The sequence below is a fragment of the Pleurodeles waltl genome, chromosome 2_2, assembly GCF_031143425.1.
Source record: "Pleurodeles waltl isolate 20211129_DDA chromosome 2_2, aPleWal1.hap1.20221129, whole genome shotgun sequence".
Lineage (NCBI taxonomy): Eukaryota > Metazoa > Chordata > Amphibia > Caudata > Salamandridae > Pleurodeles > Pleurodeles waltl.
The window spans coordinates 1,071,078,870-1,072,232,302 of record NC_090439.1 but is presented as its reverse complement, the minus strand read 5'-3'; the positions used below and the strand labels follow the sequence as shown (position 1 = coordinate 1,072,232,302).

The 1,153,433-nt window shown below is 44.8% G+C and overlaps 2 protein-coding genes across 21 annotated transcripts; one reads left to right on the top strand and one right to left on the bottom strand.

Moving 5' to 3' along the window:
- Nucleotides 1-293,190: 293,190 nt before the first annotated feature.
- On the top strand, nt 293,191-1,051,773 carry PTK2 (protein tyrosine kinase 2). 20 transcript variants are annotated; one of them, XM_069220825.1, is made up of 36 exons: nt 293,191-293,451; nt 303,189-303,344; nt 416,563-416,589; nt 542,689-542,915; nt 575,606-575,772; nt 613,705-613,792; nt 650,282-650,361; nt 664,819-664,881; nt 680,784-680,838; nt 698,747-698,887; nt 699,289-699,366; nt 716,426-716,533; nt 718,092-718,209; nt 720,070-720,135; nt 723,324-723,354; nt 735,639-735,691; nt 782,473-782,490; nt 790,763-790,819; nt 792,958-792,978; nt 794,975-795,072; nt 825,739-825,823; nt 828,719-828,819; nt 851,667-851,782; nt 853,677-853,777; nt 854,132-854,221; nt 860,290-860,494; nt 922,923-923,034; nt 929,008-929,094; nt 929,798-929,935; nt 935,455-935,586; nt 948,127-948,189; nt 958,251-958,290; nt 974,887-974,993; nt 1,013,485-1,013,640; nt 1,033,725-1,033,805; nt 1,050,521-1,051,773. In XM_069220825.1, exons 2-36 carry the CDS (start codon nt 303,215-303,217, stop codon nt 1,050,731-1,050,733), a joined length of 3,453 nt encoding a protein of 1,150 aa, XP_069076926.1. In that variant the 5' UTR covers nt 293,191-293,451; nt 303,189-303,214; the 3' UTR covers nt 1,050,734-1,051,773. The 20 variants fall into 20 exon arrangements, with proteins under 20 accessions (XP_069076926.1, XP_069076927.1, XP_069076925.1 ...); XM_069220826.1 differs by lacking the exon at nt 303,189-303,344; XM_069220813.1 differs by lacking the exon at nt 720,070-720,135 and having other exon boundaries at nt 293,340-293,451.
- Nucleotides 497,085-498,056, bottom strand: LOC138282858 (RNA transcription, translation and transport factor protein-like). The gene has a single exon (XM_069220829.1). It carries the CDS (start codon nt 498,002-498,004, stop codon nt 497,279-497,281), a length of 726 nt encoding a protein of 241 aa, XP_069076930.1. The 5' UTR covers nt 498,005-498,056; the 3' UTR covers nt 497,085-497,278.
- Nucleotides 1,051,774-1,153,433: the final 101,660 nt, after the last annotated feature.

Below are 1,153,433 nucleotides of genomic sequence, written 5' to 3'. Positions count from 1 at the left end.
TGGAGACAGCATCCCTGTCTAGCATTTCCTGCATTGGACATAGGCCCAGTGGACCAATCTCACTGCCCAACTTCAAAACATACTGTAGGAAGTTGGCTTTGTATATACTATCTCAAAGTGAGAGATAGTGTGCACAGAGTCCTAGGGTTCCCCTTAGAGGTAAGATAGTGGCAAAATTAGATAATTCTAATGCTCTATTTTGTGGAAGTGTGGTCGAGCAGTAGGCTTATCAGAGGGTAGTGTTAATCAATTGTTGTACACACACAGGCATAAATGAGGAACACACACTCAAAGACTTAACTCCAGGCCAATAGTTTTTATATAGAAAAATATATTTTCTTAATTTATTTTTAGAATCACAAGTTCAAGATTTGAAGTAAATACATAAAATGCAATGTACTTCACACAGGTAAGTTAGGAACTTTGAATTAGAGCAATAATATATACAGTTTTTGTTAAAATGGCAATAAGCTATTTTAAAAGTAGACAGTGCAAAAATCAACAGTTCCTGGGGGAGATAAGTTTTGGTTGGATTGTGAGGTAAGTAAGACACTTATAAGTCTCTGTTCCTGGGCATAGGCAGCCCACCGTTGGGGGTTCAGGGCAACCCCAAAGTTACCACACCAGCAGCTCAGGGCCGGTCAGGTGCAGAGGTCAAAGAGGTGCCCAAAACACATAGGCGGCTATAGAGAACAGGGGTGCTCTGGTTCCAGTCTGCCAGCAGGTAAGTACCCGCGTCCTCGGGGGCAGACCAGGGGGGTTTTGTAGAGCACTGGGGGGGACACAAGTAGGCACACAAAACACACCCTCAGCGGCACAGGGGCGGCCGGGTGCAGTGTGCAAAGCAGGTGTCGGGTTTTGTATTGGTCTCAATGGAGGGACCCGGGGGTCACTCTAGCGGTGCAGGCAGGGCACAGGGGGGCTTCTCGGGCCAGCCACCAACTGGGCTAGGCAGAGGGTCACCTGGGGGTCACTCCTGCACTGAAGTACGGTTCCTTCTGGTCCTGGGGGCTGTGGGTGCAGTGTTTGGTCTAGGCATCGGGTCCTTTGTTACAAGCAGTCGCGGTCAGGGGGAGCCTCTGGATTCTCTCTGCCGGTGTCTCTGTGGGAGTCCAGGGGTGGCGTCTCGGGTTACTCACGGGGTCGCAGTCGCCGGGGAGTCCTCACTGTGGTGTTGGTTCTCTGGATCTTGAGCCGGGGGCGTCGGGTGCAGAGTGTGAAGTCTCACGCTTCCGGCGGGAAGAGTGAAGTTCTTTAAAGTTGCAAGAAAGTTGCAAAGTTCCTGTTGAAGTTGAGCAGAGCCGCTCCTCATGGGAGTTTCTTGGTCCTTTGGTTCAGGGCAGTCCTCTGAGGCTTCAGAGGTCGCTGGTCCCTGTCGGATGCATCTCTGGTTGCAGGTTTTTGAGTCAGGAGACAGGCCGGTAGGGCTGGGGCCAAGCAGTTGTTGTCTTCCGTCTTCTCTGCAGGGCTTGTAGGTCAGCAGTCCTTCTTCTTTGTTAAGGTTGCAGGAATCTGATTTCCTGGGTTCAGGGGCGCCCGTAAATACTCAATTTAGGGGTGTGTTTAGGTCTGGGGGGCAGTAGCCAATGGCTACTGTCCTTGAGGGTGGCTACACCCTCCTTGTACCTCCTCCCTGAGGGGAGGTGGGAACATCCCTATTCCTATTGGGGGAATCCTCCAAAATCAAGATGGAGGATTTCTAAAGGCAGGGGTCACCTCAGCTTAGGACACCTTAGGGGTTGTCCTGACTGGTGGGTGACTCCTCCTTGTTTTTCTCATTATCTCCCCTAGACTTGCCGCCAAAAGTGGGGGATGTGTCCAGGGGGCAGACATCTCCACTAGCTTGAGTGCCCTGGGGTATTGTAGCACGAAGCCTGAGCCTTTGAGGCTCACTGCTAGGTGTTACAGTTCCTGCAAGGGGGAGGTGTGAAGCACCTCCACCCAGAGCAGGCTTTGTTTCTGGCCTCAGAGGGCACAAAGGTTCTCACCCCAGCGGTCAGAAACTCGTCTCTCAGCAGCAGGCTGGCACAGACCAGTCAGTCCTGCACTGAAGGATTGAGTAAAATACAGGGGGTATCTCTAAGATACTCGGTGTGCATTTTTTACCAAATCCAACACTGGCATCTGTGTGGGTTTATTATTCTGAGACGTTTGATACCAAACTTCCCAGTATTCAGTGTAGCCATTATGGAGCTGTGATGTTTTTTTTTTTTACAAACTCCCAGACCATATACTTAATATGGCCACACTGTACTTACAATGTCTAAAAATGGACTTAGACACTAGGGGCATATTGCTCATGCAGCTCTGCCCTCACCTGTGGTACAGTGCACCCTGCCTTAGGGCTGTAAGGCCTGCTAGAGGGGTGACTTACCTATGCCACAGGCAGTATTTTGCGTGCATGGCCCCCTAAGGGGAATGCCATGTCGACTTTGCCTTTTTCTCCCGTCCAGCATACACAATCTCAAATGGCAGTGTGCATGTGTTAGGTGAGGGGTCCCTAAGGGTGGCACAACACATGCTGCAGCCCTTAGAGACCTTCCCTGGTCACAGGACCCTTGGTACCACTGGTACCTTTTACACGGGACTTATCTGTGTGCCAGGGGTGTGCCAATTGTGGAAACAATGGTACATTTTTAGTGCAAGAACACTGGTGCTAGGGCCTGGTTGACAGGGTCCCAGCACACTTCTCAGTCAAGTCAGCATCAATATCAGGGAAAAAGTGGAGGGTAACTACAAAAGGGAGCTATTTTCCTACACATACTCATAGGAACTCTGAGAATTTGCACTCACACTGTTGGTTAGGTAAAAATCTCCAAACACAGTGGTTTACATCCCCACAGGGAAGTAACCATATAGTGGATGATAAAGGGAGTAACCACTCTTTTGCAGATCTACTCTCCACTTATCACCACTTAGACAATAATGTCTCAACTGGCCAAGGTTAGCCTTATTGTCCTTCGTTTGGGGGGGGGGGGGGTTGTGTAGGAAAGTAGCCTCTTTCTAGCATGGTTACCCCCACTTTTGGCCTGTTTGTGAGTGTGTGTCAGTGTGTTTTTACTGTGTCACTGGGATCCTGCTAGTCAGGACCCCAGTGCTCATAGATAAAAACCTATATGTCAGTGTGTTTTGCTTGTCTCACTGAGATCCTGCTAGCCAGGACCCCAGTGCTCATAGTTTGTGGCCTAATGTGCCTGTGTAGTGTCTAACTGTGTCACTGAGGCTCTGCTAATCAGAACCTCAGTGCTTATGCTCTCTCTGCTTTTAATTTTGTCACTGTAGGCCAGTGACTACATTTACCAATTTCAATTGGCACACTGGACCCCCCTTATAAGATGGTACCTAGGTACCCAGGGCATTGGTGTTCCAGGAGATCCATATGGGCTGTAGCATTTCTTTTACCACCCATAAGGAGCTCAGATAAACCCTTACACAGGACTGCCATTGCAGCCTATGTGAAATAGTGCACACACTATTTCACAGCCATTTTCACTGCACCTGAGTAACTTATAAGTCACCTGTATGTCTTCACTTGCTGAAGGTTAGGTGCAAAGTTACTAAGTGTGAGGGCACCCTTGCACTAGCAAAGGTGCCCCCACATAGTTCAGGGCCATTTCCCCGGACTTTGTGAGTGCGGGGACGCCATTACACGCGTACCCTAAATAAAGGTCAATACCTATATGTAGCTTCACAATGGTAACTCCGAATATGGCCATGTAACATGTCTAAGATCATGGAATTGTCCCCCATGCCAAATTTGGTATTGGGGAGCCAATTCCATGCATCCTGGGGGCTCTACCATGGACCCCCAGTACTGCCAAACCAGCTCTCTGAGGCTTGCACTGCAGCTACAGCTGCTGCCACCTCAAAGACAGGGCTCTGCCCTCCTGGGGCCTGGGCAGGCCAGTCCCAGGAAGGCAGAACAAAGCATTTCCTCTGAGAGCAGGATGTTACACCCTCTCCCTTTGGAAATAGGTGTTACAGGCTGGGGGGGGGGGGGTAGCCTCCCTCAGCCTCTGGAAATGCTCTGAAGTTCACAGATGGTGCCCTCCTTGCATAAACCAGTCTACACCGGTTCAGGGACCCCTTCTCCCCTGCTCTGGCAGGAAAATGGACAAAGGAAAGGGCAGTGACCACTCCCCTGTCCATCACCACCCCAGGGGTGGTGCCCAGACCTCCTCCAGTGTGTCCCAGACTTCACCCATCTTGCTTTGCAAGGTGTGGGGCACTCTGGAGGGCTCTGAGTGGCCAGTTCCAACAGGTAACGTCAGAGACCCCTCTTGATAGGTCCATACCTGATAAGGTAGCCAACCCCCCTAATCAGGGCTATTTAGGGTCTCTCCTGTGGGTTCTCTTCAGATTCTGCTTGCAAGTTTCATTCAGGAATCCTCTGCAACAACTTCAAACTCTTCTGACCTCGGATCAACCGCAGCCTTCTCCAAGAAATGCTGTAACTGCAACAAAGTATCTACAAGAGACACTTTTCTTCAGCAACCTCAGCTCCAAGTCAGCAACTGCAACAGTTTCCACGGTGTTCATGCTCTGGGGACTCCCTGTCTTCATCCTGCACCAGAGGGATCAAAGAAATCTCCTGTGGAGTGACAGAGTCACTCCCCTGCTCCAACCAGGCACCTTCCAAGGTGACGACCGGTACCCTGGGACTCCTCTCACAGCAACGAGCTTGCTCCTAAGGACACAGACTGTGGACATCATTGACATAGACTATCCTGAGGTCCTGCTGATGCAATTTGGAGGAGGTAAGACCTTGCCTTCCTTGAGAGCGACAGTACTCTTGTGTACTGCATCTTCTTCGCCTCCTGAGGCCTTTGTGCACTCCTTGCAAAATTCCTTCATACACAGCTTGTCCCAAGTCCCCAGCACTCCATCCTGTGACGCTCAACTCGCTGAGTTGTTCTCCAGCAGCATGGGACCTTCTTTTCTTGTGCTGCATCAACCATGTTTTGCACCTCCTTTGAACCTGGATCCTGCGGCTTCTGTCGGTGCTGGCTAGCATCCTGAGGGCTCTCTAAAGTGCTGAGAGCCCCCTCTTCCTCCTCACACAGAGTTTAGCCCCTCAAGTCCCTCCTGGGTCCATCCAGTGCCATTTTGATGCACAGCGCACTTTAGTCGTAGCCAAGGCTTGTTGGTACCTTCCAACACAAAATCTCATCTGCAACAATCCTCACACCATGGGACATCTTTTGCATCATGCAGGAACCCACTCGCATCTTCCTAGGGTGCATTTCTGCAGTCTTCGACTAACCGGGGACTCTTCTTTTGCACCCTCTTCTGGGTTAAAAGGGGCTCCTGTCCTTCCTGGAACTTCTTTTGACTTCTGGACTTGGTCCCCTTCCTTTGCAGGTATTCAGGTCCAATATCCAGCAGTTGTTCTTTGCAGACCTGGTTGGCTGCTGCAAAATCCCCAAAACGACCTCTACACGATCTCGCTACTACTGTAAGCTCACCGCTACTCTTCTTCCTGGTTATGGTTACAGGCTTATCAGGGCCTCCTCTATCTGCATTATCACACAAGCTTTCTACCTACGCACCTACAGCTGCTTGGCGCAGCCGTACTAATTACAGCTTTACAACTATACTAAGCCTTGATGAAGTCACCTGTGTGACGAAACACGTGGTGGCTGTATCTCATGATGACTCAATGATTTCTAACACCTACAAATAAAGACACCATCTGCAAACAGGATTTGAGACTCGTTTCAACTTCATACTTCTCCCAACCTACAGAACGACATCAGGAATATCTATTCTTGCTTTACTGTTGGACATTACTTTCTGTGTGCTGTGGCTGTCTTGTCCCGTTCTTTGCAGACTTGGTCGACTGCTGCAAAATCCCCAAAACGAGGTGTAGTGTGTCCTAAGGAAACTTGCAGTACTTTACTCCTGCTTTTCTGGGCTGTGGGGTGGGGTAATTTACTTACCTTTACTGTATTCTTTCTCTCCCAGTTATTCTGCACACACTACACTTGTCTGGGGGGAATTTGTGATTCTCTATTAATTTTGCTGCTCACTTGGGACTTGGAATAATTTTCGACACTGTACTCCTTTGTAATGCTGTATTTGCTGAGAGCCATCATGGCATTAACTCTGTACCACTTATTTTTAAATTTTTGTAATAAACCTTTTTACCTACTCCACTGATGTAGAACTTGGCTATTGAATGGGCCATTGACTTAACTGACTGTTTTTCTGAAATGTTGATGATTTGTGGCAAGCTGTGCTTCTACCCTATATTTGCCTGTGCAGACGTGGTAAGCGGCCAGTGCGGTAATTCTGGAGGTAGACCAGTTACACGCTGTATCTCCCACTTTTCAACGGGAGACTTTGAATCAGGCACTAAACTTGTTGCAGGAAACACCATTACTGCAGAGTACGTTTTCATCTGCAATGGCGCAGTGGGCTATACTACGTTTGCCACATCCAATCATAATAACAAGAAACCCACAGTGTCAAAAACTAACAGTAACAAAATGAAAACTTCAGAATTTTCTTGATTCTGAAAGCCATGTGCATGATTTATTTCGAAGGACAATAAATGTGACGTGAAAGGGTTAGTAAAACACAATATTTGACAGCAGTAATGCTGTGATTCCCCTATATCCCACTAGGTGGGAGGCAAGCCTCACTATACAAAACACATTTTCGGGCTCAGCAAAATCATCAAAGACCAAGGGAGAGAATTAAGAATTCTTCTACCCATGCAAATACAAATTAAGATTTTCACGTTTTCTTTCGATGTAGGGACGTACTTCTTTTTATTAAAGACACAGAGGCGATTATTATGCATTTCTTCCTTGCTTAAGTTTGAACAATAGCTAAAAATATCAGGAAATCAAATAATGGGCTGTTAAACCAAGACTACAACTCCCAGGATACGACAGGTGTGTAATTAGTGCCCTACAAATATACATGAAAATGCCAGTCCGCACTCTTTCTTGATGCAATGATAGTCATCTAAGCAGGAGTGGAAAAAGAATAATAAATTAAAAACAGCTGCAAACCATTCTTTATCCAAGAGTGTACTCAGGTAGACTGAGGTTAACTAAAAGAAAAAATGTGAATTTGTCACAAATACATTTGGATGGGACAGAATCATATAAGATCCGTACGATAGATACATCCAAGCGGCTGGATAATACTCACATCTGTATCTTCAATAAAAGTCAGGCATTTCCTACATTAAAAACTTGGAAAATCCAGATGTGATATAAGGACCATGGGCTCATATAATTCTATTTTAAAATATGTTTATAGCTGGTAAGGAAGCATGAACGACTGGTTTTCAATAAAATATGGAAGCTGAACACCACTGTTTTCCAAATGGGCCACAGTCCAAAAGGCTTGGGAAGCCATTGGCCCTCTAGATGGAGGGACCCCAAATTATCAACAGGTCAATCCCAGCTTGTTGCATGGCCCAGCTAACCCAACGTGAAACAATGTCCAGGAAAACTGATAAATGTGGTTTTATCCACGAGATAAGGAGTTCTCCATATAGTCAGGGAATCTGAACTTTAGTTTTGAGCGTTTCCAAATCTCATTTCACTTTTCACTTTTCATTCTAGTCAAATATGAGCTGTCAATTAAAAGTCAGGTTTGACTATAATAATGTTTCTCCTTTCTCTGAACCTCACAGCAAAGGGTAGAGAATGGCCGGGGCCAGGGTCGGCGGGAGCACCGCCGACAGGCCGGCGGTGCCCCGCAGGGCATTCTGACCGCGGCGGTTCGGCCGCGGTCAGATGCGGAAAACCGGCGGTCTCCCGCCGGTTTTCCGGTGCCCTTGTGAATCCTCCATGGCGGCGGAGTGCGCTCCGCCGCCTTGGGGATTCTGACACCCCCTACCGCCATAGGTAGGGGGTGGCCCGTAAGAGGGCCCCACTTTGTATTTCAGTGTCTGCTATGCAGACACTGAAATACGCGACGGGTGCCACTGCACCCGTCGCACCTTCCCAGTCCGCCGGCTCAATTCTGAGCTGGCGTCCTCGTGGGAAGGAGGATTTGCCCTGGGCTGGCGGGCGGCCTTTTGGCGGTCGCCCGCCAGCCCAGGGCAAATCCCAAAATACCCTCAGTGGTCTTTCGACCGCGGAGCGGTATTTTGGTGGGGGAAGTCTGGCGGGCGGCCTCCGCCGCCCGCCAGACTCAGAATCACCCCCTAAGTCTGTATTCAAGAGGTTGGTAAGCTCAGGAGAGCCAGGGCTTGTTTCCTCCTGCGTTGGCATGCAGCGTAGAGAGGCTGGCTCCGCCATGGTCCTCCTTGCTCTTCCCTGCTGCTTCATGACCTCTCTCCTAGGATCTCGTATTCTCCACAGATTCTGCAGTCTCAAGTGACCAAGCCAGAGCCTGGCGGTCTCGGTGCCCCTCAAGCTCATCTGTGTAGATCGGTAAGGCGCAGTACTCAAAGGCTGGCAGCATCTGGGCCTGTCGCTGAAGCAGCTGGTGCTGCTTGGTCGCTGACCTTCAGAAAATCTCCCATCAGGTTCACAGCTTCTCGAGGCATCAGTATGCAAACAAGGCACCGCTGAGGATCTTCTCCCCCAGAACTTAGGAAATGCTCCTTGCGCTAGTCCGACTCGGTGTACAGTGCAGGCTGTCCTATTGCCTCTTCCTCTCAAAAACCTGGTGATGACGCTTAGGGCCATATGTACTAAAGCATTTTCCCATAGACACAGAATGGGTAAAATCCTTTGGTACATCTGGCCCTTAGTACCACACTGAAGTGAGATGCTTCGGCTTGCAGGATAACTACAATTACAGTAGGCGCAGCAATCAAAGCTCATAAGCAGGGGACTATCAGGGGTGAAGGGAATCGTGAGAGACCTAAAGCTGTACCTGGTAGGATGTCAGAATTCATCAAAGACGTAGGATGCTCATCTTCTGACATTCCAGCCTAGAGCAACAGAATACAGAGAGTGACTGTAGCTGAAGAAAATGTGATGCGTAAAGAAAAAAAGCAAAGAAAATGGTCAACAAGAGCTTATCACTGAATAGCACTATAATCCACTGCTTAGAACAAATGTATGTCCTACATTGATGTTACAAAGGAGCTTACTTAATGCCCTAAAACCTTCAGGTTTAATGGGAGAGGGTTGTGATGGGGGCAAACCAAGATCTAAGTGTGTTAATCAAACTTGTAAACTCAAAGATGCCAGAGACAGACAAACCGAGTATGCATCACACATCTTACTGGCAAATTCTTTGGAGTCCAAAAGCCTGAAGACACAAAGAAGAGACTTGCAGAAGCAGCAGCACAAACCATAGATCAAAACATTGAGTGCATGTCCACATACGGAACCTCTGTGCAGAAGACTCTGAGGACTACAGCACTCCAGTCCTCAGTCTCCATGTATATGAAATCAATGTTCAAGACCAATCTGAAGAAGATATGATCCACTTAAATCAACTATGTGGAACAATGGGCAAACTTTGAGAGTTTAACACAAACAAATTTACTCCATTGAAGATACATTTTTTTGCAAGACAAGTGAAGCAAGGAAGCTGAAACTCAAATTTTTCAATTGGAGAACACTGTCAAAGAACATCAGGAAACTACAGCTCACTAAATAAACACTCTGCATCAGGAAACTATAGCTCAGCAAATAAAGACTCTAACACAAAGCTATGAAGAAGTAGAGAAGCACTCAAGGCACTCCAACCTCCAAATAGTGGGAACTCCTGGTGGCACTATAGGAAAAAACTTTGATATGATATTTTTGACTATATAGGAATAAAGTGGAAAATGCAGATCAACCTGATTGCAAGAGCACCCAGGGCACTCCTGGTCCCATGAGACCAGGCAGTAAAGCACATACCATTAACATTTTCCTTCACGACTTTACGATAAAAGAGAAAATACTTGCTACTGCCAAAGAACACCAGAGATTTACGTTAAAGGAGGGGTACTCTTTCTTCATTTTTCAAGATCTTGCTTGCGAAACAGCATCAAGACAATGAAAGACAAGGGCACTGGTTCAAGAATTTAAGGCTCTCTCGATCCGAGTATCTTTTGCTACCAGAGTATCTCTGAGAATTAACTTGCAAAGATCCTATATGTTCTCACAGATCCATTACTGGCGAAACAATTATAGTACACAGACGTTAATGAAATGGTGTAAGTATCTACTCTCTAATGTATCTCAAATGTAGTTGTTTTTTGTGGTAAAACAGCCACAATGTGATACGATGTACTAAGTGATCAAAGTGGAAACTCTCTTACATAATGCCTGGGTGTTTCAGTACATCCAGATGGTATATTGCCCTTCAGATCCCTTGTGAGACCAGAATAAGGTACAGCAGGAAATATGAGGGGGTTAGCAGAAGGTATGGATGGGAGCAATGGTGAGGGGAAATCGTCAAGTGATGGGGAGGGAAAAATAGTAATAAATAGACTATGGGCCTGATTTAGGTATTGGCGGAGAGTTTACTCCGTCACAACAGTGACAGACATCCCTTCCACCAAAATCTAAATCCCATATGTCTAATGGGATTTAGATTTCGGTGGACGGGATATCCATCACCGTTGTGAGGGAGTAACCCCTCCGCCAATATCTAATCAGGCCCTCTATATCTAAACAAAACAAAAAATTGTTAACATTTTGACCTGGAATGTGAAACGCTTTAGGAAAGAGGAAAAAAGGCAATAATATATTCAGAAGCTTGGTGTTTAACACCAGACATTTAAAATCTCCAAGAGAGCCATATTACAAATTGGGAAACAGAAATAAAAACCTCATTAATATCAGCAGAGGCTATGCTATTCCAAGAACAATTGATTTTGCCAGATCTCTCTATATTGCTGAACAAAGAGGAGTTATTATTTTTAAGGTATGTAGCATACCTTTGAAGATTGAAACTTTCCAAACTGATAAGGCAAGCAAATGGGTCCTATCAGAAATAGTTTATCAAAAATCCAGCACATAACTTGTCTTAATGTCTGTATTTGCTCCTAACTATGATAGCCAAGAATTTTGTTTCTCCATTACTAATGGTTTCATGTTTTTAGAAACGAGCCTCTGTTCTATTGTAAATAACGTGTCAAGGAAAGTGTCTCTAATGAGCTATCAAACAACTCAATCTACCTAATAGTTGAGGTGTATGGGCTTTACCTGACTACAGGTAAAATTCCTGGGCTAGTATGAGAAACAGTATTAAACTTTTGTACTATATAACCACCTCCTTTGGAAGTTGGAACAGCTACTCAAAGATGGCTACAAGTATTCTAATAGGACATATGTTGACCCGTAGTTCTTTAAGAAAGATCAACAAGACAAAATCTGGTGCGAGATAAGTACATTTTTAAGGATTTTGAATCTTCATGATTACACTTTTCTCCCAGACAACCCTGAATTGCCTATTTTACCGATTATTATGTTTATAACTGGCATAAAGCAGAAAAAACTAAACTTACTGACCTATTTGATGGCTAGTCTTTGATGAATTAACTTACACCACAATTAATTTTTAAATATTTGCAATGTAGTCCTACTTTGTGGAAGAGAAAACCAGGCCAACGTTGCCCTTAGTGCAACATGACATTTTAAAGACATAGGTGCTCATTGGCGGCCCCACCGCCAACAGGTTGGCAGTGGGACCATCACATTATGGCTGTGGCGGTGCTGCCACGGTCAGACCACCAACACCGCCAGGTTTCTCAGCGCTGCCCTGGGGATTAGGAGTCCCCATCCACCAGAATTTCCATGGCTGTTCACACCGCCATGGAATGGCTGGCGTAATGGGGGACTGAGGCACCTGCACTACTCATGCACTTGGAATTACGGGCAGTGGAATGCGCAACGGGTGCTGTTGCACCGCTGCACCGCCACATGTCAATGTTAAGGCCCTGTTCAGGGCAGGGCCGGCGGGCAGAAACACTTTTTCTGTCCGCTGGCCGTGCGGAGAAGTCCTATTAGGGCCAGCGGGGTTCAGGCCGCAAAGGCAGTCTGTGGGCGGGAAGAGTTTGGCGGGCGGCCTCTGCCAAACTCTTAATGACCGCCATAATCTGGTTTAAAACAAATTGCAAAATTATAACATTTTAAACCAAACTAGGCTAAAAAAGTATATCATACTTTATTTGAGTTTTATATCAATCCGTACTCAACCTACTAAGTGGTATAAACAAATTCAGACTTGCAAATGGTGCCCCTGTATAACTGCTGACGTTGTCCCTACATAAGTAGATTGCTTAAATTTGGGGACATTTTGATCTGTCATCTCTTTAAAAATAATTGAGATACAACTACATTTGGATGCACTAACACTGTGCAAACCTTTGCTAGGGATCAATTTAGATGATTGAGTTTTTATGCATCATTAATAGAAATATTGTTTATTGCAAACAAATGGAAGTCTAATGTAGTACAGTCCCATGATGAATGGTGGAGAGAAGTTAACTTTGCATATAAAATGGTATTTCAGATTGAGAATATTGGAGGGTCTCTGGCAAAATTCAAGTAAGAATGCGGAACATTGAGCAGCCACACCATCAGATAATATCATTCTTTCTTTGTGGGTGTCTAATAGAGACTATAACCCAGATTTACAAAAAGTGGCACAGTGTGGTGCTGCACCACAATTTGTAGCGCAGTCCTGCATCACTTTTGAACGCAGGGATACACCATATTTATAAAAATTAAAAATGCCCCCCCGCACCAGCAATAAATTTAGCTGCCAACGCAGGCATCCTTGCACCATAGTGCATGGGTGTCTGCGAGTGTCTGCATTGGGGGATGTGATTGCTTATGTGCAGGAAGGTGTCTCTTCCTGCACATAAGCAATCTACAATGGTGATTTGCCACTTCTACGTGTGCTGCAGGATGCAGCAAACATAGAAAAATCTAATTGTAATTTTTGAATGATTGTTTATGTGCATAAAGGGACACCTTCTTTCACATAAACAATCATTCATGGCCTGTTGCTCTTTCTGTGTGTGCTGCACCATACAGCACACATAGAAAAAGCAAAAACAATAAGGAATAAAGGTATTCCTCCTTGTTGCGCCATGCTAACGCCACCCATGGGATGGCGTTAGTTTTTGGCGCTGCCACAGATTCACAAATTCTTGTTTATCTGGGGTAGCATCAAAAGCAATGAGTGTTATGGGAGAACACCCACCACAACACCCATTGCACTCCTCTCTGCCGTAGAAAAATGCATCAGAGGGGCCCATATTTACAAGGAGGTGTTCAGCACAAAAAGTGGCTTAACCCCTCCTTGTAAATATGGTGCAGTGAAGAGCGCCGCCGGAGTCTCACGGAAAGTGACGTTCCGGTGGCGCTAGGGCCTTGTGCATCTGGCCCTATGACCTGCTAGTAAGGATTTCTGAAATGATTAATTAATAATGGCTGAATTTGTTCTTAAATAGGGAAGGAATTGTGTGATGTGAGGAACGTGTTTCCCCTTTACCCCATGCCCCCTCAAAAAAAAAAATGAGAGATGTATCCTGAAAGATGACATGTGATCTTCATACTCTTTAAGGCAACAAACCACACAGAGCTTTGGATGATCAGGAAAAGAAGGATACTCCGCAAAAGAAGAAAAAGTCTTACTTCTTCCTGAAATAGAAAAGAGAACTCCAAAAGGAGTAAACAGTCTAGGCAACAAACTCAAAGCTCTGACACTAGGTCCCCTTATAAATGGTACCAAGCACAATACTATAGTACATTTTTCAGATAGACATTTCAAATAGAGTGAAGTGTCAGAGAGTATTGAAGAAACTCAGAACCACACTTACATCCCACAGCAAACTATTTTTGGTAAATAAATGAATGATCATTCCAATTCTCGTCTGCACATTAAACAGAGTATGCCAGCAGGTTTACTAACAATTCAATCATGGTTCAAAAATGGCTGACCTGAGAGTGTCAAATCTTCTGTAAGGCTTATATTAAGCAACCAGATGACTTAAGTAATTCGCAACATATAAGACATTTGACACAAATCATCACCTGGTTTCAAACACCAGCTTATCCAAGGTGACCATTTTTTTATAGACTCTATTGATCTTGAGCACCCAGCAATTCTCATTGACTCTAATGTAAGGATGGGACAGACCAGGCTGAAGGATTGATATTTGTGCTGGCAATTCGAATGAGATATGTAAATCATATTTTGAGTTGCCAACATGGAGTGATTATCACCAAGTATACAGTCTCTCTCTTGGTCTTTGATATACTATGTGAACTCATAAAAAATGCAGGACACTCATATGGAAGGTTTTTAGAAATGTATCATTCCCAGTTCTGCTGTATCCCGCCTCCTGTTGTAGAATTGATTTAGCTGAGCATTCATTCTGGAAGTGAACAGAAAAACTTAGAAAGGGAACTTAGAAAGGGACGCTGAAACACTGTAGACTCTGAAATATGGGCACAGTTGATGGAATCTCTTAAATAATAGGAATATTAGTCCACCCCTAAATTGAGACTTCCAGGGATGTACTCTGCCCTGATTGATACAGGATGATAGAAACAGAATTGACAGAACTTCTGATTGATACATGATGATAGAAACGAACTGTCAGAACTTTATGACTGATTTGGCCAGTATTTTGGAATGGGTAATCCCCTAGATGATTGATATACTTCCTTTGCTGTTCCATTTTCCATTTGTGGAAAGACTGAACCAAGCACTTGGTCTATTGTGAAAGTCTGAATTGCAAAAGATCCAGCAAACAGTTTATGTGCATAAATGACTCCATCTGAGACTAGTGTAAAAATTTGGAGCTGCTAGCACGCGTCTTCATTTATTCCCGTATCAAAAGGATTCATGTCTAAGTAACTTAGACCCTTCCCGAGATAACAAATCTTTAACTGTTGCAGAGCTTGATAATGCAGAGGACCAACTGTTGCAGAGCTTGATAATGCAGAGGACCAAAGATGCTTATAAATCCACTTCTCTATTGTCTCAGAGCAATAGGAATAACGGGAAGAAAATGACCACCCAAAATAATTACAGAACAATTATATAGGTTGAACTTCCTGTAAAATATACTTTTCTTAGTTGATAACAAAACCTAAACTCTCCAGAAGAAACATTGAACTTTGAAGATGTTTGAGAAGAAACATTTGAATCTTGATTACATTCTAATCTTGGCACAAGGCAATCAGAAGACGCACACCCAGACATCCGAGATAAGCTAAAACTGGTTTGAGCAACTTGATAAAACACTTGGGTGCCAAGGACAGACCGATGGGAAGGGTATTGGGCCAGATGTACAAAGGTCAGCTTTTGCAACTTGCAAATTGTGCCTTTTACCGACTTGCAATTCGCGAGTCACAAAAGCTGATATACAACAATGTCTCAGGCACTGTTTCCGATTCCTAAATGGGTTGCAAGGGACCTGCCTCATTAACATTCGTGAGGCAGGTCGCAATTTGCGACTCATTAGGAATGGCCAGCACCCACAGAGATGGTGGCCTGCTGGGGTCAGCAGACCACCATGTCTGCGACTGTTTTGTAAATAAAGCATTCTTTTTTTAAATGCATCCTTTTTCATTAAAAGAAAACAAGATGCATTTCAAAAATAAAAATGAAATGTTTTCACTGCCAATCACAAAGGGAAAGGGGTCCCCAGGGGACCCATTCTCATTCTTGGCTCGCTTACCACCTACTTGAAGCAGGCGGTAAACTTCAATTGTTTTGCAACCACATTCTGGTCACAAAACAAGCATACATACCCAGGGAGTTGCTATTTGGAAGGGACGTCCTTGGCACGCACCTTCCTAATAGTGACTCGCAACCTCTATTTTGCGAATCTCAGTTTGCGACCGCACGTGGTCCCTCGTGTCTCAGTAGACTAATGCATCTACTACAGGGATCTGTGTTTGACCTCAAGGTCACAGGTTCAAAAACCAGCAAATCCACTAAGCCTTCCAGCTTTCAGAGGTCCACTGAGTTCTGTACGAATAAGCATCTGTTATTCAATGCCAAGATGTCCCATGGCTGAATGTGCACTTTTCAAATGCCTATTATATTACAATAAACCCTGCCTGTCCAATGCAACCTGTGAAAGACAACAGACGCTCGGGAGAGATCGTGAGGTCTTACACATCTTTAATGCATCCACACAGCTAGCAGCAAAAATATTCCAAGTGTGACTCACGATGTCAGGTGACCAGCAATTTGTTGTCTGGAACGATGGAGCGAATAATACTAAATTATGTGCATTTTCACTCTACTTTATACATTTTCTACAGTGCGGCAAGTGGAAGAAAGAGCATGTGATTAAACAGCAGCTAAAGATAGGCACTAATGAGCAGGTGTGTAGCTCCTCTCGTGGGAAGAAGGCAAGAAGACCTTGAGAAGGAGTTCAGTGGGGTACAGTAGAAAGCTAACTCCACAAAATCTGCAGTTCTTGCTTGTCTATGCAACTTCACTAAGAAGCTAAGCTTCCTTGAACCCTCAGGCTAAATATGCAATCTACTGCGATGCTGAAATCTAAAATGGTTGCACGTTTAAAATATGCGATAATGTGCAATAGTGTAAAAGATTTGGAAGGATTTTAAGCATGAATAAATATGTTTATACAAGCAGATATAAAATACATCCTCAAACCGAAGATATTTTCTGTGTTGAGGAGAATTAGGGACAAACACATATATGTCAATCGGATCTAATTGAGCCATCCAATCTTAAATTTGCTGAAAATCTCTGAGATAGAGAATAATTTCCATCTTGTAATGTAGACGTAATATGACTGTTGAAATGTGGCTTTTTTAACAAGAAAAATATTGCTCACAAATCCAAAGTGACCTAGATGAGCTGGTTTAATGGGAATCTGTAGATCATCAAATTGCAATCTGCCTGAGAAGTGAAATGAATTGGGAAATATAGTTTCAATTGGGATCTGGAAACCTCTTTTTGTCATACAGTTTTACTGACAGCTAGCCCAGGGCTGTTAAAACAGTAAATCAGTTGTTCAGAAAAAGTTATTCATCTCTCATTATAAATTGTATCCAGTAAAACACTCAGGGTTGTTCCAGTTTGCTCTTAAATGACCTCTGTAGAAACTGACAGTATTCTCTCCATTTCCGAGGGAAAGGGGTAGACAGGAAGCGCTGGTAAAACACTGGTCTCTGTTGTTGTTGTTAAAGTGGGCTCTCTTTCTACATGTGAAACATCCTGTAGTGTGGCCCTGTGAGGAAATGCCTCCTTGGCATGGTTGCCCCCTGACTTTTTTGCCTTTGCTGATGCTATGTTTACAATTGAAAGTGTGCTGAGGCCTGCTAACCAGGCCCCAGCACCAGTGTTCTTTCCCTAACCTGTACTTTTGTATCCACAATTGGCAGACCCTGGCATCCAGATAAGTCCCTTGTAACTGGTACTTCTAGTACCAAGGGCCCTGATGCCAAGGAAGGTCTCTAAGGGCTGCAGCATGTCTTATGCCACCCTGGAGACCTCTCACTCAGCACAGACACACTGCTTGCCAGCTTGTGTGTGCTAGTGAGAACAAAACGAGTAAGTCGACATGGCACTCCCCTCAGGGTGCCATGCCAGCCTCTCACTGCCTATGCAAGTATAGGTCAGTCACCCCTCTAGCAGGCCTTACAGCCCTAAGGCAGGGTGCACTATACCATAGGTGAGGGTACCAGTGCATGAGCATGGTACCCCTACAGTGTCTAAACAAAACCTTAGACATTGTAAGTGCAGGGTAGCCATAAGAGTATATGGTCTGGGAGTTTGTCAAACACGAACTCCACAGCACCATAATGGCTACACTGAAAACTGGGAAGTTTGGTATCAAACTTCTCAGCACAATAAATGCACACTGATGCCAGTGTACATTTTATTGCAAAATACACCCCAGAGGGCACCTTAGAGGTGCCCCTGAAACTTAACCGACTGTCTGTGTAGGCTGACTAGTTCCAGCAGCCTGCCACACTAGAGACATGTTGCTGGCCCCATGGGAGAGTGCCTTTGTCACTCTGAGGCCAGTAACAAAGCCTGCACTGGGTGGAGATGCTAACACCTCCCCCAGGCAGGAGCTGTAACACCTGGCGGTGAGCCTCAAAGGCTCACCCCTTTGTCACAGCCCAGCAGGGCACTCCAGCTTAGTGGAGTTGCCCGCCCCCTCCGGCCACGGCCCCCACTTTTGGCGGCAAGGTTGGAGGGAACAAAGAAAGCAACAAGGAGGAGTCACTGGCCAGTCAGGACAGCCCCTAAGGTGTCCTGAGCTGAAGTGACTCTAACTTTTAGAAATCCTCCATCTTGCAGATGGAGGATTCCCCCAATAGGGTTAGGATTGTGACCCCCTCCCCTTGGGAGGAGGCACAAAGAGGGTGTACCCACCCTCAGGGCTAGTAGCCATTGGCTACTAACCCCCCAGACCTAAACACGCCCTTAAATTTAGTATTTAAGGGCTACCCTGAACCCTAGAAAATTAGATTCCTGCAACTACAAGAAGAAGGACTGCCGAGCTGACAAACCCCTGCAGAGGAAGAACAGAAGACACCAACTGCCTTGGCCCCAGACTTACCGGCCTGTCTCCTGCCTTCCAAAGAAACCTGCTCCAGCGACGCTTTCCAAGGGACCAGCGACCTCTGAATCCTCTGAGGACTGCCCTGCTTCGAAAAAGACAAGAAACTCCCGAGGACAGCGGCACTGCTCCAAAAGAACTGCAACTTTGTTACAAGGAGCAGATTTAAAGACCCCTGCAATTCCCTGCAAGAAGCGTGAGACTTGCAACACTGCACCCGGCGACCCCGACTCGACTGGTGGAGAACAACCAACTCAGGGAGGACCCTCCGGCGACTCTACGACTGTGAGTAACCAAAGTTGTCCCCCCTGAGCCCCCACAGCGACGCCTGCAGAGGGAATCCCCAGGCTCCCCCTGACCACGACTGTCTGAACTCCATTTCCCGACGGCTGGAAAAGACCCTGCACCCGCAGCCCCCAGCCCCTAAAGAAACGGAACTTCTGTGCAGGAGTGACCCCCAGGAGGCCCTCTCCCTTGCCCAGGTGGTGGCTACCCCGAGGAGCCCCCCCCTTGCCTGCCTGCATCGCTGAAGAGACCCCTTGGTCTCCCATTGAAACCTGAAGGAAACCCGACGCGTGTTTGCACACTGCACCCGGCCGCCCCCGCGCTGCTGAGGGTGTACTTTCTGTGCTACTTTGTGTCCCCCCCGGTGCCCTACAAAACCCCCCTGGTCTGCCCTCCGAAGACGCGGGTACTTACCTGCTGGCAGACTGGAACCGGGGCACCCCCTTCTCTCCATTATAGCCTATGTGTTTTGGGCACCTCTTTGACCTTTGCACCTGACTGGCCCTGAACTGCTGGTGTGATAACTTTGGGGTTGCTCTGAACCCCCAACGGTGGGCTACCTTGGACCAAAAACTCAAACCTGTAAGTGACTTACTTACCTGTGAAAACTAACAATAACTTACCTCCCCCAGGAACTGTGAAAATTGCACTGTGTCCACTTTTAAAACAGCTTATTGTGTTTTATGTAAAAAGTATACATGCTAAAGTAATGATTCAAAGTTCCTAGAGTACTTACCTGCAATACCTTTCAAAAGAGCTATTACATGTAAAATTTGAACCTGTGGTTCTTAAAATAAACTAAGAAAAGATATTTTTCTATAACAAAACCTATTGGCTGGATTTGTCTCTGAGTGTGTGTACCTCATTTATTGTCTATGTGTATGTACAACAAATGCTTAACACTACTCCTTGGATAAGCCTACTGCTCGACCACACTACCACAAAATAGAGCATTAGTATTATCTCTTTTTACCACTATTTTACCTCTAAGGGGAACCCTTGGACTCTGTGCATGCTATTCCTTACTTTGAAATAGCACATACAGAGCCAACTTCCTACATTGGTGGATCAGCGGTGGGGTACAAGACTTTGCATTTGCTGGACTACTCAGCCAATACCTGATCACACGACAAATTCCAAAATTGTCATTAGAAATTGATTTTTGCAATTTGAAAAGTTTTCTAAATTCTTAAAAGACCTGCTAGGGCCTTGTGTTAGATCCTGTTTAGCATTTCTTTTAGAGTTTAAAAGTTTGTAAAAGTTTGAATTAGATTCTAGAACCAGTTTTAGATTCTTAAAAAGTATTCCAACTTTTAGAAGCAAAATGTCTAGCACAGATGTGAATGTGGTGGAACTCGACACCACACCTTACCTCCATCTACAGATGAGAGAGCTAAGGTCACTCTGTAAACTAAAGAAAATAACAATGGGCTCCAAACCTACCAAAGTACAGCTCCAGGAGCTTTTGGCAGAGTTTGAAAAAGCCAACCCCTCTGAGGATGGCAACACAGAGGATGAAGATAGTGACTTGGAGGGAAATTCCCCCCCTCCAGTCCTACTTAGGGAGAGCAGGGCTTCTCAAGCCCTGACTCCACAAATAATAGTCAGAGATGCTGGTTCCCTCACAGGAGGGACCAACAACTCTGAAATCACTGAGGATAACTCCAGTGAAGAGGACATCCAGTTAGCCAGGATGGCCAAAAGATTGGCTTTGGAAAGACAGATCCTAGCCATAGAGAGGGAAAGACAAGAGATGGGCCTAGGACCCATCAATGGTGGCAGCAACATAAATAGGGTCAGAGATTCTCCTGACATGTTGAAAATCCCTAAAGGGATTGTAACTAAATATGAAGATGGTGATGACATCACCAAATGGTTCACAGCTTTTGAGAGGGCTTGTGTAACCAGAAAAGTGAACAGATCTCACTGGGGTGCTCTCCTTTGGGAAATGTTCACAGGAAAGTGTAGGGATAGACTCCTCACACTCTCTGGAAAAGATGCAGAATCTTATGACCTCATGAAGGGTACCCTGATTGAGGGCTTTGGATTCTCCACTGAGGAGTATAGGATTAGATTCAGGGGGGCTCAAAAATCCTCGAGCCAGACCTGGGTTGACTTTGTAGACTACTCAGTAAAAACACTAGATGGTTGGATTCAAGGCAGTGGTGTAAGTAATTATGATGGGCTGTACAATTTATTTGTGAAAGAACACCTGTTAAGTAATTGTTTCAATGATAAACTGCATCAGCATCTGGTAGACCTAGGACCAATTTCTCCCCAAGAATTGGGAAAGAAGGCGGACCATTGGGTCAAGACAAGGGTGTCCAAAACTTCCACAGGGGGTGACCAAAAGAAAGGGGTCACAAAACCTCCCCAGGGGAAAGGTGGTGAGACAGCCAAAAATAAAAATAGTAAAGAGTCTTCTACAGGCCCCCAAAAACCTGCACAGGAGGGTGGGCCCAGAGCCTCTTCACAAAACAATCCTGGGTACAAGGGTAAAAACTTTGATCCCAAAAAGGCCTGGTGTCGAAACTGTAGTCAGTCTGGACACCAAACTGGAGACAAGGCCTGTCCCAAGAAAGGTTCCACTCCAAACTCCAATCCAGGTAACACTGGAATGGCTAGTCTCCAAGTGGGATCAACAGTGTGCCCAGAGCAAATCAGGGTCCACACTGAAGCTACTCTAGTCTCTGAGGGTGGGGTGGATTTAGCTACACTAGCTGCCTGGCCGCCTAACATGCAAAAATACAGGCAGAAGCTCTTTATTAATGGGACAAGTGTAGAGGGCCTGAGGGATACAGGTGCCAGTGTCACCATGGTGACAGAGAAACTGGTTTCCCCTGGCCAATACCTGACTGGAAAAACTTATACAGTCACCAACGCTGACAATCAGACTAAAGCACATCCCATGGCAATGGTAACTTTAGAATGGGGAGGGGTCAATGGCCTGAAACAGGTGGTGGTCTCCTCAAACATCCCAGTAGACTGTCTGCTTGGAAATGACCTGGAGTCCTCAGCATGGGTTGAGGTAGAACTAAAAACCCATGCAGCCATGCTGGGTATCCCTGAACTGGTGTGTGTAAAAACAAGAGCACAATGCAAGGCACAGGGTGAAAAAGTAGAGCTGGAGTCTGGAAAAATGGCCCAGCCTACCAAGAGAAAAGGAAAGTCCGTTGGGAAACCAACTGCAACACAGTCAGAAAAAGAGAACCTCTCTTCTCAGGAAGAAGTTCTGCCCTCTGAGGGAACTGAGCCTTTGGAACTTGAACCTTATCAGGTTGAGCTCTTAGGCCCAGGGGGACCCTCAAGGGAAGAGCTGTGTAAGGGACAAGAAACCTGTCCCTCTCTTGAAAGCCTTAGGCAGCAAGCTGCTGAAGAGTCCAAGGGCAAGAAAAATGGAACACATAGGGTCTATTGGGAAGATGGACTCCTGTACACTGAGGCCAGAGACCCCAAACCTGGTGCCACTAGGAGAGTGGTAGTGCCTCAGTCGTTCAGAGAGTTTATTCTGACCTTAGCCCATGATATTCCCCTTGCTGGGCATTTGGGACAAACCAAGACGTGGGAGAGGTTAGTCAACCACTTCTACTGGCCCAATATGTCCCAGAAGGTTAAGGAGTTTTGCCTCTCCTGCCCCACCTGTCAATCCAGTGGTAAGACAGGTGGGCACCCAAAGGCCCCCCTCATTCCACTTCCAGTGGTGGGGGTCCCCTTTGAAAGAGTGGGTGTGGACATAGTTGGTCCACTGGAACCTCCCACAGCCTCAGGAAATATGTACATCCTAGTAGTAGTGGATCATGCTACTAGGTATCCTGAAGCTATTCCCCTTAGGTCGACTACTGCCCCTGCAGTAGCCAAGGCCCTCATTGGTATCTTTACCAGAGTGGGTTTCCCTAAGGAGGTGGTGTCTGACAGAGGTACCAACTTCATGTCAGCATACCTAAAACACATGTGGAATGAGTGTGGAGTGACTTACAAATTCACTACACCATACCATCCACAAACTAATGGCTTAGTTGAGAGATTCAACAAGACATTAAAAGGCATGATCATGGGGCTCCCAGAAAAACTCAAAAGGAGATGGGATGTCCTCTTGCCATGTCTGCTTTTTGCTTACAGAGAGGTGCCACAGAAGGGAGTAGGATTCTCACCCTTTGAACTTCTGTTTGGTCACCCTGTAAGGGGACCACTTGCTCTTGTTAAAGAAGGCTGGGAGAGACCTCTTCATGAGCCTAAACAAGACATAGTGGACTATGTACTTGGCCTTCGCTCTAGAATGGCAGAGTACATGGAAAAGGCAACCAAAAACCTTGAGGCCAGCCAACAGCTCCAGAAGTTTTGGTATGACCAAAAGGCTGCAATGGTTGAGTTCCAACCAGGGCAGAAAGTCTGGGTTCTGGAGCCTGTGGCTCCCAGGGCACTCCAGGACAAATGGAGTGGCCCTTACCCAGTGCTAGAAAGGAAGAGTCAGGTCACCTACCTGGTGGACCTGGGCACAAGCAGGAGCCCCAAGAGGGTGATCCATGTGAACCGCCTTAAGCTCTTCCATGACAGGGCTGATGTAAATCTGTTGATGGTAACAGATGAGGATCAGGAGGCAGAGAGTGAACCTCTCCCTGATCTTCTGTCATCAGACCCAAAAGATGGCTCAGTAGATGGGGTGATCTACTCAGACACCCTCTCTGGCCAACAGCAAGCTGATTGTAGGAGAGTCCTACAACAGTTTCCTGAACTCTTCTCCCTAACCCCTGGTCAGACACACCTGTGTACCCATGATGTGGACACAGGAGACAGCATGCCTGTCAAAAACAAAATTTTTAGACAGTCTGACCATGTTAAGGAAAGCATCAAGGTGGAAGTCCACAAGATGCTGGAATTGGGAGTAATTGAGCGCTCTGACAGCCCCTGGGCTAGCCCAGTGGTCTTAGTCCCCAAGCCTCACACCAAAGATGGAAAGAAAGAGATGAGGTTTTGTGTGGACTACAGAGGGCTCAACTCTGTCACCAAGACAGACGCCCATCCAATTCCTAGAGCTGATGAGCTCATAGACAAATTAGGTGCTGCCAAATTCTTAAGTACCTTTGACTTGACAGCAGGGTACTGGCAAATAAAAATGGCACCTGGAGCAAAAGAGAAAACAGCATTCTCCACACCTGATGGGCATTATCAGTTTACTGTTATGCCCTTTGGTTTAAAGAATGCCCCTGCCACCTTCCAAAGGTTGGTGAATCAAGTCCTTGCTGGTTTGGAGTCCTTTAGCACAGCTTATCTTGATGATATTGCTGTCTTTAGCTCCACCTGGCAGGATCACCTGGTCCACCTGAAGAAGGTTTTGAAGGCTCTGCAATCTGCAGGCCTCTCTATCAAGGCATCCAAATGCCAGATAGGGCAGGGAACTGTGGTTTACTTGGGCCACCTTGTAGGTGGAGGCCAAGTTCAGCCACTCCAACCCAAGATCCAGACTATTCTGGACTGGGTAGCTCCAAAAACCCAAACTCAAGTCAGGGCATTCCTTGGCTTGACTGGGTATTACAGGAGGTTTGTGAAGGGATATGGATCCATTGTGACAGCCCTCACTGAACTCACCTCCAAGAAAATGCCCAAGAAAGTGAACTGGACTGTGGAATGCCAACAGGCCTTTGACACCCTGAAACAAGCAATGTGCTCAGCACCAGTTCTAAAAGCTCCAGATTATTCTAAGCAGTTCATTGTGCAGACAGATGCCTCTGAACATGGGATAGGGGCAGTTTTGTCCCAAACAAATGATGATGGCCTTGACCAGCCTGTTGCTTTCATTAGCAGGAGGTTACTCCCCAGGGAGCAGTGTTGGAGTGCCATTGAGAGGGAGGCCTTTGCTGTGGTTTGGTCCCTGAAGAAGCTGAGACCATACCTCTTTGGGACTCACTTCCTAGTTCAAACTGACCACAGACCTCTCAAATGGCTGATGCAAATGAAAGGTGAAAATCCTAAACTGTTGAGGTGGTCCATCTCCCTACAGGGAATGGACTTTATAGTGGAACACAGACCTGGGACTGCCCATGCCAATGCAGATGGCCTTTCCAGGTTCTTCCACTTAGAAAATGAAGACTCTCTTGGGAAAGGTTAGTCTCATCCTCTTTCGTTTGGGGGGGGGTTGTGTAAGGAAATGCCTCCTTGGCATGGTTGCCCCCTGACTTTTTTGCCTTTGCTGATGCTATGTTTACAATTGAAAGTGTGCTGAGGCCTGCTAACCAGGCCCCAGCACCAGTGTTCTTTCCCTAACCTGTACTTTTGTATCCACAATTGGCAGACCCTGGCATCCAGATAAGTCCCTTGTAACTGGTACTTCTAGTACCAAGGGCCCTGATGCCAAGGAAGGTCTCTAAGGGCTGCAGCATGTCTTATGCCACCCTGGAGACCTCTCACTCAGCACAGACACACTGCTTGCCAGCTTGTGTGTGCTAGTGAGAACAAAACGAGTAAGTCGACATGGCACTCCCCTCAGGGTGCCATGCCAGCCTCTCACTGCCTATGCAAGTATAGGTCAGTCACCCCTCTAGCAGGCCTTACAGCCCTAAGGCAGGGTGCACTATACCATAGGTGAGGGTACCAGTGCATGAGCATGGTACCCCTACAGTGTCTAAACAAAACCTTAGACATTGTAAGTGCAGGGTAGCCATAAGAGTATATGGTCTGGGAGTTTGTCAAACACGAACTCCACAGCACCATAATGGCTACACTGAAAACTGGGAAGTTTGGTATCAAACTTCTCAGCACAATAAATGCACACTGATGCCAGTGTACATTTTATTGCAAAATACACCCCAGAGGGCACCTTAGAGGTGCCCCCTGAAACTTAACCGACTGTCTGTGTAGGCTGACTAGTTCCAGCAGCCTGCCACACTAGAGACATGTTGCTGGCCCCATGGGAGAGTGCCTTTGTCACTCTGAGGCCAGTAACAAAGCCTGCACTGGGTGGAGATGCTAACACCTCCCCCAGGCAGGAGCTGTAACACCTGGCGGTGAGCCTCAAAGGCTCACCCCTTTGTCACAGCCCAGCAGGGCACTCCAGCTTAGTGGAGTTGCCCGCCCCCTCCGGCCACGGCCCCCACTTTTGGCGGCAAGGTTGGAGGGAACAAAGAAAGCAACAAGGAGGAGTCACTGGCCAGTCAGGACAGCCCCTAAGGTGTCCTGAGCTGAAGTGACTCTAACTTTTAGAAATCCTCCATCTTGCAGATGGAGGATTCCCCCAATAGGGTTAGGATTGTGACCCCCTCCCCTTGGGAGGAGGCACAAAGAGGGTGTACCCACCCTCAGGGCTAGTAGCCATTGGCTACTAACCCCCCAGACCTAAACACGCCCTTAAATTTAGTATTTAAGGGCTACCCTGAACCCTAGAAAATTAGATTCCTGCAACTACAAGAAGAAGGACTGCCGAGCTGACAAACCCCTGCAGAGGAAGAACAGAAGACACCAACTGCCTTGGCCCCAGACTTACCGGCCTGTCTCCTGCCTTCCAAAGAAACCTGCTCCAGCGACGCTTTCCAAGGGACCAGCGACCTCTGAATCCTCTGAGGACTGCCCTGCTTCGAAAAAGACAAGAAACTCCCGAGGACAGCGGCACTGCTCCAAAAGAACTGCAACTTTGTTACAAGGAGCAGATTTAAAGACCCCTGCAATTCCCCGCAAGAAGCGTGAGACTTGCAACACTGCACCCGGCGACCCCGACTCGACTGGTGGAGAACAACCAACTCAGGGAGGACCCTCCGGCGACTCTACGACTGTGAGTAACCAAAGTTGTCCCCCCTGAGCCCCCACAGCGACGCCTGCAGAGGGAATCCCCAGGCTCCCCCTGACCGCGACTGTCTGAACTCCATTTCCCGACGGCTGGAAAAGACCCTGCACCCGCAGCCCCCCGCCCCTAAAGAAACGGAACTTCTGTGCAGGAGTGACCCCCAGGAGGCCCTCTTCCTTGCCCAGGTGGTGGCTACCCCGAGGAGCCCCCCCCTTGCCTGCCTGCATCGCTGAAGAGACCCCTTGGTCTCCCATTGAAACCTGAAGGAAACCCGACGCGTGTTTGCACACTGCACCCGGCCGCCCCCGCGCTGCTGAGGGTGTACTTTCTGTGCTACTTTGTGTCCCCCCCGGTGCCCTACAAAACCCCCCTGGTCTGCCCTCCGAAGATGCGGGTACTTACCTGCTGGCAGACTGGAACCGGGGCACCCCCTTCTCTCCATTATAGCCTATGTGTTTTGGGCACCTCTTTGACCTTTGCACCTGACTGGCCCTGAACTGCTGGTGTGATAACTTTGGGGTTGCTCTGAACCCCCAACGGTGGGCTACCTTGGACCAAAAACTCAAACCTGTAAGTGACTTACTTACCTGTGAAAACTAACAATAACTTACCTCCCCCAGGAACTGTGAAAATTGCACTGTGTCCACTTTTAAAACAGCTTATTGTGTTTTATGTAAAAAGTATACATGCTAAAGTAATGATTCAAAGTTCCTAGAGTACTTACCTGCAATACCTTTCAAAAGAGCTATTACATGTAAAATTTGAACCTGTGGTTCTTAAAATAAACTAAGAAAAGATATTTTTCTATAACAAAACCAATTGGCTGGATTTGTCTCTGAGTGTGTGTACCTCATTTATTGTCTATGTGTATGTACAACAAATGCTTAACACTACTCCTTGGATAAGCCTACTGCTCGACCACACTACCACAAAATAGAGCATTAGTATTATCTCTTTTTACCACTATTTTACCTCTAAGGGGAACCCTTGGACTCTGTGCATGCTATTCCTTACTTTGAAATAGCACATACAGAGCCAACTTCCTACAGGCCCCTTTCTATTGGTCCAGGAAAAAACACTTTGCCCAAAAACGTTAAGCAAATAAGATTGTTCTTCATCCATTGACGCAAAAGCATTGACATATTTTGAAATCTGGTTCATAAAATTATCTCCAAACAGGAGACCTTGCACAGATGAGACTGCTTTAATAGAAGCTAGTTCAGTGACTTTGGGTCAATCTTTATTAATAAACCTTTACAGCAGTCATGAGACATGGCAGTGTTTCTGTTGCAATCAAACAAATCACATGCAGTATTCAACATGAAAATGTTAAAGGATCAATGGTTTATGTCCCTCTTTTGCCTGACCAGCAGTCAAATGTTTAAGAAATTGTCTCTATAATATCCGATAAATTGTCACTGTAGAATGAGCATGGCTTCTGTATGCCATTTTTGGGGTCTTTCCATATCTGCATAGTAAAGATTTCAGTTGCTTAAACCTGATTAGAAATAGAAGGAGTTAACGCTGATTTTATTAATGAATATGCATGTATTCTGAGTGTTGAATTGGCATAGAAAATGTAATAACATAGAGAAAAATAATGCACACATTTGAAGGTGCGCCCACCAGTGTGGCCACCAATGTTCCCAAAGTGTACTTATTAATAATAAATCATGAACTTTTGTTTGATTAATGTAGTCATAGGTCATATTAAGGGTTATGCATTTGTATTAGCTTTATTAATTGTAGGCCTTAACTTAGCAAACTTTTGGCCTAGTTGCACAGCCTCATGTCAAGCTGAATTTCTTAGGCATTTAATAAAATGTCTGTTTAGAGAATTAAATTGTGATTTTCCACTGCACTGCCCATGTGCTCGTAGCTGAAATCTTTCTCATGAGAACTGTTTGCTAGAAGATGCTGTACTTGCTAATGCAACAATGTTTGATGTAATGTCTGTAAGACTGACTTTCCCAGAAGAAGATCAAAACCATACTGACTGGAGTATAAACTGCAACAATATTGTTACCTGACGAGACATACGACGGGAGCAGGAAAAGAGGAGCCAATCACCGACAGGTGAATCATGTACTAGTAGAAATGTAGATTTGAAGTTTTAGTTTTATTGGACAAAGTGTGAACATGCGATCCCCCGACCAATTAGCATGTGGGAAGTAGTTTTAGGAAATCAAATTTAGCCAGACTGCACAGAGAGGATAGACCGCCATTATTTTCTTGACCGTCTTGAGAAGAGACATGCTTAACTTTACTGCTTAAAACTTTGCCTTTTCTGAACTTTGATGATGAATCCTGATGCCTTTGCCAACCAGACTGATGTCCTGATGACGAAGACTGTCACAGCTTGCTGATCCAAACTGAGGATAGGTATATTGACAATGATACTGTTTGCTATGTCTGTTTGCTTTTCTTTCTAGCTACCAACCGCTATGTTGATAGAGCCTTAGTTAGATGTTTTCCAAATTTGTGTGACCAAATCATTTTGCATGAAGCCCAAACATGCTATTCTAATTTGGTGCTACTTAGGGAGCTCACTGATGAAGTTCGCTATATGAAATAACAACAATTGTAGTTTCTTTGCTGAAACTAAATGTATGTAATATCATTTGCACAGTTATTCCTCTTATTAATTTGTACTGTAACATTAGAATGTGTAGTGGCCCAAGCTTTGATTAGATTACAATTTTTCCGCCGCTTTGGACGGCAGTGTTGTTTCTGTATGTTTATCAATTGATTTTGAGATTGACTTATGTTACATTAGCATTGTTAATATAGGGAAATGAATATTCTAACTTTTACATAAAGGTGTGGTTATTTATGACTGCAAGGTCATGGTGTGTGACAATTTCTGAGTCCTATTGATTACTAATGTCATTGATTGTTATTGATTATTGATCTACATGTACGGGATATATGGTGGGAAAACCTTGAAGCGAGTCAAAAGGTTAATCGACCTATTCACTTCTCCCTTGTAAGTTTACTTATTAAGGTCTAATGTGCTAACAAAGGCATCGGGCATTCAAATTTAGCTTATTTCTGACATCTTTTTTTAAAGGCAACCTTATTCTAGCTCTAATGTATTGGGCAATATGGTCAATGAGAACTAGTTCAAAAAACCAAGGTGAAATAATAAAGTTGTATCAAATAAATGATCTGTAGCCTCATCTAAATTTTATGACCATTAAAAAATTTCTCATTGGCAAATTTTGAGACATAATTAATTTTTATTTGGTCCAAAGCAATTTAAATCTGCACTACCATCCTCCATAGATGCTGTATTGGTGCACACATCAGTTTTTCTAAATCATCATTATCTTGGTTACTCAAATTAGCTATTAGATACACATTTTCAGGAACCACTCTCTTAGAGAATCTACCTCTCTTACAGAGGATCATGTTTTTGACTGCCAGCCATCTATTGGACAGAATGGAGCATCCTCATTCTCCCATCCTACAATGTCGGCCCATGCCAGACTAAGGGCCTGATTTATACTTTTTTAGCGCCGGATTTGTGTCATTTTTTGACGCAAAAGTGGAGCAAACTTACAAAATATAATTGAATTTTTTGCGTTTGTGCCACGTTTGCGTAAAAAAATGTGGCACTCAAAAAAGTTTAAATATGGGCCTAAGAGTGATTGGTTTTGCAAGTATGTTTTATATATGGATCCTTAATAGTTTTAGAAGGGAAAACCACTTCATATCTATAATGGGGATGCTTGTGGCTTTAGATATACTACGATGAAACCTACTACTATGTTTAGATTTGATCTGAGCAATAGGAATTTATTTCACATTTTTGCTAATTTCTTGGAATATTGAAGCTATAGGAGCAGTCACTTTTTTTTACAGGAAAATAACTAATATTCAAGTGATGCAAATTACCCTTAGAAACCTCCTCAATAGCATCCATGTTAATCCAAAAGACCTCATGGACTATGCCCTGCTGAGACATATTTTCAAATCCGATATATATATATTGCAGTATATGGTTTACATGAATTAACTTCACCTTTTAGAATGTCACCAGTGTAATGGTACACACAAACAAAGCTTAAGGTGTATTGGGAGAGCTGATCCTGATGCTAGACCAGCTCAACAGCAGCAGTGACATGCTCCATCGGGAAATGTCCATCAGGTAGAGAGAAAATCTAAAAGCAGCACATGGAGAAGAAAGCAGAAGAACGAGCGCCTACAGCAGTCCCTGCAAGAGTGAACCCATGCCAACTGCAAACTCCCGGCTGAACAGGAACACCTATGCATGGGAAGAAACCATGAATGAAACAAATGCAAGACTATGAACTAGATAATGATAAACAAATTAAGTATGCAATTCTAAATAACAATAATATATGACTTATCTCACTGTATAGCAGCAAAATGAGGTGAAGGACTGTCAATTTCATTACTATTCATAGGACACTAATTATAAACCTGTGTTATGTGCATTGGTAGTATTGTCCTGAAGTTGTAAGAATGGAAGGTCTGTTTTTCAAAGATATGGTTTCATAGATTATTTTTATGTTAATAATATTTTTTAGTGATTTTCCAAATACAGCAAATAAAAAAAAGCAAACTATGAGCTTCCAGTCTTAGCATAAAATTAAGATCTAAAACCTGTGTATATTTTACACTGCTATCTTTAGTCTTCGATTAAACAGAAAGGCAAACACGTTCTCACAGTCCCTCAACATGCAAATCTGTATATATATTGAAAAAGGTTTTACTTTTAAACACTGAACAATCCTCACAGTTTTGTTACAATTGCCATGGCATGTCTTCACTCCAGCAGTAGAAACTGGTGAACTTTGAAAGTAGTGTGGCATGAAATTATGAATCCATACTACAAATTGCAGTGCAAACCCAATCGCCAAATACTCTCTAAAAATGTGTCTCAATTGAAAAATCAAATTCACAATGACCTCATGCCTCTGGTAAACATCACTGCATTTGACCATGTCAATGTTACCTTGAGCATGGCTTTCAACGCGCACTGCCTTCCTAGACCTAATCATCCAGCTGTCTGTTGCATATGACCATGGATCACTCCTACCAGGCACACATTGAAAATTAAAATAAATGCACTCCTTCATAAAAGGGTACACAACTCATATTGCGGAGCAGTTTGAAGCCCACAGACAAGTTGTGAGTGTCTCACATCAGCCCTAGTGACTAGAATTTAAAGTGCACACTACCCACCTATGGTCTCTTGGCATTGATACTTTCGTCTCTTTCATCCTTGCTTCTCATCTAAGATCTCAGGCATTAAAAATAATTTGGACCATCCAAATCTCACATCCGCCCTCTAATGACCATACCCCAAACCACAACACCACTAGCCCTCTCCTCCTGTTTCCTCTCCTGCTTGACTTCACTCTTCAACCCATCTCTCAACACAAGCACCTATTGACGTTTCTGCCGTAGTCTTGGCTTTACTAAAATAACAAGGCTGACTTTCTCTCCAACCAAATTCTGCCTTTGTTTCCCAATTCCTCTTCTTCTCTAAATTCTGGGATACTTGGATTTCAACTACTTCACTCTTCCTTACAGTCCACAATCCATCATCTGGGTTTTACACTCTACGAAACCTGCCATTTTCCTTGTGACTCACTCAGTGATGTCAGCTCACCTCAAGCACCTCCCACCTTCCTTGACACTTATCAATCTTGCTGCACCATTTTATACTGTTGACAATTTCACTCCATTCTTTGTTTCTTTAGTTGGTTACTAACATCCATCCACTAATGGATGACCCTCCAAGCACTTCTGCCGAATTTATCTAAAAAGTAAGGCCCTCATTATGAGTTGCAACTGAATTACGAAGGGGCTGGCAACAGTAGTTATCAGCAACATCATAAAACAAAATAAAATGATGGACGGAGTGTTGAAACTTTTCAAACACTCACCCCCAGTCACAGATCTGGGTTTAATCCATTGTTATTTTGCTCGCCACGTCACCCCAGTTTGGACCCAGCCATATCCAAATCAGACTTGACCCTGTTCCTCATGGGAACAGTCCAGCCCGAACTGCTAGGCCAGGTCCTCCCTGGATAGGAAACAAGCATCTTGGGACTGAATTCAGGGTATCACCCTTCATCAGCCAGGCTAGCTTGAATTCAGTGGTGCAGCGAGCAAGGGACCCACGTCTGGGCATACCCCTGCCACTTAGGGCGCACAAAGCAACATCACAAAACAAAATAAAATGATGGACGGAGTGTTGAAACTTTTCAAACACTCACCTCCAGTCACAGATCTGGGTTTAATCCATCGTTATTTTGCTCACCACATCACCCCAGTTTGGAGTAGTTATAAGCCTCATGGGAATGATAAGATCCATGGTTTCTGCAGATCTATATACCTTCACGTTGGGATTTTCTTTATATAACAATATGGGATATGTAATTACTGATTCCACAGTAGTTGCTCATTTCTAAAGCAATCCTCAGTGTCCAACCTGTAATGGCCTGTATTTTCACTACCCCCAGAGTTACAGATAACTCCGGTATCAGCAGCCACGGCTCGTGAGGATTCCTGGGGGTGGGGTGGCGCATGGGGGGATTAATAACATTTAAAAAAAACGTACCTCCCTTCTCTCCCGCGCCGCTCCTCTGCTGTATGCAGGCACAGGCTCACAGCCTGCCGTGCGGCCTATCCTGACGCTGCTCAAAGCAGCATCAGGATTGTCTGGGAGCGCCAAGCCAGGACGCTCCCAGGCAGACTGGGAGCCTGTGCAGGCTCTCTCCAGCCCAGCAACTCTGTTGCTGGGCTGGAGAGAGCCCTGTGCACATGTGTGTTTGGCAGGCTCGAGCCGGCCGGCCAAACACACATGCGCTCTCCCTCTCTGCTCACCACCCCAATGCCCCACCCCTATGCCCCACCCCTTTCACAAGGAAATTATATTAAACACAGTTTATTACCCTTTCCTTGTGAAAGGATTTGCAGCAGTTGCTGCTGGCAGGAGGCGATGCTCCTCCTCTCTTGTGGGGGAGCCGCCCATGGGTATCAGTAATAAAGAGGATACTAAAAATCTGAGACAATTTCCGCAGTACTGAAAATAAGGGCCTACAATTCTACTTTTATGCCGCTTTGCCACCTGATTCCTTTCCCTGTCCCAGCCATTTCCTCCTAACCAAAACAGTTACACATTGCCAAAATATTGACAACTGCACCAGTCCTCCGCAAACTAGACCATCATCACAGTCGGGTCTGCCTTGTACTCCCTACATTTAATATAGACTAAAAGGTCAGATGAACTAATGACAAATTCATCAATTCGTAATTTATGATTGTTAAGAAATTGCATTTTGTGACTCGCTAAATGAAATGTATTATCAACTACATGATTGTAATAGTTATTTCTTAAGATTTGTTTTCCTAACATACTGAATCACAAAATTAATTTCAGTCATTTTCGTAAACTGTAAATATATCTCATCAGACACCCAGTGATGACATCACAATCAGCAAATACATTGTTACAATCACATTGAAAAACACAGGAGCTCCTAGGAGGGAAATACTGGACATACACTCTACCTCAGTCCATAAGAATGGCAAGTCAGGAGGGTAGGCAAGAGGAAGCAGGGAGGAAAAGAAAGAAGAATTATATCTAATGAAGAATTAGATATACTTTTTGAAGAATGTATGACCAAAAAAATATCAGCATCTAAAAAGAATCTGAAGTCAAATTCAAGAGCTCATGGATACAAATGGGAGTAACTACATTCTGAGTTTCAGAAATGTGCAAACAGTGGTATGATCTTTGCTCCCGAACAAAGGAGGAAAGGTTTATAAGTCAGAGGAAGGAAGCTGCCGGACCCGGAGGTGGTACATCCACATAGTCACCACCCACTCCCTGTTGAAAGTAATTTGTCATCAGATGCGATGTCAAGATTAACATCAATTGACACTTCTAACCCTCTCCAGCTCCCTTCAGGTTAGTTACTAAAAACAGAAAAAAAACACATAAGCCCTCATTACCACCCTGGCGGTTGGTGACAAAGTGGCGGTAATACCACCAACAGGCTGGCAGTGAGTACTGCCAAATTATGACCATGGCGGTGATATCTCTGATAGACATGTACCACACCGACCGCCAGGGCAGAAACAGCAGTCACCACAGCGGTAGCTGCCTACAGCGAGGCGGAAGACAAAGTTCCGCCCACCATATTAAGACCCTGCAAACCGCCAACTTTTCCAAGGCGGTACCAATGCCATCAAAAGCCTGGCAGAAACACATCACAGAAGTGAAAGGACTCACCACTGGAGACACAGGGAAGAACCACGCTGCCATGGAACCCAAACTGCAAGACTTTCCGATGATCTTCTATGTTATGCTCCACCTGGAACACCAACGCTGGCGAAGACGACGACGGTGAGTACAGCCGTCTAGCACACATGGGAGGGTGGGAGGAAAACGAGAGTGACACACACACGCACCACACACACCTGACATACACACACCATACACACAACCATATGCATTACAAAAACAATTTGACCACGAAAATCTGCAGAATAATGCAAAGGCAACATGAATTGATGACAATGATTGTAATCAGTCCAACAATAAAATCAATAATCCGATTTGGCCATGAAGCAGATCTGTACACATGTATAAAAAAGGGACACTGCTCAGTTCATAGTTCAATGGGCCCACATGGCCACAGGGCACAGTCCAAGACCCCACTCGAATCCTACACCAATCTGTATAGAACACTGCAGGGGCATCAGTTGTCAAATAGGGAGGCAGCTCGGGGGGGCACCTCAGCTGGATGCGGGAACAAGCCCACTGGTTCTGGATGGGGCTCCATGCCCATTGCTCTATCCTGGGGAGTGCAAGGCCACAGTCTCTGCAGTGGGTGACTTGCCCACTGGTTCTGGAGGGTCTCCATGACCATTGCTCTGTCCTGGGAAGTGCAAGGCCACAGTCTCTGCAGTGGGTGACTTGCCCACTGGTTCTGGAGGGGCCTCCGTGCCCACTGCTCTGTCCTGGGGAGTGCAAGGCCACAGCCTCTGGAGTGGGTGACTTTCCCACTGGTTTTGGAGGGGGAAACATGCCCATTGCTTCTTGTCCTGGGGAGTGCAAGGCCACAGTCTCTCAAGTGGCTGTCTTGCCCACTAGTTCTGGAGGGGACAACATGCCCATTGCTCTTAGTCCTGGGGAGTGCAAGGCCACACTCTCTCAAGTGGGTGTCTTGCCCACTGGTTCTGGTGGGAGCAGGCCGCACAGCAGCCCTTGGAGGCCAGGCTACATGGCGTCCACCGGTGGTGATGGTTGCACTGTGGTGGAGGTTGTGGGAGGCCCCTGCTCAGCCCCTGCACCCTGTGATGGCTGCACTGTGGTGGTGGTTGGGGGGGCTCCTGATCAGCCCCTGCACTCTCTGATGGCTGCACTGTGGTGGTGGTTGGGGGAGGCTCCTGCTCAGCCCCTGCACTCTCTGATGACTGCACAATCACGACTGGCGATGGGGGCCCTGTGACAGCTGCTGGTAGTGGCGGTGTTTGGCTGGCAGCTTCCGCTGGCGTAGATTGCCTCCTCTCCTCCTGCTCATGGGCTGAGGATCCCTTACCCTTCCTGGCACTGGTGGATGGGCTCTTACCCCCTCTGCCTGCCGATGCAGGCTCCTTCCCCTGTTTTGCAGCTGGTGCAGGCTCCTTCCCCTTTTTTCCAGCTGCTGCAGGCTCCTTCCCATTCTTTTCAGCTGGTGCAGGCTCCTTCCCCTTCGTAGCAGCTGCTGCAGGGTCCTACTCCTCCTTATCAGCTGGTGCAGGCTCCTTCCCCTTCAGTATTGTTGGCCTGGAATCCCTACCACCATGAGTAGGTGGTGCTACCACTGGGCCCGTGGACTGTTTGGCTGAGGTGCTTCGCTGGGTCCTTCTTGCCCTGCCCATACGTGCAGAACGAGGGAGGGGGAGGGAAGAGGTCAATTGTGGAAAGGAAAAGCTTTTTAGGGATGTTGGGGCAGGAGGAGGGAGGAGTAATGGGAGTGGAGGATGAGGGAGTGGTTGTTGGAGGTGTTTGTCTGTTGGATTTGGGTGGAGGTACATGGGCTGGATGCTGTTGTGAGGTGGATGGCTGTTGGGTGCCTGAGTGCTTCTGTTTGTGTACTTTAGGAGGGGGGGCGACAGACACAGTGGGAGAGGACAAAGGGGACGTGTGCATGGATGTTGTGGAGGTGACTGCCAGTGAGGTGTGTGTTCTGCTTGGTGTGGTGATCTTGCTGGTAGTGGATATTGATGTAGGACATGCAGGTGTGAGTGTAGACGCAATTGGGTGGGAGGTGTAGAAGGAAGAGGAAAGGGAGACAGTAGAGATAGTGGATGTTGTTGTGTCTGCAACTGAATGGTGTTTGTGTGAGTGCCTGTGGGATGAAGTGTGAGGTTTGTGTTTCCCTGTGACACTCTTGGGTGTTGTCTTGTATGCATGCTCGTCTGCCTCTGTGCTTGGGATGGGTTGGGGTTGAGGAAAATGAGACTGGGAAGTGGACGTTGGAGGGGGGACGGTTGAAACAGGGACAATGGCTGCCTTCAGAGAGGAGGCCAGAGCCTGAATCGATCTCTGTTGGGCCACCAATCCACTGTGAATGCCCTCCAGGAATGCATTAGATTGCTGCATCTGGGTTGCCGGCCCCTGGATGGCATTCACAGTGGTTAGTTGCCCTACTGGATCTCAGGAGGTCAATGGCCTCCTCACTCAGGGCAGCAGGGGTCACTGGGGCAGGGCCTGGGATGCCTGGGAAAAGGAGATCCCCACCCTCCTGGGTGAGCAGGCACGGGCAACTCGCTGAGGGGCTACTGGGAGGACAGTGCTGGTATGGGGGTGGCGGCTGTACCTGTAGCTGAGGTGGTCACAGAGTTGTCCGCCACCACCAGGGAGCTCCCATCGGAGGAGGTATCAGAGTCTGTATTGTCCCACCCAGTCTGTGCTGTGGTGCTCCCCTCACCCTCCGTCCCACAGGTGCCCTCAGCGTCGGTGGACTCTGTCTCTTGGGTCCTGTGGGATGCAGCTCCCTCTGTCGCCGGTGCCTCTGCTCCTCTGCCAGATTATGCTAATGCACATACGGACAGGATGGCAAAACAAGAAAGGTGGGGAGAGAGACAAAGGATACACAGGGTCAATGACAGCACCAACACCCCCGTTGGCATACACAGCACTCACACACAGAGAACAGGCCTACTCACTATGCATGGCACTACTAGGGAAATGGCTAGTCACCAAGGAATGAGGAGGGGCACACACCACCAACTGCAGCACACCTGGGACCCACGCAGCCCTGCCCAGAAGTGATTTCTAACAAGCTAGGTAAGCAGTATTTCATATTCAAACCCTTAGCCACCAGAGGGCCTACGCTGCTATGTCTGGCCTGGCCTAGGGGCACCCAAGGACACACAACCACCACCCGAATACCACTCAACCAGCCATAAGTTGTAATGATAGTCACTGTACTCACCCCCTTGTGGCTGCTGTGATGCCCTCATGCGCTCATGGAGCTCAGGGTAGGCCACCACCAGTATGCAGGCCATCAGGGGGGTCAGGGTCCGACGCACACCCCTTCCTCGTTGGGAGGCCATCCCCAGCTGGGCCTCAGTGGTCTTTCATGCCCAGTATCTCAGGTCCTCCCACCATTTGCGACAGTGGGTGCTCTGCCTGCCATAGACCCCCCAGGGTCCGCACATCCTTGGCGATGGCACTCCATATTCCCTTTTTTTGATGGGCACTGACCTGCTGAGGCAATACAGATAGGAGAACACCATTAGGCAAACAGTCCAGCCTGTCACACAAATACCCGTTTGCATCACCATTGGCACACACATAGCCCAGCCCACAACATGTACACCGCCAAGAGGACATCCACCCAACCCCCTTACACAAGGCCTTCACACACAACTCCATGCATTCATGCCACATGCATCGTGCCCAAGGTGTACTCACCTGTTGGTCTGGAGGCCCATGCAGCAGTCCGTACTGGGGTACCACCCCATCTACCAGTCACTTCAACTCCTCAGAAGTGAAGGCTGGGGCCCTTTTCCCAGTCACACAGGCCATGGTAGGTTCCAGACACATGTCACAGCAGCACATGCACTGTAGGTTCTCTCCTATGGAAAGTCAGGAAACAAGAGAGGAATCAGATAGAAAATGGCAGTCACGTCAACGGCGGTGCATACCATCACCCCCGGTGTCAATCACCATTGGCCACTATACACTATAGAGCCCAATATTAACCAATGATGAATTGCACGGCGGTTCCCGACCACCTACCTCCATGGCGCACAACGTCAGATGCATTACCTCACTTCCACCTGTCCCTACACGCAGGACAGGTGATCGCCATTTCAGGGGGGGTGAACAGGCCTATTGATTATTGCTGCGTCACTGGATAAATAGGCACATACTTCACTAATTACACTGTTCCCATAACATGTTTGCACATTGCGGACCTCCGTTGTGGCTCCATTGTTCAGTTTGTGACAGCCTACTCACTCTTGTGTCCCTTAGATACCTACTTCTGCGGATGAATAGGAGATGGAGACATACCCTCGTGTACAGACCCCTGGTGGACTTGGCTACACTGGAGGACAGGCGCATATACTCACCTATAGACTGGACAGGGCCACAATCACAGAGCTGTGTGCTCAACTGGAGCCTGACCTGATATCTGCTATCCGTCACCGCACTGGAATCCCCCTCTTGTGCAAGTGCTATCTGTGCTCCATTTCCTGGCAACTGGTCCTTTCCAAGTGACAGTGGGCTGGGCAGCAGGAATGTCACAACCAATGTTCTCAAACGTGCTAACAAGAGTCTTGCCTGCCCTGATGAAACACATGTGCAGCTACATCGCTTTCCCCCAGTTTGAGGATTTGGCCACTGTGAAGGCTGGATTCTATGCAATGGGACATATCCCCAGTATAATAGGTGCTGGATTCAAGCTAGCCTGGCTGATGAGGGGTTTGTTGTGATGCATGTATGCTAAACTCTTTCATCTACAGCTTTCATGAAATCACGAAGTGTGTTGTGTAATTTCTTCTTCCTCATCAGAATTGTCAACTTCAGACAGAATTTGGCACTTTCCGCACAAACTGCTACTATTTTGCATGCCACTTCCAAAGAACAGTGAAGAGAGTTAATACTTTTATGTGCAAATCTATCCTTCAGGAGTCCAAAGGTACAATCTATTACTACTCTTGCTCATCTGTGAGAAACATTATATCTTTTTTGATTAGGTGTAGAAGCAGTTAGGTATGTTGTCATTATCTAAGTACCAATCACAAACAATGTTACAGGTATCCTGTCACCTACCACAAACATATGTTATAGTTAAGATCAGTGCAAGTACAGATTTTCATTAATAAAATCTACATTAAAGTAAACGCCTAAAAGGAAGTAATCTCCATATCTCCTCTGGAAAGGTGTTGTATAGGCAACAGTGCCCAAAATTGTAGGAATTTAGGTACAAGGTCTGTTAGTAAACAGTCTGCTTTGCATACTATTTGTATGTTTAAAGTCTACTGGCTAAATGTTCAGTGGCACTTGATTGACAAATTAAAATGTGCACTATCTACACAGCCTATACCTTGTGGAAAATGTGCAGTTCAAATAAAATATTATTTTCTTTGCTTCAATTCTTGGTAATTGTTTGGAAATTAAATGTGTCTGTTTAGGTGAAGCAGCGTTGCATCAAAGAAATTAGGGGAAAACATTAAAAGTAAGCCCTGGGAAACACCTCCTGTTGTGGCATCTATATCCTGATAGCTGATGATGCTAAAGGTTGAAGGCAGCAAAGAGCTTGGACATGTGTGGAGACTGTTAGAAATAGGGTTTCTGGTTGGCAGAGGTATGCACCCTATCCAAACAGGAACAACAATCCTAGTCAGTTTAAGTCAGATACACACCATAGACCAGGCAAAATCTGAAAGGTCAAGAGATGTACTGGTTTGGTAGGATCAGAAATTCATTTCTTATACCCAGTGGTGCCTTTGAAGTAGGGGTGACTTCAGAGAGAAGCCTTTGAAGTGCACAGAGTCCCTGCCCTTCCTGCCCTACATCCAGACTCACTACAGGGGGTTATGCCGCCCTTTGTGTGGGATCAGGACACAACAAATTCAGGTGCGTCAGCTCCTCCCTCCCATCCTGCCCAGGATGGGCCATCAGGATGTTGATAATCCATCAGTCACACACAGGCTCCCTTTGTATGTGGCTGTCTGGAGAGAATGCAGAAGAGTCCAGCTGTCACCCACCCAGACGTTCATTCAGATATGCAAAAGGCACTTGATGATTTAAGCCAAGAAAATTTCAACTTTCTGAAAGTGTAATTTTCAGAGTTACAATTTAAAATCTGACTTCACCATCAGTTGTGATTTTAAATTGTGATTCCAGAGACATCAAGCTTGGGGGTCCAATATCTTTCCAATTGGAAATTACACTTACAAAATGCAATAAGACAATCAAAATGTTAACCTATGGGAGATAGTTCTTGCAGTAGTGAACAACGAATTTAAGGGATTTTCACTACTTGGACATGTAAAACTAAAAGGTACATGTCCAACTTTTTAAATACACTGCACCCTGCCCTTGGGGCTGTCCAGAGTCTGCCTTAGGGGTGACTTATATGTATTAAAAAGGAAGGTTAGGCCGGGCAAGAGTGTTTGCTAGGTTGACATGGCAGTTCACAACTTCACACAAAGGCTCTGTAGTGGCAGACCTGAGTCATGTTTAAAGGGTTACTGAAGAGGGTGTCACAATCAGTACTGCAGGCAGTAGCATTCAATTTACTGGCCCTGGACACAGCCGTGAGGCTGGCGGCGTATCATTTATCAACCACGTTGTGCATGGTGTTCCCATGCACAGCGGTTTGTGCGTGGATTTCTGTCCTTTTCCACCAGCTTCACCTTTCAAGGACCCAGAGACAAGTTACGCAAGCACTTGGCAGGGCAAGTGTCTCAGCAGAGGGTCCAGGTGCTGGCAGAGAGAAATCTTTGATGTTCCTGAGACTTTAACAACAAGAGGCAAGCTCAGTTCAAGGAGTTGGAAATTCTTCACACGTGGGAAGTCACACAAAAGTCAGTCTTTGTCCTCCGTCAGGCAGAAGCAGCTACTGCAGGCCAAACCAGCAAAGCATAGTCACAGGCAAAGGGGCAGTACTCCTCCAGCTCTCTAGCTCTTCTCCTTAGCAGAGGTTCCTCTTGGTTCCAGAAGTAATCTAATTTTCAGGGGTTTTAAGTACATTACTTATACCCCTTTCTGCCTTTCAAGTAGGCCTACTTCAAAGGAAAGTCTCTGTTGTTCACAAGATCCTTCCTTGCCCAGGTCTGGCCCCAGACACATACCAGGGGGTTGGAGACTGCATTGTGAGAGGGCAGGAGCAGCCCATTCAGGTGTAAGTGACCGCTCCTCCCTCCACTTTAACATAGCTCATCAGGATATGCAGGCTACACCCCAGCTCCCTTTGTGTCACTGTCTAGAGGAGAGGTGCAAACAGCCCAACTGTCAAACACCCAGACAGGGAATCCCCAAACAGGCAGAGTCACAGAATGGTTTAAGCAAGAAAATGCATACTTTCTAAAAGTGCCATTTTCAAACTAACAATCGTTCGTTCGTTAAACTTTATTTCGGCAAGTATTGCCATAAAAGTCAGACAAGAGATAATACAACATACATATATACATTTCACAATTAAATTTAAGATACAATACATACGGTTGGCAAGGAATATCTGGATGTCTCCATGATTAAGCAGTACCGCATATAAAAATATAAATAACAGTTTATAAATTAATTAAAAGCCAGAACTAAAAAAAAAAATAAAAAAAAAAAAAAAATTAACTAATTAACTTGGATAGAAGAAACAGTGCATCATATACCTATACAAGGAAGGGAGAGAGCAGGCCACCTAGCAAAATATTACAGTTTGTGACCAAGTCGTTTTCTAATGAGGTACACATTAAATAAAAATCTACTCGTGCCAAACACCACTAATTGTGAAGTATTAGACTGAAATATGCGCTCTGCTTCTTTGTAGGATCTAACCCCCATGTATTTACAAACGGGTTTGATCCAACAATCCCTTGGTTTCTTGTATACTGGGCAAAAGAAGAGTAGATGAACAACATCTTCTTTAGCCCCTAAAGTACAGAGAGTGCACAATTCACAACCTTTTACCCCTCCCCAATTGCATGTGTATGCATTAGTCTGTAAGACCCCATACCTAAACTGTAAGTATAGTGTTTTTGCCAGTGGAGGACCGATCTCATCCAAAAATTGTTCGAAATTAGGTGTATCTTTTATGTTCAAAAAATTCAAAGTCAAAATACCAATCGATGAGCTATGCAATAGCTCTCCGTTGACATAAGACCAAAAGGTGTCCTTTACATATTTCCTGGTACATGTTGTCATATTCTGAGGAACTTCCCATAGGTGTGATAAACCTAATCTCTCATACCACTTAGATACATATTTTAACCAAGGGGTATTCATATGACCATCTATCTGAGTTAATTCAGTCAATCCACTCTTGTAATCACTCAACTCCGGGGTTACCCATAACCTAACCCAATACAGCAGTGGTCTTAATACAGCTTGATAGTCTGCTCTTTTAAGGTTAATATCAAGGAAAACAGGGACTAGAGGAGTTCTAGTCGGTATTTTAAGTAGCCTTCGTACAAAGTGGTTTTCCGTTTTTCCAAAATTATTGTTACAATAGTAGCCCCAGAGTTCAGCACCATAAAGGGCGGCCGATTGGGCCTTCGCTTTATATACTTCAAGTGCCGGTGAAATTGCTTTAGAATAACTAGCTCCGTGTACTTTTAAAATAGGCATTGAGTTTTGTTTAAGGGATAAGATGCTTTTATCCATCTGTCCTTTCCAGGACAGGTTACTATCCAGCATTAACCCCAAATAATTAAAACTCCCTACCTGTTCCAGTTTTTGGTTCTCCAAGGACAAATTATTCCTGAGGTATTTCTTGGGGTTTATGGACATATACTTAGTTTTGGTAGGATTTATTTCTAGCCCCTTCCCCACACAATACTTCTGGAAAGAATCCACCAAATTTTGCAAACCTCTCGGAGTTTGAGAAATAAGGATGGTATCATCGGCAAATAATAATGCCGTAACCGGCTCACCACCTAGCTTCGGGGAGTCATGTACACAATTCCTTAAATAGCTCGGAATATCATTAACATATAATGAGAAGAGTGTAGGTGCTAACACGCAGCCTTGGCGCACACCACGGTCTACAGGTATGGCCCTTGAGGTTTCACCTTCTTTTCCCCATCTAATTTTTGCATAGTTCCCTGTGTGAAGCTTAATAAGTTCTTTAAGTAGTTCCCCAGGGACCGCCATGTTCCTTAGTGTAATCCACAACAAATTGCGCGGAACAAGATCAAAGGCGGCCCTTAGATCCATAAATGCCACATAGAGACTACCCTTCCTTATGTTTATATACTTCCAACAGATGCACATAAACCTAAACACCTGGTCAACCGTACTGATTTTTGTTCTAAAACCAGCCTGATATTTGGTTAATATTTTAGTCTCTTCAATCCAATCTACAAGCCTATTTAAAATGTGTCTGGCATATATCTTTTGAAAAATGTCTATTAAACTTATTGGGCGGTAATTACTTGGATCATAGCGATCACCTTTTTTAAAAATTGTTATGATTTCTGCCCCTTTCCATGATTCGGGGATTGGTGTTCCTGCCACAATGGAATTACTCAGGTAATTTATGTAAGGCCCCCACACATCCACATCATATTTTAGTAGATCGCCGGGAATTTTATCAGGACCTGGGGCTTTGCCCATTTTCACAGCTAATAAAGCCTTATTAGTTTCTTCTAAACTAAAAGATAATGGGGCAATACTCATTTCTAAGTTAGTCTCATAGTCCCCGAAGGGCAAACTTTCCTTTTTGTTAGCATAGAGCTTAGTGAAGTGATCACACCAAGTATTTTCATCTAGGAAAATATCCTTTGTTGATCTACCCTGCTTATTTCCCTTAGCGATTAAATTCCAGAACATGCTCTGATCCTGTAACTTAGCTGCACTCAAGAGATCCTCCCAACGACTTTCATCCCATACTTTTTTAGCTTGGGCCATAGTGTTTTTGTAGGCTAGTCTACTGCTTTTTATATCCAGGCAGTTCCCGGATTTTACTGCCTGGATCAATCTTGATTTTGCTATTCGACAATCTTTATTATACCATGGGTTCGCTGTCTCAAGGTGGTTCCTTATCCTATTACCATCTTTTTTATACATTTTACTCACTAGTGGAGTTAGTGCATCTACCAGTTTAAGGTGTAAATCAAGAACACCTTGTGTTCCCACTAATGCTGACTGTAGGTCTCCTACCGTTTCAGTAAATACATTGTAAATATTTATCAGCGTCTTTTCTGTTCCCAAGATATATGGCCATCTTAGAGCACGCCTGTTATTGGTTACCTCTAGCTCCGCGACCGTGGTACTTAATAGGGTCTCTTCTTCGGATCTAATAATAAATGATTGCGAGTCTAGCCATAGTTGGAGGGGGAAATGATCACTCTCCGTCCTATGGTCTATCTTGAAATCAGTTATTTGGTCCCATATATTCCAGGTAGCCATTACAAAATCTATATGTGACCTGGAATTTCCCTAAAAATAGGTTGGAGCTGCTGGTCTGTCTGATCGGAATCGACCATTACAAGCCCTTAGATCATGTACCACAGTCAACTGTAAAATCTGTAAGGCGGCTTTTGTGCTTTTAGCTGAACTTGCAGATTCTAAGGGCAAGATATCATTAGCAGCATCTTGTTCATCAAATAATTTTTCCAACCCCAAGACAGGCTCATATTTACAGTTAAAATCCCCACCAACTAACACCTTTACATTATCTCCTAATGAATCTAAAAGGGAATCCAAGAGTTCTACCACCTCTGATTCCTTGTTAGATGGGGACGGTCTATTATATATATTTATTAAATATATAGTTTCTTTCCCTCTTGTATCAATTTTAAGGCCTAGTAGGTCCAGAGAGGGGATGGATAACTGGGTGACAACTATTTCTAGAGTCACTTTAACCCAGATAACCAGCCCCCCTGAGGCTCTACCTCTAGTTGATGGAATAGCATGAGAACAGTATGTTTTATACCCCAACCTATGGGGGGTTTCTACCATCCAAGTTTCCTGTAGGAATATGATATCGTAATTCTCAATATAGGAACACCATACCACATCCTCAAGGTTCCTGGCTAAGCCAGCTATATTCCAAGATATCAGTTTGTTTTCCCTTTTACACAGGATGAATCTAATACTACAGGTAAGTTGTCTTTTTCTGTAACATCTTCTAGTTCGACGAAAGGGTTTAACTCTTTGTCTTGATTATAGTCTTTACTAACATCATTAACCTCCATAGTCACTGTGAGGCACTTATCAGGTACGCCCAAACTGATTACCTCACTCAAAATAGAATAAGGGAATTTAACGCTATTTACCAATTTAGCTGTCCATGAATTTCTGGGGCTCGAAGATACCAAAAGTTTCGGTTCTAAATATTCTATACTCTGTTTTTGTTCCCACGTCTGGGTATATACTAAAATTTCTGTGATAGATTCCCCTGCTCGTGGGAGTCAATCGTTTTCATCCAAAGTACTCAGTACCGAAAATCTATTTTGAATTGGAATATAAGAATTTGTGTTTCTTCTATTAGTCAAGAGTCTATGTTTTTTAGAAAATTCTGCTGTACTGGCTAAATGTCTATAAAAATAACCCAGAGGGTGCACACCCACGTCAGACTCCACTAACTCCAAAGAAGCTGCTCTAAGAAGAACAGTCGCAACATGTTGAGGGTGCCTAAAATTAACAATTACACAATCCCCCTTACATTTTTTCCTCGCGTTTCCGATGCATGGTACCCGTCTAGTAGACAGTATATGATCGGATAGATGTGGGGGGAAACCACAGTTTTTGTTTAACCAAGCAACTGATTTCCGTTTGAGAGAATCATGTGATTCCTCATGGAAATTCATTGCTGTTGGGACTAAGGGAGGAACATTCGAAAGGACTATGACATATGGTTCACAATCAGGTGGGAGATTAATATGATTTGGTCTGTTCACGGGAGTAGTATACCTCACGGTATTGGATGCAGCTGCTTTCATATGAGAGGTACTATCCACCATACATGGTGGCTCCCTAGATTCTGGTAAACATGACCTCTGTGTTACAACCAATTGTGCAGAGTTACCGGATTGAACGGGTAGCTCAGACTGTTTCATAGTCTGTTCCTTACACATCTTATCTAAAAGACCACCCAACCTAGATACCTCCGTAGATAACAATTCAATTTTTTCCATAAGAGGTTTAGTCATATGGTCTAATTTTTCCTCAAATAGCTTAGTGATGTGACCCAAGAGATCACAATTTACATCGTCCTTACTAATTGTAATCTCGTTATTAGCTACATTACTTCTATGACCATATTCTGTCGTTGGTTTAAGATGTGTGTTCCCCCGCTTAATTTGCGTTTTTCAGCATTTTCTAACAGCTCTCTTAGGAGGAGAGTGAGACAATGCAGACTCGCTCGGGGGCTCCAATGGGTCTTGAATTGGTGGTTCTAAAGCTAAGGGTAAAATGGTTGAGTTTTCCAAAGGGAAAGCTTCAATATTAAGGGGATCCACCATAATAGAACCGCTACCATTGTCTACAGAAGAAAACATTTCTGAGGAGGTCTCCTTCCCTAAGGATTTCCTTCTATCAATGTTTATCTTGCTCACCATTTTAACTAAGTAATTATCCAGGGTGGAGATATTTTTAGCCATTCTACACCACCCTCCCGTATATAACAACCACTACTAGTGTTGATGAAATACTCGATGGACTGTCTAGTATTTATAGCCCTGCCCTATACAGAGCTTTTATATCGTAACAAAGTATAGGGCACCTACATATATCAACAATAACACAGAACAACAAGTGTATATGACCCAGAAGACACAGTAACTCAATTAAATGGAGCCCAAGTATACAGCTTACTAAAGCGTTATCAGATTAAATAGAAGCAATTAACAGCTTAGCGAATTGGCCTAACCCGACCCCTTCCGGCCCCCTAACGGCTACACAACGGCCCGTCCTTTGCCCGGGCTTAGCCCAGCGTGGTCCGCGCGCGGTCCCGCTCACCCAGGGGCAGGACCAGTTTAATAGCGCCTTCGGGCGCGCAAAATGCGTTGGTTCCGCTTCCGGGGTGCAAGGGGACCTGGATAATGTAGTCCCGTCCTGTCCCGTCAAACGCTCCCCCCACACAGCAGTCGCGATGTCTGATGACGGCGGAGGGGAGACGTGGAGACCAGCAGAAGGAACAGCAGTCCCGAGGGCCACAGGGGCAAACAGGTATGCAGCACGAAGCGGGCGTAGGTAAATTCACAGTAAACTCTGACTTGGCCTCTTGACGTAAGTGACCAACCAGGACATTTCCAGTTCCGTTGCTTACAGAAAGGAGAGGTATGAAAGGAGACTTAGGATTTTAGATAACCATAAGTGAGGATGGGGGCAGTTCCAAATGAGTAAGAACGACAAGCTGATAGGCTGTAGTTTCAACCAGGCTGTGCCTTTCAAATGGGGTATTTATTAATTGTGTAAGCCAGGTTAACATCAACCCAGCTAAAGTAGTTAAATAATCTAGCAGAAGGTGAAGTGTATAAAGAACACTTTGCCGAGGGGTAACAATCTATTTGAGTATAAGTTAGGATTTAAAAGGAAAGAAAATAAGTAAAAGAATGAATAAAAAAATAGTTTGTCACTTATTTGTCTCGCGTGTGTTAGCTCCTGAGATGTTCCTGCTCTTGATATCCCAACAAAGGCTGAAGGCGAGTCCCAAAGTTCCCAAAAAGACGCTGCTGGCCGGGTCAGGAGGGACGATAGTTCTCAGTTTCAGTTAGTATTTCACTTTCCTTTATGGGCTGGGGCCCTCAGAGGGCAGGTGAAAGGGGGGGGGCCCAGCCCAGCCTCTTCCGGGCAATGACGGGCAAGCACGGGCCTGCCCTTGGCCCGGGCGCCGCCCGCGCGCGTCCCGCGCAGCGGGAGCGCGAGTTGAATTTAAAGGGCTCCTGCCCTTTCACAGGTGGTTTTCCCCGGCCTCCGCCTGCAAAGCGCTTCCCGCGACAGCGGGAGCGCGAGTTGAATTTAAAGGGCTCCTGCCCTTTCACAGGTGGTTTTCCCCGGCCTCCGGCTGCAAAGCGCTTCCCGCGACAGCGGGAGCGCGAGTTGAATTTAAAGGGCTCCTGCCCTTTCACAGGTGGTTTTCCCCGGCCTCCGCCTGCAAAGCGCTAACAATCTAATAACCAACTTCACTAACAGATGTATTTTTAAATTGTGAGTTCAGAGACCCTAAACACCAACTTTCTATCTGCTCCCAAAGGGAATCTGCACTTTAATAATATTTAAAGGCAGTACCCATGTTAACCTATGAGAGAGATAGGCCTTGCAATGGTGAAAACTGAATTTAGCAGTATTTCACTGTTAGGACATGTAACACACATCAGTACATGTCTCACCTTTAGCATACACCGCACCCTGCCCAGGGGGCTACCAAGAGCCTACCTTAGGGGTATCTTACATGTATAAAAATGTAAGGTGTAGGCCTGGCAAGTAGGTACACTTGCCAAGTCGAATTGGCAGTTTAAACTGCACACACAGACACTGCAGTGGCAGGTCTGAGTCATGTTTACAGGACTACTAATGTGGGTGGCACAACCAGTGCAGCAGGCCCACTAGTAGCATTTGATTTACAGTACCTCATTAGCTTTTGTTGTGAAACAAAGATTTGGCCCCGTGGCATATTCCTTATGGCCCCTGGAGTAGTGGAGACAGCCTGTTAGACAGCAGAGCTAAAAAAACATAGAGGTGCCTGTGGCAGTCTGATGGGCTTCATCATTGGGTAAGCTTTGTCAGGCCTCCTAGAGATTCTAGTATCATTGTTTTATGCTCCCCACTTGGGTCAGAGAACAGAACAGTGGTGCACTTAGATATCTTTACTATGTGCTAACCTATTGCTTAATGAATGGCAAGCAATTATTGCAGTGATTATTAGAGCATTTGCAAAAGTAAATAATGAGAAATTAAATGCAAAGAAAAAAAAAGCTAATATTGTGAAAATACCCTAAGACAACCCTGCATTATTGTTTGCTGTACTTACTCCGGCAGACCTCAGATGTCTGAGTTGTGCACACTCCATGCTTCATCAGCAGGCCAATAGCACAATCATCAGATGGAGGGCTCCCTAAACACTCTATTCTCATTTAGCTAGCAGCTAAAATATGGGGTACTTATACTATTTTGAATCTAGGAAAAACATGTGGTCAGTTCTAATTCCTCAGGTTGTTCCGGAGGAGGAATTGAGAGAGATTCTCATGAATGAAGCACAGTGCTAACAATTAGAATGATCTCTCCCAATACAGACTATACACTTTATAACGAATGAAAAGTCCTACTATAAATTATATTACCTAGTGGTGGTTGCCACTAGGTAGTTATAGTTAGGACCTAGTTTCTATATAAAAAGTGTTTTTTTACCTGCCTATATCTTTGCCGCCGCATGACGAATCTTCACGAAACTTTCAGAAAAAAATTGCCAGTCAGGTCAGCTGCTACCTGGAAAGTTTTGGGATGATCCATCCAGAGGGAGGCGAGAAAAAGGGGGGTCCCAAAATAGGTTTTCCACAGTCATTATTCCATAGGGCTTTTGAACAGCAATATCCCTGAAACTACTGGAGATATTACACCAAATTTGGCAGAAAGGTAGGCCCTGGTCCAGAAATCGACCTTTTTTGTTTTGGTGTAAATTTGTTCAGTAGTTTTGGAGACATTAAAAAAAATCCAAATTTGTATATCTAGGGACGCAAAGGATCCACAACCCCTCCCAATGTCATGCTGAGATCCGATTTGCTGCCAACACTTCAACAAGGAAGCCGTTGAAGTGTTGTTAGGCATCTTGAAGCTGAGTCCTTGAGAAAAAGAATAAAAAATACATAAGGGGCCAGGGTACGAACACCCTGTCCCCTTAGCTCTGGCGCTGGGGTCCCAAAGGGGACCCCCCAGGGCTAAAAAGCATGTTTTTAAAAATGTTACAGCAAATTTGTGACAGGGTTGCAAATCCGCTGTAAAACAATTACATTTTTAAAAAAAAACAATTAAAAAAAAACAAGCATGGGCTCCCGAGCTTGTTTTTAAATAAGCCTCTGGTGCGAGTTGTAGTTACCTTAGGGCACGAGTTATAGTTGCTTGAGGTAACTCTAACTATAACTGGTGAACTTCTATGGTTTCGTACGTTTAAAATGTGAGTCTAATTGTAACGTCCCAGTAACCTTTGTTTTCTTAAGTGAATATACACATATATGACAATTCTGCAAACATATAAAAACATAACAAGCATGCTTTCTTTAAATACAACATAAAACAAAGCATAGCAAGTTTTCATAAAATAAATAATACCACAAGAATTATCAGACTGCATTAGAAAGGGGCACAGGGCAAAAGTCATAGGTCATGTAGGTATAAGCCTGCAAAACAGTAAGGGGCCTAGGGCCTGATGGAGGTAGGTCCGATTTTGAGAATCGGAAATTGCGATTCGGTGCGACTCGCAATTTCCGATTCATAAAATCGGATGCAGAACGGTGTCGCAGACACCGTCTGCGAGTCGCTATGGGGTCGCAAAGACCCACCTCATTAATATTAATGAGGTGGGTCGCATTTTGCGACCCCATAGCGAGTCCCTGCACTCACAGGGATGGTGGCTTGCTGAAGACAGCAGACCTCCATGTCTGTGACTGCTTTTTAAATAAAGCAGTTTTTTATTTTTATTTTGCAGCCCGTTTTCCTTAAAGGAAAAGGAGTTCTAAATAAAAAAAATAACGAAGCCATTTGGTCACTGCATGCTCTGAAAAACCCTTTTTGGCAAAATTCACAACGGGTAAGGGGTCCCCTGGGGACCCCTTCCCTTTTGCGAATGGGTTACAACCAGTGTCCATTGGACCACTGCCTGCTCTGAAAACCCCTTTTTGGCAACATTCACAAAGGGGAGGGGGTCCCCTGGGGACCCCTTCCCTTTTGCGAATGGGTTACCACCTGTGTGACACTGGTGGTAACTGCGAATTGCTTTGCGACCGCATTTGCAGTCACAAAGCAATTTAGCATAGCGATGTGAGTCGCAAATAGGAAGGGGACACCCCTTCCTATTTGCGAGTCGCATTCACAATTTGCGAGTCGGTACCGACTCGCAAATTGTGAATGAGCATCGCAATCTGCATTTTGCATGGAGCAAACTGCGATTTTCGCAGTTTGCACCATGCAAAATGCTTGCTACATCTGGCCCCTATTTACAAGCCCCTTGTGCTGCCATAGCATCACTTTTTTTTTTACACTGCAGCAGCGCAAGCAGTCCCATACACTGCGCCATTTTTACAAATAAGCACAATGGGAACATTGCACCAGTTTGTAAAGCCCTCCGCCATATTATACCTGTGCCAGGTATAATGTATGCAAGGTGAGTGTTAAAAGTCACGCAGAAGTGGTGTCGTGAAATTTACTACATTTCACTGTGTCGTTCTGCAACTTCACTGCGTCAAAAATGTAATGCCTGCTCAGAGCAGACATTAAACTGACGCAGGGATTTTTTTTTAAAAGGAGCCTTCCATGCATTCCTGGAGTGGAATAATTTTTTTATGCTAGTCCAGAATTTCTGACGCATCTGTGGAAATGTGCACGATGAAGCGCTGTATCATAAATACAGCGCTACCATGGTGTCTTTAAGGGCTCCAGGGCTGACACATGAAAACTGGCACATCAATTCCGATGCACCAGTTTCTTATAAATGAGGCACTAAGGTGGTAATTTTGACATTGGCGGTAAAAACTGCCTACCGCCGCAGTTACCATCCTTCCGCCATATTATGAGCACTGCTGATCTTCCTCCACAAGAAGGGTGGAAATCCGGGAGTGTTCCTGGTGGCGGACGGTGGTAAGATGGCACTGCTACCAGCAGCAGCACCGCCACGCCAGTAGAGCGTCACCAGTCGTATTATGACAAGTAATACGGCCTGGCGGTGTTCTGCTGGTGGGGCGCTGCTGGTGGGGCCCTGCTGGCGGCAGCAGTGCCTCTTTCTGTTCCCTGCCGGAAGACCTGCTCTCTCAAGGTAAGTCGGGCTTCTGACAGGGGAGGGGGGTGGGAGGGTGGGGGATGTGCGTGTGTGTCTGAGTGTGTGCATGAATGTGTGAGTGAGTGTGTGGATGCATCTGTGTGTGTTGTGTTGTTTGAGTGGTTGTATGCGTGTGAGTGAATGCATGTATGAATGATGAAGTGAGTGTGTGTCTGCATGTCAGTGTGATTTTGTGTAAGAATGTGTGTGGGCATGTCTGGAATTATGCGCGTATGAATGTGTCTATGCCAGTGTGAGTGATTGGGTGTATGCGTGGTGCGTGTCTGTGGGTGTGTGTGTGTATTGGGGGTGTGTGTGATGATCAGTGGGGGTGCGGGGATGTGTGTATTTGGATTGGCGGTGGAGTGGGTGTATTTGAATGTCGGGGGTGGGGGAGTTGGTGTGTGTATGGAGGTGGGAGGGGGCTTTGGATGGACGGGGTGGAGGGGGTGTCAGGTGTGTGTTGGGGGGGTGGGGAAGCCGCCTACCGGTGACAGGGAAGGAATACTCTGTCACCGGTAGGGCCTACTGCCAAGGTTTTTGTGGCGTCGCTAACACCACGAAAACCATGGTGGTAGGCAGGTGCATAATGCAGCCGGCGGTACTGTGCCGGCCGCCGGGCTGGATATTGATATCTCCGGCCCGGCGGCTGATATCGCTATGGCGGTACGAATGGAGAAGTGGTGGATTGGCTGCAGCCAACCTGCCATTCTCATAAGGTGGCAGTATGTACCGCCAGCTTGTTGGCAGTACTACAGCCACATTAACACTCACCGCTGGGATCATATTGACCCCCTAAGTCCCTGTGTGATCCTCGGTCGTGTTACCCTTTTCTTTCTGGCTGCTTTGAAGCCTAGTAGACCCTTGACACAGGGACGTCAGAGAATTAGGAGGCAACATGGTGAATCATGAGGGCATGTACACCTAAGTGTGCCTCATGATAAAAGGTATCATGATTGACATTTAGGAGGTGCCAAAATCAGAGCTTAGTAGTGGCCTCTACCACAAGCATTGGGCATGGTGACCGCAGCGGTGTCCGTTCACCAACTTTATAGGGGTAGGAGAACAGACATCACTCGTCTGACAGTACAGATGATAATACAGGAAGTGACCTCAGACAAACTATACCTAATATCGTGCCTTTACAAGTTATGTTAAAATTGTTTATTGAACTTTGAGTATGTAACATATAAGTAAACAGTAATTCAAACTAGTGGTATAGATACCTTTGAAACAGCAGAAGTTATAAATATTAGGGGTACCAAACCGGTGAACAAGGGCTGCAAATACCACCATAAAAACAGCCATTGCATTATAGAGCCTGACAGCTTGGTAGATTAGAGAGGAGAGAGGTCCTGGTGCATCTGGGACGGAGGTGCAAAAGCAAATAAAATAGAAACTGTAAAGTCCTTCCAGTGATCATTTTGCCTCAAAGGAAAATCAGCTTCACAAGCTGAATTTGGTAGGTCAATGAGATTTAAGAGTTCCGAAGGCCAGTTGGCAGTTCCCTACTGGGAAGCTAAGATAAATATGCTAATACAATCATTGACTGTATTTCTGTGTAAATAACTAATTTCCTCATTCCATATTTATACCTATTAATTCAGCTGTTTACATTTCTCTTTGGACGGCCTCAAAATATCTAGCTTTTTAGCCCTAAACTCACTACAAACATTGAAAATGCAGTAAGACTAAAACACTCAGCGCTGCCCTACTGGCTAAGAGCAAGCAGCAGAAAAATAAAATGAAATGTCACTATTGTTTTATTGTTTTATTTTTCTGCCTGTGCAGGGAGGAGCGGCGCTGGGCCATGGGAGAGGAGGGGACTTAGGGGGAGTGAGTGCACGTTCTAGGCCGGCCAAACAAACCTGCGCAGTTAGGTTTCTCCAACCGGGCTGTATTTGACAGCCGGGTTGGAGAGACAGCACAGACTCCCTGAGCGAGCAGCAAACCTTCCCGCTCAGGCCAATCCCCGCGCTGCTGTCATGCTTGGTCATAGCATGAGAGCAGCACAGGGATTGCCCAGGGAGTCTTTGGGACCAGGATGCAGAGGAGCAGAGGGGCGCAAGGCTGCCGGCAGCACCAGGAAAGTGATTTTTATTTTTTAGTATTATTATAAAAGTGCCCCCATGCGCGCCCCTCCACCCCGCTCCATCAACCTGCGTGGCCCCCGCCACCTGCCCTACCACATTTATTTTGTGTTGGTCACTGACACACTCAACTGTATCTAAGAGAGCATCGAAGGGTGAAACGCTGCAGCAGTGCGATGCACGCACAAATGAAAACATAATAGGCAGTCCTCTGGCTGAAGACTCCCAAGCAGGGGCGTAGCTTAGTCAGTAAGATTTGGGTGGGATGATGAGAGCGTCAGATTTTCCCAACAATCACGCTGGTATATAATGTAAAGTACATTACACAACAAGCAGGGCGCATGAGAGAGGTTTTAGGGGCAGTGGAAAGGGCGAGGAATGCAGATTGGTAGGGGTACTAAGTGAGGGGAAACAGTATTTTGTAAACTTACCAACATTTATGAAGACTTTCAAAAAAGAGATGGAGGCAGTGTACATGCATTTTTGAGTGTGTGTATGTAAAAAATCTTGGCAAAATCCAACAGACACCATACCCGACTGAAAGCACCTGTACCCAACTATTTACCAGAAAATAAATTTATGAGGTGGGTGTAACACCCCAAACAACCCCCTGAAGCTACACCCCCATTCCCTGGCACTGGGAGTGCATACTTGAGTGAGCCTTGCTGCTGGGCTTCTTGGATTGATTTAGTTTTTGATGTCTTTGCCTAATATCTAGGTGAGGTCCTGCATTGTCAAATTTCTGCCGTTTTGTTGGAATAACCACAGTGTATGAAAATAGGTTTAATTTATACTTGTTTAATGTAAACTTATCTCCGGTTGATCTCCTGAAAGTCTGGCACGGATCCAGGATTCTGGGCCTACACCTGAGATCCCTAGTCTACTTGTGTATGTCCATGCTTGATCATCTTTCTGTTCCTTAATGTATCCCCGACTCTGAATTAAAATGTGCCTTGTCCTGCCCCCGACTGTTTACCTCATCCTGTTCCATATATTTTTTTTACTTGTACTGAAATCAACTCCAATCTGCTGTTTGTTTTACTCCTTCATTTTCCCATTTTTGCACCAGGCAGTTTTCTAGCATTCTATATTAGAGCCATAATCACTTATTGTATTTACCTGAATTTACTGCATTCGGCTAAATGGTAATTGACTTTACATTCTTTTCCTTTTGCACCTTTTAGTGTATTATTGTATGACACATAATCATGGACGTCCACAAATGAAATAAAGCAATATACTCTATTGTCTTGACTGAACGCTTGTAATGCATCCATAGAAAAGTTAATTATTGTTTCCATTTAGTATTTGGCGCTTTTATATATATGTAACACATGCTTTGTTGAAGGGTCATAATCAGTTGTTGTGCATTAGGAGGTTTAATATAAAACTAATGTTTGAATATTAGTTGTTTCCATGTAAAAAAAACACTAGCTGTCCCTTTTCATTCAAAATTCAAATAAATTCAAAATTGTGTGGAGAAGTGTGGCACAATGGTTGGAGCGGCAGACCCTGATGCAGAGATCTGGCCCGGGACCAAGGTTCAAATCCCACTTCAGTGGGTCTTGGAATCAATTCCCTTGGACGAGATAATTCTTGCCTCGGTGCCTAATCTAATTAATGGGTCCCACTCTGTAACTCTGGGCAATAGCTTGCTTAATCTCCACAACGGCCCTCACAGCACTTGGATGCTTGGCTTCACCCTGGGGCTGTCCAGGAGTGGGTACCTCACAGGGAAAAGCTAGGAGGGGTTCCAGAGCAGTATGCGTACAGCGCCTTGAGACCCTAACGGGTGAGTAGTGTGCTATACAAGTGCAAAGTTTACAGTTTTACAGTTCAATACAGGTCTCAAGGTAAGGTTAGCTTTCTTAATTGATAATATCTATAGTCAAGTTACCTGTGGCTTAGACTTACCCTTCCATGCTTGGCAGATACGGGAACACTATGCTCCAACCTAGCAGGCTGTGCAGGTGTTCAGAGAAAGGAAAGGCTGGCAGTCTTCACAGAGTTTTAGCACTGCTTGTTGTCAGAACTCAGAGGAACCTTGGAGATAGTTTTTTAACGTTTTGGAAGCAACTTAAGTCTTTAGTGAATGAAGAGAAGTCTGTAGGGATTCAGCTGTTTTGAGGAAACTCGCCCTATTTGTTCAAGAACTGTTTCAGGGATATTATTAAAGTAGAATAAACTCATACTTTCTTGTGCACATCTTTTGCTAATCTGCAGGAGGAATGTGCCAGTTTTCAGGAAATTCAGAGATTCACCAGGAACAGAATCTGAGACACAGATATCCTTAAGGTAGATCTTCTACATTGTAAGTGATAGATGCTTATCAGTGTAGACTCCGTACACTGATACAATAACAAGGATCTTAATCTTGACTTTATATTTCTGTTATTATCCATTAGAAGTAAATGTTCAGCAAAGAGACAAGTCAGAGGATCCGTATCCTATGCTTCTGATTTCCATTTCATCCCATTACCCTTTCCCAGGGGCTACCACTAACCAGCATTTTCCTCTTGTGTATGGTTGGCTGTGGATTTGGAGAGGCTCATAAACATTCACTGCTCCAACTGAATCTGGACTACAAGTTTGGTGCTTACTCAGGTTTACTTATGTGCCGTGGAATGTTACAAGCTTTGGGAACAGTCAAAGATATGAGTTAAAATCCTGAAATCTCTCTGTCTCTTGGGGAGTACTTGAATCTACAAGGATTTATTTTTTTGTAATTTTGCCGAAGGAAATTACATTATTGAGGTACCATCTATAAGATTAGCTTGCGCTATGATTCTATACACATTTCTTACTGTTTCCTGAATGAGAGAACCACTATTGCTTGGATCAGAGCTTCCCAACGTCACCATCGCTTTCTCATTCATCCCTTTAATCCTTGTACTGTGGTCTTTGGATTTAACAACACTAATTTTTGGAAAGAGAATGGACGGTTATCTTTGGTGTCATAGCCTCTTGAAGCATCTGAATTTCAGCAGTTACAATACCATCAATGATATGATGTCCTAGCACAAGTTGTACTATATCCCTCATACACTTCACTCTGTAAGCTTGCCTGATTTGTGCCAATTTACAATTTAAATAATGTTGCCATGCTTGCTTTTCTCTTGCTGTGCATACTACTGACAACTCATGAATGTCTAAAATAATGTCATAGTTATTAAATACCCCTATACCTACAGTGGGCCAGATTGTATTGAAATGTTTAGATTTTTCAGAAAGGAGTTTTATTTTATTCTGAAAAGTAGATCACTTTCCACATGGATAGGTCCTTATCAAAAACCTTGTTACCCTAATAGTTGAGATACCTACATAACCTACTGTTTAAGAACTGAATAAAGAAGGGGTAATCATCTAATTATTTTGTGATAGATGATTTTTTTGTTTATGATATTTAGGTTGCTTTTCCTCCATGAGAACCCATTTATGACTGCCTTCTGTTTTCTGAACGATTACATTGGAACAGGCCCCGTTGTATTCATAAATGTAGATAGCAGTGGTATTAAAACATTACTTTTGATATTTATTTTTTATTTTTTGAGGCTAAAGATAATTTTTATTCCTTCCAGACTTCCACATCCAAGCGTACTTTGACAATTTGATAAAAATACCTTACTTAAATCTACCTTTTACAGTGTAACATTAACACCAAAATAAAGAATTCTGTCAACTGATAATTTATTATTCTCCAAATTAGTTGTTACAAACCTTGTAGAGTAAAGTACAATATGTGTTTTGTCAGTGCTTATTTGTAAACCTGATGCTTTGGGAAGTGTCTTGTCAATGCCATGAACAGTAGAAAGGAATCTCTAACATTGTACACATATAAGAGGTACTGGAATGCAGAAGTGAAGCTCGGAGTTAAGCAGTGTTGGTGCTGTCTGGCACCATGGATGAGTCTGATGGAATATTCATGGGCAGGGAGCCCTTGCTATTTGAGATGTAGTGTTCACTTAAAATGTGAGTTTTGCAGGTCCCTTCTGATTTGCTGGAGAGTTAGGGCACCTCCAGTGTTGATGGGGATGATGTTCCAGGTCCTGGGAGCATACGCAGAGAAGGCCTAGCTCCTGGTTTTCTCTTTTAAATATTTGTGTTTCAGTCTGGCTCCTGATGTGGTGCTGCCAAACTGAGGTGCTTATGTTCTTAACCAGATATACAGGGGTGCCATTCTGGGGGCCTTGAACGTGATGCAGGTGGTCTTGAAGGGGATGCAAGCTTTATGAGAGAACTAATAGAGTAACCTCTGGTTAAGAGTGAACCAGATTTCTTCAGTGCTTTGATGGGATAGGAATCCTCAGGGTCTACAAAAATTTCATATTATCACCACTGTCTTTTGTAGTTGTTTTATTTTAGGGAAATCCCCTGGCATACCTCATTATATTTCTCTCACCAACCCCTTAGTTTTACAGTAGTTTATTCATGGGGGCCAATGCCAAGGACAATTATTTTCCACTGCGATTTCTTTCCAGGGACTTCCTTCCGACCCTTCATGAGCTGGGACTCCTTAGGCTGCAAGGATACACCCTCAAGCAACGCAGTGACCTGGTGTGTGTCTGTGTCAGTGCTTAATTTGTGCTTGTTGTTTCCGGTGCGGAGCACCAGCACTTATTTTTGAGGGCCGGCACTTATTCTTCTGCCCCAAGCATTTGCTGCAAGCAAAAGACACATACGGGAAAGGCGGAGGAGGAGAAAAACGAAAAGTGTCACAATGGAAGAAAGCAGAAAGCTGCAAGAGTGAGCTGAAGGAGCAGGGAATGGCTGTAAATGGATTGAAGAGGCCCGAGGTGGCTTCAGGATTATGCTGCCTCAGTATTCTGTGTTCCCAAATTTAATTGTAGCAGTGGCATGTTTAAGAGGAGGTCTTTGTACACCAGCACCTTTTTATTTACAAATTAAGCACTGGTCTGTGTCTACAGGCCCCTGCATGCTTGAAGAAGCACAGTGGCGGTGCAGCCTGCTGTAGCCCATGTAGTTACACAGCATTGTTGGGAGGGCGCCTCATCATCCTTCAGACATGCAGTTCTGGAATAAATCTTTTTGACAATTGTTAACAGTTTCATTGATATGGAGAAGAGGATTCCTGTTTGCACTATTTATAATGTGAGTAGTGTGAAAAGGTCTTACACTTTCTTTTTTTAAACATTCCACTTCCTGGAAACACATAAAACGAGAACATATTTCGCTTACACACCCTGGAACTGCTATAAAGCTCATTCAGAGTTGGGAGGTTGCTGAAAACCATCTGATTTTGGGCAAAAATGGTAAATCCTCCATTGGATAGATAACTGATGGTGGGCAACTACCCAGCAGTATTACATCCACCACAACGATAATATGACACAGGCATTTCAGCCAGAGATCAGCCAACGTGTTATTCACAGTTTTTTGATTTGCACATATTATGTGAGGGGTCGCCTGAGGCACAACCTTATCTAAACTTCGGATTTTTCTTGGATGTCCATTTATGGAAATATTTTGATAACAGATATGTGTATGTATGATCTTGTTTACAACCTTGAAAAAGTCACGTTTGGTGACAAAACATGTGTTGACTGTCTTGTTCTATTGTCATTCAGCATCTGGAAATACATTAAGGAATGCACTGCCACAGAATAATTTTTTGTTTCTTGGATATACAAATCTATGGGCTCAGATCTATGCATCTACATATGGTCACTAAGGAGTTGAACTTTTGTTATGAGTGCTGCGGTATTTAACGATTTTGCATATTGAGCGGGTTTCTTGGGTAGTAGGGAACTCAATACCACTTTAGCACCTATAATAACTCTTGGAATTTTATACTTTGCCCCATACTGAATTTGACGTGGGAAGTACGTTATGTGTACTACTAATACCCTCTAGTGCTATAAATTGTTGCATACTGATAACATCTTATGAGGACCAATGGAAAATGAATATAAATTGGAATATGCAGGAAATCTGTAGCAAAGAAAGTTTCATTCAAATTACAATAGTAAGGTACTATATAAACGTGAAACCAAAAAAATTGCATTTTTGATATTTTCTGCTTTTTGTGAAGAGAAGTGGGATAGAAAGAGAAAAGAGAGGAAGGGAAGAGAGAGAGAAAAGATAGGAGATAAAGTAAAAAGTAATATGAAAAAGAGAAGTATTAAAATATAACCAATAGAAACAGGCATAAACAGTTCTATCATATTATAAATACTTAAACAGTCTATTGGTTATGGAATGCAATCATGCATGGTCAAAGACGGTCCTAGTGTCCTGAGAATTGACAAGTTGCCTTTGGAGGAAGGATGTAAGCAGCATCCATAACAAGTCCTGTTTAGTCATAAGCTGTGTGGATGTGATATTTACTCTACCTAGGCTGTGATTATTGCATAGCATATTCCAGCATCTAACAAATTCAATATTGTTAGTGTCCTTCCAGCTAGATGTAATAATCTATAAAGCAATAGCAACAAGTACATCAATAGATTTCCCAACAGTGACATCAGTTTGTCAGATGTGAGAAGAACGACCTAAAAAATATGCAGTCGAACAAACTGCATATTTATCAAACAAATATCAGTGATCTTATCCCAAACTTGTAGCCAGAACACATGCACTTTTGGAGAATCAAAATATGCGCAATATATTACTATTTTCTCAATTACACAACCAACATTGAGAATTTAAACCTGTAAAGAGACATAGGAGTGAATAGACGTCTATTGTAAAAAAAAAAATAATAATAATAATGTTTGTATTGTACTAGCTGAGCAGGAGGTAGCATAAGTTTTAGAGATATCTTGTTCCAGATTTGGATAGGGAAAACTTGTTGATGACTGGATTCTAATTGCTCTTCCACAGCAGTCTTTGGTTTAACCTCAGAAACCTTGTCAAGATTCTTACATGTGTAAGAAGCATTCACTTCACTGGAAAAAGTAAAAGCAGAAGGTGATTCTTAAGGGTTGGGATTTGGAAATGAAGGTGGAGAGAAAAGCTGTAAAAATGTGCTTTTGAGTTGCTCATATTTGATAGCATAAGAGGGAGGTATTTTAAAGTTATTTTGTAATTCATGAAATGTAGGGAGACTTCCATCAGATAAAATCTGATCTACTGTTATAGTTATGGGGCGTATCCAATCTTTCCAAAAAAGTCCTTTGTTGTTTAGTTTCATGATTTCAGTGGACCAGATAGGGGAATGCCTAAAACCGTCTAGGGCAGAAAAAGTAGCATGTAAGTATGGCTTTGTTAAGGCTCTAGAATAAGTGATAGTAGGTGAGGCAAAAGACTTAGGAGAATGTGAAATGTAAGACATTTCTCTAACTAAAAGAGCATGAATCGCGAGCATTTATATTTGTACCGTAGAGCGGTAACTGAATTGAAGGAATCTGTTTAGGAGGCCCTTATATGTCTGAGGATAAAACCAGAATGATAATTTGTAAAATTTTGGAAAATTAACCTTTCCATAACATCTAGGTTATTGAAACTTGAATAGTGATATGCATGTTTTTCTCTTGTTCCATAACAACTGTGTCAACACACAGTGCATGGATTTACAAACTTTTGAGGAATGTGTACAGGAATCATCAATAAATAAAAATGAATAATTGATAACAGCATCATTTTGATGGTATTTAGTCTACCCCACCCAGTAGGTGACCATCTTTCAGACAAAGATAATATTTTTTTCTTGACTGCATCTACATTGATAGAGATTGTGTTGGTAATGATATTCTTAGAATTCCATGTAAAGCTGGAATCTTTAATCATCTCTTTAATATATTCTTTGCTAAGAGGTAGAACTTCTGATTTACTGATATTTAATTTAAATTCTGACAATTCAGAATATTTAGTTAAAAGGTGAAAAACATCAGGAATCGTGTTCTGAGGATCAGAGACAAAAGTAAAACATCTTCAGCATAGGCAGTGAATTTTACTTCGATTTCCCTGTGTTTATAAGCCAAGAAGTTATAGGAGCTATGCAGTATTTCCAACAAAAAAATCCAGAGGCAATTTAAAAAGCAAAGGAGATAAAGGGCAGCCCTGGTGAGTGCCTCTGTGTATATCAAAATAGGAGGATTGCAAGCCATTAACAAAAATAGAGGTTGTAGGTGCTCAGTAAAGTAAGCTAATATGTTTGGGAATTTGAGGGTTAAAACCATGTCACCTTGATGCTTTAATCATAAAGTCCCAATTAACCAGAGCAAATGCCTTTTCTGCATCCAGGGTTTTAGCTGCAATTGGAGCAGAGGCCTTTAATGCCAGGTGAATTATATTCAGAAAGATTCTAGAGCTAAAATCATTCTACCTTCCATAAAACCAGACTGCTCCATGACAATTAAATCTGCAATAACGTGATTTATGTGCAGTGTCAATAGTTTCACATATATCTTACAATATGTAATTATGAGGGAAATGGGCCTATAGTTGCCAGAAAAAGACATGTCCTTGGGAATTGAACAAAACATGACTTCAAGAAAAGTGTCACTTGCTTTCTTTATTGACAGAAACTATTGAATCAGCAACAACAACTTTGGAACTAAAATTTGAGAAAACTGGGAGTAAAACTCAACTGAGAAACCGTCTGAGTAGGGAGCTTTGGCTTTAAGTAATTTAGTAATAGCTGCCTTAATCTCAGCAACTGATAAGTATGCATCTAGAGAGGAAAGATCAACTGCACAAGCCTGAGCTTCAGAAATGGAATGAAAGAAAGCATATATTCCCTCTTTTGAGGGTGAGTGTTCTGGGGTATACTACTATTTGGAAATATCTATAAAACATTCCAAAATAATTGAATCAGCACTTTCAACGTATTGCTTATTAAATTGTAGTTTGGCATTAAGCAAGTTAAAATACTCTTCTTATGGGACAAAAACTATTCATTTTCAAGAGTTTACATTTGTTTTAATAGGGAAGAGGAATCCATATGTGCTTACTCTTCTTTGGTAATGACACAGTCAATAATAGAAAGCCGGGCTGTTGCCTTCAATGCATCCCAAAGAAAATGCAACTTGGTACCAGATTTGAGATCAAGATCAAAAAATTCAGTGGAGAATTGCTCAAATTTCCCAATGCAATTCTTATCATATATGGAACATGGAGTTTCTGGCAATAAATCTAAATCAGTGGTGACTGAGGCATAATCCGAAATGAGGATAGAACCAATTTTAGCTTGCATCATAGATTGTAAAACATTCTGGCTTAGAAATATGCAGTTGTCCTGGATTCGGATTGCTGGACAAGGGACTAAGGGCTACATGTACGAAAGTTTGGTTTTGGAACTCGCAACTTGCGAGTCGCAAAACCTTATGTTGCACAGTGTCAATGACACAATTTGCGATTCACAAGGAGGTCACAAATGCCCACCTCATGAATATTCATGAGGTAGGTCACAATTTGCGACCCCCTTGGGAATGGCCGCCCTCACAGGGATGGTGGCCTGCTGGAGACAGCAGACCACCATGTCTGTGACTGCTTTTAAATAAAGCAGATTTTTTTTTTTTTTAAATGCAGCCCGTTTTCCTTAAAGGAAAACTAAATGCATTTCAAGAACAAAAAATGAAACTTTTTTGTTTCATTTTTTCAGAGCAGGCAGTGGTCCGTAGACCACTGCCTGCTCTGAAAAAATGTTTTTACTGCCATCCACAAAGGGGACCCCTTCCCAATTGCGAATGGGTTAGCACTAGTGTGACACTGGCGCTAACTGATTGTTTTGCGACCGCATCCGCGGTCACAAAACAATCATACATTTGACTGCGACTCACAATTAGGAAGGGGACACCCCTTCCTAATTGCGACTCGCAATCCCTTTTTGCGATTCGGTAAATAGTTTACTGAATCGCAAACATGGGTTCCAACATACCGAAGTGCATTTTGCACATCGCAAGCGGCCCAATTTGCTGTTTGCGATGTGCAAAATGCTACGTGCATGTAGCCCTAAATGTAAATTTCATAACATCAGGATGAAAACGTCTCTAAGCAGCTCCCAGCCCTTTTGCATGTTGTTGGGAATATACCTAGCCTTAAATTTCCTGTCTATGAAGGAGCACATAAATTGGTTGCAAACTCCCCCTGAAATTAGATTACCGTGGGTGGAACATGTCTCCTAGAGTTGAACACTTGTTGGACCGCATATTTTACAGAAAGAAACTTGGGTATTATCTATTTATTTTTCAATTTCAGTTTCAACATGGAAATGTAAGGGTTTGTGAAATCAAATAACTATACAATGTTTGTTATTAGTAGCCATGGAGAAAAAATCAGGACCTACTCAGCTCTCCTTTAAAGTGATAATATCTTTATTCTTAAGATGGGTTTCTTACAGCAGAGCAACATTTTAACCTAGATAAATGGGTAAGAACCCTTTGTTTTTAATGGGTTTATGAAGACCTTTAACATTCTATGAAACAATACGCAAATTACTCATAAAAACTGAAAAAACAAGCATGAAAAGAGATGAATATGACCTATTTAGATAAGCATGAATTGTATACACTGGGATTCTCAAAGAATAATGTAATGTAAAAAAAACAAAAGAAGAGCCAGTATAAATAGGTTATAGAGAACGTCACAGAGCGTGTGTGCAAGGATTCTGAGACAATGTGAAATGTTTAAGAGTATAGGAGAAGAGAAAATAAAAAAGGAATATAGGAAAAGGACAAACAGAAGAAAAGAGTGAAGGTATAGAGACTTCCCGGAATGGTGAAAGAAGAGATGACAAAAAGCCACAAGACTTTAGCCATATGTGTCAACAAGAAGTGAAAAGGAAAATATGAGCAGGAGAAGTGCAAAAGCAGAGATCAGCCAAGGCCAACCTCCTGCATATACAGAAGACAAGACAAACACGACAAAGGAATAGAAGAGTATGAAAATAAGGTAGAAGGTGCTGACCATAAACAAGGGACGAGAGATGTATTTCAAAATAAAGAGATAACATAGAGACTTACAAACAATGATTGAGACAAGATACAGTTGGAGGCTGGGGCAAAGAAACACAGAGACACAGGAACAGATAACACAACAATTTTGACTTCATGAACAAATGAATAACTTGATAGGGAAAAAAGAGAGTGAGTTACAATAAATAACAGTATATGTGATCCAACAAAAGAACAAAGCACAGAATAAAAATGATATGTTTGCTAATCTGTGGGAACAGAAATATTCAAATTTTGCCAAGTTCCATAGCTTCTCCTTTGTGAAGATGAATAACAATGTTCAGATACTCTATATTGTCAAATATAGAAATTTCCTCTTTAAATGTGATCTTGAAGAATCACAGATGTGACCCCTGACCTGTTTTAAGGCCAGGTTTCACTCTCTAGACGCTGCGCAGCTCCCCCTGTCTGCCTCCGTGCCCCTGCCCACGCTACTGCCGCGAGTTCGAGGCCCTCCACCACCCGCAGGCACTCGCCTGCGCCTCATCCCTGGTGTCCAGTGGTTGCCGTAAGTAGTGTGTGTGTGTCCTGTTAATTGTCCTTGTGTTATTTGTGCCACTTTTTCACATTCTGTGCCTTTTTGTGTTTCCTGGTTCTGTCTTGTTGCCTTTTCCTGTGTCTCACTCTGCTTATTGACTTTTGTTTTTTCCATCCGTCTTCACTGTTTTTTGCTCTTTCCCGTTCCCGTTGGTGCGTCCCCTGTGGCCCCGCTCCCCTCGCTCCCGATTCATCCACCGCTCTCCGCCTCCCAGCTGCTCCTCCCTCCCACCTCCCCTTCTTAATGGCGGCCGCTGCGTGGTGCACAGAGTGACCCCTGACCTGTTTTAAGGCCAGGTTTCACGCTCCACACGCTGCGCAGCTCTCCCTGTGTGCCTCCGTGCCCCTAACCCCACTCTCGCTACTTCCGTGAGTTTGAGGCCCTCCACCACCCGCAGGCACCCGCCTGCGCCTCATCCCTGGTGTCTGGTGGTTGTCGTAAGTATCGTGTGTGTGTCCTGTTAATTGTCCTTGTGTTATTTGTGCCGCTTTTTCACATTCTGTGCCTTTTTGTGTTTCCTGGTTCTGTCTTGTTGCCTTTTCCTATGTCTCACTCTGCTTATTGACTTTTGTTTTTTCTGTCCGTCTTTGCCATTTTTTGCCTCTTCCCGTTCCCGCCGCTGCATTCCCTGCGGCCCCGCCCATTGCGCCCCATTTGCCCACCGCCTCCCGCCTTCCAGCTGCTCCTCCCTCCCACCTCCCCTTCTTAATGGCGGCCGCTGAGCGGTGCAAAGAGTGACTCCTGACCTGTTTTAAGGCCAGGTTACACTCTCTACACGCTGCTGTCACGACTCACGTGCTGCTTGCGCCTGGAGTTTGCAGATCTTGAGGCGTGGATCTTGAGAGTTCGACTTTGGCCCAAAAAGGGGCGACTCTTTCTGGTAGCCACGGTGCTGTAGGCGAGGAAACGCCAAGGACAGACCGTGACCGTGAGAAAGTAGCGCCAGAGGGAAAAAAAACCTTCAGAAGAAGAGGAAAAACCTCCCAGAAGATTCGCAGGGGATTCCTGGAACAAGAACAGAGGAACAGGAATCAAAGGAACTGACGTAACACAGAAATGGCGAAATCCAGAGCCAAAGGCTAGGAAATCAGGAGCGAGGACACTAACTGAAACAGAGAGTGCTGCAGCGCAAAGAGGAAAAGAAACACCACCCTTAAATACCATAAAACAGGAAGTGACCCACAGGAAGAAAAAGGACACCATCTTGAATAGGGAAAAGTAGATAGGATAGACTGGAGCAGAAACCATAGAGAATAGGGAAGGAGGAATGCTGGGAAGACAGAGGTAACCTGGGAAGGGGAAAAGACATAAAGGACAGAGGAAGAAAACAGACCCAAAAAGGAAGAAAGACAGAAAAAGAAGAAAAAGGAGCCCCAAACAGGTAAGAGGGGTCAGGAGACCCCAACAAGACGGAGGGAGAGAGCAGCGCGAGGCCCCAAGTAAGTCCTGGGGCCTCGCAGAGTGCAAGAAAGGCTCGGGGCGCGCCGCGTCTTAGAGACGCGAAGCGCGGCCCGAGCCGAACGCGCGGCTTGTGCCGAACGCTCGCCTCGCGCCGCGCGGTGCGGCGCGACAGTAGGCCCCCCTCCCGAAGGCCCTGGTTTGAAAGGAAATAAACGGTGAAAGCGCTGAGTCAGAAGAGGAGCATGAACAGAAGATGCATCTTCCCAAGAACACTCACTGAGAGGATAACCCTTCCAATGAATCAGATACTGCAGACGGGTGTGAAAAAGACGAGAGTCACAAATCTCCTGAACCTCATATTCAGGAACATCATCCACTAAGACAGGAGGAGGACAGGAAAACTGACGGGAATACGGATCTGGTACATAAGGTTTGAGTTGGGAGACATGGAAGACTGGATGAATCTTCCATGTGTGATGCAAGTGAAGACGGACAGTGACAGGATTAAGCAACTGGAGAATACGGAAAGGCCCGTAATAGCGAGGTGTGAATTTGTTCTGAGAAAGACGTGAGGGTAAGAATTTAGAAGAAAGCCAAACTTTATCCTGTGGATGGTAGTCCGGAGTGGCCCTACGTTTCTTGTCTGCTACTTTCTTCATATATCTCTTGGTGTGTAAGAGATTAGAACGAATCAGTCTATGGATTTGTAGAAGACGTTTGGAAAAATGAGTAATAGCGGGCAAGGGAGTGGGAGACAGAGAAGAAGTAGGAAAAGAGGTAGGATGAAAACCATAAGAACAGAAAAAAGGAGTGGTCTTGGAGGCACTATGGACTGAGTTATTATAAGAGAATTCAGCGACAGGGAGATACGTGTTCCAGTTGCTTTGAGTTGAGTTGCAAAAACAACGAAGGTATTGTTCTAAGCCTTGGTTCAGACGCTCGGTCTGTCCATTGGTCTGAGGATGGAAGCCCGATGACAGAGCTCTATCGATGTTTAGTGTCTTACAAAATACCTCCAAAACCGGGAAATGTACTGAGGTCCTCTATCAGATATAAGAGTATGAGGAAGTCCATGAAGACGGAAGATATGTTCGATGAATATCTGGCTTAATTCTTGGGATGTAGGTAGCTTTTTCAAGGCAGTGAAGTGAGCCATCTTAGTAAAAGAGTCCACAGTGACCATGATTACCCGGTTTCCTGCTGAGAGTGGTAACGAACACATGAAATCGGTAGAGATGGTGTGCCATGGAGTTGGCGGAACCGGCAAGGGCTGGAGTAATCCCGCAGGTCTGGTTCGGGGAATCTTGACTTGAGCGCATGTGGGACAAGCCTGAACGTATGTTTCAATATCCTGTTTCCAAGTAGGCCACCAGAAAAATCGTGATAACAGTTCTTGTGTGGCCTTGATGCCTCTATGACCAGCAACCGGTGAATCATGACACATTTGTAATGCCTTTTCTCTCACTCTGTTAGTGGGGATGAATAACAGATCGTGATAATAATAGTATCCTTGTCTCTTATGTAAAAGAGGCCTTAAATTCTCTACTTCATCATCAGATAGATTGGGGTACTCCAGTTGTACCTCCTCCAGAAAAGACTGGGCTACCCCAATGATCTTACTAGGTTCCAGTAGGGGTTGAGCTGGGACAGGAGTACAATCTGAATAACGACGCGACAGAGCATCAGCCAGAATGTTTTGGGAGCCAGGAATATATGTAATGTAGAAATCATACTGGCTGAAGAAGAAGGCCCAACGAGCTTGACGACTATTTTGGCATACGAAATTTCGTAAACATTGTAAGTTTCGATGGTCTGTTCTCACTTCAAAAGGTTCCTTGGAACCCATCAGAAACTGCCTCCATTCAATACAAGCTGTTTTCAGAGCCAACAATTCTCTTTCCAATACTGAGTAATGTTGTTCTGCAATAGAGAGTATATGAGACAAATAGAAAACAGGATGTTCAAGACCATCATCCTCTTGTTGTTGGAGTAGGACGGCACCAATGGCTTTTTCAGAAGCATCGGTGACGACAATAAATCGTTTGTTGGTATCTGGATGTCTTAAGATGGGAGCTTGTGTAAATGCCTTCTTTAAATCCTGAAAAGCTGTTTCAGCAGCTTTAGTCCAGACAAACCCTTTAATAAGATTTTCCTTCTTTAAAGTGTGAGTTATATGGCTAGTTTGTTTTGCAAAGTCTACGATGAATTGTCGATAGAAGTTTGCCAATCCTAGAAAGCATTGTGTTTCTTTAATAGAAGATGGAGAAGGCCAATCTAGGATAGCTTGTACCTTTTCTTGATCCATGGCTACTCCGGTGGTACTTAAATGATATCCTAGATATTTGACTTCCGTCTGGTCAAACTCACACTTTTCGGGTTTGCAAAATAGTTGATGTGCCCGGAGTCGTTGAAGGACTTGTTTAACATGGGAAGAATGGAGTTCGGGATTTCTGGAATAAATAAGAATATCATCAAGGTAGATTACAACTGTCTGATTCAGGAGATCCGAGAATACTGAGTCCATAAATCTCTGAAAGATTGCCGGGGCATTAGTAAGACCGAAAGGCATTACCCTGTATTCAAAGTGACCAAATGGAGTCCTAAAGGCCGTTTTCCACTCATCTCCTTCTTTAATGCGTAAGAGGTGATAGGCTCCCCGTAGATCTAGTTTGGTAAACCGTTGGGCCCCTCTGACTGCCTCTAAAATGTCCCTTATGAGAGGCAAAGGATAACGATCTTTAATAGTTATTTTATTCAGGCCTCGAAAATCCAGGCAAGGGCGAAGGTCCTTTGTCTTCTTGGGTACGAAAAAGAGAGGAGCCCCGGCCGGAGAAGACGATGGAACAATAAGACCACTTTGAATATTTTCATCCAAATACTCCTTTAGTACTTCCTTTTCAGTTTCCGTGAGGGAATACATCCTGCCAAAAGGAACGATAGTGCCAGGTTCCAAGGGAATAGCACAATCGTAATCTCGATGTGGAGGTAACACAGGTTTGGAAGGTTTTTGGAAGACATCTTGAAAATCCAAATAGTGTTCAGGAACTCCTTGGACTGTATTTATGGTCGAACCGGTGGTACCCTCCGTGATTATTGACCTCTTAGGCGACCAATACTTGTCTGAAGCAAAACAGTGCTCGTGACAGAACTGTGAAGACAAGGAAACCGTCCGGGTAGCCCAGTTCACATATGGATTATGTCGGATGAACCACGGGATTCCAAGAATGATGGTATGGTTGGGGGAAGTTATAAGATCAAAGGAGATGTGTTCCTGATGGTTACTGATCTGTAGATTCAGCATCAGGGTAGTCGTATCTACTGGACCCGATGATATCAAAGATCCATCCACCGTGTGTACTTGTTCTGGAATCTCCTTAGGTTGTATAGGAACTTGTTGAATGGTGGCCCACTTCTTATCCATATAAATACCACTAGCTCCACAATCTAGTAGTGCCATAGTCTTCTCTTGACGGCCATCAGGAAGTTGTAACATTACTGGTAAAATGAACAAGGATGTGGTATTGTCGTTGAAAGAACTGATGGAAGGTATAGCTGCTAATCCCGTCCCCTCCCTTCTTACAGAGGACGGGAAGCGGCGTTTCCCGATGGCCTTGATGGACGTACTGGACAGGTACGCAGTATGTGGCCGGCAGAACCGCAGTATAAACACAAACCCTTCTTTCGTCTATCTTCTCGTTCGCTAGCGGAGAGAGGGCCTCGAGTTGTATCCACCTGCATGGGTTCTCCTTCGGTGTCTCTGACAGGAGGGCGAGGTTCCTCAGAACGATGCGGAAAAACTCGTGAGGTGCTTGGTTGAAAAGACCCTCTGCTCTTTCTCTTCTCTGCTCTCCGTTTCTGAAGGCGATACTCGATGGAGAGGGCTTGATCCATCAGGCCACGAAGATCTTCCACTCTGGTGGAATGTACTAGTTCGTCTTTGATTTCTTCTTTGAGTCCTCTACGAAACAAAGTCACCAAAGTACGTTCCACCCAGGTGGTCTCTGCCGCTAGTTGACGAAAGCGTGTAATGTATTGAAGGACATCTTGTGAACCTTGATGAATATCGCATAAGGCCTCTTCTGCTGAAGCCTCCAATCCCGGACGACTAAACATCAGCTTGAAGCGGTTCACAAAGGCGGAATAATCCGACAATACCGGATCGTTAGATGATACCATCGGGGTTGCCCAGGCCAAGGCAGGACCAGATAAGGCACTGATGAGATAACCCACCTTTGTTCTGTCATGGGAGAATTGGGTGGGTCGGAAGGCGAAGTACACTGTCAAGGAGTCAAGGAACTCTCGCAGCTTGGTTGGTTCACCCGAAAAACGATGGGTAGAGGCGGAGAGCGTCGGGACATCACCACTGCGGAAAGCCAAAGCCTGTCACAGCGCAGCATTCTCACTGCGTAGTTGCTGTAATTCTTGAGCTTGTTGCTGAATTGTAGTTAGCAGAGCTTGATCCGGATCCGCAGCAGCTACCACAGTGTCTTCCATGGCGTTAGAAGACGTCGGGATGGTTAGGCGCTGCAATCTGTCACGACTCACGTGCTGCTTGCGCCTGGAGTTTGCAGATCTTGAGGCGTGGATCTTGAGAGTTCGACTTTGGCCCAAAAAGGGGCGACTCTTTCTGGTAGCCACGGTGCTGTAGGCGAGGAAACGCCAAGGACAGACCGTGACCGTGAGAAAGTAGCGCCAGAGGGAAAAAACCCCTTCAGAAGAAGAGGAAAAACCTCCCAGAAGATTCGCAGGGGATTCCTGGAACAAGAACAGAGGAACAGGAATCAAAGGAACTGACGTAACACAGAAATGGCGAAATCCAGAGCCAAAGGCTAGGAAATCAGGAGCGAGGACACTAACTGTAACAGAGAGTGCTGCAGCGCAAAGAGGAAAAGAAACACCACCCTTAAATACCATAAAACAGGAAGTGACCCACAGGAAGAAAAAAGGACACCATCTTGAATAGGGAAAAGTAGATAGGATAGACTGGAGCAGAAACCATAGAGAATAGGGAAGGAGGAATGCTGGGAAGACAGAGGTAACCTGGGAAGGGGAAAAGACATAAAGGACAGAGGAAGAAAACAGACCCAAAAAGGAAGAAAGACAGAAAAAGAAGAAAAAGGAGCCCCAAACAGGTAAGAGGGGTCAGGAGACCCCAACAAGACGGAGGGAGAGAGCAGCGCGAGGCCCCAAGTAAGTCCTGGGGCCTCGCAGGGTGCAAGAAAGGCTCGGGGCGCGCCGCGTCTTAGAGACGCGAAGCGCGGCCCGAGCCGAACGCGCGGCTTGTGCCGAACGCTCGGCTCGCGCCGCGCGGTGCGGCGCGACAGCTGCGCAGCTCCCCTTGTCCGCCTCCGTGCCCCCGACCCCACCCTCGCTGCTGCCGCAAGTTCGAGGCCCTCAACCACCCACAGGCATTCGCCTGCGCCTCATCCCTGGTGTCTAGTGGTTGCCGTAAGTATTGTGTGTGTGTCCTTTTAATTGTCCTCGTGTTATTTGTGCCGCTTTTCACATTCTGTGCCTTTTTGTGTTTTCCCAGCTCTGTCTTCTTGCCTTTTCCTGTGTCTCACTCTGCCTATTGACTTTTGGTTTTTCCGTCCGTCTTTGCCGTTTTTTGCCTCTTCCCGTTCCTGCCGCTGCGTTCCTTGCAGCCCCGCCCCCCTCGCGCCCCCTTTGCCCACCACTCACCACCTCACAGCTGCTCCTCCCTCCCACCTCCCCTTTTTAATGGTACCTGTCCGTGCCTGGACCGTGCCTAGCGCCAGTCCCCCAGACGCCCAGACACCGCTACACCGCAGAAGAACTCCTCGCGCTCAACCCTGAACGCCACACCGCCTGCATCCAGACCTCCCCTAGGCACACCCATTGACCCTTCTCATGCCGAACCTGCAAATTCTCCTGCGCTCAACTCACCAAGCACCACAACATCACCACCCAGAACCACCACCTCAGCTGCATCCTCCTCAACACCCGCTCCGTCCACAAGCAGACCGTCGAACTATGGGACCTGCTCACATCTACCTCCCCAGACATCGCCTTCCTCACCGAAACCTGGATGAACCCTCCTCTGAACCCAACATCGCCATTGCCATCCCTGAGGGCTACAAAATCACCCGAGAGACCGCACCAACAAACCAGGAGGAGGATTAGCCATAGTCCACAGGAGCTCCATCAGTATCTCAACGAACACCCATGACGTCCTAGATGCCACTGAGCACCTGCACTTCCAGATCTGCATCAATTCCAACACCACCCTCAGAGGAACCCTCGTCTACAGACCCCCAGGTCCCCGCCCACAATTCTGCGATGCCATCGCCGACACAATCAGCACCCACGCCCTCACCTCCACAGACTACATGCTCCTCTGCAACCTGAATTTCCACCTGGAGAACACCGACGACAGCAACACCTCAGCCCTAATGGCCAACCTCGCCAACCTCGGCCTCAAGCAACTCGTTATTACGCCCACCCACTCAGCCAGCCACACACTCAACGCCATCTTCTCCACTAGCAGCCACATCTCCTTCACTCATACCACCGAACTTCACTGGACCGACGACCACTGTGTCCATTTCTCCTTTCAGAAACCCACCGTCCACCCCCAACAGCATCAGACCCCTCACCGCAAGTGGAACAAGATCTCCAAGGACCAACTGATCTCCACCCTCGCCCACGCCCCCCACCCCACACCAGCGACCCCAACACCGCCGTCCTCAACCTCAAGCAACGGCTCAACGACTGCGCTAACACCCTCACTCCACCCAGAAAAACCACCAACACCCACACCAGCAAAAAAGCTCCCTTCAAGCCTCCAAGAGGGAATGACGGAAAGCCAAGAAGATCTGGCGCCAAGAGCAAACAGAAAGCAACCACTCCGCCCTCAAATCAGCAATACCCAAACACCACCAGCTTATCCGGACCACAAAAAGAGCTTTCTACAAAGAACAAATTGACAGCAATGCACACAACAGCAAGGAGCTCTTCAACATCATCAAGGAACTCACCAACCCCAAATCCTGCTCTGCCGACCACCCTCACTCGCAAGACCTATGCGACTCCCTTGCCACCTTTTTTCACTGCAAGATCACAGACATCCATGAAAGCTTCACAACGCCATCTCCCACCACCACCACTGCCAAAGCCGACCCCAAAGCACCCATCCGCACCAACACCCTAAATGCATGGACCCACAACAACGACGAATAAGCCACCAAGACCATGAGCACCATCCACCCCGAATCACCCGCCGACCCCTGCCCTCACCACGTCTTCAATAAAGCCAGCCAAATCATCACACCCCAGCTCCGGACCATCATGAACAGCTCCTTCGAAACCGCCATTTTCCCGGAGAGCTGGAAACACGCCGAAGTCAACGCCCTTCTGAAAAAGACCAAATCCGACCCCAATGACCTCAAAAACTACCGGCCCATCTCCCTACTCCCCTTCCCTGCGAAGGTCATAGAGAAGATAATCAACAACCAGCTATCTCGCTTCCTGGAGGACAACTACCTACTCGACATCTCCCAGTCCGGCTTCCGCAAGAACCACAGCACTGAGACCACCCTTATCGCTGCCACCGAGGACATCAGGAACAGGCTCGACAAAGGTGAAACTGTTGCCCTCATCCTCCTTGACCTTTCCGCAACCTTCAACACCGTCTGTCACCACACACTTTGCACACGCCTCCACGATGCCGGAATCCACCACAAAGCCCTGAACTGGCTCACATCCTTCCTCTCGGGCAGAACCCAAAGAGTCCGCCTACCACCGTTCCTGTCAAAAGCCACCAAGACCATCTGCGGAGTCCCCCAGGATTCCTCACTCAGCCCACCCTCTTCAATGTCTACATGGCTCCGCTCGCCAACATCGTCCGATCCCACGGCTTCAACATCGTCTCCTACGCGGACGACACTCAGCTGATCCTCTCTCTCACGAAGAACCCCACAACCGCCAAGACCACCCTCCACACCGGACCCCGCGCCATCGCCAACTGGATGGAGGCAAGCCGCCTCAAACTAAACTTGGAGAAGACTGAGATAATCATCTTCGGCTCTAACAAAGCAGCATGGGACGACTCCTGGTGGCCTGCCACGTTGGGAACAGCCCCAACACCCACCACCCACGCACGCAGCCTCAGCTTCATACTGGACTCGTCGTTCACTATGACCCGGCAAGTCAATGCCATCTCATGCTTTAACACCCTTTGCATGCACCGCAAGACCTTCAGATGGATTCCCATCGAAACCAGAAGAACGGTCACCAACGCCCTCGTAAGCAGCAGACTGGACTACGGTAAGGCACTCTACGTGGGAACAACCACCAAGCTCCAGAGAAAACTTCAGCGTATACAGAACACCTCAGCACGACTCATCCTCAACCTCCCTCGCCACAAACACATCTCAGCCCACCTTAGAGACCTCCACTGGCTCCCCGTCAACAAAAGGATCACCTTCAAACTCCTGATCCACGCCCACAAAGCTCTTCACGACGCTGGACCTGCCTACCTCAACGAGTGCCTCAACTTTTACACCCCGACACGCCAGCTCCGCTCCGCCAACCTCGCCCTTGTCACCATTCCCCGCGTCCACCGTACCACAGCCGCCGGCAGATCCTTCTCCCACCTTGCCACCAAGACCTGGAACTCCCTCCCTGTCAATCTACGTCTGACCCAGGACCTCCTGACCTTCAGGAAGCACCTCAAGACCTGCCTCTTCAAGCAGTAGCAGCCCCCCACCCCTGGGCACCTTGAGACCCTACCGGGTGAGTAGCACGCTTAACAAATTACTGATTGATTGATTGATTGTTTGAGACCATGCTGGGCTTTCATAAAACATAGAGCAGGATGTAGATTTAGAAATTATTTCCATCAATTAGCCATAATTCTAGCAACATCTTGAGTGAATTAGAGCTTGTGACCTGACCATAGCAGTTGTTTTCATTGTTTTGCTGCTTAAGGGACTTTCATGAGATCCGAACATTGTAGAAAAATGGCTATGATGCCTTGTTGATGACCATTGGTAAACTTCAGTGTATACAAGGATTCAACACAATGAGCTCTTTGAATACTGACTATAGAACAATCGTTCAAACCAGAAATCTTGGGAATAAAAGTCCTGAAGAGCGTAATTATATCTGACCTTTCCATCCCCTCAGGAATATCCTAAATTTGTAAATATTATGCCTATTTTGATTTCTTAAATCGTTTCCTTTTTTTGAGTGTCTTACTTAGACAAAGAATCTACCTTGGCCATCACATCTTGAACATCATTAATTTGTCGCTCAAATTCTAAAATTCTAGTCTCCAAATTGGAACATTTTTCTACAGTCGTTGTAGAGTGTTGCTATTCCCTAGCACAAATGACTTCAGATTCTTAAGCTCAACCATTATATCCTCCAAATTTAAGTGGAACTGCAATTTTGTTAGAGAAGTTCGATCATTTTCAACAATTTTATTAACATTACCAGTTGATTTCTTACGTTAATTGAGAAATGGGTGGGAGAAGCAAATGATTTTGATGTTGAGAATTGGTTATCCATTGTAGAGGATACCAATACTGCATGCCTGGCTGTTAATGAGAGAACAGCACCTAGCTCCATCTTGCGAAAATGATAAAAGATTGATGCTCCTTCAAAGAGCGACGAACATCAAACATGCACCCATGTCCGTCCTCACAGAAATAATGTGTAAATAATGTGTAAGTCCTTATTTTAAACATGCATTTCAAACATGCATTTCACACTGCTACAAAATGTGTAAATACATTTAGGTTAAATAAAAAAAAAGTCCTTCTAAAATACAGATTTCAATAAAATACAGATTATACCTAATGCAAACATTTTTACAATAGTTCGTTAAACCACACACCCCGCAGCGCACCTTGGAACACCCTTAAAGTACCTCTCCAAAAGAAAGTATCTTTGCCATCAGAAAGCTTCAAGTGACTCCTTTGATTAAAGTCATTACAGGCTTCCAAGCCCCTTCGCATTTGCAGATTTACCAGTTGCACACATTTGCATTTCTTTGGGAAGGAGACACCCTGGCAAGAAGGCATGTTTCTTATCTGTCTGCTCCTCTCTCCCTCAGAGCACACAAGACTCCCTGCCTTTTAATCCAGCTGGAGAAACTGATCTGTCCAAATTACATTTTGTCCTTTAGCTGAAAGGCTAAAATTATGTACAAATGATGTCAGTTAAATCTTTCATCATGGACAACGGATGACAGGGGCAAAATTACTGGCAGTCTGTGACAATTACAGACGTGTGGCCACCATAGGGTCCTCCAACGGGAGGATACAGACAAACAACCATATCAGGTACCAGAGTCTAACATCACTTTATGTAAGAAATCACAAGTGTTAATCACCGATGTGGACTGGAGCCACAGAAGTGTCTGAGAAAGCACAGATCTGGTGCATGTTCTCCCTTTGTCTTCTGGTTCCCCTTCCCACCTTGCTTGTGCTTTTCATCATGTGGACACTTGTGGTGTTGGGTGCCGGTGGGAGTGTGATGAGTCTGCCTCAACCATGAAGGATCATGGCAGCAGAATCTCAGGTCAGTGCCTGCCCTCTTGACAGACACAAACTGAAGGTTTTTACTATTTACTTCTTTCCATTGGGATTCTTGGCTGCCTTTTCTGGCCAAAGGAGGTTGTTTTGGTGACAGATAATTGGTTTTGATGCAATGTTATGCATTTGTATGAGCACCTTTGCTATGATAGCTTGTTTCAAATGGTTTTGCTATGTTTGTTTACGAGAGGATATTTATGTGACGCTGAGGTACTAATGCTTAGCCAACTAAATTACTTTGAAGCTGTGCACGTGGTACATGCCAGAGGGTCTATCTACTGTGTTCTATTGAGTTACGGGGATGTTTAAATATATCTTGATTTGATGTAAATTTGTGAGAAGCTGTGGACTTAGGCCACATGCAGTGGACATTCTTTGCCCACCGCCTCCCGCCTTCCAGCTGCTCCTCCCTCCCACCTCCCCTTCTTAATGGCGGCCGCTGAGCGGTGCAAAGAGTGACTCCTGACCTGTTTTAAGGCCAGGTTTCACTCTCTACACGCTGCGCAGCTCCCCTTGTCTGCCTCCGTGCCCCCGACCCCACGCTCGCTACTGCCGCAAGTTCGAGGCCCTCAACCACCCGCAGGCACTCGCCTGCGCCTCATCCCTGGTGTCTAGTGGTTGCCGTAAGTATTGTGTGTGTGTCCTTTTAATTGTCCTCGTGTTATTTGTGCCGCTTTTCACATTCTGTGCCTTTTTGTGTTTTCCCAGCTCTGTCTTCTTGCCTTTTCCTGTGTCTCACTCTGCCTATTGACTTTTGGTTTTTCCGTCTGTCTTTGCCGTTTTTTGCCTCTTCCCGTTCCTGCCGCTGCGTTCCCTGCAGCCCCGCCCCCCTCGTGCCCCATTTACCCACCACTCACCACCTCACAGCTGCTCCTCCCTCCCACCTCCTCTTTTTAATGGTACCTGTCTGTGCCTGGACCGTGCCTAGCGCCAGTCCCCAAGACGCCCAGACACCGCTACACCGCAGAAGAACTCCTCACGCTCAACCCTGGACGCCGCACCGCCTGCATCCAGACCTCCCCTAGGCACACCCATTGACCCTTCTCATGCCGAACCTGCAAATTCTCCTGCGCTCAACTCACCAAGCACCACAACATCACCACCCAGAACCACCACCTCAGCTGCATCCTCCTCAACACCCGCTCCGTCCACAAGCAGACCGTCGAACTATGGGACCTGCTCACATCTACCTCCCCAGACATCGCCTACCTCCCCGAAACCTGGATGAACCCTCCTCTGAACCCAACATCGCCATTGCCATCCCTGAGGGCTACAAAATCACCCGAGAGACCGCACCAACAAACCAGGAGGAGGATTAGCCATAGTCCACAGGAGCTCCATCAGGATCTCAACGAACACCCATGACATCCTAGATGCCACTGAGCACCTGCACTTCCGGATCTGCGTCAATGCCAACACCACCCTCAGAGGAACCCTCGTCTACAGACCCCCGGGTCCCCGCCCACAATTCTGCGATGCCATCGCCGACACAATCAGCACCCACGCCCTCACCTCCACAGACTACATGCTCCTCGGCGACCTGAATTTCCACCTGGAGAACATCGAAGACAGCAACACCTCAGCCCTACTGGACAACCTCGCCAACCTCGGCCTCAAGCAACTCGTTACTAAGCCCACCCACTCAGCCAGCCACACACTCAACGCCATCTTCTCCACTAGCAGCCACATCTCCTTCACTCATACCACCGAACTTCACTGGACCGACGACCACTATGTCAATTTCTCCTTTCAAAAACCCACCATCCACCCCCAACAGCATCAGACCCCTCACCGCAAGTGGAACAAGATCTCCAAGGACCAACTGATCTCCACCCTCGCCCACGCCCCCCACCCCACACCATCGACCCCAACACCGCCGTCCTCAACCTCAAGCAACGGCTCAACGACTGCGCTAACACCCTCACTCCACCCAGAAAAACCACCAACACCCACATCAGCAAGAAAGCTCCCTTCAAGCCTCCAAGAGGGAATGACGGAAAGCCAAGAAGATCTGGCGCCAAGAGCAAACAGAAAGCAACCACTCCGCCCTCAAATCAGCAATACCCAAACACCACCAGCTGATCCGGACCACAAAAAGAGCTTTCTACAAAGAACAAATTGACAGCAACGCACACAACAGCAAGGAGCTCTTCAACATCATCAAGGAACTCACCAACCCCAAATCCTACTCTGCCGACCCCCCTCACTCGCAAGACCTATGCGACTCCCTTGCCACCTTTTTTCACTGCAAGATCACAGACATCCATGAAAGCTTCACAACGCCGTCTCCCACCACCACCACTGCCAAAGCCAACCCCAAAGCACCCATCCGCACCAACACCCTAAATGCATGGACCCACAACAACAACGAATAAGCCAACAAGACCATGAGCACCATCCACTCCGAATCAGCCGCCAACCCCTGCCCTCACCATGTCTTCAATAAAGCCAGCCAAATCATCACACCCCAGCTCCGGACCATCATCAACAGCTCCTTCGAAACCGCCATTTTCCCAGAGAGCTGGAAATACGCCGAAGTCAACGCCCTTCTGTAAAAGACCAAATCCTACCCCAATGACCTCAAAAACTACCGGCCCATCTCCCTACTCCCCTTCCCTGCGAAGGTCATAGAGAAGATAATCAACAACCAGCTATCTCGCTTCCTGGAGGACAACAACCTACTTGACATCTCCCAGTCCGGCTTCCGCAAGAACCACAGCACCGAGACCGCCCTTATCGCTGCCACCGACGACATCAGGAACAGGCTCAACAAAGGTGAAACTGTTGCCCTCATCCTCCTTGACCTTTCCGCAACCTTCAACACTGTCTGTCACCACACACTTTGCACACGCCTCCACGATGCCGGAATCCACCACAAAGCCCTGAACTGGCTCACATCCTTCCTCTTGGGCAGAACCCAAAGAGTCCGCCTACCACCGTTCCTGTCAAAAGCCACCAAGACCATCTGCGGAGTCCCCCAAGATTCCTCACTCAGCCCACCCTCTTCAATGTCTACATGGCTCCGCTTGCCAACATCGTCCGATCCCACGGCTTCAACATCGTCTCCTACGCGGACGACACTCAGCTGATCCTCTCTCTCACGAAGAACCCCACAACCGCCAAGACCACCCTCCACACCGGACCCCGCGCCATCGCCAACTGGATGGAGGCAAGCCGCCTCAAACTAAACTCGGAGAAGACTGAGATAATCATCTTCAGCTCTAACAAAGCAGCATGGGACGACTCCTGGTGGCCTGCCACGTTGGGAACAGCCCCAACACCCACCACCCACGCACGCAGCCTCAGCTTCATACTGGACTCGTCGTTCACTATGACCCAGCAAGTCAATGCCATCTCATGCTTTAACACCCTTTGCATGCTCCGCAAGACCTTCAGATGGATTCCCATCGAAACCAGAAGAACAGTCACCCACGCCCTTGTAAGCAGCAGACTGGACTACGGTAAGGCACTCTACGCGGGAACAACCACCAAGCTCCAGAGAAAACTTCAGCGTATACAGAACACCTCAGCACGACTCATCCTCAACCTCCCTCGCCACAAACACATCTCAGCCCACCTTAGAGACCTCCACTGGCTCCCCGTCAACAAAAGGATCACCTTCAAACTCCTGATCCACGCCCACAAAGCTCTTCACGACGCCGGACCTGCCTACCTCAACGAGTGCCTCAACTTTTACACCCTGACACGCCAGCTCCGCTCCGCCAAACTCGCCCTTGCCACCATTCCCTGCGTCCACCGTACCACAGCCGCCGGCAGATTCTTCTCCCACCTTGCCACCAAGACCTGGAACTCCCTCCCTGTCAACCTACGTCTGACCCAGGACCTCCTGACCTTCAGGAAGCACCTCAAGACCTGCCTCTTCAAGCAGTAGCACCCCCCCACCCCTGGGCACCTTGAGACCCTACCGGGTGAGTAGCACGCTTAACAAATTACTGATTGATTGATTGATTGATTGTTTGAGACCATGCTGGGCTTTCATGAAACATAGAGCAGGATGTAGATTTAGAAATGATTTCCATCAATTAGCCATAATTCTAGCAACATCTTGAGTGAATAAGAGCTTGTGACCTGACCATAGCAGTTGTTTTCATTGTTTTGCTGCTTAAGGGACTTTCATGAGATCCGAACATTGTAGACAAATGGCTATGATGCCTTGTTGATGACCATTGGTAAACTTCAGTGTATACAAGGATTCAACACAATGAGCTCTTTGAATACTGACTATAGAACAATCGTTCAAACCAGAAATCTTGGGAATAAAAGTCCTGAAGAGCGTAATTATATCTGACCTTTCCATCCCCTCAGGAATATCCTAAATTTGTAAATATTATGCCTATTTTGATTTCTTAAATCGTTTCCTTTTTTTGAGTGTCTTACTTAGACAAAGAATCTACCTTGGCCATCACATCTTGAACATCATTAATTTGTCGCTCAAATTCTAAAATTCTAGTCTCCAAAGTGGAACATTTTTCTACAGTCGTTGTAGAGTGTTGCTATTCCCTAGCACGAATGACTTCAGATTCTTAAGCTCAACCATTATATCCTCCAAATTTAAGTGTAACTGCAATTTTGTTAGAGAAGTTCGATCATTTTCAACAATTTTATTAACATTACCAGTTGATTTCTTACGTTAATTGAGAAATGGGTGGGAGAAGCAAATGATTTTGATGTTGAGAATTGGTTATCCATTGTAGAGGATACCAATACTGCATGCCTGACTGTTAATGAGAGAACAGCACCTAGCTCCATCTTGCGAAAATGATAAAAGATTGATGCTCCTTCAAAGAGCGACGAACATCAAACATGCACCCATGTCCGTCCTCACAGAAATAATGTGTAAATAATGTGTAAGTCCTTATTTTAAACATGCATTTCACACATCATAATATAGGCTGCTACAAAATGTGTAAATACATTTAGGTTAAATAAAAAAAAAGTCCTTCTAAAATACAGATTTCAATAATATACAGATTATACCTAATGCAAACATTTTTACAACAGTTCATTAAAACCACACACCCTGCAGCGCACCTTGGAACACCCTTAAAGTACCTCTCCAAAAGAAAGTATCTTTGCCATCAGAAAGCTTCAAGTGACTCCTTTGATTAAAGTCATTACAGGCTTCCAAGCCCCTTCGCATTTGCAGATTTACCAGTTGCACACATTTGCATTTCTTTGGGAAGGAGACACCCTGGCAAGAAGGCCTGTTTCTTATCTGTCTGCTCCTCCCTCCCTCAGAGCACACAAGACTCCCTGCCTTTTAATCCAGCTGGAGAAACTGATCTGTCCAAATTACATTTTGTACTTTAGCTGAAAGGCTAAAATTATGTACAAATGATGTCAGTTAAATCTTTCATCATGGACAACGGATGACAGGGGCAAAATTACTGGCAGTCTGTGAAAATTACAGACGTGTGGTCACCATAGGGTCCTCCAATGGGAGGATACAGACAAACAACCATATCAGGTACCAGAGTCTAACATCACTTTATGTAAGAAATCACAAGTGTTATTCACCGATGTGGACTGAAGCCACAGAAGTGTCTGAGAAAGCACGGATCTGGTGCATGTTCTCCCTTTGTCTTCTGGTTCCCCTTCCCACCTTGATTGTACTTTTCATCATGTGGACACTTGTGGTGTTGGGTGCCGGTGGGAGTATGATGAGTCTGCCTCAACCATGAAGGACCATGGCAGCAGAATCTCAGGTCAGTGCCTGCCCTCTTGACAGACACAAACTGAAGGTTTTTACTATTTACTTCTTTCCATTGGGATTCTTGGCTGCCTTTTCTGGTCAAAGGAGGTTGTTTTGGTGACAGATAATTGGTTTTGATGCAATGTTATGCATTTGTATGAGCACCTTTGCTATGATAGCTTGTTTCAAATGGTTTTGCTATGTTTGTTTACGAGAGGATATTTATGTGACGCTGAGGTACTAATGCTTAGCCAACTAAATTACTTTGAAGCTGTGCACGTGGTACATGCCAGAGGGTCTATCTACTGTGTTCTATTGAGTTAGGGGGATGTTTAAATATATCTTGATTTGATGTAAATTTGTGAGAAGCTGTGGACTTAGGCCACATGCAGTGGACATTCTCCTGGACTTTTGTCTTGCCTCTCGGGCTAAATTGTTAAAAGCAGGCCACAGATCTCCTCACGGCTTGTCCACCTCCCAGAGAGATTCCATCTATAAACGCTGCCCTATTTGACCAGTTCTCCATGTACCTACGGCACTCAGATGCAACAAGGTCATCTTGTGACGTGTGTAACAGCTGTTCAAGGAACCACAGAAGCCAGACAATACTGCACTAAATTGCCAAGCACCTCTTTTTTGGACTTTCCCTTTCAGGGAATAGCAAGGCTGAATAGTCAAGGTTTACTTTTGAAAATTGTTTCTGAGCTAGAAAGTTAGTTTCAGTTAGAACATGTGCATACCACAATCTATTGAATATTGTGGTAGTTTTATACTTTTGTTGCAAACAAAATACAACTTTAATTCTGTTAGGTGTAAAATGTTAGCAAACAAATATGTAAACACGCGAATCTGCAATGGAGACACTTGGAGGGTCATTCTGACCCTGGCGGCCGGTGGCCGCCAGGGCCACCGACCACGGGAGCACCGCCGACAGGCTGGCGGTGCTCCAATGAGCATTCTGACCGCGGCGGTTCAGCCGCGGTCAGAAGCGGAAAGTCAGCGGTCTCCCGCTGACTTTCCGCTGCTCATTGGAATCCTCCATGGCTGCGGAGCGCGCTCCGCAGCCATGAGGATTCTGACCCCCCCTACCGCCATCCAGTTCATGGCGGGAAAGCCGCCATGAACAGGATGGCGGTAGGGGGGTCGCGGGGCCCCTGGGGGCCCCTGCCGTGCCCATGCCAATGGCATGGGCACGGCAGGGGCCCCGTAAGAGGGCCCCAAAATGTATTTCACTGTCTGCCTTGCAGACAGTGAAATACGCGACGGGTGCAGTAGCACCCGTCGCACCTTCCCACTCCGCCGGCTCGATTACGAGCCGGCATCCTCGTGGGAAGGTCGTTTTCCCCTGGGCTGGCGGGCGGTTTAACTGGAACCGCCCGCCAGCCCAGGGGAAAACTCGTAATACCCGCCGCGGTCTTTTGACCGCGGCGCGGTAATTTGGAGGGCGGGATCCTGGCGGGCGGCCTCCGCCGCCCGCCAGGGTCATAATGAGGCCCTAGGTGGCTTATTTACAAGTCCCTTGCACCACCATTTCATCATTTTTTTAAATAAGCTTTGGCGCAAAGCAGTTCCCTGCAGTGCGCCAAATTTACAAACAGTTACAATGGGACCATTCCGTCAGTTTGTAAAGCTTTGCGCCACATTATATCTGCACCAGTTATAATGTATGCAAGGTAGGCATTCCCGCGTTAAAAGCCACGCAGAACTGGTGCAGTGAAATCTGGAAGATTTCACTGCACCATTTTGCACCTTCACAGCGACAACTTTTTAAAGCCAGCTCAGAGCAGGCATTAAAATGACACTGGGCTTTAAAAATTGGGCCCCTCTCACATTGCTGGAGTAGCGTCATTTTGTTTTTTTTTAAGCTAGTCCAGCTAGTCACTTTAGCACCACAGATACGTCAGAATTTCTGTCTATTTTCTGGAAACATGCACCATGGAGCGCTGTATCATAAATATAGTGTTACCAAGGTGCCGTTAGGGGGTTCAGAGCTGGCACATGAAAATTGGCACATTGATTCCGATGCGCCAGTCTCTTGTAAATGAGGCTCTTAGGGGCTGATTATGAGCTAAGGCATAATTTATTGCCCCAGACAAACAAGAATACCATGGGGCACGTTTTGTTTTTGGGGTGTGATAAATAACACCTATTTCAAGGTCATTGGAAATACATGCATATTTTGGTGTTTAACCCTTTCACTGCTAGGCCTTTTCTCCCCAGTGCTAAATATTTTTCGGCTGCTTGGGGGTAATTCACGCTTAAGCCCTCATAACTTTTATCCACATAAGATATCAACGCCAAATTTGCGCCCTTTTTTTCAACATACTGATGATTCTAAAGGTACCCTGGGTATATGGATTCCTTTGGAGGGGACAAAGAAATGAGCCAAATACAGCTCAATTTTGGGCCATTTGGGAAAAAAGTGCTTCAGACAAAAGTGTCTTTTTCCCTGCAAATGGCATCAAAAAAGGATTTACAATGCTAAAATCTCCATCCACTCAGCTTTGAGGAACAGGCAGACTTGAATCAGAAAACCACATTTTTCAACAGTTTTGGCATTTTACTGGGAGATAGCCCATTTTTCCTATTTTTTGTGCTTTCAACCTCCTTCCAGTTAGTGGTAGAAATGGGTTTGAAACCAATGGTAGATCCCGGAATGCTATACATTTCTGAAAGTAGATACAATTCTGAATTCAGCAAGGGGAAATTTGTGTAGATCCTTTAAGTTTTCTCAAAGAAAGTAACAATTGAAATTTAAAAAATTGAAATTGAGTTGGAAAAAAACAGACATTTGTGTTTACGTTTTCATCTGTGACTTCTTCTAACTATGACAGATTTTTGAAAGCAATATACCTTTATGTCTGCTGGACCCTTCTGGTTGCGGGGATATAGAGGATGTGTAGGTTCACCAAGAACCCGAGGTATCCAGAGCCAATAACTGAGCTGCACCTTGCAATGGTTTTCATTGTGCACCCGGTATATGGGTATACAGTAATTCATTTGGTAAAATATAAATAGTGAAAAATAGGTATCAAGGAAACCCATGTATTTCCAAAATGGGCACAAGATATGGAGTTTAGAAGCAGTGGTTATTTGCACATCTCTGAATTTGGGGGTACCCATACTAGCATGTGAAATAGAGGGCATTTCTCGGGGGTAATAATCCCCATCTGCGCCCCCAGGGGGCAGAAAGACTGTGACTTTTTTTGTGGGGGCAGTTTGGGGGTAATAACCCCCATCTGTCTCCCGGGGGGCAAGAAGACTGCCCTTTTGTGTTTGGGAGAGGTGGGGGCATTGGTATGCCCATTTTGGCAGCCCCTCACCCCTATATATAAAAAAAAAACACAATCCCTGGTGCCTAGTGGGCTTTCTGCCGCTCGGGGGGTTAGATCAGGACTACTGCCCCATATGCCCCCCCCCATATATATGGTGGGGGCATGGTTTTGCCCAGTGTAGGCAGTGTAAAAAAAACACCTTGTCTAGTGGGCTTTCTGTCCCCCCCCGGGGGGGCACATTGAGAGTAATAACCCCCATCTATCCTCAAGGGAGGGGCGAAAGACTATTCCTATTTCTTTTTGGGGTGGGTAGGGGTATTGGCATGCCAATTTTGGGCAGCCTCCACCCCTACATGTTAACCAAAAAGGATCCCTGGTGCCAGGTGGGCTTTCTGCCCCCCCGGGGGAGAAAGATTGAATTGGTCCACAAAAATGGGGGGAGCTAAAGCATATGCCCAAGGGGCCACTGCCCCCTTCCTGGTGCCTAGTGGGTGGATCCCTGCTTGCGGATCACCCTCCTGAGGCTTTCCCCAAGCAGGGATCCCCTAGGGAGGGGATTTTGTCCTTTCCACTGTTACCTCTCCTGTCTGCCTCAGTTTTTGGGAGCTGAAATAGCCCCCTGAGCACAGAGGCAGAGGCAGTGAAATGAAACGAGCCGATTGGCCCAATTCACTTTCATTTTCAGTGAAATTATGTTAGCATGCCATGTGCGCTGATCGGCATTTCCCTGAAAACCCAAAACAGCCTCTGGAGCTGAGGAAGCTATTCCCCAGCTCCCAAGGCTATTTTGGCAGAAAGTAAATCCCTCTGGTGCCCACACCAGAGGGATTTCCTGTGCTGTGTGCGTGGATAGCTTGGAGCTGTCCTAAGCACATGAGCACTGTTGTGTAGGACGACTCCCAGCCATCTGCCACACACAAGGGGCTAACGCATTAAAATCCGCATGTGTACAGTAAATATCGTCTGTTTTTCACCTGTTAAATTTCGGCAGGTTTGTCCTGCCCAGTTTTCAAGGAAAGATGAGTTATTTAACGCAACCAATATTTACCTTCAAAACTGTAATTCTAAACCATGCGTAAACAAGAGTTTACGCATGGGCTGGAATATTCCGAGAAACCAATAATCAGGCCCTTAATGCTATGGTTAACTTGCCTTTACGTGTGTTTTCCGGGGTTTACCTGGACATGTTTTATAAAGAATGAGACGCAAAGTGCAGAATGTGAGTATATTCAAACTTACCTAGTAGGTTGTATGACCATTTAACCTTCAGAGTTGCAGGTGCGGATTTGGTGCACCTCTAGTACATTGGCCCAATTAAGAAGCAAGCGGTCTCTTGCTCTGTGAGGTCACAGCTGCACCGAAAGAAACAGGGAATCTTGTGTCTTTTGGCATAGTGACCAAGAGCAGCTGGGCACAGTCAGTGATGCCAAGAATTTAAGAGGTCCATGGACTTAAGCTCATAGTCAGTGGGATCTGGAGATTATTAAACGGAGCACCAGGGTACAGAAACGGCTTGGAACTTGCGGTTTCAGGGTGATGAGCTTAAGGGATTCTGTGCAGGTGACAGGGGTCAATCCAGGCCACAGACAAGCCACATTCTGGGATTCAGAAAACAGGGCTGGTGAGTGATGCACAAAGACAAAAGAGACCTCAAGCAGTCAATGCCTTGGCACCACAGTAACTCTAGTCAACCCTATACCCTCTGGGCTCACCTACTATCATGAAGTTGTGATCTTTTGAGGATCAGATGAGGAATCCACTCTCTTTTATCAGCTGTTTTGGAACAGGCTGGGCAACAGCAACAGGTCTCCACAGGTTGAGCGTAGGTAATATTCCGCCAAAATGCTAATCCTTAAGAACAGATGATGGACAGAATGTGGAACAAATCAAACATTCACTCCCAGGCACAGATCTGGGTTTAATCCACCATTCCAGTTTCGACCCAGCCTATGCAAATCAGTCTAGAACCCTGCTCCCCGTGGTAACAGTCCAGCCTCAACTGCCAGGCCAGGTCCTCCCTGGACTAGAAACAAATATCATGGAACCGGTTTTGGTGTATCACCCTGTATCAGCCAGGCTAGCTTAAGTCTGGTGGCAAAAAGAGCATAGGACCCATGTCTGGGCATGCCTTTCCCATTTAGGGTGACAAATGCAAAAAGAACAGATGATGGATGGAATGCAGAACAAATCAAACATTCACCCCCAGTCACAGATCTGGGGTTAAATCATCAGTTTTTATACTCACCATGCCATTCAAGTTTGGACCTAGCCATATGCAAATCAGTCTTGACCCTGCTCCCCATGGGAACAATCCTCCCCAGGTGACGTATAACAAGGAGAAACATGTTTATTTGTCATTGGTTTTTTCCTCTTTCTACACGTGTTGTATTGTGCATAAAACAATCCTGGTGGTAACACAGGCAGCCTTGCACCACAGTGCAAAGTACCTGCGTTGGGGCTAGGCTGCATTCAGTGCGCCAGCGCATATCTAATAAGATATGGCACATTCCCGCCCTCTCCCTGTCAGACAACGCAGGGCCATATTTATACTCCGTTTGCGCCGAAATTGCGTCGTTTTTTTTGACGCAATTTCGACGCAAAACTAACGCCAACTAACGCCATATTTATACTATGGCGTTAGAGGCGAATAGCGCCAAAGTTCCCGGAATGTGCGTCATTTTTTAGCGTGAACCCCTTCCTTGCGTTAATGATATGCAAGGGAGGCGTTCCCGTCTAAAAAATGACTCCCAGGACTTTACGTGGTATTTATACTCCCGGGCAAAAGAGACGCCCGGGAGTTGGCGTGGCTAAAAACGGCGCATTTGCGCCACTTTTTAACGCCTGCTCAGGGCAGGCGTTAAGGGGCCTGTGGGCTCAAAATGAGCCCACAGGTGCCCTCCCATGCCCCCAGGGACCCCCCCTGTCACCCTTGCCCACCCCAGGAGGACCCCCAAGGATGGAGGGACCCACCCCAGGGACATTCAGGTAAGTTCAGGTAAGTTTTATTTTTTATTTTTTATATTTTTTTTGGGTGGCATAGGGGGGCCTTATTTGTGCCCCCCTACATGCCACTATGCCCAATGACCATGCCCAGGGGACAGAAGTCCCCTGGGCATGGCCATTGGGCAAGGGGGCATGACTCCTATCTTTCCAATGATAGGAGTCATGTTGATGGGGGATGGGCGTCGTTAAAAAATGGCGCAAGTCGGGTTAAGACGATTTTTTCGACGTAACCTGACTTGCCCCATTTTAAGACGCCCATGCGCCATTTTCCCCCTACGCCGGCGCTGTCTGGTCTACGTGGTTTCTTCCCACGCAAACCAGGCAGCGCCGGTCTGATTGCGCCGTCTAACGCCATTCCATAAATACGGCGCCCGCATGGCGCTTCAGAATGGCGTTAGACGGCGCAAAACTTTTTGACGCTAAACTGCGTTAGCGCAGTTTAGCGTCAAAAAGTATAAATATGGGCCGCAATGCGCAAGTAGTCTTGTTGCGTTGCGCAGCGTTGCGCTGCGTTGCGAATAGTATATGTGCTACTCACTGTATAGAAATCGTTTGCACTCGGCAGTTTCCGGATTTGCTCAGCAAGAAGGCGGCAGAGCTGAAGTGAGAACAGAAAGTGAGGAAACGCGAGGCGCAGGGTGATTTATCGACTGTGTTATGCTTTCAAATGAGAAATCCAGGTGCGTTTGGAAGGCTCGCTATAGCCCTTGGAAAGCGTAAAGTGTTGTAACGACGCATGCGCAGCGAGTAAATCAGATGGACGAATTGGAGGCTTCTGTAGACACGTTAATGTGAGCTATTTTAAGATGAAGAATCGCAAAACACACAGTTAAATTACAGTGCATCGATAGATCACTGTGCGAGGAATGCAATTATGTCACAAAGAGAAAGTGCTGTCAGAGCCCGGAGAGCGCTGGTTTCTTGCTAGTCAGTGTAATTGCAGTGTAAGCTGGTTCTAGCTCCACCTAATAGGCCTCATTAAGAATAATACCAAACTCATGTATCACTGTCTAGCGTCATTAATCAGAGCAAAATCCCACAGTATGAGGCGACGGGGAAACCTTTCTGAGGAGTTAATGACAGAAAGCTGAAGCAGGATTATTGCTGTCTGTCTTTAGTTTGCAGATTTAAGTGCTAAGTGTGAAAAAGAGAGTTTAGCTAAGTGTGGGATACTGGAATACATATATACATTCATATATATATATATATTTATACCCAAAAATGTGTTGGACCCAATTCACAAAGCTCCTAAAATCTGTGCATGTGCCTGGTACTTAAGCATGCGTCCAATTTTCAAATTCACAACTGCAAGTACAGTAAGTACATGTACATACCTACCTAAGTCTTTGTAACGTGAGCGAAAAATCACTACACAGAGTAAATGCTGGAGTTACCAAGATGTGTGACCTAAATGTGGGGCATCACTTGCACTGAATGCACAGCAGCAAAGGTAAATTCAAGAAGAGCCCCAAGGTAGCAACACAAATGCCCAAACACAACCACATGCAGAGAAATGTGTCACGATAGATGCTGCTTCCTAAAGGCATTACACATCTACTCTGCTAGAAAGCTACACATGTCCAGCCTTGGAGTAAATCACAGTCCACACCAACGCCACACAGTGAGGTCGCAACGCATGAGAACAAACACCAACCGTGCCAAGCACCCCGCCCTACAGACTTTAACAAAGTACACGCCTCGCTACTGGAAGAGTGAAAGGAATGGGCTGCCCTTACAACCGGTGGGCAAACATCTGTATTCTTCACAACAATCCATGTGGGATGCAGGACTCCACCACAGCACTGGTAATGCGACACATCCTTTCACATCACTGACACAGTCAAAAATTAACTGCGATTCACAGCAATACACCTGAGTAGGAACAAAAAAAAAGAAAAAGAAACAAAGGGGACTAATTACATCGGAGTCCAGCTTTGATGCTGAATAAAGGACAGTAGAGTGAACTGGCAGGATTGTGTGGTCACTTGGGAGTAAAAGGCACAAGGCTGGCACAAGAAGTAGAAGTCTAGGGTGGAGGGTGGCACAGCTTCTTAAAGACAAGCAGAGGACTTTCGTCTCAACGTCAAGTATATAATGTCCATCTTTTCTACTCTGATCTCACTTGACGTACGCTAAAGTTATTTCATTCTAGTTAATACACATTCAATACACACATGTAATATAGGTTGGTACACAGCATCCTTTCCAACCTACTTTAATGTGTCAATATTTTCATATCCATAAAATGACAGGAGAAACCTACTCTGTTTTGCACTTATAGGCGTGTACATTGCGGTATGTTTTTTATCAGGACGGTCTATTTTAATGAATTGTTGTACATTCTCTTTCTATTAGCAACACGATGCCCTCAGGACTGGAAACTGTGGCACAGACAGAAGAAAGGAACTGCTATTCTCCTCCTTGCGGTGTCAGTTTCAAGTTTATTAAAGACACATTTCAGCCATGGACTTCTAGTGCACCAGAAATTCATTTTTGTGGCCCTGCTGGTGACGTGTGGCTTGGGAAACGGTGGGAAACTGTGGTTCGGGTGAGACTTTCTGAGCATTTGCTGAGGGACAACGATGTTGTATGTCTGTGTAAAAACCAGTTGTGTTGGTTACACAAGGAGACAGCATAGAGGAAGCCTTCCTCTCTAGATTGAGAACCCTACATCTTTCTGGTTGAGCCCTGGTGAACTTATTGTAATGTACTGACCACAATACATTGTCGCATCCCACCCAAAGACCTGGACCTGGCTTCCAACAAGAAGTTGTTTCCATGACAGTACGCCAGAAGGACGAATGTGAAGGTCTACTTCTTATGGAGGTCTTAGCAAGTGCACTGTGATGACTTTATGTGTTTCTACTTAAATGACTATTCTTATGTGTGGCCTGTAAAACCTTAATAAAAAGGTTTTACAAAAACAAAATATGCCCCTGCGCAGGAAGTTGAAAGCACAATGTTACCATGCGGTGAAAGTACAAGTGGTCAAGGGGTTGAGAGGAGGATAGGTGCTGCAGTCAGAGGGTATGGGCTTCATACAATGGCCCAGCGCTCTCTGGTAGGAGGTAAGCTCTTTAGTTCATGTTAGGCCCTTACGTTACAGCAACAGCAGGTAGGTTGCGTCAAGGCGTCATCCTCTCTCCAAACCCTGTCTCCTAGCTTCCACTCCACAGCACACACATGACATTCCAACACATGATACACTCTCAGCATTCAGGACACCCGCTCATGCATACTTGGGAAGAGGACAACCTCAGTACTGCCATGGGAAGTGCAGCTAGTGTGTTGGGATATCACAATATGTTATAGTCGCGTTTTTGAGACAACACAGTTTATTTGTTAACGTGTGGTGTATTCAGTCCACAGAGCCAAAGCTCTTCTTTCCATGTAGCCAGGAGCGTCTAATCATACGAGATACTACACATGAGACATGAAACTGGATGGTGAGGATATGAACTGCATTCTAAGCACAATCCTCAGTGGTCAATATTTCTTTTTTAATTCATCATTCACCTATGGTGGCCTTGGAGGGATTGTGTCTGCAAACCCAATGATGATATAATACTTGATGTGTTTCTGTGTCTCCAATAACTTGAATATCAGTAAATGAGCTCATATCAAGGCAGAGACAATTTCTCCACATAATCATTCCAAGATTTCCCTCACTGATGTCTGTTTTGGTTGCTTCCCCTCCATAATGGCTAACCGTATAATAATCTTTTTTCTTTCATAATTAACAAGTTCATTTTATTTCATTATTAATAATTTATATCATTATGATGGATCCATTGCTTCTCTCTTTTCTTTTTTTCCCTTCATGCATCACCTTATTATTTTTGGTCTTTTATCCCTCTCCAATGTCTTTCACTTCCTTGATTGGCTTGGGTTGTGGGATTGTGGTTGGGTATCTTGGTGAGGGTGACAGCAATGGGAAATGTATCATGGCCATTCTGTAATGTATGCTGGTCTGGCGTTGGCCACTCAAAGTTATTTTCAATTTTCCCTCATTCGGGTCCGGCCTTCCACATAATGTGTTTATGAGCAACTCCCTCTCATCTTAGTTCTTGATCACTTTCTTATCATTCACTGCTTTTCTTTCCCCAGTTTCTCCCTCCTCTGTCCCCTGCAATGGACTACCTACATCACAGTTCTTTAATGTCATTTCTTTTTTAGCCATTTTCTTTTTGAGACAGTCTTTGCTCCTCTTGCTTGTAGTCTTGCAATCTCACAGGTTTCAGCTTCCTCTAGATTTCCCAAGGTTACTGGAGCAAAGAGAAATTAGGGGTTGGAGAAATGTCGATTTTACTGCTAGTAAGGCTGGGGGAAATTGTTTGTCCTTTTGGTTCCATGAAAAGTTTGCTTTGTTCAATCTCTATCCTACTCTCAACCAATATGTCATTACCCACATGAGGTGACTTATTAATATTTAAAAGTGAGGTTTTGACCTGTCAAGAGACTTTATTTTGACAGGTAGAATTGCAATGTATAAACTGCCATGATCAGGCTCTAAAGCTAGACCTGAAGCCATATTTTGCACTGCCACTTAAGCAGGTGGCACAATAGGTGCCGGATTCCACTAGTGGCATTTAATTTCCAGGACCTGGGTACATTTTGTACCATATACGAGGGACTTATAGGCAAGTTTAATTTACCAATTAGGAGTATGTTTAAAGGGGAAGAACAGGTATTTTAATGCTGGGTAGCGGGGTAAGGCGTACAGAGTTCTAAAGCCAGAAAAAATATGAGGTCCAGCAAAAGGTGAAAGATTGGGGGTAATTACGCAGACAAGATGAATTTCTTACAATGATCAATTGTTATTGTACCCAGGCACAGTCCCTCAGCTATGGCAGAGGTGCATCGCTTCCCTGTCATTTTATTTTTCCACTTAGGTAGGGCGGGCCATAATCCTCCACAGTGACACGTAGGGGATGGGGGAGTGCTAGGTGCACTCTAAGTGCGCATGTTGGTTTGGCAGTCGGTCCGAGGCCTCCCAAACTGACATGCGCACTTAGAACTCTTCACCTGGCTGTGTTTCACACCCGGGTGGAGACCAAGCCCAGACTCCCACTCCCTCATTGAGCAGCATTTCAGTCCGCTCAGGCCAATCCTGACGCTTCTTTCATGCTGTCTAACTGCATGAGAGAAGCGTCTATATTGGGTGGGGAGGGAAGCAAGGCAGAAGCATCGAGGCGGCAGGAGTGGCGGAGGCAGCAGGTAAGTGTAATTAATGTATTTTTATTATTCCCCTTGCACTGCGCGCTGTCGCACCAGCCCTTCCTGCCAGTAGCCGCTCCTGCTTGTATCATCCTCCTCCTTCTCTTGAAAGCTGTATCTGTAGGTATGTATGTTTGTACATATTTTTATGTTTGTACTGTAAACCAAGCATGAAACAGCAGAGTGCTGTACATTTTGGAGAATGAATGACTCATGATAATATACAAAATGGTTAATCCAAAGCCCGTTCTTATCTGGCTGATGCTTTCAATGCTGAATTCTGAATTGTGTTTCCTGTGAGAAATTACTACAGCTTAACCTGTATTACCCTAGCCTGATGCCCACCTGGGACCTTTGACTATTCAGGCTGGGAGACTGGAAATCACAATGCCAATTTGGGAAACGTTGTATGGACAATTGCACAGTTGCCCACTGCACGGACAGCCTGCGGGAGCTCAGGAGCCAAGCAATGAAGAGGAAGGCATTTGCTGTGACTGGGTGGGGAATGAGTGCTACAGAGCATTGAGGGAGACCTGAGGATATTTCCTGACCTAAGCACCAGGGTGGGTGTTGGATCAAGTAGAGAAGAAATTAAGATTGTGGGTGAGATGGTGTGTCGAACCGCAGCAACTGGCCGCCAACATTCTGGTGCTTCTTCATTGATCCAAGTAACTCAAGAAAGCAGTTTCATACAATTGGGCATGCTGGCATTACAGCCAATTCTTCGACAAGGACTCTACCTCGGTCATGTAGAGCCAGCAGGGGAGTACACCAAGCATCCAGCAGAGGTTTGTCAGCAGCAAGGGTAACAAAGACCCTTAATGGTTGTAGGAAAATGGCTCTTGTTGCAGTTACCCCCCCCCCAACACACACTTTTTGCCTGATATTGATGCTGACTTGACTGAAAGTGTGCTGGGACCCTGGCACACAGATAAGTCCCCTGTAAAAGGTACCAGTGGTACCAAGGGCCCTGTGACCAGGGAAGGTCCCTAAGGGCTGCAGCATGTGTTGTGCCACCTTGAGGGACCCCTCACCTAACACATGCACACTGCCATTGTAGATTGTGTGAGTTGGTGGGGAGAAAACGGCAAAGTCAACATGGCATCCCCCTCAGGGTGCCATGCACACAAAACACTGCCTGTGGCATACGTAAGTCAACCCTCCAGCAGGCCTTAAAGCACTAAGGCAGGGTGCACTATAACACAAGTGAGGGCATAGCTGCATGAGAAATATGCCCCTACAGTGTCTAAGTCCATTCTTAGACATTGTAAGTACAGTGTGGCCATATTAAGTATATGGTCTGGGAGTTTGCCAAAACGAACTCAACAGTTCAATAATGGCTACACAAAATACTGGTAAGTTTGGTGTCAAACTTCTCAGAGTAATAAACCCACACTGATGCCAGTGTTGGATTTATAAAAAAATGCACACAGAGGGCATCCTAGAGATGCCCCCTGTATTTTACCCAATTCTTCAGTGCAGGACTGACTGGTCTGTGCCAGCCTGCCACTGAGAGACGAGTTTCTAAACCCATGGGGTAAGAGCCTTTGTGCTCACTGGGGCCAGAAACAAAGCCTGCACTGGGGAGGTGCTTCACCCCCTCCAGTAGCTGTGACAGCTAGCGGTGAGCCTCAAAGGCTCAGGCTTCGTGTTACAATGCCCCAGGGCAATCCAGCTAGTGGAGATGCCCAGCCCCCGGACAAAGCCCCCACTTTTGGTGGCAAGTCCAGAGGGATAATTAGGAAAAACAAGGAGGAGTCACCACCTCAGCCATGACCACCCCTAAGGTGTCCAGAGATGAACTGACACCCTCATTGCAGAATCTTCCATCTTGGTTTGGAGGATCAGGGCCAATAGGGATAGGAATGTGCTTCACGCCCCAAAGGGAGTGTGAGAAAGTAGCCTCTTTCTAGCCTTGTTACCCCCACTTTTGGCCTGTTTGTGAGTGTATGTCAGGGTGTTTTCACTGTCTCACTGGGATCCTGCTAGCCAGGGCCCAGTGCTCATAGTGAAAACCCTATGTTTTCAGTATGTTTGTTATGTGTCACTGGGACCCTGCTAGTCAGGACCCCAGTGCTCATAAGTTTGTGACCTATAGGTATGTGTTCCCTGTGTGATGCCTAACTGTCTCACTGAGGCTCTGCTAACCAGAACCTCAGTGGTTATGCTCTCTCTTTACAATTTGTCACTAACAGGCTAGTGACCAATTTCACCAATTTACATTGGCATACTGGAACACCCTTATAATCCCCTAGTATATGGTACTGAGGTACCCAGGGTATTGGGGTTCCAGGAGATCCCTATGGGCTGCAGCATTTCTTTTGCCACCCATAGGGAGCTCTGACAATTCTTACACAGGCCTGCCACTGCAGCCTGAGTGAAATAACATCCACGTTATTTCACAGCCATTTACCACTGCACTTAAGTAACTTATAAGTCACCTATATGTCTAACCTTTACCTGGTAAAGGTTAGGTGCAAAGTTACTTAGTGTGTGGGCACCCTGGCACTAGCCAAGGTGCCCCCACATAGTTCAGGGCAAATTCCCCGGACTTTGTGAGTGCGGGGATACCATTACACGCGTGCACTACACATAGGTCACTACCTATGTGTAGCTTCACAATGGTAACTCCGAATATGGCCATGTAACATGTCTATGATCATGGAATTGCCCCCTCAATGCAATCCTGGCATTGTTGGCGCAATCCCATGATCCCACAAGTCTCTAGCACAGACCCGGGTACTGCCAAACTGCCTTTTCAGGGGTTTCACTGCAGCTGCTGCTGCTGCCAACCCCTCAGACAGGTTTCTGCCCTCCTGGGGTCCAGCCAGGCTTGGCCCAGGAAGGCAGAACAAAGGACTTCCTCAGAGAGAGGGTGTTACACCCTCTCCCTTTGGAAAAAGGTGTCAGGGCTGGGGAAGAGTAGCCTCCCCCAGCCTCTGGAAATGCTTTCATGGGCACAGATGGTGCCCATTTCTGCATAAGCCAGTCTACACCGGTTCAGGGACCCCTCAGCCCTGCTCTGGCACGAAACTGGACAAAGGAAAGGGGAGTGACCACTCCCCTGACCTGCACCTCCCCTGGGAGGTGCCCAGAGCTCCTCCAGTGTGCTCCAGACCTCTGCCATCTTGGAAACAGAGGTGCTGCTGGCACACTGGACTGCTCTGAGTGGCCAGGGCCTGCAGGTGACGTAAGAGACTCCTTCTGATAGGCTCCTTCAGGTGTTGCTAGCCTATCCTCTCTCCTAAGTAGCCAAACCCTCTTTTCTGGCTATTTAGGGTCTCTGCTTTGGGGAATTCCTTAGATAACGAATGCGAGAGCTCATCCGAGTTCCTCTGCATCTCTCTCTTCACCTTCTGCCAAGGAATCGACTGCTGACCGCGCTGGAAGCCTGCAAAACTGCAACAAAGTAGCGAAGACAACTACTGCGACACTGTAACGCTGATCCTGCCGCCTTCTCGACTGTTTTCCTGGTGGTCCATGCTGTGGGGGTAGTCTGCCTCCTCTCTGCACTAGAAGCTCTGAAGAAATCTCCCATGGGTCGACGGAATTGTCCCCCTGCAACCGCAGGCACCAAAGAACTGCATCACTGGTCCTCTGGGTCTCCTCTCAGCACGACGAGCGAGGTCCCTTGAACTCAGCAACTCTGTCCAAGTGACTCCCACAGTCCAGTGACTCTTCAGTCAAAGTCTGGTGGAGGTAAGTCCTTGCCTCCCCACGCCAGACTGCATTGCTGGGAACCGCATGTTTTGCAGCTACTCCGGCTCCTGTGCACTCCACGAAGATTTCCTTTGTGCACAGCCAAGCCTGGGTCCACGGCACTCTAACCTGCATTGCACGACCTCCTGAGTTGTCCTCCGGCGGCGTGGGACTCTCTTGTGCAACTTCAGGTGAGCACCATTTCACTCCACTTCGTAGTGCCTGTTCCGGCACTTCTGCAGGTGCTGCCTGCTTCTGAGAGGGCTCCTTGTCTTGCTGGGTGCCCCCTCTGTCCTTTGACGCAATTGGTGACATACTGGTCCCTCCTGGGCCACAGCAGCATCCAAAAACCCTAACTAAGAGCTTTGCAGATAGCAAGGCTTGTTTACGGTCTTTCCGCAGGAAAATACTTCTGCACGACTCTTCACGACGTGGGACATCCGTCCTTCAAAGGGGAAGTTTCTAGCCCTTGTCGTTCCTGCAGAAACCTCAGCTTCTACTGCCCAGTAGCAGCTTCTTTGCACCCACAGCTGGCATTTCCTGGGCATCTGCCCACTCTCGACTTGATCGTGACTTTTGGACTTGGTCCCCTTGTTCCACAGGTACCCTCGTCTGGAAATCCATCATTGTTGCATTGCTGGTTTTGGTCTTTCCTGCAGAATTCCCCTATCACGACTTCTGTGATCTGTGGGGAACTTTAGTGCACTTTGCACTCACTTTTCAGGGTCTTGGGGTGTGCTATTTTTCTAACCCTCACTGTTTTCTTACAGTCCCAGCGACCCTCTACAAGGTCACATAGGTTTGGGGTCCATTTGTGGTTCGCATTCCACTTTTGGAGTATATGGTTTGTGTTGCCCCTATCCCTATGTGTCCCCATTGCATCCTATTGTAACTATACATTGTTTGCACTGTTTTCTATTGCTATACTGCATATTTTTGGTATTGTGTACATATATCTTGTGTATATTTGCTATCCTCATACTGAGGGTACTCACTGAGATACTTTTGGCATATTGTCATAAAAATAAAGTACCTTTATTTTTAGTATATCTGTGTATTGTGTTTTCTTATGATATTGTGCATATGACACTAGTGGTACTGTAGGAGCTTCACTCGTCTCCTAGTTCAGCCTAAGCTGCTCTGCTAAGCTACCTTTTCTATCAGCCTAAGCTGCTAGACACCACTATACACTAATAAGGGATACCTGGGCCTGGTGCAAGGTGTAAGTACCCCTTGGTACTCACTACAAGCCAGTCCAGCCTCCTACATTGGTTGTGCAGCGGTGGGATAAGTACTTTGCAACAACTTACCACTTTTGTCATTGTACTTTTCATAAGAGAAAAATATACAAAACAAGTTCAGTGTAACCTAACCAAAAAGTTTTGCTTTTCTCCTTTCACTTCTTTTCTAAGTGCTGAAAAGTACCTCTAAACTTTCTAAAAAGTTCTTAAAAAGATTTAAAAGTTTTTTTCTGTCTTTCAAAAAGTTCTGAAAAACTTTTTCTCACTTTTTCTATCCCTTAAACACTTTCTAAAATGTCTGGCACAGGCCAAACTGTTGATCTGTCCAAACTTTCTTATGATCACCTTAGCTGGAAAGGAGCAAGGAGTCTCTGCATTGAAAGAGGTTTAGGGGTAGGGAAGAATCCCTGTAGAGAACTGTTGGTTAATATGCTCATTGAACAAGATAAGACAGGAGTTGGCACTTCTGTTGAGAAATTAGCTGATGGTTCCCAATCTGACCCTGGGGCACCCCTAGCAAAAGATTTAGAAGGGAAACTTCCTAGCCTGCCCATTAGCAGACCACCTAGCATAGCTCGTACTGATGTAGAGTCACATCACAGTAATAGTGTTGCCTCACATCACAGTAAGAGTATTCCTTCTCATCATAGTAGAAGTGCTGTTTCTGTTAGCCAGGCTGTTAGAGTGCCATCTGTTAGGGACAGGTCTCCTTCTGTTCATTCTCACCATACTTCTGTTTCAAGGCATGCCTCACCCACCCACCCTGATGCCAGAGTGTTAGAAAGGGAGCTCAATAGATTGAGAGTGGAACAATCCAGACTGAAGCTCAAGAAGCAACAGCTGGATTTAGATAGGCAGTCCTTAGAAATAGAAAGAGAAAGACAGAAAATTGGGTTAGAAACCCATGGTGGCAGCAGCAGTATTCCCAATAATCATCCTGCAAGAGAGCATGATTCTAGGAATCTGCATAAGATAGTTCCCCCTTATAAGGAGGGGGATGACATTAACAAGTGGTTTGCTGCACTTGAGAGGGCCTGTGTTGTACAGGATGTCCCTCAAAGGCAGTGGGCTGCTATCCTATGGCTATCATTTAGTGGAAAGGGTAGGGATAGGCTCCTTACTGTAAAAGAAAGTGAAGCCAATGATTTCAAAGTTCTTAAGAATACACTCCTAGATGGTTATGGCTTAACCACTGAACAGTACAGGATGAAGTTCAGAGAAACCAAAAAGGAGTCTTCACAAGACTGGGTAGACTTTGTTGACCATTCAGTGAAGGCCTTGGAGGGGTGGTTACATGGCAGTAAAGTTACTGATTATGAAAGCCTGTATAGCTTAATCCTGAGAGAGCATATTCTTAATAATTGTGTGTCTGATTTGTTGCACCAGTATCTAGTGGACTCAGATCTGACCTCTCCCCAAGAATTGGGAAAGAAGGCAGACAAATGGGTCAGAACAAGAGTGAACAGAAAAGTTCATACAGGTGGTGAGAAGGATGGCAAGAAGAAAGATGTTGAGAAATCTCAAGATAAGCATGGGGATAAGGGTAAAACCAAAGATCCCACTTCAAATCTTAAACTCTCTTCAGGGGGTGGGGATAAAACAAATTTTTCCTCTTCTTCTCGACCCACACACATTAAAAAGCCTTGGTGCTTTGTGTGTAAAAACAGAGGCCATAGGCCAGGGGATAAGTCCTGTCCAGGTAAACCCCCTGAGCCTACCACCACTAATACATCAAGCTCTAGTGCCCCTAGCAGTAGTGGTACTAGTGGTGGGACTGCTGGCAACAGTCAAGCAAAGGGTGTAGTTGGGTTCACTTATGGGTCCATCATAGAAACTGGGGTAGTCAGTCCCAAGACAGTTTCTGTCACACCTAGTGGCATTGGCCTTGCCACACTGGCTGCTTGTCCCCTTACAATGGATAAGTACAGGCAAACAGTTTCAATGAATGGTGTTGAGGCCTTGGCCTACAGGGACACAGGTGCCAGTATCACTTTGGTGACTGAAAACCTAGTGCATCCTGAACAACACATCATTGGACAACAGTAAAGGATTATTGATGTCCATAACTCCACTAAGTTTCTTCCCTTAGCTATAATTCAGTTTAGTTGGGGTGGAGTTACTGGCCCTAAGCAGGTGGTGGTGTCACCTAGCTTACCTGTAGACTGCCTCTTAGGTAATGACCTAGAGGCCTCAGGTTGGGCTGATGTAGAGTTTTATGCCCATGCAGCCATGCTGGGCATCCTAGAGGAATTGTTCCCTCACATTTCTACTGAAATGAAAAAGCAAAGGAGAGAAGGCCTGAAAACTCAGGATCCCTCTCCAACAACAGGTAAAAAGGGTATCACAGTATCCCCTAACCACCCTGCCATTCAGGATACCATTCCTGTGGTGGGAGAAACCTCTCCTGGGGTGGCACCTGTCCCAAGGGAATCATCAGCTGGCATAGCTGTACTCCCTGAAGTGGAAGTACCTCTCTGTGGGATAACTCATATTGGTGAGAAAGAGAACACCATTTCTGTTAACATGGAGCATCCCTCCAACCCTCCCAGAGAAACTTTAGTGCAGAAACTCTGCACTGCCTCACAACACTTAGGACAGCATCCCTGCCCTAGTGTGGAGCTCATAGGACAGCATCTCTGCCCTGCTCCAAATCAAGAGAAACAGCATCCCTGTTCTCTCTTCCAGCCATATGGACAAAGTTTTTGCCCAGCTATGGCTTTACTGAGACAGCATCCCTGTCTGGCATTTTCATCACTACAAAGAGGTTCAGTGGACAATTCCCACTGCTCTAAACTAAAACTTACTGATAGAAACTCTGAAAATACATCTTCACATTGTTGCTTAGCTAAAAAAAACTTCAAACAGGGTGGTTTACATCCCCACAGGGAAGTAACCATATAGTGGATAATAAAGGGAGTAACCAGTCTATTGCAGAGCTACTCTCTACTTATCACCACTTAGACAATAAAGTCTCAACTGGCCAAGGTTAGCCTTATTGTCCTTCGTTTGGGGGGGGGGGTTGTGTGAGAAAGTAGCCTCTTTCTAGCCTTGTTACCCCCACTTTTGGCCTGTTTGTGAGTGTATGTCAGGGTGTTTTCACTGTCTCACTGGGATCCTGCTAGCCAGGGCCCAGTGCTCATAGTGAAAACCCTATGTTTTCAGTATGTTTGTTATGTGTCACTGGGACCCTGCTAGTCAGGACCCCAGTGCTCATAAGTTTGTGACCTATAGGTATGTGTTCCCTGTGTGATGCCTAACTGTCTCACTGAGGCTCTGCTAACCAGAACCTCAGTGGTTATGCTCTCTCTTTACAATTTGTCACTAACAGGCTAGTGACCAATCTCACCAATTTACATTGGCATACTGGAACACCCTTATCATCCCCTAGTATATGGTACTGAGGTACCCAGGGTATTGGGGTTCCAGGAGATCCCTATGGGCTGCAGCATTTCTTTTGCCACCCATAGGGAGCTCTGACAATTCTTACACAGGCCTGCCACTGCAGCCTGAGTGAAATAACGTCCACGTTATTTCACAGCCATTTACCACTGCACTTAAGTAACTTATAAGTCACCTATATGTCTAACCTTTACCTGGTAAAGGTTAGGTGCAAAGTTACTTAGTGTGTGGGCACCCTGGACCTAGCCAAGGTGCCTCCACATAGTTCAGGGCAAATTCCCCGGACTTTGTGAGTGAGGGGACACCATTACACGCGTGCACTACACATAGGTCACTACCTATGTGTAGCTTCACAATGGTAACTCCGAATATGGCCATGTAACATGTCTATGATCATGGAATTGCCCCCTCAATGCCATCCTGGCATTGTTGGCACAATCCCATGATCCCACGGGTCTCTAGCACAGACCCGGGTACTGCCAAACTGCCTTTTCAGGGGTTTCACTGCAGCTGCTGCCAACCCCTCAGACAGGTTTCTGCCCTCCTGGGGTCCAGCCAGGCTTGGCCCAGGAAGGCAGAACAAAGGACTTCCTCCGAGAGAGAGTGTTACACCCTCTCCCTTTGGAAAAAGGTGTCAGGGCTGGGGAGGAGTAGCCTCCCCCAGCCTCTGGAAATGCTTTCATGGGCACAGATGGTGCCCATTTCTGCATAAGCCAGTCTACACCGGTTCAGGGACCCCTCAGCCCTGCTCTGGCACGAAACTGGACAAAGGAAAGGGGAGTGACCACTCCCCTGACCTGCACCTCCCCTGGGAGGTGCCCAGAGCTCCTCCAGTGTGCTCCAGACCTCTGCCATCTTGGAAACAGAGGTGCTGCTGGCACACTGGACTGCTCTGAGTGGCCAGGGCCAGCAGGTGACGTCAGAGACTCCTTCTGATAGGCTCCTTCAGGTGTTGCTAGCCTATCCTCTCTCCTAAGTAGCCAAACCCTCTTTTCTGGCTATTTAGGGTCTCTGCTTTGGGGAATTCATTAGATAACGAATGCAAGAGCTCATCCGAGTTCCTCTGCATCTCTCTCTTCACCTTCTGCCAAGGAATCGACTGCTGACCGCGCTGGAAGCCTGCAAAACTGCAACAAAGTAGCGAAGATGACTACTGCGACACTGTAACGCTGATCCTGCCGCCTTCTCGACTGTTTTCCTGGTGGTGCATGCTGTGTGGGTAGTCTGCCTCCTCTCTGCACTAGAAGCTCTGAAGAAATCTCCCGTGGGTCGACGGAATCGTCCCCCTGCAACCGCAGGCACCAAACAACTGCATCACCGGTCCTCTGGGTCTCCTCTCAGCACAACGAGCAAGGTCCCTTGAGCTCAGCAACTCTGTCCAAGTGACTCCCACAGTCCAGTGACTCTTCAGTCCAAGTTTGGTGGAGGTAAGTCCTTGCCTCCCCACGCCAGACTGCATTGCTGGGAACCGCGTGTTTTGCAGCTACTCCGGCTCCTGTGCACTCCACGAAGATTTCCTTTGTGCACAGCCAAGCCTGGGTCCACGGCACTCTAACCTGCATTGCACGACCTCCTGAGTTGTCCTCCGGTGGCGTGGGACTCTCTTGTGCAACTTCGGGTGAGCACTGTTTCACTCCACTTCGTAGTGCCTGTTCCGGCACTTCTGCGGGTGCTGCCTGCTTCTGAGAGGGCTCCTTGTCTTGCTGGGCACCCCTTCTGTCCCCTGACGCAATTGGTGACATCCTGGTCCCTCCTGAGCCACAGCAGCATCCAAAAACCCTAACTGAGAGCTTTGCAGCTAGCAAGGCTTGTTTACTGTCTTTCTTCAGGAAAACACTTCTGTACGACTCTTCACGACATGGGACATCCGTCCTCCAAAGGGGAAGTTTCTAGCCCTTGTCGTTCCTGCAGAAACCTCAGCTTCTACTGCCCAGTAGCAGCTTCTTTGCACCCACAGCTGGCATTTCCTGGGCATCTGCCCACTCTCGACTTGATCGTGACTTTTGGACTTGGTCCCCTTGTTCCACAGGTACCCTCGTCTGGAAATCCATCATTGTTGCATTGCTGGTTTTGGTCTTTCCTGCAGAATTCCCCTATCACGACTTCTGTGATCTGTGGGGAACTTTAGTGCACTTTGCACTCACTTTTCAGGGTCTTGGGGTGGGCTATTTTTCTAACCCTCACTGTTTTCTTACAGTCCCAGCGACCCTCTACAAGGTCACATAGGTTTGGGGTCCATTCGTGGTTCGCATTCCACTTTTGGAGTATATGGTTTGTGTTGCACCTATCCCTATGTGTCCCCATTGCATCCTATTGTAACTATACATTGTTTGCACTGTTTTCTATTGCTATACTGCATATGTTTGGTATTGTGTACATATATCTTGTGTATATTTGCTATCCTCATACTGAGGGTACTCACTGAGATACTTTTGGCATATTGTCATAAAAATAAAGTACCTTTATTTTTAGTATATTTGTGTATTGTGTTTTCTTATGATATTGTGCATATGACACTAGTGGTACTGTAGGAGCTTCACTCGTCTCCTAGTTCAGCCTAAGCTGCTCTGCTAAGCTACCTTTTCTATCAGCCTAAGCTGCTAGACACCACTATACACTAATAAGGGATACCTGGGCCTGGTGCAAGGTGTAAGTACCCCTTGGTACTCACTACAAGCCAGTCCAGCCTCCTACAGGGAGTGAGCACAAGGAGGGTGTACCCACCCTCAGGGACAGTAGCCATTGGCTACTGCCCTCTGACCCCTAAAATGCCCCTAAATCTTGTATTTAAGGGCTCCCTGAACTAAGCTAGTCAGATTCCTGACGACCTCACAATAATAAGATGGGCTGCTTAGTGAAATCCCCAACACAGAAGGAAAGGACACAACTGACTTGGCCCCAGCCCTACCGGCCTGTCTCCTGCTTCAAAGAACCTGCAGAAGAAAAGTGACGCGTTCTGCAGGTCCAGCGGCCTCTGAAAAACCTCCAGAGAACTGCCTGCATCACAGAGGATCAAGAACTCCCATGGACAGCGGCCCTTTCCAAAGAAGAACAGAAGAAGAAACCTCTTCTGAAGGACTCCCACCTCACTCCAGAAGCGTGAGTCCTAACCACTCTGCACCCGATGCCCACAGCCTGAGTTCAGGTGGCCTAACCAAGCAGAGAGGACCCCCAGGCGACAGTGACCAAGTGCCCACCCTGGGTTGATCTCTCCACCACGACACCTGCAGAGGGAATCTCGAGGACCCCCCTGACTGCAACTGCACCCGCAGCCCCCAGGCCTTGGAGAAATCAACATACGGTGCAGCAATAATCAACAGGCAGCCCTCTTCCCTGTCCAACCAGTGGTGTGCCCGAGACACCCCCCTGGACCTTGCCTGCAGCACCTGAGTGACCCCGGGGTCCCCTCATAGAGTTTCATTGTAAACCTGACGCCCTGTTTGCACCCTGCACCCGGCCGTCCCAGTGCCACTGAGGGTGTGGGATTGGTGCCTTCTTGGGGCCCCTCCAGTGCTCCTCTAATCCCCCCTCGTCTGCCCTCCGAGCCGTGGGTACTTACCTGCTGGCAGACCAAATTCCGAGTACCCCCCGTCTCCATAGGAGCCCACGTTAAAATTGCTCAAATTTGACCTCTGCACCTGGCTGGCCCTGTGTTGCTGGTGGTGGGTGTTTGGGGTTAACTTGAACCCCCAACAATGGACTACCTATAACCCAGAGACTGGAACTGTAAGTCATGTACTTACCTCTAAAACTGTACTTTATTTTCTTCCCCAAGGAACTGTTCTGAAAATGCACTGTGTCCACTTTTAAAATAGATATTCTCTGTTTTCTTAAAAACTGTTTACATGACTAAAGTGAAACAAAGTTGCATTGGTGTCTATGCTAAGTACGTACCTGCAACAGTATTTACTTCTGAACTGAATCTTGTGGTTCTAGTAATAAAGTAACAAAAATATATTTTTCTATATAAAAAACTATTGGTCTGGAGTTCAGTCATTGAGTGTGTGTTTTCACTTTTTGCTTGTGTTTGTGTACTACAAATGCTTAACACTACCCTCTGATAAGCCTAACTGCTCGACCACACTACCACAAATAGAGCATTAGTATTATCTATTATTGCCTCTGTCAAGCCCCTTGGGGAACCCATGGACTCTGTGCACACTATGGCCCTCATAATGATCATGGCGGTTCAGACAGCTATGCCGGTGACAGTGGAAAAGACCGCCACCGGCATGGCAGTCTGAACCGTCATATAAACAACACAGGGAGGGCTGCCTGTGGTGGCCCTCCGCCACCGCCAGACTACCGCCGATAGGCAGCCTAACAATGGCAGATAACATTATCCGACAAGGCAGCGCTGCCCTCCGGATAATGTACCCTGATTCCCCCAGCCTTTCCCTGGTGGGTTCCCCCGCCAGGGAAAGGCTGGCGGAAGGGGTTGCTCCGGGGCCCCCCTGGGGAACCCTGCACTGCCCATACACTTGGCACGGGCAGTGCAGGGTTCCCCGTGCAGTGCCCCGTCACGCAGGTCATTGCCTGATTTACGGGCAGTGATCTGCGCGACGAGTGCTGCTATACCCACCGCACAGCGGCATTGACGGCGGCTCCATGTGGAGCCGCCGGCAATGTCCCAGCCCTGTACTCTGCTGGGCCAGCGGGCGGAAACAATGTTTCCGCCTGCCGACCCAGCAGACTATTCTTTATGCGGCCGGCAGGCTCCAAGGGGGGCTGGCGGTCAGTGAAATGATTGCCAGCATGACACGGCTGTAAGCACTGCTGTGTTCATAATGACTCCCTATATCTCATTTTGATATAGTATATACAGAGCCAGCTTCCTACGATGGTGCCACTTGCAACACCTTGAATGCCCTCTCACAGAACTGAAAATCAATCAGTTTTCTTCTTCAAACACCCTAGTATTTTGATCCAGCATTCCCATCATTCTGTGCTGATCCCTTGGCCTTTTCTCCAGTTTCCTTTACCTTTGTTACACTGTTGCAAAGCTGCCTTTTTGAGCTGCAAATTTTGTATGCTATCTTTAATATTTTATATTTTTGGTGGTAAGCTTATTGTGTTCCAGTTACTGTCATTGAAGCAGTGAAAATTAATGGATGCTGTCCATCCAGAAGAGGGCTCGGTACTATTATGTGTCAAATTGTCTTTTCTCCTTAACTTATCCTTTTCCAGAAATGTAATTATTGGTGTGTTTTCCCCTGTCTGTTCTGTGAATATGACGTGACGACTGGAGTTGGAGATGGGTCAGGCCAGACGTGGGCCCTGAGGATTCTACCATTTGATTGAGAGCATTGCGTTTATGTCCAGCTGTCCCATTGGAGGGGTGACAAAGATCAGAGGGATCTGAAGACGGACCCCCAAGCCTGGGATTAGCTCTTTTGAGGTGAATGGGACAGGACTCTTGGAGACCAATCAGCTGGACATGTCAGCACTAGGCTTGTCCTTAGCCCCCAGCGCCAGAGTTCCTTGTGCCACCATGCCTCCATCCTGTTCTTACAGTCATGGCTGGAGGCAGGTGGATGGCAAATGTCATTTGGATCCCCCTGCATCCTTGCAAAGCAGTAGGTGGGCGTAAAGATAAGCATGGGCGAGCAGTAATGGTAATAGCTGTAATGAGCACACAGGAATCCTACATCCAATAAGACAACAGAACAGCAAAAACTCACTAAAGCAAGGTTCAACTCTCCAGCTCCAAAGCATAATATTTTCTACCTGGACAAACAATCTTAAGCCAACACAACGAATTTATATTTTTCCCTCCTGCAGGAAAATAAAGTACTGTAGACACAAAGGGCATGATTACAACTTTGGAGGAAGGTGTTAATCCGTCCCAAAAGTGACGGATATACCACCAGCCGTATTTCGAGTCCATTATATCCTATGGAACTCGTAATACGACTGGTGGTATATCCGTCACATTTGGGACGGATTAACACCTCCTCCAAAGTTGTAATCAGGCCCAAAGTCCCTAAAAACAAAGGAAAACTACACATATCAGTATTGTTGTAATCTAGGTAGTTCTGAGGACTTCTTCTCCTCTGATTTCCAGAAATCAACACTCTTTTAAACATCTTCCTCACACTCAGCATTGTTTCCACACTCCATCCTTTCCTCCTCCAGGCTCCAAACCTCTTGCTTGAGCTTTTAACATCCTCTGATGGCATTGCATCATTCCACCCTTCTCTTCCACCACAAAGTTTGTGAAACATGGATTCCCTTTTTGTTATCAAACCTTTTGTGCCCCATTGAACGTCTGATTCTCTGTCTCTCCTCCCTCTTTACTTTTCTCAGCCTTTTGTTCACCTTCTCCATTCCCTCGACATCCACATTTTCTCTTTTCGCCAAGTTCCAGGACCCAGGAAGCTTATCTCTCAACACCATAGATGCAAAACTCTAGTGAAAATATGAGATGTATACAAACCACAGACAACTCCTTTAGTTTCATTCCAAGTCACCCAGTTCACCAGCAACCTAGACTTTCTCCTCCATTACCCTTTCAGAGTTCTGCTGATCCACTTCTGTAGGAATCCTACAATGATTCACTATTAAACTTTACTCTTATTCTTTCAAAATTCTGCTTAGTGGCCTCCAAAACAAGCTTAGTGCTGTCAACCACAACTCATCAGGAAAGCCTTCCCATCAGAAAAATATTATTTTTGATTTTCAAATTGATCTTGACACTGTTAACAAACCGCGCTTCGGGCCAATTTTCAGTAATAATAATCCATGCGTATAATGGCGTATGTGGAACCCCTCCTAACACAGCATATGGACCAGCAATGACTATATAGGACAATTCGGCACTGAACATGCGTGATATGGTCACTCCTCGTTTATTCCTTGCATTGCTGTCAACTTCCTCCTCTGCATTGACAGAAATTCCATGATTTTTAGGTTCTGCACACTCTACCAGGTGGGTTGGATTTAATATCTAGCTTTTTAGGGCAATTCTAGGGCCATATTCGCCCACATTAACCTTCATCTGGTTTTGATCTTCAGTGATGTCAGTGCATTATGGTTTGGCCTCACTGTAACACTATTTTACATTCCCTCCTAATGTTCTGGAAACGGCATAGATGGAAGTCCTGCTTTTAACCATCACTACCCTGTTTATGAAGAGATTACAAGATGGGCCACCACTCGAGGTCTGAACTGCAGCCTCTGAAGTCGGCCTTTTAACCAATTTCCTGTCCATTTGCACTTTTTATCTCCAACTCCCATCGGATGCACTTAAACTGTATTCTTTCATGTGACACAGTGTGTGTAATATGTGCAGATGAAACGTAAGTGAACTTTATCGGAGCGGAACAGATGTGGCGAAGAGGGGCTGGCTTTAAAGACAACTGGAGATTTCTGTTTTCAGTGAGGAGGGTCTGTTTTACTAAATGCCTTCGACACGTAGACATTTTGTGTACTGGTTTACAAGCTGCAGCTCGTGTGAAAACATTGCATTATTTATTGTTTATACTTAAATGTGGTGACTTCTGTTATTGTAACTGGGGCGTGTGCAGGGCCTTTTCAGGTTCTTAGCCACATACTGAACAATGTTAAAACCCTGGGAGATGAGTGTGCGCGTGGAAGCCTCATGAGTGCAACAGGTGCCTTGTTTGCTCAGCACTTCTCATGTTAGGTGTTTGCTGGCCTGGGAGAAATCAAACAATGTAAGTGCTCCAGGATCAGGCGACGCCCGAACTGATGACGTAACGAGGGAGAATCCTTAGAGAGGAACATTCTAGAAGCTGGTGTGAGCGCGGATTTGAAATAATTATTTTATGTAATCACACTGATGCACTAACATGAGAAATGCTTCCAATGAAAAAATAAATGTAAACATGATGTGTGCCTATTTAGTGGCCACCATAAGAGTGAAAGGCCTGCACATATATTTGTAAATGTGCTAATGGTTTGGTAATTGTTTGTGCAATCGTATGTTTGGTATTGATTGTAGGTGTGATTGTTTTTTATAAGAATGGGACAAACCCTACCATAGCTTTAGAAACTTCTTCAGAATTAGTGGCAACTCTTTCAACAATAGATAGATTTAAAATAGATGAGAAATATTTGCATTCACAGGGAGAAATTTCTTCTAATGTCTTCTATCGCTTATTGCGTGAGTATGTTGATGTAATGGATGCGAGAGATTGTTATGTTTGCACGCAGATTCCAGCCTCTGATGAGGAAGAAATCGCCTATCATAGTTTACCGCTTACTTATGGCATGAGTTGTAGTCTTTTACTAACACGATTCCATAACCAGGAGTTTATTCAGTATTTCTACTCTAAAATCAATGTAGTGCTTTCTTTGGTATCTATCATTAGGGATCTCAATAAGATAGCTAAGGATAATAACATAGAAATTGTGAAGGGTTTCTTTGAACCTACATTAATGTTTGGACCTGCTTTCGTACACAGGAATAACCTTTACTGTTTGCTTTCATCTTTAGAAAATAGTTTTTTAAATTATACAGATGATAGGAGAAAAGCGATCACGGCTAAAATAGATAAGGGATTAGTTTCACATAGTCCTGGGGTTGACTAAGCATACACTGACCTTACTAAACCAGGGAGACTGACTTTAGATTCACAACATGTATAAAGCATTCTATATACTGACCACAATCTTGGGTAGATAAAATATATGTGGGAACGAGTGAATGTAGACATGTGTTTTTGTTTGAGAATAAGTGGACATTTATGTTAAATGGTCAAGACCCACCTGGGCCTGAAGTCTATTACGTGTGTGGAAAAAATGCATATTACAGTCTTCCTAGAGGTTGGTATGGTATATGTTATTTGGAAATAGTCTTCCCAAAAATGTATCAACTGGATGATTTGAATACATTTCCTAAAATGACTGAATTACAACGAAAAAGACAAAGGCGAGAATCAGTTTCTAGCATTGTTGGAGACATATTTGGAGCAATAATTCCTTTAGTGGGAGTTGTTCTGAATTCTATTCAAATTCAACAGTTGTCTGCAGTTGTAGATAACATGCTGACAAGTTATTCGGGAGCTATTATCCTTTTGGATACAGACGTGGCTGCGGTAAGAGCTATGTCTCTTCAGAACTGCCTTACGTTAGATATTCTTTTAGCAAAGGAGAATGGAGTTTGAAAATTGTTAGGTCTCCGTCATTGTTATTCATATATACCGGACAACAATGAAGAGGTTAGAGGTTTGATTATCAATTTAACAAAAGATAAAACTAAATCAAAAGAACTAACAGAGCTCACTATTTGGGAAAAAGCTGGCAAAGGCACAACTGCTGTGGGAAACTGGATTGGCAACCTAGGCTAGGGAAAGGATTTGTAATGAAAATAGCACAAAGAGTTTCTATTATTGTGATTTGTCTAATTGGTATATGGGGAATATGCAAATTGTAGAAAGTGATCAAAACAAGAAGATTTGTAAAGAATCAGAGGAGCGTAGAATTTCAATTGGAAAGGTTATATGGAAAAACTCAAAGAATTTATAAAAATGTGAGAGAAACAACATTTTAGAAAAACAGTACAATGAAATAAATACATTTAAGATGTAGGTGTGATGACATATATAGTCATTAGAGGAGGGCTTGTGAGCGCAGATTTGAAATGAAATAATTATTTTATGTAATCACATTGATGTACTAACATGAGAAATGCTTCAAATGAAAAAATAAATGTAAACATGAAGTGTGCCTATTTAGAGCCCACCATCAGAGTGAAAGGTCTGCACATATATTTTTAAACGTGCTAACTTAGTAAGGAAAGAAAAATATTCTGTCTCTTTAAGAACATGAGCTTTGAAAAAATAATTTTAGAAATAAATGCAAGTTAATTCTTGAGTTTTCTGCAGTGCCTTTCGGCAGAACAAGGCCAGAGCTGATGTTTAATGTCTGCCAATGTTTCACTAATGAAATGTATTCCTTTTAACACTTGTTCTCTGCTCTGGCTCCAGTAAGCAAGGTCATCACGTGTAGTTATCTGTTTTTGCTGAGTTGGAAGTGTCAAGTGCTTTTGTAGAATTACAATGAATTGTGAGTTTAATCTATGTTCTCGTTCTAATGGAATGTATTTCTTCCAAGGGGACGGTGCTGATTTGGAAAAAAGTTGTAATATTTCTTCATGACTATCCAGCAGCGAGGGCGTTCTGGAATGTGTTGAACAGAAGACCTTCACAAATCCAATTGCAGAGAAGACTACAGGAAACAATAATTAATATATTTTTGTGCTTATGCATAAAGGAAGAGGCAAAGGAAAATGAAAAATTTAAGTCATAAGTGGAATATTTTCTGATGTGCTGATGTTTTGTGATTGGATGATTTTTGCTCATATGCAGTTTTCAGCCAATCACAGAAGTTTAGCAAGTTTAATTTAATGTCTGTGAATCAGGCATTGGGATTCATATTGCATTCATTTTTCAGTCATTCATTTTATCCACTTTTGTACATTATTTTCCCTGGTTTCCAGAGGCTTCACTTCTCGTTCTTATGATCTGTCACTATGACATTTTGGCCCATATTTATACTGTTTTAGCGCCGCATTTGCGTCATTTTATGACGCAAAAGCAGCCCAAACTTCCAAAGTACAATTGTATTTTGTACGTTTGCACCAATTTTGCGTAAAAAAACCCGACGCAAATGTGGCGCTAAAAAAGTATAAATATGGGCCTTCATGTTTTGCCAGTCAGTCCACTGACTTCTGGTACTTTATTAATCTGAATTATTTTCTAGGCTGTATGCAAAAAATGCTGGTGCTTATTTTAGCACTTAGTGCTTAGAGCCTATAGTGCTATGCTGCCTGTCTTAAATAATTAATTTGATGGTTCAGAAAACGTAGAGTCCACATTTCAGAATTTTCACCCTTTTCCCAATGCTTCTATTTTTGATGCTGAGATCCCCCTGATGAAGCTGTAACCTGACAGCTGTTTACCTTAAGGAGAGGTAACTATGAAATCTGTGTATTTGTAATTGTCTTTTGTTTTGCATGTACCAAACTGCTACTGCTTAAAATTCTGCTGGTATTTTTTATAGTGCCATAGCTAGAAGTTTTCTTAATTTAACTTTTGGATGATGCCCAACATGCTAATGCTAATTTGAGGTTAGTGAGGTGTTTTCTCTATGCCCATGATTTAAAACAATGTATATCTCTCCTGCACAAATACTCATGTTATTGATTTGTGTTCTAATTATTGAGTGTATTGTTTTATTTTCTCTGTTTAAACTAAGATTTTTCAGAGCAATTCGTCAGCCTGTGATGCTACTTTATTTGTGCCATTTGGTGTTGAGAATAATTTTTGTCATTTTAGCATTGTTAATATAGGGAAATAAATATTTTAATAGAGACTAAAAGGTGTGGTTATTCTTGGCCCAATGGGTCATGGTGTGTTATACACTGATTCGTTGGTGAATATTATTTTTGTTTAATGTTGTTGTTTTATGTGTCAATGATCAATGTAGCAATCAGTACAATCTACACAGGTCAAAAGGTTCATAGACCTTAAGGCAGCGTCTAATCACTCACTATTATAAATAAGATAAGGATCTGCGCTGCAACACTGGTGTCACTTGGAGTCAAGAGTTGGTCCCTAAGAGGAGCAGCGCTGCAGTCATGATATGTCCTGCAAGGCCCTGCTTGGGTGGCAGGGACTTGACTACACTCTAGAAGGGAGGGTCTGGCTTAATCAGGCCCGCATCTTGGCAGGAAGGAAGCACTAGCCTTGGGGCTTTACAATTTCTGAATGGCCAGGCATTAGACCTTTATGAGCCACAAGCGGGCAGGTTCCACAAGTCTTTCCTGTGGCGTAGTCTATCTTCTTGATAGGCAAAGACTAAGGGGTGGAGAAGAAATGCTAGACTCGGACCTGCAGATTTTGCTGAGCAGTTAGTATTTGACGAGTCACCATTAGGTTCTACCAACCACTTTATTGGGCCTTTATTGGGCTCCCAGGGGAGCTTAGATTCCTGAGGGTGAACTTTCCACAGGCACAGTCCCTCAGCCACTGGCTTCTTCCTACCTAGGGAGAATAACTTGATGTCTGTGTGGAAAGGAGAAGCACTTAAAGGGAAGCACATGCCTGCTCTCAGGACTGGCTGTTGCCTCACAGTTTACCTTTGTACTACCCAAACTGTGAGCAGGACAGCTATGCAGAGATACCAGCATTTAGGGAGGGCTGTGGTGCCCCTGCACAGATTAATGAGGGAGGATAGTACGTTTCAGAAACAAGTTTCACACTGTACATATTTTTTATTTTTGCTTGCAATGTACACAATATCAGTTTTTTTGACTTATTGTAAAACGCATGTACATGCACAGTCAAAATAATTCACACGCCCAAGAGAGTTCTACATGCTGGTAGTTGTTACAAAATGCACAGAACAAATGCAATAAACGACAGGATAAAAAGAGGGAGGACGGATGTTTTCTCTGTGATGCTATTAGGCCATGGAATTATTAAACCATCACCTTTGTACCGGACTCAGCAGTGGAACAGCTGGTAGCAGTATTCCTCACCCTACACAAGATGACCATAGCTGAACTAATTTCTACATCCCCCTTGCATGTTCCCTCTGCATCCACCACTGTATTAAATCCACGGTGTCCTGAAAGAGCATCTCCCCTTAACTTTTGTTTCTACCACCATGATTATTCCACATGATGGATAATGATTATGCCACATAATGGATCTCAATGTTACATAGGTTGGGGTTGTTAGTGTAGAACTTTTTTTAATTAATAATTTTGGGTGACAATGTATTGTGAATACTTAAGGTATTTATGATGAATTGAAGACACAATCGATTAATTATTAACATTGTACTTAAACCTATTTTAATATAACATTTAGAAGTGTGTTTATTAATGTGATTTAGTTGTGCCACATTTTTACAGACACTGTAAAGGTGACATCAATCACCAAGGCAGAGGTCAGGTGACGAATAAACATGTATACATTTATTGTAGAAAAAGAGCCCACGGCCTGCAGGTCCTGCTTCCACGAAGCCCAAACCCCAACTGACTTGGTTGGAATTGGAAACCATGGAGAAGAAACACAGAACAACAAGCCCTACATGAAAATAAACAGAGTGCGAGACTGTGCATGAGCCTAAGTAGAATCTAAGGATGAGACAGAAATAGACCGATGCAGGTGACACCACTACACCATCTTCCCCCTTTACAAAAACAAAATTAACTCCTCGTCTGTGAATCGTGGTTGCTTTTGTGGTGACCTGGTGATGGTAAAAGAGGTGGGGTAGTGGGTAAAAATTGATGTAGGTGCTGTGTGATGCATGGGTGACGAGCAGTGTATGTTGTGATGGGTGCAAATATATGTTGAGGGGTGTTATGAGGATGTGAGATGTGTGGCGTCTGAGAGGGTGAGTGGTGCCTATTCTAATCTTTTCACTGCTGTAGCCGTGTGTGGGGTGGGAGTTGCAAAGTATTGTGCTGTGTGAAGGGTTGTGTTTTATAGTGTGATTGGTAGGTGTGTTGGGTCTGTGAATGCGTGTCAGCTGTGTTGTTTTCAAATCTAGTCAATGTGATGTAGTGAATTATTGTGGGGACTGCCGTGGTTCAAACCACAATTGGAAGACCGCCACGGCAATTTTCGATTTGTAATTGGTTCGGTGGTTGGTTGGCGGACCCGTGGGACCGGTGGTCAGACCGCCTCTTTCCTGCCCTCCAGAGTCCTGGCAGAGTCGGGATTTTGGCTGTCTTTTGGCGGGCTTGGCTGAGTAACTCATAATACGGCGGTCTGTGTGACTGCCAATATGGCAGTCTTTTGGCAGCTGTCACTGCGGCGGTCTTGCAGCAGACCGCCAAACTTGTAATCAGCCCGTATATTCTCTTCAGCGATTTTCTTTCAGACAACTTAAATGAAGACTTGGGCTCATATTTATACTTTTTTAGTGGCGCATTTGTGCCACTTTTTGACGCACAAATGGCGCAAACTTACAAAATACAACTGTATTTTGTAACTTTGCTCTGCTTATGCGTCAAAAAATGACGCAAATGCAGCACTAAAAAAGTATAAATATGGGCCTTGGTTTGCATCTTTTGCAAGATGCACTGAACAGGTATTATCATCCAAAATAAGTACATCTATATAGCACACACACAAAAGGTTTGATTACATTGTTGACTAAATAGGTATTAGTTGCCTTTTAGGTACACAGATCCTCATTTCACAAAACATTTTCTGTATGCAAGATAAATTAGTTTGTAATAAATTTTGAATTTTGCCAGGCTAGTGGAAATTCCACCATAATAAGTGGCACCTGTGAGTGATCTAGGAGAGGATCAGAAGAATCATAGTTGCAAATGTGTTGAGTACTCATACAGTCACAATGGCTGGGTTATTGACAAACATTTCCAGTGCCTGTAAAGTAAGGAAGATATGTTTCCTATGTTTCTACAAGTTTTTTATTCTTTGCTTAGGGATAGGAAATTAGAAATTTGGAAAGTAGACTCTTGTTCCTCCTAATGCATTGTTTTTCCAATAAAAGTATTTCCTTCATAAATTCTCCTCTGAAAAAGTGGTGGTTGGGTCTCTTTTCTTCACTCACTACATCTCCTGGGTTATTCAGGTGTAAGGTAAGAAGTGTGAACAACACACCCATGTTTCAGAAAGATGTGGAAGCATGGAAACCTTCACATATACAAATAAATTCCATGTGAAGGGAAGAAATCAAAAAAGATATTTTTGTATTTCACAAACACCCTAATTATTCAATTAAAAAAGTTCATGATGCGAACAAGTTAGGTTTACAAAAGCATACGTGTTCATTGAGGGTGATTGGCCTCAACTAGAATCACGTTTGGGGTTGCAGATCTAGCCTACTCATGTTTATATTTGTGATGATTTGGAAAAAACACACCAAGAGCCTCATTATGAGTGTCCCAGTGATGTTGTTGGGGATGTTGGGAAATTACATGCCCCAAGATGACAAGTTGTGGATATTCTTTAAAGGACCACTGGAAGTAGCTGAAATCTTAGTATGAAACACCACTGGAAAACATACATGAATAGACAATTAAACTATGATTCAGATAGATTACTCCCCAAAAGGTTGACTGTCATTTTTACTGTCCCAATATTACCACAACCCTTACATGGGTAATCATGGGAGGGGGTGGCCATAATTGAGATTATTCTGGGAAACTCTTGTTAACACACTTAGGCCCCTATTAGGAGGTGGTCGGTAAATTCTGACCCATGCGTGAACCCCTGTTTGCACACAGGTCAGAATTACGAGTTGATAGGTACTTAACAAATTCCGTAATTATCTGATGCTTTATATACCTCACTGTAAGGAAATGCCTCCTTGGCATGGTTACCCACTAACTTTTTGCCTTTGCTGATGCTAAGGTATGATTTGAAAGTGTGCTGGGACCCTGCTAACCAGGCCCCAGCACCAGTGTTCTTTCCCTAAACTGTACCTTTGTCTCCACAATTGGCACAATCCTGGCACTCAGGTAAGTCCCTTGTAACTGGTACCCCTGGTACCAAGGGCCCTGATGCCAGGGAAGGTCTCTAAGGGCTGCAGCATGTCTTATGACCCCTCACTCAGCATATGCACACTGCCTCACAGCTTGTGTGTACTTGTGGGGAGAAAATGACTAAGTTGACATGGCACTCCCCTCAGAGTGCCATGCCAACCTCACACTGCCTATGGCATAGGTAAGTCACCCCTCTAGCAGGCCTTACAGCCCTAAGGCAGGGTGCACTACACCGCAGGTGAGGGCATATGTGCATGAGCACTATGCCCCTACAGTGTCTAAGCAAAACCTTAGACATTGTAAGTGCAGGGTAGCCATAAGAGTATATGGTCTGGGAGTTTGTCAAACACAAACTCCACAGTTCCATAATGGCTACACTGAAAACTGGGAAGTTTGGTATCAAACTTCTCAGCACAATAAATGCACACTGACCCCAGTGTGAAATTTATTGTAACAATACACCCAGAGGGCATCTTAGAGATGCCCCCTGAATACCTACCCGACTTCTAGTGTAGGCTGACCAGTTTCTGCCAGCCTGCCACACACCAGACATGTTGCTGGTCACATGGGGAGAGTGCCTTTGTCACTCTGTGGCCAGAAACAAAGCCTGTACTGGGTGGAGGTGCTTCTCACCTCCCCCTGCAGGAACTGTAACACCTGGCGGTGAGCCTCAAATGCTCATCCCTTTTGTTACAGCGCCCCAGGCCATCCCAGCTAGTGGAGATGCCCGCCCCTCCGGCCACTGCCCCCACTTTTGGCGGCAAGGCTGGAGGAGATAATGAGAAAAACAAAGTGGAGTCACCCACCAATCAGGACAGCCCCTAAGGTGTCGTGAGCTGAGGTGACCCCTGCCTTGAGAAATCCTCCATCTTAGGTTTGGAGGATTCCCCCAATAGGATTAGGGATGTGCCCCCTCCCCACAGGGAGGAGGCACAAAGAGGGTGTAGCCACCCTCAAGGACAGTAGCCATTTGCTACTGCCCTCCCAGACCTAAACACACCCCTAAATTCAGTATTCAGGGGCTCCCCAGATCCCAGGAATTCAGATTCCTGCAACCTGAAGAAATAAGAAGGACTGCTGACCTACAAGCCTGCAGAGAAGGAGGAAGACGACAACTGCTTTGGCCCCAGCCCTACTGACCTGTTTCCAACTTCGAAAACCTGCTCCAGTGACGCATCCGACAGGGACCAGCGACCTCTGAAGCCTCAGAGGACTGCCCTGGACTAAAGGACCAAGAAACTCCCATGAACAGTGGCCCTGTTCAAAACCAGATACTTCTTTGCAACAAAGAAGCAACTTTCAAAGACTGCACGTTTCCCGCCGGAAGCGTGAGACTTCACACTCTGCACCCGACACCCCCAGCTCGAGATCCAGAGAACAAACACCACAGGGAGAACTCCCCGGTGACTACGAGCCCGTGAGTAACCAGAGATGACCCCCTGACCCCCACAGTGACGCCTGCAGAGATAATCCAGAGGCTCCCCCTGACCGTGACTGCCTGTAACAAGGGACCCGACGCCTGGAACCAACACTGCACCCGCAGCCCCCAGGACCTGAAGGAACCGAACTTCAACGCAGGAGTGACCCCCAGTCGACCCTCTGCCTAGCCCAGGTAGTGGCTGTCCCGAGAAGCCCCACCGTGCCTGCCTGCACCGCTAGAGTGACCCCCGGGTCCCTCTATTGTTTCCTATCTGAAACCCGACGCCTGCTTTGCACACTGCACCCGGCTGCCCCTGTGCCGCTGAGGGTGTGTTTTGTGTGCCTACTTGTGTCCCCCCCAGTGCTCTACAAAACCCCCCTGGTCTGCCCCCCGAGGACGCATGTACTTATCTGCTGGCAGACTGTAACCGGAGCACCCCTGTTCTCCATAGGCGGATATGTGTTTTGGGCACCTCTTTGACCTCTGCACCTGACCGGCCCTGAGCTGCTGGTGTGGTCACTTTGGGGTTGCCTTGAACCCCCAACGTTGGGCTGCCTAGGCCCCAGAACTGAGACTTGTAAGTGTTTTACTTACCTCCTAATCTAACCTTTACTTACCTCCCCCAGGAACTGTTGATGCTTGCACTGTGTCCACTTTGAAAATAGCTTATTGCCATTTTTACAAAGACTGTATATGATATTGCTTTTATTCAAAGTTCCTAAAGTATCTAAGTGAAGTACCTTGCATTTAAAGTGTTTAATGTAAATCTTGAACCTGTGGTTCTTAAAATAAACTAAGAAAATATATGTTTTCAATATAAAAACCTATTGGCCTGGAGTAAGTCTTTGAGTGTGTGTTCCTCATTTATTGCCTGTGTGTGTACAACAAATGCTTAACACCACCCTCTGATAAGCCTATTGCTCGACCACACTACCACAAAATAGAGCATTAGAACTATCTACTTTTGCCACTATCTTACCTCTAAGGGGAACCCTTGGACTCTGTGCACACTATTTCTTACTTTGAAATAGTATATACAGAGCCAACTTTCTACACTCACGCATGGTTAAACTTCAGCAGCTTGAAACCTGCCAGAACTTAACGGGAAAAATGTGTATGGCATTTACCGTACCATGTGGATTTTAGTTCATTTTTTATATTTCTTTTACTTTTAAGAGTTTTCTATAGTGCTAGCAAGACCGAGAGGGTAACAGAGCGCTTTACAACAGAATAGAAAATAAACATAAGAAACACACATGAGTTAAGAGTCACATTGCAGAATGGAGATACATAGGGGTTCTCATGAACAGAAGGGTGGCGATTCGAGGAAGGAGGGGTGGTGAGTGAGAGACCCTTATTGATGTGAGGGTTGGTTTAGGAGGGATTCTTTCAGTAGCTTCTTGAAGGTCATATGGGAAGGGTTAGATCTGATGTGAATGGGTAAGGAGTTCCATATTCTCAGAGCGTTGTTTGAGAAGGAGCATGACCGAGTTTTTTGCTTGTTAGGTTTCGGTAGGAGGAGGAGGAGTGAGTTTGTGCTTCTCAGAGATCTGGTTTGACCAGCTTTCGCTGGCTTGTTAGCGAGGTATTCAGGTTTCCCAGTGTGAAGGGCTTTGTGTGTTAGGCAGGCAGTGCGGAACAGGCAACGGGCCTCAATCGAGAGCCATTTAAGACTCCTCAAGGCTGGGGAGATGTGGTCAAATTTTTTTATTCCCGTCACTAGTCTAGCAGCTGCATGAAGAGTAGACCTCATAGGGGCGAGTCGGGATTTGGCCGTGCCAGTGAGGATGGAGATCCCATAGTCTAGTCTTGAGAGTGCCAGTGCTTGAGTGGCCTGTTTGAGGTCATCCTGGGGAATGAAGGATTTGATTTTGTGAAGAAGTTTAAGGCTGAGGAAGGCATTATTAGCGTTTGTCTTGATGTGGTCCTGCATGGTCAGGTTGGAGTCCAGAGAAATTCCCAGGGATTTGACCGTGGTAGACGGGGAGAGAGTGCATTTGAGGGCGTCAATAGATTTTAGCCATTCTTGCAGTTGAGGAAGCTGGTTAGATTTCGAGAGGAGGAGTATTTCCATCTTTGTCGTGATTGAGTTCGAGATGGTTATGTGAGAACCAACATAGGGCTTCTTTAAGGGTATTGTTCAGACGGTGGATGTTGTCTAAGGTGGATAGTTCAATATAGAGTTGCGTGTCATCAGCATAGAGGTGGAAGGGGATATTGGCTCGAGTGAGGATAGTGGTAAGAGGGTCCATGTAGATGTTGAAGAGAGTTGGAGAAAGGACAGAACCCTGGGGGACCCCTCTGGTAATTAGGGAGGTGGGTGAGGTTGAGTTGAGAAGTTTTACTTGTTGCGTTCGGTTTTGTAAGAAGGAGGAAAACCAGCGGAGGACAGTACCCTCAATGCCTACTCTCTTTTGGAGAGAGTCGAGAAGGAGTTTGTGGTCGACAGTGTCAAAGGCTGCTGTAAGATCAAGGAGAATGAGTAGGCAGGGTCTGTCAGAGTCAAGAGAGATGTTGAGGTCATCCACAATGTTAAGGATGGCTGACTCAGTGCTGCAGCCTTTCCGGAAGCCAGATTGAAGAGGGTTGAGGAGGTTGTTGGAATCGATATGTTGGGTTAATTGTTGGACAGCACATTTTTCAAGAACCTTGGCCAGGAAGGGAAGGTTGGAGACAGGTCTGTAGTTGTGGAGGTTGTTCGGGTCTGCTCCTGGTTTCTTTAAAATTGGCGTGATTTGGCCTAGTTTTAGGCAGTCTGGGAATACGCCCGTCTGGAGGGAGCTATTGATGATCATTGTCCATGTAGGGGAGAGGGACTGGTGGGGTTTTTTTTGCCAAGGAGGAAGGGAAGGGGTCGGCTAGGTGGGAGGAGGTTTTGGAGGAGGACATGAGTTTGGAGATGTCCGATACCAGGAGGGGTTGGAAAGAACTCCAGCTAGCGGGGGCCGGCAGCTGCGTCTGGATGGGGAGAGTGATTTCAGTTAAGGGGGACGGGTTGTCGGAGAGGTATAGAGCAGGGATAAGATTGATAGTGGATGGGAGGCGGGGCACAATGTTGGGGGGGAGTCCAGTGCTAAGGAAAGTTCAATCTCAGTGATTTTATTGTTGAAGAAATTGGCAAAGTTAATGCAGGTGACCGTGGTAGTGGGTAAGGGGTTGGGAGCAGGTTTGGTAGTTTGTTGTTTAATGATGTTAAAGAGCTCTTTCGGGCGGTTTATGGCTCGTCAAGGGTATTCTGGAAGAAGGATCTTTTTTCATTATATATGTGTTTTTTTGTAACTTCTCCGTGCACTCCTGAGCTGATCCAAGTGGGTAGAGGAGGGGTCGGATCTCCAAAGTCTTTCAGTGGCTCTGAGTTGTCTTCTCTCTGAATTGAGGTCATTGTTGAACCAAGCTCTAGATGGGATGTTTCGCAGTCTTTTCAGTTTTAGAGGGGAAAGCTGATCAAGTATGGTAGTTATAGTCGAGTTGTAGTGGGTGGTTAAATCCGTCGTGGAGAGGATGGTCGAAGGGGGGGGGGAGAAGAGAGGTGATTTTTTCTTCTAGGGTAGATAGGGGGATTTGGCTGACATTTCTTTTCCAACTAAAAGATTTTTGGGGATGAGGAGTGAGTTGGGGGATATAGTTGAGATGGAAAAGGATGATACGATGATCTGACCAGTCGACAGGAAGGATATCGTCGACCTTGCAGTGTTGGGAAAGGTTGTTGCGGTGAAGAAGGTCATTTAGGGTTTGGATGAGTGCATTGTTCTCATCATTCCAACGAAGGTTGAGATCGCCCAAGATGATGAAGTTGGGGTCAGAGAGGGAGCAGTGCGTTATTAGGTCAGCTAGGTGGTCCGCAAAAGGTTGGGTATTACCAGGGGGGTGGTAGAAAAGGTGGAAGGTCACATTAGAGTTGTCGCTGGTCTTAATGGAGGCGTTCAAGTGTTCACAGGAATTGAAAATGAGAGCTTCTTTGAAATCTATTTCTATGGTATTTTTGTGGATGATAGCAATACCTCCCCCCGGTCAGGTCTTTCTCTCTTTGTTGTAGATAGAGTAGCCGGGAGGGACAAGGGTGTCCATGATTGGTTGCGAGAGTTCAGTTAGCCAGGTCTCTGTGATGAAGGCAATGTCAGTGTTATGGTTGAGGATAGCGTCAGCAAGATCCGTGGCATGTTTGACTGCAGTTTATGAGCATGCAGTTGGTGCGAGGATGGATCTTAGGTTCAGGTTTGGAAGGGAATGAGGGGATATTAACGAGGTGGCCAGGGGGTCTGGGAGAGGGAGGCTGTATATGTTGTCTCCTGAGGCCAGTGATGACTTGTATGTTAGAAGGGGGGGTCGGGGTAGGGAGGGACGGGTTATAGGAGAGAGCGAGTTTGGTGGCTTCCTTTTGAGATAAAGGAGGGATTGTTCTTCTTGGTCTCGAGGTGTTACGAAGAAAGGTCTAGAGGGCCAGTGGATACTATGTGAGGAGTTGTTGACCGACGGAAGCGTGAGTGTCTGGGTCGGCACTGGGAGTATCAGTGAGTAGAGGCTTCTCGCTATCTTGTTGATGCCTTGAATGATGAGTTCTAGTTGTGATTCAAGGTTGGAGAGCCGTTCATTGATATTTGTGGAGGGAGAGGATTTAGGGGTGAAGGAGTGGGAGATAAAGTTCCTCTTAGGTAGGGGCTGGGGTGACTGATTCAGATGGGATATAGGATCACTGGGCAGAAGGTTAAAGGAGGCTGTCGTGGGGTGAGAGGGGTTAGAGTCAGAGTAAGGGTTAGAGGTGATGGGGGGGCAGGCTTGATAAGAGTATCTCTACAGTTCAACAAGTTAGGTCTAGAGGAGGGCCGGGGGAGAAGTGGGGTGGGAGGGGTGACGGAGGAAGGGGAGTCGAAGGGGGGTTCGGGGAAAGGAGAGGTGTTATGGGGGAAAATCAAGGAAGTTTGGGATGAAGAGACAGAGCAGGAGTTGTGATAGGGAGTTTTGGGGTTGAGGAAGTAAGGGGCATGGTTAGGGTGAGAGGGGAAAATGGGGATGAGTGGGTCAGACAGGATGGGGTTGTCGACACTGGGAACCGGGGGGGCAGGGGGTGGTGTTGGGGGGGATAATGGGGGTGGGGTGGGGTGTCAATGGGCTGAGGGTGGATGGGGGAGAGGGAGTGCTGACTTAAGGGAGGGGAATAAGGATTCGAAGGCACAGAGGTTGGAGTCATTAGCTTGAATCATGATGGTTCCATTTCTGAAGATGGAGATGATGACATTTCCCTGGAAAGCCGGGGAACTGGAGATAGAGAGTTTGCAACCGTGAGGGATATTAGTAGTATTGGAGGGGTGGAGGTCAGTAGTGAGGAGGGTGTTCCATTTAGCCGGGCGTTTAGTGAAAAAGATAAGATCTGTCTTTTTCGGGCCTTTATGGGCATTGAAGTAAGTGTCCACAAGACGTAGCTCCGGATGTTGTCTGGTAAGTTTGCGTTTAAAGTTTTTCAGCGCAGAGGGGGAGAGGTGGTTAGGGGGAGATATGGAGAAGGAGTTGGGCCCGTGGGGTTTAAGGAAGGGGGAAATGGGTGAGGAGGTGTATCCTGTGGGGAACGACATCATTTGAACGTGATGAGGCTAATGCTCGTAAGGGGGTTAGAAAGGACTCAAGATAGGGTGGAAAAGGGGGAGGGGGATAAGGTGGGAGGGATCAAGGTTGGGGCCAAGGACCGGGGGGGGGGGTCGTCAGGAGGAAATTCAAGGGCGAGAGGCTCGAACAGGGGTTGAGAAGCCCCACAGATTGCGACAGGGAGGGGAAAAGGGGAGATCTAGAAAAGAGTGTTCTTGTTGGGAGATGGGCAGACACAGAGTGTTTAAGTGGGATAGGGTGGGAGGGAGACCACTAGTTAAGGAGGAAAGAAGGGTGGGACAGGCAGGGGGGCAGGAGACCCAACGTCAGTGGACCGCATGGGACCGGCACTCGGGGTCAGAATAGGCAGCCTCGCTGCTTGCTGGAAAGTTGGGTGAGGATCGCGTTTGGATGGTGGTCGAGAAGATTGGTTGAATAGCAGATCACCCGGGTCCAAGGGTCAAAGGGAACATGCAGAACTCAGTGCCCAATCTGAGCCCATTGCTGAGCACCGGTAACCATCTGAAAGGGGCGGGGCCAACTCTCGTGCCTCACGCAAACGCTGCGCGCAAGAGACACACATGTGAAGGACAGAAGAACCCTGAGCTCCGGCCCCTCCGGGGCCTCCCCAAGCGCAATATAAGCAATGGGGGAGTCAGCCCAGCAGCCAGATCAAAGTTCACGGAAACTCCCTACCTCGGACAGGCGGGTCCACATGAAAGATTCCTCCCGGGCTGGAGTCAGGGATAGTGAAGCAGCACCTCCTGGAAGTGTAGCTCCTCCCGTGCTGCAGGTGGCGAAAAACGGCCCCAATAATGAGTCAGGGATGGCGAAGCAGCACCTCCTGGATATGTAGCTCCTCCCGAGCTGCAGGCCGCGCAAAACAGCCTTAACAACGTGGAGACTAGAGCCTGAGTCGGCCCAAGGTCGGCTCCAGCAGACTACCCCAGGTTAGGGGCCTCTAGTATCGGTAAAGATGGCGGACGGGCAGCTCCTCGCAGGGGAGAGATGGGGGCTCCTCCAAGGCTGGGGCCAGAGATGAGGCTCCAGTAGATTACCCCAAAAGCCACATGTTATACTAAGTCGTAATAGAATCTATTTATCCCTCCCGATAAATAATGTACCCTGTGGTATCATTATTTATCGGGTGCACTAAATAGTACCTATACTTGTAATCAGTTTCTTAGTAATCAGGCTACTCTACACACTTTTAGGAGCTAAAATATTATTTTTAGAGAATCAGTGTTATAGATATTTTCCTCAATTTTAATTTTGAGGGATCTATGTATCAACTAAATGAATCCAATACATTTGCCCTACCATTGATTGGCTGGCTCGGAGTTCACTCATGCACCTCTCATCTTGAAGGCTGTTTGGCTGACTGCACTACTCTACATTTATACACAAACTACCAAAAACGTTTCATGTACATTCTTTAGGCTGTATGAGTTTATTTTGGGAGGATATAAGGGAAACAGTGATTCACCACCTGCAACACACTTTTCGAAGCTACAAAAAAGACAAAACACATTAATCCAACTAATATTAAAAAAAAGTGTTTAGGAAAATTTGAAACATCCCTTTTAACATTTACTGCTGAAGAAGATGCTTCTTCAGTCAAGACTTTTTAAGTGGCCACAAATAGGCACTTACAATAAATACTTACATAGTATATAGAATTAACTCAAAGAAATACACCTTACACAAAATTACTTATTACAGCTAGCATACATTTTTTTCAACTCGCTAGAATTTGGAGGCACCCTAAGGTAAGGAACAGGCTGGTTTCTTCCTGGGTAGGTGGCCACAAGTTGTCTACCGATTCACCATTATTACATCTATAAATGAACAAACAGAATTAAAAAACATGTGTTTACCATATTTACACAATACACCAGTCTTTAATAATTATTCAAAATTCTTTAACACAGTAGATATTTATGAGGAAGTAGTTGTACCACACAATTTTATGAAGTTAAGAGCCAGATGTATGAAGCTTTTGCGAGTCGCAAATTAGTCGCAAAACGTTATGAATGCATAAAGGTAATTTGGAAATGTATCAAAGCGTATTTGGGTTACAATCGTGAAAACAACTAGGTGATCCGAATGTCACTGACTCACTACCGACTGTAAATAGCGATTACGTATTACCAGTTTCCAAACTGAATTTCCTAAATGGTATATATAAACCATTCACAAATTCCATATGGTTGATATGGCTGCAAAGTTGGGTTTTTTGCATTCACAAGTTAGCATCAAGTGGGACCAGGTGGTAATCAGGTGCATAGTATATAAGGAGAGGAGAAAACTTTTTTTCAGACTGACTGCTCTGTATCCTCTGGCAAGGAGGGTGATGTTTTTTTCTCCCCAGCAGCAGATGAGAAGACGAGGACAGCAGACCATTATTAGAGTTAAAGTAACTTTATTTCAGCAGACTATGGAGAAGTGTATGATAAGTATAGGCTGAGCATCAGTGTTAATTTAGATCTTGTTGCAGATTTAGACCCAGTGCTGTCTAGGACACACACAGGAGTTAGTGTGTCTGCATCCACAGATGTCCATATTCTTTGCTGCCCACACCTTCTAGAGTCAGGCAGCTATCATGGTGTATTGGCACAGCAGGAGCTGTTTCCAGGACTCAATTTATTGTTTTTTCTGTAATTTCCTTGATGACTTGCTGCTTTACATAGGCACATTGCATTTCAAAATAATCCACAAGAAATGCAGCAAACAAAATACATTTTTTTTGAATTTCTAATTTTCCAAAGGTTGGCTGTGTGGATGGTACATGTTTTCATTTGTCCACCAAGGGCTATTTAATATATTTATTTGTATATGAATCGAATAGTCATCACTCTTTAAACATACAAATAGTATGCAATGTGGGTTGTTTAATAACAGACCATGCATCTAAATTTCCTACACAGTTCCTACAATTTCAGGCACTGTGGCATATACAACTGTCTTTCCAGAGGAGACTTTGGAGTTTACTTACTATTAGGTATTTACTTTAATGTAAAAATGATTAATATTAATCTATACTTGTACTAAATTTAGCTAAAACATAACGGTTGTGTTTGGTGAAAGTGTATATGATTTCCGTAATTGAATAATAACACCACGTAATCATAGAAGATATAGGGCCTGGTTACGACCTTGGAGGAGGGGATTACTTTGTCACAAACGTGGCAGATTTCCCGTCCGCCGTATTACAAGTTCCATTATATCCTATGGAACTTGTGGTATAGCGGACGGGATATCAGTCATGTTTGTGATGGAGTAATCGATTCCGCCGAGAATATAATCAGGCCCATGATGTTGCTCACAGATTAACAAAGGCCGCAACAGATCATTCTTTTCGGCTTCTGCTGGATAGATTTGGCTGCCTACATAGAAGTGATGGTGCTCTTCAGTATTTCCCTGAAGTGGCATGCAAAGCTTTTGCAGCTTGTGCAGTTCTACACAACAATTGAAGAATTTCCACATCACAAAAAAACTTTCTAAGGTAAGTGCTTTCATTATCATCCATATAAATAAAGAGTAATAAAACAAATGTTGAAGAGTAATTATTTTTTCATGTTTATTCATAGGAAAATTGAAAAAACAAAAATCAAAAAAATTGCTGATTCCGAAAATAGATCTGGCTGACTGTAGACCTGTACGTCTGTTTACTCTATTTTCCCTGGTACTTTTTGAAGTTGAGCATAGATTTTGACCTTTGTATGTTGTTCTGCACTAGAAATCATGTTCAATTGTGATTTTTTTTTTAAAGTAGATGATGTTTTTGTTTCTGGTATATGGTTCCTACATTTCCTTGTTTTGCATAATTCTTGCTCAGATTGTGCTTTTTTAAATGTTAATGAAACAATATATTGAGAGATGGTCCAGTTAGTCAAGGAATCATATGATGCTTCAATAGCATCATTTGTTTCGGCCTCTGTGTAGTCTTGCATTAGCAGTTTTGTGTGTAGGATCCAATTATTATTAAGTCCTCTATGAGGAAATCAGTTAACCGTAATGCAATGCCAAGGTATTTAGGGTGTAATTTAAGAGTGCCTTAAGCCTGAAAGGACAGACTCCTTCACAAACCTTTGTCACTAGCTTACAACAGTCTCAATACTGTCCTAATTCAAAATCAAATCTATGTAGAAACGGCCTACTTCTCTTCCTGGCTTTAGACAGGCTTAAATGTACTTTAAAAGTATTATAAACCAGACTAAAACGTTTAAATGTAAGTCCCATATTTCCTGTTCAAGACAGTCAGAAATGGTGGGCCAGACAGAAACAACCCTTCATAAATCAGACCCTTCCATATTTAATCTCAGGTTGAAACTCCTTGTTGATAGAAAATGCACAGAGAAGTTGACTATTGTGCACTTTCCGTGAATTTGGGTTTCTAGTATGTCACATATATCTAGGATGTTATATTTTGCAATTTTTATATTTATTGTACATTCGAATAAAGGGAGGCGACAGGTTGCAAAGACTCTGTACATGGTTTTATAATATATTTACAATGTTGAATGTTAAACATTAAGGCCCTCATTATGACATTGGAGGTAAATCCCACTTACTGCCACACTGACTGCCACCAACTTACCCTGGCCGCAGCGGCCGATATCCACTCACCATATTATGACACACACACCCCAATCCGACAGTATACAGCCACATCCATAAATCCGCCACACCAAAGGTCAGTGATAAAGTAGCTGTCTCAAAACCCACACCATTACACCAACAGAACAACACCTATCACATTATGACCCATGAACCACCACGGCGGACATTCAATAATGGTAAACCATTGGCGGTACAAACCGCCACGCTCACAATGGACACTCACAAACAAAACAACACAACATTGGATAATTCAAACAACACACACCTGACACCCATACACATACCACACCCACACCACTATAAAACACACAGTACCCACAGCTCTTTACCATTCCAAACCATTGTCAGCAGAGAGACATCAAGACCACAGACACAACTAGAGCCACACACTATTCACATCTATACACCACTCACACACCCCACATCACACACCCCAAAACATTACCCAACACACCCTCACCTACACACCTCACACAACACCCATGACACCACAAAGACACCCCCGTTTCACAGAGGAGGAGCTAATGGTCATGGTGGAGGAAATTATCAAGGTAGAGCCACAGTTATTTGGAGCACAGGTGGAGCAGATATCAATAGCTAGGAAGATGGAGCTATGGTGGAGAATCCTGAACAGGGTCAACACCGTGGGACAGCACCCAAGAACTAGGGATGACATCAGTAAGAGGTGGAATGACCTACAGGGGAATGCATGTTCCATTGAAGGAAGACACCAGCTCTCTGTACAGAGGACTGGCGGTGGACCCCCACCTACCCCCCCACAACTAACAGCGTGGGAGGAGCAAGTCTTGGCAATCCTGAGGGCCTGACTGGAGTAGGAGGAAGACTGGACTCTGGTAAGTCAACTCTCTACTAATACTACCCCCCTACCTGCATGCCATCACATACCCCCACCCTCACTCCCATCAATCCACCATTTCATACACACCCCACCATCACATCTCACTCATCCCAATGCCAAGCCCTGCATGCTCTACCAATGCATGGACACCACTCACAGCCCTGCATGGGCACTCATTACTAAAGCATGCACACAATAGAGAACTAATCAACCCACCATACACCAACGTACACAAGTGAAAGCTGCCAGTGCCCATACAACCAAAGAGGGCAAGCCATAGATGCACAATATGTCAGACACAGAAACCATTAGATCCCCACAGGTTCCCCAGCCAATGTCAGCGGAAAGGAGGTGCCAGCACTCTCCAGTCCCCCAACTGAAGAGTCCCACAGTTATGACAGCAACTCTGGTCTTCAGGATCTGGATGACCTACCTGGCCCATCAGGGACCTCTGGACAGCCGGTTACCCAGGCCCAGTCACACACCACCACAGAGCCTCCCCCATCAGGGAACACCACCACAGTACCTACCCAGCATACCCACACCTCTGTCCCCAGGTCACGTCAATTAGCAGTGTGTCCACCTCTACAGGGACCCCAGGCCACATCTCATACCCAAGACAATCAGGGAGCTGGGGTCGGTGGCAGTGGGCACACGGTTCAGGGGACAGAGGCACAGGCCAACAGGTAAACTGGACGGAGTGCTGTGCGCCAGGGGGAGGACAGGCCCAGGGAACCGACTCTCCAGGAGGCACTTGCAGAGATCCTGGGAGCCTATCAACATTCCCAGGACACAATGGGCCAGCTCCTGTACAATGTGCAGGAGAACAGGCAGCTGCAGGATGGACAATACCAGGGGATCAGAGAGGACTTGCAGGCCATCAACAACACCCTGATCTCCAAAGCAGGGGTGCTGGCAGACATGGCCAATATTCTAAGGGAGGCAGACTCACACCAGCGGGCCCCTGCCACTAGCCAGACATCTGAACAGCCTTCCACCTCCTCTGCTGGTAGTGGCCAGGAGGCCCAGCCACAGGACTCACAGGCCACCAGCACCCCTCCCCCTGCAGAAGGAGAACCACCCCACAAACATTCCCTGCAATCCAGACTGAAGCCAGAGACACTTGCCAAGACCCCACCAGGAAATTACACTCTCCTGATTGTCACCCTTGTGTCCCACTCAATCACCCTGTCCACCATGAACTGCCATTGCTTCCTTTCGTATGTCCCCTTGGACAATGCACCTGTGCTACAAACAGACTGGAACAATAATCTGGACTTTCCTCCATCATCACCCAATCCCATTGCACTTTCCCCTCTATATTTTGACACTTCAATAAACACCGTTGGAAAAAAAAGAAGTTTGGAGTATGTCATGTATATCAATTATGCATTAATTGAAACAGGTACAAACATTGCAAATCAACTGTACAGAAAATGAGCATAGATTAATGACCTGTAGCTGGCTACAGTGATCACACCAGGAGTATATGTGAGATCACCAACATCTACAAAATGAATTGCCAGAGGGAACAGTAAGTGGGCATAGAATTGGGAAATATCAGCATGCCAGTGCCACAGAAATTCAAACAAATGTCACTGAAATGTAAAGTAACACTGTCCTACCTGTGTGTCATTGGAAGTATTGTCTGATCACAGATGTTCTGTTGTCCTCATCCTCATCCTCTGCCTCCTCATCCTCCCTGTCCACAGGGTCCACTGCTGGCACACGGGCATCTCCAGCCTCCTCCTCCTGAAGGAATGGGACATGGCGTCTGAGGGCCAGGTTATGCAACATGCAGCATGCCACCACTATCTGGCAGACGTTCTTGGGTGAGTAGCACAGGGATCCACCTGTCAGATTGAGGCACCGGAACCGTGGCCTTCAGGAGGCCAAAAGTCCTTTCAAATATCCTTCTGGTTCACCCATGTACCTCATTATAACATTCTTCTGCTCTTGTCATGGCATTCCTCACAGGGGTCAGCAGCCATGATAGGTTAGGGTAACCAGAGTCACCTGAAACATTGAGGGACAACATTTAGCCACACACTATCCTATATGGCCCACACCATATCCATACACCAACATCTACTGGGTGGGAACCAGGGCTCACCTATTAGCCACACCCTGTGCCTCTGTAGTTGGGCCATCACATTTGGGATACTGCTATTCCTCAGGACAAAGGCATCATGCACCGACCCAGGATACTTAGCTTTGATGTGGGAGATGTACTAGTCCGCAAGGCACACCATCTGTACATTCATAGAGTGAAAACTCTTCCGATTTCTGAACACCTGTTCATTCTGTCGGGGATGGACAAACGCAATATGTGTTCCATCAATTGCCCCAATTATGTTGGGGATATGTCCCATTGCATAGAAGTCGGCCTTCACTGTGGCCATATCTTCAACCTGGGGGAAAACAATGTAGCTACACATGTGTTTAATCAGGGCAGACAACACTCTTGTCAGCACGTTTGAGAACACTGGCTGTGACATTCCTGCTGCCAAGCCCACTGTCATTTGGAAAGAACCAGTTGCCTGGAAATGGAGCACAGATAGCACTGCACAAGAAGGGGGTCTCAGTATATAGCTGAAATCAGGTCAGGCTCCAATTGGGCACACAGCTCTGTGATTGTGGCCCTGTCAAGTCTATAGGTGAGGATAATGCGCCTGTCCTCCAGTGTTGCCAAGTCCACTAGGGGTCTGTACACAGGGGTATGTCTCCATCTCCTATTCATCTGCAGCGGTAGGAATCTAAGGGACAAAAGAGTGAAGAGCTGGTCACAAACTGAACAATGGAGCTACAGCAGAACTTTGCATCCTGGTAACTTGTAATGGGTCAGTGTGATTTGTCCAGTATGTCCTAATATCACCAGTGACACAGCAATTTTCCAGGGCCTGCCTCCCCCCGCTGAAATGGCATCCGTCTGTCCAGTGGAGGGACAGGTGGAAGTGAGGTCATTCCACAGACGTTGTGCGCTGTTGCGGGAGGCAGCCGGGAACCGCCGTGCAACTCCTCAATACTTATCATTGGGCCCTATGGGTTACAGTGGCCAATGGTGATCTACGCTGGTGGTGACAGTATGCAATGTCGAGAGTGGGCAGATGCCCAGGAAATGCCAGCTGAGGATGCAAGGAAGCTGCCACCGGGTGGAAGAAGCTTGGTGTTCTGCAAGAACGAAGAGGACTAGGAACTTCCCCTTTGGAAGATGGATGTCCCACGTCGTGAAGAAGCTTGCAGAGGTGTTCCCACGCAGAAAGACCGCAAACAAGCCTTGCTAGCTGCAAGGGTCGCGGTTAGGGTTTTTGGATGCTGCTGTGGCCCAGGAGGGACCAGGATGTTGCCACTTGGATGAGGAGACAGAGGGGGCGCCCAGCAAGTCAGGGAGCCCTCACAGAAACAGGCAGCACCCGCACAAGTACCAGAACAGGCACTTAGAAGAGGAGCGAACCGGAGTCCACCCGAAGTCAGAAAAGGGAGTCCCACGACGCCGGAGGACAACTCAGAAGGTTGTGCACTGCAGGTTAGAGTGTCGGGGACCCAGGCTTGGCTGTGCATGAAGGAAATCCTGGAAGAGTACACAGGAGCCGGAGCAGCTGCAAATCACGCGGTACCCAGCACTACTTTGTTGGGGTTTTGCAGGCGTCCTAAGCAGTCAGCGTTCGATCCTTTGGCAGAAGGTGAAGAGGGAGATGCAGAGGAACTCTGGTGAGCTCTTGCATTCATTATCTGAAGAATTCCCCAAAGCAGAGACCCTAAATAGCCAGAAAAGGAGGTTTGGCTACCTAGGAAGCAGGATAGGCTAGTAAGAAAGGTAAGAGTCTATCAGAAGGAGTCTCTGACGTCACCTGCTGGCCCTGGCCACTCAGAGCAGTCCAGTGTGCCAGCACACCTTTGAATCCAAGATGGCAGAGGTCTGGGGCACGCTGGAGGAGCTCTGGGCACCTCCCCTGGGAGGTGCAGGTCAGGGGAGTGGTCACTCCCCTTTCCTTTGTCCAGTTTCGTGCCAGAGCAGGGCTGGGGGATCCATCTGTGCCCATCAAATCATTTCCAGAGGCTGGGGGAGGCTACTCCTCCCCAGCCCTGACACCTATTTCCAAAGGGAGAGGGTGTAACACCCTCTCTCTGAGAAAGTCCTTTGTTCTGCCTTCCTGGGCCAGGCCTGGCTGAACCCCAGGAGGGCAGAAACCTGTCTGAGGGGTTGGCAGCAGCAGCAGCGGAAACCCCGGAAAGGCAGTTTGGCAGTACCCGGGTTCTGTGCTAGAGACCCGGGGGATCATGGAATTGTCACCCCAATGCCAGAATGGCATTGGGGTGACAATTCCATGATGCTAGACATATTACATGGCCATGTTCGGAGTTACCATTGTGACGCTATACATAGGTAGTGACCTATGTATTGTGCACACGTGTAATGGTGTCCCCGCATTCACAAAGTCCGGGGAATTTGCCCTGAACAATGTGGGGGCACCTTGGCTAGTGCCAGGGTGCCCACACACTAAGTAACTTTGCACCCAACCTTCACCAGGTGAAGGTTAGACATATAGGTGACTTATAAGTTACTTAAGTGCAGTGGTAAATGGCTGTGAAATAACGTGGACGTTATTTCACTCAGGCTGCACTGGCAGGCCTGTGTAAGGATTGTCAGACCTCCCTATGGGTGGCAAAAGAAATGCTGCAGCCCATAGGGATCTCCTGGAACCCCAATACCCTGGGTACCTCAGTACCATATACTAGGGAATTATAAGGGTGTTCCAGTATGCCAATGTGAATTGGTGAAATTGGTCACTAGCCTGTTAGTGACAAGTTGGAAAGCAGAGAGAGCATACCAACTGAGGTTCTGGTTAGCAGAGCCTCAGTGAGACAGTTAGGCATCACACAGGGAACACATACATATAGGCCACAAACTTATGAGCACTGGGGTCCTGGCTAGCAGGGTCCCAGTGACACATAACAAACATACTGACAACATAGGGTTTTCACTATGAGCACTGGGCCCTGGCTAGCAGGATCCCAGTGAGACAGTGAAAACACCCTGACATATACTCACAAACAGGCCAGAAGTGGGGGGTAACAAGGCTAAAAAGAGGCTACTTTCTCACAGGGATGGCCTCCCAACGAGGAAGGGGTGCCCGTCGAACCCTGACCCCCCTGATGGCCCGCATACTGGCGGTGGCCTATCCAGAGCTGGATGGGCGCTTGAGGGCACCACAGCAGCCACAAGGGGGTGAATACAGTGCCTCTCATTACAACTTACGGCCGGTGGGGTGGTATTCGGGTGGTGGATGTGTATCAGTGGGTGCCCCTAGGCCAGGCCTGACATAGCAGTGTAGGTCCTCTTGTGACTAGGGTTCTGAAGAGATAATACTGCCTACCTAGCATGTAAGCATCCACTACTGGTCAGGGCTGCATGGGTCCCAGGTGTGCTGCATTTGGTGGTGTGTGCCACTCCCCATGCATTGGCCGCTAACTATTTATCTGGTAGTGCGATGGCATATTGCATAGGGCTGTTCTCTATGTGTGTGGATGCTGTGTACACCAATGGTAGTGTTGGTGCAGCCATTGACCAAGTCTATCCTTTGTCTCTTCCCCCCCATTTTTGTTTTGTCATCCTGTCCTTATGTGCATTAGCATCATCTGGCGGAGGAGCAGGGGCACCGGTGACGGAGGGAGCTGCATCCCACAGGACCCAGGAGGCAGAGTCCACCGACGCTGCGGGCACCAGTGGGACAGAGGGCGAGGGTAGCACCACGGCAGAGACTGGAGGGCACAGTTCTGACACAGATACCTCCTCCGATGGAAGCTCCCTGGTGGTGGCAGACACTTCTGAGACCACCCCAGCTACAAGTACAGCCGCCACCCCCTGTACCAGCACCGCTCTCCCAACAGCCCCTCATCGAGTTGCCCGTGTCTGTTCACCCAGGAGGCTGGGCATCTCCTTCGCCCCAGAAACCTCAGGCACTGTCCCAGTGAGCACTGCTGCCCTGAGTGAAGAGGCTATTGACCTCCTGAGATCAATCTCTGTAGGGCAGTCAACCATTGTGAATGCCTTCCAGGCACTGGCAGCCCAGATGCAACAATCTAATGCATTCCTGGAGGGCATTCACACTGGATTGGCAGCCCAACAGAGATTGATTCAGGCTGCGGCCTCCTCTCCAATGGCAGCCATTGTCTTTGTTTCTACCCTCCCCCCTCCAACTTCCTCTGCCTAGTCTCTTTCTCCTCAACCCCAACCGATCCCAAGCACACAGGCAGACGAGCATGCACACAAGACAACACACAAGAGTGTCACAGGCAAACACAAGCACCACACTTCACCCCACAGGCACTCACACAAACACCATCCAGTTACAGACACACCAACAGCCACTATTTCCACTGTCTCTCCCTCCTCCTCCTCCACCACCTCCCGCCCAGTTCCATCCACACTCACACCTGCATGCACTACATCATCATCCACTACCAGCATCACCACACCAAGCAAAACGCACACCTCACTGGCAGACACCTCCACAACAGCACACATCCCCTGTGTCCTCTACCACTGTGTCTGTCCACCCCCTCCTAAAGAAAACAAATGCAAGCACTCAGGCACCCAACAGCCATCCACCTCACAACAGCATACAGGCCATGCACCTGTACCCAAAAGCAGCAGACAGACCACTCCCTCATCCTCCACTCCAATTCCTTCTCCCTCTTCCACTCCCAATGTCCCTAAAAAACTATTCTTATCCACCATTGACCTCTTCCCTACCCCCACCCCCCCATCCTGCATGTATGGGCAGGGTAGGAGGAACCCAGCCAAGCACCTCAGCCTCAGAGTCCACGGGCCCAGTCCTCACCACACCCACTCGTGGTGGAAAGGGATCCAGGCCACATGTCCTGAAGGGGAAGGAGCCTGCACCAGGCAGTCTCAAGGGAAAGGAGCCTGCCCCAGCAGGCAGGAAGACAAAGGAGCCTGCACCAGCAGGGAAGAAGGGAAAGGAGCCTGCCCCATCTGCCAGGAAGACCAGGGAGCCTGCATCAGCAGGCAAGAAGGGAACGGAGCCTGCCACAGCTGCCAGGAAGACCAAGGAGCCTGCACCAGCAGGCAAGAAGGGAAAGGGGCCTGGGGCAGGAACTGTGACAGAGACCCCACCACCAACCATGGTTGTGCAGCCGTCTGAGGTTGCACGGGATGGACAGGAGCCTCCCCCCACCATCAACACCACCACTGCACAGCCATCTGAGGTTGCACGGGATGGGCAGGAGCCTCCACCCACCAGCAGCAGCACCACCATTGTGCAGCCGGCCGAGGTTGCAGGGGATGGGCAGGAGCCTCTCCCCACCAGCAGCACCACCACCACCACTGTGCAGCGGTCACAGCCGGCGGGCGGTATGTAATCCTGCCTCCATGGGCTGCTGTGCGGCCTGCCCCTCCAAAACCAGTGGGCGAGACACCCAGCTGAGAGACTGTGGCCTTGCACTCCCCAGGATCAAACACAGGGCATGTTGCCCCCTCCAGAACCAGTGGTCTTGTAACATCTCCCGACTGAGGTGCCCCCTCAGCCCCCCTGAGGTGCCTGCCTATTTACCAACTGATGCCCCTGCAATGTTCTCTCTGTGTTGAAGCAGGTGACATGCGTTGCCTTGGACTTTGGCCTGTGGCCATGTGGCCTACGAACATTGTAGACTGGGCTGTGTCCCTTTTTGTGTACATATGTATATATCTATTATCTTGCCTAACTTATTTTTCCTACTGTGTTGATCTCATTACATTCACTTTTGCAAAATCATTTTGTCCTTGCATTATTCAGCCGAGTTACGGGGTCAAATAGTTTTTATAATGCATCTAGTTGTGTGTATGGTGTGTGTGTGTGTGTGTGTGTGTGGGGTGTGTGTTGTGCGTGTGTGTGTGTGTGTGTGTGTGTCACTCTCTTTTTCCTCCCCCCCTCCCTTGTGTGCTAGGCAGCTGAACTCACCATTGTCGTCTTCGCTGGCATTGGTGTTCATGAGGGAGCAGAACGTAGAAGATCATCGAGAAGACATGCAATTCAAGTTCTATGGGGGCGTGGTTCTTCCCTGTGTCACCAGTGGTGAGTCCTTTCCCATCTGAGCTCTGTTTCCACCAGGCTTTTGATGTTGTTGGTACCGCCCCGGAAAAGGTGGCGGATTGTGTTCTTGTAATTGTAATATGTGACTTCCGCCTGGCTGTGGGCAGCTCCTGCCGTGGTGGCTGTTGTTTCCGCCCTGGCGGTCGGTGTGGTACATTGGCTGTCTTTCGGAGATCTTTCTGCCATGGTCATAATTTGTCTGTAGTTACCGCCAGCCTGTTGGCTGCATTACCGCCACTTTATCACCGACCGCCAGGGTCGTAATGAGGGCCAAACTTTCTTGATCAGTATTGTTTTTGTCATAATTTTTAGGGATTCTTTTATATGGTTTCTCCATATGCATTTTTCTGTACAACATTCTTTTTTGATTTTCTGTACTTCTACGGTCTAGTTTCTTCTGCGTGTTTTGGAAAGTTTATAGATGGTTCTTTTAAAATATTTCCTGTCCTGGTTGGAGTGCTTCATTTATCCTGTTTCTCTATCCTTAATGAGAATGCTCCATTTCAAGACTGCACTATGCCCACACATAAAAAAAGCTCTGCTCAAGACCCAGAACTGGTTGTCTGAAGAGATATTCTCGTATGGGATACTGCTCTGGACAACAATTGGCCCAGTGTTTCTAGCATCCTGTAATCCCAGGTCTGGAAACAATGGATCTGGTTTTACTGGGTGCAGATCCATAACCAGTAAAACTGCAAATGGCATACCGGAAGGATTGCAGGCAGTGGTGCAACCATGCTCCACCCATTCCCATCTTGCCCCAAGAAAGGTGCAGTTAGTGCTCCCATATCCAGTAAAGCCATGCTGTGTGCTCTCCGAGGCTCCTGAACAGCAGCAGCCAATATTCCCAGGTCTGCATGAGATTTTACCCCCTTGGTTTCTATGTACCAAATAGTGGCCTACCCGTAATAAGGCCCTTCGAGATCTTCAAATATGACTATGTCACTCTCTCTGTATCGACTTTCATCATTATCTACTTTACCAGGAGAACCAAAGAGAAGATCTCTTCAACCCTTAGATACATGACAAGATTGACAAAGGACTGACTATTATTCCAACATATCTCCATCTCAGGGAGCATTACCCGGACCCCAGTTGCCTGGTGATCACAAACAACACCCAATAGAATCTAAATACGCTTGCCCTTCTATGTCTAAGCTCTGATCAGCTCAGAGGGCAGCTCTGTGTATTCTCAAAGATATATATATCAATGGAACAAATTGATGCAGCTAAAAGAGGAAATCCCCATCTAGCACTCTGGGGCCTATTCACAAATTGCATTTTATACTACGTTTACTAGTACCATAATATTACTACTAAACATACTACATAAGGCTATTCACAAATGGAGGTTCTGCTTCGCCTCTCCTGTCTTTTTCTATACCACATACATATGTGTTTTTGTAGTAAATGTGGGAGGATCAGAGAGAAGGGTCTGGAAAAAATAAAGGCCTTAGTTATACTTTTTTGTGCAAAACTGCACTAACGCATATTTATAAGGCCATAGAGTCATTTTTTGCACGGGAACGCCTACCTTGCATCTCATTAAGGCAAGGTAGGTTTCCACTTCCCAAAAATGACTTTAACTCCATAATTTTGGTGCTAGACAGGTCTAGCACCAAAGTATAAATATGGAGTTAGTTTTGCACCGAATTAGAGTAAACAAAATATGACGCTAATTCGGTACAAACAGAGTATAAATATGCCCCTAAGTGCTTACGATTAAAGGGTAACGGTCAAGAAAGGAGAAGAGAGGGGTTTAGGAAGCTTTAGGAAGGAGTTTAGGGAGGGACATCCATCCACAAAATAGTAAGTCCACTCCTATTAGCAAATTGCACTTCTAAAGCTACTTCAGCCAAAAAGGACCCATATCAGTTGTAAATGTACTCAAGTTCAGAAATGGTTAAAGTCCAAACATGGCCAGCCACTGGCACTGCATCTGTCACACACAGAAAATATGAACATACAAGAAAGCTTTCATAGGAAGTATTGTTTAATTAAGTTACATTATTTAAACTAGATAAAAACATATTTACATGTAATTTACAAAAGTACATTTTAATTTAACATATTTTAATAAATTGAAATATAGTTAAATTACTTTAATTAATTCTCTTGATCACTTTTAATAAAAGTACCTGACACTGGTAATGGCCTGTTGTTCAACTGTTCAACCAATCAGGATTGACCAATCCCCTTTAAATTGACCAGCCAGAGCATGTCTAGAGAAAAATTGGTCTTGAAATGTATACCAAATAATTAAAAGCACACTTTCTGAGTAAAGTTTTAACTTTCTCCTAAATTTGGTGTAATTCGGTTTAGCATTTTCTTTGTATCGGAAAGCACGCTTTCCTAAGGGAAACCAATATTTTGAGGCCCCCCACCACTATTTATCTTGGCCCTCACTTGACAGATCAGCACAAAACATTCCATAAAGGTGTCAAAGTGAATGAACGTTTTTGGACATTTTCTGGCTGATCCATCAAACAGCAACTTAGTTAACATCACAACAAAATAACCTAACTATAACTATCACTGCCAGAGAATAAATGTATGCATGTGCATATCTCCCACTGAGACTTACATAGTTAAATGAGAATTGACTTGGTGTAAAAAGGTCTTCGAAGAACAGTAATGTATATAAATAATGGCGTGATGGAGCATATAAGAATTTTTGTATTTAAGTAAGAGCTTTCTTAATTGTTTTCATGGAGATATGTGAATGAACTACGAGATCCAGAATGCTTTGGGGTCTTTGAGAGGTATATATTACAGACATCAAAGTAGGACCAACAGTCGTGAACAAGACCGTTTATGTTTGAAATGCGTTGACTGTTTGCAAGAGAAAAAACAGTTAAGTCTCCTATGGAGTGCTTCCCATTTATTTGTTTAACCATTATCTGGTGTTGGTCTAACCTCCCGGGAGCATTGGCCTTAGCAGCGTGCTAATTCACAGACCGAGATGGACTGTATATATATATATATATATATATATATATATATATATATATCTGTATTTAGGAAGCTGGCCTGGTGCGTGGTGGGTACCCAAGGTACTTACACGCTATACCAGGTCCAGGTATCCCCTCTTAGTGAAGTGTAGGCAGTGTCTAGAAGCCAGGCTCTCTAGGGGTAGCTGTGGATGAGCAGCCAAGGCTTATCTAGGAGACATGCAAAGCTCATGCAATACCACTGTAGTCACACAGTACTTACACACATGAAAGAAAACACTCAGTTGTACAAAAATAAAGGTACTTTATTTTTGGAACAGATCACCACAAAATACTAGACAGGTGACCCGCCGTTAGAAGTTTAGTAATACACTAAATATACACACTAGCAATCAGAAATAGGCCTAGAAAAGGTTAGAAAACAGTGCAAATAGTGATAACCAATAGTGCCTCTAGTGGGAGCACAAACCATATACTAAAAAAAATGAAATGCGAACAAATTACCCCACCTAGGTAAGTAAATGTGTAGAGGGGAGCTGAGGTATTAGAAAGCCACAAAGGTAAGTAACACAGTACCCCCAGCGACCAGGAATGCAGGAGTAAAACACTGGATTTTCCCCAAACCACCCAAAAGGAGGAAAATAACTAAAAGAACACACCCAGAAAAGCCTTCAAGAAAACCAGCGGTGGATTCCTGAAGAAAGAAGACCTGCAGAGAGGGGGGACCATGTCCAAGAGTCACAGTAGAGTCCAGGAGGAGTAGGAGGTACTGCCCACCCAGCTGTGGACGCAGGAGTTGGTTGACAGTTCTGAAGAACAGGTCAGCAGTGCAGCCCAGGAGCCGGAGAAGAGTTCCAGATGGATGCAGAAGGTGTCCCACACCAGAAGGAAGATTGGTGTCGGTGAAGGATTTCCACCAACAAACCTTGGCAAAGACAAACTTGTGGTTAGTGGAAAAGAGGTGCTGCCGGGGACCAGTAAGGCACAGGAGGACTCAACCCAGGAGGGAGAGTCACAGGGAACCTTCAGCATCTCAGAGAGTCCACAGGGGCAGAGGCAACACCCACAGGATCCCACAGGACGGGGACACATAAGTCACAGAAGGAGCCCATGTAGCACTACAAAAGTGGATCCCACGCCGCAGGAGAACCACGCAGGAGGTTGTGCTTTGCAGGATGGAGTGCTGGAGGCTGGAGCTACACGTCGCCTGAAGATCCCTCAGAGGGGATGCAAACAAGCCTTGGCAGCTGCAAGTGACGCAGTGCATGGGGGTGCTGTCCTACCTCCAGCAAAGTTGGACAGCTAGCAGAGAGGACCAAGAGGACTACTCCGGACCACCACCTGTGATGCAGGATCCACACAGCCCAGCAGGAGAGGGGATCCACGCAGCCGGTTGTCGCTTGTTGTCGGTGCCTGAAATTACAGGGGAGTGACTCCTTCACTCCAAGGGAGATTCCTTCTTCTTGTGCAGGCTGAAAACTTGCAGTCTTCTGAGGATGCACAGCGAGGAAACTGTTTGGTTACAATGTTGCAGAAGAGTCTTCCTTGTGGATCTGCAGCTTGTGGGTTCCTGAAGAGTCCAGTCGGGGTTCCGGAGGCCAGAAGTCAAAGTGAAGGTTGCAGAGGAGTCCTGCTGTAATCTTGCAAGCCGAATCTGAGGACCCACCCAAGAGAGAAACCCTAAATATCCCTGAAAGGGGGAATGGTCACCTAAACAGGTAAGCACCTATCAGGAGGTGGCTCTGACGTCACCTGCCTGGCCTGGCCACTCAGGTGCTCCCAGAGTTCCCTGCCAACCTTGGAATCAAGATGGCAGTACCCAGGGACCCTCTGGAGAAGCACGGAGCACCACCACTGAGGTGGTGATGGATGGGGGGTGGTCACTCCTGTTTCCATTGTCCAGTTTTGTGCCATAGCAGGGACTGGGGGTCCCTGAACCAGAGTGACTTGTTTATGCATGGAGGGCACCAAATGTGCCCTTCAAAGCAGACCAGTGGCTTGGGGAGGCTACCTCTCCCCAGCCAGTCACACCTATTTCCAAAGGGAGAGGGTGTTACCTCCCTCTCCCAAAAGAAATCCCTTGTTCTGCCTTCCTGAGCTTGATCACGACGAGCAGCAGGAGGGAAGAAACCTGTCTGAGGGGTGGCAGCAGTTGGGCTGCCCGGAAAACCCTGTAAAACTGGTGGTAGCAATGCCGGGGGTCCTCTAATGAGCCCCCAGAGTGCCTGGAATCATACTTCCTATGCTTGCAACAGTATTGGGGTATGATTCTGACATGTTTGATACCAAACATGCCCAGGTTCAGAGTTACCCTTTTGTAGCTGGACATAGGTGATGGCCTATGTCCAGTACATGCGTAAAATTATGTGCCTGCACTCACAAAGTCCAGTACAATGGATCTGATGTTTGTGGGGGCACCTCTGCGAGGGCATGGGTGCCCTCACACACAGGTACCTTCACCCTGCCCTGTGGGCTGAGAGGGCCTACCATAGCGGTGACTTACAGTGACTTGGTGCAGTGACATGTAGTGAAACCAGGTGCATGCACCCGGTTCACACAGACTGCAATGGCAGGCCTACAGAACCCTTTGCATGGGCTCCCTATGGGTGGCAGAATAACTGCTGAAGCCCATAAGGATCCCATGAAACCTCAATGCCCTGGATACCTAGGTACCATATACTAGGGACTTACGTGGGGGGCCAGTATGCCAATTGTGGGAAGAAAAAGATACAATTTAGAGGAGAGAGCAAAACTAGTGGGGTCCTGGTTAGCAGGAACCCAATAGACACAGTCAAGCACAGTCAAACATACTGACAACAGGCAGAAAATCTGGGTAACCATGCCAAGAAAGAGGGCACTTTCCCACATAACCCCTCCAAATGAAAGACAAGAAGGCTTACCTTGTCCAGATGAGTCTTAATTGTCTGAGTGGAAATATCTGGAGAGTCCATCTGCATTGGAGTGGTTACTCCTAGGTCTATGTTCCACTGTATAGTCCATTCCCTGTAGGGATATGGACCACCTCAATAATTTGGGGTTTTCTCCCTTCATCTGTTTGAGCCATAGAAGGGGCTTGTGGTTTGCTTGAACAATGAAATGAGTGCCAAACAGGTATGGTCTCAGCTTCTTCAATGCCGAGACCATAGCAAAGGCCTCCCTTTCTATGGCTGACCAACGCTTCTCTCTAAGGGTCAACCTTCTGCTTATAAAAGCAACTGGTTGATCCTGGCCCTCAGTGTTGAGCTGAGAAAGGACTGCCTCAACCCCTACCTGTGAAGCATCCATTTGGACAATGAATGTCTTGGAGTAATCAGGGCGTTTTAACACTGGTGCAGAGCACATGGCCTGTTTAAGGTCCTCAAAAGCTTTTTGACAGCTAGCTGTCCGCAAAACTTTCTTGGGCATCTTTTTGGATGTGAGGTCATTAAGAGGAGCTACAATGGAGCCATAATTCTTAATGAACCTCCTGTAGTACCCAGTGAGGCCTAGGAAGGCTTTTACCTGGGTTTGTGTTGTAGGGGGAGCCCAGTCTAAGACAGTCTGAATCTTCCCCTGCAGTGATTGAATCTGGCCTCCACCTACCAGGTGGCCGAGATATACAACTTGTCCCTGCTCTATCTGGCATTTAGATGCCTTGATAGTGAGGCTTGCCTTCTGCAGGGCCTCCAAAACATTCCACAGGATGACCAGGTGGATCTCCCGGGCGGAGCTAAAGACAGCTATGTCATCAAGACAAGCTGCACTATAGGCTTCCAAACCTTGGATGACTGTGTTCACCAGCCTGTGGAAAGTGGCAGGTGTATTCCTCAAACCAGAGGGCAGAACAGTAAATTGCTAATGCCCTCCAATGTTTGAGAATGCAGTTTTTGGTTTTGCATCCTGTGACAATTTGATCTGCCAATCTCCTGCGGTCAAATCAAGGGTGCTTAGTTACTTGGCAGATGCCAGTGTATTTATTAACTCATCTGCCCTAGGGATAGGATAAGTATCAGTCTTTGTGACTGTGTTGAGCCCTCTATACTCTACACAGAACCTCATGTCTTTATCATTCTGTGAGTGAGGTTTTGGTATCAGCACCACTGGGCTAGCCCAGCGGCAGTCAGACTTCTCAATCAATCCTAGGTCAAGCATCTTTTGCACTTCAGCTTTGATGCAATCTCTAACATGATCAGGTTTCCTGTAAAGTGTACTTTTAACAGTCACACTGTCCCCTGTGTCAATGGTGTGTTCACACCACAGGCTCCAGGACCCACACTTTCTGTCCTGGCTGGTACACAGTTAGAACAGACTTCTGATCATGCCACTGCTTCGACAGTTTTTGGCTGGCCTGAAAGTTTTTAGTGGCCTTTTTCATGTACTCAGCCATCCTGGATCTGAGACCAAGTACATAATCCACACTGTCTTGTTTAGGGGGCTTGAGAGGTTGCTCCCATCCTTCCCTTACAAGTGCAAGTGGCCCACTCACAGGGTGTCCAAACAGAAGTTCAAAGGGGCTGTAACCCACTCCCGTCTGAGGAACCTCACGGTAGGCAAACAGGAGGCATTGCATTAGGACATCCCATCTCCTCCTGAGGTTTCCTGAGAGTCCCATGATCATGCCTTTGAGAGTTTTATGAAATCTCTCAACCAAACCATTGGTTTGGGGGTGGTAAAGGGTGGTGAACTTGTAAGTAACACCACATTCCTTCCACATCGCTTTGAGGTATGCAGACATGAAGCTTGTACCTCTGTCTGAAACCACCTCTTTTGGAAAGCCCACCCTGGAGAAGATTCCCAGGAGGGCCTTTGCCACTGCAGGAGCTGAAGTGGTCCTTAGAGGTATAGTTTCTGAACACCTGGTGGCATGGTCCACCACCACCATCATAAATCTGTTTCCAGAGGCAGTGGGTGGGTCTAGGGAGCCAACAATATCCACCCCAACCCTCTCAAAGGAAACGGCAACCACTGGTAGTGGAATTAGGGGGGCCGTTGGGGTTCCACCTGTCTTGCCACTGGCTTGACAGGTAACACAGGAGCAACAAAACTCCTTTGTATCTTCAAACATGTGGGGCCAGTGAAAGTGTGGGACAAGCCTGTCCCAAGTTTTGCTGTGTCCCAAGTTACCTGCCAGCCAGGGGTATGACATGTGCCAGTTTGAACAAACAATCTCTGTACTGCAGAGGCACTACCAACCTCCTGGTGGTGCCAGGCTTGGGTTCCCTTGCTTCTGAGTATAGGAGATTGTCCTCCCAGTACACCTTGTGGGTTCCACTGACATCCCCTGCTTCTTGAAGGACAGCTTGCTGTCCTAACCTTCCAGTGTCAACTCTTCAGGTGTATATTCTGCCAACAGAGTGGATTCCTCCTCCTCAAAGGGGGAATCCTCATTGGAGGGTGGGGCATGGGGCAACTTTTTGCCTTTCCTACCCTTGGCTTTGGGAGCCTCTTAGGCCATTGTTCCAGGCCCCAAGTTTCATGTTCCTTTTGCTTTTTGGCCTGGGCCCTGGTCAAAGCAAAAATATGCCCTGGGATGCTCAGCATTACTGCATGGGCCTCCAACTCCACTTCAGCCCAAGCTGAAGTCTCCAAGTCATTCCCCAAGAGACACTCTAGAAGTAAGTCTGTGGACACTACAACTTTCCTTGGGCCAGTAACCCCCCCCCCCCCAGCTAAAATCAACAACTGCCATGGGGTGGCATACAGTGTTGTTGTGGGTGTCAGTCACTTGGTATTGGTTACCAAGTAGGTGTTGCTCAGGGGACTTCAGGTTTTCAGTCACCATAGTGACACTGGCACCTGTGTCCCTATAGGCCTCTACCTGAACACCATTTATCAAGGTGCAGCTGCCTGCACTTACCCATATTAAGGGGGCAGGCAGCAAGGGTGGCAAAATCACTGCCCCATCTGAAACTAAAACAGCCTCAATTGTTTCCCTAACTAAGCCAGCCCCCACCACACTTCCTAAAGCTACACCCTTGGAATGGCTATTACTGCCTGACCCACCACTACTGTTCCTAGGGGCACTAGTGGTAGAGGTGGGGGGTGTAATGGTGGGTGTTTTGGTGCTTTTATAAGGACGGGAGCTGTCTCCTGGCCTAGGGCCCTTGTTCCTACAGACATAGCACCAACACGTTTTCTGATGGGAAGAGGAAAAGGATTTGGACCCACCCCTAGAGGAATTTTGTGGGCCTGATGAAGACTCTTTAGTTTTAGTTTTGTCCCCACCCTTGTCCTGAGACTTACCTGCTTCCTTGTTCTTGTCCTTGTCACCCCCAGTGTGAGCCTTTCTGCTTACCTTTGTTCTGACCCACTTGTCTGCCTTCTTTTCCAATTCTTGGGGAGAGGTCAGATCTGAGTCTACCAAGTACTGGTGCAACAAATCAGACACACAGTTGTTCAGTATATGCCCTCTCAAAATCAGATTATACAAGCCCTCATAATCACTGACTTTGCTACCATGTAACCAGCCTTCCAAAGCTTTCACAGAGCAGTCCAGAAAATCAACCCAATCCTGGGAGGACTCATTCCTGGTCTCCCTGAACTTAATTCTGCACTGTTCAGTAATAAGACCAAATCCATCTAACAGAGCAGACTTTAAAACTGTTTAATTATCAGCCTCCTCCTCTGTGACAGTAAGAAGCCCATCCCTACCCTTGTCAGAGAAGGAGACCCAAAGGATAGCAACCCACTATCTCTGGGGGACCCTCTCAACTTTATAGGCCCTTTCCAGAGCAGAGAACCACTTATGGATGTCATCCCCCACCTTGTATGGGGGAACAACCTTGCTAAGATTTCTGGAATCAAAAGAGTCCACCCTGACCCTAGGCTCCCTGAAACCAAAGTTGCTGCCACTATGGGGTGCTAACCCCAACCTCTTGCCTCTCTTTTGCCACTGCCTGTCTAGGGGTAGCTGTTGCTGCTGCAGCCTCAGCTTGGCCTCCTCTAGCCTCAGTTTCCTGAGTTCCCAAGCTACGAAGTCATCTTCTGGAGTTGATCAGTTTGTCCCCTCTGATACAGAGGTGACATGAGAGTGTGAGGATGATGATCTGCTCCTAGGTTTGGTAACCCTCTGAAGTAGTCCCCTGAAAACAAAGGGGGCTCCCGACATGGCCACCTTTGGCACTACCTGTAGTGCTCCCAGCTACACTAGGGGCTTTACTAGAGACCCTGTGATCCTCTGAGGGACCATCCTGACCCTCCTCAGTGTCCAGATCCTCTCTTTCTAACACGGGGGAGAGTCTATCTCCTGCTCCCTCTCCTCCTGGCTACCAGCCTGATCCTGGTCATCCTGGAGGAGAAGTTCCAAGAGTATACTCTTACTAGGGCTCCTCCCTGCAGTTTCCTACTCTTACATACTTCCCTCAGTTCCTGGAAGGTAAGGTCCTCACAGTGAGAACCCATGTTCTGAGACATGTTAGAGTGGTGTAGGGTGTGCCTAACTTCCCTAACTTCTAGTCTCTCTTACAAAGGTTTTGAGCAAACTCAATGCCTAGAGCCCTCTCTTACCCAAACCCTAGAGACTATGGCCCTCATTATGACATGTACTGCATGATCATGTGTAAATGTCCAGTAATATGTTGATCCATCCTACAAATGTGGCTCAGCAGTCTGTACACATCACAGCATTACACTGTTGTAACCACAGCAACATCTAAAATAAGTGAAGGCATAGGTGACAGTAAGGTGGGATGCAAAGGTAATGACTGGCATTATGCTACAGCCACACAGCACAACACTGAAATGGAGAAATATTTAGTTCAACAGTCTTACCTGAGTGTCATTGGAAGTACTGCTGGATCATATGTGTCCTGTTGTCTACATCCACCTCCTCTTCCTCCTCCTCACAGTCCTCAGTGTCCACTGCTGCCACAGCAGCATTGTCACCACCCCTCCTCCTGCAGATAGGGCGCATACCGTCTAAGGGCCAAATTGTGCAACGTGCAGCACACAACAACAATCCTGCAGACCTTCTCAGGGGAGTAGCATGGGGATCCACCTGTCAGATGGAGGCACCTGAACCTAGCCTTCAGGAGCCCAAAGGTCCTTTCAACAATCATCCTGGTATGCCCTTGAGCATCATTGTACCTATTCTCAGCCCCTGTTCTCGGATTCCTAACAGGGGTCAGGAACCAGGATAGGTTTGGATAGCCAGAAGCACCTACAAGAAGTGAGGGACACAAATTAGCCCTGCACAATGGCATGGGGTATGACTCCTGAAGGCATACACTGACATACATTGGGTGGGGACTCAGGCTCACCTATAGGCCATACCCTGTGCCTCTGTAGTTGTGCCATCAGCTGTGGGACACTGATATTCCTCAGGACAAAAACATCATGCACCGACCCAGGATACGTGGCAGTGACGTAGGAGATGTACTGGTCAGCAAGGCACACCATCTGGACATTGAGTGAGTGGAAACTCTTCCTATTCCTGTTGTTCATTGGCCGTGGGGGGGGCTAAGGCAATATGGGTCCCGTCAATGGCCTCAATAACATGTGGTATGAGTCCCATTGCATAGAATCCACCCTTCACAGTGAGTAAATCATCTACCTGGGGGAATGTGATGTAGCTGCACATGTGTTTGACCAAACCCCTGCAAACACAATAGAGAATATTGTCTGTGACATTCCTGCAGCCAAGCCCACTGTCACCTGGAAAGAGCCAGTTGCCAGGAAATGGAGTACTGAGAGTGCCTGCACAAGAGGGGGTATTACTGTGGTACAACGGATAGCAGGTAGCAGATCAGGCTCCAAATGTGCACACAGCTCTGTGATAGTGGCCCTGTCCAGATGATAGGTGAGTACGATGTGCCTGTTCTCCAGTGTAGCCAAGTCCACAAGGGGTCTGTACACGGGTGCTTGCCTCCTCCTCCTATTCCTCTGCAGTGGTTGGTACCTAAGGGTCCCAAAAGTAAGAAGGGAGTGACAACAGGAACCATGAACACACAACAGCAATGTACACAGAGCATGCTTGTATGTTGGACACTGGTATTGTCTAAGTGTGTACATTCGACTACAATGGCGCACTTTTTAATCTGTACATGTGTACTAGCATTAGAAAATGGTAACCACCTGTCCTGTATGCAGGGACAGGTGGAAGTGACCTCACTCCACTGGCGTTCGCGTCATGGTGGTAGGCAGTCTGCACTGCTGTGCAATTCCTCAATGGCCCTCTATGGAGTATGGAAACCAATGATGATCAGTGCCGGCGTTGATGGTGTTCACCGCTGTGGACGTGACTGCCATTTTATTTCTACCACTCCACTTGATTCCTGACTTTCCACAGGTTGACATCTCCACTGCGTGTGCTGCTGTGACCTGTGTCTGGAACTTGCCATGGCACGTGCAACAGGGGAAAGGGACCCAGCCTTCATGTCGAGGAGTTGGAGAGGCTCACGGATGGGATCCTACCCCTGTATGGGCAGTTGTATGGGCCTCCAGACCAACAGGTGAGTACACCATGGGTACATTGCATGCAACATGGCTGCAAGGAGATGTGTGTGTGTGTGCTGGCAGTGTGTCATTTGGGGGGCTATGGCTGGTGGCAGTGTTAATGCAGGGGTACGGGTCATGCGTGTGCCTGATGAGGGGCAAATGCAGTTTGTAGGCCATATGTGTGACAGGCTGGATTGTCTGGTTCATGGTGTCCCACTGTTTGTGTTTCCTCTGCAGGTCAGTGCCCATCAGAAGAAGGGGTTGTGGCGTGCCATCGCCAAGGAAGTGCGGACCCTGGGGGTCTATAGAAGGCAGAACACCCACTGCAGGAAATGGTGGGAGGACCTGAGATGCTGGGCCCGGAACACCGCAGAGGCACAGCTGGGGATGTCGGAACCTGACCCCCCTGATGGGCCGCATACTGTCGGTGGCCTACCCAGAGCTAGATGGGCGATTGAGGGCATCACAGCAGCCACAAGAGGGTGAGTACAGTGTGTTTGACAACCATCTCTGTTGCCTGACATGGGATTGGGTGCAGGGTACTAGTCAGTGGATGCCCCATTATGCCAGTCTAGACATTGCTGCGTGGTCCAGCTTAAATTAATTGGGTGAAATGCATATTTTTGATAGCTAGGTAGCTGGCTTTCCATGGCAGACAGGGCTTAGTTGGTCCCAGTTGGTGTGTAGCTGGCAGTGTTTGGCTTCTACCTGCTGTGGTACTTAGCCAATGGTATGCCAGTGTGGTCCATACTGCCCATTCCCAGTCTCAGTGTGTGAATGTGATGTGTATGCCATCTGTGCTGCTGGTGCTGTGATTGACCCTGTGCTCCCTTTCTTTCTCCCCCTTGCTCTCCTTTTGTCCACCTTTCCATGTGTGCATTAGCATCATCTGGAGAAGGAGCAGGGGCACCGGTGAGTGAGGGAGCTGCAATCCACAGGACCCAGGAGGCAGAGTCCACAGACGCAGAGGGGACCAGTGGGACAGAGGGGCGCACCAAGGCGGGGACAGGAGGCGATACCACTGACTCTGATTCCTCCTCCGATGGGAGCTCCCGGGTGGTGGGGACCCCTCTGGGACCATCGCAACTGCAGGTTCTACTGCCACCCCTTGTACTAGCACCACCTTCCCAGTATCCCCCCACCGAGTTGCCCGTACTCGCTCACCCATGAGGGTGGGGATCTTCTTCGCCCCAGGCACCTCAGGCCCTGCCCCAGTCAGCCCTGCTGCCCTCAGTGGGAGATTATTGACCTCCTGCTATCCATCTCTGTAGGGCAGTCAACCATAGTGAATGCCATCCAGGGGCTGGTATCCCAGATGCAGCAATGCAATGCCTTCCTGGAGGGCATTCACTGTGGCTTGGCAGCCCTACAGAGATCGTTTCAGGCTCTGGCCTCTTCACTGACGGCAGCCACTGTCCCTGTTGCTTCCGTCCCACCTCCAACTACCATTTCCCAGTCCCAGTCTCCTCACCCACAACCCATCCCACGCACACATTCAGACAAGCATGCACACAAAACATCACACAAGACTCGCACAGACAAACACAGGCAGCACACTTCAGTCGACAAGCACTCACATAGCCAACACCCAGATGCACACACATCATCCACTGTCTCCCCCTCCTCCTCCCTCACAGTCACATCCACACTCACAACTGCATGCACTGCATCAACAGTCCCTGAACCTGCACAGCCTTGCCCACAGTCACCACAACAGCAGACATGCACCCCACACACCACATGCGCAGTCACCACCACCAATATTACCACATCATGATGCACACCCACCTCACTTGCAGACACCACCACAACATCCATCCACACGTCCTGTTTGACTTCCCCAACCCTGTCTGCCCCCCTCCAAAGACACACAAACGCTCGCACTCAGACCCCCAACAGCCATCCACCTCACACACGCACACTGCCCATGCACCTGCATCCAAGTCCAGCACACCTCCTCTTCCTCCAACCACTCCCTCTACCTCCACTCCCATTTCTCTTCCCATATCCCGCCCTATTGGCCCTAAGAAGCTTTTCTTGCCCGCCTTGACCTCTTCCCTCCCCCTCTGTCCTGCCCGTAAGAGGAAGGTCCCACCCACCAGCCAGTACCTCAAGCACCCAGTCTGACACTGTTCCACCCCCAAAGTCTCCAGCTGCCACTAAGAGGCACATGAATGAGACACCGCCTCCCCACCCTACTTGCCCCAAGGACACTCCTCCATCCCCAAAACAGAGGGCTAAAGTGCCACACCCTCACAAACAGACAACCAAGACCATGGAGCCACCTCCAAAACCTAGGGCCATGGAGACCCTTCCCAAGACAAAGGCCAAGAAGACCCCTCCCAAGACAAAGGTAAGGAGGGCCCTCCCAAAACTAAGGCCAAGGAGGCACCTCACAAAACTGAGGCCAAGGAGCCCCCTCCCGAACCAGTGGCCAAGGAGCACCCTCCCGAACCAGTAGGCAGGGATCCCCCTCCAGAACCAGTGGGCAAGGAGCCCCCTCCAGAAGCAGAGGGCAAGGAGCCCCCCTCCATCACCAGAGAGCAAGGATCCCTCTCAAGAAGCAGGGGGCAAGAAGCCCCCTCCAGAACCCTTGGGCAAGGAGCACCCTCCATCACCAGTGGGCAAGGAGCCCCCTCCAGAACCAATGGGCAAGGAGCCTCCTCCCAATGAGAAATATGCCCCCACCTACCCATCCCCTGAGGTGCCTGCCCATTTCCAACATGATGCCCCTGAACAGTGGAGTCCCGATGTAGTCAGGAGTCAAGTCGGGGCTTGGACTTTGCCCTTTGGGCATTAGAGACTTTGGACTGGCCTCTGGGCCTGCATGTAAATATGCAGTTGTGTATGTCTTTGGATTTAGGATTTTCATCCAACATGATTACAGTGGCTGGAACAGAGGTATGTGTCCTGGCTTTCTATGCTCCTGGGTTACCATCGATTTACTCTGCAGCTGGTTCTGGGTGTGTGGTGTGTGTGTATAGTGTGTGTTGTGCGTGTCACTCTCCCCTCCCTTCCTCCTTTGTGTGCTAGGCGGCTGTACTCACCGTCGTCGTCTTCGTCTGCGTTTGTGCTCCAGGATGGCCATGGCTTGGTACAGCATCGGAAAGACTTGCAGTTCAGGTTCCATGGCGGACGCGGATTCCTCTGTGTCCCTGGAGGTGAGTGTCTCCTTTTATATGATGTGTTTCCGCCAGGCTTTTGGTGTTGTTGCTACCGCCCCGGAAATCCTGGCCATGTGCTATGTCATAATATGGTAGGCGGATCCTTGTCTTCTGCCTGCCTGTAGGTGACTACCGCCGTCTTCAGTGGTCGTACTGCGCTGGCAGCTGGTGTGGTACATTGGCTGTCTATGGGAGGGATCACCGCCCTGGTCATTATTTGGCAGTCATTACCCCCCCGCCTGTCAACGGTATGACCGCCATCGCAGGCGTGGCAGTCACCTGACCGCCAAGGTCATAATGACCACCTATGTCCTGACACTAGGTGTATGTGTATATCCCTAGCTAGTAAGGGATATTTCCTGTGGAAAGTACCAAGTGACAGAGTGGTAAGGCAATCGCAAGTACTTATCCTACCAGTGGTTCACCAATGTAGAAATCTGGCCTGTGTGTGGTGGGCACCCAAGGTACTTACACCCTATACGAGGTCCAGGTAGCCCCTCTTAGTGAAGTGTAGGTAGTGTCTAGAAGCCAGGCTCTCTAGCTGTAGCTGTGGATGAGCAGCCAAGGCTTATCTAGAAGACATGCAAAGCTCATGCAATACCACTGTAGTCACACAACACTTACACACATGAAAGAAAACACTCAGTTGTACAAAAATAAAGGTACTTTATTTTTGGAATGAATCACTACAAAATACTAGACAGGTGACCCACCGTTAGGAGGTAAGTAATACACTAAATATATATACTAGCAATCAGAAATAGGCCTAGAAAAGGTTTGAAAACAGTGCAAACAGTAATAACCAATTGTGCCCCTAGGGGAGCACAAACCATATACTAAAAAAAATGGAATGCGAAAAAGGTACCCCCACCTAGGTAAGTAAAATGTGTATAGGGGAGCTATGAGTATTAGAAAACCACAAAGGTAAGTAACACAGTACCCCCCAGCGACCAGGAATGCAGAAGTAAAACACTGGATTTTCCCCAAACCACCCAAAAGGAGGAAAAGAAGAACAAGAAGACACCCAGAGAAGACTGAAGAAAGAAAACCAGCGGTGGATTCCTGAAGAAAGAAGACCTATGGAGGGGGGGAGTCCAAGAGTCACAGTAGAGTCCAAGAGGAGTAGGAGGTACTAACCTACCCAGCTGTGGATGCAGGAGTTGGTCGACAGTTCTGAAGAACAGGTCAGCACTGCAGCCCAGGAGACCGAGAAGAGTTCCAGATGGATGCAGGTGTCCCACGCTGAAAGGAAGATTGCAGACGGGTGTTGGTGCAGGATTTCCACCAACAAGTCTTGGCAAAGGCAAACTTGCGGTTTGTGGAAAAGAGGTGCTGCCGGGGACCAGCAAGGCCCATGAGGACTCAACCCAGGAGGGAGAGTCACAGGGGACCCTCACAGTCCACAGGAGCAGAGGCAACACCCACAGGAGTCCCACAGGACGAGGACACAGAAGTCACAAAAGGAGCCGACACATCACTAAAAAAGTGGATCCCACACAGAAGGAGGCTGTGCTTTGCAGGATGGAGTGCTGGGGGTTGGAACTACATGTCACCTGAAGATCCCTTGGAGGAGATGCACACAAGCCGTGGCAGCTGCAAGTGATGCAGTGCACAGGGGTGCTGTTCTGCGTGGGAAGGCAAAGGCTTACCTCCACCAAAGTTGGACAGCTGGCAGAGAGCACCAAGAGAACTACTCCAGATTACCACCCTTGATGCAGGATCCACGCAGCTCAGCAGGAGAGGGGATCCACGCAGCCAGTTGTCGCTTGTCGTCAGTGCCTGCGGTTGTAGAGGAGTGACTCCTTCACTCCAGGGAGATTCATTATTCTTCATGTGCAGGCTGAAGAGTTGCAGTCTTCTGAGGATGCACAGTGAGGAAACTGTTGCAAAGCTGGTAGGACCTCTGGTTACAATGTTGCAGAAGAGTCTTCCTCGTGGATCTGTAGCTTGTTGGTTTGTGAAGGGTCCAGTTGCAGTTCCGGAGGTCAGAAGTCGAAGTGAATGTTGCAGAGGAGTCCTGTTGGAATCATGCAAGCCGAATCTGAGGAACCACCCAAGAGAGAGACCCTAAATAGCCCTGAAAGGGGGATTGGTCACCTAACCAGGTAAGCACCTAGCAGGAGGGGGCTCTGACGTCACCTGCCTGGCCTGGCCACTCAGATGCTCCCAGAGTTCCCTGCCAACCTTGGAATCAAGATGGCAGAACCCAGGGATCCTCTGGAGGAGCTCCGAGCACCACTCCTGGGATGGTGATGGACAGGGGGATGGTCACTCCCGTTTCCATTGACCAGTTTTGCACCAGAGCATGGACTGGTGGTCCCTGAAACAGTGTGGACTTGTTTATGCACGGAGTGCACCAAATGGGCCCGTCAAAGCAGACCAGTAGCTTGGGGAGGCTACCCCTCCCCAGCCAGTCACACCTATGTCCAAAGGGAGAGGGTGTTACCTCCCTCTCCCAAAGTAAATCCTTCCTGAGCTTGATCAAATCAAGCAGCAGGAGGGCAGACACCTGTCTGAGGGGTGGCAGCAGCTGGGCTGTCTGGAAAACCATGTAAGACTGGTGGTAGCAATGCTGGGGGTCCTCTAAGGAGCCCCCAGAGTACATGGAATCATACTTCCAATACTTGCAACAGTATTGGGGTATGATTCTGACATGTTTGATACCAAACATGCCCAGGTTTCGGAGTTACCATTATGTAGCTGGACACAGGTAGTGACCTATGTCCAGTACACGCGTAAAATGGCGTCCCCACGCTCACAAAATCTAGTAAAATGGATCTGGAGTTTGTGGGGGCACCTCTGCTACTGCAGGGGTGCCTTCACACACAGGTACCTGCACCCTGTCCTCTGGGCTGAGAGGGCCTTCCACAGGGGTGACTGACAGGGACCTATAGTGAAACCAGGTGCGTGCACCTGGTTCACGCAGACTGCAATGGCAGGCCTGCAGACCCTTTGCATGGGCTCCCAATGGGTAGCGGAATAACTGCTGCAGCCCATAGGGATCCCCCTGGAACCCCAATGCCCTGGGTACCTAGGTACCATATACTAGGGAACTTATGAGGGGGGTCCAGTGTGCCAATTGAAATTGGTAAATGAAGTCATTGGCCTACAGTGACAAATTTAAAAGCAGAGAGAGCATAAGCACTAAGGTTCTGATTAGCAGAGCCTCAGTGACACCGTTAGGCACTACACAGGCATACACATTAGGCCACAAACTATGAGCACTGGGGTCCTGGCTAGCAGGATCCCAGTGACACAGTAAAAACACACTGACATACACTCACAAACAGGCCAAAAGTTGGGGTAACCATGCTAGAAAGAGGCTACTTTCTCACAGCCTGCCTCTCTGGGTGTGAGAATAGGTGTGATAGGGTGTATCTGGGTGTGAGAGTGGCTATGAGAGTGTCTGTCTGGCTATAAAAGTAGGTGTGTCGGTGTCGTGTGGGTCCCTAAGTCTGTGCATGAGGGTTTCAGAGGGTCTGTGAGTGGGTGTGTGAGAGTCTAAGTGGGTCTGTGAGTGGGTAAGTGAGGCTCATAGTGCAGCTGTGAGTGGGTGCACGAGAGTCTAAGTGGGTCAGTGAGTGGGTGCTTCAGTGTCTGAGTGGGTTTGTGAGTGGGTGCGTAATGGTCTGAGTGGGTGTGTGAGTGGGAGAAAGAGATTGAAAGAGAGAGAGAGAAAGAGAGGGAGAAAGATAGAGTTTCTTAGGCTTTGATGGATGATATACTTATAATGAGATATTTCTGGACAAATTGAAAAGAAAAATGTACTTGTCAATTAAAAAGAATGAGGTCACCGGCCGTATGAACCTTAAACTTATGAAGTTTAAAATAAATCACGGGCATACCTGGAGTAGAACATTCAACTTTCAGTGTGATGGTCTGTTATGTAACCTTTAGGCTATAGGTGACTGCTTAGGGTGATGCTCCCAGACATACCTATGACAGTCAAACCCATGCATCTGATTGGAAAGAAATGTGAATGTTCCATTACTAGGAAGGTTTGACAGTGAAAACACCAGTAAGTAAACAAACACACTGACAAACAATACTAGAATTTGAACCTTAAGCCTCCTGAGTGATAGCACAAGACCTTGACCACTCGGCCAGAAATGACTCTGTTCCACTCTGCATCCCAACACAACTATAACATTTGCACCAAACATCTTGCTACACTTACTCTTTGAAGTCATGCATGGAGAGACCATTGCAATGACAATCTCTCTCTCTCTTCCATCCCACTATGGGATGGGAGAGAGAGAGAGAGTGAAAGGACCGGAGGGGGAGCCTCAAGGACCCGCAGTCCTAGCTGGTTTCCCACATCCTGCAGGAGCCGGCATTGCCACTACACTATTTAAAGCAGCTTCCTTCTTGTGAGAGCAATGTTTTCATCTGTTTACATTGACAATAACTACCTACTGGCGACATAAACACACACACAAATATACATATATATTGCTAACTTTATTTCATTTTTAAGATTATAATAGAAATTTACATTAAATGTAAGTAATATTAGGTAAAGTAATTAATATGTAGAATAATTAAAACAGGATTATTAAATTAAAAAACAAAAAATGTAATGTATTTAAATATTTAAAATTTAAATGTGTGGGTATATAGCTTTATGTTGGTTATGTTTACATAGGGGAGGAATAAGAGATGTTTAGTGTTCAGGGATGGGTAGATTAGAGGGCTAGTAAGGGGATTTTAGAGCTAAGGAGTGGCTAAAATATGAGATAAAATGCAAATGAATTAATAGTAATATTATTTTACTATCTTTTTTTATTCTATTTATTATTGATTAATAACTTTAAATTATATTATTATAGTTTTATTGTCATTGAAATTAAAATATATATGTGTGTGTTGTGTATATATACCTATATATTTATATATATATATATTAATAACTTTGGCCCCCGTTAGGCGAATCTTCACAAACCTTTCCAAAAAAAAGTTCATCCACCTCAGCTCCTTCCTGGAAAGTTTTGAGGGGATCTGTCAAGTGGGGACCAAGGAAGAAGGGAAGTCTCAAAATGCAAAATCCCCATGCATTTTGCATAGATTTCTTTAGACAATGCTACACCAAAAACTGCTAAACGGAATTACACCAAATTCGGCAGGAAGCTAGATGTTGTTCCGCAGATTGTGCATTTTCTCATTTGGTGTACATCCCTTCAGTAGTTTTTGAAAAATATGGTTGGAAATTAATTGTATATCTGGACGGTTGAATCCGAGAGAGTCTCGAAAGACTCACACAGGAGCGGCAATTTAAAAATAGAGAGTTCTGATTGGCCCAGGGAGCTTTATTTCCCTTGGGCCATCTTGCTCCCACAGGAGTCAGACTTTTGCGAGAGCAGGAACTTAGATTGGCTGCCAGCAACATGAGAAAAATGTTGCTGGCAACCATTACAGGACTCGGGACTTAGTGCTGTGTTCTAAAGTTAGATAAAGAAAATAATATAAGGAGGCATTGTAAGGATACCCTAGCCCCCGGGGTCCCAGAAAGCCCGCCCTGGGGCAGAAAAAAATAAAGCAGCAAAAATGCTGCAATCCCCCAGGACTCTAGAAGGATAAAAAAAACTGGTGGGGCCAGATTTACTATGGATATGACCCAGGGAGGCCACCCCGGGGCTGTATTCATGGAGGCATTCCTGAGGCCCAGGGGAGCCCACTCCTTGGGCCAAACTTATTTTTATGGGGATGGGGCTTCGTGGTCTCTCTCCCCAACTCTCCAGAGGACCCAGGGAGCCCACCCCCAGGCCAAAATTCCTTTATATGGGGATGGGGCCACTCAGCTCCCTCCACAAGCTTCTAAAGGCCCTGGGATCTCCACCTCAGGACCAAATACTTCCAAAATGGAGAGGGGGGCTTGCGCCCCCCCCCCAAACCTTAAAAAGCCCCAGGGGTCCCATCCCCAGGGCCGATTACTTTAAGAGGGGAGGGGCAAGTGGCCCCCCTCCTCAGCTATTAATGGGCCTGGGAACGCATCCCCCTAGCTGGCTCAGGGGCAATGTCCCAGGAAGCCCACAACTTGAGATATCATCAGTGATGTCATAAATCATGTCATAGAACATGTCATGAGTGATGTAATATGTGATGTAATAAGAAGTACATGGGAGGGGTGCAAGTTATAGTTATCACTGCTGGTGAATTTCTGTGGTTTTTTTTGTTCAAAACATTAATGTTGTCATTGACAAATTCTCCTAACCATAACATTTATTTTTTCCAGTGAATATATACATTTATGTGTGTGTGTATGATACATATATATACATATACGAAATTAATGGTACTCTTAATGTACTTACCCTTATGTAAAAAGTCCTGTGAATTTGTGCAGATATTCCCCTAATACATTCCAGAGATACCCAAATGTCACTGTTTGTTATTTGCTTATAGGTAAGGTATTAGTAATTGTAAATAACTTAGCTGGGATAAACATGAGTTCAACTAGTCACAGAGAATGTCTAAGAATTGGAACTTGCAGTTCACACACTTGGACCCTTCCCTGCTGGACAACAAAACAGCTACAAGAAGGGAGCAAACAAGCCTGCCAAACCCTCTAGACCAGGAGCATCCTTGCATGCTACAGGCAGCCTTTACATCCTTCTTTTTGTTGTCCAGCAAACAGGCTCCATGGTGTTTCATCACATCTAGCAAGTCTTTGCCGCGTTTCCCTAGATTACTTTTCCGTACTGCAGTTGATATCAGTACTTCATGGCCTCCTGTGTCACCCCTACCATTTCCTTATCCCTTGCTGCCATATACTATCACTACCCGCTAATAGTATGGCGACCATCGTTGCATGTGTTTCTGCTCATTTACTGGAATGTTAAAATCTATTGCATTTCTAAAATGTTGTGCTATGTTTTGGTTATATGGTTTTGTTTTACCAGTCGCAGCTCGTGGGGATTCCTGGTGGCAGGGCAGGGTGCGCAGAGGAGGGGGTTTGTTTGGCGGGGGCACAGGAGGAACTCATAATAAAATTTAATGTAATTTAAAAAAATAAAACTTACCGCAGCTCCTGAGCCGCGTGGCGAGCCGCTCCTCTCCTTGCCTTTATGGATGCTGCAGGCACAGGCTCCCAGCCTGCCCTGCGGCCAAACCTGACGCTGCTCAAGATGGCCGAACAAACATACATGCGCAGTGAGGGCCACCCCTGTGGCCCCGCCCCTTTCAATGAAAAGGATAATAAACCTTTTCTTTAAAAGGTTTTTGCAGCTGCTGCTGCTGGCAGGGGGGCGGGGGTCGGGAGAAGACGCTCCTCCGCCCTTATGGAGGAGCCGCCCCTGTGTTTCACACGTGTTTTTCTGACACAACATTACAAGATTTCTCCTTTTTGGTACTACTTTCTTATAACGCCTTATTCTGTAGTTTAGGTTTTGTACTACTAGGACTCTCTCAGGCCCAGGTCAGTAATGCCTGGGGCAGAGCAAAAGCAACCCCAAGGGAGCACAGTCCAGCAGTGAGATCATACAGGCTCGGGATGTTGTGTAGGAAGACAGGCAGGTAAGACCAAGCCCTTATTAGAGACAAAGAAAGAACTAATGAGGACATGACAAAGAATACTTCAGTGACACAGAACCCACCCAGCTGCTTCAGGCCATGTTAGCAAGTGCCCGCAACACAGGAAACAGAAAGACCTGTGATTACAACAATAGCCAACAATACAGTACGTCCTAAGAACCGACATATTCCCAATGTTGCTTTCTGGAGCCTAAGTCACATTCCAGGAAGTCTGCTGTTCAATCTGACTGCTAGACAGCACTAATTCCTGTACTCTAACAAATGGGAGCGCTCTCCTATCTCTCAGTACCTCTAGTAATGACCACATAAAACAAGAAGACGAGGGCCACTAGTAGAAACAGAAAAGGGCAAATGGGATAAGAGTGAAAACAGTCTCACCGGATTCCACAACTCTGACATCACTTTTGCTGGGCAATGACGTCTGCAGGTCGCAGTAGGCGTGGAAAAGGAATAAGTGACAGCTGTGTAACTGCCATGGGAGTTCTGAATCTACCTGTAGATGGAATAGGATATACCTTAGCTGTATAGGCGTGTGATCAACTCCCTGTGTTCTGATATGCAGCTTCCAGTTCATGAATTTGAAACAGAGAAGACATACGTAGCATAGGTATATAGGGCCAGATGTAGAAAGCTGTTTGCATGGTGCAAACTGCGAAAATCGCAGTTTGCGCCATGCAAAAAGCCTTTTGCGATGCACATTCACAATTTGCGAGTCGGTACCAACTCGCAAATTGTGAATGCGACTCGCAAATAGGAACGGGTGTTCCCTTCCTATTTGCGACTCGCATCGCTATGCTAAATTGCTTTGTGACTGCAAATGCGGTCGCAAAGCAATTCGCAGTTACCACCAGTGTCACACAGGTGGTAACCCATTCGCAAAAGGGATGGGGTCCCCACGGGACCCCTTCCCTTTTGTGAATGTTGCCAAAAAGGGTTTTTCAGAGCAGGCAGTGGTCCTATGGATCACTGCCTACTCTGAAAAACCGAAACCAAAAGGTTTCGTTATTTTTTTCATTTTGCAGCTCGTTTTCCTTTAAGGAAAACAGGCTGCAAAGTAAAAAAAAAAAGCTTTATTTAAAAAGCAGTCACAGACATGGAGGTCTGCTGACTTCAGCAGGCCACCATCCCTGTGAGTGCAGGGACTCGCTATGGGGTCGCAAAATGCGACCCACTTCATTAATATTAATGAGGTGGGTCTTTGCGACCCCATAGCGAGTCGCAGACGGTGTCTGAGACACCGTTCTGCATCCGATATTGCGACTCGGAAATTGCGAGTCGCACCGACTCGCAATTTCCAAATCGCTATATCGGAAATTCGGACATCTGGCCCATATTTACTAACACTTCGTAACTAAAGAGTCTGTTGAAGAAAAGCTTAGTTAATATTCGAATCTTTGGGCTTTTAGAAAAGTAATTAGCAGTCAGTAATATTCTGGTACTGTTGAAATAGCAATTCCTATGTGTATCGCGTACTAAGAACACATAACACTTTAAGCAGAATCATATAGGCATTTCATGTGGTACATTGTCTTGTCATAAAAGTTCGTCCTCTTCCATCGCAGAATTACACGCATGTTAAATGCAGAAATCGTTATAGTCTTTTAAAGTTCAGAATTAAATGTACCAAAAATTAGTTAAAAGTTTGTTTTCTCACCACCACTTGATTCTCCAAATGCTTTTCTGTATTCCCAAATCTCCTCCAACAAACTCCAAAAGGGCACTCAATATTTGCAAAGGGAAATCCTGAATTTGTGTAGCCAGGTCATGGATGAAGCAAACGTGTAAAGCTATTGCCTAGCAAAGATGTCATAAAACATGAGGAAAGATATACCTGATAATCCAAGCGGGCCGCCTCCCTGTCTAACAATGTAAGAGTTCAGGGACTGATGGGAAATTTAGTTTGTTATTAGAGTGATGTCTGTAATGCATTCTCCATACCCTCGAAGCCTCACAGCAGCCTGCGCTGACATTGTGAGGACTGTCAGCCTTTCCTTCTCTGAGATGAACTCAGCATGAGTGGAACTGAAGTTTCAGTACCCCAAGCCCGCCAAGCCACAAGCAGTAAGCCATACCTCCAGAAAAGCCTCCTGACAATGAATCTAGTATTGCTCTCTATTTTACTTAGACCTGTGCGCCCACAACATGAATATTTGGCTAGAAAGACTATGGCCCTCATTATTACCCTGGCGGATGGCGGTATTATGGAGAAAAGTACTGCCAACAGGCTGGCGGTACTTCTCCCCATAATATGACATTGGCGGTGTGGCACTTGCCAAACCGCCAATGTACCAATCCGTCTGCCACGGCGGTAACAGCCGCCGAGCTGGAGACTTCAGGATTATGACCCCGCCTACCGCTATGGTTTTCGTGGCCTCCTTACCGCCACAAAAACCATGGCGGTAGGCACTAGCAGTGACAGGGAATTCCTTCCCTGTCACTGATAAGGGTCTTCTCTCCTCCTCTCCCCCTCCCCAGATCCCCCCATCCCTCTCCCTCTCCAGACCCACCCCCCAACATACACACACCTTCACGCACCATCACACACACTCATACACACACTTATACCCACATGCACCCACGCATGCATTCATCCATTCACACACACATCCAAACACACTGACATACATACAAGCACACCCGCATTCACACAACACAACATACAGGCACTTACACAGCCACACATGTACACACATACCACACGCAACGCACAATCGCATTCACTCACACACATACACACACCCCCCACACACACACAACACACAACACCCACCACCCCTGTCGGAGCACCGACTTATCTGTAGTCAGGGGGTCCTCCGGCAGGAGATGGGATGGGGCGCTGCTGCCAGTAGCAGCGTCCAGCGCCCGCTAGCAGAACACCGCCAGGCCGTATCATGGGCCATCATACGGTCTGCAGCAGTCTACTGGCGTGGCAATGCTGGTGGCAGCAGCGCCACCTTAACGCTGTCTGCCGCCATGACCGTAGCCGGAATTCTGCCATCCTTTTGGCAGAATTCCAGCTACGGTCATAATATGGCGGTCGGCTGGTAGCCATGGCGACAGTCTTTTGGCAGCCGTCGCCAGGGCGGTAGGCATTTTTTACCGCCACTGTCATAATGAGGGCCTATGTGGCTTATTAGTGGACCACATTCCTTACCAGGATGTCTCAGAGTAATGGGATTGCTTCTCTACAACTCTTTCTGCAGCTAACATGTAAGGCAAGTGTGGTTACCACTGTCATTCCTGTTTTATGAACCCAGTCTCTATAGTTATTGATACAGCTTCTACTATAAGTGTACCTCTGTCCGCATACCCTCGGGTGATTCCCCTGACTCTTTTGCTGCAGAGAGCTTTGGAGGGAGTTTGGCAGGCAGTCGCCACTCGCTGCGTGCTAAAGGGGTGGGGATTTGTGTAGGGTGGGACAAAAACATTTAATCAAACAAATAAATACATCAATAATAACTTACCTGCTCCGCCACCGTGCCACTCCTCTTTCCTGGTCACTGCAGGCACAGGCTCCCAGCAGTGCAGTGTTAGGATTGGCTGGAGCGCCCAGCCAGGGCGCTCCCAGGCAGACTGGGAGCCTGTGCCTACTCCTAAGCATAGTGCGCATGTGTGTTTGGCCGGCCCGAGGCACACTCCCCTTATCCCCGTCATTGTCCATGGCCCCGCCCCTTTAACAACTAAACGATTATAAACACAGTTTAGTATTGTTTTGTTGTTAAAGACTTGCAGCTGCTGCTGTTCGCGGGGGCGACGCTCCTCCTCCATAGCTGGTGGCAGGACCTCTGCTATTTGGGTTGATGAATTGTCTTTTCACAGGCTAATGATCGACCACTCACACCCACAGTGTGTACATCCATAGATACCCACCACTCTGTCAGGGTATGCTGCTAATTACCTCAAATTTTGAGCTGGGTCTGGAACCTTCAGGCCCCCCAAAGTCTGAGTGTGTTAAGCATACTGAGTCATTAGTTCCGACCATGCTAAGCTGACAGGGTTTGCTCAGATGCCCCTAGGCTGGCTTGGATAGGAACTTGCCTCATTGTCTCCATGGAGTGGTGGAGAAAGCTTTAACTCTCGCTTCCTGTGAAATTATCTTCACCATGAGCAGAAAAACAGTTGACCTGAATTGATGAAAAAGAGCTGGAATAATGGGGATAATGCAATGAGTGTCCATCACTTCCTTTTCTTGTATCTCAGTTGCCTAGTGTGGCCTAATTACAGACACTTTCTGGTATAAAAAGTGCAAGGCAAACCCATTTCCATCAGTTTTCCTGGTTGTGTAACTTGGAATGTAGCAAACCGTACTCACGCCAGGTCAAACGTGACAATAATGGATTTCACTTCAGTTGTGTTTGCTGATTAAGAAGTAAGAAGGCTCTATCTTTGATGAAAAAATAATTTGCACCACCTTTTACTAGATCTCGCCTACCACACAACGCAAGTTGTCTCTTTGCAAAAAGCCTTATTGTCAGCTTACAGTGAACTTAGAGCCTGTCCACTCCCTGCCACTGATTAGTTTTACTGTCACTCTCGTTTGCTTGCTTTTTATTCATTAGCTTGTGTGGGCTTTCCTTTCTCTTCTTGTGTTTTTCCATCCCCTGGAGCTTAGCCTCATTAGTTGTGTCCTTCCACTGATTACTTATTAGGCACTACTTTTGTTCTTTTTGTGTAACCATGTCATGAGTGTGCATGTGTTTTTCAGCTGTCTTCCTCGTTTACTTATATTCCCCCTCCTTTGTGGTCTGTGTTGATCTCTCTCACACACATACTTCTCCCCTGACCCTCGCTGTGTTGTGCTCATGTGGTTCTCCTCCTTGTATCTTTCTTGTCAATGCCCTTCCGCGATCTCCACCCTAGCTTCACGTTGCTCTCTCTGTTCCATGGGCTTCTCTCCCCCAACTCGATCCACATTGCTGTCTCTTGCCTGCGTCATTACTTCGCCTCCCACCTCCTTTACGTTTTTTAGCACCACCCTGTGTTGCTTCTGCTCCCTATCTTCGATGTTCCTTCCACTCACCCAAGCTCTCAGTGTTGTTTCCCTCACCTGCACCCTCTGTATTATTTCCACCCACCCGCAACCTTTGTATTGGTTCCCCATCTGCTGCTAAAAAATGCTTTGAAACTACTTTTTTTAAATTATTTACTGATCCAGGATGGTAAACAGAAGGGCTGTATCATTTGTAGGTTCACCTATTTGTAGTGCACACACCTACAAAATGGCAAGGATGCTGCAGATGCTTCATAGTGCCATTTTTAGGGTCGAGTGTGCAAGTGCTCTGGCCCCTGTTGTAATCTCTCTGTGGGCATTCAACAACACCCATGTCACGCCCATCACTTTTATTGGTTCGCAGGCTTGCCTTTTAAAATTGGCTTGATTTTATTAGTGAACGGCATGCATATGTTATGCCTTTTCTGGTGTTTAACCCTCTTTTAGCGCACCGCCCAACTATTGAAAAGATATGAGGCTCCATGTTTTCTGTATGGTTTCTGGACTACTTTTTATTTTGAGTTCGTACGCAGTGCAATTCACTGGGCAGTAATCGAGTGCTCCGTATGACTACCGGTTTATTATTTATGTGTAATTTCCCACGTCCCCATTCCTATCCCCACCCCGCCCCCTTCTCCTTGTTTAAAGGTACTAAAGTTCTGCAGAGAGAGGGGCCTTAGGAGTTTATAATACTAATAGCTCTAACTCGAGCAAATACGGGACCCATTCGATTACAAATGCTTGTTTCTTTTTGTTTTCCTCTTTTGCCATGCTGTAAGCATCGTGATGCTGTACAGCATTGCTAAAAACTATTGACCTTGCAAGCCAATAGGTCCCACAGACAACACTTTGGCAATGCTTTTTTCAAATATAGCAAAAACAATAAGAATAAGCTTCCACCATAAATAAGGTTTTCAATATTAGGATTTCATTGCTAACAGCTCTATTATAAACGTAAAATGATTTACAAACAAAAACGTTTGTCATATATACGACAATATATATTTTCTCATTTTTATGGGCGAGCACAAAGCGCTCCGTCCCATGCGGTAATCTCTCTTTGGGCTTCTAAGCACCCCCATGTCACGTCAGTCACTTTCATTGGTTCATGGGCTTGCCTTTTAAAATCCACTTGCTTTCATTCATGAAAGGCATGCATACGTCTAGCCTTTTCCGGTGTTTAGCCCACCTACACAGCACCAGTAAACTACTGAAACCATTTGAGGCTCGATGTTTTCAGCATGGTTTTTCGGACTACTTTATCTTTTTATTTTCCACGCAGCGCGCACGTGCTGGGGTTTACATAGCGCAATCGCGCTGTGTTTTTTTTCTTGTAATTTGTGTGGCAAGAAAAGTCCGGTTAGGAGTTTACAACGCTAATAGCTCTAAGTCGAGCAAATGCTGCAGTTCAGTGGCACCAGAATAGTGCTAACTGGGATTTAACTGCTATTTACCCCAGTGCAAAGTTTCTTTCACATGACTCCTGATGTTGACAGTGGTATAAGTTAAAATGTCTTTAGGGCTGGAGACCTGACGCAGCCCAGGCCCAGTCTGGCCTGGTGACAGGGACTCAGTTATCTGTTCCTGCTTCTCTAATTGCACTGGGCCCCAGATGCCACAGACGTGTGGGAGGCGGTGATTCAGTTAGGACATGACTATGCCTCTTACAGGGTGTTAAGGACCAGTGGGGCTTGCTGTCAGATGACTGGGGGGTTTTATGTTTCTTTCTTTTCATCAGTGTAGGCTGCACAATCTGGTATTGTTTTCGCGTGGATTGTATCCATAGACCTAAATAAATGATGTAATTCTCCAAAAACGCTTGTAACAGTGAGTAGAGCACGAGTCAGTGAGGGCTGGGATCCCAGGCGGGCTACGGAGAGGTCAGAGTGGTCACAGAGCACTTTCAGTAGAATGTGTTGAGAAAGGAAATGTGTTCCGTACATGAGTATTACAGCTCGGGGTTTTTTCTTTTTTTTCGTACTTAAAATTGCCGGCTGCTGGAGCTTGCTCACGGGGGTTGTTTTACAATTTCTGAGGAGAAAGGCGGGAAAAGAAAAGAAAAAAAGAGTAACCCATTGTAATGTAGAAAGGAGACGACAAGCCAGGCAGTCGCAAACCTTTCATCAATTTGCAGTTTCTTGGGTGTGGTCAAGCATGCAGCCTGCACCATCCAGGAAGGCATCCAGGACCACCGGGCTTCCCCTGATTGCAACTCCACGCTGACCCTCTGGAACTCCCACGACTCCCTCCCACATCTTTTTTTATTATCATAGTGTTTTTTATGTGAAATCCATAAGCAAACCAGAGAAGTGGCACCACTTAACCACTTGAGATAATGCAAAGCAGGCGACACGTTACATATCAAATAGAAACATCATCTAGGCATCTGCCATGTTGTAACCACTTGCCCCATATTTTCATATGTTTGAAGGGACAACCTCTGGATTTGTAAACATATTCTTCCGCTCTGGCACATCAGTTCATCCCTTGCATCCATTCTCGTAGAGAGGGGTGCTCTAGCGGGGCACCAGTGTCATACTGTGTCTCGCTCCAGCCATGTTTTTTACCACCCCACATACAAGTGGTACATTTCCCCACAGAGCGCTCATATAGACACACAGATGTGCACAGTGACAACACACACAGTAACCCACTCCCACACACTCTCCCTCCAGTGACCGAATATACAGCACACCTGGGTTACAAAAACAACCAGTCAGGCACCTTCCCCACCTCTTCATTCTCATCTAGGGGTGGCAACTCTCTCTGCAAAGAAAAGTCCTTCATCAGTGACCATTTTGACTACCTGCTGTCTAACTTCTCCACTTCATGCCCATCACAGTACCTTGGGTGGATCCCATGAACACTGACAGACTGGCCGATTCCTAGTAGAATAAACACATTCTAGCCACAATAGCACACAATGGTGGTCATTACGAGACTCGCGATGGAGGTCGGACCACTGCACAAGCAGCGGTCCGACCTCCATATAATGACCGTGGCGGCTCCGGCGGTCGCGATGCCCTGGGAATTACAAGCCCCCTTTCTGCCAGCCTTTGCCTGGCGGTCGGACTGCCACGCAAAAGCTGGCAGAAAGTGGGTGCCGGGTGCCCCATGGGGACCCCTGCACTGCCCATGCACTTGGCATGGACAGCCCCGTTGCTCTTTTCACTGTCTGAATTACGGGCAGTGAAAAGCGTGAAGGGTGCTGTCGCACCTGACGCATGCCACATTGCCGCCGGCTCAATCACGAGCCTGCATCAATGTGAAGGCCCTGTTTCCTGCTGGGCCGCGGGGGAACACTTAATAGGGCTGGCGGGCAGCAGACTGGCGTGGCGGTCTTCCACAGGAATGAGTTTAGTGGGCGGCCTCCGCCGCCTACCAAACACATAATGAGGGCCACTGTCTGTAAAGTAAAAGGAGTCTGCCTTATAGTCCATAAATCACTCATGACAATACCAACCCAGGGTTGACTTTACTCTGCTCTCCTTTCATTACATCTCCCTCACGACTCTTGTCACCTATAATACACATTGTAGCAACATACGGTCCTTCTGGAGACGGTGGGCTCAGGAGTGTAAAAAGGCCCCCGCAACAACTACGGTGCAGGGAGCTCTCCACTCTTTAGGAGGCCCCCATTCAGACAAAGCTAGTGAATGTTTGTGACATGCTTCAGTCTCAGGGGTCCCTCATCCAATTCTACATGGGGCTGGGGGAACCATGATGTTATGTTTCGCTGCTTGCTCAGTTTTTCATAGATTACCTTGATGCATTCTGGATTCACCACTGACTTTTACTCTCTCTTCATCCTTCGTTCCCTCAACCTCAGCTTGAGTAAAAAAGAACCACAGACACCTTTTACCCAACTGCTTTTGGACCCCTCTCTCACCAACACCAAATATTTTCCTTCTTACAAGAAGAGAAACTCCATTGATCAATTCCCAATACTTGAAATAGTATCTCAGTGTAGTTCCTCTATTAAGGACTTGTCCTTTCACTCTATGCTGAATACGAAGGCTTGGGCCTTTAACAAGGGAGCGGGACATTAATGCCGGTATAGCCCAGCTATGAAGGGCTATAAGGCTATTAGAACATTCCACCACTAGAGGGCAGAATGTTCTAATAAATAAAACAAAGGCCTCACGGAGCCTGAGGGGATTGAAATTGGAATGTTGGATCTCCAGGCTTCTACTAGCCACTAGAACTCTAATGGCTGGTAGAACTCATTCTACCATTAGAACTCTAGCACTCCATTGTTTTTAGTGGAGCCACCAGCATTCAAATGTTCTAATAAATTTTAAATAAAGGCTTCATGATATCAGATTCTTCAGTTTAAATGTCTTGCTCCAGTTGCTGAAGGTTCACACAGTTAATTCAAATGTTCTAATATAACTTTCAAAAGGAAAACTTTCTTCAACATCCCATGAGTCAAATCTGTCTTCCTGAAAGACTTGTCTGTGTCTTGTCTCACCACTTTGTCGACTTTTGGGCTCCATATAAGAAGTATTCTCCTGCCACATGTTGTTTATGAAATTAACTTTAATTTTGTCAAATGTCACAACACCTCTGTTATAGACAAAGTATTAACAATTTAGGGAGATTATTTCCTACGACAGCCACAATATGCAAATTTGCATCTTCATTCACAATACTGACAAGAAGCTGCAGTCCTTTCTTGCAGACATTGTTCGAACCTTCTCTATGCCACTGTATCATTCAGCTCCAGTCACTCTCAAGTACAGCATGCCCCAGGGCTCAGCGCTGAGAACCACACTTTTTAATATCTACATATATCAGCTAGAAGTGATGGTGAGAGCCTGTGACTTCATTCTAATCTCCTATTCGGACAAAACAAAAATTCTTGTAGCCATCTCCAGACAGGCTTAAGACACAAGAGCTAACTTCAGATGTTGTGTGAAATAGCAGGCTGGAAGAGGCAGAATAGCCTAAAGTTTAAGGGAGAAAATACCAAAATCCTGGGCTTCAGAGTGGTAGACAAGAGAACTGGAAGCACCTCCCCCCCCCACTAAATCAGGAAGGAATTTAGGAGTTACTGTGCCACCTTTTTAATATTTTCCAAACAAATCAATATTGTTGCTGCCTCCTGTTTTTGGATTTTAAAATCCATGCATAAAATCTTTTCACTCTAGCCCACCTCCACTTGCAAAACAGTGGCTCAGTCCCTGATATCATCTAGAATTGATTATGTAAACTCCCTTTATCTAGGGATCCAAAATAGTATTATTATTATTATCATTATTATTATTATCATTATTACTATTATAATAAAGTGCATGGCTACATAAACAAGGTGTCCCAGTGCTTAGCTCCTCACAAAAACAAAGGTCCAATCCAGATATTCCCACATGTCACACCCAGTCAGCAGTAATTAAGGTGACTACAACAGCCAGGTTTTGAGAAGTTTGCGAAAAACAGCAAGTGAGCGACAGGCTCTCAGCTCCTGCGGCATGGTGCTTCAGAGCTTAGGGCTCAAATACGCAAATGCCCAAACTCCTTAACGAGATTTCCTAACTCTAGGAAGCACTGCCAACTCAAGATTACATGAGCAAAGTCAATGATTGAGTACCTACCAAGCCACCAAAGATCTCAGGTGCCGGGGCCCAAAGTTTGGAAGGCATTTACACAAATAGTATAAGGCTTAAAACTGCACATGGTGATCCACTGTCTGGTGGCATTTAAGCAGATCTTTCCAATCACCCTGGTAAAGGACATTGCCATAGTCCAGACTGAAAATTACCAGGGTTTGAACTACAGTCTTCTGAGCTGAGGCTAGAAGACAACTGAGAATTTGTCCGAGTCATTTAAGAATGCCAAAACAAGTGACAGCAACTTTATTAATATGATGACTCATGGACAGCTTCTCATCCAGAAAAACCTCAAGGTTTTTTACATCAGTTATAGGGGAAGGAATGTTTTCCACGCACATAGGCCATAAATAGAGTCCCCATAGATTGGAGAGGTTGCCCACCAACAGGACCTCTGTCTTGTCGCCATTTAATTTTATTGATTTAGAAGTCATCCAAGAAGAAACTTGAACAGGACACATGCACAAAGCTTCTGAAGTGGGTCTATCCTTCGCTGATAGAGATACCACAATTTGGGTGTCATCTGTGAATGAAAAGAGGGTAAGCCCACAGGATTCTACAATCTCAGCTAAAGGTCTAACACGGACATTAAAAAGAAGTGGACTGAGAGTAGAAACCTGAGGCACCTCAGAAGCTGGATGTTGAGGTTTAGACCTATGGTGGTGCGTATGGACATGGAAATGACAGTTGTGCAAAAAGCATTTCAGCCAAGATAAAGGTGAACCCTGCACTACTATTTCTTCTACTCTTAGCAGCAGAATGGGATGATTTACAATATCAAATGCAGCACTTAGATCTAGAAGAATCATTGCTGCCATACCCCATGCCAAGTTGATGTCTCAGGTATTGAGTGACCCCGAGAAGGGCTGTCTCAGTGCTATGGCCAACTTGAAATCACAATTGAGAGGAGCGTAGAAGGCCGTGCTGTTCAGGGTATGATGTGAGCTGCAACTTTACATGTTTTTCTAACGCTTCGGCCAGAGTGAGCAGAACAGATATAGGTCTGTAGTTTTACCAGGTCAGTGGGTCCAGATGTGGCTTTTTTAGCAGAGGTGTGGCCAGGGCAAGCTTCCAAAAATTAGGAACAATGCCCTCTGCCAAGGAAGCATTCAAAAGTTGGATAAATCGCTCTATAACTGGGGGGGAGGGTTAAGCTTGCAGAATACTGCAGGAGGACAGGCGTCAAGAGGACAGTCTGATTTTGTGGCCGCCAGCAGTGAGGTAAATGACAACAAGTTAACTGGGTGAAATTCCTTCAGAACACAGGACATGCTGGGATAAACTGGGTAAGTGCTAGAGGCTGGTGTATCTGAAAAAGCAGTCTGAATATTTGCTACATTTTTTCTACAAAAAAAGTCAGCTAGCTCATTGAGACTGAGAGCAAGATAGCTGGGGCGATATTAGCCTGGTCAGACAGCGTTTTAACTACCTGAAAAAGAGTTTTAGGACAGGTTTGAGCCACAGTTATTTTATCTGAATAAAATTTAGTACTAGCAAAATAACACTTTCTCTGGAAATCCTTAGAGTCAGCTTATATAGTTTGTCCTCATGGATATATATTTACGCCATGGTCTTTTCAATTATTTGCATATTTTTTTATTTTCATTCAGTGTGCTATTATACCATGGATCACGGGGTAAAATTCTGTGATGTTTTCTGCTTGAAAATGTACCAATGGTGTAAGCATCTGACTTAACTGAGTTGCCCTACACAAGGCAGATAGCTTCCAGCCAAGAGTTAAAAGCAGGAACGTTGCATGGTAGAAAATGACTGATTCGTTCAGGCCCCAGCTCCTGATCAAGCTAGCCCGGCTGATGAAGGGTGTTACCCTGAAACCAGCCCCAGGATGCTTGTTTCAGGTCCAGGGAGGACCTGGACTGCCAGTTTGGGCTGGACTGTTCCCATGGGGAACAGGGTCAAGACTGATTTGCATATAGCTGGGTTCAAACTGGGGTGGCATGGTGAGCAAAAGAACAATGGATTAAACCCAGAACTGTGGCTGGGGTGAGTGTGTGAAAAGTTTCAGCACTCCGACCATCATTCTTTTGTGTTGCTAACATTGCCCTAAGTGAGAAGGGTATGCCCAGACGTGGGTCCCGTGCTCACTGTGCCACTGGATTCAAGTTGGCCTGGCTGATGAAGGGTGATACCCTGAAACCGGTCTCAGGATGCTTGGTTTGGGTTCAGGGAGTACCTGGCCTGGCAGTTTGGGCTGGACTGTTCCCATGGGGAACAGGGTCAAGTTTGATTTCCCTATGGCTGGATCCAAACTGGGATGGCATGGTGAGAAAAAGAACAATGGATTAAACCCAGATCTGTGACTGGGGGTGAGTGTTTGAAAAGTTTCAGCACTCCGTCCATCATCCTTTTGTGTTCCATTGTAAGGTGCGGTGCTCATACCACACCTGGGAAACATGACAAGTAGCAATATCAGTGTTCACTATCACCCTATTACCAACTCTGATCATTTCCATAGCGCAACAAAACGTCAAAAGCTGCAGCAGCAAACAAATTGTTGTTATTTTTCAACTCTCTGCCATAGCTCCTGCCACAGTGCACAGTGGGATCCACATGTAACTCTGCTAAGGCCCGCTGCTCTTTCTCTAGTGCTGCCTCACACATAGCTCTGCCAGTGCACCTCAACGTAGGCGTACCAGCCCTCACTTCATCTCTGCCATTGCGCATGTAGACCAAGAGGCTGGTTCCAAAAACAAGTGCAAATTACGATTTGATCTGTCGAACTTAAATCTACTCATAGTTGTACTTTACACCAGTTTACCTAATTTACAGAACCTTCTCACTGACACATGCATGGCTTATGTATGTTGCAAAACAAGCACTGTGGTTAGGTCAATAGTGGGTGCAGTCTTACTGTCTTGTGGTACAATACACTGAATAGAGTGGGCTTATCTCCTGGTATCCCACATACATTTCTTCCGGTCCCACCCAATCTTGATCTGCTGCACAACTTGCTATTCCGTGCACATCTCCAAATTACTAACAAGCATTGACAAAGCCAGTAGGTTGCACCGATGTGAAAGGTATTGGCTTTGGCAATGTTTAATCATGTTGTACAGCAGCGTGGCTGCACAACATGGCTAAAAACAAAGTTACAGAAAAAGCTCTACAGCATGGCCACTGCTGGCTGCATCATAGCACTTTCTTTCCTATGGCAGGTGGGGATGGGAAACACAGAAAAAAAGAGGGAGGTTGGGAATGGAAAACAGGGACAAAAACAGGGGAAAGGATGATAAAAAGGAGTGCTTTGACTCAGCCAACGGGGTGGGAGGGTAGGAAGCAATGGGGTGGGTGGGAGGGGAAGAAGGAACACGGACAACAGGGGTGGGTGGATGGGAACACAGGCCAACTGAATAAAAAGAAAATAGTGCCTGAATCACAGCACAGGTAGTGGAGGGACAGCGGAAGGACACCAATCAATCTCAATCAATCAGCTCTCCCCCCCCCCACACCACAAGAAAGAAGAGAATGTGAAGCTGGCATGTCCTGGCCAATTAAGAGAAAGCAAAGAAGAGGGACAATGAAGCCAACGAATGGTAAGCAATGGGCGGACTCCAAGGCCCTTATACAAAATAATACCCCTTGCAGCAAAACTGCATGCGATGTCAGCAGGGGAGACCTAAAAGCAGTTGAAAAAAAAGGCCAATTCATGTGCTGATCGTGAAAAAGCTATGCTCAGCACTACTATTTAACACTAAAAACAGTTTTCATGTATGGTACCAGCTATAGGCGCAGGGGGTGCTGCTGCACCGCCCAGGAAACCTAAAAGATTTCGGTTGAAAAATGGACTGCAGACAAGCCCATAAAGTGTATTCCTTTGGAAGCATTTGTTGTGATTGTAAAGACAGACTCAAATATCAGGAAAAATTTTTGCTGCTACTTATTTTGGCATGAAGCCTCGTCTTTTGTTTTCACAGGTCACAGGAGAACATTGAGCATGCAGGTTCAAACTAATACAAAACTTATACAATGCTAAAATTGTTCTGATTTATTACTGTCTGTTTTCATTCAAAATTAACTAATTATAATACCAAACTTCACTGTATTATTTTGTTAGAGCAGACAAGTCTCAGGTATTATGGGCATTTGATGCCTTCTTCCTTCCATTATACACAGAAGCACATATTATAAGTGCCGGGCAACTTGTGCAGAGGCCAGTGCTTAATTTGTAAATAAAAACGTGCCGGTGCCCAAATGGAACACTGAGGCAACGTTATCCTGAAGCCATCTCGGGCCTCTTCTAGCCTTGCGCCTTCAGCTCACTCTTGCAGCTTTCTGCTTTCTCCCATTGTGACGCTTTTTCGTTTTTCTTTTACTCCATCTTTCCCATACGTGTCTATTGCTCGCAGTAAATGCTTGAGGTGGAAAAATAAGTGCAGTCCCTCAAAAAAAAGCGCCGGTGCTTCGCACCGGAAACAATAAGCACAAATTAAGCACTGGCAGAGACCCAGCATCAGCATGTGTGACTGTGTTCACACATTATGAGTTTAATGCTGAAACCATATGCATGGCGTGCTTTAGCCCATCAGTTACAAGGCTTGTCTGCTTCTTCCATTATGACCCACAGGACCAGTGATATATTACATAGCTGTGCCACCTTTAGCTGTGTATTTCTGAAAATGTTGTTCGAAATCTACAGATTAATTCTGCAATGCACTTACATTTTAAGTGGCAGTAGGAATGTTCACACCCTCTGGGCCTTTTGTGAGGTGATGCTAATGGCCAGCACCCCAACTCAACTAACAAGCATTGGCTAAGCTAATAGGTCTCGCCTGTGTGAGAGCTAATGGCTTTGGCAATGTGTTTTAACCATGTTGTACACCAGAATGGCTGCTGTTCAGCATTTCTAAAAGTGACATGGAGTGAGGTGGAGTGGGGTAGAATGGAGTTGGTGTGGATTGGGGTAGATTGGGGTAGAATGGAGTGGGGTTGATTGATGGGAGGGAGTTGGGTAGATTAGATGGTAAATTGGAGAGAAGCAGATTAGGGTGGATTGGGATGGACTGGGGTAGCTTGGGGGAATGGGGTAGATTGGGGTGGAGTGGGGTAGACTGGGGTAGATTAAAGTGCCCTAGGTTGCACTGGGGTAGATTGGAGTAGGTTAGGTAGGAGTGGAGTAAATTAGGGTAGGGTGGGTGGGATATATTGAGGTAGATTGAAGTGTATTAGGGTCAATTGGGATAGACTGTTGTGGAGTGGGGTAGATTCAAAGTGGAATGGGGTAGGCTAGAGTGGAGTAAATTGGGCGGATTAAAGTTTGATAGAATGGAAAGGAGTGTGGTAAATTGGGGTATTTTGTAGTGGAGTAGATTGGAGTGGGGTGGGGTACATTGGAGTTGGTTGGGGTGGTATGGGGTAGGTTGGGGTGGGGTGCAGCAAATTGAAGAGGATGGAGTGGGGTAATTTGGGGTAGAGTAGGGTATGTTGGAGTGGAGTGAAGTAGACTGGAATGGAGTAGATTGCAGTAGATTGGAATGGGGGTGTAGGGTAGACTGAATTGGGGTGATTAGGGTGGAATGGGGTAGATTGTAATGGAGTGGGGTAGAATGGCATAGATTGGAGTGAAGTGGTGTAGATTGAAGTGGATTGTGGTAGATTTGGTGGAGTGCATTGGGATATATTGGGGTAGAATGGAGTGCAGTGGGGTAGATTGGAGTGGGGTAGATAGATGTAAGATAGATTAGAGTGGAGTACTTTAGAGTGGGGTAGATAGAAATTGAGTTGCATAGAGTGCTATGGGGTAGATTGGGATGGGGTGGGGTATATTAGAAAAGATTGGAGTGGGGTAGATTGGAATGAGGTAGATTGGGTGAGAGTAGGATAGATTGGAGTGGAGTGGGGTACACTGAAGTAGAGAACAGGATGGTAGATTGGAGTAGGGTCGTTTGGTGTTGAGTGGGGTTATGTAGATTGGAGTGGGTGGATTGGGGTAGATTACAGTGGAGTGGGGTAGACAGGGAGGATTTGAGTAAGGTAGATTGGAATGGAGTGGGCTTGATTGGAGTAGGGTAGATTGGAATGGGGTAGGCTGGAGTGGGATAATTTGGATTTGGATAGACTGGAGTAGAGTGGGGAAGACTGGATTGGAATTGGGTAGATTTGAGTGGGGTGGAGTGGGTTGGGTGGGGTGTAGTGGACTAGATTGGAGTGGAGTCGATATGGGGTAGATAGGAGAGGGGTAGATTGGGGTTGGGTAAATTGGGGAGGGTGGATTAGGTGGAGTGGGGTATATTGGAGTGGGGTGGAGTGTGGTAAATTGGAGTTGAGTGAGGTAGATTTGGGTAGAGTGGAATGGGGTAGATTGAGTGGATTGGAGTGTGGTACATTAGAGTAGATTTGGGTAGACTGTGCTAGATTGTGGTGGAGCTGGATAGATTGGGGTGTAGTAGATTTGAGTGGAGAGGAGTTGGTTAGATTGCAGTAGAGTTTGGAGAGGAGTGCTGTGAATTTGACTGGTGCAGATTGGAGTGGAATGGGATAGATCAGAGTAGAGTCAGGTAGATTGGAGTGGAGTAGATAGGCAAAGGTTGGAGTGGGATGGGGTGTGGCAGATTGCAATGGAGTCTGGTAGATTAAAGTGAAGTAGGGTGGTTTGGATTGGGGTACATTGGAATGTGGTGGACTGGGGTAGACTGGAGTGGACTGGAGTGGGATGGGGTAGACTAGGGCAGACTGGGGTAGATTTGAGTGGAGTGGGTGGGATTGATTGGAGTGGAGTATATTGGAGTGGAGTTGGATAGGTTGGGGTGGAGTGAGGTAGACTGGGGTAGATTGTAGTGGATTCTGGTAGTTTGGAGTGGGGTAGCTTGGATCATAGTGGAGTGGATTGAGAAAGAGTGGAATGAAGTGGGGTACATTGGGGTAGTGTGGGGTAGATTGAAGTGGGGTAGACTGGAGTGGGGTAGATTGTGGAGGATTGGGGTAGATTGAAGTGGGGTAGACTGGAGTGGAATGTTGTAGATTTGGTGGAGTGGGGCATGTGGTGTGGAGGAGAGTAGAGCAGAGTGCGTACAGTGGAGGGGCGTGTTGTGTCATGGAGTGAGTGGCATAGCGTGTAGTGGCGTGGGGTGCCATAGAGTGGAGTAGAGTGGAATACAATGGCATATGCATGGTGTGGTAGCACACTACCATTACAGACAACACATTTTCAATTGAAATAACCATTACATTTGCACCAAAATATGGCTTTGTTTCGCACAAACAATAATGTGTGCAAATATCATCACGTTGTGTATTGATTTGTTTTGATCATATTCAACCTTCTTGTTACCATCACACTTCAGAATTACAACAAAAAAAAACTTAATTTCTACTAATTCTGATGTATTCTGAAACATCAGAACAGTTCATTTTTTGTGTGCTAGAAAAAGATAAAACATTATACACACTCTCCTCTCACATGTGCACTCAACAGGCTTGTCACATAAATGCTCTCACTTTGAAGTCAGAAAGAAAAGTTGATACCAAGCTCCCTCAGAAAGTAGAGCCTTCTGACAGTTCGCCTCTGTCTTTGAATGCACAGCAAATGTGACAAGATAAGAAAAAGAATTAAAGGCCTGTTTACAGAAAGCCAGATCATGGAAGAGTACAGTGAACAAGGTTTCGGCAATGGGAGGGACGAACTGAAGCTGGACAGTCTAGAAGAAATAAAGCCAACAAATATAAAGCCAGAAAATGTGATTTACAGACCACAAAGCCAATAGTCAGCAATGGACGGAAGGCATTTCCAAGGAAGCTTTCAGAACTGTACAAGAACTCGAAAGCAAACCAGACAGCAGCGCTGTGAGGTAGGCTTTGACCTAAAAATTGTCCCAGCACCACTGCTCCCAGCAAACTTCCCATCGGCCCCTGCGCGCCCACTCCCCCGCCGCGCGCAGTTATCAAAATAGTCTGCTGTTCAGCTGCCACACTTCTGTTACTGTTAGGAAGCAAACGTGGTGGGTGGCTTACAATTTACATATTAAGAAGCCTGCCAGCCAGGCCTCGGAACACTCTGCGGTGCTGCCGGGGAAGGAAAGAACCGGGGCCTGTGTTCGAGGGCAGGGACAGCCTTCCCCATATCTGCTTTTGCTGCTCCTAATTAACCCGGGCCCGCGGCGCGCAGACTCAATTTTAACACATTGCCGGGCTGGTTGGCAGGCTGGTTCTTGGCAGATGGCAGATTCGTTTCTGACGGGCAACAGATGGCTTGACAGGCGTTTTCCTGGTCTGGTTAAACAGAACCACCTGCGTTACTGGATTTAATGACGGTTAGGGATTTTTTGTATCCACTAAGTGGACATGTAAGGTTTATTGAAGCCGCATTACACACTAAAGCGAGCACAAGTGTGCTGTACAACATGTATGCTGCTGGCAGTTCACAAAGCCTTTTAATTTCAGAATGAACTCCCTCCTGGCGGCTTCCTCTAATTGGACTGAGTGCATCAGTATTATTTATAAGACCTGAGATATGTACCACGCGCCCTTCTGTTGTTAAAAAGGTAATACACTGAAGATTGTGAGTCAAGTGCAAGGCTGGACTGGCCCTTCCGGGCATCGGGCGTTTCCCCAGGAGGCTGGAAGGGTGGGGGCTGGTTTTGTCACTTGTGTGTGTGGGGGGGGGGGGGGGGGGGGGAGAGGGGCTGGTTTTGTAGCAGTGCAGCAGTTTTAAAAGAACTGCAGTGTTCCTTGTATATCAAACAGTTTTCAGGCAACAACAAAAGTGCCAAGATAACTCTGGTGATTAATGTAACTTCTGGGGAGAGATTGGGGTTTTGTCTAGGGGCAGTTTTGACTCATCTATGGTAGCGCAGAGGGTTAGTATGCCTGCTGCAAAGAATGTGTACTATCAGATCACAAAACAGTATTTAATGTGCACAGCTCAGTGGGGCACTGCTTTTGACTGAGATCCTTTTCTTACTGTACAGTACATACGTTACAGTCATAATCTAGCACACTGAGCTACGAACTGTCATCAAAGAGCTGCTGCCAACTGGATGGTACAGGTTAGAACGTTATGTTTTTTTTTCCAGTCTTTGATTATCCTAACTTTGCGAAAAAGGGTTTGTTTGGGTAGAAACAAATTTGTATTATTAAAGTCAACCCTAACCAGTGTGTTACATTCTGAATCCTGAGTTTATGCTTCTCCAGACCAAGCACTCTTAAAAGAATGCCTATCAGTATGAATGGCATGTAAATCTTCCACCTTGAAGACACCTTTGTCTTATATAACATTTTCTATACACTAATTTACACACTTATTATTCATTGTCTTTGTGTGTGTGATGTAATGTGCTCCAACACCCTACACTGGTAGGAGAGGCACTATAAAACAAATGAAATACATGTGAGAGAGGGGCTATGGACAAAATATTAGAGAATGATCATGAGAGACTCATTGAAGAATCCCAATAAAGACTGACGAACGTGCTGCACTGCAAGGTCATCGTTTACTATGCTTTAAAAACGAATACAGTTGAGTTTATAATTAAAAAAATGCTGTAGAGTGCACCTTTTTGCCATTTCTTTCCCACCTTTCTATTGGGGACCTCCCCCCCATGCCTCATTGTAGTGGTCAGGCTCACTCTATGTACCTTATGGGGGCTGGCCTGACAACATTTGCCAGGACCGCTTTGAGTTCCCAGTCCGGCCCTGGTGAAGTGTAGGAAGTTGTGTGATTGGGGCTTTAGGCATCAACAACAGATCTGTATCTTATGGTCCCATTGAATAGCTTTTGTGCCCTTTAAACAGATTTGTTGGCCTTTCTCTTGTGTTTTACTTTTTTGCAATTTCAGTGACCAGATTTATCAGCATCCACAGTGATGAGGAATACCTGGAATAGCTGCAGGAATACCTTGAAACAGAAGCAGAGGCATCATTTTACAGAAGGGGTGTCCAAATTAGGTCCAAGAGAGTCTGATCCATGGCATATTAATTGGGATGTCCATCTAAACTGTATTTACTTACAGTGAATTTAAATTCAACTCATTTACAGATAGCCTGTTTGAAAGTGATGCAGGAATCCAGCATCTGTACTCTCACACTAGGAAATACAAACCCCACAGGTATTGGCACTTCGCAGCACTGGGAATACCGGGCCATTATGAGTTTTGCACTCATAAATTGTGAGTAACAGTGTAACTCACTAAACCTGAAAATCTAGCATGGAGCTGTGCCCTAGGGCCTACACTGGACATTCCTGCTCCAAGAACTGGGTAGCACCCCCTAGCTGATGAGCCACCAGTTGACTTGAGAGTCCCTGCTCCGTGATGTGGCCCTGCTGCTACTGGGACTTGTTCTGAACAACAATTAAAAGAGTAAGTAAGTACATTTCCTACAATTTGTCAACAACCCCTAACACAAATCATGCATTAAACCGAAAAGGTGAGAACACTTGTGACTGGGTACAATTAATTGGGTAATAGTAACATCTGTTAATTACAGTGCTTAGAAAAAGCAGAAGTGAGATATGAAGCTCTAGATATAAAACAAATTGTTAAAAAACCGACGCCGGCCTATATGCTTTGTGGATGGTGCCAAAAAGACCCGGAAACTGTCAGTCCTCTGAAGTTCCTAAACTCGACAAAAACTGGAAAGGTAATCTAAGGTGTTGGAATAACAGTCAGTTACCTTCCAGACAAGACTCACGTAAGTTCTAACAGAAAAGGGCCCTGTGAGGCACTATAATAGGCCAGAGCTTGCATGAGCATGGTTACATAGAGCACCAAGGCCCATATTTATACTTTTTGACGCACAACTGCGCCAACGCAGTTGTGCGTCAAAAATGTTACCGCCGGCTAACGCCATTCCAAAGCACCATGCGGGCGCCTTATTTATTGAATGACGTTAGCCGGCGCTGAGGACTGGTGTGCGTCAAAAAAAATGACTCACACCAGGCAGCGCCGGCGTAGGGGAAAATGGAGGTTGGGCGTCAAAAAATGGGGCAAGTCAGGTCTGAGGCAAAATTCAGGCCTCAACCCGATTTGCGCCATTTATTTTTACGCCCAACCCCCATTGAAATGACTCCAGTCTTAGCAAAGACAGGAGTCATGCCCCCTTGCCCAATGGCCATGCCCAGGGGACTTATGTCCCCTGGGCATGGTCATTGGGCATAGTGGCATGTAGGGGGGCCCAAATCAGGCCCCCCTATGCCACAAAAAAAATACGAAAAAAAATACTTACCCCAACTTACCTCTACTTCCCTGGGATGGGTCCCTGCATCCTTGGGTGTCCTCCTGGGGTGGGCAAGGGTGGCAGGGGGTGTCCCTGGGGGCATGGGAGGGCACCTCTGGGCTCCTTCCGAGCCCGCAGGTCCCTTAACGCCTGCCCTGACCCAGGCGTTAAAAAACGGCGCCCATCAGGCTGGGCGCCGTTTTTTAAGGCCTGCCCCCTCCTGTGCGTCAAAATGACGTTACAGTATAAATATGGGGCACAGGCCTTAAAGTCATTTTTTGGAAGGGAACGCCTACCTTGCATATAATTAACGCAAGGCTGGTTCCCCCTTCCAAAAAATGACGCACATGGTGGAACTTTGACGCCCGTGGGTCGGACGTCAAAGTATAAATATGGGGCAGGGTTTGCGCCGATTGTGCGTCAAAAATTTTGACGCACATTCGGCGCAAACAGAGTATAAATATGCCCCCAAGTGTCATCCATATTAGAATGCCTGACTATTGGAACAGTCGTTCTAGCGCATACGTACAAACTCAGGGTAGACTTTAACCAGGGTACTGGAATTATGCAGAGGGGAAAGACCAATTTATGCCGCAGAACTGACTAAATTTAGCATCTTTCCTTCCTGCTTGACCTCTACAGTTATTTTCAGTTAAAATCTGCAAATGATACAGTAAATGATGGATTGTGTGGCAGGCTTGACGAATCTATAACTATACGGAAACGCAGCTGCAACAAACTTGTATAATCCCAGTGGCCTTGACTTTAATGACTGATTTGCTCTAACCTGTAGGAACAACCAAGATGGTACTTTCTTGGGGCCAATGTAGGTGCCTTACTCAATGAATCTACCTCACTATAACACAATATCAATTTACTCGGGTAACTTTCCGCAGACAGAGGGCTTTGTAACTCTCCATCTTAGCCTGAAACCAAACCACGTGACTCTCCCCCTCCATTCAAAACTTCAACCACTGTATCACCTCCTGGGTGGACACCGTGGTAGCTCTCCAAACTACAACATCCCAAACCAGACCTCAAGCAAGCTGATACACCAAAGACATGCATCTCAGCAAGTGCCACTGCAGGATACCCTTCCAAATGAGATGCATGCTCTACAAATTTACATAACATAAACAGTGCTTAATTTGTGCTTGTTGTTTCCGGTGCTTAGCACCGGCACTTATTTTTCAGGGCCGGGGCTTATTCTTCTGCCTCAAGCATTTTCTGCGAGCAAAAACACATATGGGAAAGACGGGGGAAGAGAAAAATGAAAAAGCGTCACAAAGGGAGAAAGCAGAAAGCTGCAAGAGTGAGCTGAAGGGGCAGGGAGTGGCTTTAAATGTATTGAAGAGGCCTGAGGTGGCTTCATTATTAGACCGCCTCAGTATTCCATGTTCCCACATTTAATTTCAGCAGCCGCGGGTTTAAGAGGAGGGCTTTGAGCACCGGCATGTTTTTATTTACAAATTAAGCAGTGAACATAACATAAGAGGGACCAACTCTTGATGGCAGTATGGGAGGATACTGGCATTGTCTGTAGTGCCTCGCAGAGGACACAAGCATCAACCGGCCCTCTTTGTGCTACAGGCAACCCTATTCTTCTCAAGCACTATTTATGCCCACTCTCCCTATCCATAGCCCTTTGCCCAGTTGACAATAGACGGAAAGTATCTTTCACCACGGCGCAGTCCCAAAAGGTGCGCTATTGTCAGTGTGCGCTAAGCTTGTGCTCAGGATTCAACGAGAGTGACGTTGTTTTATACCATCTCCACGAGTGACCAGATACACAGGAGTATGATGGCCACTGTCAGAAGCAGGGAAAGGTAAATGGGATAAGAAAGAAACAAGAGACACTGGTCTCCATCACTATGTGTCGTCACTTCTGTTTGTGAAGGCGTCTGTAAGATGTCGTGGTACAAGATAACGGGATATCTTACCAATGTGCCCTCTATGCACTATGATGTGAAACTGTTAACTACTGAAAACTAAACATACAATATATATTTGAGACTCCCTATGTTTTGAATAACTACCTCAAACATCAGCACCATCCATTCTCTTGGGAGCGATGAGTTATTGTTTCTATTTGATGTCTGTAGAGCTGTAAAACAACCAGTATTGCTAACGTGTTGTTCCTTACTCTAAGCATTTGATCATATGATCGTATTAGAACTCTAATACTTTGTGTATCACATTCATATTTACATATGCAATATTGTCCAATTAAAAAGTGTAATCCTTAGTTGAATGTTACAACCCAGACTGAAAAAGTTCAGAGAAATGTTCATTCAAATGTTTCAAAGTAGGTTTTAATCGACAACATCTCTTTCAGAATACTTATTTGTTTTCCCAATCTCAATCAAAACAATCATTTAGGAACCTATAGGTCTTGATCAGGAAACATGGGATCCACATAGCTCGGTCATGGATGCAGCAACGTTGTATCATGACTGCCCAGCAAAGGATGTCATGAACCACAAGGAAAGTTAGACCCGATAATCCAAGGTTGATGCTGTCTCTCCAAATTACATCAGAATTTGCAGCCTGCTAGGCATTGTCATTCTTTTCCAGCAAGCTGCTGCACAATATGATTGCTGCACACATGCAGCCTCAGTCTGAACAGAGTGTCCATGCCATGATAGCAAGGCTCTCCTGAGCTGAAAGGAACGAATGCGAGTGGGTTTAGAGTAACATTCCCTGGGCATCACCCACAAAGAGACGCAAGCAGTGGCTCCTACCCTACTTTAGTTACCCGCTTTCTCTGCTGATTCACAATGTTGGATGCAGATCTTAACAAGAACTGAGAAAGCCAATAGATTAGATGTTTGGATGATGCATGCACATTAGCACACTCAATCCATGCACGCATTGACATAGATCCTACATTCCTGCATGGATATCCATGCACGCATTGACATAGATCCTACATTCCTGCATGGATATCCATGCACACATTGTCAGAGATCATACATTCCTCATGGCTGGAGATACATATCCATGCACACGCAGACAAACACAGATACAGACTCCCACATTCACAAACCAGCAAACAGACACCATGCACACATGCCTACATGCACCCATGCACATTGCAGTGGGCCATCATAAACTACAATAGCCCCAGAACTCAATGAGCCCAGGTAGCAATGAGCCTGAACTGAGGATGAAACTACCTTATAAATGTGCATTTTTACTTCTCTTTTTTTAACATGTCAAGTTTTCCTTAGAACCAAATTAAGAACTAAACAGATTAACAATGTATATTATATTTATATTTATCCCCGTGAGACATGGCTCCTACTGTAAGGCAGCCAGAGGAGTTTATCACTTACTCCAGTGCTTAATTTCAGCCGTGATTGCCGGTGGGGGCCATTGGCACTTATTTTTGAGGACTACCACTTATTCCCCCACATCAGATATGTACTGAGTGCAAGAAAGGGAAAAACACACGGGAAAGATGGAGAAAGAGAAAGACAGCAAAACCATCACAAAGGGAGAAAGCAGGAACTAGAAAGAGTGAGAAAAAGGGGCAGAGAGTGTCTGCCTTATTTATTGCACCGGCTGCAGACTGCTCAGCAGAGTATCGGGCACCGGCACTCTTTCTTTCACAAATTAGGCACTGATTTTTTTAGACGCATAACTATAAATGAGCACAGTTATTATGTTTCCTGGCTCCAAAGGTTGCCCAAATTAACCCACAGGGTGACCTGATCTTCTGCTATTGCCTTACAGATGGCTAGTTATTGATACGTTAGCATGCTCCATGATCGGCCTATTCTGTCGACATGCCGTCAGAGCAATCACACGGCAGAAGAGGCCCCACTGGAAGGACTTGACACATGGTATTTTAACAGTGCACATATGGCCGAAGTCTTTCACGTGAGCGCAGTCCCCAGAAAAATTCTAAAATCCACAATTCAAAACCAAAAAAACACAGGGGAAACTCAATATTGAGGTAAAATCTCTCTCATACTTTAACATCTTGTATGTATGTAACCTTGTTTACCACAGAATTGCTTCCCTTTTAGTAAATTATGATGTCCAAATGAAAATGCCCTGATTTATTTTACCCCTTTGAACTGGAGACAAATTATTTTTCTTTTCTTTGCAGACACAATCAAAGTTAATCAAATGTCCCTAAGGCCACTCCCTAGTGACCAAAGTTAATAGGTTGGGCTTCCCTTTCCTGTCACCGCTGCAGACGCGCATCCCTGCTTCAGGCCCGCAGCACAACTGATAACCTGGAAGTTAGGAGATGGGCCAAGGCAGGAGACGCGGTCTAGTTTTCTGCACTCTCCCGCATCAGTCCACCTCCCGGAAGCTGCACTAGTTGTGGTCAGGTTTTCGAGTGCAGCAGCATAAGAGCTGCACTCTGGAACCTGTTGGGACCTTAACCCTTCTGACTTTCTTCTTATTCTGGTTACGCTGCTGACTATTCCTGTTACTTTTAGAAGGTTTCCCTCATCGGCGAAATGGCATACAAACCACAACTAACAAATTAGGGGTAAAAGGCCACTTTAATAGCACTGGCCTGGTGTATAAAGCAATACCTTTGGCATATAAACCTTATAAAACGAATAACTTCTCACTAATACATATAACTTCCTAAACCCCACCCTCTACAAAACTTACCCCTCATCAATACCCCTTCCCATCCCCGCCTTGACCCGACCAATCCAGTACCCATCTGTCCTGCTGTCCACCTTCTGTAGTTACCTTTGCCTTTTCCTCCCTTTTGTTCCTTCTCAAAACTCCCTGACCTCTCATCTTTGTGCATCCGTACCTTCCCCCCCCCAAAAGCCTGTCTGTGAAAACCCACCTATACCAGACCTGCCTACCAGCAGCAAAAAACAGCAAAACATTACCTAAAAAAACACTAGGACCTGTCCGATTAAAACAATGACTAAAACATTTTAGAAATGCAACCTCACCCTAACATAAACTGGGGACCCATGAACTTAATTAACATACATTAATGAATGAGACTAAATAAATAAATAAAACTTAAATAAATAAATAGCATAAGGTTAAAAAAACAAAACCTTATAAAGAAGGGAGGGTAGGCGGGCACAACTTCAAACGACTATACTGGATGTGAGAAAACGGCCAAAGAGGCCACCTACACCGTGCCCCTTATTTATATAAAAAAAACTTTACTCCCGCCCTTCCGCTCAACCTAACCAATCCCTGCACCTGCGTGGTGGATTCTATCACCAGCACCCGATCAGCCTGGGGGGAGACCGGGCAAGCCCTCGCCCCACCCCCACCCCAAGCCACCATTGCTTTTGCTGCCTACTCCAGTGTAGTTGCCAGGAACTGGTTTCTCAGCTCATTTTGGAAGATTGTTTCATTCTCCATAGTCCTGTGGAGGCAAGCATGCAAAAGCATTTACCAACAGCAATCTGATCCTCTAAGTTGACAAGATGCATCCATAGAAATAATTTTTAATATTATTCACTGTCCTGCATTAGGATTCCACAACTTTTATAGATGTAAACATTTTGGGATTCTGCCAAAAGGAAGAAAAGACTGTTACTAAATATTGAGCTGTGAATTCAGCAAAAGAGGGAAAAGGCTGTTAAGGCATACTTGTTCTATTGGATACTTTTAGAAATGGGGTCTTTGGTTGGCAGTCAGGTTACCCCATGTCCAAGCAAGAACCCTCACTCTAGTCAGGGTAAGTCACATACAATCATAATTATCCTGTGCCCACCCTCTGGTAGCCAGAGGGCAGCAAGGCAGCAGGGCAACATTCCTTTGCAGAAAAGCAGTCAGGTGAGCCCTTTAGGCAGCCAGGCAGTTCCTCTTGGCAGGTTGCAGGGTCTGGTTTAGAGTTTCTTCACCAGTGGTATCTTCTCCAGGAAGTGTCTGAGTTGGTAGGGTCAGTGTGCCTTTGAAGTGGGGGAGACTTCATAGAGTGGTTTAGAAGTGCACAAGGTCCCCTTTCAGTTCCATCCTGTCTACCAGGCTGCCAGTAGGGGGTTTGGCAGTCCATTGTGTGAGGGAAGGCTACTGTCCTTTGACATGTAAGTTTCAGGCCCTCCACCCTCCCAGCCCAGGAAGATCCATTCAGTATGCAGATGTGTGCAGGTATGACTGGGCATCCTGTGTTTGGGGTTGTCTGAGTGAAATGCACAAGGGAACTGTCAAGACGTGGATTGTAAGGCACAGAAGGATTTAAGTGCAGAGAAATGCTCACTTTCTAAAAGTGGCATTTCTAAAATAGTAATATTAAATCCAACTTCACCAGTCAGCAGGATTGTGTATTACCATTCTGGCCATACTAAATATGACCTTGTTACTCCTTTCAGATCAGAATCTACTACTCAAACAGTATGAGGGTAGCCCTAATGTAAGCCTATGAATGGAGCAGGCCTCACAGTAGTGTAAAATGAATTTAGGAGTTCTACACTACCAGGACATGTAAACTACACAGGTATGTCCAGCCATTTACCTACATAGCACCCTGCCCTATGGGTTACCTAGGGCCTACCTTAGCGGTGACTTATATGCAGAAAAAGGGGAGTTTAAGGTTTGGCAAGTATTTTTAAATGCCAAGTCGAAGTGGCAGTGAACCTGCACACACAGACCTTGCAATGGCAGGCCTGAGGCATTATTAAGGGGCTACTTCTGTGGGTGGCACAGTCAGTGCTGCAGGCCCACTAGTAGCATTTAATCTAAAGGCCCTGGGCACATGTAGTGCACTTTACTGGAGATTTACAAGTAGATTAAATAATCCAGTTGGGTATGAACCAATGTCACCATGTTTAAAGGAAGAGCGCATATGCACTTTAGCACTGGTTAGCAGTGGTAACGTGTGCAGAGTCCTAAAACCAGCAAAAACAGTGTCCAAAAACTGGAGGGAGGCAGGCAAAAAAGTTAGGGGTGACCACCCTAAGGCTGTCAGGTCTAACAGGTACCATAAGAAAGAGTGAAACTGAAATAGTCCAAAGACTGTTTTGAGAGACATAGTAGGAGTGAAGTGATTCCAGTTCTATGTTGCTGCCTTAAAGGTCCCTTCATTTACATATGTAGGTATTTCTGGTCTCTGTTGCGGGAATTCGCAGAATTAGAACATTGAGTATTTGTATTCATTTAGTATTGAATATTACTTTCCTTTTATAGGATTACATTGCATTTATTGGGTTCCTGACACTGAGCCAGAAGTGAGAAAGTGAGAGGCTGTAGGTAAGAAACACATTCTATCAGTCATTAACTGTTCTGAGTTATTCATGCATTAGAGGTGAAGGTCCTAAACATTTACTGTACTTTGCTTTTAGGCACTTGACGAATCTAGAACACTGAAGGAACCTCAGTGGTTATGAAGTAAAGAGGTTACATTGGCAGAACCCTGGGAGTCCCTCTGTGTTTTCTCCACTTCCCCTTTCCCTGGGTACTGTTGTTACTTGAAGTTTTTTATTTGTCCAGTGGTTGCAGGCTCTAGGTGGCATAGGTAATAGGTTTCTGGAATTTGTGTCTAGCTCCCAGAAAACATGCGCAAAGTTTCAACCTTGGTTATGCTCAGGCGTTACATTTACGTCCCCAAACCAGCACTGGGTGCATGCTTGTTTCATATAAAAAAATTATATCAGTCCTTGGCATCTCAATGTTACAGTGTTATTTTTCTAGAGCAAACACTGATGCACGTACAATAGCACTGGGAGCTTAGCAAAGCAGAAGGATATTATCATTGGCCCCCTTTATCCCCTTCTGTGCCGTGGACGTAATGGTTATGTCCTGCGGCACAGTGCTGCTGTGCCCAGGACGTAACCAGTACGTCCTGGGCACACAGCCCAGAGGGAGCGCTAGCGCTCCCTCTGTGGGGTTCCCCACCTACCCCCCAAGGCAGGGATGGAAGGGGAAGCCCTTGCCCTTCCACCCCGACCCCCCAACCCCCTGTGACATCAGCGCGCGATCGCGCGCTGTTTGTCACAGGGCCTCCTCCCATCCAGCGCGATCGGAAGAGAAATGCTTTGCATTTCTCTTCCGATCACGTGGGGGAGGCCGAGAGAGGCTTCAAAGGGAAGGAAAGTTATTTCCTTCCCTTCGAAGTCTCTCTCTGCGTTTTGGCAGCCGGATTGAAAGCAATCCGGCTGTCAAAACGCCCACTAGACACCAGGGATTTTTTTTTTTAAAGGAAATTGGCATAAGGGAGCGACCCCTTGGGCAAGGGTCGCTCCCAGGGGGGGCATTTTTTTAAAGACCTTTTCTGCCCCCCCAGGGGCAGATCGGCCTATTGTTATTAGGCCGATCTGCCCCCGGGGGGGCAGAAACCTCTAGGCGCCAGGGCTAAAAAAAAAAATTAGTTTTTTTTTTATTTATTTTTTAGAGATGGGGAGTGACCCCTTAGGCATGGGTCTCTCCCCTGGAGGGGCAAATTGTATTTAGGCCATTTCTGCCCGCTGTGGGGGCAGATCGGCCGATTTTAGGTCAATCTGCCCCCGAAACCACTAGGCACCAGGGATCCTTTTTTTTTCGCCGTCACGCAAGGGGAGCGACCCCGTAGGCAAGGTTCGCTCCCCGGGGGGGTGGTGGGGCAAATTTATTTTAGGCCATTTCTGCCCCCCCTCGGGGCAGATCGGCCTATTGTTATTAGGCCGATCTGCCCTTAGGCGCCAGGGCAATTTTTTTTTTTTAGAGATGGGGAGTTACCCCTTAGGCAAGGGTCGCTCCCCTGGAGGGGCAAATTGTATTTAGACCATTTCTGCCCCCCTTGGGGGCAAATCGGCCGATTTTAGGTGAATCTGCCCCCAAGGGAGGCAGAAACCACTAGGCACCGGGGATTTTTTTTTTGCGCCGTCACGCAAGGGGAGCGACCCCGTAGGCAAGGGTCGCTCCCCAGGGGGGCAGGAGGGGGGCACATTTATTTTAGGCCATTTCTTCCCCCTCTGGGGCCGGCTGAGCTAGAGGCCAAAATCCACAGGTAGGCACTTTGCAAAAAACACCTCTGTTTTCTGTGAAAAAATGTGATGTGTCCACGTTGTGTTTTGGGCCATTTCCTTTCGTGGGCGCGAGGTCCACCCACACAAGTGAGGTACCATTTTTATCGGGAGACTTGGAGGAACGCTGGGTGACATTTGTGGCTCCTCTCAGATTCCAGAACTTTCTGTCACCGAAATAAGAGGATAAAGTGTTTTTTTGGCCAAATTTTGAGGTTTGCAAAGCATTCTGGGTAACAGAACCTGGTCAGAGCCCCACAAGTCACCCCATCTTGGATTCCCCTAGGTGTCTAGTTTTCAGAAATGTGCTGGTTTGCTAGGTTTCCCCAGGTGCCGGCTGAGCTAGAGGCCAAAATCCACAGGTAGGCACTGTTTTCTGTGAAAAAATGTGATGTGTCCATGTTGTGTTTTGGGCCATTTCCTTTCGTGGGCGCTAGGCCTACCCACACAAGTGAGGTACCATTTTTATCGGGAGACTTGGAGGAACACTGGGTGGAAGGAAACTTGTGGCTCCTCTCAGATTCGAGAACTTTCTGTCACCGAAATGTGAGGAAAATGTGTTTTTTTAGCCAAATTTTGAGGTTTGCAAAGGATTCTGGGTAACAGAACCTGGTCAGAGCCCCACAAGTCACCCCATCTTGGATTCCCCTAGGTCTCTAGTTTTCACAAATGCACAGGTGCCGGCTGAGCTAGAGGCCAAAATCTACAGGTAGGCACTTTACAAAAAACATCTCTGTTTTCTGTCAAAAAATGGGATGTGTCCACGTTGTGTTTTGGGGCATTTCCTGTCGCGGGCGCTAGGCCTACCCACACAAGTGAGGTACCATTTTTATCGGGAGACTTGGGGGAACATTGAATAGCAAAACAAATGTTATTTCCCCCTGGTCTTTCTCTACATTTTTTCCTTCCAAATATAAGAGAGTGTGTAAAAAAGACGTCTATTTGAGAAATGCCCTGTAATTCACATGCTAGTATGGGCACCCCGGAATTCAGTGATGTGCAAATAACTACTGCTCCTCAACACCTTATCTTGTGCCCATTTTGGAAATACAAAGGTTTTCTTGATAGCTATTTTTTACTCTTTATATTTCAGCAAATGAATTGCTGTATACCCGGTATAGAATGAAAACCCACTGCAGGGTGCAGGTCATTTATTGGCTCTGGGTACCTAGAGTTCTTGATGAACCTACAAGCCCTATATATCCCCTCAACAAGAAGAGTCCAGCAGAAGTAACGGTATATTGCTTACAAGAATCTGACATTGCAGGAAAAAGTTACAGAGTAAAACGTAGAGAGAAATTGCAGAATTTTTCACCTCAATTTAAATTTGTTTTTTCAGTTGTTATTTTCTGTAGGAAACCCTTGTAGGATCTACACAAATTACCCCTTGCTGAATTCAGCATTTTCTCTACTTTTCAGAAATGTTTCGGTTTCTGGGATCCAGCATTGGTTTCACGCCCATTTCTGTCACTGACTGGAAGGAGGCTGAAAGCACAAAAAATCGTAAAAATTGTGTATGTCCCAGTAAAATGCCAAAATTGTGTTGAAAAATTGGGTTTTCTGATTCAAGTCTGCCTGTTCCTGAAAGCTGGGAAGCTGGCGATTTTAGCACCGCAAACCCTTTGTTGATGCCATTTTCAGGGAAAAAAACACAAGCCTTCTTCTGCAGCCCCTTTTTCCCATTTTTTTAAAAAACTACATTTTCACTGTATTTTGGCTAATTTCTTGGCCTCCTTCTGGGGAACCCACAAAGTCTGGGTACCTCTAGAATCCCTAGGATGTTGGAAAAAAAGGACGCAAATTTGGCATGGGTAGCTTATGTGAACAAAAAGTTATGAGGGCCTAAGCGCGAACTGCCCCAAATAGCCAAAAAAAGGCTCGGCACAGGAGGGGGAAAAGGCCTGGCAGCGAAGGGGTTAATATCATTGGACCCCTTTTACATGCAGACAGTGCTGGAAGGTGAAATATAAGGATGAAAGTACTCCCTTTCCCAGAGTGCCAATGTGCTACTGATCAGGTACAGGCTCATTATGTCATGCAACCCTAGTGAGATGTGCTGGGATTCTCTTTTTCAAAGTACCCAGTACCTGACAACACCTGCCCATTTAAAGCCCTGCACACAAATCCTTTAATGCCACCAGGAGCCTGCTGTAGGCTCTCTTTGTGACTCTAAGAGATGTAGCTGAGCCTTGGGTGTTGCCTTTTGCAGCATTTGCTGTTCACACAAAATTTCTATAAGACACAAGGCCAGCTCCAGTTCGAACAGCGCCTGAACCCTGATGCCCTGCCTGGCAGTGCCCATCAGCTCCTCTACAGCACATACTAACCCCGCAAACAACAGGGAAGCCCGCCTATATATATATATATATATATATATATGCACGTGGACAAGAACGGACACTGATCACAGCCGCCAACAAGCATTGCCGCATGCAGCCCAGCGAGCACATCTCTCATCAGGCAGCCAGCGAGAGGCCTGGCTCTTTCAGTTCAATGAGCGGGCAAAAGCTGTGCCTCAGTGGATAATGAAGATGTGAAAAGGTTTGGAAGAGGCTTCTTTTGCAGTGGCAGCGAAAATGCATCATCACAGATCTCCTTCCAAATCCCCAGCGCTAAATGATTTGAAAATCGAGTAAGAGTGTTCCTCCAGCTGCTGCTGAAACAATACTTGACATTCAGCCGTCCGGAGCCCAGCATGCAACGCTGTAGAAATACCTCTCTTTTAAACAAACATTGGCAATGCCAATCGGTCTGGCTTTTAAGGAATGTAGCATGGTAATGTGAAGCATAACAAGTAAATAGTATGGGAATAGGTATGTATGTGCTTGGAAGCAAAGAGCTGTGGAATAATATTGGTGTAGGTTTAAAGGTCAAGTGGCGCTTGCACTGTCAAGCCAGACCTAAAAATCATGTAAATTAATGACTCCCCCCATCTATGATGCTGATAGAGAAAAACAACGTAGATCATCTAGTAATGGAAGAAATTTTAATAGCATTCTAATGTTATGTGCGTGCCTCTGAAAGTTCAAGCCTAGGCAGCACTTTTTTGTGGAAGTGCACAACTTCTGCCCAACCAAAACATGTACTCCTGGCTTCCAAAACTTGTGTGAAGCTAAAGCCCCTCGCCAGTTATGGTCACATAATTGTCTGGCGACAGCTGCGCTCTCAAGCCAGACCATAAAAAGAGGTGCTGGCATGCCTCATGACAATCTATACTCAGAGGCAAACATAGGAGCGTGGAAGGGATTGTGAAAGAGACATTGACATGAAATAGAAGGCCTGTGCTCAGAGGGAGCATAAAAAGGAAACTTCTATTCTCTCTTGACAGCTGGGATACTCCTCTCAAAAGGTAGAGATACCTTGTCCCCCAGCCCTCGTAGGGCTAAGGCCCAAAATTCTTTTTAAATGTTCTTTTTTTTTTACCAAGATCCTACAGTAAAAAAAAAAAACACAATGGCAGCCGCCAATGATTTTTTTTGGGCCCAGGTGTCAAAATATATTTCATTATTTGGGGAGAAGCATGCGTGGGGCCCCATCTCCCTGAGCCAATTTCGATTTCAGAGACCCCATCCCTTGGAGCCTGTCAAGTTCTGCCACAGGAAGGCGGGCATGCAGCCCCGCCTTCCCGAGCCTCCTAAGGCCCCACAGATCACATCCCCTGATTCTGCAATATTCTTTAAAAAGGGAGAGGGGGCACAGAACCCCCACGCCGAGCCCTGCAAGGAACCAGGAATCACATCACCTGGGGCCTCCTTATGTAAAAAATGGGTACACTGCTCCCCTCCATGAGCCCCATAACACCCTGGGAACCCCATCCCCTGGGCCAGCTCTGATTATGTGTCTCAGGTAGCCTATCTCAAGATGCAGTTTCCATGCTCACAAGAGTGCGGGTAGGGAATAAAATGTGCAATCCCACGCGGCAGAAGCTGGAAAGCTGTTCCTGCCAGGTGGGAGCATAAATTGTTTTTTCTCCCCACAGGTAGGGAAACAGAGATTGCTCCCACCCAGCAGGAGCACAGAAAAATACCTGCTCCTGTTACACCAAGGATGAGTGCCTGTGGGGAGCCGGTGAAACACAGGGTACCTGGGGCTCCACCAACCCCACCCCCCAAGCTTTCTTTTTTGTGGGTACTGCAGGTGGGCACCAGAGCAGCCACATAAATCCCCTGGGATTGAGTCCCCGGGACTAGTATTGCCCGCACCCCGTCTCCTTACAAAAAATGACTATGATTGCAGGGAGTGGGGGGCACATACCCCCCTCCACAGTATTATTCAACATTTTTTGTTTTTACTTCTGGCTTCTGCCAACACCCAGGAGTAGTAATAAAAGGGGAGCTGTTAGAAATTAGGTCTCTAGTTGGCAGTCGGTTTGCACCCTGTCCAAGTAGGGACCCTTACTCTAGTCAGGATAAGGGAGATACCCGCTCAGATAAACCCTGCTCATCCCCTTGGTAGCTTGGCACGAGCAGTCAGGCTTATCTCAGAAGCAATCTGTAAAGCATTTGCACATAACACACAGCAACAAAGTGAAAACACTAAAAAAGTACACCACACAAGTTTTAGAAAAATAGACAATATTTATTTATTTAAAACAAGACCAAATACGATAAAAATCCGACATGCAGTAATAAAAAGGTGAATTCTGCAAGATTTTATAAAAAATACAGTTCTTTGAAGTCAATAGCTCCACCTGGGGCTATCACGGCGTTGTGATCAACAAAACCAACAGTTCAGGCCAGCCCCTGTGTCACGGCCCAGCTACGGTGTCGGGAAGACCCGCAAACAGTACCTTGGATTTGTAGGGCGTTGTGATCCTCGCGGTGAACTCCGGAGAGCGGTGTCGCTGATGTTGCGGTGTCCGTTCCAGAGTCGGTGCAAGAGTCGTCGGGCCCTTGAAGTCACATGCGTTGCAGATTGAACTAGGGGCTGATGAAGTCAGGAGCGCTGGCGTGGATGGCGTCGGGGCTGCTGTGTGAAGCGGGACGATCCGACGTACGGTGCCCATTGGTCACGGTGCAGGCAGCGGCTCGGTGACGGCATCCAGCAATGTCGATTATACTAGGTCTGCGGTGTGAAGCGGGGCGGCGCAACGTGCGGTGTCCACAAGTCACAGTGCAGGCAGCGGTGTCGCCTTTGTGGAAGCGCTGTCATCGGTAGGGCCAAGCCAGCGGTGCAGGATGGGATGGTGCTTCGTGACTCTCATGAGCGGTGTCCACATGCCATGGTGCAGGCAGGGATACATGGTGACAACAGTGGAGTCGAGGGCGTTGACGTCAGTGGACGGGCTGAGGTGCGGGACGGGACGGTGGTTCGTGCTCCTCACGAGCGGTGTCCACAGGCCACAGTGCAGGCAGCTACGCCAGTGTCAGCAGGAGCGGCGGTGGCGGGGAGGCCCAGGCTGCGGTATGAGCAGGCGATGCCGGAGTGTGGGGCCCACAGGGCGCTGTGGGAGCAGCGGCTTCAGTGAAGTTGTCTGATGACGGCGTCAGTGAGACCAGGGTCGCACTGTGAAGCGGGACAATGCAACTCCGTGCAGCATCGGCAGGTCACGGTGCAGGACAGCGGCATCACTGGCGGTGGCGCAGTAGTTTCTCCTCTTGAACAGCACGAAACACACAGTTTCCAGTGCTGCCGGTCGAGGAAACTGAAGTCTTTGGTCTCCCTGAGACTTCCAACAAGAGGCAAGCTCTACTCCAAGTCCTTGGAGAACTTTCTCAAGCAGGACACACAGCAAAGTTCACACTTTGCACTCTTTTCAGGCAGAAGCAGCAACTGCAGTACAGTCCAGCAAAGCAGCACAGCAAAGGGACAATAATCCTCCTCCAGCTCTTCAGCTCTTCTCCTTGGCAGAGGTTCCGTTTGATTCCAGAAAGATTCTAAAAATCTGGGGTGTTGGGTCTTCTTCTTATACCCTGTACTGCCTTTGAAATTCCTTGTCCACGCCAGGCCCTAGACGCACACCAAGGGGTCGGAGACTGCATTGTGTGAGGGCAGGCAAGGTTCTTTCAGGTGTGAACGACCCCTCCTCCCTTCTTTCTAGCTCATATGGTTCATCAGGATATGCAGGCTACACCCCCACCCCCTTTTGTGTCACTATCTAGAGAGATGCAAAACAGCCCAACTGTCAAACTGACCCAGACAGACAATCCACAAACTGGCAGATTCACCAAATGGTTTATGCAAGAAAATGCCTACTTTCTAAAAGTGGCATTTTCCATCAGACAATGTAAAAACCAACTTCACTAAAAGATGTATTTTTAGATTGTGAGTTCAGAGACGCTAAACTCCACATTTTTATCTGCTCTCAAAGGTACTCTGTGCTTCAAGGATATTTAAAGGCAGCCCCCATGTTAACCTATGAGAGAGATAGGCCTTGCACAGTGATAACCAAATTTGGCAGTATTTCACTGTTAGGACATATAAAACACACTAATATATGTCCTACCTTAAACATACATTGCACCCGCCCCTGGGGCTATCTAGGGCCTACCTTAGGGGTGCCTGACATGTAGTAAAAAGGAACACCAGAGAACAAAAAGACAAACAGTATGTGGTACATAGTGGTCTGCGATATGGTAGTAGTGTACACCAATCACTGTGGGTCTGTTCAAATGCAGGTCCTATCCCACCGCTGCCACCAGTGTTAGAAATGGGGTCTCTAGTTGGCAGTCGGTTTGCACCCTGCCAAGTAGGGACCCTCACTCTAGTCAGGATAAGTGTCAGAGTCACCAGATCCTCAGGGTCTGCGCACGTTCCCAACACGTCCACCACTGAACAGCTCCAAGACTCTGATAGATAAATCACAGAGGCTAAGAGAGTTCAAAAGGGGAAAAGGGGATAAGGAAGAGGACAGCTGGGAAGGAGACCTGTGGGAAGCAAAAGATTAAACAACACAACATCAGATTCAAAACCAACATTTAGATTCATAAAGACTCTCTGTTGGATCTATGGTTCGATGATACTTGGAACATGAAATAATACTCCATCGAGTTCCAGAATTCTATGACACTCGGAACATGAAATAACACTCAGTTGAGCCTATAATTCAGTGATACTTGAAACATGAAATATACACACTGTTGAGTCTAGAGTTCAGTGATACTCGGAACGTGAAATAACACTCTGTTTAGTCTAGAGTTCAGTGATACTCGGAACGTGAAATAACACTCTGTTGAGTCTAGAGTTCAGTGATACTCGGAACATGAAATAACACTCTGTTGAGTCTAGAATTCAGTGATACTCGGAACATGAAATAACACCTAAAACTAAGAAAACATGAATGGTCTAGAACTAGACTCTAATTAGACCTTACTAAATCTAGATACCTGGAAAAGAATCAAAAATGGTTAGTACAATGTTTCATATAGAATTCTCATGAACTGAAAACATACTGTTCTAGGGATACTAGAATGTTCCTGAATAATGTCCCAAAACAAACACAGCCTCATTACATGAGGATAAGACTCTCCAAACATTTCTTGGAAAACAATAGGAATTGTACTAGAGACCCTACATGCACATAGAATACAATATCCAGAATTCTAGCACAATAGAACTTTAGAATGTCAGAACATAGATTGCGCACATCGCGGATTTCCACAAGAGTTCTGTAAATGTCATGAAATAGTTGCACACAATGAATAACATGAATTAAGCATAGGAAACAAATTGCGCGTTTTACCGATTTGAAGGCAGCTTTGTAAATGCTAGAAAATGGTTGCACGCAATGAATATCTTGATTTATACACTAGTAAAGAATCGCGCTTCTTGCTGATTCGAATGCCACCTGGAAAATGTCAAAGAATGATTGCGCACAATGAATACCAAGGGTTAAACACAAAAAGAGAATCGCACGTCTTGCCGATTCGAATGCAACCTTGTAAATGTCAGAGAATGGTTGCGTACAATGAATATTGTGAATTGTACATAAGTAAAGAATTGCACGTCTTGCCAATTCGAAAACAACCTTGTGAATAACAGAAAATGGTTGCGCACAATGAATACCAAGGGTTAAACAAGAAAAACGAATCGCACGTCTTGCCGATTCGAATGCCACCATAAAACTGCCAAGGAATGGTAGCGCACATTGAATATCATGAAGTACGCACAAGGAAAGAATCGCGCGTCTTGCCGATTCAAATGCCACCATGAAACTGCCCAGGAAATGGTAGCGCACAAAGAGCATCAAGAGTTAAATCACTAGGAAACGAATCGCGCGTCTTGCCGATTCGAAGGCCACCATGTAAATGTCAAAAATTGGTAGCGCACAATGAATATCAAGGGTTCAAACACGAGGAAGAGAATCTCGGTTCCTGCCGATTCGAATGTCACCATATGAATGCCTGGAAATGGTAACGCACAATGAATAACATGAATTTAACACGAGTAAAGAATTGCGCGATTTAGCCGATTCCAATGTAAGCATGTGAATGCCCAATAAACATCAAGCGCACTTTCACACACACAAGAATCAATAGATTTAACAAGAAGAATTAGGCCCCAAGAATTCGAGCGTCATTGATACGGAGTCAGGGGCCCAGCCCGACCTCTTTCTTACCGCCCTAATCAAGAATCACCCAGCCGAGTGAAAGGGCGAGACCTGGAAAATCAAAGTATGCCACCGGAACAGGAGCTCAGGAAGTTGCTGCTGCTCTGCACTGGGACCTCTGAATAGTGAGCACGTGGAGCTGGGTTGACTCCCTTTTATAGAGTTGTGGCCCAGCCCACAACCACACCCAGGCATGCTGCAGGGAAAGCTTTTAGAAGGCCCTGGAAAGGGACCACACCCTGACTCACTCTGAAAGCCTGCAGCAATACATTGCAAATAAGCACCTTAAAAATTTATCTTTTGGATTGAATTCTGCAATGCAAAAGGTTAAACAATATTATATCATCACAATGCATAAATTACATGATCTTGAGAGTGTTTGGTTTTTGCATTCTAGACGCCCGTAGAGCGCGCACTGCCCAGATGTTGACAATAAGGGAGATGCCCGCTCAGATAACCCGTGTTCACCCCCTTGGTAGCTTGGCACGAGCAGTCAGGCTTATCTCAGAAGCAATGTGTAAAGCATTTGCACATAACAAATAGTAACACAGTGAAAACACTACAAAAGGACACCACACCAGTTTTATAAAAATAGCCAATAATGATCTATTTAAAACAAGACCAAATATGATAAAAATCCAACATACAGTAATAAAAATATGAATTCTGCAAGATTTACTCAAAAATACAATTCCTTGAAATCAGTAGCTCCACTTGGGACTATCACAGTGTCGTGATCAACAAAACCAACAGTTCAGGCTGGCTGCGGCATCACAGGGCAGCTACGGTGTCGGGAAGACCCTCAAACAGTACCTTGGATTTGTAGGGCGTCGTGATCCTCGCGATGAGCTCCAGAGAGCGTGTCGCTGACGTTGCGGTGTCGGTTCCAGAGTCGGTGCAGGAGTCGTCGGGCCCTTGAAGTCACACACATTGCAGATAGAATTCCAGGCTGATGAAGTCAGGAGCACTGGCGTGGATGGCGTCGGGGCTGCAGTGTGACGTGCTGTGCCCACAGGTCACGGTGCAAGCAGCGGCTCGGTGACGGCGTCCAGCGGCATCGGTGAGACCAGTGCTGCGGTGTGAAGCGGGGTGGTGCAACTTGCAGTGTCCACAGGTCACACTGCAGACAGCGCCGTTGTTGTTGCGGAAGTGCTGTCATCGGTAGGCCCAAGCCAGCGGTGCGGGACGGTGCTTCGTGACCCTCACGAGCGGTGTCCACAAGCCACGGTGCAGGCAGAGATGCCTGGTGACGACACCAGAGTCGATGGTGCTGGCGTCGGTGGACCGGGGCTGAGGTGCGGGACGGTGCTTTGTGCTCCTCACGAGTGGTGTCCACAGGCCACGGTGCAGGCAGTGGCATCAGTGTCAGCAGGAGTGGCGTCGTCGGGGAGATCCAGGCTGCGGTGTGAGCAGGCGATGCCGGAGTGCGGAGCCCAGAGGTAGCTGCGCAAGCAGCAGCTTGGTGAAGTCGTCTGATGACGGCGTCGGTGAGACCAGGGTCGCAAAGCGGGGCAATGCGACTCCGTACGGCATCGGCAGGTCACGGTGCAGGCCATCGGCGTCATTGCCGGTTTTGCAGTGGTTTTTCCTCTTGAACAGCACAAAACACAGAGTTCCCATTGCTGCCAATCGAGGAAACTGAATTCTTTGGTGTCCCTGAGGCTTCCAACAGGAGGCAAGCTCTACTCCAAGCCCTTGGAGAACTTTCTCAAGCAGGACACACAGCAAAGTTCACCCTTTGCACTCTTTTTAGGTAGAAGCAGCAACTGCAGGTCAGTCCAGCAAGCAGCACAGCAATGGGGACAGTACTCCTCCTCCAGCTCTTCAGCTCTTCTCCTTGGCAGAGGTTCCTTTTGATTCCAGAAAGATTCGAAAAGTCTGGGGTTTTAGGTCTTCTTCGTATACCTCCTTCTGCCTTTGAATATGTCAAACTTCAAAGCAAAGTCTCAAGTGTTTGCAAGATCCTTCCTGGTCCAGGCCAGGCCTCAGACGCACACCAGGGGGTCGGAGACTGCATTGTGTGAGGGCAGGCACAGTCCTTTCAGGTGTGAACGAACACTCCTCCCTCGCCTCTAGATCAGAGGGCTCATCAGGATATACAGACTACACTCTGCCCCCTTTTGTGTCACTGTCTACATAGGTGCAAAACAGCCCAAAAGTCAAACTGACCCAGACAGACAATCCACAAACTGGCAGATTCACAGAATGGTTTAAGCAAGAAAATGTCTACTTTCTAAAAGTGGCATTTTCAAACAGACAATTTAAAAACCAACTTCACTAAAATATGTATTTTGTAAATTGTGAGTTCAGAGACCCTAAACTCCACATTTTTATCTGCTCTCAAAGGGAATCTACGCTTTAAGGATATTTAACCCATGTTAACCTATGAGAGAGATAGGCCTTGCACAGTGAAAACCGAATTTGGTAGTATTTCACTGTTAGGACATATAAAACACACTAGTATATGTCCTACCTTAAACATACACTGCACCCAGCCCCTGGGGCTACCTAGGGCCTACCTTAGGGATGCCTGACATGTAGTAAAAGGGAAGGTTTAGGCCTGGCAAGTGGGTACACTTGCCAAGTCGAATTGGCAGTTTAAAACTGCACATTCAGACACTGCAGTGGCAGGTCTGAGCCATGTTTACAGGGCTACTAATGTGGGTGGCACAACCAGTGCTGTAGGCCACTAGTAGCATTTGATTTACAGGCCATGGGCACCTCCAGGGCACTTTACTAGGGACTTACCAGTAAATCAAATATGCCAATTATGGATAAACCAATCAACAGTACAATTTACACCGAGAGTATATGTACTTTAGCACTGTTTTGCAGTTGTTAAGTGCCCAGTGTCCTAAAGCCAACAAAAACAGGTCAGAAAAATTAGGAAGAAGGAGACAAAAAGATTGGGGATGACCCTGCAAAAAGGGCAAGGTGCAACAGGAGCCAGTGGGGCTGCTGGGGCCCTGGGGCTCCCCCCAGACCCTTAACAGAAAATAAGCATCTGGGTGTCCCAGGTCAGCACCGGGACACCAAAAATATTTTTTACAACAAAAATGTATAATAAATTAATATCAGAAGCCACTCATTATATTATTCACTGCTCTTAGCAAGTAGCACCCTATAATGCTTTAGGGCATTTTATCATAATGTATTTTAATGCTTTGTGGTGCCCTTAGAAGAGGCAAGGGCATCACCAAATATTTTTTAAATGTTATTAGGGGGGCTGCAGGGAATGCAGCAGCCCCCAAGGAATAACAAAAAGCAGTAAGTTCACTGGATCATTAAATCCATAACCCCTGAAGAGTATATCATATGTTTTTAAGCATTCCAAGCTGGAGCTCTATGCTCTTCAGCTAGGGTCCAAAATACCCTTGTGGTTGGTTTTATAGCTACACATTGTAGCTTGAAAAATGTTTAAAAAGACTCAATGGCATGGTAATGTTTTTATTTAATGAATCTTTGGTACATTATTAATGATTAGCACTTTTAGTAAACTTTGAATTGTGTGAATTAATGTATTATACATTTAATTATTATTGTCATTTTTTTTGCCAAAGACAATACATACGCTTTATATATGTTGCTATTCCAACCCATTCATAATGCCAGTGGGCTGAGTTTTTATATTTTGGTGTTCTATTTGACAAAGTCAGTAGCTCTGCATTACTTAAAATGACACCCCTTATATTCAGCCACGTGAGCCCGTGGTAGTTTGGGCACCAGGCCCTGAGGCCAACCCCCTCACTGCACACAAGCTATGCACAGCTAGGGGGACTATGTGCTGGACCTGAGCCAACCCCAGCAGTGGATGGCGGAAGGCCATGCATGGCGTGGGGTTGGCTACCTGCAGTGCACTGCTTCTACCCTTGCATATTATATCACTCATGATATGTTCAATGACTGCATTGATAACATCCCTTTATAAGTAGATCTTTATTGTATTTTGTAACAAATGATCCGAAAGAAGTGCATACAGGGTATCATCTATTACAAGATCGTCTACAGACCACAGCAGAGGCATCACACAGCTAAGTGTGCAAGTGTTTGTCAGCCTGCATGTTTCATGGGTGTGCTTATGGTGTTGCACAAAAACACACCAGTGGCTCCAGTCCCTCCCAGAGGTGCCTACCATGGCGTGCAGTACCTCCCACCACACAGGGCTCTTAAGTCTTGTTCCCCCTCCTGCACCAGTAATATAACATCCAATCCCATAACGTGGGCCTTTGTCCCAGACAGCCTGCCGACAGAGACGCTACAAAGTATCATCCTCACCCATGTCCATTTTTGGACATCTGTCCTCCACATTGCCACTGGTCGATGGTGGTCACTTGACTTTCAGTGCATTGCTATCTTGCGATACACCAACGCACAAACAAAATCTAAGAGCCTACTCCTGGCCCTGTCAGTTTTTGGGCAAAGCATCAAGCCCAGCAAACATATTTTGGGTGTGTTGATGTGATGTCTGCTGCCCACCACGTGAGGTGTGTACATTCTTATGTTCAGAAGGGGCACAACACTGTGCATTGCCAGATCATGTGGTAGAAGTCAGCCTGCTCAGCCCTCCATTTAGGACAACAATATGATGGTGCCACAAACATCTTGTTTAGGGATGCCTGGGTGAGGTAGGTGCAGTGAATTAAATTGCAGGAGTTTGAGCTGCATGTTCTGCGAGACCTGTGGAATGTGCCCCAGAATCACGTCTCTGTCAGCAGCCGTCAGCTCTATCTGCAGACCTTGGCTCCATTTATCTTTCAGGTCCAGTAATTCTGGACCTATGGCCCTATTTAATACATTGTGTATGTTGGTTATATGGTGGCGTCTTGGGTGCCATGTCAACCAAACCTGCAGCATCAGGTCGGCCTCCAGTTTCTTGTCTGGGTCTCCCCAAGTCTAGCCTATAGCTTGAGTAAGTTGTTGCATCCATCAGGAACAGCCCTGCAGGATGTCATAGTCCACACGAAGCTCCTCAAATGGGTGGGTGGTCCCCGCCATGAACAGCTGCCCCAAGGTGCTTACCGAGACACGCCTCCACTGCGAGCGGTGCTCTGTGCGCCCCACTGCAGCAAAAGCCGGCAGACACCACAGTGGAAGATCTGGTGAGTATGCTGTTCATCCCATCCGTCGGCACTGGTACTGCTGCCAGCAGTAGCGCGCTACTCGAAGCAATAATGTGGCACGTTCAGCCCATGTGGACACCCTGAACATGCCCTTAAGAGCGCCCTCATCTGTTCCCAAACGCAAAAGGTGTCTTGCCTCTGGCGAGGTCTCTCGAGCCATCCATGTCATCAGCCACTGCAGCTGACAGGCCAAATAATACGGCTCACAGTCAGGGGCCTCTAACCCCCAGCTGCCAGGTGAAGGCATTATTTGTTCAAAGCCACACGCCACTGCCCCTTGGCCCATACCAGCTTTGAAAGCCAGCTGTTCAAGTTCAGAAACACTGTTTACGGCAGCAGCAGTGGTACACTGGGGAATATGTACAAGAGTTGAGGCAATGCCACCATCTTAGCTAAGACCACTCTTCCCATCGGTGGTAGTGGTAATGACCGCCAGAATGCCGTGGACACTTGTAGAGCTGCAGCCACCTTACCCAGGCTGCCCTTCTGACATCTGTCGACTCTCTGTACATCTTCACCCCCAAATAACAGAATGTGTGTGTGGCAACGGGCACATTAGTGGGCACCACCAGAGAGTACAGCCTCCGCCTGTTCCGTAAACAGGAAAAAGGCATTACTTTGCCATGTTCATGTGCAGGCCCAACAGCGCCCGAATCGCTTTAGGGTCTGTATAATTGGTGGCAATCCAGTGAGAGATAATGTGGGTATGCCCGATCAGTGTTATGCCCCGCTCCGAGTGCTGTGTGTACAGTCTGCATGCCAGTGGCTCCACAGCGAGCGCAAACAGCAAGGGCAACAGCGGGCAGCCCTGTTGGGTGCCACTGTGTATTTGCCATCGGTCCAAGTACTCATGGCCAATGCGGACCCTCGCCCTGGGATCCGAGTACAAGACTCGTATCCAGGCTATGAGGTCGCGACCAAATCCCATGCACTGAAGGACCGCAAAAAGACAGGTCCACAGTATGCTGTCAAAGACCTTTTCCATGTACACTGACAGTACCGCCACTCAGCACTGTGTCCTTGATGTGGAAAAAACACTGTATATTAATAGAGGTGCCCCTCCCAGTTATAGAGCAGCACTGGTCCGAGTGAACCAGGGTCTGCAGGTATGACATAATTCTGTTCGCTATTATTTTCTCTAGTATTTTACAATCTACGTTCAGGAGAGGCTACGGTCTATATGCCTTTCTGTCTGTCAGGTCCTCTTTGCGTTTCGGGATCATGGCTATGATCGCCTCCTTGGAGGACTCCAAGAGCAATCCAGACTCGCGTGCAACAGCATACATTTTGATAAGGGGCTTAATCAGGTCATTTGTGCGCATATGAAGGAAAGGGAGGGCTCAGAGAGAGTTTCTATAGAAAAAAAAAGGTAGTCAAATCACACGACAATAGAATACATACCTGTACTTTACTTTCTACTCCGAGGAACTCTGGACGGGATACATCTATCTGACAAGGGAAAAGAGGAGAAGAGGGCGTGAAAGAGGAATAACGAAACATCATCTTAAAAACTTGAGACAATCCTGTTAAAAGGAAAAGAGTCATTGTTACTGCAGAAAGAGATTACAGACATAAAATTAGTTTTCTTTAGAATATCACCTGACAGTTTTTTTTCTCCTTCATCTGTTCCACACCTTCCCCAACACCCAGCTACTGTCACTCCCTTGTTTTATTGAAGACAGAGGGGTGTTAGTTGTTGGAACTTTGCTTGTTAGTGGAAGATGGCTGCCCTGGTGTTATGTATGAAAACAATGTAGGTAGTAATTCAGTTTTTTTAATTCAAGGAGCTAGTGCCTATTGTTACTGTATTGGTCCATCTGAAGGAGGGGGGGTCGCTTTTTCCTGGTGACGTACTGCTCGCTTTTGCTCTGGTGTTTGTGTGTTATAAACATTTATGGGGACAGTGCTGCTATGGTACAGGTTTGTTGAAGACACGGAGTGGCTGGCTATTGTTATTGTGTTTGCTTATTGAAAGCAGAAGGGTGTTAGCTGTTGTACGGGTGCTTTTCAGGGGAAGACAGTGAGGTGCTGGTTGTGTCTGCTCTAGTATTCGTGTGTGTAAGACAGTGATGGAGGAATGCTGTTGTGGTACAGAAGCCAGGGAGGTGCTGGCTGTTTTTATGGTATAAGCTTAACAACGCATCTGTTGCCAGACAATTATGTGATCATCACTAGAGAGAGGCTTTGGATTCACACACAGGTTGGGAGCCAGGAGTACATGTCTTGATTGGGCAGAAGTTGTGTGTATTTGCATAAATAGTGCTAACCCTCCAAACAGATGTGATCATTTTGTTACTTATCCATCTGTAAGATTTAACTTTCAGGGGCTCACACAGGGCACCGGAATGCTATTAAAGTGCCCTAGATTACTAGATCATTTATGTGGCTTTTCTCTTGCAGCAGCCAAATGGGAAGAGGGCAGTCGTTAACCTATATGGATTTTCATGTCTAGCTTGACAGCGCACTCTCACTAGACCTTTAACCTACACCCATATTATTTTACAGAGTTTTGCTTCCACACAAACTCATATGTTTTGCGTTACCATACAACATTCCTCAAAAGCCAGACCTATTGGCATTGCCAGTGCTTGCTACTGTGCTAGTTTACTGGAAGCAGTCGATGTTAGCTCAAGCAGTGGTATTTGTTCGTAAAAGACGGTCAGCCACTGGTTACATTTCTAGAGGAGGTGGTATTTAGAGGACAGTGTGTGTGGAGGGGGGGGATCCGCGAAAGCGGGAGGGGGTGGGGGGGAGAATGCTGTGTGACACCGATTTGGCCGATCAATAAATACAGCGAGGTGTTGGCTTTTGCTGTTGCCAACATGGTTATATTGAAATGAAATGTATTTTCGAAGGTTGGAAACACAATAAAAATAGAAATGGAAGGCCTACAATTCACCACTAAAAACTCGCGAGGGCGCGAGGATGGCAAATAAAACACGCAGCTCCGCCTTCCAGAGTTGAGGGTGTTTGACTTTAATGGTGATTACATAGTGTTGGAATCAGACATCAAAGTAAACAAAAGCTGCAATTACACCGCGCGCTTGGTTGATTTGCATGCAATTTCAGTGCTTCTTCTTAAACCCTGTATATCAAGCCAGAAAAGTTGCAGACGAAATAATCTTATTTATTTATATTTTTTCATGTGTTCCGAGAGTGATACAAATCTCCAGCGCTTGGTTATCGACAGCCAGCTTTAGCTGTTTTCAAAAACGTTCACCACAAAATCTAGCGCCTCGTGTTTTGAAGTGATAAGACATTGTTCACTTTTACCAAGTTACACTTCACACGACCTAAGGGGCAGAGATGCGGGTTTCATTTAATAGCAGTTGACGGGGTCGTCGTTTTAGCGCGAATCTCTCGGAAAGATAGCTGACAGCGCACTGCCATAGATTGTTAATTTTAAACTATGCCATACGCAGTGGTCGGTGCTTAGTCTTTGGGATTATGCGATGTTTCAGATGATGCTTTTTTTGCATAATGTTGGATTTATTACACTTAATACATTATCCACCATAATCTGCATAATTGCAGATGTACATATGAACATAGACAAGCACGGCCAATAAATCGCGCCTTTGGGCTCTATTGGCTTTGCCAATGGTTTTTGGTGATGTTGACGAAAAGAAGAAAAAGACACCCCAGCCATACCACTTTCGACGTGAGGGCATCCGCGTGCCCATAAAACCTTTTCCTTAATTTACCGAACCGAGATGGATCAGTAACTAAAAACAACAAGCATTTGCAATGCAACGGGTCTCGCATTTGCTAGAGTTAGAGCTATTAGCCTTGTAAACTCCTACCCGGACTTATCTTGCCGCATAAACTGGAAATGAAAAGTAAAACAGTTTTACATAAGCGAGCCGATTCACAGCACCACGGCCGCCATGAGCATCAGCTTAAAGAGACACACAAAAGGAAAAAGAAGTTCGCTCGCAGTCAAACTTATAACAAAAGTGCAATTAGCCATGTAACAGGGGCGATGGCTAAGGCGGTAACTAAACCTCCCCAAGGAGGGACAAACGTAAACCATTTACCAATGTCATCAAAGGATTTTTGAAGGGCAAGCCTACGAACGAGTGGTAGTGATGGGCGTCAGGTGGGCGTTGTAAAAAGCCCAGATACATACCAACACGTTCGAAAAGCAGTGCTTGTGTGATGCTATGCTCGACCTAAAAAGTAATGCTAAGGCAGTTCTTTAAGTTGGCAGGAGGCCAGGGAAAGCAACCAAGTGGGTGGAGGAAGCTAAACGGTGGAAGGACGAGCAAAGAGACACAGGGGATGGGAGGAGGAGGGAACCTACACACAGTGCCTTAAATGAGCAGGTACTGTCATTTACTGAGTACCTGCACTTCTTCAATTTGAAAGGGAGAGTACCAGTACTTCAGAGCACTCCTGCAATACGTTTAATGGATGAGTACCAGCACCTCTCAGGATCACACATGTACTCTAAATAGTAAGAACATGCACTTCTTCATTTCCATTTAAACCACTGGCTGCATGGCAAGGGAGTGCAAACCAAGGAAAACATCATGTGCGAGAGAGAGCAACTTAGAGTGCGCGTGGGGAGAGAAACGTATGAGTGAGAGAGTTACACAGAGAGTGGGGCAGAAAAGTACATGGGTGAGAGGGGAACATAAGTCCTGGGGGAGAGGAGCACACAAGTGAGACAACAACACGGAGACTGGGAGAGCAGAGAAACACACAGGCAAGAGAGAGCATTACAAAGCACGTGTGGGACAAGTGGATAGAAGCACACAAGGGACACAGCTGGAAAACACATGCACTCAACGTGGAGTGCTTAAGATGAAAGAAAAAAAGTAGTTCTCTAAAAGTCAGCAGTGAGAGGTATAAAAGTCATTCATTCAGATGGTAAGGAGGCCAGGCTCCCGGGGAGGGACAAACACAAGATAGACAAGCTCCAATAAAGATACCTGTTGAATAAGAAGCAAGCAAATGAGTGCGACAATAAAGCCAAACAATGGTAAGAAATGGGCAGGCTTGCAGCCTAGGTAAGCTCTCGGCAAGCCCGCAAGAGGTCTTTTACGACCAGAGAGCTGCGCTGCCCGATAGGCCCGACCTACAAATGTTTTTAGCTCAAAAGTATCAAAAAGTACCAAAAGAAAAGTGCCACTCAATGGCCCTGGGAACATGTTGTGATATATTATTAAATTATGCTCAAGACCACTGGAATTATGCGGCAAGAAGGAAAAGATTATGCACTCATAATTAAGGTAGAACACAATGCATTGTTCTCTCTATTGTTCTGAAATGTGTGCATTTAGTTTATGTGAACACAGCTCAAATGATCCAATTTATAATATAAGCATATACATCAATTATTTAGGTCTTGGGATAGGCATCCTGCAAGTGTATCCATATCTATGAATGGCATGCACATGCATGTATGTGCATTTTCTTTCAAAATATGTACGTAATTTCTAAATTAGTATTTTTTGAATTTAAAAAATCATGCATTGAAATGAGTACTCCAGACGTGCATTCCATAAGCGTGCTTTTGACAACAAATTCAAGTGCCTCTTTTTAGAAATCGACTTAGCTGTCTTGCAATTTTCACGTTTTCCAAATAAAAAATCACAATAGAACTAGCACACACATTCAACCCTTCATCCCCAGATCCCCAGTTTTATTCTGCACTATTCATCCGTTGGTCTGTTCAAGTGTCATTCACAAATTGTATGCAGCATTGTACAGTGGGTCAGTACACTCAAGCATAGGCTCTCTTCACTGTGAGTTGCAGCATTTTGCTTGTATACATGTGCTCATCGCCAAGGCTGGAAGGCCAATCTCTGCTTTACTTTCACTTTCTTTACTTTATTTTTCTAATGGGGCATTTTTACTTATTTATTTACATTCATATGCACGCTGATTTCAGAAGGCACTATTTTTCATGTATATTAGTTTTAATGTCTATTGCATATTTTTGCAAACAAATAAACATTGGGGACTTGTCAAGACCAGATCTATTGGCTTTGTCAAATCCTTGTGTTCACTTTATCGTGCTCACGTCCTGTGATACACGAAGAGATGCTCTTCCCCCCAAAAAAGTGTGTATTTGAGAAATGAAGATAAGTGGTTAAGCTGTTTGCTAAGGAGTATGCAAACTTGACTTTTAGTCCTGACTTACCCAAGTGACCTACTTTGGTGATCCTCGATAAATTGCATTTGTACCTTGAGAATCAATCAGAGCTAAGTAAATTAAGCTTTTGAGAGATGCTCTACTCCAGCGTTAGGAGTTGTTTATACACTAAACATTTACATTCCCATGATGGATTTCTTTGTGACGGTTTTATGGCTGTGGCCAGTCACAATCTAAACCATGGGCACTCTGTTGGAGGGAACATATCTCCCATTAAATCCTTTCTATGAAAGTTACAATGAAAATGCAATATTAGCCTAAGTACCCTTCCTAATGGGCACTGAGATGTAATGACAATCATTACGCTATGATAAGGGACTTTGTCGAGACCTTAATTACTGTGTTATTATAATCTAGGTGCAGTTACGTTCATGCCACCCAATTAATGTTCCCCCTCATTAGCACTGATTCTTACAGCTGAAAACTCTTTTCCCTCCAGAGTCCACTTTCACAAGCTATTTACACAAAGGGCTGGATTATGAAGTAGCTCAACTGCAGTCCTAACCATACCTAAAAGGCAGTGATAATAAAAGTGTGTAATATGGTTTACGGCTCCACTTCAGGTAGAGGCACACTTGTCTGTGCTGTGTCAGACATCAGTAGCTGTTGACCGGCCCCACTTCGTAAGGATGTTTTTAGGTCAAGTGTACAAACACTTTGACCGGTTGTAAGTATTGTGAGTTTTTAACTACGCCCATCGCATGCCCATCACTTTCACTCGTTCAGAGGTTTTCCTTTCAAATATTCTTTGTTATCAATGTTAAAAGTTTTACGTTTGTCCCTCCTTGGGGCGGTTTTGTTACCGCCTTGCAGACTACCGCTGTTACATGGATAATTGCACTTTTGCAGATACGTTTGACTGCGAGCGAACTTCTTTTTCCTTTTGTGTCTCTCCTTCGCACTCATGCTTGTGGCAGCCGTGGTGCTTTGAATCGGCTCGCTTATGTCAACTGTTTTACTTTTCATTTTCAATTTATGTGGCAAGAAAAGTCCAGTTAGGAATTTACAACGCCAATAGCTCTAACTCGAGCAAACGCAAGACCCATGGCATTGCAAATGCTTGTTCATAAACACGGCATGCGCACAGCAGACCCGCCTCCGCAGTGTGCAGGTGGGGGAGGAGCAGGGCTGAGACAAAGGAGACAGTGCTGCTCAAGGAGAGGAAGCTGTCTGCCTTCCTGCTGAGGATTAGAATAAATCACTGTATCGCTTCACATTAATTTTTGTATTGAAGAAAATGTTCTCACGTGCCTGTCGAAGTCTGTGCGACCTAGTTTTCGTTTTCTCGCCTTCGGAGCCAAGAAGTTGGAAGAGCTTAACGTCACAGATGGGCGCTTCCTGTGAGCGATGTTAGCATGACCAAGAAAACATGGCTGACGCAAGTTATAGTTACTGTAATGCAATAATTCAGATTCCACAGTTCACATTATGTCCCTGATGCTGGCCTGCTTGATGACAGAATTCGCAAAGGTAATTAATATACTACCTTCTGTGGAGGTATCGTGGCCCAGTCTGTACGTAAATCACCTGTACAAAACCACTACAGGTGGGATTGTCACTTCTCACAATAACATGAAAGACCTACAACCTCCAGCATGCTAAGTGCTGTCTGCTAAAATACCAGGATTGGCTGAAAGTCCCGCAACATGTTTATCACTGATGGTGCCAGTCAGGCCTAGTTTAGGGAGCTGTACCAGTCAGAATCCTGAGTTACAAGTGGGACAGTGGTCAGGCACTTGTGACATCAACTAAGAGAAGGATGGGTTGCGTAAAGACTGATGAGCACTGACGATGAAATATTCTCTGGCCTGTGCCACCAGTCTTTAAAGCCATAACACAAACCGTAGGCATCTGCATGCATGGAATTACATGCTTTGTTAAACCTCCTTTAAGAAGTATTGGCAAAGCCAGCAGGTCTGGCTACCAAACAGTAATACTCTGCAATTGTGCATCATCGTCAGCTTCATAGAGGCAGGACACAGGAGTGTCCTTTGTCCCCTCTGACATTTACCTCAACAGTCAAGTCCTTAGTGCTTGTGAAAAAATATTTCCTAAAAAGATCTGATCATATATAAGCAGAAACATAAATGGGATTTGCCCATGACCTTACTAGTAATCCGGGTAAAGTAGTGTCCAGAGGTGTACTTTACTCCCCCACCAAATCCCATTATTAATGAAAGATGCCCAGTCGTTTGCGATATTTGTTGTTTCCAGATCTCTAGCAACGCCTATAGTCCTTCCAAAATTACATTACATGACACATGGAAGCAAGATCTGGGAAAGGAAATCTTGAATGAATCCAGTGCCCATATCTGGCTCAGAAGGTCCCTGTCTTCCCATTATGCACGAGTAAAAGAAAACCCGGGCCAAGTTTGCCACACTCTGGATAACCTGGCACATACGACCCCAGGGTACAGCCGAAGAGCTGGAGGAACTGTGGGTGAGTCAGTGAATCACAAGCTGGTCTTACATATTGTTGGACAATCATTTTGGCAAAAGTGTCCTTCCTGGATAAAAGAGACAATTGGTTTCCTTGTCCCATTTATCTCCTGAGACGTGTAGCTGGAGAGAGTGTGTGCTCCATGAGATGTAATAACCAGGTCCTAATCTCCCAATTCCCAATTCCTGCTAAATTGACATTGTGGATTCCAGGAAAATCGCAATCACCCTAAAAACTGGATTACAACGGAGAAGTTAAGCGACCTATGTTTCTCAGAAGTGGACCGCTAGAGGAATACAGTCCAATAGGAAGTGATCATTAATGTGAAGGATACAGGCAATTGTCTTGATTCCCATGAAAGTAACTTTCTTGGCAACTTGTTATGCTTGCCATGAAAGACACACTTGAGTGTGATCTGAACTCTGCCGACTGGATGCTCCTTTAGACAATCTTCCCACCTTGTTAACTGCTTTCAGCTAGTTCGTCTTTTATACTTGCTGTGTAGGTATTCCCAAAAGACCATTCATTGGCAAACAAGACGGTCCCTCAACTACAAAGGGATTGCAGCACCTTCTGATTCTGGTCTCACTTTAACATGATACCCTATACAGAAGGATTCCAGGGGGTCTGAGAGAGTGGCTGTTAATAAGGTCATGATGGCAGCAAGTCCACACAGCACAGCAGACAAGCCCAAGCAGCTCTTTCCACTCATCTGCTATCCTTTGTTTAAACTACGCACTATGAGGTTATCACAAGATGACGACTGACAACATACAAAAAACCTAAAAAGAAACATTCCTATGAAGTATGAACAGTGGCAGATGGCTAGTTTCATAATTTAATTGTTTTTGTTTACAGTCCAGAAGGGACAACTTGTTCATTTATCTTGGCTGAGAAAAGTACAACATATCCCATCAGACATATCTGAAAAACAGCCTAAAAGATCTAATTAAATTCCAATATCGAATTGAGGTCAAATTACTAAATCTGTAATTATAAAATCAATAGCCAATGCCAGACCAAAGGTAAAGTCTGGGGGTCCATCTGTGTGTTTCATTTTAGGAGCTGGGACTGCAGCTAGGAAGCCAACTTTCCAAAGGGCACACTAGGCGCTCTGTATCCCAGACCTTGAATAAAGCCCTTCCATTCAGCCATCCCTGTATTTCACTGGCAAGCTTCCATTTTTTGTATTTTAATGTACTGTTCCAAGATTTGGGTAAATTAAAATTACAAAAAAAGCTAAAAAGCCTGCCAGTGAGATATTATGACTATGCATGCACCGTGATGTCACTATGAATACTGAAGGCCATTTTGGAATTCTCATTCTTTCAGAAAACATCTTTCTAAATAGCAATCCAAGTGTGCGCATCTGTCGTGATGCACTAGAAGCCACCTGGGAACATGTTTTTTGTCGTAAAGCCAAAACGGTCCAAAATGGTTTTACTAATTGTCGGCCACACTGAATTTTTCGGTCAATATTTTTCACTATGCTTTACAAAAAAAAATTGCCAAAGCCAATAGCTTAGTCCTCGCTTTTAACGGTGCGGCTTATTGGCTTTGCCAGTGCTTGTTGTATCACATATAACTAGCAACAGAGCATCAGACCAAAAAGTTGCTGTTTTACCTATTTGCAATTACAATTTCACAGTCCTCACATTATGACACGAAGGAGCACCAGCTTAATGTGATCAGAGGTTGGCATATTTATTGACGATGAAAAGGTTTGATATTAAAGCTGTTAAAATGAGAAAGCAGGAGGTTGTGAGGTAAAGGATAACAGTAACCACCTGATGTCTTACGAAGTCTAACATCAGCACAAATTGAGTTGAACAGCGGCTAGTACACAAATCCATAATATATTTCAGTTTTATCTTAGATTAATGCACTGTAGGGACTATTCAGAGCTTAAAATATTCAAGATTGTTCAGCTATGGTAATTTTCTTTCGTGATTTTTCTATTTCCTTACGTACATTTGAATCAGCTTCTTGGCACCAGTTAGGAAGAAGCTAAGCTGCTATGAAAAAACTGCAACCGAACAGTGCAGTGGAAGGAGGGGCATTGTTATTCAAGCTCTGACTACCAAGGTGAAGCTTGGAGACCGCAAAAATAAATCACTCCTACTTTCTGTGTCCCGTGCAGTTGAATTACTGGGTTAAGTAATGTGGAAAAAACACTCTTCTGCATTGGAAGTCTGCGCCAGTTTGCACCACCAAAAGGTTTGTACTAACTCCACAACTTTAAATGCAGAAAACGTTTCTGCATGTTATTCCTTATTCCTAAATTTGTGATAAAATCACAATTACCAGTTGCATAAAATAACTACCGGAATTGTGCTGCTAGTGCAAATCGTCCGATGGACACTAAATGCAGTGGTGGCTGCCACAAATCCCCGGGGGTGTGGGTGACATGGGCAGGGGATGGGGGAGAAGAATAAAATAAAAAATAAATAAAAATTCTTACCTGGCAGCCACCAGTCGCCTCGCTCCTCTTCCCTCCTGATGGTGTTGGTGTTCCACAAGTCCCTGGGACACCAGCACAGGCTCCCCATGTAATCCTGGCACTGCTTTCATGCTATACCAAGCATCAGGGCAGCGTCAGGATTGGTCTGAGCAGCTTGACCTGCCGCTTGGACAGTGCAATGGATTCTGTGTTGTTTCTCCAACCCAGCTGTGCAGCACAGCAGGGTTGGAGAAAACTAAATGCGCATGTCGGTTTGGCCAGCCAAAGACAGTCAGCCTAACTGACACGCCCACTTAGTGCACTCCACACTTCCTCCCCCCCTCCCATGGCCCAGCCCACCCCTCCCTGCAAATGATGGCTGAGCCAGCAGCTGAAAAATAAAACAATAGTAAAATATTGTTTTATTTTTCAGCTGCTGGCTCTTAGCCAGTGGGGTGACGCTCCTTTGCTATTGCAGAGGAGCTGCCCCTGTCTAAATGGGGGCCTACATGTTAATCTGCATTAACTTAAATTTATGAATTCTGGTAGCTAATCAATAGATGCATTTCAGAACGCTCTGCACATCTAGTTACGGTAGGTAGCTGGGATTCACAGCGAGAAAGTGTACAAGAACCTATTAGGCGATGGTTAGTTGTTCCATATGCAGGGGATTTTGCAAGTCTGTTTCTGATGGGTCATGCCTGAGACTTAATGGGATGTTATTCCAGGTCATCAGTGTTCTTTTGCTGTCCGAAAGAGAAAGAGCTCCCCTAACCAATCCAGAGACTGCCCTCGTGCTGGTAACCAGCATGAGAGCAGCACCTGGTTTGGATGGAGCAGGCTGGCTGGATGCTCCATCAGGCCCTGGAGGCCTGTGTTTGGTCTCCAACCAGCTGTCTTAAGACAGTTTAGTGGAGAGCTTCATAGTATACGTCACTTTGGCATGTGCAAAACAGCTGGCCAAAGTGACATGCGCACTTTGGAGCATCCTGTTGGCCCTGCTTCTGTCCTTTGCTGGCAGCAAAGGACACGCCCAGCATGACTCTGGGCTCGGGGCTGGTGCTGCAGTGCACATTGCGCCAGTAAAAATAAAATAACAATTAAATCTTTTCAATGCCATTTTATGTTTGCCTCCCTGGTTCACACCGGGCAGTGGGGTCATGCACCACCACCCTAAAGAAGAAACGGCCACTGGAAATGTAGCACTTTTTCTGAAATGTTGCTGTAATTTATATGAACTATTTTATTTTAGCCCGAGGTAGAGGGACCAGATCGGGAGGTGGAGGAAGAGGAGGAGAGGAGGTGGTCAGGGACTTTATTAGCTACGGACTTTGGCAGTCAGGTACTGTATGAGCTCTGCAGGTAAAGGCAAGAAGCCATGGCGGATGGCGCAGAGATAGATTGGCACAGGGCCTGGCATAGTACTGGGCTGGCAAATGACTAGAAGACAGGACTTAAAAGCAGTCCGTGTATAAATATTTGTAAAATTATGTAGCTAAACAGTAAAGACTGGATTAGAGTTGTAACCGATTTGATTTTGAATAATTACAATAACATTATGAGTCGTATGTGAAGCTACTTACGTAATTTGTACTCTTTGAATTAAACCTACATTCCCTCAATGAAAGCTCGGGCCTCATTTACAAGAGGCCTGCACCGCAGGAGCATCACTTTTTATGACGCTCCAATTGCGCAGGCCTCACATTCATATCTATGAGGTGATGCATGCGTGGCTTCATAATATGGAATAAGGTAAGCCTTACTCTACGTCAAGGAGGCGTTCCATGAGCGTTGCAGTGGGTTTTCCTATGGGGTTTGACACATTCCCAGATTTACAAGGAGCTGTCAACCTGGGAATGCGTCAAAACTATACGCCTCCCTGTGCGTGCTGCAGAAAGAGGAAACAACTCCATTGATTGGTTTTGTACAGGAAGGTATCTCTTCCTGCACAAAAAGAATTGTGCCGACAATGCAGACACCCGTACACCATGGTGCAAGGGTGCCTGTGTTGGCAGTAGGCACCAATTTGTGTGCCAGCGCAGGGCGAAGGGACAGGAATGCGCCATATTTCATTAATACGGCGCATTCCTGCCCTTTCCTGTTCACACAGGGCAGAGCAGCAAAGTGACTTGCTAAGCTGCGCCAAAAATGTCTAAATGAGGCCCTCGGTGCTTCGCCAGATAACGCACTTTCTTTTCTGCATTCACTCAAATTTAAAGGCCGCATTGAACGGCAGCTCCACCCGCCAGGCGCTCTCATGCCAATGTGTTGTGCTGAGGGGGGTCCCTGGAGCTCAGTGCCCGCTCAGCGCTGCCAGGGCTGCAGGGGCCTTTGTTGCGCCGTTGCTTCAGAAGCGCTATAATGCTGAACAAAGAAAATATAATGAGATATGATATGAATCTTTGTAACAGGGTAAACATCCCCTCTTGTTTGACAGCAGTGAACGTGTTTGCTGCAGATAAAGTAGTATCTCTTTGCATAATAATGGCTATTATTCCTACACGGTGGCTCATGAATTGTAGAGCAGTCGGCCGTCCACGTCCACGCTGCTGAGCAGTGCGGGGGTTATTCCCAGCTGCCTCTCCGAGAACACAGCCGCACTTGTTCATTCTTTGAAACTCGTTCACGTGGACACATTTCCAGTTCTGCCCGGTGCCCCATGCTTGTGGGCACTGTTAGTCCTATCAGTTTAGCCATCCTTTCTTTGCATTCTGGGACTTGTAGTTTAACTATTACCTTCGAAGTAAGGGCGCCAATGTATGGGATGGAAAATCCCATTAGCTAAAAAGCGTAGCTGCTTGACAGCTGACTAGTTTGTTTTCTAAGCATTAACCTTTTCTGTTATTTTCGGTGCTTAATTTGTGAAAATAAATAAATAAGTTCCTGGGCCCTCGTCTGGAGACATTGCAGCTTGCACCACCCACTGCCCCAACCAGCACTAACACAACTACTGACCATCACACGCCTACAAGTGTGGCCATTCAGACTATTCCAGACCCACAAAGCTATTAGAATGACTTGGACGGCATTTATTAGTCATTTTTAATGTATATTGACTTACTAAGCAACTGTTGCTAATCTCTAAATTAAATAAACAGCGCCCCTATGTGGCAGACTGCAAGAAATGCCTGGGTTGACAATTAAGTGCTAATACCGAGGCCCAGAAGCCACCAGCTCAGATTAAGCACTGTTTTTTAAAATCCTTTTATTTGTTAAATTGTATAAAACTGCATGTACAGTTATTATATATATTGTTTATTCATATTTAATAATGTGGTTTTCTGTAGCTCAGACAAGACCCACTTATGTCATGTTATGTTATACCTATTCGTATAGCGCACTAAGGATATTCCTGCGGGAATCCAGGCTCTTCACAGGTAAGTAGGCAGCGGACTCCACAGCCAGTCTTCAGCTTCTTGCAGAAGTAAAGAAGCAATGAAGAGGCTCTGATGTGCTGTGGCAAGTCGTTCCAGGCTTTGGGGGAGATGTGAGACTTGGCGCGGGGTGCATGTGCTAATGAGAGTCCCCCAGATCGGAGGTGCCTAGAGGGGTCGTGGAAGTGTATGAGGCTATTGAAGTAGGCGGGGTCTGTGTTGTGTATTGCTTTGTATGTGTTTGTGAGTAGTTTCAAGTGTGTGTGCTTGTGTATGGGGAGCCGGTGAAGTTCTCTGCGGTGTAGTGTGATGTGGGTGTGGGTGTGGGTGCGGTGGGGCAGGTGGAGGACAAGTGTTGGTGCACCCCCCACTGGTGGGCGGAGAGCTTTACAAAGGTTAGAAGGTAAATCATGCTAATGAAAGAGTTGCATGCAGTGATAGAGGACCCACAGCAGTGCACACACTTAGTACATGTGAGAGATGCATGCATGCTATTCAATACCAATGAGTGTCAAAGACAGCAAAACCACCACAAAAATGATCACAAATAGGATGACATCCTCACTTCAGGGCTCCGGGAACACTGTCTCCAGGCCTGGACTTTCACCCTCAAACCATTGGTGTCAAGTGTCTTAGTCTAATTAAGTAAATGGAAGGAAGACAGGACTACAGCACCCAGACCACCACGAAATAAACAGGCCTGGAACCAGTGTCCGTGATGAACTGGAGGGAGATGCTCGCACTAGTCACGAATGATAGGGAGAGCCCAACCTGAGGCTTTGATAGGAATTGCCAGAATGCACGCAGCCATCAGGATGCTACTCCAGAGCAATGTTAAGTGTGAGTTGATTGAAACGATCTCCTCAGTTTCTGAGTCCTTTCCACGTTTCTAGAGTGTTAGGCCCAGTTACTGTCAAACTTACATGACAGCCCCCTTGGACGATGTATCCTCTTGTTTTTTTTGTTTTTTTTAAATCAACTTTTGAAGACTCCGCTCAAACCTGTTATGGTATAGGGAAATTAAGGATTTATCATTAACTGTATTTGCAATTCCAGAATTTTACAGGGAAAACTTCAGTAGTTGAGTTGCATGGTAAGGATATTCCATTTCTGAAAACTCATGGGCGCCAGCTATCTCTGCTCATGCTCCTTGACTAGTTCAAATACTTCATAGGCGTTTACCTGATGGGTCAGGCCTCAGCGAGGGGACGTGGAGTGTTAAGTTTCAGTACAATTTTTGCTACCTTTTTTCAGGTAGCCTCATGGAAATTCCAGGTCAAGGCTGCCCATATAAGCAGGCTCAAGCAGCTTCGCCACGTGGTAACGGTGCTTCTCTGGTGCTCGCTCAGGATCCGTCAGAGCTGTTATTTTCATCCAGTTATCCTTCCTTTTTTCTCTGCTTATTTATTGCCTGCCTTCAGAAGTGTTTTTTTTATCTGTACTCAGATTTTTTCCTCTGAGAAGCGGATGTTTCCAGTCTGCTCTTCCGGGTCAGCGCCGTGCTTAGTTGTACATCATCCTGGATTCTGAGCAATCTTCTGGGAGCAGCAGGCCCCATCGAGGTGAGAGTTTGCACTTATTTCACGCATTTAATATTTCCACCATACATTTACCATCACCTACAAATTAGCCAACCAGCTTTCGATTAAGGATCTTCTTTCATTGCACACCCAGTGCCAGATCAGCAACGTCCCAAATGTTCGCTAACATTGGAAGCAAAAAGACACAGTAAAACCTCTAACTTTGATTTTTCACACTATGGTGGCAGCTGTAAAGGGAAAGGCTAAATGGAAAACACATGGTAGTAGTGTCAAGAAGCAGCTTGTTAGTCACTGTCCCAGCTAGAAAGGCGGGAAAGGCTTTATGGACAAATAAATGGAATTCCTTGTAGTGGTGCCAAGAAGTAGTCTTTCACTTGCTGTCACTGGTGGAAGAGAGAGAAATGCTACAGGTAAAGTGACATTTTAGTAGTGTCAAGGAGTAGCCTATCGCTCACTGTGCCTGCTGAGAGGGAGGGAAAGGCTACTTGGAAATAGCCAAGCACTGTATGGAGGGAGAGAAATGCTTCATCAATCAATCAATCCATCAGTAATTTGTAAAGTGCACTACTCACCCGTGAGGTTCTCAAGGCGCTGAGGAGGAGGGGGGAGAGGGGGTGCTGCTACTGCTCGAACAGCCAGATCTTGAGAAGTTTCCTGAAGGTAAGGAGGTCTTTGGTCTGGCACAGGTGGGTGGGAAGAGTGTTCCACGTTTTGTCTGTGAGGTGCGAGAATGAGCTACTGCCAGTTGTAGTTCTGTGGACGCGTAGGACAGTTGCGAGGGTGAGGTCGGCGGAGCGGAGATGCCGGGTCGGGGTGTAGAAGGACAGCCATCTGTTGAGGTATTCTGGTCCGGTGTTGTGCAGTCGAAAGAGAAATGGCAGTAGTGTCAAGTAGTAACTCGTCACTTGCTCTCGCTGCTGGAAGTGCTCACATGAAGGGTGACCATAATATTCTGTATTCTGCCACTCTCCGTCATCTACTTCTAGGGGACAGAGCTTGGTGTGACAGATGTCACAGGCCACAGCGTAAGAGAAATAATCGTCTTTGCATAGCGCCTGGTTGGGAGTGACAAACGCTCCTCTACTTGGTTCTCCACCTGTGACGTCACAGCCACAACTGGAATGTCCAGCACCGTTCTCATCCTTTTTAGTGTGGCATGGTAAGGCAGACACAACATAACTATGACCACAAGTATGCATGCTTCTTTGACCATATATATGGAAGTTTAGAGGTATGTAATGTTAGTTCTGTTGCAGCATGTACCTAGCCATGTTTAATGATAATGCTTCGATTTAAGTTTATCATCCCATTTACTGAGGAGCACATGCTCTGATAGTCTGTGCTCATGTTCAGAGGGAACCTGGACTATCAGTTGGGACGGGACTGTTCCCACCGGAGCAGAACCAAGGCTGATTTGCATAAGGCTGGTCTCTGTCTTTAATGGCCAAGTGATAAGCTGGAACGCAACTCCAAGCAATTGTCAGTGGTTGGGAGTTTTAGGAAGAATTTCACATATCAATGTTTTGTTTTCCTAAGTGCAATGATCTCAGTGCTGTGCTTAATTTGAGCCGGTGGTTTCCGGTGGGGGCATCAGCACTTAATTTTGAGGGCCGGCACTTATTTTCTGCCTCAAGCATTTACTGAGAGCAAAGGACACATATGGGAAAGACGGAGCAAAGAAAGACAGCGAAGTGTCACAAAGGGAGAAAGCAGAAAACTGAAAGTGTGACCTGAAGGGGCAGGGAGTGGCTGTAAATGGATTAAAGAGGTCCGAGATGGGTTCAGGATTATGGTGCCTCAATATGCTGAGCTTGCATATTTAATTGCAGCAGCCTTGTGTTTCAGAGGAGAGCTTTGGCCACCGGCACATTTTTATTTACAAATTGAGCACTGCCTCAGTGTGACAGGTTCCCATATTACTTGTGCGAAGGGGCTCAACCTATACCTAACTGATGAGTACTAAGTAGGCTGAAACCGGTCTGGGGTTGCTTGGGGTCCCTTTCAGAGGGACCTAGCCTGGAAGTTTGGATTGGGTTGTTCCAATTGGAGCAGGACAAAGGCTGATTTGCATACAGCTGATCTATGTCCGACGTGTCATACAGGGCGAGAAAATGGTCTACAGTTATGTTCCCTTCAAAGGTGGCCTAATCTGGCAGTTTGATCAGACAGTTCTTATTGGAGCAGGATGTCAGGAACAGATCTCCCATTGGTGCCTCAGAGAATGTGGGCAAGATGTCCATACTACGGTTACTGCTGAAAAGGGAAGGCTGGCAATGTGTGCACAGTGTCAGTTCGGGCTGGACTGTTCCATTTGGGTCAAGAATGATTTGCAAATGGCTGGATCCAAACTGAGGTGGCATAGTGGTCAAAGTAACAATGAGTTGGAATGCTTCCCTGAGCAATTGCCAGTGTTTAGACTTGTTCTAACCATTCATCCCATCACCTCTTATATGTTTGATGTACCACCCTAAGTAGCAAGGGTATGCCCCGACACGGGTTCTGTGCTCACAGTGCCACTGGAACAAAGCTGCACCAAACTCACGAGCCACAATCAGGGCAAAAGTGGTTTTGGGTTGCTTGTGCTTCAGTTTGGGGAGGACCCGGCCTGGCAGTTTGAGCTAGGCTGTTTGTTATGGGACAAGATTAAGAATGATTAATATGGCTGGGTCCAAACGGAGGTGGCATGGTGGGCAAAGGCTTGATGTGTTGGAATGCTACCCGAGCAATTGGCAGTGGTTAAGAGTTTTTGCAAGTTTTCCTCCTTTCACCTTCTGTGTGTTTGATGCAGAAGATTTCATTCTTGTGGCGAGTGTGCTACCATATATATGTATATGAGAGATATGTCTTCTCACAATTTTTTTAAACTTCCTTTTATTTCGTTTTTCAGTTTACAAACCAACGCATTAACACATATTGCCATCATACCTGCAGAGTCTAATTGTGATGCATCATTGTCTACCCCTCAAAGGGCACAGCAGGCTTTCTCGCTTTTCCTCTTCCCCTCCCTACCCACCCTGGATCCAGGCATAATAGAAGCTCTTAGTAGAGATGTACTGTTTACTTTCTTAAATACCCTGGTAAGTCTTCCATGCCCCCATATCTTTTCCCATTTTTGTTAGAGCAACCTATCCCTACTTATACCTTTTTCGGCCATCATACACCACTCCATGTCTTGTGCCCAGTCTATGGCAGATGCTAGAATTGCCAACCCCATGGCCTGGCAATATTTTACTTCGCTACTGTCAGGCCCAGTGACAGCCACACTTTTATATACTTTGTCATGTCCACGGGCATCTTAAGGTTTTTCGGGGCCTGTGGCCCAACATATTTTGAGGGCCTCTGTTTGTAGCAGCTTTGAATTTATGATCCAGTTTCATCTCTTTCATGTCCTCTTTGGGCAGGGCACTGACAATGCCAAGCTCACTTTTCCAAACTCTAAAGTTGTTACATCAAATATACAGGGATAGTGACGTGCGCTTTCAGTATTGTAACAGAGCCGCATCTCACTAATGTTACTGCAGATATTCTTTGCGACACCCTACCAATCTGACACTTTTTAATGGATGTTGCATGAAACAAGCACAACATTTCTCTGCAAAATGTCTGTAATAGACTCACACATCACTCACATTAAAAAAAGGAAAACAATCTGTTTAAGAATTATTCAAGGTCACCAGAGCAAGACTCTGCAGAACAGAGCAGGCTCTATTGATTGGGGCCTGAAAGGCTGGGGCTCTGGGCCACAGACCACTTTTCCCATGTCTTAAAACGTCTCTGGTCGTGTCCTCTCCCCTGATGTTGAGCACAAACCATTCAACAGTTTGTTGTATCTGGAGACCCGCCACCTGTGTCAGCACTCTCTCTATCGCCGCCCTATAGTCCTGGATCTTGGGGAAATACCAAAGGACATGGAAAGAGGAATAATGTTGACCACAGTCTTTTGCACACCCTGTGATGGACCTTGCCCATTTTGTATAGGTGTGATCGTGAGTAGTATAACATGTAAAGGACCGTAACTGCACCATGCGGAAACTCGTCCTGATGGTAACCTCTCACTGTTGACGTTAGATACAGGAGTTATGACAGATTGCTAAACCCTTCTTTATTTGCTGTTAGATATCCATTCTAATCTGCAGCTGTAGGTAACCAGCAAAGTGAAGATACAGAGTTATATCCAGTCTCTCTGTTTTCTCTCTTATCCCTTTCCCCTTTCCCTGCTTCTACTATCCATCTCACATATTGTATTGTGTATGGCCAGTGGTGGTAGTGGTTAGAGGCAGAAGACTGAATTGCTACAACTGGATCCAGAGTACAAGATGAGTGCTTTGTGACAGAGGGCCAAGGCTGATTTTCATATGGCTGATGTCTGTCTCAAGTAGCATAGTGAGTGAAAAACAATGGACTTGAATAAAGCACAGACCAAATGCCTTTGAATAAGACTTTATGTCCTTTTATAACCTTTTTGTTTTCATCAATGGAACGCTTGCGGAACATAAACAGAAGAGACACACATCTAAACGGTTAGCATAACAAAGTTCCACCAACCACAAATGTTTCACCCTTGCTCTGTTATTTTGTTCCAAGATATTTCCCCAGCTCTAGAATGCTCTTTTCTCTATCTGCCAATCAGCCGCTGCGCAGTAGTAAGCTTTAATTATATACTGAAAGCGGCACAGATTGATACCCAGAATATGAAAACAAATTCTGTCCCTCGATCAGAGATGCCACAAGTGGGCAATGTGTGTGGTCACACCACATGCTGAAGGAAGAAGTCACTGATTTATCTTGCAGAGGTTGAAAGGACTCATCTCAGATACAAGGTCCTCTGCCACCAAGTTGGTGTCATGGCCAGGGTCTGCAGGCAACGCTATGATAAATGTCTGTGAAGACGCTATGCCAAGGAAAGGGTGGTGTGGTCTGAGTTGGAGACTCACAAGCCTTGCTTGGTAAATCTTGCATATTTCTTAACATAGTTTGTGACAGCTGTTTTAATGTAAGTCCACTAGAAACAACACTGTAGTAGGACTAGCATTCTGGATACCCTGAATTCCCACTTGGTGAGGTTCACGCATGCACTGAGCCATCAGTTAGTGTAGTCCTGAGATGGATGAATACAATCAGTTGATGTGTTATGCTAGACCTTTTTCTTTCTGTTTGTGGTCTTCTGAGACCCGTTGCTTTGCTTCTGTTGGGTTTATGATTGCTTGTTGAGTTCATGACTGCCCTATCCCACTTTGTCATGTTACCTGGAAACGTTATAGCTATGTTTCTCTTGTCATTTGAAAAGAAGCAATTGTCAGGCTCAGTGGTACCTTCTGATCCATTAACACTTTTCATGACAAACAGGTCTTCGTGAATGATGCAATTGGGGTGCTGGAGAAGTCAGTCAATTTCTTTGACACTTTTCAGGATAAGGCATTGTTCTGATGGTTGGTCCTCTACAATGACAAACTCATAGTCAATCAAGAAGAAGGATGATGTTAGTTGCCAAGCTGTTAAGGCTTGGGTGGAATTGTCAACATGAGATGGCCTGTGTACATATTCACATGATGGTGCGGTGCCAAAAGGTAATGGGACACTCCTTAAATGTCACCTTGATTGCTAGCAATTCCTTGTCCATGATAATGTAGTTATTTTCTGCTGAGAGACATAAATTGTTAGTTCTGCTAACAATGCAATGTAGGCTACTTTTATTGGAACTTAGCTTCTGGTAAAAGTAGCCCACAGAGCATTGTGGATTGCTTAAAACTTGTGGTGCTGTTAACAAAAATTCACTAATTAGATTGCTAATTGCTATAAGATTGTTCACTGTGTTGGATGTGGCTGATTTCACAAAGAAAGATTGTAGTGTGTCACCGAACGGTGGCATAAAATAATGGTGTGATCATTACACAGGAAACAACTTAGCAATTTCCACAAAATTTGGACAGAATTTCACCAAACCGGCAAAAGCCACTAAATAGAGTGAAGTGATATGCGTCTTATTTTTGTTCAGATGTTTTTAATTATTGGCAGAGTACAATGTTCAGTGCAGAGATATGAAAAAACATACTTTTGGGAGCCCTGCACTATCGGCGAATCCTTTCCCTATACTAGGCGGTTTTGCCCAACATGCAGGTCAGTCACTTGACAGATCAGCATTATATGTAGGAGTAATTAGTGAATTTTCGTTAACAGCACCACAAGTTTTAAGCAATCCAAAACCTGTTCTTTGGTGTCAGTCAAAACAGGTTAATTTAGACCTTGGTTTTTAAAACAGAAAACTCTTAAAACACCCTGATAATTAAGATCAAAGGTTAAAACGAACAAAGATCCCAATAAAACACCATTAAAACCACAATTCATTCACTCATGTATAATTCTACTTATCCTGCTCTTTAGTGGAAATTAGAGACATGTGCCCCTCTTCTGTAACATTTAACACTCAAACATTACCACCATGTACTCTGTCATAGTTCTAAACAGATTGAAAGACGTAGGGTGACCACCCGTCCGTAAATTTCACGGACTGCCCATAATTTAGCCCTGCCGTCCGTTTGCCGTGATGAAAGGCTTCACAGACGGCATTTGTCTGTAATTTTAGCCTTTCACCAAAAGGACAACGGATGGCAGGGCGAAATTACGGGCAGATCCCCAGCTGGATTGAAGGACAGGGAGTCTCGTGTACTCTGAGGGAGGGAGGAGCAGACATATAAGAAAAGGCTGCCTTGCCAGGGTGTCTCCTACCCTAAAGAAATGCAAATTTGAGCAACTGGTAAATCTACAAATGCAAAGGGAGCTTGAAAAACCTGCATTAACTTTAATCAAAGAAGTCACTTGAAGCTTTCTGATGGCAAAGATATTTTTTTAGAGAGGTACTGTAATGGTGAGCTGTGGAGTGTGTGGTTTTAATGGAGTGTTATAAAAAATGTTAGTAGTAGGTATAAACTGTATATTATTCAAATCTGTATTTGAGAAGCACTTTTTTTATTTAACCAAAATGTATTTGCGCATTTTGTAGCAGCCTATATTATGATGTAAATGTATTTATGTAGTGCTTACTACCCCTGACGAGGCTCACAAAAAAGGCATAGCAGGAGAGGGACAAATTAAATAATTATTACACAAAACCAATAATAACTCTTGGTTCGGAGGAATACAACTATTTTCCATTATTTATTATATTTGTAAATGTACACACACACACATCTCAGGGTCAGAGGAAGACTTCCTATCTATAAACAAATGACACTACAGTGGAACTATATACACTAATCTATACATATTTACAAAAATAACAGACATGTGAAACACATAATACATATGATATAAAAAATGTTTTATATATATATGTGCCCTACTCCAACGATTTATAGAATAGTCACAAAACAAAATACAGTAAACAAAGTGATCAACAATTATATGGTAGCCAAGGATCTTGCACCCAGCTGTATACTGCCTTAATTTTCTTTATACAAGGTAGCAAGTAGTGCTATATAAGTTATTTAACAATGAATTGATTATTTGCTCAGACTCCTTGGACCCATTGAGGATATGTCGACGCGTTTCGGCCTAACTACTCAAGGCCTCATCAGGACTGTTGGAGAGCACTGGCACCACTATAAAAATTAAAAAAACACACATTATACGCAACCCTTTACATTCATCTATTCCACCACCTAACACCAAATGTGCCAAATATTCGAATCAGAATACCTCTACTAGTCCCTTGTTTACAATTCCATATTGTTTTAGACACCGCCTGTCGTGCCCAAATAGACACTCTAGAATATACTATATATCCATAATGCATGCCACTAAAAAGTATATGCACCCAGGTGGCTGAAATTACCGGATATGCAGACTACGACCACAAGTGCCACTCACAAGTTATAATTCATACCTTCCCTTACAATTATGGGATGTGCACGAGCTAGAATACTCAGTTTTCAGATGCTAAAAAACGGAACACAAGAGCAGGATTAATCTAAATAGGACCAGCTACTGTACCATCGGAAAAAATGCTAAAGAACACCAAATGGTGTCTTACCTATCTACTGGCACCACTCGTATACACACCGGCGACTGTGTAATGACAAACACGGTTAACCAAAAAATCACGAAATTGTCACGAGATATAAAAAAAATTGACATTACGATCGTTTATCCTTACCTAAAAACAGATTTTTACAAGAATAACAACCCTAGTCATTTAAATTTACAGTACCAAACACGATCACGCAAAAGATTTATTACTTTCTCAGACACCTCTTCTGATTCTGAGTTAGAACCACAGGCAATACCCCATCCGACATACCCTTTTTTAGGCAGAGGGAATCGCAGAGGGATAAGAGGAGGAGGTATCCCCAGGGGTCAATTCCAAGAACAGAATTTCTTCAGAACAAGGAGAAGAGCCTACAGGAGGCAATAATGCAATCAGAAGATGCCATCCCTATTTATAACTTGTCATCGTACTCCCTGTCACAGGTAGAGAAACAGGTTTTGAGTAAGGGTCTGTCGTTTGTGCCAATAAAAAATCAAGACCCCATAGACAGCAAAATAGAAGTATTTAATTTTTTGCGTAAAGTGAGATTGAGATCTTTCTTTAGCTCAACTACTCCACTAGAAGCCAGCTCGAATAGTGGCCTTAAACCTAAATCCACTTTTCTGCCTGATAGAAATGAGATGCCCAGAGAAATTAAAGTGTTCGAAGATCTAGTGCTCAAAGAACTAGATCTCCTGAACTCTAAAAAAACATACTTTAAAGACTACTGTTCCAAAATAGAAAAAGTAGCTATTGCCCACATTGCTGAAAATAAGGACATCGTAATTAAGCCGGCGGACAAAGGTGGCGGCATTGTGATCTGGGGAGCAGAACAGTATAATGTAGAAGTGATGAGGCAGTTGAACAATAATACACATTATCGGGTTTTGCCTGCTAATGCACCAAAACAAGTTCAACATTTGGTTACTGAAATGACACAGAGAGCTAGAGATCATGGTTGGATTAACAAAAAGGAATTTGAATTCCTCAATCAAAGTGAGGGTAGGATCCCTTGTTTTTATATCCTTCCAAAGATCCATAAGAATACAAAAGATCCACCAGGTAGACCAATAGTCTCTGCATGCGGCTCCATTCTGGAACCTCTTGCGCAATTTGTGGATGTATTCCTGAAACCGTTTGTAGTGAAAACGCCAGCTTACGTTCGAGATTTCATGGATATTATTAACAAGCTTGAAAATTTAGCATATAGTGAGGACAATCAGATTCTTGTCACGTTTGACATAGAATCCCTGTACACTAATATTCCACAGGACGAAGCATTAGAAATCATCAGGCAGGTACTAAATGCTAATACGGAACCAGTCAATACTCCCACAGATTTTCTTGTGGAGCTGGCTTCATTATGCTTAAAAATATATATTTTTAAGTTTAATGAAAAACTTTATAGACAAGTAAAAGGAGTAGCAATGGGGTGCAGCTTTGCCCCAGAAATTGCCAACTTGGTTATGGATTGTTTTGAGCATAAATGGATCTACGAGCAGTCTAATCCCTTCAAAATTTACATCTCTCAATGGTTCAGGTATATAGACGATATCCTAATGATTTGGCAAGGGACGGAAGCCATGCTAGTAACTTTCTTTGAATGACTCAACCAGCGAGCTGCTGATTTCAGATTTACCATGAGTAAGGATAGATGTAAAATCAATTTCTTGGACTTGGTGATTCTAGCCAGGAATGGTAGATTGGAAGTTAGTTTGTATAAAAAACCCACAGACCGTAACACACTTCTACACTACTCTAGTGGCCATCCGAGAACTCTCAAAGAAAATCTTCCATATGGCCAGTTTCTCAGGATAAGAAGAAATTGTACAGATAGGAACGATTTCTATACTCACGCTGAAGAATTGGTTTCTAAACTAACAGCGAGAGGGTATCCAAAGAAGTTGGTTAAAAATGCAGTTAAAAGAGCCTGGGTGACCCCTAGAGAAACACTCCTGATACCTAAGAAACAAACGACTGAAATCCCACTCACGTGTGTGTTGACCTTTAGCCCAAAGGCTAACAAAGTACGCACAATTATTGAAAGGAATAGGCGGATCATTAAAGATCTTAATATAGAGAAACCACTGTTCTCCTTTAAGAGAGCAAGGAGTTTGATAGACCAGTTGGTACAAGCCGCCCAAAATAAAACAGAGAAAAAAGTTCTAAGGACAATGCTTCAGTTGCCTACCTTGCAAGGACACTTTAAATGTGGCAAGTGTATTGCATGCCAATTCACATTGGACTCAAAAGAAGTAACAATAAATGGGAGAAGGCATGCACAGGTTGATTTTTCAAATTGCAACACTAAAAATGTCATTTATTGTATTTCTTGCCCATGTAATCGAACATATATTGGTCAGACTTCACAAATAGTTAAAAGTCGGATTCTCCAACATCGATCAAGGATTAAATGCACCATAAAAGGTGCACCGCTAGTTGATCATTTTTTGGAACTAAAACATAAAGCAGACGATATTCAATGGACAGTGCTGGCTGTTATTCAACCAAAGATGGATGGTCCTCCAACTCTGACAAGGCTATTGAAGCTGGAAGCAAGAATGATCGAGAAATTTCAAACAGCCAAAACGGGTCTTAACGATTGTGATGAAGCATGGTCGCTAATTAGGTGACGCAACAGATGTTTAGATCAAACTGTGTGAATTTGCCATCGTAGTATAGTTATGTTTGGTTTATAATTAGACTACTATTATTACAGACAAGTTGAAATGAAAGCAAGTTTGATACAAAAAATTGTTTGGATGGTCTTTGAATTATCAGATGTATACATAATCACTGGGAGTGGTTCCAGATGCAAGTTTCAAGAAATGATCCCAGATATACTATGGTAGTTCTACTTCGAGTACATTTTTAGAAATAATGAGTAAAACATAAGAGTAAGGAGGGCCCTTAGTGGGTGCCCAATAATTCCAAGAGGGTTGTTGCAGTAAACTCTCTATGGAATAAGAGCTTGGCACGTCTTTAAGGATTGTGCATTTTTGTGAAGGGATGATGTGAATTACAGTATTGTGTTCCACTAGAGATGAGGTTTCCATGGTAGATCACGAATACACAATCAGACTGGCATAAGAGGCGAGTAATTGGAGAGCACCAATGCGGGCTCCACAATATGGCATCTAGATCAGGCAATTCAAATATATGGACGTGGGCTAGCGGTAGTCCGTCGTTTGTTGTTATAGATTCTTTCGGGTGAGCCATAGGTCCCGACACTCTTGAAAGAGTAGGAGCAGTGCTCTATCTGCGCGTATTGACACGGAGCTTGCGGACTCGTGGCGTGAGTTAGAACTTAAAAGAAGTAAGTGTTTATGACACAGGAGTTGTGTAGGCTTTGGAGCACACGCAGATATTTATTTTTAGACTGCAATAGATTTTCATGCGCTCGGTGTTTTGATGTTTTGTAGAACACGATGAAATCATTACACAGTCGCCGGTGTGTATACGAGTGGTGCCAGTAGATAGGTAAGACACCATTTGGTGTTCTTTAGCATTTTTTCCGATGGTACAGTAGCTGGTCCTATGGAGATTAATCCTGCTCTTGTGTTCCGTTTTTTAGCATCTGAAAACTGAGTATTCTAGCTTGTGTACGTCCCATAATTGTACTGTAAGGGAAGGTATGAATTATAACTTGTGAGTGGCACTTGTGGTCGTAGTCTGCATATCCGGTAATTTCAGCCACCTGGGTGCATATACTTTCTAGTGGCATGCATTATGGATATATAGTATATTCTAGAGTGTCTATTTGGGCACGACAGGCGGTGTCTAAAACAATATGGAATTGTAAACAAGGGACTAGTAGAGGTATTCTGATTTGAATATTTGGCACATTTGGTGTTAGGTGGTGGAATAGATGAATGTAAAGGGTTGCGTATAATGTGTGTTTTTTTAATTTTTATAGTGGTGCCAGTGCTCTCCAACAGTCCTGATGAGGCCTTGAGTAGTTAGGCTGAAACGCGTCGACATATCCTCAATGGGTCCAAGGAGTCTGAGCAAATAATCAATTCATTGTTAAATAACTTATATAGCACTACTTGCTACCTTGTATAAAGAAAATTAAGGCAGTATACAGCTGGCTGCAAGATCCTTGGCTACCATATAATTGTTGATCACTTTGTTTACTGTATTTTGTTTTGTGACTATTCTATAAATCGTTGGAGTAGGGCACATATATATATAAAAACATTTTTTTTATATCATATGTATTATGTGTTTCACATGTCTGTTATTTTTGTAAATATGTATAGATTAGTGTATATAGTTCCACTGTAGTGTCATTTGTTTATAGATAGGAAGTCTTCCTCTGACCCTGAGATGTGTGTGTACATTTACAAATATAATAAATAATGGAAAATAGTTGTATTCCTCCGAACCAAGAGTTATTATTGGTTTTGTGTAATAATTATTTAATTTGTCCCTCTCCTGCTATACCTTTTTTGTGAGCATTGTTTCATTAGTATCCTAAGCAGGTGAGGGTGATAGGATACTCCCCTTGTTTTTCTACTACCCCTGACGAGGCGTCATGTTTAAAATAAGGACTTCATAGTTCTTTCAGGGACCTCTGTACCTCATAGTACTAACAAACATTGTCAAAGCCAATAGGTCTCGTTTACGTAAGAGCTGTTGGCTTTGCCAATGTGTCTTAGCCATATTACACACCAGAGTGGCTGCTGTTCATGGCTAAAAGTTAGTGGCATAGTGGTGTGAAGTAGAGTAGAGTGGCACAGGAGCAGTGGCGTAGTGGTGCAGAGTAAAGTGCAGTGGGGTACAGTGCAGTTGTTTAGAGTGCATTGGTGTAGAATGCAGTGGTTTAGAGTGCAGTGGCATGGAGTAACGTGGGCGAAAAGTAGAGTAGCATAGAGTGGCAGAGAGTGCAGTAGTGTAGAGTGGTGCAGTGGCATAGAGTGCAGAGTAGACTTGCGTGCCAGAGAGTGCAGTGGCATAGAGTAGTCTAGAGTGGTGTAGTGCAGAGTAGAGTATAGTGCTGTAGAGTGCAGCTGCGTAGACTGGAGTGATGCAGAGTAGAGTGGCATAGAGGGCAGTGGCATAGAGTGCAATGGCGTAGAAAGCAGTAGCACAGAGTAGATTGGTGTTCAGTACAGTGGTGGAGAGTGCAATGTTGCAGAGTAGAGTGTCAGTGCAATGATGTAGAGTGTAGTAGAATGGGGCAGAGAGCAGTGGCTTAGAGGACAGTGGTGCAGAGTACAGGGCAGTGGCATACAGTGAAATTGTTTAGAGTGCATTGGTGCAGAGTGCAGTGGCATAGAATGGCATGGGGTAGAGTAGCATAGAGTGCAGTGGAGTAGAGTGGCATACAATAGAATGGCAGAGAGTGCAGCAATGCAGAGTGGTGCAGTGTCATAGAGTGACATAGATTGAAATGACCATTACATTTGCACAGATATACAGTTTTTCAGATCAAACTATACTGTGCACAGACGATGATGTGTGGAAATTGCATCATCTAATGCAATGATTTGTTTTAATCATATAAAGGTATTTGTTTCCAGCACAGTTCATAATTTACAAAAATGTGCTTAATTTGTACTTCTAATTCTGATATATTCTGAAGTTTATTTATATGTTGTCATGTGATAGAAAAAAACTATTTCCTAACCCCAGTATCCAGCAAGATTGTTGCATAAATCCTCTCACTTTGAAGTCAGAGAAAGAAAAGTAAACACTAAGTTCTACAGAAGACAGAGACTGACATTTGACTTTGTTCTTTGAATGCACAGCAAATGTGATGAGATAAGAACAAGATTTACAGGCCTGTTTACAGAAAGGGGGCACTTGGAAGGATACTGTAAATAAGGTTTGGGTAAGGGAAGGGACAAACTCAAGCTGCATAGCCTAAAACAAATAAAGCCAGCAAATTGAAAGCAACAAAATGTGAGTTACAAACCACAAGGCCAATGGCAAGCAACGGGTGGAATGCATTCCTAAGGAAGCTCTATGAATGTACTTAAAGTGACAGCCGTGAGATACTTTGTGGGGAAAGTCCAGTATTTTAGTCCAGTCCTTATCTTGCAGAGGTTTGGCCGCATCAATCACCCAAGTAGTATGATGAGAAGACCTGGAGTGGTTTCTATGTTGCAGGAAAGGTCTGTACACCCATTCTGTCAGTTTACCACCAGTTCCTGTGGTGTAGAGCTTCTGGCACACCTCTTGTAGGGTTAGTGCTAGGTGGCAGACATGAAATAGGGCATTTAATGATTATTTAAGGTGGTTGTAAGTAAGGAGTTGACCGGGGTGAAAATGGTAGTCTGCCACAAGGGTTTGGAAATTTAGTAGCTCACTGTCCAGAAACAAATCCCCCAATTTTAAGATGCCTGCAGCATGCCACTGATGGAGTTGCTCTGAGTACAGCCGTCCTGTTCGAGTGGGAAGGCTTAGCAAAGGTAGTGCAGGAGCACAGGGTTTCAACGTGTCAGTGAGTTTACAGGTTCTAGCAAGGCAAAAGAAAGCTGTGCATGATAGCCCCGGATGGTGATCGGTAGAGTGGTCAGTAGAAAACAATGAGCAGTGCAATAAGCCTTAAGCAGGGAGGTGGGCAGAAAGCCAGCGAGCCACCAATTGGACCTGTGCAGCTGAATAATAGCATTCTAAGTCCAGAAGACTTAATCCACCCGCAGTCACGGGTAGCTTTAGAGTGGAAAGAGCTGCCCGACGGCGCCACAGCGACCAAATCAGATGTGTGGCGTGTCTGGAGAAGGAATGAAGGACGAGCAGAAGGTTTGCAAAATAATACTATCATTGGGGTAGCACACCATCTTCACTAGTGCCACGTGGCCCACTACAGAAATCAGAAGAGAAGACCAAAAAGCAAACTGGGTTTGGAGGACCTGTGATGCTCTGACGAGATTTCCATTCTGCAAATCAGTGGGAGAATGGTAGATATTAATCACTAGGTATCAAAAGGTAACTAGTTTCCAGTTCAATCTGAGATCTAATTGTATATAAAGGGGAAAACAGTGCCATATATTAAAGAAACACTAATTACATTTAAAAAAAATTACTTTTTGTTTGTGCAATTTACTTCCCGAATATTTTGAAGATTCTATATGTACTTGACACTTAGGGATAACCCAGATCACTAGTTTGGCTTTTGCTCAATTTCAAAACCATTTAAAGACATGGACAATGCAGGCAATTGCCTTGCACAACCTTGCAAGTGGTCTGGCCCCTGCCCAACCTTCACAAGCACGAACAGCGGACCATTGCACCAGAAGAGTTTGCCAAGATGGATGGGTGTTGCTTGTTCCACCAGTTGAGAGTACCTCTTCTCTTGATCTCCTGTGTGCAGAGAAAACTCCCCAGGTACCCAATACCTTCCGATAGTCTTGGAGGACCCTTCGTGTCTGATTTTAGGAATTGTCCCACCTTGTTCTTCTCTTCCTTATTTACCCAGTTCTTAGCAACAACGCTTTGAATCAGTTGCCGTGGATCTCCCATTTGATCTCGATTTCATCCTCCTCTTTTATTATCTTTGATTGGTAGTCCTGGCTCCCAGTTCTGTGATAAATGTAGAGTACCTGACGTACTCCTTAGTGCTGTGAGACTACAGGCAAGTTGTGGGTACCTCACATCCTGATATTAGGTTTGAGATTGTCGCCCACATCATCTGCTCTGCCTCATTAAATTTATTTTAGGTTGAAAGTCCCTGGGCGGTTGGGGTGAGCCAGATATTTTTGTTCAATTTGTTTAAACTAGCATAAGGTTAATTACCATAATGTTTCCCAAACTGTTTGCCAGGGGTTTTAAAATGTTCAGAAACATAATCAAAATGTTGCTGTTTCTTTCTCTTCAAGAAAGATTGGGTAGATTTGGGTAGGGGTGATGGGCTTGACACAGTGCTGAAGGGCATTAATTTACTGCTGAACAAGGACCTAATGTGACACCTGAATGTAGCAACCAGGAGGCAATCACGAAAAGACCACAGTGAATAAATAGTGCTATGTTAAAAAAGGGTAAATAAATGCACTGACAATATAGTGAGGCATGGCCAGTCTTGGGTGTGTCTGTAAAACTGACGTTTTTCTTGAATCTTTGCCCTGGATTTTGACCCTTCGTCCTGAATTTTGACCCCTTGACCTGAATTTTTTACAGTCCTGCCCAGAATTTGCCTCAGTGCCAGGTGGTCACCCTAAAGACGAAGGTTTCTAAACCTGTAAATATTAGACAAAAAATTATCATGTACAGAGTGCCCTAACAATTTGGTTTTCTAGCACATGGTCACTCTAGCAACACTCTGCCTTGACATTAATAGTGATAGGTTTAAAAATCCCTACTGTACAAGTGATTACACATAGTTACGGGCGTTGCACAGAGATGCACAGCTCACACTCCACTGCATGCCTGGGGGTGCACATGAAGAAACACAAACATACGAGAGACATGAGCTGACTCAATAGATTGTTACAGATGCGGCCCAGGTCAGACAGCGGTCGTGGGATCTGGTCATGCCGATGCATATTGTCGGAGGTGTCACTGTGGAGTGAGCTTTGATCGACAAGGTCACGTGGGGGTCACAAGAGAGCCCGCCAGCGGTCGCCGCCGCCCACTGCGCCTGCGCAGAGAAACGGGATGCCGAAATAGAACTGTCAACAAAATCACGGTTTCGCCTATGAGCGACCCCTGTGCCTTACAAACATGATTTCAGCAATCAGACTGCTTTCTCCCCGAGTGACAGATATGAAATAGAGGCAGCATTCTTGATGAGATGTATATATCCTGACATTTCAGCTGGGCTGAGAGAAAATATCTTCGAGGCTGTTTTCTCCAGAAGCAGAGTGTGTTTCTGTGCAGCTGAAAGAAAACGGGTGAAACAGCTTGTTCACTTTGGCTTTCCAACTGGGCAAACTGAATCCATTTATTTAGTAGTTTATTCATTTGCAGGTGCGTAGCTTCGGTGGGTGCGAGGGCGTCTGGGTTGCGTCACCCCTCAAACAAATGCATCCTTGGCTTGTTAGTTGGTTCAGGGGCCCTGAGTCGGGTCTGCTCTGTCTGTGTCGGGTTTCGTCTGCGCAGAGAATAAAGGACAAACAGTGACCTTTGAGGTAAAAGGAAAGAGAGCGAGCAGCGATATCCACCTGGTGGCTGAATTTCAAAAGTGAAACCAGATAACTTGGAATTAACACCAGATTCTCTGCTTCTCCAAACTGTTTGATCCTAGGCAAATGTTTTATTTCACAGAGCCTACTTTTTTAAAGAAGAAGTATGAGAGCACTTTTAAATGCCTTAGTTCAGGATGTGAGCTGTACAAGCACTGCTTAATTTGTACTGGTGGTTTCCAATGCTGGGCACCAGCACTTATTTTTGAGGGCAGCACTTATTTTTCTGCCTCAAGCATCTACTGGGAGCAAAAGACTCATATGGGAAATGCATAGGAAGAGAAAAATAAAAAAAACTTCACAAAGGGAGAAAGCAGAAAGCTGCAAGAGTGAGCTAAAGGGGCAGAGAGTGGCGGTAAATAGATTAAAGAGGCCTGAGATGGTTTTATGATTGCGCTGCCTCAGTATTCCATGCTCGCACATTTAATTGCAGCAGCCGCGTGTGTCAGAGGAGAGCTTTAGGCACCAACACATTTTTATTTACAAATTAAGCACTGTGTACAAGCACCATTTAGGTTTGATTTAATAGATTATAATATTGCTCCATCTGTTCTAAGAATCTAGGTCAGGTTTAGGGTTTTCATGACTATTACTTGGCTCTTCGTTCACTAATTGTATTGACGTTGGGGGCAAGCGATGAAGGTTTCTAAATTCATGTTTAAAAACTATCACTTTTAATAAATGTCTGTCTATACAGTAATATAATTTGATATATTAAGGTGAAATACTTCCGCATGTTAAAGAGATTCAGTTGTCTAATTTTGAAGAAACTGTATAAAATTTCACATTATGTTTGATGCACGATATACAGGGCAAACGTTTTCATGGCTCGACTCCTGCATGGACTCTTAGAGCCAAGACAGAACCTTGGCTCAGCCTCAGCGCGCCCTATTAACTTGCTGCTGCATCCACCTCTGTTTGCGACTGAGGCTTAGCGCTTGAGGCCATCAGTCGCTTGATAAAATAATTTGTGAAAGGCGATGTCTGGAAACATGGAGTCCTGCCTACAGTCACCAATTTGACACCTCTACCATCAAGGCTTCTAGTAGCAGAGGCAAAGAAGAGTGTGTGCAGTGCAAATACATTTAAAAGGCCAATATGTTGTAAGTGACCATAGTCATGCGTTCCCAGGGAGAACTATTAGATCCATGTGGGACACGCAGGGGCGTAGATTCAGGGGGGGATGTTTGGGGTGTGACACCGCCCAAATAAATTCTTGGTTTGGTAGCTGAGACTAGGGGCCCGAGTAGCATCAGCTTTGTTTGTGTCAGTTTTTCCACGTTGAACTCATTTCACTAAGAGGTTTTAACTTGTTAATTTTTTGGATTGGAAACGTTAATATATATAGTGAGTGGTTTACTTATAAAGTAGTAAAGCTGCACCCATATAGTGTAAATTTACTACTTTTTGGAATTCACAAACCTGGTAGTAGTAGGCTTGGACAGCCGCACCAGTCTCAGATTTCTGGCATACTACTGGCAATCAAACTCCCAAACGTTAATGGGATAAATGCTTGCAAATCATCTAACCAGTGCCAATGGCTCGTGGTAGTACTCCAACCCACTCCTTTTCACCCAGTGTATCACTGTAGACAAAGCCCCACCTAATGCACAGCAGTACTGACCCTGTTCCTCATGGAAACAGTCAATTTCACCCCTCTACCCTGGAGCCCACTGCTTTTTTAGATGGGACATTCGAGATTCACACCCTCCCTGCCTAAAATTTCACTGACTAAGCTACACCCCTGTTTATGTGGTTTTATCTAGCTGAGATCAGGCCCCTGACAGCATCATAGCACTGTACATGGATGCTCAGAGGCTCAAAAGACACGTGTGAATTGGTTAATATAATACACTGGAGCCCGCAATCCCTACATAAAAGCCCTTATTACAGGCAATGTGTGACAGCTCCAGTCGCCTGTAATAAAGAAATGATGTAGCTACACAACTGTAATAACTTATCACAGTTGAGTTCTGATATTACAACACCTGTTGGCAGAACCAGCAGCCAGGGTGAAAGGCAGGTCATGTAGCATACCTTCAGCTGCAGTTTTAAACAGTGGAAATAAAACCTAACTTTTCCTTATATTGATTAGTTTTCCTAAACAAACAGTGATCAGCAGAAACTATTTTTTTTATGGCAATATGTTTATGTTTTGCACAGTTTAGGTAATTATAGGAAGGAGAGATTCACTATGATGTCCCTATACATTCTGAGCGTATTTCAAATCTGATTTACATAAAACTGATTCTAATATCTTTTTGCAATAAACATCCAACTGCCTTTTGGTGTATTTACTTTTGTACTATAGTTTCTTCATGTCTGAAAACGTCATATCGCTTTCATATGAAAGAAAACACACTAAAGATTTAAGCAGCTTGTGACTGTAATATGACCATTTACTTTAAGGAATACCATAATATAAGGATATTTCAAGTTACCTCAAAGTTCCATCACATTATAAAGAAACCCATGGCCTGTATGGTCATGAAACTGCTCACTGACTTGCAATTTCTTTATAATTTATGGCGGGGCTACATTAACCTATAAATAAAGAAAGCTGAATTGCAAAAAATAGATATGATATAAAATTTATGATTTAATTTATTTGTGAAAAGATTAATTAATTGTTGCCCCTGCACTAAATTTCAGCAGGTTAAATCTGCTGGATTTTAACAGAAGAAAAGAGTACAGTACTAACCATGGTATGTAGATTTTGGTGCAGGCAGCACCAAAATCTACATGTTATTCTCCAAAAATTCTGAATAGGTGCTATTTATCGTGAATGTAAAATTATGAACCCAAGAGAGTTGGATTTTATTGGGTGCAATAAATAACACCTACTCCCTCCAGGGCACTCGTAATGAGGGTTTCATCTTAGTAGCACCGCTCAGTGAATTTTGAATAGCTCTGGGTGGTGGTTCCTTGGTTAGGGAACAACTGGTGGTGGCAGCACTGATTTTTTTAGACGGATGAACTGCCTCTGACACCATCATCATTGATCACCAAAGACTCATCAAAAAGTACTACACTTGTGTGCCATCAAACTTTGGCTAAAATCACAGATTTAACTCATATTTATCTGAGGAAATGTTCAGAAATCTGTGGGTAACCACAAACTTCTTATCACCCAGACTTCCAACACTTCTCCTGATAGAAAAGGTACCCTCACTTATGTGGCTTGGGCTATAGCCTGCATCAGGAAAAGCCCCAAACCGCAACAAGGAAACATCAAGATTTGCTGTCAAAATGACCCATTCTGGTGATGTGGGAAGCTTCACCATTTTGGCCCGGGCTTCTGGGAAATCTACCAAGAGCAGACATTTCTGAAAACTAGCCAGTAAGGAACTGAAGGTTGGTGTGACCAGAAAGGCCAACAGTCCATCAGGGGAAAAAGTGAGAAACAGACTGGGGTGAGGGGCTTGCCCATCCTGGCACTGCGCTGCAGCTCTCACCTCCTGGCACCAGTCTTTCTGCCACAGAAGGGAAGCAGAAAGGGGTAGGAGTTAACCTTCTTTCTGATGCCCCATTTGTTAAAATTATACCCTAAGGAATCCCAGTTTCCTCTTGCTTGCCCGGAGGATGACTGTGTTATTCCAGCTTTAGGTCCCACAGGGCTGAATGATTGTTGGGGCTTTAGGTGTGAGGCTTATGGCCCAATGGCTAGACTAACCACCCCATCCCATTTCTTTTTTTTAAATAATCTATCACTAGCATCAAGTGAGTTTTCTGCCCAACACCCCGGGGGCACATTGAGGGTAAAACCCCCAATCTATAATACCCCCCTGCATCACCCCCCCTGGGGCAGACATACTGTTGGGGCTTCGGAGAGGAGAATATAACCTGATGTCAGGATGGACCGGCCGTATCGCATTTTTTAAACTATAGCTACAAACAGCCTAGATTATCAGGAAGAGGCTACAAAAAACAACTGGTCAATCCCCTCCCCACACCCCCACCCCAGACATATACAATTTATATAGCCCAGGCAGATACAATTTAATAAAAGTGCAGGAGGAGTGACCATCTGCCAAGGAGCCACTTTCACACTGTACTTTATTACCTGGTAAGCTAGTGGTGGTCCATCCTCCTGCCTCCCCACCGACCCCCGGGGGCAGATCAGACTAAAAAACAGCCAATTGGTCCCAGGTTGAGGCAAAACCCATGGCCTAGTATATTTTAATCAGTAATGTTGCAGGAGACCAACCATCTGCAAAGAGGCTGCTCCCTCCCTGCACCAAACCATCCCTGGGGACAGATTGCCCACAGAAAATGGCTGATCTGGCCCCGGTGGTGTACTGGGCCCCGGTGGTGTACTGTGGCCCACACATTTATAAATTTTAAGAATACAGGGTGTGCGTCTGTCTACAAAGAGTGGGTACCTCCGCCGTTCTAAAATGTACCCTAGCGAGGTGCCATAAAAACGGCAGATCTGCCCTGCGGATTACATTATTTTCATGGGGAGCAATCATATGTCAGGAGGTCGCCCCCCTCCTCATAAAACAAATCCTGGTGGCCCAGTGTGGATTCCTGCTGAGGGATCATGGTTCCACCTGAGATCCCCCTCTGCAGGAATTCACATTGGAGGAGCACTGGGGGAAATAAGCAATACTTAACTTTCCCTCTGTTTTCCTTCCCCGCCGCCTGCAGAAGACAGGTGAGCAAATGTCCTTCTTGGGAGATCATGCTCACACATGTGCTGGAAGCAAACAGCAATCATGTTGACCTCATGACCTCAGTGAGCACTAGGTTAGGGCAGCAGGGGGTCATTGAGAGGGTAGCGGCAGCCTTTCCCCATGGGTGGGTATTTGAGTATGACCTTCACGTCCATAGCGCCCAGTGAGCTATGCAGTGGACATGAAGGTCACATCAATATCACCCAAGGGTTTAAATGCAAACATTCACCACTTAGGTAACTTGATGCTAAAAATAACAAATGCTAAATAGTAAGAGGAGGAGACAATAATCTCTATTCCTCTGAAGGATGAGTAAATAACCAAGTCTTCAAAGCTTTCCTGAGTTGCAAAAGAGATTATTAAGATATTAGTGCTAGGGCAAGCATGTTCCATTTACTGTGCATCTTTGGATCTGGAACTGACACTAGATTTATACCAAGTAAATCTGCATGACAAAGAGGTGGTCCAAGTCATAGATAGATTTGTGTGTAATAAACAAGGAGATCTAATGAGAATTCTTTGTTTAGTAGGGAACCAGTGGAAAGAGACCAAAGCTGGGGAAAAATGATCCATTTTCCCTAGGCCTAATCCCAGCTTGGCAGCTGAATGATACACTAAGTGAAACCCATGAAGAGCGTAAGTAGATGGCTCTAGACAGAGTGCATTATGTGAACCACGTAACGCATTTATGATATCAACTTTGTCAGAAAAGGAAAATAAATAGATGACTTTTCAGAATCCGCAGTTGAAAAGTCCAAGAACTGACTACAGAATTTATCTGATCCATTAGATTCAAAGCCCAGCAAATATAACTCCCACAGTTTCAAAATACGCCGCAGGCGTAGGTTTATCTGGGAGGTAGGATGGCGAGAAGAGGAGATTCATAAGAGAACAGAAATAAAGGCAGTGATACGAGTCTAGCTATTTGCATTGAAAAGTCATTTGAATGCGTTGATTAGTAAACACTTAAAAATGTGTAATTCAGAATAACATATTTATAGGGTTATTTAGAGCCATTATATACTAATCGATGCAAAAAACACCCCGGCTCAAGTCATATTTTTTATGGGTATCAGGGTGCAGTAAGTATATACGTCTGTGCAAAAAAAAAAAAGGGGAATTCATTTCTGTACCTATTTTGCAGGAATCTCTTGCATACGATTTTTCAAAGGGGTTACTCTTAGGTAAAATCTGTTGGTATCTGGGCAAAATGGGAGCAAGGCGCTCAGGCTCTAAGGGGAGCAGTGGCAGCCGGCAGTTTTAGGGGGGCGAGGGGTGGGCGGGAAGCACACTCATTCTTTCACTCGCACACACGGACATCCATTAACAACACTCATCAACATTCAAACATACACGCACGCACCAAACATTCAGTTAAAAAGATCTCACACACACATACTTACCTTCATCCTCGGAGGTCCCAGGAGGGTTGGGACTGCTGCCTTCCCTCTCTGGCTAATCTTAGGTCAGCCAACGAGGGAAGGCAGCAGTCCCAATTTCGTCACAGAGTGGGATGGGGTCAGTGAGACTGCTGACCCCACCCCATTCTGTGACGAGATGTCACTGACTGACACTCGCCCTGGGCGCTTCAGGGCTTAAACCTGAAGTGCCTAGGTCGAAGTCAATGGGTGACGCTTCCCCTTGTCACCGAGGGGAAGGGCCTCGAGGCACCCTTGCTGAGCTGAGGAGGTCACGCCCATAGGAACTGTGACCTCTTCAGCCCAGCAAAGTTCAGCTCAGGTAACCAGGAGTCTGTGCAAATCGTGCATGTCTGCTCCTGGCTGCCTGACCTGAACACGAAGAGTTGGAACAGTGTACCTTTTGTTATATAGGTCTATATGTAGGGAGAACGTACACTGGACCATCAATCCTCCCAGTCCCTCTCCGTTTTGCTGAACACGAAGAGTGTCTGCCAGGCTGACCTTTGCTCATCCTGACCGGCACTCTTCATGAGGTGCCAAAGGTGGGGGGGAGTGGCCCCTCTGCTCTAAAGGATGGGCCGCGCTTGAAGGGGAGTACTACAAAAGTTGCAATTGCTATTTGTGCTCAGTATAGCAATTGTTAAGTCTAATTAAGCCTGTGTGCATGTGGCACTTCCACTTAATATTCTTACCTTTCCCAAAACAAGCTAAGAATGAGAAGGAACCAACTGATGGCAGAAATGTAAAGAACATCGATAACAAAAAACATAAACTCCATGATAGGCTTTTTCACACTTCAACCAACCACTTTTACCACTACAGGCCTAATTCATCTTTGCAATCTAGGTTGGGGACGTCAGGCGTAGCCCGAAGGTCTGCCGTCAGTGCTCCACCCCAGCCCCACCCCCCCGAAGCACAAGAAGCAGGGTCATGGACGTGGAGCAACAGCTGGCATTCTGGTATGGGGAGATTTTGATGGCATTTTGGGCCCGGGCGCTGTCTGAGGCCGATTGCAGCTGGTCACTGGGGGAATCCGACGATTCCATGGACTGCTGTGCTGAGAGGACCTGCAGCCACCAGGAGATCATTTTGATACGCCGACATGACGAGGCAAGCATGGGCATGGAGCGGGACGGCTCTATATGCTGTGTTGTGGTGTGGTTTATGTTAGATGAGCCAGGGATTGGAAGATTTTCCTCCATACGACCTGTTTCCTGAACTGCACAGGAGTGCTCGTCAGTGCCCTACCCAGTAGCTGCTTTGTTGATGGTGGAATTAACAGCCTTATGGACAAAGGTGAAGGTAAGTGCGGCTCACCTCGTGGATTGGGGACAGGACACACTGCTGTTGGGCTATGGTAGTGACTAATTGGAGGAGATGTCAGTGGGCTGCAATGGTGAGTGTAAGGTGTCTGGGTTTAAGGCACTGGCAGAGCGGCAAGGAAAACCATGGGAATTGGTATAGCAAACTGATTGAGAGCAGCGTAGGGCCAACTTTTCTTTACAGGATTCATATCAAAGTTGGATGGTGGCCCTAGCATGTTGGAACAGTCTCCTGGAGCTACTTTTTCTGATGAATTTTGCTGCTCCACACCCCTTCAAAACTCTTAACAATGGAAGTAATAGAGCCGCTAACCCCCCCTTGTTTACAACTTCCATATCACACAAAGTATACAAAACCATCTTTTCAAGGCTCAATTATCAAGCTGCAACTAGATGGGCGATTCTCTGTAAGACGTGCGGATTTGTCACTTTTAAGAGCAGGCTGATACCCCACTTTTGAGGTTTGTAGATTGGGGGCAACCAGCATCGGCACCTTGTCTTTTTGCATTGCTTGGAGTTTGTTGGCCATCTGAGGCTAGTTCAGAAATGTACCTGGGCTAATAACTATCATGCAAGGAGGCTTTTTTCTTTGCAAGCAGTATGCAAAAACACCTTAAATCTGTGAATGCATCTGGTAGTGTGTTGTAGGCATGTCACATAAGGAACATTCGTATACAATATGCTTATTTTCTTTGTGAATAGGCGGGAACATTATTACAATAATACATGATATTCTCGTTAAAAGTACAGTAACATAGTATATTCATTATAGCTTTAATTATGCTTCTTATTTATTAGTATATAGTTATTAGTGTGTAAATAGTTGAAATGGTACATTCCTGACTCACCTTAGAATGCGAAGATTAATGGTCTAGCTGGAAGCTCACCTTAGAATGTTGACAGTGAGCAGCTGGATGGCCTGATGAAGAGTTTGATGAAGTAAAGTTCCTGACTCAATATTGTCTCTTGCTCATCTTTATAACATCAAAATTGGCGACGAGGATGGGATACTGCGCGGGGGCAGTTGAACTCTTCACCCCTGATGCTGTATAGAAGAGTAGCTGATTTCGAGCCATCCAGCGAGTAAATTCACCCTGACTGAGGTACGCTAGTACAATTCTAAGACTTTTTGTTCTGGTGGCAGGAACATCTTATCCAGCAAAGGAACGAACCTAGTACACATGGTGGGGTATAGCGGTCGTGTGAAGCTGAAAGGATTTATGCTCGTCAGCTGTGTGGCATTGTGAAGCCGCGAGTGAAGACTGCAGGGAAGAGACGTCTCAGTCAGCGGCATTGCGGAGCTGTGAGTGAAGCCGTTACAGGAGAGAGACGTCCAAATCAGCGATAAACCGGACGTGTGTTCGGTGGGAAGTGCCGTCGTTAAGCAGCGAGTGAAGACCGCAGGGAAGAGACGTCTCAGTCAGCGGCATTGCGGAGTGAAGTCGTTTGCAGGTGAGAGACGTCCGAATCAGCGATAACCGGACGTATGTTGTGACGTGGCAGTTTCTGTGAAGCGTCAGTTGCGGTGTGGAGCGAAGACAGCAATACGATAAACAACAAATTGCCGGAGTACGAGTGAGCCGGCAGCAATCACAGAGATTATGTGCAACTGACAGAGCTGGGCGGAGCCAAGACATCGAAAGTCCTGTATATGCAAACGGAAGCATATTTTACGGCGTTTCTAAGTAGGGAAAGACTACTGACTACCATTCTTTCAGAGTTAAATGAGAGTTACATGTGTATGAGCAAGGGACATCTGGATAAAGTACATTTATTTTTCAAGGACTAGAAAAAAAAAAAAAAAATGTTTATATATATATATATATATATATGTGTTGTAATAGTTAACTTGTAATTAACTAAAGGGTAAATACTTATCAATTTATGTAGTGTGAATTTAACGAGTACAAGGAAATACAACCTAAGTTATGAATTAGAAGGAACCAGTAAAGGTTTTAGTATCTAATTAGACAGACATCAGTAGAATATGGCTGCTGCCAGTATGAATCAACCCCCATCATTCCTAAATGAAGTGGGGGAGCCGAGTGTACTTTGGAAGGATTGGATAAAGTTGCTCGAATCTTATATAATTGCCATAGGGGGTGAGAAATTTTCACCATTACGGAAGCAGCATATTCTATTACATAATCTAGGAATACAAGGTCGGAAGGTTTATGACAATCTACCAGATCCTGACGAAGAAGGAGAAGAGGGCAAAGAATTGGATGAATATGAAAAGACTCTAAAAAAATTAGAGGACCACTTTGGGCTAAGAATCAATGTAGTTTTAGAAAGACATAAGTTTTTTTCTAGAACACAAGGTAAAGATGAAAAAGTGTCAAGCTATATAGCTTGTTTTGAAGGGTTTGGCAACCACCTGCGATTTTGGTAGGCTTGAGGACTCATTAATAAGAGATCAATTAGTTAGATGCACTAATAACAACAAAGTGCAAGAAAAGCTATTAGTATTAAACCCCTCATTAAGGGAAGCAATCGAAATTGCAAAAAGTATCGAACATACGGCAGAGTGTATGAGTCTGATTAAAAATACCACTGTGGATGAAGTAAGAGAAGTTAAAGTGAGTCCCAAACAGGATTATAGAGAAGTGAAACGAAAGGAAGAATGTAAAGTTCAGGAAGTACTACATAGGAGGAACCCTATAGATAACACAAAGACTAAGGGGGTCATTCCAACCCTGGCGGTCAATGACCGCCGGGTTGGAGGACCGCGGGAGCACCGCCGACAGGCCGGCGGTGCTCCCAAGGGCATTCCGACCGCGGCGGTAAAGCCGCAGTCGGACCGGCAACACTGGCGGTCTCCCGCCAGTGTACCGCCGCCCTTTGGAATCCTCCAAGGCGGCGCAGCTAGCTGCGCCGCCGAGGGGATTCCGACCCCCCCTACCGCCATCCAGTTCCCGGCGGTCCGCCCGCCGGGAACCGGATGGCGGTAGGGGGGGTCGCGGGGCCCCTGAGGGCCCCTGCAGTGCCCATGCCACTGGCATGGGCACTGCAGTGGCCCCCGTAAGAGGGCCCCTACAAGTATTTCACTGTCTGCTTGGCAGACAGTGAAATACGCGACGGGTGCAACAGCACCCGTCGCACCTTCCCACTCCGCCGGCTCGATTACGAGCCGGCTTCATGGTGGGAAGGTCGTTTTCCCCTGGGCTGGCGGGCGGCCTTTTGAAGGCCGCCCGCCAGCCCAGGGGAAAACTGAAAATACCCGCCGCGGTCTTCCGACCGCGGTACGGTATTTTGGCGGCTCCCGCCGGGCGCGCGGTGACCGCGCCCGGCGGGAGTCAGAATTACCCCCTCAATGTTATAGGTGTGGGAATAACAAACATTTGGCAAATAAACCAGATTGCCCTGCTAGGAGTTGCACATGCAGGAAATGCGGAGTCAGGGGGCATTATGCAAGAATGTGCAAGGGTGATAAATATGAACCGGGAGGCAAGAGAGTCGTGCACAAAGTAGAAGATGGTCAAGATTACCATAATAAATTTGTGTTACAAATGAAGAATGGTAATGGGACACAAAGTATGAATGAAACATACCCTTCGTGTGATATTACCTTAGAGGGTGAGAGAGTGAGAGTATTCGCAGATTCGTGCTCTCCGTTCACAATTATAAACTATGGTATGTATGAAAATAAATTCAGGACGAAGGGATACATTTTGCAACCGGCGGATATATCTCCAAGTGGGTATAACAATGATCCAATACCTTTGGAAGGAATGCTGGATATGCAAATAACATTCAAAGATAGGCAGATAAGGGGTAAAGTTTATTTTACTACCAAGGGATCCAATCTCCTAGGATGGAAACACCAAAAAGAACTAGGTATACGACTTGACCCTAATTTAGATGAACCTGTATTAATAGTGGAAAATTCCAACAGGGATCATACAATATGTAAGGAATTCCCTAATGTGTTTGATGACAGACTAGGCCGACTAATTAACTACCAGCACAAGATTATTGTGAAAGATGGAGCAATCCCTGTCTCTCATAAAGTGAGATCCATTCCATTCCTCATGCGTGAACCTTTAAAACAGGAGTTGTGTAGATTGGAACAACTAGGTGTGATTGAACCAATTGAAAGCTCATTATGGTTAGCCCCAATTGTTGTGACCCGTAAACCTAATGGTAAAGGTATACGCATATGTGTAGATTTGAGGGACTTAAATACTAACATTTGGGTGGAAAGATTTCCCTTACCCAATATTAATGAAATGCTGAGTACAATGGGCCCGGCAAAAGTTTTTAGTGTCATTGATCTTTCCTCAGCGTATCACCAAGTTGAATTGCATCCCTCTTCACGTCCACTCACCTCCTTTATAACACCGTTTGGTGCCTTCAGGTATTGTAGAATGCCATTTGGACTAGCGTCCGCTGCGGCTGTTTTCCAGCGAATCATGCAAAATATCTTGAAGGGCATCAACAATGTCCTGTGTTTCCAGGATGACATGTTGATCTATGGCAACAGCAAACAAGAACATGATGACACTTTAAGAGAAGTGTTCAAAGTTTTGTGTCAGGCTGGAATGACTATTAAAAAGGAGAAGTGCTGTTTTGGAGTAGAGTCAGTGGAATTTCTAGGTCATAGAATTTCGAAGGATGGGTTTCATCCTAAATGTAACTTAGTGGAAGCAGTAAAGGAAGCTATGGCTCCTACAAACAAACAAGAACTTAGATCCTTCTTAGGTCTCGCTGAATACATGGCCAAATTCGTACAAAACTTCGCCATGGTTACTACACCCATGAGGAAGTTGTTAAAAAAAGATGTGCAATTTGTATGGGATGTAGAGTGTCAACAGGCATTTGACATGATCAAAGAAGCAATAATTAGTTCTCCACATTTGGGAATTTTTAATTCCAATCATAAAACTTGGGTGACCACGGATGCCAGTGGCCAGGGTCTGGGAGCAACCTTATCCCAATATATTAATGGTCAAGAGAGAATTGTTGCTTTTGCCTCTAGAGCATTGTGTGGTGCAGAAGGGAACTACTCGACCATTGAAAGGGAGACGTTAGCCTGCTTTTGGGCTGTGAATCATTTTACATTTTTCCTTTGGGGTTTGCCATTCACAATAAGAACTGACCGCAAACCGTTAGTCAATGTATTTACCACTCAAGGTAGAGAACGTGCCACTCCTCATATTGCGAAGTGGATGTTAGGTCTTGAAGCTATAATTTTGAAGTGGTATATGTTCCTGGTAACAAGAACACAATATCTGATTACCTGTCCAGGTCTATGAAACACAATACAGAAAATTCTGTTGAACAGGAGTATAGGAAGGAAATATTGAATCCTGAACCTATACTATGGGTGGAACTGGCAAGTCTAACTAAGGAGGAATGGGTAAAGGAAACCAGTGAAGATAAAGTACTGAGTCTACTAAGAAGTAAGATTGTCAATGGGTGGCCCAATAAATTAAAAGACGTAGAGGATGACCTTAAAGGATACTGGGATATCAGATCGGAGCTCCATATTCCTGATGATTTAATCATGAGAGGAGAGAGAGTCATGCCTCCGGAGAAATTGTGGAACAAACTAATAGAGTTAGCACATGAAGGTCATTTAGGGAGGAGCATGATGAAAAACAAATTAAGAGCTACATATTGGTTCCCAAAAATGGATGGGTTAGTAGACAACTCTGTGAGGGAGTGCACAGCATGTGCGCTGAGTGACAAAACCAACTTGACACGCAAAGCTCCATTGTCACCAATGTGTGTGCCAATTAAACCATGGGACAAACTAGGTTTGGACATTATAGGACCAATTAATCAACTAGGTTGCAAGGGAAAATATGTATGTGTTTTGATTGATTATCACTCTCATTGGACAATATTCAAAATTGTAAGTCAAATCACGACAATGGATGTTGTCCAGTTCCTAACTGAATCCTTTATGAATGAAGGAGTCCCCAGCACATTGGTGACAGATAATGGTGTGCAATTTACATCTGATGCTATGAAAGTTTTCTTGAGTAACTGGGGTATTTATCATTTTAGGACCGCCTTATATAACCCTAAGGCAAATGGGTTGGTGGAGAGGATGAATAGAATGTTTAAGGAATGCATTCAGAGAGCGAATGTGTCAAGGAAGCCTTGTGAGAATGCACTAAGACAAATGTTATGGGCCTATCACACCACACCTAATGCAGTCACGGGTATATCCCCATTCCAATCCTTGAAAGGTAGACATCCTGGTACTAAACTAAATCCTAATTGGTTGAAGGGTGGTGAGCAGGTACACGAACAGAAGGAAGTGACTGCTGAATATGTTAAGCGTAAGCAGGAAAAATATAGAAACTGGTACAATGCTAAATTTGGCACTAAGGAAAGGTTTTGGCAAGTAGGACAAAAAGTGAAAGTTATACTCCCTGATAGGTTGCGACCTGGAAATAGTAAATTATCAGACCCACTCAAAATCAAGGAAGTCTTAAAAAATGTTGTCAGATTAGAAGATGGTAGATGCTGGAGCATGGATCGTATAGTGAGCCATCAGGAGTTGAAGAACGATGAGAGAGGAAAGTCAACTACAGCAAACGAATCCTCTGATTCAGCGGATAGTAACCAACGATGTAGCACTCGGATCAGAAGAAGCCCTGCATGGTGTAAGGACTTTATCTTTTCTCGCTAAGGAAGGGAGATATGTTGTAGGCATGTCACATAAGGAACATTCGTATACAACATGCTTATTTTCTTTGTAAATAGGCGGGAACATTATTACAATAATACATGATATTCTCGTTAAAAGTATAGTAACATAGTATATTCATTATAGCTTTAATTATGCTTATTATTTATTAGTATATAGTTATTAGTGTGTAAATAGTTGAAATGGTACATTCTTGACTCACCTTAGAATGCGAAGATTAATGGTCTAGCTCGGAGTTCACCTTGGAATGTTGACAGTGAGCAGCTGGATGGCCTGATGAAGAGTTCGATGAAGTAAAGTTCCTGACTCAATATTGTCTCTTGCTCATCTTTATAACATAGTGCAACTATTTAGTCTACGCCAACCCAGAGGTTAAAAAGTCAGGGGATGCAAGTAAAAACTGGTTCAGCCCGGGGGAATCGTGATGCTGAGTTGAAAATGGAATCCAAGGTCAGAGGACTGCTGGACATCAGGAATGTGGAAAGGGCTGGTAGACAAACGAGGGGAGAGAAAGGCCCGGTAATAGAGCACTGGGGAGAGTCTCCAGAGCCCCAGCTGGGTGATTCAGGATCATCTCTGTCCATGCTGGAGCTCACAAATGCCAACAATATGTCCACTATAGATATTAATGGGGAAGTATCTGTAAGCCCTGTAAAATCTAAACAATGCCCCCGTTCTCAAAACTTTTGAAAACTATCAGGGGCACAGTACCAGCTGGCAGTGAACCAAGGGTTAAGGCAGTAAGTTCTACTGAGTTTCCGGAGTCCTTGGATGAGAGGCAAATGCTCAAGATAGCTCCAGACAGGCAGAAGTAGGGGGCACATACTAGTCTGTCCCCCACAGCGGGAGGCCCCTCAAGCAATCCCAGGCCTGCACATGGAGGAATGTACAGCACCTGGACAGGCTCCTCTGGAACACGGAGAAACTTTGAGAGGTCTAAATACGAAAAAGGATCAGGGGGGCTTTCATGCTGGACATGATGGACATGCTGGGCCTGGTCAGTCTATTAAAAGCTTACTGGATAAGATCTTATCAGAAATAAGAGACCTGAGAGCCTCACAGGCAAATTAAATTGCTACTCTTCATGAAAGGTTGAATAAAATCGAAGAGCGCATGACCCAGGTTCCAGGGAGACTTAAAAAGGTCGAAACTAGAATTTCTGACCTAGCGGATAAGGTAACATTGATGCAGAAAGATCTGCTCTAGCTTGAAAAGAATAAAGGCCTTTTGGAAAGTAAGGTTGACGATTTGGAGACTTACAACAGATGGTCCAATCCGTAGGGGTCCTGGAGGGCTGTGAAGGACAGCAGACATTTCAGTGGGTGGGTTCACTGATCAACGAAGTAATGCCTGATTTGGTGAGTGATTTAACTATCACCAGGGCTCATAGGGTTCAATCTCAATGATCCTCCAGCATTAAGCAACCTCATATGATTTTAGTGAACTTTGCTGATTTGTACATTAGGGAGTATCTTGCCTAAGGCCATAGAGAAGCAAAGCTTCTCAACTACGGTCGCGCCCCAGGTCTCTATTTTGTTGGACATGTTCACATCGGTGGCACTGTGATGAAAGGAATTTGTGAAGATGATAGATGTATTTAAATCCCACGGGGCCCAGGCATGCATAGTTCAACAGTCAAAAATTAAAGTTTTGGTGAAATGACAATTGTATCTCTTTTCTGCTATTGGAGAGGCTCACAAGCTTCTCCAGAAACTAGGCCTGGGCCTTATGATGGATTAGACAATGGCTTTGTGATGTCTGTGGGGCATATTGTATTGTATTATGTGTTCTAGTGATTTTTTTATGAGTAGGGTGCTTTCAGGGAGGGGAGGAAGAGGCTTCCCCCTTTTTAGGGTGGGAGTGCAGAGAGGTGCAGTGTCATGGCACTGTGTTTTGTGCAGGATGGGAGTGGGATAGTGCATGCAATTCCCCCTCGGAGTGGGGGGGGCAGAAGGGCACAGCGTGTTGGGTCTGGGTAAGGCTTGAGTGGAAGGGGGCACGGGTAGAGGTAAGGAAAGTAAAAATGGACCTGTATCAAAATAGGTTGTATTGTAAGGAAGCAGAGCAGGGCTGATAACAGCAAATTATTCCAATTTAGTAATGCAAAAGTTAAGGATTGTCTCCTGTAATGCAAACGGTATCCTTAATAAGTGCAAACATGGGGGCCTTAAACAATGGCTAACATTGCTTTCTCCAAAAGTAATTTGTATACAAGAGACTCATGTGAAAAGTATTGTTCCCTAAATTTTTATTCCCAAGAGGTATTCTCAGGCATATTTTGCTTCAGGCTGGGTGGCAGCAAGAGGTGTAGCAATTTATCTAGGGAATGGCATTGACTGGGAGATCAGAGAAGTGATTAGGGATCCTCATGGCAGATGGCTCTTGCTCAGGTTATCAGTCCAGAGCTCCCCTCTCAATCTAGTGAATTATTATGGTCCTATTAACGATGAGGTGGAATCTCTATTAGCCATATATACTATCGCTATGGGAGCAGAAGGCCTGTATGGGAGGGGATTTTAATGTTGTTCAGGATCTCTCCTTAGATATGGCCAGTAGGGCCAAAAAACAGCTGGAACCCAAAAATAAGATTGATCTCTGCCCTAAAACAGGACTTCAGTCTTGTAGACCCTTGGCGGGTTGAGCATCCTGAAGTAGCACAGGTTACGTGCTTTTCACAATACTATCACATCGCTTCTCGGTTAGATTTTTATTTTTTGTCATCCCAATCTCTCAAGAGAGTTGGGTCGGACTCTTGGTCGAATTCTTTATCAGATCATTCAGTGGTCTCAGTTTCAATAGAGTTAGCCGTTCCCACAAGAACAGGGCCCAGGTGGCAGCGTGACAGGTCCTAACTAACCAATAAGGAATGACTTGAAGATATGCAGGTTTTTATATCCGAGTTTTGTTTTTAATTAACAGAAATACAGCTTTGTTGTTTTCTGTGTGGGAAGCCTTCAAGGGCACGGCACGGGGGCACATTATTATTCTGCTATGTGTGCTATTCTTAATTGGCTGGGAAATGGAGGCTTAGTGAAAGGGTTAGAGAAAGCTAACCAAAATTTAAATTATTTTTTTATATTAGAAGAAATCAATAGCTCTAAAGTCTATCAGCAACATTTCTATGAGGAGAGCCAGAAGATCGGGAAATTGTTTGCCTGGTCCACGCGGATTCAGGATAACAAATCTGCTGTTAGGAAAATTGAGGAGCCACTCATTCACAGTATAGTATCACAGAAGGACAAAGTTGCTTCTGTCTTTCTACAGCACTATACACAGCTATATGAAACTTCATAATAGGTTCCTTTCTCAAGTATTGCGCAGTATTTCAGCTTGTTAGCATTGCCACAACTCCCCAACCCTATGTCTATGGCCATGATGGAGGAAATAACAGAGGCTGAGGTTTTTGAAGTTTTAGAGAACATGCCCAACGCAAAAGCTTGTGGCAATGACGGATTCCCCATCCGAATTTGATATTCTGTTTGCGAAGCAACTGGTCCCTTTTTTAACAGAATTATTAAACTTTATTAAGGATGGTTGGGTAGTTCCCCCTTCCTTTAAGAAATCCCTCATAGTTAGTTCTGTGAAAAAAGGTGAATAGCCATTTAATGTTAACTCTTCTACAGCCATTAGCCTGCTTAACACGGACTATATGCTCCTGACTAAAGTATGGACTACATGTATTATTCGAGCAGGCCAAGCACTGATTTATAAAGACCAGAGCAGGTTTATTTCTAATCGCCCTATGGCTTCAAATAGCAACTCTTTGCTTCATGCAATAGATTTTTTTCAACTAACCAAACGGTGGTGGCAGTGATTATGGTTGACGTCGAGAAGGCATTTGACCTCGTCAACTGGGATGCCTTATTGCTTTGTTTAGTGAATTTCGGCTTCCCTTTAAAGTGTCTCACTATGTTGAAGAACACAGACCAAGGTAATAGTGAATTCTAGTGTAGTGGGCAAGGTGGCTATCAACAGGGGTACCCGTCAGGGATCTCCTGTATCCCCAATACTTTTTCTTTCTTTATTGAACCGCTTGCGGTAAAACTTCATTGTACACCAGAGATAGTGGCACCACTGGAGGGGATGCCTAAATTGAAGTTCTTTGCAGAGGATATAATTGTGTACCTCAAGCCTAATCAAACCAATGTACAGAGTGCTTTCGACCTGATAGAGGAGTACATGAGCATTGGGCGGTACATGGTCAATCAAAGCAAAACTGAGATGATCCTTTTCAATACGCCAGCGAAAGAACTTTCTGTTTTTTTACAACTCAGAGTCCAATTAGGTATTAGGTATTGTGGGAGACTGGGTCAGAAATAAAACTTCGGAGGCTTTATGTGTTGAGAAATTGTGCCTATTTTTTATTGTCCTCTATGCTTAAAAAAAAATACGGCCAGGGTTGTACTGATGGACTGTCTCCACAAGAGGGGCACTTTGGATAGGGTCTGCAGTCTGGGAGGTTTTTCGTTGAATGGTGTTGCAATCTTCTCTTCTTTCTTCTGTTTCTCACAGGTGTGGAGTTTTCGGAGCGACAACTGCCTCCAGAGGCTCTCAGGAAAAAGAGAGAGTATCCACGGTAAGTATAATGGACAAAACAGGAGTTTCCCCACTACTAGACACCGACTGTGCAGCACCATGTGGGTGGTATCCCTAGCATACCCCACGCAGGTAAAAATGAAATAACATCCAGAGAGAAAAAACAAACTCAGGGGTCCAAAACAGAAAAAAAATAAGTAAGAGAAAAAACAAATGTATCCATCGTTAGACCTGTCTTGTTTTCCTCCTTTTAGGTGCAGCGTCTCGTGGTTACACTTCAGTCTAGCGTTATTAGCAAAAACTTTGAAGTGCCCCCGGTGATTTAGTGTAGTGGTCCCACACTTATCTAAATCAGTGAAAACCTTCATATAGTGCCCGCACACAGTATTTCTCTCCCCCCCCTTTATTATGTCCTTTTCCACTCAACGCAGATGCCACGACTCTCCGGAGTCATGGCGGGTGTTATGGCATCTCTGGCGTAGTCCCAGGACTCGGCTTCAAACCACTCATCCCACTCCTCGTCTTCTTCCCCTCCTCTCCATCCGTCTGCTTCTCGTCCTTGTTCCTCACCTTCTTCTCCTCCTCTCCATCCATCTGCTTCTCATCCTCGTTCCTCACCTTCTTCCCATCCTCTCCGTCCGTCTGCTTTTCATCTTTGTTCCTCCTCTTCTTCTCCTCCTCCCTGCTTTCTATAGCTAGTCTCTTCCTCCAGGCTGTCGACACCCTCTTCCTGGTTATCGTGTTGCTGTTTTCCTGTCTGAAAAACAACATCGGGTGTTAGGATCAGTCTTTCCCTCATTGTCAATCTTCTCTTTTTATCTTCCAGGCGTTGCGGCAGAGACCCCACTGGAGGATCCCTCGCAGGAGCATCAGGTAAGATCTCGGGGCGGGAGGGGATTACGCCACAGGTATATAAGTGACTGGAAACCTTTCTTAGTTATTCCAGCTGAATTATATCGCTATGCGGCTGAAGGCTCAAGAATTACTGGATAGATCATCTCTTTTTCCTTTGATTATTAGGAGGGTAGCCTCCTAATAAGATGTTGATATTAAGTTTTCTACCCTTCCTAATAAAATTAATATCAGTTATTTTCAGGAATTGTTTCTCTTTTGAGAAGTTTTATCTGGAATAAGAAAGCCCGTAGTGCCAAGTTTGCCATCCTGCAGTTCGAGAGGGTCCAGGGAGGCCTGGCGCTTCCACATATGCGGACATACTATCAAGCGGCGCTTCTTGATTTACTAGGAAGATTATTTGAAGGCAAGGAAGCTTTAGAGGATTACTTTTTAAGGAGAATGGTACAGGAATCTACAATTAGTTTGCCAGCTTTTTTAAAAAATTGCTAAATTGCAAAAGAAAACAAGATACAAGACACTTTAGGAGTTGGGGTGTAGGATATTACAAATATTATATTATTAAATATTATAAATATTACTAGAAGCCATAAGGCTTTAACAATCTGCAGATTCAGGAATGCAACTATTTTGGCCTGTCCTATCAAGGGCTGTGCTGTCTTTTTGGTCATCTAATGGTTTTAAGGAGCTCGGGAACTTTGTGATAAGGGGAAAATTAATAACCTAAGACGAGGCAATCAGACCATGTGGGGACCAAGGTAACCACTTGTGATCGGGCAGCCACGATCACGGCGCACGAAGAAACAACCTACGACGTGTCGGGGAACCCCGACACGTCAGATCCGCGTTTAGCCGTTCCCATAGGAACGGCCGCGGCGTCCTGGGGGCGTTTCCCTGTTGCTGGGGATACGCACAACGCCTTCCGGGCCGTCAAGGGTGAAAAGGAGGACATGACCATTGAGCGAGTCGAGCGGGAAGAGAAAAGGACGGAGACGAGTGGAAGCAGAGAGGAGGAGATCACGACGAGACCAAGGACCGGTTACCCCGACGACGAAGTGGAGAAGGAGAGTATATCTCACGCGGCGCCGGAGACGGGGAGCCCCAGAGCCAGCCACGACCCCGGAGGGTCGTGGCTTACAAAGGTACGGTTCCTATTTGGTAGAACCGACGGGAAAAGGGAAACCTCACAGGGGAAGGGAGCTGGGAGGAGCGAGAGGGAGGAGGAGGGAGGAGGAAAGAAGGGAAGGCTCCCTACCTAATGAAAGAGCCTGACTATCCCCTCAAGCCTGGGAGCACAGTGGTTTAAACCCTAGACACATCGCCACAGTTGTTTTCATAGTGCACGGGTGTCTCTGCACTCCTTCTCCATACCCCACTTGCCCTCCCTTCTTCCTACTTGAAAGATAAACCCCAGAAAATAACCAATTACTTACCGTGGGTTTTTCCATGTGTTTTTCTTGCCGGTCTTCTCCCGGGAGCCGCTCGCCTTTCCGGAGGACAGTAACCTGAAGAAAGAAAGGAAGAAAACGACAAGACTAAGGAAGAGAAGCACTAAATAATAGACTATACCAATACTTACCAAGTGGGACTTTAAATAGAAAGGAAATAAGAGATAAGAAAAGACACTAATACAATAAAATTCTATTTACTCACCTCCTTACGCCGTTTCCAGTCTGGTTTATACCGCATAGCCTGTCACAGTGGTGTCAGAAGTGGGATTTTATTCCCCTAAAAACAGGCTACGAAACAGTATAGACGATGAGTGAAGCTCCTACTTTAGAGGACATGATCAAACAACTGGCCGAAGGCCAACGCCATTTACAGTTGGTGTGGGAAGCGCACCAACGTGAAGCCAAAGAGGATAGGGAAGCCCTGCAGTCTGCCTTGAAAAGTCAAGCCACTATCCTGGCGAACAATCAACTTGTACATGAAACCGTGATGAAAAAGTTAACAGAGACAATAGCCTCTAGTAAAGTACACCCGAATGTCCCCAGTTCGGTCCTACAAAAATATCAGGAGAGGGAAGACCCGGACTCATTCTTCACTAATTTTGAACGGGTAGCATCTTCTGCTCAATGGCCGGAAGAAAGATGGGGACAATATATTGCTCCTCTACTCACGGGATTTATGCAAACGGCTTACCAGGCGGCCAATCCCGGTGGTACCACCTCCTACCAGGACATCAAAAGGAGCATTTTGGAACGGGTGGGCCACGATACAGAGTACTACAGAGTAAAATTCCGGAAAGTAAAATGGGGACACAATGAGGACCCCCGCACCTTCTACTTCAGGGTCCAGGATTTGGCACTGAAGTGGCTGGGGCCGATAGGAACTAATAGAGAAGATATAATAAAAACGATCATCCTCGAACAATACTTGGAGTCCCTCCCTTCCAGTACTAAAAACTGGATAAGGCAGCATCCTAAGGTAGATACAGACCTAGCCATAGACTTGGCGTGTGCCTTTCACAGGTCCACCGATGTGAGAACACTACCATCACGACCCAACGTAAAGACACTCCCTACTCCATCAAAACCCATTCCACGATTTCCTTTAGAGGAGTCCTTACAACGTAGACATGGGGAAGTCCCTCCCATTCAAGGACCTCAATGTTTTAACTGTGGGGAGTGGGGTCATATAGCCCGGGCCTGCCCCAGGAAAACCGAGGGAGTTGAGCCTATGGAGATAGGGGTAACCCGACGCCGAGTTTTGTGTACAGGAGGGGGAGATACCAAATTTAAGCAGATCGTAAAAATCAATGGCCGCCCTCTCTCTGCCCTTATAGATTCAGGCTGTAGTCAATCAGTCATACGACAAGATCTGGTAGAGCCGGTTGACAAGAACGCCAACAGATGGGTAACTATCTGCTGTATACACGGCGACAAGGAACACTACCCTCTTAGCACTGTAGAGATAGAATGGGATAAGCACCGAGACTTGCTTCCCATGGGTATCATGGACCAACTGATCGAAGATTGTATTATAGGTACTGACTACATACATTTTCAACAACTCTTAAATGAGGTCCAGACTCAGAGGGAAAAACATCAGTGGCTGAACGAGGCTCCCTTCTGTGATAGTATCATTGAGTGTCCCCCATACCGCAGGAAACTTTCTCGATGAGAAAAAAGAGACGAGAGATTTAAGTTTAGGTCAGGTAAAGACAATAATCTACCCATAAGAGTTATAGCAGAAACTTGTAGCGCTCCTATCAGTTTCCGTCAACATCAGAGAGAAGACCCTACTCTCACTCATGCCTGGAGAGATGCAAAAACTGAGGAAACCAATGAGGTGGGTCCCTTTTTTTTGGTACAAAGAAACCTTCTTTATAGAATAAGCACTACACAGGCAGGAGAACGCAAGCGCCAACTAGTAGTCCCAGAATCCTACAGAGACCAAGTACTCTTCCTAGCACATAATCAGCCAGGTGGGGGTCATTTCGGCAGAGAGAAAACGGAGGAATATCTCCTCAGGAAATTCTACTGTCCCGGTGTTTTTGCCCACATTAGAAAATATTGCTTGCAATGTCCCCGATGTCAACTCACCGACCCAAATCGACCCCGGAAAGCACCTCTCCTACCCCTGCCCATCATTGATATTCCGTTTAGCAGGGTGGGGATGGATTTGATCGGGCCCCTACTTCCCTCCTCTAAAGGCCATACCTATATCTTGGTTATCGTAGACTATGCTACCCGTTACCCCGAGGCCCTTCCTCTGTCAAGCATAACCACTAAAACAGTAGCACAGGCCATGATAACGGTATTCACTCGGACCGGGTTTCCCCGTGAGATACTTATTGACCAGGGTACGCCATTCATGTCCAACCTCATGAAACAAATATGTAAGGTATTAGGAATTGTACAAATCAAGACTGCAGTTTATCATCCACAGACAGACGGACTAGTAGAGTGCTATAACAGAACAATTAAATCACTGTTAAAAAAAATTGTTGACGAAACAGGGAGGGACTGGGACCTGAAATTGCCCTTAGCCCTTTATGCCATTAGAACCCACGAACAGGCTTCAACGGGCCACAGTCCATTCGAACTGGTGTTTGGCAGGCAACCCCGTTCTCTGTTGGATATGGCCGTTGAGACCTGGGAAGAAGATGAGGAAGAAGAGGGACGACCACTGTTAGAATATGTCCAAAAACTGAAAGCACACTTACAGGATCTCTGGGAAGATGTACGACAACATCTTGAAAAGGCACAAGAGACTCAAAAGCATTATTATGATAAAGGAAGTAAGTTGCGTACATTCCTCCCGAACGATCAAGTTCTGATCATGCGGCCCACGTCTGAACACAAATTATTGGCTAGATGGCAAGGGCCATATAAAGTGATTAGAGCCGTCTCCCCTGTCACTTATCTCATAGAACTCAGTGTCAACCCGAGGAAGGCCCAAATCTATCACGTAAATCTCCTAAAAAAATGGGAACCCGTAGATGAGGGTCCAGACCCCGTTGAGATGGGTCGTTTTGTATCCCCCTACAAAGAATTAGACATCGAATTATTTCCTGTTGAAACACCACAACAAGAGACAAAACCCTGTATCAACGCTTCCCTAACAGCGTCAGAGAAGCAGCAATTGTATGCCCTGTTACGCCAATATCCACAGGTCTTCTCCGACATACCGGGAAGAACATCCTTGATTTATCACCAAATAAGAACGCCTCCAGGACAAACTGTCCGACTACGACCTTATCGTGTCCCTGAGGCACGAAAACACCTCATAGAGGAGGAAATAAGCAAAATGTTAAACTTAGGGGTAATTGAACCCTCCGTTAGTCCCTGGTGTTCTCCCGTGGTCCTGGTTCCAAAACCCGACGGATCAGTACGGTTTTGTATAGACTTCCGAAAACTCAACTCCATATCCTTGTTTGACACTTACCCTATTCCCCGGGTAGATGATGTCCTGGAGAAGATAGGTAAAGCTAACTATGGGGGTCACCGCCGGGGCCAGGGTCGTCGGGAGCACCGCCGACAGACCGGCGGTGCCCCGCAGGGCATTCTGACCGCGGCGGTTCGGCCGCGGTCAGATGCGGGAAACCGGCGGTCTCCCGCCGGTTTCCCGCTGCCCTGCAGAATCCTCCATGGCGGCAGAGCGCGCTCCGCCGCCATGGGGATTCTGACACCCCCTACCCGCCAGGAACAGGATGGCGGTAGGGGGTGCCGCGGGGCCCCTGGGGGCCCCTGCAGTGCCCATGCCAATGGCACTGCACTGCAGGGGCCCCCGTAAGAGGGCCCCACAAAGTATTTCAGTGTCTGCTATGCAGACACTGAAATACGCGACGGGTGCCACTGCACCCGTCGCACCCCTGCAACTCCGCCGGCTCCATTCGGAGCCGGCATCCTCGTTGCAGGGGCATTTCCGCTGGGCCGGCGGGCGCTCTTTTGGAGAGCGCCCGCCGGCCCAGCGGAAATGTATGAATGGCCGCTGCGGTCTTTTGACCGCGGTGCGGTCATTTGTCGGCGGGACCTTGGCGGGCGGCCTCGGCCGCCCGCCAAGGTCTGAATCAGGCCCTATATGTCTACACTGGACCTCACAAAAGGGTATTGGCAGATTCCCCTCCTCCCCGAAGACAAAGAGAAAACAGCTTTTTCTACTCAATCTGGCCTTTATCAATTCACGGTGCTACCCTTTGGGCTCCACGGTGCCCCTGCCACATTTCAGAGATTAATGGATCGACTATTGAAACCCTTCCATACCTTCTCCGCTGCTTATCTAGACGATGTTGTTATTTTTAGCGATACCTGGGTAGAGCATCTAGACCACCTACGTCAAATCTTGGCCACTCTGGCAGAGGCAAGATTGACCGCTAATCCAAAGAAGTGTATATTAGGAAAAACTGACATATCATACTTAGGCTATACAATAGGCAACGGCAGGCTACAACCCCAAATTACAAAGGTCGAAGCCATTAGTAACGCCCCCACCCCAAAAACAAAAAAAGATCTACGTTCCTTCCTGGGTTTATTGGGCTACTACCGTAGATTCATACCTGCCTACTCCACTATCGCAGCCCCTCTTACAGATCTGTTAGCTAAGCATCATCCTAACAAGTTGGCACCTTTAACCGGGGTTCAGAGGGCTAGTTTTGACCATCTGCGATCCATTCTTACAACAGAACCTGTTTTACAATGCCCTGATTTCTCTAAGCCCTTCCATCTGTATACTGATGCTTCCGATGTTGGCCTGGGGGGAGTACTTGCCCAACCTGATTTGGAGGGTAGGGATCACCCGATTGTTTTTATTAGTAGGAAACTTCTTCCCCGGGAGTGTCATTACCCCATCATCGAAAAAGAGTGTTTGGCCATTAAATGGGCGATAGAAAATCTGCAATATTACCTTTTAGGCAGACCTTTCGTTCTATATACAGATCACGCTCCTCTTACTTGGCTAGCCTCTAACAAGGACTCCAATTCTAGGATCTTACGCTGGTTCCTTGAACTACAGCCTTTTTCCTTCCAGGTCCGCCACATTCCAGGGTCTTGCCAAGGCCCTGCGGATTACTTATCGCGCTTTCCCACCTCGTCCTCAATCCTCGAGCAGGATCGCTCTTGGGATGGGGTGTGTGATCGGACGAAGAAACAGGAAGGAAGGAACCCCGACACGTCAGATCCGCGTTTAGCCGTTCCCATAGGAACGGCCGCGGCGTCCTGGGGGCGTTTCCCTGTTGCTGGGGATACACACAACGCCTTCCGGGCCGTCAAGGGTGAAAAGGAGGACATGACCATTGAGCGAGTCGAGCGGGAAGAGAAAAGGACGGAGACGAGTGGAAGCAGAGAGGAGGAGATCACGACGAGACCAAGGACCGGTTACCCCGACGACGAAGTGGAGAAGGAGAGTATATCTCATGCGGCGCCGGAGACGGGGAGCCCCAGAGCCAGCCACGACCCCGGAGGGTCGTGGCTTACAAAGGTACGGTTCCTATTTGGTAGAACCGACGGGAAAAGGGAAACCTCACAGGGGAAGGGAGCTGGGAGGAGCGAGAGGGAGGAGGAGGGAGGAGGAAAGAAGGGAAGGCTCCCTACCTAACGAAAGAGCCTGACTATTCCCTCAAGCATGGGAGCACAGTGGGTTTAAACCCTAGACACATCGCCACAGTTGTTTTCATAGTGCACGGGTGTCTCTGCACTCCTTCTCTATACCCCACTTGCCCTCCCTTCTTCCTACTTGAATGATAAACCCCAGAAAATAACCAATTACTTACCGTGGGTTTTTCCATGTGTTTTTCTTGCCGGTCTTCTCCCGGGAGCCGCTCGCCTTTCCGGAGGACAGTAACCTGAAGAAAGAAAGGAAGAAAACGACAAGACTAAGGAAGAGAAGCACTAAATAATAGACTATACCAATACTTACCAAGTGGGACTTTAAATAGAAAGGAAATAAGAGATAAGAAAAGACACTAATACAATAAAATTCTATTTACTCACCTCCTTACGCCGTTTCCAGTCTGGTTTATACCGCATAGCCTGTCACACCACTTTAGGTGGAGTTTATTTTACAACTAACTCATTTTGTGTCCAATTCATATGCTCTTATTCAGGCACTGCATCAGGTATTGAGCGTATTGTTTAACGGCAAGCGTATCAGGATAAGCAACTGGTATAGGTTGCTGCATAGTTTTTCGAGCCAGGATGTTATGTCTCGGTTCTTTGAAAGAATTTATCAAAAACCTCAATGTAGACTTACAGAGGATGATTGGCAGGGAATCTCTGAGTTGAGGGTTTAGTCACTGAGAGCGGCAAATTTTAAGAGAATGTCCTTTCTCTTTCGATGGTTGGCATACTACACTCCTAATGATCTGCATAGAATACATCCGGATATCCCTGATCAATGTTTTCACTGTCTCCGAGATGAGGCGGAGGATTGGCTCCATATATTCTAAATATTACCCAAATTAACCTATTTTTGGGAGGGGCTATTGTCCACGATAAGTAAAGGAGTAACAATCTTTATAGTCCACGGCACTAGTCTAGTACTTTTTGGGGTGTCGAAGGAGAGCCGAAGAATTAGTAAAGCAGGACAGGTTTTTATTTCAATAGCATTTATCCGTAGCTCGGTCCCTGATCCTTCACAATTGGCGGAATAATCAGGTCCCTACATTGCCGAAACGGTGGGAGAAAACGTCATGGACTAAAAACTTCAGAGGTTACGCAAAACGTGTGGCAGGATAATACATTTGCTGCTGTTTGGTGCCATTTTGAGCACATTCATTGTACTGCAGGACTGGTTGGTCCATTGTGAATTCCTCCTAAGTAAATTCCTTTGTGCCAAAGTTCCCGGCTGTACTTCACATCCTGTATGGTACATTATAATTCTCTCTAGGATTAGTTTGGCGGTGGGTCATCTCCATTAGGAAGTTGGTTAGTATGTTTCCATGCAACAGGGGATCTAGCTGCGCAGTGCACTTTGTTCTATTGCACTTTAAAAGGAGTGAGGATGCCAGCTGCACGTTTCTTTAGCACTTTAGCCAGTATATGCCTGGTGCACTTTAGTTTTAACTTAGTTCAACCTGATGCTATTTGCAGGATATCGAGACATATATTAGGTATTTTATAGCAGGGCTCCCCGATCTGCTTTTTCTGCCTCATATCTCCCCAGTTTTGTTTTGGTCCTCGATTTTATTTATTTTTCACCAAAGCTCAGAAGGTTAATATGCCTGCTGCAAAGAACGTGTACTATGCAGATCATAGAACAGTATTTTATGTGAATAGCTCAGTGGAATACTGCTTTTCCCATAGAGCTTATTTTGCTACAGTGCAGTTCATAAGTTATAATCATAAAATAGCACAGTGAGCTCTATACTGCCATCAAAGAACTGCATGCAAACTGCACGGTACAGGTTTGTTTGGGTAGAAATAAATTGTTATTAGTAAAGTCAGCCCCAACTGCTGTGTTACGTTCTGAATCCTGAGTTTATGCTTCCTCGTGCCAAGTGCTACTAAAAATGCATATCAATATGGATGACATGTGAATCCTACACCTTGTAGTCCCTTTTGTCTATAAGTTTTCTGTACACAGATTGATGCACCTATGATTCATTGTCTCTGCGTGTGTGTGTGTTATGTTAAGTGCTCCAACACCCTACACTGGTAAGAGAGTCGCTATAAAACAAATAAAATACATGTGAGAGAGGGGCTATGGAGAGAGGAGATGTACTGTTAAAAGGTGATGGTGAGAGAATCATTGAAGAGCCCCAATAAAGATTGATGTATCCTGGTGCTCTGTAAGGTTATCATTTATTATGCTTTAAAAACGAATTCAAGTGAATATATTTTGAAATATGTGTTGTAGAATGTATTATATTTGCCATTTGTTTCCAAATGTTCTTTGGGGGAGTCAAGCCCCATTTTAGCGGTAAAGCGTGTTTGCTATGTACCCTGTAGGGGGCTTTTCTGACAAAATTTGCCTGGGCTGCTTTGGGTTCCCAGTCTGGCCCTCTGTCTCAAAGTAGATTAACAAACCTTCAGATCCATCAAAGACTTTTCCATCAACAACTTAAAGTTCAAAATCAGCTTTTGACCTGCTGCCTCTACAACAGGTATCCTCACTCTTCAAAATGACTTAAATGTATATCATCAACACCATGTGAGCAGCCACCACCCAACTAAAACATGCAAGTCTAACCCTTCAGCATCCTGGTACTCTAAAGACTCGCCAATAATAAAGGCTCCATCTCCAGACAGGAACTCAATGTAAATAAAAGAGAACCTTTGATGACCTTACACTAATGAAGTTTCTCCATGAAACAAGCAGACAACTCATCAGATTAGCCAAGTTCTCTAACAACACCATCAATGAAGATGCAAAAATAAACAGAACTTTCTGCAAGACAAACCGGCATTGCATCAACATCCTGCCTGATTCTTCATTGAAACAATACAATTCAGACAGCACACTGACAACATCAAGCCTGCTTATCCTCTGACATACACCCCTTGTCTGACATGCAACCCTTCTTGCTACTTTACACAATAGGGAACCTTCAAACTCCTGTCTCTCACAGACCTCACCAACTCCCTCAAAACCACTTCCTATGTTGTCTTAGCCTCACCCTTCATCAAAGCCCTCTCTCTCTTGAAAAGCTCTCTCAACCCTACTTAACACTGTCAACTTCTCTGAAGGCGTATTCTCAATAGGCTCTTGAGACAGGTCGAAGCCTCCCAATCTAGAGGAAGCAAAATCTCGACCATGATGAATTCACCAACTACTGACTCATCCCCCTCCTGCCGTTTATCGGCAAGATCATTAAAAAAGCAGTCTACACACAATCTCAAGTTCACATCAAAATCAACCATCTCCTTCATGACTACAAATCCCGTTTCAGACCAGACTAAAGCAGTCAAACAGCTACCTTACAAATCATTGCCTAACTTCATCCACACCTGGAAGTCCTAAAATGAGATTCACTAGCAACATTCTTCACTGGCTTTTCTTTTACTTATCCAACCAACATCAGTTCTTTCACATGGGAACCTTTGGCTCAAATAAGAGTCTTATATCTATGGTGCTCCTGGTGGGGGGGGGCGTTATATATTGTCCACTTTATCTTCATCATCTCCATGAAGGCCTTTGGGACTATTCATCAATAACAGCATTCAAAGTCATCAATATGCTGAAGAAAACACAACTCTAAATGAATGTCTCATCTGCTCCAGACAGCCAACACCTCAAACACTACCTACACCACATCCAGACCTGGATGCCTCGCATCCACCTGAAGCGTGACTTCATTGAAACAAAATCCTTGCTATTCACCAACAACAACAAGCAATAGTGAGTCCAAAAAGATCAACAACATGAACCTGTATAGATTTGAACCCCAATCATCACTCAATGCAAAGTCACTTGGATTTTCCCTCCACATTGACCTTAGCATAAAGGAACATATTGCCAAGAAAACTGATACAGCCACAAACGCTCTCTACTAAATAAGTGAAACCTTTCCTTGCAAAAGCAACTTCAAAACTGTTGTTCAATTAATTTCAGACACCACCCCTTTTTTGGGGATCAGACCCAGTTGACTTCTCTAGCCTACAAAGGTGGATTCTGCTTTCGCAGAGAGAAGGGAAATAAACAGATATTTTGCACCCAGTCCTGTCACACTAACAAGGGAGAAAAGAGGTTTTTCAAATGCAACAGACCTCTCAAATAATAATTTGCTCTTAAAAGGACAGCGCCTGCCTGAACTCTCAGAAACAGCATACAAACCTCAGCATTTTTTAATAATTAGTATTTATTATGTGCCATTCGTCTACAAATTCTAGGGGTAATAATTATTGTTGTCAAAACATTAAATACCTCAGTAATTATTATGACTTTTCTTAGGCTGAGAAAAGTATGAGTTCCAAACATTATTCCCCAAACCGCTCCAATAACTTAGGGCCTAATTACGACCTTGGCGGGGGTGATTACTTTGTCACAAAGGTTATATTCTATGGAACTTGCAATACGGTGGGTGGGATATCCATCACATTTATGACGCAGTAATGCCCTCCGCCAAGGTCGTAATCAGGCCTTTAGTCCAATGCTCACTATTTGCTTGTAACATCATATTATTCAGCTTACTGCATATCCATATAAAATCCACACATACCTCATGGTAAGTTTATATACGTTTTCGTACTTAATATTTCTACAGAGCAGGTGGGGGCTTACTTCCTTGGAAACCCTTGTTTTCAACCTTAAGCTAAAATCAATGCTTTCATTTGAAGCATTTCAGAAAAATGTATTTCTGCATATTTGTACTCCTTTAGTATAGAAGCTAGAACTTGTTACAAAGTCGTCCAACAGAGCTACAACTCCACCCCTTCCCCCCCGTCGGTCCACCTGATGCAACAAAGAACACAAAATGTGGCAATTTTATACACAAAAAACATTCCTTCAGCTTGCATGACATAAATCAAAAAGTGGGGGGCGTGGCCAAGATGGCGGTGTGAGCGGACGTGTTTGTCCGTGCTCCGCCGCCTGGGCCCTTAATTTTGATGTTGACGCAGGAGCGGCCGGCCGGCGGTGCCCCGCTGTGAGGCCCAGGATCCGGGGCGGCACTGGCGGCTCCTTGGGAGCCTGACGCCTGCGAGGCGGAGGCGGGCGAGAGAGCGGACCCGAAGGTGCCAGGTCGGTGCCTGAGACGCGGAGGCGCAGAGGGCCGCGGGCTTTCCCGTGCTGGGAGCCCGGGCCCGACAGCCAGCCAGAGGAGCGCTGAGGGTGTGAAGGCGCCCAAGAAGAGCCTTCCCCTGGGGAGGTGAGGTCCGGCCAGGAGGCCGGACAGAGAGCTGGAGTAGGGGCCCTGGTGGACACGGAGGCGCAGAGGGCCGTGGGCTCTTCCGTGTTGGGAGCGGGGCCTGACGGCCAGTCAGAGGAGCGCCGAGGGTGTGACAGCGCCCCAGAAGAGCTTTGCCCTGGGGCGGTGAGGTCCGGCCAGGAGGCCCGATAGAGAGCTGGAGTAGGGGCCCTGGGACTGGGACATTTCTGCTGAGCCCGGCCTGGGGGACCCCAGGGAGGAGAGGGGCTGAACTGTTGGGCCTGGTGTCCGGTGGGAGCTGTGACTGAGGCCCTTGAGCAGCGTGGTGGACCAGGGCTGCAGTTTAGTGGCGAGAGCGGCACGCAAGGGTAATTTCCGGAGCAGAGGCGAGCGGTGTCAGAAGGAGGCCAGGGTCGGTGGCGGAAGGTTGATGTCCCTGGTGAGGCCAGAGGCCTGGAGGACGTGACATTTGGTAAGTTTGCAAGGAACCCAGTTTGAGCTATCTAAGTACCTGCAGGTAGTTGGCAGAGAGGATGGCGACCTCCAAGCCTAAGCGAGATCGGACGGTGCGGGATATGCTGACTGGAACACGCCAGGGGCCAGGAGGGGCGCCGGAGGAGCTGCCGACAGTGAGGGCTCCAGATGCAGTGAAGGAGGCGACGGATGATGAGGCAGCCCCAGTTACCAAGGGCTTTCTTACCTCCTTATGGGAAACACTCAGGAGTGACCTTCAGGCACTCAGTAAAGACATATCTCATGAGGTGAAGGAGCTGAGAGTTGAGCTTTCATCCCTGGGTGAGCGTGTGACGCAGGTTGAGGATGGTGAAATTGCCCGCAGCGAGGAGGTGGCGGACCTGCAGCAGGAGGTTCTACGCCTGCGGGAGCAACAGAACCTCCTACAGATGACAGTGGAGGACCTGGAGAATCGGTCGCGCAGACACAACATCCGCATTAGAGGTGTGCCGTCTGGGGCTGAGAAGGACGACATTGGAGGTTTCGTGATGGCGCTATTTCGCTCGTTCTTAGAACTGGAAGAAGCCAAGGAGATTGCCCTTGATAGAGTCCACCGCGTGGGTCGGCCTGGGGGTCCGGGGACCGCCCGCCAGACATTCTGGCATGTGTCCATAACTTCGGGCTGAAAGAAAGTATATTGCAAAAGACGCGCAACCTTCCACGGGTCCTCTTTAGAGGATACCAGATTCAATTATACCGGGACCTCTCGGTTCGGACCTTGCAAAGGCGGCGTGAGTTTAAGCCCATCACCGAGCATCTACGGGAGCGGGCGGTGTCCTACTCCTGGGGCCACCCGTTCCGCCTGGTTTTTCGTTGGGAGGATCAGCTTCGTCAGGCGAGATCAATATCGGAGGCTAACCGGATCCTGGGCTTGGAAGTGCCTGCCTCGGATTCGGGTTCGATTTTGGGTCCAACCGGCGACAACCGCCCACGCTGACGGAGGAAAGAAAGAAGAAAGAAACAGCAACGCCCAACTGCGGTGGAGCAAATCTCGGAGCGCCAGTAGGCAGTGAGCAATGTGGCAGCTGGGACAAGTGCCTAAATGAAGAATGTGGGGGGCCTGCTGGTTGGCTGGGGGCCGCTGCCGCGGCCTGGTTAAGGTGGAGGGGGTCCGGGCGGCGGAGCAGGCGGACTTGGTCGAGGAGCACGTGTGGTTCTACAGCCCAGTTGAGATTTTTACCTCTTAGGATGTGTGAGAGAGGACTTTTTTGGTATGTGCACCTGTTGTGCAGTTTGGTTATCTGTTCGAATGCTCCCCTGCGCGCCTGGTCACAGATGATTTTGGTGGCTCGTCTATATGAGCCGGAGCGATTGAGCTACTACTATGGATTCTGCCCCCTCCGCGGAGCTCCTCCCTGCCTGAGCAACTGTTTCCCTATACGGTATGACAGTTAGGTGCCTTAGTTTAAATGTCCGTGGGTTGAATAATCCGACTAAGCGATTCTGTCAGGCCTGGAGAAATCTGGGTGTCAAATATGCTTATTACAGGAGACACATCTTTTGCATAGGGACACATATCGCATGCGCACAGGGTGGTTCCCTAGGCAGATTTGGTCCTCAACACCTACAAAGCATGCAGGGGTGGCGATATTGCTTTCCAGGTCCTTTTCCGGGGAGATAATAGGGAAGGTGCATGAAGTACAGGGCAGGTGCCTGGCCATCAGAATAAGACTCGGGGCCTTTTCTTTCACCATCGCTTCTCTTTATGCGCCAAATGTCCAGCAGGAGGCATTTCTGAGGCAGGCGATCTCCCCAATCCTTAGCTCACCACATAGAGCTATTTTGGTAGGAGGTGATTTTAACGTGGTAATGAATAACAAGCTTGACCGCTCGGGCCAACGCTTTGGGCAGGTGGGAGCCCTGTTGGGGGCGGGGTGCCAGTGGTTGGCCGAATGTGGGTTGGAGGATGTCTGGAGAAAGTTGCATCCTACGCTTCGAGATTATTCCTTTTACTCGGCTGCAACCAGGACGTATGCTCGGCTAGATCTTTTCTTGGCCTCGCAGGAATTAGTCTCCCGGGTTAGAGAGGCCACGATTGAGCCTCGAGCTCTGGCTGATCACGCCCCAATTACCGTGGAGATTGCTGTGGGGGTGGGCCGAGTGAGTACCCCGAGCTGGCGTTTTGGGGACTCCCTGCTCCAGGGTGAGACAATGGTAGAATCACTTCGACGCGTAATTATGGATTACCTTAGCTTTAATGATGATGGTGGCTCCTCAACCGAGATAGTATGGGAGGCTATGAAGGCTGTGGTGCGGGGAGAGGTGATGGCACTGTCGGCGAACAATAATAAGACAAGGAGGGAGATAAGGGTGGAGCTGGAACAGAGGGTGGCTGCCCTGGAGCCCTCCCACAAGGCTACTGGCGCGCCGCGAACCTGGTGGGAATTAGAGAAGGAGAGGCAACAGCTGAAGAGGCTGGACTGGGACAGAGCGGAATATGCAATAGCAAGACTTAAACACAAATTCTATGTTGGGAGCAATAGTTGCGGGAAGCTACTGGCACACTGATTGCGAGCACAACGCGCAGCGTCTGCGATAAAATTGATCCATTCCCCTTCTGGAGTGGAGGCGGGTACGAGCGATCAGATTGCAGAGGCTTTTGCGGAGTTCTACCGGGGCTTATATACGGCTGATGAGGGAGATGCCGCGGCTTTGGATTTATTCTTAGAGGGCATAGCAATTACACCACTCAGTGAGAAGGAGGCGTCACTGTTAGACCAGCCGATAAGGCTGGAAGAGGTTATATCGGCAATTTCTCGACTAAAAGCAGGGAAGTCCCCTGGCCCTGATGGGTTCACGGCCTTATTCTATAAGACTTTTTGCGTGGAACTCGCTCCACTTTTGGTGCGCCTCCTCAACTCCTTTCGGACGACAGGAGCTCTGACACGGACTATGCTGGACGCTACTATTGTACTTATCCATAAACCTGGTAAGGACCCAGAGGAGTGCGCCTCATATAGGCCTATTTCGCTCCTAAATATAGATGCTAAGCTATTCACTGGCATTCTTGCTACCCGTCTTAATTTCTACATGCCAGGCCTTATTGACCCGGACCAATCAGGTTTTATACCAAATCGGCAATGCGGGGATAACACGAAGCGGCTCCTGCACCTATTGGATAAAACGGATCACTCCCGCAGAGAGGCGCTTTTTCTCTCTATCGATGCAGAAAAAGCATTTGATAGGGTCCATTGGCCCTATCTCTTTAAGGTGTTAGAGTGATTTGGTCTGGGCCCCGTTTTCAGATCCTGGATTAGTTGCGTATATCGGTCTCCCAGAGCGGCGGTTCGAGTTAACGGGGTGCTCTCCCTGCCCTTCTCGGTGGAACAGGGGACCAGGCATGGTTGCCCGCTTTCTCCCCTTCTATTCGCGTTATATGTGGAGCCTTTCGCGCAAAGCTTGCGAGACAGCCCCTTGGTCTCTGGTGTGAGGTTCGGTGGAGTCCACCATCTTGTCACTCTCTATGCGGATGATGTGATCCTAACTTTGGCGGAGCCCGTGACCTCTCTGCCAGCGGCTATGGAGATAATAGCTGAGTTCGGCCTGGTCTCGGGATTTCGGGTTAGTATGCAGAAGTCGCAGGTCCTCGGTTTGTCGGTCAGACCGGATCATGAGGCAGACCTGAGGGCTAGCTATCCAATTATTTGGTCGTCCGTGAGCCTCCCCTATTAAGGAGTTGAGCTGGCGACCTCGGCCGCTAAGTCAGCGAGCTTAAAATATGCGACACTGACCCGTGAGGTCCAGCGGGACATGGAATCATGGGGGAGGCATAAACTATCTTGGCTGGGTAGAGTGGCGGCGGTGAAAATGACAATTTTGACGTGCATCCTTTACGTGTTTCAAGTGCTTCCGCTGAATCCGCCCCCTAGAACGTTGGCCACCCTTCAGGCGGCGATTCTGAAGTTTATATGGGAGGGGCGACCGGCGCGGCTGTCCCGACGGGCTCTGTACCGATCCAAGAGCGGGGGAGGTTTGGCAATCCCTTGCCTTCAACGATATTTTCAGGTGGCCCAACTGCGCTTTCTACTAGAGTGGAATCGCCTGTTCACTGAGAAACACTGGTGCTTTATGGATCAGGCAGTAGCAGGCTCACATATATGGAAGGAGCCTTGGCTCCGACGCCGGCATAGGGCGGCTGGACTCTATTCCTCCCCTGTCACAGGGGTTACGATGCGGACATGGGATGCAGTGGCTGTTAGGACTGGATTGACATCCTTTCCCTCCCCAATGACCCCCATAGGAGCAAATCCTGACTTTGAGCCTGGATTCCGACTGGAGGGTTTGAGACGTTGGTACGAGGGGGGCTGCAAAAGGGTGGGAGGTCTCTTTGACGAACAGGGGGTCCTGTCCTTTGAACAGATGAGGGAAGCGTACGGCTTGATGGAGGCAGATAGATTGATGTATTATCAGACTCAGCACTGGGCGATGCAGCCGGCGAATAGAGCGTTAATAGATAGGCCTCTCACACCATTCGAGAAATGGCTCCTGTTAAAGAAGGATGATAGAGGAGTCATCTCAGAACTTTATCAACTTTTGCAGGGGGAACAGCGCCCACCGAAGACCAGAGGACAGATGCGTTGGGAGAGGGAGTTGGAGAGAGAGCTTTCGGACGAGGAATGGAACAGTATCTTCTATAGAATACATCACACAGCCTATAACGCAGCGGGGACGGAAACATCATATAAGGTGGCCTCCTATTGGTACTACACTCCGGCGCGTATTCACACATGGGACCCTGGTAAATCTGACTTATGCTGGAGGGGGTGCGGGGGCACGGGTACACTTGTGCACCTGTTGTGGCGCTGTCCCAAACTTCATCGCTACTGGGAGGGTATAATAGATGTGATCGACATGGCATTCCACACAAAGATCCCCAGATTTCCATCATACATCTTGCTGGGGCTACCTAATCCGCTTACTTTCCCCTTGAGGTCGTTGAGGGGGAGACAGATGGCCCTGGCACTTAATGCAGCCTTACAGCTGATTGTGACCATGTGGGGTACGAATAGGGTCCCGACACACAATGCGTGGCTACAGAAGCTTTGGTTTATACTTGCCATGGAGAAACTCACATTGGCTTCGCAGCAGCGGGCGGGTGACCTGAGTGATCTATGGAAGCCATTTCTGCAGATTCTTTCTGCTGAGTTTACGGAGTTGACATGCCCAGCGTACTTGAGAGTCTTGAGGCTGACTTGAACTTTGATTAGCATGTTGACTGAGAGATCCCCATGGGTTGTGATGTGGTGGGAGGAGAGGTGGAGTGGAAGAGAGATGGTGGGTTGACACGGTCGCTGGAGGGGAGCATCGTTAAAGTGTTTATTTATTTGTATGTTTGTTTGATTGTTTTAAACGGGACTCGCAGTTTAAAGGATCTCCTGTTGGGGCTCTGCCTGTTGAGTTATTGTCAACAAGAGACTTGTAGCGAGGCTCTTCGAGCCAGAGCTAGAGTCTAGTCTGGAAGACTTCTGCTGGTGGATATAGAGCGTTTACAACGGAGATGTACACTATGTTTCGAACTGCGATGTACTCTGCTTATATTATATATTTGTATTTACATGTCTCAGTGTTTAAAATAATAATAAACAGATTTGATCCATAAATCAAAAAGTGGGTTTTCTTGCAGGTCCCCAGTGCACTTATCCTAAGTGGACACATAAAATACACTACTCAATGCAAAAACACAGATTTTGTGCACATGCAACAAGACTTGTAATATATACTAACTTTATCATACATGTGCTGCACATGACATAAACCTTCATATTCTTCATCTGGATGATGGTAAGGCCCAGCTTTATGGCCTGCCTCACTCCACACTGCCCCCTCCCCCTCCCATGGTCATCCTACACGCTGCAGCACGTCTTCTAAATGGCTAATGGAAAAGCAGGTGTGCAGTGTGTACAGTATACACAAATAAACACAATATCAATGTTGAGGTAGCAGGAAACCATGAGTACCTCATACAAATTCAAATGCTTTTCTCAGGCAAGCTATGTCTCATAGGTAGTTTCCTCTATTCGTAAGGTGTTGATGTTTTGAGTCTAGATGTCAAATAGGCCAGGGTCATCTTCAGGACAAAAAGTACTTAATGGGCGATCTTTCTGAAAAAAAGTAACACAGGCCAACTGCCAATTAATAAATTAAAGCCTGTACAAAGTCAGACCTAGCTACTAAAAAAGGACAGCAAGTGACCTGGAGCAAATAAATGCTTTAGCTATCATGGGAGGAGGTGACCAAACTAGATCAATGCAGGTATGTGGAAATAAAAAAACAAAAAACAAACTTGAAAGTACCGGAGCGGTAAAGTAAGATCAAAAGTGATGTCCAATAAGTATGTATATACACCATGTAATCATCCAACATGCTGGTGAAGGTGACCCTCAAAACCACACTGTTAGTAAAGAACAAGAAGTGAGGACCTGAAATATAATTTACAAACTGATGCCAAATGAGCCTGTAAAGGCACGAAAACAAGGTGTAGGACACAGGACTACATCAAGTAAACGGGAAAACCGTCAAACATAGAGAAATCTACTCATGAGTTTAAAACACAACCAAGGTGTTATAATAAAGACAATTCACAAGCTTATCAATCCCCTATAAAAGAAAAAACAAAAAATTGAGGTGAGACATGAAGTAGACATTACTGAAGGGAGACGCATCGTGGAGCTTATCTGCGGCAAGCGTCAAGGAACCAAAGCCACTGCGCTGTAGGACGAGCACAGGCTTACAATACGCAAGATAAACAACTAGCCAAAGTAGTGCTGGCTCAGGACTGATGCCCAAAGAAGGTCTGCAGTGCAATCCGGTCCAGTACAGAAAATAATAAAGTTTGGCCATGTTTATGGGAGCAAATATTTGGATGTGTGGTTTAAATAAATATAATGGGGAATCATAAATGTGATAGTTCCCCAAGCCAAACATGGTACAGAAGGAATTTTCTATGAAGCAACATCCCATCACAAAAGAAGGTCTGTAATGGTGCGTAAGAACAGGGTTCATGCAGACCACTTAATGTTTAAACTAATGACAGTGAGTTGGAGAACTTTGCCACAGGAATATACTACAAGTTCTGAGACTGCATGCAGATACAGACAAACAAGGATGAATTCTTAACCGACATAAGAATTGATTATGCTGGTACTACAAAGTCATAAATAGGATTGGAAGAGGATGGCAAAAGTGATGATATCACATAGAAAAACACAAATAAAATAAATTGTGCACTAGTACACTACAAACAAGTGTTTTAGATCGTTGCAGGTGTTACTAAAGCAGCCCAGGATATTATTATTCCTACAAGGTCAACTGAGCTTATTTGCATATACAGAACACCCTAGTATGCAGGGGGTCTTGCCATTCAAAGCTGCGTTCACAACCCTAACCTTAATATACGTGAGTCTTATTTTGCAGGCTATGATGGTCTTAAGTACCTACTATGAATTCACTTGTGGAGTATTCTGTCCTAGATAGCAGAGTTTGTATATCTCTTATACTGTTTGCTTTTTCATTATTCATTCAGAAGTTATATCTAAGCACTGTAACTCACAGATATGATATGCATGTGTCTAGCAGGTCAAATGTTCTGATCGCCTCATGGGCAGTGCCTAATTTGAGCCGGTGGTTTCCAGTGCTCGCACCCACACTTATGACAGCTACCACATGCTAGCACTGTTTGTGTAATTTAAAGATGAGCAAAACAACAGTTGTTTATTAATTCAATATACATTAAAAACAAATTAATACCTGCCGCTCAAGCCATTCTCAGCTTTGGGGGACTTGAACAGTCTGAATTGTCAGTGTAATTGTTAGTAGCTGGGTAGATGCTGTCATTAGCAGTGCTGGTAGTGGCAACGGGTGATGCAAGCTGGGTTGGCTTCCTGAGGATGGCCCTGGTGCTTATTTTTTTTATTTTTTATTACAAATTAAGCACTGCTCATGGGGCGTGGCCAAGCAAGATGGCTGACTAGATGTCTGTCCCTAAGCTCCCATCCCTATCTAACAAATATCCGTATTAAATCCTGTCCCGATGTGGACCTCCAACCACTGTTGTGTCTTCTGAGACACCCCTGCCCCCCCCCCCCCTGCTGTCCGCCTGGGGGCCCGGGGAGCTGGCCGCTGCAATGTGGGCTTCATTGAGGTACCTGGCCGCGCTGCCTGGCTGCGGACCATGAGGGCCGGTGAGCAGGGGCCATCCCAGGGGTCGCACAGAGTGGCAGAAAAGAGGAGTCCCCTGTGCGCTGGGGCCTGGCTATGCGGCGCGGCCCCCCTAATAATAAAACTGCTGTGTGAATTCTCCGAGCCCTGTGAGCGGTGGCCTCCTCCGGGCAGCACAGGTGGAGGTGACCGCAGGCAGCGAGGCTAATTAGTGGCATTGGCCCCAAGTGCGCTGAGGACCTTCGGAGGCCTAGAACCCTTTGTGGGCGAAGGAGAGGATAGAACACAAAGTGACTCCCGCCCCGCTGATACTGTCTCTGCGGGAGCCCCCTGTGGCCATCGGGCCGGAGAGACGAAGACGTGAGTACAGTCTGTCTGGGCCAGAAGGCAGGGACCAGCCATCTTCACGGGTTGGTTTGTGGCGGGCAGGGAGCCCGGCGCGCATTCCCAGGGGCCCCCTTGAGTCTGCCCCAGACTATCAGAGGTGGGAAAAGATGTGGGGGAGTCCTTGACTGCAGTCAGGGCAGTCCGAGGAATGGGAGACCGCCCTGGGAGAGACTAAGCGAGGCACACAGGCCTTGGGGGACGGGCTACTGCTGCAGGATCCAGCGTGACTCCCTCACTCCTGTGAAAGTCCGGTGCTAGAGCACAGGGGCCGCCCTGGCTCCAGCAAAAGTCCAGCGGGATAGGGAAACCATTAAAAAGAAGAAAAAAAAGGTCACTGGTGTCTGTGGTGGATAGGCTACATATGAACAGTTGGCGCACAGTGTGCAGCGACTGTGGCCCCTTAAGGGGGTCAGGTAGTAAGCCTGACACCGGTCAGGCCCTGAAACCATGCCCACGGTGCGTGGGGCCTTTAGTCGTGCACTGCAGGAGGTAGCTGCCCTCAGGGTTTTAGGAACAGGGCCTGGCCCCAGGCCAAGCCATGCGACCAATCCAACAAAGATCACAGCCAAAGGCATGCAGGGCAGGGGGTTAAAATAGTTACCTATGGCAATAAAATATTACTTTACGTTAAAAAAAAAAACTAGACATTTGCAGAAAAAACAACATTTTAAGCTAGCATAGCTAGGTGTGATAATAATATCTTACTTTATATTTTTTTTAAAGACTTAGAAAGGTAAAATTATGTTACATTTAGGTGGAAACATAATTTTAATTGCATAATTTTAAACCCACAAAAACACTGAAATTCATCAGTTATAATTAACTGGAGTAACTATAACTTGCACCCTTGACATGGACTACTTATGACCTCACATATTACATCACTCATGATGTTCTATGACATCATTGAGAGCATCATCTGAAATTAAAGTACAGCTGGTGAATTTCAATGTTTTGTTTACTTTAAAATATTACCTAGTGGCGACTGCCACTAGGTAATCTATCTATCTATCTATCTATCTATCTATCTATCTATCTATCTATCTATCTATCTATCAATCTATATACACACATACATACTACTGGCAGTTGCCAGTAGGTAGTTATAGTTAGGACCATGTTTCCATAGGAAAAGCGTTTTTTGACTTGCCTATATCTTTGGCACCGTTTGAGGAATCTTCACTAAATTTTCCCCCAAAAAGTGTTGCAGTGATTCTTGTTGTAAAATGGAACGTTTCGGGGTGATACGTTAAGAGGGAGCCAAGAAAAAATGGGCTAAAAAAAAGGTTGTGTTTCTGTGGAGATATCTCCTATAAAGATGTGTCTAGTGAAGGGTGGAATGTCATGATGTAAGCAGTGAGGTCAGATGGAACAATGAGGCAGATGGAACAGGGGGACTCTGGAGAAGACTGGGTGGAGAAAAGGCTGAATGGTGGAGCTGTGCTAAAGATGTCATGTTACTACTAACTATCAGTAAAAATGGATGCCAAAAGAAGACGTGTAAGAGTGATCTTTACATTGGTGACAAGGGACTTCCTTGCGGGAGATGGATTTCAAGGAGACACCTTCACTCCTGGAATAAGCCAACAGCTCCTCGTGAACCTTATTAATTAATTTAATCGACTTTTAAAACTGACATTAAGGTAACATTTATACTGAAGAAAAAAAAAGCCATAAGAAAAAGCCATAAGAGAACTATTTGTAAAAAAAAATTTTTTACGTTTTTGTTAAATCGCATGGAAATTATTTATAAACGTTAATAACGATTCCAACCAAGCGCGTGCACTCTAAACGGAATTTTGAAAGAATACACACTCGAACGCCGGTGTTCACGCTCGAGCCTAGCGAGGGTGCTTTGTCGAGTTCTCTGAAGTTTTCTGTACGCGCACCTGTATGAAATACCGAGCGCGTGTAACTGCACAACTTTATAAAACAAACTACGTGTGGTTACCGGTACAACAGTGCACAATTAAGATTAAAGTAAACGTGCAGCAACGCTATCGCGCATGCGGCAGCACAAGCAATTAGTCACCGTGGAGATTAAAGTGTACATGTAGCGACGCTATCGCGCACAACTTTACCGAACTAGATGGGCGGTTACCGGTACTACAGCGCACAGCTTGTTTAAGATTAAAGTAAGAGCAACACTATTGGGCGTGCAACAGCACAAGCAATTAATCATTGATGGTCTACGACACAAGTAATCTAATGAGCGCACTGTACCTGTACTAACAATTGCGCTCTGCAGCTCGACAATCTTCTTAAGGAAAACAAAAATAAAGAATAAACATTGCTAGAAGTACCTCACCTTTTTGGTTCCTGGTATCGAATTTCATTTCCTGCAATGAAAGGGAAGAAGGACTAGAGCAATAGTACAAATAGCTAAAACATAAAAGAAAGACTTTCAGTCTAATACAGATTAACTGATAACTTGTATGTAATGGCAAACAACTGGAAATAAGAACATAATTTTAAACTTTACAAAAATAAAACAGTAACAAATATAGTATAAATAAAGAGAATAGGAAGATATAATTCTGCTCTCGACAAACATAATGGGAGACCAAAGTATGTCTGCACCACCACCTTTTTTGGCAACACCTGGTGAACCACCCATTCCATGGAAACAATGGAAAAAAATATTTAACACTTACATGTTGGCGATTGGGGGTGATCGTTATGGCCCACTTAGGAGGCAAGCAATTCTTCACACCATCTTGGCATTGAAGGAAGAAGAATATATGAGGATCTACCTGAAGTATCTTTGGGAATGGGAGATGGCCAACCTACAAATGTATTTGACATGTCTATGCAAATGCTAGACATACAGTTGACGCCTAGAACTAATCTTGTTCTGGAATGGCACAAGTTTTTTTCAAGAGTGCAAAGAGTAGATGAAGACATTGCATCCTATGTAGCAAGCCTAAGAAGACTTGCGTTGTCTTGCCGTTTTGAACAATTGTCTGATTCTTTGATAAGAGATTAGATTGTAAAATGCACGTATGACAAAAAAATAAGAGAGAAATTATTAATGAAAGATCCCAATTTGGAGGAGGCAATACAGATGGCTAAGATGATGGAACACACAGCTATCTGGTTGCAAGAGATGGATGAACCTAATAAAGAAACAAAACAAGGCATTGTTGGGGAAATTAGGAGTAAAAATGAGTTACAAATTACCACAGAAAGGAACAAAGTTACAAAAAACTGTGAAGGAGTGAAAGGAGGAAATGGAGAAAAGCAGAAGAGATTTGGGTGGAGAGATATAAAATGTTATCGCTGTGATGCTCCAGGACACATCGCGTCCAGCAAAACATGTGCAGCCAGAAATGCGATATGTCGCAACTGTGGCAAAAGAGGACATTTTGCCAAAGTTTGTAAATTCAAGTCTAACGGTGATGGCAGGACAATCCAGGAAATTCAAGATGTGCGCAAAAGTGTTGAAGAAATAATTTTGACTGTGGATGAAGGTCTTAGTGATCGCAACATTAGAGGTGGAAATTCACATTTGGAATTGTCAATTCAACAAGCCAAAATGGAGAGCACTGATGTATTGGAAAAACCGCATGCTCAAGTATTATTGAGCAATGTACCAGTCAAACTGTTAGTGGATTCTGGAAGTTTGTTCACACTCGTTTCAAAGAAAGTGTATGAAGCTGAATGGACAAATTCAAAGAATGAGTACTTGATGGAACCAGATATAAAGGCTTTAGGGTATGCTGTAAAAAGGATCGAGATGATTGGAATGCGATCAATGACAATCTTCTTTAAGGGTAGAGCTGTTCAAGAAAAGGTGTATATCACGGACTATGGGACAAATCTATTGGGTTGGCGCCATTAAAGAGACTTGGGCATAGTTCTAGATCCATAAGCCAAAGAGCCAGTGATGCTTACAGAAGAAAAAAATATGGAAGAAGTGACCGTAAAGCCACAGCATGATTTGATTACAAAACACCCAGTACTCTTTTCATCAAAATTCGGTCTCTTGAAGGGTTTTTCTCACAAAATTGTGCTAAAGAAAAATGCAAAACCTGTGGTTCATAAAGTAAGGAATGTTCCAAATTTGATGAGAGAACCTCTGAAGCAGGAGCTGGATAAATTATTACGATATTACATTATTGAACCTATTGAATCTTCGGAATGGCTTGCTCCAATTGTAGTGGCGCCGAAAGATGGTGGAAAGATTTGTCTGTGTATTGATCTTAGAGATCTAAACAGAAACATATGGGTTGACAGGCAACCATTACCGAACATTTCAGAGCTGTTATCTGTAGAAGGAAAAGGGAGTGTATTTATTGTTCTGGACATGTCATCTGCTTATCACCAAGTAAATTTGCACGAGGATTCTAGACCTCTGACATCCTTTGTGACGCCTTTAGGGGCTTTCTGTTACAAGAAGATGCCTTTTGGTCTGGCCTCTGCTTCAGCTGTGTTCCAGAGGATAATGAGAAATATTTTTGGGGACATGGCTAGGGTATTGTGCTTCCAAGATGATATATTAACTGTGGGGAGCAGTGAATCTGAACATGATCTTTTGTTTGAAGAGGTAATGTGTAGATTAAAAGAAAGAGGTTTTACTATTAAGGAGGAAAAATGTCAGATTCGGAAACCGGACGTAATGTATTTAGGACACACTATAAGTAGTTGTGGTGTTAGACCCAAGAAAAGTATAGTGGTTGCGATTGAGCAGGCACCTGAACCTGGTTGCAAGGATGAGTTAAGGTCATTTTTAGGACTTGTAGAATACTGTGCAAAGTTCATAAAGAACTTTACGGAAATAGTCGAACCTTTGAGGAAACTTATGAAGAAGGGCGTAGTGTATGATTGGAATGAGGAATGTAAGCATTCTTTTGAAGAAATAAAGAGGTGTATTCTGAAAGCTCCTACTTTAGGAGTGTTTGATGTGACTGCAAAAACGTATGTAACCGCTGATGCCAGTAATGTAGGCATTGGAGCAATATTGACGCAAGTTAAAGAAGGAGAAGAATATGTAGTTGGTTTTGCTTCAAGAAGGTTGCAAGGTGTGGAGGTCTCATACTCCGTGATAGAAAGGGAGGCTTTAGCTTGTTGCTGGGGAATCAATCATTTTAGATTTTACTTGTGGGTATTACCCTTCAGATTAAGAACGGACCATAAGCCATTAACGTATGTTTTTAAAGGTAGAACAGGTGGTTGCTGTCTGTGATGGACTACAATTTTGATATAGTTTGTCAGAGGAAACAGAAATTACAATACAATACAATACTAAATGTGGTAGCAGATTACCTTTCATGAATGCCAATAAAAGTGGATGAGAATGTGGAAGAAGGAATTGGAAGTATCATAGGAACAGTTTTGGGAGAGTTGGCTGTAAGTGTACAGGAGTGGGAGAGTGCGAAAGCGAATGATTCAGTTATGAGGAAAGTGGAGGATAAAGTGGTTAACGGCTGGAGGAATGAAGATGAACAAAGTGGTGATGTGGCTGTGTATTTCAAAATGAGGGATCAGTTAAGCATACAGAATGGAAAATTGTTGAAAAGAAATCAAATTGTTCCTCCAGAAGGTGTACGAAAATGCATCATTGATATCACTCACCAAGGACATTTAGGTCGAGGAATGATGAAGAGAAAAGTAAGACAGTCATTTTGGTGGCCAGGGATGGATAAGCAAGTGGAGGAAACAGTTAAGAATTGTGCTGCATGTGCTAATAGTGACAAAACTAAAGTACTAAGGCAAGCCCCATTAGTGCCTATGAAGTTTCCAGACAGACCTTGGGAGAAGCTGGCAGTAGATTTTATAGGTCAGATTGCCAGGTTGGGTGCGAAAAGTAGGTACAAAATGTTGTTGGTGGATTATCACACTAAATGGTTTGTTGTCAAAATGATTGATCAGGTAAATACCTCGAAAGTTATAGAATTCTTTGAAGATACCTTCATGGAGGAAGGGATTCCCAAAACTATTGTATCAGGTAATGGCGCACAATTTGTGTCATTGGAAAGGACTGATTATTAACGGAGAATGGGGATCGTTCATGAGAGAGTTGCTCTGTTCCATCCACAGGCCAATGGTTTGGTAGAAAGGGTAAATCGTATAGTAATGGAGAATATTCAGTTATCGTTGGCCAATCATCTTCCTTGGAGAAGGGAGTTAAACAAAATGATATGGACATACCGTACAACTCCACATTCGGTAACAGGAGTGTCACCATTTGTAACTTTAAAAGGGAGAGAGACAGGTGTGAAAGAGTGTCCTGTGTGGTTAAAAATAAAAGGAACGGTGATAGTATATAGAGAGTTGGTAAAAGGAAATGTAAAAAAAATGCAAAGAAAAAACATTCAACATTGTAACAAAAGAATGGGTGTGAAGCGTTGTAACATACAGAGGGGTGATTGGGTGGTGACAAGGAAAGGTGGAATTGTCTTAGAAGGGGATAGTAAGTATTCTACTCCTCAGTTAGTGAAGGAAGTTAAACGAAATGTAGTAGTCTTGGACAATGGTTCATCAAGGAGTATGGGTAGTGTGTGTAAAATTAATCGTTAAACTGTGAATTATGTTTTTTTTTATTTTATTGTTTTTTTTTTTGTAAAACAATTAGGATCTATTGTTAGTTACTCTCTATGTATATATTTCTTTTAGGATCTAGGGAAAAAAAATTATTATGCTTGTTATGTTATTTATGTATTGTAATGGGGGAGATGTGTGGAGATATCTCCTATAAAGATGTGTCTAGTGAAGGGTGGAATGTCATGATGTAAGCAGTGAGGTCAGATGGAACAGTGAGGCAGATGGAACAGGCGGACTCTGGAGAAGACTGGGAGGAGAGAAGGCTGAATGGTGGAGCCGTGCTGAAGATGTCATGTTACTACTAACTATCAATAAAATTGGATTCCAAAAGAAGACGTGGAAGAGTGATCTTTACAGTTTCCCATGTTAATTTCCATAAGATTCTTTAGACACGACTACAGGCCGAACCACTGAACGGAATTACACCAAATTTAGCAGAAAGCTAGCTGTTGGTACGCAGATTACACTTTTGCTTATTTGGAAAGAATCCGTTCAGTAGTTTTTGAGAAATTTAGGGAAATTCAAATTTGTATATCTCTGGCCGCAAAGTATTCGCGAACAAAGGCGAGCTTGTGCATGGAAATGCACAGCTCTGATTGGCTACCAACACTTTAAACCAGGACGTGTTGGCAGCCACTTGGGACTCAGAAAAAAGTAAAAATAAAAGTGGCCAGGGTAGAGACACCCTGACCCCTTAGCACCTAGTCCAAGAGTGCCTCCTCAGAGCAAAAAAAACATTTTTTTTAATTGATTTTTTCCCCACAAATACAAGACATTCTCAGCAAAAAAATGAAAAACAAAAACAAGCGCAGCCTCCCATGCTTGTGTTTTTTTTATAGGACCCCGGGTGGGCCAGGTCTCAGGGGCATTAAAAATTTAGTGAGGGGGGCATTAAAAATTTAGTGAGGGGGGCCTCCTACCCCCCCATCCACAGCTCCAGGAACCACCACCACCTCCCTGGAGCTTTTATTTTTTTATATGTAGGGGGCTGTGGTCCCCTCGCTGCCCTGGGGACCGCCACCTCCTCAGGATTTTCAATTTAATATATACGAGGGCCCGTGCCCCGCCCACATACCAGGGACCACCACCCCCAGGGCTTTGCTTTAAATATATGTAGGGGGGCCTGTGGCCATCCGGGGACCACCTCCCCCCGGGGCAAAGCTTGAAAAAAGTGAAGGGGTCCCTATGGGACCCCTGCTGCCCTGGGGACCACCACTCCCCCAGGGCTTCTAGTTAAATATATGCGGGGGCCCATGGGCCCCGGTACCCTGGGAACCACCACCCCGGGCATTAATGAAACTATATGCATGGGAGACCCTGTGCCCTGGGACCACCACCCCCCAGGGCTTTTAATTAGATACATGCTACATCCCCTTTACCCCGGGGACCATCACCCCTGTGGTAAAGTGTAAAAAAAAGAAAGTGGGTCAGCCCCAGGGACCACCACCTCCCGGGGCTATTCTCGTTGGAGGGGGGCGCGGCCCCCCTCATGGAGCCTCAAATGGCCCTGGGGACCACTACCCCCCAGGGCCAGCTCCTGCTATGTCCCGGGATGCCCACCCCCAGGACATAGCTGTTTGGTGTGGCTTGGCTGCAGCGCTGCAGCCTAACCACAGCAAACACTCTGCTGTTTGACAGTGGGACCCTTAAAGCAGTTCCTGCTCTTAAACAGCAGAGTTTTCATCCCTATCCCCTGCACGTGTGCAGGGGACAAAGATGAAATGCTTCAGCAAGCAGGGAGCTTATATAGGGTGTTTTTTTATTTTTTTATTATATATTTAATAAAAATAAAAAAAAATAAGGAGGGACAGCGGGTGAGCCCTTAAAAGCTCCCTCACTGCCCCAGATAGCCATGAAGGGCTAAAAAAAAATAAACATAAAAATGAAAAAGCACCGTAGCTCAGTGTGAAAGTCGCAGACCGTCACACTGAGCTTCAGGGTTTGAGACCAGCTGGACTTGTTTCAATTTTTAATTAAAAAAAATTATTATATTTAAAAAGAAAAATTACATTTTTGATTTTAAATTGGAAACAAATAACTCTTTCTAAGTATATCAGACATCTTAGACTTAAAAACTCTATCTCTCTCCCTCTCACTTTCTTTTGCTTTGCGTCTCTCGTTCAGTTATCCCACTCACACACCCACTCAGACACTTACGCACTCACTCACAGTCCCACTCAGACACTCATGCACCCACTCAGACTGTCACACACTCACTCACAGACCCACTGACACCCTGATGCACCCACTCACAGACCCATGCACATACTGACACACCCACTAAAACATTGATGTATGCAGTCTCACACCAAGACACTGACAGCCACTCCTGCCCCCAGATACAGCCTCTCACACCTATTCTCACACCCAGAGGCCACGGACAACTTCCACAGTGCATGCACAAAGGGCCATGCACAGCATCGGGTTGGATGGTTAGGGGGGTTGGCAGCAGGGTCTTGCTGCAGGTCAGCCATTGTGGGCAACCTCTGCTGTGCACGGGAGAAGGCTGTGCACGGTTGGGTGCTTATAGGGGGTTGGTCTGTGGCCAACTGCTGCCACGCACGGCCAAAGGCCGTGCACGGCAGTGGTTGGATTAACGTATAGTAAAGAAAATTACTATACGATAAAAAAACATAGAAATTCACTGAAAAAAACAAAGGTTACAGGGACGTTCTAGTTAGGTTCTGAATTTACTCGTACAAAACCATAGAAATTTAGCAGTTATAGTTACCTTAGGCCTCGAGAAAACTCATACCCTAAGGTGACTATAACTCGTACCTTCGCCATGCACAGCTAATTACTCCACATGTGATAACTGATGACATGTTCTATGCCATCTTTCATATTCTCACTGCAAAATTTGCAAGACAATTATTGATGAGACAACTGTGCATGGAGAGCACAAGAGTTATGGTTACCTTAGGGAGTGAGTTTTAGTTACTTTAAAGAACTTTAACTGCTGAATTTTTATGGTTTTGTTCGAGTAAATTCAGAACCGAACTATAACGTCCCTGTAACCTTTGTTTTTTTCAGTGATATATATACATAAAAAAATGTGTGGTAAAGGCCCATGACGTATTCTCAGGCATTGTAAAGGTCAACAGCTAGTATTACAGGTGTGGTAAAGGCATAGCTGGTAACAGCGTACATTCAACAACATGGCAGCGGCCATGTGAAAGTTGCTTGTCTGTGGGTTCGTCTGTTCAGCCTTGCCAGTTGTTTGTGCATTCAGAATAGTGTAAATGGGCCAACTCTGCAATATCCTGCCGTCTTACACAATCAACTGCTGCAACCGATGAGTGGTCTAGCCAATAGGACTTAGGGCCAGATGTAGTAAACTCAAATTTTGCGAGTTGCAAATTGCGAGTCAGACCGACTCGCTATTTGCAACTCGCAAAACTGTATGCAGAAAGGTGTCTCAAACACCTTCTGCGACTCGCTATGGGGTCGCAAAGGCCCACCTCATGAATATTAATGAGGTGGGTCGCATTTTGCGACCCCATAGCGAGTCCCTGCACTCACAGGGATGGTGGCCTGTTGGAGACAGCAGACCTCCATGTCTGTGACTGCTTTTGTAATAAAGCAGTTTTTTTTTTTTTTTTAATTGCAGCCCGTTTTCCTTAAAGGAAAACGAGTTGCAATACAAAAAAATAATGAAACCATTTGGTTTCATTTTTTCAGAGTAGGCAGTGGTCCATTGGACCACTGCCTGCTCTGAAAAATTATTTTTAGCGACATTCACAAAGGGACCCCTTCCCGTTTGCGAATGAGTTACCACCCACTTCAAGTGGGTGTTAACTGCGAATTGCTTTGCGACCGCTTTTGCGGTCACAAAGCAATTCTGCATTGCGGTGCGAGTCGCAAATAGGAAGGGGACACCCCTTCCTATTTGCGAGTCGGATTCACATTTTGCGAGTCGGTACCGACTCGCAAAATGTGAATCCGATTCGCGATTGCCGTTTTGCATGACGCAAACTGCGTTTTTCGCAGTTTGCGACATGCAAAACGGTTCCTACATCTGGCCCTTGGTGTGTAAAACGTCTCTGAGATAAATCTGCTTCTCTCTGGTCTAACACGTAAGTATTGTTAATGTACGCCAAGGTTATAATTGTATTGAATTTATAAGTTAATCCTGATAGTTTTTGTTTCAAACCTCAAATGCACAGAAAGACTGATCTGGTCGGCCGCAGTGGAAATGCTGACCCTACTTTCCAATGAACTACATTGCTTTTCTTTAGTCTATAACTGTGCAGCTAGTAACGTCTGGCTCCGCGTCTGATTGCTTGTCCTTTGTGTACACATCCCCACTATGGCATAAACATCCACTGCTTCATGGCGCTGGATGCCCCATTCTGTGGAGAAAGTACACAGCTGCTAGTAAAGCAGGGAAGGCTGCAAGGCGGGTCTCCTCTACAGGCGGAGCTGTGAGGGATAGTCGAGAGAATGCAAGGTGGGGCTTCTCTGCACTGCAAGGTAGCGGCTTCTTCCAAAGGATGTACACAGCTCGTGCCAGGCACTCTTGCACGTGCTGCTGCAGCCGTAAAGGTGCTTGAGTCTGAATGAGTGCCTGACTTTTAGAGGCTGTGACGTGTTTGACTGCTCTTTACAGCCCATGAATGAGCATTTGTTTTTTGGAGGCAGCATAGTGATTTTCTGTGCACGTGTTAATCTTTTTTAGAAAAAAAAAAGTCTAGTACTAGTGGAAAGAGAAGGATAAACAAAACACACAGTCTTACCACTTTATTCATCCACGCACTCGACCGTTAAATATTACTTTGCCCTTTATTTTCGCACTGATTATTTCTTGAACTGTTTAATTGCAACAATGGTAGACTTTTTTTCTTTCACCATGTGGATGCATGTTTTGGGCGATTTATTTTAAGTAAATACTAGATTTTGAATATTTTCTGTATTACGTCAGCTCTATGGTACCTACGGAAAACTTGTTTCCCTGCTGTATAACACGTATGTGCTAAATATAATTGCAGTTTACAAATACACATTCACTCATCCACTCATGAAACCACTGGCTCATTCTAACAGCACAGGGCGCTCAAGTTCCTCACGTCGATGTGTGTAGCGCTTGGTGAGGTGTCTTCTTTCTTCTCTGAAGGGATCAAGACCGCTACAAATTACAGAATGCAACGAGACAATATGAAACATGTGAGTCCTGCCTTCACCCACGCTGCTCAATCCTTGATGAAACACTGTTGCTGACAGAGAAGCCAGGCCTCCTGTCTTTGCCACAAACGTGTCTTTATGGCCTGAGTTTATTTTACACATGAAAAGGGCCCTGGGTTTGAGCAGTTCTGTTTCTCTTTTTTGAGGGAACCAGGGTGGCTTCCGAGCTGTGTCCAGGTGCAAGAATCACTGCTAAGCGTCCGCAGCTTTAGGGGCACGGGTGGCCCCTGGCCCCGCAGGGTGGGTGCGGGGCGCCGACCCTCGCCGCTCCCTCCCGGCCCGGAGGGGTTCCCCGCCGCCGCCATGTTGTGCGCTAGGCGGGCCTGGAGAGGGCGGAGCGCTCCCGGGATGACGCTTCCCAGGCTGCAGCGCGGTGCGGGAGCGAGGAGGGCCCGCTGCCGCCGAAGCCAGGAGCGCACCGGATAGGGAGGCGCGGGGGCACCCGGCGGCGGCTGCTTCCAGACACCGAGCGCGGGCCGAGCCCACGGGGCACCCGGGCTGAGCCAGGCGCGCGGGGAGCGCGCACCGGGGAAGGGTCGGAGCCAGGGGACCCCGGAGCCTGCCCAGCACCGTCCGGGATAGGAGGTGAGCAGAGCCCGCCGGGTCTTGGGAGAGCCCCGCCGAGAGGGGGCGGGTGGGCACGTGGCTCTGTGCCACCCCCTGTCGGGGCGCTTGTGTCTGCCCTCCTAGGACCATCCCCATCCCCGATGCTTGCTGCATTCCCCTCAGTGGCGGAGGAGCTCTCCCATTGTGCTTCCATGCTGTACTCTGATTTTATTTATTTTTTAGTCCGAGGAAAATGGTCCAAAACGTGTGTTGGCAGCAGGGCCGGGAGGGGGTGCGCTCTGCAGTGTCCACCCTGACATGTTCCTTCACCGTGCTGTGTCCAGGAAGAGCCTGGGAAATCCAACAGGATGTGTGTGTGTGGGGGGAAGGGGTGGGGTGGCAGGACCGGACCTAGCTGCACATTGGCATTTATCTCGCAGGAGAGGGCTGCACGCGCGGCAGTGGGCAGTGCCAGCCCTTCTGACGGGGACGGCAGCTGCTTTGTGCGGTTCTGGAAGGTGCTCGCCCGGGGATACGCTTGGTGAGCTGCCCAGCGCCGGGAAGTGTAGGAATGTGTTCTTGGTCAGGACCGGGGACCGGTTCTGTCTCTGCCTAGATGGGGGAGAAGGCAGGGGGCTTTGGAAGCGCCCAGCTAATAAACACGAGCTAGGCGGATCCCCGTCTTTACAGGAAAGCTCTCTGTAGCCTTGACGTCTTTTTTTGTGGGTGAGCTAATTTCCTTTACTATACCTCATCCTTGCTGTGTCCCAGCTTTGCGTTTACCCCCCTAAAATGTATTAGTTCCTAAATTCGCTGATCTGTAGTGAACATTGATGAACTCTGTGCACTTTAATGAACTGTGTGCATTGTGCGACGAGCAGTAATATTTCGAGGCTGGTGAGAGAACTTTCACTCACAACATAACTTTCTAAACTCACACGCACTCGGTAAAAAGCGACCAGCAGGGCGCCCGAGGTCAGATTCATGTGGGCGCTATATGAAGGGTTCAAGAATTACACATTGTCTAGGACGCCCTCGCACTTGATGACGATTTCTCACTTTTCTCCTCCCTCCTAGACTTAGTCGCTCCGGTCGGTGATTTTTGAGCCCTGCGTGCATGAAATTAAGGTTTTTTTTTTCTCCATAATTTTACGTCGATGGTCGTAAAAGCCTCACATCTGTGGGAGTCATCAGTGAGCACTCCATAAGTGAGGCGAGTTGGCGCACAAACGTCATGCTCTTTTGTATTTTAGTGAACTCTGAGCTCTCTAACTTCACCGGTTTCAAGTTGCCCGCTCGCATTTCGCTTTTTTTAAATTAAAAAAATCGTATTTTGCCTGTGTTTATACGCACGCCCACTCCTTCACTTTTTGCTGCTCGTCTGTAGATTGACTTCACGAACCCAAGCAAGTTTATGCGTAACCTTGATTGGGGAAAATCACGCCTTTCTGCGATACATAGAGCTGAGGTTGTGGCAACTACCAGAGATCCTGAGGTCATCTAGAGACGCGACATTGGTCGATTCTTGTAGCACCGGCCCGGTCATTGGTCTTTCGTATGTTTCAGTATTTTGATTCTGTGATGGTTTACAGATGTGAACTGCCATGTGCTAGGCTACTACCCACTAATTCAGTAACCCCAAAAAACTGATATGTTGCAACGATCAGCGGGGAGCCAGTATCAACTGTCTACGTATTATTCGACCCATACACCTTCGCCCCTTTTAGCGTTTTCTTTTATTGTAACATCATTTTATTTTAAAATCCTCTTTTTAATAACGTTTTAAAACAAAGTGCAAGTACCATTGAATAATTCTGGGACACAGCTGTGACTCCATCAGAATCTGAAAAACTATTCATGGGACTTGTATTTTGTTTTTAAACGTTATTAAAAAGTTTTTACTGTGAGGAAACTTTGGATGAAATGTACTTGTATTACAAGTAAAACGTTCCCCCTCGGATGTGCACACATGTTTCAGTAAGTCATAATTTGTTATTATCTTAAGGCCTAACCATGTTTGTGGTCATGGTTGGCAAAACATAGGCAATAGCTCCCAGTAGCAACTATAGTCATCATACCTCTGTCATTACCAAGTTTATGGTTATCCAATCACCCTGTTACCACTACAAGAAGACGTTTATTTTTGTTAATCATGACTGAATTACAGCTCAGTGCTGTGATAATGGTCACTATCAAAGCAGCAAAATAGTAATATTGTGTCTTAGCCATGTTATTGCATGTTTTTGCCACCCAGCTGAATTTCTGACAACCATAAAGGAAAGATGCAGTTGGGATGTATTGGATTAGCTAAACTTTTTGTTCAGGATATAAAATTTAAAAAGTGTTACTTTTATTGTGGTAATTATGATTTAGCATCATTGGAGTTGGGGAAACATGCTATATAGGTCTTCTTACATGCTCCATAATGGCTTTAAATCTCCTGGCCAGAGTGTTATCGAACTGTACATCGCTGGACGAGTGCACCACAACATTTGCAACACACCCCTTATAGTTCCACTGTTAAGGTTTTGGCTACATTGAAATGAATGAACGTTGTGGCAGACTATACTGTCAGGCACTCAGCTGTCTACCTTTCAAAAATAATGTGAAAATATTATTTGCCGTATTACAATACGGTTTCTTCTCCAATACTTCACCAAACCTGTCGCCACCAAAGGTGTCGTGTGTGTGCTCTGCACTTTGTATGATACCACTCAGCCGTCCCCTGGCTTTACGAGAACATACGTTCTTGTTTGTTGACTAGCTAGCGTGGTGGCACGGTACTAGGTATGTGTTGGTGTCTTCATGGGAATTGAGATGAATCCCAGCGCAAGATCTTATAACACCTTTATACAGTAGTTCACACTTGAACTGAGGTATGTCTCTAGTAAGGGAGGATGAAATATAGCTTTGTCTTTGCGGATGGTGGCAGGAGTTTGCTGGACACATCTGCCCCTCAGTGGGGCAAACTAAAATCACACACCTGAACTTGGCACAACTTTAGAGTCATCAAAGTCCCCTTGGTCGCACGCATCAGAATGCAAGGCTTTCCTCAAAATTAAGTTGTATCGGTTATATCTTTGGTACAAAGGTGGCATTCTCAAGACTACTCATTTTTATTAAGCTCAAAAGATGAGAAACTCATGTATTCCAACTCGTTATCTGAAGTTTAGACCAAGTCTCTGCAGAAACTGCACCAGCCCATCTCCTCACCCTACTCTTGCAGTCCACAATTACTTTTAATAGGTTATTTTCCCATTCAAATATATGTTGCTCGTGCCATCTCACCTTTTACTGTTGTTTTTATGTTTAAATTGTTATCAGTCTCCTGAGAAGCTATTGAGTGCCCCAATCGAAATGCAGTTATCACTTACATCATTCATTAATTGAAGTGATTAACTTTGTGGGGCCAAATAGACATGGAAAATTGAAAGCCACAAAAGAAATCCCTGCAAGTGGAATCAGAAATAGTTGCAAATTGGTAACTAATAACTAACCTCCTAAATTAAATTACAAATGACCTGTGTTTGACCAGCTGTACTTTAAAAGCTTGCACTCCAAACCTTCTAGTAACTGTCTTGAGTATCTTGTTTTTGTGATTATCGGGTCGTGATGGAGAATATTATCCCCCCCCCTGACGCCAAACAGGGGTGGTTTGTCTTGGCTCTTGCTGGCAAAGGAAACTACAAAATGCTTGAGTGCCCGTTAAAGACTCTCCCGGATGGTGCTTTTGGCAACCTTTAAGATGTACTTCTGGTGGTTCTTGCCCACGCTTTTTGTGGATGGTCACCTTGACATTGAAGATTAAATATCTTAACCGTGGTGCTCCGGATGAGTGCACCTATTCGTGATGCCCGGTGTTGTAGCAGAAAATAAAGCACCCGAGGGAGATGTCAGTAGATCGTCTGCTATGGACAATAGCAGCACCAGCAACCTGCAGAAAGTATTGGCTGCCTTGATTTATATAACAATTTCACTAATTGAGGAAGGCCTGCTGGTTAAATCGCCAGTTAACCAGATTTTGCTGTGCCGGGGACTAGAACTGTACCTACATTATAAGTGTTTGGTTTGTGTTGTATTATCTCTTCAGTTCAGCCACAGGCACACGTTCGAGGTGCAGAATGTGGCTGCCCCTCTGCTCCAGGAATGTTGTGCTGTTCATCTTTCCCCTTTAGAAGGCGCTTTATGTTGACACTTCTCTAAAGGTCGCTCGCTGGCATCTACCGGCTGATATTCTGTCTCCCCTGGCAAGTACTGCAAGGATAAAGCTTTTCCTATGGAACGAGGACGAAATGCTTTAGGATTTCACAATTCTGCCTCCAGCACGGATTTATGACAGATCAACCCCCCGATGGGAACTAGCAACTTCGATCATGTATAGCCTAATCTGTAGGTTGGGCTGTACCTATACACCAGCCTTTAATCCAGTGGCGGCTCTCCGTTATGGCGGAGGCTTTTGCCCCCCTCCAGCAACTGCAAAACCTTTACCAGAAAACCATCATAAACTATGTTTATGATGGTTCTCTGGTAAACTGTGTTTATGATGGTTCTCTGGCAAAGGGGGCGGGGCACGGAGGTGACGTGCACTGGGGGAGTACACACTCCTCCTCACAGCGCATGTGTGTTTGGCCGACCAAACGCACATGGGCACAGGGCTGCTGGACTGGAGAGAACCTACACAGGCTCTCAGTCTGCCTGGGGGCGTCCGCCCTGAGCAGCGTCAGGATTGGCACAGGGCAGGCTCGGAGCCTGTGCCTACAGTACCAGCGAGGAAGCAGCAGAGTGCGGCGTCGGAGAAGGTAAGTGTTTTAAAAAAATAATAATATTTATTTCCTCCCGATTTCCCCTTCACCCCTTCCGAGCCCGCAAGCTGCTACTGCTTTCATCCCACTATTTTAAAGGGCCACATGTTCTCAATGTAAACCAAACATTGTAGGACCTTTTAAGACCCTATGAACGTTTGCAGGGTTCGGAAGGTGCTCTTTTCTAGTACCCTTTGATAAAGGGACACTGTTTCTTTATTAAGATCACATATTCCTCTAAATTTAAAACAAAAATTAGCAATTCTTCGCAGTGATTAGCTGCAGTACCCTGTTACTCCACTGCAGACTCCCGTACAGAAAAAACTTCTTTAGTGACTTTGTTTATGACCTCACATGTTGCAGTTCCACTGGCAGCCAACAGGTGGTCTCATAGAGTTTCCAAAGTTGTGAAAGGCTGCCATTCCAATACAAATGGCTTTACCAAGACCATACGGAAAAAAGGGCTTCAGTTTGATTGCCTATAAAGATCATTTACAATATTACATGCGGACAAAAAGTCTATGATTTCAATAACATACAATGGATGGCCTCACAGACATTATGTGAATACATAAAATCAGTTTATGCCCAAGCAGTGTTTATTTGACACTTTACTTAAGTGCTTTCTTACCCCCCGAAAGTGCCATTGTGTCAGTGCTATTGGTACTTTAGGTACATTTGATCTAAAATTATCTTATGGCCCTTTATGTTATCTTAACAGGGATATGTAAAGGTTTCCCAATACCCTGTACACAGTACTCAGTGAAGTGGGCAGAGAAGAGCGAAAGTTAATTCTTTATGTGTAGGGGTTAATACAAATCTTGCCTATCAGCTTTCGGTCTTGAAGTTGAGTTTCTGGACCTGAGGCCGTGTTTTTATGCTGGGGACAAAAGTAATTTGCACTCTTCCTAGAGTCGCATATGCTTTTTCTGGGGTTGGAATGTCTTCACCCTGCTGTTGCAAGCCAAAGTTTGACCCAGAAGGACACCAAATTATTTTACAGAATGGATTTTGTGGGTCCTTATTTGATCGATGGCCCTAGTAATAGCTGCCGGTGCAAAAATGACAAGCAATCAATTGCAGTCTGAGCCAAAATTCAGCTTTTGTGTCTGCATTTACCTGGGTACCTATATATATTTCTTTCATCTTCACCCCTAAAAAGCCAGTCCAGAAAAATTTGAGGTGTCCATGAGCCAAAGCTCCCTTTGCAAGTGGAGGAAAATGTACGTTTTTGAGGTTATGCTCCCATCCTTTCAGTGTTCATCAATCTTCAGTGAACTTTCCAAGATCCACTGAAGAGTTGTTTAAGGTTTTGTCAATGGGAGGCAAAGTTTCCAGAAGAAGCAGAAACAACATTCATATCCACTAATTGCTGTCTCCTCCTCTGTATATTGTAGACTTTTTTACCTATAAATTGTAATTTTTCATTTTTATTAGATGTGCATTCTGATACCAGAAAACGCTTGCTTGAACAAAATGTTTTGTGCTGGTAATACATTTTTAAAATAAGGTAGTGATATTACCGTTTTAACTAGTCTTTGGTTCCCTCCTCCCTTGCAGACCAATGTCTGCCTACTCGCCTGCATACCCCCCACTGCTTTACACACACCAGAAGAAGCAGACTGGCCAACAAAGCTGCAAGAGCGTGCTTACTCTCACGTGTATTTAGGAAATCTTTGCAAACTCGCATCCCATTCTGAGGCTTGTGGACTTCTTGTAGCCATTGCCTGCTTGACAAAACAATCCAAGGCTGTGATTGAGACGAATAGAATGAAGTAGGGCAAAGAGCACACATTATATTGTTTGTTACATTATCAGTGTTTTTATAGCACACTTATAAACTGTGAGGATATCCAGGCCCTAGAGGCTGGACCAGAAGGCTAGAAGGACTTACTTGAAGAGCGAGGTCTTCAGCTTCTTGTGGAAGTCCAGAAGAGAGGAGGAGGCTCTGATGTGTTGCAGGGGGTTGTTTCAGGTCTTAGGGAGCAATGTATGAAAAGGTGCAAACCCCTGACCTGCCTTTGTGTAGACATGCAGTGTGTGTTAGTGACCATCAGAGTAGAGTTTGTGAGATGCATTTAAGAGCCTCTTTTTGTAGGAGGCTGAATGTCGACAAGATAGTATACAAGGATTCGGAGCAGGCTTCAAGATAACATTTTATTTCGCTGCAGTGGGTCACCCCCAAAGAGTGTCCATGACTCTCTCTGGCCAAGTGCAACTGACCTCTTCCCCCCCCATCCCCTTGCTATGTCTTTATTGCAGTACCCACTTTACCACACTATACATGCGTCATAATTTCCAAACACGTTCAAGCAAACGTTTCCTGTAACACTGTCGAACCACAAGCACAGGATGTTCAAGCACAGAAATAACATTTCTGAGGACAAGGGGTGGTTTGGCCATCTGCAAAGTTTCAAGTGCAATTCTAAGAAACCAGCACATTTAAAAAAAAATGAGCACGGCTACTGAAGGCATACAATTTTGCTTGTAGCATATAAAAGTGGAGCTAAAGGTTAGACACAATGGAGCCCTCACAGCAAGTTAAGAAATCCATTTTCCACAAACTGCCCTTTTTGCAGTGAGGCGAACAATTTGTCTATAACTCAATCACACACGTTTCCCTTAAGCCTACGTCTCATAACATGTTTTGCCTTTCTCTTGAAACAGCAGGAGGTCGACAAGCAGATACGCACATGGAACATATCATAGGCAAGCAATTGATATAAAAACAGAAATCCCAATATTCCACCAGCAGCTATAAGCAATACAATAAATATTTTCCATCCCCGTGTGGAAAGTATGCCCCAGAACCATCCTGAAAGGGACCAGGTACCTGTCTCCTGGTGTATCTCGGCAGCTATTCTGTGCACATTTTATGGCCAGTTGTACTGAGGGAGCGTTATCCGGTATTTAAATGCAGCAAGAAGACCCTATAACCCTACAAACACCACCACGGTCAGCCAGGATGGTGTCTAGAACAATCCTGTTTTGAAGGGTCATTAACCTATTGGCTTGCATTTCAACAGTTATGTTAGCCAGGGCTCCTGCAGTCTCATCTATGACACCCTCAACTATTTGTGTAAGTCTTATTATGTCTCTACTAGTGAGACATGCTCCCACTGGAAAGAAAAGGCCCAAAAATAAATCCTTTGTTACCTCCCCTTCAGTGTCTCTTTGGTTTACCTCTCTTTTCTGCAATCGATGATCGTTATGGTAATTTGGTGGGGCAGGGTGGACGGGAGGTACCAAGAAAGCAATAAAACAAGTGCCCAACCAATTCTTTGGCAACCAAGTATAGGCACTTGTTCCAAATATAAAGTATGTAATTGTGGACGGTACAAGCAAGGGACACCTGGTACAGTTTAACGTTATTACCATGGAGCAATCACTATTACCCATAGGACGAGTGCCATGGGCACGGATACATAGTCTACCCTTTAGAGGGAGTACGGATATAGGTTTCTTTTAATTGGTAATATTGCGTTGTTTATACTCCACCAGTCGGACTATTGTGGAATCACATTCTTCCATTTCTAGGGCGGTGCCATTGTGTGTAATATTATCAGCCCTGCATATTCTGGCTATGTTTTATACCAGGGTAAGTGTCCAATTATTCTTTTTTTGTCCTCTGCTGAACTAACCACTTTGGAAATTTTATAATAAGCTCTACGCGATCCATTTTTGGTAAAAGATAATGGAACAAATTAACTTTTAGTATCAGTAGAATGAGGCAACAGACCACAAATGTAACAGTTGGACTTGTTATAGGCCTGTTGGGCTGCTCCCAATATTTTAATGAAGGTATTATTCATATAATTTATTCTGTGGGCCTCCTTGTGGGTTCTAAAGTTATGAAGTGATGTTCTGGAGGGGTAACAGTGGTGGGAAGAACCTCTTATGTATGCTAACGTACCATTCAAGCAATAGAAACACAACCAATATAAGTAAACAAACAAAAAGCAATGCAGCAAATATTCTGATACCCAGTCTTTTCTTGCTCATTACCCTTCTCTCCTCCGGGATATTGTCATACTTAGCCATTTTCCCTATCTACTCTAACAGACAAACAATATAATAATCCCCAGTGTCCTTTACTTCCAAGCCTCACGGGCAAGCTTATGTACTGGTCCGGACGTTGGTGGTCTTGACCACCGGCATGGGGTGCAATCCCTCCTGGGACTGTTTTTTTCCTTTAAGTCTCTTTATAGTTCAGCTGTGCCCTGTTCCTCAAATCATACCTAGGTCCATATATCTCAGAATTAAAGAGTTCATGGGGAGAAGTGGATTTGTCAGTGTGTTCCTCTGGTGTCCTTATTTCACCATTTAACATCACTTCTCCATTCCCAAAAGAAACTTGGTATGTAATGTGCTCAGTCTCGGTATCCGGGCAATTGTCTAATACCCACTGGTCATAAGGTAAAGGCAAAGGGCACTTTTTTTTTTACATGTGATGCATGAATCCAGTTCTTTTTTTCCGTCCCATTTCACAGCGGTCTGGGTGGCCAGTAGAACTTGCAGGGGCCCCTTCCTTTTAGATTCAATGCTCCTTTTCTTTTGGAGATTCCTTACAAAGATCCAATCTCCTGGCTTGATGGAGTGTCCAGAGTCCTCAAGTCTCCTGGGCAGGGCCTCTTTGACCTGTTTGTGGATACAACGCAATTGTTCAGTTAACTGCACACAATAGTCTAGAACCAGTAGGTAGTCTATATCAAAAATTTATTTGTCCTAGGTACACCCAAAACATAGCAGGTCGCCCCATTATTACTTCACAAGGACAGACTTTGTTTTTAGAATGTGGTGTGTTTCTCATGGACAATAAAGCTATAGGCAGTGCATTTGGCCATTTTAGTTTTGTCCCAGCACATATCTTAGCTAATTTGTTCTTTAAGGTACCATTTTAGCTTTCCACTAAACCTGCTGCTTGCGGATGATAGGCACAATGAAATTTCTGTTTTTATCTGCAACCCTTTACAGACCAGATCCATTATGTGCCCAGTGAAATGACTGCCATTGTCGCTCCAAATTGTTCGAGGCAGGCCGTATCTGGGAAAGTATTCCTTCATCAAGACCTTGGCAGCACTGCCAGCAGAACAGCCCGATGGGGGATAGGCCTCCACCCATCGACTGAAGGTACATATTACCACCAGCATATATCTTTTCTTGTTCACTTGTTCCATTTCTACAAAATCCATTTGCAGGACTTAGAATTGTAAGTCCGGTGGTGCAGCATTTCCTTTAGGGGCAAGTGTGCTGTTTCCTACATTGTATGTCTGGCATAGGATGCACCTTTGTACATGAGAGCGTGCATATTTTGGTATGTTCTTGTTATGCCATACTTGATCCAATGTATCCACTATTCATTGAGCGCTGATGTGTGCAGGTACATGTGCTGAGGAAACTATGGCATTCACATAAGCATTAGGTAACATCCATCTCCTTTTCTTTGTCTTGTCTACCCAACATCCCTCACTATCTAAGGAGGCACAAATGTACCCCTCAGCAAGTTCCTCCGGAGTAGCTGCGTCCTGAATTTCCTTTATGCAGTCTATTGTCAGGTTCCTCGTGCCAACTTCTGGTAAACATGTAGCTGTCCCTGCCACATACATGGTACTGTACTCAGCTTGTTCAGTATTTTTCACTGTCCTGTCTGCAAATGCATTTCCTTTTCCTACATCATTCTCAATTTTCTTGTGAGCTGAACATTTTACCACAGCCAATTTCTTAGGTAACGTTAAAGCATTTAGTAATTTTAAAATAAGTTCACCATGACGTATTTGTGTTCCGTGAGAGTTCATACAGCCCCTTTCTCTCCATAATTTACCAAAGGAGTGTGCTATACCAAACGGATATTGACTGTCATTGTACACATTAACTCTCAAGTCTTTACTCCATTCACATGCCCGAGTCAAGGCTATCAATTCCGCAGCTTGTGCAGAGTTGTAGGGTTTCTTGTTGCTTTCCCCTATAGTCTGTAACATAGTAACAGCATAGGCTGCAACCGTGGTCAAATCAGATAATTTCGATCAGGAACCATCAACATACGATTCGCCATCTCACTCCTCCAGTGGCCTGCCAGTGAGGTCTACTCTACCTTTGGTCTCTTGATCTGTTCTGATAATACAGTCATGTATTTTTTCTGGTAACACTTCTTCATTAGGTAAAGGTAACATAGTTGCTGGGTTCAAAACATTACATCTCCGTATTGTTATACGCAGAGAAAGCACAGTGAGTTTGTAGCCTGTCAACCTTGCAGTTGTCAAGTGTTGTGTCTGTGTTTCGTTCAGTAGGACATTGACAGCACGGGGTACCATCACTGTTAATGGATGTCCAAACACACATCCTTCACTCTGTTGTACTGCTGCTGTTGTTACAGTCCTGAGACAATGTGGCAATGCTTGTGCTACTGGGTCTCCGGTAGATGAAAAATAAGCACATGGTCTGTTTTTGTCTCTGTGTGATTGTGTCAATAATGCAAGACTGCAACCTTTGTTTTTATGTACAAATAGGGTAAATGATTTCTGATAATCTGGGGTGGCTAACACAGGTGCATTACACAAAGCCTTTTTCAGTTCATAGAAGGCTCTTTCACATTAATCATTCCAAGTGGTGGGTACATGAACATCTTTGAGAGTGAGGGCAACCAAAGGTTTTGCTATGAGGGAATCATTTGGTATCCATTGTCTGCAATATGAGGTAATACCTACAACACCTCGAACATCTTTCTGTGTTTGTGGGCTTTGTAAATTGCAAATTATTGATTTTCTTTGTGGGTCTAGTCTTCTACCCCCCTTCGACAGGAGGTGCCCTAAGTAGGATACCTCCTGTTGACAATATTGCAACTTGAGTAAAGAAACCTTATGTCCATGTATAGCTAAATGTGACAACAATTGTTGTGTGGCTTGTTGACATTGTTCACGTGTGTCAGATGCAATGAGGAGATCATCAACGTATTGTAAAAGGACATTGCCATCTGGTAATTTTAAAGTGTCCAACTGGCTTTTCAAAGCCTGCGAAAAAAGTGACGGACTTTCCGTATACCCTTGGGCAGCTCGATAAAACTTGAAACATCTGTTTCTTATGGTGAAGGCGAATAAATATTAAATTTCCACCGAAATTGGTATGCTAAAGAAAGCATTCTTTAAATCTATTACAGAGAAATATTTGGCAGTGGGGGAAATCATGTTGAACAATGTAGTGACATCTGGTACAACTTGGAATTGTGGTATTATTATCTTGTTAATAGCTCGCAGGTCAATAACAAATATATATATTCTGACTGTTGTCCATTAGGACTATTCTTGATGACGGAAAGTATGGGACTATTACAGGGACTACCATAACTCTCCTTCACAATACCCTTATCAAGGAGGTCCTGTACTACTGAAAAAAGTAATTCCTCAGCTTCGGGGGATAACTTGTATTGTGGTATGTGGGGAAAGGATGCTCCTTCTTTAATGCATATCCTTACTGGTTCCATGTTTATGAAACCCACGTTGTTTTTACGTGAAGCCCAAAGAGACAGATCTATATGTGACTACTCCTGGGGTATATTAGATGTGGAAAGAACAAGCTAACTCTTTGAAATGGAAGAATTAGCAATTGTCACATATACTCCATCAGGGGAACAATAAATATGAGCATGTACTTTCTTTAATAAATTCAACCCTAACAAATTTTGGTCAATCTTCAGTGAGGATGAATGAATGAGGAAAACTGTAAGGTCCAATAGTAACATCCAAAGGCTTTGATGTAGAGTTTTGCACTGGCATTCCAGCAAATCCAAGTGACGTGTTAATAGACCCAGAGAGGGGAGCCCCCGGAAGATAGCTGTGGATGGCAGAGGTGTGGGTAGCTCCAGTGTCTAACAAAAAAGGCTGCTCTTCACCACACACCTGCATGTCTACATACTGTCCCCGCTATTGCCAATCTCCCTTCGCCCTCTTGTGGGCATCCGTAGTCCATATTGTCGACTTGGTCACCTACCACATATGATCTGTCTATGTGTGTGGTATCAAAGTAATTGGTGCGCATCTTTTGTTAAGAATGTGCAACAGAATCTTGTCTAGATGGTCCACCTCTTCCTCCCTGCCTTCTCCCATTTTCCATTTCTCTCTGCATTCTTTAGCCAGAATTTTGCAGTTCTGAACAAGTGTCTTTCCAATGCCCTTCTTGTTTACAATATGCACAGGTATTATATCCCATGACTCTCATTCCCTGTTGCACAGGAGTATTTGTTTGTCCTCCGCCAATTCACCGTCCACATCCCCTTGCCCTCTGTATCAGTTCTGTACCCTGGGCCTTAACCTGTTGCATTAACGCTTTTGTTTTCAAATCCTTTATTTTCTTCTCACCGACCTCTTTTGTGTTTTTGAACAAAGTTTCAAAATATGTGGCCGTAACTATGAGTTCTGATGGACTCTTAGTTGGCCATGTACTTTCAGTAGTTTTAATAGTTACAAAGGTCCTTTTGCATGTTATTAATGAATTTATCTGCATACATTCATTGGGCAGTCTGTGTAATAAATAATATCTTGTGTGCTATGATCACAAAACACTTCTTCAAAACTAATAAATAATCCGATATTTCTTCTTCATTTTTCTGTGTACAAGCTGTTATTTTGTCCCAATCTACATTGTGTCTAGATATGAGTGTTTGGAGGTGTTGTATGATGTTGTCAGGCAAGTCATGAAGGCGCTGATAAGGGAGGTTGCCAGCTGCTCGGGTGGAGTCATCCCCTTACAACACATTCCAAGTAGCTGTGTACCTTGCCACATCATCTACGTCCCGTATTTGTCTCCATATCGAGATAGGTAAAAGAGTGCCAAAAAACATTTCAATATCCTTAAGTCATGACAGATAATTTACTAGTGGCTTCAAGTTCCTCATAAAATTTGGATGGATTTATTCTATAGTCTGGAAGACCCTTTTGTATGTTAAGAAGTTCAGATCTTTGCCAGGGAGTTTGTACATATTGTGGAACAAATGCATTGGGGTTGACGAGATCAGGTCTAGGGTGCATCTCCCTCATGGGTCTCTTGACGGTTAAGTCATCTAGATTATCCCCCCCCGGCGCTTTAAGAAGTTCATCTAGTAATTGTGCAGTGTCTAACAACTCCTCAACTGCCTTTATTCTGTCAATAGGGGCCATGTTAAATGTGCTAGCAGGATATTGGGTGAGGCCTATGGTAGTTGGTAAATCTATACCGTTTTCAGAACATTCCCCTTTGATCCATTTAGACATCAAATCCAAAAGACAATGTTGCTGAAAATCATTATAGTTTTTAAATTAATGTAAAGTGATGGCTGAATTTGTATATGGAGCATCCATCATCAACCTGTTTACAGTGACCGGCAAGGCCGTTCCAGTTGTTCGGGATCTACTTATTCTTTCTCCTTTAGAGAGGAGACCACCTTGCAGACTAATGCGAGAAAACGTCACCGTGGGGTCGATCTGAGCACGACATGGAGTAGTGTCTGAAGTGTGTCCTACAGAGGAGGGCCTGTGTCCCTTTTTGTATTTCTTTGATTTAACATTATTACTAATGTATGGTGACTGTTGTGGTGTGTAAGAAATAGTTCCTTGTTGTATGTTAGAATGAATCTGTGGAGCCATCATTATACTTTGAGTACTATTCAATTGAGATACGCCTCCAATTTTAGTGTTTGGTATGGCAGCATTTTGTGTAGTTTGTATGGGGACTGGGTTGGGTGGAATATTTATAGTCTGGGCTGGATTAAATATTTGAGCACCAAGAACCTGATTGCCAACATTGGGGACATTAGGGGCAGAGACGGGGGGGAGGAATAGTAGCGTGAGGAACGGAATTAGGGATATTAATGTTAACATTTTGTACTGGAGCATTGGGTTGGACGGGAACATAAGGCGGCGAATTGTCCAAAAGATTGTCCAACAACTCATCCTATGTAGTCCTTTGTCGTATGTCCTATTCTAACCGAGAGGGATACATTTTAGTTATAGTCATTCTAAATTCCCTGTCTCCCCTTTTTTCAATTTCAAGGCTGGCGGTTTTTGTTTTTCATATTCCCTGGCCTCTTCCATGGCCCTTCTTTTAGCCTCTTTTTCCAGCCTCTTTTTCCCAAGTCTGATAACTGTCCCACGTTGACTCTCTAACATTTTTCTTAAATGTCTGTTGTAAAAAATGTAATTTGTCATTGTCAAAGCATCCATTTAATGGCCACTGTCTGTCTCCCCCTTTCTTCGTATACTTGTGCCAAATTGGGCCCGCACCATATTTTTTTCATTACTATCCAGGCTGGACTACCTTCGGCTGGCCCCGGTATAGACTCGTCCCGACGAGGGGTCCAGAACCACCAACAACAATGTTTAGAAATGCATTTCTTGAGCTTACTAATGGTTGTCCTAAATGCAGAATTTACCTATGAAAAGGTCACAAACAAGTACCAAGATCAAATACCAAGATAAATATGACCTCAATACCAGGATACAAGTTTACAAGTTACAAGTGACCTAGAACAGTCTCACCAAATAGGTTGGGTCTGGATCCTCGTATTCTTGAGGTCAGATGTCTCCTCGGCCTCCTACTGGGTCTCAGCGGGAGAAATTCTTTGCAGGGGATGGAAGTTGGCGACGTTAGATGGCAGCTGCTAGAAACTTGTCTTGTAGCAGGGGCCCCCACGATCAGTGGTCTCCGGTCTCCTTCCTCTGTCACAGGCTTTTACTCTGTTGAATTTCTCTCCATGAGTCCCCGTTACCGGGCACCAAATTTGTGAGATAAATTTACAAGCCTCTTTTTGTAGGAGGCTGAATGTCCACAATATACAATACAAGGATTCAGAGTAGGCTTCAAGATAGCGTTTTATTTTGCTGCAGCGGGTCACCCCAAGGAGTGTCCATGACTCTCTTGCCAAGTGCAACTAACCTATCTCCCCCCAACCCCCTTGCTATGTCTTTATTGCAGTACCCACTTACTTTACAACACTATACATGCATTATAATTTCCAAACTTGTTCAAGCAAACGTTTCCTGTAACACGCTCAACCACAAGCACAGGATGCTCAAGCACAGAAATAACATTTCTGAGAACAAGGTGCGGTTAGGCCATCTGCAAAGTTTCGAAACCAATTCTAAGAAACCAGCAAATTTTTATGAAACGAAAACGAGCACAGAATGAGCATGGCTGCTGAAGGCATAAAATTTTGCTCGAAGCATATAAAAATGGAGCTAAATGTTGGACAAAATGGATGGTGTCCAGTAGCACCTTGAAGATTTTCTTCTGCATCCTCAGGGTGTTGAAGCAGGACAAGGCAACTTCGTTGACGTGGGCGGTCATGTTCAGCTTGTTGTCAATAATGATTGTGAAGTTTCTTGCTTGTGAGGTAGGCATTAGAGTGGGTACGAGGTCTATGGACCACCAGGTGGAATCCCAAGGTCAGGTATGTTTCCCAGAACCAACCAGCAGTTTGAGGCTGTTGAATTTTCATCCATGTGACCACTTCAGTCATGCATGCAGTGAACTTGTGCCTGGTGTTTGGTGTTTTGTCCAAACAGGACAGTATCAGTTGTGTGGTGTCGGCATATGTGAGTGTGTTTATGTTGCAAGTCTAGATGACGTGGGCCAGTGGAGTCATGTAGATGGTGAAGAGCGTCATGCTGAGCGAGGCGCCCTGCAGATTCGGCAGATTAGTTCCTGTGCTTCAGAGGAGTCAGGCATTTGATGGTTTGGATTCTTCCAATAAGAAAGGTGCAGATCCACTGGAGGGCATGTCCTTGGATTCCTGCTTCATGGAATTGTTGGATCAGGATGGGATGCTCGATATTGTTGAAAGCTGCTGATAGGTCTAGGAAGATGAAGGCTGCGGTTCCCCCTTGTTGAAGATCATCTGGATGTTGTCCGTTGCTCCTATGAGGATGGTTTCTATTCGCTGGTTGGATCTAAATCCTGATTGTGTGGTGTCACGAAGCTATGGGTTGGCAATGTAGTCAGAGAGGCCTTTGTTGATGGCTTTTTTCAAGACCTTGTCTGGGTGAGGAAAGAGGGATGTTAGTCAGTAGTTGGCAGGTTTGATTGGGTTGTTGAAGATGGAGGTGAGAGCCTTGCTGATAGGGATCACTCCTTTGTGGAAGGCGTAATAGGGGCAGGGATTGCCTGGGGCATCCGAGTGTATGGTCTTAATGATTGCTGTGGTTCCCTCTGTGCTGATAGTCTCCCACTTTGTGATTCGGTTGCCTGTTTGTCACTGGGAGACTTCTTGTAAGAGTCAGGGAATCCGATTGCAGGGTGAAATTGCTGTATGTGGTTTTGGTCTTGCTGTAAATAAGTTTGAAAGGTTGTTACACAGATCTTGGCTCGGTCTGATGACACCGAAGGCAGCTGTGGGTGTGGTGAAATCCTTGATGATTGAAAAGACTTCTTTGCTGCTCTTGGAGCTAGTATTTGTATGTCCGACTTGGGCCTTCCCCTTAGTTTCTCGGATTAGCAGGCATTACCTTATCTGGGCTGCTATGAAAGTGTATTTTTCCACCTTCCCTTGGTTGGAACACTTTCCATTCCAGTTTGCAGTGTTCCTTGGTCATTCTGAGGTCTTCTGTGTACCAGCTGGATTGAGTTTTAGTTTTGCCGTGTGACTTCCTCTCTTGGGGGCAAGTGTGTCAGCGCCCTGGTGATACATTTGGTAAAGTTTTCGATATTGCATGCTAGGAGGGCTGCAGGTTCCGGTTTGTTCTTGCGGTGGGCAGATGTCCAGTCTGCCTCTGTTAAGTTATTCCAGTGTTGGCGCACTGGTTCTGCTGTGGGGGTTCTTCTGCGTTGATGGATGTTGATTGTGACACTGACTATGGCATAGTCTGTCCAGGTGACTGGTCTTGGTGTGTTGATTGTGATGATGTGAAGGTCAAGGTCAAGGTCTGGGATGTGTCCGACGATGTGGGTGGGCTCTGTTATGCGTTGGGCTAGTCCAAGGTTTCAGAGGCTGTCAAAGAGTACAGCAGAATTGGTAGTTGGTCTGGACATATTGATGGAAATTGAGGTCTCCAATTAGGATGAACCCACTGAGTCAAGGACTAAAGGGGCTATGAAGTCCGTAATGTTGTGGACAAAGTTGGCTCGGTAGTCTGGGGAGTAAATCATGTTTCTACTCAGGGTTTCATTTGTTGTGTTTTGTAGTTTAAAGTTGAGGAGTTTGTTCAGGCTTCTTGGAGGCAGTGCAGTTGAAGGTCTCTTTATAAACTATGGCAATTCCTCCCCTGGGCCCTTTTTTGGGGTCCTGTCTGGAGCTCTTGTATCCGTCAGGGATGGTGGTAGAGATGACCAGCGTGGAAAATGTGGTCAGCCATCTTTCTGTATGGAAGAGGAGGTTCAGGGCGTCATTATCCAGGTCCCAGATCTCAGTGGTGGGTTTGTTGAGCAAGCAGGTGTTAAGAAGCATGCATGATATTGGTGTGTGTTTGTTTGTAGGTGTTTAAATGGGTGTGGGGTTAGGTATGTTATGTGCTTCGGAGAATGGCTTCCGTCAACAAAGTAGGTTTTTAAATAATTTTATTAGAAGTCAAATATAAAGTGTCCCTCAGCGACCAGCATCTGGGAAGCCACAACACCAACTGGCTTTTCCTAGAACACTGTTGCAGACCAAAATAAACATTCTAAACCCTTCTAAGCAGAACCATGGTTACACTGTGCTCGTGCTCACTGCAGAGCCATGGTTATACTGCTCATTCCACAGTACAAGCCGCATAAAGGAAGCTTATAAAACACAACACATCTTCCTTCTTTAATGACAATAAAAAACAGTTAACCCAAAACAAAATCATCCAAATATTTAGGCTTATTAATCACTCTTTTGCAAAGGAACCTGTCAGGAAACTTGTCTTGTACAGCGTGCTGATTCTTAACATTTACAACGTCTTGACTTACGTCCACACTAGGAGTCTCACACAGAGCATGATTGCTCCCTAACATCAGAATCATCATCATCCATCACTCCAGTATCATAAAACATCACCCCACCCTGCAAGTCATTCACCCTTCTTGGACCAATCTCACGACCTACTGAGCCCCTATTCTGCGACTGGAAACTTTGTGCATCCAACCCTTTGTCCACATTGGCACTTTCCTTTTACTCCACCACTCCCCCCCACCCTCCTTATACTTTAACAGAATGCTTAGATACCTGAACTATCTTTGTTTCATGAAAATACTTGGAACCTCTCACTTTGTAAGATCTCTTTATCCTCACATGACCCCCTACTTTAAAATCTATATCCCTCACTTTAAGTTCATCATATCTACTCTTGGCCTTCATCTGCAAACTTTCCACTTGGTGTTTTATTGACTCAAAATTAGTAGGAATACTTTTGTCAGGATCAGATTCCTCAATCACTCACATAGGTGACAACTCGTTAAATGAGTGTCTTCCTCTCCACAATGCAAAAGGAGTTACCCCAGTCGTAGAATGGGGAGTGTTATTGTAACACCAAATTCTGTCTCCAGTCGCTTCTTGAACCGACACACCAGCTCCAACAGCTTTTTGAATCGTTTCCTTCATCATACGATTAATTCTTTCCACCATTCCATTTCTTTGGGGACTAGAAAGTGCAGTTGTTAAATATTTGATCCCTAATTTACTTAGGAACGTTTTCATGTGATAAGAGACGAACTGTACCCCATTATCTGTAACCACAAAAGCTGGAATACCTTCAGATTGAAATAATTTCTTTTAAAACGTGCTACCACACGTAGTGTTAGGTTCCCTTAAAAATTCATACGACACTCATTTCAAATGATAATCCACAACCACCAAGACAAATCTTTTCCCTCTATTCAAACCTCCAATAAGTCCAATAAAATCCATGGCAATTTTTTCCCACGGCCATGTAGGGAACTCCACTGGACACAAAGGAGTGTTCTGAACACTTATAGATTTCTCAGCTTGGGAGCAAACTCCACAACTTCCAACTATAACTTCCACATTTGCATCCATTCCAGGCCACCAATAATACAAACAAAACTTTTTCCTAGTACCTGTAATACCTATGTGCCCTTTCTGAGCTAGTTTGACCAAATCACCCCTCAATTTAGTTGGAGGGATCAACTTAGTGCCTTTCATCACCAAATTCTTCTCCATACTCAATTCTTCCATCACCTTAAAAAGGTTTTAATTCTTCCATCATTTGAGCTTTTCTTGACCACTCACTCCTTATGTAGCCCCTCAAATGTATCAGAATTTGATAATTTTCTACTTTATTCTCCCAACATTCTCTGGAAATAAAACCATCTTATGCAGTATCACCATCAACCATGCCTATCACTATCTTTCTCCTCTTCACCAGTACTAAGAAAGTCCTCATAGTCGCCCATAGGACATGTAGGCAGAAAATCTGCTCTTCAATTTTTCCCTCCTTGAATTTGTTTCATTTTGAAATTAAAAACTTGCATTTTTTAAAACAAATGAATCAACCTTGAGCTAACATTGCTCATTCCCTTATCATTCTATCAATACATTAAGGGCTTATGGTCAGTGACCACCAAAGATTACCTGCCCCAAAGATAAGTGGAAAATGGTAGACACCCCATACACAAGCCAAAGCTTCCTTTTCAATTGTACTGTACTTTTTCCTCAGATGAAGAGAGTCTGCGAGATGCAAATGCCACAGTTCTTGTCCTTCATACAATTGAGTAAGCATAGCACCAACCCCCAAATTACTGGCATTCACGGTCACCACAGACATAGCTTTGTCATTAAAAGGTTGTATGGCAGGAGCTTCGATGATCAGCTTATTCAAAACGTTGAACACCTCCAATTTTTCTGCCTCCCATTCAAACTTTGCATTTTTCCTTAATAGTTTGTGGAGAGGTTCGCTCTGTAATGCAAAATTTTGCACAAACCTAGACTAATATTCACACAATCCTAGAAAAGATCTTAACTGGTCCTTATTTAAGGGTTGTGAACATTTCTCTATAGCAGCTAATAGATCATCTTTTGGTTTAATACCTTCCTCATTTATTTTGTGACCTAAGTATTCCACCTCTTTCATCATAAATTTGCACTTTTGTTTAAAGACTGTCATACCCTGATCCTCCAATATATACAAAACTCTATCAAGCTTGTCTATATGGGAATGTATAGTAACCGAGCATATCAAAATATCATCTTGATACGTCAGAACTCCACTCCTCTCCAATAAGTTGGTACATCAATTTCTGAAAAGCAGAGCCTGCGGTTGCTAAACCAAAAGGCATTCTCAGACACCAAAAGGTGTATTAAATGCAGTTAAATCCTTGGACTCTGGGTGAGTTCAATCTGATGATATGCAGCCCTCAGATCAATTGTGGAAAAGAACTTTGTACCCCCAGGTTGAGCTAGCATGTTGTGAATTCTTGGTAAGGGAAAACAATCTATCTGGATGTTTTTGTTTAACGATCTCAAATCAACACAAAGGGCCTGATTCAGACCTTGGCGGACGGCGGAGGCCGTCCGCCAAGGTTCCGCCGCCGAATGACCGCACCGCGGTCAAAAGACCGCGGCGGCCATTCAGACATTTCCGCTGGGCCGGCGGGCACTCTCCAAAAGAGCGCCCGCCGGCCCAGCAGAAATGGCCCTGCAACGAGGACGCCGGCTCAGAATTGAGCCGGCGTAGTTGCAGGGGTGCGACGGGTGCAGTTGCACCCGTCGCGTATTTCAGTGTCTGCAAAGCAGACACTGAAATACTTTGCGGGGCCCTCTTACGGGGGCCCCGCTGCACCCCCTACCGCCATCCTGTTCATGGCGGGTTTCCCGCCATGAACAGGATGGCAGTAGGGGGTGTCTGAATCCCCATGGCGGCGGAGCGCGCTCCGCCGCCATGGAGGATTCATTGGGGCAGCGGTAAACCGGCGGGAGACCGCCGGTTTACCCTTTCTGACCGCGGCTGAACCGCTGCGGTCAGAATGCCCTCGGGAGCACCGCCAGCCTGTTGGCGGTGCTCCCGTGGTCGGTGACCCTGGCGGTCACCGGCCGCCAGGGTCAGAATGACCCCCAAAGTCTCAAGTCTCCTGACTTTTTGATGGCCACCACAATGGGAAAAATCCATTGTGACAATTCAATTGGTTCACTGACCCCATCTACACACAATTGTTTTAAATGATCATTAAGCCTCTGTCTCATGCACAGTGGAACATTTCTAACTCTGTGTATGACAGGAACAGAATTCAGTTTAAGAATGATTTTATGTTCAAATCCTTTGACAACTCCCAACCTATCCTCAAAAACCTTTTTGTGTCTCAACAAAACATGTTCCAAAAAATCAACGCGTATCTCGTTCTCATTAATCAAAGAAATTGGTTGTGTAGTACCAGGTCTGAGAACCATCCCAAACTTACCCTGATCCTTCTATCCCAAAATGTTGTACCCAAGTTTAGCCGCATAAACCTTGGAGCAGATGGATCTATCCTTATAATGTAGAGATTCTATGAAATAACCACACAAATCCATTTGTTGACCACCAAAGGCAATAGTGCGAATATCAGGGGGACACAACTCCAACCCATTGCAGATCTCCAAAAATAATTTATCAGAAATGAAAGTTATGGGTGAACCTGAATCAACGGTAACTTGAACACAACGTTCACCCATTTTCACCTCACACACTAGATTACCAGACCCTTCATTGTCAGCGTCTGTCAACCATCTTCATCGATAAGACCACTTTTTTTTATTAAACTCTTCCACACTTATACCGAAGAGATTTCATGCATATTTGCACTATCTACCAGCAATATCCTAGAAGAATTCTTGCACACGCTTTACATTTCTTTACATTTTGAGCAAGATTTACCAACCGCAGGACAACTAGAAGCATTCGCCAAACGACTTTTCGACCTACATCTAAAACATACACTGCTTTTATAATTTTGTTTTCCATCTGTCCTGCTCTGCACTGTCAGTTTTGCCTTACACGAAATAGTGTTAACACTCTCACAAGAAGACATACTGTTTTTGCTTAACTCTTTTGAAGCCAATAAAGACCTCTCAATACCTCTAGCTATACCTAAAGTCTCTGCTAAAGAGGGATTCCTACTGCACAGTAACCTCTCTTGTACCTTGTGATCGAAACAATTTACCACCAACTGATCTCTCAAATACTGTTCAATTGGACCTGCAAACCCACAAGACGAGGCCAAAACTCTTAACTCTGCAATAAATTTATCAATTGTTCCATGCTCATGTTGTCTGCGGGTAAAAAATGTATGTCTCTCCACAATAATACTAGGTTCTTTTTCAAAATGTTTCTCTAATCTCTGAATTGCTTCAGTATGCTCATCCATTTCTGTAGTTGACTGTAACCCCACTTCTGGCAAATGATCAAACATTCTTTGCCCCTCAGTACCTAAACAATTGTATAACATTGCTTTCTTCCTTGCTGCTGGAAAACTCATTCCATCTATTGGAATAACTTTAAAATAACTTTTAAATGACCTGTACCATTGACTCCATCGGGCTTTAGGCACTCCTGGTTCACTCAAGAATGCACTTGGCAAATTTAACATCTGCATCGTTGAAATATGCTGTCAAATCCCCAAAAATAAAATCCCAAGTTCAAATCCTTTTTTTTTAATTTACCTATAATATTGTATTTTGTATACAATTACTAGTGTGCTATATCAAAATACCACTACTCCCCAACTTGTAAGTTCTAATAAAATACAACATGGACTACAAATGTACACATACTTTAAATTGTAAAACATCACAGAGAAAATTAGCCAATTGTCTTCAATCCTTTTTTTTGTTTGTTTAAATTGGTGTGCCCATCACTGTAATTGCAAAGGTGTGTGCACAAATCCAGGTGTGCGTATCACTAATGGAAATCCAGGGTGCGCGTATCACCGATGTCACCACACACCCGTTGTGAATATTCATAGAATCCAGAAACTGGAACCAACAAAGTTGTTGAAACAAGTAAGTGCACGCGTGTTGCTCCACAGAAATCTGAAACCTGAACCAAAATACAGTTGAAACAGGTGCGTGCGTGTTTAAAGAAGAGTCATCAATTCTGTGCGCTTGTAACACGCCTGCCCCTGAACGTAGCCAAGTCAGAGTTACATCCATACGCACAGGATAAGTGCACCTGCCCCTTTAAATCTTGTGTGCGCCTGCCCCTTTAGATCTTGTAACTGGCAAAAGCATAACCGTGTCTGCTCCCTTGATATGACAATAAAATCCAACTCCTGTTCCGGATAACACACGAACCCTGAATTAAAGGTGCACTTGTGTCAACCACTTAGGGCAAATCGCCAAAAGAGGGAAATCAGCTGTGCACTCTGCTTTAAATCCAGAACTTCTCAGAAGAGAATACGTCTGGCAACAAACCGTAGGCAGTTAATTCTCAGAAGAGAATACATCAGGCAGCAAACCGTAACTAGCTTTCCTGGAAAGCGCTTTCACCAGTAAACGGAGTATCTGCTGGAAACCGAAGTCACACTCGCTGAGGGACACTTCCCACGCCGGGTTTGGTATCTTCCGCTCGTCGCCACTTTATGTGCATCGAAGAATGGCTTCCGTCAACGAAATAGGTTTCTTAATAATTTTATTAGAGGGTCAAATATAAAGTGTCCCTCAGCGACCAGCATCTGGGAAGCCACAACACCAACTGGCTTTTCCTTGAAACGCTGTCGCGGACCAAAATAAACATTCTAAACCCTTCTAAGCAGAACCATGGTTACACTGCGCTCGTGCTCACTGCAGAGCCATGGTTACACTGCGCACGTGCTCATTCCACAGTACAAGCCATGTAAAGGAAACTTATAAAACACAGCAGAGGTGTGGAATTTATTAAAATATCTACTTGTCCGTGGGACAGGTTACTTCTTAAATCTACTTGTCCTGTAAAAAAACTACTTGTCCCTTTGGTACCATGTAGTGTGGCTACAAATTATAGCAGCAAACTCATTATGTAAGAGCTCTGATAAGTCTCTCTGATTATGCCAGGGCTGCTACTATAGTATGCATGCACACTTGCAATTTCAATCCCTACTATAGCAATTTCCTTATTTTGCCACCATTGCGCAGTCCTACATACTGGGGCTGGAGGAAGCAGTAAGCAGTAGTTCCAGGGCTGGAATGGCTTTGAGTCTGCAAACCTACTAACTAGCATGTTTTAAGGATTTTCACCAGCTCTCCTCTAATCTTTTCCCATAGTGAGAAAGGTTGGAAATTTACTCCTGACAGTGGCAGAAGTGGAAGTTCTTCCAGGGTTGGGGAAAAAAGTGGTTGGAGGGAAAGTGAACTTGTAAACGCTCAATAGATTTTCACATGAGCAAATCTACACATGCATATTTGCTCACGCTAAAATACAGTTCACAAATATTTTCTAGGAGTATGATTTTCTGGTCTACTTCTGTAAGTTCTTATGAATTCATGAAAGCCACTATTTCAAATACATATACCATGGGTGCACTTTTGTGATTTTCTTTAAGAATTGTGTCCCTAATTATGTCTGGCATTAACAAAGACATTTTGTTTTTATTAAACTTCTATTTCTCTCTCTATCGTCTGGCTTTACTGCGAGGGATCTCATTCTGCTCTTCTACAAGGAGCATATTGGCATATAAAGTGGTTTTGTTCAGTGCCAGGAACTATTGTGGCAATCAGTGGCATAATGAAAAAGGAGGGGGCCCCCTGCAAAGAACTTGGAGCCCACCCCCCCCTCCAGACTCACTCAGGGCAGGTGCTGTGCTAAGGGGCACGCGGGGCCTTTGTTATACCCCTGGTGGCAATGTGTACTTTTTGGGGCCAAAAACATTTTTTTCTTTTTGCCGGTGTTTGTTACAGTGGTGAGAGCCTGGCAGCTCCCACAACAATAAAGTGTTACGAAAGTCATGTCAAAACAAGACATGCATTGACGAAATCAAGAGAGACAAAAAAAATTCAGATCAGTTGGCTTTTGGCAGTGCTTGTTTATTTTCATGCTTCCTATAATCGTGTTGAAAATGGTTACATTGATTTTCCATTACTAATATTTTTTTAAATACTAGCATGCATCAACACATTTTACTAAATGACGCTTCACAGAAATAGCACCTAAAATTTCCTGGTAGTGAAAATGTTTCCCTACTTGCATTTTTTTCTGAACATTTTATTTTTAAAGCAAAGAATCATCACTCTTGCTTGCAACCTTCTACAATCATCATACTTAGCCTCATATCATTAAACTTTTCAAACGTGTGTAAACTTTTTTTTCTTTTCTAAACTGGAACCACTATCAGTAGTGTAGTGTGACCTTAAAATGTTTATTTACAGTGCTCACACTAATAATGAAGGCTTCTCATAAATGAACCATAAATACAAGTTCGAACAGCATTAAAATGTGGGCACACACATTACCTAAACTACAGACAGTTCCCTTCTCTGTAAACTAGCAGCCAAAGGGTTTGTGCTGCTGGGTGTTGGGCCTACTTGTCCCAAGGACAAACTAAACATGAAAACTTGTTGCCCTTGACCCCAAACAATATGTCCCGGGCGTTGGGCAATAGGAATTCCACATCCCTGGAGGTGTGAGTGTGTTTGTTGGTAGGTGTTTAAATAGGTGTGGGGTTAGGTGTTGTGGGTATTTTCTAGGTGGATCACCTACACTTTAAGACAAGTCTCAGAATATTAATAAAGCCACCAGATGGGGTAGACTTCTCATGTATGGGACACATTGGAGCACTGAGAGGGTGAAAACCCCCACATATTCTAAGAAATAGAATATCTCCTCCTGTATATGTAATATTATATTGCGAGTCACAATGCAGTCCTGTGACCTCATAGAGCATCACAGCTTCCAGCTTTGTGCATCTCTTTGTGGAGGGGGGTGGCAGCAACCTTGTAATATACATGTCATGGCACATTATCCTTATATAGTGTCAGACCATTCGGTGTTCTCTGACATTCATAGCTTGTAAAGTGATACAAGTACAGTTATGTAGGAGTGAAAGTAATATAATTTCACAATGGCTCTTATGCTGCAGTTCCCTCTAGGGCCCAGTGTCTGCTATATTTATTTAAAAATATAAATGTGAATAGGTCCCACTCTGCTTGTTTTCATAACCACCCGTAATGTGTTCCTGCCAGGTGGGGGTAAGCTGTCTAAACAAAGCACTGGGTTTGCGTCCCCTGTGTTTGCAGCTTGCTTTACCAGGGTCCTGTGATTTCCAGCAAGGGAGTGGGAGTATGTCTCTACAAAGCAGCCACATCAGTTACCAGATGTACTGATGGGTGAAAGATGCATATTTGTGTGTGTGTGTCTGTGTCTGTTTTTCAATAGCACTGGTCTTATTCGTCTGCTTCTAGTGTTGTGTACGCACATGTGTACTATTTCCGGATAGATTGTATACCTTATTCACTCCAGACCTCCTTGGTGACTTGATACAGAGACTTACTCATAGTTTATCCCTTATATAATCCGTAGGATGGATTTGTAAAAGCTCCATGAAGTTTGAAATGATATTTTATTGGAACATCATTTATTACCTGTTTAATTTCTGTGTTGCATATTGTTGATGTTTCGTTTTTTCAAGCTAGTGACAAATGTGTCAAAATTATGATTTTGCAACAAATGTGGAATACTCATTAACTGACCTCAGGTGAACCATTGACAATGATCAGTCTTAAATGGACATTGGCGCCCAATTATTTGGAGAGAGTGCAAAATGATGCTGTGCGCTTGGTACTGTGAAGAATTTGAGACTGCAAAATTTGGGACAGTATGGAACAGTTGTTTACAGTTGTTTACAGGGTAAAGATGAGCACGTGATATTTTATGAAAATAATTATTTTCACATACTTAAAAATCAAGTGGATCCGGATTTCAAGAAGTGGCATTTGCACAACGATTTTCACAAGTTTTTGTTTTTTTTTGTTTTTTTTAGTTTTGAGGTTATTTTACAATTGCTTTTCAGGCAATTTGTGTATTTGAGGGAGTTTTCCTTGTCCGGTGCCATCAAGATCAAAAAGTCAACCGGTTAATGATTGTGTTGTAGGCTCATTGGCAGCTGTCACTACATTGTGACAGGGTTATAGCAATATGAAGGTACTGAGTGCTTTGATTAATCTATCAATTAAAGATATCACCTACTGCATCCATTCCTCGCCTATGGACGATTCCTGGTAGTATCTTCTTAGTCCTCATTGCAAATAGTACCAAATCTATAGCTTCCTGGGGGGGATGTGTGTGTGTGTGTGTGTGTTTTTGCCAGGGCATCTCTGCACACAACCAAAGATAGTTGTACAAGGATTCAAAGTGGCGATCAGGGGTCGATATCTGCACAACATTTCTACGGTTCAGCGGCCTTTCACGCCCCTTTGTCTCCCTGCCCTGGAGAATTGCCCCTAATCCCTGCAAAGAGGTCACCTCATGGAAATTTCCTATGATATATTTTGCACTTTGGACTATTCAGATAATGCAGTTACCCAACCTATCCTTCAGGTCCCAAGAACCTGCCTTCTTCCTCTAGTTAAGGGCTGACAGAACTCAACTGAAATGGCCATCCCAAGCTTTTCTCCAACAAAGAGTTTTTTTCCCTTTCACATCTAGAATTGGACAGTTCCTGCTGTCTGTTTTGTTTATTAAAAAGTCTATTGTGTTGAATTCTCCTTGTCCGAGGAATGTTTTTTTTTTTTTTGTTCTGGGAGTAAGGAGGCAAGATTTAAGTGAAGGGTTTATTTTCTGTTTCGTGGCCCTGCAGGCTGTCCCATGGGCTGATAGTAAGGTTACAACCTTTGATAAGCTGCTCTTGCAATCCGTAGAGTAAGGAATAAGGTATTGCTTTTGTACCTTTTTTCTAGTAGTTGCAACACCTTTTGCCACCTAGAGGTGGTACTGTTTAAGAACAGACCTGAAACACAATCTCTCCAAAGGAGATTTTTTTTTTTTTAGACATAGTCAGATGGTACCACATCGTAGAGCGCTGGTGGGACCCCTGTTCCAATGGATCACACTCAGCCATCACTGGAGGTCAGAGGTGCTGTTAGAGCCGTATAGACGTGCATTAATCTGCAGTTCAAACAGTCGCTTCTGAATCTGAGCCTCTTCATTTAATGGAAGAGGGTACATAGATAATGTAACCCAAGTGAGGTGTGCAGATGAGGAGTGTTGTCATACGCAGGGGACAACACTGAATTTAGCCTGACATTTTGTTTTTTTACTTCTTCCTGTATTGTCCTTGCAAAATTGTGGTACTATCGTTTGGCTTTTAGTGGTTCTGTTGTGTCGTACGCTGGTTGAAGGTGGAGGGTCCTTAGCCAGAGCCTGCGTGATAAGGCGCCACTGATTATCTCTCTGCATGGTAAATGGAGAAAATTGAATCACAACTCTTAATTTGCTGCTCACTTCCCACTGACAGCAGCAGACCAAAACCGGATCGGCCTTTCCACTCTCCTTGATCTGAAATGTGCAGGGAAAAACTTTATAAATAAGGCAGGAGACACCTTGGGACTTGACTGTAGATAGATCTTTAAAATTAAGTCGGAATCAAGTATAAAGGGGAGTTGAAAAGACTCACAAACTCAGAAGTAGTAGTGAGCTATTTGATCATGGGAAGGTCTTATTCAGAGTTTTTTTGGTTGGAGCTCTAGCTTGCCCACTTACACCAATCCAAAACCCAGGTGTCCATCATCCTAACACTGAGGGCTAGGGTGGAGTAAACTGTCCCTATCCTGATATTCGAGTGACTCCGGCGGCTGCACCTGCCTAGCCCAGAAAGATGTCTTGTTGTTGATTTAGGAAATTACTTTGGCCTTAAGATCCCCATGTCCTAGCAATCTGTTGACCAGAATACAAATTGAGGCAACCGACGATAGCCATGAGCAGGTGCCAGTCTGTGGAAGGGGGTTCATCTCGGACTTTGGAACAACAATCGTCTGTTATCCTGCTGCACACCTAACATTTCATTAAATTCCCAGTTTTGATTACTGCTCGCCTAATGACCGTACGAGGGCCTAGATACAGTTTGGTTCCTATAATAACAGCATATGTACAAACTCTAACTTGTTCTTTGTAATTAAGGCAAGATCTAGAGTGGGGAAACTCGCGGTGCAGATACAACTACTAGAATTTGGTCCCAGAGGCCTGGATGGTGAGCGACAGAAGTATGTCAAGGAATAGACCAGAGTTTTAATGGGGGCTCTTCTCTGAAGCCCATTTGTGCTACACCCCAACCCCTCTAAGCCAGTGGTTCCCAACCAGTTGTCCCGGGACCCCTGGGGGTCCGCGACTGCTTAGAAAATTAATATTAACAGATTAATAAGGTGTATACAAATAAATGGCTATATGTGCAATTGAAAATGTCAGTAGGTACTGTAAATGTCAAGGAATTTGAATTTGGGGGCTAAAAATTACATCAATATCCTCAGATTGATTTGTGGGAGCAGGGCAGGTGCTTCGAACAGAATATAGTATGGACGATGTGTGGCTTCATTTCAATCTAGAAAAATCTCCAACCTTCCTATTAAAATTTGTATGTTATTTTAATTTTACTTGTTTGCAAATTAAATAAAATGTGTTATTTGTGTATATTTCTAATAGAATGCTTGTTCCTGTATTTTTTGTGTATTGTTTTGCGGTTCAGATCATCTTCAATCATTAGGCCTGGGTCCTCGGCTTCCAGTAATGACTCAGTGGAGGTCTCCAGATTCCAATAATGATTCAGCGGGGGTCCCCGGGTTCCAGTAATGATAAAGTGGGGGTCCAGAAGTCAAAATGTTGGGAACCACTGCTCTAAGCCAAGAGTCAGCCTTTGAATTTAGTGTTTAACCAGAAAAAATTATATGCTTTTTACTATAATAACTTAAGTTCCATGAATGTAAAAACACTGGGGGAAAAAGAGACCTCTTCAGAACCCGTGACGATCCCGGGCTCTGGAGCTGTTCTTCACTAATTTAAAATAACTCCTCACACTGGGGCAGGTCTGACGTGCACAGCATCGCCTCGGATGTTTTTATTCATTTCCAAGTTATACCACTTTCCTGCCACTAGGGGTCATCAGAGTGCAAGCCTATGTAAAACACATCCACGAGTTGAATGAACTGCAGACACTAAACACAGCAAAGCTAGTGTCACTGCCGAGATCTTTTTTTTCTGAATATCGTATCAAATTAAAGCCTCTCACCTAAACTTCTTCTAAAAAGCCAGACGAAAAATAAAATGCTCAGAAGATAAACTATGCTGATGATGTGTTATTTCTGTGATTCCTGGAGGCGATTCGGTTCGCAGCGTATTTGATTCATGCTCCTAAAATCATGTTAATGTTGACATTTGAATTCAGTCTGCTCTTCAGAGCATACGCGCCTTGCAGAAAGTTGTAACACTTCTAGCTTAACGGATAGCAAGCAATAAATAGGTGAGTTCGCAAAGGGGAAATACTTCTAATCAAAACAACAAAACTTTTTGAAGCGGCGGCCAGTGTAGACAAAAAATAGTTTTCTTTACTCAGTCCCGCACCACTACACCAGCACGTTTTTGGACCTTGCTTTGCTGACCTCAGCTGGGTTTTTGAGATGCGTTCTCACTACAGTCACCCAAAAGCAACATGTGTATAAAAGGATTTATTTAATTTAAAATAAAATCTAATTTAACATCACAATACTACTTTGCTTGAAACTATAAGACGAACTTTTGAACGAGGCTTGTCCAGCGTAGGTCTAAGAGGGGGGCATCCATTCCAGATTTTCAGAGTGGCTACAAAAGACGCATTTACCCACAATGAATATAGCGATTATCCTGACAGTGCGACCCAGGTGGATGCCTGTGCTGTAACCGGGATGGCTGGAATTATGAGATTCTGTTGTCGTTGCGTTTTTCGAATAATTGTGGTTTTGCTGCATTTACCCATAATCTGCTTCATATCTTGCAGATTTTAACACAAACATTTTCTAGCTCAAGCGAATCAAAAGTTCCTAAACATGGGGTATTGCTTTGATCTGCAGCGGAAGACATTTCGCAAAGGTTGACTGATCACCTTTCAGTTGCTTATTGCTGTATTTGGGTGTTAAACTAGTACTAGTAAAGGTTAGACCTTTTGTAAAAACAAAGTTACCGTGATAAAATAATAAACTGCTACTATAACAAAATATGGTGCGTTATGTTGCATAGTTAGTATTTTCTTGCTGCATAATTTGGTCCTCCCGTGCCGCATTATTCCAGTGGCCCTGGGATGTGCACCAGACTTCAGTGTAATATGCTGTCTGTCATTATAAGTTAGGGGACACTGCCCTCTACAAGTCCTCCTCGAGAGCTGCAGTCCTGCAGACACAGACCAACGACAAGTAATGATGCCTTACACAGTTAACTTGCACCGGAGCTCTGAACCTATATACATGATTTGTTGTGAAGTAGAGGCGCTGTAGATAATAAAAATATAGTTGGAAAAGATTTTTATTAAAAATGTTAGTGACCGTCAGGTTTTTGCCTAACTGTACAAAAGCTTCTAAGTATGTTTGTTAAAGAGAAAACGAACGTCACGGTATTCAATATGTTTTAGGGGTTCCAGAGTGTCAGCTGCATATTCTGTAGCATTAGAGGATGTGCACGTGCAGCATTAATGCTCGTTTTTATTTCCTACAAGAAGTTCCTAAGTAGATTGCAGTCACGTATCCTGCCTCCTTCAGCATCATCTTTGCTTGTGCCATCAGTAGATGTGCTCGTTTTACTTGGTACGTAGTTATCAACGGGTATTGAATGTGCACATTGGGTTGTATCAAAAAGCCAAAAAACAAGTTGGGTAGAGAAAAATGTATGAGAATAGAATGCTGTTTCAAAACCATGAATTTCTATTTTTAAGGTATGTTTAAAGACCAAAAACGATTTCAAAATAGCAGTTGCTTTAGAGGGCAGTGGAAGGGTCATTTTACAGAGTTAACTCAGCCTTGCCTACAGGACATAGCAGAAAGGCAAGACAGTAAAATAAGGAGAAGAACAGAGGCACAGGAGTAGGGGGGTGTAAAATGGATGGTGTAAAGGAAGGGGAGTAAGGTACGTGGCTGGTGGGAGGAAACGGGAGTACAGGAAATATCCCCCTGCAAACAAAAAATAATTGAAATAGTAAAAGAGGTGGGAATTGTGGGAAGAGCGGAGAGCATACCCCGTCTGAGAATCTCGGATGCTTGAGTTGACTCCCTATGCTGTTCTTTGGAGAATTCTTACTTAGTGGTCGACGGCTTCTAAACTCCCCCCTTCATAGTCCGCTTTGGTTTCTTTCTTCTGGGTGTGTTGGTGGAAAGACCGTGCCAGAACAGAGCCAAATGTTCCTATGGCAGTGAGCCTATATTGTTGAAGCCTGAGCCTGGAAGTTCTGGACCTACAGAGGTTCTTGTTATAAGGCAATCGATTTGTATGCAGCACTTATTCTTAAGGACTTACCCTAGTACTGACCCAGAGGGCTTGGGGCACTCCTAAAATCTTACACTCCAAAATAAACCTCAGTAGCACACTTACGGGCGGGTGGATCGAGCACAGTGTTAAAACTCTCTTTTCATGAAGCAGCATGTCCCAAGTTAAGGTGCAAAACAACATATCCAAATACATTCAGCTAAGAAAGGGCTAGGCTCGGTAAGTGAGCTGTTGCACACATTCAAAAGTTACAATATAGAAATGATGTGTAGATGCGTAATGCTTGCCGTGAAGGCTCTGAATACAGAATAACAGGCAAAATCGAAAATAGTCTTAGTCCCAGATGAGCATCAGAATCTGAAAGCACTCAGACAGCATCCCTAGTAGAATCAGAGTTGGCTCCTAGGCAGGGTTGGACTGGGGCAGAAAGATAGGATCAAGCATTAAAGTAAAAGTCCACAACTGTTTTTTTTAATTTTTTTAAAAGGCCCACAACTGCTAAAAAAAAATAAAAAAAAGAAGAAAACGTTCACACAGTGATCTGTCAGACCAGCTCATCGGGCACTGTCAGATTACCCTGTAGGCCAGTCTGACCCTTCTCATAGGAGTTCTGGCTTACTGACAAATTTAAGGGTTTATATAGGAAATCATCTCATTGAGCAGAACAGAAAGAGCAGATTCATCACAGTGTGAGCAAAAGAATTACAATTCCAACAACTCAATTGTAAAACGTCGTTCATCCTTACCACCTAAGCACTATCCCACCACTTGAATATTGACTCTGCCTCCTCTATGCTAATGTCACCCAGAGATGTCAGAACAAACTAGTTACAAGACAACAGTGAACTATTGTGAATAAATGCCATTCTACGACCAGTTGGAAGAAACCATTAGAACTTAATTATTATTGAGACCGTGCAAGAGCCTTCTTAAAGAACGTCATTTGAAAATAAACATGATTTGTTTGAATATGTGCAGCAGAAATAATGAACAGTGAACAAGCACAGTCCAAAATCCATTTTGAACAAGATGGCGTTGAGGCCTAACTGAAGCTTAGTTAGCATAAGCCAAGAAAATGCACTTTAACAGATCATATCAAAATTGTTTCAAAGTCAATCGCATTATATAAATGCTCACATGTAAACCCAAGTGTAAACATTACTATTCTGCACATTTATTATGCACCAATAATTTAAAACCCGCAAAAACATCTACACCCCAGTTTTCACCAAGGCAACACTAGCTACTACAATTATTTTGGACATTAAAGCATTTTAGAAGATACGGGGTTCACACTGGTGTACCCCCGACACAGTGGGTACTTGTGGTGGGCATCTCACACAAGTACCATTTTTTTGGGTGTGCTGTTGATCACTTGGTGCCGATCTCTTATTAGGTGCATGCTTTTAGTCGTTCCATGGTTGTGTAAACACAGCTCTTCTAGCATTTGCCTGTTAATTCAGACTTCTGTGTAGTTAAATAACTCGCTTCACGCGTCATCCATCTTTGTGTTTTGGATAGAGGACAGCCCATCCAAAAACGAAGTAGCTTTACCATGGATTGTGGACCAGAAAAGCGAATATATCGGTAGACTGTAATTTTCAGCACTCAGTTACCATGGACTGGTTCGGTAGAAGTACTCCTGTACAGTATGCGTACACACACTCACCCAAGGTTACATAGTTAAGTGTAATTTCCATTGTTTGTGTGCTTTCTTTTCAAACACCTCTCTTTTGCTATCTGTATGTGAAAACCTAATAAGGACATGGTATATTCATTAATAGTATACACAAATTGCCTTATACACCCACTAGAGAGTGAGTGCCTGCTCGGTAAGGTCAGTCCCACAAACATTCTGTTGCTTCATGTTCCCCAAGATTAGAGTAGACAGTTATGTTATGAGGCGGACCTCATCGGACTGTGCATGGAAGTGGAAATCTCCTCTCACATGGTGAATACTCATCTGGGTTTTCATATTAATTTGTCAATGAGCACCCTTTGATGCAAAGTGTAATACCACATTTCCATTAAGGGGTACTGCCTCTCTATGGTATTTGGGCGCGGGTGGGTTTCCATACAAATACATGAAAGATGTGGAGATTAAAGTCCTTCTCTTGTGCTGATAGCTGTGGTCCTCTGAGCATGAGGACTAAACATTGAAACCTGTAGGGAGGGCATCTCTGACAAGTGAGTTGTCCAGCAGCCAAGGGTATCTTGTAGGTCAGCAGGACAGAACTGAGCTAAAAACCACTGAGGTTGTACAGGAGATACTCCAGGACGAGCAGTGTGGTAAGCCTCCATCGCTCTGACCTGTCCCGTATCAGGCCCTTACTTTATAGGCGCGTCTTAATGTTGTGTTCCACAGGCTGATGCTTGTCTCCCTAATTCTAGAACTATGAAACATATTTTAACCCACAAGATCTTGGAGTTACAGTAGTGTAAAAACTTAAGTGGACCCTAACCCCAGATCTCTGCTGCAACTGGGTACTAGTGAATTGTGTGAGTACTTCTGGTTCTGTGCAACCTAGTATACAGTCCCTAATATTTGGTACAGCTCGGGCATTACTATGGGAGATAGCCATTTCGCCACCAAGAGTACCCCTGTTTGTTGTGACTTTGTTTTTTGAGACCAGTTGGAACAGTAAGTGATTTACTTTTGAACTATGTGCAGTGCCCTTTACTCTTGTAAACAACCACTGGGATCAAGTAGCTAAATTACTTAATGTACTGGATTTTTTCTTAAGCCGTTTATGGCACACTAAAACCATCATTTTGTGTGGGTGCAATCTATATTTTATATTCCAACAAAAAATTGACACAAAACAGACACACGTGGGCTGTTTAGTTTGTAGCAAACAGTGTTAAATTCAGGAAGCAATCAACAAACATGTAATCAATAAACATGGTTCTGTAAGTCACTTCATGTATAGGAACAACCATCTTAGTATTCTGGGGTACCCTCCCCAGCTCTGCTTCAAATAGATTGTATAGTTGTATCCATTCTCTCAAGTCAACTACAATTTCGCAGCGGCCTGGACCTGCCTTTCTCGCATTACTCCTGCATGCGTTTGTGCCCGCACATCCTAACACCACATCGTTGATGTGTCCTGGTTTTGCATCAGGCGAGTCTCCACCCGCCTCATTGCCGGCAGAAGAAGGGACTTTGAGACATCAGTGGTAAAAGCAGGACTTTCCTTCGATATTGCCTGATAACCACTGACTGCTCCAGGACCCTGTACCAATGCCTTACATACAGACTCTTCACAGAAATAATGGTCATGCTGGGAGATTCCGCGGATCTCTGGCCAGTTAAGCCTTTGTTTGGAGTTTCTGCTGAACTCTGGCTAATCAAGCCCTTACTGGGAGATTCTGCTGAACTCTGACCAATCAAGCCCTTACTGGGAGATTCTGTTGCACTCTGACCAATCTAGCCTTTTGCTGGGAGATTCTGTTGCACTCTGGCCAGTTATTCCCTTGCTTGGAAATTCTGCTGATCTCTGGTCAGTCAGGCGTTTGCTGGGAGATTTCTACTCATGTCTGGCCAATCAATCCTTTGCTGGGAGTTTATGGTGATGTCTGGCCAATCAAGCCTTTGCTGGGAGTTTATGGTGATGTCTGGCCAATCAAGCCTTTGCTGGGAGTTTATGGTGATGTCTGGCCAATCAATCCTTTGGTAGTAGGCTGCTGACTCGAATACAAAGCAGTTAATTCTCACTCCTTGTTTCCGAGAAGAGACTGAACTGCCCTGGTGAGTGTGATAACTTCTTGGCACTCTTGGGCTCCCATGTTTTAGTTAGGACCGCATATCCCGATACCCTCAGCCGGAGCAAATACACAACATTCACTGCTTGTCAATCCTGCACTCTTTACGTATACAGAACCTGCATCTAGAATTCCAAAAATCGAATTTTGTGTGTTCCCATCACAATGCTATCCCCACGGGAGGACAGCATTACAACATGCATAATTTCTTTAAACACAACTCCATTATGCATTATGACAGGTCTCAGATCTTTATATACTTTATATTATTGTTGTATTATTATTTTACTGTTATATTCCCCTTCTTAACTCAACTACTTTGTGGGGGCAGGGTACCAAAAACCCGAAGTAGGAATCGAACACATCACAAAGAATTGTTCAGACAAAGACAGTAGTTAGGGTTGGGGGCTACTAGTGCATATTACAGAAAGGATGACAAAGGCTGGCTTTTTGTACTTTTATTTTCTCTTCCCAGTTTGAATTGTTTGTTGATATCCTGTGAACTGCGTTATGGTTTGTCTTCTAAGTGCGGAGATATACCTTTTATGTCTTGTGACTCGGCCTGTGGCTTTTTGCATATTGAGTGGCCTGCCGTGTAGGTGTAGTGTTTAGAATGTTAGTATATCATTATAATGTTGGCTATGTAATGGGGTTGGAATGTTAGCACAAGAGATGGCAGGAGGATTGGAGTGGACAAGATGTGCCTGTATTGCTTTTGTGCCAGGATCGCTAATAAATATATATATAAATCTTCTATAAGTCTCTGGTGTATCATTCTAGATTTTGGCAATCGGGCACTTGATCCTGGCACCAGGAACCCATGAGGGTTACAGCTTAGGATCAGATCAGTGCGTTGTCACTTCACCAGGCGTATAGGGGCGAAATCAAGCTATCAGTGCCATATGCCAAAGCGGAAGCATAATTAGGAAGACTTTCAGGTGCTGTTGTACTTATAGAGTGGGGAACAACTTAGTTACGGTGACAGTTAAGACCGTTTCATTGTTGCGGGTGTGTTGTCTCGCGCAAGCGGTGTGAAACTCTCAGCTCGTGATCAGAGTTGCTGTGAAAAAGCGTGATGTGTTACGTTCTCCTCTTTACAAAGAAAGCCCATTTCCTGTAGGAAAGAGCATGACGCATGCACACCGGCCATATTTTGGGCTCAAAGAAGCATCCGGCGATTGGCACGCCTTGGTTCGTGTGCCGGACATTAATATTATCGGATTAATAGTTCTTGTTCCGTGGTTAACAGTATCGCTTTAATTGATTCTGACAAGCACTTGTAGTTACATCACATTTAAAAATTGGATGAATTGCTTGTTTTTTCTGAGTTCAGAGACTGGCACGCTTCATTCCTATGTGCTTGCTTTAAATATTCAACGACAAGCAGACTTTTATAGTGGTAATTGACACATATTGGTTCCATATGAACTAACTGTAAAGAGGACTGTACTGTTGCAATTGTATTGTATTCTGTGGGAGAATTTGTTACAAATAATTTATCGTTTCAGATGGCTACTGCCAATGTTTGGAATTTAGCACCTCCACAACCATTTTTACGAGCAACTGGAGCACCTATCCTTAAGTGGAAGGAATATTTTGAGAATTATATTTCCACTTTTGGGGGTGAAGAGGAACGTACGCCAGATAAGATTAAAAAATGTTACTACATAGTTTAGGACCCGGTGGATTAAAAACGTATAACCATATTAAAAAAAAAAAAAACAAGACGACAAGACCAAACAGATGCATTGAAAAATTTAGATGTGTATTTTAATCCCACAGTTTGTGTATCTGTTGATCTCTACAAGTTTTTTCATAGAAAACAAGGGATGGATGAGTCCATAGAGGACTATGTGGCAGCACTAAAGAATTTGGCTCTCACATGCAGATTTTCAAGTCTACATGATGAATTGTGACCAGATAGTAATTCATAGTGCAAATCCTAATATTCAAGATAAATTATGGACAATGGGAGAAGCAACACTTCAAGAAGTAGTTGAAATTGTAAAAAACAAACCTGAATTAACATGCAGATGTGAAAAGGCAGTTATTCCTGAAAGGAAAGAAATAACTACAGATGAATATGATCTAAGTGTTGTGGCCAAAATACATACTAGAAAAACCAATAGTGCACATAAGGCATCAGAGCCTAAGAAATGTAGTAAAGGGAAAGAAGTTATTGTACAGAAAACAGTTAAAGGGGTATGCTTTAGATGTGGTAATAAGTGGCATCAAGCAAACGCAAAAAAATGTCCAGTGAGGAATCAAAGATGCTCGAATTGCGGATTAAAAGGACATTTTCTAAAAGTGTGTAGAAAGAAAAAGGAGAAAAATTTAAATCTTCTTACACACGAATCTACAGCGCGTTCAGAAGGGTCAGAAGAAGACGATCTTAATGTGTGTGTTATGTGTAGGGGTAATCATACTAAGTGTGCAAGGGAAACAAAACAAAAAACCTAAGTCTGATATTTTAAGAGGTGGGGTGACAATAGCAGTTACAGCCAATTCAGGTTCACTGCATACTATAGTGAAAAAAAGTGTGTGGAGGGAACAATTAGTTCTGAGCCTAGGTGACATGTTGGAACCTACGATCTTATGTCTGAAAACGTTAACTAGAGAAGATATAAAAATAGTTGGTGTGAGAGAATTACTGTTTAAGTTTAAGAACAGGGAAGCTAAATGTAAACTTTGTTGCTGTTGCAGGACTGTCTATTTTTGGTTGGTGGAATCAAGGAAAATTGGAAATCATATTAGATCACAGTAGTTCGGATCCTGTTACAATTGTGCAGTCAAATGAGGTGGTGCTTGAGCAGGAGATTTTGAATGAATACACTTATGTTTTTTCAAGTAATATTGGTGATTTGAAGGGATTTCAACACCGGATCAAAATAAAAGAAGATGTTGTGCCGTGTATGCATAAAGTAAGACATATATACCTTTAGCCTTGAGGGATGTGTTTAAGAGCGAGTGAGAAAAATTATGTTCTGAGTTAAATTATTGAAAGAGTGGAGGTGTCAGAATGGATTTCTCCATTAGTTATTGCCAAAAAGGCTAATGGGAAACGTAGATTGTGTGTAGATTTTGAGAGACCAGAATAAATGTATCGTCATGGATCAGTTTCCTTTGCCCAAAATAAGGGAAATGCTATCGACCACAAAAGGAGTCAAGTGGTCTACCACCATTGACCTTACTGCATCACACCACCAAGTTCCCTTACACAAGAAAAGCAGAAGTCTCACTACATTTGTTAATCTATTTGGATGTTTTAGATTTGCAATAGTTGTATTTGGCCTGGCTTCTGCAGCTGTTATGTATTATGTTTGAGATGTTCAAGGACATCAAAAACGTAAGTTCTATTAAGATGATATTTTAATTATGGGGAAAACAAAAGGAAGAGCACAACAAACCTGTTAAAGAGGGGATGATCTAAGGGTTTAACCGCAGAATTCAGAAAGTGTAGGTTTGCAAAACACATTATGACATACTTAGGTCATGAAGTGTCTGTAAGTGGTATCAGGCCTAAGAAGGAGTTGTTAGATGCTGTTTAGAAATCTCCAGTGGTAGATAACAAGGATGACGTCAGAGCCTTTTTGGGAGTTGTAGAGTTTTATTTGAAATTTGTGGAGAATTTCACAAGTAAAATGTATCATACCAGGCAACTTCTAAAAACAGGAATACATTTGTATGGCCAACCACTTGCCAGAGAGTTTGAAGAGGTGAAACAGGAGATATGCATAGCTATACCTCTATAAGGTTTTGACTCAAAGTTACACTCTATTGTTACCACTGATGCAAGTGGTAGAGGAATTGGGGCGGGTCTTACTCAAATAGACGACCAAGGGAATGAATGTGTGGTAGCTTTTGGTTCACATTCATTAAGACATACCGAAGAAAGGCATTTGGTAATTGAATGTGAAGCATTAGCCTGCATCTGGGGATTACAGCATTACAGACTGCTCATCTCGGGAAGCGAGGTAGTGCTAAGGAGTGAACATAAACCTCTTCCAAAGTACTATCCAGAAAAGGATTATAAAGTGCTTCACCATGTTTAGCTAGATCATGGGTACTCACAAACTTTTTCTCGGGGGCCAAAATTGCAGTATGGTTTGCGGCCGAGGGCCGCACTGAAGTGACAGCGGGGGGCGGGGCTTAGAGGGGGAACAACCACCCCACCCCCTTTTTCAAAACAATGCCCCTACCCCAGTAACACACACAGCGCGCACACATACAGCACCATCTGCTCTCACCCCTACCCCAGTAACACACACAGCGCGCACACATACAGCGCCATCTGCTCTCACCCCTACCCCAGTAACACACACAGCGCGCACACACACAGCGCCATCTGCTCTCACCCCTACCCCAGTAACACACACAGCGCCATCTGCTCTCACGCCTACCCCAGTAACACACACTGCGCCATCTGCACACAGCTCCATCTGCTCCCACCCCTACCCCAGTAACACACACAGCACCATCTGCTCTCACCCCTACCCCAGTAACACACACTGCGCCATCTGCACACAGCGCCATCTGCTCTCACCCCTACCCCAGTAACACACACTGCGCCATCTGCACACAGCGCCATCTGCTCCCACCCCTACCCCAGTAACACACACAGCGCCATCTGCTCTCACCCCTACCCCAGTAACACACACAGCGCCATCTGCTCTCACCCCTACCCCAGTAACACACACAGCGCCATCTGCTCTCACCCCTACCCCAGTAACACACACTGCGCCATCTGCACACAGCGCCATCTGCTCTCACCCCACCCCAGTAACACACACACACAGCGCGCACACACACAGCGCCATCTGCTCTCACCCCTACCCCAGTAACACACACAGCGCGCACACACACAGCGCCATCTGCTCTCACCCCTACCCCAGTAACACACACAGCGCGCACACACACAGCGCCATCTGCTCTCACCCCTACCCCAGTAACACACACAGCGCGCACACATACAGCGCCATCTGCTCTCACCCCTACCCCAGTAACACACACAGCGCGCACACACACAGCGCCATCTGCTCTCACCCCTACCCCAGTAACACACACAGCGCACACACACAGCGCAATCTGCTCTCACGCCTACCCCAGTAACACACACTACATTAAAAACAAATAAATAAATAACCAAAGAGCCTTACCTGACTCAAAGCACTGTAAAGATGCCACAAATGTGGAACAGCAGGCAGGCAGGCGGGCAGCAGACGTGGAGCCGGTGACAGGAAGCAGATGACCAAAGCCCCATAAAAGTTAGCTGCAAGCGCTGACTTTTATGGGGCTTTGGCTTCCAGGATCGTCAGGGCAACGCCATAAACAATGGCCGCCGTATGTAAACATAGAGGAGGGCCGCGGGAGCATGCTCCCGCGGCCCTCTTCTATGTTTACATACTGCTGCCATTATGATGTGGCGTTTGGTGTGCGTCTCGCGGGCCGCCAAGCTAGGTCCGTGGGGCCGCTGGCGGCCCGCGGGCCGTACTTTGAGTACCGTTGAGCTAGATAATCTGTAAAATTACTAGACTATAAATATGAAGTGTAGTACATGCCAGGTGTGAAGAATATGGTGGCAGATTTTTTTAATAGATTGCCACTACCAATTACCGACACTTCTGTAGAAGATATTGAACAATTTAGTGTAGCAAATGTAGAGGAGGGTGAGAAAATAATTCTACCTGAAGAATGGTCAAAAGCATATGATGGGGATTTAATTTTGGCTGAAGTCAAAGTTAAAATTTCAGAAAAGACAAACTACCTAGCACTTTAAAGACTTTTTGGGAATTAAGACAAGAATTGTCCTTGGAAAACAATAAGGTTTTAAGGAATGGCCGGATTATTCCACCTGAAGGACGGAAATCAAGATGGCTTGAGTTATGTCATGAAGGACATATAGGTATTGCTAAAACAAAAAAAGTATGAAAGAATTGTTTTGGTGGCCAGGTATGGGGTTGGCCATAGAGAATAAGATCAGGAATTGTGTGTCCTGTGAAAGTTCAGCCAAATGCAGGTTACCTTCAGACCACCATTATGTCCTGTCAGCATACTGGAGATGCAGTGGGGAAAAATAAGTTTGGACATAGCTGGTCCCATTTTAGACAGAGCAGTACAGAAATATTTGTTAGTAGCTGTTGATCATTTTTCAAAATGGACAGAAGTGGAAGTAGTGTAGACCGTAGATTCCAAAACAGTTGTTAAATTTCTTGACAAGATTTTTTTGAGAGGAGGATTGCCCGGGGTTATTATTTCTGAAAATTTAGTGCAATTCACATCTGAAACATTAAAAAGATGCATTAAAAGGAATGGCACATGCCACAACCTCAATCTAACATCCTGCAGTGGAAAGATTCAATAGAGTAATTAAAGGAGCCATTAAATTAGCTAAGAATAATGAGTGGGAAATTGAACTGTATCACACTATTTGGGCATTTAGGAATGCACCATGTATCGCTACAGGACATTGTCCTCTGCATTGATGAGAGGTAAAACAGCATTTTACAAAGATGATGATAGCTGGATGCCGAAAGCTAGAAGGGTAGAATGGGACCCCAAGATGGTGATGAGTAAGATCAGAAAGGTAAAATCTATGTACAAAAAGTACAATGATACAAAACATGGTTGAAAACCAATAAAACTGCATGTAGGGGACATGGTAAAAGTGAAAAGAACCTGAATCTCCAAACCACAAGGAGTACAAGTAATGCAGCATTATTAAGCAATGGGCAGGTTAGACATTTAAGTTCTTTATCTTTATGTAATTAAAGGTATAGCTCAGAACAATGAAGAAGAAAGAAGACATTTGATTGGTTAACAGAGGAAGAAGTGAGTCCCAAGGCAACATGTTTACAAACAAATTCAGAAATAGTTGCAGAACAAAATTGAGGGGAAACACTGCAGAAATGGCAAGGGATGGAAGTAATGAGGAAGCGACAAAGAACGATAGTAATGAAGGGAGGATTGGAAGATTTGGTCGACTGTTGAAAAAAACCTAATAAATTAGGTGATTATATTTGTGATTAAAAACATATACAAGCACATATGGTAAAGATACACCAACGAAATAGTTGTGTTTATGAATGTATGAAGAAATATATGTAGTAATGCAGCATAGAAATGTATTATTTATTGCTACATGTCCAATGGGAATATTTGGATTGTTTTGTTACAAAGAGGGAAGATGTGTAGTGTTTAGAATGATACTATGTCATTAGAATGTTAGCTATGTAATGGGGTTGGAATGTTAGCACAGGAGATGGCAGGGAGGATTGGAGCGGACAAGACGTGCCTGTATCGCTTCTATGCCAGGGTCGCTAGTATGTATAAATCTTCTATGAGACTCTGGTGCATCATTACATTAGGTCTCCTTGTGATCCTTCTCTGACTTTACGTTTCTCATCCTTGTATTTACTGCTTGTTTCCTGTTTAACTCTTTAACGCCTGTTGTCCTGGCTCACTAAGGGTTTGAGGTGTTCCATTCCTTGATAGATCAGTGATGTCACCAGTGGCACTGGTGCTCACCCTAGAATCAAAGACATGTGGATAGTGATGGATTTCAGGGTTCATTGTGCCCAGCCAGTCTTCTTTCACATAGGAAAAGTACCAAAGGTCCTGCACCAGTTGCTTTACCACTCTTTATTTTTAAAGGACTCGAAAGATGAGACTCCTTTCAGATCTTATGGGTAGAACGTTTTCCATGGGGTTTGACTGTAGAATTAATATAAATGAGTATCTGTACTGCAAACTAACTAATAGCAAACGGAAGGCAAAATCTGTAGTGCACACAGATACTTTATAGTAACAAATACAGAGAAAATACTGTGAATAAAACTGTGTTCAAACCACAATACAAACCTGTAGCCTTGTGAAACCTGGGGTATAAGTACATTAAAAATGTAAACCATTATAACATAAAATTGTTGCTCGCTTTGCCAAAGAAGTGTATGTCCAAAGAACACTACAGCTACATCTGCTAGGATCCCAGTTTTGTGGGTGGGGAACCTTGACCCATTGGTGCTGTCCAACTGGTGATCTCCTTTATGATGGGGTATCAATAAAGGAACCTCCTTTAGGGCGAGACTGCATAGGGGCTGTGTTGAGCCATTTAAAACCAGCCTTGGCAAAGCAAATAGCTCTTGCCTTTGGGACCTACTGGTTTTGCCAATGGTATTTACTATACAGCATGACTTCATTTGTTTAAAGTCTTTGACGAGGCTGGTCAAGTTGGATCAGTAATTAAAAAGTAAAAACATTCACACAAGCTTGTTTTAAATTTTTTTTAGTGGTGGGGAGGAACAGCATAACGGGGAATCTGTACCATGGGTGGGGATAGAAGCAACACAGAGGATGTGGGTGGGGGAAAGACGCATGGGTCACAGGTGGGTGCAAAGCAGATAAGACAGAGCAAAGTGGGGCGCTGAGGTGGAGCAAATTGGGGACAGACGCCATACGTGAGTGGGGGGAGCACATAGACAAGCACAACACTGAAGTGGTGGTAAGAAGCACATAGGCAACAGCAACAGAGAATGCAGGATGTGAGAATTATACGAGGCAGAAGCTGAAAAACACATGCACTCTTGTGGAGTTCCTAACCAAAATCCAAAACGTAGTGCTTAAAAAGCAAACAGTGGAAGCATAGAAGCCAGCTAATGAAGAGATGTTATAGATGCTATTCTCCTTGGGAGAGAGACACACACACAAGTTGACAAGCTGGACATGGACAAGCAAGCCAATGAGTGGCAGGAAAGCCAACCAATGGTAAACGGTGAGCAGGTTACAAGATTCTATATGTTTTAGGTAAATCTTTAATATGTTTTGCAAAGGAAAGTGCATGTGTTGTCTAGTAGGCGGGACCTAACAAGACAGAGCCTTACAAAAATTGATTTGTTTGACTGCAAGAAATTGAGTTGTTGGTTGATTGGGGCATGATCCCAGGTCCAGCAGCAACCACAGTCCTTGTCAGTGTAAGGCACAAGCCAATTCTAAATTAACCTGTGCTCAACACTCTGGTAGCTTGGCACAGGGTAGGTAGGCTTAACTTGGAGGCAATGTGTAAAGTATTTCTACATCACTTCAAACAGCGATAAAGTGAAAAAAACTACACAAAAGCAATCCCACACCAAGATAGAAAAAAATAATTATTTTCAATAAATAAAAAGACAAAAACGACAAAAATCCAATCAGTAGAACTGAAGATATGCAATTTTAAATATTTTTGTGAAAATAGACCCAAAAAGCACAGAGCACCAACTGGTGATATCTGGTCACACCTGAACAAAGTCATAAGTTTAGGCCAAAGCCAAAGGAGCGTGGGCCGAATATAGGGGTCTAGTTAGGCCTGCTGAACAAAGTACCTTACATTCTGGTTTGCAGGTTGCTAGGATCAGGGTGGAAGATGAGTTGCACTGCCAAAGCAACGCATTGGTTCTGTGATGGGATGTTGTGAAGTCCTGCATCATTATTGAGGATCCCATCACTGAGGACTTGCGATGGGTAGTCTGTTGTTGAAGACGGAGCGATGCGTCAGTTCTGAGGAGCTTCGATGTGTAGTCTGGCATCCTCTTCAAGGCTGCTGTCAATAAAGGATGCATGGGCCTGCGCCGAGGATGTGTTGCGGTTCCGATGAGGCAACGGTCTCTGATGTGATGCGGGTCTTTGCGATGGGTCCAGTCCATGCAGCAAGGGCGATGCCTTTGTTCTGCTCGGGGTTGCAACTCGCATGCAGAGGAGCTACGACGGTTCCACTGGGTTCCATCAGGTCCACTTACAAAGGTCCAGGACTGTGGTGGCATCACTTTGCAGGTTAGATTTACAGATTGACAAGTCCAGGTGCTGGGGTCAAGTTTGTTGAAGCCTTCTGTCCCTGAAGCTCAACTCAGGTGGCCAGCCAACCAGCCTTGGAGTCACTTTGGGGTCCTGGTCAACAGTTGTAGGTCCAGTCCTTCTCACCCAGGCAGCAGGGCAGCAGGCAATAGGTCAGCATTGCAGGGCAGCATTTCCTTCAGAGCAGCAGTCCAGTGGAATGGCAGTCCTTTCAGCAGCCCACAGTCCTTCCTGGCAGAGTATCCAAAGGCCCAGAAGTGTACTTAAGAGTTTGTGTCTGGGGTCTAGTATTTATACCTAGTTGTGCCTCTGAAGGGGGGGGGAGAAGCCAAAATGCCTTTGCAGTGCACAGTACCTTGTCTTCCATACTAACTACCAGGGGTATGCAGCCTTTGTGTAGAGGCAAGGCAAAACCTATTCAAGTGTAAGTGAGGCTGTGCCAAGCTCCTCTCTTCCATCCTGCCATTGATGGCCCATCCAGGCACACCTAAGCTCCCTACTGTGTGTCGGTGTCTAGGATGGATACACAAAGAGACGACTGTCAACTACACCCAGACATGTCACCCAAAGACATGCTGCAGGCCCCAAATGGCTAAGGCAGGAAAATGCTAACTTTCTAAAAGTTTTACTTAAGCACAAGTTAGGATTTTTCATTACAATTCCAAAGATACCAAACATGAACTGGTTACCTGCTCCCATTTCGAAATGACAGTTTATTAAATGTAATTAGATAATCCCAGTGTTATCCTATGGGAGAGGTAGGCCTTGTTGTAGTGAAAAATAAATGTAACAGTTTTCCACTCCCAGGACATGTAAAACTTAAATGTACATGTACATGTCCTACTTTTTAAATAGATTGCACCCTACCCTCCCGGCTGTCCAGGGCCCCTCTAGGGGTGACATATGTTTTAAAAAAGGAAGGTTTGGGCCTACTGGAAAAAAATTATTTTGCTAGGTCCCAATGGGAGTTTAAAACTGCAGAGTTGAAGGGAAAAAGTTAGGGGGTAAACCATGCCAAGTCTAACATGGACTTTAATGGTGTTTGCACATAGCTGGGCATGTTAATCCAAATATTTACTGTGTGTAGATAGTATAAGACTAGGGCAGCTCAGTCACACAAGGTTGCACAATCTCTAACCTAGCAGTTAAGGGTTACATTCGTGTCTGCCCTCCATTTGTTGGGGAGATGTGAAGGGTCTTATTCAGGTCTGATCATGGTTTGTTTATTTATTTTTTAAATACTGTTAAATAACAGGTGTATACTAGAAGCTAACAAGGGGGCTTCAGGGGAAAAATGCGAACAACTGTTGAAAGGGAATATGCAATGGACACAGGTTGGAAGGAAGGTAATGCAGCAAAACCCGAGCGAGGATGGACTGATGTTCTAAGGGCAGTCAGTGTGCCTGGAACACCTTGAGTTCTCAGTGCATTAGTGACATACATTTAGATTTGTTGCAGAGCGAAGGTTCGGTATTAGTGTCTCTGACCTCACATGTCCACTGGTCCATTCTTTCCACCAGCCTCCGCCTCTTAAACCATCTTATTACTTTTATTTCCTGGCAGTTCCGTTCCTATTTCACATGTTTGCTTCGTGTGGTTAAAAAAAACTTCAACCAACAGTACTGCAATATTTGCGGAGTAAACACTGTTTTCCTTCCTGAGAATTAAACGTGGCAAGACGCATGGCAGTTTCAGCCAAAAATGTGACAGCGTAGTTTTTAATTGCACAGCTAAGGAGCCTCGGGTGGCTATCCCCAGCCTCCCTGGAGGGGCGGGGGGGGGGGGGGGGGACGGCTATGGGGTGGGGGCGGCTATCCCCAGCCTCCCTGGAGGGGCGGGGGGGGGGGGCAAAGGTAGAGCCACTCTTCCCAACCCCACCTCCGACCCAGACGGGTGGCTTCCTGCGCGTGGCACAGGCCACGGGAGTAAGGGGAAGTGATAGGCTCGGGGACAGCGGGCACGGACACGTGGCAGGGGTATTTAGGGACAGTAAGGTCAGTTCAGCCTCTTGCTGACTTCATCACCGCATAGGTAGAGAGAAATATTAAATCTACCCACCCACCCAGTATACGGGAAGGAAGGTACTTTTAGGCCACAGTGGGACAAGTGCTTTAATATAAAGGCAGTAGTTTGGGGAGATGGAGGGTATCAGACTCGGGGTTGTGGGGGGCAGAGGGGAGGGCAAGGACAGTTGACAGAGCAAGCGACGGACAGTTGACCTGGGGTTGCTTTGTGGGGCGTGAGTGAGATTGGGTAATGTAAGGGAAGGGCTGTGAATGGAGAAAGAAAGATGCTTCAGTGCACGGGGAGTAGTTTGGGGGAACACTCGCACTTTGGGGAGTTTTTTAGGGACCCGATTGTCAAGAATTTAAAATGTATTAGTGAAGCGGATTTTATGATGTATGTGTAGCTTAACGAGTTGGAACTACAAACCTATCTTAATAAAGATGTTAAACATTTTATTTTAACAAAGGTGTGTGGTTATTCTGTTTATTGCACCACATATATACATCTTGAGGTACCTTGGAGGGTGAGAAAGCACATTGTGTACCGAATAGCTCTTTAGTTAGTGATACTCTGTTGAAAATAATTGCTGGCATATTGCGAAGGCTGTCCTTGGCACAGATATATTGTGATGCGTGGGTGTGTATGTCTGTATGTGTACACGGATGCCGCACACGGCCAATGTGCGGTGTGGTGCGAACGTGTTTGTGTGTGCAAGACTCACAAGGTTATTGTGCAATGTGGGTGTGCGTTGCACAATGCATCCGGTTATCTCTTGTGGCATCTGCTTATCTGTTGTGGTGTGTCTTTTCTCAAGAACTCATTTGTGTTTTTTTTTTTGGCACTTGCGTGGGAGTGGGTGCTCGAGAGCGCGCGCCCTGCCCTAATCTAATGCCGTTGGAGATCCTGCCCTCGTGTGCCAAAAAACCCCTCTCCGCCGAGCACATCTTTTGTCCTCTCACACACAATCTAGGCCTCTGTGCGTCTTCGCTCAACCTTATTGGGCGCGAAGCCAAAACACACATCCGAGGCTCCGCTGATTTACCACATGGCCCAGCGGCTTTCCCACAACACACATTTCTGAGAGGAAATGTGGCTGTTATTGGTTATCATGTAACGTAAACATTGAAAACTGAATTTAATTAGTAATTTCGTACACTTAGAATCGAAAACTGGTTTAAGCGCTCGAATTGGGGGCAAAATATCTTATTTTTGTGTAATACCGTTTGAAAATCAGACAGAAGCAAACACTGAAAAAGTTTATGCATTCTTTGTCATTTCATGAAAATGTGGTTTAACGAGCAAAGATTTGTTCGAATTTCCGGAAATTGTGCGGTAAGCCAGCAGACACCCTGAATAAACTCTTTAATTGGTTTAACAGGAAAATCTTCTTTTGTTCTGTGCTCTCGGTTCAGCTAATGGATCCTTTGGGACGACAGCACTTTTATAAAAAACAATTTTTTTTTTTTTTTAAAGCATCCTCAGTCTAAATCATATGGTCTGAAAGACTTCAGTCTCCTGGCAGGATATAGATTTGAATTCGATCTGTGGTTATGCTGAAAATGCATTGCCAGACACACAATGTCAATGTAATCCCGCCAGCCAAGCCCCAACCTCCTTCCCATGCTGCACTGCGGCACACAGAGTGTAGATCCAGGATGTCCTTCTGCATCCCTTAGGATATGGAGGAAATGACCTTTTCTACTTGAGCATACCCTCCACGGCCTTGCATTATTCTTAAAGCTGCTGCACTTTTTTTTCTTCCTTTAAATTTACTTGGTTAGTGACGTGGCTCATTTAGTAATCAATTATGGAGTATATTGTTTTTTTTTATTTCTCCATAACACGTATGTTAAGAGCTGCAGAGTTTTTATTTTGACTATCTGAACCCCTTGCTTGGTGTGCTTTGCAACTTGCTTGTCCAGTTGGCCCTCCCCACAAGAATGTGTCCCAGAGCATGCCACTAGATGGAGGCACATTTGTCCGTGTGCTTTCCCAGGTGTGCTCTGATTAGTGGCTCTGATTTATAAGAGTGTCATTGATTGGACTTAGGAGGAAAGTAGATCCCAGTGAAACAAGGTTTGCGTTTGATTAAGTTACGGGGCATCTTGCTGCCTGTCCCTGATAAATTATTGGTGAGGGATACTGAATGATCTTGCTTATTTAAAAACAAATGCCACTTCATTGCTTTGATTGTACACACGCAGACAATAGCAGGAGATCCGGAGGCAAGTCTGGAAGGGAGCAGTGCATGTACGTGGTGTTCAGGCTGAGTCATTGTGTTTTGGGTACAAATGGATAATTAGACTGATGTGGTAAATACATGTGGAGCAGGGGTACCAGATGGCTTAAGTCACTGGAGACACCCTTTTGTCTCTTCTACTAACCATTGCATCAACAACTTCAACCGAGTTGAGGCACACCAGAGCTGCAACTCTTACAATGCAGTGGGTTGTGTGGTATCCCCGTGTGTGCCTTTTTGATTGAATTTGATGTTGATGCTGTGTGAATATGATTAGAATGTGCGTTTGTCCTTAGCAGTGTGTAAGTAAGAAGTTCAGCATCAAATGAGAGTTGCTCCTGGAACTGGTGCTGGAGAAGGACCAGTCATGTGAGTTGGAAATAAAGCTTATATTTACATGTACCACTTTCTTGATAGGTAGCTGCATGCCCTGGTGTGATGGTCACCTTCACTTCACTCTCCTGGTCTTTGTCTGCACGCAGTTGGAGTTTTGGTCTGGTTTGTGCCCTTGTCTTTCTTGTATTTTTTTTTTTTTTACTGTTTGCAGTTTGTCGTGGCAGATTCAATGTACCAGCCTTGCCTGTGCTCCGGGCAGCCAATAACATTTTGTCTGGTCTGCTTACCCTTTTTACTTCTCTGGCCAAGCTTTTGTTCTCTGCAAGTGCTCTTTTTTTGTGTGGTCGTTTACCCCTTAGTGTACCTCGTTCAATCATTTTACTATTGGTGCTTCTTGGGAGGTACTCTCCCCCTCCCTTCTTTCGGCACCAGGCTGTTGTGGCCTCCCACCTTTCCTTACCGTAGCCGAATGGTCACGGAGTCCTCGCTCATTGCGTTTGCCTGGATTTTGCAAGTACATGGTGCATAAGTGTCCACTGTGCTTTGGTAAGTGAATGTCAGTAGAGACTTGTGCATATCTTGAGGTTGTACCAGACCACTAACTGCTCTGTAATCTTGCACATCCTGGCTGTCTAGTGGTCTTCATGAAGTCCAGCATGTTGTGATGGCCTGCAAGATTGTGAGGTGATGTCACTAATCACTGGGTCTTCGGTAAGCCTAGCAGCATTTCTTGTCCCAGGGGAGAGGCTGTTGAAAGAGTGATTTCGATTGGCCAGCTAGAGGTGAGCTCAAACAAAATCCATATGTTGGATATATTTGGCAACAGTACCAGGGAAGGAAAAGACCAGGACCCTGGCTAGAATTTGCGGGACTCCCACAACAGAAGGATTGCATCTGCTGGGATGTGCTGCTCTCGCTACTTGTATGAAAGACTAGCTATCCATCTTAAGTGGAGACTGTGACCAGTAAAGAGTATATTTGCACCTGCCCTTTGAAAATAAGGTGGCCAACTTTGTCCCTTAAAAACAAGGGGGTGGGAAGGTGTGGGTGTGAGCATAGATGTTTGGAGTTATGCTTCTAGTGGCAGGTGAAAGTGTTTTTCTTAACTGATGGAATGATGGGACTGTGTGATGAATTCTCATTGATGAAGTGTGGTTCAGGAACTCTCTCAGTGAGAGAGGCTCTTTTTTTGTACGATTCCAGATTAAAATCTTATGAGACGTTTATGGAGTTCGTGAAACTTTCAGCATCACAAGGAGTGATGATTGGTACTCATTTCCAGTGTTCCAACATGATTGTTACCTGGTCATCTTGGTAGACTTCCTGTATCAGGCGTTCTTCCTGTTCCTATGTAATTTTATTTATTTTTCATAGGCACATATCTCTGAATAGTTTCTCCTTTTTGGGATGACATTGCTTTTGTGTGTTTGCATTTGTACTGTGCATGCCCCTATCCAGGAATCCTGTTATGATGCATGGTCCCGGGTTCTGGTCTTCATACAAGCTGTGTGGCATTTGCAGGTAAAGCATTGGTGTTGGTAAACTCAGCATATGGTTTTGGGTAATAGATTCCCATTACCCAATATTGGGAAGCAGGTAGCTGTACTGTGGAAACCAGCAGTGTTAACTGGTTTGACTTGGCATCTGCCATCACGACATACTTAAGACTTTGTGTTTTGAGATGATGAAATGGAGAGAAGGGGTTACGTCTGTGTGTGGTTGAGTTGAGTGCGAGGTAAGTGTTTCATGTTCTATGTGAATTCTCACGAGATTGTAATGTTGGGAGGGTGTGACGAATGTTGATGTGCAGCCCTTTATGAACACGGTTGGTGTGTCAGACTGTATTGTATATGTTTTTCTGGATTAAAGTCTGACTCCCTGAAGCTTTATTTCAACCCCCAGACTAGTGCTGCGGAGTCTGTTGCACCGCTCGTTCCAGGCAGTATAAGTGTCATGTTTAAGGTAGACATATAATAATCATGGCTCGCCTGTTTTCGGGAGACGTTCGATTAGTTCATCTGTCGGGTCTTGGAGATGCCCCTCCTTCCAGATAAAGGTATTTGCTATGATAAGATTGCACCTAAAAAAAAAAATCTTGCATGTTGTTATTCTGTTCTTCCCCATGTAGTCAGTGAGCAGGCCTCAAGTCCATGAAGTATATTGTGGGTCTTACATGGACAAATTTCTCCAACCAGACTACATGCACATTAGAGAAATAATGAAGTAGTCATTAAGATATTATGTCCTACTGCTAGTGGAAATTATTTGATTACTACCGGTGAAAATTAGTTTATATTTCAATTTGCTGTACTTTCTTACCTCAAGTTTTGATAGCTAACTAAATTAGAATATATGTGGTACCACTTGTACTACAGATATTTTATTTTTTGTGCTGCACAGGTAACACTTGCAAATTGCTGGCTTCATTATATAATTCAATGTAGATATATTCTGCTTGCTACCGTTGACTGAGATATTCCAGAAGTTGTTTTTTTTAGGTCTTGGTTTTGACAGCATAGTTGTCAAATTGACCTACGGCTAACAATATGCAACAAGCATTTGCAATGCAATAGGTGTCACATTTCCTCAAGTTAGAGCTATTGGCATTGTGAATTCATACCTGGACTTATCTTGCCACATAAATTAGTCGACCCTGCCTCATAATTTCGTTTTTTCCTGACATAATTCCTGCGGCCCTGCATATAACTAAAGCACTTCCATGTCCCTTCTTCTTCTATCTGCAGTAAAAAATGAAAAATATGCCATTTAACAATCCTATTTAAATCTGCCATGCTAATTCTAATAGAATACGACTTTCACCACCCTGTCATCAGAGTTGCTGGCTAGCTAACACAGTTCCCCCAAAAAACACAAGACTGACCATATAGTAGAAATGAACTAGAACGGTCATCCAAACATATCAATAGTATTCAAACTGACATAGTGTAATAAGGATGTTCGGTTGGCCTGAATTATTGTCATAATTGAAATAAGGAGAGATTATTAAAACATAAAGAAATATTATTTAAACCTTTACAGAAATAAACTTTTCACATTTGACTGTGATGCTCAAAACAGCCCTTAGAGGGCACCATAATAAAAAATATAATTTGTAAGAAACATAGTCATGTAACCGTATTGTTAGCCTCTAAAGGGCATAACCCCGTTAAAAAAGAAAAAACAGGAGAAAGTAATGCAGTGTAACCATATACGTAGCCCCTAGAGGGTAGTTTTAGGGCTAGCAGGCCCACTGCAATGAAATTAGAAACAAGGCATTTAAAACAAAACTTCCCCCAGCTATAAAACAAAAGTTCTATCCATGAGAAAGCTTAAAAAACACTGAATGGTGGGAGGGGTCATTTTGGGGTCCCCACTAATCTAGTGTAGGGACCCAGACACGATGTAGACAGAAAGTGTTTTGAAGGTGGTCCCCTTGTCCTAAGACCACCACAGGCTGAGTTATGAGCAAAACATGTTTTGTGAAAATAAGATCCTGCAAAGCATTATGGGGCGAGTTTTTGTGCCTCAAATATTATAGTATGTTGACTGCAATGCTCAGAACAGCCCCTAGAGGATGCCACAATAAATATAGCATTTGGGAGAAACATGGTCATGTATCCATACAGTCAGCCCTTACAGTGCATAACCACATGAAAAAAGACTGGGAGAAAGTAATGTAGTGTAACCATATATTTAGCACCTAGAGGGCATAGTGTGTTACACATTTTCAAGGATAACTGGCCTATTGCAATATTTTTACAAACAAGGCCCCAAAACATAATTTCTCCCAGCTGTAAAACAAAAGTTCCAGCCATGAGAGAGCTTAAAAAATAATGAATGGTGGTAGGGGTTATTATTTTGGAGTCTGAATCAACATAGTGTGGGGACTCAGAGATGATGTAGACAGAACACATTGTGGTCAGTGTTTTGAAGGTGGTCCCATTGTTCCAGGACCACGATAGGCTGAGTTATGAGCAAACATGTTTTGTAAAAGTAATGTTATATGAAGCATCATGGGGCACGTTTCCATGCCTCAAATATTTGAAAATGTTGATATGACTGTAATTCTTAGAACAGCCCCTAGAGGACACCACAATGAAAATAGCATTTGTAAGAAACATGGTCATGTAACTATATAGTTAGCCCCTAGAGGGCATTAGTACACAAACAATTGCCAATAAATAATACAAAAAGAAAACAGCAGTAAGTAATGCAGAGTAACCATATGTTTAACTCCTAGAGGGTATAGAGCATTACATATTTTCAGGAGTAGCAGGCCTATAGCAATGATATTACAAACAAGGCCCTTAAAACACAAGCTATCCCTAGCTGTAAAACAAAAGTTGTAGCCATAGGAATGCTTAAAGGGGCACTGGATGGTGGGAGGGATTACTATTTTGGGGCCCCTACTAACCTAGTGTGGGGACCCAGACATGCCCTAGACAGAGTAATAGAGTAATACCCTGCAAAGCATAGTGGGGTGAATTTCCGGAGTGCAGTGAATATTGTAGTGTTGTCTCTCCCACTGTGCTGAGAAAGCTGCTTCCTCTTTGAGGATTTCTATTTTATGTAAACATTTACCAATTTCTAGTGTTTTAAGGGGAGAGCCACAAGAAATTACTGTGAATAACTAACTGTGAACAATGTGATAAGTGCTCCAATATGCAGATCGAGTTCACGCTGTTGTGCCTTTTTGCACTGTGAGCGCCCTGGCCGCACGAATGGAGAGACAAAAAAAAGTTTGCCCAGGCTGAAATATATCAACAACCGTGCAATAATCCATGTAACAGGGTCAGTCTACAAGGCGTGACAAAAACAGCCTCAAGGCAGGACAATCATAAAGCATTTACCAATGACATCAAGTGATTTTTTTGAAAGGCAAGCCCACAAACGAGTGAAAGTTATGGGTGTGACATGGGCGTGGTTAAAAGCCCACAATACTTGCAACAGGTCAAAGTGCTTTCGTGCTCGACCTAAAAATGGGCTTTGCATCCATTGGCTGTCGGCGTCTGACCTCTTTTAGCCACTGGAGAGACACATCTTGCTCAGGTTCGTTGTGTATTCATCTTTCACCTACTATTAATCTTTCAACTACTACTATTGCAGTTTGGGTGTGTCTTTCTGCCTTCATGCAATTGCTTGCATTAACCTGCAACAGAGTTCACAATTGCATGGGGTGCTACTTAACAACACTGTTCCTCTGTTTCTCTGCTTCTCCCTCCTGTGTGTCCTGCTCTCATCTGTCAGCCATACATGCATTAGCACATTAAACCCAGATGTATTGGGTTTGCCAGTGCTAGTTTCTTAAGTATTATTAATATTCGTCAATCTTAATTATAAGGCTTGATATCATTGCAAGGGTCCAGCAATGGGTTTCTACTTTATCAGGAAAACGAATCGATGCATAGCCTTCTGGTGGCGTTAAACTCCTGTCTACCTAGTTACCTATGTCAGCCGCGTGTCTAAGTGGCATATCCAAATAAACATGAACGTTTATTATTTTTTGGGGGGGATCATCTCTTCTCTGCCATGATTTGAGAAATGTTGGCTTTTATTGATATCTCAAAATGTTTACTTATGCCATTGAGTTATATGACTTTGTATGTTGTTCCTTTGTTTATCAATGAAATTGTTATAGCCCAGTTTATAGCTGTGTGCATGTGTGTTGCACACCCATTTGTCTGTTGCTGCTATAAGATGATGTTATGATGCTGAAGAATATGAAAATGGCCGCGCTCACCGCCAAGATGTAAGCTCTGACTGGTGGCATTGCTGCAATGAGCATAAATTCTCCTAATGCAATTTGTGTTTAGATGATTAGATCTAATTCTATTTAGGGAGTACTTAACCACTACCATCCACAATTCTCTTTACAAACAAGCCCTTTTAGCACCTCATGCTGAGAAGTGTCTATAGACATTTAAAAAGATGTCACCGCTGCCAAGCAACAGCTCAGTTGTGAAGTGCACAAAACAATGAAAGCCATTATTAGGTTTGCAAAATTTGATGTGACACTGGTATTCGCCTATTGATTTAGCTAACAACGTATCCGAAATTGTCTGCATATGCAGATCAGCAGCGAACACGCTGGAAAAAATATAGTGTAAACAAGCAGCACCGGGAAATAAAATTACCTATTTAAAGTAGGTTAGTGATTGGCGGCAAAAGATTCTGCGGAGCACTCTGGTAAGCCTAGAAGAGCAGCCAGAATTCCAGGGGTTATAGGCGGCTAGCAGGTTTGGTAGCACTGGCAGGTTTGGATGCTACAGACTGTCATTCGCAGTGGTGGGCCCATCAGGCAGGTGAGCTTGGTGATATTCATCTGCCAGATGCAGGGTAAGCAGTGGGGACTTGAGCCGCCATCTTTAAACTACCATTGGGCCAGAAGTTGTGCACTGATCTGATTAACTACCTGCCTCTGCTCTTTTAATGCATCAATCCTCAATCTGTTGTATTCTGGACAGCGGGTGAAGAGTAGCGAGTAGGGCGATAAGCTCCTTATTGAGGCTGTTTCAGGTTTGCAGTGTTACTCCTTGCAGCTCTGCAGTTTGTCTCTTCTCCTTTCAACCCTTTGCCCTTGTTCGTGTTGTCTCAGTGACACACGCATCTGGCAATGTTTTCTCGTCTCCAAGGGGCTCTAAATGTCATGTGCAATTTCCCTGACTCAGTCACTGATAGATATTGATTGCTTTCTGCTGACAAATTTTTCCTCATGATTAACATCTGGCAACAACCCACTCCAGAATGACATGTGACTTTATGAAATGTTCAGGCCTAAAACCCAAATCCTAATCTTCGATCCAGACCGTTGCAGTCCATTTTCACCCATCCACTTTTAAAGTTTGGTGAGGTCATCCGAATTGAGATAAAAGTGGAGCCTCGATTTATTGGTCAGTGGTACTCATGACTTAGATATCAGTTACTCTAAAGAACTAACTTCAGACGACCATTAACCAAAACTTGGAAGCGTGAGACTGGAGTACCTCAGGAGGAGCACACATGTTTGTAACCACAAAGGGTAGAGGGTGGATGTTTGTTACTTAAAGTTCTTAATCTTGGTGGCCAAGAGTTAGGGTCACAGTCCTGCTCAAGCGCAACTCCTTCAGAGAGGAGGAATGCATCGTCGTCACAGGTTGCTGATGGAGAAGGGTAATGGGGGGCTTTCACCTCGTGTGAAGCATCAGATGGCTGCCAATCCTGGCGAATGGTATCTGGGCTGGATCTCCAGAGGTTCCTTCTGTCCTGTGATAAGTTTATTGAAGACTTATCAAACTTTCTATTGTTTTACACATACCTTGAAACTCTGCTGCAGGTTTATTTCACTATGCTTTGCATTTTCCATTATACAGTAGCACATTGCCGTCAGTTTACTATATAAAGTTGCTGTTCTCATCATTTAATAGCTATGAATACACACCTTCGAGTTTCTTTGATGTCTAAGAGTAAAAGCCGCTGCCTCCAAATATTATCATTTGTAAATTATAGACGAGCATCTGAAAAGAGGACATGCTAGGCAAAGCAAAATCTACTATACTGTGTATGACTAGATTCTTGGGTCCTAAAACCATTAATATTGTACACTACGAAAGAACCAGATCTTCTTCAAATGTTTGCAGTTTTGTATTATTCTTAATTAGATGTGTTCCACCGTAGCTGATATGTTCAGGTTGTCAAACCAGTATTCAACAAATGGTCTTTGATTTCCGTAGTTTCCTAATGAAATGCTCACATTAGTGGCAATTGCTCAAGACATGTTGTAGGTAGGCGTGAACAAAACGCTGACTAACTACTAAATTTCCTACTATTACGAATAATGACACTAAAGTATCAAGGTTTTTGCTTGGAAATGGCTTTTAGTTTCCTGTTGTTAAAAACCTATTGTGGACAGTACCAATACTTCGAGTGGGCTTTGGGTCAGCCCACTGCGTACCATTGGTTGACTTTCTTGTCAATTTAATTTAAATTCTTCTTCTTCAATGTTTTTTTTTGTAACCTTTTTTGTCTCTGTTTCTTCCCTGAAATTTAGCTTCTTTACCATCCTCTTGATTGGATTATGTGTATCATTCCGTGGCTTACATCCTGGAACTAATTTTTCCTTTTACCTTGGAGCACTACATGGATGTTTCCTTACTCTTGAGCAGTCTGCAACTTTCTTCAACACCTCCCCCTCCCAAAGCTCTCCGTGTTGATCCCCAACCCTGGTAGTTCCTCTGTGAAAGCGCATCAGCAGCTCTGGACACGTGTTGCATCGAAGCCCAGGTCTTGCTTGGCACACAGGCAGTATTTTTGGGTGCTGGGAGATTAGCATGCTGTTGTATTCTCTCAGGCCGTGCTTCAGGCAGGAAGCATGCTTAGTGCGACTGAAAAGGATGTCCCTCCCTCAGACTCCTAAATATGCTTCCTCTGCTGATGTGGAGTGACAAATTACAGGACCATTTGTTTCAGTTTAGGAAAAGTTGTACATAAACTAATCATACTTGTAAAGTTGGTAATGCTGTTAGTTAAAAAGCTAGTCTCCACCTTCTTCCATGTACATGTTTTAAAAGAAAATGTAAAATCCACTGACTGCATTCATTATTTCTTTTAGTGCAGATGCACCTTCCTGAGTGCAAGAGACAGTGAAAAACTAGGAGCTTTTACTTCTTATAAACGATCGCAGTATTGGAAAATAAGTGTGTGGTGTCCCTTTATCACTGTACCCAGCTCATCTCCTGCTGGTGATTCTGTAACCATGCTCAACCTACATTGGTGTGTCGATCCTCGAAAACACATAGGCTTTCAGTTCTTCCCCCAACTTCATTGTGGCTCAGATATGTTGTGCAGCATATGCAACCAACACCAGATACGTTTGTCCAATGATACCCTGTAAGGGGCTGCTGAAAGCAATGTTCCAGGTCCCTGTTGGGAAGATAGTGCCCACTCAAATCGTTTCATCCTATCTGGACCTCTGAGATTTCACTTTGTCCTATGAGGGGGGAAAGCATTGTTTGAGGTTTATGCCATCTACTAACAGCAAGACTTTGCAAAAAGTATATGCCAGTTGGGCATTGTGAGTCCTAAAGTGCTCTGTGACTCAAAATAAAATTGTCCAGTGTGAGCCTAATGTGAAATTGACTGAAAAACAGTGGGAGCGGAGAGGATAATTGTTAAGAAGATTTGATCAGGTAGGGTTAGTGATTCTTTTTTTGGAGTGAGACGGAAGAGGAGATTACAACTGTTGGCAGACAATTATGTGAGCATTACTAGAGATGGGCTTTGGCTCCGCCCACATTTTGGGAGCCAGGAGTGGATGTCTTGATTGGGCAAACAAAAAGTTCTTGCCATCCACACAGCTGCCATCGTTTTGTTTATCTAGCTGCCCGAGGCTGAACTTCTAGGGGCACACACATGACAGTGATGCTATTAAAGTGTCTTAGATAGCTAGTTTACAAATTCTGTTGGACACCTCCTTAAATACTTTTGGTTTGTTTCAGGGGTGCCACTGGCAGGATGCTGGGCTCTGGGTTCATATTGATGCATCTAGTACGCGCTAGTGCTGGCCCTTTATCAACTCCTGCCACATCTCGTTGGAGAAACAAGTATGTTTATTCCTGTCGTGTCTCCTTTCTCGTGCCATGCGGATCTGCACGTTGTCTGGAATACAGCGCTACGAGGGCAGTCTGGGAGATTCCAGTGGCTTTGTTACTCCATCTGGCTTTGGCCCCCGAATGAACTAACAAAAGTGCAGCCGGCCGCTTCTAAGTGCGTCTCCGATGTGGTTTTATAGCTTTCTTTCTAGTGCATTAATTTAAATATATTACGGAAACCACAGCCGAGCGCTCTGGCGTCGTGTCAGAAGAGTCACTTTACTGTTTAGTTTTCCGTGTCAAAATTAGATTTAGTAATCCAGGCTCGAAGTTAACAAACGGGTTCCCTGGGCGAACATGATTCCACGCGGAAACACTGCTCGCACATGGAGCCGGCTAATGGTGAGACTGGGGAAAACGTGGCTGCTCCTTGCCTCTTGGGCATAGTGCCTTTTGGATCCAGTTTATTTAAGGTGGTCCTAATTCCCTCCTTTTAAAAAGTGCAAGAGCCTGGCTCCTGGTGCTCACAGATGTGACATTGGTGGAGTATTCCTTGAGGTTAGTAGGTCAAGAATCTTGCATCTGTTGGTGGTGGTGAGTGGGTTCCAGCTTGTTCTCCAGCATGACCCCTTCCCCCCCCCCCCCCCCCAGCTGCCCAAGGATTTGCACTTGCCCATCTCTGGGGCTTTGCTGCCATTTGTGCAAGATTCGCTCTTTACTCAACATTGGCGCCTTAGAGTGGTACCCCTTGTTTAAAATGGACATAGCTGTCAGGTTTTTCTAGATTATTTAAGTGACATTTCTATGCACATGAGTGGCATTGGATCACAAATGAGTGACGTTTCAAGTCGCACTTTCTCACGAGAAAAGCAAAGTATTTGGTACCGCCCCGTGGGAGGGGTGGATCACTGGAGTAGTCACGCGCGTTCTCTTCGTGCCACTGCCCGCTGTACTGTCTGTTTGCCATTTAACGTCCACTTTCTTCCCCCATCCTCCTCAAACCTCCATGTGCCCATCTCGCACGCCTTCCTCTTTTCACTGTATCCTTCCTCGTGCACCTTGTTGTGTTGCCCACCTCTGTCCTATACCCACTATGTTCTCTCGTCCTTCTTGTAATAGTCACAAAAATATTAATCTCAGCCAGGCCTTGAGCTTGATGGGTTACTCTCGGTAGCTTAGGTTGGCATTGATGCTTTCCTATTGGGCCAAGTTTTTTGTTCTGGTAGTAATAAACTCAAGGGCACTTCCCTTGGAGGGAGGTGTATAGGTCCTGTGAGCTAAACCGTTTGTTTGTTTACACAATAAAGATGCCTGATATCCACACGCTCTATTTATTGTAAGCCCCCATTGAGAAGTTTAGAAAAGTGTTTTTGGTAGGGGCATCTCAGTGGTTAACTAGATGCTCTGAAATAAAGCGCACTTTGGGACCCTGTTAAAGCAGACCTATCAAGTTTAAATTTTCCAATCATTGCTGCTTCCTGTGCACACAGTTCCAGGTATTTTAATAACTATTTTTTGCTTTTCATAGTGTCCAGTTGGTGAATCAGTTCAGATATTTTATTGAAACTAATACATATGGGAATCCAAATATTGTTTGGGATGACAAAAGTGAGCAGCATTGTGTGCTGAGTCCGTTGGTTCTGGGCACCTAGTGCAGAGTGATACCCGCAGCGGAAGCGTTGTGGGCGGCCTCTTAGCTCTGGTTCTCCTGGGAGGTGTGGCTTAGCCCCGCCTTCCGCCCCTGTGTCCAAGTGCGGAAGCACGAGTCCCAATTAAGGTGCCTTTTGGCACGTTGGAGCGTTGTGGGCGGCCTCCTCCCTCTGGTTCTCCTGGGAGGTGTGGCTTATGTGGCTTAGCCCCGCCTTCCGCCCCTGTGTCCAAGTGCGGAAGCACGAGTCCCAATTAAGGTGCCTTTTGGCACGTTGGAGCGTTGTGGGCGGCCTCCTCCCTCTGGTTCTCCTGGGAGGTGTGGTTCAGCCCAGCCTTCCACCCTTGTGTCTAAGTGCGGAGTGATTCACCTGGGCACCTGTGAGAGACCGTTGTGTACTGTAGTTGGCCAAAGGTGATTTGGCTTTGGTGTCACTGCTGCACAGTCGCTTGGAAAGGGTACTAGTGCTAGAAACCGCGTGCGTGATTTGAGGCATATACAGTCATTCATTCTCCATATAAACCTTTTTACTGAAGGAAAATAGTGAGCATTTTTTTTTCCCAGCAGTCTACTTTATAGCAAATAATATACTGTGGCTATAGAAAGTGGATGATGATGCTGCTGGTGGGTGGTGTGAGGTTGTCCTAGCATGGAAGGCCGTAAAATGCATTATCATACTAAGCTGCCACACAAGAATAAAGTAGTCCTCTAATAAATAGTTTAATTGTGCTATGCAAGAACTTTTGCTGATAAAATTAATGCACGCATTAGCAAAACATTCAGTTACATTGTCTGTATGGGTGGTCTATGAAAATCACTGACAGGTAATGTCTGAAAATCTAAAAAAAACATTAGTATTGGATCCCACTAGATTCTGGGGATGCGCAGCAAATATTTCCCCTTGGGATTCCGGCTAAGTTTGCTCTATATACTTACACACTAACAGGAGTTGCCAACTGTTTGTCCAATTTATCTTGAATGAGGCTTGTGGAACAGTGTAAATTTGCTGATCTCTTGCCGGGAATAGACTATGCGTTCCCTGCAAAAGTTTGCTTTTAGAATGTTGAATTTCGGTGCAGTGGCGGAGCTCGTGTGGTTTTGAGTTATAAGTCAAACTGTTCCAGTACAGATTTTAAATATCTTTTATTATTTTTCCAAACATAATGTGCATGCTTGTGGGTTATCAAGGTAATACCCACAAGTATTAGATAAAATAACATTTGGCCCTTTATCTCAATTTCATTGCATACGATTTAGTGACAGACAGTAGCACCGTGTTAGCATACTTCACGTTATATCCTGAGTAGGTTTACTAACACCCCGCCTTGGGAATCTCCTATTCCAGTAAACTACTTTCTCAGATGGCATGCACCTGTAAATATCTCTACACCAATATTGACTGTTCTATTATTATGCTTTAAATGCGAGCAAGAAAGGGCGGGGGAAGGAAGCCTTAGGGAGATGTGGAGGTGAATTCTGCACTCATCTCTGTGAGTGATGCGAACGGTGCGCATGGTCCACTTTGCGCTTGCTGTCTCTGTATGGTGCATCTCTTCTGCGCTGCTGTGTTCTGAGGAGGCTGGTACATGCGCATTAGCTATCATGCGTGTGCCTGGGCAGTGTAGCTAGGGTACAAGAAAGTTGTGAGCCTTGTGGGCACCACCTTATTGAGACAATAATAGGGTTGGACTCTGCACCATAGCAATCTACTCGTATTCACTCCTTGCAGCAGGGTGTTGATCGCTGGGTGTGCTAAGCATTGTGGAGGTTGTAAGACGGGGAGGAGTATCGGACTCTACATTAGAGGTGGCTGGGGTCAGTGGGAAAAAATGAAAAGATTAACTAGTGTCCAGTGGGAATGACAGTGATAAGATGAGACAATACTAGAATTGATGTACTGCATTATATTTATGAAAAGGAAAGTGTACCCTGCTCCATTGCCTGCTGTGAGAGTTGTGGTATCTTCTTGCTTTGTTTGGAACTCTGACTTAGTATGGTTGAGCAAGCATCAGAGTAGCTTCTGTAGTAAGTAAGATGCAGGTGATAATACTGTCTGCACAGTGTACATTGATTGCACTCAGCTACTGTTTGCATGATCTAGGAGCAGAGTTTTTCGGGGTTTGCTCTCTAAGGTTTTACTGGATGGTTGGTGATTCTGCTGTGCATAGGGTTGTTACTTAAGCTGTTGTTTTGATAAATCTGAATTTTTCGTTTGTGTCCTCCATGTGGTTGCTGTGCAATTTTTCTAATGCATTTTGCGGTGACTTTGTGGGTGTTGTGATGACCTGTGGATGTGCTTCTGCCGTCCCATACATTTGTTGGAGATCTCAGAGTTATTATGATGTTGCCCGATTGATTGTGCATGCTGCAGTTGTCAAGTGAACGTGTTGTTGTTGATAAAATATAGTGTAGTCATCTGGGTGATTGTGTCACACTAAGGTTTCTGTGGTTTCCTGTACTTCTCTTCATTCTAGGAGCATCGTTGTTGTGGTTACTGACATGCAGACTGAAGGACACGGTCTCAAAGCATGAATGTTTTCTGGTTAGTTTATCTGATGTGGTTTTGTCAAAGGGGAGTGCTGTATTATTTCTGTTTGTCTGCCTACCGCCAAGCCTGTGTAAGTGTCTTGTGGGTGTTTTAAAGGGATGAAAGTGTGTTGCATCTTGAGTTAGCCTCTCCATGAGTATTTCAACTGGTGCGTGGGTTGTGAGGAATTGTCTGTAAAGTTCCACAACTATTGTATTGTAATAGTATTTATATAGCGCTTACTACCACTGACGAGGCGTCGAAGCACTTTTTGGCAAGTAGCACGCTACTCCGGAACCCAAAAGGAATTAGTGGTGGATTAGCCTAGGGAAATATGAGTACAATTAAACGTTTCTCAAGTGAAACTAAGCAGTCCCGAAGGCTCCTGGTGGGACGAAATATGCATCTTACAACCTACAAGTAAAGAGTGTAAAGTCATGCACTGAACACGTGTCATTTCCTTTGCAGTTTAAGTATGGACATTTGTTTGTGTACCTGAAATTAACTTTGGGCCAAAGTAATATGAGGTGCCACGTAGACATCATCGTTGCTTCTCATGAGTGTGTGGATATTAGTTGTCACCATCCTTCAGCACTTATTCTCCTTATCCTATGTGCGGTTCACGATCCTTCAGCACTTATTCTCCTTATCCTATGTGCGGTCCACGTTGGGCCACCAGTGGCACACCATGAAAAGCACAATGGTGCCTAGTCTTTGAATGAACGTTTGTAAGTTGCATGTTGGTGGCTAATTAGCCATTGATTTATTTACAGTGGGACTCTTTAAGCATAGATGTTGATGTTATGAACTACATTGTGCAGAATGGCTTTGCCCAGTACCCTTCATAATCCTCTAGCCTCTGATGCTCCCATAAAATGAGTTATGAAAGGGTCAACCAAGAGCGACAGGGCTAGGTACATTAAAAATGAATTTCCACAAAGCAGCTATCATTATAACCCCACTATTAAATTGCACTCAGTTATTGAAAGGTTGCCATGTTTTCCATACAGAAATGGGTGGGCACACACTGCCTCACATCCCAGCACTCAGTTTGCCCAAATGCATCATTAGTAAATGCAGTGCATGATTAACACTTACTTCAGTAGTTGTCTTTAATTTTTCACCCTTGTTGGTGCAGCCTGTGCTGTGTAACTCTAACTCTAGACACGTGTTTTTGGGTTAATTTCTTCATCAGTAGAGAGCAACAAATTATTCTTGCATTCCAGCAATCAATTTTTAGCATTTATCAAATGTTTTTCACAAATATGTCAGGCCTACTGCCTTTGTCGTAATGTTTCAAAATAATCAGACTTAGCTCATATGACATACATTTTCCAGTGAACCATTCTGCTCTGTAGCTTCTTTCATTGACTTGTCAGAAAGGAAAATCAGGCTTGAATTGAGTGTAACCTTTTGTACAAGGCAACCCATGAGGCATACAGGCATAAAAAATCACATATATACATATGTATCTTCTCCTGCCGGGCTTGTCCTAGAGAGGGCAACCAAACCCCTTGCCCACTGTGATATTCTCTCACATCCCATGTGACAAAATATCTATCTACGGGCTTTGACAAGGTATAATATCTATACCCCTATAGGTGTCTATTGGGTTTAACATGTGCTCTTCACAGTATGTATGTCAGGCCTGCTGTCTTTGCAACTTTGATATCTGGATCAGACCTGTCATTGGGTGGTCACCGTAACCAACTCAGTTCTCCTACATTGAACATAAGCGTTCCACAAGACAAAAACGATCAGATGCAGTGCTCGAGGCACTCAACATGTGGCTGCAGTTGAAGCCCCTCCCAGGAGCACTGCTTAAAACTCTCTTTTATCACATAAAGTCTGGCGACGGATGCACTGCACATCTAGCCCTAAAGAGGCAGACTTCACAAGAGGAGACTTAAACATCTTCCTCGTGCCTCAGCCTCTACCCCACTGCTTTGGGTTGTTCCATCGTTTAGATTAACCGGATGAGTGAACAGGTCATTCTAGGCGCTGGGCTGCAAAAGTTGAAGTCGTCTCTCCCTTCCACTTATGGAAGATTACAAGGTGGTGTCCGTTTGTCGAAAGGTCAACACGTGGCCTTTTGATTTTACATCCTAAGGTGGTGATTGCTTCCTTCTGATTTGTGTTCTTCAAAGACAAAAGCGCTTTGCCGGGAGAATGCTGTGTTCAATGAATAGTCGTCATAGGCTTCCTGAAGCCGCATTCCAAGGATCAGGTATTTCGCCCAATCCACCACAGCGGGAAGAAGCTCTGAACCTTCTGTTTCAAGGACCAGCCTTTCCAAAAACACAATCCCACTGCTTATTGCAAGGAAAAGGGCTCCCTGGACTGTAAGATTGAGTCACTTGGTCCCTCATCTCTTCTAAGCGTACCTTGCCTGCACTCACTTGCTTTCATCTCTCTTTGTACGGCGCCACCCTGCCTCACAGTTGTGCAAGTGCCTATACATACACACATGCACACACATACATACATGCACACTCATACATACTAGCAAGATATGATAATCATTATGGAGGTGTTCAGATATGCCCAATACACCAGCTGTAGGTCAAGAGAAGGTGAGGTAGAAAAGACAGGAGAGGATAGTGTTTAGCGCCTAGAAGGCTGTATTCTGCACGCAGTATGCCTGGCAGAACTGGTGTACATTGCTCTCCTCAAGGTTTCCCGAGGGAGGCGGCTTTTCAGTTTTCGACGCTGCACTTACTTAGCCGGGCCTTTTTCTGGAAGTTTCAGGTGCGGTGCTGTGCACGGGAGCTGTAGGCATGTAGCTGGTAATGACTGAGTAAGAAACAGCATAAAAAAGAGAATGTTCCCAGATCCGAATAGGCCTGCAGAAAGTAAAACATACGTTTTCTTATGCTTGAGGGGACAACTCGTCGTGACAAAGCAAGACCCCTACGCAGCTCCTAGAAAACTAATCGTTTTTCCACTTTTCTCAGACACTTCAATGGCCAAGGTATTGCCACGCTGGACAGCATCTGCAAAAACACTATAGGCTTTAAAAGTCACTGTAAAGCTTGCAATCAGTCCCTGTTGCTTATTCCTACCAATTTTCTATATGTGAAGATTACATACTTATTACATGTTTGTTTTGAAGCAATGCCAACAAAGTCGAGTTTGAAGGATCACAGGTTGCTTGAACCTTTCCATCTTCAGGTTGTTCTTCAGGTAAACTTCTTGCCTGTCAAAGTAGACCTCTGGCGAGGCCTCTGGGCATGACATTCCTGGATTCCTGTAGCATACTTATTTGACAGTGACAGATTTGTAGGCGTGCCGTCCCTGGCTCTTTTAAGAATTGGGTGCTGATGTTTGGGCAGGGTTTTATGGCGTCAAGGTAGATAGAATAATATTGTCAAAGATTGAAGCTGACAGGTCCAAAGAGATGTGAAAGTGTTTCTTGCTGCTGAATGAAAGACTGCATACTCGCTGCCACAATGGGTTTTTGCCTCTGACCGCACACTGTTTATAAGGAGTTGTAGTTTCTCCCTGCTAAACCTGATGTTTGTGTTGTTGCCATAGAGCTTCCTTCTCAAACCTGCTTCTGCCAGTGGACAGGCACACCTGGGTGACGGGCATCGGGTAGCTGGTATTTAAAAGCAGACATATACTGAGGTTATCTTTAATTCCCTCTTTCCAGAATGCCTTAAACCTTATCAAGGTTCGTCTTTTACGAAATTTTAAGTCCCCCCCCCCCCTTGAACTTCTTGAGTCCAGCAACTATACCCTTGGCCTCTCTAGCGCTTAGAGGCATTGTCTTGAATCCAGTGACATTTTCTTCATTTGGATGGATTTTTATTAAGCGTTTTGCTTTTAGGGTGATATGTAATTTAATTTACTTGCCTTCTAAGTTATCGTGTCCCCACTAATCATTGGTCAATGCTGAGAAAAATAAAATTTACAGTGCATGATGAAAGTAAAGGAAGCATGTGTTACTGTCCTACCAAGAATGTGAATGCCGGATTACCAATTGAAAAGACAGCACCCCCATTTCATCGACTTATACATCCACATGCACCCTAAAGTGATCCATTTCTACTTATTAAACCAATTAGAGCCTAAACTAGCCGCTTCAAATCACTGCCCGTATTACCTGTTATTTACTTTTAAAATGAGCTAAAAACCAGCATATAGAATGGCCAATTGCCATCGCCATCTTGTAAAAAAGTAATATTGATCAATACCCAACATCATTGGAAACTGCATTGATCTGATATCGAATCTTTGTTCCAGATTTAAGCGTACCCCAAAACATTCAAATAATCTAGGAGTGTAATTTACCACAGTGCCTCAAAATTCTGGAATTTCAAGGTAAATTAATGTTAAATATGATAGACGACTTTTGTTTTGCTAGGCAGGATTGCAGTAATGGGTAACCTGCCCTGCAAGGAGGATGAGAAGACTATGCAGGTCTGGAGTGAGAGGAGGAATGGAGGGGCAGGGGGAACGAGGGGATGTAAGGGACGGCGAGGCGGGTGAGATGGGTGAAGAAGATGCAGAGTACATCAGGGAATACAAACAGTATTGCTACAAGATACAAAGTAAAGCAGAGTGAGGGGGGGATAGAAGACACCCTTGAAAGAAAAAATCAACAAGAGGAAGACGGAAAGGGGGTTGGAAAATTGGATGCAGAAGCTAAGAATATTGACTTTGCACACCATCTTATTTCATCATTTACAGCATCACCGGGATGAGGCTGGATCAAACTATTTTCTAACCATAGAAACAATTTTATTGTGATTACCAGAATGGCCCACTGAAAATCCTGTTTATCTTATTACGTTTTGCAGAAGGTAATTTCATAAGGCACGGCAGGGTGCTCTTTCTATCCTACAGGTATGGGGTTATTTGCAAAGCTATCTGTGATGCATCAGCAGACACTTTTGATGAGCTAGTTATGCCTTGTGTGTGAAGTGCATAGAGTGTAGCTGGGCAGGCTTTTGTATATACTACAGGTTTTAGAGTATTTTGTGCTGTATTGTATTTAGCTTTGTTACTGCGGTTTACAACCACTGGTGCGGCCCTGGAAGACCAGGTCTGGCTGTGTGTGATTTCTAGAGTGTATGTTCTTGTGTCTCTAAAGTATCATTCTAGGGGACTCCTGTAGATCACGCAGATGGTTCCTTAAGTCTTGTCCCTGCCTTCCTGTCACGCCACATAAGCTTGACTGTGATGCAGAAAAGTGTAATACTGATAGGGTAACAAGTAGAATAATTACCTGCAAGTAGACCTCTGGATTATAGATTGCGAAGATCACATATTCCTACCATCAGGGAGTGTTTTTGAATCTTTAGGGGTGGCGTTGACATAGGGCCATCTGGTAAATTTGCTTTCAGGTTGGGTGCTCGTTTGTGTACTGTTATATGAATCTGGAACTAAAAAACGTCTTTAAGGCGCTGCAGAATTAGAGGCAGTCTAGAAAGAGGGTGAATTCCAGAACTTCGTGGTTTGTACCGTAAGGGAGGCTCTGCCAAAGCTTCAATTTCTAAAGTTGGCTAAAACCTGTTAGAGGTGTGATTCTGGATCTGTTGTTGCTTCTGGGATGGCATGTACAGAGCCTGGATTGCAGAAAATCTGGCCTTAGTTCATTAAAAAGCATGGTGTGCAATGCAAAGTGCCCTGAAGAGGATACGTGGGAGCAGTGGCAGCCGGTGGAGAGCTCGATCTTTGAAACTTTACCAACCTTTCGGCTTCTTCTTTTGTGGCCTAGTGTGGAAAAATAGCATTTCAAAAACATGGCTTTCTTTTGAGTCAGTGGTTCGGTATTTTAAATCTTCGCAAATGTGCGACATAGACTGCGCCTTCTCGTGCATTAAGAAACTTCAAGGTGTAATGCTGCAGAGTGGTAGGTAATCCGCCTGTTAAGACGCCGAAGAAATGGTCACTGAAAAGGAGTAAAATCTATGTTTATGTTACAAACATTGCATATTTCACATAACCAATACATGGATCAATATTTAGGGTCGCACAAACCTCTGATTTAGGTGGGCAGGTACTTTGGGCATGCACTTTTTAACCTGATAGGGAGTGTACCTGCAGTTCTTAGCAATTACATGTACTAGGAGAGTGCCTGCTCCTCTCTACTCTTGGATAGTAAGTACTGACACTATTACATTTCCGTTTCAAGCACTGACGAGAGCCCATAGCTCAGGTAAAAGGCATTAAACAGTTAAGCAGCAGGCGAGCGGTGTCCGGCCTGCTGCTACTTAAAAACACTCAAACGTGCGCCTTTCGAGTTTAACTCGTGTTTGTTGTTCCTGCGGTTTCGAGGAAACAGGATCTCCCTGGTGCAGCGAGGGGGATTAGAGACCCCGTAATTAATGCCGGGTCCGCTTCCCCCGTCACTCGCGGGCTCTCCGTGCGCACCACGGCGGCCTCCGCATCGCCTCGGTCGCGTTGCATTTCTCCGCGCCCGGGCGTGTTTTGATTTGCCCGGGCAGAGGGAGCTTCGCCCCTGCGCGCGAGAGGAGCCGGAAGTCTCGGCGCGAGGAGCTGGGCCCGGGCTCGCGGGCGCCTCGCGGGACCATGCAGGTGCTGGGGTTTTTAAACTGCGCCAGCAGCGCCGGTGAGTAGCAGCGTGGGGTGCGGGGGTGCGCGGGAGAAGACCCTCACCCACCCCATAAGTTTGCGGGGAAGAGTGGTGGGTTGGGGGCACGTGCGCCTCCACGTTCATGCAAATCTGTACAGGGCGTGAAGACCATTTAAAATAGCTGTCCATTAATAGACACTGGTAACCCGATGCTGCGGCAGACCCCGGGCGAGCCCTGCGTGGTTGGGGTTTGTTTTTGCTGCTTGCACTTGAGACTTCGCCTGAATGTGACGTTAGGTTACAGACGGTCGTAAAGGGCTGTATTGCTGTTGCTGTGGCCCCTCGGCGCTGTCGCATCTCTGCATGGACCCTGCGCACGCCTTGTTCCTTGAACCATCGCGTTGCATGTCTTCATTTCAGTTTGAGCATAAGTTCGACCGTTTTGTAAGCGTGTCACACTTGTCGAGAGAAAATAAATAAATTAAAAAAATGTATATAGATAAGGGATTTATACTCTTCCAACCTACTGTCACCCCGTACCCTCCACTTTGAAACGATGTTCCTGAAGGAAAATTGTCCAAATGATCGCCTGTCTTAAATTTAAAAATCGTGTTTGGTTTTTGCTCTTCAGAATATTTACATTTATATATATTTTAGCTTTGTGTCTGTGGTTTTAATGTCAGTTTTGTAAAATGCTTGATTTGTGCACCAGGAAGGCTGGGCAGGGTGTTTTTGCCACAGTGTGGTCCACGTGCCGGTTTCTGCAAGGGGAAAATTACGTTCCATTTTCAGCCTCGGCTTCTTAGCTACTTGGAAAGCAATTATGAAGAAAATAGACTTATCCTAAGGAGTGCTAATGGCATTACGGCCTGGTGACGTGACTCCGACCACACCTGGCACTAAATCACCTGCACGCGGAATAATTTACACTGAGCACTGCAGCCTGTTGAAGGTCAGGGGTTGCAGGAACTGGAGGGGTCACCCATGCAAAGAACATGGACTCACTCAGGCCAGGTGCAGTACTGAGGGGGCACCGCGGGGCTGCGGGGGCCTTTGCTACACCACTGGTCTGCTGTAGTTTGTTGGGGTGCTTTGAAGACCACATGCAGTACCCATTTAGGAAACCAGCACCTATCATGCAGTCCCCATTTGGGCAAGCAGCATGTCACGCAACCCCTTTCAGGCAACTATCACCTGCCACGCAGTCCCTCCTCAGTCAGCTAGCATCCCTCACAGAATCCTCATTCGGGCAACCAGCATCTGTCCTGATGTCGCCATTTAGGCAGTCGGCGACTGTCACAAAATCACAATTCAAGCAACTATCACCTGTCAGACATTGCCTATCAATATCCATCACACAATCTTCATTCAGGTAATGAGCATGATAGACCTAGCATGGAACCCCAGGCCCGCAAACTTTCATGAGTATGCTTTGGGATCCTTAGATCTCTGAGGAACTTTCTTCAGTGGCTTCCTCTGCCTACTAAGACAGTGGTAGTGCAGAGTCTGAGTTGCGTGAGGCTAGATTATGGGAATTCCATGTACATCGGAATTCCTAAGTATGTTATTAAAAGACTACAGGTAGTCCAGAATGTCACTGCTAGCATTCTACTCAAAATACCCAAACATCAGCCAGCGTGTCCTGCTCTGGCAGCCTTACATTGGCTGCCTGTTCTAAAGAGGATTCAATTTAAAGCCCTATGCATAGACCACAAGATATTCATGGTAAAGGCCCTCTGATTATCACAAAATTGATGTCGTCCTATGCTCCCACACGAAATCTCACAATCTCATGGACTCCTGAAAGTCCCCATGATTAGAAGAGCAAGATATGGGGGCTGTTCATTTTCCTATTGTATACCTAAACTGTGGAATTGCCTCCACACAGCCCTGAAATCTCAACAGTCAGAAGGAAATTTCAGGATGTTGCTGAAAACATATCTATTCTACATAGGTCACTTGTTCTGTCTTTGTCCAATGTGGATGTGTTAGCGCTTGGAAGCCCGATGGGGGAGCCATGCGCTCTACAAAAACCAAGTAGAATAGAATCCTGTTCAAGTAACCAGCATCCATCCGTCTTGCAATTAATAACCAGCATCCCTCACATAATCTGTATTCAAGTAATCAGCACCCGTCGCGCAATCCCTAACCAACACCCCTCACGCAATCCGCAACAAGCCTCTGTCGCACATTTCCCATTCAGTTACCCAGTATCCTTCATGCAAAACAATGACAACTACCTTTTTATACAGTCTGTATTCAGGTATCCAGCATCTTGACTGTCATCTGACCTGAATTACATTGATCACTAAAATGAAGCAAACATTTGTTGTGGGTTAAGGCTGTCCTCTGCTAGAATCTCCAATTTTTATGGTCTGCTGCATGTCTGTGGGTATTGTTTTGAACAGCCCCCATCTCTTTTCAATGCCTACCTTGAAAATGGCACACAATTTTCTGCAGGTGTTGCACTGTATTCTGTGAATAGAATGGAATGATTAATTATATTCCAAGAAAGAGTTGATCGGAGTAAATATATGTGATAATTACCTTTAAAGATAATCTCTTGTGACTTTTTGAAGACTCATCGGGTGGGCCTCAGCTGTGGGGTCTCGGTGCTTAATAAAATCAAAGCCTGCCGACCCACTGCTTTGACCTCACCCGCTCTTCTCCCCTTGAACGAGGTCAGTACTGGAACCTACCATTACAGCCAACAAAGTGTAAGATGGTTTCATAGACTGCCTGCCTGGATTTCAGCTTGTCCCTTGGTGCCTGTCTAGGATGCTTACTCAAAGTTTGCAGCGTGAAACCTTGTCTGTAGTGCATGTTGCTCATGGGTGGTTGCGTAAAAATATATAGATGGTGCCCAATGCATCAGGAGATATTCATCAGGCTTTCTGACAAAGGCCTTCCTGGGGAAATTGTATATATTTTTTTTTTTTAGCCTGCTGTCATTTGAAATCTAGAAAATATAAAAGTGTTACACATAAGCCATAGAGGACCACTGGTGCTTTGTATGAACTTGATGTCGTCAGTAAGCCTTCCTTTGCTGCAGCCCTGGCAGGCCAGGAACTTTTATTGCAGAAAACGCACTGGTGGAAGTCGTGCTTCGAACAGAATCAAGACTAAAACATCGTTCAGCTGTAAATGTAAATTGCTCTGCTTTTACCTAGTGTCACTTGATTCCCTCTGATTTTAAGATAGAATTTGATGTTCTCTTCTTGCTTGCTAATGATATCCGATAAATGTTCTTCCATTTGTTAAGCCTTAACTTTTACAAAATATTTTGATATCTGCAATCACACCACGCTCATGATATCATTGACTTGCTCACTTTTAGTACTCTAGTTACACACTGAATATTTCTCATGTTTGCAATGCCTCCTGAGTTACTCACTAGTAGGTAATAGGCTAGATAGGGCTTTCTCCAGGCCTACATTCTATTGTGTCCATGCTTTATAAAGTGGTTACGAAATTGCTGTATCCTGGCCCGCTTTTTTTCTGCTCTTGGTGGATCGCCAGAACGGAGTAAAAAAATCAGCACGATGTCTTGGTAAAACTTGAAAATCCTCTTCAGGCTACAACTTGCATATAGCTTTATAACGTCGAACCTCCTTGCGCTTGGCTTGTGAATTCCATCGACATAGTATTTGAATCCGTGTTTTGATGGTGGAGCATGGAGCAGGGGCTGAGGGATATTTACTGTGCTGTAATTTCATTGAGAATGGAATCGCGGGAAAGATCCGGTATCTTGTGCAACTTTTTATTATTATATAGTTTTGCATTTGGAGACCCCACGTGTCTGGCAAATCCTACTCCTCAGGCATAAAAAGTGCTAGGCAACTCCTTATGAGTTTGAAGCAACTCTAATATTGGGGGGAAAAATCATAGTTGCTAATGTAAAGTATGTCATTTAAAAATAAGGTGAAGCTGCTTAATTTCATGCAGCACCTCTTGAGTACAAAAATTTGTGTAGCACTGATGGACTATTATAGCAGGTCTTCTCCTCTCATTGCACATCGACAGCCAGGCGTCAGTGCTTTCCAGATAGAGGTAGTAATCACCGTAGACACCAAACCTCCAGTTCACTTTTCCAGAAGAAAATGGAAATCTTCCTTGGCTTCTCAAATGATAACTCAAAAAGTGACGAGAGTAAGGGGAGGCAGCAGTCACAATATTGGAAAATGTTAAGTGGTCTTAATTACCAAATAACTTCGCACAACAGATACAAAAAATGTGCGCATCAACTTAAAGTGAGGCCATTTAAGAAAGGGAAATACAGGCTCCTGCCAGATTGACCACTTTTTATGTCAGTATGTTTTTATGGAATTTAGAGGAATAATAACCATAGCCACAGGAGATGTGTAATCGGGAACAAAATAGATACCGCGGGCATTAAGGTTATAACAAAGCGTGCATCCAGCAAGTTTGAAATCAAAACATGAAAGATGGAAGATGGAGAGTCGGCGAGCCTTGCAGACTATAATGTGGGAAGAGGAAACTGTCAAGGAAAAGGTCAAAACTCATCAACCGAAAAGCGCCAAGCAGTAATACAAACTGGAAATGGAGGAGTTAAGCCGTGTCTGGATAGGATCTGGGGTGGGTGGGGGAAGAGTGTGCATGGAATGGTGACATTCTGAGGGGGCGTTGAGCAAAAATCTCCATAGTGGTGATTCAATTATATGTGATTTAGGTTGCATTGTTCCAAAAAGGCACATCATAAAGTATGTTTGTGCGGCAGGGCATGTTCAACTATGTGACTGGGTTGCAGTGCCTGGTTCTTCCACGTCACTGTTAACCCTCTGAAGCACAATAGATCACAAAGTAGGGAGGTGTGATCTGACCTGAGATAGTCTAGTGTTCAGCTCACGAGAGCTCCAATGTTAATTTTGGAACCAGGTGGGATGATATTGATAATGGAGTTGAACTTTGTGCAGAAACGCAGGTCACCTTGATGTATAAAGAGCCCCATATGTGGGAAAGTCCATTATTTGTTTAGTTTATAACATTATTTGTCTTGGTTCAGACGGAGTTTGTGTCTTTCTAGAGTCCAAGGTGCTGTATGTGCAGTGGAGAACATTGGCTCTAGTGTGCAAGTCTGTTGAAGTGACACATGGGAACCAGATCTCTGGCCTGAAATCAATAGGGAATTGGAGGTCAGGATAGAGATATATTGTAATCTTGGATTGTGGTACTGACATGTTGTGGGAAATATTAGTAGTTTTGTAGAAATGAAATGCTTTGGGGGTGATGAGGATTGGTTTTGAGTTGAAGACTTTTCTGTGTTCTTGCTTGAGCTGTTAATAAGGGTTTGCTTATTAATAAACTAAATTATAGTAGACCTTAGTTTTTGATAATTTTAGCTCAATTCTACAGCCCATGGGCGCAGGTAAAATACCCAACCATTCATATGTTTTGTATAGCCTTACTTTTAGGATTCTTCTCCTTTAGATGTTAGCATTGTTGCGCATTGTATCTAAAATAGCTTGAGGGAGATTAAGAGAAACAGGGTGAGTGGGCTGCCCTGCAGTTTGTGCCTATCAATTTAAAAGTGAGTGATAAAGAACATTGACAAATACTGAGGATTTTCCTATGTGATCTCAACTTTTGACCATGGAAATTAAACAATAAAGCAAACTTTGCTTTTCCGAAACTAAAATTCCATAGGGCCATGCAAGACTCTCCAGGTACTTTTCAGCGTTTAAGTCCTCGGTTGAATTCTCAGGCTAGATATTTGTGACTAACGGCAGAAACTAGCTTGTCCTTACCAAAGCCTACCAATTCAGGTTTGATTGGAAGAGGTAGGCATTTTCAGAGGCAAGGATCTTGGAGTAAGTTTTGGAGTCAGCCGTGACCGGGAGTATGAATGGAAATTATTTGCAAGGGGGAGGCCTCTTATCTACTAGGAGTATTGAAGATTTCAGCAAAACTACCTCCAGGTTGACTGGACAAATGAAAAGATGAGCATAGGGAGGACAGTTTGGTAATGTACTTTGGAATGTTATGTAAAATATAGGCAGAAGACTGCCTGGTCCAGGGTTTTTCCTTTTTTAAAAGCCTTCAGAAGGGAGTCAATCTATTCCTCAGCCATAGGAAATGAAAGGCTGCTGAGTTCAGCACTGTGACCAACGATCATGGCACAGAGCTGGATTTATTCATTGGTAACCTTTAGTTATGTAGTCTTTTTCATCAAATCTTTTGCTCACATGCAGTATATCCATGTCCTTAATCTAAAGGTCATTCCTTTCTAACCACCATGATTTTTATCTTTCCTTTGTAATTTTTAGATACTTTTCTGTTTAGTCTGTCTGATCTCTCACGCTGCTGTGGCATTTTGCCTTTATGTGGAGAATTATGTGTTTTGCCTTGAAGGCAGATTTTGTATTAAATTCAAGTTTTAGTGTCTCCGCAAATTTGGTGATTGAGGTTGTCATGATGGGCTACTTCTCAATGACTACAGTCCCTCCATTCAGAACTTTTGCTGATTTTATTATTTTTTTTCTTCAAAGCTCTGATTAGATTTTACTGCTTAATTATTTTAACTCTTCTGACAGCCTCAAAAGTGCCGTGTTATGTTTCCACTGCACTTTCAGAAAAAATTCTGATTATGAAAGAATTTCATGCTAACGATAAGTTGTGGGCTTGGATTTCTTGGTTGGTCACGGAGGAGAGCAGCATCTTGGGGGTTTGTGGCTGGTTTGATCCACATCCAAGGTAGTTGTGATGGATCAAGGTCAAATTACGTGATGAAGCCCGTTTCAGTCCCAGGATGTTGTGTAACTCTTGAATTTGTGTGTCAAGCAGTATTTGGCTTTTGATCATTCTCCCAAAAAGCTTTTGCACTTCCTAAGGCACATTATTAGCTTCTTGAGAATTCTTTTCGACGACTGAGCCACAATGAATGTTGAAATAGCCATCTTCAATAAAGTTGAGTTTGCTGACTCATCAGTGAGGTCTTCTAGCACTTTTCAGTTGTTGAGGTGTTGTTAAAGGTATATATTTTGTTATGTTTCTTGGGTATTTCGTGGGTGCATCTCCCTGCCTTACCAGCTTTCAGGAGTACACTCCAAAACTCAAAATATAAATTCTGCAGGAGTGTGAACCCTTTTAAAGCCAGATGTCATTGATCTAGCTCTGAGGACTTGTGTGTGCTGGGAAGGAATGAAATCACTCCGTGGTAACAAGAAATACACAGTTTTAAATTGTGTATGACTTTAGTAATCTGTGCCTTTACTTAAGCAACGCTTCTCTGACTTGTGTTGGTAGTGATATAATTTATATTTTATTGCATCTTATTGCTCTCTTTCGCTAGCATGTTCAGAAAGTTCGTAGTTGCAGCCTGTTACAGCTTATTAAGAAACAATACGTCACACACAGAAAGTTAGGAGCGTACACTAATGATGAAAAAATCAAAACTACAAGTCCCAGCAGGCAGAGGGCTGCTTCTTGAAGAGCTGATGTCACATATGACGTGGGGCAGCTCTGGAACACTGCTGTCACCGCTTAGGGCCATCTCTGAAAGGTGGGCAGACTGGGAATCTATCACACATCGCCAGGGGCAGGCTGGCAGGAGCGAGCAGTGGTCAGTCGCGTGCCAGTGTCACCTGTAAAAGGTCAGGTGGGATGGGTAAGGGTCGTCACATGACTTGTCACATGACCGGCTCGCCTCAGAAATGCTGGTTCAGCTGCGGTCACATGTCGGACCAATGACTGAATTAGTAGTAAATTGTATCTCAAGTGCCAGCTGGGTTGGGACTGAATCAATCCTACGCCTGTCTTTCATCTGAAACGGGACAGAGTTCAGGCAGAGTCAGACATGTCCAACAACACTTATACATTTTTTTGACTTTGCGACTGCACTGCTGCATCACACGATGAAACTTAAATAAGAACAAAACAAACCGAACAGAGCTAATCATTTATAGGATGTAAGTTCACCCAGAGGAGCCCCTAGGACCAATACAGTCGAAATAACATGCATATTTGCTTCTTAATTGACTGATATTGACTGATACTCATTTTGTCAACTTGCCGGGACGTCTGGTCACCCTAAGGTGAAGTGAAGAGTTTGTACGTCTAATAGCTTTATAACGTTACTAACACGTACAGGGCTAGTCCATTCGTTAGTGGGTGCAGTTGATCTATTTTTTCTGTCTCAAAAGTTACAGCGTTGGCTTTCAAAGAGGATGGTCCTTCAAACTCCTCACCCACGCTCACAAAGCAATGCACAACACCCGACCAGAAAACCTCAACAGACGACTCTCCTTCTAAACCCCGACCCGGCATCGCCGACCTCGCCCTCGCCGACCTCGCCCTCGCAACCGTCTCACGCGTCTGCAGAACTACACCCGGCGGTAGATCATTCTCGCACCTCACCGCCAAAACAAGGAACACTCTTCCCACCCACCTGTGCCAGACCAAAGACCTCTATACCTGCAGGAAATGTCTCAAGACCTGGCTGTTCGAGCAGCAGCAGCATGTCCCCCCACCCCTTCTGCCCCTTCCCCTCCTCAGCGCCTTGAGACCCTCATAGGTGAGTAATGCGCTTTTTAAACCCCTGATTGATTGATTTGATTGATTGATTTTAGGGAGAATTTGTTGCATGTTTTGAAACATGTTGTCATTCTCGTTTCCTTATGAGCTGCCATACAACACCATGCTACTGCTTCTGTTTTTTTTGTTTGTATGGGTTTGCTCGAGGAGAGAACCATACATATGCATCATTAAGCCAAAGACCTAGCACCACCCTTCATTCAGTGCCCCTCAGATTTCTCTAGCTAAAATTATAGTTTGAGAAACCATAAACAATCCTATATTGTAATTAAACATAAGAAAAGAGCTTTGCTTTTACGTTTTGTTGCCTCTTTTGAGCAGCTCAAGTTTTCCAGGGCAAGCTGAGGTCAGGAGTGCAGAACACATATTGGGTCCTGATGGTCTAGTTGCAAAGCAGCTGTTCTGGTGGACGCAGATGTCCATGTGTACTTGGGTCACCAGAAGCACGAGCACAGATGTAAAAATAAGTTCCACATGGGCTTCGTCCTGTTCATTTGCCATTTGTCTGCAGTGAAGTATGTACTGCATGCCGACCGCCCCTCCGTCAGCCATGTCCATCTGTTGGAGAATACAATTTTTATTAATAGGGTCACAAGAGGCACCCCCCCCTTCTGCTTCTGGTACCAGTTGTCAGATGGTCTGTTCCTGGGCTCCATCGTGTGCTGAGTTGGACTTGCATAGTTCGGTGTCTGTTGGCCCTCCTTGATGTGTAACACCAAAATAGCATCAGGGAGATGTTGTACGGTACCTCTGTCATGTCCCCTTGTCCTTCCGGGGGACCATGCTTGGGGTCATTTTGTAAGATTGTTCATCAGGACAGTATGTGCTATAGAAATTATTTGATTGTCTATACCTAAAAGTAGTTCAAATATCAGTGCAGCCAGAATTCTCTTGACAAACTAGTTTCATCACACCTGAGACTCCGGTTCGCCGGTACATTGACCATGGTTTGATTAACCTATTGGAATGTTGGGAACTCCGTTGAAGACAGTGGAGTGGCACGGGGCCCTTAATAGTGTTTCGTGCTTTCTGCTTCAATGCTTTTCTGAGTTTCTCCATGTTTATTTTTGAACCCTTTGGTCTCAGTGAGTGGAATATTCTAATAGCATTATACACCTTACATCTCTGGCTATTATGGTTAAGTGCTTTCACTACTGTTATAGACCCATGCAGTCGTGGGGGAGAGAACTTTTAACAACTGTTGGAGCCCTCAGCAGCGGTCTATAATGCTATGTTGGATCCTACATTTTTTTTTGCCTCATTGAATTTACTGTTGAACAACAGACCCTTAGATGTTTTGAATGTTTGATTCTCACCCTAATCATGAGTGTGCCATTTAGACAAGATAGTATAAGATTATTGCAGATTCAAAGTCTAGGGCTACAGTAAAATAGCACCTGTATTGTATTTGAAAATGACTGACACATAAATCTCCAAAGATATCTTGCGCAGTTAGAACTCATCATTCCTTTACTTAGTCTCGTCTGAAATCGCTTCGATCTTCTTAGTGTGGAGAAAAAAACCTGGACTGTGATAGCTAACTGTATTAAAAAAATTAATCCTGACCTTGCTAACTACATGCAAGTCACAAATGTAGCCTTACTCAAAAAGATATACAAGCAATATACAACTGAGAAAAATACCATCTGGTTACAGGACTTAGTCGGCTACTACTCCTTTCTTAATAATTGCCATTTAGGTTGCAAACCTTGCTGCAGCACCAAGATAGCCATTGTCTAAGTTGTAGACTGCATCATATTCATGGTAGTCAAAGACCACCACTACTTCTTGTCCTGCTTGATGATTCAGCAACTTCGATCATCGGTCCCTGCTCCACCTTTGCATGGTGTCACCAGTACTTGACCTGCATTGACCTCCCTTTTGCCTCCACACACCCTATTTGCTACCAGCACATCAGCTCTCAATTTCAGGTCTCTAAAACCTGAGGGAGACCAGCGCTCAGTGAGCAAAGGGTTTAGGGAAGAGTGCAGGAACAGTAGTAGACTAAGAGCCAGATGTAGCAAAGGGTTTTTCCCATTCTGTGTCAATGGGAAAAGGTGTTCGTACATATGGCCCTAAGTGTGGTGCTACGCACACTGGTGTCTTCATGGCCTTACATTTGTTCTCACTAGTCTGATGGTGACTGTTCTGGGGCGGAAGGTGCTCTACATGTCAGCTCTCATTAGTCCCTCGTCACATGCACTGACGTGATGCAAGTATAAATATGGTATTCAGTACGGCGGCTGCACTACAAATCAACTGGAGTTGTCTTCCTGAACGCGGCCGAAGCTTTTGACCAAGTATGACACAGAGGTCTAATCTATAAGCTTATGAAGCTGACGTTTCCCAGCTACCTGGTAAATCTGCTGACTAGCTACCTGGAAGGACGCACCTTGCACATGGCGATGCGTGAGGAATGCTCAACTGTACACCCTATTCTTGCTGGAGTGCCTCAGGGATCAATTCTTGTATTGTTTCTCTTCAATATATTTATAAATGATATTCCCAAGGACCTAAAGGAAACAGTCCTTGCTCTCTACACCGATTATATTTTAGTCATCTCCCAATCTTTCAGCTGAAAGGAAGCGTCAAAGAACCTTAACGCTTCGCTCAGCAAAATGTCTGGATTGTACAGCGATTGGCAGATAAACCTCAGCACAAGCAAAACAACAGCAACATTGTTCACCAGAAAGCAGATCAAAAAGCATTCACAGATCTACCTCAATGGAGAGGAGATAAAGTGGGAAAGCAGCAGCTCATACCTAGGGGTGACACTTGACTCCAAACTCAGCTGGAGAAACCACATTGAGAAGACATGCCAGAAAGCAACACCCAAGCTGGCTGCATTGTACCCGCTTCTGAGAACGAAATATATTCCTACGCAGAGCAAAGTGCATGCAATAAACACAATTATTCGACCTACAATGACATACGCTTCACCAGTGTGGAGCGATTGCAAGCCTGAGTATCGGAAGCCTCTGCAGAAACTACAGAACTAGGCCTTACGGATAGCTGCAGGCACTCCTTGCTTTGCAAGAACAGCAAACATCCACAGATATTTGGGCATCTAGATGTTTGGCGACCATCTCCGCAAACTCAATGTGAAATTCTACAAAAGATTCGATCAAAAAGAAAACCCACTGATCAACAAATTTGCTGACATTTCTGCCACCCCTTTTGACCGCTATCCACAGTCCATCCCAGCGCAGACCATGTGAACCAACTTCAGCTGTGACTAAGAGTCACAGATCAATAAGGAAACAAAACAGCAATTTAAGAAGTTCAAAATGTATATGGTGTACTGAGGCTACCGCCTTGGTATCCAAAACACACCGCTGTCAGAAGGAATGTGGTACACGGCTGTGCTACACGGCGTACTTCAGATCGTGAAACACCACACGTCTCTGGCGTACTCTCCTTGGTAAGAATAACTGTTTTGAAACCATGTGGTGTAATTTGATCCCTGTTTGGTATGCTTGGATATTTGCTGGCATCCTAGTGATGATATATACATTTTGTGCCACTGGATAGGATATTTGATTCGCCGTACACAGTGAGGTTGTGATATGGTTCACTTTGTTGATTCTGCCTTGGTCATAATCATGATAATATGTGCTAACATGTGACACCTGGATTAGGTCGGATGGCTTTGGATTGTGTGACTTGGATAAGAATTGATTGGGTTTTGCCTTAAGTCTGACTGTGGGGCTTCAGGCGTTATAATCTTAACTATGATATGGGAGGAGTCTATATTATGACTGTGTGATATCTGTTTACAGATGAATATACTTAAACAATGCATTAGGTTGAATGGAATACTACACCACTTCTCATATAATTTTAGGTGAGCGCATATGTAATTTTAATGTAACTCGTGGCACAGGCCCTATTAGAAAACACCTTATTTCATGCACAGAAGTTTAGACCATCCAGTTAGAGTAGCATGAGATACACAGTCGGTAGATTAATGTAATTTTATAAAACATAATAAAATAGATCTTATATAGTTGGGAGGGGGGCAATGCTTGAACATTATATTAATAGCAAGTTGTGTGTGTGTACAACCTAATAGGCAATAACGTTCAAGGCGCTCATCACTATACTGATGAGAAGTGTGTTACACCTCCAGGGACGACATATGTGTTGTACCAATTTATACATCATCACTGAACGCACAAGTCTACTTATCTGGAAAGCTGATAATGTTGTGGGAGCAAAGACTGTACCCCACTATTGTAGAATACCCCCAAATTTAAAACCTCCAATGTTTTACCTCACACTGTTCTTCCACAGACAATAATTGTGTAAAAAGGCACCCAGCCCAACATCAGTTTACCAGAGTATCAAAAATAAGTAAATTAGGTTGCTTAAAGGGTAAGTTCTAGATCAGGAAAAAAGTTAAAAGGGTTTTATTACAGAAATCTCAAAATTAAGCAATACCGAACAAATGCCATGAAAGCTCAAACACAGAGTAGTCCGAAATCATTTTAAGTCCCAAACCAGCAGCAACTTCAAGCGAAACGGACAACATCTCTATTAGCAGCTAGGGGATCTCAAAATCGTCTGCCTCACTCCAAAATCAAGGGGTGCTTATTCACAATCCTAAGAAAAGCAATTGCTTAGCAAATCGGTATAATTAATGTCAATAACATTATAAATTAGCACCATCCCCTTTCTAAGAAAGCATCCTGCTTTTCTGTGTCACTGTCATCAGGAGGTGTTGTGAACAAAATATACAACATTTAACAAAGGCTGTTCATAAATGAGCAAAAGTGATGTGAGCTACGGAAACACAGCAGAAGGGACCTTGAACATTGCAACTTGTGTAGTACACTAACTGTTCAACATATGTCTTGTATTCATAACATTATGAAAAATAAAACATTACGTCATCTGTCTTCGCTCTTGTAGGGCCTTCCAGGCTAGAAGATGCACAGGGGACCCTGATGGGAGAGAAGAACGCAGGAGTGAAAAAAGACATGAGCAGCGTCCATTTTAGCTAAAATTAAGTTTTCACCAAAATGCACCATAAACATAAACTGTTAGGACTGTTTTTGAAGTTTAATGGAGTAAGAATCTGGCATTTGGTCGCTGAATGAGAATATCTGTGTACTAATGGTCGAAGGCTGAAAACCCTTTTACATCGCCCATAATGGACATGCTTACTGTCAAGTGAAAGACTTGGGACAATTGTTGGTTAGTCCGGAAGAAATGACACCTTGTCGTAGGCAGCAGATACGCAGACGCATTATTATTATTTTATTTTAACTGAAAAAAATATATTTGGCATCTCGCAGGGTAGGGGTTGCACTCATACATTGCCATTGTTAAATGTGCCCCTCCCCCAGCAGATGTATCTTATCCACCACACTTGGCTTATATTCACACTTAAAGCCCGACTGCTAATCTTGCAGGGCCGCTGGAATTATGCACTCTAGCGTCAGTAGCGTTTTCTGCATAATTATGTATTTGCCGTATAACCCATCATCTGATGCATAATCTGCAGATGTCAGCAAAAAAATATTGTTTCTACTCAAGTCAAAAGTTAATTTAAAAAATAAGGCACCAACTCCTGTTGCTGCACAATGGAAGGCCCATCATAATGGTTGACTGGTCGCCTTTCTCTTGTTTATTTCTGGATTTGGGTGTAAAAATGGTACTGCTGATGAGGAACCTTTACCCAGAGAGTGTTATTGTGTAAAACTGCTAAAATAAAGGGTTAGTAACTCAAAATATGTGCACATTATGCTGCATACATTGCCTTTCCTTGTTGCATAATTTAGTCAACCCTGTTGCATAAATTGGTCCTTCTTTCCACATAATTCCAGTGGCCCCCATCTACTAGTCATGTCAGCCAATAGCAAGGGCCTTCCCATAAGGACAGCACTTATATATATCCATACTCTTTCAGCCAAAGTCAGCCAGGATCAGTGTGCCACTCAGCCACTGAAGTACACTTCGGGGCCTCGTTGGGCATGGGACATACTATGCAAATATAGCCGCACTACAGCACAATCTGTACTTAAACCTCTCTTGAAGTGCAGGCGGTGTGTTTATGTAGTGTTTGTTGTTGATTGATGGCAATAAGTGAATTGTTTGTTAGTCATTTTTTGCTATCGTGCTGCGGTTGCTAAGTAGCTGCTCTGCGGTTTTCTGCTGAGTTCAGATTGTATGTTTCGGCAGTGGTGGTTCTAACATATTTTGCATTGCACGTTTGGTTTAATTAACCCGGGCCGCAATGTGCTATGAGTCATCAGACCATTGTGTTTTCAGCAGGCAGGAAGACTTTTCAGGATGACTTGAGGAAATGTTTATTCAGTGTGTCAGAACAAATAGGGCCGCTTTTCTCCGACTAATGACCCTGCAGTTAGTGAATTTCGACCAGCTTGAGTCATGTGAAGCCGTTAAACACTACTTGTAAAATATTATCAGTATTTAATGTTCTGGAATTCCCACTCGAAAACCCTTTCTACCTTTTCATGTTTGCCCTCCTCCATATTGCTGTGATGACCTCCCATTTTGTGCGTTGTTTGAAACCGGAAGCAGGATCAGAGGGGGACAGGAAGTGCAGCTGGTCGGTGGTCCAGCCCTGGCACTGAAGGGCCCTATTCTCAGGCAGCTGCACACACGTGAGAAGGCAAAGCGCCAAGTGTGCAAGGCAGCCAATGGTGGATTGAGTGGGCTGACCCATTGCCCCATGGTTTCTGTTGTGGTGGACGCAAGCAGAATGTGAATAGCGCTTGAACAGGCCAAAAAAATTCTTATTATTATACTTTTTTTTTTTTTGCAACACTGGAGACTGACGAGTCAGCTAAGTAAGTCTGTAGGCCAGATTTAAACTGCATTGGTAAAGGCAATAGGTCTTGCCTTTAGGACCCACTGGCTTTGCCATGTGTTTCTTGGTGATGCTTATTAGCATTGTTAAAGGCACAATCCTTTTAGGTGATGCTGTTTGGCACCAAAGGGGGAAAAAAGCACATTTATGCAGCTGCGTTATACTGTGGGGGGCATGTGTCATCCCTCATGCACATGACTACAGAATGACACAGGCGTTAGTTTGACTTTTTTTATTGACTGATCTAAGCTAGTAGTTCAACAAATGGAAAAACAAAGTGTGCAAAACTGCATTTGTGGAAGACCTGCAGCAATTTACTGCCTGACCCCAAAAAAATACATATATATATATATATATATATATATATATATATGTGGCGAAGGCGCAAGTTATAGGTACCTTAGGGGGTGAGTTACAGTTACTTGAAAGAACTCTAACTGCTGAATTTCTGTACGAGTAAATTCAGAGTCTAACTTTAACCTCCTTGTAACCTATGTTTTTTATTTTCTATGTTTTTTTTTTTTTTCAGCATAGAGTAATTTTAATTACTATACGTTATTCCAACCCCGCCGGTTCGGCTGTGCAGAGGGGGTTTGTCGCAAGGCCTAGGCAGCAGCCAGACCTTGCAGCCAAGCCCTTATATTCACCCAGCCCCGCGCCACGCCAAAGCAGGTTGGCCGCAGGGCCTGTCTCAGTCAGTGGATCTTTGAGTGAGTGGGTCTGAAAGTGGGAGTTTGAGTCTGAGTGGGTGCATGAGTGTCTGAGAGGGTGTGTGAGTGGACTCCTGAGTCTGTGCATGTATGAGTGAATGTTTTATTGCTTGAATGAGTCTTGTTTTTCTTATATTTTTGTTCATATTTGGGTATATATAATGACATAAAAAAAAAAAAAATGTGAATTTTCATGAATATCGCGCATGGCGGTGAAAAATTATTTCAAACCCATAATTTGCCCTTAAAACACACCTATATCACACTCCTGGGGTCAGGGTACCTTCACCCTGACCCCTTATGCCACTTTAAATTTGGAATTTCATCCCCAGGGACTGTGTCCCGTGAAATAAAATGGCAGCCGCAACTTTCTAGTCAGGTTGTGGTCAGCCAATTACAGCACTTCTTCTCACATGCGTATTTGCGAAAGTTCACGAATTATTCACGAAATAATTACGAATTCCCTGCAGCCAGAGAGATACAAATTTGGACTTCCCTAAGCTTATCAAAAACTACTGAACTAATTTACACTAAATAAGCTAAATCGTGATCTGCGCACTGAAAGTTACTTTTCTGCCAAATTTGGTGTAATTCCGTCCAGTGGTTTGGTCTGTTGGTGTGTCTAGAAGTCCTATGGGAATTAACATAGGGGAAGCAACAGGGTTATATAGAAGAGGAGTTTTAATATGAAAATGAAGCCGTGGATGAGGGTACATGCAGTGCATAAGGAAGGTACCAACCTGAGGTAATGGGGGAGAAGCAAACGAGCAACATGTGGGAGCAAGCCCATGCCCAAACCTTTAGGCACCTCAAAATTTCAACATCCCAAAATGTAACCTTATATGGCTCGCCCACGGATCCAATTGTATGTCAAGGCACGTCCCAAAGATGAATTAGCAGAGTAAAACAATTCAATAATTAATGAGGCCCACTTAATAATGTAGTTCTAGATCAATTAGAAGGTAAAGGTTTTTTTTTTTTTTTTTAATTACAAAATTCAAAAATGTGCCGTACATAGTCAATGCCATGAAGGTTCTTAGATGCAAAATTATACAGGGAATGTTAAATCAGAAAAGTATTCTAAGTCCCAGATGACCAGCAAAATCAGAAGCATCTCTAGTAGCATCAAGAAAAGCTCAAAATCTCTCACTTATCCGCAAATTCAAGAGGTCCTTTTGCACAATTTAAGTATAACAAATTAGGAAACCTCCTATATCACTGTGGTGTGAGCAGAAGTATCAATTATTCAGCAGATCTGAACACAAAGAAAATAAACATTACCTTAACTTGTAAGCACCATCCCAGATTTTAGAAAAAAATATTTAACACCTTCTTTCCTAATGTTGTAACTAATATGAAACATTAATAATACGGCCTTCTCCATGAACTGGTCCAATATGAAATCAAACACTTATAAAATGTGTTGCAATCTTACATCCACACCATAACAAGGTCGACCCTAGGAAGACAATTACTGCAGTGTAATAACCCATGTACATCATCAGCTGAACTGTGCTGTGTGAAGCCTGTGCGGAGAGGATGTGTGGAAGGGGCAGGGAAGCATGAGTGAGTGACAGATATCATGCTTCTTGGCTAAAATTGCGTTTTTCATAGGAAATGTGATACAACCAAAACACAGTAATGAATACATTTCTACATAACGTATTAAATACGTTTCAATTGCAATCGTGCTAATGCAGTCTCTATATGTAAACCAAGTGTAAAAATACATTTTAGTCATCATTATTAACACAGAGCAACATGCAGGGCTGAACTTTTGTGGCAGTGGACGAAAAGCACACGAGGAAAACAGCAACGGTAAGGGGTGGGAGGGCTTGATTTAGCGAGGGTGAAAATGCCACGAGAGTGAAAGCTAAGAAACACACTCGCGTTCATGGAAGGGATCTAACAGAAAGGAAACGTGGTTCCCTAAAAACCCATAAGGTTTGTTGGTTAGCTCAGCATAGGTCTTTTCCAGCCAGACAGCTAGTGCTGTTTGGTAGGCAACACCTAAAAAAAAGTTGCTTTCTTTTCTGCAGCTTCCATTGGTCATGTACTTTGGTCAGTGTTCTTTCCCCGGTGCTGCGATGCTGCTCCCCGACTGATTGCAAGCCTTTTTTAATTGTATAAAAATAAGGTATTTAGAGTACCCTTCGAGGACAGATCCAGTGTCCATAATCAGCAGGCGAGCAGTGAGGCAGGACGCTGAAACAAGCACTGGCAAAACCATCCGAAAAATGCAGCAACTTTTCAGATTCTTTTGTGATCGCTGGCTCCCCATTGCTACGTGGCCAGTCGCAGATTGTAAGATGGTCCTTTAGGGATTCCACTGGAGGAGAAAGGAAGCGCCTTAACCACGAGAAAACAGGGACATGCTCCCGTGGACTGACTCAGATGTGATATGTAATGCTGCAAGCTCATGGCTGAAGTTGCCAGTGCAAAATAAGCCATTCCTGAAGGAGGCTGGGCTGACCCAAGGCCACTTCAAGAAGTAAACAATAAAATATCTCCATGAGTGGCACAAGCACTAAAATCCCCCTTTTCAAATAAAGCAAGCCGATATTAAATTTGTCTCCTCAACTTTTCTGGCATTGATGCACATGATGAGCAGAGTTTCATATTGCTTTCCTTCTGCCATAGAACGTGTAAGCTTTTATTCTTCGCATTCCTGAAAGCTGTCATACTTCTAATGGCAAGTTGTTGTTTTTTACCGAGACCAGTATAACCAGAGGCGAACTTCTTTGACTAAGGCGTTGGTAAAAACTATACCTAGACCAGCCTATCAGCAATGCCTGACACTTCAGTACTCGTGCCTAGCACCAAACCTAGGTAAATAGAATGTTTCATTTTTTAGCACAGACACTCATCCTTCTTAAGCCGATAACATGAGTACTGTATGTTTCAGGAAAGAATAATACAGAGACAAGCACTAAAAGATATATGAATCAAAGTATTATTGTGATTAAAGTTATTCAGCGTGTTAGGTGGAACAGAAGAAATGGAAATGTATCAGCCAAAGTCTTATTTTATTGTTTCAGCTTCAACCATACAATAATTGAAACTGAAGTTAAAAAATACTATAACTACAATAGTAATTTCTTCAAAAAATATTAAATGCACTCAGTTGATCAGCACTGCATTCCAACATAGCAGTCATCAAACTCATGAAATATATAAAAGTGCTGAGAATAAAACACTCAGGAAATATACCATCCCACTAAAAAACAGTCAACATTTCTGCTTGGAAACTCACACAATGTATATAATAAACAAGTTTAAACCAAGACTAGCAGCACAGCAGGTGATAGAAAGTGTGCAGAGCCTCTTAGGTTATGAAGCTGAACTAATCCCTGGCACAGTGGATATATTTCTAAGACAAGGCCACCCGACCCACAGAACAAGGCCAACCAACCCATGGGGCCAGGCCACTCATCCCTTAGAGACCCATTATAATTGTCAGAGTTTTGTAGGATTGTGAGCTGATTTGCTCTCAACCCAGTTCTCTTTTGTTGTTGTCTTTGAAGTATTTATCTTATGTTGCTAACTCTCCAGCCCTTCTGATTGGGAGGCCAGTACTTTGAATTGTTGTTCTTTTAGAGGCAAAATTACTAGGAATTATCGCTGGAGAACATAGAGCTCTAGCCTGCAGTGCTTTTAAAAAGAATATGGTAAGTCTCCTGTTGTCATGGATTGAACGATCTAGAAGATTTAATGTTTTTTAAATATTGGCGGGAGGAGGGTTGGGGGGCTGCACTCTGCAGCCCCTTACAACACTAAAAAGTGCTTGGTTGTGCTCCTATCCCTTCTGGGCACATCACCAAGCTAAAAAAAAAAAAAAAGTTGTAATAGCTCTCGCAGGGCATTATGAGGCGGTCCTTGAAGGAGCAGTGAATAAATAAATGTATTCAGTTTTTAACAAAAAAATAATGTTCCGGGTTCAGATGCCCACACGGGACACCCACATTTCTAATATTAGTTGCGGGCTGCGGGTGGAGCCAGAGGTCCCCTGTGACCCCAGCACATTGTGTGTACTGCGGGTGTCGGCATTTTCTTTTTTAAGTGGGTGCCCCTGGTGCCCTCCACACCTCTGCTTTTAGTTAGAGACTGCATTGGGGTGAGCTCTGGGGCCCCCGCAGTCCCAGCTGTCCCCATTTGTGGAAACCAGCCATTTTTAATTTTTTTTGTGGGTGCCCTAGTGCTCACCCAGGGCATCCACAATGTAGGAGTCGTTCTGGGCCACGAGGGGGGCCTCAGTGCCCCCAGCCAGCACCATACTAGGTGCTGACAGGAGCTGCCATTTTCTCTTTGCCCCGGCCCAGGCAGGAGCAGTTTTTTTTTTCTCCCCCTCCGTACTGCTCCGCCTGGCGGGAGAAAAGATGATCCCTGCCTGGGACACTGTGGGCAGGGTATGCCTGCACTCTCCTGGGAGGAAGAGTGTGGAAGGATCCCTCAGTATCCCAGGGTAGGCCCCTGGAGACAGTGTGAAGTATTGCGCCCCGGGGGTTGAGGTCTTCGGCTGATACTAACACTGGGAGAGGGATACTCCTTCCTCCCCTTTAAGAACTTTGGCCCCAGGGGATGGGTCCTTGGTGCCCAGCAGTGCCTCAGGGAGAGGAGACACATGCAACCTCCCCTCCTCCCCCCACCCCACCCTTTTTTAAGATATCCGGTCCAGGAGATGCGGTCCTTGGGGACCAATAGTGGCTCATAGAGTGGGGCCAAATGCCCCCTCACGTTCTTTTTATATTTGGCCCCAGGGATTGGGGTCCCCAGGGCCTCATATAAGCACAGGTAGTGGGCTGCATACCCCAGTTCTGTTTAATTTGCACTGGACCCTAGGGATTGGGGTCCCAGGTACCCAAAAAGGGGCACAGGGATGAGGGCCCCACTCATGTCCCCTCCCCTGATATTTAAAAGTAATGACCGCTTGACCCTGACCCGCCCCAAGGGTCATCATAATAATAAAAAACAAAACATACAGCATGTTTTTTTTTTTTTTTTTTTTACATGTTTGCCCCCGAGTGAGGGTGAGGTGGTCCATCTAAGACTCCCCTCACCCCAAACTCCCCCTTCACAGGGTATATCTGCCCTACCCCCTTATATCTATTTTTTTTAAGATATCTTAAGGACAGGGGACCAAGTTCCCCCCTGTCCTTCAACGGCTTCTGCAGTGTTTTATTCCATGTAGCGGTCAGCCACTCAGATCGCTCGGTCCCACAGGAGCAAGGTGGCCAAAGGAAGCTCTATTTTTTTTAAGTTGAGCTCATGCAGCTCTCGCAAAAGTTCCTTGAGCCCAACCCTCGTGATATACAGATATTTTTGTACTTTTAATTTCTCAAAAAACTACTTAACTGATTTACACCACATCACAAGAAGCATGCATCCTGGACCAAGATCTATCTTCCTGCAAAATGTGGCTTAATTCCGTCCACCTGTTTTATCTGTAGACTTTTTCAAAAAAGTCTATGGAAAATGCTTGGGGATTCGACATTTTGGGGACCCCCACCTTCTTTTTTCTCGGCCTTCACTTGACAGATCATCCAGAGACTAGAGAAGCTAGGCAAAAAAGATAACTTTTTGGGAAAAGTTTTGTGAACATTTGTCAAACGGCGCCAAAGGAATTAGCAAACAAAAAAAGTTATTTCCTTTGGAAACGTAGACCTAACTATAATATACCTACCCAGTGGTGACCACCATAACTACATTTGCGTATATAGACCCGTTTAGGGCCATTTAGTCAGCCCTATTCATCCATTGGTTGGTTGTTGTCATTTACATATTTCCTCTGCTCACTATGGCATAGGGCAGTAGCCAAGCCCACTTCACCTATTGGCTAACTCCACTCCTAGTGATGGCTTCCTGCCCTTTCATAAGGAGCCCATCAGCACAGGAAGTAGTTTCCTTCGGTGCCAACCACTACTATGGCAATGTGTGTTTCTAAGATTAAAAACACATTTCTGCTATTCGCCATTTTTTATAGACTAGGGTCAGAAGCTTCCGTGACCATAAATAACATTTTGTAAAGAATAACCTATGACAAAGCAAGCTGAAATCGAACACCAGACCTTTTGGCTTTACCAGTCCTTGTTAAATGAATTATTTTTAGTCGTTTCTTGCTGGATGGTTTCAAACTAGGTGTGATCTGAACTCTGACGAACAGACATTAAGAGTATTAACTCCCAATTGAGGTAATGTGTTGTAATTGTCTTCGCAGCAGTCCTGAGACGTGTCAGATGTGCTTGTGTGGTGTAACTAATCATTGCTGTACGGTTGCAGGCCTCTCATGTAACTTGCTGGGAGTATCTCTTGTTAGCGTGCATTCACTTGTGTGTACCGTTTTGTAGCCCATCTCCGAACTACTTTAGAAAGGACCCTGACAGTGAAACACGTTATTATTCTAATCATTTTTTAAATGTATCCCGAATAATTCGGAATGGCCTCAGGCGTGAGGTCGGGGAGGGGGGGGGGGGGCGCTCCGTGGTGACATTTGTGAACAGGCGATTTGTGACGCACAGCATCGTCCTCTGAGAGTTCAGACGACTCTTCGATGGACAGCAGGGCTCGGGGTCACTGTATCGCCTGTTGTGTATGTTAGAGGACAAAAATATTACCCCCACTAAAGCAGCCTAATTGCTACATCAATAGATAGACGTGAGGGCAACGATAGTAGTGCTTACCGTAAGAATGTATTTCTAGGCGATATTTTTGTCCTCCATTCAGCTTCCTTCCGCACTATTGCCGTGCAGTATGGAGTAGGTCTTGAAGCTGTTTTGTTTCAGTCATTGTTGGTTTGCTGTGTGTTTTTCCCTGCCTTGTGTCGTTTTAATTGTGTGTTTTTAATGTTGGTTTTCATTGAATACAGAACAGGTTTCATGAAATTAAACAGCATAAATGTCAGGATCGGAGAGCAAATTAAATCAGTAAATGGAACATATATTCTGAAAAAACTGAACCGATTTCAATAAAGGTCCGTTTTTATTATGTGGTCTCCCTTTCCTCCTGGTTGCATTTGCACCTTGTGGCAGGTGAGGGAGCGCGTGGCCTCTTAGCCAGAGGTGCAGCCTCGCGCCCTGCCCCGGAAGGGTAATGAAGGTCACCGCCGGTGCACTGCAGGTGAGACACGTACTGGCCCCATCTAGCTGTCCGGAGGAAAGCATGTCCTTTGCACTCCTGGATGATAAATTACATCTCTGACCAGGTGTCTTGTGCGTATTTCCCCACGAAAGGGAAGGATAAACGGGCTTTAAAACGTGGTGTGGCCAAAAGCTTTCAAAATAATTATGTTCTTTCATTACACGTCGAAAACTTCAATTTTGCGGATTGAGTTTCGTCTGTCTGGCAGCTGTTTGACAATTTGCACGCATTACAGCCCCTGTCAGGCTGAGGGTTACTGTGGGGCTGGGGCAGGGGGCCTCAGCTGGTGCACTCTAGCCCCGGAGGCCCCAGGGACGGCGAGGGCTGTAGGCAGGAAGCGCTTCCCACTTTCAAGAACGCATTTATCACCGACGCTGCTCTAAGTGCTAGTTACAAGGCGTGCATTCATCCACTCATCCTGCCGGTCTGGCCCTTATACGCTCTTCGTGTTGGTGTTTATTTCACCGAGCTGTGAAAAGGCGCCAAAGGGCGTGGGGCAGATTACCGAGCACGATCACGGGCCCTGCGTGTACCGCTGAAGTTAGCGCACCGCTGGACTGGTTCTGTTTAGCACCCCCTTCAGCATTGATGCCTGGCAGAACAGTGCTTTATATATTGCAAATATAAATCTACTAGGTAGCTCAGTGAGCGAAGCATTGGCTGCTGAGATTATGCATAATGCCTATAGACACCACTCAACGTGGTGAAATATTACTGCATGTTATGTAGTGCTTAGCACTACAAATGAGGTATGTGTGCAAATATTCGATGTTGAGTACTGAGGATCACAGCACGATATAAAGATGTGTTGCTATTACTATCGGCATTATATGCCCCACGGGGTTTTAGTGTAACCTTTATTTTTAGGCAGTCTTGTAATATTTCTTTTAGAAACTATCTCGTGTCATACCGCACGTCAGACGCCACTAACCTCTATCAGGAACAGGGTCGTGGTACCTACTTTGTCGACCCCGGAAGGATCAACAGCGCTCGTTGGCCCTGCCCTTATTAACTCCCACAGCCTGCAGATTAGCCATCGGCGTCAAAGCAACTAACTAGACATCTTCCCATACGTGTGGTAAGAAGGAACTTCTCCAAGACACACAGTATCCAGGCTTCCTGGGGATGAAAGCGGAATCCGACAGCTTCCTAAATCAAGATGTTGGTGTTATTTGAATGGATGAGCGTGTGATTTCGTGCATATATTTGTTTCACGATGCTTTCCCTCTGGAGGCTGGTGTATGCAGGGGGCAAAGGGGTAAATTCTGAATGTGTTACGAGCACGTGGCGCACAACGTTGGTGTCCAGTCAGAAAGGGACCTATGGCACAAGGATTCTCCTTTGATGAACTTTACAACCCTCTCTTCGTACCCGTCAGTGAGAGGCGCCAGGAGATGTCTCCATCCTCATCCTCATCTGACTCTTCCGTGTGGTCACTGCCAGGGGATGCGGTTTGGCGTGCTTAGCGGCGGCCCCTCCTGCGCCGGAGTGCGGTAGTGGAGCAGGGTAGCCATGCCTCGTACGCAGAACCAGAGCATGGCGGTGGGCGGTAGGGGGGTAATATTCGTGTTTATAGTGCTGCTTTGGAGGCGCGTGTCCTAGCACTTAGAGTGTGCTGTTGGAACAAGGAGGCGCTAACCGCCTGGTTAGTCAGTGGCATTTAGATCATGCTATTAGAGCTCGGAGGTGTTAACGCTCACATTGGGGTGTGGTGTCGGCTTTTACGCCCCCGCTACAGTGCGATATCGTAGTAAGGTCATGAAAACGGTACTGACAATGGTTTTGGAGCAGGGGGCGCTAACACTCGCCTTAGGACTGCCCTACGGGCGCACTGTTGCGCTATCACCCCCGATTGCGCGCGGTATTGCCACCGGAGCGGTGCGCCAGGGAGACAGATATCGGAACAGGAGGATCACCCCTGGGGCAAGGAGGGGGCGTGCCTCCCCTCTATAGCGCTCCTCCCCCCGGGTGAGTGCGGGGCTGCCTGCAAGGCGCTGCCCATCTGGCGGATCGGCTCGTCATCTGGTGCCGGCTGACTTCTGATGGAGGGAGGCCTTTGTCTGCCGACGCCTGGCTGACTGAGAGGACACAAAAGAGGTCTCTTCACACGGAGGGCGCTCTGCCGGGGGAAGCTGCGCGGTGCCCACTTCAGGTGCCCTTCAGTACCTCCAGGAAATTACTAGATGCCAGCCGGGTACCGGGGCGGCCAGGACCGGCTCCTAAAACCGAACCCCGCGTTACTGGAGAAGCTGTGTGCGTGCGTGGTGGGGTCATTCATGGAGCATACACACTATGGTAAGCAGGGGATGGGTCATATTCACAGTGCAGTCACCCTGAGCTCACCGATGCGATTGTTTGCAGTGGTTGTCTGGTGTGGTTTCTGTCCTGAGAGCCTGCGCGCCAGCCCGCCGGCGTTAAACCCGTCTCATTGCCGTTCATTGACTCCGCAGTATTGATCCATTAACAGAGCTCTTCTTGCTGTTCCTAAGCCTCTTGTCTTGACAAATGCATGACCACTGATCGCAGCGCAGGGGTGGATGGCAGTCGAGGGCTGTCGGGTGATCCTGTGACTGGACTTGTCCATCCCAACAGATACCACCAGTCCGTACGTCTGCATGTCGATGCAGAAAATCGTTTAAAAATACATTAAATCTAGTTCACTCTCGCAAAGCATCGTGCGCGCTGTCCAAACTATCCAAAGCCCACAGTACTAATCCGCAGATGAAAGCCAGGTTTTTAGGTTTGTAGCGGTTTCCAGGTCATATGTTACTTGTTCTTTTGATCATGTAGATTGTACGATTTTTCTTTTTTTTTATAGGGCCAGGATGACTTCGGGTGAACGCAGCGCTATATAAATATATTTAAATACGTGCATTTATCATGCCACATTTCATTACAATAGAGGCATGCATTCAGTGTGTTCAATGTCACTACAATGGGGACTTATTTTAGTGTCTGTCACTGCAATGTGGTCAGTTTAGTGCGCATGCCACGACAAAGGGGATATTTAGTTAGTGTGCTACACTTCTTTGCAATGTTGACGTTTATTTTGCATGCCCCATTTTATTGTAATGGGAACATTTAATGAGTATGCCCTCTCCCTGCATTGGGGATTTTTTTTTTTTTAGCGTGCCCTGTGATGTTGCATCAGGGACACATTCGAAGTCAGCCCAATGGAGCTGTGCACTTAGTGTCCCTGGCATGATTGCACTGGGGAGTTGTTTACAAGGCTCCATTTCATACAGTGTGTGAAGATCCCCCTTAGAGGGCTGCCTGCTCGATCCCTTATTGTTTTGTACTCTTTTGTGCAGCTCATCCACACAACTGGTGTGGCCTAGAAGCCTGACACTTCTAGTAGGCAACTACCCTGTCTTGTAAAAATGGTTTGGCGAGTGTTGTGTGACTGTAGAAAGCATTGCGTGTTGTGCTTTTTGTGTTGTTGAGGACTTGGTGTTGCTTTTTACGCATGCCAGTGATGCACAAGTCTGTGAGGATGGGAAATTGTGCCTGTCTGTGCCCGGGCTGATGGATGTGCTTGGGACGTTGAGTGTTTGTTGTGTAATGTGTACTGTGTGATCAGTGTCTTGCCACTTAGGTATTGTCGAGAGAGAGTTCAGAGGCTCTTCTGTCTCTACTGCACAATCCGCTTTGGAAGGTCCCCCCAGTGTGACGCTTCCAAATGTGGGGAAATTGGACGCAAGGCTGGTCTTGGTCTGAGGGTGCTTCTAGGAGGGAACGGATGCTCTTCGCCTGCCTCATTCTGCCTCCTCCGCAAGCTGGTTTGCGTTTTAATAAACTGCCTGTGAAAGATGGATCAAAATCTGTCCTCCGATTGTACTTGCAGGCCCAAGAATTGTAAGGATTAATGGCCGATTGAGAGGGCATTATCATGAGATAATGGACATCAGAACTGTAGAAAGAAGGCCTCTATTTGTCAATGCATGCCATCTCTATTTGGGCAGCTCTATGGGCGGCATGCTGGAACCCCAGGTGGTGCCCTCGTTCGGCGTATTCCGATGAGCTGGCGACGCTTGAATGTTGTGTAGAAACCCTCATATACTTGTTATCTTTGGTCACTCTAATACCACTCATTTTAACTACCTTAGAAATATCAATATTTATCATTCCTTCTTGGATTCCAGTCAGTGCCCTGTGAGTACCAAATACATTTCTACAACGGGTGCCTAATCCGCCGAGAGCACAGTGATACGTAGGTGCACTTATTATAAAATGTGGTAGCTGAACCTGTCCAATTTGAATACATACAGTGCAGAAGTACAACCTGTCTGCAGCAGGTGGAGCTGAGGGCTCAGATAATCATGAGGTGCTGTCGACAGACCTGTTGTGTACAGCACCAATACTTAAAGTGGACTTGGGTTTCGGGCCTTAAAATTATTACTTTGTTTTCTTGTCGATTTCCTTTGCTTTCTTCTTATCCAGCGGCTGTGCTTCTTGTTCTTGTCCTATAGCTTCTTTACCATTCATTTGATTGGATGCCTTGCATCATTCCACTGCCAATATTCAGGGAATTACTATTTTGTGCCTTTTGCATTCCACAAGAGTGCATGTGTTTTCTTGGCTTGTACCCTTTGTGCTGTTTCCCCCTTCATGTCCTTGTCTTAACATGCTCTGTTTCTCTTTCCTACAGTGTAAACTTAAAAAAAAAAATGTAGTGTTGTTTCATCCACTTCTCCTTAACCCTTTTTAAAACTGAATATTTATATTTTGCAAAAATTTTTAGGAGGGCCGTTGCATGCACTTTGCTACCTGGCCACTACGTTCTGTAAAGGTGCTATTGCACACTTTAAATTTGATTTGCTTTTATTTAATTCTCTGGATGGGCGTCGGCATCATGACCTATGCATGGGCGCACACACATTTATTTTTCTTCCAATCCTGAACAGCATCAGGGTCGCACACTGGCAAAGCAAAGAGGTTTCGCTAATGCCTTTCATAGGTGAAACCTATTGGCTTTGCCAATGCCTGTTTAGTGTTGATGTGAGGTCAGTTCTGGCATCTGGTACCTAATGCTAGCAGGGCGCCTCACTGAATGGAATGATTGTCATTGAATTGTGCTGCAAGCGGCAGGTGATGAGTTTGAACCTCCGGAATAAGAGTTGAGTTTTCCATCCGTCCAAGGCTAGGAAATTGAGTACCATCAGATAGGGTAATAACATTTTGCAGCGCAATAGGGTTAAAGGAACACCTGTATTTTGCAGCGCTATGGGGTAATAGCAACACCTGTATTTTGCAGCGCTTGGAAACCACAGCATCGCAGTATAAAGCACTTTAAAGCAAGTTAATTTAATACAGTTCTTAAGTAAATAAAGGCTTCTTGTCCCAGTGTGTTTATCTTCATATTGGTAAAAGCTTGTTTTACGATAGCGCTTATTGATACTATTTTGCAGCTTTATAAACTGGAACTAGACCGATCCCTAATTTGATGGTACTTAGTTTTATCGACCTAGGACGCGTTAAAGATTGGATTGGCCCTGCAGGGATTCGAACGTATTACATGCCGACCACACACAGATCTATCTATCGCCTTAAAGTCCTAAACTCCCCGAGCAATTACATCACGTTATTGTGTACTGATGCTGGCTGATTAGGACGAATTTTTTAACAGTGATTTTTCTCCAGGATGTCATGGTTGGGTATTTTAATATTTTGGTCTTATATGAAAACTAAACAAAAAGATTTTAAAGAATGTTTTCTGTTACTTTTGCTCTTTTGTTTGAGGAAAGACCTAATCAGTTTTTGGTGTTACTTAGTAATGCACCATGGATGTGTACCTGCTTAAAACTGTGAGCCATTTCCCTTAAACCGTAAAAACCTATTAGTATGGGTGCCCAATACACACTATTAATTTACCTTCAGTTAGGGCAGGTTTAACCTCCTCATCACAGGCTGTCGAACGTATCATGGCAGTCTCTAACCATACTTTTAGGATTTTTACATTATACATAGCAGACAATCCTCTCCCTTCCCATCTTGTGCAGTCTTGAAGAATTGCTCCTCCGTTGACCATGTATAAATGTTCTGGAGCGGAATCTCATCCACGTTTGCCATCAATTCAGGGCCTCTGTAACCTTACAATCCTATCCTGAAAAATAAACATATCCAGTGTTGTCAACGTCACATATTCCTTTAAATCAATATGTTATTTTACAGGCTTGTCGAGTGGACGTGGTATATGATGAGTGAGCTGTCTAGCAGGCACGCAAAAAATGGCCTTATTTTGTTCACGTGCTAGTCATGGCAGGGGAGCGTAGGTGTCAGGAATGGGTGGATTGGGAAAGGAGTATGACACCGTTGTGGTACCCTCATCAAGTATCCGCCCCAGTCATGCAGCTCGTTCTCCATGTGTATGTCAAGCTCTGTGAGAATGTGGGGTTTTATTATCACATGCCGCAAGGTGTGATAACTGGCCCAGAAAAAAGTCTCCTGCCCTACAGAGGGGAGACATTGTGTGTGGATTCCTGTGCTGAGGTATTGGGCGCTCTCCACTTAGGAAGTCCTGGCTCGATGGAGAGTTTCTCTGTACTTCTGATACCAGAGGGGTGGTTGTGTGGGACAGGTGGGGTATCTGTGGGAGCGGTTAGACAAACCCTGAGCCGCCTGTTTACGGAGAACACTTTAGGCAGGAGACTGGCCACTGAACCTGTGATCCTAGCTCGAGAAAACCACCATTTGTAGGTTCACTGCAGGGAAAAAAGTACATCTACCCGTTCTATTTAGTTTGGAGTTTGTGATCATAGTTGTCTGTGGAAATACTTGTGTGTCTGTGCTCATGTTGGTTACCTAGTACCACCTGCTTGTGTAGATTTTGCCACTACCTTTCTGGGCGGAGCTTACACACCAGGTAGGCGGTGCCTTTTTATTTTTTCACCACTAAAAATGAAGGGGTCGTACACCCACTTTTTCAATGATTATTCGATCGGGTGCGACAAATACATATTGTGCAGAGCGCTCACTAGTTCTCTTCGACACACCTAAGAGCCTCGGTACACACCTCTCCAGCCTCAGTGTTGACATGGCAGGACCAGACCAAGCATGAGTGCCTTGACGCCTCACTTGTGACAGCAGTGTGCTACAGAAAATACCAGACATCCTAACTTAATACAGAATATGGCCTGCGAAATAAATATATTTATTTATGTTAGAATACTTCACAGGATTTGTGAAGAATGGGAAGGTGTCTAATATGGAGCATGGTATAAAATGATGGAAATTTTGGTGCTTAGCTCAGAAAGAAGAGTAAAAAGGTTAAGAGAGGACATTAAGTGTCTAGAGAAAGAAATTAGGGAATTAAATCTTCCGGAAGCCACACAGAAGAATTATGAGATTCTAAGAAAAGAACTATCTGGTTATCGTGTGTATTTAAAGGACAAAAAACAGAAGAAAATTAATCAAGATGATAATGATTATGCAAGAGGACGCATTTTTACGTTTGCAAGGAGATATGATGATATTAATGTCAAGATGGGTTCTGTGACGACTGGTCGTTTTAGACAGATTAGTACATCCTCCAGTGGCATTTCTGCTGTTTCTTCCTATGACTGTGATCCAGGAGAAGGAACTAGCAATAATGATATAACTGAAATAAAGTCAAGTTTTTTTTTATGCGAGGTACAAAGGTACGGATTAGGCAATCAAAGGAGAGGGGTCCCGATAAAAGATATAGGACCAGGGGAGGGGGATCGAAAAACAAAAGCAAACGCAGGAGTACAAACAAGACAACAGGCAAAGAGTCTTAAGAGGGGAGAAAAAGTAGGAACTGATGTCAGGTCGCTTGACACGTTTACTGAAAAGAGCAATGAAGAAAATGTTATTAAAGATCTTAAAGTCATCAATTTATCCTCAAGAATTCTTATGGAGGAGGAAAAAAAAGTTTTGAGTAAGGGTTTAGGATTTTGTCAAAGTGAAAAGTGTAATTTTGTAGAATTACACATAGATTTATTTAAGTTTGTGAGAAATCTTAAATTAAAAAAATATTTTGATGAGCATTCAACAAAGAGTAAGTGTTTATCTAGTTCTTCAGAGATCTCCAATTTTACAATTGCTGATTTAAGCGACATATATACTATTGCCACCCTAGATAATTCAGAAGAAGCAGTAGATCTTTTTCAGCTTGCAAGTGATCTTAATATTCAAGAGAATGTTAGCACACAAAGCCGTTTTAGATTACAATCTAAATTCATGCCTCCTGGCACCCATGATGGTATTATTGATGAATTTTATCGCAAATTTACCAATGATCTAAACAAAATTGAGGATACACATCTTAGAAATGGGAAATGTAGGTATGTTTTTATTTAACAATGAGAGAAGGGAGGAATTTTGACTTATCTAAAAAATTATTCAAATTTAGTCATACGCGAGGCTGATAAGAGTGCCAATATTGTACTTATGAATAAGGATGACTATCTGAATAAAATCGCAAGGCAGCTTTCTGATGGTACCTGTTAGGAGAGATTGGCCATTAATCCAACAATGGAGATACAGAGATCAATTAATGCAAAACTTTTGGATTGGCATGAATCTTGTCTTCTTACAAATGATGAGTATACATATCTAAATATATGTCATCCTAGATTTCCCTGTATTTACATTCTCCCCAAAATCCATAAATCTGGCATGTTTCCACCAGGGAGACCCATCATTTCTAGTGATGGGTCCCCTACGGAACACGTCAGAATATGTAGACAGTTTCCTACAACCCCTGGTTAAGAACTTACCCTCATACTTAAGAGATATTAAGGATTTATTGAACAAACAAGAGGATTTTTCTTGGGATGATATGGACTTTTTTTTGTGACTACGGATGTGGAAAGTCTGTACACATGTAGCCAAACCGAATGTGGTCTGGAAGCATTAAGATATTTCCTCTATAAACGGAATGCGAGTCTCCTGTAACATACGCACATGTTGCTGGATATGGCTAGGCTATTTTGACTAATAATGCTTTTTTATTTAACACAACATGGTTTTGACAAAAACAAGGGACAGAGATGGGTTCCAGGTTTGCTCCCTCATATGCTAACCTGTTTATGGGTGTAATAGTGTATTGCATGCCACGAGTGCACATCCTAAAAAGACAATTGAATCTATACCGTATGGCGAAATGGTAAGGGCCAGACGTTAACTGTAGTCAGAATGAACAGTTCGAAAGGAGACTACAGGCCATAGATCTGGAGTTTCGCAATAGAGGGTATGATGAAGGGGTCATGAGAAGGGCCAAAGAAAAAATAAAGGGAATGGATAGAAAGTGCACTTGGAAAGAAGATTATAAAAAGAGTGCGAACAAAAGGAAAAATAAGCACATTGACAAGAAATGAGAGATATGTTTTGTAACAAAATATAATCTATACAGCAATCATGTCTTAGAGACAAATTGGCCAATTCTAAATTCACTCACATTGTCTGAAGGAGTTCTTCCTAAAAAGCCCAAAATAGTCTTATCGTAAGGGCAAAACATTAAAGGATACATTGTGTCCCAGTTATATAAAAGGCAACCAGAGAAAATCAGAAGTAGACATGGTTACCAGGTAAACCATGAGGTTTCTATACTTGTGGAGGATGTTCTATATGGAAAATGGGTGTTAACAAAATACAGAGATTTAGATATAACACTAAAGTAGAATACATGATCAATTCTTTTATGAATTGTAATACCACATAAGTGATATATGTGATAAGTTGCCCATGTGGAAAATTATATATAGGTACAGCATTCGAAGTCTTAAAACAAGGTTGTTAGAACATGTGAGAGCTATAAAAAATGGTGCTATCAGATATCCTGTGGCCATTCACATACAGCAGTGCCATCCTACTAACACTCAGATTTGGTTTCATGGTATTGAACATGTGCCCCAATGTGAAAGAGGAGGAAACCCGGAACTCCTACTCAGGCAAGCTGAGGCAAGATGGATATGCTGTTTGCGAACTGTAAATGAAGGATTGAATGTAAATAATGAATTTAATTATTTCTTAGGAATTTGAATTCTGAATAGACAAGAAAAATCTGATGTTTTATGTTGATTTTATAGTGATGTACATGATGAAGAGCAACCCATATATAGTATTAATTCATTTAACACTTTGTAGATTCCAGTGAAATTGAGTGGTACTAATGGGGAAGCTTTTAATTTATTTTGGTTTATACTTGCGCCTGTGTATAATAACTTACCTGCATTGATTGGTACAGGAAGAACATATATATATATATATATATATATATATATATATATATATATATATATATTCACTGAATGAGAAATTAAGAGAGATCGACTACAACTAAGTATGGATATATAGTTGGAATGGGAACACAATATATTTAACACTGATACAATCATTCCATGAGGAATTAAGAGAGATCGATTACATAATATATTTAACATTGATACAATTAAAACGTCCGTTTGAAATATATGTATTAAAATATCGAAATTGAATTATGGAGACGTGCTACCCATTCCAATATGTCTGCCGGATTCACACACAGTGATGCAAGCCTAAAATAAATTTATATAGGTGATAGAATGAATGAAAATTATAAAACTCTTTGGGCTGCAAATATTGCATTCATTTATTTCAGAGAAGATTTAAGATTTAGATCACTAAAAATTGACATTTGAGTGCGATGTTATACATTCCGAGATTGCTGTTATAATAATATGTATTGATGCGAGTTTCAAAAATCACTATAGGTGTTATCAACGAAGAGAAATCACACAATAATTAAACTTTTAGCAAATTTGCGCATTATTTAACGTAAAAAGATCGAAACCGCTTGAAAAATGTGATTAGAGTGATGTATTGCACACTCCAAGGTGTCTGCCGAAATCGCGCTTATTGATGAGAGTCTCAAAACATCTAGACACTGTGACGAGAATGAAGGGAAATTATAAGTTGGCGGCTATGAGTAGGTACATTTGATTAAATAAATTAATTTTCGGTTTTGTAAATATGGGGAACGGTCGGATACAATAAATTTGAAATTGATTATGTAAATAGGCAGTTAATTAAATTTTGCTGGTGTTTATTTTTGATTTGATTTTATTTAAGAATACTTAGACTATCTGAATTGTGAATCGAATGAATGTGTTGCACATCTCAAGATGTCTGCCAGATTTGCATGCACAAACATTGGTTTTACAAAACCCACACAGGTGACACCAATGAAGGTATAGTATAAAAGTGGCGCGTTAGAACGAGAGAAGTTTTGCTTCTTTGTCGCCGTATCGGATTTATGTGGAAGGAAGAATCCATTTAATTTTCTGAGGTAGGAATTTGGTTATATGTGCTCTTAAGATGTCCCCATCGGTTTTAGCTTTGGGGTACAATCAATATGGGAAATGTATCGTGAGGATGAAATATTCAGTTCTGATGTGAAATAGATGAGATGTATGATTGCTGGACACATCTTATTGTCATGTCTTGGCGATCGTTGATAACATTTTGTCAACAAGCTAGTCTAGTCGAAAATAATTTGAATAACATCGACATTCGATCGGTTCATGCATAATCTAATTTTGAGATTGAATTTAATGAGGTTGTTTATTATTTGTGATGTCTGAAATATGAAAAATAAAAAAATAAAACGTAGATGTTTCACTTGGGACACTTTCACTTTTAAGTAACAGCAATAGATACTTTATAATTTCACGACATAGTATTTAATATTGCATTTTATGTACATTTCATGTATATAGACAAACATATAAAAACGCGTAATGGTACGGATAATGGATGTACAAATGCTTTTTAAGAATATTATTGTTTGGACTATAATTTGATGGAAGATCTATCTATTGTAGGTGGTTGTTTTTTCACTTGGGTTTCAATTTAAACATAGAATGTGAATAATTGTATCTGTAAACCGTAAACCAATATGTAGGCGGCAGAAATTTGTTGAACATCAAAATAATTGTAGGAGTATAGATTTAATAATTCTAATGCTTATTCAGTTTGTTTTTGTTGTGTTGTCTGTTCTCTTTTTATTAATTTATGGTTATTTATATTTGTATGTTTTTAGCCCTGAAGAAGTCCTGAGGGACCAAACGCGCTGGCTATGGCATTGTTTTTATTGCACATGGAGCTTTATATAGACGCTCACAAATGAATTAATAAAAATATTTATGTCCAAAGAAGATTTGATTGATGAAATAATATATACACATAGTATTTTCTAAGGATGTGAAGACACTTAAGGAGGTCTTCCTTCGTCTACACTTTGGATTAAGTTAGTGCGAGTCTTGGTTCATTATCATAGCACCTATGTTTTGGTGATTGAGGATTAGGGGGCTGGTCGTCTAGACTTGTGCACAGCTTATCCATAGAAATGGACTTGAGTTTCTTATATGAGTGAAGGGAAAGGTGTGGCCATATATGCCTCGGCCCCTGAACTGTTCGCATACTTCACAGGAATTGTCGCTTTTGAAAAGCGTTTTGAATGGCATTTAATATGGAGAGGTGGCGTGCTAATCTAGGCGCTGACCTCACCCCCACCTGAAAAAGAACCCCGTTCCAACCCGGATGTGGAAAGCAGCGCGCTCCTGCTCAGCAGACTCCACAATGTCTTTGGGCCTTGTATGTCCACACAGTTCACACCAGGAGGTTGTGTTACCTGTGGATGGTAAATCGGAAGGAGTGCCTTCTTCACGGTGTTTCGGAGGACCTGCACATATGGGAAAGTGGCTCTTTATCTTTCTGACTTCTGTGGACCCCCACTTAATCATTACTGGAACCTCAGGGCTTCCAGTATTTCATTATTGGAATCCAGTCCCCCCACTTCATCATTCCTGAAAGCAGATGACCCCCGGCGTAAGCATCTTTGATGATTTGAAATGCAAAATAGTACACAAAAAATACAGAAGCAAACATTTAAACAACTACACAAATGATTAAATATTTTAACTCAGAAAAAAATATAAAGCATCAGAATGTTAGTTTTAATGATAAGATTGGAGCCTTTCGAAATTCAATTAAGGATCCCTATCGTCCATATTCTGTTTGATGCATGTGTTCTGCTCCCATGAATCAACCTGAGGATGCAAGCTTAATTTTTAGCCTCCAGTTTCAAATTCATTCACATTTACAGAGCGTTTTAAAATATCACATGTCGCTTATTTATTTATATACCGACTAGGCTACGTGGGCCCCAGGTGTCCCCGGACCACGTGTTAAGAACCAGTGTGCTAAATCAAAGTTTTTTCAGTTACTTTGTCCTTTTGCCAGACCCCAAAAATAGAAGCTAGCGGAGGCCACCGCAGGCACCGTGTCCTTTGTAGTATAGTGTAAGGCTGTCGGTGAAGTAGCAATGCGGCCAAGCAGAGAAGTGAAACCCAAGGCTCCTTGGTGTGGTTCATTCTTTCCCAAACGGGGCCAGGCAAACTGAAAATCTGCCTGGCACACCAAGCAGGTCTGCGAGCAAGCATTGTCCCCTTTTCAGTGTCAAACTCTCCTGTTGGTGGGGTGCGGTACCCCTTGAACTCCTGGAAGACATGTCCTTGTGCATGGCTGCTGCAGAGTGCGGACACATGGAGAGCGGTTTGAGGCCTCCAGCTGTTAGTGCCTGGGGCAGCATTCCAGTGCATCGCTTTTATTTTTGTCCACTTGATAGAATGAAAGCATGTGGTAGAAAAAAAGAACTGCTTTGATTAAGAGAAGTCTCCAGCCCCTTCTCTCAAAGTAGGTTTGTTACTACTTTTGTAGTTAGGGCAAAATGGAAATTAGTTTCATGCACACAGCAACTATGGTGTCTCGCTTGTAGAACCCATTGAATGCAGTGATTTTAATGGTGCATGGTCATCATGGGATGCTTGTTTGCATGTACAGAATATTGGTCAGATTGCGTATCTCTTCCATGAAGGTTGCGGATCAGTCAGAGAAATCTTGCAGGCTTTGAGGTACATAAAAAAAGGACGAATGAAAATGACTCACTGCATGTAAACACAATTCTCATAGGGTTACCCAGTGCGCGCTTCACTCTAGGATCCTCACATCCCCTTGTTAGGGTCGCAGTATCATCTCAGTCAACACAGCGAAAACGTTTAGAGCCCTTCTAGCACCCCACATCTTCTTAAAGCCACACATCACAGTCCACCCACATCCCTGCGGGGAACTTTGTGTCCAGATGCCCTTCGGGAAAGGATGGACAGCTGCATTGACCAATAAAGGACATGGTCTCTGCTACCAGGTGGCCCTAGACAGGCTCATCCGCTCCTGTTCCTTCAAGCTGCCCCCGATCCAATGTGCGCACATCTTTGGCCTGCAGACCCACCGACGCCATTCCCAACCATCCTTACCAACACTTTTCTCCCACCTGTCACCATCCCCCGACTCCGTAAACCATCGGTTGTTGGATACCGCACAAGTGGCTACGAGGTGATCTATGGTGCAGCTGCACCTAACAAATTAAATACAAATATTTTCTTTTTTTGTAGACAACACAAAGTATTTTTAATGTAGCCTGACAGCCTCTCATCTTTGTTGCCAGAGTAACCGTTCTGTGGAGCAACACTTGACTCAGCAGAACATGAGTCATCGCTGCTTCCGTGGGAGATGTGTAGGAAATATGTTGCATTCTTTTTAGATGTATCCCTTAAAGTGGTGAAAAGCAGAAGCATGATTTTGAGGATTTTAAAAACGCCAAATTCTCAGTAGTCATAGAACCTTTAAAAAGTCAAGAAGGAAAGGTCAGAGGAAGGCTCGGGAGGTAGTGCCTGCAGTATTCGTTCGTAGGGGATGACTTTTAAAAATAGTTTTAGACTTTACTCGTTTGTCTTTGCAATAGAACAGAGGTTGTGTCAGCCCTGTCCGCGAGGAGCAGTATTTCATTGTGAAAGGTGTGTCCAATACATCGGGAGCAAAACAGCGAAACGTTCCCATCACCTTGGCTCTCATTGGAAGGTCCTAGTAAAAGGACAGGACGAGCAAGAAATTCCCCTGTGAGAAGTATCCAGTAGATATCGGAGGGCAGAAAAATGTAAGCCGCGTCCACCCTCACTTTATATGTTTGCACTTTTGGACCTTACACTCACACAACAAGCATTGGCAAAGCCAACAGCTCTCGCATGTGTGGTTTATCGGCTTTTGTTTTTAGTCACGCTGCTCAGCGTCTGGGATGCTGTGCAGCGTGACTAAAGTTAAGAGGAAAAAAATACTAGTCTTTGACTCTGGCGCCCTGTCATTTTGTAGGCATTCCCATCACATTTGAACGTGCCTACAAAATGATCTGGGCCCTTTTTTTTCTTTTTAATTAACGATCTGAGTTGGAGGGTGGGAGGACACCAAAGCAACAGTGGAGGATGGCTAGAGTGGCAAGGGGTGGGGAGGGTAGGAGGGAAGCAACATATGGGTTGGGAGAAAGTAACACACAGGGCGGAAACACTGGTGAGCTCAAGATGGACGGGGCAGGGAGGAGCATTTGGGCAACATAGAGCAGCACAGACTGCATTGGAGTGTTTCACACAAAAGAAAAAAGTTGTGCTTGCAAACCAACAATGGAAGCAGCAATGCCAGCCAGTCAGAGGTTGTAAAGAGGTAATGCTCCATGGGAGGGGCAAACACAAGATTGACAAGCTGGAACAAGTAAATAAGAAGCAGGCAACTTAGAGTGACAAGGAAAGATAGCCAATGGTAAGCAATGGGTAGGCTTTAAACACCTCAGTATTCTTAGCAGGCCACAGGATGCCTTCCAACAGACAGCATGTACGCTGTCTAGTAGTTGGAACCTAAAAGAGACATAATTTGTTATAGGAGTGGACCCTTTTACCTGATAATTGATTATCTTGTCATCTGATGGTGTTCATAAGATGTTTTCTATTCAGGGCTAATGTAGAGAATTGTTAAGTTGAAGAAATTGAAAAGAATGTCATTTTCGGTCACAAAGAGGGAGTGAAAGCTATGTCCAAATTAAAGTCTGAGTATTATTTGTATTTCGAAGGACCAAGAGGAAAATACATAAATAATGTGTAAGTGTATATGCTTAATTGGGGTTGTCAAAAAGATACAATGTACATAGGTTACAATAAACTAAGAAGCGTGGGCTGCTGGTCATGGGTTGTTACTGCATGTTGTACCTTTGTATCTGTTGGTGGAAACTGTGGTTCATGAGGAGGCTCTGTGATTGTAGCTTTTTGAAGGAGGCCTGTGGTCGTTAAAGTTGTGGCCATGCCTTCCTGTTAACACAAGGATGCATACTCTCTCTCATTACAACGGGACTCTAGTTTGTGGTAGATACATTTAAAAAATAAATCTAATCAACCCTGCCTTTTAAGGTATCCCTAAAGAGAAATATGGTTTTATATATGTATTGTAAACAATCCAGTGAGTGGTAAGGCTTGAGCTGCATTCCCTCATATAAATTGGATGATGGTAACAACTGTTGTTTACAGAGCTTACAAGTGGCAGAGCAGTGATGTGAAATACTTTTAAAAACACGTGCTTTTATTGTAAGGAATGCACTAGTGGCAGGAATAATTTATATTAAAATATTCCCTGGGAGGAAGTACCATGACACGAGCGCCATGACAGGAAGATGGAGTCCTAAGGAGTGCCATGGATGGAATGTGAAGGGAACGGTGTGGACAGTGCCAGCGCAGGCCACTCCTCAGACTCCACGAAAGTCATGCTGATGGGAGATCCATAGCCATTCTCCCTCTTATTCGCTGATCCACAGCCTCGTTCCCAAGACATGTAGATGATGCTGGACAACCGCCCTGGCTCCCAGAGAGGGTGTGATAGGGTTGTGGCAAGCATTGCATTTTTTACCCCTATGTTCAAGTGAGACAAACCACTCCCAGAATTCATCTGGGTACCCAGAGACACTTGCAGGAAAGTGGGCTCGGTGGTCTTCTCCACAGTTAAAGGAACACCTGTATCTCTCAAAACACTGGAAATCACATGTGGTGCTGAGTCAGTCGCCTGCACCCTGCGCTCCCTAGATGTAATGACAAACATTAAAAGAACTTGCAATGTGGAAGAGGGATCTGTCATTTTATCAAATAACTACCTACCCAAGGGACAAGGTGCTTTACACATCTGCTTGTCACACTCAGTGACACTGAGTGAAATAGCCTGTTTGAATATACCAGGACTCCCCTGGGGTCAGGGTTTGTCTTTTAGCAAAGCTCTAATCATACAACTTTCTGATTGTACCAGACTCTGAACATACTATGGCACCATTTGTCTCACATCTTTGAACAGTCACAAGTTCTGCATATACAGGGGCTCCGTTTTTGACTGTATCTGTTGAGGCTAGCTTTTTATTCACAGTCCAGCGCGGAACATAGCAACAGTTGCGTCATGCTGGATGCCTGCGCGTAGTAGGGTTCAGGTTAAATCATTGGTCCCTTTCTTACTTTAGTTTCTGAGGATGAGTCATGTGACTTGCTCTGGCAAAGTTGCTTTTAAGCATTCACTTGATTCCAACAAATGTCACTGTAAATAATCTCCCATTGCACTTCTAGCCTATACTTTCAGCCCAGTGATTAGGTTCATAGCAGAGGATTAACATTCTCTCCTTGAACAACTTGTGTTCTTCTTGGGTCGATCACTTCATCGCACTGTGCACAGGCCCCCTTGTTTTCCATAGGGTGCACATGCTGAGTGATGCACGGATGCTCGTGCATTTACGCGCTACTACCAGATGAGCTTCAGAGTCTGGGCTACTTATGCACCGAAGTTGGTTTACACCCGCAAAAGTAGCTTGTTTTGCTCAAAAATAATTTTATCGCGTGAGGATTTTCATTTGGGCAGATCTACTAAGAGGGCCTGGAAGTCGACAGAGGTGCTCCTTAGAGGGCTCCAGTGCTCTCTAACTTCGTGCATACCCATAAACGTACCAGCCTTTGAGTATTTCTCCTGCCATCTCCAATCAAACTCCACCCCCAGAAAGGTTGTAAATGTACTCCTGACAAGTATAGGAGTAAAACTTTTTTTCAGGGAATGGAGTTTCTCTACAGGGGAATAATTATTCCCACCGGAGGCATAACAAATAAAACTTTTAACAAGTGAATTTGCAAATGCTCTGCAGATTTTCGTGCATGCAAACATATACATGTATATTTGTTCAGGCGAAAACAGAATAATCCATTTTAAAAATCGGCATGTATCAGACATGTTAAATCAAATGATGGTTTAGGGAAATCATCTAAAAGGCGTCCTTATAAGCACTATAGTTTCAGAAGAAAAACGCTGTAACCTTTGTTTATTTTTTTCCGAGTTGCAAATATTTTTGGTGTACATTTTGTAAGCCACAAGTTGCACAGCTGTTTAACAAAAGGGCAACCTTTGTTTACTTTTGTGAGTTTCAAATATTTTTGGGTACATTGTTTTTCAAATGAAACTACCAGCCGTCCATTCTTCTGTACGCATTTTCAAAAAACAATGAGCATTGTGGGTGCATAACATAGAGGTAGAAATTGGTTCATTTTGCAACCGCACACATTTTTATATTTGAACCACTGTTATCAATGCAAGCTGGCCTGATAGCTCACTGTATTTCCTATGAGAACTCGAACAGTGAAGGTTTTACATGAATGAATCATAAATGCCAGTCTGAACATCCTATATGTATGGGAGCATATCTGGCCTTAGCTGCTGGCGGTCCTCTCTCCCACATATTGATGTTCTGTAAGCTGTCGCCCCAATAGTTTGTGGTCTAGAGGGTGGAGCCTACGTGTCCTGTGGAGAAAATAAACATGCAGACGTGTTGCCCTTGAAGACAGCATGTCCTGGCCGCACTCCTGGTTAGGATGCCGAGCAACAGCAGAGCTACAGTTTAAGAAGGCCGCATTGGCAGGTGAGGGGCTGTCATTTCACTGGTATGAGGCTGTGTGATTTCTTTGGATTGACAGGGTTGGGATTGTCAAAACTGCACGGATGAAGCATTGAAGGCTGGAGTAGGGCTGAGCGCGGTTACATTAGATCACTCCTGATTTGTAGGAGGAATGGGATAGGATGAAGTGTGCATCCTACTGGAAGGGCTGGTGATTGGTCCAGTGAGGTCATTGACAGCAGGTCTGTCCATGTCTGTTGAGAGAGATGTTGGGGATTCGGTGACTGGCTAGCAGCCACCTTCTGTTCTCTGTTGGTGCACGGATGAGATCCTTTCAAGCTTTGGCTAATGTGGCGCGGTTTGTTCTGGTTGGTTACAAATCCTAGTGGGTGAATGAGTGGATGGGTGGGATGTACTGAGCTGCTGTTTTCACAGACTGCTCCAGGCATGCTTGCACTGGTTAGGTGGTGGTACTACTGCGGGCAGAAGCAGTAGGAGCCTTAAGGGGATGAAATACTGTAGTATAATTTTTTGGTGCAGGTTTATGTCCGAGGACTGGATCTCGACCTGCCCTTTATCTTATGACTTATGTCAAAACGAGATTCCTGCTTTTGGTAGCCAGCAAGGATTAGTTTGTTCCAGTGCAGAATTGTAATAACTCTTCAGACCGGGCAGAAAGAGCAAAACGGCTTTAAGAGAGAGACGCTATACCCAGGCCAAGAGATGCAGTTAGTTTCTTTGTAAGGGACACAAAAACACATTAAAAAACAGCATTGTGATTTAGTGTGGAAAAAATAGAGAAGATTTGTGTGTTTTGTCAGTCATGTCCAGGCTGAGAAATAATTGTGATACCCTGGCCTGTAAATAACATTTAATGTCTAATTTCTGAGATAGGGTCAGTCTATGGACACTTTTATTACTACAGGTTGTTGGCAATCATGTATCTGAGTTCACTTAAAAAAAAAAAAAAAACTAAATGTAACTGCAACGTTAAAAGGCTTTAACTATGTTCAGAACTGCCCATTGGCCCCCTGTGCTGTGCAGCCAGTCCTATTATTTTAGGCAAACGCGCCTTGCACTTTGAGGCTTTCACTTTCACTTTTAACATTGTTTGTACTATCTCATAAATTCCATCATGCAAAGTGCTTTTGGATAAAACGTTAAGACTGGGTGAAGGTGTGTGACACATGACATGAGGCCAAAATAATATAGGATATGGGAAAAAAAACCGAGAATGAACCTCCGTTTTTGTCAGCGTTTCTGTGACACCTCCTTAAGTCCCTTACACATTTTGGCTCCTTTGATTACAATCTATTTTCAAGCTGCGGGCTTTATCCTAATGAAAAATTAAGAGATTTCATTGTTTTACTTATTTTCTTTCGATGTGCTCCTCAACTCCACGATCACTTGAAATGTTTGGCTTGTTTTCTAGATTGGAGGCTGCACACGTTTATTTCGAAAAACTGAAAAGCACACTACAGACACGTTTTATCAGTATTTGTTAAATTTCCACAAAAGGTATTTACGTCGGTCGCAGCGTTTACCATGTCATAGAATAATTGTGAGAAATCTGTTTACCATTTTGTGAGCCAATGGCATGTTTTTTAGGCGAGGGGCAGAGCCACGTTTGAGGACAATTGTATCAAATCTAGACTGCGCCGCAGGCGTGTCATTGTGAAGTGTGGCCCCTCTGCCTTTTAAACGTACTGGCTCCTCTGGTGATCACTTTCTTATGTGGCCCCTGTGTAACTCGACTTATCAGAGATGCTGACACGAGGTCATTTATTGACTATTCGAACCGGAGCAGTTGTTCTTGTTAATCACTTTCTATGAGGGATACTTGCTCTCCTGCATGCTGTGGTTTGCTGTACCCGTGTGTTTGTGTCTTTGTGTGTGTGTGTATATATATATATATATATATATATATCACCGAGGGAAGCTCCGAGTATTGTTCCTGGTGGATGTTCTCTAGTGAATGAAGCTTGCACCGCGGCTGCTTATATGGTATCTTAAAACTTGAGAAAACCTTTTCACTGCAGAAAAGCGGCACTGATTACCTTTGTCAGCGTTTGTTTACCATGTGGCACCCGGATATTTTTCGGCTCATTTGCTGTTCTAATGATTTTTTGCCAGGCAGTTTGGTATGAAGCCGTATACCCTGGTATTATATTTTTTTTGGGAGGGGCAGCACTTTAGACGTATTTGCTTGCTGGGCCTGTTTTTTGTTCCAGGGTTCTCCGTTTGTTGTGATCATCACATAGGGTCTCCAGGTGAAGTACGGCCTAGTCATCATCACGGATTTTACACCAGAGGTTGAACGAAGACCTGTTGTTAATACTTCACATGAGTCACTTGAAAAACACATCCCCTGGTCGGGAACTCGGCTTTTGACAATCCTTAATTTAAGAGTATTTAATCAACACTGACCCTCTGTCATGTAGACAAAATTTTTCTTTTGCCTTGACTGGGATCAATATGGGCATTTGATTGTGGGTGACAGAGTAAAAGCAGGCTCAGTAATAGAATAAGCACTGTTCACGACAAAGCATAGGTGAGGACACATATGACTTCTACAGTGCTGTCCCTGCCCTAAGTCTGCATTAGCGGCCTGAAAAGTACTCGTAATGCAGAGAGAAGTAGCCTAGAGAATGGTCACCGCCAGTGCTTTAAATGGAGCGGTACTGCGTACCGGCACTTTTTTGTTTTGAGAGGGAGAGTACCTGCACTTCTCAAGAAAAACGCAACACTTAATTGGAGAGTACCAGCACTTCTCAGAAACAAGCAGGTACTCTGGTACAGAGTATCTGCCCTTCTATTTTTCCATTTCAAGCCCTGCACCGCAGTGGGATTGTCACGGTGGCGTAAACAGGATGATGTCCTGACGTAAACCTGCACATATTTTTAAAATAACCAGCGCTGTTTTAGGGCTGTTTTGCGTCCGAGGAAAAAAAAATCCTAGTAAAAATAAGGCCTGAAGCCCACCCTCCTGGAAGCCTGCGCACCACTATTTTTGGGACGTGGTGATGAGAGGAGGCCGCCTCACTTGCTGTGCGATAAGACCAGGCGGCAGCCGAGATTCACTAGGCACCTTTTTACACCCTGTATTTTAGAGACAACTAATATATATATTAACAGATATCTACTTTTGAAACCATAGAGGGGCGTTTGTGAACGTTGCAATGTCCAGGTTTCCTGACCTCTTTCAGTCATCTTCTCAGGCATAACGGAAGCAGTATGGCTGCCAGGGTAGGCCTCGTACAAGGAAGTCCTTGTTCCTCTGCGGATACGCGGGAAATAAATGGCTACCTTGTAGCCACGCCGCCCCACCTGCTCTAAAAAAACAAATAAAAAAAATAAATAAAAAAAAACACGCTGCAACTTTCATACATTAGGCAAACTTGAACACATTCCTCTGCAAAGCCAAACACAGACACCCCCTTCTCTTAGCTCCTCTTCATGAGGTAACTTCTCTGTGGAAGCCCTAATTACGAACTCGCTGCTGCTAATGGGTCATCTGCATGAGTCCACTTGTCATGCTCTAGTGTCCTGTGTCAAGTCCCCGCCTCTTCCTAGCATTTACAGTTAGGTTAGCAAAGATACCACGCGGCATTTGATGAATAGTCCCACATCTGTCTGGTAGAGAGACCTGCAGGTGCCATGTGACCACTGACCCTGCACTGTGATAATTCTGAGCAAGCACACATGCTGATCCTCTTCTCACTGCAGAAACTGGACCAATTCGATAATCACATTTCTGAAATGTAGAACCGCATAAGTACTATTTTGAGGTTGGCAGATGTTTGGATTTGGCCATTAAAATCTGCTCCAGGAGCAGTTGGCAGCTTGGACTGTCCATTTGTAGGAAGAAAGGGACAAATAGCTTGCGTGTGTCACTGTGAGGGACAGCGTAACCTTATTCCTTAATTAATTTTGACTTCTTCTTTTGTTTAATTTATATTTTTTTCAGTTTAATGAAAAAAACAAAAATACACTTCACGTAAGTTCCTAAGAAAATAAATCTAAATCAAGAATATCAGTGTAAATAATAAACAATGATAAAAAACATATCCAACACTCAAAACATTTTCATAGACTTTCTTCCTCTGTTGATGCCCTTTCATTAACAGCCAGTTTACTTCCACAATGTTAACTACTAAAGACAGTTTACCAATTCCCTTCAGCAGATCTGGATCAGTTTCACAAATCTGGACAACTTGCGAGTACTTTGGATGAGGCTCTCAAAGATGTCTTGTTTTTAGGAAAAGTGACGTGATACCTGGAAAACACGTCTTGCCAAGTCACTTCACTACCAGCGAGCGCAGCTTCACAGTACTCAGAACTGACTCATACATATCAACCACTAATTTCCATCTTGGCTCATCGTATCCCTTGCAGATCGCTTGTCTGGTTTCACTCACGTATGGCCCCTTGCATATCTGTTGTTCAGAAAGTCTGATAGTCGAAAGCTCTGCGGGTATGGGGGGGGAAGGCATTGAGTACTTCATCACCAGGTTTCTAGTAATTTAGCAGACTCTCTGTCACCACAATAGGTTGACATGTTCAGCTGGAGCGGCCACTGTAAACATGACAAACAGCGTATGGTGTATCTTGCTAGGTTGTGGGGAAAGACCAGCATTCATTTGCATATATATATATATATATATATATATATATATATATATATATATATATATATATATATGAATATATATATATGAATATATATATATATATGAAAATATAGGGCTTCCAATTCACTTCCATTTTCACTATTGGAGACTTTGATCTCTTTGCTGTCAGTTGCGTAGAACCTTCAAATGGTAGGCGGAAAACCACTCTGTACCCTATGTGTGGCCCCTCCACTCCTATTTTAAGCACACCAAACTTAAGCTTAGTTTCTTTTATATGGCGGAAATTAATAGTCTCTGGCACAGAACGTTTACTGCCAGCCAGTGCAAGACTTGACTTTTCTGGTTCCCGCAGGCTGCCGCTGGTGACGTTTACTATGGTGTCCAAGGAGGGACTTACCGCTATGTCTTAGGCAGAGGAAGTCTTCTCCGCTGTGTGGCGGAATGGAGGCGGAGCACCATCTGCCAAGCGGGCGAGCGCCGAATGACCACCATTTCACCAAGGGGGATTGAAACATTTGCCTTAATGGCAGATACATTTTCTCTCTCCCTGTTATACACCGTCTCTCCCTCTCTCCTTCCGCCCTTCTCCCTCTCCACTTCGCAAATGTGGAGAATTACATTTTCATTACTATCTGGGATAGAAGCAGTACACTTTACTTTATCGCTCCTAATTGAATATCCACGGCCTCTAAGTAGGATCTATTGGATCTGCTCGGGCAGCGCCTGTTTCTGAGTCATGGCTGGAACTGTACTTTGATATAAAAAGGCAGTTTGTGTCTGCTGAGTCAAATCCAGCTCTGCCCCAGGGAATCCCAAGCCAGCAATTTGGAGTTATCGGTGGATAAGGTCATTCTGCCTGGTCTTTCAGTGCGGAGCGCTGATGGACATCAGCTCGGGGGTCTGAGGTGGGTGCCCTCACTCAGTAGTCGATTACATCATTCAGGAGGCGTGGTTATATTGTGGCTCTTGTTCCAGCTATTTTCCTGCATTAGTTGTTGATTGTGGGGAAAGAGCTCTCAAGCACCTTCCTTTAGGGGGCACCAGGACTCCCAGAGGGGCAGACTCTGGCTTACACTGCCCCTGGGGTGCCAGAGATTTAATTCTACAGATCAGTGTTCACTCCCATGTGTGGTAGCTGCTTTTGCGCTGCTCCAGTGTTTGCTAGATGTTCTCTCTTCCTGCCAGTCATGCCTCGGCTGTGGACTCCAGCAGGTGCCTGCTTAGGATGCCGGTGTCCTACAGCTTCCATTACCGCAGAGGGTCACCTCCATGGACCCTCCATCCAAAATGAAACTCCACTAACAGGCCAGTCAGTGAAGATCAGTGGTCTTCATATTGTGTGCTGCTCCCCCCTGTGGGCCTGTGACTCTAAAAGGAAGGGGGCGCCATGCCTAGGGGAGGCACGAGTCCCACAACAAAGCAATACTCATATGCCAGGTGTTTTATTTCTGTGCTAAAGTTGATTGCGAGCACGCACAACTGCCTCTAAACAAAGACCCAAAAGGAAGTCCTCGCACACAATGACAGGAATATCTTTTCCACTGTTATTGTATAGGTTAATCTTGTTTCAAGCCTCTTTTTAAGGGCACTTGTGCTCATTCTCGGGGCTCTCGTTGAACATTGCTGAAGAGCTAAGTCCAAATGCAAGATGGAGGAGAGTCACAGATGTGTTGCAGGAAGACAGCTCATGATGAAGGTCCAGTGAGTTTACTTAGTTTCAAGCAAAGAATCCTAGGGGGACAATCAGTTCTCTCGAATTGTTGAAGTACTGAGGAGGAGGGAATCACTGCCAACACTCAGAGGCTCGAGCTGGTGGTTAGTGATTGGAAGGTGCTGGAACAGGGAAAGGCAGTTTATAGAAGTGCAGGTAACTATAAAAGTGGGAACTTTCAGGTGAGAAGAGCAATGGTAGCTAGGGGGCAATGGCGTGTCAGAAGGGCAGTGTCTGTTAGGAGGCGAGTGACAAGAAACAATCAAGAAGTAGGATTGACGTACAGTGAGTGATAGGCGAGAGAAAGTGTGTTGTGGAGAAAAGACTGAGGATATGGGGGGGTGATGCAAGAGGTGATATTTGGCACTAGACGCTCGGGCAGTTGGAAATTAGCAGAAGAGGTGGACATTGACAAAGGCCAAGGGCAGTGATTGAGGAAGTGTGTCATGGTGGAGGGAATGGCAGTGATAGGAAAGGTGGGCACTGACAGGAGAGGTAGACGCTTGTAGGAAGCTTCTATGCTGTTCAGTAAATGGGGCCGTTAAATGTCAGCTGTTAATGGACAGGAGAATTGGATACTGACTTGATGAAGGGGAAGTGACATGAAGGCAAGTGGACATGTGAGAGGGCCAGTTTTTGGAGAGGTCATTTATTTTACTCACCATCCACCAAAGCTTGAGGGAAGTCTTACACAAAAATATTTTTGGGCGGGCACGGCTCACCTTTACAGAGTTTGAAGACCACTGGTGTAGTCTCTCCCCAGGTCCTGGCTGTTCCATTTTGGATATCCTCCTGCCCTAAGGGGGGGGGAGGACTGTACACAAATTATCAGTGATTAACAAGGTCTTACAAAGCCCTGAAGTCGATCTGGAAATGTCAAGTTATTCTGCTCCAGGAATCTCTCTTTAAAATCCTTGTACTTGTGTCTCACTGGTACTTCCAAAGTAACCCACTCTGAAGCCAAGAAGAAATGTGGCTACTCTTTTGCACAGCTCCCTCCACCTCCTCGGAGTGGAATTAAGAATGCAGAGTAAGGGCTGCTTGATACAGAGTAGTCAGAGTTTTAGGATTCATTTAAAATATCCATTTTCCACCAAGGCTAGAAAGAGCAGTATGCCATCTTAGAAGAAACTGCAGATTGCCAGAGTTCAAAGCTGTGTGCGGGGGTCGGCTCTATGCCTATCCTTAGACCGCAGATGAAGAACCGCTACAACCAAGGTTTGGACTTAGGGACAATGAAAGCTGTATGATTGCTTAAGAATCCTTGGGAGGTTCATTTCCTCTCCCCGAAGCAAGAGTACTAACACAAACTCATCAGTAGGTATAACGCAAATGTGTCAGTAGGTATAACGCAAATGTGTCAGTAGGTATAACGCAAATGTGTCAGTAGGTATAACGCAAACGCGTCAGTAGGTGTAATGCAAACGCAAACTCCTCAGTAGGTGTAACGCAAACTCCTCAGTAGGTATAATATAATTAATATAAATGCCCCAGTGAGTGTAACATAAATGGGTCGGTAGATATAACACAAATGTATCATTAGGTATATTACTATATATATATATATATATATATATATATATATATATATATATAATAATTTCTTCAAATGGCCTCCTCTAGGCGCGCTCCATAAAGTCGGTGCTCGTGTCAGGGAAGGGCCAATCCCTGTATAAAATTCTTCACAAATTGACAAAAGTCAAACACGGCACTCACAGGATTCTTGAGTTTCTAATTTATTCGATCGATTTACCCAACACCAACACGTTTCAACCAACAAGGTCTTAATCAAGACCTTGATTAAGACCTTGTGGGTTGAAATAGGTTGGCGTTGGGTAAATCGATCTAATAAATAATAAACTCAAGAATCCTGTGAGTGCCGTGTTTGACTTTTGTCAATTTGTGGAAAAAAAATATATATATATAAATATATAGCCACATAACATTTTGGGAAAATCTGATGGTTTGGGCTAACTCTAGACACAGAAAAGCATGTGATCAGTCAGAGAGACGTAGGCAGGGTGCAGTGAATGTTTTTTTGGTTCAAATTTGAAGATCAGGACCGAATGTGCTAATACTAAAATCAGATGAATGTCCAATATTCTCGGTGCATTGCCTGAAAGAGAGCACTGATGAGTAGTTTTCTTGAACCAGGTAGCTTGAGAAGTAGTAGGGTCTGGCTTCTCAGAAGTCTGGTTTTCCAGAGTGTTCCACCTTCTGTGAGACGTAGACAGCTGAACGGTGTGCTGTGCCAGACAGACCGTCGTGTGGCTCCAGAGGTGACCACTTGAGGGCGTCAAAGAGCAGGAGAGAATTGTCGGATTTGTGGGCGCTAGCGAGCCGTCTAGCACTGGAGCAGTAGACTGACTTAGGGGGGATAGCCTTGTCTCGGGGTGTCAGGGGAGCAGTTTGATATCACCAGAACCTGTATGGAGGGCTTCCTTGCCTCCCCCCGAATTTTAACCGGAAGTTCCTTTCTGGAGCATTGCAACACCTGAAGAGCCCCTGCCTCAGAGTGGGGAATGCTGTTAACCATATGTGAGTTCTTTGTCGGAAATACATATTGTTTCTGATGATGGTATTTTGATGACAACAGCTGTTATCATCCGGTGATGACTGGTGGAATGATTACGTTCGCATCGCTGCGCTCATTTGTTCCAGGTTCTACAACGCGCACTCTTCATTAGATGCCAGTGGTCGCCAGTGAGTCAGCCCGGAGGTTACAGTCACCAGCATGCTGCATTCTGGGATTTGGAGTTCCAGTATGACATGTATGGGCTTTAGAATCCCAGCATGGAAAGTGCTGTTGGCTTAAAAGCGAGGGCACATGGCATGGATCCTCTTGGCAGCTTTATTGTCTTAGGTCTTTGATTTGAGCTGAGAAGTTTTATTATAACGGATGGGATCGTGTTTGCATGTTACCTGCAAACCTAGAATCGTCCTCCTGGGTAGGAATGAGAGCCAGCCGAGCACACTTTTGAGCAAAAACTTGGAAACACCATGCACACGTTGGCCCCCTCAACAATAACGTTTTCCATGATGCACATGTGAACTACCAAGATGAAAAAATGTCCTTTTTAATCGGGCATGTTTCTTAATTTGTGCAAATTATGGTCTTTGTCATTTCTCAATAAGTCATGTCATTACTCGTCTTTGGTTATGTACTTTCGAAATGAGAAATTGTCCCTTAAAGCAAGAAATCTCTTATGTCTTTCAGATATTTCAAGGGCTTCCTTCGCGACAGGTAAGACATGTCCAGTCATTAAATGCTATTAAGTGTCCTGCCTTGGCTGCTGACGTGCATGCATGTGTGCCTGTCCTTACACACTGAATCATTCTGAATCCTTACCTTTCTGCGGCGTGCACTTTTATCTCGTGTGTCTGTGTGTAAGAAGTGCATAGTTCCCTATCAAATGTTTTCTATTGTACAAAAATTGTTGGTTGATTTTTCATGTTTGCATGCACTTTAATACACACAAGTGCCTTTGCGCGGCTTATTGCCGCACAGTCTTCATATCCTCATCAGAGATTCCGGTAGTTTTTTGTGCGGCGCTCACCTACCCCCTTCTGCAGCAGAGTACTTTACATATACAGAGAATCTACTCCTACCCCTGTGCATTAGACACTTCCCTTTAACACAGGGCTGGGGCATGGTGATGACTTCTTGACAGGTGTGCTTGCTGCACTAGATACCTGGCTTGCTGCAGAGTTTCAGGAATCTCTGGGCAGTATCCTTGGTTGTGACGCCATCACTCCGTGCCAGCCTGTACTAGGATGGTTTTAATGTGTGAATTGTGTCTTCATGCATTAGTTAAATAGTGCAAACAGTCTCGAGGCAGTTTAATGACTTAGCCAGTTCCAAAGTTCTGCATCATTATGCTAACATTTTGTTTGCTTATAATATCTCTATCCAAACCAGTAAAACGCAATTTCCCAGAAAAGTAAGCTCTTGTGAAATTCAACATGAAATGACTCGTGCTCGTCCTGCACTTTGAGGAGGTGCCGTACTTGCATCAAGGTCATTCTGAGTGCGGAGACTCTCAAACGATGTTCGAAGCACCCACTGGTTGAATATGTAACTGTATGTGCGTGCCCCTTGGTGTCTACTGAAAAAGATGCCAAAGTAACAATATGTTCGATGGCATCTGTCGCTGTAGATACACATGGTATGCATAGCTCGCCATCTGGTGTTGGGTCGGAGTGTTACAAGTTGTTTTTCTTCGAAGAAGTGTTTTCGAGTCACTGGACCGAGTGGCTCCTCCTTCTGTGCTCATTGCGCATGGGCGTCGACTCCATCTTCGATTGTTTTCTTTCCGCCATCGGGTTCGGACGTGTTCCTGTCGCTCCGAGTTTCGGAACGGAGAGATAGCTGAAAACGGAAGATTTTCGACGGTATCGTTGCGATCCGGTTCGAGATAAACACAGACGACAACGCATTGAACATCGAAGCGCTTCGGTGCCCTTCGGGGTAGATTTCGGCACACCGTCGGGGCCTAGTCGGCCCGACCGCGTGGAGAACAACGCCGATGGAACGGACCCCGTTTCGATTCTGCCCTGAATGCCACAACAAATATCCCTATACGGACCAACACTCGGTCTGTAACCTGTGCCTGTCACCCGAGCACAGCGAAGAATCCTGTGAGGCCTGTCGGGCGTTCCGGTCCCGAAAAACTCTGCGCGACCGTCGAGCGAGAAGACTGCAGATGGCGTCCACGCCAAAGGAGCATCGACAGTTCGAGACAGAAGAGGAACAGGAAGAATCCTTTTCCATCCAGGATTCAGACTCCGACGAACTCGACAATACAAAAACTGTGAGTAAGACGTCGAGATCAGAAATTAAAAAAGGCAAAAAGGCCCAGGGGACGCCACTGCCAACCGGCCATGGCTCCACCCAACTTCACGGTGACCAACAATCGGCACCGAAAAAGGCCCATTCAGTGTCGAGATCGTCCGACTCCGGTCGAGACACCGGCACGCAGCCTCCTCGGGACCGAGAGAGTGCTAAACAGAAGCATCGACACCGAGAGTTCGGTGTCGACACGGATCGACGCCGAGACAGTGGCGCCGAAGACCATAGAGGCCAAGATTTTTCGGCACAAAAGAAGAGGAAGGTTACCTCGGAGCCGAAAAAACAAACAACAGGGTTTTCGGAGCCAAAAAAAGCACCAACAGACCCAGTTTCAGGCTCCTATACTGAAGAACTTTCTATGTCTTCACAAATGAAAAGACACAGATTCGAACAGGAACTGCAATCCACTGAAGTGGATCACACGCAAAAGCGTATCTTTATTCAGCAGGGGACAGGGAAGATCAGTACCCTTCCACCTGTCAAAAGAAAGAGAACACTTCAGTTTGTAGCACGAGAGGCTCCTCAGCAACAAACAGCAAAGACTGTAACACCTCCTCCCTCGCCTCCACCTGTAACTCCGGCTTCGCCAACTTACACCCCGTCACATTCGCCAGCTCACACCGCCATGAGCCACGACGACCAAGATCATGACGCGTGGGACTTGTACGATGCACCAGTGTCTGATAACAGCCCAGACACATACCCAACTAGGCCATCACCACCTGAGGACAGCACAGCCTATTCACAAGTGGTGGCTAGAGCAGCTCAGTTCCATAATGTGGAACTACACTCTGAACAAGTAGAGGATGACTTTTTATTTAACACCCTCTCCTCCACCCACAGCTCCTACCAAAGCCTGCCTATGCTCCCAGGCATGCTACGCCATGCAAAAGAGATCTTCAAGGAGCCAGTTAAAAGTAGGGCAGTAACGCCTAGAGTGGACAAAAAGTATAAGGCGCCTCCTACGGACCCTGTATTCATCACCTCTCAGCTGCCACCAGATTCTGTGGTGGTAGGGGCTGCCAGAAAACGGGCAAATTCACACACTTCTGGGGATGCACCTCCCCCAGATAAAGAAAGCAGAAAGTTCGATGCAGCCGGGAAGAGGGTCGCTGTCCAGGCAGCAAACCAGTGGCGCATCGCAAACTCACAAGCGCTGCTAGCGCGATACGACAGAGCCCACTGGGATGAGATGCAGCATCTCATTGAACATCTCCCAAAAGATCTACAAAAAAGAGCAAAACAGGTTGTTGAAGAGGGTCAAAACATTTCCAACAATCAAATACGCTACTCTATGGATGCAGCAGACACAGCCGCAAGGACCATTAATACGTCGGTTACCATCCGTAGGCACGCATGGCTCAGAACGTCTGGATTCAAGCCAGAAATTCAGCAGGCAGTACTTAACATGCCAGTAAACGAAAAACTTCTGTTCGGTCCTGAGGTCGACACAGCCATAGAAAAGCTCAAAAAGGACACTGACACTGCCAAGGCCATGGGCGCACTCTACTCCCCGCAGAGCAGAGGATCTTATACCACCTTCCGCAAAACACCTTTTAGAGGAGGGTTTCGGGGTCAGGCCACACAAGCCAGTACCTCACAGTCCGCACCGTCCACCTACCAGGGACAGTACAGGGGAGGTTTTCGGGGCCAGTATAGAGGAGGGCAATTCCCTAGGAATAGAGGAAGATTTCAAAGCCCCAAAACCACTACCAACAAGCAGTGACTCACACGTCACTCACCCCCCCCACACAACACCAGTGGGGGGAAGGATAGGTCAATATTACGAAGCATGGGAGGAAATAACTACAGACACTTGGGTCTTAGCAATTATCCAACATGGTTATTGCATAGAATTCCTGCAATTCCCTCCAGACACACCACCAAAATCACAAAATTTATCAAAACACCATTCACAGCTTCTAGAGATAGAAGTTCAAGCACTACTGCAAAAAAATGCAATAGAATTAGTACCAAGTACACAAATAAACACAGGAGTTTATTCACTGTACTTCTTGATACCAAAAAAGGACAAAACACTGAGACCAATTCTAGACCTCAGAGTAGTAAACACATTCATCAAATCAGACCACTTTCACATGGTCACACTACAAGAAGTGTTACCATTGCTCAAAAAACACAACTACATGACAACACTAGACCTCAAAGACGCATATTTCCATATACCAATACATCAATCACACAGAAAATATCTAAGGTTTGTATTCAAAGGAATACATTACCAATTCAAAGTATTGCCTTTCGGTTTAACAACCGCTCCAAGGGTATTCACAAAATGCCTAGCAGTAGTCGCTGCACACATCAGAAGGCAGCAAATACATGTATTCCCGTATCTAGACGACTGGCTAATCAAAACCAGTTCGCTCACACAATGCTCAAACCACACAAATCAAGTCATACAAACCCTCTACAAACTAGGGTTCACCGTCAACTTTGCAAAATCCAACGTTCAGCCAAGCAAAGTACAGCAATATCTAGGAGCCATAATAGACACAACAAAAGGAGTAGCAACGCCAACTCCACAAAGAATTCACAATTTCAACAGAGTCATTCAACACATGTCTCCAAATCAAACAATACAAGCAAGAACAATACTACAGCTCCTAGGCATGATGTCCTCATGCATAGCCATTGTCCCAAACGCAAGACTGCACATGAGGCCCTTACAACAGTGCCTAGCCTCACAGTGGTCTCAAGCACAGGGTCACCTTCTAGATCTGGTGTTAATAGACCGCCAAACTTACCTCTCGCTTCTATGGTGGAACAGTATAAATTTAAACAAAGGGCGGCCTTTCCAAGACCCAGTGCCACAGTACGTAATAACAACAGATGCTTCCATGACAGGGTGGGGAGCACATCTCAATCAACACAACATAAGAGGACAATGGAACATACATCAAACAAAACTGCATATAAATCATCTAGAATTATTAGCAGTTTTTCAAGCACTAAAAGCTTTCCAACCAATCATAACCCACAAATACATCCTTGTCAAAACAGACAACATGACAACGATGTATTATCTAAACAAACAAGGAGGAACACATTCAACGCAGTTAAGCTTATTAGCTCAAGACATATGGAAGTGGGCAATCCACCATCAAATTCGCCTCATAGCACAATTTATTCCAGGGATCCAGAATCAACTGGCAGACAATCTCTCTCGAGATCACCAGCAAGTCCACGAATGGGAAATCCACCCACAAATTCTGAACACCTACTTCACACTCTGGGGAACACCTCAAATAGACTTGTTTGCAACAAAAGAGAACGCAAAATGCCAAAACTTCGCGTCCAGATACCCACACAAGCAATCCCAAGGCAATGCCCTATGGATGAACTGGTCAGGAATATTTGCTTACGCTTTTCCTCCTCTCCCTCTCCTCCCTTATCTAGTAAACAAATTGAGTCAAAACAAACTCAAACTCATTTTAATAGCACCAACGTGGGCAAGACAACCCTGGTACACAACACTGCTAGATCTTTCTGTAGTACCCCACATCAAACTGCCGAACAAACCAGATCTGTTAACGCAACACAACCAACAGATCAGACACCCAGATCCAGCATCGCTGAATCTAGCAATCTGGCTCCTGAAATCCTAGAATTCGGACACTTACAACTTAGCCAAGAGTGTATGGAGGTCATAAAGCAGGCCAGAAGGCCATCCACTAGACACTGCTACGCAAGTAAGTGGAAAAGATTTGTTTGTTACTGACATCATAATCAGATACAACCACTAGACGCAACTCCAAAACATATAGTAAATTACTTGCTCCATTTACAAAAAGCAAAGCTAGCCTTCTCTTCTATTAAAATACACCTTGCAGCAATATCTGCATACTTGCAGACTACCTATTCAACTTCCTTGTATAGGATACCAGTCATCAAAGCATTCATAGAAGGTCTTAAAAGAATTATACCACCAAGAACACCACCTGTTCCTTCATGGAACCTAAACGTGGTCCTAACAAGACTCATGGGCCCACCTTTCGAACCCATGCACTCTTGCGGAATACAATTCCTAACCTGGAAAGTTGCCTTTCTCATCGCCATTACATCTCTGAGAAGAGTAAGTGAAATTCAAGCGTTCACAACACAGGAACCTTTTATACAAATACATAAAAATAAGGTCGTCCTACGACCTAATCCAAAATTTTTACCAAAAGTTATTTCACCGTTCCATCTAAATCAAACGGTAGAACTACCAGTTTTTTTCCCACAGCCAGATTCTGTGGCTGAAAGAGCACTACATACACTAGATGTCAAAAGAGCATTAATGTACTACATTGACAGAACAAAGAACATCAGAAAGACTAAACAGCTATTTATTAAATTCCAAAAACCTCATGCAGGTAACCCAATATCAAAACAAGGTATAGCCAGATGGATTGTTAAATGCATCCAAATCTGCTACCTTAAAGCAAAAAGACAACTGCCCATTACTCCCAGGGCACATTCAACAAGGAAAAAAGGTGCTTCAATGGCCTTTTTAGGAAACATCCCAATGCATGAAATATGTAAGGCAGCCACATGGTCTACGCCTCACACATTCACCAAACACTACTGTATAGATGTGCTCTCCGCACAACAAGCTGCAGTAGGTCAAGCTGTATTAAGAACTCTATTTCAGACAACTTCTACTCCTACAGGCTAAACCACCGCTTATGGGGAAATAACTGCTTACTAGTCTATGCAGACCATGTGTATCTACAGCGACAGATGCCATCGAACTGAAAATGTCACTTACCCAGTGTACATCTGTTCGTGGCATCAGTCGCTGAGATTCACATGGGCCCACCCACCTCCCCGGAAGCCTGTAGCAGTTCAGAAGTTACCTTCAATTTTGTACATTTGTATATATATTATTTAAACCTTTAATAGGTACATACTTACACATTTCATTGCGCGGGCACTATTACTATAGTACAACTCCTACCTCACCCTCTGCGGGGAAAACAATCGAAGATGGAGTCGACGCCCATGCGCAATGAGCACAGAAGGAGGAGCCACTCGGTCCAGTGACTCGAAAACACTTCTTCGAAGAAAAACAACTTGTAACACTCCGACCCAACACCAGATGGCGAGCTATGCAGACCATGTGAATCTCAGCGACTGATGCCACGAACAGATGTACACTGGGTAAGTGACATTTTCATTCCCTTCCCTGCCCAGAATGAATGAGTGCCCAAGGCAACAGCTATCATAGCAATAATTGGAAAAGGAGAGAAGCTGGAAGAGGGGTACTTTTGTCACATTCCACAGTAGTGAAATTGATATTGTCACCTCCTCAAGATCTGAAGCAGGGTCCGCTAATCACACTACCACAAAGGAGTTACTTTTCCAGCACACATGTGCGTGCGATTTTAAGCATCGGCACATTTTTAGGGTCGAGCCTGCGTTGCATGCGCTTGTGAGACGCTTTAGTAGATAGAAAAGGGCTCGGAGCTCCGTCCATGTCACGTCAGTGTCTTTCATTGGTTCGTGGGCTTGCCTTTCAAAATCTGCTTGCTTTCATTAGTGGAAGGCACGCATATGTCATGCCTTTTCCGGTGGTTACCCCTCCTCGAGCGCAGCAACCAAGTACTGAAAACATGCAAGGCTCACTTTCCCGTCAGGTTTGTGGACTACTTTTTTTTTTTTTTTAGCAGCACAGTTCTGCTTGGCAGAAGTCGAGCGCTTTGCATGACATTGACCCCGTTACATAGTTAATTGCTCTTTTGCCGGTTACGTGCATAATTGCACTTTTGCCGATAGGTTTCACTACGAGTGAACTGTAGCAGCGCGGTCGCGCTCTTTTTTTTCTTTTCTACCTGCATGCTGTCTTCACCTGTCCCTACGAGTGAACTGTAGCAGCGCGATCACGCTGTTTTTTTTCCATTTAATGTGGCAAGAAAAGTCCGGTTGGGAATTTAAAACTGCTAATAGTTGTAACTCTGAGAAATGCGAGACCCTATTGCATTGCAAATGCTTGTTTGATAAAGTCTCAGGGTCTCCGAAAAAAGGATTTTGAAAAGCATTTTACTAACACCAAAAGCAGAGGGCTGAGAATATGGTAGAATGGCCATTATCAAGTCTCTCTCTCCCTCTCTTTCTCTCTCTCTCTCCCCCTCTCCCTCTCTCCCAGTGGCCATTTCCTCACGCTGTGTGCCATGATGAGCAGAAGCACATTGTGGTGAATGATAACTGAACATACCATTAAATAATGAGAGCTGATGCAAAGCCCCTATTGTATGTTTATATGTATGTATTTATGAGATTTTGGGGTAACACGAGTGAGGAGATGGCTAAAGCTGGCTCCAGGCCAGACCTAAAACACTAGACACACCTGCAGTGCTTTATTTTTAGAAGCAATAGTGGAAGATAGATTCATTACACTTGACTTTAATGTAAGCCTGGGTGCAATAGACAAACACAGTCACGTAAAGATGATTTTATTGCTCCCATTTAAAAGCTGAACACCAATTTAACAATTTTCCTAATGTGGTTCAACAACTATTAGCAGAATCATGCTATGCTACTTGATATTGCGTAGCGCATAGTCTGCTATTAGTAAGGCCTCGTGGTGCTTCCACCTGTTTGGGGTGCCTCCGCATGTGCCCCTGGGTTTTCCACCATAGACTGCTTCCTTAGTTGACTTCTTTATGATATGTTCTTGGTGTTGGGAAGTGTCCAGCTGTGCTTTGGTATTATGTTCATAGAGCACTTTGTATTTAGGTTTTTTAAAGTTATGTGCTCGTAGGTGTCCGAGAGGTGTATCAGAGAGCTGTTATTTATTGCTTGTGCCTCACTTAGAATAATAGCCTGCCTTGTGCCTGTCTCGGGGTTTATTGCATCTCTGTGATTGCCTTTGTTTGGCATTTATAAGCTGTGTGTGTATGAGGCATTCTTTCTGATGTGATCTGTTGCATGTTTATCTGTGTTGTATCTTGTGTGCACGTGTTGTTGGGGGGCAGAATTGATAGCTGGCTACATGAACATATCAGTGATGTGTTAGAGGTCGGTGGGGATGTTGAGTATAATTTATAGTGTTGTATTGAGCACGTGTTTTCTTTTTTCTTTCAATGTTGTGGTTTGTGTTTGACCAAAGTTAGCTGACAAAACGTAGCTGAGAGAAGTAGCAGAGCATGACACTTTATAACAAGCATTTGCAATGCAAGGGGTCTCGCGTTTGCTCATGTTAGAGCTGATCGCGTTGTAAACTCCTAACCCGACTTTTCACCTATCGGGCAAAAGTGCATTTATGTACGTAACCCGAAAAAGTTAAATTAATTATGTAAAGCGCTCGACTTCTTCCAAGCGAGATCGCGCTCGTAAATGAGAGAAAAACAAGTCCATGAGCCCGATGGAAAACAGCGAGCCTCGCATGTTTTCTGTTCTTGGTCGCTGCGCTCGAGGAGGGCTAACTACCGGAAAAGGCATGAAGTATGCGTGCCTTCGACTAATGAAAGCAAGCAGATTTTATTAGGCAAGCCCACGAACCAATAAAAAACACTGAGACGTTAACAGGGCTCCGAGCCCTTTTCTAAACACTAAAGCGCTTACTGCGATACGCATGCGCAAGCGCATGCAACGCAGGCTCGACCCTAAAAAGTGAATATCAGCCATATTCTAATCTTTCCATGAAAAAAATTCCCGGTTTAGTTAGCCACTCCAATACAACTAATTTGTTTTCAAACCTTAAAGACAAATCATGTCTGCAAGACGCCCCTCATTTCAGTATCTATTATCCAAAAAGTTGTCTAGATCATTTGGGGTTCCTAACTAGCCCCACGTCCACTGGGTGCCTTGTTTTGTGTTCTGGGCTTTTCTGTTAAAAAATAATTATCCGCAAAGCCTACAAGTTCCAGAAAACATTAGATTGTCATATGTGAGCTCCAGATGGGAAACTTGATGGCGGGCAGTATGAAGCGATGTTGTAGCTCTTAGGATGAGTAGATGTAGTGCTTGTTCTTACGGTGTGGAGAGGTTTGCCCTTTCTCTGTCTACGTGAGATTGATCTACAGCCAAGTGATGGTGCGTTCGTAGTCTCTGGAAAATGAGCCAGTTTGCTAGTCCGTAAGCATGCCTTTCTTGCAATACCATATTCCAATGTGTGCTCGAATGTAGTGCCTTATTTTTGCTTCGAGGCGGCTTCATGCTTCTCCACTGATGGGAATGATGTTCTATGAATACCTGATGGCCGTGCCTCGCTATGAATACCATGCACGCCTACACAGATTGCGGATATTTCGCTGTGATCCTGTTGAGCCGTGTTAGATGAGAACAAGAGACTGCTAGCATATAAATGAACGGGAGGATGCTGTGTGCATACAAAGTCACAAGCTCAGTTCTTATGGGCAGGGGCCTTGAATACTGAATTAGTGGGAATGTTGCGCAGATTAACTATGGCCTCAAGTCATTTATCAGCCTAACATCTACACTACCTTATTGCAGGACCAACACCCAATTTATCACGTTCTCGGGTCAAGGTAAATGTAATCAATCGTAGACGTGTTTCTGCAAATTTGTTTGCGAATTCAGTTCCAGTTGAAGACCTCTTAAGCATTTGCATTCAGGTCTGCAGAAATGGGTCCTGCTCCAGCAAACTTTTATTGTGGTGAATTGACTGCACTGGCTTTTTTTTTCTGGAAAATAGCTCAGATGAAGGGTGATTAGTTGTATTTATTCTCATTAAAATGTTCTTCCCTTGGCCTAACCAAAGTATAGCCATTGACTTCTGGATGTTCAGCACCCTGGGTCGTTTAATATGTTGTATTAGTTCATTTTATTTCTGTTTTATTTCCTCTTGAGAGGTCGTACGGTACTGCTTGTAACCGCAAAGGTCTTGTTAGCTTCTGACAGCTATAACTGTTGGAGCAGAAAGTAAATGCCGACTATTTGATGAAACGTTTTAATACAAGGGTCGGGATAAGCTGAAATGCTTCACCCTCTTCCCGCTGTTTTCATTACACCGCTGTCATTAACAGCGCCGGTGTCAATTAGTTGAACCAGAGTGAATTTTGTGTTTTAATGTAGTGCTTGCCCCTGGAGCTATTAGTCAAGTGTGACAAATGCAGAGAGATGCATTTCTCTTAAATAAAAACTATTGACTTTTGTTGCATGTTGAGTACACTGTTTCCTGACAAACCTTTTTTTTGTCGTAAAACTGCAGTATTTCACAAATTTATCATTCTGGTTAAAAGGATCTTCTGCTGTTCCTTGCTTAACCTCCCCCATTGCCCATTGTTAATTAGGCTGTCCATGTGGGCCGCCCTGCTCCTGACTAATGATCTGGATCTTGGCTCAAGGCTTTCAATGGGAAGGGGTATTGGTTCCTGACCTGTATTGATCTCTTGTCAGCCTGGCCCAAGATGAATCCTTGCAGATCCAGATGGATTGCGCGGCTGCTCAGCGGAGTCTGCTCCTAAAGCTATGAGCTTGCAGGTCTCGCCAAGCCTGGTCTGGCAAAGAGACTCTGGATCCGACCCAGAATCTTTGTGGCAGTGATAAGAGGGACAATATTGGTTGCTAGGGTTAGGATTCTAGGGGAATTGCAGGATTGCTTACATCCTGCTCCTTTGCGGAGTCCTCTCTGAGACTTGAGTTTAAAATAGAACTAATATTATAGTCCACGGACAACTAAAAGAAGGTACATGAGGTAGCTGGATTTTTAACTCGGTATTGGATATGATTTTATGTAAAACAACACATCCATTCTAGCTTCCGCTAAGTACTTATTTCGTCTGGCCTGCTTCCTATTTGTTGTATGTTTGAGCAGACTACGTTTCGGGCCTGGGTTTATCTGCCAAAAAATTTCTTATATTGATCAGTACAAGACGCTCCAGAATTTTTTATTTGAAACACAAATGCTATAGATAACAACACATATGTGCAGGAAAGTTTATGAATGAATGAATAACTTTATTGCATGATTACTTAAAATCGTTTCACAGATAAAACAATAAAAATCAGAAAGGTGTATAAGTAAAATATGCAACCAAAAGTGCATTCCCACGTCAGAAATTGTCATCTACCTATATATGAAGCAATATATTGAACGGATAAAACAAGAATAAAAATCAGGCGGAGTGTATAAATGAAAAATATTACAAGAAATGGATTCTCACATCATAAATCACTATCTACCTATACATAAAGCAACATAGGATGCCCACTCTCGGTACAACTCACCTACTAACAATAGATGGAGAAATATTAAGAAGTGTGCTACTATCAAGAGTTAACATACTACAGTGCTAGCGAGAAATGCTACACTTTGTCATAGTGAAACAGCTACCTACTTTGAAATGCGTACATCTTTACAAATCACCCAGAGCAGTGAGATAATGAAAACATGCACTATATCAGGCACTATCTTACTGCAACATTAACAAGGGAGCCAGAAATAGATGAGAAAGTTAAAGTGCATAAATAGTGCATACCATCATTTAGAATCATCCTCTTGGGGAAAACAAGTAAAGTGCATGCATAGTGCAAACCATCTTTTAAAATCATCCTCCTAGGATAAGGAGATACAAAGGGGTCTTGATGTAGCTTTACAAGCGGTGGTAGGAGAGATAATAACGTTTTAGACACAAAACCCCCTCACAAGGTCACCTACTTAACCAGTGCTCATATATTTTACCTAAATGGCATAAAAATCGCAACAAGAAGGTTAAAGTGTACAGTGCAGTCCCAGGTAAAACAGGCATTGAGCTAGAAAGAACAGGCATTTTAATAATAAGCTTCCTTTTTGGGCAGAACTGCCCCTCCAGATGCTAACTTTTGCTTTTTTGGGCATCCCCCAAGCGGCTAGTTTCTTCCACAGAGTGTGGTGTTCAACATCATCAAAAGCTGCACTATAATCAATGAAGCAAGCAAAGAGCAGATGGGATGGGGACTTCTGTGCCTTGGCACCCAAATATGAAAGAGCAAGTACATTATACTGGAAGAACTGGATGTTATTGTTGTCCGTAATCCAGTTTTCGAGCTCTTTGCAAAGGCCTTAACGTCCACATCCAAAAGTGCTATCAACCTATAATTTTTGGGTCGAGTAATATCCCCTTTTTTATGGAGTGCATGCAGTATTGACCCTTTTCAGGCTTCCGGGATCACAGAAAAATATAGACAGTCATTGAGTAAAGTAGTCATAGTACAAAAGTTTTAGTCGTTCCTGAAGATGCTCCCTGGAAGGGCATTTGGTCCTGGAGCCCCATCATGCCGAATACTGCTAAGGATGGCTTGCACTGACTTGGCAGTAACATTTAGTGACCTGTTGTCAAGGCCATCTAATACATGTTGCAACCCTATGGTGCGTTGAGCGCCTACATAGTCTGGATCCACATATAGTTTTTCCACATGACTTTCCCAGTCGCGAGCAGAAACCACACCATCCTTGCTGGTAGATGTGTAGAACAGGGTGCTGACGTAGCCCCAGAATTCTCTGCTTTTCCTTGGTGTCTTCAATGCATGTATTCGTATCCAGCATTCCTCTGAATCCTTTGACTTTAGTTTTCAAATTATTTTCTTATGTTCTTTCCTTGCCAGCCTTCCGAGGGCTTCCATAGAAGGTGTTTTATTTTTCCTATATCATGATTCTGCCTACCTGCACGCCTTTTTTTGTGTTGATAATCCCTGGATGCTGAGTTTTTCAACTCCTCTTGTAGCTCCTAATTGCCAATGCTGACTGGAGCCATTGAGCATATTAATCATGGATCTCCACTGGTCGACCACCCGGCTTATCATAATTTCAAGCTTTGGGGAACCATTGGCCTGTTTCCATAATACGTACTTGGAGGTACAAGCTGTGCCCCATTTGATCCGTTTTGCCAATGGAAATAAATTAGATGATAGTTGCTTCCCAGTAGCCATGTAGGACAGGTGCCTTGCCACTCCAAGACCGATTTCTATTACCACAGGTTTGTGGTCACTTTCGGTTCTGTTAATGACTTGATGACTTAGGCATTTAGCCCACAGTGTTGTACTTACAAAAATTTAATCTAGCGTAGAAATATTTCTGATTGTTGGTAAAAGTGTACCGACTACAATTTCATTATGGTTAGTCATTCTCAATCCAAAATCTTAAAACAAAAAAAATCGAAGTCCATTCTTACAGAATCCCATTGGAGCCCAGCCTCCTGACCCAGGTAACAAAGATTATAGTCTCTTGCTATCACATATTCATGATTTGGGTGCTCATACAGAAATTTTTTCAACAAAGATAAAATCGATTTAACATTTGCCTGTTTTTTTTTCACCCGGTTGGGATTTATATACAGATTTATAATTGACACTGGTGTTGGTTTGTTGATAAAAGGCCAGGCCATGTATGCTTATCACATGGACATTCCTTGTTGATTAATCCCAGACCTCCACCTTGACAACTAGATCTAATGTTACATATGCTGCTAGACCTCCCATGTGTCTTCCCCAAAAAATATTTTGTGCTGGAGTCTGAGTTGTTAAGAAGCCAGGAATGGGTAAAGGGTCCACGACCAGGTTTCCTGAAAACAATAATAGCGTTCACAAAATCCCTAATGGTGGAACTTGTAATGAGGGAATTCAGGCGAGCCACCTTCCAGCTTACTAGTTTGATTAAACTTTTGTTGTTTTGGGATGTAATTCCTTACGGCTAAAGATGTGTTTTTCCTTTTGTAGTCAGGGCTGCAGGGAGCCAATCCCATTTGGGCCAATCTTGGTCACTGAAGTCACTTCTTGCATCTGCGTGTTGTATGCCTCCTATATCCCTTTTCACCGGCATAGTAATTCCTTTGTCCATCATCAGAGGATTTATCGCAGGAGTTCCTTTTAGGATGCTGGATGGTTTCTTACCTGAGTACGGCGGTGGTTTTTTCATCGAAAAGACGGGCAGTATTTTTCTATTTCTGGTTTGCGAATTATTATGCCCCAGTTTATTAACAAGCCCACGTTTTCAATGCTCTGTTCAGTTCATGCTATCAGTGTAGATTCTCTCTGGCTTATCCAAACATAGGTATTGAAGTTTACTGAAAACAGGCTCCCAGAGGTAAGATTAGAAAGCAGTGGTAGGTTGTGCAACAAATGCAATATGTTTGATCTATTAAGAATGTTCAAAGTCCCCTCATGATGCATATTATGGGGTAAAAACTAAGGCAGACTGTTCAGAATTCCTATGCCACTTTATATTATTCATGCTTAGTTTTCCATGGTGTTCCTGCGCACGAACAGACCCGTATATGCCAGGGGGTTCCAGAATATTTGTGTAGTCTGGTTGCTGGTGGTTTTGACCTGTGCTCAAGGCTTGCAACTGTTCCGCCGACATTGCCTCCTTGGGTAGAGCTACCTCTTGCAATAGTCCCTGTTCCTGATGGTCTCATATTTGTTCAGTCTGTGAGGTTATAGGAGACTTAGCAAAAATTATCTTGTGTGTACCCTGACGCTGAGCTGTCAGTGAAGTGTTGTGAAATACGGCAGGTGTCGCTTCCTGTATGACTCTGACTGGCGAAAGGCCAGCTTCTTGTGCCCCACACCTGGGTAAGTAGTGACAGAATTTGGTATTGCGTCCCCACTACGCCTTGTCTCTACATGTAACTCTTCACTGTTTATGGGGGTGTTTTTTTGGGAGGCACCCCCAGAGCTGCCCACAACGGCTCTTGTCATTCCCACATTCTCCAGCTGCGGTATCGAAGACTTCCGCTTAGGGGAGCAACCCCCAATTTGCCCTTCACCGCCTTCGGCCTTGGGGTATGACACCTGACCAGATGCCATCTCCACGTTTCCAGTCTGCGATGCCATTGACTTCCTCGTTAAAGTTAAGCCCCTAGTTGGCATTTCTCATCCTTTAGCCTTGGGTCGCACCATCAGAGCATACATAATCGCCTGGTCAGTATTTGCTGAAGGTGTTATTGACTGGGCGTTGTGACCACATTCCTCATTGCTATTGATGGGAAATTTATGACCGCCTGAACTGGCCAATTCCTCCACGGTTATAACCACAGCGCATCATTTTGTAAGAGGAATGGGTGCTTAGGGTAGGGAAGGTTTTTCGATAGAAGATTAGATAAGTCTTGAGCTGCCCGGGATTGTCCCTGGGAACATATGTATTTTCCCATTGAGGCTCGGTCTGTTTTTATTATTATTTTTTTAATAGTGTTTTTAAGTGATTTCTTCAGTTTTTTCTTCTTACGTCTCGAGACCTGCCTGCCTGACAGAATGATAGTGGCTTCTGATTCTTGCCCATTTGTGCCATCCTGCGCAGCAGCATCTCCCACAGACGTTGACAACATCAGTTGTACATTAGTTGGGGGCGTGTTACCTAATACGCTACCACTTCCTCCTTCATTGCCATCTATTCGAGTGAATAGTCCCCCCATTTTCAATTCTCTCTATAGGCAATAAATCCCACTGCATTTTTTGGGGTGTCGGGTAATTCGGTTTCCTGCTCACTTCAGGAACAGTAACTAATGAGTGTTGCTAATATCTCAGGCAGGGTTGCTAATTTATCTATTAAGTCATTGAGACTCCACCCCTGCCCCTCCCTCCTCCCCCAGTCATGCTGCCTTTGTTCCATTTGTTCACCTAATTTTACAGCTTTCTATCAAGCATGAATACACTTTGAACCAGCATGTGTGTTAGTTACAGATGGATCTCTATTTAATGCAACTGCCATGTAAGCGCTTTAACTGCAGCTAAGAGGGAGGTTTTTTGGTGTTCATAATACAACCAGTTCTAGCCTCTCTCCCGTCTCCTTGCAAGGCGAGTAGTCTCTTGCAGTTTCAGCAATGGGGGCCTCCCTCATCTCCACATCCCCTCTATGGCCCTCTGTTTTTATCTCTCGTAGTGGCCCGCATCCATGTGCAGTTGCGGAGAGCATGTTTCGGGGGCCCTCCATTGAACCTTGTGAAGGGGTGGAGCAAGACTAGCTGTTGCCGGGGGCCTCTTGTTCTTAAAATGTCTCTAATTGAGAATGCACCGGCTGGTGTATCTCTGCTACTATTAACACATTTTTGCTTGCTTGGAGGAATAGCATGGCTACCAATTAACAGATGGGTCACCGCAGTTGGAGAAGAGATTCCACCTCTGGATCTCTGTCCCTTCCAGTTGGGTTTGTCCCTAGGTAAGGCCTGTTATGGTGACTGCTTCTCCTTTTTTCTAAAGCTGTGTCTGCAAGCTCGAACGGTTCCCCAATAGTTTAACCATCCAGGCTAGAGCCTGCAGTGCAACTAGATGTTCCTGGCCCGAGTCTGGGCACTTGCGAAGTTCGTATTAATAAAGTTAATTGGCCAAGTTCTGGAGCTGAAGGAGTAGTCTGTGTATCCTGGCCACCCAAGAGTTTCATATCCTCTCCTGTCTCACCCCTTGCTCTTGTAAAATAGTTATGAATAAAGGCTTTTCTGGTGTTCAGGCTTGGACCATGTACTTCCTTGCCCTTGGGGCCCATCTTGTGCTCCTTGCGGGGCTTAAGCACTTGTGCCATTGGCTGGTCGGCCTCCAGTTCTGTTACATTTCCATTATCTCTATGGAGTCTTGTGACTTCACAAATGACCTTCCTTCTGTGTAACAAACGCCCATCGTCTTCCTTGGTTTCCTCCCCAGCTCCCATGTTGAACATATTGGACAGCTTTTGGACACAGTCAGCACACTTCGCACGAATATGAGACTGCTTCCCTGCTGTAAGCTTCCACCCCACCTCGCTTTGATGCAATACCTGCATGTGGAAAAAATTCTGTGGGCCAACGTCCAGTTGCCCCCAAATACCTTGAAATTTCTTTGTGCTTTTTGTAACTCAGATACTAGTCTTGAGGATTTCAAAACTCTTGATGATCTTGATACAAATGGGTGAGCTAGCGTCGATCCGAGCGTAGGCCTCTGTTCCTGAAAATACATATGCCTGCCAGCAAACTTGACTACCGGAACCTTATATATGAACCCTAGGCTGGCTGCTCAGTTGTATTAATGCTTGTATTGACGCTGTCAAATATCTTTTTTCCAGGTTCACCAGTTCATCACTTTGAACTTTATACTTGCTGCTTACCACCAATGGAGCGCTGTCTCACCCCTTGCCCTCTCCTTCTCCAGATACCTCAGACAAGGGGTGCTCAAGCACGCTCCAGTTTAGGGCTCCACAGCTGTACTGTCCTGGGGCACATGCAGATCGGCCCCGCTGTAAGGGCAAGCTACACCTACCTAATGCTTGCCTCTTCCGCTCCACCAGCAGGGACCATGGCTCTGAGCCTACTGCTGTCCCGCTCATGCACCTTGCTTGGCAGCCTGGCTGCCCAACTGCTTAGTTGCTTTGCTACTTTCCTTTGTTAATTGGCAGCTTAATTGGGTGAGAAGGGCGAGGAGGTAGAGGGCTCCTCCACATGCGTGCGCTCCTCTCAGCTCTACCTTGTGCCCCAATCAGCCCTCCCCCGCGGCAGCTGCTGGCCTGACCTGCTGACTGCTCTCAGCTACTTGATTCTGGGCCTGATGGACCTGATGGGTCACGGCGTTCACGCGTTGCTCTCCAGTGGCAGTCCAGCAGCCGTAGCAATGTCACGTCCCCTGTGCTGCTGCCGTCGACCCGCGCCTCTAAGAGCCTGGTCGTGGTAACCACAGCCGCCGGCCCTCTCCAAAAGGAACCGTGAGTGCCACAATCTCCCTGCAGAGATATGAACCGATAATCCCAGGGGCACTCGCGGCTCCGGCCTCCTCCGGGCTCCTCTTCCTCCTCTTCCATGCGCTCCACTACGCACGTAACGATGCTGCGGATGCACCAGTCTACCTGGAGCATGAAAACCTATTTGTAGTTCCAGGTAAGATCTCCGATGCTGCTCCTGGCTGTACAATAAAACTAGATTGACACGTTACAGTGTTGTGTTACATTACAGTTTTTTTTATACTACAGTCTAACCATTCATATGACTTGGTAGTGGTTCTGGATCTGTGGTAGCATGTTTTCCCTCAGAAGGTCTTCCATGGGGTTGGGGGTGTTGGAGGGATACATGTCTTTGTAAGTGATCTTGGTGTGGTTTAGAATGTGAGGGTTTTCTCCACATTTGTACTATGAATGGGATGTGTCCTCGTGACTTGGCAGCCAAATCCATATTGGAGTGATGGAGATTATGGGTTTCACTGGGGTTGTACGACCCTCCTCTTAAACCATTTTGAGGTCATAATAGACACCCTATTGAGGTTGACTCCACCTGCTTCACTCTAACTGTTACCTGCCCTCCTATTTGTGGTCCTTATGTGTCCCTGTCCTGGCGTTTCCCTTAGCAGCTTAGGCCGTCTCTAATGCTTGTGGCCCTCAATCTTCTAGTTCCCAGATCCCTGTCACTGGGAACTCCTGTCCCAAGTTTCCTTCTTTCATCCATCCATCTTTGGTGCGTCTCAGGTTTTGTGTCTGGTGGGTCATGTATGTTTATAATAATCTAAGTTGGAAGACCAAATTCATCAACAGTATTTTATGTCCTAGAGCTATGCAACCATCTTGTTCAAAATCAAGGCAGCAGAGGGTTTGCTACTTAAGCTCAAAAGGATACATTTTCTAGTGCCGAGTTCTGCCCATTAGCTCTGCCAGAGGCCCACTTATGATTCTTCAGTTTTAGCCTCTCACATCATGCCAACAGGTCTGTTCGTTCTTCCCTCAAACTTTTGAGGTGACAACTTCCAATGCTTGTTGTTCAGATTACTTTCATCAATGGAAGCCCTCTGTGATGAGATGGAGACTGGTATTGTTGTTACTGTTCTTGCTTTTCTTAACCTGTGGGTAGTGCTGTTACTGAGTGGCAGGACCAGAATCTGTTCCTATAGCACGCAGCATGCTCTAGCATCTGCATGGGCACATCCTTTTTTTTCTTTTTTTGTATGTGGGTCGAGCCCTGATTCTCTAGTACTGAGTAAAATCCTTATGCAGTGCTTACATCTGATTCCTGAGGTCTTACTCATATTGAATAATGTATACCTCAAACCTCGGGCTTCAAGTCATGCGTGCCACTGGTCTGCCTGTTGTTTGCTGCAGTTGTTATACACATAACAGGTGTGCCTCTTGCTTGGGAACAGTTGTTCAGTAATTGTCACTGGTTATGTGTGCTACCATCAATACCAGGTCCCTCAAGAACTGCCTGGCTCTGATGCAGAATAAGGTTGAACTAGTATCAAAGAGAAACTGAATTTCATCACCTGCAAAGAATAAGTTTCAGGGTGTAGGTGTTTTAGTTCTCAGCATCTGGTGCAGCACCGAGCCCCCTTCCTGCTTACGAGGAAGAAGACGTTCCTTTAAGTGACACTGTCCATTCGTAGGAGGTACGAGTAGCCTCAGGGGAGGTGAAAGAACATGGTTGAAAGATAATCTTTCACTGGGTATTTAAAGATGTGTTCCAGCTAGACCCGTTCTCTAGGTCCGGGGGTGGGAAGTGCACAGGAACAGATAATCCTTCAGAGAGCATGGTTGTTGAGTGTGAGCTATCAGTGGAGGATGAGAATTGTGGTGCTAGTCTCTTTGAGATAAATTATGCATGACGTGTGAGTTGAAGTATGAAGAATGCTGGAGGAGTGGTTAACTGTATATCTGTCCGAGATGATGATAATCTCAGGACTACTTCCACTGGTAATATGAAAGTAAATTGCCAAATCAGAAAGTTGTGCTTAAGCACTGAGGTTATTCCGTTTCGATGCACTTGGTGCAAGTGGAGTATGGGAACGTGTGCATATAAGTAGCGTTTTAATTGGTAGTACTCCCTCTTGCAAAGGACTGGTGTTGACTAATGTGGGTATGTCAGATGTTGTTAAGGGTGGATTGTGGGTTATTGTGAGACGATATGAGATTTAATGCGATATTTTGTCAGTTGTGCCAAGCTGGGGACCTTGACATGTGGCAAGATGAATTCTTTGGTTTTTATGGTGTGGAGTTGTTGTGGTGTTGCGGACCTGTTTTCTACCCTACTGTATTACTGTTGCTTGTGGTGGAATGTGTTTTTCCTGCTGATTCATATTTGTGTACTGGGCCTATGATGGTATCTGTAGTATGTTTTTGAGTGGTGTGGTGCTGGGAAGCACTGTGGTTTCCTGAAATGATGTGATCCATTGTGGAGTGGCCTGGGGTGTTGCACCGGTGAGACATCTCCTGCATGACTGGTTAAGGGCATTACAGTTGATTTGAGTTGAGTTTGAATGTTGCTAGTTGAGATGAGTCTTCATTTCCATTTTTAGCGCAGTCATTCTTCAGAAGGTCATTGGTGATCCCAGATTAGTCCTTCAGGTAGAGAAGAGTATTGAGAATGGTCTGTTGCTAAGTGTATTGGAAAGTTTTCAGGTTTGAGAAAATCTTCATGGTACTTGTCTGCTGTCTGAGTGATGGGGTGGGGTATGGACAGATTTGTTAGGTTTGGCAGGAAAGAGGAGAATCAAGTGAATACACACCCTGGATACCAAGATCTTTGTTTAGTCAGGGTGCCTTGGTTTACTGAGTTAAAACTGGAAGTGTAGCTCTGTAGTTGTCAACTTCTGGTGGTTAACCAGATTGTTCAGGATACGTGCTGTCTGTGTTTGATAGACTAGTTCAGAGACTGCTCCCTTAATGGCGATGTTGCATAGGATTAACAAGAGTTTGCGTATGAGAGGTAGGGTCTTACTGACTGTACACATGGCTAGTGGATAAGAGCCTTGGGGGGCATTGGGCTGATTTTCTTGTTTTGACTAAATGGTTTATTTGGAACAATAGGATGGGTTATAAACTGATCAGCATTTGCTTCCTGGGTTGTTCAGAGTCTTAAGCATGGGTCAGGAGAATAATTGGTTGAAGGCACTAAGCTGAAGCTGGGTGACATTTTTGATTAGATGAGCTGGTTGATCCTTCACACTGGTTGTGAAGTGTTTGGGAAGATTGTTGCATAATTTCTGCAAAGATGTTGATCGGAGCTGTTGGGTTGCATATGTGTTTGATAATTTGAAATTTATTTTGTTGAAGAACTGGAGACCTTTGATATAGATGTACTGGGTTTTTCTTGCAGTTTTGAATGGCTTAGCCGGACATAGTCCAGTTTGTTCTGCTAGCTGGAGAACCAAGCGCCATTTCTACTTAAGACATTGATATCTCCTTTTTATTAATTTTGAGAGTAGAGTTGTGTACCATTTCGAGGGCCCGATCTTGTGAGAACAGCTAAGCTTCTAAGTTGGTACAGCTGCCACAAACCATAGACAGCCATTCATAGATGTAGTACAGGCAGTTTATTGGAGAGCCCTGAAATTGCTTTAGTTTATAGCTAAGTATGTTGAGGTTGGAGTGCTTTTTAATCAACTTATTCAGCTTTCTGATCCAAAGGTGCGTTTTGGAATGGTGGTATGTTTGGGTAATGTGATTGTGAAGAGAAATGACGGGTTATTCTGCAGTAGCACTTTGAATTTAATGTTGCTACTGCTGGGAGGGTGCCTGAAATGAACATTGCATCAATTGTGTATCCTGCTGAGTGAGTTTGCCCTTTAATCCCTTTTTTAATTTTTTGGGGTTTCTTTGTTTGTGGTTAGGTATTTTGTAGGACATTTGTTAGGTTAATCAAACCTGATAATGAAATCTTATATAATGGTGAACCATGGGTGATTTAGGATACTAGTTGCTATTGATTAGGTAGCAGCTTCTGTTAATTTGGCTTTTTACAATAGTGGTCTTTATGTAATAGTTAAAGAAAAGTTGGTGTTGTGTGGGATGGGGAATCATAGGAATATTGACTTGTAGTGTGCTGTGAAGGTTTTAAACATTTAATGATCCCATCTGGTTAGGTTGGCTTTGTTGGATTATTTTGCATGGGTTTGAGACTCCTCGTTGATGGTGGAGTTCACTGGATCATGGCAGACATATTCCATATGAAGGGCCCATAGCAGCTCAAACCACCTGAATCTCAGAGATGCACAGGGTGATTTTTTTTTTTTTTTGGCTTTGACTGGTTCTGGCTGGTTTTGCTGGAGTATTGTGTGTAATTATTTGCTAGAGGTAAATGCTTGCAACTCCATGGATAGTTTTACATAGTACAGTGAGCAGTTTGTATTGGGTATTTGGTATTGGTTTGATGTAATCCAGTACTAACTTGGGTTACTCCATGCAGCACATAGCTGTTGAGATAATTGGTGGCTTGGTATGAATGTAGATACTAGAGCAGAGAGATTTGTTACTTTTCAGTATTACCGAATTCTGTAAGAATAACACACAGTATTGACAGTTCTTAAACATGGTAGAGGTAACATCAAACCAAAATGACATCATATCATTAAATAGCAACCACACTACTGGTGAACTGGTTACAAGGGCTTATGCTGTGTCTCATCAATGCAGATAAAATAGACTTCACAAATGAAAGGATTGATTGGGGCAGTGTCAGATGCCTTCTACCTGACCAGGCTACCTTGACGGAAGCAAGGTGCGAAAGAACCATAATGGCACTTGAGGCGAAGGTCTTTGATCGCTTTGTCACAGTCTGTCAGTGATGTGATGTGTAGACTGGACTGTCCGTGTGTAGACTGGGCTATTCATGAAGACATCTGTGGTGGCTGATTGAATTAATGAGCAAATATTAGGCAATATACAAGTCTTGCGTCATGGCAAACATGGTGTGGTTGGACCTGGTGGACCAGGATGGGGGAAAGGTCTGCGCCCCCTTCTAACTCAGTTCGCCTTACTTGTAGAGACCCTGGTGTTGATTATCTGCACCAATAACAACATGAGTGGGAAAAGTGGTCACTAGGTTAACAGGATCTAACTGTTTCAGTGGATTCTCTTCCAAGAGTTATGAAATGCTTAAGACTTTAGAAGAGCTGAACAGAAGTTAAATACCAACAAGACCAAATGGTTTAGGTTAGGGTGTAATGCAGTGGTGCAGGACTCAAGTGGGAAAATTCTTAACCATGACATACCTTATAAAACGTGGATGAAGACTTGGGAATTCACATTACTGAAAAGCATGAATACCTATACAAGGCAAGTACACTCCACACCTGGAGACTCATTGAGATGAGTTGAATAGATGGTTGATATTCCCATTGTCAGTATCATTAAAATGAACCTCCAGCTGAGGATCTTTTTTTTCTTAATTTGGTTTCATAGATTCTTGATTATTTATGCAATCTGTCTTATAGTCAGTGTGAGGACAATATTAATAAATATAGACTGCAAACAATTAAAAATTCAGAAAGATTTTCAAGACGGTGCAAGAAGACCTCCATCCAAACCAACTGTCAAATATTGCACCTCCACCCTATCCGAGCATCTTATATATACAACCCCTAGATTGAATGAATGCGTTTTATTTTTTTTCCAGCATTTCACTACTCTTTCCCGCTCTTCACATGCCCTGTTAAGGAGGAGCAGAAGACGAAAGGCATACACCTGTGGGAGCAAAAGTGTGCCTCAAAATCTGGGCACATTGCAATTTTTTTCTCAACCAAACTTCCTAATTTTACTGAATTGGTGACGGTGTTGAACCTCAATTTCATGAGCCAATGTGTCCCCGCATAAAGGCACCTCCTAAAAAATTACATTCAGAAATACAATTAATTAAATGATTAGGCCCACTCAATTTTAGAGTTCTAGATGAATGAAAAGTTAAAAGGATTTTTTTTTTTACAGTATTCTAAAATAAGTGGTACAGAGCCAATGCCATAAAGCCTCTCAAATGCAAAGTAATACAAGGTATATAAAAATCAGATAATATTCAAAGTCTCAATGGGCAACACAATCAGAAAAGTATCTGACAGCATCCCTAGTAGAACAAGAAAGTCTTCTGGCTCACCTCAAGAATCAAATGTTTTAACACGCAATTCATAGAAAATGGAAACTTTAACAGATTCATCATGGTGTGAGCGAATCTATCATTTCTTCAGCAAATCCGAGCACAAGAAAAATAGATGTCACATTACCTTAACACCGAAGCATTAACCCACTACAGGAATGATTATTCAGCACCTGTATGCTAACATCACCTAGCGATGTTTGAATAAAACAAGATACATTGACAGTGAAAGGCTATGCGAATGAATAGGCCTCAGCGAATAAACGGGAGACATGGCAACATGTTTCAAGTTACTTCTGAACTGAGGAAGGTTCATCCTGAACAGAGTAACAGTGAAATCTGCTAATACATTTTAGCATGACTGTGTGCTGCGAAGCTTGTGGGGACAGGATGTATGCAGGAGGGAGGAAGAAGCACAGATTGAGTGACAGAGGTGACGTCCATCTTCGTTAAGATGGCCTTTTACACAGAAATTTAGCCTAATTAACATACACTACAAAAACACACTTCTACACATCATAGAAAGCGTGTGTTCTATGGCATGTATGGTTGTAAATACACATGCTATGCATACTACTGCCATCTAATGTTGGGTCCAGACGTGGGCAAGTTTTTCCTTTGAAGAAGTCACGAGGTAAAGTGGCTCCAACTCTCGGTGGTAGTGCGCATGGGCATCAACTCCATTGTTGGATTGTTTTCTTTCTGCCATCGGATTCGGACGTTTTCTTCGGTACTCTGGTTCGCAATTGTTTTTTGCGGGCTCCTTTCAGTTCGTTTTGCACCTTGAGTCTGTCGGTATTGTTTTTGTTCCCATTTCCATCTCTGTTGTCGAAAATACAAGAAAACTGTCACTCGTTGAATCGATATCCTTCATTCGCAGCCGTCTGGCCTCGCACATTTGCGTATTCTTTCTCATCTCATTGGATTCAACCTATGATGTGCTGCTAATGGAACACACTCCATTTCGGGTCTGTCCCAGCTGCCATGCAAAATATCCGCACACAGACCTCCATTAGGTTTGTACCCTGTGCCTGTCTCCTAACCACCACAAGAAGAACTGTGAGGACCGTCAACCTTTTCGTTCAAAGAAGACATAGTGGAATCGCAGACTGTGGCAAAAGGAGATGCAGCATGAAGACCTCAAGGAGACCCTCTGACATCTTTGGTCACCATCACGACGAACAGGAAGAGCAACTGCATGAGGCCTCGACAGCAGAAGAAGCCCTTTCTGTCCCGGACTCCTAATCAGTCTCCGAAGTTCAGTTTGCAGATCCACGATCTTCTCTAGGCAAGGTATGATAGAGCTCACTGGGATGAAATGGAACTCCTCCTCTAACATCTCCATGCGGAATATAAGAAAAAAGGCCAGCAAATTGTTCAGGAGGGTAAATTAATCTCAAACTATTCCATTAGATGTACCTTTGATGGAGCAAACACAGTGGCTTGGGGTGTTAACACGAGCATTCTATTACAGAGATATACCTTGTTACTTATATCTGGCTTTAAACCACAAGTACAACAAACACTTCTAAATGCCCGATTTCACCAGAAACATCTATTTGGCCCACAAGTGGACCAAACATTAGAAAAAAATGAAAAAAGATAATGAAGTTGTCAAATCTAAGGGGCAATTCAAACTCCCACTCCTCGTGGCTCCTTTTGGCACCCCGTGTACAAACAGGGCACCGAACTGACATAATCGGATCCCTCTACCTCTTCTTATAGATGGCAGCATCAAACCTCCCCCTCAAGAGGTTTGTACAGAGGCACATAAAGGGAAAACAATTCAAAAGGTTGTGGGTAAGGGGTCTCCACTTGCGCCACTCTCTCCACCTCTAAACAGTGACTGTCTTTTCATTCCCCACGACCATATAACACCTGTCGGGGACGTCTACAACAATTCTTTCCCGCTTGAAAAAACATAACAGATCAGTGGGTATTGGATATTATCCAGCATGGTTATTGCTTGGAGCTCATCAAAGCACCCCCAAACATCCCACCCTGCAAACTCACACTTTCAGTAGAATATTTACATTTTCTAAAACAAGAAGTACAGGCTCTCTTTCAACAAGTAGCTATGGAGCCTGTTCCTCATTAACAGGGCATAGGAGTATACTCTCTATTCTTCCTCATTCCCAAAAAAGGCTGATGACTTTGACCTACCCTAGATCTTAGAAAGCTAAATCATTACATCCTTTCAGAACATGTTCATGTGGTAACTCTCCAAGATGTGATCCCTCTGTTACAACATGGTGATTTTGTCTACACTAGACTTAAGGACACCTACTTTGACATTCCAGTCCATCCAACCCACCACAAATACCTCTGGGTCATGATGCTAGGAAAATATTACCAGTTCCAGGTGCTTCCATTCAGGGTCACTACCACACCTTGGATGTTCACCCAGATATCTGGCAGTAGTCGCAGCACATCTCTGCAGACAGACCATTCTTGTCTTCCGATACCTCGTAGACTGGCTGTTCAAGGCCAGTATGTTTCCATTATGCCAATAGTACACACAGGCCACTGTTCTCATTCTTCATCAGTTGGGGTTCACAATCAGTATACAGAAATCACACCATCAACCTTCACATGTTCAGCAATACCTTGGGGCTAACCTCAACACACATCTAGGATTAGCTTACCTGAATTTGGTCAGAATTCAAAACATGACAACATTAACAAAACAGATTCATTCCAATCAACACAAAGCAGTCAGAACAATTCAGCAACTCCTAGACATGATGGCATCTTGCTTTGCAATAGTACCACATGCCAGGCATATACGTACCCTGCAAGAATATCTGGCCAGTCAGTGGTCTCAGTTGCAGGGTCAGTTACAAGATCTAGTGACGGTAAATAGACGCTCTCATCACTCTCTGCAATGGTGAAACATACAAAACCTATCGAAGGGGGCGGCCGTTTATCGACCCTGCTCCCCAGATCATTCTCACAGAGGATGCCTCCCTCACAGGATGGGGTGCTCACATGCATGACCTCACAATTTAGGGACTAGGGGGTTCCAAACATCAAATTCTACACATCAATTACTTGGAGTTTCAAGCCATTCACCTGACATTGAAAGCCTTCCTAATTCACCTAACAGGCAAAGTTGCATTCACCCGGACTGACAACACTGCAGCCATGTTTTATCTACAAAAATTTGACATTGAGCAATACATCACATTCACATATTAGTGGAAGACCTCCCAAGCATGAACAACAGCTTTGCTGACCTCAGCAGGATGCAGCAACAAGTCCACGAGTGGGAACTTTACCCTTGACTCCTCCTCCCATACTTTCACAAATGGGGGATTCCACACACACATCTGTTCGCAGCCGCAAACAATGCACAATGCGTAAACTTCACCTCCAGGCACCCACACCCTCTATCCAAGGTAGTGCCCTATGGTTGAACTGGTCAGGGATATTTGCCTACACTTTTCCACCTCTCCCTCTTCTTCTGTTTGTGGTTCGGAAGCTCAGGCAAACGTCTCACCCTCATTTTAGTTGTTCCTGCTTGAGCTCGACAACCATGGTTGACCACAGTACTGGAGCTCGCAGTAGTGCCACACAAGATGCTTCCCCTCAACTCGGATCTTCTCACTCAAAACCATGGAGAAGCCAGGCACCCAAATACAAAGGAACTCAACCTTGCGATTTGGCTCCTGAGGTCACAATTTAGTTACCTCAAACTCACACAAGAATGTGTGACCATTCTCAAGGAGGCACGTAAACCTATGACCAGAGTATGTTGTGCAGCTAAGTGGAAAATATTTATTTTCTACTGTTCTGACAAACACATTGACCCTTTCAATGCAACTGTTTAAAATATTGTGTGCTATTTACTTCATTTGCACACCAGTGGTTCAGCATATATTTCAGTACAGCTGCACTTAGCCTCAGTAGCTGCCGATCTGCAAAACCGGCAACCGCTCCAGGCACTAACCTTGAAGGAACCTTTCTTCTAACCACACAAAGACATAATAGTCGTTTGTACTAATCCAAAATTCCTCCCGAAGGTAGTTTCAGCTTTCCACCTAAACCAGTCAATTAAACTACCAGTTTTCTTTCCGAAACCTCATTCAGTTGCAGAAAGGGCCCGGCATACATTAGATGTAAGAAGAGTGTTAATGTATTATATTGACAGAACTAAAGAATTTTGTAAAACCAAACAACTTTGTTGCATTTTTCTGCCCTGCACACGGGGCAGCCTATATCTAAATTAGGCACCTCAAGATGGATAGTCAAATGCATTCAGATTTGTTAGACAAAAACTAAAAGAACTTTACCTGTGCCTCCTAGAGCGCACACTACCCATAAGGTAGGAGCATCTATGGCCTTCCTGGACAATATACCAATAGCTGAAAACCTGGTCCACTCCACACACTTTCACTAAACACTACTGTGTAGATGTCTTAGCGTGCAAGCAAGCACATGTAGGACAAGCAGTGTTACTTACCCACTTTCAGCCAACTGCAACACCCACAGGGTAGCCACTGCTTTTGGAGAACACTGCTGCACAGTCTATGAAGAGCATGTGTATCTACAGCCACACATGCCATTGAATGGATTATGTTACTTACCCTGTAAGCATCTGTGTGTGGCATGTATTGCTGTAGATTCACATGTGCCCACCCTCCTCCCTGGACACCTGTGGCCATTGCCGTGTCTTCATTATACACACAAATCTCGTACTGTCATTTACTTACACTCCATTCTGACTCGATGGTGGGAAAACAATCTAACAATGGAGTTTGATGCCCATGGGCGCTATCACAGAGAGAATGAGTCACTTTGACTCGGGAAACTTCTTTGAAGAAAAACAACTTGCACACATCTGGACCCAACACTAGATGGCAGGAGTATGTAGAGCATGTGAATCTACAGCACTACATGCCACAAACAGATGCTTACATAACATAATCCTTCAAAGGCAATTATATTAAATCATTTGATACAAGCAGAATCAAGTGTAAAATAGTATCTTGCTCATTGTTAATAATGCAATATAAATTCATAAAATTCTTACATTCCGCTGTTGTATTGTGACAGCAGCTACACTCCAGATACTTGCAGCAAACATTTAGTGTTCACAAGCATTTATTACTGATTGGCCTTTACACATACTGAGGTTTTGCTTTTGCTTTTATCTGAAACCCAATAAAATTCAAGTGCGAGTGTCAGAGGTACCACGTGAAGTGATATAAAAACTATTAATATGACGTGTAAGTCTTTATCGTCATAATCTGAACATTAGATGCATATCATCAACTAGGCTGTGGTCTGCAAAGAGTTAATTGCATTTTTGTACGTCTGTCTATAAAGTCATGCCTTTGACAACCTAGGAGTTTGTATTAGGGCACAAATGGCCGATTGCTCGAGCTGATGGACTTTTTCAGGAAGGAGTGGTATTGGGTATATACCAGGTGCGATCTTCAAGAGATCCGTTGATGGAGGTGGTTTTGTCTGCTTGGATCCGATATATGCATGAAGACATTCACTCGAAGGTTGGGTTTGCCACAAGGTTTATTCTCGTTTTTGGGATACTTGCTAGGCTTATTAGAGAGAGAACGCAATAACAAGACATGCCTCACACAGAGGTTGAGAAATTAAATCTTCATGAACCGAAATATGTACGTACCGTCAATTTACTGCAGATTTTTTTTAAATGATGAATTTAAACACTTGAAACATTTTTTTTTGTTTTTTTTTATTGACGCTTTTTTTCTTGTTGAACACGTTATACTGGAGTGTAAAGTGATGAGGTTAAAAGGCCATGGAAATGTACAGGGAGTGCAGAATTATTAGGCAAATGAGTATTTTGACCACATCATCCTCTTTATGCATGTTGTCTTACTCCAAGCTGTATAGGCTCGAAAGCCTACTACCAATTAAGCATATTAGGTGATGTGCATCTCTGTAATGAGAAGGGGTGTGGTCTAATGACATCAACACCCCATATCAGGTGTGCATAATTATTAGGCAACTTCCTTTCCTTTGGCAAAATGGGTCAAAAGAAGGACTTGACAGGCTCAGAAAAGTCAAAAATAGTGAGATATCTTGCAGAGGGATGCAGCACTCTTAAAATTGCAAAGCTTCTGAAGCGTGATCATCGAACAATCAAGCATTTCATTCAAAATAGTCAACAGGGTCGCAAGAAGCGTGTGGAAAAACCAAGGTGCAAAATAACTGCCCATGAACTGAGAAAAGTCAAGCGTGCAGCTGCCACGATGCCACTTGCCACCAGTTTGGCCATATTTCAGAGCTGCAACATCACTGGAGTGCCCAAAAGCACAAGGTGTGCAATACTCAGAGACATGGCCAAGGTAAGAAAGGCTGAAAGACGACCACCACTGAACAAGACACACAAGCTGAAACGTCAAGACTGGGCCAAGAAATATCTCAAGACTGATTTTTCTAAGGTTTTATGGACTGATGAAATGAGAGTGAGTCTTGATGGGCCAGATGGATGGGCCCGTGGCTGGATTGGTAAAGGGCAGAGAGCTCCAGTCCGACTCAGACGCCAGCAAGGTGGAGGTGGAGGTGGAGGTGGAGTACTGGTTTGGGCTGGTATCATCAAAGATGAGCTTGTGGGGCCTTTTCGGGTTGAGGATGGAGTCAAGCTCAACTCCCAGTCCTACTGCCAGTTCCTGGAAGACACCTTCTTCAAGCAGTGGTACAGGAAGAAGTCTACATCCTTCAAGAAAAACATGATTTTCATGCAGGACAATGCTCCATCACATGCGTCCAAGTACTCCACAGCGTGGCTGGCAAGAAAGGGTATAAAAGAAGGAAATCTAATGACATGGCCTCCTTGTTCACCTGATATGAACCCCATTGAGAACCTGCGGTCCATCATCAAATGTGAGATTTACAGGGAGGGAAAACAGTACACCTCTCTGAACAGTGTCTGGGAGGCTGTGGTTGCTGCTGCACGCAATGTTGATGGTGAACAGATCAAAACACTGACAGAATCCATGGATGGCAGGCTTTTGAGTGTCCTTGCACAGAAAGGTGGCTATATTGGTCACTGATTTGTTTTTGTTTTGTTTTTGAATGTCAGAAATGTATATTTGTGAATGTTGAGATGTTATATTGGTTTCACTGGTAATAATAAATAATTGAAATGGGTATATATATTTTTTTGTTAAGTTGCCTAATAATTATGCACAGTAATAGTCACCTGCACACACAGATATCCCCCTAACATAGCTAAAACTAAAAACAAACTGAAAACTACTTCCAAAAATATTCAGCTTTGATATTAATGAGTTTTTTGGGTTCATTGAGAACATGGTTGTTGTTCAATAATAAAATTAATCCTCAAAAATACAACTTGCCTAATAATTCTGCACTCCATGTAGTTGCTTAGCAATAAATAATTTTGGCAGATCTTGGTCCCCACTTAAGGCTGCCTTTCAGATTGCACGTCCCAGATTGGATGATGTGGAAATATCATGTAATATTAGCAAGGGGCGTGGTTGGATGCAAGTGTGTGTTTGTGCCATTCCACTCTGCATTGGAAGCAGTGAACGCTTGAGTTTATTGCGGTACACAATATCTTGGCTATGTTGAAAAAGAGCACATCACCCAAGTGCCATATCGCAGTAGCATCAAGAGTAATCGAATAAACAAATTGTGATTTATTCAACAATAAAGCATTATTTAAAAAACGGCTTTTAATTACCGACGGGCCTGTATTATGGAACTGCTAATTGTCAGCGGGTACAAGTTGACCACGAATAGCCAGCCTCGCTGTTTCCTGGAAGTTTGACTTGGTGCGAGGCAGAGAAGCGCGCTGTCCTGTGCAATGTTCCTTTCCCGCCGTGACCTTTTGAGAGCATCATTTCTGCAGAGTCATCTGTGCAGGTCATGTGTTGTCTGCCCTGTGGGCCGCCATTTTAGCAGAGAGGCCTTGTTACTGCGGGTGAATGGGCAGCCGTGGTAGAGCCGCTTCCGGCATCGTGCCCTTCACGCGCCCAAAACATCAAGGAACTTAGAAAATGCCCTGGCTGCAGCTCGCTTGACCTCTTCCAGGCGGGCCTTTAAAGGGTCCGTGCTGACCTTTCCCCAGCTCTGGTGGAAAAGGTATTCGGTGCTAGTAATGCATCCAGGACAGCTAGATGTGGTACTGACACAGAGCCTGTTTGTTCTGGGGGCTGCAGCGGGATGCTTTGACAAGCTACTCACATGCATCATATGGTAGTATTTTTCACCCGAACTGAGGGTCTGGGGCCTAGTGGGTAGCCGTGCACTGTAGCACCGGGACACTTTACTTATAAATACTGCCCTCAGAGACCAAACTATGTGATCGTTGACACAAAACGGTATTTTTCTGTAGGTGGATGGATTGGTGGTTGGGTGGTGGTAACCATGTTTTTAGTCTTGTATATACATGGGCGAAATCAAAATTATACTGGCATTATTTGGGGAACTTCATGTTATGCTTTTTATGCAAAATTCCCGAAAAGCGCTGTTATGCCATATGAGGTAATTATATGCCTTTCACAGTAAAAATTCACCACGGAAGAGCCATTTTACAGCGGACGTACAAGAACAAGAGAATACAAGCGATGGTGTTCGTGGTTCTTTGGGGATTTTTTTTCATCTTTTTAAGCGCAAAATTCGTCCATGGGTCAGTAATTGGCACCAGGACTCATTTCATGGTAAAATATACCACTAAATAACGGATTTGCATTTTACATAATTTTTCTGAAATTTTGCTTAAAAACGTAAAAGCTAATGACGCAAATTTTGCACAACCCTAGAACTATATTGTCATGGACGAGCTTTGTTGAGGTCATAAACTACACGGCTGAGTGGTTTTTAACTGTCACCAGAACCCAGGGAAGGCATTAGAAGACTGTTTAGTTATATTTTTTTTATATTGTTTATTGTGGGGTAGTTGGCTTGAATTTTTTTTTTCTTTCCGAAAAACGAAACGGTTACTGACGCAGGACTATATTGTTTAGTTCTACGTAGTAAAAAAAAAAAAAAAAAAAACACAAGCAAAATTAGTTAAGAATGTAGGGCTTTTTTTGTTTGTAGAAACCTTTTGTTTTGTTTGGAAAAAAAAGTATCGCCTTCTGTTTGTAATAAACCTTGGTTGGTGAAGCTCTTCTAGGCGAGGTGCAGCAGGCAGTGGGTACTGTTTGGGATTGGAACGTTCGTGATTGGTTTTCCCTTCATAAACACAATGTTGATTAAATAAAGGACACTGATAAAACCTGACAGGATGGTTTGTGAATGTTGTTATGAAGACGAAGCACATATTTAACAGGGACGTGTGAAAGATTTTCCATATTTCAGGAGTCCAAGTGAAATGTGTTTTCATGCTGCTGCATTTTATACTATAAAAACACCCAAATAATATAAATGCGATGTATATAGAATGTTTGTATATCTGAACATGTACATCTATATGCATACGTGTGTGTGTGTATATATATATATATATATATATATATATATATATATATAATAATGAGAAGTTTGTCTTGACTTTATATAAATATAATGAACTGCCTCTAATTTTCCTAGTACTGTCTAGTTGTAAAATTGCTGTTCAGTTAGTGCTGTACTTTAATAAGTTGTTACATTGGAGCTGGGATATTTCAGTGCGGACTGTCGGAGCCAGCAGGCAGTGTGAAATGCAGGGCACTGACCAGAATTACAACTGCTCTTTAAATAAATGAGACGAGCAAGAAGCAATTTTATTTTTCTTCATCAGTTTTCTGTGAAAATCAACTGTCTGCTTATAGGTGCCATTATGGTAGAATCTTAGTTCATTAGAAGGTAACGAAGGCCTAACTTCATATTACCCACACGTTCTGAAGTACTGCTGCTTTGTAAAGTAGCATTAACTGCTTAAAATATATTTAGCAACCAGTTACAAGCTACATCGTTCTTTGTTTTCACAGTACTAATGCCGCATTTATTTGACATATCTGCAACCGTATTATGTTTTAAATAAGAAATTGATAAATATTTTTAAGGTATTTGGATCATTCCCTTGGCATGAAACGAGAGAGGGTGAGAGGAGGGAGAAAGTTTCATTAAAAAGATTTCAGGGGAGGGAAAGTATTTGACTCTCCGCCCCAGATACTCTTCAGTTCCTGAGTGTCACGTTGTAGTTTGCTTAGATACTGGCTCTGCACGCCAGCCCCTGGGATTTAGGAGCTGGTAACTGGAATCTGAAATACTAATAAAGAGATACGGCCCATTCGCAGGGCTGTGTACAGGGTGAGTGTGTGACCCTCTGTTTAAGGAATGAAAACCAGTACTGCAGTACGTATACTGAAGTCACCTCCGAGAACCCGTGAACTCTGCTCGATGGTGACGTCCTTATACCGTAAGATGAGTGCTACATACCTTTAATATCTGTTCACGCTGTCCCACTGAAATTAAATGTGGTGGTATTTGGGGGTAAGAGCACTAATACAAGAATATTCACACGTGTTACTAGCGAATGAAGATGACATGTCATGTTACCACCACAGTATATCCTAACACGTGGAAAAAAAGTGTAATGCCTCACAGGTTCCATATTACTATGGCTTCACAGAGCAAAATAAGTGACCCCCCCAACTTACTTGGCTTATTTAATGACATTTTATCTCATTGGACAAATTAAACCCCTTGTGCTATGGCTCTAGGTAAATCATCGTTTTTAGTTTCACAATAGGAAAGAGCAGCTTAGCATAAACCATACTTGCAGATTGCGGTGTGTTAAATATTGTTTATTACCCTAGAGGGAGGGCAAGGGGTGATATGACCTACATGCTTCACATCTCTTGATTCATCACTGCTTCCTTCACCCCCACAATACCCGTCTGAATGCATTGTGTGTGTGTGTGTGTGTGTGTATATATATATATTTATTCCTGGAAAAAAAAAAGGCCCACATACGTTATAGTTCGGTTCTGAATTTACTCGTACAAAAGCAAAAAAATTCAACAGTTACAGTTCTTTCAAGTAACTATAATTCACACCCCAAGGTAACCATAACTTGCACCCCCGCCATGAACAGATTTTTCTTCAATAATTTGGAGTAATTTGGGGTAATTATCAGTGCATGGCGAGGGTGCGAGTTATAGTTACTTGAAAGAACTCTAACCATAACTGCTGAATTTCTGTGCTTTTATACGTGTAAATTCAGAACCTAACTATAATGTACCTGTAACCTGTTGTTTTTGTAATGAATTTCTATGGGATTTTTTACACACACGTTAATATTTGTCAGGTTGTGGCAAGCCAATCAGGGCCTTGCTTTTCCCAAGGATCCGAGGAGGATCCGCAAATCCAAGGATCAGCCAGAAAAAAGGGCAATATTTTGCCCAGGACCCCCCTCCATGTCTTAAGGTACCTGTATCCTCACCCCTTATATGTTTTTACACTGTGTTTAAAATGGCAGCTGCAACCTTGCTGTTGGGTTGCGGCCAGCCAATCCGGGCCTTGCTTTTCCTCTGTGTCCCTATATGTACAAATTTGTTTTCCTGTTAATTACAAGAAAACCACTAAACTGGTTCACACCAAATGACAAAAAGGTTGCTTTCTGGAGCAGAACCTACTTTTCTGCCAAATTTGGTGTAATTCCGCCCAGTAGTTTTGGCGCTATCGCTCTTCAAAATTCCTTTGGCAAAACGAATGGTGAAAAAAGTGTTTTGGGACCCACCTTTTTCCTCGGCCCAGCTTGACACATCACCCCAAAACTTTCCAGACAGCAGCTGATGTGCCTGGCAAATCTTTTGGGAAAAGTTCATGAAGATTCATCAACCTGCACCAAAGATATAGGCAAATTAAAAAATTAAAAAAATGTTTTTTCCATAAAACTAGGCCCTAACTATACCTAGTGGCGACTGCCACTAGGTTTTATTTATATATACAAATATATATTTTCAAACAAAGATGGTCTAAAGGTTGCTGGGTGGTGCACTCCACTGCCGGTGCTCGTGACGGAGAGAACCAATCTCGAAAAATACAGTTTACCAAAAGTATTCACTGCACTCCATGAAGTTTCAATAGTGCCTATTTATTGATGCCAAACTAACAATCAAGTGATTGTTAGTTTGGCATCAATAAATAGGCACTATTGAAACTTCATGGAGTGCAGTGAATACTTTTGATAAACTATACAAATATATATATATATATATGTGTGTGTGTGTGTGTGAGCGCGCCGTGGCAATGAATGTAAATGTGGCCCAATAACATGATATTTAGGGCAACCCCACTGATAAAAGCACATTCATATGTTTATTACCACAGTGTAAAGGTCAGACTTGAGTTTGCAGCAAAACTAACAGGGTGAAGACACTGTTTACTGCCTTGCCGATTGCATATTGCAACTACTTGAGGTACTGAAACAATTGTAATGGTGTCAAAGCTTCACCTAAATCATTATCATCATGCTGCATACATTTAACCCTTGCACTCTGGTTTTAGTCCAATCTTTAAAAAAAAAAAAACTGAAAGAAGTCATGCCATAAACCATTTATGCAGGTGCACAGAATGTAATTTACTTGTAATCCTGTTGTTTGGGGGGCTTGCAATGTGACCCCTCCACCTCCTGAGTCATGGCCCCATTGCACACCGAAAAATAATAGTAGCTACTTCAGTTAGTGTATAACAATCTACCTGTCTGTCTCCATCTGTGTGTGTAGTTATAGTAAGGTCAGTTTCCATGCCAAAAACATTTTTTTGTAACTTTGGCACCTTTTGATGAAGCTGCACAAAACTTAACTTTCCAAAAAGCTTCCTCTGCCTTGGCTCCTTTATAGAAAGCTTTGTGCTGATCCATCAAGCATGGGACAAGAAAAATTGGGGCTCCAAAAAGTGTTGTTTTCTATGTTAATTCCAACAGGAAACTTTGCTGCCTGATACAGAAAAACTGGTTTATGTAATTACACCAAATTTGTCAAAAAGTAAAAACTTTGTTCAAATGTATGCTTTTTGTGATGTGGTGTAAATACATTCAGACTTTTAGAAAAAAAAAAAAAAAAAAAAAAAGGGCTCCAGTTTTGCATGAAAGGATTAATGCTCAGAAAACATTAGGTATATCTGATTGGCTGGTTGCTCCCGCAGTGGCATTTTTTTTATTTTTAAAAAGGCCATTCTGATTGGCAGAGGGAGCTATGTCTGCTGTTTATCACATTGGTATAGTTGGCTACTCAACGGGCAGTTGAGGTGCAGGTTGCACAAGGGTATTGGGCGTATGCTCAACTTCGAATATTCCATATCCACAATATTGCAACTCCTTAATCCCAACGGTGACTTAAAAAAAAAAATGTTTACAGTCAGACATAACCAAGGGATCTCATGCAGGAATAATTTAATAGGATAGATTCTGTAATTCGAAAGATTGATCACTCAGAATCCAGTCCATATGAAATTAAATTTTATGCAAAGACATATAATGAGTCTTATATGTGAAATATATATATGAAGATGTTTTTGTATATATGTACATAGAGATTACCCTTTATTCTGTTAAATATTAAATTGCAGTCGAAGAATAGTCCTTTAGGTACATGGAGCAACAAAGATAATATCATAAACCAAAGAATGTCCAGTCAACTATCAAAAGTACAAAGAAGTGGCCTTAGATTGTGTATCCACCACTTGGCCCCAGCGAAAAGTGTCTGAATTTTCAAATATGAAGCATCAAAGGCAAATCTCATTGGTTGATGGGAAAGTTGCTGACAGTTTGCTATCAGATGGAGGCCGCCCGTGAGACCATCGCCACAACATTGTGTCTACATACAACACAGGTGGAAATAACCATAAGCATATACATCTGTATGAGTAATATAAAGGTGAGACATAATAAAGCATGCAGAAATACATCCATGGTTTGCGAGAGCACAGCAAAGTGAAAAACACCGAATGCACACACGTGGTTCATTGAAGTGTAAACATCTTTACAGTTTACTTCACCGTGTAAAGTAATGAAATGACGACCTGAAGGTGACTGATCCAGGATCAACAAGTCAGTAACACCTAGTCCACAAAAGGGAAGCACTCAAAGAACGAGGACTCGGTCACCTAAAAATGTAAATGATGGTATTGTGCAGATACCCACAGAGATCAAAAGCCTCACCAAGTTACACCCAAGCCTGATGAAATGTTATCAACACACATGAACTTGGAGAGCACCCACAAATAAAAGTATCCAGGCAGTAGTGAAATCTTGGGGCTCGTGAATATACTAACGAAATACAGAATCGTAGCAAGGATAGATAATGACAGACACTCACCTATCAAGTAAATAGTAATGGGTAACGTGTCTGCAAAAAAAGGATGAATATATCACAGAGTGGAACAGGACGTAGAATAAAAGATGATTTAAATTGATGATACAAATATGAGCAGTCACAAGCGTTTACCGGATAACCCCAACTCAGCGGGGTCGCAAACACTGACAGCAGAACAGCGAAGATGTCTGGATTGACACCCTACACTTGTGCCTTAAGAAGGAGAGCTGAAGGGAATGAATGCGGAAGTTGTCTACAAGGATGCATGAGCTTGGAAATGAGGAAATGAATGGTTTGGCCATCTTGGAATGGTTGTATACAAGTAGAGGAAAGGAATAGCGTAAAGGTTATATATAATAAGAAATAAATCAGTGTGTCTAATTACTTCAAATCCTGTAGACTGTCATTAAACTAATTTAAATGTCCTGAATGAGGTAACGTGTAAGGTCAAATGCAGTGCAAGAAGGGGTCACAAGCTATAGTTGACAGACTAAACTATGACAGAGTTCAGTTTTTTTCGGTTTTAAAGCTAGTTGTTATTTTAATTTCAACATGTAAGTATAACGCCACTTTAACCTTTTTTTTTTTTATGTGACTTCTTTTTTTGTTTTAACATAACCTAATATCGTATTACTGTACCTAACTATAACATACTTTGTTTTTATAGATACACGTGCACACCCACTCTTTCTTTCTCCAGATGTTGCTGGTAAAGTAACTTGAACATAGAAAAATGCGCTGATGTGCCCAGGGTCACACGAGTTTCCTGTTTGGATAATGCTGAAATTAGCAATGTCTCTATAACGAATCACTTAGTTGCAGTTACAGAAACAAAACACGGCATCTTTCGAGCCCTTAAGTAAAGTTAGTGTTGTGAACAGTCCCAATTTGGAAGGGGCATAGGAGGAGATTTCGAAAAAAAAATTGGGGCATTTATTTCTTCCCCATTGCGTTGAAAAAGGGGACGGGCGCAATTTCAGGCTCATAAAGTCGGGAGTCTCCCGCCCGAGTCGGGTGTGCACGTACGTACACCACTCGCAGCCTCGCACTCTAGTTGTGGTGCTATAAAGTATGTGGACGGTTTTACTTAATTGTCCCTGAGGAATGAAGAACGGTGCCATGAGATGGACCCCCGTGGTAGTGGGGGTAATACTGCGTGCGCACCCTAATGAGACAGGTGTGTAAGATAAACCTGTTGGACATAATATTAGTGCTGTTGTGCATTTGATAACAATAAGTGCGTGGGCTCGGCTATTAGTATTTACCCGCAGTGAGACAGGTGTGCAGCCCCCGTGTGACGTGTTATTCCTGCACCGCCCCCGGACGGGGGTGCCTGCAGGTCACTGCCCCCCATGGACGGGCTGCGGGGCCGCGCCTCGGGCCCTGTGAACGGAGGCGGGCGAGATTAGCATATTAATACGGTGCCTGCTAATCTCCCTCTCCTCCTCCCTCCCCGGGCGGCGCTAGGCAGCCAGACTCAGCCCCCCGGTCGCCGCCGTGCGCTCGCCTCGCTCGGTGCCGAGGCCGCCATGTCCCTGCCGCCCTCCCCGGGGGCCCGCTGAGGAGGAAGGGGCGGGCCGCCCTCCGCCCCTCCGAGGGGGCGGAGCTGAAGAGCGACCCCGGGCACCCCCGAGCCGGCCTCGCCCCGTCGGCAGGTGCCGCCTGCATGGAGGGCAGCGGCTGCAGCCCCTTCCCGCTCTGCTGGACCCGAGGTAGCGCCCCCTGCTCGCCGCCGCCGGTGCCCTTGTCCTCGTCTGTGGAGTGAGTGACGGGCTCCTTGGCACCCGGTGCCTGCCTCTGTTGGTCTGCACCTTTGTGGTTGTGTGTGTGTGTGTGTGTGTTACCGGCACCGGCTCCAGAGAGGCATGTTTGAGGAAAGGATTAGACAAAAAGGCCGTTTAATTGTTTAAAAAAAGAAAAATTGTCATTCACTGCCGGTTCCGTGCGTAGTGTTAGAGCTTTTTTTAATAAATAAGAAAAAAGGTTTGCATTTGTATAGATTTCGGCACTGCTAAGAGTCTTTTACGATTAACTTTTGTTATCAGTTTTTACGATATTCAAACACGTCCTCAGCTAGGCTATAGAGTGATGCCAAATGATGTGCTTTAAACTAGTGAGTTTGTGTCCGATTTTAGTTAAACAAAAATGTCATTGAAGGGCGGTGTGGAAGCAATTTGCATTCCACCTCTTGGCTGCTTTCCCATTCTTGCTTTCATTCACCCCCTGTATTTCCTCCTTCACTGCCGCCATCTTTACGCAGCTCTGTCATTCAGTCCCTCAGTTCCATCTTCCATTGTCACCCATCTAAACCGCCGTCTAGTGCTCAGCATCTTTACTTCCGACAACCCCGGTGACCCTGCCCTCATCACAAAGGCTTCCGTGTATTCCTTTTGGGCGCCAGTACTGTCCCCATCTGAACTTCTGCATGTGACCTTACACATGTCTCACCCTCTTTACCTCCATTCACCCACTGTGACTCTACAAGACTCTCACAAGCTTTCCCCTTCTTCCATTCCACCCTCGGGTGTCACAGATCTCTCTTACCACCTTCTTTAGTAAACCGCTCTCCCCGGTGAACCCACACCTGTCACTGCTTTTGCTTCCATTCCACCACTTGTGGCCCTACACATCTCTCCCCATCTTTACCATCATTCCACCACCTGTGACCCTACACATCACTCCCCATCTTTACCTTCATTCCTCCACCTGTGACCTTACACATTACTCCCCATCTTTACCTTCATCCCTCCACCTTTGACCCTACACATCTCTCCCCATCTTTACCTTCATTCCACCACCTGTGACCCTACACATCACTCCCCATCTTTACCTTCATTCCACCACCTGCGGCCTTACACATCTCTCCCTATCTTTACCTTCATTCCTCCACCTGTGACCCTACACATCACTCCCCATCTTTACCTTCATTCCTCCACCTGTGGCCTTACACATCTCTCCCCATCTTTACCTTCATTCCTCCACCTTTGACCCTACACATCTCTCCCCATCTTTACCTTCATTCCACCACCTGTGACCCTACACATCACTCCCCATCTTTACCTTCATTCCTCCACCTGTGACCTTACACATTACTCCCCATCTTTACCTTCATTCCTCCACCTTTGACCCTACACATCACTCCCCATCTTTACCTTCATTCCTCCACCTGTGACCTTACACATTACTCCCCATCTTTACCTTCATTCCTCCACCTTTGACCCTACACATCTCTCCCCATCTTTACCTTCATTCCACCACTTGTGGCCCTACACATCTCTCCCCATCTTTACCATCATTCCACCACCTGTGACCCTACACATCACTCCCCATCTTTACCTTCATTCCTCCACCTGTGGCCTTACACATTACTCCCCATCTTTACCTTCATTCCTCCACCTTTGACCCTACACATCACTCCCCATCTTTACCTTCATTCCTCCATCTGCGACCCTACACATCTCTCCCCATCTTTACCATCATTCCACCACCTGTGACCCTACACATCACTCCCCATCTTTACCTTCATTCCACCACCTGTGAACCTACACATCACTCCCCATCTTTACCTTCATTCCACCACTTGTGGCCCTACACATCACTCCCCATCTTTACCTTCATTCCTCCACCTGTGGCCTTACACATTACTCCCCATCTTTACCTTCATTCCTCCACCTTTGACCCTACACATCACTCCCCATCTTTACCTTCATTCCTCCACCTGCGACCCTACACATCTCTCCCCATCTTTACCATCATTCCACCACCTGTGACCCTACACATCACTCCCCATCTTTACCTTCATTCCTCCACCTGTGACCTTACACATTACTCCCCATCTTTACCTTCATTCCTCCACCTTTGACCCTACACATCTCTCCCCATCTTTACCTTCATTCCACCACCTGTGACCCTACACATCACTCCCCATCTTTACCTTCATTCCTCCACCTGTGACCTTACACATTACTCCCCATCTTTACCTTCATTCCTCCACCTTTGACCCTACTCATCACTCCCCATCTTTACCTTCATTCCTCCACCTGCGACCCTACACATCTCTCCCCATCGTTACCTTCATTCCACCACCTGCGGCCCTACACATCTCTCCCCATCTTTACCTTCATTCCACCACCTGTGAACCTACACATCTCTCCCCATCTTTACCTTCATTCCACCACCTGCGGCCCTACACATCTCTCCCCATCTTTACCTTCATTCCACCACCTGCGGCCCTACACATCTCTCCCCATCTTTACCTTCATTCCACCACCTGTGAACCTACACATCTCTCCCCATCTTTACCTTCATTCCTCCACCTGTGACCCTACACATCTCTCCCCATCGTTACCTTCATTCCTCTTGCTGTGACCCTACACATCACTCCCCATCTTTACCTTCATTCCTCCACCTGCGACCCTACACATCTCTCCCCATCTTTACCATCATTCCACCACCTGTGACCCTACACATCACTCCCCATCTTTACCTTCATTCCACCACCTGTGAACCTACACATCACTCCCCATCTTTACCTTCATTCCACCACTTGTGGCCCTACACATCACTCCCCATCTTTACCTTCATTCCTCCACCTGTGGCCTTACACATTACTCCCCATCTTTACCTTCATTCCTCCACCTTTGACCCTACACATCACTCCCCATCTTTACCTTCATTCCTCCACCTGCGACCCTACACATCTCTCCCCATCTTTACCATCATTCCACCACCTGTGACCCTACACATCACTCCCCATCTTTACCTTCATTCCTCCACCTGTGACCTTACACATTACTCCCCATCTTTACCTTCATTCCTCCACCTTTGACCCTACACATCTCTCCCCATCTTTACCTTCATTCCACCACCTGTGACCCTACACATCACTCCCCATCTTTACCTTCATTCCTCCACCTGTGACCTTACACATTACTCCCCATCTTTACCTTCATTCCTCCACCTTTGACCCTACACATCACTCCCCATCTTTACCTTCATTCCTCCACCTGCGACCCTACACATCTCTCCCCATCGTTACCTTCATTCCACCACCTGCGGCCCTACACATCTCTCCCCATCTTTACCTTCATTCCACCACCTGTGAACCTACACATCTCTCCCCATCTTTACCTTCATTCCACCACCTGCGGCCCTACACATCTCTCCCCATCTTTACCTTCATTCCACCACCTGCGGCCCTACACATCTCTCCCCATCTTTACCTTCATTCCACCACCTGTGAACCTACACATCTCTCCCCATCTTTACCTTCATTCCTCCACCTGTGACCCTACACATCTCTCCCCATCGTTACCTTCATTCCTCTTGCTGTGACCCTACACATCACTCCCCATCTTTACCTTCATTCCTCCACCTGTCACCCTACGCATCTCACTACCTTTACTTCCATTCCAGTGCTTGTGTCTTTGGGCCATTTTACCCATCTTTACTTCCTCTGTACCCTCAGCTCCATTCTTTTCTCTCCTTTTCCTAAATTCTTAACTTTTAAACTATCCTGATCTTGCCTGGAACTATAGTAGCGTGAGTGAAGAGTCATTTTGTCAACCCCCCCCCCCCCCCCCCCCCAGCCCAGCTTGTATGAAGAGCCATCTGTTGAAGCTCATAAGGACTACCTGGCACCTGCCTTGGAAACATTTTAGGTGTTGGTTGTGGTCGTCTACGCAGGCTTTTCCCCAGGGTGAGCCCTGGTCTTGCCTTCTGTACCCCATCTATGTGTGCTTTTACAAGTGTCTCATGGCTGTCAGTGGAAGGCAATGTACATGTTGGAACCATAAAAACACTAGAGATTTGTAAAATGCAATGGTTACTGCTCCGACACGTGAAATCATCTCTTCTCGGAATCTTGTATGTTAAGATGTACTAGGGAAAGACCTTGGCTGCTAAAAAACAGCCTCTCTCTAAAACAAAGACACCTGCCCCACTTGACATTTGTAGGCCAAGGGAAAGAAATATGAGGCTTGTAGCTGAAAGAGGCTTTGTGCCGCAGTTCGGCCTCTTTGTTCAATTTGCAAAACCTCAGGGTTAGACGACAAACCAGAGGTGGCCTCCCCTGGGAATCTGCACCGTCATGATGTGTGTTGAAAAGGCCATCTGCAGCATCAGTTTTTATTGACTAGCAGTGCGGCCAGCTGAAGGCGATAGGCTGGATCCACTTAAAAACGTATGTCTTGTAGCTGGCAGCCAACTCTGAAATATGCTGTACCCTCTGGAGCCAGTAGCGATCCCAGCTCTCCCTTCCTGGTGCGCAGAGAGGTAGTGGAATGTGGCATCTAATTCCATTAATGGACCAGTGGAAATCTATGCTTATGGATTTATTTGTTTTAAATAACTTACAGTGTTGTCGTCTTTCAGTTAATGAAATTAGAGTATTGATGTTGCAGTGCTTTCTTACCTTTAGTGCTGTTTAATCAGATCTCGCTTGGCTTAGGCAAAGGTACTGGGGAAATGGGTGTGTTTCAGATTAGATAAAAATATATACATCCATATAAAAAACGATAGTTAGGAAAGCATCTGAAAGCAGTCTCTACAGATTTGATTGTTTTTCTAACTGATTTTATTGTTTTTCGAACACAACAGCGTCACAGACAGGTTTGTTTGTGCAAACAGTTCTGTATACTTCATGAGGTCTGGAAACCTCTGGTCTACCCTGTCTGCAACCTCTCCACCAACCCTTCCTCTGTCGGCCTCATTCGTTCCCTCCATAGCTTTTAGAAAGTCCCGTGCACCATCTTCCTTCATGTAAAGGCAGACTCTGGGCTTGATAGTCCTCAGCTTATCTTTGAGCAACTATACGGCTTCTCCACGCGTTTGTTGAATTGACTCCACAGTTGGTGCTTTAAGATTGAAGATTTTTGAGGAATTACAGTGTGCATATGTATGGGAGGTTTGGATTTGAAATACCGGTAGTTGGGCTGTGTTGTCAAATTTAGTTGTGTTGTTGAATTATGTAGGGACTTACTGATGGGTGTAAAAATATTACATTATATTCATGCTAGTGGACCAGCTCAGTTTTGTGCAGATATGGGACTCCTGGAGTAAAAAAAAAATGTCTTGCAAAATTGTTTGATGTTTGGTATCAGAAAAGAAGCAATTGCTCACATGGATACAGCCAAATAGAGCAGATAGATTACTTTGATGAAAAGTAAACTGTGAGCCTTAAGCAACATAACCAAAGTTTCCAGCTATGCTTGTGATAAATAGCCGACTGTGTAGAGGACTATTAGCTTAATGGTGGTTGTGTATTCATCTTGGGTGGTCCATTCCATAGTCTCATTCCTTCCTCTGGTGTTTCAGGGTCCTCATGCGAAGTGAGGGTAATACAGTGTTTGGATGAGTGCCTGCGGTGGGAGCTGCCTGGTGCACAGGCTAAGGCAATCACAGGGCCCAGTGGAATGGCCATGCAACGTTTGGTTGGATCTCTCCTCTGCATGTCTCTGTATATGTTGGGAGGGGCGCGGCTTCTTCAGTGAACGCAGGGTCCAGGAGCTGCTTGCTACATTTCCTGTGATCTTCCTGCCTCAGATAATGAGACTATGCAAAGTTTGGCCGTGTTCCAACTCATTGCAGACTGATGTGTGGTGGCTATGCACACGTTGCTCCAGACAGTTTGTGATCTGCAAAGAGTTTGTTAAACATAAAACCACTTTTAAAAAAAAGGTATCTTGTTACAGCGGTAATTATTATTGTTATTATATAGCGCTTACTACTCCTTATGAGGTGGCGAATCGCTTCTCGACGAGTAGCATGCTACTCCAGAACCCAAGAGGAATTAGTGGAGGATTAGTATAGGGAAATATGAGTATAGTATTAATATTGTTATGAGTTATTTTGAGCAGAGGATATGTGAGTTTGTTATTTGGATTGACTAGAGTAATGGAGGGATGAATCCAAAAGTGTTAATTGGGAGTTTATAGTAATAGGATGAAGCTTGGGATGAGTAAAGGTGAGATGAAGGAGGGAAGAGTCTGTGGGAGGGGGCTAGGGAGGGCATAGTAGCAGGAGGGGTTTTAAATTAGTCAAAGGTGAGCTAAATGAGGGAGAATTTAGTAGGGTTGTTTGGGAGCTCGTGATAGTAAACTGAGGTTTGGGGTGAGTTAGATGAGGCAGAGGAGGGAAGAGTTTAGGCAGGGTTATTTTTGGAGATGAAAGAAGTAGAATGGGTTTGGGATCAGTCAGAGTGGGGATGGAGGATAGATTGATAGAGACTAGGGTGATGGGGAGACAGTAAAGCTTACCAGAGTGTACAATTTATATATATATGTTTTGAATTTTATTTATAGATTTATTTGTATTTATTTTTTATTTATTCTCTTGTGCAGTAGGACTAGAGTAATAGATTTGTAAATACATAGTAAGGGAATACATGTGCAAGGAATATAATGGGTATAATATGAGAAGAAAACTAGTATTGTATAAACACAGACTTTCAAGATGTATAATATTTGAAGTTAATTAATAAGTGTACTTTTCTAACATTCATTTATCTTTCCTCAATTTATGAATAGCGAAATGCCTGCTGTTAAATAGTTAAGATAACATTTGATCATTGTGATATTTTTAAAAAAGCAGGGATTCATAAGGATATAATATAACAACTTATCTACCAGCTATGCAATGACCTATGAACATGGTAAGCATAGAATATTATAAACATATGTATGTAAATATACATTGTTAAACAGGCTTAAAGGGTATGTGAATAATTTATTTTCATGAAAAAGTAATGATACATATTTCTTAAAGAATTATACATATCTAGAATATACACCTAATCAGATTATAAATATTTATCAACACAGACATATACAGTCCATTTCTGTTTGAATATGGTGGTTATAAAGGAAAGAGCCAACTTTTGAGTAGCCTTCTGAAGACAAGATAGTTGACTGCTTGAACAGATAAGAATGTACCACCTATTGTCTTTTTCTTGTATGGTGGTGTTTTAAGCGGTGTGCCAGTCTTGAGCAGAGGTTTCTTTGTTGAATGTGCTTGGTTATTTTGTTTCTGATGAAAGGCAGCCCTGTTCCATGTATATCTTTTTGGGTGATACAAAGCAGCTTGAAATTGGATTTCTGGCAGTGGGTAACCAGTGTATTGCTCTTGAGGCAGGGGGAATGTGGGCTTGTGGCTTCACATGTAATAGTAGCCTGGCAGCTGAGTTCTGAATATGTTGTAAGTTTTTCATAATAGATAAAGATGATCCATGGTAGAGGCCATTGGCATAATCCAGTTTGGATAGTACAAGAGAGATAGTAGCCTGCTCCTGGTATGGAAATTCGAGGTGGGGAAGATGTGTTGCAGAGTCTTCAAGGTGATGAAGCTTGATCGTGCTAATTTGTCCACTTGAGCATTCATTGTTAACTTAGTCCATGATAATTCCAAGGTTTTTACCTACCTTGGATACTTGATGAGGTGGTCAGAGATCGTCCGGCCAGGTGCACAGTGGATCATAATTTTTCCAGTTGCCACATGCAAGTATTTCTGTTTCGGAAGCATTCAGTTTGAGATGGCTCCAAGTCATCCAATGATCAACGGCTCTGAGGCAACTGAAGATTTGTGAGTTTTCAGTGCCTTTGTGGCATTCCAATTTAAGTAGTATTTGTGTGTCATCTGCATAGTTGTAGCATGCGAGTTGAAAATCCTTGATCAATTCCGGTAATTACATCATGTAGATGTTGAAAAGCATAGATAAGATGATTGATCCTTGGGGTACCCTTGCTTTTGTGAGATAGGGTTTGGACGAGAAGGGGGAGAATAGATAATAATAGTTCTGGTTTGAAGGAAGGATGTAATCCAGTTGAAAGCAGTCCCTTCTATGCTGGCTTTGTAGAGTCTTTGAATGAGGGTGTCATGGTCAACAGTATCAAAGGCAGCCGAGGGGTCCAAGAGAAGTAGTGCAACAACTCCACTGTGGTCAACTGTGTTATTAAAGATCATCCCAGATTGCTATGAAGGCAGATTCAGTGCCTCTTCCTGGGCGGAATCCGGTTTGGTAGCCTGAAAGTATGGAATTGTCTTCAATGAATTGTGACATCTGGGTGAATGCTGCTCTTTTTATCAGTTTGTCCAGGAAAGGTCCATTTGTAATTGGTCTGTAGTTGTTGGGGTCCTGCGGGTCTAGGTTTGTTTTCTTTAATAATTGAAGTACGTATGCCTTTTTCAGGTCTTCAGGAAAAGTTCCTGTAGTTAAAGAGTTATTGATGATTCTTCTTACAGGTGTGGCAGCAGACGTAGATAAAAAAAAATGTTATTGAAAATGTTTGATGGACACAGGTCAGAAGGGCAACCGGAAGGCCTGCTTGTTTTGACCAAATCCTTAACTCCATAAATTCACCTTGTGATACTTGTTTGAAGTACTGCAGAGGCTGGGTTGGTTTAGTCCTGGAGGGGATTTTAGGAAACTGGTTGGTGCTGATGGTTTTCCTCTGTTTTAAATAGGAGTGCAATGTGTCTGCCTTGGTTGTGTAATGAGTTGCCAGTTTGTTTGTGAAATCTTGAGTAGGATGACTTCTTCTGTGCATTTAGGTTTTCATAATTCATTGAGAATTTTATAAAATGCTTTTTTGATTGATTTAGATATTCTGTTAAGTTTGTGTAGCTGAAGTTTGTCTTCAATGTTGTTTGTTTTGAGCCAGGTCCATTGCAGCCTTCTGATTTTTTTGCTTTATCTTTTTAAGTTCTGTGTTTCTCCAAGGTGTTGTTTTTTGTCCTGTTTAGTTTTTCTGAGCGGTATTAGGATATCAAAAGCTTCCTGTAGCCACTCATAAAGTTTTGGAACATAATTAATTGTGTCTAGATCTGTGTTAATAGTTGTGTTTCTAAGTCTTCAAAATTGAGTTTGCTCCATGGTCGATAGATGAATGTATGTAAGTTGCCATGGGGTGTGCTGTTATGTGGTGTTTTATGTGGGCAAGTTATCAAATGGTGGTCTGACCATGTGATTAGCGTAATGCTTTGAACAGTAAATAGTTAAGGCTTCGCAAAAATGACATCTAGGATGTGTCCAGCGATGTGTGTGGGATTGTGTACTATCTGATGTAGGTTCAATGTGACTAGGCCAATGGTGATAGTTGTTGGGTGGGCATATGTGGTTTGTAAAACCAAATGTTTAGGGCCCAAAGAATGCATACATTTGAGTATAATGTTATAAGGTTTGAGACAGTATTTAGAAAAATGCCTGGGAATGTTGAGTTTGTTAGGTGGAGGTCAGTAAAGGAGGGGAAAGTTGCAGGAGGAAGTTGGTGTAGGGTTGCATCTGATGAGGAGGGCCTCACACCCTTGTGTGGAAATGTCTGTTTTACTGAGATTTATTGCTTGTTTGAATGTAATAGCTAGTCCACCTCCTCTCTTGACTATACAGTTTTGTGTGATGGTTTGATAGCCTGGAGGAACGGCTTCATGCAACACTGGGGCCATGTCATCTCCCAGCCATGATTCCCTTACATATAGTAAGTCAGGTTGTGTGTCCATGAGCAGGTTGTAGATGTGGTGCTTGTTTTTTTAGAGTGATCAAGCAATGATGAGCAGGCAGTTTAGAAAATGTGTGTTTTTGGTGGTGTTTTTGTTTTGGAGAAGGGTGAGCAGTATATTTTGAGCTTGTAGCAGGTGTGTTGTTAGCTGTAATAATTGTGTGAGGGTCACAATAGTCCTGTATTTCAATATAGTGTTCCTCTTTCTGCAGGCTGAGGCATTCTGTTGGGTATGTGCGTATTGGTAGTGGACTTGGTGGCTGACAATGACATGATGAGTTTTTTTTTTTTGTAGAGTAGCCTTATTGTGTAATAGGCAAGGGAATGCGATGTTGTTAAGAGTGGCATGTTTATTTTGTTTGCATTTGTTTAGTGTGGAAGGAGTATGGGTTAGGGGTGGTGGAAGAGCATGTGGATCATAATGTAAGGCTCTAAATTATCCACTGGATGAGAGGCGGGTGAATAAATGTTGCTGTGTTGGAGTGCTTGTGGTAGTTGTTTGTGAAGGGTGAGAATTTAGGAGTGAAGTTTGGGTAGGCTTTGTATTATTTGTGTAGTCATGAGGGTGGGAGTGGGTGTGATGGAAAGTATCATGAACGTCTGTTATTTTGATGTGCTGATGTGTGTGTGTGGTCTGTTTTGTTTTTGTGGACTAGTGAGAGGAGATATTGATTTAGTGGTTTTCTATGAAGGATTTCCATGTGAGTGCTGGTGAGTGGTATTAGACTATTACAGGTTGTGTTAGTGTGTTTTGGAGAGGAGTTTATGTGGTGTGTAAGAGGGGGTGGCTGTGGGTTAGGAGTGCTTGTGTTAGTTTTGATCACTGGAAGAGTTAATATGTGTGGTGGAATTGGAAGGATTGTATATTCTGTGTAATTGGTGAAGAGAGGGGGGAGGTGTTTGTAGATGGTGTGTTGGATGGCTGGGTTTAGGTATTGAACTTCTAATGTTGGAATATGTATATATTCAATTTCAAAGGGTAATTGTACGGGGAGAGAAAACATTTTCATATCTGTGTAACTAAATGATGTATGGTTTGTGAAGAAAACATAGAGGTTTGCCCAATGATTCTAAGTGTTCTATTGTAAATTTTAGTAATTAGAGGTTAAGAACCCAGACACTTACTGTTTCTAAAATGTCTCAGACTATATTGACTTCTCTTTTGGCCCAGCCTAGCTCATTTATTTGTTTATTAGGTGAGTGTGCAACCGTTTGCTTAATTCAGACTGCATTAGGGGAGTAATATAAGGTATATCAATTCTGACGAAAGTACAATGTGGGGGAGATGCTTCCAGTCAGACAGGTAGGTACTCATGGCTGATGATACTGTCTGTAGTCAAGGCAGTGTGCAAGATTGTGGATAGTTCAGTTTTCAAGAAATTCCTGAAGCGCAAGTGGTTTGGTTCTGATATTGTTGGGGGAGAAGGGGTGCAGGGATGAAGGAAATCCACAGTCTCGGGTCTTGTTGCCCCAGCCGATGAATGAAGGTTTCCAGCAGGGTGTAGCGTGGAGCTAATTTCTGTAGCTACTTAAGGGCTAGTTCTTAGAAGTCTTTATGGACCGTGAAGAGAACCTCAAATGTATTTGCAGCGGCAACTGGTAACCAGTGTACAGCTTTTAAAGCAGGTTTGAAGTGTGCTCTTGCGTTTGATCTTGCTCTGTAGTGCTCAGCACTCTAGTTGAGACTGACTGTGTTGGCAGAACTCTGCTTATTTGATCAGAAAAATCCCACGAAAGTGTGATCTGTAGGGAGAAAACAAAATCCTTCTCGCACCATTTCTCTTTGAAGTCATTGGCACTGTGGTGATTGTGGTAAATAAATGGACTCTGCAACGGTAGCATCACATTTCACTTGTTTCGCTTTGTTGTGGGTTAGGGTACAGTTAATTTTTCTAGTGATTGGTGGAATGTTTGAGCCTTCATGTTCATCATCACCTTTGTATAATCAGTTGCCACTTAACAAACTACGTTTTTTTTTTTTTTAGCTTTCTGCCATATTTCAGTTTGAAGGGATATATTTTTTGTCAATTAACCTTTTTTTCATGCTAACTGATAACTAGTGCATGTATGCTTAATGAACACTGGTGATTTGGCAAACTTAGTGTGTTATTCCATCTTAGAAAGGTAGCACAGTACTTCTAAGAACTTTAAGCTTTCCATAATGCTCTGCTGATCAGACAAGAAATCCACTGAGTAGCTAACTTCTGATAGGATATCTTTAGGGTGTAAGAGAAAGTATGACTATTTTCCCCAAGATCAACTACCACACCATATTATGACTCTAGAAAGTCATCCCTCAGAATCCCTCCCCGTAGTTAAGTTTGGGCGCAAGGAGGTGATGTGATCTTAGTGAGTGTATGAATGACTTATGCACATTTTGGAGGCAGAAGTGCTGAATGCTCGGTGAGTTTCCATGTGCACCTTCACAGCATTTACAGAATGTTGGTTTTGATGCTTTAGTGTACAGGCGGATTTTTGTCCTTCTTAGTGGAGTAATTGATATAGACTTTGCCTTGGTGTGTGCATTAGGGTGATAGAAGCGTGACGAGGAAGGCAGACGAGGCTGGTAGAATATGGAAGAGCTGCTACTTCTTATGGTCACCCGATGTCAGTCTTTAGGTTCCTGCCTCAAGATGTTCTCAAGGTTGGCTGCCACTGTACTGGACTCGAGATTGTGTCTGTAGTTCTTAGTCTCACATTTCTGCATCCATGTTCAGCACTGTTGACTAAAATCTAATGATCCTTCTGGCTACTTTTATGCATTGCCTTGCCAGCTTAGCTTGTCTTGCATGTTAGGGACAGCTGTGTTCTGATTCTGTAGAGTAGGAGAGCACCTTGGCTGTTTGACCTTTCTGAAGTGGTCAAAAACTGCTCAAGGTCCCAATATGTGGAGTTTCAGTTTAAGGGTTTCGAATACCACGCTTAATTTGTGTCCTTTTAGGTCTGGTGGAAGACATGTTTAACACAGTGATTCAGAGGACGTTTTGCTATATTGTTTGAAATGAGACTCCGAAGAAGCTGAATTTTTTGTCCACCCTATGTCACAAATTGTTATTTTGTCGACCTACTCCAGGAAAGAATACAATGTATGACACGATTACTTTGAAAGAGAAAGTCGTCCATAAAAGCAGTGCAGAGTGCCTTTGAGAGCATGCTCACCATGATTAATTTATATGTAGATTGTGACCTTTTCCGAGAGTACTCGTTCTGAAAAGTTTGCGAAAAAGAGCGGTGTGTGTTCTGATTAGTAGCTAAATTGCCGCTGACAGTAGAGAGAAACCCAAACTAAAGGCCCAAATAACTGGCCCATTCCCCACCAACACCTGACATTAATTAAACTACAATTTTCTCTTCACTTATTCTCTGCAAACAAACCACGAGGTTCTTAGTTGTGCACGCTCCTTATTTTTAAAATCACTTTTGAAAATGATTACACATTTACAACTTTAACACAAAATGCAACACACAAAAAGCTTATCTCTATGGGCATATTTAGACCTGTTGTCTTCGTCAACATTGTTCTGTTGCTCTCTTTGAATGCTGAAATTATGCAAATCACTCTGCTTACTTGGGGCTGTTTAGTCAGACTAGGCAGTATGTGCTGTCAGACATGTGATCCAGGGAGTTAAACAGATTCTGCTTTTGGAACCCGTAATGCTTCGTATACTTGCGCCACTTTTCAGTTTGTGTTGATTTCCATACCTACTCCTGGAGATTTTTTGGAATATTATGAAAGTCAGAAATCCGTGCAAACGATAGAATGAAACCTCTGATGAGGAGGGTCCGGCCTTTAATTTTCATTGGATATGCATTTGTATGATTTTGCTTCACTAGTCATGTTGTAATTGGGCTCATTAATTATTCAACTACCACACTTGAACAGTGATTCCCAAAATAGTGTATTTTTTGTGCATTATATTGCATTGCAGCATTTCTAGGTAGGCTTTCGAACTCTCCTAGAAGAAGGTTAGAAAGCTTTCTGCAGCATGAACCTTTAAAAGCAGTATTTTGACCATAAAATGAGTTAAATTCTACTTTTTCCCCTCAGTACATTTTGAATGCTTGATGTAATTTGTTATTTTTTTTTTTTAAGAACAACTATAAACCTTGCAAAAATCCACTTTACCCAAGTAGGAATGAAAATTGTATAGAACAATTAGATGGTGGCTGACATTAATGCTTGAAGTAAGTGTGAGGTTGGGTACTGCAAACACACAAAGCAGACGTGACCTACTGAACAGCGTCTTATAAGGAACTGTCCGTTGTCTGGGAGATCTTCATTCACCCCTTTGTGTCCTATATATGTTTAAGGACCAATCAGATTCACAAAAACATGTTAGCCAGGGCCTCACACACTCCACTGGGTGTCATGCTTCATCATTACCTGTGCCACATTCATGAGAGAAATTTCTAGTGGTGAATGGGCTCCCGGTGGTGACAAAGTACTTTTTGTGGGAGGTGGCGGGTGGAGTTTAATGGAACCAGGACCTAGAGAACCTAAAAATCCCTATGCCCTAAATTGATGTAGTAATAATGTTCAGCCCCATGCATCGTTACAGTTAACCATCCATTAGGCTCAACTATATTAAATACAAATTACTGGGTTTAGGGAATTAGGATTTTTAAATTCTCTAGGTGCTGGTTCCGTCACCCCCAACCCCTCATCCCACCACCTCCTCCTTCCCCACAAAAGTGCCATGGGGAACCCATTCACCACTAGAAATTTCTTTGGTGAATGTTGCACAGCCATTGAAGAAACATGATGCCTAGGGCCACGCTTAACAATTTTTTGTGAATTTGGATGGTCCTTTCCACATGACACAGTGAACAAAGAGCTCCCAGACAAAGGTCACTCCCTATAAGAGAGCCCTTCAGTGGGTCATGGTTGCTTTACCTAGGAGTACCTGTGTTTGGAATGTCTAGGAGGTCGAACACAAACGTTGACAGTCCACTTTCCTCTCATTCCCCTGGACCAACTTAAGAATCTGGGAAATCAGGTCCATTCGTGTGTGCAAGTACTGGGTTGAGGTACGCGAAATAGCATCTGTGTCAGATGTGAAGACAAATAGGCATGTTTACTTCAAATACGTCTATTACCATTAGGGGCGTACAGGTGTGTAATATGCATATTTACAGCGCTGTTAAGTGAATAGATCAGCGCTCGCTCTGCTTTTTCAAGGTGCAAGAGATGTTATTTCAGTTTATTCGCAAACTCTTGAGTTTCAGTGCAGAGAGTTAGAAGATGAACTCATCAGAATTTGCAAGCTGCTCAGATGGGTGTTGGGCGCGGCTCAGTGATTTTGGCTGGGTGGTCTGTGGTACCAAGTTGGGGTGCAGCGAGGTAATTGAGAGCACTTCTGGACGCTGCTTTAAAGCAGGTGTTGGTACCAAGCGAATAGCTTTGTGTTTAACTGACAACCTGATAGCTTGGTGTCAATAACGAGATGCAGGAGCGTACCTGGGGTGAATCTACAATCTACATTGTCCTTTTGACAAAGTTTAAAACTTTGTCTAGTGGGGCAAATATAAAATGTTAAAATGTAATGCTCATTGTCTGACAGTCTGACCAAAGAGGACGTTTTGTTGTGATGTTGAGGGGAGGGTGGTAAGTGATGTATCCTGCCTTCTCTGGTGTCTAAACATCAGCTTATCCCACTTGTAGGGAGCTGAAGTAATCCGTAAATGAGGCAGTACAACTCTTAACCTGTGAAAGTAGAATGATCCTTTACGTGTTGATCTGCATCCGCTGCAGGTAGACTGACGACCTTAGGGCGAATCCAAGAACCCACCCATCCCTTATCCGGTTCCACGTAGGATGTATTCATGTCCCATTGCACAAAGGGCATTGTAGAAACATGTGGACATTTTCTCCCTTGAGATTACGCTTATGTTTGGCTCAAGGTTTTAACTTTCTGGAGATTAATAAATAACCTAGCAGTACTGAAGTCTGGCAGTCACACATTTCTTTTAGCCAGTATGTACTTTTAGGCATGCAGAATTCCCACCAGATTGAAGTTCTGCATGTGGGATTGCTTGCACATGTTTGGTTCTCTGTATGACGAAAATATTTTTCACCAGCCAAGAAACGTCTACCCCCATACAATTATTGAATAGTATAGTCCTCCCTTCACATTGTCTGACAGTTACTCCCTCTGTGATAGGAATACATTTGTGTTTCAAGGCTGACAAGGTTTCTGCAGGATGTGTGTGAATATTCACACACAGGTAGACCCACCTGGAATACTCACATGCCCGCCTTAAACCCTGAATTAACATTGTGGAAGTAGCTCTGTGCTGACAGAATTGTCTCATTGACAAATGTAGTTTGTGCTGAAAAACACCTGCTATTCCTGATTGTGTGAATTGGGATTGGACATTTACCGTCTCGAGTGTGCACCTGTATTAAACTTGGGTGAGTAATGTTCTTCGTGTATCTGACAAAGATTCATCAGTTTTGATACTGGATTTGTGCAATAGTTGGCTCAAAAGAGAAATAACGACTTAGTAAGAGTTCCTTACGTCTTGTACGTCCTGCTTTGTTATTGTGATTTTCTGAGTTTTGCCTAAATATGGGTCCTTCTCACAAATCTGTCTGGTGCTGATGTTCATCGAATTCGTCCACACAAACTGTTCAGGTGCAGCCCTCACTCTGTAATGAAAGCCAGGTGGAAACGATGATAATCCTCCAGAAGGGATAACTGGAGTCGAACATCACTGTGTGATAAACAAAGATGACTAGGTGGTTTGGTCTGTTAGTACTCATCTTAAGAAAATACATCAATATGCCAAACATTTCTTGTAGTTTGTAGAGGATGTGATGAGAAACCCGAGAGGTTATATCTGCTATGCATGTCTAATCTCTACATAATATAATGTGAATGGTTATTTACCAGTGGTGTGACTTGTTTGTGATTGTTTGCACAAGAAAAGCTGCAACAGTTTTCACTGTTTCAATATGTCTATAGGTCTGTAATACATTTGTAAGGAAATGGCTCCCTGTTGCAGTTACCCCCCACTTTTTGCCTGATACTGATGCTGACTTGACTGAGAAGTGTGCTGGGACCCTGCTAACCAGGCCCCAGCACCAGTGTTCTTTCACCTAAAATGTACCATTGTTTCCACAATTGGCACAACCCTGGCACCCAGGTAAGTCCCTTGTAACTGGTACCCCTGGTACCAAGGGCCCTGATGCCAGGGAAGGTCTCTAAGGGCTGCAGCATGTCTTATGCCACCCTAGGGACCCCTCACTCAGCACAGACACACTGCTTGCCAGCTTGTGTGTGCTGGTGGGGAGAAAATGAATAAGTCAACATGGCACTCCCCTCAGGGTGCCATGCCAACCTCACACTGCCTGTGGCATAGGTAAGTCACCCCTATAGCAGGCCTTACAGCCCTAAGGCAGGATGCACTATACCACAGGTGAGGGCATAGGTGCATGAGCACTATGCCCCTACAGTGTCTAAGCAAAACCTTAGACATTGTAAGTGCAGGGTAGCCATAAGAGTATATGGTCTGAGAGTTTGTCAAAAACGAACTCCACAGCTCCATAATGGCTACACTGAATACTGGGAAGTTTGGTATCAAACTCCCCAGAATAATAAACCCACACTTATGCCAGTGTTGGATTTATTAAAAAATGCACACAGAGGGCACCTTAGAGATGCCCCCTGTATTTTACCCAGTTGTTCAGTGCAGGACTGACTGGTCTGTGCCAGCCTGCTGCTGAGAGACGAGTTTCTGACCCCATGTGGTGAGGGCCTTTGTGCTCTCGGAGGACAGAAACAAAAGCCTGCTCTGGGTGGAGGTGCTTCACACCTCCCCCCTGCAGGAACTGTAACACCTAGCAGTGAGCCTCAGAGGCTCAGGCTTCGTGTTACAATGCCCCAGGGCACTCCAGCTAGTGGAGATGCCCGCCCCTGGACACAGCCCCCACTTTTGGTGGCAAGTCCAGGAGAGATAATGAGAAAAACAAGGAGGAGTCACCCACCAGTCAAGACAGCCCCTAAGGTGTCCTGAGCTGAGGTGAACCCTGCCTTTAGAAATCCTCCATCTTGATTTTGGAGGATTCCCCCAATAGGATTAGGGATGTGCCCCCCTCTCCTCAGGGAGGAGGCACAAAGAGGGTGTAGCCACCCTCAAGGACAGTAGCCATTGGCTATTGCCCTCCCTGACCTAAACACACCCCTAAATTCAGTATTTAGGGGCTCCCCAGAACCTAGGAAACTAGATTCCTGCAACCTAAGACGAAGAAGGACTGCTGAGCTGAAAAACCCTGCAGAGAAGATGGAGACACCAACTGCTTTGGCCCCAGCTCTACCGGCCTGTCTACCCACTTCTAAAGACACTGCTCCAGCGACGCGTTCCACAGGGACCAGCGACCTCTGAAGCCTCAGAGGACTGCCCTGCATCTAGAAGGACCAAGAACTCCCGAGGACAGGGGCTCTGTTCCACAAAGACTGCAACTTTGCAACAAAGAAGCAACTTTGAAACAACACACGTTTCCCGCCGGAAGCGTGAGACTTTGCACTCTGCACCCGACGCCCCCGGCTCGACTTGTGGAGAACAAACACCACAGGGAGGACTCCCCGGCGACTACGAGACCGTGAGTAGCCAGAGTTGACCCCCCTGATCCCCCACAGCGACGCCTGCAGAGGGAATCCCGAGGCTCCCACTGACCGCGACTGCCTGCTTCAAAGACCCGACACCTGGTAAAGACTCTGCATCCACAGCCCCCAGGACCTGAAGGATCCAACCTCCAGTTCAGGAGCGACCCCCAGGTGGCCCTCTCTCTTGTCCAGGTGGTGGCTACCCCGAGGAGCCCCCCCCCCCCATGCCTTCCTGCATCGCTGAAGAGACCCCTTGGTCTTCCATTGAAACCTATTGCGAACCCGACGCTTGTTTGCACACTGCACCCGGCCGCCCCCGTGCAGCTGAGGGTGTACTTTTTGTGCTGACTTGTGTCCCCCCCGGTGCCCTACAAAACCCCCCTGGTTTGCCCTCCGAAGACGCGGGTACTTACCTGCTGGCAGACTGGAACCGGGGCACCCCCTTCTCCATTGAAGCCTATGCGTTCTGGGCACCACTTTGACCTCTGCACCTGACCGGCCCTGAGCTGCAGGTGTGGTTACTTTGGGGTTGCCCTGAACCCCCAACGGTGGGCTACCTTGGACCCAACTTTGAACCCCGTAGGTGGTTTACTTGCCTGCAAAACTAACAAACACTTACCTCCCCCAGGAACTGTTGAAAATTGCACTGTCTAGTTTTAAAATAGCTATATGCCATTTGTGTGAAAACTGTATATGCTATTTTGCTAATTCAAAGTTCCTAAAGTTCCTAAGTGAAGTACCTTTCATTTAAAGTACTGTTTGTAAATCTTGAACCTGTGGTTCTTAAAATAAACTAAGAAAAGATACTTTTCTATACAAAAACCTATTGGCCTGGAATTGTCTCTGAGTGTGTGTTCCTCATTTATTGCCTGTGTGTGTACAACAAATGCTTAACACTACCCTCTGATAAGCCTACTGCTCGACCACACTACCACAAAATAGATCATTAGAATGATCTCTTTTTGCCACTATCTTACCTCTAAGGGGAACCCTTGGACTCTGTGCATGCTATTTCTTACTTTGAAATAGTACATACAGAGCCAACTTCCTACAACATTGTTATCTAAAAAAAATAACATGAACGCAACTAAAGTCTTATTTCTCTGTAGTGATTTATAAAATGATTTATGTTTTCAAGTCTAGTCTTCTGATTTTACTGACACACTGCCACCCATGAGGGCATCCTGGCACAAAGGGATTGCTAGGATAGTGGCCAGAGGAAGGTGTTAGCAAGCTCTGGAAAAGAGAAACGTTTTCAGCGCTTTACTGAAAGACAAGTCACCATCAATGAAGTGGATTTAAACAGGAAGTGCGTTTCATAACTTTGCAGTCAGGTGACCACATAGTTAAGACTTTTACCCAATTGAGACAATGAAGAAATGTTCTGTTATGAATGTCCAGATCGTCACACAATACGGGTTGTCATGCTAGTTAGTATATTACCCGACCACGCCAATGATATATATGCACACCATCGAACGTAACAGCTGAAGCACGCCCAGTTGGCTCAGAAGTGGCTTGAAAATTCACTCTTTTTAAAGAGGAACTTAGTAGCATCCATAATGTGTTTGATCCCAGACAGGAGAATGTTTTATTTCTAAATACTGGCTCTAACTCATAAATATTTGAATAGCCTCTGGGTGACATGTATCATATGACCCTTCCAATCTATTCCTTGGGTACCTCTTGCACAACAGCCCCTTTGTCAGGTTATCTCAATGGAGGAGAGTGGTCCTTCTAAACTCAAGCTGACATACTCTGGACCAGTGTCTGTATCTGTGAAATGTCCCACCTATCCTCAAATAATTAGAATCATCCCATTTACTCAGCTTTAGCTGTAGTACTGCACGGAAAACTCCAAGCAATTTGGCGAAATCAATACTAACGATGTTTTAAAAATGTAAGTCAACAAAGCAGATCAACCAGTGGCGTGACAAAATGTGAGCCCCCCCCCTCCCAGGATATGCTGAAGGGGCCCCCCACACTCTCATCACTAGGGGCAGACGTGGCCTCTGTGCATCGTGGGGCTGCGGGGGCCTCTGTTACGCCTCAGATCAACTGGTCTAGGATATATCAGGAGGTCAGCTGTAAGTTGAAGCATGGCTTTACAAAGTGGACTTGTGGAGACCTGCCTATAAGGTGTCTCTAGTTGTTCCTAAATGTACCAATGCACGGACAACATGGTTGAAAAATTGTTTTCTGGAGGGATGTTTTGAACTTGCACAACTGCTACTGTTGAAAGCCTGCTCACTTAGACATATTTTTGAATTAAAGTTCAAAGTGTTTGTTACAATCAATCTGGAAACTCAACTATTCTCTTTGAAATCCCAATTCTAGGGCGATACCATTCTTTAGGCATCTTGAGCAGCTCTCTAAAACCAAGACAGTATAATGAGTGATGGTTTACAAGCTACGGATGGCAACACTTAAGTGCCTAGCTGTCCAGTGTCTTCTGATCGTACTTTATTCTTTACCTTTAGAATATTCTCCAGGTGCCAGAAGGGCTCTGGAAACTTCATAGCTGTGCTCACGTGCACCTCTAAGTGACGTAATGGAGTTCTGTATAGGCATTGTTCTGTCCTAGCAATGACAGAGTGGCACCGCATACGAGTGCCGACCCTCCCTGCTGATGTTTTTTTTTTATTTCTACGCCTTCAAATGTGGATTCGGAGCTTCACTCCCACTTCCATTGGTTTATGACAATCCCACAAAATGGCATCCAGTGTGCTAAGGAACAATGCCTCCTACTAAAATGACAGGTTTCAAATCATGCCTTGACTGTCGATCACAGATCCCCTATGATGTGTCTTTTTGGTACTCGAGTTAAGAAGAGCACGACTCCAACGCATGCATTACGTGTGCCCTCATGCACCTGAAGGTGGTCTGGGACCACAAAATCAATAGGGTCCCAAACACATGAAAAAGTCACAGGCATCGTGCAAGTCCCTCTCCAAGTCATTGGCTCAAACCCGCTCCTGAGGCTGTTCCCGCAAGAAGTCATCTTTGCGATTGAAGTTCTCAGGTGAGATAAAGTCTAAGCCAGAGCGCAGGAAGGCGAATTAGGACTCAACCCCATTCTGCCACTCTCGTACAAAAGAGAAGTTGCAAGTTTTTAAAGGTGCCAATCGACCTATCTCCCGTTCTCCAATTGGGGCGTTTTCCTCAGTTGATCCCGATGCACCCTGAGTTCGCCAGGTGATCTGCAACATCGCAGCAGGTTAAGGCCGTTAAAGAGGTTTTGCTGCATAGCTTTAGCACTCTTCTGGCTCTTTCTGGCGCACCTTTGCACTCCAAGGATCCACAGGGCCACACCAGTCTGTTTATCATTAGCTGATCAACCCTCGATGCCCTCTGAACCCCTATATCTGGCCCTAAACCAGCATTGCTCAACCCTCATTGAGGTTGCACTCCAAATCCTCTGTTGAGGACTCTGTCCCCATGCAACTTGACCTGATGCTAAGCTTTAACTATTGCAGACACGCCCTCAGAGGCTCTGTGGCATACTTGGCTCCGACTCTGACCAAAGCTTGTCACAGCCCAGAGATGGCGAGAATGGGAATGGGGATTATTGCCCCCCCCCCCCCCCCCCCAACAATGATGATGACTGTTTTTACATGGACTTACAGGAGGCCAGTGGACTTCGTACATCCCTCAAACAGAGTTAATTTTGCTTGTTGGGCCCCCAGTGGAAGAGAGCGCATCCTTAGCTGTTGTAATGAGACGAGGAGCTGAGGTCCTGGATCTACAACTGTTTTCACTTAAAGTCAACATAATATCCTTAATGTGGTTCTGCAACCTGGGCCAGCCCCCATCTGAGCACTTGCTTTTGTTTACTGACACCTTTACGAATATCTTTATTGGCACCTGGTCGAAACCTTGTTTGTGTCCACCAGTGAAAAGGGAAGATAGCCAGATGCCACAGGCTGGATTCTGGTGGTCTTGATTTACTGACACAGCATCCTACACCAGAGTCTGGTGATCCAGGCTTTCACCATCAAGGAGAACCCCAATTAATTCCCTGCTGAACATCACCCCCTTTCAGAGAGGGAGTTGAAGAGGATTGAGGTGTTGGGGGGCAAATGTTCTCCTATGCCAGGCCAACATTGAGGTCAGCCAATACTGTGGGCTTATTGGGGCACACACACTCTGGGACATGGGCAGAGTGATCTTGCTGGCGGCTTTGAAGAAATTATGGCATCATGGTCTCAAACCATTCCAAACGGTCTAGGTGCAGCCAAATATACGATTCATATTGGCCTTGATATTACTGATTATCCAGGGTGGGTGGTTTGTGGCACCAGTTTGCTGCTACATTGCCATGCATGATTGCGATCCATAGGTTTTACAGACGTTCAGCCCTCCTTTATAGATATGCCTTTTGATTACTTGCATATGTTTGGCGACAAAACTGATTCAGCCCTAGAACGCTATAAGGAGCCTAGGTCCACCAGACTCAATTGTTTTTCTTTTTTACTTCTGCCAGCCAGTTGTCTGCCAGTGCAGGAAATGTTGATGCTTCTCCAGGGGGTTGGTGTACATGCAATGCCAATCACCCCAGCCACCTCTGCACTCAACCCAGACCTTTCGTGGGTGAGGACGTGGATCTGGGATGCAGCACAAATGTAATTCAGGGCATCATTCCTCCCAATTCCCCTCCAATGCAGTCTCAGCCTACAAGCTGCTTTAGTTTGTCTGTAAGGGCACACAACCACCCTGTGAGAGGAAGAATCCAGTACGTTCTCCTAGGGTGGCAATCTATCACATCCGACAGATGGGTCCTTCAGATTGTTCAGCATGAATATGCCCTACCCTTTCTATCTACTCTGCTGCACCTCCCCCCACACCAGACCGGCTCTGAGTAGCACCTGTCCTTACTAATGCAGGAGGTATGAGCTTTACACTCCAAAGGAGCAAATGACAGAGTTCCGAACTTGGAAAAAGGGACAGGTTGTTACTCTTGCTATTTCTTCATACTGAAGAAGGACAAAGAGCTTCAGCCCATCCTGGATCTTTGCCCTCTGAATGTCTTGCTACTGAAAGAAAAATTCAAAGACTCGGGCTGGCCCAAGCTCAGTCTGTTCTGGTTCTGTGCTGCTGGATGGTAGCCTTGGACCTGCAGGACGTCTTAGTCCTGGATCTCAGTGAGAGCAGTTCTGCATTGCCCTTTGAACCTCCTGCACCCTCCTTGTCTGCCACTCCAGACAGTGTAGGTGGACTCTGCAATGGAACCTGAAGTCCCAGTGGAGCGAGCCTCAAGGCAACCCATCAGATACCATCTACGTTTCGGAAATAACTGTACTATCTGCAGTGGTGGGTGCTCTGCTGCAGTTCGTCCAGCAGCAGCCCCGCTCCCTTACCCACCCAGAGTTGACAGTGGTAACTTATGTGTCACTATGGGGTTAGGGGGGTAGCGATCAGAGAACTGTGGTCTTTGACAGAGGCCTGATTATGATAACAATCTGTTGGAGTTGTGGGCTATTCATCTGGTGCTGAAATCCTTCCTGCCGTCTGTCAAGGGGGACAGGAATGGGTTCTCATGGACAACATCACCACCATGCTGGGCTGCAGCAAGCGGTGCGGGGCCCTATGCCAAGAGTCTCAGCTCCTCTACAGTTGGCTGGAATTTCGGGATTGAGCCCTGATCGCAAACCACCTGGGAGGACCAGTTCACAGCAGACAAGCTCAAGTGGCTGAGCCTTGAAGATCACAAATGGTAGCTGTATCTTGAGGTGAGACGAGATGAGGGGGGTTGGGGAGGCTTGCTAAATCGTCTTGCCACCATTGAAAATGTGCATTGTCTAACTTTTTGCACTTCCTGCAAAATCTCTTATTAGGAGAGACATTCCAGCTGAAATTGAACACAGGACGCCTGTACACATTCCTGCCATTGCCTCTCCAAACCTGGGTGTAAGAACGAGGCGTATGAAAACCAGTACACAGCTTCAAAGGTGACTCGTGTTGTTTATTCTAGAAAATGTAATACTCCGTAGAGAAAGCATCCCGACCTCCGCCTCTCTCCGCAACCGTCCTTTCCCCTCTCCACTCACCTCCCATTCCATCGCACGCTCACCATTCTCCATTCGTCTCCTCGCGCACACACAACACACACATTCTCACATTCACCTTCTCGCGCTCCCATCTGGATATAGGATATAACACTGGGTTCTGAAGAAGATCTGTCCAAGTCAACCTTGTGGCTTCAGGTTGTTCCAAGAGAGTGTGGTACCCACAGATTCTGTGTGAGTGTCTGCCCCCAGTCAGATTGCTGCTCCAAGAGGATCTTCTATTGCAACAGCAGAGCAGGGTTCTTCACTCGAAACTACACCTCTATGCGTGGAGGTTGAGCAGTGGCAGTTGACTGCGTTGGATCTACTACCTGAGGTTGTTGATGTCATCCTTGCTGCCAGACGTCCATCTACAAAGTCCATTTACTGCAGGTCCCAGGATAAATCTGTGGCCTGGTGTAGAGTCTGCAAAACAGACCCTTTGCTAGTCAAACTGTTGGATGTTTTATTGTTTGTTTTGCTTTGGCCCAACAAGGCCTGGCAGTAGGCATTATTAAAGGGTATTTGTCAGCCCTTTCAGCATTTTTGCGTTTGCTGGACCAGCCGTCCTTTAAATCACCTGTTGTGATGTGGTTTATTTATGGTTAATGCACATACTCCCTCCAAAACAGTTTGTGATGCATACAGCGGAACTTTAATTTAGTTTTTACTTTTCTCATGTGTAACCTTTTCGAGTCAATGCAAACTGCTCATTACGTCTTCTCTCCCTAAAAACTGTCCTTCCCATTGCGATTAAATCAGCTTGTCTCTTGGACAAACTCCAGATTCTCTCATTGCAGTCACCCTAAATCACCGTTTTGCGGGCAAATTGGTTCTGAGGACTCGAGCGGCCTTCTTGCTGAAAGTCACGACTCTTTGACCATTTGGGCAAGCCATAACTCTTGCAGCATTTTCATCCGTCTCGTTCCTCGAAAGAGGAGAAGAGGCTCCATCGGTTGGACCCCCAAAAGAGCTTGAAGCTTTAACATTGATCTTACCAAGGACATTAGGGTAGACGAAAGACAAGGATGTGCATAAGATCATTATTTTTTTAGGTGCATAGTCCTCTGCATTATGATCTGCTATGCACTGACCAGAAAGCAACTTCTGGCAGGCCTGAATAGCCTATTCCTCTAGGGCTAAGGCTCCTACCACTGTGTTGACATGCGGAGTGCCTGTCCTGAAAATCTGCCAGGTTGCATCATGTACATCGGCAACATCCATGTACACGTTAACTATGCACACTGCCTTGATAGCCATGTCCTGTGGGAAATAAATTTCTCAGTCCTGCAAGATGTTTTGCAATTGTATTTATATACCCCTGACGAGGCGTCAAAGCAAAAGGATTAGTGGTAGATTAGTATAGGGAAATATGAGTAAGGTATTAGTAAAGGGAGGTATGAGTTAATTCGAGCAAAAGAATGTGAGTTGGTTAGTCGATTTGAATAGAATAATGGAGGGATAAAGGAGGGAAGAATCTAAAAGTGTTAATTGGGAGATTATAGAAGTAAGATGAGGTTTGGGATGAGTAAAGGAGAGGGGGAAAATGTAAGTTTGTAGAAATGTATTTTGGGCGATCATAAAGGGTAAATGAGGTTTGGGATGAGTCAAACGAGATAAATGAAGGAGAATTTAGTAGGGTAGTTTAGGAGTTCATAGTTGTAAACTGTGATTTGGGTTGAACCAGGAGGGAAGAGGCTAGAAAGGGTTATTTTGGAGATCATAGTAGTATAACGGGTTTGGAATGAGTCAGAGAGTGCAGCTAGAGGATAGATTGATAGAGGTATAGGGTGAAAGACTGATTAAAGCTTTTAAGAGAGTAAAATGTTTTTTTTTCTCTTGTACAGTGTGATTAGAGTAGCATAGATACATGATTGCATAATCAAGGGATTGACTGTGTAAGGAATATAATATACCGAGATTTAAAGCTGTATCGTACAAACGCAGGCTTTCAAGAGTTACAGTATTTTAAGTTAATTTATTTGTGTACTTATATAACAGTATTTGATCTTTCCTCAATATTTCAATAATAAAATGCTTGTAGATAGTTAAGGTAATATTTATCTATTATGGTAGCTAAAATAAAAACAGACTCCTAAACATCTAATCAAGCAACTTATATAGAAACTAAGCAGTGACCTATGAACTTGTCAAGTGGAGAATAATATACACACACACACACACACACACACACACACATGTATATACACCCCTACAAATACATATATACATTTAATTGAAGTAAAGTATACATTTGTTAAACAGGCCTAAAGAGTATATATTTTAAGCTAAAATAGTTATTATATGTATTTGTACAAAGAAATACACATATCTGGATATATACATGTAATCAAATTAGTCCACTTCAGAGGCCGCCCCTGAGGAGGTACTGCCTCAGTATCTATTCTAAAGATGACCTCAGTCTGACATCTGGGTAAAGAGGACAGGTGTACAGGGGTATAGCTAATACAGGTGCAGGGACATAGACCAGAGAAGCCCATTAAACCCCGAGAATGTAAGCATTTTCCTACCCCAAGAACAGCCAAAGGGGATTTTTTTCTTGTTTGCACCAGGGCCCAAGGCATCCTTTCTACCCTGCTGCAGGTGCAGCACCAACATCTCATGCTTAAAACCTGAAATAGGAGCATAACTGATTCCTAGGAATACCATGCACAGGCTAGGCAGGACAAAGGCCGGGATAACAGAAATAATTTACAGGAAAAGGAAGCGTGTCCTTTTGTTGACAATGACTTCCTTGCACACTCCCCAACACAATTGAGTGTCGCAAGACGTTTTACTGGCAGCAGATGGGCGCAGTTACCTATAATGGTTAAATGTTTTCATAATGGTACACATTGAGTGATTCATAAATCTTTAACTGTGTTTTTGCTAAAACTCCATGGCTTTGTTTAAAGAAACAGTACTCCCCGATGAACCACTCTATTTAATTGGGCTTCCACGGTGTTGTAACATTCATATTGAATGAACTGTGATCCAAAGGCCAAATGTTGGTTGGTTATGCAGTACCTAAGGGCCCAAATATTGTGTGTCTTTAAATGCTCAGCTCTTACGTTCACTGTTATTGAGGTTGGCGCACTTACAGCAAACCCTGAACCATTGTTGGCCAGGTTCACAAGCCTTGCTTCAAAAAGTCGAAATCTGGGTTTCTTTCGTTATTTAAAGTAGGTTTCTATCTTTGTGATCACTCACAAACTTTCCCACAAAGACTGTTTTTTTTTTTTTAAACAGTCGTAAATATCAGTGAGTGCATCTCTCGATCAGTATTTACCTATGCCGCGCATTTGTCCATTTTATGGGGGGGGGCTATATATGGTTGTGTCTTTGGAGATTCCTTCGAAGACAAAACAAAACACTGGAAACGTTTACTATAATCTGTTTTTAAAGCTCCTCCGCTAGTGTTTCTGCAGTGGGCTGGCCTAGCAAACTGCTTGTGAATACACAAACGTACATGTTGTGGCGTTTCCATTCACTTTTCATATGTCACCTCCAGTGTCGTCTGGTGCTGCCCATGACCCAAACCGTAGCAGCGTTCAAAACCAGACATGCTAGAATACCGTGCCCCGCTGTAAGTGCACGTCACCATGATGAAATATTAAGTATCGTGATTCTTGGGTTCAAAATGTGAACTACAGAGTCAAATATGCTTTTTGTGCGTTTAAGTTAGGTTTAGTTGCACGCCCCGTTGTACAAAAAGGTTTAGGCAAGGTGCTTCTAGGTGCTTGGAGGAGTGTGTGCAGATGGAGAGATCTCCTGGCAGTGGGCGCAGATTGTGAGGTACGATAAAATGACTGATACCGGGGGCGCAGGTACAATTACTGGGTACTTGTACAAGTCCTTGAACGGTAAAGGGTAGCCCCGTATAACGAAAATGGCGGCCACCCGGTGGCGCGCAGCCCCACACACTAAACTTGCGAATCCCCCGACCTTCAGCAGATGCTAACATTGTTCATCTCTCTTGGGTCGTGACTACCCCCCTCGCGTTGCTGATGTACGTGTGGCATACTCTCTGCGGCGTCCGAGGCCGCCAAGGGCTGTACGGTACGTATATTAAGGTAATCTGTACATCTCATAACAACAAAACTTAGAAAGTCCGCTGAAAATACAATTAGAACATGCATAAATTAATCATTTTGAGGGGATTTCCCAATGTCTCTTGTGGCGTTTCGTTTGAACTTGTATAAGTTCAGTCTGGTGGTATTTATCTAAGGATGTTATTGGTGTTTCAGTGCCAGCTGCCCTCTGGTAGCCGTGGGCCGCAATGCCCGGTCTGCTCTTTTGTGGTGCTGGTGATGCCCAGTGCGGGTGCCCTGACCGGTGTTGTGTATTCAGAGGCGTCACGGACAGGCTTGCCCGCTTTGTCTTTCCAGAGCAGGATTTTTTTTGTTTACACGTAGGTGCATCTTACGTCACTGCAGGAAATCCTCCTCCGTGCCGTCTTGTGGCCGGGCTGTGAGCCACGGGCAGGTTGCATCCGGTCATGTGGCCGCCACCAGCAGGGATAATGCACTTCACTGCGGCCGCCCGACGACCCTTACCGGGGCCGTGCGTATTTTGTGATTACTACTACATAAACATATGTCTGTAAAGAGCACATTCACTTCTTGTGCAACCGCTTGGCACTGATGAGGTGCCTATTGTAGCCCAGCTCAGTGGTCCGCATTTTATCAACCTCAGAAGGATGAAAGGCGAGTGCACCCCTTTGGATTCGCAAACTGTGACCACGAGGTCTAACATGCGCATTGAACGTAGTCATTAGTCCTCTGACCATGTAAACAGTGTACAGTGTCCCTGAAAATGTGTGTGCCATTAAAAGCTACAAGCCTTAATAATTAGCCACGATCTATTAGCGCGAATAAATAATAAACACAAAGCCAGAGCTCACCCAAGGGGGAAACCAAAGGGAAGAGATCCGATATGACAACACAAAACAACTATTCTAAACAAAAAAAAAACTATTTTAGGACCATAATTCAAGATGGAGACCTGGTCCCTGCACACATTTTAACTCTTTAAGTAGTAGAATCATTACACTCAAAATCGTTCCAGACTTCAAAAGTCTCACAGTGCAGGGCAGATGGATGGATTGTTGCCACCCTAGGCCAGGTACATTTCACCACTCTCGCCCCAAGGAGTGTGTGTGCGGTGGGGGTGCTGGCCATGTGATGCCTCTGGCTGGAGGCACCCACGGTGGCCATCTTGAATTGTCTTTACAATGATGATTTGCGAATGTAATTTAGCACTTCCAGATATTTCCATTAAAACTGCGAGCCTCTCTATCCGAAGCGGATGGGAATACTCCGTTCACAGCTGAAGACGCGCAGCCGGGGGACAGATTTGCTGGCGTCAGTGATGATGCAAACATTTCTTTCACAAATGACAAATCTAATTGAAATCTTCTCAGCAGCCTTATAAGTTAGGACTGTGTAATACACTTCACGCTTTCCCGCATCTCGGCCTAGATGAACGATGATTGTGAACGTGGTTCTCACATTTTACAACCTCTTCTGCGATTATGCAGAATCCAGACTCTAAAAATAGGGATTTGTTATAGCGTTTCTTGGAAAAATATGAATACATTTACGCCTCGTTTCCGTAGGCCAATGGGACGCCGCCTGTGTTTGCAGCTCAGTGCGTGTTTGTTGTGAGAGTTGTCTGGTACTGTTTGTTTTTACTGCACAGCGCTTATACCCTTCTTGCCCTGGGGTAGGTGTGTTAGGCAAGAGGGCATTTTTGTGAAGTGGTAGTTGTGCGCAGTGTAAAGAGTTAACGGAGAGCCACGCGGGCTCTCCCTGTGTGCCTAACGTGCTCTGCGTGTCCGGGAGGGGCACGGAGCATGATGGTATAAATAAAGAAGGGACTGCGGGTGACGCAGTTCCATGCGTGTTTGCAAGTAAGCACAGTCTCCGTGTGATCATTTACTGTGCTGGGTGTGGCAATCTACATTGGCGACGAGCGGGATGCAAATGCTTCACGACAGGAGAATATAAGAGAGAATGTCGATGCCAAGCTGAAAAAAAATAACGTACCGGGAGGAGTGCGGTGCAGTGTCGGCTGCCGCGATCCTGGTGCCGGGCCGGTTGCCGAGGAAAAAAACCACGAAGGAGGCTGGTGGCGCGAGACTGTCTCGCGGCGGGCGAAGAAGAAACTGTAGCCGGTCTCCCGACCGGGAAGCCCGAAGACGGTGAGCCGCGCCCCGCCCCCACTTGAGAAGCACCACGTGGAGCTCCAGCACTCCACCCCTGGGCGTCCCTCGCTGCCCGAGAGCAGCTGAAGCAGACGCGTGCTTCCCTGGCCAGGCGCGCGGCTGCTAAGCGCTGCTGTGCTGCGGCAGAGCAGCCGGGCGCGCCGCGTGTCTCCCGCGAGGCCGGAGGGCCTGGAAAAAAAAAACAAAAGTGAAAGAAGCGACGCGTGCTGCACGCGCGTCTTTCCCCGAGGCTAGGGGATCAAAAAAAAGAAAAGAAGTGACGCGGGTTGCACGTGCGTCTTCCCCGAGGCTAGGGGGTCAAAAAAAAAAAACTCAATAAACTAAATAAAAAAAAAAAAGGGAAAACGAGTACATCCACACAGGCAAAAGTGCAAGAAAAGGGGGTGAAGGGGGAGAAGCTGCACCAAGAGACAGTAAAGAAAAAAAAGACAAAGACGGAAGGACAGCATCACCTCGTGTACATCACAGGAGTGAGAAGGGGCAAAGATGAGTGCCCCACCACAAGATGATGCCAATCCTCCACCGCCACCAGGGAACCCCCAGCTCCCAGCACAGTTGAACAACAGAGTTCACTCCTCGATCATTTCGTTACCACCGTTTAGCCAACTGATTGACCCGGCTACCGCTGCACCCAGGTGGCGCTTGTGGATAAACAGGTTAGAAAACTACTTTTGTGCAACCAGGGAAACGGATGGGGAAGTGCGGAGGTCGGTAATGCTGTTGATGGGTGAGATGAACTACAGGAGCTTTTTGACTCGCTTCCTGACACAGGGGACAAGGCTGATTTTGACGCAGCGGTAACTGCTCTGAACAAGCACTTCGACCCTCAACTTAACTCGGATTACGAACGTTTTAAACTGCGACAGGCCCAGCAGACTGAAATCGAGTCGATGGATATGTTCTATGCTAGGTTGAGAAAGCTAGCGAGCTCGTGCACAGGTCTCAACCAACAAGAGGAGATCCGAGCGCAAATCATTCAAGGGTGCCGGTCTAATGCTTTGAGGAAGCTGATTTTGCGACAGCAGGGCATGTCCCTCGATGACTTTCTGATTCTTGCAAGGTCACATGAACTGTCTGCAGTACGAGCGGATGCGATGGCGGCAGTAAGAGGTCAGTCACTAGCTGCTGCATCATCGTCTCGTGTAGTCCAGGTGAAAGAGGAACAAGTGGATGCGATTCAAACACGTCCGGCAGCGCAGCGTAAGACAAGCACTGCCAGACCCAGTGACAGGGCCTGTGGAAGCTGTGGGTATGAACACCGGCCGAACACAGGATGCCCGGCAAAAGGACAGTCCTGCAACCGTTGTGGCAAGTCAAATCATTTTGCCAAAGTGTGTAGGTCCAGGAGGAATAAGCCAGGAGAGCAGAAGGGACGGGATACAAGTGTTAGAGCTGTATCCAAAAACACGGAGGAGGTGAGAGACTAGGCGACGGCGAGTGGCACCGGTCTTCGAGGAAGATGAAGAAGAGGACATATTTGTAATATCTTTCACGGGGGGTAAGACACGGAAAATGAGACCGCCGCCCATGAGTGACGTTCATGTCAATGGCATGCTTGTCTCCGTACTCATTGACACAGGAGCGTCGATCAATTTCATGGATGAAACACTCTTCCACAAACTAGTACCTGCCCCGCCACTGACCCCGACAGCTACTAAGATATACAATTATGGAGGGCGAGACCCTCTTCCCCTCAAGGGAACAGTGGAGGTGGCTGTAAGCAGTGGGGACAAATCAACAGAAACCAAGTTCTATGTGGTGGCTGGGGATCGTGGCACTCTGCTAGGATGTCACACGGCAGAAGAGTTGGGACTAGTGTTTTTTGCACGACAAGTGTATGATACTCAAGTGGAACGCCTTCTCAACGAGTTTCCGCAGCTATTTGAGGGGTTAGGCCGGTTAAAAGGAAAACGCATCAAGTTGCACATAGATCCCAACGTGGCTCCGGTGGCACTAAGACATCGTCGGGTACCCTTTCATCTGAGACCTGTCGTTGAGAAAGAGCTGCAGCTGTTGGAAGACCAAGGGGTCATAGAGAAGGTGGATGGGCCTACGCCGTGGGTGTCGCCGCTGGTGATTGCGCCAAAACCCAAGCAGCCAGGAGCGATTCGCCTCTGTGTTGATATGCGCCTGCCAAATAAGGCTATTCGAAGGGAGAGACACAACGCCCACCATGGACGACATCATTGCAGATCTGAATGGGGCGCAGTGGTTCTCCAAGCTGGATCTCAATGCGGGGTATCATCAGCTAGAGCTAGACCCGGAAAGCAGGAATATTACCACATTTTCAACACATGTGGGGCTGAGAAGATATAAGAGACTGAGCTTTGGAGTGTCCTCTGCTGCGGAGGTGTTTCAAAATGCGATTAGGGAAACCTTGTCGGGATTACCAGGAGTAATCAACTTGAGTGATGACATTCTAATACACTCCAAGACGAGAGAGGAGCATCATTGTCATCTACGTGCAACGTTGAAACGGCTGTCTGAAGCAGGACTAACGCTTCACAAGAAGAAGTGTGCCTTTTACCAAAATTTGGTAGAGTTCTTCGGATATGTATTTTCGAAAGAGGGCCTGCAAGTGGACCCACGGAAGGCTGAGGCTATCCGTCAGGCTGCGGTTCCGCAAAATTCCACGGAGGTTCGTAGTTTCCTAGGGATGGCCATGTATTGCGGAAGGTTTATACCACATCTAGCCACCATGTCTGAACCTCTCCGGCGGCTAACAAAAGGGCAACACCGTTGGGACTGGACTCCCGAGGCACAACAGGCCTTCATGGATATTAAGGAGGCATTGCTAGACAAGGCAACTATGGCTTATTTCAACCCCAGCAGAAAGACCGAGGTAGTGGTAGATGCGAGCCCCGTCGGGCTTGGAGCCGTCCTCTTGCAAGAACAGAGGTATCAGGAATGGATCCCGGTCGCATATGCCAGCCGGGCGTTGTCGGCCGTTGAAACCAGGTATGCGCAAATTGAGCGTGAGGCTCTAGCCATCCGGTGGGCATGCCGCCATTTTCACTTGTACTTGTATGGGCACGAATTTCAAGTAGTGACTGACCACAAACCTTTAGTTCCGTTGTTCGCTGGTTGCCCGCGTCTTGCACCTCCGAGGATTGAGCGGTGGACCGTTCTCCTTCAGCCTTATAGGTTCACTGTCGTTTACCGGCCAGGGGCGAACAATCCGGCAGACTATCTGTCTCGCCACCCTTGTTCGCAGGTGTCGGATGCGCAACAAGAACAAGATGAGGAGAGTACGGAAGTCTTTGTAAGCATGGTCGTGCAGTCGGCGTGTCCTAACGCCCTTCTCGTACCAGAGATTGTAAGTGCCACGCAGGAAGATATCATATTGGGCCATGTCAAAGACGCGTTGAGCCATAAAAAGTGGAAATATTTTCTAGAAAAAACACATGCGTCTCGCCCTGAACAGAAAGTGGCCATGCAAAGTATATGGAAAGTGCGAGATGAACTATCTACTGATAATGAAGGGTTGGTTCTAAGGGGAAGAAGGATTGTACTTCCACAAAGTCTCTGGTCTAGAGTGATTGAGTTGGCACATCTAGGACATCAAGGGGCTGCTAAAACCAAAGCGAGATTACGTGCCAAGGTATGGTTCCCAGGTATGGACAGCCAGGTTGATGAGATGGTAGGACAGTGTCACTCCTGTATCATCACGTCAGTGGAACCTCCGAATTGTCCAGTGGTAACCGAGCCGGCTACTCTGAAACCATGGGCTAAAGTAAGCATGGACTTCGGAAGTTTTCCAGATGGGAGGTTAACTGCTGTTCTGATTGACTCCTATACTAAATTCCCGGTGGTTGAGGTGGTGTCGTCGACGGCGTTTGAGAATGTGCGGCCAGTTCTACAAAAGACATTTGCTTTGTTTGGTTTGCCTGATGAAATTCGAACGGATAATGGTCCCCCATTCCAAGGCCAAGAGTTTCGGTTATACCTTGAGGGTTTGGCAATTCGTCATCGGAAGATAACGCCTTACTGGCCTCAGGCAAATGGAGACGTGGAAAGGTTCATGCGAACTTTGAACAGGGCTCTTCGGATTGGAGTAGAGAAAAAGGAAGACAGCGAACAGTGTCTATACCAATTCCTGAGTGCTTATCGTCAAACGCCCCATAGTACCACTGGTTGTGCTCCCTCCTCTTTGATGTTCAAAGTATCTCCACGTGACTGTATTCCATCAGGTCCTAAATGGAAACCTCCTGTGTTGGATGTTAAAGCCACTCAAAAACGACGGCGAGCTACTAATCAGAGGGCGAGTGCCCAACGACGAGCAAAGTATCGAGGGTTCCAAGAAGGAGACCAGGTGGTGGTGAAATGTCGGAGAGGAGGAGGAAAGTTTATAACTCCGTTTGAACCTGAGATATGGGAGGTTATTGGTGTGAAGGGATCCATGATCACTGCGGCAAGAGGAAGACAAAGGGTGACACGAAATGTGTCGCATTTTAGGAAAGCTGGACGGAGGGAACTGATGGATGAAGAAGGAGAGTTTGATGATGTTACAGGCGGGTCATCAGTGGTGACTAATGAGATGGAAAGTGTCAGGAGGCCAATGCTGACTGAACAAACCCGACCTGTTTGTACCCCTGGGCAGGAAAGCTTGTGCACAAGAAGCAACAGATATGATTTACGTCCCAATCCTGTACCGAGTAGTCAGTTGAAAGACTGTCTGGAATATAGGGTGCTCATAGTTGGAGTTTCATTGCCATGTGATCATAATAGGATACCGAGGGGAGATCTCCTGCTGTTTCATAAGGACAGTGTTTTCGTTGTGGTGGACTGTTCACGTGTGTTTTCTTAAGAACTATCACTAAGTGACTCTATTCCGTCATGTGTTAATTTTGGGTCAAGTTTTCGTTAATTCCAGTCCCCATGTGGAGTAAAACATGGGGGGGATGTAAAGAGTTAACAGAGAGCCACGCGGGCTCTCCCTGTGTGCCTAACGTGCTCTGCGTGTCCGGGAGGGGCACGGAGCACGAGGGTATAAATAAAGAAGGAACTGCGGGTGACGCAGTTCCATGCGTGTTTGCAAGTAAGCACAGTCTCCGTGTGATCATTTACTGTGCTGGGTGTGGCAATCTACACGCAGGTATGGGGCTGACACACTACTACACTGCGGACAGAAGCAGCGAGCTTAAAGGTGTCTTATTCCTGCTGCTGCAAGTTCCTGCAAGACACAAGTCCCCAAAACATCCCTTTTTATGTGTTGGTGTCGTATATTTAAAGAGTTCCTACATGTTTTCATTGCATTTTGGAATAATACCTTGATTGTTTTGTCTGGTTTACAGTGTTAATTATTTTCAATTGATTTAATTATCTTTGAATGTAGCAGTTAATATGGTGTATATAAACACATTTATATCGACAGTACATAATGTTTTATCATTTATTTGCATTCAGCTCGCAAGAAAAAAATATTTTGAAGCTTGTGCACATTCATGCAACTATTGACGAAGTGGGGAAAAAGACAAAAGAAAAACAAAAATTAAATGAATAAACAAATGTCCTCTGGAGGATCTCTACTGATTAGACCACACATCTGTTAACTTTGATTATGAGATCGGTCTATATATAGCTTCCCCACCTCCTTAAAAAAAATTCTACTCACATCGTCTTGAATGAAAGATTTTCTTAAAAAAAAAAAAAGTCCAATCAAAATGTTGTAATTTTAAAATTGGAGACCATATCAAAGATGGGTAGCTTGAGTAAACAGATGTGGAAAGGGGATGCAGAACTTAAGTAGGGGTCTCGCTCTTTAACTCTGTATATGTCCTTGAACGCAGTCCAGTTTAAGGAGCCTTACCTTACTCAGTTACTAACAACAATCATCGTTTCTTGCTCAGAAGATTCAGGCCAAAACTACTGCATTTGTTGTTAGCGGTCCTGAAAGGGATAGAATGAGGTAAAAAAAAAAAAAGGGCCTTGTGGTTGCAACCATGTTTGTCTTCACAAGATGCCATACATTTTGTTATGTTCTGTGGTTTTTATGTGAAACTTAGGAGAGATTTTAATATTCTGCTTCTGGAGAGTTGTAATTATAATCAAGTTCATCTAACCTTGATGTTTTCACAATTATTGAATGATGATTTTATATGCTACTCGATTGCTTGATTTTTACATGGTACAGTTAAAGTAAGAAGTGTTATGATTGTATGATGTAATACGTTTATTTTATTTTTTATGTGGGTTTGTGTAAATTCCGAAATAGCGATATGATGATGATGCTAAGTACTGATCTCTCTTTTTATCTATTTTGAACCTCATTAAAAATGTATTATGCCTCAAATAACTAAAAACCCATACATCCCCTCGTTTTTCAGACAGCTGATTCCATACGTGCATTAACACCTCTGTGCTTTTTACTTCAGCCTGCTCCACTGGAAAATCTTTAAACTCAACAGAGCCTATTAAAAAAGGCATTCAGGGGTACCTCTCTCTTGTCTTAATTACAGAATATTAGCACTGTAGAGGTTTTTTAGACTCTGGTGAAACTGCAGTAAATCACTCCAGAGTCAACTGACTACGACCTGTGTCTATTTTTCTGACATGCAATAGGAAGATTTCAGAGATTTTGTAGAAAATGTGTCCTCATTTTAGTGTTCTAGAGTAAAAATCATAATTTCTAAAGCCAAAATTAAGTCTATTGTTCTTTCACTCTAGTTTCCTTCGTAGCACATGCTTTCAGTTTCAAAAGCCTGGTTCTATCATCATGGCATTCAGTTTTGCCTTACATTTGTTGTGAATATAGAATGTTAGTAGTCTAGTTGCTCATTGGAATGCTGTGATATGCTGCAGTAGAACACCACCAGGGTGTCAGTCAACCTACGTGCTGCTGTTTGAAGTAGGTGTTTTATTCAGCATGTCAGAGTTTTTTTCTTGCATGTCTGAGAAAGATTTTTGTCAATTTACAGAAAACCTGTTCTCATTTTAGCTTCTGGAGCATATTCCATAATTTCTAAAATAAATTCACAAGAGGAAAAACTACTTCTCTCAAACGTGGTTCATCATATCCCAGAGGAAGAAAAGCATTTTTTGCAGGTTAAAATCACCTCAGAACTCACCTTAATTCCTAAAATCGTTGTACCACTTGATATTGTGACTAAAATCTGTCATCCACACAAGATGACGGACGGTGTGTTGAAACTTTTCAATCACTCACCACCAGTCACAGATCTGGGTTTAATCCATCATTCTTTTGCTCACCATGCCACCACAGTTTGGACCCAGCCATATGCAAATCAATCTTGACCCTGCTCCCCATGGGAACAGTCCAGCCTGAACTGCTCGGCTGTCTGCCATCATCTGCTATCACCATTTCTATTTGATCCTTTTGTGGCCCTCAGAAGCAGGCGTTCACCATAATGTTTTCAGTCGGGCCAAAATGTAAGAGCCCTCTCACAAAAAAAAAAAAAAGAATCCAACAGCTATGCTTGTAATCTTTCCCCTAAGTAGTCATACGAAAAAGACAGCATCTAACAAACAAGTCTGTGAATCTTAATGTCTAATTTACAATAGCAGTAGTAACAAAGTGGGAGAGAACTGCCAGGTTCCTATTGACTGAGATATCGGTTTGTGGCTCTGGCCGTGTGACTCCACCAGGACCATTAACAGCCTGGAGATACTGGGATAATGTTACCTAAATACCTCCCACACCAGTGCCTGAGCTTAGTTTGTTCTCATCTCCCTAAGTTTTCTGTACTGAGGCGGAGCTCTCCAGTGAAGGGGGTGGGTACCAAGGCCCAGGTGACAACGGCCGGAAGTAGCCTGGCTTTTGGGGGCAATGTTGTAGCAAACCCCCAGAGGACTAAAAATTATGCATACATTTAAGAAAAATGTAGTAATAAACTGTAGCACTTTAACTCCGGTCCCTGCCTAACAACATAATTAAAGTCTATTATAGCAGGCTCTTCGCAGACCTGTGCTCTCCATCCTTTTGAGAAAGTGTCTGGAGGTCTCTCTCGATTGGTGTTTCCTCTCCAGGCAAATCCCAGGGTATCCAGCAGGGCACCCAGGGAAAGGGCTGATAGGTTAAGGGGGACTTCCTTGGTTGGCTTCCCTATATAGGTCAGGAAATGGCACAGGGCTGGGGCGCAAAGACCACCCCGATATCTTCTCACATTAAACCTTGTTGCCCTTGTCCTCAGTTCGCCAGACTGCTTGTGCGCCTTTCACTGCATCAGGGGCGTAACGCAGGCCACCGCTACCCCAGTGGCGTACAGGTCCCCCACCTTTCGGGGGACACGGGGCTCCCCACCGTTTAGGGGTCCCATTTTAGCCTAAGTTCTAATAATTCTGTAAGATACCCGATTCTAAGGGGCCCCTCACCACATTCTGTATGGGGGGCATCATTTGTTGGTATGCCACTGCACAGCACGACATCCACCTCACTCATGGAAGCCGTAAACACCTGCCTTAGTGCAGTCGCTGCAGTCACTCCAGGCCCTGTTCAACTCCCTGCTGAACGCACTGGGACACCCGTGTGAGTTTATACTTGGTGGCTGCGGCATCTACAGAGCCTTAATCGCAGCTGCCTGTAGCCAGTGCAGGCCAGTTCCCGCTCTGTGACTACTGGGCGGCTCTACTGAGCCCTTTTCGCTGCTGGCTGAAGCTGTGTAGGTTGGGAGCTGCTCCTCAGTTGCCCCACTTTGGCCTCTGCTGAGCCAGTTTCACAGCTAGCTGCCTCTGGACAGTTCAGTGCTGACTCTTTCCTCTCCGAGTGGCTGCATCTGTTTGTTGTCTCTCTGTCTTGTATTGCCTGCATTATTTGTTGTGGGCTTCCAGGCCTCTGCTCTTTGGCCTTGTCTGCCTGTCACAAGCACAAGCCTGTGCGCATCCTCACATATTTCTTCATGGAAGGTTTTAAAGACCTCCCCTCCCCCCCCCCCAATCTCTCCTGGGTTAATTAGAAAGAGCTGTCGTAGCTGAGTTGCTCATGCATAGAGGCCACCCCTCGTCTCTCGGGAACAGGCACCTTAGGTGAGTTGAGATGGGTTTCTGTTTCGACCTGAAAGGGACCCCTTTGTGTCTCCTGGGTGGGCCCAAAAGAGCATCTCCTCTGGCAGCCTGTAAGCAGTGCACGCACACCCGCTGCACTCCAGCAGGCCAGGGGTGACCCTACAGAGCCTTCTCTCTATGTGCCTTTAAACAAAGCACCCCTGCCGGCGGCCCTCGCTTGCTCCTGGGCAGTTCCTGAAGTGCATTTAGTATGTCTGCATGCACGCGAGTCCCCCCACATCACTCAACATCACTCAGCAATCACTTTCACGGAAAAAGGATACAACAATTACGGAATGCTTGTGCTTTAAGAGAAAACACAAGTAGCTTGTGTTCGAAGTAGTGAGCAGCCAATGAAATGATTGACACATGATGGTGGATAGTGGCCTTATGCTAGCTTTTTACCTGCTAGAATTTCATCATACTCTTAGCGCATAGTATGCATGTGATGCTATCCTCCATGTCATTGCTGTCACCGCCATACAGTCATGGAGGTATAGTGAGTACTTCTTTGTATGTGCCAGCTTTTTTAATTTTACCAACTTTATTAAAGAAATATGTTGATGGTAGACTGCAGATTTAATCCGCAATAGACAAGATGTTGGTATTGAAAACAAATACTGATTCAAATATCGATTCAACAACATGACATAGTTGTACACAGATCCTAAGTTGCAGTGAGTACACACAATGATGATTAAGCTGAAGTAATGAACTTTTCATCTTCCCACTTTTCCTAGTCTGTAATCTGTTTTTGGGTCTGCAATCACTGCCTGAACAGCTACAATAGCTTCATTAATTCTTGTTTGGAGATCTCGGAGCTCCTCAATGTGGAGTAATCGAAGAATTCGAGCAGCTTCATTAAGAACAGCATCTCCTGTATCGAAGCCAAGAACGTGCTTTTCTAGTGCAATAGGCAAGCCCTCTTTGGACTGATTTGCCTTTGTCACAGCTTCCTGACTCAGACGTTCCTGTACAAGGATTCGAATTGCCTTCAACAATATCAAGTAGTCATCATGGCGCTGAATCTGGAGGAGATTAGCCAAGGCCATCACACCTGCCTTGAAGTCAGGATTAGTAACATCTAAATTTATGAGTGGCTCCACACTTTTCGGTGCATTGTCAGCATTAGCAGGTGTGGCGTTTTTATATTTATCAGCATTATCACCATATTCAAGTCGAACTGCCAAGCCAAGAAGCCAGTCAATGGATTCCTGTCGCTCCTGTGCTTTGAAGGGACAGTTGACATCCTTTTGATACTTTTCATAGTGATTGGGCCATTCACTGCTGTTTATGTTTCTTAAATTTCCTCGTTCTTCAATCTTGTAGTGTCTGATTTTCTGATCTTCGAGCCAGACCAAGAAGTTTCTAAATTCCGTTTCATCTTTGCAGTTGAACCCCGATGGGTTGTGGTAATCCAAAGCCTGAAGCTTTCGGCGAAACATGATCGGACGTAAGCGACCTGTTCACTGGGATCACCGGCCACTGACACCGGAGAGCCAATCGCAATATTTGCAGGGACATGGGATTCAAGAACTGCTCTTTGGCTCTACGGGTTCTAAAAAGCCATAATTCAACCGATGTAATTCTCTCAGTAAGCAAGTATCTAGCAACAGCTTGGCGCGTACGATGCCGTCTCCAAAAAGTAATTCAAAGTCCCATCCCTTTATAGATAAGTTTTAGAGCCACATGTGCAATTCAAGTTATTGTCCTAATGTTTTTACACCAAGTTAAAGATGTGTACTTATTTATTCCTTAAGAATTATTTATTATCTTGTTTTATGTGCTTTTATGGCCATGGATCGAACAAAGTTGATGATGATGATGATGATGATGAATTATTGACCATGTGGTTTAGACAGGGCTTTGGAACAGATTTTTCTTAGATAATACGTGGGTAATCATTTTGTGGTTCTGCTACTGTATCACTAGTGTTAGCCGCAAAGAGCTATTTTTATGCACTTGTCTGGCATTAGTGCCATTTTAACATGAATCTGATAACCATTTTAAGTTACTATATAAGCTTTTATTACATTGTGCTTGTGTTTTTAATGACTTGACAGTGCCTAAATTTGCCTATACGATTGTGCCGGTTGCAGGCGCCCTTACTAAAGTATGCCACTTAAACTACCAAGAAACTGTACTATTATGTAACATCAACTCAGCACTCTAAAGCTTAAATCATGGGCCTGATAGCTTGCACTTATCTTGGTGATGGTACCACCTGGGAAACTTGAATCTGAAACCATCTCATATTGTTTTAAGAGCCTTAAATATTTGTATTATTTTTAACACTATGAAGCAGATGTTCAGAAACCTTGGCATCTAAATGTTAAGTTATGTATCGGGAACAATGGTGGACTATAGTAGGCCATGGCCTATAGAAGCTATTTTTATTCTAAACTCTATTTTATGCCAGTGTGAAAGTATAATGGAACAAATGCACCTTCTTTGTATAATTTAATGTGTAACTTTTATGACCCATGGTCGAATAAAGTATATATATATATGTGCCAGCTTGCATCTGTCAACACTTTTACCAGAAAGGATTGACCCCGCAGAACCAGTAGAATGCAAAATAAATTCAAAACGGAGCCAAAAATAATTCACCCAAAGGGCTTTCACTTGATCTTTTTATCATTTGATTTATTCAGTGTATATAATTATGTAAGCCAAGTTAGTCTTGAAGCTGCAAGGGCAGTATAGCTACCAACAAACACTACAGAAAGTCAGTGTTATCCTCTTGGCACATAAATTGTCAAAAGAGGCAGTACACGATCCAGTTTAAAAGGAAATTATCAAATCACCACCTCACTTACAATAAGTAAACCAGTGTTTCCCGTGAGAAACCACATCCTATGCTCAGATAAAAGGCCCATAAATTGTGCACCTGTCAAGAAACTTCAATATTAAGTTAAATAAAAGCAGCAGTGCCTTTTGTGTAAAGTAAGTTATAGCTAGAGAGCTTGTGGTGCCAGTGAATATATCCGAGCAAGCGCAGAATGATGAAATGCTCGGGCAGAAGTACCTTCAAAGAACAAGCATTTACAATGCATTGGGTCTCGCGTTTGCTCATGTTAGAGTTGATCGCGTTGTAAACTCCTAACCCGACTTTTCACCTATCGGGCAAAAGTGCATTTATACACACAACCCGAAAAAGTGAAATCAAGTACATAGCGCTCGACTTCTGCCAAACGAGATCGGGCTCGTAAATTAGAGAAAAAAAAGTCCATGAGCCCGATGGAAAACAGCGAGCCTCGCATGTTTTCAGTACTTGGTCGCTGCGCTCGAGGAGGGCTAACCACCGGAAAAGGCATGAAGTATGCGTGCCTTCCACTAATGAAAGCAAGCAGATTTTATTAGGGAAGCCCACCAACCAATAAAAAACACTGATGTGAAGTTGACAGTGCTCCGAGCCCTTTTATAAATATAAAAGAGTCTCCCTGCGATACGCATGCGCGAGCGCATGCAACGCAGGCTCGACCCTAAAAAACACCGAGCACCGCAGGTCAGCAGAGATCCGAGGAAAAAGAAGCAAGAGCTGTTGACAAAAAACCTCGAGCCTCTTTATGATCTAAACAATGCAGGTTATAGAGGCAAATATTGTGATTTTAAATACATATATATATATTAATCTGTTAGTGATGGTTTTAGGAAACAAGAAGTTTCATCAATTTCAATATATTTCTCCTGCTTTCTGTCCGGAGATATTTATTTAATTATACTGACACAATGAGTGCATTTATTTTTCATGCAATCTTTTCCGGCCCAAAGTAAAATAACGGCTTTAAAATACATAGTGCGAATTATTTCCCCTGCACATCACCATACTTCCTGTACCATTCTTTCTGGTGATAGAAGCTTCAAGGTTGCAGTTTTTGAAATGATTTTAATTAATCGCCCATAAACGTGTATTCATTCATTCATGGTGGAAAAAAACCTTCACAATAGACAATGGAAACATTAACTTTTGCCAACAGATCCCAGCCTTTTCCTTGAAAAGTTACATTTTATTAGAAGGAAAGATAGAGAGTCCAAAAGCAGGACCAGCAAATGAAAATTAATTCATAATAGTTTTCTGTTTGACAGACAGAAACTCACGCGCGTTTTCGTTGTGCATCTTACTTGGAGGCCTACAGCTAGCACTATAAAATCGTCAGTAGGTTTTTTAATTTGTTAAATAGCTTTCTCTCATGCATATTCTGAAAATATAAAAATCAAAAATGCAAGTTCTTCCTGTTGACTACATCACTAGAATGGGTTTAAGTGTGCCACCAGCAGCCATTCCTTGCATTTGAACTCTTTTCCTGCTGGAAGTTTCAAGCCTAATCTTTTAATGAGGAAACGAGACTTCAGGTCCAGAAGGCAAAGCAGTGTAGATTTAAAAAAAAAAAAAAAAACATAGATTGGCTATAGGTGCCTGACAGGACTTCGGGGCTTCTATGATCGAGCAGTATGTCGCATGACATTCAGGAAAATTTGCGCTAGAGCCCACCATATTACACAGTAAATGGGATTATGTCCCATGTCACAGTTCCGGAACAACTCGGTGGATTAATCTCAGGGACTTGAAGTTTCTCATTTAACCTTGTAGTTATCAAGCAGTGTGCTGGGGGCTAAAACCCTTGGACTTGCTAAAGAGTTTCCTATGATGAGGAGACACTTATTTTTAGTTTTGTGGTTTTGTGTGACATGTTGTAGATTCAGATGGGGGGTAAGGTAGCCCTTCATGTACGTGCATGCATGGGTTTCCTTGCTTAAGTATGGCTTGAAAAATAAAGATACATTTGGAAAACGACAGTAGGCAGGTAGAAAACGATGTAATGGAAACATAATGTGCTATAATATTTCAGAAGGGAAGGAATATGTTTACCTCAAGCCCGTGTATAGGACAGGCGGGCCGTTGGATTATTGTTCAGTCATCTAGTAGGGGATAGGGCTTCAGCTGACAGGTAATGCCCTTTCTTTGTGTTTTTGTAAAGCACCCGCCTCCCAGAATATTGAGAAATTCTCCTCCTCTGATATCCTTAGCTTAGCTGTTAAGTGACTCCATGTTCTATGCAGCCCAGGCAGTCTTAGATTTATAAACTATACCCTGTTGTATTCTGGGACTCGTAATTTCACCTTTCAAATTATATACATTTAAGCTTTCAGTGCAATGTTGACAGATATATAGTAATATCATTTTTATCATTGTAGCTCCCTCCCTTTGTATAGTTTATACTTTTAGTTTGTCTTGCATACTGGGCTCACTTCTTTACGATTAGGCTACTTTTCGTGCCGTCCATCAGCTGAATCTACTATGACTTCCCAACATCTTATTAGCTGGGATCACATGTAGAATGCAAAAGAGTGATGGGTGAAATGCTTGTATTAGTCTCAGCCACTGAAAATTACCTTGGGCTGCTTCCCAGTCCACTGTGTTGTTCATCCTACGATGCCAGTTCAGAGTGGACCTTACTTGGAGGTTTGAACTGGACCGTTCCTGTTAGAGCAATGCCAAGGATGATTTGCGTATGACTGGGGCTAATCTGAGGTGGTATTGTAGGCACAAAAACGATGGGTTGGAATGCTGCCCTAGTGATTGGCTGGAGCTAGACTATTTGCAAGGTTTCCTCGCCTCACCTTTTGTGCGTTTGGTGTCATGCCTTAAATAGCCAACCGACGGCCCAGAGATGCGTCCTGTGCTCATTATGTAACTGGAAACAAGCCGCACCTGACTGATGAAGCCCAACTAGGCCAGAACCATCTTTTCAGGAGGGCTTGGCATTTTGAATTGAGCTGTTCCTATTGGAGCCCTACCATGCCTGACATACACATGGGTGGTGCAAATCTGAGGTGGCATAGTGGATAAAAAAACGATGGATTGGATTGTTACCCCAAGTTTTTGCAGGTGGTTACACTATTTGCAAGCATTCCTCCCTTCGCCTTCGGTGTTGATGGGAATATATCAACTCACCAACTTTCTGAAATATCGTTTTAGACAGCTGTCAACTTTGCCCATATCATGGGATTAACTTTCAGCTGTATGTGTTTTTTTTTTTTCTTCAACCTACAGTATACATATACGTACTAGGCAAAATTTAAATTACAAGTCCCTCTTGCGGCGTTGATGACCGGAAAACCAGGACAGGCCGAGTAGTCACCTCCGAGTAGCCGGTGTCTTAAGGTTCTGTCTGTATCAAGCCAATGCACATATTAGTGTTTTTTTTGCCCCCATGGGGAGTAATTCATTCAGGCCAGAAATCTGTTTTTGCCCTTATGTTCACAAGTTCACATCTTGGCGTAACCACTCAGCCTTTAATCCACCCTTGGTCGATAAAATAAGAGGCCATTACGTTGGTAGCAATAAAGATCAGTTATCCAGATCCAGGTGCCGCTCGGGACGAACGTGTGCTTTACAAATACACGTTATGCTTTGTGAAGAGAACGTGGGTTGGTTTATAGCGCCCGGAAGCCTTTTTGGGTAACTAAATATTGAAGCGGGTGGGGGCGATGATTTTCTTTTCGGTTCTTGCGGCAAGAACCGCACAGTTTTTCTGTACAGTTCGGCTGCAGGTGGAGGCCTTTGAAATCGATCTGCAGCAGCTGTTTCTGCAAATAGAAAATAAATTGCACGTTTTGTCATTTTGACAGCAAGAACGTGCGTCTTTGTGACGTGTAAGATTGCATTACAGCGTATACAATTCGGAGGTGTTAAAACTCCTTTTCCTTACGCCCTTGTGTTGTATTTGTAGGTTTCTGTAGTTGTCTCCAAGCCCCGGATGTGAAGGTTGAAAGCATCTTTAGAATCTGGTTGGTCACGGTCAGATTACCCTTTTTTTTTTTTTTTTTTTTTTTTTAAAGGAGAGGGGTGCGGGGGAGATTTGTTTTGTGTTTATCCGTTCAGCTGGGAACCGTATCCCTCGCCATAATCTTTTCTTTCTGATGGTTTCCCGGCCGGTGGGCCCACATTGTTATTGAGGGTGTCGCCTCGCTGGGTATTTAACTGTGTAAAACCGTCTAATTGAAGGAGACATGACATGCTGTGCTTGCTGGTAACAGAAAGAATATGTGTATAAATGTCAAATTTATTCGCGTCGCGATAATTGTGGCTGTTGTGTTTACAGTGAATATGATGGTGAGCGGCAGTTTTGAGCGCACTGAAGCCCATTCCTCAGTGCGCACGCGGCAGACCTCCTCGCGGTTCTTGTTCCGATAGACTGTGTAACGGAGCTCTCGAGTTTCCAGGGTTCACGAGTGGGTACTTGAGGGAGGGGGTGGGGGGGAGAGAATAAAGGGATTTCTATCATTTCACGTCCCAGATTATAAACCACAAACACTGACTTGAGCGAGTTACTCGTGCATGAACCTGGAGGAACTTCAGAGCTCTCTTTGAGTTGTCCAAGTGAAGCTTTCACGAGTGCACGGCACTAGTCGTGGCCCACACCCGACCCAGGTTCGTTAACAGTACCATACTGCTCAATGTACGCAGAGGTGTGCTAGACCTGAATGTCCAGCACCTGAAGTGTTGCCACAGTTAGGCCTGAGTGCACGGCACATGAGCATGGGTGTGCTGTCCTGAGTGCATAGCACCCACGGTGTCCCACACTGGGTCAGAGGAGAGTTAGTTTTGAGTGCATGCCTCATTTGCAGAGATGTGCTATCCCTTATTGCAGAGCATCCTCGGTGTCCCCCACAGATGCGTAGGTGAGTTAGGCCTGAGTGCAAGGCGCATGTGCAAGATGTTGATTGCATAGCACCCTAGTTTTCCCATACAGGTGCAAAGGTGAGTTAGGTCTGCGTGCATGGCACGTGTGCAGACGTGTGCTTGATCTCAGTGCCCAGCACCCAAGGTGTCCCATGTTCCTTCTTGGGTTAGGCCTGAGTGCACAGCACAGTAGCAGAGATGTGCTAGCCATGATTGCACTGCATCTATGGTGAAACACACAGGTGCATAGCTGAGTTAGGCCTGAGTGCATGGCACATGTGCAGAGGTATGCTAGCCATAGCGCCTTTGTTGTCCCACACAGGTGCATAGGTGAGTTAGGCCTGAGTGCATGGCACATGTGCAGAGGTATGCTAGCCATAGCGCCTTTGTAGTCCCACACAGGTGCATAGGTGAGTTAGGCCTGAGTGCATGGCACATGTGCAGAGGTATGCTAGCCATAGCGCCTTTGTAGTCCCACACAGGTGCATAGGTGAGTTAGGCCTGAGTGCATGGCACATGTGCAGAGGTATGCTAGATCTGAGTGCCCAGCACCCAAGGTGTCCCACATGCCTGCGTGAGTTAGGCCTGAGTGCTCAGCACACACACAGAGATGTGCTGGACTGGAGTGCACAGCATCTACCATGTGCCTCACAGGTGCATAGGTGAGTTAGGCCTGAGTGCATGGCACATGTGCAGAGGTATGCTAGATCTGAGTGCCCAGCACCCAAGGTGTCCCACATGCCTGCGTGAGTTAGGCCTGAGTGCTCAGCACACACACAGAGATGTGCTGGACTGGAGTGCACAGCATCTACCATGTGCCTCACAGGTGCATAGGTGAGTTAGGCCTGAGTGCATGGCACATGTGCAGAGGTATGCTAGATCTGAGTGCCCAGCACCCAAGGTGTCCCACATGCCTGCGTGAGTTAGGCCTGAGTGCTCAGCACACACACAGAGATGTGCTGGACTGGAGTGCACAGCATCTACCATGTGCCTCACAGGTGCATAGGTGAGTTAGGCCTGAGTGCATGGCACATGTGCAGAGGTATGCTAGATCTGAGTGTCCAGCACCCAAGGTGTCCCACATGCCTGCGTGAGTTAGGCCTGAGTGCTCAGCACACACACAGAGATGTGCTGGACTGGAGTGCACAGCATCTACCATGTGCCTCACAGGTGCATAGGTGAGTTAGGCCTGAGTGCAAGGCACATCTGCAAAGTCCAAATATAGATATTTTTATGTAAAACCACACATTGCACTTATCCCCTGGCACTAAATGGCATTGTGCAAGCACAGAATGCCATCACTCGGGTAACCCAGTGGCAGAAGTGGGCTGACCCCCTAATCCAGTCTGTATGGTGGAGGAAAGCAAAATGTGACTGACGCTGACTTGAAGAGGGATGAATGGAAACGCCAGTTGAGTGTGTATGACGTATATGTTTATCAAAAACAAAAGGTATTGGCTTAAAACCTTGCAACAGCCACGGGATACAAAAAATGTGACAATTGACAGTCATCAAAAAAAAAAAAAAGTAAATGGAGTTAGTAGATATGTTTTATCGTTTCTGTATTTTAATATAGCTCATCCTGTAATCTTTCTCTGTGTGTGCTCTAAAGCTCTTGAACTAAAATATCACATGACCTCACAATTCTAAAGGGAATATACGAATGAAATCGAATATTAAAATAAGATAATGTGTTTTTTTTCACTCATTGCGCAAGCAGCCAGCAGAAATGCATGACTTGAGTGGTTTGATGTATTGTATGGTGTGTGCAGCACTGCCTTTCTAGTGCCCAAGCCCACTCTGTAGAAAACCATATAAACAAATAATTAGTGCATCCCAACCCCACTATTCGTTCTCTGTAGAGTATTTTGTTTCTGTTTCAGTCGGAAATTTGCTCCTGCAAATAAATGTTCCTGCTTGGTGCTCGTCCCGCTGTTGTCTTGATCGCCATTGCATTTTAGCTGTAGTGGTGCTTTAGTTTGAGTGACTCACATACATTTCTATACTCTGGGAAAGCGCCTAGTGGCAAGAATGAGACATTGCACAAAGCCTTTGTTGGAAGCATTATGTTGACGTGTGAGGGTGACTGGTGTGGTGTCTTGGGTCACTGCACCTGAGCATGTAATGGAGAAAGAGGTGTGAAAGATAAGAGCACATGTATTTAATTTATAGTTTAGTCTGCTTGTGCCTGACTATATACATCTCTCTGGATCCATCTGTGGGCGAGAATGGAGTTGTGCGTGGTATGCACTGGTTACCATCGGTCCCTATCCTCACACCTTTGCCCTGGGGTGGGTATGGGGGATGATGGCATGGACCGGCCTGCAGATGAGGAATACAGCCAGTCGTGGTGGGTGCTTTCAGGTACTCCATGGCTTGCACACAGGCAGCCTTGATGGAGGCTCTAATGGTTGTCACAGAACCAGAGGACAGTGGCCGGCAGACAAGGGCTGTATAAAGCCAGTTGAAGAAGTGAGATGTTGGCCATGCGTTTGAAGCTGGAGGTCAGAATCGAAGACCTATAGACAGCCAAAGGTGAGAGAAGACGAACCCGTGGCCTACACAGACTATAGTTAGCCATTCTGAGGAATTGAGGTAACAGTGGATCGGAGGCACAGCCAGAAGGTATACAGCAGGAGCTGTAGTCAGTTGTTTTTAGGTTCCACCTTGGACTGATAGAAGGTAATCCGCCATCATGTACTAGTTTAAGGCCGCCAGGGACTTAAGGTCACAAACACTCTTGACAAAAAAGCCGAAGAGATGTGGTAGTTTAAAAACATCAGGTTATGGCCACATTACCACTTGAGCAGTACCATCTGTTGCATTGCCATTACGATTTGGCAGTGCCAGGCACATTTTAGCCGTTGTTTGCTAAAGTCCCTCTATGGCGTCAGGAAGAGCAAAGATAGTAGTAATTATATATATATATATATATATATATATATATATATATATTTGCAATTATGTGAAGATGCTCGTTTACCTAAGGGGTGTCATACAGTAGGGCCAACGAATTGGCAGATTTTTAAGGTGACAGTTCATAACATACATAATTTCCATGTTCCCTGGTTGTAAATGTATTTCATGTGGATATCTTTATGATCCGGCAGGGATCCATCTCTCATGGACTAAGATTGGACAGCCTTGGTATAATCTAACCCCACTGCTTATGAGGCCTGATTAAAATGGCATTCACTGTTTATTGTGTACCAAGATGTAACAGAGCCTATGTTAACTTTTCTTTCGGTCCACTCTTGTACGTTTTTTGGAACCATCTTGTTCTCCAACAGAATGTGTTTGCCTCAAAAACAGCATTGAGCACAACTAATCTGCTTGTTGGGTGGGAAACAGACTGATTTGAGCGCTAGTGACTATCTAGCTAGTAACAGTTGCTCTAATGAGGCCTGCCATAGCTGTTAATGAGCACTGTGTTAATCGTTTTGTGAAATTGAGGCAATACTCTACATTGCCTAAAATGTAACAATCTGAGAACTACTATTAAGATATTGTATTCTGTGGCTCCTTGGTGCTCACCCCCTCCACAAGAACATCACTACAGAAGCGCAAACATTTACAGCTCTGCATTAGAATGACTCATCCAAAGAGCATTGCAGAGAAGATTTTAAGCAGTTTTAAAGTGTTCAATGCTAATAACATTACAAGACTTTTTTTTTTTACCCATGACATAGGAAATATGCTAGCCTGTTCCTGAAAGAGGTATCTGATAGAGACTTCTAGTTGCAGATTGCTTACCTTAGAATTTCCCTCAGGCATCAGATTGGATCTGGGGATTTTTCTTCGAGCAGCACCCCTGTGTGCCGGTAGGTGGCGTTGGTCAACTCTGCGGGCTTTGTTGTCGCTGTGATGACACCGCAGTCATATGTAGACACCACACCAGCGCGCTGACGTCTGTTTCTTTTCACGACTTTCCACACCAGTAGCACGATGCCATGAAGAACACTGAGAATGCTGTACCAAAACTAGGGCCCTGTCCTTAGAAATCAGTTCACAGTGCGGGGAGGATGGGCGGGTCGGTAAGGAATCTGCAACTAGAATATGTCTCTACCAGATGTATCGTTACCGAAAGTAAGTAACTTGTACATCTGATAGAGACTTCTAGTTGCAGGTTCCTTACCTTAGAATAGATACCCGACCAATACCATTCCCGGAGTGGGCTGCAAACGAAGACCACCCCAAAAAGTCCTGCATGACCAAAATAGCCAAGTCAGCACTTAGTTATGGTGTAGTTTCCCTCATGAGGCTGGGGAAAGGGGACATTATGAACCAATTAAATTGGGAGTCAAGTTGTCAAAAATTCTCCTAAGGCGTTTTCTATGGACCCAGGGTTTCTGCAGGGGCCAAAATCTTTCAGAAAATGAACATAAGATCATTGTACGAGGTAAGTTTGATTTTATTTTCCTTTGTCCAGAGTCTAAATCTTAAGCCACAAGGGTCTCAGAGCGGACTTTGCCCACAAGATGGTTTGTATAAATGAGAGCTAGAAATCCGAACTTTGTATTTGAAATAATTTAATGAATCTTAAGGTTTTTTTTAACCTTTCTTCTGCAAAAAAGACATTCAACTCTCTTCTACCAAGGTCAGGATTTGTGGCCAGTAGCTTTGCTGTGTCATACTGAGACTAGTCAAATTCTATTTGTTCATGAATTTCTGACTTCTGGATATAGTTCCCTAGATCAGATAGTCACTAGCGCTCAAATCAGTCTGTTTCCCACCCAACAAGCAGATTAGTTGTGCTCAATGCTGTTTTTGAGGCAAACACATTCTGTTGGAGAACAAGATGGGCTGGAGTAAAAAAAATCCTTCGTCAGAACATCGTTTTTTTTTCTTTTGGAAACTGAACTACTAGGAGGGAAGTCTCGTGGACTGGAATCCACTCCCACATTTTAGTTAACAGTCGACACTGAGTGAGTGGGGGGCTTTTATAGTGTAATATGAGATATCCACAGCTATGTAAACCTTTTTCTCGAACTTGCTTTAATGTTTAGGCTCAAGTTCAGAGGTTTTTACTTGAAAAGGTGACTCCTCTCGCTACCCCGTCCTCCCCCACCACCATTCCCAACCCCAGATAATCTGAAAAAACAAGGGTGGCCTTCCTGAATAAACACGTGGAAGTATGAATACTACTGATCCACTGTTGACAGCTAATCCATTTGCATCACTGTTACAACTAGATTTTTTTTAAAGTGCCTAAGCAGAACAACTCGCTTAAATACAGAGCTATTCAATTGATTTCAAATAATATATTCATTTTTATTGGGAGAAGTAATGAAAGTACACCAGGCCCCTTTCTTCTGTTACTTTGTTCCTCTAAAACCAGTTGTATTAAATCTCTCTGGACTGGACCAGGTCTCTGTAATGGCCACTTGAGGGCTACTTTGAAACTCTTGTTTTTAGGTCTAGGTTTGACAGTCTAGTTGCCAAAGTAACTTATTGTTGACAATATTCATCGTGTGGCCTTTGAGTTTACACTTTCCAACCATAGGCTTACTATGACCTGCCTCTTCTAACGATTTGGCTTGAGAATTTGTCAGTGATGTCCTGGCTCAGCCCAGTGGAGTATTCTTTGCTCACCTAATGCTGTTGCCTGGTGAGGTGCATCTTTCCCTTGAGTGTCTCTCGCTCTAGTGTGCTAACTTTACTTGCATTCGCACATTAAAACCACACCTATTGGCTTTGCCAGTGCGTATTTATCATTATTACTATTAATGCTCTTTACCAAAGGACGGGAGCTTTGAAGAAAAATCCATGGGACAGCTCTTAGAGTTCAAACATTTGTTGTGCAGATCTTAAAGGATTTGAGCTAAATCCCGCTTTACTAATGGATCAGTGATTTCTTTGTAGGCCGCAGAACATTTTGCTCTGTTTTTCTGAAGCCGCTCACTTCATCCCATATCCAGAGCGCACTGCGTGCTCGATTGCGCCATTGTTTTCCTAATTGTATGTGACTGGATGATCACCTTTTGCTCATTTTCATTCGCGAGGTGTCAGTTGGTGGAAGCCATCAAAAGATGAGGCATGTTATGAAGAATCTGATTAAAGCATTTTTGGAGTGTGCATTTCAGTTATTAATAACAAGTAACAGTCTGTGATCTGTATTGACTATGCTTGTGGTTGGTATTATTTTGCCTGAATAAATAGGGTCACAATAGAATTCCGAGCATGTGTCCTCGTAATCTGTTTCTGCATGAATTAAGTGCCGTGTACTGGTGGCCCTGACTTGGCTGTGCTTGCTGGCCTCATTATACTTGTCTGCCAGAGAGATTAGTTTGATTCACCATGTGATCCGGGGAGAGATTTGTGACCAGGTCTCAGAGCATCAGATGTGTTCCCTGCTGATGAACCCATCTGGAGCAGTAACTACTCTGATCTGCCCTTGGCGCGCCCACTCGGATTACAACCAAAGCATCCTTTCTACTGATCCCAGAGGGTCTCATCCTTGCTTTCTGCCAGTCATGTGGACGCTGCGCACTCTTACCACCGCTAAAGTGGGGGCTGAGAAATAACCTTCTATGATCTGAGACAACCCAGTCAGTACATCCTGTTACATTAAAAAAAAAATTGAGGGATGCCAGCCTGACACTCGGTGAAAGATGTGATGCTCAGCAAATGTCTTGTGGCTTGAATTTGTACACACGTTTTTAAAATCCATGGAGCCAGCAGGCACAATTCTATGTCTGGTGTTAAATAGCATTATTTTATATCATTCCAGGGCCACAAGAATTATGCGGCCAGGGAGGACCAAATTATGCGGCTCCATTCACTAATTTATGCAGCACGAAAATGCTGCACATGCTTATTTTCAGTATTTGGACTGCACTTAGATGCAAGTGGCTGGTAATGGAACGTCCCCTGCCATTTAAAGATCTTTTTGGAAGTGGCTTGTACAGCTGTTCTGCAAATATACTTTTAAAACTGCGGCGGGGATCCCGGGCTCTGCATGTTAGGCTGCCGTATGCGGAAAAAGACTATAAATGAGCTGTATCAGACTATCTCTCTCTCTCTCTCTCTCTCTCTATATATATATATATATATATATATATATATATATATATATATATATATATAATATCGTTTTTACAGAGGTGGCGGTGCTTAGCCTCAGACATTTATCGACTGTGCATGGCTAAAAAAAAAAAAAAAAAAGCCTTTAATGGTTCCAAGACAGCATTTAATTGGGACTTCTTTACCTATATGTTTTAAAATCTACTTAGTTAATAATGAAATTCGTTTTCTAAGGCAGGCTGTCCTTCAAACTTAGTGAAATAAAATTAAAGAATGATAGGCTCTCTTTAGAGAGTTTACCTTCCAACAAAAGAAATGTACATATAGTTTGAGCGCGTAGCTTCACGAGAGGTTGACTCAGAGACGAAGGAAGGGGACACCCAAACCGTTGACCAGTGTGACAGACCTTATTTTCTTTTATATTATTATGACAAGGTGTCACGTATAGGGTAAGTCATCTATTACCCTTAGAGGCCGACTCGGACCTTTGAACCCAGACAGGAGTAAGAGAACGTCCTAACAGTAAACATTAAACCAATAAACATCAAATCATCAATTTGGAGTCAATAATTTATACGCACCATGAACTATGTGGCCACGTATCACCACACCAATTTCGTAAAGTTTTAACACTTAATTCCTTTTAGATTAACAACGCTAAGATCATATAAATCATGCGCAAGACTGAATGATGAACATATGAAAACAACACAGGCTGGCCAAAACGTCTGAAGAATCTCAATCTAGACAAAATATTAATCATTTGACACTCCAGAACAACAATACAGAATAACAAATTAAAAATAGATACAGTATATATTTAGTTATCACAGATGAATAATTCACATTCATTTAATAAAACAATCACATTTAGATATTGGATCAGGCATCCCTGACTATCACTCTAATTCGATAATCATGTTTGGACTTCATACAAAAGAAAAAATAAGACAAATTAATTTGGAAAACATCTAGTTATGGCGCTAATGAAAAAGCGGTTGGATTTTCTAAAACAGAAAACAGAAAAACCTGCAAGAAAGACAAATGCACATCTGTTATACCTCTCCTTGATGGATCGGCAGACAGCGATGTCTTCATCAACGGAGCATCTGGTCTTCATTGGGCAGCATCAGTATTAGAAACATGAATGGGGAAACAGTTCAGTAAAATTTGAACTGTTAGAATCGGAGGCAACAACAGAAACACATCTAAACAGGACTGAAGCTAAATGAAATCTGACTTACATCACCTAAAACTTTGCTATGTTATAGTCCAAAAAAGTTACTACCAAAGCCTGTATTGGACAAGACTGAGGTGTTTTAGTGAGCAGCTAATAAAACATAATCTGCACTTCATGTGTATCTCTTGTTCTTTGCACCCAGGATTGGTTCATCTCCTCTCATCTCTGGTCACCAACTTGTGTAGTTGAATACATTTTATTTTATTCAGAAAGCAACATGAAACATGACATTGAGCGCTGAAGCCCATTGTTTAAAGTTACAACTATTAACTCGAGGAAGTAACAAATGCAACAAACAAGGAACATAATTTTTCCACAGTGTGCAAGTCACACAGGATGTTGAATAACTAAACATTTAAACATATAAACATTTCAGAACTTTTTATAAGGTCAGCAGCAAATGAACAATGAACATAGTTTAAATATCGAGTTTCTAGAAAATGTTGACACATAGGCCTTTAGAAATTGCTAAACGTAGGCCTTTTACTTATGCTAATACATGAAGAAAATAAAACATGTAATCATTTCAAACTTCATAATTCTTTAATAATTCATCTTAAATCCTTTTCTTTAGTACATATAATTATGAATAAACAAAAATGTCTACATTAGACAATAATTCTTCATAACTTGATTTGTTTATGGTGTTCTCCATGTTAATTATTTTATAGCACACATTTATTTTTCTAACATGTTTTATATTGAGGCTTTTAAAACACACATTACATTTATATTTTGCATTTTAGTAATTCAATTTTATTAATAAAACTTGCTCTCTAACTCCAGATCAGCAGAATTTAACCCAGCGATCAATGGGGGAATTATAGATGTCACAACCACATTCCCCCACATCCACGCAAATGTATTTTAAATGTCCTTTTATGTTGCACTTGATTCTGATCGCAGGCGTTCCTGGTTTTTAAAGATAAAGGAATCTGTGCATATAAAGATAGTGCATGGCCCAGGGTCACATATTTTGCTGTTTATTTAGCACGTAGGTGACTTATCAGGTGTTTCAAGTCTGTCTAGGTGAGGAGGGCGTGTTCCACTCAGGTGAGAATCATCAGGAGGCAGTTGTCTGAATCATGATGACTTCGGAAGGATGTAGGCGGCAGTGATCATGCAAGGCTCCTGCCCTCTGCGAACTCTTTTGAAGTCCTCTTTGGCCTTCAAATGGATAGGCATGGAATTCCACAGAAGCTTTGTTTATGGAAGTGTCTCTCAATACATCACTTGTAGCTTGCAGAGTGTGTTTTCAGATGGTCAGTGAAACAGGGTTTGGGCGTATTCTTGGCTTATTGACGCAAAAAAAATGTGTGCTTTTATTGAAGTGCACCTTGTCTTTAATTGGGATTTGCCTTCAATATAGTGCAAATCTCTCAGCGAAGGAGTAATGGGGTTGGATCAGCCATTTACGAAGAAGGCACAAGCAGCATAGTTTAGATCTCTTTGGATTTTACTGACGGTCTTGACTGGTAGATGGCATTACACATTTCCAGTGGTGGAGCTGAGACCATGATTTGTTGGAGTAGAAAGAATTAAGGGAAGGAAGAGTCACCATACAGTTGTCACACGTGGTGGGGCACGCTCCCAGGGATGGTTTTGCTGATGGTATTCTGTTGCACGGTAAGAGGCATTGTACTTTTTAGATAGAGCAATGCTGAATTTAAAGTCGCAAGTCCTGGTTTCAATTTGAAAGATGTCAGCCCAAGATCATAACTATTATCATTAGTTTGGGGGGTTCAGGTCAGAAGGGGAAAACTGCTTTCAAATTACTTAGAGCATGTTATCTGACACCATGTCTATAGAGAAACCCCTTTTTAACAGACCGGAAAATGGTGGCTCCTCTGTCACTAGTACCTACTTCTTGAGATCTTTGACTCTCTGATTCTCTCTTCCCAATTGCTCGCATCGGGCATGTCTTCTTCATTTGGCAGATTTCTGGATTATGAGAAGAATACTCAAATTAGCTGACTTGGTGCAGATTCAGGTTCTCTAGCCCAGGTCCTCATCATTGGAACCTAGAACTCCTTCAAAATACCTGCTTCCAGGACTGGATGCCCAAAACCCATGGCAATAGCTTGGTACATCACCTTGGCAATATATACCATTGGTATCCTAGCCATGGTAAAGCAGGGTGTCTGGCCTGCCTTAATTGCATCCAGTTTCCTATGAACCCCTGATGTCACTACATCTAGACCCTACAACCCTAGGTAAATGATGCACGTGCCAGTAATGTCCCAGGTGCATCCTGTGCACAGTTCATCATTTTAGAGAACAATGATGAGATGAGAGCAACAGGGGGTGTACAACGGCTATATAGATGGACGGGTTGGGGTGGAATGTAGGATTGGAGATCAGTTTTCCTTAGGCCTAGGACACTCTTGCTAATTTATCAATAGATTATGCTATTTATAATTGTTCTCAGCTTATCCTCTTAAAATATCCCTGATCCTTTATTTCCAAGTCTCTGTGGCAGCCGAATTTCTTCTTTCCTCAGCCCTCATGACCACCATTCCTCATCTGTACATCTTTAGTGCTTTGAAGCCCCTTCGTGTTTTACAAGTGAGCATTCTGAAAAAGCACGGACCCTTCTCTGCTCTTGTTATAGTTCCCTCCTTAACCCACAGGCTCTCTCTTCTTGTCAGGGCTTTTAACGGGCTTCAGCTCCATGCATGACTTGTGGTGCGGCAAAGAGGTGGCCTGTGGTTAACGGGAGCAGGCGACCTGCATGTCTCCTTGCATGCAACACAGAGCTCTTCTCGGCATTGCACTCACAGGTGTGCCCCCAACCGGCCCTTGTGCTCTTTACAAACAGCTCTGAGCCATCTGCCTACTCGATATTGTAGATTGTCATATTGCGGCCGATAATTAACATGTTGATTGAGACTCCAGGAGGGGAAGAGTTCGACCCTCTTTGACTTGTTTAGTCCAGTCAGTGCTTCAGTCCGTCCAGCTGGGCTCGACCATTTCCTGAACCCTAACAAACAGCGCATGCAACCAGAGGGAATGCAAACTCTCCTGTGCCACGCCTCCGACCCCTCTCGCCTATCTGTGTGCAGGTTTCGCTGCCCCTCTGCCTCCGTGTACCTCCCTTTGGTGTGTGCTTTGTGGCGCTTTATTACTCTAAGGTTCTTTCGAAATGCTGAGCTCAAATGAAGTCATATCTTTATGTGCGTGGTTAATTGAAAGCACTACAAATACATATCATCACAACCAAAACAATATAAAATCACAAACACTGAAGCCACGTAATCCTCTCTCAGCTTTGCGCAAGTTGATGCTCATTCTCTCCTATTCAACCCCTACCTCCCCCGCTCTACCCAACTTGTATTTAACCCACTTCAGGCTCATCCCTTCCAGTATGTCAGAGACGTTTTAATGTATGGGCAAAGTGGGATCTGGCCCAGGGCCCCATCCTTTCATCCCCCCGTGGAGTCAGCTCTGTTCTGCAGCGAGTCTTGCCCTGATGCCCTTTATAATTCTTGAACATTTTTTTTTAATACCGTTTCCTTTAATTTAATATTAATGTGGGTGATGCGTGAGTCTATTAAAGCCATTGTGCTGAGAAATGTTGTTTTTGGGTTTCATGCAACGACTATAGAGTAGTTTCAATTTAAGAGAAACATGACCTCATATGAGAAATGGGGGTGTTTCTCAGATATTATTTGCAGTAATATTAGTGAGCCACTGCTGTTACAATATTAAAAAAAAAACACACCACTATGTCTGAATATTAGATATAAGCAAATGTAGAATTTGGACGAGTGTGCCTGTGCACTGTCAGTGACCTGGCAAAGAGGATATAAAAGAGCTGAAATTGGATCATGAATTCAAAGCTGTTCCAAATATGACCCCCAAAAATACGTTTGGCTCATGGCCCACAAAATCGTAAAGTGGTCCCGCTCAATAGCTGGTGCATTTTGATGTGCTCATGAAGTTATGTTATGATATTTTGCCAAATGATGTCGCAGGGAATGGTCGGTTCTAGATTCGGAACTAGTGTCAATGCTCTTTTGTTATTTCCTGAAGTTTCTTTAATATCTGAGTCACTGTAGCGAGGGACAGACTCTTGCATTATCAAGGTAACCTTTGAGACATGCGCGTGGAGGTGCAGTATGAAGTTTGGAGGCCACCGCTTGTCTTGAAGCCTCAGTGACTTGAGATGATCATGGGTTGTAGTGCCAGCTTTGACATCTGGATTGTAGGCGGGCTGATGGGTGGGAAGGTGTGTGGTTGCTGCAGTGGAATGTGAGTTGTGATGCAATATAGAATATGGGGTTGAATGCGGAAAGTGAGTTGTGATGTGATATAGAATAAGGGGTGGAATGTGGAAGGTGAGTTGTGATACATTATAGAATATGCGGTGGAATGCGGAAGGTGAGTTGTGATGCGATATAGAATAAGGGGTGGAAGGTGAGTTGTGATGCATTATAGAATATGCGGTGGAATGCGGAAGGTGAGTTGTGATGCGATATAGAATAAGGGGTGGAAGGCGAGTTGTGATGCATTATAGAATATGGGGTGGAACGTGGAAGGTGAGTTGTGATGCGATATAGAATAAGGGGTGGAAGGTGAGTTGTGATGCATTATAGAATATGCGGTGGAATGCGGAAGGTGAGTTGTGATGCGATATAGAATATGGGGAAAGTAAAGGTTCTGAGGGATGGCGGTTGGTAGCGGACGCTGAAGCGGAGTTGGTGCTGCATCCCTGTCTCTCTGCTGTTTAACAGACTTGAGAATCAAGAGGTCTTATGGATACCAAAAGTAGTGCGTATTATTACTACTGAGGGATGTTTGCGCTTTGCGTCGAATGGAGACCTTCAGGGTGAGATTTAGTCTGCTTGTGGAGGAGCTCCACAGTTTCGAGGATAATGCATGTACAAGGATGCAGGTTGATAAATCTGCCTGTGCATGTACTTTTGAGTTATGTAAACCAGGTCACACTGCTCACAAATGGGAGGGCTCGCTTCATAGGTGATTTTTAAGGAAGATGGTATGTGGCTACTTCCTGGAGTGGACAAGCTCAGGGGATCAGTGTTCTAGGCCAAGGATACAGAATATATTGTGAGTTTAGGTTAACGTCACTTTCTCTTAAGGATGAGTGTGATAACATTTGAACTTATGACACAAAAGGTTGTTTGATAGGAATATAGTGCAGTAACGCTATTTGTAAGGTAAGTAGTAATAGTGGTTACTTATGAGCTGTTCATACGAGTCTTTTAGACCTCCCATGTACAAGCACCCAGAGCAGATCCTCTTGGCACACAAATGTTTTTGTGCAAAGGGGTTATTAACCCCGACTTTAAAATTATATTTTGTATGTACAGTTGTGACTAAGTTTAGGACTGATTTTCTTTTGTTCTGGTTTTTCGGCTTTTCTTTTGCTAGGCTCTAGTCTACCCATGGCCACTGTTATAACTTGTATTAATGTTCATAGCATTTTGGTTAAACCGTCAGTTTAGTGCTAGTAGAAGAAAATGGTACAGCCCTTCCTACCTCCTCCTCCTCACGTTACAATGGTGTAGCCCTAGCTTGGCGGGAGCTTGCTTTAGAATGTTTGGAGAGACTGCTGACAGGACGGAGCGGAGGAGGAAGCGGCTAGTGGAGACCGAATAAAGACACCCACAGGGTACTTGTCGTTATGGTATTATTGCAGCATTAACTGGCGACGAGCCGTCTGCGCAAGGGAGCAGCACGGTCTTCTCTTCTTTTGTGTGCCTGCGCTTCCAGTTGTACGTTTGGGCACAGTGCAAATGAATTCATCACGGAGGGGGCCAAACCAATCTTATGACCGTCGAAGACATAAGGTACTGTAAGAGTGTGTTGTGCCCAGTTGAATTTAAACCACATGAGGGTGCATTATGAGACCCTGATCCTGGAAACGAAGCTGGCTCACAAGGAAGGAGGGCATTCAGGGGTTAAGCCTCTATCTGGTACTGTGAGGAGTGCCCCGCGTCGCAATGCACGTTCGGCAAAACGAGCTGTCTTTACTTGCGGACAGTGTGGTGTTCCCCTACTGTGTGCGCCTCCGCTGCCTGTCGTGCAGCAGCCTCCCTCTCAGAGGACTGAAACGTGTACCACCTAGTAAATGTCATGGCCGCCGCTGCACCGGTGTTTACACTCAGTACCCTCCCCTGCAAAGGACCCACAGATACTTTCATGCGAGTAGAACCTTTTAGTACATTATATATGCAACATCTTGCTTTGTTGCTACTGATGTATCGGAAGTAGTGGCTTTTAAGAACCATGTTAAGATTATAAAAAGTGTTTCATTTATTGCCCCGTTAGAATTCTCATCGCACCATCAGCTGAAGACGTTATTCTAGAGCAAAGTGTGTGCAGCTTGCATATTGTTTGATTTTCTTTTTTTTTATTTTTTTTATTTTATTTATATACTGTTGACTGCTACCTGAACCGATTGTTGATTATAAAATGAGAGTTGGTGGTGTTGACCAGATTAGGGCTACGCCTTTTATCGCCTTTGTGAAAGGGGAGTTTTGTAAGCCTCATCAGGATTTGTACCTGAGACCTGTATGTTAAGTACAGGTCTCACCTAAAGGTCCTGGCTGGCTGCATCCTGGCTCCTGTGCCCCATCCACCTGCCACAGTGCTTGTGTTGAGCTTTGTGAGGGGTTGGGTAATGTCTACCTGGGTGGAGCACCTGCCTGTTTGTCGGTTTCCACAGTCTATTGTATTGTAATTGTTATTCTACTTATATAGCACATACTACCTCTGATGAGGCACCAAAGTGCTTTACGACGAGTAGCATGCTACTTAGGAACCCAAAAGGATGAGTCATGGATTAGTATATGGGAATATGTGTACAGTATTAGTATAGGGAGGTATAATTTAATTTGAGCTGAGGACGCGAGCCGATTAGTTGAATTGAATAGAATAATGGAGGGACAGAGGAGGGAAGAAGCCAGAAGTGTTAATTGGGAGATCACAGAAGTAAGATGAGGTTTGGGATGAGTAAAGGAGAGTTGGAGGAGGGAAGAGGCTGTAGAAAGGGATTGGCGAGATGATGGAAGTAAAATGGGGCTTGGAATATGAGGTAAAGGAGAAGTAAGTGAGGGAGAACTTAGTAGGGTTCTATAGGAGGTCATAGTAGTCAACTGAGGCTTGGGTGAGCCAAAAGGGATAAAGGAAGGAAGAGGCTAGAAAGGGTTATTTTGGAGATGATAGTATCAGAATGGGTTTGGGATGAGTCAGTGAGTGGAGACAGGGGCTAGACTCATAGTGGTATGGGGTGCCACTCCAGCAGTGAACACTGTTCTCAAGGAGTTGTGTTTGCGCTTTAGTTCTGCCCTGAGTTTGAGTTGGCTGTGCTCCTGAAAAGCGTTACAGGCGCCTCTTCTGGCACTCCTGCAGCAGATAGACTCCAGAGGAGGAGAGACCTGTTTTTGTGGCTTTAAAGTTGATTCTGAGGGTAATACACCTTGACCTAAGGTCCTAAAATGCCCTCTAGTATGCGGTTGAGTAGTGATAATAGCCGAGTTTTAACAGATCCCCACTCTCAGTCCTCTCCCCTTTGGGGTGGGCTTATTAGTTGTGCCTATTACCAGAATCGTATATATACACACATATATATATATATATATATATATATATATATATATATATATATCTCGCCTAGATCAGCTACAAGACCTCCTTTGGCAGCGATAAGTGATGAGAACCCATAGACATTTCACCTGTGGCAGATTGTCTGACAGTGATCCGGAATTTGGTCCCAAGCCTATTTTCATAAACAAATGTAACTCCTTGGAGGTAGGGTTGGTAAAGTGAGACCAAATCTAACGTCAGATTTTCCCTTTTATTGTTCTCATCAGTTGCAATTAATGCTTGGAAGCTGAATGCGGCTTATATTTCATATTGTTGTGTAGAATACCCGCTAGGTGCATATGAACGTCTCAATTCTGCGCAGGGCTGCCGTTCTGTGTGACGTTTTGGCATTGGCCGTGTCAGCACTCCTTCGCGGTCATAGCTTCATGTCTATTCCCTCTCCCACAGGAAAGAGGTCCCGTTCACACCCTGCTGTCTGCGGTACAAGAGTCCAGTTTTTAATATTTATAGCTCCCCTCAGTGCCGGTCCAGTGCCAGGATTTTCCGTCTGGCAGGCGAACATGAGCAGGCGCTACATTGAGAGAAAAATAAAAGTGATGTTTGAACAAGAATTTTTCAAGTTTAATCGAGAGCTTTTTTTTTTTTTAATGCAATTGGTTAATTTTGAGTCCTGACAAACCCATTTAAAAACAAAACTGCTCCAATGGATAAAATAAAATAAAAAAATTCCGTACATACTGTGCCTAGCAGATATATATATAATGTATGATAAGGTTCTGATGTATACAAAATTCTGCAGATTTCTTAGCTTAAGGATGTATTTCTCCCCCCACCCCAGGTATCATCAAACTGCTCCACAAATCTGTTCCTGGAACAGTAGATCTCCAGTGGCACCATGTAGTGGTGTTTTGTTGCAGACCAGGCTCCGCCCACCGGGAAAGACCACACCAGCATATGTATAATTGGTGCAAACCTGTGCGCTGCCTCAGTGCCTGTTTTTCTCTGCCCCATCAATGCTGTCTGGAGAGCTCTCTTGGTATATCACTTACAAAATGTCCTCTGTATCAGCTAGCGCCTTGGTCAGATATCCTGTTAAAAAGTTTCAGCATTCAAGCACTCTCATAAGTGTCAAATGTTGCGGATTACTATGGGATCTTTGCAGCATCTGCGTATGGTGTTTTGGCTCTGATCACGACTGCGTCACATGAAACTCTTGTTACCAGTAGCATCTGAAGTCCATCAGAGAGCAGCATGGCAAGTTATTTTTGGCCAATGGCTGCAGTGATGTGCCAAACCATACCCCTCCCTGATAGGTAACGGTGTCCCAAGTGGTGTTGAAACCCAGAAAATGCCATAGGAAGAAGAAATCCTCTATTCCTCAAGGAAAATATTGTGTTCCTGGAACAGGAGGTCACTATGCTGTTCTCAAATGCCAGACTTTCTCACCATTGATTTGAGTGTGAAGCTGCGAAAGATCCAGCTGAAACTCCCTCTTCTGTCTTGTGACCTGCTCAGATCGGGAACTTCTGTCCAGCCATGTTGGATGTGTTCTTGAAAGTTCGGGTACTTTCTGGTCCAGTCACCCTAGTCCAAGTATAGGCAACTTCCCATAGTCCAAGTACATCCCTCACACTCCAGATTCCTTGAGAGCACCAGGGTTCAAGTTTCATCTTCAAAATTGAACCTTAAGGATATCACCCTGCCCCTTCAGGTGTGGAGTCTAAGCGATTAAATGTGTAAGGTAACCTCACTGTGTGTTCTGTGAATGCAACATGCTTTGTAGACCACTATGTCCCTGCCTTGTGGGAATTGGCCAAATTAGCAGTTATAAGCTTAGCAGGCCACATGAAGACACCATTCTCAGATCCTGTCAATGATGGTTTAGATGCTTCAAAGCAGATTCTGAGGTGTGGCTTGGATTCTGCAGATAAAAGAAAATCGTTACATACTCTCGGAAGTGGTATTTCTGGTGGATACATGTTTCCGCTTCTGGTTGTCGCCTCTCTGAGTCAGTGCTGTGTGTGTGCTGGGGCTTGGAAACACCATCAGGAGCTCGGTGTCACCGCACAGGTTGGCTCCCCTTGTACTCTAATGCCGGTTTATCCAGTGGGTGGAATAGCAGCTGAAGCTGAATGGTGCCACCTGGTGCCACAGCAGAGCTGCTGCTGGGGGCAGAAGCTTTCAGGACGAGTCTGACTCGGGGGAGGATTTTCATAAGGGTTGGAATCGGAAGGAAGTCTGTCCATCAGAAGTATTACTTTAGGTAATTAATATTAACTTCTTCAAGGTGTAAAATTAGTCTCCATGCATTGTAATTCAAGCACCCTGTATGAGGTGGAATGATGCACTGAGCAGCCAATCAGTCGCATGAGGGCAGAGAGAAGATACTCTTGTGTGAGGAGTAAAAGCTCACAGTATAATTTTAGGAATTGGTAACCAGAGGTCAAGCCAGATTCAAAAAGAGACAGAGCCCCAGCTGAAGCCCCAATCCGTCCAAAGATACAATCAAAGGACCTAGGACTGGGGTTTGGTTTCCGATAGTTTTCGTGGTGATCTGTGGTTTCTTTGGTGGATGAACTTCAGCCGGTAAGGCAGATCAGTTGATTTGAGCATCTACTGCAGAAGTAAGCATAAAACGTGCATAAGGTTGGTACCAAAACTAAGATGTCCATCTCGGCCTTCCTCTTTTGGTGAAAGGAGCATCATTGAGCTAAGTAGTGGTAGTAACAATAGTTATACACGTGAAGAACATCAGTCACAGAGAATTACATGATCTGTATTCAGCAGTATCTAGGCCAAGACCTCCGGGCTGCACAGACTGCAGCTTGGGGTGTTGTATTTCATCCCAGGACATCACGTGAAGGCTGCTTTGTGAAGTTGTATTCTTGAGGAGGAGGTGCGTTCGGATGCACGTACCAGCTGTCTGTGGGTAGGTGGCTCAGGCTGCACGCTTCAGACAGCAGGATTCAGTGTCTTGCCACCTTGGAAATGTTTTTCGCGCCCCAGGTGGCATGCTATTTATACAATATCTGTTACATTCTGACGAATCCACGCCTTTGCATGCACCCTCTAGGGCCAGAGGTACAGAAAAAGAATTGCAGGCGCATAGAGAATGTGGTTTAGGAGGGTATCCTGGAACACGTACAGTTCCGCAGAAAAATTTAATTAATTCATACGTATTGTAAAAATCACATACGTTTCAAAGAGCGTCCTAGAGATCCACAAGTGTTTTCTACAGCTTTTCTAGCGGTGTGGGATGAGATCACAATAAAAAAAAGACATGCTGGCTACTGCGGATCCACAGACCAGCTGCCATATATTGCTCAGTCACAGTATGCTGAGTAGACGCCGGGACTCGAACCTGGTTGTTCCCAGTTCCAAAGTCAGCAGCGCCGGCCGTGAGGCCCATCTCCCTTGTTTTTAAAAAAGCAATTTGACTAGATTGTGATTCCACCTGCCATGATTTTGATTGATCATAAAAAGTAAAACATGAGAAGGGGTGATGTAGTGAAGTAAAATCCAGGTTTGCAACTTATCTAAATATGCCTTAAAATAGGCCCTGTGTAAGGCCGGCAGCGAGTGGGAGACTTGGTTTTGCTGCTCAGTGAGAGCCACGAATAGATTTTGTTCTGGCAGGGTCAGGAGGCATCTTTGTGTACATTGTCAGCTGCCTCTTGGCGCGGTGCCTACCATAGTATGTCACTGCCGCGGCAGCTACATCCTTCCAGATAGGCCGCCTAAACTTTCTGGTAGAAATCTCGCCGGGGGCTTGGGTTTCAAGGCAAGGCGTGCGCTTGTAATGGGTTTGGAGCGGGCGGGTCTGTTGGCTGAGACGGACTTTGAAAGCAGAACAGCCGCTTTCTGATCTTGGGCCTCAACTTAAGCAAAATGGTGTGATCCCGGGCAAATCGTTGTAAAGCCCCGTGACTCTGTGACCCTAGCAGCAGAGGAAGCGGGGTGCCGCGTATGTGAGAAGGCTGCCCAGGGGCTGAAGGCGGGACAGGCAATCTGATGCCATTGAAGGGACCAGGTGTGTGTGTGTGTGTGTGTGTGTGTGTGTGTGTGGAGGGGGCGCGCGAGGGGGGGTTGTTATCTACGCAGAAACACTTTAGTATCAGATGCAGATAAACTCACCTCTCCACGTTTCACCTTCTAATAGATTTACAGTTATTAAAGTGCTCACCAACATCAAACGTTCATTGTAATATAATGGAATTAAGGAAAAACTCTGCAGGCAGGCGTCGCTTTTCGCTAAAAGTGAGTGGGAGGATCACTTCAGTGCATCATTATTTCTATAAAGATTTATAGCCCTCTGGACAATTTTATAGGCGTAAATACGCACGGGGTGCTACCCACGCCTGTTTGCTCCTCTCCCGCACGGACAGCATTCGTTAAATAGTTCTTCAGCTCAGGTTTTGCCCCGTGAGTAACATCAGCTCCCCCCCCCTCCACCGCCCTCCGGTGTTCTCTGCCCCCCGGGGGCTGCCATGCCCCTCTCGTTCCCCCCGAATAGGAGCTGCCTCGTCTGCACGGTGCACTCCCTTGGGTTTCACGGCGTTTCCACCCCTAGGGGCCGCGTCGTGTTTGTTTTCGTGGAGTCCATGATGTAATGCTGCTCCGGGCCCCTGGGACTGACGGAAGAAAGCCCCCCCCCCCCCCCCCCTTCCCCTGGTGACTCAGGCCGCCATTGTGTGGCCGATTAATCCGTCGACCTTGCCAAGGTGTAACGTGGCCAGAAAGGGGCCGTCGGCTTTCTGGAAAAAGTGAAGCTTTGAAGCTTGCAGTGGAAACGAACCCTTTTATATTCACTGCTTGTAACCCCCCCCCCTCGCTGCAGCCGCCACCGAACGCCCACTGAGCTCGCCCTACCCTCTGCCTGGTGAGGTACTCTACAAAACACAGGGGAGGCCACAAAAAGCGCAGTTTACGAATGTATTTGTACACCCCCGGTGCTTGGTTAACAGTGGTGTGTGTATAAATACATATATATACACACTTTTTATTTTTTTTAATATAGTACTGACATACTTGATAGTGTTTGGAGAGAATAAAGGGGATATATTATATATATATATATATACACACACACACATATATATTATATATATATATATATATATATATGTATATATATATGTATATATATATATATGTATATATGGATTTATTTCACCCATTGTCTTGTATTAAAGGGGTATGTTACACAAAAAACGGGGCAAGCTCCATAACTCTAAGGCCCAGGGCAATATCAGAATATGCAGAAGCTGGCTCACGCGGAGAATTGGCGGGGGAGGGGAAGAAAAGTAGGGGTGTATCCTTTAAAATCTTTAGAAATATCAGTACGAAAAGGTAAGCCCCATAGGATGACCCTGACGAAATAATAAACCTTTGAGGCCCAGCCAAGAGCATCTTTCTTTTGCAATCTTGTTCTGACCTTTAAAGGATTAAACATTAGTCTGATGCACTAAGAGCATAACCTTAAGAGCGCAGAGATCTCAGCAGACGGCGCAGCATTCCCATCCCTCAAACCTGTCTTAGCGGCATTTGCGGGGGTAACGTGCTCTCCATCCCCCCCTTCGAATTTTGGGGCTTCCAAGAAGAGCATTTTGAAGAAAGGATGTGAAAGAAACAACGTAGGTGCAAACTTGAGTACACTGTCTCCATTTGGTGCAATGTAGGATTTTTTTTTTTACCTCTAATAATCTGTTAGGCGAGCCTTATAGCTGATTCTTGTTGTATTTTTTGAACTAATGGTCATATGCCATTTCTTAATTTATATTGTAGTAATTTCTACAATAACCAGTACAATTCCCGTAGTTTTTTCCCTCGCCAAGCCTTTGTATTCCAGTGCACAAAAAGTGATATGCTTCAGAAAAGTTGTAGTAGAAACCATTTGTAACTGGCCAACAGCGCTGGCATAAAAGAGAAAAAAGTGAGCGAAACGTTTGTCAACAGTTGACATATTGAGACATCTGAAAGGTACCTTTAAGGAAAGCAACCAACCCTAGGGGGGGATAATGTTATTAGATCTTTCACTGAAGCTCAGCTGATTTGTGAGGGCACATTTTCTCTGGCAGCTGCTCCTGATTTAAATCATCATAAATGACAAACTCCTTGAAATCTTTTTTTTTTTTTTTAAATAAATAAATGGGTGTTGTATACCTATAATGAATATAGAGTAGCTATGTTGCTCAAAGTCTATCTCGGGAGCGGTGCCTATTAAAGGACTTGTCTTGAACGCACTAGCAGTTTTGCATTGCTTGCCAACTGAGTGGTAGTAAAACTATGGTCCTGTTGAAGCAAATCAAGTCCCTTTTATGACAGTTGCATAAACAGGTCTCTGTTTTATTAACTTCACAAAATAAAAACTGTGGGAACCAGAAGACCTAATACACCTCTTGCATTCCAAGAATCCAGAAAAAAATAATTACTGTTTAAGTACAATTTTGTATTTTTAGGTTTTCAGATAATATCCCTAATTAGAATGGCCAATTCTGTAATAAAACTGTCATTCATTCTGAGAAGTGTATTAAAAAGCCCTGATTTATGGAACAAATTACGTTTCTGAAATGGAAGTTGCTTTAAGTGTAACACAATTTTTCTAAGAAATAAAAAGCTAACAGAGCAGGTTACTGAAATATGTTTGAGGATTTGTGCATTAAAGAACTGAAGAGGTTTAGGCACATTAAGGCCCATGGGAATCCCACATGGCTTGTTTCTCATGGAAATGGGAAGGTTTTGAAGATAATTTGAGTGGTGAGGTCATCCTCTTCCTTTAGTAAAGTTTCATACTTGGTTTCCTGTAAAGTGTGAAGCATTGGTCCTTGCAAGTGAAGTGGGATGGAGAATTGCCAACAGGTTTGTGGCATTTGGACCCCCTTTGTGTGTGCTCAGAGATATTGTCACCACTCCTCTAAAGACCATTTGATTTGTCAGCAGTTGTTAAAGTGATGGAAGATACTCCACTTGTTGGGTTTGTTGACTCCTCCCTGTGTCCCTCGACAGAGGCTTTCGATTTGGCAGCTCGTCATTTTGCAGAAGTCTTCTTTCACAGGTGGAACCCATGAGTCTTGGAACAAATCAGTGAGTACGGTTGACGGGCCCTCTTCTCTAAGGCGATTACTCATCGAAATTAGACTTTCTTAACCTTTGATCCATTGTATGCAGTGCTCTTTGGCATAGATTTCTCTAGCTTTTGGAACCTTCCTGAGAACTGCCCCCTTCAAAAACATTTGCATGCTACAGATTGTCTAATCCTCTATTTTGTCCCCCAGTTTTTCCTTTAATTCTTTTTGTTTTACTTAAGTCACGCCATGTGTTCTCAACATTGTGGAATGATTGGGTTTCTACTGTGCACACTGTAAATTAAATAAACCAAAGATATGACTTCGCATTTTTCCAGTGAAACAACGCAGCCGTCTAACAAGCAAGTAAGGGCAATGCCAATAGGTCGGACTTGATTGTGCTGACGCACACAAACTCAGGCATATATGTGCACGGATGACTGTTGTGCCATGTGTCTCTGCACCTTTATGTTTTCTGTGCCTTCAAGGTCTATGCCTTCCGATTTTGTATTCCCCAAGCTTTAGGTTCACCAGCAGCACAAGCTTAGGGAATAAAGCAAAACATGCAAGACTAAGTAGACGCCTTACATTAGGACACTTCCATTAATTCTTGCAACTGACTAAAGCAGGTTAAGTTCCAATGAAAGCTTTGTACGAACATACCCTTTAGTAAAAGAGAGCCTTGTCAAGTAAGGGCCATCTTGAACTATAACAAGGATGTTTTATGTATTTATTTTTGACAAAGCCAATACAATGTGTACACAACTTTAAGTTAAATTAATTTAAATTAATGATAAAGCCAGTTCAACCCAAAGTCGTCGTTTGGGAATCATTTTCCGTTTTGTGCTCTATCCTTAAAAGTCTATGGAAGAAAATATGCTGTAGTGACGGGTTTCCTGTGCATCTTTTCCGAAATTCTACTTACAATTTTTTTTTCTGAACTCGCTTAAATGGGATATAGAATAGAATTTACATTTAGTTCGTATTTAACTTGTACTTGGTATTTGCAAACTCTTACGTGAAATAAGCCCTGTGTATTTTCATGCTGTCAGAATGGACCTGCTGACCAAAGAATGGTTTAGAATTAATATTAGAATATTTTTTTTTAGAAAAAAATGTTCTCGATGTAGTTAAATAATTTTGGCATTGATAAGGTTGTTATTTACAGCGCTATAAAAAAAAAAAAATATTCTTTCTGTAGATGCATGCTGTTCATACACTTGTTAAACAGGCACAGCCTCCTGTGATTTACGCAAGGTGTGAGTGCGTGGTTACTAGGGAAACTGTATTTTTTTTGAATGGTGCATTATAAAAGCCATTCCAATTAAGATCATGTTTTTCCTTCAACCTGAATTGTCATTGGAAGATCAAATGTTGCAGCATCTGTTGAGAATTGAGTGGTCCACACACCAGGTCACTACAATGAATCTTCGATGGCACATGCATGTGTCTAGGCAAGAGTGCTATAACACGACTGCAGCGGAAGTGGAAATTTCAGGTCATAAAATATTGAGCCGCTAGATAATCGATTGCTGGCTTTTTTCCTTACACAAGAGGATTTCATTTTTATCTTGGGAGACGATAGTCAACCAAGCTCGTTCAAGTAAATGAACATGTACGGTAGCTGTTGCCGCCCCGGTGTCGCGTCCATCCATTTGTCTTTGCTGATCCTAGCAGGAAGAAGGCCTGTGGGCAGGCGGCACCGTGCGGACCGGCAGCGCCTTCCCATGTAGGCCATTGAGGCCTGGCTCGCTGTGTCGGGGTGTTTAGCGAGGCCGGCCCATCCATCTTCTCCGCAGATCCAGGCTGTTCCCCTCTGTGACCCGCATGGGCTACACGAAGCCTGTGCAGATGTGCTGGGCGTGTAACCACGGCCCACTGGAGGTGGATCTACTGTTCACTGCAAAGTGTATTGCGGTCATTGACGTTCTGTACAATCCCTCTCAAAATTGGTCCTTTCTCTTTTCAATAAAGGCTCGGGCGTGAAGACGGCATCATTTATTGATGGGAGGCGAACACGAGGAGTCTGGTCTTTTTTGCTCCAGGTGAGATATGTTTCGGTGCCGTTTCATGATGAGGTGCATCTAGGGCCTGCAGCAGGGGTGTTCTCAGCGCACAACTCCATGCTGTCGACTTGCCTCATCGCACAAAATGCTCAGCCACTGAGATGGAAGCTGTCGCTTTGTGTTGCCAAGTCCAGCACTTTGGGCATCTGAAGCCGAGAGGTGCCCCTGGCAAGGTTGTCGCTTGTACGTTTGTCCCTTAAAGGTGGACCCCTTAAGCAGTTGCATGTCCACCACACTGCTGCACATTAACTCATCCACGTTAGTTTGTGAAAGGTTAGAATTAGACCAAACAGGCAGTATCTAATTTTGGAAAGAGCATTGTCAAGTCGCCTTGGTTTTGTGGTGGGAGTACAGTGCCGCTGCACAGAGCCTAGAGGCTGGGAAAAGGGAGGCTCCCAGACTGAGTATAATCACACACGAGCACGGTTTCTCCGGTCTCCGTTTGCGTGGGACTGAAGAAACCAGCGCTACAAAGACATCCGCGGTTACTGCGAAGTTTAAACCCCCAGGGATGTTAATGCCATTGGCTTTTCCGCGTGTATTATTTCTACAGCGCTGCTGGAGGATGACGCGGTTTGTCACACATGTGTGAGGATGGCGTTTCCTGTGTAATGTATCAAAGCGTTCTAAAAGTTGCCTTAATGGGTATTGGGTGAAATTGTGAAACGTATACTTTTGAAACGTATATTTTTCATGACAATTGTGTGAAATTACACTAATATACGCCAGTATGGGCGTCGTACTTCGCAGTATCTTGACTGAAACTGGGACAACACCTGCAGGAGTTTACAATGGGACGAGGTGATGCCGGCATTCACACCGAGTCAAGGCGAGACAGACGCAGGGAAGAGAGGCAAGAACTGCAAAAGTGGGGCACACCACCCAGTAAACTGGCTTAACCACAGCAGCAAAGGTAGCCACAGGCGTTGCGCTCTATAACTACCACCTTAGAATAACAAAAAAACTGCCACAAACAAAATATAAATAACGAATTAGCCTCACTCTGGGCGATGGAGGTCTCTCTGTTACTTCATCTGGTTTTGCTAGGACATCGAGGAGAGATGATTGTGTTCAACACAACTGGTCCTTTTACATGATGGGGGTGATGTTGACCTATAGAGGTGTTGGCAGAAAATAAGGAAGTGCAAATATTCCCACTATTAAAGTTAGGAGAAGAGGTATGTACTGGTGTATGTCCAAGGAGAAAACTGTCTGAGGGCAGGCTTGCTCGAAAAAATGAAAGAAAATATGGGCCCATAGAGAGATGCCTAACGAAGAGCAGTTTGAGGAGGGCAGGTATTTTTTTTTTACCAAAGTATGAGTGGGATGGAAACTGGTGAGAGCCTCACACCAACCTTGGAGGACCTTAATAAAAGACTGGGTTCAATTGTCCTGTTTCCTCAATATGTTCTCGACGACAATGAAACTTCATCCAAAAAGGAGTTTTGCTATAAGATGATGATGTTGATAACTCATTGAGTTCCATGTTTAGCTCTGTTTGTTCTAAAAATGGAAGAAAAGACAGTCACACAGTAAATTATGATAAAAATATAAAGAAAACCATGGCCGATGTAGGCAGAACAAGTCCATCTAGGTGCATGGCATCTCTGGGTGTGACGTTTCACAGTACCTTCGGTTCTTGCTTTCATTGTGACATTACAGAGCAAATCTTAACCATTTGTAAGATCTCAACTCGATCATGTTTCTTCATAATCTGGACCTCTTAGTGAAAGTCAGTGGGCTTCTAAGGCCTCCGTCTCCGTCTCTTTTGGCATTGGAAAAAGCTGAATTGCAGTTCTGGTATATAGAATGGGGCCGCTTGCAGGGAGCCAAAGGAACTGCGGGGGCTCCCCCGCATTTTCACTGCTACTAAATGTTGTGCTGCACCCCGAGTGGGCACCCCAGTTTATATAAAAAGATAAAAAAACATGTTGCCTGCTCCTCTGCGGCCCATGGAGCTGCTTGCCGGAGCTGTTGAGGTTGTGGGCGCACTGAGACAAATATCCACCCTTGCCAGTTGGCCAAAGGCAGTGCTCAGCGGTGGTTGGATTAACATATAATAGTTAAAATTACTTCACGTTGAAAAACCCCCAAAAAACCCCAGATATTTTATTTAAAAAAAACAAAGATTGCAAGGATGTTACAGTTAGGGAATAGAATAAAAAGACCATAGAAATGCCCTAAGGTAACTATAACCCGCTCGCCATGCACTGCTAATTACCACAGATATTACAGCCCTCATGACATCTTTTATAACACTGATAATGTCACTGTGACATTTGCGATAAAGTTATTCATTAAAAACTTTGCATGGCGGGGAGCAAGATATAGTTACCGTAGGGCACGAGTTGTAGTTACTTGGAATAACTCTAACTATAACAGGTGCGTTTTTATGGTTTTGTACGATTAAAATGTGAGCCTAACTATAACATCCCTGTAACCTTGAGTTTTTGAAAGTAAATATATATATATATATATATATATATATATATATATATATATATATATATATACACATACATTAATCACATATACACTAATCACGTTGTTCCACTTTCTTAATCAGTGTTTGCCCGTGGTTTCAGTCCCAATATTACAGGGAGAAGAAATCTTAACTGCTATTTCTCGTAATTCACCAAACTGAATTCATTTAGGATAATATGATCCCTGAACAAATAAACATTTTTTTCCATGGATGTTTAACCCAGTTCAGTCTTTGTATAAATTCTGGTAAAAAAGGCTTTAACAATGACAGTGCTGCTGTCAGAGCCTTAATGAGCACTCCCAACAAGCTCACCCTTGGAGACCCATCCTTGATGCAAGCATCTACCGATGAATCCTCCCCAGTGCGTGAAAATAAACATTGCAAACACAGAGTCCTGACTGCTGAAAGGTAGACTGTTCAACATTGAACTTTTTTTTTTTTTTCTTTCTGTGTCTTGTAAACCTTGTTAAAACTACTCTGTATTGTTAATGCACTACAAATAAATGCACATTTTAGAATACATGTTTTTAATTTCCTTGCAGTGTGCTTTGCATTTAAAATGTGGCTTATAATAATGCCCCTTGTTGCATAAAACACATTTTAAATATTACCTCTTTTGCCCCAAATACAACATATTTCTCAAAGTACTGACACACCTGCAGTCTCAGGTAAACAATGAATGCAATCTCTCTAAAGAGTTCTAAAATAAATGAAAACATTATGCAATATAAAAATAGATGGCAATTAACATGTATTATGGTCCTATAGTGCCACCTTGGGGTTCAAGTGATATTTATAAACCACTCGGCCTTTGTGGTTTCTATTCAGAACCCCTTGATAGTAGTAAAGGTTAATATTAAACAGGAAACTGCCTTTACTACATGGCTGTAAGCACGCAGTCGTTACCACGCTTGCCTGAACCACACATGTGCCTGAATCACCCAAATGCGTGATTAAGGCAACAAGCATATGCGTGGTTCAGGCACACAGCAGTAACAGCCCCTAGAGGAACGTGGGGCTGAGATAGTTTTTAGGAGAGGGTGGGGTAGTTTTTAAGGTTCGGGGGTTTTCTGGTCATTTTTAGGACAGGGTGGAGTAGGTTTTAGGGTTTTGGGTGGGGTGGGGTAGTTTTTAGGACAGGGCGGGGTAGGTTTTAGGGCTCAGGGTGGATGGTCAGGGTAGTTTTTAGGACAGGGCGGGTTAGATTTTAAGGTTCAGGTTGGGGTACTTTTTAGGACAGAGGGGTAGGTTTTAGGGTTCAGGGCGGGGATCAGGGTAGTTTTTAGGACAGGATGGGGTAGGTTTTAGGGCTCAGGGCGGGTGGTCGGGGTAGTTTTTAGGACAGGATGGGGTAGGCTTTAGGGCGATGGGTCGGAAGTTTTTTAGGACAGGGCCAGGTTGGTTTTAGCGTGGGGAGTTGGGGTAGTTTTTAGGATGGGGGGGTAAGTTTTAGGGTTGAGGGGGCCAGGGTAGTTTTTAGGACAGTACGCGTTAGGTTTTAGGGTTCAGGGCAGGGGAGAGGGGGTCGGGGTAGTTTTAAGGGCAGGGTTACTTTTTAGGGTCAGGGCGGAGGGTGTAGGGCTCATGGCAGGGGGTAGAAGGGACAGTTTTAACGGCAGGGGCGGTGTGGATTATGTGTAAGGGGGGTGGCGGGGGACAATTTACCACACCTGGTCCTTTACTAAACATGCTTTTACAACTAAATCCATTGTAAAGGCATGTGTGGTAAAGGCATGCATGGTAAAGACGCAGTTGTTGTGACCACGTTCTCAAGGCATGCGTGGTTCAGGCATGCGTGATTCCATCACGCAACCATAATAAACAATTGCTATTATGTATTCCTATATATCAGAGGTGGCTACTAGCACCTCTGCAGTTATGGTTAAATCGGACGTTCCTTGAAAAGGCATTTATGTTTACTAAGTAGCTTTAACATCCTTCCCATCTGTAGGAAATCATTTCACATTTTAACTACCATAGGATTCTTTGCTCCTCAATACAGAAACCAGCATTGGCGGTGTCAATGGGTCTGGCTTTAATGTGCAGCACCCTGCACGCATACAGGCATGCTGCTCCCCTTGCACTCTCACGGCCAAACCTTTCACACTGTCTCCATACCAGAGCACCTCTCCCTTGCACTAACACACCTCTGCCTTGCGCGAACACGTACACACCTCCTCTTGCACACACAGGGGCTCCTTCCCGTGCTCTCCTAGAGATACACTGGTTCCCTGCGCTCATACAGATATTCCCCACACTCATTCTTACAAACCCCTCGAACTCCTAGTCGCACCCCTCCTCCGGCACTCTCACACCCCCTTCACCTGCACGCAGACAGTTGCCTCCCCTTCACTCACGCAATTTCACTCCCCACTCTGCACTCACAGGTAAACATTGTATCTGCACTCATATAGGCACAACCTTCACCACGTACTCACATAACAATCCCTCCATCCTGTATTGACACAAGCACTTTTGCTTCCATTTTCGCTTGCTATGACACACTGGTCAGCCTGCCCTCACAAAGGCACTTAGCCCGCCTGCACTGATTAAGGCATTATTCTTACCTTGCGCTTAGACAGGCACAACGCTTACCTTGCACTCGTACACCCACACCATAGACTTTGCAGTCACACACAAGTACTGTGCATTGGAGATCATCACAGGATGAACTAGTTCCTAAATGGACAGCAGAGGTGTGGAATTGAATAAAATATTTACTTGTCCATGGGGCAGTTTGCTTTATAAATCTCTTTGAGTCTGTGTGAACCTGCTAACTTGCATGTTTTGAAGATTTTCACCAGCTCTTTTCTAATCTTTTCCTATATTGAGAAAAGCTGGAAATGTATTCCTTACAACGGCCGAAGTAGAGATTTTTCCAGGGTTGAGAAAAAGTGTTTAAAGAAAAAGTAAACTTGTAACCACTCGATAAATTTTGCATGAGCAAATCTACAGATGCATATTTACTCATGCTAAAATACCATTCACAAATATTTTTCAGGAGCGCGATTTCCTGCTCTGCATCTGTAAATTCTTGTGAATTCATGAATGTCATAATTCTGCACTAATTAAAAAACACCTATGTCTATCAGTGCACTTTTGTGACTTTCTATAGAAATCGGGCCCCTAATTAGGTCTGCCGCTAACCAAGACCTTTTGTTTTCATTAGAATTGTATTTTTCTCTCTATCGACTGGCTTTACTGTGAGTGTGTAGCTCCTTTCACAAGGAACATATTGGCATACAAAGCAGTGTTGTTCACTGCCAGGAACTACTGTGGCAATGTGTGCTTTCTGAGACCAAAAACGTTTTCTTTTCTTTTTTTTTTTTGTGCCAATGTTTGTTACAATGGTTGAGGGCCTAGCAGCTGCTGTAACAAAGTTTTACCAAAACCATGTCAAAACAAGACCCTCATTGACGAAACCAAAAGACTAACAATGAATGTCAGATTGGTTAGGTTTGCCAATGCTTTATTTTCATGTTTCACATAATCTTGTTGATACTGGTTACACTGATTTTCCATTATGAATATTTGTGTTAAATACTAGCATGCATCAACACATTTTACTAAATGATGCTTCAAAGAAATAGAATCAGAAATTTCACGGTAATTTAGCAAAATGTTTTTTTTGCTACTGGCATTTTGTTCTGATCATTTTATTTTGAAAGCAAAGAATCATCAATCCTGCATACAACCTTCTGCAAACATTTGCATCTAATATCTAATCAGAGAGCATTTTGGGAGCATTATACGTAGCCTTATATTGTTAAAAAAAAAAATTGTGTACACATTTTTACTGGAACCACTGTCAGTAGTGCAGTATCAGCTTTCAACATATTAGAATAGCATTAACATATGGACACAAATATTATTTTAACTTATTTTAACTTCAGACACTTCCCTTACCCGCAGCTGGCAGCCAAAGGGTCTGTGATGCAGAGGGTTGGGCCTTCTCGTCACAAGGAGAAAATAAACATGAAAACTTGTCATTGACCCCTGACAATATGTCCTGGGCGTTGGGCTATAGGAATTCCACAGCCTTGGGACTGTGTTGGGTAGGTAAATACTGAATGGAAATATATCTCCTGCACTGAATTCATTTTATGCAGCAATCAGGCATGTTTCACTCTTGCTGTCCTAGTCAGTTTTTCCAGACTCTCTCTCTCACACAAAACCCCCCCACACCCTTCCACCCCCTCCATGAATCAGTGTACGGTGCATAAGCCATACAGGTGAGTTTTGGACAGGCATCCATTATTGAGGTGCTCATTGCAACAGGTGAACCTTCAATAAAACAATTACCTGCTGGCCCCTCGGACCGAACAAATCCCTGAAGCACAGTGCCAAAACGTACCCCCTCTGGTGTGTGGGCAGAGAGGGTGGGTCGTCCCCATCCTCGCTTCCACCACCGCGCCTTTTTCTGGAGCTGCACAAACTGAAATGTGTCCTCAAAGTGAGTGTTCCTTTTTAACCAATTGCCATGTTTTTCGCAGTTGTCCTCCAAAATATGCTATCAGTCAAAGAACGAAAATATTGTCATAACCAGGCCTTCGGTTAGCTTCTGCTGTTATATTTTGCATGTTAAGTTCATTTGCTAAGGCAGCATGCCTGGCCCACATAAGGTTATCTCATGTTTAAACTGTTAAGAGGCTAGACCTTGGGTTTCATGGTGTTGTAGGGACTGCAGTTTAAATATAGACACTGTGACAGTTCTGTTAAGTGAATAGTCTGAGGCAGTTATTCATCTATTTGTTTACTTTCTGTCTTAACCCAATGATCCTTTTCTAATCACCACAGGAGGAAGATGTTGCAACAAAGTTGAAGTCTGCTCTTTATTCTTGCTACAAGGTATGGGTGGGGTCAAGCGTCTACTAGGTAGAAATTTGAAGAAAAAAAAAGGAATTTGGTCTGTACTATATTTTTATATTTGCGAGGCAGAAAATAAGAGAAGTATTCTGTACGCTTATCTTCATATGAGAAATTAATTCAATTTTTATATGAATGTCAGGGTGTGGAATTCCTAAAGCCTGACGCCCAGGACACATTGTTTGGCACAAGGATAACAAGTTTTCATGTTTATATTGTCCTTCGGACAAGTAGGCCCAACCCCCTGCAGCACCAACCCTTTGGCTGCAAATTTACAGTACCTCATTATGGAGCAGGGAAGGCATTGCCTGCATGTAGGTAATATTTGTGTCCAAATGTTAATGCTGTTCGAACCTTTATTAATGGTTCACTAATGCAAAGCCTTTATTATTAGGGTGAGCAATCTAAGAAATTGTTGTAAGCTCAGACTGCACCACTGACAGTGGTTTAAGCATAAAAACGTGTGGACATGTTTGCAAAGTTTTACAATCAGAGGCTACGTATAATGCTCCCAGAATGCTCTCTGGGTAGGTGCAAATATTTGCAGAAGCTTGAAAGGAAGAGTGATACTTAGCTTTCAAAATAAAATGCTGATTAAAAAGGGGAAAAGGTTTTGCTAAAGTACTTTGAAATTTTTGGTAACATTTCTCTGAAGCATCCTTTAGTAAAATGTGTTGATGTACGCTAGTATTTACAAACAATATTCTTAATGGAAAAATCAGTATAACCAATTTCAGCAAAATTATTGGAAACATGAAAATAAACCAGCTTTGACAAAGCCTATAGGTCTGACACTGGTGGTCAGTCTTTTGGTTTTGTCAATGTGTGTCTTGTTTTAGCAGGGTTTTTGTAAAATGTTGTTGTTGTGGGAGTTGCTGGACCCTCCCCATCATAACAAAAGTAGCAAAAAGCAAAAAAAATATTTTAGTCTCAAAAAGCACACATTGCTACAGTAGTTCCTGGCACTGAAAGAAACTACTTTGTCTCAATATGGTCCTTGGGAAAGAGGAGACTGCTGGCATTCACAGTGAAGCCAGATGATAAATAAAGAGAGAGAGATGGAATTTTAATAAAAACGAAAGGTCGGGGAAAACAATTAGCCCCCTTCCTAGTTTTAAAAATCGACCGGGACGGGGTCCCTAGGGCTGAAGTTGGTCTGGGGATTGGAACTGCAAACACCCCTCCTCCCCCTTAATATATTATCTGTTTCCCCTCCGGGACATGTCCCACCCAGAGTACAATGAAAAGCAAGCATGGGCAACTGCGCTTACCCACCTCTCAGTTTTGCCGTGATCTGTTGGGTCTTCTGCGGTTTCCTGAAAATATGAAAAACTTTTTTGGGACCCACCAGTGTGTGTGTGTGTCTGTCTGTCTGTCTGTCTGTCTGTCGGTCTTACAGCAAGTCAGATCTCATCTTGAGACCCGCTGACTCTTCTCGTCCCTAGATATACATAAAACTCAAAAACTACTGAACGGATTTACACCAAATTACAAAAAGTGCTCTTCTGGACCAAGATCTAGCTTACTGTCAAATTTAGTGTAATTCTGTTCAGTGGTTCGCGCTGTAATCGTATCTAAAATCCCTGTGGAAAATTGAATTGGGAAAACGTGTTTTGGGAAACCCCCCCTTTTTCTCACCCTCCGCTTGACGAATCACCCCAAAACTTTTGAGACAGCAGCTGAATTGAATGGCTAAGTAGTTGTGAAAATGTCATGAACATTTTTCAAACTGCACCATTTACACCTAGATGATGTGAACAATCACAGATTTGATTATTTTATTTTGTAATGTTGTTTCCTGTTTCCGTGGGTCTTTGTAACATCTCTTAGCGCATTAAACTGTTTGCTCATGTGGTGCTGCCCCTGTTGGAAAGAAACAGTGGAAGGCTTTGTAGGTTCTCTAACCCCTTGCGCTGCTTGAGCTCGACAATGAGGTCTTGGCGGATCACCATCAAATTAATGAGGCAGTAACGTGCAATGCAATTAACCTGAATATAATAGTTCCGCTTGCTTCGCCTCACCTTGAGCTAGATATATATTCAACACAAAGCACAGGAGGACAGCAGTCTAGGTGTATTTAAAGAAGAAACAAACAGTATAAGGGTGAATTTGACAAATTGATCATCAATTTCAAGGGTTGCCATGCGTGGATGTTTCGTGAGGTCACGACATGTAGGTCTTTCAGTATAACAAATTATTATGCAAAAGACCTCCCATTAAGATGGATGGTATGCCAATATGTTTCATAAATATTCATGCCCGTGAATACCCCATTGCAATTTTTCCTCAAGGACAGTCTGCCAGTGGCCTCAATTTAAATGCCTGTGATTACGTGGAGATTGTTTGTAGAGCTTTACCCAGTAGACTTGGGGGTGAAGTATAGAGCAGTTAGTTAGGTACAGAGCGAGTACCTTGAGATTGTTTTTAGGCTAGCACCCAAGTGGCTTGGATGCAAGGGATCGTGCAAGTGCCTGGAGAATGTGTTTGGGGACTGCCCAGAATGCTTGGAAGTGAGGTGCAGTGCGAGAACTTTGAGTGTGTTTTAGGACAGTCACCAGAAGACCTGTAGAGGAAATACAGTGGAAGTGCCAAGGTGCAGAGCGAGTACCTGGAGACAGTATTTAAGGTAGTACCCAGAAGGCTTGGAGACGACATACAGCGCGAGCACCTGGAGATAGTTCTTATGCAGGTACAACGAAGGATTGCAGGCGTGTTGTGAGCACCTTGTGATTGTTTTTAAATCATAGAAGTAATCGTTTGCGGTAAAATGTGGTGGGATGTTTGCTTTAGTTTATATTAACCAAGAGACCATTCACACAACACCCGGCTGTTTTATTTATTTATTTTTATTAGTATATAGCAGCTGCAGGGCTTCTAATCACAGTAGGAGGCGATGGACAATTGTTAGGGTTGCGCGCACTTGACCATGTTGTAATCGCTATGTGGGCTTCTAAGCACACTCATGTCACGCTGTCACTTTCATTATTTTGTGAGGTTGCCGTTTAACAATCAATTGATTTCTTTTGTGAAAGGCATGCATACTTCATGCCTTTTTCGGTGTTTAGCCCTCCTCGAGCGCACTGGTAAACTACTGAAAACACACAAGGCTACGTGTTTTCAGCTGGTTATGGACTACTTTATTTTTTCATTTCCTGCGCAGCGTGAGCTTGCTGGGCAGAAGTTGAGCGCTTTGCATGACATCAACCTTGTTACATGGATAATTTCACTTTTGCTGGTTACATGGATAATTGCACTTTTGCCTGTAACATGGATAATTGCACTTGTGCCAATAATTTTAACTGGGAACGAACTTCTGTTTCCTTTTCTGTGTCTTCTTCACGCTCATGGCGACCATCAACTTGCATATGTGAAACTGCTTTGCTTTTCATTATTCGTTTGTGGCAAGAAAAGTCCAGTTAGGAGTTTACAACACTAATAACTCTAACTTGAGCAAACGCGAGACCCGTTGCATTGCAAATGCTTGTTTTTGAGACATGCTGTTGGTTGAGGCCGGCCGTTTGATTTAGCAGACTAGACCTCCGGGTAGGTCGCCAGGAGAGCATGCACATCACAAGGAGATGAGCATTTGATGTGGCAGTGTGTCAGCTCTGGGTGTATGTCAGGCTGGTTAACTTAACAATATTCTTGATATAGAGTTCATCTACCGCTGGCTGCAAATCAGAACCACACATTTATATTACGTTATTTTATACACACATGCATATGTATCTATTTAATTATATTTACATAAGTACTAGGGGTATTTGAAATGCGCGTAACTTGCTTTTACATAATGACAACAAACTGCATAATTATGTGAAATGCAGATACGTCTTTTTGTGCTGAATACTACATCCTTGTGTCACTTTTGGCCCAGGGACGTATTTAACAAAAAGTCCTGTGTACAACAACCACGTGCTTTCTGTTTTTCCCCTTACATTCATGGTAACATTTTACCGCAAATGGCACCATTCGCAGTAAATGTTTACAGTGAGTGGCACGTAATTAGATGAAATAGTGTAATATAATTTTGGGAATTTTGGGTGACATTCATAACATTTTCCCGTAATGACACACATTCTGCACATGTAATTTACATTTCACCCAGGCCAAATATATACCCATATATATTTGTGTGTGTGTGTGTATACACACACACACACACATATATATGTGTATTTGTATATACACACAAAACAATCTTAACACTACCCTTTCCTGAACCATGAAACCCATTACTACCTCTTAAAACCACTGGTTGCCCCGTAATGTTACCCATGTTTGAACCCTAAAAACCCTTTCCGCCCCACAAAGCTACCCTTGAACTCTAAAAGCACCTTACTACTCCTTAATGTTACCCCTCCTGAATCATTCAAAACCTTTACTGGTCCTTAGCTGGCCCATGTCTGAACTCTTTACTACCACGTAACTACTACCCTGAACACTAAAATCCCTAACTACCTGATAACCGTACCCTCACTAGAACTATAAAACACCTTAGTGCTGCCTATTCCTGAATACTAAAAAGTCCTTTCTATCCCTTAACTGCTAGCTCTTCCATTAATAAATAAAAAAAAACCTTTCAACTCGTTTACGCTACCCTTTCCTGAACCCTAAACAATCCTTACTATCTTCTAATGCTGCCCTTCTCTGATCCCTAGAATCCTATTATACCTTAACCATCCCTGTACTGTATACATTCTTTACTTCCTCAAAACTCTACCCACCCTGAACCCTAAAAGCCCAGTACTTAACCCCTCCCATTGATTGTAAATCTTTGTTGTAAAATGTTGTTGTGTTGGATGCATTGTAAAGGTTTATTGCCACCGGTGTGATAGAAGTGCACAGATTCACGTGACAGTGCATACCATAGTCATACTGTTGCCTCTTAAAATTGAGGTCTGGTGCCCTGAACATGTAAACAAAGCATGTGTTGTCATTTGGAAGAAGTAAAGTAGGCCCAGGTTGATTTGATTTTTCCTTGATAGCAGGGACTCCAGACTCTCTCCCGCTTCCATCATCTTTAGTGCCCTGTCTGCTGACCCTGTCTCTGTCGCAGTGCATCTGCTCACCTTTACTTTAGTGCTGACCCCAGTCTACTTCCCTACACTATCGTACTAAGCGCTGTTCCCCTCCACACTGCCCCGGAAGTGCATCAGAGCACTGCCCCGGAAGTGCATCAGAGCACTGTCCCAATTACTCTGTTCCTAGGGACCTATCATTGTCCTCTGCAGTGACCTTCACCCTGCTCTGTGGCTCCATATAGTGATTTGCAGCTGAAAACAAACTTTATTTGGTGTGCAGGTGCACACACGTGCGCAGGACAACAGATATGGTGGGTTGTTGGGGAAATCAAGGGAGCAGGAGTTAAGCGGAAAAAGTAGAGTGAAGTGGATGGTACTGTGGTTTCCCCACTTGTTATAGAACATTTTAATTTGAGGTCCACCTTATATTGCCTGTGTTGTGGTGTTCACTGTAATTTTACTCTCTACGCATGTCCTACTTGCCTCTACCCCTGATTGCTACTCTCCTCCCACTGGGATCACTGACAAGTAATGAGAGACAGAGTGACTGCTGCTGCTTCTGGGGTTTGTAGGAGATCAGTAGAGTTGGATCCGAACAGTGTGCTGAACCTCAAGAATGAAGCTGGTTCAGAGGTCAGGTGGGATGGATGGGCAGACGGTCCTGCATCCGGGACTTGTGGTGGTCTGGAGCATAGGATAGCTAAGGTGCTCTGATGGGCATCCTCCACCCCACCTCATATAGTCTTATAAACTTTGCAAACTCCATTCCATGCACACTACCCTCCCCGGAAGAAACAATCACACACCTTAGCGCTCCACAGAGAGCTGACACCATTGAAGTGAATACTACAGTTATTACAGGAGAACAGCTTCAGAAAGTCAGCTTTGTAATGACCGTCTACTCGCACAGTGACCACAGCAAGATGTAAATTGTTCTTTGAAATAAAAATCTTCAGTTTCTAATTGTAAATGTATTTTTTGCACCTGAGCCTCCTCAGCAGCGGCATCAAGCTTGGCTCTCAGACAGTTGATTTGCTTTCGCTCTGCAGTCCATCCGGTCTGTTAAAACACTAACGCTGCGGTGTCACCTCTTGTGTTTCAGAATATGACAGACACCTAGCATCCAGCAAAAACATGGCGGCCGCTTACCTCGACCCGAACTTGAATCACACGCCAGGCTCGAGCGCCAAGTCGCGCCTGAGCGCGGGCTTGGAGCGCTCTCCCGGGGCCATGGAGCGCGTGCTGAAGGTCTTCCATTATTTTGAAACCAGTAATGAGCCAATGACTTGGGCCACCATCATCCGACACGGAGACGCCACCGACGTCCGGGTAAGTTCGAGCCCGGCCTGTGGCATATGGAAAAAAATAAATGCTTAATATGTTTCGTGCAGCACGGGCTATTTTACAAGAAGATTTTCTATGTCATTTTCCAGGAGGTGGATGCACACTGTGGTCATTTCACTTGACAGGTCTTGACAGTCTAATTTCTTATTGTTCCAGAATTTAAGTGACGTGATGGAAATGGGAGGCTTATTGAGATAGGTGGACTCGTGGAAATAGTACTTTGCAAATGCAATATGGCAATAAGAGAGCGTGCTGGGGGTCGGTGTCATATTTTAAGTGAGACATATTAGAGGTGTCAGTGATGCGAAATAAGTGTCTGAGAGGGGAGGGGCAGGTTCGGACAAAGAACGCATGGGGAAGGTGGCAGCTGTAGACGAGGCTGCCAGTGGTCCTCGTGTTTCATGATGGAAACTGGATACCAGCCTTTTTACATTTGCCTGTTTCTCAGCAACCGATGCCATGTGTTCTTTTCACTGACATGACTTTACCAGAATTACCTGTCTCTGCCCGTATTTGAGTTTTTGCAAAGAAAACCGAAGCAAAGAAAATGAGTTCTTTACCTTCTAGCATTCGTTTGACACGAAAGGCGCTGTCCTGGGATGAGGTGACTTTCAGAACCAGGAGTTTTGCACCAGAAAGAAGGAACGGATGTACATCCTCCCGTGAATGTGCTCTCGTACCAGCCTCAAGCCCATTTACTGGTACATGTAGTGTTGCCGTGCATTGCTTTTTATTCAGAGGCACAGTTCGTATAGCTTTACACTCTGTAAAATAATGTCCAGTTATGTCTCAGGTTGGAGTAGCAAACTTGTATGTGGAAGTGAGCTGTTGCGTACCCTCCTTTCACTTTGAAACGTTAAATCCGCCACAAATGTTGCATTAATCTTCTTTATTAAAGATCACAGTACAAACAGGAAACAGGTCTGAAAGTAACCGAAGCTCATCTCTCGCACTCTACATTCTCACGAACCGTACTCCGTCACATAACCATACCATGTAATCCACTCAATATTCTAATAACTAGGTAACACAACTCCCTCCCCCATTGTACCACAAAACCCGAACCCCATTGTAACTATACCAAATTAGCTACATATGAACTATTCCTATGCCTAAAAAAACTAACTAAAATAAAATAAACATGCTAATAAAATCCATTATATTACATATACCTTTAACTATCCCGGAAGAACTCTTTTCCTTTTAACACCAACAGTATCACTTCCACTATCTCCTCACCTTCCACCAATTCCTCTTGTCCCATTCTTCCATTACTCACATCTTTCTCCCATTCCACCCCTTGTCCAATTTAATTTCCACTAGTATCAATACTATTGTCCATTCCATCCACATTATGTTCCTCCACATCTTGCGCTTCCCCATTACCAGTACCACTTCCACCCACATTACCCTTCATCCACATATAGGTCTTTTGTTCCATTCCACTTCCATTATCCTCTTCCATCCCTTTTACCGACAAAGACACCCTTTTCAAAGTCCACACTTTTCCATCCGTAAGTCGGACAGCATTCCGCAACACTACAACCACTTACTCTGATTAAAAAAAAACAAAAAAAAACGACTCTCCTTTTTAGGTACCCAACGGCTTTTTATTCTCACCCAATCTTCAACTTTTACCTGTGCATCATAAGCACCCTTGCTTTTATCATAGTATAATTTACTCTGTTCATGCACTCTTTCCAACAGCTCATGTACCGACACTGGAGACCACATTTCTACATCACTATTTCTTAACCAAGCTGGATTGAACTTACATCTGGCCTTCCTTCCTCTCATCACAAATGGGGCTAATCCAGTAGTATCGTTACTCGGAACCCTGTAAGCCCATATTGCTTTCTGTAACTCCAAATGCCAATCACACTGTTCATGCACTGCCTCTTGGATAACACTCTTCACTACCCAGTTAAATCTCTCCACAGTTCCATTACCACTAGGATTATAGAGTGAAGTGGTTTTATGCTTCACCTCAGTTCTCTCAAAATATTGTTTCGCCACATTCGAAGTAAATTGCACCCCATTATCACTTAATACCAAAGCTGGAATGCCTTCTGAAACAAAAACTCTGTCCATAAATTTTAATACCGTCACTGTGTCTATTTTTTTCACTATTTCAATCACCGGATATTTGGTAAATAATTCTATCAACACAATTACATATTCTTGGAGTTCACCGACCGGGCCCAAATATCTACTGCCACACATTCCAAAGGTTGCTCTGGAATAAGACCCTTGCTCATAGTAGGTTGCAAAGTACGTAAAGGTTTGTCAGCACTAGAACAAAGCTCACACGACCTCACAAATTTTTCAACCGCCTTGTCCATTCCTGGCAACCAGAACACCCCTTTTACTACTGCCTTAGTCCTTACAACACCAAAATGCCCCTTATGACATAAACTCAAAATCCTACCACGTAATCCCTGTGGTGGAACTACTCTACTGCCTCTTAAAACTACTCCATTATAAATGGACCATTCCGATCTTACCTCCCAAAATGGTTTTAATTCTTCTGAAATTTGTTCTTTCCTAGGCCAACCCTCACACAAATATCTTACCAGACTTTGTAATACCACATATTTTACCTGTTCCACCTCCCATTCCTTCCTCTTTATTGCTAGCTCCCCAGAATTATGAATCAAAGCAACCTTAAAATCATTCCGAGGGTCATCCTCACACACCTCCAATGGCATCGGAAAACATGACAATCCGCCAATACATTCTCTTTACCTGGCATATACACCATTTTGTATGCATCGTCTTTCAGTCTTATGGATAATGTCGCCATTCTTGGTGAAGCATTCACACATCCTTCTGTAGTCAATATTGGACTAATGGCTTGTGGTCACATTTTATAGTTACTGGCCCATCCCAAATAAACGCACGAAAATGGTCCAGTGCCCACGCACATGCCAATGCTTCTTTCTCAATAATAGGATATTTTGTCTCAGTTGGTGACAATGTATGTGAAGCAAAAAGGATAACCCTTCATTACTTGCGTCTGTTGTAATTGTACATTTCATATTTGGATCAAACCCACCCAAAGCAAGTACCTTAGTTAACAGTTCCTTAACATCCTTGAATTACATTTCCCATTTCATGTTCCACACAAATATTACATTTTTCTTTAACAGTTGATGAATATTATACGTCCTGTGATATATTTTGCAAAATACTCCACCATTCCCTAGAATGATCTTACCTCATCTTTATCTACTGGTGCTGAAGTGCCCATAATTGTTTCCACCAAAGAAGGTTTTGGTCTAATTCCTTCTTCACTAATTACATGGCCCAAATAATACACACACCCGCACTCTTGAGCGTCTCCAACACTGCTCTCAACCTCTTATCATGCTCCTCTGTCACTTCCAAATACCAATATATAATCTTTGAAAAATCTCACACCAATTTTTTTCAAAATAAATTGTTCATCAACCGTTTAAACACTGCGGCCGCCGTTGCCAATACAAACAGCATGCGTTTGAATTGATAGTAACCAAACGGTGTGATGAATGCTGTAAAACCTCTGGATTCTGATGTAAGAGCTATTTGATGATAAGCCGCTGACCGGTCCAACGCTGAAAACCATTTAGCTCCTTTAAGTGATGGCACCATTTCCGTGATATTTGGAAGAGAGAACTGATCTATAATAATGTTGCTGTTCACATAGAGTAAGTCAACACAAAGGCAATGTTCCCATAGCTTTTACGCGCAACCACTATAGGCAAAATCTAATCTGATCTTTCAATAGGTTTTATCACGTCACGTTCCACCAACTTCTCCAACTCCTTCACCACTTCTTCTCCGATTGGTATAGGAACCATCCTTGCTTTGTTTTTTTGGTACTGCATTTCTTCTTAACACGATACTGTGCTCAAAATTTTTTAATAGACCCAAAGTTTTTGTAAACACTTTCGGAAACTTGCTTATCATCTCTTTGGCCAACAAGTATCCATTGTCCAAAGTACAGAACTTTTTTCGAACTGTTAGGATCCAAAATATGTAAGTTCCCTTGATCTACACATCCAAGAATTGATGGACCGTGTTTAGCTACATAGAGCTTCCCTCTTGCCTTCCTGTCCTTGAAAGAGAAATCTAAACATCTGAATCCTAAATTGTCAATCTGTTCACCAGTAAAACTCTCGTCAGTTATATCTGACGGTGTTAAATGTGAGCCGATTTTTCCCTTGAAATCTTTGTTCCAGACAACCTCATTCACAATAGTAAATGGTGATTTAGAGTCAGCATACATGTTAATAGCTCCTCCACCTATTGTCATATCACACAGTGATTCAGTTAAGGACTTTCCTTCCCTTATGTTTAACGTACTTTGTACATTTTTAACACAATCGCCTTTCGAACTTCCTCTTCCATTTCACTCACATCCGGACTTTTTTTTTCCAGGATGCAATTGACTTTGTTCTTCATCCTTCTACACACTTTAGCAAATGTCCCACAATCTCACAATTACTGCATCTTTGTTTCACTGCTGGACAACTTTTACTGTATGCAAGATGTTCTCTGCTATCACACCTATTAACATATTTTGTCCTCTTCCATTTTTCTTTCTTTTTATAAAACTTTTAGCTCATCTCTGTGTCCTGTACTTTCCACTTTGCACTTGTACACACTTTCTGGATCCTTTTCCGAATGCTTCAACTCTGACGCACACCTCCCCGATATTTCAGCATTTTGAATAATTGCCAACACCTCCTCCAATGAAGCATCTCCATTGATCCATAACCTTTCTTGTATGGTAACATTATTTGTATGCATGACCAACTGATCCCTTAACAACTTGTCATGTAAATTTCCAAACTTACAATCAGTGGCCAACTTCTTCAATTCTGCTACGTAGTTATCCACAGTTTCATCTTTATTTTGCTTCAGTTGGAAAAATGTATACCTTAAAAAGCCCATGCACACCTTGGGTGTAAAATAAGTGTCCGTATCTTTCAAAGCTGCTTCATATACATTAACATCACCACTTATTACTGCCTTGGACGTGCTAGGAAAAGGTTTAAGTCCTAATGGTCCTAGAGAATGTAATATGATCCTTTTCTGTTGTTCTGCTTTCATGTCGCCCTTTTCATCCACTGACTCAATATAATTAATAAAATACTCCTTCCATTCTGTCCATATAATTGGTGGTTCAGACCCTGTCACCCAAAATGCTTAAGGGGGTTAATTGTAAAATTCTGTTGTGCCATATTATTTATTAACTGTCTAGTCTTAAAACTCCTGAAAGTTTTTTTTTTTTTTTTTTTAAATAAATGCCTGTTTCAATTTGCTCCGTTTATCCTCCTGCACACTCTCTGCCGGGCCATCTAGTACTCCTAAATTGGCCTCCAAATTAGGTCACCTGTATGACCTGCGTGTAACCCGCACTTGTCCTCACAGAGGCTACATGCGCGAGGTAATGTGCACACCCGTTCTCTCCCTTGAAGTGAGAGTTCTGATGTGCGCGTAACTTTAAACAACGCGCATTACAACCGTTGAATTGCTGCTCACGTCGGATTAACTGCTCACCACAAAATAAGTGTGTCCTTTTTCTCCTGTTGAATCACTCCTGCCTCGAGTTGAACTGGTAGCAGACGCTCCGAATGCTGCACGTATTCTCACATTTGCCACGGCTTCATGAAATGTGATTTCTGTCCGTATTCGCGTCTTCTTCCCGCTCGTCGCCAAATTGTTGTGTGCTCCTTCCTTTCACTTCAAAATGTTAAATCTGCCACGAATGTTGCATTAATCTTCATGAATAAAGATCACAGTACAAACACGAAACCGGTCTGAACGGTAGCGGACACGCATCTCCTCTCTCATTCCACATTCTCATGAACCATACTCCGTCACAGAACCATAGCATGTCACCCACTCAATATTCTAATAACTAGGTAACACAACATGTGCCTCCTCCCAGTTAATCCACATAATATTAATTAGTATTAGGGCCTTAAAACATCAGTGCCTGTATATCCCGCTTTTAAAGGTTAAAACTGCATCTCTTTCTGTTTCCCAGAGTTCTTCGTGTTAGGGACATTCATTATGAGAGTAAGGTGAGCATGTCTGCGACTCTCTGCCTGGTCCGGATCCCGCATTTGTGAAGATTAACCATTGCCTTGCAGTACTTAAGTTAAGGGCATGGTTCCTCGCCAAAAGAAGCTTTGCTGGCACAAAACTCAAGCAGTGACAAAGTCAACGCATCTGGCTCGTCTGTAATGCACATGGTGCTTTCATGCTTGCAGAACTCTCAACAGAATTAGCTTTTGCCGCTCCTACGGTGTATTTTCATTGGCGCGGTGTAAATATCTGCAGTATGCTGCAGCTCTGTATTTGTAGCATGGATTGCATTAGTGCTGCCAGCAGACTGCTAAAGCTAAATGCTGTTTGTAGCCAGAGGCAAAGAATGATATTCATGATGAGAACTTAGAAGTGGCATGTAAGCGGCCTGGGCATGCCCAGTTTCCTGTCAGGAAGGGAGGTCTGCTGGGTTATATCATAGCTGGTGCTTTGTAGAGTTTGTGACATATGAAGATTAAAGAGCACGTGGCAGATGAAATTATCAAAGTAGCATAATAGAGTCTCGGATTTTTTGTGGAATTATCTTCATTTGTAATCTTGATGAGCTGCGAAAGCATTATTGTCCCTGATTGTGAGGAAGACGGCAGTGATGTTCCAGCGTTGAGGATAGTACGGCATGGCGACCCAGATAGAAGAACATAGTACAGCAGAATCTGATTGACTTGTATCCCATATCAGCTGACTGAACTGGGGTGGGGTGGATTGTATTGCAATAGAGTGGGTGGAGTGGAGTAGAGGGTGGTGGGTTTGAGTGAGTGGGGTGGATTGGGGTGCAGTGGATTGCAGTGGGATGGATTGAAATGTGGGATGGATTGGATTGGAGTGGGGTGGGGACAAGTGGGGTGGATCGGATTGATTTGGGTGGATTGGAGTGGGGTGGATTGCATTGAGGTGCGGTGGGGTAGATTGGAGTGCGGTGGGGTGAGATGGGGTGGGGTGTACTGGGATGGTGTGGAGTGGACTGGAGGGGTTGGATTGGATTGGAAGGGGGTGGATTGGAGTAAGGTTGATTGGACTGGTGTGGATTGCCCTTGCTGTTGTTCGGACGCTGCCGGAAAACATTGCGAGATCTGAGTTCCGTGAGGCGCCTCCGGAGTACCGCTGGACCCCCTGCTGGAGCCCCGTTGAGGACCCATGGAGACCTGCCGGAGACCCGTGTGTAGACTGTTCCAGTTGTGCCGGGTGCCAGACAGTTCGGAGGTGGGGCGGGAGCAACCAAAGATTGAGGTAGGCGTGAAGGCAGGCGGCTCAGCCTGGGAGGCCTGGCAGGCGAATTTAGCCGCAGAACCTGCTCTTGGCCCCAGGCCCCATACCAGCAGTAGTATCTGTCTGCACAGACTTTACAGATTGTTGCTCCCCCAGTTCATCAGATGGAGGCGGGAGTCAGGTGAGCTGGGTGTGCCGGGTGTGTTGGTCTCTGGGTGTTCCGGGGCGTGTTGGACTAAGCTGTTGTCTGCCATAGCCACTGTTACCGTTGCCTCAATGTACCTGCCAAGCCCCCCCCATCACCTGTCCCCGTGGGCCATGGTCAAAATTGCGAGCCCTGTGAATTTTTTAGCACTTTTGTACCGGTGTTGAGAGGCCCCCACAATTAGGACGGTGTATGATTTGCAAAAGTGGTGCACAAAGGGAAAAAAAAAAAAAGAAAAAAAGGGAAAAACATTAAATTACCCCCGGCCTTCCAGAAGTAGCCCAAACTCGTCATGAGGCTGGGTAAAGTAAGGAAGGATCCTGTTGCAGCCCGAGGCGCAATAACAGCAGCAGGAGAGGCCAGGGCGGTGGCTCAGCACTCAGTGCCACAATATTCGGGGGGGGGGCCCACACATCCATCCCTCCACCGCCCTCCCCCCCCCCCCCCCCCCCCCCCCCAGTGTGTTCAGCACTCTGAGGCTCCTCATCGCTCCACCAGGATACTACTGCCACATTGCCAAAATGCAGTGCACTGAAACAACATAAGCCCTCGCTGCTGGATTGTTTAAAAAAGAAACCCCTCGTTGTGGCAACGGAGGATTGCACGACAAACTGTCACTCCCCTCTGACCTTGGACATAGTGGAGAACTCAGAGGAGAAGGCATCACTGGTGCCCTGTCTGTCAGGAAACGCGTGCCATAGTCTCCTGTTCCAGGTGGCCGTACACCCCCGAGGGCCCTGCAAGTTCTGTAAGCCCCATTGAGGTGGGGTCAGGAGTAGGGGCAGTCCTGTGTAAACAGTCAACCACCCAGGAGGACTGGATCATTGATCAGTAAAATGGCAAATTACTGCTGACTGCAATCCCCTGTCACCGTTTTTCATACGCCACGGACTGGGATGTGGAACCAGGGGGCCAAGCCCTCCAGTCCGATCTCAAACCCATGCCCATGAGTCAGACGGGGAAAGTATCATGCCCTGATACAGGTTCAAGGGCTTACCCAGCAAGGAGTAATAGGGGAAAAAAAACCTTTGCAAACCACGAAACAAAAGGAGGAGCACCCAGCCTGTTGTTGTCGCAGCCTAAGGGCATCAATCACCGCAGCAAGACCCGTGTGGGTCGCCTGCAATGAGCATTGCGATTTCCCCGCCTAGGGTCACCGTGGCTACGTCAGTTGGCCGCATGGAGGCAAGCGTGCCAGCTCAAGCTGTACAGGCAATTGTCTACGGCAAGAAGGATTGATCACCCCCCCCCCAGGATCCAAAGGGGTCAGACAGGGATGGTTTAGCAGCTCCCCTGGCCATTAGTGATGCTCTGTGCCCAGAGGATGCGGACTCTGCTGGTATGTCAGCGACAGCTCCATCAGTGCCTTTCCTACAGAGCCCAGGTCGCCGCCCCATAGCCGTGTCAACATACACTCAAAATCACACAGTTGAGGCACGGGAGATGAGGCAACAGTCTATAATGAGTTCCCCGGGCTCAGGTGCCCACGCTCGCTTAAAATTCCTCACCTGTTCTCCAAGAGTTACACCGGACCGCAACTTTACAAAATTGCTCCTCGTAAAGCAATGCCAATCAAAGGGTTCTCGTGATACTTTAAGTAGAGGAAACATCCATTCAACAAGCCATTCCAGAATTAAATGTCATTGGTTCCGGGGATATTACATCAATTGATTTTCTCCCACAGATGGGGATGCGGTCGGGGACAACTACACTGATGACATAGGCCACAGCTGACTTGGCACAGGCAATTTGTGGTAAAAAGGATGCCTTCGATTCCTGGGGCGTTACGATCACGCCGTACCGTTCTCCTGACTATCCTCTGCTTCTGTTGATTGCCCCCAGCATTAAGTCAACAATAGTGCTGAAGCCATTTTCAATCTTAAAGGGCGCTCAGGGCAGGCTCAGCACCCCTAACATTGCAGGAATGTCTGGTACGAGTACCCGACTGTGGGCCAACTGGGACTGGTTGCCATCTGTTCGGTCACAAAGGCCAGTTGCATGAATACCACAATGGGGTCCTATTGGGCCTGGTGCGAGGGGCTGTCCCTGTGCTCTTGGAACATCAATGGGTTGTCACGTCAACTTGAATCCATGGAACTAATATCTTTCCTCAATGATCATGACATTATTGTCTTGCAGGAAACGGGCGGAGAAGGAGAACCCACTGATGGGGTTCCACGAGTTCTCGGAATCCTCTCAACGAGAAAAGAAAAGTGGCCAAGCCAAGGGGTGTCTAGCTATTTATGTTGCTGTCAAACTTATAGGGTACATCACCCCACTGGGATGGAAGGAGAATTGGGTCCAGGGGATTAAGATTGATAAGGGGACCTCCCAGCAATCACTTACTATGATTAATGTTTCTATAGCACCTGGGATAAAGGAGAAAAGAGGGAAGTTGACCCGGCTAATCCAGTTGCTGGGTGACTTAGTAGGCGATTATCCACATGCTGATTTTTTGGTTATGGGGGACTTTAATACAAATTTATTTCAGGACTTGTTGGAAGCCCCGCATCTTGGGGGTAATTATCATCTCTTGGATCAGATAAGACCTAGGGACTGTCCATACAGTGTCGTGTGAGAAAATGTTATTACACTCTTTAACAGCATGTGGTTCAAAGCCACAGCAAGCCACAGCAAGATGTACCACTGGGCTGGACGCGGTCAGATGGGCACTCTTACTCATATCTAGATTACACCTTCTGTAACATGACATTTCTTTCCTCCATAAAATGTTTTCGGATCTGTTCTCGCTGTGAGACTGATCACCGCCCCCAGATAGTAACTATGAGATCGAACTTTGACTGTCATGTCGAGGTACGGGCGGTGGGAGGCGGTGTGTGTTATGAGGCATTGAAGCACATTCGATGGAGCTCCTCCTCAGGAACTATCATAAAAGGAGAGTGTGCCAACTTTTTTGGTCCAGATAAGGCTGACTGACGATCTCTCATTGAGCAGTGGGACAAGTTTAATTCTTCTTGTATTTTATCAATACCAGGGACCCGTGCACAACCTTGTTCCCCATCCATCCACCATGATCCTCTGGGATGCTTGATTTAAAGAAAGCACAGAACAGGGTTGCCAGGGCATTTAAGAAGCACTCCGACTCTGAGGTGCTGACTGTTAAACTTAGAGAGGCTCAGAAAGCGGATAAGAAGGCCTTTTTATTTTTTTTTAAAACAGAGGCGCTCAAATATGTTCTGGGAAAAACTCCTTCGTGAAAGTAAGGATTCAAACCCACAGAAGTTTTGGAGCCTTGTAAATGATCTGACAAGGAACCAGTGGAGATCTGGCTCCTCCAATATTGGGGAGAGTGATTGTTTTTTTTTTTTTTTTTGGACAAACCACTTTGCTGTTTGTGACTTGGAATGTACTGAACAGGGCAGCGGTTGCAATGGGTCAGATGTTCCTCGGGTCAACCAGCACTGCAGGGGGTTGACTGTGAGCCCCCCACCCTGGAAGTTGGGTTTTTCTTCCCAATGCGGTTTTGCCACATAATTGACAGGGCAAGATGGGATGGTGCCCATGGGCCTAACGGTATTTCGCATGCTGTGTTCAAACAGGATGCCCCTTTTTGGGCGGACCATTTCGCAAGCTTGTTTGATCAACGTCTTTTTTCTTTGAGGATTCCCGACTCATGGTATTGTGCTATCATCCATCCAATTTACAAAAGTGGCTCAAGGTCAGATCCAGCCAACTTTAGGTTAATAGCTCTCCTCGATAATGAGGCCAAGTACTACGCTGGCCATCTTCTAGAGGACCTTCGATTCTGGGCTGACTGGAATTGCTTAATATCCATCTCCCAAACAGGGTTCTCAGCCACTACAGGTACGTCCCTGAATCTTTTAGCATTGTCCATTTTGATAGACAAGGCACGAATTTCGGCCTCTGTTACTTCGTCGAATTTAGGACGGCCTTGATCGGGTGCCCAGGCATGCTCTTTGGGCAAAATTACAACTTTGGGGTATTCCTCCTTTGCTCCTGGGGGCCACTATTGAACTACATACCGACACATGGATTTGCATGAAACTAGGAGACAGTTGCTCTGTCTCTAGAAAAATTCCAACGTTTTGCGGGTTTAAACAGGGTTGTGTCCTTGCTCCCCTGCTATTTATTTTGCATTTTTCCGATCTGTCATCTGTACTCGATTCTGTCAATTCACAGCCCCCCAAAATTGGGGGCTTGCGACAAAGCCATCTGCTGTATGCAGATGACCTGACAATGCTTAGCTATACAAGGGTTGGCCTTCAACGGCTGCTTAATAAACTGGCCTCGTATACAGCTGAGAACGACCTTGAGGTAAATCTGCTTAAGACAAAAGTGGTCTCATTTTGCAATTGAATACCAGTTGGTTTTATAAGACTAATAAGCTGACCTCTGACTCATCATATAAATATCTGGAAGTGCATCTCGATTCCAGAGGCAGCTTTGTCATCCAAAGGAAGGAGATAGAAGCTAAAGCGGTTGCCCTGCATGTTGCTTTCGCAAAGTTATCTAGATCATTGAGGGGCCTAGTTTGCTCCACCTTTTAAGTTTGAGTGTAAAGCTCATCCCCTCACTGTCTTATGGTCGAGAAGCAATGATGGATGTTGGCACCAGGCTACTAAATCGTCTGGTCATCAGGATCTATAAGAGGGTCCTCTACCTATCGCAAACTGCATCTCCTGCGCAGGTGAGACTGGAATTTGGGCTTTTGGACCAGCAAGCTGTGGGTGCCGGGGCGTTTTTGAAATTCTGTCATAAATTGCGCGGGGCAAAGACTGGCAGTTTAGAGTCAGGATTATGGTGGGAACTAAGCGCACATGAAAGTAAAGGGTCATATCTCAGCTTTTTGGTTAACTGCAGACAGTTACTGGAAGCCGATGGGCTCTGGGTTGCCAATCTGTCGCAAGCAGCATTTAATCAGGGGATTAAGAAGAGTGTTCAGCTCTGGTCTTATCATAGTGACTGAGCTCTTTTAGTCAACTGAGAGCACGCCATGTCAGTTATCAACTCATTTCATCCAGGTTCTCCTCTGGGCAATCTCTCTTGCACTTATGGCATCCACCGAAAAGAAAAATGTATGGCACTGAGGATGGGTGACTGGGGCTTCCAGAAACATGTACTCTTGGTGCTTAGAGCCAGGGGAGGGAAGCACGTGTACACACTTTACCACATTATTAACGTTGTGTACACTTCACCGGTGAAACACACACCTTTTGTAATTTCAATAACGCTCCATTTTATGCGTGCACCAGAACAATGTGTGTATGGTGACACGCACACCTTTTACACCGTTATTAATACTGTTTGTGCTTGGCGTACGTACACGGAGATTGAGAATCACCGGTGATACGCACACCCTTTGCTATATTTTTAAGATTATACTCAACACAATTTTCCAAATCTAGAGTGAGAATATATATATATATATATGTTCGATGGCATGTGTAGCTGCAGATATACATCCTTTGCATTGTCTGCCGTCTAGTGTTGGGGTCGGAGTGTTACAAGTTGTTTTTCTTCGAAGAAGCTTTTTCAAGTCACGAGATCGAGTGACTCCTCCTCTCCGTGAAAGTGCGCATGGGCATAGAGTCCTTTGTTAGATTGTTTTCTTTCCGCCGTCTGGTTCGGACATGTTCCTTCTTGCTCCGGTAGATCTCGGTTCAGTACTATCTGAACTTCTCTATCTTTTCCTTCAACGTCAGTATAGTTTTCGAGCGTGTTTTCTAACCAGACTTGTTACGATTGTAGCGTTGGGATCGGTTAAACGCCCTTTCAGGTGCCTGCGTCCTTCATGGGCCATCTTGGACCTACTGCATCACAGGCTCGTGGTTCGGACTCCATTTTGATTCTGCCCTCAGTGCCATGCCAAGTTCCCATACACCGCCCAGCACTCGGTGTGTAAGCACTGCCTCTCTCCATACCACAAAGAAGAGGCGTGTCGATCCTTCTGATCCAAGACGACTTTACGGAATTGAAGAGCAGGATGGCTAGAGATGGCATCGAAGTCGACAGAACAAACACCTGACATTTTCGGTGAGCAACAGGCGCAAACTACAGTCTCCATCCCAGACTCCGACTCTGACTTTGACTCAGATGGGGACAGCCAAGTTATTCCTGCGGTGCAGTACGTGAGTACACCGGCCCCTTCCCATCACCAAAAATAGATTAAAAAGTCACAGAAGGCCTTGGGCCCACCACTGCTTCTCAGCCATGGTTCAACACGAAAACTACATTTCGTTGACTGACCATCAGGTTCAGTGCGAAAAAGGCCAAAACGCACTCCACCGAACAGACTGCCACGCCTTTTTCGGGATCGAGTCATAAAATGGAAGCTTCCACATCAGAACTGAAACGGCTACAAGCCACCTTGGAGCTGAAACATCCAAGTTCCTCTCTTCCGAGCAGAAAAAACTTCCATCTACTGCAGAAACCACATTTTCGGCCCGTTTAAAGCAGCCTATCACCAAGCTTTCGGAGCATTCATTTGTAGGAAGCAAACAGGTTCCATCTCCAGAAGAGTCAACAGCCATTAGACCAATTCAGATATCCAAGCATAAGGAGGAGCCAAAGACAGTGCATCAGCCTTCTCCACTGCATTCGCCTTTCCTTTCCACATCTCCACCACCTCACACCCCACCACCACCCCCTTCACTCACGCAGTTTTCTGTCTCCTCACACAGGGATTATATGGGTGAGAATCCTTATATTATGGACCCATGGCATATGTACCATTCAGATCCAATTCCATCTAACAACCCTGATCTGTATCCCACAAGGCCATCTCCACCTGAAGACACCAGGGCCTATAATTGGGTCATTTCCAGAGCAGCCACATACTATAATGTGCAGATACACTCTGAGCCCATAGAGGAGAATTTCCTATTCAACACTCTTTCCTCTACACATAAGCAGTACCAATGTTTGCCAATGTTACCAGGCATGTTAAAACATGCTCTTGACATTTGTAAAGCGCCAGCAAAGACTAGGGTACTAACACCTAGGGTGGATAAGAAATATAAAGCTGTACCATCAAATCCAATTTTTATAGCACAACAATTGCCACCTGATTTCATCGTGGTCAGGGCAGCCAGGAAAGGGGCGAACAGTTAGTCCGGAGGGGATGCTCCTCCCCCTGATAAAGAAAGCCACAAATTCAATGCAGCAGGCAAAAGAGTGGCAACTCGGGCTGCAAATCAGTGGAGGATTGCCAACTCCCAAGCTCTTTTAACCAGCTATGACAGGGCCCATTGGGACGAAATGCAAGAGTTCCTTCAATACCTCCCTATAGAACACCAAAAAAGGGCACAGCAGGTAGTGGCAGAAGGACAAGCTATTGCCAACAATCAGATTAGATCTGCACTAGACACAGCTGACACCGCAGCTAGGGGAATTAATACTAGTGTTATGATCAGAAGGCATGCTTGGTTGTGGTCCTCAATGTTCAAACCTGAAATACAGCAAGTGGTCCTTAATATGCCATTTAATAAACAGCAACTATTTGGACCTGAGGTGGATACCACCATTGAAAATTAAAAAAGGACTCCAATACAGCAAAACTCATGGGTTCCCTTTACACAACACCTTTTCGGGGCACTTTTCGTAAGCCTCAATTCAGAGGAGATTTTAAACCCCAAACATCAGAGGCCTCTACGTCCCAACAAAAACAGGGACAACAATATTATTCCAGGGGGTCTTTTAGGGGCTCCTATAGAGGACACTATTTCATAAGTAGGGCAAATCCTCTGCCACAAGAGTTGCCTTCACCTCATCAAAGCAGTGACTTTCTCTGTATCCCCACACAGCACACATCTCTTGTGGGAGGAAGACTGCAATATTTCCACCGTTATTGGCAACAAATTACATCAGATCAATGGGTACTGTCAATTAGCCACAATAGTTATTGCCTAGAACTCATCTCCACTCCACCAAACATTCCCCCTCGTTCACACAGGCTTTCTCCCGAACACATTGTTCTGTTGAAACAAGAGGTAGAATCTCTTCTACTCAAAGGTGCAATAGAGGTAGTATCCATCAATCAACAAGGAACAGGAGCATATTCTCTATACTTCCTTATACCAAAAAAGGGTGGCACTCTCAGACCTCTCGATCAGTATATTCTCTCAGAGCATTTCCACATGGTCACTCTTCGGGATGTCATCCCTCTGTTACAAAAACAAGACTACATGACCGCATTAGATCTACAAGATGCTTACTTCCATATTCCTATACATCCAGCACACCGCAAGTACCTACGGTTTGTAATAGCAGGCAAGCACTACCAGTTCAAAATGCTACCCTTTGGAGTAACAACAGCATCAAGAGTATTTACCAAATTCCTAGCAGTCGTTGCAGCATACCTCAGAAGATAGTGCATAAACATCTTTCCCTAGCTAGACGACTGGCTAATAAAAGCTAGTACCATTCAAACTTGTCAATGGCATACACAACATACAAACAATACCCTACACCGTCTAGGGTTCACAATCTATTACCAGAAGTCTCACCTTGAGCCAGCGCAAATACAAGCATATCTGGGAGCAATTCTGAACACTTAGTCAGCATTAGCTTATCCAAACCTACAAAGAATTCAAGCGTTCCACAGTCTCCTATCTCCACTCCAATACAGTCAACCTTGCACAGTAAGATTTATCATGAAACCCTTGGGAATGATGGCATCCTGCATATCAGTAGTGCCCAATGCACGTCTAAACATGAGACCCCTGCAACAGTGTATCTCACAGCAATGGTCTCAGCGAAAGGGTCAACTTCACGATTTAGTGTTGTTGGACCGCCAGACTTACAAAACTCCGCAATGGTGGAATCACACCAACTTATCAAAGGGGCGGCCGTTTCAAGACCCTGTGCCCCAGACCATAATCACCACAGTTGATTAATGACATGTTGGGTAGCCCATCTCCTCAGTCTTACAATACAGGGAGAATGGGACTCAATCCATCAGACTTACCACATAAACCACTTGGAATTGCTGGCAGTGTTCTTAGCAATCAAAGCATTCCAGCAACAGATCACACACAAGACAGTCTTAATATGGACAGACGACATGACAACAATGTATTATCTGCAAAAATGGGGGGAAACACACTCATTCCAATTGTCCCTTCTAGCACAAACAATTTGGAAGTGGGCAATTCACAGTCGCATTCACCTACTGGCAGAGTACATCCCAGGGATACACAACCAACTAGCGGACCTCTTAAGCAGGACGCAGCAACAAATACATGAATGGGAGATTCACCCACAAGTAATCCAACATTACTTTCAGGAACACCAAACATAGACCTTTTCACAACATGCGAAAACGCGCATCCAGGTACCCACACGCTCGATCAAAGGGCAGTGCTCAATGGATCAATTGGTCAGGGATATTTGCTTACGCTTTTCCCCTCTCCTGCTAATTCCGTTTATAGTCAACAAGATCCAGCACACTTCCCTCACTATGATACTCGTAGCTCCTGTGTGGGCACATCAACACTGGTACACAACACTATTGGATCTATCTGTAGTACCACATCACAAGCTCCCAAACAGACCAGACCTACTAACTCAAAACAATGGTCAAATTACACATCCCAATCCCAGTATGCTCAACCTGGCGATTTAGCTCCTGAGGTCTTAGAGTTTGGATATCTACAGCTTTCATCAGAATGTATGGGCATTCTAAGGGAAGCACGTAAACCTACAACTAGTCAGTGCTATACAGCTAAATGGAAACATTTTATGTATTACTTTCAACCCAAAAACATTAGTCCACTTAAAGCATCCGTACAGGATATTGTATGCTATTTGCTTTACTTACAAAGAGCAAATCTTGCATATTCATCTATTAAAATTAATTTAACAGCAATATCAGCCTACCACCAAAACAGACAGCATAACTCTCTGGTTAGAATTCCTGTCATCAAAGCTTTTATGGAAGGCCTTAAAAGAGTTAATCTACCTAGAGCTCCACCTGCTCCAGTCTGGAATTTTCACATTGTGCTCACTAGGCTTATGGGTCTGCTATTTGAACCCATGCACTCTTGCACACTTCAGTTTCTCTCATAGAAAGTTGCTTTCCTGGTAGCAATTACTTCCTTAAGGAGAGTAAGTGAAATTCAAGTATTCACTTTAGAAGATCCCTTCTTCCAAATTCACAAACGCAAACTAGTACTTAGGACAAATCCAAAATTCCTACCCAAAGCGGTCTTACCATTTCACATCAGTCATGAATGTAAAAATCACAAAGCAATGTTATAGATGTGGCAGCAGTTTTCATACTACAAAATATAATAAGTGTATAGCAATTAACACAGTGTAGAAAATGTGGCAGGAAATGTCATTTTGCCGTTGTATTCAAACAAGGTAATAAAGAGTAGCAATAGTAGAGGATACATTTACATATCAAATTTATGAAGATCGAATACTTAGTGTGGGCAACATAGAAAAAGAATAAGGGAGAAGAGAAAGGCTAAAAAGCTGAATTTGTAGTTAAAGGAGAGAAAGTTAATCTAAGTATAGATTCAGGATCCATGTACACCATTATTCCAGAAGCAATGTTTACAGAAAAGTGGGTAAATGAAAAATGAAGCCCTAAATATATTAATCCAGGAGGATATCAGGGTGAGAAAATAGATTTGATAGGATGTATGGAAACCACAATAGGGTATGAAGAAAGACAAGTTCAGGGAAAGGTATACGTAGCAGTAGAGGGACCACCAATTCTAAGCTGGGCATATCAATTTGATCTTGGTATAATTGTGAACCCAAGGGCTCCCAGTCAAGTGATGGTTGTAGATAATGCTTCTATAGATACTATATTAAATGAAGCTAGTGAAGTTTTTAAAACAAATTAGGCCATTTGAAAGGATATGTACAAAAGATTGTGTTGAATCTTGATGCTATTTCTGTACAGCAAGAGGTACGTCGAACATTTTAGATGGCGAGAGCGGCACTAAAGGAAATGCTAGATGACATGCTTTCATCTGGAATAATTGAACCTGTGGAGACGTCCAGGTGGATATCTCCAAGATGATCACAGAAAAATCAGATGGAAAATATAGGTTGTGTGTGGATCTAAGATCTTTAAATCAGAATGCGGTAGTAGATATTTATCCGCTGCCAAACATTAATGAACTCATTTTGGCTTTAGGAGGAGGTAAATATTTTTCAAAATTGGACTTGGAGAATGCATATCACCAAATTAGACTTCATGAAGATTCAAAACCTCTTACAGCATTCATCACCATGGAGGGCACCCTCCAGTTCACACGTATGCCGTTTGGCTTATGCTCTGTAGCGAGTGTATTCCAGAGGATGAAAAATTAAGTTTTCAGAGGAATGTCCAACGTTTTAAATTTCCAAGATTACATTTTAGTTTTTGGAGACTCTGTGCAACAACACAATATGGTGCTCAGGGAGGCATTAAATAGAATCTTGGAAGCAGGTTTGTCTCTTCGAGAGAGAAATGCAAATTTCTGGTTGACAAGGTTGAGTACTTGGGATATACCATCACTGCAAATGGAGTAAAACCAAAGGAAAACTTGCTGGATGCAATAAGATTGGCCCCTCCTTCCAAAGACCAGGATCAATTGAGATCTTTTCCAGGTCTCCTAGAGTTCTATGCAGAATTTGTTCACAGGTTCTCTGAAAAAACTGTTTGAGATTGTTGTTGAAGAAAGGTAACAACTTTGAGTGGGGATCAGAGCAACAAAAATGTTTTGATCAGATGAAAGAAGAGATCTGTAATGCTGGCATATTAACACCATTTAATACTAAGTTCAACTTGATTCTTACAGTTGATGCCAGTGCCACTGGAATAGGGGGAATTCTTTCACAAGTTCATGGAAAACAAGAAAAAACATTGGCTTTTGCCTCTAGAACACTCACTACTTCTGAACCTAATTATTCTGTCATTGAACGTGAGGCTCTTGCAGCTCCATGGGGGCAGAGTATTTTAGAACCTTCTTGTGGGGGGACACAGTTTTTAATACGAACAGGTCACAAACCTTGGGTAAAGGTATTATTATCGGGAGGGGCTAGGAAGGGTTCAGCCAGACTGGCTAGATTAGCTGCTCGTCTTCAAGAATATTGTTAAACTTTTCAACATATTCAGGGATGGAAAAACTGTCAAGCTGATTGTTTGTCACGTTTATCTTTGGATTAGCATGTTGTGGATGCACAGGCAGTACAGAAGAAAGAGGGAGCTGGAGCTTCAGTACATGATGTAGTAAACACTGAGGGTGCACAAGCTATCACAGTACAAGAGTGGGTTAGAGAAATGAATTCGGATACTACACTTAAGGAAGTAAAGAAGTTAATTCTATTGGGAGGTAGAAGGGAAAGTTCTGTAGCCATCTCAGTTAGACCATATGTAAACGTTTTAGAGAATTCGCCGATGCGCAGCAATGATGTGATTATGAAGGGAGACAGATTTGTTCCTCCACAGGGATTATGGTCAAGTTAATAGAAATAGCAAATGAAGGACATTTAGGACAATCCAAAACAAAGATGATGTTAAGAGCAGATTGGTGGTGGCCAGAGATGGTTAACCAAGTAGGTGATTGGATAATGAAATGTGGTGTATGCAAGGAGAGTGAAAAACGTTTGAGAGTTTGAAGACAGACAGACATGGGTCATATAATAGATCCAGGTAAGGCTTGGCATACATTATGTATGGACTTCATTGGACCTACGAATGAGTTAGAAGAGATTTTGTGATATGCCATGGTAGTAGTGGATGTGCATAATAAATGGCTTTTAGTAAAATGTACGAGAGAAGTTTCTACAAAACTACCATTTCACTGTGGAAGAGCATTATGAATGAAGAAGGTGTTCCCATGGTGATCATAACAGACAATGGGATACCATTAACATCTCATGAAAGGAATTTATTTTTTAAGGCAAGAGGGATCAAACATAACCGTACTGCCCTTTATAATCCACAAAGTAATGGTGTAATGGATAGAGCCAATAGATTAGTTAAAGGGGCCATCCAAATGGCTTCGGACAGTCATCAGGATGTTAAAACTATAATAGAAGAGTTGGTCTGGGCTTATCGCACAACTGCTAATGAGGTTACCAACAAAAGATCCCTTTTAAGTTAATGAGGAGGAGATTTCCTGGGACAAAATTAGTACCTGTGTGGATGAAGGAAGTAGTTGAGCGATCTAAACGAGAAAAGGGTCAACAAGATGAACAAACCAATAAAGAACAAGTTCACAAGAACATTCAAGTAGGAGATTGGGTAAAATTAAGATGTGCACAGAAGGGAAGAGGCCTGATGAAGTTTAAAGGTCTTTATAAAGTTGAATGAATCGCTTTGCTGTGGTTTTAAATAATGGAGAAGTATGGAAAAACAGGAGGGTATCGTTATATCAGAAGGGTGGTGAATGTAAGTCCTGTGAAGATAGCTTTAGTAGTAGTAATCCATTTATGTTGTTGTCAAATGAGGAGTAGTGTCGCTCAGCTCAAAGATCAAACGAAGTTAGAGTGAGTACTAATGAGAGAGGTGATGTAGGAAATATTTTTTTTCAAGCAGAATTGAACCTCACTAATCAGACGTTTGATTTAACGAGCTGTGTAAGAACCCGCAATCCACCTGTATATTTAAGAGATTACATTCAAAGATGAATTACATTCAAGATTGAAATTTGTAAATATTTATTTTGTTTATAAAGTGAGGAGTATGTGTTATGCGCCTAAGTGTTCTCTAGGTGATAAGAATGTATAATGTTACCACTTTAAGTGGAGCGCAGTGCAGGATTCCAAGGAAGACAGTTGATTAAGACGACTGGCTGAGGGAGTGTTTTGGCTGTAGATCTTTCATTTGAATAAACTAGCGCTCACTTCGTAAAGATGTCCCTGTTTCTTCTTATTGGCTACAAGAATTTTGCATGCAGCTCTTTGGTGGCAGTTCATAACTCACTGTGCTAGATTATGATTGTAATTTACGAACTGCACCGTAACAAGAGGATCGCTGTGACAAAAGCAGTATCACCCTGAGCTCTGCACAGAAAATCCTGTTCTGTGATCTGCATAGTACACCTTCTTTGCAGCAGGCATATTAACCCTCTGCGCTACCTCAGGTGAGTCAAAACTGCCACTCGACAAATCCCCAATCTCTCTCCAGCAGGTACATTAATCACAGTTATCTTGGCACTTTTATTGTTGCCTGAAAACGTTTGGATATACAAGGAACTCTGCAGTGCTTTTAAAACTGAAACACTGCTACAACCCCTATTCAACCCCTTCCTTCCCCCCATCCTTCCAGCATCCTGGGGAAACGGTCAGTCCCGCCATGAACTTTACACTCTACCTGAGCCACAGACTAATGATAAACCCAAATCTATGCCTAGTTCAAGTGGCTAAATCTTATGGTCACCCTATAACTGAAGGAAAAATGTACCCTTGCAGCTCAAACTGCTGATAAGAACCACACGGTGTACTTGTTAGTAGATAAACCTATTAAAATCGTATAAAAGATTAGGCTACTATTTTAAAAATTAACATCCGTTCACATGTTTACATTTTCGCAGAATACGCTTAACCTGTGTTTTTAACATAAAAATGTTCACAGCATTCAAATATGTCAACTTTATTGGGATTCGTGTTTTAGGTGTTTGTCTCCTCTACAAATACCGTCACCCCCGTGGTTGTGCGTTCTCTTTCTACACCTTGTACACAGAAGTTCCTGGGGTGGATGGGTGTGTGTGTGTGTGTGTTTTGGTACTCTATTCTATTGCAGTTGTAATTATCATTGGCTTCATACCCTTGGGATGCACCAAAATGCATGTGTGGCTGGTCATAATAATAAATTGTTCTTGATCCAGTAACTTGTTAGTTTTATAGTACTTGACACTGCCCTTCTAAGCACGGTAACTAAAAGGTGCTTGAGATATCAATAGACTAGAATGCTGTTTCTGCCTTGCGGGGTTTCGGATTTGTGACTTTGACATTAGCGCTCATGGCTGGAGCAAGCAGTAACTCAATGTGCCATGTAGTTGTCCTCAGCCTCCCTGATGGAAGAATGGCCAGGGGCCAACCTGGCACCGAACACTAGCAATAAATGTGCATCTGCAGAGGTGGAATAATTCTCCAGGCATCAGTTCTGTATATTTTATTAGACAGTAGACTTTTGCTTGTAAAGCCAATATCCTAACTGTCAAGCTATTTTAAGACTGCCAGTTCAAAAACTAGGGTGTAATAGCTACAGGTCGGTAGGTGATCACTGTGACACCGCCATACACGGTTAAAAATGCATTTCATTTGGGCATTGCATCATATATTTGTGGATTATGTTCAGTGTGATCATTTCTGTACTCGGAATCTGTTCTTTACTTGTGCTCCATTTAGCCTCAAGAATGTTTATCCAATGAACGTCTCTTCCGTCCATTTGTCGCAGATGGAAATAAAGTGATGTTGTTAGTGTCACAGTAATGTTTGATAGCCCTAGTGAGGGTTCTAAACTCCAAGGTATTTTGGTATGCTCCTTGACACTGAGTGAGACAATACCTTTCTCGCGGTGTGTCCTCCCTGCATCCGAAAGTACACACACCCCAGGCGATAGAAATGCACTCTTTTTAAGTAGTTTCAGTGTAGCATTAGCAAGCAGGCAGCACAAATTATTCAGTTGATGGGATCTTCACATTTTCTGGGACCCAATAGATTGTTTGCAGAAAATAACCACCCTCCTCAACAGATCGCACAACCATTCATGCTATTAGGGCATATCCTGAGCTCATCAACTCTTCTACAGCTTTCAGAAAGGTACTTTTGATTGCTTGGTCTGCATAGTGTCTGCTGTTGCTACTGATTCGTCCCCGGTCTGGTTCTGGTGGCAGACCGTGTTTGCTAAGCGCTTCTCCAGTGTCCTGGTTGCAGTGAGTGTAGGCCGAGGATGCACTGTCTTTGAGGATTGCCAGGGCATACCTTCTGGTAGGGTTTACTTGCATAGGCCATGAATTCGTACTCCAAACGCTGCCCACCACACAAGAAAACCCTCTCCGATCAGGTCTTACTTAAATATTTGCATTTGGCACGTAGCTGTAACGTGGGGCTATGTAACCCACCGTACCCTGTGGTGGTGCTGAAATAAACCATAGCGCCAGTTTCCAGTTGCTATTATCTGTCACAGCCTGTCCGAAGAAGACCCACAGATTTGTTAGATAGTTTTGGGTTAAAACGTCAACAGCACGACTGAATCTTTGCATGTCCCTTGACAACTTTCCATGACCTACTTACTGCACGGCGCTCATTGAAACAAACGAAAGGAAGCCAGGATACATGATCAGGGGGAAGACAAACCTGGGCTCCCAGGCCATTCTCTTCAGTGCCTTTCTCTGTTTACCAACAAATAAAAGAATTGCAACAATTTGATGCCTGGCAGTAGATCATTCAGCAAAATCTACTCATTTTAATTAATTTACATTGTGTGAAATGCCCCACGGAGGGGCGCAGGGTGCCAGAGAAGATAAAAACAGTTCATGACATAATATAACACATAAAACGTAATTCATTTTCAATTAAGGGAACGTTTGATTCGGCTCTGTCATAAAATGAAAACATGCAATTACTAAAAACAAACCTTTAATTAAAAAGAATCTAAACGAATTCCAACGCCCTGCTGGCAGGAAAACAATCATGTTGGCCTGTTACCTCTTCATAGCACCAGAATTTCCAACCACAAATAAGGCTGGGGAAATGAATGAAAACATTAACCGTATGCGTGTCTAAGCAAAGGGTGTTTCACTCTTCATGAATAAGAGCTGCTTAAATGCCAGTTTACCCCGAGGTCGGGTCGCCGAGTGAGAGAATGTTTGGGAGGTGTATGTAAGTTTCTTAATCTTTGGAACTCAATGCAGCAGTTAGCGATGGACAACGTTTGCCGTGCGGAGATTACCTTGCTTGTCTAATAGACCTGGAATAGGAAGAAAAACGGAAAATACCAGTATGTAGTGGGCGTGGTGAGGAATTGATATATTTTTTCTTCAAAAGATTACAGAGACTTTGAGTTTGCTTGATCTGTATTTTTTTTCTTGTGACAGTTCGGTTGCTGTGATACTACATCAACTCTACAGAATATGTTGTGGCTGTTGGAGATTCTGTTTTACTAAATGTCATTCGACAAGTTTTGTAATTGTGCATTTGATGAATCCATTAGACTTCACAGGTCTGGTATTGCACGGTCTGTCAGTCGTCTTACAGCCAGTGTTGTGGCAGCTAATAGACGTGTATGTGTAAAGTAAGACAGTGAAGACAGATTTCCAGTGACATGCCTAAAGAATCTATCTTTTACCCTATTTAGAAATTTAGATAGGGTGGCACTTTAAGAGCGTTAGAAGATAAACATTTGTCAGTAATTTGAAAATGGAGTATGAAACGAGTATTTTGCATTGATCATGGTACGACAAACGGTACATGATTTATGTATGTGAAGCCTCTTTCCGGAAACTACGCTAACTCTGATGGAGACTGGGTTTTATCCTTCTACATTAGTGACTTTGAATCAAGTATTGTACAATGCCCGGGCAGTGGTGGTTGTGTGGGTGATTACTGAAGAGTTTTTGCCCATAATTGTGATATCAAATCCCACACCCCTTCACCCTCTACCTTATAACTTGGGGAGCTGATGCTAGAGGATTATTTGGAAGTGACTGTCCCAAATACCGCTGAACACTTGTTTTAACCACCTGCACAAATTTCTTTTAATTGCGTCATGCGCCAGTTGGCAGGGGAACAACAAATCTCTACTTACCTATCTTGCGTGATGCTACCCGAGCTCCTCCTCCCTGTACCTTATAGCTTGAGGAGGCGATGCGTCAGTTTTCCAAGCGTGTCACCGAATTGCGATTGACCCAGCAGGCTGCCAATTTTTAGATGTACAATTTTAGAAAGGCAGTGACCACCTTGCAAATTATCGCGTAGAAAGTATGTCCAGTCCTGTTAGATCACTGATGCTCCGCTGGTGTAAAGGTAGGAACGTGAGAGGTAAAACCCGAAAAATTAACAAGTAACCATTGTCCGATGGAGGAGGTTTGTTGGAAGACATTGTAAAACAAGTTAATGAAGCAGTGGTATCAAAAACGTGGGAACTCACCGGATATCTTGCTGGGGGAAATCATGCATGAAGTAGGTGCTGTAGGTAGCTATTCCATACCCTTAGGTTATTGAAAATCACCTGGGAAATAGTTCATGTTCCTCACCTAGACTCATGCAGTCTGAGATGTGTAAAGCATAAAGTAGCGGTGTTATTGACCACACAGAATTGATAAGTAGGAGATCAAGGGCTTCTTTCGAGCCACAGAAGGTTCACAAAGATTTGATTGTTCCAGCTCCTGCATTCCCACCAACCCCTAGATTTATATTAGAAATTGTGAATCTGATGTAGCAAACATTGCATTGAATCTTGAACTACTGCTCTATGCACATAAAAATAAGTTAAAATACACCTCTTGACAGAAATGAACTTGAAAATGCAGGGATCAATATTGAACACATCATCTGATGATTTGACTCCTGCAAGAGTATGTGGGGAAAGTACTGGCCGGGTACACAACTGTGTATTTCTTGTAGGTTGATATTAAATAAATGAAGTCAGAGGGACTGTTGGCAGTGTGTGCCATCTTTACAAATTCAAACTCAGCTGCATGGTGTTATGTGTAGGAGTAGCATCGTATGTCAGCTTTCTCAATCAGGCACCAAAAGCTACAAGCATAATGTTCAGCAAGGACTAATACACTTGGCTAATATTGGAATAAATATGAGAGGCTTCACAGGGTCCACTTCAAACCTGTAAAATCTAGTTCTGAAATAGTTGTGTGAGGGAAGCAAAAAAAGTCAAGTGTCATCCAAAAGAGTGGAAAGATTAATACCATAATGCCAGTGGCAGCTGAAACGTCAAAGGGTACCCATGAGTATCAATCAAGCAGGACAATGTTACTGTTTTAAAGGTAAACTCTCTCAGTACTGTGCTATTGGGGGATGTTGTATTTGGATATATGAAGGAAAGGCAGCTCAAATTAAGGCCTCTAGTCTAAACTTCTCAAAGGGGTTGTTGCTTTACACACATTGTAGAACTTGGAGAGCTCACCACATAGAACTTAAAATAGCTTTTCTTTGTTACGTCTAGGGGTTGGTAAATGATAAAACTAATGAGATCAAGTCTGTTATTCTGGACACAGAGCAGGACTTAATACGAGCTGGTATGCAAATCATCAGTCTCGAACAGGGGTCTTCAAACTGGGGGACAGGCCCCCCTAGGGCGGGCCTCAAGTGATCCCAACTGGGGCACCAGGCTGTAGCCCAAAGATGCATTATGCAGATAACAGTGCTCTTTCTTACGCAGAAAATAATTTATTGTATTTTTAAAAAGGTAACAGAACTTAACTACAATGTTTATATAAGTCTAGACACATTTAAACATTGCCACCTTAGTAGAATAATTGTGGAAACAAATCTGAAGGGGGCCTGATGATTTTTATTTCCCTTTCACCGGGGGGTGCAGCATTAAAAAGTTTGAAAAACACTGGTCTAGAAGATGCTGATTGCTCACTGATTAAGAGAGGGTTGGTAGGTCAGTTTGTTCACATGTTGTTATTAAAGCATGGATGTATTATAATGAATCAGCCAGACTTTGTTGAAATTTATGGCAAAACTAGACCAAAGCAACATCAACAATTGGATCCTTCAATGAGGACTATTACGGGAAGTTATAGTAATCTACAAATTGTATTACTAAATATAAATGTGACAGATAGGGATAGGGATCTAGAATACTGAAAGTTACCTCCGGAGAGTGGGTGTTTGCCTAAAAACTGTGGCCGTGGTAATTGGGCATAATCTGTTGGTGGTCTAGTTTCGACAGCTCTGATGTGGCATATGTATATGGTTATGCATCTTTGTAGGATTTGGAAGCTATATGTAGAGTAATATTTTTAAAATCTGATGTGATGCTCCTCTTGGAGTCGTAACTACTGACATGCTCTGATTTTAATTCAAGATTTTAGTGTATCAGCAAAGCCTGCACAAAATTACAATAGAGGACAGTCCCTCAAGTGATGTATTATCTGGTATCTCAGTGAAATGTGCTTTATTATGTTATCTCAATTATATTTTCTATATCCATGAAGCAATTGAATGTGAAATGTAATTGGATTTCGAAGTACTTGAAACTGGTGGGAGCTGCAAACTTTACTGAAAGTCTAAACTTACTTGATCGAATATACAAAGTTCGGTAATGTGTTGTCCTGAAGCAGAGTTGATTGTTGGGATTATTTTCATTTAAAATTGGACCCTCAATCTAGAGATGCCCTGTTAAAAGATGTATTAAACTTGCATGGCCCCTTAATGTAGAGCATCTTTTTCTTTTAATATCTGGTATTTACGCTCAATTTTTTTTATTTGCCTGAATGGTTGTCCTCCTGCTCCTCTGTTGTTTTTGTATAGTTCTGATCTGCAGAAATACATTGCCCCGCGTGATAGTTCTACCAAAAATGGGCTTGCAACAAATATCTGTTTTGTTAAACATACCACCTCGTATTTCTAGGACTTCACCAACTAGCTTATCAGAGAAAGATCCTCCAATTCTTAGTTCAGTAGAACATATTGAAAGTAAATATACATACAAGAAATATCATGGTTTTTTTTCCGAAGGGTTGCAACTTAGTAAAGATATAGGCGGGTATTAGATAACCAACAGTTACATATGTACCTGATGCTGATCCTTCCACTGAATCACTGATGTAGTACATCGCACTATTTCAGGATTTTTTATTGGCACTGGCTTGTTGCCCTTCTTCTTTGTTGTTCTTTTTGGAATGTTGCTCACAAAAGGAAGCAGTTTCATAGGAACCAGGAGAGGGAAGGAAGTCAGAAGCATTCCTGATGGTCAGAAGGTGATTGTCTCTCAAGGGCATTTGTGTCTAGAATCTTTTACAACTGGCCTTGTTAATAAGGGTGTAGCAGAAATATTGAACACATACTACCAACTATCTAATGATCCTATCCGCTCTCTTCATCTTGCTACACTAAACTGATTCCATAAAGATGCAAGGTAGAGTTCTAGTTATATATGAGCAAAGTTTAGTTCTGATTTTGTTCATTGCTGTAATGTCAAGTGGTTGTTCCCTATCTGTTGGAATACTATTATGAAAGAATCTCAGTGGGCTTCATCTGAAGCTTCTTTGAAGGCGGGGGTGCAGCAATTGTCTCAGTGTCTACCTTGACAAAATATAGAGAAATTTGGGAAGGCATTGATGAATCCAATTTTCTGCTCATTATGTTTTAAGGGAGTTTAAAATTTGACTCAAATCGTCTCTGCAAATGTGATGGACCTACATTGGAGATAAATAAAATCAATATTTGTAAATGCAGTATCCAAGCGACTCAAGAAGCATTGATTTTCCTACTTAATTACCAAAAAATGTTTTTCTTAATTAGTAAAAAAAAAAAAAAACAGTTGTGTGTTTTTACTGAGTTGGCTCGTTTGAAAATTAAATTGTACATACACAATGCACAGTTTCAGCATGATCAGCTAGTCTCTATGCCCCCCCAATACAAACCTTTGCCTCATGCATGAGCAGAGGCAAAGTCTCTTTCTACTATTCGATAATACCTTCTAGTATCCTCATAGCATCCCATCATTCTCTCAGTTCATTATGGTACCAGAAATTAAGGATCCCAAAAAAGCTTAAGGGATCCCGCTGTTCTAATTAATGTTAGAGACAATGTTTGAACTTCAAGGTGATCTAGTCGCGGTTTCCAGCAAATCATATGAAAGCATATCCATAGCTATCAGTGACCAGAGTGCTTCAACCAGTCCCTCAAAGTAGGTGAGGCTGTCTGGCTTTTTAAATGTTTAAAACATTACAATCTTTATAAACCCCGTAACAGCACTGTAAGATGTATTAGTAAATGATTCCATTAACTTAGTGGGTCACTTAAAGTTACCATGATCATGTAAGTGTCACCATGCTTTTGTTGTGAGCTATGGTTTTATCTCGCACTGTGGATGAAGGGAGGGATGGTTTTTTTGGGGAAAAATGGTTAAGAAGTGCTGCAGAAGAAAGCTTCTGTTTTTTCCCCTGCAAATGGCATCAAGAAAAGGGTTTGTAGTGCTAAACTCGCCAGCTTTTAGGAACACGCAGACTTGAATCAGAAAACCACTGTTCAACACAGTTTGGCATTTTACTGGGACATAGCACATTTTTGTTCTGCTTTCAACATCCTTCCAGTTAGTGTTAGAAATGGATGTGAACCCAATGCTAAACATGTCTGAAAAGTAGATAAAATTCTGAATTCCGCAAGGGGTCATTTGTGTAGATCCTTCAAAGTTTTTCCTAAGAAAATAGCAGTTGAAAATAAAAAATAATGCAATTGAGTTGGAAAAAAAACAGCCATTGTGTCTACACTTTAATCTGTAACTTCTTATAACTACGGCAGGTTTTTTAAAAAGCGATATGCCGCTGCGCCTGCTTGACCCTTCTGGTTGCGGGGATATATAGAGCTTGTAGGTTCACCAAGAACCCAAGGTTCCCAGAGCCACTAATTAAGCTGCACTTTGCAATGTTTTTTTTTATTGTCTACCGGGTGGATCGTAACTCATTTGGTAAAATATGAAGAGTGAAACTTAGGTACCAAGGAAACATAAGTATCTCCAAAATGGGCACAAGATAAGGAGTTTAGGAGCAGTGGTTATTTGCACATCTCTGAATTTGATAGTACCCATACTAGCATGTGAATTAGAGGGCATTTCTCAAAATGACTTATTTCTTGCACACTGTCTTCTTACATTTGGAAGACACAAATGCAGAGGAAAACAATTGGTAATGACACTTGTTCTACTATTCTGTGTTTCCCCCTAATGCTTCCATTAAACATTGTACCTCACTTGTGTTGTTAAGCCAGGTGCCAGCAACAGGAGACGGCCCAAAACTCAACGTGGACACAGCACATTTCTCCACTGAAAACTGACACTTTTTTGCAACGTGCCTAGCTGTGGATCTTGGGTCTTTGCTCAGCTGGCACCTACGGAAACCTAGCAAACCTGCACATTTCTTAAAACTAAACACCCAGTGAAGTCCAGGACGGGGTGACTTGTGTGGCTCCTGCCAGGTTCTGTTACGCAGAATCCCTTGCAAACCTCAACATTTGCCTAAAAAGACACATTTACGCCACATTTCTGTGATGGAGGATTCCAGAACTTGAGATGAGCCACCAATTTCCTACCACCCAGCGTTCCCCTTGGTCTTCTGATAAAAATTACACCTCACTTGTGTAGGTGGGCCAAGTGCCTGTGACAGGGAAGGGACAATAATGTGGAGAAATTGGGGGTGGTATGGTGGGTGGGAGGAGGCCAATGCGGGTCCAAAAGGGCAGTTTCTTAAAAGAAAGTTTTTAAGCTGACTCTGCTTTGGGCACCCTCACAGGCTATTGCCCCTATCAGCCACCCGGGGAGGCAAAAAGACAGTTTTATATTAAGAAAAAAAAAATGAAGGGGGAGAAAACCCACCTCTGTCCTTAAAAGATTGGACAAGATTGTGATGGATAGTTGGAGATTATTTACAAATTACATTTTCTCAGTAAATTCCAAAATAAACTGTGTTGTCACTGAGGTTGCAGACCAGTACATTCTGTTTGTGTAAGGTAGATTATTATATGCCACCATGGACCGTGTGTGAGCTGGGGCAGTACCCAAAAGTCTGTCCAGTTAGTGTCATTTTGTACGCAGTATGAGATAGGTTACAAAATTGTAGCAAGAGTCGCCATTCACTGAGATTGCAAGACAAGTGTTCAAACCTTTTTGGAAGGTAAAAATAGAGACACAGTGGAAGTGGTGGATGCCCTAGAGCATGGGTACTCGCAGACATTTTCTCAGGGGCCACAAAGTTTGGTTTGTGATGTGACCGAGGGCCGCATTGATGCTAGCAGGGTGGCGGGCGTCGGCGCGGAGGGTGGTGGGGGGTTTGCAGTATGGTGGTGTAGGAGAAGCAAAGCATATACATCTAGTGGCTGAAATGCATAATGTGAAACCAGAAAACCTGCTATGAATCCTGGCTTCCCCCCTTTTGCAAAATGTGTGATCCTAGACAATTCTTTTATTTCACTTTCTCTCCTTTTTCTTCATTAGTGCATGTCAGGGAATCTCAAAATACATGAGTTCAGGATATGCGCTGTACAAGACCTTCTCCTGTGTTTGATTTAATAAATTATCATAATGTTTATGTGTAATAGGAACCCAGGCCACCCAAAGAGTGAATATGAAAACCAACTTGCCTCTTAGTTCAGTGTTGGCATTGTTTTCAAGGGGGGAATGAATGTATCCGGATTTATGTTTGAAAACCATCACTTAGAAACAAAATGTTTCTCCATGCACTGATATAATCTGATGTACTATGTTGAAATTACTCTGCATGTTAATGATAAACAGTTTTTGATTTTTGAAGAGCCCTAATTGTATTTTCACAATTTTGGTGTAGAATGTCTTTAAAAATAAAGGTGTTCCTTCAGGTGCTGGATAACGTAGTTTCTTTGCCTCCGAATAACATTTAAATAAAGGCTTGCCTTTTATTTAACATATTTTAATCATTGTGCAGAGCTGAGTAAACAGAAGCCCAGTTCTGCTGTTGAGCAGGGGGCCGCATGTAAAGGTCAGGAGGGCCGCATGCGGCCCCCGGGCCGTACTTTGAGTATCACTGCCCTAGAGAATCTATGGTACGCCATGATTAGTAAGGTGAAGGTCTCAAGTCTCATACCAGAAGAGGTTGGCAAAGAACAGCGGGTGTCGACCATATTTTACCTTTTTGAGTATAAAGAGGGCAGAGTTTTCTGTTCTCGCCAAAACTTCAGGTCACTTTGAAATGTGCTAGTAGGCCGAAAACTTAGTTTGTTTGATTTGGGATTTTTGTAACAGGTAGCCGACCAACTGTGACCTCGTGTAATACATCCACTATATGTGCCTTTTTGCTCAGCATACCTATCTGCATTTGTCTGTTGTAAAACCAGGAACTATGTTCTATTTGCCATCTGTCAAAAAAAAAAAAAAATCTAAGCCAAACGTACTCGCCGCTTGAGCACTGAGTGGGTGATACCATGTGTTATACTGTGTCTAATCAATGCATTTTGTTTGCTCGAATTAAGATATCTAGTGTTTAGATTCTCATGGAGAATGTGCATTTTTCTTCTTCTCCAGGGCATCATTCAGAAGATTGTAGATAGTCACAAGGTGAAGAACATGTCCTGTTATGGGCTGCGCCTCAGCCACCTGCTGTCGGAGGAGGTCCACTGGCTTCACCCCGACATGGGGGTGTCCCACGTGCGGGAGAAGTACGAATGTGCACATCCGCCCGAGGAATGGAAGTAAGTTGAAACACGTTCTTTGCATTTGCTTCTTCTTCTCTTTAGCTCGTGTATTAATCAGCAAGCGGCACAAGGGTGACATTTTATTAATTCGTAAAACATTTTCCAGAGAGACTGATTAAGTGCTTGGCCTTTCAGTCAGTGTCACTGAGTTTCCTCATGTCAACTTTCACTCTGATCACCACCACCATAGCTCGGTTACACCTAGGAAGGGAACAGAGAATTGAGAGGATTCGTGGCAAGGCGGCCAAGATGTGGACAAACAGACTATAAATGGGGTTAGTGTTGAGGTTCCGCTCGTGGGAGTAAAGGAGCTTCGCAGGTCTGTCTTCGGATGCGCTGTTGAGACCTCTTATTAATGTGCTACATCTGCATCAGAGTTTTGATAGGTAACCGTTCTCATTTGAATAATCCCTAGTTGCCCAGTAAGGTTCCTGGTGATCCTTCTATAATGTAACACATGTCTCTAGCCTCTTTGCATCATTGGCCACCAAAGCTGGACTAGCTCTGATTTCAAAGTCTGCAAAAACAGCAGTTCTCAAACACCTCTACCATCTCTTTCCCTTCTTGGACACACTTTTGCCATCTAATTCCTCTCACTTTTCAGTTTCCCATTGCTTTTTATTCCTTTCTTTTGTTACTTTTTAAATTGACATTTGGAAAAAATAGCTTTTTGTGACTGCAGGACCTTCTGGACAGAATGAGATATTAGGTTGACACACGTATTGGCACAGTATTACTTGTTATGGCAAATGGCCCTTGGTTATTTAATTTTCTTTTTTCTTTTGTGATGACCATAAGTATTTTTGCTCTAGAATACTCCACAGGTTAGTGCGTAGTGCACTTAGAATAGAGCATGGTACATGCATCCCGCTGAACTCAGGCATGTCATCACGACCTACCATGAGGCTGCAGATGTGCTCTTAATTAATACAACCGCCTATAGAACCCTGTGCAGACAGCACAAGCACAGGCTCGTCGTAAAGTTGGGAGTCACTGCGCCATAACAGCACTTACAGCTAAATAAAAACACACTTGAAATTCAGACAAAACATTCAAGGGACGAACACCTCACACGTAGTTGGGACGAAATGAATTTGCATGTTTTTTGTGAAGCTGTGCCACCGTGCTCTTGCGCATCTTTTTAGAGTAAGGAAAGCACCCCTGCCTGGTAGGAATATAAACCTTGTTCGAATGCACAGTTGTCGAAAAATCAAAAATGCAGATGCATGTTGTACATTAACTTTTGTTAGAATAGTTTATTAATTGAATCTTCTGGAAAGGTTTTCATGTGTTTATTTTATTAAAAGCCATGTTGAGTGGTAAAAACCTCTTAAAACATAAACATGGATATAACAACGAATTCTTTTGTCTGGCGTGACCACCACCATTTGTGATTGTGGGATACAGCTGTGAGGCGGTGATGAAGAAAAGTTAAACAGTTGTTGGGTAAATTGCAGTCCAAATCAAATTTAGCCAAGGATGATCAAATAAATTATGAGTATTTAAATGTTCTTCTCTACTAAATGCAATGGTAAGGAGCTGGTGAAACCCAGTGAAGGGGATTGAGATTGTTCATACTGATTCTCATCTATGTTTTTGAGTTGTTTCAATTTAAGTGGGCTTCATCTCCTTTGAGATTAGTGTTGATACGTTTTGGCCCTTTGTTAGTTTGTTAGGGTCGCTTAAAGACTTGGTGTTCCTTACTCTTGTTTTTAAAAATCAGGTTTTAATAAGTATTATTTTAATGGACATTTTAGGGCATACCTTTGTTGTTCAATGGGAATTAGGAGCTGCTTTCATGTTACTCTGAGAAGAATCGGTCTCACCTGGAGTGGCTCATGCTTTTTTTCTACGGCATCTCCTCAAAGACCAATTCATCTGACACTTTTGGGGAGTGCCCCGGGTTAGTGAACGCTTCTTCTGTAATTAGCCATGAGAGCATTATCAGACTGGGCGATTCAGATCGCTTTTTCCCCTACCAGACTACTTGTTAAGTGAGTGTTGGTTTAGTGTGTCATGTGTTGCGATGGTGTGGTATGTTGCTTTATGAAGGGTGGACCGCTGTTGGACACTTAGCTAATTCTAGATATGATGCCTCTGAGATATGTTTGAGCCAGTCACGCAGTCTCCTATTTTCAGAGAAGAGATTGCGGAGCTTATGAACTTGACTGCGCTGATCTCGCCGACATCACCCCTAATAAGCTAATACCGGCCATAGGTGGTCATTGTCCTACTGTTTTTAGTGCCTAGTCCGAGGGACCTGTAATAACATTTGGGATTTTTACTCTAGTCCAAAAGGTGCAACGATCTTTGAGGTTTCCTTGGCTATCATGGTGTTTAGTATACTGTTATACTTACCTGTTAATAAAGTCCTATTTACTTAAAGTTTTCATTCAACATTAAAGTTATTAAGTGTTGTTTATTGTATAATACTGCATTCAGTATTCCTATTTATGATTTTTCATGATTGTTAGACTGGTTAACTGCTAGATGGAAGTACTTTCTCATTTGACTTGGAGTCCATATTATGCGGACCATAGGACTTCAAGGGTAATCAAACGTAAACACTCATAAGGCCCAATAAACTCTGCACCAAGACACCATCATACAACGGCACACATCTTAACAGAGATCAAAACACGTACTCAAAACACTTCAGGTAAGTCAGCAGATGAATATGAAAGCTCCACAGCATCAACCAATACGCCCAGGTTAAAAAAAGAAAAAGAAGTTAAAAAAAAATATATATATATTTATGTATTACCCAGTGGTGGTTGCCATTGGGTAGCTGTAGTTAGAACCATGTTTCCAGAGGTAAAACGCTTTTGGGTTTGGCTTTTATATTGGCGCCGATTGATGAATTGTCACCAAACCAAAAAAAAAATGCTCATCCACCTCAGCTCCTTCCTGGAGAGTTTAAGGGTGATCACTAAAGGGAGGACCTAAAAAAAAAAAAGAGGGGGGGCAAAATACGTTTTCCACATTCATTTTTCCGTAGGAAAATTAAACACAGCTGTTTACCCCAAATTTGTCAGAAAACGATATCTTGGTCCAGAAAGGGTACATTTAGTGATTTTGTGTAAATACATTGTCGTTTTTGAAGAATGAAACTTCAATTATTTTATGCTCTGGAGAATCGACGGGGCGATAGATCTCACGATGAGATCTGTACAGCTGCCACCACATCAACAAAGATGTAGCGATAGCCATTTAGGGCTCGAGACTCTGTCCCCTGTACTGAAACAAACTATTTAAAAGCATGTAGTATCAGGGTAGGGATACCCTTCCCCCCAGGCCTGGTGTCTGTTATGTTTAACCTGAATTTGCCGTGGATCTGAGAAATTATGGTCAACATTTTTAAAACAAACTTTAATACAACAATTCAACCCCAAAGCGGCAGGTTAGCCCTAGCACATTGTATTTTATAGGGGGATTGTATATCCCCCTCTCCGAACCACTGTGAGGCCCCGGGGACCCATTCCTTTCTGGCTGATATATAATTAAAGGACTGAGGCATACAGCAACCCAACCCCCCTCCCGGCCACTTTGTAAACTAAGGAAGGGTGGCCGCAGGGGATCAGAGGTCCCCAGGGCGTAATAAGGCTCAGGGAGGGGTGCTACGATGCCCTCATCCCCCTTTTTTGTTTTTAACTATATTTGGCCTGGAGGAATGGGGTCCCCAGGGCCTATTAGGGCTTGGACGTGAGGGAGCGGGGCACACAGTCCCTCTCCTCCTTTTTTAACATCTTTATTGTGCTCCACACCGGTGGATGGGGTGTGTAGGGGTGCCAAATGCCCCAAATTATGTTTATGGGCTCCAGCATGTTCTATGCCATCATTGATTACATTAATGCAACATCTGAAATTATATAATTGAAGACAGCACTGTGCACTGCAGGGGCGCCCTATATGTTCCTTCATTATGGGATATTTTTTCTAGGACAGCTGAGGGTGACAGACAGTCTCAGAGAATTTTCAATAATAGAATAATGGCATAAGTACATTTTATATGTATGAATTATTGTAATTATGATGTTACATTTATTTTTTAAATTTATTTCTATACCTGAAAAGGAAACTACAAAACACTTGATTACGTATCCCTTTAGTTGACGTAACAACTCTTTGCAGGATTGAACGTATTTTTTTTTGTCTTGTAATTAGAGCAGTAGCATCCTTTTTGTATGTTAGAATGCAGCAAGAGTTCCTGGGATTTTTGGTTGATGCAAAAACCCAGGAGTTAAAGGCCGCTTATGGCCACTGTTAGTGCGACATTCTTTGTACCTTATTTCAAGATATTTTCCACCATTCTGCATTTACCCATTAATTAATATGGACTTTGCAATGGAAGTACCATTTGAATGGTTGGACTGGGAAGAAACACTGATATACGAGGTTTGATGCAAGTTGTGTTTGATGATTATGTCGGCATGTGTTTGAGTTGTCTGTTTTGTACAATACCAATTCTTGTGGTGGGCTTTGGATGATGGAGTGCCGAAAGCATAACAAAAAAGGTGGTTCCCTCCGTGTGTTGAGTGGAATCAAAATGATGGTAAAGGGAAGGAAGGACAAAACCCAACAAGCATTTACTATTCAACGGGTCTCGCATGTCTCCTGGTTAGAGCTATTTATTAGCAGTTGTAAACTCCCAACCGGACTTTTCTTGCCACATTAAATGGAAAAAAAGAGCGCGATCGCGCTGCTACAGTTCACTCATAGTGAAACGTATCGGCAAAAGTGCAGTTATCTACTTAACCGGCAAAAGTGCAATTAACTATGTAACAGGGTCGATGTCATGGAAAGTGCTCGACTTCTGCCAAGCGAGATCGCGCTGCGAAAAACGATAAATAGTAGTCCACAAACCGGACGGGAAACAGCGAGCCACACATGTTTTCAGTACTTGGTCGCTGCGCTCAAGGAGGGCTAACTACCGGAAAAGGCATGACGTATGCATGCCTTCCACTAATGAAAGCAAGCAGATTTTAAAAGGCAAGCCCACGAACCAATGAAAGACACTGATGTGACATGGGCGGGGCTCCAAGCCCTTTTCTAACTACTAAAGCATCTCACAAGCGCATGCAACGCAGGCTCGACCCTAAAAATGAAAACATGGAAAAGGGACAGCAAGCAGGAAATGGAGCTAGCAGGAGAAAGAAGGGTAAGTAGGTAAAAATAAAGTGAGAAGGGAAAGGATTAGGAGAAGGGAGAAAGGAAGGATGTGGGGAATAAAGGAAACTTAAAAGTAAGGAAGGAAATGTGGAAGGAAAGGTAAAGAGAACAGAGTATTGAAGCCTGCAAGGATGGCTGGAAGGTTGAAAGGATCAATTGGCAAAAGGGATGAAAAGTTTGAGGGGAAAGGTGGACGGAAGAGAGCAGTGAAAGGGCGGATGGGTGGCACTGGGCAAATGGTTGGGCTTGGGAACGGATGGATAGATGAAAGGATGGAAAAACGAAAGGGTGTGGATGGATGAAAGGATGCGTGGATGGATGGAATGGTGAATGAATGTCAGGGTGAATAAAATGGATGGTGGGATGAAAGGGTCGATGGAAGGGAGGGAAGCTGAAATGGTGGCTGAAAGGATAGGAGGATGAATGGATTGATGGGCAGATCTTAAAGTAAAAGGAGCTAGTTTAGAGGGAATTAGGCTTATTTAATTTGCCTTTTCTCGGACATTAGCTTTTTTGGGTTAAAATTTCTTTCTTTGAGAGGAATTAGTAGAGTCATGTAAATGTCACCCTTTTGTATGTATTATTTCATAGATGGAGGAAATTGTGCCAGACTCACACAGAACAGAACCAGTATTTAGTGCTTTAAAGACGCTGTACTGAGAAGGCTTTCTAGCGGCGCAAGAAAATAGATTGTAATTATTTTCTGTGCATGAATTATTCATTGTCTAGTTACTTTTACTGTGTACAGTTTAAGAGCATGTAGCAAATAATACATTTTTATTACCGGAGAGATTTGTTCTGAATAATCATAATGTTGCTGCCATATTTGTAATTATAGTAAATTAGATGGTACAAATGTCAGAAGGCATAAATATTGAAATTAGCTCCTGGAGACGAGGAAAGCGCAACGTTTTTGATTTGTTTTTATAAAGAAAGCAATTAATTTTATTGTTTGTACCTTTTTGTCATTTCAAAATTAGATCAATTTTAATTACACATATGTAACTATAATACAACACAACATTACGTCGTGTCACTAAATGTAATAGTTATATGGGGCAATATCAAATAAATAATTTACCTAATTTTTTTGTAAAGATTATTAAAACATTAACAGTATCACCAAGGCACCTTATCCAGCAGTGCGCCTTCTTTCAGTTCACCACACTTCATAATGTTGCTTCCTCTGTGCACATCTCCCGGCTCCGGGGGGCGTCCTGCCTGTCTCAATCCTCATTTCATACTTTTCATGTGTGCAGTGTTACCTGTTAATGTTACCTGCTGTGACACATAAGAGACTCCTCCTCACGTCTTGAATTCCACGAGAAGCTGAAGATCTGGTCTTTCGAGAAGTCCCACTAGGCCAGAGGTCTGTCTAGACTAACACCCTCCCAGGTGATAGTGCACTCCTACAAATCTTCAAAACCTAGCACACCTGCCTTCTTTTACAAATCTAGAGAATTGTTTTTCAATACACCCTTGACCTTCCAGTGGACTGTATGCTCTAGTTGGCTCTGCTTCACTACAAGAACGATGGAACTTGAACTGGGCTTGTTTTTAGGGTTGATGAAAGGAGCTTTCAAGGTCCTCTGATCTGTAAGAATGGGAAGTGATGGATTCTTCAAGACTTAATGGCATAATATATCTATTCCTTCCAGTGTAAAGTCCGTCTGAAGACCTACTTGATCCCTTTACACAAAAAATGAAGGAATAGTGGATGCTTGTAACTGTTGGCCAGTACCCATTCCTCCTCTGTTCCCATCCTGCTATTACACTGGAGACATATTCACCCCGTAGTCAGCAGTATTGTTTTCTCCTTTGTCGTCCACTCTGTTGAATATCTGTTCCACAGATATGCTAAGTCAACAGATATGCGATAGAGAGCAGTTTGGGCACATACCCTTTCAATCAAATCGAAGCTGTGTATTCCCTGGAAAGTCCTCATCAGTTAATTGTCTGTGTATAACTCCAGAGTCTTTCTGCCATATAGTGGCTTCGGAAAGAGAAGCAGTGAATATATTCAACTTTACTATCGCACTTGAAATGGATGTACTGCACCATGCTTCATTCAGAAACTATCCCTGATTCCAGAGTTGTGTTTTGTTTGACTATGTGGGTTACTGCAATAAGTCTTCCAAAGGTTAGGTTACACTGTGTGCCTGCATATTAGTGTCTTGCCTTTGAGGGTGCTAGTTGAAAATATTGCATGATAGAATTAGATATCCGCTGATCCTACGCCGGGGGAGCCTAACACTCACACAAAAATTAAATTTGTGCCTCCTTATTGCTATGGCTTCCATTGGCCCCCTGAGCATTGATACTGACAGTGACATCAAATCCCAAGCCTAGTGATTACAGCTGGGAAACTGACTTCAGGCAAAATGTTCACATTTACTGTGCATTCTGCAGCCTGATGGTGGTGCATCGATTGAATAAGGACATAAACACCTAGACACCAAAGCTATCCAAAGCATATGGTAAACTTACTTTGACAGATCAGTGATCTGGTTGGTTAACTTACCACGGTTGTAGATAAGTCCATAAAGATTTTACGTAGCATCATGGAGGGGAGCAATAGTTACTCCACAATGATGCCACTTATTTTTTAGGTCGAGCCTCGGCAGCGCACATGCACTGTCTCTCGACATGTTGTAATCTACTTTTGTGGGCTTTCATCCCGCCCATCTCACGCTCATCACTCTCATTCATTCCTTGGTCTGCCTTTCAAAATTCCTTTGATTTTGTAGGTAAATGCATCACGTTTGAGGCCGCTTTGTTACCGCCTTGGTGAGTGACCCTGTTACAGGGATTATTACGCAACCGGCCATATACCTTAGTATGACACGCTTTTTTTTCTTTTGCCTCTTTGCTTCGTGCTCGGTGACCGTATGTTGTTTCTTCCTCGTCCTTGTTTTTGGGCATGCTGCGGTTTGTTTGTGGTGTCTCCGCCCCAAAGGCTGCAAGCTGGTGGGGTTCTTTTTTATTTATTTATTGACGTTTCATACAGTGCAACTCAATTGGAAGAGCGCTTTACATGAATACCACTTCCGTCTGTAAAGTTTCATGTAGTGCAAACTCAATTGAAGGAGCGCTTTACAGGAGTACCACTTATGTACAAGTTTAGTAGTTGAAAATCATACATACTGGCGCATTTTAAACAAAAAAAACACACAAATCCGCAATGCAGCTCTCCTTCTGTGCAGGCCTCAACATGTGTATGGCACTACGCCCTCTGGGGGCTAAATATATAGTTCCACTGCATTACTTTCTGACATTCTCTTTTCATGTGCTTATGCCCTCTAGCGGCAGACTATATGGTTTACATAATCATGTTTTTTCCAGATGCTCTTTTTACTGTGGTGTTCTCCAGGAGCTGTTCTCAGCATTACGGTCAAGATACTACAATATTTGCTGCACTCGAAAACTCGCCCTATAATGCTTTGCGGAGCATTCCTTTTACAAACAATGTTTGCCTGTAACTCACTGTGGTGGTCCTAGAACACTAGGGCCACCATCAAAACGTTCAGCACAACATGATCTTTCTGTCTAGATCATATCTGTGTCCCCACACTAGGTTGAGGGGACCCCAAAATATAATCCCTCCACCATTCAGTGTCTTTTTAAGCTCTCGCATGGCTGGAACTTTTGTTTTACAGCTGGGAGTAGTTTGTGTTTTGAATATTTGCAATTTGTAATATTATTCTAGTAGGCCTATAATGTGTAATGCACTATGCTCTCTAGGTGCCAAATATATGGTTACGTTGCATTACATTCTGCCATTCTCTTTTCAGGTGGTTTTGCTCTCTAGAGGCTCACTTTATGGTTACATGACCACGTTGCTTTGTGGGGCATTCCTTTTGTAAAGCATTTGTGCCCAAAACTCGCAGTGTGGTCGTCCTAGGACAATGGGACCACCATCAAAATGGTCAGCACGACACACACTGTCTAGGTTGTCTAAAGGTCCCCACACTAGGTTAGGGAGGTGGTGGTGGGGGGTAATTATAATATCAATAAATATAATATTGGCAATATTTTTATTTTTTTGCTGCATATAGAGGAAGAAGGTAAATGGAAGTGCATTAGCAATTTGCATGGCCACTGGAATTATGCGGCAGAGAGGACAAAATAACACGACAGGGTTGCCCAATTTGTGTCAAGAAAAGTCCAGTTATACATTTACAGTGCCAATAGCTATAACTCGAGCAAACCTGTTGCATTGCAAATGCTTGTTTTTTGTAATGAGTAGGAGATACGTTCTCTAGTGTGCAGGCTTGTACCTGACCCTGTTCTTCAAACAGTGCTTGTTGATGTCGAAATGCAATCTTTAATTATTTTTTTTTAAAACCAAAAACTATTTTTTCAGAAGTCTTAGAAGATATTGGTACGTTAAACATGCTGCATGTCTGATCAGGAAAGTGCACGTTATCAGGTCATGTGCTTGTGTGTGTACATTTTGCTGATATTGCATGAACAAGCCATTATGGCATCTGCTTGCTTTTCTTTTTCCCTTTTGTCTACTTTGCGGTTTTGGTTGTTCGAAGGAAAGTGATCTTTCCACAGCTGGAGATCATGGTGTAAACGCGACTGTAGACATCTCTTCTTTGAAAGGCTGCACACTGTCTGCTGAAAAGTCAGGCTGTTAGATAACTTAGTTTTTAGGTCGAGCATAGCAGCGCGCAAGTGCTGCTTTTCAGACTTGTTGGTATGTTTCTGGGCTTTTAACCACGCTCACCACTATCTCTCGTTCATGGGCATGCTTTTCAAAAGTCCTTTCTTTTAGTTGGTAACTGCTTTACATTTGTCCCTCCTTAGGGACCGACCCTGTTACGTGGATAGTTGCACGTTTGCCAATAACTTTGACTGCAAGCGAACATCTTTTTCCTTTTGTGTGTCTCCTTCACGCTCACGGCGGCTCTTTGAATCGTCTCGCTTATGTCAACTGTTATACTTTTTATTTTCAGTTTGTGTGGCAAGAAAAGTCCAGCTCGTATTTTACAACGCTAATAGCTCTAACTCGAGCAAATGCAAGACCCATTGCATTGCAAATGCTCATTATATTTTTGTTGTCATGTCATCGCATAGTAAGGTTCGCTTAAATTTTCTTCTCATTAAAAGGCTGTACCTTGGTTATAGCTGTTGTCTTTCGTGCAAAATAAGTTTATGTCCTTTAAATGTAATATAGGAATGTCAGAACTGATCAGACAATAACTGAGGGAATACTTCAGCAACACGAAAGATAACCGGTGTAGTGTGCCCATTGTACAAAGAGTGCAAGCATTATCATTCGAATTAAGAAGTTTAATGTCTAGGGCTTGACATAACTGTTTTTTGCAAGCCCTTTAGTAAAGCAATGTGTTTGCCGATAACATGAATGCACAATAATTTGCTTTCCTAAACGTTATTGACACATCAGTCAATGAGTAATTGGGAAATTGCAGCGCCTACATATAATTTAGGCCAGTTAGATATTTCCATTGCTCATGAAGGAGAGGGTGCCTTGGGGAGTTCCAGCTCGCACTCATGTAGAAGGGTGATTGCTTCTAGGAGTGGGACTGGATATGTTCAGGATAACTTTACTACATTTGAATGTGGTCAGTAACATCCACTTATTGCATATGCTCAGCTTGAGTACAACCAGCCAGACTTACAGCTGTGTTGGGTGTATGAAACTGATTGACGTGGGATGTGAGATCATGTATGCCAAATGTAAACCAAGGAGCAGCAAATCCACACCACAGATTTACAATGTTCAGATAAGATGTAGTTGCATACAGTAATTTCTAGATGAAACTCATTTACATCCTCACTGACGAGCTCTTTTTAATTATTTTGATTACCCCATAGGTTCCCAACCAGTCGATCTCAAGCTACCAGTAGCTTCCAGACACTTTCAGAGTAGCTCACAGCCTTGAGCTCATTTTTAGGTTGAGCCTAGGCAGCGCATGTGCTGTCTCTGCGAGACATACTATGTTCAATAAATGGGCTTTAACCACACCCACTCTTGCCCTTCGTTCTTTGCTGTGCTTGTGTTAAATGCTTCACTTTTAATTGAGCAATGTGCTAACTGGTCCTTCTTTGCATGCTAAGTTCCCACCCAGGGAGCATTCACTAAGAGAATATTTTTCTTGGTCAGCACACTACATCATGCTTCCTTCTGTTACAGCATGTGATGGACCCGCCTCCCTCCTCCCGTCTGGTTTTGCCTTTCATCCCATTTGTGATCCTTTCTCCTAGCGGCTGGGCGCCATGCTTCATGAAATGCTAATATCTGAAAATAAGAATGAATATTGAAAAAAAAAAAGTCTTGTTTTTAATTGTGCAATAAATAAATAAAATACAAAAAAGGCAGCGCATTGGGGGTTCACATTACAAAAATCAAACAACATATTTGTAAGCGAAAAAAACGGAGATCAGTTGTACCATGCCTAAGAACAGTTTATCATGTGTGCTGCCGTGGCCACAGGATGTTTTCCATGTCCGATTCACTTAGGTGGCTGTGGGTGTGTTTAATGTATACAGCTTATTTTCAATAGCTTAGCTTGTGGCTTCTATCGAAATGTCGAGAATGCAGCCGTAAATTTGGGACAGTAAACGGAACAAGCATTGGCATAGCCAGTAGGTCTCGCCTTTGGGCCCTCACAAGTGTTTAACCGTGCAGCACATGGGCACACGGTTAAACTCTTAAAAGGCCCCAAAGGCGAGACCTGTTAGCAATGCCAATGCTTGTTTAAATAAGCACAGGGTCACACATTTCTTTTAAAGTTAGGGGAAGGTTGTGTTTACTTTACATTATTATCATCAGGCTGAAAATAGCAAGGCCTGAAAATGAGCAGTGCCCAGTCAGGTTTATGACCCAGGCTGGGACACAGAGATGAAGGACTGAAGCACTGAAATAAAGCACTCTTAAATAAAAGTCCTGGTCACCTCAGTGTTTAAGCACAAGAATAAAAATATGTTTCTGAAGGCTTTTAAATGGAAGAAAATGAAAAGTTACCTGAATGATTAAGTTAACTATTCATTTCAATTTTCTCCCATTTCAAAATGTCCCATTTACAAGCAGCAGGCCTCCTGTTCCAGCAACCAGTAGACACTGCCATATTTATAATTGAGAGGTACAGTCATTTGTTTGTAAATGGGAAACATTTATAGTGAAGAAAAATAAGTCTTAATGTTTTCTCCATTTTCAGTTAAGCCAATTATGTCTTAAATATTTTATGAAGCATGGTTCTCCACTTTAAATTACTCCCATTTGAGCAAATAGCTATATTTTTCTATTACAAATATGGGTTAAATCTATTTATAGTGTTAAATACAAGATTATACAACATACATCCACCTGACTGGTGGGGATAACGAACAAAACACATGGCGGGTCTACAGGGTGTCGTTTCTGATACTCAAGGGATAATGTGGGCTGCTTGGGTAAGACCCAGTATCCGTAAGTTAACCGGGCACATGAGCTCCTGGAATTTGTCAGATAAGGAGCTTATACATTCTCCCCAGGTTTGCTCAAAGCTCAGCAATGTGTGGGACTTGAGTGTTGTAAGCTTGTCCATACCTAGAAGATCCCATAGTTTACGGAGCCAGTCTAGGTGGGCCGGTACCTGGACAGATCCCCAGTAAGACTTGTTTTGCCGCATTTGGCGCTAAAGTAATGGCTCGCCCCTTTGGTGGCTGCAAATGGTATGTGAGTGGATTAGGTAGTCCTAAGAGTATGTAGTTAGGGAATCTGGGATGGTCCGTGTTCCATGTCTTATTACATTAGACAATACCTCCGTCCAGAATGACTGAATCTTAGGGCAATGCCACAGTACATGCATAAGTGTGCCAGGTTGTCCACAGCGTCTCCAGCACGGCGCATCACTATCTCTTTTCCATTTAGCCACTCTAGCTGGTGTGTAATATCAGTAGTGGACAATTTTAAGCATGATTTCCATACCCATCGCATTGCAGGCAGATGTGCGTGTCCTGCACCAAATATCTCTCCATTCCTTGACAGTGAAGGTGCGTTCACACTCAAGTTCCCAGCGCTTCTACGCTGGAAACTTGGAGGATTCAAGAAGGGTGATAAGGAATTTATAGATGTCTGAGAGTATGCGCTTATCGGATGAGCGGGTGATCAGCCACTTTTCAAATGGGGTCAGATGATGACTCCCGTGGGGGCGTATGAGAGGTTGCTGTACCCAATTCCTAAGGGCCATATATTGCCAGTAAACACTGGAAGGAAGGCCTTCATATCCCTGAAGTTGTGTAAAGTCCTTGATGCCCTCCATCTCGAAGACATCTCCTAGCCTCTTACAAGCCAGTCCTCTGTCAAGTGTCGAAGGGAGGTGCCCTTCACTACTGGGGGGGAAGTCAGGATTGCCTAAGAAGGGTGTCAGAGGTGATGTGTGAGGAGAGTTTGTTGTGTCTGTACTATGCCCCAGACTCCCATAGCGGCCCTCAGTATAGGATAGATCTATATGGGCGGCGCACTCCACTACTGGTGACGGAGTAGACCACTCTTAAATATTATTTAATGAATAATTCACCACACTCCATGAAGTCCCAAAATAGCATGTGTTTATTTCAGAATAAAGCAACAAACACCAACGTGTTTCAACTCACTAGGAGTCTTGTTCATGGAAAGTGAGTCCTTTCTTACTTTCACCTTTTATAACAGATATCCGTACTGCCCATTATGATGCATTCTGGATATTGTAGTCATCCAATACATAATAAAAACCTCATTTATGTTAAAATAAATCTGGAAATGAACTCCCATCATGCAATGGGTACTTTCTTCAATTTTGCAGAGTCTTTTTTAAACACTTATTTCAAGTCAACCAATATATTAATATCACTATATGTTTAATCGAGGGCATTGTTCAATAATATGCTCATTCTATCGTTAAGAAAGGACACAACATGATACTATGAAATACAGGAATATATGCTATCTATAGTTCATTTGGTGACCCAATTAATAATATTTAATTATTATACAAATCTAAGTTATCTGTTAAGCTTAGTGCTACAGCATTCGATAACTACATCATTGCTCAAATATTTTAATCACGACCATTTTTAATCAAAACCAGTTATTTCAGTGTAGGCTGAGTGCCATCACATACCCATATTTTTTGTGACCTCATTTCTTTCATATATAATATATATATATATATATATATATATCAAAAACGAAGTTGTCCTCATGTGAAAGCGCACTCCCAACAGGTTAATATAAACGGGAAGAAAAAGCAAAGCCGGCATCTCACAGTGAATTCTTTAAGCAGTTTCATTATTCCAGGCCTTAAGTTATAAAATCATCTCTGGACACGTGTTTTAAGGTCAATCCTTTCTTCAGCAGAGAAAAATATAAAAGTGTTTCACCCTCGTAGGTGCAGCCAGTGCTGGAGGTGTTCCAGGCATCTCTTTCTTATTGAAAAGACCGGCATGGCTTCAGCTTGTCTAATTACAGGCACCTGATTAGTCTCTTTAAATACTAGTCCGCCCCAGTGGGCCTCTCAAGTGAGCAGTGCATGCTGGTTGTGGTGGTCCTGCAATTTTTTCATTTTGCCCCAAGTGGGTTGCTGGAGCCAAACAAAATAATGACCCAAAGTGCAAGTATATATATGAAATCAAAGCGACTCCAATTCAAAGGCACCGCGCTCTCACAATACCGGTGCTACCGCTGTGGGCGAGCCGATCCCATGTGAATTAATTTTATATCAAGAATTAGCAGTGCACTCCATCGAGGGAAAGTTTCTCGTTTTTATTACTCTTTTAAAGACTTGAAAACAAAAAGAACAACGCGTTTCGACCGTTTGGTCTTCTTCGAGTTCACATGTTGTTACTATGGCGAATCCTATTTATAGTGCCACTTCATTACTAATTACATTGCATTCTGGTAATCGTAGTTTCTGTATGGCAAAACAAAAAGTGTTCATAATTATATACATCAGTTATCTAAATCAATCAAACAAAATCATTCATGCCGATAACAATTTACTCATATTCATTCCATATCATGATTTCTCTAATATAAATACGCAATTTTACTTGTAATGTTGCCACTTCCACTTCAAAAAAATCAACCAATCTACCTTAAAGCATTGATTATCTTATGTAACTATATCTCCAGGAGAAACAGAACATAATAAATTATAATAAATCAATTAAAAGTATATCAAATTCACTCTGTAAGAAAAAGGGAAAATATCACAAATATTGTATGTATTGTGCATAACTTTAGGTGAAAATATCACAAATATTGTATGTATTGTGCATAACTTTAGGTCCTCAACCAAAAAAAAAATATATATATATATATATATATATAATTTAGCCCTGGAAATGTCATTTTAGTCACAGGTATGACTCATAAATGAAAGAATAATTCCTCGTCCATATTTAATCCATACAATATTTTGGCACGAAGCTGAATAATGTATCTGCTTTCGAGTCGCCAAGGTTTTAGGGTCATATCACTCTTATTGATTTGTGATAGGCCGAAGAATCGAATTCCTCTCCAATCCTTTGTATGATGTTTTATGAAATGTTTGGCAACAGCATAACTCTGATCCTGATTAGTTATAGCGCTAGTATTTTTGAGAATAATTTTCTTTAATGGACAGATAGTACTGCCTATATACCTTAGGTCACATTCAATCACATATACTACATATTGACTATTACACGTGATTCTTTGAGTGATGTGTATCTCCTTTCCTTTATAGTCTGTAAATGTTTTTGTGTTTCTCGCAATTTGACACACCTTGCATTTGTTACATTTATAAAAACCCATAGTTTCACTGCTCAGCAAATTTTTCACTGTTGGTGCTCATCAATGACTTTTCACCAGCATATCTCTCAATGATCGTGACCTTCTATAAGTTATTTGTGGTCTAGGGCTTATCTTATGTACAATGTTTTGATCACTTTTTAGTAATTCCAATGTTTTCTAAATATTTTTTTCAATGTCTTTGCTTAAACGGTGCAACACATTTTCATTGGTTTCCGTCATATTCAGTGTTTTATCTACCAAGGATTGGTGTTGAGGTATCATATTTGCTCTTTTAGCACCTAATTTAATGTTTGCTCGTGGATAGCCTCTGTAACTAAATTGTTTCTTAGCCTTGAGAAATTGAATTTCAATTTCTTTGTCATTGGAGCAGTTCCGTCTGGTTCGTATAAATTTTCCAAATGGAATTCTTCTGAGTAAGGATTTAGGATGAAAACTCGTCCTATGCAAGATGCTATTCGTAGTGGTGGCTTTTCTAAACATAGTTGTATTTATCTGATTATCCCTTATATAGACACAAATGTCCAACAAGTCAATTTGCTTGTCATTGATAAGGTATGTAAAATGTAGTCCACAGTTATTGTGATTCAAACTTTCAAAGTAAGTAGCAAATTCATCCTTAGTGCCATCCCAAATCAAGAATCAGTCATCTATATAGCGCAGCCATAAGACCACCCTGCATAAGTGTTAAGAGTAGTTCTCTTGCCATGCTAGCTCTCATGCAAGGCGATGAGTTTTCATCCTAAATTTGTGTGCTAAGCCTGTGTGCTAATAAGCGGCCCACCTTATTGACCCCAGTATAGTAGTTCTGTTTTAAGCACAGGAGAGCGTATTCAGCTTTGCCGGTGTTAAGGGCTTTGAGTTGTTTGTGGGTGGTAGTGAGCTGCCTCTTTACTCTAAAGGTGCATGTGCGTTTATGTTCTTCCAACTCCCTTCCTGCAGTATCCAGCTGTTATCATTTATCTCTGCTGTTTTTATTCATCCGGGTTGCCACCGCAGAAAACACCCACGGATTACTGCTTCTAAGGTGTCCCAGATTAGCGCTACAGGGATCTTTGGGGTGTCATTGGTATGTAGGAAGTCTTTTATGGCAGACGTTAATTCTGTAACTATAGCTTCTTGACCCAGGAGTGTATAATTAAAGCACCAAGTGCGGTGTTGTGTTGAGGGACCCGGCAAATGAGAACTAATGGTAAGTGAACGGAAATAGCAGCCACCCCTATGTCAACAGCCCTAGTCAGTGTAGTCCGATAATGGGAGAGTAGAAAATAATCAATCCTAGCATAGGACTGATGTGCTGCAGAGTAAAATGTGTAGTTCCTCGCAGAAGGGTGATGTTGCCTCCAAACATCTGCCAGGCCTGACCTCTGCGTGGAGCTATCCATTGAGGCATCAGGAGCCAAATTAACGTTGCCCCCTGATCATACTAACCCTATCTGGGGTAGTTAATGTTCGTCCCACTGCTTCCTCCAGGAAGGCCTCCTGGTAGTCATTAGAGCCATATATGTTCGCTAATGTGACAGTGCAGCCTTTTATGTCGATACGTAGGGAAAATGCTCTGCCTGTTATTTCCTTTTGGGTATCAATCATCCTCCCCGGGAAATGTCTGGCCAACAAGATCGCTACTCCAGCTTTCTTTTCCTGTCCTGAAGAAAAATATTGGCGGTCAAACCATCTGAAGCGCTTAAGCCTCCAGTCAGCATTAAGGAGGTGTGCCTCCTGAATGAGGCAGATGTTGGAGTTCAAGTCCCTGAGCAGAGATAGGAGTGCTACTGGGGCATTTATTTAAACCACAGATGTTAAGACTTAGAACCTTAATCTTTGGGCAGCAAGTGTAGTAGGCCATTAGTACAAAAGAAGGCAAGGGCCCTCGCTTGTGTTCTTAACGGGGTCATCTGAGTGTAAGAACGCTGTATGGCATCTAGCCCAGTGTGAGCTATGAGTGAGGAGAGATCAAGAACAAACAACACAACCAGGTAGTTTCCCGCCTGGGAACAGTCATGAGGAACATGGTGTGAGGGTCCATGTTGTCGGCAAAGTCCATCTAAGAGCCCAGGAGTGGAAGAAAGGGAGCACTGCCGGCAGCAGCAAAAGGCTGCTAGCAGGGGCATACATTGTCCCCCGGCCCCCCCACCCCGAAGTGCACGAGGGCAGGGTTAGTCCCAGGGGAAGGGCCTGGACACAAGGTCTGCTAATCAAGCGGGCATCCATTACTCATTATCAGGGTCAGAGGCACTCTGTCCTCTGCAGCTGTTGCGGTAGGGCAGCCCGCTTCAGGCACCGTTCCTGAACTGAAGGCTTGTGAATTTGTTTCTTTTTCGTGCTGGGAGCAGGGCCCTCTGTCGCTGAAGGGGTCACACACCTCTACGGCGGGTCATCTGTCTGCAGAATGTCTCCTCCCAATAATGAGCGTGCTTCCACCAGAGTGCGTAAACTGTTTCGTTATTCCATACTAAAGTAGTGCAGAACCTATGTCCCGGTTTATATCTGATCCCCTTTTCGCGAGTAAGGCTGATGAGGGGCCGGGGAGCTCTTCGGCGTTGCAGAGTAATGGCAGAGAGGTTTAGGTTCAGCCATACCTTAGTACCTTCAAATTCAGTGACAGTCTTGTCTCTAACTGCAGCCTTGCTTGCGTCTTTCTCTTTATAGTAGTAGAGACAAGTTAAGATGCCTTATGGTTGTTCTGGGGTTTGGGCAGGGCGTCCAGCTCTGTGTTCAATCAAGCATGATTTCTTGGTCTGCCAACACCCTTGAAGAGACGAAGAACATAGTCCTCTAAGTTACTCACATCCACCTGGAGCCGGACGCCTTTGTGCATGTTGCAACACCTTGACCTGTTCTCAAGGTCTTCCAGTTGGTAGTTAAGATCAGCTGTTTTATTTCTAAGGATAAGAATTTCATGCCAGTGCTCCTCCAGTTCTTCATCTCGTGAGTCGCGTGGGTGTTCTAGGGAGTCGACTCTCTGCTCCAGTTCCCCCCACATTCATATCAGATATTTTTAACGTCTGCTGCCAGTTCCTGTTTCAGGTCCGCTATGTCATCCCTCCGAGTGCCAAAAAGGCTTTCAAGAAACAGCAGCGTGACTGGGGCGTTTGCCACCTAGTTGCCATCTGGGGAGTCGGTGATTGGGGAAGGCATCTCCTTCGGGTCTTCCTGTGCTTGGTCAGTCTTCTTTCCAGAGGATTTTATTAACAAGTCTTTGATAGTGGAGTCCTTCTGGGCCTGGCGGCCATTGGCATGATGGTTGGAGGGTAAGATGAGGCCTCTGAATGCAGGAAGAGGGAGCTACGTCAGTCTGGCTTCTACTTCTGGATTCAGGGATCCACGTCAACTTGATCAGAGGCCCCTGAATGATCCTTACACCCCTGTATGCAGTAAAGAAAGAGGGGGTAGTTTGGCACACAGCGTCCTGCCCTGTGCCACTCGGCGCCACCCCTCAGTGACAAGTATTTCAAGACTCCACCGGGAAAACACCTCAAACTAGTAGTGCTCTACTAGGTTTACCTTAGAAAGAGGATCACTTCACACCCTCGGTAGTTGGTGGTCGCAAGTCGTCAGTGATTGGGTGTAGAGTAGCCGATTGACTTCAAAGAATAGAATATAGCCTGCCCGTTTTGAAGAGCAACAAATTACACTGACTTTTGCTTCTGAGGTTTTCTCTTTGTCCTCCTGGCACCCTCAGTTGAGCATTAGGTGAGAGTCAGCAGGGTGCCATGTAGTACCATTTGCGGGGGTGTAGGCATGGGAGTGTGGGCAATAACCCTCTCCGCTCTCCAACAGTAGTTTGTAGGGTGGGAGGGTAAGCATCCATTAAAAAGCAATTGTATTTATGGGGAGAACGTGAGACTCATCTCACAGCCAGTAGTTTACTGGGCGAGGCTAGCGATGTCTGTGGGGGGGGTGAGGCCCCTGATCCTGTTCTTGCCTGCACGGCCTGCATAATCACTCCACTGACCTAGTGTTGTTTCTCCCTCCGGATCGGCTCCTGTCAGGTAATGCTGAACAGCTGCCACACTCCTTCTGCAGTCCTCGCAGGTGGGCAGTTAGTAAGCGGGACTCCAGAGGAATCCCTCTATGGCTGCTGCTCACTGGGCCCAGAGGCCTCTCTCGCTTGGCGCCTTCTCTTTTCTGTCTCACAGGCCCTGATTGACACATGTATCTTCAGGGCACCCATGGGGTATCCGGCCCGGGCCATGTTAGTCTCCTGCAGCGTTGGACTTGGAGCCGCGAGATGTAGCTAGGCATCGCAGGCGCCACGGGTTCCGCCAGGGCCTGCTCACAGCCTCCATCTTAACCATGGTCTCCATCCATGTGCTGTAAATGTTCCTGATAGGGCTCAGAAATTTTCTGGAAAGCCAACCATCTGCTATCCCTGCACTCTAGCCGTGCTCAGCTGCGTGTAAGTGGGGCAGGAGGCTGGTCAGGGAGTCTGGATCACCATTTCTGAATATCGCGGCGGCGGAGCTCCGCGATAGTGCATCCTATATGGGCACCATGTTGGACACACACCCCTTCTGCAACAAATATGACATCTTCTCTGTAGGACACTGGGAGCAAGATGCCTGCTATTTTGAAATGAGCGCAAATGTAAATGGAGTTTTATGGAACTATGTAAACATAAAGGTAAGTCTTTAGTTACATTTCCTCTCATTTCAAAATGATGCCTTTATACACAGCAGGCATCTTGCTCCCAGTGGTTGATAGACATCTGGCTTGCAGACACAGTGCCATATTTATAACAAAAAATACAGCTATTATTTAAGTGCAGAAAAATATTCTGTGTTATGAAAATTTTTTGTGAAAATGTTTCTGCACTTGAAATTTCTCCCAGATAAAACAAAATGGTGGTATGCTTGTGTTATACCTGTTATTGTGTCAAATTTGGCAAAAGGTATGTCCTGTGCCACAAGTACATACAACACAGGCTCTGTCACCCAATAAACATAGATCCCATTCATACGCACACATGTTCATACATCCCGAAGAACATGTTCTCTCTGACACAAATTCCAGCCCTGTTATGGTGCTACTGGTCAAAGTACTTTGTTCAATCCATAGTATCTGGCTGTATGGACATTAGGCTTAAAGTCATTGACGCTGGGTAGGGGGGTGTCTGGTAACAGTACATATGTTGCTTAGCCTTCAGTAGCTCACAGTGGTTTTCGTTGATCAGAAGTAGCTCTCACTACAGAAAAGGTTGGAGACCCCTGGTTTAAGTGCTGCCTCCCCAGAATCAGCAGCTCAGTCACTGTCACATCTTCTCACTTAATACCACTTATCCTACCCTTAATAATCTGTTTTTATAGCACTTCAAACCACACTTCTGTTGTTTACAATGTAAATAGAAGATGTCAGTGTTAACCAATGTAGGGTACTTAAAGACATGTTCTTGCAGCATGTCCCAGTCACCACTGAGGGAGGAAGCCTGTGCCTTCCATGCTGACACCTGAAAGTGGGTATGAGCTCAGCTTGCCGATTACCCCTGCAGCAGAGCACAAAGGCAGCAACACTAGAACAAGCTCAACTTCCCTTCTGCTGATTCTGTGCCACTGCAGGAAGTGCTCCATTTTGCTGAAAGATTTCTACATGCTAGAGACATTTATATCAGTGCTCAAGCATATTACCTGTGCATCTCTAACATGGGGGAACACGCTATGTACATATATAATATATTTATATACTTGTCCTTGAAACTTGCATATTTGTGTCGCAATATACTTCTATACATTTAGGGCCAGATGTATCAAAGGGTTTTACCCATTCTATGTCTATGGGAAAATGTGTTCGTACATATGACCCTTAATGTTTATAGAACATGTGTATGGATATCTGGATCCTATATGTGTGTGTGTATATATATATATATATATATGTTCGGTGGCATGTGTAGCTGCAGATACACATGCTGTGCATTATCCTGCCATCTAGTGTTGGGCTCGGAGTGTTACAAGTTGTTTTTCTTCGAAGAAGTCTTTTCGAGTCACGGGACCGAGTGACTCCTCCCTTTCGGCTCTATTAAGCATGGGCGTCGACTCCATCTTAGATTGTTTTCTTTCCGCCATCGGGTTCGGACATGTTCCTCTTCGCTCTGTATTTCGAATCGGGAAAGTTAGCTGAAGTATCGAAAATTCAACGGTATTGTTATCGCTCGGTTAGAGTTAGTGTATCGGCACCGACATCAAGACCGCTTCGGCGGCCCTTCGGGGCTTCCACTCTTCACCGAGGCCTGGTCAGCCCGTCCACACCCATCGTCCCAGACTAATGGACCGGACCCCCTTCCGTTTCTGTCCTAAGTGCCACACAAAGTATCCTTATACAGACCAAGGAGTTGCCGAAGACTTCCGACTCCAGTCGAGAATCCAGCACTGAACAATTTCGACACTGAGTGATCGAATCGACCAAAGCCCGAAAAATCTCCTCGGAACCGAAAAAGACTGTCACAGCAGAAACTTCGGTACCGAAAAAAGCAGCCTCGGAGCCGAAAAGCTGCTCTTATACAGAAGAGCAAGGACTTTCCAGCCAACTCAAGGAAAGACATTGATTCGAGCAAGAGTTAGGTATGGAAGAACCTGACCATACACAACGGAGGTTACATATCCAAAAAGAGACTGGCAAGATTCAGACTTTACCTCCACTCAAATCGAAAAGGAAGCTTGCATTTCAGGAAACAGAAATGCAGCCAAAGGCAAAAGTGGTTAGAGACAAATCTCCACCACCAATGGTCTCACCACAACCATCCCCACTGCACTCACCACAATTGTCGCCAGTGGGAACACCTGTAATGCAGTCACCCACACATACTGGGATGACCCAAGATGATGCTGACGCATGGGATTTATATGATCCACCAGTATCGGATAACAGTCCAGATTGTTATTCAACAAAGCCGTCACCACCAGAAGACAGTACTGCATATACGCAGGTACTATCCAGGGCAGCTACGTTCCACAACGTAGTAATGCACACACAGCCAGTGGAGGATGACTTCCTTTTTAACACTCTGGCATCCACCCACACATCCTATCAGAGTCTGCTGATGCTCCCGGGCATGCTCAAACACGCGCAACAGGTCTTCCAGGAGCCTGTAAAGGGAAGGGCTATCACGCCTAGAGTTTTAAAAAAGTACAAACCTCCTCTAACAGATTCAGTGTTCATAACACAGCAGCTCACACCGTACTCAGTGGTTGTAGGGGCAGCAAGGAAAAGAGCAAACTCTCAATCGTCAGGAGATGCTCCACCACCTGACAAAGAAAGTCGGAAATTCGACGCTGCAGGCAAGCGAATGGCATCACAAGCAGCCAATGAATGGCGAATTGCGAATTCACAAGACCTACTTGCACGCTATGACAGGGCACACTGGGACGAGATGCAAGACATCATACAGCACTTGCCCAAGGAACACCAAAAACATGCCCAGCAAGTAGTGGAAGAGGGACAGGCCATATCTAACAACCAGATAAGGTCCGCACTAGGCACGGCAGCACGGACTGTCAACACGGCTGTAACCATTCGCAGACATGCATGGCTGCGAAGTTCTGGATTCAAGCCAGAGATTCAACAAGCGGTGTTAAATATGCCATTTAATCAACAACAGTTGTTTGGGCCGGAAGTCGATACAGCCATTGAAAAAATTAAAAAAGACACGGACACGGCCAAAGCCATGGGCATGCTCTATTCCCCACAAGTCAGAGGCACCTTTAGAAAACCACAATTCAGAGGGGGGTTTCAGCAACAAACATCTGAACCTTCCACCTCTCAAACCAGACCCACCTATCAATCACAATATAAAAAAGGGGAGGGTTTCATGGTTCCTATAGAGGACAATTCCCAAAAGGAAGGGGAAAATTCCAACCAGCCAAACCAAGCAGAGATTTCGATGTCACAACACCCCAACACTCGTCACCAGTGGGGGGGAGGCTAACCGCATACTACCAAAACTGGACACATATTACCACAGACGCATGGGTCCTATCAATTATCCAACATGGTTATTGCATAGAATTCACAACATTCCCTCCAGATGTGCCACCCAAAACGCACAGACTGTCTCAGCAACACTTAGACCTATTACAAATAGAGGTCCAAGCACTGCTACAAAAACAAGCAATAGAGCTCATACCCAATCACCAAAAAGGAACTGGCGTCTACTCACTATATTTCCTGATTCCAAAAAAGGACAAAACGTTAAGACCTATTTTAGATCTCAGAACACTGGATCTCTTCATCTAATAAGATCATTTCCACATGGTAACACTTCAAGTCGTAGTTCCCTTACTAAAAAAGGAGGAATACATGACAACATTGGATCTCAAGGATGCGTATTTCCACATACCCATCCATCCTTCACACAGGAAATACCTAAGGTTTGTAATGCACGGCATACATTATCAATTCAAAGTGCTACCTTTCGGAATAACAGCCCCCAGAGTATTCACAAAATGCCTAGCAGTAGTAGCCGCTCACATAAGGAGACAGCACATGCACGTATTCCCATATTTGGACGACTGGCTAATAAAAACCAACACTCAACAACAGTGTCTTCTTCACACGCAATATGTCATAGAAACTCTACACAAACTAGGGTTCTCTATAAATTACCAAAAATCACATCTGCAACCATCCCAAATACAACAATACTTGGGAGCAACACACAAAGGGCAATTGCCACTCCAAGTCCACAAAGTGTCCAATCGTTCCAAAATGTAAGATCAAGCATACAACCAAACCAACACTACATGGTAAAGTTTGTAATGAAACTACTAGGCATGATGTCCTCGTGCATAGCCATTGTCCCAAATGCAAGATTACACATGCGGCCCTTACAACAGTGCCTAGCAAAACAATGGACACAAGCACAGGGTCAACTTTAAGATCTAGTGTTGATAGACCGCAAAACACACTCCTCGCTTCAATGGTGGAACCCTATAAATTTAAAAAAAGGCAGCCATTCCAAGACCCAGTGCCTCAAGCTATTATCACAACAGATGCTTCCATGGTTGGGTGGGGAGCACACCTCAACAATCACAGCATACAGGGTCAATGGGACAATCAACAAAAACAACTTCACATAAATCACTTGGAACTGCTAGCGGTTTTTCTAGCATTAAAAGCGTTTCAACCACTAGTTGCCCACAAACACATTCTTGTCAAGACAGACAACATGACAACCTTGTACTATCTCAACAAACAAGGGGGGGACACACTCGTCACAGCTATGTCTCTTAGCACAAAGGATTTGGCATTGGGCAATTCATAACCACATTTGCCTAATAGCACAATACATACCAGGCATTCAGAATCAGTTAGCCGACAATCTCAGTCGAGATCACCAGTAAACTCATGAATGGGAAATACACCCCCAGATCCTACAGGATCACCTCCACCGCTGAGGAACACCAAACATAGACCTATTTGCAACAAAAGAAAACGCAAAATGCCAAAACTTCGCGTCCAGGTACCCACACCCTCTGTCCAAGGGCAATGCTCTATGGATCAGCTGGTCAGGGATATTTGCTTACGCTTTTGCCCCTCTCCCACTCATTACTTATCTGGTAAACAAACTAAGTCAAAACAAACTCAAACTAATACTCCTAGCACCAACCTGGGCTCGCCAACCGTTGGTACACAGCACTGTTGGACTTATCAGTAGTACCTCACATCAAACTACCAAACAGACCAGATCTGTTAACACAACACAAACAACAGATCAGACACCCGAATTCTTGTCAAATCCAATATTTAACTTGGAAGGTAGCCTTTCTAATAGCTATCACATCACTTAGAAGAGTGAGTGAAATACAAGCATTTACTATTCAAGAACCCTTTCTACAAATACATAAACATAAAGTGGTTCTTCGTACAAATCCAAAATTCTTACCAAAGGTCATATTACCATTCCACCTAAACCAAACTGTGGAACTCCCAGTCTTTTTTCCACCACCAGACTCAGTAGCCGAAAGAGCCTTGCATACATTAGACATAAAAAGAGCACTAATGTATTACATTGACAGAATAAAACAATTTCGTAAGACAAAACAATTGTTTGTAGCTTTCCAAAAACCTCAAGCAGGTAACACTATATCCAAACAAGGCATTGCCAGATGGATAGTTAAATGTATTCAAACTTGCTACATTAAAGCAAACAGAGAATTACCTATTACACCAAGAGCACATTCCACTAGAAAGAAAGGCGCCACAATGGCTTTTCTTGGTAATATACCAATAACAGAAATTTTTAAGGCTGCCACTGGTCTACGCCTCATACATTTACTAAGCATTACTGTGTAGACATGTTAGCAACACAACAAGCCACAGTAGGACAGGCTGTATTAAGAACATTATTTCAGACAACTTCAATTCTTACAGGCTAAACCACCGCTTTTTGCGGAGATTACTGCTTTAGTAGTCTATGCACAGCGTGTGTATCTGCAGCTACACATGCCACCGAACGGAAAATGTCACTTACCCAGTGTACATCTGTTCGTGGCATAAGACGCTGCAGATTCACATGCGCCCTACCACCTCCCCAGTAGCCTGTAGCGGTTTTTTAGTTGCATGAAAAATTGTAAATATGTAAATACATATTATTTTTCGACATTAGGTACATACATTACTACTCCATTGCATGGGCACCTCTAGTATACTCACAACTCCTACCTCACCCTCTGCGGGGAAAACAATCTAAGATGGAGTCGACGCCCATGGTGCGTCCAGCAATGCTGCGTCCCTCCCTTGTTTGACAGCGTTTTGCTAGTCCTATCTCTGGAGGCAGATTACGCAAATTACATGCGGAGTGTGCTACTGCTTTCAATGTCACGTAATCGCAGAGGGGCTTATTACTGTGCATCACAGCAGTTGAGTGACAAAGTGATCATTATCAAAGCACACACTAATCAGTGATTCCACTGAGGTGTGCAGTGCAGCGGATGTGACGTTCTCCAGGGTGCAGCGAAGCGCTTGGACGGTTATAGTGCAACTGGTTTACGCTATTTACCGCCAGTGTGCTTAAAGCTTAACCATTAACTGCTCCGCTTTTCCCCGTGTCTGCTGCCCCCTCGTGGTATGTAGGGGGAACCCCTCATTAACAAACCTGGCTGGCCTGGTGCAAAGATTAATGTCGTCTTTCCAGGATTTTGTTTTTTATACTCATATTCTGCCCACAAGTGACTTGGATAAGTCACATACTCCTAACTACAATATTTTATATTGCCAAAGCACTGTGTGCATGGGATGAAGGACCTCTGCCGTACATTATAACAACATTGCAAGTGACCTAGGCGTTCTATGACGCTATAGGAACAAGGCTGAGTGCCTTTATAAAGAAATGGAACGCCAAGTTGACTTGCAATAAACATGTAACATACAGCAGAGGGTATTTTATTTCTTATGATGGATGGTGTCAACCATCACCCTTACATCTTTGGTGTCTCGCTCTTTCATGTTCCTTACAGAAAAAAAGAATACAAGCAGATTCACCAAAAAACAGCTAATTCACAAAAACATTAGATTTGTTTCACTGTAAGTCAGGTTAAACAAGAATGCTGTCGCTCAAACAGCTTAAAAACGTGTAAATACTATCTTTTTTTTAATGATCTACAGCTTGGAAATAAATAAACCTGTTGCCAAACTCCTTTCTGCTGAACAGTTTTTCTCTTTAGAAAAACAAATGAAAAGAACGAAAAGCCAATTCCTTTTGTCATTGTTTAAACTGCAGCTATAATTATGCTCCTGGACCTGCCTTTCACCTTGGCTGCTGCCTCTGGCAGCTGGAATTATGTCAGCACAGCACTGTAATAACTTATTACAGTTGAGCATCTACCTAATTTATTTATTGCAGGTGACTACAGACAACTGAACTGTAATAAGAACATTAGAGATGAGCTTTTTAGGATTGCAGTCTCCCATGTATTATTGCTGTAATAAAAATTGGCAGTTCTTAAAACAATGTCTGCCTTGTCTGCTGCACGAAGGTGTGTATTATGTATCAATATGACTTTTATGATGTAACCACAGATTCCTCACCTTGTAAATATTTCCATGCACCAGACTGGATCTGGAACTTTTTCTCAGCAATTTTCTTTCTACCGGTATTTGACATCATGTAGCTCCATGTCGAGTCCATCCTGCCCCAGAATGGATGTCTAGGCCACAATATAAATGCCACCTCTGAGCGTCATCAGTTTTTCTTTCCGTGCCTTCTGATACAGCTCTGGAGCTCACTCTTTCGACTTTACAATTGGGACCGCAGGGCCGCAGGAAGGCCTGAAAGGCCCTGATGAAGTTGAGGACGTGGATGCTTTCTCGATCTCGAGGCCATTCCAAGTGATGTTAGCCTCTCACTACAAATTCTCGGGTAAGTCCAAATCGAAAAGAAAAAACTCTAAAATGACTTCTGTTCATCCTGCCACTCACCAGGAGAAGTTATGTGGATATCAGGGTAGCTTTCTGCCTCTTTTCTGTTCTCCTGCCTCAGAACGGATCCCCAGCCAGGTTCTGGTTCAGCTTGAGTTTCTAGGCCCACTGCCGACCCCTAAACTGATGCAGACCTTCAAGAAACCGTTGTTCAGCATCTCCGGTACCGTTCCTGATCCATTAGGTGCACCTTTGGGCCTCACGGACCCACTGAGGCCACCAGTCAGGATCCATCTTGAGGGGACTGTGCGCCTCGACCCTGTCCCGCGATCTACTCCGAACCCATGGCTGACACACTCTGACTCCTTCGGTGCTGAGAACTGAATCACTGAGGTATTCGACTCTTTAAAAAAAAGTCCTTGTCAACTCAGTATTGGAGCGTGAGAGCCAAATTGTTTCTGAATGGTTTTACATTTTACACAATGAAAAGTTACCTGAATAATGAAGTTAACTATTCATTTAAATGTTCTCCCATTTCAGAATGTCCCATTTACGAAGCAGAAAGCCTCCTGCTCCCAGTGGCCAGTAGACGCTGTGCCATATTTATAACTCAGAGATGGTCATTTGTTTCAACCAGACCCTAATAGATCCCCTCATGGGCACCAGGGTGATTCCATAAACTTGTGCCCCAGTCAATAAACATATAGTAAGTTGGCATAGACCAGTTGCAGGAGATCAATCTCCTCTTCCACCACCCCACACTTGAGTATTGTGGTTCAGATCTTTACCAGACGGGTGTTCCCTAATTCTTTTCCTACAGCACCTCCAGGTAGACAATTCAAGCATAAGGAGGACTTAGGAAAACACAATTTCTCTTCTGACAGCCTTGCCCTTAGATCAGTCACTTCGAGTTCTATCTTAGGATGTTGCATGTCTGCGTTGTGGGATATGGTGACTGAGATCTTGCCAGCAGTCCTGAGGACCTCTTAGTTTAGCTCAAATAATTCAGGATGGCCAAGACTCTGCAAAATGTTACTTGTTCAGAGCCAAGCACTACCAACTGTTAGAGTAGTCAGTACTAGCATGGTGCTTCCGTGATGTGTGTGGATTAGATCCAGGGGCTTCTCAAGTGATGTCCAAACATCACGAATGGATATGTCATTTGATAGTATCCATCTCTTCAGAGACAAGACAGACTTGGCCCTAAAGGGTTTTAAAGGCAGGAAGATAACACTGCACTCCTGAGTCTTTCAGTGCCTGTGAAGGCAGCTCCTCCAAAATATTGTCCCCTTGTTAGGGTTCAGAAGAGACATTCAGCAGAAGCAACACCAAACCCTGCCTCTGCAGTAACAGGTCTTCCAAGCCTTTTGAGGAGGCGGCCCAGGGTCCAGCCAACATCATCCAGAGGCAACACACTACCCAATCCCTCACCCCCCCTGCCACAGCCCCTGCAAAACCACTTTAGTGTGCCCCTTCCGGCACACTGTCATCTGGTTGGAGGCTGGATAAGTTATTTTCTTCAGGGATGGCAAGGTTTCATATCAGACAGATGGGAGCTACAAATCGTTGCAAATGGCTCTGTCCTGTCTTTCCTATCCACCCCTCCACGCATGTCTATTTCACCACAGCAGCTTCTGGAGAATTTATCTAGTTTACGGAAGGAGGATCAGACTCTTTTGGAGAAGGGAGCCATAGGGTGGGTGCCAGGTTCAGAGATAGGAACTGACTGCTATTCCTGTTTCTTTCTGGTGCAGATGAACAGAATACTTCATCCTATTCCAGACCTATACCCTGTGAGCACTTTCTTCAAGAAGGACAAGTTCCAAGATGCTCGCTCTGGCCCAAGTTCTGTCTGCCCTGGATCCTGGTGACTGGTTTGTGGCAGTGAATTTTCAGGAAACCTATTTCCATGTCCCTGTCCCTGCAGTCCCACAGACACTACCTGTGATTTTAGGTAGCCCACAAGCACTTTGAGTTCTCTGTGCTCCCCTTTGGCCCTCCCCATCCAATCTTCCCCAGCACCTCTGAGGTGTCATTGGAAATGATGTTGGTGGTTGCTATTACCTAAGGAAATTGAGATTACCTGTCTTCCTGTACATCAAGGAATGTTTGCAGAAGGCAGACTTGGCTCCACTATTGTGAACCACCTCCTGACAACAGCCGACCTGTTGACATCTCTGGGGTTTTCTTGACTTTCCTCCTGAGGTGGTATGTATCATTCTGGCAGCTGGGCAGCCCTCCACCAAAACCATCTATGTGGGGTGCTGGGAGAAATTTGTTGCGTGGTGTTCTTTTATGCATATCCAGCCCCTGCAATCCCACTTATCGGACATTCTTACTTTCTCCCTCTTTCAGTCACCTGTTTTGATAAGTTTCCTAATAGGCCTGATTAACATGTTAATGATTAAACCTTTGTGATTCCCCAGTGGGATCTGAATTTTGTTCTCACATTTCTAATGTGCACCTCGTTTGAACTGGTGCACAGTTATACTCTAAGGTTACTTACCCTGAAAATATTGTTCCTCGTTGCTATCGTGTTGGCTCGTTACATGATTGAGCTACAAGAACTTTCAGTTCTGTAACTGTACTCCACCTTCATTCTGGAAAATTGGGGCAAAGGACTGAGGTGGAATTCCTTCAGAAAGTTGTCACATCTTTCCACATCAGGTAGTCTATAACTCTACCAGTATTCTTTGCCTCTCCTCATCCATCTAAGGAGGATGTAAGACTACTTCACTTAGACACTGAGAGCTCTGAGCATCTACATTGATCCCACGAGGGACCATCGGGGAAAGATTAGCTCGTCATTGGGTTCTTTGTAACAAAGAAGGGCAGTGCAGATATTAACCCTCTGCTGATGGATTGCCCTTTGTATTAATCTCTACTGTGGTTTACCCATGAATAAACCTCTGGAAGGCCTGCAGGTTCATTCCACCAGGGCCAAGTCTATGGCCACTGCTTTGGCTCATGGAGTGTTTATATTGTACATCTGCCAGGCTGCCACATGGGCATCAAGCCACAACTTTGAGGCAATATAGCTCCGATAATCAGATCTTGCAGGAGGGGCATTTTGCCTCTTCAGTCCAGCAAGATTTTCTGTTGTGAGCCATTTTGCAGACTCTTCATCTGGGGAAGTACTGCTTTAGTGTTTATTTATAAGGTGAAGAATCTGCGATTAGAAGTATCCATCAGAAGAAAAAAATACTTGCCTTTGGCAGCGCTGTTCCGGGTGGATACTCTACCTAATCGCAGATGACTCACCGACCAACATTCCTTCTCCTCGTTCTGTGGAATGGATTCCCTTGGTCTATATTTAAAAGATTACAATTGGAGATCTGCACACTGTTATGATCTTATTATTGCGTCTGATGGCAGGGACGAATATCAGAAAGAAACTGATGTCAACGTGCAGAGGCGGTGGCTATATTGTAGTCCGGACGTCCGAAGTGGGACAGAGCCAACACAGAGTCACTAAACTCCACCAACTGGCACGTAAGGGAACTACTGACAAAAATCTCCATATTCCATAGCCTGGTTGTATAGACATGATGAAGAATCTGCAGTTAGAGCATCCACCAGAGAGAGGGTTACCAAGTGTATTTAACTTGTTAGTTTTTACTAGAGGTGTGTGAATTTCACATCACGTGTAATTATGTGAAATTTCCCACACATTATGGGAAAATACCTGTAATTACATGAAATGCAAACCCAACAGTTTCTTGCTTTTGTTTGGCAAAAAAAAACCAGAAGCAACGCAAACAGCAGCTGCTTACGTTATACAAGTTTGCTTTTTCCCCATTTACTCCGCAAAATTTTTGCCATACTTTGTGTTTACATTTGTTTAAGATACTTGTGTAATTGCTGTTATGTATTGTCATACACATTATGCTATAATAAACGTTGTTTAAAGCCGAAAAATAGTCGGCTTCCACAAAAATACGTATTGCATCCTGTTTTCAAGGAGCATACAAATATCATGGATAATAAAAAAAAAGAAACAGTGAAAGTAAATGTTTGTTTACTAGTTTGATGCCTTGTGCCAACTCCACTGGAAAGACAGCGGTGTCAAACATAAACAAGCGTCTACAATGCAATAGGTCTCATTTTCTTGAGTTAGAGCTATTGGCATTGTAAGTTCATAACTGGACTTTTCTTGCTGCATAAATTGGTCAACCTCCTCCTAATTTAGTCTTTTTCCTGTCATATAATTCCAGTGGCCCAGCATTTAACAAAAGCACTTCCATTTATCTTCTTCCTCCTTCTTAAAACATACAATTATCATATAAACCTTTATCAAAAAATCAAACTTTTGGCATTATAGTGTAATGCTCAAAACACAATAACAAAAATATAATTTGGGATGGATTGGAGGTTGAAAGGAAAAAGGGAGTCGGGAGTAAAGATGGAGAGTGCAAATGGCGTAGTAACTGTGTCATGGGCCCTGGAGTAAGAAAGGAAAACGGTTGACTAGAATTTCGGTAGGAAAACAAAACCGTAATTAAAGTTGATTGAGGTCCCTACGTATCTGGGCCCCAGTTCCACTGCACCTGTTTCTCAATTGATAAACAGGCCTCAGGATAGAAAGCGGATGGGGCAGAAATAGAGAAGCAAAAGGAAATACAACAGACAAAAGGGGGAAAGAGAGGGGGTTTTAAAGAATTAGGGAAAGAAAGAACGAGAAAATGAAAACACAACTAAGAAGAAATAGAGCAAATGTGTGAGACAAAAGAAAAAAGGGAAGGAAGCTAGCGAACGAAAAATAAAGAGAAAATAATGGAAAGTGTGAAGAGAAAAACGAACATTAAGGGGAAAAAAAAGAGATGGTGAGAGAAACGAAAGAACCATCACGTGTGTACTGACACATTTCCCACAGACACAGAATGGGAAGACCACTTTGAGTCCCGAAAAGTCTGGAAAAAGAGGGATTTATAGTAAAATGTGAATTGACAGATAAAGATAGGAAAACACCAGAGGAAGGAAGAAAGATCTTAAAAAAAAAAAAAAGTGAAAGGACGGATACGGAGTCAAATGAAAGAGCAAATAAAGACAAAGAAAGAATGAAGGGAATATAAAAAAAATAGGGGAAGAATCAATGCTTGATGAAGAAAAAAGAGGGACAAAACAAGGAAAGAAATAACTAGGTTTTCACAAGTTTGAAAGAGGAGGGAGGTGGTGGGAAATAAAAAAAAAAGGGAGAGGAGTAGAGATAAACAGTTGAAAGAAAGAGCAAAACTGTTAATGTGTGAATTTTAAGAGCTGGAAAGAGAAAAGTGAGGGAGAAAGAAAACATTGAGAGTAAACAGAGTAAAGGAAATGAAGTGAGATAGGTGATACAGACCTTCCCAAATAAAGATGGCAACTAAGAATAGATTAAATCTCACCCCGCCCCCCCCCCATGTTGTCAAATAGAAGTCAAAGAGTGTGGAACAGCAGGAGGTGCATTAATAAAGTTGTACGTGAACCCCAGTACAACAATATTGGGTCACTTCAGATCAGGATTGGGGGTATAGACAGAGAGGCGTCCCGGCCCAGTGCTGGAATAACAGAAAGGCCGTGGGTAAGGAATGAGAAACGGAGCGCCGTGTAATTCCTGATATTGGAATAATGGGGTGCTGGAGGTTAGGGTTGAGGTGGACCAACAGAGTTGTATGTGGGCTGCAGTACTGGAATAGTAAAGGGCACACAAGTTCAAAAGTGAGGTATGTTAATGAAGCAACGTGTGGAACCTAATATTGCCGTGCCAGTTTGCCGAGTGTTAGCCTGGAGGTGCCTTGGTGAAAATTCAAGTGGGGCCCAGCATGGGAGTGGCTTTGCCTCTGAACCACAGAAGTGAGAGGCGTGTGTGTGAGCCTTAATACTGAGAAGAAACTTGCACTGAATGTAAGAATTGATGGATTGTGGCGGAGCTGTGGTGGTTCCCAACAGTGGCGTTGGATGTTAGACTTGAGGTGCACTGGTTGAGCTGTGTTTTTTGCTCTTTTTGGGACCAATATTGGCTTGGTAGTGGGAATGAATATTAGAATTGAGGTAACAGAATTCTATGTGAGCGGGATACCAATATAGGAAAGGAGGTGACCTTGCCAGGGTAGAACTGAGGTGCACTGATCGAGCTGCGCCCGAGATCCCAGTGTGTACTGACTGTAAGAACTGAGGTGCTCTGGAAAACAGCATGTGTGGGATTTTGGCACGGCTGAGGAGCTTGGATTGTGTGACCTGAGATGCACTGATAGAGCTGCACCTGAAGTCCCAGTGCTGGAACAGCAATATGTACTGACTGTATGAACTGAGGTGCTCTGGCAGACAGTGTGTGTGGGGTACTTGCAGGGGCACGGCTGAGGGGCTTGGAGTGTGTGAACTGAGGTTCACTGATGGAGCTGCGCCCGAGGTCCCAATACTGGAGTAGCAGAGTACTGACTGCAAGACCTGAGGTGCTCTGGCAGACAGCATGTGTGGGGTTCTGGCACTGGCACAGCTGAGGGCTTGGAGTGCATGAACTGAGGTGCACTGATAGAGTTGCGAGTGGGATGCCAGTATGGAGCAGAAGTGGGCACTGTCTCTAAAGATTATGGAGCATTGTTAGCGCTGGGTGTGTAGGTTATAAGCAATTACAAGCGATCCTCTGCCTAGGGGCTACAGGCAGACACACTTGGTAAAGAAAATTGGAGCTAAGGAACAATGCGAGACAGGCAGCTGGGAGAGGGTGCAGAGAGCCCACAAAGACCAAATATGACCAAGTTAACAGCCTGATTAAGCTCCGAGCAAGAATGCTCTGCAAATAAAAATGGGAAGCTTCCCTGGACAGGAAACAAAATAAAAAAACAAAAGTCCCCTACAGCCCAGATGAACTGTAACTATACAGTAGTTGGTCCCTGCTTCTACACAGAAGGAGGGACAAAGAGGCATGACTGACCACTAGCAAGCAAGGATTTTTAAATGACACTGAAACTAACAAATGAAATAGCTGGATGCCACAGAATATGTATACTTAAAAGTATGCAAGAACTGGTACGCTTATGTTCGACCTAAAAAGGCTCCCCTTCCTTTCTGACCTGCCTTCGAAATCCCTCACTTATTCGTCCTAACTCATGCTTTTCCCCCTCTTTTTCGGATACTATGCAAATTATGAGATGGGTTAGAAATTAGCCCTTTATTTTTCCTTCACTGTATTGATTTATTGGGTAAGAAAATGTTTAACCAAAATAGAAACTCTTTACCTTTTGTAGAGCAGCATAAAGCCTCACTTGAAACAAAGATTTATAGTAGCAAATGTAAGTTGTAGAAATTAAATGTTAATTGTGGAGTACAGCCTCTGGACATCAGTTGGGTACATAAGTTGAGAGGTCACAGGCACATTCTAAACCTTTTTGTTTAATATTTCCCTGATATTGCATAATAGTAAGAGGTTGCTTGCTTGTTCCAATGGGGTAGGTCAGTTACTCCTATTATGTCTAGTTTTTACGTCATCCATTGCAGCAGAGAAAGAAAATGTGTTGTGATCTCAGATGTGATCCACTTTTTGTCATGTTCTGATATGTCAGTGTTGAATGTTATACCTGTAGAAACACAGGTCCCAGGAGCGCATCTTCCATTGTTAGGACCATCCATATTGGCAGACGACCTCATGTGGTGTGTGTAACGAAGGGGCAGTCTTGTGGCGGTTATGTAGGCTGTGGTGTGGACCAGCACCTGGAGTAGAAATGTATTTTACACAGTTCCATTTAGAGAGGGTAGGAACATGATTTTCCTTGTTACTCTCCCCTTGTTTTTAACCTTGGCATGGGATTTTTAGGTAGTAATAAAGTATCTTTTCACAGTGCCAATAGTCAATTTTAATCACACACATTCCAGTCCTTCACTTCATATAACTATAGGTTTGAGAATATCCCTGTAGTCAACATCGGCACACCTCAACTAAAAGATCTATGGCGAAGAACCCCCTTGCGGGGCCGGTCGGGCATTGCAGTGCCGGCCCAAAGAGGAGCAGGCCCAATGATGAAGCATGCCACCTATTGGCGGGTGAGGGCTCTTGCTTCTAGCAAATAAGTGCCTAGATGAACTTGTCATTCTCCCTTGGTTGGGTTTGAGAAGGACTCCACTCCACGGAACAGTGTACCTCATTGTTTTTGGCTGTGTGTAGAACCAGAAAGCCCAAGTTCAAAACCCAAATTTTGTGAGCAGTTTCCACAGTTGATTACTCCTTTGTAACTGCATGTATTGTATTGTAATAGTATTTATATAGTGCTTACTACTTCTGTCTTTACTACTACATATGATGAGCCGTGATACCATCCTTTTGTCTAGTTGCTCTATTAGGCCCCGTAGTGGGGCTAAATTTGGGTTGTGTTGCCATCTTTCCCAGCTGAATCTCTATTTCACCCTCCAGTGAACAGAATACATCTTATACTGCATTGCAGTGGTATTGTGTGCCATTACGATTTAGGGCTAATTTTGAATGGTGTCCGTCCTGCGGGGACTTTCTGTATGGTGCAAGGTAGCTAACAGGGAGGTCATGATGGCGTCTGAATAGGTTTCAGAAGCATGGCATCATTTGAATGGCTTTTTAAACAATGTTGGTGCTAACTCGATACATATACCATAATGGAGATCATAGAGCATTGCCAGTATGCTTTGATGTAATCCCTTGAAAGAGATATGCTCTTTAAAGGTAAAAAGTAAAAAACAAAACATAACAGTTAGAACTCGTGGGCTGCACTCTTTGCTGGCTGTGGGATTCACATTTATGCACATCAGTATGAAATATTAGCTCCTGTTTTTTCAGGCCTAATCGTATGTAGCTTAAAGCATTTCGTTGGAGTTCTGGAGCAGCGCTACCATCAATCGATCAAGCATTTGTAGAGCGTGCTACTCACCCGCTAGGGTCTCAAGGGGCTGATGGGGGGGGAGAAGGATTGCTACTGCTCGAATAACCAGGTCTTGAGGCGATTCCTGAAGGTCAGGAGGTCCTGGGTCTGTCGTAGGTGGACGGGGACCATCCTGTGGGATTAAAGGAAAGCTTGGAGAAGGTGACCAAGAGGGAGAACAAGGTGGGCTTTGTGGCTCAGCTCTGGCTGTTCACAATTCTGACTGGGATGCCTGAAGGTCCCTCACCTAGGTAACAAGATGGGTATTAAGAAAAAAAATTGGAAAATTGGTACTTTGAGTTTTAGCTCCACGCAGCAGTACACAAAATTAAGTGGGACACTCTTCCCGGAGCCTGGCTCCCTTCGTTGGGTGTATCTTAAAGCGAAGGTGCTTAAGGATGGGCCATGGGAAATGCCAAAGACTGTTGCCATCACAGTTTTTTAAAACACCAAGGGGACTATGATCATGTCTTGAAATAAGGACTACGTGCCTTTCTTTCACATACCAACCCACCCTTTAAGTTTCAATCGGATCATCCTCCAAATGTGCGTTTAGTATTCGTGCATGCCGGCCAAGGAGAGCTGCAGGCCTGAGCGGATCTCAGTAAATTATGGGCTACTGCTTTGAAGGTGGGTGTCATTAAGTAAAAAAATGTTATTGGGGTCTATAAGCAAGTGTAACATCGTACAGTTTCTTACAAGATTTTTCAAATGTTTTGGTAGTTTATATCGTCACTTATTAATGTCCCTGTTTTCCCCTTGCAGATATGAACTCCGACTTCGGTATTTGCCAAAAGGATTTTTAAACCAGTTTACAGAGGACAAGCCCACGTTGAATTTCTTCTATCAGCAGGTACTCATTTCATGTAATTTCAGCATTGAGAAATCTGGCACCCTAGTTCAGTTTTTTTTTTTGTCAGTTCTAGCTCTCGGCAGCCTAAAATCTGCTAATGCTTTCTTAGAGCCAGTTACTTTTGGGAAATCATATTCTGCTTCCTGTACTCTGCATATTGTATAATCATATATGTAAACACTATTATCAGTCGAAATCGTATCCTTAGTATATGAAAATATTGGATGACTCACTGCATATTTAAATAAATTCCTTTTTGACATCTAATAACATTATAATGAAAGTGCACAGAGCACGGTGGGACCAGCATAGATGCATGCCTCCTGTTCCCCATTTGCCTTAAAAGCAGCTACTGTAGATAATAGTATTTTTCTAGAGCTTATTATGGTTACACAGGTCTTGCATATTTCTCGAAGCAATTTATAGTTTTTATTTACTTTAAACAGGTCCTGAATATGTTTGTTTCCACATTAGCCCTATTTCCTAGGTCTCGCCTGCAGATAGCTTTGTAGCTGTCTGTTGTCAAAAGACCAATTATGGACCATACCAAAGTGGGGGTTTTGCCAGTCCATTGGTTACAATTGGTTGGCTTTCTCGTCACTCATTTCTTCGTTTCCTATTTGATGGTTGTCCCTCTCCTGAAGAATAGCATATTTTCTCGACTTTTGATTGGTTGACTTGTCTCCTTTGACTGCTCACATTCAGGGAAACTGCTTTTGTGCCTGTGTTTTCTTGCTCTGTTCCTCGGGTGCTGCCTCGAACCTAAATATCTGACCCCGCACAATCAATGTAGCTTCCTTGCTACCTCCCCTACTCCCAGTTCATCCATTGCTTCTCCAACCATCTAAAAAAAAAAAAAAAAAATCCTTCTCCTATTACCTCAAGCTCCTCCTTTGCTTCCCGCCTGTTTCCTATTGTGCCTCCCACACCGCATTGACTTCTACCTGCTCTTCTCTTGGTGCTCCAACAGTCCTGAGAACCACCTGCACTCTTGTGTCCCCCTTGGGTCTGCGGAACCCTGAGTGGAAAAGGCCATGGCAGGCAAGATGAGACCCCGAATCACAGTTCCGCAACTACCCTTGGGTCTTTGAGTATCTCGGGCAGCAATGGGTCTGAGTGTGCCAGAGCACTGGCATGGGTGACTGTTTTTTCCTTAATTTGACGTCAGAGTTTTGAATTACTGAGTTTCCTAAAATATATATTCGCTAGCATGCACTCTACAGAAGAGTTGAAGGCCCGGCCTGTAAGAGGAAATAGGAACTGGTGACTAATCAGGCTCTTAATTCTTACATCCCACAGAGAGAATGGCATGGCGGGCTTTGCATTATATGTGCTGTCTCCTTATTTACCAGGACCCACCATTCTTGTAAAAAAAAAAAAAAAAAAAAAAAACAGACTTGACCCAAGGTAACCTTCGTGTGCGGGGACAGCTGGCGGCTAAGCCCCCAGATTAACACTGCAAGGCCTGGGAGGACACCAGTGGCCTAGCTACCGTTGATGCAGCAGGTGCAGTGACAGAGGGGCCGACAGAGCCTTGACAGTTGTATATAACTACCCCCAGCAGCACTCAAATGGGACCATCCATCCTCGCTACGCCACTGCACTCCTTTCAGAGACCCTTCAGCCCGGGCCTCGTCCTCTGGAAGCTCAAGAGCTAGAGCGGGTTTAACCCCTTCGCTGCCGGGCCTTTTCCCCCCTCAGGTGCCAAGCCTTTTTTTGGCAATTTGGGGCAGTTCACACTTAGGCCCTCATAACTTTTTGTTCACATAAGCTACCCACGCCAAATTTGCGTCCTTTTTTTCCAACATCCTAGGGATTCTAGAGGTACCCAGACTTTGTGGGTTCCCCAGAAGGAGGCCAAGAAATTAGCCAAAATACAGTGAAAATTTTGTTTTTTTCAAAAAAATGGGAAAAAGGGGCTGCAGAAGAAGGCTTGTGGTTTTTCCCCTGAAAGTGGCATCAACAAAGGGTTTGCGGTGCTACAATCACCAGCTTCCTAGCTTTCAGGAACAGGCAGACTTGAATCAGAAAACCCAATTTTTCACAACTTTGGCATTTTACTTGGACATACCCCATTTTTTACGATTTTTTGTGCTTTCAGCCTCCTTCCAGTCAGTGACTGAAATGGGCATGAAACCAATGCTGGATTCCAGAAACCGCAACATTTCTGAAAAGTAGACAAAATTCTGAATTCAGCAAGGGGTCATTTGTGTAGATCCTACAAGGGTTTCCTATAGAAAATAACAACTGAAAAAACTAAATATTGAAATTGAGGTGAAAAAATCTGCAATTTTTCTCTACGTTTTACTCTGTAACTTTTTCCTGCAATGTCAGATTTTTTAAAGCAATATACCGTTACGTCTGCTGAACTCTTCTGGTTGCGGGGGTATATAGGGCTTGTAGGTTCATCAAGAACCCTAGGTACCCAGAGCCAATAAATGAGCTGCACCCTGCAGTGCGTTTTCATTCTATACTGGGCATACAGCAATTCATTTGCTGAAATATAAAGAGTGAAAAATAGCTATCAAGAAAACCTTTGTATTACCAAAAAGGGCACAAGATAAGGTGTTGAGGAGCAGTGGTTATTTGCACATCTTTGAATTCCGGGGTGACCATACTAGCATGTGAATTACAGGGCATTTCTCAAATAGATGTCTTTTTTACACACTGTCTTATATTTGGAAGGAAAAAATGTAGAGAAAAAGAAGGGGCAATAACACTTGTTTTGCTAATCTATGTTCCCCAAAGTCTCCCGATAAAAATGATACCTCACTTGTGTGGGTAGGCCTAGCGCCCGCGACAGGAAACGCCCCAAAACGCAACGTGGACACATCACATTTTTTTAAAGAAAACAGAGGTGTTTTTTGCAAAGTGCCTACCTGTAGATTTTGGCCTCTAGCTCAGCCGGCACGTAGTGAAACCTACCAAACCTGTGCATTTTTTAAAACTAGAGACCGAGGGGAATCCAAGATGGGGTGACTTGTGGGGCTCTGACCAGGTTCTGTTACCCAGAATCCTTTGCAAACCTCAAAATTTGGCTAAAAAAAACACGTTTTCCTCACATTTTGGTGACAGAAAGTTCTGGAATCAAAGAGGAGCCACGAATTTCCTTGCACCTAGCGTTCCCCCAAGTCTCTTGATAAAAATGATACCTCACTTGTGTGGGTAGGCCCAGCGCCCGCGACAGGAAATGGCCCAAACACAACGTGGACACATCACATTGCTTCATAGAAAACAGTGCCTACCTGTGGATTTTGGCCTCTAGCTCAGCCGGCACATGGGGAAACCTAGCAAACCAGCGCATTTTTGAAAACTAGAAACCCAGGGGAATCCAAGATGGGGTGACTTGTGGGGCTCTGACCAGGTTCTGTTACCCAGAATCCTTTGCAAACCTCAAAATTTGCCTAAAAAAAAAAAAAAAATCCTCACATTTTGGTGACAGAAAGTTCTGTAATCAGGGAGGAGCCACAAATTTCCTTCCACCCAGCGTTCCCCCAAGTCTCCCGATAAAAATGATACCTCACTTGTGTGGGTAGGCCTAGCGCCCGCAACAGGAAATGGCCCAAAACACAACGTGGACACATCACATTTTTCCATAGAAAACAGTGCCTACCTGTGGATTTTGGCCTCTAGCTCAGCCGGCCCGGGGGGGGGGGGGGGGGGGCAGAAATGGCCTAAAATGAATTTATCCCCCCCGCGAACGCTCCCTCTGCGTGACATTGGCGCCAAAAAAAAAATCCCCAGTGCCTAGTGGTTTCTGCCCCATTGGGGGCAGATTGATCTAAAATCAGCCAATCTGCCCCCAAGGGGGGCAGAAATGGTCTAAATACAATTTGCCCCCCAGGGGAGCGACCCTTGCCTACGGGGGTCGCTCCCCCTGCGTGACATTGGCGCCAAAAAAAAAATCCCCGGTGCCAAGTGGTTTCTGCCCCCCATGGGGGCAGATCGGCCTAATTACAATAGGCTGATGGGGGCAGAAATGACCTAAAATAAATTTGCCCCCCAGGGGAACGACCCTTGCCTAAGGGGTCCCCTTACGTGAAAAAAAAAAAACTCCCTGTTTTCTAGTGGTTTCTACCCCCCTTGGGGGCAGATTGGCCTCATAAAAATAGGCCAATCTGCCCCCAAGGGGGGCAGAAATGGCCTAAATATAATCTGCCCCTATGGGAGCGACCCTTGCCTAAGAGGTCGCTCCCCACACCTAAAACAGAAAAGGAAAAAAAAAAGTATCCCTGGTGTCTAGAGGTTTCTGCCCCCCCTGGGGGCAGATCGGCCTAATAATAGGCTGATCTGCCCCCAGGGGGGGCAGAAAAGGCCTTAAAAAAAAATCCCCCCCTGGGAGCGACCCTTGCCCAAGGGGTCACTCGCTTATGTCACTTTCAGACAAAAAAAAAAAACATCCCTGGTGTCTAGTGGGGTATCAAAGGGAAGGAAATACATTTCCTTCCCTTTGAAGCCTCTCCGGGCCTCCCCCACGTGATCGAAAGAGAAATGCTGAGCATTATGATGGGGGAGGCTCTGTGATTGTCAGCGCGTGTTCGCGTGCTGACGTCACGGGGGGGTGGGGGAGTTCGGGGGTTGAAGGGGAAGGGATTCCCCTTTCAGCCCTGACCTGGGGGGTTGGGGGGGCGGCCCTCGGGGGGAGCGCTAGCGCTTCTCCCGAGGGCAGTATGCTGGACGTAATAGTTACGTCCATGGCGCCACACGGGCGCTGCCATGGACGTAACCATTACGTCCATGGCGGGGAAGGGGTTAATGGACTCGAACCCGCTCGGTGTGGGAACGGCTCCTCGGCGTGTGCAGCCATTGGACAGCCGTTACAGCGAGGCCGAGAGGAGCCTTCTTTTCCGCGGTGACATGCGCAGGCTCCCGCCTCTTGACAGAAGGCGCGGTGATTCCCGCCCTGCCCTCCGCGGCGCCTCGCAGAGGCCCGACTCCTGCGGATCTCCGACGCCGTTACCCTCACAGTGGGTGAAGGGGGCGGAGATGAAGAGGGGCGCGCGACGACCTTGACCTTCCGGGCAGGAGGGAGGGGGCAGCCGCACGCTCCAGGCAGAGGTGGCACACGTGCTCGGCACTGGGCGCGTGCCCTTGACACCGGTGCCTCGTGACGCGCTACTTCGGGCATTCTTTCATAGATGCCTTTGACCGCATTCATTCTTCGCCCCTGTTTCGTATTTTCAATAAACGTAGGTCAGCCAGTTAATGTTATCGAGTGGCTCCATGCTCGACCTGTGCACGATATTATCCTTGGTGGTGCTGTATGTTATGTTTAATAATCATTAAGTAGGTGGCTGGGTGTATGGGATGAATGAATGACTTAAGTAGCCGTGCAGCCATTTTTAAGATGATTATTAGAGATCTCGAAGGTTTGCGTTCCATATGTGTCATGTTTCAATCCTTTCTTCTTTAACAAATCCTTTTAGGATAATTACTTGCTGTAGACTGTGGTGGATGCAACAACAGAATGCTGATTGGCAGCACCTCGGTTTCTTATTCGCTTTAGTAAGCCCCGACTTATTTCTGTGCAGCATTGCAGACGGGTTACCCACTGCCCACTATCCCCGCAAACTTCATCCGATCCGAGAGTAAAGTTCCAGAAGGATGGCGGATATCTATCTCACAGCTTGGGGTCTCTGACCTTGACAACAACAATGCTGCCAGCCTTGCTGGCCGTCCACGCCGAGGTCAAGCTTCCTTCCAGGTGTCACCTGGGTTGTCTTGGTCCTTCCTGTTCGTTGACAGGAAAGAAGAGGAATCTGCCGGTTGGATGTGTGTAGGAAGCTGCCAGGGCAGCCTCTGCTCAGCAAGGACTGGCGTTTTTTTTTTTTAGCAATGATGCAGAAGATATTTTTGAGAGAGGTAAGCGTGGGGAAGTCAGCCAAGTCAAACGACCTTGCAGTTGTGACCTTGTTAATATTGAAGTACAGATTGCCTGTACGGGGCTACGAGGGATTACTGCAAAATCTGTGATCAAGGAAGCACTTTATATTCTCGACCAGAAAACCCAAAGCCATCGAATGCTGATTTTTTTTCCTTTTTTTGCAGTTAAATGAAAATTAAAGGCTTCACATTTCATGCTTGTTCTTGTCATAGATGAATGAGGTGAGCATCTAGCATGAACGGTGACAGCTCACCGTCTGAGCCCTTGGGTTTCTGTCATATTAGATTCATTCCAGTACAGGCAGGGGTCACCCCCTCAGGTTTACTCTTCCCGCATCACCGTGCATGGAGCTGAATACCATGTTCAGGGATTGTAAAACTTCCCCCCCCAATGCAAAAGTGTACGTGTAATAACATTACACCATTCTTTCCGTAAATAGGCAGGGAGGAATCTGCCCACTCCAACCCCCAGCTGTGTGTGCTAGCGGTCCAGCTCTTGAGATGGACTTAAGTGGGCATCACAATTTTATCTAGCCATCTGGCAGTGATCAGGAACACTTAGGCAGAGTACAAAAGCAAACTAGTTTACTATTTTTGCAAATTAGAACTTCATATTAAAACTGCTAACCAAAGTACTTCCTATGATTCATGCGTCCCAGATGACCTAAGGCTCTTGTCCCTGGAACGCGTGTTCCTGGTATGCTGAAACCTCTGATTCCTGTGTGCCTTCCCTTTTCTCACCTCCCTTAATTTACAACTTGAAGAGCATGAAAGAGAACGTTAAAGGTGACCCTGAAGGTTCCCCTACAGCAGGCGGACCCTGGAGCCTCTTCCCCTTGCAGTATTATTTTTGTAATAATTTTATTCATGGACTTTTATACGATACAGCAGTTTATCAATGCGACTTAAAGTGATCGTACATATGATAAATTGCTGTATCGTATAACGCTCAGTGGTGTTACACATTCGTGCCATTATGAGTACACTCAATTTGCCAAATAACCACCATCATAATAATGGAATATCAGTGCATCACTAGCATGATGTATCATTGCCCTCTTTGCTTGGTAGTCTAGTCATGGTAGCCTATTATCTTGTAGGGAGCGGCTGGTGGTACTGCAGGTTGAGTGAAACCGGTGGCTTCACATCTTCGAAGTGAACGTGATTCTTAACCCATTGGATTTGTGTGGGTTATTTGGGAACACTATTCGGTACGTCCTGATGGAGAAGGGTATCCCACATGTCTTTTGGTCTAGCTGTCAGCAACTAAGTGGTGAGGATTTCCAAGTTTTCTGTACAATATAAGATGTCTTTAAACCAGTCTTCATGCTTGGAAAGGTTTTCCCCTCTACTGTCTCATTGCCACCCTCTTATTTACCAGCAGTTGGGCAACTTTGACAAATTTATGGAATGCTACTGGCATGTCCCTGGCGTAGCACAGGAGGGCCACTGTGGGTATATTTCGAGTATATGCAAGCCTGTCATGTAATCTGAAGAAAAAAATATGGTGTCTCAAAACTTTGCTGCTTCTTGGCATACTAAGTCAAGTGTAGCCAATTCACCTCTTGACAGCGACGACATCTGGCGTCATTCACCAAACCGTTTTCAAGCATGTCTCGTGGAATCTGTGTCCTGCGTAGGAACTTATAGAGTGGACCAGTCTACGCCTGTCGCCGGAGGAGACTGCTTCGGTATGTGTGGAAAGAGATGACTATTTTTCACCCATCAGCTGCTGTTACATTCCAATTTCCCATTTACTTTAACTTTGAGCTCCCCCGTGTTTTGTCTTGGATGGATGTGTATAGTTTGGAGGTCAAGAAGGCTAGCTGCTTTCACGGATCATCTTGTCAAGGGCAAAGAGCATCTGTGGTTCTGGGGGAAGGGCTTGAGCTAGGGTAACAGTAGGCCTATGTTCTAGAATACCCCATTCTGTAGTGTCTTGTAGCCCCAAAGATAGAAAGGGTGCTCCATTCTTCCTCACTGTCCGCATCTTACCCGTCTTGTTCTTAAGGGTTGGCTTAGTGTCACCTAGGCGTCTGAGGTTAACATTGGTATCTTCTTGCTGATCGGCAGAAAATGCTTCCCTATACTCTTGCAGTGTTTCTAATACTTGGCTATTCGTTATATAGTTTCCTTTCTCTTGTTTCTCTCCTGGCCAGTACATTTAACAGTAGAATTCTAGTAAAAGTCAGCTTTTTCACTCACATTTTGATGGTTTTTTTTCCATCTCAGAATACTGTATTTCAGAATTTATGTGAAGAGTTATTGCCCTTGTCCATCCCTGTTCACAGGCCAGTTCATTTTGGGATGTAAAGGTTCTGTAATCGTTGTTTGAACCATAAATAAACCTGGATTCCATGGTCTACAGTGGCTTTAAATTGCATTTTGTGTGAGGGTTATTTCGACTTACCACTTTACAGGATTTCAAGCTCTTCCTTTGTCCTGAATCTGGCAACAGTGTTTTCCCAAAAGGAAATACTTCTGTTGGCAGTGCTCCCCTTATTTCTTCCTGAGGTGCTTTTAGATTTTCCCATGATTGATATTTGCCTTCCTGTTTTTTTAATGCCTTTCTCCTCCTCCTATTGTGTATATTTTAGCAGGGCTCCACTCATATACTTAGAGTACATAAAGCATTTTTGCTCACAGGAGAGGCGCTTTGAGAGTTTGAAGGTACATCGGTTTGTCAATTTTCACATGCTTCCATAGTCAGCCTGGAGGTCTCCAACAACCTTAACTTCTGCTTGTTGTAGGATCTGGCACCAGTTAAGGCTGTGCATGTAGATGTAGTTAGGCGGTGGCATATTATGTGGCTTCCAGTACTGTGCCTCTCAGGATGTAATCTGCAGGTCTGCTTTATGGCTGCGTCGCAGGCTTCCTGCTAGTATTATTGTTTGAACGCAGACTTTTGATTGGCATCTCAGTTCAGACAGGCCTGGCTAGATAGCCTTCTTGGTTATGGTGGCCTATCTGGCCCAGTAGTTGTCTCCATCAGAGCTTTTGATTGTTTGATAATCTATCTCAAAAGCATTTAGAAAATTGAACTAGACGTTACAAAAAGTAGTGGTCCACCGTGGCCCTTTGCCCTCCCTCCCTGTATGACCTACTATCCACTGAAAGTCCTCTGGTCTGATACAGAAATATTTGGGTCTTGGTAGCTGGCAGGTGTGTGCTGAGAACCCTTGGCAGTCAGATCTGTGCCACGGGCAGGACTGCAATGCTTCCAGCGCTCTGCTAGCTTAGAGGCTGCCAGTTTGAGCAAAGGCGCCTCCTTCGGCTGCCAACATTTGTGTTTTGATGCTGTTCATATCCAATTTGCCTTATTTTATCATCTGCGCCTGTTGGAATTTTGTTTTCTTTATTTTCGATGCCTGTCTCTTCTGAAGAAAATCCTCGTGCTCAACTTCCTACCACAATGTGAATTTTTTTTTAGCAATTGACGTTTAATCAAATTTCGGCCAGAATTCTGGTTAATGAAGTTAAAACTCCTCTGTTTTCTGGTCCTTTCAGTGCGGATGAAAATGTTTACCGTCTTGTTACACCCGTATAACCACCCCCTAGACTGTGTAAACACACCCCTTTGGGGTGTCTTTTTCTTTGATGCACTTGCGATTTCCTGGGATTTTGGGCAGGGGGCGCGCACCACGGCATAGTGCGCCCCCAATACAGGTGCGGGCTGGATCGGACCGGTTTCGGCCGGCAGCCCAGCTGTGGCTGCCGCGAAATCTTTTGAAAATTGCGCTCACCCCAAGGGGGTGAGCCGATTGGCTGAAGGGGGTGTGGTGGGGGCTCCCAGGTAATCAGCAGGGGCAGCCCGAGTTAGTTAAAAGGGGGACTCAAGTCCCTTTAGGGTCAGGTTGTTTTCTTGACCCTGGGCTGCCCCTGACGATCAACGCACTCCTCCAGAGGACTGGAGGAATTCTTTCCCACCCACCCATCCCCAAAGAATAGCAGGATTAGGAAGACCTTAGGAGGGAAGGAGTCATGTTTTGGCACAAAACAGGTGGATAACCTTGGCATCAAGAATACTAGTGCAGGCGAACTCAAGACGGTAGCATGAGCTTTTTGGCTCAAACCAGGGTGGCGGTGCTGTGGGTTTAGGAAAGGGGCTCGGGACGACCGCTACTGCGAATGTCCATAGCTCCCCCCACGGTACTCCATTACATGGCCCTGGAATTTTTTAATTTGGGGGGATGAGACTGCGCCAGGGGACCAAGGTATGGCCTGGTTGCCCAGTATCATTCCCATTGGGTGCCAGGGGGGAATCCCTTGCTTAGGGTTGGCTCTGGCATGGTTGGATTGGGGGACAGTTTTCATGCTAGCCCTCGTCCCCTCTATCTTGAGGGGGCAGGTGAGTCTCGCCTTATGAAGCGTAATTGGTTTTGGGGGGAACACGGCCGCCAGTTTACAGGCGATGCCACAGGTGCCTGGTGGGTGGACAACCATGACTCCTTTTTAAAGAACATAAACTATTTGAGATGCATAATTATGGACATTTAAGGATGAAAAGAAATACTGTACATATGATGATGTTTTTTTTTTATGTCGTGTTTATATGGTTGTGAATAAATACGGCCTGAGAATTGTTATATTCTATATCGCAGGAAGGTTTCAGTCTGCTTTGTTTACTGTGAACATAAAGTATGCTACTCCAAGCAGTGGATCATAGAGGGGAAACCAGTGTGAACTGTTTTGTTTGTGGGTATCGATGCGGTCCCCCACCTGTGAGAGCCTCGTCAATGTTGGCCTCTTCCACCTTTTTGGAGGAAGTGAAATGAAATGCGTGCAAAGGCCTGGTTCTTTCCGAAGAATAGTGCTGTTTTTTTCCACCCACATTGAGGAGGGACTGAGATTAACGTTTTGCTGTTATGAGGAACTGGGGAACCTAAGTGTTGAAACTTTGTTTTAGGCGTCTGTCTCACAGTGAACTTGCTAATACCTCACACGTTTTTTAATCTCTTTAGAAATTTGATGTCCGTTCAGTTTTGAGAACTTGGAGACACCTGGCAGACCTTTGGATTTCCCAGACCTAGACCATTGTTTTTTGTTGATCACATCAATTGCTTAAGTTAAAACAGTCCGAGATTCACAAAACGAAAACTGGGGTTGAAATCCAGCTGGGTGGGTGCTCTGGTACAGGTACTGGGCTGGCTCTTTGCAGTCAGTGGGCTCCATCCAATACTTTATAGAACTGGGCCTGGGGTGAGTTTGAAGCCATTACAAAGCTCAAAGGGTCTGTCAGTATTAGTATGAAACTGATTCATTGCTTTGGTCTTAAAACCCTTTTCACTATTTAACAGCACTCCCTGTTTATCATCTTAAAAAGCAGCTTTATTGAATCTATATAGGCAAATTTCCAGACCTTGAGTATGTGAAAGACTAATTGTATTACTGTAGCAGTAGCCCTCACCTTGAGTTGACCTTTGAAGGTGCGAAAGTAAATGTGGTCTGGGCTTGGATGTTTAGTTATTATGGTGCACAGTTAAATAGATTGATATCTTTGTAGCGATAGGACGTCGCCTTCTTTGTGAATTATGACTTGAGTCATTACTGCTTATGATGATTTCATCAGAGATTTTTTCTGTATATAAGGAAGAAATGAGGACCATTAGTTCTCGAAGTTTAGTCGTTACTGTAATTATCGATTGCACAAAATCGTGAATTATAAATATCAATTTAGATTAATTACGCCGATGGAATATTTGAACATTTACGTCAGTGCTATTGATGTTTGAGTTGTAAATAATTGTCTCTATGGTTTATGTGTCCATGAGTAGACGGTGTTTGTCAATAAGTAGCCAAAGAATGTGCACATGTCACGGGCTTCACTGCCCCAGCTGGCACCATCAGTCCCCGCTTCCATCAGTGTGCCAGCTTCACAGGGAGCTTTGCCCTGCGTTTCTGGCGTGTTGGCAGTCGTGTTGCGCTCCCGGAGTCTCCTGTCCGTGGCCATGCATTCCAGCACTGCCAAGCGAATGTTTGTCATCCTAATGACTGTTGATTGCAGACCTCTGTGGAAGTCTAGCAACTCATTTGCCGCATGCAAATGGCATCTCATCTGTCCCTGGTGACATGGCTTAGAAGCAGAGAAACTCATTAAGACTAGTTATATTTACATATGCAAACATGCAAATTAGAAATTGAATACGAGGCCTTCTGAATAAACAAAGGGCATGGAAAACCAGTGTAAAACTGGGTCCATATTTAATTTTGTAAAAAGATGCATATTCCTATGCGTCTTGTGTTTTTAATTTGCAGGATTCAGATCCCTGTGTATGATTATTCTATTGCATAGCAAGTACAGATATTTGAGGCATTGGGCTTGGATGGTGGTCAGTTGTTTTTTCTACATTTTGCCATTTCGACATCCAAGCGTGCCTAATGGCTGTTGGTCTCGTCTGAGGGTGTTGTTTGGTGTCCATAGGACTTGCTCTGATGGAGGTGCGGGCCAGAGGTTGCAATTCATTCTGTATTATGGTTATAGATCTTGTGAACGGCTTCAGTTAATTGTGCTGGTTTGTGAAAGGTCTCTTGGTACAATTAATCATTGAATGGGGTGACAGAGATACCGACATGTGGATGGTTCTTTGTTGTGGTTAACAATATTTGAAGGAGGTTCTCAAGGCGGTTTGTAGGCGGTGACTGGTTTGAGTGACTGTTACCTGGAAGGAAATCTTAGCCTACTGGAAGTTGTTGCTTTTGAACCAATAATGTTGCATGGGCCTAAGGGTTAGTGTTTGTTTTCTGAGTTTTTCCAGGACATAGGTGGTGGTTTGTGGAGCAGTATCTTGGTGCTAACTTGCTGATTTGTCATATTGGGATCAGTGGAGGTATTTGTGAGATGTAGCCGAGAAAAGTTGTTAACCATTACCTTATCAACACTAAGAAAGTCTCAACCCCCACCTCCCGCTCCCCCAGTACTCAAAGTATCTCACTGGCCCTGCAAGAAGTTTTCCCTGCAGAAGTGTCCAGACCTGGAATAGTCCTTGGTGGATTTTAGATGGTTTAGCACTTGTGCAGGACAGGCATGTAGAATTCATCTTTCGTTTGGGGCTTGTGGAACAAAGACCAGAGTTCAAAACAACATAAATAATAGTACTTTAAGATCTGTGTTGATGTTTTGGGGTACTGCCAATTACTCGCACAGGTCAACTAATCATGCCACGAACATTTAGTGGCACAGGATGCTTTGGCTGTGTTCATTGAATTGATTGCTTGAGGGACACTTGCTTAAAGCACTTTAGTCTTCGACCTCTTGGAGCTCATTGCAGAGTCCGTTCTGAAGAACAGCAGGTGCAGTAAACCTAGGGCAGCAAAGTCGATATATTATTTACCGACAACGAAAGGCCGCTTAGTCAGCAGTTTTCCAGCGGGAAAGAGGGTTTCAGAGTCCAGGTGTTAAATCTGTGAGCAACGGCATCCACCTCGGGGATCTCTGTAAAATGTCAACACAGAAGACAGCAACTGTGATGTCCGGCACAAGCTTCTAAAAAGGGCATGACAAAAAAACAAATCTTCATTTGGGGGATAGTGCAAGGCACCTTAAAACAAGCATTTGTAATGCAACAGGTCTTGCATATTTCAAACAAGTCATTTGTCATCTTTTGAATACAGTGCCCACAAGCAAATAAAAAAAAAACATGAGTGGAAACTGAGAAAAGGCGACTTAACAAAATAAAATAAAGTTAGCTTTAAAAATAAAACTTTGCAATTTTGTTTGACCTGCTGGGGGTGTTTTTGCCAGTCACCAGCCTTCTGTTTGCAGGGCACTGGAAGTTAGAACAAAATATCACCTCAAACACGTCCGGAACAGCGGACGGGCACTAATTAAGTTGAAATCAATTATTGCGTGATCCCTGTTCCACACAGAGGAACGGAAATGATGCTAGGCATGTCTTGACTAATTACTAGGCTGTAAAGAAGAGTGCCACGCAGACCAGCAAATGATGAGCGACAGACGGGCTCCAAGCTTTTTACTGAACACAACAGCGTCTCGCATACGAGACACATGCGCAAGCACTCGCAGTCTCAACCCTAAAAACATGTGTTGCTGAGTGGGCAGCCAATGCCTGCAGGCCTCAATGAGTAGCTGAAATGTTCTCACTTATTTTATCAAACGGATGACAACATTTTTGGACATGTCTCTCTTTAACCTCCCTTTGGGCAGCCCCAAATGCAATGTATTTCCTCAATCGAGGTGAAAAAGAATACAGTCTCTGGTAACAATGGCCTGCATGGAACTGTGAGTTAAAAGTTTGATGCTGGAAGAAACACATGGAAGTTTTGCTTAAATCTGGTTCCGTATTTCTTAGAATAAACGGTGTTAAGAGCAGTAATGCTTTAATAGGGAGTTGCTCTTGTGGCCAGCATAATACAAGAGGGTTGAAAAGCGCAGGCATTTTACTGAATTCATAATTGATTCAAACAACCCATGAGCCATTGTGTGACCTCAGTGAATAAGCCAGACTCTTCCTTAGAGGGTGGAAGGAGTGCATTTTTAAGGCAGTTAAAATATTTCTGAGAAATGCTGCCTGCTAAAGCACGTTTTTAAAATTAAGCGTGATCAAGGTATTAAGTAATCCAGTTTAATTAATCCATTCAAGATTGTTGTTCTGCAGTAACATCTATGTGCTCATCAGAATATTGTCTTATTGGCACAAATGTTTGTGCCACTGGAAAAAATAGTCCGATTTCATCATTTTTAGCTTTCGCGCATACAGTGCTCATGCTGTGCTTGCGGAATCTCTTGTAAAGATTAAAAAAAATCTTGAAGGGCAGATAGCTCACCCATTACTTACTTTTACTTACCATTGATTGGCTCCCACATCACTCTCATTTTCTTGTTTTCTATTGGTCAGTGCCTCCTCGCTTCTGGCTTCTTCCTGGGCTGTGCTCTAATGCCGTGGAGCATGGACCAAGTACTGCTTCGTGTGGCTAGTGTCCTTCCACTGGCAACAGGCACCTGCAGGTACTCTTTTTTTTTTTTTAATTATTTTTTTTTTTAATTTTATTTATTTACTTTTAGACATGCACTTTTACAGAGTGCATGCGTCTGCAGGCCCTCTCCTTCACCCCAGTCCTCCTCCTGCTCTCTGTGCTGTCACCCTCCCCCTATCCCTCTCTTACCCTCCTCCTATCCCTCACCCTACTCTTGCTCTCAGTAGTGTCAATCTCCCCCACCATCTGATCTTTATAACTTACTATCCTTCCGCCATCCGTTCTTTTTACATTACCTCTGCAGTTGTTCTCTTTAGCCCAGTCTAGCGCCCCTGATGCAAATTCTCCCCTCCCCCCCCCCCCCCCCCCAGCCTCTTCTCTCTTGTTGCTTGCCATCTGCAACCCTCCTGTGCTGTTTTAAGACATATTGTACAGCAGCTCAGGCTGCTGGTCAGCATGGCTTAAAGCAAATAAAAACAAAGCGCTGTGACGCAGTCACCGCTGGCCACACAAGTGCAGCATCTTTAAAAAACATTGACAACACCAATAGGTCTTGCATGTTGATTGTTGGCACTAAAAGTTTCTTGCATGACTCTGGTGAGCATGCCCCCAAGTTCAATGTCTATTCCTTTGTCATCTTTTCTGTTCTGCGAGTGAGCCTGATGATCTCGCAAGACTGAGAGAGGCCTTATTGTTAAAAGGATTGAGGCCCCAGGACCTTTCTGTGGTGTCAAGGGTGGTGAGGGTCACCCAATGTGCACCCTTCTTTAAAAGAGTGAGTAATTTACTCTCTGCCTGGTGTTTCTGGCACTGGTGGTGCAGTATTATGTCTCGTGAAGTGACTAGCCTTCTGTGAAAACGGTTCTGCTAGTATCGCCTAGCTGAGCCTTGTTCGTCGGTGCGTGTGTGTATGTATCGTGGTTGGAGTGTAAGTACTATGTGCACAGAAGGTAACTCGACCTTCTCAAGACTGTCTTAGTGGAGTATTGGAGAGGTGCAGTGGAGGCGTTATTAACTACCTGGTAGTTTTCGTAGTTGAGTGCTATGCACCGGTCCTTTGTGGTGGCACTCCAGGGCTGTTTAGCGAGTGTTGCAGTGTTTTCATGATCGAACTAGGTTCCCACTAGGAAGTGGAAAGCAACTTGTGATGACATTATGGGTGAAGGTGTAATGGAGGGCACGGGTGGGTTTGTTGGATATGGTGCTGGTCCGCAGGTTGGTGGCCTCCAGGCTGGTTATGCATTCTCTTACTGGGTCTCTGTGTCTCAACATCAGCGTGCATGCAGAGGTTGTGAACTGGTGTTGAAGGCTGCACAGGATACTGGGACACTTCTGTTGGGTTAGGGAGGCCATCAGCCTGGCGCGATGGGATGATACGTGCAAGAGTTTGCTTTTGGTAGGGTAAAGATCTGCACCTCCCCTTTCCCGCATATATGTGTCACAACTTCCAAATACACAGAAGGCGGCTGGTATTAATCTAATGGGAAGAGAGAGTTAATATCTCGTCAGAGATCAAGTCGACGGGCTGCTGTCAGATAGTCCCCTTCATTATAGTTAAATTATATTTAAAGCTTCTAATTGAGAGACTGGATACATTCCATGTACGTGATTTGTGTCAGCAAATGGGGCCGCTTAAGCTGTCTGTGAACTGAATAATAAGAGCGTTCCAACTGGGAGCCTAAAGGAAAATGGGGCATCCAACTCTAATTATTTCATTTTATTAGATCTCATTGCCTTCTGAGCTGGGGAGTCAGTCACTGAGCGGCGCGAATGTGGCCTGGTTTTTGCACGGCAGCCCCGGAAGAAGCTTTGCCTGCCGCCACATTTAGTGTGAATTATTGCCGGTTTCCCGCCCGCCGCAGGGGCAGGAGTTGAGTAATGTGGTCCAGTGTCAGGAGGATGTGCGGAGGAGGTCTGCAGCAGGAAGGTGTAAAGCTAGTGCAAACTGCATACCAGGTTTAATAAACACACCAAGGTCCATACCCGTTTGCTTCTCAGGTTTGTGTCATTCAGGCCAGAAGGTTCACCTGTAGACTAGCGATTCCGTTCATTTCTGTTTGTAACCGAGCCCCACTAGAGAGATCCATTGGGTCTAAACCGAGTGAAAATGGTAGCCAGAGAAGCATCTTGGGCCAGAGGCCCTGGATAACGAAATAAATAAAAACAAGCCTCCGCATTGCCATAGATTGCGCCTTTAATGTGGCAACGGTAGCTTTGGCAAGAAATGTAGCTTCGGAAAGAAAGTGCTTTATGTTCTATGCTTTTATGGCGTTGGAGTTTGTATTGTATGCATAGGAATAAGGTCGTAGGTGGTGTTCTGTGCTTTCGGAGTCTCCATCACCACTACTTTCCTGAGCTGTCGGAGTGTGCACCACCATCTGGAGCTCTGGAGTGCTCGAGGACCAGTCCGAAGGAGGAGAGTACTTAGTTGTGTGCATGTGAAATGATCCTATTAGCTGCGCGCGCATTTGGTTGGTAATGCAGAACATGCCTACGCATGTGGGGCTGCAATTGTGGATGGGGGACTTGTATCGGGCAGTGCAATGTGCTTCTTCACAACCTAGAGTGATTAGCAGAGCAGTAGCACATTAGAACAACGCTATATACACTCACCTCGACTATGATCCGTACTCTGGTTTAGTAAAAGTGCTGGGGCAGTCCAGCCCTACAGGGGTGTAAAGCCTGCCTTAAACAGAGCCCTCTCATAAACCGAGCTGGGGACTGCTCAAAGATTTAACCCAAACGGGACCCTGGTATGTTAAAGGGCCGGTACACTTAGAAAGGAGGCATAAAGAGAGCGTTCAGAGAATATACACCGAGATACACTATGAGATTGTATTATTAGAACTCCGGTATAAAGATATCACTGCTATAATTTGGTGGCTCACTGCTTTGCATCAAATGGGATAAGTTGATTGACTCGTGGCTAGTAGATATTCTATAAAATCATATGACATTCTCAGCAGATGCGCTTCACAAAGATGTTGCTAGGTAATGATGGCCACGGTAAGGACAGTAAGATCCGGAGAGAGATCTTTCTCCATTGTTGAGCCAGCCAGCCCGTGCAATTCCCTCCCACGTGCCCCGTGAGCTGAAACCAATTTGGCTGTTCAGGAAGTATCAAAACACCTGGCTATAAGGTCACCCCCTCCCCTGTATCTCTCTTTCCCCTGCCTTCGTATCTCACACATTTCTTCTGATCGCTATAATCCTATTATAGCGCTATGAAGTTCAGCAAACAAGCACTTTAAAAATTAAATCACCCTAACGGGTGCTGTTAGTGCTTGTAATGCTGAATGACTGGAGTGGAAGAAACTTTCATATGTCAGCGTATTGGCGAATTGTAATCCTTTCGTCAGCGCGCGGGGGTTACATGACGCCTTGTAGATGTTTAAGATGTCGGGGAGACAGCATGGTGCCCCGTGTAATCCTGCAGGTGATGGGGACATTCTAGGATCTGGAGGTACCCCGTGAACAAACTGGTGTCTGTTGGATAATCAGGAGACTAAAAAGGCCAAAGGGTAGTTGAATGTATTTGTAATTGCGTTTCCAAGCACTCCGGCAATCCGTCAGGAGGCATATGTTTTAATAAAATACGTGCCAGGGGATGCAGCGACTGACGGGTCACCTGCCAGTACTCTGTTTTAGGTGATCTGTCAGATAGGTCAGATGAGTATTATGATGTGTTAATTTATTTAAGATCTTTTATAGTGCAGAAATGGTCATATTGTCAGTGGAGCACTTTGTAATGTCTGTGGAACATGAGCTATAAGAAGAAAGAAATCTGCAAATGATGCGAAAGAGTCTTGGGTATACCAGACACTTAAGTGTAGTTTTGTGAAGTTTTATGAATTTTAGGAAGGCCATCAGATCAGGGTCGAGTCTGAGCGTTGTATGCAAGTCCCTTGTATTGTTGGTATTTTAGGGTGCTATTGGGTCCTAGTGGGGCGTCCTATTCAGTGCAGAAGGGCTATTGGAACAGTGGCAGCATTGAATAGGATACCAGAGCTGTGATTAAAAGCCCTTTTTCAGTGTCTAAATGCCGTATTGGTGGTGTTGTCATCACAATATTGAGATATGCATTTGGATCCATATTCGTGTTGCAGGCATGAGAAGGCTTTATTCAGTGTCCTCGTGTTTTGTTTTATCTAGATTACTCTGTTTCCCTCGGCGTCTTCTTTCTCCTCCTCAGGTGTGAATTCTGTGCTTCAGGTGGGTGACCTCAAATAGAGGGCTTTGCGCATGATGCATTCTCAATTTTGGAGACTCTTTCTGCAAACGTCTGTGATTTCTCATTGACTGCAGTCAGACTGGTCTGGTATCATTGAAGCAGAGGATTGTGCTGTGCACTGTTGTTTATAGAAATGACTAAAATGTATAATAGCTGGCAAGGGAAGTTGGAGGTGTATTATGTGCATCAGTGTGTGATCTGTAGGACTGTGGTATTTATATAGCTTCCTAAGGGTCAGTTTGTTATGGCAGTGTGTGTGGTTGTAAGGGAAGATTTTGGTAGTAGTTTAAAAAATGGGGTAAAATAATTGCAAATGGATATTGTATTTAAGAGCTTCTTTAGTATGGCTTTGTATTGATGTCACTTGACCTCAAAAGGAGGGTGTTCCTGTAATGTGCACAGTAGGCAAAGGTTGGTACCATTATTCCATGCATGTAAAAGTGTGAAGTAGAAAACGACCATCACGATCTATGCACATAACCAACCCATAATGTAAAATCAGTGCCACAGTGCTGCCCTCATGATCTGCAGTGGCACAGTATCCTCTCATTGGTGCTAGCGATGGAGAGCTAAAATGCCTACAGCCTGTAACTAATAAAAGAGGAGGTCTGCAGGGGGTGGTTTGCAGGATAGGATCAGTGTCCTATGAATATTACAGCACAGACCTCTAGTAGCTTGTCGGCTCCAGCTGATCAATCCCTTTGACCCTTTGCCTATTTACCTTTCATCTTTACAATGCCCTGGTCAGACACCACTAGCCAATGCTTTACACCTAGAAATCTTGCTCTGCTGTCCGTTTTCATGGCACCCTGGGCTGGTCACCACAGTCCTTCAGTAAATCATTGCCCTGTACTATCCCCAGCTACCGTCTCGCTCCAAAACATTGAAACGGGTTCATTGTAAATAAATGCAGTACAATCGAGTGTGCACATAAATGCAGTACAATCAGGTGTGCACATAAATGCAGTACAATCAGGTGTGCACATAAATGCAGTACAATCAGGTGTGCAAATAAATGCAGTACAATCAAGTGTGCAAATAAATGCAGTACAATCGAGTGCGCACATAAATGCAGTACAATCGAGTGTGCACATAAATGCAGTACAATCAGGTGTGCAAATAAATACAGTACAATCGAGTGTGCACATAAATGCAGTGCAATCAAGTGTGCAAATAAATGCAGTACAAACAAGTGTGCAAATAAATGCAGTACAAACAAGTGTGCAAATAAATGCAGTACAAACAAGTGTGCAAATAAATGCAGTACAAACAAGTGTGCAAATAAATGCAGTACAAACAAGTGTGCAAATGCAGTACAAACAAGTGTGCAAATGCAGTACAAACAAGTGTGCAAATGCAGTACAAACAAGTGTGCAAATGAATGCAGTACAATCAAGTGTGCAAATAAATGCAGTACAATCAAGTGTGCAAATAAATGCAGTACAATCAAATGCGCAAATAAATGCAGTACAATCAAATGCGCAAATAAATGCAGTGCAATCGAGTGATTTGATGTGTGTTTCTTCTTCTCACCATGTTCGAGACATTTGCTATGTTTCAAAGCAGTATAATTATCAGAGGCAGCAATGCAGGCATCAGCGAGAAAGATTTCATCATGCCATATATTTCGAAAATCATCTTCCTTTTAGATATGTCAGACGTATACCGATGAGACTGACTCAAAGTGATATCAGTTTTGACAATTTATTTTTTGCATTAATTATTTCCTATGGTTGTCTTGTGACTCCTGAGGATAATGATAATTTTATCATTTGCAGGTTTCGCCCCTATGCTGAGATTGTTTATTTGGCTGTATATGTTTAGTTGTATTATCTGACAGGTATTAGATTTGTCACCATCAAGTAAAACGTGCCCTTTGGCCCCGTCCCGACGGCTGCCTTTATTTGCATTGCCCTGTTAATGAGGAGTGTAACCTTTAAACAGGACATATTCCTTTGTTGCTGCAGGAGAAGTATTGCAAGGCTGTTTGTATTTGGGTCTGGTGTAAATTTTGAATACGCTTCCCGTCTTTGGTTTTGTCAGAATTTACACCACATTATTAAAAGCTGCAATATCAGACAAAGAAGTGCCCGTTTAAAATTAAATATTCTTTGCTGACCAGTTTGTAATTCACTAAATAAGTGACAAAATGATCTGAACACATCACGTCGTCGTAACTGATTTTTTTCTCTCACTCAGATATCTGAATTTTTAATTATTTATATATAATTTATATATATATATATATATATATATATATATATATATATAATATATATAATCAGACTATAATTTTTAATTCCAGCTAATTTAAATATATTTAATTTACTACCAACATTTGTTTTGTGAACTTGAATGTTTCATTGATATATATTTGTAATTTGTTATGCTGTTGGTATTGCAAGCTGTCGGATTCGCAGACGTGCCATAGTGGATTCACAGATCTCAAGAGCCGACTTTTTGTGTTAGACTTATGAATCCGGATTTCTAAATTTCCTGAAATGGGAAAAAAAGATTAACAGCGTGCGTTAGATCCAAAAGATTCAGTTCTGGCACACCATTCATATGTGTGCATGGCACAACAGGGAATGACATGTCACGTGATGTGCACATCCCTCACGTCAGCACCGAGGTAGTTCAGCTCGGTGTCATGGGACATAAACATGGTAGGTAGGCGTGGTCCTTCACACATCTTCACTGGCCCTCATAAAGAAGGTCTGTCACAAGAGGGTGGGGCCTGTTAGGGTGTGAATGTGACAATTTCACGTGTTCTGAAACGGCAGGGAAGCCATCAAGCTCTCAATAAAGGTTGATGCCACCTCTGAAGTTATTAACAAAGGGCACCTTCAGTCTCAACAGAGACAACCTTTTCATTTTATACATAGATCCTGACCTATTTACTTTTTGATTGTTTATGTATGATGTGCACCTGAGTTACCACACTGCACTTTGTGGCTGTACAAACATCATCAAGTAATCTCACACCTGTGTTTGAACTCACACTGACCCCACTTGCACTTTTGACCCACAGGCGTTATGCAGGGCTTCTCGGTGAGAGGACGCACCCGCTCATCATGACAGCATGGAACAGGAAGCGGGCTTGTAGGCAGGAGTCAGTAGTACTCTTGAAAACGGAGCTTCTAATTAGGCTGAAATGAAATACTCGAGATCATGAAGTCTTGTTTTGTAAGCCTGCCAGCATTGTCGGTCCAGCTACTTTTCTTTGAGTTTCAGGCCTCCGCATGATTGTTGCTTGTGCAGTGTATTTTTTTTATTTCTTCTTGTGCCAAGAATTCTATTTTTAGCAACACATCCTAACTAACATTTGGTCTTTCTATTTAAATCCTAATGCAGGATCTGGTTTTGTTGCTACTTGAAGTTGTAAATGTAACCAAAATATTTGGTACTCTTTGGGCAGTCAACAGACGGTCCTAGTATGTTTTATTCTTACTCTTCTTTCTAAGCGGTAACATTGGTTTTTCCAGTATCGCCTCTTAGTACAGATGTTCTGTACTTGAGACCGTTTCCTTTGTTTACCTCCTTGTTCTAACCAGCATTTGCAAAGCCAGTAGAAAATGCCATTGGCCTTGTGGTTTTGTCAATGCTTGTTTTATTTTGCCCTGTTGTTTTTGTAAATCTTTATTCATGGGGTATCTGGTGGGCCATTGGGGATATAAAACAATATTGGCTAACAGAAAGAATGTTGTTTTTTTAAAGCACACATTGCCATAGTAGCCCCTTGCCCTAGTGAGAACTACTATGTGTGTGGACGTTTTCATTGGGAAAGAACAGAATGATGTCCCTCACAATAAAGTTAGCCAGTGGCTGAAGTAGGCAGAGCCATTACCCGATGCTGCCTTGAGAGGAAGAAGAATGCGGATGTCAAAACCAAGGACCAGAAGAAGAATGTCCTATAACTATTTTATATATGTATTTTTGCAGAATCAGAAGGTCTTGGCTAACGCTATACCTAAACGCTTGTCTTCCTCCTCTCTCCCCTGCATCTTGCATCCAGACAATCTCTCATCACCCTGCAAGATTAATCATGTAAATGTGCCAGGACACCCCACCCCCTCCATTAGAACCTACCCCAGTCTCCGAAGTGTCGAAGCACCCCCTCCTCCCTTCCCCTTCCTCCAAACCGCCACCCCCCTCCCCACCCAATCAGGGCTTTCCCCAGCTATCGCAGCAGCTTGTGGTGTACCAGTGATTGGTAGGTCTAGCAAATCAGCCAGCATGGCCGCTCAAGCCCGTAATCATCTGCAAGTTTAGTGTCCCTGTGGTCCGATGCATATGGCTCTCCTCAGGGTTTGCCAATTCAGCCATATCTTTCTTCCACTTGGTTAATGTGGGAGCCTTTGAAGGTGGCCAGAATCCCATCCCAGTAGCCTGCCACGCCTGGACACCGCCACATCAAATGTTTGAAGTCTGCGTCCACATGGCCACACCTCAAACAGGAAGAGGGTCTCACTGGATATATTGTTTGTAAGGTCTTAGGGGATAAGTACACCTGATGTATGACGTTATAGTGTGCCAGTTTAAAGCGGGCATTAGATGACACCATCCAAACCCCCTCATGAATGGTGACCCAATCCTTCAGCATCAACGGGTCATCCAGCAGAGCCCGCCATTTATTTTGTACTGGAATGACCCCCTTCTCCCCTCCCTCCCCACAGATTCAGTAGGGACCCCAATATCCAGGATTCCAGGGGAGCCCCTGGGAAGTATGGCCAAATTGGTTGGGCTGTCGTCAATATCTTAGCATAATGGAGAAACTGCTCTGAGTCCAATCCAGATGTGGTGGGGTAACACACTGACCACAGGGTATAAGTCACAAAGGGTTTCACATCTTTCTTCACGCCACCGGACCACAGACATTGATTTGGCTATCTGGGAGAAGGGCATAAGGGCCCACAGAGGCATATCAGGAGCAAAGGGTGCGCAGCACAGCACCCCCTTGACCACTCATTTCCACGTCACGCAGACCAGTCTGACCATGGCTGGTACCCTAGCTGGCACTCCAGAGCCCATCATGAAGAGTTCAGGTAGAGAATGGTCCCCACAAGTACCTGCCAGCAAACCAGTGTACTGCATGTTACAGCTGTGCAGCAAAGTGTATAGTTCCAAGTGAGGCAGCTCAAGTCCTCCTTCACCCAGGTCCCCCTAAGCTTAGTAAGGATTATCGGATTACTCCCTGTCGCCCACAATAACTCTGTGATTAATTTATCCAGTTTGGTTAATACATTCCTGGTGATGTCATAAAGTGTCCATAAATATATAGCCGGAAGTATGCCCTTTCCAAAGGCCTCCATGGAGACCTCCAGGAGCTTTTCAGCCATCGCACCCACCCTGATAAAATTTTATGGGCAAGCCATCACTGCCCGGGGCCTTATCCATCTTCAATGACCATATGTCCGACACTATCTCCTCCTTGGATGTAGGAGCCCCCAAACCACCCCCTCTTCCCTAGTTAGGGAGGGAAGGTTTGTGCCACTCTAGGCTGCGTACTGGCATAGAGCATTTCCAGGTGTGTGCGAAAGGCCTTAGTTATGCCTCGTGTACAGGCCCTGACTTATCATGAATCCTTGCCAGCGGGGGACCCGGGTCTCAGTGCGGAGGAGACTGGCAAACATTCTACTAGCGTTATCTCCTTCCTTGTGGAGCTGCTGCCGATAGCTGGTATGTATACATTTTTCTAGATGGTCCCATGTTTCTAAAAGCTCCTGCTTGCATTTCTTCCACTCCATCAGTGTCTGTGGCCGCTCTGTTACCATGTGCTCTAGAGTGCCCAAGTGCTGCTCCAGAGCATCTAAGGATCTGGTCAGTTGTTGCTTCACCCCATACTTTACTTTTAAGAATTCTCCTTGCAGCTCCACTTTCAAAGCGTCCCACTCAGTACCCCGTGTCGACACACTGCCCCAATTTTCTGCAAAGTAATGGTCAACTGTCTCTCTCACCACCTCACTGAACACTGGATCTGTAAGGGCCTTGGTCCGCGTTCGCCAAAAGGGTATTCCTGGGGGCTCCTTAGACGGTGTAAACATCGCCAACATTGGGGAATGGTCGGAAATATTATATGCCAGATAGGTCACATCTTCCACACGTTGTAACAAATAAACATCTAAGAATAGTCTAAGCGGCTGTAAGTCCCAGCTATGGGCACATGGCAAGAGTATACCTTAGTTTGACGGTTTCTCACACTCCATACATCCTCAAGACCCGCCACATTCATCACTTCCCTAAGGGCACATATCATAGCGGGCTTAGTGTTCGCTCGGGGGGGGTGTTCTAGGTCCCCATCAAGCACACAGTTGAGGGTCCCCCTTGAATAAGATCTTACTAGCTATATCCATCACTTTACTAAAGACGTCCCCATCGTCTGTATTTGATGCATAGACATTCACTAGACAGACCTCCCTAGCACCCAGAGCACCCTTAATAATCACGTATCTCCCGTGAGGATCAATTATAGTTTTCCGAGAGACAAAGGGGACCACAGGGGCCACTGATATTAAGATGCCCCTGGCATAATTGGAATATGATATGTGAAGAGCTTTCCCCTCCGTCTATGTCTTAGGGAAGTTACACAGTTCCCCCAAGTATGCATTTCTTGTAAGAGTGCAACTGACACTCCATACCGTCGTATTTATGACTACACCCTCCTCCTTTTCTCTGGGTGCCCCAGCCCATGTACATTCCAGGTCAGTACCTTCCAATCTTCTGCCATTGTTCTGCAAATCTCAAGTACCCCACCTCATGCCTCTGAGGATAGGGCTCACACCGACATGCAATCTGGGCATTCCGGTAGACTAACTGGGATGCTTTATTTTCCATTAGCCAATACCTATACAGTAACAATACTGTAATGCTCAACAAATGTAGAAACTTCACACCCCCCTCCCATGGGCAGTGAGTCTAAACAATTGAGGCCCCAAAACGTTTGCTCAACCTCCAAGTCCGACCGCCTCAAACCCCCACTCAAAAAAGAAATAACTGGAAAGGTCACTTTCCGATGTGAGCCTTGCATCCTGTCGGGTGGCGAGGCCTAAGACACTCAAGCCCCCAAGAAGTGGACTACAGCCCACATGGAGCCCTCCACCAACAAGCTCCATATAGTGCTCGCTAAGAACATTGTCAAATTAATTTTCATCAATGATATATCAAGCTAACACCCCCGCCTTTTGCATGATGTACGTATAGAGTACATAAACAGAGGGATCTATGCCCCATTTAACATAGTACATTAGCAAGCAGATTCTGAATACCTCCTCTCCCCAATGTTTACACTGCTCTATCACAAGCTTCAGAGATGCAGTAGTTCAGCTACCTTTACCAATTTGGTACCACTTGTCAGTGTGTGCCATCAATACAGTAGTCTGTAGGGAATCAAGTGACCCAAAGCAGGACGGCAGACAACAACCCGCCCGCCTTTCACCAGGCAGTCCTGCTGCAGTAGTCGTATGACAGTGTTGAGGGGGGGGGGGGAGGGGGCTATATTTCAGACTTTGCATCCCAAGCACACCAAATCAAGAACCTGTCCGCGGGGCGTCACCAACTCAGCCATCAGTTCCTACGTTTCTTTAGCCCGTGAGATAGCTCAGCCTGTATCCAGGTAATCGGGAACCCCTCTTCAGGCCCTCCAAGCTGATCCTCCAGGCAGGAGAGGGCCTGCACCCCCGGTCGGGCACACGCACCCACCAGTGTTCATAGTTGCCGTCCATCACTGCGGCACTCGTGGCCGCCTCAACAGTGCTTGCCCTCAGGGAATCAAGACCTGCTCCTCGAGGCAACGTCAGGCTGACCTCTCCACATCTGCGGCGGCCTGCCCGGGCGTCTGCACCGCCGTCGACCACCGGCAGGACCCTGAGGCTTGCACGCTCTTCCTTAGACTGCTGTCTTTCAGTGTCGGTAGGAAGCGCAGCTCAGGGCACAACCGCCTTCCTCCACCACAATGCCTTGGTGTGTCACCGTCTGTCTGGTCGCAGCCTGCCGCCAAGATCACCAGGCCAAGCTGTGCCTCGGAGTGCCTGGTCTCTCCCAAGAGCGTTCTAATGCCTCGTGATGGGGGGGGGGAGCATCAGCGGTGCAAGAAGTTTCAATTGCACAGCTTCTGGGTGGCTGTATTGCGCGGATGATGGTGGATAGTGTAAAGGCTAGTGGGGAGCTCTAGAAAAACATTACTGTGCGGCCACCTTGCCAGGCCACTCCCCTTCCTATGTCCTCTATTTGCTCAAATGTCTGTCTTCTGATTGTGAAACGAATGTCTACATGCCCAGCTATTTTATTAGATGTCTGCACTTTAATAATATTGCTGGGTATTGGAGGGTAGCGGGAACATCCATGGTTAAGCTCAGTTTAGCAAAAAAGAGGATAGTAAATTTTGCAGATTTGCATATTGCTTTTATCTACATAAAGTTTAGAGTTCCTTCTTGTCTGAGCACATTGGACTTTATTAGACATTAGCACTTCAACAATACCATTGGGTATTAGAAGGTAGCGGGAACACTTAGATTTATACATAGCCCAACAACAAGGAGTGTTAAGTTTGTAGATGTGTACATTTAATGTAATAGAGACAACAAACTATTACAATTCATCATAAGAATGTGGCCATTATGTGACTATGCCTTTGACATGAATGTATTTTTGGGGATCTTTGCCTATTCAATTTAGTTTTACACCTGAGTTTCCATATGTTTTTATAAATGAAATTGATATAAGATAGGGATTGAAAAAAGTGGTATGACGTTTAGGTAGCAAATATGTCGCAAGTACGGTACCATGATATGAATTAATGATTTATTTGGGACAAGGGCCAAGTCGATATAGTCATTGCGTCAGTTGTTATACGTTTTTATAGTGATATATTTAAATAAATAGTTGTATATGTCAGATGTTTTCTGGATGGATATGTAATTTACAATATTGTTATGGTTTTTAAGTAAACATTTTTTTTTTTACCTTACCTTTACCTACCTGTGTCTCTTTTCTGTCCAAAGACTCAATTTTGGAAAAATTGAAAACTCTGGTGAATGTGCCCTAAGTAAGCTAGCATGAGGTAAAACCTTACTGTAGGGCTGGGACACACTTTAGAGCTTTCTAAGTCTTTTAATGTGTTCATTCGTTCATTCCAGTAACAACGTTTCGACTTGTTCGAATGTCTTTTCTGCTTGTGTTGATCTCTGTGTTTCTTACGTCTGTCCAACTGTTAGTGTCTGTTTTCAGTGTGCTTGTCTGTATACGGTTCCCCCCTGCTCTACCTCCTCTTTGGGCCGCGCTCCGTTCTTTATTTGCTTTCCGTTCTTTATTTGCTTTCCGTGGCCTGGTGCCCAGCTTACGGCCTTTTGGGATCTGTTGCCAGCCCCCCAGCAGACATCTCAAAGCCAGGAGGCAAACATGACGCAGAGATCCATGGTCTTACTTAGCCTTCCCAGTGTAAATTGGCATCTGTGTGTTGGGACCTGCTAATCCAAAACCATTTGTGCTGTTGGGTAACACAGTATTACAGGAGCTGCGTTAAAATGTTAAATCATTTGCAGGATTCTCACACCAGCAACTGCGTGAGTAATCTGAGTTCGGCCACACGTGTGGTGTCGTGCCTGCTTCCCTTTGCACTCTTGTGTTACTGGTAGCCCTTGGTGCACGGCCATTTATAGCAGGTGAACAGAAGATGCCTCAATGACGTCATGCCCACCATGTGGTGTTAGTAAATTACTGCACAGCACCCATTAACACCATTGTACCAAAGCATTTTCAGTCCATTATTAGTGGTATTTATTAGTTACGAATATTTACATATGCCTATTAATCACCTATTGTGCTTGCAGTTTGGCTGATAATTTGTATTCGTACATACTGCTTTTTATCTTACTTCTGCAATTTATAAGCATTACACATAACGAATTCGATTCTAAAATTTTCCAATATAATGGTGCACAATTTTCCCAGCTTGGAAGGCTGAAAGGCTAGGATTCGAATTCCTGAGCTGCATTTATCAGTGGTGGACATTCAACTCGCTGAGCCATGTGGCTGTTTTACATATAACACTTGCATATATTGTAAGTATATATTATAATACTTGCATCACTTCCGGTTTTATGATGCCCCTTATATTCTAGGGTTATCCATTTAAGTTAAATTTATCTTTCTACATCATCCCTTATCTTTTCAATATTGGGTTCTCATAATATATATATACTGTACTCGGCCCTTATACATTTTTGAAACTGCTTATGGTGCACGCACCTATATAGTGTTTTTCCCTGTCGCATCACGTAACCCCTTCTCTGACCTGCATCTTCACACTTGGTGCAAGTTTCTTTGTCCACCTCATGGCCCTTTCGGGGTTTGGTCAGCAGTAAAGCCAATTTAACAAATATTTACCATGTGGCTCTTACCTTGGAAAACTGATCAAGCAGCATCACCACTGATCCTATGCGTGTGGTGTTACATTATGCTGTGTTTTATGTTATGCGCTGGGTTATTTTATCCAGTGTGTTAAGCGCATCAGTTGCCCCTGAAGGTGTTCTTGCACTAATAGAGAAAATCAACACACCAGCGAGAAATCCCAGTAGCTAAGCAGCCAGAACTGCATATCCAGCCTTGGTGCCTGAAAAGTCAGGTCTTTGAGGCCTTCCTGATCCAAACCAGATGTGTCAAGTCACTGTGTGCGCAGCTCAGGTTTAGACACTTGGATGCACACTGTGCACATACCCGGAGTATGGTGTGGAACCTAATGCATCTGTCTTATATACCGTGACCTCTTGTATTGAATGACATTGTTTATGTAATTGGCACATCTTCAGCTAAAAACAAGCAGTGTAGCTGTGCTACAGATCTACTTGTTTAAAATAAACTATCCGAATTTCAAAGGGGGGGAACCCCTTCTAAGAGTTCTGTTTTGATAATCTAAATTTCTAATTGTTTTAGCCATGGGATAAGTGTGAATTATCAATTGCCCGATTTGGCAAGTTTTTGTTTTTCAGCACCTACAGGCCATTTGCGGCTCTGCCGTTTGGGCATAGGAGCATCTCCCCCATCCCCTGCCAGCAGCAGACGCTGCAAACCTTTCTCAAGGAAGGGGCAATAAACTGTTTATTGTCCCTTCCTTGTGAAATGGGCGGGGCCATGGGGTGGCGAGCAGGAGGGGGAGTGCACTGTGCACTAGCCTCATTGCGCATGTATGTTTGGCCGACTGACGTGGGCCGGCCAAACATACATGCGCAGTGTGCTCTCTCCAGCCTGGCACTGCGTTGCTGGGCTGGAGAGAGCAAGCACAGACTCCCAGTCTGCCTGGGAGCGCCCTGGCTGGGAGCTCCCAGCCATTCTTGACGCTGCTCTGAGCAGCGTCTGGATTGGCCGCAGGGCAGGCTGGGAGCCTGTACCTGCACAGCAGGACGGCAGAGGGGAGTGGTGCGTCAAGAAGTGGCGTGCAGGTAAGTTCATTATTTATTTTTTTTAATTCAAATTCCTTTACCCTTTTGCTTGAATATGGTGGGACGTACCAGTAATTAGTTAAACACAGAGTTGAGCTGTCAACAAAGAGTGCAGCCCAGTGGCGTGTTTAGCCTCTGAGTGTGTTCAGTCGTACCAATCCACTAACCCTCAAGAAAGCAGATCTGAAACCTACTAGCATAAATTGCTCTGATTCCTCCTCTGTATATCAATAAAATCATCTTCTCATTTACAAGTTTCCCATCATCTTATTGCTAGGTTGAGTCTAAGGAGTATAGTGCCTAGTGTTGATGGGTGCAGGGTTCTGTATCGAGCCCAATACGCTTTATGGACATTCGACCCTAAACATCTTGAACGTGCACTTGCATATCACAACTCTGCACCCTGCAAGCGTTTCTTGCATGACCGTCGCCAAAGCTGGTGTGACACGATTGGAAAAACTGGAGTGAGCTTATTATTCTTTTTCTGTTTTAACACGTTGTTCTCCCTTTTCTGCCATGCAATCTTCAGCATGTTGGAGTTGCCCTGCAAAGAAATAGCTATATATTAGTTTTTGACATTGACTATCCACTTGTGATTGCTATAGTCATCGTCTCCATCCCTATTCACAGGTGTATTCCTCCCACCCTAAACCCCATCTTACCAGCACAGCCATCATGGCTTTTTAGGCATTTTGAAAAGTTACCTGGGGGGTGCCACAAGGGCATTTGCAAATGCATTCTGTAATTTTGGCACAATGATAATTTGTGTGAATTCACCTACAGCTGAGAGCAGCAGCCTTACCAGGATGTTATTCTTGCAACGAAATTTCCCCAGATCATTGTCCAAATTCTCTTGCTAGTGTGAAATGTGTATTAAAATTTCAAGTTGCAAGTATATAGACTTGTGTTCACCATGTTACCTCTACTCTTGATCACATTACACAGGCAACCCCCAAGCATACAGAATGCCACATGTCACTTGAGCAGATGTGAAGTGCTGTGTGCACTCTTAAACCTCCGAGTCAGACCTGAAGCCTGGCTTAACAAGACTTGGTTTAAGCAACCGCACGTTTGTGGGGATTTTCAGCTGCTCTCCGTCTCTATTCGAGTTTAGTTGACTCGCAGTGGCAGCAGAGTTGGCTTCAAACTGTGATCACTGGTGTGTGTGTGTGTGTGTGTGTGTGTGTGTGATATTGCTTTAGGGTAGCAGTGCTTTACCTGCATCACACTGCTTCCTAGTCTGTTGGTCAGTGATATTTGCAGGGAGGTCATAATAATTCTGAATATTTGAAACTACCGATTTTGGTTTGGCTTCTGACCATAAGAATCTAGGAGCCCTCTCGACCCATGTTGCTTCCTGCAACTGAGCTTCAGGCAGGGTCAGGATCCAAAACCGTCTTCTCCATTGCCTAATTTGTAAAATAATAGGCGCCTTGAGTTTTTCTCAGAAGGCGACACTCAGAAGCACAGAATAATGTTGGGATTGCGAATGACAGAGCTGCTTAGTCTGGATTAGACCTCAGACCTCTTTCAACTTCCAAGACAGTCCCTGTCCCTTTATTTCACTCTTGCAGGTTCTTTTTCATCCTGTTTTCTCCCTTTGTCATCGTTTTTCTGTCTCTGCCAGTCTTTCCTACATTTCGTTATCTATCCACAGAGCTACTTATATTTTGTGCAGTAGGAGCCTTGTACCACAGGGATGTGGGAACCAACTGCACCTCAATTATATCTGTGTGTTACTATCCAGCCTTGATGTACGTGACGCATGTTGTGCCTTAATTGCAATATAGATCAATGCACCTTTTAATGCCACTTTCGGTATAGGTATTGAAGAGCTTTTTTTTTTATCAGGTCTGATTGTGCAAACACATCTTTTGCCTTTCCCATCAATGTATTTTCCCTTTTTGCTTCAGCAGCATTTTTAGATTTACACCCTACAATGGCTCGGGCTTGTCCCGTGCCTGGTCTCTGTTCAGCTGTGTCTACAGGCATTCTCTGCAAGGGAACCCTACTTTTATAAGTGGAAAAACTTCAGTGCTTTTTCTGTTCAACACATTCTGTGCAGTTTTGGTTCACACGTCTCGTCTTATGATTCCCCCACAATATTCTCCAGGAAGTGTGCCAAATTTGCTTTTTCAGTAAAAGAATTGAATGAAGCTCATGTAGTTCCGACCTTGAGCAGTGAAACACAAGACCTTCATTTTTTGAGTTTTTTGTTTTCGGAAACCATGCAGTGTAGTTTAGTGACGAGAGCTTTGAGATGCAGCCTCGCGAGCCAGACACAACAGAACACCCGTGGCTGCAGGGTACTGCTTGTAGTACTAAACATTAAAAAGAACAGTCAAGGGAGAGGAAACGCTCTGCTTATAAATCGGACCGGTTCTGCCATTGCTATCATCGTTTGCGGCTGGCTACACGACTACTGGGCACTCATGACCCCGGGCGGGCCGGATAGACGTATAAATGCCAGCCATTCCAGCAGAGGCCGTACCTCTGGATCAAGGGTTCACCACTCCATCCCGTGTAATTAATGCCCCTACTAGCATATACATCTTATTCATCCCTGAACCAGGGGCCCCCCTAAAATAGCGCGAAGGGGGTACTCCCAGTGGCTTGTCCTGCTGTACAAAAAGCTCTTGAATAAATTTCATTATGATGCGTGCAGTTCTTACTGTTTTTTAACTTACTCACAGGTAATGTCAGAATGACAAGCGATGCTACTTTGCTGGCGCAATACACCACGTAGATGCAAGTCAGCAAACTGAAACGTGCTTTTAAAAATAGCCATTTTCACCACGGTAGTAAACATTCTGATTCTAGATTGAGGTGAAAGCGCCATCTAGTGGCCAGAACATCGCCAAGTGCTAGCAATACCATCTGATGAAAAAGAAAGAATGAAATAGAAAAATTAAGACCGAGAATAACAAAAAATGTTGCGTACAGAAAAAGGACAGAACACGCCTCCTAAATGAAGGTCCATGCAGGATGCTGAGAAATTTTTCATTAACCATAACTTCAGAAACGTATGCTAAATTGCTCAAGAAACGTATGCTAAATTGCTCAAGAATACCACTGAAGGAAATAATTCACACAGTCAGAGCCCGGGGACCTGCAGAGACATAAACAAGTATTGAGCATAAGCTGAGCCTTAAGACAATGAAAAGGGCAGTCGTCGATGATGGAATCAATCACAACAGACGCAGTCCGAATAAACCGATATCTATGTGTGGAGGAAACAGAAGCGTAGCAACATCTCTGTCCTGACAAGGAAGCGTGGCTTGGTGCCGCAAGATGGCGGAAGTCCTCTAAGGGAGCTCCCGACCGATCAAGAGGATCTTAACGGATCTGGGTAATGGACTGGACGTCCCGCCCATCCAACCTTCTGGACATGCCCCTGGTCTCCGGAGCGGGGAGTTTCCCGATTGCGCACCTTGGTTTGGCTGTGGTGCCTCAGTGGCGGCTGGCAGTATTAGGTGGGAGGAGGGGCGAGAAACACACTCATGCTTTCACACACACGCACGCACATCCATTAACAACACACATCAACATTCAAACATACACGCACGCACCAATCATTCATTTGAAAAGATCACACACACTTACCTTCAGCCTCGGAGGTCCCAGGGTTGGGACTGCTGCCTTTCCTCGCTGGCTGCCCTTAGGTCAGCCAATGAGGGAAGGCAGTCCCAACTTCGTCACAGAGTGGGATGAAGTCAGTGAGACTGCTGACCCCACCCCACTCTGTGACGAGGTGTCACTGATTGACACTCGCCCGGGGCGCTTCAGGGCTTAAACCTGAAGCGCCAGGGTTGAATTAAATGGGTGACAACCTCGAGGCACCTTTGCTGACCTCTTCAGCCCAGCAAAGTTCAGCTCAGGCAGCCAGGAGTCTGCGTAAATTGCGCATGTCTCGCTCCTGGCTGCCTGACCTGAACATGAAGAGTGTTTGTCAGGCTGACCTTTGTTCAGCCTGACCGGCACTCTTCATGAGGTGCCTCCATTTGAACTGGCCGCTATCACGCGCCAGGGCCAGTGACCTTGCAAGCAGTACGTGTGATGGGTCGAAGAAGCTGCGTGGCCAAGGCTTGATGCAAAAACGCCTTTGCGTAAGCGACCCGCCTTGGTTTCACCTCACCCTAATAATTATTGTTTGCTAACTGTTATCAACTGCCACCAGTGGTTAGCCCCAAGCTGCTTCCCCGTGCACACACGTGAATGGGACTGTGCCGAACTGCACGGTGCAGGAGTGCGGTTTTGGAGGTTGCCAGAGGTTGAGTCTGGTTATGCCTCCCCGGTCTGCACCCGTGCTGTCTCCTGATAAGGGGTAGGAGGGTTCTCCATGAGTGCCACAGCAGACCACATTGGTGTTGTCAACATTGCCCATTGTGCACCATCCTAGTGCATCAGTGGGGAGGCAAGCGATCAACTTTATCACACTTTTTATGCTCCATTACGCTCCTAGATTGCAAGGCTCAGAACTGTCTCCCTGGTGGGGAGGCTGCGAACTGGAAAACCTCATCCCTTGCTCATAGCTCCCATGATGATGCAAGATCAACTAGAGGGCACATCCCATAGGCCCGTGGCGTCGGCCATGGAGTGGCTGAGTGAAGGAACCCCGCCCCCCATGGAGACAATTGACATGTTTATTCAAGCTACTGCGGAAGCTACAATGACACTGGAAAGGAAAATGGAAACAGTGGTGATCAAGTTTGCACTGTCACAAGTCGATCAACGGAAGCTCTTGAATCATATGAAGAAGAATGAAACGCCCTTGTAAGAGCTTAAGTCACAAATAGTGGAGCAACGCAACCAATTGACCAATCTCTCAGATAGATTTTTTTCTTTTCTTTCTAAGGCAGGGTAGAAGATGCAGTGTGACCATCCTGGCGCAATAATATCCATATTAGTGGAGTGCCAGAGTGGTTGAAGGGCTCTGATGCCACTAATTTTATGGAGGACTGGCTGTCCAAACTTCTTCAATGTGGAGGATGCCCATCGCTTCCCTGCTTGTCGCCCTCCACCAGAAGCTTCTCCTAGGCTGGTGGTAGTCAAAATATTAAACTTCTGTCTCCCCTGCACAGAATAGAAGTGTACGTGTCATTCTCATTGGTGCTCTCTTGACTCCCCTCAGCATGCTTCTCTGAGGTACAGAACAAATTACAGGAGTGGGTGCCAGTGTTCCAGTGGGTGCCTAATATACTCTGATGTGGTCACGTCCGGTGGGCATAGTTGTGGCTGAAGCTGCATGTGTCACCTGATGGCTCAGGAGTGTTATTGCTAAAGATAAGATTTCTGGACCAACGTGATGTCTGGAAGGGTATTCTAAAAGTATCGGCAGGATACCTTTTGATCAAAAGCCCGGGGTCCCAGGATTAACAAAAAGTACTCTAATGTGGGTGGTGAGATGACAGGGGAAGCTCCTCCCCCTGCCCAACATGCACCCATTTACTAAATACCACAGGGTCATGGGAGATGGCAGGTGGGGGTGGCACGGTTGCCCTCCCAGAATCACATCCATTTAAGACCAGTCATGGAGATGTAAGGATTCAAGGGAAAGGTACACTTTTTAAATGCAATTGTTCTTAAAACCTTTTTTGAGAAAGTTGAAAGGTGGTAGACCTAGCAGTATTTTTTTTAGCTAATAAAAATTACTGAGTGAAACAAACTATCTGTCAAATATTATAAAACTAGTGAAATATTAGGTTTTTTACAACCCTCCAGTAAACTTTCCAGAAGCGTTTTGGATGCAAATTTTATGACGTGCCTGATCAGCGTTCATCTTCTGTTATACTCTGCCTACCTTTGGCACAAAGCTTCTTGCATCGTTTGAACGCTGTGCTTTTGCAACAGAAGCCAACAAAACTGTTATAAATTGTCATGCAATTAATGACCTCTTTTTAGCAAGTAGTCTGTTTCAGCAGGTGCCATACTACAAAATAAATGACAGTGACAAATTGCAGCAATGAAAATCTTATCGGTATTTTACATTTTTGTTTTTTTCTTTAGGTAAAAAATGACTACATGATGGAAATAGCAGATCAAGTGGACCAGGAAATTGCTTTGAAGTTGGGCTGCCTTGAAATCCGGTGAGATTGGTTTACATTTTTTTTAAATAAGTTAATTTCTTCAAGGTTTCAGTTTTTTTTCAAAACATTGTTATTGTGTACATCTGGTGCATTTGTGTAAATAACGAGTGACATCTCTGAACCCTCTCCGGAACATCTGGTGTCACTGGCGTTCTTGTTGGATTATTTTTCCAGTGCTTCTCATTTGTCACTCGATTCCTGGGATCTATGATGTTGGATGCTCCCTGTTTCTGCCGTGCTTGCTCTCGAGGCTGCTTACCATGGTCTGGTAGCGGGTACCCCCCAACTTCAACAATTCCCATGCCGCGGTTGCTGTTCAGCTGTGTCTCTCCCTGCTGGCGCAAACGCTCGGCTTTGCCAGAAGTAGCAGGATGTATTCTAGGTTCAGGGACCGGAGGCGCTGTTTCACTCACTGAAATGTTTCTCGCTGCCTCTTAACTTCAGTAGTGTAGTCTGGATAAATGTCCACCGTAGCCATTCCTATCCACCAGTGCCCATGGGGCCCGCTCCACTTGTAGGATGTGACCTCGGTCACGGAAATTAAGCAGCCTTGCCCAATGGGCCTGGGTGGTGCGCTCTATGTGCCCTCTATAGCATGAACATCTTCAATGCCTCACCGCCTATGCGCCCCCTCTCCACCTAGGCACCTCCATGAGGAGCCTGTCCACTAAGAACAGTTCAGGGGTTCGGTCTTTTGATGTCTACGTCTCTCCCCCCCCCCCCCGCCCCCCTGACCCCCAACCAGACTGACATTGTTCCTCTGGGAGCACCCTTCGGCCTCCTCCACCCTGCCTCTTTAGTGGGCAACAGTTTTTTGTCACCCTTGGAGTCCCTAGGTTTCAGGCTAGTCACGACATGCTCTTTTTTTGTCTACCCTCTCTACCAGTTTTTTATGGTCTGTCCCCAGGAAGCCTAGGTCCAGGGCTACTACATCAATTTCGTTCTCCAAGGCGCTAAAATGTGGCTTTGTGGTTCATCAGACTGCGATTTATTTCAGAGGAGCCCAGTCTGCAGGCTTTATTTTGTTGTCTAGAGGGGTCTGCAGACGATCCCATCTTCTGCACCTTTGTTAAACCATTCCACTGCTGAGCCTCGGGCCCTGTCCCCTGGCAGCCCTTCGTGGAGTGGTTCCGCCCACCTTTTTCTCTACCCTCTTTCTCTGCTTGGGATATGTTTGAGGGTAATTCCCGGCTAGGCCTTCAAAACCTGAAGACACCTATAGCCTTTTGACAGACGCTGCCGATCTCAGTAATGGGCAGATTTGCTCTCTTGAACATGGTGGCACTACCACAATTACTATACCTACTCTGAACGCTCCCTCAGTGAGGGCCCCAATATTATTTTAAAGAACTAACCTCACTTAGTACGGCATTTGTATAGGGAAGAGGGCGGCTCGAGTGGCATACGCTACACTCCGGTACGGCAGGGAGGGCTGGCTGTTCGGATTTCGAACTATACAATTTGGCAGCGCAATTGCAGTTGCTTGCTAGATGGATGACAAGTAGGCGGCAACAGGATGGGCCCATGGATGGGTTTACAACTACGCATCTTGCGGTACTTGGATTGATCCTCCGAGCTGAGGCCCTTTCCGGCGTGGGCCAGTGGGCCAGCAGGCCTTGAAGACCATGCAGAAATGCTGGAGAACAGTTATGAGAAAATGGGATATTCAATTGCCATACTCCCCATCGCGGTCCTGCTGCTACTGAGAGGTGGAAGGAATTGGCACGGCTTGAAGACATGGACTGCAGCAGGCATAACTAAACTCGGTGACCTGTTCCGAGATGGGATTCTGACGCCCTTCAAGACGTTCAGCGCAGAATTTAGTCTTCCAGGAGGTCAATTTTTGAACCATGAGACAGCGCTGGCAATCATACGTAGGCACTGGAGGATGGGGGATGTCGAACCGCTTACTCATGCATGCTGTTAAGTTCTACAAGCAACAGAGACAGTGAAAGCAATTACTTGTCTATATCGACATTTACAAACAGAGACTCTCAGGCCCATAGATGGAATACGGACCAAGTGGGAGACAGACTTGGGCGCCTCCATATCAGAGACCGATTGGGAGGGCATTTTGAACAGAATACTCAGAGCCTCTAGAAATGCCAGATTTAGGCTCATCAATTTCTATATCCTATACATAGCATATTTATACCCAGAAAGGATCAATAGATATTTTAACACAAAAGAAGCGGCATGCTATCACTGCAGAGAGATGGGGGAGTCCTTTATACACATGCTGTGGACGTGTCCAGCTTTAACCCAATACTGGACGCAGGTTGTAAAACGCCTAGCTGAAGTTATCGAAAAGCCAATCCCACCTACACCCGCCCATTGCTTACTTTATTGGTACCCACACACTGCTAAGAAAAAAATCACCAGCAGATTTCAGGAGCTGGGTCTATTGTTAGCCTAGAGGGAAATCACGAGAAAATGGAAAAAACCCAAAGGCCCTTCCTTGTCGTCCTGGGTAAAGGAATTGGAAAAATGGGCAGAATGTGAAGGGACCCTGCTGCGTATGGAGGTACACAATGGATAGGAACAATGGAAAATGCGCGAGTCTCGGAACTACTAGTCATGGCCCTGAAAACACCCCCCAGGAGGATTAAATAGAGAAGAAAGGACTACAGGGCATAGTGAGAAGGTTGCAAAAAACAGCAGCTACACAACAGCTGCGCTGCTCACCCACATGGGCTCAAAGAACATACTAGTTCACCTGCCACACCACACCGGCGGGAGGAGAGAGTGAGGGGGGAGGGTTAATAATCATACCCCAAGCAGTAGGTAGATGTAGACGTGAAGCACCGATTTTGATACTGCAGATTTTGCAAATATACGTGCATAATACTGAAATCTTGTGCTATAATGGAAATATACGGATGAAGGCTGCATTATTAGGATTGGGGGGGGGGGAATTGCTGATTGTTTGAATGATGTTATGCAAAATCTAATACATTGTGTTTAAACAAAAATCAGGGATATGGCACCTTTGCCAGGGCCATTAACAATCTGGTCTATGCTTATCTGAAGTTTTTGGACCTCGGTCTTAAGGTTGAGGTGAAAGTCCTCTTTTTTAAGTTTATTCATTCTAGTGATGCCTAGTTAGGGGTTAGCTAACAGGGTAAACAAAGGCGTACAGTACCACAATTTTAAACCAGAGCGGGAGAGGATATCTCTAAAGAATGTTTTTAATGTGGAGGGTAAGGGCCAGAGCATGTCCCATGGTACCAAGATGTAACTCAAACAGAATTAAAATTGGTTTCTGAATTAGAAGCAAATAAGAGAGTGAAGGAATTTTGCGTCATGCCTCAAGTGGTGACTTTTTGTACATGCCACAGGAAGCGGCATTACACGAAATCTTAAAAAATAAAAATCCTGTACCAGCAGCTCCCACAGTGGATAGTGAGTTGACTGTGGGTGAAGGGACCCGAGAACACTCCCACAACTCTTATCCTAGTTCGCATGGGCCTTTAGCATTTAGATCCAGATGTCCTAAAATATCCACCCAAATATGGGTTTTGTGTTGGAAGTAGATATCAATGAGAGGAAGGTTCTTTCCTTAAGGGATTCAGTTGTTTACTGGACTGTGGTTCAAAGGACGCATCCCACACTTGAACAGGTCAGCAAAGGACTGGTTGGAAGACATTATTTTGGCTGACAGAATGAGTTACTGTACACTGAGACTGTGAACCCTGAACTAGGAGTCAGCAAGAAACTAATCGTTACCCTATTACACATTACTTTACTGTTAACACTTAACTGTCCTTTGCCATTAGCTGGACACTTGGGCATTAGAAAGAACCAGAGCATGTTGGACTCTTTATTTTAGTCGCAATGTGGTGCAGGGATACAGAAGTTCTGCAGAACCTTTAAACGACAAGATATACATCAAGAAGGCAATCATACGAACAAGTAGGAGTTTACATACTCATTGTTTTTATTAATTTAATCACCTGGGTCCAAAACAACACATTTATCTCCTTGGCTAGAAATGAAGAAAACACATCTAATCCTAATGATATCAAACCTATTATTACATGGAGATTGGAAAAGCGCTAAGACATTCACAACATTTAAGAGTACTTGCTTACTTCCTCACGGCTTAGTGAGATACATGTAGGAAATTTTATTCACTCGTGTTCTATAAGACTTTGACCTATAGTACTTGGTAAACAAGTGAATAAATAACAGTGCGAAGTTGCATATAAAGCGATTGATTGAAAGAAAAAGCAGTAGTCAAAAAGGAGATGCATAAAAATGCAGAGTAAAGGGAAGAAAGAAAAGAGTAGGAAGATTATGTACAGTTTACTAATAAAGTTCATAAAGATTGTAGCAAAAAGTAATTTATACTGAGTTGATCTGAAAGTGCAGGGATCGAAATCTGAGTAGTACTCTATGCAAGTCAGAAAGCATACATTATACTAACGTAATTTCTTATAGTGCATCTCAATTTGGCTGCATCTTTTTTGCAAATCATGGTTGGATATGGTGCTGTTGGTTAAATGTACATTATTCTTATTTAGAATGTTTTAACTTAACGGAAAGGGATCATAGAAAGTCTGTTTCATAGTACAGCTCTGTGCTTGCTATGCCATATTTTACGCTGTCAGAGTTTTTTGATAACTTATGGTTGCGGTTCCATGTTGCGAGTAATATCAGCAGATAAATCCTAGTCGGGTCTCTAGTTTTTACAGGAATTAAACATTCTTGCTTGCTTTCTAAAGTTCTGGCATCATTCCATAGTTAACGTGAGACATTCGGGGAACATTTTGTTCTGCTAGTGACTGTTTAGAAGCTTTCTAATGAACAAAATTAATTAAAAAAAATCTGACTGGAGCAAAATCTATTTTATACTCCAATGAACTGAAAGCGCAGGAGTTGAACCTTCCACAGTACTATATTCAAGTCCAAAGCACACACATTTCACTAACATAATTTCTTATTTCTCTTCATTAATTGGCGACATCTGTACCGTAAATCTTAGATTGGATATGAAGCAGTTGCTGATAGTCAGACTTACATTAAACCTATTTCGACTGCTTTCACATAAAAATGCGTTTATACATACATCTTGATTGTGTTCTAATGATATATTGTAATTGGGGTATCTTAGGCAAATTTATTACTGTAAGTGTCCCAATCCTTTCTTGGGCGAGTGGTGCAAGGCTAAAAGCACATTATGCGTTACTGAACTCTCAGGTCAAGAATGTGTGTTGTTAGTCATGCAGCTTGAATCCAGGTATGTATATTCCCCAACGTATAGATTCAGAAACGTTCTTTTTTCCCTCAGTATTTGTTTTCTATCTCCTACCCTTCTTTGTTTCTTTCTACTACTGACGGCTAAAAAATATGATGTCCTCAATCCTGTTTTACTTTGTTTCGTATGTGTACAGAAACCAGAATTTCCTGAAAGCCCTAAGGTGCAGTTCCTCTATTTTTAACAAGCCTGATTGCAAAACCTACGTGCACTTTGTTATAGGGTCATTTTATTCTAAGCACTAAAGTATAATTTCAGTTCATTAAGTCATTAATATAATGTCCTCTGATCCATTGAGCATCTTAAAACGAAGACATGTTGCCTAATACAGTTGCAACATCTAAAGAACTCTTATAAATCCATGATCATCCCTGATCGTTGCAAACGTTTTTTCTCTTTTTATACTTAATCGTGTCACTTGGACACATCATATTTATTAAGAGTAACCCCCTCTTAAAAGTTATATAGGGTTTTGTGGAGATGTTTTATGAAATACGATTATCCAGTAAACGCGAGGTACACATTTCTGTTAGTAATCTTGTAAAATTGGAAACCCTTCTTACTGTAATTTGCCATGAATCACACTTTGTAGTTTGCAAAATCAACCTGTTATTGTTTTTTCTGCTTGTAAAGTAAATCATGCCTGTTAACCATTGATGCTTTATTGCCTGTTTGGTCTATAATAATGTTTGCATGTCCTCTCTCCAAGAAACATTTTCTATAGATTCAGTCTCAAAATTATAGGCAGCATTAGATATACATAGCCTTGTCCTTAAAAGTATTCCCCATAGGGAATATTACTAATCCGGTACTTCAGATGTGCTGTTAAAGCATGTAATAGACTATTCACAGAAGTAGGTTTTCTAAACAATTTAAAATGTATTGTGTTCTAAAATATACGTCACAGTCAGGAAAGAAGATGTTAAATTTGCCCAATTCCTCCTATCTCTATATTGTGCTCATTTATATTGAGTGCCTGATGTAACTTAACCAGTTCCTCTGTGGCACTTTTCCTTATTAAAAAATGCATAACCTATGAAGTGCAGCTAAAATACTTTATTCTCAAGGAGTTGTGCATCTGTCGTGAAGATCCATTCCCTCTCAAACCATCCCAAAGCAGAGCAGCCCTTATCCTACTTGATTTGTCTGCACTGTTTGCCACGGTCAATCACCATTTGTTGATTGACCGTCTGCATAGCGCTGGAATCAAAGACGCCACCTTGGCCTTGCTTTATTCCTCCCTTTCTGATGTGTTCAGTTGGTTGCCCTTAAGGAGTTTACATCTGATCTCTTTACCTCATGGGGTCCCTCGGGGCTTGTCACTGAGCCCAACCCTGTTTAACAATTATGTCACTTTTCTGGCCTGCCTGATTGTCTTTTGGGTATTTGCTAGTATCCGATGGTGACGAGACCCAGATTGTAATTTCGCTTTCTAGCAGTGACAACAACACAGGAGAGACATTCCGGAACTGCATGTACGCAGTCAGCATTTTGATCAACAACTGTCTTAAATTAAATTCTGCCAAGACTGAGGTCATCTTATTCAGCAACAGTGTCTCCTTCTGATCCCCTTCATGGTTTGTCCTAAGAGCTAGGAATCCTTCTAACACCCATTAAGAAGGTGAAAAACCTTGTAGTTATAGTTGATGAGAAACCAACCTTCAAAGATCAAATTAATGCAGTCATTTCTTCTTCCTTCTATACTCCCAGTATAATAAAGAAAATTGGTCAGTACATTCCTTACAATTTATTGAAGACAGTTGACTCATCCTTAGTCTTATGTAGGCTAGATTATTGCAATGGCCTTTATCAGAACTTGCATAAGAGTTCCTTGAACAAACTTCATATGTTGCAGAACAATTCAGTGCGGATGCTTCTGAGCATACCTAGTTTTCAGTCTGCATCCAAGCCCATAAGTACGTTTATGTTGGCTCCCTGTAAAGCAGCGTATTGCCATCAATGCCCCTTGCTTTGCATTTAAAGCATTGAATGGAATAGGCCCTGACTATTTGAAGGAAAACTTAAATTGGTACTTCCCAGTTGAACGTTACGGACTAGTGTCCAGAAAGTTGATTGTTCTCCCACTTCAAACATTCCTCGCGGGGAAACAGAAGCTTTGTTATCTGCACTGCCTTAAAATGGAACAGTCTTCCAATAAGTCTGAAAGTTGCCACCACTTTATTAGCCTACAAGAAATCCTTGAAAACCTGGCGATTTTGCAGTTAGTAACAGCTCTTTAACCTTGGTTGCTTACAATGCCAAGACGCCGCCAGACATTTGTGCGCTACAGATTTCATCATCAAATAAAGTGAACCATAAGAGGGAACAAATCTCGAACACTTTGCTGTGCCACTCTTTTTAAAAAAATTTTTTTTAAGTACATTCTCATTAAAAAAAATAGGTGGGATTCAAAAGAAATTCGGGGAGATTCATAATCATGTCTGCGTGTAACAAAAGGTTTGCAGGCCTACTATTCAAAAAACTTTTATGCAGCTTAGTCCGTCTTTTGTGAAATTAATGTGTATATGTATATATATATATATCTGTGTGTATATAATTATTTCACATCCATTGTGACTAGTAACATATTCACTCAAGAGGTGTCATAAATGGATTTCAGAAAATCTGTGGTGTCCTTAATATACGAGGCCAGGATTCATACTAATGGTCAATATATATGTATGGGGATTCATAGATTCTTTTAGTTAAAGAATTATTACCAGAAACCATTGGTCAACCAGGGGTGTTTTGTGGATTTTAGGCAAAAACTGTATAATGGGAGTTCTGGATTTGGCTACAGTGAGAAAGCTATAATCATCATTATTAAATATGGCAAGCTCCTTCCATTTAGTTAATGTCACAGTTAACTTGGTTTCTCAAGACTTTAAATCTGTTCATGTCGGTTGTATGTAACAAACAGCATTATTCAATTGTTTTTAAGATTCTTAATTATAATCATGATGGTTTATAACAACTACCCCACCATTTATCTGCTCTCCTTATCATTTGTATCATTATTCTGTTGAAATTTCAAATATTTTTTTTGTTCCTTAAGATTGAATGACGATTAAATAAAATGTGCTTTATCAAAATCTCGCAACACACAACGATGGAAAATATCAATCCAATTGAGTTGTAAGTCAGGAAGTAAGACCTGTGCACCATTGGTGACACTGCCTGTCGTAGATGTGCCATTAGATTGGATCTATATTGATATTGTTGGTCTCTTTGATGTCCCCCTCAGTTTTCTGGCATAAGTACATCTTAGTTGTGATGGACCATGCCATGCTACTAGCTGTCCAGAGCTTGTACCCCTCAGAACCGCTACCACTATACTGCTAGAAATGGCACTCATGGGAATCTTTTCTGAGGTCAGATTCCACAAGACAATGTTCTCTTACAGAGAAACAGATTTCATTTTTGGCTTAATGAAAAATATGTGGGAGCTACGTGGCTCTCCATATTGTACCATACACAAATAAATGGGTTGGTGGAATGCTTTAACAAGACCCTTAAGGGGAATGATGGGAACGCTGCCTAATAACCAAACAATTAAGTGGGATCTTCTTTTGTTTATCTACTCTTACTTGTCCGCAGTGAAGATGCACAGAAGGCTTCGAGTTTCGGTCGCTTTAAAGATCTCTTTGGGCAACCAGTGGGAGGCTCACTCAGCCTTATTTACAGATGATTGGGAAGGAGCGTCTGGTTCATTTCAGAAGGCTGAGGTGGACTGTGCGATTGGACTTGGGAAATTTAGGGCACAATACATGTGTCAGATTAAGAAACACCCTCAGGCTAGCCAAGAACTGATGAAGGAATGATATAACCAGAGAGTCATGTTTTATGGACTCCAGGAGCATCTAGAGCTTTGATGATAAAAGGTGAGGGCCGTTGAAGTTAGTGCAGAAGGTTCCTGAAGTTAACTATCTGGGGGACACAGATGCCATATGGCAATTCAAGCTGGTGTCTCATGTAAACCAAATGAAGTCATACCTTCAATGAGATTTTACAGTTAATATCCTGGTAATTCAGAGGAGGTTGCGAAGGACCATTACCTACTCCCACTATCTATTGTGTAGCAGTGGGGAAAATAGCGCTGTATAATGGCTACATCTACCCCAGGAACAGGCTTCTGAATAGCATAAGTAGTGTAGAGAGGTTTTTGGCAGATTTTTCCCATCTCATTGCTCTCAGTGGTGAACACCTGCATATGTCCATGATATATATACACAGGGGACAGCTTGCCAATGAAAAGCAGAATGTCGTACAAAGCCCAGGAATACATCAAGGCAGCGATTGCTAGTATGTTGGACCTGTGATCAACTGAGTAATCTCTTAAGCTGTGACCAGCCCAGCTGTGTTGGTTCCTAACATGGGTCCAGTGACCTCAGTTTTTATGTAAACTACCGGACCCTCAGTGAGGTAGCCAGAACTGGTGCACACATGGTTTCCCCCAAGCTGACGAACAGGTGTTCTGGCTAGGTGTTGCCTGTTGCTTGAGTATCTGTAACCTTCCCAGTGGTTATTGGCAAATCTCACTGACACTTAGCACCAAAGAAAGATCTCTTTCTCAGTGCCTGAGGGGGCCATGTACCAGTTTAGGGTGGTGTGGTTTAGTCTCTATATTGCAAATGCCACTTTTCAGCTCCTAGTGAACCGTGTTCTTTGAAGGTTAGAAAAGTTCAGCATAGCCTAATTAGACAAGATTGGTCTGCTAAGTAATTCATGGGAGAACCATCTAAAGCGCCTAGAACAGGTACTGCCAAGTGTACAGAGTCTAAAACTGACCATCAGGACAGCGAAGTGCCAGGTAGGATAGTCTTCTGGGGTTTACACTGGGCATTAGGTGAGTAACTGGAACCTTTGCCCTTTTGATGCCAAGATCTTATATAGGAGGTCCCACTACCCAGACCGATGTTAAAGCTTTGTTTTATAATTCACTGGTTATTACAGTAACTTTGTTGCATGCCTATAGACCTACAGGCATCTCTTGACAGCTCTGACATCCCAGAAACAGCCCAAAAAAGTCATGTGGACTGGGGAGTTTCAGTTGGCCTTTGAGGACCAGAAGGTTGCACTATGAAGTACACCTATGCTGTCTGGTCCAGTCCCTCATTATACAAACGGGTGCCTCAGACTTGGGAGTTGGAGCAGTTTTCTCTCAAATTGATAAGGATAGCGAGCATCTGTTGGCATTTATCATGTACAGTCTGCTTCCAAGAGAATTGAACAGGGTTGTCCTTGAAAAATGAATGCCATGTTAGTTTGGATGTTGGGGAGATTACGGCCTTATTTGATTGGTACTAAATGTGTGGTCCAAATGCTCACAATTACTCAAGTACTTCATGGTAATAAAGGATGAGAATTGCCAGTTACTGAGATGATCAATCGTGTTGCAAGGTCTATGTTTCACTGTGGAACCCAAAGCCAGACTGCAAAATGGGAAGGCAGATGGTTTTCCCACAGTTTTTGCGGAAGCAACTCTTTGGTAAACAACCTAATGCCCTACGATTGAGGCCCTGTAACTCCTTTGTGTCCTGTCACTGCCCCCCCCTGGCATTTGACACCTTTCCTTGGACACGAAAAGAGAATGGAGAATGGAAAAAGACTTCTGGAGCTCAATCAAAGAATAAAGACTGATCTTTTATGTTTTTCATGGCTTTGTCTCCTTCAGTTTGGCTCTTCATTTAGCTTCTACCTCTTTCATTTTTTAAAAGCCATCTTTATTGCCATTCCCAATTAAACAAATGGCCACTTTACATTGAGAATTTATCCAGACCATACATATCCGACCATTAAAATTTGTGGCACCTTCATTTTGCATACGTATCAGTTGCTAGTTATAAAGGAGGGTCCTGGTTAATCCTCAAGTTGTGTGCAGCCTTAGGGAAGTAGAGATGAGAAACAAACTGGTTTAAACATGTAAACATTGTGGAAGAGGAACAGTTCTAGAGTTACCCGCGGGTGGGCTAGGTGTGACTCTGCTCTTCCTGTTGTGAAGTGATCAGTTTGCGACATTTGGCACACCTGTTTGTTGAGGTGTGTGAGGGTAGCCATAGGCAGCTGACTCCAACCTGTCGCTTGGGCAAGGATGGACTGGATGATACCCTCATTTTGGGTCACAGGTTGTAACGGTGATTGGGAGTAGGATTAATGAATATTGTAAAAGTATAATATTACCATTGCTGAGCCAAGTGAAACTTATCAGGGGATACTACTGGGGCAGGTTATCATCTCTAGGTGTTTGGCCCAGGCATCTCCTTCTTATTTACCTGCTAGAGGCCAAGACTGGCTTACTATTGTCCAGTAGTTCTTCTTTAGATTTTTCTACCATTTGTAGACAGTATTGTTGTTACATTACTGATTTATACATGTTCCTTTTTAGGTAGAACGCGCAAGTGTTCTGGCTTGTTGTAATCTATCTGTGGGCTTTCAATCACGCCCACCGCACACCCCATCGCTTTCACTCATTCATGGGCTTGCCTTTTAAAAATCCTTAGTTATCATTGATAAATGCTTTGTTTGTCCCTCCTTGGGGCAGTTTTGTTACCGGCTTGGCCATCGATCCTGTTACATGAATAATTACACATCTGTCGACAAGTTTGACTACGAGCGAACTTCTTTTTCCTTTTGTCTCTCCTTCACGCTCATGCTGGTCGTGGCGCTTTGAATTGGCTTGCTTAGTTCAACTGTGTTACTTTTCATTTTCAATGTATGTGGAAAGAAAAGTCCAGTTAGGAATTTACAACGCCAGTAGCTCTAACTCAAGCAAACTCGATACCTGTTGCATTGCAAATGCTTGTTTGTTCTGCGCTCCTCCCTTATGCTTTATCCATCATTAGCAACGATGCATCGTGCTCCCTCAATCAATCCCGCAGCACTCTGAGGCGACAAACAGTGGTTTGAGATCTCTTCGAGAACTGCGAGTTTAGAAGAGAGACGTTGTCTTGTGCCGCCTCCTCGCAGTTGCATACGTAACATTTGCTCATTGTCGTCGTGGAAGGCACAAGAGTTACACTTCAGGAGTTAAACTACAAGCTATACGAGGTGGGCTGTGAGAAATTTCATCTGTTCAGGTGCATCCCCAGGTTTTGTTTTTCGAATCCCTGGATCGTGGGCTCTGTTGCGGCCTGTGGCGTGCTCGCAAGACTTCAGACCCTGTATGCTTTGGGTAAGATTGCATTTTTTTCCTAACTGCAGCCTTATGATTGCTAGCTGGCCTAGCACGACCTGAGAACACCGGGGTTATATGGCGGATTATTGCTCCTCGAGAGATCATCGTGCTGGTCATATGTCCTGGATCCTGCTGATACTGTTAGCAAGTTGTTCCCTACCAGTTTGGTATCCTTGCGGGTTTCCCCTGTGGATTACGTTTTTTAAACCATGTGAACTTGTAGAGTGAGAAAGCATAGCTTCATTTAGCTATATCCATGTGTTAGTCCTTCATTTTGGACTACAAATTTGAAGTTGAAGAGTGTTTAATCCAGCCTGTAAGGGATATCTAAGTTCTTTCATATCTAAGGCAGGTTACAAGATGTACGTATGCCAATTATACTGAATCATAAAGTCCTGATGAAGGTGTATTTATATTTTTCTTCACTCACCGAAACGCGCGTCGGCTTGTAAATTGGCATGTCTTGAACATTGGCATGAAGTGTTTGAAATTGGCAAATTTGAAGCCCTGACCAGGATTGGCTACCATCAGGCCTGTAACACGAGAATTTGAATCAGGAAATTATAACCTAGAATTGGCTGTTATGTTGAATTTTATACAATCCAAACTACAACGCATAATTGTAGCATCAAAGCAGTAACTTTATTGTGCTGTTTAAATATCCTCTCATGTATGAGGCGGTTGTAATTTTGTATGTATACTATTTTGTGATTTTGTTGATTCTGTGTTATTTGTTTATTTTTGCGTATTTACTGTTATGTTATTTATGTTTTCATATATGTATGTTTCATTTAGGGTAGGGGGTTGTATTATATATTTTTTTTTGGTTGATTCTATGTTGATTATATTATGTGCGAACTGAATGTTTAATTAGCTATAATAAATATCTAAATTGAAATATATTGTATGTTGTATATTTGAATTTAAGATTTCCATTCCTATGTTTGCTATGTTAATGGAGAGTAAACTACGTTATACTCATAATATGGCGAGGTGAACATCTAACACCTTGTCCAAAATGAAGCACCGGGAGGGGTACAGACTCAACTGTCATCTTATATGCATGCTGGCGTTAGGCTACTCTGTGTGAACATGCTCCTCTACACGAGAAAAACATGAGATTTACCCTAAATCCATGATTAGGCTTGGCTGTAATGTAATAAGGAACAAGTAGATATTGTAGCTAGAGGCAAGAAAACTACTCACATTGCTCGTGTAAATGTTTATACCTTCAACCCTTGCTACAAGGGTAACAATAGTAGTGCACAGTGCGGTCTGAAACATTTCTGCTGCTATTGGGACCCAGGGGGGTGGGGTGTCCTCTCGCCCTTTCCTAACTTTGCACAGCTCAAGAACTTCAAAGTAACTATGTAATACAAAGAGAAGGAAAGAGAGATTTTTGCACGGCTGATGATGTATCTCAGATGAGTGAGTTGGAGGCCTCATTCCTTGGTTCCTGAGACGCATTTGTAAAGAGAGACTGGACAGCACAGGAATGCGTTTGAAGTGAACTGAATTATGATTAAGAGTGGGTGGATTTAGAGGTCAGATATCTGGTTTGCTATTTGTAAGACGGGAGGAAGGTTGCACCAGCAAGGTGCAGTGAGGCAGAAGGGTTAGGGCTGATGAAGGCAGAAGAGCTATAGCCAGACTAGCAGCAGGGCAATGACATGAGAATGACCTTGACCCAGTGGAAGCTCTATCCTCCAAAACAAGTAATCTGTGATGGGATTTCTTGCACTTGTTCTACCAGCTTGGGCTGTTAGAGGCAGCAAGGGTAGCCAAGTAGAGCTGGGCAGTTAACAAATCTGGGTTTAAAAGCCTCATGGACCACGTGAACATAGTCAATGGTCAAATCTCTTCATGAACTACCCAAGAAGCCAACTACTTCATGTATATGACAGCATACTTGAAGTAAAAAATCAATACCCCTCCTCCCCCCCGAAATACTTAACAAGATTGTTCATTTCTAGATTAATTTTGTGTTAAAAATATTAGAACTAACTGCAACAATCTTTCTTTTTAGGCGATCCTATTGGGAAATGAGAGGCAATGCACTTGAAAAGAAGTCCAATTATGAAGTATTAGAGTAAGTATAAGTTTATTTTATCGTACAAATAGTATTACAGAATATTTTAATTCAAAGGGTCTCCTCAAGATCATGGGTGTCAAGGGGTCGCTTTCTACACAGTGTCCACTTCATCTCATGGGGCTCTCTCCAGCACATGATGCCTCTTCAGATGATGCCCGTTTAATGCCTGCTGCTTCCATTAATTATGCCAGCTTCATCCCTTAGTTTCTTCTTCCGGTCATAATATGCACTTTTGGCTACAGTGTCCCCTTCCACAAGTTGTGTTAACCTCAGGGCATAATGTACTTAATTTACTGCCCTTTAGCAGCCAACAGTGAGCAAAACGTGGCTTTGCCATTTTAAACCACTGAAGCCACCCATCTTTTTCTGGACTCTCGGGAGCTTCGAGACTCACATGGATGGCAGACATTTATAGAGGGTGTTGTAGTAATTCTAATGGGACGTATCCAGTACTGGAATTGTTGCGATGTTGTCATTTAACAGGAGTGTGAGGTTGGGGACATCGGTAGAATGCATTATGGTGCCCCAGTTAGCATGAGAATTGGTGTCCACGTCACAACTGGAACTTTTCCCCTGGATGCATACCACCTGTAAAGGCTTGGGAAGAGGAATTAATCTATGCAGCAAGTCAAATGGAAACTTCTTCGGGTTAATTGAGCAAATGATCAGGTTTTCGGTATTTGAACCATTGAGGCAGAGCCATTTTCTAGTGCAACAAAGGCAGACTTGCTTCCATTAGATTGCTGCTTCGTATTGACTTTGGAGTCCTTGTAGTTTGATGGTTGCGGTCCACATACATGTGAAGAGACGATGCTGCAGTCTTCAAAGATGTAGGCCAGCAGCGTTATGCTGTTGAAGATGACGGCAACAAGATTTGATTTTTCATTATAGCGTTGCCCATCTCTAGTCTTGCATATCTTATGTGACCCATTCAGATGCCCCAAAATAAAAATATAATATAAAAAATGCACAAGAGATAACATGGCTAATATTGTCCTGTATTTCCACATTAGGGTTCTGGTGACATTTGTCAACCACTAGGCCTTCTAGTTCGTGGTACATGATGCCTCCAGAAACCCTAGATGCCAACATTTTAATTATATGGCATGGTTGCCTGTTATGTACCTTCCCTATTTACACGTGCTTATAAGACACTGACCGTCTTTTTCTCATTTTATAAATTGTGGGACTGATATAGCGAATTACCATTTGATCATTTTTACCTTAAAGGTTTCATTATGTTTTTTCTAAGTGCTTAGTAATTTGTATCCCTTATTGGTATTCAATATTGCTAAGATTCTCCTTAAGAGCCAGATGTGCAGAACATGTATTGTCTATTATATGCAGCATTATTAAACCACACAGGGTGATGGAAGCAAGGGTGCAAAATCATTGCTGGTCACCCAACGCTGGCCTCTTGTCAGAGAAGTCCTTGTAATATAACCCAACAACTATACAGTAAGCACAAAGTCTAATACCCTGGACCATGACCGTCTATACACTGCAGCACATCTTCTATTTTAAGTATCGTTGAGGCCAGCTAGACCGGTAGCTGGCACCCACCTGCAGGAATAACTGTTGGCTTTGACCACCCCACAAAATCTAAAGATCCTACAGCGGAGCTCCTTTGTACCAAGCTATTCTGCAACCACTTGTCACGTATAGAAGCAGAAGCATCTGTTTTTAAATACCTTGAAGGCTGGGCATCCTTTAGCTGGGCACCCTTGTTGACAACCCATCCTGGGAGCAGGCCATCAGTTTCTACATCTGACCGACACACGGCCAAGCATATCCCATACCTGGATCCTGTTATGTCCAGCTCCACATGCAGTTAACCCCACGTAAAGCGACAGCTGATGCCTCTGCCTGCCCCCTTACAGCCAACACATTCTAGAGTAGGTGTTCGCAGAAGATGACTGCTGTCTGTTTCACCGCTTGTGTACTTCCTGTGGCTGTGTGCCCTTGTAGCCTGCACTCCTGCGGCGGACACCTGACCTGCTTCAGCAGCTCCTGCACCGACCACCCCACTCATCAAACGCATCCTAAGACCGGCCACTCCTGTGGCCGACTGCTACCCGCAGCACCTGTCCTACAGCCGACAAGTCACCTAATTCTGACCAACACACACCGCCAGCGCGTCACATTCACCCTACATATCATCATGACGTGTACGGCCAGCAAGACTTACTTCCTTTCTTATACATCTCCCTTCACAACTGCCTTCTGTCGTCACCACTTTAGTTGTACGCAGCATCTGTGCAGTTTGTCTACTTAGTAAAGACTCGTGACCTTGAGCAACGAGTGATGATGCAGGGACATAGTGCTCCTGTTATGAGCAACCAACATGACAAGTTTGGTGACAGACCATTCCCAATAACACATCAAACTTCTCACGTTTGTCTAACCTTCTTGCATTGGACGATACTTGAAGGAAATGCGCAGTGGTTCCCTATCACCTTTAAAACTTGCCCTGTTCTGCATATGTTTCTTGTAAGATTTTATCTTGATTTTCAAACCATTGAGCAGAGTCGTAACCCTTGATGAAGTTACTCCCATTCCAAACCGGTCATGGCATCTATGATCAGCACCTGCGGTGTTGTGTTGAAGCGAAGCAGGTTCTTTTGTGCGATGAATATTGATGTTTCTTAGTAGCTTATAATTTTACTTTTGATAAATAGTGGCCTTTAAGGTCACAGGTATGGACTGTCCAAAACAGTGTTTCAGATTTTTCTTCAGAAAAGAGAAGTTTTTTTTTTTTGTTTTTTTGTTTTTAATACCTAGGTATTGGCGGGTAACTGCAGTCACATCCCTTGTGCTGTCCACATTGGACTAATTTAATGCTCTCTAGGTAGGGGCACCACTGGCAGCATAAAACCGCTCCAGAGATTACAAAATGCAGCTGTGAGGCTTTTGAAAAATATTAAGAAATATGAAGCAGTCTCTGAGGCCAGAAAAGAATTGCACTGGCTTCCAGCCAAAGAAGGAGTAGCCAATATTGCATGGTACGTTCCCTACGTTCCATGACACCGAAAAAGGTCATCATCCCTCAGAAACGTAAAGCCACTTAGGGTGGAAGAAGTTTCTCCTATTCTGCCTGCCTGCTCTGGAACCAGTTGCCTGATTATCTAAGAAAACAGTCCAATCCTCTCTTGTTCAGAAAACATCTTAAAACCTGGATTTTTTTTCTGCTTAAACACACCTTTACTTATTAGCCTTGATACAATTCAGTAGTGCCTAGACGCCCATGGGCAATTGCGCGGTTTATAAAAGTAGTACCATAACAGTTACATGTATGTTTTGTGTAGTGAAAGCGTGTAGAAGCGGCAGATAGTAGAAAAGGCCTGTGGCTAAGGGCCCACAGCAGCAGCTGCCATCTTAGCATATCAGGGCCACGGGCATTTACCAAGGACTTAAATCACTGCAGTTAAGCTGTGAGTACCTTAACGGTAGGTCATGTGCGCACAGTGCCACCCCGACATGCTCACTGTGTCTTAAATTTAGGCTGGCATGTAGTGCAAACCTGTCTGAAAAGCAGTATATCTTAATTTACCATTTCTTGTTTAATTTTATAAATCGTATTATGTCAAATTTCTTAAAGCCGTGGATAATATTTGTGCTATATTTTATGTAGAGCCCTTGTGTCCTTTGTGTGTTTTTACAGTCATTGACGACTGAAATAAACGATTTGGACTCATTTGGATCTGCATCTTCTCCGGGGTATTCTGAGATGTGCTCCATGTCCCCACATATTTTACAGAAATGTGGAAATATCAACACGTTATCAGATATTTTTCAGAAATGTTTACTGTCTCTTTTCTTTGGGCAGCGGTATGACATGTCATCCTAGGCAGTACCTATTAAAAATAGTCTTTCTTCAATGTGAAATTCGCACGGCACCCTTCTTCCCAAGAAGCAGGACAAAACGAAATTGTGTTTTTTATGTCCTGGTGTAGGGCCTAGGCGAGGCGTTGTCCTGGAGCGTGTGGGCTCACAATAGACACTTGCTGTGCCACTCGGCAATGAGGAGGAACCGCACTGGTCAGGAGGGAGGAGGGAGACATGCGCAGAAGCAGTACGCAATAACAACAACTTGAGGCCCTCTTCCCCACTAAAACGATAATTCAGTTGCGCACAAAGATCCGAGCTCATCCCGAGAAATAATATAAAAGTTGTGTAGTGTTAGATAATACCCATTGAAAAGTTTTGGTACCCAGAAAGCTGTAGTTTACTGGTGCTCTTCAACCTAGAGATATTCTAGTGTCCATCAACTTCCTAAAGTTTCTTTTATTAGACTGGTTTAACATTTGCAGTGATGAGGGTAGTTTAGAATTGTTGCCACTTGAGAGTCCTAGCTAGAAGAGTCTCAAGGCCCGGCAAGGGATTTTTGTGATTTCTTCTGGCCCCCTCAGAAGCTCCTCTCTGACCATGTAGTTTTAGAGGCTTTGGTGTCTTAGTCCAGACTGGGTGCAGGAGCCAGCGACGCCTCGGGAGCAGCATGAGGCGGAGCCTCGGAGGTGGCACTAGACATCTGGAGGCCTAGACACCTGATGGGGAAGTGTAGACAGCTTGGCAGCGTGGATTGTTCGAGATCGCCGCACAGAAGGTAAGATCTGGTGCAAGTCTCTAGGGAAGTTGTATATCATCAGCGGGCCGTTTTGAATGGCTGAGCCCTCGTTTTTGAAGTACGAACTCACTTTGATGCAGGAGTGCGGGTTTAGGTCAGAACATTGTTGTGGATCCTTGAGAGCCCTTTGGATGTGTATATTTGACACTGTGGCGCTGGTATTGTACATAAAGTGGCGCCATAAAAACTTGCGACCTTGTGACAAGCTGAGAGAAAATCGTTCTTAGCGACATAAAGTGAAAATTGTTAGAGGCCTCTTCATCCATTTGATGACCGGGATCCTCCTTGAATTCTGTTAATGGGTTTCCTACTGTTTGACGCGCAGCAGCCGTCCGGCGCAGACGGCTGTCACGTCACGTGATTTCGGTTCTAAGGTCGCTCTGTGAGCACCGGGTGCACCACGCTGTTCATTACACTGATGTCGTGCTCATACTTTGTTTTTCGTGTTTTCTACATTTAATTTTTTTAAATACAGAGTTTAATATGAAACAATTCGTTTTTTTAACGAATATAATAATAGAGTACAGTGCACTGGGTGGGAACACCATTTTCAAAAGAGATTTAAAATAGCTCGAATGTTTGTCTATAACTTTAGATGTGTGGCGTGCAAATCTTATATAAGGGGCTATTGCTTCACACCAACTCTGTACTTGTTAATTGTACGGTCCACGGGTATTTTGGGAAAAACCACGTGTTCTTTAATCTCCAAATTTTCGGAGACTTGTATAGTTCAGGTGCCTGGCGGGCAGCAACAGTTAACAGGAGCTTAAACCTTACTGGTTGCTGCTGATGTTCTGTCATTGCAAGATGTCACTTAGTGATGAACCTGCACACTCCTCTGCCCTCGTGACTTCTATCTGTGTGCGTGGCATCTTCTTCACCGCAACACACACTACCTCAATTTCCACTCAGTCCCAGCTACGCCAGAGCAAACACATTCTGCAAATGGTACCAGCCTTCAAGTCACTCCATACTTTCCAATAGGAAATGACAGTAGCGCATATTTTCTTACTACAGCCGTATGCATCTTTTCATTATATTCTATTGCATTAATAATGTCACAAAATGACTCCAGTTTCCTGAATGATTGCAGCAAAATTTAGTATCTACAAGTAGGGCACATATTTACAGTGCTGTCGCATCAATACCCCTTTCCAAGTTTGGCTTCAATTATGTTTGTGTAGGAAACTGTCTCTTTATGTACTATATCAAAATGAAATATAATGTGCTGAGAGTCCAGTAATTCCCTTACTAGTAGACAGGTGCTTGGTCCGGAAATCCCAAAGTGCTCTCTTAGGGGGTAGTGTGCTCGAGCAGCCTCAAGCTTATCAGAGAGGAGTGTTAGACATCTGCAAATAGACACACAGTCATTAAATAGCACACATGACTCAAGAAAGAGATCCAAACCTACTTATAAAAATAGCAGCTATCTTTAAATATATTTAGGCACCAGAGTCAATACGATCAGGTAAGTACATTTTGCAGGAGAAAACATTACAGTTTCGAAAAGTTGTCACTTAGTGCAATTTCTGTAGCTCCAATATTACCCTAGGGAGAGAACCTGTGTTGCAAACAGGTACTCTACAGTAACTTACAGGACCAATCTTCCAGACTTAAGGTACGTATAGGGCAGGGTCCTAGGCCACACCTTGGGCAGTACTGTTTCAGCCATGTGCAATAGTGTAGTTCAGCATTGGGTGCCCCTTGGAAGTCAATGGGGATTAGTCCGGTTCAGAAAGGTTCTGCAAGTAGGAACTGGAGGGCCATTAAGGATGAACCAACAGAGGGGGGTTCAGATCTCGCGATGCTCAGGGAGAGAGACACCGGTGGTCCTCTGCTTCTTGGGCTGGGGTGTTATGGTGCAGAGATGCAGTGGACTGTCAGGTTTCCGTCACCTGAGGCTGTCGCAGTAGAAGGGGGCCTGCACAAAGAGGATGCAGGCGTCGGCTTGAAGGACACAATGGTAAGACCTACAATGGACTTGAATCTGGAGGATCTGGGGACCATGTTGGCACTGTTGGGCCACTTCAACTAGGGCTAGGGGGCTCGGGTGCAGTGGTGCTGTATAGCGTTGGGTTTTGGTGGATGGAAGTCCACTCAGTGTCTTTTGGGGTGCCTGCAAGATGCAGGGAAGCAGCTCCGCTGCTCCACGGGAGTTCCTTGCTCTTTAGTGAAGGCTGGCAGTCCTCCCATGCTTTTGGAGGTGAAAGCAGCTGCAGGACTAGGCATCTTTGGCACAATTGGCAAAGTTAGCAAGCAGACTGGCATGGTAGGCGCTGAGTCCATGACTGGTCTTCCGTTTTTGTCTCTGTAGTGCCCTCTTCTTCAGGTCAGCAGGATCCGATTTTCTGGTGCCAGGGGCCCCTCAAATACTGAATGTAGGGATGTTTTTTTGTAGGGTAGTAGCCAATAGGCTACCTACTCCTGGGGTCCCTACACCCCCTATAAGACCACTTCCTGTGGGAAGTGGGCGTAACCCTTTTCCAGAGTTCCTATTTCTGCTATCACCAAGATGCCAGACTTTAAAATTTCCTGTCCACATTGGGCAGCTCACCTTGGGGTGGAACTGACCTAAGAGGTGGACAGGCCTTTCTGACTAGTAATTTTCCTGCCTGTCCAGGTGCCAAATGGGCCTTGGGGTTTGGGGGGTGGGGGAGCAGGGGAGGATGTCAGCACCTCCTTTGAGGGAAGCCAGATGTGCATACCAAGGGCAGTGAGCTTCTTTGAAGCCCCCGCCTTGGAATGCAGATATGTAGGTCATCCTTTTGGGTGGGGGTCTGTTAACTCCCCTGCCAAAGCAGGCCTTGTTCCCGACTGTCCAACAGTGGAGGCTCTTAGCTTTGGGGATCAGAAACATGTCTGTTGTTGGGAGGCTGGCTAACACTAGTTGGCAGAAACACCAGCAGTTCGTAGGAATTGGTTTTTTTGGGGGTGAGGGGACGACCTCTAAGGTGCCTTCTGGGTGCATGTATTAATCTATCCATCACTGGAACGATTTAGGGTTTATTAATGCAAGTTGTTTGATACCAGGCATCCCTAGTTTCAGTGATGCCATCATGTAGCTGGGGAACTCGTACTGACTAGAGTCCTGCACATGTACTTAAAATGGCTTCTGCGATCACTTACTGTGTCTAAGAATAGACAAAGGCATAACAGGGACATATCTGCTGCTGCAGATATGTCCACACATAATATAATGCACCCTGCCTTAAGGCTGTAAGGCCTGCTCTAGGGGTGACGTGCATATATTGCGTGCAGTGTTAATGGGCCTGGCACACATGCTGTGTGCCATGTGGTGTTTTAAATTTTAGCTGCACCAAGACTAGCAGCCTGCTATGGCAGTCTGCATGAGCTAGGTGAGGGGTCCCTGAGGATGGCACAATACATTCTGCAGCCCTTGGGGACGCTCTTTGGTACCTATGCCATAGGTACCTTTGGTGCCATTTACTAGGGACTTACAGGGGGGCAAAGGTATTGTCTATTGGGGAACAATTGCACAGTTTTAGGGAAAGAGATCTGGTACTGGGAACCCGGATATTAGGAACCCAGTATACTTTTAGTCAAAATTGCATCATGTACCAGGCAAAAAGTGGGAGTGACCATGTCAAAAAGGAGGACTTTCCTACAGTTTGGGTGTGGTTTCTATGAGGATTACCCATTATAGAAGCCAGCAACTGACCATAAATGTAGTCTGTTTTGGGATGGAGGTAAGTTACCTTTTGTGTTGTCATTCTGTTTGCAGGCCAATTTGATTGTAGTGTCATGTTTGTAACTGTATTCTTAATGGTTGTTAGAAAGTGGGTTATTAATTGGGAAGGATGTGGGTCCTTCTCAAGTCTTAAGTGCACAACCTTCCATCTGTTGGGAACCAAGCAGTCCATTGTAGCAGTTAACTCCCAGGAGAGCCAAGCAGACCAGTTCAAGACCTACTCATGCAAGGTAGTTTGAACTAGCACCCCTGTCCTCTGGTACACAACAAACAAAACACAATCAATTTTCTAGTCTGTGCTTTTACTTATAAAAAGAAAAAACAATTTATTACACCCATACTACTCAGTACTACACATTAATTTACAAATATTTGTATAATGGCAGGTGGAAATAAATACAGTAGCACCCTCCTAACAGGGAGCCCTGACACCATGATTTCCCCTTTATCACCCCCACTCTCCTCCAGATATACCAGCTGCAAGGAAATGCCTCCTTGGCATGGTTAACCCCCTAACTTTTTGCCTTTGCTGATGCTAAGTTTTGATTGAAAGTGTACTGGGACCCTGCTAACCAGGCCCCAGCACCAGTGTTCTTTCCCTAAACTGTACCTTTGCTTCCACAATTGGCACAGCCCTGGCACTCAGATAAGTCCCTTGTAACTGGTACCAAGGGCCCTGATGCCAAGGAAGGTCTCTAAAGGCTGCAGCATGTCTTATGCCACCCTGGGGACCGACCCCTCACTCAGCACATACACACTGCCTCACAGCTTGTGTGTGCTGGTGGGGAGAACAAGACTGTCGACATGGCACTCCCCTCAGAGTGCCGTGGCAACCTCACACTGCCTGTGGCATAGGTAAGTCACCCCTCTAGCAGGCCTTACAACCCTAAGGCAGGGTGCACTATACCACAGGTGAGGGCATATGTACAAGAGCACTATGCCCCTACAGTGTCTAAGCAAAACCTTAGACATTGTAAGTGCAGGGTAGCCATAAGAGTATATGGTCTGGGAGCTTGTCAGACACAAACTCCACAGTTCCATATTGGCTACACTGAAATCTTGGAAGTTTGGTATCAAATTTCTCAGCACAATAAATGCACACTGATGCCAGTGTGTAATTTATTGTAACATACACCCAGAGGGCATCTTAGAGATGCCCCCTGAATACCTACCCGACTTCTAGTGTAGGCTGACCAGTTTCTGCCAGCCTGCCACACACCAGACATGTTGCTGGCCACATGGGGAAGAGTGCCTTTGTCACTCTGTGGCCAGGAACAAAGCCTGTACTGGGTGGAGGTGCTTCTCACCTCCCCCTGCAGGAACTGAAACACCTGGCGGTGAGCTAGTGAGAGATGCCCGCCCCTCCGGCCACTGCCCCCACTTTTGGCAGCACGGCTGGAGGAGATAATGAGAAAAACAAGGAGGAGTCACCCACCAGTCAGGACAGCCCCTAAGGTGTCCTGAGCTGAGGTGACCCCTGCCATTAGAAATCCTTCATCTTGAGTTTGGAGGATTCCCCTAATAGGATTAGGGATGTGCCCCCCCCCCTCCCCACCCCACAGGGAGGAGGCACAAAGAGGGTGTAGCCACCCTCAAGGACAGTAGCCATTGGCTACTGCCCTCCCATACCTAAACACACCCCTACATTCAGTATTTAGGGGCACCCCAGAACCTAGGAAACTAGATTCCTGCAACCTGAAGAAACGAGAAGGACTGCTGACCTACAAGCCTGCAGAGAAGACTGACGACGACAACTGCTTTGGCCCCAGCCCTACTGGCCTGTCTCCAACTTCGAAAATCTGCAATCAGCGGCGCATCCGACAGGGACCAGCGACCTCTGAAGCCTCAGAGGACTGCCCTGGCCTAAAGGACCAAGAAACTCCAGTGAGCAGCTGCCCTGCTCAAAACCAGCTACTTCTTTGCAACAAAGAAGCAACTTTCAAAGACTGCACGTTTCCCGCCCGAAGCGTGAGACTTCACACACTGCACCTGAAGCCCCCGGCTCGAGATCCAGAGAACAAACACCACAGAGAGGACTCCCCGACGACTGCGAGTCCGTGAGTAGCCAGAGACGACCCCCCTGAACCCCCACAGCGACGCCTGCAGAGAGAATCCAGAGGCTCCCACTGACTGCGACTGTCTGTAACAAGGGACCCGACGCCTGGAACCAGCACTGCACCCGCAGCCCCCAGGACCTGAAGGAACCGAACCTCAGCGCAGGAGTGACCCCCAGACGACCCTCTGCCTAGCCCAGGTGGTGGCTGTCCTGAGAAGCCCCCCTGTGCCTGCCTGCACCGCTAAAGTGACCCGCAGGTCCCTCCATTGAAACCAATACAAAACCCGACGCCTGCTTTGCACACTGCACCCGGCCGCCCCTGTGCCGCTGAGGGTGTGTTGTGTGCCTACTTGTGTGTCTCCCCCCCCCCCCCCCCCAGTGCTCTACAAAACCCCCCTGGTCTGCCCCCTGAGGACGCAGGTACTTACCTGCGGGCAGACTGGAACCGGATCACCCTGTTCTCCATAGGTGCCTATGTGTTTTGGGCACCTCTTTGACCTCTGCCCCTGACCGGCCCTGAGCTGCTCGTGTGGTAACTTTGGGGTTGCCTTGAACCCCCAACGGTGGGCTGCCTTTGCCCCAGAACTGAGACTTGTAAGTGTTTTACTTACCTCACAAACTAACCTTTACTTAACTCCCCAGGGAGCTGTTGATTTTTGCACTGTGTCCACTTTGAAAATAGCTTATTGCCATTTTTACAAAGACTGTGTATGATATAGCTTTTATTCAAAGTTCCTAAAGTATCTAAGTGAAGTACCTTGCATTTAAAGTGTTTACTGCAAATCTGGAACCTGTGGTTCTTAAAATAAAATAAGAAAATATATTTTTCTATATAAAAACCTATTTGCCAGGAGTAAGTCTTTGAGTGTGTGTTCCTCATTTATTGCCTTTGTGTGTACAACAAATGCTTAACACTACCCTCTGATAACCCTACTGCTCGACCGCACTACCACAAAATAGAGCATTAGAATTATCTAATTTTGCCACTATCAACCTCTAAGGGGAACCCTTGGACTCTGTGCACACTATCTCTTACTTGGAAATAGTGCATACAGAGCCAACTTCCTACACCAGCCACACCATAAGGGCTGTGCAGTTATCAAATGGCCTGATGGCTGGCGTACTGGCTTTGCCAGAGTGCCACGATGTTTGTAAAAGCAAAAATATGCCCAATTTAAAACTTAAACTGCTGTGAATGGTACCATCTTACAGTGACATTCATTAAGGCCTGCCGTTACTCACTGTTAGCCCTGTGATTTTCAGTAAAGCATTTTGAAACGTTTCAGTGACCTTCAAAACATTTCAGTGACCTCCATTAAAACATGATAAACTGTTAACTCTCTTCATGACTTCCATCAAAACATATAGTGATTAATGGTCAATTTTGTCATCATCAGTACATTATTTCAGTTTAATATAAAATGCGTCTTTTTCTACTTTTAACATGTTGTGCTGCTCCTGCAGTCTCATGGCCATCCAACTGGAGTCCCCACACTCCAGAATTCCAGGATTGCTTGAAACTCAACCAGAAGTCTTCCAGGGTCATAAGCCACTGGAAGACGTAGGCTGACTTTCAATAAAACATTATGGGGGGCTCCTGTGGGAGGTGCTGCATTCATTGCAGCCCCCAGGACCTCTTGTTTACGTTTGTGGTGCTCTTTCCCTTCCTGGACCACAACAAAGAAAAATATGTAATTTTTCTATCCCTTTGCAAAGGATTATGTTGCACTTCAGGCACAGCTGATTGGCCTTCAGGAGCTTATGGAGTGACCCCCAGTGGCCATGCTATTTATCCTTTTCATTTTTGTCAGTCAAAGTGCTCTCTAAGGCGCCCCTTATTGTATTTTTTGTTTGTTCTGAGTCCCCCTTCCCTTTTGTAGGGCACCCAAGTTGGCCTTCATGGGAGCTTCTTTGGGAGGGCACCTGATGGAGCCTAGCCAGCTCCTGTGACCTGACACAGCTTTTTTGTGTGGGTCCTGAGCCTGCATTCTCTTCCCACCTGCCTGCGAAAAAGCAGAAATGGGTCAGTAGACTTGTGCTTTCTTTTTCTTTCTGCCTGTGGTCAGCCCATGTGAGGCTTGATGCACTGGGTGGCCCCCCATGCTCCAGACATGGGCACCTGGAGTGTGGAAATGCTCCTGGAACATGGGCGCTCCCCTGGAGCTGCCTTCTTGGAGAATGGTGGCATGCCCCCTCAAATAATCCAGTGTGCTTGCTTTGACCCCCAGGGCTCTTTGCCTTCGCTGGTTATATCCTGAAATCCATGAGTGAGATTTGTAGGAAAGTACCCTCTTTTTGGCATGGTTACCCCCACTTTTTGCCTTGGGTACCCACAGCATTGGGGCACTATGGGTTCCCCATGGGCTGCAGCATGTAGTGTGCCACGCATGGGAGCCCATGCAAAATGTGTCTGCAGGCCAGCCATTGCAACTAGCGTGAAAAGGTGCATGCTGTGGTAGGCCCTCCTAGCCCAGAGGGGAAGGTACCTGTATGAGAGGGCACCCCTGCATGAGCAGAGGTGCCCCTATAAACTCCAGCACCATTACGCTGGACTTCATAAGTGAAGGGAAGCTATTTTGTGTCCAGCTACATAATGGCAACTCCGAATCTGGGCATGTTTGGTATCAAACATGTCGGAATCATACCCCAGTACTGTTGCCAGTATTGGTTGTATGATTGCATACACTATGGGGGCTCCTTAGAGGACCCCTAGCATTGCTCTTACCAGTCTTTTGGGGTTTTCTGGGCAGCCCGCGCTGCTGCCACTCCTCAGATAGGTTTCTGCCCTCCGGCTGCTTGACCAGCTCAGGCAGAGGAAAGCAGAACAAAGGACTTTCTGTGGGAGAGGAGGCCTTGGAAATAGATGTTACATGCCTTGGGAGGGGTAGCCTCCGCAAGCCCACCGGTATGCTTTGAAGAGCACATTTGGTGCCCTCCTTGCATAAACTGGTTTGCACCAGTCTGGGGGCCTCCGGTCCCTGCTCTGGCGCGAAACTGGACAAAGGAAAGGGGAGTGACCACTCCCCTGCCCATCACCACCCTAAAGGTGGTGGGTGCCCAGAGCTCCTCCAGTTGGCCACTTGGTTCTGCCATCTTGAATCCAAGGTGGACAGAGACCCCTGGGAGCATCTGAGTGGCCAGGTCAGGTAGGAGATGTCAGAGCCCCCTCCTGATAGGTGGTCACCCTTTCTGAGCTATTTAGGGTCGCCCTCTTGTGTGGGCCCTCAGATTTGACTTGCAAGATTCCAGCAGGACTCCTCTGCATCGTTTACTCCATCTTCTGGCTACTGGCACTACAACTTGACCCTCCAGGAACCGACAATCTGCAAATCCAGCGACGACTTAGCTCTGCAACATTGTTTCTCCGGCTCCTTCCAGCAACTGCAACATTTCCCTGGCTGTGCATCATCTGAGGGCGACAAGTCTTCAACCTGCACAAGAAGCAAGAAAGAATCTCCCTTGGAGTGAAGGAGTCACTCCCCTGCATTCGCAGCACCAACTGCGACTACGGGCTGCATGGATCTTCTCTTCTCCTGAGCTGCGTGGATCCTGCTTCACAGGTGGTGGTGTGGAGCCTTCCCCTTGGTCCTCTCTACCAGCTGTCCAACTTGGGAGACAGTAAGCCCTTGCCTTTTCTTGCAGGGCAGTACCCCTTTGCACCACGACTCTTTCAGCTACCAAGGCTTGCTTGTTTCTCCTCCAAGGGCTCTTCAGGCTCTGAGTAGGCCCGGCCTTCAGTTTCCTGCTACACACAGTCTCCTGTCTGCTGCTCCAGTGACGTGGGACACTCCTCCAGGCGTGCCGAGTGGGCCTCACTGCGACTCCTGTGCCTGCTGCCCGTGGGTTGCCTGTGGGGGCTGTCTCCTCTTCTTGTGACTTTCCCAGCTGCTGAGGGTCACCTCTGACTCCCCTCCTTGGGTTGAGTCCCCTGGATCTTGCTGGTCCTCTTCAGCCCATGCAAACCTTCCCTGTCTCTTGCATTTGCCAATGCTTGTTGGTGGCTTTTCAGCCCCAGTAACCAACTGCATCACGACCGTGGACATCACTGGCATCACTCCTGGGACTCTTCTTCATCTCCTGTGCTGCACTGCTGACCTTCATCCACTGTCGAACTGGTCCTGCATCCACAGAAGGGTGGGTAGTGGCTCCTGCCACAACCGGTCACTCCATCTCGAACTAGACTTGGTCCATTTCCCTTGCAGGTCCGCTTCTGTCAGGATCCACCTTTGGGTTCTTCCAGTCTTGGTTGGGTTTTACATAATCCTTTTCCAAAGTTCTCCTGTTGGTTTTGGGGGAAACCAGGTGCTTACCTCTGCTCTCCTGGTCGCTGGGGGCCACTCTGGTACTCACCTATTGGGGTTCCTGGCTCCTCCAGCTCCCCTCCACTGATTCCACTTCCTTGGGTGGAGGACTGCCTTTCACATTCTACTTTTTTTAGTATATGATTTGGCCCTCCCCTAGGGTCCTCACTATTTGCTGTTGCTTTTACCAATGCCTATTACTTTCTATGCTATTTACTGATTGCTAATGTGTATATAATAGTGTGTTTACTTACCTCCAGTTGGGGATTGCCTGTTCAATAGCCTAGCATTTGTATAACACTGTGTGGTGGTTTCAGGTGTGTAAGTGTTGTGTGACCATAGTGGTATTGTGTAAGCTTTGCATGTCTCCTAGATACATCTTGGCTGCTCATACACAGCTACCTCTAGAGAGCCCTGGCTTCCTAGACACTGCCTACACTTCACTAATAGGGGATACCTGGACCTGGTATAAGGTTATAACACCAGAGGTGCTCACCACACTCAGCAGCTTCCTACCAGATTCTACTCATCTGTGCTTGGCCCCAGAGATGTGACTGTCCTCCTTTGTTTCTGTGGGAATGAGCCTAGGCCAGATGCTGTGTGAAAGGTAATTAGCACATGCAGATTCCAGCCCTACCCTTTCCTTTCCCAAAGACAAGCCTAAGCACTGTTACATGGCTGTTATGTGGAGAGGTGTTTGATAATCCAGCTGGCAAGCAGTGTAATTAACTTGTCACATCAAGGGAAACAGAGGCCCGGAATCTCATTAGTAACTGAGCAAGAGAAATATGACAAATCCTCAAGTACCGGAAGGAACGAAGATATGACTAACGTATCATTGGAGCTGCACTCAAATTTCATTTTACCATATGACTAATGCGTCACAGATATCTGTCGGTATCACAATACTGAAACTGTAGTTTTGTGCTGATTAATAACTACAGATGTACCTCTTCACACTATTAATGATCATACACATTATAACGCCTGCACCAGGTTAGTGCCAATCTCTGAAGGGTCTATTCCGCCATAGGCTGTATTACATAAATACCGGGATAAGCTAGACAGTAGTCTCACACACTCAGCCTGCATATGTTCCTCTAAGATTCTGGGCTGTTTTTAGTGGGTAGCATGAACATTTATTTGTTTACTTGTTTGACAATTTGTTTGGCATTTTGATGTTCCATACTTGTTATTTTTGTGTTTCAGGAAAGACGTAGGGTTGAAGAGGTTTTTCCCAAAGAGCTTACTGGATTCTGTCAAGGTACTCTCATTACGATCTTGTGAATTGATGCAAAATATGTTGCCCAAAAATATTTTTCTTGCACCAAAATATCAAATGAAATATTCTCTGCCTGGCTGTCCCACAAATGTAATGATGAGACATTTATTTTGTATATAACAATTATGCTGCACTTGCATTCGTATTGAATTACTGTGAAAATCTGTTTCCTTATTTAGGCAAACATTATCTTCTCTAGTAAAAGAGAAAATAAGCATATCTGATAGAGACCTCTAGCTGCAGATTCCTTACCTTTGAAGTCCCTGCTGTCAGCTTCGAATCTGGAATCTTTTTGCTGAGCAATAACATTTTATTGAAGATTTTTTTCATCTGTGCGAGGAAGAGGTCATCCAGGAAGATGTCAAGCTGTGTGGCGCCTGTCATCGCACCATGTCGGTGACTGGCCCCCTGCAGGTATGTCTCTGGTGCCTCAACAGGGACCACGGCTCGAAGTTGTGATCAGACTGCTGGACCATGGCCCTGAAGGCTTTGAGAGAGCAGTCTCTAAAGCTCATGGCAGCCCTGCAGTTGTCTTCGGTCAGCGCGACTCCTCGGATGTCACGGTCCCGCTCAAGAAGGTCATGGGACCGCTTCAGGAGCTCCAAGTCCTCTTCTTACCACTGGAGGTCCTCGGGGCACTCGGGGAAGAGGCACAAGAAGAAGTGCAAGCGGACTTGGACTTCGCTACGCCCGCCGGCCGATTAGGTGTCACGGGAACATCGAGGTTCTGAGCACGGTTCTGCGGAGCTGTTGCCAGGGCTGACCTCGTGTCTCTAACCCCTTATCCGGGAGTTGGAGTGACCCCTGCTCAAATAAGACTTTTACAAAGTCATGCGCCTCGCTTTTTTAGCAGGGTGCCTCAGTGGTTGGGTCTTCGGACCCCGTGGGGTCAGCAGCTGCCCCATCGATTCGACGCCAGCGGCTTCGGCATTGCGCCGTTGGGACCCCAGGAGCCGATATCTGATCTAGACTGGTGCCAGTTCCTCACAGTCGGCCTCCTCTGGTGCTGGGCCTGACGTTGACACACCCCCCACCGCTAGCACCCCCTCGTGGTGGAAGCCCTATCCTCAATCCAGATGATCTGGAGCTGAAATTACATCGCACAACACAGATTCCAAATTAGACAGTGCCGACTCACCACTGAGGCTTATTGTGATCAGCCAGGCACAGGTGAGGAGTGGGAGGGGTCCTAGGACCCTTGGGAATATGGATTAGAGGAGCAGGACTGGTATGAGGATCTAGGGGAAGCCATCGGACTGGATACTTCTCCAGATGCTGGTATGCTCTCACCACCTCCTGTGGCTACGGAGGAGGGAGCATCATATGCCATGGCGGTGCGTAGATCAGCTGAGGTCTTGAACCTGGAGTTGCCTACAGTGCCGGTCAGGCACTAACATCCTGACAGAGGTGCTTCAGCCGGGGGTTGCTACATCGGAGCCATTGTTACCCTTTAACGGAGCCATTACTGATGTCCTGCTTGGGATGTGGTCCAAACCCTAAACATGGACTCCTGTGAATAGGACAATTGGCTGTCGCCATCGACCAGGTCCTACCAACCCTAGTTTCCTCACCCAACATCCCACCCCGGAGAGCTTAGTGGTCCAAGCCTTCGCATCTCGTGGTGCGTTCCATACTGCTCCCTTGGATAGGGAATCCAAGAGGTGATGGGCAGGGTGATTTCTTCGACAGTGGCCCCGCCTGGCTACGTACCACTGGCTTTTCAGGGGATGTCCAGGCAATGACATGCCCTTCAATGGCTCAGGCCTTTTTTGGTGAGAAAGTAGACTCTGCGCTTGAGCGGTTCAAGGAGACTCGAGCCACAACCAGATCCTTGGGCCTCTCGGTGCCTGCTTGCCAGCAGTCTTCCTGTCACCCCTTTCGAGGCTTCGGGAGGGGCGGGGGAACCACAACAACCACAAGTCAGCCACCATCCTCCAGCTTCACAGCATCCAGTGCGAGGACAAGGTCATGGTACCTTCAGACCCAGAGGGTCTAGCCAGAGGTCAGCCACCAACAAGCCCCCCTCTTCTGCAACACCCAAGCTCTCCTAGTATGGTTCTGCAAGACCATGTTCGCCCATTTGGAGGGACGATTAGATTTCATCTCCCTCACTGGCGGTCCATAACATCGCACAAATGGCTCTTGCAAATCATACAGAAGGGCTGTTCCCTCCCCTTCCAGTCTTTCACTCCCCCTATCCCTCCATTGAAAGAACAGCTGATGGAGGACCATTTAATCTTGCTCCGCGAGGAAGTTATGGCTCTCTTGACCAAGGGAGCCATAGAAAGGGTCCCGATGTCAGAAGTAGGCAGTGGTTGCTATTCCGGCTACTTTCTGATTCCAAAGAAGAACAAGGGTCTTCACCCTATCTTGGATTTAAGGGACATCAGTCTCTTCCTCAAAAAGGAGAAATACAAGATACTCACTCTAGCTCAGGTCTTCTTCCCTCGACCAAGGAGACTTGATGGTAGCTTTGGACTTGCAGGATGCATGTTTTCCCATCCCCATCCTGCTCGCCCACAGGCGTTACTTGCGGTTCTAGGTGGGCCACGAACACTTTCAGTTTACCGTGCTTCCTTTCGGTCTCACCAGTGCCCCTAGGGTGTTCACCTAGGTGATGGCGGTGGTAGCAGCTCATCTGTGCAGGTTGGGGTTTTCAGTCTTCCCCTACCGCGACGACTGGCTGTTGAAAAGCTCCTATGTCCCAAGCTCTCGTCACCCACCTTCACACTATGGCGGACCTCCTGCATTTTTCTGGGGTTCACTTTAAACGTGCCGAAGTCACACCTGACTCCCTCTCAGAAGCTCCCTTTCATCGGAGCTGTTATGGATACAGTGCAGTTTCAGGTTTATCCTCCTGAGCAGTGGTTCCAGGATATTCAGGTTATGATTCCAATGTTTCGGCCTCTATCCTGGATTTCGGTGAGACAGTCTCTGAGGCTGAGGCTGTTGGGACTCATGACTTCCTACATCCTGTTAGTCAAAAATGACAGATGGCATGTGATGGCTCTGCAGTGGGACCTGAAGTTCCAGTGGGCGCAGCATCAGGGACACGGTTCAGATCTCGGAGGGAACTGCAAAAGACCTGCATTGGTGGTTAGTGAACTGCGATTGGATCAAAGGCAGACTCCTCACCCTTCCACAACCAGATCTCATAGTAGTAACAGATGCGTCACTTCTGGGATGGGGCGGCCATCTGGGAGAGGCAGAGATCAGGGGCTTCTGGCGGAGTCCGAACTCCATATCGACTTGTTGGAGCTCCGGGCGATCCGACTGGGATTGAAAGCATTTCTTCCTGGTGTGAAAGGGAAGATAGTGCAGGTGTTCAGACAACACCACCGCAATGTGGTACTGCAACAGGCAGGGCGGTGTGGGGTTGTGCCGTCGATGCTTAGCGGATCACGAGTGGTATCTCCATCCGGAGGTGGTGCAGGGACTCTTTCAGCAGTGGGAGGAGACTTGGTTAGATTTGTTCGCCTCTGCAGAAAAAAAAGCACAATGTCCGCAGTATTGCACTTTGGAGTTTCCAAAGCAGCAATCGCTCAGCGATGCTTTTCGTCGCAAGTGGAGTTCAGGCCTCCTGCATTCTTTTCCGCCCAAACCACTCCTGCCCAGAGTTTTAAAAAGATCAAGAACGACCGGGCCCAAGTCATCCTAGTTGCTCCGGATTGGGCACGGAGCGTCTGATATTCCGAGCTTCTCAAAATGAACATCAATCCTCAAATCAGGCTGCCTCTTCAGGAGGATCTTTTATCGCAGCAGCAGGGGAGGTTTCTCCACCCGAACCTCTCAACTCTGCGCCTTCATGCGTGGAGATTCAGCGGCGGCAGTTGATGGCTTTTGACCTTCCTCTCAAAGTCTGTAAAGATATTTTGGCAGCCAGTCGTCCCTCCACTAAAACGGTATACGCCTGCCATTGGAAACACTTTGTGTATTATTGTACAGGAAGGTCCATTGATCCTCTTTTTGCTTCTCTTTCTGATATTCTTCTCTTCATTCTTTCTCTTGCCTAGCAGGGTTCTGCCTTGGGGACTCTCAAGGTCTATCTTTCTACCTTATCAGCATTTCTTCGGCTGCCTAATCAGCCTTCTCTGTTTAATTTCCCCCATTGTACATAGATTCCTCAAAGGGCTTGTACATATGTTACCCCCTACAACCTTTGTTATGCCCCAATGGGACTTAAATCTGGTCCTCACATTTCTGTTGTGTGCTCCCTTCGAGCCTTTGCACAACTGTTCTTCTGGCTGCTCAACATCAAGATAGCCTTCATCGTGGTAATAACATCTGCCAGGAGGGTGAGGGAGATGCAAGCCTAGTCATCAAAGCCACTGTATCTCACTATCTATCCAGACGAGCTGGTACTCAGAACTCATGCTTCTTTCCTCCCCAAGGTGGTGAGCGCATTTCATCTGGGTCAGAACATCACCCCGCCCGTCTTCTTTGCTCCACCGCATCCCTCTAAAGAAGAGGAGCGACTCTATTTACTGGACCCAAAAAGAGCATTGTCGTTCTGCCTTGACCGCACAAAAGAGTTCTGGGTGGATGACAAACTCTTTGTGGGGATGTTGGAGCAAAGAAGGGCCGGGCAGTGCAAAAGCACACCATTTTGTGCTGGGTCGTTCTCTGCATCAAGATCTGCTACGCATTGGCCAAGAAGCAGCCTCCTGAGAGCTTGCAAGCTCATTCTGCCAGGGGCAAAGCTGCTACCACTGTGCTAGCTCGAGGCATACCAGTCCTGGAGATCTGTCAGGCGGAAACGTGGGCAACACCTTACTTCCTGGACAGTCCGGTACAAAGAGACGGACACTTTGCCCGTTCAGTCCTACAGGACTTCTTAGTGTAAGGAGTAGTATCCACAACCTACCACCAGGAGGTTATGGCTTGGGTATCTATTCAAAGGTGAGGAATCTGCATCTAGAAGTCTCTATCAGATGAACAAGTTACTTACCTTCGGTAACGCATTATCTGGTAGAGAGTCTATCTAGCTGCAGATTCCTTACACCCACCCATGCCTCCCCACTCTGCGGATAAATCTAGTAGGGTTAGGGTTTATCCCTTTCAGGGCCCTAGTTTTGCACAGACAAAATGTTGCTTCTATCCAGGACTCTGCGCTTCTGACGTGGAAGTTTTGTGGATAAAAGAACTGATGTATGCACGCCGGGGTGGTGCCTTTATAGGTGACCGTGACATCACAGATGGCTCCAATGACTGACGAAGCAACGTGGAGCCGAACGACGCCACCCAACGGTGCGCGCAGGGTACTGCTCAGCAAAAAGATTCTGGATCCGAAGCTGACACCAGGGAATTCAAAGGTAAGGAATCTGCAGCTAGATAGTCTATACCAGATAATGCTTTACCAAAAGGTAAGTAACTTGTTCTTTACAGTCCGATGACATCTTTCTACAATTTACACGTGTATGCAGTGTTCTTATGTGTTATTGCACTGACATCATTTTTTCAACAGAGCATACTTACACGTTATTTAATGTAAAATAAATCATCTTTATGCTTGTGCAAGAAAATAAGTATCCACCAGGTGCCCATATGCAGTTGAGTGGTAATTTAAATATATTGTGTAAAATATGTGTGTCATGTGTTGCTTATTAAACCAATCAAACTGATCATCAGGTGCCTTTGTGTGGTATAGATTTCATTGACCTCACTCTGCATTCTAGTGATAAACTTATTACTTTATAATGTGTACCCAGTAAAATATGTAAAGCCTCAACTACACTGGCAAACAGTGATCCTCCTGTGAATAAGAGAGCCTCTTGCCAGTTGAATGAAATCCCTGGTTTATCCTACATTGATGGAAAGAAAGGTGTGAAGAGTAACCCACCTTGCGTAATTGTGCATTATGTGACCAGCTGAAACCTCACTGAATGACCAACACAGTAAATGAGTTGTTGTCCAGTTAACGTTGAATAGTACAAGGCCTCACACCACCAGTCCCATCACACGTGATGGAAAAAAGCAGGAGCGGGTGTATCAAACGCTATACAAACTGGACTTTAAACCAGTCACAGCACATCATGCATTGGAACATCAATGTGGGATAATCCTCTACCGGAATTTTAATCCATGTGACTGTGATTCATGTGAGTTTTTGAACGTATACAGATTAGAACCAGGTCACAACAAGCATTGGCAAAGCCAATCGGCCTCGCATATGCAGGAGCTATTGGCTTTGTCATAGTGTTTTAGCCATGTTGTACACCATCCTGGCTGCTGTTAAGCTTGGCTAAAAGTTAAGGGCATAAAGAAGAGTTCCCCCAGCAGCCATGCACCCAGGTTGGTCATGTGTAGCGTGAGCAGTCTCGACATAGGTCTACAGGTTTTATTGCTTCTCCCTGGCAATGGCGGAGAATAGAACTTCTCACTCCATGATTCCAGGCATGTAAATGGAAGGAGGACATGTCAGCCCTCCGGTCACTTGGCTGCTGGGTGTTACTTGTCTATATTTGTGTGGTGACCTTAAGGGAACCTTGCAGTATTTGCTGATAGTGTTGTACTGGGCTTGGTGGATGAGCTCAGTGTGTATGTGATATGGATTGGAGTGGGACATATTGATATGGATTGGAGTGGGACATATTGATGTGGGTTGGAGTGGGACATATTGATGTGGGTTGGAGTGGGACATATTGATGTGGGTTGGAGTGGGACATATTGATGTGGGTTGGAGTGGGACATATTGATGTGGGTTGGAGTGGGACATATTGATGTGGGTTGGAGTGGGACATATTGATGTGGGTTGGAGTGGGACATATTGAGATATGGATTGGAGTGGGGCAGATTGTGATATGGATTGGAGTGGGGCAGATTGTGATATGGATTGGAGTGGGGCAGATTGTGATATGGATTGGAGTGGGGCAGATTGTGATATGGATTGGAGTGGGGCAGATTGTGATATGGATTGGAGTGGGGCAGATTGTGATATGGATTGGAGTGGGGCAGATTGTGATATGGATTGGAGTGGGGCAGATTGTGATATGGATTGGAGTGGGGCAGATTGTGATATGGATTGGAGTGGGGCAGATTGTGATATGGATTGGAGTGGGGCAGATTGTGATATGGATTGGAGTGGGGCAGATTGTGATATGGATTGGAGTGGGGCAGATTGTGATATGGATTGGAGTGGGGCAGATTGTGATATGGATTGGAGTGGGGCAGATTGTGATATGGATTGGAGTGGGGCAGATTGTGATATGGATTGGAGTGGGGCAGATTGTGATATGGATTGGAGTGGGGCAGATTGTGATATGGATTGGAGTGGGGCAGATTGTGATATGGATTGGAGTGGGGCAGATTGTGATATGGATTGGAGTGGGGCAGATTGTGATATGGATTGGAGTGGGGCAGATTGTGATATGGATTGGAGTGGGGCAGATTGTGATATGGATTGGAGTGGGGCAGATTGTGATATGGATTGGAGTGGGGCAGATTGTGATATGGATTGGAGTGGGGCAGATTGTGATATGGATTGGAGTGGGGCAGATTGTGATATGGATTGGAGTGGGGCAGATTGTGATATGGATTGGAGTGGGGCAGATTGTGATATGGATTGGAGTGGGGCAGATTGTGATATGGATTGGAGTGGGGACCGAGTGATATGGATTGGAGTGGGGACCGAGTGATATGGATTGGAGTGGGGACCGAGTGATATGGATTGGAGTGGGGACCGAGTGATATGGATTGGAGTGGGGACCGAGTGATATGGATTGGAGTGGGGACCGAGTGATATGGATTGGAGTGGGGACCGAGTGATATGGATTGGAGTGGGGACCGAGTGATATGGATTGGAGTGGGGACCGAGTGATATGGATTGGAGTGGGGACCGAGTGATATGGATCGGAGTGGGACAGATTGTTTTGGTTTGGCAAGGGTTCGATTGGAGTGGGGTTGATTGTTTTGGATTAGTGTGGGGCAGATTTGAGTCGGTGGGTTGGGAGCATTGGAGTGTTGTGGGGTGAGAGGTTTGGATTAGAATGAGGTGGATTGGATTGGTCTTGGTAGACTGGATTGGGAGGGGTGGATTAGATTGGGAGGGGTGGATTGGTGTAGGTGGAGTGGATTGAAATGGGCTGGGTTTGACTGGAGTGATGTGGATTGGAGTGTACTGCAAGATTGTGTTAAAGCGTACATTTAGGAAATTACACAATACATCAATACGCAACACTATCCAACACTCTTGTCTACAGCAGGTACAAATAACAGCACAACACAGCTAGAAAAGCCAGTGGGTTGCTGTGGTGGCAGGGTGCTGCATGGCAACTCATGGCACTGCTCAATGGGGCAGGGGAGCTGTTTAATGTGCCAGAGTGCAAGCTATGCTGGTGTTCATATATAAAGGTGCTTCTCAACATTGCAACATGTTGCTAAATACGCCAGGGTACCACTCCATGTGCCTAAGTGATGCCAGTATGCCACGGCCATGCACATTGTGCCAAATACAGCCAGGGCAATGCTTAATGTGAGGAGTACATCAAAATAAGATGGTTGGAGCAGCGCCAAAAGCCAAGGTGGCAGTTAATAGGCCAAAGTATTGCCATTAATAGCTGGGCACTGCTCGATATGTCAGGGTTGCATATGCCTGTGCCATGGTGTCAGCAGTTAACCTAAGGCAATTCAGTCAGTTTAAAGGCTAGGTAAATGGATGCATGTCCTATTGATTCGGAATAGCTGAAGGGTACTGCATCTGTTTATTCTTTACCTTTACCAGGTAAGGGGTATAAATTGTTGCCCTTTTGAAGTGTAGACCTTATAGGTATATAGCTGTGCAGTACATTGCATTGGCAGATGGAACATACCATAGCTGACATTGGATCAAATGAAGTGATCCAGGATAACTCCCACAAGGCCAAATGTTGTTAAACTAAACACCAGGAGTAGAACACTGTCTGGGGTGCCATGTGGAGTTATCTGGTTATGTTATTGTTGTACATACAAAAAGCCCACCGAAAGAACTATGTAGGAGTCAATATAAAATGTTCATCTATGGTAACCTCTTGGCACTGGGGCAAATTCTTGGGAGAGACTGAAAAAAATCAGATGAAGCTTATAAAACCAAGAGCAAAGCGCCATCAGCGCTCGAGGTGCAAAACAATAGGAACAGGCTGCAGAAAGAGATCGAAGACGGAGTCAAAGCAGCCCTCTCCCATACATTGTGTAATCACAGTAATTGTAGGCCTGTTGCACGCAAATCCTAGGGAAGAGGATATGGCTTAATGGCCTGAGCTGCCAACTTTGGAGCTGGGAAACCAGGTTCGAGTCTTGGCGTCGACTCAACATCCCGTGATTCTGGGCAAATATCTTAATGCCTCTGTGCCTACTGTAAATGAGTGTATCCTTCTCTAATGTAAGTGGTGCTCATGTAAAGCACTCCAATACCTTTGGTCAGTTGGCGCCGCAAAGAAACAGCAACATGCTGAAACAACATACTGCCATGGAGCACAGAGAAAAAAGTAGTGCGTGACAGTAAGGTATATGGGACGATCGGGCAATAATCCATGTAACAGGGTCAGTCTCTAAAGCGCTAACAAACCAACCTCAAGGCAGGACAAACGCAACTTTTTAACTAACAAACCAAAAGAATTTGGAAAAGCATGCTAAGGACCAATGAAAGTGATGGGTGTGATGAAAGCACACATAAATGGATTACAGCATGTCGAGAGAGCAGTGCTTGCGTGCTGCTAGGCGCGACCTAAAAGGAATTTTAGTAAAGAGCTCTAAACAGCAGTAGATATGCACACCCTGGATACTAAAATTTGAATTTTTTCTTATAAGTGCATACTTTATCATCTGAGTGTATTTCTATCTCTGAAACCTTCCGGGCTTTCAGGCATAAGTGCAAATTTTTTTGATTAAATACATGTAGATGTATACCGGCTCCTGCTTCATTGTTTCACACAACCCCAAAAAAATATGGATAAATACAGACAAAATTACCCCAAAATTAATATGGGCAAATACAGATGGAAATGTAAAAAAGAAATAAAAAGAAATACCATAAAACCAGGAGCCCTATTTGCAACCTATGTTGGCATCTCTGTGCTATATTTGACACCTTCCCAACACATACTGCCTCTTAATTCGCCGGCCTGCACGGCATTCTGTACCCGGTGTCTGCTACACCTTGTGGACCCCTGCACTTCACCCTCAAGGGCTTGTGTTTGTGAACAGTTATGTTTCTTAGGCTTCAGTTATTCTCTAGCCTCTAACATAGGGACCTCTTGCCAGCTATCTAGTAATGTTACGCAGTATTTGGCTTAAACCCATCATTTCTATGTGTTATTTTTTGCTACTTGTTATTCTGCAATATTTTGTCCCCTTTTAACTTGGAAATATATCAGGTGCAAGCATTGAAGACTTCAGGTAATGTCTCGGTAGCAGAGGTTGGCCTTCCGGAGCTAGCAGAGTCTGAACTGTCAGCTTCTTGGCACGTGCACCTGTGAAGCCCAGTTTCCTGAGCCATTAGGCTTAGAAATGGAGTCTGTCAGGAGGTATCAGCCTTAAATTATAGGGTCGCCTGTTTTAATATTGTCAGCTGCATTAAGACCCTGTGCCTTTCATGGAGGGGGGGTTTCTTTCATTGATGTTTACCTCATCTCACATTTCCGGCGAGGTGCAGGCACCATCACTGATCTCTGAAGACAGGTAATGTCAGAGGTTCACACTGAATCTGTCGCTTGTTTGTTGGTTCTTGTTAACTTGGGAAAACTGATGCTGGCGAAACCCTGCAGTTCGGGTTCTCAGGACACTTTTACCTTTGCTTTTACACTTACTGTGTGCAAAATGCACAAAATATGCCTAAAAAAGTAAACAAATGCAACTGGAAAACAGCATATTCCAATATGCAAGCCTTATTTTGCCATCTGAGGCAGGGGTCTCCAGACTTTTCAGTACGAGGGCCACATCATATTTACAAATATGTACACAGGCCGTAAAAAAACAGTTTTATAAATGAATAAATACAATTTAAATGAAAAGAATAAAGCTTACTTGGCTCTTTTTTGTATTCAGAATATGATTCAGAACTAGAAAGAAATGTGACAATTACAAAGAAACAATGTCATTCTGAAATTGCCAAATGATATATGAGTAAAAATGTCAAACATTAGCAAATGCTCTGATGAAATAATCAATTAGTTAACTGTAGTTAAAAAAAAGCAGGTTAGTCATTTTTGTATTATTGTTAAATACTGAAAATGTACAAATCTACATCAAAGGATAATTTGCCCAATTTTTTAGCACACAATAATCAAAATAAGCACACTCCAAGAAAGAACTGTAGAAAAAAAAAAAGAAACTCAAAATCAACTCGAGCCATTAGAGGTTGAACAAAAATAAATTGTCTGCACCTTTCTACACAATTCTGGCTATTGGAGTTTCCAGCAGCGTGGATTATCCTCATTAGGAACTCACTTTTTCAAAGATCTGGCAAAGACGACATTGCGGGTCCAAAATTTACGAGAGAGAAGAATCAAGAGGCTCTGCTGCCCCCTACAGGCTGCCAACAAAGTTGATATATATTTCTCTTTGATCATCGGAATCGGAAGCTTCGGAAAACAGAGGGCCGGTTCAAACCTAGTAGAGGGCCGAATCTAGCCCCCGGGCCATAGTTTGGAGACCCCTGAGCTAAGCAAAACTATTTCATTGGTTAAACCCTTTAAAGAAATCACCTTTTCTCCCCGATTACAAGCCCCACTATATTTTTTCTTTTATTGATTTATTTTTCACGTGTCAAGCCCATATTTCTAGTTCCACCAAAATCAATCTCCCAATTACACCACTTATTCCGAGCACCAATAAGTAAACCAAAAGCAAATGAAATACCTGATTGTATGTGCCGTATAACTCTCCTCTTCTCCCTCCCCGCCATATGATGCTATTGTGGTGCTCTGTGGGTAAGGGGATATGAGGCATGTAAAGGACTACCATGTCTCACTTTTTGACTGTGAGCCCTTAGCACTAATTTTCTGTTTGTGCCAGATGTTCACTGATCTCATACAATGAGCGACTCCAGCTAAACTGTAGCATGAAAATACATAATGCAGTGCTGTCTTGAAGAACAGTATGGCTGGTGTCCAGGGGGAGCCATTTGATGACTTGTAAGCATTCCTTAAAAATTAAAAAAAATCGAACCAGCTTAGTAGAACAACTGTTAAAATAGATGGGGACTGTAAAATGGGGATTCTGTTCATCTCATGTGTTATGGTTTTATTTCTGAAATAACCTCCATGTTACTCAAGGTGAAGGAGACATGGCACCTGTCATCCTTCTGGACGTTTCTGGAGTGTTTGACAAAGTCTCCCACCCATTCTCATCCAGTGCCTACACAACATTGTAATCTAAGGGCACACACTCCCATGGATATGCTCCTTCCTGGTGGAAAGGTGCAGTCAGCCTAGATCCATTCACCTTGCACACACTTGACCTAATCTGTGGAGTTACGCAAGGATCCTCCCTGAACCCAACCCTCTTCAACGCATACATGATCCCTCTAGCCAGCATCATCCACTCTCACAACATCGTCCTCTCCTATGCTGACGATACACAACTAATTCTCTCCCTCACAGACAAGATGCCCAGTACCTGAATTGAGTTCAATGCCTACATGACTAAAATCGCCCACTGGATGAAGACTAGCTATCTGAAGCCGAACACTGACAAGACCAAAATTGTGGTTGTCTGACAGAGCACATCACCGTGTGATTCCGGTTGATGGCCAGCAGAGCTCGGACTGACACCCGCCCTTACCACCCATGCAAGAAACCTCAGGATCATCACCACCACAGCAAACTCTGCATATTCGCCTAAATCCACACCTTTGCTGCTGCATGCTTCCATACTCTGAAAAGGCTGAGGAAGATTTTCATATGGCTCCCACTCAACACCTGGAAAACTCATACCTGCCCTCTGCACAAGCAAGGTGGTTTATGGAAACACCCTCTATGCTGGGAACAACATAAACCTCACCATAGGCTGCAGACCATTAAGATCCCAGCGGCCAGAATCACTCTTAACCTCCCATGTGAATCATACCACACCTGAAGGAGCTCCACTGGTTCCTCACACCAAACAAGCCCAATTCAGACTCCTCACCCATACTTTCAAGGCACTGCATAACACAGGCCATACCTCAACAATCTCATTTGCTTTCACAAACCTTGCAGACACCTCTGCTCATACGGTTTCCTACTTGCACACCTCACGTGTATTGAAAAGCAGATGCTGTGGCCAAGCCTTCTCCTACATTGCTCCTAAAGTGTAGAACTGCCTGCTGCTACATATAGGAGTCTCCACCTCATGTCTTGAATTCTGCTTTTCGAGTAGTCGCATTAGGCCAAAGGCATGGCTGGACTCACACCCGCTCACTGCCAGGATATGCTGTCAGGTGATAGTGTGCTCTACACGTATCACATCGCATCCCTCTGTGCTTTGTCTCCCTCTCTCTACTTGCTTTCCTCTCCCGGAGCTGTTTTGGAGACAGTGCTCTGCTCACAGCTTCTGAGAGGGCTCCGGGAAAACAGCCCAAAATTCCTTTATTGACTTGGCAGCAGTGGACAACAGTTTTTGTTTCCTACTGTTAGGTTTTTGCAATGAATAGCAAGATTGAGTGTCTAAAATTCACCGTAGAGGCTTCCAACTGAAACTATTGATATATAATTATAGATGGATAACGGAAAATAACTGGGTTGTTATTCCCAGATGAATTCTGAGTGACATCGATTAGACAACGAGTGACAATCGAGTTGTCAATTATGTCACTTAGCACCCTGATGCGAATACTGTCATCTTACTCTCATTTTGTTGGTGTGTAATTTTATGTTGTATGCTCTCCTAAGGCCCCCAAATAATCTGCTCTGCTTTCAGGAGAGTGTGACCGGCTTGTTCCCGCTAAACACTTCCTTTGGAAGCCATAACCAAAAGCTTCATTTAGCCATTCCTGCATCCCCAGCATGCACTAGTTGTAGGATTTCTAGAGTGTGGTTTTGTTTGATGTCTTCTTGGGTTTTGAAACCGATCGATACATTATTTACTTGATGAACCCTTTACTTTCGATGATTTTCAAGGTAGAGCTGTATTTCTTCCAAGCAGTAGCAGTTGCCTTCAGTTAGGTCAGGTTATATTGCTAGATAGCTCTCACAGTGTCACCGCTGGCCTGTGCAACACGTGGGTTTATATAAATAGCCAAATTAAGTTAGTCACATGAAAGACCGACACGTGGCCCTAATTGACAATTTAGACCGTGGGTTCTAGATTAACCCTTTATCACTTATCTATTAGTATTTCAACTTGCATTTCTATTTAGTGTACTGACTGAAAAAAATATGCATCCTTGCCACTTATTAAAAAATTTTTTTTTTAGTTCTGCTGAATAAAGAGGGTCTTTTGAAGAGCCACTGAATAGTAAAGTACACGCGGGTAGTCATTTAGTCTCTACAAATCTTCTGGGTTTACATTTTAACAACCGCAGTCCGTTGTATCTTCGTTATGGTCCTGCCACCACCAGCAGGAGACCTTAGCCTTTGAATGCACGCTGTATTATAGCTCATTAGTGCAGCCACTAATGAATAAGAACCAGCTATAAATCATGAGTCAATTAATATATTATCCCATTAAAATCAGGGGTTCTGCTTTGATGCGACCTTGTGTTTTCTTAAAAGAAATTAAAGTAAACAAAGAAACGCGAGTTTAATTGATTTGAGGTTTTTCAACTAAACTCTCAAAAGATTTACATTAGAGTCCGCTGAACTTTTGATTCCATGGTGTATCATGATCATATAGAAAAAGAAACACTCCAACAACGACGGGCACTACAAACCACGCTTCCTGCACTACAAACCACGCTTCCTGCACTACAAACCACGCTTCCTTCACAGTTCGATAAATCGGTGCTCTCTTCTCAGCACCAGCCGTTGATTGGTGCTTCTGCAATCCGCAGAGAGTAAGTACACACACACGTGGAATGGTGCACCTCAATATTAGAGCACAACGAGCAAAGTATGATGCAATAGATTCAGTTCCTTTATTTCATCAAGACAGCACCAAAACAGCCAACGCGTCTCATTCAATTTGTCTAAATTTCATCAGGGCTGTAAACAATGAACACAAAAATATGCATATTAAAAACAATATATGATCCTAACCCGTAGAACATCCCCAACCAAATTTAGTGACGACAAGGGTTACTGCTGTGACTTGTAGCCACCATACTGAAGGTAACCATCCATTAGAAGCCAACAGTCTCCAACCCACCTACACCCTCAAAATGGCTTTAAAAACAACACCTACGTTATAATAAAAACATGCCCCTAGATAGGGTCATTCAGAGATAACTCATATCCCCCTTGACTCTTTCGATTCTTAACCAGCCATGAGCAATTCAACAATACTGAGCATTGGAAAGGCACAGTGCACACCCCCAACCAAAAGGCATCTAGTTGTTGGGAAAGATCTCCTATCCTTAATCCCTCTATTACAGAGATGATTTACAACCAAGGACTCCCACATCATAATACGTGGGTTCATAAAATAGTATTTCGTCCCTATCTCTTGAAAGTCTGTAACGTACCTCTTATTATGGATACATATTGCTTTTTCATGACTAAGTTAGCTGATTACTTTGCCACATGACGTGTGAACAGGTGATTCTCTCCCCACTGCGGACACCTGCAACAGCCAAGACACCGTATTTAGTGAGTCCGCCATCTTGATCACACATGTCCCACTGCATAGCACCTTTGCAAGTCCCTTCAAAGGGGCCTACATACGAATCATTATGTGTGAAGCACATAGTGTCATGTCCCACACCGCTAGGTCATCATAACCTGTTTTAAAATAATCATTTTTGTATTCATTGTTTACAGCCCTGAAGAAGTTCAAACAATTTGAACGAAACGCGTTAGCTGTTTTGGTGCTGTGTTGATGAAATAAAAGAACTGAATATATTGCAACGCACTTTGATTGTTGGGCTCTTTAATATTGGGGTGCACCATTCCACTTTGCGGGTGTATCATAATCATACCGTATGTTACGTGATACCACTGATTTGACCTTACGTGGCCTGTGTTTTAATCATCGGGCAGAGCGAGGGCGTCCGGTAGCAGAGGGACTCAGAGGCTTGCGCCTTACCCTTCCTCTTCGCTATGTGCTTGCCATGGAAAGAAGAGTGGGGTCTTAATACCCAGCCCCACAGCTTGGGGTGCCATTTTATCATTCGCTCTGTGGTCCAGTACGGGTTTCACATTATTATTTTTTTATAGCTTAGAAGAGCGGCTTCTTCTCTGGGCCAAGTGTGACATCAATTCTAATTGTGTGGGCAGAGGAGAGTTCATATTGTCTTAAGAGGGATTTACACACATGTGGGTTGGTAAAAGGTTGGGCTGCAGCAATAGTCTGGGCCAGATCTGCAAGTTAAGTTCCATGACCGCCTTAGTGAAGTTTAAAATGGAAATTTCGGGCATGGCTTTGGTTAACGAAAGAAATGTGTAATTAGGTTGAAATGTAAAAATCGTGGTGTGAGGGTTTCTGAGTCAACATAATAGATAAACACACACATACTGAGTTGTGTCTGAGGGAAGTGTTTGATACCTCATGCTTGTACATACTGAAGTACTGATTACTTATTAATACCTGCAAGATATGTCAGTGGGCCAGCAGCCCAGAGCACGTCTCCCAGCGTCCCTGTACTCTGTAGATAAATCTACAAAATGTTTATTTTGGAGGTTTCGGCCAGCCGCCTTTTCAAGCAAAGAATCTAAAAACAAAACTAATTGTTATATGGCACGGAGATTAACGAATTTACTTTGGAGATGTTGAGTAACGCCTAATCATAGAGGGAGGAAATAGGGGCCGAGTGAAACATTTTTAAAAATCCCATTTTGGACGAGCAGAGGTTGAAGATGGGGGTTCACAAGGTGGCGCTTTTTATCACTGCAGATCCAGGCCGTGTTTTTAGTCCAGGAGTGGGTTTTTGGACGAGGGTAAGAGTCCAGAGTTATTACTATTTTGAAGCAATTCCTTCACAGTGCAGCTGTTTTCCTCCAAGACTGTAAAAGAGAAACCGTTTTCTTAACGAGTCAAGATGCTTCCCTGAGTGATCAGCAGCCTGGACCATCTACCAGGGCTCCAGGTTTTCTTGGCCCTTTCCTGTGAGGGGAAAGCTGGTGATCCTTTTGCTGGGGAAAGCAGTGACACTGGTGCTGTTGTTTGTTTCAGTGTCTATTCTCAAAGCTTTCTAGAATTCCTCCGTTTGAGGGCAGTAGACTAGAGTGAGAATCCCTGGAGGGTGCTACCTGTATTGATATCACTATCGATGGATGCACGTTGTTATTGTAGGTACCTATTATAATAATTTTCAGTCTTATTCGGGGCTGCATTTTTATTAGTTGTACATAGTAAAAGCAATACAAAACATAGCAGTGCCAAGAGTTTGCTGTGTGTTAGATCCTTTCATAGACTTATTATATTTCAAATAGAAGTGATAATATGTATTATTTTGTATTATGCGTAGAGTTCAGATTTTATGAACAGAATGTTTCCACTTAATTTGCAACTGTTTCCCCCAAATTGTTATATTCGATTTTAAATTGATTGTGAATGATGTGGTGTTGCATATTTTGTATCAAATTTTTCCCCAAAATAATTATTTGATTGCGTAATGAATTTACATTTTAGAGTTATGGTATTTCACACGGCAGCCAAGTGAGCTTTTCATCTGATTAGTGTGGGTGGGTGGGGGTGTCAGGTACTCAACACTAATACATTCATTGAAATTAATATACCATGCTTTGGTAACTCCCACCAGAGTATTTTGATATATCACTAAAGAGTTTACCTTTTCTGTTAGCTTGGTATTCAATAGTTTTTAATTGTTGTTGTTTTGTAGGCAAAAACATTAAGGAAATTAATCCAGCAGACATTTCGACAATTTGCCAACCTTAATCGGGAAGAAAGTATATTGAAGTTTTTTGAGATCCTTTCCCCGGTTTACAGATTTGACAAGGAATGCTTCAAATGTGCTCTGGGGGTAAGTGCAGCACTCTGTTCAACAGAGGAGATTTCAGCATGTAGATAGACAAGCAGTGCTTTTCAGTTTTGTTGTTCTGTGAGAGGTTTGGGGTCTTTAGTTGTCATTTTGTAAGAGATTTTGGTTATTGCTGCTTATGTTTTTAATTTAAAAAAATCCCAACCAGTAGAAACAAATAATGCTATTGACGATGCTGAAAACGAATAGTCATTAAGCTAATGATCGCATTAAGAAAGAAAAGTGTTGAGGGAGTAGTATTCTGTTTTTCTATTTGCCGGGCAGGTCATTTTCAAATATTCAACACTTAGAAAGAAAGCATAGCAGATACTGTTTATGTGCTTCTTCTAACAAGAGATTATGTTTTTGTCTCCTGTTCTTCATCTTTACCTGTACATAAATAGTCCAGTTGGATTATCTCTGTCGAGCTGGCCATTGGCCCAGAAGAAGGAATCAGTTATCTAACAGACAAAGGTTCGAATGTAAGTTCCTGTTTGGTTCTCACTCACTTTAGTTTATTTCAACTTTCTCTTGGGTGTTTTCAGGCTGTACACAATTAACAGGTTAACTTTGATTCTTCTTTTGACATTGATGGTGACTTTACAAAATGTCAATTTTTTCTGTTTTCAACTGTAACCCCTCACGTGTGTTTGTATAAATTTATTTATGTACGTCCTGACTACTTGTAAGACTGATGACTGGACCTTGCTAGCACTGAGACACAAAGCTTGACTTCTTCATCAGTTGTTTCAGGTATCATGATTGCACACAGGAATGTGCTTTCCACTCACTGCATCTTTCTAATTTCTTGGAACGTAGCAGTTTTACCTCAACTTTGTAAAGATGAAGAGGCAACTATTTTTAGTACAAAATATGAGCTATTTAGTGTCCATGAAACCCAGGCCTTTAATATGGTCCCTTTACTTGGGTACTGTGTTTTTTTTCAGGAGATGCCTTGTGCGGCAGGCTAAAAGGTAGAGCAAACGGAGGGTTGAGTGTGTATATACTTCCAACTCAGTTGCTCATTAATGCTCTTTGATGTTGATTGATGTCCAAAGTAGATGTATTCAGGTTGTAGAACTAACTTATGAAGGGATTGGAGACATTGGTGCCCTGTTTTTGGTGAATATGTATCTGCCACCCTCAGGTAAAGAGAAGTCCAAGAATGCGCAAGAGCTCCAGTGGCCTACCAGTGGAGTTCTATAAACCTACATTTTCGATAGTAGGGCCTTGCGTACTGGCAATGCTGACAGAGCTTAGTCAAGGGGAAGTGTCTCCCTGGATCTGCAGTAGGCAAGTATTGTAGTTCTTCTCAAGCCGGGAAAGACACTCTTGTAGGGGTGCATCCTACCGACCAATCTCCCTTTTAAACAAGGAACTCAAACTCCTGGTAAAGGTACTGCTGTTCCGCTTGGTGCCGGTAATCCCCACACTGGTGCACAGAGACGAGGCTGGTTTTGTGCCAGGGAGAGCTACCCGACAGCACCTGCAGCGACTCCATTGCTAGCTAGATCACATGAGCGCCACACAGGACCCCCTGGCCTTGGTGGCACTTGATGCGGAGAAGGCCTTGGAGACTATCAGTTAACGGGTTGTATATCTTTTGGGTCCTGCGTACACTAAGTTTCAGCCTGAAGTACTGTAGCTGAATACAACTCCTACACAGCCGCTCAGTGGCATGGATGAGAGTCATTGGGGTGATTTTGATGGAATTTCAGTTTGGGATGGGGGGCGTGGCAGGGGTGCCCGTTGTCAACCGCTCCTCTTTGCACTATGTCTGGCGAAGTGGCTGAGAATCAGGGGGACATAGTAGGTTTCCTGGAAGTAACAAACAAATCCCAAAAAGTGTCACTATATGCAGATGACAACATATTATTAGATCTGGCGGAGCCAGCGATATCCTTGCAGGCAGTCCTGTCCATGTTCAGGGTCTTTGAACTTTGCGCAGGCTACAAGATTAACTGGGATAAATTCATCCTGTACAAAATTGGAGAGTGGCCCGTACAGTGATGGTCCCCTTGGGGGTGGTGTTCTCAGCGTAGGGCTTTGGCTCCCTCAAAATCAAATAACACATGAGCCTGCAATGCTTATCAAGCAGAATTTGGAGGTGGTGTACAGAAAGATCCTACTATGACGTGAACCGCTGGAGATGTCTGCTTCTCTAGCTTATGGGTAGCGTGCTCCTTTTTAAAATGATCCCAATTCAGAATTCCTTTGGCCCATATGGGGGATATCCTTCATAAGGGTGGAGGCGATGGAGTACCCTCTTGTGGGATGGGGGTGCCCCTTCATTGCTCTCCGCACTTAGTGCAGCTTGGTATACCACAGTGGTATTGGCTTTGCCAGACCTAAGGGCACACTACTGGGCATTTCAACTGCAAGTGGTAGATAAATGGTGCGCTGCACCTAGAGATGACCCAGCTACTAGATTGGAGAGGCACCTGATGGAAAAGAAGTCCTACATACACTATATTTATGACGGATTCAAATGATCCGCACTAGTGGGTCCAGTGAAAGCCTCTCTCGAGGCATGGGATAAAGCATCAGTCTTCATGGATTGTAAGAGCAGGATGACCTAGAGAACCCCTCTGTGGATGGGTGGGTGGCTTGGGCGGCTTGCCAACATGAAGCCCTGGGACCGCTTGACTCTTGGGGACCTCACAGGAAGGGAAGGTTTAAAATCCTTCCAAGACCTACAAGAAGAGTTCCAGTTACAAGACACCATTCCAATCACAAGACACAGATACCTACAACTTAGACAAGCACTGTGTGACACAGTAGTGGACTGGGTAGAGCTGTAAGATTGCAGCCCTGCGGAGAGTAGGATACTCTCGGAGGTAACGACATTGAGGGCCATCTTCAGTACGTATCGTACACACAAATAATAGACCCGACAGTCTCCGACGCTGATGCGGAGCAGGGAGGTAGTGATAAAAACAATCTTAAGAATCAAATAATTGAAGGGTCTCCACAGGGTTTATTATCCTAGAAAAATGCTGTTCAGGATGGGCAGGGCACAGTCATCTACATGATTACAGTGTGGAGATGGGAAGGGCACCTTTTTCAATACAATATGGGACTGTCAACATATTCATCCATATTGGAGGAAAGTCACCACCCGCCACCTTCTCACACTGGGCATCTCGGGAGACGTGGACCTTTTTAGGAAACCGCTCCTTTTTTGCTCCCTGGGTTTTGTCCTAGCAAAAGGAGATATTGCCAAGGGATGGGCACCCCAACCCCCTCCTTCGTTGAATCAGTGGGTGAGCGAAATGATGCAGTGTATGAAGGCAGATAGACTTGTCTACACCGTAAGAGGTTGCCAATAGATATTTGACTGTGTGTAAGGCACACTGACCTGGACTGGATCCCAGGAATCAACCAGAACACCTGAGTGGATGGTGTTGTTTCTCTGGGGAAGCCAAAGCCTCGGTGCTGTAACCCTATAGTCCGTCGACCAATTGGAGGGGGGCATACTGGTGCCCCCCACAATTGGCATACTGGTGCCCCCATATATGTCCCTAGTTTATGGTACCTATTTACCCAGGGCACTGGGCACCACGGGTTCGCCAGGGGCTGCAGCATGTATTATGCCACCCAGGGGATCCCATGCAAAGTGTCTGAAGGCCTGCCATTTCAACCTGCATGAAAGGGTGCATGCACCCTTTTCACTACTGATCACTACACCAGGTCACTGTAAATCACCCCTATGGCAGGCCCTCCTAGCCATAGTACCTATGTGTGAGGGCACCCCTGCATGAGCTGAGGTGCCCCCACGAACTCCAGTTCCATTTTCCTGGACTTCGTGAGTGCAGGTACTCCATTTTAGCCGTGTTCTGGATGTAGGTCACCACCTATGTTCAGCTACATAATGGTAACTCCGAACCTAGGCATGTTTGGTACCTACATTTTGGAAATATACCACTGTACTGTTACCAGTATTGGTTGTACGATCCAGTGCACTCTGGGGGCTCCTTAGAGGACCCCAGGTTTGCTCCTACCAGTTTGCAGGGTTTTCCTGGGCAGCCTGCGCTGCTGCCATCCTACAGATGGGTTTCTGCCCTCCTGCTACTTGAGCAGCTCAAGCCCAGGAAGGCAGAACAAAAGTTTTCGTTTGGGAGAGTGAGGCAACACCCTCTCCCTTTGGAAATAGGTGTTACATGGCTTGAGATGGTAGCCTCCCCAAGCCACTGGTAGGTTTTGCAGGACACATTTGGTTCCCTCCTTGCGTAAACCAGTCTGCACCGGTTCAGGGACAGTCTCTGCTCTGGCACTAAACTGGACAATGGAAAGGGGAGCTACCACTCCCCTGTCCATCACAACGCCAGGGGTGGTGCCCAGAGCTCCTCCAGTTGGCCACGTGATTAGGCCACCTTGAACCCAAGGTGGACAGAGGCCCCTGGGAGCATCTGAGTGGCCAGGTCAGGCAGGTGATGTCACAGCCCCTCCTGATAGGTGGTCACCCTGCTGGGTGACCAATCCCCCTTTTAGGGCTATATAGGGTCTCCCTCTTGGGTGGGTCTTTAGATTAGACATGCAAGATTCCAGTAGGACTCCTCCTCAACATTTACTTTGACTTCTGGCCACTGGAACCGCTGCTGGTCTTCACAGGAACCTACAATCTGCAGCTCTGATGACGACTTTGCTCTGCAACATTGTTTCTCTGGCTCCTTTCAGCAACTGCAACATTTCTCCGGCTGTGCATCTCCTGAGGGGAGCAAGTCTTCAGTGTGCATCAAGAAGCAAGAAGGAATCTCCCTTGGAGTGAAAGAGTCACTCCCCAGGCACCAACTCCGACGACGACTGGCTGCATGGGTCATCTCTCTTGCAACTCTGCGTGGATCCTGAAACACAGGTGGTGATCCTGAGCGGTCCCCTCTACCAGCTATCTGACTTTGGAGGAGGTGAGTCTTTGCCTCTCGTTGCAGGACAGTACCCTGTGCGCCGCGACTCTTGCATCTACCAAGGCTTGTTGACTCTTCTGGCTCTGTGTAGCCCCGGCCTCCAGTACTCTTCCCTGCAATGCGTGGTCTCCTGCCTGCTGCTCTGGCGACGTGGGACTCCTTTCCAGGTGTGCTGAGTGGGTCTCACTGCAACGCCTGTGCCTGCTGCCTGTGAGGCTGCATCCATGACTTCTTGCTCTCCTGACTGCTGGGGGACGCCTGGGACTCCCCTCCTTGGGTTGAGTCCCCGGCAGCTCTGCAAATCCTCTTCTGCAACTCTTACCTTTGCCAAGGCTTGTTGGTGTTTTTTTTCCACTTACAAACTGCAACTCTTCTCCCAATGTGGGACATCAACTGACTCACTTCTGGAACTCTTCTTCTGCTCCTGTGCTGCATAGCCGATTCCTGGTCTTTACCGTCAGCATTGTCCTGCATCTTCAAAAGGGTGGGTAGTGGCTCCTGCCCCAACTGGACACGCCAACTGGAACTGGACTTGGTCCCCTTCATTTGCAGGTCCTCTTCTGTCTGGATCCATCTTCTGTTTCTTGCAGTCTTGCTTGGGTCTTTCACAGTCCTTTCACAAAGTTTCTCTGTGGGTTTGGGAAAAACAGGTATTTACCTCTTCTCTCCTGGTCGCAGGGGGGGGCACTCTAGTATTTGCCTTTTGTGGTTCCTAGTCCCTCCAGCTCCCCTCTACAGATTCCACTTAGCTGGTGGGGGCTTGATCTTCGCATTCCATGTTTTTTTAGTATACAGTTTGCCCCCATCCCCCCCTTTGCAGGGTTTCTATTGTTTACTGTTATTTCTCAGTTTTCTCTTGCTTTCTATGCTCATTCCTGACAACTAATGTGTATGTAATAGTGTGTTTACTCACCTGCTACTAGAGTATTGCCTATGTAGTATTTTAGTATTTGTCACTAAAATAAAGTACCTTTTTTTTAACACTGTGTGGTTCTTTCATGTGTGTAAGTGCTCTGTGATAACAAGTGGTATTGCATGAACTTTGCATATCTCTTACATAAGCCTTGGCTGCTCATCCACAGCTACCTCTAGAGAGCCTGGCTTCCTAGACACTGCCTACACCTCACTAATAGGGGATACCAGGCCCTGGTATAGGGTGGTAGTGCCATAGGTACTCACCACACACCAGGCCAGCTTCCTACAGGTGATAAGCTAGTCAACACCTCTCCATTTGTTAAGTCTAAGAATTTTAAATGGGAAATTGACTAAGTTTTCCTATCAACCATATATATTATTGTTCCTTTAGGAAGATGGTGTTGGAATGTACATTTGTGTCAGCCTCAGCCTTTGACTGTTTTCAGTGTTTGGTATCATTCATAGAATACAACAGTGATCGTTCTGCAACCTTTAGGTTCACTCCGAGGTATTAAGAAATAGAAAAATAGGGCGCTTACTGTCATTCATCAAGTTAAGCAAATCCAGTTTGGAAATTTAGCAAGGGCACGAGTAAAGCTTGGCTAGCTACTGAGGAAATGACCAAATTGTTTTTTTAGCTTTTAAACTGTGAGTAACGATCAACCCTAAAGTCACAACAGGGGGGCACATTTGATCTAGTACATTCTTAAAAATGAAGTTGTCCTTTATCTGTATGTGAAACTTCAGAAGAGTCAAGGTAGGAGCAAAAGGGTTCAATGCTAGCATTAAATGCCAAAGAAGATACTTTAATAGAAAACTTCTGGCACATAGGAAATCTCCAGTCATACTGGTCTCACAGTCTAGGATTAAAACATTAAGCAAAAACGACAAATCATTATTGTGGGCGCATAAGGGCAGTATTTGAAAGACAGCTCTAAACCAAACTTCATATTTGTAAAGATGGCTGCCCTAAGAGATTCTGGTCATTCATTAATAGTCCAAACAGTGGTCTGGAGGAAGCTCCATTCTGGGGAAGTTGAGAGGAACACATAAATATTTAAATGTTGATAATACTGTCAACTGAGATTATTTTTGTTCCAGAACATTAGATAATAACTGTAACAGTAAAGGACGAATTAAAACTTCTAAAACTGATGGTGTCTAAAGTTCTAATGGGATTCTCGATAATGTAGTTGGGTAAATTTGGAATGAAGGGCCAAGTGAATGTCTCCATAGCATACTTTGAAGCTCAAATTAAGAACCCCTGCCTGAGAGGATTATTTTTCTATTTACATGAAAAGCAATCACAGTTTTATACACAGCTACAGGGTGATCGCCCTGATAGAGGTTGAGACTCATTAGAATGCCTGTATCCTCTTGTGAAAGAAGCCAGTTGAGTAAACTTAACTCTGCTCCATAAAATGGGGTTCAGAACTAATAACCCCAAAGTAGATAGCACCTAAGCACTATCAATGTTGATTTATAATGCTACTAGAAACACTGTAGTTTGTCTGTTTGATTATTGGTTGGCTTTCGATGGAGTCGATCAGGTTGTGAAAGAAATCTGTGCTCATGCCGATTTAATCTGAAAATGTTTATTAACAGAAGAAAAACAATCTGTGAATCACAGAGCTGCCTGACGGGGATCCCTAGCACTCACTGTGCATAAAAGCTAAAGCATAGATGTATTGAATATAAATGTGTTACGACTCCAATGAAGATTGTGTGATGGAACCCATACATTAAAACCATGTGATAGTACACACTTGACCTTCAGACTGATAAAAGAAATGTAAACTTTTCACAGCTGAGGAAACTATTCAGGAGTTCTAGTCTACGATGCAAATGCATGAAAGTGAGGCTTTAGATGCCAGAGATGGGCACTGCTTGTTAGCCTTGATCAAGAGCATGACTGCTGCCACGTTACACTAAGGCAAAGAGCCATAATTTGGTCTGAACTCACAATGTGAGGTATTCCTCCCTCATTGTTGACTATCCATTCTTTGTATTGAAATACGTGGGACAGATTTAGCTGGCTAAAAGTGGCCCACCATTCACGCAGGATATTGACTAATGGCGTGCAGAAACTGGGTCGCTTTCTCACACCTGTTATTCACCCTTGGCACACCTGACATGGTATCTAAGATCCCGAAAGCAAGTGCCAATGCTCCCAGTCTGGCTACAAACTGTATGAAAGTATTTGAGTTTGCTGATTATGTTATTATCATGGATCACACAGCTCTATGTTTGCAACAGCCTTTAACTGCCCTCGGAGCCTAGAATGTTAAGAACAAATTATTTGTTAACACCAAAAAATCTGTGGTGCTTGTATTTAGCAGAAGATATTGCAAGATGAAATTGCCTTTTATATTGGTGATCAGATGCTGGATTGTTTGACAAAATATAAATATTTGAGGTGTGAGTACAGGAGGACGCCACTTAATATACAGGCTTTATACCAACTTGCATCCCGTAACATTACAGCAGCTACATGTATGCCTTCTCTTACTAATGGCGAGATCTCAAAATGCCTGGACTTAATTCACTCTCCTGCTCTCAGATTGATTTACCGACTTCTGCAATCTTGTTTTTAAAGCAGCTTGAGGTTAGTATTTAATCTACAGTGACAGATTTCTAAATTAATTTCACTTTTTCTCTACAACAGTTATTGTTGCATTCTGACCCCCATTAAATGTTAAAGTTTGGACTATCCCTGGAAATATCCAAGATCTTCGAGTCGTCCTTTCTGTGGACTACTTATTTAAAAGACTCTGTGTACATCAGTGTTATAGAGTACTTCTACCTATTTTGAAAATTCTAAGCCAGCTAAAAAGTTTGTGAAGCTTTCATTTAGCAATAACATTAATACATTTCATTTGAAAACAATGATCAGGTTGTGTATAAGATAACTATTGGAATTATTTGACCAAATCATATGAGGATGCCATTGGCAAGGGAAAGGAGGCATTGCTTTTGCATAATTTTTGTTGATACATTTATGTGAATTTAGGTCATATTGGGGTAAATTATGAATGAGTGCCAAACAGTGGCCTCTTTATAAAGAAAGACATAATCCTGTGCTTTACGCTTTTGTCTTAAATTGTTAGCAAAGTGGTGGAGAAGGCTTATTGACTGCTTTTTGCTTAGCTGCATCCATAGTTTATCAGAAGCACTGAGATCATTTGAATGCAAAGGACATCAGAAAGTCTAATTGGAATGTGAAGTTCATGGACGCAACAGTGTTGCATTTAAAAAAAAATATTTAGCATCGAAGTAACAGGCAACTGAATTTGTTTTAGTTTTTGTAAAAATTCTTAGTGCCTGACCTGTTTTTGGCTTTATTGTAAAATTGTAATTAGTTAACAATAAAATTACTAAACTGCAGTTCCTCTAAAGTTGCTCACTTTTGCTGGATTGCACATCGGAATAAGCTAAAATGGGACCCTTTTAAAGTTTGTTTGCAGCACATATTATATTTATTTGCAGTTGGTTAAGGTAATTTCAGAAAGTTCAAATTAAAAATCCAACCTATGCTGATCTTGTGCTCTCTGTTTTTACCTTCCACGCTGCTTAAACTTTGTCAGTTGAGGAAATTTCAGTTTTAAAGTATTAATACCAGTTATTTAACTGCTCAGAAGTTATTTGCATAAAACACTACAGTACTTTAACTGAAACAACCTAAACTTTTTGGCCTGTGACGTTCATTCCTAATTTCAGCTTTCTTTTTGCCTTAAATTACAGGCGCTTTTGCTAAAGGTCGGTGACACTTACTACTGCTCTGCATTCAGGGAAATCTGTACTGCACTGGTGGTACCATTCTGGCCTGGGTCTCCTCCTTCCTCTCTGGTTGGAACCAGTTAGTGATCACCAAGTCCTCCTGAGTTGCATATTTACTACTATCATCTAGAGTGTCTCGGGGCTTGATCTGGGTCCCTGCTGCTTTGAATCTGTACACAGTCTTCTACCAACATTAGATGAGGCTCTACATGGAGGGCCCTTTCCTGGGTGACATTTGTGCCTGAGGCTATTCTCGAGCAATTTTGAATTATTTGTACATGAGCAGTTTTACCTAAATTGAATACTCTGAAAGCTGTATTCGTTCTCACCACATTCCATCGATTCTCTGTTTCTACTAGAGCCTAGCTAGGCCCATTAATCCGGCTAGGTGTCTGTGACTTTCAGGTGAACTTGGACAAATTATCAGTGTATTATTAATCGTCACCCATCATTAAAATTCCATGTAGCGCATACACCTAGGTGGCGTATAACCTTCATTTATAATGTGTTGCCTGGGACAATGGGTTCGACCGCTGTTAGATGCCCATTGTTTTATCTCCTTGCAAAATCAATAAAAAGTCTTTATTAAAAAAAATCCATGTAGCAAGTGCAGCCATGACTGTCTACTACACAGTTCACCTTCTGTACAAGAGTACGCTCTCGTTCCCAGTGATAACTTCAAACCCATGGTCCATTTGAAGTTCAAGTGAAGTACTGACTCGTCTTCACTTAACTTATTTCGCTCCTCTGAAAGCTGAATTCCACTCACCAGCCTATTTGGGCCATGAACCTCACTTTTCATGGAGGCACACCTGAATAGATCTTCTAAGCCCAAAGAATATTTATACATAACGTATCCTCTTCTGAGAAAAGGCGAATGATCATGTGTCTGTCACTCAATACTATGAGTTGTGCTCATTCAGATAATGAATGTTAGTAGTTGAGATATATGTACCTTACCCTCATGGAATCCTCTTATGCCACAGCAAACTTTCCATTTCAGTAATTCACAAGAAGCAAATCTCAACTTAATTTGATGTTTTCCACGAATAATAAAAGACAGACTAAAACAAGCCCACTTTGAGCTTGCCTTACCTGAATTATACTCCTCTTCAGGTAACTGCACTTAATTTGTGTATCACTGTACATCCAATTGTATTTGCTTCGGCTGTTATTAACTGTAGTACTTTATAAGTACATGTGTAAGGAAAGATGGGGCTAGTGTGATAGCTACGTTTAAGACATTAAGTGCCTGTCCAGCATCATCATCTAACATTTATATTATGCCCGCTGTTAGTCTGCCAGCATAGTTGTCTGTTCACCTGAAGGGATGATGACAATGTGTGGGGGTTGTCTCATTCCCTCCCGTACATTCTGCTTTAAATCATAAGTTACGGATTGTGTAGATCTTGGCCAAGGGAAATTCCTTCAGCTCGCTAAGATGGCTGCCAAAGCTCGCAGGATATGGCCCTCGTGCGCAGGTCCCCAAGGAGTCTTGCACACTGTTCACTTTTCTCGATATGGCTGGTGGATATAGATTGATCTTCTTTATCTATAGGGCACTCTGAGACGTTGTACCACTGTGCACGTTGCAGCTACAGGGCGGGTGGCAGGAGACATTTGGGGAACAGTTTACAGATAAGGATGATAAACTATGCACACAGGGATACAGATGGCTACAGCAAATGTGGGGTTCAAATTAATTCACTACAATGTTATCCACCAAGTATATCTTACTTGAGCCACATTACGTGCCTTTTATCCAGTGTCTGGTCGAGAATGCTGACTTTCTACACATGTTGTGGGGATTCCCTGCACTTAGCACTTTTTGGCAGACAGTGGCCGCTAGGCCGAACACAGCCACAGGTTGGTTGGTCTCACGGGATCCAGACAGTGCATATTAGGTTTGATACCAACGCGTAAGAAGAAGGGCTTGAGTAGGTGGTTCCTGGTGTTGGGGTTATTCCGAGCTAAACGCAGGGTGGCCGTTCACTGGCTGTCTACAGACCCCACCTGGGGTGCAAGAGTGAATGAAAGACGTGGCTGAATGGACAGTAGCAGAGGAGAGCTGCATGCATAAATGCCAGAGGGATAATAAACTAGCTGATGACTTACAGGCCTGGGCCTCTATGCTTGCTGATCAACTTGAGCCCCCGGACGATAGGCCACCCTAGATGGATTGGTCATGTTGGTAGAGGGGAATGTTTCGGTCTATGAGAGGGTAACTAAGGTCTCTGACTGGGTGGTGGACACAAGTGCCTCTGGTGTGTGTGTGGGCGTGTGCTGCCTGAAGATGAGTCTGGGGAGTGGGGCTGATAGGTTGTTGCACAATGCTTCACCTGCTTTCAAACAGATTCTGCTCCACGAAAGTCTATGCATAAGCTATGGAAGTGTATGAGGCGTGGGGAAGCGATGGGGTTTGTGGTGTCATGGACACTCAACTGTTTGCTTGCTCCAGTTGGTAACGTATACATATGCTAATAAAAACTATACCAAAACATTTTTTTGCTTGTATAGGTATGGTTCAAGTAGCCCCGGTGAGAAGAAGCATGAACTAGTGCATGAAGTTTGCACCAAGTTAAATATCTAGTTTCCCTTCAAGATAGATAGGTTGAGACAAATAATTTATAGCTTTAAAATACAGAGTACCAGTATTGGTAGTTTGCGAGTTGCACTGTCTGCTGATAGTCAGTTTCATGACGAATAGGATGTTGGCATGTGCCTGGTGTCCTTATTGTGTGCTTGCCTCTCTTAAGGTGACCATTGAGGAAGCCTGACAAGTGGACTATTGCAGTAATCCAAATTGATCAAATGTAGAGCAGAGATTAGTGTTTTGTTCTTGGGAAACACATGTATAGGCAAATTTGTTGACAATGAGACAACAAAGCGTTTAGGCCAGTATGTATTTTCTTTTATTTATTTTTATTCCTCGGTGTCTGAAGGAGCTCTTTTTTTCAAAATGCCTTGTAACGCCCAACCAGAGCAAGCGGGAAGAAGTTACATGAATGCTTAATTAAAGAAACCCGTTTCAGATTTTTATTTCAGGGAAATAAGTCTTGTGTGTCATGCCGGTGTTAAAGTAGGGAGATCCAAGGGGAAGAATCCAGCACCACAAATCTTTTGCCACCAAAGGAATACGTTTTGAGTGACAGAACGTCTTTTGAGTTCCTGTGGGCCTTGTCTAGTGGGAATAATTTGAACGGCCTTCTGTCTCGTGAATGGTTAATCTGGGAGATAATCTCATCTATTTAGGGTAAACCAACTAAACTAATCTGCCATTTTGTCTTGCTGTGTTCTTGCTGCTCGGATCCTTGTAGCTAATACCTGTTCTGTTCCCCATATATACTTCAACTATTACTGTTGCGACCCTAATACCAAATTCTGTAACAGTTTGGACAGGCTGAGTTGTAAAACCTCCTAGGAGTAATATTTTAGTTTCCTTTTCATTGGATGCAGTTACCTTTTCTTTAAGTGTTGTGCATCAGTGAAAGGTACATTCAGGTGAAAGAGATCGAATAACACAGCAATTAATACGTTTTCTCCATGTTTGGTACTATGCCTGTATCCTAATGAAATACATTTAAAGAACAAATAGGTAGTAAATGGCAGAAAATTGCACTTCCAAAAGTTGTCCGCAGTGGTATGTATACAGAGCAGTAAAGTATGTTTCAGGTACGTGCGGTCAAGTGCCCTACCACCTGCAGGCACACTATGGTGGATACGAAAATACACAGCAAATCAAGAACAAATATACACAGCAAATCATGAACAAATATACACAGCAAATCATGAACAAATATAACCACAGCACTCAACAACGTACAAATTGAAGAAAGTACAAATGACAGTTTGCATGTAGCTGCTTTGTCAGTAAACTAGTCGGTATATTTCTTGATGTTCCAAAGGTCGTTTATTTTGGTTGATTTTCGTAAATACAGTCAAAAACAGGCACAGTCAATTTGTACGTTGTTGAGTGCTGTGGCTAATGAAATACATGTTCGACCAGGGTTGCGTGCTCAGTCCATTACCTACGGTGTGATGACCTGCTCCGGCTGATATATTGTAATGCTTGCCTAGCATCGCTGTAGCTTGTAGCATCTTTCAATGAAGTCCTCCACTGGGTGAGGAGACGTGGTCAGAGTTAGCCAGCATTGCAAAGGTGAGGGACAGTCAGTCTGCACTTGTGATAGCAAGATATGTTCCCCGTCTAGAGAAGGTCTGTTCTTCAAAAAATAAAGCTCTTCATCATTCATTTGAAACTAAAGCGAATACATTGTTACTTGACTTGGGTGCAATGAAGGAGCACTGTTGATTCAGAAAAGTATCACCATGACAATATACTGCCTCGTGAAACAGGGTGGAGGATACACCTGCTGCGTTTAATAAAGATAAGGTTGCTCGCGTGCCATGTATGTCTGCTGTGCCAAATGCAGGAAGGGGGCAGTGGGGCTGCCGAGGATAAACTGCATGCCACGTGTTCTTCGCAAAGCATTGCCACCGCTGGATGTGATTATTGGTGCACTGGACCCATTCTAGTGGATTGTTTGTACATTACTTGGTTTGTAAATCTTTGGCAGGTGAGCTTGTCCTTGGAGCTTCTGTTTCAGTTCCTGGCACCCTTCAGATATCTGTAGCTTGATATTCTTGCGCTATTGCACGTAAACGTATTTGCCTTGATCAAGACCCTGTTCATTCAAGCTGTTCCAGAGCCTCACCAGTTACTAAATAGCCCAGCTCTGTGTAGGTGTCCCGGTGCACAACCATCGAGGGCAGCCCTGCTAGAGCCGAAGCATTTTTTTGACCTTGTAATCACCCCCAAGCTACATGAATGGAGTTTGGCCTCATTCAGCTGCCCGCCTCGTATTCCAGGGTCTAGGCCTCTTTGCACCCCTTGCTTTAGACAGAAAATAGCGGGATGTGTGCTAGGAAAAGTGGGAAACGACGGCATTGTTTCTGTTTCCATTAACTGAACCAGCTCTTGGATTCTTGTACTGAATCCACGTTAATCACCGCCTCGCTTTGCTTCTCTGTTTTTTGACACTGTTATCAGCGGATATTCTTTGTGTGAGCCAGGTGATAGAAAGCAGTATTCTTCATAAAAATATATCCAGATATAAAACATCCGTGCAGCAGTTTGGAACATGTATGTGTAGCCTTGCAACCACGTGCCAGTGGAAAGAGAGATGTGAAATCAAGTTTTATTAATGCGGATTTAAACTTGAATTAAGTGCTAAAAGTAACAGATCAGTCCCTTTACTGAGTCCGAAGAACAGACGTCCACTAGAAGGAAAGCAACTGCTGCTGTGGTGTCTGAAAACGTTCTGCTGTCGGGAAGCTGCTGAGCAGCAGCACGTTGGAGCGCACTCCTCAAAGCACTGCTAGTGGGACTAGGATGCGCACTGATATTGAGAGCCGGGACTGGGGGCTCTTCACGCACATTGCATCTTTCCTCGTTGCCAACTGCACCAGAGCGCGCCACGTGCCGCCTTTTACCTGACAGACGAGCGGGTCTTAACCTTATGGCTTCTGTGGACCCCCAGAGAATCACTACTGGAATCTGCGCCCCCACTGGGCTATCATCGGAAACCTCTGCAATTGCTAGAATTCAAACCTCAAAACGATACACAGAAATATAGAAAGAAGTATACACCAAACAAATGTTTAAATATTGAAATATTTTACTTGATATTCATATATAGTAAAATAAACGATTTTTAAGTTTTGCTTCCTCATTTGTATATACTTTGTTAATTTTAATTTATTAATATTATTATTCTTGTTTTATTTTTATTTTTTTCTTTTTATCGCAAACCTTATGAATTGGCCTCGCAGACCCCTCGGACCACAGAATAAGAACCAGTCTGACAGGTCATGAGTCCTGAGAAAGGGAGCCCTTCTCCGTTGCGCACAATGAGTTATCTCATGACTACTGAACTGAGGTTTCAGAGTAATCAGGCGCAGAGTGATGGATTACTGCATGGAGGAGCGGGAGCTGGCTCTGTGCAGCACACCCCTCTAATATCATTTATCATCTATCATATATCCTTTGGGAAACAATGAAGCGCGCCGACATGCATTCTTATAAAGCGAGAACCAGTGCTTAATTTGTGCTGCTTGTTTCCGGTGCTGAGCACCGGCACTTATTTGTGAGGGCCGGGGCTTATTCTTCTGCCTCAAGCATTTGCTGCGAGCAAAAGACACATGTGAAAGACAGAAGAAGGAAAAACTAAAAAGCGTTATAAAGGGATAAAGTAGAAAGTTGCAGGATGAGCTGAAGGAGCAGGGGTGGCTGTAAATGGATTGAAGAGGCCCGAGGTGGCTTCAGGATTACGCTGCCTCAGTATTCAGTGCTGTCAGATTTAATTACAGCAGCCTCGTGTTTAAGAGAAGGGCTTTGAGCACCGGCACCTCTTTATTTACAAATTAAGCACTGGCAAGAACTGATGCTTTCTAGAGAGCCAGCTGTTCTCGGAGATGAGTACAGAGGAGCACCTCCTACGGTGAGCATTGTGAGGCGAGGACCCCAATATCCAACCTGCACGGCGACCCCTGTACCAGTGATGTACCTTCATTAGTGTTCCCCCCCTCCCCCCCCCCTGCATTGGGTTCAGTGGGACCTAGGAACGGACGGATTACAGACGTCCTGAGAGACCACGTAAGCAAAGAGACTTCCACGTGACCAGTCAGAGAAATAGTAACATGGGGAACAGAAAGAGGCGCGGCTCGCTGGAAGGGAGGTCCTTGTGTTCTGCTTTCTGTCCACTATCTATTATCACCATCACTTTCTGCCTAACTCATCCACATTACCTGCATACGTTCCGGAAAGGCAGCTATATCGCATTCATGATTGTTTCTTCCGTTTCGTTCTGTTATGTTTTTTAACTTGTTAAATTCATAAAAGGTTAATGTTAGTTTTGATATTAGCTAGTAGACTGAATTACAAATACAGTACCGAAGGCTTCTGATGTCGCTGTGCACGCGGGTCTGACGAGGCGCTCTACTCATGCCGGCCCAGTAATGCTAACATGTTGGCGCTAAGCTGCCTCCAACCACTAGATGGGAGACGTATGGCAGGCACCTGACTCTATCGAAGCACCAGCCGGCAGCGCCAGGGCCCTGTCAGACCGCAGAAATAAACCAAGGCAAGGACTGTGATGGGAAAGACTCAAATGACTCAGAGCACACCCACATTTTTATTCTTCATGCTCCTTGTTTGGATGAAGTGATCATCATTGTCCTTCCGAAGACCTTATTTATTTTATATATATATATATATATATATATATATATATATATATATATATATATATATATATATATATATATATTATTCGTATTTGCTCAGCGTGCACCTTATGGATTCTGGGATTGTTGGCCAAGCTTTCTGAGGCGCCTGCAGAAACTCACCATTCCATCCTCCAAGTAACCATGCTCTGCAGGTGCCCACACTTTGCCATGACTTGGGCTTGGCTACGAGGTTCTAGGCAGCCTGACACGAACCCTGGGCTGCTGGTAGGAGGCGGCTAGTCTGCAGTATATACGGCCTGCTCGATCTCCTGTAGCCTGCCATCCCTTTTGGTGAGTTCCCATTCAGGAAACTTTATGCCCTTTTTCCAAAATGGAGCAAAGATGTGACAGAATACAGGCGACAGGAGCCATGGTCATGGCCCCACCCAAAAACCTTTACAAAGTAAATAAAACTTCTTAGGCTTCCTTAGAAGTAGGCATTTTTTAGGCTCACTTAGAAGTCTGCAATTTCTTTCAGTTTTATGTTAAGCTTACATAGTAATAGGATGATGGCTAGCTCATACAAGGACAGTGAAATGTGAGGATTCCATGAAATACCAATATACAGTTGGTGTTGTGCTGTGTAAATGTAATGAGTTTATGGTGGTTTCATCTTTCTGTTTTCATTTTTAATATGCCTTTTTTTGTTTTCCAACAGCCCACCCATCTAGCGGATTTAAACCAAGTTCAGACCATCCAGTATTCAAACAGCGAAGAGAAGGACCGGAAAGGGATGCTGCAGCTCAAAATAGCAGGTGCACCTGAGGTAGGAAGTGGAGCAATTTGTGCAGAAGTTAAACTTGCATAGGAAAGTGTAGAAAGAGCTTCAAGCCTTGAGTGACAGAGCCAGCACCTAGACACCTCAGGGTTTGTGGAACCTTATCAATTCCCATTGACTTGAAAAGTTTACAAGGTAAGACGTGCGTGGGATAGTGTACGTAGCTCAAGCATTGAGAACTGCTAGTGATCACATTGGCCGGGATGAAGTACTCACATGTAGTAAATTTATTTTGAGTGCATTGAAGTTTCGTGTTTGAACTGCATCTACAATTGTCTGAAGGCAGTGCCCTTTACTTAGTTATGAAGCTTGTTTCAGACTCTGAGTGTGTCCAGAGAAGGCTTATTTCTGGCTCGGTTTGACCCATCCTACACTAATAACCTGGCCATGGTCTGGCGGGTGGTTTGATCCTGGAAACTGATCACTAGTTTGATGATGGCTAGGCAGTCTGGTTTCTTAAACGTCTGTGCTGGGTGCCAGAGAACATACAGATCTCTGTGTGTGGAAAGTATGTTAATGTTTCCTTTGGGCACCAGGGGTTGGCGGATAGACTAGTCAATAACATGTTGTCTCAGTCAGTATGGGATCTCAGCCCTTGGATTGATTACCTGTAAAACGTGATGTAGTGTCAGTGTAAAAGAGAGTACGAAGACTTTGCATGCCCTTACTCAGAACAGAGGGGTGCTGAATACTCACCCCTCAAGAGCCCCCCCGTCACTGCACTTCCATTTGTTTTGACAATATTGGTCCCCCGGACGGGTGCACAGTTTTGACAGATTTAAGTATTTTGTTGTTCTCATGTTGTCACTTTTGGACTGAATGACGATGAAGGTTTGCGTTTCATCTTCCTGATCAGTCCCCTAGTGCTCTCTGATAAAGTCTAGATTAGGATATTGTAAAACTTGATGAATTGTACCACCTCACTACACTCTTTGTGTAGCCCAATAAAAAGAGTAAAACCCTGGAGTTTTCTCTCACATTCATCTACTGAGAAGAGGAGCTAGGCCTCACATTAGACCTGGAAGGGTTTTTTCAGCTGCCCTAACAAAACCACTGCTTTTGGTGTTAGCGCTCACACCAGAGTTGCTGACGTTGCTTCCAGAAGTGATGTAGCAACTATATAAATGCACCACCGTGATGCTGATGTCAGTTCCGGTTACTTCATGCCCCACAAGTGCCAAAATCTACTAATACCTATGCATATATTCTCTACAGCATTCTATTTTTTAACTTTTGTAGCTTGGTGTTTTTGAGCTTTCTCAGCTGAGAATTTTTCAGGCACTAGATACTCATAGAGCTAATGTTTAAAGTGAAAAAAACGAAAACGCGATGTTCCCTTTCTAAGATCAAGGGGTCCCTGTTTCATTTGGGATCGTCTTTTATTTTTATGTAAAAGTAGTTTTCCTAGGCCCTCTGGTTCGTTCTCAACCCCAGCTCCCTGTTTTCTGTTTGCATGTCTCCGGAGAGCTCTGATGTAATGATGCGGCTGTTCCTTTCGGTGCCTCACAACAATCGTGCCTCTGTTGGCTTTTTTTTCTTCCCGTAGCCTCTGACAGTGACAGCGCCGTCCCTAACAATTGCTGAGAACATGGCGGACTTGATCGATGGCTACTGTCGGCTGGTGAACGGCGCCACGGAGTCCTTTATCATTCGGCCGCAGAAAGGTAGGTCCCTCCGGCCATCCGTCTCCATCTAAGATGTGCCCAGGCAGCCAACAGGTTCTCAGCCACTTAAAGACAATGTGGACTATGAAGGATCACAACTGATACATGTGTGTATGGGTTTAAGGGCATGCTGTTATCTCTGGTAATTCTTTTGCCTTCTGACGTGATGGGCGTTTATCAGGACCTATAGCTGAGTTCTGCAGGGTATTCTCACAGTTTGCACAAGATTACGACATGATCCAAGTAAGCGAAGACAAGTCGATGCTGATTGTAATTACGCTCATACAACTGTCATGTTGGAAAATGTGTAGTCACCCGGCGTCTCTGCATTAAATGTGCCCTTCCAGATGGGTCCCGCGAGGTTAACTTAGACAGCATCTGTTTCCCTCCGTGCCCCTCCACTTAGTGACTTAGTAACGTTTTTGTCAATAATATATTCAGGATCACGTAAGAGCCCCAAACACAGAACCTGTATTAACCTGTAAGAATGTAACCTGTGTTCTTTGCTCCAACTTGTGACGTTTCTAGTCGAGAAAAAAATCCCTGTGGAAGTACTTTCGTATTAGTAATTTTTGGAGAACAGCTTTTTCGTTTTTTACTGCCAAGACAATTACATTAAGTCAATTAGTTTAGCTGTATTGATTCTTTGTTAAAATAGCAATGCTGAAAAATTTAGATTGTACTTTTTTCATTAATACTTGATTTCATTTTTTTCTGAGAATGGGTTGCTTTTTTTTGTTTTTTCCCCCCCTTGCCCGTCAATGTTCTTCACCTCTATCCTCTCTGTAGCCATTTATAACTTATTATTTACTGGGACTTTTTGACATTCCTATCCTCTGGCCCCTTTTTGTTTGATTGTTCATTTATTTTTTGCAATTCAACCCCAATTCTTTGGAGGCAGTGTTCAAGGAGAAACACAATGTTATGTCACTGCCACTGAAGTACATACGACTGGTTGTACCTCAAAACGTGAAGTGTGTTTGTGTTTTTTTCTTTTTGGTTTATTAAGCTAATGGACTAATAAAAACTAAGAACGTCGTAGACCAGCAGGTAGCCATGGGTTTGTTTCCTTAAGTCTCATATTGATTTGCTTTGTAGCATCCTTAGAAAAGATATAGAATATACAAAAGATTTTCCCATGTACAAAAGTAAATTAGATATGCTTCCTATTAAATGTTCTTTGGGTCTTCTGGCGTGCTCATTCTGAGTAATAACAATTCAGAGGGGTGATATATTGAAAGAGTTAGAACGTAAGTACTGTCAGCTCACTGGTACCTTCTTAACTTCGGAGACCCCAGTGGCTGTAGAAGGGGGGGTAATGGTCCTCTGGAGGGATAGAATAATGGTTCTGACTGCAGCAGTCCCTGTAGTTCCCAGACACCGGTAAAACAGAAGCCATTGGAAATCATTAGCATTTATGAGGAAGTGTGCAAAAATGTATACTGGCCCTAAAACGTCCAATCAGATTGCCCAGTGAGGGAGGGCTTCCGTGTACTTGTCTATCAGAAAGGTCATCCGAAAAAGTGGTAGTAACACTTATAACCTAAAACGAAATGCTCGTCGGGTTTTCATAATATGCACCATTCTTCACTTTATTGTATTTTCAGGTTCTAGTGCTGTGCCCCATATGTACCTAAAGTTACTGAGTTAATTCAGTATTGGTGAGGTTGTGAGAGATGGCCTCTGATAAAGAGAATTCATTTTGAGGTGTTAGTGTCAGTGACTGAGTTAGGAAGGAGGTTCTTGCCTTTCCTGCTTTCCAAAACAAAGCAGACATGCATCGTCCTCAACTATTACATAAAATTTGTCCAACACAGTTGCAATCAGGTACAGCTGTCCTGTTAAATTTCCCCGCAGCAGCAACCTTAAATGGTGAAGCGTTGAAAGCAGATGCCAGGAAACCGCGCAAGTTTGGTCAAATATGTGGTAAATCTCTTTTAATAGTTGAGTTTTGTGTTGCATTAGATTTTGTAAATGTGTCTTCCTTTTTCTCATGCCATGACTTCATGCATGATGTCCATTTTCCGTTTCATCTTTTTGGATGTTTCAAATCTGCTTTTTATTCTTTTATTTCATGCCTGTTTTACATTACACTGCGTGGCTTTTTTTTTTTTTTTACTTTTCAACTTGTTATATTGATGATAGTAGTCTGATGCTCAGAAAGATTCATGATGAAAAAAATTACATTAAAATGTTGTATACTTGGTGTTAGATCGGGCGAGTCCTCCAGCATATGATGTTTTATAGATTCACAGGCTCTTAATTCCCCAGTATCAAGTTGGCAACCTGCAGTAAAACAGCTTGTGTCATTGAGAAAAAACAGATGCTTTGCTTTAGGTGCTGGAGCTCACTCTTGCCCAATATACTTTGTTGTAGAGGGATTCCTCCACCTACCCCCGCTTTATGACGTTGTTACTGCATGTGTTTAGTGCATGGGACATGAACACGTAAGGTCTGCTAGTTTAATCTACCTAATCAGAACTAGGGGGCTCTCTTGCTGCCTGGAGGTGTTGTTCTTGTAGTCCTCCGGTGTTTCTGGTACAATGTAGATTGTACTTCAATATATAATGGAATCTACCAAGAAAAGTGGCTTTATTTAAAGCTTGTGGCCATTGTGACCTGAGTTACATCTCTGAAGATGATCCACACCTGGAGTGTGCAGACTGCTATCATCCAGACCATGTCTCATAACATGTATATGGCAGTGTTTTTTTCCAACATGAGAGGGAGGATAATTAGAGTGATGTGTTGTTGCCCTGTAAAAGTATTAGAAACATCAATAAAACAGCCCAAAGTGGTCTCTAAATTGCCCCCTCTTGTAAGATTCACATTAATACAAATGAGATGGGTACTGGGAAATTTAGGTAGGAGAATCCCTTTAGCCTTATACATCCATTAACCTAACAGCTATGCCATAAAGTGCTTCTCAGAGTCTCTGGAGCCTTTTTTGCTCTAGCCTCACCCAGATGAGCTCTTTGACATGATGGGCCTCTGGCTGTCTCACCATGATTCAAGACCCTTGATGCCTCCCAAGTCAATGACTACAACTACCTCAGAGGAAGCTACACCATCAAAACAGTCAGTATCTTTGTTGCTGCACCCATCATGGTCAGCACCAGGAGCATCTAACACAGTGTGAACTTTGATGTCATATACTAAAAAATGCAGCTCTAAACTCAGCGGAATATTGTCTAAGGTGCATTAAAAGCAAAGAGATTAAAGAAAAAACAGTAGAAAAAGAGGGAGTATAAACCTTCCTGGAAAGAGATTGCATTAGTCTGAAAGAAAGGGGAATTCATCCCAGCATGAGAGATCACTGCTCCCAGAAAAAATAAGGCTATCAGAAGAATACATTATGTTGTGCAGTAGATCTGCAAGAATTACAAAGACAACATTCCTAGCTCTCAGGAGACAAGCAGAAACTGGCCAGCAAACAGTGAATGTTGACCTCAGATTGCTACGTGGAGAAGAAGTATGGGGAATGTTGCCTGGCCATCCACCATACTATAATGTGATTGTGAAAAAAAACACTGAAGATGTAATCTCTGCAGGTCGATGCTGAACTGAGAAGTATCTTCCTCAAAGGCTTTGCCATCTTCTTAGGCGAAGCCTCTCACAATTTCATAGTATCCTATGTGGCACTGATTAGCATTTATCTCTGATTTTGGCCTGAACATACAATTAGAGCAGAAGATCCAAAATTCATCTGTACCGTGGAGTAGGAGCCAGAGAAACACATTGTTGACTATGTTTCTGGGCCGCCACATTTCGTAAAAGAGGAACACCGTCTTCAATAATCCAAAACGTGTAGCACCCCCGGCTCTGCCCACATGCCTGCTGGGCATTGTCAACCCAGACCCTAAGGTGGCTGCAGTCGTGTGCTGGCATCCCTTGAAAGGTGTCTTGGTTCTTTTAGTGCTGGCGAGACGGACAGCAGAAAGGAGGGCATCGGAGGAGGATTTCTGGCAAGCTATCAATTATCATATGGGCGGACACTCTGGTAGTGCTGCATACTAAAAATGATGGGCAGTAATACGTAAAGGTACCAAAATTGCTTCCTCTGTTCTTTGATGGCCAACAGGGCGAAAGCAGAAATCTTTTGAAATAGGGCAGATTGGCCATCAAGCATGCTATGAAGTCTTTGGATGTGGTGGGCATGCATTGCTGTCCTACCTGCCGTAGATCCTCTGCCGCAGGTCATAATCTAGGTTTAGTAGCGAAAGGTTGGAATTACAGCATACGGTGGTACACTTTCCCCTCTCCGACCCCTTCATTATGGCACCCACAGTGAGGTATCTCTTTTCTGCCATATGTGCCCATTGCATTTCTGCACACTGGAAATGTTCCTAGTAAGCATACTGCTGGTCCCTGTGCAATATCTCCCCATAGCTGTCCACTGCTGCCTTCTTATTTTAGTTTCTTGCCACGCTCCCTCAACTCAATGTCTCCTCTGACCTCCCCCCACGCCCCTCAAACCCCCCTCTCCCAATCGTATGGTTGCCTATGCTGCATTGGTACCATCTGTGACACCTCCATGTTGTTCACACAGAACCACAGTAAAATGACATTGAAAATAAATTGCATCAACTTTGTTTAGCAACAGTTTTCAATGTTTTGTTTTCTTCAGTGCTGCCGGACAAAAATAAATTGGTACTGCAAAAATGTAACTCTTCCAAAATAAATCTACATAAAATAAAAAAAATAAAAAAGTTAATCGCTTCAAAATGCAAAATTTATGAAAATGCTTAAAAAATAATTGAAAGGTCAGTGAATGGAGAAAAGAACACTTCTTTTTCTAAGGAACAGACAGAGGAGCGAGCTTTAACATAAGGAAGGGAAAGATGAAACAAATAGAAGCTGCACGAGGTGTCCTTGTTAGGAACAAATATTATAAAACATCTAGAAAAAATAAAATGCAATAAACATTAAATAGGGGAAACCAAAAGAAGAGAAAAAAGAATAGGGGAAAAGGGCTTAGAAGTGATGGGAAAACAGCAGCAGGAAAGATAAAAAAAAAAAAGTTAATTTTCGATGTTAAAGTATTGGAAGTCATAAAAACTAAGTAAAAGAATGTTAATTGGTTTATAATTGCCTTTGTTGTATTTTTTTTGTAGAAGGCGAAAGGGCTTTACCATCCATACCAAAGTAAGTATTGTTTAAAGCTTTGCATGATTTTGTATTTGCTTTTTCAGCATTAAATCTAATTTGATTCCTGCTCCACAACTAACTGATCTAAAACAAAATATTTTCATTGATAGAAATCTGTTTTTGTATCTTTAACTATAAATAAAATGTATTAAGCAATGATATTTTTCCCTGGCAAGTTGTTTTTATAGACTGGTAAATTGTTCTGTTTTGAAGATAGTATCTATGTAGTGCCCTTACCTTCGACTTAAAAATAAAAAAAAATATCTCAGCACACCTTCCAGACATGGTGCTGTGGAAGATGCATACTTTGGACATACAAAATGTTGAGTTCCCGCTTGCGAATATAGGCGTAAGTAGAAGCTGAGGATAGACAAATCGTACTGTATGAATGTCTGCTTGTGAGCTCCAGGAATTCCAAGCAAATTTCAGAATCGTATCATAGGCTTAAGGCAGGGCTGCTTAAACCTGCCTTTGTCAGAGACTGATGCTCCTGAAGGGTATAAACGGCTCCTGATGTTCAAAATCAGTTTTTCCTTTGTAAAAATCAACATCCCCTATTCTTCTGCTGCGACCATGATTCTAGGGTTGGATTCCTTCATTAAAGTGAAGTAGTGTAATGGACGTGGTGGGTCTCTAAGGCTTGTTTCCTTTCGGTTTTGTTTGCCATCCTCTACAGAAGTCAGGTAGTGTGTTGTTGTCATGTGAAGGAGTCCATTTCAGATGTAATATACAATATGTAATTGATGCCGTTTAATGCTGCGGTGCAGCTGCCATGCACAAGCCAGAGCATCAATCTCTGACAATATAGATTAGATCTCAGTCTGCAATGGTCGCAACTCCTCTCTGTCTAGACGGGATCCATGTTTTCTCATACTTGGACGATTGGTTGATCAAAAGCAGGAACAAAATAGAATGCCTAATACACAGACAGGCAATAGAATATTTTACGCATTAGATTGCACAATAAACACCACAAAATCCCATGTTATGCCTCCTTGGATGCAGCGTGTTTTAGACTGCATCCTAAATCCCGTCAAGGCCAAAGCTTATCCAAATCAGCAAAGGGTTGCCAACCTACAAGAAATACGGCTTCATTTTCATCCAAACTTAGCTCCCAGCTCTCACATCCATGTGACTGCTAGGCATGATGCCTTCATGGATTGCAATGGCACCATACTCAAGGTTGCACATGAGAGCCTTGCAGGAGTGTCTGCCGGTCCAATGGGCACAAGGTTAGGGTCAGCGCGAAGATCTAGTGTTGATACAGGCCAAAGTGCACCCCTCTCTGTAATGGTGAACACCCTCCAACATGGTGCAAGGCGAGCCTTTTGTGCATTCAGTCCCGCATGTGACCATTACAACTTATGCCTCTCTTCTAGAGCGAGTGCACATATAGACCACCACACCATACTGGGGACGTGCCCCTCACAATATCAGGGGAAGTGGCCCATACAATTTCAGGATCGCCACTTCAACTTCCTGGATCTCATAGAAATACAACTCGCTTTCAAAGCTTTTTTCCAACTCATTCAAGGGAAAATAGTTCTCATGAAAACAGACATGGATGAAACTAGACAGCTAGAGGACTTTATGTAACCTGTCTAGTGGTGCAAAAAAGCTGAGCAGGGCTCGAGTAAGGTCTTGGCTGTCATGTGGGACGACTTCCTGAGAGAAGGGATTCTGAGGGAGACAGCCAAACAAAAAGTGATTGCCTACCATGGCCAAAGGATTTTGTTTTTTCAGGATGTGTGACTGGCTGCAACAAAAAAGAGGAATTGAGAAAGACCTTCAGTGACTTGGGGATTCAAGCTACTGTCCTGTTTACAGTGAAATTGCCAGTGGTTGGCGGAAGAAAGCCTTGCGCTTTACAAGGAGCAAGCAGCATAAGGTTTTTAAGCTGTATGAGCAAAATGTTTTAGTACATTAAGCATCTTGCACTGATGTGCTGTTGTGGCTTTGTGGTTTGCATGGGAAAGCTTACTACTTTTTGGTATATGATATCTTTTGTTTCCTCTCTTAGTTTCTCTTAGGAGTGTAGATGTACTCATAAGTGTCCTGAAGAATATTGGACGAAACTCATCCCCATATTCCCCCTCCAATAGTGTTTTCTTCCCCCAAAGGAAATCTATTTTTGTGATATTAAGTCTAAATGTGGAGTGCTAATGCCGCAAGGCTTGTGGATTTAACTGGGGGTAATTGTGATGGGCTTTAGCTCTTTGTTCTTCTGAGGCCTCGTTCAAATTGGGAGTGTATATTTTCAAGTACCCGCAATATGTTTCTTGCAAAGAACGAAGAGGGACAGCCCAACTTCTGCAGTGCCCTGTATAACTGGTCAACCCTTTATTCTAGTAACATGCCATGGGGTGCTGAAACTAATGCTGCAACTATCAGAGCATGATTTCAGTTTTGTCACTAAAACATTAATCCATTCAAGAGTGTAGATTACATGGTATTTTTATTTCCACATCAGCTATTTTAAATATAAAATTAGGTTACTGACGAGTGTAGTTTCTAGGCTGATACGCAGTACAGATTGGAAACCAAAAGACAAGCATTACAGTTGTTACAAGCAGACCCTTATATACTATACTCGACGTGCCTGCCCCCCCCTCCATCCCTCCCCTGAAGTGCCTGGCCCCCCCTCCCTCCCTCTCCCTCCCCCGACGTGCCTGGCCCCACCTCCCTCCCTCTCCCTCCCCTGACGTGCCTGGCCCCCTCCCACCCTCCCCCTCTCTCTCCCTCCACCACCCCCTCCCTCCACCCCTCCCCCCCTCCCTCGATGTGCCTGGCCCGCTCCCCCCTCCCTCGACTTCCCTTGCCCCCTCCCACCCTCCCCCCCTTCTCCCCCCCCACTCTCCCCCTCCCACTCTCCCCCCTATACTATACTCGACGTGCCTGCCCCCCCCTCCATCCCTCCCCCGAAGTGCCTGGCCCCCCCTCCCTCCCTCTCCCTCCCCCGACGTGCCTGGCCCCACCTCCCTCCCTCTCTCTCCCCCGACATGCCTGGCCCCCTCCCACCGTCCCACCCTCCCCCTCTCCCTCCCTCCCCCCCTCTCCCTCCTTCCCACCCTCTCTTGCTCCCTCCCTTCCCCCTCCCTTGCTCCCTCCCTTCCCCCTCCCTCCCCCCCTCCCTCGACGTGCCTGGCACCCTCCCCCCTCACTCCCCCTCCCTTTCCCTGGCCCCCTCACTCCCCCTCCCTCCACGTGCCTGGCCCCCTCCCCCCTCCCTCCACGTGCCTGGCCCCCTCCCTCCCCCTCCCTCCACGTGCCTGGCCCCCTCTCTCCCTCCCTCCCACCCTCGACGTGCCTGTCCCCCTCTCTCTCTCTCCCTCCCTCCCACCCTCTCTCCCTCAACGTGCCTGGCCCCCTCTCTCCCTCCCTCGACGTGCCTGGCCCCCTCCCTCCCACCCTCCCTCCCTCGACGTACCTGGCCCCCTCCCTCCCACCCTCCCTCCCTCGACGTGCCTGGCCCCCTCCCTCCCTCCCACCCTCCCTCCCTCGACGTGCCTGGCCCCCTCCCTCCCTCGACGTGCCTGGCCCCCTCCCTCCCTCGACGTGCCTGGCCCCCTCCCTCCCTCCCTCCCTCGACGTGCCTGGCCCCCTCCCTCCCTCCCTCCCTCGACGTGCCTGGCCCCCTCCCTCCCTCCCTCGACGTGCCTGGCCCCCTCCCTCCCTCCCTCGACGTGCCTGGCCCCCTCCCTCCCTCCCTCGACGTGCCTGGCCCCCTCCCTCCCTCCCTCCCTCCCTCCCTCCCTCCCTCGACGTGCCTGGCCCCCTCCCTCCCTCCCTAAAAACCCACCCACCTTCCCTCGACGTGCCTGGCCCCCTCCCTCCCTCCCTCCCACCCACCCACCCTCGACGTGCCTGGCCCCCTCCCTCCCACCCACCCACCCTCCCTGGACGTGCCTGGCCCCCTCCCTCCCACCCACCCACCCTCCCTCGACGTGCCTGGCCCCCTCCCTCCCATCCACCCACCCTCCCTCGACGTGCCTGGCCCCCTCCCTCCCACCCACCCACCCTCCCTCGACGTGCCTGGCCCCCTCCCTCCCTCCCACCCACCCACCCTCCCTCGACGTGCCTGGCCCCCTCCCACCCTCCCTCGACGTGCCTGGCCCCCTCCCTCCCTCCCTCGACGTGCCTGGCCCCCTCCCTCCCTCCCTCCCACCCACCCACCATCCCTCGACGTGCCTGGCCCCCTCCCTCCCTCCCACCACCCACCCTCCCTCGACGTGCCTGGCCCCCTCCCTGTCACCCACCCACCCACCCTCCCTCGACGTGCCTGGCCCCCTCCCTCCCTCCCACCCACCCACCCTCCCTCGACGTGCCTGGCCCCCTCCCTCCCTATCACACACCCACCCTCCCTCGACGTGCCTGGCCCCCTCCCTCCCTACCACCCACCCTCCCTCGACGTGCCTGGCCCCCTCCCTTCCTCCCTCCCTCGACGTGCCTGGCCCCCTCCCTTCCTCTCTCCCTCGACGTGCCTGGCCCCCTCCCTCCCTCGACGTGCCTGGCCCCCTCCCTCCCTCGACGTGCCTGGCCCCCTCCCTCCCTCGACGTGCCTGGCCCCCTCCCTCCCTCCCTCGACGTGTCTGGCCCCCTCCCTCCCTCCCACCCACCCCCCCCTCCCTCAACGTGTCTGGCCCCCTCCCTCCCACCCACCCCCCCTCCCTCAACGTGCCTGGCCCCCCTCCCACCCTCCCTAGACGTGCCTGGCCGCCTCCCACCCTCCCTAGACGTGCCTGGCCCCCTCCCACCCTCCCTAGACGTGCCTGGTCCCCTCCCTCGACGTGACTGGCCCCCTCCCACCCTCCCTAGACGTGCCTGGCCCCCTCCCCCCTCCCTCGACGTGCCTGGCCCCCTCCCCCCTCCCACCCCCTCCCTCGACGTGACTGGCCCCCTCCCTCGACGTGCCTGGCCCCCTCCCTCCCCCTCCCTCGAAGTGCCTGGCCCCCTCTCCCTCGACGTGCCTGCTCCCCCTCCCTTCCTCGACGTGCTTTGCCCCCTCCCCCCCTCCCTCGACGTGCCTGGCCACCTCCCTCCCTCATCCCCTCCCTCGACGTGCCTGGCCCCCCTCCCCCTCCCTCGACGTGCCTGGCCCCCCTCCCCCTCCCTCGACGTGCCTGGCCCCCTCCCTGCCCCCCTCGACGTGCCTGCCCCCCCCCCCCCTCGAAGTGCCTGCCCCCCCTCCCTCGACGTGCCTGGCCCCCTCCCTCCCTCCCCCTTCCCTCGACGTGCCTGGCCCCCCTCCCTCCCTCCCCCTTCCCTCGACGTGCCTGGCCCCCCTCCCTCCCTCCCCCTTCCCTCGACGTGCCTGGCCCCTCTCCCTCGACGTGCCTGGCCCCCTCCCTCCCTCCCCCCTCGACGTGCCTGGCCCCCTCCCTCCCTCCCCCCTCCCTCGACGTGCCTGGCCCCCTCCCTCCCTCCCCCCTCCCTCGACGTGCCTGGCCCCCTCCCTCCCTCCCCCCTCCCTCGACGTGCCTGGCCCCCTCCCTCCCTCCCCCCTCCCTCGACGTGCCTGGCCCCCTCCCTCCCTCCCCCCTCCCTCGACGTGCCTGGCCCCCTCCCTCCCTCCCCCCTCCCTCGACGTGCCTGGCCCCCTCCCTCCCTCCCCCCTCGACGTGCCTGGCCCCATCCCTCCCCCCTCCCTCGACGTGCCTGGCCCCCTCCCTCCCCCCTCCCTCGACGGGCCTGGCCCCCTCCCATCCTCCTCCCCCCTCCTCCCCCCTCCCTCGACGTGCCTGGCCCCCTCCCATCCTCCCCCCCTCCCTCGACGTGCCTGGCCCCCTCCCGCCCCTCTCTCGACGTGCCTGGCCCCCTCCCTCGAAGTACCTGGCCCCCCTCTCCCTCGACGTGCCTGCCCCCCCCTCCCTTCCTCGACGTGCCTGGCCCCCTCCCATCTTCCCCCCCTCCCTCGACGTGCCTGGCCCCCTCCCACCCCTCTCTCGACGTGCCTGGCCCCCTCCCTCCCCCTCCCTCGAAGTGCCTGGCCCCCTCTTCCTCGACGTGCTTTGCCCCCTCCCCCCCTCCCTCGACGTGCCTGGCCACCTCCCCCCTCCCTCGACGTGCCTGGCCCCCTCCCTCCCTCCCCCCTCCCTCGACGTGCCTGGCCCCCTCCCTCCCTCCCCCCTCCCTCGACGTGCCTGGCCCCCTCCCTCCCTCCCCCCTCCCTCGACGTGCCTGGCCCCCTCCCATCCTCCTCCCCCCTCTTCCCCCCTCCCTCGACGTGCCTGGCCCCCTCCCATCCTCCCCCCCTCCCTCGACGTGCCTGGCCCCCTCCCGCCCCTCTCTCGACGTGCCTGGCCCCCTCCCTCGAAGTGCCTGGCCCCCTCTCCCTCGACGTGTCTGCCCCCCCTCCCTTCCTCGACGTGCTTTGCCCCCTCCCCCCCTCCCTCGACGTGCCTGGCCACCTCCCTCCCTCCCCCCCTCCCTCGACGTGCCTGGTCCCCTCCCTCCCCCTCCCTCGACGTGCCTGGTCCCCTCCCTCCCCCTCCCTCGACGTGCCTGGCCCCCTCCCATCTTCCCCCCCTCCCTCGACGTGCCTGGCCCCCTCCCACCCCTCTCTCGACGTGCCTGGCCCCCTCCCTCCCCCTCCCTCGAAGTGCCTGGCCCCCTCTCCTTCGACGTGCCTGCCCCCCCCCTCCCTTCCTCGACGTGCTTTTCCCCCTCCCTCCCCTCCCTCGACGTGCCTGCCCCCCTCCCTCCCTCCCCTCCCTCGACGTGCCTGCCCCCTCCCTCCCCACCTCCCTCGACGTGCCTGGCCCCCCTCCCTCCCTCCCCTTTCCCTCGACGTGCCTGGCCCCCCTCCCTCGACGTGCCTGGCCCCCTCCCTCCCTCGACGTGCCTGGCCCCCTCCCTCCCTCCCCCCTCCCTCGACGTGCCTGGCCCCCTCCCTCCCTCCCCCCTCCCTCGACGTGCCTGGCCCCCTCCCTCCCTCCCCCCTCCCTCGATGTGCCTGGCCCCCTCCCTCCCCCCTCCCTCGACGTGCCTGGCCCCCTCCCTCCCTCCCCCCTCCCTCGACGTGCCTGGCCCCCTCCCTCCCTCCCCCCTCCCTCGACGTGCCTGGCCCCCTCCCTCCCCCCTCCCTCGACGTGCCTGGCCCCCTCCCTCCCTCCCCCTCCCTCGACGTGCCTGGCCCCCTCCCTCCCTCCCCCCTCCCTCGACGTGCCTGGCCCCCTCCCCCCTCCCTCAACGTGCCTGGCCCCCTCCCTCGACCTCCCTCCCCCCCTCCCTCGACGTGCCTGGCCCCCTCCCTCCCCCCCTCCCTCGACGTGCCTGGCCCCCTCCCTCCCCCCCTCCCTCGACGTGCCTGGCCCCCTCCCTCCCCCCCTCCCTCGACGTGCCTGGCCCCCTCCTACTCTCCCCCCCTCCCTCGACGTGCCTGGCCCCCTCCTACTCTCCCCCCCTCCCTCGACGTGCCTGGCCCCCTCCTACTCTCCCCCCCTCCCTCAACGTGCCTGGCCCCCTCCCTCGACGTACCTGGCCCCCTCCCATCCTCCTCCCCTCTCCTCCCCCCCCTCCCTCGACGTGCCTGGCCCCCTGGCCCCCTCCCCCTCCCTCGACGTGCCTGGCCCCCTCCCTCCCTCGACGTGCCTGGCCCCCTCCCCCCTCCCTCCCTCGACGTGCCTGGCCCCCTCCTCCCCCCTCCCTCCCTCGACGTGCCTGGCCCCCTGCCCCCCTCCCTCCCTCGACGTGCCTGGCCCCCTCCCCCCCTCCCTCCCTTGACGTGCCTGGCCCCCTCCCTCCCTCGACCTGCCTGGCCCCCTCCCCCCCTCCCTCCCTCGACGTGCCTGGCCCCCTCCCCCCCTCCCTCCCTCCCTCCCTCGACGTGCCTGGCCCCCTCCCCCCCTCCCTCCCTCGACGTGCCTGGCCCCCCCCCTCCCTCCCTCGACGTGCCTGGCCCCCTCCCTCCCTCGATGTGCCTGGCCCCCTCCCTCCCTCGATGTGCCTGGCCCCCTCCCTCCCTCCCTCCCTCGATGTGCCTGGCCCCCTCCCTCCCTCCCTCCCTCGATGTGCCTGGCCCCCTCCTCCCTCCCTCCCTCGACGTGCCTGGCCCCCTCCCTCCCTCCCTCGACGTGCCTGGCCCCCTCCCTCCCTCCCTCCCTCGACGTGCCTGGCCCCCTCCCTCCCCCCTCCCTCGACGTGCCTGGCCCCTCCCTCCCCCCCTCCCTCGACGTGCCTGGCCCCCTCCCTCCCCCCCTCCCTCGACGTGCCTGGCCCCCTCCCTCCCCCCCTCCCTCGACGTGCCTGGCCCCCTCCCTCCCCCCCTCCCTCGACGTGCCTGGCCCCCTCCCATCTTCCCCCCCTCCCTCCCTCGACGTGCCTGGCCCCCTCCCATCTTCCCCCCCTCCCTCGACGTGCCTGGCCCCCTCCCATCTTCCCCCCCTCCCTCAACGTGCCTGGCCCCCTCCCATCTTCCCCCCCTCCCTCAACGTGCCTGGCCCCCTCCCATCCTCCCCCCCCTCCCTCGACGTGCCTGCCCCCCTCCCTTCCTTGACGTGCTTGCCCCCCCTCCCTCCCTCCCTCGACGTGCCTGGCCCCCCTCCCTCGACGTGCCTGGCCCCCTCCCTGCCCCCCTCCCTGCCCCCCCTCGACGTGCCTGGCCCCCCTCGACGTGCCTGCCCCCCCCTCGACATGCCTGCTCCCCCCCTCCCTCGACGTGCCTGGCTCCCTTCCCCCCCCTCCCTCGACGTGCCTGGCCCCCTCCCCCCCTCCCTCGACGTGCCTGGCCCCCTCCCTCCCTCCCCCCCTCCCTCGACGTGCCTGGCCCCCTCCCTCCCTCCCCCCCTCCCTCGACGTGCCTGGCCCCCTCCCTCCCTCCCCCCCTCCCTCGACGTGCCTGGCCCCCTCCCTCCCCCCCTCCCTCGACGTGCCTGGCCCCCTCCCCCCCTCCCTCGACGTGCCTGGCCCCCTCCCCCCCTCCCTCGACGTGCCTAGCCCCCTCCCTCGATGTGCCTGGCCCCCTCCCCCCCTCCCTCGACGTGCCTGGCCCCCTCCCTCCCTCCCTCCCTCGACGTGCCTGGCCCCCTCCCTCCCTCCCTCCCTCGACGTGCCTGGCCCCCTCCCTCCCTCCCTCCCTCCCTCCACGTGCCTGGCCCCCTCCCTCCCTCCCTCCACGTGCCTGGCCCCCTCCCTCCCTCCCTCCCTCCCTCCACGTGCCTGGCCCCCTCCCTCCCTCCACGTGCCTGGCCCCCTCCCTCCCTCCCTCCCTCCACGTGCCTGGCCCCCTCCCTCCCTCCCCCCCTCCCTCGACGTGCCTGGCCCCCTCCCTCCCTCCCTCCCCCCCTCCCTCGACGTGCCTGGCCCCCTCCCTCCCTCCCCCCCTCCCTCGACGTGCCTGGCCCCCTCCCTCCCTCCCCCCCTCCCTCGACGTGCCTGGCCCCCTCCCTCCCCCCCCCCTCCCTCGACGTGCCTGGCCCCCTCCCTCCCCCCCTCCCTCGACGTGCCTGGCCCCCTCCCTCCCCCCCTCCCTCGACGTGCCTGGCCCCCTCCCTCCCCCCCTCCCTCGACGTGCCTGGCCCCCTCCCCCCCTCCCTCGACGTGCCTGGCACCCTCCCCCCCCTCGACGTGCCTGCCACCCTCCCCCCCGTGACGTGCCTGGCCCCCTCCCACACTCCCCCCCCCCCCCCGACGTGCCTGGCCCCCTCCCCCCCGCGACGTGCCTGGCCCGCTCCCACACTCCACCCCCCCACGACGTGCCTGGCCCCCTCCCACCCCCCCCCCCGCGACGTGCCTGGCCCCCTCCCACCCCCCCCCCCGCGACGTGCCTGGCCCCCTCCCAGCCCCCCCCCCCCCCGCGACGTGCCTGGCCCCCTCCCACCACGTGCCCCCTCTCGCTCTCCTGCGACATGCCTGGACCCCTCCTGCCACGTGCCTGGATCCCTCCCGCCACGTGCCTGGCCCCCTCCCGCCCTGCCCCCTCCCGCGACGTGCCTGGCCCCCTCCCGTCCTCCTCTCCCGCAACGTGCCAGGCCCCCTTTCCTGCCTTGCTGCTTAGCCCCCTCCCATGTTGTTGCTTGGCCCAACTCCCATCCTCCCATGTAGTTGCTTGGCCACCCCCCCCCCCATTTTTGTTGCTTACCCCTCCTGCATGACGCCTTGCCCCCCCCCACCTGCCCTCGCCTCTCGGGTTGCTACTCGTCCTCTTTGCTGGGCCCCTACCTTGTTGCTGCTTGCCCCCTTCCGCGTTACCTGCCCCTCCCACTCTCTTGCTCCACATTGTTGCTTGCACCCTCCCGTCTCACATTGTTGGTTGCCCACTCCTGTCCCAACCCACATCAAAAAATTTGAAAATTAATGTCTAATGAAGCATTCATGGTTAATAACACTTAAAGTAAAACGGATGTTTTTGTTTTTTATATGGATTCATATTAAAATTGGAAAATCAGACCACTTGCTGAGTTAAAACATTTTGGCTTCCAGTTTAGCTCGGGCTAAATCCAACTGAGAATTTAGGGACCCGACTGACAGCTTTCAGTTCTTCCTCCCGAAGGGTGGACCCTGGAGGAGGTGTGTCTGCCGTTGATGCTTTGTCCCCTGCGGCAAATGCCTTCCAAGGCACGTTTAGGAGTCGTGCAGCAATGATGTTTTAGAAAAATAATATACCTTTCACGGGATGAAGATTTTTTCATGGGGATTAATCTTCAAACCAGACATTGGTTAGGAATAATGTTCACCTCTCCAGTGCACTGTCAAATAAAAAATGTCATAAATGTAAGTGGAATTTTATGTGAAGTTTGAACTTTATAGGCAGAAACTGCAAGGCCTGAGTGGATGAATGGTTACTCCTTCCCTTAGAGCTGTCTTGACCGAGTTTAAATCCCAAAACCGCATCCATTGGGTCTTCGGAAGTAGATTCTGGCTCTCTTGGTTTCAGAATTGTTCCCAGGGCATGTCCTTCCTGTATCCTCAGGAAGCGTTGTGGTCTTTGCTTCCTTCTGAAAGGATTCCCTAAATTCCCTAAGAGTAGAGATTACTGTCGGAAAGGGAGGATATGTGAAGAGAGCGGACGGTGTAAGTAACCACTGCATGAGAGGTGGAGAAGATAGCACTGTAGCACGAGGTGGTTGTGGCCGACACAAGGGAGATATGAACGGTTAGAAACAAGGAAAGATTATTCAAAGGAAGCGGGGGGAGATGTTTGGCAAATTTAGCAAAAGAACTGGCGGTGGAGTAAATGAGTAACAGACACGGGCGGGGGGTGGGGGGGGTGAGAGGGACTGCCACGGGGAAGGGAGGTGTGACCAGCTTGTGAATGAGTTACAGACACGCGTGAGCCGGTAGAGCTCAGAAACTCGGATGCCGAAGGGTGAGAGTGACTGACAGGAGTGACAGCAAGAGGTGGACAAACTCTTGTGGATTCCACCTGCAGTGAGGATGCGCGCGAGGGCAGCACTTGTCCCTAGCTGCACTGAAGCGGATGCTCGCTTGCACTCTTCCGGGCTGTATAAAGAAGATAGATAATGGTGTGTATTTCAGTTATTTCCAGTGATAGTTGATAGTTTTGAATGCAGCGCTATTTTGCAACCGATAAGCGAGTCCTGGATGAGTGCGACTTTCAGTTCTTCCTACTTCACGCTTCTCACAGCAGCCCCTGTTCACAGGCCCAGCGGGGAATGCGGGCCAGGCCCAAATAGGAGGGCCGCAGGATCTGTGCGTCCTCGCTGCCAAGAGTGTGTTTTTTATTGAGGGAGACTTGTCGCGTCCTCCGCTTTTCAGCGGCTGAAGTGCACATCTGGAAGAGCTGCTGCCGGCCCAGCCCGTGACGCAGGAGCGCCCCCTTCTTGCTCGGGGCCCCGGTGAGTGCCGGGAGCCGCCGGTCCGTGCGCGCCCGCAGCCGTGCCTGGCCCTGGATGAGCTGCGGGTGCCTCCCGCCCTCAGCCCCGGGGCCGCGTTTCTAGCTTTGCAGACGGACTCCATTTTAAGAATGAGCTCCCCCCTCACGCGCAGTGAGCTCTCCAGAGCTGCAGGGGGGGCACGAGCCCCTCGCACACCAGGCTGGCGCAGCGCCCCGGGGCCCGTGCACCGAGGCCAAGACGCAGCAGCCCTGCCCGCTTATGTAAACTGTTGACATTAGCAGTGCATAGAAACCGTCCTTGCACGTGTTGCACAACACCCAAGTCTGACAGTCGGGCCCCTGCGCGGGCGGCCGGTGGTACGCCCCCTCCCCTGGAAGTAGCTCGCTCCTGGTGATGACAGTAGCTGCCCTGTTCCAGGGAGCCCAGTGTGTGCGTGTGTGCGGGAAGAATGTGCTCCATTCACAGCTTCCCCCCTCTCTCTTGCAGGCTGGCCAACAACGAGAAGCAGGGGGTCCGGACGCACGCAGTCTCCGTCTCAGGTAAGGGCCTCTGCTCGCACCCCCGGGCCGGGGGACTTCCGCAGCGCGCTCATTGCTTTCATGTATTGTTATTCACTTCTAGCAGAGCACGGATGCTCCTCGCCACCCAAGAATGTACATTTTTATGACACGTTGATTGCATGCATGTTGTGACGTAGGTGTTGAGTCGTTGTAGCAACCGCATCTTTTCATTTGCGTGGCTGAGTGGAGTGTTTTTTTTTTTGTTTTTTTTTGCGAGTGAGCGGAAAATAGCTGACCGGGTATTTCCGCGATGCCAGTAAAAATGCCTTTTTGAAGCCGTCTGCTCGTCGCTACATGTCAAAACACTTTCAAATAGTTTCCCACCCAGTTCCAGACAGCCGTAGAATGCATGCCTTCCGTGTGCTGTACCCCACCTCTCATCCTTCCGAGGATGACAAAATGAGCATCATTGCGTCTTTAACAGGGTCGCGTAATATTTAAGCACGCTATTAAAATGCAGTTTGTGATGTAATACATGAATAGTCTGTATTTCATTTTGTCGGCTTAAGCAATGTTTATTTTTTAATCCATTTCGTCAATGTAATGCATGCCTATGTTACACAGAAGGTGCAGTTTTGAAGAAGATCCCCGACAAAATTGCCTTATATCGCAGAAATTCACAGACTATGACAAATTCCGTTGCAACTGGACTTTGAGCATTTCTCAGACTCGTTTGACATATTCTGCCTAGGTGTGTGCCATTTTCTTGCTCATGAATGTGTGCGCCACAGAAGGAGATTCTGCATGCCAGGGTAGGCATGCATTCAAAGCATCAAGTGCCGCCCAGCCCTGCAGAATACAGATATTTTCCCCGATGGCATTTAAGTGAAACGCAGTTAAGCAAGTCGCCAAATAAAAAAGTCATTTATAGCTCCCTGACAGCTGGGGCACGCTCCTTGCCCGTGGTGCCCGGGAAGCATGAATTCAAAGGCTGGCTTGTTTCACTTCCACTTGCCTTTTGCGGAGGAACTAAACTGCAAAGGCTGTCAGGACTGAGGCACAGTGGAGCATTGTGGGCCCAAGGTTAATTGTTCAATTGCAGGGGAGATTCATTTCCCATTGGACTTGAAGGCCACATCTCGCTTTCTCATAGCGCACGCGCTGCCCTGTGTTATGTCTGTGCGGAAAGTGTTGTCAGTAAGACTGATGGAAGCCGTGCCTTATCAGCAGCGCGGCTGAGTCAGAATGGCCGTCATTGAGCGACACTATTGTGTAGTGTGTACTTTTGTAAAGAGCAGCTGCTGATCATACAAGTAAACGCAGCCAGCATGAGTAATCGAAGAAATGTCAGCGACGGGTGGTACGGTTTTCCAATTGTACTGACTCACCCCTAAGCTATTCAGACTGTGGGGTTGCACCAGTGCTGGGGCTGCAGTGTTTGTCTCTCTCTCCACTGGTGTGACTGCGCTGCCTGCTCGTTTTTTCCTGTGAAATCTGCAGTTTATGTATTTAGTGATTTTTTTTATTTTTTATTTTTTTTATTTTACATTGATCTGTAGTCATTCAATAAACTTTCACTGAATTGCTCTATACGTTCATCTGATTGCATTGAGTTCTTTAAAATTCAGCATTTTTTTTTACTCTATATGACTGTTTTGTTAGGTTTGTTAATGTGTTTTACCTATTTTTTTCTGCACCCATAAACTTAGGACCTGATTAAGATTTCGGTGGACGGGTTACTCTCTCATCAGTTACGAATATCCCGCCCACCGAAACATAAATGCCATTATTTCCTGTGGGATTTATATGTCAACGTTCGGGATATCTGTCACCATTGTGAAGGAGTAACCCGTCCAAAAATCTATATCAGGCGCTAAGCAATATATTGTGCTGTAGGAGGCCTGGGCTCAGACCTGACCCTTGTCATGCGCATGTCCTCTGCATCATGATAGTTTAAACCCCGCCACCTGGCATAGCTTGCTTTGCAGTTACTGCACTCCCGGCTGCATATTGCATTGCCTTCTGTGTTGGACCTCGCATCTTCAGCAAGAGGTGAAGGTTGCTGCTATAATAGATACTAAGAACTCAAGATGCTTCTTAACAAAAGTGATCAGGTTTCTCTCTCTTCCTTGTCGTCCTTCTTTCATCGGACTTCAGGAAACTGCTAGATTGTTCTTGTTGTACTTAGTTACTAGCATAAGCTCTAGAGCTGCTGCCCCAGCGGCAGGGAAGTCTTTACTACAGCTAGTCTTCATGGCAAGGTGTTTGGCTTTTACTGTTGTGTGGTTTGTTTGTACATTTGAGGTCTTAGAACATTTTGAACTTCATCCTGTGAACAAGATAAAGTTGAACAACTCTTTGACGGCACCCATTATATTAGAAAGTAACTACACACATTGGATGTCCTCCTTCTCCGCTCTGGTTGCCTCAGACTCCTGAGTCATTGTTGAGATGCTGGTCATGTGATTGGACATCTCCTGTCTCAGAAGGTGATGTCTAGACTTTGTTCTTTTCCATTGAGCCCCTCCTTCCAGACTCCCAAAGTCTGTGTGTAGGATAGTGACTGGCACATTAACTCAAGGATTTACCTGGTTGCTGCTGTTATGCCTTTAACATTGTCTTTTGCTGCAGTAGAATTTCCAGTGCACAGTTTAAATGGTAATTTCCTGGCCAAGGACCTGACCAACCCAAATAATCTGTTGTGGTATGCAGCTCAGATAATCACCCCCATTGATTATTTACACATCACACAGACTGCATACTCATCAGTTTTCACTGCACAGTTGAAGCACAAGTAGAAAGTTTAAATATGCCAATGTTTTGTTCAGAATGCCGATGTTTCCCTTCACAGCCCTGTTCAGAATCTAGATATGAGGAAAAGGCACTTTTACTTGTTATAAAGTTCAGATAATTTTCATATTAACATTATCACCGCAAGAGCATGTTTGAAAAGTCTCTCATAGAGAATGTTAAGGTTCTGCTTTTATTTGGCTGACAACACTACTTATAAAGTTGTAAATTGTTATTGAAAACTACATTGTCAAGTAGCTGTACTGGGTGTAACTGAACCATGTGCACAAGCAGGACCGTCCATGGGGCCGCCATGCAGTCTAAAACCTATGAAAATATCTAAGATACGAGTCTCGGGTATCCCTCACCACATTCTGCAAGGGGCCTCATTTTGTGTTACACCACTAAATGGAAGCCACCCCTTCCCATTCACACCACACCCAAACGGCCCCTGGGTATGTTTTTCAGCAGCCGACGTTTAGAAAAAGCAAGATCACACTAACAGAAGCATTTCCTAAAAAGTTGTCAACTATGTTTTGATTAATGCTACTTCGGGGCAATGTAGCATTGGTTCCTGAGTCCGCCAGGGCCCACCCACAACAGACCACTACCACACAAGCCACAGATTAATTACCCAAAATTCTGTCAAATAGAAAAGGGTCTCTCCTACTGGAAAGCATACCCCAGATTGTTTGTCCACACCTTTACTCAGCATGTTAGTAGTATGTTTACCTTCAACAGCTACCCACATTTTGTCAAAGACCATGTTTCCCAAGTGCGTCAAATTTTCACTGTTTTGCTCAGCTGAGAGCTCTCCGAGCCACTCACGCTAATATGACTTGCATGGCCAGGGTCCTAGAGAAGCACTCTGTTACAACCAACCCTCCAGTGACCCCCAGGCACTACTTTAGCTGTAAGACCGATGGATGTACTGATTCTAACCTGTGACAAAGTCTCAGGCCAGGATGATCACTATTGTCAACCGTGTATCTGAGACAGATCGTAAGATGTGGTCTCCTACTTTGGCTGCTGGTGAAGCTTGGATAACAGATTTTGCCCATAAGCAAACCAAGCCCTCCTCTGTGTATGTAGTGAATACTTATTATAACCGGATCCCCCCCATCTTTAAATTCACAGTGCAGTGCAGGAAGTTCAAGAATGCTGTGTGTTCATGTTCATTGTGTCAGTGAGCAGTCCCAACGCACCCATTTTAATCTGCATCAGACGTGTAAAGTTTTAGTGGGATTGAGGGAAACATAATAGAAACGGGAATATGACAGGAATTTATTTAATCAGATTGATGTAGCCAAAATGTATTTCTGCTGCAGGAGATTTCTGCAGGGTGCAGTAAAAATAATGAAATACACAAAGGCACATTCTTAACCTGCACAGTAGACAATCTGAGATTTATAAAAGAACCATTGAATATAGTCCGTTGTGGTCTTCTTTCTGTGTTTACTCAGTCACCTGACCATTACAAGCTTATGTGGTGTTCAGTGAATGGTCCCTGTGAGGAACATGTTCAAGATATAATAATAATCACCAGTATTTGAGTGTGCGGACCTAAAGGGCCGTATGTGTCTAGTGGATAACGTGGCTTAGTACATTTTTCTGCAAAAGGTAAAAACGCTCTGCAGGTTTGAGTTCCTGTCTATTGACCCATGCGAGTCTCACTAGTTGAAAGAATCAATTAGACTTTTGGATTTTAGTGGCAGTAATGTATGTTACTTGAACTGGAGGAAACCTCATGTCCAGGGCAATGGTTACATGTAAAAACAATAATGGCAACACTGCGTTCACAAAGTAACGCTGTACTGAAGCTCCTGCTTTCTTTGCTCCCTGTTTTATCAAACTTTATGTAATTATAGTTACTAAGTCCACCACAGCATAAACTACATTCATTGTGGGCAGTTGATTATTGTGAGAAATTGGGTTGTCGGTTGAAAGGAGTGTGAGCCCCTCTCATGCAACAGGCACAGATCTTGTCGGGGTCAACCACAGAAACCCCCTGCTAACTTCTCACAAAAGCAGTCAGGGTTAACTTGGAGGCAACACACATAGTATTTATGCAACACTCTAACATAATAATAAAGAGAATACACAAGAAAAACAATTTAGAAAAATAGAGCACCATCTAATTATTTGATTCCAAATTAGCAAAAATCCAATCAGAACAAGAGTTGTGAATTTTTACTGTTTAAAGTGGAGAAATAGTGCTGAAAAGATCAAACCACAAACTGCAGACATCTAGTCACGCGAGACCAGGCAAAGTCAAAAGTTGTGGGTGACCACGAAGAGCAAGCTTCAAATCCACACAGTGAATTGGGCCCAGTCTCTACTTACCTTCAGACTTAAAAGTTGAGCAGGGCAAGGCATCCAGTAGTGTCCTAGGAGGAGGATTTTTTGGGGACCTGCTGGACGAAGTTGCAGTGAAGATTTCTACTTTCAGACTTAGTTTCTATTTTGGGAGTTGATAATCTCCGGCAAGCGAAGCTCTAGCTTATAGGCGACAAAGACTCCACAAAACTGGGTACCCCTTCTGCAGGACATCACTGAATAGGATTTGCTGCTGTGGAAAAAAAATGTAGTGGGAGCTAATGTGCGGTCAGGCCAACCAGCGATGCACCTTGGGTGGATTGCGAGCAGGTAGGTCCCTTCTTCACTTGGTTTTCAGGGCACTTTTTTGCTGAACATTTCTAAACCCCAAAATTTGGATTTGGGCTATGTGGGTACCTTTAGCACCCTTCAAGGATCCAGGACTGAATGAGCACCATTTGGAGGGTCCTGACTCACTTAGGCTGGGCCAGATGTGGCTTCAAGTTGGTTGGAGCCTTTTCTGTCCCAGAGGCTTTGAACAGGCTAGCCAACCATCCCTTGTAGTCACTCTGGTAGCCCTGGGATCAGGCGCCAAGCAGGTCTAAAGCAGCAGGACAGTCCTATGAGGGCACAGTTAGGCTTCGTGCAGCAAGGCTGTCCTTTTGGAACAGCAGGACAGTCTCCAGAGAGTCTTCTGCAGGTGTAAAAGTGAACTGAATAGTGCGTCTGAGAGTCCTAGATTTGTACCTACTGCCAGCTTTGAAGTGGAAGAAATGTTTGGGCCCTCTTCCCCTGCAGATGGTTCAGAAATGTCCTGCCTCCCTGCCTTGGTCCCAGGATGTCTGAAGCCACAAAAAGATAGTGATTAGTTTTTGTGTGTTTGCTGAGACAGGTCCTTTGAAGTAGAAGCGTGGTTGTGCAGAGCTCCTCCCTTCCCATCATGCCAGGATTGCCTATACTACCAACACCTAACTCCTCCATTGTGTTACTCCATGGAAGGAATCTATAAAGGCCAAATGTCAGCTACACCTGTTCTTGTGACCTGGGATACAGGTTTCGGGCACCAAATGTTTAGGACAAGAAAATGTCAACTTTCTAAAAGTGACGTTTTCAGAATTGTGACCTAAAATCTGACCTTACCATTAAAGAAGATTTATAAATATAACTCTGTAGATACCAAACATGATTTTTCTACTTGTTCCCAATCAAAAGTTATCACTAATTAAATATAATGATATAAACCACTGTAATCCTATGGGAACGGTAGGCCTCACAGTAGTGAAAAACACATTTGTGAGTTTTCTTCTACTAGGACATGTACAACTTAAAATTACATGTCCAACTTTTTTATGGAACAATTCTGTTTATTAATACTGCCATCTTTTGTTAGAACACATTATGATGCCTAAAACCCATAGGGTAGGGCGCGAAGGAGCAAGAAGAGCTACTTACGTCTCACACTTGGCAGTTGCCTACATCTCAGGGGCAGGCAGCAGATCAGAGCAAGGTAGAAAACATTATGAACAAGTTAAAAGACAACCCCCATCCATATCCCTCCCCGTTCTTGCTTTGTGTATTAGCTCAGTGGATGCAGACATAGGCGCTAAATCAGATCAGGATGTGGATGCAAAGGGTGTGGGGACTATGTTGGAATTTGAAGCTGGTTCTAGGGGCAAATCGGGAATCATTTGGAGCAGTCTCAGGTACGTAAAATTGATTAATTGTTGAAATTCAGACAAAAAAAGGCAAATGAAGGGAGCCCACAACCCTGAATATACAATGCAGTATGGGTCAGCTGACACGGACAACCTCTCCATCCTCAAAATGTACCAGAGTTTGTGCAGCCAGGAATTGTGGTTTGGTACTTTATCAGTGTCCCATAGGGAGAGAATGCCCTGGTGTGATGCCCCCAGGGCCAAAACGAATTGCCTCCCTCCGTAGAAGTGTAAAGGATATTTCATAATGTTCGGGAGTCCAGGAAAGGTGGAAGCAAGGGCCGCTCCGCGCTTGGGTGGGGGGGATATTTTTAGGCCTTTTATAATTAGGCCGATCTGGTGGGGATGGGTGGGTAGAAACCCCTAGAAACCAGGGATATATATTTTTTTTAGTGTTTACTTTTGTTTTTTATATATGGGAAGCGACCCCTTAAGCAAGGGTCGCTCCCCTGGGGGGGCAAATTGTATTTAGGCCATTTCAACCCCCCTTGGGGGCAGATCGGCCTATTTTTGTTAAGCCAATCTGCCCCCAAGGGAGGCAGAAACCACTAGACACCAGGGATTTTTATTCTTTTGCGTCAGTTTCACACAAGGGGAGCAACCCCTTAGGCAAGGGTCGTTCCCCTGGGGGGCAAATTAATTTTAGGCCATTTCGGCAGACCAGCCGATTTCTATTAGGCCGATCGGCCCCGGGGAGGGGGAGGCAGAAACCACATAGGCACCAGGGATTGGTGTGTGTGTTTTGTTTGGGGGAGGGGGCAGCTCCTTGGGCAAGGGTCGCTCCAGATGGGGGCACATTACTGTTGGTTATATCTGCCCTCCTTGGGGGCAGATCGGCCTATTTTTGGAATGCCCATCTGCCCCCAAAAGTGGGGGGGGGGCAGAAAGCCCACCAGAGACCAGGGAAGTTTTTTTCCAAAATAAGAGGATGGGGGGGTATGGCCACACCCCCACTCCAAATAAATGGGGCCAAAGTTGTTCTGCCCTCTAGTGGTTAGAAGAGACCATTACCCCCGAGCCACACCCCGGAGGGGGGGCAGGAAGTCTACTGGATGCCAGGGAATTAATAATAATAATAATGGGCTGGTGGCTACCAACCAGTATGGGCCTGGTTATGCCCCCTCCCCAACTGAAGGGGGTAGCAGTCTTTCAGCCCTCCACCGCACACTAAAACATCTTATCCCACGGCAAGCAAGAGGACATTGATTATTTTGGGTTTTTGTTTTACATTTGGGCCATGAGAGCTTGGCTAACTCTCAAAATCATCCCACTTGGAACGGTGAGGGCTACACTTTATGGACTTTCAGACACTGCCATGTAGAAAAATACACAAGACCTAGACACATCTGAAAACTAAACATCTGGGAGATTCCAGGGTGGTGTGCTTCACATGCACCCGCACCATTTTCTTAACCACAATGCCCTGCAAACCTCCAACTTTGCTGGAAATCACACATTTTTCCCACATTTTTGTGATGGAACCTTCTGGAATCTGCAGGAATCTACAAAATTCCTACCACCCAGCATTGTCTCATCTATACCGATATTAATTCTGCTGCACTTGTCAGTCTAAAAATGTTTTTTTTTTTTTTTTTTTTTCTTCAAACTGCCCTTTTGGACCCGTCTTGGTTCCCCCTCAATTTTTACATGTTTTTGGTTCTTTCCTGTCACAGGCACTTGGCTCACCTACACAAGTGAGGTATCATTTTTACCGGTAGACTGAGGAGGAAAGTTGGGTGGTAGGAAATTTGTCCCGGTGCGGTGATCCCACACAGAAATGTGAGAAAAATGTTATTTTTTTAATTTTTATTTTTTAGCTAAACTTGAGGTTTGCTGAGGATTCTGCTCCCCCCGCCCCGAACCCCTCACAAAAACAGGTAGTTTTGTATTTCATAATTTTGATGTGTACAGATAGTGTTTCGGGCCCTTTCCTTTCATGGGCACTAGGCCTACCCACACAAGTGAGGTATCATTTTTATTGTGAGACTTGGGGGACCGCTGGGTGGAAGAAAATTTGTTTCTCCTCTCGGATTCCAAAACTTTCTGTCACAGAAATGTGAGGAAAAAGTGTTTTTTTGGGCCAAATTTTGAGGTTTGCAAAGGATTCTGGGTAACAGAACCTGGTGAGAGCCCCACAAGTAACCCCATTTTGGATTCCCCTAGGTGTCTATTTTTCAAAACGTGCAGGCTTCGTAGGTTTCCCTAGGTGCCGGCTGACCTAGAGGCCACAATCCACAGCTAGGCACTTTGCACAAAACAGGTCTGTTTTCTTTGGGAAAATGTGATGTGTCCACCTTGTATTTTGGGGCATTTCCTATCGCAGGCGCTAGGCCTACCCTCACATGTGAGGTACAGTTTTTATCGGGAGACTTGGGGTAACACTGGGTGGAAGGAAATTTGTGTCTCCTCTCAGATTCCATAACTTTGTCACCGAAATGTGAGGAAAAAATGTTTTTTTTTGGCCACAATTTGAGGTTTGCAAAGGATTCTGGGTAACAACCTTGTGGAAGCCTCACAAATCAACCCGTCCTGGATTCCCTTAGGTGTCTAGTTTTCAAATTGCACAGTTTTGGTAGGTTTCCCTAGGTGCCGGCTGAGCTAGAGGCCAAAATCTACAGCTAGGCACTTTGCAAAAAACACATCAGATTTCAATGTAAAAATTTGATATGTCCATGTTGCATTTCCTGTTGCAAGCATTAGGCCTACCCACGCAAGTGAGGTACCATTTTTATCGGGAGACTTGGGGGAACACAGAGTAGCAAAGCAAGTGTTATTTATTGCCCCTTGTCTTTCTCTACATTTTTTCCTTTCCAAATGTAAGACAGTGTGTGAAAAAGATGTCTATATGGGCACCCCAGAATTCAGAGATATGCAAATAACCACTGCTTCTCAAAACCTTATCTTGTGCCAATTTTGGAAATATAAAGGTTTTCTTGATACCTGTTTTTCACTCTTTATATTTCAGCAAATGAATTGCTGTATACCCAGTATAGAATGAAAACCCTTTGCAAGGTGCAGCTCATTTATTGGCGCTGGGTACCTAGGGTTCTTGATGAACCTAAAAGCCCTATATATCCCCGCGACCAGAAGAGTCCAGCAGACGTAACAGTATATTCCTTTAAAAAAATCTGACATCGCAGGAAAAAGTTAGAGTAAAACGTGGAGAAAAATTGTTGTTTTTTTAACCTCAATTTCAATTTATTTTTTATTTCAGTTGTTATTTTCTGTAGGAAACCCTTGTAGTATCTACACAAATTACCCCTTGCTGAATTCAGAATTTTGTCTCCTTTTCAAAAATGTTTAGCTTTATAGGATCCAGCATTGGTTTCACACCCATTTGTGTCACTAACTGGAAGGAGGCTGAAAGCACAAAAAATAGTAAAAACAGGGTATGTCCCAGTAAAATGCCAAAATTGTGTTGAAGAATTGGGTTTTCTGATTCAAATCTGCCTGTTCCTGAAAGCTGGGAAGATGGTGATTTTAGCACCACAAACCCTTTGTTGATGCCATTTGCAGGGAAAAAACCACAAACCTTTTTCTGCAGCCCTTTTTTCCCCATTTATTTAAAAAAACAAAATGTTCACTGTATTTTGGCTAATTTCTTGGTCTCTGTTAGAAATGGGGTCTTTGGTTGACAGTCAGGTTACCCCCTGTTCAAGCAAGAACCCTCTCTCTAGGCAGGGTAAAAGAGAATCACCCTCCGCTAACCCCTGCTTACCCCCTTGGTAGCTTGGCAGAGCAGTAGGCTTAACTTCAGAGTGCTAGGTGTAAAGTAAAACACTACAAAATGACACAACACCCGTTTAGAATAATAGGAAATATCTATCTAAACAAAACAAGACCAAAACAACAAAAACCACAATACACAAGTCAGATTATCAATTAAAAATCAAAAAGAGTCTTTAAGTAGTTTTAAACACACACTAATGCTGTCAGCGTGAAAAAAAGTACCCTGGGCACGTCAAAAATAACCCCGCACGGGCAAGTGCGTGTCAAAAAGGGCTTGCGAGGCGTTGATTCCACTCACGAGCGGGACTGTGTGTCGTTTCTCCTTTCGCAGGGTGGGGCACATCGTTTCTTCTCTCAGCAGGAGAGCGATGCGTCGATCCAGTCAGCCCTCTCTGGTCCGGGCAGGCCTTGCGTTGTTTTTCCACACACAGCGGTACTTGAGTCGGAAATCCAGCCGCACAATGATCCGAAAACCCTGCAGCGCGGGTTGTGATCTCCCAGCCTCCGTCAGCGATGCTGCACATCGTTTCTCCTGCTCTGTGCGTCGAGTCTTCTATCATGTTCCCTGCGAGCGTGGTTTCTCAGCTGCGGAGCCGGCGGCGCCTCTTTTCTTCAGATGCAGATTGGAGTTGCATTGATCTTTTCCCCGCACTGTACTCTGCGCATGGATTTCCTGGTCTGCCAGCTTCTCCTTTCAGGGTCCCAGGAACTGGATGGACACCACAGGGCAGAGTAGGAGTCTCTCCAGAGACTCCAGGTGCTGGCAGAGAGAAGTCTTTGCTGTGCCTGAGACTTCAAACAACAGGAGGCAAGCTCTAACTCAAGCCCTTGGAGATTTCTTCTCAAGATGGAAGGCACACAAAGTCCAGTATTTGCCCTCTTACTCAGGCAGAAGCAACAACTGCAGGATAGCTCCACAAAGCACAGTCACAGGCAGGGCAGCTCTTCTTCCTCAGCTCTTCAGCAGGCAGAGGTTCCTCTTTTTTCCAGAAGGCTTCTAAAGTCTGTGGTTTTGGGTGCCATTCTTATACCCAATTTCTCCTTTGAAGTAGGCCTTCTTCAAAGTAAAGTCTCTTTTGAATGTGAAATCCTGACTTGACCTGGCCAGGCCCCAGACACTCACCAGGGGGTTGGAGACTGCATTATGTGAGGACAGGCACAACCCTTTCAGGTGTGAGTGACCACTCCTAGCACAGGTGGCTCATCAGTTTATGCATGCTACACCCCAGCTCCCTTTGTGTCATTGTCTAGTGTGAGGTGCAACCAGCCCAACTGTCAAACTGACCCAGACAGGGAATCCACAAACAGGCAGAGTCATAGAAATGGTATAAGCAAGAAAATGCCCACTTTCTAAAAGTGGCATTTTCAAACACACAATCTCAAAATCAACTTTACTAAAAGATGTATTTTTAAATTGTTAGCTCAGATACCCCCAACTCCACATGTCCATCCGCTCCCAAAGGGAATCTACACTTCAATCAAATTCAAAGGTAGCCCCCATGTTAACCCATGAGAGGGACAGGCCTTGCAACAGTGAAAAACAAATTTAGCAATATTTCACTGTCGGGATATATAAAACACATTACTATATGTCCTACCTTAACCATACACTGCACCCTGCCCTTGGTGCTACCTAGGGCCTAACTTAGGGTCGTCTGACATGTAAGACAAGGGAAGGTTTAGGCTTGGTAAGTGGGTACACTTGCCAAGTCGAATTTTACAGTTAAAAATACACACACAGACACTACAATGGAAGGTCTGAGACATGATTACAGAGCTACTTATGTGGGTGGCACAATCAGTGCTGCGGCCCACTAGTAGCATTTGATTTACAGGTCCTGGTCCCCTCTAGTGCTCTGTACTAGGGACTTAATAATAAATTAAATATGCCAATCATGGATAAGCCAATTACATACACATTTTGTAAAGGCGCACTTGCACTTTAGCACTGGTTAGCAGTGGTAAAGTGTCCAGAGTAACAAAAACAGTAAAATCAGAGTCCAGCACACACAGCCTGGGGAACAAAGGCAAAAAGTTAAGGGGGACCTTGCCAAGGATGAAAAGTTTAACAGTCTCCTTCAAGGGAACCCACAAAGTCTGGGTACCTCTAGAATCCCTAGGATGTCGGGGAAAAAAGATGCAAATTAGGCCTGGGTAGCTTATGTGGACAAAAGGTTTTGAGGGCCTAAGCGCAAACTACCTCAAATAGCCAAAAAAAGGCCTGGCACCCAAGGGGAAAAGGCCTGGCAGCGAAGGGGTTAAGGAGGGAAAAGACAGATAGTCTTTTTGTGGGGCTGTTGAGGCCCCATACATTGAGGCTGAGGATCTTAATCTCCATGACAGCTAGTGTTTAATGTGAAGTGTCAATGCAAAGCCCCACTGGGAGGCCTAAGAAAGCATGACAGGGAAGCCTAGATCCCCGCAGTGATTCATCCTCGTGTAGGGTAAGCTGCCAGGGAAAGACCACGTTACGCAAGGTTGCAAGAACAACCATACAACCCTATTAACGACTGAAATAGAAACACCAATGAAAAAAACATACATCAGTCCATTAAACATGGCAACAGTAAGGGATGGACCGGGCAAGCAGAGCCATGTCCTGGCATGAGCCCCATAGAGGAGAGCCATCCCATCCGAGGGGAGATGATGAGGGCTGGTCAAGTACGCAAGACCCCCCTGGTCCGCCCGCTTCTCTTAGCCCATTCCGCCGGTAGGAAATCTTATCATGTCCAAGGACTCCTGTCTTCAGGGTGAATCAGTCTTGTCAGTGTCACCAGACAGCGAGTCTAAAAGAGACTTTCGTTCAAAGGTTTTAGCCTCTGGGTCCAGGCATGTGTTTCCAGGTGGATGACTTGACTGCCGCCAGCACATGTTTCGCTGTGTCAACCAGTCTTGCCGGCTGACTGAGCGCCTCTCCAGGCAGGAATTTTTAATGCCCATCACTCAGCAGGCCTCCTGGAAGGATTGAAGCTGTTGAAGTTTACTGTCATGGCAGAAAAAAATCTGAAAAGTATGACCCCACGAATATGGGATCCCAGCGTTCCGCATGTGAGCAGTGATGGGTCTCTCAGGACATGGCGTTAAGGGCAGTAATGTGCTCCTTTATGTCTGTTCCTTCAGTATTGGTTGGGACCCCTGAGTTGCGGATGTTTTTCTGCCTCGAGCGGTTTTCTGAATCCTCTGTATGTGTTTGAAAGTCCAGCTTCCGTTCTTGGATTCAGAGAATTTCTTGCTGTAGCCATTCGATCTCTTTGCTGCGTCCCATATCTTCATCTTTCAGACCCACTCCCCTACTCCGTCCAGATCATGGTGAATGCCCCGAATATCAGAGGGGAGGTCTTAGGTCATCGCAGAAGGAGTCGAACAGGGCCTCCAGGAAAGGAGCTGTTCACTGGACCTTCAGCATCATCACTCTTAAAGGGATGTTCAGATCCGGCCACGGATCTCTTGTCTCCCTCTGCCCCTCCCCCCACCCCCTTGGCTGTAACAGCATGTCCTGAAGAGAGCGGCCCTTCTTGGTCCAAGCCACGGACATTGCTGCACCACCTGTTCAAGGCCAGGAAGAGTCCATGCCTAGAAGGGAAGGGAGATGTAGAGCGCGTTCACGTTGTGGGAGGGGCCCAAACTGTGGTTTAACTCACCAATATCTCCGGAATTCGAGCCAAAGGCTATCTGTTGTGGTAGATTGGTTCCGGGGTCCCCGTCAGATAAAGCAAAAATGGCTGCGCTGGCAGATCCAGTCACCAAGGCCGCATCAGCCGTCAGCTCTGTCCGTCGCCGGCAATGTTGCGTCTTGCAGGTGCAGCACTCTCTGGGAGCCCTGGTGTCAGCGGACACCACCCAAGCCGTGAAGATCATTAATGGTGTTATGGCAGCTGTAGCATCTCCTCCACCGATCAGTGGGAGCCCCAGGAGTCGAGAGTTCGGGCAGGAAGGGCGCTACCCGCAGCAGTTAGTGCCAGGAGACGGAGATACGAGGAGAGATGTCTCAGCCGCCTACCATCTTGGCCACGCCCCCTCCCAGCTTTTTACATACAGTGCACCCTGCCCTGGGATTGTCTTATGTGCATTAGAAAGGAAGTTTTAGACTTGGCAAAAAGTTGATTTTGCCAAGTCAAATTGCAGTGTAGAATTGCATACAGGCTGCAATGGCAGGCCTCAGACATACTTTGAAGGGCTGCTTAAGTGGGTGGCACAACTTGTGCTGCAGGCCCACTGGTAGCATTTAATTTACTGCCCTGACTACATGGTATACCACTGAACAAGGGACTTAAAAATAAATCAACTGTGCCAGTCAGGTGTAAGTCAGTTTCACCATGTTTTAGGGAGAGTGAGCTCAAGCAAAACGGGAAGGGAGAAGGCAGAATGTTTTAGGGGAAGACCACCCTAAGACTGACAGGTCTAACAGCTATTTCAGTGTTACCTTCCAACTCAGTATCAGTTTATCAGCTCAAAATGTGCAGCTCTTGAAGGTGTGCTAGGACTCGGCCTGTGATCAGGTAGTGCTGGCAAGGCAGCTGGTTGAGTTAATCCGTCTAAGGCCAACTTGGGCTTCTACCCGTGTGAAATTAGTAAATTAGGTGCTATTCATTAGGATAAAACCTGATATTTACATTGTGTAGAGAATGCAGAAGGGTGGCATGAGCACTATGTAAGTCAGAGGTTATTAACTTAGTGTCTGAAGATTGGATTCAAATGGTTTCCTTTGGAGGAAAGCTGTAATATTAACACTTGCTTTGTTTTGTAAGTGCGTTTGTGTAAATGTCTTCTTACAATCCACCAGTGGTATCAAACTTCATTGTAAAAACATTTAAGTTAAAGGTAAACTCATTCCTTTAAGATTGAGGGCTAGCATCAGTGTGGCCGTAGCTTCCACAGTGGCTCGTAAGTCCTTTTTCTTTCTTTTCCTGAGGTATTGGGGCTACTTGACAATGGTGATGTGTGTGGCCCCGACCTTTCTATACCTTGACTATGTAGGAGGCTGGACTGGCTTGTAGTGAGTACCTAGGGGTACTTGCACCTTGCACCAGGCCCAGTTATCCCTTATTAGTGTATACGGTGTCTAGCAGCATAGGCTGATAGATAATGGTAGCTTAGCAGAGCAGCTTAGGCTGAACTAGGAGACGAGTGAAGCTCCTACAGTACCACTTAGTGTCATATGCACAATATCATAAGAAAACACAATACACAGATATACTAAAAATAAAGGTACTTTATTTTTATGACAATATGCCAAAAGTATCTCAGTGAGTACCCTCAGTATGAGGATAGCAAATATACACAAGATATATGTACACAATACCAAAATATGCAGTGATAGTATTAGAAAACAGTGCAAAGAATGTATAGTTACAATAGGATGCAATGGAGACACATAGGGATAGGGGCAACACAAACCATATACTCCAAAAGTGGAATGCAAACCACGAATGGACCCCAAACCTATGTGACCTTGTAGAGGGTCGCTGGGACTATTAGAAAATAGTAAGGGTTAGAAAAATAGCCCACCCCAAGACCCTGAAAAGTGAGTGCAAAGTGCACTAAAGTACCCCAAAGGACATAGAAGTCGTGATAGGGGAATTCTGCAGGAAAGACACAAACCAACAATGCAACAACGATGGATTTCCAGTCGAGGGTACCTGTGGAACAAGGGGACCAAGTCCAAAAGTCACAAGCAAGTCGGAGATGGGCAGATGCCCAGGAAATGCCAGCTGTGGGTGCAAAGAGGCTGCTACTGGACAGTAGAAGCGTAGGTTTCTGCAAGAACGACAAGGGCTAGAGACTTCCCCTTTGGAGGACGGATCCCTCACGCCGTGGAGAGTCGTGCAGAAGTGTTTTCCCGCCGAAAGACCGCCAACAAGCCTTGCTAGTTGCAAATCGTGCGGTAAGGGTTTTTGGACGCTGCTGTGGCCCAGGAGGGACCAGGATGTCGCAAATTGCATCAGGGGACAGGGGGGACGTCGAGCAAGACAAGGAGCCCTCTCAGCAGCAGGTAGTACCCGGAGAAGTGCCAGAAACAGGCACTACGAGGATGCGTGAAACAGTGCTCACCCGAAGTCGCACAAAGGAGTCCCACGTCGCCGGAGAACAACTTAGGAGGTCGTGCAATGCAGGTTAGAGTGCTGTGGACCCTGGCTGGACTGTGCACAAAGGATTTCCGCCGGAAGTGCACGGAGGCCGGAGTAGCTGCAAAAGTCGCGGTTTCCAACAATGCAGTCTGGAGTGGGGAGGCAAGGACTTACCTCCACTAAACTTGGACTGAAGAGTCACTGGACTGTGGAAGTCACTTGGACAGAGTTGCTGGATTCAAGGGACCTCGCTCGTCGTGCTGAGAGGAGACCCAAGGTACCGGTGATGCAGTTCTTTGGTGCCTGCGGTTGCAGGGGGACGATTCCGTCGACCCACAGGAGATTTCTTCTGAGCTTCTAGTGCAGAGAGGAGGCAGACTACCCCCACAGCATGCACCACCAGGAAAACAGTCGAGAAGGCGGCAGGATCAGCGTTACAGAGTTGCAGTAGTCGTCTTTGCTACTATGTTGCAGTTTTGCAGGCTTCCAGCGCAGTCAGCAGTCGATTCCTTGGCAGAAGGTGAAGAGAGAGATGCAGAGGAACTCGGATGAGCTCTTGCATTCGTTATCTAAGGAATCCCAAGAGACCCTAAATAGCCAGAAAAGAGGGTTTGGCTACCTAGGAGAGAGGATAGGCTAGCAACACCTGAAGGAGCCTATCAGGAGGAGTCTCTGACGTCACCTGATGGCACTGGCCACTCAGAGCAGTCCAGTGTGCCAGCAGCACCTCTGTTTCCAACATGGCAGAGGTCTGGAACACACTGGAGGAGCTCTGGGCACCTCCCAGGGGAGGTACAGGTCAGGGGAGTGGTCACTCCCCTTTCCTTTGTCCAGTTTCACGCCAGAGCAGGGCTAAGGGGTCCCTGAACCGGTGTAGACTGGCTTATGCAGAAATGGGCACCAAATGTGCCCATGAAAGCATTTCCAGAGGCTGGGGGAGGCTACTCCTCCCCTGCCTTCACACCATTTTCCAAAGGGAGAGGGTGTAACACCCTCTCTCAGAGGAAGTCCTTTGTTCTGCCATCCTGGGCCATGCCTGGCTGGACCCCAGGAGGGCAGATGCCTGTCTGAGGGGTTGGCAGCAGCAGCAGCTGCAGTGAAACCCCAGGAAAGGCAGTTTGGCAGTACCAGGGTCTGTGCTACAGACCCCCGGGGATCATGGGATTGTGCCAACTATGCCAGGATGGCATAGAGGGGGCAATTCCATGATCATAGACATATTACATGGCCATATTCGGAGTTACCATCGTGAAGCTACATATAGGTAGTGACCTATATGTAGTGCACGCGTGTAATGGTGTCCCCGCACTCACAAAGTCCGGGGAATTGGCCCTGAACAATGTGGGGGCACCTTGGCTAGTGCCAGGGTGCCCTCACACTAAGTAACTTAGCACCCAACCTTTACCAGGTAAAGGTTAGACATATAGGTGACTTATAAGTTACTTAAGTGCAGTGTAAAATGGCTGTGAAATAACGGGGACGTTATTTCACTCAGGCTGCAGTGGCAGGCCTGTTTAAGAATTGTCAGTGCTCCCTATGGGTGGCAAAAGAAATGCTGCAGCCCATAGGGATCTCCTGGAACCCCAATACCCTGGGTTCCTCAGTACCATATACTAGGGATTTATAAGGGTGTTCCAGTAAGCCAATGTAAATTGGTAAAATTGGTCACTAGCCTGTTAGTGACAATTTGAAAGTAATGAGAGAGCATAACCACTGAGGTTCTGGTTAGCAGAGCCTCAGTGAGACAGTTAGTCATAACACAGGTAACTCATTCAGGCACACTTATGAGCACTGGTGCCCTGATTAGCAGGGTCCCAGTGACACATACAACATATATACAGTGAAAAATGGGGGTAACATGCCAGGCAAGATGGTACTTTCCTACACAACCCCCCCCCCTCCTCCCCCCCAACGAAGGACAATAAGACTAGCCATGACCTGATGAGTCTTCATTGTCTAAGTGGAAATATCCGGAGAGTCCATCTGCATTGGAGTGGCTACTCCCAGGTCTATGTTCCACTGTATAGTCCATTCCCTGTAGGGATATGGACCACCTCAATAATTTAGAATTTTCACCTTTCATTTGTTTTAGCCAAAGTAGAGGTTTGTGGTCTGTCCGAACAATGAAGTGAGTGCCAAACAAGTATGGCCTCAACTTCTTCAGTGCCCAGACCACAGCAAAGGCCTCCCTCTCAATGGCAGACCAACGCTTTTCTCTAGGGGTCAACCTCCTACTAATAAAAGCAACAGGTTGATCCTGGCCCTCAGAATTAAGTTGTGATAGGACTGCCCCTACTCCTAATTTAGATGCATCAGTTTGGATATAGAATTTTTTAGAGTAACAAGGGCTTTTCAGGACAGGTGCAGAGCACATAGCCTGCTTCAGCTCCTCAAAAGCTTTCTGACAGCTAGCTGTCCACAATACCTTTTTAGGCATCTTTTTGGATGTGAGGTCATTAAGAGGGGCTGCAATGGAGCCATAGTTCTTAATGAACCTCCTGTAATACCCAGTGAGGCCTAGGAAGGCTCTCACCTGAGTCTGAGTAGTAGGGGGAAGCCAATCTATAATAGTTTGGATTTTCCCCTGTAGTGGTGCAATCTGTTCCCCACCAACAAGGTGTCCCAGATAAACCACCTTCCCCTGCCCTATCTGGCACTTTGAAGCCTTGATAGTGAGGCCTGCTTTTTGCAGGGCCTCTAAAACTTTCCATAGGTGGACCAGGTGATCATCCCAACTGGAGCTAAAGACAGCTATATCGTCCAAATATGCTGCACTAAAAGCTTCCAGCCCTTGCAGGACTGTGTTCACCAACCTTTGAAAAGTGGCAGGTGTATTTTTCAATCCAAAAGGCATTACTGTGAATTGGTAATGGCCTCCAATGGTTGAAAATGCAGTTTTAGGTTTAGCATCTTCTGATAATGTGATCTGCCAATACCCTGCAGTCAAATCAAAAGTGCTTAGATACTTGGCAGATGCCAGTGTATCTATGAGCTCATCTGCCCTGGGTATAGGGTGAGCATCAGTTTTGGTTACCTGGTTGAGACCTCTATAATCTACACAAAACCGCATTTCCTTCTTTCCATCCTTGGAATGAGGTTTTGGTACAAGTACCACAGGAGAAGCCCATGGACTTTCAGAGTGCTCAACCACTCCCAGTTCTAACATTTTCTGCACCTCTTGCTTTATGCAGTCCCTGACATGGTCAGGCTGCCTATAGATTTTGTTTTTGACAGGCAAGCTGTCTCCAGTATCTATAGTGTGCTCACACCAAGAAGTGGTACCTGGCACAGTAGAGAAGAGTTCAGAAAACTGACCCAGGAGATTTATGCAATGGTCTTTCTGCTCAGCAGTAAGACAATCAGCCAAAACTACACCTTCCACAAGAGCATCTTGTTCTCTGGAAGAGAAGAGATCAGGTAGAGGATCACTGTCTTCTTCCTGTCCCTCATCAGTTGCCATGAGCAGGGTGAGATCAGCCCTGTCATAGTAGGGTTTCAGGCGATCGACATGGAGCACCCTAAGGGGACTCCTGGCAGTGCCTAAGTCAACTAAGTAGGTGACTTCACCCTTCTTTTCAACAATTATGTGGGGTCCACTCCATTTATCTTGGAGTGCTCTTGGGGCCACAGGCTCCAAGACCCACACTTTCTGCCCTGGTTGGTACTGAACCAAAACAGCCTTCTGATCATGCCATTGCTTCTGGAGCTCTTGGCTGGCCTGAAGGTTTTTACTGGCCTTTTTCATATACTCAGCCATCCTTGATCTGAGGCCAAGTACATAATCCACTATATCTTGCTTTGGAGCTTTTAAAGGTTGTTCCCAACCCTCCTTGACAATTGTTAGTGGACCCCTAACAGGGTGTCCAAAGAGGAGTTCAAAGGGCTGAAGCCCACTCCTTTCTGGGGTACCTCCCTGTAGGCAAAAAGGAGGCATGGTAAAAGGATATCCCATCTCCTGCGGAGTTTTTCAGGGAGTCCCATAATCATGCCTTTGAGAGTTTTGTTAAATCTCTCTACCAGTCCATTAGTTTGTGGATGATAGGGTGTAGTGAACTTATAAGTCACACCACACTCCTTCCACATGGCCTTTAAATAAGCAGACATGAAATTGCTTCCCCTGTCTGATACTACTTCCTTTGGGAAGCCCACCCTAGAAAATATTCCTAGGAGGGCCTTGGCCACTGCAGGTGCTGTAGTGGTCCTTAAAGGAATTGCTTAAGGATATCTTGTGGCATGGTCCACTACCACCAAGATAAACCTTTTGCCTGAAGCAGTAGGAGAGTCAAGGGGGCCAACTATGTCAACCCCTACCCTTTCAAAGGGAACCCCAACCACAGGCAGTGGAATAAGGGGTGCCTTTGGGGTGCCACCTGTCTTGCCACTGGCTTGACAGGTTTCACAGGACTTACAAAATTCTTTTGTGTCCTCAGACATTCTAGGCCAATGAAACAAGGGAACAAGCCTGTCCCAGGTTTTCATTTGTCCTAGATGCCCAGCTAGGGGAATGTCGTGGGCTAGAGTTAGGAGGAACTTTCTGTACTCCTGAGCAATCTCTAACCTCCTGGCAGTTCCAGGTTTAGGATCCCTTGCTTCAGTGTACAAGAGGTTGTCCTCCCAGTAAACTCTGTGAGAGTCACTGACATCCCCATTAGCCTGTCGGACAGCTTGCTGTCTTAGACCCTCTAGTGTGGGACAGGTATGCTGTGCCACACTCAGCTCCTCCCTGGCAGGCCCCCCTTCACACAAAAGCTCAGCAGTGTCTGCTTCCAGCTCCTCTGGTGTAGGTTCTGCACAGGGTGGAAATTCTTCTTCCTCAGAATTAGAATCCACTGTAGAGGGAGGGATAGTAGGAAGTGCTTTACTTCTACTAGCCCTAGCTTTAGGGAGGACTTGGTCCATTGTTCCAGGATCCAAGTCACCCTGTCCTTTTTGCTTTTTGGCCTGAGCCCTTGTTAAAGCAAAAATATGCCCTGGGATGCCCAGCATTGCTGCATGGGCCTCCAACTCCACATCTGACCAAGCTGATGTCTCCAAATCATTCCCTAATAGACAGTCTACAGGTAAATCTGAAGCTACCACAACTTTCTTTGGACCAGTAACCCCCCCCCCCCAGTTGAGATTTACAACAGCCATGGGGTAGCTAAGTGTGTTGTTGTAAGCATTGGTTACTTGGTACTGGTGACCAAGTAGGTGTTGTTCAGGGTGGACCAGTTTCTCTATTACCATAGTTACACTGGCTCCAGTGTCCCTGTAGGCCTGAACCTCAACACCATTTATTAGGGGTAGTTGCTTGTACTTATCCATGTTAAGGGGACAAGCAACCAAGGTGGCTAAATCAATAGCCCCCTCAGAGACTAACACAGCCTCTGTGGTCTCCCTAATCAGACCAACCCCTACTAAGTTACCAAAAGTGAGCCCAGCTACTCCCTTGGATTGGCTATTAGTAGGTTTGCTCCCACCACCACCGCTATTAGTAGGGACACTAGGTGTAGCAGTAGGGGTTGTAGTGGTAGGAGGCTTGGTGCTTTTCTTTGGACAACTGGGATCTGTTGTCCAATGGCCTTTTATTTTACATAAATAGCACCATGGTTTCTTTTCCTTGTTTTGATTAGAAGAGGATTTGGGCCCACCACCCCCACCAGAGTGTTTTTGTGGCCCTGATGAAGACTCATTTTTAGATTTGTCCCCACCCTTGTCAGAAGACTTACCATCCTTCTTCTTGTTGCCATCTTTGTCACCCCCTGTATGAACTTTTCTGTTCACCCTTGTTCTGACCCATTTGTCTGCCTTCTTTCCCAATTCTTGGGGAGAGGTCAGATCAGAGTCCACCAAGTACTGGTGCAACAAATCAGACACACAATTATTAAGAATATGCTCTCTCAGGATCAAGTTATACAGGCTGTCATAATCAGTAACTTTACTGCCATGTAACCACCCCTCCAAGGCCTTCACTGAATGGTCAATGAAATCAACCCAGTCTTGTGAAGACTCCTTTTTGCTCTCTCTGAACTTTATCCTGTATTGTTCAGTGGTTAAGCCATAACCATCCAGGAGTGCATTCTTAAGAACTGTAAAATTATTGGCATCACTTTCTTTCACAGTAAGGAGCCTATCCCTACCCTTTCCACTAAATGATAGCCATAGGATAGCAGCCCACTGCCTTTGAGGGACATCCTGTACAACACAGGCCCTCTCAAGTGCAGCAAACCACTTGTTAATGTCATCCCCCTCCTTATAAGGGGGAACTATCTTGTGCAGATTCCTAGAATCATGCTCTTTTGCAGGATGACTATTGGGAATACTGCTGCTACCACCATGGGTTTCTAAACCCAGTTTCTGTCTCTCCTTCTCTACTTCTAAGGACTGTCTATCCAAATCCAGCTGTTGCTTCTTGAGATTCAGTCTGGTTTGTTCCACTCTCAATCTATTGAGCTCCCTTTCTAACAATCTGTCATCAGGGTGGGTGGGAGGGACATTCCTAGACACAGAAGTATAATGAGAATGAACAGAAGGAGACCTGTCCCTTACAGAGGGCACCCTAACAGCTTGGCTGACAGTGTAATGTGAGAGCACACCATCTGTATGATGTGACTCCACCTCAGTACCAACTATGCTAGACTGTCTAGTAATGGGCAGGCTAAGAAGTTTCTTTCCTGAATCTTTTCCTGGGGGAGTCCCTGGATCAGATTGGGAACCATTAGCTACTTTTTCAACAGATGGGGCACTTTTAGCCTTATCTTGTTCTCTAAGCATGTTAAGTAACAATTCCAAGGAAGGATTCTTCCCTACACTCAAACCTCTCTCTGTGCAGAGACTCCTTGCTCCTTTCCAGCTAAGGTGATCATATGCATGTTTGGACAGATCAACATTTTGGCCTGTGCCAGACATTTTTAGAGAGAGTTAAAGTGATAGAAAAAGAGAAAAAAGTTTGTCAGAGCTTTTAGAAAGACAGAGAAAAAAAACTTTTTGAACTTTTTAGAACTTTTTGAAAGTTTATAAGTACTTTTCAGCACTTTAGAAAAGAGTGAAAAGAGGAAATGCAAAACGTTTTAGTTATGTGTACACACACTGAACTTGTTTTGTATATTTTTCTCTTATGAAAAGTACAATGACAAGAGTGGTAAGTAGTCTCAAAGCACTTATCCCACCGCTGCACAACCAATGTAGGAGGCTGGACTGGCTTGTAGTGAGTACCTAGGGGTACTTGCACCTTGCACCAGGCCCAGTTATCCCTTATTAGTGTATAGGGTGTCTAGCAGCATAGGCTGATAGATAATGGTAGCTTAGCAGAGCAGCTTAGGCTGAACTAGGAGACGAGTGAAGCTCCTACAGTACCACTTAGTGTCATATGCACAATATCATAAGAAAACACAATACACAGATATACTAAAAATAAAGGTACTTTATTTTTATGACAATATGCCAAAAGTATCTCAGTGAGTACCCTCAGTACGAGGATAGCAAATATACACAAGATATATGTACACAATACCAAAATATGCAGTGATAGTATTAGAAAACAGTGCAAAGAATGTATAGTTACAATAGGATGCAATGGAGACACATAGGGATAGGGGCAACACAAACCATATACTCCAAAAGTGGAATGCGAACCACGAATGGACCCCAAACCTATGTGACCTTGTAGAGGGTCGCTGGGACTATTAGAAAATAGTAAGGGTTAGAAAAATAGCCCACCCCAAGACCCTGAAAAGTGAGTGCAAAGTGCACTAAAGTACCCCAAAGGACATATAAGTCGTGATAGGGGAATTCTGCAGGAAAGACACAAACCAACAATGCAACAACAATGGATTTCCAGTCGAGGGTACCTGTGGAACAAGGGGACCAAGTCCAAAAGTCACAAGCAAGTCGGAGATGGGCAGATGCCCAGGAAATGCCAGCTGTGGGTGCAAAGAGGCTGCTACTGGACAGTAGAAGCGTAGGTTTCTGCAAGAACGACAAGGGCTAGAGACTTTCCCTTTGGAGGACGGATCCCTCACGCCGTGGAGAGTCGTGCAGAAGTGTTTTCCCGCCGAAAGACCGCCAACAAGCCTTGCTAGTTGAAATTTGTGCGGTAAGGGTTTTTGGACGCTGCTGTGGCCCAGGAGGGACCAGGATGTCGCAAATTGCGTCAGGGGACAGGGGGGACGTCGAGCAAGACAAGGAGCCCTCTCAGCAGCCGGTAGCACCCGGAGAAGTGCCAGAAACAGGCACTACGAGGATGCGTGAAACGGTGCTCACCCGAAGTCGCACAAAGGAGTCCCACGTCGCCGGAGAACAACTTAGGAGGTCGTGCAATGCAGGTTAGAGTGCTGTGGACCCAGGCTGGACTGTGCACAAAGGATTCCCGCCGGAAGTGCACGGAGGCCGGAGTAGCTGCAAAAGTCGCGGTTTCCAACAATGCAGTCTGGAGTGGGGAGGCAAGGACTTACCTCCACCAAACTTGGACTGAAGAGTCACTGGACTGTGGGAGTCACTTGGACAGAGTTGCTGGATTCAAGGGACCTTGCTCGTCTTGCTGAGAGGAGACCCAAGGTACCAGTGATGCAGTTCTTTGGTGCCTGCGGTTGCAGGGGGACGATTCCGTCGACCCACGGGAGATTTCTTCGGAGCTTCTAGTGCAGAGAGGAGGCAGACTACCCCCACAGCATGCACCACCAGGAAAACAGTCGAGAAGGCGGCAGGATCAGCGTTACAGAGTTGCAGTAGTCGTCTTTGCTACTATGTTGCAGTTTTGCAGGCTTCCAGCGCGGTCAGCAGTCGATTCCTTGGCAGAAGGTGAAGAGAGAGATGCAGAGGAACTCGGATGAGCTCTTGCATTCGTTATCTAAGGAATCCCAAGAGACAGAGACCCTAAATAGCCAGAAAAGAGGGTTTGGCTACCTAGGAGAGAGGATAGGCTAGCAACACCTGAAGGAGCCTATCAGGAGGAGTCTCTGACGTCACCTGATGGTACTGGCCACTCAGAGCAGTCCAGTGTGCCAGCAGCACCTCTGTTTCCAAGATGGCAGAGGTCTGGAGCACACTGGAGGAGCTCTGGGCACCTCCCAGGGGAGGTACAGGTCAGGGGAGTGGTCACTCCCCTTTCCTTTGTCCAGTTTCGCGCCAGAGCCGGGCTAAGGGGTCCCTGAACCGGTGTAGACTGGCTTATGCAGAAATGGGCACCAAATGTGCCCATGAAAGCATTTCCAGAGGCTGGGGGAGGCTACTCCTCCCCTGCCTTCACACCATTTTCCAAAGGGAGAGGGTGTAACACCCTCTCTCAGAGGAAGTCCTTTGTTCTGCCATCCTGGGCCAGGCCTGGCTGGACCCCAGGAGGGCAGATGCCTGTCTGAGGGGTTGGCAGCAGCAGCAGCTGCAGTGAAACCCCAGGAAAGGCAGTTTGGCAGTACCAGGGTCTGTGCTACAGACCCCTGGGATCATGGGATTGTGCCAACTATGCCAGGATGGCATAGAGGGGGCAATTCCATGATCATAGACATATTACATGGCCATATTCGGAGTTACCATTGTGAAGCTACATATAGGTAGTGACCTATATGTAGTGCACGCGTGTAATGGTTTTCCCCGCACTCACAAAGTCCGGGGAATTGGCCCTGAACAATGTGGGGGCACCTTGGCTAGTGCCAGGGTGCCCTCACACTAAGTAACCTAGCACCCAACCTTTGCCAGGTAAAGGTTAGACATATAGGTGACTTATAAGTTACTTAAGTGCAGTGTAAAATGGCTGTGAAATAACAGGGACGTTATTTCACTCAGGCTGCAGTGGCAGGCCGGTGTAAGAATTGTCAGAGCTCCCTATGGGTGGCAAAAGAAATGCTGCAGCCCATAGGGATCTCCTGGAACCCCAATACCCTGGGTACCTCAGTACCATATACTAGGGAATTATAAGGGTGTTCCAGTAAGCCAATGTAAATTGGTAAAATTGGTCACTAGCCTGTTAGTGACAATTTGAAAGTAATGAGAGAGCATAACCACTGAGGTTCTGGTTAGCAGAGCCTCAGTGAGACAGTTAGTCATAACACAGGTAACTCATTCAGGCACACTTATGAGCACTGGGGCCCTGACTAGCAGGGTCCCAGTGACACATACAACTAAAACAACATATATACAGTGAAAAATGGGGGTAACATGCCAGGCAAGATGGTACTTTCCTACAGACTAGGTCTAATATTACTATGTTACCTTGGTTATGATCCCAGGTGTAGAGCTGTTTATCAATACCCTTGGTCACCCTGCTTCAATTAATAAAATCCAAGTTATATAGCAGCCAGCACAGGAGAGCAAGCAAACAGAGATGCTTAGATTGAGGGAGTTGCAGTGTAAGCACGGGAAGGAACCATGGCTTGTCCTGGCTGGGTGGTGGGGCAGTGATAGGCCTGTCTGCAGGGGTCACATATGAGGCTTTTGGGAAGTTTGTCAGACTGGACTCATAGCCTCCTAAGCCCCGCGGAAGAAGGCCTTGATCTGAGAATGTGACATGCATCTTTTCCTGACTGAATAGTGGTGCGTCATATCAAAAGAATGAGGTGTTCATCATCTGTGAAGAGCACTGATTGGTTCCACCGCCCCTGATAGCCACAGCATTACATTTGCGCAGATTCTGGTTTTGTGAGGTACTTGCATACTTCTGGCATAGCACAATCTCCTATTCTAGTACCTTCTATCTTTGCAAATAGGGTCTCTGTCGATTTTTTTTTTTATTAATATTATTGGCTGGTCACGAATCACTTGGAAAGGGCTGTGGTCCCAACTGTGCACCATCAGCAAGCCATCCTTCCGAATAGAGGAAGCAGACGTAGGTGCAATAATGTTTGCTCACTGGCAGTAGGCACAGTGCGTTATGGAACCATTCATGAGTGGTCTGCTGTCTGAGCTCTTCTCTAACAGCTCTGCATTAGAGCGTTAGTGATTGGCATGGTGCACTTCTGATCAGAGCGGTGGGCAGTATCAGTAAGAGACATCTCTATCGTTATGTACACCTAAGATGCCTCATGCTTTGCTTTCCAGCATCCTACAATTGCCAAAAGAGCCTCATAATGGGGCCCTTCTAATGATCTTGATGTATAGTTATAGGCATTTAAAAAAATCACTACTTTTTGTGGCACTTTGGAAGATGTGACACTGATAGTCCAACTTGGTAGTCGTGGCAATTGGGACTCAGACTAAAGAACTGTTCTCATTGTAGGATTGACTAAGATCCCCTCCTGTGTAAAATTTGACTAAATACTATTTAAATACCTGCGTCAGGTGCATTTAACAAGTGATCTGTGGAACTGTAATAACAGTTAAACTGAACGCTGCCTCACGACATAAGGCAATCTCATTCATGTGCTAAAAGTAAGCAGAGGCACAGCCTTGGGAAGTAATTTGTGAAGCAGTTAAGCAAACATCAGACCACACGTACGACAGCTACCTGTGTTCTGGGTTTAATACCAAAGTGTAGTTCTGGGGAGGGGTAATGAAAACGTGTACAGATGTTATTCTCAGTACTTGAAAGTAGAATCAAACTATTGCAAATATGAGCACAAGTGCCAACGGTACAATTATAGGAAAAGGACATGCTAAATTGTAGACTAGCATCACTAGAAGTTCGGAGGAGGTGGGTTAGGTGTGTTGATGCTGTTACCATCAATGTTGTTAGTTGATTTTGTGTGGTATGGAACCAAATGACTTGGGAAGGATTGTGTTTGTTGTATTTTCATTAATATTCCACTTCCAAAACTTCACACACTTAAAAAAAAAAAAAAGATATTCTCATTGCAAGCTATATTTATTTATATCGACCTATGATACACCTTGTAGTACAGTAGTTGTGAAAATGACATCTGTCCAAAATAAACAAAATCTCTATTTTAAAAAAAAAAAAACGCGGAAGACCGTTGTCCGTACTAGTAGCTGGCTTGGCCTCGTGCCAACGGATATTTTTATTTTCAGTGGTTGTTTGAAACACTCTTGGCTGTAGCAGTGAGCATTATTGAAAAAAGTGGTGTAAGGTTGACGTGGGCTATTTGCCAAATCAGTTAGTGATAGTTATGTCTGAGATTTGTGCTGTTGAAAATTAGATAGTGTTTTCATTAATCTTCATGGTTCTCTGAATTTATAATATCTAGAAAAAAATAAGGTGATGATCGCAGTATGCTTTTCTAGTGTTCTTTATATCTATTGAGCCAAACAAACGAATGCATTTTATGATTCCTCTCTGTAATTATCGAAATACCCCCATACTCACCATGTGTTAATTTCATTTGAAATTTTTTTGATGTAAAAGCATTTGTAATCGGGGGTGGTTTTCATTGTTCGTGTTTACTTTGTAGGTCTTGTCTAAAGCAGCTCATGCGTTGTGTGCTGCAAAACATTTTGTTCCCTTATAAGCGTACAGCCTGCCAAACAACTGCCACTGGCTGTCTTCATTGTTGATCTAATTTTCTTACTTCTTATTAGCTAACACATGTGGGCTTCACTTCCTCTTCTTGGGGGTGTCCCTCCCTTGTGCACAAGTGTGCTCTCTTCCACTGCTCCGTTACTTTTTGTCTAAGCGCTGGAAGAGAGGGGCGCGTTTTCCTGCTGTCCCCCTCGAGCATGGCTCACCCTCTCCCGCGTTCTCTTCCGGTGAACTCCGCCCTCATTCGCATCTCACCCCCGCCTCGCCTTTTCACCTGCGAGCCCACTCCCATCCGTTCGCTCTCTTCACGTCCCTCTTTGTTTATTGCACTTTGTGTTCTGTGCCCCCGTGTGCTTCCCCCCTTCCCCCGGAGAATGCCCCCTCTGAATAGGCCCCCGCCGAAGCGTTTTACTATTCCCACTCCGTGCATGTTGCTCCCGGGCGGCTTTAATCCCGGTTCGAGTTCTTTAACCCAGGGAGGGCTTCTTCTAGCTTCTGAAGACTCCCTTTTCCCTCATTCCCACCTTTTCTTTTCTTGTGAATGCTAGAATAAATGTATACGATGGAAAGCCGTGGATCATTGTGAAATTTGCGCAGTTTGAACATTGGAATGAGACGGAATCACCCTTTGCGACCGGCCTGACACTGGAGTGAGGCTGCGGGTGATTCTTGCTTTGGCCGTCTGTGGCCTCTTGGCCTTCTCCACAGTAAACAGTAAAAGACTAGGTGCCGCCGCCGGTGTAAACCCCGCTCACTCTAGCAGTAGATACCGTGCAGTTTGCATGCAGCTTTTCGTTGTGGTTGCCGTGGGTATTTCGTGCAGCCACGTTCCACGGACAGTCCACTCCTGAATAGCCTGCTATAAATGCACCTGCTGGAAATGAGATTGGATTGAATATCAATTCTGACGTGATTAATTTAGGAGGTGGGATGTCTGCTTCTGCTTAAAAGGGTTCAGCAGTTCACTGTGGGTAGGTTAGTGCACAGACTGATGTCTCTACCTCACATCTTAGCGCCCAGCTGTGGCTAACATGGTTTACAGTGTTTGGTAAGCGGCAACTAACGAAACAGAGGTTACAACTCTAATGGTAGTAGGATACTGGCTTCTGCTGGTATCCAACTAAATTATCCCTTCTGCAAAATGTATGTAGCATAAAATTTGAAGAAAACCATCTGAGGGGTATATGAGTATGTGGCGAAGGATCAGATGTGCATATCTTAATATGCTTTTCTGTTCCAAACCCGTAATGTCCGCTGTAAAATGCTTTCGTATATGTCCTTAGAAGGTCCAGGGTCCAGGCTGTCTGAGCCACGGAAGGGATAAGTCCTCTTTTCAGCTGAAAGTAGAACAATGCATCGATGTTCCCACAACGACAGTCTGAGCGTGGGCCATTCCATGAAGCTGGTTTGAGATGCCCACTATCCCTTGTGTTTAAGGCATTTGTGATCAGAGAAGCATCCGTTTTACTCCAATCTACAAGTAAATGGCTGTCAGGAGGAGGCATAACATCTCTCACAGTTTATCCATTCCAGCCGCAAATTGATTTCTGCCAACGTTTCTGCCCGTAGTAGTCAATGGAAAAGGGATCTAGCCTGTTTAAAGCGTTCCCAAAGTGTCCCCCCCCCCACCCCCCTTCCGCATCCCCCCATCCCAATTCAGTATGCCAAGATCAAAGGAGACAGATTGCTGCACGGGCATAAATACGTCTTTTATTGAGTTATTTTTTTGTTATCGGTTGCATGAAATTTAAATGATTTATTCAATATAAATTGGTGTGCGTGTCTTAGAAGGAGCCTCATTTCAAGAGAATTAAGGTTGCGATGCGGTGCTTACAATCCATTGAAACTGCTGATTTGAGAACAATGCTGTCAGAACGCCACCAGAGTGAAATGCTGATAACCCCACGCATGACTTTAGAGATTGACAAATTATATAATGCTTCACATCACTAATGTCTTCCGATAATGCATCATCTGATATCACGAGGTTCTCAAGAGATTAAACGTCACATTTGTTTGGTGATAGGAAAAGTTTATGTTCATTCTGCACGGATACGTAGTACCAGTACCACAGCTTAATAAATTATTATAATGTATTTAGACACCTTTATTGCTTAAGAGTGGAATAACAGACCCTTTATTATCAACACAATTTCCGTGAAGACATCTAGCTTCTGACATTGGGCTGCAACCCTGCAACTGAATGTATTGCCTGAAGATATTGATTCCTTCTCAGCGTAAGAGCAGCAGCGCGCCTTCTCTGTGCGCCTCTTGAAAGATTTCTAGCTGCTGGCGTGGGAACTGCAGCCTTACATCTCGAAGCTCTTCATTCAAAGGGCAGTTCCAGCAGCCTTTCTTCTGCACATCACTGCCACAAGACCATTGCCTTGCTGACAGTGGTACTGCAGGAATTCAGTCGTTATGTTTATTTGTAGAGCACACAGATGCTAGGTTCCTTGTCACTGAGAGGGTAACATAAGCCTGTAGCCAATAAAGGAAAGGTTGATATTTCCGATTGAGAAGCCAGGTTTTGCTAGCTTTCCTGAACTTGGCTAAATTGGTTCTGCATGCAAAGGCAGCTGTAAAGAAATTGCCTAATCTCGCTAATGCATTGGAAAAGGATTGGCCGAATGTAGGAACCATTTTAGCTTGGTAACATTAGAATTAAAGCATCGCAAAAGGGCGAATGTGAGGGTCTAGAATTCTGTGTATGATAGCGAGTTATTTGAAGGGTACTCTTGAATGACTGGATAACTAGCACAAAGACCTTAGAATAAAAGATGTCGTATCTGGTTTTAAGATGCCTGATAATAAACAGACAACAGCACTTTGCGATGGTGGGCATTTTAAGGAACACCCAGATATATTACATCAGCATAGTCAGATGTGGATCAGATTAAGGTTGCTAGTACCAGAGTGTACTTATTGTTGATGTAGGGTAGGAGTTTCCCTAGCATCTTAAGTTGCCGAAAACATAAACTGGACATCTTTGTTACTTGTTATTAAAGCTAAAGGTTGGAGTCAAAGGAGATATGCAGATTATGTACCACATTAGCCAGTGAAGGCAGAGATTACATAAACTCTGTCCACCATGATGTAACCAGGAGGATGGGGCCATGGACATAAGCTGCACCTCAGTTTTAACTGGATCTAACTTGAGTAAATCCACCTGGGTGTTACAATGAGCCAGTTGGTGAGTGACTTTAGATTTTGTTCTGAGGGTGAGTTATTGCTAGAGTCAAATAAAAGATAAATGTGTGTGTATCTAACTGTTATAGAGAAACTGTTGTGGTTTTTAGGTCTCGCATGCACTGTGTCTGGCGAGACATATTGTTTACAATTCAGTGGGCTTACAACCCTGCCACATAATACCATTAGTTGTTTTTGTTGTCACTTTCATTTGCAATCTTTTGATTGTTTAGCTCCCATACGCTTCCCTTCCTTTCTTTTGTTAGCTCCTTCCTGGAGCATCGACAAGTACATGTTCTTCCTCAACTTCGTTCTTCCTTGTCTTTTTGCAACACACTTTTTTTTAAAGCGTTCAGCATTATTTCTGGACGTGCTATGTGATTTCCTACTTTTAACACAAGCACACAGCTTCTTATTTATGTTGCTTTCACCGTATCTCCCATCTCTATTGATGCTTTAGATGCTTATACCCGCAACTGTACTTCTCTACGCCACTGTACTCTACTCCACTCTGTGTAACTCCACGCTACTCTAAGCTACTCCATGCCACTCTGCACCACTCTTCTCTAAGCCACTCTGTACCACTCTATGCCACTCCACCCCACTCTGCGCCACTGTACTCTGTGCCACTCCAAACTACCCCACCCTGCCCCACTGCACTTTATGCCACTCTGTGCCACTCCACTCTCCTCTGCTGCACACCACTAACTTTCAGAGATGCTGATCAGCAGCCACGCTGCTGTACAAATGTAAAAGACATCAGCAACGCCAATAACTGTCACATAGACAATAGCTGTTGGCTTTGCTAGTGTTTGTTATGGGACTGTAGGCAGAACGGGTAGCTTACATAAAGCAATGTGGGTTGATTTTGGGATGACTCTTGTTAGTAGCGTCATTGTATACATGAACTGCCAATGATACCCAGCTTAAGTTCTGTATAAACTAAAGGATGAGACACTTGTGATGGAGCAAAGGTCAGTTTTCCTCCTTTTATTGGCCTTTTCATTCTGTCTATCATTATTTTGTGCCTTTGAGTATAAAGCAGTTGCAGCCCATCCATATTTGTTGAAGGACCACGCCCCCACCTATTCCCAGCAAGAAGTGTCAGGCTGAACAAAGATCAGCCTGACCGACAATCATCTTGTTCAGGTCAAGCAGCTAGGCGCAGACATGCGCTAAATGTACAGGCCCCTGTCTGCCATAGCTGATCTTTGCTAGGTTGAAGATTTCACAGCCCTGTGGTCATGACCTCAGCCTAGCAAAAGTGCCTCAAGGCCCTCCCCGCGGTGACAAAGGGGGGTGGGGGAGGCATCACTGATTGCCTCAGACTGGTGCACTTCAGTTTTAAGCCCTGACGTGCTCAGGGCCAAGTGTCAATCCATGACACCTCATCACAGGGTAGGATGGGTTCAGCAGTCTCACTGACCCCATCCTACTCTGACACGAGTGAGGGACTTCTGCATTCTCTCACTTGATCATATTAGCCCAGTCTTGTACCAGTTCGGTGTAGTGAATGAGTCTCAACAAGTCAAGGAGAATTGGGAGGAGTCCGAACACCTCCAGGAGATTTGGGAGGGAGGGACTAGAAGGGAGAGCATGCATGTGCCTACAATTAAATGTAGTGCCCCTTCCTAGTTGGCTGGATTGTTAGTTGGTTCTTGGCCTACCGCGGGTTTTCCTGTGTCCCGTAGGGCCAAACCAGCTCTGGTGAAGTTTGGCAGATTTTAGATTAGATGTGGATTGAACAGGTTAGTATATTTGCAGCTTTTCATAAATCCGATGTATACACCCCTCTATAATATATATGCAGTATGATAGGTGACAAATATGATTTCTCGTAACAACACACATAGTGCTCCAGTACAGGAGAAATAATTGTGTAATACTGCTTTAAATTAAATATATAGAAAGTGTGAAAATCTGTAAATGATCACATATAAAAAGCAAGCAATTTAACCGGTCACCAAAATATTCGCCTTATTTTACTCCCTTTAGTCACTTCTAATAACTACCAGGTCAGTTGTAGGAGTCTCTATGGAGGAAGATCAGTGTTAAGGATACTTTTGATTGACCTGCTGACCTTTATTTTTGACTTTTTTTGTGGATGAACCCATCCAGTGATGTGTGTACAATACAACGAATATTTGTCTTACCTCATAGATTGAGTTTTTGTTCGGCAGTGATAGGCACTTTTATTGCCAGACTCGAGGTACACAGTGTGTTCATCTCGGAAGGATGAGATGCTGAATCTACCCTTCTCACACTCGAACCAGTAACTCGCAGGCCCGTGAGCTAGCACCGAACGTACTCTGCTATTTACTGGAATCATTACCTTACGTGAAGGAAAATGCAAGCGTGGCAATCAGGGACAGTCATGTAGGTGAAATTACAGTGTCACCTGTTGAGTTATAGCAGAATCTCATTCTTTAGATCCCAGGAGCCTATTCATGTGAGCTTCCCTGTTTTTGTATGGAAGTCCATTTAATTGTTTTTTTAATTTTTCCAGTGATTTTACCAATCGTGGCTGTGCCACTTGCTGTTACTGATTTTGACAATAAACTACGAGAATACAACTGTCGTAGAACCGCAGCAAACATTAAAGTAAGATGGAGCTGCCTCTGTGAAGTGGTCGGGATTAACGATGGGACATGATCCCTCAGGTGTGTCCTGAACAGCCAGAGGATGGGTACAGTTCGGGGAGGAACTCCCAAAAGGAGGTAGCGGAGCCTGTGAAAGGGTTGCTTCAGGGCTTGAGGTGCTCTTAAATTTTAGTTTTTAGAGGTAAATGGAGTTTTGCTCCTGAAACCAGAGATTCTGACATCCTTAATTAGATAAGAGGCGGGTTGAGCTGTATGGCTTTATAAGCAAGCCATTTGAAGCTTATCATGACTTCCTCAACCACATGCTTGATTTACTCTATTTCTTTTTTATTTTACGGCTTTTGCATAGTCTAAACGAGAACCAGACTACATCACATATTTTGCTTTATTTTAAGCACATGGAGGCTAAGTGATTTGCCTAAAATCACAAGATGTAAAGCAGAGGCCGGGATTCCAACCTGTTTCCCCATGTCCAACGTCGGCAGCTCTAGCCACTAGGTCACATCTCCTCACTTGCTTTTATCGCCCCTGACCTCCAACCTTTTACCTCCTTCTTGCAAAGGGTTGCACCTTTTGGTATTTTTAGTATTTGTTTTTTTTTACATAGCTTGAAAATGCTTATTTAGTTAAGTTGAAGAATATTTCTTGCATAGGAAGGAAAATGTAATCTCAAGAAGCGCGGACTGGCTCTGCATACGTTCGTCCAGTTGAATGAATAATTTCGCTTTTCTGGAGCAGCACAGAGCACGCACTGTTGTTTGACTCCTGTGCCAAGATTCCAAATCTCTCCTGAAAGCGCCCCTTGTGCACCGTCACATTCCTCGAGTCTGTTTAAGGGTTTCTATGGGAAAAGGTGGTTTCCGGACGTCTCGAAAGTTAATTTCAAACATGTATCTCATGTCTGAAGTAATGCACTTCTCCCTCCCCGATAAGTATTCGCTTTTTTTTTTTGGCCTGGTCGTTTTGAGCAGACACACTCAACCATAACTATAATTTTAATGTCATGTGTATATCAGTGTAATTTCATGAAATGCAACTGTCTTTATTACATGTCAGTAAGGATCTATGTAATGAAGCAAACGTGTTTGAGCTTGCGACTTTAAGGAGAAGATTGCGCATGTTTCTTATGTCCCAAATAAGCCATTTCAGTGCTTCAGTTACTCCTCAGTGTTCTTCCTCAATTTCCTTCTCACTTGAACTATCCACCCAGTTTAATGGACCCTGAACCCTCAGCGCGAGGTAAGATGCCAGGTTTACTTAAGCACAGTCTTGGTCTCTTTCCTCTGAGTGCATAGTGGTCCTTCACCTTCATGGTAAGGCCTACAGCCTGTCTGATGAGTTGCACGGGTGCAACTCATTGGATCTCATCCATGATCCAGTCAAATCCACTTGGTGTGCTCTCATACTTACTCGTGTTCATGCTGTGGAGCTGCCCATAAAGCTCCTCGCGTCCTTTTCTCTCTAATAGTGTAGCCTAAGAGACATTGGGGAGTTCTTTCACACATTTTTGCCTTCCTTGGCACAACAAAGCATGGGGTCGTTTGTGTGTGTGTGTGTGTGTGTGTGTGAGGGACAAGGTGTTCTTGGCTTCTCTTAAGTGTGTTGCCATCCATGACTGCCGCAACCAGGGATAGTTGAAACTGGTCACAGGATGGTAGTGAGACGCTATGACCCCGCTCCTCACACATTCTGTAGTATTTCATGTGCTGCAGTTTTTTACAAGATTGAAATGGAACAGTGGAGGTGAGGAGCAGCTGTGATTGATGTCTCATCCAGAAGGGGTGGTCATGGTCTGGACGAATTTCCACAATAGTGGTAATGTTCATTTTTTACTTCACCCTAGATGGTGGATGGTAGAGTCAGACCTGCAAGTTCTGTCACTTGCATTTCTGAAGAGAAGCATTGCTTTTATTTACCAGCACATGTAGGTCTTGACCAACCCCTGGTACATTGTGTCATTATTGCAAAGTTACAACAAAACAAAGTAAATAACTTTGTGGAGCTATCCCAGTAGTGATATACGATTGTGGGTGGGCAGCCTGCCAGGAAGCGAACCGACCTCCACTTGACGACCATATCCTTGCTGTCTTGGTGGTCAGGCGCGGGGCAGTTTAGAATAATGCTTTGATGAGTGAATTGTTGCACCTGGCTGGTTCAAGACAAATTATATTTGACTTACACTCTTAAGACCCATCTAACTCGCTAAGGCATGTTAATGGCACTGTGTGCTTCTAAGAAAAACTGAGGCCTTTCAGTGCAATTGAATAATGTTCAGACAAATGTCCTAGGAAAAGGAATGGGCTCCCTCTACATGAAAAACAGTGTCTCATTTACCAAATGCCAATAAAAATTTCTTCTAATATGAGGGCTTGGCTCAAAGAATAGAAATTGTCAACTCATGCATTCAGAGTAGTAGTCCTTTTCTGTGTTATTCTGGTTCCAGGACCTTAGGCGTATTACGAATTCTAATTCACAAGGCAGTCGCAGACGCACCTTGTGTGCCTCCCACTACTTCAAATCCACTGCATTGATGTGGCACTACTGCAAGGCTCTGGATGGACAATACAGCTTCTGAGAGCATTACTACATCCCGTAACGCTAGTGCAAGGGCTAGGATTGATGGCAGTGACGGGTTAGTGCTTAGGTTTAGGGTAGGAGCTAGGCTTTAGGATGTGGCAGCCTTTGCACACGGACAAGGTTTTGGCTCTTAGTAAAGTTTAGGGTGAAGCCCCGGTCTAGAGTTAGGGTTAAACGAAAGGCTAGTGTTGAGCTAAGCGTAATATGTTGCGAGGATTAATTTTGGGAGTAGGCTAAGGCGGGGTCAAGCTTATGGGTAGGTTTTGTTTCGTTTATGCTTAGGGCTGTGGTTAGCTTTGGGTTAGAATGTAAGTGTAAGGCTAATGCCAATGTTGATTTAAGGACTAATGTCGAAGTCCCCGTTGATGAAGTTGGTAATTAGATTAAAAGCTGATGTAGTAGCTCTGTTTTAGTGACCCTTAGTGTAGTAACACAGTCATATATTGATGTGCACAGCTCGGGCATAGTAGGATTGTCTTTGGGTACTCTTGCCTTTGCAGCAACATAATTTCAGGTTTTCTCAGCGCATTATACCTAGTGCCTTGGAGTGACTTTTACTTCTAACAAATAAGCAGCTAGAAATGGTAAGTTTGTGAGGAGCTGGTAGGCACACACTGATTGTGTGACTGTGTGCATATAAGTTGGACTCTCCTGATGGAAGATGACAACAGATGGATGGTGGCCGAGTCCATCCCGAGAACGTCCCTTTGGGTGTGTAGGTCAGACAACTGAGAAACTGAGGAGGTTGAGGTCTGCATTTCTGGGGGGCCTATGAGCTTTTCTTTGCAAATAAACATTTCAATGTCCTGGATGATGCTCGGCAGGTTTGTGTTCATAAATTAAGTCAATCACTGTAATATATCTGTAGGTCTTGACGATGTTGTGGTTAATTTTGGAGTTTAAAGCAACATAGTCCATGCACCAGGACAAACTTTTAGTCATTCTCCCTTTCGATGGCACCATAGCAGTGCTCCTTTTGTGCATGATGCAATGTCAAAACCATAGCTCAGGAAAATGTTGGCAGAACGCGGTTGTTTTAAGGGGCTAAATAAGCTTGTATCAAATGAAGTTTGCAAAAGGTTTGCAGGTCATTTGGAGCACATTATCTATGATAGATGTAATATTCTTGTTCTCTACGTATTAGAATGCAGTTAGTGTTAACTTCACTTTACTACGCATAGCTCCAAATTGACCTTAAAGGCATTATTTCTCATTGCTAACATTGACACTGAAAAAGATATATAAACAGGGATATTATTTATATCGTCGTCGTTTTATTTATAGTTTTGCTTGGGGTTTGATGCTAAAACCGAACATTTTGTATCATGGGGGGACATTAGTGCTATGTGAAAGTGGGGCAATCTTATCCTCAGTTGAGCCTCTTCGTTTTAATTTCTGTACCCCACACCGCTCCTCTGTTGCTTCTGCCCACTGCACCATTGTTCCCCTTCCCCTGTCATATTTTTTAGATCCATGATCTGCATTGCTGACCAGTGAAATACTGTGGATTTGTTGGCTTTGGTTAAAAAGTCCCAATAACAAAGCCTGGCTCCCCATCAGGCAAGGGGAGCTGCAGTGCGTGTGGCTTGTTGAAGCATAAAGTTATAGTAAGTGTCCTTCTGTTTCCCAGCATGTTGTGATTGTATTGAGTTTGTTCACAGATCAGGTTGTTAATTGCGTTAAGTGATTAGACTACCATTGCTTGATTTCTAGCATACAAATTAACTGGTGGCTGCCACTATGATTCTGTGAGATGAGCCTCAGGTCGTAAGGAGTGAATGGTGTGCTGCTGTGAATAGCTTGTGGCCCACACAAGATGTGTTTATTCTGTTATCTTGTCAGCTTTGAGACTGTAGGACAAAGAACAGCTACTGAAGAGACTTTGCATTATTTTTAGTTTTCTAACATTCAATGGGTATTGCATATGAGCAAGGCAGTGGCCTGCCACCGGCCCCTTGCATCCCTACGAAGGAGAGGGAGGGCTTACCCTCAGCTCTCTTGTACAAAAATCATAAAAATGTTACTAGACCTGCAGGTCAAGTAACGTGAATAATCTACTCAACTTAACTGTAATGTACTTGACCCATAAACGGGTCTCAAATTGTTTGACTCTAGGTAAATATTTTATTTTACAGTCGCCCTTTTCTTCATTCTCACATAGGAGTGCACCTTCAAGTGTGTGAGTTCAGCATTTCTGCTGTACAAAAGCTCTTTAGTTTGGAGTGTTTCTCAGTTTGTTTAAACACTCACTTTTAAACAGTATGTTACTAAAGCATGACCTGGTAGCACACTGTCATTTACAGACAGTAAATTTCCAAGAATGTCCAAAAACCTTCTCACTAACTTGCAGCTTTACTGATAAAACTATATAGTGTATTAACAACAATTGGTGAAAATTGGGTTTCAGAAAACATATTTATCATTTGCACATCACCAAGTAAAGTGTTCTGATTTGTTTTCATCCTAATAAAATATTTTGTCGTCAAACAGAAGTACAAAAAATGGGCGTTCACAACTACTAAAACAATTTTGAAATGTCTGTACAGTTGACTTAGTTATTTAAATGTTGTGTGCTAGGAAAAACCTGACACCCTACAGCCTTTTATTTCATGCACTTTGTACAACATGCCAGACAGATCGCAGTCTGTGCAGTCAGAAGGAAAAACAAGTCTAACAAACTGACTTTTGACCTCTGTCTCTGAACACAGCGCAAATGTGACAAGATTTAAAGGCGTCTTTATTGCTCCTTCACTTTCTGACTGAACAAAGCACCTGTTCCTTGTCAACTGTCCAGACTAGCCAAGTAGGTCCTAAAAATTGCAGCTAGTGGACGAGTAGATTTTTTGAGATCTAAAATGTCTGTGATCAGTACTGCTGTGACTTGTTGCAAATCTTGGCAAACTTGAGTGTTCTTAGGACAAGCCTACTAGACACTGCATGCACTCTCTCTTGTGAGGCATTTTGTGATATACCAAGATCATATAGGGGCTTGCCTGTTTCTTACTTTTGGCTGGCTTTCCTTGTCAATTTCACTTGCATGCTTTTTATTTGTGCTCCAGCTTGCCAGTCTTGTATTTGTCCCTCCCGTGGAACATTGCCTCTTTACCATCGCTTTGATGGGCTCTGTCTCTGCTGCCATCACTTGCTTTTCAGACACTACTTTTTTTTCTTTTGTGTTGGGCACTCTATGAGAGTACATGTGTTTCAAACTACCTTCCTCATGCATTTCTCTCCCCCTTCATTGCTGTCTGTCGCTCACCCACCTCCTTGTAGTGCTCCCCCATGTGCTGCTTCCCTGTTCCTCCCGCCTTCTCCTGTGTTGCTGAACCCGTCCCTCCTGCCCTCTCCCATGTTGTTTAACCCGTCCCTCCTGCCCAATCCCGTGGTGCTTAACCCATCTCTTTCGCCCTCTCCTGTGTTGCTTAACCCGTTGCCTCCCACCGTCTCCTGTGTTGCTTAACCCGCCCCTTCTGCGTTCTCCCCTGTTCCTTAACCATCCCTCCCACCCTCCCTCATGTTGCTTAACTTGTCCTTCTGCCCTCCCCCATGTTGCTTTTGTGTCCATCCTCCCACACTCCCATGTGTTCTTTTGGTGTTCGCCCACAACTATGTTGCTTCAGTATTTCCTCTGTGTTGCTTCGGACACTCCATTGCTTCTGTTCATATGTTTGCATATGAACTCAGTTCTCTTTAATTTGTTCTACCAACTGTCACACTGAACTCCCACCCAACTTGTGAGTCTTTTGCCATCTTGCACATAAGTCAGCAAGAACCAGGCACAGTACTTAAGTGGGTTATGTGGCACCTCTTCTATAGCAAGCACCTGTCCCTTCAATGTATGTTATGCAGAAATTACAGATTTGACCGAGGAGCAGTGCTTACTTTTTAGTATATGCTGGAGATAATCAATTGGGTGTGTTCTTCTCTTTGGATGAATTAGTTCCTCTTATGTTTCTGGAGCTTCTTACGGAACATCCCCATTTTCTTTACTTCAGGCCTATCATTTACTATGTCCCTGGGACTTTGTCATGTAATCCTGGGCCAACGGCTAGGGCTGTTGTCAAACACGTCAAACAAGTCCATTGGTGTTGTCATTTTAATTTTTAGTCTAATAAATAATCTGTTAAGAGGTGTCCTGCGTTGGAGTATATACTTGGAGGCAGATTATTGCTCCGTGCCTGACATTTGCACCTTTCAGACTATGTTTGTAAACATCAACTCTGTTTTGCTGAACCCTTTTCCATCACATCCATTGGCCCTGTAACAGTAGTCTTACCCAGTCCTAACATCAGCAGACTCATTACTCTGCCAGCATGTTTATGATTAAGCATGTGTGGTTGACATCTTGCTCCATTTGCCATTCTCTGGGTCCCTACGTCACTGTAAACATGAGACATGGGTGCTAGAGTCTGCAAGTAGCCCACAGCAGAATACTGTGAGCTTAACAGGATCTAAGTAAGCGTAGTGTCTTGCCTTTACCTGTTGCGTCACGCACTCTGAATTCTTCCCTTTCCACTTTGGCATTTGGTCTTTTTTTGTCCTGCTTGGAAGCTGGTTCTGGTGGCTTAGTGGACTAATGCGTCCACTGTAGGAGCAGGTTCAAATCTCGGCGGTCCACTCAGCCTTTCATCCAAGTCCTGGGGTTGATAAAATGAGTACCATTGATTTGAGTAACAATAAACATGTTATTCAGCGCCAAGATGCTTACGGGTTATGTGCGCTTTACAAATACACGTTATTTCATGCTTGTAATGCTTTGTAAAGGCTTTTGGTTACCTAAGCAGTTGTAATTTTTCAACAGTGTAACCCACTGTGACTGTGGGTCTCTTCCGGATAACACAGTCACAGGGGGTATTTGCAGTTGTCTGAAAGCGCAACATGAAAGCTTCAAGAAACATTTTGTTCATTCTGTTTTTGTTTTTTTCTGATACCTCTAACAAAGTGTCTCTGCCTGAACGACTGACCATCTTCCCTCTCAGTAACATTGATTGTGCTGGATAAGTCGTCATTTCCTTTTATTAAAGGTCTGATTCTAGGTGCCCTTAGACAAGGGTGTACGTGCATCAGTACATGTGTCTTATAGAGCAAGCATTCTTGTCCATCAGAGTTCAGGATTCTTAATGGGTCAGTTGTCCTCTGTAGTTTGCTGTCTGAGACTGTTAGCTGACTCTCCCTGTGGACCTGCACCATGTTCAACGAGGCAAGACGTTTGTTGGATGCAACAATACAGGGGGCATCTCACAGCATGAGCTTAATAGTGTTGCTGCCAAACCTATCTTCAGGCCTTTACTTGACTGCAGTCTTAGATGATGTAGAGGGCTTTCACCATCGCGTGAACATCAGCCACTGACTGCTTTTTGATTTTCTTCAGGAAGGAAGAGTTAAGTTCCAGGGTTCTCTTCCAATTGTTTCTGTAAGCAAGTTCTGACCATTCAATAGAATAAAATATCGCACCAGTTCAGATGTTGTCCTCTGTTGGTTGGGAGTAGATGGGCATTTGTGTCTCCTACACTGGGAAAACCACCTGCAGTTTGTACATTTTGTTTAAGGGGCAACCGTCATCATCAGCACAGCCTAAACGAAGCTACCCTGGTGTTAAAAAAAGATTCTGTGAGTGTAGGTAGCATCCCATTTTGGACATCAGAAGGAATATGTCTACTCCACCTTTGAGCACTGACAAGTTAGAGAAGAGGCGCATCTCCCCCAAGTCCTTCTTTAGTTGTGGAGCCTCTTACTGCACAACAGGAGTCCAAACAACTGTGAAAAAGTTTCCTACGACAACTATTCTGCTTGCAGGACACAGCATAGCCTACTTTTCTTTGGAATTACTTGTAGGACTATACACTACACTTCAGATCCATGCAGTGCTTAATTTGTAAATAAAGAGGTGCCGATGCTCAAAGCCCTTCTCTTAAACACGAGGCTGCCGTAATTAAATCTACCAGCACTGAATACTGAGGCAGCGTAATCCTGAAGCCATCTCGGGCCTCTTCAAACCATTTACAGCCACCCCTGCCCCTTCAGCTCATCTTGCAACTTTCTACTTTCTCCCTTTATGATGTTTTTTAGTTTTTCCGTCTTTCCTATATGTGTCTTTTGCTCGCAGCAAATGCTTGAGGCATAGGAATAAGCCCCGGCCCTCACAAATAAGTGCCGGTGCTCAGCACCGGAAACAACAAGCACAAATTAAGCACTGGATCCATGACATCAATGCAAACTGGTTGTTCCTGCAAGTTGTAGGCCAAGTGTCCTTTTAGGTACCAGTGGATCTGCAGACAAAACTGCATTGACAGTCCATGCAAAAACAATAAGCTTATGCAATTCATCCACATGTGCTAAGCTGCCTCAAGGGGATATATGAATGTATGTATTCAGTAGGTCTCACCTACAAAAAAGAGCAAGCAGTCTGGTTGTAATAGACCTATTGTGAATTTACAGTGGGCTAACAACCCACCCATTTCTAACCATTGGTTAGCTTTGTCCCCGATTTCCTTGGTTTTTATTTGATTTCTCGCTTTCCTCTTGTGTTTCTGTTTCTGTTTCATGGACCATAGCTTCTTTACAGTCCTTCTTGACTGGCTGATTTTTGTCCTTCCAGGGCTCACATTTAGGAAACTACATCTTTCTTTTTCATTCAGCAGTCCATGAGAGTGCATGCGTTTTATAGCTTTCTTTCTCTCGTGAAGCTTCCCCCTTCAAATACACCCCCTGTGCTTTGCTGCTCAACATTCCTTGCAGCTTGCCTGTAGAAGAAGAGCAACAGACATACTTTAGCTGATGTATAGCTGAAGAGCAGACTTGAAGGGTTGTTTCTGGTGTATTTCCTGGATTGCACATATTGCTGAAAGCACAGGCTTTGGCACACAAGCTTATGGTGCCTAAAGAAGGGCCATCTGCTGGTGAACTTAGTGTGACATTTCTTGTGGAGGCCCATGAATCTGCTCCCTGGGTTAGTACAGAGGACCAAATGGCTGTGTCCAATGGAAATTAAGCCTTGACAACCGTTTCCCTTTACATTCTGAAACTATAATATTTTTGAATTCTGTAAAAAAAAAAAAAAAAATCAAAAGTTAACAGTATTTGAAAAATAAGTCATGCACTTTATAAAGATTGAAAACATTGCTTTCAATGTACAATTTTAAGACACCATAAATTATGGTTTCATTTCCTCTAGTGTTTTGAAATGCTTTTATTTACTTTTTTTAAATAATGCTTTACAGACAAACACTGGCACCACCAACAACGCAGCACTAACTATAAGGCCAAGACCTATTGGCTTTTCCAATGCTTGTTTTTAAAACATTGTTATACTTTCCCTGGTAGCAGAAAAATTCTTGATAGTGGTGGGAGGATTGTTAAAATCAAAATTAAAAGCTGTCATTGTTCCAAAATATCAATTATGCTGCATTACGACTCTCCGAGCTTGTTGACATCACATGAATGATCAGACAAGATCTAAATAGTGCATTGCTGGTATCTAAAAAAAAATCAAATTGCTGGATGAATAGGTAAGAGTACATAGGAATTTTATAACCTTGGTCCATGTTACTAAGTCTGGGTATTTCTACAAGATGACGACGTCGTGGCATCATCAGATTTTATCTAATTCCACGTGGAAAATGTAGTTTTTGCCAGCCACTGTTGAACCGACATTGCACACTGCCACAGTAACCGGCTGTGGTATACAGCATCTCCCTGCCATCACCTCTCCTTATGATATAACAATGAAATAAACCCCTTTCTCTGAGAAGAAATGTGACCCTACCAAAAACACATCAGTCACTTTATAAGGCCACCAAACGACCCAGTAATGTTTAGTATTCTCAACCTAATACAGCCCCACAAACCATTCTCCGTGCTTCGTCATTCTGTGGCTGGTGCACTAAAGCGCTGCACAACGAAATAATTCATATTTGTTCATCCAGAAGTTAAAAACTAGCAGGTACGTGTTTCCCACCTATGGGTAGTCTGGGTTGCTACATAAATAATATGTCCCATTTATCTAATCTTCCTTGTGCTTACTGTTTTATCAACTCATGGATTTATTCTCCCAGAGGCCACAGAAGTTGAACCAGAATACAATCAATCAATCAGGGATTTGTAAAGCGCGGCTACTCACCCGTGAGGGTCTCAAAGCGCTTTCCATTTGAAAATAATAATATCCCAATATCATAAACAATGATTTCTCGTCGTGTATGCTTTCTGATTCACGTTTATGCAGATTTATTGCTGGTTGCATAAAAATAAACGGGACTTAGTTGGATAAATCGATTATCTTGTCCAGATTTTTTAAATCAACAGCATTGTTTGGTTTTGGCCCGTCTTGCAAGCTTAGGTTGACTGTTGGTGTACTTGTGCAGACTTGGCCCTAATTCCTGTTTGCTCGCTAATCCTGTTCCTTTAGCAGATTCCTATCTGTGCTTGATATGGGTTCGCAAATTGGGCACAGTTTGCGTCTGACGCTTGTGTTTACTTGCACGATTTGCTACAGTTAAACCTGCCATATGCACAAGAGATCTAAGGGCTAGGAAACCGTGTACAGTTATATAATATTGCCCATTTTGAAGTCTGTAACTCGGATTTTGCTGCAGATTTTGTACCCTCTAATCACACGCAGAGTGCAATGCACAGTTTACACCCATATTTGTGCACGGATTATAATCAACTCATCAGTGGGCGCCTTCCTCATTAGCATCATACATGAAGGCGTAAGTGAAAACACACAAACATTTTTAATAAAGGAGGCGGACAAAAGAGAAGTAATGTGTAGGTTAAAGTTGGGCCTAGAGTGTGCTGTCGGGGGTAAAAGTCCCCCTGCGCCCACTTACTCTGAGTAACAGAGCCGAATGTTCCATAATAAGGGGGCGCATCAATTACCGACCCTGTCTGATTCTGCCTTGTGATCTGAAAGGACGACGCGTGGACCCCAAAGTGTGCTGAGATTTTGGCACTAACTGGTGAGCAGTTAAATACAGGCTTCTTATCCTTTATTAATGATTTCTGTTCTGTGTGTATGAGATGCACATGGCACTGATTACCGCCCGCACACTTCAGTGTTTTTAATGTTTTTCCAACTGTGCTTTGCGCAGTGTGCATGCCTTGCTATTGCCTTCTGTAACAATTCTCATGTACTGACGCATGCATATGCATGGACACTTTTTGCAAGATTGTCCTGATAATGCCTAACCAAAGAGAGGAAATGTACTATATTGTTCTGTCAGAATATTCTCACCATGCAAGCTTCAACTTTACGTGCATGTGTATGAAGATACCAATGATGTTAATGTGTCATTGGATCTAAACTCTGATTTTCTATTTATTGTAAGTTACAGCGTGAGATATCTTGAACTGTTGTATCATTAATGGTGTACTGCTGGTATTAATGCTGTGTTTTCCCTTTCTTCTCTCTCTCTTTCTCTGCTCTTTCCTTGCATGCCACCTGGATCTGCAGATGAATTTAGTGGGGACGGTAATGCTATCTGTGTTTTAATAATGAAGCTTTGTCGGATATTTGTATTAATAACTTGAATGTGCTTTTCATCTATGTGCTTAATTTCTTTTCTGAAAGTGTTCATTCTTCTGAATAACCAATGTCTGTACCAAGCTGTTTGAATGTTGTTATACCACCTGCTTGTTTACACAGGTAAGTTTATATCTTTGTCCAGTGGCAGACCAATAGAACATCATTGTTGCCTCTATGCTGACTTATACTTTCTTAGAAATATAAATTACTAATAAACACAACTTTGAGTTAAACTGTTTTTCATTAACATTGGAACCACCATTGCTCAAGACGCAGACCGGCAAACATTGATCCAACACAAGAGAACAGTCAACAGCAAACACCGGAGGCTGTGGAGAGAGTTAAAAAATTAGGGGATGGATGTATGGTGATCTGAATTCACTGCAGATTTTTTAAAAAGCTTTTTCAGTTCTAGCTTGTCATAAAAAAGTTAGGTAGGTTCCATACACAAGAAAATTGATGCAAAGCTTTATAATATTTTTATGGATGTTTCCATTGTTGACATATTGTCTTTGCCTTTTTGGCAAGATTCTGTCTTGCACTCAGCCACCACAACAGCAACTAATGAGCAAGACAGGTCAATGAGTTAAGCTGTCTCAGCTGATATCTTCTTTAGGCAATTTTGAATCCCAGCATGGACAACTCGGCTTTTTCTACCCTTGGGGTCAGTAGACTGAGTACTATTCAGTTAGGTAACAGTAAAGCCAGTTTTTGACCATCCTCTAGCTTGTGCAGTATGAAGTGTTACTTGAAAACAATTAATTTTTTTATCATCTTTTTACCAAAAGCGCTGCATTATGTTCCAAGCATTTGGGCCACGTGGTCCAGCTGACCATTGATTACCATAATGATCCCCTTATTTGAAAGCCACTAATAAGCCACGTTTTTTTATCAGATATTTATTTTTTTACAGTTTATCTCGTTTTTTGTGGAATGCTGTTCGCCGCTATGAAACTGTCTCTTAGCACTAGGCAGGGCAAGGAATGTAACAGTAAAACGAAAGAAGACAATATAGTTTGTGCTTGAAACTGAAATGTTCTTGACAATATGCAATGCAGCCACCTTCGTGTATGAGAGTACCGAAGAAGCCTTTGAAGCGGGAGGCCCGCTGGGGAGCCTCGAGTAACTTTATGTAAATGGGAGCTGAGTCATCTGTAGGCATATAGCTACCAGGGTTGAAGAGAGACACGGATTTGACAAGTTAATGAATTCAAGATGTTATTGTAGGAGTAGGTGAAAGCGAGGTTCGGAACCACTGCAGAGCAAATGCCTTTACAGCATATAATCAGCAATAGATCAGGAGAGGTGAATATTAAGCTTTCTAAGAAATTTAAAGTAAGCCACACTAGAGGAGGTAGATGGGAGTTCCTCCGTGTACACATTCATTGTCATTTATAATTCTAATGTCGAATTGTATGTACATAAATTGGAGGGTGGCTAGTAGTTTCTGGAATGTTGACCCAAATCTTTTGGCTGGCTAGGATGGAAAATCTTTGATCGTGAGCTAAGTGTGTGGCAATGGAGTGGCTTGTATTTTAGGCAAAGGGTCTCTCAGGTTGCTTTTCCTCCAGTATCAGTGTACTTTCAGGGCTGGCTAGATGTGATTTCTTCTTTCAAAGCCTGATAGTCAAAGAGAATTCATGATTCTTGTATTTTAATTCTATATGGTCTGCAGCCCTTTTTTTTTTTTTTTCCAAACCTCTACAATAGCTGTAAATTCCATGATACACCTCAAACGGTTCTTTTCACCTTACCTCAAGCTCGACACACACCATCTGGCAAATCCACACTCTTACAGCGTATTGCTTTACAATACTATCGATGCACAGTTTTTCATAGGTTAACTTTAAAGTAGAGTCAATCGTTTTACAAAAATTAAATGAAATCCTGTTAAACAGGCTTCTTCCAACCAGGCATTGAACACCTCAACCCACATTGTGGCTGTTCCTTTCGGTATGAAGTTGAAGTTAAATCTATTCGATTTTTCAGAACTGTATGGCTTTTTCTTTTAATTGCAAGGGTTTGAATGCGCTCTTTAGTAGTAGAAACATATTCGGGTTATAACCATGCATATGATATCAGTCGTGATGCATTGAGATATGGGTGACATTGCTTTCACCCCATATCTTGTATTTTGTAATTTTAGATTTTTGTAATACCTTTCATTAGAATGTAGCATTGGGGCTGAAAGGGAAAGTAATGTAGGCATCCTTACAAGTGACAGTATAACCTACAACAAACATTTTGTCGCAGAAGGCTTGAAAATAGTGAAACTGTATTAGAAAGTAGAAATCAGACGGGCCAGTGAGGTGGGAACTCAAGTATATCCAAGTAAAAGGCCAGGCATTACGACCGTGGTCTTTTGGCAGTGAAGGCCAGCCAGATAATCTAAGCACATTGGTGTTGATTGTGGTGCCTGTGGAAGAAGGCACGGTTTAAAACTGGGTTGCAACCCTGCAGTCTAATCTTGTGAATATCTCTCTCACAATTATCTTTCGGTAACTGATGAGGGTCAAACAAAAGTATGTTATCTATCAGCTGCAATTTGATTTAAGTCATTTGTGAAGCGCAGCTGTCACTCCCATAGGAGCATCCGGGCGCTGTAGCGGAATGTAGGTGACTAGTGAGCTGCATGAAGCGGAAAGCAAACCTTTTTATGAAATTTGAAATAATAGCTTACAGAATGTGAGAGTAACACGGGGAATCTGAGATCCCAAAGATTCAGGTCTTGGGAAGTTTTTTGAAAGATGCTTCTGAGTCAATAAACCTTGAGTGGCTGGGGAAAGCGTTCCAGGTCTTAGTCCATAGGACAGTTAATGATTTGCCCCCTCACGTTTTCAGTCTGAACGGGGATGGTTTGAGTAGATTGGCCTGTGAAGATCTCAAGATTCTACTTGTAGTGTAGTGTGTGAACCTTCCGCAGAGGAATTTTGGACCAGTTGCTTTATATGCTGTAAAGCTCATCAGAAGGATTTTATAGAGTGTTCTTTTGTGAATCAGAAACCAGTGCAAAACTTCCATGGCTACAGAGGCAGAAGACCTTATCGATAGTTTGAGAACTGCCCTAACGGCGGCATGCTGTACTAGAAGTTTATGTATGACTTGCTTAGAGGATCTGGCATACAAGCTGTTGCAATAATCCAGCCTGGAGATGATTAATGCACATGCCGCGGTCTTCCTGGCAATGAGGGGCAAGAGGTCGAAAACTTTCTTCAAATATTTTATTAAGTTCAAGCAGGTCCCTGCAACTGCAAGGGCCTGGGGCCAGAACGACAGCCAGGTATCAAATTTAATTCCTAAATTTCTCACAACCTCCACGGTGGTAGGGGCAGGGGGAGCAGCATCTGGCCACCAAAGGGAAGGGACAAAGTCATTTGATTTGGCCAATAGCATGATCTTGCTTTTATCTGTATTGCATTTTAGGTGGTTGGATTGCATCCAATAAAGAATGGCGGTTAAACAATTTTAGAAGTTCAGTTTCGATCCCAAAGATGATTTTTCCAGAGATAGGATAAGCTGGGTATCGTCAGCATAAGAGATGGTATCAATCCCAAAAGATGTTATCAGAGAAATTAAAGGTACCATGTAGATGTTAAATAATACCGGACTTAGTAAGGAGTCCTGAGGGACTCCAGCGGTGACCATAATTTCTTCCAACGTGTAAGGACCATCTGTTTATGACCTTTGGGGAATGATTTTAGCCAGGGAAAGGCAGACCCTTCAATCCAGTACTCTCTAATACGATGGAGAAGAATGTCTTGGGACATGGTATCACATGCTGCTGATAGATCTAATAAGATGAGTACGGCATTCTTCCCTGCCTCCAATATTAGTTTTAAAGTGTCTGCTACCTCTACCAAAGCTGAGTTTGTAGTGTTTCGGACAAAAGCCTGATTGAAGGGGATTAAGTACATTGGCCATTTCTGTAAAAGTTGTTAATTGGGTGTTTGACAATTTTTCTATTATTTTACTCATAACTGGTTACAGTGAAAGCGGGTGTAGATTGGAAAGAGTTGTGGAATTTTCCAGAGGCTTTTTCTTCAAGAGCTTAACCACTCCCAACCTCCAATCTGCAGGTACCTCTGCTATCACCAGGGAATTAGTCAGGATCTGATTAATGACTGGGTTCACTACTTCAACCAACTTTTGGAAAATCGGGTGCTGGGGAGGGGAAGGATCATCAAGAGATCCTCATATACGTGAACTAATGAAATTGTTTGAACAGCCACTAAGGTACCTGTCTCTTCTCTTGAGGGTTTATCTGCCCCAGGACTAATAAATGGGGAAACTGATGTAGTGCAATCCCTTCGAATGATCTGTATCTTCTCATTGAAAAAGGACGAAATGTGATCACACAGCAATTGAGATGGTTGGGATCTGATTGTCCAGTGCCTTCAGTTTAAGGAAGGAGTTTGATATTTTAAAAATAAGTTTTTGATCGAATTTGGCTTCCTCTACGTGAGTGGAGAAATGGGCCTTTTTGCTGATTTGATCTGTTTGTGGTAGACTTTCAGTGCTGATCTAAATTGCCCTAAGTCTTCTGTATTGTATGCCTTGCCCCACTTTCTTTCAAGTTGCTTACAAAGTTGGTCTCTTAAGGCCGAATTAAACCAGTGGGACGGGGTTAGCGATTTTTTTTTTTTTCCTGGATAGGGAGGCTGATGATAGACTCGTAACATCCTGAGATATTCACATATTAAAGGATTCAACATTGTCCGCAACTCTTCCTTGTAACGTGGGGGTTGATTCAGGAAGAGATTTTGAGAGTCTAGAATCAGTATCCAACTTGCCCCAATTACAGTAGTGGGAAGAGTCTCTTAGGGAAATCTGGAGGGCAAAGTTTTCCTTTCTCTTGGGCAGTTGTAAAAGGAATTAACATATGATCAGGCCAACTCAACCGAATAGGACCCTCTACAGATAAGTGGGGGTTATTAGTGCATATGCCATCAAGTGTGTGGCCACCTTCATGAGTGGGTCCTACAGCCAAATTATGTAGACCTAAAATCCTTAGGGTATTGCAAACATTTCTTCTCTCTGAGTTCCCTATACGCTCCATGTGAAAATTAAAATCTCCAAGAATGGTAAAATTTGCACATCGGAGGGAGAGCTTCCCCAAGCGAAGACCAGGGAACCCGTACCTGGGCACAGTAGATCAAGGTTCCGGCAAAAGATTGAGATGGGCTAATCCTAAAACAAAAACCTAAGCTTCCAGCTCCTACTAGGACCTAACATTAAAAGTGTCAAGCTGGAGTGTATTTTTAAAAATAAAGGCAAGCCCCTCCTCCCGGACGTCCAGGCCTGTCCTGTCTGGGGGTAGTGTAACCCTTGGGTAGTGGAAAAGACGTGTCTGGATTACTCAATTCTTTTAACCAGGATTCAGTAATGAACAAAAAATCGACTTAAAGCTTAGAGGAATAAGGTCATGAATTTCCTGGGCATGTTTACTAGGGGAGCAGGGGTTATTCAAACCACCCTTCAGCATACACGTCTACTGGGACAGTGGGAGAACTGGGGGTGAGGAGTCAAGGATCCCAAAACATGCTCCACAATTAATACAGGAAACAGGGCCCTCTATCTCACCTAGAGATAAAATAAAATCACAATGTGAGATGGCTTTAAGACCAGTTTTTAAAAAGTCATCTGACATGGAAATACCCGATTAAAAAAAGGGGCAGCATGTCTGGTGCTGGTCGAGGACTAGTCGCAGACGGGCATGCCTTTGGGGGCGCACCTGCTGTGCGAGTCCGCTGCATAGGGCGACTTTTATAGAAGACTATCACAGCCCAGAGAAAAGACTAGAGCACCCTGAACCAAAATGGTGGCTCTAAAAGGCATTCCAAGAACCAGGAAGTGGATTGAAAAGTGCAAGTGTGAGTACAATTAAATTAAAAAGGCCCAACCGCCTCAAAATAATGATGTATGCCACCGTTTATTATTAATGCAAAAGATGCATAAAGGGATTTGAATCAGTGGCTCGCTCTGGCCAGTCTTGTATCATTTCTGACCAGCTGAGTCAAGCAGCTCAAGATGCTGTCCTAGACCCTAAAGCTTTGCACGGATTATCCACCACTTCGCCCTCCCTAATTTTTAACATCCATGTGAGGGCACTGGCTCAAGTGCTGACAAACTGTATGGATGCATTTATTACTTTCCACACTGGTGTTTTGTCAGGAGAAGAGCTCATAAAGTCCACAAAGATCATTGCCTGTCTTGTCGAATCTGTGCCTGGTAGCAAGGATGCAGGCTAACTGGTTGATCTTGAGCAGGAGAAAGAGATACATCTTGCTTAAAGAAAAGTTTCTTGTGGGCAATTGTAACTTGCAACTTAAAATTCAACTGGGGAGAAATGTGAGCCTGTAGCCAAGGCCTCTAGACACGTAGAACTCCGAAAAGTAGGGCATTCACTTTAGTCGCGAACCGCACTGACCTGCAGTAAGTCAGACCAAGCCACATTGGTGAAATGCACTCTTGAAGCTCTTCATGTAGTGCCACCATTAAGGCAGTTGTATAGTGTACCCCTGTGATAGTTTATATGGTGCACTGTTAAGGCGTGACCTATTGTGCAGCATTGTATACCTTCCTTTTGTGTACCAAGAGCTTTCATTTTGTGCACTATTGAGTTAATTCTTTTGTTCCATTTCAAGTCCTTCTTATTGTGCAAACCCATTTGAGGCCCTTCCTATTGTGCACCATTTAGTAGTGCATGTTTCTATGCACCGTTGGAGATCCTTTCTTTAGAATTTGGTTTGGGTGTTTATTATCTTGTACATTTGTGTGCTTCCTGTTGTGCACCTTTGATCTTCTTTCTGTATTGTACAGTTGTGGGGCCTTGAGATGGTCTCTATAGTGCACTCCTAAGGTGGCACCTGTAGTGCAGATTAAAAAGCTATCAGCAATTTTTTTTGGCTCGTTTATCTGTCCGGTGGGGTGGTTTAAGTGAACTAGATTAAAAGTGGTATAGGCTGACGTTTGTGTTTCTTTAATTTACTTCAGCATCTTATAAAAGATGTTTTTTATTGGTTCCCTGATAACTATTGATTTTCTGGAATGTAGATCACGTTTGAAACCTTGGAATGGGATAATACTGACTAGAATGGTGGTACAATTCCTGCATGGCAACTTGTAGAGAGGCTAGCAGTTTGTTTAGACATGCTTTAAGTGTTACCAACAAAGATACATGCTTCTTTTCCAGGACATGTCTGCAGCTATTGTTTTCATAAACAAGAAAAGCAAGGGCGCAGCGTACTATACCATAGGACCCTATATGAAAATTGTAATTGAGAAAAGTGGTTTATTATGGTGTCATTTGAACATACTTTCAAGAATAATGATATCAAGAAGTGTGATTTAACAAATCAATTAATCGCAGTGATATAAAGCAACATGACTAGTGAGAAGTTCAGAAAGAGGCCTTTTTATGCACCAGTATTTGTTGAATGCAGACTACTCTGTCAAATGTCCAATTTTTTTAAATTGCATAATTACATAATATGAAAATAGTGGTTAGTCCCAATAGTGCATCACATGGTACTTAATGTGAAATATAAATCTGTGCATACCAACTACCACTGAGAGAAAATGGGTTGGTTTTACTAGACATTTCAAAGAAATTGTTTGCTCAAGTGTGTGATAGTCATTGGTGTTTCGTCCCTGTCATTATTGAAGGGCCAGTAGGAGGAGTTTACACAGACATTCAGGGGGTCTGATAGCTGGAGTAAGGGAAAGTATTTCTAGGGGCACCTAGCTGATGTCTCAGTTGGAAACAATCGAATGGCGGGTCTGTCCCACAATAACGAACCACTTTTTTTCTGCTGCAGTTATTCTTTAAAAAGACACCTCTTGAGCAGTATTGTTGCCTTCGTGTACATTTTGTATTTGTTCGTTATGAGGTAGTGTGGGGGGACTCTCGCCAATTCAGCCCATATGCCCCACCTCCTTTCAAACAAGCCTCAAGGACTTTTTTGATAATTATTCCCTGCTCCTTTGCTGCACACTTGTATCTACCAGTTGTAATAAAGCTATTCGCCTGTGATCCAGACTGTCCTGACTTTAGTGTAGAAGACTGAAAAGCATCCCTATTACAAACAATTGAAAATGCATTCATGTGGTAGGTGTGTGCCTGTATTCCCTACAAGAGAGAATTACCCCCAGCAAATGCATGTGATGCAGACTCATAAATGCATTTTCTGCCATTAACCTCCCTTAATTTTTTCAACAGAAACCGATGACTATGCGGAAATTATAGATGAAGAAGATACTTACACAATGCCCTCTAGTAAGTAAACTACTTTTAACGCTTCTGCATACAGTTTATTAAAATATGTATTGATCACAGTGCAAGCCATAACTTCTAACATTTTGTGCAGCATTTCCAATGCTACGTTTGCATCGTTCATAGCTTTGTAGCGATAAAAAAGCTTGACATAGTGTACTTGTGCACCACACATTAAAAATTATGAATAATCAATCGTGATGCAGCAGGGAGAATAATACATTATTCCCATTAATATTTGCCACAAAGGTAAGAGTCAGGAGCGTTGAACTGTTTCACCAGATGTCACACCTTCTCACTCACGCCTCCTGTGCGTGATGGCTTGAGGATGTGAACAAGGATGCCCCCTTGTTTTGCTGTATTTTTTTTTTTTTTTAATCAGGTGTATGTCTCTTTTTTTTTTTATTCCAGGGAGCAGCATCATGCATGTGCCTACGAAATGCAGCTGGCTCCATTTTTTTTTTTTAATGTACCGATCAATGATGGATCAGTAAATCACAAGAAATGACATTTAACTTTTTTGTAGGGCGGAAGGGTTGGCAACAGTTTGCTGCAGGTCAGAACTGACTGCTAGAGGGATAGTCAGAAATATTAGCAAATTTGGTTTGCTTTGCCCAACGCTTTGGCCGAGTATAATTTGTAGGTTTTCCTTGCCATTTCTCCTCTGAGTCAGATGCCTCACCTTCTGTTAGATGTTATATTGGTGCTTTCAGTTAAGGCTCATAGACCTTTTGAGCGTTTGGCCAACAGTAACCCTGAGCTAGTGAACTGGAAAGCTACTTCTCTGGGTGCTGTCCTTACAGTGTGACAGAGACGGTCTTGCATGTGTTGATTTCTGTTCAGAGCCAAGGGCTTGTGTTGAATTTATATGATCTACACGTGCATGTCTCCTCCTTGTCCGTAGAATAGTTACAATATGTTTCAAGGTATCTTTCTCTTCGCTTGTCCACGTGCAAAAAGTCTTTTACCGGAATACTTTTGAATTAAGTTGTTAAAGCAGTCACTTTTGTGACTCGTGATCCCACTGACTTCTTTTTACACAGTATTGGCTTATTATGACTTCTGTCAAACGCCACTATTTCTTTCGAGCTCCTCCTCCTCTGATAATTTCTACCCCATTATACCCTCTCCCAGCCTGCTCCAGCCACGCTCTAATCAGTCCTTGAGCATGAGAAACTACAGTATGGATTATGATAACTTTAAGCATTCTTTTGTAACTTGCTTTATGTTTGTTTAAATAAGACATTCATTTCTTTTTAGATGCTTCCTTTGCAGTTTCCTCTTGGATCCACGATATCTTTTCTACTTTATATATTTATTTAATGTGCCTTTTACTATGGTCAAGTGCTTTCATAAAAGCCGTAGAGGGGCCGCAGATCCGAAGCAGGATTCATAAATGTGGTGTTTGAAAGCACTCTGGACGATGAGTTGTTTTTAGGACCTTTGCTTTCTCTTCTAAGATGCAGTACCTCTGCTGTGTCTGATAAGCAGGCAATAAAACCTTGGCCATTACTGAGCTGGCCCGCATGCCGACAGATGTTAGCTTACTTCCTGTTGCAGACCATCATTTGTGTGGACTTCACCGTTTGTGGCCTGTGCTCTTTTTTCCTCCTGTGCAGTACCACCTGGCATTCTAATATCATGGCGGTAGGCCTTGGAGTGAACCCCGACAAGTTAATCATTGAGAAATGCTAATTTGTATCTAGCACATACAAAGTTTACATCTTCTGAATTAAAGGGTATAGAACCATTCGTATCGCAAGAGGAACATCTCAGATTTAGATTGTGGCCTACTGCTTGGTAATATGACATGGAACAAGAATGTGTTATTTGTGAGGTTTCAGTGAACATTTTGTAATGGTTTCAGTCTGATGGTAACCAATGGCTTGAAGAACTCCCAGGAATAGCTCCTTTTACAGAGTAAGTAACTTTTGAAAAAACTTCTTTGCTGTCTTTGTTTATGGTTAGCTGATGGTGCTACAAGGGATACTTTTGGGATTTCTGGAAAAGAGTATTCTTTGTTATAATTATTTTAATGTATCTTGCTTTTAACACATCCTGGAATTAATTTATTTTCATGTATGCTAGTAACCTTTAAGATTTAAAAAGTCAGTTTTATCTTTCCTCTGAATGCAATGCAGAGAGCTATGGATTAGAAGAAGGTAACAGGATTTCCTTAAAACACCTATGTTTGTCATCTGCAGAATGCTTTACCTTTTTATTTGGAGTTTGACTTACTCATCTTGAAGTGTTTTTGTTTTTGCAATATATTTACTTAAACATGTATATTTGATGGGGATTTGAAGAAGGAAGCTGTGGACTTCAAAAGAACTGTACTGCCTTCACTATTGACTCGTGTTTCCGTAGTGAAAGCAGCACCACTCAGTATTAGAAAATGCTGATTAACATTATGTAGAATATCATTACAGCTCTCTCCATGACCTCCAAATCCGCAAGATATTAAGACTCCAAGACAAAAAGCATGCATTTAGTTAAAATCCTATCAAGCTTTCTCTCACCTAGGTCAGTATCCAAAATGGAGTCTTCATTATAAAAAGTACATCTTTATCAGAAGGAATGTGAGTGCCCATTTTACTTAATTACTGGATTAGGTTCATTTTGGGTTCCTGGCTGAAGGTTGAAAGTTGGTCATAGTTCTCTTAGTGATGCTTACAGCTATAATGCCTGTCTCAAAAGAATAAGTCTATAGGGCAATATTTGTATTCAAGTTATTTCATTGACAGAAAAGAGCATAGAATTGACAAGTACATGAAGTAGTTGAATCTTGCCTTTCTCCTTAAAGTCTTGTGTTCCTTCATTAGAGAGTAGTTTAGTGAGTCAATATGATGGATGCTTTCACCTCCTTGAAATTGAAATTCATGAGGAGCTTTCCCTTCCAGGTTCCCAGACTTCAAAATTGAAGAATTGATTGCAACTTGGCTGCTGTGGCCGTACATTGATTACTTAGTGTCTCTTTAGTCAGAGCAGATACATTGTTGGCTAATGTGTTCTTTGCTACCTTTCCTCTTAAAGGCTTAATTCAGTACCTTCACCCCCACCCATAAATTCCGACTGTGGTTTAGTTCTCACTAATTAGGATAGGCAATATCCAAAATTGTGGCAAAGGAAGTTGTAATTTTCAAGTAATAAAGGCACACTTATTCCACTTCTACGTGTCGCTTTTCCATGCTATCACAAATTTGCTCCTTCTATAGGTTGAAGAACCAACAAGATAACCTCTTTTGTGGAAGACCAGGTTTTTATTGGTTACATAGTCATACATATACAATCTCTGCACTCTATTTTAATTACTTTCAAACAGCAGTTGTTCCCTAGCACCAACCTGAGTGCTCTGTGTGTCATAGTTATAGTGAAAGGCTTACACATACGCTAGAAGCACTAAATTTACCGTGAAGTTACAGTTGTATAGACGTGGCTGGTTTGATCTTGCCATCCTATTGTTTACTAGTCCGTAGGATCTGCAGCTTAACTGACTACTGGCTTGTTCTTCAAAAAGTGAAACTTTGTTTGGAACTTTTAACTATTTATATCCCTAGAGGCATACTCAATCAAACGTAGATCAAATGGCAAGTCAATGTAACGGTTTAATTCACAAATGGCTGATGGTTTCCAAATATACCTATAATGCCAGTGCCAACTTGCATGTTACTAAAAGGCTTATGATCATTTTATTTAAAAGTGGGGTCTCTACAGCTTCCTTTTTTCTAATACCCAGTTCATTGTCCAATAAGTCATTTATGTGTCATACATTATATTGCAGTGTAAAGATCACTCAAAGAAAATGTTTTCTCCTTAATATATTTAAATTTTTATGCATGTTTATCTTGAAAGATGTATGTAATGAATGGCACAGGACGGGGTTATGAACGGGTTCCAGGTTGGTTGTTATGAAAGAGTGAGACCGAAAGTTTTACTTGTTTCATTTGTGCCTCTTAGGCTGGTTATCCCTATTTCATCTTCCAAATGCAGAGTTGTCTTCAAATTTAAGTTCTCAAAAGCATTTAGTTTGGTTGATGTCAAGTAACTTAATAAGTTAACACTGCATGAAAAGTAAGACCTATTTATTTTTAAAATGGTGTCTTTGATTTTTCTCATTTTAAAATGTGTTTTGATGTTAAATGTTAATTTTTTTTACAGCCAGGGATTATGAAATTCAGAGGGATAGAATCGAACTTGGACGCTGCATTGGTGAAGGACAGTTTGGTGATGTACATCAAGGAGTTTACATGAGTCCAGTGAGTGTTGTTGCAAAGAAAATGGTATTTCCATGTAATACCTGTTTGTTTTTCTGTCTTTTATTAATGCTAGTAGCACTAATGATGATTACAATGAAAAAAGCAGGAAGGAAGACTATTAATGCCCACAATAAATTGTTTCAAAGACATTGTTTAATTACAAACACTCAATGTATTGTCCTTTTTCTGAATGCTGTATCTCCAGCTGCACATGAGCAAACCTTTTGGTGGAGAAAGTCATTCAGACCGCAATTTTCTGCAGAGCATAAAAGATTTGCCCAACTTCTTGTGTTCTCTGCTTCCTGCAGCTTGTTCATTGTGCCAGTAAGTTCAGTCCTGCCAACAACTGTGAAGGTGTTACCTCCAATTTCCTCCCTACTTTGTGATGTATAAATGCTATGATCGCAGTAATTGAGTGATCAGAGTGTTTTTGATCAGGGTGTTTTTGAGCCATATTGTTCACACCCCCTTCCTCATCTGCCTTCCCCAATGGAAATGTTGCACACTGAGTTAGTAATGGTTTTCCATTTCTTTTTTTAATTTGGCCCTGTCCCTTCAACATGGTTTAATGGACCTACTCTCTAATATGTGAACAGGGTACATAGTTAATTGATGCTGTGGTCTAACGTACCACATAAAACCCGGTTTATAGGTGAACATATTATTTTGTGGAAAACAGCGCAGTGGCTTCTACTGTTACTGCACCTCACCTTTCCAAACCTGGCAGTTCCATAGAAAGAGTGCCACAGATCCCAGTGCAAGCGAAGAAAATGCCCTCCCACCCTTCTCCATAGTCTAGGCTGAGCACACTTGGCAGGTTATTAGTTGAGTTCTTCCCTACATGCAGGACAGGAAGACAGGCTTCTCTGAAAGCCAGTTTCATGGGTAGCGGAACAGCGCCCCTAACCACTGAGCAATCTTTCCTAAACCACAAGGGCAGGACAGTCACAGCAAGCTTCTGTAATCCAGAGGTGCTGGACATGCAGAGGTATCTTTTGTAGTCTTAGTGAACAAGCTTATGAGAGGAAGCTTCTCTTTATTTAGCATTGGATCTTTCATAGATACACAATCATTCCCCTTCGTCGAAGTGGGAGTCCAACGGTAACATAGTAAAGCAGTATGTAAAACTATCATAAAATATAATGGCACTAGGCCACCAGTTTAACAGCCTATCTATGTTATGGTTTAACACAGAACCAAACTTGAACTATGACCAATGAGGTGTTAGCACCCTCTACAACACTCCCAAGAAAGGCTGATTCCCTCAGCTTTTCTACTGCATGTCTCCCTGAGTTCTGTTCAGTTTTTCCTTATTTATCAACATTTCTGCTTCTACAATGTCTTTATCTTCTAAGAAGGGCCTCTTCAGATCGTGCAAGTTGGGTGTATGATGGAACAACGCATGCAAGAACCACACATGCCTGAACAACACGGTCGGAACAACGACCGTGTTGTTACCACGAATGCCTTTACCATGCATGCCTTTACAACAATTTTTCGTTGTAAAAGCATGTGTGGGAACGGCATGCGTGGTTCTAGCATGCCACCCGTGACCCTTCCACCTCTACCCCTAAAAATAAAAGTATCCCAACACACTCCAGACACTCTGAGCCCTAAAACCTTCCCCGACCTCCCCCACCCTGCCCCTAAAAAACACAACTACCCCAAAACCCCCACCCACCCTGAGCCCTAAAACCTTCCCCGACCCCCCCACCTGCCCTAAAATCAACCAATCTCCCCTCATCACTGCCCCTGAAATCCAAACTACCCCGATTCCCCCACCCCTAAAAACCAAACTACCCCAACACCCCTTCAAGCCCTTAATCCACCCCACCCCTAAAAACTAACTCCCAACTCAACTTACCTGACCAAACTACCCCGATCCCCCACCCCACCCCTAAAAACCAAACCACCCTGATCACCCCCACCCGCCCATAAAAAACAAACTACCCCAACCCCTAAAAACCAAACTACCCCAACCTCCCACCCCAAGCCCTTAATCCACCCCACCCCTAAAAACTAACCCAACCCTGCTTACGTCACCAAACTACCTCGATACCCCACCCCTAAAAACCAAACGACCCTGATCCCCCCCAAACCTGCCCCTAAAAACCAAACTACCTTGACCCCCAACCCGCCCCAAGCCCTTAATCCCGACCCCTAAAACTACCCCCTTACTTCACTTACCTGACCGCGCCCTCTCCCGATCGACTCTGCCTTTTTCTCTGCCTTAACCACGCATATGCATAGTTCAGCACATGCGTGATTAAGGCAGAGAAAAAGCCATGCGTTGTTCCTGCAAGCGTGGTTACAACATCGTTGTTCCATAGTCGTGGTTCAAGACGTATCCCATTTAAGTCCTGGGGAAAGAAAAGACTGCATGTGAATGACCCACACAGAGACTGTCTCTCTTGCCTTTATCCTCAAAATCAGGTAAAGGAATACAAGATTTCCTGTACTTTCTCTTCTAAAACTTTGGGAGACAGAGAGGGGAGGTTACTTCTGTGGCTGCAGAAGTCGAAATCACAAATGTCCAGTTCTTTTGAGGAGGACAGTGATTCATCTGCTAGACTCCACAAAAGGTTAAGATCCTCTGACAAAGGGGCTTCTGAAGAGAACAGAAAGGCCTTAAAATGTCATCATAAGGATCCTCAAGAAAAGGAGAAAGTAAAACTCCTCTCTACAGGGTCGGCCTCTTCTCAACCATGTACTCCATCTACGAAAAAGGGTACAGAAAGTATTCTCCTTCAGAACCGTCGATGTTGAGGACAAAACCTCCTCTCAAAACACTGTCAACAACAGCATCACTGTGTCGACATTGGTGTTGACAACAACGTATATAGGTGCACCCAGGCATGCTGACGCCAGTTCTTTTCTTTCTGCGCCAGCCTATGCGCAGATCCGGAGAAGAGCTACCCCTAGTCATTTTTTGACTAACAGCAACACTTTTGCTGATTCTTTTTGACGAGTTTTGGATGCTTCGAAGGATGTCCCAAAAGAGTTGATTCAAGCCCTGTGACTCCTGTCACTGAGTGATGTCATTGACGAAGCCACACCTTGTCTGTCTCTGGTGTCAGGAGCGCGGCCACAAACCAAAGTCACGCTACAAGTGTCAGGCCATTAACCCAAAAGTTTTGAGGGAGGGGGTCCCTGAAGCTCATGGCGGCCCGAAATTCGACTCCACATCGCTCCCGGTCTCGTTCGAGAGGAAGGTCAGGAGACCGGTTGCAGATTCATCACCACTCCTCCTTGTCCAAGTCTTCTCGACGGTCGGATCATAAGAATAAGCCGACAAAGAAGGCCAAACATTCTTTGACTTCGCCCTGTCGCTCAGACGACGCGGTAAGAGCGTCGACGCTCTAGGCCTCCATCTTCGGAGTCTCAGTCTGGGTCGGCTCCGTGCCACCCCTGCCCAATTCAAAGAATTTTTATCTGGCATGTGGCTCATTTTGGGCGGACTGACCAACCCTCAGCTCCTTCTAGCCCAGGGGAGTCAAGCCCCCTCAAGTTCCAAGTCATCTGCCAACACGACCTTCCCCGGCGTTGGGACAGATATCAATGTCAACGTCGGTTGGGCCCACAATCAATTTCGATCCTATACTGATCCCTGGCGAGCCGGAACGGTATCACTCTAAGCTAATTCCATTTTCCATTGGCTCTCCTGGGCCCAAGGTGGATCCTGACTCCTATTGCTATCTGTATCGACATGGGAATAGTGTAGAGGAGTCGCTGGACGCTTTAGAATACCAGCTTGACCCTGACATGGACTGAGTTCAGTATTTGGGAGCGACGTCAGAGGGTTAGACTCCTCCCATGACACTGGCATGCTTTCTCCCCCTACCGTGGCTACAGAGGTGGGAGCGTCATAGTCTATGGTGGTGGGAAGGGCTGCTGAGGTTTTGGACCTCAAGCTTCCTTCTTTGGAGGTCAGGACTAACCTGACCGAGGTGCTTCAGCGTGGGGCCTCCAGTTTGGAACCCCTCCTTCCCTTCAATAAACCCCTTATGGACGTCCTTCTTGGTACCTGGTCCAAACCCAGCACAGGGGCTCCTGTGAATAGGACGGTTGCCCGCCGCCATCGGCCTGTGTCGACTGACCCACAATTCCTAACCCTACACTTGAGAGCCTTGTCAGCCAGGCTTCATCATCCTCTGGCACGGTAGCTCCCCTGGACAGGGAATCAAAAAGACTGGATGATTTGGGGGAGAAAATATTTTCTTCAGCAAGTCTAGCGCTGCAGTCCGTGAACACTGCATGCCTTTTGGTCCAATACTCTCTGAAATACAGTCGCGCAAGTGCTGTCTCAAACCCCGTAGGAGGCCCAGACCGTTCTCTCCCAAGCTGTTACGAATGGTAGAGATGCAGCAAAGTTCATGATTCGTTGGGGACTGGATACGACCGACTCACTGGGCAGATCGGTTACGTCGCCTGAGGTTGAGGATGTCTGGCTTTTCAGGGGATGTCCAGCAATCCTTGATGACCATGCCCTTTGATGACACTCATCTCTTCAGAGAAAAAGCGGACTCTGCACTCGAGCGCTTTAAGGATTCCCAGGTAATGGCTCAGTCCCTTGACCTTGTAGCTGGTCCTCGCCTCCCACAGTTCGCTTTTCGCTCCTTTCATGGCTAGGAAGGAGCAACCCCGCATTCCTTTCCACCCGGCCACCAACCTGTGCATGCTGTACAGCCTCTGGGCAGACGCGGCGTCCCACGAGCCTGTTGAGCAGGGAGCCAGCGGTCCACCCAGTCCACTCCTTTGCCTTCAAGCCTTCTTAGTCTGTCGGAACATCAGGGACCAGTTGGCAGCAGGATCCACCATCACCTGCCCTACTGGGAATCCATTACCACAGACAGGTGGGTGTTAAATTTTTTTTGAAGGGGCTACTCCCTACCCTTCGAGACTTCTCCTCCGGCCACTCCACCATCATACGATCATCCATCGGAGGATCATTTGGCACTTCTCCGCAAGGAGGTCACAGCTCTCTTGGCCAAGGGAGCCATTGAGAAGGTCCATGCACCAGAAGTAGGTTGTGGTTGTTATTCCCGCTACTGTCTGGTGCCCAAAAAGGACAAGGGCCTTCGCCCTATCCTAGATCTCCAGTCCCTCAATCTCTTCCTCAAGAAGGAGAAGTTCAAAATGCTATCCCTAGCTCAGGTACTTTCTGCTCTGGAGACGGGATGGTAGCGTTGGACTTGCAGGATGCCTATTTTCACATTCCCATCCTGCCGGGCCCAAAGGTGTTACTTGCGATTTGTGGTAGGTCACAAGCACTTTTGGTTCACCGTGCTCCCCTTTGGCCTTACAAGTGCCCCTCGGGTATTAACGAAACTGATGGTAGTGGTTGCAGCTCATCTGCACAGGTTAGTGGGTTCAGTCTTCCCCTTATCTCAATGTCTATTGAAGGCAGACTCGCCCTAGAAAGTCGTCTCCCACCTCCAGACTATGGCGAACCTCCTGCATTTGCTGGGGTTCACTATAAACGTGCCCAAGTCACACCTGACTCCCTCTCAGATGCTCCCTTTTATCTGAGCTGTTCTGGACACAGTGCAGTTTAGGGCTTATCCTCCTGAAAAGCGAGTCCAGGATATTCAGACTATGATCCTGATGTTTCAGCCTCTATCCTGGATTTCGGTGAGAATGACTCTTGACGCTGCCGGCCTCATGGCCTCCTGCTGGTCCAACATGCCAGATGGCATCTACTGGCTCTGTAGTCGGACCTGAAGTTCCAGTGGGTGCAGCATCAGGGGAATCTTGCCGCGATAGTTCAGATCTCGGAGGTAACTGCGAAATACCTGCAGTGGTGGTTGTCGAATCAAGATTGGGTTAATGGCAGATCCATCTCCCTTCCACAACCAGATCTCACTAGTGACAGATGTGTCACTCCTGGCATGTGGCGGCCACATGGGAGAGGTAGAGATCAGAGGCCTCTGGTCTCCGGCGGAGCCCGGGCTCCACATCAACCTTTTGGAGCTCTGGGCGATCCAACTTGCATTGAAAGCATTCCTTCCCTCTCTCAAACGGAATGTGGTGCAGGTGTTCACCGACAACACCACCGCCATGTGGTACTGCAACAGGCAGGGCGGAGTGGAGTTGTGGACCCTTTAAGACCCTCCTCGCCTCTGGACATGGCTGGAACGCCAAGGCACTTCACTGGTGGTTCACCATCTGGCAGGCTCTCTGAACGTCAGAGCAGACAAACTCAGCTGTCGATGCATAGTCCATCACAAATGCCGTCTACATCCAGAGGTGGGAAAAGGTCTCTTTCGGCAGTAGAGAGAGCCTTGGTTAGATCTGTTCATCTCTGCAGAGAATGCACAATGTCAATTTTTGCGTGTTGGAGTTTCCAAGGTGGCACTCTCTCGGCGGCGCTTTTTGTCATGAGTGGCGCTCAGGCCTCCTCTATGCTTTCCTGCCGATACCACTTCTGCCCAGAGTTCTGAAGAAAATCAAGCATGACCAGGCCCAAGTAATCCTGGTGGCTCCGGACTGGGCAAGAAGAGTCTGGTATCCTGAGCTATTGAGCATGGCTATCGATCCTCCGATCGCAGCAGCGAGGGACGGTCATTCACCTGAACCGGTCCAGTCTCCACCTCCTTGCGTGGAGATTGAGTGGTCGAAGTTGACAGCTTTCAACCTTCCGCCCGAAGTCTGTAATGTTATCTTGCCACCCAGTCGTCCCTCCACCAAAATGGTATACGCCTGTCGTTGGAAAACATTTGTGGCATGGTGTATCAACAAGTCTGTTGATCCCCTCTCTGCTCCTCTCTCAGAGGTTTGCCTATTTGTAGGAGGCTGGCCTGGCTTATTGTGGGTACCTTGTGGTACTTGCACCCTGTGCCAGGTCCAGTTGTCCCTTATTAGTAGAATGGAGGTGTTTCTAGCAGCTTAGGCTGATAGAAGGTAGCTATGGCAAAGCAACTTAGGCTGAACTAGGAGACATGCAAAGCTCCTACTATACCACTTACATCATATAGCACAATATCATAAGAAAACACAATATTCAGAGTTACTAAAAATAAAGGTACTTTATTTTTATGACAATATGCCAAAAGTATCTCAGAGAATACCCTCACTTAGAAGGTAAGTAATATACACAAGTTGTATGTACACAAACCCAAAACAGGTAAGTAACAGTAAGAAAAGTAGTGCAAACAATGTAGAATCACAATAGGATGCAATAGGTGAACATAGGTCTAGGGGCAACACAACCCATATGCTCCAAAAGTGGAATGTGAATCACGAATGGACCCCAGACCTATGGGAGCTTGTAGAGGGCCGCTGGGACTGTAAGAAAACAGTAAGGGTGTCCAAAATACCCCACCCCAAGACCCTGAAAAGTAGGAGTAAAGTTACCCTACTACCCCAGAAAGACACAATAGTCGTGATAGGGGGATTCTGCAAAAACCACAAGCACCAGCAAAACACTGAAGACGGATTCCTGGATGTGAGGAACTTCAAGGCAAGGGGACCAAGTCCAAGAGTCCCGATAGTGTCCGGGGGGCAGGAGCCCAGGAAACCCCGGATGAAGGTGCAAAGAGGCTGCCTCTGGGTGGAAGAAGCCGAAGATTCTGCAACAACGAAAAAGGCTAGGAACTTCTCCTTTGGATGGAAGATGTCCCACAGCGTGCTGGATGTTGCATAAGTGTTTCCACGCAGAAATATCACAAACAAGCTTTGCTAGCTGCAAGGGTCGCAGTAGAGGTTTTTGGGTGCTGCTGGGGACCAGGAAGGACCAGGATGTCGCCGCCTTGGTGGAGGAGACAGAGGGGGCGCTCAGCAACTCAGAGAGCCCCCACAGAAGCAGGCAGCACCCGCAGAAGTACAGGAGCAGGCACTTATAAGATTTGTGAACCGGAGTCACAAAAGGAGGGTCCCACGATGTCGGAGTCCTACTCAGAGGGTTGAGCACTGCAGGACGGAGTGCTGGGGACCCTGGCTAGGCTGTGCACAAAGGAATCCTTGGAGAAGTGCACAGAAGCCGGAGCAGCTGCAAATCGCGCAGTACACAGGTTTGCAGTCTAGCTTGGGGAGGCAAGGACTTACCTCCACCATACTTGGACTGAAGGATCACTGGACTGTGGGGGTCACTTGGATCTAGCTCCTGTGTTCCAGGGACCACGCTCGTCAGGATGAGAGGGTACCCAGAGGACCGGTGATGCAGTCTTTTGGTGCCTGCGTTAGCAGGGGGAAGATTCCGTCGACCCACAGGAGATTTCTTTTTGGCTTCCAGTGCAGGGTGAAGGCAGACAGCCCTCAGAGTATGCACCACCAGGAAACAGTTGAGAAAGCCGGCAGGATGAGGCGCTACAATGTTGCTGGTAGTCATCTTGCTACTTTGTTGCGGTTTTGTAGGCGTCCTGGAGCAGTCAGCGGTCGATCCTTGGCAGAATTCGAAGAGGGAAGTGCAGAGGAACTTTGGTGAGCTCTTGCATTCGTTATCTGAAAAATACCCCAGAGGAGAGACCCTAAATAGCCAGAAAAGGAGGTTTGGCTACCAAGAAAGGAGTATTGGCTACCAAGAGAGGTAAGAGCCTATCAGAGGGGGTCTCTGACATCACCTGCTGGCACTGGCCACTCAGAGCAGTCCAGTGTGCCTCCAACACCTCTGAATCCAAGATGGCAGAGGTCTGGGACACACAAGAGGAGCTCTGGGGAACTCCCCTGGGAGGTACTGGTCAGGGGAGGGGTCACTCACCTTTCCTTTGTCCAGTTTCGCGCTAGAGCAGGGCTGGGGGATCCCTGAACCGGTGTAGACTGGCTTGTGCAGAGATGGGCACCATCTGTGGCCATCAAAGCATTTCCAGAGGCTGGGGGAGGCTACTCCTCCCCAGCCATTCACACCTATTTCCAAATGGAGAGGGTGTAACACCCTCTCTGAGGAAATCCTTTGTTCTTCCTTCCTGGGCTATGTTGAAAAGTGGAGTCAAACCAGTTGTTCACAAAGTTCGATATGTACCCTTCTCGGTCAGAGACGAAGTTTTATGCGAACTTAAAAGACTCACGAATGAGGGCATATTAGTGCAAGTGGAATCAGCAGAGTGGATTTCTCCCCTGGTTGTAGTTAAGCGTACGAATGGTAAGATCAGATTGTGTATTGACTTAAGAAGTCTGAATGAGAGCATAATGATTGATCAGTACCCTCTACCAAAGATAAATGAGATGTTTGCATGCACGAAAGGTATGAGTTGGTTTTCTACTCTTGATTTAAAATCAGCTTATCACCAAATTAAGCTTGATTCAGATTGCAAGAAATTAACAACGTTCATAACGCCATTTGGTTGCTATCAATTCACGAGGGTACCATTCGGGTTGGCTTCAGCCGCTGCGATGTTCCAGAGAATCATGAGTGACTTACTATTTGGTATTAATGGTGTTATGTTCTTTCAAGACGATGTTTTAATAATGGGTAAGACTAAGGAAGAGCATGATGAGACATTACTTCTGGTATTGGATGTGTTTGAAAAGAAAGGTTTGACTGTGGAGTTTGGAAAGTGCAAAATTGCTAGTAGGAGTGTTAAATAACTTGGTCATGAAATCAGTGAGGACGGCATAAAACCCAAGGAAGAATTGGTGAAAGCAGTCATGATGGCACCTGTTCCTCACAATAAGGACGAAGTCTGAGCTTTTTTGGGTCTGGTGGAGTTTATTTCGAAATTCATAGAAAGTTTCTCTGAAAAAACATTTGCCATAAGACAACTATTGAAGACTCGAGTTAAATTTGTATGGTACAGAAATTGTCAGGAGGAATTTGACAAACTAAAAGTTGAAATTAGTAAAGCTCCTTTCTTGAAGGGTTTTGATCCTTTAAGTAAAATATTTGTCACCACTGATGCCAGCGCAAAAGGTTTAGGGGCTGTGTTATCACAAAAGAATGACGAAAATGATGAATGAATTGTTGGTTTTGCTTCCAGATCATTATCAGATGCAGAGATTAAATATTCTGTAATAGAAAAGGAGATGTTGGCGTGTTCTTGGGCTTTAGTACATTTCAGGCAATATATATGGGGACTTAAAGTGATTGTAAGAACGGATCACAAGCCCTTGACGAAAGTTCTAACCAGTAAGGGGTTATAGAACGCTTCTCCTAGATTAGCCAGAATTTCGGTGAAACTATTAGATTTCAATTACGAGGTACAATACATACTGGGTACAAAGAATAGGGTTGCAGATTTTCTAAGTCGTTTACCATTACCTTTTGATTCTAGGAAGGATTCGGATGAGGAGTGTGTTGAGGATGAACAGGTTGCTTTGTTATTTGATGAGGGTCAAGATGGAGTCAAAATAGATGAATGGAAAATGGGCATGGGAACTGATAAAGAATTACAGAAAATATTGACGTATGTGCGTTTTGGGTGGCCGAACAAAAAGATTCTCTGTGAAACAGAGCGTAGCTTTTGGGAAGTTCGCAATGAGCTGAGTGAGGAGCAAAATATCCTCTTGAGGTGCGGTAGGTTTGTTCGTAGGTTTGTTCCACCAAAGTCACTTCGTGCAAAAATATTGGGAGTGTGTCATGAAGGGCATTTAGGTATTTCTAAAACCAAAGCGAGAGTGAAGAATATATACTGGTGGCCAGGTTTGGATGTGGAGGTGGAGAGATTAGTAAGAGAATGTTCCATGTGTGAGAATGCTGACAAAACACAGAAGACTTTCAACCCACCGTTGTTTCCTGTTCCTTGTCCTAATATGCCATGGGACAAAATTGGTATAGATATCATGGGACCAGTAGATAATATTCAGGGTGAAAAGAAATTCATTATTGTAGCCATGGATCACTTTTCTAAATGGCCGGAGGTGAAAATCACTGATAACGTACAGAGTGAGGATATCGTGAGGTTTCTAGATAAGTTGTTTATTAAGGAGGGGCTACCAAGATGTGTAATTTCTGATAACGGCCCTCAATTTATTGCTGACACTTTAAAAAAATTCTTGCAAAGGAATGGAATCTTTCACAAATTAACTTCAGTATATCATCCAGAAGGCAATGGTTTAGTTGAGCGGTTTAACCGAGTAATTAAAAGCACTTTACAATTGGCAGCTAGTAGCGGTTTGAACTGGGAAAAGGAAGTATTCAAAATGATTTGGGCTTACAGGATAACACCCAATGGTAGCACAGGTAAAAGTCCGTTTGTTATCATGAGAGGCAGGGAACCAGTAAGTAAGGAGTGTGCATGGATTCGGGAAGGAAAACTTTCTGAATGGTCATTGGAAAATGTAAAAAAAAAATATATTAGAGGCAAAAAAATTGTACAAGTTAAATTATGATCGGAAACAGAATGCGAGAATGGTTCCTGTGATGGTGGGTGACTGGGTAAGAGCTAAAAAAAAATTGTAAAGTGCGTAAGGATGAAAGCAAGTTTAGTGAACCTTTGAAAGTTACTAAGTTATTTTGTAATTCGGCACTATTGAGTGATGGGAAGGTGTGGCATCTAAGTCGCTTGGCTAAATGTAAAAATGTGTGTGATAAGGGCAGAAGGAATTATGACTGGATGGATGATGAGCGTGATGGGAATAGTATTGGAGGTGATGTGGGAAGTCGAGAAGTAAGAAATGAGAATGGAGCTAGAATTGAGAATGAATTCTTGGATGTTAATTCCGGTGGTAGAAGGGGAAGATTCGGAAGGAATATCGGAACACCACTGAAATTGAGAGATTATGTACATTAGTTTTATTTCTGTTATGCCATAAAAAGTGAACGTGTGATTGTTGTTACAATGTTCTATTTCAAAATGTTTCTTTTTCACTAGTTGATTTACTGTGTTGTATCATTTAAAGACATTTATATTTTTATGTTCAGAGGGAAGGTGTGTAGTGACGGGTTGGATTGAAATGTATTGTGCAGGGTTCCAATTGGAACCTAGAGAAGGTGACAGTTGAAGCCTGGAGGAGAGAGGAGACGTTTCATGGTGTGCAGGGCTTGTAATACTCAAAATAAACACTTAAAACTCATCTGTTTCAAGCGCGTCATTACAGGAATACCAGTATAACTTTTTGCTTTCACCTCAGTTCTATCAAGTATGTCACCATATGTTACTTTGAATTTTTCTGACCAAATTTTTTGTTCAATTATTGAGAAAGGCGAACCCGAATCAACTGTTACATCGACATCTATACCACCCATTCTCAGCACGCATACAGCTTTTTTATTCCCTCCTTGTTCAATTTCCAGCAAATCCTATTCAATGCAAAAGACCCCATTCTCATCATCCTGATTCTCCTGACACACCAAATCATTCTCTTCTTCGATAAACGTAATATTTCCTTTTTTTGCACTTTTGCAAACTCTTGCGAAATGCCCAATGCGACCACATAATGAACATTTCTGATTTTTAGCAGGACACTTCTTGTTATCAGCAAAATGGTCAGCGCTTCCACATCTAAAACATTTTTTAATATTGTGTTGACCTCGCTCATCCTTCTGTTTGTAGCGCATACTCTTCGTGTCATTTTTGCTAGTAGAATTTCCTTGGGTAACCAAAACTTGCTTTACCTCTTTCGTATCCTCTTCCATGGCTTTGACGCATCTACCAGTAAGTTCCGCTTTTTTAACTAGCGCAATAACTTCCCTCAACAGTGCTTCTCCATTTACCCATAATTTATCTTGAATATTAGGATTACTGGTATGCATTACAATTTGATCACGTATGAATTCATCTCGCAACCCACTAAATCTGCACGTTTTAGCTAAGATCCTAAGAGCGGACACATACTCTTCTACAGATTCTGACTTAGATTGTTTTCTTTGAAAAAATTTGAATCTGTCCACCGCTACACAGACCGTCGGAGAGAAATGAGCGTCTGAATCCTCTAATGCTTGAGTAAATAGGTCCCCACCATCAGAATCACTCCTAGATTTTTTTTCCATCTCATTGTACAATTTCAAGCCCCCAGGACCAATACAATGCAATAGAATTTTCTTTTTCTTTTCCGCAGAAACTTCTTCTTCTTCAAAGGTGTCGATGTAATTGCAGAAATATTCTTTCCATTCTTGCCACTGTATGACAGGATCCCCTTTTCCTAAAAGAAATGGTTGTGGTGCATGTAAATTCAAAGTAGACATTGTCTCAATAGAAAGATGAATAAACCGTAACTCGTGTATTAAAATTGTATACCCATTTTTATTTTTTTTAAACACACTGTTCCCCTACGCAGATGCAAGAATAGTCTAATCACTGAGAAAAAAGAAAAGAAAAAAAACTCAAACAGTCTTTCTTCTAATCCTTTGACATAATGTAGTACTTAAGGTTCTTTCCTTTCAATTTTCTCCGTTTACTTCCAGGTTCAAAGATCAGCAACCAATTTCCTCCTGGGCGCTGCTTCAGACTTGACAGCTGCAGTACACATTACTTCCTGTGCGCGGTCTTCGCACGCCCTGGAAACACTGCTCCCAAACTGATTGCTGCCACAGCGAGTGCAGCCTTCGTACGCACAGCTTTTGCACGATCTCGAGCTAAGAAGCGAGTGCAGCCTTCGTGCGCACAGCCTTTGCGCGATCTCGAGCTCCGAATACAGCTCGAGACGCGCCCAATAGATTTCAAAGTTGCGCGGCTCCCAAAAAGTGCAAATCCTCGACCAAATGTGGGCGATACCAGCCAGCTGCGCAGTCTACCGGGAACTGAGGAGAAGACTCTGGCCTACCAGGAACTAAGAAGAAGACTTCCAGTCAGAAGACGCAAATCTGTGTTGTCAAAGACGTGAAGAAGGATCAGGTCCAGTCGAAGTAAACCGGTGTGGGGGCTGTTCTTTACCTTCGTCGCCAATTCCTGTAATGATGCGCTTGAAACAGATGAGTTTTAAGTGTTTATTTTGAGTATTACAAGCCCCGCACACCATGAAACGTCTCCTCTCTCCTCCAGGCTTCAACTGTCACCTTCTCTGGGTTCCAATTGGAACCCTGCACAATACATTCCAATCCAACCCGTCACTACAGGCTACCCAGACCCCAGGAGGGCAGAATCCTGTCTGAGGGGTTGGCAGCGGCATCCGCTGCAGTGGAAACCCCGGAAAGGCAGTTTGACAGTACCGGAGTACTGCGCTAGAGACCAGAATGGTATTGGGGTGACAATTCCATGATCTTAGACATGTTACATGGCCATGTTCGGAGTTACCATGGTGACGCTACACATAGGTAGTGACCTATGTGCAGTGCACGCGTGTAATGGTGTCCCCGCACTCACAAAGTCCAGGGAATTTGCCCTGAACGATGTGGGGGCACCTTGGCTAGTGCCAGGGTGCCCACACACTAAGTAACTTGGCACCCAACCTTCACCAAGTGAGGGTTAGACATATAGGAGACTTATAAGTTACTTATATGTAGTGAAAAATGCCTGTGAAATAACGTGGACGTTATTTCACTCAGGCTGCAGTGGCAGGCCTGTGTAAGAATTGTCTGAGCTCCTGATGGGTGGCAAAAGAAATGCTGCAGCCCATAGGATCTCCTGGAAACCCAATACCCTGTGTACCTAAGTACCAAATACAAGGGAATTATATGGGTGTACCAGTGTGCCAATGAGAATTGGTAAATTTAGTCACTAGCCTGCAGTGACAAATTTAGAAAGCAGAGAGAGCATAAACACTGAGGTTCTGGTTAGCAGAGCCTCAGTGACAGTTAGGCACCACCCAGGGAACACATACAGGGCATACACTATGAGCACTGGGGTCCTGCCTAGCAGGATCCCAGTGACACAAGGGCAAAAACAAACATACATACAGTGAAAATGGGGGTAACATGCCAGGCAAGATGGTACTTTCCTACACTCTTTATTCCCTCTCTTGCCCAGCAGGACTCTGCTCTGGGCACCCTCAAGAAATTTTTGTCAGACATCTCGGCCTTTTTAAGCCTACCAAACCAATCTTCTCTGTTCAAATCTCCCATTGTTGGCAGATTTCTCAAGGGGCTCACACATGTTTCCTTCTATCCTGTTTATAATGCCCCAGTGGGATTTGAACTTTGTCCTCACATACCTCGTGTGCGCTCCTTTCGAGCCACTTCACTCCTGTCCTTTATGGCTCTTGACCCTTAAACTGCCTTCTTGATTGCCATCACCACTGCTTGCAGAGTGAGTGAGCTCCAGCCTCTTTTGTCGAAGCCACCATTCCTAGAAGTACATCCTGACAAGGTGGTGCTTCGTACAAGGGCTTCCTTCCTTCCCAAATTGGTGACACTTTTTCACATAGGCCAGTCAGTCACCTTGCCTAGTTTTTATGCACCCTCACATCCCTCTCATGAAGAAGAGAGACTCATCTGCCTGGATCCAAAAAGAGCTTTGGCGTTCTACACAAAGCGTACCAAAGATTTCCAGGTGGACGATCAACTCTTTGTGGATTATGTGGGTGTGAAGAAAGGAAGGGCGGTGCAGAAGAGGACCATCTGTCGTTGGGTAGTCCTCTGCATCATAATGTGCTACTCTTTGGTGAAAAAGCAACCCCCTGAGGGTGTAGGCACTCATTCTACCAGAGCAACTGCTGCTACAACATCGTTAGCACGCAGAGTTCCAGTCCTGGATATTTACCAGGCGGCAACGTGGGCATCTTTTCATACATTCACCAAACATTACTGCCTGGTCAGTCAGGGCCACAGAGAGGGCTACTTTGGCCGTTTGGTCCTACAGGACTTTTTAGTGTGATCTTAGTTTGCAGCCCACCACTGGGGATCGTATTTCTCGGGTAGCTAGTCTAAGATAAGGAATCTGCAACTAGAAGTCTCTATCAGATGTACAAGTTTCTGTTAGAGACCTATTCTAGTTGCAGACTCCTTAGCAACCTGCCAATCTTTCCCGCAATGCAAACTGATTTCTAGGGACAGGAACTTCTCTTTAAAGGCCCTAGTCTTTAGCACACCATTCTCAGTGTTGTTCATGGCGCCGCACTACTGGCGTGGAAAGAAACTTACATCAGAGAAAGCTTCTTGATGTACCGTTTAAAATCACTGCATCCAGATGGTCTGAATATCACTGACCATACCACTTGCTTTCTGCATAGCTGAAGAGTTCTCAGAACTGCATTGATTCCACATTCCAATTGGAATCTTCAATCGTGATTTTTTTTTTTTTAATTCAGCAGTGTCAGTTGTGCAGCCACTGACCTAACCATCTTGTGCTACCTGAGGAAGACGGAAGCCCAAACGTTGTAGTGGAAATATATTTTTGTTCTTTGGTGAGACCATCTGTTTGAGTCACTTCTTTCTTGGAGAGATATATATCTATCTATATAGATATATATCTATATATGTAGATATATGTATATATAATATATACTGATTATGCAAGAGCAGGCTGGCTTCAATAGAACCTTGTAAAGTCGCTTCTGAGTGAAAAGTGGAAGAAAATGAATGCATCATACTACTGCCATCAACTGTCCCAAGAAGATGTTGCATACTGTGGTAAACGTTTTGAGGATTGACATAGTCAAATGTAATGAAAGAAGCCCCTTGGTTTCAATCTCTGACCTTTTATACACAAGTTAATTACTAACATGCAACTGTTAATAGAACAAGAGAGAGTCCCACACTTCCAAAACTCCAAAAGGTCTGCCTAAAAGAGAATTCACAATGTTGGAAGATCTAAGAACGATGATGATGGATGTGAACTTTTGTTTTGAATTACACACGTCAGGTCTGGTAGAAAGGAAATCTGAATCAAATCAAATCAATAACCAACGTACAGTTAGTGCATAAATATCTTTTCATGGTCACCTGTCTATGTAAATTGTGTAAGCTCTGAATCGCCAAATGTATAAGTTAGTGCATAACGAATTCTGCAAAGGAGCTGGGAATCTCCACATCAACTAAATTTAAATCTGTGAACCAGATATTTAACTGTACAAGACAAGATCTCAGAAACAAGGAATCTATACTTGGCATAGAAATGCACAAGCTACTAAATTCATGTGGAGAGCTAAGCCCTCAGCTATGTCTGCACATGTATGATAAAACACACATTCTGTAAAACATGATAGACTCTATAGGATTAAAATAAGGTATTTCTCGAAAGGGTATGTCTCCCTTCGGTATATTGGATTAAAGTAGTGGCGTCTGATAAAAGTAGTAGTTTGTAAGCAGAAACATTCCCCCCTCCTCCAGTGCCTTGACAGCATTGCCATAAATGAATCGAGATGTCGGTCTGTCATACAAATTGTATACATGTACAATTGTACATGGAGCAACTTTGTCTATTAAGGGTTTTATGTAGCATACATCCTGGACGGAATCCCTTCATACTGATCTCAGATTTGCCACTCAAAGCTGTGATTTGAATATAGTTCCCTACTTACACATTGTGATTTTCTTTTCTGTGCCATTACCATGAGTGGACAGTTCTTTGTATCCACTTACTTTTTAACATTCGCTAAATGAGTACACAGTGTTAAACAAACATGGATATCACATGTTAATTGTTTGTTGTAGCCGTAAGGTATAGTTTTTTTTTTTTTTTATAACCATCATAGGGAAGGGCAAAGACTGATTTATGATAACATTAATTTCCCCTACGTTAACAGGCATTACAGATGGAGCAGGTCAGCACCTCATTGATGGCTATTGCATTAACTAGTAAAACAAAGGGAACTCGTACTTCCCAGAGCTTTCAGCAGGACACGTTCAGATTGAATTGCAGCACCACTCAGTTGCAGGGACACACAACAGTAGATCCGCTTTTTAGATTTTGTGCGTGCAGTTTTTCTGCTTTTAATGGTTTTTGACTGTAATAGGAAAAGGTAGTACCTAGAGTGGTTGACTTGTCTCGCTAATCCCCATGGAACAGCAGCTAAGCCGCACCCAATCATTGAGGCCAAGCCAGGCTTGAGCCATACTTGGGTTGCCCTCCTCTTATGAAGCGCCCTCTGGTACAGTTGCTAAGATATCTGATTAAGCTGCTTGCAGGTTAACTTTCCACTCCAAGGTCTTGGCATAGCCTCTTTCTGATGTTCTCTTATGTGCAAGTTACTAAATACTTTGTCATCCAACATGTTACATAACCTTTTGACTGAAGAAATTATGTACTGAGATGTTTTCATCTTCAGCTATAAAATTCCCTTTTTAGATAATACTACATCTGATGGCATGTGTGGGTTTTTTTTAATCAAGAATTTGATGAAATATTGTTTTAAAAACGATGGCCATAGTTTTATGGGAAGAGTCAAGAGCAGGAGGTGGAGAATGCCAACAGGTGCTCGCACATCAGCAGCAAGTATTTCCAATAATAGTTCAGAACAAAGTTGAAGATGAAACAATGACGGGTGCCAGGCTAGCCAAACACCTGCCACCAACAGGTGTCGGAGGGCCACACACTAAGGAGTGGGTGGTTGCCTAAATAGCGGGAAAAAGTGGCCAGGGCACACCCGTATCGTAAATCCAGATAACGTTCAGGAATTAAGTAGATGTCCGATTAGGCAATTTAGTGCAGAGGAATTTATTATAGATGCAAATGGGTGACGTGTTTAGTCTTGAAATAACCCGGTGCTGGTTGCGTCGGGACTTACACTGCATTTCCTGACGCAACCAGCACGGGGTTATTTCAATTTGACTTGAGGCGTATCATGGCCACCATTGATCCTTTTTACGCTCATTGACTGCACTTAGAGAAACTTAAATTTCTACTACCAGTCCGTTTTATGGATTTCCATATCCTGATATATATTACGCAAATCCAAAGCCTTGACAAAGTCTTGTAGACGAAACACGTGTTGGCTGTTTTGCTGTACGGACTCTCTGCTGTTTGTGGTCATCTGATTGTAACCTTGACCATTCATTAACATCTGGCTGCTTTTGGATCCATGGACTTACTGAACAACTTTCTCTCTGTGATCGTGACTTTTATCACCCATTTGCATCTATAATAAATTCCTCTGCACTAAATTGCCTAATCGGACATCTACTTAATTCCTGAACGTTATCTGGATTTACGATACGGGTGTGCCCTGGCCACTTTTTCCAGATAGTTTTATGGGAACTTCTCGTGTTCAGACCTCTTTCCTGGGAAATGGCTACCTCATAAAAAATCCGTACCTGTTTCTTGTTCACAGTATTTTCATCATTACTCCTCTTTTCAAACATTATCCTTGCTCAAGTGCAAGTAAAGGTTAATCGAAACATCTCACACATTTGCTCACACAATACTACTTTGGGTACAGCTGCATCTTTGATTGTCTCATAAAGGTCCCTTTATGCATTAATGTGGCTACTGGATGGGTCGGTGTGTTACTTGTAAAACGCTGGTCTCCTTTCCAGTACTGATGAGTTGTCCAGAAAATTGGAAATTGAGTATTGTAGTGCTTGAAACAGCAGATTTTGCCACAGCAGTTACTTTGTGACCAAAAGCTATTTTAGCTAATAAATAAAAAATAAAGGATTAGAGCTTCTCAGTTGTAAACAAACTTGAACACATTCTAATCAAATTAAGGCTTGTGTCTATTTCTGCTTCTTTAGGATATAAGACCTTTAGTAGAAGAGGAGGGCTTGAATTTGGTTTTGATTGTTAACAACTTACAAAGAATAAATGCACCACATCAGTTTAAAAATACTTCTGAAGGGCTGTGATAAAGAAGCCTTCTCCACACAGTGGGTTTCTGTCACGGTCCTTGGGCAAACTGCTACTAAAGTACTTTGTTAGTCACTCGTCTCTTCTGAACAGAAAGGATGTTATTGAGATCGGAATATGTCAGACAAGAGCAACAGAAACAAATGCAGCATTTGTGAGGCAAAAAAACACCGAAAAAGTGCCATAACCCTAAACATGCTAGCCTGAAGCTAAGTAGACGTCTGGAAACAAGACGTGTTTAACACCATCATGTACATGAATGCAGTGGTTTAAAAGCAGCTTTGGATTTGGTTAAATATAGTAGGCCAGGAAGAGCAGGAATTTCTCCATAATTACTCCAAAATGAGAGCCCCAACAATCAATTCACATGCTTTAGAACCAACCAAACTACCTATAATAATACAATCAAGGTCATGTTGAGTTTTCTAGGCATGGCAAGTATTTTCTAACCACCATAATTTTGTCCTACATGGTTCTCCCATGTCTTTGAAAGTCCCATCCTGCTGTATTTTGAACAAACCTGAGCATTCAGTAACCCCACCACATCTTCCATTGCAGTGTTACACAAAACAGCAGCTACACAATACCTAAAAACGCCATATCAAACAGATGTCTTTGCAGTTCCCCTCACGTGGCTTTCTAGCTTCTCAGCAGGCCAGTCTGGAAAGCATCTGTTGCTCTTCATTGACCACTTCAGTCATATTCTAGTGCATGTCACAGTCAAGTTACAAGAGAAAACTGAGTATAGTGCAGGCTTCTCCAACGAGTAGATCATGAGCTGCTGGTAGCTCTCCTGCTACCTGTGAGTAGCTCTCCTGTGTGCTGCCCAGCATACTAAATTTGAAGGTTTTGCCTGGCTAAATTAATATATTTATACAAAAACTGTCAAATGTGTATTTGAGATAAAAAAGGTACATATTTTCATATTTCATAAGTTGATGTTTGGAGAAAAATGCATACATTTCCAAAATCTATTTAAAGCCAAGTTTTGAGTGATAAATCGTGCACATTAGTATTGAGGAAACTCATTAATAATGTTATTACCTTGGTGCCAGGAGCATTACAGCTATGGATATTATATATTACTCATATAGAAGAATTCCACAATGATAAAGCCTTTTTTGCATTCCTGTAGGCAACCCTGCCAAATGCAGTGAGGTGTTCATTGCTTCTAATCCTGCATGGGGTGGCCGCTAATGCAGTCTTTCCTGGTTTAGTCACTAATCCAACATTATTGACATTAGGAGCTCGGAAATATGTTAATATTGAAAATAAGTAGGTCTGATTACAGAAAGGGTTGGATACCCCTGACATAATTTTGTGCACATAATGATATAATGTCTTCATGGTGATCCGGTAAGAGCTGAAACTGGACAGTGTATATTTCCTTGTGCCCTCCTCCCTGAATTTGTAATAAACACTTAGAGCAATACACACACACACACACACACACACTTTAGGCAAGCATACATTTATGAAGTGTTTCCTACTGGTTTCCCCCTGCTTATGAAACAGAAGTGAGGAGAGATCAACCTGAAAGTGAAGCGTAAGCAAGTATCACTCAGTACTTGTGATAATTAGACAAATAGTGGGGCTGCTTTGAGTGGATCATGAGCCTCCCGAGTCTCTAGAGACTTTGAGAAGTAACACACCCAGCTTAATGAGTAAGCAAGCTGTAAAGAATGATGAAGCAATTCTGTAGGGATTGGTGCTTGTGATTAAATCTCAGTTACCTGGAAAAGAGATTAGTTGTGGCAGGGAAACAGAGCTGGGCAAATCAAATATCAAAGCGTTGTCCCCATACTTAGCCATTCTAGAGATTGTATAAAGGTTTGAAAATGATGGAATGGAAGAAAGGTTTGATGTTGCTCAATCAAGACCCAGTTGGGTGTGTTGAGTTTGCCTTGTTATATATGTAAATTGGATAGGATGAGACTCTTAACTTGGAAGTCTGCGTACATTACACAGGGCTAAACCTCAGTTAAGGAATTAAACAGAATGAGACACTGCGTAATAAGAGAAAATCTGAAAATAGTTTCTCTGAACTTTGATTTTTCAGAAAACATGTGGAAATTGAAGATTCAGTTAAAAAGAATTATCCATTCTGGTGGTGGACAAGCTTCACTGGTTGCTGATAGTGAGATACCACATCCAGCAACCAAATCTTTTGGATGTGTGTAAATGTTAATAATTGAGAGATAAAGCTGATCCCAAAGGAGGGTGCCATAGGAGGAAGACATCAGAACAAGCTGATTATGGTTTGAAAGAAGAGAAGCCCTCGAGGACATAGGCCGCCGTCCACAGTGCAGGATTGAAAGTAGAACAAATGTGTCGAAGGCAGCTTGGAGATGCAATGGCAGAAGCTGATGGCTCCTCCGTCATCTTTGCTGTCAGTTCTCCCATCTGTGATGCTGCAACAGCGATGCAATACGTATGGGTTCGTATGATGCGAAAGGGATGAAAACAACAAAAGCTGTTTATAATCATTTGCCCTGAAACTGGGAGAGGCTGGATTCATCTGAAGCTGATGAGATCAGAAGCATTTAGGTGAAATTCTTCAGTAGTTGAGCAACCTGACATAACTTTAAAGCAGAATAAAAGACATCTTGCCTAAGAGATGGGTTAACAGTACTGGAAAGTTGAGAAAATTGCTCTTTAATATCTTTGATAGTCTTAGCATTAGTCATACATTGTAGCTGTCCTGGGAGTTGAGTTTAAATGCATATGTAGGGTTTGCAGAGTTTTGGAGCTTGAACAGAGAATTGTTGCTATTTTAACATACAAAGATAGAGGTGAGCAAAGCAAGAGACATCAGTTGGGAGATCAGTGATTCCTAAACGAAGCAATGTTGGGGCCAACTTTGTTTCATAGTCAGGAGACATCTTTGATGAGTTTTCATCAAATAATATAATCTGTTACTGATACAGTTGCATTCCTTTGGAAGGGAACGATTTTGTACATCGTTTTGAGGCCACATACAATCTTACCAGTCTGATTTTGGACTTTGTGTGGATGCGGTGGTAATGACGGAGGTCAAAATTACAAAGTTAGCTTTGTACAATTTAGAGATTTCCAATGAACAGTGTGCATCACGAACACCTATATTTTGGCAACTAATCTTGTTTTAGAACACATCATGGATAAAGCATGTTACTCTGCCGTGGTAACAGTATGTCAGAAATAAAATGGAGATGCTGTTTTGAAAAACAGTTGCAAGGCCCTGGAATATGGCGAGTACCTTAAAAGTACATACACATGAGGATAAAAATGATACTACAAAAGTGTGCATTCAAAAAGAGTAAAATACGGGGAAATTGAATGTTCAGTATTACCTGATAATTCTTAACAAACTGTACTAGTCCATTTTCTAACCAGTGAGAATTATGTATATGAATTGAGGGATAACCATAGGTTGTAAATTCATTGGAGATAGTGATAAAGTAACTGTGTGGAAGCAGTTCCATATACTGGATTACTTTGCATCCTGGTGCTCGACTTGGGCCACGAGACGGGCACTGAAGGTGTACAAACCAGTATTCAAGGTGGAGCGCCTACAAGGGATGATATGGCCTTAGGCACCAGTACATGTGTTAGGGATCTAGAAGTAGAATGTCCCTTTTGTCTAAAAACAAAATTCAAAAAATACATTCGTTAGTACAGTTTCCTGGTTTGTCGAGTTACAGCAGCGCTGCTCGCTCCACGTAGACCACAACATTGTCCACTTCCTCACTTATCTTGCTTTCGGTCAAGAGCTCGCCCCCCCACGTCTGCAGCACCACCTTGCTGTCTCCGTGTCCCTGACACCCGCCCACGCTGCTGCTAGCGTGTTCGAGGCCCTCCTCCACCCACAGGCATCCTCCTGCGCCTCATCCATGGTGTCTAGTGGGCTTCTGGTAAGCGTCGCTAGACCCGTGTGCACTGTGCCGTTTTCACCTTATTTGTGATTGTATTTTTTTTTTCTGCGCCTTGCCTCCTTGCACTCTTGCCCCCATTTGTGCCTTTTTCAGATTGCTGTATTCTGCTTGTGCATTGTGCCGTTTACCGTATTTGTGACTGTATTCCGTATTTTGTGATTTGCCTTTTGTGCCTTTGTGCTTTTTATTCCACTTAGTGCCTTTTGCTGTTTTCCGCTTTTTTCGCCCCTCGGACGCTCCCCCTTGCCGCTTTTCCCTGCCGCTGCCTCCCTACGGCCCGCCCCTCTCGTGTCCCCATTCGCTGCTCCCTCCCGCCTCCCAGCTGCTCCTCCCTCCCTTCTTAATGGCTGGCGCTGCGCATCGAGGGTGAGCGACCTCTGACCTGTTTTCGGTCAAGAGCTCACCCCCCCACGTCCGCAGCACCACCTTGCTGTCTCCGTGTCCCTGACCCCTGCCCACGCTGCTGCTAGCGTGTTCGAGGCCCTCCTCCACCCACAGGCATCCTCCTGCGCCTCATCCCTGGTGTCTAGTGGGCTTCTGGTAAGCGTCACTAGACCCGTGTGCACTGTGCCGTTTTCACCGTATTTGTGATTGTATTTTGTTTTTCTGCGCCTTGCCTCCTTGCGCTCTTGCCCCCATTTGTGCCTTTTTCAGATTGCTGTATTCCGCTTGTGCATTGTGCCGTTTACCGTATTTGTGACTGTATTCCGTATTTTGTGATTTGCCTTTTGTGCCTTTTGCTGTTCTGCTTTTTTCACCCCTCGGGCGCTCCCCCTTGCCGCTTTTCCCTGCCGCTGCCTCCCTTCGGCCCCGCCCCCCTCGCGCCCCCATTCGCCGCTCCCTCCCGCCTCCCAGATGCTCCTCCCTCCCCCCTCCCTTCTTAATGGCGCAGCCTGTCTACGCCCGTCCGCGACTGGAACGCGCCCAGTGCTTTCCCCCGGTCCGCACGCCCCCCGCACCACCAGACTTCGCTACTCGGCCAGCGAATTAATCGCCCTCAACCCCGGCCCCTCCACAACTTGCCACCAGGCCACACCGAAGCACACCAAAGGTCCCTTCTCATGCCGCGCCTGCAACTTCACCTGCAACAACCAACACTAACCACCTCCACTGCATACTCCTCAACACAGCTCTGGGACCTGCTCGACACCACCGCCCCAGACGTAGCCTTCCTGACCGAAACCTGGTGGAACGACTCCTCAGCACCTTACATCGCCATAGCCATCCCGGACGGCTACAAGATCACCAGAAGAGATCGCCCCAACGGAATCGGAGGAGGAATAGCCATCGCCCACAAATCTGCCCTCAAAATCCACACCCACACGGACGACACCCTCAAGACCGCCGAACACCTGCACTTCCGGATCCACACTGACCCCAACACTACTCTCAGGGGAAGGCTTATCTACCGCCCCCCAGGACCACGAGCTCCCTTCAGCGACTCCATCGCCGACCTCACGAGCACCCACGCCCTCGCCTCTACGGACTACATCCTCCTTGGAGACCTCAATTTCCACTTGGAAAACAACAACAACGCCAACACCACAGCCCTGATCGACAACCTCTCCAACCTCGGCCTCAAACAACTGGTCAACACACCCACCCACATCGCCGGCCACACGCTCGATCCAATCTTCTCCGCAAGCAACCACGTCACCTTCAGCCACACCACCGAACTCCACTGGACCGACCACCACTGCATCCACTTCACTTTCAAGAAGCACATCGAACACCACCGCACCCAACTACCACCTCTCTGCCGCTGGAGCAAAGTCACCGAAGACCAACTGACCAGCGCCCTCACCCAGAACCCGCCCACCGACTCCACCGACCCAGACACCGCCGCTCTCAACCTGCGACAATGGATCAACGACTGCGCCAACACCCTCGCACCTCTCAAAAGGCCCACCGACAACCAAGGAAAGAAAAAAGCCGCCTGGTTCACAGACGAACTCATCACCTCCAAACGCACCTGTCAGAAACTAAAGAAGAAATGGCTCCTCGAACGCACACCAGACAACCTGGCAGCCCACAAGGAAGCCACCCGCAAGCACCACCAGCTAATCCGACTCACCAAACGCTCCCATTTCACAGAACGCCTGAACAACAACGCACACGACAGCAAAGAACTCTTCTGCATCGTGAAAGAGCTATCCAACCCCAACGCCAACGACATCCCAACCTCCCAAGAACTCTGCGACGCCCTGTCCACCTTCTTCTATCAGAAGATCGCCGACATCCACGACCGCCTCAACACCACGTCTCCGCCAGACCCCACCTCCAACAGCTCCACCCACACCAACCGCCTGACCGCCTGGACCCACGTAGATGACTCGGAAACCTGCAAGATCATGAATTCCATCCACTCAGGTTCCCCTTCAGACCCATGCCCCCACCACGTCTACAACAAAGCCGACTCCACCATCGCCCCCCAACTTCGAAAGATCATCAACTTATCTTTCGAAACCGCAACCTTCCCGGAAAGCTGGAAGCACGCCGAAATCCACGCCCTCCTCAAGAAACCCAAAGCAGACCCCAGCGACCTCAAAAACTTCCGCCCGATCTCCCTCCTCCCCTTCCCGGCGAAGGTCATCGAGAAGATCGTCAACGCTCAGCTCACCCACCACCTCGAGGACAATTCCATCCTGGACCCCTCACAGTCCGGTTTCAGACGCAACCACAGCACCGAGACTGCTCTCCTCGCCGCCACAGACGACATCAGACAGCAAATGGACAACGGCGAAACATCAGCCCTCATCCTCCTGGACCTCTCTGCAGCCTTCGACACGGTCTGCCACCACACCCTACTAACACGCCTCCACGAAGCCGGAATACAAGAGAAAGCCTTCAACTGGATCTCCTCTTTCCTCTCAGGCAGGACCCAGAGAGTCCGACTCCCTCCCTTCCGCTCCGAAGCCACCAGCATCATCTGTGGCGTACCTCAAGGCTCCTTCCTAAGCCCGACGTTGTTCAACGTCTACATGGCCCCTCTCGCTCAACTGGCCTGACAGCACAACCTCTACATTCTCTCCTACGCCGACGACACCCAGCTCATCCTCTCCCTCACCAAAGACCCACACACCGCCAAAGCCCACCTCCACGAGGGAATGAAGTCCATCGCCGAATGGATGAGAAAAAGCCACCTGAAGTTGAACTCCGACAAGACGGAGGTCCTCATCCTCGGACGCACCCCCTCGGCCTGGGACGACTCCTGGTGGCCCACCGCACTGGGACCCCCTCCAACACCAACCAACCACGCACGCAACCTGGGCTTCGTCCTCGACTCCACCCTCACCATGTCCAAGCAGGTCAACGCAGTTTCTTCCTCCTGCTACAACACCCTTCGCATGCTCCGTAGAATCTACAAATGGATCCCGACGGAAACCAGAAAAACGGTGACCCAGGCCCTCGTCAGCAGTAGACTAGACTACGGCAGCGCACTCTACACAGGCATCCCAGCAAAAGACATCCGCCGCCTCCAATGTATCCAAAACGCCTCCGCTCGACTGGTCCTTGACGGTCCCCGCCGATGCCACATCTCCCACCACCTGAAAGACCTCCACTGGCTCACCGTGGACAAGAGGATCACCTTCAAACTCCTCACCCACGCTCACAAGGCACTCCACAACACTGGACCAATCTACCTGAACAACAGACTCAACTTCTACGTCCCCTCCCGCCAACTCCGCTCCGCCAACCTCACCCTCGCCATCGTACCGCACTTCCAACGCAAGACCGCCGGCGGCAGATCCTTCTCCTATCTCGCCGCCAAGACCTGGAATGACCTCCCTGCGACAGACCCAGGACCTTCTCACCTTCAGGAGGCTCCTCAAGACCTGGCTCTTCGACCAATTGCAGCAGCCCCCCTCCCCCCAGCGCCTTGAAACCCTAACGGGTACGTAGTGCGCTCTATAAATACTATGATTGATTGATTGATTTATTATGGTCGGTGTCTCTTTCACACTATTGGCCTCGCACAGTCGTTTCATTCTCTTTAGTTTCCAGGTGGTCGGATTTCTCTAGCTTTTCACGGTATCTCATTTTCTGATGACCATCAATAAGGAGCATACATTATCACTATTAATAAAAATCTAAATAAATATTGAAAAGAACAGTATAAATGAAACAACTTGCATGCATTTGTCGTATAAACGGTCTCCTGCCTTTGCGATGCCTGACGTTACGCTGTATTCTTTGGCATGAAAACACTTAATTAATGTTGCTCTTCCTCGCAAAAAATCAGTCTCCAGAGCGCAATCATCATTTTTTTCTATGCAAATTGTCAATTTAGCTAGTTGCATTTTAATTATCCAGTTAAAAAAAAAAAAAAAAAAATAGAGATAGGACCCTTCTACTGCAGATGGTGGGGCTCGTGCATTCTAAACATGTACTTAGTGGAATACAAAATGCTGCAACTACATTTTTTAATGGAGCAATTTGGGAAATATTCGGTAGCTGTAGGAAAATAGATCATCTACTACTTGCTGTCTGTTTGATTATTCATCGAGATACTAAAATTGGCCCTAGTTTTATTCCCAGGTTGAGGCAAACCGTTCATCTGATGTTACTTTTGGGAGGTCACTGAAATTATTATTAATGGATTGTTAAAAGTTGGTCAATAATTTGTAAGGAGTCCTCGGATTTATCTGACCTCGATTGTTGTGACCAAAATTGTCTATGGTTGCATTGATGTGTGGATGTAGATTTCTTTGTGTGTGTGTCTTGCAGGTTAGAGGTTCAGCTCGAATTTTCACTCTTTTCAGGTTCATAAATTTAACGCCATTGAGCCATTTAACTAAAACTTAGTTTATACACTGCAAAAGAGAATTGAGCTTGTGCCCTTTATCGATCAATTGGGGCCATATCAAAGTGTCATTCTACATCTATATTTGTAGCTGCTTTTTGCACGATTTTCTGCATTGCCCCTGTCAAATATCACACCTGCTCACAGAAGAAAATTCTAGGAATCTTTCTGATGCGACCTGCAAATTTCTCTGCTTTTTCCGTGCGATTCACCTGGTTTTGGTGACCCCATTGGGAAGTTTCCTTTAATAACAAGCATTTGCAATGCAGTGAGTCTCGCGTTTGCTCGAGTTAGAGCTATTAGCGTTGTAAATTCCTAAATGGACTTTTCTTGCCACATAAATTGAAAATGAAAAGTAAAACAGTTGACGGAAGCAATTTAAAGCGCCACAGCCTCCATGAGCATGAGCGCAAAGGAAAGACACAAAAGAAAAAGAAGTTTGCTTGCAGTCAAACGTATCCGCAAATGTGCAATTATTCATGTAACTAGTCGATGGCCCAGGCGGTAACAAAACTGCCCCAAGGAGGGACAAACATAAAGCATTGACCAATGATGACAAAGGATTTTTGAAAGGCAAGCCCAGGAACGAGTGATAGTGATGGGTGTGCGATGGGCGTGATTAAAAGCCCACAGATATCTTACAACACGTCAGAGCGCTCGACCTAAAAACGGATTGACTTGTGTGCTGTAATGCTGATCTCCTAAAAAAAAAAAAAAACACTAAAAGGGATATATAAGAATACTTGTAAGTCTTTTGAACTGACAGAAGAATGAGGTGGGATTATTTTGTCCATTTGAGACAAGTGAAATGGGTGAAAATCAGATGAATGAATGTGTTTTATCTTGCCTTGTCTCAAGCATATTAGTTTTATTTTGTGTTTTTATAAGTGTTGCATTGGTAAATCATTATTGTAAATGTGTATGTATGTTGATTGATGTACTTGTATTCTTTATGTGCTTTTTGAGTTTCGCGTTCTGTAGGGATCTTGGCATGTTGTATTATTCATTGAGCCAAATTCGTCAATACTACAAATGTACCATAATCTGTCTTTACTGCACAAGTACCATGGAAACATTTAACTTTTAAGTTGATTGATGTTGCATGACCCAGGTAGAGATATACAATAAATATTTGTCCTTGGAAATACTTGAGATTTTTTAATATTCAGTCTTTGGAGAGTCTGTTTGCGCTCCATTCTCTTGCTTGTGAAAAGGGTTCAAGGACTCCACTGATATTAACTTTTTCCCATAAAGGTTTCCTGATTACACTGGGTAACAATGCACTCCCACAAAGCTTACCCTTTTCTCTGGCAGATTAATCACATTTCCGCAAAACTGTTTTCCTTTTTTGTAAATGATCGTCTTTTGACGCCGGTGGATGCAGGTGTTGTAGAAGAGCATGAGTGAGTGAGTCAAAGCACACACTGTTTAAGGAGTTGGGTGTGTCAAGTCAGAAGAGGTGCACAAACATTGCTTAATCGTTTGAGCGCGGCGGTTCAAGTCAGTGGCTAGAAGCACTGAAGCTCCTGCTTTATACACCGAGACCACAGTGCATCTTCTCGGTGCAGGCCTCCACTTTGCCACGGTTCCCAAACGGACCGTGGTTGGATAGTAGTCTGCCAGCACTGGGTATGGAAGAAAGACTGTTGTGCTCTCAACACCAGCCGAGCTAGCAGCTGCGGATAGAAGAAAGACTTCTTAATGTGCTGTGCAGGCACAAACACTAAAGAGCTCACTGGCAATCCCTAGTCTTAATTAAGACTATATCTGGTGCATATGGATTGATGAGGTGAACCTACCCACGTGGCGACAAAGGGTGTATGCTCGTGCATCCTAAAAACATGGCTTTTTTTGTGCATATATATATATATATATCGAGTCACCATGCCCCCGGGCCGCGCTCAGTGTGCGCTATGGAGTTATTTATAAGCTGCAAGGGGACAGAGACAGTATGGCCGCAGTAACATTCCAGTTCTTTCAGTTAGAACGCATTCCTGCCTTTTTTCTTGAATGTTCGCTTCTGTGTATTGTAAAGCATCGCCCTCGGGGCAGGCACATCTGGCAAGAAAGGAAGTAATTTACTATTCTCACTATGAGGGCTTCTTCGTGCCAACTACAGTTGAATTGTTGGGAATGCACTGAGGTACAACTGAGTGGTATTTACCAGCTCAAAAATGTGCTCTGAAGATAATTACCAAGGTAATACGTTTTGAAAAAGCGGTCTAAGCAAATGAGCGTGGTGCATATGTATTCTACACGATTTCCTTTAATTGCAGAAAGTATTTCTCAAGCTTACAATCCCGCTTTCAGTGAGTACATTGGGCCATGTATTTCTAGGGTGAAACTGGACATTGATATCTCAGTATTGTGCTGTTTTCTAACGTGGATCCCTATTTACTCTCTTTTCGCTGTGCAGGAAAATCCAGCCATGGCGGTCGCCATCAAGACGTGTAAAAACTGTACTTCCGACAGTGTGAGGGAAAAGTTCCTACAAGAAGCCTGTGAGTATCCGTGCTCTCTGCACTCTCGTTGTCCGCTATAATACTGTATGCATGAATCAGAGTGACCAGATGTTCAAACCCTTGGAGGGGGATAGAACATTGAAATAGTACTAGAAGTTGAAATACACACCAAATCGTAAAGGCAATTTGCAGTGAAAGAAAAATAGGTTCCAGGGCTTCTTTTCTAGAACTGCTATAGCCAGACAATTGTGCCATTCTCCTTTAAAAGTTAGTTTACAAAAGTACTGTAAAGTAATGTTTTCCTTAATAAGCCCTCTTCCTTCACCATCCTGTGACTAAGTCCGAGGAGTGACAGTGCGACTGATCTTTGGCTTGTGTCCTCAGACGCTGACTGCAGTTCTTTAATGCCTGCTGCTGTGCATTGGTAAGGCTGGGCAACAGAGGAGGAAATTGTTTAAAACTTCAGTGTCGGGATTTACCCTGAAAACTTGAGTCTGTCAGTGGAATGCAGCACGTCTGGTCACCATAGGAGGAATGTATACAGGTGTATAGCGCAAACTGAGCTAGAGGGCAGGAAAGTGATTATGTTAATGTGACAGAAACAATATTTACAACAGGTTATGAGCTCTTTTTGCTACTGTCTGCAAGTGAGACCTTTGGACATTTACTGAAGGTGTATAAGAGGTTGATTAAGTGGGTTCTCCTTTCTAAATCTGTAGTTTGAAGTTGCTCCAGGTGGTAGGTGCATAGGTTGAATAGGCTTCTTTTGTACATTTTTCCTATCCTTGATTCCTAATCTAGCAGTAGGGGCTGTGTATGTGTTGGCCACATAGGTGTACCAAGTGGAACCAACTCTTCCATTATCCATTTACACACAACATGGTAACTAGTCTGCAGTCCGACACCCGGACGCTACACTTCAGAGATATTGTCCTCACTTGTTATTACCGCAGCGCACCAGAACTGCCTATCCTTTATCTTCAGTCATCAGTGCACTTGGCCACCTCACCATGCTCCCACGCGCCCCCATTGGCTCAGTGCTCAACTGTACTCTTACGAGCTTTCCACCTAGTCCGTCAGTCTCCTGGTGATGCTCACTAGCTCCACCAGGGCCCCTATTTGGTGTCCTCATCACTGACGCTTTCCACTCCTCCCCGTGTGGCTTGGCGTCGTCATTTGGCTTTTTCAATGTGGATGCCACTTGGACCTTTTTCTCATTACCATGTCTTTCCTCCCTCTAGATGCTCATCCCACTGGGTGGTCCTTCTTTCCCTTAGGCTCATCTTTACCATACCTCCCTCCATCCATTGTACCTAGCTGCTAATTTGACCCCATTCTCTTCCAGTGTGGGGCCACTTTACAAATAGTGGCAGGAGACCCATTGGGCATTTCCGCTCCTTTCTGCTTCCTCGGGGCACGTTGATATTACAGAAGGGCCGCAGCTGCCTTTTCGCCCTGTGCAAACGAGGGAGCCCGTTGCGCCCGCATTTGTGAACGAGAAGCAGCACCGAGAAGTTATTCGGAAGCACACAGACTGTGTGCCACAGATAAGGTGGTATAATGTCCGTGTGCGCTCGAGGGCGCCCCTTGCTGGGGTGCAAAATGTGGTCCCAGGAACCTCCCAGGGACACCTGTCCAAGCAGATGCAATAATGTACTCAAAAGTCTTGTTGCTTCAGTGACCCCGTCTTTTATTGCTGTGCCCTCCTAAGCGCTGGTGCAAACTGTCCTAGTGCATGGAAGCTGAGCGCAGAGCAGGTTCAAATATCATCAGGTGCACTCTTGCGGTCTGTGCTTGCGCACTGAGTTGCGTGAGCGCCACAGTGCAAATGGGGGTAGCAAGATTAATTTGTGATACGCGCTCAGATACTCAAATGCGATCCTCCTCGTCAAGAACCCTCAGTATCCTCTCTCCACACACCATATGCTGAATTTCCGTTCGATCCTCCTCCATACCTCGTTCAAATAGTCTTGGCTGTAATCAGTGTTACAGTTCTGAGACAACATTAACTATTGCAACAGTATGCAGCTATTGCAGAGCAGTATGCATTCCTAAAATTAACAGTTACAAAATCATTTTAGTAGAGGCATCCTTTTCTTCTTAAAATTAACCATTCCCGCAAGCTCATAGGAGGGCTACTCTGCTGTTCCTTCTTAAAATTCACCTTAAAACAGTCTCACCTAGACGAGGTAATTAACTCATCCCCACGCGCCATCTTCGGCACCCCAGGAGACATCTTCCTACACTCCGGGAAAACTTCAAGAACCTTTGCAAACTGCCGCCCTGGTGTTGTGGACAATTCACGCACCCATGCGGCACGCTTACAGCCTGCCAGCAATAACTTACCACCTCTGACTTCTCTGCGCTATATTAAAGGAGCAGTCATTCGTCCTCTTGTTACCTCTCCAGTGGAGCTCGCTCAGCGAGACTCTACAACCCTTCACAGCCTGATAGCACTCAGTCTCCTCCCCATTGAAGCACCGCAGCCTTCATGACCCTATGACCTCCCAAATCCCAAGCCAACCCCACCCGCCTCTGCACGGCCACACAGTTTCTTGGATCTGGGAGAATGGTCTTTAAATATGTACACATTCGGGTATAATGCCATTGTATTTTAATGTCTCCACTAAGCATCAGACTGAGTACCTCTGGATGTACCTGCCCAGTCTGAATATATTCTTTCTCACCGCTTGTTTGTGCTAACAGAATTTCTGGTAGAGATGCAACGCAAATAAAACTCCATGTTCAGTATGTGACCTTTGCCTTTCAAGTAAGACTTAATTTCTGTGATGCAAAGGTGATTTGTGAGTAATAAATAGTGCTCAAAAAGGAAGTTTAAAAGCAACGAGCAGTAAATGTTTTATGAGTTGTAAGAGATCATTCGGACTTGTAAGCCCATTTTTGTAACAGGCAACCTTTGCTTGTTTCCTGCAGTGACGATGCGCCAGTTCGACCACCCTCACATCGTGAAGCTGATTGGTGTCATAACGGAGAACCCGGTGTGGATTATCATGGAGCTGTGCACGCTGGGAGAGGTATGGGAACGCCCCTCTGCGCATCTTTTCACCATTCACGCCCGCGCGCTCTATATTGAGGAATACTGGGTGCGTTGGGTTGAATAAAGGAGGTGGGGGGAGCTTTGAGCTGAAAATTTCGCTCTGGAAAATGTGCACATGAATAAAAGATCTGAAACTGTGGCTTAAAAGTAAGCTCATGGTCCCCCTGCAGAGGTGTAGCCAGGTTGGCTTGGGTCCCCTGTAGTCCCGCTGCCCCTGCACCTGCTGCACTCTCGAGAGCTACGCCCATACATTTTCTTGCACATACTCTCCATAGGAGGCAGGAAAAGACGAAGGGGCTCCTTGTACACGCGTCCTTTTCGACAGTTTCCCCATGCGTCGTGATGAGCGATGAATAAACTGCAGAGAGTAAGCTACGGCTCCTTTCTCCGGAGCAAAAATCATCTTTGTAGATAAAACGACCCGAGGACTTCCTCACAAGTAAAGAAGGAAAATATTTTTAAATCTTTATTTTGCATGCAACTCTCAAGCGAACACTGCCACCGTGTGGCCAGAATCAGAAACTTAATCATCCGCCTCTGATTGTGTGGTGTGGTAAAAGCCGTTCCCTACCCTCCTCCAATATATTTTCTATAGAACAATACACATGACAGCGTGGTAGATCCAGTCCTGATTATATATTTTTGAGGAATACTGAGCTACAGCAAATGCTTGCTCTGTGGCCTCTGCACAATGATATCCAGACAGCTGTACAAAATGCCATGTAAAGGCAATGTGAGCCAAGCAGAGAGCCATAGCCAACATCATGATGCAGAATGCAGGTCCGGCCTATCATACAACCCTCTGTGCATCGGCCTACACCTAGAGCCACTGGCTTCTTGATCCCGAATCGTAGATCTGTTTCCCTCAGCTCCCTTCTTTTTTCCGAACGGCTCTCTGCATCTCACTACATGCTTATCTTTGTGCTTGGAAATAGCGTCTTCCGGGGCCTCGAAAGCACATACTCTTCATGCAGGATAAAGATGACATCCCTGCTGAAGTCTGCCAAGCCTCGCTGCACCACACTGGACTGTACTGAAGCGAGTCAGCAGCTTTCAGAGTCCCGTCTGCAGAGTAAACGCAGCGAAGGGCTACTTTACATTTTATAGATTGATGTGAGCCTAGGCATGTTCCAGCCACACACTTATTTTTGGAAGTGTTGACGACAGCCCTGCCAAGGGCTTTCAGGGCTGAGACTACTCACGGAAATACAAAATGTGACAGCAGATAAAGAGCTCTAGCCCTCTCTGCTCTGCCCTTAACTGCATGTTTGCTGCAAGTGTAAGTCCAGATCCCCTTTCAACCCCTGCCTTCCCTTTGACTTCGCTAAGTGACATTCAGCCATCTTTCCTATTCCTAGGCAACAGCTTAGTATTTTAATCATTTCGTCCTTCGTCCCCTTGATCTGGAATCTATCCATGTAATCCTTTTGAAGATGCCAGTGGCAATTCCGCCACATTCTCTTACTATAGGCCTATCTCTCTACACCCACAAAAACATTTGGAAAAAGAAATAAATAAGATATTGTTCAGTTATCTGGATACCAAAGTTCTCCTGGATAACGCACTATTAGTCTTCTGCATTCATTACAGCACAGAAACTTTCCTTTTAGCTGATATTTAAGCCATCCAAGCCCATCTGGACAAAGGCTTTACTGTCACCCTTATTCTTCTAGTCTTGCCCACAGTTTTCAACAGTCTCATGTGCTATACTAATTGACTATTTGTCTAATCTAGGGCTCTCTGTAGCCGCAATTAGCTCCTTCCCTTCCTAGCCAATCGTTCTCAAAAGGTTTCTTTACCCCCCCCCCTGCATTAAAGAGGCAAGGTGGCTTTTATACCAGCCCTCCTTAACTTCTACATGACACCACTTACTAAACTGGTGCAATCTTTGGCACCATTATTGTATTCTATACAAATGATACAGCTGATGGCATCCTTACCCAAAGGGATGTCATGCTGCAACACAACTTGGAGTGTCACTCTTTTTGTGGTAGGCAAATTTATTAATCTCAGCTGTCTCCTATTTAAGACTTTTTTTTTCTTTTTCAGCCTTTTTCTCTGACTTGGTCCACCATCTAGTGGCCTTGTGAATTAAGTTCCCCTCCTGTGCCCACCTCCTCATCTAGAAATCTGGGCATCAAAGTAGACTAAAATTACTCCTTTTCAACACAGATATGTGCTGTGTCGCCACATATTCGTCCTTACTCAAGGCCCTTAGCTCTTTGAGTTTATCCCTAAGGCTATTCGGAAAACTATGGTTCTCTAGTAGGGGCTGTCTATTGATAGTCATAAGCATTTGAATAGTTGCGCCCACGTGCTGGTATCCCAGAGCACTTCTTTATATAGTATCTTCTTCAGTGTAGATGTTCGTCTTACTTCAGGAAGTCCTGTAGAAACACTTAAGAAAGAAACATAATATGCAATCGAGGCAAATAGGTTACAGTGGTGCAATTCTTCAGATTGTATTTAGAAAAGGGCTAAAACACCTATTTATGCATAATTGCAGGTAAATGTTTTACACTAGAGCTCGAATTGTCTTCACAAACCCTCTTCTGTAAAAGTAAGAGATGAAGAATAAAAGGACAGTGCATCCCCATAGGCTGCTAATATGTGAGCCTAAAGAGTGATGGTGCCTTTAAGGCTGCAGAGACCACCAGTATCCCATCAAGCTCAGCAGTTGGCAATTGTTTCAGTTCTTTTTTTTCCAGTACCTGGTGACAGGATCCTGGAGCATTAAGCTCGGCCTTTCAGGCTTTTTTTCTCTGAAATTCACTTGTGAATTTTGTTTTAAATTACTTCACTCAGCATCTTTCATCATTACTCCAGTATTGGAACTTTCATAGATTCACATGCTTGAATACTTCCCCGTCGTCAAGATGGGAGCCCCTGGTGGAATATAAAACCAGACCTGAAGATGAATGCATACAATACATGAACTAGGCCTCAATACAATAACCCATCATAGTTGTTTTGTAAAATAGACCCAGACTCAAACTTGAACCAATCAGATTGCCTCACCCCTGTAGAACCTCCTGTGAGGAGCGGCCTTCCCTCAGATTTTCCACTGCACGTTGTGCTGAGGAGTCTCCTTTGAGCTCTGCTCAAAATTTTCTGGCGGTAGACCTGTTTCTACAGCTTGTGGACATTTCTATCTACTCTGGTGATTCATACTGGCTGCCATGTCAGAGACACCAAAGAAAGGCCTTTTCAGATCCTGTGCCTCATGTTTAAAGAAAAGATTATATGTGGAGGATCCACATGAAGAGTGCATTTACTGCCTTTATCCCAGCCACAAGACTAAGAACTGCAAAATCTGCAGGAAGTTTTCTACAAAGACCCTGAAGGACAGGGATGGTCACCTTCTGTCTGGCTACAAAGAGGTAAGACTGGACACTCTGCCTCTGATGAGGACAGTGCCTCTTCTTCTATTTCTGCCCCTAAAACACCTCTGAAAAGAAAACAAGAAAGTTCTGAGGTAGAAAAGCCACCTAGAAAAATGTCGCAACAGACACCAAAGGGTCAGGGCTCTCCACAGAAGAAGAAACTGGGTACAGAATCCCTCAAAAAAGCAAAGAAAACTGCTTCAGAGCCGGCCACTCCTCCTCCTAAAGTGCTTCACAGATTTAAGAAGCCTAGCTCAGCACCGTCGACGATGCCATCGTCGTCGATACCCTCGTTGACGACTGTTTCATCGGTGATGCCGGTGCTGGTAACCATCTCCATGTTGACGGCAGCGGCTGCAGGATCTTCGTCGACAAGATTATCATCCTCGTCGACGGGGCCCCCCATCTCTTCGACGCTTCTCTCGCCGATGACACTCCCATCGACGTTGCCCCCGGCGATGATTCAGACGCGCCTCTGTCGACGATGCTACAATGTTTCCAGCGTCGAATGTATCCTCGACGGGTGGTTTCTTGTCTTCAACGCCAAGATTGCTTCCAACCAAAAGGCAAAGACCATCTACGTTACCTTTGGGTCAACCTGCGCAACATATTCCGCTTAAAAGACTCTCTAAAGCTCGTTTAACACCTTCTATTACATCACCAAGCAAAGTTTCAAGACTCTTGCCATCTAGGTTTTTAGATGGCGATGATGACGATGAGGACTCAGATCAAGATACAATGTTTGGAGTAGCTAGAAGTCCTTCATAGCTACACGTAAAATGCCAGGAGTACTCGGACAACGATTCATATTATGGCCAGCAGTACTATTGCCCAGTACCACAACAGCAAGGAACAATATCTCTGCCCTCCGGTCTAGTGTCCGAGCTCCAGGCTATGCTAGCGGACTACAGAGAATGCTTCTACCCTCAGCCGGGGAAGGATCCCACACCAGCAATTTCTGCTCCAGCTACTCCGGCACCTATGCTAGTTTTTCCTACAACGCCACAAGTTCCTCTTCAGGCTCCACAGAGTCCTCAGGTACAGGCCTCTTCTGATGAAGCGGCAGAGGAAGGGGAGGTTCTCTCCGACCAGGACGAATGGGATGAGTATGTACTCCCGGCACCCCCCTCACCAGAGCCGTTAGCAGTCAAATCTCCTCCTGAGGATTTATGCTTACGCCTTTCATCCGATACCCCTTCTTCCATGGGTCATCAGCAAGATCACATCGGAGCCCTGACAGATAATTCTAATTGCTCCAGCCTGGCCACGTCAACCGTGGTACACAGAGCTTCTGTTGCTGTCATTGTGTCCTCCCATCAGGTTAGCACCCATACCGGACCTGCTCACCATCAGCCAGGGCCAAGTGAGGCATCCGGATCCCAAGCATCTCAGATTATGTGCATGGGTCCTGAGTTCAATGAATTTCGGCCATCTAGATAGTCCCATTGACTGTCAAACAGTTTTAGCTAAAGCACGTGCAGACAGTGCCAATAAGACGTATACCTTAAAATGGAAGCTGTTTTGTTTATGGTGTACTGTGAATAACATTCATCCGCTTACATCTGCTCCAGAACAGGTATTGCCGTACCATCTCCACCTGGCAAAGCCTGGTCTCGCCCATGCATCCATTAAGGTCCACTTAGCTGCTATCTCTAGATATAGACTATCCAAAGGACCGTCCCTCTGGTCTCATCAACTTATAAAGCAGTTTATGTAGGGATTATTCCGATCCTTTCCTTCAGCCAAACGACCTCCATCATCTTGGCAACTGAATACAGTCCTGAGTCAGTTGATGAAGGAGCCATTCGAACCTATTCATAAATCAGACATTAAATATCTTACCTGGAAGGTAGCGCTCCTATTAGCGTTAACATCTGCTCGCAGAGTAAGCGAGATTCAAGCCTTTACCATCCAAGAGCCTTTCATGAGATTTGCAGACGGCACAGTCATCCTATGGACAAACCTGAAATTTATCCCAAAAGTGCCAACTGATTTCCACATTAACGAGCCAGTGGTGCTAAAGACTTTCTTTCCGCTGCCTCAGACTGGGGCAGAAAGATCGCTGCATTCCTTGGATGTCAAACGATGCCTTAAATTTTATTTGCAGTGGACATCCTCAATCAGAAACTCCAGTCAGCTGTTTGTGGCATTTAGTGCGCCCAGGAGAGGGCTTCCTGTTTCTAAACTAACCATCGCTAGATGGATTTCTAGTGCCATAGCCTTTTGCCACCAGAAAGCTGGTCAACCGCTGGACACTAAAGTTCTTGCACATTCTACCCGAGCAGTGTCCACTTCCAGTGTACTCTTCTCTGGGGTATCCCTTCCAGACATCTGTCGTGCAGCCATGTGGAGGACAACACATGCCTTCACGAAGCATTACTGCCTGGATGCTGAGACGCTCCATGATGCCGCAGTGGGTCAAGCAGTTCTTAGACATTTGTTCAGATAAGGTGAGCTGTTTGTTTCCCTCCATCCCCTTCTGATTTAATCACATTTTCTGTTCATTATTAACGTACCTTTCTTGCATGTTCATATCTTTTTAAAGCATTATCTTATTGCTTTGCATTTAACTGTCTAATGACAATGTTTTATAATCATTGGGGTAGACAGTATTTCTCGATACAGAAAATGTATTACTTACTGCTTGCTACTCTAATTCAAGCATGTGAATCTATGAAAGTTCCAATACTGTAGTAAGAAATAAGTTACCTGTAACTGTAGTTCTCCAGTATTGGACACTTTCATAGATTCACATGCGGCCCGCCCGCCTCCCCGGAGGAGCTCACCTTCTCTCTTCTCAGTGTGCTGGGTTATTTCAGCACTTGTGCTCAGAAAATCTGAGGGAAGGCAGCTCCTCACAGGAGGTTCTACAGGGGTGAGGCAATCTGATTGGTTCAAGTTTGAGTTTGGTTCTATTTTAAAAAACGACTATGATGGGTTATTGTATTGAGGCCTAGTTCATGTATTGTATGCATACATCTTCAGGCCTGGTTTTATATTCCACCAGGGACTCCCATCTCGACGACGGGGAAGTATTCAAGCATGTGAATCTATGAAAGTGTCCAATACTGGAGAACTACAGTTACAGGTAAGTAACTTATTTCTATCTGACATTTTGAGGCTTTTTCTGACAGAAACCTGAGGCATTTTTTCCATTATTATTCCTTCTCTGTTTGACAGACGTCCTGCCTGTGGGAGGAAAAAGGCTAAATCAGACCCACACAATGTCTGTATTCTCTGCCTTCCCTCTAGTCATCTTCCAGACCATTGTCAACATTGCAAGAAGTTTTCACGCCGTAAACCTGAGAGAGAGAAGATTTGCCTCGAAGGCACGGAAGAACAGCACAGGCAGCAAGTCCAGTCTCAAGGTGAAATATCGGAGCGAGGGAAGGGTCAGTTCTCTACCAGGTCTCATATCTGCTTCTGAGGGGCATGGAAGATCCGCAGAGAGTGCCCGCTCAAACGCCATCTTTCCCGGTCGACGTTTAGAGAGTCAACGTCAAGACCAGGTACTGCACCGACTTGCTCGCTGTCAATGACTGGATCGCCGTTGAGGAAACAACACAGGTCACTGTCAAGATTATGTAAAGCACATATGCTGTTGACGTGCACTGTGAGACCAACGTTGAGGGGGCCAGATCCTTTGACCCCCAAGGAGTTTGTCGAAGTCCATCTCAATGTTGAGGAGAAAAGAGGCATATATATATATACTTCTGACTCGGGAGTACTCAAGGGCCTATTCCCGTTCATCACCAATAGTACTGCTGGATTCACCACCTCCTCCTCCACCACCTACTCAGCCTGCACCTGCAACTCCTGCACATCCACCTGCGCCTACGGCACCGCCACAGCCCAGATGGCACTCCAGAACATGCTATGGTCACGCCACCACAGACCTCATTCCAGGCGTTGCTCATCTTCTAGGCGCTCTCACCATCACAGCCAGCGTTCTCAGACAAGAACAACATCTAGACATAGATCCAGACACACAACATCCTCATCATCTTAAACAGGACGCTACTCACCAACATTAACGGATTCTTCACCTCCTCACATCTGTCCAGTGGACGACATATCCATCTTACAGGAAGTTTTAGTAAGGGGCACAGCAAAGCTAAACATACAGATGTCGGTTCCTACTCCTACCACATCTATTATCTTTGAGACACTTTCAACAAATATCGGCATCAAGGCCCCTACTTCCGTTGGTCTCAGGATTGCTGGAGCCTGCAATGGAGCCTTTCATCCCTGCAACTACCAAAATGGCTCCTTCAAGGCTACAGAAGAAATATAGCCCTCCGGAACAAGATCCTCTATTCCTTACAGCAGATCCACCACCTGGCTCAGTAGTCATTCCGGCGGCTGAGAAGTTTCATTCTACCACTCCTGCTTCTTCTGTTCCTCCTGATAAGTAGAGCAGGAAATTAGACTTTGTGGGTCGCGAAATTTGTAACATGGCTGCAACCACCATGAAAGCTGCAAGTGACACCGACCTCCTGCATAGATATAATAGAGCACTCTGGGACTTTATCCAACAATTTGCTGGCAACCTTCCCAGGGACAGGCGAGAGGACTTCCTAGAGATAGTTAATGAAGACCTCATTGTATCAAACCAAGTAATCGGCTCCACAGCAGATTCCTCGTTATTAGCTGTTCATGAATATTGTTATGACATAGCCTTGAGATAACACTCTTGGCTATGGCTCACGTCTTTGAAATTCGAGTCACAGTAACAGATTTTACATCTTTTATTTTCTGGATCTACCCTCTTCGGCAGCCACACAAACAACGAAAAGGCTCACATGAGGTCGGAAATGGAAACCCTAAAGGCTGTCGGTCTCGAAACAACAAAGATGTCCTTTCAGGCCTTTCCTATGCTGGTTTTATCCTTAAAGGGTTCAAACCCCTCATTGGTACCAAAGTAGCCAGCAGCCACAACAACAACCACCTTACCAACAGCACCAACAACGAAGGCAATCTACAGGGCGAGCTTCAGGGTCAGTTCTCTACCAGGGCTCTCATATCTGCTTCTGAGGGGGACAAGGAGATAAACACATAATGGGTGCCAAACAATTAATCTTCCCTTCCCCCTCTTCTGTTACCCACTCCAATGGGGTGAAGCACTACACATTATCTGGCAGAGTGGCATAAAATCACAAAAGACTCCTGGGTGCTTAATATTGTTCAAAATGGATATTGTCTCAGATTCACTAGCTCTCCGACCATACCACTAAAACCATCCAACCATCACTTGCACATGGTTTGGAAAGAAGTCAACATCTTGCTTCAGAAGAATGCATTGGAGATCGTCCCCCCACAAACAACAGGGATACTTTCTGGTGAAGAAAAAAGACACAAACAAGTTCAGACCCATTCTTGACATAAAAACACCCAACAAATGGATTTGGAAAGAGAAATTTCGGATGCTGGCATTACATCGGTTCTATCCCTAACTATGCCAGGGAGATTGGCTATGTTCTGTAGAGCTCCAAGACGCATATTTTCGTATTCCCATCGCAAGGAAACACTGCAAGTTCTTGAGGTTTGTAGTGGGGCAGGACGGCTATCCATACCAGGTCCTTCCATTTAGCCTCAAGTGAGCTCCCAGAACCTTCTACAAGTGCATGGCAGTAGTGGCTACACATTTCAGAAGGCACTGAATCTTTGTCTATCCCCATCTAGATGACTGGCAAATAAAAGCATCAACTTCACAAGAAGCCCAACAACATTACAACTAGTCTTGCAAAGCCCTCCAATGGTAGGGTCTACACATCAACTACAGCAAGTTAGTTTCCACTCCAGTTCAGACTCTGCAGTATTTAGGAGCCACCCTCAACACCATACAGGCGTAGGAGTGATTTTCATTGATCCATCAGAAATGTTACTCTCTAATGAAAGTCTCTTATCCCACGGTGAGGTCAGTGTCCTCCCTTCTCGGCTCCATGGCCTCATGTATCTTCCTTACTCCGAATGCATGCCTTCACATGCGCCCCCTTCAGGAATATCTCGAGGATCAGTGGGATCAAGCGACAGGCAACTGGGAAGACAAGATCACCCTCTCCCCCCATGTGAAGCAGTCTCTGATGTGGTGGTGCTCTCCGATCAACCTTCTTTTGGGGAGCCTTCCCACCAACAGGCCCCATCTCAAACCATAGTATTGTATGCATCATTGCTGGGGTGGAGAGCTTACATGGATCATCTCCAAATACAAGACAAATGGTCTTCAAAGGAGCTGGCATATGACATCAACCTCCTCACGCTCGGGACAGTCCATCTGGCACTCAAAGCGTTTTGCCCGTCATTCAAGACCCAATCCCTGCTTGTTCAGACAGACAACACAAACACCATGTACTACCTCAACAAACGGGGGGGGGACGAGGTCCAGACCTTTGTCCCACGAAGCTCAAGAGATTTGGAGTCTGCTCATAAGCAGACTCAGGATCATGGCAACTCACCTCTCAGGTGTGCAAAATGTGCAGGCCAACGCCCTCCGCAGCGCCCTGCAAGAAAACTACGAATGGGTCCTTCACAACGACATTGTGCAAAACATCTTTAGGCTGTTGGGCTCTCCGCATATCAGCTTGTTCGCCACCACGGAAAACAAGAAATGCCAAGACTTTGCCTCGAGGTACTTCCAACCAAGGATCTTGGGGAATGCCCTACGGATTGACTGGTTTGGAAAATTTCTTTACACCTTTCCTCCAATCCCTCTGATCCCAGCAATCCTCCTCAAGCTGTCCCACTCAAGGGCCAGACTCATCCAGAGTGGCCATGTCAGTGGTGGTTCACAAACATCCTTCACTGGTCAGTGTCCACATCTGAAGCTGCCATGCCGTCCAGACTTACTGATGGAGTTGGGGGGCCAGATAGTTCACCCCAATCCCTCCTCTTTGAATTTGGCAGCATGGCTCCTGAGCTAGTGCAGAATGGACACCTGAACCTGCCGCAAGACTGCATGGACATTTTTAAAGAGGCTAAGCTGCTGTCAACCCGTACAGCTTATGCCTTCAAGTAGAAGAGATTCAGCATTTGGTGTTCTTCCAAAGGGTTAGACCCTACATCTTGTCAAGAAGAAGGCATCCTTCCCTACATCCTCTGTTTGGCAAAATCTGCCTTACAAGTGTCTTCCATAAAAGTTAATTTGGCGGCTCTTACTGCCTACAGAAAATGACCTTCACAGACCTCTTTTTTCAAAATCCCTGTAATTAAAGATTTTCTTGGGAGGGTTAAGAAAGGTCTTCCCTCCCGTCAGGCGTCCTTCCTCACCCTGGGAACTTAACATAGTCCCCTTCAAGTTTAATGCAAGATCCATTTGAGCCTATTCATAAGGCATTTCTACAGATTCTCTTTTGGAAAGCAGCTTTCCTCGTAGTGATCACATCATCTTGTACGGTTAGCAAAATCCAAGTGTTATGTGCTAACAAACCTTAAACAGTTTTCCACTCTTAATAAGATAGATCTCAGAACCCATCCGCATTTTCTTCCCAATTTTTTTTAGGATTTTCATGTCAATCAAACAATAACTTTGCCAACTTCTTTTCAGAATCCTTCTACTGCAGCAGAAGTTTATCTGGATAAATGCACATTCTGCGCAGATTGGACTGACTTTTTGTCAATTATGGGCTGGTCCCTTCATGTTTGGCCACTTCCAAACAATCCCTCTCCCGATGGATAGTATCCTGGATACTTTTGTGTTACCAAGAGGTCAATAAGTCCTTATTGGCAAGACCTAAGGCCCATTCTGCAAGGGGCAAAGCAGGTACAGCCACTTTGATGAAAAATGTCCCTATTGCCGAAATTGGCAAAGCAGCTACATGGAGATCTGTTCACACACTCACCAAGCGCTACTGTTTAAACTCTGTCACTAGAACAGATGCTCATTTTGGACAAAACTCCCTCAGAAATGTATTTGCCTTGTCTGATCTTCTGTCCTCTGTGCTTTCCACCACGATTATGGGCTTGCTACTCTATTCAAATTGTTATGTTTAGCAATAGAGATCCCCTAGCAGAGAAGGAAGTTTCTCACCTGTAACTCCAGTTCTTTCGTAGGGGAATTTCTATTGACGTCCTAAGCAGTCCTCCCTCCTCCCCGGTGGACATAGCAGAGGAAAGTATTGCATTTTTATCATCAGAAAGAACTGAAGCAACTGCCAACCGCTGAGCATGATGGGATACTGGTCGTCTCTAGTGCCTTAAAGGCACAGTCACTTTTTAGACTCACATGATAGCAACCTTTGGTGCTACACTGTGCTTTTATTCTTCATATTTTACTTTTACAGAAAAGGGTTTATGGAGGCGATTTGAGCTCTGGTGTAAGAAACGTTTACCTAAAATTATGCATAAATAGGTGTTTTAATTTTTTTCTAAATACAATCTGAATAATTGCACCACTGTATCGTGTTTGCCTAGATTGCATATTATGTTTCTTAAGTGTTTACACAGGCCTTTCTGAAGTAAGGCGAACGTCTACACTTAAGAAGATATTATATAAAGTAGTGCTCTGGGATACCCGCATGTGGGCGCAACTATTCAAATGCTTATGACTTCAATGGGGATTCCCCTACGAGAGAACGGGAGTTACAGATAAGAACCTTTTCCTTCATGCACTAATAAAGCTCCACTGTAGACTGTGGGAGCTCTCTGTGGCTGGAAGCTACAAGCTTTCTGACTCCTCTTCTCCAGTTTGTTCAGAATGTGGCCGCAAAGATTGCGCCTCAATTTTCCTTGACGTAACTCTATCTCCTTTGCCCTTAAAACTCTCCTTTGGCTACCTGTCCTCAGGAGAATTCAATTGAGAGCACTCTCTCACCTTTAGAGTAGTGATAGGCACAGGCCCCAAGTATCTCCTGAACCTATTAGCCAGGTATTCTCCTGCTAGGGCTCTTAAGTCCTCATGGCACAGACGCTGTAGTCCTAGGTTCTGTAGGTCCCATATCGGCGGTCGTGCTCCATGCATGGGGCTGCAAAATTTGGGAATTTTTTACCTCTGCATATAAACTTCACCATATCTGAATCCTGCTTCTGAAAACTCACAAAAATGTGTTTCTTTTCTCCTTAGTCTTTGTCTGCTGCTGGTTTCAGCGACGAGCCGCTCAGGTTTGAGCAGCTGTGCACTTGTCAAAAATATTGTTCATATTAATTCAAGAGGGTCATTTGTTGTCTAGAGTTGGCCCATTGTGTTTTTCAGTTCTCTTGCTGTCATTTCGATTTATACCAGCTCCTATATAGTCCTCAGCACTGCCCTTGCTATTGTAGTACTAATATTCCCCTGGTCGTTTACTGCAGCACTTTTTGGAGTAAAGTAATTAATTTCTTTAATAAACTAAACTCCTGCCAGGAGCCTGTAATATGCATCCACTACAGTTTGTTTAAAAAAAAAAAAAAAATAATTCTGTTGTTGCTCTGGAGCTTCACCGCTACTTTAAGCGCCATCTTTGTTGTACAAATGTTCCCTTCCGCCCTGGTGCGGTCCCACATATGTGCGCCGCTACACCCCACGTTCCCCAATGACTGTTCTCTCCCGGTATTCAGTGATTTTCAGGACGTTTGCGTATTCCACACACCAGAGTATCCCGCAAACCTGCACAGATTTTGTATCGTTGGTTTAGTAATTTCTGTGGGTGGAGGAGAGAGTCTCTGGTGAAGGAGTCATTTGGAGAACGTGCAGCAAAGCAGCTGTGAGAAGGAAGCCCCGCCCGATGCAATTTATTTAAACACTCCACAGTTCCAGTACGGTTTTTTAACACTCAGACTATTGGCTGAGCGGGGAGACCGAACTCTCTTATCTGTAATTTTTCCCATGAGAGGCCAAGAGTTTGTTGATTGTTGGCTATCCACCCTTTTTTCCACTTAAATGTGATTTCCTCTTCCCAGGGAGTACATTTTACATGACGTCGACTCTATTTTCCGCCAGTATCAATTAAGTATTCATTACCATAACCCAGGTTGACTTGTGTGTGTGTGTGTGTGTGTGTTTTTTTGTTTTTTGGGCCGGTGTGCCTGGATACCAGTGCTTGTTGGTCTGTATTCATGGGGAACTTCTTGTGAGGTGGATGCATGTAGGTCCCGTTACCTGTATGCTTCGGTTCTTGAGGTCTGTGCACATTGATGCATATGTGCATGGGTACTTATATGTCTTTTTGTGTCTGGGTGACTGTATGTCTGACGGGCAATGTGGATGAGAGTTTAAGGTGCCTGGTTGTAGCACATTTGCTTTTGCCTAGATGTGTGTGCTCTATGAAAAAAATATGGCTGGATGGCTTTGTTGATGGTTGCTTGCTATTAATTTTACATTCATTTTAATTCCCGCACACCCACCAACACCCCCACCACAGCTACCAGCAACAACAGCCACTTCTCATTATCCAGTGTGCCGCCCCTTTCTGCAGATTGGCACCATTTCATATTAAAGAGTAAAGCAGATTGTTTTTTTTTTTTCAAATTAACATTTGTTGAAGTGTTTTTTTTAATATAAATTTCTTGTGAAACAGCTGTGTTCCCCTGCGATTGATATGCTATAGGTTGGGGTACAGGGAGGATCCCCTGGAAGGTGATCTCCACACTCTTGTTTACGACTGATCGCCAGAAGAGAATCCAGCAGTACCAGTAGTTTAGTTGTTTGAAAGTTTCTGAATACAAAAAACACGTTTTAGCTTTGTAGCGTTTGATTCTCCCACCAGCTGGTAGTTGGATCCAAAATAGTTGCAGAATATTATGCAAAAGAACATCCCTGACAAACTTAGATCGAGGCTGTGTCCTTTAACAGACCTCTCCAGTGCTGTTGGCCTACAGTGTTCCATGAAAGCTTTAAAGCATGAGTGATCGGGGATGACACCCGTGGCCTGAATATATGTGTGTAACAAGCATCATCATCGCTGTCAATGAGTTTGAAGTCCTGAAGCTTTAGTGACTGCTGCAAGTTATATGTGGAATTCTAATTTGATTATAAACATTTCTGCTGTGGCAAATAGTTAATCAATGTAGACACCCAATTTTGTTCAGAATGGCACTTGAGGGCTGTAATTGATGTCAGCAATAATGTAAAATTCCCTTGTTCCTGGAAGATGCAGTAAATTTAGCATTGGCAGAATGTCCATCATAAGAATTGTTGCTAGCATGCCCCAACATATTTATAATATCGCTGGTGGAAATTTTGCAAGTTGATATTTTACTGATAGAGGTATCAGTGTAGCCGATAGGGATTAGTAGCTTTTACACTACTGTAAAATAGTAAATCTGGTCATTTGCTTGGAACAGTTAACCTTTTCAAAGCTAAGAAACTTTGGCACGAAAGGGAGAATGTTGGCCATAAAGAACGCTGCAGGAGTTAAAATGCTCCGCATTAGTGAACTCAAAAAAAGGAGGATTCAAAGCAGAGCACTTTGGAAAAGAGTAGGAAAATGTGGTATCTAAACAGGACCCTAGGAGCAGTGAATGTGGGAAAAAGGGTTCCAACTGTCAGCCATGTCCTCGAAATGAAACCGTGGCATAGATGAAGCCAAAAGCTTCATTGCTTACAGGCTTCAGCACCAAAACACATTTCAAAGGTTGTTGGGATCAAACCAATGAGTGGTCCAAAACACATTGCCAGCTCCTTACAACCAGGATTTTAGTATGCATGTCATATTGCTTATAACATACAATCCTGCGTTTATGGTAGAAAACACAACCTCTAGAGGTTTTGGGTAAAGATCTGCAACATTGTGTGGCTTCATTTTCTCACACCTTATGCATTTTTAGAGACGACTGCTCACACTTAGTGAAGGTAACTTTTTATTTTTTTGCTGTGCCAAACAAATCTCAAAAATGTTTTTTCTGTTTTAACAATTTTGGGAATTCCTAGATTCGTCTAACCCAATTAATGAGTTTAGCAGAGAAACAAACCTTTTTATAATTATCAGCTTTAGCATTGGCTTTGAAGTCTTTAGAACTGGTGTGTATCCACAGAAACGTAGTCATTCAGAAAACATCACCACCATACACAGCAATGGAGCGGAACTCCGTGCAGGTCATTGTTGAATGAGAAGCTCGCTCATTGGCATTTAGATGTTTAATGAAGCATCACCGTTGTCAGAGTTTGCAGTATGTGCAAGAATAGCTCTAGAGGATAAATGCATGCAGGATTGGGAAATGCAACATGGATTGCCGTAAGAGATTATGGAAAAGGTAATGTTACGTCTGCAGGGACTCAACGTAAAAAAACATTGCAGATTCCCAATTTTCCCAGTTGATCAGAGGACACTTGGATTATGTTTTCTGCTGATGCTGCAAACACTCTGCAAAATGGTGGATTCCGGGTTGAGGATTATTAATCCTCTGCACCAACTTGGACAAGACAGCCATGCTTTTCTAAACACGAACAGATGTGGCTGTGCCACTACAGGCAAATACAGTTTTTGGAGTCAGTGCGGACCAAGGAAAGGGACTGTAAGGGACACTCCGATACAATGCAACTCACAGCAGAGTGGCCGAGGTTATAGGATGTTGTCATTTAAAATTGAATCTTATTCACATACATCTACCAAGAGAGACAGTGTGATCTACTGCAGATAGATGATGTGGCTTGAACTAGAAATGATTTGTGATCTGCTGTATTGCAAAAGGAAAGTGGCTCTAGATGTTGGCATTTGTTGGAGGTGGCTGAAACACGTGTAACATAGACTAGTTCAGTGTACCGTGACAACCGCTTAGCATGCACAGATCGTCTAAGGTTGAGAGAAATGCATTCCTTATTTGTAGATTGACCTTAACTAATGCAGTTTTAGAACCACAGTCAAATTAATAGATTTGTCTGTTGACCAAACCAATGCATTTTCCTTGTGATTCAGATACCAAGAGAAATAATTATGCTTTTGGTTTGACTTCAACAGTAATAAAACAAATACATTTCCTCCTGGCAGAACAGCCACAGACTAGGCTACATTTGACATACAAAGATAGATTGCTCACTGCTTTTAATATAATTCTCGCTCAGCTTATAAACGGCTAAGTAGTGCACCTAAAGGATGCTCTAAGAAGAGTAATGCAATCATGATAGTGCTGACTGTAAAGGCGTCTTTACAGAACCATCATCTAGACATCTTTATAGAATCAATGTAAGCCTCCTCGTGGCACTCGTTGCACACATTTGCAAGGCACCACTTCCTTGATACGTGCAAGACGGTGCACAGCTTTGGCAATCGGTTTTAACGAATGTAGTTAACATTATTAGCAGCTCATCCCTACCACATAATGAATACTACTTTTTTGTGGATCTGTAACAGAAGAAAATAAAATGTTATTCACGGTAATTGTAATTCTACATCTAAACACTAGGTGGCAGAATGATGTGAATCTTATGAATGATCTTAAACCATTTATTGGAAGTAAGACGGCGCACCTGGTACTCTCCTGAAGAGCCTGACCAGTGTTCATCAGGGGGCAAGATGCAAAGAATTTAAAGACAGGATGCAACCGTACCACACTACCAAAATCACAGACAGAAGTACAGTTTCTACCTCTCACTTCAAATCAAAGCTAACCTGGTGAATGGAATCAGTGTGGAAAAGATGGATAGCGGCCTACTCTTTGTTTAGTTAAGATGAAGGTGATGTGAGAGACACTCAGTGAAAACTTTCCATGGCTTTCACATCTTTATTTTAATGAAACTGTTAGCGTGCCATATGAGTAGTAACTTCAGCTTAGGGTGACCAGGTGTCCCTGATTTGCCAGGAAAGTCCAGATTTTTCGCCGGCTGTCCTGGCAGTCTCCTGCACGTTTGCCCCAGGTCCTGAAGTTCAGCGAGGGTCCACGGAAAGCAGCGTGAGGCTCGTGTTTACATGTTCCAAAGCAGTTGCAGTTAGTAGCTGTAGCTAGAAAGCAGTGTGTTTAACATACATGATACTGGGTTTAAAATGGACTTTTTTATTTATTTCCTTAGTGCCTCGTCTGTGTTTCTATCTTGATGAGCGCTGACATATTGCGGCCCTCGGTTAATGTAAAATTGTAGTCCTTCTTTTCAATCTCCCCCATTTTTTGGTTTTAAAAATCTGGTCACCCTACTTCAGCTAGAAAAAACAGATGATGAAATGTCATTAAAAAAGAAGACTGAAGCCAAGGCTTAAAACAAGAAAATGCATCGCGGTGGAGTGAATCTATAAAAATAGCCAATTTTAAGTGTTTTTGCTCAGAATTAAACAGTGTTAAACTTAACTCCAGCTACCAGCCAGTCCACTTTTAAACACTCTTGAGCAGATGACTGGACCCATGGGGGAAATGGAACACTGGAGACAACGAAAGTGCATTGTTTCCCCTTGTTACTGTACTATTGAGGGGCATTCAGATGTGTTACTCCCCTTTCAATGAACAGGGGACCACCCCCTTCTTTCTAGTTCTGAAGGGTCCTACTGTAACGTACCCAGTAGGTGATTCCTCCTACTCAGTAATTTGTGGCATTTAAGGACAAAGTTTGTGTTGGGGTGGATGCCACAGAGAACATGGCGTGCAGCTGCCTGTATGTGTGTTTCCCCAAAGTATGTCCTAATCCCTGTGATCAGACCATGTAATGGTTTCTCATCGCAGCAGTGAAAGAAATAGGAAGAGTCAAAAATGCAATTAAGGAGGGATGGGAGACAGAGCATGTGTTTCTGCCTTAGTGATAAAAGCCTTCAGCATCATTGTCCGTGGCATAGATAGTCGATGCTTCCTTTCATTTTGCTATTCTGGCATCCTCCACTCACACTAGGGCACGTCTCTTTCAGCATAAACCCCTAAACACAGTATTCTATAGACCTCAACACCCATATTTTATCACCCACTTTATAATCTAACACACAACTTACTATTGACATGTAGTTTTATTTTTAACCTTTAACAATGAGTTGTTTGGACACTGGCATTCCTGGAAAGAATCTCTGAAATCCAATTGTTCATTCCTTTGCTCACATATGACCTAAAAAAGGCAGAGATCTTGAATAGTTTATTGGAAATCAAATAGCATACTTCACGCTCTGCTGGAAAAAAAGTGACATGTGTCCATGATATCTTAAGTTCTCCAACAATATGGTATGAATAACAACGTTACTCTTTCAGGAGTTATTTTTAATAATTAAGATAACATTCAGCCTATTTGCCTAAAAAATGTATAATGGGATGTCAAGCAAAAGGTCATACAATTACTGTCTTGTAGCAGTAGTCTGTTCTTAAATTCCATTCTCCGAGTCGTAGCTTGGTCAGTAAGATTGGGGTGGGGGGCGATTAATCTTCAGATTTCCCAGTTTCCCAACAATCACGAGGGCACATAATATTAAAATACAATATTTGAAAAGCAGGACACATGAGTGGGTTTAAAGGGACAATGGAAAGGGAGGTGAATGCAAATTTGTAAGGGTACTAAGTGAGAGAAACCACAATATTTAGTTAAATAACCAACATTTTCAAGACTTTCAGAACAGAGTGGTACAGATTGTGTACGTTTTTGTCTGTGTGCATGTAAACATTTCTGGTGAAATCCGACACACATCTCACCATGCCAGACTAAAAGCACGTGTATTCTCCAGTTTTGGATCTTCAATAGATTTACATGCTTGAATCATTCCCCATTGTTGAAGTGGTAGTCCCAAGGTACCATAACATAGCAGTATGTACCTTAATAGCAGTGAACAGTCACTTTAACAACATATTTATGTCCTTTAAAAAAAAAAAAAAGACCAAACTTGAATTACGACCAATTAGGCAACACCCTTTAGAACACTCCCAAGAGAGGCTGCATCCCTCAGATTTTCTACTGCACGCCGTGAGAAGGGAGTCTCCCTGAGTTCTGCTCAGTTTTTCCTTACTTCAAACTAAAGAATTTAGCTGACAATGTCTGATACTTTCAGAAAAGGACTCTTCAGATCTTGCAAGCCCTGTGGAAGAAAACAACTTTGTGTGGATTATCCACATACAGAATGTTTTTACTGCCTCTACTCCAACCATGAGGTAAAGGATTGTAAGATATGTAGAACTTTCTCTTTGACTTTGAAGGACTGATAGGGGAGGCTACTTCTGTGGATACAGAAGTCTACCACTTCTCATGAGTACAGTGACACCTCCAAGAGGTCACAAAAAGGGCAATATCCTCTTATCAGGGAACATCTGAGGAGAGTAGAAAGGACTTGAAAACGCACAACAAGGATCTTCAGGAAAAAGAGAAAAGACACCACATCGCCACTGAGAAGGCCTCCTCTCAGCCCACAACCCCAGTCTGGAGTATCAATGATGAGAAAGTAAAAAAGTGTTTCAAAAACACAAATCACTGTCGACTGCAGTCTCGTCGATGATGGCTGTCATCACAGTCTCGTCCAGGAGGCCATTGTTGGCAGAAACAACGTTGACTGCTGTCGACATTCCCGTATCGCTGAAGAGAATTCACCCACCGTCAACGCTTTAGTCAACGATTATGCTGTCGGCGACAGCTCCATTGACACCGGCGTCGACAACAACACCAAAGAAGACATCATCGACGGCGAAACAACATTCATCAATGCGGACAATTCCAGTTCCAGCCATGATGTTGACAACTGCTTTGTCTGCGATGATAATAAAGGTGTCTAAAAGGACATTGACTCCAGCACTAATGTCTCCCAAAAACGTTTTACCTTTTCCTCCATCCCATTTGCTTGATATGAAGGTGTCCGATGATGATGGACCCTTTGGGCCTGTGCACAGTCCATCTGAATTATTGGTTAAATGACGAGAGGATGATGACATTGAGGAGGAAGACGAACAGTATTATTAGCAATATTATGCTCCTCTGCCAAGAAGGCATTACGTGCACCATTATCAAGCTCAACACATCTGAGGAATTTCAATTACCTGTTTCATAGGTCGAGGATTTGCATGCTGTTGCAGGATTATAGGAGGAGGTTCCTGAACCACCAATTGAACAGCGGGTGCTACCACCTCAACCAGCTGTGCCAACTATGCCTCATAATATCCCTCCGCCTGTAACTCCCAGGATGACGCTAGTCATAGCGGCTCCACTAAGAGAGGACCCCTCTTCATCGGAGGATGAAAGAGAGGAAGGAGAGATACCAGAACATACTCCTCCACAGAATGAGTGGGATGACTACCTAATTCCCACACCATCACCTTCACCACCTCACCCATCAGATTCTCCCCCAGAAGTCTTGGGAGGTTCCATAACTTAATGGACAGAACAAACCTTCTCCAAGGCACGCCTGCAAACAGAGCACTCAAAGTGGACACTACCCTTGTTAAGTGTGCTCTGGCTGCGGCTGTAAGTAGTTTACATTCCTTTGAATGGCAAAACTGAATGGCTGAGGAAAACTAAGCATGCCATTGGAGAAGATTGGCCATGCTGCAACTTGGAAGAGCACCCACATGTTCACGAAGCACTACTGCCTAGAATTAGCACACTGTGCTGATGCAGCTGTAGGACAGATGGTGTTACGTCATCTCTTCCAATAATGTGAGCCTTTATTCATGAGGTCTTTAAATTGGTATTTTCGTAGAGTTCCATGTCATGTTGTTTTAATCTGTATACTTGCCTTTTCATGTCTGGACCATTAAACTTAGGCAACGTAGATATATTGTATTAATTTCTTACCAACTATCCTCGAAGGGTATTTCCGTTGCCTCAAACGTACACTTATAACAACTACTTGCTATTCTGATTCAAGCATGTGAATCTATGAAAGATCCAATACTGGAGAAGAAAAGTAGTTACTTACCTGTAACATCAGTTCTCCAGTATTGATATCTTTCATAGATTCACAGGTGATCGACCCTCCTCCTGTGAGAGGCTCCTCTTATGGCTCCTGTGAAGTTAGTACACTTGAGCAGGAACATCTGAGGGATGTAACATCTCTTGGGAGCGTTCTAGAGGGTGCTGTTGCCTGATTGGTCATAGTTCAAGTTTGATCCTTTTTTAGAAAGGACATAAAAAGGTTATTAAAGTGACTGTTCATTGCTATTGACCCTATGGCAATTATACATACTTCTATGTTATGGTACCGTGAAACTTCCACTTCGATGACGGGGAATTATTCAAGTGTGTGAATCTATGAAAGATACCAATACTGGAGAACTGAAGTTACAGGTAAGTAATTTGCTTATTAGAGGGTGTAACACCCCACATGAAGCTTATACCCCTGTCCATTCTCACACCACATCATGCTCCTTTAAACCATTAACTGTTTATCAGGCTTCCACATTGTTGAATCATTGCAAATCCTCATGCCCTGTGTGACCCCTTACAGTCTGATTGATCTTTTATTGAACTACTCACAACCATGCTGTGTATTAAAGCATCACTTATTTGTGCTGGATCCAACCGACATAAAGGTAGTCATAGCAACCTGCGTATAGTCAGTGAAGACAAAAAATTATTAGCCACTTTAACCTTCCCTTTCGTGCTAAACTGAAGGACCAAAATATAAACCTACTTGGATCCCGTGTCTTCTAGATCCTCCCCAAGGCCGGGTTTTGATCTTGAAGGGGAAGGAAGAAACTCTTGTTTGTAGCTAACCTGTGCCAATTACTTGGTATGGCTGCATCATAGGTCTGTTCAAGTATGAGCTGTTTGTGATGTTTGATGTGGTCTACCATACCGCAGCTGATTCTTTCAAGCCTTTTCTGTCTGCCAGGACCCATGAATGTCCCCTCACTTCCATTCTCTCCCAAAGCTTGAGCTTATGTATTGTTAGTGTCTGTTTGTCTCCTTAGCTAGCTCATTCGCTCTGTTCAGTTGTCCTTTATGATTAGGGTGCGTTGGTCTTGCCTGCCCTGGGTGCTGCATTGTTTGTGGGTGGTATGGTTTCCTTCTGATTGACCACCACTTCTAAAGCTAAGCTCATCAGAAATTACCATCACAGAGATCAGCAGTGCCCTAGAAGATATCCATTGAGTATTTCTTGTGACTCTTACCTCAGCTGGCATGGCAAAGATTGCCAGTGTCCTCTTTGCTTGTAAGAGTGCAAACTGGATCCTGAGAAAGTATGGGAAAAGAGTAAATATTTTTTCATATTGCTAATTAGGTGTGTCACGGCCTGATTCTCAAAGTTCTTTCAGCGCCCACATTAGACTTGAGCATGTTGAAAAAGGAAAACGTTTAAAAACTATATATTTTTATAAGCAGAAGTGTGCAGGTAAGCCATAGAATTATGAATTTACTATGCCTTACAAATAGCACAATCTGATAGGAAGTATTCTGTTAGACGTCTGAGCATTTCATACGGTGCACGTGTGCTGGTACCGTGACATGCTTATGCCGTGATAGGTTATCTGCTGGTTGTTGATGACTTAAATGTGTGGTTGTGTTTAAACTAGAGTTTTTAAAGGATAAAAAATGCTAATGAAAGGTGCATTGGTAGCTGTGTGATTGTATAAAAATAATTCTTACTGAATTGCTTGCTTGCGTGTGATCAATCTGACACCTTGTTTATTTTCCTTACCCAAAAAGCTAAGGTCGTTCCTGCAGGTGCGGAAGTACAGCTTGGATCTGGCCTCTTTGATTCTGTATGCATACCAGCTCAGCACGGCGCTTGCCTACCTGGAGAGCAAGAGATTTGTACATAGGTATAGTATGCTTTATGCCATTGCTGTCGTCTTATTGAGTGGTGGGTGGCTGGAGAGAATTGTCGCATGCCAGTTCAACTAGTGCTTTTGTGAACTTACAGTGGGCTTGCAACCTGTCCATTGCTTACCACCGGTTGACTTTGTCACTGTCATTTGCTTGCTTCTTATTCAATGGTTGGCCCACCTCTTCCTCTCTTCCTGTGTTGGTCCCTCCACTGGAGCATAGCCTCTTTACGACACTTTTGATTGGTAACATGTATCCTTCGACTGCTCACATTTAGGGAGCAACATTTTTTCTTTTTCCTTCAGCCATCATGAGAGTGCATGTGATTTCTAGCTCTCTCTGTCTTGTGTACAGCTTACCCTCTCTAATTATCCCTCTCCCCTGCACTGTTCCCTCTCCCCCCCAGTTTGTCTGTAAACACACAGCATCCGGGATATTTTTGCTGCAGTGTGGCTGAAGAACTGACTACAGATTGTTTTTATTTCGTCTTCTGCATTCCACATGTTGCATGAAAGCACAAGTTTTGGCACATAAACATTTAATGGCCCTAAGGGTAAGGCCTTTTTCAGCACTCAGCTAGCATCTGTAGCCGAAAGTGTATTTGCATGACTTTTCTCCTTGAAGCCCATAAATCTGCTCCTACTACAGATGGCTAAATGGCTGAATCCTATAGGAAGTAAACTAGGCCTTTCCTTATTCAATGTACATTCTCTTATTCAATGTATATTTTCTTGAGTGTTTTATTTTCCTCCGTTATTTTGAATTTGTTTTTCTTTTACTTTTCTTGAAGAAAACTTGACAGACAAACGCTGGCAAAGCCAACAGCTTGACACTTTCATCATATAAGTGAGAGCTGTTGGCCTTGGCCAATGCTTATTTGTGTCTGGTCTGGAGATCTTTAGCTGGCTGTTGGGAGCGTGCCTGATCAATGCAAGGCCAAGGTATTTCACAAATGGTTACATGTGGCATTGAGTTTACAGTTCCTTACTGTACAGCCAGATAGGCTAATGAGTTAGTCGTCTGATACTGGCATGTTGGGTCACTCCAGAGTTTACATGATCAGCATTTCACTCTTCGGAGGTTGATACAACTTGTATCTGTAAGATGGAGTTAAAATAACACAGTGATTCAAATCTGCATGATTGTTACAGTATGCACTTATATAAATAATGTATAATTCTAATTTCTCAAACTGCTTTTTGACTTTCCTAAAATCACATTTAGATCACTACAGTTTTCTGGTTCTTTTAATACAGGACTATTTGCGCATGTGACTTTGTTCTTTGCCATATTTGGTAAATTATGTAGGATTTTTTTTTTTGTGCTTTTACGTCGTTCCTTCACGTCCAAATTTGCCTTTTACTGCAATGTTCCTTCTCAGTCAGCAAAGGCGAGGACTACTTTACAGCTAACATGTAAAGGTATTTGGCATTGAAAGCTTTTAATGTAATTTATGAAACATATGCACATATATATTAAACTGCATTACTTATCATGTTCTGATTTCATTAAGATGGATTTGGTAAATCTTAGTTTATTTGAGCACAGGAGCTCAGTAGCTGTGACTTCCTTTAATAAGCCTGCGCATTGCTTCCACCTCTAGAAAAGTTTCAGCCGCTACCCTGAAACGATTCGGCCGAGTACTCTACTCCCTTTACTATCAACATTATAGGATGTTTTGAGTACAGGAATGTTGACGCTTTATATATTGTGGAATATGTTTAGTGCCTTCCTTAATATTGTAACACCCATTTCAGGTGTTTAACTTACATCAGCAGACACGTAACATTTCTTCAGGCATGTTGTTTCAGTCGCATCCTATGTTGCACCTTGATACACAACAGAATCTTGGTGTTCAATCTCACAGAGGGTTTGCCCTTTGTTTTGCAGGGATATTGCTGCTAGAAATGTACTTGTTTCTTCCACGGACTGCGTAAAGTTGGGTGACTTTGGTTTGTCCCGGTATATGGAAGACAGTACTTACTACAAAGGTAATCCATTTCTTTCTAATTGCATTTTCTTGCATCGTGCTTTTTTAAGTCTTCTGTTTTGTTGACCTGATAACACTGACTGAAAGAATAGACCCAGCATAGCACTTCAGTTTTACCTCATCTTGAGTAAAGCATACAATAAAAGCGTACATGTTCTTGATGTGCCCTGGACTACATCCATGGAGAACTCTGTTCTCGTGAGGTTTTTATCCACTTCAAAGTGACTTAAGATTACAGCATTGCAGTACTTCCGCCTCTATAACTGGTGCTGCCCTGTATAGTTACGAAGTGCAGAGCTGCTGTTCCCTTTCCCATGATAAGTGTATTTATTACTCATACTTTCATGTTTTGCAGCTTCCAAGGGAAAATTACCCATCAAATGGATGGCTCCAGAGTCCATTAACTTTAGACGTTTTACCTCAGCCAGTGATGTGTGGATGTTTGGTAAGTTTTATTTGTCAGATATAGTGGGATGAAAATGTGGTGTGTGCTCGCAAACGTTTCTGAGCTCCTGTACTTTTGGTTTAAAAATTGTGTTTTTTGGTATGTTGAAGTAAATTCTCTCTTGAGTTGTAGTTCCAAGTTCATTTAAGGCCAGTCAAACAGGCCTTCAAGAACAAAGCCCTGTCATTTGGTACGATCACACTAAATATGCACTTAACAACAAGGTGCACTGTTCCAAAAAAGGCAGTAAAAAGGAGGAGTCCTAATTCTAGGTTTGGTAATTCCACGCGTTCCCTTCTCCACAATATGTGATTGAGAGTGCTCTGACCATTACACTCATTCCACTCTCCTCATTAGTTTTAGCCTTGGCCTTGCCCCCCCCCGTGGTCGAATAAAATTGTTATCCCTAGGTGGAGGGTTTTGAGCCAATTTTATTCTGTTTTGTTACTCTCTTTGTCTCCTCTCTTCCAAGCGCACCTTTGGGGTCTTGGCATTATCGAGTAAAGATCTCCGGCAAAGAGCCCCCCCCTCGGGGGGTGCCCATCAGGCATTGCAGTGCCAGCCTGACAAGGAGCTATTACGATGATGAAGCATGACACCCTTTTGGGTGTGTGAGGTTTCTTGCTCCTAGAATTAGGACTCCTCCTTCTTACTGCCTTTTTTGGAACACTGCACCTTGTTGTTAAGTGCATTTCATGAGGGAGAGCATACACTGGACTATTAACTTCTCCCTGTCCCTCCATTTGGTTTTGAACACACTAAATATACCACTACACCTCAGTTGATGTCATACCAAAGTATTCTTTTAGAGTAAGCAAAATGCCTAAATTCTGTAGGCATACAGGATATCAATGGAAACCGTGTTGAGTCTAACCTCTTATTAGCCATTAATCAAGTAAGTCAGTCACTGAACTTCCAGATGAGATTCATGTCACGTTTAGGCAATTGACATAACGCCACTTGGAGTCGAAAAGCAGATACATTATCTATTTTTCCATTAAGATGTATAGTTGATCCTTATTCCAGTGTAGTGTGTGATGTAAATGATGTCTATATATTTATATATGTATATATATATATACACACACACTTGTGTGTTCTTCAGTTTCCTAGTGCTCTGTCGTCAAATCTCGTACTTGAAAACTGGGATACTTTCAGGCAATCGCGGATGGTGCAACTAAGTGCTCCTGTGATTTCACTCATTGCAACACTTATCCACTGTTAGGCGCTCTGTGGGTTTGCGTCTTGTTGAAATGTAGTACTACCTATTTACTGTTTTATCAGTGTGTTTACTTTGTGTGCAAAAATCTTTACTGAGATCCTCAGAAAACGTGTTGTACGTCCATGCCCCCTTCATATCCAACCCTTTCAGGATTTCAATCACTTGAGTTTCCTTAGAAGAACTTTTCAGAAAATGTTTGCATGGCTTAAAATGTCATACAGGTCCTTCCCATAACCAATATCTGTTTTGTATGTTTTCGGATCTGCTGCACTGTGCCGCCCCCACTCTGTGCCAGAATACTGTCCCTCTGTGTTTAGCAGCATACAGACTGTGTCAACCACCATATCTAATTCCCTCACCTCTTCCTCTGAACTCCACGTTTAGACAGTTGGACGATACAAAAAAACAGTGATGAGAATTGATAACGTGGTAGTAAAAATGTAATTTGCTGCCTGTGGGATAAAATGATAGTGTCAACCGACCCTTAAGCTAAAACCTGTAACCAAACATTCTGTAATACTCAGTTTTCACATACTGTTAATGATAAATATGTCAAAAGGCATTCATTTTATGTGAGATCCATGAAGGAACAGTAGTAGTAACTTTCTGTAACTAGCATTTTCTTCACTTAATGCAGTTTGTAAAGTCGTGTAAACAGAGTTTCCGATTTCTGAGAACGTGAATAACCAAAAACCCATATTGTGGGAAAGCATATTCATTTACAAACATTTTGGTTGAACATAGGAAAAAGAAACCAAGAAGTGTTGAAAAATATATATATATATTAATTCAGATTAACTAAGAAAAATACGTTCTTAAAAGAGAAACATTGTGGACCGCACCGCTGAATCCGGGTTATGGAGCATAGTTTTAATAAAGCGAGGGAAGGAAACAATTCTAGAGTGATTCGGGGTTAGAAAAATGGTTGGAAGAAGGAACACATGTCCGCAATGGGGCATGAAAATGTGGAAAAAGGAGGAGATTGGAGGGGTCTTATATCAAGTATGGCTCCCTTCCCTTCAGAAAAGCATAAACAAAGAGTTGTGGGAGGGCGTCCCGGGATGACAAGAGAAACAAGCATTTGCACTGCAACCGGTCTCGCATTTGCTTGAGCTAGAGCAATTAGCATTATAAACTCCTAACCGGACTTTTCTTGCCACATAAATTGAAAATGAAATTTAGAACAGTTTCACATAACTAACTGGACTTTTTTTTGCCATATAAACTGAAAAGTAAAAGTTTCACATAAGCGAGCTGAAGGCGGCCATCAGTGCAAAGCAGACACACAAAGGGAAATAAAAATTCCCTCGTAGTGAAACCTATCGGCAAAAGTGCAATTATCCATGAAAAAGTGCAATTATCTATATAACCGCCAAAAGTGCAAATAACTATGTAACAGGGTCGATGTCATGCAAAGGGCTCGACTTCTGCCCAGTGCGATCGCGCTGCGAAAAAAAAAAAAAAAGTAGTCCAGAAACTGGACGGAAAACGTGGAGCCTCGTATGTTTTCAGTAGTTGGTCGCTGCACTCGAGGAGGGCTAATCATCGGAAAAGGCATGACTTATGCATGCCTTTCACTAATGAAAGCAAGCAGATTTTAAAAGGAAAGCTCACAAACCAATGAAAGACAGTGACGTGACATGGGCGTGGTTTGAAGCCCAAAGAGAGATTACAACACGGGACGGAGCGCTTTGTGCTCGCCCGTAAAAAGCAGGATAAAGGAGTTACCTAGTGACAATATGTGAGGGTGTGGTAAAATGAAAATGGTAAGTAGCCAGGTTTTTTTTTTTTTAATGAAACAAAGAGAAATCTTTTCGTTCTCCTTACACTTTTGACCTCTTAAAAGAATGTAAAAGGCAATTTCTCTGATTTGTTTTCTGCCGAACAGTTATTGGCACTCCGCTTGAAAATATTGATTAACAGTTTAGACGAAATGCTTTCTTAAAATTGGTATTCTTGGAGTTATGTCTTCTATGAAATCACGTAAAACCCGTTCATAATTGCCCTGTGCTGTTTGTCCTTCCGAGAGAAGGGAGAAGAGAATAAAGGAGGATGGCTAGTAATTGCGAGTGAGAGAGAACATAGGGTCATATGTACGAACACATTTTCCCATTGACACAGAATGGGAAAAACCCTTTGCTACATCTGGCCCTTAATCGCGTCTTCCCTTTTCCTCTGATTTGAAATTGTATTATGAACCTCCCTAGCAGTCTTCTCTGTCTTGTATAACTGTGGACCAGGGGAAGGCACCTAGCTAGCACATGATAAAATGCTCATTATCCAGAGCACCACCACCTGTGCATCTGTTGTATTTACATTTGACCTTTGTCCAATAATCTGACCTGGCCAGAAAACACCCAGGACACATACTGAAGATGCCTGCTCTCTAGACATAGCCTTTATCATACACTGACCTCTTCAGAATTATACTGGAACAATTCATGTTGCCATAACAGCTAAGACGAGCAGACCCAAAAGGCCTGTACATTATTATATTAATAATTTACCTAGGTTTTTACTTGATAGGGGACAAACGAGGGGTGAGGCTGCTATATCTTGATATAGTATAGGTACAGAAAGACGTGAGAAGTCTCCAAGGGTTAGCGGTTCTATTTAAGAAACGTTTGCCGTACTGACATTAAAGTCGTTTTATTTGGCTATATATATATTAAAAAGGCAGAGTTCACATTCTACCATCTTACAGCGATGTTCTGTTCCCTTTGCATATTAATGAAATGTTATGTTGCTGCTGGAACCACACAAGCACATAGACCTGAGGGCCATTCTCTGTGTCGAGTACAAGAACATCTCCACTTATCCTGTAATGTTATGTAATTATATTATTAGCCAAGATCATTTGATTTTACTGAGGTTATATGTATAATATATTTACTTACAGGGGGCTTTTAGCTTGGCCTGTATGAAATTTCAATCACGCCAGCATAATTTTGGGAATTTTGCTATACACTTATTATACAAAATTTCCTAAATTGCACCACTATGCCTCGTCCCTCAATTATTCGCTGTCTGCTGCACAGTTATCTAGACAGCATAGTAACAAGAATTGCCTGAACGTGAGCAGCTGTTGCTCATGGTACTCTATTTTTTAGCACAAAATGCGTCTGTTTTAAAAATGTATGCAAGGGCGCATATTGCGCTAAAATATTGTCAGATGACTAATTTGCATTTTGCATTATTCTCCCAAAATTTCACGTAACGGATTTACCAACCTCACTCACTTGAACTCTTCATAACCATCTTGAAATTTTATTAAATAGCCTCCTGGCCTAACGAGTTTCCACACACCTTCAAACTAAGGTCCTTTCAATAGGGATCAATTTAAGCATACTTGCTTTTAAGCCCACATTGTCACTCAGATGATGGTGGCTGCTAATACATAACTTTCATCTCCATTCTGACTTTTGGCTCACACCTGATTGTGACAACGTATAGGCCATCAAAAGGCATGTTGGATGTTTCCCAGAGTCTGAAGCTCCTAGCCTCAAAGCGCTCATTTCCAATAGTCATGGCACAACAGCGCTTTCCAGTACAAAGAAAAGCTGCTATGCACTTTTGAAAGACAAATTCAGATTTTTCCTTTTCATTATGTTTTCAAAATCTCTGCTGACCTTTTAAGGACATCCTCCAGCTTCATCTCTAACCTCTCGTGTCCATTGAATCAAGCAAGAACTCACCCCTAAAGTGTCTCTATGCTAAGCACTCAAGGAAGTTCAGACATCATTTAAACTGAGCTCTGACTCTTCAGTGCAAGGGAAGGGCATGCTTATGGTGCCTGGGTACTTCCCTGGGATGCCTTAAAGCCATGACAGCTCTCTTCATCGGGGCAGATGTGCTGAATTACATGGATATTTTACTCTGTTGACACCCTCTCTGTCTCGCTCTTCATCCATATAAGTAAGGTGTAGCCAGTGTGCTAAATCACCAGCACCTCGAAGCGCTGCAGATGTAAGTTCAACTATGGACCAAATTTCAGATGAAATTGTTGTTTGAAATAATACTAGAGCACACAGCTTACTGCGTGCAGTGGGTAGTAAGTGTTTGCATTTCCATTACATAGCAACATGGACTACTCACAACCCTTCATTTATTGAGCGTACAAATGTCATTTCCACAAACACTTTCGCCTTTGAACCAAAACGCCACTTCTTATTATACACTGAAGATGAACTTTTACAGAGGCAAGATTGGTCCTTTTGTCTGGGCAGGGGGGGTTGTAGTTTTTGACTGGTGCACACTGTGAGCCCTAGCAAAATGTGAAGATGTGTGGAGGCAGGCAGTGACTGCGAAATCCACACATGTATGTGTAGTGTTCTAAACCACCAGAGCCCCAACATTGCCTCGGATCATGCTAAACGCGCGCTGCTCTTATGTGCAGTCAGCGCCTCGTTTACAACTCTGGAGAATCGTGAGCATGCGATATGTATGAAGAAAATAACCCCATTTGAGAGGTGATTGTACAGATGACATCTAACCGAAATGTACGTATGAGTTTGAATTTTCCATTCGGTGCTTGCAATAATGAGTCAGTGTTTCTCTTTATATGACATTAGACCGCAGAGCATCGGAGGGAAAGGATTAAAGCACCTCCGTTCCTGCTCTTACTTACTGTGTAATACCTTTTGTTTCAGGTGTGATGCACTATTTTACTTAAAGCGAGCATCCTTTGGGGTTAGCTCGTCCTGTTTTATCCACAAGTGCATTCCTTTCAGGTGACGCACTCTTGCTTTTGTTAGGGCCTATCCTTTCCAGTAAGACGTGAATTTCTAAAGTGTGTATGTGCTTCTTGTGGTTTTCGTACTCAGTTGCAAATATTTTTTCTCAAAAGGTGTGTGCATGTGGGAAATTTTAATGTATGGCGTGAAGCCCTTCCAAGGAGTGAAGAACAACGATGTGATTGGTCGAATTGAGAATGGAGAACGGTTACAAATGCCTCAGAACTGCCCTCCCACCCTTTACAGCCTTATGACGAAGTGTTGGGCTTACGACCCCAGCAGACGGCCCCGGTTCACAGAACTTAAAGCACAACTTAGGTAAGGAGAATGGTGCACTTAAGTACTTTCAGGCAAAGATGCTTTGAGAACAGTTATGTTAAATGGTTCTATGAAAACGCATTTATGGAAGGAGTGTTTTGATAGTTTCTGTTTATTTTAAAGATAAACTTAAGTAGAAGATATATTCTTTCCTGCACCACCCGAAAATGCCATTTTTCTGGAAGGACTTTTTCTCAATTTCTATGTACAAACACATTTTGCTGAAGTTATTGTTTTTGTATACTACCGTAACCCCTCTTAGTGCGAGTCTAGACTAAAATGGTCCGTGAAGAGCAAGAAACAGAGGCGGCCACTGGAAAGCGGTACATTAGAGTATATGACGAAATGTTAGGCATGTGTGGGGGTGACTCCTGTGCCAGGCCCACAGTAGGACCTGCTGTGGTGGTGTGTGCTCTCTGGACACAACGAAGATCTTAATTGGAGCAAAGCAGATATTGTGATGTGAGAGAAACTGTTTGGGTTTCAGGTTTCATTCTGAGGGTTTTGGACTAATGGTTTAGTATGGACATTTAAATGATCCTTGACTAGATAGGAAGCGGAAATGTCGCTGCTGTTTCTGGGCTGCTGTACGGGGCCATGTTGTGCAGCGTTTTACATTTAACATGCTGCTGGAAGTGGCCAATCGGGTGAAGGAATTATGGGGGGAGCAACAAAGAGCAACAGCGCGTCCAGCTCTGAAAGATGCATTGTAGATTTTGAGATACTGACCTGTTACTTCTTACTCGTGAATATAACGGACATCCTGCCCTTACTCTCATCAAAGGCTTTTCAGTAAATTCGTTCTCTTTTGTGGAAGTTGGTAGATGAAGTTTGTGGAACTGGCTTGGCAGTTGTTGATGCTCATGGGAAAGCCTGTGTTCCCCACTACTTTGCATCCAAAGATTTCATCCTCGACATCTTTGGATGCAGAAGCGTATAGTTATTACTTCTAATTTTAACACGGGTATCCCACAGTGCCACCTGTATAAGCCAGGCATCCAAACATGTAGTGACAGATGGAGATATCGAGGAAGCCTGCTTGGATACATCCCAGCAAGCAGTTTTATTTGATGCAGCACTAGTTCTCTCGAATTTATATAGCTGAAGCCCTATTATTCGACCAGTTGTATTTATCGGTACCACTCCTGAACTATAGCAAATATACACTTTTCAGAAGAATTTGACTGAAGTGGAGCAGAAAATTATAATATGTCTCCCAGCAACAGAGGGCTGTTTACTAGCTTCCATTGCTCAGCAGGGTAATTACTGTATGTACGTACTTGAAGCCCTGTGCCATAGGCCCAAGGGTCCCTGCATCTTCAGCATGGATGCAAAGAGGTTCACCTAGAAATCGCAAATTAATTTCATGCCCTTATGACACACTTTAGTAATATTAAATTTAAGAATTGATTTTTAACAAACCAAATAAGAATACTTTAGTAAAATTCTGATTTTGTGTCGTATGTGGTATAATTTCTTTTTCCTGTAATGTTGAGCAAAGACTGTGATGTGAGTTAAAACACATTTTTTAAACATTCTCTGACCTGCACAAAACCTGGCATGTAGATACCAAACCTAATGCCCATTTTTATTTTTAAAGTTTCATAAAGGATCTCAGTTATTAAGAAAACAAAAAACGTTTTTCAGTAGAATGGCTTACCTAAATATAACTACACAGGGACCATGACACTTTACAGATGTGTGTGTTTGTGTTTTTTTGTTTTGCCAATAACTTTGGTGCTGTTTGATGATACTTCCAAAACTTGTGTACTAATTACTTCAGCTGCTAGGAGGAATGTTTCAGGGGCCCAGAAAATTGGAAGTGGGGGATGTAAAATTTGCTTTCCCCATGCAATTTCTCATAGGAATTTTGAAGATGACTATAGCCCCGCTCCTGAATGGAATACACCCCATTTGGCAGAAAGCGCAGGCCTCAAAAAATTATAAGAATGTTACTAGACCTGCAGGTCGAGTAACTTGAATAATCTACTCAACCTAACTGTAATGTACTTGACCCATAAACAGGTCTCAAATTGTGTGATCCTTCGCAATTAGTTTATAGAGTCATCTTTTTCTTCACTCTCACATACAAGCACACCTTCAACTAGGTGTGCACAGCATTTTTGCTGCACAAAAAACTCTTTTGTTTGATTAAATAGACAAAATGTTTGCTCCAAGTATAATAAGAAACTAGCCCACAAATAGGGGCCAAATGATCCATGACTTGCCTATTAGATTACTAATAGCATTACCATCAAGGCTGGAGTGTTTCTCAGTTTATATTTAAGCACTCACTTGTAATAAATATATTACTAAAGCATGATGTGGTAGCATATGGTCATTTACAGGCAGTACATTTCTAAGAAATGTCCTAACACATTCCCACTAACTTGCAGCTTTGCCGATAAAACTATATAGAGTATTAACAATAATCAGCGAAAATTGGGTTTCAGCAAACCTATTTATCTTTTGCACATCAATAAGTAAAGAGTTCTAATTTGTTTCCGTCCTTTTAATTTTTTTTCTTCACACACACATACAAAAAATGGGCTTCCACAACTACTGAAATACATTTTGAAATGTTTGTACAGTTGATTTGCTGTGAAGATAAAGACTGTATGTTGTCAGGTTTTCCTAACAAACAACAATTAAAGAACTCTTTTTACAGCAGGTCTGAGAAGTTCACCTTACAAAATCAGGGAACTCTGCAGTTAGAAGGGAAATTAATTGCAAGACATACTGACTTTTGACCTCTGTCTCTCAACACAGAGCAAATGTGACAACATAAGATTTAAAAGGGTCTTTATTTCTTCTTTACTTTCTGACTGAACAAGACCACCTGTTAATTGTCAGCTCACCAGAAGGGGTGAAGAGGTTCTAAAAATAGATCTCTTTTTTAGATTTAGTGTAAATATGTTAAGTAGTTTTGGAGTTAATAAAGGTAAACGAAATGTAGATATCTAGGGACGCGGCTCCAAAGCCAAATGAAAACTCAAGTGCCATGCCCCTGCCACGCATGGGCGAAGATTGTGCATAGCGTGGGGTTGGGTGGGCTTTGGGGGAATTGGCTGCAGGACCTAACTGCAAGCTATTGCCTCTCAGCAACACCTACTGCGCACGGCCAAAGGCTGTGTATGGCAGTAGTTGTATTAATGTATGGTATTTCTATGTTACTTTCTGTGGGGAAAAAAAAACATAGAAATTGACTGAAAAAACGAAAAGCTGCTGGGTTTTTATAGTTAGGTTAACGTTTTACCCACACAAAACCACACAAAAAACACCAGTTTTAGCTATAACAGATACTTATCTGAAGCAACTATAACTCTTACCAGAAAGTTATATTAGGCTACAAGTTCTAGTTTCTTAACATAAGAATAACTATAACTGCTGAATCTCTAGTTTTGTGTGTGTAAAACGTGAACCAAATTATAACGTTCCTGGAACCTTTGTTCTTTTTCAGTATTGGAACTTTCATAGATTCACATGCTTGAATCCTTCCCCGTCGTTGAGATGGCGGTCCCCGGTGTAATACAGAAGCTATGCCCAATTTCATATTAAACATTAAATGCATTAGGCCTCTAACTTTTAACCATTTCACAGTCATTTTGTAAAAAAGGACAAAACTCCGAAGACAGCCAATAAGATCATACCAACCTTTAGAACCCTCCTGTGAGGAGCTGCCTTCCCTCAGATTTTCCACAGCACGTCATGCTTAGGAGCCTCCTCTGAGCTCTGCTCAGTTTTCTCTCAGACATATTTTTTCTGAGGTGTTTGGATTAATATATTTTTCAGGAATTCTCACATTTTGGTGCTTCAAACTGACAACCATGTCAGAGACACCAAAGGGGCTTTTTGGAGCCTGTGCTACCTGCATGAAGAAGCGGCTACAAGTGGATGACCAGCATAAAGACTGCATATACTGTCTCTATACTAAACATAAGACCAGGGACTGTAAGGTATGTAGAAAATGTTCAACTAAGACCCTGAAGGACAGAGAGGGTCGTCTTCTCCTTATGTTGCAAAAGTTAAAATCTAAAGAAGATCCAGTCTCTGATGAGGACAGTGCCTCATCTTCTGAGTCTGCCACTAAGACACCTGTGAAGAAGCAGGCTGAGGTACTGATGACTGCTGAAGAACCCCCTAGAAAATTCGACTAAAAGTAATCCAAGGGTTCCTCAAAGTTTCGTAGCCCATCAAAGAAGGAGAAATATAAGGGATCAGATTCCACCCTAAAAGCTAAAATGAAAACCCTCTCTGAGCTCCCAACGCCACCTGTGCGGATTAAGCACACTTTAAAAAAAACAGCCTCTGCACCATAGACGACACGATCATTGATGGTATCTTTGTCAACGGCTCACGCATCAACGATGACTTCTACTGTCGTCACCATATCTAGGTCGACGGCAGCTTCTGTAGACTCTTTGTCGACGGTTTTAATATCCTTGTCGAAGGTGCGCCCCATTTCATCAACCTTGACTACAGTCCCCATCGAAGATGCTTATCTCGTCGATGATCCTCCTGTCGACTCATCGCTCGTCGACAGCTACACCGTTGACGCTCCCACTGCCGACGACACATCTGTTGATAGCACTTCGACACCTCCGTCGACAGCAACTTACCTCTCGTCGATGCTGAAGGAAACACCTGCTAAGAGACAGATACCATCTACATTGGCTCTTTTCTTCTCAACGGAACAGATTGATCTGAAAAAAAGAGTATAAACCTTTGCTTAACCCCATTGCTTACGCATCCAAGTAATTTGTCGAGACTGCTGTCTTCACACCTTTTAGATGGAGATGACTCTGAGGATGATGGGCTACATAGGGTGGCCGGAAGTGCTTTTCAATTACGGGTCAAATGTCAAGAGTAGTCGGATGATGATGATGATGCTCATTATGACCAGCAATATTACGAGCATCAGCAGCAAGTGCTGGTTTTCTACTTCCTTCCGGCTCAGTGTCAGATTTACAGGCAATGTTGGCAGATTGCAGAGAGCGTTTTCCACCAATACCTGCATTGGGGCAACAACTGATGATTCCCGCCATACCATCGACCGCTCAACAGTTTCAGCAGCCACAGGTTGTAACTCCTCAACCACCAGCTTCCCTCCAGTCTGTACCTGCGCAAGTACCAACATCTTCGGACAAAGAAGGTGAGGAGGGTGAAATCCATACACCACAGGATGAATGGGATGAGTATATAATTCCAGCACCTGCCTCTCCTGGAACACCTATAGTGGTATCTCCACCTGAACATATTGGTGGCTTTCACAACCTGCTGGAAAGGGCAGCCACCCAATTCGATTTACCGATGCCTGCGACTCAGCAAGGCTGTTTCCTGTACGATTTCAAGGAGCCTCCCAGGAAAACGGCCATGGCTATTCCGATAATTGACCATGTATGGAGTCAAGGTGTAAAGATAATGAGGAACCCTGCAACAGTACCTGCAGTGTTAACAAAATTGGATAAAAAGTACAGATCCACAGATGATGCTCCTGCCTGTCTAACGGGTCACCCAACACGGGACTTTTATTTCACAGGTGGCGCAACGCGCTCCAGAAATCCTTCTACACCGCTAACTACACCACCAGATAAAGAAAGGAGATGCCTTGATAATATCGGGAAGCGTTTTTCATCAATGTCGCCAATTTTTGTGAGTGCTGCCAATTCCCTAGTACTCCTGGGCAGATACGATAGGCTGTGTTCGGACATGACTCAGTATCTGGAGGAACTTCCAGAAAGTGCCAAGATTGAGACAAAAAAGGTGCTCATGGTGTGACAACGTTCCTCTGCAGAAATTATTGACCGTGCACTTAACATCGCTGCCATGGGCTTTAGACTACTGGCTGGTTTGGCAGTTTTGAGGCGTCAAGGGTGGCTTAAAGCCACTAACTTCCGACCTAAAGTCCAGACAAAGATTTTAGATCTTCCCAATGACGAAGAGGCGCTATTTGCGAAGCATGTCGATGATGCGCTTCAGACCATAAAGTCAGACACTGAGACTGCCAGATCGTTAGGCACTCTGCAGTATAAAAAAGCACCTTTTCATGGAGCGAGGGGCAGAGGGTGTCTTTCATTTCGTGGAGGATACCAGCAGTACAGATTTTCATAGTACTCCACCACCTTCCACACTAACAGGCAAAGGTAACCACCCTCAGCGGCTTACAACAGACCTTCGCACAGAGGAAAACCTGGAAGTCAGTCTAAAGAAGCTAGCCATGGGCAATGACTATCTTCATGTGCTGGCTACCTCCCGTTCATCCCCTTCAGTTTTTGAGGGAAAATTGAAACACCATATTCATCGGCGTCAAATGGGTACTGGACGTAATACAATATAGTCACCTCCTACAGTTCATTCAGATACCCCCAATAACGCTACCGCCCCAGGTTCGGCAAAGACATCTGCGTCTGCTCAGCTTAGAAGTGGAGACCATGTTGATCAAAGAAGCAAAATAAGCTGTACCCTATTCCCAGAGGTGCAGAGGCTTCTATTCCCGCTTCTTTCTGATTCTGAAAAAATCTTGTTTATGGAGCTGAACAAACACCAGAAAAAGCAAACATTCTGTATGGTCACATTGCAAGACATCCTGCAGCTTCTTAACAGAGCAGACTATATGGCTACCCTGGATCTTCAAGACACCTACTTCCATATTCCCATTCACCCAAGACACTGAAGGTTCCTGAGATTTGTGGTAGCCGGCAAGCATTTTCAATTCAAGGTCCTTCCCATTAGGCTCAAGTCTGCCCCGGGGATCTTTACCAAATGTAGCTCCAGTCGCAGCCTACCTGAGAAGAAAGAGACACCAAATCTTTCCATATCTAGACGAATGGCTAGTAAAAGCTCCTGACTTCCAGTGAGCAGGCAGATCCGTCAGAGCGACCTTACACCTTTTCAAGGATTTGGGCCTCACTTTCAACAGGGAGAAGTCACTACTCCAGCCTTCGACAAGGATCGCCTTCCTGGGGGCTATATAAGACACAGAGCAAACCAAAGCATACCCAGCACTGGACATACAAGGGAAGCTAATCTCCTTAGCAAAACAAATTCAAAGAAGAAAGTCTCTTCCAGTGTGAAGCTATAAGTCATTACTAGGGATGATGTAATTGTGTATAAACCTCATTCCCCATTGTTGCCTTCATATGCGTCCAATCCGAGAGGAACTGGACAAGTAATGGAAGCAGGGGCAAGGATCCCTCGTGGACATAATCGAGATAACTCTGCTCATGATAGCTTCTCTAGATGGGTGGGTAGTTCCCAAAAACATTTCAAAAGGCCTACACTTCTTACAACAGATTCCTCCGCTAACCGTAACAGACTCGTCAATGAACGGATGGGGTGCATGCCTGCAGGACCTTCGAGTAAGCGGCATATGGCCTTCCTCTTACCGTGCTTTTCATATCAACCTCCTCGAACTGACAGCAGTGTACTTTGCTTTGCAAGCCTTCCTTCCAAGAATTTGCGGATCAGCAGTGCTTGTCAGGACGGACAATACCACCACAATGCACTATCTCAACAAACAGGGAGGAACGTGTTCCCACCTACTGTCCAGAGAAGCGCAAACCATTCGGATTTGGTGCATTCAGCACTCAGTGCACATAACAGCGGAGCATGTTCCAGGGCTTCAAAACACTATTGCGGATTCGCTAAGCAGACTGAAAGCATCTCCTCACAAATGGGAGTTGGACCAGAGGACACTGATCGGAATATTCTTCGAGTGGGGCAAACCAAACATGAATCTTTTCGCAACCTCCCAGAGCGCCAAATGCTGATATTAAACAAGTCTGCATCACCAGCAAGGGTTGTTGGGGGGATGCCTTTTCGATCGCATGGTCAGGGATTAATGCATAAGCCTTTACACCAATTCCCCTCCTCACAAGGGTGATCAGGAAGATAAAGGCGGAACCCTGCCATATAATTCTAATAGCTCCAGCATGGCCACGTCAACCTTGGTACACGGAGTTACTGCTACCATCTTCATGTCCACCCATCAGGATGAAGCCAATTCCAGAGTTGCTCACCATCAACCAGGGACAAATACACCGGATCCCAAATCTCTAGGCTTATCGGCATGGCTCCTGAATTCAACGAATTCGGCCGCTTAGACATACCTAAGGATTGCAGACATCCTTGCAAAAGCACAGGCGGATAGCACAAATAAAACATACCACCTAAAGTGGAAACGTTTTTTTTTTTGTGGTGTGAATCCATGAACATACACCCTCTCTCCTCCTCACCGGAAAAAGTCTTACCATACATCTTACAGCTAGCACGCTCAGGGCTAGCCCATTCGTCCATTGGAGCTCATCTGGCAGTTATTTCTCGATATAAGAGAATTTCTGGGAAACCATCTTTGTGTTTGCAAAGACTGATAAAACAATTCTTAAAAGGTCTATTCAGATCCTTTCCTCCGGTGAAAGCCCCTCGCCCAGCTTGGCAACTTAACATGGTCCTAGGCCAGCTGATGAAAGAGCCCTTCGAAGCCATTCATAGGGTGGACATCAAGTACCTCACTTGGAAGGTGGCGCTCCTCCTTGCCTTTACTTCCGCACGTAGAGTCCGCGAAATACAAGCTTTTACGATACAGGAACCCTTCTTACAATTCAAAAACGACAGAGTTATTCTGCGCACCAATCCTAAACTCATCCCCAAGGTGCCTTCAGACTTTCATATTAATGAGCCTGTAGTGATGAAGTCATTCTTCCCAAACCCCCAGACTGCCGCAGAGAAATCCCTGCATCCACTTGATCTAAAGATATGCATCAAGTTTAATTTGGACAGAACGAAAACCTTTAGAAAAAACAAACCAGCTGTTCATAGCCTTTAGTGCCCCTAGAAGAGGACACCCTGTAACTAAACAGACTATTTCTCGATGGATCAAAAATGCGATCATCTTTTGCCACCAGCAAGCTGGTCGACCATTGGATACCAGAGTGCGAGCACATTCCACCAGAGCTGTATCCACGTCCTGTGCATTGTTCTCAGGTGTATCGATACTGGACATCCGTTGTGCTGCAGCGTAGAAGACGGCACATACCTTCTCGCAACACTATTTTCTGGACACAGAGTCGCTCCAAGATGCAGCGGTTGGACAAGCACTCCTTCGACATCTGTTCCAATGAGGGTGAGCCATTTGTTGTTCCCTCCATCCTCTTGTTTTATTTCATGTCACATTTTCTATATATTAATAACTTTCTGTTCTCCAGACTTTGAACTGCAAACAAAAGTTGTAAGGGTTGTTCACAATGTCTCATATATAACAGTGTGTAGTTATTGTACACATAGAAAATGTGCTAATCACTGCTTGCTATCCTGATTCAAGCATGTGAATCTATGAAAGTTCCACTACTGGAGTAAGAAATGAGTTACTTACCTGTAACTGTGGTTCTCCACCATTGGAAACTTCCATAGATTCACATGCGACCCACCCTTCTCCCCTGGGGAGCTCACTTTCATTCTCCCAGAACTAACTATATGACAGCTCTAATGCTTGGAAAATCCAAGGGAAGGCAGGTCCTCGCATGAGGGTTCTAGAGGGTTGTGTGATCTGATTGGTTGTCTTTGGAGTTTGGTCCTTTTTTACAAAATTACTTTGATATGTTTCTAAATTAGAGATCTATTGCACTTAATGTTTAAATGCAATTGGGCGTAGCTTCTGTTTTACACCGGGGACTCCCATCTTGACGACGGGGAAGGATTCAAGCATGTGAATTCATGAAAGTTTCCAATACTGGAGAACTACAGTTACAAGTAAGTAACTTCTTTCTTATAAAACAATTGTTCTGAGTGCCATAAGTGAAAGATAAAATACTGCACCCTATCCACAGACCAATGTCCCAAAATTTCAAATGTTTTTCTACTCCAATTTGTGCATTGTAGGTGAAAAAACCTTAATACCAGAGAGAACCACTTTGCAGCATATTCTAAACATGATCCCCCCTGAATTATTCTAAGAAGCATATAAACAAATGTAGGGAAATGCAGCCACATAGGCATTGGTCTAGTGGAGTTGAACCCTTACCTATCCAATCATGCCCTTTATTGGCAGTTTATGGAGAGCTCCAGTTAATCATTCCAGATCTTGCTGAGATAATGGGATATCGGACCACTTTTGGGATTTTACAGCTCGTCTTTTTTCTAAAACCTTCCCTGAGAGGATTCACTTGATGCCTTTTGAGATTGTAGTCTTTTTTTCTGATAGGAATTTTGTGTTTTCCACTCCTTCATTGCCATTCAAGAGCCCGGACAGTGGGAGATGCAAGGCAACCAGTGGCCGGCACTCTGTGCGAGGTCTGACTGCTTAAACGTTTAGTGGAAGAATAACTGTTTTGCCTGAAGGTGCTCAGGAGGAGGAGGTTGGAAGATCACCTCCAGGACTGAAAGCCGAGAAAGGCGTAGGAACGCCCAATAGCGACCAGTAAAGGGGCTCCTTCTGCTGAGATAATGCTCTGGACCCCTAAGGACTTCACTGGAGGGAGGTTCTGGATAGGAGGTAGGACAGGAAACAAACCCACTCCAAACAGGGCATCCCACCCTTTGCCATCGAGGATTTTGACATGAAATGCCTTCGCTGTGCCCTCCTGTTCCCTGTCGAAGACTGGATTAACTCTTACGTCAACATAAAAGCTGTCCAAGATACTGCTATCAGGGACATAGTTGACATTGAAACATTTGCTCCTAAGCCAGTTTACGTCATCAGGACATTCAGCTTTAGGCACTCAACTTCTTTGCACAAACCTTCGTCATCGAAGAGGAAATCTGGTACAGCAATGAGGATATGCTTGCTATATGCACTAGCGGCATGATCTCCAATACGAGACTGCTTCCTGGTTATTGTAACTACTGCAGAGGTTCTGGTACAGATAACGTTGCGTCCTCTGGTTCCACCTTTGGAGTCTAAGGTACTGGACGTACCATTTGATAAAACTCCTGCATATGTGTCTACTTCTCCAAAAACTCTAGTTTTACCATCCGGTGGCATTCTTCCTGTGGGTCCGCCATCCATTTTTTCTTCACCTTCGTCGTCCTCTTCAAGCATTCAGTCACACTTTCTAACTAGTATATCTCAAACTCATAGACCCCAATAGCATCTTCATGTTCTCCCTTTGGACAATATCTCCACGCCTAAAGAGGTTTTGCTGAGAGATGCTGTAAAACTAAGCGTTCTGGTGGAAATACCTCAATCCTTAATCTCAGTAACTATGGAAGCGCTACAAAAGGGAACGCAATCCATACCGAAACTTACCTTCACGCTGTGAGATGCAGAAGTTGTAGAAGATCATTTATAATACCTGCAAATTAAAATTAGTCCCACAGATTCTAACCTATAGACCACCAGTACAACACCTTATTCAAAATCAAACTCAGCAATTCTTTTTTTAATATAATTCTATTTATTAAGAAGCAAGACAAAAAATACAATACCTTATAGCGCCTAATCATGTGGTACTTAGCCCAGCGCGCAGGCTCACTCATTGTTGTGGCTATAACCTTATTATTATTAGGCCCAGGTTACAGAATAAGAGTTGATATTGGGTACCCTCCTTTTGCCCCCAAACACCCATGATGCAGGATTTCCCCTCTGGGAGCAACGTTAGCCATGTGACTGCTGCCAGCGTTGACACCACTCCTCCCCTGTATGTCTGCAGTGTGGGGCGCTCCCACAGTATATGTATGAATGTACCCTTCTGGCTACATCCCTGAGACACACATCGCTGTCAACCCTGCCAGTCGTAGCCAGCAGTATTCTAGGGTAGTAGGTTCTGTGCAAAATATTGAGCTGGAAGAGGCGGAATCCCACCTTAATTGCTACCAGTCCATTTCTCATTGAAAAACTCTCTGAGGTCTCGTTCCCACAGACCGCGTAGTGCCTCCAAGGCATCCGGCAGGTTAAGGAGCTTGCTATATATAAGGGAGATTGCCCTTGCGCCTGACGGGTTCATATAGATCTCTGTCCTCTAAGGGATTGGCCTCGGGTAATTGGTCGCCCCCTGGGATGTCTTTAGCTAATGTATGTCAGAGGCCTAAATATTGGAAGACCTCCCCTTCAGGCATCCTGAACTCCTCACTAAGTACGCTGAGCCCCTTCATAGCTGTGTCTGTCCAGACATCTCCGAAGGAGCTGATCCCCATGGAACCGCAGGTGCCCTGAGTCTTGGACAATCGCCAGGACTCTCATGGGTGCTGCACGTGAGTGTTTCAAACCATCCCATTCAGTGGAGAGCCCCGCCCCATGCGTGGAGTGTACCACTCTAACATAGGTCAGCCGGTGTGCTCTGCTTTTCTCTCTGACCCAGTCATTAACTGATACCAGTTGGCTGGCCAGTTATAAAGGCGGAGATCGGGAAGGGCTATCCCACCCTCCTATATCCCTGTGGTGAGCTTGTTCAAAACAATCCTTGGGGATCCAGAACTCCAGAGGAGCTGCCTCAACTCACCCTTTAAAGTCCGGATGAAGCTCTCTGGTATGACATACGGTGTATTCTAAAGCACATATAAGAATCCGGGTAAGAATCATTTTGTACAGGCCCCCCTGCCAAGCAGTGAGTGGTAGCGTCTGCCAGCACACGGCTCTCCTGCAAATGCTAAATTTGGCCAGTATGCTGTATAATTTATCTGTACGGAAATCTTCGAGGCATGGGTGATATATAGCTCCCAGATATCGTAGCCGTTTGGAAATCAGGAGTTTCCCCCGATCAGACAAAGTAGGCCACCAGTCCATGAGTCTGGGTGACCGATTTTACACAGTTTATGTGAATTCCTCTATATTTCCAAAATATGTGCATACATTGCATTACTCTGTCAATAGAAATATCTGGGTCTGAGACATATAATAGTATGTCATCTGCATAAAATGAGATTTTCTCCACCCACTCAGTATCCCATCGCAGGTCAGTGATTAGGGGATCCCTTCTCACCCAACGCGCCAGGGGCTCCTTTGCTAATCTGAGCAGCTTTTGGTAAGGAATTTACATGCTCTTGCCGTTAAAGACATCTATTCCCCCAGACAGAGAAAGCAGGAGCCGCGATATCTTAGTAGGACAAATTTATGGAGCTGCATTAGAGCTTAGAAAAAGGCAAGCTTCAACCCTGTTAGGTCGTTCTGTTAAAGCCTTATGGGAGACCATGCGTATGCCTGCTGATTATCTGAAGAAAGGTGTTCATTGAAGTTCCGCTTTATTGCCTCTTGGTGTCCCACCAACTTATTAGTGCCTCCTTGTATTCAGCCACAATGTCTGCATCGCAGTCATGTCACAGCATTACCCTTCGCAGAGCTTCTTGCTTATGGTTTACTTATTCAATGAGAAAAGTTTAGCAGAAGATCTTTAACCTCACATTGCCCGGTCTAGTGCTTTTCGGTCCACATACAGACAAGAAAATGCAAAGTTGAAGCAGAGGTGGAGAGTCTAAAAGCAGTGCGTCTGAACCAGTGGAAGAGGTTCCTTCAGTCTCAATACAGGCAAACAGACAGGGGACACTGTTAGATAGTGGATGCTTAAATCAAAATATAGCAATCTTTATAGCTAATCCAGTACTTCTAAAGCACCTGGATCCACAATTAAGTTTTCAAAAATGGGTGTGTACTTCAACTCAAGTGCTAAACTATCTGGGAGCGACTGAAGAAAAAGTGTTTATTTTGGACGGCAGAGTTTTATCATTACCCACCAGGCCTAATCGACTCTAGAACAGTCAATCAACTTCCAAGTGTGAGACAAGTCTCGTCAAAGCTGGGCTCACAAGAATTCAGTGACTATTTGCAGAAAGGGAAAGTGTGTGTGGTCAGCATGCTAGAGCTCAGCATAGTCCTTCTAGCCTTCAAATTTTCCATTATCTGACTACAGGCAGGATTTTGATCAAAACACCACCATTTATTTATTACCTTAATAAATAGTGTGGAACCAAGTAAAGGACACTTTAGAGGGAGTCTCAGATCTTCTTCAAATGGCTCATTCCAAGAGAATTGTCCATAGTGGCATCTCACTTTCCTGTGATACAGAACAAGAAGGCATCGCACCCAGCAGTGTTTGAGAGGAAAATCAAAAATGGGTTCTGGATAACAAGGACCATGTAAAAAGTAGCTACAGCTCCTTGGTTAAGAAATGTACTGTTAGATTTTGTTTGAAAATTGGTATGTTATCTTGTTTGAGAGTCGAGACATCGCTAGTTGGCTAAGCAAGATTTTGCTGCTTTAGCAGCTTCTAAACATTCTTAAAATAAGGATAAGAAAATCCATAGGAGAAATTAGAAGCAATGGGTGAAGTGTGTAGCAACAATAAACTTGAATACAAAGATCTTTCTCATTATGTGCCAGGGTCCGCCTTTATAACATTGCCACTTAGTGAAGAGGAAGAAAGCCTCACCGCCTCATCACTTAGATGTTGGATGTAAAAGCTTGTTGGGTGCTCCCGTTCAGGCCATCTTGGTTTTGTGAAGGCCAAGTATGGGTGGAACAGTTAATTCCACTGCAGGTTCCTCTTTGGTTGGCCCCTGCGGATTTCTGATGACTTCTAACAAGAACTGTGCTCACTGTCATCGGTTGAAAAACGACTGGTCCTAAGGCTAATGGCACCAAAATAGAAGCTTGTTCTCACTGGGCATCCTCTTAATTATCAAATCATATGTAAAGAATTTGCAGAGGCTTGTGAATTATGATAGGTTAGACGTGGGAAGTAGGAGGACAGGCCTAGGTATTACTTTGCAGTGTGGTCACCAGGGTTCCTTGGGCTTGGTGCAATCGCCACCCCCTCTTCCCAACTGTAGCTTACTTATGTTTAGGATGTTTTGGGAGCAAAGGAACAATAATCGAGCATAGCCCCTCGTTGGCAGTGTACCTCATACCCTGGATAAAAATATTGAGTCGGAGGTGAGGAGACTGATGTCTGATTCTATTAAGGAAAGCTTTGTGTTCGATCAGCGGAATCCGCCTCACCGCTAAGTGAAGGCACGAGCGGATTTTCCTCTAAAAGAGCTGCTCTCACCAGATTCAATAGGCAAAAAAATAAAAAACCTAAATGCATGTGTTTCTGGCCATGAGATGGCAGAGCCAAACGTGCACAGAATTGGACCCTTTTCTCAATGACTACCAGAGTTAAAAATAAACACTACGCATAGTCAGCAGAAGGAAAGTATATATGTGCCAGAAAATAACAGCTTCATTTTTCTGCAGACGTTTAGATTGTTTGCAGATTTTGATGAAAAATACAATATGAAGTAGCTTGTTAGTGCAGACGGCATAAGAAATCACTGATAATCGTTACACACAGAACAAGCTAAGAACATTGTTTTTCAAACTGAATATAAACCGAAGGCTCTGCTAAAGGGAGGTTGTGCAATGTTTTACTTCAGTTTGAGATTCGTGCTCGAGGGTTGCCAAGGTAACTGCTTGTGTGTACGCCCTGGGCTGTTCTTGTTGTAAGACTTGGGTGTTAGCCATTCAGAAAGCTTTGTACTTCAGCTCTGCGTTCCTTGCCATGGTTCTGGCTGGTGCGCGGGCCAGCACGACCAGAGGCTGAATAAAAATCTGGACCACAGTGCCCAGCTGTGGTAGATGGGGTGCAGGTTGCCGACCCCCACATCAGCCATGACGCTGTCTTGTCGAAATAATGGCAGCGATGTGGGCAAGAGGGCCCTCCTCCAGCGCTTAATTTGTAATAAAAGGTTCCAGGGCTCTCGTCACGAGGCCACCGCAGCTTCCATGACACACTGCCCCTGCCATGCTGTCAATGATGGTAACAAAACAACTACTAGCTGTCACACTTCCACAAGTGAGACAATGCAGACTAATCCTGGTCCCCCAAAGGTAATAGTCATTTTAATGTATGTTGAATTAATTATTAATTGTTGGTCATCTCGAAATTAGCCAAACAGCGCCACCTTATGGTAGACTGTCACCCGCGCTGGTGTCGATAAATAGGTGCCAGTGCCGAGCACTGATACACAGCAGCTCAAATTAAGTACTGCACTCCTCTCTGATCACAATCGAGCCTTTTTCAACAGCACACAGGAGCTAAAAAAAAAAAAAAAAAAAAAAAAAAAAAAAGCTGAGCCCTAAACTACAAACAGAGTAACAGGTGGCCATTGTAATTGGTGGTTGCTTGTTGAGTATGGTTGTACTTCGTGGGTGATGCCCTGTAACAAATTAACGAAGCAGCACATGAGTACCAGATGATTTCTTCACGACAGAAGGAAAACTATCCACAAGGTAGAAACGGGAACATCGCACCTCAGCCCCTGTCTCAAATGTAATGCGGGATCATCACATTCCAGACCCCAGAAGGATTTTTGAGAGTTCCAAATTCATTACAGGTAAATGAGTCGAGTTACAAATGACTAGGAACAACGAAGACACGCTATAAAATTGTTGTAGAAACCAGGACCGCGCTTCCCATCTCTCGCAGTCTTTTCTGAGGTGCTGATTAGATGAGCAGTTCCACATCGTGCGCGCGGTATTACCTGTCCCCACCCCCACATCACCAGGAATACTGCCGGCCCCAGCCCTACAGTCTGCCTTTCAGTAGTGCGACATCCCAGTGCGTGCACAACTTCGCACACGTACAGAAGATTGCACAACTTTTGATGCGCGCATTCAACCCTGTTCGAATGGCTTGCCCCATGTGTGCTTGTCTAAAGCATATTTAGGTAGGCTGCCCTGCTCCAAAAACTGACATCCTAGGTTACCGCTACATCTCAACAGTGCTTAATTTGTAAAAGGAACAGTGCCGGTCCCCGAAGCTCTGCTCGGAGCCCGCAGCCGTGGAGTTGAACAGCTGTGCACCAAATACAAACGCTGGTAGCCGTAAACTACATCATGCCTCTTTGATACACTGCCAGATACTCCCTGCCCTTTATCACACTCTTATCAGGTTCCTGTTTTCTCTTCGTTCGCCTTTCCGAAATGTTTTTTTCCCTATCTTGCTCTCGATGGCCCTCACAGGCAACCACAGGCTCATATTAAGAACTGCTTATCCATATGTGAAAATCCAAAGAATTACCACAAAGAGCAGTCTCTGAATGGCAGCAGCAGGGCCACCAGGATTCCAATGTGGAAAATCGCATAAGTGAGAATGGTGCCCAAGCTCACATATTCACACACCCATCCATCTACACATTCCTCTCAGTGACTTGGGTGCCACTGGAGAGATCTGTCTGTAACCTACTTGTCACTCTTGCCTAACTGTACATGTTCTGTGAGTGCTGAAAGCTTGCTCTAATCTGCCCTCCTGAATTTGGGCTGTGGGAATGCAGGATTGCAGTTGTTGCAACGTACAATTCCCAGAATTAAAAGAAAAAAAACTAGACTGGAGCAGCACATCCTGCATGGACATGGGAAACTTGGCAGGGCTGTGTGGATGAGGGGCCTGTGGTGGATGCCAGCCCATTCAACACACTGGTCCTGTTGCTTGTGACTTGACGTTGAACATCAGTTGGACACGTTAACTAGTGTCGGTTGAAATGTGCCTAGTGCAACCGACCACCAATACTCTTGTTGAATTATTTGAAATTTGACTTGGGATCATAACACTTTCCTCATTCCATAAATAAATAATTTTTCGATAGATGGGCAAACCTGTTAGCCCGCTGTTAAATGTTTAACCTAGTTTTGTGCATGTATAACATTTTGCATATTATAAGATGCCTGGCTCAAACTCGCAGGGCTCCCCTGTCACCCAGGGCCACTGAAATACTTGAAATATCCTTGCAAATAACATGCACCTTCTGTGCCATTCAGTGCTCTGTGCGTAGACGAAGAATGAAGCAGCCTTGTTGATAAAACTGGCTGCACTGGAGAGCAGCTTTCATCATCTTCGTGATTGTAATCCCCTTTGTTTTGACAGCGCAGCTACTAGTCAGACCTATTACTATCAATCTACAAAGTGCCCACCCCTTTCAACCATTCGTTTTCTTCACCCAGCCTCGTTCAGCCATTGGCTTGATACTTTGTCACTCCCATCTTTGCTCACCTTACTGGAGTATTTGTCTCTCGCCTAATGCCATTGGCTGTTTCAGTGCATACTTTAGCCTCCACTTACGTGCTTACATAAAAAATGTATGAGGGACTACTCTACAACAGTAGCCCTCTAATTCTGCTGATGATGGTTCCCTCCTGCATATCTCGTTCTAATGTGCTAATGATGTACGTGTCAGCACATTAAAATCAGACTTGTTGGATATTCCAGTGTTTGTTCTTTGCTCATGGTTTAAAATTCAGGACATTTTTTCCCAGTATGGCGTCTGTTTCGTTGTTTAATGGCCACATTCTCTGTCCTAGTTAAAATTATTCTCCAACACAGCTGTTCTTATTTTAAGCCACAGTTTTTCATATTTCTGGAACACTGCTTATTTTTGTGCGGTTTTCCTTATTCGCTGGCATTAGTTGACTTGCTCTGTAGCACAGATGCATTTACATTCTGGAATGCTTTACCTTATTATCTAGCATAGCTATGCACAATGTTTCTAGTGTTATCCTTCTGATCCAGTTTAGTTTATTCTGTTGCACAGTTGTGCTTATTTTCTGGCAGGATTCACTTATTCACAGCCTAGGTTATTTTTTATTCTCTGGAACACTTCTCAGTATTCTTTAGACTTATGTGTTTTTTTTCTTGGTCACGTCTTGGCTTCTTTTCTGACAAAGATGAGTTCATTTTCTGGCACAGTTGTCTAGTACACTTAGCTATGTCCCTGACCACACTTTGACAAGGATAAATATATGTTCAATGGCATGTGTGGCTGTAGATACACATGCTTTGCATAAGGCTGCCATCTAGTATTGGGTTCTGAGTGTTGCAAGTTGTTTTTGTTCAAACAATCTTTTCGAATCACAAGATCGAGTAATACTGCTCATGGGCATCGCGTCCTTTGTTAGATTGTGTTCTCTCTGCCCTCGGTTTTGGATGTGTTTCCTCCTGTTCCGGTATTTCTTGGCTCGGACTCTTCCAAACTTTCTTTTCCATCTATCTTTTGACGACAGTATAGTTTTTTTTATCAGGTATTTCCAAACTTAAAATAATCAATCCAATTCTCAGTGTTGGTTCAGCACCATAAGGCCTACTCCTTCAAGTGCTATTGAAATATTTAGAACTAATGGAACACACTCATTTAGGTTCTGTCCTCAATGCCACTACAAATTCCCACACACAGATCAACACTTGGTGTGTAACTTGTTTTTGTCCCCGGAACATAAAGAGGAAAATTGTGACACTTGTAGGTCTTTTTGATCTAAAATGACTCTCCGAGACCGAAGAGCACGTTGGTTAGGGATGGTGTCGAAGACACTCCAACATCTTCGGAAAGGACCATGCACAAGAGGAAATCGGACACCAGGCAGCCCTCTCGATCTCAGACTCCGTGTCGGACGTCGAATCTGACATTGAGAGACAGTTGATTCCAGCATCACAGTACGTGAGTACACCAGCCCCACCTTCACATCTAAAGACTTTTAAAAAAACTTCTAAGGTGGTCATTGGTCTACCACTACCTTCGGGCCATTTTCAGATCCAAAAATTACGTTTTGCCCTGTCTTCCGGCTCCGCACAGAAAATTACCAAGATGTTTTCGCTACCGACCAAGGACTCAACAGCATCGCACACAATCTGGAAATCGAGTCAAGCTTTCGAATCAAGCACTTCGGCTCCGAGAAAGATGCCTTCAACATCAGCTTCGGAGCAGACACCTTCGGTTCAACAAAAGGCTTCAATTCCGAAAACTTCAGAGCCGAGGATAATGGTTACCTAAGACTCCACTATTTCATCTGAAGGGACTTCACCAGTAGAGCCAATTTTAGAAGTTATGGATGCTAGTCCGTGTCAGATCCATATACAAAAGGGAACGGGGGAAAGAATTGCTTCTGCCCCTGTTTCAATTAAAAGGAGACTTACCTTTAAAAAAACATTGGACACTGCTCCTCCTCCTAAAAAAAAGTCTCCAAGGATAAAGACAAGGCTCCAGATAAATCTCAGCCTTCTCCACCTCACTCTCAGCCTTCTCACCTCACTTTCCTGTACTTACTCCTACTCCACCACAGTCTCCTACATCTTTCATACAGCCACAAGGTCTTCATCACCTCATGGAGGAGATTTAGGTGATGTTCCACAGGATGTAGATCCATGGGATTTATATGATCCATATCCCATACTCTCTAATGACCCTGATTTATATCCAGCAAGGCCTTCACCCCCTGAGGATGCAGCAGCATACAATCAGGTTATTGCAAGGGCATTGGTACACCATAATGTACATATGCACACCATCCATATGGAAGAGGATTTCCTCTTTGATACATTAACCAACACTCAAAAAGAGAGTCAGTTCCTACTCATGCTGCCAGGTATGCTTCGACATGTGTAAGGAAATGCCTCCTTGGCATGGTTACCCCTTGACGTTTTGCCTTTTGTTGATGCCAGTTATGATTGAAAGTGTGCTGGCACCTGCTAACCAGGCCCCAGCACCAGTGTTCTTTCCTTAAACTGTACCTTTGTTCCCACAATTGGCACAGCCCTGGCACACAGGTAAGTCTCTTGTAAATGGTACCCCTGGTACCAAGGGCCCTGATGCTAGGGAAGATCTCTAAGGGCTGCAGCATGTCTTATGCCACCCTGGGGACCCCTCACTCAGCACATGCACACTGCCTCACAGCTTGTGTGTGCTGGTGGGGAGAAAATGACTAAGTCGACATGGCACTCCCCTCAGAGTGCCATGCCCATGTCACACTGCCTGTGGTATAGGTAAGTCACCCCTCTAGCAGGCCTTACAGCCCTAAGGCAGGGTGCACTATACCACAGGTGAGGGCATATGTGCATGAGCACTATGCCCCTACAGTGTCTAAGCAAAACCTTAGACATTGTAAGTGCAGGGTAGCCATAAAGAGTATATGGTCTGGGAGTTTGTCAAACACGAACTCCACAGTTCCATAGTGGATACACTGAAATCTGGGAAGCTTGGTATCAAACTTCTCAGCACAATAAATGCACACTGATGCCAGTGTGGAATTGATTGTAAAATGCACCCAGAGGGCATCTTAGAGATGCCCCCTGAATACCAGTCAGACTCCTAGTGCTAGGCTGACCAGTTTCTGCCAGCCTGCCACATGGGGAGAGTGCCTTTGTCACTCTGTGGTCAGGAACAAAGCCTGTATTGGGTGGAGGTGCTTCTCACCTCCCCCTGCAGGAACTGTAACACCTGGCAGTGAGCCTCAAAGGTACATGCCTTTTGTTACAGCAACCCAGGACATCCCAGCTAGTGGAGATGCCCGCCTCTCCGGCCACTGCCCCCACTTTTGGCGGCAAGGCAGGAGAGGATAATGAGAAAAACAAGGAGGAGTCACCCACCAGTCAGGACAGCCCCTAAGGTGTCCTGAGCTGAGGTGACCCCTGCCTTTAGAAATCCTCCATTTTGAGATTGGAGGATTCCCCCAATAGGATTAGGGATGTGCCCCCCTCTCCTCAGGGAGGAGGCACAAAGAGGGTGTAGCCACCCTCCAGGACAGTAGCCATTGGCTACTGCCCTCCTGACCTAAACACACCCCTAAATTTAGTATTTCGGGGTGACCCAGAAAATCAGATTCCTGCAACCTACACAAAGGAGGACTGCTGACCTGAAAGCCCTGCAGAGACGACGGTGACAACAACTGACTTGGCCCCAGCCCTACGGGCCTGTCTCCAGACTCAAAGAACCTGCACAGCTACGCATAGGACAGCCCTGAACCCGAAGGACCAAGATACTCCTGAAAACAGTGGCACTGTTCAAAAACAGCAACAACTTTGCAAATTTTTTGCAACTTTTAAAGAACTTACTCTTTCCGCCGGAAGCGTGCGACTTCCCCCTCTGCACCCGACGCCCCTGGCTCAAGCTCCAGAGAACTAACACTGCAGAGAGGACTCCCAGGCAACTGCAACTCCGTGAGTAACCAAAGACACCCCCCCCCCCTTGCACCCCATTGCGATGCATGCAGAGAGGATCCAGACGCTCCCCCTGACCGCGACTGCCTGGAACAAAGAACCCGACGCCTGGACCAAGCACTGCACCCACAGCCCCCAGGATCAAAAGGAACCGAACTCCATGGCAGGAGTGACCATCAGGCGACCCTCTGTGTAGCCCAGTCAATGGCTGGCCCGAGAAGCCCCCCTGTGCCCTGCCTGCACCACTAGAGTGATCCCCGGGTCCCTCCATTGACTTCTATTGAAAACCCGACGCCTGCTAAGCACACTGCACCCGGCCGTCCCTGTGCCGCTGAGGGTGTGTTTTGTGTGCCTACTTGTCTCATTGCCATTTTAACTCAAACTGTGTATGCTACTGCTCTAATTCAAAGTTCCTTACATACCTATGTGGAGTACCTTACATTTTATGTATTTACTTCAAATCTTGAATCTTGTGGTTCTAAAATAAATTAAGAAAATATATTTTTCTATATAAAGCTATTGGCCTGGAGTTAAGTCTTTGAGTGTGTGTTCCTCATGTATTGCCTGTGTGTGTGTACAACAAATGCTTAACACTACCCTCTGATAAGCCTACTGCTCGACCACACTACCACAAAATAGAGCATTAGTATTATCTAATTTTGCCACTATCTTACCTCTAAGGGGAACCCTTGGCCTCTTTGCACACTATCTCTTACTTTGAGATAGCATATACAGAGCCAACTTCCTACAACATGCCACAGAGATCTTCAAGGAACCAGTTAGGGCAAGAGTTATTACACCAAAGGTCGACAAAAAGTACAAAGCAGCACGCTCAGATCCAATATTTATTAAAACACAACTACCTCCTGATTCTATAGTAGTAAGTGCAGCACAAAGGTGTGCTAATAATCCACAGGAGATGCTCCTCCTCCTGATAAAGAGAGCAAAAAACTGGATGCAGCGGGCAAAAGGGTAGCTGCGCAAGCTGCTAATCATTGGAGAAGTGCAAATTCTCAGGCATTCCTGGCAAGGTATGATAGGGCCCACTGGGGCGAGATAGAAGAACTGCAGGAGATAGTCTCAGAAGGGCAGGCCATCTCAAACAATTCAATTAGATGTGCCATTGGTGCAGCGGATACAGCAGCACATGGTATAAACACCAGTGTTATTATAAGAATGCATGCTTGGCTGAGGTGCTCAGGCTTCAAGCCAGAAATACTACAGGCAGTTCTCAATATTGGATAAAGAACACTTGTTTGGCCCAGAGGTTGATACCACCATTGACAAGCTGAAAAAAGATTCAGAAACAGCTAAAGATATGAGGCGCTTACTAACTACACCAAGTAGGCATAATCTTAGTAGGTCACAATTTAAGGGAGGTTTCCAGACATTATCTACCAAGCCTTCCACCTCTCAATCCAAACAAGGAACACCTTTTTTTTACCACAGAGGTTCCTTCAGAGGCTCTTACACAGGGGAGCAAATAATAAAGGCAGAGGTAAGGCGTCCACCACTAGAGGTTCTGCCTCAAATACAAGACAGTGACTGCCTACAAATCCCCCCAGCACACACCTCTCCAGTGGGGGGAAGACTAGCAAATTTATGTCCCGAGTGGCCCAGTATCTCCACAGATCAATGGGTTCTATCAATTATCCAACCTGTTTTTTTCTAGAACTCATTTCCACTCCACTAAATGTTCACAAACTTTCACATGATCATCTCATTCTCTTGAAAGAATCCCTTCTTCTCAAAGGGCCTATAAAATCATGGCCTTTGTCTCCACAATGGTTAGGAGTATATTCTCTATACTTCCTAATACCAAAGAAAGACGGTCATTCAGACTAATTCTGGATCTCAGACCTCTCAACCTGTACATACTTTCAGAGCATTTTCATATGGTCACTCTGGAAGCGGTTGTTCCCCTATTACAGCAAGGCGATTACATGACAGCATTAGATCTCAAAGATGCTTATTTCTGCATTCCAATACATCCAGTGCATCACTAATACCTCAAATTTGTCATTCCAGGAAAACATTGTCAATTCAAGGTACTACCATTCGGGGTAACAACTGCTCCCATGGTATTCACAAAATGTTTTGCAGTAGTGGCTGCATTCCTCAGAAGACGACATATTCACATCTTCCCATACTTGGACGATTGGCTCACAAAACCAATACCATCGAACAATGTCAGAGGCATACTTAGTACATAGTAATCCTTCTAGACATACAGGGATTTACAATCAATTTTCTCAAATCTCATCTCCAACCCTCACAAATACAACCTTATCTGAGAGCAGTTCTCAATATTCACTTGGGGTTAGCATATCCAAATCCAGCATGCATTCAGGCCTTTCAAACTTTTCTGTCTCAGTTATAGGAGAACCACACTTACACAGTGAGACTGGTGATGCAGTTATTAGGGATGATGGCTTCATGCATTGCCATAGTTTCTTAGGCCAGACTAAACATGCGTCCCTTGCAGCAGTGCCGATCTCGTCAGTGGTCTCTGTCACAGGGCCATCTACAGGATCTAGTGTTGGTGAACCACCAGACTCACCGCTCTCTACAATGGTGGAATCCCGTCAGTCTCTCCAAGGGGCGGCCCTTTCAAGGCCCTGTGCCTCAGACCACTCTCACTACGGATGCATCACAGATAGGTTGGGGAGCTCACCTCAACAGCCTTAAAATACAAGGCAGATGGGATTCCTTTCAACAAACTTATCATATCTGCTTGGAGTTACTAGCTGTCTTCCTAGTGCTCAGAGCATTTTTTCGCCACAACTCTTTCAAAGTGGTTCTATCCATACAGACTACATGACAACCATGTATTATCTGCAGAAACAGGGGGCAGAGGGCGACACTGGTCTTAATTGTCCCTTGTTGCTCAGACAATTCGGAAATGGGTAATTCACCATCACATTCAGTTACTGGCAGAATATCGCTGAGGAATATTTCACCTGTGGGGAACACCAGAAATAGACCTCTTCGCCACAGCAGAAAACTCAAAATGCCAAAACTTCACGTCCGGATTACCACACCCTCAGTCCAAGGGTGGTGTGCTATAGGTACGCTTTTTCACCTCTCCCAGTTATTCCGTTTCTGGTTCTCAAACTGAGACAAACATCACTCACCATGATCCTTGTAGCTCCCACATGGGCATGTCAGCCTTGGTACTTGGTATTTCAGCCTTTCTCAGGAAAAGAAAATATCAAGTATTCCCATACTTGGGCTGGCTGATAAAAGCAGATATCTTATCGGCAGCACACAGGTCATCAAAGTGCATTGCCTTACTCAACAGCTTAGGCCTGACTATAAACTGGGAGAAATTGAAACCACAGCCATTGTGCACATTAACTTTTCTAGGGGCAAACCTGGACACTCAGTCCAGCATGGCCTGTCCCACTGTAGAAAGACAACAAAAACTGCTATCTCTGGAAAAGTCAGTACAAAGAAAAGAATACATTTCAGTACGCCTTTACAAATCCTTATTGGTGATGATGTCTTCATGCATACCTCTAGTTTCTCTCTGCAGGCTCAAAATGTGCCCCTTGCAAGAACAGCTCAATCTGCAATGGCTCCAGGTCTCAGGAAGCTTCGAGGATCACATCAAAATCACTCTGGCCATCAGCAAGGCTCTGGTGTGGTGTCTCAGAAACATCATCTTTCCTCCGGCCTATCTTTCCTTCATCACCCAGCCCAGTGGATAATCACTGCAGATAAGTGGCAAATGGCCACCAGCTTTGCAAACAATGCACATCAATCTGCTAGAGCTGAAAGTGGTCCACCTAGCCTTGCAGGCTTTCCTCCCAAAGATAGCTGATTCAGAAGTGGTAATAAGAACAGACGATACCACTACAATGCATTACATCAACAAGCAGGGAGGCACAAGATCTCTTCCTCTCTCCAAGGAAGCTCGGGAGATTTGGAACTGGGCTGTACAGTATGGCATACTCCTAACAGCAGTTCACCTTTCAGGCATCCAGAACAAGGTAGCAGACTCGCTCAGCTGACTAAATTCGGTCCGTCACGAATGAGAACTAGACCAGTCAACCACATATTTTCCCAGTGGGGATCACCTATCATCGACCTCTTTGCCTGCTGGTCTACCACCAAATGCCAATACTACGCAAGCTAGAATCAGCAGAGGGGCTCATGGGGGAATCCGTTTTTCCATAGCATGGTCAGGAATCTTTGCCTACGCTTTTCGCCCATTCCCTTGATCCCCAGAGTCCCAACAAAAATGAAGAGAACCATGCACGCTGATATTAATAGTCCCATACTGGCCTCGCCAGCATTGGTTCACGGAGCTTCTTCTCCTGTCAGTGAAGCCTCGCATCCCACTGAGAATATCTCTGCATCTACTAACAACGAACAACAGGCAAGTCTTACATCCGAATCCGCAATCAATGCAGTTATCAGCATGGCTCCTGAGCACCTTGAGCTCACACACCTGCCATGGTTAATCACAAAAGATATATTGAGCACGCTGGCACACCTGTGGGCTTTATAGGTGCTTGTCTGACAGGTGCACGGGGTCCTACCTTTTATCTGGCGGTCATTGTGGGAAGAGGTGTGTGCAGTGAGTGAATCCCTGCTTAGTTACCCTCCTCCTCTAAATATATTAGTTTGGGCATTAGTAGTTAAGCTCTCAGGCCTCGTCCTTTTCCATTCCCCCTCTAGCATTCCTGCTGGAGGGATGTAATGCTGCTGCTGCTCGGAGTCTCTTCCGCGGTTGCTTTTTTCCACTGGGGACTGCTGGTCTTTCCTGGCGGAGTTTGTGCTTGAAATCTGTATAATAACGACGAGTGGAGGACGAGGCTGTGCTTTGAATTATTGAGGTAGAGGGCGTTCTAATTTTGCTTCGACGGCAATTGCCAAGGGGTTTTCACAGACCAAATGGAAGCTGATCTGTCCCCTGGTTTCAATTTGAAGCATGCGGTTGTAACGTGATCTGCCCAGGATCAACCAAGTTGGCTAAGTGGAAAAGCCAGTGCTAGACTTTAACGTTCTTGGCTTCACGTCACAAGTGTAATTGGTAAACACGTCTTACTAGTGAGATATTTTGTGTACCATTCACGGGCCGAGGCAAAGGTATATAAGAGGAGGGCACCGGTCGCCACGCGCTGAAGCTGGGGCACGGGGCTTTCTTAAGGGCGCTGCCCCTGAGAGAGGATGTAACTGAAAGTTATTCCCGGGTGTGTAGGAAACAGCGGCCTACACTGAAGCTGGTCTCCACTGACCGGGGGCTCTTGGAGCGATCCCCAGAAACTGAAACCGGTCCGGCCCCGTCCTCTGCACCGCTGGTGCACGCACCGAAGTGATGGTTCATGCTAGGCCACACCTGCATCAGAACAGAGGCGCCTTGAAGCAACTTCTAAGCCTGCTTGTTAAGGCCTCATTGGAGCTCTCGGAGCACTGCAGAACCGTGGTGGTTTCGGGGTGCGGTGACAGGGAGCGGCCCGCCAGGAATGACAGCGCCTGGCTTCGCTGAGTAGCGTTTGGAGCATTTGGCCGATGATGGGAGCTCCCGCAGACAGGAAGCGGGCCCTTCTCACCTGAGGCGTCTTCTCCAGCCGGGGCGGCGTGGTAATCCGCCCAAGCCGATGTATCTCAGGGAGGACAGACAAACTCCCGGAGAGAAAAAGGCTCCTGGAGGGCTGGCAGGTCCTGCTGGCGCGGTAACCCAGTGAGCTTTCTGTTTTTTTGTTTTACAACTGTTGATAAAGCGCATACCATTGTGCAATGACTCCTATATATATCGGCACCTTCATACATTTTCGCCTCGCCCGAGGAGCCCAGGGCCTGCCCCCGCCTGTCCGCGTCGAGGCACCGTCTGAAGGTGCGAGCAGGTTCCTCACTGCTAACCCGCGTGAGTAAGAGGGGCACGGCGCCCGTCGTCCGGTCGTGTCACGGGGCGCCCGGGGTGACCGGCATGAGCGTGCTTCACAGAGAGCAACTTTAGCCTAGTGCGACCGCCAAGTATGTGTAGTCTCTGTTGGGAGGTTGGTGGGGCACGTGTTAGTCTTACTTTAAACGCTCTCGTGTAACCCTTTGCCCTTCCTTTTTGATGTTTCTTGGCTCTACGAAATGTTACTATCTCAGTTGGTAATGGCGTTTTATTCTCTGTTATTGGAAAGAATGAACCGCTGAGTTTAGCCCTGTGGTAGGGTGACCAGATTTTGAGGAGCAAAAACCGCGACAGGACAGACATAAAAGAAGGACTAAAGACTCACTTTTATATCTGGCCTGTCCCGTTTTTTTGCGTAGCTTTGTGAATGTGTGCCTATACCTGTGTGTGTATATATATATATACACACACACATATGTATGTATACATATATATATATATATATGTACACACACACATGTACAAGACTCATATATAAAAGGAGCTATGGCGTGACCTCCCACCCTGCACCCCCATCCCACCCCCACCCACCTCTCTCTGCTCCCCACTCCGTCTCTCTACCGGAGCAGACAGGGGACTGTATTGCCTGACAGATAAAATACTTTAATTATTTCATACTTTGTAGGCCTCTTTAACTTATGCTTCCCTAGATGATCTGACCTTTGTCCCAAAAACCAGGACAGTTATTTAATAATATGACCTTTGTCCCAAAAACTGGGACATTTATTTAACATTAGGAGAAGCGTCGGGACACCGGGACAGTCCTCTAAAAACCGGGACTGTCCGTGGAAATCCGGGATGTCTGGTCACCCTACCCTGTGGGACTATAGCTCGCGGCCTGCATGTTTCCCACAGGCACATGTAGGCTTCTCTCACTGTGTTAAGTGTTTGTGGCGCAAACGGAGTACTTGCCCATTTAAAGCACTGGCCACGGCCCTTCATGGAACAGTTAATTGAGAATGTCGAACTAAATCACGAGCGCGGGAGTAGATCATCAGGGCATGGACACGCGTGCATCCGGTGAGGTGGTTTACTTGTAGCGCTATATCTTGCTCACAGGCTCGAGCAGTGTTCAGCCACATCGCTTCACCCGAGGTGATCCCCTGGCATCCCTCTGTTCCTGAACCGCCTGCCCCTCCTCCGCCTGTGGAATGCGGGCACCATGCCAACATACTGTATCTGACACAGCGCCTAACGAGACCGATTTGCAGCGCTGGCAGGGCAAACAATGGCACGCTTGTTACTGGGAGAAAAGCTTCGGAAGCTGCTGTGGGTTTCACCAGCGGAGGTCAGGAGAAAGGTCGTTACCCAAGGTGCCCCCTGTTAAGCTGCGCTGGAAATGAAAACTATTTTCTGCCGGAATCCATACTGCGGAGGTGAGAGTGTGGCAGCAGAAAGGGTTTGGAGACAGAAGTGATGGAGTTATGAAAAGCGAAGTGTGGCAGCAAACAAACTTTTTTTTTTTAAACTCTCCCTCACATAAATTGATATGGACAAACGTGACCGTAGATCTATTCCGGCGTACTTAATTGTTCACAAAGAGGCTGTGGTTTAAAACATCTTGAGTGGTTGTCATCTTTGTCTGCCCAGCAATTTTCAGGTAATAATAATGTGAAGATAACTTTGGAGGTTCATGCATTTGCTGAAGAGCTCTGTGTTTTGTCTAGACACGTTTGGCTCATAAACTAAAGGGGTTAACGTACCTATTGCCTAACACATCATGTAACATGTAGAAAACGCATTTGTATTGTATGGCGACAGGTAGGTGGGTACTGCTTTCAGACAGCGATCATTTTGTAGATTGCACTTCATAAGTTGCAGTCCTATGATAGCACAATGAGCTAGAAACTGGCATCAAGGAGCTGCAGACAAACACCTGTGCGTGGGTAGACCTAGTTTTAAGTTCATGCTGTTTGAATCAGTTGCATTCTTCCAGTGGCGACAGAAGTCCTAACATTAGACCTTCCTAGGGATCTTTCTGCCTTGCTGATATTGAAACGTGTGACATGCTGATCACAGCTTGTGCCATCAGCAAGCTTCTAACTCATTCAGCCATCCTGCCAGTCACACCTTAGAATTCGGACATGACCGTCTCTGCCCTTCCTTATTGGGAGCCATAGAGTATTGTGTAATGGTACCTTGTTGTTAGTGTGCTTAGGAGTGGACTCAGGCATTATGCGCTAAATGAAACTCAGAAAGTCGATATTAGAGCAGTATTGGTTTGGCCCAGAGCGACTAAGCTTGTGAAAAGCGAGGGAGACATAGACCTCTCTCTGTTTATAAGCTCAAGGTCAGAGAAGAGCCCACTTTAACCAGCTGCGGGGAGCGCTGAAGATGAACAGGTTTAGATGAGGGCCCCACTGAGGCTGGAGCAGAAACTTAAGAGCACCGAAACAAAACCTTTAAACCCCCACCCCCACCCCCACTCCCACTCCACCCCCTCCAAAATTTAAAAAAAAAGGGGAAAATATATTCTGAGGCCCTTCTTACTAATGAGAAAACCAGTTCCCTGGCCATTTTTAGGTCAAGCACGCAAGCACTCTGACATATTGTAATCTATCTGTGGGTTTTTAACGATGCCCACCGCACACCCATCACTATCACTCGTTTATTGGGCTTGCCTTTCAAAAATCCTTTATCGTTGTTAAATGTTTTACATTTGTCCCTCCTTGGGGCAGTTTTGTTACCGCCTTGGCCATCAACCCTGTTACGTGGATAATTGCACATTTGCGATATGTTTGTCTGCAAGCAAACTTCTTTTTCCTTTTGTGTCTCTCCTTCGTGCTCATGGAGGCCGTGGCGCTTTGAGTTGGCTTGCTTATGTCATCTATTTTACTTTTCATTTATTTGGCAAGAAAAGTCCAGTTAGGAATTTACAACACTAATAGCTCTAACTCCAGCAAACATGAGACCCACTGCATTGCAAATGCTTATTATTTACAGCAAGAAAGAAAACAGTTATTACATATTGGGTCATCAAAAATATTGATAGTACCAGAAAATTATTTACATCAGCAATTAAAAACCAGCACATTTTAACTAACAGCAGGAATAGGAGGAGGCAGCTGCAGGGCGTCCAGGCAGGAAAGAGATGGCAACTCAAAAGCCCCTCTCTCTCCCTTGAATCTTGGCCCCAAATACTACACACCCCGAGCTCCTCCCCCTGCTGGACCCAGCTACCAGTCAAGGCAGCAGCTAGGTTTTGCAAGCTTTCCTGAATTCTTGAACCGCCTAACCCTTTACCCCTCATCCTCAAGTACCCACACCCTGCCGTGGAATTAAATTCCAACAGCATGGATGTTGGTAATACTTTGTCCACCCCGTCGGGCTTGTATCTGTCCTTTGGGGTCACCCATGAGGAGCCCACTCTGAGCTGATGGTTTGAAAAGGCACTGAAGCCTTATACTGAGAAGATATTGCATTTCTTACCAGCCACCTCTGCTACACTACTCTGGCGAGTTTTAAACAGAGAGAACTACGTTTTAGAAGTTAAAAACTGCATCATTTCTCACAGTGGTCACCACTGATCTACTACAATGACCATAACGCATTGGTGTGTTTAAATCTGCATTTGTGGTGTAGTAGATGGTGTCTGAAAATGACAGTCACTGGACAGTGTGAGGCAAAAAACATAAGGAATGGTTATTAACGTAAAGTGCAGACATGCAGTGCTTAGTTTGAAAAAATTCTGTGCCAGAGCCCAAAGCTTTGCTCCGAAGCCTGTGGTTGGCCCTATGAAAGGTAGGGGTGCTGAATGCCAAGGCTTTCTAACTGAGATTGCACATCATGCGTCTTTAATCCTCCACCAGACAGCCCCTTCCTCTTTATCTCACTTTTACAGGTTCGTATTCATCCCTGTTTTCTCCCTTTGTTGATAATGTTGAGTCATCCACGTCCTTCCCCTTTTTGTATTTTTCTCTCTCTCTTGCTGTGGATCAAAGCATGATGATGAATAAAAATTGCCAGTCCCCAAAAACAAATGCCAGTGGACTCCACCTGCAACCGCTGGCTCAAATGATGCTGTGCCGTCATGATAGGAGCTGGTGGTATTTTGTGGGAGTTGGGCCTCAGCATTTAGTTGATGGTTGCTCCTCAGGCTTCCCTGAGGTGTTTAGCTTTCCAGATAACCCTTCGGCTCTCTTGAATCCCATGCTCGTACTTCATGGCATGATGGAGTGCCATTTCCTGTGTGTTGAAGTTATTGTGTAAAAGTTCAAGGGGTGGTGTAAGTTGTTGATTGAACTTGTGCACGTGCTCTTCAGGAGAACCTAGAACAACATAACTAATGCACTGTCGTTCGTGTGCCTTTGATGGGGAGATGAGCTTTGTTGACTAGTTTGATCAAGCTCATAGCTCCTTCTGCTATATTTTGTTTGGTCTGCTACTTTACATTAAAGGTTTTACCTCGCGGATGAGCAGCATTTGAAGCTTACCCGGAGAGGTGAAAAAAGTTAGTTTATAGTAACCTGTAGTGAAATGCTTATTAAAATCATGGGTACTCCCAATCATCTCTTAAACTGATGATAACAAATTATTTTGGGATGGGCAAATTGATGGGAGTTTAGTTTGAGTATGTTTTATCGAGAGAGTGTTGCTCACTGAATAACTGCTCAGCTAATATAACTGAACTGTAGAAGATGATGGTTTTGGTTGCTCGTGTAACAATCAATATGTTTGCATATTGAAAAATTCAATAAATATAATTAAATGTTTTTCCTCATGAAGTATCACAGAGATAGGTTATTTGCCTTGGATTTCACAATGTGCTGAAATTGGGTTTAGCAGTGGGTTGCTGAAATTAGAAATTTCTATGTTCCACATCGTAAGCGCTAGACCACCAAACTCTGTTGTAAATTGGTGAGCAAAATGTCCACCTTTTAACTTAAAAACCACCTTCTTAATCGTCCCGCCTAAACACCATGACAATACTGCTATTCAGAAAAATGGGCGCCGTCCAAGAGTAAAAAAACGGACTTATTGGCTTTAGATGGAAATTTAGAAAACTGCAGAGCTTTCTTGTGCTTCTAGGACTAACCGCACGTAAGGTTGTGTTTTTTTCTGAGAGGTCAAGAACTAGCAGTTAGGGTGTACTGCTTTTTGAAGTGCAGCTGAGATATTTACACATAGTTTGTGCTCTACTGTGATGTGAAAGACGAGTTACTAATAGGGCCACAAAGTGCTGTTCGAAAAAAATCCATATTTTTTAAAGATACATTTTATCAGGCATGTTGTGTTGGAAAAAGTAAAATCAAACAGGGGCCCGTTAAAGTAAAGAGTAAACATAGACTGACAGCGTCCCAGTACACAGTCTTATTCGGCCATAACACACCATGTATGTACAATTCGACCACCACTGTTTACTTTAAAGACGAGTTACTTATCAGGTTACATCTGTCGCACATGGTACTGTTAATGGGGGTCTCTCATTAGGAGGGTATATAAGAGCTCCCTTTCTTTGTTCGGGTGTTCGAGGTGTGTTGTAAGTTGTCGATTGAACTTGTGCAGAGTGTCTGCATCTTCGTCTAGACTTTCCATCCCACCTGACCAGTTACATTTGTGTTTCTTCAGTCAGGGGTTCTGTGGTACCTTGTTATCGAGTTCTCCCCTGTTGTTTTCTTAGGGGTCAACCAATGTATTGCAATGCGTCTCCTGGCTAGTAATAAAGTGACTTTAAAAATCTGGCCTTGTTTTTATTTTTTTATTTTTTTAGTGGGTTGGATCTATACCTAGCAGACTTGTTTTTTAGGAGTAGCAGGATTATGAACTGCAGATGGTTAACGTATCTGTTCAATACCTATGTCGAGTATTAGAGTATATATGCACAATCCCATACTAGGTGGCAATACGTGACATCCTTTTTATTACATTTGGGGGGCATCCCGTTGCCTTGTTCGGGCCTATTCTGTGCAGCAGAGCAGGCTCACTTAGGTTCTCTTTGGAAAATTAAAGTATATAAGACCGACCCTTGCTTTGCTGAAGGAGTCGCGTACAAGCACAAGTGCATCATACCACTTTTGTTCTCTGAGCCGCAATTGGTGTCCCACTTCCCTCTGACTTTCAACTCCTGTTTGGGCACATATTCTCTGAGTGTTACTTAGAGTCTAGTAATACAACCTCTCCCCTGGCCTGCACCCACCAGCAGGCTCAACACCCTGGACCCCTGTGCCAATGGTTTGGATGTCCTTGCATAGTACTCTTGTCACGGGTTCGGGCGGGTCTGATCAGGACTTTGGTTGGGACACGCCTTGAGGTCACCGAATATCCTAAAGAGGTAGTATACTGGGGCAGAAGAGCAGCTGAAGGCATACACGGAAAGGACAGCTATGGGCAGGTACAGGAAAGTAAAAGCAGAGCAACCCTTGTGTGAACAAACAGGAAACAGATTACTAATGGACAAACGTGCTGGGGTTGTACACAGAGTAGTGCGCAGAACCTCCCACAGTGACAGGGAATGTCAATGCCTCTGTGCAGTTTGCTCTTACAGATAGTCACCCTGCCAGCCCCATAGAAAGGAGGCAACAGAAGTGATTCTGTCTCTGGACCCTAGAGCACGAACAAGGATAGTACTTACATACACAAGACACACTCTTGTCGGTCCAGCTGGAAACACAGTGGCGATTCCTGAGAAAACAGCAATAGCACACTGTCACTGTTAGTCACGAAAGACAAGGTATAACACTAGACAAGGATGGGGGCTGGAATTGCTTCCTGGAAACCAGGAGCCAACCCCAGTACAAAGGAGGACACTTATACACTGGTGAAGACTGATAGAACACTTACCAAACACAAATAACCAAGAAGAAACGGAAACAGAAGGGAACAAACTAAGAGGCAGAGGCAAGAACTGAGAACAGGCTCAGGCTGAAGCAAAGGCAGGACTAGGACTGGAAAACAGGGCGCAGACTTCTGGCTGGGACAATCTGAGACAGGACTGGGAAACAGAGAGCAGGCTCAGGCTGAAACAAGGCAGGAGCAGGGCAGAGAAACAGGGGGCAGGCTCTGGAAGAGACAAACAGGTGCAAGGCTAACAGATAGGGAGCAGACTCTGGCTGGAACAATCAGGAGCAGGGCAGAGAAACAGGAAACAGTATCAAGCTGGAACAGAACAGGAACAAAACTGGAACACCATCCGATAAGGGGTCTGTAACACAAAGGAATCGAACTCCAATGCACGACAAGGATCTTGAGGAAATGGCTGCTTGTAAGCAGTTCCAAGCTGGGCTGCACAGGAGAGGTCTCAGGTGTGTGTGTGTGTAGTTTCAGACACTTGCAAGTCCTGGAGGAGAGGATCCGGTGAAAAGGAGCAACTGGACTTCTCCCATAGAAAACAATGGGAAACAGAATCCAGGCTTTCCTGACTACCAGGTTGTGCATTATGGGATTTGCAGTCCCAGGAAGCAAATGTAGTACTACACAAGTATACCATGGCGAAAAGAGAAACAAACAGGAGTCAGCAAGGGATTCTAGATAAGTGTTCAAGGTGATTCCCAGGCTTCCGACAGTCCCCTTACAGCGCCCCCTGGAAATGGGACGACAGAGTCGTAACAACTCTGGGCACTCTGCACAGCGCTTGGAAGTGAAGGATCTGTCCCTTGTCTTCCCTGAATATATCCATTGTGCATTCCAGCGTACTTAACGGATCCAGCTCAGAGATCTGCTGCTGTCATGCAGCTTTCCATTTAGGAATGTCTGTAACTGTGTTGAGTCTTACAAATTCTGGAAGTTGCCATAATAGAAGGTAACATGTATGGCTGGGCTTTGCCCATCTGACTCGTAGCAATTTCCATACCAGTACAATAGCTTTCACTAGCCGAAAAAACGATGGTTGCATTTTGTTTCTTTGAGAAAAAGCACATCAATAATTTGTTGTTTGTGTGTACGTCGCCCATATGTTCACTGTCTATGCTACAGACTGGGTCAAGCCAATCAGCTGCATACTGCATTTGGGGTGCAATATAATATGCTGTCAGGTCTGGAACCCTCCGCCCTCCCTCTTCGTAGGTGCTTGTTAATATATCCATTTTGACTCTACTCCTTCTTCTGCCCCAGATTAACACAGTGTAAGATGACCGAGGGACGTCTGGAGGACCGCGTGATGGAATAAGTATAGACATCTAGGAAACACCCCCATGTTTGCCAGGGCTATCCGACCTGCTGTTGACAAAGGGAGTGATACCCACACATCCTCTGAGCTTTGCAGGCCCGTTATCTATTTGACTGTGTTCCACTTGTGCCATCCTGCTCTGTGTGGGGGTCATCATTACTCCCAAGTAGTGAATGACTGTACTTCCCAGGGTATCCCCCGCTCTAGTAGTGCTTGCAGTGGTATGCCACCAGACCTCCCAGGGGTAACATAGGCAACTTTAGATTATTGACCTGATTGTTCACTGGAGTCTTAGTGTCCCCCCATACGTCTCTACATAGCATCTGTTGGGTTTGATATATGCAGCAATATATCATGTACATACAGTGATATCAGGTATTTCCTGCTATTGACTAATATCGCCCAGTTTGAAAGTGCCCCCCCCCCCCCCCCCCCCCCCCTCCGAGTTGGCACACCAAGGGTTCCATGGCCAGAGTAAATAATAACAGAAACGAGAAAATCTATAGTTGTATGTGTTTTTTCAAGCATGGACCGATGCAGAGACCTCCGATCTCACTTCACTTATGACTTGGCGAATGTTAATTCCAGTGTTGCTGTTGTTGAAATAATATGTGAAATGTCTTCCAGCGCTGCCATTATTAGGATACTTAGGTCTCCTAAGAATTAAAATAAATAAATTAACAGCTCTCTGCCGTTGTTCGCTTTTGTGCTAAGCACTCTTCGGAACTGAGTTGGAGTCCTGGTCCAGGGGATGTCTCCAGAGACATTCCCTCCTCTTCCTTCTCATTCAGAGATGTGTCCTCCCAAAATGGCCGCCCCGTCTCCTTCACGCAGCTAACTATTCCTCTCTGTAATACAAGCGATGCGAAAGGCTAGCATTGCCGATTTCTGGCAGAGCCTGGACCCATGTCACCTGTTTTTGAGAAATTTGTGATATCTGGCGTCACATTTGACTGCTGGATAAACACTGCGATCCAGAGTGCACGAGGAGCATATAAACTATTGGGAAAAGGCTCGAGCTGTCCGAATAAATGCCTCTCTAATTGTGGTCCTGGCTCGGATACCTTTTTCTGGCTGGTTGGAATGAAACGTTCTTCTTAGATGGATTGTCTGCTACGTATGTGTTTTGCCAGAGAATAGTTCCTATTGCTTGCGTTTTTGTGCTTTCCCGTCTAAAAATACCCCTCCTTTGGGAAAATATGTGTTTTTCTGACTTGTGACCTTTGATTTGTGAAGCTGGCCCAGCGATCCCAAGCAGCTGTCAGAGGTCGGCTCACGAATGGCGCCGAGTGCCTTCGCTCCTTATATAGACCTCTCTTCTCATTGACAAAACAAGGTTGTGTGCGTTTTTTAAACCGGTTTACTTGCATTAGGTTATTAGATTTACCCTCTGGATTTTTTATTTTTTTGGGGTGACAGAGTTCCCGAGCTTCATGGTGTTGTCTCCAGGGCAGCAGGCCTGCTGTTTTTGCAGTAGGGATCTTATTTCCCACAACCACTGGGAACTCTCTGGAGAAAGTGATCCAGCTGCCATTTTTGGCATCTTGGTTTTCACTGTTCTTCTTAACGCGCTGTGGGACGCTCTCTGCTTCACTTGTGTATTCATAGTTTTGTTCGTAGGTGCTTGAGGGGAGTTTGATGGTACTGCTGGGCTGGTATCCTTTATGTTGCTTAGAGATACCACAGCTCGAATGTGCAGCCTCCTGTAGAGGTGGTTGAGTAACTGCCTGTGGTTACAGCTGGTTGAGTAGTATCCAGAGGTACATTTAGGTAAGACTGTGAGGTGGGGGCTGTAGTTCCTCGGATGGAAACTTTCCAGACTAAATTCCCACCATGCCTGCTCCATCCACACAAATTCACATGCTCATCATAGGACTGTCGGTGCTTACCAGAACAGATTATATTGAGCAGGTTAGCAAAACACTTGCCTTAAACACCTTTGCAGTCCTCGACATGCTCCATTGTGCATGCATTTCAGGCAGTGGCTTGGTGAAGTCGCCAGAAGGACGTACCCATCAGTGTCAACATTTTTAGATTTGGCTGCAGATAGACTCGCTAGTCTCACGTTTCCCAAATAAATCACAATAGAAAAATATATCGATTGACCTATAGAGGGGCAGTTGGTGTGCTAAATTCATCTTTAGTCTGTTCAAGTGTCATTCTGATTGTATTACCTCCCACCTCAGCATACAGCCAGGCGCAGTGGATCATCCCACTTCATTCATTTATCTAGCACTATGAGTGAAGACCTTTTCCCTGATGACGTGTATAGCTGCTTAAAAATGAGTCCAGTTAGTATCAGGCCTGTTGGAGCCGTCTCTTATCTTTATAATTGTTTTGTTTGCCAAGTTTTATTTTCGTTTACATGTTTCGAACTTTTTTAAAAAATCGTGCTTTCCGAGGCCCGACCTGCTGGCTTTATTAGTGCTTGTTTTTTTTTTTTGTGTGTGTGTTTTTTACATTTTTATTTTGTTAACGAGTTTGACCTCGCGGCTGGGATCTGCCCGACTGCACAATGCGAACGTCACTGGAGATGCTCTTAAAAGGCGCCCGCCCCGCTGTCTTCTGTGTGGACGTAGTTCCCACCGCGGGATACACGCATCCTCTCTTCAGAGACCTCCATGCCCCCCTGCGGGAAGGTTATCTGAGAGGAAAGAAGTGTTTGGGATGGAAGGAAAAGATGGGGGCTGTCGGGAATGGACAGTGTCGCCGAGCTGTTTGGAAAGGGAGATACCGGAAAGGGGCAAGAAGTTAAAGATAAACAGTGACTGGGCTGTCGAGTGAAAGTGGAGTGACTGGGGCAAGAAGAGTACTGGTAGTGGAGAGTGTGATGGGTCGCGCCCGCACCGGTACACGAGCATAATTGTGTGAAGCGTGTCATAGAGAAGGCAGAGGGATTCATGGGGTGACTGAGTTCTTTACTGTACAAGAAACTTTACAATTCTCATTTTATGCGTTAAGTGTGCTGTGTCGTAACTGCCAGGTCATTAAGAACGGTGTGCGTGTCATGATGGAGCCAGGTACCCTAGCCATAGGCCAATAAGGCCTGTTACATTCCGGCCAGTGATGGGTGACATCAAGTGGTAGAGAAATCCGTGATTTATTATTATACTTGTTTTTTAGAGCTGGTTTGCTGTGTGGAATGGCTGCCCAAAAACCGGAAGCTGCATAAATGCACCCCTGGTTTGGGTAATGTAAGAAAATGCCTCTTTTTGCATGATCACCCCCAAAGTTTTGGACTGATGCTGCTGGTTTTTCAACTCAGTGCACTGAGGCATGCCAGCTGAGACCAGACCTCAGTGCTAGTGCTTTATATATTAACTTACTTATAAGTCCAGAGTGTGTACTCTGGGTCAGTAAGTTAAAGTATCCCTCAGGGCTACCTCACTTTCTGTGCCACCCTGGGTGTGAGAAAGTAAAACATATCTCTTATTAGTTGTCAACCCCCAGTTAGTGTCAAGGTGTGTAGTCTACACCATTCCCACCTTATTGCAAAACATCTGGCTCTGTAAGACCTCCAGATGTAATCCCAATAAAGGAACCCAAGGTCTCCATGGTGCTTTTTGGTATTCCTTTATTAACGTGGAGCGGTCTGTCAAAACTGTATTGGTATTGTGATGTGTCTGTTTCTGGTTGCGATGTCCTCTGTTACCAGAAAACGTGTGAGTGGCCGGAATGTTCTCTTTTACCAGGGTGTAATTCACACAATATATCCGCACAGGTCAGTCTAGTCTTGCCTCTCTCAGACCTATAGTCATATATGGTTTTGCGTGTTTTCCGGGGAAAAGGGGACAGGATCATACTGGGAAGTTCTGTCCCTATCCTGGTGTAGAATGCAATTTAAGTCACTGGCCCATATAAACTGTGTAGTTATTTAGGCATGATCAGTTTCATCCCCTCCCAAAAAGTGTCCATCATCAGAATTTGGTGTATATAAATTGATTAAGCAGATCTCTTGTCCATGACCATACACCAGGCTGTATCTGCCCATTCCATCTGCTTTAGTGCAGAAATGTAGAAGCAGGATTCCTGGGGCTAAAAAAATCGACACCCCTCTTACAAAAGGAAGAATACGTGGAGGAGTATAATTGGCGTCTCCATTTTTTGTGAACTTTCACTAATACTTTATCACTCAGATGCGTCTCCTGGAGAAATGACACTTTAATTCCTTTAGTATGTTAATTTAGGCCCCTTATATTCCTGGATATACATTTGTAGCATTGGTTTAAAGCAAGTCATGGATACCCAGGGGAACACGCATGCAAGAGGTCTGGGGTCCTCCCCAAAACGGAGACATTGTAGATATAATCTGCTAAAAGTAGTGCGTTGACCATCTAAGTTGGTTCCATATAGGTTTTAAAAATCTAGGTTGCTTCAACTTTTATGCGGTTAATCCCTTAATGAATCTCTTCCCCTCTACCCGCGCCCCAGAAAAAAAAAAACACAATAAAGGAGCCCGGTGTTTCCCAATCTTGTTCAACCCTGAACTCATACAAACACTGATATGAAAAAAACACCAACAATCCGCAGCAACAATGAAGAGTGCCACCAGTTGATCCCTGTCTCTGTTAGTTAAGTATAAGTGGTATCTGTCCATGATGGGTCGCCAAAGCAGAAGAGCAGACAACCACCCGGAGGGACAAACCCTGGAATCCCTACATTGTCTTGACACAATTCTTGCTCGTTGCTGTAGAGAAACGGGGAGGGGGGTGGTGGTGTATGCATAGGCATTTGATGGCTGTCACCTCCTCAATATCTTATCGGCCTCGATGCAGAGTTGATCATATATTCAGGTATGACACTAGGATAGGGCACCGCCGCTGCACGCTTAGAGGGAGGGTGTCCCTAAGGGGCATGAACCCCAGCAAAGGTCAACAAGTAGACATATAATAAAGTGACGTTACATGTCTCATTATGATAAATCTCAGTGATACTAGTTACATTACTTCAGTTGGATACTCCAACACTTTCAGACGTTATTGGTATGTCAACGGGGCCTGATGAGATTTCAGATCGCGGTTCTGTCATTCTATCTGCTGGCTCTCAGTCTGTGTCAACTGTCTCTGCCCCCTGGGTGCCATCATCTTGCACTGTGATTTTCCCACCAGGAGGATCCCCCCATCCAATTCTGGGGTACTTTGAAAATGGCAGGTGTTGGACTTTTTTGCTTATGCAGGGTCATCCCCAGTCTTTTTGCCTCCTGCCTCCTATTTTTTCTGACCTGTTGCCGTTGGCTTTTGAACTCTGAGCACTTTACCACTGCTAATCAGTGCTAAAGTGCATATGCTCTCTGTGTAAAATTGTATGTGATTGGTTTATCCATGATTGGCATATTTAATTTACTAGTAAGTCCCCAGTAAAGTGCACTAGAGGTGCCAGGGCCTGTAAATCAAATGCTACTAGTGGGCCTGCAGCACTGGTTGTGCCACCCACATAAGTAGCTCTGTAATCATGTCTCAGACCTGTCACTGCAGTGTCTGTGGATGCAGTTTTAACTGTAAATTCGACTTGGCAAGTGTACCCACTTGCCAGGCCTAAACCTTCCCTTTTCTTACATGTAAGACACCCCTAAGGTAGGCCCTAGGTAGCCCCAAGGGCAGGGTGCAGTGTATGGTTAAGGTAGGACATATAGTAATGTGTTTTATATGTCCTGACAGTGAACTATTGCTAAATTCGTTTTTCACTGTTGCAAGGCCAGTCCCTCTCATAGGTTAACACGGGGGCTACCTTTAAATCTGATTAAAGTGTAGATTCCCTTTGGGAGCAGATAGACATGTGGAGTTTGGGGTCTCTGAGCTCACAATTTAAAAATACATCTTTTAGTAAAGTTGATTTTAAGATTGTGCGCTTGAAAATGCCACTTTTAGAAAGTGAACATTTTCTTGCTTATACCATTTCTGTGACTGCCTGTTTGTGGATTCCCTGTCTGGGTCATTTTGACAGTTGGGCTGATTGCACCTCACACTAGACAGTGACACACAGGGAGCTGGGGTGTAGCCTGCATATCCTGATGAGCCGTCTGTGCTAGGAGGGAGGGGAGGAGTGGTCACTTACACCTGAAAGGGCTGTGCCTGTCCTCACACAATGCAGTCTCCGACCCCCTGGTGAGTGTCTGGGGCCTGGCCTGGGCAAGGCAGGATTTCACATTCCAAAGAGACTTTTCTTTGAAGTAGGCCTACTTCAAAGGAGAAACTGGGTATAAGAAGGGCACCCAAAACCACAGACTTTAGAACACTTCTGGAAACGAGAAGGAACCTCTGCCTGGAGAAGAGCTGAATAGCTGAGGAGAAGTGCTGCCCTGCCTGTAACTGTGCTTTGTAGAGCTACCCTGCAGTTGCTGCTTCTGCCAGAGTAAGAGGGCAAAGACTGGACTTTGTGTGCCTTCCATCTTGTGAAGAAATCTCCAAGGGCATGATTTAGAGCTTGCCTCCTGTTTTTTGAAGTCTCAGGGACAGCAAAGACTTCTCTCTGCCAGCACCTGAAGTCTTTGGAGAGACTCCTGCTCTGACAAGTGGTGCCCTGTCCAATCCCTGGGCCCCTGAAAGGAAAGCTGGTGGAAATCCAAGGAAATCGACTTCGGATGACTCCGGACCGATGCCGCTGCTGAATCCGGGGACGTCGCCTGCACCCGACGCCGTGACCTCCGCTGGAACACGACGATCTTCGCAGGCCCGACGCTGCTGCTGCCCCACTGTCGTCCGAGACTCCGTGGAAGTCGCCGCACCACGTCGTGACCGACGCCGCTCAAAGTTCGCGGATTCAACGTTTCGCACAGACGCAGCGATCCCCGACTTCGCGCATCAGCTTGTTTTCACTCTTCACCAAAGGTACTGTACTTGGGGGTCTACGCGACTCCGTGTCCAGCGCCGCTGGTGTCGGCTTGTTGGGAACGACTCCGTCACAACGCCGTGTTAACATCTCATCGAAGCATTTTTGTTTCTAAGCGCTATTTTTGAGTTTAATCTTTAAAAATTCATAATTTGACTTGTGTATGTTGGATTTTTGTCATTTTGGTCTTGTTTTGTTTAGATAAATAGTTCCTATTGTTCTAAACTGGTGTTGTGTCATTTTGTAGTGTTTTCATTAAGTTACTGTGTGTGTTGGTACAAATACTTTATACCTAACACTCTGAAGTTAAGCCTACTGCTCTGCCGCGCTACCAAGGGGGTAAGCAGGGGTTAGCTGAGGGTGATTCTCTTTTACCCTGACTAGAGTGAGGGTCCTTGCTTGAACTGGGGGTAACCTGACTGTCAACCAAATACCCCATTTCTAACAGCAGACATTACTCACAAAAAGGGCTGTGGATATCGGAGTCAGAGCTCAGCTCGGGTCCAAGCAAAGGGCTCTGGATTGAGAAGATCAGTGCAAGTCCTTTGTTTCTAGCATATAAACTCCATATTCAGTCATCTGAGAGGTTAGTCAATCAATCAGTCATTTGTAGAGTGCATTGCTGTCACCCCTGGGAAGGGTGTATCTGGGCGCTGGGGTGTTACTCTTCCCTTTTTTTGGCCTAATGTCTTTAGGTGGATTTATTTAATTATGTATGGATGTGCTGTATTGGCCAGTTATCATTTTACTATACCATGCAATTAAAATTGTGTGCGGACTGTTACTGTTGAATCAGCCATATTTATTCAGAGAAATAGCCTAAGTTTGATTTAGCAAAATACAAATCGAATTACTTGAACAAAAAAGTACCTGGGCTGATGCTTTAGAAAAATGTTTGACTTGTGCATCACAGCTGTAATGTCAGTGCAGTATTCTGATGCACTGTAATCCATGTCTTAAAATGGAATAACGGGGCTTCACCTTGAACCTCAATCAATCAGTCAACTTGCAGAGCGCAACTTGTCACCTGTGAGGGTATCCAGGCACTGGCAGGGACTCAGTCGAAGAGCCAGGTTTTCAGCATTCTAAGGAACTCCTGTAGAGTAGGTGAGTCCCTGGGGTGCAATGGGAGGCCATTCCAGGCTTGAGGTAGGAGGAGTGTCCTCCTCCTCCTCTGCTTCGTTTTATGTTGGGGTAAGGCCCAGCATGAGGGAGGGAGCGCAGAGGTATCTGGGGGGTTTGTGGAATCGAATCTCAGGCAGTGGCCGATGTAGGCGGGTCTGAATTTGTGCAGGGCCTTGAATGCATGAGCGAGAAGCTTGAACTGGCGTCTCTTCTGAACTGGGGGCCAGTTGATTTTTTTTTATATGGGGGTGATGTGGGTGTGATGAGTAAGATCTAGGATGAGTCTTGCTGCAGTGTTCTGGATGGTCTCTAGTCTTTGAACTAGGTGGCCCTCGATTTCCATGTAGAGGGTGTTTCTGTAGTCCAGTCAACTAGTGAGGAGGGCTTGGATGATTGTGTGTTTTGGGAAAGAAGCCACTTGAAAATCTTACATAACATGCACTGGATGAAGAAGCAAGAGGATGGAACTGCGAACTTAGGGCTTTCATTGAGACTTTACTGTCCAGAATCATACCTTGTTCCTGGCATGCTCAGCTGTGGTTGGAGTCTGCTCTAGTTCTGTGGGCTACCAGGATGCGTCCCAGGGGGAGTTGTCGGTGCCAGACATCAAGGCTTCAGTCTTGTTTGTTTTGAAGTTAAGGCAGTTCTCTCGTAGGGGATTTCCATGTATAGTCATAAGCACTAAATAGTCCTGCCCACGTGCGGGGACCCAGGAGCATATCTTCTTCGTTCTTAAGTGGAAATTTTCGCCTTTCTTCAGGAAGACCTGTAAACACTATAGAAAAAAGACAGATAATGCAGCCTATACATTTAGGCTACAATGGCCAAATTCAACATCTTGAGATTAAAAAAGAGCCAATTTGATTGAAAATGTATAATTTTATTATGTTTTACAAACAGAATAAATCTCCTTCACAAACCCCTTTTTTAACGCCAGATGAGGAAGAGCAGGGCAGAGTAGACTCGTAGGCTACCATTATATGGCTAAAATAGAGACTGTGCATTTAAGACCATAGAGACCACCTGTATCCCATCATGCTCAGCTGGTGGGAGTTGCTTCAGTTCTTTTTGAAGGCTACCTGAAACTTCTGAAGATTGTAAAATTACCTCTGATTACCCCACCAGGGAGGAGAGAGAGTTTCTCATGACTTATCATGGAAATTCTCCTACAAGGGAACAGAAGTTACAGGTAAGAGATTATTTCTTCTCTTGTAGGGGATTTCCATGTATAGTCATAAGCACTGAATAGAGTAGCAAGCCCATCCCTGTAGCTCGCGGTGGTGGAGACAGAGGAACCTACTGGAACATTAGACAAACAGATTTCTAAGAGAAGCCTGTCCCACTTGAGCATCAGCTCTAGCATTCGAGTCTCAACTGTAGTTTTTGGTGAAAGTATGTACTGATTCCATGTGGCTGCCTTGCAAATTTCTGGAATCTTGATTTTACGAAGTAAAGCAGCGGTAACCGCTCAATAAAATACAAGAAACTCAATGTAGAGATGGATTGTTTGACGAAGCTAAGACAGTACGTACTGGGCCATAGTTAATAAACAATTGGTCTGTTCGGTGAATATCTTTAGTTTTATCAAGATAAAATTTCAGAACCCTCCTAACATCCAGAGAGTGGAGAGATCTTTCTGCTGGAACAGAAGCATTCTGAAAGAAAGTAGGCAATGAAATGGTTTGGTTTACATGAAAGTCTGACACTACTTTAGGAAGGAATTTCAGGTGAGTTCTCATAACCACTTTGCTAGAATGAATGACAGTATATGGTACATGAGAGCAAAGTGTTTGTATCTTGCTAACCGGGCGAAATGAAGTTATCGCCATCAGGGAAGCTGCCTTCCACGTGAGACGTTATAGGGAAATCTTATGGATGGGTTTAAAAGGATCTCTCATAAGGCGAGAAAGCCCTATATTAAGTTCCCAAGGAGGTGTGTGTCGTCGGGAGGAAAAACATTATTCAAACCCTCCAAAAAATCCTTTATGACTGGGATTTAGTAAAAAGTGGTTTGTGATGGACATTTCTGTAAGCAGTAAGAGCTGCCAGGTAAACTTTTATGGAAGAGAATTGCAAGCTAGATATAGCCAAATGTAGATGGTACATTGGTACATGGTTCCTCTCCTGTTGGCAAGTAGTGGGAGCCACGTTCTTGGAGGAACACCAGATGCAAAATCTCTTCCACTTGTAGACGTAAGTGTAACGAGTGGATGGTAGCTTAGTCTCCTTGAGGACCCCCATGCAGTCTTGTGGCAAGTTCAAGTGTACATAGTGCACTAACTCAGGAGCCATGCGGCCAAATTCAGGGAGAAGACATTGGGGTGTACCATCTGGCCTCCGAACTTGGTCAGTAGGTCTGGTTTGCATGGCAGTTTGAGATGTGGACAGAGCGATCAGTGAAAAAGGTCTGGGAACCACCACTGTCGTGGCCATTCCGGGGCTATTAGGATCATATTGACACTAGAGTGGGACACCTTGATCAGGGGTATTGGTGGAAAGGCGTAAAGAAATTTGCCGGAACAGTAGATCCACAGGACATTCCTTAGTGTCCATGGATGGTTATACCTGGATGCAAAGTCGTGGCATTTTTTGTTTTTTGGTGTGGCAAACAGGTCTAAAGAAGGGGTGCCCCACAAGTGGAGAACACTTTGAACGACGTCCTCGTGTAAGACTCATTAGTGGTTTTCTTCGAGAGATCTGCTGAGAGAGTCTGCTTGGACATTCTGGACACCTGGAAGGTGAGTTGCTATTACTAACTGGGCCTCTCGTGACAAGGGTCTGAATTTGGTGCCCCCGTTTGTTCAGGTATTACATAGTGGTTGTATTGTCTGCAGTAGTTTGAACTAGCAGGGTATTGGTGGTGAATGATGGGCGAAAGGCCTTGAGAGTCAGATGTACTGCATGGAGTTCGAGGAGATTGATGTGGTACCTCATCTGCCTCTGGGACTAAGAGCACTGAATCTGGAGGAGATCCATGTGGGCTCCCCATTCTAACAACGAAGCATCAGTTACAACTGTTTGAGCAGGAACTTGCTGGTGGAATTTCTTTGGAGATTGCTTGGAGAAGATCATCACTTGAGGAATCGTATTGCATGTAGAGAGGGGGATCCTGTCCTCCCAGTTGCCCATCAGCTGATCCCACTGGTCTTCTAGACATTCCTGAAGAGGTCTCATAAGGAGGTGAGCATTGGGAGAAAGAAAGATGCAGGAGGTCATCGAGCCTAGTAGCGATTAGACTTCCCGCCGTTGGCTGAGGATTTTTCTTGAGAGCCTAACACTTCTGATGGATCGATAAGCGTCTCTCCTCTGAAGAATACACCATTGCATGAATGGTGTTGATGGCGGCCTCCAAGTAGTGTAACATCTGTGCTGATGTTGACGTTGACTTGGTAAGACTGACGTGAAAACCCAAGCGATGAAATAGATTGCATGTCCAATTGAAATGTTGTTGGGCTTTGTGAGAAATGGATGTGTTTATGAACCAATCATGTAGATAGGGGTAGAGAGAGATTCAGTGTTTTCTTAGATGAGCTGCCACCACAGCCATGCATTTGGAGAATGTTCTGTGTGCTGACTTGAGGCCAAATGGAAGTACTGCGTACTGATAATGTTCGTGACCCACGAGGAACCTGAGAAACTTCTGATGCTTCCTGATGATGGGAATGTTGAAGTATGCATCTTGAAGGTCGATGGAGCAAAGCAAATTCCATGATGAAAATGGGGATGTATTTGATTTAAAGCCAGCATCCTGAATTTCTCCTTCTAAGTCCATTTGTTGGCGAGCTTTAGATCGAGAATGGGTCTGAATTTGTGTTTGTCTTTCTTCAATACAAGGAAGTATCTGGAGTAAATACCCTACCCGTGTTGACTGTGGGGAACGGTTTCCACCACTTTTTTTCACATCAAGATGTTGACTTTCGTCCTGAGCAATTCTAGATGTGAAGTGGAGGGTTTTGGTGGAATGGATGGAGGTGGGGCAGTAAATCTGAGACAGTAATCATTCCGGACAACATTTAGAACCCAGGCGTCTGCTGTGATACGTTGCCACTCCTCCATGTGAAATGTGATGCTTCCCCCCTACTTGAGTGGGTAACAGAAGACTGGGAAGGAAGGACTCATGGTTTTTTAACCTGAGGTTTGTTTTGCACCTTGGGTGGGCTGTTGTGCAGCTCGCCCTCATTTGTTTATATTGTAGCTGGTATGAGCTTTGATTTTGTTGTTGCTGGGATCTACTTGGGAGCCAATGAGAAATTTGAACCCTCTGAGAATAAAACCTACGCTGATAGGGTCCGTATGACTTCTACTGTTCTTTGGTTTTTCTAGACCCACAGCTTTTAAAACATGTCCAATTCACCCTTCATTCTTTCCATCTCATCAGCATGGCTGCCCCATAGAGTGGTACCTGAGAATGACAAATTTTAAATGCGGTGCTGCACCTCTGGCATCAGGGATGTTAGTCGGAGCCAAGAGTGTCTCCGCAAGGTAACTCCATGGCAATAGCTTTGTGTGGCAAGGATGGATGAATCTGCAGCAGCGCTTATGATCTGGTTGGAAACCATTGCACACTCTTGTATGATTTCTAACCAATCTTCTTGCTTGTCTTTTGGTAGATGGTCAGCTAATTGTTGGATTGAATCCCACAGTGCATGGTCATACCTCCCCAAGAGGGCCGTAGCACAAGCTGCCTTCATTGAAGTGGCCGCAGTATTACAGACTTTGCAACATGCTGAGTCCAACTTTTTACTCTCCTTATCTGGAGGAGAGAAAGATGAAGGAGAGGTGGAATGAACTTTCTTTGCAGCTAATATAACTACAGAGTCGGGTGGAGGATCCGAACAAAGAAATAATGGATCTTGCTTTGGAGGCCTATATTTCTTCTAAAGTCTTTATGGAGCCGGCTTGATGATGGCCGGTGTGAGGAATAAATCCATTGCTGGTTCAAGGAGATGTGGTATCAATGAAAGCAATGGTCTTGTACCTGTACGCTAATGTAGCGTCTCAAAAATTACCAACGTGGACGGTGTAGAGACTGACATCAGTATATTACGTTTCATAGCCCCACGGACTAGTACCTTTTGGAAGGTTCAAATGTCATCCACCAGAGAGACACGAGGCAGTGGTGAGTATGTTAAAGTAGGAGAATAGTCTGCAGTGGAAGAGATGGAATAATCAGAATGCCGTCTCCTGGAACTTGATCTTGTTCTATGATGAGAACCAAGACGGTGGTGTTTTCACATTGTAGAGGAACGTCCTGGTTATGATGACAGGAATGTTGGTGGGAACTGGAACGTGTTGATGTCCTAGGAGCTGGTGTTGTCCTAGGAACTGGAGAAGGCAATACCCTTGGAGGCGCTGTTATTGGAGGAAGCACTGGAGGAGGTGGTGGAGGTATTGATGGCGGAGGAGTTGTAGCTTGAGTAGGAGGTAAGGACGGTGGCGACTGAGTCAGAAGAATCATCAGGGAAGGTGAAGAATCAGTAGAGGAATAGATTCTTCTTCTCTTCCTTGTCTCTCTCCTTGACGTCAACAAACTTCTTAACGTCGACCTCTCCCATCGATGTTTGGTTCTCGAAGTCGATCCACCACGATGTGTCGCCGGCGAACCAGCTCTTCTCGATGATGAGGAAGTTCTCGACATTGTATGCCTGCAGTGGGTTTGCGGCATATAATCCTTCAACGTCAGTGGTGTCTTGTCGTTCGCGCCCTTCGGCTTTTCTCCGACGTCGATCCAGTTTGCGGCGACGAACACAATGGTGCCATACCTGGTCTTGACATTGATGTCTTAGAAGGCGATCAGAGAATGTAAATTTTCCTACAAGAGAACAGGAGTTAAAGGTAAGAAATTTTTCCTTATTCATCATCCAATTGGCAGCGCTGGTCATGCATTGGTGAAATTTCGTTCTGGCAGCAGTGGAGTTTTCGGAGAGAGAGAAAGTTGTGTGTTGTGGGCGTAGGAAATAATGTTGAGTCCATGGGATCTGACTGTGTTGTCAAGGGGGGACATGTAGATGTTGAAGAGGGTGGGGTGAGTGATGAGCTTTGAGGGACTCTGCAGATGATTGGTTTGGGTTTGGAGGTCTAGGGTTGAAGGTGGACTCGTGTTCTGTCGGTGAGGAAGGAGGCGATCCATCTAAGGGCGGCTACTTGAATGCCTATGCCATGAAGTCTAGCGATAAGCTTGTGGGGGGACGTGTTGGCGAAGGCCTGAGTAATTAATGCTTTGTGGTATTGTATTTTCAACATATAGATCCTAAAGCAAAACGGTATGAAGAAGAAAATTTGGAAGGCCACCTATTAAATTGTCAATACTCCGGTTAGACAGCTTTTCGAAAGGCATTATCTGTAGCAGCATTTTTCACCCAGGTGTCCATGACGCCTTACTCAGGTGGTCCACCTGAGCTTAGAAAATTAAGTAATATGAGCAGATTAATAATGTCAACATAAAAAGCTAAATTGAAAACCTAAAATTTAAAAATGTTCTGGAAACGTGATGAAATTTGAAAATAGAGGCAGAAGATTAAATTGATATCTTTATAAAGATTTGTGGCAGCAGTTCAGGTACAGCAAATGGAATCGAATATGGATGACTCAATAGAAGAACTTGTATGAACTGTTACTTTGTCTTTTAAAAATAAAACTACATTTTGAAAAGCTCCAACCTTCCTAATTAATTTCTATTTTTGCTCATTTTTAAATTAAATAAAATATTTAATAATTGGTTCTGCTTTATGTATGCCTCTGTATTTGTGGGCATTGCTTTGAAATTCAGATTGCTTAGGTAGGGGTCCCCAGCGTCCAGTAGTGATTCAGTGGGGGTCCACAGAAGTCAACATTTTACGAATTGCTGATCAAAAGGATATATTGGAATACGTGAGCTCTGGAGTATTGTGACATACAAATAGAACTGTATGCCGTGTGCACAGCGTGAGTCCTTAGGAGGCATGTATCACAATCTTAAGATTTTTAGGAATGTATAGTAGTGGTTGCCTTTGTGGATGGGAGAAAGAAAGCCAGTGGCACGGTAGCTTCATGGGCAGTACAGACTGCTTTGAAATAGGTTGTTGTGGCTATGAGAAAAGCAGTAGTGGCAACAGAGCACTAGCAAGTGAGTTCTATGACCAGAAGTGAGTTTGTCAGAAGATGTTTGTGTTATTTAAGTTTGTCTTGTGCCAGTTAGCATTCATCCATTAATTTATTTCTTGAACATGTAGGGGGCGTTTGGAGTGCAAGGAGCCCATAGGAATGTGAGGAGATTGAGGGCCTAAAACAATCTTGCCTGGCAGGAGGAATGTGTTCCTGGCTAGCACAGAGTCTCCGTAGTCAAGTTCTTGATGGTCGCCTGTGATAGTATAGTAGCTAACATTGAAATGTGCCTTCAGTGGGTGTGGTGTCATTGAAATACACTGCACCGTCTGTTGTAAAGTAAAGACCCTAGGACGGATTGGGTTTCTTTTGCTTTGTGCAACTGTGCTTGGAAGTGCTCTAGTGAACAGTGACTCAGGATAAAGATCTTGTACCTGACCCTGCTTTGGCTGTGAGATTTATGACAAAGTGTTGGGTATAAGAGTTAGCTGGACTGAAAAATACTTTTTGGTGAGGATCATAAACTTCATTTAGGGGTTGTCACCGGTCAAAACTGCTAACTCTTTAGTAGGTTTGGTAAAGCTCTTGTAATGTGACATGTGTGGCAGACCTTCCCTGAGTCTACCTTTTGCAAAGAGAGAGGAAACCAGAACTTGTGAGATGGGAGAGGGGAACAGATAAACCTATGCCTTCGAATATGATGAGGTTAAACCAAGCATACAAGGCCTCTTCCACCTAACATAATCGAAAAAGGCATCAATATCCAACTCTTCAATTTCTCAGAAGTGAATAACATCCTGGATTCCTCCCAGTTTGGTTGCTACATTCTCCATGGCACAAAGACCACGTTGATTACTGTTACTAACCATCTCTGTGTGTTCTTAGATCAAGCCCTCTTGGCTGCACTGGTGTTACTTCATCTCTCTGCGCCATGCCATGCAGTCTCCCATGCCTCCCTCCTACACACCTTAGTCAAAGACCGCATCCGTAAAAATGGTCTCAAATTGATAGGCTACTTTCTCTCTTCTAGATTACAAACGGTTATTCTGATCCCTTTTTGTTCCTAGTACCATCAGGTGAACTATAGTTCAATTAGTCCCACCCTCCTCAACTTGAATATTTGTCCTTTTGGTTTGCACCTTTGTACTTGAGTTTCATATGCTGACAACACCCCATTATCATCTTTCACCAATAGTCTTGCCCACAGTCAAGAAAATGTGTCTGATTGTAATATAGCTGTGGTCTCTTGGATGCACAACAACTGCCTAAAAGTAAATTGAGACAAAACTTAAGTCCCTCTTTTTGGTCATAATTCAATTCCCTGGTTCCCTTGCTTGGCGGCCGGCGGAACTTGGTCCATTGCCTGTGCCAACCTCCTCTGCAGAAAACATAGGCTTCTGGTTTTACAATTACCTTTTATTTGTCAAACAAATCCTTTGTCTCCCTGCTCCTTGTTTCTCATTGCTAAGCATGCTAAGGAAAATCATCTCTCTACTCCCTACCACGGCTAGGGAAACGGTGGTTCATGCCTTAATGTCCTCCCACCTACATTATGGAAACGCCTTTTACCTCTTCCTTTCCCAGCTACCTTATTCATAGCTAAAAACTGTTCAGAATTTATCAGCCAAGCTCATCCATAATCTTCCCCCTGCTTCTATTTCTCACCATTTAAGAGACGTACACTGGTTGTCTGTTTTAAAACTTGCAACCTTGAAGGTCTTATGCCTTACTCACAGGGCTCTTCAAAGTTCCGGTCAGACTTATGTGTGAATTTTAATCAAGCCCCCTTAAACATATTCTATGTCTAGGATGAGTCGGTTGGTATCCATTTGACGATCTTTCATAGGAGTCAGAGGGTGTGGAAGCAGATGGAGGCGACAGAGTTGGCCTGCCTGGTCATGGTGAGCGTTGCGTCGAGGATGACGCAGAGATTGCATGCGTGGTCTGTTGGGGAGGGGGGTTTGCCGAGTGTGGGGGCCCACCAGGAGTCGTCCCAGGCTGACGGTGAGGGTCCTATGATGAGGATCTCAGTTTTATCAGAGTTCAGTTACAGTAACAGCACAACTACTAACCATCATTCACTGTGCCATTGTACAAGTGTGACATTTCTGGCTATTCCAGACCCCTAAAGCTATAAGGATGGCTTTGGCAGCCGTTATTAGTCATTTTTATGTATATTGAAGTACATAACAAATGTAGTGTCCTTCTCTATGAACTAAACAAACTGCACCACCATGTGGCACTGTCATAAGGGCTGGTGTTGACAATTAAGTGCCAGTGCCCAGCACTGGAAACCACCAGCTCAAATTAAGCACTGGTGTTACGTTAACAACAATTTGAATGGTGCTGTGTTGCAATAAGTCTGGCCTCGAGGTGCTCTTGAGTTTGGATAGTTTCTTGCTCTGGTATTGAAGATTCCTTCCAAGACTGGAGTTTTTCTGTTTCCTGTTTGGGATTATCAGGAATGTAGATGCGGCCAATGTTTGTGTATTGCTAAATTAGTATTGCTTGTTAATGTGGGTTGGGTAATAGCCAGATCTGTAGAATATCTGAGCTGTGCTGCTTGTGTGCACTGGCAGCTTTTGCGTTCTGTGCCAAATGCAAGGGTAGTGGCATTTAAAATAACACACAATACACTGATTTGTTTTTGGCCCTTGATAATTGCTGTTAAATAAGCTAAGCCGAGCAAAATATAAATAGAAAACATGCAACTATTTAAACGTAGCCCTTGATTGTATGGCCACTATTCAATTTTAAAAACTGCACAAAAACAGGAATCTGGTAAGCCTTTTAAGATATGAGCGTACAAGTTGCATGTAGTGTCCAGCAGCAGGGGTGTTAGCCCTCTACGTTCTTTTATGACGATTCGAAATTGTGATCACTAGATTACACACACATCTCTGCAGGGCGTGTATTAACCCCCCTGAGCTCTCTTACCAGGAGTGTATATGAGACTTGCTGGATATGAATAGCTCTCTGCAGTGAGTGTCTAAGACCACTATATGGTCTAAAAATACAGTCTTTTTGTGACTAATGGGATAAGCAGAACAATTGTTTTGTTGCAGCACTATAGGCAGAATCTCAAAATATTTTTGAAAGCATTATTGCATGTTCATGGTGGTAAATAGTGCAGTTATTGGTCCAACCACCATTTACCGTCGCATGTGAAAGTGTGGTTTAGACGGTAGTACTGTAGGACAAGCATGTTTAATCAGACGGACTTTAGTTGTGGTCTGAGCACAACATAATGCAACAAATAAACATAAGCACATTCCAGTAACATATTACTTTAAACAAAACAGTAGTACAGCAGCAAAGAGTAATGAAAGCTACCATCACCGCTAAACACCGTAACACAATACAGCAAATAACATAATACAGCAGGAAAAGCATAACACGGCGACACAATACCCCAACACGATACAACACAGCAACAACTCAATGGAAGACAACACATGAACACACCACCACACCCCCGAAAAGCACACCATTCCAAGCCAACACAGCAAAAAAGTAACACAAGACAACCCAACACCACAAAAAAGAAAGCATAATGCAACAGCACAACACCAAAGGCAACACATAAACATAGCACACCAGCACCTCAGCACAGAACAGTAGCTCAGTCATACTCCAACACAACACAGCCACACAAGAAAACAACAAAGACACCAATCCTACACACACATGAAGGCAGAAAAGTCGGCAGCAAAATTATAGCATTACGCAACACATCAATACAAGACAATGATACACTACTATAAAAACCACTATAATAACAACATTCAACACACCAACAAAGTAACGCAACACAAAAATACAATAACATGTCAAACTGAGCTAGGCACCATAACAGCACTCCAGTATTTAACACATAATTACAGTAGACCAACAACACAAGAGATCAGCAGAAGAGCACATTGCATTATGTCGCACTAACTCGCACCAGCATCCCAACAAAATGCAACACAACTCTACACTTGTGTCGTCTTGCATTGAGTTGGTATGTTGTGACTGTGTTAGGTGGATGTTTGTGGTGGTGGATTTAAGTGTATTTTTTTACTTTCTTGTGTTGGGTTTTGTTATTGTGTTTTCTTGTGTGGTTTTTTTCCAAAGTGGTTTTATAAATGTTGAGCATACACACGCTTTTGAGCATGCACACTCTTGTGCTACGTGTTGTTGGCCATGGTGGTGCCTCAGTTACAGATGCTGGGACCTACCACTGCACAATTTCTGCACAATGTTGTGTTGTTTTCTATCGATTGTTGCATGCTGTCACCTTTTAGAATTGACTGTTGTGTGCACAGTAACTTGTAACATCATCATGCTGCTACGGGATTTATTGTTCATGAACTAAGACATCCGTGCGTGAATACTGTTTAAAACCTATGACAAGAAACTGCTTTACTCTTATTGGAAAAATCTTCATTTTTAGTTGGATCAATTCAAAAACGTTTTTGAAGATGATATACTTTTAGTTGGCCCTGATGAAGTGACAGATAAATATTTAATAGTCGCGAAATGTGGTGTTCTGTTTTTTCTGGAGTAGAAGTTATTGAATCATACTAAATGGGCAATGATGTAAACATTACTGACCTGCGTCCATTCTGAAGTACTGAACAATCAAGTTCGAGGGCAGCCCTCCCAAAAGGTTAATTGATTATGAAGCAGTAAACAGTGGATACGCGTTTGTCAGTCATTTTGTAATAGTCTGATTTACACAAGCACTGGTACCCTGAAAATCATACCACCACACACCCGCATAGAAAATCCAGCCGTCAGGGGGTTCTACTCCTAGACGATGTCAACAGTGCCCTGGGCTTGTGGTGTGACTGAGGAGTTGTACCAGCGAGTAGTGTCCTTGGCAGGTGCTCTGTATCCTTAGAATCAGTCATGAATCGGCTCCTTCTGGGCCCGTGCTGGGCACCCTGGGATCAGTGCTTAGGGGGCTGAGTGATTTAAGTAGCTTGAGTTACACCTATGTGAAGAGGCTAATTCGTGAAGTGTGTGTCGAGTATGATACAGCAGTAGGTGGAGATCCGGTGTTACAAACAACCGTTGCAAAGTGCCCTTTCCCGCCAAGCTGTTAAACACGTATTCCCTTCTCCGTGCGCAGTGCCACCCTCCGCAGTGCCACCTTGCAGACACTGCTGAGCCTGAGGCGCAGGCGCTCGCCGGATTGTTTTGCTTACGCATTTGGCTCTGCTTTACGTCTGCAGGGTGGGGGGCATGTCACAGGCAGCTCCAGGAATGCGAGCACTCTCGCTGTTTCCCCGTCTGAGAATAAAACATCTCGGGGTGGCGCCGGGCGCTTGGAAGCAGTGCGCGGGGTGCCGGCCGTGGCACCGGAGGGACGGTGCCCCCTCCGCGCGCCGCCCATCCTCCCCTGCCAGCCTCCGCCTCCGCATGAGTAATTCAGGGGCCGTCTCGGCTGCCGGGAGCCCTGAACTCCAGCCCGCGATGCTCCTCGCCATGGCCTGGTTCAAGGCTCCTCGACGCAAGGCCAAGAAGGCGCCTCGAAGGTAACGCGCGCGCGCGCTTTCTGCCCCTCTGGGGCGGTGGGAGAGGGGCGAGGGATGTCGGGCAAAAGCGAGTTCCTGAAGGGAGATGCCTGGAGGGCGTGGCACGGCGATGGGCTGACGGAAGACATCCGCCTGGGAGGAGGGGGTGATACCCTGCGCGGTTAACACCTGGAGGAGGGGGCACTACATTCCCGGAGGAGAGACATCTGGATAGCTTTATAGCTTTATTTGGACCAACTCGTAGATCAGTACAAATTAAATGGTTACTAATACACTGTCAACAGCTCACACAATTCGCCCACTGCAGAGTCCCGTTCAGTGTTACGTGTGCACCGTTTTCTCTAACCCGTGCCCAGCGGTGAAAAAACACAGAACAAATTGTATGGTCGGTGAAAGAAATACTTTTGTAATTACATTGAAATAATAAATGATCTTGCAGGTTTAGCTTAAGTCTGTATGATGTGGAGCTGTGAACAAGGTATCGAGACGTTGTTCTCCAAGTGGTGCCCCGGGCAGTCATACGAAGGGTGCGCATCACTGCGCTCGCGCGGATCCTGCCTACTGTTTGTAGGAGACTGTGCGTGTCAAGCTGCGGCTCTCGCTCTATCTCTAGGCGCTGGATTCAAGGGTGGTTAACAGTCCTCTCTACGGCAGGCACGCCGCTGATAGATGAACAAAAAATATATTTCAGCTTCGTCTTTATGAACTTGAGGTTTCTTGTATATTTTTACCGCTGCAACTGAAGCGGAATTCTTTTGCAAAATTCGGGAGTCGTGCAATACTTTCCTAGAACAGTGTTAAAGGAGAATTCCCACCACGGTGCTGTGCTGGCTGCCAGAGGACCAGAGAATAGGCCTCACTTTTAAAGGAAAAAAGGGCTGAATCAGTCAAGTCAGAGTTCAGACCCGAGATACGCAGTAAGACCGTAGTTCTCAGCACCGAGTACTTATCTTTTTAGCTTTTCTTCTGCAAGCATTTAGTTTCGGAAAATCTGAGTAGAACGGCAGGTCTGACTGATCCAGCGCGCCGCCAGACCACATCTGCTCCCTAAGGGCCATATGTACGAACACATTTTCCCATAGACACAGAATGGGTAAAACCCTTAGCCTCATCTGGCCCTTAGTGAGGTGATCTGTAAGCTAGCACTGCATCACACAGCCCCACTAGACCAGATCTGCTCCCTAAATTGTGATCTCCAAGCTTTCACTGCTTTACTCAGCCCCACTAGACCATAACCTCCCCCCAAGAGGGCCCATTAAGGCAAATACTTATAAATAGTACATACATCGGTTTCTTGGTTTGGGAAATGTTGGCGCAGGTTATTAGGGTTGATTTACAGCATGTTTGCCCTGCTTTTATGAGGCCCATAAATCATTGTCATATCACCTGTACATGCAATAGGGGTCATGAGTTGTCATAAATCACATTATCGTCCATGAGGTTGAAGGACAATGGGTTTATGCTTAAATTGGTACATTTTGGTCATAAATCACTTTGCATATTAACAACCCCCATAAATTGTCGATATCTGCATATCACATGCCCATCAATCAATTCGCCACAAATCACTCTTGCGTTTAGTCCTTTGTGTATCTTGCCCCTTGACGTTATTCCTTTTTTATATAGGAGGGTACTCATTTCCTTTTAGGCTTAACTCGCTACCTTGTTTAGTCCTTGTGGCCAGCTCTCCAGCGGATCTGGGCTGCGAGTGCCAGATTTCGTGTACCTCCCCCGACTGCCTTACCCTGCGTGAGGCATCCCAAGGTAAGTAGTCCTGCCACCCGCTGTGTTGGGTGTGGCCTTCATTGTTCTTTAGCTCTCCTTTCCCGCCACGCCGCCTTTGGGTCATTACTCAATAGGTGGCTCCCCCGTTTCGGTCCATCTTATTCGCAGCCTGCTAGCCGCAAGGTGCCCCATAAGTGACTCCAAAACACCTCTGTCCCTAGGGAAGACAGGTGTACCCCGTCTTCTCCGAAGTATTCTGGTCTCTGCAAGTTGATTAGCCCGTGTCTGATGCTTTCCCAGCCATTTTGGACGCAAAACCTTTTCACTGACACGTTTAGCTTTTTCCTTGATTTGTCTAATGCCCCTGCTGAAATTGACCCCCTCCACTTTTGTCTGGGGGATGATCTCTGACCATATCAGCATTGCATTGCCTAGCCGCCTTGCAGCCACCGTGAGGTTTCCCCTAATGCTTTCTAGTAAGCCTCTCCTACCAAGTTGGACTAGGTCGTTGCCCCCCCAGGTGTATTATTACCACGTCGGGCTCTGCGTGCTGGGTTGCTGGCAGCTCCCCTAGTTTGGCTTGGAGGTGTTCTCCAAGCTTTCACTGCTCCACTCAGCCCCACTAGACCATATCAGCTCCCTAAGTGATGTGATATACAAGCTATTACTGCTCCAATCGGCCCCATCTGACCACATCTGCTCCCCGAGCTTGTGCTTTCCAAGGTATCACTGATCCAACAGCCTCGCAGACCACATCTGCTCCCTCAGCCATGTGTGTATATATTACAAACCACAGAGGGCAACCCAAATAAACCCAGGGCACTGGGTGAAAACTTCATTACATAAACTACAATGCCCCCAAAGGAGACCGCATTATTAACATGTGGGCTTCAAGCTTTTACAGCTCCAACTGCCCACACCACATCTGCTTCCCACTGTGCCACATCTGCTCACTAAGCGGTACAGTCACCCAAGCCACCGTTTTTTACATATGCACCTCACAAAAGATACTTCAGACGTCCTTAAGTAAAAGTGATTCAGTCAAAACCCGATACCCCTGTGAAGAAAATATACTGTGTGTAAGGAGGCCTCCTTGGTGACACAACCCATGTACTACTTCACTTCATTAAGTTTAAGATCTTACTGGCTTCTCTCTTCTTCTAGATGTCACTTAACCCGCGTTTCAGAGAAAGCTTGGTGGTTTAACCTCTCTTTAAATTCGGACTTAAAATCTGCATTTAGCCCACAGCTTTGCACAGAAACAGTCCCGTTTGGCTGTCAGTGCAACTCAGAACTCTCATCCGCTCATTAAGAACGTAACTCACTTGAGGTCTCGCCAGTGAATTCCCAGTATATATCCCCTTTAGAAATGACTGTCCATTAAGTGCTGAAATTCTGAGGAAATGCCAGCAAAGCAAAGATGTGACAGTTTAGATTTAGGGGTGTGTGAAATTTCCTTAATATGCTTTTGTGTAATTAAATGAAATTTCGGGAAAATCGCACATAATTACACAAAATGCAAGTCCATCATTTAGCGTGAAATGCATCCTCACGTTAATTTTTGGTGTGAGAATGCATTTCACACAAACAAGAAGTGCTGCCTGCAACAGCTGCTCGCGTTCTGGCCTTTTGTGTGGCTCACAAGGGCTCACAGTAAACATTTTGCAAAGGGAATTTCTTATAGCACGTAATTCCAAAAATTATTCATATTACGCCGGTGTAAATCAAATGTTGCCCTGGCCTACTTAAGATGTTGCTTTTCTTAACAAACTAAGGTGATTCTTATTACTGCTTATGCTATTGATTTGGTTTATAACTTTAGTTATAGTGGATTTCTAAAGAAAATCTTTGTTTGCAGGCTCTTTTTGAAGTACGGTTTATTAATTGTTTTGTTACTAATTGGCTGTGTACTAACCTTCTGTTTAAGCCTTTTAATCTGATCAGTTCCCTGGTAACCCTATCTGCTTTGATAGCGATTACATTGAAGCAGGTTAAATGTCAGCAGTAAATGCATGATAAAATAGAAATATTTATGTTCAGATGAAGTGGTGCAAGAGATTGAGGGGCTGATTGTCTACTGTCCATGCTGCTGGCTAGGTCAAGTAAAATAAAATTATGTAATGTGCTCTCCACGGACATACGGGGGCTTGAACCCTAGCCCTTACTTGACTGGATTTCTTATAACTCAAATTTACCTGCTTGTTATTCGTGGCCCAGTTTGTCAGCCTTCTGTTTGTCCCTCCAGTTGAGCATAGCCTTTTTTTTTTTAACCATCTCTTTTGATTGGTTGACTTCCATGTCTAAACTGCTTGCTTTTCAAGCAAAATGTTTTTTGGATCAAGCACCAAACGAGAGTGCATGTGTTTTCCAGCTGTCTCCCTTGTATACTTCTCTCCCCCTGCACTCCGTGTTGTTCACTATTGTACTTGTGCTTCTCTGCACCCCCTCTCTGTTACGCTCGTGCTCATGTCCTCCCTCCATTGCTTTCTTGTCCATGTGCTTCTCCTCCCCACTCTCAGCCCTCTGTGTTGCATCTGTACACCTAGCCCTCTGTGTTGTTCCCCCACCTGTGCCCTTTCTTTGTCGCCTGTTGCTTCTCCTGCCCACCCCGCCCTTTGTGTTGCTTCCCCCACCTGCACCCTCCTTTGTAGCCAATTGCTTTTTTTTCCGGCCTCACATGGTTTTCACCCCTTTCTCTCCCGCCTTGTTGCCCTCCGTGACCCCTCCATGTTGCTCTGCTGTCACTTTCACCCTCCGTATTGCCCCACCCATGATCGAAAAAGCACTTTTGCACATTTGTTTCTAATTTGCTGTTCCACCATAGATCATCAAATGAAAAACAAAGTGGCGGTGTCGTTTTGTTGGAACACACGTGTGGTGCACATGCCTACAAAATTACGATTCTATTTGTGTCATAGACTCTCCCCCCTCCCCCCTTAGTAGCCATGCTGTAAAACATCAGGAATATTATACCTCATGACTATAAACTGTCGTCAAAGCCAGTAGGTCTCAAAGGCGAGACTTATTAGCTTTGCCAATTATTATTATTTTTTTTTTTAAAGAAGAGCAAATGGTGTTTTCTTTTTCATTTGAAAGGTTTGTCCAATATGCAGTAGCTCCTCTGGTGAGATTGGCCCGATCCCAAGAGCTGCCTTTCTGTTTCCATCTGTGGATTATTAAGGGCCGCATTGAGAGCTCTCAGGCACACGCCATAGTCTTTCGTATAGCGACTGCGGTCCATCCCCCTGACCACAGTTCAGCACTCTGTACAGATGTTCCTTGCTGCTTTCAGAGCTGAGTCTGCCTAAATACTATACTGCAGGATTTTACGAATCTTTAAAGCTGTTGAGGGGGAGCTGCGCAAGGCGTTACCAGATCAGATTTATTTTATTTATTCCAGTTTTACGGTAGCACCGCCTTAATCCAAAAAGACGCTAGAGTACTTAACGGAGATGCATGAAAATAGTAAGTTTACACCTTTGCACCTGCTGTGGTCTCATGGTTTACACGTAGATATGGAACTAGATATTGCTGCAGCATACGGTGCAATAAGACCGCAGTGCAGTGTAAGGATACTTCAGTCGGTGGGCAGTGTCAGTATTCAGCTGGGTGAAAGTAGGTGATAAAGGATATACAAGTCGCTCAGAGAGGGGGGGATCAAGGAGAACAGAAAACAGAGACTCCGTTGGACAGGGAAATCATTGTTAAGGTCGGAGGCTGGTAATTTGTAGGATAACCGGATACTTGTGTCATTTCCTCCATAAGCCACAAATGGAGAATCCTAGCCCTTGGAGAGTCCCCAACTCCCTTAGTTTGTAGGTGTTCCATGGTGTTTGTGAAGCCCGTCTTTTAGTTGCGTACATGTGAAGTGTCCCATTCTTTATTCACTTGTTTTACTGTCTCTCTTCCCAAGGATGGTCCACCTCACCTCATTTTTGATTATCTCGGTCCCGGTGTCTTTGCCTTCCTCTTACACTGATTCTGCTCGCTGCATCTCCCTGCCTGCATTGCCCAATCCAAGTGGCAGTGTTTTTGTGTTCTAATGAATATCTTCCTGTTTCACTGTCTGCGTTTCCTTTTCCAGGTTCATATCTCAGTCCCACTCCCGATTCCTTATACTAACCACATTACGACGATAAAGTATGGTGCAGAAATTGATGCAGTGTTTCGTTTCAGTTGCCTCGCGTGGAGCTTTGTTGCTGCAGAGATATTAGTCTCATTCCTTTTCTCGCCTCCTCAGCACTATACTGGAAGAAGAGAAGCTGCAGCAAGAAGAAAGGATGAGGATGGAGTCCAGGCGGCAGATCACCGTGTCCTGGGATTCAGGCGGCTCCGAAGAAGCTCCACCCAAGGTACTGTGTGATGGCGCACTTGCCCCGCTCTCACAAGTGCATAGCTCTTGCCGGAGTAAAGATAAATGACGTTTTAGGGAGTGCTCTGTATTTTCCACAAATGCTGTTATATTTATTCATTTTTTCATTCATCTCTTCAGTTTGTCTGCTCCTGCTGTGCCAAGAGGAGGCACTTGTATGCTGTTACTGAATACCAATATTTTCTAAATAGACATATGTTTTTATGGTCTGGCCTGACTACGCTATCTTTGCGAGACAATTATGTGAGCATCACTAGAGAGGGTCTTTGGCTTCACCCACATGTTGGGAGTCAGGGTTACACGTTTTGATTAGTTAGAAATTGTGAGCTTCCGCAAAAAAGTGCTCGCTCTTAGTGATCATTTTGTTTATCAGTCTGCTTGAACTTTCAATGGCGCACACACATGACACTGTAATGATATTAAGTGTCTTAGGTAACTAGATAATATGTGGTGTTTTTCTCTGATAGCAGCATGGATGGAAGGAGGGTAGTCATTAACATACATGTTTATGTGTGGGTTAACAGTGCAACTGTCACCTAGCCTTTTAGCCTACACCAATATTATTCTACAGTTCTTTGCTTTCGCACACATACATATCCATTCCCATGCTATTTACGTGTAACTGTTAAAATTAATTACCATACAAGATTCTTTTAAAGCCAGACATATTTGCCTTGCCAATGCTTGTTAAATATATGTGAACTACACTGTGGTGAATAATCATGAAGCTTCTATTGCCTGAAGATGCCTCAGTTACTTGAATGTGCACTGCTGAGATATTGGTCTAACATGAAGATTTTATGTTTGTATCCCAGTAAGGTCAATACTGCGTCTTTATGGATTGGTAAAATGACTACCATTAAGTTGGGGCCGCTTAAAACCTATTATTTACAGTAATATTAACGTAAGTTACAAACAGGTAGTGTTGTTTTTGCCTTAATTAATCGAGGATGCAACTTTTAAGGAGGTGTAGTCCGTGTTCAAAGGGATCACTGCCAATTCCCTCTGATGTTTTTTAAAGAGGGTATCTTAGAGATGCCCCCTGCATGCCAGCCCAAACTGCTAGTGCTAGGGTGACCGGTCTCTGCCAGCCTGCCACTTCCAGGCCAGTTTCTGGCCACATGGGGCGAGTGCCTTTGTGCTCTCTGTGACCAAGAACAAAGCCTGTCCTGGGTGGAGGTGCTTCACACCTCCCCCTGCAGGAACTGTAACACCTGGCAGCGAGCCTCAAAAGCTCAAGCCTTGTGCTATAAAGCCCCAGGACACTCCAGCTAGTGGAGATGCCCGTCCCCCGGACATAGCCCCCACGTTCGGCAGCAAGTCCAGGGAGATAATGAGAAAAACTAGGAGGAGTCACCCCCTCAGCCAGGTCCACCCCTAAGGTGACCAGAGCTGATGTGACCCCCTCCTTAGAAAATCCTCCATCTTATTTTGGAGGATTTAGCCCCATAGGAATAGGGATGTGCCCCCCTCCTCAAAGGGAGGAGGCACAAGGAGGGTGTAGCCACCCTCGGGGACAGTACCCATTAGCTACTGCCCTCCAGCCCTAACACACCCCTAAATTTAGTATTTAGGGGCGACCCTGAACCCAGGAAATCAGATTTCTGACAACCTACAAAGAAGGACTGCTGACCTGAAAACCCCGCAGAGAAGGAAGACAACAACTGCTTTGGCCCCAGCCCTACCGGCCTGTCTCCTGATTCAAAGAACCTGCTCCAGTGACGCATCTTGCGGGCCCAGCGACCTTTGCCGACTCAGAGGACTGCCCTGAAACTACAAAGGACCAAGAACACCTGAGGACAGCGGAACTGTCTACCTCAAGCAAGAAGAAACCATCTTTAAAGGGACTCTCGCCTCACTCCAGAAGTGTGAGTCCCCACCACTCTGCACCTGGCACCCCTGCCCGTGTCCAGTGAAACCAACGACCAAGAGGATCCCCAAGCGACTATGACGACATGCCCACCCTGGGCTAACCTCTCTGCACCCCCACGACGACGCCTGCAGAGGAAATTCCGAGGACCCCTTGACCGCGACTGCCCGGAAAGAAGAAACCAGATGCCTGGATGAAGCACTGCACCCGCAGCCCCCAGGCTCGTGAAGAACCAACCGCTGGTGCAGCAGTCACCAGCAGGCGGCCCTCACCCTTGCCCAGTCAGCGGCTGGCCAGAGAAGCCCCCCTGTGCCCTGCCTGCAACGTCTGAGTGACCCCGGGTCCCTCCATTGATTTCAATTACAAACCTGATGCCTTGTTTGCCCACTTCACCCGCCCGCCCCTGTGCCGCTGAGTGTGCTTTGTGTGCCTACTTGGGACCACCCCTCCTCCCCCTCAGTGTTCTACTAAACCCCCCTGGTCTGCTCCCCGAGGACGCAGGTACTTACTTGCCAGCAGACTAGAACCGGAGCACCACCTGTCTCCATAGGTGCCTATGTTATTTGGGCCCCTCTTTGACCTCTGCACCTGACCGGCCTTGTCAGGTGCTGGGTGTTTGGGGTTGACTTGAACCCCCAACGGTGGGCTGCCTATGCCCCAGAGACTGAAATTGTAAGTGCTTTACTTACCATATCTGCCAACCTGTACTTACCTTCCCCAGGAACTGTTGAATTTTGCACTGTGTCCACTTTTAAAATAGCTTATTGCCATTTTATGCCAAACTGTGTACATTACTGTTTTGATTCAAAGTCCTATCTATACCTATGCAAAGTACCTTACCTGAATCTTGTGGTTCTAAAATAAATTAAGAAAATAATATTTTCTATATAAAAACCTATTGGCCTGGAGTTTAATCATTGTTTGTGTTCTCATTTATTGCCTTTGTGTGTACAACAAATGCTTAACACTACCCTCTGATAAGCCTAACTGCTCGACCACTCTACCACAAATAGAGCATTAGTATTATCTATTATTGCCTCTGTCAAGCCTATTGGGGAACCCCAGGCCTCTGTGCACACTATCTCTCACTTTGAGATAGTATATACAGAGCCAGCTTCCTACACCCGTCCTTATGTCAAGTCCCCTGGACCTTGCTGGGCCCCTTCAGTCTTACAACCCTTCTTCTCCGTCTCTTGCGTTTGCCAAGGCTTGTCGGTGGCTTTCCAGCCCCACTAACAGACTGCATCTTGGCCAACAATGTGGGACATAACTTGCATCACTTATGTGACTCCTCTTCAGCTCTTGTTCTGCACTTCTGACCTTCTTCATCCACCATTGATCTGGTCCTCCATCCACAGAAGGGTGGTTAGTGGCTCCTGTCATTACCAGACACTCCAACTTGAACTGGACATGGGCCTCTTCCTTTTCAGGTCCTCTTCTGTCAGGATCCACCTCTGGGTTCTTCCACTCTTGGATAGGTCTTGCACAAAAGTCCTCCTGTTGGTTTGGGGGAAAACCAGGTACTTACCTCTGTTCTCCTGGTACCCACCTCTTGGGGTTCCTAGTTCCTCCAGCTCCCCTCTATTGATTCCACTTCCTTGGGTGGGGGGACTGCCTTTCACAAGCCACTTTTTTAATATTAGGTTTGGCCCCACTCTAGAGCCCTCACTATTTGCTATTGCTTTTACCAATGCCTATTGCTATCTATGGTATTTACTGATTGCTAATGTGTATATAATAGTGTGTTTACTTACCTCCAGTTGGGGGATTGCCTATGCAGTATTTTAGTATTTGTGTTACTAAAAGAAAGTACCTTTATTTTTGTAACACTGTGTGGTTTTTCAAGTGTGTGAGTGCTGTGTGATTATAGTGGTGTTGCATAAGCTTTGCATGTCTCCTAGATCAGTCTTGGCTGATCATCCACAGCTACCTCTAGAGAGCCCTGGCTTCCTAGACACTGCCTACACTTCACTAATAGGGGATACCTGGACCTGGTGTAAGGTGATAACACCAGAGGTGCTCGCCACAACCCAGGCCAGCTTCCTACAGTATCTATTTTGTTAGCACAGGTTTACAAAGTATCGCTCCCAGCGTGTAATGCAACATTCTGGTCTTTGAGTGGCGTGGCAATAGGTAGCCTTATTTTTAAATGGAAGCAATGAGTCTTGAAGTGTTACCTCACTACACCAATGGTAATTTTTAAGTGAATCATCTTCAGTATTTATGATGAGGAGACACTTATAGCATTAATGTTACCTCAAGTAACCTGTTTCTCCTTCTGTATGTACGTGCTTTAGTTATGCTATCACGTGTGAATGAGCACAAACAGGTTAGCACGTAAAATTCTTGTTAATTTGAGTTTGAGGACAGAAATATATCAGTAATGTGCATAACATTGCTAAAACTGCTCCTCACTCATGTATGTTGCTCGGTTTATACACCCAACCATTAGTCTTGATTTCTCTAAAGGTCTTGCCACGATATCAAATCAGTTTTCGGTCCATAGCTAATGAAACCTCAAGAATATTTTCCCATTTGGTGGCATCTTAAAATCTCAGTTACCAATGTGAGTGAAGCTCAGTGTATGGAAACATAGTGTGAGGCTTTGCCTGTAAGGTATCAAAATCATTGGCGGTTCTTGCTAATCTCTTAGAATAGTCCTGCATTCATTCTGCCTCCAGTGTGATGTCACCAGTAAATGTCTTGAGAGTCTAAAACTTAGTCTTGAACTCTCTACCCGGTACCACACTAATCACCTCCATTATCTTAAAATGGGCTTTTGAGTGTATTCTTTGCCGTCTACTGCCATGTTGCTAAACTGACTCCATGCTGAAGCTACTCAAAATACTTGCTAATTATCAAAATACAATGATAAAAAAATCTTTACTGTGGTTTGTGTAGATAACAGTTGTGTCTGTGCTTCTATTTATCTGATCATTTCTTAATAAATTGGATGGCTGATCATCATTATTACAAAATCCATCCTAGCAAAAGAGCAAACCTCTCCACAGATTCTCCTCTCCAGATCTATAGCAAGTCTAACTTCAGCAAGTGTGTGGGAGTGCTTTGATACCCTTCACTGTAATTTAGTCTCCCACTCTCAGTTAAAAAAGGACAAGAGCGATAGTCACCAACCAGACTTGGTGAGCGTGTTTCACCAGAAGAGTGATCAATCGTACTTTACATCAAACCATGCCACCTGGAGAAACAAAAGAAATCAGAAAAATAGCAGCTGGTTTGCTGAAGAGGGATCACCTCATTAAGGCAGTCTTCATATTTGTATCACAACTGATTGCTTGCAAGCAAAGGATTTTACCACATAGTACTTAGATTCAAAGTCTGTACCTTTCTTTACCCAAACTACCGCACCTCTTCCATTCTCTAACTTCACTTGCCGCCTCCTAGCCTCATTTGTCATGTAGTCCCAAGTTTAATACTCTTTTGTTTTGTAAAATGTGGATTTTAAATTGGAAAAAAAAAGATTTTGTTCCTTGGAATTTTCTAACTTTAGCAACAGTGCCCTTTTATTACCTGTTCTTAAACCAGTAAGTCAGAGTTATTCTTAATTTACAAGCCTGAGGTTGATTTGTGGCCCTACTTTGAGAAAACCGGTTAGTGTTCCCTCCCTCTTCAACCTCTGCATTTTTGCCTTCAGATTCCTTCCCAGGAAATCCTCTACACAGAGCTGTCAAGTGACCTAGTGGGTTCACATGATTCCTAAAGAAATGTCTTTGTGGCCCGTAGGTCTCAGGTTCAAATCTGGGCAAAACCCTACCTCTTACCCTGTAGAAATCTAAAAATCAGTTCCATTGTATCAGTATGCAAGTTATTTCTAGTAAGACCCAGCAGTGTTTGAGTTGGTTGCTTGTCCTATTTGAATACGTTATAGTGTAATCTGCTGAAACAAGAAAACTTGTTCCTGTAGATATTTGAAATCAACAACAAAACCATGTGACATGTAATACCAGTTTTCTGAGCATTTTTATATGTACTTGATAGAATGTTTTTATGATACTTCTACCAATGCATTATTATAGATGTTGTCCTGAATTGCATTCTTTAAAGTATAGTTTTCATTTGCAGCCGAGTAGACCGGGTTACCCCAGTCCGAGGTCCAGTGAAGGTTTTTATCCCAGTCCTCAGCATATGGTGCAGCCAAACCATTACCAGGTAAATATCACTCGTAGTTATGAAAGATCTTTTTTAGTGTGACCCTCTTAAGATTTTCTGCTTCGTGTGTTTAGGAAGAGAAAAACACTTCCTGCTTTGTGTCCTTTGCACACTTTTCCAGGGCCCAGATATTTAGGGTAGGAGTTTGCTTTAAACTATAGCCACTTCATTGAATGCTTGCTGCTCTTACTGGATTTTGTAGGGACAGAGCCCACTTCAGATAGGCCATATCTTCCTCTTGAATGTTGCAGTTGAAACAATGGAATGCCCAGCATGATAGCGGTGTGCCATTTCCAGAAACAGTTTCCTGCTGTGGTGGTACAGAAGGGTTTGGAGAGTTTTTTTTGTTGTTTTAATTTCCTTTGCGAAAGAGACTTCTACTCCGTGCAATCTGATAAAGTTCAAGCTGCTCTCTTTGGTGAGCCTTGCAACCTCTGAAGGTCTCTGTAAGAACTGAATCCTCATTTCAACCTATCTTAGCCCTGTCATTAATATCCAGAAGCCAGCTTTCAACCACCTTGCTATATGAACAAGGTTTGCCAGCCCCAGTCCTTTGTTCTTTTTACTTTTTGTTAAAATAACTTGTTCACCTGTTGCATGTGTACTTCTACATGTGATACGTCGATGGCATCTTACATTGAATTTTCATACGCACGGTCATACTACTGACATTCTATGATGCTTACATTTTCTTGTTTTGTAGGTCTCCGGCTATCCAGTTTCCCATGGAATGCCAGCCATGTCTGGAAGCATATACCCTGGTCAGGCATCCCTAATGGATCATATTGATTCTTGTTATCATCGGGCACAGGATGTATCCATGTGGCAACCCAACATGGAGGTAACATATTCTTCAGTAAATTTTTAGCTTTATTGTACTGAATGAAAAATTGTGCCTTGTCTGACATTGTTAAACTTGGCACTAACTTACAATTATATGACAGGTAAGGAAAATAGAGAAAAAATGTATTTACCTTTGTGTGAAGTAGAAAAGGGTTAATCGGTTTAATAATTGTCACCTCACACAATACACTCCTGCTACATTCGTTTAAAATGTAATCCCAGGATCAAGGCACGAGGACCATTTGTGGGTAGGGTCAGTCTCCTTGAGGAACCCAACTAGTTAACTTTAATAGAAGTGAAGCCTTTTAGGAGGTGTGGTCTTGTTGCCGAGCTATCTATCAGCTGCGGATTATAAAAGCACAGTTATGATCACAACTTTACCACTTAATCAGATAGTGATTTTAGGCAAAGCACCTTATTGCTCTGGCCGTCATTTCTACCATTTGCCAAGTTTCACAGGGAACGTCTTCTGCATGGTTTTGCCAACTTGATGTGCTTTCCCTGAGTTACCCAACTGCAAACACCATTGTATTCTTGATTATCTGCTTGAGACTTCTAGTTGCAGATTCATTACCTTTGAATTCTCCCAAGGCGTCAGACTGGATCCAGAAGATTTTTGTGCGCCCGTAAGGTGGCATCAATCGGCTCCGTGTCTGTTGTTGCATTATCTGCGACAGATATGGTGTCACGGGTCCTATATAAGCACCACCCTGGCAAGCTGACATCAGTTCTTTTCATTCCGCGACAGCGATGATCCGAAGCTAGCTAACTTCGACTTTTTGTTTAGACTTTTTCGATTGTTCTACTCCTGGTGCGTCGAGGATGTACTCCAGAAAGACTGGCTTCAAGCGCTCTGGATCCTGTTATTGGGTGAAGTCCATGACAAATCAGCACCCTGTGCGTCTTTGGTGCCGGAGCACCACTGCGACCCAATGTCCTGCTCAGTGTCGGGCCATGCATCCAAAGGCATAGAGGGAGTGGTCCCTGAGGCTGATGGCGGGCTGACTCCCGACTTTGTGCAAGTCGAGTTCTTGGTTAGGAGGAAGGTCCCGGGATCGTTCGCGGAGTCCTCCATCATCATAGTCCCTCTCTAAGTCCTCTGGGTGATCGGGTAAGTCTAGGCATACAAAGAAGTCCAAGTGTTCTTCGACTTCTCCTCGTCAGTTGGCCGACTAGACGTGGAAGCGTTTGTAGGAAAGTGCCCCTTTTGGCATGTTCCCCCACGGACAGACAGACAGACAGACACACACTCACCATCACACACTCACACACACTCACCATCACACACACACACTCACCATCACACACTCACCATCACACACACACACACACTCACCATCACACACACACACACTCACCATCACACACACACACTCACCATCACACACACACACTCACCATCACACACACACACACTCACCATCACACACACACACACTCACCATCACACACACACACACTCACCATCACACACACACACACTCACCATCACACACACACACTCACCATCACACACACTCACCATCACACACACTCACACTCACCATCACACACACTCACACTCACCATCACACACACACACACACACACTCACCATCACACACACACACTCACCATCACACACACACACACACACACTCACCATCACACACACACACACTCACCATCACACACACACACACACACTCACCATCACACACACACTCACCATCACACACACTCACCATCACACACACTCACGCTTTTTGCCTGATATTGATGCTAACTTGACTGAGTGTGCTGGGATCCTGATAACCAGGCCCCAGCACTAGTGTTCTTTCCCTAAACTGTATCTTTGTTTCCACAATTGACACAACCCTGGCACTCAGATAAGTCCCTTGTAAATGGTACCCCTGGTACCAAGGGCCCTGATGCCAGGGAAGGTCTCTAAGGGCTGCAGCATGTCTTATGCCACCCTGGGGACCCCTCACTCAGCACATGCACACTGCCTCACAGCTTCTGTGTGCTGGTGGGGAGAAAAAGACTAAGCTGACATTGCACTCCCCTCAGAGTGCCATGCCAAGCTCACACTGCCTGTGGCGTAGGTAAGTCACCCCTCTAGCAGGCCTCACAGCCCTAAGGCAGGGTGCACTATACCACAGAAGCGTGAGACTTCACACTCTGCACCCAACGCCCCCAGCTCAAGATCCAGAGAACCAACACTACAGGGAGGACTCACCGCAACCCAGTGAGTAGCCTGAGACGACTCCCCCTGGTCCCCCACAGCGATGCCTGCAGAGAGAATCCAGAGGCTCCCCCTGACTGCCTGTAACAAGGGACCCGACGCTTGGACCAAGCACTGCACCCGCAGCCCCCAGGACCAGAAGGAACCGAACCTCAATTCAGGAGTGACCACCAGGTGACCCTCTGCCCAGCCCAGTTGGTGGTTGGCCCGAGAAGCCATCCTGTGCCCTGCCTGCACCACCAGAGTGGCCCCTGGGTCCCTCCATTGATTCCTATTCAAACTTCGACGCCTGCTTTGCACACTACTGCACCCGGCCGCCCCTGTGCCGCTGAGGGTGTGTTTTTTGGGCCTACTTGTGTGTGTCCCCCCCCCCCCCCCCAGTGTTCTACAAAAAACCCCTGCTCTGCCCCCGAGGATGCAGATACTTACCTGCTGGCAGACCGGAACCGGAGCACCCCTGTTCTCATAGGCGCCTATGTGTTTTGGGCACCACTTTGACCTCTGCACCTACCTGACCCTGAGCTGCTGGTGTGGTAACTTTGGGGTTGCCCTGAACTCCCAACGGTGGGAAGCCTATGCCAGGAACTGAGACTTGTAAGTGTCTTACTTAACTCACCATCTAACCAACACTTACCTCCCCCAGGAACTGTTGATTTCTGCACTGTCTACTTTTAAAATAGCTTATTGCCATTTTAACAAAAACAGTACATGATATTGATTTAATTCAAAGTTCCTAACTTACCTGTGTGGAGTACCTTGCATTTTATGTATTTACGTCAAATCTTGAACTTGTGGGTCTAAAAATAAAGAAAATATATTTTTCTATATAAATACTATTGGCCTGGAGTTAAGTCTTTGAGTGTGTGTGTGCCTCATTTATTGCCTGTGTGTGTACAACAAATGCTTAACACTACCCTCTGATAAGCCTACTGCTTGACCACACTACCACAAAATAGAGCATGAGAATTATCTAATTTTGCCACTATCTTACCTCTAAGGGGAACCCTTAGACTCTGTGCACACTATCTTTTACTTTGAGATAGCATATACAGAGCCAACTTCCTACAGTGTGGGTGAGGCCTGGGGATGAATGGGAGGAATCGCTAGACCCGTTACAATACCAGCCCCATGAAGCTCTGGAGTGACGTGAAGACTTAAATGAGGCCAGTGAACTGGCTACTTCTCCAAATACTGGTATGCTTTCCCCCCCCTATCGTAGCTACGTAGGCTGGAGTGTCTAATGCTGTGGTGGTGAGAAGAGGAGCTGAGGTCCTGGAACTTCAACTGCTTTCAGTGACCGTCAAGATTAATCTCTTGACAGAGTTGCTACATCCCGGAGCTTCCACCTCAGAACCCCTGCTTCCATTTAGTTAGGCCCTCACAGGGTCCTAATAGGTACCTGATCCATCTTCCTGCACCGGGGGACACAAGTTTCTTCACGCAACACCACACCCCTTGGTGGTCTCAAAGGCTCTACCTTCCAGGGCATGTTCCCTTCCACTCCCCTGGATAAGGAATCCAAAAGAATAGACTCACTTGGGAAGATGATGTTTTCTTCTTCCAGACTTGTATTGCGGTCCGTGAACACTGCATTCCTTTTGGGCCATTATTCCCACATGCTGTGAGACACAGTTGCACAAGTGCTGCCACAGGTCCCGCAGGACGCCTGGGCTGTACTCTCAGGATGTTGCTGATAGGAAAGATACAGCGAAGTTCACAATCTGTTGCGGACTGGACATGACCAACTCGCTGGGTAGAGTGGTTTAATCAACAGTGGCCCTGAGGCACCACGCCTGGCTGAGGACATCTGACTTTTCAGGGGATGACCGAGCTTCCTTGATGGACATGCTCTTCGATGGCACTCATCTCTTCAGAGACCAGGCATACTCGGCTCTCTTGCGCTTCAAGGATTCTCAGGCTGTGGTCAGGTCCTTGGGCCTTGTAGCGGCCCCCTTTATCCACCCTACTCCTCCCCCATCTGTCTTTCATCCCTTTAGTGGTTACAGAAGAGGCCTCCAAGCACGTCCATTCACGGTCAGCCACTGTGCCACTCATGCTGCCCTAGCCTCTGCGTGGCCGAGGACATGGGATCTACCGAACCCGTGGATCATGCAGGCTGCGGTCTAGAGAGCCTGCACCCACTTCCCTGCAGGAGCCTACCTGAGTGTTTGAGTGGTCCTGCCCCTTTCCCTCATGAACCTACACTGCACCAACAAAAAACTGTGGCCATTTCCTGTGGTGTCCCAGGCCCTGACCTGTGGGTGGGCTTTCATCACCATATAGGTGGGGGTGTAATTGGGCCTGAGTTGCAACTCTGGAGATCGCAGTCATAGCTGCTGAAAGTCATTAACATCTGCAACTCCACTGGCAACGATGAGAGGGAATGGGGCCACCAGTAAACATTGACTGCACACTACCCAGGGACATGGGTGCCTTAGAACTGAGACTGGGAGTCAGAAACCGGATAGCCTTAAGAGACTGGCCCATAGGCATGTGTCAGACACAGTAACCAGTTAGCATTTCCCACTGTAAGCCTGCATCGGTCATTAGTCTTAATCCATCGCTATTCCTTTAGCTGTAGTACCTTGTTTGAACCCTGTGTTCTCTTGAATAATGTTTGTCTTGTATTGCATAGCTGGTGTAATAAAGTAATTTTACTTTTCATAAAGTTAACTCACTGGATCGGCCAGTCATTGCTGAGTTCTGTGGTGTGGTTGTTGAGTTCTTCTCTACACCCACACACTACATCTTTGATAAGCCTTGAACTGCTTTACTCACTACCCTAAGAGTCGACTGTGGAAAGGGTATGCTTGGTACTTAGTTTTCCAAACCAGAGTATGTCAGGCCATTGGGTATTTGTGGCAAAATACTTCAACCACCCTGTTGTGGTGTAGTAGCCCTTTCATGCCCCAAGACACCCCAAAACAATTGTTAGATGGGTATTAAAAGGGAGGACTAATTGCTAGGGTTAAGATGCATACATTTAAGTAAAACGCAAGTTTTGCTGCGTGAATCTCTTCTGGATTCACATGCTGTGCATTATTGCACCATCTAGTGGTTGGACCTGAACTTCTCCACTTTTTTGAAAGTCTAGAATGAAAGCAATTAAAAAATACAGTATATCTGTCGAAATATTCTTAGGATGCAATATGGATCATATTCTTACTTGTGGCAAATTATTTTAATTAAGAAGCCCACAATATTTATGAAAATAGGAAACTGAAATAAAAGATTTGTTATTTGTTTCTTTGTTTTCTCAATTTTGCCCTCGTATTCTCAATCTCTTTCTTTAGGATTCTGGAAGCCTGGACATGCGAAGCATTGGGCAAGTCCTACCAACCCATCTAATGGAGGAGAGGTTAATACGGCAGCAACAAGAAATGGAGGAAGATCAACGCTGGCTGGAAAAAGAGGAAAGATTCTTGGTATGTGCATGTCTGTTTTTGTCTATTAATCTACTCAGTGGGTTGATTTCGTTTTTACAGTGTCACATCGAACATAAATCATAGATACATGTACAGTCTTTCTGCGCCTGTTGCTTTATTTTCTGCCCTCGTTTCTAGTGCCATTTTATTTTTGCTGTTGATTATCAAAATTCACGTTCTGAAGCATACTTTTATTTTTTGTGCAAAAAATGTTTTTGCACGTTATGCACTTTACATTTTAGTCAAACAATCCAGCAAATATTAGCACCATGGTTGCTAGGACACCAAAGCAAGATGACCCTTTATAAAAGGACAAAAGAATCCGGTGCAAATTCTCTATTCTATGGGAAATCTGATTCCCAAATCCAATGAAGATGGCAAGAGCGAAGATTATGGCTGATGTGGCTTCTGCCGTCGACCGCAGGGTCCATTGAAACAGAGTGATCAGTAGCTCATCCCATCCCCTCTGCTGAAGCATAGCAGCCACATTGAGACAGTGATGCTCCGGAGTGATATCTGTAAGAGGCTGCTTCACCCCTCTCTCAAACTCCCCCCCCCCCCCCCCCTCCCCCCCCCCAATAGAGGGCAATCCTTCCTGCAGAAGAGAACAAAATGGCAAAGTCCAGCATATTGGAGAATTATGCCTTCAGAGGAAGATCTGCAAAATGATAGATCAAACACACCGTCAGAACAAGGCCACAAAGACAGGCTTGACTGCGGGGAATAGGATGTGCCATTAAGGGAGGTGCTATGGGCAGTGAAGGAAATCAGATCCGCACTAGAACAAAGGATCAACAGGGTGGCGGTGGACTTTAACCTCCTCCAAGCAAACTTCAAGTTGACATCAGCAAGGGTACATATGGCCAAGTGCACACTGGAAGACCAAGCAGAGTCCATTAAGGAACTGAAAGCAGAGGTCTGTTACATACAGAAGGCATCTAACACCTACACTCCAGAACAGAAGATGCAGAGGGTGGAGGTCCAGGCGCAACAACATCCATCTTGTTGTACTTCCTCAAAGGTCCATCAACTGAGCAGTTTGTTGAAAACATAATCAAAACCACATCCAGAAAACATCTCCTGCCACTTCATGATTGAGAGGCTTCACCGCATCCCAGGGGTACTACCAAAACGTGGGGCAAGCCTGAGGCCAATCGTCACCTGTGTCCTTAACTTTGTGGATCAAATGCAGTCATGAGGTTCAGCACACCTAAACAGTTCCATACGTTTTGTAACAACACTATTGTCCTATTCTCAGGCTACACCCAAGAAGTACAAGCCAAAAGACAATCCTTTTTTAAACTGCCAAAGCAGAGCTTCTGAATCTGAATATAAAGTACAAAATCCTGTTTTCCTGCCAAAGTTGCTGGTTCTGTCTGAAGGGAAATCATAGACAAGATATAGCATGGGGTTATATCTTTATTACAAAACGCCCCTTTCTTTGTTATGACAGCATGAATAAATTAAGTTCACTATGTTATATTTGGCCAGGATTGGTGACAAGATATACATTATGATTTTGAGTTTAGGAAACGATATGGCATAGGGTAATGTCTCCTCTAAAAAAAATATCAGACCAGACCCATAGTTTTGGTTACCACTCTTTCGGATTTGACCTTTTTAATAAAGTCATAACCCCATGCTATATCTTATCCTAAACCAAAATCATAATTTATATCTTGTCACCAATCCTGGCCAAACAAAACTTAGTCTTACTGATTTTAATTTATTCATTGTGTCATAACATAAAGCAGGGCAGTTTTCTAGAGAATATCCTCGTAAATGAGAGGCTGAGAAGCAGTCATCAAAGCAGGTTTGGAAGTGCACATTCTGTAGTTGAATAAATTCAAAAAATACATTTGTATTTTGAAAGGATGTGAATTGTTCTTGCAGTTTGCAAGCCTAGAAGCATATTAAACTGTCATACATTTACACTTAATTTAAAATGGAGCGATGTGTTTGATAGGAGTAGAGCACCTTTCAGAAAGACGTTTGATAACTATTGCTTTGCTTTCTTCTATAAACAAACAAATCTCAACCAGATTTAAGATAATTTGTTATATTCATATGTACATCTGGTCCATGTCCATCCAGCTCATGCATTCTCTAAATTGTCAATTCGTTCAAGGCAGCAGTTGTGAGAAATAACCATTGAATTAAATTTAGTTGAGGAAACCTGTCCTTGTGAAATTCGGTAAACTGGGGCTCTCTTGGATTGATTGAACTGCAGACTTTCTTCCAAAGATCCTATTAGATTGTTATTCTGAGTTGTGAGATCCACCAGTCTAAGCATTTTTCTTAGGAGGAGTGGATAGATGCAGGAATCAAAAATAAATTAGTGAGTATTGCACATTACCTTAAATGCAGTTCAAAATCTGCTGCCCTGTCCATAATACTATATAGTAACACCCTTCCTATCTTGCAAATCTTCTCAATTTGTCTGACGGTCAAAGAGGTGTAAGAAGTAATACATCTTTTCTGCTGGAAACCTCTAAGTTCAGGACCTCAGCAGTTCAGTGACAACCTTCTCTTGTGCATGACCCTCATTCACAGAACCCTTGATACCAATCATCACCTGCCTAACTCAAATGAAGGCCCATCTATATAGACAACTACTTCTCTAGTGTCTGAGTAGGTAAGCATAATCTGAAGTCATAGATAATTTGCCTTATCTTTCATGACTCCTTGTAGAAACATATTTTTGTTCAAATTGGCAAAGTATGCAGAAAATGATGGATTGTGTTGCAATTGTGGCAAATCCATAATAATGCAGAAAAGTTGCAGCTGTAGAATAGCATAATTCCATTGGCCCTGCTTATCAGAACACTATGTGGTTTCTTTAGAGGGAGCTCTTTCTTCTTGCTTATCTATTGCAGATTCTGGAAAAGCTCATTGTAGGAAGTTGGCTCTATATATGCTATCTCAAAGTGAGAGATAGTGTGCAAGGAGTCCAAGGGTTCCCCTTAGAGGTTGATAGTGGCAAAATTAGATAATACTAATGCTCTATTTTGTGGTAGCGTGGTTGAGCAGTAGGCTTATCAGATGGTAGTGTTAAGCATTTGTTGTACACACACAGGGTTCAAGTCAACCCCAAACACCCAGTACCAGCAACACAGGGCCGGTCAGGTGCAGAGGTCAAAGTAGGACCCAAATAGCATAGGTGCCTATGGAGAACAGGGGTGCTCTGGTTGCAGTCTGCTAGCATCCTCAGTTAGCAGACCAGGGGGGTTTTGTAGAGCACTTGGGGGGGACACGGGCACACAAAGTACACCCTCAGTGGCGGCCAGGTGCAGTGTGCAAAGTAGTTTTGAGTTGAAAGCAATGGAGGGACCCGGGGGTCAATCTGGCGATGCAGGCAGGGCACAGGGGGGCTTCTCAGGCCAGCCACCGACTGGGCTAGGATGAGGGCCGCCTGCTGGTCACTCCTGCACTGGTGGTTGGTTCCTCGGTCCTGGGGGCTGCGGGTGTAGTGCTTTGTCCAGGCGTCGGGTTCCTTTGTTACCATGCAGTTGCGGTCAGGGGGAGCCTCTGGATCCTCTATGCAGGCGTCGCTGTGGGGATGCAGGTAGGTCGACACAGGGTATCCATGTCTTTGGAGTCGCCTGGGGGTCCTCTCTGCAGTGTTGGTTCTCCTGAACTCGAGCCGTGGGCGTCGGGCACAGAGTGTGAAGACTTACTCTTCCGGAGTGAGGCGGGAGTCCCTTTAAAGTTGGTTTCTTTGTTGCAGTTTTTGGACAGAGCCGCCGTCCTCAGGAGGTTCTTGGTCCTTTAGGTGCAGGTCAGTCATCGGAGTCCTCAGAGGTCGCTGGTCCTGCTAGATGCGTTGCTGCGCAGGTTCTTCGAGTCTGGAGGCAGGCCGGTAGGGCTGTGGCCAAGTCAGTTATTGTATCTGCGGGGTTTTCAGGTCAGCAGTCCTTCTTTCTTAAGGTTGCAGGAATCTGATTTACTGGGTTCAGGGTCGCCCCTAAATACTCAATTTAGGGTTGTGTTTAGGTCTGGGGGCCAGTAGCCAATGGCTACTATCCTGGAGGGCGGCTACATGCTCTTTGTGCCTCCTCCCTGAGGGGAGGGGAACACATCCCTATTCCTATAGGGGGAATTCTCCAAAACAAGATGGAGGATTTCTTAAGGCAGGGGTCACCTCAGCTCAGGACACCTTAGGGGCTGTCCTGACTGGTGGGTGACTCCTCCTTGTTTTCTCATTATCTCCTGCGGACTTGCCAAAAGTGGGGGCTGTGTCTGGAGGGGCGGGCATCTCCACTAGCTGGAGTGCCCTGGGCCGCTGTAACACCAGGGTTGAGCCTTTGAGGCTGACAGCCAGGTGTTACAGTTCCTGCAGGGGGAGATGAGAAGCACCTCCACCCAGTGCAGGCTTTGTTCCTGGCCACAGAGGGACAAAGGCACTCACCCCATGTGGCCAGAAACCCGTCTGGATGTGGCAGGCTGGCAGGAACTGGTCAGCCTAACAATAGGAATTGGACTGGTATACAGGGGGCATCTCTCAGATGCCCTTTGCATGCATTGTTCAATAAATCCCACACTGGCATCAGAATTCAGTGTAGCCATTACGGATCTGTGGAGTTCATGTTTGACAAACTACCAGACCATATAATCTTTATGGCTACCCTGCACTTACAGTGTCTAAGAATTGGCTTAGACACTGTAGGGGCATAGTGCTCATGCCCTCGCCTGTAGTATAGCGCACCCTGCCTTAAGGCTGTAAGGCCTGGTAGAGGGGTGACCCACCTATGCCACTACCTATGCCACAGGTAGTGGGTCGTGGGCATGGCACTCTGAGGGGAGTGCCATGTCGACGTAGTCTTTTTTCTCCCCACCAGCACACACAAGCTGTGAGGCAGTGTGCATGTGCTGAGTGAGGGGTCCCCAGGGTAGCATAATACAGGCTGCAGCCCTTAGAGACCTTCCTTGGCAACAGGGCCAATGGTACCGGGGTACCAGTTGCAAGGGACTTATCTATGTGCCAGGTCTGTGCCAATTGTGGAAACAAAGGTACAGTTTAGGGAAACAACACTAGTGCTGGGGCCTGGTTAGCAGGGTCCCAGCTCACTTTCAATCATAATTAGCATCAACAAAAGGCAAAAGGTTAGGGGGTAACCATGCCATGAGAGGCATTTTTCTACACTCATGTTATCCCTGTCTTTGTGAAAGAGCATGCCAAGTCCTGTATGCGTAATTAGATTATGTTCTGCCAATAAATGTACTGGAATGTTAAAGAAAAGAATAAAATGCAGTAAAGAATATAAACATGGTGTGGGGAAGCATAATTTCTCTTTCTTTGTCTACTTTCATTGATATTTGGCCCAGGAATGGGGATTAGCTTTTGTTCATGCAGTATTGTGCAGGCTAGATGTGGCTTACTTCTTCTTTCTCGCTTAGCTGGACTCATTTCCTGTTAATATAGCCTATTCTGTATTAGCCAGCACCTTTGTTAATATATTTACAAAATAGTAAAACTGGGTAACCCAGTATACCAATTTACTGCAGTTTTTAACGCACCACTACGGGCAAAAGAAAAGACAGGACCATCCTTAGCTGTAAGGTGTATTTTTGTGGGTTACCAAGGAAAACCCGGAGCCGTTCTTTTCAGTAGTTTTTTTGAAGCATGGACAATAGTTTGTGGTGTACTTGAGAGGTGCAAAGGCAGTCAGCACTAATTTTGGAAATCTTCATGGCTGATCAAAACAACTCACAAACTGATGCCTTGCATACACTAGTAACCCACTATCAAGGATTTCACATGCTTATAGTGCCTACTCATGTAGCTAGAGTTTGTTTGACCTCACGGTATTGAGCACAAGCTTATTTCAGTTGCCGTGATGGACATGTCAGAATGCTGAGTACCCAGTAACCTGGCCGAGGACACAACCTACTGCCTCTTTGATTAAAAAAAATAAGATATTACGTTTTGATGGACCTTTACATCAGGTTTCCAAATCGGTTATCTTAAACTGTCAACTTGCATCCCTTTTGGGAGTTGCTGATGTTGTGTTTTTGCCAGCTGCAAAGAAGGCTTGTGTTACTTGTGAATTACACAAGGCACTGTGGTACTGCTTATTGGATGCCTTTGGGTACATGCCTAACCTTTGGTTTCATTTCTCAGTTTCAGATTCCATTACTATTGCCAAAGGATTCATTGCTTGCAGTCATTTTACTCTCTGTTGGATTTTTGAGGTGGATTGATAGTTTTTTGTAGACCGGACATTGTCATTAGCATTTATTGTTCTCCACTCGCATCTCTCATAGTGCCTGTAAGGGATCACTGTTTTCATGAAATGTCTCTTTTCTAATGGATCCAACTACCTGTGGGTTCCTCACCTTATGAATTCTCCCAGTGCGCCAGCATTCGACGGAAATGTTTTCCTGGCTTTCCACGTTGATGAGGATGTCACAGTTGCTCAGCTCCGCACACGACTCCGTCTGACGTCATCGGAGCTATAAAAGTCCTCGCTGGTGTCAGTTACCTTTTTTCCGCTACTTCAATGCTAACAGTTTTCTACCTCTTCATTGTATCTCAACTGAATCAAGGGCATTATTTTGTAGTGCACCTATGTCTCCACTGAAGAAATCCGGGTTTAAACCTTGTAGCAAGTGAGGGGGCCATATGTCAGTGACGGATCTGCACAAGAACTGCCTCTTGGTGTTTGAGTTCGTCCTGTTCAAATCCAAAGGCTCTGAAAGAGATAGAGAGAGAGGCAAAGCTCTTTCTTTCAAAGGCTAAGAAGGAGAAGAGAGGTCGGCGAAGATTGAGGACACGGGACACTTCGTCGCACAGGTCATCGAGGTCTCATAAGAAGCGACGTTGACGGCATGAGTCACAGCACTGCTTATCCAGAGATCGGTCTGCGTCTCTGACTTCAAGGTCACGGTGCCTCTTGACTTGGAAAGTCAGCCGCACTGTGACTCCACAACCACAGTCACCTTAGGCATCTCCTGGGCCAACTTTGCTTGAGATCTCAGTCGCCTGCGAGTCCAACAGCTCATTTTTCCCCTGCATCTTCCCACAGTCAGAAGTTTGGGGCTCGAGTACCAGATCCAGCACAGCCAACGCAAGGGGAACAAGAGTACCCTGCCTTTCCGGCTCCACGACCGGATCCGTCTGCTCCACGACCGGATCCGTCTTTGTTCCTCAATGCTATGTTTAGCATTTCTAATAGGGCGATGGTCCCCTCTGGTGCACCTGCTGGTCCCACGGGTCCGCTAATAACATTGGACTCTTGGGTGTTGAGTGTAGTGGGAAAAGTTGATGCCCTTCCATTTCGGGACTCCCCCGCACACACACACACACACACACACCCCCTCCTTCCCCTGGCCCCCTTCCCATCATTAATTTTACTCAGAAGAGCATCTCCTGTTGCTTCAGCAGGAGGGGCACACCCTTTTGTTAAAAGGTGCAGTGGAGTTGGTTCCGGAGCAGGAAGAGTATTTCCTGTTTCCCAAGAAGGATGGTCACTTGAGGCCTATCCTGGATCCGAGGATTTTTAATTGGTTCCTCAAGCAGGAAAAGATCAAAATGCTGACCCTACCACGGGTGCTTCTTGTTACATTGAACAAGGAAGGCTGGATGATATCTATCTCCTTCCATATTTTCATATCCCTATTCAGAAGTCGCACAGGAAGTATCTCCGGTTCATGGTAGGGTCGCAACACTACCAGTTTGCGGTCCTTACTTTTGGTCTTACTTCCGCACCTCGAGTCTTCACGAAGGTGATGGCAGTGGTTGCAGCGGACCTCAGAAGGAAGGGAATATCTGTATTTCCTTACCTGGACAATTGGCTGATCAAAGCCGGGTCCCCAGAGTTCATGCTGCATCATTTGCAGGTGACAACCCAGTTGTTTAACCTGGGCTTTCTGGTAAACGTGCCCAAGTCTCACCTGGAGCCCTCTCAGCCCCTCTTGTTCATAGGGGCAGTACTGGACACAACATTGAATAAAGCCCACCATGCTCCACAGAGGATTCAGGCAATGATTCCAATGTTTCAAAAGGGAGCGCCTGTTCCAGTCTTCAAGGTCCTGCGTCTGCTCGCTTCCTGCATTCTGTTGGTCACTCACACATGTTGGCACATGAGGGCTCTCCAGTGGTACCTCCGAAAGCAGTGGTTTCAACACAAAGGGGATCTCAAAGAGTCGATAACGATCTCCAGAGACGCTGCGTTGGATCTGCGGTGGTGGACTTGTCTTCCACCTCCAGTGACCACAGTCATAACGGATGCTTCCACTCTAGGGTGGGGGAGCTCATCTGGGGGGCCTTGAAATCAAGTATTTGGTCTCCAGTAGAACAGATGCTTCACATCAATCTGTTGGCATTGCAGGCGATACATGTGGCTCACAAGGCCTTCCTTCCATCCCTTCACAGTCTGTCGGTACCAGTCTTAACAGACAACACTCCTGCAACGTGGTACATCAAAAAGCAGGGAGGAGTAGAGTTGTACCTTCTCTGCAGAGAGGCTCTGGTCCTGGGCACAGGACCATCATATTTGCATATTAGCAAACCATCTGGTCAGAGTTCTCATGAACAGACGGTCTCAGTCAGCACCTTTTGGACGATCATGAGTGGCATCTCCATCCGAATGTGGTTCTTAACGTCTTCTGGTGTGGGGAGCACCTCAGATAGACATGTTTGCCTCTCACAAGAACTCACACAGCTTGTCATTCTGCAGTCTCCAGTATCCAGTGCGGGGGGTGTTGGGAGATGTGTTTCAGCTGAACTGGAGTGACCGACTACTTTATGCGTTTCCTCCCATACCTTTGATTCCTCGAGGTCTGAGGAAGATCCGCCAAGACCAGGCCCAAGTCATATTAATAGAGCCGGATTGGACAAGAAGGGTGTGGTACACAGACCTCCTTCAACTCTCGCTGTGCCCTCCACTCTGTCTCCTGCACAGGTCAGAGCTCCTCTCGCAGTCACAGAGCCTGCACCTACGTGCCTAGAGATTGAATGGGTCAATCTGAGTTATTTTTCTCTTCCCTCTCCCCCCACCAGAAGTGGTGGATGTTATCGGTCAGGCAACACTCCACCAAGACTGTTTATGGCAGTAGATGGGAGAAATTTGGTATTTGGTGTGAAGAGAGACAAATTGATCCCTTTAAGGCCCATATATCTAATATCTTCCAGATTGCTCTTTCCTTAGCGCAGAAAGGTTGAGCAGTGGCGACAGTGAAAGGGTATTTATCAGCACTGTCGACTTTTCTTTGCCTTCCTGATCAGCCTTCTTTATTTAAGTCCCCTATAGTTCTTAGGTTCCTTGAAGGGTTAACAAACCAGTTTCCTCCCACTCCATTTATAATGCCTCAGAGGGATTAAATTTAGTTTTGACTTTTTATTGGGTTCACCGTTTGAGCCTATGCATACTTGCCCATTGAGGCTTAGTTTTTAAGATAGTTTTTCTAACAGCCATCATGTCGGCTAGACGTGTGAGTGAGCTTCAGGCTCTTGGTGTGAAACCGCCTTTTACTACTTTCCATGCTGTCAAGGTGGTGCTGATACCAGGGCGGCTTTCCTTCCTAAGGTAGTCACTCCCATTTGGGACAGCCTATAATTCCTTTTACCCTCCTCCCCATCTATCAAAGGAGGAGGAAAAGCTGCATCGCTTGGATCCGAAAAAGTCCCTAATCTTCTACATAGAAAGGACGAAGGACTTCAGAACTGATGATCAGCTCTTCCTTAGCTATGTTGGGAAAAAGGAAGGGAGACGCTGTCCACAAGAGGACTCTTTCAAGGTGGGTCATTCTTTTCATAAAGATTTATTATTCGCTAGCAAAGAAGGCTTTTCCTGAAAGCATTAGAGCATATTCCACCAGGGCTAAGTCTGCCACTTCGGCTTTAGCTAGAGGTGTGCCAGTTGCTATTATTGCAACAACCTGGGCCTCCCTCCACACTTTCGTAAAGCATTGTTGTTTAGACTCGGAAGTGGGAAGGGATGGTCATTTTGTCAATTCCGTTTTGCAGGACTTCTTGGTTTGACCAGTCAGGCACCCACCTCAGAGTGCAGGACTGCTTTGGGTTTCTATTCATAAGGTGAGGAATCCACAGGTAGTTGTTATCCATCAGAAGAACAAGTTACTTACCTTCGGAAATGCTTTTTCTGGTGGATACAGTAGCTACCTGTGGATTCCTCACAGTCCCACCCGCCTCCCTGTTGCCTGTCTGGTCATCCCAAGAGTACTATTAATGTTATAGACTATATTATGTATATTTACTTACATCTCTGATGCTGCCTGTGAGGGACCACTGTTTTAATGAAAGGTCTCTTTGTTTGTTCCTGTTTGAAACCTGTACTTCAGTAGCTAGTTATCTTAGAATGGGGGAGTAATCTAATATTTCTGCGCATTGCTGGGACACTGTTGTGCTCTTTACATTTTATGTTTACAAATACTGGATTGTCCTAACAAGCATTGGCCAAACCAGTAGGTCTCACCCATGTAAGAGCAATTTGCACTGTCAATATTTTTTAGCCATGTTGCACACCAGCGTGGCAGCGGTTTAGCATGGCTAAAAGTTAGTGAAGAAAAGGAGAGTTCCTTAAAGTGGAGTGGCGTAGAGTTGAGTGGAGTAGTGTTGTAGAGTGGAAGGGCGTAGAGTGAAGTAGAGTATAGTGGCATCGAGTGTCGTGGAGTGGTGTAGCAGGTGTTACGTAGAGTGTAGCAGAGTAGATTGTCATGGAGTGGCATAGAGTGGAGCAGTGTAGGAAAGTGGAATGGCATAGAGTGGAGTAGAGCTTTGTAGAGTCAAGTGGCAGTGTGGAGGGGTATGAAGTAGTGTTGCATAGAGGTAGTTCAGTAGAACATCGTAGAGTAGTGTTGTATAGTGTGTTGTGTAGTAGAGTGTCTGAGAGCGAGCATTGTAGAGTTTAATGAAGTAGAGTGTCATAGAATGGAGTATCGTACAGTGTAGTGTCATAGAGTGGCCTAGAGTAGTTGTGTAAAGTACAGTGGTGCAGGGTGAATTGGCGTGGAGTGCATTTCTTTTGAGTAAAGTGGTGTAGAGTGTATTGGCATAGAGTGCCATACATAGATCCAGTGCTGGTAGACGAATACAGTAAATAGGGTTTGGGCAGTAGAAGGACAAACGCAAGCTGATCAGCCTTAAACAGAGTCTGCAAATAGAAAGCAAGGAAATGTGAGTTACAAAGTCATTGGTAAGCAGTGGGTGGAATTCATACCCAGGGAAGCTTTCCGAATGTCCCCAAGAGTCCTACTAAGCAAACCAGAGAGCTTCACTGTCTGGTAGGCTTCCAACTGAAAAAAATAGAACTCAGACCTGTTAATAGATTTAAGTCCTCTGAAAAAATTTGACTTTTTTTCATGATCTTTCTCTAGTCATATTGTCTGCCTTGCTAACCATTTTGATCACCCACCTGTAATGGAAAGAGGGGCTAGTGTACTCTTTAATGCTATTTCAAATCTGTTATTGTAATCTTTAATCAGGGAAGATTTTGAAGACATTTTAATAGGGTTGGTCTGTGAAGGAAAGCCATAGTGCCTAAAACTTTTTTTTTCTAAATTATTTTAGAGGCCTGAAGATTACCACTGGGCTGTAGGTTGGGAGAAATCCCATCTACCATATGGGCAGACTTTAATTTCTTAGCTTACAGGTTTAGTGTCTTGAGTTTTTTTTTTTTTTTTTTAAGTACTGCATATTTTTGCTCTAATTTGCTTTAGTATCAGGGTGTTATCCAAAAAAAAGCGCATTCCACCATACAACATTTCGACATAAGCCCTAGGGACTGGCGTGTTAGTTTTGATCTACGTCATCGGCATCGGTCGAAAGAAACTTGTAATATAGCGGAGGTCTTGGTTTCAGAGCCGGTGTGCTTTTTGTGTCATATTTATGATTAATTATTTTGTCCTGGCTCATCCGAGAGAGTCATGGTCACCCGACTAGCGGGTACTGAACATTGGTGAAGGCAGGTGTCTCTATGACGGCATTATTCGCTGTTAAAAGCATTTCGGCAGAATTAATCGAGTTTCTGTTACCTTTCCCAGCAAGTCGCAACGGCAGCAAAATCGGAATTTTTGTGTTCTTTATCAGCGCCGTTGTAATCATATTGCGTCCAGATCTCTTCATTAGTGTTCACTGTCTCGAAAAGCTTGTGCAATGTTTAGAGCGCCTCGGTAATTGGCCCCACTTGCCGTTTCCCAGATACAGCCAAGTACATTTAAGCCGTCCCCCAGCAGGAAACGGGAACACGTTTCGCATTTTTTACCCTGTGGTTGGCAGTTTCGATGTGAAGTAGTCAGAGAACCGAGCGCCCGCTGCCCCGGGGACAACAAGAATGCAGACCTTCAAATGTTGCATTCTGAAAATGGTACAGTGGATATGTCTCTAGCCAGCCATCCTTTCTTAAATATTGGGCAGCGCATGGAGCTGTTTGGTGTGATTGCTGCGGGGTGCACTGTGACGATTGCGGGATTGATTGCGTTGCACTTGTGACAGAGTTGTGGGGCTCGGATTTCAGGGGCGCGGATATTTGTCCTTTTCGTTATTAGTTTCATCCGGGCTCCTTTTTTTCCCTCCTCTAGAAGCCCGACGGGAGGATCTCGAGAGGCAGCATAGACCGAGAGGACGGAGGCATCCAGTGCCCAGTAAGTGGACTACAAAGCCATATCCCACTTTTTAATTGCTCCTCCATCTCTAAATTATCTCTTTTTTTATCCCATTCCCCCCCTCTCGTGCTCTGTTATCTGCCTTCCCGTCTATATGATCTTTTTTTCTGTACCTACTGTTTCATGCTCCGATTTTTTTTGTTGCTTTCCCTTCCTGTTCGTGTCGCTCCTCACTTTCCACCTTGGTTTTTATCTCTTTAACGCCTCATTCTCATTCCACGTTCTTCTTCTCGCCGTCCTCTCTTGCATTGTATTTCTTCTCGTTTATTCTGTAATCCATGTGCTTGCTTCTTTTCCTGTTTCGCTCGCGCCTCTCCTATCTTTCTCGCATCCTATTTCTCACCTTAATCATCTCACATCTCGTTTCCCTTTCTTCCTCTTTTGTCTTGTTCCTGCTCCATTCTTTCTTCTCTCCCTAATATCGCTTCTTCATCTTCTCCCCTTGTAGCCCCCTCTTCCCTGTGTTGTAACGTATGCTCGAAGAGTGTTCAGGGTGTTACCAAACATTAACTCGCATTCACAAATGGGGGTTGTAGTACTTTTTCTTTGCAGAAATGCGGTAGTAGTGTTCATACTCATATCTGTTTCTTCGGTGTGTTCGCTGTTGAATGGAATGTAAAACAAAAAAAGACCCAAGTAAAAACGTGTTCGTTCTTGCTGCTGTCATTAGCTCAAGTACATATTTTTTGTAATAGTGTATCAGGCACTACTCAATTTGTATTTGACTACTGTTCTCGAAAAATTAGATACAATATACTTCCGTGGTCCTCCTCTCAGTGTCGAAGTGTGTTTTAATATGAAATCAGGATGGGAATAAGGAATGGCATGTAATAATGTTTGAATGAGAGCGGATTTCTCAGTGTGTGTGTGTTTTTAAGCTTATTTTTAGAACACATTCTCAGTTGGGATGGTCCATGTGAAATGTGAAGGTCTGGGAGGTGAAGTCAGTTTCCCAGGACTTAAGCATCCAGACGGAGCGGGGCTGGGATTGGTGCCAAAGCACTGTTAACCCGAGGTGTTGTCCTTAGGATGTTGTTGCACGGGTAGTGTACGGTCAATGTTTTATCCAGTAACAGCCTGGAGAGTATACCGTCTGGGGTCTTCAAACCGTTAGCCCACCACCCCCCTTTTAGTTTTTAAATGAATCCCCTTAGAAAAAAATACAAGAATAACACAAAATTGCCAATCATTTTGGATTTCAGCCAAAAATACTTATCGGATGCTACAATATTTTGGTATTTTGTACTAAAGGAAAATTAATTTCTTACTAAAGTCCGTGTGTTGTTCAGATGATGACACCAGTTCTTCGCCACATCAAGTTTGTTCATGATTTCAGTGGTGTCTTCAGGGGAGATGCTGTTGACTGTCAAACTGGTTGACCCGAGTTCTAACCCTCTCTGCACCAGTTAGTGAACTTGAGTTGTGTGCTTCTGGGCCCTGTGCCTCAAAACCTCGGACACGGAGGCCTAGTCTGTTTCCAGTGTAGCTTGTTATATTAAATAAAGGACATAAATGTGCGTGTTGGTGAGGTCTCAGTTCTGGGGGTTTTCAAATGTCTCGAGAGTTCATGCAATGCAGTACCATTGGGAAGAGCTCGGGTGAAGCACCTGTGCGCCTTCTTGAGTGGTACTTAAACCTGTGAATACTTTCAAGGCGGCATTTCAAGCAACCCCGCCAGCTACACGTTGCTCTTCGCTGATGACGGCCAAATAGCCAGAAACACGTGTCCGAAGATACGGCACTCGCCGCACCAACTTATGGTGAAAAACTTTCAAAACTCTATTCAAATTCGTGCTAATGACTGCATTTACCATGATGCCTTGGGGTCACAAATGCTGGAATGGAAGACAGGGTGCTCCCCATTTTGACTGTTGCAATTAAGGCTCCCGTGAGCCTCTGAGCTGACGAGCTCGGGTGAAGCACCTGTGCGCCTTCTTGAGTGGTATTTAAACCTGTGAATACTTTCAAGGCGGCATTTCAAGCAACCCCGCCAGCTACACGTTGCTCTTCGCTGATGACGGCCAAATAGCCAGAAACACGTGTCCAAAGATACAGCACTCGCCGCACCAACTTATGGTGAAAAACTTTCAAAACTCTATTCAAATTCGTGCTAATGACTGCATTTACCATGATGCCTTGGGGTCACAAATGCTGGAATGGAAGACAGGGTGCTCCCCATTTTGACTGTTACCATTGGGCAGATAAAGAAGGGAATAACATTTTTGAAAAAAAGACCACGACTCTTCGGGTTCTTCTATTGTTAGAAGTAGAGCTGCAAACCAGATGAATTTGCAGTTAGATAATTGTGATCATAACGAACATCTTGTTTGGAAACTTGCAGAATCTGTAGGTCATTTTGTGTGATTTAACTTGTCTCTAGAAAATCCCATTGTTTATGCATATCAAGGGGGATGGTTTAAAAAAAAAAAAAAGATGTCCTGCTGTTCTATATATTATTATTTTAGCATTCATAAATATCTACCAAATATTTTTTTTAAAAATCTTGATATGACTATCTTTTTAGAAACCAACTGTGTAGAGGTGAAAGTAACCTTTTATTGGACCATCTTACTTCGCAGGACACTATCTCTGATCTGAAGTAACAGAGTGTTCCTGAGGATATGCACAGTTTAACAAACACTAAGGAATGCAGAGGTTAGAGACTCACCGAGACTGGGGGCTGTGTTGAAATAGGGCAACTCGCAGCCGAAGACAAGGTCTGCTCAATGGGAACTGTTTCAGCAGTATTTTACCACCCACAGAGCCACATAATCCCGAGCATATGCCTTTGGAATTTATACTACCTACCTGCAAGGCTCTTCCTGCACCCTAGCACAAGTATAGGTGAATTGAAAGGCTGAACAGTTGTGCTGCAGGTGCCTGGAAAAATGCCAGCCTGTCTCAGCTTATCAGCTAAGGACAGATCCTACATTTATTCTCAGTCAGCCTTCTCATAACTATATGAGTGATACATAAAGGTACACATTCGCAACTAGATGGTTGTTTAGTAAGGTGTCATTACAGAGCTATGCATCCAAGGGAAACGACCTTCAGTGGCTGTTGATGAACAGCTTTGCGTCTTCTTGAAGGGAGGACTGTGATGGTTAATTGGTTGAGCTCTTCAAGTAAAGTGCTGTCGAATTGGGTGTTGACTCACAGGCCTTTTGACTTGTTTCTGTCAAGAGTCCACATCGAAGCAGTGAGGACGAACAAGCATTTCCCCCCTGCTGTGGTATGTTAATTATTGAAGAATGAAGAGAATTAAGTATGTTTTCTACTCTCTGTTGGATTGTGCGGTGAAGCTAGGCCCTCAACGATGGCACCCACAGCAAATAATGCCCCCATGACATAATCATCAATGTTATTGGATGTTCTGCCTTCAAGAATATTTATGCTCTTCCACGATGTATTAGATGATATTGTAATGCTTGCTTCCTGTCAAACTCCATCTGTGGGAGTTCTACCGTGTTTTGGTTTCCCAGAACTTCATTGATCGCTCCCTGTTTAGTTAGACCATTCATGTAAAACTGTTGAAGTCCTGACCTAGCAGGTACCCAGATAGACTTCAAAACCAGCCTCGCCGTCCCAGAACAGACTGCAGCAGGTTAGGTAATAATGATACATTTGAAGGTATCTATACACAGCGAAGAGGCTTCTTTCTGCTGCCAGCAGAATTTTACTCCTAAATACTTACGTAGAGTGCTATAAATGTTGGCATCCGTGGAAGTGTTAATGTTTACGTTTTCTACACGGAAGCCCGCTAAGGAAATTCTGCACATTATTACCCCTTTATGAGGGGGATCCCTGTCCTAGCTGGTAAGCCAGAACCTTTTTACTTCAACAAACCCATTTAATACAGGCCCATCTACGAGTCTAACCTCGCAGGCACATCTATTATCTATCTCTCCATTGCCTCTAACAAACAAAGTAACTGCTCCTTTCAACTAGGTCATCTCTGTGAAACCTGCATCATGGTTTTAGGCATGATGTGTTTGCTCTGTATCATTTCTGATGTCCACCTTCGGCGGGGCACATCCGTGCTTGATGCTCAGTTTACATGATTTCAAGTACCACGTTCATTTTGTACCAGTGGTGTTAAAATGTTAGTACTTATAATTATTTGGAGATATCCATTCTAAATGGAAAAAATGGAGCTATTCACACTTTCATTATGTTTAAAGTAATCTTTAATTTAGATGTTCACACAGTGTGTGCCTGTGTAATCCCAGCTGTAAATTCTCAGCAATTTACAGCAGTTAGAAGTACGGTTGTTTTCACAAAGTACTCAGTACATCTAATTGATTGTCTTACAGACTTTAATATCCCCATGTGATATCGACTTGCTCACATGTTACCTCTATCCACAATCACAGTCCGGGTAGCCAAAGTCCATGCCCCGTCTAAAAGTAACTAGACTGAATCATGTTTCCTGATATCGTTTAAGTGTTCGTTTCAGACTCCCACTTACGAGAGTTCGCAAAGGCTGTGGCTGGTGTCCAGTGAGCCAGACATTCAAAACTCACCTCCTGCACCACCAACTTCTGTCACATTGATCCTAATGTTCTAGAATTGCAGTCACGCAGGTTGAGAGAACAGGAACCACTTAATTTAAAAAGGCTGATTATAACCTCTTGTGTGTTTTTTTTATTTTTTTTATTTTATTTTTTAACGTCGTCAAATCACAGGTCCATATGATACCCAGACTCTGCACTTAACTAATCAGCCTCCCACTCTCTTAGGTCTGTGTTCACATTTAACCCCTTTCTTCTATGTCAGTGATTGAAAATCTGCAGCAGGAGTTGCAGCAAGGATATGAACTATGTCAAGGCTTCTTGTCCAAAAACTCTTAGCATGGGGCCTGTTCGGCATAGTTTAATTTTGTCTGTGTGTGTGTGTGTGGGGGATGGTGTCAATTGATTCCTTTATTGTTCATTAGATTCAAGTATTACCCACATTAATGTCAAACCACTTTTCATTGTTTTCTAGCGCGTTGGCATTAGACCCGTCCTGTTATTTTCCTTGTCCAAAAAATACCTTGTCTTAACAGTGGAGAGTTGTGTTTTGAATATTCCCACTTCTATCATTTAACTAGTTTGATTCAGTCTGCAGTTACTTACATTTCTTTTTGTGTCCCTCGCATGGCCTCAGAATGAAATGTGTGTGAATAAATGGAAAAACGAAAAATGAGGAAACCGAATCTGCGAGGTTTCTGAATCATGGAAAACCAGTTTTGAATAAAATAATTTTTTGAGGAAAAATCAAACAATATGTTAAACTTGGGTGGATTTTAGGACTACTGTGAGGGTTTTGGGTTCAGCGATGGGTAATATTTGAGGTGATGAGGGCTTTTTAGGGGTCAGGCATAGAGAGGGTTTTTTAGAGTTCAGAGATGGGTGAAGTGTAAGGATTATAAGTAGTTTTTACGGTTCACGGATGTGTGTGTAGGTGTGTGAGGTGTTTTTAGGTTTCAGGGTGGGTGGAGTGTAAGGGTATTGCGGGGTTTTAGGGTTCATGGAACGGGGACTTTAGGGTTTGTGAGGGTTTTTAAGGTTTGAGTATGGGTAGTGGCTAGGGTGGTGAAGAGGTTTTAGGGTTCACTATGGGGTGGAGTTTAGGGTGGTGCGGGGTGTTAAGGACTCAGGAATGGGTGGAGTTCAGATGTAGAAAGGGATTTTTAGTGTTCAGGAATGAATAGTTTAGGGTAATGAGAAGTTCTTCTATGTCATGGATGGCTGGTGTTTAAGGGTGGTGAGGGGTTTTAAGCGTTCAGGGATGGGTGAGGTTTGGTGTGCTGGAGTGTTTTAAGGGTATGGGATGGGTGGGGTTTTGGCATAGAAAGTGGGTATGGAGTTAGGGGGTAGTGAGTGATTTTATATTTTGGGGATGGTATAATTTGGGGGTCGAAAGGAGCTTTAAGCTTCAGGGATGAGTGTAGCTTAAGTGCGGTGAGGAATGTTAGGGGCATGGATTGGTGATGGGGCTTGTGAGGGGTCAGTGATGGATGGTGTCTATGCCTCAGCAAATTAAAATCATCCGAAGTAATTGTTTGAAAGTGTAAAATATCTAAATATGGTCCCCTGAAGTAAAGCACTCAATCAATCAGTCATAGAATTTGTAAAGCGCACTACTCACCCGTGACGGTCTCAAGGTGCTGAGGTGGGGGGTGTGCTGCTACTGTTCGAACAGCCATGTCTTGAAAAGTCTCCTGAAGGTAAGTAGGTCCTTAGTCTGACGCAGGTGGGTGGGAAGAGTGTTCCACGTCTTGGCGGCGAGGTGGGAGAACGATCTGCCGCCGGGGGTTGTTCTGCGGATGCGTGGGGTGGTGGCGAGGGCAAGGTCGGCGGAGCAAAGCTGTCGGTTAGGGGTGTAGAAGGCGAGCCGTCTGTTGAGGTATTCTGGTCCGGTGTTGTGCAGTGCTTTGTGAGCGTGGATGAGGAGTTTGAACATGATTCTCTTGTTGATGTGGAACCAATGTAGGTCTCAGGTGGGCTGTGATGTGGCAGTGGCGGGGGGTGTCCAGGATGAGACGTGCAGAGGCGTTGCAGTCTTTTCTGGAGTTTGGCCGTGGTTCCTGCATAGAGGGCATTGTGTAGTCCAGTTTGCTGCTTACGAGGGCTTGGGTGACTGTTCTTCTGGTTTCAGTGGGGATCCATTTGTAGATCTTCCGAAGCATGCAAAGGTTGTTGAAGCAGGAGGAGACGATGGCGTTGACTTGTTGGGTCACATACAGTGAAGAGTCCAGGATGAATCCCAGGTTGCGTGCGTGGTCTGTGGGCATCAGTGGAGTTCCCAGTGTGGCAGGCCACCAGGAGTTGTCCCATGCAGAGGGTGTGGAGCCGAAGATGAGGACCTCTGTCTTGTCAGAATTTAGTTTCATGCAGCTGCTCTTCATCCATTTAGCGATGGACTTCATTCCTTCATGGAGGTTGGTCTTGGAGGTGGCGGGGTCCTTGGTGAGGGACAGGATCAGCTGGGTGTCATTGGCGTATGAGATGATGTTGAGGTTGTGAGATCGGGCATTGTTAGCCAGCGGAGCCATGTAGACGTTGAAGAGGGTCAGGCTGAGGGATGAACCCTGGGGTACCCCGCATATGATTATGGTGGCTTCAGAGCAGAATGGAGGGAGGCGGACTCTCTTAGTTCTGACGGTGAGGAAGGAAGTGATCCAGTCCAGGGCTCTGTCGCAGATTCCTGCGTCATTGAGGCGTGTGCGTAGGGTGTGGTGGCAGACGGTGTTGAATGCGGCTGAAATGTCCAGGAGGATAAGGTGCACGACTTTGCCGTTGTCCAGAATGGTCCTGATGTTGGTGGCGACGATGAGGGCGGTTTTGGTGCTGTGGATGCTGCGGAATCCGATTGGGATGGGTCTAGAGTGTTGTTCTTGAGGAAGCGGGTCAGTTGTTTGTTGACAATTTTACCTATGGCTTTTGCCGGGAAATAGGGGAGGGAGATGCGCCGGAAGTTCTTGAGGTCCTTTGGGTCCATCTTGGGTTTCTTGAGGAGGGCGTTGATCTCCGCGTGTTTCCAGCTCTCTGGGAAGGAGGCGGTCTCGAAGGAACTGTTGATCTTCTGGAGTTGGGGTGCGATGACAGAGCTTGCTTTGTTGAAGATGTGGTGAGGGCAGGGGTCAGATGGTGAGCCGGAGTGGATGGTGTTCATGATTTTGATGGTGTCATTGTCGTTGACGTGGGTCCAGGAGGCTGGTGGGTGGTAAGTCTTTGGTGTCAGTGGTTGACGGGGGGGTCTGAGTTCTGAAGCTGTCATGGATGACTGCAATCTTGCGGTAGAAGGTGGCGGCAAGGGAGTCGCAGAGGTCTTGTGATGGTGGGATGTCGTTGACGTTGGAGCCGGGGTTGGAGAGCTCCTTCACAATGTTGAAGAGTTCCTTGTGGCTGTGTGCGTTGGTGTTAATGCGTTCTTTGAAGGCCGTTCTCTTGGCGGTTCGGATGAGTTGGTCGTGTCTGAGGATGGCGTTCTAGAAGGCTTTGGGGTTGTCCAGTGTCTGATCTTGGCGGCACTTCTTTTCGAGTCTTCAGCATGTTTGCTTAGATTCTTGTTGATAGGTGATGAACCAGAAGGCCTTTCTGTTGGTGCGTCTGTTAGAAGGGTTCTTGATCGGGCCGAGAGTGTTGGCACAGTCGTCGATCCGTTGCCTGAGGTTGCGGGCTGCTGTGTCAGTGTCAGTGGTGTCGCTAGGTGGGTTCTGGTAGAGGGTAGTGATCAGTTGGTCTTTGGTGACCTTGTTCCCCCTGCGGTGGGGGATCCGTTGCGGGTGATGGTGTGTTGTGGGTTTCTCGAAGAAGTGGATGCAGTGGTGGCCGGTCCAGTGGAGTTCGGTGGTGTGGCTGAAGGAGATGTTTGCTGGCGGAGAAAATGGGGAAGAGCGTGTGTCCTGCGGAGTGGGTGGGTGTTGTGACGAGCTGCTTAAGGCCGAGGTTGGCGAGGTTGTCGAGCAGGGTGGTAGATTTGTTGTTGGTGTTCTCGAGGTGGAAGTTCAACTCCCCAAGGAGTGTGTAGTCTGTGGCTGCAAGAGCGTGCGTGCGTGCTGATGACGTCGGTGATGGAGTCGCTGAACTGCTGTCGGGAAATGGGGAGGTCTGTATATGAGGGTCAGTCTGAGGGTGGTATTTGGGTCGGTGTGGATCTGGAAGTGCAGGTGTTTGGCGGTGCCAAGGATGTCTTCGGTGCTGGTAGTGATTCTGAGGGTGTTCCTGTGGACAATGGCGATGCCTCCTCCTGGTTTGTTGGTATGGTCCCTGCAGGTGATCTTGTAGCTGTTCAGGATGGCTATGGCGATGCCAGGCGCTGAGGAGGGGTTCGTCCAGGTCTCGGTTAGGAAGGCGATGTCTGGAGAAGCTAAGTCAAGTAGATTCCAAAGTTCGACGGCGTTGTTTGTGGACGGAGCGGGTGTTGAGTAGGATGCATCGGAGATGGTTGCGTCCTGTCTTGGTGGGTGGGTCATCGGCGTGGAGGCTGGTGAAGGTGTAGTTCCGACAGGAGAAGGGTCCGCGGGTGGGCTGCGGAGTGGCTTGATGGCAGGAGGGTGAGTGGGCCGGTGTTGAGGGCGTGGAGGGGGGTGGCGTTGTAGCGGAGATGGGTGTAGCACCAGTGGGGGGGGGGAGAACCAGGGGTTCCGGCTCTGGGCACGGTCCACAGGCGCCTTTGGCACGCCAGCGGAGGAGCTGCCATTAAGCAGGGAGGGGGGTGGAGAGGACAGCTGGGAGGCAGGGGCAAAAATGGAGCGAAAAGAGGGGGCGGGGCAGCAGTGGTAGGAGTGCACCGCGAGAGGGAGGTAGGGGGGGGGCCCGGGGGAGGGGGGGGAGGAGGAGAGAGCGGACTGGAAGGAAAAGTGAAGAAAGTGAAAGCAAGTCAGAAGAAGCACTGTGGGGAGCGAACGACAAAAGGGGCACAAGGGGGCAGACACGGAAGAGAGAGCACACAGAGAATGGGGGGTGGAGGGAAAAGCGAAGAAAGAGTGAAAGCGAGGAGCACTGTGGGGAGCGAACAGCAAAAAGGGCGCAAGGGGGCATAGATGGAAGAGAGCATGCACAGAGCGAAGAAGAGAAAAAGGAGGACCGAGGCAGAGGCCAGCCTAGTAGCAGAGACATAAATATCTCAGACAAAACTGTTTCTGCAAGTAAGAACTACAACCATTGCATTTACATTTCTAAAATAAACATTCAGAAGCTAATTTTGAACAAAAAGACATTCTATGAATTGGTTTCTACGAAAAGGTAGATGTCATCCATTCTGAAAATTTCCTGTAAATAATTTAGACGAAATGGTTTCTCAGTAATCGTATTCTATGAAATTGTTTTTCTATGGAATAACATACAACCCTCAGCATGATGGTACGCCAGGAAATGCTTTGGAATGTTTGTGGTTGAAACTCTTTGCAGGGATATATTGAATGGTTTGGTAGTAAAAATAAAGGAAACAGGTTGTGTACATGCTAGTTTACTGTAGAATGTCGTGGTTTGTAGTGCATGTGACTAACGTAATTAGGATAATATTTTTTTATTTATTAATTTATTTTACAGACTTCTAACCAGCACATATACCAACCAGTCGGTAAACCAGGTAAGCACATCTTGAACATTCATAGCTAGAATGAAAGAATTCTATTAAGGGCATGCTATGATGATTTCCTACATTAATATCAGGATATAAGCGTTACAATTACATTTACACTAATGTATCAGCAGTTTTAGATGCAGTGATAGTATGACAGTAGTTAGCACCATTAACTGTGTGGTACGTTTGTAGTTGTGTGTGTGTGTGTGTGTGTGTGTGTATATATATATATATATATATGTGTGTGTGTGTGTTCGATGGCATGTGTAGCTGCAGATAGTCCGCAATCTAGTGTTGGGCTCGGAGTGTTACAAGTTGTTTTTCTTGGAAGAAGATATATATATATATATACCTTCTTCCAAGAAAAACAACTTGTAACACTCCGAGCCCAACACTAGATTGCGGACTATCTGCAGCTACACATGCCATCGAACACACACACACACATATATATATATTGCGGACTATCTGCAGCTACACATGGATGTGTAGCTGCAGATACACATGCTGTGCATTATCCTGCCATCTAGTGTTGGGCTCGGAGTGTTACAAGTTGTTTTTCTTCGAAGAAGTCTTTTCGAGTCACGAGACCGAGGGACTCCTCCCCTTTCGGCTCCATTGCACATGGGCGTCGACTCCATCTTAGATTGTTTTCTTTCCGCCATCGGGTTCGGACGTGTTCCTCTTCGCTCCGTGTTTCGGTTCGGAAAAGTTAGTTAACAATCGGAAAATTTGACGGTATTGTTTGCATTCGGTATCTGGTTAGTAATAGCACATCGACACAGAAGAAAAAAAGAGCTCCGGCAGCCCTTCGGGGCTTCCACTCCCCGGCGGGGCCTGGTCGGCCCGACCGCGTGCGTCTTCAAGGCTCATGGAACGGACCCCATTCCGCTTCTGCCCCAAATGCCACGCTAAGTATCCTTATACAGACCAGCATTTGGTCTGTAATTTGTGTTTGTCCCCCGAACACAAAGAGGATACCTGCGAGGCTTGTCGGGCATTTCGGTCGAAGAAGACGATACGGGACCAGAGAGCTCGAAGGCTTCAAATGGCGTTGACGCTGGCTGGACACCCCGACGTCGAAGAAGAGGAGACATTCTCCATTCCTGATTCGGACTCGGACGAGCCCGAGAGTGAGCAGCCGACGAGGCAACAAACCGTGAGTAAACCAGCCCCGGCCAAAACTCACTCGAAAATTATGAAAGCCCAGGGGACGCCACCGCCAACAGGCCATGGCTTTACCCGTAAGCACGGAGACCAAGCATCGGCACCGAAAAAGGGCACACAGCAGCCGAAGACATCCGACTCCGGTCGAGATACCGGCACAGTATATACTCGGCACCGAGATACCGGCTCTGACCAAACTCGGCACCAAGAGATCGGCACCCTGAAAGCTAAAAAGGTTTCTTTGGAGCCGAAAAAGACTGCTGAGAAGGTTTCGGTGCCGAAACATCCAGCCTCTGAGCCGAAAACAAAGCTCCTATATGGAAGAACAAGGCCTTTCCTCACAACTACAAGGCCACAAGTTTGGACAAGAACTAGAGATGGGAGAGCCAGACCATACACAGAGGAGGCTCCACATACAGAAGGACACAGGGAAAATAAGAACTCTTCCCCCAATTAAAATGAAGCGGAAACTCGCTTTCCATGAAACGGAAACGCAGCCAAAAGCAACGGTGGCTAAAGAAAAACACCACCACATTTTTCACCACAGCCATCGCCACCGCACTCACCACAACTGTCCCCAATTGCAACACCCCCAATGATGCAGTCACCAACGCACACAGGGATGAGCCAAGATGACCCAGATGCATGGGATCTGTACGATGCACCAGTATCTGATAATAGTCCGGATTGCTACCCGGCAAGACCATCACCACCAGAAGGCAGTACTGCTTACATGCAGGTGGTTTCCAGGGCAGCTACCTTTCATAACGTAGCGCTGCATTCAGAACCTATCGAGGATGACTTCTTATTCAATACCCTGTCATCAACACATAGCCAATACCAAAGTTTGCCAATGTTACCAGGCATGTTAAAACACGCTAAACGGGTGTTTCAAGACCCATTCAAAAGCAGAGCCATCACACCTAGGGTGGAGAAGAAGTACAAACCTCCCCCTACCGACCCTGTGTACATTACGCAACAGCTAACTCCTGACTCAGTGGTAGCAGGAGCAGCCGGGAAAAGGGCAAACTCAAACTTCTGGGGATGCACCACCACCCGACAAAGAAAGTAAAAAATTTGATGCTGCGGGGAAAAGGGTGGCAGCACAGGCAGCCAATCAATGGCGAATTGCCAATTCGCAGGCATTTTTGGAAAATACCACAGGGCACATTGGGAAGAAATGCAACATTTCATTGAACACCTTCCCAAAGAGTTTCAGAAGCGTGCCCAACAGATTGTGGAGGAGGGCCAAAGTATCTCCAACAACCAAATAAGATCGGCTATGGACTCAGCAGACACAGCCGCCAGAACAGTAAACACAGCGGTCACCATTCGGAGACACACATGGCTACGCACCTCCGGATTTAAGCCAGAGATCCAGCAGGCTGTGCTGAATATTCCTTTTAATGGACAACAATTGTTTGTGCCGGAAGTGGATACAGCTATAGACAAGCTAAAGAAAGACACTGACACGGCCAAAGCCATGGGCACGCTCTACTCACCACACAGCAGAGGCACCTTTAGGAAGCCACAGTTTAGAGGGGGGTTTCGGGCCCAAAGCACAGAGCCTTCTACCTCACAGGCCAGACCCACATACCAGGGCCAATACCAAAGAGGAGGCTTTCGGGGGCAATATAGGGGTGGACAGTTCCCTAAAACAAGAGGGATATTCCAAAGCCCAAAAACCCTACAAACTAAACAGTGACTCCAATGTCACAAATCCCCAACACATAACACCAGTGGGGGGGAGACTCACAGATTATTACCAAAATTGGAAACACATAACTACGGACTCATGGGTCCTAGCCATTATCCAACATGGTTATTGCATAGAATTCCTACAATTACCACCAAATGTGCCTCCGAAAGCACACAACATGTCCAAACAGCACTTAGATCTGTTACAACTAGAAGTCCAAGCATTGTCACAAAAAGAAGCAATAGAACTAGTACCCAATCATCAGAAAGGAACAGGTGTTTACTCCCTGTATTTCCTAATTCCAAAAAAGGACAAAACACTAAGACCCATCTTAGACCTCAGAACACTAAATCTTTACATCAAATCAGATCACTTTCACATGGTGACACTTCAAGACGTGATTCCCTTGCTCAAACAACAGGAGTACATGTCAACATTAGATCTCAAGGATGCTTACTTTCACATACCCATACATCCTTCCCACAGGAAATACTTAAGGTTTGTAATCCAAGGCGTACATTACCAATTCAAAGTGTTACAGTTCGGGATAACAGCAGCACCAATAGTATTCACAAAATGCCTTGCGGTAGTAGCTGCACATATCAGGAGACAGCACATACATGTATTCCCTTACCTAGACGATTGGTTAATAAAAACCAGCACTCAGCAACAGTGTCTTCAACACACAAAATACGTCATAGAAACCCTTCACAAGCTAGGGTTCTCAATAAACTACCAAAAATCACATTTACAACTGTGTCAAATACAACAATACTTAGGAGCAACAATCAACACACAAAAAGGGATTGCCACTCCAGGTCCACAAAGGGTACAAGCATTCCAAAATGTAATACTAAACATGCACCCAAACCAACACTATCAAGTGAGGTTTGTGATGAAACTTCTAGGCATGATGTCTTCATGCATAGCCATTGTCCCAAACGCAAGATTACACATGCGGCCCTTACAACAGTGCCTAGCAACACAATGGAAACAAGCACAGGGTCAACTTCAAGATCTAGTGTTGATAGAACGCCAAACACACTCCTCGCTTCAATGGTGGAATCCTATAAATTTAAACCAAGGGTGGCCATTCCAAGACCCTGTGCCTCAATACGTGATCACAACAGATGCTTCCATGGTAGGGTGGGGAGCACACCTCAACCAGCACAGCATACAGGGACAATGGGACGCTCAACAAATCCAGCTTCATATAAATCATCTAGAACTACTAGCAGTGTTTCTAGCATTGAAAACATTTCAACCGTTAATAGCCCACAAACACATTCTTGTCAAAACAGACAACATGACAACAATGTATTACTTAAACAAACAGGGAGGGACACACTCATCACAGCTGTGTCTCTTAGCACAAAAGATTTGGCATTGGGCGATTCACAATCACATTCGCCTAATAGCACAGTACATCCCAGGAATTCAAAACCAGTTAGCCGACAATCTCAGTCGGGATCACCAACAAATCCACGAATGGGAAATTCATCCCCAGATACTACAAACTTACTTTCAAAACTGGGGAACACCACGAATAGACCTATTCGCAAAAAAAGAAAACGCAAAATGCCAAAACTTCGCATCCAGGTACCCACACCCTCACTCCAAGGGCAATGCGTTATGGATGAGTTGGTCAGGGATATTTGCTTACGCTTTTCCCCCTCTCCCACTCCTTCCGTATCTAGTAAACAAATTGAGTCAAAACAAACTCAAACTAATACTAGTCGCACCAACTTGGGCTCGCCAACCATGGTACACAACACTACTAGATCTGTCAGTAGTACCTCATATCAAACTACCAAACAGACCAGATCTGTTAACTCAACACAAACAACAGATCAGACACCCAAATCCAGCATCGCTCAATCTAGCAATTTGGCTCCTTAAGTCTTAGAATTTGGACATTTAGACCTTACACAAGACTGTATGGAGGTCATTAAACAAGCTAGGAAACCTACTACAAGACATTGTTAGGCAAATAAATGGAAAAGATTTGTTTATTACTGCCATAATAATCAAATTCAACCACTACATGCGTCCACAAAAAACATTGTAAGCTACTTATTACACTTACAAAAATCAAAGCTAGCTTTTTCGTCCATTAAAATACATCTCACAGCAATATCTGCCTATCTGCAGATTACACATTCAACATCACTCTTTAGAATCCTGGTCATAAAAGCATTTATGGAAGGTCTAAAGAGAATCATACCTCCGAGAACACCACCAGTTCCCTCATGGAACCTCAATATTGTATTAACACGACTCATGGGTCCACCATTTGAACCCATGCACTCTTGTGAGATGCAATACTTAACCTGGAAAGTAGCCTTCCTAATAGCTATCACATCTCTTAGAAGAGTAAGTGAAATACAAGCATTTACTATACAAGAACCCTTTATACAAATACACAAACATAAAGTGGTTCTACGCACAAATCCCAAATTTTTACCAAAAGTTATATCACCGTTCCACCTAAATCAAACTGTGGAACTCCCAGTCTTTTTTCCACAACCAGACTCTGTAGCCGAAAGGGCATTACATACATTAGACATCAAAAGGGCACTAATGTATTACATTGATAAAACAAAACAATTGTTTGTAGCCTTCCAAAAACCTCATGCAGGAAATCCAATATCCAAACAAGGCATTGCCAGATGGATAGTTAAATGTATTTAAACCTGCTATGTTAAAGCAAAGAGAGACCTGCCTATTACACCGAAGGCGCACTCCACTAGAAAGAAAAGGCGCCACAATGGCCTTTCTAGGAAATATACCTATGACAGAAATTTGTAAGGCAGCCACATGGTCTACGCCTCATACATTCAGTAAACATTACTGTGTGGATGTGTTAACAACACAAGCAGCCACAGTAGGACAGGCAGTATTACGAACATTATTTCAAACAACTTCAACTCCTACAGGCTAAACCACTGCTTTTGGGGAGATAACTGCTTACTAGTCTATGCAGAGCATGTGTATCTGCAGCTACACATGCCATCGAACGGAAAATGTCACTTACCCAGTGTACATCTGTTCGTGGCATAAGACGCTGCAGATTCACATGCGCCCTCCCGTCTCCCCAAGAACTGGTAGCCGTTTAAGTTGATGATAATTATATGTTCGATGGCATATGTCGCTGCAGATACACATGTTTGGCACAGTCCGCTGCCTGGTGTTGGGCTCGGAGTATTACAAGTTGTTTTTCTTCGAAGAAGTCTTTTTGGTCACGGGACCGAAGGACTCCTCCCTCCTCGGCTCCATTGCGCATGGGCGTCGACTCCATCTTAGATTGTTTTTTTCCGCTGTCGGGTTCGGACGTATTCCTTTTCGCTCCGTGTTTCGGTTCGGAAAGTTAGTCAGAATCTCGGAAGAAAGCGTCGGTATTGTTCCGTTCGGTATCGGGATAGTTAGGTACATCGACACCGATCATCGGAAGACTTTGGGGTAGTTTCGATCCCCCATCGGGGCCTGGTCGGCCCGACCGCGTGCGACATCGAAGCCGATGGAACGGACCCCGTTTCGTTTCTGCCCAAAATGTCACAGTAAGTATCCTTATACAGATCAGCACTTGGTCTGTAACTTGTGCTTGTCCCCCGAGCACAAGGAGGATACCTGTGAAGCCTGTCGAGCCTTCCGGTCCAGAAAAACACTCCGGGACCGAAGAGCCAGGCGTCTACAAATGGCGTCCACGCCGACCAAACAACGTTTCGACGACGAAGAGGAAACATTCTCGGTTCCGGAATCAGAATCCGGAGACTCCGACGTCGAACAACAGCAACAAACTGTGAGTAAGACTTCGAAAAGTAAATCCATCGACAAACCGAAAGCCCAGGGGACGCCACTGCCAACAGGCCATGGCTCGACCCATAAAACAGGCGACCCGTCGAAGGTGCCGAAAAAGGGCACGCCCATAGCGAAGACACCCGACTCCAGTCGAGGGACCGCCATGGAGCAACCTCGGAGCCGAGAAAGCGGCTCCGAGAGACAAAAACAAGATACCGGCACCGAAAAACATCGGCACCGAGAATCCATGCCGAAAGGAACAAAAATTCTGTCGGTGCCGAAACCGAAAAAAGATTCTCTCTCGGCGCCGAAAAATACCACACCTTCATCCTACTCAGAGGAACAAGGAATAAGTGGCCAAATGCACAGATTTGGACAAGAGCTCCAAAGTGTAGAATCGGACTACACACAAAAGAGACTGTACATCCAGCACGACACAGGGAAGATATCAACCCTTCCCCCAATCATGAGGAAAAGAAGGATCGGACTTCCAAAGGATGACGCACAACCACAAGCCAAAGTGGTTAAAAAAGTCACGCCTCCGCCCTCTCCACCACAGGCATCGCCGGCACAAACACCGCCACAAATGCACTCACCAGCGCAAACTACCATAAGTCATGACGATCAGGATCAAGACGCTTGGGACCTGTATGACACCCCAGTGCCGGACAATGATCCCGAGTCATACCCCACAAAGCCGTCACCGCCAGAGGACAGTACCTCATACTCGCAACTGGTGGCTAGGGCAGCAGAATTCCACAATGTCCAACTGCATTCCGATCCTATAGAGGATGATTTTTTATTTAACACCCTCTCGGCTACACACAGCCAATATCAATGTCTCCCAATGCTACCAGGGATGTTACGACACGCAAAACAAATTTTTGAAGAGCCCGTAAAATCAAGAGCCATCACCCCAAGGGTGGATAAAAAATACAAACCACCACCCACAGACCCAGTGTTTATTACTTCGCAGTTACCACCTGACTCCGTGGTAGTAGGGGCAGCTCGCAAGAGAGCAAATTCACATACATCTGGCGACGCCCCACCTCCGGACAAAGAAAGCCGAAAATTTGATGCGGCAGGAAAAAGAGTAGCATCACAGGCAGCCAACCAGTGGCGCATCGCAAATTCACAAGCGCTGCAGGCCAGATATGACCGCGCACACTGGGACGAGATGCAACTTCTCGTAGACCATCTTCCCCAGGAATACCAAAAAAGGGCGCAGCAAATAGTTGAAGAGGGACAAACGATCTCAAACAATCAAATCCGCTCTTCACTAGACGCAGCCGATACTGCAGCAAGAACAGTCAACACTGCTGTCACCATAAGGAGACACGCTTGGCTACGCACTTCAGGCTTCAAACCTGAAATCCAGCAGGCTGTCCTTAATATGCCCTTCAACGAGAAACAACTTTTTGGCTCTGAAGTGGATACAGCCATTGAAAAACTTAAAAAGGACACAGACACGGCCAAGGCCATGGGCGCACTCTACTCCCCGCAGAGCAGAGGCTCTTTCAGAAAAACTCCATTTAGAGGGGGGTTTCGTGGCCAACCCACAGACACCACCAGCCAACAAACAAGAACCACACCATATCAGGGTTCCTTCCAAAGGGGAGGTTTCAGGGGATATCGGGGGGGTCAATTCCCAAGGAGTAGGGGAAGATTCCAGACTCCAAAAACACCTCCACCTAAACAGTGACTTTCAAGTCACGCAACCCCTTCACTCAACACCAGTGGGGGGAAGACTAAGCCAATTCTACCAATCTTGGCAACAGATTACAACAGACAATTGGGTATTAGCAATAATCCAACATGGCTATTGCATAGAATTCCACAACTTCCCACCAAACATCCCCCCCAAAACACGCAAAATGTCACCACAACATTTAGAACTTTTAGGACTAGAAGTTCAAGCACTACTGCAAAAGGATGCAATAGAGTTAGTACCAGTACAACAAAAAAACACAGGAGTTTACTCCCTGTACTTTCTAATTCCAAAAAAAGACAAAACATTAAGACCAATATTAGATCTCAGGACACTAAATACCTACATCATATCGGACCATTTTCACATGGTCACACTACAAGACATCATTCCACTGCTCAAACAGCAAGATTACATGACCACATTAGACCTAAAGGATGCGTACTTTCATATACCAATACACCCTTCTCACAGAAAGTACCTACGGTTCGTATTCAAAGGAATACATTACCAATTCAAGGTGTTGCCATTCGGAATAACAACTGCACCAAGAGTGTTCACAAAATGTCTAGCAGTAGTAGCAGCACACATCAGGAGACAACAGATACATGTGTTCCCTTACCTAGACGATTGGCTAATCAAGACCAACACAGTAAAAAAATGCGCAAACAACACCACATTTGTCATACAAACCCTTCACAAACTGGGGTTTTCCATCAACTATACAAAATCACACCTAGAACCGTGTCAAACACAACAATATCTAGGAGCAACCATCAACACATCAAAAGGAATTGCCACTCCAAGTCCACAAAGAGTGCAGGCATTCCACAAGGTAATAAGTGCTATGTTTCCAAACCAAAAGATACAAGCAAAATTTGTGCTAAAACTTCTAGGCATGATGTCATCATGCATAGCCATTGTCCCAAACGCAAGACTACACATGCGACCCTTACAACAGTGTCTAGCATCACAATGGTCACAGGCACAGGGTCAACTTCAAAATCTGGTGTTGGTAGACCGCCAAACATACCTCTCGCTTCTATGGTGGAACAGCAAAAATTTAAACAAAGGGCGGACATTTCAGGACCCAGTGCCTCAATACGTTATAACAACAGATGCTTCCATGACAGGGTGGGGAGCACACCTCAATCACCACAGCATTCAAGGACAATGGGATATACACGAAACAAAATTTCATATCAATTACCTAGAACTGTTAGCAGTATTTCTAGCGTTAAAAGCCTTCCAACCCATAATAACACACAAATACATTCTTGTCAAAACAGACAACATGACAACAATGTATTATTTAAACAAAGAAGGAGGAACACACTCAACACAATTGTGCCTCCTAACACAAAAAATTTGGCAGTGGGCGATTCACAACAACATTCGCCTAATAGCACAATTTATTCCAGGAATACAAAACCAACTAGCAGACAACCTTTCGCGAGACCACCAACAAGTCCACGAATGGGAAATTCACCCCCAAGTTCTGAACAAGTACTTTCAAATTTGGGGAACACCCCAGATAGATTTGTTCGCAACAAAAGAAAACTCAAAATGCCAAAACTTCGCATCCAGGTACCCACACCGCGAATCACAAGGCAATGCTCTATGGATGAGTTGGTCAGGGATATTTGCGTACGCTTTTCCCCCCTCTCCCTCTCCTTCCATATCTAGTAAACAAGTTGAGTCAAAACCAACTCAAACTCATACTGATAGCACCCACATGGGCAAGACAACCTTGGTATACAACTCTACTAGACCTTTCACTAGTACCGCATGTCAAACTACCCAACAGGCCAGATCTGTTAACACAACACAAACAACAGATCAGGCATCCAAACCCAGCATCATTGAATCTGGCAATTTGGCTCCTGAAATCCTAGAATTCGGACACTTAGACCTCACACAAGAATGCATGGAGGTCATAAAACAAGCTAGAAAACCTTCCACTAGACACTGCTATGCATCTAAGTGGAAAAGATTTGTTTACTACTGCCATGCCAATCAAATACAACCATTACATGCCTCTACTAAAGACATAGTAGGATACTTACTACATTTGCAAAAAGCAAATCTCGCTTTTTCATCTATAAAAATACACCTCGCAGCAATATCTGCTTACCTACAAACTACTCATTCATCGTCTCTATTTAGAATACCAGTTATTAAAGCATTCATGGAAGGGCTAAAAAGAATTATACCACCAAGAACACCACCAGTTCCTTCATGGAATCTTAACATCGTCTTAACAAGGCTCATGGGTCCACCTTTCGAACCCATGCATTCCTGTGAAATGCAATATCTAACCTGGAAGGTCGCATTTCTCATTGCAATCACATCCCTCAGAAGAGTAAGTGAAATACAGGCATTTACCATACAAGAACCATTTATTCAAATACACAACAATAAAATAGTTCTAAGAACAAATCCAAAATTTCTGCCAAAAGTAATCTCACCATTCCATTTAAATCAAACAGTAGAATTGCCAGTGTTCTTCCCACAACCAAATTCTGTGGCTGAAAGGGCACTACATACATTAGACATCAAAAGAGCACTAATGTATTACATTGACAGAACAAAGCTAATCAGGAAAACAAAACAACTGTTCATAGCTTTTCAAAAACCACACATAGGAAATCCAATCTCTAAACAAGGCATTGCTAGATGGATAGTCAGATGCATTCAAACATGCTATCTTAAAGCCAAAAGAGAATTGCCTATTACACCAAAGGCACACTCAACCAGAAAGAAAGGTGCTACAATGGCCTTTCTAGGAAACATTCCTATGAGCGAAATATGTAAGGCTGCAACCTGGTCTACGCCTCATACGTTTACTAAACACTACTGTGTAGACGTACTAAATGCACAACAAGCTACAGTGGGCCAAGCTGTACTAAGAACATTATTCCAAACTACTTCAACTCCTACAGGCTAAACCACCGCTTTTAGGGGAGGTAACTGCTTTATAGTCTATGCCAAACATGTGTATCTGCAGCGACATATGCCATCGAACTGAAAATGTCACTTACCCAGTGTACATCTGTTCGTGGCATTAGTCGCTGCAGATTCACATGTACCCTCCCACCTCCCCGGGAAGCCTGTAGCCGTTTAGAAGTAGATCATAAATCTTAAACATCTGAACATTTGTAAATAATTATTAGAAACTCTTAACGTACATACATATTCACTCCATTGCATGGGCACTATTTATACCAAACAACTCCATCCTCACCCTCTGCGGGGAAAACAATCTAAGATGGAGTCGACGCCCATGCGCAATGGAGCCAAGGAGGGAGGAGTCCTTCGGTCCCGTGACCAAAAAGACTTCTTCGAAGAAAAACAACTTGTAATACTCCGAGCCCAACACCAGGCAGCGGACTGTGCCAAACATGTGAATCTGCAGCGACTAATGCCACGAACAGATGTACACTGGGTAAGTGACATTTTCAATATATTATATGTTGATAAAACTTGTACATTTGTAAATTTGTAAATATATATATCATTTTTTACACACATTATGTACATACATACTTACTCCATTGCATGGGCACCTTTACTATATACACAACTCCTACCTCACCCTCTGCGGGAAAAACAATCGAAGATGGAGTCGACGCCCATGGCCAATGGAGCTGCAAGGGGAGGAGTCCCTCGGTCTCGTGACTCGAAAAGACTTCTTCGAAGAAAAACAACTTGTAACACTCCGAGCCCAACACTAGATGGCAGGATAATGCACAGCATGTGAATCTGCAGCGTCTCATGCCACGAACAGATGTACACTGGGTAAGTGACATTTTCCATATATATACACACACACTTACACACCATTTCTTTAATCAATAAAGAGTCCCTGTCTTTGGGAAACCACCGTGGAGTGCCGTTCTCTTCCTTATCAGAGGCTAGAGAAAAGTGTATGTGTGTGTGTATATATATTGCATGTGACTTGAGAGGTGGAACTCTCGGTTAGGTAATGATGCAAGTTCCCATTTCAGTAATCGTTAAAAAAATATATATATATATTTCTCAACAGATCTGTAAATGTGCTTAGGTTATTGCTGGTTTTCAGTCATAAATATAGTGGATGGCAATATATGAAAACAACAGAAAGGAATACTGTTCATGTAGTGAAACATATATTTTTTACAATAGTGCATATGAAGTTACTAGAGTAAACGTAGCACACTTAACACCAACACTAACGTGAAAATATGGAAAAAGAAATAGATTTTGACAAGTAACTGAGTGACACACCACTTGTCAGTATGTACTGAAGAAACGTGTCCCTGAATGTTTTTTTATATGTTGAGTGCATTACGGTTCATGCAAAAAAAGTGCCTAGTCTTTGCGATAGTATTAAAAATACAGGTTACAAATGAGTTTTATTGTGCAATAATGGCTGCTTTCATCCAGTAATTCAGCCATATTTGATTTGTCCAACAGAGACTTAGGTTCAACCATTGCTTACACTTCAATAAGCACTAGGTAATCACACAGAAAGCGACGGCGATCAGGGTCCTTCCCCCCAACATCAGGGAGACTTACCAATTGCAAATGGTAAGTCGGCGCAAGAGTTATAGTAGATGAGGAAGCTTCACCCACATCTTGCGGGCCCTTAGGAGGTACACAGTCTGAAGACAGCCCTCTGGAGGATGAATCGCTTTCTCCTCCTTAAAGTGCAGACGAAATTGTTAAAGAGGAGAAAGTTTAGTTTAGTGAATTTATAAAGCGCATGGCTACCCAAAGGCTTCCCAGTGCTAAGAAGGAAAGTAACTGCATCAAATACAAGAAAAAAGATGAATAGGGAAAGAAAGTTAGCTCAGATAGAGGACGTTTTTTACTTTTTTCCTGAAAGATAGTTCTAGAGGTTCTCGCTGGAGTTCTAGGGGAAGGGTGTTCCAAAGGCGTGCTGCCTTGATTGAGAAAGATTTGCCTCCCCATGAGGACCTCTTGAAGCGTGCTATGTGTACTAGGTGGGTGGTGGAAGATCTAAGATATCTAGTGGAGGCATATGGAAGAATTTGTTTTCGAAGGTAGTGGGGTCCCTTGCCATGCAAGACTTTATGTATCATGCATAGGGCTTTGAAATTAATGCACTGTTTTATGGGCAGCCAATAAAGCGCGGCTAAGGCTGCATTAGCTGAATGATGCCTCGGCAAATTCATAAGCAGTCTTGCAGCAGCATTCTGTACGACCTGGAGTTTCTTCACTACATAGTCCAGAGAGCTAAGGAAAAGGGAATTGCCGTAGTTGTGAGAGAATCATGGCCTGAATAAGAATTCTTCTGGCCAGAGGAGGTAACAGCTTGAAAATGTTCCTTAGGGTTCTAAGGAGGCCAAAACAGGAGGAAGAGATCTTTTTGGCTTGTTGTTCCATCGTTAAGCGACAGTTCAGCTAAAAACCAAGGCTCTTTATGTGGTCCTTTGGGGGGGGGGGGGGGGAGATGGTAAAGGCATCTTAACAGTTTAAAAAAGAGATTGGCGGGGGAGCCGTTGCCTACGATCATCACTTCAGATTTCCCATCTTCGAGTTTCAGTTGAGACAGATTCATCCATTTTCCAATGTCAACCAGACAGAGGGAAAGATTGGTTAGAGAAGGATCTTTAGTGTTGGATAGAGATACTACTGAGTATCATCAGCGTAGGTTACCACTGACAGGTCATATGGTTTAACTATTTTGGCTAAAGAAGAAAAATAAATATTAGAGAGAGTAGGGTTAACAAAGAGCCCTGAGGTACTCCACAGGTCGAGGAAAGGATATTGGACAGGAAGGAACGATCTAAGACCTGAAAGGTTCTTCCTGTAAGGAAGGAGGCGAGCCAGGCTAGTGCTATGCCTTCTATCCCAATACTAGAGAGCCTACTACGGAAGGTATCGTGATCTACGGAGTCAAAGCCAGCACTGAGATCCAATAGAATAATAGCTGCGCGCCCTCCCTGATCTAAGAGTTGCCGGGTGGATTCAGTGACAGACATAAGGGCCGACTCAGTACTGCATTGGGGCCTAAATCCCATTTGTCAGTTGCTTATTGACATGTTTTTCCTTGATTTTTGCTAGAATGGGGAGAAGGGTGATGGGCCTGTAGTTACTAAGCAAAGTGGGGTCGAGTTTGGGCTTTTTCAGAAGAGGTTTGATGATTGCATGTTTAAGGGACTGAGACAGAATTCTTGAGGTTATGGAGTGATTGAGAGTCTTAGTCAAACGTGGAACGATGATGTCAGAAGCCAATGCCATAATGGCGGGAGGGGCGGGATCAAGAGGAGACCCAGACTTCATGTTATGGAGAAGGTCTGTGACCACCGACTCTGTTAGGGGCCGAAACTCTGAAAATAAAATCCCAGAGTAATGGGGATTGGCACACTTCTCCTTTATAGGCTCCTGGTTGGAAGTGGTAGGAAAGGAGGAGTGTATGTCAGTGATTTTCTCCTGAAAGTAGGTTACCAAGTTATTTCTATGTTCGGTAGAGGCCTCTATTGGTGATTCATTAGGGGGAAGGTGGCAGAGTTCTTTAAAAATATGAAAAACATTTTTGGGGGAGTTTGCCGACTGCTCAATCTTAGTGCTGTAGAATTAGGGATTGGGCTAGTTTAATGTTTTCATGGTAGTTTCTAACAGCTTCTCTGTAAATTACCTTGGAAGAGATACTATAATCTTTTCTCCACATTCTTTCCAACATCTTACACTTCTTTTTTTGTTCTAACAATTGCGGAGAGAACCAGGAGTTGAGATTATGTGTGGATTTTATTAGTCTTGTCTTAATCGGCAAAATAGAGTCAAGGGAGGTGGACATCCAGTTGTTGAAAGACTCTACCGTCGTGAGATTGGGATCATTATAGATAGAAGATGAAGAGATAAGAGTATTATGCCATACTTTAGGGTCGAGCTTAGACCATTGGCAACCGGTAGATTTAGTGCCTACTGGATGCCTAGAGAAACTGTCATAGCGAGGGGTGAATGACAGTAAAAAATAGTCTGTCCACGTAAGAGGCAGAGGAGTATGGAAGGAAAGATCAAAGAGATTGCTAAATGTAAGGTCGATGATATGGCCTTTATGGAGGGTAGGCCCAATAGTTCGATGGGTAAGGTCTAGTGCTACCATCGAGGATAAAAGTAATTTTGCCAAGGGGCAGTCCCTATTGTCAATCTGAATGTTAAAATCCTCAAGTATGGTTAAGTTAGGAGTTTTGCAGAAAGAACTTGATACAGAGTCGGGTAGAGCTTGTAGGAAGCTCAAATAAGGATGAGGAGGGAGGTAGATTAAAATTCCAGAGAAGGTAAAAGTAGCAGAAAGATATAGTGAAAAAGCCATACTTTCAGATCCTGGAATGTCAAGAGTGGTAGTAACACATGTACATATTTTCTTATGGATAATGGCGATGCCGCCCCCTCTAGTCCGGGACCTATCTAGATGGACAATCGAGTAGTTAGGGGGGAGTGCCTTGAGGATTTCGGAAGAGGAGTCTTCCTTAAGCCATATTTCTGTCAGAAATAAGATGCCAGAAAGACTTCACATAATTATTTACCTTGTGGGTGTTAAACATCTTTTATTAGATTAGCGACATGATGCAAACAGGACAATCTCCCTTCATCTTTTAATGTGTTTCTGACTTCTAACTTAATAAGGAGCTGAAGCTCTGCCTACTTAGTTTTGTAGGCCCAGTGAAGACATTACACAATTTGGATTCAAGAGGAGCTCAAATCCTGCATTGAAGGCCATTTCAGAGTTTTCAGAGCCTATACCTTGAAGGAAACCCTGTTGGCTAACAGACATTCATTCCTTCCATTACCCATTATGTATCCTTCCCCGTGCCCAGTCCCAGTTCTTTTAGCTGCCTCTGAAGATCCATGGTGTATTTTGATAGCCAAATAGAATTTACAGATACTGTGGAATAGCTGGGATTCTGTGAACTTGATCTTGTTTCTGAACTGTCCAGTTTTGCGAACATCCCCAGTGTATGTAAATCAGGTTTTTAAATGTTGTATCTGTAGCAAGATTCTGTGTCACAACCCACCTGTGTGTAGGTTCTCTGGTGTTCGAAACAACAAAATGAATGAAAAACTTAACTAGATCAGAATAATCGTATAATATATAATATATTATAGATACATTTACTTATGACTTTTCAGTATCTGTGTCATATGAAGAACTTCATCTCAAATTGTTTTATTTTATTTCCATGAAGAGCTAGTCTGACCGTTTCAACACTTCATTCATTAGATCATGCAGCTCCACCAAAGAAACCTCCTCGTCCCGGAGCCCCAAGCCATCTGGGTAGCATTGCAAGTCTTAACAATCCGGTTGACAGCTATAATGAAGGAATAAAGGTAAGTTTATTTGTATGTTTACAAAAGGGATAATAGATGGTTTCAGGTTTAGATGTATAGCATTCTCTTCTTGTTGAGAAGAAAGAAAAAAACTAAACAGGGGCTTCAGCTCCGACATATTACGGCCAGTCTGTGAATTATCAGGCAAAATGGGCTGACAACTACATGATCGAAGAACAACAACCTTAAGCTATAATGCTTGATTGGTGCCATGATTGACACATGGGTAATGGATTTGCAAGTGTAATAGCCCTGAAGGGTTTTAACTCAGACTGTACATTAGCAAAGGTTGCAGCTTAATTGTACAAAATACACTTTGTCTACATCACTGCTCTGTCAAACGTCCTAAGCTTCACACATCTCAGCTGGTCAACAACTTAATTGAATGGACGTTAATGACACATTGGTTGTATGCAGATAATCAGAGATGCTTTCCCGAAATGCCCCACTGAAGCTCTTTCAGTTGTATTTGTGCTCCTGTTCATCCTCAACACCCTCTCTTAAGATAATATTAAATCCTTTTAGCAAAATGTGTGGATTTAGAAATGTACACCCTCCTTTGACTGGGTTGCTGTCGATATTTGACGCTGGGGAAACTCTAGTGAATCTCGTCCAATCTCTACAGGCACAAGCTGATGTTCCCCACATTGGTGAATCTACCGATTTCTCCTATCTTGCTTTTCTTTGCTTAGTTCTTGTATTGGTTAGCAGCATGTTTACATCATAATATGTTCTTTCATGGAAAAACAGTCAAGCTCTGAATCAGTGAGTGCACAAGGGAAATAGTTTGTGTTCACCACGTATCTGTGTGTAGATCTGTGTGTGTGTGTGTATACATATATATATATATATATTGTTATATATGTATTTGTAGTGTGTGTGACTGTACATAAACATGCTCTGGATACTCCGGTTAATTAGTGTAGAACCTGGAAATTTGTTTTTCTTCAAAGAAGATCAAGTCACAAGACCTGTTATGACTCTACCCTTCGTCCACAATGCACAGCACAATGTTCAGCACAATGTTTCTTCTCTGTTCTGATGCATTTAGGCTGTGACAATCAAGAATGCTGCGCCAAAGTGCATTCAAACACACCAGATCTCCTATTTCTTGGGTAATCTTTTGTTACAGCAGCTCCGTTCTTTAGGCATACTTCAGAAAATACTTATTTTACAGCATGAGATGGTTCTGTTCACACTGACAGGTCTTGGCAACTGAAGGCCAATGCTCAGAGTGTCTAGATGCATCACAGCCACCGTTTTTGACAAATTCTACTGAGGGACACTCAAGAATGCACCTAGGACAATGTTATGGAACACACTTCATTCCACTTTTGTCCTAAAATACCTCTGGGTCGACTACCACCAGGACTGAAACTTGCTTTGCCCCGGACCACACTTAAGCGTCCTTTAGCAGTTTTTTCACATTCGGCTATAAGCAGATTCTCAGGCATTACAGGGAGAGAAGGTGGGATCATCGCTGTATGCAGTGGAAAGTGCTGTTGGAGACACTGGACATTTTCAGCGCTGAAGACTTGAGAGGCACCCAGGTACAAGAGGATGCCTCTGCAGCATTCCCGCACGCTAGGCATCAGAAGATCCAGAGGCATGCTTTTCCGCTTCTCTAACATTAGGGAGGGGATCATGGTTCCTCAAGCCAAAGGTCTACCACACACCAGCCCTGGGGCCTGTAACAACAAGATTCACGCTGCATGCGCAAGCCAATCTTCAAGGTCAGTCTCAAGCCCCTAAATGCCCAGTGGTCAAGGCATAGCACTGCTGCCACTGGAGGCTGGTATCAATCCTGGAGCACAGCATAAAACACTCAGTCCAGCTCCTCCAGCCTGTAAGTCTCTGACTCGAGGGGTTGCATTGGTGCCCATGAAGGCCCCACCCGAGGGCACTAAGCTGCACTGCCCCCTCTGCACCAAGGCAAGGAAAAGCTGCACTCTCCATCAAAATCGCCCCAGCATAGATAACAAGCTGCTGAAAAATCTAGTTCAGAGCTGAGGCTGAAGACCACCTTGCAGCGGGCACTGATGCCGAGATTGGACATCTCAGAGGGCTGTCTCTTCGAGAATCTGATGGATGTACTGGATTAAAAACAAAAAAAATCTTAAATGGCCCACACACCTGCAAGATTCTTGCCAAACCATCAGCATCTTCATCCTTTGGAGGGAGAGGTTCTGGTGCTCTTACAAAAGGGCCTAGTAGAACCAATACTTGCACACCAACGCAGTGCAGGAGTGTATTCCCTATACTTTTAAACCCCAAAAGGGACAGCTCCGTCCTGCTGATCCTCAGCCTTCGGTTATTGAACAGGTTAATTTCCTCTGAACACTTTGACATGGTCACTCTACAAGATGCACCCCTGCTTTGCCAAGGCGACCTCATGTCAGCGCTGGATCTGAAAGACCCATAATTTCATTTCTGGATCCACCTAGTGCATCATCAATACCTTCGCTTTGTGGTAAGTGGACGACAATACCAGTACAAGATGTTACCATTAGGGTTAATAGAGCCCCAAGCCTGTTCATAAAGTGCCTCACGTTGGTAGCAGCGCACCTGCTCCAAAATGCCATTTATGTCTTTTCATAGTTAGACAACTGCCTAATTAAGAGCAGCAGCCCTTCCTCAGGTCAGTCTTCAGCGCAGTAACAGAGAGGGCCTGTCCTGACAACCAATGGCATGGCATTCCAACAGCAATTACTTATCTTTTTCACGCTGTTTAATTACTGTTCGAACTGTCATGAAACTGTTGGAAATTATAGCCTCATGCTTAGCAATTGTACATTATGCCAGATTGCTCACATGCCCCATATAGGAATACCTCACAAGGCAATGAGCAAAATCAGAATGGCATGGGGTGGGGTGATGTTTTAAGATCATGTGTTGGTAATGTCCAGTTGTTTGCATTCTGTACTTTGCTGTAACAGCAACACCCTGTTCCATGGCAGACTCTATTTACTTCCCATTCTGCAAGCGACTGTTACCAACAAGGCATCTCTTGTGGGATGGGGAGCTCACCTCTGTGAGATGACGGTTCAGGGCCTCTGGACCCCTCAGCCCTAGCGGTGCTACATAAAATACCTGTAACTCCAATCCATTAGACTGACCCTCAAAGCGTTCCTCCTGCTCATACGAGGGAAAACAGTGCTACTGAAGACAGTCAACATGACAGCCATGTTCTATATCCACAAGCTGGGTGGCACCCACTCCACAGGCTCTCTGCACTAGGCACTGTTACACTTGGCACTTGAAGTAGATTCAGATTTGCAGGATACTTCGGACATCTAGTGTTGGGCCCAGATGTTTGCTACATGTTTTTTTTTTTTTTTTAAGTTGGAGTCCCAATATCTGTGGTGACTTTACCCTTTGTCCACAGTGCAACAGCATATTGGCTCCACCTCAGGTTCTTTTTCAGCTCAACAGGCGTATGCAGCGTACTTCAATCTACAACACTACAAGCTGCTATGAACAGATGATTACAGGGTAACACTTTTTGTGTGTGTGTGTTTTTGTTTTTGTTTTTCTGGCCACCATATGTTGATTTCTAAGAGTTAAGGTACTCCTTGACTCCAAGGAGGGAAGCTTCACGAATGTTACTAGGGCAACTGCCCCAGTGATGGTATTTAAAGAGTATTGTTCAGCTCTCTAAACTGACAATGTGCCACTGTACACAATGCACAAATACATACACGCCAGTGCTCGTTAGCTCTCATTCTGCTTAGTGCGTCATATACTCCAATAATTGTAGCCTTGATAGAATGGTGGTAGATTATGACTTGAATGAACTCTCAAAAGATGATAGACGGCGCAAACCCCAGCATCTAATTTTTAATTAACATTCACCACAACCTCAGCAATACCCCTTCTACTGTATGGGCCCTGCTGTGTGCCACCCATTTATACACTATTATATTTTCACCAAGTAGCCCTTTAATGAGCCCATATTAAGCAGGCACTGAATGCGTATTGTACTGCCCTATGGACTCCTTTCTCTTTTCATCCTTGGCTTCGATGTGCCATTCCAAGGGTGGGGGAAGGAGGACATAACACTGCCAGTTACCAATGAGAATTATTTTCCACTGTAGATTCAGGTCCGGCTCTATCATGCTGTTAGGATCTCTCCAATATTTGGCTTGCGTCACCTTCACTTAATTACTATGATCCTGATTCAGCCTGTAATATTGTTATTATTTAAATCCATTGTGAATATGAGTGTGCTAATATGATTATGTTGTATTTATGAAGAATTGCTTGTTTGTTATTTAGGAAGAAAACTGTTTAAAAAAAGAATGATGACAGGCATTGACTACTTAATGTTATACCTGCAGTACACCTGGCTATACTTTGTTATTGTATAAATTATTCCAGTAATAAAAGCAAAGAACAAAGAAACGAAAGTAAGAAATAGGGACACACTTTAAAAAAGTGCCCATTTTGTTCTTTTCTCTCCCGACTCTTACCACTCTGCCTAGAACCTTTTTAGTGAATTCAGCTCTAGAATGAGGAAAGAGTCTTTGTTACCTTTACTGATAAAGAGTCACATCTTCACCTCCGTACACATACCAAGCCAGAAGCTCAAAGCAGCGTACACTGCAGACTTTCAACTTTGCTTTTCGAAATTGTCGTAGGGCTCGTTATTGGAACAAGACTGCAGGATTTGGGTGGCAGCACCACCGCTTGTGGGTGAGTGAGTCAATCACACACCGTTTTGTAGCTGTCTGCCTAGCCATTTCGGCTAGCTAGCAACACCTCACCCAAGCATAGAAAGCAAAGGTGTGATTTGTGGCAACCTGACGCATGACACCTCAGTGAAGTTGTGGTTGACAAATCTTACCCCTTTCTCTCATTAGCAAAGGTTTCATACACATACCTAGGCAAAAGGAAGAGATGCAGGATAGTTTTAAATGTATTTTTGAAAAGACTGCAATCTACAATAAAATATATGAGCTGCAATTATTAGGAAGATAAGACATAGAACATTTAGGATTGTTACAGTCAAGGAAAAGAAAATAACAAACCCAAGTATATTCAAATAAACATTGGCATAGGAATCCACCTAACACCTAGCTTCTAAACGAGAGCCCAATTCGGCCCTTACTTAGTCCATGGAGGGAACACCCACCTCGTTATCTGAAAATAGGGGTCTGCCCACCGTCTCCTTGACTGGTTGCAGAGACAGGGCTGAGGTCAGCAAAGCAGAAGTGAAATGGCATATACCGTGAATGGATCTCCTGGCTGGAATGACCTCTCTAACCGTCTTTGGCCCATGTGATGTTTTTATAATAAAGCATGTTTGTGTTCAGATAAAGAGGCCTGACGTGTCGTGTGTCTTTAAGTGTTGGGCTGTCTGCACACTCTTGTGGTGGCAATTCTAAATAAATTATCATGTACCATTCTTGTCAGCCTTGAGCCGATGTACATGGTGAAATGTCGTGCACAGAAAATAACTATTTCGCAGAATAACAACTGATTAGGAAAATAAAACATCCCGCTGAAAAGCAGGCTGAGCTAAAATGAATAACTGAAAATAGAGCATGTATCTGGATAAAAGGTTACAAGCTAAGCTAAAATGTGTGTGCCCAAGCAAGGCTCTAAGATGAACCCACGACAAAACCATTAATGGTTTCCTCCCCCCACAGTACCACACTGAGCTTGTTAAATGAGGCAGCTCATTATGCTTGCTGAGGTGCGCAGATAAAAATCATGGTGACTGTTTCTAAGCCATCATGTGCCAACTCATAGTTGAGGTTGCTTGAATTTATAGCCCTTATCCACTAGAACGCCTTTCAACAACAATTCCGAGCCAACCAAACCCATGGCGTAACACAGCATAATGGGACCCCACCTGTAAAATGCAGTGAGGGCCCCCCCTTAGTCTCCAGTTTCTCACAGATATTCATTGGCTTTGAGCTGAATGGCTGCGTTCCCCCTGCTTCACAGGGGAGTGCAAGGGCTTGCATTATGGCCTTATCTAAAGGCTATATCAATGATGTCAAGATTGAACCCACACAACTAAGAAAATCTTACTTACCCCCTTATGTTCTCCCCATATCTCTGGACTCTATCATGTATGCACACAACTCCTCCAATCTTTCTGTAATAATGTAGCTAAATATCAATAAAGACTGTGTGATGCCATCAATAGGAATCTAAGTGTAGATTGTCCCTTTGTGTGATGTCACCAGTAGGGAGGGAAACACACACACACACACACACACACACACACACACACACACACACACATGTATATATATGTCATGTCTGCTTCTTTGGAGAAATGACAACAATACATTCCTGAAGTGAAGCTTGAGGTTTAGAAACCTAGACTTACAAACATAAAACACATGCAGTGCATCACTTTTTGGCCTAGTGGGGGTTTCCTTGCCTTTCTTCCCTGCCACCTCCAAAAAATACTTTTCAGCAATTTTGTTACTATCTTGAACCCCCTGCGGTCAAGCACCTGCCTAACCAGAGTCAATTTGGATGCTTAGCAAAATGTTTTTTTTAAAAAGCTGTTCCAGAGCTTCTGAAGAAAATTCGAAAATTAAAACAGTTGCTTTACTAAAGTATGCTTTTGCATAAAGTAGTGACCATACTGATGGTATACTGGTATGGAAAATAATATAAAGTGCTGTCCTTGCTGGTCTTTTAGTGAAAAACATTTCGACATCCCAAAAATTGAATCATCGTAAGTCCCTGGCATCAAACTGAAAGGCACACTGTGAGGGGAAAAAATGATGGCCCAGGTCCCGATTCACACTTGGAGCGCAAAAATGCATTAATGTGTGATAACGATATCCTTTTTCATATTATTTCCAGGTGTCACGCTGCTATTTTTCGAAAGATGTATTGCTTTCAGTGCAACTATCTAAAATATTTAACATCTTTATGGTGACTACAATGTTTTTATTTCAGAGGAAGATTACTTTATTTTAGGTATCTATATTTTCTTGACGTTTAATTTTTTTCTGAAATGAAAAACCTCATCCCCTTTCCACTGCTAAAATTGCCATCTGGTGACTAGTTTTAGAAAATATTTTGAGGCTACTTGAGTGGAGCCCACAGACTAGAAAAGTGTATGCTTCCCTTCCATGACAGAGTCTCCCCTTTGTGCCTGACCATCAGTTAATTTTTTCCTTCAACCCTTATGTACTAGAGTTGCGCTGCTGTTCTAAATTTCCTCCATATGCATGTCTTTACTGTGATCATTCCATACCACAGAGACCTAGCTATAAACTGTTTAAGTTTTTCAGCCATCCTCTTTTGAAATTTCCACCTGCCTTGTACACCCCTCTTTGGTCACCAACACTCAATCCCTCTAGTTTTTTTTTAGGTTATTTGTTAGAAATCCATTCAATGCATAAAATAAATGTTAGTAATTGGTTAGACCTCACTTATCAAGACATTGAATAAATAGCAGTGGTTTCAGGCCTGGACTACTACTGCACTTTTTAGTGCCTCTATTCTAATGATCGCTCAGTTGACCTTGATAGTGGAGACCAATTTGGGATGCAAGTGGGATGTTAATATCGGGGGCAAGTTCATCAGAAGCTGAATTATTGTAAATTCTATCTTCCTTTCACAATCAGGCTTTCTTTCTTGGAGGGGTGATCCCTTTAGCATCCTTACTTTATGGCTATTATTTTCATCTTCTCTTTCTTACACTCATAGCCTTCTAAGACTAGGCAAGGGTCAGAGTTCTGCTGCTGTAGGAATCGTGCCTGCAGGCTCAATAACATGGAGACACAACTTCCCTATTAAAGCAAGGCGTTTACTTAACACAAATGTTGTCCAGCATTTTGTCACAGATGTTGGGCAGCCTTTCCCCAGCCTAAACTGTAATGCATCTAAGGGCCTGATTTAGAGTTTGACCTGGGGGGGTTACTCCGTCACAAACGTTACAAATATCTCATCCGCCTGTTACAATCTCCACAGGCTATTATGGGATTGTAATACGGCAGACGGGTTATCCATCATGTTTGTGAGGGAGTAAGCCCCTCCGCCAAACTGTAAATCAGGCTTTGAGTTCTTGGCTGTTATACAACCATCCCTGGTAAACGTGGTGTTCGATGGCATCTGTCGCTGTAGATACGCATGTTCTGCAATAGCTCGCCATCTGGTGTTGGGCCGGAGTGTTACAAGTTGTTTTTCTTCGAAGAAGTCTTTCGAGTCACGGGACCGAGTGACTCCTTTTGTCTCCATTGCGCATGGGCGTCGACTCCATCTTCGATTGTTTTTTTTCCGCCATCGGGTTCGGACGTGTTCCTGTCGCTCCGAGTTTCGGAACGGAAAATTAGCTAATTTCGGAAGATTTTCGTCGGTATTGTTGCGTTCGGGATCGGCGTACTTAGATTCCACACCGCATCGAAGATCGAAGAGCTCCGGTGCCCTTCGGGGTAGTTTTTCGATCCTCCGTCGGGGCCTGGTCGGCCCGACCGCGTGCTGAAGAACGCCGATGGAACGGACCCCGTTCCGTTTCTGCCCCAAATGCCACAATAAATACCCCTACACAGACCAACACTTGGTCTGCAACCTGTGCCTGTCACCTGAGCACAGCGAAGACACCTGCGAGGCCTGTCGTGCGTTCCGGTCCCGAAAAACACTCCGAGACCGTCGAGCCAGAAGACTTCAAATGGCGTCCGCACCGACAGCCCAACGGGAGTTCGAGGAACAGGAAGAAGAAGGTACCTTCTCGATCCAAGACTCAGACTCCGAAGGATTCGACGATACACAAACCGTGAGTAAGACGTCGAAAACCACACAAAGAAACATTTACAAGGCCCAGGGGACGCCACTGCCACCAGGCCATGGCTCGACCCATAAATTCGGTGACCGACCGTCGGCACCGAAAAAGGCCCAAACAGTGCCGAGATCGTCCGACTCCGGTCGAGACACCGGCACGCAGCCTTCTCGGGACTGAGAAAGTGCTGGAGATAAGCCTCGACACCGAGATGCCGGTGTGGACACGGCTCGACGCCGAGACAGCGGCACCGAAACAGATCGACGCCGAGAGGTTTCGGCCCCGAAAAGGAAAAAAGTCACCTCGGAGCCGAAAAAACACGCAGACAAAGTTTCGATGCCGAAACAAACTGCAAACGACCCAGCTTCAGGCTCTTATACAGAAGAGCACTCGCTAACCTCCCAAATGCAAAAGCATAGGTTTGAGGAAGAGCTACAAGCAACTGATGTAGACCATACGCAAAAGCGTATCTTCATTCAGCAGGGGACAGGAAAAATAAGCACCCTTCCCCCCATTAGGAGAAAGAGAAGGTTGGAGTTCCAGACGGAACAAGCACCACAACCAAAAGTGGTGAAAAGAGTTACACCACCACCCTCTCCTCCGCCCGTGATTAACGTTTCACCAGCACAAACTCCATCACACTCCCCAGCTCACACCACCATGAGCCAGGGTGACCAAGATCAGGACGCGTGGGACCTATACGACGCCCCAGTGTCAGATAACAGCCCGGAGGCATACCCTACAAAGCCATCTCCACCAGAAGACAGCACCGCGTACTCTCAGGTGGTGGCTAGAGCAGCACAATTTCACAACGTAAGCCTCCACTCGGAACAGGTCGAGGATGATTTCTTGTTCAACACACTCTCCTCCACCCACAGCTCATACCAAAGCCTGCCTATGCTCCCTGGTATGCTCCGGCACGCAAAAGACATATTTAAGGAGCCGGTCAAAAGTAGGGCAATCACACCAAGGGTGGAAAAAAAGTATAAGCCGCCTCCTACGGACCCGGTTTTCATCACTACACAGCTGCCACCAGACTCTGTTGTTGTAGGAGCAGCTAGGAAAAGGGCCAACTCTCACACATCTGGAGATGCACCACCCCCAGATAAAGAAAGCCGCAAGTTCGATGCAGCTGGTAAAAGAGTCGCAGCACAAGCTGCAAACCAGTGGCGCATCGCGAACTCCCAGGCACTACTTGCGCGCTATGACAGAGCCCACTGGGACGAGATGCAACATCTCATTGAACATCTGCCCAAAGACTTCCAAAATAGGGCAAAACAAGTGGTTGAGGAGGGACAGACCATCTCCAACAACCAGATACGTTCCTCCATGGACGCTGCAGATACAGCTGCACGGACAATTAATACATCTGTAACTATCAGAAGGCATGCATGGCTCCGAACGTCTGGATTTAAACCAGAGATTCAACAAGCAGTTCTCAATATGCCTTTTAATGAAAAAGAACTGTTCGGTCCAGAAGTGGACACAGCGATTGAGAAACTCAAAAAAGATACGGACACTGCCAAAGCCATGGGCGCACTCTACTCCCCGCAGAGCAGAGGGAATTACAGCACATTCCGTAAAACGCCCTTTCGAGGGGGCTTTCGGGGTCAAAGCACACAAGCCAGCACCTCACAAGCAACACCGTCCACTTACCAGGGACAGTATAGAGGAGGTTTTCGGGGACAATATAGAGGAGGGCAATTCCCTAGAAATAGAGGGAGATTTCAAAGCCCCAAAACCCCTACTACTAAACAATGACTCACATGTCACTCACCCCCTCCACACAACACCAGTGGGGGGAAGAATAGGTCATTATTACAAAGCATGGGAGGAAATCACTACAGACACTTGGGTTCTAGCAATTATCCAACATGGTTATTGCATAGAATTTCTACAATTCCCTCCAAACATACCACCAAAAGCACAAAATTTAACAACACACCATTCCAATCTCCTGGAGATAGAAGTGCAGGCACTATTGCAAAAGAATGCAATCGAATTAGTGCCAAACACACAAATAAACACAGGAGTTTACTCACTGTACTTTCTGATACCAAAGAAGGACAAAACGCTGAGACCAATCCTAGACCTCAGAGTAGTGAACACTTTCATCAAATCAGACCACTTCCACATGGTCACATTACAAGAAGTGTTGCCATTGCTAAAACTACACGACTACATGGCAACTTTAGACCTCAAGGATGCTTATTTCCATATACCAATACACCCATCGCACAGGAAATACCTAAGGTTTGTATTCAAAGGAATACATTACCAATTCAAGGTACTGCCTTTCGGATTAACAACAGCACCAAGAGTCTTTACCAAATGTCTAGCGGTAGTCGCTGCACACATAAGAAGGCAGCAAATACATGTGTTCCCATATTTGGACGACTGGCTAATCAAGGCCCATTCGTTCATACAGTGCTCAAATCACACAAATCAGATCATACAAACCCTCTTCAAACTCGGGTTCACCGTCAACTTTACAAAATCCAACATTCTGCCGCGCAAGGTACAACAATATCTAGGAGCCATAATAGACACATCAAAAGGAGTAGCCACTCCAAGTCCACAAAGAATTCTAAATTTCAACACCATACAACGCATGTATCCAACACAAAAGATACAGGCAAAGATGGTATTGCAACTCCTAGGCATGATGTCATCATGCATAGCCATTGTCCCAAACGCAAGACTGCACATGAGGCCCTTACAACAATGAATAGCATCACAGTGGTCTCAAGCACAGGGTCACCTTCTAGATCTGGTGTTAATAGACCGCCAAACTTACCTCTCGCTTCTGTGGTGGAACAACATAAATTTAAACAAAGGGCGGCCTTTCCAAGACCCAGTGCCACAATACGTAATAACAACAGATGCTTCCATGACAGGGTGGGGAGCACACCTCGATCAACACAGCATACAAGGACAATGGAACGTACATCAAACAAAACTGCATATCAATCACCTAGAACTTCTAGCAGTTTTTCAAGCACTAAAAGCTTTCCAACCAATAATAGTTCACAAATACATTCTCGTCAAAACAGACAACATGACAACAATGTATTATCTAAACAAGCAGGGAGGGACGCACTCCACGCAGTTAAGCCTGCTAGCACAGAAAATTTGGCATTGGGCAATTCACAACCAAATTCGCCTAATTGCACAGTTTATACCAGGGATCCAAAATCAACTCGCAGACAATCTCTCTCGAGATCACCAACAGGTCCACGAATGGGAAATTCACCCCCAAATTCTGAACACTTATTTCAAACTCTGGGGAACACCTCAGATAGACTTGTTTGCGACAAGGGAGAACGCAAAATGCCAAAACTTCGCATCCAGATACCCACACAAACAATCCCAAGGCAATGCCCTATGGATGAACTGGTCAGGGATATTTGCTTACGCTTTTCCTCCTCTCCCTCTCCTTCCTTACCTGGTAAACAAACTCAGTCAAAGCAAACTCAAACTCATATTGATAGCACCAACTTGGGCAAGGCAACCCTGGTACACAACGCTGCTAGACCTATCAGTGGTACCCTGCATCAAATTGCCCAACAGGCCAGATCTGTTGACACAGCACAACCAAAAGATCAGACACCCAGATCCAGCATCGCTGAATCTAGCAATCTGGCTCCTGAAATCCTAGAATTCGGGCACTTACAACTTACCCAAGAATGTATGGAAGTCATAAAACAAGCCAGAAGGCCATCCACCAGGCACTGCTATGCAAGTAAATGGAAGAGGTTTGTTTGCTACTGCCATATTAATCAAATACAACCATTACACACAACTCCAGAACATGTAGTGGGTTACTTGCTTCACTTACAAAAATCTAACCTAGCTTTCTCTTCCATTAAGATTCACCTTGCAGCAATATCTGCATACCTGCAAACTACCTATTCAACTTCCCTATATAAGATACCAGTCATTAAAGCATTCATGGAGGGCCTTAGGAGAATTATACCACCAAGAACACTACCTGTTCCTTCATGGAACCTAAATGTTGTCCTAACTAGACTTATGGGTCCACCTTTTGAACCCATGCACTCCTGCGACATACAGTTCCTAACCTGGAAGGTGGCATTTCTCATCGCCATTACTTCCCTAAGAAGAGTAAGCGAGATTCAGGCGTTTACTATACAGGAACCTTTTATACAACTACACAAAAATAAAGTCGTCCTAAGGACCAATCCTAAATTTTTGCCAAAGGTTATTTCACCGTTCCATCTAAATCAAACAGTGGAACTTCCAGTGTTCTTTCCACAGCCAGATACCGTAGCTGAAAGGGCACTACATACATTAGATGTCAAAAGAGCATTAATGTATTACATTGACAGAACAAAAAACATCAGAAAGACTAAACAACTCTTTATTGCATTTCAAAAACCTCATGCAGGAAACCCAATTTCAAAACAAGGTATAGCCAGATGGATAGTTAAATGCATCCAAATCTGCTACCTTAAAGCTAAACGACAGCTGCCCATTACACCAAGGGCACACTCAACCAGAAAGAAAGGTGCTACCATGGCCTTTCTAGGAAACATCCCAATGCAAGAAATATGTAAGGCAGCCACATGGTCTACGCCTCACACATTCACCAAGCACTACTGTGTAGACGTGTTATCCGCACAACAAGCCACAGTAGGTCAAGCCGTATTAAGGACATTATTTCAGACTACTTCCACTCCTACAGGCTGATCCACCGCTTTTGGGGAAATAACTGCTTACTAGTCTATGCAGAACATGCGTATCTACAGCGACAGATGCCATCGAACTGAAAATGTCACTTACCCAGTGTACATCTGTTCGTGGCATCAGTCGCAGTAGATTCGCATGTGCCCACCCGCCTCCCCGGGAGCCTGTAGCAGTTTGGAAGTTACCTTCAATTATTTATATATGTATCATCTCAACCTTAAATAGGTGCATACTTAGTCACTCCATTGCATGGGCACTGTTACTACAATTCAACTCCTACCTCACCCTCTGCGGGGAAAAACAATCGAAGATGGAGTCGACGCCCATGCGCAATGGAGACAAAAGGAGGAGTCACTCGGTCCCGTGACTCGAAAGACTTCTTCGAAGAAAAACAACTTGTAACACTCCGGCCCAACACCAGATGGCGAGCTATTGCAGAACATGCGAATCTACTGCGACTGATGCCACGAACAGATGTACACTGGGTAAGTGACATTTTCATTATTGTAGCAGCCTGGACTGTCTCCTGTTTCAAAAACCCCGATGTATGTTTTTCCATTCTTAGTTTTGCCTCTGGGGTGTTGCAGTTTTTACAGGACAGTGAATACCTTAAACAGGGAGTATTTTAATCACATTTGTCAACTTATGGTGTTATTCAAATTGTCATCAAGTTTTGTTTTTAATGTGCTGAACCTCGGAAGTAATATTCAAGCGCAGAGCCATCCACTAGGAAAACTTTGTCAGGCGTCAGGCCTTAACAATATTCTGCCCTTGTTGATGCCACACCTATGCTGCCAGAATCCTCGCATCTACCTTACATGGATAATATTCATTGCCTCGTCAACATCTCTGATATATGGCAGCATCCTTTTATTCTTGAAGGCTCTTTACTTCCTGCAGTTCTCTCAGAAGCAAAGTTAAACTTGCTGGGCACTCACAATTTCAATTTTTAGGATGGATGGGTAGGAGCTTCTCTCCCATGTGTTGGTTTGAGAACCTGCAAGAATGGTGTTGCTCTCAAGAAAAATTTGTTCTGCGTTAGTCTGAAGATTCAGCAGTGTTCTTGGCTTGATCACTTCCTGCATCTGACTTGCTCCACTAGAAAGGCTCAAGGTAAGAGACAGACTGAACTCTCTAAATATTAGGTAGTTAACAAGTTGATGGTCCCTGTGTTGGATTTGGCATTGGCAGCCTTTACAATCGGAGATCTAAGCATTATATGAAGCAAGAGAAACAATCTTACCTCAGACACTGATAGTAGTATTCTGATCACTTCCCTGTTGGTTTATGGGTTATGCTTTTGTTCGCAGATGGAAATTGGGAGTCTTGTGTTTTAGTCAGTTGAAGGCACCTGTGTTGTCTTACAAGGGGAGAAACTATAAGAAGTGTGATCATTTTCAACCATATTTATTGCTGTCTCGATAATTATGCAGGATGGTTATTTATCCAAAGGGTTGATTGCAAAGCAGCTAATGTTTAAACCTGTCTAAACCACTTTCTTCTAACGTTTGACATCCACTCTCTAAGACTGCAAGCACAATCTTAATTTACTAGATCATCAGAGGCAAATTCATGTTGTGTTGTGGTTCTCCTACTCTTTATCCCCAGTCACTGTCTCTATATTGGGTGTGTATATTATGTTTTGATTAACAGTGTTAAAGAAGGGCTACACTAATGTCAACGCTGGCACTGATGGTATCTGTGGTAGTGCTTCCCAATCGTTATAGTCCACAATCCAATTTTTAGAACAACAAACTTTCGCGACTCGTAGATTTAATGAACATGAGGCCGGGGATGATTTTTTTATGTAGGAGTACACATAATTTGAAAATGCTGTGAATTACTAAAATAACATGCTCTTCATTTTTTAGCATTCCTTTCTAAGAGCAGTTGTTTGTAAATGTCATGACGTTGATCACACCCTGCCCCACCCCCCCCAAAAAATTTAACTGTTTACGCCAGGCCCCAAGGGATAGGATCCCCGGGACTGTGATTGGCCAGGGGAGGAAGGGATACGCAGCGTCCCCCTCCCCTCAAATACTTCGATATTTATGTTGCTGGCCTCCGGGGGATGGGGTCCCCAGGGCCGATAGCCTGAGAGGGGGGGGGTGCAGGGGGGCATGCAGGGATGGGTGGTTATACTGGTTGCCCGCAGGGACTGGCTGTAGGCCAGGCTCTGCGGCCAGCTGCTTTGGCTGTGCGCAGTACTGGACTGGTTGGTTGTAACTGGTGAATTTCTATGGTTTGCTACGTTTAAAATGAGAGCCTAACTATAACATCCCTGTAACCTTTGTTTTTTTAAGTGAATATATAGATAGAATAGATTTTTTTTAGATATATAGAGCTCACTCACCTTATACCCGGATGTGTCTTGGCACTTACTCGTGATAAAAAGCCTATACAACTAATCATGATTAAACAACCACGTTTTCAGTGTTTTCCTAAAACTTGATATAGAAATGGTTTCTTTCAAATCTTCAGTATGACGGTTCCAATTATGAGTAGTACACATAATGAAACTTCTGCCTCCCCAGGAGGACAACCTGGAACGGGGAACTACCAGATTCCTTACAGAACTTGAGTGAAGCCTCCTTCCGGGCTGGTACCATCTGAATCTATCCTTCAGATATATTGTCCCTCATCATGAAGAGCCTTGAAAGCAATACAAAGGCCCTTAGAAAGAGTCTGCTTCGTAACAGGAAGTCAGTGTAGCCTTCTGATAGCATGCTAGGCTGAATGAAATCTCTGGGCCTGAAGATTTTCATAAAGGCCCTTACAGTAATCTACTCTAAACAGGATTAGGGCAATAACTGTCTTTAACAGGTCAAATGGCAGGGATTGCGTAGTATTTTTTGTAATGCGTAAAATGTAAGAGGATGCAAAATTGACACTATTAATTTGCTCTCGGGGCAGATGACCGGTTACATTTAGACATCAAGGTTTTTAACCTTCTTAGCTAGTATCAGAAGAGAGGCGCGCTCCTTTGGCCACCATGAAGGGGTCCAAAAGGAGGTGTTGTTGCCAAATAGTATGATTTCTGTCTTAGAGGAATTTCATTTAAGACTGTTGTTGTCAATCCAAGAGCTGACTGCACTCATACATTTCCTAAAGGTGTTACTCATATCTGAACCTTTTTTTGATAGCGATACCACATTCTGTGTCAACAGCATAGGAAACTAACAATAGCCCAAAGGACATACAATTGCCAATGGCATAACATACAAATTGAATAAAGTTGCTCTCAGCGAGGAGACCTGTGTGACCCCCTCAAAGGTAAAGAAAATGGTTCAGATGTAATAAAAGAATGCAACAGGGCAAGAGCTGTTCCCTTGTCCTAAGGCTCTGTAACCGGTCAGTCAAAAGATCATAATTTACCTATCAAAAGCTGCAGATAAATCAAGCAGGATAAGGGCATCATTGCTGCCCCCATCCACTGAAGCCCTGGTTTCCTAATTTCTTCGGTGGCCACAATCAGTGCTGACTCTGCGCTGTGGTCCCCAAGGAAACCAGACTGTGTATTATCCAGCAGATGTTTTTTTTTTTTTTTTTTTTTCCCAGAAACATGGCCAAATGTGTTTTCATGGCCTTCTCTACCAGCTTTGCTGGGAAAGGGAGGCTGAAGATATGACTGTAACTGTTTGGATCAAGCATGTTTAGGTTACGTTTCTTCAGCAGTGGACAAACTGAAGCATTCTTCTGCTGTTTGGGAAACGTGCTCGAGGTAAGCATGGCATTAAAGGCCTTGGCTAGATAGGGGGCCACTGAATCAGGTACTAACTGCATTGGAACGCTTTACATGAGCATCAGATCCAAAGATTGAGGTATGGCCATTATGCCATATGCATATTTCTCAAACTTTTATGTGAAAATCATACTCAAGTGGGATGATTGTGTACGATTTTGTATTGTGACCACATTTCCTGCTGAGCTGGTTTTGTGAAGGAAAAAACAACAGCCTGAAAAAAATACTACAAAAGTTTGTTTTCAAACAAACTTGAGGGTTTGTTTGAAAACCAAACTAAGGGACGTAGTTCACCATCTTTTCAGAGTAGGGGTGCTGATATCAATGCTGCATCACTGAAGTCATAGGGATTTTGAAAAACCTTACAAATCCTATCTTCTCACAGAGTGTAGAAAATATATTCAGCAAGACGGTAGTATGGGTGTAGCATGTAGTTTGTGGAGCATTTTTGAGTACACTATCAAAAAGATATTACGAAAGCATTGTGCAGTAGTGTACTGTCATTTACAGCCAGCATATTTCTATCGACATGTGACAAGATAAATACAAATGTAAGCCACCTTATTTATTGTTTTTTTGCGACCCACCAGAAATCGGCTGGTGACCCGCCATTTGGGAAACTGTGATCTGTGGTGTTTATTAAATTGGACCTAGAGCCAGTGAAATCTATGGCATTAGAAGTTGTGCAGTAAACAATAGTGGACAATGCAGGGGAAAGAGAAGAAAGAGGACTATTGACTCATCAGGCCCACGTTGCAGTGCAGGGAGCTAGGAAGCCACACCAGTTTCAATGTTATCTTTTGAAGTAGTGGGGTTCAAGGAAAGAAACATGGGTATCTGTTTTGCCTTGCACATTGTTTTCCTAACACATCTCTTTGGGGATGGAATGTTTAGTGTTTCGCTTTGGCCGACAGAACCCTATTTTACATTTTTATATAGTAGATTTATGACTTCAGAAACAGTGAGCCTAGACTAAAGGTGATAATCTGGTGTTATACCACTAAAATCATAATTGCATACATCATTACCATGTCCTTAAGTCTTTTTTTAGACAGACACACATACTTAATTAAACAGGTCCTTCTGCACCACTGGCAACTAATTTGTCTCAGTCAGAACTGGTGTAATTCCATGTGCTACTGTTCCTGTAACCGTACATGCATCCCTGTCCTGAAGAAATTAAAATAATGTATTCTTTTATTTATGAAACATAATTAAATAGTGCTGGCCTCACCACTTGCATCTCAGCATTTTACAGTTAACCTAGCACACAGTGAGACATCTCATATATAGCAGTTGGTGGCATTCAGCAGCTCTTAACACTTAAGAGAAGAGAACTTTAAAGTTGACATTATCCCTCCCATTGAGGAGGACAACACAATCCAACTACTGAAGTCTGGACATCCTCATCATATTTGCCCTGACAGAAATTGACATTACATTGCAGAAATGGTGATGCTGGCAATCACCATCAATCTTGCCAGGCTTGAGTAAACTGGAAAAGTGTAGTCAAACCTTTGCAGGGAAAAAAAAGCTATACCCACTTTTGGACTCTAGTTACAAGCCTATTTCGCAACCACCTTAGATCGTAAAACAATAGGGTGAAAAATCTTACTAAGTGACTTCCAAATTACTTAAAACAAAATGTTATATTAGATGTGGATCAAACTGCCTTTCGACCTCAGAGGAGTACTGAAACTGCTTTGGTTTTCATCTTGAATTAGGTAAGGTGGAATTTGGACAGCAGACATCTGGCAGGTCTCATCCTCTTAGACCTCTCCGCAGGGTTCAGCCTTGTCGATCATGCTGTCATGATCAACGTATGCCAGAGGTAGGCTTTTCAAGGTCTGCCCTTGCTTGGTTCTCATGTTTGGGGCAAGTCAAAGCTAATCATTACCAATGACACTTATTGTGAAAAAAGCAGCTCAGGGGAAATACGATGTTCCTCCAGGACTCCCCATTATTCCCAATTTTGGTTAACATTTATGTTCAAACTTTCATTCTTCCTATTCATTCTTTTGGCTTAGACTACCTGGCATATTCTAACAGCACTCTGCTGTGTTTCACAAAGAGATTCAGCAATTTATGAAGCCATGCCTTGCTGCTTTCTGAACCAGGATGAGTTAAAAACAACTAAAAATGGAAATCGACAATACAGTAATTTGAATATGTCGCCCTGACTCCTTACGGAACAACAAATTCTGGCATGTAAACTTGGGGTCTCCACCTAATCAGGTCAATGTGGTAAGAAAAAAAGTAGGACTTAAGGTTAGCAAAGACTTGCTCTTAAAAAAACTAATTAATGATGTAGTCTCTGCATGCTTCTACTAAATTGAACTACTCAGGAAACGTCTCGGAGCAATCCCACCTGAGTTTCGGTAGTTGCCATTATCCATCTTTTCCAGGATGAACTGTGTTAATGCCTGCTGGAGGTGCTTTCCTGAACATTGTTCAGGTTTCAACTGATCCAGAATACAACTTTAGGGGTAGCTCTTCCAATACATGCATTCGAGTACATCATTTGAAGACGAGCATCTATGTATCTTTTTGGCTAAATATAAAGACACTTGTGATTTACCAGTTCCAAATAGCCTGTTAGTCACTGCGGTTGCCTGTGTGTGTATTGGGGGGAGGGGATGAAATTAGGGAAGGCATAGGAAGATATAGGCATCACAGATCATAGAAAAATTAAAGAACACCTGTATATATGATTTGAATAGGTTAGTCGGGTTTCTTCTGCAGGAGAGCCAGCACATTCCGAGAAGGCCTACAATAAGGGCACTGCAATAGTCAAGCATGGGTTAATTTATTGTAGTATGAGTCTCTTTCTATATTTAATGGCTTCTGACAACATGGAGAGAACTCAGAGGATTGTAGGATGCAAATGGCCGTATCTGGCAATAACCTCTTGCAGTAGTGTAAGGGTCCATAGTCTATAGAGGTTTTTATTCACGAGCACAACAATAACAACAGCTTCTATTTTAACTTCACTTCAACTTGAATTTATTAACTGCTGGGAGCCAGCGGTATACAGCTAAAAGAGTGGGGTCAACAATGATAGGGTATCATCTGCCTATGTAAAAGTTTGCAGCCCAAAGGTGGATATTACAGCTCTTGCATTGCACATGCAATGAATACAAACAAGTCTCAGTTAACACAGGCTAGCAGAAGTTCACAAGATGCCACATCTTAGTGCAGATTACAGTCCAGACATTTTGTCCACCTTTTCAAAGGTAAAAGTGCTTCAGTATCTTTTTTGGAGGCATGTGCCTGTCCTATGGTCTGTAAATTGGTTACTCCATCACTTGATTTTACTTCCTAGACACAAACCTACCATTTCGGACAAGTGCTACTAAGAAGCCTCAAAACCTGTATTCGTTCTGGCAGGTTTTGTTTACACCCTCACACTAGTTTCTACTTTTGAAAATGTCCTCCTGTAATGAACAGGTGGAAGTGGATGTAAGAAAAGCTAAATATGCATACTTGTATCATAGCTTAAGCACTTAGTCAAGGTGTCTGATACAATTCTCTGTTGATATATGTTTGAAAAGATCCTGCGGTTCAAGTATGTTGCTGGAAGCACCAAGTGGCAAGCATAGGTTTAGCTAAGTAGAGACATATGCTATTGGGGTCAAGTCTTTTATAGAATTCCACACGTGGCTGGATGGAGGTATGGATTAAAGTGACATACTCTTCTTGACTAAAGCGGTACTTGAGCTGATTTCTTTCAGACAACTTCGAACTGTATATGCTCATTGTATATACTCTATACTTTCCACATGCAAACCAGCCAGTCCCTTTCAAAAGCAGCCCTCTCACCTTAGCATTTCCTGTTTGTATGTCTGGAAACTAAAGTAAATAGAAAGATGCTTTACCTTTCCCTGACTGATAACTGCTAGTGTTCACATTGTTTTTAAAGTGTGTGTGACTGGGGAATTGACTTCCCATAATTCATTTGTTTTTCAGTCACAAAGTGGTTTGTGTTCCTTGTGACTTAGGGTTTTTTGGATAGCTAAAGAGTTGAGCGATGTTAAAACAAAAAGTCTAAATCTGAGGAAGTCATTTGTACATAATGACTATTTGACTCCTATGTAGGCAACACAACACCTATTGGGCCATTTTCCCTTCCTATTACTTACTACCTTAAAAACAAATAGCGTTCTCCCTTAAACTTTTTCACACCTTGCCTCTGTTTTCAAAGCCTTGCATGCCATGTTCAGTTGATCTTGCGTATAATGTTGTTATGCATGCATGTAAAACCTGTGTGTGCGTGCGCCCACGCTCTGAACATATAGCTTATGTTCTGCTTTCATAACCAGCTGTATGATTGCTAACTCTGAGGCTTTCATTTTTAATTAAATGCTTTATTTTTGTATGCTTTTATTTAACTTGTTGCTGCACATTACTTTGTTGCATTTATTTGCTAGATTTATTAATATTGTGTTTCTTTTTTCCCTTTCCTATGGTAAATTTCTGTAACCTCCCCTCCCATTTCGTTCAACACTAGCCATGGCGGGTAAGCACATTATGTGTGTGTCTGTATACCATTATTAGCATTCATCATAGTTTCTATGTGCATTACTCATGAGTTAGCTAACCCCACATACATGTTGTTATATTTTTTTAGACCATAGCTTGCTTGTGTCACCCATCCAAAATCAATCAGCAAATCCAAAGAAAATTAATTTAAGATCAGACTGAGCGAGATCTCTTGCATTCTGTCAGGTTGAAATCAAATGGATGATTTGTGTCTATGACAAAGCAGCAGTGTTAGGCTCAAATCATCCAAGCTTACCTCCTTTACTGTGGTGGACTGACAGCAAGTTCCGTGAACGGTTCACTTCTATGTAAGGAAACTCTAAGGAACTTTTCCTTCCTACTTAGTCATCCATTTCTGCAAACCACAGCACCAGCATGAGAATACAACTGTCTCATGGAAGGGGCCTCTACATGTCTGCTAATGCTAAAATGTTAGGTGTCATCATTCGTTCTGTCCTTGACTGTCCGCGAGGGCTCCAAAACTTCCATTGTTTTTGACTGAATTAGAAGATCCAATGGGTATGATGCTTTTCTAGCCTCACTGTTGATTCTTGTGGCCACTGTGCTAATACCAGATAGTTTGTTATTCCTCTCCAGGATAAAGTTCTGCAGATTTTTGCTGGTGCAGGTCCACTTCGCCTTCCCAGTTACGCTTGATGGCTTACTTGCTCTGCCAACAGGACAGTGTCATGCCAGATAGCCCCCTATTCCTGTGCAGGCAACAAGCATCTGCACCTCAGACTACTAACTTAGTCCATTTTCTGCCTGCTTCAGAGCCTCCTATTCGACCCTGAACTCACTGCCTTTGACTATTTACCAGATAATTCCCCTCTGTTCGCACCATGCTGCATTCTAATTTCGGAGATGGATCTCTTTTACCAAACCTTCTTTCTACTGCCACCCTTCCTTCTCCTGATTCCAGTGTCACAGCAAGAATTGTCCTTTTGTATTGTCCCATCATGCAAAACCGTCCTGATGATATATACTTGACTCTGTCACCCCACCGCCATCAATTCCTGACACCCATTGCTTAGGGCATTCCTCCTTAATGAGTCAAGTTCCCCAGATTTACTGTTACATTCTTAGTTGTTACTTATCCTACTACTCATTTATCAGTTCCCGCTCGTCTTGAACTTCTTCTCACCTACAGCTGTGCCTACCAGCCTTCTCATACTTGATTTTCATTCCTGTACCTTACACCCACCCTCGATCAGCTCCCCTCCCAATCAGGTTGATCCCAAATCCAGGTCTGGCTTGTAGTCCTTCCCCCAGACTGAACCAGAAATAGACGTGCAAGCCCCAGGCCTGGCCCTATCCTTCGTCTCCTGTGATTGAACAATTAATTGTATTGCTGATATCTAAATTATTTACCATTTTGTTGTATCCTCATTACCCAATCCACTCACTGATACAGTCCAATAACAGTGCACAGTCACGAACTCAGACCACGTCACACCTGGCACCTCATTGTCGAAAACACAACTTCTTGAAACACTCTTCTCTTCCCTCAAATCTTAACCAGCAATAAAGCCCAACCTCTTTTAGAGTTGAACTGCCTCACTGAATGTATTGAATCCACACACACTTGGCTAACATACCTATCCTCAATTCACAGAATCAGCTGAAAACAGATGTTTTGTAGTTGAGCTAAAGAAAACTTTCGCTGAAGATGACTATCTTGTGGCCAAAATCATTTATAAAAATAGAGAAAACAGATGATGGAGTGTGAATAGTACTTGTACTGTTTTCTGCGCTTCCCTGTATGGGGAAAAAAAAAACAAATAATTGTCATCAGCTTCCGAGGGCATTGTCTTGCCACATAACAAAAATGGCATATTCATCACAGAGGGATGAACAAACCAGGGTACCACACTTTTCTTCTGGACAAAATTATTTAATTGGCCTTTAGCCCTGCAGAACATAGGTCAGAAAAGCCTATTATCTTGAATCTGTTAGGTTGTGGATTGACTGACCGAACTCAAATTCCACAACAGCTGTAATAGGAAATGTATATTACTTCACCGTAAGCCAAGCAATGAGCATCTTAACACATACAGCTAGCTAAATGCAAATTTTTATGTTTACACACAACACCTAAACTGCAGCTACACCACAATGTGTGTATCAATTGCATCACACAACAGCTCAAAGCAAAACTGCATATACGTTTGTGATGGGAGTCGCGTAGATGTAAAAAAAACAAAAACGATTGTGCTGAAATTAGACCACTGCAGGACACTACCACATCAGTAGCTTCACTCTGTATCTAAATAAACTTAAAATACAAAGCCTGGGACCTATTAATGAAGAAGGAAGTTAACCATGTTAGATTAATATAAATCTTAACTGCCTGAGCTGATCATCGAGGGCAGTTTACTAGGTGGTGTCTGAAGATGCACTAAGATCCCCTGATAGCAGTGCAACATACCCTCTGCTGTCAAGCCTTGGGTATATGTCATCAGTGACAGTTAATAAAGTTGCCTTTGTACCGTGTAATGTTCGTAATTCAGCCTGATGAGAGTAAAAGAAAATTGACTCTAAGTAGGAGGAGAGTCCTTTTTCAAGGCCTTGGTTGAGTAGGACAGAAGGGAGATTGTGATGATACATAATTTTAAAAAACAACTGTAGATCTTTTTAAAATTTTCTTTTTAATAAAGGGGCCACTGATGCTTCCTTCCAAGTCAAGGGTATTATGCAGACATGAGTGTCATTGTACAGATGCATTAAATATGTGAGAGGGTTTCACTGGCCAGATTAAGGATGGAAGTGGGAAAGGGTCATCTGGAGAACCTGACTTGATCATGCCCATGTATGACCTAATCTCCCGAAAACAGAAAATCAAAACATCTTGCAAAATTAGTAAAGGCATGAGCAATAAGATCTTCATGTGTTGAAATGTGCCTTACAGGGTCACAGTCCAAAAGGGAATCTTGAAATGATCAACCTGGGGAACTGAATGAGGAGATTAGCCCTAATCACATCAGGAGTGAAAAAAAACTGTCAAAAAGGTGTCCTGCAAGATGAGTTGCATGCAGTACCATTATCCTTAGGCTCAAAGGCTCTACCATGATGTGTGCTTCAGTGTTACAGGCTGATTAAAGCCAGAGATTAGTCACCCAGCAAGTTAACTTAATCCATTTAAGATATAATATTAAACATGCTCCAGAGTGGGTCACCAAACATAAATGTGGGACCAGAGACAAGAGTGACCTACGTCTGTTGCAGAGAAGTGTTTCTCAATTCTGGCAACAATTATGAAACCCATTCCGAAGAAAATGACAGTGAGTCTACCGGTCTTGGCTAACTAGCAGCCAGTCTCTGCTCCTGTATGAGAATCTTGAAAACTCACCAGGAGACCATAGTAGGGAAACAGCCCTATACATGGCCAGCATTCAGACTTGGCTTATGTGAGGGGCTTAAACTGTGCTTGAGTATTTCAGTGAGGGGTCTCATCAGAATTGACAGTCCAGCTCACAAGGATTCTCTTCCAACCATCACAACTTATGACATTGTGCATTATGCTATTCCGCTGAAGACTAAAGGATTGGGTTAAGTATGTTTAGACAGTGGTTGGCCAAGGTAGCCAACAACAGTATTAGAGTTGACCTCCACCAGCCCTAGCCAATATCCCCCAGAATTCTGCACTCACGATAGCTGTGGAAGTTGCCCCCCAGACATCCTGACAGGAGTCAGCACCGATTGCCAGAGCATCACTGTGGTCCCAGGCGGCCCAGGGACTGTAAAAGTTTGAGGCTGCTTTTGGCCTCTGCAAGATGGCAGGAGGGGGAACTCCTGCTGATCGCGAAGCAGAGAAGAGTTCAGTGGGACCGCTGCTCAATTCCCTGCACTAGAGGAGAAGCTGCACAGCGGCTTGCGCTCACTTGGGATGGTGCAGGGCAGCCCTCTCAAGCCTCCAATCAAGAGCTACAAAGGACCCGGGGCAAAGGGCCCAGAGCAGAGAACAGAGTGTAAAGGTAAAGGCTTTTCTCTGTCTTGATGTGCTGAGTGGACTGACCACATGGCCGCTCTGGCACAAAGCCTGAAGCTCCTCGTGGCCATGGAATTTGCAGAGTGTGGTTGGGTTGCCTGCCGATCATGTCCTGACTCCATGAGAGGTTGGTCATCAGTTTCTGAGATGTGGACCAAGCCTGATCTCCAATCTCAGGTCTATCTGATGGGAAACTACCAGGCCTGAAGAAGATCGCGGTAGGCTGCCCTGTAGCGGTTGGGCTAGCAGCAGGATTGGGCTGTGATTTCTGCAGAGGAGGGCAAGAGATGAGGCCTGACATTAAAAGTGCTGGAAAATTAAGAAACAACATGGCTGCACCTTGAAAATGACCACAGCAGAGGGAGGCCTCGACACTGATTACTGACCTAAGAGACCTACAGTGGCTAAAAGGGCCATAGCCCTAGAGGGGTCCTGAAAGTGGGCATTACACAGTGGAACCCTAGGGTACGTGCTTGTGGGCAAGCAGTAGGGCAGATCTCTTTTCTCTTCCTGGCAGGCAAACTTGTCATGGGAAAGGTTAAAATGCTTAAATCCACACAGCAAAAAAGATCTGAGCAATACTTTGGGGGCTGGGGAGAGCAAGGATTAAGCATGCTTTGGGTGAACATGGGGAATAGCAAGACGATCCCCAATTGTCCAGTATCACAGGTACGCAGATACTGGCTGCTATAGAAAGATCATAACTTAGATCTTCACAAAATGCCTTACAGGTCACTGTCCATGGAAAAGTGTGTGCAGGTCCTGAAACCTGAAATGAAAGATTGAAATACCACGGTTCGCTCCCTGTCGAACTTGTCTCACCTCCTGAATACTGAACTGGAAGACATGGAGCTGCGATCCCCTCACACTCTCAGATGTGTGGCATTCCCAGAACTGGCTGAGGGCAAGTCCACAAAACATTTCCTAGAACATTGGATTAGAATGGTTTTGAATCTTTGAGGGCTTCTACACCTTCTTTATTGTAGAACGATCTCATGAGCCACTGACACTGTGCTCCCTTCAGACTCCTGCTCAAGTGCAAATATAGTGCATCTTGAGCTACAAAGACGGGAATGTAATCCAGCAACACATGCACTTAATTATGCTGACTAGAAATACGAGGATCATGTTATAAGAATTTTCTAAGATTACATGCCAAATGTGCAAAGACTGCGGAGATCTTTAGACATTGTAAAACAGAATTTGCGCGCTGTGGTACTCAAGTACATGTTGTTGTATCCGGCCACATCATGAGCGCTACATGGTGGGAGGTATTTCTTCATGCTTTTGGGTCCTGGCTCGAGATGGTTAATACTGCAGCAAGGGAGTCCCTGGTGTCTTTGCAGATTTGCTTCTGCAGATAAGAAAATGGATAATCCAACAGTTGAGGGCTGCCCAGACATCGATGGACCATGTTATGCTGTCCACTCAGATAACAGTGCAAAATGGCGGAACAATAAAGATCGCGACATCAACACTACTGGGGTGAGGCGAGGGTTCGGAGCACAATAGTTACCCATCAGATAGACCTGAGTTGGGATCCCTAAAGTCTGGCAATCATAATGGAGCATATGGGCTCGAAAAGGAATAGTTATGAGCTTGATTGATCTACTGGATGATACTGTCCACTGTGTGCTCTTTATCAAATGACTCAATATGCTGGGAACTATACTTAATGACTCTGTTGTGGTCTGTATTGAAACACTGAAATCACAATTGGGTCATTGGTTGAGAATTGATACTGGAGGATTTTGGTCTTAAACCTTTGAAGTGACCAAGGATACGAAGTAATTGAGTGGCCTGGTCGGGAGTTTGTTTTTTGTCTTTTGTAAACATTTCCTGCAGGTAGGGGAGCTGATAGTTTCACCTCTACTCTCACCCCAACCCCCCTACCCCTCCTTCATGCCCTAAATTGGGTAGTACCTGCTATTCATTTATGAGCAGGTGTACCTTGGCGGTTGCAACCTTCTACATTTGCAGTTACTAGCAGTGTTATAATTGCACGTTTTATCCCAGTGGTCTTTGCACTTCTGAAGCGTGCCTAGAACACAATTAGAGTTCTTTCTTTTTTGTTCTTTTCATAGTTGTTTTTATCACATGTTCAGGGTTGAACCAGATGGGGAAACACAGACGAGGTTGGTTTAGTGTTTATATGAGGTTTAAGATTTGGGTGGGAGGAAGGAGGGTGTTTAGAGGTTTTTATCAAATAGAATGCTTGCAATGCGGCTATTGTTGTGTGGATCGGTTATTGTACAGTTTGTCTCTAGTGCCCTAGTCGAGATCTTTGAGGGCAGAAGTCCACCACCAAATGTTGGCCAGAGAAGCCATCAATTCACCCCCACATGACAGTCATGCTGGGAACAGTTAGGATCTGCATCTTTTAAACTCAATTGGATGTTTTGTAAATGTCCACATCTCACTTTTGATTACTTAAGATCGCTTACTATAACAGTGAATTCTTGTTGGCATCCCAACTTGCAAAGTTAGTGATTCCGTTTGGAAGTGAGTTGTTAAAGCCTAGTCTACATTTCTCCATTTTCACACCTGTTCAAATGACTTAAGTTTAATGCCGACCTCAGCAGTTCAAGAGCCTCCTGAAACATGTAGGCCTAGCTATTTGTCTCAAGCCTGGCTTCGAAACTGATTTGGTGCTTCTGTTATTTGAAGATTTGGAAGTGAATCAAGTGAGAGTTAGTACAGCAGAGGCAAAATCTAGATATTGTTTAAATGTTTGTACATACAGGGAATTAAGGCTGCAAAATCTTCAGACCAAAACTAATAATTCTTTCCATACTGGCCAGTCTTCAGTCAACGTATGACCACAAAATGCAAAAGCTTATATAAAATGTTATAGGGATCGTTAGTCCACAGTTACTGCACAAAGCCAGATTATGCATAGTGCAGAAGTGCCTTTTGGAAGATGTCTTTGTGAGCAAGCAGTCAAGATTTATGGTGCATGATCTAACTATTCCTTTGGCTGGTGTCCTCCATGTCTAAGGTACAGGCTCTCTTTAAAAGGGACATGAGTTATAGAGAAAATTGCCTTAGAGTATACATATCTACAACAATACCAAACAGGTCTGCAAACTTATTTTATGCTACCACTACTTCTTTGTTTTTTGGTACAAATTGTTCTGAAAAAATACTCAAAGGGATTGAGAGGTAATTAATAAGGCATTTTTGAGTTTAAGTATTTAATCCTTCTTAATAAATATCTATTGAGGTAAATTTGTTAACAAACTAAAATATATTTTCAGAAGAGCATCCACGGAAGAAACCCTGCAGGCTTGTGAAATAGGGTTTCGAAATCAGACCAAGTTTATTGACATAGGAGTGAGGTGGTAAAGACACACACATGGCCGTAGACCATACCTCCACATCAATCATCCTAGCAGGCCACCTTGATTTTGTCATGCTGTTTTAATTTAAGTCACCTCTTTCATTTTGTTGAGTCATCCATGGAATGTTATATTAAGATTCCATTTATGAACATTCAAACACCATCATTGTTTCCATACAAAGGGGAGCGTTGGCATCAGCTTTGGTTCTTTAAATAGATTGCCTAGATGCAGAAGAAGTGTTCCACTCCAGAGTTCACAAACGGGTAGGGTTCAGATAAACTTAATGGTTTTTAGTGAACAAATAGAAAATGTGGTTGCACTTGCAGTAGGCTGAACTACGTCAGGGTCAGCAGAAGATAAGGCTCTCATTTAGATGACATTTACCTGCAGATTTATTCATGTGTGAATCTGTAGAGGTTGCTGGTGTAATTAAGTTTTTATTAGAGATAGAAAGGCATCGCATCGTACTTTAACTACCTACATTACTTCCCCCAAAAAAGCAATGGATTTTTGTGCATTTTAGAATCCTGCCCATATTTAGTAAATTAATAAATTCTCTATACTGTGTGTGTCTTTTTCATTTCCATTTGTTGTCTTTGTGTGGCAAATGTACTGGACTGTTGCCAATTTTAAGTGCACTTTCGGATTGGAGAGATAAACTGCTTCCCAGGACAATAACATTACACAGTGTCTAGGCAGTCTCCTGATCATACACTTGACATGTTGGAAATATTTTAATCTCTTTCTGAAGATCGTGAAATCTGCTTTGGGATATGCAGAACAAGTTCACACATTATTCCCATTATGCAGGTAACTATCCTGATTGAAGCATCCGTTATGAGCAGTCAACCTTAGGTGTGTGATTAGCTTTCCTGATTACAATATTTTACTAAGTTATCAGAGGTATGGGGGAGAAGGTGTGTGTGTTTGTGTGTGTCTGTGCAAGGAATCTGTTTTTGAAAGCCACCCACTGACTGATATGAGATGGTACAAATACATCAAGAGGGAGGTTATAGTATCATATCTGTCTGGTTAGAGATAAGATGAGCAAACAGGTTAGGTCAAGTGTTTTGGCTCTAGACTACCGTGAATGCCAGGGAAACTGTTGGGCGAGGTATTCGCACCATAAATCCACAAAAGAGGCACCTATGGTTAAAGGTGGACTTGGTTGATTGTGTTGACTTGTAATTCCGTTAACAGACCTCCATCGAATAGAATGGCCAGATTGCAAAATGTCTGCAATGCCTCTGTGGACAATAGGCATGGAGGATCCATAAAGCCTCACAACTGAATATCCAGTGTTTAAGTAGAGCATTTGTCTATGATTCCGTAGATAGTTTGTTCTTGTACCATTTGCCATAGCATGACCTGAGCGGTATGATCACATTTGTTGCAGTTGTCTTACAGTGAAAAACAGAAAATTGAATGCTGCATCAAATCAAAAATAAATAACTCAGTCTTACTGCGAAATTCAGTTGGTTAATATACTGTTGGTTGTGGTCAAACTTAACCTCTGCTTTGCAGGAACTAAAATTCAGCCAAGTTTGTTTTTACATTAAAATGTGACACTTCAAAGCAGGGTAGTTAGATCAGAGGAGTATAGAGATGAAAATGAATGGATAATCTAGAAAATATAGGATTAAACGTTTAGCAAGATGCTAACAAACAGTGAATATTTTAGGTGCACGAATGGCAAGTTAGCTGTTTGTTGAGCAGTAAATGTGTTATTCAGATGGTCTATAGATGAACATCAAAAACACTCCTTAGATGGGAAACAACGAAATATAGGAAAATGTAGAAACCACACCTTGAAACACAAAAAGTCCTTTAGGAATCATGTTTTCCTTGCCTCTCAGATCCATTTTATGATCTTAGACAAGTATTTGTTATTGTGTTGAGAGTCTGAAAGAATCATGTTTTGCTGATGCACAAGACAAATGCAGGTGGTGTGAACTTGTAATTTTACACATGCTTTACTGCTAGTAGTGCATTTTTCAGGCAGCATGTTTAATGTGTCTTAACAATCTATTGATGATATTTTTAAAATGTATCAGCAGTGGTACTGTATTCCTGCTGTTAGCTAAGTGCTCATCTTAAAAACCTCAGGAGGAGCAACAGTATTTAGATGAAATTTGGCCTTCCCAAGTAACTCTGCACTGGTCATCACGCTTGGTGTGCCATTAAAAATGCAATGCCCGCCAGTGTACTCTAAAACGTATGATCCATCTTGTATTTGTCATTTTGATTAATTTTTGCACTTTCAAGATTTTTAGATGGTACTAAGATTTTTAAGCTTTGTCTGTTATATTGTCAGATGTTTGGTTTCCTCTTTACATGATTCATAATAGAACCCACGAGTAATACCATGATATTCTCAGGTTGTACAGGGATTATATTTTTCAGGCACACTAGGATTATCATGTTAAATTAATTACTCCAGTATTGGAACTTTCATAGATTCACATGCTTGAATCATTTCCCGTCATCGAGATGGGAGCCCCGATACAATTACACAAGTAGTGTTGAAATATATTAACACGAGCCCTAGGCCTTTTCAATTTAATAGTCTATCATAGTCATTTTAAGAAAAAGGACCAAACTTGAGCATCCACCAATCAGACAACACCACCCTCTAGAATCCTCCTGAGAGAAGCTCCAGCACCTCAGATTTTCTATCGCACATTGTGCTATGGAGTCTCCTCAGAGCTCTGCTCTTTCTTCACACCTTTGGATTAGCTTGAAGCTATTTCTTCTCTGCTAAAACTTGTTTTGACTGATTGGGGTTAACACCTACAACATGTCTGACAAGGAAAAGAAGGGTTTATTCAGCAATTGCAAAACTTGTGGTAAGGAAAGTCTACATTCTGAAGACCCTCATCAGGATTGTATATACTGCCTCTATCCAGACCACTCAGCCAAGGACTGTAAGGTTTGTCGTACTTTTTCCTCTAAGACTCTTAAGGATAGAGAAAGCAGATTATTGATTTGGCTGCAGAAACTTAAGTACAGAGATAATCCAGTCTCTGATTCTGATAGTGATGACTTCAACATCCAAAAAGTCATCAAAAAGGGCGAGATCAGACACACAGATTTCCTTCCCAACAAGCAAGATAAGCCCACAAAAAGACTGCCTCAGGGTCTTACAAGGGCCGCAGCCCCTCTACTTCACCTCATAAATCTTCCAGGAAAGGGGAAGAGAGGTCATGTCAGCAGTTCCGAAAGGCATAAGAAGTCATCCTCTGTACCACCATCAGTGCCTTTCAAAAGGCCCTCGTCTACTTCTGCAGCTAAGAATGTACCGTTGGCGACGGACTCATCGTCGACGAGACCGTCGGTAGGTGCTTTTCCACGGTCGACGACGACCTCTACTGTTCCACCGTCTACGACAGTTGTGATGACGACAAGTGCCCCACCGCCTGCGATGTCATCGTCGACAAACATCTACACATCATCGCTGACGGCGGTAACAACGGTATCTGCTTTACCATCGTCGACGGCCTCGTCGACGTTAGATTCTTCGGTAAGGCTGTCGACGATCAAGATCTCCATGCGTTCATTGTCGACGACTCCACCGGCGACAAAGACTATATCTGCGCCGTCGGTGAGGGAAAAACAACATAAAAAACAAGAAAGACTTACCCCAAAGTACACCTCACCTAGTAAGGTGACCCCTCTCATACCAGTTCACTTGTTAGAGGGGGATGAAGAGTCAGACGAGGATGTGCCATTTGAAACAGCCCATAGCCCCGCTCAATTGAACGTCAAATATCAGGACAAAGACTAACTTGATGAAACTTATGACCCTCAGTACTATAGAGGAGATCAACAATATCAGGAAGGAGCATACATTCCAACCTCGTTGCTATCTGACCTCCGAGCGATGCTGGCTGATTACAGTAGGCGTTTTCCTCCTCAAGGGGAGCAACCTCTTCCGTCGCCCGTCTCCGGGGTTACTACTCCATGTCAGAGACCGACCTCTTTGCCACTAACAAGTTTGGCCACGCAAAATATGACTTTACCTCAGGACACTGACATGTTGGAAGGTGATCAGGAAGAAGGGGGAGCTCCTTGACACTCATTCGGAGTGGGATGAAGACATTATTCCTTCTCCTCATTCTCCTTCCCAGTCACAGGTGGATTCCCCTCCAGACGACATCAGGGGATTTCATAATCTTCTGGAAAGAGCAGGTAAACGTTTTGCTTTGCCAATGTCGTCCAATCAAACAGATTGCTTCCTATATGTTTTTAAAGAGCCGTTCCAGAAATCTGTGTGCTCTATTCCACTGGTCAGCTACTTATGGGAAGAAGGATTAAAAGTGATGCACAACCCTGCTACTGTCACAGCAGTGCTGCCCCGACTAGACAAAAAATACAAGGCACCAGAGGATGCCCCAGCATGTCTAATTGGTCATCCTCATCCGGACTCGTGGTGGCTCAGGCAGCACTGAGGAAGTCCAAGAATCCGTCTGCTCCAATTTCTGCACCTCCAGACAAAGAAGGTAGACGGCTAGACAATATTGGAAAGAGGTTCTCGTTGATGGCTAGCCTAGTGATAAGAGCTGCTAACTCCCTAGCGGTGTTAGCTAGGTATGACAGACAGCTATGGGAAGACATCGCCCGCATATTAACCAGTTGCCAGAGGTAGGAAGATCAGAGGCAAGGAAGACATTGCAGGAAGGTCAGTGCATGTGAGCGGAACTCATACTGTGCAGTGGACATAGCCACAACTGCATTTCGCCAGCTCGCAAGTGCAGCTGTACTTAGGAGACAAGGCTGGCTAAAGGCTACATCATTCCGGCCTGAGGTACAGATTAAGATTTAGACCTACCTTTCGATGGCCAAGCATTATTTGGTAAAGATATTGATGAGGTTTTACAATCTATCAAATCTGACACGGATACAGCAAGATCGTTAGGGACTCTCCAGTTTCGGAAGCCTTCCTTTTGAGCTAGAGGACATGGACTTCTTTCATATAGAGGAGGCTATCAGCAGTATCGATACTCAACCTATCCTTCCTCCTCTCAGCAGTTCCGTCAATACTACCCACAAAGACAACCACCACAAGCAGCTTATGGTAGATATGGCACTAGGGGACGCTCAACTCGCCCTGCTAAGGACTTGGCTCGTAGAGCCTGATACATCCAAGGCTCTGGGTACGTCCAACCCTCCTCCTCTGGTTTTAGGCAGAAAGATATCCCTGTTTCTCAAGCAATGGCAAGTCATCACATCAGACAAGTGGGTCCTCCAATTAGTGAAACAGGGCCACACTCTGGAGTTTATCCAACTACTTCCCTCCAATCCTCCTCGCAGGACTCCATCAAGGACACCCAGAACACCTCAAGAGGTAGATCATCAAGATGCTCCTCAAAGGAGCTTTAGAGAAAGTACCTCTGTCACAGCGAGGAAGGGGGTTTTATTCCAGGTTCTTTCTCATTTGCAAGAAGTGGAAGGGCTGGAGGCCGATCCTCGGCCTAAGAGAATTAAACGTCTACTTAAAAAAGCAGTCGTTCTGCATGATAAGCCTATTAAGCCTACAGGATGTCCTCCTGCGACTGAACCAGGGAGATTTTATGTCAGCACTAGACCTAAAAGATGCATATTTCCACATTCCCATCCACCCAACCCACAGACAGTACCTGAGATTCATGGTAGCCGTAAGCCATTTTCAATTTCGTGTCCTCCCTTTTGGCCTAAGGTCAGCTCACAGGATATTTACCAAATGCCTAGCATCTATCGCAGCTTTCTTCAGGAGGAGATATTCTCATATCTTGATGATTGGCTGATAAAAGCAACCACCTACGCAGGTGTGCGCAAATCAACAAGAAGGTGCGTTTCCTTACTCAACAGTTTAGGCCTCACCATCAACTGGGAGAAGTCCAAACCTCTACCATCACGCAGTATCACCTTCTTAGGGGCAAACCTGGACACTCAGTCCACCATGGACTGTCCCACAGTAGAGAGACAACAGAAGTTACTGACTCTAGCAAAGTCAATACAGGGAAGAAACTCTGTTTCAGTTCGCCTTTTCAAATCTTTGATGGGCATGATTTCATCATGAATAATTCTGGTTCCTCTCTGCAGACTAAAAATGCGACTGCTACAGGAGTAACTCAACCTTCAATGGCTCCAGATTTTGGGAAGCTTCGAAGATCGGATAAGCAAAACCCCAGCAATAGTCAAAGCTCTGACATGGTGGTCTCAAAAGCATCATCAGTCTGTCAGCCTTTCCTTTCTACATCGTCCAGCTCCGTGGACTATCACTACAGAACCCTCTCTGGAGGCATGGAGAGCCATTTTGCAAGATCTTGAAGTAAGAGGCCACTAGAGTTGAGGGCGATGCAGATCAATCTGCTAGAGCTCAGAACAGTTTTATCTCGCTTTGCAGGCTTTTCTTCCGAAGATAGCGGGATCAGACGTAGTAATAAGAACAGACAACACCACTACGATGCATTACCTCAACAAACAAGGAGGCACAAGATATTTCACCCTCTCCAGCGAAGCCCCAAAAATTGGGAATTGGGCCTCGCAGCAAGGCATCAGACTCAGCGGTGCATCTGCCAGGGATAGAGAACAAGATAGCGGACTCGCTCAGCAAAGATCGAGCTGCCACGAATGGGAGCTGGACCAGTCCACAGTGGATTACATCTTTTCCCAGTGGGGAACGCCAACAATCGACCTGTTCACTAGCAAGTGGAATGCCAAATTCCAGTACTTCACAAGCTGGCATCACCAAAAGGGATCTTGGGGGAATGCGTTTTCCATAGCTTGGTCAGGCATCTTTGCTTATGCCTTTCCTCCAATTCCATTCAGTCCTCACAAAGATGAAGGCAGAGCCGTGCACCCTGATATTGATAGCTCCGTACTGGCCTCGCCAACACTGGTTTGCAGAGCTGCTTCTTCTATCAATGAAGCCTCACATTCCGCTGAAACCATCTCTGCACTTACTAACAAAGGGCAAATATCGCACCCGGATCCTCGGTCGATGCAATTGTCGGCATGGCTCCTGAGCACAGGGAGTTTGCAAATCTGAATATCCCACAGGAATGTAGGGACATTTTGTCCAGAGCTAGAGCAGATAGCACTAATAAGGCTTACTCTTGCAAATGGAAAAGATTTTGTTTCTGGTGTCACCAGCGGCAAATTGATCCACTGTCCTCACCACCGGAACAAATATTGCCTTATTTATTGCATTTAGCGCAATCAGGCATGGTGCATTCCTCCATAAAGGTGCATCTGGCGGCAGTAACATCATACAGGTGTTCAGACTCTTCACCTTCGCTGTATTCCTCTAGATTAATCAAATGGTTTTTGAAAGGGCTTTTCAGGGTCTTTCCTCCATTCAGACCTCCTCCTCCCTTGTGGAACCTGAATATTGTTCTACCACAGTTAATGAGTCATCCGTTTGAACCAACGAATCGAGCTTCTCTGAAATACCTTTCTTGGAAGGTTGCTTTACTGGTGGCTCTCACATCAGCCAGACGGGTCAGTGAGATACAGGCCCTCTCCATACAGGAGCCGTTCTTGCAGATCAAACAAGACAAACTACTGCTACGCATGAACCCGCATTTCATCCTGAAGGTCCCTTTGGATTTCCACATGAACAAGCCTTTAGTTTTTAAAACATTTTTTTCCACATCCATCTACTCCTGCGGAAAGAGCATTACACTCCTTAGACAGTAAGAGATGTGTTAAATTCTACCTGGGCAGAACTAAGTCCTTTTCGCCGCTCCAATCAATCAATTGTTCGTAGCTTACAGTGCACCCAGACGAGGTCAACCGTTCTCCAAGCAGAGTATAGCCAGATGGATCTCCTCAGCCATTCGATTCTGCCATCAAGCAGCGGGCAAACCGCTGCATTCATCTGTCCGTGCTCACTCTACGTGGGCAGTTTCGTCCTCAGCAGCGCTGTTTGTGGGGGGTTCCCCTGCAAGACATGGAAAAGCTGCCTTGCATTTACAAGACATTCCTGCTTGGAAGCACTGTCTCAGGGAGAGGTAGCAGTGGGTCAGGCAGTCCTCAGGAACCTCTTCAGGTGAAGGTGAGGCATCTCTTTCATTCCTCCATCCTAGATCAGGTATGCACATTTTTTATGTCTGTTCCTTTCGGATACAATGCTTTTCATGTAAAAAAAAAAAAAGAAAAGAAAAGGGAGAGAAGTAAGGATGGGGGGGTTAACAGACGGTATTTCGTTTGAAGTATTGCTTTTTTATATATATATATATATATATATATATATATATATATATATATTACTCAGGTGTTTTGTGACATACATTGCTATAGTGTTCCATTGTGTATAAGTACTGCTCGGTACTCTGATTCAAGCTGTGAATCTATGAAAGTTCCAATACTGGAGTAAGAAAATTACTTACCTGTAACTGTAGTTGTCCAGTATTGGAACCTTTCATAGATTCACATGCGACCCACCCGCCTCCCCAGAGAACCTCACTTTCAGCTCACTTCTTTCCTCCTCCTCCGCCTCTGCCTCCTCCTCTTCCTCCTCCTCTGCTGCCTCTGCCTCCTCCTCCTCCTCCTCTGCCTCTGCACTTGTGCTTGGAAAATCTGAGGTGCTGGGGCTTCTCTCTAGAGGGTGGTGTCGTCTGATGGGTGGATGCTCAAGTTTGCTACTTTTTCTTAAAATGACAGTGATAGACTATTAAATTGAAGAGGCCTAGGGCCCTTGTGTTAATATATTTCAACACTACTTGTGTAATTGTACCGGGGGCTCCCATCTCGACGACCGGGAATGATTCAAGCATGTGAATCTATGAAAGATTCCAGTACTGGAGAACTACAGTAACAGGTAAGTAACTAATTTTCTTCTACTACAAATGCCGTTTTGCCTAAATCCAGTAACTATTAATTTAAAAGTAAACTAAGCAGTGTGTAATTTGTTTTTCTTTGTTTAGTTATTTGAATTACTTTTAATATCAGTCTTAAATACAGTTTCTTATTTGACAGTTGTGCTGATGGCCTGTGTTGGATTCCAGTTGACCATAAACTCGGAGACAAAATGACAAATTCATTGTGTACATTGTCTCTGTCCAGTCTAAGTCAGTGGCCTTGAGCCGTTTGCATTCCTTGTGCCTCCACCAGCTCTATAACATTTCACACATTGGTGAAGAATCCAGCCTTATGTTTTAGCAAATCCAGGGCATGTCTATGAAGTAAATCAGGACTGAGTTGACATTTTCCACTTCTCTGAAGAATTGAATGATTGCATTTGTTATAAATAAACCACAAGTCCGAAGATATTCCTGCAAGATGTAATTCAATTGCGACAAGATGTTCCTCACAGCTCAAGTGATTCCACTTTCTGTTGTGTGTTTTTACAAAGTTGTATAGTGATTAAATGTTGTCCTGCATGGGGCGGGGGTTATCAGACAAAAAGGGAGAACGTTATCATGTCTTACTTGTTCCTTTAGATTCAGCCACAAGAAATTAGCCCTCCGCCTACTGCAAATCTGGATCGGACCAATGACAAAGTGTACGAGAATGTGACTGGGCTGGTAAAAGCTGTGATTGAAATGTCAAGTAGGATCCAACCAGCACCTCCAGAGGAGTATGTACCAATGGTTAAGGTAAGAAGGTGGCAGTGTGTGTTTTTACAATTCTTTTGGCTGGTTTCAGAGCAAATAGGTTGATTCTGTGGTCGAGTGCATAAACTGTACGTTTTTCTGTAGTTAACTGTAGTTCCAGTTGTCTCTCTTAGACTGTTCCCTCATTTATCATGAAACCACTCTCAAGGTTTCAAGCCTATTGTATTGTGGTACATACAGTATAATAATAAAACTCCATTCTGTAGTGCTCAGATGCTTAAGAGATGAAATACATTCACTGGCTCATGCGCTAAACATGGAGCCAAGATGTCATTCACCAGTGTTTGTAGCACTTCATGTGAAGCCATGATTTTTTTTTTTAAAGATTCTGCTACACAGCAGGGTTGCTGTTTAGTACTAATTGTTAATAGTAAAATAATTTGAAATTCTAAGCTAAATGCTCTCCCTTTCTGCCTTCTCAGGGTAAGGAATAGTTGTTTTGAAAAATTATGCTTATTGTCGCTTGAACTTAGTAAGAGGTTACTTAAACTATTTTTGATTGCCTTAAATAAATGTTGAAAACAATATTTCGTAACTAAAAATGTCAATATATATCTTCAGTGTTTCTGCAGCACTTCTCTGCGTAGCCATCACGTGGAGATAAATTAATTCTTCACTTTGTTCTTTCGGATATTGGTCTTCGTTGTACTGACAACTTTGTCTCTTTATAATTTCTGTCACTGTAGAAGGCTCAAGGAGGAGCTCTGTGGTATCTTTCTTGGTAGGTCAAGTTTTCAGATTATGAGAAGTGGGTTAGGGAAAGGGTGTTTATGGAACTTGCAGGTAACACTTGGCTTCTTCAACTCACAGACTTGCTAAGCTTACAAATTTGCGAGAGAGTGCAGGTTTGTTTATAGCTCGCTTCAGATATAGAGACATATTAAAACATTTTATCTTGTGGATCCGCATGAATCGGTATTGCGCTACCCAAATTCAGAAAACTTTGAATGACGTGCTCAGTCATGGCACAAAAGCAGGAAAAGCACAGTAATGTTCTTTTATCCTTTCTGAAATGTTGCGATGCCTACTATGAGGCAGTGTTTTTGATAAATACTTCTAACCGTGTGTGCCTCACCTTTAGGATATCCCCACACACTAGATTGGATCTGGAAGATTTAAACATTATTGTTCCTGTGTGCTTGTAGTCGACACTGTGCGGCTCCATATTGACTTTGTTCTATCCCAGAAGAAACAATGGAGCCACTTATAAGCACCTCCCCTACACGTCAACATCAGTTCTTTTCTTTTTGCACCTTCGTATGTGGATCCGGAGTTCACTCCCAATTTTTCCTCGTTTGAGTTTTTGACTAAAATTCGACTCTTTCCACTGTGCAACTGAACTATGTCCACTCATAAAGCTACAGGGTTTAAGCCTTGCAAGGACTATCAAAAAAAGATGTGTGTAACAGGCCCCTATGAAGCGTCCCTCTGGTGTTTGGGTTTGGGGGCATGGCTCCAAGTCCTGCGAGAAGTGTGCCCTTAAGAATCCAAAGGTGATCCTGGAACACAAAGCTTTGAAACACAGAACATCAAAAGAAGTCTCAGAAGCTGCTGCTTGAAGTCAAGCACGCAGACCTTTTTCCACCACAGGTCTTTGTTACAGTCCAAATCTTCCATTAAGTTGAAGTCAGAGCAGAAGGCCAAGGCGGATTCATCCCAGTCCTGCTACTTTTAGCATCCGAAGTCACAAGGTAGTCATGGTGCCTCTTGGTCTTTCACCCAGTCCCCCACTGAGGAGCCAATTCTGCAGCTGATCCTGATGCACCACAAGTTTCCAGGGCTTTGGCAACATAACAGATCATGGCCTTTAAAGAGGCCATGTTGCAAATCTTTCGTGCTCTTCTGGCTCACTGTGGCAGGCTTTCGGGCTCCATTAATCTGCAGAGGCCTTCCGTCGAGTTACTGCCAGGGGGCTGTACTCAGAGCCGCCTATGTCTCTTGAACCCATATTGGGTTCCATTCCCACACTAGAGCTACCACCAGTTTGACACCAAAATCCACGCTGGCCCCGTTGACATAGACACCAGCCCTGGATGAAGTACTTGTTACTATAGTCCTTTCGAACTCCTAGCCAAATTCATCTCAGCCCCAACCATTGTCGCATCCTGAAGCTGTATAAACACGCTCAGTCCCAGTTCAATCCAACACAGACAGCAGCATGTCTTTGCCTCAGATCTGCACTTCAGCACCCAAGCATCTTTATCACTTCCAACTCTAATCCGAGTCAGTCAGCCTTTGGATATGACATCGCAGGTGGTGGGGATTATTTTCCCAAACTGTGATTATGACAGTTTGTTCCTCGACGTGCAGAGGACTAGCAGGGTTGGACTCTACAGGGAGTGCAGAATTATTAGGCAAATTAGTATTTTGACCACATCATCCTCTTTATGCATGTTGTCTTACTCCAAGCTGTATAGGCTCGAAAGCCTACTACCAATTAAGCATATTAGGTGATGTGCATCTCTGTAATGAGAAGGGGTGTGGTCTAATGACATCAACACCCTATATCAGGTGTGCATAATTATTAGGCAACTTCCTTTCCTTTGGCAAAATGGGTCAAAAGAAGGACTTGACAGGCTCAGAAAAGTAAAAAATAGTGAGATATCTTGCAGAGGGATGCAGCACTCTTAAAATTGCAAAGCTTCTGAAGCGTGATCATCGAACAATCAAGCGTTTCATTCAAAATAGTCAACAGGGTCGCAAGAAGCGTGTGGAAAAACCAAGGCGCAAAATAACTGCCCATGAACTGAGAAAAGTCAAGCGTGCAGCTGCCACGATGCCACTTGCCACCAGTTTGGCCATATTTCAGAGCTGCAACATCACTGGAGTGCCCAAAAGCACAAGGTGTGCAATACTCAGAGACATGGCCAAGGTAAGAAAGGCTGAAAGACGACCACCACTGAACAAGACACACAAGCTGAAACGTCAAGACTGGGCCAAGAAATATCTCAAGACTGATTTTTCTAAGGTTTTATGGACTGGTGAAATGAGAGTGAGTCTTGATGGGCCAGATGGATGGGCCCGTGGCTGGATTGGTAAAGGGCAGAGAGCTCCAGTCCGACTCAGACGCCAGCAAGGTGGAGGTGGAGTACTGGTTTGGGCTGGTATCATCAAAGATGAGCTTGTGGGTCCTTTTCGGGTTGAGGATGGAGTCAAGCTCAACTCCCAGTCCTACTGCCAGTTCCTGGAAGACACCTTCTTCAAGCAGTGGTACAGGAAGAAGTCTGCATCCTTCAAGAAAAACATGATGTTCGATGGCATCTGTCGCTGTAGATACGCATGTTCTGCAATAGCTCGCCATCTGGTGTTGGGCCGGAGTGTTACAAGTTGTTTTTCTTCGAAGAAGTCTTTCGAGTCACGGGACCGAGTGACTCCTCCTTTTGTCTCCATTGCGCATGGGCGTCGACTCCATCTTCGATTGTTTTTTTTCCACCATCGGGTTCGGACGTGTTCCTGTCGCTCCGAGTTTCGGAACGGAAAATTAGCTAATTTCGGAAGATTTTCGTCGGGATTGTTGCGTTCGGGATCGGCGTACTTAGATTTCACACCGCATCGAAGATCGAAGAGCTCCGGTGCCCTTCGGGGTAGTTTTTCGATCCTCCGTCGGGGGCCTGGTCGGCCCGACCGCGTGCTGAAGAACGCCGATGGAACGGACCCCGTTTCGTTTCTGCCCCAAATGCCACAATAAATACCCCTACACAGACCAACACTTGGTCTGCAACCTGTGCCTGTCACCTGAGCACAGCGAAAACACCTGCGAGGCCTGTCGTGCGTTCCGGTCCCGAAAAACACTCCGAGACCGTCGAGCCAGAAGACTTCAAATGGCGTCCGCACCGACAGCCCAACGGGAGTTCGAGGAACAGGAAGAAGAAGGTACCTTCTCGATCCAAGACTCAGACTCCGAAGGATTCGACGACACACAAACCGTGAGTAAGACGTCGAAAACCACACAAAGAAACATTTACAAGGCCCAGGGGACGCCACTGCCACCAGGCCATGGCTCCACCCATAAATTCGGTGACCGACCGTCGGCACCGAAAAAGGCCAAAACAGTGCCGAGATCGTCCGACTCCGGTCGAGACACCGGCACGCAGCCTTCTCGGGACCGAGAAAGTGCTGGAGACAAGCCTCGACACCGAGATGCCGGTGTGGACACGGCTCGACGCTGAGACAGCGGCACCGAAACAGATCGACGCCGAGAGGTTTCGGCCCCGAAAAGGAAAAAAGTCACCTCGGAGCCGAAAAAACACGCAGACAAAGTTTCGACGCCGAAACAAACTGCAAGCGACCCAGCTTCAGGCTCTTATACAGAAGAGCACTCGCTAACCTCCCAAATGCAAAAGCATAGGTTTGAGGAAGAGCTACAAGCAACTGATGTGGACCATACGCAAAAGCGTATCTTCATTCAGCAGGGGACAGGAAAAATAAGCACCCTTCCCCCCATTAGGAGAAAGAGAAGGTTGGAGTTCCAGACGGAACAAGCACCACAACCAAAAGTGGTTAAAAGAATTACACCACCACCCTCTCCTCCGCCCGTGATTAACGTTTCACCAGCACAAACTCCATCTCACTCCCCAGCTCACACCACCATGAGCCAGGGTGACCAAGATCAGGACGCATGGGACCTATACGACGCCCCAGTGTCAGATAACAGCCCGGAGGCCTACCCTACAAAGCCATCTCCACCAGAAGACAGCACCGCGTACTCTCAGGTGGTGGCTAGAGCAGCACAATTTCATAACGTAAGCCTCCACTCAGAACAGGTCGAGGATGATTTCTTGTTCAACACACTCTCCTCCACCCACAGCTCCTACCAAAGCCTGCCTATGCTCCCTGGTATGCTCCGGCACGCAAAAGACATATTTAAGGAGCCGGTCAAAAGTAGGGCAATCACACCAAGGGTGGAAAAGAAGTATAAGCCGCCTCCTACGGACCCGGCTTTCATCACTACACAGCTGCCACCAGACTCTGTTGTTGTAGGAGCAGCTAGGAAAAGGGCCAACTCTCACACATCTGGAGATGCACCACCCCCAGATAAAGAAAGCCGCAAGTTCGATGCAGCTGGTAAAAGAGTCGCAGCACAAGCTGCAAACCAGTGGCGCATCGCGAACTCCCAGGCACTACTTGCGCGCTATGACAGAGCCCACTGGGACGAGATGCAACATCTCATTGAACATCTGCCCAAGGACTTCCAAAATAGGGCGAAACAAGTGGTTGAGGAGGGACAGACCATCTCCAACAACCAGATACGTTCCTCCATGGACGCTGCAGATACAGCTGCACGGACAATTAATACATCTGTAACTATCAGACGGCATGCATGGCTCCGAACGTCTGGATTTAAACCAGAGATTCAACAAGCAGTTCTCAATATGCCTTTTAATGAAAAAGAACTGTTCGGTCCAGAAGTGGACACAGCGATTGAGAAACTCAAAAAAGATACGGACACTGCCAAAGCCATGGGCGCACTCTACTCCCCGCAGAGCAGAGGGAATTACAGCACATTCCGTAAAACGCCCTTTCGAGGGGGGTTTCGGGGTCAAAGCACACAAGCCAGCACCTCACAAGCAACACCGTCCACTTACCAGGGACAGTATAGAGGAGGTTTTCGGGGACAATATAGAGGAGGGCAATTCCCTAGAAATAGAGGGAGATTTCAAAGCCCCAAAACCCCTACTACTAAACAATGACTCACATGTCACTCACCCCCTCCACACAACACCAGTAGGGGGAAGAATAGGTCATTATTACAAAGCATGGGAGGAAATCACTACAGACACTTGGGTTCTAGCAATTATCCAACATGGTTATTGCATAGAATTTCTACAATTCCCTCCAAACATACCACCAAAAGCACAAAATTTAACAACACACCATTCCAATCTCCTGGAGATAGAAGTGCAGGCACTATTGCAAAAGAATGCAATCGAATTAGTGCCAAACACGCAAATAAACACAGGAGTTTACTCACTGTACTTTCTGATACCAAAGAAGGACAAAACGCTGAGACCAATCCTAGACCTCAGAGTAGTGAACACTTTCATCAAATCAGACCACTTCCACATGGTCACACTACAAGAAGTATTGCCATTGCTAAAACTACACGACTACATGGCAACTTTAGACCTCAAGGATGCTTATTTCCATATACCAATACACCCATCGCACAGGAAATACCTAAGGTTTGTATTCAAAGGAATACATTACCAATTCAAGGTACTGCCTTTCGGATTAACAACCGCACCAAGAGTCTTTACCAAATGTCTAGCGGTAGTCACTGCACACATAAGAAGGCAGCAAATACATGTGTTCCCATATTTGGACGACTGGCTAATCAAGGCCCATTCGTTCATACAGTGCTCAAATCACACAAATCAGATCATACAAACCCTCTTCAAACTCGGGTTCACCGTCAATTTCACAAAATCCAAAATTCTGCCACGCAAGGTACAACAATACCTGGGAGCCATAATAGACACATCAAAGGGAGTAGCCACTCCAAGTCCACAAAGAATTCAAAATTTCAACACCATCATACAACGCATGTATCCAACACAAAAAATACAGGCAAAGATGGTATTACAACTCCTAGGCATGATGTCATCATGCATAGCCATTGTCCCAAACGCAAGACTGCACATGAGGCCCTTACAACAGTGCCTAGCATCACAGTGGTCTCAAGCACAGGGTCACCTTCTAGATCTGGTGTTAATAGACCGCCAAACTTACCTCTCGCTTCTGTGGTGGAACGACATAAATTTAAACAAGGGGCGGCCTTTCCAAGACCCAGTGCCACAATACGTAATAACAACAGATGCTTCCATGACAGGGTGGGGAGCACACCTCGATCAACACAGCATACAAGGACAATGGAACGTACATCAAACAAAACTGCATATCAATCACCTAGAACTTCTAGCAGTTTTTCAAGCACTAAAAGCTTTCCAACCAATAATAGTTCACAAATACATTCTCGTCAAAACAGACAACATGACAACAATGTATTATCTAAACAAGCAGGGAGGGACGCACTCCACGCAGTTAAGCCTGCTAGCACAAAAAATTTGGCATTGGGCAATTCACAACCAAATTCGCCTAATTGCACAGTTTATACCAGGGATACAAAATCAACTCGCAGACAATCTCTCTCGAGATCACCAACAGGTCCACGAATGGGAAATTCACCCCCAAATTCTGAACACTTATTTCCAACTCTGGGGAACACCTCAGATAGACTTGTTTGCGACAAGGGAGAACGCAAAATGCCAAAACTTCGCATCCAGGTACCCACACAAACAATCCCAAGGCAATGCCCTATGGATGAACTGGTCAGGGATATTTGCTTACGCTTTTCCTCCTCTCCCTCTCCTTCCTTACCTGGTAAACAAACTCAGTCAAAGCAAACTCAAACTCATATTGATAGCACCAACTTGGGCAAGGCAACCCTGGTACACAACGCTGCTAGACCTATCAGTGGTACCCTGCATAAAATTGCCCAACAGGCCAGATCTGTTGACACAGCACAACCAAAAGATCAGACACCCAGATCCAGCATCGCTCAATCTAGCAATCTGGCTCCTGAAATCCTAGAATTCGGGCACTTACAACTTACCCAAGAATGTATGGAAGTCATAAAACAAGCAAGAAGGCCATCCACCAGGCACTGCTATGCAAGTAAATGGAAGAGGTTTGTTTGCTACTGCCATATTAATCAAATACAACCATTACACACAACTCCAGAACATGTAGTGGGTTACTTGCTTCACTTACAAAAATCTAACCTAGCTTTCTCTTCCATTAAGATTCACCTTGCAGCAATATCTGCATACCTGCAGACTACCTATTCAACTTCCCTATATAAAATACCAGTCATTAAAGCATTCATGGAGGGCCTTAGGAGAATTATACCACCAAGAACACCACCTGTTCCTTCATGGAACCTAAATGTTGTCCTAACTAGACTTATGGGTCCACCTTTTGAACCCATGCACTCCTGCGACATACAGTTCCTAACCTGGAAGGTGGCATTTCTCATCGCCATTACTTCCCTGAGAAGAGTAAGCGAGATTCAGGCGTTTACTATACAGGAACCTTTTATACAACTACACAAAAATAAAGTCGTCCTAAGGACCAATCCTAAATTTTTGCCAAAGGTTATTTCACCGTTCCATCTAAATCAAACAGTGGAACTTCCAGTGTTCTTTCCACAGCCAGATACCGTAGCTGAAAGGGCACTACATACATTAGATGTCAAAAGAGCATTGATGTATTACATTGACAGAACAAAAAACATCAGAAAGACTAAACAACTCTTTATTGCATTTCAAAAACCTCATGCAGGAAACCCAATTTCAAAACAAGGTATAGCCAGATGGATAGTTAAATGCATCCAAATCTGCTACCTTAAAGCTAAACGACAGCTGCCCATTACACCAAGGGCACACTCAACCAGAAAGAAAGGTGCTACCATGGCCTTTCTAGGAAACATCCCAATGCAAGAAATATGTAAGGCAGCCACATGGTCTACGCCTCACACATTCACCAAGCACTACTGTGTAGACGTGTTATCCGCACAACAAGCCACAGTAGGTCAAGCCGTATTAAGAACATTATTTCAGACTACTTCCACTCCTACAGGCTGATCCACCGCTTTTGGGGAAATAACTGCTTACTAGTCTATGCAGAACATGCGTATCTACAGCGACAGATGCCATCGAACTGAAAATGTCACTTACCCAGTGTACATCTGTTCGTGGCATCAGTCGCAGTAGATTCGCATGTGCCCACCCGCCTCCCCGGGAGCCTGTAGCAGTTTGGAAGTTACCTTCAATTATTTATATATGTATCATCTCAACCTTAAATAGGTGCATACTTAGTCACTCCATTGCATGGGCACTATTACTACAATTCAACTCCTACCTCACCCTCTGCGGGGAAAAACAATCGAAGATGGAGTCGACGCCCATGCGCAATGGAGACAAAAGGAGGAGTCACTCGGTCCCGTGACTCGAAAGACTTCTTCGAAGAAAAACAACTTGTAACACTCCGGCCCAACACCAGATGGCGAGCTATTGCAGAACATGCGAATCTACTGCGACTGATGCCACGAACAGATGTACACTGGGTAAGTGACATTTTCATTTCATGCAGGACACTGCTCCATCACACGCGTCCAAGTACTCCACAGCGTGGCTGGCAAGAAAGGGTATAAAAGAAGGAAATCTAATGACATGGCCTCCTTGTTCACCTGATCTGAACCCCATTGAGAACCTGTGGTCCATCATCAAATGTGAGATTTACAAGGAGGGAAAACAGTACACCTCTCTGAACAGTGTCTGGGAGGCTGTGGTTGCTGCTGCACGCAATGTTGATGGTGAACAGATCAAAACACTGACAGAATCCATGGATGGCAGGCTTTTGAGTGTCCTTGCAAAGAAAGGTGGCTATATTGGTCACTGATTTTTTTTTGTTTTGTTTTTGAATGTCAGAAATGTATATTTGTGAATGTTGAGATGTTATATTGGTTTCACTGGTAATGAAAAATAATTGAAATGGGTATATATTTTTTTTTGTTAAGTTGCCTAATAATTATGCACAGTGATAGTCACCTGCACACACAGATATCCCCCTAACATAGCTAAAACTAAAAACAAACTAAAAACTACTTCCAAAAATATTCAGTTTTGATATTAATGAGTTTTTTGGGTTCATTGAGAACATGGTTGTTGTTCAATAATAAAATTAATCCTCAAAAATACAACTTGCCTAATAATTCTGCACTCCCTGTAGACCCTGAGTTGTATTTGTAGGAAGGTAGCCTCTTTCTAGCCTTGTTACCCCCACTTTTGGCCTGTTTGTGAGTATATGTCAGGGTGTTTTTACTGCCTCACTGGGATCCTGCTAGCCAGGACCCCAGTGCTCATAAGTTTGTGTCCTATTTGGGTTCCCTGTGTGGTGCCTAACTGTATCACTGAGGCTCTGCTAACCAGAACCTCAGTGTTTATGCTCTCTCTGCCTTGAAAATTGTCACTGCAGGCTAGTGACTAATTTTACCAATTCTGATTGGCACACTGGAACACCCTTATAATTCCCTAGTATATGGTACCTAGGTACCCAGGGTATTGGGGTTCCAGGAGATCCCTATGGGCTGCAGCATTACTTTTTCCACCCATAGGGAGCTCAGACAATTCTTACATAGGACTGCCAGTGCAGCCAGAGTGAAATAACATCCACGTTATTTCACAGCCATTTTCACTGCACATAAGTAACTTATAAGTCATCTATATGTCTAACCCTCACTTGGTGAAGGTTGGGTGCCAAGTTACTTAGTGTGTGGGCACCCTGGCACTAGCCAAGGTGCCCCCACATTGTTCAGGGCAAATTCCCTGGACTTTGTGAGTGCAGGGACACCATTACACACGTGCCCTACACATAGGTCACTACCTATGTGTAGCGTCACAATGGTAACTCCGAACATGGCTATGTAAGATGTCTAAGATCATGGAATTGTCGGTATTGGGGGGACAATCCCATGATCCCCAGGGTCTCTAACACAGAACCTGGGTACTGCCAAACTGCCTTTCTGGGGTTTCCACTGCAGCTGCTGCCAACCCCTCAGACAGGTTTCTGCCCCCCTGGGGTCTGGGCAGCCCAGTCCCAGGAAGGCAGAACAAAGGAGTCCCTCTGAGAGAGGGTGTTACACCCTCTCCCTTTGGAAATAGGTGTGAAGGGCTGGGGAGGAGTAGCCTCCCCCAGCCTCTGGAAATGCTTTGATGGGCACAGATGGTGCCCATCTCTGCATAAGCCAGTCTACACCGGTTCAGGGACCCCCCAGCCCTGCTCTGGTGCAAAACTGGACAAAGGAAAGGGGAGTGACCACTCCCCTGACCAGTACCTCCCAGGGGAGGTGCCCAGATCTCCTCCAGTGTGTCCCAGACCTCTGCCATCTTGGATTCAGAGGTTTTGGGGCACAATGGACTGCTCTGAGTTGCCAGTGCCAGCAGGTGATGTCAGAGACCCCTTCTGATAGGTGCTTACCTCTCTTGGTAGCCAAACCTCCTTTCTTGGTATCCAAACCTCCTCAATGCTCTCAAGGTAGAGGTAAAAAGCCTTTCACAAAAGAAGTCGATAGAACCAGTTCTCACAGATCAGTGGGGAAAAGGAATCTACTCATGGTACTTCCTTGTGCCAAAAAAGGACAAGCACAAGTTCAGACCCATTCTCGATCTAAGAATAGCCAACAAATGGATTTGGAAGGAAAAATTCAGAATGTTGTCTTTGCATCAGATCTACCCCCAGCTTCACCAGGGCAGTTGGCTTTGTTCCATAGATCTGCATGATGCTTACTTCCACATTCCTGTTGCCAGAAAACATTGGACATTCTTAAGATTTCTTGTCAGACAAGAACATTACCATTTTGGCCTCAAGTCAGCACCCAGGACCTTCTCCAAATGCATGGCGGTGGTGGCAGCCCATCTAAGAAAACATCAAGTCTTTGTCCCTACCTAGACAATTGGCTCATAAAGGCATCCACATCTCAGAAGGTCCAACTGCATTTCAATTGGACCTACCAACTACTCCAACGACTGGGCCTTCAGGTCAACCTCACCAAGTCGACGCTTTCACCTGTCCAGAGGTTGCACTACTTAGGCGCCACCATCGACACCATTCAAGCAAAGGTGTTTCCTTCGGAGGAGCCATGTTCATCGATCCTCCGGAAATGTCAAGTTCTCGAGAAAGATCCCCAGTCCACATCAAGAATAGTCTTGTCTCTTCTGGGGTCGATGACGTGTTGCATCTACCTCACTCCCAATGCTCGCCTCCACATGAGGCCTTTGCATGAGTGCCTTGAAAACCAATGGAATCAGCTGATGGGCAATTGGGAGTACAGGATTACTCTCTCTCCACATGCAATACAATCCCTCAAGTGGTGGTGTTCTCCGAGCAATCTCTTGAAAGGGATGCCATTTCACCAACAGGCTCCCACACAGACGATAGTCACGGACGCATTGTTACTCGGATGGGGTGCCCATATGGATCATCTACAGATTCAAGGCTCCTGGTCTCAGAAGGAGAGATCTCCTAGAGCTGCATGCAGTCCATCTCACGCTCAAAGCCTTCTTTTCCGACAATACGGCCACCATGTATTACTTGAACAAGCAGGGGGAACCAGATCCAGGACTCTATCTGGAGGCTCAAACAATCTGGCACTGGCTTCTGGCCAGGAACTTAAAAATAACAGCGACTCATCTCCCTGGCATAGAAAATGTTCAGGCAGACGCTCTCAGCAGAGCGATAGACAAAAACCACGAGTGGGTTCTACATGACGACGACGTCCACTGCATCTTCTCCTTGTGGGGTACCCCTTCTATAGATATATTCACAACACCAGAAAACAAAAAATGCCTAGACTTTGCCTCCAGGTACTACCATCAAGGGACATTGGGGAATGCCCTATGGATAGACTGGATACACTTTTCTGCCGCTTCCCCTGACCCGGCATTCCTCATCAAACTGTCCCACTCCAAAACCAAGATGATACTCATCACTCCGGAGTGGCCACGGCAGTGGTGGTTTCTGGCCCTTCTTCACCGGTCACTCCATCCACATCTCGGGCTGCCATGCTGCCCCAGACCTCACGAAATTTGGAGGTCAGATGAGACATCCCAACCTCTTTCGTTAAATTTGGCAGCATGGCTCCTGAGCTAGTACAGTATGGTCACCTTACCCTTCCTCAGGACTGCATGGATGTTCTAAGAGAGGAAAAACGACAGTCTACAAGATCAGCATATGCCTTAAAATGGAAAAGGTTCTGCTTGTGGTGTCTGGACAAGAGCTTAGATCCAACAACATGCAGAGAGGATGTTATTCTTCCATATCTGTTGCACATAACGAAATCTGGCTTGCAATTCTCATCCATCAAAGTACACCTGGCAGCTCTGACTGCATACAGGAAAAGCCCTTCACAAACCTCTTTCTTCAAAATTAAAGTCATTAAAGACTTCATAAAGGGGTTAACAAAGATTTTTTCTCCTACTAGACGTCCTTCTCCATGGGAGCTTAGTATAGTAATTTTACGTCTGATGCAATATCCCTTTGAGCCCACACACAAGGCGTCTCTCCAACATCTTACTTGGAAAACTGCCTGCCTTGTAGCAATTACTTCAGCTTGCAGGGTTAGTGAGATCCAGGTCCTTTGCGCTCAGGAACCATATACAGTTTTCCATTCCTCCAATGTAGTAATGAGAAACTATCCAAAATTCCTACCCAAAGTTATTTCTGACTTTCATGTAAACCAGACTATCTCTGTACCAACTTTCTTTCAAAACCCATCTACTCCTGCTGAGAAAACACTTCACCCTCTGGATGTGAAGAAGGTACTAACATTTCATTTAGACCGAACTAAATCCTTTCGCAAGTCACAACAACTGTTCATTAACTATGGCCCAGTTCGAACAGGCCTGGCCACCTTCAAGCAATCCTTGTCCAGATGGATTGTCTCATGTATTTTGCTCTGCTACCAGTTAGCCAATAAGTCCCTTGATGGCAGACCTAAGGCACATTCCACTAGGGGCAAGGCAGCAACGGCTGCATTAATGAGAAACATTCCGTTAGCGGATATTTGCAAGGCGGCTACATGGAGGTCTGTCCACACCTTTACTAAGCATTACTGTCTTGATTCTGATGCTAGGACAGATGCTCAAGTAGGACAGGCTTCTCTTAGAAATCTCTTTGCATGATTTAATATCACTGTATTGTTCTGTCTACTCCACCACTGTCAGGGGGATGGGCTTGCTAATCTATTAAGCACTTATAACTATACATGGAAATCCCCTACGAGAGAAGGAATAGTTTCTTACCTGTAACTCCAGTCCCCTCGTAGGGGTATTTCCATGATAGTCATAAGCGCTAAATAGTTCAGCACGCCTGCGGGGACCCTGGAGACAGCTGCCAAGGGCGTCCAACGTGTTAGCAGACAAGTTAAGCAGGTTAACTACCAGTTGTCAAGAAAGGGTACTTGATCAGCAAGTTCTGCAAAACATATTCAATCATGTGGGTAAACCACATCTAGAGCTGTTTGCGACCAAGGACAACCAAAAATGGCAGGATTATGCATGCTGGCATTACCAGACAGGGTCAGGGGGGAATGCATTTTCGATCAGATGGTCAAAAATCTTAGCATACACTATTCCCCCTCCCCCCTAGTTCCTTTACTCCCTAGGATACTCAGGAAAATGAAAACAGAACCATGCTGACTTATCCTTATTGCTCCAAATTTGCCCAGGCAGTTCTGGTACACAGAGCTCCTTCTACGTTCGAAACAACCACACATCAAACTTACGCCCAATCTGACATTACTAGCAATGAATAAGGGCCAGATACTCCACCCAATCAGCCTTCTCTGCATCTGTCGGACTGGCTCCTGTATTCTATGAACTCGAAAATGTAGAACTTCTCACAGATTGTAGAGAAATCCTTGCTAAGGTAAGAACGGACTCCAATTCAGTGTTTGGAGCCAACAAAAATGTTTGTATCCGTTCTCTTCAACCGCCAGAACTGATCTTGCCATATCTCCTATAGCTAGCAAACTCTGGCCTTGCACATTCATCGGTAAAGGTCCATCTGGCGGTAATATGTCGCTTTAGGAGATCTGACAAGTCACTTTCGCTTTGGGTCCATGAAGATCATTAAACAGTTCCTCTAGGGACTTTTCAGAGTCTTCCCTCCTGTGAAAGAACCTCCTACTTGGCATCTCAATATCGTGAGAAGTCAGTTAATGAAAGCCCTGTTCAAACCAGTCCACAAAGCAGACCTAAAATATCTCACTTGGAAGACGGTGTTACTCCTAGCACTAACATCCGCTAGAAGAGTTGGTGAGCTGCTAGCATTCAGCATAAAAGAGCCTTTGATCCAGTTCAAAAAGCACAGTGTTGTATTGAGAACTAACCCCTTAAAAAGTGCATTAAGTTTTCTTTACACAAAACAAAGCATTTCGTATATCAGACCAGTTATGGGTGGCCTATGGAAATTTAAGAACGGGATTTCCAGCTTCCAAACAAACTATTGCAAGGTGGATTGCAACCGCCATTCAATTCTGCCACGCTAAAGCAGTAAAACCACACGTGGAGTTAAGGCCCATTCCACAAGAGCCGTTTCTACATCCACTGCTGGTGTGCCGATTCAGCAGGCATGCAGAACAGCAACATGATCCAGCAGACACCTTTACCCAGCATTACTGTTTGGACGTTGCTGACAAGACTGATGCAGCTGTGGGACAAGGTGTATTACGTCATCTATTTCAACAAAGTGAGCCAATTATAACTCATTCTTTCCCACAATCCGCTTTATCTCAGTAATATTGTTATTTTCATATGCTAACTGTTCTGATTCAAGCATGTGAATCTACGAAAGAGACAATATTGGAGAAGAAAATAAGTTACTTACATGTAACTGTAGTTCTCCAGTATTGGTATCTTACATAGATTCACATGCAACCCACCCTCCTCCACATAGAGACTCCCCTTATTTCTCTTTACTTTTACCTCACACTTGTGCAGAAAAATCTGAGGGACGGAACCCTCTGTGGTGAGGGGTCTGAAGGGTGCTGTCGCCTGATTGGCTGGACTTTAGGTTGTTTTAAAAGATACTAATAATCTATGAAAGTGAAGGTGTACATTGAGTTCTATGAAGATTGTACTCTACTGCTTTCTAGGTTACTGTGGGACTCCCACTTCGAGGACAAGGAATGAATCAAGCATGTGACTATGAAAGATACCAATACTGAAGAACTGCAGTTAGAGGTAAGTAACTTTTTTCTTCCCCACTGCCTCCCTGTCCAAGCTAGAGATTTGCACATTAATACATCTGACTATTGTGGGACTCCCCGTCGGGGGGAACAGTCAGTCAAGAACAAAACTGACGTTGACGTGCAGGGTTGCCACTTATATGCAGGTCCATAGTCACTTCTGGAGTTGAACAAAATTAACTTGGAGCTACACGTCACCATCTACTGGCACACCAGAGCAAAGGTGTTAAAATTATACAGATGCAGTCTGGCACAGTCTAAAGGTGCGGAATCTGCATTTAGATACAGTATCTACCATAAAGGATATTACCAAAGGTAAGTAACTTGTTCATCTTGGTTTCTTCTGCAGGGTTAACCTAGAATAAAGCGTCAGGATTTGGCTGTGTACAGCTCTGGTTAACCAATAGAATTTGTTGAATGGTTCAAAGTAGAATACGAAAGATGTGAAGAACAACCTCTAGTTGCCCCTTGGCCCTGTCTGCCAATCTGCAAGAACTTTTGATGTTCACCGTGTTGGCTTCTTTCACTCCTCTCTAAGTAAAGAGGCTGAAATGATCATACTTTTGATGAAGTTTCTTTACTTTTGAGTTGTTCGTTGCTCAGGCAAGACCTAAATTCTCAGCAGCAATCTTAGTGTTTGCCGAAGCTACAGGACAGAGCAAGAGGGGACTGTGTTGGTTGTTCTGGTCTAACATGTCAGTATTGGCGAAAGCTGCCATAGGTTCATGTGTAGTTTTGAGGCTAGCACCATTGTCAGTGCAGTGATTGCTATTGGGACTGTCACTAGTGGTTCTTTAGGCTCTTGTACCTGTTTTATTTTTATTTATTTTTTATTTTTTAATACAGAATAATGATTCTCATCAGATGATTGGCCTTCTCATACTTTGAAACATAGCTTGACAGGAGGATGACCACACTGAGACAGTTCTGTTGTCATATCCATTGCACACAGTATTTCCCATAATAGTTTAATAATATTCTCAGAGATCAAGATGTCCTATCCAGGCACTAGATCTTTCTCCTCATATTTCCTACTTAATTATTTTACCAGTGTTCTCATATGGAATACACCTACAGACTGTAAAGCAGTCTCCAACGGATAGCTCTCCAGTCCTCTGGAAGTTGCTTCCAGAAGTGTAGTTCAGCACAGTATGTAATTCAGAGGGTCTAGCCTCATTGAATAAGGCTGCACCACACATGTCCGGACCATTGTAGTGACAGCCGGCCTAACCAATGGAAGGGCCTCATGCTTACACACACTGACAGTCTGCTGAACTTGCAACACATCACCTGCCTCCACTCTCTTTGTCACTTTGTAAGGCCTGCTCAGTCAGTCATGCAGCTTGTGTGAAAAATATAAGATGTTTTGGAGTGTTTTTACCCAAACCTAAAAGGGCATATTTGATAGAAAAATGTGTATTGAGAGAAAGTAATACGCTTGTATTTGAAACCAAAATGATTGGAAATCCAAAACATTATAAAACTGTACTTTGAATGATTATTCATTGTGTGATTGGGCGATGTACAGTATTTCCTTCTTGCCTGTGGCCACTTGCTTCTGAGGCTGTTATTTCATTAGCCATGTGGATGTATTTTATATTGATTACGTTTTTCCTGACACTTCTGCTGGTATCCCTGTCTTAAGCGTTGGAGTAATCCGTCTTCTATAGCACTACTGAATTTTGAATATTGTCCTGACAAAATATTGTATCCAGAATATCGACAACCTGAACATCATGAAGACAAGTATAAGTAGTTGACTATAGGTATATTTACATTCTTATCCCCACTTTTACTTATCTTTAACATAAATCTCTTTCTTGGTTACATATCTATATCTTTCTCTTATACATCTCTTTAAGATCCATGGACTTGGAGCTAAGAATAGTAAATCTAAACTGATATATGCCACGGTGATATTATGTAATCAGTATTCTGGATATGACATTTTGACTAATAGTTTTTTGTCACTCAATATTGTGACATAAAACTGGGTGGTCTCTATTATGATTGTGTCTGATGTGGGCATTACTGCAACAACAATCAAAGTAATAAGTAGCTCTGGACTGTCTTCATTGTTCAGAAGTAGCTCCTATTATAGAAAAGGTTAAAGACCCCTTTTCTAAAGGATACTGCCAACTTATGTTCAAGTTACATACATTTCTGAAATGTTACAAAAACACCAAACCAGTGCTTATTGTACAGTTGGCACAGCCACATTATGCACAGGTGTTGGAGGCAATAACCACATGGTCCGAATGCTGCTTATATTGGGGTGATGAGTGGCTTATTGTGAGTCATCCACTTTGAATGTGATGGCACACTTACATTACTTGACTGACTTCCTAATCCATCCCATTAGTCAGATGTTTCTTTTAGCTATACCATAATGTTTGTAAATCCTGCAAACAATAATGTAGGTTTGTCAATCTGTTTAAGTTACCACACATGTATGAGCTCTGTTACAGTAACACCTCAAAATGTGTTTTACAAATATCTTTTATCTTTAAAGTAATAAAGGAGCTCTCTTATCCTGAATCTAAAAAAAAAATGCCAAATCACCCAGTCCCACAACACTTAGCAACAGCATTTGGAACATTCATTAAATAGTTTAGAACACAGCTTATGAGAAACTCAACTACTTCATCTTCCCACCTCACAAAAGACTCATTAAACCAAAAACTTAATACATGTCATAAAAGAATTAATTCACAACCTTTACTGTCTTTGAACTTACTTTTTCAAGAAACACAATTTTCTTGAAAAACCCTCAAAAAGTATCCCTCACCGAAGCACTGTCCATGGTACACTTAAATAAATGCCTGTGCCCTGCTGCCATCGCATGTCCCTATACACAATTATCTATCACCATGACAACGCTAGAAAGCTTTTTAGCTTTCTCTACCACAGTCCCATGTAGCGAACCCAAGTTTCCTTCTAAACATTAAAGCAAGTGTCAGTGTAGCATGTTTACATGTCAGTGGGCCTACATTTGTTGTTCACACAGTATTTGCAGTCCACTTCACATAAACTTTGTGCAGTGTTTTCGGTATGTAGAAAGTGCAGTGTAAACATAATTTGACAAATTGATTGGACTGTAGTCTTAAGAAAATTTAATCAGGGCTGTATTACACACAGTGCAGCTGGGCGCAACAGGCATGTGTGCCTGCTTTTTGCGATCCAGGGCACTAGAGGACACCCAGGGCTGCAGACACTTGTGCTGCTTTTTCTGGCATACGGATAGCGCTGGCCCACATGTATCCCCAGTGATATCATGAGAGGGTGGTCCCTTATTTGCTTGCTGGCTAGCCCATGCAAATCTCTTAGCCTCTGCACGTGTGTCGTATTATCAATGTGCGCACAGAAGCAAACATGCCCTTAAGAGTTGTATTGACATTGAACCACAAAACAAATGGTGAAGTGTGAGAGTGCCTCCTTTGGGCAGCCCTCTCAAGTTGTGAAAGTGGATGGCGTGGACCCCCTAGATATGTCCCTGCAGGTGGGTGCAGTATCTCACTGCATCTGCAGGCAAGGAGATATCTAACTCCTCTTTAAGGGTTGCTGCCTGCACAGGGAAACATGGAGCGGCTTTAAAGCAGCTACTCCATAATTCACTGAGTTTGTGGCTGCCTTTGGTGGGCTCATTCATTATAATAGGGCACACTGTCACGGTTTGCGCTTGACACACATGCTTAATGGTGCACCGTGGCACAAACCAGGTCAGTCTGCCCTAAATGTAGTATGGACCCAGATGTATTAGGTTGCAGTCCATACCTATTAGTATTTGCTCTGGAATCTCATAACACAGTATTGACTTAGAGCCCTAACAGTAAGCAGAGCGAGCTGTATGTTGTAGTAGCATTGTTGCAGTTGGCAACACTGGTTATTGTCCCTGCTCTTTTTATTTTTCTTCACATATCCAGTGAAGGTTAAATGGCTGGTGCAGTGGTGTGGGAGTGCATAATTTGTTACAATACTTTACGTCACAGCAGTTAAATTATATTTGGATTATATCTGAGGTGAGACCGTACAAGTGTCTACTGGAACCCTGAGAATTATATAGGAGCCTTAGATTATTGGTAATGATGACAAGACTGAGCATTTGCATTTGTTAATTCATGATAGTGTTCTCAATGTTCAATATAAGTCTGAATTTAGAAACCCACTGACATTTCAGTTAGGATCTTAAAGAATTCACAGTTACACAGAAAGAGATGTATTTCTTATTAAATTCTGATCTCATTGTAAATCTTTCCCATAGGGTGTTGGTTTGGCACTAAGAACATTATTGGCAACAGTAGATGAAACCATTCCAGTTCTACCTGCAAGCACTCACAGAGAGGTACGGTGCAATTTTTTACTTGTTTTGATGTGCATAGTAGGTAACTTGGTGAAGACTGCGCTACTAAAGTCCCATGTGAATATTTATGAAAGGATGATCGTACCTCTGAGAAATAGCATGCTCAATCAGCATCTGCGATTAATTTGGCACTTCAGTACTGTTATAGTAGTCGCACCTTTGAGGATACATATCCTGAATTTGTACAAATTAACTGTTTTATTCTTTGTCTTTCTGGCAATAGCATAGTAGTGCATTTTGTGTAAATATACAACATCTAACAGTATGCATTCCAACACGCTTCTATTTATTATGTGGAATATGCCAAATCTGAAACTGTTCATCACGGAACCACCGTTAAAATTAGTTGTAGCAAACACAAAACAGATCTTGCGTGCAAAGTTTCATCAGGGTGAACAAGGTTAGGCACTCGGCTGTGGCTTGCCTGTAGGAAACTGGACATCTTTGCAGATGTCCCTCCCACTTTTTTTGCCCCTTTAGAACTATTAGATGCAGATTTTCGACTCCGACAGTGCACTGAGGCCTGCTAACCAGACCTCAGTGCCAGTGTTCTTTCCCTTAAAACTAGGTGTGCCTAATTGTAACACAAGTTCCATAGGACTTTAGCACCATGTAAGTCCCTAGTAAATGATACCCCTGGTACCTAGGGCATGGGTACTAAAGATGGTCCCTAAGGGCTGCAGCATATCTTATGCCACCCTAAGGTACCCACACACACATTGCACACAGCCTGCCATCGCAGGCTCTATGTCCGGGCAGACACTCTGAGTGAAAACACGGCATGTCACATTCATTGTGTGCCATGCCAAAGTCCTTGCATTATTATATGTCACCCATAGAGCCCGAAGGCAGAGTGCATTATAATATGTGAGGGCATGTCTACATGAACAGATATGTCCCTGTTATGTCTAGTCATTTTACTAGATGTTACAAGTGACTGGGCAGCCATCGTAGAACACATACTGGACACTGGTCATCACGAATGACCCAGCTACATGATGGCTGCACGGAAAATAATGGTGTTTGCTATCAAACACCTTGTCATAATAAATCAATACTGATGCCAGTATTGATTTATTATGACATGCACCCGGAGGGCACCTTGGAGATGCCCTCTGAAACCTAGTGTGTTGACTGACTGGTATCAACCAGCCTGCCTCCACAGACAAATTTCTGAACCTCTGAAGGTGAGAACCCCTACCCTCAGAGGTCGGAAACAATCCCTGCTCTGACAGCCGGAGGTTTTATCACCTCTGCCAGTAGGATGGCTAGTGAAATAAGGCCAGGGACTTCAAAGACCCTGCCGCCTTTGGTATGCAACCCCAGCTTCCCCCAGACCTGAGGGAGGCAGCCCGCTGCCCTGAGGCTCATTTGGCACCAGGACAGGTGGGAAAATTAGCTATTCAGGAGGCGTGTCACACTTAAAGGTTGAGCACACCCCTTAGGTTGGCAGCCTTAAGTGAACAAGAAAATGAGAGTTCCATCATCTTGTGTGTGGTGGAATTATGAACTCTGGGACAGGGGATGTCCACTCCCCACAGGAAGCGGTCATCTAGGGGGTATAGTGACCCTAAATAGCCCACTGGCTACTACCTTACACTCCTCTTAACACCACTAAATTGAATATTTAGGGCCCCATGACATCAGGAAAGCAGATCTCGTCATGATTCAACTACTGTGAACTGAGGAAGAAAGAAGGACTGAAGAGAGCGGGAACTGAAGATTTGCACCAAAGATTGGCTGCACTTCAAATATCACTGGGACCGACTTCGTAAAGTGCTGGATACCCTCCTCTAAACCCTTGGAGGACTGCCAGCACCTCAACTGGGGAAGATCTCCCTTGGAGCAGAGGAGCTACTCCCCTGCACCTGCATACACGAAAGCAGCTGTCCGGTCCACTGTGTTGCTGATCATCAGGTTCACCGAGGTAACGACCTGCTAGAAAGAGGTCACCCAGGCTCTAGGAAGTCAACTCCATCTCCCCAGCAAGTTTCGAGATACTGACCCCTCCAGGAACCCCAGAGCACCAATACCCTGGGTACCGGAGCGGTTATAACATCCAAGGCTTGTTTATTCCAGTCTGGGCACCAGCGCTGAGGAAAACCGCCCAGCACGTCGAGGGATTTCAGGGACAGTGAGATCCAAGTCGAGAGTGGCCCAGCTGTCCTGTTTGCCCCTCTTCTGCTGAACCAAGACCCAGAGTGGGTCTCTGAATGCCGAGACCTGATGCCTCAAATTGCCACTGCACCCAAGCCACACAGCTCGGGTCTGAGAGAGGGGACGGTGCCAACAGAGTCCTGAGACCCTCGAGCTGAGCCCACCCTTGGTTTTGGCCAGACTGATCCCTCAGTCGCTGTCTGCAGCCTAAGTCTGCAGGAACCAACTACTACGAGGATCTTCCACAGAATGACCCTACCTGACAAAGCACCACCTCACACAAGCCCCCCATCCCGAGTTTGAGTGGACCACCGGTGTTGGTGCATGCCCAAGACCTGACCCCCTCTGTGGTAACCCGGTCCTCGCTAGCAGCCTCTTTTCCCCAGGACAGTTTCCCATTAAAGTGAATGTGACACTGAAACGCACCTCTGCTCCTGGACACCCCAGGGCCTCCAGAATTTAACTCTTGGTGCTGCCTTGCACCTTGCCCCATGCACACTTTAGCTCCCAAAGACTGGTCCTGTAAGTTGTTGCTAAGTGTCTGAATGCAGTATATGTTTTTCCTCCCATAGGATAACATTACTGCTTCAAAGATACAATAGAGTGCATTTTCTAAGTCTTGAACAGTAACTATCTTAAAAGGTATACTTACCCAATTACAATGATCTGGTTTCTAAATTAATATAAAAATCAGTGGATTTTTTAAAAATAAATTGATGTTGGATTTCTTTATTGTGTATGTGTCTCGCTTACTGGCTCTGTGTGTGCAATAAATGTTTAACACTGTCCTCTGGTAAGCCTCGCCCACAATACCACAAAAGAGAGCTTTTAGGGTTGTTTTTTAACCCCTGTCAGCCGATAATGGTCACCCTGGACTATCTGCATTGTGTGCCCTTACTTTGGTACACTACATAGCTAGCCGGCTTCCTACATTGCCTTCCTCGTGCAGTGGCTGGCAGGGAGCTATCACTCAGTTTGACTGCTTCTGTGGAAAAAGACTGCATGTCTTCCAGTAGGGAGTACAATGCATGACTTTTGATTACTTGAAGTGCCTTTCTAGTCAAAGCAGAAGTAAGTTGAGCAACCCAACTGAATCTTATAAAAATATATTGTTTACTGCTCAGCTGTTACCTTAGCACGTGGGAAATTGTATTCATATACTAGGCAGCTATGCCTCCACAGGGCTTATTTAAATTGGTTTCGGGCATATTTAAATTGTCTGTAAGTGTCATTCTCTACTTTAGTTGTGCTGAGCCTTTGTGGGACCCACCTCCCAGGATCATCTCAACCGAGCAGATAGTCCAGAGTGATCATCTCAACCTTTGGGGATAATTCCTTTAGTAATTCCAGGCAGTGTTATCGGTATTGAGCATGCTTAAGTTGGTTGTGAGTATGCTTAAATGGACTGAGAGTCCCTTCCTCAAGCCAACTTCAGTAGTTATGACTGGGCATTGGGAGAGATCTGTCTCCTGGGGTTATTTCAGCCCAGACGAAAGCTGATTCATTATTTGGAGGCAGGCTGCCCCTCTATTAGTAGTGTTAAATTACTTTTGAACATGATTAAACAAGTTCCTTCATAAGACCTCTTTAGTTTTTGTGACTGTTAGCACCTTTTCAGTGAACCCTCAAGAATGGTAAGTACAACCACATGTTAAAGTGGGACGATATGACCAGTTTCTGCCATAGGTGTGCTAAACTAAAACACTTGCACATGTAGGCAGCACTACATTCACACTCCTCTCCATCCATACACTACTCCTCATAAGCTTAATCATCTGGTTGCTCACATTCACTTCAGTGCACACCAGCAATGTACACACAATAAGAGCTCATTTTTTATCAAGGCACACAGCATCAAATTACATGGAATAATGTCCTAAGTAGGCCACACCAGAAACTCACCCACTTCCACCAAAGCACAATCATGTCGTAATGTGCTGCTCGTCCACAAATGCACTTAACTGCCATGAGTTTGTAGCACTGCAGAAATGCTAATACAATAGACAGAGTAAAGGGTTTTAACTGTACGTACAAATAGCATATATAAAAAACTTAAGTTCTAGTCCCACAGGACAAGCTGAAACCATTAATGTGATGCTTTAATTATAAAATAAATTATATAGAAGAAACTTAAACCATAGGTAATTAAAAGCTATACCGTGAATTAAGATGCACAGTAGTATGGCAGAGATAACAGTAGCTGAACTGTGAGCAGCCGTTTGATTGGTAGCTTGTGGATGGTTGAGTCTAAGACCTGCGAGCGCGTCTGACCTTATTGGTTTCTTTGTGTTAAATGTTAAGGGGACGCGTTCATTGGTTGATGGACCTTTTGACTAATATAAGATGTTCACATCCTTAATCTGTACATATCATAAATATCGTCAGACAAACAATAGGAATTCTTTGGATTCAGTAATTCTCACACACCATGACCCATTAAGACCATGAATAACTACACCTTTAGTATCCGCTAGAAAATGTATTTCCCTAGATTAACAATGATAGTATCACGTAAATTAGTCTCGAAACCACATGATCTAAGTATAAGAACAATAGTGGTTGACAAAATCTCCTAAAGAATCTCAATTTAACTAATGCGTTAATAACTAATCCTTCTAAAGACAAAGTACAAATCAACAATAAGCGTAATTATGCAATGGTAATAACTTACATTGAAATTCAGCAATTGAGTAACATCAAACAGCAATTCAGTTGAATGGAGGAAAACTCTCTAATGTCAGATTAGCATGGGCTTCATGCAAAAGAATTTAGTCAACATAAATTTGGAAACCATCTAACTATGGCTCTATTAAAAGGGAGCAGTTATTACCTAGAAACAAAAGACAAATCCACAATAAAGACATTAGTGATTTTGTTACACCTGTCCGTTTGGATCAGCAAGCGGTGATAGTTTTCGTCAGACGGACATCAGTTAGATCAGCTGCGGGACATGAAATGGGTAATGGTTCAGAATCGGGGACTCTTAAGTTCTCCAAACTATTAGAAAGAAAACGTCTAAGGTAGGCAGCAAAGGCGCTACTAGCTCTAAGCAGCGAGTGCTAAGAAGTGACCGAAGTGTCTCATGAAGTGAATTGAGAAACGCGTGAAGTGGGTTGGGAACCCTTAGTGCGGTAAGTTAAAATTGTCCCACATTGTCATTGTTCAAAGAACCGTGCGATAGCCATTAATCCAATAATAATATTATTTCAAATCTAAGATATAACTAAACAGTCTTTCACACATTGATGGGTGGCTCCTCCTCTTCTTTTACGCACATCATTCGACTCGTCAAGGAGCAACTTTTATATCATTCCGTCAGTACATCCATTGTTAGTTCCTGGGAGCATCGCTTTCTCAAACATTTTGAGTTAACATTTTAGAACGTTCAGGTTTCTACACATATTTCCTAACAAACTGTTTCTCGTGAAGACAGGAAAAACATTTTTGCTACTACTATAATTCTGGTCAACCTTCAGTTTGAACAATGCGTTGTTACTATTAAGCAAGCATGAGATCGTTTTTTATTCTGACATTGCATTTTTCAATATGAGGCTGTGTAATACCAAAGTCTAAACCTCGCTTGAGGCCTACAGTTAATTTAAGCAAATACATAGCATTTAATCGTAATTATAACAAATTACTGCATTTTCACATTCATATAAGTTCTAACTAATCCTTAATATGCATTTAATAAAGCATTACGCAGTATATGGCGTTACTGCGCACATTTTCAAGCTGCACGTTATTTTCTACGCTAATTCATTTTCATACGAATACAAGATACATAATACATGAAATATATTATTAGTAATATTTTCAGTGCTCACAGACCTTTCAGAAAAAAGTTGCAGTTACAAGTTCCAGAGTGACATTACACAGCTGCTGAACGTTTTTTAATGTTTTTTTTTTCCTTTTTTTTTTTCTTTTGGCCTTGTGGTTTTCTGAACAAGTAATTCCCTGCCTCTATACATTGGGCTGTTGTCATGATTGTACCTCCCAACGGAAGATGCAGATGTTCCTCACCTTGAGAATATTCCTCAGTCATCAGACAGGACCTGGAAATTTTCATAGCAGTGCTCCCGGGCATCCTCGGTGATTCAGTATGGATCTGTGTTGACTGTTTCCCATCCCCGGAAGTAATAGAGCTGCATATAAGCAACGCCCCTGTGCGGCGACATCAGTGCCTTTCTTTACACGCCTTCACATATTGATCTAGAACCCTGCTCCCTTTCTTCAATTGACAAATTCTTTCACAGGTCTTTCTTCTTGTGTGCAAAAGAACAATGTCCCTACAGAACAGTACAAAGTTAAAACCATGTGGTGACTGTCGGAATCAGATGTCCATGAGGGGACCCACATAAGGTCTGCCTCCAATGTTTGGGCTTGGGGCACTCATGCACCCGAAGGGAACCCAGGACTGTGAAACGAGCTGTACATTGCTAAACATAGAAAGAAGTCTTGGACCTTGCATAAGTACTTTTTTCAATTCTAAATTGAGGGCACAGACTCGTTCCCACTCTCAAAAACACTCTTGCAAGGGGTTTTCTTCACAGTTGTCTGGTAAGCCGAAGTACAAGAAGAAATGCAAGAAGTTTCATTGGTAATCAACCCATCTCTCCACTGTCTCTCTCCAAAGAGACGCTGGGAGGACGTCAAGGTGCCAATCAATCTCGATTCTGAGCAATGACCGCAGAGCTAATTCCACAACTGATCCCATTGTTCTCCAACAACCCTGGGCCATCTGTGACTCCTCCTCTCTGGGATACTGCGCATGGGCATCGAGTCATTTGTTACATTGTTTTTTTTTCTCTGCCGTCCGGTTCGGACTGGTTTCCTCTCACTCCGACAGATCTCGGTTCAGTACTTCTGAACTTTATTCTACCTTTTCTATAAACGTCGGTATAGTTTAAATTGCATTTTCTACTCTTATAGTCGATCCAGTTTAAATGGTCGGGTCGGTTTCACACCCTTAGAGGTGACCTCGCCCTTCTTGGGCCTACTTCGATGTCAGGCTGATGAAACAAACTCCGTTTGGATTCTGTCCTCAATGTCACACCAAATGTCCATACACTGACCAGCATTTGGTGTGCAATCTGTGCCAGTCTCCAGATCTCAGAGAAGAGACCTGCAACACCTGTAGGTCGTTTTGATCCAAGAAGACTTCCCTGGACTGAAGAGCGCGTTGGTTGGAGTTGGCGTCCAAGTCCACAGATGACACACCCAACATCTTCGGAAAGGAGCACATGCAGGAAGAGGTGGGACAGCACACAGCCGTCACCATTAGAGATTCAGACTCGGATCAGGATTCCAACGTCGACAGCCAGTCCTTGCCACTGGCGCAGTTCGTGAGTACATCAGCCCCATCACACCAACCAAAGACAGTTAAAAAGACTCCTGCATTGGTCATTGGTCCTCTACTGCTTTCGGGCCCATAGTCGGAGCCAAAATATACATCCGGATGACCAACCTTCCGGTTCGGCACCGAGAATATCCAAGACCAAAATGCATTCGGCACCAACCAAACAGACTATTACATCTGTTTCAGTATCAAGCTGAAAACTGGACATTTCCATTTCAGAGCCGAAAAATCTATATCATTTTTGCAGTCGACACTTTCGGTCCATGTCAAAATTCTGCAGCGAAACCTTTGAATCGAAAACCATTAGTAGCAAGCATACCACAGCTACGGAGGAGTCAACTACTATAGAGCCTATTTTAGAGGTCATGGACGCTAAACAGCACAATCTTCATAGACAGAAGGAAAGAGGAAGGATCATTGCTTCTCCTCCTGTAACCTTTCAGAGAAAACTGACTTTTCAGGAGACTTTGGATGCTGGGCCACCCCAAAGAAAGTCTCAAAAGAAAAGGAAAAGGCTACACAACAACCTCAGCCTTCGCCACCACATTCTTCTCTCATTCCTTCTACTACCCCACCTCCTCCCCCCCCCCATTCCTACCCCCACCTACTTATTCTACACAGTTTTCTCCACAGACATCCTCAGCATCACCTCGAGGGATGTCTTAAGTGATGTTCAGCAAGATACAAATCCATGCAGTCTATACGATCCTAATCCCACTTTTCCAATAATCCAGACCTAAACCCAGCCAGACAATCTCATCCGCCTATAACCAAGTGATAGCTAGGGCAGCTGCATACCATAATGTTCAGCTGCACACAGATCCTATTGAAGAGGATTTCTTGTTCAGTAGATTAACATCTACACATAAAGAGTTCTAATGCCTCCCTATGCTTCCAGGCATGCTTAGACATGCGTCTGACATTTTTAGAGAACCCGTTAAGGCTAGGATCATCACACCTATGGTGGATAAAAAAGTACAAACCTGCACCCTCTGACCCAGCCTTTATCAGGACTCAGTTACCATCTGACTCTGTAGTTGTCAGTGCGGCAAGAAAACTGGCTAATAGTCAGTCTACAGGAGATGCTCCTCCTCCATACAAAGAAAGCAAAAAATGTGATGCAGCAGGCAAAGAAGTGGCTTCCCAGGCTGCAAACCACCGGAGGATTGCAAATTCCCAAACACTCCTGGCAAGGTATGATAGGGCCCACTGGGACGAGATGGAAAAGCTTTTACAGTATCTTCCACCTGAACATCAAAAAAGAGGGCAGCAAATAGTAACAGAGGGACACGCTATATCTAATAATGCAATTAGATGTGCTACAGACGTAGCTGATACAGCAGCAAGAGGGGTCAACACTACTGTGGTGATTAGAAGGCATGCTTGGTTAAGATGTTCAGATTTTAAACCTAAATTACAGCAAGCTTCTTATATATGCCATTTGATGAGGAGCACTTATTTGGACCGGAGGTGGACACCACCATAGAAAAACTCAAAAGAAGATTCAGAGACAGCTAAGGCTATGGATGCACTATACACCACACCCACTAGAGTCACTTTTCGTAAGTCACAATTTAGAGGTGGGTTCAAACCATCAACTACAGAACCATCCACCTTACAACAGAAACAGGGCTCATATTTCTAAGCCAGAGGCTCATTCACAGGATCTAATAGAGGAAGAGGGAAAGCATCTGCTTCCAGAGGTTCCTCTACCTAAGCAAACCAGTGATTTCTTAAAAATACCTACAGCGCATACATCTCCTGTGGAAGGAAGACTGGTAAATTTTTATCCACAATGGTACATCATCACTACAGACCAGTGGGCTCTATCAGTTATTTCACATGGCTATTTTCTAGAACTCATCTCTACTCCACCAAACATTCCCTATTGTTCACACAAACTCCCTCAAGACCATCTCACGCTGTTGAAGGAGGAAGACAGTCCCTTCTTCTCAAAGGGTCTATAGAACCAGTACCTATACCTCAACGAGGATCAGGAGTTTATGCACTTTACTTTCTGATACCTAAAAAGGATGGTTCATTAAGACCAATTTTAGATCTCAGGCCCCTCAATCTATACATACTCACAGAGCACTCCCATATGGTTGCTCTGCAAGATATTATTCCCCTACTACAGCAAGGGGATTACATGACAGCATTGAATCTCAAGGATGCCTATTTCCACATTCTATACATCCAACACACCGCAAATATCTAAGATTTGTCATTGCAGGAAAGCACTACAAATTCAAGGTACCATTCAGGGTAACAACCGCACCAAGGGTATTCACCAAATGTTTAGCTGTAGTTGCAGCATTCCTAAGAAGACAACACAGATGTGTTCCCATATCTGATAGTGACTTCTAGTTGCAAATTCCTTACCTTAGAATTTCCCCCAGGCATCAGACTGGATCCGGAGAGTTTTCTTCAAGCAATACCCTTACGCGTCGGTAGGTGGCATCGGTCGATTCCTGGGGCGTCGTTGGCATCGTAGTTGCCGTGATGACGTAAGGAGTAGTATATAGACGCTGCCTTCGTGCAGTGACGTCAGTTCTTTTCTTTCTGCGCCACGCACTGGTCCGGAGAAGAGCTACCCTGGTCTCTTTTTGACTGTTTTGTGAGAATTTTGCTGCATCGAGGATGTCCCCGAAGACCGGTTTCAAGCCGTGCGAGGACTGTCAACCCACGATGTTGGTGACTGGTCCGCATCGGGTTTGTCTGTGGTGTCTCGAACGCGACCACGACCCAAAGTCGTGCTCCGAGTGCCGGGTCTTGCACCCGAAGGCTTTGAGGGAGCGGTCCCTAAAGCTCATGGCGGGCCAGCACTCGACTCCGTGTAAGTCCTGGTCTCAATCGAGAGTAAGGTCTCGAGACTGTTTGCGGAGCCATCACCACTTGTCTTCTTCTAAATCTTCGGGTGCAGGTAAGAAGTAGTCGTCGAAGAGGTCCCATCGCTCTCTGACTTCGCCCCGTCGCTCGCCCTTCGCGACGCAGGAAGAGCGTCGACGCTCAAGGCCTCCATCATCGGAGCCTGTGTCTGGGTCCGCTCCGCGCTTCCCCGAGTTTCCCGGAGCGACCACCCCAACGTAAAGAGTTCTATGAGGCCATGCACCTCATCTTTGGGCGGACCGACCCCAATACGGCGCCTTCGGGCCCAAGGGGTTCGGTTGAGGGGGCATTGGGTTCAGCCACCGAAGTCCCCTCCGGATCCACCCCAGTCGCACCCTTGAGACCTTCCCCGCCACCAGGCCGATTGTCGACGCTCCCGACGTCGGTAGTGCCCACTATCGATGACGACCCGATCCTTATCCCTGACGAGTCGGAGCGGCGTTGGCCGACGCCGTCTTTGTCTTCAATGGGGCCTCTTTGCCCCAGGTCGGATTCGGACCCATTTTCCTATGGGTTTGAATTCGGGGAGGGATTGGAGGGTCCCTAGACCCATATGAATACCAGGATGACCCATCTTTGGACTGGGCTAAGGAATTGGGCGACACCAGTGGTCTGAATACTTCTCCAGACGCTGGCATGCTGTCTCCTCCTACCGTGGCTACGGCAGAGAGAGCAACTTATGGTATGGTGGTCAGTAGGGCAGCTGAGGTCCTTGGCCTTGAGCTTCCTACTGTAGAGATCAGGTCCAATCTCCTGACAGAGGTGCTTAAGCCTGGGGCTTCCACATCAGAATCCCTTTTGCCATTCAACGAAGTCCTCACCGATGTCCTTTTGGGTACTTGGTCCAAACCCAAAACAGGGACTCTGCCTGCTCCAAACAACCCTAAATTCCTATCCCACACCCCACGCCTAAGAGTCTTGTCATCCAGGCTTCCCCTTCTTCAGGCGCATTCCCTTCCGCACCCCCGGACAGGGAATCAAAAAGGCTGGAACAGCTTGCTAATAAGTTGTTTTCTTCCTCCAGTCTTGCGCTGCGGTCTGTGAAAACCGCATGCCTTTTGGGACACTATACCCACTCTTTGTGCGATACGGTTGCGCAAGCCCTGCCGCAGATACTGGAGGAGGCCCGTGATATCGTCTCCCAAGCTATGAACGATGGGAGAGATGCGTCAAAGTTCATAATCCGTTGATGGCTGAACACAACAAACTCTCTGGGCAGATAGGTTACCTGATCAGCACTCACTTTTTAAATCTCCTATTGTGAGTAGATTACTAAAAGGCCTCACCCCTTTATTTCCTCCCACTCCATTTATCATGCCTCAGTGGGACGTCAGTCTTGTCCTTACACTTTTAATGTGTACTCCCTTTGAGCCGATGTACAATTGTCCCTTACGGCTCCTCACCTTCAAAACTGTCTTTCTTGTTGCCATCACCTCTGCTCGCAGGGTGAGTGAGCTTTAAGCCCTTTCATCTACACCGCCATACTTGTCTGTGCACCCTGACAAAGTGGTGTTGTGCACTAAGTCCTCCTTCCTTCCAAAGGTGGTTATGCCTTTTCATGTATGCTAGTCCATCACCCTGCCTACTTTCTATGCACCCCCACATCCTTCTCATGAGGAGGAGAGACTCCACCATCTTGACCCAAAAAGAGCGTTGGCGTTCTATCTTCATCGTTCTAAAGATTTCCGGGTGGACGATCAACTTTTTGTCGGATATGTGGGTGCGAAAAAAAGGGAAGGCGGTGCAAAAGCGTACCATCTCTTGGTGGGTGCTTCTTTGCATCAAAATGTGCTACACTTTGGCCAAGAAGCAACCCCTTGAGGGCTTGCGTGGTCATTGCACCAAAGCAACTGCTGCTTCCACTGCGTTAGCATGCAGAGTTCCTGTCCTGAAAATCTGCCAGGCAGCTACGTGGGCGTCCCTGCACACGTTTGCTAAACACTACTGCCTGGACAGTCAGGTCCGTCGGGGCGGCTACTTTGGTCGTTCGGTCCTGTAGGACTTCCTAGTATGATCTTGGTTTGCAGCCCACCTCCGAGGATGGTTTGCTTGGGTATCTATTCTAAGGTAAGGAATCTGCAACTAGAAGTCTCTATCAGATGTACAAGTTACTTACCTTTGGTAATGAAATATCTGGTAGAGACCTATTCTCGTTGCAGATTCCTTATCCCCCACCCATCATCCCTGCTTGCAAACTGATTTCTAGGGACATGGATTCCCCTTTCAGGTCCTTAGCTCTGGCGCATCAATCTCAGTGTTCTTAGCGGCTCTGCGCTTTGGCGTGGAAAGTTGTTAAAAGAAACTGACATCACTGCGCGACGGCAGCGTCTATATACTACTCCCCACGTCATCACAGTGACTAAGACACCAATGACACCCGCGGAGTCGACAGACGCCACCTACCGACGCGCAAGGGTATTGCTCGAAGAAAAATCTTTGGATCCAGTCTGGTGCCTGGGGGAAATTCTAAGGTAGGGAATCTGCAACTAGAATATGTCTCTACCAGATATTCCGTTACGGAAGGTAAGTAACTTGTACTTCTAGACGACTGGCTAATAAAAAGCCAATACAATTCACACTTGCCAAAAACACACTCAGTACACTGTCAATCTTCTACACGGTTTGGGAAATGACCTCAAATCCCATCTTCAGCCATCACAAATACAGCTGTATCTAGGAGCAATTCTGAACACTCAGTCAGCATTAGCATATCCAAACCCAATATGGATTCAAGCCTTTCAGAATCTCATCACTCTACTGCAACACAGTCATACTTATACAGTAAAGTTAGTGATGCAACTGTTAGGAATGATGGCTTTTTGTATAGCCATAGTTCCCCACGCAAGACTACACATACGGCCACTCCAGCAATACCTTTCCCACCAGTGGTCTCAGGCACAGGGTCATCTTCAGGATCTAGTGTTGTTGGACCGCTTGACCACTCTCTGCAATGGTGGAATCGCACAAATCTTTCAAAAGGGCGACCCTTTCAGGACCCTGTGCCTCAGATCACACTTACAACAGATGCATCACAGATAGGTTGGGGAGCTCACCTCAACAAACTCACCATACAAGGGAAATGGGATCACATTCAACAGACATATCATATCAATTACTTGTAATTACTAGCAGTCTTCCTAGCACTCAAGGCATTTCTGGCACAAGGTAGTGTTAGTACGCACAGACAGTGACAACAATGTATTATTTTCAAAAATGGTGGGGGGAGGGGAGACAATCATCTCAACTATCCCTTCTAGCTCAGACAATTTAGAAGTGGGCAATTCACAATCACATTCAATTATTGGCAGAATATCTCCCAGGAGTGAACAATCAATTAGCGGATCTGTTAAGCAGGACGCAGCAACAAGTCCATGAATGGGAAATTCACCCACAACATCCTCAAAAATACTTTCAGCTATGGAGAACATCAGAGATAGATCTCTTCCCCACCACAGAAACCTAAGAATGCCAAAGCTTTTCTTCTAGATACCCACACCCTCAGTCCAAGGGCAATGCTGCATGAATGAATTGGTCAGGGGTATTTGCTTACGCTTTTCCGCCTCGCCCATTCATAACATTTCTGATACTCAAACTGAAACAAACCTCACTCACCATGATTCTTGTAGCCCTCACATGGGCACGTCAACATTGATATACAACACTCTTGGATCGGTCTGTAGTCCCACATCACAAGCTTCCAAACAGTCCAGATCTTTTGACTCAAAGGAGAGGTCAAATCAGACATCCAAATCCCAGCACACTCAATCTCGCGTTACGGCTCCTGAGGTCATAGAGTTTGGCTATTTACAACTTCCATCTGAATGTATGGATATTCTTAAAGAAGCACGCAAACCCACAACTAGACAGGGTTATGCTGCTAAATGGAAACATTTTGTATGTTATTGTCAATCTAAAAACATTGATCCACTTAAAGCTTCAGTACACTATATTGTCTGCTTTTTGTTACATTTACAAAAAGCAAATTTTACATATTCTTCTATTAGGCTTCATTTAGCGGCTATAGCTGCTTACCTTTAAAACAGACAACATCTTTCTCTATTTAGAATTCCTGTCATCAAAGCATTTATGGAAGGCCCTAAGAGAGTCATTCCACCCAGAGTTCCTCCAGCTCCTGTATGGAATCTTAATATTGGACTCACAAGTCGTATGGGTCCATCATTTGAACCCATGCATTCTTGTACTTTACAGTTTCTCTCCTGGAATGAACTTTAGTAGCTGTAACTTCTTTAAGAAGAGTTAGTGAAATTCCAATGTTCTCTCTAGAAGAACCTTTCTTCCAAATACATAAAGACAAAATAGTACTTAGAACATATCCAAAATTCCTACCTAAGGTAGTTTTACCTTTTCATATTAATCAATCAGTGGAATTGCCAGTGTTCTTTCCACAGCCATATTCTGTTGCTGAAAGAGCTCTTATGCATGTGAATCTACAGCACTAAATGCCACAAACAGATGTCTACCAGGTAAGTAACATTGTCCTTCTTTACTGGGAATATCTTGTCACACCCACCGTGCAAAAGACTGTGACCTTCAAAGGATCAGAAATCTGGGCTATTGCACAAGGTAAAAGGCAACGATTACAGTTCTCAGGATTGAGATGTGCCAAGTATCCCACTTGGGAATCACATGATAAAGGTTTTTGTTATTTATATGAGCATTGATGCTAGGTTTTGCCAGTGCTTTCCTCTACTGGGATCTCTGCAGCTTTCTCTCATCGCAATTTACTTCATTTGGGGCAAATTCAAAGAGGGGATGCCTTCATTAACCTTAATGTGAAGGATTTACTTAGCCACCATTACTCTCTAAATGTGTCCAAGAGTAGTTCTCTCTTGGACCTTGTCATATTGTTTAGCCAATTTGAGATCAATTGATTTGATGACATCATGTTCTACGACCTCATTTTATATCTTGCTATGTGCACCAAATACCTGACTTTACCCCTGGCTCCATTAAATGTTACTTTTCCTGTGCTAATTTACTCTTCCACATTTTTGAATTATGCCTCACCTTTTTATACTTGCTCTGCTGTTTCAGCATTATAGTGGACTTTCGTATCATCTACAAAATAGCATCAGTTAACCACCAGATTCTCTGTAGTGTCATTTATAAATTAATTGGAACAAACTAAATTAATTGGAACAACCCGAACCAGGAATTAATAATTGAAGATTCCAACTTGTCCTCCTAAGATTGGACTCTTGTTTATCACTTATTCCTGCAGCAGTTTTTGATCCGTTTAATCAAGCTGGTCGCTATCCAAGTGATTTTTAACTTGCTTACCTTCCTTTTTTGTTCAAAAAGGGCGCAAAAGTTTTCATGTTTAAAGTTCCACTTTGTTCACTTGTTCTGGTCACCTACTGAAATACCTCATTTTAGACTAATTGGTGCAACACCCCCTTCGTGAAGTAATACTGCCAGGCATTTTCTAGCCCACTTTGGTTAATTTATTTTGAGTATATTCACTACGTGTCATGTTAATATTTTCAAACTACCAGTCTATTCCTTCTGAACGTGTGATTTACCTCACAAGCCTAGAAATTTCGAAATTAGTGATGTCCAGCTTAGTCAAAAGTTCACTTCCTGATTCCACTCTCATGGAATAGGATGTTATTGTTCTTTCTGCAGACTTCTGTGACAGCCTTTCTCTAGCAAGCAAGAAAGTAGGGATACTGATGGTTCTCTCACAACTTCTCTGGGTTCCATCCTATACCAGAGGGTGTTTAGCAACCGGTCTCATTGTTTGTTTTATTACATTATTCTACACTGTCTAGCTCACAAATCAGAATTTCCTTTAGAGCACATGTTAAGCAGGAATTTAATGGTGGAGAGAGCGAGGTGAAAGTCTGTCAGTGGGTCATGATAGTACAGAGTTTAGAAGTCATTGCCACAGATTGTATTGTACCTTTGGACTGATGAGGTTGTATCCACAAGCCTTTAAAGCGACCCGTGTGGTAATGCACTAACCACCGTCCGGACAAGTCATTATCCACTCATGGGCATCTTAACCACCAGGTAGGTCTGGAGTGATGATTGGGTATTCCAGAAAGAGCAACATAAGATCCAGGGAGACTGGCCTTCAGCAGAAACGCACGAGGTGAAACTGTAAAACCCTATAAGGTCTGTCTTGTTTCTTAGATGGATGAGCAGGATATTTCCGCCTCACTGTTTCCTTCTTTTTGCCATACTGTGTAGATTCTGGATGTTGAGTATGTATCTAATGAAAGTTCATTCTATGTAGAACTAGCTCACTCAGCCTTTTCATTTCTTCCAGATTGAGATGGCACAAAAACTGTTGAACTCTGACTTGGCTGAACTGATCAACAAAATGAAACTCGCACAGCAATACGTAATGACTAGCCTCCAGCAGGAATACAAGAAACAAATGTTGACTGCGGCCCATGCTTTGGCTGTGGATGCCAAAAACCTGCTGGATGTCATCGACCAGGCCAGGTTGAAAATGATCGGACATTCAAGGCCGCATTAATACCTTTGTAACTGACTAGTTAATCTTTTATGGAAGCACATTCTTCCAGGATGGCACCCGGCCTCCTACCAGCAGCGAGGATTATGTCTGCAGAGTCCTTGATTCCTGGGGACATCTGGTCCGACATCCACGACTGGCAGCATATTTGTACCTCTCTCGTTATACAGTTATGGGATGATTTGCTGTCCCATACAAGGCACTGTGGAAGAGCAACGATTGTACAAAACACCCACAGATCATGGAAACCAGTTCTTTTGGCACGCTCGCATCAAGAACACACTAGTTCCCCCCGCCCCCTCCGTGAAACCGATGAAACCGCAGAGCCAAAATTCTCTTAAGCAGCAGACAGTCAAAGTATTGGGGCATGGAGAATTCGGGGACACCCAAGGGCTGAGAATTCTTGCCCACACACTACAAGAAACTGTCAAGACTGGAATTTTTTGTATTTCTACAACACTTAAGTCGCAATATGCTAATCACAATTTACAAAGAAAGAACATAAAAAGCTATATTTTAAAGACTTAAGGCATTTACAAACTAAAGGTGTTTTCATCTTTTACCTTTCATGAGGATATGTGAAGCATTTAATTGGATATTAGCTGTAGAACACGACTGAAGCCCTTCTGCATCCTTTTCCGCAAGAATAACATGACAGTTTTTTGTTTTTTTTTGTACAGATGGCCATGTTACTTCCTCCGGCAGTGGAACTGCTGCTTCATTTCCAAGCAGCGGAGCACAGCATTTAGAAATGAACTTATGTAACAATATGTTTCCCATTTTTATATAATTTATAAACAAAGATTAAAGCCATGTTGAATATTTTAAAATGTCAGTACTTTCCTAACCTACCTACATCTCTTTCCAGCAAGTAAAATAGCAAAACGGTGCTTCTCTCATACCCCGCACACATTTCATTTTCCATTGCACATTTTGTTTTTTTTAAGCTCCCTTTAGTTTGTTGGGGGATATAAATTATTCTCAGGAAGAATATAATGAATTGTACAGTTACTATGACCTATTAAAAAGGTGTTACCAGTGAATGATCTTGGAGTAATATATTTGGCTTTTGGTTGGGTTTTGCTCCCACCTACCAGATTTGGCAGGAATACTAACGCTATACACTGTATTCACAACATTCTTATATTTGAGATGGATCCACTGCACTCTTATGTGTTCTCACTGTTGAACTTGCAATGATCTATTTGACTGTCTCAAAAATGTCACTTTTTCATTGCTTTACTTTACTTCTTTAGAGCCTTGCTCCTGCAACTGACATGCGGAAAGGTAAGTATCCAATGCTCTTCGTATTGTGCATTTTTATGCATTTTCGGAATGTTTGTTGCCTCCAGAGGATAGGAGGCTGTAGTAGGCCACTGGTACATTTAATTTTCTCTATCGCCACATTGGAAGAAGTGATACCATAGGGAGGGAAAAAAGTAACATTTGTGGATTTGTGAGGCTAAACTACTGGCTTCACAAGCCAAATCTAGAAAAAGCTTTTCACAATAAACTCTAAGCTTTAATATCAAAGAGTGATTCAAATAGAATAAGAGAAATAAAAAGACATCTGGCAATGAGTAGGCTTTTCAGTGCTGCACCATGTGTAGAGGCACAATGTTGGCCCTTGTTTTATGATTGGTATACATTATGTGAGTACTGAGTCAGGGGTCTGCTGATAAACGTATAGGCAGAGTAGAAGAAAAGAGAATTACCCTGTTAGACATTTTGCTAAACCACAGTTCTCTTTCCTCGTACTGGACCCAGATGTCTAGCATTGGCTGATGATGTACCCACTCGCCTCTCATCCACTGTATACTGAAGCAAACTCAATATACACTTAAATTATTTAGTGTTGAGGTGAAATTTAGCACTACTCGGTTGGAACATTTGCATTTGTATTAAAAATAAAGTGGGTTGTAGGGCAGGAAATTAGACATCACGTATCCAGTCTCGGCAAACGAACACTTAAATGATTATGACTAATCTTGTAGTGTATATCAGTGTGTATGTATGGTCCTCATATCCTCTTATGAGCAGATGAATGCATAAACTGGAATTAGAATTATTTTTCTGGCATTCTGATAGAGTACATAATCGTCTAGGGTAAGGACTGACTAAATATGACATTTAAGAAAGCATGCAAGCAAACTGCAATTGTGAATGCAGAATTAGGGAAACATTGGCAAAGCCAAAAGGTTTCGCCTATGCAAGAGCTTGTGACTTTAGCAATTGTGTTTTAGCCATGTTGTACGCCAGCATGGCTGCTGTTCAGCATGGCTAAAAGTTAGCATTGCAGAGGAGAGTGGATTAGAATGTCGAAGAGTGGAGTACAGCGGAGTGGAGTGTCATAGATTGGAGTAGAGTGGAGTGTTTTAGAGTGGAATAAATTTGCTGTAGAGCTGCGTTGAGTAAGGCAGCATATAGTAGAGTGGCATAGGGTGAGAGTAGAGTGTCATGGAGTGGAGTACTGTAGCGTGCCCCATGGTGAAGTGCTATAGAGTGGCGTACAGTGGAGTGAAGTTGTGTAGAGTGGAGGAGTATTGAGTGTTGTGGAGTGGCTGTGTGTGGAGTTTGCATGGTGTGGTAGTGCACTGCCATTACAGATAACACGTTTTCAGTTAAAATGACCATTATATTTGCACATACAGTTTCAGCATACAAACAGCTCATAGCAAATGTGACAAAATAAGAACAACATTTAAAGGCCTGTTTAGTTTAGTTTTTAGTTTTATGGATTTATAGATAGCTACCCTAGGGCATCCCAGCGCTAATGGTACACAACAATTCTTGGAAGGAACAGAAAAAGACAGATTAGCGACTAAAAAGAATAGTTTTCAGCTTCTTCCTAAAAAGAGATTCTGATGGTTCGTGGCGGAGTTCAGAAGGCAAGGCATTCCAGAGACGGGCAGCCTTAATGATGAAAGAATTACCTCCCCATTATCTCTTGACACTGGGTATATAGATCTGCCGAGTAGATGATGATCTCGGGTATCTCGAGGGAGCATGGATGAAGATCCGCCTTCTGAAAAAGAGTGGACCCCTATTGTGTAGAGCTCTATGGGTGATACACATGGATTTAAAATGGATGCGCTGTTTAATCGGAAGCCAATGAAGTGCTGCAAGAGCCGGCTTGGCAGATAGGTGCCTAGGAAAGTTTGTATGGAGTCTAGCCTCCGCGTTCTGCACAATCTGCAGCCTCCTTATTACATACTCTGGGGAGCTAAGATAGAGAGAGTTCCCATAATCCAGGCGGGAAAGAACCAATGCCTGGACGAGAATTCTTCTGGCTGAAACAGGAAGAAGATTAAGAATCTTCCTAAGAGATCTAATAAAACCAAAACAGAAGAGATTCTTTTTACTTGTAGTTCCATCGTCCGGCTGGGATCGAGCACAAAACCTAGGCTTTTTACCTGTGCCTTAGGCGGGGGCAAACTGATAAAGGCCTCCAAATGCAATGCTAAAAGGAGAGGCTGGAGAGCCATTGCCTACGATCAATACTTCAGATTTGCCATCATTAAATTTAAGTTTGGATTGGATCATCCAATAGCCGATATCCTTCATACAGCAGGCCAAATTAGCAGAGGAAGAGTCCACTGTACTAGAGAGGGAAACCACTAATTGAGTATCATCAGCGTAGGTGACCATTGAAAGATTGTAGGGAGTGACTACAAGATGATAAATATTAAAAAAGAATTGGACTTCGGGAGGAACCTTGAGGGACCCCACAAGTCAGAGGAACAGTATCAGACAAAAAAGAATGATCCAAGACTTGGAAAGTTCTTCCTATGAGGAAGGAGGAGAGCCAGGAGAGAGCCAGGCCTCCCACGCCTGCCTTAGAAAGTCTGTCGCAGAGGAGAGTGTGATCAACCGTATCGAAGGCTGCACTAAGATTGAGGAGGATGATAGGAGCGTGTCCTCCCTGATCTAATAGTTGACGGGCAGACTCAGTCACCGTTAGAAGTTGCAGACTCCGTACTATGTTGGGCTCTAAAGCCCATTTGAGTTGGGTGAAGGAGCTCATTACTTACTTACAGGAAGAAGGACTTGTGGAAGAGTACAAGGAGTGATGGCGGATAAGCTTTGCTCAACAGGAGGGATAAACACATGCTGGACAGCCTAAAGCAAAGCCAGCAAATAAAAAAACGAAACAGAAAATGTGAGTTACAAAGCCAATGGTAAGCAATGGGCAGAATGCATTCCGAGGGAAGCTTTCAGAGTGCCCACAAGAGAGAGTCTGGTAGGTTTCGACCTAAAAAACATACATTGATTGCTTCATTTTATCATTTAAGCCTCAGTGATCAAAAGGAGAAAACACATTTGTACTACCATTGTCCTGAAAATTAGGCGAAAGAGGATATCATTTTTGATTTCATACTGAAGGGACCAACACTCTGACTTTTTTTTTATAATGAAAGACAGAAGGAAGAATGTAGTGGGAGTAGTCTGGTTGTGTTTGATATTTAGAAAAAAAGCATGGTTTTCCATTTGAACTTTTTTTAACATATTATTAAAGTAGGAAATGTTTGTATACTGTCACTGATTGGCAAAATGACTGATTCACAAGAATTGTTCTTCTCAAATCACTTGCCACCCAAAAGACAAACACCTCATCCTTTAATTATTAAATGATCCTTGAGAATTATGTTGAGAGCCCGTACGGGAGAAAGGGGAAGGTATGACACAACACTTTCCAGTTGCCAACATGGCATAATCCCAATAGTCGTAGCTGCCAGGTAGCCCAATGTCATGTGTGACAAGTTCAGCCAGTTTTTGCTTTTTAGAATGCAGCATTTTGCATGCTGGATTTTTTTTGGTCCATACTTTGTGTTAAAAGTGAAACTTCATGTCTGGGAATGTAGTCTTTTACTGATTAAAATGTGAGGTCAGGCTTGAAGTTTTACGCTATTAGTTAGAAGCTATTGTAGTTCACCTCATGGCAGCAAAACATTTGTGTAGACTTGAAGCAAATGCTGAAAAGCAACAGTAAGAATGCTGAACGAATCCTGTTTTGTGTTTTGAGGAAAGGCCCACCTCTACACGTTATTGCATTTAGGGTATATAAAATTATTTACAACAAAAAGTGTCATGACAGTTGTTTCTTAATCCGCAGTGGGCTGCCGAGCGTCGAGGTGCCGTCAGGGGTCCACGCTGACTGCCGCACGCCTGGGAGTGGTGCTCCTGCTGCGGCAACCTACATGGCTAGTGGCATGTGGGTGAGCGGGGTGCACCCGTCCCGCGGCAGAGATGCAGCGGCCCTGATCTGGGGGAAGCAGACCAACTGCAGGGGGGCCTGCGGATGCAGGCATTCTGACAGCAGTGGTTCGCGGACTGGGCTGCAGGGGTAGCGGTAAGTAGCACGCTGCCCCCATGGACAGAGGCAGGCCGCCACCAATGATGAGTGCGACGGTGCCCCACGGTGCTGATTGAGGGCCTGCAGAGGAGGAGGCCACGGCCACAACAGTGAGTCCCCCGAAGAAGACCCCTTGGGGCGATGTAACTGTGGTGGAGGAGACCACCTAAGATGGGGCCTAGCTGCAACATGGTGACTTAAGGTTGCAGATTTTAACCTGATGAACCTAGGGGAGTCCTAGATTATTTGGGCAAAAGGAGCCCCCAGACAGGGACACAGGATGCTGCAGCGAGCCCCTAGCACACAAGCAAAGACCAGGGACTCATTTCTGGTAGGAGAGGTACACCTGGCAGGAGGACCAGCAATACCAGGAGCCCTATGCAAGGTAGTCCCCAGTAGAGGGGAGAGAAGAGGTGTAGCAGGGAGGCATGAGACAGCGCTCCCAACTGCCCTGTGGAAGCTGGGACTTCACCGCAACGCCCGACACTATCAAGGGACGAAGGGCAAGAGTGAAATTGTTGGCTTAGCAGTGCCTCATCCAATAGCCAGCGCGCTGGCAGTTCGTGGCAACGCGTGCGATCAATTCTAGAACATAGAGCAGAGGATGCCAAGAACAGCGCAAGGTGCAACAATATCAGAGTGATTGGACTCCCCAAAAAAGCCAAAGGCCCTGACATTGTGGGCTAAGGCTGGAGGAATGGCTCAAAACTGTAGTGGCCCCAGAGGGACTCTTATCCTTTTTTGCTCTGGAGAGAGCCTATAGAGTACCCACTAAGACACACCCACCGGGAACACCCCCAAGTCCATTGATAGCGCGGCTGCTGCATTTTAGAGACTGGGATACAATACTACGCCAAGCACGACTTTGGGAAGATCTGAAGGTTGAAAACAGCAACGTATCAATAGTCCCTGATTTCTCTCGAGAAGCACGCTGGCTAGCTGAGCGAACAGTGCCAGAGAGGGAGACTTCCGTGAAACAATCTCACAAGAGTTAGAGCTCCATGCAGTTTCCAGCTAGGCTCCGAGTGGTCACCCAGACAGGAGTGGAATTCTTTAACACACCACAGGAAGCGTGGACCTGGCTCTCATCTTGCCGGACATCAACACACAACGCCCCTGTCCAAGACAGAAAGAGGAAATGCCGCCCTACATCCCGTAGGAGACAGCCATCGCCCAGGATTGATCCACCCACACAAGCAGAAGTACAGGAGGAGCGACTGAGGGTGATGGTGGTGGTCGCATCACTGGGTGGGGCATCGCAATCCACTATATCCCTGAGTCAACAGGAGGGCGAAGACCAGACAGACTCAGAGAGCGAGACCATAGCTTCGACCAGTTCGAGTATAGTCCTTCCAGTGGTTACCCCAAGCACTGCAGATGAACTCATATAGTCAGGCAGCAGAGCGTCAAGGTTGCACTCAGTTAAGTTTCTTAACCACCGACCTCCCTGCGGGCTTCTACCTGGAGACATTAAGTTCGATACACCCTGCCCCGTAACATCAGCAACGGCGACCTTATTGCATGTTCATGACTAATTCCTGCACGGCCGACAACACGATGAGGGGCGGGATGGGAGCCGGGGGCACCCGGAACACCCTGCCACACAACAACGGAATCGCCACACCCACTCACGACGTAGCCTGAACATTAGAGGACATGCATATTTTTGACTCTCAGTTCTTTGACAGGGCGAGAACATTTCGTTTTTTGCCCTGGGGAAGGGGAGTTGAGTAGATTATCTGGTTCCAGTACAGTTTATATCGAGTTGCCTAGACAAGACAAGGCTGTCCCCTCTCCCCATTGCTTTTGGCTTTGGCTATTGAACGGCTGTATTCCCAGGGCAAGAAGCGCATACTAGGGCATAATTATAGCGGGACAGACTCACTACATCGCTCTATATGTGGATGATCTCTTGCTCATCCTGCGAGATGCGGGAGACACCCTACATGGGGCCCGCAGCCTGTTGGAGTGATTTGGGGGTATATCTGGCCTCAGAGTGAATTGGCAAAAATCAAGTCTTCCCTATGCTCAAGGGCAGAGCTGCCCCTCTGGGCCTTGGGGACCTGCAGTGGGAACCACAATGCCTACCATACGTAGGGGTTCGGGTTTATCATAATAACCTAGAAATGCTGTAGGGAAACTTGGAGCGGACTGTGAGAGGACTTTGAAGTAATATGGCTTTTTGGGCCACATTACCAATATCCGTATTGGGACGAGTGGCACTCGTAAAAATGATAGCACTACCCCGTCTGTTATACTTTTTCACCACTATCCCAATATGGAGCCCAAGAGCCTTCTTCAGAGAACTGAACTCCATGATTACAGGCTTCCAGTGGAGGACAGGCAGGTGACGATTGGCACTCGCTGTGCTGCAGCGAACCCTCGAGGAGGGTAAACTGGCTGTCCCCGACTTCGAAGCATACTATTTAGCGGGCCAATTACAGTGGCTGGCTAGCTGGCCGAACGATGCTAGACGGGGAGATTCCCCCTTTTACTCCAGACCTTCACTCCCTGACTAGGGTTGCTCTACAGCTGGACTCCCCGCCTGCTACTAGCCCAGATGCACAAATGCTGGCTAAGACATCTCCGCATATCAGTGTCACGCCCTATGCACCTGAAATCCTATTGAAATGCTTGCTGGCGTTGCTGCATAGAGGGGACTGGAGGAGGATCTCATGATGCAAGACGGCAGGGCGACCACTGTGGGGACCCTATAAGAAGCAGATTCTCTCTTACCCTTCGAAGACTTCCCCACCCGATATCAGATTCCTGCAGGGCATTTCCTGCTTTACAGAGATGATCGTCCAGCACTGGCAGGTGGAACGACTAGAACCGCCCATATGGGAGACGACTCAGTATCTAGTAACTGCCATGTTTTGGTCTTGCCCAAACACACGAGAGTTCTGGAGGTTGATTACACACTAACTCGCAGACACGATCAAACGAGAAGAACCAATCGACCTTAAACAATGCTTATTAGGAGGCTACCGCCAACAAGCACAAAGTCACCGACCAGTTTCAGGATTTGTCCCTGGTTTTGGCTAGAAGAGAAATAGCAGTGACTTGGAAGGCGGCACTGGGCCCACGAGAAAGTGCATGGTAGAGAGAAGTGTTGAAATGGGCAAAGGCAAAAGAGACAGTTAGGCACAGGGAAGCACAGAGAGACCAAGGGCTACTGGAGAGAGCGCGGGCATGGGCTGCTCCGGTATACGAGTGGGATCACTTGGGGGAGGGGCTACAAGATGATGCAATATCCCCCTGAATACTCTGCACCGATACACAATACAGAGACCAGACACCCGAGTCCGGCACCAATAGGGGCTACACAGACCCCTTTATAGACGTGGGAATGGGTCGAAAGCGGATAGAGGGACCCACCTCACAAAGCAGCAGGAGACGCTTGTCACAAACTGACACATCGCACTGTCTAGGCACACGAGAGGGATGGGGGGGGGGGGGGACTTCAGGCCCCCGACGGAGTCCTCTGAACTGAAGATTTCATGACATGACAAGAAAGACCTGGAAAATAAGAGGTGCCCTTCAATAACTAGATATGGGGCTACCACTGCGTACTTTAATTACCAAATGTAAGGAAATTTCAAGTATACCTCATCCTGTATGAAACACTGAAGGTATTTGATATGATATGGCGTAACTGACAAGGGGAGCTCCTCAAGGGGCTTTATTGTTTGTATTTGAAAACTAATAAAATATTATTATTTTAAAATTATAGTTGTTTCTTAAATAATATTTGAGTACAACACCCTCTTCAGCGCTCAATAAACATGTAAACCAGAATCCTGCAATAGTGTGCGGGAGTGAGCGTTGACATGTGAGTGTGTATACGAGAGGGAATGTCAAAGAGCATGCAAGAGAATAATAATTTAAGTGAGATTGGTTTCCGGCCCTGTAAAACACAGTGCACCCTACCATTGGGAAAGCACTGCGTATCTTAACAATGTTCCTGTTTCAAAGGAAATATGCGGTTTATGCATGTCCTACCATAAATGTACAATGTTTTCCAATAACTGAAGAAGAAAAAAACACAATGTGTGTTTTGTTGTGGCAGGCAGCTAGATAAATATATATTAGAAAATACTAATTACACAACTTAAGAAAAAGACTTGGAAAAACATAATTGAACTTCACCAGAAATAAACACAGACATCCGTAAACCCCAGCTATAAAACAGAAAATTAATTTGAAGATTTCTCCCTCAAATTATGTTAAAGTCTAGACATTGCTTCTAATTTGTTTATTATTTTTCTTAGGCTATGTTGCTTTGTTGTGAAGGGGAGAGAAATGTTTTGATTTACGTTTTAAGAAATACACTCTCTTTTATTATGTTTTGTTCTTTTCGCACAAAGTACCACTCAATGGAATGTTTAAGAGCCATGTTCCAAAAACTGCCCTGGCAGCGCACCAGTGATGTGCATCTGATTTTTGTACCCACAGGTACAGACGTGGCCACAGACACACGTGCAGCTCCTTCTGTAATACAGATAACTCCGCCACTGCATGTGTGCTACATGTTGCCTCTTCTCCTGTGCTGTATTACAGATGTGGGCACAGATGCATCGAGCCAGTCAGGAGGACACACACTCACTGTGCACTCTACACACAGCTTGCGGGCACTCGGTTCTCCTTTTTCTCCCTATTGCACTGCATGGGTGTGGGTCACAAGGGTCCCCATTGACACCATAGGCTTCCCACATGCCAGCAGTTTCAGTGATTGCCTTCAGGAAGATCTCTAAACCCCTTTGAAATGCAGGACGGTCATGCCACCTATAGGGAGAGTCAAATCAGCAGTTTCAAATTGCTGACCGCCATTCACTACATCTCTGTTTACAAAGCAGGTGCATGTTTGTGCGTGCACCGTAAACAGCACATAAACGCAATTGAGGACACTGAATTACTCTGCACCTTTCGCACCCAGTTAAGAGTGCACCATTGGGGATGTGGACACGCCGGCAACCAAGATGGTTTCTCTACTAGACCCTCTCATCTGCGATACACCGGGGGTCACTGGTAGCTGTTGGGTAGTGGAGGACAGGGTCGGCATGGCCCATTGTAGAGACTGTGCTGCCTGGCTTCGTTGTTGGGCAGTTCTCCTAGGCCTCACCAGCTCACCAGGCTGCGCCCAGATCCCCTTGCACACACCACACCTTGGAGGCCAGGTGGTGCCAGGGGCCACCAGTGAACCTGAGACCGTAGCAGTGGGTCCCCTGCTGAGAAAGGGGACGAAGACACTGCTGCGGCCCAGCTGATCACTGAACTCGCGGGCTGGAGACCCAAATTGTTGTGACTGCCACCACCTATGGACGGACCAGCAGTGGGCTGTGGCCTGCACAGCATGACTGGGCTGAATTCAGTAGTTTACACAAGCTGCAGTGCTTGGTTACTTCCCACCCATATTGTCTGTTCTTGAGACCTCTCCCCCAGCAGCTATGGGCCTCCTGGCCACCCCGGGACTAAGCGGCACGTAGAGCCTGTGCACTCCCTTCTCCTGAGACCTGTGAGGTTTGCCCACATCGCCACAACCACTATGGGGGAAAAAGCAATCAGACAGAACAAACTGCAATTTGACCCCCCAAAACGGCCTGGACTCAAGAGAAGATAAGTTGCATTCAATGCCGCATGAAGCACAATGTACGGCGGACACTCCTTCTGGAGCATAAACGCAGGATCCAGATTATTGACGTTAAAATTGATTCTGTCTGTTAGACAAGATAGGATAACGGAACATCTGGGCAGCAAAACCTCCACGCTGGATGGTGTGGGGTGGCGAATTTCATATCTAGCCGATGATGCCACTGTTGACAAAGTTGACAAAATGGAGAAGAAGCTTGCTGCGAAGATTGCTAAAAAATGAAGTCTTACAAGCAAGATAGCAGCATAATAACATTTGCATTGCTGGAGTGGCCGAAACCACGAACATGGGGCAACCAGATCACTTTGTTGAAGTTCTGCTCCCTGGCTTGTTAGAGAGGTCCACCTTCTCGACGGTGTTCCTGGTTGAAAGGTTGCACAGGCCTTTAGGACCTCAACACTATTGGGGGGGCCCCACTGCAACCTCTGATCACCGGCTTAATGAGCTGTCAGAACTATGATACTGCCCTCAACTGGCCTGGGAACAGGGGGCCTCTATTTCCAGCGATTGATGCTGTCCATTTTTCCAGACTTCAATTAAGCAGTCCAGGAGGCATGCAAAACATTTGCAGACATCACGTAATTGATTTGCGAGAAGGGGATTCGATATTGAATGTTATACCCTGTACGCTTGAAAATCGACATTGAGGGCGAATCCCACGTGTTCACCAACCTGACGGATGTATGGTCGTTCTCCAAGAAGCATTTTAAACTAGGGAGAACATTGCATCGACTCGCCGAATCGCCATCTCGGGCGATGTAATAGTTTCATGTCACATATTAACTAGACGTTCAGATTATGTACTCTATACTTACCAGACCATGCCCTTAAACAGCTAGGCTTGCCAGTTGTTCATGCTGACTACTTCATTCGCCCCCTCTGTGTCCCTTCTGTACAATGTTGTTAAAGCCATTATAAATAGCGGGATACGGTTTGAGGGGTGCTGCCATTCTTCATGGTACGTATCACCCTAGCAACTGGTTGGGAAATACTGAGGTGGGAGCCACTGACATTGGGTTTTTTAGTGCGGGTTAGGGGGAGAAGGAAACTGCTACTTTTCCTTGTTGTGCTGCAGATCGCATGTTTTGGTTTCTACAAATCATAATATTATAAATCAGTTCCAAGTGTCAAGATTCAGCTTTATTGAAATGCATGCCATTCAGTTGCTCTAGAAAACTAACTTTTATAATGTGGAGTGTGCATGGCATCGATAACCCAAGAAAGGGTAAACAAATCCTCACCTCCTTAGACCCCCAATGGGTGGATGTGGCCTGCTTGCAAGAAACTCATTTCCCATCGATTGGACCCACCACCTTCGCCACAAGGCTGGGGTAGCCACAGGTTTGTTTTGCATCCTAAAGCACACATGCCAGAGGTGTCTGTATATTGGTCCATAAAGGGTCAATTTTATATTGTCACACCAACATCCCGATGCACAAGGCTGATATATTGTGCTGGAAGGAACAATAGAGGACCATAGGTAGCCATAATAAATACATGCACCAAACATCAGCACTCCCACTTTTCTCCATGACGTACTGTTGATCCTTGCAAATATACGAGCAAACATAATCCTCTGGGGCGGGCATTTAAACCTTGTTAGGGATGCTTGATGTGACTGTCCTTGCCCTAGAAGTATTGCAGAACTACACTCTATGGGGTACTGGTAGACATCCTGGACAGACATGGCCTCAAAGACATTTGGCGCATGGCAAGCTGCGGGAATGCACCTTCTATTCTGCCCCTCACTGGACACAATCCGTATAGACTACTGGCTTGTTTAAAAGAAATTGCTGCCTTGTGGGTTACCGAGAGAGCTCATCTACTATGCACACTTTCCAACCACTCCCCAGTTAGGCTTGTGCTAACATTTCGGAGCTCCAGATTGTCCCAGCCCGATGGTGTTTCCCGGGCAAGGCACTGGATGATGCGTTTTTCTGCTCTGACGTGCAAGAGGCAATCCTAGAGTACATTTGATTTAACAAGGGATAAGTGTCATCCTAGGCAGTACTCTGGAATGCCTTCAAGGTCTATATTTGAGGCATAGCAGTTGTGTTGAAAGCTATCCACGTGCAGCTGGCGAAGGTAGAAACTGACATTAACCATCATGATTACACAGAGGGAACTTGTGTATATTGCCTTGCTCATCATCATCTCCTGCAATCATACAGAGCCCTAGCGGATAGGGAAGTAAAATATTTGGGTAAATATGCTCGGCTAGACGATATGGCCAGGGAAGATGCTGGCACAATGTTGGGGGGTGGGGTCAGCCACAGAAATCATGTCTCTCAACTGCGAACATTGAGCAGTGCAACATTGGTTACTACTGAAGACATTACCTCTGAGTTTGTAAGATATTATAGCCAACTATACACCATGCGTTTGACGGCAACCACAACTGTTGTGCACTTATCTGGATGACATTGCCATTGTATGGCTGGATGAAGCTTTCTATAAGGCCCTGGGAAGCGATGGTCTGACTGTAGAATTTTACAAGGCCTATAAACATGTCCTGGCTCCCCGTTATCTCGAGGTGTACGCTAAAGCCCTTGAGAAGGGAGCATTGCCACAGTTCTTACAGAAAGCAGTGATAATGTTGTTGCTGAATCCGGACGGAGAACCAACACACTGTGCCTCTTACTGTTGCCACTGATAAATGTGGATAACACAATACTCGTGTAAGAAGTTGGCTCTGTATATACTATCTCAAAGTAGGAGATAGTGTGCACTGAGTCCAAGGGTTTCCCTTAGAGGTTGATAGTGGCAAAATTAGATAATACTAATGCTCTATTTTGTGGTAGTGTGGTCGAGCAGTAGGCTTATCCGAGGGTAGTGTTAAGCATTTGTTGTACACACACAGGCAATAAATGAGGGACACAACCTCAAAGACTTAACTCCAGGCCAATAGGTTTTTATATAGGAAAATATATTTTCTTCATTTATTTTTAGAACCACAAGATTTAAATTTGAGGTAAGTACATAAAATGCAAGGTACTTCACACAGGTAAGTATAGAACATTGATTTAAAACAGTAGTACACACAGTTTTGGTTAAAATGGCAAATAGCTATTTTAAAAGTGGACACTGCAAAAAAACAACAGTTCCTGGGGGAGGTAAGTTTTGGTTAGTTTCTCGGGTAAGTAAAGCACTTACACAGTCAGTCTCCTGGGCATAGGCAGCCCACTGTTGGGGGTTCAAGGCAACCCCAAAGCCACAGCACCAGCAACACAGGGCCAGTCAGGTGCAGAGGTCAGAGGAAGGCCCAAAACACATAGGTGCTTATGGGGAACAGGGGTGCTCTGGTTCCAATCTGCTAGCAGGTAAGTAACTGCGTTCTCGGGGAGCAGACCAGGGGGGTTTTGTAGAGCATGGGGTGGGGAGGGACATACAAGCACACAAAACACACCCTCAGTGGCACAGGGGCGGCCAAGTGCAGTGTGCAAATTAGGCGTCGGGTTTGCTATTGAAAACGATTGTGGGAACCGGATGTCCCACTGGCGATTCAGGCAGGGCATAGGGGGGCTTATCGGGTCAGCCACCAACTGGGCTAGAATGAGGGCCACCTGCTGGTCACTCCTGCACTGGTAGGTGGTTCCTCTCGGTCCTGGGGGCTGCAGGTGCAGTGCTTGGTCCAGACGTCTGGTTCCTTTGTCACCAGGCAGTTGCGGTCAGAGGGAGCCTCTGGAACCTCTCAGCAGGCGTCGCTGTGGGGGTGCAGGGAGGCCGACTCCGGGTGTCCAGTCGCCTTGGAGTCTTCTCTGTAGTGTTGGTTTCTCCAAACTCGAATTGGGGACATCTGGTGCAGAGTGTGAAGACTCACGCTTCTGGCGGGAAGTGAGAGTCTCTTTAAAGTTGCTTCTTTGTTGCTATTTTGTTGCTGTTTCTGTACAGAGCCTCTGTGCTCTGGAGGTTCTTGGTCCTTTAGATGCAAGTCATTTCTCTGAGTCCTCCGAGGTCGCTGGTCCCGCTGGATGCGTCGCTGTGCAGGTTCTTTGAGTCTGGAGACAGGCCGGTAGGGCTGGGGTCAAGTCAGTTCTTGTCTCTGTCGTCTCTGCCGAGCCTTTAGGTCAGCAGTCCTTCTTATTGTTGTCGGTTGCAGGAATCTGATTTCCTGGGTTCAGGGTCGCCCCTAAATACTGAATTTAGGGGTGTGGTTTTAGGTCTGGGGAGGGTGGCTACATCCTCTTTGTGCCTCCTCCCTGTGGAGAGGGGGGCACATCCCTAATCCTATTGGGGGGAATCCTCCAAAACAAGATGGAGGATTTCCTAAGGCAGGGGGCACCTCAGCTCAGGACACCTTAGGGGCTGTCCTGACCGGTGGGTGGCTCCTCCTTGTTTTCCTCATTATCTCCTTTGGACTTGCTCCCAAAAGTGGGGGCTGCGTCTGGAGGGGCTGGCATCTCCACTAGCTGGGATGCCCTGGAGCGCTGTAACAACAGGCATGAGCCTTTGAGGCTCACCGCCAGGTGTTACAGTTCCTGCAGGGGGGAGGTGAGAAGCACCTCCACCCAGTGCAGGATTTGTTCCTGGCCACAGAGTGACAAAGGCACTGACCCCATGTGGCCAGAAACTCATCTGGTTGTGGCAGGCTGGCAGGAACTGGTCAGCCTAACACTAGGAGTTGGACTGGCATGCAGGGGGCATCTCTAAGATGCACTCTGTGTGCATTTTGCAATAACTCCCACACTGGCATCAGTGTGCATTTATTGTGCTGAGAAGTTTGATACTAAACTTCTGGGATTTCAGTGTAGCCTCTGACCACAGACACAAGATTAAGCCTGTTTCAATAAATATATTCAAAACTCAGTTCGTATATTTTTTGTTTCTCCACCCGGGCATGCATGAGTGGTACAACGAAAAGGGTGAGATCTGTTTCCAAGACTTCCCTTGGGAGTCAGTGTCATGTTCAGGTTGCCATAATCACCTTCCATCCCAGTTGGTTTAGGGTTTCAGATGAGGCACTGTGAGTTAGCCAGGAATTGGGCAGGCAGTTTCCAATGGTGTGGATGAACTGGGCCTCCCACATTCTGAAGTTCTGCCGTCCCAAATATGGAGTTCTAGTATCTTAGTAGGAACCGTATAAAAACTAGCTTGGTCTTGCGATGCTAGCGGGTGACACACCTTATTGAGCTGTGACCACTCACGGTCCTTTAAACTATGTTAAGGATATCCAGCCAGGGTTTCAAAGCCCAGCATCCCTCCTCCTCCAATTAGCAAGAAGAAAGAGTTGCATTGCACTAGGAAAAGACTAATACACCTCATATAAAAGATTGGTTAGTGGACTTGTTCTTTGTCACATCATTTGTGAAATCTGTGCTGAATTACAGCCCAACAACCCGTCCTAGGGATTTATCGGTGCCCCCTACAAAGCTACTTGACACAAGGGGCTACAGGCGCCACAGAGGAGAGATCGACACCCCCCCAAACACTGGATCCTACACCGGGAGCTTTGGGCTCACAACCCACGGGCATCATGTACCCAATAGGAAAACTGACAGCCACTAAGCTATTACTATTTTCTTGTTTAGACTGTCACCAGTACCCAGTTGTGCATGGCCTATATTTATCGTTGCCAACACGTTGTGTATGTTTACAGTATGTGATATGCTGTGTTTTGACAGATCTCCTGTTCTACTGATGCTATCATAGGACACCATGCCACGGTTTTAAATCCACACCATTACTGTGTGGAGATACGGATTGAACGATTCCTGTGGGATGTAGTCTAATATTTATTGTTTGAACTCTGGAAAATCTATAAACGTGTTTTGTAAAAAAAACAGTGCACCGTTGTGCAGAATAATTAGTGCACCCTGCATATAATACATCTATATGAGTAAAAGGTACTACTCATGCTCGTCACCAGTGACTTCTCTTCATTGCCTACCCATGCCAGCTCTGTACTGCCCACTACTATCAGATCTTTACACTGCTCATCAGTTCTGCTCTCCGAAGAGCTTACAAGTGCCAGCTGCAAACAATTCATATGAATGCCCGCTTGCCCACACACCCCGCTAGTGCTAGCTCCTTACAGTGCCAACTAGTACCAATTCCACTTTTTTCTATAAGTGCCTGCTCCTTATTCTGGTTCACTAATGCCAGCTGTTCGCAGGGCCTGCACCCCATCCTCCCGCCCGCCCCCCGCCTCTGCCAATGTGTTTACCAATTCCAGGTCCACGGATTGGCCAGTGACATGAGCTTCTCACTCTGCTTAAAAGTATAAACATGCAATGCCCATGACTGTCAACTACTTGTTCTGCCTCCTTGTGCTGTCCTCCAATGGCAGCTCTCTGTTCCTTCCATTATCTGATGGATGCTTATAACAAATTCCTCACCTTTAGAATGTCCCCAGGCTGGATCCCAGAATATTTTGTAGCATGGCCCTCTGTGCCAATAAGTGACATCGTGCAACACCGTTGTGACTCTGCTGCACCCTGGAAGTGACAACTAGAGCCGTATATAAACACCACCCAGGCGCACTGATGTCAGTTCCTTTTTTCCAGATGGATCTCGAACCAGCTTCTCTTTTACTCGTCACTTTATACGTTTTTCTTTCCTCCAAAAACTTTTTTTCCAGTGAATCAGCACCACAGGCTTTAAACCTCAAGGTGATTGTGGAAAACAAATGGCTGTGACGGATCCCCGTGAGCTGTGCCTCTGATGTCTAAGGTCGGGCTACAACTTCAAATCATGCAGCGTGTGCCTTGATAAATCTGAAGGCGATCCTGGACCATAAAGCTAAGTTGTACGTCACCAACCATTGCTGGAGATTGAGTAAAGGCTGCTTCCTTTTGCAGTCAAGGACATGGTTGCCGACCCATTCCCGTTCTTGAGGCCAGTCCCTGCAGCAGATCTTCGTTGCACTCCAAAAGCCTTTGGGTGAGTCAAATTGAAAAAGAAACACAAGAAGTCAACACAGGCTTTGTCCCAGCCTTGACACTCTCCTGAGAAGTTACAAGGACATCAAGGTGCCCTGTGGTCTTGCTCCTAGTCTCCTTCCTAGGAGGCAATTCCACAACTGATTCCAGTGTACCCCAGGTTTGGGGCTTTGTCAATAAAGCTGCAACAAAGTGAGGCTTTTAAGGAAGCCATGTTTTGCATCCTTGGCACTTTACTTTTTGTTTTGGTTACACCTTTGGGCCCCAAGGATCCACAGAGACTTCCAGCTAGGTTACCACTGGTGGGTCTGCCATCAGTGCCAGCAGCACCTCCTTAACCCACTTCAGTTCAACTCTAGAGCCAATGCCACATCCAGCTCCATGGTCCACACTGGTTCCTCCCATGTTGACTTCGGCACCAACGATGGAGGAGGACGTCAAGCCCATAGTTCAGTCCAACGCCCAACAAAACTGTCCCATCCTCGAACAAAGCTGCACGCAAGTTCAGTTCCTATATGCCTCGTCTCATTTCTTCTAGCTCAAACAAGACAATGTCTTTACCCAGAGGTGCTACTATTGGTGATGATCATGATGGTGGGGATGATTTTTCCCCCACAACACAATGATGACAATTTCCATACGGCCCTACAAGTGGACAGTGAGCTGGATACTTCGCCTGACACAGGAGAATCAGTGTCATGATAATTAGAAGGGCTGCCGAAGTACTAGATTTGCATTTGCCTTCCATTAAAATAAAAAGACATGCCCATGGTAAATAGAAAAGTGGACGTCACTATAGGCCAGCTCCTGATGACCCTGCCTTTCTTATGCAGCATCCTACCCCAGAGAGTCTGGTGGTGCAGTCCTCTACCAGTAGAGTCAACCTTAATTCCTTCCATATGACGCCACCATATAGAGAGTCGAAGAGGAGGGAGTCTTTTGAGAAGAGGAGGTTTTCCTCATCCAGACTTGCGTTTAAGTCTGTCCGTGCCAATTATTTTTGAGATACTTATGTGAATTTTGGGATTCCGTGGCTGAAAGTTTGCCAGCAGTCTTTCTGGAGGTCAGGGCTAATATAAAGCAGATCACTTAGGATGCGGCCACATACTTCATCCGGTCAGGACTGGATGCAACAGATTGCTTGGGCAGAACAGTTGGAACTAGCCTGGTACTCTGGTGACATGCATGGATAAGGTCCACAGTGTTTTTGGGTGAGGTCCAGGCATCATTCATGGATATGCCTTTCAGAATGGTTCCCCTCTGTGGTGAGAATGCTGGCACCCTCCCCTTGAGAGCTTTGACGAAAGCAGATCAAGTACACTCTTACTCTGCTTTACTATATCCGCAAGGCAGTATCCACACCAATTTCTGCCTTTTTGAGGCGTTGATAGGGGCTATGAATTCAGACCGCATCAAAGTCAACTGTCCCAATTGCATGTACCCCAGTCTTTTCAAGGTCACAAGAGTGAATCTAGCAGGCAATGCCCAAGCTAGCAGGGCTAACAAACGTCAAGGTCGCCAGCCCCTTCAGCAGCAGCCTCTGTCCCGCTTTAGTTTCCCATTGGTGAAAGGCAGGATCGCCCATTTTCACCATGGGTGGCAAGCAATAATGTCTGATAGGTGGGTCCTATACATAGTTAAGAGGGGCTAAGTGCTGCTGTTCCTTTCAATCCCGCCGCCTTTTCCACGAACGACTTTCAGATTTCGATTGTCCATTTTGCTGTGGGAAGTAGTCTCTTTTTGAGAAAGAAACCATAGAGAGCTACCAGGCCTTGTAAATCGCCACTGGTGTGTTTCTCCTGCTATTTCCTAGTGCAAAAGAAGTGTAGAAGCCTTGTCCTGTTTTAGACCTTTGACCTCTCACCTTGTTCCTTTGGTAGGACAGATTGAACATATTCATCCTCACTGATGTTCTCTCTTCCCTAGATCCAGAAGACTGGATGGTGATGTTTGACCTGCAGGACTCCTATTTCCTTCTACCCATCTTGCAGGCCCACAGATGCTACTTAATGTGAACACTTTCAGTTTGCCATGCCCCCCTTTGGCCTCACCAGTGCCTCTCGAGTATTCACAAAGGTCATACTTGTGTCCCAAACCCTGCCAAAGTGACTAATATGCCACTCAACACTTATTTGCCAGTTGGGATGATAGGGGTGATAAAGTGCCCAGTGAGGGCGAATCCTCCTCTTCCGTTTGTCAACTGGACGAAAGATGGGCAACCACTGAAGTTGGACAAGGTCAGTAGCTTTAAAGGGATCCAGCTCCTGCCGGTAAGGTGTCTCAGTTCCTTTATCAATTAGTACAGGACATCCTACCCTTTACTCTGTATTCATTCTTTGTTTCTGAAAGCTTGCCTTTATGCATTTTATCGATTCCAAAACGTTTCTTTTGCTACCTTTATCTCTTTTGGTTTTACTTTTTGCTAAGAATTGTTTTAAGCAGGAATCTGGTATAGACTCAAGTTTTGCATCTTTGGTTTGTTGTTGTAGATAAAGAATAGATTTAACTGTTTGCAAAACTGGTTTTACGTGTAAGTAACTTATCCTTCTAGTAACCGTTCCTTCCTCTTTTTGCAGTACGTCAGTATATTTGTTGAGCTTGCTTGTGCAATTACCTTTGCAGGATGATAGCTCATTTATATATTAAGCAGATAATTTTAGAAGGTGATGAATGTCATCTAAAATGAATCATAAAGCAGTTGAATATTTACTGATCATGATTCCTCACGGGAAACGTAAATGTTCTTGGTGTTTTCCTTAAAGGCTAGATTGTCTATTTTTGATCAAGTTTGCAGCGGCATAGGATTCAACATGGCAGAAGAACTTGTAGAAAAAGATCTTCCCAAAGTAAAAGCCTACTTTCTACATCTCTTTAGAAACAAATCACCAGCCCACTTCCATAATATTTTATGAGTTACCCATAGCAGTTTAAAGTTCGCCTAATGTCCATTTGTACTATGCTCTACCTAACCCTTCCACATACTCTTCCCTCCTCTATCCCCCTTTACTCATCCCAAGCCTTTGGGTTGAGTAAATTAAGGATATACTCCCAATTAACACTTCTGGATTTCTTTCCTCCTCCACCCCTCCATTACTCCAGTCAATCTAACTAACAAACTCTCATATCCGCGGCTCAAATTAACTCATTATTTCCCAATACTAATCCATCACTAATTCTTGTTGGGTTCCAGAGTAGCGTGCTACTCACCGAAAAGCACTTTGTTGCCTCGTCAGGGGTAGTAAGCGCTATATAAATACGATTACAATACAATACAATACAATAGTGGTTGCAGCATATCGTCACAGGTCGGGAGTACCAGTCTTGCCCTACCTCAATGGCTGGCTGTTGAAATCTGGCTTGCCCCAGTCAGTTGTAGATCACTGCAATATGACAGTGAAATTCCCTATATGTTTGAAGTTCACGATCAGTGTGCTGAGGTCCCTCCTCCCTCCTTCGCAGAGGCTCCATTTCATCTGAGCCATCCTGGATTCAGTGCCTTTCAAATGGCTACTGCTTCCTGAAGATTCCTCACCTTTTGAATATCTCAAGCGCCAGTCTGGATCTGGAAACTTTTCAGTAGCACTCCCACACCAGTAGGGACTGCTGCCTTGACTTAGGTGCTCATGACATCACTGGAGCCATATAGCTCTCTCTTTGGCGTGCTGATATCATATCACGTTTTTCTACACCATCGATGTGTTCCGAAGCTCTCAACTCTCCTCACCAGCTGTCAACGCTGTTCGACGATTTCTTTTTTCTAAAACATTTTGGTGCAAATTTCTTTCAACATGTCACTGTCCAAATGGTCTGCTTTTAAGCCTAGTTGGAACTGTATGAGTCAGATTTCCATTCTGGACCATCACTACATCTGTCTCTTGTGCCTTGGATCTAACCACATCGCCACCCATGAATCCTGCCAAAGCGGTCAAAGAACAAAAGGCCACAATGTTTATGGGTAGATCATGAGAGGAGTGCTTTGGACATCAAAAATACAGACTAGGATCAAAGTCTCCTTTGCCATTATCTTCAAGGTCATCAAATGAAGCACAAGAAAAGGCGGAGGCCCAACTGCATGCCTCTAGCAGTAAGTTGCTAATGCTTCGGTTTCACCCCAGCCGGCATCAGACCAAGAACATTCAACAGGAACAGGGTCAAGAATGCTCCTCCTGTTTATTCCTGATCACCAAAAAGGATGGCTGTCTTTGTCTGATCATAGAGCTTGGGGTTTTAAACTGGTTCCTCTAAAATAAAAAGTTAAAAATGGTGTTCCTCGCTCAGGTTCTGCTTGTGCTAGAATCAGAAGACTTAGTATCTGTCAACCAGCAAAATGCTTGCTTTCACATCCCAATCCCGAGTGACACAGGACATATCTTTGCTTCATGATTAGGTTCAATTTACCATCCTTTGGTTTGGCCTCACATCCACTACTCGAGTCTTCACGAAGCTGATGGTAGTGGTTGCAGCCCATCTCAGACTGGTGAGAATTCGAGTATTCCTTTAGCTGGAAGACTGCCTTCTGAAAGCCAGCTCTCCAGAGATGGTGTATTACCATTGCAAGAGACAACTATAGTGTTGTTTGACCTAAGCTTTTTTGTCAGCAAGCCGAAATCTCACCTGGTGCCCTTTCAGCACATCCTGCCCCTAGGGGCAGTAAGGGACACCAAATTGTGCCGAGCCATCACCCTCCCCAAGGGGTTCAAGAGTTTCAGGCTGGGTTTCAGGAATGAGCGAACATTCCACTCCTGAAGGTCTCACGCCTGCTCGGTCTGCTAGCCCACTGCATTCTGTTGGTCATCAATGTACGTTAGCACATGAGGACCCTCCTGTGATGCCTCCATAGGCAGTAGTACCAACACAATGAAGATCTCCAAGTCTGTATCAAAATCTCCAGGAATACTGCAGTGGGCCTGCAATGGTGAAGTGTGAACAGAATCTTTCTGTGGGGATACCATTTCACTCTCTTTTTCCGGTGGCAGCAGTAATCACAAATGCCTCCCCTCCACGGTGGGGTGTTCATCTGGAGGAATTGGAGATCAGAGGCCTCTGGTCTCCAGAAGAATAGATCCTACACAGCTTTTAGAATTACAGGTGATACATCTAGCTCTCAAGGCCTTCCTGCCTTCTCTTTGCGGTCTGTCTGTCGATGTTTCGATGGACAATACAAATGCAATGTGGTACATCCACAAACATTTAGGGGAGTGGAGTCGTATATTCTCTTCCATGGAACTCTACGTCTCTTGTCCTGGGTTCAGGACTATCAGATTTACGTAGCAACAAATCACCTGGCTTGAGTTTTCAATATGTGAGTTGACAGTCAGCTGGTGTCGTCTTTCCTACACGTATGGGGGCTCCATCCAGAGGTTGTAAAGGACATTATAAAACTGTGAGGGACTCTTCAGATAGACTTATTTACTCACTACCCAAACCTCTGTGCGCCCTCCAGTATTAGATGCAGAAAACATTGGTTGGGAGGGGGGGTGAAGAGCTTCTCTTGAACTCAAACTTTTTGCTTCTTTACGCTCTTGTTCCCTGTAGTGACGATTCCAACAGTCAAATAAGGCAAAGACTGAGTTTTATTTACAACCTGGCTAGTACATGGATTCCCTCCTGTCAGCACCGATCCAACTGGCAAAAATGGAATCCACACAGCTTAAAGCTCTAATGTGACATCAAATATAGAACACAAGATGCCTTAAAGGCATAATACATCTCCCTTTGTTACAACAAAAATAGGAAATATAGGAGGGTGAGAAACACAAACTACAAATGGGATTGCAAATACAATGAAGGGAAAATAAAGAACAAAAACTGTACAATAAATACAAATTGAAAATATTGTTTGTTGAAAGTACAGTTAGAAATACACATTCCTCTGAAACAACCAAGGAACACCAAATATACAATAATTATTTCCTTACATAATCTCTTAAGTACACAGGTGGTCTGAGACTCCTTTGACTTATATTCAACACCCCCTCTCCCCCTTCTCTACCACCGAGAACACCTTCTCCCCTTTCTCCACCTTTGCTTCCAACCATGTCATCATCCACAATCAACATAAATCCATTAATGCAATTTGGTATGAAATGTGGATAAACTGCACTCACCACTTATATGGTATAACGCACTTCTCCTCTTATCCCATATGTCCCCATTCTGTAGCACCACAGGCCATTCATGAACCATCTTAACTCTGACGGGGCCCCAATATTTAAACAAACCTGCTTCCTCCCGTACCTTCTTGATCTTGACCCAATCTCGTGTTTCCACATTTTCCTTCTTACTACACACAATTCCCTCATCAATCTTGTCCATACCACCATGCATCTATACCCACTCTGGAAGCAATTTGGAACCAGGTTTCCTTCTTCTCATGCATTCAAAGGGAGACATTTTAGTTGCCCCATTCTCCATAGAGTGATATGCACACATCATTCTGGAGCCCCTTCAAGATGGTACCTTTCAGCAATTGGTTGGCTCTCTACACAAGACCATTACCTTGCAGTGCGCGTGTGTTTGATAACACACCTTTCTAAAAATACTTTCATCTCATAAGACGCAAGTTGAGTGCTATTATCTGTAATGAGTATCATAGGAAATTCCTCTTCTCTAAACACTCTCTAAAACATAAATGGTATTCCTCGTTGTCACATCCTTCATAAATGTGACTATAAGCCTCCTTAAATAAACATCAATCACAACAAGGGCATATTTTAAATCCAATCTCAATCCCGGCATTGGTTTTATAAAATCCATTCAAACATTACACCACTGTTTTCCAGGATTTTCACTGTCACCTCCTTCTGACTGTACACCTGTCTTCAGCCTCTTCTCTCTCTCCTTGCAGTCCTGGCACTTAACTACCCAACTTTTCACCTCCTCACCTATTCCTGGCCACAAAACTTTATCCTGTAGCTTCCTATTGGTCAAAGTTTGTCCAAGATGCCCTTAATGAGCCACTTTTACTATCCGTTTCCTCAACTCTAGTGGAGGCACAAACTTGTCAATTCTCACTTCATAAGGACAATTCTTCTAAAATGTTGACATATGGCCTTGCACTAGAAGCCACAGTACTTTCTATTCTGCTTCCCTTGCCAATAATTTTCTTTACTTGTTTCAACACTTCATCAACCTCCATCTCTCTCTCTCCAACTCTTCATGGTAAACGGTCCTTCACCAACCTCAATATCTGTCAAACACACTACAGCTCCTTCCTGTTATTTTGTCACTACTGCTTCTTTATCTACAACTCTCCAATTCAAGGAAAGATATGACGAGCAATCTGCTTGAGCATTCTTCCATCCTGGAATATATTCCACTCTGTGGCAGTATTCTTGCAATCTTGCTGTCAACTTTGCTAGTCTGGCAGAGCCTCCCAAACCCCCACCCCCGGTGTCAAAACCTTTACCAAACGTTTATAATCAATACAGAGCGCAAACATCAAAAACCAGATGTATGTTTGGAACTATTGGACACCAGGCTGCAGCCAATGCTTCCAGTTCTATCCCAGAATTATTACGTTCTGTGTCCATCAAGGAACAGGAGGTAAAAGCCAGTGTTTTTTCTACTCTGTTGTGCACTTGGGACAAGATGGCTCCAATGCCACAGGCACTAGCATCCACAGTTAGAATCGTTCTCAATGAAGTGCCAAAAGGCACAAGTAGATCTGCAGTGGAAATTTTTCTTCTGATGCAATCCAAAGCATCCTGCTGCCCCTTGCCCAATTCAAAAGTACGGCATTCCTCAGAAGGCATCTCAATTGTTCAGTTTTTTCAGCAGATTTGTCATCAAATTCCAAATAATATTCCACAAGACCCATAAATAAACGCAATTGATCTTTGTCTCGTGAAATGGGATCCATTCTTATAGCTTTGAGAAGATCATCCTTCGACTGGACACCTTCACTAGTTATAGTGTGCTTTAAGTGTTAGATTTCCTGTACCAGGAATTTGCGTTCATCCTTCCTTAAGTTGAGGCCTGCCTCAGATAACCTTCTCAACGCTTGCTTAAGAACACAATTGTGCTCTTCCTCTATTCTCCCAAAAAACTGAATATCATCTTAGAAATAGATATTCTTCACCACTCTGAACACCTCTGACATCATCTGCTGAAACACTGGCAACCGAAGAAACTGCATCCATAGTGAATTGAAACATTCCTTCCATAGTTACGAATGCTGTGAGATTTTTCGACTCCTCATTTAGACAAATCTGATTGTAAGCGTTCTTAAGGTCTAATTTGGAGAAAGATTTTACCCCATTCAATTACAAGATCATTTAGTTTATATTCGGTAAAGGGAAACTTTCAGTAATTTTTTCATGTTTCACACTTCTCAAAGCCACGAAAAGCGCAAACAATATCACCCTTTTCAGTGATAACCACTAGCGACACCCAACTTACAGCTTCCACCGACTCAATTATTTCCTCGCAGGGCATGTCATCAAGCATTGTTTTTTTCAACGAATTTCTTGACTATAGGCACTCTTCTCAATTTGAGTCTGACTGGTATGGCTCCCTTCCTAAGTACAATCTCATGCACATAATCCTTCAATTGACTTAAATCCTCTCTGAACACTTCGTTGGCTTCTTCCAGAATACTTTCAACACCAATTTCCCCCGCCACCATAACTTGGCTTGGCACCCTTGGATTTATGATTATATGAAGGTCATGGTCAGTGGACTTTCTTTCATTTTGTAAATTTTCCCTAGCACCTCTTGATGCAAATATTATGGGAGTTAAAAAAAATATCCACGACTACCAATGTTTTTTGTTCCTTGATATCCCATAGCATTGGTATCCTTAGGAGACAGAGCAGTCTCAGGCCATTTCTCCCAAAATAGTATTTATGGAATGATAGTAAACATGGAACCTGAATCCACCATCAGTACCACCTCTCTACCCATGATCGAAAACACAACTACAGGTTGAGTTTTCCTACCCACACAATCCCCATTCTCATACTCAAAATGCGATCCTCACAATTATTTTGAGGGAACTACCAGCCCCTGCCACCCCCCCCCATTTCCATCACTGCTCCTCTAGATTTTACATTACTCTTGGACACATGCACATAGTGACCCCAACATCCACATTTCAAGTTCTCTTTGTTGGTAGTAAAATAGGATTTGGAATCTCCTAAATAGAAATTACTCCCACACCTAAAATAATTCTTTGAACCTTTGCCGTAGATATTCAATACTCCCATTTTCTCCTATTCCCCTTCCTCCTTATGAATAGTGGACACTCCAGCCCCTGCTTCTGCTGTATCCCTCTTACTCATCTCATGCATACAAAAATCTGCAATTTGTATTGCACCCTTCAAAGAAGGATTTTCTGCTGCCCACAACCTCTCTTGAATTGTTTTACTCCTACCTTTTACTATCAATTGATCTCTTATTAATTCATCAGTCATCTGCTCAAACTGACACTTCGTAGATGATTCCATCAATCTTGAGACAGTCGTCAATGGATTCCTCTGGTCTTTGAGGGTGTGTATAGAACTTATATCTTTCCCATTGCTATATTTGTCTCATTAGAGAACATACGCTCCAGACATAATTCTGCAGGCTGGGCCAGCAAGATGGCTGAGCTGCAGCACTAGAAGCGAGCTCTGGTCCAAATGCAGAATCCTTTAATATCCTGCCGAACTGTGACAGAGTGGGGGGGAGCATTGCAGCGGGGCCCCTGTGGGGCATACTTGTGCTGCTTGCCGATCTGCCGACTGCGGGCGGACTTAGGGTGCTCCGTCTGCTTGGGCCTAGTCAAGGTGGTGGTTGCGCAGGAGATCCAGAGCACGAGATAGAAGACGGTGCTTATGGGAAACGTGGCCCGCAGCGGATTGTGGAGAACTGTCTGACACTCGTGCCCTCAACAAGTGGTCAGATTGGGGGGCACACTTGAACACCTGCTGGAGCCTTCCATACACAAACGCGACAGCCTGGAGGAGGCCCGCAGAGAGTGCGATGCTTTTGCTGCAAGCTTGATGGTCCACAATGGAGGAATTAGACGCAGGCTCGTCAATCCACCTCCCATGACCGGGAGTGCTGCATGGCCTGGGCGGCCCGCAGGGGACCAGAATTGGAGGTCACCTGCTGACCAGTGCCAAAGGGTATGGGCCTGAAGGTGGACTGCCCCTCCCCCACCTAATTAGTAGAACAGTGTTCCTGACGGCAGCGGGACGCTGTGGGTGTCTCTCGGGCCTGGACCACTGGTGAGCCACTGGGAACAACACTTCGCACCCACATTTGTGCCAGTCCTTGACCAGTACAGGAGGACCGCCTTGAGGAATTGTTCCTCTAACCTGTGGAGCATGTAATGAGAACGAAGCGGATGACCTCGTTGGAGTAGGCCCCCGGGAAGTACTGTATGGTGAGCAGGGAATTGGCCCCTTCAGTGTTTCCCCCCCAACTCTCCATGCACCTCCTATCAACAGGGAGTCTGCCTAAGTGGGACCTGGAAGGAGGGGGCAGGCTGAAGAACTCAGGGGAGGCCCATGATTGGTCATCACTGGTACTGGAGACGTGTGGGAGGGACCTAAGTTTGAGCACCTACCTGCCGTGCTTTGACCCACCTGGCTCACCTCTGTGCACTGCTGGACCTGGCGGACGCTGGGAGTCCAATGCTTGATGTTAAAAAGGACACCTGCACCGGTGGGGAGAAGCAATGAATGGTTAGGCCTAAAGCTGGGGGCACTGGTGCCCGTTTCTGTTGCCTAACGTACACCAGAATAACCTGAGGTGACATAAGTATGTACCCTATGGGCAGACCTAGAGGATTGGATACAGTCTGGTGGCCCTCCTACAGTGCGGCTGGTGACCAGTGTCTGGAAGTGCACCGGATGCCTGCTGACGGCGGCGTCTAATGGGGTGGCCTGGCTGCCCCAGAGGGGACTTGATAGCGCACTGGCTGACATACTGGCACGGGAGGACATCACTTTCCTAATGACTACACCATGTGCACCTCGGCCAAGAAAAAAACTGCCCTGACGTTGGGTACAGTCTGTGCTTATCATGAGCGAGGACAGGCCGATCAGGGGCACTCAACAGACAAAAATTTATAAATTCACTGCATCAACTACAAGTGGAGGGCCACACACGGGCAGAGGCAATCGACCACAAGACACTGGTGAGCCATCGGGGGCTCAAATCCTGACAGCTGTCGAAGCATCAGGAATGGCAGTACAACCCAAGATAGAAGCCATAGCAATTGATGTAAACCTGCTTAGAACTGATCTACGTAAAGCAGCTGAGAGATCTGTGGCAACCGAAATCAAGTCCCAGAGATGCGAGAAGAAGTCTCTACCCTAAGGGCCCGGTTATCTGAGCTCGAAATGCACGTGCACACATTGGAGGTGAGAAAGAAAAATGCGGAAGGTTGGTCCCGCAGATCCAACCTAAGATTCGCTGGATTCTCTGAGGGAGCTGAGAGCAGTGCTCCGGAGGCCGCCTTGCAGAAGTGGATCAGGTCGACTTTCTCTTCTGTGACCCTATCACACTTATTTGCTGTGGAGATGGCATACAGGTCCTTGGCCCCACCTCCGAAACCGGGATTTATTTACAACCCATGAGGAAACTTGGGACTGTCTGGAGGCCCATGGGGAAGAAGGAACCCCAGCAGTGTCCAGGGGAGGGCTCCGGGTGAGTGCTTGGCGTGGTGGTGGCCTACCACACCCATCCAAAGGGAGAACCAGACGTAGACGCTGTTCAAAATCAGCTGCGAGGGTAACGGTACAACCTGACCCCACTCTGTTCTTAAAAACACAGCATCAGGAAAGAGCACTCGTTGAGGCAGACACCTCTGCTTCATCATCCTGCACTGAATCCGACTTGCTGGAGGACTGTAGACGCCTGAGTGGAGAGGCAGCGGAGTCATAGAGGTAAACAGCAAGCAGGGTGTTTTTGGGAGCTGGCCAGGGCCTCCGGGGGAAACTCTGCAATGAACCCCTGGCGAGTGCTTGGCATCCCAATATTTTGGGTGACACTGTCTACTCCTCAGTATGTTTCTTGACTGGGCTGGGAACTGGACAAATTCCCCAAGCATCAGAGATCCAGTGAAAACAGAACCCCTAGTGATCTCCATATGTGAGTTGAAGTGAGGAACCAAAGGCAGTGGCGGCAAGATGGCTTGCAGTTCGTGGCTGAGTGGTGTGATGGTCATAACTAGGAGAAGGCATTGTTCTCAGGCTTGACCGTACTGGATGAGCTTCCCAAGTCCTTAATGCACAGGCGACCGATATCAGAGGGGACTCCCTTTGTCTCACAGGTAACCCAGTCGTGTGAGACAGCTCCCTGTAGCCTCGGACGGACGCACACTGGGTCTGCTGCTGCTGGTAGTGGTCCTACTGTCAGCGGTGCAGGTGGCAGTGCTTGCGGCGGGGATGCTGGTGGTGCTGCCCGTGGTGCAGGTGCCGGTGCTGGTGCTGCCAGTGGTGGAGGGAGGCACCAGCCTGTCTCCTGCAGCCTCGGACAGCTGCCCACTGGGGAAGCTGCTGCTGACAGTAGTGGTGGCAGCAGTGGGGCAGGTGGCGTGCTTGCGCGGGGATTCTGGTGGTGCTGGCCACGGTACAGGTGGCGTGGCTGTTGGTTCTGATGGTGGGCACCAGGCCCTCATCTGGAGCCTCCGAGGCCTGAAGTGCCTTGGCTTGGCATTTCTGCCCCTTCCTCACCTTGGCAGATGCTGCTGGGACCTTGGCTCTGGCAGCTGGACTTTTGGAGGAGGCCTTGCTGAGTGGGTTGTGCTCCTTGCCCTTGCTGCATACTGTCCCCTTCTTCACCTTGGCAGGTGGCGGAATGGTTTGGTCCTTTGCAGGGGTCAGTGGCACACTGCCTGGCCTGACGGGTGCCCCCTTTGATCCTCTGGGAGTTGCAGGTACCACAGCAGACGCTGACTTGGTGGCTGAGGTGCTGGCCTGGGTTCTGGGCACCCTGGCCCACGGGAAAGGACGGTGGGGGGGGGGGTAGGGAAGAGGTCAATGTTTGCCAGGAAAAGTTTTTTAGACACACTGGGACGGTAAGATAGAGAGGGTTTGGGAGTGGAGGAAGAGGGAGTGGTTGTAGGAGGTGTCTGTCTGCTGAGTTTGGGTGAAGGTGCATGGACTGGGTGCTGTTGTGAGGTGGATGGCTGTTTAGTGGGTGGGTGCTTGCGTTTGTGTACTTTGGGAGGAGGGGGTCACAGACACATTGGGAGAGAACACGGGATGTGTGCATGGTTGTCGGGGTGGTGACTGCTCGTGTGGGGCGTGTTGTGATGGGCATGCTGGTGATGGAGGTAGTGGATGAAGATGTAGTGCATGCAGGTGTGAGTGTAGATGCTACTGGGAGGGAGGTGAACGATGAGGAGGAGGGGGACACAGTGGAACCAGTGGATGTTGATGTGTTTGCATGGGTATGGTGCCTATGAGATGAAGTGTGGTGCTTATGTTTGCCTGAGCCACTTTTGTGTGGTGATTTGGGTGAATGCTGGTCTGAATGTGTGCTTGGGATAGGTTGAGGTTGAGGGGATTGGGTCTGGGTAGAGAAAGTTGGAGGGGGGAGGCTAGACACAGGGACAAGGGCTGCCATCAGTGCTGAGGCCAGAGCCTGAAATGCTCTCTGTTGGGCCGCCATGCCAGAGTGAATGCCCTCCAGGTATGCATTTGTTTGTTGCAATTGCCCTGCTACACCCTGGATGGCATTCAGTATGGTTGACTGCCCAACAGAGAGGGATCTCAGGAGGTCAATAGCCTCCTCACTGTGGCAACAAGGCTGACTGGGGCAGGTCCTGAGGTGCCTGGGGCGAAGGAGATGCCCACCCTCCTGGGTGAGCGGGCACGGGAAGCACGCTGAAGGGCTGCTGGGGGGGCGGTGCTGGTAGGGGGGGTGACGGCTGTACCTGTAGTTGGGGTGGGCACAGAGGTGTCCGCCACCGCCAGACAGCTTCCATCGGAGGAAGGGTCGCTGTCGGTACTGTCCCCTCCTGTCTCCGTCGTGGTGCTCCCCTCGCCCTCCGTCACACTGGTGCCCTCACCCTCAGTAGATTTGGCCTCCAGGCCCATGTGGGATGCAGCTCCCTCCGTCGCCGGTGCCTCTGCTCCTCTGCCAGATGATGCTAATGCACACAAGGACAGGGTGACAAAACAAAAAGGGGGGGGAAGAGACAGAGGATACACTTGGTCAATGCCAGCAGCACCACTACGGTTGGCGTACACCCCACACAGGGAGCAGCCCTATACACTAGGCCATGCCCAACCATTTACTAAGACAGTCACCAGCCCATGGGGTACAATGCCTAACGCCAGCATCTGCACATCAGAAACCCACAGGACCCTGCCAAGTAGTAGATGGTCCCTTTCACTATTGGGGTAGGAGTGCTCCAGAGCCCGCCCATCAAGGGACCTACCCTGCCATGTTCGCCTTGGCGTAGGGGCACCCACAGCCCACATCCCCCACCCAAGTACCTCCAAACGCATGCAAAGTCAGCTTTCAGAATCTGCACTCACCTCCTTGTGGCTGCTGTGATGCCCTCAAGCGCCCATCCAACTCCGGATAGGCCACCGCCAGGATGCGGAACATCAGGGGGGGGTCATAGTTCAATGGGCCAGCTGGGCCTCCGCTGTCTTCTTAGCCCAGCGGTGCAGGTCCTCCCATCTTTTGCAGCAGTGGGTGCTCCGCCTGTCAAAGACCCCTTGGGTCGCACCTCCTTGTCGATGGCACTCCAAATACCCTTTTTCTGGTGGGCGCTGACCTGGAGGGAAAAGACAGCAGCAAAGGGAATTATTCACCCGTCCGGACCGTCAGACTCATTGCCCACCAGTTCCCACCCATCCCCTGATGCGCATACATTGACCACCTTACATGCTCCACTCTGGCCAGGACGCCTCAGCACCCCCCAACATGTGGCTTACATACTCAGCACTCCATACATTCATGGCCCACGCAACATGCTCAGTGTACTCACCTGTTTGTCTGGAGGACCGTAGAGTAATGTGTACTGGGTAGGACCCCATCCACCAGTTTCTCCAACTCCTCCGCAGTGAAGGCAGGGGCCCTTTCCCCAGACACATGAGCCATTGTCACTTCCAGACACAGGTCACAGCAGCACATGCAGTGCAGGTCCTCTCCTGTTGAAGGTCAGGTAGTAAGGGAGTGAACAGTTAGAAAATGGTGATCACGTCTGCGACAGTGCATACTGTCACCGCCGGCGTACATCGCCATTGGCTCCTGGAACCCATAGGGCCCAATGATAACCAATGCAAAGTTGCGCCACGGTCATCGACCGCATACTGCAACGGCGCACAACGCCAGCGCAATTACCTCATTTCCACTTGTCCCTCCTCACAGATCAGGCAGCCGCCATTTCAGGAGGGCACAGGGCATGGCACCTAACTGCGTCACAGCAGACATTGGCACATCAACTGACTCTCGAGTTCACATACTGTTTCTGTAAAGTAAATAAATCAACATTAGTGCAATAGATGTGGGAATATAACCCTCTGCTCACCGTTCTCTTCCACAGGCTTCAACCGCTGAGGCAGAAAATGAGATGGCGGCATCCTCCGGTGTACAGACCCCTGGTGGACCTTGCGACTATGGAGGACAGACACATTATCATTACCTATAGACTTGATAGGGCCACAATCCAAGAACTGTGTGCCCAATTGGAGCCAGACCTGATGTCAGCTATCCGCCAGCCCAAAGGAATCCCCCCTCTAGTGCAGGTCCTGTCAGTGCTTCATTTCCTGGTCCAGTGGCCATGGCATTAGGGATGTCTCAGCCAATGTTCTCTAACGTGTTGACCAGAGTGTTGTCTGCCCTGCTGAAAGACATGCGCAGCTACATCGTGTTCCCCCAGGTGGAGGATTTGGCCACAGTGAAGGCTGACTTTTATGCTGTGGGACATATCCCCAACATCATTGGTGGCATTGTGGTACACATGTGGCATTTGTCCTCCCCCCCGAGAAATGAACAGGTTTACAGGAATAGAAAAGGCTATCACTCGATGAATGTGCAGAGGGTATGTTTGGCGGACCAGTACATCTCCCATGTGAATGCCAAATATCCTGGCTCTGTGCATGACGCCTTTATCTTGGGGAATAGCAGCATCCCATATGTGATGGGCCAAATCCAGAGGCACCAGGTGTGGCTAATAGGTGAGCCAAAGGTCCCCACCCAGTATATGTTGGTGTCTGGGTATGGGGTTGTCCCTAAGGGTTAGTGTGTGTCTAACAGTTGTCCCTCGATATTTGCAGGTGACTCTGGTTACCCCAACCTCTCATGGCTACTGACCCCAGTGAGGAATGCCAGGACAAGGGCAGAGGAACATTACAATGAGGCACATGGGAATACAAGGAGGATCATTGAACGGACCTTCGGCCTCCTGAAGACCAGGTTCTGGTGCCTCCATCTGACAGGTGGATCCCTGTACTACTCACCCAAGAAGGTGTGCCAGATCATCGTTGCATCTTGCATGTTGCACAACCTGGCCTTGAGACACCAGGTGCCTTTTCTGCAGGAGGATGTGCCTGGAGATGGTCTTGTGGCAGCGGTGGAGCCTGTGGACAGTGAGGAAGAGGACACAGAGGAAGATGTGGACAACAGAACAAATATAATACAGCAGTACTTCCAGTGACACACGGGTAAGACACTAACTCCACTTTACATTTCAGTTATCTGTTGGACATTGGACAAGGCAGCCTCTTTCCCTATGTCTAAGGCCACTGACTGTTCCCTTTGGAATCTCTATTTTCAGATCTCTGTGCCCCAATCTGGTTCCTGCTATGTGTACTGCTGCCCACCAAAGGTCATCCTAAAGTATATTTCACTGTACATTTGCATTGCAATGCTTTGCTAATGTTGTACTAATACATTTGTGAATCATTAGACAGATTCCAGATTGGTATTTGTTCCAAGGGTGTTTATTTAGGTTCTCATAAGTATAGGCGGATGTGCAAGGGGTTGGGGTGATGGTGGAGGAAAGTCCAGGGTAGAGTCCAGTCTCTTGGTTTCACAGGTGCATTGTCCAATGGGGCATAGGAAGGGGAGCAATGGCAGTTCAAGGTGGACAGGGTAACAGAGTGGGACACAAGGGTGACAATCAGGAGAGTCATATTTCCTGTCGGGGGTCTTGGCAATGTTATCTGGCTTCTGCCTGGATTGTAGGGACCATTTGAGGGGTGGTTCTCCTTCTACAGTGGGTGGGGTGCTGGTGACCTGTTGTTCCAGTGGCGGGTACTCCTGTCCACTAGCGCCGGCAGAGGATGGAAAGCTGTTCCTCGGTTTGGCTTGTGTCCGGCACCCGTTGTTGTGCCACGTCCTCCCGCATGGTCTTGCCCATGTCAGCCAGCACCCCTGTAATGGTGACCAGGATGGTGTATATTTTTGTTAGGTCCTCCCTGATCCCCAGGTACTGTCCCTCCTGCAGCCGCTGGGTCTCCTGCAACTTGGCCAGTATCTGGCCCATCGTCTCCTGGGAATGGTGGTATGCTCCCAGGATGTTGGTGAGTGCCTTGTGGAAAGTCGGTTCCCTGTACCTGTCCTCCCCCTTTCGCACAGCAGTCCTCCCAGCTTCCCTTTTGTCCTGTGCCTCTGTCCCCTGAACCGTGTGCCCACTGCCACTGACCCCAGGTCCCTGATTGTCTTGGGTTTGTGGGGTTGCCTGGGATCCCTGTAGTGGTGGACACACTGCTGATTGACATGTCTTGGGGACAGTGGCATGGACCCGCTGGGTGGGTGCTGTGCTGGTGTTTTCTGAGGGGGAGGGTCAGTGGTGGCTTGGGACTGTGGCAGGGGAACCGACTGTCCAGAGGTTCCGGATGGGCCAGGTTGGTCATCCTGATCCAGGCGTGCAGAGCTGCTGTCGTCACTGTGGGCCTCTTCAGGTGGGGGACTGGATGTGGCTAGCACCTCCTCTCCGATGATGTGGAGTATGGGTCCTGTGGGAATGCAAATGCATTGTTAATGTGTCTGCATGTGCCATCTTGTGCATGGGTGAGTTTTCCTGTATGATTGTGATTCCCCTGTCAGCTTGGCCTTGTGTGAGTGGTGATTTTGTGGGCTGGGTGAGTCTCTCTACTGGGCATGCTGGGGTGATGGGTGTCCATGCATTGTTGTTGCATGCAGGGCTTGGTATTGGGATGGGTGGGTTGTGATGGTGGGGTGTATGTGAGGTGGTGGAGTGATAGGGGTGTGGGTAGGAGTAGGAGTTTGTGATGGCATGCAGGTATGGTGGGGGGGATAAAGTAGTTAAGATTTGACTTACCAGAATCCGGTCCTCCACCTACTCCTGCGAGGCCCTCAGGATGCATGATCGGCAAGACTTGCTCCTCCCATGTTGTTAGTTGTGGGGGAGGAGGTGGGCGTCCACCACCAGTCCTCTGTACCTGGTGTCTTGCAACCACAGAACGTACCTTCCCTCATAGGTCGTTCCACCTCTTCCTGATGTCATCCCTGGTTCTTGGGTGCTGTCCCACGGCGTTGACCCTGTCGACGATTCTCCGCCATAGCTCCATCTTCCTTGCAATGGACGTCTGCTGCACCTGTGATCCGAATAGCTGTGGCTCTACCCGGATGATTTCCTCCACCATGACCCTTAGCTCCTTCTCAGAAAACCTGGGGTGTCTTAGGGGTGCCATGGATGTGGTGTTTGGGGTGATGTGTTGGGGGGTATGCTGTGATGTGCGTGAATGGTGTATGGGTGATGGTGTTCTATGCCTCTGATTGAGTGGGTGCTCCTGGCTTGTCTCTCTCTGCCTGATGTCTATTTTATCACTGTAAGGGGTTGTGGATAATTTGGGTGTGTGTTTTATATTGGATTGGGTGTGTGGGTTTGGTGTGTGTGTGTGTCAGGTGTGTGTAGTTTGAATTGTCCAATGTGGTGTGGTTTTGTAAGTGTGTGTGTATTTTGAGCGCGGCGGTGTGTACCGCCAATGGTTTACAGCGATTGAAAGACCGCCACGGGGATTCGTGGGACGTGATACTGTGGGCTGATTCCTGTTGGCGTAATGGTGTGGGTTTTGCTATCGCCAGTTTATCACTGACCTTTGGGCTGGAGGACTTGGGTGGGCGGAATACCGTCACGGTATGTTGGCGGCCGTCAGCACGGCAGTAGGCGGCATTTACCGCCAGGGTTGTAATGAGGGCCTAAATCTGGTTGACATACGGAGAGAGCTCCACACGACGAATACCACCCCACTAATACAGAATTCTTCTGTTACTCCCTCACCTACGCGGCCCATAGTCGACTGGGAAGTTTTTTCCTAACAAATGAGGGTGACTTTAATGTCGTAAAGGCAAGATATCAAGTGCAGTTTCTCTTCAACCACGCCCCTCTGCTGCTGGAGTGTGGGGTACGGGGACAAAGACCTTTCATCCACTTGTGGAGGCTCCAGCCCGAGGCATTAGGGGGATCCGGAATATAACATGGACATGATGGTATCACTGCAGGGTTACTTTGCCACAAACTGGAATACCACTCAGACACGAGGTGCATAGTGGGGGGCTCTAAAAATGGTCATTAGGGGGAAAGCATTGGCAACACCTATGGGATTAGGAGACTGGAGTGGGACCTGAGGAAAGTCTAGGAGTGATTTAGGGGGGTGCAGGGAGGGGCACGAGGAATGTGGCAGCCATTTGGAATAGGCTGGAAGGACTATAGGCAGCGTCTTCACAAGGAAGGAGACAAATCGGTTCGCATGCTGGCCTGGCTACTCAAATGTGAATGGCCCCACGGATTATCTTCGCTCTCTGCAGACCCGATGGTACCAGGGCCGTGGGTCAGGCAGCAATTAATTTGCTCCTCCATGACCACCTAGCAGGAGTATATGCTGTTCCTAGATCAACAGAAGTCCCAGAGATCAGGGAATTTTTAACATCAATTGCGTTGCACAGGCTGGCAGAAGACTAAGCAGATGGCTTTAACAATATTACAATGCAATACAAGTGTACAATATTACACTTGAAGAACTGGGTGAGGCCCTTTGGGATATGGCCAAAGGGAGGTGTCCTGGGCGTGATGGTTTCCGGTTGAATACTTTCTGAAGTACTCGGCTTCTCTGCTTCCTGCTGATTTCTTGCAACCGTTTGGGAGGCACGTGAAGTTGGTGGATTACCAGCCTATATGTGGGAAGCCTTGATAATTGTGCTCCCCTAACCAGGTAAAGACCCAGTTGTCCCGGGCTGTCATAGGCCACTCTCAGTGCTAAATGCTGATGTCAAATTATTGGCTAAGGTCCTGACGCTGCGACTTTGAGTGATTACGCATCTGGTACGTGAGGATCAGTGTGATTTCATGCCTGGTTGAGGCACACACATGAATTTGAGAAGGTTGTCACACATACCGCATGAAACCCACAGCGCTCATAACCTTAGACATAGAGAACGCGTTTGCATTGTCCTGGGCATCTCTCTCTGAAGTTCTTCACTGCATGGGACTCGGTACAAATATCTGAAATGGGTGCAGCTCCTGTATATGGTGCCGAACGCAAGGGTGTGGCCAGGAAATGAGGTATCAGATCTCTTCGTCAATGCGTGAGGTACGTGACAAAGCAGCCCACTCTCACCACTCTTACTTGCGGTTGCTATAGAGCCACTAGCGATACACCTTAGAGCTGAACTGCGCGACTGGTGCATACAATTGGGAGATAAGACGCATGGAGTGTCTATGTATGTTGATGACACATTAATTAATGTGAAGGACTCGGAGCGGTCGATGCCTCTACTTTTTCAACTGCAGACTGACTTTTGGGGCGGTGTCTGGGCTGTATGTTAATTGCCAAAAGACAGTGCTGTTCCCTCTGGCAAGATTGGTGGGGACGACTGTGTCTGACCGCCTGAAGTGGGCTTACCATGGGAGACCTGGAATTTTTGGTATCTGGGTATGCAAATAACACCCAACTACAGTACGATTCAAATATGGGACGGGTTTTAGACGGCCTTACATCCTTTGTGTAATTCTGGATTACACTACCCTGGTCAGTGATGGGTAGAGTGGCCCTGTGCAAGATGGTTCTCTTACCCCGTTGCCTTTATACAGTGCACATTTCTTTCTGTATACTGCTCAATGAGCTGTTTTGGCATATCGACAGGCTGATGGTGACCCTTGTGTGGGCAGGAAAACGGGGTAGTACCTTTCTTGAGATCCTGAAATTGGACCCCAGCGGGTGGACTGGACCTCTCGGACCTCAGATTATACTATCTGGTGGGGCTATTGCAATTTGTGGCTGTGTGGTGTGATGACGGACATAACTAGGATAAGGCATTACTATCAGGCTTGACCGTACTGGATGAGCATCCCAAATCACTAATGGTGGGTGACCGCTATCAGAGGGGACCCTCTTTATTGTCTCACAGGTAATCCAGTCGTGGGAGACAGCTGGCGCCTATGCCAGGCTGCTCCCAATCTGGTGGTTACGCCTATTTCTACCTATCCGAGAGTCCATGGTTGTCACAAGGTGGGTGGTTGCCAGAGAGAGGGTGACCGATTCCTAAACGGCACCTTTCTAACAATGGAGGAGGATGCCACACACTACAACATAGACTACAGTCGATTTCTGCAATATGCAAGCATATCTCGCACAACCCTCGAGATCTGGCCAACATTCCCAGACGAGCCATGTGAGTCACAAGTTCTGCAGGTGATACCTGACCCTGGCTCCATCAAGGGTATTATTTCATGGTTAAATGCTGCCCTGAAAGGCGATTAACAGAAATCTAGCTGCGCAGTTTGGGACGGGGAGCTGGAAAATGCCCTTACAGATGGTGAGTGGAACAGGATGATGGCACAGGTCTGCGATGTAGCCAGCAATGCCTGATTCAAACAAGTGCAATTCTATTGCATAGGATTTACTCAGCGTGTCCGGTGGGCTGCACTTGCTGTGGGGTCCTCCCTGCAGATTTTTGACATGTTGTATGGGACTGAAGGCATATTCAGGAGTTCTGGGGTGGGTTAATACAGAGGGTGCGGGGAGTGACAAAGGTGAACATAGAACTAACAACCCTACACTGCCTGCTGTGACTACCACCTCTTCCCAAAAAAGGTTAAAAAAAAAAATGCAGGATAGATTTACACAGTTGGGCATAGCGTTGGTGAAGCGACGCATAGAAATACATCGGGCTAGTCAGGCTTCCCAGCATTATCTAAAAGGCTCGCAAATTTTCTGGAATGGGCAACCGCAGAGAAATGTCTCCTGCAGAGAGTTCAAACTGATGTCAGAGCAAGACCTTGAGGTGTGAGGGAGCATGCTAGAAAGGTTGGGTAGTGGGGAGTAGACAGGCATGATGGTTCAAGCTCTGATACAGCGGCAGTGGATAATGTGCTATGCAAATCCCTCTGAACCCCGTCTCCAGTGATCTCTCCCTGGGGGGATGTAGGAGTACCTTCCATCCATGCAATGACCCTAAATAGGTCATCGTGTCTCTATGAGTCTGCCGGAAGCTATTTTTTGCGTATCTTCTTCCCCGGCCTCCGCCTGTGATCTATCTCCTTAACAGTCTATTCTAGATCCCACACCAGTGTTGAAATGTTTCATGATACTCTGCACTTGCACTGTTGTTTGTTCTATGCATTCCAATGTTAATTTGTATTAAAGTGCCCTCTTTCTTGGCATGGTTACCCCCATTTTCTGCCTGTTGTCAGTGTTTTCGACTGTGTTCATTCGGATCCTGCTAACAGGGATCCCAGTGACTATGCTCTCTCCCTTCTAAATTGGTAGCTGTACCTTTTTCTCCCCACAATTGGCATACTGGTCCCCCCCATTATAAGTCCCTAGTATATTGTACCTAGGTACCCAGGGCAATGGGGTACCGGGGGATCCCTATAGGCTGCAGCAGTTATTCTGCCACCCATAGGGAGCCCATGCAAAGGGTTCTGCATTCCTGCCATTGTAGTCTGCGTAAAATGGGTGCATGCACCCGTTTTCACTACAGGTCACTGCACCAGGTCACTGTAAGTCACCCCTATGGCAGGCCCTCTCAGCCCAGAGGGCAGGGTGCAGGTACCTGTGTGTGAAGGCACTTCTGCACTAGCAGAGGTGCCCCCACAAACTCCAGGCCCATTTTCCTGGGCTTTGTGAGTGTGGGGACGCCATTTTAAGCGTGTTCTGGACATAGGTCAATACCTATGTCCAGCTGCATAATGGTAACTCCGAACCCGGGCATGTTAAGTATCAAACATGTCAGAATCATATCCCAATACTGTTGCAAGTTTTGGAAGTATGATTCCATGCACTCTGAGGGCTCCTTAGCAGACCCCTAGCATTGCTACAACCAGTCTTACAGGGTTTTCTGGGTAGCCCAAGCTGCAATCAACGAAGAAGACGCTTCTGCAAATTGTTTTCACAACTCCGGCCAGCTTTGCAACATTTCCCCAGCCGTGCATCCTCAGAAGACAACAACTTTCAGCTTGCACAAGAAGAAGAAGGAATATCCCTTGGAGTGAAGCGGTCACTCGTCTGCATCTGCAAGCACCTGCTGCAACGAAGACCGGTTGTGTGGATCTCCCCTCATCTTGAGCTGTGTGGATCCAGCATCACAGGTGGTGGTCCGGAGTAGTCCTCTTGGTCCTCTCTGCCAGCTGTCCAACTTTGGGGGATGTATGCCTTTGCCTTCCCAAGCAGGACAGTACCCCGTGCACCACGTCTCTTGCAGCTGTCAAGGCTTGTTTGCATCTCCTCCAAGGGATCTTCAGGCGATGGACAGCTCCAGTCCCCAGCACTCCTTCACGCGACACTCAGCCCTCTGTGTGGTTCTCCTGCGGCGTGGGATCGTTTTCTGTAGTGCTGCGTGGGCTCCTTCTTCAACTTCTGTGTTTCCTGTCCTGTGGGACTCTTGTGGTTGCTGCCTTTGCTCCTGTGGACTCTCTGTGACGCTGAGGGTCCCCTGTGACTCTCCCTTCTGGGTTGAGTCCTCCTGGGCCTTGCTGGTTCCCGGCAGCACCACCTTCCCAAAAAGTGCGAGTTTGCCTTTGCCAAGGCTTGGTGGTGGAATTTCTGCACTAACACCCGTCTGCAATCTTTACTCCAGCGTGGAACATCTGCATCCATCAGGAACTCTTCTCCGGCTCCAGGACTGCAGTGCTGACCTGTTCTTCACTGAAGACCAACTCCTGCAAGTACAGCTGGGTGGATAGTAGCTCCTACTCCTCCTGGACTCCACTGTGATTTTTGGACTTGGTCTCCTCTCTCCACAGGTCGTCTTCTTCAGGAATCCACCGCTGCTTTCTTGCAGTCTTGTCTGGGTGTCTTCTTTTTCTTCCAGTGATTTACTCCTGCTTTCCTGGTGGCTGGGGGATACTGTGTTACTTACAATTGTGCTTTTCTGGTAGTCCCAGCTCCCCTCTACACATTCCACTTCCTTAAGTGGGGATCCTGTGTTCAGATTCCATTTTTAGTAAATGGTTTGCCCCCCCCCCCCCCCTCTTCAGGGTCACTATTGGTTATTGCTATTTCCACAGTTTTCTAACCTTTTCTATGCCTATTTCTGAGTACTAGTGTATATATTTAGTGTATTACATACCTCCTATTATAGTGTTGCCCTTCTAGTGATTTGTGGTATTGTTTTATTTCATGTGTGTAAGTGCTGTGTGACTACAGTGGTATTGCATGAGCTTTGCATGTCTCCTAGATAAGCCTCGGCTGCTCATCCACAGCTACCTCTAGAGAGCCTGGCTTCTAGACACTGCCTACACTTAACTAAGAAGGGATACCTGGACCTGGTATAAGGTGTAAGTACCTCAGGTACCCACCACACACCAGGCCAGCTTCCTACAAAATTGAATTTAAAAGATTTTTTTTTATTTACTTCTTTGTAAACATTTTGTACAGGATGATCCTCAGCATCTAGAACCACTGGCAAAAATGTGAAGAAATGTTGACCCTCTTTCCCAAGATACTCAACAGCAAAGCTTTTTTTCCTTTCTGCCCTAACGTTTTGATCATCTAAGGCTACTAAGAAATGTTCAAAAATATCTAATCCTCCCACAGGATTTTGAGGTAACCCGTGATTTGCCAGGAATACTGGAGGTAAAATTGTGGAATTGGATTCTGTGTGAAAATCTTCTAACAGGTCTGTAGAAATTTTGATAACATCTATTATGTGCTTTCCTCTAATATTTCATTGACGGCCATGAAAGCACAATCAAAGACTGTGCCTTGAACTTCCTGTATGCTGCACCTCCCTCAATGGGGACAGGCTTCAAATGCAGTGAAAGCAGAGCTGAGTACTAGTAAATTACTGCCCTTATTACATCTCTTAACAGTTTTATATGGGGGAATGAAAGTACATGGCAGAAAGTGCATGGCAGTCGATACGTTGATTGCCTGCCCCCCCCATTGGACAGGCAAATCCAGGGGTTCACATAAAAGACAGGGCTGCATTTCTCTTCTCGCTGGCCGCGCACTGGAATGGCACGGCTGCAGCGGGGGCGGAGGTGGGGGTGCACGCGCTGAGGGTTAGAAGTCGAGCTCGAGATGAAAGCATGCTCCTCTTCTTGCTGTAACCTGTCACGCACACTTGCTCGATGCGTGCGGACCTGGTCTCGTGCTCCGGTAGCAAAGTTGACGGCACTTTCCATATTCCTCGAGCTGGGTTACTTGACGAATATCGCTATTAATAAAAGCGATTCCTTGGAGAACCGCAAAACAACTTCACTGGTCCTACGTGCTCATTAACACAAGCTGGGGCTGTGGCACGGTACCAGTGTATGTTGAAGGCAGCAGTCCAGGCTGCTCGCGACCCGGTCACCCTGGCACGTCACCCTCCGTGCTCACTGCAAGCTGATGGGTTCTGAGGCCTCCGCCCAGTATCCCTCATAGGGTAGACCTCCTCGCAGTTACCAGGGCCGGTTCTACACTTTGGCCTCCAGAGAATCCACCTATGTGCCTGGAAAATGGATCAGACCAACCTGAGTATTTTCTCTTTACCCCTAGACGTAATGGAATGTTGTTTCATTTTCAAGAAAACACTCCAGCAAATTTATTTATTCTGAAGGAAGGGCCAAATTTGCTCATTGGTGTCCGGACAAGTCGATAGATCCTCTTACATCCTCCATTTTGCTTTTTTGCTGGACCAGCAGGGATGCACAGTGGCTACTGTTCAAGGTTATTTGTCTGCCTCATCGGCTTTCTTATGTCTACTATGCCAACTAGTCCTCTTTATATTTCCCATTGTTATGAGATTAATAAAAAGCCTCTCCAATAAATACCCTACTACTCCCTTTATTATACCATAATGGGATCTTAATTTAGTTCTTACTTTTCTAATATGTTCCCCCTTTGAACTGGTACCCAGTTGTCCCTTACGTTTACTGACATAAAAGACTATTTTGTGAATTGCTATCACATTAGCAAGGCGGGTAAGCAAATAACAATCATTGGGCCCGATTCACAAAGGTAAATGTACATTTTTGTGTAATCTTACCAGCTTTAGGTATTCACAAACCTCATGCAGAGTTTTTCAAATCCTTATTCCCTACATCCATGGGTGCTGAGTTCTCCGTCCTGAATGTGGAGTCTCCAGCTGTGCAGACCTCAGCACACCTAATTATAGAGTGTGTGGAGTCGTAAAACTGTACTTAGTTTGTGTATACCTAAAAGTAGTAAACGTACACAAAAGTGCAAGTTTTCCTTTGTGAATCTGGTCCATTGAGCGTAAAACCCTATTTACCACCTTCTTCCCTTCCAAGCTGATGCTAAAAACCAGGGCTGCCTTCCTGCCTAAAGTGGTTAATCACTTCCACTTAGGCCAATTCATTACCTTTTTCACATTCTATTCTTTTCCAAACCCAACTAAAGACTTAATTGTCTTGGTCCCAAGACAGCGGTAAGGCTATACATTGACCAAAAATCAGTTCAGACTGGATGGTAAACTCTTTGTGGGATATGTTGTAAAGATCAAAGGCAAGGCAGTCCACAAAACAACACTGTCAAGATGGATAATCCTGTGCATCACGATATGATGCACCTTGGCAGACAAGGAGCCTCCAGAAGGTGTTGATGCTCATTCTACCAGGGCCATATCTTCTACTTTAGCACTGGCGAGAGCAGTGTCTGTGGAAGATATCTGCAAAGCTGCAACTTTGTCGTCCCTTCACACTTTTACAAAACACTAATGTTTGGATTCCAATGTGAGAAGACAGTCACTTTGCATGCTCAATTTTTCAGGATCTTTTTTATATAACCAGCTATCCACCCACCTACGGGTCTGAGACTACCTAGGGAATCCATGCTAAAGGTGAGGAATCAGCAGGCAAAAGTATCCATCTGAGCTGGTTAATTACCTTCAGTAGTGCCTTTCTTGTGGATACTATATCTAGATGAAGATTCCTCATCGGCCCACCTACCTCCCGGTTTCATGGCTGTCTGTACCAATAGACCTGTTGATATGTGACTTTTTAAATAACTGAAAGCTGCACCGACTTAATAATGTTGGTATTATTGGTGGCCTCGAAGGCATGCGGTAACTGATGTCAGCACAACGACAGGGGAGCTTTACAGCTCCAGTGTTGTCACAAGGTGCCACTTACCGCGCCAAAGTGGAGTCAGCACCCCCTCCCTGCTTGATAGAGCTATTGAAAAGATGTCAGATACCTACTCATGCCTGGGATATTCAAAAGGTGAGAAATCTACAGGTAGATACAGTATTCACCTGAAAAATCATTACTGCAGGTAAATACCTTGTTTCAAGCTTTTCCTTCACAACAATGAGTCCAGGACATGTGGGCTAGGATATTGATGTTTCATCCTCAGCTCTTAGTCTCTGTGAGGATGGCACTGAGGTTTCTGGGAGTACTGGCTTTCTGCATCCTGCCAATCGATCATGCCATTTGACACATGCAGGCTCTGCAGTGGGATCTGAAGATTCAGTGGGCATCACAACAAGAAAATCTTTCAGATTCGATCTGGGTTTTGGAGGAAACTCCAAAGATTTGCTCTGGTGACTGCTTGACTGCATTTGGACCAGTGTCAGAACACTATCCCACAACTGTTGGCGATGATGACAGACGAGTCACTGCTGAGTTAGGGAGGTCATCTAGGAGAGGTGATCAGAGGACTTTGGTCTCCAATAGAGACCTGTCTCCACATCAGTCTTTTTGAGTTGCAGGCCCTTTTCTTTGCAGTGAAAGCCTTCAAGGGAGGCTGGTTAAGGTCCTAGTAGATAACCAAGCCGCCATGTAGTATTGCAACAAGCAAAGTGGTGGGCTCTGTGCCAAGGCGCTCTGCGCATCTGCACTTGGCTGAATCATTGGCATTACCTTGATCGTACTCCACCTGGTGGTATTATTAAACGCCAAGGCAAACTCAGACAGTAAAGCCTAGCGGATCTCAAAAAGTAACTGCATCTGGAGGTGGAACAGGACATTTTCCACAATGAGAAGAACCTTGCCCCAATCTCTTTGCCACCACCAAATACATGCAAACAACAAACAATAAAGGAATCTTCGGACGAAAATGTCCCAATTGTTGCGGCAAATCGCAGGATGCGTCGGGACGTTTTGCACTTATTTCGATTTGCCTCAACAATTGGGACATTTTCGTCCGAAGATTCCTCTATTGTTTGTCACATGCCTTGAGAAAGCCCTGGCGTATTAGCAACAAGGGGCGAAACACGTGTTGGCTGTAACATCCTTGAACATTGGAAGTCTCTTTTTTTCTTTGAATTAAAAGATTGTGCCAATTGGAGCATAACATTGTTGAACATTGGAACTTGTACCTCATAATTAAAGACTGTTGAACTGGACTCTTGTCATGTATTGCACATTTAATGCTGCAAACTAGAAGAAACCTTTTCTGTGGGAGCTTACCATCTTTTTATACAGTATTTTGGCTAGCAGGAGGACTGGGGTCCAGGTCCTCTGGTTTTTAGTTCCCACAGCCCTCATAATACGGCATTCTCTACAGGAAGTCATCCGTCAGGACCCTTCTCTCTCACTCATGCAGAAGCTGAATTATTAGTGCGATGTAGAGAAGCTAATGTGCTGAACTGACCCTGAACTGCTTATTTAATAAAATCTGCTCAGCAAAAATCCTATGCATGAATCGACGGACAGGAGATGATGGAATCATGAATGTATGAAGGACTGTGTAAAGCAGACGAGATGTACTTTCCCAGGACTCGAACAATGGAGACACTGACTGGAGAAGGAGATGCAACATTTTTCATACCTAATGAGCGGGATGATGAGAACATCGTACAGTGAACCATTCAACACCTTGAGAACTGTGTAATACTATAATTCATAGATTTGAAGAACTGAAATTATTGGGTAGAGTCATAACTGGTGACTAATCGACCAATTAGGAATTGGGGGATAGTTTTGGTGACTTTGATATAATGTTGTGACAAAGGGGGAGCACTTTAGAACTGATGGAGAGATGTTGGGTGCAGATGTCCGGAGAGAGACTATGAGATCGAAGAGATTTGAGATTCTGCCATTGGGCTCATGCTCCTGAGAGCCTGATGCAATGCTGATCGATTGATGACCTGAAGACGAAGACTGACTTTGTTGCTGATCCATACTGTGGATAGGTAGCTATGACAATGTGACTGACTGAGTTTTTGTGCCTTCTCTTTCTAGGTACCAACTGCGCTGTTTTATAGTTTTTCTCCTAGCTAGATGTTTTTCCAAATTCATGTTCTAAACTGTTTTCGCATGAAGTCCCACATGCTAATGCTTATCAGGGTTAGGTGGGGTTCATAATATAAGACGCTGACATATACAGTGACAAATGATTGACGGACTGATTTGCTGAACTCTGCTACTCATGTTAACATATTCATCTTTATTGGGTTATGTTGAGGCATTAGAATGCATGTTTTCTCAAGTTCTGATTATGTTATTGGTGGTCACTAATGAATTAATCTTGAGTGGATTTGAATAAAGTTTGAATTAACCTCATAACTTAGTATTGTAACCAATAGGGAAATAAAAATTGCTAAACATATATTGAGATGTGGTTTTTCATGAATACTGACGTTATTAACTACTGACAAATGTTTTGCTTATTGGTTTGTGTATTGACTATTGATGCACATTGGTTACACCATAGCTAGGATACTGCATGCAAATCAAAAGGTTCATCGACCTATACGCGTCCCCTTGTAAGTTTACTTACTAAGGATCAGGCGCGCAAATTTTTTTTGGTAGCAGCTTAATGGTTATTTTCCTTGGAGAACTAGTTATGTGGTGATGGATGGTTATGGTGGTAGTTTACATTAGGGTTAGTTATTCATTTTTATGAGATTTGAATTTTGATTTTCTAAAATGGCAATTGTGGCAAGAATGATGTCCCCCTGAAGCCCAGAAATGACTTTCCCTGATCCGGGATCCAGCAAGTAAAGTTGGGTATGTTCTTGGTGTTTTAGTGATAGTGAGAAGGTGATAGATTGCACTTGCAAACGCTTAGGCAAATCACAGGTGAATTGTGATGTATGTGAGGGAATTAGGGGGTCTGCATACTCCAGTTGAGGTTTAGTAGGATTGGGCGTACTCTGCAGTATGAGAGTAGGGAAGTCATCGAACTTCATGTGTGTGGCGCTTTGTGCTAAAAAAATTGTCCACATGGTTGTTGGTGATGTACGGACCCTGCGTGGTCTAAGACTCCGGAGTATATTGACAAGTGTAGGAGACACTTGGGTTTTATGTTGTAATCTGTCTGGTTTAGCAAGTTGATCAGGCGTGGTCAGCAAGTCGGTGTGTGAGTTAAGTGGGTAAGAGAAATTTTCGACTGAGATCTGGCGAATCCTATGTGCACCAGGACAGACCCATAGATCAGTTGAGAGTAAAATTTGCGTGTCGAATTTTGCTTGCAAATGTGGGAGACTGACAAAGAGGAATAGCTGCATGAGCAAAAAGGGCCATCAGTGAAAATCCGTAAGGTCTTTGAAGCGATTGTGTATCTTCCTTTAGTAAACCAGCTGATTTGTTTTGGTTATTGATTTTTGGTTAGTGCTCGCAATAAATTGCATTAGTTTTGTATGAATCGGAGAGTAGGAGGACGAGCCACAAGATTTTGTCAGCCGCAGTGTGTAAGTGTGACGTCAGAGTGCGCCTCACAGGGATAGGTTAGTTAGTAAGAAGAGTCGCGAGCGGATTGGCAGCCGTCCGTGAGAAACAATTGGTTGAGAAGGTGGGTGAAGGAAATCCTGGGAGTAAAAGTAATTTCCTTATTGAATCGAATAAATACAACAGAGAAAGATGAAGTTTGTCAAAGCGTAGGAGTGCCATGAAGGGTGATACATACATTAGGGCGACAGTGGGGGAGCCTACCCCACCGGAAAATTATCTGGCTTATATTGTGAGTGAAGACCAAGGTGTAGCGCCATGTATTTGGTTAAAGCAGTGGTGTAAGTTGACTGAGAAACAGGGAGCTTTGGCATTTCCAGAGCATGGAGCGTTTAATTTAAGAATTTTGGATCAATTGCAAATGACACTCTTTGAGACAAAGCCTCTTCTGAGACCAGCACATTTTGAGGCATTAGCAGTTTGGGAGCTCATAGCGAGACAGCAACAAGAAATCAAAATTCAGAGAAGAATAAGGAAGGTAGAGAAGTCTTTAGCAGAGGCGAGATGGGATTGGGAACAGAAAAGGTGGAGAACAGAGGCGCTGCAGGGTGTTAAGTTGTTTCCTGCTATCACAGAGGAAGATGAGTCGGAAGGGGAAGAGGAAACTAGCAAGAGTGGTAGGAGTTCATCAGGGGGTAAGAAGAAGAAAAGGACCTATGTAGAAGAAGAAGATTCAGATGTTGAGGATCTTATTACTCAGGTGTTGAGAGACCGACCTCCACCATATGCGGTGCAAGGGGGGGGGTCCATGTACTAGTACTGCTCCAACTGCCCCAGCTCAAGTGTCGGGGACAGCGGGACCAATGCAAGCAGATAATGGACAGGTACAAGGAGTAGTGCAGAGTACTGCTAATGCAATGACTACTTCAGTAGTCCAGGTGCAGATGCACCCACCACCGGTACAGAGAATTTATCCAGAGATACTGATACTCGAGACAACCTCGAACTTAGTGGTGTCTACGGAGCAAGTGGTTCCGGGGCCGATGTTAGTTCAGACTGAGCCGACTCCAATGTTGATGCCTCAGGCACAGCCACAGGGTTTGCCAACAATTCACACCAATGACAGGGACAAAGTCAGATGTGACACCAGTAATGAATCAGAGTATGGGAGTAGCCCTTCCACAAAATGCGGGTGTCAGAACGGCACCAGATACAATCTCGCTGCCGATTACAGTTGGTCCAGCAGTACCATTATTTGCTCAGAAGAAGCCGACTGCAGGAGAACAGGGTGAAATGTCACAAAGCCTTGCGAGGAGGGGGTGAGAGATCATGTGCAGGTGGTTTCATCTATGGGTCAGACCTTTGATGGATCCCCAGACCATTAATGGATCTTAGTCCACTTGTTGCACTTCCAGATGCTGTAAATGGCCCGAGTGTGAGTCAGAGCTTGAAGCTTTTGACACCGCAAACTCCATGAGCAGTGGTACAACAGGTGCCATTTCCGAACGCCAGTAATATTTCATTACAGGGATTGACAGCACAGCAGTTAAATGAGTGGTTAGATAGTCTGAATACCCCACGAAACACGTCTAAGGGTGAAGAGCAAATTGATCGCGTAAGGCTAGCTACAGAAGTGACTGAACTGATTGAGGGATCAATGGGAGTGAATAGGTTTGAATCCTATACCAAACAAGAGCTGAGATATTTGTGTCCGAGAATTACGAGAGAAGTGGGCAAGATACATCAGAAATTGGCAGACTTGGCAGAGAAGCAGGACATAGAAGTTGAGAAAACAAAGCATTTGAAATGAAGTTATAGATTAGATTTTGAGGCAAAAGATTTCGAACACATGAGGTCAGCTGGGATGAAGGCTCACCTTAAAGAATTATTGCAGAGTGCTCAGCTCTGGGGAGCATTAGAGAAGTGGGAAGGCAGATGGGCAAAGAAGAAGGATAAACGAAAACGAGATTCGCAGGAAGAGTCTGAAAGTGTTCAGAAAGAAAAAGATACAGTAAAAATATTACCAATGAGGGAAATTCCAGGAGGGCAGTTTGTTCACGTTCCGTGGCACAGGAGTCATATTTTGTCATTCACAAACGATTATCCAAAACTAAGGGAGAAACCGGTTGAATGGTACCAGCAGACAAACAGATTTGTGAAGCTTTCGAAATGTCTGTGGGAAGACCTAAATACTCTGTTGGAGATAGTAGAGCATGCTGATTTGCAGGTTGAGGGCAAGGGAGCAGTGGATTGCCCGACAAGTGAACTGGAAAGAGATAGAGTTACAGGTGCACCATCACCCAAAGTGATGAAACATTATTATAAGGTCATTGAGTTTCTGAAGACAAGAATCTTGCCTAAACATATTGACTGGCAGAGAATTGACAGGACAGTGCAGGAGGTAAGAGTTGATACATGCGTCCTATGAGAGGTTGTTGAAAGCGTTCAAGGAGTACAGTGGCAAGGAAGTGATTGAGGAAAAAGACATGCTCCATTTTGTGTTCAGGTTTGTGGAAAGATTGAGACCTGAAATAGGTCAGATGATTAAGAGTCATTAGATTTGTTGGCAAGCGAAACCGATTGATGAGGTATTGCAGTATGCGAAATACTGTAGGTACGAGATTGAGTTGAAACAGAAGAAGCTGAAGGAAAAAACAATGGTGATGCAAATTAAGGCAACTCAGACAGGAGTGCAGGGAGCTTTTGTTCAGCAGATGCCGCAGCAGCAGGGAACTGTTATTTTCCAACCCCAGGTGAGAGGCAGAGGTTGTGGAGCTAATATGAATCGTGGTCCAGATTTGAATACAGTAGTGGTTCAAAATGATGTGCAAGGGATGAAAAAGATGTTGCCGTGCCATCTTTGCGGGAACGTGGGACACTGGAAACGGGAGTGTCCGATGATGGTGCAGGATGGTGTTGTTCAGCAACGTGGTGATGTCAATACATTTCAAACTGTAAAAGTCCCTAGAATGAGAGGACTTAGTTCGAATTTCCAGAATAACATGAATCAAGTGCAGAATTTTCAACCCATGTAGTAGATGCAAATGCCACGTGCACAATTGACACTGTTGCAACCAATGCAGAAGCAGGTTCCTATGGTACCTAGACAGCAAATGCAGATACCTCAAGCCCAGATGGAGCAGCAACAGATGATGCTTACTCAGCAGGTCACAAGTCAGAGACAAGACAGAAGTAGTGACACAGTGCACCTATTCCCATTACATAGTGAGAATGAAATAAACGACAAATGGACGTGTGAGAGTTTGGATGAGGAGCCGTGCATGCTTGCAGCGTCCCTAGAAGTAGATCAGAGAGGACCTTTTGTGAAAGGAAAGGTGATGGGTCATAGAGTCTCATTTCTGGTGGACACAGGAGCTATGCCCTCTACTGTAAGAAGTGCAGAAGTTCCGAACGTACCTCTTTCAGGCAGGACATTTCAGGTTGTAGGGGTAGCGAATAGACAATTGATAAATCCGATCACAGATCCAGTACAGGTTGAGATTGGCAATTTCCAGGGACTGCATAAGTTTGTAGTCTGTGATTCAAGTTCAGTATCCCTACTGGGAAGGGACTTGTTGCGCCAGGCCAGATGTTCGATTGATTGTTCAACTGCTGGAATAGAGGTTCAAATGAATAGTGATGACGAGGAAGAACAAGCTCCTGAAACTGAGAATTAAACCACTAATGAAGAGTACCCATTGATTGAGTTTTTCCTGATGTTTACTGTGAAAGAATTACATGCAGACTTTGCAGTGCAGGAAACTGTGCGGGGCCTGACAGGTAAAGAAATGGGTTTGATTAATGGAGTTGAGCCGATTAAGATCACTTTGAAGCTGAATGTAGTGTTTCCGCAGCTTCCACAGTATAACATGGCACAAGATGTTCTGATGAAAGTGGCACAGATAATTGGAGATTTTCTGAAACAAGGAGTTTTGAAGGAAGTGTTGAGCAGTCCATGTAATTCACCAATAATGGGCTTTAAGAAGCCTTGTGGGAAAGTACGAATTGTGCAAGATTTGCGAAAAGTGAATGGCATGGTGGTCAAGTGTTGTCCTGTGGTGCCAAACCCAGTGGTGATATTGTTTCAGATTCCATGCGATGCAGGATGGTTCACAGTGGTTGATTTGTCACAAGCTTTCTTTTCTGTGCCTCTTCATGAGGATAGTCAGTTTCTTTTTAGTTTCAAACTCCTAGACAGAGTCTACAGCTAGTGCAGGCTTCCTCAAGGGTACACGGAGTCACCGTCCTTGTTCAATCAGATTTTGAAAAAGAATCTGGAGTCATTGGAATTGCCATACTAATCGACTCTGGTGCAGTACATTGACGATTTACTGATTGTTTCCAAAACATGGGACGAGTGTAAGCATGACTCGATTGCCCTGTTAAATCATTTGGGAAAATTCAGACATCACCTTTGAAATTGCAGTATTGTCAGAAGTCAGTGAAATACTTGAGACACCAAATTGAGAAAGGGTCAAGGAGGATTTCCAGAGAAAGGATCACAATGATACTGTAGAGAAGTCCCCCGACTTCACAGAGAGATGTCAGAATGTTTCTGGGAATGGTAGGTTATTGTCTTCAATGGATTCCACATTTTGCTGAGATTGCCAAACCATTGCAGCAGCTGATATAAGGATGTTACAGATCCCATTACCTTAGATCAGGATCAGATGAAGGCGTTCACTGAGTTGAGAGAGAGTTTGTGCAGGGCTCCAGCATTGGGAATGCCTGATTACACAAAGCCATTCATATTGTTTTGTCATGAACGTGATGTTTGTTCTTTATCTTTCTTGACACAGGTCCATGGAGGTGCTTATCACCCAGTAGCCTATTTTTCAGCTACCTTGGACCCAGTTGCAGCAGCCTTACCAGGTTGTTTGCGTGCAGTTGCCGCAGTTGGTCAAAGTCTTTCACAATGTGAGGGAGTAGTGATGGGATACCCTCTAACAGTAATGGTTCCTCACTCTGTTGAGATCTTACTGACAAAGACAAAAACAGATTATTTGACTGGTGCCAGACTGACAAGGTATGAGACGCGCATTCTAGGTGCTCCAAATGTAACATTGAAAAGATGTACAGTGCTGAACCCGGCAACATTACTGTACTTCCAAGTGGTACTATTGAAATTGAAAAGGAAGAAGACATTGACCATGATTGTCTTGAGGTAACTGAGTTGTGCACGAAACCTAGACCTAATATCAGAGATACACGATTGGAAGAAAATGACCAAATTGTCTTTGTTGATGGCTCATGTCTCAGAGATGGTACAGGAACACTGAGAGCAGGAGATGCTGTGTATACAATTACAGGAACATTATAAGCTTCTTGGCTTTGAGGTGTATATTCTGTACAAGTAGCAGAATTGGTAGCTCTTACTAGAGCGTGCCATGTAGCTGCAAAACTGAGAGTTACCATCTACACAGATAGCCAGTATGGATTTGGAATTGTCCATAATTTTGGTCATTTGTGGTCGCAAAGAGGTTTCCTAACCTCTACTGGTACACCAGTAAGAAATGGTGACAGAATAAAAGAGTTGCTTTATGCAATACAGTTACCTGAAGAAATTGCCGTGGTGAAATGCAGTGAACATATAAAGTCACAAGACTACATCTCACTAGGAAATGGATATGCGGATCAAGGCGGAAAGTTTTGCGCATTGAACTGTTTATCGTTCAAGGACATTGCCGTGGTGAAATGCAGTGCACATATAAAGTCACAAGACTACATCTCACAAGGAAATGGATATGCGGATCAAGTCGCAAGGTTTTGCGCATTGAACTGTATATCGTTCAAGGACAAGTGGGAACTGATGTCAGAAGAAGATACTACATGTACAAGTTTTGCATTGAAAGTGATCGATACTATGGAAGAGTTGAAAACACTGCAAAATAATGTTAATAAAGAAGAGAAATGACTTTGGTCTAAACTAAAATGTGTTCAAAGGCCTGATGAAATATGGGTTTGAGGAAGGTCAGATGGTCCTGCCAAATAGTTTGTCGCAAATGGCCAGGTATTATCATGGGCAGGCACACGTTGGGAGGGATGCAATGGTTCGGTTGTTCAAGATTGACTGGTTCAATCCTAAATTTAGGCAGGCAGCAGAAGCAGTATGTCATCGCTGTATAATCTGTCAGCAGCTAAATGTGGGAAAAGGGACAGTGTTGAATTTGAGCCACATTGGAAGAGCAGGAGGTCCATTCATCAGAATGCAATTGGATTTCATTGAGATCCTTACTTGTGAAGGTTTGAAGTATGTGTTGGTGATTGTGTGCATTTTTAGTCACTGGATTGAAGCATACCCCACAAGAAGAAATGACAGTCTCACTGTAGCAAAGTTGTTGCTCAGGGAGTTGATACCATGTTTCGGGTTTCCGATCTCTTTAGAATTAAATAGGGGAACTCACTTCAGTAACAAGGTGATTAAACTCTTGTGTGCAGCACTCAACATTGAACATTGCATTGTTGTTACCGCACTGAAGCATCAGGACTGTCGAGACACGGTCACTCACCTGAGAAGCAGGATGTCTGCAGGGGTGATGGCACAGCTCTCAGCACTTCCTGGTGGACACAGAAACCCTAGCAGGTGTCCCAAAAGGAAAGGGGGAGTGGAAGAGAAAGAGACAAAACACTGCCACGTCTTGCCGGTCCAGCCAGGCACCCTGTATCTTCGGGGGGGGGGGGCAGGTCAGGTCATTGTTGACAGAGTAATAGTAGAGTTAGTGCACTCAACTTCCTTGAAACTAAATCTTTCTTTCTGATATGGGCACGGGAATGGTAGAAGAACACCAGGATGCTCCAGCACTTTTCTTGGATAATAATAACTCTTGGCACAATTACTAACACTGCATTACCAAAAACCCACACTGAGTACCATAACAAAAAGTACTGCAACACTAGGGCTGGCTTCACAGAGATTCACTGTCGCACTCTACAATTAGAAATGTAGTTGCACTTATCATGCACAAGAAAGACAAACAAGGGCATTAATTATATCAAGTATAACTTTCCTGCATGCATAGGGTTAAACTAAAAGGAACAAAAACAATCCAAGAAATACAAATGTCCACTCTGGGTTTAAACAGTTAGGGTGGCACAGTTCGGTTTGGTTTCACTGTGTGTGTAAGAAACCCTTCAAAAGCAAATTCCTCAAACCTCAAACACAGGCATGAATGACACAATTTAAATCCAAGAGTTATGCTATTAGAGAAAAAAAGTCACGTAAATGCTCTTTTAAAATTGCACTGTCACTTTTTGTAGTACTTGAGCTCAAGCAGATTTCCTGAAGCACATTTAAGCAGTAACTACAATAATAATGTAGAATGTTCAGAAATGCATTTGTCTCTTCAAGATAACAACTCTGCCAAAATATGACGTCTGAAAAACACCAGCTGTTCCAGGCAAGCGCGGCGCTCAAAGAACAAACTCCCTGGAGAATACTAGTCACATAGCTGCAGTCTTTTCTGGAGTGCTGGAGGAATGTCTGGTGTCAGCTGGTACAGGAATGAAGAAAAGAATTGCCTCAAAAGTCCTGAATACGAGGATGACAGAAGGGGCTGGACTGCCAAATCAGATGCTGAGATCAGGAAGAAAAACAAAACAAAGCCAAGCGGAGAGGCATGCTTCACTCTGCTATTTATAGCCAATCAGGAAAGCAGTTGAGTTTCCACATGTGGATGAGTCACCACACCCAATTAGAAGCACATGTCCACACCACACCCAATTAGAAGCACATGTCTACACCTGCTCACATTAGCAAACAAGCATTGATAAAAACCAATTGTGTAACACAGCACATTATGTTTACTTAGAAACATGAAGGTTTAACCAAGAACAGAGATATGATTTACCCCTAATCCCTGGGGATGCTGACAGATAACGCAGGAGGCACCTTGGGAATTCCTGACAGTCCTCCCCAGCAAGGACCCTCTCAAAGGGCAGGGGCTTGGAAGGGTGCAGGAGATGGAATTTTTTAGTAAGACGTTGAGCATGAACTGTGGACGCCGCTTCCCAGGAATTATCCTCAGGCCCATAGCCTTTCCAAGCCAATAAATAGTGTAGAACACCACGGATGCACCTAGAGTCAAGCATTTTGGCCACTTCAAATTCCCATGAACTTTTACCGGGGGAGGTGGTGAGGCATTGCGGGTATCAAGGGAATAGGGACGGAGTAACAACACATGAAACACAGGGTGTACCTTGAAATCATCTGGCAATGTCAGTTCTACTACCACAGGATTGATGATTTTGGCAATAGGAAAGAGGCCTAGAAATGGGGGGGGTTCATTTTCTGGATCCTGGCAGATGGAGATTTTTTGATGAGAGCCACACCTGATCTCCTATCTGATAAGAGGGAGCAGGTCTCCTTTTTTTGTCTGCTTGTTTTTTTTTTTACTTGAGTTTGGTGGAGTTTTAAATGGTGTTGTACTTGTTTTCTGAATCTCCTGTAACTCTTTATGGTGTTTCTGTACTGATGGGACTCTTGTGGATGTTTGGGACCCAGTTATAGGTAGCATTCTTGAGTGCAGACCAAACAAACTGTAAAATGGGGATACTCCTGTAGCCATGTGGACACTGTTGTTATATAAACATTCAACAAGAGGTAAAGCCTTATCCCACTCAGTAGACCATGTGTCAATGTAACATCTCAGGATTTGCTCCAGCGATTGGTTGGCACGTTCCGTCTGCCCATCCATTTGTGGATGATATGCAGAGGACAAGTGGATGTCCATACTGACAGAGGAACAGAAGCTTTGCCAAAACTGTGATATAAATTGGGGGTCACGGTCGGAAACAATCGTGGTGGGCAACCCATGAACCCGTACAATGTGTTGGACTAGCAAACCAGAGAGCTTGGAAGCCATAGGGAGGCATTTTAATGGAACAAAATGAGCCATTTTAGTTAGGTAATCTACAACCACCCATATGACAGTGTGTCCATTGGAAGCTCGACGATCAGAAATAAAATCCATACTTATGGTGTGCCATGGGGCCACCGTAATTGGCATGGGAAGTAACAATCCTGTGGCTGGAGTATGTGGGGTTTTAGCTCGAACACAGTGGAACAAGTCTGGACGTAGCTGCTGACATCCTGCACAAGTGTGGGCCACCAAAACCATATTTGACAGAGATCTAACATATTTTTCTCACCCGGTGACCTGCGAGGACCGAATCATCTCCCCAATGTAACACTGTATCACGTAATTCTTTGGTAGGGACGTACAACTGATCAGCATGGTATAGTAAACCCTCTTTTTCATGCACATCAGTTGAACAGGGAACCTTGTGTTGGGCTACCCGTATGTTCTCAAGGAACTCCTGGGAAGTGCACACAGCCACGATTTTTTCTGGGGGTATAATGCTTCTGACCTGTTCTAGCGCAACATCAGAGGAGAAACCCATCCTAGACAACGTATCTGCCTTTTGTTGTGTAGTACCGGGCCTGTAGGTGATTAGAAAGTGAAACTCGTTAAAGAATAGAAGCCAGCCTAATTGACGAGGTGTCAGGGCCTTAGTCGCTTGAAAAAATTGTAAATTACGGTGATCTATTTAAATAGTTATGGTGTGTCTAGCTCCTAGTAGGTGGTGACGCCATTCTTGGAAGGCAAGCTTGATGGCCAGGAGTTCCCGCTCCGCCCCGTGTAATTTTTGCTCTGCGGGTAGCAATTTCTTTGAGAAGTAAGCTACTGGATGGAAATGCCCAGACTCAGGATCTCGTTGGGACAAGACACCACCCACTGCCATTTGGGAAGCGTCTGCTTCCACGAAAAATGGCTGAGCCGGGTCGGGATGATGGAGAATGGGTGCTTCAGTGAATGTGTTTTTAAGATGTTGGAAGGCTTTCTCAGCTTCTGCATCCCAGAGGAACTTAACCCCCTTTTGTAGGAGACAAGTTATGTGCGATACCAAGGTAGAAAAGTGGGGTATAAATCTCCAATAAAAATTTGCAAAGCCCAAAAACTGTTGCACTTCCTTGATGGATATTGGGGCTACCCAATCCAGGATGGCCTGTACCTTGGACCTATCCATGGAAATTCCATCGGGACTGATCACATATCCCAAGAATTCTACAGTTGTAGCATGAAAAACAAATTTTTCCAGCTTGGCGAAGAGATGATGCTCACAAAGCCGTTGTAAAACCGCTCTTACATGCCCTATATGTTCCTCAGTTAAAAGCAAATAATCAAAATCTCGTCTGTGTACTACTACACAGATATCCAGAAACTCCTGCAGCACTTCATTGATGAAAAATTGAAACGCTGCAGGAACGTTACACAACCCAAAGGGCATCACTATGTACTCAAAGAGTCCGAATTTAGTTCGGGATGCCGTCTTCCACTCATCCCCCTTCATCACTCGGATCAAGTGGTAGGCGCCCCGGAGGTCGAGTTTAGTATAAGTGGGCGACTGACGTACCTGATCTAAAAGTACCGGGATCAACAGAAGTGGACACTGATTTTTTATGGTCACTTTGTTCACTGCGCGATAATCTATACAGGCACGCAACTCGCGATTCTTCTTGGGCACGAAGAACAAAGACGACGATACTGGTGACGTTGAATGAAGAATGAAACCCTTAGGCAATAGACCATCCGGTAGTCTTGCAGGCATCGATTCTCAGGCTCAGAAAGAGCATACACCCTACTACATGGTAGCGTTGCCCCTGGAATCAAGTCTATATGACAATCGTATGACCTATGCGGCAGCAGCTGGGTGGCCTTCTGTTCACTAAAGACATGGAAGTCTTTATACGGTTCAGAAATGGCCAGTGTGTCGTCCTGCTTGATAGCCATACTATGTGTGGACCCACAATCCAAGGGTGTCACTAGTAATGGTTTGTCTTGGTAACAGGAGTGCCAGCAATGTTTAGAGTCTAATGTCACTGTCCTTGCTGCCCAGTCAATTTTGGGATTCTGTATCTGAAGCCAGAGTATCCCCAAAATGCAACCAAATACTGGGGTATCTATGAGGTCAAAATGAATTTGTTCTGTATGGTTGTTTGCACAAAGCATGGACAAGGTTGTTGTTTGATAAACGATAAGCCAGGAGGACAATTCTGAGCCATCCACGGCTCTGACTGGTTCAGGGTCGTCTTTTCTGACAGTCATAATATTTAGGGTTTTAGCCAAACCCAAGTCTAAAAAGTTTCCGGTAGCCCCAGAGTCAAGCAATATGGGAATTACCTTATTAACATGAGGGGACAACACTAATGTCACAATAAGAGTTAGATGTCGAGGTACTGGACTGGTGGTATTAGCCAGAAGATGTGAGACCATATTGAAAGAAGCGCCCGATAAAATGGTCTCAGAAGTTATCGAGCCAGTTAGTTTTCCGCCTGGTCAGGAAGAGAGGATTCAGGCCCTGTTACCGCTCCGATGGCTTTCTTTGGAGCAGTAGGCTTGTTAGGACATTCCAGAGCAAAATGCCCTGCCTTACCTCAATATAAACACAGTTTCAATTTTTTCCTACGTTCTTTCTCTTCCTTAGATAGTGGGCCCTGCACACTGCCAATTTGCATGGGCTCAGGTGTATCATGAGTGGGAATGGTGGACTCCTTTTTTCTCAGTTTTGAGCACCACTAAGCGTGTGTTACCCCAGAATTTCTTCTCTTACATTCACTCAAGCAGTGATCCAATCGTTCCACCAGATGAATGAACTCAGAACACTCCATAGGAGGTTCCACAATTTGGGCTAGAACATCCTTGAGATCGTCCCAAAGGCCATGATAGAAGAGGGAGGTCCTCTTCTCCTCGGGCCACTCAGTCTCTGCCACCAACCAATTGAAAGAGGTGATATAAGACAGTAGATCCTTGTTTAACTGGCGCAAATTCAGCAACTCGTTGTCACTGGCTTGCACGAAGAGCTGTTTGGCGAACAGTTTCCGCAAGGCTTCCTTGAACCGGTTGAAATCATACAGTATAGGGTCATTGCGCTCCACCAGCGGAACAGACCAATTAGCTGCATTGCCTCCCAAATAAGAGATAATAAAAGCTACCTTTGCAGCATCGTTGGGGAAAGCAGCTGCCTGAAACAAAAACTGTAGCTGACACTGGTTAAGAAAAATGTTGAACTTGGCACTATCTTCAAAAAAACTTTCTGGAGGAGCTAAGGGCACAGGGGTTGGTGTTGTGACCATTACCTGCATGGGTTGTGTGGTGGTAGTCGTTGGGCCTGAATCGGGTCTAGAAACATGATTAGATGGGTTGAACTGAGGGGCCTGTAGTACTGGAGATCTTTGTTTGTTTGACTCCTCCCCAGGGGGTGTCTTGTGGTTTATACCGCTGTAGTTCAGTGTGCAACTCTAGGATGTCTTGCTTTAAGGAAAGAACTTCCTTCTGTAATCCTGCTAGGGCCCTAGCTAAATCTAATAAAGATGGAGCAGCCTGATCAGCTGAAAAAGCCTGTGCTAAACCTTTGAAAGTACCCATTGAGGAATCCATCGTCCAGACAGCCCTGTATGTTGTGGCTTGGCTTTATGTCAAGACGGAGCCACTCACCTGAAAAGCAGGATGTCTGTAGGGGGGATGGTATGCCCCCTGACCTCCTGGCACACATCTCGGCACTTCCTGGTGGACACAGAAACCCCGGCAGGTGTCCCAAAAGGAAAGGGGGAGTTGAAGAGAAAGCGAAAAAACACTGCCACATCTTGCCGGTCAAGCAAGTCACCCTGTATCTTCGGGGGGGCAGGTCGTTGTTGACAGAGTGATAGTAGAGTTAGCGCACTCAACTTCCTTGAAACTGAATCTCCCTTTTGGATATTGCCACGGGAGCAGTAGAAGAACACCAGGATGCTTCAGCACTTTTCTTGGATAATAATAACTGTTGGCACAATTACTAACACTGCATTACCAAAAACCCAAACTGAGTAACAATAAGTACTGAGACACTAGGGCTGGCTTCACAGAGATTCACTGTTGCAGACTACAATTAGAACTGTGGTTGCACTTATCATGCACAAGAAAGATAAACAAGGGCATTAATTATATCACGTATAACTTTCCTGCATGCTTAGGGTTGAACTAAAAGGAACAAAAACAATCCAAGAAATACAAATGTCCACTCTAGGTTTAAACAGGGTGGCAAAGTTTGGTTTGGTTTCAATGTGTGTGTGAAAAACCCTTCAAAAGCATATTCCTCAAACATGAAACATAGGCATGAATGACACAATTTAAATCCAAGAGTTATGCTATTAGAGGAAAAAAAAGTCACGTAAATGCTCTTTTAAAATTGCACTGTCACTTGTTGTAGTACTTGAGCTCAAGCAGATTTCCTGATGCACATTTAGGCAAGTAACTACAATAATAATGTAGAATGTTCAGAAATGCATTTGTTTCTTCAAGATAAGCACTCTGCCAAATACGAGGTCTGAAAAACACCAGATGTTCTAGGAAAGCGCGCCACTCAAAGAACAAACTCCCTGGAGAATACTAGTCACTTAGCTGCAGTCTTTTCTGGAGTGCTGGGGGAATGCCTGGTATCAGCTGGTACAGGAACAAAGAAAAGAATTGCCTCAGAAGTCCTGAATACGAGGATGACAGCAGGGGCTGGACTGCCAAATCAGATGCTGAGATCAGGAAGCAAAACAAAGCCAAGCAGAGAGGCATGCTTAACTCTGCTATTTATAGCCAATCAGGAAAGCAGTTGAGTTTCCACATGGGGATGAGTCACCACACCCAATTAGAAGCACATGTCCACACCACACCCAATTAGAAGCACATGTCTACACCTGCTCACATTATCAAACAAGCATTGGTAAAACAAGGATTGATAAAACCAATTGTTTAACCAAGAACAGAGATATGATTTACCCCTAATCCTGGGGATGCTGACAGATAACGCAGGAGGCACCTTGGGGATTCCTGACAAGGACTGCTGGAACATGTGAATGGTACTTTGAAATCCAGAATTGCTAAGATGTGTGCAGCCACGAATCTGAAATGGCCAGATGCATTGCCTTTGGTGTTGATGTCAATGAAAAATACACCCAACAGGAAGACAGGGCTGTCGCCTCACGACATCCTCATGGGCAGAGCAATGAGATTACCAGCAGTTCCAGCAAATGCACTTGTAAACATTACAGATGATATAGTTTTGGACCACTGTAAGGGTCTGGCTGATGTGGTTCGCTCTTTCTCTCAGCAGGTGCAGGCCACTACCCTGCCACCCGTCCACGATCCATGAAATAATCTGCGAGCCGGTGAGTGGGTCGTTGTTCGAAAACATGTTTGCAAGACGTGTTTAGAGCCACGCTGGAGAGGCCTGGTAGCTAAGGATAATGATATAGTATTAGTTAGGGGATTCTTTGAGCGTACACTAACATTTGGAACTGCTTACACGCATAAAAACAATCTCACATGCATGCTTACATCTTTTGAAAAGAGCTTGATAGAGCATACTGATGACAGGAGAAAAGCAATAAAGGAGAAATTAGAAAAAGGTTTAGAGAAAAGGACTTACAAGAATGAATTTGCTTACACTGCAATTAAGACGCAAGGAAAATTAGCTTTAGATGCATTACATGTAGGGAAGCTTTGTATATAAAGGCCAAAATCAGGCACTGACACTTTATTCGTGGGAACAAGTGAATGTAGGCATGTGTTTTTGTTTCAGAGTAAATTGACTTTTATGTTGAATGGTCAGGACCCTGCGATTCCTGGTATCTATTATATTTGTGGACTTAATGCTTATTACCGTCTTCAAAGAGGATGGTATGGGACATGCTATTTGGGGATAGTTTTCCCAAAGATTTATCAGATAGATGACTTAAAGAAGTTTCTGAAATTGACTGAGTTACATCATAAGCGACAGAGGAGGGAATCCTCTTCTGCTATTGTGGGAGATATATTTGGTGCAGTGATTCCTTCACTGGGAGTCATCCTGAACTCAATCAAGATACGAAAGTTGTCCACTATTGTGGATAACATGGTGATAAATTTTACAGGGGCAATACTCTTGACAGATACAGAATTAGCTGCGGATAGAGCTATGACTCTTTAGAATCGCCTTGCTTTAGACATCGTTCTAGCGAAGAATGGCAGTCTGTAAAATGATTAACTCTAGGCATTGCTGCTCGTATATTCCTAACAATAGTAAAGAAATAAGAGACTTAGGGCCAGATGTAGCAAATTGTTTTCCCATTCTGTGTCAATGGGAAAATGTGTTCGTACATATGGCCCTTACTTACTAACCTGATTAACTAAAGTAAGGATTTGAAGGAATTGAAGGAACTAAGTGTTTGGGAACAGGTTGGAAAGGGATTTGCTTCAATGGGAAATTGGCTTAGTAACATTTGGAATGGGGTATTATTAAAAATTATAGAGGGAATATTAATTGTGATTGCTTGCATATTAGGATTATGGGGTTCATGTAAATTGTGTCAAAATATTAAACTGAAAAGGTCTAAAAATAATCAGAGGAGGGAAGAACGAAACAGGGAAAGAATTTATAGAGAAGATTTGAGAAGGAGACAAAATACTGAAGAAACCGAGCTATGAAAATGTTAATGGGAAAAGGGGTGTGATGACATATTTAGTTATCAGGGGAGGGACTGTTGAAGCCAATATGTTAATTAGCGATATTAATGAGTGTTTATGAATTTTGAATAATAATAATAGAATGTAGAAAAAAATAATGTAGAGAATTAATGTGCACGTTTGAAAATGTGCCCTCGGAGGGTGGTCACCAAGATTCACAAATGTAATAATAAAATGAATAACGTATGAAATATAGAAAGTGTATTAAAACAATGTAGTAGCATGTCATATTGAGATATATAACATATGTTTTGCATTATATTGTAAAGTTAACTTAGCTGAAGTTGTGGCCTAGTTTTGCCAGGCCTCATGCAGAAGCTGAATTATTAGTGTGATGTAGAGAAGCTAATGTGCTGAACTGACCCTGAACTGATAATTGTTTAATAAAATCTGCTCAGCAAAAATCCTATGCGCGAACCGACAGACTTATTAGTTTGTGTATTGACTGTTGATGCACATTGGTTACACCATAGCTAGGCTACTTCATGTGAATCAAAAGGTTAATCGACCTATACGCATCCCCTTGTAAGTTTACTTTCTAAGGATCAGGTGCGCTAACAGTGACTAGGCCATTCCTACAACAAGTTGCAACTGTGGGCCCAACCCTCCTGGCTCACAAGAAGTACATCACCAAAACCCAAATAGTAAAAGGTGATTTGTGGCAGCCTTTGCGCATGGACTCAAGAGTGCAACATCTCAGGGGAGTCGTGATTAAACAGAGATTACCCTTTTCTCACATGAGCAACAAGACTCATTCACACACAGGCAATGAAGGAGATGCAGTAAAGTTTTCAATAGGTTTTATTAACAAGACTGCAATCTATTGTAAAATGCATGAGCTGCAATGATTAGGATAATGAACAATGCAAGAACCAGAATTGTAAAAACAAACATCGTGAATATAAAGACCTCCACCATCTTGCAACAACATGAGCTGTGAAATAGGCCCTAATACCCTAGCATGATGAACCTAATCTCTTACCTAAAGAGAGCTAGGTCCGTCTTTCTTGTCATCAAGTTGCGTCAGACTTCAGCACTACAATGCATTTCCTGGAAAATCCTTCATATCGGAAACGTGCAAAAAACAGAGAAAGAACAATAATAATCTGGGAACTGTTAAAATAGGGTAGCAACCGTATTGCGCTTAAAGTGTAAACCTTGAAACTTATCAAATACATTCTTTTGTATTTTGTTTTGAAGGGCTTGTTTGATATAACCTGAAAAGACAGGTTTTGATTAATGTATGCCTACATTTTCTTGGTTATAACAGTAACAGTTAAGCCCATGCATTTGTGTTATCGTTAAAAGAGAAACATTTATTCATATTCAAAAGCAATGTTTGGGGGCTTGAATTGAGTTAGGTGATTCATCCTATCAAGTAGTCTGTGGAGGAGACCTGGCCAAGCAAGATGCCTGGCGGGACACGCTTCAAGGAAGCTCCTCATCGCCACAGCCTTATCCTGAGGTATCCTGCTGTGTCTGCCATTTGTGAGGGCCTCCCTGGCGGGTAACGGAGTGCGGCTGCCTATCTGGCATTTTCCCTCCCCGGGATGGAGTGCTGAGGGCCATGCAGACTGGTGAGGAGGTGTGACGGGCCAGGACCATGTGGAGGCTGGTGGAGGGCTGGCCTGGGGTGGCAGCAGAAAGGCCCTGTTTATCCACCCTTGCTCGGAGGGGCCAGCAGGGGTGTCCAGTATTGCTCCCGGTTGGGGAGTATGTCACAACACCCTGGAGAGGAGGGCCGCGTGATGTGGGTGCTCCTGGCCTTAAACGCAGGGAGCGCATCGCTGATCGGGCCTGCGGGGGAGGCCCGTGAGGATTTGAGGGCCCAGCGCTAGAGGATCCTGCTCTGATTTCACCCCATAGCGGACCCTTGTCACCGAGAAGACCTGTCCACCAGTGTGCAGGGCCACGCTGGGGCCACATTGGCTGTGTGGGCCGGTCGGTGCCAACGCCCATTGCAGTTCACGGGCATGTGGTGGAGGCAGTAAATAAGGCATCAGGCTGGCCAGCCCGCCGGTGGCCCGTGGTGTTGGCCCTCCCACAATGTGATGCTGGTGGGATATGTCATCGATGGGGCCAGCGGAAGAGGGAGTGAAGTGCTGTGCCGCACTGTAACTGGTGCACTCTGGGCTGGCTCTTGGGATGGAGCCTGCCAGGGCCAATCAGCGGCATGCCGGGGATAGTGGAGGAGACCACTAGTATGGAAATGGAACTCGTGGTCTCTCTCTACATTAAGCACCTTGCTGTGGTGTGAAGGAAGACTGGTGACACTGTGCTGGCATTTCATTATGGTACACCGTAATACCTTGGTGCTGTTCTCATTGCTTATTGTTGAGTTCTGCATGGCATGCTGTTCCATCGGAGTGCACCCCTGGATCTGCCTTCATTGCTGAGTAGGTGAGGTGCTGTGCAACTTTGAACTCTGTGGGCTGGGCTCTGGTTGTCTCTTTCCCTGACCCTGTCAAACTGGTGCCGGTCGTGGATGGTCCCCTACACAAAGCAGGGATTGTGGTAATAGGGGAGAGAGGTACGGGAACTATGTGGTGGGGTGGCGCTCCTTGCTCCCCCCCCTTTGGCATGCATAGCAATGTGAAGACATAAGCAGGCGGCTCCTTCACAGGGGGAACACTATGGAACATTATACCACTTCCACCCCCTTCCTCAGCGCCAGGCATGACAGGGTAGGCTGGGAGATGAACAGAACACGCTTGCAACCAGGGAGGAGCCATCTTATGCCAAACTTCTTGCAGAGATGCAGGGCTCTATAGTGGCAGTTGAGGGGAAAATAGAGACTCTAGCTTTGGAAGTGAACCTCCTCTGAGCAGACCTCAGGAAAGTCTCTGATAAGGTTAAGGTGGCAGAGGGCTCCATCGCAGAGTTACAGACGGAGGTCACCATCATGCATAAACAATTGGCACAAGTCCCCTCCAAAACGGGGGCTCTGGAGGCGAGGCTGGAGGATGCTGAAGGCAGGTCACGGCGCAATAACATCTGCCTTCTTGGGTTCCCGGAGCATGCAGAGAGTGCCTCCAGGGAGGTCTTTGTGGAGTGTTGGATTGGAGATGTGCTGAACTCTGATGGGGTTGTCCACTATGTTCACAATAGAATGCGCACACAGGGCGCTTATTGCTTCTCCTAGAGCTGGGTCGCCCATGCAGGCCGATATTGTTTTTATTCTGAGTTATAGGGATCAAGACTGTATCACTGAGTCTGTATCCTGGGGGCGGCCAGGGAAACCAACAATGAAAATCATAAAATATCCATTTACCCGGATTACACAAACAAAGTGCAGAACTTAAAAGGCTTTCTGGCGGTGAAGGCCAAGCTCCTTTCCATGAATGTTCGTCATATGTTATTATACCCAGCGTGCTTGAAGGTAATCTCTGGAGGCAGGTCCCACTTCTTTGACCACCCTAAATAAGTCTGGAGATGGCTTGAGATGTGGGCCAAAGCGCCACCAGGCGATTCGGGCCTGGTCTGACACTGGGCGAATGGGAGGTTCTGGTAGTCCCAACTGGAGACAATGCGGCCCTGAGCAGATGGACACCATCAGAATTTAAATACAACAGGATGGTATGATGGCAGTGGTCCCCCCGGCTCGTTGCTGGCCCCTGATGGACTGTTCCAGGAGCTGGACATGGGAGCGGGGTCAGCACTGGATGTGAACTAGCCTTGTTTTTCAGAGATTTACCTTTTATCTCTCTTTCGCTATGGAATGTATCATTGTGGTGAATGTATATTGCCTAAGTTGTATGAGGTGGTGGGTGTGTGATCACCTTGGAGGAGAAATGGTTAGCATTAGCCGGTGCAGGCAGGCGTAGTGCCCAAGTGCCCTTGAAGTACCATCTTGCAGGGGTGGCCACATTTCATCTGGGGTTTGACATAATTGTAGCTCAGACAAGGTACACTTTGTTTATGGGGTGGGTGGTGCTACCTCCACTGTTGTGGTTGGTTTAAGTTTAAGGGGTTTGGGCTTAGGATGTTCGTCCTGACAGCAAATATGTGTATGAATTTACAGTATGCTTTGTTCTTCCTGTTCTACTGTTTACCTGGGGTGGGGAAGGGGGTGTTGGGATTCTTTCTTTCTGTGCATGTTTTTAAATGTTTGTTAGTTATTTTTACAGTGCAGATGTAGGAGGGACTATGAAAATGCTTCTCACACCCGAGTGGGGTGTATTGGGGGCGGTAGGTCAAAGGGGGAAGTTCATAATGGTCATATAGTTCGACAAGTAAATATAGTGACTTGGAATGTCAAGGGACTGAAATACTAGACTACTCATTACAGAGTGCACTCATTCCTGCGACGGATACTTTCTGCACCTGGCATGGTCCTGTGGGGGGTGGGGGGGGGAGGAGAAGAGTCAGCTATTATGGAGGGAGTAGGTTCTCAAGATTGTGGCGGCTACAGGCTTGGTTGTTGCTCTGACACCATTTACATGAATATTTGGGGTGATGGTGCAATCAGACACACTCCACAACAAATACACATGGGCAGGGCAACACAGATGTACAGGCAACAACACATATGCAACATGCTGCAGTATATGGCAATCATTGCACATCACAGATCCATACACCCACCTGTACCCAACACAGCCACAACCTTACAGCCACACCACGTGAAGGGCAGGTGGAGCCATGTCCCCTCTGCATACAGAAGAGAAGCCCACAAACCATTACACTTGTCCACTGGTTGACTACTAAATACACTTCGCACACATCACACCAAACTCAGAATATCTCTGCTATGTCAATGGCATATGCCATGGCTATGTAAAGAAAGTCACACCTAAGCACAGCCCCACCTAAAGAATGGTGTGCAAGCCTCTGGCACAATCTACATCAATTGCCACCTAAGTGTTGCCAAAATCAACTACATCTCATCTACACATACCTGTAGTGTGCACATACATCTGTTTGATGCAATGTGTTGCACACATAGGAATAAAAATTTACCTGCCATGAAATAACATGGGGCAGAATCATGAGAAATTGTGCCATACCTACTGTACTGCCACCTCACATGCGCCACTTAGCGCCCCCTAAACCCATAATGCCTGTTCAGTGAATTTAAATTGTGCACCATGGAGTAGAGTCAGTGCAAAATTTAAATTATCATGAATGCCATAGTAGGCCCCTGTAGGAGTGTAGAGGACAGGACTTACCATACACGCACTGTACTAAGTGACACTTCAGACAAACAGCTGTGCCCCCTCCCAAAGTCTGCACTGTTCATATGTTGAAAGTATGGCAGAAAATCCATTAATGAAAGCTACGAGATACACCTGTACCAAATGTGAGCAACATACTAATATGTGATGCACACCCTTGTACACTTCATGGCTGCCACAACCATCATCTGCCACTATGGACCACTAAGGGGCAGATTTATGAAAAAAAAATATTGCGCCCCTTAGCGTCCCCAACACCACCATGTTAGCGCTGTAGGTTAAATGCAGTGCACCGTGGCAGTAGTTAGGATGACTAGCGACATCATTTTTTATGCTGGTTTGGCGCTTTGCAGGGTTAGCGTCAAAAATTATTAAAGTATTACCCCCAAAGCATCATGGTAAATACAGTCAATTCAGTCCGTTCAAAAAGTAAAAAGAGTCTTTACTGTCTTTTGATGGCTCCCTCGAGCCACGGCTGATGAGCCTTGGGAGGCACCTGTGCACCATGAGCGGTACTTAAATCTGAGAAGACATTTGACGGCATTCCAAGCAAGTCCCTAGTCTATGCTGCTCCCTGCTGATGACGTGCTAAACCCAGAAACACGTGTAGTGCTGCACCTACGGAGGTGAAAGACTCGTTTTACTTTTTGAACGGACTACGAATCGACTGCATTTAACATGATGCTTTGGGGTTATACTTTGTTGCTGGAGTGTAAGCAGTGTTATCCCTCTCTTTGAAATAGTATCTCAGTCACGTAGGGAGCAGCGGACAGGGACTGATTAAGTTGAATCAGTCAATGCTTGGTCCGTGCTCCACACAGAACCAACAAATGGTAAGCGACAGGTGTGCTCAAAGCCTTTTACTGTACACAACAGTCTTGCAAGTGAGATGCATGTGCTAGTGCATGTAGTTGCAGGCACCACCCTAAAAAGGATGCTGTTCTTCGCCAGCTCAGCAGGCAAGCAAATTGCATGCCAAAGGCAAGTTTGTCTGTGCCTAGAGTGTACTCAGCACCAAGAACATTGGCTTTCACAAGTTAGGTAACACCTGATGGGTTTATACGCCTCTGAAGCTCTGTTAATTACTGAATCTCAAGTCTGTAGCATTCCATTAGCTATCTCCAAGGGCTACTGCATTCTATGCACTGACCATAGGGGGTATGTATCACCATTATATATTGATCTCTATATACATGCTCAGTGTTCTAATTACAGAGAAGGAAAGCCTGGTGTTATCCTTCAAATCAATCCTACTATCAACCTATCAGGAGCCCTCATCTACCAAATGTCAGGTTTCCCACAACATTCCTCAATTTCATAGTAGCCACTCTTGTCTCTCTTGCTCTTAAATCTTCCAATTTCTGTGCTGTTGGTGGGTTCAACATCTAAATAGACAAGGAGGATAACCCCCAAACAACGTACCTTTTTGATATCTTTGACACTTCACTTGAAACAGATAGTCACCCCGCATACACACAAAGCAGAGCATACACGTTAAATGTCCATAGCCAAACCCCAAGATTCTCAGTTCTGTCCTGTGTTCCTTTCACATTGTCAAAACACTTGACTGAGCCATTTAATTTCTTGGTTGTAACCTTCCCACTCACAATACAAATATCCTGAACTATCCAAAGCCAGATTGAAACTCAAGCTAAAGAACTAAACCTCTGCTCTGCTAGAATACCCCTCTCTGTATGGGGAAGGTTGATTCCCACGCAGACAGTGTTATTGTCTGGATCTCTAAAGCCTTAAACAAAATATCCTAACTCCAATGTTTCAACCAACAACTATCACTCCTAGTGTCCTCTGGTTATTGGATTCCTTAAAGGCAGGAAAAAGAAAGTGCAAGGCATTCGGGAGGAAATGGCATCTCAGCTAAAATACCACCACCTAGTCTATCTATAAAAAAGCCCAAAAAGACTACCATAAACTCTTGAGCAAATCGAGAGCTAATTTCCTAGTCAATCAAATTTCTATATCTAACAACTTGCCCAAGGCAATTTTCTCGATTGTCTACTCTTTTTTACACCTCACTGCCTGTGCACAATCTATACAGTCTTCTTAGGAAAAATATGGTATCTGTTTTTTCCAAGACACAAAAGTCTCAAAAGTCAGCAAAAGCTCCAAAATAATCTTCTCTGCCTAATTGCAACCCTGTCACCCTTACCATGATTTTCAAGGTTATTAACAGCTGCAATTCGGGCTCACCCTTAGATCCTTGCCCCCTTAACATCTCTTTTTTGCAGAGAATTGATCCATCCATATCATGGTTGAGCTGTTCAACAGCTCCATAGCTTCCTACATGGTCCCCACCATCTGGAAACAGGTGTTTCTTATTCTACTTTTAAAGAAACCTTCTGCTTTCAACTGTCCAACTATTGCCCAATATCTCTCCTCCCCTTTCCCACCAAATTTTTGAAAAATCTCTCAATCACTAACTCTCCTCTTACCTTAAATCCAAATCATTGACTTGCTCAATCCATCGCAGTGTGGCTTCAGATCTTAACCACAGTATGGAACTGACCCTTGAGTCGGCAACAGAATCTATTTGAGCATTGTTTGACCAAGGAGGTTCAGCTGCGCTAATTCTACTTGAACTCTCTGCTGTGTTTGATACAGTATCTCATCCTATTCTTCTTGAACTCCTCTTTAAACTGATGCCTTGCAAATAATCTGCTATTTTCTCACAGACTCTTCCCAAACTGTCACGCTACTCTACCCCCCCACCAAAAGTTCTATCAGACAGCGGCTAGACAAGGGTGTAACTCTTGGCTCCTCATTTTGTCCCACTCTGTGTACCATGATCCACATGATCCACCACTCTTTTGGAACTAACAGTATTTCTTATGAGGATGACACCCACATAGTTTTCTCCACTACTAAAACACCGTTCTCTCACAGGACAAATTTAAAGCCTTCCTCTGCTCCAGCTGTTTGAAACTAAATTCAGAAAAAATGTGTCATCCTCTTTAGACAACCCGGCTTGGTTTCGTCTTCTGCTGGATGGCACCAGATTTAGGCAGTGGACAGTACCATAACAGAGCAACCACCCACGCAGGACAGCCTGTGATGTGGCATTTTGAGGAATTTGCCTTAAGAAGATCTTAAGGCATGTGAGGTGGTGTACAAAAACAGCACGCTCTGCAGATATGACAGGTCTTTATCAAAAAGTGTTCTGATTGCCAATAGAAACGTAGGTCTTTTTTTAATGGGGAGTCAATGTAAGGTTTTTAAGTGAGGTGTAATCAAGTGATGTTTGGAGATGCCTAAAATGAAACAGGCTGCTCCAATCCGAACGACTTGTAGACTCTGCAAGGGCTATTTAGGAATGCCAAGGTACAAGGAATTTCTGTAATCCATTTGTGATGTGATCTAGGATGGACCACCTTTTTATGTGAGAACTCGAGAACTTAGAAAATAAGTCAAATATTTTTTAAGTGATTTAAGCAAGGTGAAACAGATTGTGGAAATCATGGGAACTGGAGATGGTTTCTAGCTGTCACAAAAGGCACTGTGGACATCAGTACACATGTTCATGTAGCACCAGTTTCTCAACAGTCCAGTCTGTCAAGAGGGGCATTTTGCTTGCTCAGTCCCGCAGACTTTTTTGGTCTGAGCCAGTTGACAGACCCACCGCCTTGGTAGGACTAGTATCTAGTAACAAAGCTAGGAATCTGTGGTTGGAAGTGTCCATGAGAAGGAAAAGTTACTCAACTTTGGTAACAATCTTCCTGGTGGATAATCTATCTAACCTCAGATGCCTCACTGACCCTCCCACATCCCTGTTCTGTGAACTGGGCTCTTTTTCCATCTAAAAAGTTCCCAACCTGGAACCCTGCAAACTGTTCATGCCAGCCTGCTGATGAGCTCTGCGTCTGAAGGTGCAGACAGCCTAAGAAAGCAACTGACATCAGTGTGCATGGGTGGTACTTACTTGCGACTCTGCTCTTTGCTTCCAGGGCAGAATAACATTGGCACAGAGCAGCAGAAGGCCACCTACTGCCATGCAGGAATACTGCTTAAAGCTTTCTAGATCCCGTGTGACACTTGAGGAATATCCAGAAGGTGAGAAGTCTTTGTTTAGATAGAGTATCCACCAGAAAGACCACTGCGCTTTTTTTCCCTCCCTCATCCTTTTCACTACCTTCCTTTTAAGCTCTCCCTTCTTACTATAACATTATCTACAATTGCCTCCCAGCTCATATGTTCGCACTATTACTGATTTTAACTCCCCTGTTCCATCCCTAGTCAGTCTACCTCTGGCTTCTTCCTTCTTGCTTCTGCCCTCTTCCACCACGTTTTCTCCTCGTTTTCTCCTCCCGTGTCCCTTTCTGTCAGTAGCTCCACATGCCCAGCAAAGGCCCAGCCTCTTGCAGCTGTAGTCCTCCATGAGTTTCTGCAGCAGAGACTCATAGTAGAGAGGGAAGTAAGCCATTCTCATCTGTCCTTGGTTCGGAACTCTCAAGGGACACTCTTCTAGGGTCCAACTTTACGGTAACCACATCTTTACGCAGAAATTTTACTGGCCCCCTAGTAAATGTTTATCCCGCTAGGCTGGAGTATTTTAATGGAAATAATCTGGTGGGCCAGCTGTTCACTCTCAAGGGACTCTCACAACTTTTACATGTTGAAAGCTAACAAACCTGGCCCTGCATGTAAAATATCTGAAAATTTTGCTAAACCAAAGACACAACTATTGACTTTCTTGTTGCTTGTTTATTGATGTTCTGCCTTCTTTGACACTTTAATTTTGTTTCTCGTAGAGACTGTAATTTTATTGAAGGACACTTTGGCAACTTCTGGATATAATATTAAATTGAATATATGAGAACAGCAGATTATTTCACGAAACTATCCAACTACCTGATTATTATGTTGTCATCATCGCTGGCTAGTGTCCCTTAAGCACCTACCTGAACTGCAATTATCTAACCTGTTAGTAAAGTACCTAATAGCCTTCCTCACACAAACACTTGAAACTTTGATGTCCCTAGATACAATTCACTCCCAAAGTTTATTGCTTTCCTGACTCTGTTCACTTACCTTTGTCATCCTTATCTTGGGACACTTTTCCATTTCCACTTCACTGTGGTGACTGGACACCTACCTGAAGTCTAGACGGCCTCAGCCATAGCACTGCTCCTGTGTCTTGATACCCCTGAGCTAAGGGGCACTCGCTAGTAGGATGCCTGCCATCACTGCAGACCTACCACTGGCCAGGCTTAAAATGCCACTGGCCTGCTCTTTTTGAGTGCCCCTTGATATTGTTCACTTATTACTTGTCAACCTCGTTGACCTTTTCATGTCTCTAATAATTGGTCACTTGATTGACATTCCCACAGCTTCAGTTAATTATTACACTTTTAAAGAGGACAGTTTTTGATATTTTAAAATGTTGCTGAGTCATTTTAAATCATCATGTTGCCCCGTTTGTTTTTTTAAAGAAACTATTTTCTGACTGTTACTTCTACCTGCAGATTTCTCACCTGTTAAATGTCCCAGGCTTCAGACTGAATCTGGAAACTTTTCAATAGTTCTCCACGCCAGTAGGGGGTCCTGGCCACCTTGGCACTGGAAGCAATGGCATTGTGATGTCACTAGAGTCACAAAGCGCACCCACCAGTGCCCTCAAGTCAGTTCCCTTTTCCGTGTTAAACATAAAATTTGGAATTGTGCCCTCCTCCAGATATCTTCCTCACAACTTTTGTTGTAATCCAAACTTTCATATAGGTGCATTAGAGGGATGTCTACCCTAAAAGTTCAGGTTTCAAACACAGAAGAAACTGAGAGGGACGAATGGTTTGTGGTACCTGGAGTCCAGCACCATGGACCCAGACTTTGTCAGTCTTGATACTTCGCCTACATGGGAACTCTACTCTGTGACTGGCTCATCCTACCATAAAGTAATGCAAAAAACTGCTGAAGCTCTTGACCTTCAGCTCCCTTCACCAGAGACCAAAGCTAACCTTCTCACTGAAGTGCTACACTCGGCAGCTTGCTACCCTTTAATGAAGCTCTCACAGAGCCCATCCTTTCAGTGTGGGAGAAGCCCATTACTATGTCTGTGGTCAACAGAGTGGTAGTCAGGAGATATAAACCAGCTCCAGGAGACCTGGCATTTCTCTCCATTGAACCTCTCTGCATGAGAGCCTCTTCATTCAGGCACCCTTCTACTCTAAACTAGCACAAGGAACCTACCTCACCACGCCTTTGGAGTGAGTATCCAAGAAATGGATTACATTGTGAAAAAGTCCTTTTCGTCTGGTAGTATGGACTTCATGTACCTTAATGGAATTCTTTAATGGAATACTACATTCGCACCTTATGGAACAGGCACCACTGGTGATCCTGAACTTGCTGGACCACCTTCAGCCCCACTTCACAGAGTTAAGGAGGGATGCACAAAACAGCTGCAAAGCAGGTCAGACAATTGGGTCTGGTTATGGCAAACTCTGTGACACAAAGCACTGGCACATCCATATCCCTGCATCAGCATGCCTGGCTCATAAATTCGAAAAATTTCCAATCTACACTAATGGATCTCCCGTTTGGTGAGTCACACCTCTTCGGATCACAAGCAGCCTACAGACTCTGCAACAGTGGGACTACCAGCAATACTGGAGATTTCGAGGCTTCCAGAGAGGTTTCTTTTTTAGAGGCAGGCAACAAGCCCATAGCTCCTAACAGCAGCAACAAGACAACCCGCTGTACTGCTAATATCGAGGACGTGGAAAAGGTAGATACTGTGCCTTGCCTCTTCCCCGCTGTCTTCCTCATCCTCCCCTCCAGCCACTGCTGGCAAGGAGCCCTCGTTCTTTCTTGTCTGAACACATGGTGCCAGTTGGATGACTGGATTCCTCCTTTCCCCAAACCTGAACAGCCTTACTTAAGACCAATGGGTCATGGAACAAGACTTACTTAAGACTAATTGTCCTTCCAGCAGGTCTCACCAGTCATTCCCTTTGCTGAATTTCACACTCCCTAGCAGACCACCTTCTAGCCCTTCAGCAGTAGGAAGAGATCTTATTGCAAAATGGGGTGGTGGAACTGGTGCCAGGGATGCTATTCTAGGTTCCAAAAAAAGGACAGTAGTCATCATCTGATCTTAGACAGTAAGGTTCTGAACTGGTTTCTGCGAAAGGACAAGTCAAAATGCTGTCCTTAGCACAGGTGTAACTTGATCTGAAAGCAGGAGACTTTATGGTGTCTGTCTACCTGCAGCACGTGTATTTTCATATACTGATTCATAGTCAAATAGGAAATATCTATACCTCACAGTAGGATCTGCACATTAAGGCCCATATTTAGACTTTTTTTTATCGCTGCATTTGCGTAATTTTTTGACACAAAAGCAGCGCAAACTTACAAAATATATTTTGTCAGTTTGCGCCGCTTTTGCGCCAAAAAATGGCACAAATGAGGAGATAAAGTATAAATATGGGCCTGAATGTTTTAGTAGTCCTTCTAATTGGTCTGATCTCAGCTGCTCGTGTCTTCACAAAGTTCATAGCAGTGGTTGCTGACCATTTCAGATGCACAGGAATCCATGTGTTTTCTTACCTGGATGACTGGCTCATCAAAGTAGAGTCCCCAGAAGTGGTGATGCAGCACCTGCAGATCACAGAGTTCAACTTGGGCATTTCTAATAACAAGATCACATCTCACCTCGTGCCATATTAGCTCGTCTTGTTTATAGGAGGAGTCTGAACACCTCATCGAATGAGGCCTTTCAACATTCTCAGGGAATACAAGATATTCAGGTTATGATTCCAATGTCTCTAGTGGAGCACAACTTCCACTCCTGACAGTCTGGCACCTGCTAAGTCTGCTAGTTCCCTACGTTCTGCTGGTCACTCACATATGCTGGCACATGAGTTCCCTTAAGTGGCTCCTCCACAAGTAGTGGTTCCAGTGTGGCAGAAATCTGTGGTGTTTCATCAGAATCTACAGGAATGCTAAGACAGATTTGATATGGTGGAGCATGAAAGGCAACCTGTTGCAACAAGACCATTCCTGCCACCACCATCAGTGACAACAGTCATCACATATGCTTTCACCCTCAATTGTGGAGCTCATCTGAAGGACCCAGAAATCAGAGGCCTCAGGTTTCTGGAATGGTAGATGTTACACAACTTCTGGTACTAAGGGTAATTCGACTGGCGTGCAAAGCCTTCCTGTCATCTCTTTCAGTCTGTCCAGCTCTTGATAGACAAAATGACCAAGATGTGGTACATCAATAAGAAGGAGGGTGCAGGAACACATCTCCTCTGTTAAGAAGCATTGCAGCTTTGCTCTTGGGTGCAAAAGCATCAGATCTGGCTGGTTGCCACTCATCTGACTGGGGTTCTGAATGCCTGAATAGACAGTTTCAGCAACATCACCTTGCAGACCCCGAGTGGCAACTTCACTCAGAAGTTCAATATTTGGGGTACACCCCAAGTAGACCTATTTGCCACACACAACAATGCTTAGGGGCATATTTATACTCCGTTTGCGCAGATTGTGCGTCAAAAAATTTGACGCCCAATCAGTGCAAACGTTGCCCCATATTTAAACCCTGACACCCGAGCCCGCGGACGACAAAAATCCACCGTGTGCGTCATTTTCTGGATGCGGCAACCCGCCCTGCGTTAATGATATGCAGGGTAGGCGTTCCCGTCCAAAAAACGACACACACGGCCGTGCGTCGTATTTATGCTTCCGGGCAAAAATGACTCTTGGCCGGGAGGCGGAGCAAAAAAATGACGCAAAGCCCGATGTGCGTCAAAATTTAACGCCTGGGTCAGGGCAGGCGTTAAAATGGGGCAAACACACCTGTATTTAATCAGAACACACAGAACAAACAGCAGAGCAGCAGAGCAGCAACAGGGAGACATGGAGGTGATTTTTATCCAGCGTGCACGTAGACGCAGAGCCCTGCAGAAACAACAGCAGCTACAACAACAACAGCAGGGACCCCAAAGGCAGCGCAGAAGGCAGGAGAGGATATTCCGCCCAAGAACAACCCTGAATGGCCTCAGGGAACACGACATCATACAGAGGTACTGGTTGAACTGGCAGGCCATTAAGCAGCTGCTGCAAAACATTGAACAGCAGTTGGCCCCCACTTTGGTGACACCCCGCACTATCCCAACAGAAACAAAGCTACTTGCCGTACTTCACCTGCTGGCAAGTGGCTCCTTTCAAACAACTGGTGCCCTGGTTGGCGGAATATCACAACCATCATTCTCCGCATTTCTACCAAAAGTACTGGATGCCATCATTCGCCTGACACCCCTCCACATCTGCTTCCCTAACACACTGCAGAAGTAGCAGGAAACTAAACAGGGGTTCTACGACATCAGTGGCTTCCCACACGTCCTTGGTGCAATCGACTGCACACACGTACGCCTTGTGCCACCTGCTGCAACAGAACACCTCTACCGCAACAGGAAGCACACACATTCAATCAACGTGCACGCCATAGTCGATCACCAGGGATTGATCAGCAACATCGTGGCTAAATATCCTGGGAGTGTACATGACTCATTCATCTTCCGTCACAGCACCATCAACCAACACTTCCAGGATGGACGGTATGGCAATGGACTACTTGTTGGTAAGTACAGAAACCTACTTATATACACACTGCACAGCAACCCTCTAGGACACACAACACATACACCACAACAGCAACACCTAGACAGGAACACACTGAGGTCCTCACATCACTAGCCATGTTTCTTAACTCACCATTGAACCTGTCACACATTGGAATTTACTGTACAGCTTAATGTGAAGACATTAATGAGTGTGGTTGCCTAAATGTCACCTTGCAAATTGTAAGTGTCACAATAACCTTTACATTAATACATTGCATAAGTTTCAAGGGATGGGATGTCCAGGGTACTTTGATATGAACGTGTTAACAACACTTTCAATTTTAACTCTGCATGGAACTATCATTTCACCCCCAGTGAAGACACACGGACACCTGTATCACAAGTCACAATGCTAGGGAGGACACACTCTATTGCAATTCCCAAAACATACTAGGGTTAGCAGACAAACACTTGCTCAGCCAAGGAAAAAACACAATGCAGAAGGTATAGCCTACAAGTATAGGTTGTCACATTAGTACACAAAAGAGTCACAGACAACACAAGACAACTACTGCCATTAAAGGTCTTTTCAATAGTGCCAGCTACATCAACATGATCCCATTCTGTGTTTTTCTTTCAGCTGATCAGTGGTATGGCATCCAGCCATGGCTAATGACACCATTTGGGAACCCGACTACTGCTGCAGAGCGGGCATACAATGACGCCCATAAGAGGACACGCAGCATTGTCAAGCGCACCTTTGGGATCCTCAAGTCAAGGTTCCGCTGCCTTGACATCACTGGCGGTAGCCTACTATATTCCCCAGAGATGGTCTGTAGGATCATACTCACTTGTGCCATATTTCACAACATTTGTGTAAAAAGGAACATTCCCCTCCTCGAACCAGACCCATACATGCCTGAAGACGACAAAGAGAAGGATGCTGCCCTGCAACAGGAGGGGGAACAACCAAACACGGCTGCTGGAGTGCGTAGGCGCCAACACATATTAAATAATTTCTTTTTTTCCTTAATTTTCACTATCACCACTTAATGCACAATTGTAAATAAACACAGATAACAAACACCACATCATGGTTTGGCCTATTCTTTTCTGCCCACCTTTAGTTTGAAATTGCTGAAGAAGAATGTTGTCTCATTGAGCAATAATGACATAACAATCATCACACAAAAAATATACACCACAAATGTAATGGCCACCATACAATGGTCAAATACACACACCATGTAAATGACAGACATCCTGTACAGTTCACCTTTAAAGGGCAATAGCTGGGGACACACATATGACTCACATACATGTAGGAAACATGGATCATCGCAGCAGATGGCACACAACTAAAACACCATCACTCAACTAGGGGAAAACAGGCCTCATACATCAGCCAGTTCACATGCTAATGCTTCAGGAACAGGAATGTAGTACTAAACTCTTGCCAACAGTAATTCCATCAACTTACTATCATTGCAATGACTATCTGTCACTAGAGTTACACATAAGCAGAACATACACAGCACAAGTGCTACACCTATGACAAGCATCCAGCACATCACATCCCATCTACATGTCAGCCCTTTTCTAAAAACAATACACACACTTGCAGCTGCTCACACCCCACCTGTCTGAAGAGGTCCCTGGAATGCCGATTTGTGTACACTCAGATTCCCTCATCTACACACACACACTCACAAGAGTCATCCAGTGTGCCACACCCTTTGTCATACTACCATCTCACTGCATGGAACACAGCTCATATAATACACTGCCTTGAAGTTTATAAGGCCTGGTATCACCTGTAGATTGATTATTCTGTGAAAGGTACTGTAGGCTATTTATCAGCTAATCCCATCTGACAGGACTAGTGAGACACAGATGGAGGCCACACCTGTGATCCCCTCCATGCACACCACCCAAATGTACATGCCCTGTCCCTGCAGATGCCTCCTACTGCATACATGTTTGAATGTGAGCCATTACATCATTAAGCTTTGACACAAATGTTGCTGTGTAACACTTTATCAGGGTTCATGTGTCACCTTCAAAGCAACACAGGACATACACAGTGTGACATCTCAACTGTCTAATGCTCCCTCTGACCAGTCCTAGTCAGAACACGTGATCATGTGATTACTGAAAGAGCTTGCACCTGATTGACCCAGCATCCTGTCAGCCTGACTGGCACCTGTCCGTGGGTCACTCTACAGATACCTGGGGTCCACCTATGGACCACACATGCTGTCCAATACCTTTTGTACCTCAGACACTAATTTGTCATTAGCCTCATCAATGTATACTCAAATACATAGTAGTGCATCACCTGACTGTCATTTGCATCAGATTTGTGACAGTGCCCATGAATAGCCAAATCTTGGCCCTTCTGTTGTCTGACCTTCATTAATGCCTAAACTTAAAAGTGTGACAGTGGACCAGGACCATAGTGTATGATGGTTTAAATGGCTTCCATCAAAGCCAGCAACCTCAGATAATGTCCATGAAAAGTCAACACATATGAGGACCCTGACTGTTCAAAACGCTGAGTAACACTTTTTCAAATGATAAAGATGAGTCGTGTGTTGAATACCAGCCATTTACTTCTGCACAGAGGCTATGATGTTTCATGATACATTACCATCCACAGAGGCCAACTGGAGTACAAATGTGGCAATGACATGCCAGATCCAGACACCTGAGACATTGTCTCACTCAGCACAAAAAGGTTGCCCATTCGAAAGTCTCATTACACGTGTTGAGTGACAGGGTGGGGCCATCCATGTGTAGGTGACCATGTCCTCAATGGCTTCTCTCCATTTTTGCTACAAACAATGCCCAATTGAAACAAGATTAGCTGCCACTAACTCATGAGGAGACCTGGAAGTTACAGTGACAACAATACACCCTGACAGTTGATAGTGGATCTACATTGGACCACACATATAAACATGTGCCATCCAATCAACAAAATATTTGCAAGCAGCCGATCACAGTAGTGTCCCAGTTGGAACCTAGCAGGAAGAATGAAACATGCCACTAAATCAGGTAATGCATAAAGGGACACATACATCAACAACCTATTTGTCATCAGCACATGAGGAACGTTGAGAGTTAGCAAAAAATATCAATGCAAAATGGTATGTCAGATTGCTCCAAAGAATCAATAGGGCAAACGTCAAATGGGCAAATGGGATTATTGAATGGCAAACAGTGAATCATACCCTATGGGCTTCCATGAGCCTGCTGCTGCAGGTTTAGCATTACTGAATTAATGAAAACCTTGGATAAATTTGCAAGTCTGGAAGGGCAAACCCTAGGGTGCTGGGGGCCTAAGTCCACCTCTACCACCCCCCAAATGTACATGAAATATGCACATGTGAAGTACACACATGCATAAGGCGCATGTGTGGCCTACATGTCAAATGTAAAACACATATAAGATACACAAATTCATAATTAGGACATGGTTACCCCCATAAAAAGTGTAGGTGACAATTGCACTACCTATTTGGCCTATATATAATTTGGATTACCGTGATAAATGTGGACACATTTTTGCTAAGGAATACATCCTGGTATCCCATTCATCATTTGAAATTAGCCATCAGCAATTACCCAAAATATGTGTACAAATATGGGTAATAACCATTTTGAGCAATCATTGCTATTGCACTGTGAATACCTTCTATACATCCTATAAGGGACATGTGCCATAGCTAACCCCAAATGTGTATCACTTGGCACCGTTTGGTCATGACAAAATTCTTTTCACAATTTGACAAATCAAAGACATATTTGTCAAAATGCGTCATATTTCCACACATACAGCTTGTGCGTCATAAATTTTGACGCATAGGAGTGCACATAATGCTGAGTCAAAAAATATAATTTTAAAATAAATAAATTAATAACCAGCATTACATGGCCACCATATTTTCTATAATGCGTCATATTTCCACGCATATGGCTTGGGCGTCATAAATTTTTGACGTACAGGAGTGCACATAATGCTGAGTCAAAGAAAATCTATTTAAAATAAATATATTAATAACCAGCATTACATGGCCACCATATTTTCTATAATGCGTCATATTTCCACGCATACAGCTTGGGCGTCATACATTTTTGACGTACAGGAGTGCACATAATGCTGAGTCAAAAAATATCATTTTAAAATAAATATATTAATAACCAGCATTACATGGCCATCATATTTTCTATAATGCGTCATATTTCCACGCATACAGCTTGGGCGTCATTAATTTTTGACGCACAGGAGTGCATATAATGCAGAGTCAAAATTAATTTTCATATTTGGTCATCATATTTGCCAGCGGCTTAAATTTCAACTCTAGAACTGTAAAATAAGCCTCAAACAAATATAAGGGAACAATGATGATAAATTGTTTGACTCTGCATTATGTGCACTCTTATGTGTCAAAAAATATGACGCACAATCTGTATGCGTGAAAAAATGACGCATAACGGAAAAATAATGCAGGATGTGATGTAATAGGATATCCTGTTTACAGATTCTGTACTGTGGGTGTACTTTCACTTTCACTTTGCAGTCTCAGATTATTCTAGACTGTGTGGCTGTGTGGAAAGTGTTGTCCTGTGTTTTAGTGCTTTTGTGTCCAGTGTACTTCTCTATTGTGCTTTTGTCATCATTGTCTTGTTGTTGTATACTGTCTGAGTCTGTATTGTATAATTTTGTCAAGTCCAGTGTTTCTTTTATTGTCTGTGGGAGTCTGTTCTGGGTAGTGTAATTTTGGGGTTAGTTGGGCTCTTATTCTTAAGTTTTCTTTGTTTCTCACTAATCTACCTTTCTCCATTTCCCTCTTTTCCTTTTTCTCCAACTTTTTCCACTTTGTTAGTGCAGAGATGTCAGGTAGGCCACGGCTTGCCAGGATGGGTGAGGAGGAATTGGGGGGATTTATATGGCTTGTTTGCCATTTCCTCCCACTCATGCTGGAGGCTGGGGGTCGTGTGATACAGGGGTATCACACGGAGGCCCGTAAAGTCCGGTGGGGGAAGGTGCGCCATCACTTGGTCCGTGTCTATGGTAGCCTGAGGAATGACCATCAACTTAAGCACCGCTGGGCTGATCTGATATCCAGGGAGCAGGATCTGCTGGACCACCTGGGAATCAGGATTGGTGGCCATGTTGGTGAGTACACATCAATTACATGTGAACAATTTAAAGCTGTGTGGGGACATGTGATGATTGTTACCCAATCTGCTAGATAAGTAGCTGACTGTGTGTAATGCTAGGGAAACCTACTGGGTAATTGTTGCACAATGTGAAGGAAGACAAATGCTAGCAGTCAGGTAGCTCATGTTTTCTACACATACCGGTTGCCTGTAGCTGTATGTAATGTAGTGTTGCCTTTGTGTCAGACAAGCGACACGTTAATGCCTCAATTTGAACTCTACAGGTCACAATAGCCAGTGAAAAATGGATGTTGAAACATCATACCTACATATGTAGACGCCATAGCTAGACTGAAATTTGTAAACCCAATATTATGCTATAAATGAGTGCTGCCTTCACGTCAATTGAAGTTAGCTATGTTGTCCACACATATGTCACATGTGTGTCTGGTTGGTGTGTGTTGAAAATGACCACATAGGCTGTTTGAGTTTGAGGGGTCATGCAGTCCTCAAGTAACCAGCTTTTGGATGTCTCTCTGGGATGCACATGATGAGATGAATGCACCCCTATATTGTTGGGGCATACTAATGGAGGTGCATCTTTGACACCACATGACTATCCTGGCCAGTGCAGGTGTGTAGTAGGGTGTGTAACTGTAGCAGAAGACTCATCCAATGTAAATGTTGCTCAAGAATTATTCCATGCAGTATGAGCATGTGTGAAAGTGTTTCATTACGCATGTCATATTCTCAGATTGTCTTTGTAATTGCAATTGTCTTGTCAGTGCACGGAGTCTGAGTATATTCTTCCTTCCATGCTTTACAGGTGGACCTGCACCGTACACTGTGGGAGAGGTGGCTCATTTTGCGGACCCGACACCTACAGTGAGTGTTGCATGTCTGCTATTTTTATTGTTTGCTAGTGATGCATGATGGACTACTGTGTGTTCAACAGAATTCAAGGTTTGATGCGCTGCCCATTCATTAGTATTGTTCCATTAGTGGGATTTCAAATATCACTTCAGTTTAAGTAGACCTATGCTTATCCATCTCTCAGATTTAGGGTCTGTAGGCCATTCCAGTCGGGCCCGCTATGGGGAATGGGATGAGTCATGTGGAATACACTGGTTAATGTAAGAGTTGCTCTGGGACTTGGCTTGGACTGAGTCTGCATTTCAGACTGACATTCTCCCAGATAGCTTCTGCAAAAGGCTTGTCTTAAATATGCAGCTTCCCTAGTTGAGGATGGACTGAGTACACTGCAGGTTGGATCTTCCGGGGCATGTACTTCCACAAGTTGAACTAGAAGTGTGTGGGACTAGAGTGCAATGGCCTAGGTGTTCATTCTACTCATGATCATGGGTGTTCTTGCTCCTCTGTGTGTGTGGGAAAATATGCCTCACTGGTAGTATGTGATGTTGGCCTAAGTCAGTACATTTTGACATGTGTGGACCTTGGGTAGGACAAGGTTTAGCTGACTCCAATTTGTTGCTAGCCCTTCATTGGTGTTGTGTGTGAAGGGAAATACTTGTTGACCTTTCTATACACTCCTGGGTGTGCATTGAATATGGGATTGTTGGTTGTTCTTCCCACCAAACCCTCAAAGACTGCCATGTGTTTGGGAATTGGGTACCTAGGACTATAGCAACCAGTATGTTACACATACTTGTGACCTTTTGCAACTTTGTTTTGAACCTAGTGTACACATTCGGTTATGGCACATGAGTTCTATATTAGCAAAAAACAATTACAAATGGCAGATATTGAGGGTTGTGATTGTTATCACATAGAGTGACATATGTAGTGAAGTCAGTAGGCGGAAGAGGTACAGCCATAATGTCAGCTGCATTACCCATTATTTGGATGACAAGTTTAGGCTGATGTCACCCATTATGTAGAGACATGGATATGCTAGGTGTGAGATGCCCTTTTGTATGCAGGCTTCCCCTGTACTTCCTCTGAGACTTTCAATGATCTATGTTTTGAAAATAGCTGTTACAACTACAGTAAAAGTAATGTGCAATTGACCCATTGTGCTATTCCACACAATGCATTTCCTATGGTAAATAGTTGCCCTTTCTCTTCACAGCTGCAAACATGAGTGCCGCACAGAGACATCAGTTTGAAAGGCGGGCAATGAGATACCGGCACATCCTGCAGGTGCAGTCGGGGTTCCGAAGGATGGCCCGAAAATACCAAGCGGATCGGGCCTCCGGAGCATGGTGGGCCTCACCACAGGGTGGCCCAACATTGCCCACAACAGCCACCACCACCACATCCACCAGTTCTCCCCAAGTGGCCCCAGCAACGGCGGGGACAGTTGACCCTGCCTCTGCAGCACGACCTGGACCCAGCAATTTCCGAGCTGCAGGACAGTCCAGTGGGCAAACAACAACTCCCACACCGTGCACCTCTGCCAGCACACAGACAGCAGCAGCCCCTCCTATTGACCCTGCGGCATTCCTGGCTTTAAACAGGAAAATGGACAAGTTTATTAGCAAGGTGGACAAGCTAAGCCAGGATGTGGCCTACATTAAGAAAAGGGTTCGGTCCATCAGGCGGACCCTACGGAGGGCCAACCTCTAGGACTTTATTGCTTGTTTTAAATTTATCCCTCCCCTCTCTCCTCTTTCCTTTTTGTAATGATAGTTGGGTTTTGGGGATTAGTGTTAGGTTAGTGTAGGTTGTTAGCTTAGTTAGTGTTAGGGAGGAGGGTGGGGGGTCCTTATTCTTTGTATTTTTCATTTTTGTGTGGGTGGGTGGGGGTCAATGTTGGGATTCCTGTCTGTTTATTAAAAATATATATATATATATAAAAAAATATATAAAAAAAAAAAATACAAAAAAATATATGATTGTTTAGGATAGTATAGTATGTGTTTAGGTTAGTATGTGTTGTCCTGCATGTTTCCTGTCTCATAATGATGGGTGGGGGGTTGATGTTTAGAGTAAGTTTAGCTTAGGTTAGTTAGGGACAGTTGTGGGTTAGGAGTAGTCAGGTTAGATTAGTGTAGGCATGACTTTTCCCTTAGTTGCCTCTGGTGTGAATACATAGGAATAAACATATAGTTAACCCTTTGCATTATGCGTTAACTGCTACTTGATCATGGGCTTGACATCAGTGTAGGTGATTGTTTTTCTATGACATTTGTGTCCTATGCTACACACCACAGAAAATGGAGGTTTAACATGGCAGCTACCCCTGTGCTAACTTGGTAAGTATCCACCATTTGGTAGACCCACCATTAGTAGTTTACATGGATCACCAAGGATTTGTGTTGATGAGTAGGTATTCTACATCACAAAGTGTGCTTCCAGACTTGGTATTGTGGTTAATTTATTAGGTTGAACTGCAGTGTGATGTTCAGGGACATCTTTGTAGATGAGGTGTTGTTAACACTCTTGTCTTGTTGTCTTCATTGCTGACATAGATCATGTGTGTAAAAATTCAGCATGACTTCCCTTCATGGAAGTATACTCAGAAAGGGTGATTGATGCAGTGTTTAATTGTTTGATTGTTGGGCTTTGCTTAGATTATGCTGCATAATTTCATTTTTTAGTATTGCATGGTGCCTACATTTCTCAGCCACCATTAGTTGACTTGGATTGCTATAGATGGAGCATTATTCTGTCCAACACAGCATAATTGTGTGTGGTTTGTCCCTTCATCAGTTATTCTCCTCAGGATGGTCAGGCTATAATGCAATCCTGGCCACTGCACAGATGTATCAGACTACATGATGTCAGGACAGTTGTATTGACAAGCTACATGGTTGTCACACAGGCACTTTAGAGTTATCTACTGCACAGTTGATGTGTCAAATAATACAGAGACATATTAGGTGTGCAAGTGCTATTTATTGATAGGTGCTGTAGTGCAAAATGTACATTGTCCATGTTTGCTGATTCCGTTCTGGTGCATTCTTACATGGTGATCCTACAGAAGGGGTGTGGATGATGCTCCTGACATGCTGGGGTGATGTAATAGACAGTGCAGAGGGACAGGATTTGCCGATTAGTAGGAGAGAGACATTCACTGGCAATGCTGACAAGCCATACAGTGGTTAGCAGAACAGTCATTGAGTATAGTTGTAGTGAGACTGGCATTTGACAAAACATAGGACCTTGGTCAAAGTAGGCCATGGTGCAGGGACTAGTGCTTCCGGGTACTCTTCCGTGAGAATGTGATCTGTTCCATGTCTTCTTCTTCTGATGTGTGTGTTGCCTGCTTTGTCCTTGTTGTTGTTGGTTGTGAAGGGGCAACACACACCTCAGTGTTAGAAGACGTGGAGTCAGACATCCCGGGGGCTACTCCCTGTGAAGTTCTTAAGGGCAGTACTGCTGCAAGGAGGGCCTGCTGGTTTTTGAGAATAGCAGCCACATCACGATGGTAGGCAGCCAGGTCGGCCCTGAGGGGTTCAATGTTGCATTAGTGCACGCGTTGACAGGATTGCTGTTGTAGGTGTTGGGCCAACTGTATTACAGCTATGCTGATTTCCGTCTGGGATTTCTGCAGTTCCTGCAAGATAGATGTTAGGGCTTGCATAGCTGCTGCCTGATCTGCAGATGACATCATGCACGAGCGCACCCCCTCAAGGCTGGCTGCCATATTTTGCATCCCCACCCGCACCTCCTTGGCCAGCTCCCGCTGTACTCCAACTACAGTTCTTTCAAAGCTGGTGCCAGTGTCGTCAGAGTCCTCAGCTGTGTAGGAGCTGGCAGGTCTTGCAATTGGGGTGGTGGGTGGTTCTTCTGTGATGGCTGCTTGTTCTGTGCTCCTCCTTGTGACTGAAGGTGGGGTCTGGAGGGTTTCAAGGACCTTTTGGATGGTCTCCTGGGGAATGGTTATGGGCTCGTCATCCATGTCATCAGGGAAATCAGGGACAGGCATATTGGCAGGAGATCCATGTTCCTCTGCAATGAAACAGGGTACAATTAGTGTGTCTGTGTTGTGACAATTTTGCAGTAACATGCAAGCCTTTGGATGAATTTACTTTGTGATTTTGTTTGGTATTGGTATCTGCTGTCCTTCATATGGGCATTGTTATAGGCCTATGGCCCACCTGTGTGCCAAATGTATGATATAGAGTTATCAGACTTGTCTGCCTAATCGCCTCTAGGTGTTGCTTTGTACCAATTAGGAAATAGCCATCTTTTTGTCCTACTCGACCCTCCGTGTATATCTATTCTTATGGTGAGACCTTTCACTGGCTGTGGGTGTTGTGATTGCCCGGGCAGCACACTTGCCTCTCAGGACCTGCCCCAAAATCTGATTGTTCACATTGACCTAATTGTAATTGTTATGTGGCATATCCTATGCATGGCAATGTTACGATGTGATATGGATGTAGACATTGTTAATGTTTCCAGCTGATGTTGGGTAATGTGTGTTTAATTGGATTGCCCTGTTTATAGTATCAATGTCCTATTTGGTCCTCTGACTGTGCAGGTGTATTTCAGTGACCAGTTGCATGTGTCCCCTCCTCAATGTTGTTGTCTGAGCAGTATGACATTAGTGATGTTGCCTTGTTAGCCAGGCACGTGAGGGACCCTGACGTATGCAGCATGTGTGTGTCCTTAGTGCTGTGTGGCTCCTATTGCTGTTTACTTTGGTTGATGTATGTGTCAACTATGGGCATTGACATTTGAGTGTTCTGGTGCCGTTGTCTTATTTCTGGAGATTGTTGCAGATGTCATCCTCACCCCCTAATTTAGGTATGTATGTTCCATGGGGAGGTTACTGCCATTGGCTACTATAGCTGCACAGAGATCAGAGGTGTTAGTGTCAACTGTTGTTGCAGTTACATTGCAGTTGTTGTTTTGGCTACTGGATTACTGATAGGGACCTAGTTGATGTAGGATATATTTTGACTGACGAGTGCCAGGATGTAAGTTTGACGTAGTGGGCTTCCCACCTGTAGAGGCTTTCCCTTAGCTCCATTGTTGTCATGACAGGATGCCCCCATGGGACTGTTGTTGGTGTTGTGTTATGTCGTGCCCCAGCTTCTGTCTGTGCTGGGCATGCCCCCCTGCCGTGCCCCTTTACCCATGCCACTCCATATATATGCTGACTTACATGCATTGTGTAGTAAGTATTCCCCACCCCGGTTGCAGTTAACATTATTGCATTATAATTCCCCATGCGACTTACCCTGCATGTGCGTTGTCTCTTGGTAGTCTGTGCTGTCCTGTCCTTGAATCCGTGTGACGATCTCCTCAGGGATGACGGCTGCAACCATCTCCTCCATGTGGTCCAGGGCCTCCTGGTGTGCTGGACTCCCCCCCTCCAGTCTGCAGTGCTGCCTTCCTGTTCCTGGCCATTTTTTCCTTTGTCCTACGTTTGCAGTCATGCCAGCGTTTCTTACACTCAGTGACTGTCCTGCGTACTTCAGCCACACTGTTGATCTTGTCAACAATTTGTTGCCATATGGCCTCTCTCCTGCTGATTGGCAACTTAGAGGTGATGAACAGTTGGTGCTGTTGTTCCGTCACCTCTTTAACCAGGATTTCCTGCTCCTCTGCACTGAAGCGACACTTTCTTCTTTTTCTATATATGTCCTGGTTCCTGTATGGATCATCCTGGCTGGTTCCTGGTCTGCTGTCATCTTCCTGGGGTCTGTAGTGGCATCTGGGATCCATTTTGGCTCTCCTCTGCTGAAAGGGCAGTGTTCGCGGGTATTTTTGACGCTATTGCGTCAAAAAAAACGGCGCTTTCCGGGTTGTGCTGTTGTAAATCGACCCACAGTCATTTACGTCGCGTTAACGTTGTTTTCCTTTATGACTTGACGCCGCTGTGTGTGTCAAAAAAAAATGACTCCCACCTGTTGGTTGCGCCGCCGTGCGTCAAAATATAAATTTGACGCCCGCACGGTGCATCGAAATGGCGTTAGGCGGCGGTAAAAAATTTTACGAAAAACTGCGCTGGCGCAGCTTTGCGTCAAAATGTATAAATATGGCCCTTAGTACCCAGTGTTCTGTGCCCTCCAATATCCATTGCACAGAGCCTTTTGTTTGAAGTGTAACTTTTCCATTTTTCCATTTCACTGCACGTTTCTCCCCAAACCCTTAATTCCTCAAGTGCTGAGGAAGCTTTGCCTTGACCTGGTCCAAGTCATCCTAATAACCCCAGACTTGCCAATAACGGTGTGTCATGAAGTCTTGATGCACCTCTCCTTAAGCCCTACATTCTATCTCCCTTGCAGGCTAGACCACTTCTCACAATCACACAGGTAGATGCTTCACCCCAACCTCCAGAGCTGCCGCCTTCATGCCTGGAGATTGAGTAGGGTAACATGAATGCATTTTCTCCACGTCTTGAAGTGGTCTATATTATCCTAAGTAGCCACAGACAACAAATCTGTATATTTTGGGAGATGGAGTAGGGTTGTCATATGTGTTTAGTGTGCCGACAATTCTGTAGATCCTCATAAAGCCCACTTATCTTACATTTCCTGCTTCACAGTCTCGTTAGCCCAACAAGGGCACATGGTGGGCAAAATAAAAGGCTACTTGTCAGTTTTGTCAGCTATTCTGTGTCTCCTGTACCACCAGTCCCTGTTCACATCATCAATAGTTATAAGGTTTTTGAAGAGCCTCACCAAGACGTTTTGTCCTACTCCATTCATAAAGCCACAATTGGACTATAATCTGTTCCTTACTTTTTTATTCTGTTTCCCGTTCAAACTATTGCACAGTTGCTAATTATGGTTTAAGGCTATTTTCCTTGTAGCCATAATATCTGCAAGGCTTATTTGTGAATTGCAAGTTCTGAGCATGAGGTCCCCACTTCAAACTTCTATCTTAAAAACCAGGACAGCTTTTCTGACTAAAGTGCTCAGTCCCTTTCATAAGGGGCAGTCTTTTACCTTACCTCCGTTCTTTCTTCCTCTGCATCCTTCTAAAGATAAGGAGGCTTCATAGGCAGGATCCCAAGAGAGCTGTTTGTTTTTATATTGCCCGTACCAAAGACCTCTGGATTGACAACCAGCTTTTCATAGTCTACACTGGGAAGATGAAGGGCAAAGCCATCCAAAAGAGGATGTTATTAAGGTGGATCATCTTATGCATTAAGATATGCTGCACCTTGACTCCCAAAGAACCACCAGATGGCATCAGAGCTAACTCCACCAGAGCCAAATCATCTACTTCATCCTTGGCAAGGGGAGTTCCCATTGCTGAGATCTGCAAAGCAACAGCTTGGGCTTCTCTCCATATCTTTGTCGTGCCCACAATATCTGCGCATTTTCCGACTGACCACATCTGACACAGCCAGAAAATAGGGGGATTAGATACTAGAGACAATGGTGGAGCGGCTCCCGCTCTACAGGTCTAACCCATTACATCCTATTGGTTTCAAATAGGATTGGTCACCACCACAATTGTTCTAACCACCACTGCTCCCCACTCTTTTTTTTTTGTTCTTCCCGGTTGCTAGGATCAAGTCTGCCCCCCCGGCCATTGGATGTAGGTGGGAAGTATTGTATTTTTCCTTGGCTGTTTCCTATTACAAAATAAAAGAGATCTTAAACATAAAAAACATTAATAGGCAGGAGAGATGTAAGAACAAGTGAGAGGCAGAGGGAAAAACAACAGAAAGGGAGAGTCAAAGGTAGTGTGCAGCTGTGGTTGGGCACTTTCAGAGGGTTGAGTGCATGGTCTAGCCCTGCGACCCAAGCAGTACATAGAGGGATATGCAAATACAGCGTGTTATAAATAAAGTTATGGTTCTGCATGAAATGTGCAAAATCACTTAAATTTGCCAGTTATAGAATAGCAATGCACACCTTAACCACCATCACTTTCTGTTGGGAAGGGATGTCCCTTGCATGTTGTGCAGATGTGTTCCCCTGCCCTGAGAGCCCAACTTCATGTATATGGTATCCTGACATTTGATTTTGGGACTAACGTCAAACTAATCTAGTCTATGATATGAAGCTGTCCTGTACTTGTCCTGTAATCTGAAGAGGTGCACCAAGAGTGTTCTCATTTCCTGACAGTAGACTGCCGTCCCTGTTGTGGATTTAGCATAGAGAGAGGTGGTGGCAGCATACCATGTTTTGAGAATCCATTGTGTGACCAGCTCTTTTTATTTGCGCCACACAAATTTTAGGCTTACTGGTCCAACTCATGTAAAGTTCTGCTTCTATACACATATCCAGTCCTTTGAGGTGACATCCAGCATGCTTTTTATGCATATTGATGTGTGTAGCCTTTATGGTACATACATTCTGTATGTGAGTGAGCCAGAGGAATGGAGGCCAGTGGGATCCATTCTGGATACTCCTTGGCTGGCTTTGCAGGGGGCACCGAAGAAACAAGCAAGAAAATTCTTATCACCCTGGATGTCGATTAGGGGAGAAGAAGTGAAGGAGTAGTGGCAAGGAACCATGGAAAAGTGTAGAGTAAGGAAACTTAGCAACACAAAAGGATGATGGACAGAGTGCTGAACAATGCAAACACTCACCCCCAGTCACAGATCTGGGTTTAATCCATCGTTCTTTTGCTCACCATGCCACCCCAGTTTGGACCCAGCCATATGTAAATTAGTCTTGACCCTGTAATCAGTCTTGACCCTGTTCCTCATGGGAACAGTCCAGCCCGAACTGCCAAACCAGGTCCTCCCTGGAACGGAAACAAGCATCCTGGGACCGGTTTCAGGGTATCACCCTTCATCAGCCAGGCTAGCTTGAATCCAGTGGCACAGTGAGCAAGGGACCCACGTCTGGGAATACCCTTCCCACTTAGGGCAACTTTAGCAACACAAAAGGATGATGGACAGAGTGCTGAACAATGCAAACACTCACCCCCAGTCATAGGTCGGGGTTTAATCCATCGTTCTTTTGCTCGCCACATCACCCCAGTTTAGTTTAGTGTATGAGGTGGGAGTAGAACAGCAGCCGGCTGGCACCTCATGCGCCAAGAGAGTGTGAACGTGTTTGAAGGCTGGGCAGCAAAGCCAACATCCTGGGACTGCTTCCATTATTGTGTGGTAAGAACGGTTGAACTGAGAGTAAGTGCAGTCATATTTGGAGGTGCATATTCTATAGAAAGTGGGGAGACCACCAAGAAAAGAGGAAAATCCTGAACAAGGGGAAAAGCAGAGAGGAAGCAGGAGGAGACGCAGTACTGCCTAAATAGCACAGACACACTAAATTGCTTTCTGTTAAGTCATGTGTAATATTCCATACTAGGGTGTACTATAGATCTTTTCTCTCTTGCAAAGACAAGCAGTTAGTTTATTTAATTGTTTGATTGTTGGGCTTTGAGCGTAAGCTCCCCCACACTACTGCACTGAGTAGGCTTGTGACTGATAGCTATCACTACCACTGGCAGTTGCATGCGGAAGGAGTAGTATTTGGCTTAGTTTGCAGAGCCATTATAAGACATTAGAGGCAAAAGAGCTCAACCCGCATGGATGTGGCCCAGAAGTCCATACTTGCCCTGTGGACACCCTCATGGGCTCTGACATCTGGCATACACAAAACCTCCAGTTGCGTTAGTTGTGCTGCATACAATCACTGGCCATTTTCAGTGGTTTTGCTCGTTTGACCCAGAACTAGCTGTTTTATTCAATTGAAGATGTTCATCTTACTGAGGACTAAGCCTGTTTTCTAGGTCCTATACTTGTGCAATGCATCTTAATGCTTTCAACATAGAAATAATTACCATGTTAACAAACAGCAAGGCCTATGTTGTATACAATATTAAGCATAGTAAAGTCCATGTCACACAGGTCACCCCAAGGTCAAATCTGACTGAACCAAATATCCAGAGACATAGAGGCACAAACCACTTCTGCACTAAAGTGCTACAAAGGAGAAAGCCCCAGAGAAACATCAAATATTTATCAGTATGCCTCTGCCACAGCAAAAGAAAGACTGGGAATCTAGTACTGTGCGATAGTGGTTGTGTTAGGCTGTCTTTATGTACCTTATTGGCACTAGGAAGATAGGTCTACTCCACGGATTGCCAATTACATATCCCCTGAATGGGACTGGATGTACCAGTATATCTGCAATGAAAAAGCGACACTTTCTGTAACGATCTTTATGGTGGATCCTCTATCTAACCTGCAGATTCCTCAGCTTTTGAATATCCTAGGTGTCAGATTTAATCTGGAAAATTTCAGTAGCTCTCACACTGGTAGGGGCACTGGCTCCTATTTGGTGCCAGAAGTGACACCATTGTGACGTCACTATAGCTAGAAAGCGCACCCTCCCTCCCTTGCTTCCTTATGCCAGCTCCCATCAGTTTTGTTATGAGCCTTCTGAAGTGAACAAGATTAAAATGGCATCAGATGGAAAAGGTGCAGTACAATCTCTAGAAAGAGGTCTTTATTAAAGTGGTTGACTTAGTAACCAGCTATGAAAATGGGGAGGAGGCTGCAGTTGGTGAGGAATCTGCAGATAGGTAGAGTATCCACCAGAAAGATTACCAAAGGTAAGTCACATTATCTTCTGATGAGTACTTCTATCTGCAGATTCCTCATCTTTTGGATAGATTCCCCAAGTGGTACTGGGCCAAGAGGTGGATTGAATTGCTGTTTAAACAAGAAATCCCAGGGTGGTGAGCATGCAAAGTGACCTTCCCTGAACACTTTATCAGATACATATCCCCACATTTATTTTTATCAAAGAGAGGCAGCTGACCCGACACCGCCGCTGTCTACTTTTCCATACCCATTATGTTCCACAATTTGTGTAACCAGTCAGTGTGTGTGGGTGTGACCTCCGAGCCCCAGTCTGAAAGTAGCAGGTGTTTAGCCACCCCTAGGGCTAGTGTAATGGTGCGCCCGCTAAGCGAGCGGAGATGATATGTCTGCGGATTAGGGAGTCCGAATAGTACATAGCTAGGAAATCTTGGGATGTTGGAGTCGTAAATTTCTACCACCTGTAGGACGGCTTCCCAGAAGGAGATAGTTTTGGGGCATTGCCACAGCAAGTGGGTAAGCGTGCCCCCTTGACCACAGCCACTCCAACACTTATCAACGCTGTGTGGTCTCCACCGGGCAACCCTCAGTCGTGTACAATGCCAGTAATGTGCGATCTTTAGGAACATTTCTTTAGTTGATATGTTGCGTGCGGTGACTCGCGCTCGATGTAGGATGTCCCTCCATTCCCTGTCCATGAATGAACAACCACACTCTAATTCCCATCTTCACCTGGCTGGCGTGTGGGGTGGCACGGGGGTAATCAGGAAGGTGTATAAGTCCGACAGGAGTCGTTTGTCCGATATGCGCATGAGCAACCATCTTTCAAATGGAGTGAGGGATCGGCTTGCGTGAGGTCGTATCAGTGGCGATGTCACCCAATGACGGACTGCTAAATATTGCCAGTATGTCGTGTCCGGAAGGCCATAGCCCTCCTGTATCTGGGCAAAGTCCATAATCCCCTCTGCATCGAAAAAGTCACCAATCCTTTTACAGTTAGCGTCTCTCCAAGACCCGAACAAGGCTTCGCTATGTGCAGGTGGGAAAGCCGGGTTCCCGATAAATGGGGTCTGCGGTGAGACCGGTGTGGACAGTCTCTTCCTCTCTTGGGCCTTGTCCCACGACTCCACTGTGGCCCTCAGGATAGGGGTGGACGGTGCTTCTTAGGCAGCCATGGGACCTTCCAGATATGTACCTCAGTTACGGCTTGGTCAATAAAGCACCAGTATTTCTCAGTGTATGGCCATAACCATTCTACCATGTAGCACAGTTGGGCTGCATGGTAATAACTCAGCAGGTGTGGGATTCCCAGTCCTCCATCAGCCTGGGCCAGATATGCTTGCATCTTCCCCATCCTGGCTTTCTTACCAGCCCATACATAGTCCCAGATAAGTGTTTGTATTTTATCCAGTACATCAGAAGGCGGCCGCAAGGGTAGAGTCCTCATGACCTTCGGCAGGAGCGTCATCTTGACCACAGCTAGGCATCCCAGCCAGAAGAGGCCATATGCCTTCCACCATGTCAGTTCTGTTTGGGCGTTCTGCAGGAGCGCATTATAGTTGTAGTCTGCAATAGCTCCTAGGGTAGGAAGGATCTGTAAACCCAAATATTTAATCCCATTTGTGGCCCAGGAGAAAGGCAGAGACGCCTCCAAGGTGGTCCTGTTTGATTCTGGTAACGCAAGATTCAGAATGGATGACTTGTGCATATTAGTTTTGAAGCCAGAGACTTCACTGAAGGCTGCCAACTCCCCAATAACTGCGGGGAGGGAAGACTATGGTCTAGCCAGGTGGAGAAGTACATCATCCGCATAAAGGGCCAGCTTGTGTGCCCTACCACCCATGGATATGCCTGTGATATGGGGGTGTGCTCTTATGCGTTCCATGTATAAAGCGAACAACAAGGGTGACAGGGGACAACCCTGCTGCGTGCCCCTGGACACAGGGAATTGTTGAGAGTGGGTTCTGTTCACACCTACTGCCGCTCTGGGCGTATCGTAGTTACAGCGTACTCAGTGACAGAACCTGGGACCCAAGCTGCAGCGCTCCATAACTGTATGTAAATACGGCCAGTGCACCCAGTCGAAGGCTTTCTCTGCATCTATAGAGAAGAATATGGCCAGCATCTGTGAACGTTGAATTGTGTCCAATAAGTGACAGAGACGCTTAGTATTATCAGCACACGATCTCTTTGGAATAAACCCGGTCTGATCCAGATCTACTAAATGCTGCATATAGGGATCCAACCTGTGAGCCGCTAAAAATCTTAGCGTCCACATTCAGCAGCGTGAAGGGGTGATAGGAGGATTATCGCCTTGGGTCTTTCCCCCACTTTTGGGATGACTGTTATTGTGCCCAGTTGCATCGAAGGGGGTAGGGAGCCAGTAGCGCCCAATGCATTGGACAGCCTTGGCAGTATGGGGGCCAGTTGGGCTCCAAAGACTTTATAAAATTCTGCCCCAAAGCCATCAGCACCCGGAGCCTTTCCTGCCTGGAGGCGCTGGATGGCTGAGAGCACTGCAGCGAGGGTAATGTCCCCATCCAGAGCATCTCTAGCCGCCTGTGGAATCTGGGGCAGGGGAGCCGAATCCAAATAGGCCCCCACTACATCTGCAACAAGGTCTTCAGCGGTATAGAGGGACATATAAAATTATTTGAATTGCTCGAGTATCTGGTCCTCCTGGTGCGTCAAGGAGTCATCGGGCAGAGTCAGCTCCGACACCCCCTTCTTCACCGCCTGCGATCGTAGGCAGTGCCCTAGCAAGCAATCAGCCTAATTCCCCTCCATGTAGTACTTTTGTTACGTACATAAAAGGCATGTTCTGCTTTGTCCATATCTAGTGCTCTTAACTGTTTTTGGGTCGTGTTTAGAAGCCTCCTGGTCGCCATCAACCCCGTGTGCCTATGTGAAGCCTCCAAGTCCCATATAGAGTCCTCTAGTTGCTATCTTTTGTTACGCCCGATTGTGTTAAGTCTTGCCGCTATGGCTATAAACTGACCCCTAAGAACCACTTTAAGTGCCTCCCATAGTGTACTGATTGTGGTCTCTGAGGTATAGCTTTTGAGAAAGTAGTGGTCTATTGTATCCCGAATTTCAGCGAGGTGTCATTGTATGTGAAGGCTTTAGTGTTGAGGCGCCAGTGTTTCCCACTCAATGGGTTGCGGGGAGCATGAGCTGCAAAGTAATAGGAGAATTGTCTGAGACAGAAGCCATTCCAATCTCTGAATGGGACACTGCGTTAGTGAAGCACGGCATGGTGAGGAAAAGGTCTATTTGGCCGTATGTTTGGTGGGTCACTGAAAAGAAGGTGTAATCTCTGTCTAGTGGGTGGTGTAATCGCCAGGTATCTGTCAAGCCTGCCTCGCTTAGCCATTCTCGAAAGCCTTTTGAAAAGGGTTCCGACTGACAGTATCGTTGGGCAGATCTGTCCAATTGGGAGTCTGGGTATATATTAAAGTCTCCCCCTATAATGACAATTGATGTTCGGCGTAAGGAGAACTCTCCCGGTCGAGTCTTTAAGAAAACTTTCCTGGTGGTCATTGGGGCCATAGACATTTGCTACTGTTATTGTACGATTGTAGATGGTAATATGTCTCCTGGGTATCTCCACTTGTGTGCCCACTATCTTCCCCGGGAAATTTGTGGCTATCAGAATCACTACTCCTGCCTTCTTGCCCTGCCCCGAAGAGTGGTACTAACAGTCATACCATCTTGACCGTAGTCGTTTCCAGTCTACTCTTAGTAAGTGGGTTTCCTGTAACAAGCAGATATCACATTTCATCTCCCGGAGCATTGAGAGAACGGCCAACCTCTTCACAGGAGCGTTAAGTCCCTTTACATTAAGACTAAGTATGCGTATCATTCAGTGCGTTGTAACTAGTGTTAGGTCATGTCCCAACTGTCCTGTCAAAGGCCCCACTACCCCGAAGATAACATCTACTTGTATCCTTCACACAGACAATATACCCAATATGGTCACAGTCAATAGGGTAGAAATACAATATTAAATATTTAGCGAACAATGAACAAAGTACCCCGCCTGGGAACGGGGTCAAATACTTCTGTGGGGTACAGTTTATTGCCATATTCCATTGCTCCTCCTCCTTTACTCTAGGGTTGTAGCCTTCGCCAGTCTATTGCCATCAAGTACAGCCGGCTTCCACATGTGACAGTCCTAACAGAACAAACTCTGTTGGGACCCTTCTGCATTCTCATCCATCAGGCAGGCGGAACACTACAAAAGTTGAACGGGATAGCCTTAATGTTCTGAGTCGGCTTCTGATGCACTGTCCAGAGTCTGCAGGCTTCTATGTAGTGCAGAACTCTCTTTCTTACTCTCCAGGTTTGTTGGCTTGGGCATTTTATATCTATTGGCTCTGGCTTTGCGGCGCCCCTCCTCTGCGTGTGGTCGTTGGTCCTGCGTGGGATCCCCAAGTGCAGAGTCTCCCATCCTAAGAGGCAATTCAGGTATCTCCTGGGCCTCTTCCATTGTGCGGACACTTTGTGTTTCGTTCTGCCAGACGAATTGTAGGTGAAAAGGATGACCCTATTTATATCTGATTCCATTCTCCCTGAGGGAGACAGTAACGGGCTGAAGAGCTCTACTTTAAGGCCCTCAAACTTGATTGTAGCCTGGTCATGGACTGCCGCTAAGATAGCCTCCTTCTGTCGATAATAATGTAGACAAGTCAGTATGTCCTGAGCTTGTCCAGGGGTGCGGGCAGGTGGCCCGCCCAGTGGGTTCGGTCTAGTGCGATGTCCTGGTCTTTCAGAGTGAGGGCACATGCCGGAAGAGGTGAATTACAAAGTCCTCAAGACTCCCTGAGACCGCTTGCAGCAGAACTCCTTTGATGTGGATATTTGAGCGCCATGACCTGGTCTCCAGATCTTCCAGTTGTTACTGCAGCTCTAGGTTCGGTTCTTCCAGTGCGAGGAGTTCCCTCCTGTGACTGTCTACTTCTTCATGAGCGTCCTGCAACTGCTCCAGCGTTTCTACTTGCTTTACCAGGTCTCCGACCTCCCTCCTCAGTCCCTTCACCTCTGTCACTATTTTACTGCTTTAAGGTAGCAAAGTCCCCTCTGAGGACACCAAATAGGTGCTCTAGGAATGCCTTTGTTATGGGAGCGTCAACACTCCTCGCTGGGCCCCATCATGTGGCAGTGCCCCCCTCCACGACCGGTTCCCCGGGGGGGATCTAGTTTTTTAACAAAAGTCTTTGTGAAGAGGTCTCTGAGAGGGTAGTCCTTCTTAGAGTGTCTCTGAGAGGCCATAACAGGTGGTTGAGACTGTTCTCCACAACAGGGCCCGCTGGCCAGGAGATCTAGGGCCAACTGGCTGAGTCCGCACTACCCCTAACAGACAGGTACTCGGTCCTGCGCACTTCTTGTCCACGCTGCCACACCGCCAGGCCCACCAGACGGGCCCGGTCGTCAGGCCAGCTCCAATCAATGGCCCAGCTACACATTCCCACGAGGGCCTCAGGCCCCCCCGTCCAGCACCACTGTGTGCTTCAAGTTATTATCCCCACCAAGCCCCCGGTCTCATGTGTCTATGCCTGTTGAGCGACCTGGCTCCCCTACCTGGGGCACGCTCCCCGAAGTTGGTCTGGCTCATAGCCTCTCCTCAGAGGCGGCGTTCGTCACTGTCCCACCGAGTTGGGAGACTGGCCTTGTCGCGCTGCGGCCCACCCACAGCCACGTTAGGCCTCCAGGCGTCTGCAGGGAGAGGGGTGGATGTTCGGGTCCTGGGAATGCGCCGGCAGCGCAGATAAGGTGGGGGACAGGAATCGGTGCCAATGTCCCCTATTCCTCCTCACCGCTTCTCTTGTTCCCGGCTTGGTGGCTCGTCCCACTGGCCGGCGTGGCCACTGCCTCTCAGCTCATGAGGCCCGGGTTTACCGCTCACCACAGCCCACGCCGTCTCCGCCGCTCTTCATCACTCAGGACCAAGCCCACCGGTCTCAGTGGGTCCCCAAGGTCAAAAAGGACATCTCGGATGGCCACCGTGTAGGCCTCAACTACACCCTCTCAGTCACCGATGATTGAGCTCCGAGGAGATTCTCCTATGCAGCTGCCATCTTGGCCACACACCCCCCCCTTTTAATGTTTTTTTTAACTCGTGAAAGTCGCAAATTGAATCAGATTTTGGATTTTTCATAAAATGACAGATGAATCCGCTACTTGTAATATCATATCTTGCAATTGCATGCTGACTTGTGAATCATCTGCCATTTTCTACATTTTTTCTGGTCTGTTACTAAAACCTTCCACACCTCTAAGACATCCCAAATCCCTATCTCCGTTAATTTTTTTTCACACACCACAGTTGTCAATGCAAAATTGGTTTGTGAGTTTCATGATGGAGAAAAAAAAATCTACAGAGACCTTCATCAGGTAATCACATTTGTTAAAAATTCAAATGTAGGGGAGTCGTTAATCTTTGAATCACAACTTTAAAGGGCAGAGATAACCAAAAATGTTAGGCGTTTGAAAAAGCCCACTTTTTCAAAAAACAGGCATCTGGAAGGCTGCTGAACAGATGTACCCAAGCACAACAAAAAACATGCTTTCTCAGTAAAGTTCTAAATTCATGCAGTTTGGCGTAAATACTCTGAGTTTTTATTGCTTTAGGTGCAAGCAAAATATCATAAAGCAAAGAAAATCCTTCTTTGTTTCTCTGCATGGAAGGGCATGCAATTTGGGAGGCCAAATCTTAGCTGAGTATGCTAATCGATTGCCAAATTGCACACAGATCTGTCTCTGTGAGGCAAAGTTATAGGCAAAGCAAAAAATGCCTTTTCAATGGGAAGTGTGGCTGAGCCATTAACTACAGTGTAACAATAGCTACTGTGTAAATTTCCTGTTGCTCCCATATTAAGCAGTAAAAGGAATTTTGCACTCTACATTTTACAACTCAAGGTAGATAGAGACCCGTTTTGCAAATCTAAGTGTTCTTGCATGGTCCCATATC

Excerpts from the sequence above, each read along its gene's own strand:
- PTK2 (XM_069220825.1), top strand. The coding sequence starts at position 303,215 with ATGACTGCCATTGTCGCTCCAAATTGTTCGAGGCAGGCCGTATCTGGG. Across the intron at positions 790,820-792,957 it reads TACTTACACAATGCCCTCTA|AGAGCTATGGATTAGAAGAA; the intron begins GTAAGTAAACTA and ends AATGCAATGCAG. Across the intron at positions 860,495-922,922 it reads GAACTTAAAGCACAACTTAG|CACTATACTGGAAGAAGAGA; the intron begins GTAAGGAGAATG and ends TCGCCTCCTCAG.
- LOC138282858 (XM_069220829.1), bottom strand. The coding sequence starts at position 498,004 with ATGTTTCGCCGAAAGCTTCAGGCTTTGGATTACCACAACCCATCGGGG.